At 42.5% G+C, this 1,153,433-nt stretch overlaps 3 protein-coding genes across 8 annotated transcripts; 2 read left to right on the forward strand and 1 right to left on the reverse strand.

The window, feature by feature from the left end:
- Positions 1 to 65,114: 65,114 nt before the first annotated feature.
- Positions 65,115 to 639,980, forward strand: arhgap32b (Rho GTPase activating protein 32b). Of its 6 annotated transcripts, XM_060846659.1 has the most exons (25): positions 65,115 to 65,195; positions 169,921 to 169,968; positions 173,346 to 173,407; positions 231,372 to 231,437; positions 306,298 to 306,406; positions 364,001 to 364,092; positions 377,790 to 377,874; positions 410,010 to 410,096; positions 461,705 to 461,842; positions 481,034 to 481,126; positions 490,813 to 490,935; positions 493,777 to 493,854; positions 495,395 to 495,476; positions 583,834 to 583,983; positions 594,813 to 594,915; positions 611,007 to 611,151; positions 614,932 to 615,014; positions 617,014 to 617,121; positions 619,284 to 619,429; positions 620,607 to 620,808; positions 621,303 to 621,448; positions 621,757 to 621,828; positions 625,078 to 626,340; positions 630,013 to 630,383; positions 633,837 to 639,980. In XM_060846659.1, the coding sequence occupies exons 4-25, from the start codon at positions 231,391 to 231,393 to the stop codon at positions 636,138 to 636,140; spliced, it is 6,027 nt and encodes a 2,008-aa protein (XP_060702642.1). In that variant the 5' UTR covers positions 65,115 to 65,195; positions 169,921 to 169,968; positions 173,346 to 173,407; positions 231,372 to 231,390; the 3' UTR covers positions 636,141 to 639,980. The 6 variants fall into 6 exon arrangements, with proteins under 6 accessions (XP_060702642.1, XP_060702643.1, XP_060702646.1 ...); XM_060846660.1 differs by lacking the exon at positions 169,921 to 169,968 and having other exon boundaries at positions 65,140 to 65,195; XM_060846663.1 differs by lacking the exons at positions 169,921 to 169,968; positions 231,372 to 231,437 and having other exon boundaries at positions 65,140 to 65,195.
- A 213,438-nt stretch (positions 639,981 to 853,418) lies between these two features.
- Positions 853,419 to 871,724, reverse strand: kcnj5 (potassium inwardly rectifying channel subfamily J member 5). Its single transcript, XM_060846726.1, has 2 exons — positions 870,791 to 871,724; positions 853,419 to 853,819 (listed from the first exon to the last, which is right to left on the reverse strand). The coding sequence occupies exons 1-2, from the start codon at positions 871,722 to 871,724 to the stop codon at positions 853,419 to 853,421; spliced, it is 1,335 nt and encodes a 444-aa protein (XP_060702709.1).
- Positions 871,725 to 1,049,064: 177,340 nt separating this feature from the next.
- LOC132829586 (ATP-sensitive inward rectifier potassium channel 1-like) lies at positions 1,049,065 to 1,050,174 on the forward strand. The gene has a single exon (XM_060846850.1). It carries the CDS (start codon positions 1,049,065 to 1,049,067, stop codon positions 1,050,172 to 1,050,174), a length of 1,110 nt encoding a protein of 369 aa, XP_060702833.1.
- Positions 1,050,175 to 1,153,433: the final 103,259 nt, after the last annotated feature.

Raw genomic sequence — 1,153,433 nt, forward strand, 5'->3', positions numbered from 1 at the left:
TGCAGATAAACCCTTCAATACTAACATTATTATGTTGCAGCACCTGAAGCCTTCTTGATAAGGAAAATAAGTAATCACATTCGAAAGACATGGCAGAGATAATATTGCTGTAAAGATTTAATTTCAGAAATAGACCAAACGGGCATAAAGTTGGACAAGTTGGAGAAAACAATTCTCAAGATACAGAATCGCTTCCTATCAGATACGAAATCAGAAGTGTCATGTGTCAATACATTTCTATATATAGTTGGGAATATATCTGATAATGTCATAACTTATCAAGTTGCAGTTGAAGGACCAGATATTTTGAAGAGTTACTGAGTGCCTCTTCATTTAATCTCAGGACAAATACATCTCTTCAAAGTCCAAGATGGAGAGGGTCTTTGTCTGGCACTTGTGCAACACAAGTATTCTTTGCATATGGACACAAAACTGATTCAGCATCCGAGGAATCTCAAATAGTGCTGATCATTTTACAATCATCAGTGAACATTCCCACTTCTGACCTTATGTCAATTATGAAGGCTGATGGACCTAGGGCACTACCTTTAGGAACACCTGAAGAGATGTCCTGGGACTGAGACGGTTGACTTCCAAAAACCCTAAGCATTTTCTTTTGTGCCAGGTATAACACTAACTAGTGGAGAGTTCTTCCCTTGATTCGCTACAATCAGTTTTGTTAGTACTCTTTGTTACTGTACTCAGTCAAATGATGCCAGTGTTATAGCTGTACTGGAATAGTTTGGCTAAGGGTGTGGCTAGATCTGGAGTACAAGTCTTCAGTAGTATTGCTGGAATGCTGTCAGGCCCGATAGCCTTTGCACCTTCTGGTGCCTTTGGTTGTATCTTTCTTGATATTGCTCCTATTGATACTGTCATAGAGTAATGCACATATATCAGGTAGATCTTTGAAGACAAATAGGCTTGCCCTCTATTGATGCCCTCAGCACCTGCTGCAGGCCAAAGAAGATATATCATTTATGAATTGGTTGGCAGCGTGAGTAATGACATGACTATGCCTCTCCTGGTAGTGGATGTTGAAGAAGAATCCCCCACCAACACTCCACCATCACTACCCAAGTTTACATTCAATACACTTCCTACACTCAATGCACTTATCAACTGATGTTCAACATGAAGGAAGCAGGGGAGCTTCTTACCCTCCTGAGGCAGCTTTCCTGCTGCCTCCCTGACAAGCCCCAACTGTCTCAGTCATGGAGCATTAAAATGGAAGACTTGAATTAGCTGAATATAAACTAAGATTTTAGTAGTTTAAAGGGCAGAAAGGGACTCTGTGTTCAGGGGAATCTTCTCAAAACTGTGATCCCAGTCTAATGAGAAAGTAAACACTGCCAGACCTGATTCTTGGGAATGTTGTGGGCCAAGTAAATCATGTTTCAGTGGAAAATGTTCAGGGGACCCTGATAATTGGACATTAATGTTTAGATTGGCTACAGAAAAGAAGAAGGTGAATTCCTGAATAAGAACAATTAATTTGGGGGAAGGCCAACTTAATGCAATGACAACAGAATTGGCCTGAGTGTATTGGGGTCAAAATGTAACTAAACAATAGGTCACATTCAAAAGAAGAAATGCATTGAAATACATTCCTAGATGGGTAAAAGGTCAGGTTAACTAATTCGGAGCCGCCTGGATGATGAACGATAGAAATTTTCTCAAGCACTGCTTTTTTCTTCCAGAGGCCACTTTTTAATCAGTAATGGAGTCACATACTAACAATGCCTCTGTATTTATGTTGCCAAATGACTATTTGGATTCACATGCAGGCAGAATTAGAAAAAATCATTAATATCCTCTATAATTATCAACTCTACATTAAAGTTAAAGCCACAATTCGTAAGAGCAGATTTAACTTTCTGGAAATCATAGTGTTTAAATTTGCACAAAACACAGACATAAGTTAAGAACAATTTTTTTTGAAATAAAATAACTAACATGCATTTCTACACACAGAAAACCTATCACCCTAAACATACTAGTGAAGTCACAGCTAATGTGCTTCAATCACATAGGCTCAAAGATTGAATATTTTAATCAGGCAGCTGAATCTTATTTACTGCATCTTGGATATCAATCTCAGATTCAAATTTAATAAATAACGGTGCGATTTATAATAGGATCTTCTACATTTTTCCAAATATGTTAGCTTCTGAATTTACACAATCCTAAACTTGAAATTTCGCATTCATTTGCAAAGAATTAATTATTTTAATGATATGAAGTTCTGTTATTCTCAGTTAATAGTTTTAACCCTTTGAAACCTCACTCTCCCGAAATCTTTGTTACAAGCCTTTCCACTCTCACCCATCCTGTAGTCTCCTTCTTCTTACTTACATTTCTTGCATCCTTTCTCTGTGCATACCCCTCTTGAAGCCTGTTCTGCATGCTGACCCCTCTTGTATCCTCCTTTCTCTCCTCAAACAGTCCTAATTCAGCCTCTTTGACCAGCAAGCCTCATCACACCCTCTTCAAACCTTCCACAATGTAGACCTTTTTACTTTGCTCCAAGCAAAAGGCACCCCCATAATGGCCAAACAGCTCCCATAGTCCCTGTGTCACTGGTGATGCTGATTTTTCTAATGTTCACTGAATTCGCGATTACAGACTGGTTTCACTAGATAGGTACATGGTTGAGTTTAGGATGTGGTACTGGAAATGCACAACAGGTCAGGCAGCATCCGAGGAGCAGGAGAGTCGACGTTTCGGGCAAAAGCCCTTCATCGGGAATGAGGCTCTGAGCCGAGGAGGTGGTGAGATAAATGGGAGGCGGGTGGGGCTGGGGGGGAGGTAGCTGAGAGTGCGGCATGATTGAATTTATCAACAGCAAGCAATAAGAGGTTCTGTCCATGTTTGTAAGAGCGGCTCCTTAATACAGAGGAACCTCGATTATCTGGCATTCAATTAACTGAATTGTGGATTATCTGAACAAGATTGACCTCCTTCCACCTATCGCATCTCCAACGCCCCTCCCCCAAGTCCCTGCTCCCTACCTTTTATCTTAGCCTGCTGGACACGCTTTCCTCATTCCTGAAGAAGGGCTTATGCCCGAAACATCAATTCTCCTGCTCCTTGGATGCTGCCTGACCTGCTGCGCTTTTCCAGCAACACATTTTCAGCTCGTATCTGAACAAGATTGCAAGGTCTCGATACTTGGCTAACTACACTATCCAGCATTCAATTATCTGTCATTCAATTAACCAAACAAAATACTCCCCACCTGTGTCCTTCAGATAATCGGGGTTCCTCTGTAATACCTTCCATTTTATTTATGGTGGCAACTTTACTCGCAATGGTTTCCCTTGTGAGCTGTTTTGCAGGGTAATTTGATACATTCAGTAAGCAAATCCACCTGCCACACTCTTATATTTTGAGCAATGCACTGATATTAGATGGATAGTATGATTGAGAACCAGGGTCAATACAGAAAGTTGAGAGGGGTATTAAAAACTGAAAATGTGTTGGTGGAAAAGTGCAGCAGGTCAGGCAGCATCCAAGGAGCAGGAGAATCAACGTTTCGGGCCCGAAATGTTGATTCTCCTGCTCCTTGGATGCTGCCTGACCTGCTGCACTTTTCCAGCAATACATTTTCAGCTCTGATCTCCAGCATCTGCAGTCCTCACTTTCTCCCCAGGGTATTAAAAAGCCAATTAGAGGGAATCTGAAGTGGGAGATGGCATGGGGCAGGGTGACATGAAACACAAGGACACACAAGATGGTCGCTGAGCCATAAGTTGGCCACTTGACACACAAGATGGCCGACAGACCACAAGATAGCCAACAGACCACAATATGGAGAGAGAGAGCAGAACAAACACAAATACTGCTCGGGGCCACCAGAATGCCAGCACAATGCACTCACAACCTAGTTCATCAGTTTAAGGCGGGTGAAGGAGAGAATACACATGAGTAGTGTATACTTCCCCCCAGAGTGTCTCTGTCCAGCCAACACCTTTGATAGAAATGCTAACAGTTTGATATGGAGTCAATACAATGTGCTAATAGCCAGGGCTGCAGTAATCTTACTTCTCAAGAAGAGTGATTAGCACCTATTACAATAGCAATGGACTTCCGCGCAGACATTGAAACTGACAATGTCTGCGCTGAAACTGACAACTGCGCTGAAATTAACAAAGACTGTGTTAGAATTGACAATGACTGCATCGAAACTATCAACAATTCTGCAATGTTTACAATAAACAAACCATGTTACAGAGACAATAACCTCATTATATCACAAAATGTATAAAAGCATCTTGACAAGTCCTCTGGGTTGAGAGAAGACTCTCAGGAGCCCTTCCTGATGAAGGGCTCCTGCCCGAAATGTCAATTTTCCTGCTCCTTGGATGCTTCCTGACCTGCTATGCTTTTCCAGCACGACTCCAATCTTGATTCTAATCTTCAGCCTCTGTAGTCCTCACTTTTGCCTAAAGAACTCGCAGCTGACCCTGACCACTGTGCTGTTGGTATCTTTCTCTCCCCGGAGCTCTTGTACAATAAACTCTGTTGTTGAACCCCGACTCTGACTCCGAGGCTGGTGATTTTCCCCACAGCAAACCATAAATCAAAATGACCTAATTTACAAACCAGGTCCAAAGAAAAAAGTACCAATCAGATTTCACTTGTTGCCCTTTTACTTTAACATAAATTTGAATCAATTGAAATTGGACATGAGTTAGCAGACAAATGATACTTCAAATAAAAAATGTAAATCTCTTTTTGAATAGTTGATACATCTTACACTATCACAAACACCTGAATTAATCCACACAAATTAGCACTACACAGTGCTGTTCTTTATTCATGAAGGGTAAATTGACAGAACTATCCAAAAAAAACTCTACCTTTGAGTTTGACAGATATGATTATCAACAGCAAGGCACACTTCTACAACTCTCTCCCCATTGGGCCGTGACAGTCCTGACTACAGCTTTCTAGAGTTTCTTTTCAACCCATATAACTAATAACGTTTGGGTTCATGGTTAAGTTAATCCTAGGAGAAATGTCTCTCTCTTTAGTGTCTCTGAGCTACTTACACAGCTTTCTAGGTTTAAGACTCCCAATGCTAGCTTGCAATATCTGCAAGATCTGTGTGGGTTTCTACTGGGTTTCTGGTTTCTTCCCACAGTCCAAAGATGAGCAGATTAGAGTGAATTGGCCATGCTAAAGCGCCCATAGTGTTCAGGGATGTGTCGGGTTAGGTGCATTAGCCAGGGTAAATGTGGAGTAATAGGGTATGGGAATGAGTTTGGGTGGATTACTCTTCAGAGGGTCGGTGTGGACTTGTTGGGCTAAATGCCCTGTTTCCATACTGTAGGGATTCTATGATCTATGAAGAAAACTAATGCAACGTTTTCTGCCAAACAAAAACAAATAACCTTCTCCTCAGAGTGATTTGCTTTTCTCTTCACAAAAAAAATCCTGTTTTCCTCTTTCTGTCTCTGTCTGCTTTCTCTTTGAGTCTGCATTAGTAGCTTCTTGCTTAAACACCCCAACTCCTCAGTTTGTAGCTCTCATTTATATCTGCAGCTCTTATTTCTGTCTATTAGCCACACGGCTTCAGTTTTAAATTCCTGTTGATACTGCTTTCAACTAAAGCATCATCAGGTTGCAGCATCATTTACGCTCATGGGACCGGAATTGCGTTATAACCAATACACATCTTTACTTGAAACTTTGCGCTTTAGAAACGGAATCCCCAATTCGACAATCATGTTATAGTGAATTTGTGCATCATAGCATAATGACCTGCATGGTTACAGCACAGGTGGACACATTCAGCTCATCATGTCTCCATTGCACTCTACAGGAATAACTTAGCTAGTTCCATTCCACTCCTTCTCCCCTGCTGGCCTCAAAATCTTTCTTTCAGATGGTTCTCTAATTTTCTTTCAGAAGTCACAAATGAATCTGCTTCCACTACATTTTCAGACATTGCATTTCAGATCCAAATCGCTCTGTGTGAAAATGTTCCTTCTTATTTCAGCTCTTGTTCTTTAGTCAATCAACCACAATTAATGTTCTCTGGTTTTATACCCTTTTACCAATGGGAACACACTTAGGCAAGATCTTCTGTCAATTTTCTTCTCTTTAAGGAGAAGAACCCATTACAGAGTTATGATTACAAGAAGATCAAAGCTGGGAACTAAACATTCAGGAGTATGTGATTTTTCAAAAGGATAGGCAAGAAGGAAAGCACTGCAAGGCAGCCCAGTTGGTACAGCATGGAATACATCCAATAGCAAGAAATGATCTTGAATGGAAAATGTAGGAACCATAAGTCTGGAGGTAAGACATAAAAACGGCAGAAAGACATGAGTAAAAGCAATATCTCAGCCCCCTGAGAATAGCTGTGTGGTGGGACAGGGGATAAATCAGGAGATAATGAAGGCATGTAACAAAGGAAGTACATTAATCATAAAAACATAGAAAATAGCTGCAGGAGTAAGCCATTTAGCCCTTCCAGCCTGCAACACCATTCAACATGATCATGGCTGATCACGCAATCTCTGTATCCCATTCCCTCTTTCTCTCCATTATCCCTTGATTTCTTTAGCCACAAGGCCATGTCCAGCTTCCTCTTGAATATACCTAATGAACTGGCCCCAACAGCTTCCTGTGGGCTAGAATTCCACAGGTTCACAGTTCTGAGAGAAGAAATTCTTCCTCACCTCAGTCCTGAAGGCTTAGTGCTTATTCTTAGACTGTGACCCTTAGTTCTAGATTCCCCAACATTGGAAACATTCTTCCTGCATCTAGCCTGTCCAGTTCATCAGGATTTTATATGTTTCTATGAGATCGTCCCCATCTTTCTCCTAAATTCCACTGAGTACAGGCCCACCTCTCTGGCAATCTGTTCCAGGCTCCTACCACTCTCTCTGCACTCTGTACAAACCTTCAACATCCTTCTTGCAGTGTGGTGACCAAAACCGCACACAATACTCCAAATCCGTCCTGACAAGGGCTTTACATAGCTGCAACATGGTTTGCCAACTCTTGTACTCCATGCCCCGCCGATGAAGGCAAGTAAACCATATGCTTTCTTAATCACCTTGGCCGCCTGTGTGGTCACTTTAGGAAACTGTTGACTTGCATGCCCAGATCCATCTGTATGTTAATGTTCCTATGGGTTCTGCCATTGACAGGATAATTCATACCTAAATTTGATCCTGCAAGATGCATCACCTCATATTTAAACTCTACCTGCCATTTCTGCGCCCAAATCGCCAATCTGTCTATATCCTGTTGTATTCCTCCATAGTCATCAGCACTATCAGCAACTCCACCAATCTTCATGTCATCTGCAAATTTACTAATCAGGCCACCCACATTTTCCTCCAGATCATTGATATTTACTACAAACAACAGAGGATCTAAGATTGATTCCTGTGGAACACCATTAGCTACCGGTCTCCATTCAGAAAAACACTCATCCACCGCTACCCTCTGTCTTCTATGACCAAGCCAGTTTTGTATCCATCTAGCCTGCTCACCCAGAATGCCATGTGATTTCAGTTTTTGTACCTATTTATGAAATGCCAATCCTTATAAACTAGATCCAGAGCCCTTCTGTCATCAATTAGATTTGTCATGTCTTCAAAAAATTAAGTTAGGTTGGTGAACATGACCTTTGCCAGACAAAACCATGGCTCCTGTCACTAACTAGTCCATTTTCTTCCAAATGTGCAAGCCTTGTCTTTCAGTATCTTCGCCAACAGCTTATCCATGGACATCAGGCTCATCAGTGTATAAAATCCTGGATTATCCCTGCTTCCTTTCTTATACAAGGGAACAACATTGGCAAATCTCCAGTCTTCTGGGATCTGACCTGTGGTCAAAGAGAACGTGAAGCTATCTGCTAATGCCTCAGCTATTTCTTCCTTTGCCTCTCGCTGTAACCTGGCATAGATAGGATACCCAAATCTTCCTCCATCAATATACTGATATTCTCTAGAGTATTCACAAACTCATCCCTGACCTCATCAGTCATGTCCTTCTCCTTGGCGATACCGATACAAATGCTCATTAAGGATCTCTCGCATTTCCTGTGGTTCCACACATATCTTCCCTCTTTTGTCCTTGAGCAGGCCTACTTTTTTTTCCTATGCTACTCTCTTTCTTCGAATATATGCATTAAGAGCCTTGGGATTCTCCTTGGCAGTGTTTGCCAAAGACATTTCATGGCCCTTTTTAGCTGCCTTAATTCCGCGTTTAAGTTCATTACTAATTTCTCTATACTCAAAGGCTTTGTCAGTTTGTAGCTGCCTAGACGTATCATATGCTTCCTTTTTCCTTTTGACTAAGCTTACAATTCTGATTGTCAATTAAAAAAAGATTTTATGGCTCACACAAAGACATTTTCCAGTTAGGAAGGATTCCAGGGAGGGGTTAAGCCAAACGTAGTTAGTCTGGGAACTTAAGGATAGCATCAGACTGAAATAAAGAAAAATCTGCAATGTAGCAAAGATGAGTGGTAAGCCAAAGGATTTGGTAAGTCTTAAAACCAACAAAAGACCCTATCGACCCCAACCTAAAAGATTGTTGCTATTCAAGAAGACAGCTCAGCACCTCCAGATGATTAGAGGACAATAAATATTGGTCTCGCCAGTAATGCCAGAGCTCGTGAACAAATTAATTTCTCATTTTTTAATTTGAGAAATATACTTTATTCATAAAAATTATCTAAAGGTACAAACAAAGGTTTTAAATCAGCTTTGTATGGTCTTTGAGAAAGTAAGCTCTGCAGATGCTGGAGATCAGAGTCAAACACTGGAAAAGCACAGCAGGTCAGGCAGCATCATCAGGGCTGAAGAAGGGCTTATGCCTGAAACGTCAACTCTCATGTTTCTCACATGCTGTCTGACCTGCTGTGCTTTTCCAGTGCCACACCTTTTGACTCTATATGGTCTTTGCAGAGAAAGAAAAACAAACAAAACGTTGGAATTCTGACATCACTCAGAGCTTCTCTCCAACTTGTGCAAGAAACTATTTATGTTCATTTTGAGGCACAAGGAGGACTGACAACTGAAGAGACCCTCATTATACTTTGGCAGAACAACCCTAGATGGTAGCCTTTCCCCACTGCATCTTGGCAGCAGCTGCCCTATGCCCTAATCCCAAAGGGAGTTATGAGTCCACACATCCAAGTTTAGCAAATAATACAGAAGGCAAATGGAATGTTTGCCTTGATTTCAAAGGTAATGGAGTATAAAAATAGGGAGGTGTTGCCAAAACTATACAGAGCAGTAGTCAGACCGCAGCTGGAATATTGTGAACAGTTTTGGATCCCTTAACTAAAAAAAGATATACTGGCATTGGAAACAGCCCAGAGAAAGTTCACTAGACTGATACTGGGCTTGGAGGTGATGTGTTATAAGGAGAGGTTGAATAAAGTGTGCTTGTAGTCATTGGGATTATAAGAATGACAGATGACCTTATTGAAACATTGAAGTTTCTTATGGGACTTAACAGAGTAGATGCGGAAAGGTTGGCTCCTTTTGTGGGAGATTTAGGACCAGAGGCCATAATCTCTAGTTGAGGGGTCACCCATTTAAGATGGAGACGGAAAATTCTTTTTTCTCTCAGAAAGCTCTGAATCCGAGACATTCTTTCCTGCAGAGGACTGCAGAGGCTAGGCCATTTAATATACTCATGACTGGATAGGTTTTTAATCAGAATGAGAATTGAACTTTATGGGGAAAAGGCAACCAAATGGAAGTGAGAATTAGCAGGTCAACCATCATCTCATTGAATGGTGGAGCAGACTCAATGGGCTGAATAGCTGACTTCTGTTCCTTTTGGCTTTATGATTTTGAATACGCATTTAATCACCAATAGGAACATACTTGCCAGCATATTGGTGACCAATCTATCCCTGCAAATGAAAACAGGGATGCCATAGAAGGCAAGGGAGGAGCCAGAGATGAACCAGGTGAAAGTGAGGGAAGGATGGTAATTGAAACATAAGCGATAAATTGATATTTTTTTTCCAATTTTGGATGAGAGGAAAGCAATGGATATCACTGATCTCTGACAGAAAGAGTTGCGGTGATAGATCCAAGTAGATCCAGGTCTCAACTACAGCCTTCAACCTCATGGTTCCCCAACCCACACTGCCCCAGTTCTACCTTTTACCCAAAATCCACAAATCTGACTGCCTCAGTCCTCCGATTGTCTCTACCTGCTCCTGCCCCACTGAACTCATTTCCTCATATCTCGAATGTCCTGTCCCCTTTAGTCCATGAACTCCCCACATATATCTGGGACATCGCTCATGCCCTCCGCCTCCTACATGGCGTTTGATTCCCTGTTCTTCAACACCTCACCTTTACCATGGACATCAGTCCCTATACACCTCTATCTGCCATGCCAAAAGCCTACAAGCCCACCGTTTCTTCCTCTCCCGCTGACATAACCAGTACCCCTCCGCCGACACTCTCATTCAATTGCTTGAACTGGTCCTCACTCTCAACAATTTCTCCTTTGAATTCTTCCACTTCTTACAGACAAGAAAGGTAGCAGTGGGCACCCATACAGGCCACCACTATGCCTGCCCCTTTGTAGGATATGTGGAACAGTGCCCTCTTCCACATGGCACTGTTCTCCACATTTTCCTCTGCTACATTGATGAATGTATCAGCACCATCTTGAGGTCCCATGAGGTGGTCATACAATTCATCAACTTCACCAAAACCTCCCACTCTGACCTCAAGTTCACATGGACCATCTCTAATACCTCCTTCTCCTTCCTGGACCTCTCTATCTCTGTCTCCAGTGACCAGCTCAACATGGCCATTTATTTTAAACCCAGTGACTCCCACAGTTACCTTGACTGCACCTTTTCCCACCCACCTCTTGTAAAAACGCAATCCCTTACTCCCAACTGCCCGTCTCCACCGTATCTACATTGAGGAGGACAACCAGGACATTCCAGATGTCCTCCTATTTCAAAGACTGTGATTTCCCCTCCCATGTGATCAATAATGCCCTCCAGTGTATCTCTTCCACTTCCCACACCTCCGCCCTTGAACTCCATCCCCCCTCACCAATTGTAGCAAGGATAGAACCCCCGTGGTCCTCACATTCCACTCATGAATCTCCAGATACAGCACATTGTCCTTTTCCATTTTCACCACCTACAGTCTGACCCTAACACCAAAAATATATTTACCTTCCATCCTTTACCTGAGTTCTGCAGAGACCATTCCATCCGCGACTCCCTTCTTAGGTCCACACCCCTTTACACCTGTCACCTTCCCCTGCAGCAGCACGAGGTGGAAAACCTGTGCCCAGAGATGACCCTCACCTCCATCCAAGGCCCTAAAGGATCATTTAAAATCTGGCAGCAATTTTCCTGCACATCCTCCCACCTCATTTACTACATCCGTTGCTCTTGATGTGGTGTCCTCTACATCGGGGTGACAAAGCACCATCTCGCAGAAAGTATAAGGGAACAAATCTGGTCTGCACGCACCAACTAACCCCACTGCCCTGTGGCAAACCACTTTAACTCCCCTTCTCACTCCCCCAAGGACATGTAAATCCTGAGCCTCTTCTACCGCCAAATCAAAGCCACCCGACAACTGGAGGAAGAACAACTCATTTTCTGCTTCAAGACCCTAGAACAAAATGGCATCGACATTGACTTCACCGTTTTCCAAATCTCCCCACCCCCACCTCATCCCAGACCAAACCTCCAGCTGCCCTCTTGACCTGTCATACCCGTCCATCTTCCTTCCCACCTATCTGCTCCACCTCCCACCGACCTATCACAATCACTTCCTACCTGTATCCACCTATTGACACCCCAACTACTTTGCCCCCAGCCCAATTCCCACTTCACTAGTTATCTCTCAACCCCCTTCCCCATCCCCATTCCTGATGAAGGGCTTATGCCCAAAACATTGACTCTCTTGCTCCTTGGTTGCTACCTGACCTACTGGGCATTTCCAGCACCACACCTTTTGACTCCGACTCTCCAGCATCTGCAGTCCTCACTTTCTACAAGTAGACCTGGAACAGGGAATGCTCCATGCACCCACAAACAGACAGGACTACTGGGGCCCTAGTATATCACTTTTGATCTAAAGGAAATATGAGACGTTAAAGGAGAAATTCAGAAGAAGCATCACTGAACTTAAAATCTTAACTATGTTTTCTCTCCACAGATCCTGGCAAATTTGCTGAGCTTCTCCAGCAATTTCCATTCTTGTTTGCTTCAGATCTTATTTGTTGTCCTTATTTCTAGCAGCATGTTGTTTTTCAGAACTCAGTTTTAAATAATTTCCTCTGCTGTTCAAACCCTTATACTGAATTACATTACTTTCTACTTTATCATCCCACACATGTTTTATATACTACATATGTATCTCTCATGTATGTCCCTCATTTATTTTGTTTAAATTCCCTCCACTCATCCAGAAACTCAGCTAGTGTTCTGGGGTTCCAAGTTCTAACCCTGTCTTGGCAGAATCCCCCTTCACATTGAAAATACCTTCCATGGTTTTGTGTGGCACCATGTGTGGGCAGATTTCAAATAGATCTAACAAATAAAGATTGGACATCCAAGAGACACTCTAGGCCATCAACAGTAGCATAACTGCACTCTAGCACAATCTGCAACCCTGTGACCTGGCATATCCCCACTTGATCACAACCATCAAACCAGAGGATCAACACTGGTTCAGTGGAGAGTGCAGGAAGGCATGCCGGGGTAACATCAGGCATACATGAAAATGAAGTATGACGGACTTTAGGCTCAATCTACAAACTTATTATCTTTTATGTGTGAGCCAAGTCCTGCATGCTCTTTAAATAAAGCAATAGGAAAAATATCTAATCTTACACTTTTAGTTTTATTCTATCAGTAAGTGGATAAAGTATACAGAGCTCTGGGTCTAAACCTTTCTGTCCCTGACAAACTACTCAGTCAGTCAGTTCAGAAAGAACAAAAGACGTATATCTGTCCCTGACACAGTCTTTTATACCATAGAAAACATCATACCATCACTCAAGTGAAACTGTCTTCTAATTGGCTGTTGCTCTGACTCCATTCCCCGTCTCCTCGCATTCCCGGATGTCCGATCCCACGTGACCCTCCTTTGTCTCTGAAAAGGAGCACCACGCGGCCTCCTTTCGGGTGCGAAACGGCAGACTCGCACACTTCCGGGGTACGAAACGGCTGATCATGTGACCTCCAGGCACCCTTCCGGAACGAGAAGCGGAGATCACGTGACCGCGCCCCAGAGCATCACGTGATCATCCTCTGCACACGCATCAGATGCCCACGTGACCTCCGAACGCCAAGGACACGCCCACTCAGACTCTACAATTTATTTTCCTGATAAGTTTTTTATATATATATATATTCACAAGTATCAACCTGACGCATCTACTAAACAGGACTACTTGAGCGCCATACAGCACAAGAGGCAAGTGATAGACAGAACTAAGCAAGCCCACGACCGACAGATTAGATCTAAGCTCTGCAGTTCTGCAACGTCCAGTCGTGAATGGTGGTAGACAATTAAACAACTCACTGGAAGTGGAGGCTCTGCAAATATTCCCAATATCAATGATGGTGAAAGATAAGGCAGAGGCATTTGCAGCAATCTTCAGCCAGAAGTGCAGACTCCTCCTCCAGTGATCTCCAGCATTATAGATACCAGATACCAATCAATTTGATTTACTCCACATGATGTCAAGAAACAGTTGGGTGTATTGCATACAGCAAAGACTCTGGACTCTCACTATTACTATTATGGCAATAGTACTGAAGACTTATGCTCCAGAAGTCTTGCTGCTCCCCCAGTTTCCAGTTATTACACTGGCAACTATCTGACAATATGGGAAATTGCCCAAGTGTGCCCTGTACACAATCCAACCCAGCCAATTACTGCCCAGTCAGGACACTCTTAATCATCAATAGTGATGGAAGTTGTCATCAACAGTACTAACAAACAACACTAGATCAGCAATAACCCTCTCAGTGACACACGGTTTGGGTTCCATTGGGGCCACTCAGCTCCTGACCTCAATATAGCTTTGATTCAAACATGGACAAAAAAGCCCAATTCCAGAGGTGAGGTAAGAGCGACAGCCCTTGACATCAGGCTGCATTCAATCTGATGTGACATTAGGAATCCTAGCAAATCAGGAATCAATGGCAATCGGGGTGAAAATCTCAGCTGATTGAAGTCATACTTGGTATATAGAAAGATGGTTATGGTTGTTGGAAGTCAGCAATCCAGAACCTCAATGCAGGGGTTCCTCAAGTTAGTATCCCAGGTCCAACCATCTTCAGCTGCTTCATCAATGACCAATTCTCCATCATAAGATCAGAAGTGGAGATATTCGCTAATGATTGCACTATGTTCAGCAACATTCGCAAGTCCTCAGATACCGAAGCAACCCGTGTTCAAGTGCAACAGGATCTGGACAATATCCAGGCTTAGACTGATAATTGGCAAGTGACATTCGTGCTACGCAAATGCCAGGCAATGACCACCTCTTGACATTCAATGGTGTTACCATCACTAAATCCCCCACTATCAGCATCCTGAGGGTTACCACGGACCAGAAACTCAGCTGGGCTCACCACGTAAACACAATGGCCACAAGAGCAAGACACAGGCTAGGAATACCGTAGCTAGTAACTCACCTCCTCACTTCCCAAAACCTGCCCACCGTGTACAAGGTTCAAGTCAGGGGTGTGATGGAACACTCTCCACTTACTTGGCTGAATACAGCTCCAACAACACTCAAGAAGTTTGACACCATCCAGGACAAAGTAGCCCGCTTGATTGCCACTATGTTCACAAGCAACCACTCCCTCCACCATCAATGCTCAGTAGCAGCAGCGTGCATTATCTGCAAGATGCACTGCAAAATTCACCAAGATTCCTTAGATAGCATCTTCCAAATGCATGACCACTTCCATCTCGAAGGACAAGGGCAGCAGATACACGGGAACATGGCTTGGAAACATATCGCCATTCCTTCACAGTTGCTGGGTCAAAGTACGGGAATTCCTTCTCCGACAGCATTGTGGATCAATGGGCTGCAGTGGTTCAAGAAGGAAGCTCATCACCACCTTCTCAAGGCTAACTAGAAACGGGCAATAAATCCTGGTCAGCCAGACAGCGACACCCACATCCCATGTGAACAAACAAAATCTCTCAACTATCATTTAAAGGTAATAAGATTCAAAAGCTGATCATAGCTGAATATATCGAACACCTCAGGAAGTAGCCTTCTGGTAAAAGCTCGAAGAGGTTTGAAATTTAAATGATAAAAGTTATGTTAAAACTGAAAATAAATCTGCTTAGATGTGAAAAAACATTCTCTGGTTTTCATCAAAGCTAATGAACAGGTGCAAAGTGCAGTCTGAAAGACAAATGTAATTTTTTTTTAAGATTCCCTACAGTGTGGAAACAGGCCCTTCAGCCCAACAAGTCCACACTGACCCTCCAAAGAGTAACCCACCCAGATCCATTCGCCAACCCTACAATTACCCTGACTAATGCACCGAACCGACACATCCCTGAACACTATGGGAAATTTAGCATGGCCAATCCACCTAACCTGCACATCTTTGGATTGTGAGAGGAAACCCACGCAGACACGGGAAGAAACTGGATCCTCTCTGTCAGAACCTGAGGATGAATATTGTCCAGGAGAAAGTGAGGTCTGCAGATGCTGGAGATCAGAGCTGAAAATGTGTTACTGGAAAAGTGCAGCAGGTCAGGCAGCATCCAAGGAACAGGAAATTCGACGTTTCGGGCATAAGCCTTCATCCTGATGAAGGGTTTATGACCGAAACGTCCAATTTCCTGTTCCTTGGATGAATATTGTCCAGCCCAGCCACTGTATCCTACCTGTGTTTCCTAACTTTGCTATCCATTATTTCAGCCAAACTGACCTTAAACTGTGTGAACACAAAATTGGACAGTCGCATGAGGCTGGAATTGAACCAGGGTCCCTGACACTGTGAGGCAGCAGTGCTCATCATTGAGCCACCATGCTGCCCCAAATGTTGGCCTTTATCTCAAGGGGACTAGAAAAGAAGGATATACAAAATACATAAAAGATTATAAAAAATAAATAATATCACAGTTATACAGACCTTTGGTTAAACCCCATCTGAATAACACGATTCAGTATTGGTTACCCACATTCAGGAAGGACGTGTTTGCCTAGGACAGAATGCAACATAGATTCGTCAGAATAGTAAAAGCCAAGTGATGCAGAAAGATTGCATAATGTTAAGTTGTATTCCTTTGAGTTTCCAACGTTGATGGTTGACCTGACTGAAATGTTTAGAATGTCAAATGGGTTCATTACACTAGTGGAGGGGAGCTATTTCCTCAGATGGGGAAATCATAGACAATGGGGCATAGTCTTACAATTAGAGCTAGGCCATTCTGAAGGGAAATCCTTTCCAAACAAAGGCTGGAAGAAACTTGCAATTCTCTGTCTCAAAGGGCGGAGGATGCTGGGACAATGTTTGGGTAGGTTAAATTGATTTGGTAAAGGAATCAAAGGATTAGGATCAAAGGTGGGTGGATAGAGTTAAGATACAGATCAGCTATAATCTAGCTTAATGACTGAATGGACTCAGGAGACTGAATTTCCTCTTCTTATGTTCCAAAGAGGACAATAATAACTTTCTGTCCAATTTTGTTTTCACACAGTTTAAGGTCAGTTTGGCTGAAATAATGGATAGCAAAGATACGGAACACAGATACGGTACATCGGCAGGGCTGGACAACATTGATCCTCAGGTTCTGACAGAAAGGATCTAGTTGTAATCACTAAAGAATTAGTGGAGTCTTGAGAAATTCAACAAAATTGGAAGTAAATATGCGTAGAACCCATATTTAATGGACGCAAAACACTTTTCAAGAAATAACAAAGCCTTCAGACTAATGACAGCAACAGGGAAAATAATCAAATCCATTGTAACACAGGGTGATGTTGAATATGAGGGTATGCAATGCTGGCGAACTGGTCCAGTAATTACATGTTTTTGCAAGGGAAAGCCTGGCCTTCCAGACATCTTCAACATTTTCAACAATTTCCCTGATGGAGGAAGTGATGGGTCTCCCTTAGTCCAATGCAATGATAAACATTCCAATTGTTTACAAGCAATTAGAGAGCAGAAACTGAACACCAGACACCCCAGAGATTCACTGCTTCTGTTTGAAACTAAATGTAGGGGCAACACACTAATAACAAAGAAATGCAAAAGCTTCATGATAATATGAAATGAGGTATCAAGTATTTTAATCTAGATATGCACAATATTTCTCAATGTTTTCAGGCATTGTATAAAACAATCACCTGCACACAGTTGCTAAGTACAAAATACAGGCTACATTTTGGATTTTCATTCTTGGGATGCAAGCATCACTGCCCATTCTGAACTGGATTTGAGAAAGTGGTGGTGAACCGCATCCTGAACTGTTTCAGTCTGTATTGTGCAAGAACATCAACAGTGCTGTCAGGAAGTATATTCCACAATTTCCACAATCCAGTGATGATAAAGGGGGAGTGAGATATAATCAAGGTGGGGTGGTTTTGAGGGGAGCTTGCAAGCGTAGTGATACTTTGGTAGAACCTTTGGGGAATGATTGTGGTGAATCGTGTGAGTGTTGGTAGATTGATGATCATCATATAGAACATAGAACATTACAGTGCAGTACAGGCCCTTCGGCCCTTGATGTGCTGAACTGTGGAACCAATCTGAAGCCCATCTAACCTACACTATTCCATATGTTTACCCAATGAACATTTAAATGTCTTTAAAATTGGCAAGTCTACTACTGTTGCAGGCAGTGCATTCCATGCCTCTACTACTCCCTGAGTAGAGCAACTACCTCTGATATCTGTCCTATATCTATTACCCCTCAAGTTAAATCTATCCATCACCATCTGAGGAAAAAGGCTCTCCCTGTCCACCCTATTTAATCCTCTGATTATCTTATATGTCTCAATTAAGTCACCTCTTCTCTCTAATGAAAACAGCCTGAAGTCCCTCAGCTGTTCCTAATAAGACCTTCCCTCCATACAAGACAACATCCTAGTAAATCTCTTCTGAAACCTTTCCAAAGCTTCCACATCCTTCTCATTATGCAGTGACCAGAACTATATGGAATACTCCAAGTGTGGCTGCACCAGAGTTTTATACTGCTGCAGCATGACCTCATGGCTCCAAAACTTAATCACTCTACCAATAAAAACTAATACACCGTATGCCTTCCTAACAACCCTATCAACATGGGTGACAACTTTCAGGGATCTATATACATGGACACTGAGATCCCTCTGCTCATCTACATTATCATTAGCCCAGTACTCTGCATTCTTGTTACTCCTTCCAAAGTGAATCACTTCACACTTTCCTCCATTAAACTCCACTTGCCATCTCTCAGCCCAGCTCTACAGCTTATCTATGTCCCTCTGTAATCTACAACATCCTCGGGCACTATCTACAACTCTACCAACCTTAGTGTCATCTGCAAATTTATTAACCTCATCCAGGTCATTTATAAAAATGACAAACAGCAGTGGACCTAAAACAGATCCTTGCGGTACACCACTAGCAACTGAATTCCAGGATGAACATTTCCCATCTACCACCACCCTCTGTCTTCTTTCAGCTCGCCAATTTCTGATCCAAACCGCTAAATCACCCCAAATCCCATGCCTCTGCATTTTGTGCAATAGCCTTTGGTGAGGAACCTTATTAACCGCCTTACTGAAATCCATATACACCACATCAACCAATTTACCCTCATCCACCTGTTTGGTTACCTTCTCAAAGAACTCAATAAGGGTTGTGAGACACAACCTACCTTTCACAAAACCATGTTGGCTATCCCGAATCAACTTATTCCTATCAAGATGATTATAATTCCTAACTCTTATAACCTTTGCCAACAACGGAAGTAAGGCTCATTGGTCTATAATTACCAGGGTTGTCTCAACTCCCCTTCTCGAACAAAGGAACAACATTTGCTATCCTCCACTTTCCTGGCACTATTCCTATAGATAATGGCGACAGAAAGATCAAAGCCAAAAGCTCAGCAATCTCTTCCCTGCCTTCCCAGAGAATCCTAGCATAAATCCCATTTGGCCCAGGGGACTTATCTATTTTAACACTTGCCAGAATTGCGAACACCTCCTTCTTGTGAACAAAATCCCGTCTAGTCTTGTAGCCTGGATCTCAGTATCCTCCTTGACAACATTGTCTTTTTGACATATGGAATGCCCTGGATGGTGTAATTAATATTGAATCTTATTGATGAACATAATAGTTGTATATTCAAACAAGATTAATAGCCAAATGTCTACAGGATCAAAGGTAGAAATTGAGGTCAGAAACACCACGAGCATTTTAATTCAGAAATCATTGCAGGTTTCTTATGAGATTGTATACGGAGCCTTGAATAAGGTCTGGATGTCCTTAAATGCTTTGCAGTCAATTAAATACTTGTAGGACAAGTCACGGTTATTATTCTATTCACTATTAGGAGAAGTAGAAGGGAAATTGCACAGCAAGACCGTACAAACAGCAGTGTGACTGTGACCAGATAATTTTGCTTTAGTGATGCTTGCTAACTGATAACTAATGGAAGACAATGTTATAACCTCGGGTATGGAATTGTTTATGCCACCCCTGAGACAGCAGACAGAGTTAAGATTTAATTCCTATTTGTTCACCATGCTCTGCATTGCCACTAGTGTCATAGGCTCTAGCAAGAAAAAGGCTTTTCTGTGAATCATGTCCACATGTATTCTGTACAGCAATACAGTCAGTCCCATTCCCTCATTCTATCTCCATAGCTACCACAGAGGGCTGTGAAATCTGTCATTAAACAAATTCAAAAGAAAGAGATTGATACATTTCTAGTTATTAATGACATCGGGAAATATGGGATTGTGCGGGAATGTGGCGCTGAGATCGAGAATGGATAAACAAGCTCGAAAGCCTGAATGACCTTCTCACATCCTTCCTAAACTGCCGTGACCAGAACCGGACACAATACTCCACTCATGGCCTAACAAGAAGTACACAAAGTTCCGTGTAACGTTTGTCCTTACATTCTCCTTATTTAGAGTTCGAATTAGAATCTCCTTTATTGTCACATGTATTCAAGTACAGGTGTACAGTGACAAGTTTTACAATGTCGCCTCTTTTGGCCCCAACTTAGGTACCAAGTAGCTAGGTACAGATCTTCGATAAAAAAAAAGAAATGAGAAAGTTAAGTAGTTTACTTTACAGTGATTCATAGTATAAGTTAGAAATATGACCTAGTTAAAAGGACAGCTATTACAGTCAGATAAATGAATTACAAATAAACATTACATTGCAGTAGCTCAGCACAGGGGCTTCCACACATGGTTTGACCACCTGCACCAAACCCCAGTACAACATAGGAACATAGAAACATAGGTGCAAGAGGGGGCCATTCAGCTCTTCCAGCCTGCACCACCATTCAATACGATCATGGCTGGTCATACTATCGCAATGTCCCATTCCCACCCTCTCCCTATATTCCCTGATCCCTTTCACTACAAGGGCCAAGCCCAGCTCTCTCTTGAATATACCTAATGAACTAGCCCCAAAAATTTCCCAAAGTAGAGAATTGTGCAGGTTCACAACTCTCTGAGTAAAGAAATTCTTCCTCATCTCAGTCCTAAACCATTTACTCCTTATTCTTAGACTGTGACCCCTTATTCTGGACTTCCTCAACACCGGGAACATTCTTCCTGCAGCTAGTCTGTCCCATCCCATCAGCATTTTATATGATGCTATGAGATCCACCCTCATTCTTCTAAATTCCAGGGAATACAAGCCCAGTCAATCCAGTCTTTTCTCATATAGCAGCCCAGCCATCCCGGGAATCAAAGCTGATTAACCTTTTCTTGGTTCCTTCAATAGCAAGAATGTCTTTCTTCAGCCTGGGAGACCAAGACTGCACACAAATGCAAGGTGGGGCCTCACCAAGGCCCTGTATAACTGCAGCAAGACATCCTTATTCCGATACTCAAATCCTCTCACTATGAAGGACTTTCCTCACCACCTGCATGCCAACCTTCGGTGACTTTCCACCATCTCACCCATGTTTCATTGCACCTCAACTTTTCTTAAACTGCCACCATTCAGACAATAATCTGCCTTCCTGATTTTGTGACCAAAATGGATAACTTTATATTGTATATTGCATTTGTCAAGTATTTATCCACTCAGCCAGTCCCTCACAGCGCACACTGCCATCCAGTTTAGTGCCATCTGAAAATTTTGAGATATTGCATTCAATTCCTTCGTCTAAATCATTAAGGTATATTATGAACAGCAGAGGTCCCAGCACTGAACCCTGTGGCACCCCACTCATCACTGCCTATCACTCTGAAAAGGACCCGTTTATTACAACTCTCTCATTCCTGTCTGCCAATTAGTTTTCTGTACAAGTCAAAATATTACCTCTAATAACATTGAGCTTTAATTTTCCTTACATGCATGGTTCCTCTTGCATGGAACCTTGTCAAAAGCTTTTTGAAAGACCAGATACACAGCATCTACTGATTCACTATTGCCTACTGAAATGTCATCCTCAAAAATTTCCAGAAGATTTATCAAGCAGGATTTCCCTTTAGAAATCCATGCTGACCAGGACCAATTCTGTCACCGCTTTTCAAATGCTCAGTTATTATATCCTTAATGATTGACTCTAGCATTTTCCCCACCACCAGTGTTAGGCTAACCAGCCGATCATTCCCTATTTTCTCTCTCCCTCCTTTTTTAAAGAGTGGAGCTACACTAGATACCCTCCAGTCCAATGGATCTCTCGAATGCTGGAAAATGATCACCAAATAATTTGCTATTTCTAGGGCCACTTCCTTAAGTACTCTGGTATGCAGAGCATCATGCCCTGGGGACTTGTTGGGTTTCAATCCCATCAACTTCCCCGACACCATTTTCTGATTAATAAGTATTTCCTTGAGACAACAACCGCCTATCATTTCAGTAAGCCTCCATCTGCTCTGCACCGGCTCTCAGCTGCTCCAAGGTACGTTTTCTCCGGAACTTGTTTCCCCTTACTGGCCTCCACTCTGGGGCCCGCTTCTCCATGCCGGTGTCTGCTCCGGACCTCAATTCCACGTGCCAGCCTTCACTCCAGCACTCGATTCCACACCAGCCTCCACTCTGGGACTATTTCCCTGCACCAGACCCTGCTCTGGGACTGTTTTCCCCACACCAGACCCTGCTCTGGGACTGTTTTCCTGCACCAGCCCCCACTCTGGGACTGTTTCCCCCACACCAGACTCTGCTCTGGGACTGTTTCCCTGCACCAGACCCTGCTCTGGGACTGTTTCCCTGCACCAGACCCTGCTTTGGGACTGTTTCCCCCACACCAGACCCTGCTCTGGGACTGTTTCCCTGCACCAGACCCTGCTCTGGGACTGTTTCCCCCACACCAGACCCTGCTCTGGGACTGTTTCCCTGCACCAGACCCTGCTCTGGGACTGTTTCCCTGCACCAGCCCCCACTCTGGGACTGTTTCCCCCACACCAGACCCTGCTCTGGGACTGTTTCCCTGCACCAGACCCTGCTCTGGGACTGTTTCCCCCACACCAGACCCTGCTCTGGGACTGTTTCCCTGCACCAGACCCTGCTCTGGGACTGTTTCCCCCACACCAGACTCTGCTCTGGGACTGTTTCCCTGCACCAGACCCCACTCTGGGACTGTTTCCCTGCACCAGACCCACTCTGGGACTGTTTCCCTGCACCAGACCCACTCTGGGACTGTTTCCCTGCACCAGCCCCCACTCTGGGACTGTTTCCCTGCAGCAGACCCACTCTGGGACTGTTTCCCTACACCAGACCCCACTCTGGGACTGTTTCCCTGCACCAGTCCCCACTCTGGGACTGTTTCCCTGCACCAGACCCTGCTCTGGGACTGTTTCCCTGCACCAGATCCCACTCTGGGACTGTTTCCCTACACCAGACCCCACTCTGGGACTGTTTCCCTGCACCAGACCCCACTCTGGGACTGTTTCCCTGCACCACACCCCACTCTGGGACTGCTTCTCTGGGACTGATTCCCCACGCCGGCCTTTGCTCTGGGATTAGCCTCCAGACCTGACCAGCCTCTTCATTCCCCTCTGGGAAAAGAAATACAGGAAAGGCGGGAAAAGAATGAGCATAAGAACTTACCGTACATACTCAATCAGTGATCTCACATAACTCTCCCTATTTTGGGCCAAGAAACCTGGAATGTTCCATATATCCCGTGTAAAAGTCAACCCTAGTTCTTCACAGATAACAGATCAATGTTTATGAGTCAGTGTGCCGACCGTCACGCTCCGCTCCAGCTTTCCAGTCTGCTGCCTGTTGTATCCCACTCGGAGTTTTCAGAATTATTACATCGCATTGATTTTTCTTTTCCCTGATATTTTTAGAGATCAGTTGGGCTTCTGCTAATGATATAGTATGAATTTTGACAGGCATGAAATTCAGCCTCTCAAAAGCAGTATCCCTGTAATAGTTGACCCCATAAATTTAACCTTTCAAAGTGTTCAAAAAATTTGACTATTACTTGAGTATATACGGTAGGAACATAAGAACTAGGAGCAGGAATAGGCCATTTGGCCCTTCGAGCCTGTTCCACCATTCAATAAGATCATGATCTTTTCATCGACTCAGCTCCACTTACCCGCGCTCTCACCATATCACTTAATTCTTTCATTGTTCAAAAAAAACCTATCCGAACTTTAAAAACTGAAGTTGTGGCAACTACTTCCCTGGACAGGGAATTCCATAGATTCACAGTCCCCTGGGTGAAGAAGTTCCTTCTCAATTCAGTCCTAAATCTGCTCCCCCTCATCTTGGGGCTGTGCCCTCTTGTCCTAGTTTCACCCGCCAGTGGAAACATTTTCTCTACTTCTATCTTATCTATTCCCTTCATAATTTTACATGTTTTGATACGATCCCCCTCATTCCTCTAAATTCCAATGAAGATAATCCCTCATATATCTGTCCTTATAAGCCAATCCCCTCAACTCCTGAGTGAACCTTGGGAACCTCCTCTGCACCTGCTCTCGTGCTAGTCCATCTTTTCTCAACTAAGGAGACCAAAGCTGCCCACAGTACTCCAGGTGTGGCCTCACCAGCATCTTGTACAGTTGCATCATGCTTTTAAACTCGATCACTTCTGCAATGAAAGACAAAATTCCATTTGCCTTCTGAATTAATTGTTGTACCTGCAGACCAACTCTCTGCGATTCATGCACAAGGACACCCAGGTCCCTCTGCACAGCAGCTTGCTGCAACATTTTACCATTCAAGTAATAATCCTTTTTTTACTGTTATTCCGACCAAAATGGATGTTCACATTTTTTAACATTGTATTCCATCTGCCAGACCTTTGCCCACTCACTCAATGTATCTATGTTCCTCTGCAAAGCTTCATAGTCCTCTGCACATTTTGCTCTGCCACTCATCTTATTAGTGTCATCTGTAAAGTTTAACACACTACACTAACTCCAAATCATCTATATAAATTATAAATAATTGCGGTCCCAACACTGATCCCTGAGGCACACCACTCTTACTGATTGCTAGCCAGAATAGCACTTATTTATTGCCACTCTTTACTTTCTATGAGTCAACCAATCCTCAATCCATGCTAATACTTTACCCATAACACCATACATCTTTATCTTATGTAGAAGCCTCTTGTGCAGCACCCTGTTGAAGGCCTTTTGGAAATCTAGGTACACCACATCCACTGGGTCTCCGTTGTCCACCTTGCTTGAAAAGTTTTCATAGAATTCCAAAAGATTTGTTAAGCATCACCTGCCCTTCATGAATCCATAGTGCATCTGCTCAATGAGACAATTTCTATCAAAATGCCTTGCTATTTCTTCCTTGATAATAGACTCAAGCATCTTTCCCACTACAGAGGTTAAGATAACCGGCCTATAATTCCCCATCTTTTGTCTACTGCCCTTTTTAAACAGTGGTATCACATTTGCTGTTTTCCAATTTACTGGAACTGCCCCAGAGTCCAGTGAATTTTGGAAAATTAACACAAGAGCACTTGCTACTTCTTCCACCATCTCATTCAGTATCTTGGGATGCATTCCATCAGGGTGGCATGGTGGCTCAGTGGGTAGCACTGCTGCCTCACAGCACCAGGGTCCCAGTTTCGATTCCAGCCTCAGATGACTGTCTGTGTGGAGTTTGCACATTCACCCTGTGTCTGCATGGGTTTCCTCTGGATGCTCCAATGTCCTCCCACAGTGCAAAGATGTGCAGGTCAGGTAAATTGCCAATTGTGTTCGGTGCATTAGTCAGAGGGAAATGGGTCTGCTTGGTTGCTCTTCAGAGGGTCGGCATGGACCTGTTGGGCCGAAGGGCCTGTTTCTACACTGTAGGGAATCTGATCTGATTAATATTAAGGGCCAGGGGACTTGTCTTTCATTAGCTTGCCCAATACTACCTCTTCCTTAATAGGTTCTCACCTACCTTCGTCGCACGGTGGCACAGTGGTTAGCACTGTTGCCTCACAGCGCCTGAGACCCGGGTTCAATTCCTGACTAAGGCAACTGACTGTGTGGAGTTTGCACGTTCTCCCCGTGTCTGTGTGGGTTTCCTCCGGGTGCTCCGGTTTCCTCCCACAGTCCGAAGATGTGCGGGTCAGTGAATTGGCCATGCTAAATTGCCCGTAGTGTTAGGTAAGGGGAAAATGTAGGGGTATGGGTGGGTTGCGGGTCGGTGTGGACTTGTTGGGCCAAAGGGCCTGTTTTCACACTGTAAGTAATCTAATCTAATCTAATCTTTGTCAATTCCAGGCATGTTATTACATAGAACATTACAGCGCAGTACAGGCCCCTCAGCCCTCGATGTTGCGCCGCACTGTGAAACCAATCTGAAGCTTATCTATCGAAACTATTCTCTTCTTGTCCATATGCCTATCCAATGACCACTTAAATGCCTGTAAAGTTGGCGAATCTACAACAGTTGCAGGCAATGCGTTCCATGCCCCTACTACTCTTGATCTAACCCTCTGATTATCTTATACGTCTCAATTAAGTCACCTCTCAACCTTCTTCTCTCAAACAAAAACAGCCTCAAGTTCCTCAGCCTTTCGTCATATGCCCTCCACTGTGAAGACCAATACATAATGCCTGTTCAATGCCTTGGAGGAGCAGGAAAATCGACGTTTTGGGCAAAAGCTCTTTATCAGAATAGAGGCAGAGTGCCTGAAGGGTGGAGTATCTGCAGTCATTGTTTTTATCCATTCAATGCCTCGGCCATTTCATCATATCCCATAACTAAATTTCCCTTCTCATCCTCTCAAGGGTCACGTTTTATACATTTATAGGAACATTTGCTATCTGTCTTTATATTCTGTGTGAATTTTTTTCTCATGTTCTGTCTTACTTTTCTTTGTAGCTCTTTTTGTGGCTTTCTGTTGACCTTTAAAGGTTTCCTAATCTTCTAGTTTCATGCTGTTTTGCCCACTTTATATGCCTTCTCTTTCAATTTGATAGCCTCCCTTATTTCCTTAGACATTTATGGCATATTACCCCTTTTCTTATAGTCCTTCCTTTTCCCTGGAATATGATTTTGGTGAGCACTTTGAAAAATTGCTTTAAAAGTCCTTCACTGCTCATCGATTGTCCCACCATTAAACCTTTCTTTCCATTCTACTCTAGCCAAGTCCTCGCTCATTCTATTGTAGTCCCCCCTATTCAAGCAGGGGACCCTGTTATTGGATTTTATCTTCACACTCTCCATCTGTATTCTAATTCAACCATACTGTGATCGCTCCTTCCTAGAGGATCCCTAACTATACCACCATTAATTATTCCTGTCTCCTTACACAGGACCAGATCTAGGAGAGCTTGCCCCCTCGTCAGTTCCATTACATACTGTTCAAGAAAGCTATCATGGATACACTTAATGAACTCCTTCTCAAGGCTACCTTGGTTCGACCAATCGACATGTAGATTAAAATCCCCCAAGATAATTGCCATATTATTATTATTTAGTTATTTCTTTGTTTATTATTTGGTGGCCTACAGACTATGCCTATCAGTGAGTTTTTTCTTCTTAGAATTTCCAATTTCCACCTAAATGGATGCAACCTTATTATCCATAGAACCTATATCATCTCTCAGCACCGCCCTGATGTCAGCCTTGAATATCAGGACCACATCACCTCCCTTACCTTCCGGTCTATCCTTCCGAATAGTCTAGTACTCCCGGATATTTAACTCCCAATTGTGACCATCCTGTAACCATGTCTCCATGATGCCTATCAAATAATACTCATTCGCAATGGTTTGTGCCATTAACTCATTACCCATTATGAGCATTCAGTTAAAGTGCCTTTATGCTAATTTTCTTACCTCCATGATTTCCAACATCACTAATAATGTCTCATGAGTTATCATTCCTGTTAACTTCTTTCATAGTCTGCCTGGAACTTAAACCCTCCTGCACAAATGCTTACCTGCTGTTTACCTTTTTATTTAACATCATATTTCCTTGTCGTTTTCCCTTTCTCTTCCCCCGATTTACTAGTTTAAACTCTTCACAGCGCCAGGGACCATGGTTCGAATCCAGCCTCAGGTGACTGCCTGTGTGGAGTTTGCGCATTCTCCCCATCTCTGGTGCTCTGGTTTTCTCCCACAATCCAAAGATGTGCAGGTTACATAAATTGGCCGTGCTGAATTGCCCATAGTGTTCAGGGATGTGTAGATACTTTGTTCAGGGGTAATGTGGGAAAAGATCTGCCACCCTGCCTACCCATAGTAGGCCCACACAGAACATAGGAAAGTAAACTTGGCCAAGCTATACCAGAAACACTCAGAATGCCTCAGCAGAGCCCAAACAGGCTGACAAGTGAAACCAATTGTACAAGATTTCTATAAAACCTGGCTTCATCCTCAGCTCAAGGAAGAGAATTCTTGGCTACCTGGACAGACTGTCTGTGCTGGTTCCTCTTCCGCGATATCACTATACTAATAAACTGCTTTTCAATTTCATTTAAAACTGTGCTTTGTGATCTCTAATTTATTGGGCTAATTTCTCCGACAGGTAAATACAGAATAATCGGGTAGGGGAATGGATCTGGGTGGGTTACTTGTTGGAGGGTTGGTGTGGACTTGTTGGGCCAAAGGGCCTGTTTCCACACTGTAAGGATTCTATAAAAAATGTCCTGCTGACCACCTTATTTATCCTTTTCACTAGAACACTGGTTCCAGATCAGTTCAGGTGGAGACCATCCACCTGGTACAGATCTGCCCAGTTCCAAAACTAATGCCAATGCCCCATGAAATGGAACCCCTCCTTCCCACACCACATGTTTTGCTATGTATTTACTTCCCTAATTTTCTTACCCTAAACCAATTTGCACGTGACTTGGGTAGTAACCCGGAGATTATGACTTTGGAGGACCTGTTCCTTAATTTCGTTCCTAGTGCTTGATAATCCTTAAACAGGTCCTCTTTCTTTGCCTTGCCTGTGTTGTTTATCCCAATGTGGACCGCAACAACTGGATCCTCCCCCTCCCATTCCAATATCATTTCAAGCCAATCAAAGATGTCCTGCATCCTGGCAAGAGAAAACAAAAGAATAGGCAGGGCACAGGCGCTCCGGCTGGAGGGTTCTATTCTGCCATCATCTTGTTTTAACATGCCTTGAGATACCATCCGTTCTGCTAAGCATTCTCTTAATATGTTCTGCAATCTTCAAAGACCAACAATTACAGATCCGACTGTCCCTGCAGGTTGCTTAGGACTACCATGAAGCTTATGTTGCCAAAATGCATCACCTCATACTTCTCTGTATTAGATTCCATCAAGTCAGTAAGGCAAAGTTCCCCATGGCAAACTGGTTAGTAAGGTTAGATTGCATGAAATACAGGGAGAACTAGTCATTTGGATACTGAACTGGCTTAAGTAGAAGACAGAGGGTAGTGGTGGAGGGTTATCTTTCAGACTGGAGGCCTGCGACCAGTGATATGCCACAAGAATCAGTGCTGGGTCCACTGCTTTTTGTCATTTACGTAAATGGTTTGGCTATGAATATAGGAGGTATAGTTAGTAAGTTTGCAGAAGACACCAAAGTTGAAGAAGTAATGGACAGCAAAGAAGGCTACCTCAGATTACAATGGGATCATGGTCAGATGGGCCAATGGGCTGAGAAGTGGCAGGTGGAGTTTAGTTTAGATAAATGTGAGGTGCTGCACTTTGGAAAGACAAATCTTAGCAGGACTTAAACACTTAATGGCAAGGTCCTGGGGAATGTTGCTGAACAAAGAGACCTTGGAGTGCAGGTTCATAATTCCCAGGTAGACAGAACTGTGAAAAGGGCATTTGCTATGCTTGTATTTACTGGTCAGTGCATTGAGTATAGGAGTTGGAAAGTCCTGCTGTGGATGTACAGGACATTGGTTGGGCCACTTTTGGAATACTGTGTGCTGTTCTCGTCTTCCTCCTATTGGAAGGATGTTCTGAAACATGAAAGGGTTTGGAAAACATTTATGAGGATGTTGCCAGGGTTGTAGGATTTGAGCAAAAGGGAGAGGCTGAATAGGCTGGGGCTATTTTCTCTGGAGCATCCGACGTTGAGAAATGATCCTATCGAGGTTTATGAAATCATGAAGTGAATGGACGGGGTAAATAGATAAGGTCTTATCCCTGGGGTGGGCGTGTCCAAAACTTAGAGGGCACAGATTTAAGGTAAGATGGGAAAGATTTAAATGGGATCTAAAGGCAATTTTTTTCACGCAGAGGGTAGTGCATGAATGGAATGAGCTGCCAGAGGAAGTGGTGAAGGCTGGTACAACCTTTAAAAGAATGTATGATTTGGAAAGGTTTAGAGGGATATGGGCCAAGTACTGGTAAGTGGGACTAGATTAATTTAGGATACCTGGTCGGCATGGACAGTTGGATTCTATGACTCTAAATATATATCTACCTATTCTGCCAGTCTGTCTATTCCTGTTGCAGTTCATTTACATGATTCTCACTGTGTGTAATTTTTCCCAGTTTACTATAATTATGAGTTATGATATTTTACTCAATATTCCAAGATTCAAAAGCAAAATTGTATGCATATTCCAAAATAACCATTGTCCCAACTCTGGCTCTTAGGGGTACATCACTGCCATCCTTCGGCCTGAAAATTAGCCATTTGCCATGATTTGTTGTTTCCATATTGGTCTATAAACCAATTTCACATATTGGTATGGAACATAGAAGTTAGAAGCGGTAGACTATTCAACACCTTGTGCATGCTCTGGCATTCAATAAGATCATGCTGATCAGACTAATCCATATTCCCACCTATCCCTGATAACATTTCACCCCCTTACTTATCAAAAAACTATCTCTGCCTTACGTATATTCAAGTTGCCATTGACCTTCCTGTAAGCCTCTATTTTCATCACCAACTTTTCGTGTAGTACTTTGTCAAATGTTTTTCTTAAATCCATAGACAACCTCCATTGCAATCCCATCAACAACCTTCTCTTGCTGCTCTCATCAAAATGTTTAATTAGACTATTCTTTTACAAACTCCTCATTTTTACTTTGCTTAATTTACACAAACCTCTCCAAGTGAATGTTGATTTATCTAATTTCCTCCCTCACACTGTTGTGTGTCTACACCAGATAGACTCCAACAATTTAAGGAAACCCATCGCCACCACCTTCCTAAGGAAAGGCAATAAATGCTGGCATAGCAAACAAAGCTCATACCCCTCTCTTATCCACAACTGATGTCAAACTAAATGGCCTGTTCTAGTGGCTTTTCTTAAGTAAGGATGCCCCACTGATCACTCTCCAGACCTCAGGCACCTCCCCAACCCAATCTTCAGAAGTCTGGAAGATTAATGTTTGCCATGATCCAGGTTCCCTTTTGTTCATGTGTTGGCACTATTTTTGATGGTGAGAATTCTATACTGGGGAAACCAGAGTAATGGATTCAAAGATCTGGCATTGCTGACTGTGCTGGTTTGGATTCAATTCAGGCATGTATCAGCCTGAATGAAACACAATGTACACACCCCATTGTTTGTGGAACAGAAATACAGCTTGCCAAAGGCAATCAACAAATTTGTAATGGCAGAAGCTGTTAGATTAACAGTTTGTGCAATACATTAAATACTTGCTGACAGTTTGTGACGCTGTGCAGATTCTGGGTTACCACAGGTCATTTCAGATCCCAAGATGATTACAGACAGCCATTCTTCTATCTCCCCTGTCCGTCAAAGTGAGGGATGTTTGTAGTTTGAGGGGAATGACATAAACATGTAGAATAACCATTATTAAACTATGTTCCTGGCACCTGGGCAACACAATTTCAACAGTTGAATTCTAAGTGAAACAGAGGCAGGCAGACTCCATGCTGTGAATCCCATTCGGTATCAACAGCGAATGCCTAGTGGCAAACAGATTCAAGTTAAGAATGCAGCCTGTGGATTGCAACATGTTCCAGTCACAGAGAGTGATCTAGTGTAACAAGCAGAAGAGAACTTTGAAACACTGCTCTCAGACAAGGTCTTCCCAGCATGACTCAGAAAGACAAAGAGCAGTATCCAATCAAAGGTCTAAGTTATATCAAAATAATTCAGCTCTGGACTAATAAGAAGTTCTGGCCAGGTGCTAGACACAGAGTTAAACTCTCTCTTGATTTAAGATTAGGGGTTACCCTTTTAGAACCAAGGTGAAGCAGGATGTTGCTCTCAGAAGGTTGTATGACTTTGGAATTCTTTGCCTTAACAATGCTTTTTTTTTCTATTTTCACTCACACAATGTGGGCATCTTTGGCTCGGCAAGCATTTATTGCCCATCCATAATTGCCCAGAGAGCAGCTAAGAGTCAACCACATTGCAGTGTGTCTGGAGTCACATGTAGGCCAGACCAGGTAAGGATAGCAGATTTCCTTCCCTAAAGGATATTCAGCAACCAGGTGAGTTTTTGCGACAATCAACAATGGTTTGATGATCATCATTTAGACCCTTAATTCCGAAAATTCTCTATTGCCATGGTGATATTTGAAACCAGCTTCCAGAAAGTTAGCTGAGGTTCTGGATTAGCAGGGGGCAGGGGAGAAGTAATACCACTAGGTCTTCACTTCCTCCCAAATGCTAGGCTGTTAATTGATTCATGCATAAATGTCTTAGTTTTCTATGTGTCCATGTGACCTATGTTTGATTAGGGTATGCAGAATGACGACTTGTTTGCCTTTGAAGATTGCATGCACGGAGAATCCTAGATTTTTCAGAAACATGAGAATAAACGTGCTGTCAAGAGGATCTGTTTGTTGTATTCAGACCACTCTCTGGCAATGATCTGCTTGAGCTGTTGTAACTGGGCATAATGTTTTGTAGATTGATGCATATGCTCTGCTTAACTGCGACTTGGGGGTGGGGGTGGTGCAGGAGAAATGCCACTGACCTAGTGATCCAGAGTCCTAGGCTAATGTCATGGAATATGAGCTCAAATCCCACCACAGCAATGGTGAAATTGAATTCAGTAAAAATCTGGAATAAAAAGCTAGTCTAATGGTAACCATGTAATTGCTGATAATTGTCAGGAAAAGTCATCTTGCCCTTAAAGAAATGAAATCTGCTATCTTATCTCATTTGGTCAAAACCTCATTCCAGATCCACAGCAATGTCATTGATTCTCATTTGCTCTTTGGCAATTAAAATTGATAATAAATGTTGGCCTAGCTAGCGACACAGACATCCCATGAACTGATTCTTAAACATCTTATGCAATTGATGTTGCAGTTTGGGTTTGAGGTAATGGGATTGATCCCTTATGAATCTTAAGAATATGTTGATCTGTGCATAGTAGCAATTCAAAAGTAGAAGGTCCATCTCCTTCAAAGATACCTAAGTTCCAGGTGTCAATTCTAAGGATTCATATTGACGCTTCAAATAAATAATACCAATGGTTGGGATGTCAGACACATTGTGAGCAGTTTGTTTATCATGTGTTCTTAGAATGGGAGTTCAAATCCCACCATGGCAAAGGTAAAATGGAACTCAGTAAAAATCTGCAATAAAAAGCTATCCACAGAGTGCCAGTTTCCTGAGCATGTCTCATGTAAAATGCAGAAAGGGATGATATTTGGTATATTTGATGCATATCACCTAAATGCAGGTAAAGGCCTTCAGCCTTTCTGATGCGTTCATGTTTATAACATGTACCATCTGACTGGGGTCTGCAAAATATAATGTTGTGTTAACCTTTGTTTATATTCTTATGTGCCATCAACAATACATTGGAAACTACTTTCACATTGTTCCTTGGTTGTTCGTCACACACTTCTGTTGAGCTTCATAGAGTCATAGAGACATGCAGCACAGAAACAGAACCTTCAGTCCAACCAGTCCATGCTGAACATAATCCCAAACTAACTAGTCTCACCTGCCTGCTCCTGGTCCCTATCCCCCAAACCTTTCCTATTCATGTATCCATCCAAATGCCTTTTAAATGCTGTAATTGTACCTGCATCCACCACTTCCTCAAAAAGTTCATCCCACACACGAACCACCCTCTATGTACAAAATTTGCCCCTTATGTCTTTTTAGAATCTCTGTCCTCTCACCTTAAAAATATGCCCCCAAGTTTTGAAATTCCCCATCTTGGAGAAAAGATAACTACCATCAGCTGATCCATGCCTCTTGTTATTTTATAAACTTCTATCAAGTCGCCTCTCAACCTCCTATACACCAGGAAAAAAGGCTCAGGCTGTCTAGCCTTTCTTTATAATTTACCTTTCCATACCTGACAATATCCTAGTAAATCTTTTCTGAACCCTCTCCAGCTTGACAATATCCTTCCTATAACTGGATGACTAGAACTGGACACAGTATTCCAGAAGAGACCTCACCAATATCCTGTACAACCTCAACAGAAGTTTCCAACTCCATTATTCAAAAGACTGAGCAATGAAGGCAAGTACGCCAAACACCTTTTTAACCACCTTGTTTACATGTGATGCAAACTTTAAAGAATTATATTCCTGCAGCCTTAGGTTTCTCTGTTCTACAACACTACCCAAGGCCTTACCATTAATTGCATAATCCTTTTCCCTGTTTGTAGCACCAAAATGCAATAACTCACATTTATCCAGACTGAAATCCATCTGCTATTTTTTTTCCAGCCATTGACCCATTTATCAAGATCCCTTTATAATCTTAGCAACCCTTCTTCATTGTCTACTACGCCACCAATTATGGTGTCATCTGCAAACTTACTAACCATACCTTGCATATTCTTAATCAAATCATTTATATAAATGACAAACAAAAGAGGATGCAGAACCCATTCCTGCAGAACAGGTCACAAGCCTCCAATCCAAAAAGCAACCCTTCACCATTACTCTCTGTCTCTTGACGTTAAGCCAATTATGTATCCAATTGGCAAGCTCACCCTGAATCCCATTGATCTAACTTGTACCTGGTCAATGGCTTTACTAACATCCAAGTAAACAACTGTTGCACTTCCTCTTGGCAATTGGACACCTTACACATTTTGGTCCAATATTCTCTTGCGAAACATAGCTTACGTATGTCACAAAATGCTGGACACAGTCTTGACGGGTAAGACAAGCTATACCTCATGCACGATTTGGATGTTACACAGAACCTGTTGATAGCTGCAATATGTGTTTCAGATTGACTTGAAGCTGCTAATGGCATGCTGCAATTATGTTCTATTAGAGCTTCTTCTAATAGACCATGAATGGTGTAATCCTTAGCTCTTTCAAGGGGCCTTTCACCTATGCTAGTTTTGATGAAATCACGTTCTGTACCTTTATATTATCATCTGCCAATAAATCAGTCAGATTGAGCAACAGTTGAGCTGTTGTCAGTGTGACATAAACTCAAGCCTGATCTTAACTCAATTTTTAAGTTGATCATCTAAAATTGGCAAATTTTGTCAAGATCTTTGTGGTCATCACAAGGAATACTAGAAGCTTTATTCTCTTTACACCAACAGTGCTTAAAGCAAAAAGACATTTGACTGCCTGTCATTCTTTGTAACTGCTGATCCATTAAGATTTATCTTTAAATAACTGACATTCGTGCACATTCTCCCCATGTCTGCGTGGGTTTCCTCCGGGTGCTCCGGTTTCCTCCCACAGTCCGAAGATGTGCAGGTCAGGTGGATTGGCCATGTTAAATTGCCCATGGTGCCAGGTGCATTAGTCAGAGGGAAATGCGTGGGTTACTCTTTGGAGGGTCGGTGTGGACTGGTTGGGCCAAAGGGACTGTTTCCACACTGTAGGGAATCTAAAAGAAATTCTGACAAATGTCAAAGGCTTCAATTTATCTTTTAAAATGCCATTAAGGAGGGATCCAAGATGGCGGCAATCTAGAAGGATAACGTTGCAGAGCTCCACACCGCAGCACAAGTGGGACAAACTTTTAACCCACCAAACCCAGACCATCATGAAATCCTGGGACTCAGGAAAGTTCCAGGAATCCCAGAAAAATGTAGAAAATCAACTTACCCAGGTTTTTGCCATCCAGGGATGCCAAAGAAGGGAGGGGAGCACTTGAGGTTGGACCCACAGTCGCCTGCAAGATCCTTGGACTCTCGATTACCTACCAGGCCCTGGTGAAGGAGCCTCGTGAAATCTCGTGAGATGCTGGGAAAGCAGATTGAGGAGAAGCTGGCCCCGATCTCTCTCAAGCTGCAGAATCATGAACAGCAGCTGGGAGACCTGGAAAAGAGGATGGATGAGGTTGAGCACAGAGTCACAGTGGTGGAAGTTGATACCAGTTCCTCCAAGGATAGAATCCAAGCCCTGGAAACGCAGGTCCATAATTTGCGTGACCATGTGGATGATCTGGAGAACAGGGGGTCAGAGAAAAAAACATTCCAATCATCAGTCTCTCAGAGAGTAAGGTAGGTGATCGGCCAGCAGAATTGATTGAGGACTGGTTGCCAAAATTTCTTAACTTGGAGGCTAGAATGAGAGGCTTGAAGATCGAGAGGGATCACTGGATCACGGCGCAGAGGTCAAGTCGGATCAATATCTTCTCTTGGTGCAGTTTCATCATTATAGAGATAAGGAGAGAAGTGTGGAAGCTTCCAGAATCCAGGGGAAGGATTCGAAGGCCCTAATTTACGAGGGCTATAAGATCATGTTCTCCCAGGACTTCTCAGCAGTGGTGATCCAGAATTCTGTGATGGTGTCAAGAGAAGACTGAGGGAACTTGAGATCCAAGACTTGATAAGTCAGAGAAGGCAAAAGACTTTGTGGACAAATTAACCTAATCTGACTAATTTAGTATGTACACATAGTAGTGTTGTTTGGGTATGTCTTTGTTTTTTCTTTAAAAAACAGAGGAAGACCAGTTGGAGCTTTCTTTTCCTTTTTTATTGGTAATAATCTAGTTTAAACTATGTTTGGCAATGGTTAATTACCCTTTTTCTTCAAAATTTCTTTATTCATATTGCTATTCCATGGTGTATTTTCTTTCTTTTCTGCTTGTGTTTGTGGTGCGGCTCATCTGGTTGGGATGGCTAGATGCCTACTGTGGGCAGGGAGTGGGTTCCCCTATTCAGTTATTAGCGTGTGTTAAAGACACACACGGGAGGTTTGTAATTCCCAAAGCCCTGGTAAATGGGGAAGAATATGGTGTTTTAAGTGTTTATTACCCTCTGGCCCATCCCCTCAAATTTTCGGTGGATGTATTCTCTAAACTGATCAGTCTCGAGTCCCGGCATATCATTACAGGGGGAGATTTTAATTGTCTCATGGATCCCACAGTGGACAGATTACCCAACGATCCCTCAATACCCTCTGTATAAACTAAACAATTAGTGGATCTGAGTGTGGAGTTAGGGTTGGTGGATATCTGGAGACATCGCCACCATACATTCAGGGATTTTATGTTTTTTTCCAATCCACACAGATGTCACACCAAGATCGAGTTTTTTATGACCCCCTTGGCAACCCTGGACTTGGTAGCATCTTGTACGGTTGGTAACATTACCATCTCCGATTACACTCCAGTGTACCTGTTGGTTAAGATTAAGGACATCACAATGGGCCCAAGGCACTGGCGAATGGATCACTTCATTCTCTAGAGAATTTTGGGCATTCCTAGACATTAACTCAGGTTTGGTTAGTAGCCCATCTGTCCTTTGGGAACCTGCCAAAACCTATGCCGGGGGCTAGTCATTTCCTACTCTGCCAACTTCAGCGTGAAAAGGCGCCCGGTCCTGATGGACTTCCCAGTGAATTCTACAAGGAATTTATAAACATATCGTCAGGCCCAATGTTCTATGTTTAATGACTCATAGCTAGGTTTGTCTCCCACTAGCTCTGAGAGAGGCCAATATTTTGGTTATTCTTAAGGTCCAGAAAACACGTCCAGAAACCTTAGCCACTCTCCCCTACATCAGACATCGCAGAAATGACTGCCAGTCTACTCAGACCCCTTGGCAGCATGGTAGCCCACAAACCCCCAACACACTAAAACAGCAGCTAATGAACTGGAAAGACCCTATACAGACAACAAGCAAAACTAATATCATTTACAAAATACCTTGCAAGAACTGTAACAAACACTACATTGGACAAACAGGCAGAAAACTAAACACCAGGATACATGAACACCAACTAGCCTCAAAAAAGACATGACTCTCTCTCACTGTTATCCTCACATATGGATGAGGAAGGACACCACTTCGACTGAGACAACATATCCATCCTAGGACAAGTCAAGCAAAGACACGCACGACAATTCCTAGAGGCATGGCAATCCAACCGGAACTCTATCAACAAACACATTGAGTTAGATCCCATCTACCACCCCCTTAGAAAAGTAACAGGAAGTGACTTCATCACAGGAAATTACATCACTAACCCAAATAAACCCAAACATATTAATTGAAAGCAGAAATTTTCAGCATTGCCTCGCCTGAGGCCCACTGAAGATGTTACCCAGTAGGGTAACGAAATATTTGGAAATGAACCTTGCAGCTCAGCGAGCAAACCTATGTCCAAAACCTCAACCTGAGCTACAAATCTTCTCAAAACTCGTTAATATTGAGAAATGTTTTTCTGTGGTTTTAATCACAATTTTCTTCTTTAAGATTTTAGATCTGTCCTCTCAGGGCCATTTAAAGCTTCAATTTTTTTAATTGGATCAGTGGAACTTTGTATTGTTTTTACCTCCATAAAGATAGAAAGAGACAGAGACCTCACTGTGCTTCACTACAGCTTTTGTGTCCTTTAATTTTGGTTCGAATTGTTAACATTCAGTTTTGAACTACACCATTCCAAGATGGCAATGGTGGTGTGGCAGTGGGCTCAGCCACTCAAGGGCATCATGCAGTGGAGCTGGCTGCATCCATGCTATCTCACACATCTTCAAGACAGCTTTGCTGTCTTTCCATTTTCCATGGGGGAATTACTTGGAGCGAGAGTCTGTGTAGCCCCAGATCAATGGCTGTCTCTGGCACTGAGTAAAAAATGAGGTCTGCAGATGCTGGAGATCACAGCTGAAAATGTGTTGCTGGTCAAAGCACAGCAGGCCAGGCAGCATCTCAGGAATAGAGAATTCGACGTTTCGAGCATAAGCCCTTCACTGAGGTCACAGAAACTTCAGCGTTGCAATGAAGGAGCACAGGGAGCTAGTACCCTGTTGACCAATGACCAGTGGCAGCATCGATGACAGAGCAAGGAGTATGAGACCAGGTTCATGGCTCCAGCATGGATGTGGTTGTGTGGAAGTTGCAGCAATGGTGGAGGTGGGCTGTGACGAAGACCTTGGATCCCTTTACAGAGATCCCAGCCAATTCCAGCAGCAAACTGTAGAGTATCAGGGGGTAACAAGAAGAGGGAGAGATGAACTCTATTGCAGTAAAATATTCAGTATTTCAAGATGGCGTCAGAGCATGGTAACACCTTGCATTTTGAACATGGAAGTTCATTTTTCATGTAAATCTAAATCTAAATCTTCATGATTAATAATGACTCTTTGGAAAAAGACTTTTCATAACAGCATGGTGGCTCAGTGGTTAGCACTGTCTCACAGCGACAGGGTCCTAGCTTCAATTTCCCCTTCAGGTGACTGTCTGTGTGGAGTATACACACTCTCCCTGTGTCTTTGTGGTTTCCTCCAGGTGCTCTAGTTTCCTCCCGCAATCCAAAGATGTGCAGGATAGGTGGATTGACCACATTAAAATGCCCATAGTGTTCAAGGATATGCAGACTGGGTCGATTAACCGTGGGTCAGAGAGTCAGTGTGGAATTGATGGGCTGAATGGCCTGGTTCCACACTGCAGGGATTCTACAATTCAAACTGTCATGTTGCTGTCACTTTTTCCACTTAAAACATCCACTTATCATCACTCACTATCTGCCATGATTAGCTGTTAATGCCTGATTACTGCCATTATGTTGTGCCAACATAACATATATCTGTCACAGGTAGTTAGGTGCTATTGAGGTAGATATCATGAGGTTTATTTACACAAACCAACTGTTCACAAGGCTACAATACCAAAGCCTTATATATATAATCTAGGGTCTGTGCTTACTGATGTTACTCTACATCACACACACGACAGGCTGACCACGCTAATTTCATTGCCCAGATCACGTAACTGAAGGTGAAGTGGGTACCTTTTTACTGAAATGTCAGATGTCATGACATCATGTAACTCTCTTAAGTATACAAGCCTGTCTAGTCTAGAATCTATGTCGTAACACAACACAACAGCACGGAGGGAACCCTTTGGTCCATGATGTCGATATCAGTGCTTTGAAACAGCTATTTCATTAGCTCCACATCCTGCTCTTTTCCCAAAACCCTGCAATATTTTGCCTTCATATTCATTTTATTCTCAATTGAATTGGGTTATTGTTGAAATTGCTTTATCACCTTTCCTGTGGCATGTTCCACACTGTGTCATTGTTTTTCCTCATGTCACCACAGAGTGTTTTCTCAATAATTTTCAAGTCCTGCAATCCTTGTTCCATTTTACTCAGTCTCCCTGCACTGTCTCTGAAGCTTTACTATGCTCTTGTACTCTATCCCTCTATTAATAAAGTCAAGGACCTCCTCATTGATTTAAAAAGTCTTTCTCAATTTATCCTGCCAACTTCATAGATTTGTGTACATAGCTCACCTGGTCTTTGTTTGTGCATCTCTTTTAAAATTGTACCACTTTATTTATGTTGCTTCTTTGCCTTCTTCATATTAAAATATATTATTTCATAGTTCTCTGTTCGTCAGCTATATTTATGTCCATATCACCAGCCTGTCTGTTATAAAACAACTTATTGTTTAATTTCTTATCCCCAAGCATATTGTGACTTCTAAATTTGAAATGATGTTTGGTGTCTTCCAGTTTAGAGTGTTTTTATATCAACAAGAGCAGCAATCAGAATACTGTTTGTTGGGAATATGACTGAGGCTACATCAAATCAGCCATGATTTTATTAGAACATGGAACATAGAACATTACAGCTCAGTACAGGTCCACACTGTGAAACCAAGCTGAAGCCCATCTCACCAAAACAATTCCATTCTCGTCCTTATGCCTATCCAATGACCATTTAAATGCCCATAAAGTTGGTGAGTCTGCAACACTTGCAGGCAATGTGTTCCACGCCCCTACTACTCTCTGAGTAAAGAAACTACTTCTGGCATCTGTCCTATATCTATCACTCCTCAATTTAAAACTATGTCCTCTTGTGTTATCCATCACCATCCGAGGAAAAAGGCTCTCCCTGTCCACTCTATCTAACCCTCTGATTATCTTGTATGTCTCTCTTAAGTCACCTCTCAACCTTCTTCTCGCTAATGGAAACAAACTCAAGTCCCTCAGCCTTTCCTCATAAGACCTTCCCTCCATACCAGGCAATTACCAAGTAAATCTCCTCGGAACCCTTTCTAAAGCTTCCACATCATTCCTATAATGCGGTGACCAGAACTGTACCAGCAATACTCCAAGTGCAGCCGCAGCAGAATTTTATACAGTTGCAGCATGACCTCATGTTTCCAATCGCTCTACCAATAAAAGCTAGCACATTGTATGCCTTTTTAACAACCTATCAAGCTGGGTGACAACTTTCAGGGATCTATGTGCATGGACACCAAGATCTCTCTGCTCATCTACATTACCAAGAACCTTACCATTCGCCCACTACTCTGCATTCCTGTTACTCCTTCAAAGTGAATCACTTCACACTTTCCTGCATTAAACTCCATTTGCCACCTCTCAGCCCAGCTCTGCAGCTTATCTATAACATCCTTCGGCACTCTACTTACCTTAGTATCATTTGCAAATGTACTAACCCATCCTCTATGTCCTCATCCAGGTCATTTATAAAAATGACAAATAGCAATGGCTCCAAAACAGATTCTTGCAGTACACCTTTAGTAACTGAACACCAGGATGAATATTTCCCATCAACCACCATCTTCTTTCAGCCAACCAATTTCTGAACCAAACCATTAAATCACCCTCAATCCCATTCCTCTTTATTTTGTGCGGTAGCCTACCATGGGGAGCCTTACCGAACACCTTACTGAAGTCCATATACATCACAACAACCACTTTACCCTCATCCATTATTTGGTCATCTTTTCAAAGAATTCAATAAGGTTTGTGAGGCATGACTTCCCTTCATAAAACCATGTTGACTATCCCTAATCAATTTATTGCTATTGAGATGATTATAAATCCTATCTCTTACAATGTTTTCCAACACGTTACCCACAACCAAAGTAAGGCTCACTGGTCTATAATTATCATGGTTGTCTCTACTCCCCTTCTTGAACAAGGGAGCCACATTTGCTATCCTCCAGTTGTCTGGCACTATTCCTGTAAATAATGACAACATAAAGATCAAAGCCAAAGGCTTGACAATCTCCTCCCTGGCTTCCCAGAGAATCCTAGGATAAATCCCACCTGGCCCAGGGGATTAATTATTTTCACACTTTCCACAATTGCTAACACCTCCTCCTTGTGAACCCCAATCCCATCTAGTCTAGTAGCCTGTATCTCAGCCTTCTCCTCCATGACATTGTCTTTTTCCAGTGTTAATACTGATGGAAAATAATCATTTAGCACTTCCCCTATCTCCCCTCACTCCATGCATTACCTTATACTACTGCTCTTGATTGGCCCTAGTCTTATTCTAGTCATTCTTTTATTTCTTATATACCTATAGAAAGCTTCAGGGTTTTCCCTGATCCAATGAATAGCAGAACGCACAGGAAAGGCCAAATAGCCTACTCCTGCTCCTACATTTTGTATGCAGCATAATTGAGAGGTATTGAAATTACTTTGGGCAAAGAGAGAATTAAAACAAATTTTAAAAGCATCATGTTCCCGTAAACCTGTTTCAAAGTTTAGTTTTAGCATATCATTCTGGAATGAACTGTTAGTTGTCATAATTGAATTTGTCCGGAGGTATTAACCAGAGACTCCTGCTGATTTTATTATCAATTATAGAATCATTGAGTCATAGACATTAGATTTGTGAGGATAAATTGTTTGTAGGGGTGGAACAGTGGCTCAGTGGTTAGCACTGCTGCCTCGTAGCAACAGGAACACGCGTTTGATTCCACCCTCAGCCTATTGTCTGTGTAGAGCTGGCACATTCTCCCCATGTCTGCGTGGGTTTCTTCCAGGTGCACCGGTTTCCTCCCACAGTCCAAAGATGTGCAGGTTAGGTGGATTGTTCATGATAAATTGTCCGTAGTGTCCAGAGATGTGGACACTAGGTGGGTTAGCCATGGGAAATGCAGGATTACAGGGATAGGATAGGGCATGGGTCTGGGTGGGATACTCTTCAGAGAGCAATGTACCCAATGAACTGAATGGCGTGCTTCCACACTGTAGGGATTCTATGATTCTATGAAGTTGGAGCAGAACTCGACCATTTGAAGTATCAGCAAGAATGTGAGCTGTTCGTTACTACTTTCACAAAGATGGTTGAGTGCATTGGCTGGCACACAGCAGCACATTATTGGATGACACCATGAGCAAGGGAGAGAGCGCACGGCTATTTAGATCCAGTGTTCCAGATCTTGTGGAAGAAGTCGAGAGGAACAGGGACATTCCATGTCTGTGGAGGGGCAGGGATGGATCCCCAACCCCATCTCACATCCACTGGTCTGGTCTGCCTGGCCTCATCATACCACTCTCCCATTCTTCATGCTGCCCACAGGGATCCCTAGCAAGATGTCTGACTGTGTTTCTCATGGGTAGCTCCTATACACTTGCATTTACTATATTTTGGCCTTATTTTGACTGTTCTGAAATAAAAACTGAAAATGCTGGAGAAATTCAGTAGGTCTTGCAGTATCCGTGCTGAGAGAGCAACAGAATTTAATGTTTTTAGCCCAGTATGACTGTTCTTCAGAAATGGAACACTCAAAAGAAGAATTGCTGGACTCAAAACATTACCTCTATTTTCGGTTCACAAATCTAAAAGACGTGCTGAGTTTTTCCAGCAATTTCTATTTTTTATTACTGTGAACAAAATGTTGTCTAAGTACCCCAGAAAATCTCTGACAAATGATTCAGCTCATCTCTTTGCAGCTCCTACAGTGAGTGAATGTGAAATGACAACTATTCCTTTAAAAGACGACGATCCCTTTGAGTACCACAGCAGTTCAACATTCATGGACAAACGTTATTCAGTATTTTGGGACAGTGTTATTCAGTAAACTGTTCTGCATGGACTGTAATGTGTTGTGTGGTAATTATCCCTGAACAACCACCTCCCATACATTCTCAAATGCTTTTACATGACCTGCTGTTGAGTTCTATAGAAGTCACCATGTGTTCTGAATTCTGTACCAACTTATAGGAGCTGCCTTATATCAGTTGGTTTTAAACAAAATCAAAGCTGAATTTTGTGGAAAATGGTGAGGCAGTGACATTCAGCTTTTCAATAAATGTAGATTAAACCAATACCTCAGTTCAAAACTCCATCTTCTCAAGGGCATTAGGAATGGACAATAATGCCCACATCTTACAAACCAACAAAGAATGCCCCATCTTGGTGCCTCAGAGAATCTTCTCTACCTGAATGCTTCACTGAAAGCCAGCCACTCCAACTAATGCTGTCTTGTAGCACCCTCTGGTGGCAAAATGATGAATATGATGCTAGGTTTACACGGCCCCACACTCAAGGAGATGGAGCACCAGGCTGAGCACTGGGGATAGATTTGCTGTCCAATGTCCTCCTGCTCTATCTAAGCTTTCAATATAAAATAGTAGTCACTGAGCCTCTAAAGGGGAAGAGGTACAAAAACTCTGTTCTGGAAGAAAGGGACATACATCTCCCCACCTTCACCCAGTTTTGTCACCAAACTGGTATTTGTCTTTAGTCTGTGCTGCATTTAGAATTGCACAGAAACAGATCATTCAGCCCAAACTGCCTTCGCCAATGTTTTTGTTCAACACGAGCCTTGTCTTACTCTACTGCACTTCACTTTGTCAACACATCCTTCTCTGACCATCATTTAATATAAGTTTAACAGACTTTAATTGCCTTCAATTCCAACTCTTGGGAAATTAATCACAGCGCTTTGTCTGCTTCTCCTACATTACAACAATAACTGCACTTCAAAAATGCTTTAATGGTTGTAAAACACTTTGTGAGAAATGCTATATAAATGCAAAGCTTGCATTTTTAATGGCCTTATTTTCCTAACTCACTACATTTTGTGAAATGTGTATCTATACCCTAAAAAAAACACAGCAGGTCAAGCAGCATCAGAGGACGAGGCCATCACTGTTTCAGATTGGGATCTTTCATCAGCACTGGGGAGGGTAAAGAGGGATGAGAAAAAAATATGGGGGTGGGGCTGCGGGAGAGGTAGGTGGGATGGCAATAGATGGATGCAGGTAGGATGTGATTGTGATTGGTCAATGGGAAGCATGGAGTGCATAGATGGGAAGGAAGGTGGACAGGTTAGGTCAGGTCAAGGGGGCAATGTAGACAGGAAGGGCTGGACCTGGGATGAGGTGAGGGTGGGGAGATTTGGAAGCAGGTGAATTATATGTTAAGTTCACACTGCGTTCTTCCTCCAGTTTGCATGTGGAGGAGGCCCAGGCTGGTCATGTCATCAGGAGTATGGGAGGGGAGGTGAAATGGCTGACAACCAAAAGGTGGGGTTGATCGGAGCAATAGATGTTCCTTGAGTTTGCAATCGGTCTTTCCGAGGTAGAGGAGACTACATTGGGAACAGCGGATGCAATAAATTAGGTCAGAGAAAATGCAGGTGAATCACTAAGGCCTTAAGGAATCATTCCAAGTCCGGCAGATTGAGGTAAGAGGGGATGTGGAGGGGGTAGGTGTGGGGACACGTATGGGGGCAGGAGTTGCACCTCATGCAGCCACAGGGAGAAATTAGCAGGGAAAGGGTTTGAGGACAGAGATGTGGGAAATGGAGGAGATGAGGTTGAAGGCATTGTTGATCGGGGGAGGGGATCCCTGAGGTAAGAGGACATCTGGGATGACCTGCAGTCGAATCGCCTGGCCTGGGAGTAGATATGGTGAAGGTTGAGGAATTCCTCTGCCTCAGTTGTATTTGCATCCAGATTAAGCATTTCCTCCACTTCCCACACTTCTGCCCTCAAATCCTCCTCCTCTCCCAACCACAATGAGAATAGAATCCCCTGGTCCTCACATTCCACCTCACCAATCTCTAAATCCAGAGCATCATTCTCTGCCATTTTCTCTTTCTGCAGTCTGACCCCACCACCAAAATTATATTTCTTTCCCCACCCCTAACTGCTTTCCACAGAGACTGTTCCCTCCGCGACTCACCCCACCAACCTCTCCTCCACACCTGAATCTTTCTCGGTGACTGCAAGAGATGCAACAGTTGCCCCCACACCTCCCCTCTTACCTCCGTTCAAGACCCCAAAGTATCATTTCAAGTCTGGCAGTGATTCACCTGCATTTCCCTAGCCTAATTTATTGCATCTGTTGCTCCCAATGTGGTCTTCTCTACCTCGGAGAAACTGACCACAAACTCAGGGATCAGTTCAGGGAGCATCTATAGTTCGTACACTCCAATCAACCCCACCTCTGGTTGTAAGCCATTTCGACTCCCCTCCCACTCCCCCAATGACACATCCATCCTGGGCCTCCTCCCCCACCAAAATAAGGCCATTTGCAAACTGTGGGAAGAACACTTCATCTTTTGCCTCAGCATCTTACAACCTTATGACCATAACATAGAATTCACTGCTTTCAAATCTCCCTAGCCCCACCTCATCTCAGACCCAGCCTGTCCCCTTGATGTGACCTAACCCGTCCATATTCCTTCCTACCTATGCACTCCACCCTTCCCACTGACCAAACACCTTCGTGCATCTACTTATTGTCATCCCATCCACCTTTTCCCCAGCCCAACCCCTCTCCCTCTATTTATTTTGCAGCCCCCTTCCCCCTCCCCAATGCTGGGATGAAAGGTCCTGACCTGAAATGTAGACTGCTCTGCTCATCTGATGCTGCTTGACCTGCTCATCTTTTTCGACCTGTACTCTGGATCCCTGTATTCCACCTACTAAAGTTAACTATCTTACATTTATCAATTTTGAAATCCATTTGCTATTGATCAGCCAGTTTTAAACATTTATTAATGTTTTCTTGTATTTTGTTGCAGTCCTGCACAATATAACTACAATTTCATTTTGGTGTTATCCTCAAAATTTGAAATCGTGCTTTCAATTCCTGAGTCCAATTCAGTTATGTAAATGGTAAACAACATTCTTTATGCAAATGGTAAACAAGTACTTTCAAAGTTCACATGTAAGATGTTGTTATCACTGAGCATTTGTTATAGATACACATCTGTTAGGAAGATGTAAATAATTGAACCAAAGGGTCTCTTTCCATGCTGTGCATCTCAAGATGGTTCAATTATGACTGCCTGTGGTTGAGCATCATGTGCAACATTAAACAGAATCATGACAACAAGGCTGGGGGTGGAACTTTCTTTTACATTAATTTGAGAAAATTAAGAATAAATTAATATTGTGTCACGTTTCTGGAACTCTCATAGTTGATTTTAAGAAGACTTGAGCACATAAAAAGCTGTGGTGTGTACACATTATACTCCGGTACTATTATGAAGTTGAAAGCGTGTACTGTTACTTGAGGAGAGAGTGTAGGCTGTTTTGACAGTAAGAGTTTGCAGGCAACTGTCTTGTGAAAGACTAGTTGTCTCAGAGTGTACTGAAAAATTGAAAATGTGTAACATTTGTCTGCGAAACAAATACTTGACTTTTGGTTTTCACAGCAGTTCGAATTTAACCAGGGCTTTTGCCCAAAACATTGATTTTCCTGCTCCTCGGATGCTGCCTGACCTGCTGTGCTTTTCCAGCACCACTGTAATCTCTAGCATCTGCAGTACCCAGCTCTACCTAGTTTAAATTATACACCAGGATACTAAAACCCAGTTAAATTTGAATTTTACTATTTTGACAACATCAAACTAATGCTGTTTGGTATATAAAGAAGCAAACATTTTGATAGCCAGAGAGGAAGGGACAAATTGCCATCTAGCAAGAGACTGCTATTCAAAATGCTCTCTATCAGAGGTATCTTTTTCATATGAAAAACATCTTTACGGCAAAAGACCAAACACGACCCAGGGAGATCTTAGCTGAAAAAAGACAGACGCCAACGACGACAGCTGCTATCTGGCTTTGAAAATTAAGTTAACGTATTTTTAGTAGGGGCTTTTATTGGATCAGTATATTTTTATAGAGTTGGAGGTAGATAATAGACCTTTAAGAGAAAGGAGGGTTAGAGTTGTAAATGGTTGTTGCTTAATGTTCACTTTTAGAGTTAAAGAATAAAATTGATATTTTTCTTTAAATCGTGGAATTTGGGGAGTTCTCTGTCACTCATACTTTAACAGATTATGAGGCGAGGTGAGCTTTTCTGTGTGTTTGGTTTAGTTAGCAGAAGGGTTTACCATTGTGTCATAATAGTGCACAGTGAGTCAGTATAGTATGTAATTTTGAAATAACACTGATTGGAATGTCTGAGACATATGGGGACTTTCAACCTGAACAAAGAGGGACTGATGTGATTATATATGGACTGGTGTGATTATAAATGGACTGGTGCGATTATAGAGGGACTGGAGTGATTATATATGGACTGGTGTGATTATAGAGGGACTGGTGTGATTATATATGGACTGGTGTGATTATAAATTAAGATCTCACATTTGGCTGAATGCGAATAAAATAAGAGAGGAGGTAAAGTAAGTAAGTAATCAGGTCAATTGCCTTTCTGGTGGTCCTTAAACTGTGTTGCCAAAATGCCCGAGTACAAACAAACAGCCCTACCAACCATCAAACCAAAAATCTGGGTCCGCTACGTAGACGACACCTTTGCCAACACAAAACGAAACAAGATAGAAGAGACATTCAACATCATCAACAACACCCTCACAGGCATAAAGTTCACCAAGGAGGAAGAAACTGACAACAAACTCGCATTCCTGGACGTCACAGTCGAAAGAAAGGACAATGGAGAATTACAAACCTGCGTATATAGAAAACTGACAAACACTGACCAAATACTTAATTACACCAGCAACCATCCCAAAACACACAAACGAAGCTGTATCAGAACACTATTCCAACGACAGCACAGACAAACTTTGGAAAACAGAGGAGAACCACCTATACAACGTATGCAAGAAGAAACTTTTAAAAGAAACTTTTAAAAATTGTAAGCATCTTAGCAAAGATAATGAGCTCAAATGGAAAGAGGCAGCAATGAAACCTCAACCACCAAAATGAGAACAAAGAACACTACAGCACAGGAGGAGGCCCTTTGGCCCTCCAGGCTTGTGCCGACACATTTTGTCCTTCGACACTAAAACTTTACTGTATCCCCCTATTTTATTCATATTTATGTATTCAATCAGGTGTTTCTTGAATGTTGCTATTGTGACTGTTTCCACCACCACCTCTGGCAGCACATGCCAGGCACTCACCACCCTTTGTGTGAAAAACTCGTCTCATATATCTCTTTTAAACATTTAACTCCACACCTTGAGCCTGTGTAGCCTAGTAATTGATCCTCCACCCTGAGAAAAAGCCTTATTTTATTCATGCCATTTACAATCTTTCAAACTTCTATCAGGTCGCCCCTCAATCTCCTTTGTTCCAGTGAAAACAAACACAGCTTATTCAAACTTTCTTCATAGCTAAAATCCCCCACATCAGGCAACCTCCTGGTTAACCTTTTCAAAGCATCCACATCCTTTTTGCAGTATGGTGACAAGAACTGTCAGCAATATTCCAAGTTCAACCTAAGTAAAGTTCTATAAAGCTGCAGAGTAACTTGTTATCCTTAAACTCATTGGAGCTTCCAATGAAAGCAAGCATACCATAGGCCTTTTTTACTACTTTATCTACCAGTGCTGCTGTCTTCAGTGATCTGTGGACCTGCAGATCCCTCTGCATATCAATACTCCCAAGGATTCTGCCAACCACTGCATAATTTCTACCTTTACTTGGTCTTCCAAAATGCATCACCACGCCTTTTTGTTTCAGCAGCAGGAAGAGCAGGAGTGTCGACCGGGCGCTGATGGAAAGCTAAATCACTGATTTAAAAACTTACCTCATGAATAAGCAGAGTGCACGCTCAGCAGGAGCAGACAAGGGACTGTTGAGTAAGTGAAGTAATATATTTGGGTGGTTGTGCTACATGAAACACTACTGAGGTAGTATCACCCACCTATCCTCCGCCTCTAACCAAAAGAAAGATTCTGTGCGCCAATTGGTTACGTAACTAGATTTTTTTTATTCTTTATTTTCCAGCAATCTTTTTGGGAACTTAGAACAGTGGGAATGGTGGTTTGGGCAGTTGAATGTTCCTCCTGCAGAATGTGGGATGTCAGGGTCACCACTAGTGACCCTGCTGACTTCCTCTGCGGGAAGTGTGCCCAACTCCATCTCCTTGAAAACTGCGTTAGGGAACTGGATAAACTTGGGATCATTCAGGGGGCAGAAGGGGTCATTGGGGAGAGTTACAGGGAGGTAGTCACACCTCAGGTGCAAGAAAAAGGTAGATGGGTTGCAGTCAGGTGGCAGACAGGGAACCGGCAGGCAGTGCAGGGATCCCCTGTGACCATTCCCCTCAATAACAAGTACACTGTTTTGGATACAGTTGGGGGGTCGGAAATGACTTACCATGGGGTACAGGTCTCTGGCACAGAATCTGTCCCATTGCTCAGAAGGGAAGGGGAGAGATGAGTAGAGCATGAGTCACTGGGGACTCCATATTTAGGGGTCAGATAGGAGGTTCTGTGGGAATGAGACAGACTCACGATTGGTGTTTTGCCACCCAGGTGTCATAGTTCATGATGTCTCGGTTCGTGTTTTTGGGATCATTGAGGGGGAGGGGGAGCAGCTCCAAGTCATGGTTTATAAGGGAATAACGACGTAGGTAGAAAGAGAGATGGGGATTTAAGGAAAAATGTCAGGGAGTTAGGGTGGAAACTTGGAGCTAGAACAAACAGAATTGTTATCTCTGGTTTGTTGCCCATGCCACATGCTAGCAAGGGAAGGAATAGGGAGAGAGAGGATGGCTGCAGGGATGCAGGGATGATGCAGGAGGGAGGGTTTTGGATACCTAGATAATTAGGGCTCATTCCTAGTGTCCAGGAGGTTGACAACAGTGAGGTCAGAAATGAGGTTTCCTTCAGGAGTGCACCAGCAAGCAGGAAGGTGGTTTGCAGTGTATCTACTTTAATGCCAGGAGCATCCGGAATAAGATGAGTAAACTTGCAGCATGGGTTGGTACCTGAGACTTTGATGTTGTGGCCATTTCAGAGACATGGATAGAGCAGGGACAGGGGGTTGTTGCAGGTTCTGGGATTTAGATGTTTCAGTAAGAACAGAGAAGATGGTAAAAGAAGGGGAGGCGTGGCATTGTTAATCAAGGACAGTATTACGGTGGCAGAAAGAATGTTTGAGGTCTTGTCCACAGAGGTATTATGAGCTGAGGTTAGAAACAGGAAAGAAGGTCACCCTGTTGGGAGTTTTCTATAGGTATCTGAATAGTTCCAGAGGTATAGAGGAAAGGAGAGCAAAGATAATTCTGGATAGGAGCGAGAGTAACAGGATAGTTGTTATGGGGGGTTTTAACTTTGCAAATATTAACTGGAAATACTGTAGTACTTTAGATGGGTCAGGATTTGTCCAATGTGTGCAGGGGTTTTCCTGACACAGTATGTAGACAAACCAACAAGGGGCGAGGCCACATTGGATTTGGTTCTGGGTATGAACCCATCCAGGTGTTAGATTTGAAGGTAGGTGAGCACTTTGGTGATAGTGACCACAATTTGGTATATTTATTTCAGCAATGGAAAGGGATAGGTATATACCACAGGGCAAGAGTTATTGCTGGGGGAAAGGCAATTATAATGCGATTAGGCAAGATTTAGGATGCATTAGATGAGGACAAAACTGCAGGGGATGGGCCCAATTGAAACGTGGACCTTAATCAAGGAACAGCAACTGTGGGTCTTTGATAAATATGTACCTGTCAGGCAGGGAAGAAGTGGTCAAGCAAGGGAGCTGTGGTTTATCAAGGAGACTGAATCTCTTGTCAAGAGGTAGAAAAAGGCTTATGTTAGGATGAGACATGAAGGCTTGGTTAGGGCACTTGAGAGTTACAAGTTAGCCAGAAAAGATCTTAAGAGAGCGCTAAGAAGAGCCAGGAGGGAACATGAGAAGTCATTGGAGGATAGGATCAAGGAAAATCCTAAAGCTTTCTAGAGCTATGTCAGGAATAAAAGAATGACTAGAGAAAGAATAGGGCCAATCAAGGAAGTTGTCCGTGGAGTCTCAGGAGATAGGGGAAGCACTAAATGAATATTTTTCATCAGTATTCACTCTGGAAAAAGACAATGTTGTCAAGGAGAATACTGAGATACAGGCTACTAAATTATATGAGATTGAGGCTATTGAGGAGGTGTTAGCAATTCTGGAAAGTGCGAAAAAACAGATAAATCCCCTGGACCAGATGATATTTATCCTAGGATTAGCTGGGAAGCGATTGCAGAGCCATTGGCTTTGATCGTTATATCATCATTGTCTACAGGAATAGTGCCAGGAGGCTGGATCCTTACTTCATTTGTGGGTATAGTGTTGGAAAAGGTTATAAGAGATAGGATTTATAATCATCTAGAGAGGAATAAGTTGATTAGGGATAGTCACCACGGTTTTGTGAAAGGTAGGTCATTCCTTACAAATCTTATTGAATTCTTTGAGATGGTGACCAAACAGGTGAATATGGGTAAAGTGGTTGATGTGGTGTGTATGGATTTCAATAAGGCATTTGATAAGGTCCCCCATGGTAGGCTACTGCACAAAATACAGAGGCATGGGATTGAGGGTGATTTAGTGGTTTGGATCAGAAATTGAACAGCTGAAAGAAGACAGAGGGTGGTGGTTAATGGGAAATGTTCAACCTGGAGTTCAGTTACTAATAGTGTACCGCAAGGATCTGTTGTGGGTCCACTGCTGTTTGTCATTTTTATAAGCAACCTGGATGAAGGTGTCGAAGGATGAGTTAGTAAATTTGCTGAGAACAGTAAGGGTGGTGGAGTTTGAATAGTGTTGAAGGATGTCGTAGGTTACAGAGGGATATAGATAAGCTGCAGAGCTGGGCTGAGAGGTGGCAAATGGAGTTTAATGCAGAAAAGTGTGAGGTGATTCACTTTGGAAGGAGCATCAGGAATACAGAGTACTGGGCTAATGGTAAGATTCTTGGTGGTATAGATGAGTAGAGTGATCCTAACAGAGTGTCCCTGTATGTAGATCCCTGAAAGTTGCCACGCAAGTTTAGTGTTGTTAAGAAAGCATACGGTGTGTTACCTTTTATTGGTAGAGGCGTTGAATTTCAGAGCCACGGGCCATGCTGCAACTATACAAACCTCTTGTGCGGCTGCACTTTAGTATTGCATACATTTCTGGTCACCGCATTATCAAAAGGATGCAGAAGCTTTGGAAAGGGTGCAGAAGAGATTTACTAGGATGTTACCTGGTATGGAGGGAAGGTGTTATGAAAAAAGGCTGAGGGACTTGAGACTGTTTTCATTAGAGAGAAGAAAGTTGTGATGTGACTTAATTGAGACATACAAGATAATCAGAGAGTTAGAGTGGACAGTGAGAGAATTTTTCGTCAGATGGTGATGGCTAGCACAAGGGGACATAGCTTTAAATTGAGGGGTGATAGATATAGGAGAGATCTAGCACTGCTAGGAGTGGTTAGCACTGCTGCCTCACAGCGCCAGAGACCTGGGTTCAATTCCCACCTCAGGTGACTCTTTATGTGGAGTTTGCACATTCTCCCCATGTCTTCGTGGGTTTCCTCCAGGTGCTCCGGTTTCCTCCCACATTCCAAAAAAAATGTGCAGGTTAGGTGAATTGGCCATGCTAAATTGCCGGTAGTGTTAGGTGAAGGGGTGAATGTAGGGGAATGGGTCTGGGTGGGTTGCGCTTTGGTGGGTCGGTGTGGACTTATTGGGCCAAAGGACCTGTTTCCACACTGTAAATAAGTAATCTAATGTAATCTAAAGATGTCAGAGGTAGTTTCTTTACTCAGAGAGTAGTAGGGGCATGGTACGCACTGCCTGCAACAGTCGTAGACTCGCCAAGTTTAAGGACCTTTAGATGTTCATTGGATAAACATATATATGAAAATGGAATAGTATAGGATAGAGAGGCTTCAGATTGGTTCCACGGGTCGGTGCAACATCGAAGGCCGAAAGGCCTGTACTGCGCTCTAATGTTCTATCTTCTATGTGTCTGTATTAAATTCCATCTGCCATTGTTCTGCCTGTGCCTCCAGCTGATCTGTATCCCCGACAATCCTCACTGTCCACAACTCCACCAATCTTTGTATCATCTGCAAAAATGGCATGATTTGGAGATGCCTGTGTTGGACTTGGGTGTACAAAGTTAAAAATCACACAACACCCAGTTATAGTCCAACAGTTTTAATTGGAAGCATTAGCTTTCACAGTGCCGCTCCTTCATCAGGTGGTTGTGGAGGACACAGTTGTAAGACACAGGATTTATAGCAAAAGTTTACTGTGTGATGTAGCTGAAATTATGCATTGAAAAATACCTTGATTGTTTGTTGAGTCTTTCATCTGTTAGAATGACCATGATAGTTTCACTTCTTGCATATGTAAATCACAAAACTATTTTTAAAATTTACATTCTCAGGTTAATTGTAACAATTGGTGTCAGCGCAAATAAAATGTTGAAGGTGTTAGCCTCCTGTGTTCCCTCTCTGTGCCATAATGTTTAGACATGCACACATGTGCATATACGTTTGTGGAGTGAATTTGCAGAGTTACATTGTACTTTGCTCAAAAACTGCATGAATCTATGTAAAACTCTGTTAACTCACTTTTTAGATTAGAATCAGTCTAAACATTATGGCACAGACAGGGAACACAGGGGGCGGAGGGATGGGGGAGGAGAAAGAGTACATGATGAATGGATATGGAGCCCAGACAGAGAGAGAGAGAAAGAAATGATCAGGCAGATAAAATAATAGGTTAAGGTCAGCCTGAGGAAATCAATAACTGCTAATGGGACCATTAGTAGCTCACAATGGGTTGTTTCTGGTAGCAGCCAATGTGATGACAAGGTCTGGTGTGGGGGTTAGGACAAGGACATGAAATAAAGTGCTCAGGCCCTAAAATTATTGAACTCGATATTGAGTCCTGAATGTTGCAGGGTCCCAAGGGGAAAACCTCATTTTAGAGTCTCATGCTTAGCTAAGAGTGACAGTTTTATTGTTGCTTTAGTGCACAATAACTGTCAGTGATTTCAAAGTGCTCATTATGTGAACTATCAGGCCATTCTTTCCATGGCTTTAGATACAGGGAATTATACAAAGAATACTTTGGGTCACTCTTTCAAGGTAGCCCATTGTTCAGTTACTGGTTATCCTGCTAACGTTTTGTTCCAGTCAATCCTGCCCAACTCTGTTCTTGCCCCATTAAAGCTGCTCTCTCTCAGGCCTGATGCCCCAGCGACTCCCAGGTCAGTGTAGGCCTCAAGCCTTGGCTGCAATTTATACTCCCCCACTATACATAGCTCACTCACTTATCCAATGTTTCTCTGACTCACAGGCAGATAGGGCAAACAGTCACACAAAAAAGTAGGTGTACAAATACTGCAGAGAACGTCACACAAAGCTGCAAATACAAATATGGGGAAAGCAGTATTTTCACTGCAAGAAGCTGAATCACTTTCCACACAGGTGTAAGGCAAAAATGAAGCTCAAAAATGAAGTACAGATGGCCACTGGAAAGTGTTTTGCTGAAGATTCTGATGAATCACTCGCACAACATGAATGGTTGGTTCATCCAAGTTAATAGGTGACACATGGTTCGTCACATTTGGAATAATGACTGGAAAAGGGGAGCATTGCATTACCACACGGTGTCAGATAGACTCTGGTGCATCGTGCAACATTGTGAGCTTCACAGACCAATGTGAAGTGACTCAACATAGTATAGCAATCTAAAGATGAAGCTCTCTAAAGCAATGTTAAGACTGCATGTTACCATGCTTGTGCTGACAGGACAGATTACTCTGTGACTCCATGACAACAACACGAATGAGGATCACAAGTTCTAGATTATAGATGGAAAGAAAATACCACTCATTTCAACCCAAGATAGTCTAAAGCTTGCACTGGTAATCGTCAATGTGTGAAAAGAGATTTACAAAGTGTTACAGCACACTAAACCATTGACAGTGGAACACATCATGAAGGAGTACAACAATGCATGTACAGGATTAGGGTATCTTCCAAGACACTATCATCCCAAAGTAGATGAGAATACAAGATCAATTCAGCATATGCTGGCGACAAGTTCCAGCTGACCTAAAGGTCTGAAAGACAAGATAGAAGACCTGGAAAAAGAATAACCAGGAAAAAAAATCACAGCTCCTACTGTATGGTAACAGTAAAACAACCCTGTAAGCTGAGAGTACACATCAATTTAAAAGGATTGAAATAAAAAGCCCTGAAGAGATCTTACTAGCTCATGCCAACTACTGACAGAATTTTGTTGCAACCTGTAAAGGCAGTATCTTCACCAGATGTGAAGAAATGTTACTGGCAAGAAAAGGTAGATGAAAGTAACAGTTTTCAAACTACATTCTGGATACTGTTTGAGATATACAAGTGGTTGTGAATGCTGTTTGGCATTTTCACTGCTCCAGAAGAAAGTTACACAGACAACAAGAGATGGTTTGTAATCTTTCTGGATTAGAATCTAGCCTGGATGATCTGCTAGCCTCTGGGTGCAGAGATAAAATGGAAGAAGGCATTGCTCACCACAATAAAAACCCTAGTGCAACTACTCAACAGAGATCCTCTGGTGATCCTTAAACTGAACAAAAAAAGTTACAATTAAAGGACATAGGTCAGTAGTGACAGCAATGCCAGAGTTGAAATAGAACATAGAACAGTACAGCACAGGAACAGGCCTTTCCATGTCCTACCATGTCTGTGCCAATCATGATATCATTCCAAACTAATCCTATCTGTACATGGCCCATATCCCACAATGGTCTGTCTTTTGACAGGTTATATTTGCTTTCATAGCATTAACACTGTGATAGTTGAGTCTGACTACAAGCCACATTGAAGCATTTTTCTCAAGTCACTATTATTTGCACCAAATCATCTTCAAAGAATGTTCATCCAGTTACAAAGGTACCAACTGAACATGACATTGAAGCAAATGCACATTTCTGATATGTTGTCAAGAGAAGTACCCTGATCAAGAAATCAGGAGGTGCTACAATTAGGAGGTGAAATGTATCAGGCTCAGCGCAAAGCACCTTGTCATGCTTTCGAAGTTACCGATCCTTGAGGCATTTAATCTAAGAGACAAGCACAGTGATCAAATCATGTGGCTCTGATCCCCAGTAGGTAATAAGGATTAGGTAAGGAAATCCTCGAATGGAGAAACATGTCTACTGAAGGCTTGGAAAGCAATCAAAGCTACATACAAATTACTCTTCCAAGAGCCGGAAAGTTACTGCATCCAGAAGTAGTAATACATGGCATAACAAGGAATGCAAGCCAACCATTGTTACCAAGAGAAGTAAAAGATAGCATTTGATCAAGCACATTGATAAAGTTGTCAAAAAAAGCTGCAAATCTCAGAATTGGGGGAATGTTAGAACTTAGCAAAGGGGCAGCAACAAAATATTAAGGAGAGAACAAAAAACAAATGTAAAATACTGAGAAACATAAAAATGTCTGGAAAAACTTCTAGAAACAAGTAGAAAAGATTATTGAAGACAAATATTTGTTCATTACAGATAGAGACAGTAGAATTTATAATAGGAAATAGAGAAATTGCCCACTGTGTTAGGTGAAGGGGTAAGTGTAGGGGAATGGGTCTGGGTGGGTTGTGCTTCGGCGGGTCAGTGTGGACTTGTTGGGCTGAATGGCCTGTTTCCACATTGTAGGCAATTTAATCTAATCTAATCTAATCTAAAATAGTAGGTAAATTAAATATGTCCTTTGTGTCTGTCTTCACTAGTGAAGACACACAAAATCTTCATGAAATAATTGAAGTCCAAGGCTCTGGTGAGAATGTCCAACTGACAGAAATTACTCTTATCAAAAAAGTAGCATTGGAAAAAATAATGAGACTGGCAATTGACAAATTCCCAAGTCCTGATGATATTTAACCTAAGAGACAGCTATAGAGATAATGGATGCTTTAGAGTCATAGAGATGTAAAGTACGGAAACAGACCCTTTGGTCCAACCTGTCCATGCTGACCAGATATCCCAACCCAATCTAGTCCCACCTGCCAGCACCCGGCCCATATCCCTCTAAACCCTTCATGTTCATTTACGCATCCAAATGCCTCTTAAATGTTGCAATTGTACAGCCTCCACCACTTCCTCTGGCAGCTCATTCCCTACATATACTATCCTTAGGTCTCTTTTATATCTTTCCCCTCTCATCCTAAACCTATGCCCTCTAGTTCTGGACTCCCTCACCCCAGGGTTATCCCTTTGTTGATTTACCCTATCCATGCCCCTCATGATTTTGTCTATAAGGTCACCCCTCAGCCTCCGATTCTCCAGGGAAAACAGCTCCAGCCTGTTCAGCCTCTCTTTATAGCTCAAATCCTCCACCCCTGGCAACATCCTTATAGATCTTTTCTGAACCCTTTCAAGTTTCCCAACATCTTTCTGATAGGAAGGAGACCAGAATTGTATGCAATATTCTAACAGTGGCCTAACCCATGTTCTGTACAGCCGCAATATGACCTCCCAACTCCTGTACTCAATACTCTGACCAATAAAAGAAAGCATACCAAACACCTTCACTATCCTATCTACCTGCAACTCTACTTTCAAGGAGCTATGAACCTACACACCAATGTCTCTTTGTTCAGTAACACTCCTTAGGACCTTACCATTAAGTGTATAAGTCCTGCTAAGATTTGCTTTCCCAAAATGCAACACCTCACATTTATCTGAATTAAACACCATCTACCACTTCTCAGGCTATCTAATCAAGATCCTATTGTAATCTGAGGTAACCCTCTTCGCTGTCCACTACACCTCCAATTTTGGTGATATCTGCAAATTTACTAACAGTACCTCTTATACTTGCATCCAAATCATTTATGAAAATGACAAAAAGTAGAGGACCCAGCACCGATCCTTTTGACGCTCTACTGGTCACAGGCCACCAATCTGAAAAACAACCCACCACCACCACCCTCTGTCTTCTACCTTTGAGCCAGTTCTGCATCCAAATGGCTAGTTCTCCCTGTATTCCATGAGATCTCACCTTGCTGACCAGTCTCCCATGGGGAACCTTGTTGAATGCCTTACTGAAGTCCATATAGATCACATCTACTGCTCTGCCCTCATGAATCCTCTTTGTTACATCTTCAAAAAACTCAATCAAGTTTGTGAGTGATCATCTTTCAAAATTCCTTAATTCGATTATACTGGTCCATTGCAAACATAACTCCGCTACTTATTATAAAGGAGGTGATTCTAGGGATAGTTAGAAAACAGGTGTCCCTTGTTGGACAGAGAAAAAATGGATTTATGAAGGGAAATTCATGTTTGGAAAATCCTGAGGATATTTTTGAGGAAATTATTAGCAGAGTAACTTTCCCATAGTGTCCAGGGATATGCAGGCTAAGTGGATTAGCCATGGGAAATGTAGAGTTATTGGGTAGGGGGAGAGTTGGTTTGGACTTGATGGGCTGAATGGCCTGTTTCCAATCTGTAGAGGTTCTATTATTCTATGAAGAAAGATTGAGCTGTTTAGGCCTAAACTGTCTGGAGTTTAGATGAATAACAGGAGATCTAATTTGAGACAAATAAGATGCTAAGAGGAATTGACAAAGCAAATACAGAAAGGATGCTTCCTCTTGTGGGCAATCTAGAATGAAGTATTATATTTTTAGGATGTGGGATAGCAGATTTAAAACAGAGAAGTTACTTCTCTCATAGAGTCATGAATCTGTGAAATTTCCAATTGCTGCTGCAGCATTGACCACCTCATCCTGTCTACCCCTCTCACCCATTTCAACTTCTCACCTTTGCAACGCTCATCCCTCCACTATCTCTGCTCCAACCCCAATGTCACCATCAAACCAGTGGCCAAGGGGGTTGGGGAGGGGGGGTTGGGGGGGGCTGTGGGTGGGTGCATAGTGGTAGTTTGACGCACTGACCTGTACACCGCTGAAGCCAGCGGCAACTCACGGACACTTGCTCCTGCTGGCTCCTTCAGCCATGATCTCAACTCACATCACCAGACCATCATCTCCCAGACCACCTACAACCTCATCACCTCAGGGGATGTCCCATTCACAGGCTCCAATCTCATAGTTTGGGAGTTCCATACCGCCCGGTCCTACCTCCTACCCTAAATTCACAAACCTGACTGCCCTGGTTGACCCATTGTCGCCACCTTCTCCTGCACCACCGGATTTATCTCCTCATATCTTGACACCACCCTGTCCCCTTTGGTCCAGGAACTCACCACATACATTTGGGACACCACCCACGTCCTCTACTTCCTCCAAGACTTTTGTTTCCCCAGCCCAAACACCTTGGGGAGGGGGGGTTGGGGGGGGCTGTGGGTGGGTGCACAGTGGTAGTTTGACGCACTGACCGTACAGGGCGGCACGGTGGCACAGTGGTTAGCACTGCTGCCTCACAGCGCCAGGGACCTGGGTTCAATTCCCGCCTCAGGCGACTGACTGTGTGGAGTTTGCACGTTCTCCCCGTGTCTGCGTGGGTTTCCTCCGGGTGCTCCGGTTTCCTCCCACAGTCCAAAGATGTGCGGGTCAGGTGAATTGGCCATGCTAAATTGCCCGTAGTGTTAGGTAAGGGGTATATGTAGGGGTATGGGTGGGTTGCGCTTCGGCGGGTCGGTGTGGACTTGTTGGGCTGAAGGGCCTGTTTCCACACTGTAAGTAATCTAATCTAATCTTATCTTCATCATGGATTTTCACCCCATCCTGTAAAAATGTTATCCCTTACTCCCAATTCTACTGCCTCCGCCGTACCTATTCCCAAGAGGAGCAATTCAACTCCCATAACATCCTAGATAGCCTCCTATTTCAAGGGCCGCAATCTTCCCTCTAACGTGGTCAACAATACCCTCCAGCGCATCTCCTCATCTTCCCACACCTCTACCCTTGAACCCAACCCCTTCAACTGTAACAATGATAGAACCCCTGGTCATAAGCTTTCAGCCCTTGAAGGGCTTTTGCCTGAAACATCGATTTTTCTGCTCCTCGGGTGCTACCTGACCTGCTGTGCTTTTCCAGCACCACTCTGATCTAAAGTCTGGTTTCCAGCATCTGCAGTCCTCACTTTTGCCTTATAACCTTCCACCCCACCAATCTCCAGATACAGGGCATCATTCTCCGCCATTTCTGCCACCTGCAGTCAGACCCCACCACCAGAGATATATTTCCCTCCCCACGCCTACCAGTATTCAGCAGAGACCATTCCCTCAGCGACTCTCTAGTTAGGCACACGCCCACCACCAACCCATCCTCAACTCCCGACACCTTCCTGCCACAAGGGGTTTAAAAACCTATGCCCACATCTCACCTCTCACCTCCATCCAAAGCCACAAAGGATCCTTCCACATCCGGCAGAGATTTTCCTGCACATCCGAACGCCTCATATACTTTGTCAGTTGCTCTCGAAATGGTGTACTCTACATTGGGGAGGCAGGACACCAACTTGCAGAACATTTTAGAGAACATCTCTGCGACACATACATCAAACTACCCCACCGTCCTGTGGCTGACCACTTCAACTCACCCTCCCACTTTGCCAAGGACACGCAAGTCCTGGGTCTCCTCTACTGCCAAATCCTAGCCACCTGATGCCTGGAGGAAGAACACCTAATCTTTTGCCTTGGGAGCCTCCAACCACACAGCATCAATGTCAATTTCACCATTTTCCTCTTCTTTCCTCCCCCCACCTCATCCCAGATTCAACCCTCCAACTCAGCACTGGTCATAGAGTCATAGAGGTGTATAGCATGGAAACAGACTCTTCGGTCCAACCCATCCATGCCGACCAGATATCCCAACCCAATCCAGTCCCACCTGCCAGCACCCGGCCCATATCCCTCCAAACCCTTCCTATTCATATACCCATCCAAATGCCTCTTAAATGTTGCAATTGTACCAGCCTCCACCACATCCTCTGGCAATTCATTCCATACACGTATCACCCTCTGTGTGAAAAAGTTGCCCCTTAGGTCTCTTTTATATCTTTCCCCTCTCACCCTAAATCCATGCCTTCTAGTTCTGGACTCCCTACCCCAGGGAACAGACTTGGCCTATTTATCCTATCCATGCCGCTCATAATTTTGTAAACCTCTATAAGGTCACCCCTCAGCCTCCAACGCTCCAGGGAAAACAGCCCCAAGCCTGTTCAGCCTCTCCCTGAAGCTCAGATCCTCCAACCCCTGGCAACATCCTTGTAAATCTTTTCTGAAACCTTTCAAGTTTCCCAACATCTTTCTGATAGGAAGGAGACCAGAATTGCACGCAATATTTCAACAGTGGCCGAACCAATGTCCTGTACAGCTGCAACATGACCTCCCAACTCCTGTACTCAATACTCTGACCAATAAAGGAAAGCATACCAAACGTCTTCTTCATGATCCTATATACTTGTGACTCCACTTTCAAGGAGCTAAGAACCTGCATTCCAAGGTCTCTTTGTTCAGCAACACTCCCTAGGACCTTACCATTAAGTGTATAAGTCCTGCTAAGATTTGCTTTCCCAAAATGCAACACCTCGCATTTATCTGAATTAAACTCCATCTGCTACATCTCACTCATTGGCCCATCTGGTCCAGATTCTGTTGTAATCTGAGGTAACCCTCTTCGCTGTCTACTAGACCTCCAATTTTGGTGTCATCTGCAACTTACTAACTGTACCTCTTATGCTCACATCCAAATCATTTATGTAAATGACAAAAAGTAGAGGGCCCAACACCGATCCTTGTGGCACTCCGCTGGTCACAGACCTCCAGTCTGAAAAACAACCCTTCATCATCACCACCCTCTATCTTCTACCTTTGAGCCAAATGGTTAGTTCTCCCTGTATTCCATGAGATCTAACCTTGCTAACCAGTCTCACATGGGTAACCTTGTTGAACACCTTACTGAAGTCCATATAGATCACATCTACTACTCTGCCTCATCAATCTTCTTTGTTACTTCTTCAGTAAACTCTATCAAGTTTGCGAGACATGATTTCCCATGCGCAAAGCCATGTTGACTATCCCGAATCAGTCCTTGCCTGTCCCCCAGGATTCCCACCACCGAGGTCAGGCTAACCAGTCTATAGTTCCCTGGCTTGTTTTTTCTTGAACTGTCCAACCTGTCCATCTTCCTTCCTACCTATCTGCTCCACCCTCCCCTCCGAAATATCACCTTCGCTTTCCACCTGCATCTACCTATCGCCTTCCCAGCTACCTTCCCCTGCCACTGCAACCCATTTATGTTCCAGAACTCACTGGACTCCAGTGCTTTGGAAAATCACTATTGCAATGTCGCTGTTCAAGAAGGGATACAGAAAGAAGGAAATTATGAACCAGATAGCTTCACATCTTTCATTGGAAAATGATAGAGGCAATTAATAAAGAAGAAATACCTGGATATTTAGAAAAATGTAATGCAATCAAACATATACAAGATAATTTTGAGAAAGATGTTGTGAAAATCTTTTTCAAAAAATATATTTTTAGCAAATTTTACTTGAGCTATTTGAAGATTTAACAGGGTTGATGAATGAAAACTGGCATATGGGTTTATATAAATATTTAATAAAGTGCCTCCTACAAAGTTATCATACAAGATAGTTCACAGTATTATGCATAATGTTTTAAAATGAACTGACAAGTGGTTAGCACACGGTAAAGTTGCACTTAATGGTCAACCCACAGAAGAATTGTGATTAATGGGTCCTTTTCAGGTTTTGATGGCATAACTAATGGCGTGCCACAGGGTCAGATTGAGGGTTTCAATTATTTACGATCCAGATTAATAACTTGGATTGCCAAGATTGGAGGATTTGAGCTATAGGGAGAGGTTGAATAGGCTGGGGCTGATTTCCCTGGAGCATCAGAGGGTGATGGGTGACCTTATAGAGGTTTATAAAGTCATGAGGGGCATTGATTGAATAAATAGACAGAGTCTCTTCCCTGGATGGGTATACAAATAGGAAGGGATTGGAGGGATCTGGGCGAACTGCTGGTAAACAAGACTAGATTAGGTTGGGATGTCTGGTGGGCGTGGACAAGTTGGGCCAAAGGGTCTGTTTCAATACTGTAAATCTCTATGACTCAATGACAGATCTTCAGACTCATTGTTGATATTCATCTTTAAATGCGGTGTTATTCTGTGAGTAGAGAAAATGCACATTTTACAAACAACTCTGATCTGTTTGTAACAGGGTAATCCAAGACAACGATATTTATACATCAATTGTCACTCAATTATTGTCCCAAGTTAAAAATCACAGAACACCAGGTAATAGTCCAACAGGTTTAATTGGAAGCACACTATCTTTCGGAGCGTTGCTCCTTCATCAGGTGGTTGTGGAGGACACAGAATTTATAGCAGAAGTTTGCAGTGTGATGTAATTGAAATTATACATTGAAAAATACCTTGATTGTTTGTTGAGTCTTTCATCTGTTGGAATACCATGATAGTTTCACTTTTTTCATGTGTAAATCAAAACCTTTTTTTGGAAGTTACATTCTCAGGTTAACTTAACAATTGGTGTTAGCCAGACAATATTTTGAAGGTTTAGCCCCCGTGTTCTCTGTCTTTGCCATAATGTTTCGACTGATTCTAATCTTAAAAAGTGATATAACAGAGTTTTACATGAATGCATGCAGTTTTTGAGCAAAGTACATTGTAACTCTGCAAGTACAAATTCACCACACAAAATATATGTGTGCATGTGGGTCTTTCTGTGTGTCTGGGTTGGGGGGTTGTAAGTGTGAGAGAGAAGTGTATGAGTGTCTCATGTACCATTCTCCCAACTCTCTCACGATGCACTCAGCTGCACGTGTTGACGCACAGTTGGGCGTGTCTGTGCGTGCTGACGCAATGCGGAGTGGATTGGGCTGTGCATGCTGATACACGGTGGGGGCAGATGTTCGTTCTGACAGATTATGGGCCAAATGTGAATGTATTGTAGGTGGGGTAGCTCTGCGCGTGTTGATGAAATGCAGTTTGATGGGTCAGAGCGTGCAGACGCAATGCGGAGGCGGGGGGAAGGATGGGTCAGTGCGTGATGACGCAATGCGGAGTGGGGTTGGGCTGTGCGTGCTGACGTAATGCGGAGTGGGGTTGGGCTGTGCGTGCTGACGTAATGCGGAGTGGGGTTGGGCTGTGCGTGCTGACGTAATGCGGAGTGGGGTTGGGCTGTGCGTGCTGACGCTCACGTTGCCGGCTGGCGGGCGGCGGTTTGTGGTTTGCGGTGGGGGGTGATGGAGTCTGGACTGTCCCTCAAAGTCCGCGAGTAGTCGGCCAAGACAGGTAGGATCCTGCAAAGAGACCGAGCTTGATGGTGTAATAGAGGGCATCTGCGGAGAGTGGTCGGGAGGTTACGGACTGTGAGTGTGTTAGGGTGAGGAGGGAGATGGACGGAGGGCTGAGGAAGGGTGTGAAGAGGGACGTGAATGTGAGGTGGAGGCTGTGGGTGTGAGGAGAAGGAGGAGGTGAAGAGGCGTGTCGGCGTGTGAGGATGGGAGGAGGAGGAGGATGCGTGTGGTAAATGGATGGGTGTTGGGGGGGCGGGGTTAGAGAAGCGTGTCGGGGAGCGGTCTGGTGTTTCTGGCTGCAGGGGAGGTGAGGGTGGTGGAGTCAGTGAGGTCCCACTGAGAGGAGTGTTGGTTTCATTGGGGCGATTCAGTGAGAGGGTTGAGGAGGCAGGTATTGGCTGGTTGTATGGTCACTATTTTCAGGTTGTAAAGTTTAAGCTAGCTGTATTGCAGGGTTCAAGACCAAAAGATAAAATGCTGGAAAATCTTTGACAAAGGGTCAGTTAGACTCGAAACGTCAGCTGTTTTCTCTCCTTACAGATGCTGGAAAATCTCAGCAAGTCTGGCAGCATCTGTAAGGAGAGAAAACAGCTGACGTTTCGAGTCTAACTGACCCTTTGTCAAAGATTTTCCAGCATTTTCTCTTTTCGTTTCAGGTTCCAGCATCGGCAGTAATTTGCAGGGTTCAAGGTTGTGTACGCAAAAGGGAGCGTTTGGTTGAAGGCAGCTATTTTGGATACATCTTACTGAGAGATAGTTGGATAGTGAGGCACATTCATGGTTGAGGGTTAGGTGTGGGTATCCTGCAATGTCAATGTGTACATCTCTATTTCCAATCTACATTCGTGACTAACACCAAGACAGGAACACATTCCAGTCATTTAGAGCTTGGTAGAGACAGTGTGAAGTAAAGAATTTGGACTAATAGACAATGAGCATTTAAGGGGAAAGGAGGAATCTGCAGTATCTATTGAGTGTGAATTATAAACAAAACTCAAATTAGATTGGAAAAGTTTCTCTAAGGTTTTGGAATATTAAAATGGGATGGTTGGGTGATAGCTGCCTGAATTGAATTACTTTTCTTGTGCTTAACTCTTAGACTCAATGTGCTAAAGTTGAAGTGCTCGAGAGGGAGGTTAAGGTTTCAAGAGGTCTTGAATTTTGTGTGTGACTTTTGAAACATTTCTAGATCAGCTTGATTATGTTTGTCGACTCTATTCTGCCAGGAGTTAAGGATAGGGAATTATTTCTGGTTTCGGAATCAACTTTTAGTTTGCCTCTTTCATGGCCACAACTTCTGTACAATGTTTACTCTGGAGAAAATTTTTTCTGAAACATTCATGGAGAGACGATGTAATTTTGCTGAATTAGTTAAGTGACTTACATTTACACACTCTGGTTTCATTTTTGAATCTTAGCAATTTTTCAAAGAACGTGCATAAGTGTGATGGACTATCCTGTTAATTTCTTGTGAGCATTTCATTTGATTACTTATTCAATTCCGTTTTTCAAGATTCTGATTAAATCCAATGAGGAATCCAAGAGAAATATCACATGGAGTAGATTAGTTTTTTTAGATTAGATTCCCTATGTTGTGGAAACAGGCCCTTTGGCCCAACTAGTCCACACCGACCCTCCGAAGAGTAACCCACCCAGACTCAATTCCCCTAACTACTGCACCTAACTCTACGGGCAATTTAGCATGACAAATTCACTTAACCTGCACATCTTTGGACTGTGGGAGGAAACCGGAGCACCTCGCAGACACTGGCAGAATGTGCAAACTCCACACAGACAGTTGCCCGAGGCTGGAGTCAAACACAGGTCCCTGACGCTGTGAGGCAGTAGTGTAACCATTGTGCCGCAGCTGAGGGGAAAAGTATTATATGCATTTAAGGAGAACACGTGAAGGAATAAAGGCTATTTACAGTATAAACATTGACAAGGAAAGCATATTTCTCTGCTGTGTGCTCTGTGTAATTCTGTGAAACTATTTCTACTGCCATTTTAGGCACTGCATTCCAGATCATTTCTAATCATTTCAACAGGAAACATCACAAAGCACTTCACAACAATCAGGCAAGGAATAACATAGAACCAAAAGGCAGTTAATTGAAAATCTGCTCACTGAGATTGGGAAGGGAAGTAGAGTGAGGACATTCGGAATTATTACATATGCAAGGCTGAAAGCCTGGCTATCAAAAGCGGAGCAAACCAATACATTGTTAAAGCAGAAGCCTGAGCCAGAAGAGACCTCAAAATGTTGTAGTGCAGGAGGAATTTGCGGAAGTAGGTGAATCTGGGGAGGGATTTGAAAACCAGCATTTCAATTTTGTTCTCAATGTATTGCTGGAGTGGGAGCCATGTAATTCTGTGAGCATTGTGGTGATGGATAAAGGGGACAGATTGCAAGTTAGGCAAGGTCCAACAGCATCTGAGCTGAATGTAAACTTCAGAGGTTGGAGTTGGGAGATTAGCCAAGAAAGCATTGGAATAGTTGAATGGTGATAGAACTGAGGTAGGGATGAATTGGGTCTGCAGGTGGAAGTAGGAAGCCCTGATAATGTGGAGGAATCAGAGGTTCTGCTCAGTTAATTAAGAAGGTAAACTATGATGAGATGTTTGTATAGTTTTAATTAATTTGAGGTTTTGGACAGGGATGTACAGCATGTACAGGTTCTAGGATGGTGAGCAGCAGTTAGAGTGGGATTGATTACATGTTGTGGAATGTTGGAATACAGGTTTTTTTTGTAGCTAGAAGTTCACACTGAGAGTTGTGAAAATCCAGAAGTGTCACTATAGGCCTTAAGGCTAGTTACAGAGGGACGGAGACTTGGAATAGACAATGGGCAATACAGAGGATTGGAGTGGCTACAAAATCTAAATTCTCAATATATATTTATATTCTAATAATGCAATTTATATGGTACCTTTCACAACCAAAGCATGTCACAAAGGGCTTTACCACTAATGTACTTTTGAAATTAATGATGTAATTAGAAGGCATGCTATTAATGCTCATTAAACTCTATGAACAGCAATCTTATAAACAAATAAATCTTTTGTTATTGAAGGATAGATATTGACCAGGGCTCTGAGGGGAACTCCCTTGCTTTTCTTCAGCGTAATGCCATATGTCCTTTATGTTTACCTGAGAAGGCAAGCAGGGTTTAATTTAACATCTCACCCATATCAGGACATTAACAGCACACCACAGCCTCAATGCTAGTTTCATGAAATCCTTGAATGGGCCTTGAATGGGACTTGAACCCTCAGCCTTCTGATTCAGAGATGAGTGTCATAGGCCATAACAAAACTGAGTTGGATGTGTGTTTCTGAGCATTTGGGTGAAATTGTTAGTGCTTTATGGCACAGTGTAAGTGCTACTCATTCAATTCCTCATGCTGAGGCTGTTGATAATAGCAGAGTGCATGGTTTACTAGGAAGGAAAAGAATAAACTGGTCAAGAAGGTTGAGCCTCTGTATCCCGTTTCTACTATGTGATAGTGTTAAGTGACGATCACTGCCTGCCAAGCAGACTGAAGGTTGAAGATTGATTTGTCTTGCAAATTAGAATTCCTTTTCTTTAGTAAATTTCTTGGCAGTATGCATGATCAGGAATGTCGTCTTTAGTATCCTTCTTCCCTAACATCGATGCAACGTGTTCTGAATCTCCATAATTACAAGGTGATTTGCGCTGCTGTGCCGTTAATCTCATTTTTTAAAAAAAATTGAGCATCTGCATTTAGATTGTTGGAATTTTTTAGGGGTACACTAGACATCAACATTTACTGCTCATCCCAAATTGCCTTTAAGATGGTGATGGTGAGCTGCCTTTTTGAACCATTGCAGTCCGTGGTATGTAGGGACAATTGCAATACTATCTTGAAGGGAGTTCCAATATTTTGCATAAGCAACAGTGAAGAAATGGTGATTTTACTCCATAGAATCTCCTGCAGTATGGAAGCAGGCAATTCAGCCTATCAAGTCTGCACTAACCCTCTGAAGAGCATCCCATCCAGACCCACACCCCTACGCTAATTCTATAACTCTGCACTTCCCATGCCTAATCCACCCAGCCTGTACACCCCTGGACACAATAGGCAATTTAGCATGGCCAATCCATCTAACCTGCAAATCTTTGAACTGTGGGAGGAAGCTGGAGCACCCAAAGGAATGTCAAACTCCACATGGTCGTCTGAAGGTGGAATTGAATTTCGATTTCTAATGCTGTGAGGAAGCAGTGCTAACCACTAAGATGTCATGCTGCCCTTAAAGATTAGCCTGGGGATGCTTGATTGTTAATTTAGTGGCATGCTTTTGCGGTTTTAGAGAAGATTTGTAAGTCAGGTTGTGGGTCAGTTTGTAAGTGTGCTCGCTTAGCTGGTGGGCTTGTTCTCAGATGCTTCATAACATCATCAGTTAGCCTCCAATGAAGGGCTGGTGTTCTATCGTGCTTGCTATTTGTCTGTCTTGGTCTGCTGTGGAGGATGCTGTCATTTCCGGTTCTGTTCGAGAGGTTGCTAAAGGGGCTCTAAACTGATATTTGTTAATGGAGTTCCAGTTTGAATGCCAGGCCTCTAGGGGTTCCCATGCGCATCTCCGTTTGGCGTATCTCAGGATGGATGTATCGTCCTCGTCGAACTGGTGGCCGCTTTTGTCTGTGTATAAGGATACTAGTGATAGGTGGTCATGACTTTTGGTGGCTAGTTGGTGCTCATGTATCCTGCCCATCTGTCCAATGTAATGTTTGTTGCAGTCCTTGCAGGGTGTTTTGTATATGTTCATTCTGCTGGCTATTGATATGGGGGCCTCTAAATTTAATCAGGAGCTGTTTCAGTGCGGTGGTAGGTTTGTGGGCTACCGTAACACCTCGGGGCCGAAGTAGCCTGGTCGTCATTTCCAAGATGGCTGGGTGGCTACAGTTTCTGGGCCTGTTGTGTCTTTTTTAGATCTGTTGTGTAGGAATTTGGCAGGGGGAGGGGGTCACTGCTAGATTCAAGAATAACTTGGAGAGGAACTTGCAGGTGGTGTTTGCACTGTTGATACAAAGTTAATCTCACTGTTGCCATTTACAACTGGTAATTTATGTCAAAAGGACGCGTGTGAAATTCAACATCGGAGACCCAGAGGGGAGCAAATAAAACTATGGTATCTTATTTGAGCAGTTCGTAAATTGCATCATGATTTTATTCTTTTTCCATCTGCGTTGGGAATATTTTTGTTTTGTTATTCATACTTCTGTTTGGATCAGAAGGCAATAATTCTCAGGGTGCAAAGCTATTTCAGCAATCAGAAATGCAAGTTAGACTCCTTTAGAAAGATAATTGTAGGATAAGTAGCGACATATTTATATGTTTCGTTCCACTAGTAATTGGTGGTGCAAAAATACTGCTTGGGCAGTGTTCTTGTTCCTCAAACAATATTAACAACTGACGATGATGTATCAAAGTTTCAAATTCCTGTTTAAGATAGCGTAAAATGCAATTAGATCAATCTTCCTTTAAAGCACAGGCAGTAACTGACCAATTTCGCTTGAAACAGCTGTTTATGTAATTTTGTGTAGATGGAATGTAGTTCCTTGTCATATATTAGATGTAATATTGTCTTTTTTGCTGCCAGAGCCAATGTTTAATGTAGCTCTCAAAAGCTGGTGTTTTGAATCTCACTGCTTTTTCATGAGGACAGAAAGATCCTCTGATGTAAAGCAGAACAACCCTTATGTCGAACATTGCTTAGTTGTGTACAACCTCAGAGTTTGGGTTAGGGGAATTACAGCTCACAATTGAAATCTGACTGCAATATTGACCTCTAGGGAGTGATTGTAGGTTTGATATAGTTCTCCTGGCAGATATAATAGACCATTTGTTCTTGTGCTGCTGTTTCTGTAACTGTCATAAACAGAAGGTGTTGAATGCAGAAGGTCACAGTGAGGAGGCATCAAAATGTGACATTTATGATTTGCACAACAGAATGGAATAAAACCCAAAATCTAATGTGCCTGATGTGGACTGATTTATGTTTACTGCATTGTTTCTGATGGTTAGCTGATTTCGAGTAGTAGGGAATTCTGACTTCTGATCAGAAACACCTTCCTGAGATTTCAGTTGTCAAATCGGACAGTCGAGGTAATGAGTTTCAGTAATTTAGTGACCCTGCATATTTCTATCAGGCATGGTTGGATAATGTAGTTCATTTCAGCAAACATGCTGTCATGTTCAGGTTAGTTTAAAACATATTTTCTCAATTGTGCTGCATGAGATAAATGTAGGATGTCGAGGCAACAACTGATGAAAAGAACTGATTCATAACAAAATTTGTCTCCACCATAGTAAAAATTGAAAACACTCCTGTACCTTTTTGTGAGCAAGAATATTTGAGAATAGATTATAAGAAGACTACATGTACTTGCTGTTTGGGATTGCCATGCAGTGAGATGGTTTAAATTGTTTCTTCTTGTGCTGAGAATATGTATAGGGTATAAGCAGGCAGTGAAAGAGTTATGTTCTGAGTTTTGTGAAACAAGAGGTTCAGCTGAGTATGGTTCAGATCAGGTAAGAACTTACAGTTAACAATGGGATGCTGGAGGCAAGGGTAATAGGTTTACAAGATGAAAAGTATTCATTATGTGGAGCCAGTTATTCAATGTGTAACAGCAGATCGCTTAATCTTTACTATTGACACTCATTGATTGTAACAGTCACCCAATAAATATGTATGTTGCCTCATCTGGATGCTCCTTTCTGTAAAATGGCTATATAAGTTCATTGAGAAAGTGCTGTTCCAGAGAAGACCGTGAACTCACGTCTCTGTGCACATGGGCGACAGTTCTCACTCCCTCCAGGACCCAGAATAAAGATGAAGGAAGTAAAACTACTGTGTCTGAGCGTTTTGCTTTGATTGAGGGGAGCAGCACCCCAATATTAATAGTCGCCAAATGGAAAAGAGAGTCGGTGAGTGTAGTGACCATCATTAAAGAGGAGCTGGGGAAGCCGAAAAATCTGAAGGTGGATAAATTGCTTGAAATGGATGGACTACACCCCAGAGTTCTGAAGGGGATAGCTGAGGAGATTGAAGAGGCATTGCTGCTAATCTTTCAAGAATCACTGAAGTAATGAAGGGTCTCAGGGGAATAGAAAATGGCTAACGTTAAAGGGAGGAAGGCAGAAGATGGGAACTATAGACTTGTTAGCCTGACCCCCTTATTGCTGAAGTTTCAGAATTGATATTAAGAATGAGATTGCAGTGTACTTGGAAGTGCATGGTAAAATAGAATGGAGTCAGCATGGATTTATGAGGGAAAATGCCTAACAAATCTGCTAGAAGTCTTAGGAGGTAACAAGCAAATTAGACAAAGGAGAGCCAGTGATTTGATCTATTTAGATTTCCAGAAGGCTTTGACAAGGTGTTGTACAGGAGGCTGCTAAATAAGGTAAGAGCCCATGGCGTTAGGAGCAATGCACTGGCATCGATACAGGATTGGCCGACTGGCAGAAGGAAGAATGTAAGGATAAAGGAATCTTTTCAGGCTGGCTGCCAATGATGTTGGAGTTCCACAGAGGTCAGTGCTGTTAGGGAGAGAATTCCAGGATTTTGACCTAGTGACAGTGAAGGAATTGAAAAAATATATTTCCAAGTCAGGATGGTAAGTTGCATGGAGTGCAACTTGCAGGTGGTGATGTTCCCATGTATCTGCTGCCCTTGTACTTGTAGATGAAGTGGTCATGGGTTGGGAGGTGTTGTCTGAGGATCTCTTGTGAATTTCTGTAGTGCATCTTTTAGATAGTAAACACTGCTCCTATTGAGCATTGGTATTGGAGGGAGTTTGTGGATGTGCCAGTCAAGTGAGCTGCCTTGTCCTGGATGGTGACAAGTCTCTGTTTTTGGAGCTGCACCCGTTCTGGCAAGTGGGGAGTATTTCACCATACTCCTGACTTGTGTCTTGTAAATGGTGGACAGGTGTTTGTGAACAAGTCAAGAGGTGAGTTACTTGTTGCAGTATTCTTAGCATTTGATCTGCTGTTGTGGCTACTGTACTTACATGATTAGATTCCTTACAGTGTGGAAACAGGCCCTTCAGCCCAACATGTCCACACCGACCCTCCGTGGAGTAACCCACCCGACTAATGCACCTAGCAACTACGGACAATGTAGCATGGCCAATTCACCTGACCTGCATACCTTTGGATTGTGGGAGGAAACCGGAGGAAACCCACACAGAAACAGGGAGAATGTGCAAACTCCACACAGATAGTCGTCCAAGATTGAAATTGAACCTGGGACCCTGGTGTGAGGCAGCAGTACTAACCACTGAGCCACCGTGCCACCTAGAATAAAAAACATGGCGAGTCCAGTTGAGTTTCCCCCAGGATGGTGGATTCAGTGATTGTAACACAAATGTCAAGAGGTAGTGTTCGATTATCTATTACTGATAGTCATAGTATGGCATTTCTGTGGCGTAAATGGGGTGGCACAGTAGTTAGCACTACTACCTCACAGTGCTATGAATCCAGCTTTGATTCACTCTTGGGTGATTGTGTCTGCGTGGAGTTTGCTGCACATTCTCCCCGTGACTGTGTGGGTTTCCACCCACAGTCCAAAGATGTGCAGATTAGGTGCTTTGGCCATGATAAATCACCCATAGTGTCCTGGGACATGCAGGCTAAGTGGATTAGCCATGGGAAATGCAGAGTTACAGATATAGGGTAGGAAGGTGGAACTTCTTTGGAGGATGGTGTGGACTCTATGGGCCTGCCACACCATCGGGATTCTTTAATTCTATCAATGCTTCTTGCAACTTGTCAACCAAAACCTTGATATTGTCCAGATCTTGTTGAATTTGAACATTATCTGAGGAGTCATGAATGGTGCTGAACATTGTGGAATCATCAGTGAATATCCCCACTTTTGACCTTACAATGGGGGAATAGATTATTGATGAAGCTGCTGAAGATAGTTTGGCTTAGGGGACAACGCTGAGGAGATTATGCAATGATCTCCTCAAGCTATGTTTGCAATATTGAGAGTGGTTTTGGAACCTGTATCTGATGAAAGATGTACTTGCATAGGAGGTGTCCAGAGGATGTTTGCAAGAATGATCCAAGGGATGAAGGCAGTTGAATGTTCCTCCTTCAGAATGTGGGAGGTAAGGGTCACCAGTAGTGTCCCTGCTGACTTCATCTGTGGGAAGTGCATCCAACTGTATCTCCTCAAACGGCAGCTGGGTGAACTTAGGATCATTCAAAGGGTGGAGAGGGTTATTGAGATGAGTTACAGGGAGGTAGTCACACCTCAGGTACAAAAAAAAAGCAGATGGATTACAGTCAGGGGATGGAAAGGGAACTGCAGACAGTGCAGGGATCCCCTATGGCCATTCCCCTCAATAACAAGTATACCGTTTTGTATACTGTTGTGAGGGGGGGGATGACATACCAGGGGTAAGCCATGGGGTACAGGTCTCTGCACAGAGTTTGTCCCTGTTTCTCAGAAGGGAAGGGGAGAGAGGAGCAGAGCATTAGTTACTGGGGACTCCATAGTTCGGGGGACAGATGGAAGGTTCTGTGGGTACGAGATGGACTCATGGTTGGTGTGTTGTCTCCCAGGTGTCAGGGTTCATGATGTTTTGCATAGTCTTTTTGGGATTCTTGAGGGAGTGTGGGGAGCAGCCCCTAGTCTGCATAGGCACTAACAACATAGGTAGGAAAAGGGATGGGGATTTAAGTTAGAATTTCGGGGAGCTAGAGTGGAAGCTTGGAGCTGGAACAAAGAGTTGTTATCTCTGGTTTGTTGCCTGTGCCACGTGAGGGAGGTGAGGAATAAGGAGAGAGAGAGGAATTGAACACGTGGCTACCTGGATGGTGCAGGAGGGTTGGTCTTGGATACCTGGATAATTGTGGCTCATTCTGGGATGGGTTGGACTTCAGAGAACAGGATGGTACCAGTATCCTGGGGGAGGGGTGGTTAATTTCCTAAAGGGTATAAGCAGGCAGGGAAAGAGTTAAGTTCCAAGTTATTACACAATGAATAACTGGCTTCACATAATGAGTACTTTTGTCCTTGTTAAACTGACCTCATATACTGAAGCTTCCAATATTGTTAAATGGCTCTACATAATGACTGCTTTTCCATCTTGTTAACCCATTACCCTTGCCTCCAGCACCCCATTGTTAACTGTAAGTTCTTATCTGATCTGAGTCATGCTCAGCTGAACCTCTTGTTTCATAAAACTCAGAACTTAACTCTTTCTCTGCCTGCTTATACCCTATACATACACTTATGTTTGCTTGAACGATAGCAAGGGACAGGTATATATCGCAGGGCAAGACTTATAACTGGGGAAAAGCAATTATGATGCAATTAGGCAAGAGGGTGGGGAAGGATACTGCATGAGAGCAACTGAAATGTGGAGCTTAACCAAGGAACAGCTACTGCGTGTCCTTGATAAGTATGTATCTGTCAAGCAGGGAGGAAGTGGTCGAGCGAGGGAGCCGTTGCTAGCTTACTAAACAAGTTGAATCTCTTGTCCAGAGGATGAAGGCGGCTTATGTTAGGATGAGACGTGAAGGGCGTTTGAGTATTACTAGTTAGTCCGGAAAGGCCTAAAGAGAGAACTAAGAGGAGGCAGGAGGGGACATGAGGAGTCATTGGCAGGTGGAATCAAGGAAAACTCTAAAGCTTTCTATAGGCATATCAGGAATAAAAGAATGACAGAGTAAGATTATGGCCAATCAGGGATAGTAGTAGGAAGCTGTGCATGGAGTCTGAGGAGATTGGAGAAGTACTAAATGAATTTTTTTTGTCAGTATTCACACTGGAAAAAGACAATGTTGTCGAGGAGAATACTGAGTTACAGGCTACTAGACTAGATGGGATTCAGGTTGACAAAGAGGAGGTGTTAGCAATTCTGGAAAGTGTGAAAATAGACAGGACCCCTGGGTTGGATGGGATTTATCCTAGGATTTTCTGGGAAGCCAGGGAGGAAATTGTAGAGCCTTTGGCCTTGATCTTTATGTTGTCATTGTCTACAGGAATAGTACCAGAAGACTGGAGGAAAGCAAATGTTGTCCCCTTGTTAGAGAAGGGGAGTAGAGACAACCATGGTAATTATAGACCAGTGAGCCTTACTTTGGTTGCGGGTAGAGTGTTGGAAAGGGCTATCAGTGATAGGATTTATAATCATTTTGATATGGATAGTCAACATGGTTTTGTGAAGGGTAGGTCGTGCCTCAGAAATCTTATTGAGTTCTTTGAGGAGGTGACCAAACAGGTGCATGAGGGTAACGTGGTTGCTGTGGTGTATACGGATTTCAGTAAGGCGTTTGATCAGGTTCTCCATGGTAGGCTATCACACAAAATGTGGAGGTATGGGATTGAGGGTGGTTTAGCTGTTTGGATCAGAAATTGGCTCGCTGAAAGAAGGCAGAGGATGGTGGTTGATGGGATATGTTCATCCTGGAGTTTAGTTATTAGTTGGGTACTACAAGGATCTGTTTTGGGGCCACCATAAGTGACCTGGATGAGAGCGTAGAAAGATGGGTTAGTAAATTTGTGGATGACACTAAGGTCAGTGGAGTTGTGGACAGTGCAGAAGGATGTTGGGTGTACGGTGTGTTATCTTTTGTTGATAGACGGTTTGAGTTTCAGAGCCACGCGGTCATGATGCAGCTTTACAAAACTCTGGTGTGGCCACACTTCGAGTATTGCTTACAGTTCTGGTCACCGCATGATAGGAAGGATATGGAAGGGTTCAGAGGTGATTTACTAGAATGTTGCCTGGTACGGAGGGAAGGTCTTATAAGGAACGGCTGAGGGACTTGAGGCTGTTTTTGTTAGAGAGGAGGAGGTTGAGAGGTGACTTAAATGAGACACATCAGAAAATCAGAGGGTTATGTGGGGTGGACAGTGAAAGCCTATTTCCTCAGATGGTGATGGCCACCTCGAGGGGACATAGCTTTAAATTGAGGGGTGATAGATATATTAGATTAGATTACTTACAGTGTGGAAACAGGCCCTTCGGCCCAAAAAGTCCACACCGACCCGCCGAAGCGCCACCCACCCATACCCCTACATTTACCCCTTACTTAACACTACGGGCAATTTAGCATGGCCAGTTCACCTGACCTGCACATCTTTGTGACTGTGGGAGGAAACCGGAGCACCCGGAGGAAACCCATGCAGACACGGGGAGAACGTGCAAACTCCACACAGTCAGTCACCTGAGGTGGGAATTGAACCCAGGTCCCTGGCGCTGTGAGGCAGCTGTGCTAACCACTGTGCCGCCCACTAATTATTAGTGGACAGATATTAGAGGCAGTTTCTTTACTCAGAGTAGTAGGAACGTAGAAAGCACTGCCTGCCACTGTAGTAGACTCACCAACTTTAAGTGCATTTAAATGGTCATTGGATAAACATCTGGATGAAAAAGGAATTGTGTAGGTTAAATGGGCTTCAGGTTCGTTCCACAGGTCAGCACAACACTGAGGGCCAAAGGGCTTCTACTGCGCTTTAATGTTCTATGTTTTAAGGGCTTGTCATATGAGGAGGGTTTGAGGACTCTGGGCCTGTATTCAATGGAATTTAGAAGGATGAGGGGCCATCTGACTGAAGCTTACAGGTTACTGAGAGGTCTAGTTAGAGTGGATGTGGAGAAGATGTTTCCACCAGTAGGAGCGGCTAAGATCTGGGGCACAGCATCAGGGTAAAGTGACAAACCTTGAGAACCAAGATGAGGAATTTCTTTAACCAGAGGGTAATGACTATTTGGAACTCATTGCTGCAGAAGGCTGTAGATGCCATGTTATGGAGTATATTTTAGAATGTGAAAGATATAGAACATAGAAAAATACAGCGCAGTACAGCCCCTTCGGCCCTCGATGTTGCGCCGATCCAAGCCCACCTAACCTACACTAGCCCACTTTCCTCCATATGCCTATCCAATGCCCGTTTAAATGCCCATAAAGAGGGAGAGTCCACCACTGTTACTGGCAGGGCATTCCATGAACTCACGACTTGCTGAGTAAAGAATCTACCCCTAACGTCAGTCCTATACCTACCACCCCTTAATTTAAAACTATGCCCCCTCATAATATTTGACTCCATACGTGGAAAAAGGTTCTCATGGTCAACCCTATCTAAACCCCTAATCATCTTGTAAACCTCTATCAACTCACCCCAAACCTTCTTTTCTTCAATGAAAACAGCCCCAAGTGCCTCAGCCTTTCCTCATACGATCTTCCTACCAAACCAGGCAACATCCTGGTAAACCTCCTCTGCACCCGTTCCAGTGCCTCCATATCCTTCCTATAGTATGGCGACCAAAACTGCACACAATACTCCAGATGCGGCTGCACCAGAGTCTTATGCAACTGCAACATGACCTCAGGACTCTGAAACTCAATTCCTCTACCAATAAAAGCCAGTACACCATATGCCTTCTTCACAGCACTATTTACCTGGGTGGCAACTTTCAGAGATCTGTGTACATGGACACCAAGATCCCTCTGCTCATCCACACTACCAAGTATCCGACTATTAGCCCAGTACTCCATCATCTTGTTAATCTTACCAAAGTGAATGACTTCACACTTAGCTACATTGAACTCCATTTGCTACCTTTCTGCCCAGCTCTGCAGCTTATCTATATCCTGCTGTAACCTGCCACATCCTTCCTCACTGTCAACAACAGTGGGCGGCACGGTGGCACAGTGGTTAGCACTGCTGCCTCACAGCGCCTGTAGACCCGGGTTCAATTCCCGACTCAGGCGACTGACTGTGTGGAGTTTGCACGTTCTCCCCGTGTCTGCGTGGGTTTCCTCCGGGTGCTCCGGTTTCCTCCCACAGTCCAAAGATGCGTGGGTCAGGTGAATTGGCCAAGCTAAATCGCCCGTAGTGTTGGGTCAGGGGTAAATGTAGGGGTATGGGTGGGTTGCGCTTCGGCGGGTCGGTGTGGACTTGTTGGGCCGAAGGGCCTGTTTCCACACTGTAAGTCTAATCTAATCTAAACTCCATCGACTTTCGTATCATCCGCAAACTTGCTCACCCAACCTTCTAGCCCCTCCTCCAGTCATTTATAAAAATGACAAACAGCAATGGTCCCAAAACAGATCCTTGCGGAACACCGCTGGTAATTGCACTCCACTCCAAGATGAACCTTTACCATCAACGACTACCCTCTGTCTTCTTCCAGCCAGCCAATTCCTAATCCAAACCTAACTCACCCTCAATGCCATACCTCCGTATTTTTTGCAGTAGCCTACCATGGGGAACCTTATCAAACACCTTACTAAAATCCATATACACCACATCTACCGCTTTACCCTTGTCCACCTCCTTAGTCACCTTCTCAAAGAATTAATCAGCAAGGAGGTCAAGGCTTAAAGCGAGAATGTCAGAGTGGGGCTCAGAAACACGTCAGCCATGACTGAATGGATGAGAAGACCTGATGGCAGTGATGGCTTAATACTACTCCTTTATCTTATGATGCTGGAATGAAAACAAAGTGTTGGAGAAGTTCAGCAGGTCTTGCAACATCTTTAGATAGAAAATCAGTTCACATTTCAAGTCCATTGACACTTGTTGTGGTTCTGTTCGCCGAGCTGGGAGTTTTTGTTGCAAATGTTTCATCCCCTTTCTAGGTGACATCCTCAGTGCTTGGGAGCCTCCTGTGAAGCGCTTCTGTGATGTTTCCTCCGGCATTTATAGTGGCTTGTCTCTGCCGCTTCCGGTTGTCAGTTGCTGTCCGCTGCAGTGGCCGGTATATTGGGTCCAGGTCGATATATTTGTTGATAGAATCAGTGGATGAGTGCCATGCGTCTAAGAATTCCCTGGCTGTTCTCTGTTTGGCTTGCCCTATAATAGTAGTGTTGTCCCAGTCGAATTCATGTTGTTTGTCATCTGTGTGTGTGGCTACTAAGGATAGCTGGTCGTGTTGTTTCATGGCTAGTTGGTGTTCATGGATGCGGGTTGTTAGCTGTCTTCCTGTTTGTTCTACGTAGTGTTTTGTGCAGTCCTTGCATGGGATTTTGTACACTACGTTGGTTTTGCTCATGCTGGGTATCTGGTCCTTTGTCCTGGTGAGTTGTTGTCTGAGCGTGGCTGTTGGTTTGTGTGCTGTTATGAGTCCTAGTGGTTGCAGCAGTCTGGCTGTCAGTTCAGAAGCGGCAGACACAAGCCACTATAAATGCCGGAGGAAACATCACAGAACCGCTTCACAGGAGGTTCCCAAGCACTGAGGATGTCTCCTAGAAAGGGGACGAAACGTTTGCAACAAAAACTCCCAGCTCGGCGAACAGAACCACAACAACGAGCACCCGAGCTACAAATCTTCTCCCAAACATTGACACTTTGTCCGACAGCTGGTCTTGGCCCAGTAAGACAGTGTTTTAATAAGAGGATCATCAGTACTGGAATATTCCATAAAGCAGGTCTGGGGGGGGTGGGGGTGGTGGTTGCTTCTATTGAGTTATGTACTGCAACAGAAGTACTGATGGTGAAACTGAGAGCTTATTGCTCCATTGACTGATCACGATTTTCCATATAATCTCTAGAATGTGGAAACCGGCACTTCGGCTGAACATGTTCACACTGACCCTCTGAAGAGTAACCCATCCCCAGACGCATTCCCCTACCCTATTATCCCACATTTACCCCTGACTAATGCACCTAACCTACACATTCCTGAACACCACGGGCAATTTCACATGACCAATTTACCTAACTTGCACATCTTTGGAATGTGGGAGGAACCGGAGCACCTGGAGGAAGGACACTCCGACATGGGGAGAATGTGCAAACTCCATACAGTTGCTTGAGGTGGGAATCGAACCTGGCTACTTGGCGCTGTGAGGCAGCAGTGCTAACCACTTCACTTAACTCCATTTAGCTAACTTAATTTTATAACCTTTCACATCCTTGTCAGATAAACATCTTTCACAAAGTTACCATGCTGCACAAAGCTACATGGTTTATATATTATAAATCTTGTGACGCAGTGGCAGTCTCCCTATCCCTGGACTGGGAAGCCCGGGTTCAATTCTGATCTACTGCTGAGATGTGTAATGGGTTGATTTGCAAAATAAATTAAATAATAAAAACGATGAAATTGTAAGTCCTGGTTTATGCACTTTACTGATCTTAGCTAGGATTGACTATCCACCAGGTTTCCAGTTGGGTAAACCATGTGTGTGAGAATTGGTTGATAAGTTGGAATGGGTTCAGCTGCAGTATCCTCACTGTTACATTAACCAACCAGCGTTCATTGTCTAGGTTTATGTTGGAAGAATGGCCAAGTACTGTTGGCTTCCAGGGACCTAGTACCTTCAGGAGAGGAGGAGAGAAAGTGACAATTAAAATGGAAATGTAGGCTGAATTAATACCAGTTTTCCCAAATGGGTATTTTATTTTTTAAATAACCTGCTGACCATTTATCTTGTGCTTTTGAAGTTTGATTAATTTGTTATTCGTAAACTAACACGTATGAGGCTAATGTGTTTTTTTTTAATTCAGTTATGGGATGTAATCATTGCTAGCTAGCTAGCTAGCTTTTATTGTCTGTCCTTAATTGACCTTGAGAAAGTGGTGGTGAGTTGTTTTCTGTAACAGGTACAGTCCACCTGCTATAGGCTTACCTATAGGAATACTGAGGTGAGTAATTCATCACCTGACTCCCCAAAGTCTGTACAGCATCCACAAGGGAAGGCACAAGTCAGGAGTGTGAAGAAATACTTGATTGGCACTACATCCGCAAACATCCACTCTCTCCATCACTGGTGCTCAGTGGCAACATTGAGTACTATCTATAAAATACACTGCAGAAATTCACCAAAGATCCTCAGACAGCACCTTCCAAACCCACGACCACTTCCATCTAGAAGGGCAAAGACAGCAGGTCACTATCCTGACTTGGAAATTTATTGCCTGTCCCTCACTGTTGCTGGTCAGAATCCTTGAATATCCTCCCCAAGACCATTAGGGTCAACTTGCAGCAGGTGGACTGCAGTGATTAAAGGCGGCAGCTCACCACCACCTTCTCAAGGGCAACTAGGGCTGGGCAATCAATGCTGGCCAGCCAGTGATATTCATATACCCACAAATGATTAAATAAAAAATAACAATCCTCTTAGACTTCCCTGAAGGACGTTAGTGAGCCAGATGGTTTTCTAACAATCAATGGTGCTTTCATGGTTGGTTGTCAATGGATTCTTAATTCAAGATTTTTTTTAATATATTGCGTTAAAATTCCACCTTCTGCCATAGAAGGATTCTAACTTGGGTCCCAAGATTGTTAGCTGAGTTTCTAGATGAATAGTTTAGCGATAGTACCATTAGGCCATTGCCTCCCCAGGCATTGAAATGTGTTTCTGGAATTTCAAAGGTCATTTTGGTATAAAGTAAGGAATGTGTGAGGTCTGTTTTAAATTTGCCTGAACAGATGCATTAAATTTGGAGCTGTACTGTTAAACCTGGTGTTTGACATGTCAAACTGGTTATTTAATAAGAAATTGGAATTCTTGTAGATTTAAGAGCAGGATTTGAAACAGACTGACATGGACATGAGCTCTTGAGCAGCAAGTTGGGCATTTGTAGGTGTGTTACATGAGTTTTTATTGCATTACTCTTTCCGTACAGGCTGTTCAGTCTGTAGGTATTTTGCATCTGAATTCAAGATTCTGAATTAAAATTCTACTCTCGGCATCTGAGTACAAAAATTGAGGCTACTACTCCTGTATATTAGCATTACTGAGGGAGGGTTACGCTATTGGAGGAGGCTGACTTTTGGAGTCCCCATCAGCTTCTTCGGGTGGATATCAAAAATATTGTATTATTTTGTAGAAGAACAGGGATTCCCCAGTGTACACTTAAGCCCTCAATCAGCTCAATAAAGACAGATTTATATGGTTATGATCAAATTGCTGTTTGTGGGAGTTTGCTGAGAGTATTTTACCTGCCATTGTGTATTGCAGTGACTACACTTCAAATGTAATGCATTGACTGGGAAGTTCTTCAAGACAGTTGATTGTTGTGAAAAGCACAACATAACTGCAGGTGTGTTGATCTAAATACTTGGAGATGGAGCATAGTCTTGATGTTAATGGATTAGTGATTCAGAGGCCCAGGATATGCTCTTGAGATATGACTTCAATCAATATGTCTAAAATTGAGAACTTGTCTTGGTTTCATGGCCACTGTCAGTTTCATTGGATGTTGTAGAAACTCATTTAGTTTACACCTGTCTTTTAGGGAAGGGAATTTACTGTTCTTACTTTGGTTCAGTCTACAAATGACTTGGACCCTTATCTGCCCTCTGAAATGGCTGAGTTATGCAATTGAAGAACAATGAGCGATAGGCAACCAGTGCTGAATCTATCAGAGATACACTCATTCTATAAGAGAATAAAGAAAAATGGTGATTCATGAATAGTGGGAAGTGATTTATAAATCTGTAACATAGTCTGGTGTCATGAACTGTGACATAACCATCAAGAAAATCACCTCCCCCCAGTCTGCTAATGGTAAGTTCTCCTCATGATGAACACCACCTGGAGGAGACATGAAGATTGTATTCTGAGTGGGGGGGGCCTTCAATGTCCACTACCAAAGCAGGTTGGCACCACCAGTACTTACCTTGCTGAACTGGTTCTGTGACAGATGGTGAGGGAATCTGCAAGAGAGAAAAACATACTTAGCCTCATCCTTATCAAATCTGTCTACCACAGATGCATCTACCCATCACCGAATAGCTAAGAGTGACCATCCAGCAGTCCTTGTGGAGAAAAAGTCCCGACTTCCCATTCAGCATACTCTACAGTAAAGCATTGGCACCATAACTGTGTTATTTAGTCAGGTCATAGAGATATAGACTATGAACAGATCTAGCAACTCAAGATTGGGAAATAAAGAGGTGTTGGTGCTATTGTTAGCAGAATTGTACTCCAGCAGTCTGCAACTTTGCAGCCTGGTCTCTGCCATGACAGTGAAGCCAGGGGATCAATTTTTCTTCATTGAAGATTGCAGGACAGCATTTGAAAAACCTAAAAATGGAGTGTCACCCTGGTGGTACTACAAAATAGAACTACTTGCATACTAGACAGCATAAACAGCAAGTGACTTAAAAAAAGAACAGTGAATGCTGGAAATCTGAAATAAAAACAGGAATTGCAAGAAAATCTCAGCAGGTCTAGCAGGATCTGTGGAGAGGAATCAGAGTTAATGTTTTGGGTCCAGTGACCCTTCAGAGTTAACAATGATAAGACAAGTTGAGCCATCCCACAAACAGCAGTTTTGATCTAAACTATTACCCCACCCAATTATGAATGGTGAACAATTAAACAAATCACTCCACATTATATCAATAAATGGCTGGAGGCACTGGATTTGGCAAACCTGACAACATGCCGGTAATACAGAATTTGCTGTAGAACTTACCACGCCCCTAAAAAGCTACTCCAGTGCTTTTTAGGGGCGTCTACAATATTTCCATCTTTCCAACAATGGTGAAAATTGCCCAAGCGTGTCCTGTAAGCCAAAAGCAGGACAAATCCAATTTGACCAATTATCATTCAGTCTACTCAATCATCAAAGTGCAGGAGGTGTCTTCAACAGTGTCAAGCAATGGCTGTCTCCCAAATGAGATTCTAGCCATTGACCTTGACATTCAATGGCCTTATAATTACTGACACCCCCACATCAATATTCTGGGAGTTTTTCTTTGACCAGAAACTGAACTGTAGTAGTCATGTAAATAATGTGGCTATGAGAACATATCAAAGCCTAGGAACCCTGTAAGCAAGTACCTTGCTTCCTGACTATTTCTGTCCTCCATTTACAAAGCATAAGTTAGGTTGTTGTGGAGTAGCCTCATCTTACTTTTACCCAGTGTTTGTTCATGGACCTTTTCCAGCAAGAGATACTCAGTTGTGATCAGTAGGTAGCTTTGTTAAAATTAGTGTGAAAACTGCTCTACCATTTGACAGCATGTCTGAAATCTGTGATCTCTCACCTAGATGAAAAAAAGCAATGGGCACACAGCAACATCACAACCTCTAAGTTCCCCTCGAGGGGGGTCTCATGTTTTAACTAGGAAATATCTCTTTGTCCTTTCATCACCAGGTGAAAATCCTGCAAAAAAACCTTCCTAACAGTGTTGTGGATGTCCGTGCAACACATGGAGCACAGCAATTCTTGTAGGTGGATCACCACCTTCTCAGAAAAACAATAAATGCTGATATAGTCAGCAAAATCCACATCCCATTAAATAAAAATTGCAAAAGCATTGAATTTTACTCGGGCTGTTCAAATATTCATGGAAAATGACTTGGGGAGGAAAGAAGCTGATAGCTTGGAGTAGGTGTAGTGTGACTCACAGTGAGGCTTAGTTTAGAGACTTAAATCCCACACAAACATTGATTGGGCTTTTTCCTACAAACCGTTTGAAATGCAAGCGAGTTTACCATTTATCTGATTAAATTGCGTGGTTCTTAAAAAAAAAAATCAATGTTTGAATGATTTTGAAACAACATGAGCTGGTCTGTGGCTGCATTTTTCTGTGGTTTTTAAACTATCCTGTTACGGCTGTTGTCCGGTTTGTGCCTGTGGTTCACTTGCTGCTTAGTTTGAGGGTAGCAGAGGAAATCCAATATTTGGATAAATATTAGAGTTGTTTGTTGAAATTTCAGTCTCAGCAAACTGTGGCCTGGGCAGATATGTTGATAAATGCAGGTCTGTCAGTCTCTGTTTTTATTATAGCAGCAATCTTGTTTCTTTGATTTTTGGTTGCAGTTTTTTAGTTAATTTTATCTTCTAATTTTGCACATACTTCTCCCATATTACAATACTAATGGAGCCAATTGTTTATATTAAATTCAAATGTTGGGTAACCTCTTTTTAGCACAGTCAAACAGCTGAACAATCAGGCATTCCAGTTTCGTACCTCATATGATTGGATAAAGTTAGAATCCAAGTTTAATGTGAGATATTTCATTTGAATTGCAACCATTGAAGTCACAAGACTCAAAGTGTGCACAATTAGCTTCTAGTTTTTAAAAATTTTAATCTATAACAGTATAGAACATGGAGTAACATAGCACAGGAACAGACCTTTCGGCCAATCATGTCCGTACTGGCCACAATGCTATTCTCGACAAATACTGTACCATGAGCTTGCATGTGGTTCATATCCCTTTATTCCCATGTTCATGTCTATCCAAATGACTGTTAAAACATTGCTTTCATGTCTGTCTCTACCACCTCCTTTGGCAGTGCGTTCCATGAGTCTATCACCCTGTGTTTAAAGAAAACTTGTCTCGCACATCCCTTTTAAGTTTCTCCCTCCCATCTTAAACCCAGGCCCCAATCCATGCCCTTCATAATTTTATGTACTTCAGTCTTCTACACTCTAGTGAAAACAATTCAAGTTTGTCCAACCTCTCCTTATAGTTAATACACTCCCATGCAGACAACATCCTGGTGAGCCTCTTTTGCACCCTCTCCAAACCCTCCATAACTTTCCTATAATGTGGCAACGAGACCTGTACACAATGCTGCAAATGTTTTATACAGCTGTGGCATGATTTGTCAACATTTATATTCAGTGCCCAAACTAAGTGATTGCATTGCGTCCTGCTATTCATTGAGAGATCAGCTGCCATCAGTAGTTAGTTTTTTGGCCTCCAATCACCCCCCTGATTCATTGTCTCAAGCTTGTTGGGAGTCCTGGAAATCAGGTTGAAATTCATAAGGCTAGCAATGTCAAGGTGATCAGTGCTATGATAATTTTCCTTTTCCTCCATTCAGACATTTTGTTCAATTTCCCGATCCATACGTCATAAATGTTAGAGATCAGTTTTACTATACCGTAGGCACAGTGTCTTGACATTGCAAAACAATGTGGCTTCTTGTACTTATCCATCATGAGCACTGACAACTTGCCGATGCCATCCATGTTGGCACAGACCATGGCAGTCACACATTCCTTGTTTCCCTTTCCACCAATGCATATTTCATTTTTAAACATTAAAAAATGACCTAGTAAGAAAGTAAAACAAAAGTACAGGAGTTGGGAGTTCTTCTGGCAGGACAGGACAATGGTTAGGCCACTATTGGAATATTGTGTTCAGTTCTGGTTTCTCTCCTACTGGAAGGATGTTGTGAAACTTGAAAGGGTTCAGAAAATATTTATAAGGATGTTGCCAGGTTGGAGGATTTGAGCTATAGGGGGAGGCTGTTTTCCCTGGAGCGTCAGAGGCTGAGGGGTGACCTTATACGGGGGACCTCGACTATCCGAACAAGAAGGGCAGGCAGTATTTCGTTCGGATAATTGATTATTCGGTTGATCGATTAAATGCCTTTCCTCTGGGGCTTGGAGTCTTAAAGGTCTGTTCCCCGTTCAGGAGACTGCAACAGCACACTGCGCGCAAGCCCCTACCCTCCCCACCAACCCTGTCCAACACCACCTCCATGCCCCAGCACAAAGCGCATGAGTCCCCACCCCCCCCGAACCCCGTCCAACACCCCCCCCGAGCCCCGTCCAACACCCCCCCCGAGCCCCGTCCAACACCTTACCCCCCCACCCCAGAACAAAGCATGTGAGATCCTGCTATCCCCCGAACCCCATCCAACATCGCTCGCCCGCCACCCCCCAACATCGCCCCCAATCCCATCCAACACCGCCCCCCCATCCCCGTCCAATACAGCTCCCTGCCCCTGAACCCCATCCAAAACCCCCCACCCCCAACCCATCCAACATTGCCCCCTAACCATCCAACATCACCCCACTCCAACCATCCAACACGCCCTCCAGCCTGCCAACCCATCCAACACAGCCCCCTAACCATCCAACATTGCCCCGCCCCCGACCATTCAACACGGCTCCTCAACTGTCCAACACCGTCCCCTGCCCTCCCCCCAATCCCCATACAGCACTGCTGATATCTGGTTGGCATGGATGGCTTGGACCGAATGGTGTGTTTCCATGCTGTATGTCTCTATGGCTCTATGATGAAGGCTGTATGCCCTCTTTACTATGTTATCCACTTATGTTGCCAATTTTATAGAGCTTTAGACTTGGGCTCCAAGATGTCTCTGTATATTAATGCTCCTGAGGGGCCTGTCATTTTTTTGTATACCTTCCTCTTGCATTAACCTCCTGAAATGTATCACCTCACATTTGTCTTGATTAAATTCCAACTGTCATATCTCCGCCCAACTTTCCAACTGATCTACATCCTGCTATATCCTTTGACAAGCTTTCCCACTATCCATAAGTCCACCGATTTTTGTCTAATCAGTGAACTTAATCAGGCCATCTATATTTTCATCCAAAAACGCAACTTACATTTTTATTGAATGTACCCAGTAAAACATTCTCCCTTGGTCATTTAGCCTGCTGAGTTTACTCCTAACAATTACCCTACCCAAGACCAAAACATACTCAGCTGTAGGCACTGACTAATGAACCCCCTTCGTTTGCACTTTCCTGTGAGGGTGGACAGACAATAAAGTGCTCACTATTATCATAAAATCATAAGACATGGGGCAGAATTAGGTCATTCAGCCCATTGCATTTGCTGTGCCATTCAGTGAGGTCATAGCTAATATGATAATTGTTGATTCCACTTTGCTGCCTTTTTGCTTACTGATTAGAAATCAATCTATCTCAACCTTGAATATAATTCAAGGTGATTACCCAGCCTTTACAGCTTTGTGTGATAAGAAATTCCACTGATTCAGTACCGCAAAGAAGAAATTTCTCCTCACCTCTATCTTAAATGCACGACCCCTTATTTCAAAATAATGCCCCCTGGTCCTAGACTCTAAGTAAGGGAATAAAACTTTCCACACCTGTCAAAGCCCTAAGAACCTTGTATGTTTTTATAACGCCACCTCTCATTCTTCTAAATTCCAAAGGATACAGGTTTAACCTCCATGACCTAAAAGACATACTCACCTTATCTGGGATCAGCCAATGAACCTTGTCTGAACTGCGTCCAGTGTCACTGCATGTTTCCTTGGATATGGGTGCCAGAACTATGCAATGTATTCCAGGTGTACTCTGAATAATGCTTCATATAGTTTGAGCAAGACCTCTCTATTTTTATATTCCATTCCCTTTGAAATAAAGTTGATCATCCCATTTGCCTTCCCTGTTACCTGCTGAACTTGAACTCTAGATTTCTGTGATTTGTTAGCAAGGACTCCAAATCTCTCTGTAGCTTTCTACAGTCTTTGTCCAATTTAAATGATATTCGGCCCCTGTATTCTTCCTGCCAAAATGCATAGCCTCGCTTTTTCCCCAGATTATATTCACCTGCCAAGTTTATTTATCCTCTTGCTTAACCTGTCCAAATCCCTCTGCAGTTTGTGTTGTCTTCAGCACTGGTATCCCACCTGTATTTGTACTAATCCCAAACCTGGCTATTGTACATTTATGTCTGTTTTTCAAGTCATTTATATACATTGTGTGAACTCTGTGGCAAGTCATGTTTGACATCATGAAAATACTCACCTTGTCCTGTCTTTATCTCTCTTTAAATTAGTTAGCCAACCGTCTATATATGCTAATCAATCATCTCCAACACTGTATTTTTCTCTTATTAAGCAACAAAGTATACGGTATCTTATTAAATGCCTTCTGAAAATATGTTACATCTATTGCTTCTAATTGTTGCTATTGCTTGTTACCTACTCAAACAATTCCAATTGTTAAGCCCTGCATATTCTGCTTGATCATAATATGCATTTCTAATTCTGTGCTATTGCATCTTTTATAATAGACTCTAACATTTTCCCAAAGCAGATGTTAAGCTAACTGGCTTACAGTTACCTGTGCTTTGTGTCCTTTCCTTTCTAAATAAAGGTGCTATATTGGCAGTTTTCTAATTCCCTGGGACTTTCCAGAATTTAAGGGTTTTTGGAAAATTACTACCAGTACTATATATCCACTATCTCCATAGTTACTTATGTTAATATCCTAGAATACATCCTATCAGCTCCCGAGATGTGTCAGTCTTTAGCCTCTTTAGTTTCCATAGTACTACTATCTCTCAGTTTTTATATTTATTTCATTTCTTTCTTTTGTCCCTGGATTTTTTTAGTATTTTTGGAATGCTTATGAGTGTGTTCCTCTGTGAAAACTAATATAAAGTATTTATTCAATTCCTATGCCATTTCCTGGTTTTCCATTATTATTTTCCCAACCTCTCTTCTAAGGAGCCTTTTCTTATATACGGAAGTTCTTTCTATCTGTCTTGATACTGATCGCAAGTTTATCAAAGTTTATCTTCTCCCCTCTTGGTTTTTTGGCCACCATTTCTTTTTGTAACTTCCCAGATTCTCTGGCATGCCATTACTTAAAGTCACATTGTATGTTTCTTTCAATTTGATATTATCTTTAACTTCCCTGGTTAACTATTGTTGGGCTTATCCACTAACTAGAATCTTTTCTCATGAGGTCACTTTGTTGTGAGCCATGGACTATATTTTTGAATATGTCATTGTTCCTCCACTGCGTTTGCAGCTGCACTCTTTTCTAAATCCACTCCAGCTAACTCAGCTCTTCTTCCTTTGCAATTATACTTATTTAAGTTTAGCATTGTTGTTTCCAACCCAAGTTTACCACTCTCAAACCGAATGTTAATTTAATCATGTTATGATCACTGTTCCCTCAGTGATCTTTTCTTTTGACACCATTTAATAAGCCTAATTCATTACACATCACTAAATCCTAAATAGCCTGATCTCTTGTTGCATCCACAACTTATTGTCCATGAGGATGATCTTGATCTTCCAGTTACTTACCATTTCACTAAAGCACCTTGCTGCCATGCTAAAATGTCTGCCTTTGTCCCAATGAAAGTTAGAGGAGCAACACTTCAATTTAATTAGATACTTTATATCCTCTAGAGTTCTATTGAATGCCACAAATTTGGATTTCTTTTAGGTCACCCCAGCTATATTTTGGTTATGTGGTATTGATTTTGCTCTTTGTGTGCAGCATAGGCCTATTTCCTCCTTTCACACCTATCTTTTACACGTGTTATATTTCTGTCCATCCTTTATCTCCATTAGCAATTTGTCTTTTGCTCTGCCCTCAATCTAATTCACTCACTCATTTCTGAAATTTGAGTTCAAGGATTAGTTTTCATTGAGAGTTGAACAAAATAAATTTGGATTTGCCAGGGTTGTGGAAAAAGGTCCTGGATATGGGTAGCATAGTGGCTCAATGATTAGTACTGTTGCCTCTCAGTGCTAGGGACCTGAATTCAATTCCAACCTCGGGTGTCTGTTTGTGTGGAGTATGCACATTCTCCCCTTGTCTGCGTCGTTTTCCTCTGTGCTCTGGTTTCCTCCCATAGTCCAAAGATGTGCAAGCTAGGTGGATTGGCCTTGGGAAATGCAGGATTACAAGGTTAGGGTGGGGGATGGGTAGGATGCTGTTTGGAGAGTAGGTATGCACTTATTGGGCCGAATGACCTGTTTCCACACTGTAGGCATTCTGTAGACCTCAGAGAGTGAAATGTTTTTGGTTGGAGCTGTGGAATTGGAGGTCAGGGAGTAATTTGGGTGTTTAGTAGTATGGAGACTGTTTCAATGTTAACAAGTGCTGTAACTCTGAAATAAAAACAAATTCCAAAGAAACTCAGTCAAGTCTGTTTGATTTCGGTAACAAAATCAGAACTTACTGGAAAACCTCAGCAAGTCTGGCAGCACCTATGGACAGAAAGCAGAGCTATTGTTTTGGGTCAAGTGATCCTTCTTCAGAACTCGTAGCTAGGAAAGGTTGGTGTACAGAGGAACCTCGATTATCCAAACTAGATGGGTGGGCACCATTTCAGTTCTGATAATTGATTATTCGGTAGAGGAACCTTGATTATCTGAATACCAATTATCCGAAAGAGATCTGAGGTCCCGATAGAAACATTATATCAAAGACGTGTTTCCAACAGTAATCGCGTCTTTTGTTTACAGTGATTAAACAGGCACCGTCTCTAAATGACTGACTGACTGCCCTCTCTCTCGCCCAACACTTTCCCTGGAGTTCTACACAGGGGTGTACCCTAAACCCCCTCCTTTCGCACGTAATCTCTGCAACATTATCCTGTACAGGGCAAAGGTGGTTGGATGGGGATGGGGGCGGGGTGCACGTGGTTGGGGCCAGGGGAGAGGCAGTGTTAGGCCACTTTTGGAATGCTGTTTTCAATTCTGGTCTCCCTGCTATTGGAAAAAAATGTTATTATAATTAAAAGGATTCAGAAAAGATTTACAGTGACATTACTGGGGTTGGAGGGTTGAGCTATAGAGAGGCTGAATAGGCTGAGGGTATTTTCCCTGGAGTGTTGGAGGCTGGGTGCACTCCTTATTGAAGTTTATAAAATCGTGAAGGATATGGATAGGCTGAATAGTCCAAGTCTTTTCCCAGAATATGGGAGTCTAAATTTAAAAGGCAGAGGTTTAAGGTGAGGGGGAAAAGATTTAAAAGGGACCTAGGAGGCAGTTTTTTTCACGCAGCAGGTGGTATGTGTATGGAATGAACTGCCAGAGGCGGTGGTGGTGGAGGCTGGTGCAATCACAGCATTTGAAAAACAACTGGACGGATTTATGAATAGAAAGTTCTCCGATATGGGGCTAAATGCTGGCAAATGGGACTAGATTAATTTGGGATATCTGGTCAGCATGGATGAGTTGTGCCAAAGGGTCTGTTTCTGTGCTGTGCATCTCTGTGACAGGTACCCAAGTGGAAAATGAGGTATTATTCTACCAGTTTGCACTGAACTTCGCTGGAGCACTGTAGCAAGCCCAAGTCAAAGCTGTTGGTCAGGAAGCAAGATGGTGTGTTGAAATGACAGGCAACTGGAAGCTGAGGGTCATTTTTTTTGGAAAGAGTGTTGCCAATGTAGAGGAGACCATATTGTGAGCAATGAACACAATATACTAGATCAATGAGGCCAGGTAAATTGCTGCTTCACGTGGAAGATGTATCTGGGCATTGAATACTGAGGAGGGAGGAAGTAAATGCACAGGTGTTACACCTTCTGCAGTTGCATAGGAAGGCCCCATGACAGTTTGGGACGATGTTAGAAGTAAAGGAGTCGTGGAACAAGGTGTCCTGGAGGGAACAGTCCCTGTGAAAGGCTGACAAGAGGTAGGAATGTGTGTCTGGACATGACAGCTAATTTTCCTTGTATGCGGTTCTGATGGGGTGATAGATGAGGGCAGGGAGGTCTCTGTTGCTGTTGTGGGAGGGAAGAAAGGAGGTGAGGGCCAAAGTGTGAGACATTGATTGGATATGGCTGAGGGTCACAATGGAAAATCCTTGGTTCTGGAAGAAAATGGATGTTTCAGAGACCTCCTTGTATGTCCTGAGCTTCTGGTTGCCTGCTATTTCAAAATACCACTGTGTTCCCTGGCCAATAACTCTCTCTCGGACTTGCTAGAGTGCTCCAGTGAAGCTTAGTGAAAGCTGGAAGAGCAACACTTTATTTCTCACTTGGAACCCTGTAACCTTTGGAGCTCAATATCGAGTTCAATCATTTTAGGGTCTGACCACCACCTCCCATGTCCTTAGTCCAACACTCTCTCACTGGGCCTTGTCATCACATGGGCTGCTACCACAAACCTGCCACTAATAGTTCCCATTAACCACAGCATTCCCCCAGGCAGACATTTATCCATTCCTTAGTCTTTTTCTTGTTCTCCTGGGTCCATCTCCACCTATCATTTTCTCCTTTCTCCTCCCCCTTCCCTTCTCTAACATATATGCCAATCCGTTCTGAAGAAGAACTGGACTCAAAGTGTTAACTCTGCTTTCTCTTCACTGATGCTGCCAGACCTGCTGAGTTTTTTCAGCATTTTGATTTGAGACTGACTAGACTGATTTGCCCTAGCGAGTAAAAAATGAGGTCTGCAGATGCTGGAGATCACAGCTGCAAATGTGTTGCTGGTCAAAGCACAGCAGGCCAGGCAGCATCTCAGGAATAGAGAATTCGACGTTTCGAGCATAAGCCCTTCTGATGAAGGGCTTATGCTCGAAACGTCGAATTCTCTATTCCTGAGATGCTGCCTAACATGATTTGCCCTAGCACTGTTTTCATTTCAGGTTTACAGCATCTGTAGTATTTTGTGTATATTTTAGATATTGAAGGTATGTTTACACAGTGGTGAATGGACAGAAGTTATTTGTCATTGGATTGGTCTTTATATTTTAGTTCAACCAGCAATATGTACTTTCCACTAAGCACAAGAAAATTTCAAGTAAGGTATCTCATTTTATTGAAGAGGTTGGGGGGGGGGGGGGGGTGGAGAATCTAAAGAGGTTTTTTAAATTTTATGGGATGTGGTCATCACTGGTATAGCTAACAATTATTGCCCTTATTTAATGAACTTTGAAACTGGTACTGAGTGGCTCTTTTGAATATCTGCAGTTCACATGGCGTAAGGACACACAGAATGCTGCTGGGGAGGGAGCTTCAGAATTCAGATCTAATGTAAAGAAAAGGTGATCTGATTCCAAATCAGTCTGGCATGAGATTTGGAGGGATGTTTGCAGATGATGTTCCCATGCTGTTGTTATCTTTTTGGTGGGTTTAAAAAGTGTGATTTAAGAGCCTTGATGAATGCTGTGCAGATAATGTACGCTGCTACTACCACCATCGTAGCAACAATGGTGAAAAAAGTGAATGTGGAAGCTGGTGGATTGGACGCCACTCAAATAGGTTCCTTATCCTGGATAGTAGTGAATGTCTTGAATTCTGTTTGATCCATATTCATTCATACAAGTGGAGAGAGTATTCTACCTCACTCGACTTGTGCTTTTTGGGTGACAGGCAGAAACTGAAGAGAAAGGAGGTAAGTTACTTGCTGAAGAATTCCCAGCTTTTGACCTTTTATGTAACCAGTCAAATTTCTGATTAGTAGTAAACTCAGGCTGTTTGTATTGGGATTTGAGTAAAGGCAATGACTATCAAGGAGACCAACCACAGCCAGAAACCCTAACCACCTTACCATACATCAAAGAAGTTTCAGAAATGACAGCCAGACTACTAAGACCCCTCGGAATCCTAGAAGCAAACAAACCCACCAACACTCTCAAACAAAAAACTAACAAACTTAAAAGACCCTGTACAACCCATGGACAAAACCAACGTCGTCTACAAAATTTCATGCACGGTGGCACAGTGGTTAGCATTGCTGCCTCACAGCGCCTGAGACCCGGGTTCAATTCCCGCCTCAGGCGACTGACTGTGTGGAGTTTGCACGTTCTCCCCGTGTCTGCGTGGGTTTCCTCCGGGTGCTCCGGTTTCCTCCCACAGTCCAAAGATGTGCGGGTCAGGTGAATTGGCCATGCTAAATTGCCCGTAGTGTTAGGTAAGGGGTATATGTAGGGGTACGGGTGGGTTGCGCTTCGGCGGGTCGGTGTGGACTTGTTGGGCCAAAGGGCCAGTTTCCACACTGTAAGTAATCTAATCTAATCCAGTCTAATCTAATAACCCCATATTTACCCTGTTAATCTACCTGTTTCCACACTATAAGTAATCTAATCTAACTGCCACAAACACTACGTAGGACAAACAGGAAGAAAGTTAGCCACTAGGATACACGAACACTAGCTAGCCACAAAAAGAGACGACCTCTCTCCCTCGTAGCCCTACACACGGAGGAAAAAAAGATACCATTTCGACTGGGACAACACATCTGTCCTGGGACAGGCTAAGCAAAGAAATGCTAGAGAATTCCTGGCACTCCAACCATAACGTCATAAACAAACACACAGATCTAGATACCATCTATCAACCTCTCAGAAAATGAACAGGAAAAGACATCACCACAAACCCCAGGAACCCCATTTAAGACAAACATATAAGTGAAGCAGGAGACAACAGCTTCACTTCACTTCGAGGTCGCCACTGATGTTACCTAGCCAGGTAATGAAACGCCTGGATATCAAACCTACAGCTCAGCGAGCAAACCTACACCCTAAACCTCAACCTGAGCTACAAACCTTGCACTATCAAGGTTAGATTCTGTCACATTGGGATTTCAGTGATTTGGATGGTCTGCTCAGAGAAAGGACAAAAGGAAGTGTCAAATTTATGTAGTTAATTATGTGCTCTATATCAGTTCTATAATGCAATGAAAGCAAGTGAATTTAATTTGCTATGCAGGGCTCCTTGATTTATCATTTCTCTCATTCATGCGATGGTATTTGAAAGCAAGTGAAGTGAATATTGATTAAATCTGTTCCTCTGTTCATTTGCTGTATGTAAAATTAAAACCGTTAATGATTCCTATCTCCTTGAGTCGAACTAAAATGCAAGCGCTGCCTTTGAAGAAAGGTGCAGATAATAAATAAATGTGCAGGTACAATATTATTTGTGTATTGCAGGAAGGTATAGGCCACCCCTTGGTAATATATATCCCTTGGTAATGCCATAAAATTGAATATTGAACAGTACAGGCATCCTCTAACCATAAAAAGACTGCTTAAGGAGTGACTAGCCCACTTGAGCTTGAAATAATATTTAAGGCATATTTGTGATCACATAGCCACACTAGACGTGACCATGTTTTGGGAGGAGGAACCGTTGGTGATGTGCAAGTTACATTGAGATGAGGAACAAGAGGAAGATAGTACCAATGTGTTGAAGCTCTAGATTTTGAGCTCCAGCAGTGCTTCCCAAACTATTTTCCGATATGACTCGTCTTTAATACTTAAAAAGTAACATGACCAAAAGACAGACAAAAACAAGGCAGTTTTACTTAACTCTTGATTGGCAGGTGTATGTTTATTTGCCTCCATCTTCTTACAAATTAATTTGTTGCAATTGACATGGTTAAAATAAAATTCCTGCATTAGTATGAGGCTCCTTTGTGTGAAATTTATAACTTCTCAAAAGATGCTTTCTGACATTCTTGGAGATCATTAAGGCTGTCTTAAACTGGTGGCTGTAAGTGTCATTTTTCAAATGTCAGAAGTGTGATCATGGGTTCCTGATGTATTCCTCTTGAAAGTTCTCCAAGAGTCACTAAGGTTATTTGATTAAATGTTTTTATTGGACAGCACTTGGTGGTTTGTGCAACACTTTTTTGGCTTTACTTGAATTTAACCTGTCACATGGGAAGCCTCACCAAATTTCTGATCAGCTTTCTTGGATTGCTTTTTGTATGTAGTGGAGTCAGGAGGCTGGCTGCTGGAAGTAGAAGCTCTGCAAAAAAAAAAACCTGTTCATGGAGTTCAAGCGTAGAAGAAAGTTGCTGTTGATTATCAAAATGAACCTTGACCATTGAACTGCACACGTGAGAGAGGCAAATCAGAAGTTCGGGAACTTCCCATCCTCCAATCACAGCTGCACCACCATAATCGTCCCCTCAACACTGGTCATTGAGTCATAGAGATGTACAGCATGGAAACAGACCATTCGGTCCAACCTGTCCATGTCAACCAGATATCCCAACCCAGTCTAGTCCCACCTACCAGCACCTGGCCCATATCCCTCCAAACCCTTCCTATTCATATACCCATCCAAATGCCACTTAAATGTTGCAATTATACCAGCCTAAACCACATCCTCTGCCAGCTCATTCCATACATGTACCACCCTCTGCGTGAAAAAGTTGCCCCTTAGGTCTCTTTTATATCTTTCCCCCCTCCCCCTAAACCTATGCCCTCTAGTTCTGAACTCTCCGACTCCAGGGAACAGACTTTGTCTATTTATCCTATCCATGTCCCTCATAATTTTGTAAACCTCTATAAGGTCACACCTCAGCCTCCGACGCTCCGGGGAAATCAGCCCCAGCCTGTTCAGCCTCTCCCTGTAGCTCAAATTCTCCAACCCTGGCAACATCCTTGTAAATCTTTTCTGAACCCTTTCAAGTTTCACAACATCTTTCCGATAGGAAGGACACCAGAATTGCATGCAATATTCCAACAGTGGCCTAACCAATGTCCTGTACAGCCGCAACATGATCTCCCAACTCCTGTACTCAGTACTCTGACCAATTAAGGAAAGCATACCAAATGCCTTCTTCACTATCCTATCTACCTGTGACTCCACTTTCAAGGAGCTATGAACCAGCACTCCAAGGTCTCTTTGTTCAGCAACACTCCTTAGGACCTTGCTTTCCCAAAATGCAGCACCTCGCATTTATCTGAATTAAACTCCATCTGCCACTTCCCAGCCCATTGGCCCATCTGGTTCAGATCCTGTTGTAATCTGAGGTAACCCTCTTCGCTGTTCACTACACCTCCAATTTTGGTGTCATCTGCAAACTTACTAACTGTATCTCTTATGCTCGCATCCAAATCATTTATGTAAATGACAAAATGTAGAGGACCGAGCACCGATCCTTGTGGCACTCCACTGGTCACAGGTTCTATTCTGAAAACAACCCTCTGCCACCACCCTCTGTCTTCTATCTTTGAGCCAGTTCTGTATCCAAATGGCTAGTTCTCCCTGTATTCCATGAGATCCAACCTTGCTAATCAGTCTCCCTTGTCGAACGCCTTACTGAGGTCCATATGGATCACAGCTACTGATTTGCCCTCGTCAATCTTCTTTGTTACTTCAAAAAGCTCAAGGTTTTGAGACATGATTTCCCACGCACAAAGCCATGTTGACTATCCCTAATCAGCCCTTGTCTTTCCAAATACATGTACATCCTGTCCCTGAGAATTCCCTCCAACAACTTGCCCACCACTGAGGTCAGGCTCACCGGTCTATAGTTCCTTGGCTTGTCTTTACCGTCCTTCTTAAACAGTTGCACCACGTTTGCCAACCTCCAGTCTTCCGGCACCTCATCTGCGACTATCGATGATACAAATATCTCAGCAAGAGGCCCAGTAATCACTTCTCTAGCTTCCCACAGAGTTCTTGGGTACACCTGATCAGGTCCTGGGGATTTATCCACCTTTTAACTGTTTCAAGACATCCAGCACTTCCTCCTTTGTAATCTGGACATCTTTGCAAGATGTCACCATCTATTTCCCTACAGTCTGTACATTCCATATCCTTTTGTACAGTAAATACACTCGGTGAATATTTTACATTTCTGATGCAAAATATTCATTGAGTATCTCCCCTCATTTTCTGTGGCCCCACACAAAGGCCGCCTTGCTGATCTTTGAGGGGCCTTATTCTCTCCCTAGTTACCCTTTTGTCCTTAATGTATTTGTAAAAACTCTTCGGATTCTCCTTAATTCTATTTGCCAAAGTTATCTCATGTCCTGTTTTTGCCCTCCTGATTTTCCTCTTAAGTATACTCCTACTTCCTTTATACTCTTCTAAGGATTCAATCGATCTATCCTGTCTATACCTTACATATGCTTCCTTCTTTTTCTTAACCAAACCCTCAATTTCTTTAGTCATTCAGCATTCCCTATACCTACCAGCCTTCCCTTTCACCCTGACAGGAATATACTTTCTCTGGATTCTTGTTATCTCATTTCTGAAGGCTTCCCATTTTCCAGCCATCCCTTTACCTGCGAACATCTGCCTCCAATCAGCTTTTGAAAGTTCTTGCCTAATACCAGCAAAATTGGCCTTTCTCCAATTTAGAACTTCAACTTTTAGTTCTGGTCTATCCTTTTCCATGAGTATTTTAAATTGAATAGAATTATTGTCGCTGGCCCCAAAGTGCTCCCCCACTGACACCTCAGTCACCTGCCCTGCCTTATTTCCCAAGAGTAGGTCAAGTTTTGCACCTTCTCTGGTAGGTACATACACATACTGAATCAGAAAATTGTCTTGTACACATTTAAGAAATTCCTCTCCATCTAAATCTTTAACACTATGGCAGTCCCAGTCAATGTTTGGAAAATTAAAATCCCCTACCATAACTACCCTATTATTCTTACAGATAGCTGAGATCTCCTCCTTACAAGTTTGTTTCTCAATTTCCCTCTGACTATTGGGGGGTCTATAATACAATCCCAATAAGGTGTTCATCCCTTTCTTATTTCTCAGTTCCACCCAAATAACTTCCCTGGATGTATTTCTGGGAATATCCTCCCTCAGCACAGCTGTAATGCTATACAGTGTGGAAACAGGCCCTTCGGCCCAACAAGTCCACACCGACCCGCCGAAGCGCAATTCACCCATACCCCTACATATACCCCTTACCTAACACTACGGGCAATTTAGCATGGTCAATTCACCTGACCCGCACATCTTTGGACTGTGGGAGGAAACCGGAGCACCCGGAGGAAACCCAAGCAGACACGGGGAGAACGTGCAAACTCCACACAGTCAGTCGCCTGAGGCGGGAATTGAACCCAGGTCCCTGGCGCTGTGAGGCAGCAGTGCTAACCACTGTGCCACCGTGCCGCCCTTATCAAAAATACCACACCCCCTCCTCTCTTGCCTCCCTTTCTATCCTTCCTGTAGCATTTGTATCCTGGAACATTAAGTTGCCAGTCCTGCCCATCCTTGAGCCATGTTTCTGTCATTGCTATGATATCCCAGTCCCATGTTCCTAACCATGCCTTGAGTTCATCTGCCTTCCCTGTTAGGCCTCTTGCATTGAAATAAATGCAGTTTAATTTATTAGTCCTACCTTGTCCCTACCTTGTCCCTGCCTGTCTTGACTGTTTGACTCACTCCTATTCTCAGCTGTACCCGTCTCAGATTGATCTCCTTCCTCACTATCTCCCTGGGTCCCATCCCCACCTTACTAGTTTAAATCCTCCCAAACAGTTCTAGTAAATTTCCCTGCCAGTATATTAGTCCCCTTCCAATTTAGGTGCAATCCGTCCTTCTTGTACAGGTGACTTCTACCCCAAAAGAGATTCCAATGATCCAAAAATGTGAATCCTTCTCCCATACACCCGCTCCTCAGCCATGCATTCATCTGCTGTATCCTCCTATTCCTGCCCTCACTAGCTCATAGCACTGGGAGTAATCCTACCCTTGAGGGCCTCCTTTTTAAATTTCTGCCTAACTCTCTGTACTCTCTCTTCAGAATCTCAACCTTTTCCCTTCCTATATCGTTGGTTTCAATGTGGACAATGACCTCTTGTTGGCCCTTCTTCCCTGTGTGAACATTCTGCACCCTCTCTGTGACATCCTTGATCCTGGCACCAGGGAAACAACACACCATTCTGCTTTTTCTCTGCTGGCCACAGAAACATCTGTCTGTATCTCTGACTACAGAATCCCCTAACACAACTGATCTCTTGGAAGCCAACGTACCCCTCGTTGCATTAGAGCCAGTCTCAAAACCAGCAACTTGGCTGTTCATGCTATGTTCCCCTGAGAATCCATCACCCCCTGCATTTTCCAAAACAGCATACCTGTTTGAAATGAGTATATCCACAAAAGACTCTTGCACCAGCTGCCTACCTCTCCTACACTTCCTGGAGTTAACCCATCTATGTGACTGTATCTCAGACTTTTCCCCCCTTCCTATAACTTCCATCCATTACATACTGTTGCTGTTGCAAATTCCTCATCGCTTCTATCGGTCTCTCCAACCGATCCACTCAATCTAATAAGATTCGCATCCAACAGCATTTATGGCAGACATAATCTGCAGTAATCTTTAAACTCTCTTTGAACTCCCACATCTGACAAGAAGTACATATCACTGTAAAGGCCATTTTTGCTCCTTCATAATTCACAGACCCAGAAAATAGCACCATCTTATTCCTCTACAAACACTGCCCCAGGTTAAATTTATACCTATGGCTTATATTTTAAGTTTAATCAAGAGACTTGTCTCCAAAAACATATAATCAAGATAGAACCCACTGTACTCACTAATACAGCCTTTCTCTTGGATAGACTTAAAACAACAATTAACTTATCTGATTCTGTGCTGTGAACTTCGCCCAACAGTTCCTCCAAGATTAGTTGTGAATTTCACTGTTTGTTCATTTTTCCAGATGCACTCTGATTGTTTGTTCATATTCCCTTCTTCACTGTTCAATTTGATCAATATGAGCTTCCTGCATGAATCCTTGCTAGAATTTGAATTTGTCCCAATTTGAATGTTTGCCCCAAGCTCTGAGCACTTTGCACCCAGTTTGATGCCATGCATGATATGAAAAGAACAGCATCATCACCAGCCTTGAACCTGTTACTGTCTTATTTCACCATCCACTTATTGCTTATTTCAGTTGTGATTCACAATGCTGAGTTGGAAAGTGTGCATGATGTCATGCAGTTTAATGTATATGTTTCAAATTGCCTTTGTAAAGAGTTGGGCATGATGAACTAAATAGTTTTATTCTGTGCTGTAAGCAACTATGGCTGGAGAAGGATAGTGCATCACAGTGTCTGTCTTGCACTATCAATTCAGTCTGGGCACCCAGATTCACCTTCAGCACTCCAGAACCAGGAGTAGGCCATTAAGCTATTCAGTACGATCGTGGTTGATCAAACAATTGAGTAACTTTTTATGCACTTTCAGTCATAACCCAGTATGCCACTGGTCATCAGAGACCGATCGTTTTTACCTTAAAATACTTAAAGCCTAACTTTCCACAGTTCTCTTTGATAGAAAATTCCAAGGATTCACAATCCTCTGAGAAGAAACATTTCTCTTTATTTCAGACTCAAGTGACACCGTGCTTCTTGTGTTCACCCCTCCTCCCCCTTTAAATTGTACCCCTGGCTCTAGATTCCTGAACCAGAGGAAATATTTTACCTACCTCTACTCTGCAAAGTACTTTATCTTGTAGGATTCAACAAAGTCATCTCTCCTCCCTTGAAGCTTTATAGAATAGAGGCTCAGTTTGCCCAGGATGTCCTACCATCCTGGAAACAATACAGGTGATCTTTGGTTGCATTGTCACTATGGTAAAGACATACTTTCTAAGATAAAGTGACCAAAATGTCACCCAGTACTTTAACAGATAAATTGCTAGAAAAGCCCAACAGGTCTGGCAGCATCTGTGGAGAGAAAGCAGAGTTAACTATACCTGTGGGAAATGCACTAAACCCCTGTTACTGGGAGTTCATGTGAGGGAGCTGGAGCTGGATGCTGTCAGAATCATCTGAGATGCTGAATGATTGATAGATCAGAGCAGCTCAGAATGGCTGCAGAACGTTCATGGGGAAGGGTGAGCAGCCAGAAGTCATTGTGCACATTAGTACAAATGATATAGGTAGAAATAGGGATGAAGTCCTGCAGAGTCATTATAGAGAGCTTGGAAAAAAATGAGAAACCAGGACCTCGTTGGTGGTGATCTCCAGTGTCATGTGCTAGTGAGGGTAAGAGCAGGAGAAATGGTAGATGAATGCATGGCTAAAGAATTGGTGCAGCGGGCATGGAGTCAGATTTTTAGATCATTGGAGTCTTATCTGGGCCAGAGGTGATCTGCTCAAGAGAGACCGATTGTGTCTGACCTGGAGAGGGACCAATATCTCGGCAGCCAGGTTTGGTCGTGCTGTAAGGGAGGGTTTAAACTAGATTGGCATGGGGTGTGGTGGGATCCTTAACAGGGAGACAAGTGGGAGGCTGGAAGGCGATACAGTAATCAGAAATAGGAGGTTGAAGAGACCAGTTAGGCTGGAAACAACAGGGAGTGAGGGGTGCCTGTTGGATTAAATTGCATCTATTTCAATGCAAGAGGGCTGACAGATAGACCAATGAATTCAGGGCGTGGATAGGTATGTGGGACTGGGACATTATAGCCATTATAGAAACATGGGTAATGGAGGGACAGGACTGGCAGTTCAATGTATCAGGGTACAGTAGCTTGAGGTGGGAGAAGGGGAGGAGGAGTTGCATTTTTGATTAAGGTGAGTATCACAGCAATAGTTAGAGATGAAATAGCTGAAGGCTCATCCAGTGAGGCTTTGTGGGTGGAAGTAAGAAATAAGAAGGGGACCATGATGTTTTTGGGTGGTATTGTAGGTCCCCAAGTAGTCAATGGGAATTAGAGGAACAAGTATGCAGGGAGACTGGGGAGGCTGTTAGGAACAATAGGATTGTCATAGTTGAGGGTTTTAATTTTCCTAACATAGAGTGGGACTGCCAGAGCATTAAGGGCTGAGATAGGGTGGAATTTAAGTGCTTTCAAGAAAGTTTTCTCAAGCATTTTATAGAAGGTCTGACTTGGGAAGGCACAAAACCTGACATACTGTGGAAAATAGGGCAGGAAAAGTGATGAAGGTGTTGGTGAGAGAGCACTTTGCGACTCGTGACCATAGTTTTGGAGAGGGACAAAAGTGGTCCACAGGTTCAAGTTCTAAATGGGGGCAAGGTGAATTTTGATGGAATTAGACGGGAGCTTCCAGGGGTTGATTGGAGTAGTTTGTTTCCAGGCAAAAGGATCTTTGGCAAGTGCGAGGTCTTTAAAAGTGAGATAGCTAAATTTCAAGGTCTGTGTGTTCCTGAGAGGATGAAAGGCAAGGTTGGCAGGAAAAGGGAACCCTGGATGACGTGATATTAAGACTTTGACCAGAAAAAAGGAGGCACGGCTCAGAGTACAGGCAGCTGAGATCAAGGGAATCCCTGGAGGTATACTGGGATGACATGAGTTGACTGAAGCAGGAAATCGGGATAGCAAAAAGGGGGCTCATGGTAGCCTTGGCTGAGAATGTTAGGATGAATCCAACGAGGTACTTTAAATATACTTAACGGAAAACGAATAACTGGAAAGAGAATAGGACGCCTCAAGGACCAAAGTGGACATTTATGTGTAGATCCGCAGGAGATGGGTGAGGTTCTCGATGAATATTTCTCCTCTGAGTTTACCATGGAGAAAGACATGAGAACTTGGGAAATTGGAGAAGTTAGTGGAGATATCTTGAGGACAGTCCATAATACTGCAGAGGAGGTGTTGGATGTATTAGAATGTATGAAGTTGGATAAATCTCCTGGTCCTGACCAGATTTGTTTGAGAACACTGCAAGAGGCTAGAGAAAAAATTGCGGGGGCCCTGGCTAATATTTTTGCATTATTGTGAGCCATGGGTGAGCTCCTGGAAAACTAGAGGGTAGCAAATGTGCCACTATTCAAAAAAAAAGGGCAGCAAGGAAAAGCATGTCGACCAGTAAGCTTAACATCTGTGGTGCGTAAGCTATTTGAAGGTTCTGAGGGATAAGGTGTATATTTAGAAAGACAAGATTTGATTAGTTGCAGTCAGCATGGCTTTGTGAGTGGGACATCTTGCCTTACCAATTTTTTTTTTTAAAGAGTTCTTTGAAGTAACCAGGAAGGTTGATGAGGACAGGGCGGTAGATATATCTGTTTGGATTTCAGTAAGACCTTTGATAAGGTTCCACATTGGCAGCTGTGGAAGGTTAGGTTGCTTGGAATTCAGGGCAAGCTGGCAAGTTGGATACAAAATCAACTTGATAGGAAGTAGAGGGTCATTCTGAAAGGGTTCTTGGCAGACTGGAGGCCTGTGACTTGTGGAGTGTCTCTAGGGTTGGTGCTGGGCCAATTACTATTTGTTATCTACATCAGTGATTTGGATGAAAATATGCAAGGCATGATAATTAAGTTTGCTAATGACACTAAAAGAGGCGATATTGTGGACAGTGAGGAAGGTTATCAGAGATTACAGCAGGACCTTGATCAGCTGGGGAAGTGGGCCGAGAAATGGCAAATGGAATTTAATCTAGATAAGTGTGAGGTCTTGCACTTTCTGGAAAGTCAAATCAAGGTAGGAGTTTCATGGTGAATGGTAGGACCTTAAGGAGTGTTGTGAAGCAGAGCAACTTTGGAGTTCAAGTGCACAGTTCTCTGAAAGTGGAACCACAGGTAGACAGGGCAGTGAAGAAGACTTTTGGTAAACTAGCCTTCATCAGTCAGGGCATTGAGAATAGAAGCTGGCAAGTTATGTTGCAATTATACAGGACGTGGATGAGGCTGCACTTGGAGTATTGCATTTAGTCTTGGTTACCTAGTTATAGGAAGGATGTTATTAAACTAGAAAAAGTGCCGAAGATATTTACATCTATGTTGCCTGGAGTCAACGGTTCGAGTTGTAGGGACAGGTTGTACAAGCTAGGACTTTTTCCTTTAGAGTGTAGCAGACTGAGGGGGTAACCTTAATAGAGGTGTATAAGATCATGAGAGGCATGGAGAGGGTGAATGCACTCAAGCTTTTTCACAGAGTTGGGGAATTGAGGACTAATGGACATCGATTTAAGGTTAGAGGAGAAAGAATAAAAGGGAGCCCGAGGGCCAATTGTTTTAGACCGAGAGTGGTATGCATATGGAATGAGCTGCCAGTAGAGGTGATTGAGGGATCATTAACAATATCTAAAGAGCATTTGGACAAATACATAATAGGAAAGGATTAGAAGGATGTGGGGCAAGTGCAGGGAATTGGGGTTAGCGTTAATGGACGGTTTTGGTCGGCATGGATCAGTTTGGGCCAAAGGGCCTGTCGTCTTGCTATAGGTCTCTATGATTCCAAAATATTTCGGGTTGAGTGCCTCTTCCTCAGAACTCTGATTTCTGTCCACAGATGCTGCCAGACCAGCTAATCTTTTCTAACAATATCTGTTTTTGTTTCTGATTTACAGGTCTCTTTGTTTTTTGCCCAGTACTTCAAGTCCTGTCTAATAAAGCTTCTATATAATTGAACCAAGTGCAGGGTGTGCAACTCCTTTATAATGCTCCATTAAGGTTTCACCTCCAGAGTGTATATTGCTATGATCTTTTGCAGTTTCTGATACCAGATATCCTGTCAGTTTGTGTCAAAGCTACCTCCTCAGGAGCCTGATAGTCTCAACAGAAGGAATTATATTGACAGTACTCAATCTGTGCCTAGCAGTCAAATAATTTATGCACTGGGTGGTTATTAAACATCCAGACGGAATTTACAGGTGAGCAATTGGAGGTTGCAAAATTTCTGGGGAAAATTATTCACCTTGGTGAACAGGTGAAGATCTGGCAGCATGATATGGAAGAAGATTGGAAAGTCAAGTGGAATTGTTTCAACCACAGTAGAGTTGTGGAATATAATAGCAAAAGCTATTACAGCAGTTTATTAGCCTATGAGAAAGGAGAAGGTTTGAATTCTTGGTCTGTAGTGCGTGGGTTATATTTGTATCTGGGCTCGGTTTGCCTGGTTTCTTGATCTGGCTGGCCTGGATTAAAACTGGGCTATGTCGGCTGGCCTATAATTATTAAGAGTCATGGAATCCCCACACTGTGGAAAGAGGCCCTTTGACTCATTGAGTCTGCACTGATCCTCTAAAGAGTATTCCACCCAAACCTAGCCCCCTAACCTGTCCTCATAACCCATATTTACCAAGGCTAATCCACATGGTCTGGGTATTTGTGGTCACTATGGACAATTTAGCATGGCCAGTCCACCCAAACTGCAGACCTTTAGACTGTGGGAGGAAACTGGAGCAACCAGTGGAAGTGCACGCAGACATAGGGAGAAAGTGCAAAGTCCATATGGACAGGTGTGGTGATTCTTGGTCACATTTTGACAAGAAGCTCATTCCTTCTGCATTGTTTTTGTTTGGTAGCTATATGCAATGATAAAATGAATGCATCATTTTTTAGTTTGATCTCATTGTTGAAACTCCTGAATTGAAAAGTGTGGTGCTGGAAAGGCACAGCAGGCCAGGCAGCATCCGAGGAGCAGGAGAATCGACGTTTCAGGCATAAGCCCTTCTTCAGGAATGAGGCTGGTGTGCCAAGCGGGCTGAGATAAAAGGTGGTGGAGGGGGGGGAATATGGGGGAGGGGCGCTGGAAATACGATAGGTGGAAGGAGATGAGGGTGATAGTTCGGAGAGGGGATGGGAGCAGAGAGGTCGGGAAGAAGATTGCAGGTCAAGAGGGCGGTGCTGAATCCGGAGGTTGGGACTGAAATAAGGTGGGGGGAGGGGAAATGAGGAAGCTGGAGAAATCTACAGAAATCTGAGTCAGGTGAATTGTAACCAGCAGCATGAAAATGCTTTCTCTACTGTGTTTTGAGTCTGCCTTGAAAAGCAGCCCCTGCTGCGATACAGGAGTCATTTCCCATTTCCTACATTGGAACTCTGTGGCCTTTCTGTGATGAATAATTGAGAGTAATGCTGAGGTCCAATTGCTCACTGAGCTTTCATCTCGAGCTTGATTGGTCCCTTGAGGTTGAAGAATACTATGTCACCCAGGCAGTCTCTGTCATTTGTGGGACTATTTCCAATAACTCTCAATGTAAATTTGTGGTGCTGAGATTTGTACAGAAAACATTTCAGAATTCTGCACTCTTGTGATTGAAAATTAATCTCTAACATACGTGGAGTTTGAGGCCATGATCAACAGCACATGACATGCAGTCTTCTTACACCATGAAATATAAAATATTTTATATCTATTAATGTAAAATATGACAATACTGGCTCCTGAAATCACTGCTATTACAATTTGTTTATCAACACTTAAATGTTTTTAACAAAAAATGTCATACCAGGCTGGTGTGAGTAATTAGTAGTCTTTTGATACCAGTCTCATGGCAGATGTATTCTTAAGAGATAAGAGTGAAGTGACTGATAAGCATTTCATTTTAAGCTTCACTTGGCACAAACATTGGAAGCTTTCTTCATTCTGCTTTTTGGCTCTTTTTGTGATGGGGCCATTTTTGATCAGTGAACTATTTATAAGTTGTAGAAAGGCTAAGTATTTTACATTTATATTTCAAAGTTCCTTTATATTTTAATGCTTTGTCTGGTAGCTTGGGAATTACTTCATGGTTAGCTTGTTTTCAGAGTTGCATGCATGTTAGTGGTGCCTGACATTTCTGTGTGCAAGAGGTTTATTGTTCTCTCCTCACTTAGAATTACTGTTTAGAGTTTGCAAAAAAAAAGTGTGCAACAAAACTCAAATCAGGGCCATACTTTTTTCTTGGAGAATGTAAAAATTGTAAAAATGTTAAGTTTACAACCTGTTAACATTACTGTAACAATTTGGGGAATTTTGAACCTCCTGCTTTACGTTGCAAAATGGAGATGTAGGAGCAGCTGCAAGTTATTCGCAAGCAAATAATTTTGCTCAGTTACGGCAATAGAAACAAGATGTTGCAGATATTAGTTAATTACACAAATGCCTCACTCTGTCTGGGGATAAGGTGCAGTTGAAGGGACTGTTGTCACCTCTTTTCCATATAACTCAATCTTATCCCTGAGGGTGTTGATTGAAGAGTTGGGGTCTAGCTTCTTGAAAGAAAGCAGCTCTTTTGGGGTGGGGTGGAGTTGTTAAGGGTAGTTTTAACAAAGCCTGTTCCTGACTAAATCAGTAAATAGGGTTGCTAGATAGCAAAGAGGATGGAACTTTGACTTAGTGTCATAGAGACATAGAGATGTACAGCATGGAAACAGATCCGTCCATGCTGACCAGCTATCCAACCCAATCTAGTCCCACCTGCCAGCACCTGGCCCAGATCTCTCCAAACCCTTCCTTTTCATATACCCATCCAGATCCCATTTAAATGTTGCAGACTTGGGCTTTCTCCTTTGGAGTGGTCTACTGAGACCTGTTGCTGTTTACTGCTAGCTCAGTGCAAAGTAAATTGGGCTTCCCTTCCAAAGTTTGGCTCACTTTGATAAGGCAGTGAGGAAATTTGACTCTTAAAAATCCAGTAACATCTGCATTGTGCTTGGCTGCTGTCTCCAGGTTTTTCGAGGCCCTTGTTCACTCTCCTCAAAATTCACCCATGCTTTTTCTTTGACTGGTGATTGGAGAGTCGAATTTTATTTTCTGTTGGAGGTAGTGTAGAACCATAGAGAATTTGTACAGTACAGAAAGAGGCCATTTGACCCATCAAGTCTCTATTGACCCTCCAAAGAGCAACCTGGTCAGACCCACATAACCCCGTAATGCTGCAATTAAGCACGGCCAGTCTACCTAACCTGCATGTCTTTGGATTGTGAAGTAAACTGGAGCACTTCTGGTCACGTTGCTGTTTTAGTGTTTTTATTGATGTTCCAAATTCCCCAGTGGCCTTGTCTCGCATCTTCTCTACAATCCTTGAGATTGTTGCTCTTCTCCAGTTTTTTTTTGGTGAGATTCTTAATGAGTGGTATTCATTAAGGTATTCATTTGGTATTCATTGAGGAGAGGGACATGACGGAAGTTTAGATTAGAGATAGATGTTTGATTACTCTAGGTCAAGTTGGCATAAAGAGGGAGGAAATGTTGAGTATTCTAAAAGTCATTAAGCTGAACAAGTCCCCAGGTCTGAATAGGTTCTATCCCAGGTTACTGAGGGAAGTGAGGGAGGAAATAACTGGGGCCTTAACAGGCACCATGGTTTTGTGCAGGCAAGATCATGTCTTGAAGTGAAAAAGCTGATTGATGAGGGAAGGCTGTAGATGTCATAGACATGGACTTCAGTAAGATATTTGATAAGGTTCCCCATGGTAGGCTGATGGAGAAAGTGAAGTCACATGGGGTCAGGGGTGTACTAGCTAGATGGATAGAGAGAACTAGTTGGGCAACAAGAGACAGTAGTAGTGGAGGGGAGTTTCTCAAAATGGAGACCTGTGACCAGTGGTGTTCCACAGGGATCTGTGTTGGGACCACCGTTGTTTGTGATATACATAAGTGATCTGGGGAAAGGTATAGGTGGTCTGATTAGCAAGTTTGCAGATGACACTAAAATTGGTAGAGTAGCAGATAGTGAAGGGGACTGTCCGAGAGTGCAGTAGAATATAGATATATTGGAGAGTCGTGCAGAGAAATGGCAGATGGGGTTCAATCCAGCAAATGTGAGATGATGCATTTTGGAAGATCGAATTCAAGAGTGAACTATACAGTAAATGGAAAAGCCCTGGGAAAAATTGCTGTATAGAGGGATTTGGGTGTTCAGGTCCATTGTGCCCTGAAGGTGGCAACGCAGGTTGATGGAGTGGTCAAGAAGGCATACGGTATGCTTTCCTTCATCGAATGAGAGTTGACGGGACATGTTACAGTTGTATTGGACTTTTGATTCAGCCACATTTAGAATATAGTTCTGGTTACCACATTGGTATAAGGATGTGGATGCTTTGGAGAGGATGCAGAGGAGGTTCACCAGGATGTTGCCTGGTATGAAGAGTGCTAGCTGTGAAGAGAGGTTGAGTAGATTTGGATTATTTTCATTAGAAAGATGGAGATAGAGGGGGGACCTGATTGAGGTCTACAGAATCATGACAGGTGTAGACAGGGTGGATACCAAGAAGCTTTTTTTCCCCAGAGTAGGGGACTCAGTTACTAGGGGTCACGAGTTCAAGTTGAGAGGGGATAAATTCAAGGGAGATATGCATGTAAAGTTCTTCACGCACAGGGTAGTGAGTGCCTGGAATGTGTTGCCAGCAAAAGTGGTCGAGGCGGGTATGATAATCTCATTTAAGATGTATCTGGGCAGATACATGAATGGACAGGGAGCAGAGAGATACAGATCCTTAGAAAATAGGCGACCAGTTTAGATAGAGGATCTGGATCGCTGCAGGTTTGGAGGGCTGATGGGCCTGCTCCTGTAGTATAATTAACTTTGTTTCTTTCTTCTCTAATTTTTGTCTGTTATTCACCCCTCTTTCAGTCAATCTGTCAAGTAACGTCCTGGTCCAAATTTTCATTGTCAGTCTGTCTTGACATACTGTGCTTCTGCTTGATTCAAAGCTTCAAGGCTCTCACTATAACTTGGGTGACTGTCCGTGTGAAGTCTGCACGTTCTTCCTGTGTCTGCTTGGGTTTCCTCTGGGTGCACCTGAAACGACAACGTAAAATTCTGGAAATACTCAGCAATTCAGGCAGCAATTCTGCAGAGTGGTGAAGAACAGTCACGGGGAAATGAAACATTGACTCTGCTTTCTCTCCACAGATGCTGCCAGACCTTTTGAGATTTTCCAACAATTTCTGTTTGTTTCAGATTTCCAGCATCTGCATTTCTTTTGGTTTTTAAACTCTGGAGAGAGAACATGTTATCGTTTCAGATTGATCTTTCAGAAGAGGAAAAATGGCTAGTGGTCAAAGCATTAATTCTGTTTCATCTACAGATGACAGGACAAATGGAGAAGGCTATTGAAAAAGAATATGGGATCCTTGTTGTATAAAGAGCTGTCCAGAGTACAAACACCAAAAAGGCGCTGAACCTTCAATAAACCAGAATACTTAACTACTCCATTTGTTTGGTCCCATACCTTAGATAGGGAATCAAGAGAGGGGACTGAAGTGATTGCATCAACTCCAACAATAAAAAAAGAATTTCAGTTGCTGTACGTGGAGATACTGGGAAAATTGATGTTCCTGTGAGGAGATAATGTTCAGAGAAATTTGATGAAGATGTTCAACACTTGAACAGTTTTGCAAGAGAAATTAGGGAGAAATAAAATCAAAAATTGCTGGAGAAACTCAGCATCTGGCAGCATAGTTTCCTAACTGATTCCGGTCGAAACTTTAAGTCTGATTTGTTTCCACAGATGCTGCCAGGTCAAATAACTAGAGGACAATATATGGTGACTAGTAAATGTTGTGATTTGAACGCACTATCTGAAATGGTGGCAGAACTAGATTCAATAGTAAATTACAAAGGGAATTGGATAAATCCTTGAAAGAAAATCATTTTCAGGGTTGTGGGGAATGAGTATGGGTGCATGACTAGTTCGAAAACTCTACCAAAGAACTGACCCTGGTTCTGATAGACTAGAGGGTCACATGCTATTTCATTCCATGATTCTATTGGTTGATAAAGTCACTATCTATAATTGCTGTTTACCTAGAGTGATAAAGAATGAATATAAGTATCGGAAGGATTGTAACTTTGCAAAATGTTGGTAAACTATTATATTCTCTAGTTCAATTAGATTTAAATAGGGAGTCAAAATTACAAAGCCGTGTAATAGTGACATGATCTATATGCCTGACCTCCTAAAGTATAATACAAGCCATTCTGCTATAATGCACATTTTATTAATGTGAATTCTGTGTGACATGATTGACGAACTGGGGACGCTGTTTCTAAAGCACGCATTTTTAAAATGTGTATTGGTTAAAATGCGAAACCGGCTTTATTCCTTTCTTACAACATGGGGTTGCATGAGAACAGAACTGCGTTAAAGCAGAACCAACTGTCAATACAATCAAGCTGATCTAAGTCGAGCCAAAAGATGAGAGAGGGTCTGTTCTTCTACATTCCTTTGACGTTTCTAAGTGTAAGCTTGCTGTTTTTCATTCTAGTATGTACAAATTTTAAGAATCCCTCTCAGGAAGTTGACGATTTAGAATCTAAAAACCGCAGACCGCACAAACTACTATTGCTGGTCTGATATGATCTAACTTGCAATGTTGGGGTTCTGATACATGAACTTTCTATACAGATATAAATCAGTTCACTTGAAAGAAATGGAATCTACGTATTGTTTTTGTGTAGAAAGGATAAAACAAATATAAAAACATCTTAAAATCAGATTAACATCCTAACATTGCTTCAGGTGACTTGTTATTAAGATGATGGGATTTGGTATTAGTACAGTAAAGCATTTCCATTTCACACAGTTCCAAGTCAGGGAAGTCATCATCAGACTGACACTTTCTAGAAACAAAACTGACTTTAAAATAAGCCTGACATCCAGTTGCAGATTCTACTAATTATTAATAGTGTTCTCTCAAACGGGATAGTACTGCTTCATCAAAAATTATCAAGATGCCTGAAAACTTTTCTCTGCTGTCAATAAAATACTGGGTGAAACTGCTTTGTTATTTTTAACAAAACTGATCTCTGCAAAATATACCACACCCTAGAAGCAGTATTCAAGCATAGACGCATTTGTTTAGTTTCCATAGTTTTCCTCCTACATCTGCCTTTGGGTGGTTTCATAAACACAAAAACAGCTGTTGGGAGGGGGGTGGTGGTGCAGGGGGATGATAATGGCCGAGTAGTAGTTTTGGTGAACTGTTAGTCTGGAGACCTCTGTCATGTTCTCAGGAGCTGGGTTTGAATCCTGCGATGGCAGAGGGTGGAGTTTGAATTCAAAGAATATCTGGAATTGAGCATCTAATGACCATGGTCAGTTGTCAGAAAACCCACATGGTTCACTGTATGCCTGTAGTTAAATATCACAGAAATAGACCCTTTGGTCCAACTTGTCCATGCCAACGAGATTTCCCAAACTAAACTAGTCCTACTTGCTTGTGTTGTCCCAGACCCCTCTAAATATTTCATATACCTGTCTAAATGTGTATCAAATGTACCTGCTGTTAATCACTTCATTCCATATATGTACCAACCTCTGTGAAAAAGCTGCCCCATAGGTCCTTTTCGAATCTTTCATCTTCTCTCATCTTAAACCTTTGCCCTCTAGTTTTGAACTCCCCTACCCTGGGGAAAAGACATTTGCTATTCACCTTATCTGTGTCTCTCATAGCTTTATAAACATTACAAAGTCACTCCTCAGCCTCCCCTGCTCCAGTGAAAAAACTTCTGCTCTAACTGCAGAATAACCGTTTTGTCAGAAACACAGAAATTGCTGGAAAAGCTCAGCAGGCCTGGGAAGGGAAACCAGAGTTTCCATTTTGGGTCCAGTGACCCTTCCTCAGAACTGAGGATCACTGGACCCAAAACATTAACTCTGATTTCTCTTCTCAGATGCTGTCAGACCTGCGGAACTTTTCCAGCAATTACTGTGTTTGTGTCTAATTTACAGCATCCCCATTTCTTTTGGTTTTTATTTAATAGATTTTGTCTATTGACTTAAACTCCCAAGAATGTGGCCAAAGGAGAAACGTTTAAGATTACTAGCTCAAAGTGCCCAATCTGACAACCATATCAGCTTTTCAGCATCCATGTCGCTTTTCAAACCCCATGAATCAGTAATCTTGCAAAGTTACTTGTGTGATTAAGTTGGTTAATCCTTATCTGGTACTTGAGAGTTTGGAGTTAGTCAAATAGTCATAGAAATGTACAGCATGGAAACGGACCCTTTGGTCCAACCTGTCCGTGCCGATCAGATATCCCAACCCAATCTAGTCTCACCTGCTGTCACCTGGCCCATGTCTCTCCAAACCCTTCCTATTCATATACCCATCCTTTTAAGTGTTGCAATTGTACCAGCCTCCACCACCTCCTCTGTCAGCTCATTCCATACATGTACCACCCTCTGTGTGAAAAAGTTGCCCCTTAAGTCTCTTTTATATAGCATTCCCCTCTTACCCTAAACCTATGCCCTCTAGTCCTAGACTCCCCAACCCCAGGGAAAAGACTTTGTCTATTTATCCTCTCCATGCCCCTCACGATTTTATAAACTTCTAGAAGGTCATCCCCTCAGTCTCTAACTCTCCAGGGAAAACAGCTCCAGCCTGTTCAACCTCTCCCTTTGGCTCAAATCCTCCAACCCTGGCAACATCTTTGTAAATCTTTTCTGAACCTTTTCAAGTTTCACAGCATCCATCCGATAGGAAGGAGACCAGAGTTGCACACAATATTCTAAAAGTGGCCTAACCAATGTCCTGAACAGCCGCAACATGATCTCCCTACTCCTGTATACTCAATACTCTGACCAATAAAAGAAAGCATACCAAACACCATATTCACTATCCTATCTACCTGTGACTCTACTTTCAAGGAGCTATGAACCTGCACTCCAAGGTCTCTTTGTTCAGCAACACTCCCAAGGATCTTACCATTAAGTGTCTAAGTCCTGCTAAGATTTGCTTTCCCAAAATGCAGCACCTCTGAATTAAACTCCATCTGCCACTTCTCAGCCCATTGCCCATCTGAGCAAGAAGCCATTGTAATCTGAGGTAGCATTCCTTGCTATCCACTACACCTCCAATTTTGGTGTCATCTGCAAACTTACTAACTGTATCTCTTATGCTCACATCCAAATCATTTATGTAAATGACAAAAAGTAGGGGACCCAGCACCGATTTTTGTGGCACTCCACTGGTCACAGGCCTCCAATCTGAAAAAGAACCCTCCACCACCACCCTCTGTCTTCTACCTTTGAGCCAGATCTGTATCCAAATGGCTAGTTCTCCCTGTATTCCATGAGATCTAACCTTGCTAACCAGTCTCGAATGAGGAACCTTGTTGAACACTGTACTGAAGTCCATACAGATCACATCTAACACCCTGCTTTCATCAATTCACTTCATTACTACTTCAAAAAATTCAATCAAGTTTGTGAGACATGATTTTCCATGCACAAATACATGGACATCCTTTCCTTCAAGATTCAGTCCGACAACATGCCCACCACAGACGTCAGGCTCACTGAGCTATAGTTCCCTGGCTTGTCCTTACTACCCTTCTTAAACAGTGGCACCACGTTAGCCAACCTTCAGTCTTCCGGCACCTGAATGTGCAAACTCCACACAAACAGTTGCCTGAGGCTGGAATCAAACCTGGGTCCCTGGCACTATGAGGCAGCAGTGCTAACCACTGTGCCGCCCCCTCATGTTATGCCTTCTGCTTGCACTTCATATCTGGGACTATTGCTAGATTGCAGATCACCTTGCACTTATCTGGGTGTGAATGTGATTGTCTTCTGATGGGAGAATAACCTCTGGGCGTATTATAAGTTCTTCCAGTGTGCTTTGTTAGTCTCTTCTCTTTGCCCCCATTTTGCCAGTCAATTTAACATTCAATCAATATTTAAAGTTGTTGGTAGTTTTTCTGAAAAGCAGGCAGTGGCAAGTGGGGACCAGTTAAGATCCAGCTATTCACATTATGCATTAAACATTTAGATGGAGGTATTAAATGAAATATCTCCAAGCTTGCATAAGGCTGCGTGGGAGAGTGATCTGTGAGGAAAATGCAGAGACAGTTGTGTAATTTGGGCAAATTGAGTGAGTGGGCAAATGCATGGCAGGTGATGTATAATTTGGATAACGATGAGATTATCTATTTCAGTAACAAAAATATGATGGCATATTATCATCTGAATGGCAATAGAGTGGGAAAGGGGAAGGTGCAATGAGACCTTGGGTGTGATTGTATCCTAGTCACTGACAATCAGCATATAGGTGCAGCAGGTGATGAAGAATACAGATGTCATGTTAGTCTTGAAAGCGAGAGGATTTGAGTACAAGTGCACAATCCTTTATCCGAAATGCTCGGGACCAGCTGGTTTTCGGAATTCTGAATTTTTTAAACTTTGGAATAAGAGACAGTTTGTTGGTGAAATTTTTAAAAATCTTACTGTAGGAGCACGCTCACTAGGTAAAACAGGGCCTTGAAACAGATTCGAGGCCTCCTGTTGCTGGGCCATGCCCCCCACGTCACATCTGAGTGACACGCACCAAGTGGTGTCAACTTGGTTGAACAGTTTACATGCCAAACAACATTGTTAATGAGAAAAAAAACCTGATTTTAAAAAAAAACCTTCGGACTTTGGAGCTTTTTGGATTTCGGGATTTCAGATAAAGATTGTCTACCTGTGTTGTAATTATATTGGCTCTTGGTGAGACCACAACCAGAGTAAGGGGCAGGCAATGTCCTCGTGGTATTATCTCCTTTGGAGGATACGACCAGTGGAGTGGACAAGGGGGAATCAGTGAACGTTGCATATCTGGACTTTCAAAAGGCATTTGACAAGGTCCTACACAAGAGGTTAGTGTGGAAAATTAAAGCTTATGGTGTCAGAGGTAATGTATTGTGGTGGATAGAGAACTGGTTGGCAGACAGGAAATAGTTGGAATAATCAAATCCTTTTCAAAGTGTCAGGCTGTGACAAGTGGGGTGCCCCAAAGTTCAGTGTTGGGATCTCAGCTGTTCACAATGAACATTTAACAATTTGGACAAAGGAGTTTATTGCAATATCTCCAAATTTGCAGGTGACACTAAACTGGATGGCAGTGTATGCTGTGAGGGGGATGCTAAGAGGCTGCAGGGTGACTTGGACAGATTGGCTGAGTGGACAAATACTTGACAAAAGCAATATAATGTGGATAACTGAAAGGTTATCCACTTTGGTCACAAAAACAGGAAGACAGATTATTATCTGAATGGTGGCAGTTTAGGAAAAGGTGAGACCTGGGTGTCACGGTGGAACAGTTGCTGAAGGTTGTCATGTAGGTGAAGCAGGTGGTGAGGAAAGCTAATGACATGCTGGCCTTCATAGTGAGACGATTTGAATTTAGGAGTAGGGATGTCTTGCTGCAGTTATACAAGTCCTTGTTGAAGCCACACATTGAGTACTGTGTACATTTTTGGTCTCCTAATCTGAGGTTGGGCATCCTTGCTATTGAGGGAGTCCAGTGAAGGTTCACCAGATTGATTGCCACAATGGCAGGCCTGATATATGAAGAAAGTCTGTATCAACTAGGCTTGTACTCACTGGAATTTAGAAGAATGTGGGGCATTTCAATGTCCACCAGCAAGAGTGGCTTGGCAGTACTACTGCTAATCAAGCTGGTTGGGTCTGAAAGGACCCAGCTTCTAGCCTGGGTTTGCAGCAGGTGTTATGGGAGCCGACAAGAGTGGAAAAACATGTTTGACCTTATCTGCTGGCTGTATATGCATCTGTCCATGACAGTACCTGTAAGAGTGAGCACTACACGTTCATGTGGAGCTGAAGTCCTACCTACACATTGTGAATAATTTCCAAGTATGGCACTATAACTATGCTAAATGGAACAGACTTTGAATGGATCTTGCAACTCCAGTTTGGACATCCTTGAGGTGCTGTGGGACATTGTGCGGGAGTACAATTCTGTCATGTGTAATCTCGTAGCCAACATATTCCCCCACTCAACCATTCTTATCAAGCCAGGGGATTAACTTTGGTTCAATGGAGAGTACAGGAGGACATGCCAGGAGCAGCACTGAGCATACCTAAAAATGATGTGTCAACCCAGTGAAGCTGCCAAGCAGGAGTACTTCCATGCCCCACAGATAATAGGCAAATGACAGAGCTAAGCAATCCCACAACCAGCAGATTTGATCTGAACTTTGCAGTCCTGCCACATCCAGTTGTGAATAGTGTTGGACAATTAAGCATATTGCTGGAGGAGGCGGCTCCACAAATATGTATATCCTCAATGATGGAAGAATCCAGCTCTTCAGTGCAGTAGATGGGGGTTGAAACTTTCACAGCAATTTCAAACCAGAAGTGCTGAATGGATTATCCATTTTGGCCTTCTTCAGTGGTCCCCTGCATTACAGACATTAGTCTTCAACAAATTCAGTTCACTCCATGTGATATCAAGAAATAGTTGGAACCACTGAATACTGCAAAGACTACTAGTATGGCAATGGTACTGAAGATTTGTGCACCAGAACCTGCTGCTCCTCTAGCTTAGCTATTCCAGTAAAGTTAGAACACTGGCACCTACACGACAATGTGGAAAATTGCCCAGGTACATTCTGTACCTAAAAAGCAGGACAAATCCAACCAATCTCCCACTCCCAATCATCAGTAAAGTGATGGAAGGTATCATCAATAGTGCTATCAAGTTTGGGTTACACCAGGGCCACTCAGCTCCTAATCTCATTGTAGCCTTGGTCCAAATATGGACAAAAGAGCTGAATTCCAGAGGTGAGGTGAGAGTGACAGTCCTTGACATTAAGGCTACATTCAACTGAGTGTGGCATCAGGGAGCCCTAGCAAAGTTAGAATTCGGGTGTAGTTGAAATCATACTTGGCACATAAGGTGGTTGTGTTTTTTTAAATTCATTGATGGGATGAGGGTGTTGTTGCTTAGACCAGTATTTCTTGCCCATCCTAGAGGGCAGTTAAGAGTCAATCACATTGCCGTGTGGTCTGGAATCATACGTAATCCAGACTAGTTAAGGTTGGTAGTTTTCTTTTCTAAAGAACATTAGTGAACCAGATAGATTTTTCTGACAATTGGTGATCATTAGATTCTTAATTCCAGATTTTTTTAATTGAATTCAAATTCTACCAATTTTGCTATGCCAGGATTTGAACCATTAACTAGGTCTCTAGATTGACAGGTCCAGAGATAATTCCACTAGACCGTTGCCTCCTGTATTATTGTTTGTTGGAGGTCAGTCATCTCAGTTCCAGGACATCTCTGCAGGAGTTTCTTGGCGTGGTGTCCTAGGACCAACCATTTGCAGCTGCTTCATCAAGGACCTTCCCTTCTTAGGTTCAGGAGCTGGGATGTTTGATTGTACAATGTACAGCACAGTTTGAAACTCTCCAGATACTGAAATAGTCTTTGTTCAAATGCAACAAGATCTGGGTAATATCCTTGGGCTGACAAATGGCACAATTACATTTACTCCACACAAATATCACACTATGACCATCACTAATAAAAGATAATCTAACTACTGCCCCATGACATTCTATCAGTTTGCTATCACTGAATCCACCACTATCAACATCTTGAGGGTTACCATTGACCAGAAACTCAACAGGACTTGCCAATAAACAGTGGCTTGAAGAGCAGGTCTGAGGCTCCGAACATTATGGCCGAGAAACTCGTCTGATTCCCCAAAGCCTGTCCATCACCTACAGGGCAGAAGTATGATGAAGTATTATCCACTAGCCTGGGCGGGTGCAACTCTTAATAATACTCAAGAAAGTTGATACCATCCAGGGCAAAGCAGTCTACTTGATTGGCACTACATCCACAAGCATCCACTTCCTCCACATCTAATGCTTAGTAGCATTGAGTACTATCTACAAGATACACTGCAGAAATTCACCAAAGATCCTCAGGCAGCACCTTCTAAACTCATGGCCACTTCCATCTAGAAGGCAGAGGACAGCCGAGCTGCCTTGAAGCGACAGACCAGCTTCAAGATCATCTCCAAGCCACTCACCATCCTGACTTGCAAATACTTCACTGTTCATTTACTATCGCTGGATCAGAATCCTGGAATTCCATCCTAATGGCGTTATGGGTCAATCCACAGCAGGTGGACTGCAGCGGTTTAAGAAGGCAGTTCACTACCATCCTCTCAGGGGCAACTAGGGATAGGCAATAAATACTGACCAGCCAGCGATGCCCCCAAACTACAATGAATTGTTTAAAAAAATTGGTAGAATGTACAGTTTTGGTCTCTTTATCGAAAGAGAGATGTCCTTAGTGCAACAAAGATTTACCAAACTGATTCCTGGAATGACAGGACTGATGTTCAAAAAGAGGTGAAGATGGAGAATCTTGTAGAAACCTAAAACTGTATCCGGACTAGACTGGGTAAATGCAGGAAGAATACTTCTGATGACTGGAGAATCCAGAACCAGGAGTCACAAAATTAAAGATACGGTGTTCTGAGATAAGAAATTTCATCAGGCCAGGGAGTAATGAACCTGTGGAATTCTTTGCCACAGCAGGCAAGTAAGGTCAAAACATTCAATGTTTTCAAATAGGAGTTAGACATCATTCTTTGGACTAAAGTGACCAAAGGATATGCGGAGAAAGCAGAAACAGGGTACTGAGTTCAATGATCATCCTGAATGGCTTGAATGGCCCACTCCTGTGTTTTCTATGTTTCTATGAAAGCCTTTGTCCATGTGTGTAGAAAAAAATAACTAATTGAGCCACCTTCGATGGCGGAAGGCAAGGGAGGTTGTTAACTTGTAGTTTAATTGTTAATTAAAGCCTTATCACCTATTGATCACAACATGATTCATTTCATGGACTCTGTTGCTGAAAGGACTTTGAGCCATTGACCATGATTCTCATGTTTTCATACATTTGAAACTTGTCATTGACAAATTGTTCTTCATTATTGGTCAGCAACTTTTCATTCTCAAGTCCAAACCTTATCCATTTTTCAATGACTCAGTAATTATCTTTTTGATCTTATTAATTTAAAGAATAAATCTACTTGCCAATGAAATTATGTGGCAGCATCATCTGATTTACAGATTTCACTTTTTTTTTCTAATCCCTCTGTTCTTTTATGTTCTTGATCAACCACACTCTCAGCTTTCAACAAAATTTTCTAATGTTCCTCTATTAGACTGAGCAAATCACTATGTAACTTGAAGACAATTTGATTTTGCTCTCTAATTCTTCTCATCTGGTACCATTAACATTTAAAACTCTGGACATTAGGTTTTTCTGAGGTATACAGTAACACAGTTCAGGTTTGATACTATAGATACACTTTATTTTCAAAAATAATTGCTTTGTCATGTTTCATTTGTGCCTTTTTCTTAAGATCAATTCAATAGCCAATATTTCACCAGAGACATCAGTCTGCATAAAATAGTTTACTTCAACTATTTATGTAGAATTAAAAACCATTTTCGTGATCTCAATGTATTGTTACCACCAAGCCCCATAAATACCCCCTTTTATATTTCTTGCCTTTGTTGATCTGCACTATTAATGAATCAAAATAATATTTTAAACAAAATCGATATGCTGTTAATTGCTGGAGCAAGGCAAAAGTGAGGACTGCAGATGCTGGAAACCAGAATTTAGATCAGAGTGGTGCTGGAAAAGCACAGCAGGTCAGGCAGTATCTGAGGAGCAGGAAAATCAACGTTTCGGGCAAAAGCCCTTCAAATTGTTTTTTTGTGAATTTCTTTTATTTGACTGAAACATTAAAAGTTCATTTCCATAGATGTTGTCTGACTTGCTCACTATTTCCATTTCTCATCGTTTTTTTTAACCAGTCTATTCCATGTGCTGCCCAAAATGCAAGTATTATCAAGCACTGCATACAGTGAAATGAGTAAACAACATCACAGGAAAATGAGTAAACAACATCACAGGACAGATACTCATTGTTACTATATAATTTGATTGGTTTCACCAATATCTTCATCCTCTTTCTCAGAATTCTCACTGTCATTTTGAAGTCCAGGTCTCCCTGCTTTGGGCATTTCATTGCCTAATGATACTGAAGCCTGTGTTAACTTTTTTTCTTGGGCTTCTTGATTTTCATTCACCTGTTGTTGCTTTCCCATTTGACTGACTTAAGTATCCCATTCTACCAATTATTAAACCTTACACTGATTCCTGAATCCATTGATCAGAGCCATTTCAAACTCTTGACAAATGTTGAGTCCTAAATCCTTTGTGTTACTGTGGAATGTATCACTTTTCCCACAGACACTGAAGGAAATGACTTTTGCATCAGACTTCTGATCCATCTCTGACAATGAAACACCGGTTAGAAATGGGAGTATGCTCACAAGAAACACCTTAGCTTAATCTGTTTAAATGCTTATACTGATGCAGCAATTTCCAAGTTGAATTTTATTTTTTTTTGTTAATTCTGTTAAAGACTATGATATTACTGTATGGAATGACCAAAATTTGAAGAGACCAGTTAACAGATTGCCTTTGATGTAAATTTCATGCAAAATTTAATAGAAGGCCTAAATCTTTGTCGTTATCAAATAGAATGATTTCAGACTCTCTAAAACAATAACGCCAAAATCATAGCTTGTTTTATGTTTGGGATGTAACCCATGTTCATGTGTCTACTGGTTACATGGTTCAGACTCCAATGACATCAAAGGGTAATCCTATCCCTACCATTTTACATTTGCCGTTTTTCAAAATAGCTACAGTTAGTTTTCTCTCTGAAAATGCTTTAGTCAGCTTTCACCTTTAGGCATCAATCTATGCCATGATGTTCTTAAATTTAGCGTTGAATGCTAGAACTACAGTCAGTCTTTTCGTGATTTTAAATTTATGTATAGTCCTACATTTTAACATGCCTCTCCTAACCCAATAGTCAGTACCAATTTATATGAATAAAGTAATTCCCTAATTAATGCTCTGTCAACTTGCACAGAATTAAATATAATTCATAAGCGTAAGAGTCATAAAGCACAGAAGACTCCCTTCAGCCCGTTAAGATTATATCTGCCTCAATCCCCCTTCCAGCACGTTGTCCATAACTTTGCATGTTATGATATCCAACTCTTTTGAAGTTTTTGAGGTTTCCATCCTTTACTGCCCTCCCAAGCAATATGTGATAGATTCCCAACACCTTCTGAGTGAAAGCATTTCTCAAATTCCCTCTAAACCTTTTCCCTTTTATCTTAAAATTATACCGCCTCTTGGCTAAGGGGAGCAGCTGTTTATTATCCACCCTGTCTATGCCACTCATAATTTTGTACACCTCAGTCAAGACCCCTCAGCCTTCAATACTCTCATGAAACCAACTCAAGCCTATACTGTCTCTCTTCATAACTGAAATGCTATGCTAATAACATTTGTCACTTCAATAACATTACAACTTCATTGTCATGCTAGTTGTACTGGCACAGCAGCCATCCCACTGCATAATACGTTGCAATTAGCAACATATTATGTTCTGTTTGTTGGCTTTATATTGTTGTAGGTTTGTGGTACCACTGCAGTAAAGCAGTCTATTGTAGAAATGTAAACGTGGAGGGAAAGGAAAGCTTGGATTTCTCCAGCTAAATATAAATAATATCTTGCATGATTGCAGGATAAAATCCCAAGGCACTTTTTTTTAGATTAGATTCCCTACAGTATGGAAATAGGCCCTTCGGCCCAACTGGTCCACACCGACCCTCCTTCCAGACAAGTGCATTATTTTAGTGTACTGAGTTTTATTCTGGATAACGTCAGCTACTTGCGCTCAGTAAGGCCATACAAACAGCAATGTGATAATCAAATAATCTGATTTAATGTTTTCATTCAGCAATAACTATTGACCTGAAAACTGGGAATACTCATTTTTCCCTTTGAATAATACCATCTTTCACATTCACCTGAGAGGGCAGGTTGGGCCCTGGTTTGACATCTCACTTAGAGAAAGCACTTTCAACAGTACAACACGTCTTCAGGGTGTGCAGACATTACTCGACTGCATTCTGAAAAGCAAGTAGTAGATGTAAAACTGCTTTGATACTGTATTCAGTATGTGAAAAAGAATGCCAAATTGATGTGGGTTCTATCTTTGGATTTTTGTAACAAATTTAAGGATGAAGTAATGGTTTGAAACATTGACTTTTTTTTGTCAAAATGAACTGGACAGTATCCTGTTGTGGAGTACCATTTGAGACAAAATGAACCTGTACATAACCTGGTCTTTCTGGTTCACCTGATCCAGGTTATTCCCTTGTAGATTTCTTCAATTTACAGTACTGTGAAGCTATACAAGCAAATGTCATGTGAAAATGCTTAAATCAGAGTGGGAATGTTTGTGAAAGCAGCAATAGGCTTGATGTCTGAGAGTGCCAGGATGTAATTGTCCGTCCATGTCTTGCTGTAAGATGCCGCAGTTATGTTTGGTGTGCCTGTTCAGATGCAATAGGAAGTAAGTTGCCTTGTTGCTCAGCAACCGGGAAAATGAGTTGGTGGTGCAGTGCAGTGCTTGTGTTCTAATTACAGTGTACTACTCTTGTACAATTCGAAGCTTTTTTTCCCCTCTGTGCTGACATGGTTCTAGATGAAGGTGATTTCAGGAAGTTGGTGATGGGAAGTGTTCATTAGATTGTATATTGTGAATGTTAAACGTTCATTATTCATTTGTTTGCATGTATTGAAATGTGGCCAGTGAATCTGAGGAAACTAAATGATGCTCCGCAGTTGAATTGAGGGATGTATAATTGATTTGAAGGTCTGGTGGACACAAGCTACCTCTTTTAATCCGTTCAGGAATGAGTTTGCTATTCTTTTCATGTGCAGATGTATATCTTAAGATTTTATTAATCGTTAAATGGTTTTGTCATGTAACTGAACATGTCTATGATGGACAGTGAGTATTTAAGGTATCTTGCTGAATTTCAAACCATGTTGACTAGTTGGCAATCCACTGTTAGAAGAATGTGCAGAAGTAAATTTCATTTTCCAGTTTAAACAAGTCTGAGGTGGGCTTGTGATGTATGAGATGTTAGTATTAATTCTTGTTGATATTATCAGGTATAAATCAGTTCTTGATTATTTCATTTTCCTAAAAAGATGAAAATACATTGAGCATTTAATTGGGCAAGTTAAAAATGGAAACTATATCCTTGGCAAATCACAGAAATTAAATAATATAATTGTAAATTCCTGGATAATCCCTCATTAATAAATCACTTTGAAGTGTGGATTTAACTATTTTGTAACGCAGCTTGAAAACCAATGCCTGAACATGCATGATTTTGCTGTAGCTGGTCATTGACATGATGTTGGATAAATAATAGAAATAATGCAGAGATTCCATCTATTGAGCCTGCTGAAAGAAAATATAGCAGTAATTACAGGTTTTTAACTCTGTTGTACATCTGGGAAACTGGCAAATATGAAGAGATTTATAAGGTGAAGCCAGGATGAAACTACATTTGAGATTTCGTGGCATAGATCAGAAACTATAGTATGAGAACATTTGATTCTAACTAAACAGTTAAAAGCTTTAAAAATTGGCTATTAGGTATAAAATTGCAGTTACCTGATGTAGTTTGTGAGAGAAACCACTTTCATCTGTCTTTTTCTAAAAAGAAATCGCTTGAAGCAATAGAGTGAATATACAGAGCACCTTTCAACATTAGTGCACAGGACAGGTTTCACATTTTGTGTCTAAACCTTTGCTATTCTTTAGACAAGGTTCTGTTGACTCTTTCAGAAACTGAGGTGCTGTGCATTTCTTGCAGTTCCTGCTTATACTTCAGATTTATAATACATGGGTTTATTTGTGCCTCCCTTTGAGGGTGCCCTTTGGTTTGCAGAATATCATGCAAAAATAATAAAGGATGGAGGGGAAGCCCTCTTGTTGAAAAATTCTGTATTGATGAATGATGATAGCAGCCCTTTGATGTGGTGATGGTAACATGCCCAATAGAAAGATAATGCTGGGTACATTGCCTCACAATTCATAAATTATTGAAACCTATAATTCATTTAGGAGAAGATCTGTTGTTTATTCATGATTGGGTTCAGACAGAGGTCACCTAAGCCAAATGTTCCTTTCACGATGTTTCCCATTATCTGATGAAATGCACTTAAGCACAATACCCTCTCCCCATCCATCAGCTAGCTGTGGAAAGCAGGATTGATCATAGTATCCCATCTACATGTCTGAGACCTTGCTGCCAGTGGTTTTGAACTGATGTCCATGATTGAAGTTTTTGGAGGAAATAAGTGCTGGTTCTGCCCCTCCCACCTCATCTCTCCTCCTCGCTACATCTTCTCCGTTCCTCTCACTGTCCGCCTCCCTCCTGATTGTTGCCTTCTTCCTTCTGGCTTGTTCCCTCCTTACCACAGCAATAGCTGGGAAAGGAAAGTGGTGGAGTGAGAGCAGTGATGAATGAAAGGATCTGAGAGGAAACTGCAAACAGGAGAGTGGATGGATAGTGCCAAGGAGGTGGTAGTAGATGGAGTTCTTAAGTTCTTAACTAAATAGCGGTAAGAAAGGATTTTTGATTCAAGGTAGTTTATAGGATTTTATTGTTTTTTAAAAAAAAGTAGTCCTGGATTGTAACCTGTCCTTTTTGTGTTGTTTCTTATACAAAAGTGAGTTTTGTTTTGTACTTTTATTTTTTAAGAACACATTAGGATTGCTAACAAGGGATAGCTGCATTGCACAATAAGCACAGATCACTTCGCATGTGTGGAAAATAAAGGCAGTTCATGATTTGTGCTCATGTACCCTTGTGAATCTGGAACATTGTATTGTCTCACACAGATGCTCACTGTCTGGTTTGTGTTTCAAGTTTTTTCAGTGTTCTCACTTCGTAATATTAGCTATTTTAAAAATCTAGTAATAATTACTCTAATGGGAGGTCCTCAGTAATAGATGTGTAAAAATTTTAATAATGTTTAAACTGCAGTTATGGTAGTTTTTTTCAATAAGTACTGCACTTTGCATATTGTATTTAGTATTGTGTGACTTTCCCTCCAATTAAGTAATTCCAGGATGTTTGTCTCCTTCCTTCTGTCATTCGCATCAGATGTGGATTAATAGAGTAATTCACAAGAATATCAGGAACTAATGTATGGCAGGGAGATCTGCTAGAGCTGTTTGGGAGGATTTAAGCTAGTAAGGTAGGGGGTGGGACCCAGGGAGATAGTGAGGAAAGAGATCTATCTGAGACTGGTACAGTTGAGAACACAAGAGAGTCAAACAATCAAGACAGGCAGGGACAAGGTAGGACTAATAAATTAAACTGCATTTATTTCAATGCAAGGGGCATAACAGGGAAGGCAAATGAACTCAGGGCATGATTAGGAACATGGGACTGGGATATCATAGCAATGACAGAAACATGGCTCAAGGATGGGCAGGACTGGCAGCTTAATGTTCCAGGAAGGATAGAAAGGGAGGCAAGAGAGGAGGAGGGGTGGCATTTTTGATAAGGGATAGTATTACAGCTGTGCTGAGGGAGGATATTCATGGAAATATACCCAGGGAAGTTATTTGGGTGGAACTGAGAAATAAGAAAGGGGTGATAACCTTATTGGGATTGTATTATAGACCCCCTAATAATTGAAATTGAGAAACAAACTTGCAAGGAGATCTCAGCTATCTGTAAGAAAAGTAGGGTAGTTATGATAGGGGATTTTAACTTTCCAAACATAGACTGGAACTGCCATTGTGTTAAGGGTTTAGATGGAGAGGAATTTAAGTGTGTACAAGATGATTTCCTGATTCAGTTTGGATGTACCTACTAGAGAAGGTGCAAAACTTGACTTACTCTTGGGAAATAAGGCAGGGCAGGTGACTGAGATGTCAGTGTTTGGGGCCAGTGACCATAATTCTATTCAATTTTAAAATAATGATGGAAAAGGATGGACCAGATCTAAAAGTTGGAGTTGTAAATTGGAGAAAGGCCAATTTAGACGGTATTAGGCAAGAACTTTTGAAAGCTGATTGGGGGCAGATGTTCGCAGGTAAAGGGACAGCTGGAAAATGGGGAGCCTTTGGACATGAGATAACGGGAATCCAGCAAAAGTATACTCCTGTTAGGGTGAAAGGAAAGGCTGGTAGGTTCGTGGGCGGCACGGTGGCACAGTGGTTAGCACTGCTGTCTCACAGCGCCTGGGTTCAATTCCCGACTCAGGCGACTGACTGTGTGGAGTTTGCACGTTCTCCCCGTGTCTGCGTGGGTTTCCTCCGGGTGCTCCGGTTTCCTCCCACAGTCCAAAGATGTGCGGGTCAGGTGAATTGGCCATGCTAAATTGCCTGTAGTGTTAGGTAAGGGATAAATATAGGGGTATGGGTGGGTTGCGCTTCGGCGGGTCGGTGTGGACTTGTTGGGCCGAAGGGCCTGTTTCCACACTGTAAGTAATCTAATCTAATCTAAGTATAGGGAATGCTGAATGATTAAAGAAATTGAGGGTTTGGTTAAGAAAAAGAAGGAAGCATATGTAAGGTATAGACAGGATAGATCGATTGAATTCTTAGAAGAGTATAAAGGAAGTAGGAGTATACTTAAGAGGGAAATCAGGAGGGCAAAAACGGGACATGAGATAACTTTGGCAAATAGAATTAAAGAGAATCCGAAGAGTTTTTACAAATACATTAAGGACAAAAGGGTAACTAGGGAGAGAATAAGACCCCTCAAAGATCAGCAAGGTGGCCTTTGTGTGGAGCCACAGAAAATGGAGGAGATACTAAATGAATATTTTGCATCAGTATTTACTGTGGAAAAGGATATGGAAGATATAGACTGTAGGGAAATAGATGGTGATGTCTTGCATAAAAGTGGCTAAATCCCCAGGACCTGATCAAGTGTACCCTAGAACTCTCTGGGAAGCTAGGGAAGTGATTACTGGGCCTCTTGCTGAGATATTTGTATCATTGATAGTCACAGGTGAGGTGCAGAAATACTGGAGGTTGGCTAATGTGGTGCCACTGTTTTAAGAAGGGTGGTAAGGACAAGTCAGGGAATGATAGACCAGTGAGCCTGACGGTGGTGGTGGGCAAGTTGTTGGAGGGAATCCTCAGGCACAGGATGTACATGTACTTGGAAAGGCAAGGACTGATTAGGGATAGTTAACATGGCTTTATGTGTGGGAAATCATGTTTCACAAACTTGATTGAGTTTTTTGAGGAAGTAACAAAGAGGATATCAGGGCCGAGCGGTAAATGTAATCTTTATGGACTTCAGTAAAGCGTTCAACAAGGTTCCCCATGGGAGACTGATTAGCAAGGTTAGATCTCATGGAATACAGGGAGAACTAGCTATTTGGATACAGAACTAGCTCAAAGGTAGAAGACAGAGGGTGGTGGTGGAAGGTCGTTTTTCAGACTGGAGGCCTGTGACAAAGTGGAGTGCCACAAAAATCGGTGCTGCGTCCTGTACGTTTTGTCATTTACATAAATGATTTGGAAGTGAGCATAAGAGGTACAGTTAGTAAGTTTGCAGATGACACCAAAATTGGAGATGTAGTGGACAGCAAAGAGGGTTACCTCGGATTACAACAGGATCTGGACCAGATGGGCCAGTGGGCTGAGAAGTGGCAGATGGAGTTTAATGCCGATAAATGCGAGGTGCTGCATTTTGGGAAAGCAAATCTTAGCAGGACTTATACACTTAATGGTAAGATCCTAGGGAGTGTTGCTGAACAAAGAGACCTTGGAGTGCAGGTTCGTAGCTCCTTGAAAGTAGAGTTTCAGGTAGATAGGATAGTGAAGAAGGCGTTTGGTATGCTTTCCTTTATTGGTCCGAGTATTGAGTACAGGAGTTGGGAGGTCTTGTTGCGTCTGTAGAGGACATTGGTTAGGCCACTGTTGGAATATTGTGTGCAATTCTAGACTCCTTCCGATTGGAAAGATGTTGTGAAACTTGAAAGGGTTCAGAAAAGATTTACAAGGATGTTGCCAGTGTTGGAGAATTTGAGCTATAGGGAGAGGCTGAACAGGCTGGTGCTGTTTTCCCTGGAGTGTCGGAGGCTGAGGTGTGACCTTAGAGGTTTACAAAATTGAGGGGCATGGATAGGGTAAAGTATTTTCCCTGTGGTGGGGGAGTACAGAACTAGAGGGCATAGGTTTAGGGTGAGAGGGGAAAGATATAAAAGAGACCTGAGGGGCAACTTTTTCACACAGAGGTGGTACGCGTACAGCGCTGCCAGAAGAAGTGGTGGAGGCTGGTACAATTGTAACACATAAGAGGCATTTGGATGGGTATATGAATAGGAAGGATTTGGAGGGATATTGACTGGGTGCTGGCAGGTGGGACTAGATTGGGTTGGGATATCTGGTCAGCATGGACAGGTTGGATCAAAGGGTCTGTTTCCATGCTGTACATCTCTATGACTCGATAGTACCAGTTTAAATGAAAAACCAAAGGTATATGTTGTAGGACAGGCAGTGCTAGTTCTTGTGAATTGGCATAATACCTGCAAAACAAAAAGTTTTGACAGAACATTTTTTCTGAACAATAATTGAGCTGTTTACTTATTCACCAAGCTTTTGTGAAGTTTAGATTGCAAGTCAGAACATTGTATGACAGTGGCCATTGCAGCCAGAATCGACAAGGTCTAGCCAGGAGTGAGTAAGGTGACAGCCTAAAACTGTTGTCCCGTTTCCCCCTCAGTTGAAGCAAAATGCTCAGATACATCGAAGTTTTGCCTCCTTCATCTTTATTCTGGGCCCTGGAGAGAGGGAGAATGATCGAAATTTTCGAATTGCCATACAGATTTGTCAGGAACTGAAAAACTGTTTCTCTCTGCACATGTTTTGCCAGAGCTGCTGAGTATTTTCACCGTTTTCCGTTTCTGGCTCTGAAGCAACTCCAACGGTGTTGGAGAGTGGACTCCAGATAGACCTGATGTATGTCTTTAAGTTGATGAAAATATAAGTAAACCAGTGATTCAGCCTAAACTGGAAGAGTAGTGGAAATAGATTAATAATGAAGTGGCAAAGCATACGTCCTGAGTTAGAAACTCAGTTACCAGCCTTCAAGCTAAGAAATGAGGAGAAAATCAGTTTTGTGGAGCACCAACAACATGAACAACAAAATTTTTTATGGACAAATGACAGTTCTTTATATATTCACTATTGGAATATGAATATACCTAGCAAAACCAACACTTATTGCTGTTCCTAATTGCTCTTGAGAGGGTGGTAGTGAGCTGCCTCCTTAAAAGACTATCGTATGTAGTGTAGATATATCCACAGTAATTTTAGGAAGGGATTTCCAGCATTGTGACCCATTGACACATAATTTTGTGTAATTTATCTTCTACTTTGGTAAAACTTGGTCATAGAGAGAGGTCTAAAAGAGGTTGAAGCAGGAACAGTTGGTCAAAAGGGTTTAAGGTTTAGGTAGGGAATGTAGAGAGTTTAAGGCACTGGCATTTGTAAGTTCAGCCACAGTGGAGTGACTAAAACAGGAGATGTGCAAAAAACAAAAATTGAAGTGTAGAGCTGCGGGATCATTTGAAGGCCTGCACAAGTGTGAAGAGGCTGAGTTAAAGATTCGTTGTACATAGGAGCTTGTGGAGGTCAGCAAGCATTTAGGTGATTGGGATTTAGTACGAGGTAAGATGTGGGCAGCAGAGTTTGAATAAGCTCAAAATTGGTTAATTCTAATCTTGAAGCATGTTAATATTTTATCTATGAATATTATTGTTGTGAAGGTACAATCATTAAAATGCTGAACTTTAGCCAGAATACCTAAGAAACTAGCAGTTTAAAATGGTTACAGTTGAAAATGTGTTGCTGGTTAAAGCACAGCAGGTTAGGCAGCATCCAAGGAATAGGAAATTCGACGTTTCGGGCATAAGCCCTTCATCAGGAATGATGGTTTAAAATGGTTACCTAAGTTCATTTAATAGAGCCATTATTGTTTCATTAAATATTTAAAAGGAAATGGGCTTACTTAGCTGAAGGAATTCTAAATGAAGCATAATAAGCTCAAAGGTCAGGTTTGAGGTTAGCCCAGAGTAAGCATGGAGATGGAAGGAGCTTTGGAAGACTCTGGTTTCAATTTATTTCGGTGTTGATGAGGGGGAAAAAATTAGTTGGAACTAATATGTATTTTGCAGCTCTTAAAGTACATGGACATTGGATGAAGTTTAACATCCATGGGAATCTTCTGACGAACAGAAAATGAAAGATTCTCTAGCGTAAAGCTAGTGGGAGAGTCTCCAACGGGCATCATATTTTCTTATCTTAAATAAAGTAATGAAGTAAATTAGTTTGGAAGTAATAATAAAGAAGCTAGAGCATCTACAACGGAGCGAGCAAATGAAAGTTTACCTCTAAGAATAATTGAAGCTGAGGACAATTCTCTATTGATATGTAGCGTACTTTCCCCACAAGTACATAATTTTGATGCTTCTTAGAGAATTGTTGGGGTAAGGAAGAAGTAAACCTGAAATAATAACAAATGTAGTTATGAATCATTTTATCAGGTCACTTGTGGTTTTTGTATCTATCTTTTATTCACAATAAAGTTTGTGTTTTGTTTTGAGAGAAGTGAAATCTAATGACATTGTTCTATTGGTTAAACGAGGTGTTTGGATTTATTTTTACACATTAACAGTCCCTAATGGGATCATAACAATAAAAACAATGTAGAATGCTGGTTAGAGCCCCTCCAATATAGAGTCATAGAGTCAAAAGGCATGGGCAAAGACCCTTCAGTCCAACCAGTCCATGCCTAACATAATCCCAAACTAAACTAGTCCCACCTGCTTGCTCCTGGCCAATATTCCTCCGTACCTTTTCCTATTCATGTGTCTATCTGAATGTTTTTTTTAAATGGTGAATTGTCCCTGCATCCACCACTTTCTCAGGAAATTCATACTACCATCTGTCTAAAACATTTGCCTCTCATGTCTTTTATTAAATCCCTCTCCTCTTATCTTCAAAATGTGTCCACCAGTCTTGAAATTCCCCATCTTCGGGAAAAGACAACTACCATGACCTCTATCTATACCTCTCATTATTTTATAAACTACTTCAGATCACCTTTCAACCACCTTAGCTCCAGTGGAATAAGTCCTAACCTATCCAGCCTTTCTTCATAGCTTAGACCTTCCATACCCAGCAGCATCCTGGTAAATCTCTTCTGAACCCTCTCCAGCTTCATAATATCCTTCTTAAAACCGGGCAAACAGAACTGGACACGGTGTTCTGGGAGAGGCTTCACCAGTGTCCTGTACAACCTCAACATAATGTCCCAATTTGTATATTCATAGGACTGAGCAATGAAGGCAAGCATGCCAAATAACTTTTGAATCATCCTGGTTGTATGTGACACAAACTTCAAAGAAACATGTACCTGCACCCCTAGGGGTCTTTGTTCTATAACACTATCCAAGGTCCTACCATTATTTGTATAAGCTCTACCTTTGTTTGTTGTACGAAAATGCAATACCTCACATTTTATCCAGATTGAATGCCATTTGCCATTTTTCAGCCCATTAACCCTTTTGGTCAAGATCCTTTTGTAATTTAGAAAACCTTCTTTACTGTCTGTTATGCCACCAATTTTGGTGTCAACTGCAAATTTACTAACCATATCTTCTATATTCTCCTCCAAATCATTTATATAAGTGACAAATGAAAGAGGACCCAGAACCGATTCCTGTGGAACACTGCTGGTGACAGATCTCCAATCCAAAAAGCAACCATCCACTATTATTCTGTCTCCTGCCAGTAAGCCAATTATGTGTCCAATTGGCAAGCTCACCCTGCATCTGATGTGACCTAAATTATCTAATTAGTCTACCATGTAGAACCTTGTCAAAAGCTTGATTAAAACCCAAATACATGAAGTTCTAGTTTTGTCAATGCAAATTGGCCATCATGTGATTGATGAGTTGTGGAAGCTGTTTGGATAATGCAAATATTCTACTGCATGGGTAGAGAGATATTCTATAGCTATCTTCTAGAGTACAATTTTCTATGGCGCGAAGTTGCAGAGGAATGCAACTGTCACATTATAGCAGAATGCCCTGGAAACGTCTACTGCTCTGCCATCAACCACCTTTCAGGTAACTTCCTCAAAAAAAAACTCAGTTAAGTTTTTTAGAGGGCATAAGTTTAAGGTGAGAGGGAAAAAATTTTAAGAAGGACTTGAGGAGCAACTTCTTCACACAGTGTGTTGCATGTATGGAATGGGCTGCCAGAGAATCTGGTTGAGGCATGTACAATAGCAACATTTTAAAAAAAAAACCTGGATAGGTATATGGAATGGTTTAGAGGGGTATGGACCAAATGCGGGTAATTAGAACTGGTTGAGTGGGCACCATCGTCAGCATGGACCAGTTTGGGCCAAAGGGCCTGTTTCCATGTTCCATGTTGGCTGTGTTACATTATTGTAGTGAACATGTGCAGTCCCTTGGTCTGTTGCATTACATGGGAGGCACTATTTAAATACAAGTTGCTCGGCAAAATGTCCCATATTGTTTTTTGCAGCAGCATCTCAGTGATAATTTATGATGAATGACCCAAAAAAGCCCACACATAAAAGGTCTGCGGTTTTTAAAGGAATCTTCCTTTTAATGAAAAAACAGACCTTTTTAAAGATTCTCTGTCTAGTTAAATATTTGCAGAAAGCAATTATCAGATCAAATATATGAGGAATCTCAAAACCTAATGATCCATAACACCTGTTACATCCTTCTTTTAACCTTTTTTGGTGACAATAAATTTCTTTGTTTTCAGCTATGTCATGTCAGTTGAAAACTTAACTATCTCAAAATAAAGGAACCAATTACAAGACGTTTGAGTTGAAGTAAGATTAATTTTATTCCATACTAACATAATAAACGTAAACAAACATGGATAACAAGTTTAAAAGAAAGAGTGTATCTGATAGACACCGATAAATGCCATAAGAAAAAGGAGCAGAATTAGGCCATTTGGCCCACTGAGTTTTCTCTTGTCATTCAGTCTTGGCTGATATGTTTTTCAACTCCTTTTTCCTATTTTCTCCCAATAACCCCAATTCCTTTACAAATTAAGACTCTGTCTACCCCTCTCTTAAAGATACTCAATGACCTGACCTCACCACTTCAGTGGCAGTGAATTCCATAGATTCTCCACTCTGGCTGACAAATTTCCTCAACTCATATCTCCTTTACTTTGGGGGCTTGGATCCTCATCTCTCCTACTAGTGGAAAGATCTTCTTGATGTTCACTTGATCCAGACCTCTCAGTACTGAGAGTTTCAATGAAATCTCTCTTCATCCTTCTGAACCTTATCAAGCATAGACCCAGAGTCCTCAACTGCGCTCCTCTTATGACAAACCCTTAATTCCAGGGATCATTCTTGTGAACCTCCTCTGGACTCCCTCCGATGCCAGCATTACTCTTCCTTAGATACAGTGCCCTAAACTCTTCACAGTATTGCGAATGCAGACTGACCAGAGTGTGATACAACCTCAGTACTTTCTGCTCTTGTTCTGCCCCCTCCTCAGAATGAATGCAAACATTGCATTTATCATCTTATCTGCCAAGTCAACTTGAATCTTAACCTTAAGAGGACCCTGTACTAGGGATCTGAGTCTGTTTTTGGTTCAGATTTCCTATGCCTTTGTAAGCTTTTCAGTTTAAAGAGTCCTTGGTGTTAGATTTTAACCCAAAAAGTCAGTTGGTTCATTGCCATTGCTGAGGATACTGGTAAACGATGTTCTTGATTAATGCTTTGATTTCCCAATTTGCTTTTTCACTGTTACCTCCTGAGATGCTGAGGAAAAAAAAGAGCAGGGGGCTTCAGTTCTTGATTGAAATTTATTTTCCTTTTCTCAGTTGCTCAAAATACATTACTGAACTGTGGTTTGTTTGAATATTCCCAAGTCTGACCCAACATATTTGCAAGCTAACTGGCAGGCAAGCTTTAAATCTCTAGCTGTGTGATATTGTCATTCAAGTGTGAACTAAAGCAGGAGATGTGAATTTCACGATACTGACTCAGTTGCCTAGTTTTGATGTCTTTATATAAAATGGTAATTCTAATACAGATGGATTTGTTGCAATCTGCAGTCAGGTGTTCATGCCAGCTGTATTAAATCAGTATTTGCCCCTTTTTTGAAAATATTTTTTATTGTGCGTTGTGGCTTCACTGGCTAGCCAGAATTTATTGCTTGTCCCTGATTGCCCTCGAAGGTGGTGTTGAGCTGCTGCCTTGAACTGCTGCAGTCCGTGTGCTGTAGTTTGATCCATAATGCTGTTAGGGAGGGAATTCCAGGAGTTTGGCCCAGTGACAGTAAAGGAACAGCAATATACTTCCAAATTGGGATGGTGAGCAGCCTGGATGAGAACTTGCAGATGGGGTGAACCCAAGTAGCGGCCACCCTTGTTCTTCTTGAAGGTTTAATCCATGAAAAATCTTGGGTATACAATCAGCTGATGGAAGTTACAATTTGGCAGTATCTAACATGCCAGAGACAGTTTGCATTCAAGAAGTTGTGGTCGAGGTATTTACAAAGTAAAGCAATCTGGAGGAGTGTTTGTTCTCTTTGTTCTCTGCGCTCCCCCAATTTGGTGTTCAATAGAGAATCAAAGAATCCTCCCATATACAGTACTAGCATTTTTTTAAGTAGATGAAATAGTGATAAATACAGAAGTGACTGGAGAACATAAACAGTACCTCATGTATTATTCATAGACCAATACTCTGTCACGAGGGATTAATTGTTCAACATTGACTTCTGCCGTTTATGGCTGTGAATGAGTTACTGCCTATGGTCCCTACGGAACTTGTTCTGTTTATGGAAACTACCATTCTAGTGTGAATTCAAGAGTAAATGTTGGGAAAAGTCTGGGTGGAAAGCTGTGGACTGCGAGCTTGATATACTGTTGTATACTCCAGTCTGGCGACAAATTGAATTTGTGCCAGATATGTGTGATTGGAAACATTATTCCTTTTAAGTTTCCTCTATGAAACTTATGCATTCAAACCTCTTAACAAAAAAGGATGTAAATACTCCACACAGTTAATTATGTCACCAATGGATTTCAAATCAAAATAATCATACCGTGGGCGGCATGATGGCACAGTGGTTAGCACTGCTGCCTCACAGCGTCAGAGATCCGGGTTCATTTTTCCCGCCTCAGCCAACTCTCAGTGTGGAGTTTGCACATCCTCCCCGTGTCTGCGTTGGTTTCCTCCACGTGCTCCGGTTTCCTTCCACAATCCAAAAATGTGCAGTTTAGTTGAATTAGCCATGCTAAATTGCCCATAGTGTTAGGTGAAGGGGTAAGTGTAGGGGAATGTGTCTGGGTGGGTTGCGCTTTGGCAGGTCGGTGTGGACTTGTTGGGCTGAAGGGCCTGTTTCCATGTAAGTAATCTAATCTATGTCAACTATGGCAATAGAATGTTGGAAAGAAGTGTTTGGATTTCCTCTGACAATACATAATACATAACTGCATTCTTTTCAATGTTAGATAGTTTTAACCTTAAACCTTTAGATCCTTTTGAAATCATATTGCAAATGGCATTGGAGGCAATTAAAAAGCTATACATATAGGAGGGCAAAACTGAACAAGGATATATTGGATATTCAGTCCCTCAAGCCTGTTCAGCCATCAGTTAAATGACTGGTCTATAATTCAACTCTTGTCAACTTGGCTGTTCCTCCTATCCTTTAACGTCTTGAGCAATACGATGACTATGTTTCACATTAACTTATTGTCAATGAAGCTATTCAGATTTCTTGAGGATGAGAGATGCTATTTAAGTACAAGTGTTTATAAACCTATCTGGTGAGCTAATCCTTCACAGACAAGGGATGGAAATATCACTCATTTAATAGAATAAGCTGTGATTAGCTCTAAAATAAGGCTTGATGGTGTTACTCTTTATATAAATAGATGTTTACCTGTGATCTCTGTGTTCTTTTGCATCTCCTACCATCCACATTGGACCCAGCTGACTGATCTGAATTTGAATTTTTACCTATGGTTGTCTGCAGTATTCCAAATTTGCAGAGTGATGACCGGTAAAAGCTGTTCTGTGATTTCTTCAAAAATACTACATTGATCTACAACCACTAGCGACACAACAGTTTGTAATATAAGATCTGGAAAGCTCAAGCACTGAAGAAATGCTGAACAGTTGAGAAGTGACATTGGGCTTCAAGGCTTCTGGCTAAAGGCATTTCACATTTGGATCCTACAACTATACTTTGGATCGAACTTCTCTCAGATGTGAAGGTTTTGGTGGTTTTTATTTCTACTTCCAAATGTCACAAGAAAAATATCTAGGTTTGGAAGAAGGTACTGATGTGTTAAAATCGGGATCATAATCTCAGCTTGAGGTCACCCATAGTTTGGCCTGGAATGAAATAGACGTAGGTGCTGGTGAAAACTGAGCAGGATGGCTGCTATTTGATTATAGACGGGCAGCTGGAAAATACAACAGTGCGATATCTGAACCCCAGGCCATTGAGATACAGTCTGTAATGAAATGAATCACCCTCAGCATTTATGTGGCACATTTCATTTCAGAGAATGCTGTATGAAATCTATTAATCATAATAGGATTTACAGAGTTGTCCTTTAAACAGAACCTGTGCTGGCAATGTGCTGTGCCAGATTGCTGTCTGATCTCACTGCCAGCCTTTCTGTTTATCTCTCTCTTCTTTTCTCTTTCTCTGTGATTCATAGATTAGCTTAGTAGCCTGTTATTTAAGAATGGTGGGAAGTTTCTTTGAAGCTTTTTTTTTACTTCTGCTACGAGGTTTATTTGGTGTTTGAATGTAAAGCCTTAAAATGTCTGTAGTGAGCAGAATGCTGTTGAGGAATATTTTATGTGGGTCTTGGCAACAATAATCAGGGGCCAAGGATTCCCTGCAGCTTTCAACATCAGAATCAGTGATTTATTTTGTAACTTCATCCAATGTACCTTTTACAGCTAGAAAATAATGTAAAGTTTGCATTTACAGGATATTCTTTTGATAGTTACGTGTTGAGTATTAACTCTTACCTTCAATGCCTGTTTACCCTTTTTTTCCATCTGACTGTGTGTTTGGCCTTTGGAAGTTGTGTACATACCTTGTTACTCTTTAGTAACTTCCCACAATAGGTATCTACTAGGCCATTCCATTATTGAGTGTATTTAAGATAGATAAGTTCTTGACTGGTTGGGGGATCAAGGGTTACAGGGAGAAGGCTGGAGAATTGGGGTTGAGAAACCTGCCTGCCATGATTGAAAGGCAGAGCGGAATTGATGGGCCGAAGGGCCTAATTTTACTCCTGTCCTTGGTCTTATGGTCATTCAATTTTACATAAGGTTTCCTTTTTCATAAGATACGATACTGTTTACACAAAACTTACCTTTATGTTGCAGCTTCCACAATCAATGGATTCTCAGGGTGATCCAGTACTTTTAATGTAATTGTTGGTGATAACCAATTTGAACATAGGGTGTTGCATGAACAAAATGTGATTAATGTATACTTCAGTTAATTAAGGGGTAAGTATGAGCCTGGTTATTACCAGCTCTGGGAAGGATATTATTAAATTGGAGAAGGTTTGGAGAAGATTTACCAGAATGTTGCCAATATTGGGGGATTTAAGTTATAATGAGAGACTGGATAGGCTGGGACTTTTTTCCCTGGAGCATAGGAGGCTGAGCGGTGTTCTTATAGAGGTTTATAAAATGAGGGGCACGTTTAAGATGAATGGCAATTGTTTTTCCCTCTGGTGAGGGAGTTCAAAATTGGGGGGATGCGTTTTTAAGATGAGAGGAGAAAGGTTTAAAAGGGACCTGAGGGGCAATATTTTCGCACACTGGGCGGTGCATATGTGGAATGAGCTGCCAGCGGAAGTGATAGATGCAGGTGCAGTTACAATATTTAAAAGACATGTGGATAAAGGTTTTGAGGGATATGGGCCAAACGCAGGCAAATGGGACTAATTTAGTTTGCGAAACTTGGTCGGCATGGATTAGTTGGAGAGAAGGGTCTGTTTCTGTGCTGTATGACTCTTCTCCTTTACTGCTGTGATGTATTACCTAAGATGATGATCTTAAGTATCTTATTTAGGGCTTGAAATTGTGGCCCTCTGATTGGCACCTTCCATTTGAGCCATGGGTTAAATAGCTAGTTCAATAAAACTGCTGATGTTGCTGGCTAAGTCTAATCTGTTATGCACTGGGGATACTAAGCTCACCTAATAATAAATTGTGAAAAGTTATTGCATGCTGAACATGGTGACAGCAATCTTGAGCAATGCTATACAGTTTCAGAAAAGTGATTATGGGAAACCGTAAAATTAGGCAAGTGCATAGTTGGGACATTAGTATCAGATTGTCAATTTAATACTTGTATGCTTTTAAGAGATTTATTGGAATGGCAGTACTTTGTTTCTCAGGTGTAAATTCCAGACACCATTTTCCAACTACATTTGCTAGGTTGAATTCTTCAGTTCCAGGGGTTATCTTACACAGATGGGCTGAACAGTATCATCTTTATAGTTAAATTAATAGATTTTATATTATAATATGGGTATGTTAAATAATAGGGCAAGACATTGGACTTTTTGGGGCAATGTGGGAAATTGCACTCTGGGACATTAATGAAGCACTATATAAATTGGATTAAAACACTGGCACACTTGAATAAATAGAAACCAAAAGAACTGTGGATACTGTAAATCAAACAAAAACAGAAGTTGCTGGAAAAGCTCAGCACGTCTGGCAGGATCTGTGAAGAGAAATCAGAGTTAATGTTTTGGAACTGAGAAAGGGTCATCGGATTTGAAACGTTAACTGATTTCTCTTCGCAGATGCTGCCAGACCAGGTGTAGAATAAATAAAGCTCTTTTTGCTAAGACCTGAAAAATATTGTTTGTTTAGAAGCACAAAGACCAGCATTGACTTTGGAAGTGCTTTGAAATGTATTAAAATTGTAAATTGAATTAAATATATTTCTCATTGATTCCAAACACATGAAGTCATTGAGATCAGTTACTTTTTTGAATGGATGGTTATGCAAGTTGACCTTTTCTTAGATCAAGATAGAGTTTTAATCAGTGCACAAAATCTACTTTTTAGTTTTAGAAAAGTGTTAATTAGCTAGTTGATTGAAATGCTATCCTATTAGATTCTGCTTGGGACCTGGGATTGCCCCATTCTGGTGTACTTAATTGTGATGAGCCATATCTGGAAAATCCATATCTGAACTTTGCATGTTTATATGTTTGCCACCTCAGATTGTTTGGAACTACGGGGACCCCAGCCTTAGAAAAACGGGATGGAATGATCTGCACTGGGATAACGGTTCCAGAAAGAAAATAGTACAGTCCTGAATGTTAGCCTCAGCTTGGTGTAGCATATTTTTCTCAGTCAGAATGTTGATTTTCAAGTTCCACTGTTAGATTTGAAACCATGATTTAATAAACTTTTAAGCATGGCGTTTTCTTCAATGAAGGGTTTCTTCACAATGGAGGTGTTATCTTTCAAGTGAGATATTAAGCTCAGATCCTATCTCAGCTGGATGTATAAAATCAAGTGGCAATACTTACAGAAGAGTTGTGATGCTCTCCATGTCTGATCTACTGCTCAAATGACCAGTATCAAAATGAGCAGTCTCATTGTTTGGGATTCTGAGGTAATTAGTTGCTGTGTCTCTGCTAGATTTGGGAAAAATTGTTGCAATGTATTTTGGGTTGTTTTAAGGGCATGTGTGGTTCATTATAAATGATGGTAATTCTTTCCCACACCAGAGATGAATACTTTAAGTTTTCAACCCCTAATAATGCTGTCTAGAGGACGCTCTAGTGTGTGAGCAAGGAACCAGTTCAATCTTGATCTTTTCCCTGCTGATCAACTTTCTGGGTGTGGTTCAAGAATATAGTTTTCTCTGTATTTTGTGAACTGATCATATTTTGTCTCTTGGCTTCATACTGTGTTGGCATGCTATTCAGCTGTGGGAGGTTTTGCAATGCAACGCATTTCTGTCCCTTCCTGATTCTATCTTCATAAGACCATAAGACACAGGAGTGGAATCAAGGCCAATCAGCCCATCCAGTCCATTTAATCATGGCTGACGGGCATTTCAATTCCAGTTACCTGCACTCTCCCCGTAGTCCTTAATTCCTTGTGAGATCAAGAACTTATCAATCTCTGCCTTGAAGACACCCAATGTCCCGGCCTCCATTGCGCTCCTTGGCAATGAATTCCACAGACCCACCACTCTGGCTGAAGAAATGTCACCTCATTTCCATTCTAAATTGACCCCCTCTAATTTAAGGCTGGGCCCATGGGTCCTAGTCTCCCCGCCTAGTGGAAACAACTTCCTAGCATCCACCCTTTCTAAGCCATGCATTATCTTGTAAGTTTCTATTAGATCTCCCCTCAACCTTCTAAACTCTAAATGAATACAAACCTAGGATCCTCAGCCGATCATCATATGTTAGGCCTATCATTCCGGGATCATGCGTGTCAATCTCAGCTGGACACACTCCAGTGCCAGTATGTCCTTCCTGAGGTGTGGGGTTCAAAATTGGACACCGTATTCTAAATGGGGCCTAACCAGAGCTTTATAAAGTCTCAGAAGCACGTCGCTGCTTATATACTTCTACCCTCTTGAAATAAGTGAAAACATTACATTTGCTTTCTTAATCACAGACTCAACCTGCGAATCAACTTTTAGAGAATCCTGGACTAGCACTCCCAGATCCCTTTGTACTTTGGCTTTAAGAATTTTCTCACCGTTTTTAAAAAAATAGTCCATGCCTGTATTCTTTTTGTCCAAAGTGCAAGACCTCGCACTTGCTCAAGTTGAATTTCATCAGCCATTTCCTGGAACCATTCTGCTAAATTGTCTAAATCTTTCCACAGCTTCCCCACCTCCTCAGTACTACCTGCCTGTCCGTCTAACTTCGTATCATCGGCAAACTTTGCCAGAATGCCCCCAGTCTCTTCATCCAGATCATTAATATATAAAGTGAACAGCTGCGGTCGCAACACTGAAACCTGCGTCACCCCACTTGTCACCAGTTGTCATTCCGAGAAAGAACCTTTTATCCCATCTCTCTGCCTTCTGTCAGACAGCCAATCCCCAATCCATGTCAGTAGCTCGCTTCGAACACCATGGGCCCTCACCTTACTCAGCAGCCTCCCATAAGGCACCTTATCAAAGGCCTTTTGGAAGTCTAGATAGATAACATCCACTGGGTTTCTCTGGTCCAACTTACTTGTTCCCTCTTCAAAGAATTCTAGTAGGTTTGTCAGGCATGACTTTCCCTTACTGAATCCGTGCTGACTTGATCTAATTCGACCCTGCACTTCCAAGAATTTAGAAATCTCATCCTCAATGGTAAATTCTAGAATTTTACCTACAACCGAGGTTAGGCTAATCTATAATTTTCCATCTTTTGTCTTGATCCTTTCTTGAACAAGGGGGTTACAATAGTGATTTTCCAATCATCTGGGAATTTTCCTGACTCCAGTGATTTTTGAAAGATCACAATCAGCACCTCTGCTATTTCCTCAGCCACCTCCCTCAGAACTCTAGGATGTAGCCCATCGGGGCCAGGGGATTTATAGATTTTTAGATCTTTTGCTTTTCTAGCACTTTTTCTTTTGTGATGAATACCATGCTCAATTCTGCCCCCGAGTATTCTTAAATGTTGGGATCTTACTCACGTCTTTGACTGTGAACACTGACACAAAGTACTTATTAAGTTCTTCAGCTATTTCCTTATCTCCCAGCACAAGCTTTCTTGCATCAGTTTGGAGTGGCCCAATTTCTGCTTGTGCCTCTCGTTTGTTTATTATGTATTGAAAGAAACTTTTACTATCATTTCTAATATTACTGGCTAGCTTACCTTCATATTTGATCCTCTCCTTCCTTATTTCGCTCTTTATTATCCTCTGTTTGTTTTTGTAGTCTTCCTAATCTTCTGATTTCCCAGTGCTCTTGGCCACTTTATAGGCTCTCTCTTTTTCTGTGATACATTTTCTGACTTCCTTTGTCAGCCATGCCTGTCTAACCTCTCCCCGGATAATCTTTCTTTTCTTTGGGATGAACCCCTGTACTGTATCCTCAATTACACCCAGAAACTCCTGCCATTGTTGCCGTACTGTCTTCCTCATTAAGTTTTGCTTCCAGTTCCTCTGTCATGTACCTTTATTTAACTATAACACCATTTACATCCGATTTTGCCTTCTCTCTTTCAAACTGCAGACTGAACTCGACCATATTATGATCGCTGCCTCCTAAGTATTCCCTTACTTTAAGATCTTTTATAAAGTCTGGCCCATTACATAGAACTAAATCCAGATTAACCTGCTCCCTTGTGGACTCCATCACATGTTGTTCCAAAACTCCATCCTGTAAGCATTCCATGAACTCCCTTTCTTTGCATTCACCAGCAACATTATTCACACAGTATATTTGCATATTGAAGTCTCCCAAGATCAACCATAATCTTACCTTTCTGACATGCCCTATCTATTCCCTGGTACATCTTGTGTCTCTGGTCCTGACCACTGCTGGGAGGTCTGTACATAACTCACATTATGCTTTTTTTTTGCCTTTGTGGTTCCTCAACTCGACCCACATAGACTCCACATCATCTGATCCTATGTCATTCAGTGCCATAGATTTAATCTCATTCTTAATTAACAAAGCAACCCCGTCCCTTCTGCCCATCTCCCTGTCTTTTTGATAAGTTGTAAATCCTTGGATGTTTAACTGCCAGTTCTCAACCCCCTGCAACCACGTCTGTGTGATGCCTACCACATCATAATCATTCACGACGATTTGCCCCTATCTCCATGCTAAAAATTCTTGTTCAACTGGCAATCGATGTTCTTTTGAAAGATTTCTGTTATGTTAACTGAAGAAAATGACATCAAATGCATGTGTCACTCAATACTCTTAAATCTGTTAACTATATTTAGCACGGGTTTCCTAAACTTGTCTTCAGTAGCTCTGTAGGATATCTACCTCTCTGGCACTTTGCACTCTTTTCCTTCTGGATCTTTCTTCTCAGCATCTCAGGACTTTTAGAACATAGAACATAGAACATAGAAAAATACAGCACAGTACAGGCCCTTCGGCCCTCGATGTTGCGCCGACCAAATCCTACCTAACCTACACTAGCCCAATAACTTCCATATGCCTATCCAATGCCTGCTTAAATGACCATAAAGAGGGAGAGTTCACCACTGCTACTGGCAGGGCATTCCATGAACTCACAACCCGCTGCGTAAAGAATCTACCCCTAACATCTGTCCTATACCTACCACCCCTTAATTTAAAGCTGTGTCCCCTAGTAACAGCTGACTCCATTAGTGGTAAAAGGTTCTCAGTGTCTACCCTATCTAAACCCCTAATCATCTTATACACCTCTATCAAATCTCCCCTAAACCTTCTTTTCTCCAATGAGAACAGGCCCAAGTGCCTCAGCCTTTCCTCATACGATCTTCCTACCATGCCAGGCAACATCCTGGTAAACCTCCTCTGCACTCGTTCCAATGCCTCCACATCCTTCCTATAGTATGGCGACCAAAACTGCACACAGTACTCCAGATGAGGCCGCACCAGAGTCTTATACAACTGCAACATGACCTCAGGACTCCGGAACTCAATTCCTCTACCAATAAAGCCCCAGCCCTGACTGTTTGGAGACTGTCAGTAATAGCACCTCTGCTGTTTTGGGGCTTTTCCCATTGTTTATGAACCTGCTTCTGTTCTTTCCTATTTGTATTCATAAAAATCAACTCATCAAATCTTGTAAATGCTAATTTGAGTTGATATTGAAAATGATATACCTCCAAAAAATGTCATACCTTTACAGAACTGAAAATCAAAGTCCATCATTTGTTTACTTCAGAACGCAAGTTCCAAACAAGAATAATGTCATGACCATTCGTAACATGTAAAGGATTTTTAGTGCACTTAAAAATAATTATGAAATTTTAATTAAATGCAGAAAGTATTTGAAATACAAAAGTATTTCCTGGTGGAATTATTTTGTCAGACTGTGGCTACATTTCCCCTTCTTATAGAAGATTATGGGTGAATTAACAGTTGTTTTAGATTTTGCAAGGAATTGATAGGATAGGTAAAGCAAAGCAGTCCTTCATTGCTCTAAGGGACAAGAGATGTAATCTGCAAAGGGGAGCCAGGTGATTCAATGGAGAAGTTAATAAGACCTTTCCAGGCAAATGGAGTGTTTCACATTTCCACTGCTCTTCTAGTGGGGAAATGTTTCCTAATTTATTTTCTGAATCTAGCCATGTTTGTAAGGGTATGCTGCTTGTTCTAGACTGTTGCATCACTAAGAAGGACGTTCCTCTCAGGAAACGCCAGCTTAAATTGTATAATGCCTCCTTATGATCTAGGCATCAATGTAATGTTTTGGTGAATTTGCACTGCACTTTATCAAAGGCAAGCTGTGTGCACAGAACTCTACACCCTGCAAGTAATTCCAGTTATGGTTTAACTAAAGCTTTGTATTAAAGCTAAAGCTGTAACAAAAAGTCCACTTTATCTTCTAGCCCTCCAGTGAAAAAAAAGAGAACATTGTATTATAACAATTTTGTTATTAATTGGTACCTATCTCATTTTAATGTCTACATTTTAGTCTGTTTGGATTTCCACCAATCCAAGCTTTTCAATCCTAAAATAATACTTGGATCTTTCCTCTATTGGTCTAAAGTGGATGACCTCACATTTGCATTGAAATTCATCTGCCATAGTTTCGCCCACTCACTTGATTTATCAATGTTGAGAGAAAACCCTGTATGCTGGCTGCATCTAACAGAGGCACATTCTGATAGTCTTCATAGCTGCAGTCTGCAATGCCGTTAAAAAGGTTAGTTATAATTCTTGTACCTCGTTACGACTTATAATTCAAGACCTGGTACAAGGACCAGCTTTTCTATTTGTAATAGGGGTTAGAGGAGAAAAGGTCTGTGGAAGAGTGCTGTGTTGCAACAGACTGGGATATAATGATTAGATTATATTCTGGGTGGCAGAGAAAATCATTGCGATTGTGTTGCAAATTCTTTAACATGTTAAGGCTGTATTAGAATGCACTAGCACAATAAAATGTAGCTGTTAACCCAAGTTTACTTAAATGATTATATTATGATGACTCCCACAGGGAATGAACACATTGCCTTTATTTGAATCACTTCCTCTGTACTTCCGAGCACTCAGTTCAATCGTTTTTTGTGGGATGTGAAATCTCGTCTGCTTGCCTTTGCTGTGCAGCTTCTGTCTGCAGTTAGTTGCTAATGAAAAGCTGGCTTTCCGAGGGAGGATCCCGCTTAAATATTTGGTACAAATCTATGTTAAGATCTTTGCTAACAATAGTGTGGATGGAACTATAAATCTGCTGTCAGATTTTCTTCTCTTTTAATTGCACATAATTACTGTCAGTTACTTCTACATGCGTTGTACATGATTGTCTGAAATTTGTTTTCTTTTCTTGAGAGATTGCATGTAATATTTGATGTTGCTTCCATTATTAGGCTGCATTTATGTGTCCGATGCACTGCTGGAAATTTTAATCATATTTCTTAACAATTAGAAATAGGTGTACAATCAAACAATTTCTTGTATACTTTAGCTCCCAGTTGTACTCAATTTTTCCCTACCTCATCTACTGTCTCCTTCTCCCACGGTTTCCCTCAGAGGTTCAGACAGCTTGGTATTGTGCACTAATCACTTGAAAGGGTATACTAACAAAATTCCTGGAATGAAATTTAGTTTGTCTTTTGTATTCTATGCTGCCAAATTCAGCTCAAGTCATGAAACAAAGATGTGGTTGCCACAAGTCTAGTGCAACATTATGCAGTAATTTTGCTGCAGTGAATTGGCATTGTCACTTAAACCTAGGAGATTGCTAGTGAGCGCGATACTAATATCACACTGCTGCAGTGATATGTACTCTTGACAAGGTGAATTTAAGACCCAACATTGAGAGAGCTTTACCTGTAACTTGGCTGTACTGTTCTTCAGCTAGGAGTCCTGGACTAGTATATTTTAGGTTTTGTGGTCTCTGTGACTTAAGGTTGCATGGCACCAGTGGTGAGAGTAGAAATTGTCTCAGCTTCTATCTCGGAATTCATTATCGAGTCTGAAGTGAAGTCTTCCAGTCTGCCGTCAGAACAACTTGATGTTGTTATGATGTAGGTTTGCTCGCTGAGCTGGGAGGTTCATTTCCAGACGTTTCGTTACCCTACTAGGTAAGATCTTCAGTGGGCTTCAGACAAAGCAAAGCTGAAAATTCCTGTTTTCGATTTATATGTTTGGGTTTCTTTGGGTTGGTGATGTCATTTCCTGTGGTGAAGTCACTTCCTGCCCCTTTTCTCAAGGGGTGGTAGATGGTGTCTAACTCAATGTGTTTATTGATAGAGTTCCGGTTGGAATGCTATGCTTCTAGGAATTCTTGTGCATGTCTTTGTTTGGCTTGTCTTCGGATGGATGTGGGTCATGTCTTTTTGTGGCTAGTTGGTGTTCGTGTATCCTGATGGCTAGTTTTCTGCCTGTTTGTCCAATGTAGTGTTTGTTATGGTCCTTGCATGGTATTTTGTAAATGACATTAGTTTTGTTTGTTGTCTGTAGAGGATCTTTCAAGTTCACTAGCTGCTGCTTTAATGTGTTGGTGGGTTTATGGGCTACCATGATGTCAAGAGGTCTGAGTAGTCTGTTAGTCATTCCTGAGACGTCTTTGACATTGAGGAGAGTGGCTAGGGTTTCTGGGCGTGTTTTGTCTGTTTGTGTTTGTTGCCGAGAAATCGTCTGAATGTGTTCATTGGGTACCCATTGTTTTTGAATACACAGTATAGGTGACTTTCCTCTGCTCTGCGTAGTTCCTCTATGCTGCAGTGTGTGTTGGCTCGTTGAAATAATGTTCTAATGCAGTTTCGTTTGTGGGTGTTGGGACGATTGCTTCTGTAGTTCAATATTTGGCCCATTTATAAAATACTGTGCAAGGACTATAACAAACACTACATTGGACAACAGGCAGACAACTAGCCACCAGGATACATGAACACCAACTAGCCACAAAAAGACATGACCCTCTCTCACTAGTATCCTATATCCAGATAAGGGACGATACCACTTTGACTGGGTCAATGCATCCATCCTAGGACAAGCCAAACAAAGACACGCACGAGAATTCCTAGAAGTATGGCATTCCAACTTCCAACTTCACACTCAACAAACACATCAAGTTTGACCCCATCTACCACCCCCTGAGAAAAGCAACAGGAAGTAACTTCACCACAGGACATAACATCACCATAGGAAATGACATCACCAACCCAAAGAAACCCACACATATAAATAGAAAGCAGGAATTTTCAATGTTGCTTCGCCTGAAGCCCACTGAAGATGTTACCTAGAAGTGTAACGAAACGTCTGGAAATGACCTCTCAGCTCAGCGAGCAAACCTGCATCCAAAACCCCAACCTGAGCTACAAATCTTCTCAAAACTCGCTGATGTTTTTATAGCATTACAGAAGTCATTAGTGACTCTGCCTCTGAATCATACTATGCCTAGTTCAAATTCACTCTGAAATTTGAACCTGCAAATCTAGACTGATACTCTAGTGTAGAACTGAGGGAGTACAGCAGGCAGATTGCGTTTGGATGTTACATTAAAACCCATCTTCAAATATTGGTATGGAACTGATGTCGAAGAGGAGGAAATGGTTGCACTGGAAAATATTCATCTGAATAGGTAACAACATCACTGAGTCAGATAATCTAGGATGTGGGGTGCCTGTTTTGGGCTGGGATGGACAAAGTTAAAAGTCATGCAATCCAACGTTGTAGAAAACCGGTTTATTTAGAAGTACAAGCTTTTGGAGTGCTGCTCCTTCGTCAGGTAACTAGTGGGGCAGGATTATAGGACACAATTTATAGTATGAAATCAAAATGCTATACAACTGATGTAATGTATTGAACAAACCTATGCTGCTGTTAAGTCATTAATCACTTAGAATGAGGTTGCGGTTTCGATTAATTATTATGCAAATCTCAGAACGACTTTCAAGTCACACTCTGAGATAGCTTAAGTTGTATGACACTTTGATCTTTTACCATAAATTCAGTGTTTATGATCCAATAGCTAGCTGACAAAGAAGCAGTGCTCCAAAAGCTTGTACTTCCAAATAAACCTGTTGGAGTATAATCTGGTGTTGTGATTTTTTTAAACTCAGATAATCTACCTATTGTCTCATTGTTGTTTGGTGAAGCTATGTGAAGATTGGCTGCTTGTTTTCTTGTATTACAGTAGTAATTACACTTCCAAAGTGCTTCAGTGACACTTAGAGATACCATGAGGTTATGAAAGTTGCCAAATAAATGAATTTCTTACTTAGTCTTTGTCTTTCTGGCCATCTTCCTGACATCATCCCAACCTTAGTAATTTACCTTTGTAATCTGGAAGCAAACCTATTATTTGCTAGAGTTTGTTTTTGGTTTATAGTAATTTAATTTATATCACACAGAAGAAATTTTGATTTGTATCACACTTTTTCCCATGCTTATCATTCTAAAGTCCAATTCAAGCTAATTTGAGATCTTTTGTTTTTTTTTTAAAAAAAATGGTAGCAGGGAATTTAGTCAACTGTTCTCCATGGGCTAGTGCATATTTCAAATACCATTGGCCATTAAACCCAGTTCTGATGATTGGGTATCTGTAATGGGTGCTGCAAAGTTGAACCAAAATCATATTTGTAGCTTTGACACCATTAAAATAAATATCTCTAGACATTTTGTATTATGTCTTCAATAAGTGTGGAAATGGGTAAAGAATCCTTGGGATAGGACTTGTTCTGTCTCTCTCAAAGGAAATCTAGAAAGATATTGAAGTACTTAGTTTTATACAGTTAATTAGTTCAGTACAAAGTAATATTGAAACATACTGTGCCCTTTCATCTCTGAATGAGAGAGCTGCAGCTTTCATACACTTACTGCTGGATTGATTCTTGGAATGTCTTTAATCCTTTTCACTAGGGTTTTGAAGACTCAAAACAGCAGGATAGGCTTGATCTGACCAGATCAGACCAGACTTTGCACTGTACTTATTCCACTTGGTACAGGTGCTAATGCTTGTTTGGCAGCTTATTGGCTTGTTTTTTGATCATGGGCATGCACTCAGCAGCAGGACAAGTAAGAACCAAAAGTTCAAGAGGAAGTAGATGAATGCCTCAGCTATGAAACCCCCAGACCAAAGAGGAAGAATTCAAGTGGCTTACAACCAACCTGGAGAGCCTCCGTACACACATCCATTTCAGAGCAATGGCTCAAACAAAGTCAGCTTTACTGGATGCTTGGGTAGCACTAAAATACTATAAATTCTCGACACTAGATGCATTGTCATCACCAGAAGTGGTTTGACAAAAGCAATGCAGAAACACATGACCTTCTGGAACATAAACAAAGCAGCCTTCTTTGCCTGGTAGAATAACCCAAGATCACAGGTCACAAAGGTACCATTCCAAAAGCTCAAGGCTGATACTCAAAGACAAATGCATTAAAGGCCAGTGAGGACAGAGAGTGTGAAAAATTCAACAGTGTGTTAATTGTCACAAATTGACAGTTAAACTACATCGCACTTGGAGTCTAAACACTTTTAAAGATGAGGCAGAGAAGGAAAGAAATCAAGCAAATTCTCCAGATTGCAGTACCGTGTGGAACCTCCTGCTTTAAGTGCCTGGGTGACTAAAGAATTTGAGGGTTTGGTTAAGATAAAAAAGAAAGCGTATGTCAGGTATAGACAGAATAGATCGAGTGAATCCTTAGAAGAGTATAAAGAAAGTATGAGTATACTTAAGAGGGAAATCAGGAGGGCAAAACGCGGACATGAGATAGCTTTGGCAAATAGAATTAAGGAGTATCCAAAGGGTTTTAACAAATATATGAAAGACAAAAGGGTAACTAGAGAGAATAGGGCCCCTCAAAGATCAGCAAGGCAGTCTTTGTGTGGAGCCACAGAAAATGGGGGAGATACCAAATGAATATTTTCCATCAGTATTGACTGGAAAACGACATGGAAGATATAGACTGTAGGGAAATAGATGGTGACATCTTGCAAAATGTCCAGATTACAGAGGAGGAACTGCTGGATGTCTTGAAACGGTTAAAGGTGGATAAATCCCCAGGCCTGATCAGGTGTATCCTGGAACTCTGTGGGAAGCTAGAGAAATGATTGCTGGGCCTCTTGCTGAGATATTTGTATCATCGATAGTCACAGGTGAGGTGCCGGAAGACTGGAGGTTGGCAAATGTGGTGCAACTGTTTAAGAAGGACGGTAAAGACCAGCCAGGGAACTATAGGCAGGTGAGCCTGACTTCAGTGGTGGGCAAGTTGTTCGAGGGAATCCTGAGGGACAGGATGTACGTATATTTGGAAAGGCAAGGACTGATTCGGGATAGTCAGCATGGCTTTGTGTGTGGGAAATCATGTCTCACAAACTTGATTGAGTTTTTTGAAGAAGTAACAAAGAAGATTGATGAGGGCATATCAGTAGATATGCCCTGAGTAAGGACTCAGTATGGACTTCATTAAGGAGTTTGCCAAGGTTCCCCCTGGGAGACTGCTTAGCAAGATTAGATCTCCTGGAACACAGAGAGTTCTAGCCATTTGGATACAGAACTGGCTCAAAGGTAGAAGACAGAGGGTGGTGGTGGAAGGTTGTTTTTCAGACTGGAGGCCTGTGACAAAGTGGAGTGCCACAAAGATCGGTGCTGCAACCTCTACTTTTTGTCATTTACATAAATGATTTGGAAGTGAGCATAAGAGGTACAGTTAGTAAGTTTACAGGTGACACCAAAATTGGAGATGTAGTGACAGTGAAGAGGGTTACCCCCGATTACAACAGGATATGGACCAGATGGGCCAATGGGCTGAGAAGTGGCAGATGGAGTTTAATTCAGATAAATGCAAGGTGCTGCATTTTGGGAAAGCAAATCGTAGCAGGACTTATATATTTAATGGTAAGGTCCTAGGAAGTGTTGCTGAACAAAGAGACTTTGGAGTGCAGGTTCATGGCTCCTTTTAAAGTGGAGTCAAGGTAGATAGGATAGTGAAGAAGGCATTTGGTATGCTTTCCTTTATTGATCAGAGTACTGAGTACAGGAGTTGAGAGGTCATATTGCGGCTGGTTAGGCCACTGTTGGAATATTGCGTGCAATTCTAGTCTCCTTGCTATTGGAAAGATGTTGTGAAACTTGAAAGGGTTCAGAAAAGATTTACAAGGATATTGCCAGGGTTGGAGAATCTGAGCTACAGGGAGAGGCTGAACAGGCTGGGGCTATTTTCCCTAGAACGTCAGAGAGTGAGGGGTGACTTATAGAGGTTTACAAAATTATGAGGGGCATGGATAGGATAAATAGGCAAGTCTTTTCCCTGTGGTGGGGGAGTCCAGAACTAGAGGGCATAGGTTTAAGGTAAGAGGGGAAAGAGACCTAAAGGGTAACATTTTCATGCAGAGGGAGATACGTGTATGGAATGAGCTGCCAGAGGATGTGGTGGAGGCTGGGACAATTGCAACACTTAAGAGGCATTTGGATGGGTATATGAATAGGAAGGGTTTGGAGGGATATGGGCCGGGTGCTGGTAGGTGGGACTAGATTGGGTTGGGATATCTGGTCGGCATGGGTGGCTTGGACCGAAGGGTCTGTTTCCATGCTGTACATCTCTTGATTCTATGATTCTATAATTGAGATTTAACCTGTTCAGTCACATGAAGAACCAAGAAAGAAACTCTCAAACCTGAGTAGACATCATCTTTGAATTGAGGGACAGTTGATAGCAATTCGGAGCTTTTTTGTATTGCGGAAACTCATTACTCTATCAACCCTCTGATTTTGGTTATTTTAAAACTTAAATTTGGTCTATCCTTGGACAAAGTTTTATTATTCTGAGAAGGGGAGCTTTGTTGACCATAATATGAAATCATCTTCAAAAAAATTTTCAATGTCTGGCGTGTAGTGATTAGATTACTTACAGTGTGGAAACAGGCCCTTCGGCCCAACAAGTCCACACCGACCCGTCGAAGCGCAACCCACCCATACCCCTACATTTACCCCTTACCCAACACTACGGGCAATTTAGCATGGCCAATTCACCTGACCCGCACATCTTTGGACTGTGGGAGGAAACCGGAGCACCCGGAGGAAACCCACGCAGACACGGGGAGAACGTGCAAACTCCACACAGTCAGTCGCCTGAGGCGGGAATTGAACCCAGGTCTCTGGCGCTGTGAGGCAGCAGTGCTAATCACTGTGCCACCGTGCCGCCCATAGTGTTGATGTTGCTTCTGGATTGACAATATGTACTGGCTCTGCCTGATTTCCATAGACTTATTCAAGTTCTAATATTATTAAAGACGTTATAGTAGGTCAATTTGATAGGTCAACGTAATTGGGCAGAAATACCATGGTTTTCATAGAATCATACAGTATTAAAGAGGCCCTTCAACCCATCAAGTGTGTGTAGCTTAAACTATACTAAATCTGCACTCGTCCCACCATCCAGTATTTGTCTCTCAGATTTGAATGTTATGACATTTCAAGTGTTCATTCAAGTTCTTTTTAAAGGATTTGAGGGTTCAGCTGCAGTCACTCTCTCAGGTAGTGTATTCCAGACCCAGTCTAGCCTCTGGTTGATAATGGTTTTGCTCAAATCCCTTGTAGCCCCCTAGACCTGTCAACTAAAGGGGACAACTGCTTTCTATTCATTGCATCTGGGCTCCTCATAATGTTATTTACCTTCATTTTTCTTCCCCCCCCCACCCGACCCAACAACCTTCTCTGTTCTAAAGAAAACAACCTGAACCTATTCGATCTCTCTTTGAAGCTAAAAGCCACATTACTGACAACATCCAGGTGAATCTCCTCTACAAACCATCCAGTACAGTTCTTTCCATAGTACAGTGACTACAGTCGCACAATACTTGTCCTGTCCAGCTCCAAAATAACCTTTCTGCTCTTATAATCTATGCCTCAAGTGGTAAGGGCGAGGGTTCCATATGCTGCTAAACTATCCTAATAATCTGACCTTTCAGGGAGTTGTGGGCAAATATCTCAAGATCCTAGTGTCCTGCCATTTATTGAGTACTTGTTACTTCATTCAAGGTACATCGTCTCAGACTTATCAGGATTAAATTCATCTACCCTTGATCAGTCCATCTGACTGATCTATTTATATCCTCATGTAACTTACGACCATCTTCTTAACTCTCAACCACCCGGCCAGTCTTTGTCATCTGCAGACTAGCTTATCTATATTGTTCATCTATAATATGAGCAATAAGGGAGCCAGCACCGATCCCTGTGGTACATTACTGGATGCTGGTTTTTAGTCACACAAACAACCACCCTTTGTCTCCTGCCACTAAGCCAATTTTGGATTCAAGTTACCAAGTTTCCCTGGCTTCCATGTGCATTTACTTTCTTTATCAGTCTCCCATGTGGAACCTGTTAAAGGATTTGCTGAAATCCATATAGACTAAATCAACTGCATTACCTCATCAATGTACTTGGTCACCTCTGCAAAAAAAAAACAACCAGTTTTGTTAGGCATGACATCGCTCTGACAAAGCCAAACTGACTATTCCTGATCAAACCTTGCTTCTCTAAATGAACATTAATTTTCTCCTTCAAACCTTTTTCCAATAACTTTGAGAAAGCTTGTAGCCTAACATCTGACACATCTGCTATAAGATGTGCAGGACAGTGTTTGACTTGGCGGGGGACATTTGTTCAGAAGAATTAAGCATATCTATTCTTAGTGTTAATGGATCAGTGTAAATAAGGTGATAACATTTGTTCACTTGTGGAATGGGTGGTAGTACTTCCTTGGAATTAAAAGAGCTTGTAATTTAATAGCCCACACCTCCTCCCTCACCTCCATCCAAGGCCCCAAAGGAGCCTTCCACATCCACCAATATCATTTATTGTATCTGTTGCTCCCGATGCGGTCTCCTCTACATTGGGGAGATTGGACGCCTCCTAACAGAGCGCTTTAGGGAACATCTCCGGGACACCCGCACCAATCAACCCCACTGCCCTCAACATTTCAACTCCCCCTCCCACTCTGCCAAGAACATGCAGGTCCTGGGCCTCCTGTACCATTGCTCCCTCACCACCAGACGTCTGGAGAAAGAATGCCTTGTCTTCCACCTCAGAACACTTCAGCCCCGTGGCATCAATGTGGACTTCACCAGTTTCCTCATTTCCCCTTCCCCCACCTCACCCCAGTTCCAGCCTTCCAGCTCAGCACCCCATGACCTGTCCTACTTGCCTATCTTCCTTTCTACTGATTTACTTCATCCTCCTCTTTGACCTATCACCTTCATCCCCATCTTCATTCACCCATTGTACGCTTTACTACCTTCCCCCCCCCCCCCCCCCCCCCTCTCATTTATCTCTCCACTCTGCAGGCCCCTGCCTCTATTCCTGATGAAGGGCTTTTGCCCGAAACATCGAAATTCCTGCTCCTCGGATGCTGCCTGACCTGTGATTTTTCAGCACCACTCTAATCTAGACTCTGGTTTCCAGCATCTGCGGTCCTTGTTTTTACCTTGTAATTTAATAAGCTGAGTGAACTCAGCACATAATAAAACAACCCTGATACATGTTCATGCATGCTAACTGAGCAGATTTGAATTTATGAAGCTCAGCTCCTTAATTTTGGCTGTTCCAGGAGGTGAATGTCTCATTACCCTTACAAGCTAGGAAAACACATAGGCTGAAACTGAGTTAATAAGAAAGTTGGAAGATGTTTGTGTGTGTGTGTGTGTGAGAGAGAGAGAGAATATCAAAATTTTCTTCTGTAAATTATATTCACTGACCTAAGGGTTCAAGGGACACAGAGAGAGAGAGACCAGATGGAAGCTGATGGAAAGGTTAACTCTTTGTGGTCTGATTTGAGTACATACTTGAACTTTTTTATTGTTCCTGGAGCTCTAGGTCCGGGAATATTATAAATTCAATTTGCGTTCTGGGAATCTAAGGTGATTTTTTTAAAAAGCCATGTTGTTGGACAATGGCACTGGGCGTGTTAGCTGAGTGAGATTACCTTAACCTTTTCCACATAGTTTAGACTAGACCCTCTTTATGTTGTACTATTAAAAGGGAAACTTACATAGCCACAACAATTGGCCATTTGGCCTGCTTTGATCAAGGTTTCCCACTTTGTGCATGTGGCTTAATTAGTCAAGTGTACTGAGACCTGTCAATTAGTTTCTCTTCCGCTACAAACATTTGCCATTTTATTGCTGCTTATCTGATTAAGGATATTTTTGTAATCTTAGTACCAATTTCTGTATAAAGATGGCTTGTTTGCAGCAATAAGGGGAGTGGCCTGAGAGAGCTGTTAGGAGTAAGAGGTGGCATCGCTACTCTGCTTACACCTTAACTCAAGCCTGATTTGTAGGTACCTATATGTTATAGTGTAACATTGATGCCATTGGTAAATAAAGGTAATAATTTAAACTGATCTGTCTGTAAGAGTTTTTATATTCTAGGCTCCCAGAGTACAATCTCTGGGGCGACCAAGAGAGGCTCACAGGTTGGGTCCATTAGTGATTCCCTGAGCTGTATGGAATAGGTACTTTAACAGATTCCCTACCACTGATGTGAGACTCAGGGGCCTGTAATTCCCTAGTTTATCTCTACCACCATTCTTGGAAAGTGGAATCACATTAACTGTCTTTCAGTCCTTTGGCAACTTCACTGCGATTTCCTCCCTTGTCTCCTACTGCAGTCTGGAAAAGAGAAATCATGTGTCGTGATGGGAGAATCCTTTTTAATTAATTTCTTGGACGTTTTGAAGGAGACCCTTGTGCTGGGAATCCTTGGATGGATTGTACTTAGTTTTCCAAAGGCACTTGCTATGGTGCCACATCAAAGGTAATTGTGGGAAAAATAATAGTTGAAGTTGTTGCCAGTCATGTATTGCTATGGATTGAAGATTGGCTGGCTAACAAGAAGCAGAGTGTAGAATAATGTATCTTTTGGGCTGGCAGGATGTCACAAAGATTGGTACTGGGGCTTCAACTCTTTACAGCTTAGATAAATGAATGGACTGAAGGGGTATAGTCGCTAAATCTGTTGATAATATAAAGATAAGTAGGAAAGTGAGTTGTGAAGAGGACATGAGTTGGTTAAGTGAGTGGTAGATTAAGTAAGTGGACAAATATCTGGCAATTGAAGTATAATGTGGGAAAATGTGAATTCATCCACTTCGGAAGAATGAATGAAAAAGGCATATTATCTAAATTCTGTGAGTTGCAGAGCTTGTGAGATGCATGGAGATTTGGATCTCAAACTTGAAAGATTTATAAGGATGTTGCCAAGGTTGAGATTTGAGCTATAGGGAGAGGCTGAATAGGCTGGGGCTGTTTTTCTCTGGAGTGTCAGAGGCTGAGGGGTGACCTTAAACAGATTTATAAAATCATGAGATGCATGGATAGGATTTTCATGCTGCAATTATACAAAACGCTGGTGCAGCTGCACTTCGAATATTGTGTACAGTTCCAGTAGCCCCATTACAGGAAGAATGTGGAAGCATTGGAAAAGATACAGAGGAGATTTAACAGGATGTTGCCTGGTCTGGAGGGAAGCTCTTATGAGGAAAGGCTGAGAGACTTGGGTCTGTTCTCTTTGGAAAGAAGGCGGCTAAGAGGGAATTTGACAGAGACATACAAGGTGATCAGAGGATTAGATAGGGTAGACCGTGAAAGTCTTTTTCCTAGTATGATGATGTGAGCTTGTACAAGAGGACATAACTACAAATTGAGGGATGATAGATTTAAGACAAATGTCAGAGGCAGGTTCTTTACGCAGAGAGTGGTAAGCGTGTTGATGCTCTACCTGCCAATGTAGTTAACGTGGCCACATTAAGGAGATTTAAGCAATCTTTGAAAAAGCACATGGATGATGACGATGGGATAGTGTTGGGGGATGAGCTGAGAATAGTTCACAGGTCGGCACAGCATCGAAGGCCAAAGGGCCTGTTCTGCGCTTTATTGTTCTATGATCTATAAATAGGGTGTAGCTTTGCTTGCTGAGCTGTAGGTTTGATATCTATAAATAGACAAAGTCTTTTCCCTGGAGTAGGGGAGCCCAGAACAAGAGGGCATAGGTTTAGGGTGGGGGAGGAAAGATACAAAAGGGACCTAAGCGACCATGTTTTCACACAGAGGGTAGTGCATGTATGGAATGAGCTGCCAGAGGAAGTGGTGGAGGCTGGTACAGTTGCAACATTTAAAAGGCATCTGGATGGGTATATGAATAGGAAGGGGTTACAGGGATATGGGCCAACTGCTGGCAAATGGGACTAGATTAGGTTGGAATGTCAGGTCAGCATGGATGAGTTGGACTGAAGGGTCTGTTTCCGTGCTGTACCTCTCCATGACTCTATGGCTCCAAGTGCATGAATCGTGGAGGGTTAGTGTGCAGGGTTAGTAATCGGGAAAGCTCATAGTATTTTATTGCAAGGAGAATTGGATACAAGACAGGGAGATTATGGTTCAGATATGAGATATTGGTGAGACAACATCTGGAACATTATGTACATTACTGATCACCAAACTTGTGGAAGGCTATTAATCTGTTGGAAGTAATTGAGTGTAGGTTTATCAGGCTAATACCTGGAAAGGGCAGTTTGCCTTATGTGGAAAGGCTGGACAGCCTAGACCTATATCCTCCAAAGATTACAAGAGTCAGAGGTGTATGATATATGCATTGTGGTATTATTTTCTGATAAACATTGATTGTGTACAAACATGACTACCATAATGACTGGAATCAGGTGATTAATGCTTCTGGGATGATTTTTTAAAATTACTTTTCTTTAAAACATGTTATGCTTTACCCCCTTTACTTTCCCAAAATATCTTACTGAGTAACGTAGTGAATGAGCCAAGGTGTTGAGTGCCAATAGGAGGTTCAAATTGGGAGATGTATTGCAGGCAAACTTCACCTGTCATCACCCAGCACTCGAGCGGGCATGTGCTTTTCAGCAGGGATTAATGGCAAGTGATTCATGTAGGGATACCATATGAGTCTTTATAACTTTGAAGTCTTTATAACTTTGGTTTCTTTGCCAAAGAAGTAAATAATTTCTTAGAGGGATTGCAGCAAAGGTTCACTAGATTAAATCCTGAGTTTAGAGGGACACTGGAGCTGGCCTACACTTTCTGAAGTTTAGAAGAATGAGAGTGATATCATTAAAATGCATTAAAGTCTTAAGGTTTAGCAGTATCCATGTTGAGCGGCTGTTTGCCTTAAATAAAATTTGAAATCTAAAATGGCAAGTTACTCTCTTTTAAACTTCAGGTAGACTGATTATAGTCCTACACTGGCTGTTTGAAGCACCCATTCAGTATTATGCATTCAATAACAGCATTACTCTGATTTTGAGTTGATTATATAATTTTGGGCTTGGTATTTAGAGTTTATAATTACCTTGCCCAGACTTAGTTCAACACTGGATCAAATGTTCACAATCTTGGCTGTAGTGATCCTCTGATGTACTCCGTATCTTTGTCCATTGACAGTGTGGAAGTGTAATTCTGAATCATGCTCATATTGTTTTCCCATTGTTATAGTCCATATTGTTATATTACATCTTTGTATCGTTTCTTATTTACTCCAGTTGGACAGCACTGTAATGTACTGTGGTGTAGATATGAAAGTGTCTTTAGTAAGCCAGACCCTACTTTAGTAATGCTTTTAACATATTGCAGAATATTTCACTTTGCAGGGCACTTGGGTGCAGCATATTATTTCTTTCATCTGTGAATTAAACATTAAGCAAGGCCCATAGTCATTGGGATTCTGGTAGGATCCTTTAATTATTGGTTCACTCTTTGCAGTGACACTGCATACTACACTGGCTTTCAGTTAAGGTGTTAAACTGAGATCCAACTTCTCAACTGGCTTCAAAGGATTCTAGGACACTATTCAAGAGCAGGGGGTTTCCTTCATTGCAGCTGTGGCTATACTTCAAAGATACACAATTGGTTAGGGATGCTTTAGATTGTGAAGGCTAATATACAGTGCAACTTACTTTTCTAATTATGCAAAAACGTGAGTTTCTTCTCCAGAACTCGGATACATCACAGCTATCCACTTGCAATTGAAGAGATTTAGAATAATTTGTTAAGCAAGTTTCTCTCTCTCTTATGGGGCATGATGCATCATATTCTGTGATTCTAACTTCGAAAGGAAAGAGAGCTTCATTTGGCCAGGTATGCGATTTGTGACAATATGTTTAACTGTTAATACCCATTTATCACTTAATTCAATCTTCAAAAGAAGCTTTGACGTTGAAGCTGAAGTATTGTGTACAGTTCTGATCACCGCATTTTAAGAAGGATGTGGAAGCTTTGGAAAGGGTGCAGAGGAGATTTACTAGGATGTTGCCTGGTACGGAAGGAATGTCTTACGAGGAAAGGCTGAGGGCCTTGAGGCTGTTCTCGTTAGAGAGAAGAAGGTTGAGGGGTGACTTAATAGAGACATACAAGATAATCAGAGGGTTAGATAGGGTGGACAGGAGAGCCTTTTCCAAGTATGGGCTCGGCAAATGCGAGGGGTCACAACTTTAAAGTGAGGGGAGATAGGTATAAGACAGATGGCAGAGGTAGTTTCTTTACTCGGAGAGTAGTAAGGGTATGGAATGCTTTGCCTGCAACGGTAGTAGATTCGCCAAGTTTAATTGCATTTAAGTCGTCATTGGACAGGCATATGGGCGTACATGGAATAGTGTAGGTGGGAAGGGCTTCAGATTAGTATGACAGGGCGGCGCAACATAGAGGGCCTAAGGGCCTGTAATGAGCTGTAATGTTCTATGTTCTATGAAGCTATGGCTATGGATCAGGTTGATTGACAGTACTTTGTAGATTATAAAAATATGGCATTCCTTTGAGATGTATGGAGTGAGAGAAATTAGGTTGATTGTGTGAAATTGTTGCATGTACCTGATCCAAACCTTTTATAAATATTTTGAAAGTTGTACCTGTTATAGAAAATGAAAGCATCTTGTGGAGACTAATTTCTCCCTGTACTTTCTCTCCTGTAGCTGGGATACTGGTCTAAGATACTTGCAGCCTTCTAGTACCTTTTACCAAGTATGCGTTATTCCCAATGAGTATCAGCAGAGACTTGAATGACCACATGGCATTCTAGTTGTGATTGATCTAGACCCATCTATGTCTTTTTCAGTCCTCAGTCACACATACAGCACAGATCTCTGGATGCAAGGCAGGAAGGTCAGTAATCAAATGTTCTGCCTCAGTTGATTTGTAATATTCATCATTGATTGGAGGTGAGTCCTCAGTAATGAGAATAAGGATCACTCCAGCAACCAACAGTCCAAACAAAATCATAGAAGTAAGGATTGGCAGATGTTGTAGCTATATACATGGTTCTGGATGTCAAGTTGCAATGTCCAGCTGAAGTTAGTACAGCTTCTTCTAATGCCTAATCCTGTTGTGATTGTTGCAAGCTAATCAAATCTGGGCCCTTCGTTAACAACTGTTATTCATTTCTTTAGCATGTGAACTCACTTCTCAAAATCTTATGATTCAAAATAGCATTTGTTTTGGTTGCAAAGTGTTTAACATTGCTCCTGAATAGAAATACATTTTTAGAGATTTGGATTTGTTTTGGATGCAGCAGTCACCTTTATATTTCTTCTGTTCTGACTCTAAATAACTGATTTAGTGCTCCATGCCTCCTTGAGATGTCATCTAGCCCCATTTCGTCACTTGAAACCAGAAGACTGTATTGGAATCATATGCACAGGAGTTGAATATCAAGCATAATCTCTCGTTTTCCCTACGTTACATTCCAACTTACAAATTTTTACCCAGTCTCTTAACCTGAATATATAACCCTCCAGCATTCTCATCATTTGCCTTCCCGTCTATTTTTGTTATTGCACCCTTGATGATAGTGCATTCACTTCCTTCATTCAAGTCATTGTCAATAATTGTGACTTGAGCACTCCACTAGGTCATAGAATCATAGAAGTATATGGCACAGAAATGGACCCTTCGGTCTAACTCGAGCATGCTAATCAGATATCCTAAATAAATCTAGTCCCATTTGCCAGCATTTGGCCCATATCCCTCTAAACCCTTTCTATTCATATGCCCATCCAGATGCCTTTTAAATGTAATTGTACCAACCTCCTCCACTTCCTCTGGCAACTCATTCCATATACACATCACCTTTTGCGTGAAAAAAATCACCTTAAACCTATTCCCTCTAGTTTTGATCTCCCCCCATCCTGGAGAAAAGACCTTGGCTATTTACCACATCCATGCCCCTCATGATTTTATAAATCTGTATAAGGTCACCCTTCAACCTCTGATGCTCCAGGGAAAACAGCCCCAGCCTTTTCAGCCTCTTCCTGTAGCTCAAAGCTTGCAACCCTGGTAATATCCTTGTAAATCCTTTCTAGTTTCACAACATCCTTCTTGACGTCCTGAAAATCCTTCCCCTCCCTCCCTCCCTCCACCTAGTTATCACAACTGTCTTACCAATTTAACTAATCATCTGTCCATACTACAATAAAAGCAAAATCCTGCAGTTGCTTAAAACCTGAAAAAATGCGCAAGAAACGTAGCAGATTTGACAGTGTCTGAGAGGCAAAAGAGTTAATGTTTTAAGTCTGATATGACTATTTTTAGGAGCCTACCCATGCAAATAAAATGCACCTAACATCATAGGATCTTATCTTAAGAAGTCTCATGTATAATACCTTAATTAATGCCTTTTGAAAATTGCCAAAAGTTACATCCACTGGTGGTTCTTTATATATTGTGGTTATTACCACTTCAAAGAATTCTAATAAATTTGGTCAGGCATGATTTCCCTTCATGAAGCCATGCTGTCTCTGCTTGATGATGATCAGTACTTCTAAACGCTGTTCTATTACATCCTGTATAATAGACTCTAACATTTTGCTAATGACAGAGGTTAAGCTAACTGGTGTATATTATGTTTTTTGTCTCCGTCTGTTTTTGAACAAAGGTGATGTCAGTAGTTTCCAATCCTCTGGGACATTTCCAGAATTTAAGAATTCTTGCATGTTTACTGTCGGTGCATCCACTATTTCTGTAGCTACTTCATTTATACTGTAAGTTGCAACCATCCGGTCCTGGCATTTCTTGGCCTTCAGTCCCATTAGTTAGCAACGATAGCTACTGTATTTATTTTATCCCACCTTTTGCCTCTCAATTTAGTATTTTTGCAATGGTAATAACTTCCTCTGCATTCAAGAATGATGAAAAATATTTAGTAAATTCCTTTGTCATTTCCTAGTTTTCCATTGTTATTTTTCTCAGCCTCATTCACAAAGGGGCCTATGTTCAATTTGACCTCTTTTTATATATTTAAAGAGCCTCTTGGTGTTCAGTTCACATTACTTGCTGATTTACCCCAGAGGTTTTCTTCTGTTTTTATTACCTTTTGGCTTTGAAAATATTGCAGAATCTCTGATTTACCACTAGTCTTTGCCACATTCTGTGTTTTCTTTCAATGTTTTACTTTCGTGGTTAACTGTGGTTGGATTTGCAACATGAAAGTGGATTAAACTGGTGGAGGAGGTCGCACAAATATCTCCACTGTCCATGATTAATTTATTGTCATGTGTACTGAGGTACAGTGAAAAGCTTTGTTTATGAGCCATGCAAGCATATTATAGTACGCAAGGATGTACAGATCAAAAAGACTTCGAGGCATACAGGTTACATTGTACAGGGTGTACCCCCAGTGAGATCTGCATTATTTGAGGTTAGTGAGTCCATTCATCAGTCTAATAACTGGCTGGGAAGAAGCTGTTCCTGAACCTGCTGGTCTGTTCAGGTTTCTGTGTCTTCTGTCTAATGGAAAAAGTTGCAGTGATCCTTACTGGGGTGTGATGTGTCTTGGTGATGTTGGCAACCTTTCCATGGCAGCTGGCTGTGTAAGTGAAATCCACGGATGGAAGGTTAGTTTTCGTGATGGTCTGGGCTGTGCACACCACCTTTTGTAGTTTCATAGGGTCCTGGACAGAGCAGTTGCCATACAAAGCCATTAGGCACCTGGACAGTATGCTCTCAATGGGGCATCTGTAGATTTTCGTGAGGGTCTTTATGCACATGCCAAATTTCCTGAGTCCCCTGAGGATGAAGATGCGTTGTCGTACCGCATTGTCGCTTCTACGTGATAGGTTGTCACTTATTGTCACTCCGAGAAACTTGATGCTTTCCACCCTCTCGGCCTTAGTTCAGTTGATGTAAAAGGGGGTGTGTTCTCCTCCTTTCTTTCTGAAGTCAATGTTCAGTTCTTTAGTTTTGCTGATGTTGAGAGAGAGATTGTTCTCATTGCACCTCATCACCAAGCCCCCTCTATCTCCCTTCTGTATTTTGACTCGTCATGGTTAGATATCTGTCCCACTACAGTGGTGTCAGCAAGCTTGTAGATGGCGTTTGTTTGGAATTTGACGAGACAGTCGTGGATGTACAGGGAGTACAGTAGATGGCTGAAGATGTATCCTTGGGGAGCTCCAGTGTTGAGTGTTATTGTGGAGGAGGTGCAGTTACCTATCTTTGTTTGTGGTCTGTGGGTCAGAAAACTGAGGATCCAGTTGCAGAGGGCGGAGCAGAGACCAAAGCCATGCAGTCTTGAGATCAGTCTGGAGGGGATAATGGTGTTGAAAGTGGAACTATAGTCGTGGAACAGGAGTCTGACATAGGTGTTCTTGTTGTCCAGATGTTCCAGGGATGAGTGCAGGGCTAGGGATACGCATTCTGCTGTGGACCTGTAACATCAGTAGGCAAACTGTAGTGGAATGAGGCAGACTGGGAGACTGGGTTGATGTGGGTCATGACTAGTTTTTGAAGTACTTTTTGATTATTGAGGTCAGAGCCACTGGGCAGTAGCCTTTAAGGCATGTTGCTTGTGCTTTCTTAGGTTCAGGACGATGGTATTCATCTTGAAGCAGGTGGGACTCTGGCTCTGGGAGAGGTAGAATATGTCAGTGAATATTTTCGCCAGTTGATCCCGACAGGATCTGAATGTCCAACTGCAGACATTGTCCGGGCCTGTGGCTTTCCTTGGGTTGACTTTCATGAAGTTTGCTCTGACATCTTTAACGTCACTGGCATTCTGCTCAAATGAGCATAGAAAGCATTGAGTGTGTCGGGGAGAGATGTGTCTTTGTCCACTGTCTTGCTATTCTGCTTTTTGTGTCCTGTGAAGGCAGCATGTTAATGCAAAGGGGAAAAAAAACTAAACAATTAGCAGACATTTTTAGTCATGAAATGCAAAATGGGTGACCCATCTTGGCCATCCAGTGAGATCCTCAGCATCACAAATGCCAGTCTTCAACCAAGTTGATTCTCTTCATGTGAAATCAAGAAATGGCTGAAAATACTGGATACTGCAAACTGGCCCTCACAACATTTCAACACTAATACTGATTACCTTTGTCCAGAATAAAGATGTGCACGAGGCAAACCGTTCTAGTGCAGGTATAACACTATTGTGTATCTATCTGACAGTGTGGTAAATTGCCAAGGTATGTCCTAGGCACAAAAAGCAAGAGAAAATCCATTTGGCCAGATACTGCCCTGTCAGTCTACTTATGATCATCATTAAAGTGATGGAAGGTGTTAGTGACAGTAAGGTGAGAATGATTACACTTGTTGTCAAGGAGAAAATGAGAATTGCAGATGTGGAGAGTCAGAGTTGAAAAGTGTGGTGCTGGAAAAGTACAGCAGGTCAGGCAGCATCCGAGGAGCAGGAGGGTTGATGATTTGGGCATAAGCCCTTCATCAGGAATGTGGACTGGAAAGAGGGCTAAAAGATAAATCGGAAGGGTGGGAGTTGCACTGGGGTGAAGGCAGCTGGGAAGGCAATAGGTGGATGCAGGTGGGGAGTAATAGGTCAGTGGGGAGGGTAGAGTGGATAGGTGGGAAGAAACTGGATTAGGTAGGGCAGGTCAAAAGGCCAGTGCTGAGTTGGAAACTAGTAAAACCGATGCCGTGTAGTTCAAGGCAGAAGATGAAACGTTCTACCTCCTATTGACGGGTAGCTTGGATTTGATGTTGGAGGAGGTCCAGGACTTGCATATCCTTGGTGGAATGGGAGGGGAGTTGAAGTGGTTGGCCAGAGGGCAGTGGGGTTGTTTGGTATCTGTGTCCCAGAGATATTTCTTGAAAAGCCCTACGAGTTGGCTTCCTGCCTGTCTGATGTAGAGGGCACCAAGTCGAGAGCAAAGGACACTATAGATGAGATGATTGGATATGCTGGAAAATTTTCACTGGATGTGAAAAGATCCTTGTGGCCTTGAATGGAGATGAGAGGGAGGTATGGGTGCAGGTTTTACATCTCCTATGGTGGCAGGGAATGTGCCGCTTGTGGAGGGTGAGTTGGTGGGTGGTATGGACCTAACAAGGGAGTCAAAGAGGGAATAGTTTCTACAGAATGCAGGTAGGTGCGGGAAGGGAAATATATCTTTGGCATCTGATTGTAGGTGGTGGAAATGGCAGAGGAAAATGCGATGTGTCCAGATATTAGTTGGGTGGAAGGTGAGGACGGGGGGGGTGGGTTTCTATCCTTGTTGTATTTGGAAGGGAGTGGAGTTCATTGGCAGACGTGTGGGAAGTGGAGGAGATGTGCTAGAAGGTGTGGTTGATCACCTTGAAATAGAAAGCCAAATGGGGTGTCTGGAAGTGAAATTGCTCCTACTGGGAGCAAATACAGCAGAGGCGGAGGAATTGGGAGTAAGGAATCGTGTTTTGATGGGGGTGGGCTTGGTGGTGGTGGGAGGGAGAGAGGAGGTATGGTCAAGGTAGTTGTGGGAGTCAGGGGGTTTAAAGTAGACGTTAGTGATGCGTCGGTCGCCGGAGATGGAGATGGAGGGGTCCCGGAAGGAGAGGGAGGTGTCAGGCAAGGCGCATGTGAATGTAAGGTTAGGATAAAATGTGTTTGTGAAGTTGGTGGACTTTTCAATCTCCGATGTATATAGGGGCTTGATGTCCATGGTGAAGATGAGGCACTGGGGACCAAAGAAATGAAAGTCATGGAGGGTGTGAGTGGTGTCCTGAATGTATGTATGTCTGTATGTACACTGGGGAGACAGGGCACTGACTCGCGGAGCATTTCAGGGAACATCTCTGGGACGCACACACCAAACAACCCCACTCCCCTGTGGCCAACTACTTCAACTCTTCCTCCCTCAAGGCCATGCAAGTCCTGGCTGCCTCCACCAACAAATCCAAGCCACTTGACAACGGGCAACCACATGGCATAAGTAGACTTCACCAGTTTCTAATTCTCCCCTCCCCCCACCTCATCCCAGATCCAACCCTCCAATTCAGCATCATCCTCTTGACCTGTCTTACCTATGCATCTTTCTTCCCACTTATGCGCGAAAGACTGACTCTTTTGCTGTTTGGATGCTGCCTGAACTGCTGTGCTTTTCCAGCACCACACTCTCGACCATGACCTTCAGCAAATGCAGTCCTCTCTTTCTCTTAGTTGATTTCAATCCTGCTGCTAAGCCTTTTCCAAGGATGCTTACCTTGAAGTTCTTTTCAATTCCTGATGAAGGGCTTATGCCTGAAATGTTGATTCTCCTGCTCCTCGGATGCTCCCCGACCTGCTGTGCTTTTCCAGCGCCACACTCTCGACATTAAGCTTGTTGAGCTTGCTACACTTGTTAGTACGATCTTGGCTCATTGAACACTTCAATGTCTTTTACTCTCACTATCCCATAATGAGATTATGTAATAGTTAATATGAAATCTATCAATTTTTACTTCAAACATACTCAAACACTGAGCATCTACAGCCTTTGGAGAATTCCTTAGATTCATAAACCCTGAGCAAAATGAATTCTCCTCCTCTTGGTTCTAAATGGCATTGCTCTAATTTTTAAATTATGCCACCTGGTTCACACTCCCCAATCAGGAAATATCTTGCCTGCATCTACCCTGTTTATCTTTGAGCATTTTGTAGATTTCAATGTAATAACCTCTCATCTTTGAAATTCTAAAGAATTCAGGTCCTGATTGACCATTCTGTCTTTTCAGGGCAGTCCCATGATCTGGGGGCAAGTCTGAGACTCTATCTTTCCTGAGGTAAGGAGACCTGAATGATAAACATTACTCAATGCTGTCTAACCCAGCTTCTATACAATTGAAGTTAGACTTCACTACTCCTGTAATCAAATCCCTTTGCAACAAAGGCTGAGTGTAGATTGGCCATCCAGATAGCTTGCTGCAGTTGCATCTTAACCTTCAGTGACATATTGACCAGGATACCTGGCTCCCTTTGTACTTCAAACCTCATACCATTTAAGAAATACTCTGCACATATGTTCCTCCCACCAAAGTGGGTAATTGCCCAATTTTCTTCATTATATTCCATCTGATGTGTTCTTGCCACTTACTAAGCCTGTGCAAATCCTCCTAAAACACTTTTAAAACATTTCTCTCATACACATTCCCACTTAACTTGGTCTCACTTGCAAATTCAAAGACTTAACATTTGGTAATCATTGATTATGTGTTGTGAACAGCTGGGGAAAAGCACTGATTCTTCCAGTGCCCCTACTCTCAGTCTAGCATTGTGAGAATAATCCACTTATTTCTAATCTTTTTTCTGTGTATTAGGCAATCCTTAATCCATGCCAGTTCATTATTTCCTAGCCCAAATGCTTGATTTTACTAGTGGGATCATTCATCAAAAGGATCCTGTGGGATCCTTCATCAAAAGCCTTCTGAAAATCCAAATATATTGTGTCTAACTACTCCTTTATCAATTTAGTTAGTAACAATATGAAAACTAAGTTTGTTAAAAAAATTTCCTATTTGCAAAGTCATTCTGAACATGCCCACTCAAATCATTATTATCCAAGTATCTATTTATCGCATCCTTCATAGTAGATTCTAGCATTTTCCTAATTAGATTAGATTACTTAGTGTGGAAACAGGCCCTTCGGCCCAACAAGTCTACACCGACCTGCCGAAGTGCAAACCACCCAGACCCATTCTCCTACATTTATTCCTGCACCTAACACTAAGGTGCAATTTAGCATGGCCAATTCACCTAACCTGCACATTTTTGGACTGTGGGAGGAAACACATGCAATGTGCAAACTTGGGAATTGAACCCGAGTCTCTGGCGCTGTGAGGCAGTAGTGCTAACCACTGTGCCACCGTGTCACCCACTGATGCATGACTTCCCTACAACGGGAAGGCTGATATAAGGCTGTAATTCCCTATTTACTCTCTCTCTGTCTTTTTAAATAGTAAAATTTGCTAGCTTCTGATCTGCATGAAGCAGTCCAGAATCTAGACTTTTGAAAAAATGATTACCAGCGCATTGATCACTATAACCACTTCCTGCAAATCTCTGCAATGTAGAATATCAGTTCCTGCTGACTTCAATTTTCAGCCCCTTTTAATTTCTTCAGTACAACCTTCTTTCTAACAATCTTCTTTCCCTCGACTTATCATTCTCCCCAGTCACTTGGCTTTGTAATTTTGGGAGATTTCTTGTATCTTCCTCAGTGAAAAGAGACAAAAATAATCCCTTCGCCTCTGTGCTAATTCTCTGTTCTCTGCAGTAAATTCTCCTGACTCTGCCTATAAAGGGGTCCATATTTAACTGCGCTAAATGTTTCTTTTTTTTATATACCAATGGAAACTGTGACATTCTATTTTCAGGTTCTTTGCTAGATTTCATTCATATTCTACTCATCTCTTCCCTTTGCAGTTTCTTGGTCCTCCTTCGTTGTATTTGGTAAACCTCCCAGTCCTGAGACATACTTCTATTTCTGGTTACTCCAGAAGCTTTTTTAATATAAACTTTTGTAGATTTTCTTCAACCACGGTTGACTGACTTTTGACCTCGTGCCTTCATAATTTCCCTTCAAATTAACAATCTTGATTCAGATTAAACTACCTTATTTCCAATCATAATGTAACAATCTATCTTGTGGTCACTGGTCCCTAACGGTTCTTTTAAAACAAGGTTACTAATTAGCCATTTGTGCCACACAAGAGGCAAGCAATAACCATCAGCACCATGAGAGAATCTAACCATCAATCCTTAGTTTCAATTGTAATACTGTCACCATCACAAAAGCCCTGGAGGTTGCCATTGAGCAGAAATTGAACTGGACGGGCATGCAAATGCTGTGCTTTACAAGAAGGCTGGAAATTCTGAAGTGAGTAATTCACCTTCTATCCCTCTACTGCCTGTCCACCATCTTCAAGGCCTAAGTCAGGAGTTTAGTGGAATAGTTTCCACTTGCCTGGAGGAATAGTTTCCACCTGCCTGGATGACTGCATCTCTAATGTCTTCTAAGATGCATTACACTATCAAAACCAAAGAAGCCCATCCCATCCCATCCCACGGTGAGAGGCACGGTGGCACAGTGGTTAGCACTGCTGCCTCACAGCGCCAGAGACCCGGGTTCAATTCCCGACTCAGGCGACTGACCGTGTGGAGTTTGCACATTCTCCCCGTGTCTGCGTGTGTTTCTTCCGGGTGCTCCGGTTTCCTCCCACAGTCCAAAGATGTGCAGGTTAGGTGAATAGGCCATGCTAAATTGCCCGTAGTGTTAGGTAAAGGGGTAAATGTAGGGGAATGGGTGGGTTGCGCTTCGATGGGTCGGTGTGGACTTGTTGGGCCAAAGGGCCAGTTTCTACACTGTAAGTAATCTAATTTAATCCAGTCTAATCTAATAACCCCATATTTACCCTGTTAATCTACCTTGTCTGCACATCTCCTGACACAATGCAATTTAGCAAAGCCATCTTTGAACTATGGGAGAATACCAGATCACCTAGTGGAAACTCATGCAGACACTGGAAGTATGTGGAAACTCCACCCAAGGCTGAGAATTGAACCCAGATCCCTGGCACTGTCGGGCAGCAATGCTAACCACTGAACCACCATGCTGCTCCAAGTCACCAAGGCTGCTTTGACAGCATCTTCCAAGCCTGCAACCTCAACCAATTGGAAGACAAATGCAGCAGTTGCAAGGGAGGAACGTTGCCTGCAAGTTCCCCTCCATGCACGTACTTATGTAACATGGAATTATATCACTGTTCTTTGAATATTTTAGGAGCAAAATACTGGAATTCCCACATAACAGCTTTCTCTACCACATGGACTGAGTGGTCAAGAATAAGGCCCATTGCCAACTTATCAAGATTAATCAGGGACAAGAAATAAAAAATGGCCTTGCCAGTGACACCAGTTATCTATGATGAAATCAAATAAGGTTGAGTAATAAATGTGTTGGAATTTTCTTGCGAGCCTGTTAATACTATGGAGTCTCATGCCGTCAGTGATGAAAGCCTGGCTTGCCTGGTGCAGCATTACTCTTTAAACAGTGAGGTAAGTGCTGCCTAGGGATTAAATTTGCATATATGTGTAACCAGGGAACAGAGTTGAAAGCTGCTTCCGGTTGGCCTCTGCTGATATAACTGCTCTGTGTTTGCAGGAGAATGTGACAGTGAGGAGCTTTCTGGCATTGGATACACTGTAACCGGATCCAGGTTTCAGGTCTGTAAGCTTTGTTGAATGTACATGTGCATAAAGGGAAATGCATAACATGTTTGTGTTTGGAATTTTGAAGCCAAAATGTAAGCAGGCTGCCAGTCGGACTGGCTACTGGGAGTGATTGAGTGGAAGAAATACTGTGCATTGTCCCTTCAGTACAGCATTATTGACTTCTGCCTCTCAATGCTCTGGTAGCTTCATAGCCTTTTACTTCTCTCTGATATGCTGACCTTTATTTGTTACAACAAGAATCGACAGAGATTGTAATTTATGTGTGAACTTGACTGGCTAGTTTGTCTTAAAGCTGATTGTTGGGTGAGCTGTGAAACCAGTTCGAACAGGAACAGTAGGAAAGCTCAGTGCTCCTCCGTAACCAACATCTGATTTGCCTTGGAACTGTGCTGCTAACCAGACGAGCTGCTTCCTTTGTAAATTTTTTGTCATGTGTTTACAGCTGCTAAGAGCCTGAACATATTCAGATGTTAGATATTTTGGTAACACAACAAGGACATGTACAAGGCACCTACTTTTTGCTGAGTACCACCTGAAATCTAAGCTTGCACTGGTGACAAGCAAGTAACTGAAATAATTGGTGTGCTTTTAAGATTAAATATTTATTCAGGTGAAGATTATAACCATCCCCATAATTCAGTTAAATAGGTGTCACAACATTGGTGTCCTTTGTTATTTTAAGTTTTGATGTAGTATTCTGTTGCAATGATAAAACCATTCAAAACTGTGATCGATCTCTTCCTGTCTTGAGAACTAATGGCAAATGGCAGTGACTGCAATACATTGGATTTTAATGTTTTAATTCTTGTGCCCTCAAGGATGTTTTAAAAAAATATGGTGAACTGGGGCACTGTAGTAATAGCAATTGAAGTTTAGAAAGTTCCATGTTGTGTTGAAATAGACCATAACACACAGGAGCAGAACTGGGCCATTTAGTCCATCGAGTCTGCTCTGCTATTCGATTATGATTGACATTTTTCTCAACCCTGTTGTCCTGTCTTTTTACAATAACCCTTGATTCCCTCATTAATCAATGACCTGTATAACTGTTTTAAGTACAATCAACTACTTGGCCTCCATAGCCTTCAGTGTTATTGATTCAACAGATTCACCACCCGTTAGCTGAAGAAATTCCTTCTCACCTCAGTTCTAACTCATTGACCCTTCACTCTGAGGCTGTGCCATTGAATCCCAGTTTCTCATAATAGTGGAAACATCATTTCCATATTCGCTCTATCCAAGCCTTTCAGTATTCTTTTGGTTTCAGTGCGATCCTCCCTCATCTGTTTAACATCTATTGAATACAGACCCAGAATCTTCACTGTCTCTTTACATGATTTCATTCTCGAAATCATTCTTATGAAATTTCTCCAAGGAGTAGCTTTAGTTCGTTCCTTGGATATGGGGCACAAAACTGTTCACACTAGTCCAAAGGCAATCTGACTATAGCCTTATACAATCGCAGCAGTACATCTTGCTCTCGTTTCTGCCCACCCAAAGATGAATGCTGACATTTTATTTGACTTCTTAACTTGCCTTCTGAACCAGCATGTTAACCTTCACAGAATCCTGAATTTAAAACCTTCACGTCCAGTGTCGTTACTGGAGTGTTTAATTGATTGTCGTGGTTCTGTGTCACGTTTAGAAACAATGTGCATTTATGTAGAACCTTTGAATGTTTTCAGGTTCTTTGCAGGTGCCTAATCGGAGAAAGAAGTTAACACAGAATCAAAAAACAGATGGTTGGGTAACCAAAAGCTGATACTGACGCAGCACTCAATCGCTCAGTACAAAGTAGAAGGCACAATAGGCAAGATTTTCTGAAGAGTGCCAATCTCATATAAGTTAAGGTTTTTATGAAATGAGTGGCATGGTGGCTCATTGGTTAACATTACTGTCTTACAGCACCAGGGACCCTGATGCAATCCCAGCCTTGGGTGACTGTCTGTATGGAGTTTGCATGTTCTCAGCTTGTCTGCTGGGGTCCCCCCTGCGTTCTCAGGTTTGCTCCTGTAGTCCACAGATGTGCAGGTGAGGTGTTTTGGCCAGGGGCATGCAGTTTACATGGGTTAGCCATGGTAAAGAGCTCATTCCTGAAGAAGGGCTCATGCTCGAAACGTCAATTCTTCTGCTCCTTGGATGCTGCCTGACCTGCTGCACTTTTCCAGCAACACATCTTTAGCCATGGTAAATGCAGGATTATGAGGCTAGAAGGTTGAGAGGTGATCTAATTGAGGTATATTAGATCAGGAAGTTGACAAAGTAGATCTTGAGTAAATGATTCCTCTTGTGGGGCAATTGAGAGTGAGGGGGTCATAGTTTTACAATACGGGTAACAGATTTAAATCAGAGATAAGTGCTTAGTTCTTTCAAAAGTTTATGAATCTGTCGAATTCATGACCCCAGAGTGCGATAGATGTTGGGACTTCGAGTAAATTTGAGAAGTCAGATAAGGTTTTTAATTAGTAGTTGGTCGGAGGGTAACGAGGAACAGGCAGGAAAGTGGTGTTGAGGTCGAGTTGAGATCAACCATGATCATATTGAATGGTAAAATTGTCTCGAGCGGATGAATTGCCTACTCCTCATTCTTAAGTTCTTTTTATTTATTGCTTTCTTCAATTTACTCGAGCATATTGTGAAGCCTGGACTCTGAGATTCAATGAAACCTCTTTGTGCAGTGTAGATCTTTGTGTTCAGTACAAATAGGCTTTGAATAGTGATTGAGACCATGGAGAGCAGAAGTAGTGCAGAGTGGGATTCTTAAATTACTGTTGTTGCCTACAAAGGGAAACTGGTGAGTCTTTGTAGAATGGTTCATTGATGTATAGGTAAGATATTGAATTTAAAAGTCAGATACTTCTCATTTAAGATAGTGGTATGTTTTTGCGATTCCCTTCCCTCAGAGTGCAGAGGAGGCTGTGTCATTGAATATACTCAAAGCTGAATTGGACAGAGTTTTGATCTATTGGGCAGCAGGAAAATAAGGGGAAGGCTACAGTCAGATGAGCTGTGATCTTATTGAAAAGCATAGTAGAAGTAATGGGTTCCTTTTTATCAAATTATGATTTTTGGAGAGATGCAAATGAAGATTAACTGGGAAACTGTCTGATATGAATAATAAATAGGAAATTAAATACAATTGAATCAATGCTAAGAAACAAAGTAGTGCTGGATGATGTAAATCTGTGCAGGTAGAATTGAGGAACCACAAAGGTAAATAAACCATAGTTGGATTTATGCACAGGCCTTCAAACAGTAGTCAAGAGCTGGGGTGCAAGATATTTCAGGAGATAGAAAAGATATGTAAGAAAGGCAAAGTTATAGTGATCATGGGTGATTTCAATATGCAGGTATACTGGGAGCATCAGGTTGGTAGTGGATTGCAAGAAAAGGAATTTGTGGAATGTGTATTAGATGGCTTTTTGAAGCAGCTTGTGGCGGAGCCCACTAGGAAACAGGCAACACTGGATTTAGTGTTGTGCTGTGAGGAAGATTTGATAAGGGAGCTTAAGGTGAAAGATCACTTTGGTGGCAGTGATCATAATATGATTGAATTTACTCTGCAATTGAGAGGGAGAAGATAGAATCAAGAGGTAATAGTGTTTCAGCTGAACAAAGGCAACTACATAGGCATGAGGAAAAAGCTGTGCAGAATTGACCAGGAGAGGAGCCTAGCAAGAAAGACAGTGGAACAGAAAAGGCAAGTGTTTGAGAGTAATTCAAGAGATATAGCAGAGATTTATACTGAGGAGAAGGGAAGTCAGGGGAAGCATAAAAGCAAACGAGAAAGCATAAAATGTGGCAGAGGGAAACCAGAAGATTTGGAAGCTTACAAAGATTAACAGTGGTCAAAAAAAAAGGGAGGAAGAAGATTAAGTATGAGGATAAACTAGCTAGTAATATAAAGGAAGAATGTATAAGTGGACATTGGGCTGCTGGAAAATGATGTTAGAGAGATAGTAGTGGAGAACAAGGATATGGCTGAGGAACTGAATAATTACTTCGCATCAGCCTTCAAGGTGGAAGACATGAGTAATATCCCAAAAATTCGAGTGAGAGGGCAGAGCTGAGTATGGTGGCCATTACCAAGTAGAATGTGCTGGAAAAACTGAATGGCCTGAAGGTAGATAAATAATCTGGACCAGATGGGTTACATCCTAGAGTTCTAAGGGAGATAGCAAAAGAGATAATGGAGGCGTTAGTGGTAATTTTTCAGGAGTCGCCCCAATTAGAGAGGGTCCCAGAGGACTGGAAAATTGCTAACATGACAGCCCTGTTTAAAAAGGAAGTAAGGCAAAAGACGGAAAATTATAGACCTCTCAGCCTAACCTAGGTCATGTGTAAGATCCTGGAATCCATCATGAATGATGAGATTTCTAAATCCTTGGCAGTGAATGGTAAAACAGGGCAAAGTCAGCATGGTTTCACCAAGGGGAGGTCATGCCTGACAAATCTTCTAGAATTCTTTGAGGAAGTAACGAGCACATTAGACCAAGGAGAGCCAATGGATGTTATCTACCTGGACTTCAAGAAGGCCTTTGACACGATGCTGCACAGGAGGTGACTAAGAAAGATAAGAGCCCATGATGTTAGAGGCAAGGTGCTAGCATGGATAGAAGCTTGTATGTCTGGCAGGAAACAGTGGGGATAAATGGGTCCTTCTCAGAATGGCAGCTTGTTCTGCAAGGCTCAGTGTTGGGACCACAACTTTTCACTTTATACATGAATGATCTGGATGAAGGAATTGAGGAAGTTCTAGCTCCGTTTGCAAATGATACAAAGATAGGTGGAGGGGCAGGTAATATTGAGGAGGTGGGGAGGCTGCAGAAGGATTTAAACAGTTTAGGAAAATGGTCAAAGATGTGGCAGATCAGATACAACATGGGAAAGTGTGAGGTCATGCACTTTGGCAGGAAATAGAGGCATGGACTATTTGCTAAATAGGGAGAAAATTCAGAAGTCTGAAGTGCAAAGAGACTTGGGAGTTTCGGTCTAGGATTCTCTGAAGGTGAATTTGCAGGTTGAGTCTGTATTTAGGAAGACAAATACAATGATGGTATTTATTTTAAGAGAACTTAAATATAAAAGCAGGAATGTGCCTCTGAGGCTCTGGTCAGCCCACATTTGGAGTATTTTGCGGAGTTTTGGGTTCCATACCTCAGGAAGGATATGGTGGCTGAGGAGCATGTTCAGAAGGGGTTCATCAGAATGGTCCCAGGAATGAAAAGCTTAACATATGAGGAATGTTTGAGGACTCTTGGTCTATACTCAGTGGAGTTTAGAAGGATGAGGGCAATTGAAGTCTAATTGAAACATACAGAATACTGAATGGCCTGGACAGAGTCGATGTTGATAGTCAACATAGATTTGTGAAGGGTGGTTCGTGCCTCACAAACCTTATTGACTTCTTTGAGAAGGTGACCAAACAGGTGGATGAGGGTAAAGTGGTTGATGTGGTGTATGTGGATTTCAGTATAGCGTTTGATAAGGTTTGGGCTGTTGCACAAAATACGGAGGCATAGGGGTTGAGGATGATTTAGCGGTTTGAATCAGAAATTGGCCAGCTGACAGAAGACAGGATGGTAGTTGATGGGAAATGTTCATCCTGGTGTTCAGTTACTCGTGGTGTACTGCAACGATTGTTTTTTTGGGCCTCTGCTGTTTGTCAATTTTTATGAATGACCTGGATGAGGGCGTAGAAGGATGGATTAGTAAAGTTGCGGATGACACTAAATTTGATGGACTTTTGACAGTGTGGAAGAGTGTTGCAGATTATAGAGGATCATAGATAAGCTGCAGAGCTGATCTGAGAGGTGGGAAATGGAGTTTAATGCAGATAAGTTTGAAGTGATTCAGTTTCGAAGGAGTAACAGGAATGCAGAGTACTGGACGAATGGTAAGATTCTTAGTAATGTGGCTAAGCAGAGAGATCTTGGTGATATCACTGGGTGATTCATAAAAAAAATTTCCAAACGTGGCCTAACCAATGTCCTGTACAGCTGCAACATGACATCCCAACTCCTATATTCAATGCTCTGACCAAAAAAGGAAACATACCAAATGCTTTTTTTGCTATCCTATCTACCTGCGACTCTACTTTCAATAAGCTATGAACCTGAACTCCAAGGTCTCTTTGTTCAACAACACTCCCGAGGAACTTAGGTTAATTGTAGAAGTCCTGCTCTGATTTGCTTTCCCAAAATGCAGCACCTTGCATTTATCTAAATGAAACTCCATCTGCCACTTGTTTGCTGGCTGGCCCATCTGATCAAAGCCCTGTTGTAATCTGAGGTAACCACCTTCACTGTCCACTCCACCTCCAATTTTGGTGTCATCTGCAAACTTACTAATTGTACCTCCTATGTTCATTTCCACATCGCTTATGTAAATGATGAGAAGTAGTGGACCCAGCACTGATCCTTATGGCACTCCACTGGTCACAGGCCTCCAGTTTGAAAACAACCCTCCACCACCCTCTGCCTTCTACCTTCGAATCAGTTCTGTCTCCAAATGGGTAGTTCTTCCTGTATTCCATGAGATCTAACCTTGCTAACAAGTCTCCCAGGGGGATTCTTGTCAAACGCCATACTGAAGTCCATATAGATCGCATCCACCGCTCTGCCCTCATCAAACCTTTTATAACTTTTTAAAAAATCATGTTCATGAAATGTGTTTTCCCACGCACAAAACCATGTTGACTATCCCTATTCAGTCCTTACCTTTCCCAATATGTGTAAATTCTGTCCCTCATGATTCCCTCCAACAACTTATCCTTTATTTATTTAATCTGCCAAACTCTCTGGGTTGACAACCATAATGAAAAAGTTGAATGTGTCAGAGTGAATGCAAATTTAGTCCTGGTTAAGATTTGGGTGATTAAGCTAATGCCCTGATGGTATTGACCTTAATGTACAGGAAGAAAGGATTGTGGGTAATCCAAGATGGAGGATGGGATCAAATTGTGACTGTAAGAGTCTTTTTGAGGCATTTTCAGTGTTGGAGTTGATTTCCACATTCTATGAGCAGTAATTGGTATTTTATAAACTGTTGCATTGTTTTGGAACTTTGGGGAAAAAACAACAGCACTTTAAAAACGAGGAAGAGAGACAAAGGCAGTGATCACATGGGAAGTGAGTCAAACTGACCTAACAGTGATAATGCACAGCTGATGGCTTTTGGTGTTTGATTTCAACTATCTCTGGACATCAGAGTTAAAAGAAAAATAAACAAAAGCAAAATTCACAGCTGACCAGAGAGAAACCTGGGTGGGTAAAATCACAGCAGATGATCAGCAAAGTTTAACCTTACTGTTTGTTTTGAAAGTTGACAATAATGAGTAGAGTAGGTTCTTTTTTGATTCTGTATTTTTATTGAGATCTGTCTCTTGACTAAACTTTGAAAACATAGCTATTAAGTTAGCCTGGAGCAGTGTGGTTAGAGCAGACAGGCTGTGCTGTTTTCTCGGTCTGTAAATTGTTACGGTGCAAGGATGGCCTTTAGTGGAGTGATGTTCTTTTCCTGTCAGACTTGGGAGATTAGGGAGAGTTTCTATGTTATTGATGATTGTGCTTGCAGGAAGTGTGTTTGGTTGCAAATCCTATTGGGTAGCATGGATTGGCTGGAGCAACAGTTAGAGGCATTGAGCAATTTATAGGAGCTAGAGTGTGTGATGGATGGCAGTTACAGGAAGGGAGATAAACTGAGATATCGTCAGGTTACCTCCAGGAAAGGGAGGCGAGGGTGGCAGGTAGTACAGGAGCTTCTTGTGGTTATCCCTATCTGAAACAAGTATGTTGTTTTGGAAAATGTAGAGGGTGATGGACTCCCAGGGAAATGTAGCACTGACAACTGGTACCAAGACTGGCTTTAATGTAATGAGGGTTGCATCAGGTTGAAAGTGATCAATTCCAATAAAGGACTGTGTAGTCGGAGGCACAGAGAGATGTTTCTGCGGCCAACAGCGAGAAATCAGAATTGTGTGTTGCCTCCCTGGTGCCAGGATTGGAGAGGGTGCAGAACATTCTCAAAGGGGAGGGTGGCCAACAGGAGGTTGTTGCACACATTGGAACTAAAGATTCAAGAAGAGAAAGGGTTGAGAACCTGAGGAGAAAATATAGGAAGTTAGGCAGGAACTTAAAAAGGACGTCCTCAAGGATAGTAATATCTGGATTACTCCCAAGTATCCACAAGCTCGTTAGGGTAGGAATGGGAGAATAGACCAAATGAATGCATGGCTGAGGAGCTGGTGCATGGGAGAAGAGTTCACATTTTGGATCTACGGAACCTCTTCTGAGATAGAGGAGAACTGTAGAAGGAAGGACAAATTGCACCTGAATTGGAAGGGGACTAATGCACTGGTGGGGAGATTTGCTAAAGCTGCTCAGGAGGATTTAAAGTGGAAGGGGATGGGGTGTTGTGGGCAGGGAAATAGCGAGGAAAGAGATCAGTCTGAGTTGATCTTGATCAGATGGGCCGTGGGCTGAAGAGTGGCAAATGGAGTTTAATTTAGATAAATGCAAGGTGCTGCATTTTGGAAAAGCAAATCAGAGCAGAACTTACACACTTAATGGTAAGGTCCTGGGCAGTGTTGCTGAACAAAGAGACCTTGGAGTGCAGGTTCATAGTTTCTTGGAAGTAGAGTCACAAGTAGATAGGATAGTGAAGTCGGCATTTGGTATGCTTCCCTTTATTGGTCAAAGCATTGAGTAGTGGAGGTGGGAGGTCATGTGCGGCTATCCAGGACATTGGTTAGGCTACTTTTGGAATATTGTGTGCTGTTCTGGTCTCCTTCCTATTGGAAGGATATTATTAAACTTTCAAGAGTTCAGAAAAGATTTACAAGGATGCTGCCAGGTTTGGAGGATATGAGCTAAAGCGAGAGGCTGAATAGACTGGGACTGTTTTTCCCTGAAATGTTGGAGGCTGAAAGGTGACCTTGTAGAGATTTATAAAATCTTGAGGGACGTGTATAGGATAAATAGACAAGGTCTTTTCCCTGGGAGTCCAGAACTAGAGGGCATAGGTTTCGGGTGAGACGGGAAAGCTATAAAAGGGACCTAAGGAGCAACTTTTTCATGTAGTGGGTGGCATGTATAGAGAATGAGCTGCCAGAGGAAGTGGTGGAGGCTGGTATGATTGCAACATTTAAAAGGTGTTTGGATGGGTATATGATTAGGAAGAGTTTAGAGGATTATGGACCAAGTACTGGCAAATGGGACTGGATTTATATAGGATATCTAGTTGGCATGGACAAGTTAGACTGAAGGGTCTATTTCCGTGTTGTGGATTGCACTTTTTTCCTGAATCTCACATTCAGCATTTTGTTGAAATTATATTATCAGAGAACTGTACTCTGCACAGTGCACAGATCAGATTATAATTTTAGATAGATTTGGAATTCATGTTTATTCTAGTGCCTCAATGAACATTTACCCATTTTTAAATCAACTTTTATGCTTGTCCTCCCTTCACTGACAGACTGTCACATCTTCTGTTTTCTGTTCACCCCTCGCCTCCACATGCTATAGTCATTTCTCAAATCGTGAGAATATCATCTGTTGATTCCTGGAATTTGCTCACACATTGCGGTACAAATAATAAGCTGCAGCCTCCTCCACACCCACTCGTACCTTAGGAGTAACAAGCCAGTCTGTTGAATCTTAAAACTATTCTTTTGTTTTTAAGGTAGTGAAAGTAGGATCGGTGGAACAGGAATGGAGACTGGCAACAAATTTTAATCTTCTCAATGTCAGAATACTGCTTGAAAAATAAAGATTTGCTGGTAACAATGCAGGAAAGAGACTCGTGTCTCTGCTGTGCATGTAAGCAAACTGATGTACCACATCTTCTTTGTATTGCAACCAAATCATTTTAGTCATAACCAAGAATGATCTTAACTGTCTTTCAGGATATTGAGAATACAGATGATGTTAATTTGATCGAAGTTTTAGGTTTGTCAATATTCTTCCAGCTTAACTGACATCTTTTGTCAGTTAATAAAATACTCAACCCTGTGAAGAATAAGATTCTGCAGGTTGAGAGTTTTATCATTTTCAAGTTATTCCACCCAATTAAAGTTGGATGTTCTCAGCAAGGATATGATTTCTGCATTGTGGCAGTTTCCTTTTTCAAGTGGCTTGACTTACAAACTACTTTAATTTTTTTTATTAGGTATATTTTAATAAATCTGTTCATGTTATGACATCGTCGGAACAAGTTGCAATGAACCCAGGCTTGGACTAATTCTGGCCCAGAGGTGGGACCATTATCTTTGCAGCAGAAGAGCCCTTACTCCTTATTGAATGAAGTCTGTATATATTTTTCATTAACCTGATTGAGATCACCTGTTCAGAAGTGTTATAATACACCTTTTGGAGCAGGTGGGACTCCAACACTGGGTCAGGAGGCAACTGGAGTTCCTTAGCTCCTGCATTAAACTTGTGCCTCACTGCTTTAGTCTGTGTAGTAGTTACTGGAATTAATTAGGTGTTTGTTGGATTTCTAACTTAAAGAACTGATTATTAGATTGAGTGTACTTTGCAGGAGGTGAGTGCCAACTTCCTCATCTATCTTAATTGCTGTTCAGGTCTACCGTTGATCTACTTATAGCCAAATGTTTGGTGTTTATGGAGGAGTGCTCTGTGCAATTGCTGCCTTGCATCTCCTTTGCTAAGAAACTGAACATGCCAAGTGGCTGATCGTAACTTGAGTGAAAACATATTGATGTGAGATTATTTTGTTTAGGTTTTTGTTACTTGTGGTGTGCTGGTTATTGAGACCCTGTTTGGGGCCGAATATGCTATGCTTTACCATTACAGTTCCACAAATGCCAGGCAGTGCCAATGTATTACAACAACACAATAAATTGATTTGCAGGAATGGGCAAATGAACCTTCCAGTGAATTTGTAGAGCTACATTTGCATGAGATTGTACTGTGCTTTGCACCTTTCATTCAATGCAGCTTGTGGCACCTATATGCTTGTAACTGCTTTAAGGTGAATGCACAGTTGTAATAACTTGCATTTTCTAGAGCCTTTGACAGATATCTTAAAGCTCTTCATTGCCCGTGAAGAGTCTTTGAAGCATAGTTACTGTTGTGATGTGAGAAATACAGCAGCCAAATTATGAACAGTAAAGGGGCACAAACAGCAATAAGATAAATGACCAGCTCCCTTTTGTTGAGGAATGAATACTGGCCAGGAAAATGGGCAAACTCTCCATCTCTTTGAATATTGCCATAGGAAACTTTTATGTTCATGTGAGAGGATATTCAATTGTACAGCACTGCTTCTTTGCATAAAATACCAGCTTTGATTATTTTGTGAGTTGCACAAGGTTTGAACCTGCTACTTCTCTCTCAGAGAAGAGTGTGTAGAATTTGGACATGGCTGAGCCCATCAATCTGGCTTTTAGCGGCCAACAAATTGAGAGTTGAAAAGTAAGGTCTGTTACTTTGTTGTTTTCCACTTAGACTGGAGTAGTTGCATACAGTTCCAGGCAACTGCTTTAGGAAAGATCTAAAGTTTTTATAGTGTGCAGAAAAAAGATTTACAGACACAAGCATATTACCATGAATGAGGGACTTTGGTTATGTGGATAGATTTTATCTGTGATGTTGATCTCCTTAGAGAGAAAAAAAAATTTGAGGAGATTTGATAGAAGTATTCATGAAGTGAGTACATATAATCGGGGCTTCCGATTTTGATAAGCAGAAAATAAAGTGCAGAGCTAGGAAGTACAATGCAGGGAATTGGGGTCAACAGAGTTGCCATTGTGTCGAGCCTAAATGGGTGTGATGAGCTGAAAAGCCTTCTGTTTTGCAAATAATCCAATGATTATAACCAATGAGTAAAGAGACAAAAAGCTAGTGTGGAGCATTTCTGGAATGGGTTCAGTTTCTGGTGCTTGTTTGAACTTCCTGAAGTTACCTAGACGCAGCCTATTTTCTGACCGAGCAGTTCCATCAGCTTTTTTTGGTAATCAGGTGGAAAATTTGTAATTCACAGCCATGCTTAAGCCAAACAGTGCAAAATTACCTCTTTGTAAAGGGGCAGTCCATGTTTAATTGCTGCCTGAAACGTGGTCATATGAGATCAATTCCTGATGGATAGTTGCCAAATTAATTTTACTGGAATACTTGTGCACAGGTTCCATTCTTTGGCAAGAGATCACATGAAGCTGGTTCTCTTGAGTAAAACATCATTCTTTTTGTGCCAATCATTTTCTTTATTTCTATTCCAGAGGATTTGAAGACTTTGGAATGGAAAGCAGAAAATTAAAACTTGTAAATTCAGTCTCAGAGCACCCTCGATGCTTTTGTAAATTCAGCTTGTGGCAGGGCCAAAAACCCACCACCTGTGCTAAAGATTTTATGTTTCTGTTCCTAGCTCGTGTATGGTATTTCATTTGAAATAACTTTTGAATCCATGAGAAAACAAATGTTTCTGAAGATTGAGAATCCGGTCTTTTGGCAACTGCCTGTGAAATTCTTGGAAAGTTTTGGAGTTCCTCCATGAACTTGATACGCAGAAGTATCGACTGGGAAACTAATGCTTGACCTTGTTTATGCCAGAATTAGCTTTGTCTGAATGCATATTGATCGACATTCCAAACTGGATTGCCAATAATTCAACTGTTTGACAGTTAATGACATTTTTGACTCCTGGTGCAGTAGCCAATTCGTTTGTTATTGTTTGGGGAAATCTTACAATGAGATAAATAATGACAGTCTATTTTTCAGTGACTTTGGTTGCACAAGACGTGTTGGTCAAGATAGATTATGTTCTTCTTTATCACAATTCGAGAGTTTTAAAGTTTCATCCAAAACTTAGCGTTTCCAATAGTACAATAGTTGCTCAGTATTGTCAGAAAGCAAGTGCTGAAAGTAATCATGCAGGTGCAGCAGGCAATGAAGACGGCAAATGGTGTGTTGGTCTTCATAGTGTGAGGATGAAAGTACAGGAGCAGAAATGTCTTATTGCAATTCTTAAGGCTTTGGTGAGACCACAATTGCAGTATAATTTGCATTTTGGCCTCCTTATCTGAGGAGGGATTTTCTAGGGCTTTGGAGAGCAACAAGCTTTACCAACCTGATTCCTGAGATAACAGGACTGATGTATGAAGAGAAACTGGATCAATTTGGACTGTATTCACTGGAGTTTAGAAGAATGAGGGCGTATTTTCTAGAACCTTTAAAATTGTATCAGGCCGAAATACGTAGACGCAGTAAGGATATTCCTGATGATTGGGGAGCCCAGAACTGTATACAGTTATTGGGTAGGCCATTTGGAACTGAGATGAGAAATTTCTATACCCAGCTTGTGGTGAGCTCATGGAATTCTCTGCCACAGAAAGCACTTAAGGCCAAAATATTGGGTGCTTTTAAGGAGTTAGCTATTGTTCTTAGGATCAAAAGGTTTGAGGAGAAAGCAGGAACAGGATACTGAATTGAATGAACAAACTGGTCATGAATGTAAGTTTGCTCCCTGAGCTGGAAGATTCGTTTTCGGACATTCCGTCACCATACTAGGTGACATCATCAGTCAGCCTCTGTTGAAGCTTCACCAGAGGCTCACTGATGATGTTATCTAGTATGGTGATGGAACGTCTGAAAACAAACCTTCCAGCTCAGTGAGCAAACTTGCATCCAGAACCTCAACCGGAGATGCAAATCTTCTCAAAACTTGCAAACATGATCATAACTCAGAGACCAAATGGCCTACTCCTCCTATTTTCTAAGTTTCTGTTTCCATGAAATATTAAAGTAGATTATATACTCAAGTCTCGAGTGGAGCTTGATACAATGACTTCTTAATCACGTCAGTACTGCTACCACTGAGCCATGACTAACTAGTAGACTTTATCAGATATCTAATCTTCTTTTGTCATTTCCCCATAAAGAATATAACGAATATATATTTGGCTGTCCAAGTATAGCCATAAAAGTTATTGTATTGCATTTACATTTCAATGGTAATACATAATAAATGTTAATAATAATAAAGGAGCGCTGCTGCTTCATCAGGTGGTTGTGGAGGTTAAGATCATGTTCACAGAATTTATAGCCAAAGGAGTCCTCTGTCATGGAGATGTGATTCAGTAAGCAATCTCAGATTAAAACTTTCATCTTTTATAATGGGATATGCTGGTTTCTGTTCTTTGATATGTAAATCCCAGCACTTCTTTTAAATTACATTCTCAAGATAGCTCAGCTCTTTAAACAATGGGCGTGGATTAGATTAGATTCCCTCCGATATGGAAACAGGCCTTTCGACCCAACAAGTCCGCACCAACCCTCTGAAGAGTAACCCACTCAGACCCATTCTCCTACATTTTTTTATATTAGATTCGCTACAATGTGGAAACAGGCCCTTTGGCCCAAATAGTCCACACTGACCCTCCAAAGAGTAACCCACCCAGACCCATTCCCCATATTTACCCCTGACTAATGCACCTAACTCTATGGGCAATTTAGCATGACCAATTCACCTACCCTGCACATCTTTTATGATTTTGGGAGGAAACCGGAGCACCCGGAGGAAACCCACGCAGACATGGGCAGAGTGTGCAAACTCCGCATAGACAGTCGCCTGAGGCCGGAATTAAACCCAGGTCCCACTGAGCCACCTTGCCCACCGTGGAGTCTGTCTGTGTCCCAGTGCTATGTCAGACTGACAAACTCTGTGTATTGTTTTAGAGTTTTACGTGGATTCTTGCAGTTTTTGAGCAAAATAAAATGTAATTCTGCAAAAACAAATTCACCCCATAAGCTTATGTTTGTGCATGTGTAGGAGTGACAGATTGAGTGTGCATGCGTGTGGGTGTGAGAGTATGATATGTGAGTGTGTGTAAGCTTGGTTAAATGTGTGTGTGTCAGATGGGGTACGTCTGAGAGGGTGTATGTGTTTGCATATGAGATAGAGCTTGTGTATGAGGAAGGATCTGCATGGGTGTCTGTGTGTGTGTGTGTCCGTGTGCGTGTATTGACATGAACCCATGGTCCCGGTTGAGGCTATTCCCATGGGTACTGAACTTTGCTGTCCATTTCTGTTCAGCCACTTTTTCAGATGTCCCATATTCCTCACATTTTCAACCAGCTGAAATAGTTTCTCTAATTCATCCTATTTCCCAAACTTAGATTTATAAAGTTTTACAGCACAAACAAAGACCTTTTGACCCATCAACTGTGCGCTGATCAAAATCAAGAGCCTAACTATTCTAATCCAGTTTTCCAGAAATTGGCCTGCATGTCTTGATATCACAAGCAGATTTAAATACGACTTAAATGCTATGAAATTTTCTGTGTCTATCAGCCTTTCAGCCAAATTCTCATCAACATTCACTGGGGAAAGAAATGTTTCCTTACATCATTTCTAAGCTTCCTGCCACTTACCTTAAACTCATGATCCCTCCACCAAGCAGAAAAATGTGGAAATTGTGTTCCATGTACATTCAGATAGACATTAATGAGCAATCTGACAGTTTTCATGCCACCTCCTTGCTGGGTGAAGATGGAAGGTATGACTTTTTTTTCCTAACATTATAACCAAAAGGATCATTGGTTATAAAGCTGTTTGGAATATCCTGAGTTTGTGAAAGGTCTATATAAATGTAGATATTTTTCTGTAGGCTTTGCTAGCCTGTTTCGATAACTATCACTCTACTATACTCTTTTTTTTCTACATATTTGTACGTCTCCAGACCAGAAAAGGTGTAATAATATAGCTGCATGAGAAAGCAAATTGCTTTTTCTGCTGTTACATGTGTGTGCCATTTAAAATAAAAATAAACAAGAGTTAAAGGATTTTGCTAGGACACTGATAGCGTGGTGGCATTGTTAAAGATTCCAGCAAATGTGCTGCTAACCTCAGCTTCTCCATCTGCATATGAGCAACTTTACTGACTGAAACCATTGGTTTAGGAGGAATGGTGAAGCAGCAGAAATAGGTTCTTGACATTTCGTAAATTATATATTAAGGAGTTTGCTACGAAGCAACAGTTCTTGCATGTCTCCAAATCTTTCCAGGCATTACTGTGTACTGTGTTTGAGAATATATGATAGTGGAGGTTTAACAATGGTCTTATTTAGTGGTGGAACAGGTTTGAGAGTTGTATTGCTGACTGCTCGCATAGAACGAGGCTATTCTACCCACTGATTCTGCACCATCTTTTGAAGAGAGTCTAGACTATTCCTCTCCTCTGTGCTACCTTAAACCCTTGCAGTTGTCTTTTTCTTGTGCATATTTATTCAAGAACTTTTGGAAATTGATAGTGAAATAGTGTCCACCACCCCATCAGGCATAAATGGAGGTGGTCAGTTTGTGAGATGACGAACTCCTGACACTAAGGGAAAGTCTTCATTGCACAAAATTTCAAAGATCTTTCTGCCACTCTAGTTTTTTAAAAAAAAGTCTGAACAAATGTCACCATGCACTTGTGGTTACCTAGCATTTAAATAGACATGTCAGGTTCCCCACACAGGACTCTGCCCTGAGCTATTCCTCTGCAATATTAACAGCAGGTAGCCTGAACAAAAAAATTTAGAGAGGGACAGTGTCGGTGAATGAAGGCTCCATTGACTCCCTGTCTCCTGCCCACAGGTAGTGTAAGTACAGCTTTCCCAAACCATCATGAATACTAATGCTGGATTTCCTATTTTGGTTTATTTGGTGTGGTTACTGCTATGGAGCCATGGGTGAATGTTTTGAACCCCTGACAGACAGGTTTTGAAGTTGGAATTTATTCGCAGATTGAAACATTACTAGTGTCTAGCTTCAAAGTCTATTTTCATGCCAGTGTTAATTAGTGTCTCTTTATTTTTCTAGTCAACCTGTATTTGAAGAGCATTTGTGCATACAAACATAGGCAGTGGAGCTGCTGCTTTGTAAAGACTAAATGCCCATCCTATTATACATTAAAGATTCAATAGAATCTTCTCCATCAGTAAAGACTCTTGCCAGAAATGGAAAGTTGTGCACTCATCTTAGGACTTTTGATGCTTTGTCTCTAAAATTATCCTGTACATTATTAATCGGTTCAATTTGGATCACCGGCAATGTTGTAACTGTTGGATGCGTTGCCATATAGTTAATAGATTAATAGCTGAAATGCTGTTCACTCCTCTAATGCTTTGATACACAGTGATAGCTTAGATAGCAGTTCTTCAGCTCAGATGGATACAGAGTACTCTACACTGACTTACTGTATGAGATGATGATCAGTGTTGGATGGAAACGGCTAACTGGCATCTAGTGAAGGTTAGCGTGCCTCTTCTGGCTCATTCTTCTGTCCAAAAGGGACTGTCAGTATAATTGATATAGTTTCAAATTCTATAGCTAGGAAATTGCTACAAATCATGTAGTCAGTTGTGAATGAAATACATTCAGACTTTTCTCCTCCTATATTTCTAATGTGAGATTAATCCTAGGGGTGTATTCCTGGCTTCATTTTTCAAGCACTTTATAAAGCCGCTGCTATCACTTGGTAATGGAATAGCAAGTAAAACCAATCAAATGCTTCTAAAGCATGAAATAACCAAGATGTGAGAAGTTAATTCTGTTTTTCATGGTTAGGCACTGAAAGATTCTATTTCTTTTCTTGACTATGAATGAGCTCAGCTACTTGAATAACCAATCTACTTTTATTACCAGGTTTCTTCTAACCAGTTAGTTCCAAAAATTTCATTTAACATCTATTCTCTTATTCTCAATGTGAAATCTGGGCACTGATTTGAAATATAAAAATATCCCAGATAATGAATCTGATTCTATTTTGTTCATTGCCAACAAAACATAGGAAGTTGTGGCATTCAGTAGCCAGAGTGAAGCTCTTCTCTTTTCAGATGTTGCACCACATTATTACTTGACCTGTAAAAGTTGGTGTCCATACCTGAGTACACAAACTTTGGTATGACTGTTACTGATGATTTCTTCTCAAATTCAGTATCTTGTGCAGAACAAATTTGTAGTAATCAGTTATTTAGGTTTGTAAGCTCCTGTGGGCACTAAGATCATGCTTGCCTGGAGTGTCCATAGGGTGAAGACTCAGTTCAAGAGTCCCACCATTTTAGCAGGGAGGTGGAGACTGTTCAAGGTAGTTGAGCCTACGACCCCTGTAAGATGAAAGGGCTGTGTAGGGAATGTCCTGAAGGAAATGGACAATGGAATAGATATGGTTTCTGATTTTGATGATATATGTTTTGACTTCTTGCTTATTTGGTTAGAACTTTGCATTTGAGAACCCAGTATAGTTCCCACAGGACTTAGATTAGATATGTTGTTTTTGTTACTCATAGAGTCATAGAGATGTACAGTATGGAAGCAGACCTTTTGGTCCAACCCGTCCATGCCGACCAGTTATTCAAACCCAATCTAGTTCCACCTGCCAGCACCCGGCCCATATCCCTCCAAACCTATTCATATACATGTCCAAGTACCTTTTTAAATGTTGCAGTTGTACCAGCTTCCACCACTTCATCTCATTCCATACATGAACCATCACCTGTGTGAAAAAGTTGCCCCTACCACTCTGCTGTCACCCTCATCAATCCTCTGTTACTTTTTCAAGAAACTCAATCAAGTTTGTGAGACATTATTTCCCATGCACAAAGCCATGTTTACTATCCCTAATTAGTCCTTGCCTTTCCAAATATATGTATATCCTGTCCCTCAGGATTCCCTCCAACAACTTGCCCACCACTGACATTAGGCTCACTGGTCTAAAGTTCCCTGGCTCGCCCTTACCACTCCTCTTAAACAGTGGCACCACGTTAGCCAACCTCCAGTCTTCTGGTACCTCACCTATGACTATCGATGGTACAAATATCTCAGCAAGAGGCCCAGCAATCACTTCTCTAGCTTCCCACAGAGTTCTAAGTCACACCTGATCAGGTCTTGGGGATTTATCCACTTTTATGCATTTCAAGACATCCAACACTTCCTTCTGTGTAATATGGATAGTTTGCAAGGCGTCACTATCTATTTCCTGACATTCTATATCTTCCATATTCTTTTCCACAGTAAATACTGATGAAAAATATTCATTTAGTATCTCCCCCATTTTCTGCAGCTCCACAGAAGGCTGCCCTACTGATCTTTGAGGGGCCCTATTCTCTCCCTAGTTACCCTTTTGTCCTTAATATATTTGTAAAATCCTATGGATTCTCCTTAATTCTATTTGCCAAAGCTATCTCATGTCCCCTTTTTGCCCTCCTGATTTCCCTCTTAACTATATTCTAACTACCTTTATACTTTTCTAAGGATTCATTCGATCTATCCTGTCTAAACCATACATATGCTTCCTTTTTCTTAACCAAGCCCTCAATTTCTTTAGTCATCCAGCATTCCCTCCACCTCCCAGCCTTTCCTTTAACCCTAACAGGAATATAGTCTCTCTGGATTCTCGTTATCTCATTTCTGAAGGCTTCCCATTTTCTAGCCATCCCTTTACCTGCACACATCTGCCCCCAGTCAGCTTTCAAATGTTATTGCCTAATACTGTCAAAACTTGCCTTTCTCCAATTTAGAACTTCAACTTCTAGATCTGGTCTATCCTTTTCCATCACTATGTTAAATTTAATAGAATTATGGTCGCTGGCCCCAAAGTGCTCCCCCACAGACACCTCAGTCACCTGCCCTACCTTATTTCCCAAGAATAGGTCAAGTTTTGCACCTTCTCTAGTGTACATCCACATACTGAATCAGGAAATCATCTTGTACACAATTAATAAATTCCTCTCCATCTAAACCTTTAACACTATGGCAGTCCCAGTCTATGTTTGGAAAGTTAAAGTCCACTACCATAACCACCCTATTGTTCTTACAGATAGCTGAGTTCTGCTTATAAGTTTGTTTTTCAATTTCCGTCTGATTATTAGGGGGTCTATAATACAATCCCAGTAAGGTGATCATCCGTTTCTTATATCTCCGTTCTACCCAAATAACTTGCCTGGATATATTGCCAGGAAAATCCTCCCTCAGCACAGCTGTAATGCTATCCCTTATCAAAACTGCCACCCTCCCCCCCCCCCCCCCCCCCCCCCCACTACCACCTTGCCTCCCTTTTCTATCCTTCCTATAGCATTGGTATCCTGGAACATTAAGCTGCCAGTCCTGCTCATCCCTGAGCCATGTTTCTGTAATTGCTAACATATCCCAGTCCCATGTTCCTATCCATACCCTGAGTTCATCTACCTTCCCTGTTAGGTCCCTTGCGTTGAAATAAATGCAGTTAATTTATCTATCCTACCTTATCTCTGCCTGCTCTGACTGTTTGACTTGCTTCTGTTCTCAACTATACCAGTCTCATATTGATCTCTTTCCTCACTATCTCAAAAAAAACATATAATCAAGAAAGAACCCACTCTACTCACTACTGCAGACTTTCTGTAGGCCACACTTAAACTGTTCACTTATCTGCTTCTGTGCTGAGACCTCTTCCAGACAAGTTCCTCCAAGATCAGTAGTGAATTTCACTGTTTGTTAATTTTCGCAGACGTACCCCGATGTCCAGCGATACATGAATTCAGTCAGCAAACGCAGTAACTGTGCGGGTACACTGTGGTCAGTTTCTTTCTCTCTTCTCTCTTTCCTGCACTGACCTCACCATGTGCTTCCTTTGTCTATTCTTCTCCCTTTTAAAACTTCTGTTGTTTTGAAATTGTTTTTCCCCAACATTCCAAAACAATGCAACAGCATATAAAACAGTAATTGCTGCTCCTGGAATTCGAGGAAATCACCTCCAGCACCTAAAATACCTCCAAAAAGGAGCAGCTGTTACAGCCGGAAATTTTTCCCGTCCTTCATCTTGGATTACTCAGAATCCTCTTTCACCCTTTATCGCACCCCTTTCTTTAATTTGCAGGCTTTTAATTTTGATGGGATGAAGGGAGGAAAAGGGTTTAAATGGGCAGAGTTAGAAGGCTGAAGAATGAGTTGGAAAATTGGGTGGTGAAGTGGCTGGAGGAGCCTAATCAGGGCAAGTGTGTGGTGATGCATTTTGAGAGGTCAAATACAGGAGGAAAGTAAAGAGTAAACAGAGGGACTCTTGGAAGCACTGATATACCGAGGGATCTTGTGCAAGTCCATAACTTCTTAAAAGTGACTACATGTACACAAGCTGACAAAGTGGTTAAGAAAATGTTTATCATGCCTGACTTCATCAGTTGGAGCTTTGAATATAAACATTATCAAATCATGTTGCAGCTGTGTAAAACTTTAGTTCAGTCACTTTTGGAATATTGTGCACAGTTCTGGTCACCACATTAATGATATGGAGGCTTTAGAGTGTGTGCAGAACAAGTTTACCAAGATCTTTACCTGAAAGAAAGATCAGACAAACTTGGATTGTTTTTGTTGGGGTGTTGAAGACTGAGAGGCAAGTTAATAGCAGTATATAACAGTTTGAGAAGTGTGGATAGTTACTCACATTTTCATCTGGGAAAAAATGCTATCAGGTTTAAGGTGGGAAGGGGAACATTTAAAGGAGATGTATGAGTTAAATGGTGGAATACACTTTGATTCACAGGGAAGTAATGATGACAAAAAACAATGAGTACAAATGATTGGAGTACAATCTCAAACTGTAGGAGAAAACCAGGACTTCAACTTGATTTTATTGCAGTTATTCCTGCTTTTTTTTTACATACTGATTCCTCTTTGTCATTTTTTAGTGTAAGCACTATATACAGTATGCCCTGTTATAACCTGAGTGTTTAATTTTTTCTTTGTACATTACATCATTAGGGTAATCTACATATCATTTGTGTCTGGTTAATAATGCATTATTCCCATACTGTGTATTCTATAATGTATACTAAGCAGTAGAGTTATTTTTAAACAATTACAGTTCACGATCTTGAAAACTTGAACTTTATTTCAACTCTTTTCAAAGGTGCTTAACAGGCCCAAAATGCCGAATGGTACTCTCTGTACTGTAAAGGTGGATCAGTGAAAAGAATTAGTCAGGAGGTCAAAATCTGAGTTTAAAGCTGTTGATCCAGGGATCACCGGCCTTATGTTGTTATTTCTTGCACTGATTTCAGAAGTTGTCCCCTTGATCCAATTTGAGGAATCAGTCTATATTTTGAAGAAGCCTTTCCCACACATTGTTTGATCATTACGTAAATTTAAGCATCACATTCCTTGTTACCTGCAGTTTTTCCTGTGCAAGAACTAAACAGGTGTGTCTTTAATGCATTTAATACTGGAATTTATCTCCATATCTGTGGGTGGCACAGTGGTTAGCACTGCTGCCTCACAGCGCCTGAGACCCGGGTTCAATTCCCGACTCAGGCTGACTGACTGTGTGGAGTTTGCACGTTCTCCCCGTGTCTGCGTGGGTTTCCTCCGGGTGCTCCGGTTTCCTCCCACAGTCCAAAGATGTGCGGGTCAGGTGAATTGGCCATGTTAAATTGCCCGTAGTGTTAGGTAAGGGGTAAATGTAGGGGTATGGGTGGGTTTCGCTTCGGCGGGTCGGTGTGGACCTGTTGGGCCGAAGGGCCTGTTTCCACACTGTAAGTAATCTAATCTAATCGCTGTATCCATTTAGATTTTGGAGCCCATAAAACTTTATTGCAAGTTTGCCGTGATATTCAATGAACAGGTTCAAGCCATTCACCTTCAATATCTGAAATTTAAATTGTTCTTCTCTGTCCTATTGTCCTGACCTCTTACCTTATTATTCTACATTGTCATAGAGTCTGAGTCATAGATGTTACTAGCACAATAAAAAGTCCCTTTGGCTCATCGAGTCTGTGTCAATCAAAAAGAATCATCGAACTATTTTAATCCCGTTTTCCAGCATTTCGCCCATAGCCAAATGCTTTACCATTGCAAGTGCACATCTAAATACTATGAGTACAAGGTACTCCCACCTCCCTCTGGTTATCTTAATAATATGCCCTCTGGTTATTGATTTTTTTTTTCCCCCCCCCCATCAAAGGGAAACGTTTCTTCCTGTCTACCCTATCAATATCCCTTCTAAACTTATACATTTCAATCATGTCCACCCTCAATCTCCTCTGCTCTATGGAAAGCAATCCCAGTCTGTCCAATCTCTCTTCATTTAGCACTTTGCCTACCTAATATCACTCCATGCACAACTTCCCACTACTGTCCTTGATTAGCCCTAATCTTACTCTAGTCATTCTATTAATTTCTGATATACCTATAGAAAGTCTTAGGGTTTTCCTTGATCCTATCTGCCAACAACTTCTCATGTCCCTTCCTGGCTCTTCTTAACTTTTTCTTTAGCTCTTTCCTGGCTAACCTTACACTCTCAAGCACCCTAACTGAGCCTTCACATCTCACCCTCACATATATCGCCGCCTTCCTCTTGACAAGCGATTCAACTTCCTTAGTAAACCACAGCTCCTGTGGTTGACAACTTTCTCCCTGTCTGACAGATGCATGCTTATCAAGGACATGCAGTAGTTGGTTCTTGAATAAGCTCCACATTTTAATTGTGTCCATCCCCTGCAGTTTCCTTCCCCATCCTACGCATCCTAAATCTTGCCTAATCGCATTGTAATTGCTTTCCCCCAGCTATAACTCTTGTCCTGCAGTATATATCTACCCCTTTCCATTGCTAAAGTAAACATAAACGAATTGTGGTCACGATCACCAAAGTGCTCACCTACCTCCAAATCTAACACCTAGCTGCCTTCATCACCCAGTACCAGATCTGGTCTCGCCCCTTTTTGGTTTGTCTACATACTGTGTCAGGAAACCCTCCTGCACACATTGACCTAAACTGATGCATCGAAAGTACTGGAACTATAGTATTTCCAGTTAATATTTGGAAAGTTAAAGACCCCCAGAACAACTATCCTGTTGCTATTGTTCCTATCCAGGATCATCTTTGCTATCCTTTCATCTACAACTCTGGAACTATTTGGAGGATGATAGAAAACTCCCAACAGGTTGGTATCTCTTTTCCTGTTTCTGACCTCAGCCCATACTACCTTAGGAGATGAGTCCTCAAACGTCCTTTCTGCCACTGTAATACTGTCCTTGACTAACAATGCCACATGCCCCCTCTTTTACCATCTTCTCTGTTGTTATTGAAACATCTAAATCCTGGAACCTGCAACAACCATTCCTGTCCCTGCTCTATCCATGTCTCTGAAATGACCACAACATTGAAATCCCAGGTACCAACCCATGCTGCAAGTTCACCCAGCTTATTCCTGATGCTTCTGGTGTTGAAGTAGACACATTTCAAACCAACTTCTTGCTTGCTGATGTCCTCATGCGTCCTTGAAACCCTACTCTCGGACCTCACTATTCTCAACCTGCTGTATACTCGTACTACAATTCAGGTTCCCATCCCCCAGTTGAATTAGTTTAAACCCACCCGAAGAGCATTAGCAAATCCCACCCCCCCACCCAAACAGGATATTGGTACCTCTCTGGTTCAGGTGAGCCCCAATTATTCAGGTATCTGAAACCGTCTCTCCTGCACCATCCTTGTAGCCATGTGTTCAACTCCTCTCTCTCTCCCTATTCCTCACCTTGCAAGTGCGTGGCACGGGCTGCAAACCAGAGATAGCAACTCTGATTATCCGAGTTCTAAGCTTCCACCCTAGCTCCCTGAATTTCTAACTTAAATCTCCATCTCTCTTCCTACCTATGTTGTTAGTGCCTATGTGGATCACGACTTGGGGCTGCTCCTCCCCCTCCCCGTCAAAGATCCCGAAAACACGATCCGAGACATCTTGAACCCTGGCTCCTGGAAGGCAACACACTAACCGTGAGTGTCTCTCATTCCCACAGAACCTCCTATCTGTCCCCTAACTGTGGAGTCCCCAATGAATAATGTTCTGCTGCTCTTCCCCCTTCCCTTCTTAGCAACAGGGACAGACTGTGCCAGAGATCTGTACCCTATTGCTTACCCTTGGTAAGTCGTCTCCCCCAACCATATCCAAAGTGATATACTTGTTCTTGAGGGAAACGGCCGCAGGGAATCCCTGCAATGCCTGCCGGCTTCCTGTCTGTCCCCTGATGGTAAGCCATCTACATTCTTGTACCTGAGATGTGAGTACCACCCTGAGACTCCTCTCAATAATTCCTGCCTCCCAAATGATCTGAAATTCATTTAGCTCCAGTTCCAGTTCCCTAATATGCTTACTAGACTAGATGGGATTGAGATTCACAAAGAGGAGGTGTTAGCAATTTTGGTAAATCTAAAAATAAATAAGGGCCGGATGGGATTTACCGTAGGATTCTCTGGGAAGCAGAGAGGAGATTGCTGAGCTTTTGGCTTTGATCTTTATGTTGTCATGGTCTACAGGAATAGTGTCAGAAGACTGGAGGATAGCACATGTTGCTCCCTTGTTCGAGAAGGGGAGTAGAGACAACCTTGTTAATTATAGACCAGTGAGCCTTAGTTTGCTTGTGGGTAGTGTTGGAAAAGGTTATAATAGAGAGGATTTATAAGTTGATTAGCGATAGTCAAGATGGTTTTGTGAAGGGTAGGTCATGCCTCACAAAACTTATTGAGTTCTTTGAGAAAGTGACCAAACAGGTGGATGAGGGTAAAGTGGTTGATGTGGTGTGTATGGATTACAAAGAACAAAGAAAATTTACAGCCCAGGAACAGGCCCTTCAGCCCTCCAAGCCTGAGCCGATCCAAATGTACTGCCTAAACCTGTTGGTCAATTCCTAAGCTTCTGCATTCCTCTATTCCCCACCTACTCATGCATTTATCCAGATGCATCTTAAATTAATCTACTGTGCCTGCCTCTACCACCTTTGCTGGCAACGCATTCCAAATGCCCACCACCCTCTGTGTGAAGTACTTGCCGCATGTATCTCCCTTAAACTTCCCACCTCTCACCTTGAATGCGTGACATCTTGTTATTGAATCCTTCACCCTGGGAAAAAGCTTGTCTCTATCCACCCTGTGTATACCCTTCGTGATTTTATAAACCTCAATCAGGGTCCCTCTCAATCTCCTTTTTTCTAATGAAAATAAACCTAACCTACTCAACCTCTCTTCATAGCTAGCACCTTACATACCAGGCGACATCCTCGTAAACCTTCTCTGCACCCTCTCCAAAGTGTCCACATCCTTTTGGTAATGTGGCGACCAGAACTGTATACAGTGTTCTAAATATGAGCCAACCAATGTCTTGTACAATTTTAACATGACTTGCCAGCTCTGATACTCAATATATGCCTTCTTGACTACTCTATCCACCTGTGCAGCAACCTTCAGGATACAATGGACCCACTCCCAGATCTCTCCGCCCATCAACTTTTCCCAAGGCTCTTCCGTTCATTGTAAAATTCCATCTAGAATTAGTCTTGCCTAAATGCATTACCTCACATTTGTCTGGATTAAAATCCATCTGCCACTTTTGATGAGGTTCCCCATGGTAGGCTATTGCACAAAATACGGAAGCCTGGGATTGAGGGTGATTTAGTAGGTAGGATCAGAAATTGGTTAGCTGAAAGAAAGAGTGGTGTTGATGGGAAATGTTCATCCTGGAGTTCAGTTATGAGTGGTGTACCGCAAGGATCTGTTTTGGGTCCACTGCTGTTTGTCATTTTTTAAACAACCTGGATGAATGAGTAGAAGGATGCATTAAGTAATTTGCGGATGACCCTCAGGTTGGTAGAATTGTGGTAGTGCGAAGGATGTTGTAGGTTACAGAGTGACATAGATAAGCTGCAGAGCCGGCCTGAGAGTTGGCAAATGGAGTATAATGTGGAAAAGTGTGAGATGATTCACTTTGAAAGGAGTAACTGGAATGCAGAGTACTGGGTAACGCTAAGATTTTTGGTACTGTAACTGAGCAGAGGGATCTCTATGTCCTTGTACATAAATCCCTGAAAATTGCCATCCAGGTTGATAGGGTTGTTAAGAAGGCATACAGTGTGTTAGCTTTTACTAGTAGAACAATTAGTGTCCGAATCACGAAGTCAGGCTGCAGCTGTGCTAAACTGCTGCGTTTGCACTTCGAGTACTGCGTACAGTTCTGGTGATCACATTATAGGAAGGATGTGGAAACTGGGAAAGGGTTCAGAGGAGATTTACTAGGATGTTGCCTGGTATGGAGGGAATGTCTTATAAGGAATGGCTGAGGGACTTGAGGCTGTTTTTTTCTTGGAGAGAAAAAGGTTGAGAGGTGACTTAATTGAGACATATAAGATAATCAGAGCGTTAGATGGGATGGACAGTGAGAGTCTTTTTCCTTGGATAATGATGGCTAGCGCGAGGGACCATAGCTTTAAATTGAGGGCTGGTAGATATAAGACAGGTGTCAGAGGTAGTTTCTTTGCTCAGAGTAGTAGGGGTGTGGAGCGTACTGCATGCAACAGTAGTAGACTCACCATCTTTAAGGGCATTTAAATGGTCTTTGGATAGACATATGGATGAGAATGGATGAGTGTAGGTTAGATGGGCTTCAGATTGATTTCATAGGCTGGTGTAACATTTAGGGCTGAAGGGCATTAATGTGCTGTCATGTTCTTTGCTGTTTGTAAATCAAACTCTCCAGGCAACATCCTCGTAAATTTCCCTTGCACCGTCTCCAGTGTTATTACATCTCTCTGGCATAGCATCCCTACTCATAATCTCTATGCTTTGGCTAATAAAGGCACGCATGCCAAATGCTTTCTTAGCGTCTTTACCCACTGTTGTGAAACTCCAATTCTTGATTGTTCCCACTGTCCTAAAATTTATCTTGCATCCCAGTGCCTTGTTTGTCCTTCCCAAGTATAACATCTCTTTCTTTATTCATTTGTTGAATGTGCACGACACTTGCTGGGCAGCATTTGTTCCCCTTCCCTGCACTTATGAAGTTGTGGTGAGCTGCTGCATTGAACCACCTGTTGACCCACAATGCCATTAGGGAAGAAGGTTCAGGATTTTTGACCCAGCTGTGAAGGAACATGGATTATATTTATAAGTCAGGATGGTGAATGGCTTGGTGGTAAACTTGCAGATAATGGTGCTCTCATGTATTTGCTCCTCTTGTACTTCTAGATGGAAGTGATTATGGGTTTGGAAGTTGCTGTCTGACGATCTGCAGTGCATCTTGTAGATAGTACACACTGCTGCTACTGAGTGTCAGTAGTGGAGGGAGTGAATGTTTGTGTCAATCAAATGGGCTGTTTTGTCCTTGTATCAAGCTTTTTGAGCATTGTTGGAGCTGAACCTATCCAGGCGAGTGGGGCATATTCCATCAGACTTGTGCCTTGCAGATGATGGTGAGGCTTTGGAGAGTCGGAGTTGTGTTATTGGTGCAACATTGCTAGCGTCTGACCTGCTCTTGTAGCAACTGTTTTTATTTGGTGAGTCCAGTTGAGTTTCTGTCGATGTCAGCCTTGAGAGAGAGGGACTCTGTGATGCTGATTCCATCGATTATGAGTGGGTAGTGGTTGGAATGTCTCTTATTGCTGATGGTGATATCTTGGCATTTCTGTGGCATGGAAATTGCTTGTGCCCTGTCAGTCCAAGCCTGGATATTGCCAAGTCTTGTTGCATTTGAAAACTGACTGCTTCAGTATCTCAGGGGTCGTGAATGGTGCTGAACATTATGCAATCGTGCAGAAATCCCCACTTCTGACCTTACGTTAAAACGAAGGTCATTGATGAAGCAATTGAAGAGGGTTGGGCCTAGGACATTATCCTGAGGAACTCCTGCAAAAATATCCTGGAGATGAGATGACTGGCCTCAACAACCATGACTATCTTCCATATGACTCCAATCCCAGTATAATTTGCCCCCTGATACCCATTGATTCCATTGTGCTCGGACGCCTTGATGCCACACTCGGTCAATTGCGGCTTTGATGTCAAGAACTGTCACTATTTGTCCAGTTTGAACTTTATTTGCCACTGATCAATCCATCTGGCCAGCCCATCCATATCCTGCTGTAATCTGAGGCTATCCTCCTCATTCTTTACCCCCATTCAAATTTCTGTACCGTCTGTGACCATTCGATTTAACAGCGTTTGTCGTTCAGGAATTCTAAATTGGTTTTTAAGAAATTCTGCAGTTGCTTAACATTAATCCGAAGTAGACTGTAGGTTTAAATGTAACCCATATGCAAGAAAGTGAAGAGCTTTAATTTTCTTCAGTTATGATGCGTCCTTTGCACAAGATAGGCATTTTCTTTGGACCTTAGAACTTGATTTTGGTTGCAAACTTATCTGACTCCTTCCACATACAGTCAATTCCAGTCATAGGATCTGTTTCCATGTTGTACATCTCTTTGTCCAACTTGTCCATGCTGACCAGATATCCTGAATTAATCTAGTCCCATTTGCCAGCACTTGGCCTATATCCCTCTAAACCCTCCTTATTCGTATACCCATCCAGATGCCTTTTAAATGTTGTAATTGTTCCATCACTTCCTCTGGCAGCTCATTCCATACATGTGTATATCTTTTGAGACTGTTATGCACTCCAATAAGCTCCAGTTAGTATGTTATTTTTGAAGGTTTCTTCACTTGATTTTGTTTGTTGGGAGTAGTTTTGGGCTCAGCAGTTGGCCATCCGATGTTCTAACTTTGTAGGTTGTAGTTGTCGGGTACTGCTGCTCATTTGCAGCTTTCCTTTGAGGGTATTTGGTATGGCTGTAGTTTTGTAGCTCCTACACTGCCTGGATACTGCCTGCAGTTTGAAGTAAAAGCTGGATGTTGTCTTGATTTATGTAAATTCCAAAGTGCATAAAACCGGGCAGAACTATTTGCAACCATCACCAGCCAGGAGTGCTGAGTGGATGATCCACAGCAGAAGTAAGCCTTCAGCCAAAATCATTTCACTGGTTATGATTGTTGATGTTGAATCAGAAGATGTGGGTTCAAATTTAATTCCATAGTTTTGAGTGCATGACCTAGACTAATAATTCAGTGTAATGCTCACAGTGCTGTTAGAATTGTACTTTTGAATATGGTATTAAACTAAATATTGGTTTTCTCCCTCTTGCCAGTGAACAAATCTTGTGGTATAATTCGACAAAGATCTTTGGAATTCTTATTTTTATTCTGGAACTAGATTAGGTTGGGAGGTATGTGGACGGCATGGAAGAGTTGGACCAAAGGGTCTGTTCCCATGCTGTACAACTCGATGACTCTATGGCTATATCAAAATGTGACTGGATAGAGCAAGCCTGTGACCCCTAATGACCCACAAGCCCTACAATCCCTCTGCTCCAATCCCAACCTCACCATCAAGCCAGCGGATAAGGGGGGCACAGTGGTAGTCTGGCGCACTGACCTCTACATCACTGAAGCCAAACGCCAACTCGAAGACACCTCGTCCTACTGCTCCCTCGACCATGATCCCACCCCCCCATCACCAAACCATCATCTCCCAGACCCCACAGAACCTCATCACCTCAGGAGATCTCCCACCCACAGTTTCCAACCTCATAGTCCGAGAACCCCACACTGCCCGGTTCTACCTCCTTCCCAAGATCCACAAGCCTGACCACCCTGGTCGACCCATTGTCTCAGCATGTTCCTGCCCCACTAAACTCATCTCTACCTACCTCAACACTGTCCTATTCCCCCCTAGTCCAGGAACTCCCCACATACGTTAGAGACACCACCCACGCCCTCCGCCTCCTCCAAGACTTCCGTTTCCCTGGCCCCCAATGCCTCATCTTCACTGTGGATATCCAATCCCTCTACACCTCCATCCGCCATGACCAGGGCCTCCAAGCCCTCCGTTTTTTCCTCTTCTGGCGTCCCCAATAGTGCCCTTCCACTGACACACTCATTTGTTTGGCCGAACTGGTCCTCACCCTTAACAATTTCTCCTTTGAATCCTCCCACTTCCTCCAGACCAAAGAGGTAGCCATGGACACACATATGGGCCCCAGCTATGTCTGTCACTTTGTTGGCTACGTAGAACAGTTGATCTTCCGTAATTACACCGGCACCACTCCCCACCTCTTCCTCCGCTACATTGATGACTGCATTAGCGTCACCTCGTGCTCCCGCGAGGAGGTTGAGCAATTCATCAGCTTCACCAACACATTCCACCCTGACCTTAAATTTACCTGGACCATCTCTGATACCTCCCTCCCCTTCCTGGACCTCTCCATCTCCTTTAATGACGACCGACTTGATACTGACATTTTTTACAACCCCACCGACTCCCACAGCAACCTGGATTACACTTCTTCCCACCCTACCTCTTGCAAAAATACCATCCCGTATTCCCAATTCCTCTGCCTCCGCCGTATCTGCTCCCAGGAGGACCAGTTCCTCCACAGAACACACCAGATGGCCTCCTTCTTTAGAGACCACAATTTCCCTTCCCACATGGTTAAGATGCCCTCCAATGCATCTCATCCACATCCTGCACCTCCGCCCTCAGACCCCACCCCTCCAACCGTAACAAGGACAGAACGCCCCTGGTACTCACCTTCCACCTTACAAACCTTCACATAAACCAAATCATCCGCCGACATTTCCGCCACCTCCAAAAAGACCCCATCACCAGGGATATATTTCCCTCCCCACCCCTTTCCGCCTTCCGCAAAGACCGTTCCCTCCATGACTACCTGGTCAGGTCCACACACCTCTACAACCCACCCTCCCATTCTGGCACCTTCCCCTGCCACCGCAGGAACTATAAAAGCTGCGCCCACACCTCCTCCCTCACCTCCATCCAAGGTCCTAAAGGAGCCTTCCACATCCATCAAAGTTTTACCTGCACATTCACCAATATCATTTATTGTATCCGTTGCTCCTGATGCTGTCTCCTCTACATTGGGGAGACTGGGCGCCTCCTAGCAGAGCGCTTTAGGGAACATCTCCGGGACACCCGCACAAATCAACCACACCGCCCTGTGGCCCAACATTTCAACTCCCCCTCCCACTCTGCCGAGGACGTGGAGGTGCTGGGCCTCCTTCACCGCCGCTCCCTCACCACCAGACGCCTGGAGGAAGAACGCCTCATCTTCCGCCTCGGAACACTTCAACCCCAGGGCATCAATGTGGACTTCAACAGTTTCCTCATTCTCTCCTCCTCCTCCCCCCCCCCCCCCCCCATCACCCTAGTTCCAAGCTTCCAGCTCAGCACTATTCCCCATGACTTGTCCGGACTTGTCCTACCTGCCGATCTCCTTTTCCACCTATCCAATCCACCCTCTACCCCCTGACCTATCACTTTCATCCTCCCCCCACTCATCCATTGTACTCTATGCTACTTTCTTCCCACCCCCACCCTCCTCTAGCTTATCTCTCCACGGTTCAGGCTCACTGCCTTTATTCCTGATGAAGGGCTTTTGCCCGAAACGTCGATTTTGCTGCACCTTGGATGCTGCTTGAACTGCTGTGCTCTTCCAGCACCACTAATCCAGAATCTGGTTTCCAGCATCTGCAGTCATTGTTTTTACCCCTAATGACATCCAGCTGTAATGCTGTAAGGCTTGCATTTCAAAATTAGTTGGTCTCGGTCAAGCTGTTCCAGTAAACTACTATACTGACATGTCCCTGACAAGTGAAAAGTGCTTGTTATGTCTATCCATAAAGAGCAGGACAAATCAAGCGTAACAATTATTGTTCATCCAGTTTGTAATAATCATCAGTGAAGTGATGGAAGATATCATTGACAGTGCTTATAAATGTCTCCTACTCACCAATTACCTCATCATCAATGTTTGATCAAAGGACCTGGCAGGACCACTTTGTTTCAGACCCCAATGTAGCTCTGGTCCAAGCAGATTCCAGATTCCAAATTTGACAATGGGGCAGTATTTAACCAAGCATACCATCAAATAGCAAACAAAATCGAACTTTGGACGGTGAAGGTTGTGCTGTATGCTGGTTGGATTCATATTTCGTATAAAATAAGGTGATAATGAGTGTTTAGGGCAATTGTCTTCTATCCTAGGAATTCCTCTGGGCATGATCCTCAGGCCAACCGTCTTTAATTGCTTCATCAATGATCTACCCTCCTTTAGAATAAAAGTGGGAATATTCACTGCTGATTGAATAATGCTCAGTTCCATTTGAAATTTGTGTGGCATTGAAGCAGTCATTACCAACAAACAAGACGTGGAAAGCATTAAAGCTTGGGCTGATAGATGATATTAATGTTATTCCCACTTATATGCCATTCAAAGAACACCTCCAAAAGGGAATCTAATCACTGTAAAACATAAGAACTATGAGCTGGAGTAGGCCATCTGACCCTTTGAGCCTGCTCCACCATTCAATAAGAAAGATCATGGCCTCAGCTCCACTTACCTAACCTCTCCTCGTAACTCTTAAATCCTTCAATGTTCAAAAATGTATCTATCTTAACTTTAAAAATATTCACTGAAGTAGTGTCAGCTAGATTCCAGGTGAAGAAGTTCCTTCTCAATTCAGTCCAAAATCTGCACCCCTAGTCTTGAGGCTATGCACTCTTGTCCTAGTTTCAACTGCCACTGGAAACATTTCTCTGTCTATTTTATCAACTCCCTTCATAATTTTATATGTTTTGAAATTCCAATGAATACAATCCCAGTCTACTCAGTCTCTTCTCATATGCCAACCCCCACAACTACGAATCAAGCTAGTGAACCTCTTCTGCATCCCCTCTAGTACCAGTACATCCTTTCTCATGTAAGGAGACTGGCAGTGGTGGTATAGTGGTGAGCATAGCTGCCTTCCAAGCAGTAGATCCAGGTTAAATTTCCAGCCATTGCAGCATTGTGGTTTCTAAACTGACTTTTGAAGGAAAGCCACTGGGTTAAAACCAGGACGTGAGTTGTTTCATTCTGTGGTAAAACGGATCCATCAGATTGCTCCTTGCTTTTCATGGCAATGGTATCTGTGTATTGTAGTGTGGAACTGGGCAGCATTGCTCAACAACTCGGAAGCTTCCCCCTCTGCTGCTTCCCATTTCTAAGGGGCGGCACAGTGGCTCAGTGGTTAGCACTGCTACCTCACAGCACCAAGTCCCAGGTTCAATTCCAGCCTTGGGCGACTGTCTGTGTGGAGTTTGCACATTATCCCCGTGTCTGCGTGGGTTTCCTCTGGGTTCTCCACTTTCCTCCCACAGTCCAAAGATGTGCAGGTCAGGTGAATTGGCCATGCTAAATTGTCCATAGTGTTATGTGCATTAGTCAGAGGGAAATGGGTCTGGGTGGGTTACTCTTCAGAGGGTCAGAGTGGACTGGTTGGCTGAAGGGCCTGTTCCCACTCTGTAGAGAATCTAATCTAATCTGAGATCTAATTTAATCAAAACTGCACGCAGTACTCCAGGTGTTGCCTCACCAGCACTCTATACAGCTGTAGCATAACCTCTCTGCTTTTGCAATGCAGGACAAGATTCCATTTGCAGTCCAACCATTCTGTGATCCATGCACAATGACACCCAGGTCCCTCTGCACGCAACATGCTGCAACTTTTTACTAATCAAGTAATAGTTCTTTGTACTGTTACTCTTACCAAAATGAATGCCTTCACATTATTTAACATTGTATTCCATCTGCCAGACTTTTGCCCTCTATGTTCCTCTGCAAAGTTTCATAGTTCTTTGCACACTTTGGAATGCCACTCATCTTGGTGTCATCTGCAAACTTTGACACGCTACATGGAGTCCCTAACTCCAAATCACCTATGTAAATTGTGAATAATTGTGGTCCCGACACAGATTCCTGAGGCACACCGCTAGTTACTAATGCCAGCTAGGATAGCACTCATTTATCGCCACTCTTTACTTCCTGTTCGTCAACCAATCCTCTACCCATGCAAATACTTTACCTGTAATGGCAAGTATCTTTGTTATGCAACAACCTGTTGTGCAGAACCTTATCAAAGGCGTTTTGGAAATCTAGGTACACCACATCCGCTGGTGAGAACATGTATAGGGTATAAGCAGGCAGGAAAGGAGTTAAGTTCTGAGTTATATGAAGCAAGAGGTTCTGAGCATGACTCCGATCAGATAACAACTTACCGTTAACAATGGGGTGCTGCAGGCAAGGGTAATGGGTTAACAAGGTAGAAAAGCAGTCATTGTGTAAAGTCAGGTATTCGTTGCATAACAGCAGATGGCTTAATCTTTACTGTTGATGGTTGCTGATTGTAACGGTCACTCAATTATGTATGTATGTTGCCTTTCAGAGTGTTACAAGGGGGCATAAATTTAAGGTGAAGGGTGGAAGGTATGGGGGGATGTCAGGGGTGGGTTCTTTACCCAGAGAGTGGTGGGGGCATGGAATGCGCTGCTCGTGGGAGTGGTAGAGTCAGAATCATTGGCGACCTTTAAGCGGCAATTGGATAGGTACATGGATGGGTGCTTAATCTAGGATAGATGTTCGGCACAACATCGTGGGCCGAAGGGCCTGTTCTGTGCTGTATTGTTCTATGTTCTATGTTATCTTGGGGGTCACGGGGAATATGGCACGGCACTGAGTCCCCATTGTCCACTGTGCTTGTAATGCTTTCACAGAATTCCAAGAGATTTGTTAAGCATGACCTGCCCCTCATGAACCCATGCTGCGTCTGCCCAATGGGACGATTTCTATCGAGATGCATTGCTATTTCATCCTTGATAATAGACTCCAGCATTTTCCACACTACTGAAGTTAAGCTATCCGGTCTATAATTCCCATCTTTTGTCTACCGTTCTTTAAACTGTGGCATCACAGTTGCAGTTTTCCAATCTGCTGGAACTGCCCCAGAGTCCAGCAAGTTTTGGAAAATTACCACCAGTGCACTTGCCATTTCTCCCATCAACTCTTTTAGTACCTTGGGATACATTCCATCAGGGCCAGGAGACTTCTCTGTCCCTAGCTTCATTATCTTGCCCAACACTACCTCATCTATGATAATGATTGTTTCCAAGTCTCCCCTACGTTTGTCTGTTTGTCACTTACTGGCATGCTATTTGGTCTTCACGGTGGAGGATACAACACAAAATACTTATTCAATGCTATTCATTGATATTCTGAGATGACCATAACGGATTCTCCCATGGTCAACATTTTGTCAGTCATCTTTGACCAGAAACTTCATTAGACCTGTCTCATAAGTACAATGGTTACAAGAGCAGTTCTCCAGGATCAAAGCTGCTGACGAGCCCATGTACTGGTTACATTCATTCCCCTGGCTGAAGATGCACTGCTGCAATTTACAGCTGTAGGGTTATTTCAGTAACACTTTCCAAACCTGTGACCTCCACCACCTGGAACTGCCCCACATTTCCTTCATCGCTGGCTCAAAATTGCCTGGCTTTGCCAGAGAAACTGTCATCTCATGAATGAATAATTTATTTGTATGGTCTGAGGTGAGATGTTGTTTCCCACAGTCACAAAAGCTATGCCATAAAAGTTCTCTGGTGGGTTTTAAATGTGATCTTTGTGAGTTATAGACATGTCCTTTATTCGAGATCTTATGAACTGTCTTTCCAGTTGGAATGTTGAGATATAACAACTAAGTTGAACAAATCTGATCATAACTCTGCTTTGAGCATTCACATCCAAATAAGAAGTAAAGTCTCTTATTGTTTCATCGTAACCATGTATGTGGGGCATATTTTTTTTAAACTGGAATTCTGGAGATCAAAGAGAATTGAGCAAAAGATGTTGAAAACTTACATTTGCAATTCCAGGAACTCATTTTGCTCATTATTGCATTCAAGTTCCACTTGGTGAACATGACTAACTGACCATTACAGATTTGCTGGAGAAACCTCCTACTAGTTCACTGATGTCAGTCACTTCATACGTAGGGCATATAATCCTGGATGCTAGGAATGATGCAGCACAGAACCTATTCATCCCAAAATGTTCATGCTTGATCATTGAAAGAGTAGAGCATACAACATTAAAGCTCAGTACAGGCCCTTCGGCCCTCAATGTTGCGCCGACCTGTGGAACCAATCTGAAGCCAATCTAACCTAAGCTATTCCATTCTCATCCATTTGCCTATCCAATGACCATTTAAATGCCCTTAAAATTGGTGAGTCTATTATTGTTGCAGGCAGGGCATTCCACTCCCCTACTACTCTTTGTGTAAAGAAACTACCTCTGACATCTGTCCTATATCTAACACCCCTCAATTTAAAGCTATGTCCCTCCGTGCTAGCCATCGCCATCCGAGGAAAAATGCTCTCACTGTCTAACCTACGTAACCCTCCGATTATTTTATATGTCTTAATTAAATTGCCTGTCAACCACCACCGCTCTAATGAAAACAGCCTCAAGTCTCTCAGCCTTTCCTCATATGACCTATCCTCCATACCAGGCAACAACTTAGTAAATCTCCTCTGAACCCTTTCCAAAGCTTCCACGTCCTTCCTATAGTGTGGTGACCTAAACTGTATGCAATACTCCAAAACGTGGCCACACCAGAGTTTTGTACAGCTGCAACATGATCTCATGGTTCCAAAACTAATTTGTCTGCCAATAAAAGCTAACACACCTTATGCCTTCTTAACAACCCTATCAACCTGGCACGGTGGCACAGTGGTTAGCACTGCTGCCTCACAGTGACAGAGATCCAGGTTCAATTCCCACCTCAGGCAACTGTCTGTGTGGAGTTTGCACATTCTCCCCGTGTCTGTGTGGGTTTCCTCCAGGTGCTCAGTTTTCCTCCCACAGTCAAAAAATGTGCAGGTTAGGCGAATTGGCCATGCTAACTTTGCTAGGTGCATTAATCAAAGGGAAATGGGTCTGGGTGGGTTGCTTTTCGGAAGGTCGGTGTGGACTTGTTGGGCCGAAGGGCCTGGTTACACACTGAAGGTAATCTAATCTTTAAAAAAAAGTAATCTAACCTAATCTAAAAACCTGGATCGCAACTTTCAAGGATCTATGTGCAAGAACACCGGGATCTCTCTGCTCATTTACACTACAAGAATCTTCCATTAGCCCAGTACTCTGCATTCCTGTTACTCCTTCCAAAGTGAATCACCTCACACTTTTTCGTATTAAACTCTATTTGCAACCTCTCAGCCTGGCCCTGCATCTTATCTATGTCCCTCTGTAACCTGCAATATTCTTTGGCACTATCCACAACTCTACTGACCTTAGTGTCATTTACTAACCCATCCTTCTAAGCCCTCATTCAGGTCATTTATATAAATGAGAAACAACAGTAGGCCCAAAACACATCCTTGCAATGCACCACTAGTAACTGAACTCCAGGATGAATATTTCCCATCAACCACCACCCTGTGTCTTCTTTCAGCTAGCCAATTTTCTGATCCAAACCATTGATCACCCTCAATCTCATGTCTCTGAATTTTGTGTAATAGTCTACCATGGGGAACCTTATCAAATGCCTTGCTGAACATCACATCAATGGCTTTACCCTCATCCACATTTTGGTCACCTCAAAGAACTCAATAAGGTTTGTAAGGCATGAGCTAACCTTCACAAAACCGTATTGACTGTCCCTAATCAACTTTTGCATCTCAAGATGAGTATAAATCCTATCTCTCTAACCCTTTCCAACAGTGTGATCCAATTAGTGCTAATCCCGTGTTCTTTGCCCCAGATCCTACAAATTTTCCATGTTGAATATATATCCGGCTCCTTTATGTGAGTTGTTATTGAATCTGTCTTTGGTACTCTTGCATGCAGTCTCTTCCAGGTTATAAGGTCTCGCTTTGCAATTTTGTTTCCTCAGTCACATCTAATTCTTTTGTTAGCACTTCAAATTTGTGACCTCTGGTTTCCCATCCTTCTGCAACTACTTACTATGTCAAAGTCCTTCAACAACCCCTGTCAACTTCTGGTATCTGTGTGTGCCTAAACCTGTCCTGTGAGCTGGTCTGCACCACCACAATGGCCAGTGTCTTAGCAACAGATTGCTTAGCTAACTCAGTAAACAATAACCCATATGTCACTTCGTAACTTCATCTATGATGCTAAGCAGAAGCTGTTTCTCTGGATTTGTCTCTTTAGTTAGGAGAAAGTGAGGATTGCAGATGCTGAAGAGTCGGAGCTGACAAAGCATGATGCTGGAAAGAGACCAGCATGTGACGAGTAAGTGAGCCAACATTTCGTATAGGACCCTTCTTCAGGACTAAGGAGGGGCAAGGGTGTGGAGAGTTAAATAAGAGAGGGGATGGTCTGGAGAAAGGTGGGTGGGTATGGGATAGATGGGCAAAAGTAGGAGGTGATGCTGTAAGGTCGGTCAGAAGTGTGGAGAGGATAGGTGGGAAGGAAGATGGACAGGTAGGTCAAGTCAAGAGGCAGATCTGAGTCGGAGGGTTGGATCTCGAATGGGGTGGGGGATGGGAAGGTTTGGAAACTGGTGAATTCAGTGTTTATGTCGAGTGGTTGTAGGCTTCCAAGGCAGAAGATGAAGTGTTCCTCCAGTTTGTTGGTCATGGTTTGGAGTGCCAGTGTTGAACTGGGGTGTACAAATTTAAAAATCTCACAACACTAGGTTATAGTCCAACAGGTTTATTTTGAATCACCAGCTTTCTGAGCGCTGCTCTTTTCTCCGGTGGTTGTGCTGATGATGCTGCACCACAACTACCTGATGAAGGAGCAGTACTCCAAAAGCTAGTGCTTCCAAATAAACCTGTTGGACTATAACCTGGTGTTGTGATTTTCAGTTTGTGGGTGGCCATGTGTTGGTGGTATGCTGTGGTGTCTGTTTATGACTGTCCATACTGAAAAACTTGAGATCATATCCAGGAATACCACGAAGGGCCAGCAGATTTGGAAAAAAACCCTTTCATCTGATTGCATTTACAAACTTTAAAGGGGAGGAAATGGTTTAGTAATATCATCACTGAGGCAGGTGACTGTTAAGAGTTTAATTTAGATAAATGCGATGTGCTACATTTTGGGAAGCCATATCAGTGCAGGATTTATATATTTAATGGTAAGATTCTGCCCAGTGTTGCTGAACAAAGAGACCTTGGAGTGTAGTTCATAGTTCCTTGAAAGTGGACTCCCAGGTAGACAGGATATTGACGGTGTTTGGTATGTTTACCTTTTATTGGACGGAACATTGAGTATAGGAGTTGGGAGGTCATGTTGCAGCTGTACAGGACATTGGTTAGGCCATATTTGGAGTACTGCATGCAATTCTGGTCTCCCTCCTATTGGAAAGAAGTTGTGAAACTTGAGAGGGTTCACAAAAGATTTACGAGGATGTTGGCAGGGTTAGAGGCTTTGAACTATAGGGAGAAGCTGCATAGGGTGAGGCTATTTTCCTTGGAGTGTCAGAGACTGAGAGATGACCTTTTAGAGGTTTATAAAATCATGAGGGGCATGGATAGGGTAAATAGACCAGATCTTTTCTCCAGAAGTCCACAATCAGAGGGCATAGGTTTAAGTTGAGAGGGGAAACAATTGAAAGGGATCTAAGAGGCAGGTTTTTCACTGAGGGTGCTGTGTGTATGGAATGAGCTGCCAGAGGAAGTGGTGGAGGATGGTACAATTACAACATTTAAAAGGCATCTGGATGGGTATATGGTTAGGAACGGTTTAGAGGGATATGGGCCAAATGCTGGTAAATGGGACTAGATTTAAACAGGATGTCTGGTCAGGGACTAGCTTTAAATAGGATGTCTGGTTAGCATGGATGAGTTGGGCCAAAGTGTCTGTTTATGTGCTGTATATCTCTGACTGTGACTGTCAATACAGAGATTCAGGTAATGTTCTGGGGACCCAGGTTTGAATCCTGCCATTGTAGATGGTGGATTTTGAATTCAATTAAAAAAAATTTAAGCATCTGAATGATGACCATTAATCCATTGTTGGGTGTCAGGAAAATCCCATTTGATTCATTAATATTCCTTTGGGAAGGAAACTGCCATCCTTGCATGGTCTGGCCAACAGCAATGTGGTTGATTCTTCACTGCCTGATAGGCAATTAGGGATGAGCAGTAAATGATGGCCCAGCCAGAGATGCGCCCACACTGAATGGATTTTTAAAAAATTCAATTATTCATCATCACAACTTTGGGTTTTTAATGACACATTCTGAACACCCAGAAGGCTGTTGCATTGTTGCTGATTAATCTATTAAAGGGTTTTCAGGAAAATATGGTGATGAGGACCAAATATTAATTTAGGCAGTAAGGTGTTGATGCCTATGTCACAGAAGCTCAAATATTAACAGCCTTCCGAAAAAAAATGCTAAGCAGGAGAAATTGCTTGAGTTGCGTTTTGACTGGGCAGAAGTTGCAGGTTTTATGTCCTTTGTTATGCAACCTTGTGTAAATGGAAGGAGCCCTTGTCCAAACCAAATAGGGGGCTTGTTGAGTTGCCATCATAAAGTATTCAGTAAGCCATTAAAAGTGTCAGACTGTGAAAAGTGATTATTAATCACTGGTGTTTGCCTGGGTCAACTAACTGCTGTTGATTGTCAGTTTTGTGTTGTAAATCTGTTTTAAGTAGATAAATGAAGAAAGGAATTTTCATTTGCTGTTCTTGATTGATGGCTCCTGAAGAATACTGGTCAAATGTTAAATGTCCTGTGCAGGTGTGACAGCTTGGACATTGTAAAATTGATTGACCAGTGGTACTGATCTCTTTCTGTGAAGTTAATGTGATTGTTGGACCTGATGTGCCTGAAGTTATACCCTAATTGTGGGCTTAGATTGAACAATTGAAATCCTGGTTGCAGCTTTCCAAAGGTATGTAAAGGTGATTAAAAGTATAATGCTAAGTAGTACAGATCAGATGACAGGATGCCAAGACAATGGATTACTCTAAAAATGTGGTGCTGTGCTTGCATTAAGGGATTCTGGAACACGAGTCAAATTAAGGGAGAACAGAATAATTGCACCCTTACAAAATTGGATGGGTGTAGATTGTGGAGAATTGCTGTTCCCTTACTCCTTCAGTCGATGAATCATTTGGGGTCAGTGGTTGCCATTTTTGTTATTATTGGGCTATGTGGTGTGAGTATCTAGTATTGGCTGACTGGAATCCGTAGAAATTATGGTTTAGAATTAGCCCTGAGAGTCGCTATTTGGAGTCAGGGAGAAGGGCCACTTTGTCCCAAATGATGAGTAAACTGGTTAGCTGCTTTCCAGACTGTTTAACCAAAGGCTGCATCTGCTTGGCTTTGTTTCAACACTGAATGCAGTGATGAGGAGTTACTTGTGAGAGGTTTTTGTGGGTAAGATCGATTACTGTAGTAAGAGGCTTATTTTGTTGATTTTAATGCTACGTTGGAGTGGGAGCATAATTGGAGAACTAGGCCAGATTAATGTCTCTGGATCTGGGTCCTGCTGCTTTTAACATTAATATGGTGTGCCTTGTATTCGAACTTGTATGAAAACCTGCAGTGAGGTTATTTGAGTAGAGCTGAGGTGTTTCATTTTGCACTAGCCTTCTGATGCTTTCCTTCAAACGCACTAGGACATGATTTGAGCACTAATCCCAATGATTGTCTAAATAGCCTTGCAATATTATGTTATGAAAGTTTCCTTCAAAATTTCACTCATTTGAATGCAATACATAAGTGGACATATCACCTGGTGTCATCCGTTTCCCCATCCCTGTATCAGTCAAAGCAAACACTCAGAGACACAGTATTGCTTTACCTTCTTCATCTTCATTCTGGGTCCCGGAGAGAGAGAGAGAGAACAATTGCCCATGTGCACAGAGACATGCGTTCTCGGTCTTGTCTCGAAGATTATGTATAATTAATTATATATAATTAAGGAATTATATAGTCACACAGAGGGAGTTGCATCCAAATAAGGCAACATCTATATTGATTGAATGACTGTTAAAATCAGCGAGTATCAACAGTAAAGATTAAGTTATCTGGCATTTCACAATGGATGTTTAACTGGCATTAGACATAAATGTTCCTCGCCTTGTTAACTGAGATGATACAATGGAAGTTCTCTACCTCTTTAAGCCACTACCCTTGCCTCATTGTTTACTGCAAGCTCTTATCTGGTCAAAATCATGGTAGTTGAGCCTTTGTCATGCAACTCAAAACTTAACACTTTCCATACTGCTCATACCTTTATACACTTTTTCATTCCCTCCTTTTATCATTTCATGATAACCACCTGGATGGCACTACCAGCTTTCATAAGATTTTGACAGTCAATATTTAAGCAAGTTGTTGACACACAGTATACAGTGTTTATAACAGCAAAATTTCTAGTCCATGCAGTAAATATAATTTCTAGGGTTTCTGTGATTTCTCCCACGTTGAAAAAAGTTCACCAGTGAAGTTCTTAAATTCACAGTCCTTAATGACCATTCCATCTCTTCCAAGTGGAATGGAAATAAGCCAGTTCTCCAAAATCTATTTCAGTAAAGTCTGACCTGAAAACAAAACTCAGTCTGTCCGTGCATCACTCCATAGAGAAATCAAAATTCTTGGATAAGGGCAGTTAAATACTTAACAAAACTGACAAGATTTCTGTCCTTCTGGAGCTGCTTCAGCTGGAGGATACCAGCGAATCTGAGCGTGAAGTACAGCAGCAGGCTAGATGAATTCAGCATTTTTTTGCTCCCGCACTGCAGTTACGTGTAACAAAGCCAACTGGCTGTTTTGACGTTAGCTTGATCAGTGAACCTTCATATCCCTTAAATGATTAAAAGATCCCTTAAATGATAAAGCTCATGTGGTTTAATGTTCATAGGAAGGCCACTGACAAAAAGCACAACAACCTCCTCTTCATTGTTGTTAGCTTCTTCACTTTTCATGCTCATGACTGAGGAACTGATTGAATCCGCTGGGTCAGGTTTGGGGTGGTGGGAGGGTGGTTTGTGGGGGTGGGGTGGGTGAGTTAGGGGGTGATTGTCTGTGGTCTGAAGGTGTGCTTTACCTGTGAATGGAGAAACTCGAGAGATGATAGCTGCTGAAAGTATCTCTGCATTTCCTCTTTCATTCCTTCCTTGCCAAGGTGGCTATTAGTATGAAGACAGTCACAAATTTAACCACATTAAATTGTGTCTGCCTTTTTGAACATTCTCAGTCATCTTGAAGTCTGATACTCTGTTCATTGTTTATGACATTATCAAGTTCTAAACAATCCATAAACTTCTAAATTGTACTGCCTAAAGAATTCGGTCAATTGTGAACAACAATCAATGGTCCCAAAATCAAACCTTCGGGTTATTCAAAAAGTATTTTCCTTAAACAAATGAATACTTGGCTAATGTGAAAGCTGTTGGGAAAAGTATTTCAAAAATCTGGAACAGCAAGAAACTAACAAAATGTTTCCTGTGCTGTAGCCATTGAAGAGGCAGTTTCAGTTCAGATTCAAATCTCAAATGTTCGTGGGAAACAAATGCAGGACATATTAAAATATGTTCTCCAAATGAAACTTCCCAAAACAGTCGGAATTACAGTGGCAACTTTGATAGAGATTGAATTTGCAATATAATGGAGTCTTAACAATAATTGTCATAACTTAAAACAGTTCAGCCTTCCCCTTTTCCCAGTGACGCCATGTTGTCGAAGACTACTTCGAAGGGGAGTGTGGGAGACAAAAGCAATAACTTTAAGTATCAGCCTGGTTGGTCCATTGTTGAGGTTTCAGTCTCCACTATCTCTGCTCTCACTTTTTGTTTAAGTGTTTTTTTTTGTTTTAGATTAGATAAGATTACTTACAGTGTAGAAACAGGCCCTTTGGCCCAACAAGTCCACACCGAGCAACTCACCAAGACCCATTCCCATACATTTACCCCTTCACCTAACACTACGGGCAATTTAGCATGGCCAATTCACCTAACCTGCACATTTTGGACTGTGGGAGGAAACTGGAGCACCCGGAGGAAACCCACGCAGACACTGGGAGAATGTGGAAACTTCACAGAGGTGGGAACTGAACCCGCGTCTCTGGCACTGTGAGGCAGCAGTGCTAACCACTGTTCCACCGTGCCGCCCCAGCACTGTGTACATTCCTGGTGATAACATCCATTGGTTTATCCTTCTCAGAAAATTGACCGAGAGAGAAGACCATTGTCATATATCCTGGTGACAAAAAAAATTAATATTTCAGTAATTCGGTTGTGCCAGCTTAATTAACACAGCATAAAATTGTGTCAATCAGCAGTATTTTCTTCTGTCTGTGGCAGATTTGAACTGTAAATGATATTTTATCTAATTGGGAGATTTCAGCAAACATGCAGTCAAGCTTTAGACTTGTTATCACATTTTTCTTGGATGCTTGGTTGTTCCAAAGATAGCTTTTGACTGTAGCCTGCATTGCTCAAACCATTGAATATAGGAGTTAGGATATTATGTTGAAGTTACCTGGAGTGTCGGAGGCTGAGGGGTGACCTTATAGAGGTTTACAAAACTATGAAGGGCATGGATAGGATAAATAGACAAAGTCTTTTCCCCAGGGGTCAGGGCGTCCAGAACTAGAGGGCATTGGTTTAGGGTGAGAGGGGAAAGATATAAAAGAGACCTCTGGGGCAACATTTTCATGCAGAGAGCAGTACGGGTATGGAAAGAGTTGCCAGTGGAAGTGGTGGAGGCTGGTACATTTGCAGGTGTTTGGATGGTTATATGATTAGGAAGGGTTTGGAGGGATATTGGCTGGGTGCTGGCAGGTGGGACTAGATTGGGTTGGGATATCTGGTCAGCATGGATGGGTTGGACCGAAGAGTCTGTTTCCATGCTGTACATCTCTGACTCTATGGCTCTATACAGGATATTGGTGAGGTCTCTTTTGAAAAACGATGTTCAGTTCTGGTCACCCTGTTAATAGGGAAGATATTATTAAACTAGAGAGGGTTCGGAAGAGCTTTATAAGGATGGTGCCTGGAATAGAGTATTTGAGTTATAAGGAGAGGTTGGGACTTTTTTCACAGGAGTGTAGGAGATTGAGAGGTGATCTTATACAGGTTTATAAAGTAATGAATGGTATAGATTAAGGTGAATGGCCAGTGTTTCTTCCCTAGGATGGGGGATTTCATGACAAAGGGGCAAATTTTTAAGGTGAAAGGAGAAAGATTTAATATCATGAGAGGCAATTTTGTTTTACACAGTGGTTCATGTGCAGAATGAACTTCCAGCGTAACTATTGGATGTGGATGTAGTTGTATTTACCTAAATGTCTTTTAAACATTACATGAATAAAAAATGTTTGGAGGAATGTGGGCCAAGTGTAGGCAGGTGAGGCTAGTTAGTTTGGGATTATGGTTGGCATGGACTGGTTGGATGAAAGGGTCTGTTGCCAAGCTGTATGACTATTTTGCAGAAAGGACAGATATGAATGTGTGTTTAGGATAAGGTAGGCCAATGGGTCTTACCAAGAGAGGGCTTTTAAGAGAAAGGCAGATGGTCTATGCCACACTGCTGCATCAATTATCCATTCCAATTGCCCTGAACTTTAATCAGTTTTAGCCAGTATCATCTTTCCCTGGTGATTTACTGTTAGGTTCCAAATGAATAAATGCTCTGGTCAAGCTGGCGGTGGAGTAGGGCATTCCAACTGGAGCTCCTCCACTCCTGTTTATTTCCTGCTTTCTTCTCTTTTTTTCCCCTTTCTCCCCTCTTGGTGTTCTGTCCTGGGGTAAAGCAGCCTGAATGATGTGGGGACGGTCAACGGGCTGAAGTCTCAAGTGGAGTGGGACATTTGTTGGATTGGGGACTGGTGCAGGTGGTCAGTGGCTTGTGAGCCTGGGCAGAAGATGCATGGAAACCCTCTGCGCTGATCTTCTGAAAGACTACAATGCTTATCTTTTTAAACTTTGTTCTCATTTTGTTAAGTTATACTATGAACAATTGTAAGGAATGTAACTTTTTTCTTTTTTTTCCCTTTTTCTGTATTTTGTGTCTAAGATCTGTACTTCAGTAATTTGTACCTAAAATGGTACCATAATGGGTTGACATTGTAAACTCTTCACCGTACTCTTGTACTTCTGTACTTGGGTACATGTAACAATACAGGATATTCTAATTCTAATAATTATCATGAGAAGTAAGCTGAGTATTTGTTTGGTATTAGCTTTGTCTGTAGAAGGTGACGATCAAACTCTGATACAAATTGACAACAAATTTTCTTGTACTGATGCTTGCACATCATCTCTTTTAATTTCTGAATATTCTGGAATAAATTCCTTCAGTCACCGCATGTTTGTTCTCTGTGGTCATTTTCCTCTATAAATCTTCCTGTCCATCTGTATTGCCCATTATTTCACCTTGTGGTGAGGGCATACTGGTTATGTCAACCTGTTTAAAGATGTTATTTCACATCTCTGGAGCATGCGGGACTTGAATCCAGTCCTCCTGGCTGAGACACTACAACTGCATCACAAGCGCCTTTTTGAATTTACTTATTTAAACGATAGTGTTACATACCTTGGCAGCATTTGGGGGGAAGTACAGGGATGGAGCAGAACTCTTGGTGAGGCAGCCTCTGGGTCTGGCAGTGGAGCAGGGACTCCAGGCATTGGTGAGGCATCAGCTGAAGTGGTAGTGGAATAATATGGCCACAATGGCAATGTTAGGCATCATTCAAGTGGTGGCAGTGGAGCTAGGGACTCCTGCTTAGTGTTGGCACCTCCTGGTTATGGTAGACCCAGATCCAGGGGCTACTGGTAATCAGTGAGGCAGCAGTGTAGTCGGGGGGGCTCCTAGTTGCAGGCTGAATCTGGGTCCAACATGGGACCCGGCATTGGTAGCCCCTGTTGCCAAGGTGGGCTCGGTGAAGACATGACAGTCTGATGAGTGATGTTGGTGGGTGTGGCGGAGGGTGGCGACACAGATCATTGATCAGCTGGCTCATGACTTACAGTGGAGGCAGTGGAATGAAGATGGACACACTCTCAGCGAAATCTTTTTATTCTTAAACTATTCAAAATATTGTCAGGTTGAACTTTTCACTTGTTTTTAAACTGTTGTTTGTTGTAGAATACAAGTGACAAATCATCACTCACTCACTATCCTTGACTACAATATAAATGTAGGAGAAAGTGAAGAGTGCAGATGCTGGAGCTCAGAGTCGAGAAGTGTGGCACTGGCAAAACACAGCAGGTCAGGCAGCATCAGAAGAGCAGGAGAGTTGATGTTTTTGGCTCCTCGGATGCTGCCTGACCTACTGTGCTATGCCAGCACCATACTTACTGACTACACAAAGAAATCAGCTTGGGCTGATAATTGGCAAATAATATTTGTACTGCTGTCTATCTCATGGTTTTGGAGGGCATTGGTCCCTGTTAACAGCAGGATCTTGCAAATTCTGCCAAATTCTAAATTGGGCATTTGTCTACTCTTCATTGAAATTTCCACGTGATAGCATATTGGCAGCACCGTCACCACACAGACTATCCGATTCAATCAGAAGGGTTGTGCCACTTCCTTGAGGTCAACTTGGAGAATAAATGTGGTTTTGCCAGTAATACATTTGTCTTGAGAATGAATAAAAAAGTAATTGCTTGGTTCATTAATTTGTGTTTGGCTGCTGAGCTGATCCCCTGGGTCAGGAGACCATGGTCCTTTGATGCTAACAACCCTCTGAAAAGCTTAAGTACTTCCAACTTCTATCTGGTTAATTGAAGTTAAAATTATAATAATCTAGCAGTTCTTGTATATTCTTCTTTCTTCAAACTGCTGACTGACTTCTTATGATTCCCTGGTAGTGCATGGAATGCACCAGATGTTATCCACCTTTTTCATATTAAATAATTCATTACATGAATAAATCATTATATGACTGAGCAGCTTTCATGGAATTACTTCATTGAGGCTTTCAAGTGACCCTGATACTTGACAACTGTACCCTGCTTTTTATCTGTCTGCTGTACTACTGTGAACAGTCCAACTCTGTGTATGCTATATTTTATGTATTTGCCAAGGAACAATGGTACAATAAATATGTAGGTTACATCATTTAAAATCTGAACATTAAGATCCAGCATTGGATCTAGATTTTGGCTCACTGTCTACTGCATTGGTTTATACAGAAGAGAAATTGCAAATGAGAGCACAGTGGACTTGGGAAAATGAAGACAGACAAGTTTTTGTTGTGCAGAATTCACTCCAATGATCTCCCTTCCATCTCTTGCCTTGCCATCCATTGTAAGTGAACCTTGGTGAATGTTTGCTTTTAGAATGTTAGATACCCTCGTAGGTATTGTAGGTCCCCGTGTGGTATTTCCAGCTATATTTTATGTTAAAGTTTTACTTTCCTATATCTTTCTTGTATTTTTATTCAATCATTTTTGCACCTCTATATTTAAATGATTGTTCAATGACTTGTTGAAATCTTTAATTATTGCATTTCACTTCTCACATCCTCCCACACTTTTAAAAACTAATTTAAATTCTTAGAAATTGCTTGAAGTGGAGTTGGAAGAGAATGGAGGAACCACTGTATGTGGATGAGTTGGTCTGTTTCCATACTGTACATTTCTATGACTCTATGACACACTAATGTTTTGAAAACCTAACCTGCCATTTTTTTTCATTCAAGTTTTATTTTACCTTGTTTCTTTGATAATATTTTAATTTTATTATTATCTTGTGTTGACATGGAAACTGAGGAGTGATACGCCAGTATACATTAAGCAAGCAGCATTATTTGGAAGGCTTTCAGAGATGCTGCTACTAATGTGGGCGTTTGAAATCATCAGCATGGATTTAAATTATTGAATATGGGAGAAGGGGGTGGATTTAAAGAATGAAATCATGGGTATCTGGACCTCCTAAACTGCAGTGCTTCTGCATTGTGGCTTGCTTAAAACTCATGTTCTGTCTGGCAATTGAAATTCCGACAGCAAAAGTAAATAGTGGTCAGTTCCATTCAAAATTAGTTTTTTCCTCCCCTCTGTCCTCTCGCACCCCACCTCCTCCTCTTGCGACTTCCTCCCCTTTGTTCCACCCCCCCCATCCTGTTGCCACTCTCTTGCGCCACCGTCTCATGTGCCTCTATTCCTCCCTCCCACCCTTTCCTCTCTCCCCTCCCCTCACTCTCATGACCCATTCCCCTTCCTTCCCTCCGTCCCTTTCCTTGACCCGCTCCCTTCCCCTCACCCTCGTTTAATTATCTTAAGCAGTTAGCGTGCACTCATACTGTGATTCCATCAAGTACCAAAATATTGCACACCAATACAAAATTAAAACACTGCAGATTCTGTGAAGCTTAAATAAACCAACAGAAAATGCTGTAATTTTTCAAGTAATGCAGCATTTATGGAGAAAGTGAAAAAAGTTAATTTTTCAAGTTGCTGTCCTGAGATCAGGATGGAACAGTTCTGATGATTTTTGATCAATATAAATTGTTAACTATCTTCCTGTCTCCGAAGGTGCTGCCTGACCTCCTGATTTACAGTTTGAGTTTATTATATGCTAATAGTTTATCATCAAAATATATGCTAAATATTTGTATGCCTGTCCTATGTCATAAGAAGTGGAAGCTAGTGTAAGTCATACAGACTTTTAAACCACTGCCATTCAGTCAGATTGTGGCCGATTCGATCTTTATCTCAACTACTGTCTTTGAACTAGTCCACAGTCTACCTTTGCCAGTTGTTTTGGTGGAATCTCTATGAAGTTTAAAGTCACTCCAAATTAGTGAACCTGCTGTCAGGGGGCTTAGATTACTCCCAGCACTGAACTTCTTACCATTGCTATTTTTTAACTCCACCTAAACTTATTTTTCCAAGCCTAGATTATTTCTTCCCTCTGCACTGATTGCATCTTTTATAACAGAGCAACAGCACCTTCTTTTCCTTTCTGATGAATGGTCCAAATGTTGAGTACGCTTGAATACTCAATTTGCAGCCTTGGTAACCTTGTTTTTGTAATGGCAATCGGATGATGCTTATTTCTTTCTATTTGTGAAATCAATTCATCTATCTTGTTATGAATGCTGTGCGTATTCAGGTCAAGAGTCTTTAGTTTTCTATTTTTACCATTTTCTACAATCACCCTATTTGCTGGAGCACTCTTATGTTTTAATCATTTCTGTCTCGCTTTCTGAAATCTCATAATACTATCTTGCCACTATATACATGAATCCACATCCACTTCTGTCTCACTATTCTATGACTGATATTTAGCTATTGTTATGGATCAGGCCAGACCCAACCAAAGTAGCCTGGATCCTAACTTTTGCTCGTTGTTTTAAGCAGGTGTAAGTGGATATTCCAGGAGTGATACAGCTGGTCTAACTACTTCGTTTTAAACAAAGCAGAATTTATTTGCAAGATTACTAAATGAAACACAAACAAAAGAGAACAGAATATAGAATAACTTAACCTATCTGAAAACCCAACAGACTATCCCAACTTAATGATGCTGTTCCAAACACTTGGAACAATCCCCACAAACCCTCCTTGACCAAAAAGGTAAAAATCAAACACAGGGTCTTACAGGAGAGAGATGTCAGAGAGAGAGAGAGGATCAGCATGGACCTACTTTCATGTTCCTGTTTCTTGGACCAGCAGCCTCAAAACTGCCTTCTTTCAGTGAATAGCCAGACTGCTAAACCTAAACCAAACAAAATCAAAGAAAAGCCAGGCTAGGAGAACTGGCCACTCTCCTTTCATTGTACAAGCTTTTTTAAAACTTGAAAGCATTCTCAAGTAGTTCAACCCATTTTATTTGGAATCACTGCTTGTACAATCTCTTTAAAAATTAGAACCAAGGACAGCACAACCTTGTTAAAGGAGCAGCATCCTCACATCTACCCCCCCCCCCCCCCATCTTAGAGAAAGCATCAATATTCAATTCAGTGAATGGATTAGCTAGACTGCTAAAGTTTGGGATGAATTTTCAATAAAATCCACTCAATCCCAGGAATCGTACCACTGCTGTCGATAGTATGGGAAGTTCCACAATTACTTTGTTTTTGCATTCAGTAGGGCCATTTGTCCATGTCCAGTAATATGGCCCAGGAAGGTGACCTTGGCTTTGGCAAAATCACTTTTAGCCAGGTTTATCACCAAACCTGCCTTTTGAAGTCGGTTGGCAATATTTTTGGAATTGCTCAATGTTCCTTCCATGTGTGACTAAAATCACCAGGTCATCAACATGTATGGCACAATTAGGTAATCTGGAAATGATCTCATTGGTTAGTCTCTGAAATGTGGCTGGTGCAGTTTTCATATGAAATGACATGATTTTAAATTGATACAGTCCATTCTGCGTTACAGAAGGTGAAACTGTCTTCCCTCTTCTGGCCAAAGGTACCTGCCAGTATCCTCTGAACAAGTCCAACTTAAAAATATAAGTTGCTTGTCCCACCTTTTCAACACAGTCTTCCAAACGCTGAATCAGATATGAATCAAACTTAGTAACAGCAATGACTTTACGATAGTCCACACATAACCATTGCGTACCATCTGGTTTTGGCACCATTATTATGGGTGAGCTCCAGTCACTATAACTCACTTTGATTATGTCATCTCTGAGCATACGTTCAATCTCCTTTTGAACCCGTGCCAACTTTAGAGAGTTATACCTATAAGGATATTGCTTAATCGGAACAGCGTTTCCTATATCTAAATGTATTACTTTCCACATATCTCTCAATATGATAGTAATAACTCTTTCAGGTCATTTCAGTTTTCCTCTGGAATGTAAGTCAATAATTTATCCTAATTTTGACAACTTCCTCGTTGTCCAATTTAATTTGAAGAATGCCCAATTCAGAATCCTCTGAACTTTGTTCTTCACTCTGTGTTGTAACTAATAATGGTCTCCTTTGGCTTGCCTTCACTTTCAAAATACCTTTTTGAGCATAGGCACATGACACATGCTGTGAGATTTCTTTCTGTCTGAAGTCCTCATCAAATAATTCACCTCGCCCAATTTCCTTTCGACTTGCTAAGGTCCACTAAACCTTACTTTTAAAGGTTCATCTATCACTGGAAATAACACTAACACTTTAACTCCAATAGCAAAATTGCGAGTTTTTGACTTCTTGTCTGCTTTCTGTTTCATTATAGGCTGTGATACTTTTAAATGCTGTCTAGCCAACTCCCTTGCTCTATTTAATTTTTCCCAAAAATTTGCCCCATAGTCTAACTATGTGGTCGCTGAATCCTGACTTACCATTTCTCCTTAATCAAGTGTAGAGGTCCTCTCACTTCATGCCCAAAAGTTAATTCAAATGGACTGAATTTGGTTGATTGATTTTGTGCATCTCTGATCGCAAAAAGTACAAACAGAATTCCCTTATCCCAACCTTCTGGGTGGTCTTGATGATAATTCCTCAACATGGTCTTTGATATCTGATTACACCTTTCCAGCACTCCCTATGTCTCTGGATTGTATGCAGTAGATTTGAATTGCTTTATTCCTAAAATGTCCATAACTTCCTTGAATAATTTTGATGTGAAGTTTGAACCCTGGTCTGATTATATCTGTAAGCAAAAGGGATTCCTGATGAAGGGCTTTTGCCCGAATTGATTTTCCTGCTCCTCGGATGCTGCCTGACCTGCTGTGCTTTTCCAGTATCTGGGTAGCCCATATTTAGTGAAAAATCAGAATAATTCCTCTACAATCCTTTTCGCTGTGATATTGCATAATGGAATGGCCTCTGGAAATCTAGTGGACGCATCTTTAATGATAGCACATATGATTCCCACTTCTTGTTTTATGTAGCGGTCCCACGCAATCATATAAAATTCTTGTAAAAGGTCCCTCAAGTACAGGAATAGGTATTAAAGGTACAGGTTTAATTACTGCTTGTGGTTTTCCAATTACCTGACATGTATGACATGTCTGGCAAAATTTAACTACATCCTTGTGCTTTCTAGGCCAATAAAAATGATTTTGTATTTTAGCTTGGGTTTTTCTTCCCCTTAAATGACTTCCTGGTCGTTTAAGCGACATTGCAACACCACCTTCTCCAACCGACTGGTATTCCGACTTGATGAACTCCTGTCTGTTTCTCATCAGCCTGAATTTATGATGGCCTCCATTTCTTCGTTAAATCATCATTTTTAAGATAGTAGCATTCAGATAATCCACATTGTAGGAGGGATGTGATTGTACTGGAGAGGGTGTAATGGAGATCTACCGTTGAGATCAGCCTGAGCTGCAGAGTTTTAGTTATGATGAGAGATTGGAAAGGGCACAGGTAGGCTAGATAAGAAGACATTCCCTTGGTGGAGGGGGGAATGACTAGGAAGTCTAGATTTGAGGTAAGGGGCAGGAGGTTTCTCACCCAGAAGGTCGTGACAATCTGAAACTCACTGCTTGAAAGGTAGGTAGCGGCAGAAACTGTCATAACATTTTAGACATTTTTAGACATAAGCATGCAAGACTATGGGCGAAGTGCTGGAAAATTTGAACAGAATAGTTAAGTGTTTGAATTTGACTGACACAGACTGATATAACAAGGGCTTTTTCTGTGAAGCAGACCTTTCAGACTAACACAGCCTTCAGGATTCTCATTCTTGGCTGCAGAGAACAGTATACATCTCCCTTGCAAAGCTGTCCTCTACCACTGCAACATTCCATTCTAGTTCCCTTTACTTGGGCTGTAGAGAAACTTGGAATGTTGAACACCTGTTTATGCCATAATATAAAGTGCACCAGGAATGAAGAAGCCTTCATTTATGCAGTTATTCTTGTTTGTATTATAAGATGTGGGAACTTTGGATACTGCCTGAACTGCTGTGCTCTTCCCGCACCACTAATCCAGAATTTGAATTTATGCAGCCTGTGTTTCAGGCAGAATCCTAGGAATTATAATGTTTGATTGAAGTGTTAGAGCAGTTCAGTGCAGAGCATGTGCAGTTTTCCTAACATCTAGAACTGCTGTAAATGGGGATTCTCAGGCATTCATAAAAAAATCATGATGTTAAATTTAGTTTCACCTTCTGGTGAAATGAAGAACCTGAAATGTTTTTCAGCACTAACTAATTACAGATGTAATACTTTCACATCAATTAACCTGGTTCATTTAATCTGAATGCATTCAGTTTGAAATGCTGGACTCACACAGCCCTCATAAAAATGCAAGAATGTGATTTTGTCTGGAGAGAAACAATTTAACTGTTGTGTGTCCAGTCTCACTTATTGTGCATTTTGAATGTGTGTTGAGTGTGAAGTTACTCAATGTATTTCACAGAAGAATGTAATTCCAGGCCATTGCATAACTAAGAGAATTCTTGAAATGTTTAGCAGCAACATGTTCTGGCCCATCTTTGCTGAGAAAATGAAGTGTTGGCAAATATTCTGATCACTAATAAAGGGCTACTGCTGCTGGTTGGGTCATGTAGCATCTTGTTGAATGCTTGACAGTTTAGATTATTAAATGAGAAGCAAAACAGAATCTTGTGGATGCTGGAAATCTGAAATGAAAACATTTTTTTCAGACCAGGATAAAGTTATATATGTAATAGGGTTTGAGCAAAGCATGGGTGGAACAAGGACATAAGTTCTGTGGAAGACTGACCAAATTGCAAGATAGAAGAGTCAACCTTGCACGCCAAAGGAATGAAAATTGGGCAAAAACGAGTAATGCATAGTACTGTCTGAAAGTCAGGATAATGGAAAAAAGAAAGGAAAGGAAAGAAAATAAATGTAGCGGTGTAAAGTTGTTGAATTCACTGGTGAAAGCTCAAAAGATGAGATGTTGACCTTGAAGCTTATATTAAGATTCACTGAAGCAGAACAGTAGGCCGAAGAAAGAAATAAAATGCAGAATTATAAAGACAGACTACCGGAAAACCCAGGATCATCGCCACAGACTGAGCAGAGATATTCCTCATAACAGCGCTCAATCTGCATTTAGTCTCTCCAGTGCACAGGAGACTGCATTATAAGCAGCACATTGAATAGACTAAACTGAAAGAAGTGCACAGCTTACTGTTTGGAGTCTTGGAAGGTGAGAAGAGAGGAGGTAAGAGGACAGTTGTTACAGACTATTACAGAATATAGTGCATTTTCTTGGGGAAAATTAGAACATTCACTTTGCTTCTACCAGTCTGCTGCTGTCCTGAGGATCTTAAGATTGAGTTGAGAAGGAGCTTGTTAACCCAAAGAGTTGCGAATCTGTGGATTTCCCTGCCCAGTGAAGCAGTTGAGGCTACCTCATTGAATGTTTTTAAAGCAAAGGTAGATTTTTAAACAGTAAAGGAGTTGAGGGTTATGGTGAGTGGGCAGTTAAGTGGAGCCGAGTCCACAAAAAGATCAGTCATGATCATGTTGAATGGGCAGAGCCAGCTCAATGGGCCAAATGGCCTACTCCTGCTCCTGTTTATTAAATTCTACACAAAGCAGTGTGATGTGTGTAAAAAGCCACTTGCTATCTCCTGAAAATTTTGGGTGGTTTTTGTTAATTTAGATGAGAATTGTTTGTGTTGGGGATAAGATACTTTCTGTCAGCATCAATAATCACCAGATCAGGTAAAGAGCACTGGAAATCGCCATTTCAGAAAGACTCTTATATTTGAATCAGTGAGGATGTTTCCTCTGAAAGATCAAGTTATGTTGGATGTGTTCTGGAACAGGTTGTCTAAATAAAAACAGCTGTTGGGTAGTGACCAGATTTTTTTTTTGTGATACTGATTGAGGGATAAACATTAGCCAGGACACGTGGGATAACTCCCTTGCTCCTCTTCCAAATGGCACCATGGGATCTTTTAGTTTCATCTAAATATGTCGATGGATTTGTGTTTGACAGTCTATATGATTTAAAATATAGCACCTCGAACAGAATGGCAGTCTCTCAGTGCTACACGGAATGTTAGCCCTGATGTAGGAGATGTTTTAAATGATGACTATAAACTTATCAAATATGTTTTAAGAGCATTATAAGGAATAAAAATGTGATGGAAACAAGCAGAAGTCTTGGGAGAGATATCCAGAACTCAAAGCCCAGGTAGCTGAAAGCAAGATTGCCTGTGGTGAAATGATCAAAATTGGTGCTGTTCAAGAGACCAGAATTGGAGAAAACCGAGTTCAGAATTGAGTAAAACATCAAGGTTTATCAGTTGATGCACAGATTATAAGTTGGAAGAGTCACTGGACTCAATGTTTAACTCTGCTTTCTCTCGATAGATACTGCCAGACCAGCTGAGGTTTTTCAGCAATTCATAATTTTTTTTCTGAAGGTTTTTTTTCAGGGAAAGGAATAGTACCTGAGGGAAGGGAAACATTAATAGAAAAGTAAACACCAATGCTTACCACTTTTGGGTAATGTCCCAGTTGAACATATTTCTGGGACTTGCAAAGACTTGCACAGAGAAAACTGATTTTAGTGAATCCAACTTGTTTGGTGTGGGATTGCAGCCATTAGCAAGACTTATGTGTTGGTATAATAGGCCTAGTTCTCTGCAATCTTAAAGGAACTTCTGCATGGTTTGTATACTCATCTATTGACTATCCATAAAAACTGACTTGGGGTTAAAGCAGTTGTATAGATGATCAGTGATGAGACTTCATTTACATCAGATCAGAGCAACCTTCTGGTTCTGGAGGAGAATAAATTGAAGTGATCAGTGCAGATTGACCTGAGGCATTGTTCGTGAATTTAAAGCAAGGTTTCAATTTTGAGATTCACAGCACTAGATGAAGCACGTAGCGAGTCAGAAGGTGAGACATTGGTGTAAACTTAGAATGGCAGGAGCAATGCTAATGTCATATGAGAAGTGCAATTATGTGCAGTATCTAGGTTTATCTCTGCCCCTTCACTGGGGGAGAGCCAGGATTAATCATCCTTGAAGAATCGGGTGGACTTGGGTTTGTGGCTGCCGATTGTGGTTATTTTTAGTGAGCTTGACATGGAAGATTCCAAAATTTGTACCAAACTGTTGAAACAGCACATTCACAAAGTAATGCCAGTATCTTAATGCCAAGAGAGGGGAAGGCTAACTCAACATTTGATGATGGTGGGATTCTTTTTTGAAAGTGCTTTACCTACTGTTGCTGTAAAGTCCTAAATGTCTTATCAGAACACTGAAATTGCTGGCAAAAAACTGTGCTGAATAGTTTAATGTGAGGTTTAGACAAACTGGCAATTAAAAACGATTTTCACAATATTAAAATATAAACCTTGCTATGTTTTGTTGGTGCAAACATTTCAGATACTACAATAACGTGTTAATGGTGTCTATTGGTATATGGCTAATAGCACTCCTTTCTCTAATTTCACAGGCCATTACTTCATTTTAACATGGAGAGTGCAGCTGGAGCTGGCAGGGCTACAGATGATTTTGTAAGGTGAGTACAAATCTACGATTTGGCAGAACCTGCAAAGGCACCCTCATTAGTCAAGACTGTAAGAATATAGAACAGATATGAGCAAATCCCACAGGATGATCAGGGAAGGTGATGGCCTTGTCGCTGTACTGTTAGTCCAGAAATGCAAAACTGAGTACTACAGATGCTGGTGATTAGAGTCAAGAGTGTGGCCACCCCCTGTGCTCCCAGCCTCATTCTTGATGAAGGGCTTTTGCCCAAAACGTCGATCTTACTGCACCTCTGATGCTGCCTGACCACCTGTTCTTTTCCAACAGTATACTCTTAACTGTTGATCTAGAAATCCAGATAATGTTCTGGGGACCTGGGTTTGAACCCTACCAAGGAGATGGTGGATTTTGAATTCAGCAAAAATCTGGCATGAAGCATTTAACCATGGTCATTAATCTGTTGTTGATTGTTGGAAAAACCCATCTGGTTCACTAATGTCTTTTAAGGAAGAGAACTGCCATCCTTACCTGGCCTACCTGTAATTTCAGACCCACAGCAATGTGGTTGACTCTTAACTGCCCTCTAGGCAATTAGGGATGGGCAATAAATGCTGACCTAGCTGGTGACGTCCTCATCCCATGAATGAAGAAAAAGAAAAAAACGGATGCATAGCTATCCCTGATATACACTTATTGATAAGTTCGAGAGCTGGGACTGGGATAAAGGACTTGGTAGAAGGGGTTGTTGTGCAGGCAGTATGGAGAGGGATTGTTGTAGAGGGAGAAATGAATAGCAATGAGAACCAATTTAAAATGTTGTGGGAAATTGTAGGGAAAGTTTGTACCCATATCAAAGACAGATCATAGATATGAGAGGTCGTGAACAGGTTGCTATGGATGCAAATCTCCAGTGAGACATCCATGGACTGAAAGCCAAGACTAAGCAGACACAGGTTGTTATGAAAGGAGGTACGTTTGTAATAAATTATGTATGCATGAAAGCTAGAAGAATGAAAATTGGATTGTCTGAAATTGATACTCTTGTAGCAACCGACAATGTAGTTAGAATTTCAGAAACCTGCTTCAATGTATAAGGTGCAAATTAAAGTAAAATTCAGAGGCATCAAAAAAGGCAAACTCAGTGCTACAGCAGCACTTGGATGTATCAACAGAATGAACAGATGCGTATGAAATGCAGTTGAGTGTGAATAAATGTGTGCATATTCATCACCTCTCCTTTGATTCTATATTGCTAGTCAATACTGTTATCCTTAATAGCAAGTTCATAGACTCATACAATACTGGAATTTCAGTGCGGAAAGAGGCTATTAACCCATCGAGTCTGCTCCACCCCTCCGAAGAGCATCCCACTCTGACCCAGATTCCTGTCTTATCTCTGTAACTCCACATGGCTAACCCACCTAGCATGCATATCTTTGGACTGTGGGAGAAAACCGGAGCGGAGCACCTGAAGGAAATCCATACAGCCATGGGGAGAATGTGCAAACTGTACATGGACAGTCGCATGTGGGTCCTTGGCACTGTGGGGCAGCTGTGTTAACCTCTGAGCCACTGTGTTGCCTGTTAATGAGCTAAGACCCACGATTTTAAATTTCCCACAAAGCTGCTCTAATTCTTGTTCTTATTTAACTGTACTGCAGAGTTGTCTGCTGCCAGTCCACTGTCAGCTTCTTGGAAGCTATAAGGTTGTCTTGAAACTCATTCTATTGTGTTTTGTGTGTGGAAACATTCTTATGCTTATTTTAGCTTGAAGGATTTCCTCCAACAAGTGATCTTACGATGGATATAGTAATGTGTTGATTTTAAAGGCACAGAGTACAAGAGGAACACGGTGGCTCAGTAGTTAGCACTGTTGCCTCACAGCACCAGGGTCCCAGGTTCGATTCCAGCCTTGGGAAAACTCAACCGGTCTGTGTGGAGTTTGCACATTCTCCCTGTGTCTGCTGGGTTTTCTCCGGGTGCTCTGGTTTCCTCCCACAGTCCAAAGATGTGCATGAATTGGCCATGCTAAATTGTCCATAGTGTTAGGTGCATTAGTCAGAGGGAAATGGGTCTGGGTGGGTTACTCTTTGGTGTGGACTTGTTGGGCGGAATGGCCTATTTCCACGCTGTAGGGAATCTAATCTAATCTAACTTGTGTGGGTGAATGATGCTTGTTACTCATCAGCTCAAGCCTGAATATTGTGCAGGCCTTGATTTATTCAAGTACAGATGGCTTCAGCATCTGAAGGGTTGTGAATGGTACTGAACACTCACTAATCATGTGAACCTCCCCACTTCTGATTTCAGAAAGGAGAGAAGCTATTGGATGAGGTAGCTGAACATAATTGGCCCATGAAAATTGCCCTGAGAAACTTGGGCAATATTGTCCAGGCACTGAGAAGAGTTAGCTAGCTTTTTTTTGTGAGGCATGACTTCAGGCAGCGGAGCGTTCCATAGTCCGCCCTGATTCTAAGTGTCTTCAATTTTGCTAGGGCTCCTCCATGCCATATTTAGTCAAATGCCACCTCACCTTTGGAATTCACTTGTCTGGCTAAGGCTTGTCATGAAGTCTGGAGCTAAAGGAACTTGGTAGGACCCAAGTTGAGTATCATTGAGCAACTTATTACAGCTTAAGTGCCTCTAGACACCTTTCATCATCATACTGATTTATCAAGAGTAGATGGCTGTCATAGTAGTTGACTGGGTTGAGTTTTCCCTGCTTGTTGTGGACTGAACATCTCAACAATTTTCCATATGGCTCCATAGATGCTAGTATTGTAGCTGCACTGGAGCAGCTTGGTTCAGTGAAAGGTGAGTTATGGGCCATAGTTCTGTATTAAGCAGGCTGGGAAGGTATTAATTTGAAAAGGTACTTCAGATAATGGGGCTAGTTTTACTAAGAAAAAATAACTGATGAGAGAAATAATGGAAGATGTTAAAAACTGAATAATCAAGGGGGATAGACAGTTATTTCTGATATGGTTGATGATGAAATGAGATGTATTTAATATTGGGAGGACAAGTTTCTTTTTCATGAAATCTTATCAGAGGATTCTTTAGTGGAGGGATTACTGAGGCCAAAACTGCCACATCATTTGAGGGATGATGACTGCATTATTTGGAATGGAGAGAGATGCAAATCTAAAGTCTGGAAATAGACTGGACTTCAAGACCTTTTGTTTAGTGCTAGCAAAACCGCCACTGACATGGGTTGAACAGCGTCCTATGTTGTAAGATTTTGTGATTGCAGTTCACTGTGAGTGAAGTTGTGGTTCTCGGTATTCTCACATTCTGGATTGATAGAGGCTGTAGAATTTATGTAAGCTGTCTTAGGCAGTCAGTCCAATAAACCAATAATGCTCCGTATGGTAGAAATGGTGGAAGTTTGCCATCTGCGATTTCAAACAAATGCTTCTGAACTTCAATCTAAAGATATCATGAATTTCAGATTATTGGATGGTGTAATGATTTTTGTTTTATTAGGTTAAAAATTTCATTTTGATTATTGCATAAAAATGCAAGTTATTAGGCAACTTTTAGTTCTTTGAAGTTTTTATAAAGGTAAAGTTGTTTTAATTGCAATAGATGTTAGGTACCATTTTTTGGATACAACAAGAAGGAATAAACTGAGTCACAGAACTGGTTTCAATATTTTTATGTGCTAAGTGTAGAGAATTCCATGTAAATAGAATAATGTGGAATGAAAACAAACATTCACATAATTGTGGAAGAAGGCTCTCTGAGAATCAGGAAATGGGAGTAGTGAAACCACTAATGGAGTGTGTGGCTTTGGCAGAGTCTGCTGGCAGCTGCTGCTGTCATTTCCAATGTTGTTATTGCAATCGTTTCCACGTGGGCATGAGCAAACACAGGTTTTCTTCAAGAAACCTGTCTCTCCTTTAAAAACTCCTGTAGCTACTGGTTTGGTGCGTCTTAGACGTCACTACTATAGATTTGCCAGTTTTCAGTCTACACTTGCTCTCAGAAGCTGAAAGATAATATTAGATTACTTACAGTATGGGAACAGGCCCTTCGGCCCAACAAGTCCACACCGGCACACCGAAGCGCAACCCACCCATACCCCAACATTTACCCCTTATCTAACACTACGGGCAATTTAGCATGGCTAATTCACCTGACCCGTACATCTTTGGACTGTGGGAGGAAACCGGAGCACTCGGAGGAAACCCACGCAGACACAGGGAGAACGTGCAAACTCCCCACAGTCAGTCGCCTGAGGGGGGAAATGAACACGGGTCTCTGGCGCTGTGAGGCAGCAGTGCTAACCACTGTGCCACAGTGCCACCCAAAGGATGGAAACCTGTGAAGATTTTATCTGACAGTATGGGTTATTTCTTAACTAAATACAACTAACCTTGTTGTAGAGTCCCAAGACATTGGAGGAAAACATATATCTGTTCTAATTAGTAAATTTGTGGATGATACAAAGATTAGTGGATTTGTGGATCATGAGGAGGATTATCAGAGGATGCAGCAGGTTATAGATGAGTTGGAACCATGGATAGAAAAATGGCAGATGAAGTTTAATCTGAACAAATGTGATGTGATGCATTTTGGAAGGTCAGTTACAGTTGGAAATTATACAGTGAACGGCAGAACCCTTCAGAATATTGATACACAGAGGGATCTCTCACACCTACCTTCACAGATCACTGAAGGTGGCAGCACAGGTAAATATGGTATTAAAAATAGAGGCTAGGCATGCTTGCCTTCATTGGAAGGGACATTGAGTATTAGGATAGACAAATTATACTGTAGTTTTATAGAATTTTAGTTAGGCCACACTTGGGTTATTGTAGACAGTTGTTGTCACCACATTACAGAAGGATATAGATGCTTTGGAGAGGGCACAGAAAGGATTAACCAGAATATTGCCTGACTTCAGCTATGAAGAAAGGTTGAATTGACTGGGTTTGTTTTCACTGGAATGCAAGAGATTGATAGAACCTCCTGATTGATTTGATAGAAATTTATAAGATTGTGAATGGCATGGATAGAGCGGAAAGGATGAGCTTTTTCCCGGGGTGGAGATGTCAATTTCTAGGGGACACAAGTTCAAGGTGTTGGAGGGGGTTCTTGCAAGGCAGGTTTTTACACAAAGGCAGAAGGGGGTGAGTGCCTGGAATGCGCTGCCAGAGATGGTGGTGGAAACAGATACAATGGCATCTTTCAAGAAACTCCTGAATGCATGCAGAAATGGAATAGAGGGATACAGATCCTGTAAGTGAAAGCAGTTTTAATATGAAATAGCAAATGTGGCGGCGCAGGTTTGGAGGGCCAAAGGGCCTGTTCCTGTGCTGTATTGTTCTTCCTTGATCTATGTCAGCCAGTCATAAAGCATTTCTGGAGTCAGTGGTACCTACATTTCAATTCACCCTGGCTACCAAAACTGTTTCTCTTTCTGGCAGAAAATGTACATGAAGTGAAGTATGGTTACAACACACAATTGTGAAAATTTTGATGATTTTTCAATGATTAGAATACTATTAATCTGCTTGGAATGGTTTCAAACAGTATAAAAGTAACATTCTCCCCAATGAGGGAATTGAGGTCAACTTTAATGAAGGCAGGATTTGGTTCTGTGAATTATTACCTGAGAGCATTTCAAGAAAGATCGGGAAATTAATTCAGGTTGGTGGGATATATTGGCTCACTTTGATGTGTGTGTGGGTAGATGAGGTGTTTAATCATTCTCTTACAGTGCAGATGAAATGACAGAAGGTAGCTCACTCACAGTGAGACTGAGATCTCAATATTGCAGTTCCTCCATCACCATGGAAGACAGCGAAGCTATGACTAACAGGCCTTGCATCTTGTAGGCAAATAATCCAAACCAGTCAGAATTCGCAGTTTGGGTTGTTAGCCTCTTATCTATTGACATCATATGATTAAATCTCACGATTGCCAATGGCAATGGACTGAAGTGCTTACGAGAGAATTATGATTGGTTTATGATTTAACTGGCACCTTGGAAAAAACATAACCACCCAGAATAAAATATTTTGACTCAGGTAATAGCTGGCAGCAGCCATTTATTTATGATGTTTGATTTGAGCAAGAACAAGGGTCCTGTGATTTGTCATGCTGGACCAGCTCATTTAAATTTCAGCACTTTTTTGACGTTGGTCTATGAATGTGATGGTTCTAATGTATCTGTAGTGAGACAACATTGTGTTGGTGGTCATTTAGAGGGATAAGCTTGATCTTAAACCAATGGTGCCCTATTCATTTTTTCACATTTTCAAATGTTATAGAATCATAGAATCCATACAGTGTGGAAGCAGGCCATATCCCTATAACCCTATAACCCTATTCCCATAACCCTGTATTTCCTATGATTAATCCACCTAGTCTGCACATCCCTGAACACAATGGGCAATTTAATAGAGCTAATCCACCTTACTTGAACATGTTGGACTGTGTGGAAGGCAACTGGAGCATCCTGAGGAAACTCCTGCAGATACAGGAGAATGTACAAACTCCATGCATACCTAAGGATGAAATTGAACCCAAGCCCCTGTGAGGCAGCAGTGCTAGCCACTTAGCCAGTGTGCCACCCCTGTAACCCTTCTATTGTCTCCTCTTAATACTTGAGAAAACGTGAAGTTCATTTGAAAGAACTAGCTAGGGAGAGATTTAGGATTTCTTAAAGATCAACAAAGTTGTCTATGTGTGCAACCATAGGAGACGTGTGAGATCATTATTTACTGTCAAGAAAGGCATGGATGCTAGGGAACTTGGGGAAATAAATAGTGATGTCTTTAAGAGAGTACACATTACCGAAGAGGAGGTGCTGGAATTCTTAAAACGCATAAAGAGAGATACATCCCTGGTATCTGATGAAGTGTATCCCAGGACTTTGTGAGAGGCTAGGAAGGAAATTGTGGGGTGTATGGTGCACAAATTTGTATGATTGACAGCCATGAGTGAAGAGCCCGAGGATTGGAGAGTAGCTAATGTTGTGCCATTATTTTAGGTTGTAGGGAAACGCCTGGGAACTATAGACCAGTGAGCCTAATTTTATGGTAGGTAAATTGTTGGAAGGGATTCTGAGAGACAAGTCTACAAGCATTTTGAGAGGCAAGGTATCATTTGGGATAGTGGCTTGGTACGTGTGAAATCGTGACTTATGAACTTGATTGAGTTTTTGGAAGGGGTGACCATTAAGTAGATATGCCAAGTGTGGTCAATGTTGACTTAGGCCAAAGGAATTTAGCAAAGCCTTTGACAAAGTACCGCTTGGTGGGTTGTTGAATAAGATTAAATCTCATGGAATTAAGGGAGAGCTGGCCATTTGGATATAAAATTGGCTTGAATGTAGAAGAAAGTGGTGGTGGTAGAGAGTTGTTTTTTCAAACTGGAGGACTATGACCAGTGATGTGCCACAGGACTCTGTACTGAGTCCACTGTTATTTGTCATTTATATAAATGATTTGGAATGAAAGTTTGGGAAGTATGGTTAGTAAGTTTGTGGATGACACCAAGGTTGGTGATATTGTGGACAGTGAAGAAGGTAATCTGGAAATACAGCAAGATCTTGACTAACTGGACCAGTGGGTTGAGGAATGGCAGATGGAGTTTAATTTAGATAAATGCAAGGTGTTGCATTTTATTGGGTCAAACCAGGGCTTACACAGTAGGGTCAGGGCCCTGGGAGTGTTGTAGAACAAAGAGATCTTGGAGGACTGATTCATAGTTCCTTGAAGGGGAGTCACAGACTGGGTGGTGAAGAAGACTTTTGGCTTGCTTGTTTTATCGGTCAATAGTATTGAATATAGGAGTTGGGGTGTTGGTAAAGCCACGCTTGGCATACTACATACTGTTCTGGTAACCCTACTGTAGAAAGGATATTATTAAACTAGAAAGAGTAAGTAGACTTGAAGGTTTGAGTGATAGGGAGAGGCTGGATAGTTTGTGACTTTTTTCAAAGAGTGTAGGAGACTGAGGGGTGACCTTTACATAGGTCTATGAAATCATGAGAGGCTAGATAGGGTAGATAACCAACAGCTTTCCCTTGTGGTAAGGGAGTCTAAAACTAGAGGGCGGCATGGTGGCTTAGTGGTTAGCACTGCTGCCTCACCGCCAGGGTTTGATTCCAGCTTCGAGTGACTCTGTGGAACTTACACATTCTCCTCTTGTCTGTGTGGGTTCCTCTGGTGCTCTGGTTCCCTCCCACAGTCCAAAGATGTGCAGGTTAGGTGGATAGGCCATGCTAAATTGTCCGTAGTGTTCAGGGATGTGTAGGTTAGGTGCATTAGTCAGGGGAAATGTAGAATAATAGGGCAGGGGAATCAGTCTGGATGGGATACTATTCGGAGGGTTGGTGTGGACTTGCCCAAAATGGCCTGCTTCCACAGTATAGGGATTCTATGATTCAGTGATGAGTTTAATGTGAGAGGGGAGAGATGCAAAACGGTCCAGATTGGCAATTCTTTAAAGAGATTGGTGAGTGTCTAGAACAGGCTGCCAGGGGTAGTAATGGAGGCAAGTACAATTTTGTCATTTAAGAAACATTTGTACAGCTACATAGATGGGATAGGTATGGAGCGATATGGACCAAATGCAAACAAACGGGGCTCGATCAGTTGTGAAAACTGGATGGTATGGGCAAATTGGATCGAAGGGTCTTTTCTGGATGTAAATTTATGACGAGAACTGCCTAATATTACAAATTGTCAATTTTTAAAAATCGAAGGCACCCTAACTTATGTGGCTCATTATATTCTGTTCCTTGCTATTTCTTATTTGGGTAAGCTCATGTGCACAGAACCTCACCAATCTTTGTAATGGTGGAAGAAGTTGGACACAATAGTATTAAACTGTCAAGATTTATGTACAGGCCTTTTTGTTACGGTTTTGGTCACATCAGTGTCCTTTCACAGTGACAGCAAGTTTAAATTTAAAACGAAGCACGTTCTCATTGATTATGTAGATATGGGTGTAAAATTTGCAAAGAGGGATTTTTTGATGCAGAAATGTTGGAGTAAGAATTTGTGGAGGGAAGCCATACAATGCAGTATTTGCTGTTGGACGTTTTGGGCTGTTGATAACCAGAGGTTGACACTGCAGAAAGAGAGATCTTGTATTTATCTCGAGAGTAGGAGGAGTGTTGGAAGCTTTGGCAAATAGGGTTAAGGATAATCAATGGGATTTTATAAATACATTAAGGAGAAAATAGAGTCCCTCAAAGATCAGCAAGGCAGCCTATGTGTGGAGCTGCAGGAGATGGGGGAGATACTAAACAAGTATTTTGCATCAGTGTTCATTGTGGAGAAGGACATGGAAGATATAGAATATGGGGAAATAGATGGTGACATCTTGAAAAATGTCCTTATTACAGAGGAGGTGGTGCTGGATGTCATGAAATGTATAAAAGGGGATAAATCCCCAGGACCTGATCAGGTGTTCCGTAGAACTCAATAGGATGAAGTGATTGCTGGGTCCCTTGTTGAGATATTTGTGTCATCGATAGTTAAAGGTGAGGTGCTGGAAGAATGGAGGTTGGCTAACATGTTGCCACTGTTTAGGAAAGATAGTAAAGACAAGCCAGGGAACTACAGATTGTTGAGCCTGACATCAGTGGGCAATTTGTTGAAGGAATCCTGAGGGACAGAATGTACATATATTTGGAAAGGCAAGGACTGATTAGGGTTAGTCAACATGGCTTTGTGTGTGAGAAATCATGTCTAATGAAATTGAGTTTTTTGAAGGAGTAATGAAGAGGATAACTAAGGGCAAAGCGATGCACATGATCTGTATGGATCTCAGTGTGGTGTTTGACAAGGTTCCTCATGGGAAACTGGTTAGCAAGGTTAGATCTCATGGAATACATGGAGAATTAGCCATTTGAATACGGAGTTGGCTTGAAGGTAGAAGACAGAGGGTGGTGGTGGAGGGTTGCTTTTTCATACTGGAGGCCTGTGACCACTGATGTGCCACAAGGAGTGGTGCTGAGTTTACTGCTTTTAGTCATTTATGTAAATGATTTGGATGTGAACATAGGAGGTATAGTTAGTAAGTTTGCAGATGGCAGCAAAATTGGAGGTGTAGTGGACAGCAAAGAAGGCTACCACAGATTGCAACAGGATCTTATCAGATGGGCCAATGAGCTGAGGAGTGGCAGATGTTTAATTTAGATAAATGCGAGGTGCTGCATTTTGGAAAATCAAATCAGAGTAGGACTTAGCTACTTAATGGGAAGGTCCTGGGGAGTGTTGCTGAACAAAGAGACCTTGGAGTGAGGTTCACAGCTCCTTGAAAGTGGAGTCGCAGGTAGATAGGATAGTGAAGAAGGCATTTGGTATCCTTTCCTTTATTGGTCAGAACATTGAGTATTGGAGTTGGGAGGTCATCGTGTGGCTGTACAGGACATTGGTTAGGCAACTTTTGGAATATTGTGTGCAGTTCTGGTCTCCTTCCTATCAGAAGGATGTTGTGAAACTTGAAAGGGTTCAGAAAAGATTTATAAGGATGCTGCCAGTGTAGGAGAATTTGAGCTATAGAGAAAGGCTGAATAGGCTGAGGCTGTTTTCCCTGGAGTGTCAGAGGCTGAGGGGTGACTTAGATGCTGCTGTCAGGCATCAGCTACTGGCAGTGGAATATTAGTCATTTTGGAGTGCTGAATCTTTTGGTTGTTAATGGTTCAGCTTTTTCCATTGGGTTCGAGTGTGGGAGTGGAAAAAAAAAACAAACTGGCAGAAAATGTGAAGCTATTGTGCTGTGGTTTGGATGTCCTGTTCTGGATCTGAGAGTGTTACCTCTTCACAATGTTCAGTGTTGCTGAATTCACTCTGTACCAAGAACAGATTCGGCTGTGTTCTGTGGTAGAGCTGTTCCATTGTAATATAAATGGGTCATTAGAGGCCAACAATGCTGAGCGTTAAGGCCTTTTAATGATGCCAAGACGGCTCCAAGATTTGTCTGGCATTCAACACCAGGCTGAATTGGTGTTGATCGTCCAACTCAGTGCTGACGTTTCAGTTACCCACTTGCCTTTGACAGGAAATCTAATTGAAGAATGTTGTTTAGTGTTCAGATTCTGAAGAGATTTTCCTTTGTGAAGGAAACTGAGAAACTGTTCAGCTGCCAGCACTCTGTATCAAGCTGTTTAAGATTATGGTGACTTATAAGCATAATATTCAACTACAATATCTTTCCCAGCACTTGAATGGGGCACTTCCCCGATTCTCAAACTTGAAACGTGGCCTGATTGTTTTGCTGCTTTGGCTTATAATGGAATGTTTTTAAATTGTGTTTACATTGTATGTTATATTAAGTATCGCTTGTGGGCGAGAAACCAAATTTATCATTCTCTAAGTTTTCCTCTCTAACAATAGCAGCCTTTTTGCTTCTATTGCTTTGATTTTAGGGCCTGAATGGCCCCTTTATATTGTGTTGTCAAAATAGTACACAACACTCTGGGTGGAACATAACTGATGCACTGTTCCACTTACTGTCCTGGTTGAACTGGGAAAAGTTGTGCCTCACTTCCACAAGTTGTTACAAAATGTATAATGTCCAAATGAGACCATCAAGTTAGCAATTTGCCTGACTATTCATTACAACACAGTTAACTCTCACAACAGCACTGAAAAGGAAGGATTTCTATTTTATGTAGATTTACAAAGGAAAAATGTCAAAAAGAACACATCCTTAGAGGATATGTGTTAGAAGGAGAGGCTAGAAAAACTTGGGTTGTTTTCTTTGGACTGGCAGATGTTGAGGAGAAACTTGATAGAAGTCTGTAAAATTATGAGATGCAGAGATAGTGTTGACAGTCAGAATTTTTTTCCCAGAGTTGAAATGTCTAAAAAAGAGGCGTGCATTTAAGGTGAGGGGGTAAAGTTCAAAAGAGTTTTGAGAGTTTATTTACACAAAGTGGTAAAGTGTGGAATGCACTTCCAGGGTTGGTGGTTGAAGCAAATATGATAGGGGTGTTTAAGAGACTTTTAGATAAGCATATGAATTTGCAAGGAATGGAGGAATCTGGGCCAAGGACAGGCAGAAGGGATTAGTTTAATTTGGCATCATGTTCATCAGGGACCATATGTGCTGTGTTCAACACCTCCACACTCTCCCTCTCTCTCTCTCTTTCTCTTAATGAATTAGGTCGTAGAACAGCGAAATGGTTCAACACATATAGGTAGGTAAAGAATGTAGGCAGGCTAAATAAAATTTCACCGACCAAAAGTTCACATGAGAAGTTCTTTGCTTTCCCGCTTGCTTTTGAATTTTGCAAATGCTGGAAGAACATAGCAAGCCAGGCTGCATCAGGAGATGTAGAATTCCACGTTTCGAGTGTAACCCTTCTTCAGGACAGTGTACACTTCGGTACAGTCACCGTTATTATTCTAATGGTTGATAATATTAATTTGGATCTTTTCCAGTATGGATTTTTTAAAAATCTTTCTTGTTTTCATTTGTCTTTTCCACATGGTTTGGAGGTGGTGACAGCAGGTAGAGCATTGCTGACTGTCTACATGCTCTGGATATTAGATTAGATTAGATTAGATTACCTACAGTGTGGAAACAGGCCCTTCGGCCCAACAAGTCCACACTGACCCGCCGAAGCGCAACCCACCCATACCCCTACATTTACCCCTTACCTAACACTACGGGCAATTTAGCATGGCCAATTCACCTGACCCGCACATCTTTGTGACTGTAGGAGGAAACCGGAGGAAACCGGAGGAAACCCACGCTGACACGGGGAGAACGTGCAAACTCCACACAGTCAGTCACCTGAGTCGGGAATTGAACCTGGGTCTCAGGCACTGTGTGGCAGCAGTGCTAACCACTGTGCCACCGTGCCGCCCACATCTTCCATTTTCTGCCATTTGTAGCTCTTGCAGATTGGTTTTTAACTCTACTGCTCAATTGGAGATCTGTTGCCAGGCAAAATTTCCTGAACTTCAAATTATTCTTTGTGCCATTCAGTCTTGAATTTTTCCTCTTATTGTACTGATCAGCTCAACAATATTTTACAAAGCTTTACTTGTTTTTCAATTGTAATAGTCCAAATTCCATTTCAGTGTATATTTCCCAAAAAAATGTCTTGCATTGGAACAGGAAAACACCTGTTTTTCTTTCACATGGATGTTGACAGCAATCAAAACCATGATGCATCACTTAAAAAAGAAATAAATGAAATAATATTTTTTGTTACGGGATGAATTGTGTAAGGAACAAAACTCCTACTGGAGAAACTCAGCAGTTCTGGCAGCATTTATGGAGAGAAAGCGGTTTCAACATTTTGGGTTCAGTGACCTCTTTAGAACTGATTGTAGCTAGGAAAAGATTGGTGTGTTATTGATGGGGTGGGGGAGGGGAAAGAATAAACTATAGGTGGAGATGGAGCTTGGGGAGAGAGAGAGAGACTAAGAGTGGTTGAAGCAGTGTACCACAGCAGTGTGAACAGTGTCAGGCTTAGTAGGACTGAGGTTATTCAGAGCAACGGCAGAGCAAATGGAGCTGAATCCAAAGGCAGAGCTCTGGAGGTGATACCTCGACTTAGTGAAGTAGCTTTAGCTGCTCAGGAACCAGGTCTAGAAACTGAGAGTCACATCTGTAGGGACAGATATAGTTTGTTAGGAATAGAGAGCAAGAGTGAAAAATCTGATTTTGGTGATTAGTGGGTAAGGTTATATAATTGGTTCCTAGATTATTGTCCGTAGTTGATAAGGTTCAGAATGGTAGGAGAACTCAATCCTGGAATGCTGCTCCTGCAATATATGGAAAATCAAGGACATATCGAGTGTCCATACTGACCATACGTATCTGGGAAGTGTGTTCATCTCACTCATGATTTGCCATATGGAGCACATGAAGCTGCGGATGGACTCATTATGGAACATCCATGAGGCTACATGTGTCATCAATAGCATCTTTAGCTAGTTGGTCATACTACTAATAAGGATTACATGGAAAAGAGTTGGGTGGTCACCAGGAAGACTAGTAACTGGGGAGAAGCAGTGCAGGAGTCCACGGTGGCCATTCCTCCCTCAAATAGCAATACCATTTTGGATACTGATGGGGGAATGGTCTCATAGGAAAGCACCAGACAGATCAGTGGCACCACGAGGGATATAGGGGTGCAAGCCCATAGCTCACTGAAGGGGGTGACACAAGTGGATAGGGTGGTAATGGAGACAGTACAGCATGCTTGCTTTCATTGGTCGGGGCCAATAGTTATAAAAGTTGCCAAGTCATGTTACAGCTGTATAAAACTTTACGTGCACACATACGCACCCTCTTCTGGTGACCGGATGCAAAATGTTGCCCCTCTCATGTCTGTTTACAGATCTGATGTGGAAGTGTCGGTGTTAATTGGGGTGGATCCACAGCACAACACCAGGTTATAGTCCAACAAGTTTATTTGGAAGTACTAGCTTTCGGAGTGCTGCTCTTTCTGCTACTTGCTGAAGGAGCAGCACTCCAAAAGCTAGTGATTCCAAATAAACCTGTTGGACTATAACCTGACGTGTGATTTCTTTTTTAACTCTTTGCAGACTTGTCAGACCTGCTGAGCTTTTCCAGAAACTTCTGTTTTTATTTCTGATTTATAGCTTCGGTAGTATTGTGTGCAATTCAGATTGCCACACTATAGGCTGTGGAGAGGTACAAAAGTGGTTTTTCAGGATATTACTTTGATTGGAGTGTATTGGCTCTAAGGAGAAGTTGGAAAAACTTGGATTGTTTTCACTACAGCATAAAATTAGAAGAGACATGGATAGGGTTTTCAATTGGAGTCTCCTTCCCCGGTTAGAAATATCAAACATGAAAGGATGTAGGTTTAAGGTGAGAGGGAGAAGTTTAAAGGAGATTTGTGAGGAAAGCTTTTTTTAAACCTAGGGTTGTCGTTACCTGGCATGTGTTGCCAACGGTGGTGGTAGAAGCCAAAGCGATAACAATGTTTGAGGCATTTGAGCACCTGAATAGGCAGAGAATAGAGGGCTACAGAGCTTGTGTGGGCAGATGGGATTAGTTCCGAACAGCATCATGGCTAACACAGACCTGTGCCTGTTCCAGCTATTTTGTTCTATGTTAACAGCAGTTGAAAAGACAAAGGAACGGATAATGTTGAGCTGGGGAGAAAGAAGATCATTAACAGGGACTGTTGGTAGATGAACATTGGTTGGCTTTGGTAAAAGCATGAAAATGTGTTGCTGGAAAAGTGCAGCAGGTCAGGCAGCAGCCAAGGAGAAGGAGAATCGACGTTTCGGACATGAGCCCTTCTTCAGGAATGAGGAAAGTGTGTCCAGCAGGCTAAGATAAAAGGTATGTATCGCATTTCCAACGCCCCTCCCCCAAGTCCCTCCTCCCTACCTTTTATCTTAGCCTGCTGGATGCACTTTCCTCATTCCTGAAGAAGGGCTCATGCCCGAAACGTCAATTCTCCTTCGCCTTGGATGCTGCCTGACCTGCTGCGCTTTTCCAGCAACACATTTTCAGCTCTGATCTCCAGCATCTGCAGCCCTCACTTTCTCCTAGAAGATTTTTTCTTTGGTAAAAGCATCCCAAGGATAGCATTTCATCAGCTTTCTTGATTATGTGCTGTATGATGTCACCAATAAGCAGTATCCATGGAAGAGAAAAAAAAGTTTATTTTCTAATGTAAGACACCACATAGTTTTCATTTTTTTTCGGAAATATAAATGGAAATGGAAATTGGGCTGTTATAAACAAAAAACCCCAAAAAACTTTGCAACTTGAAAATCAAGTATTATGTATTCTTGAGCTGTTCAGTACAATGTTGCTTTTTTGGAAGCAAATAAAAGAATTAAAGACTGAGCAGGACCAAAAATAATTCAAGTTCTGGCTGGAAATTGATCTCTGGTTGAGCATCAGAGTGTTCGAAAGCATTTTTTTTTCTGAGGATTGCGTGTTTTGTTAATACAAATTTGCTATAACATGATTGATAAACTGGGGACAGTTTCTAAAGCATGAAGTTTTAAAGCGTGCATAGGTTATAACCTGATTCCGACCCTGTTAGTTTAAATGCTGCAACTATTATGTGATTTTCTTATAAAATGGGATTACACGAGAATAGAACTACTGCATTATAGCAGCACTAACTGAACTCTGCTTCAGAAGTCGGTGGAAGCAGGATAGTTGAATATTTTAAAATACGGGTTCTTAAGTGTACTTGGGAATGTGGAAATCGAAACACGAACAGATCAGCCATGATCTTTTTGAGTCGAAGAGCATAGTTAAAGAGCCAAACAATTTACTTCTCTTCCTGCTTTGTATGTTCGTGTCATCCTCTAGGTAAATATTAGAAGGATTATAAAATTGCCTTTTGCCTCTCTTGTAGTCTTCGTCCTCTTCTCACCAACTCGATCCCTGGCCATTATCTGCGGCTGAAGTCACATTCTTAGCATTGTCTTTGAGCCTGAGCCAATCCTTTGACCTTGTATTCACCTTAAACTATCAAATTGAACTTCACTAAAATCTTTCACCTCTGTTCCTTTTTCAACCATTTGCTGCAGCAGCCTCTTTTATTCGTTACTCCAGTGTTTTGTTGGCATTCACGAGACTCCTTAAATCTAATAACTCTTCTCCCCATGCACTTAATTTCTCTGACTTTGAATTCAGAAACATACCTTATTTGTTTTACCAGATTGTGTAAGGATAGGCCACTTAAGGCTGAGATGAGTAAAATTTCTTCACCCAGTGAGTGGTGAGCCTGCAAAAATTCCTACCAAAAAAAATGGTTGAACTCAAACACTGCATGTTTTCAAGAAGTTCTTAGAGCTAAAGGGATCAGAGAGTTGGGGAGAATGAGAGAAGGTGCTAAGTTGGACAATCAGCCAAGATCATATTGTCTGGCTAGAAGGACTAAAGGGCTTACTCCTTCTCCTACTTTTCCATGTTTGTGTTTTCAACCATCCAGGTCTTGCATCAGAAATTGTTCTGCTTCTTCACAGTTATAAAAGGATGATCAGAATGATCAACTTGTAACTGTAAATAAACTTCTAAATTACAGCCAACTGTGCCTGCCAAACCTAAGTTTGACTGGGGATGGTAGAATTAAGTTTATTGTCACATTTACTCAAGTATTAAGTACAGGAGTACAGTAAAGATATACAATGTCGCCACAAGGCACCATCTTAGGTAAAAAGCACTTAGGTACAAACCCTACACACTGAAATAGATTAGGAACAAAAGTAGAGAAATAAAGAGTAAAGCTAAAAGTGCTACGTTGCAGTTCTTCTTAGGAAAGATAAATAAAATTAGAAGATAAATGTTCTAGTTGTTTTACAGCCTGCAGCTTCTACACACTGTGTGCTTTCCCCATATGATCTCACTCTCCCCACACTACCAGGCCCAAGACCTCTGACAGACCAATCTCTATGGGTCACCAGCCTGCCATCCTACCCCAGCTACCACAGGCCATTCCATTTCACTCTGCCTGCCGACTATTGGCCATCCTATCTGGGCCCACAGTTGCCACAGCCAAACAAAAATACTAATAAAAATTTTTAAAAAGGAGAAAGAAAGAAGAGAAGCAGATGGAAACGATGAGCCCCTGGCTGAGCCCGAAAGCTGCATACTCCACCACCACCATCTTGGATGGAACATCCCAAGTGGATGCAACAAAGCTCTGATAACGTACTGCATCTTTAAATAAAAACTGGTGAGAGTTTGGGTGCGGTTGGCTAGGGTGAAGAGATATATTCAGAACAGTGTGCCTAGCATGAGTGCTGGAGCCCTTGTTGCTTCTCATCTATAGATTAAAACATCTTGACTTAATCAGTAAGTTGAAAATTAATTCAAACTCCAGATTGTGGTCACAATCAAGGGATGAATGGTTTACAAAATTGTCAGAGATGCTGTGCATCATATCAAATGCACATGTCAGCATAAAACCATTGTTTGCACTTACAAGCACCTCATACATAATAGACAAGCATAAAACACCTTCCGTTTGCTCTGAATTGCATTTCCCCTCTTTACTGCTTCATTTACTTGTTCAATTCTTTATGGCCTTAAATTGGCCCTCAAGTCTGTTTACCTAACTGTTGACTTATTCCAGTTTTTACTAAATTAAATTTAGTTGTATTATGGTCACTTGCTACCATCCAGGTTGTTATCTCATGTTGTGTGATTTTTAACTTTGTACACCAGGTTATAGTCCAAAGGGACAAATATTGACCAGAAATGGGTGGTGTGTTCACCTGACTGCAGATTGAGGCAAGCCCAGGAGGTTGGTATGGAATAGGTGAAATTGTTTTCACTGAAGTTACCATTTTATCTAAAAATATTGAAACCAGGTAACTGATCAGCATCAAGAAATTTGCACCTCCTGTTTTAATCGACAATTTGTATGATTAAGTACATATTGGACATCAAAAGTTGTCTGCATCTATTTGTGGGAGGGTAATGGACCATATTTCAGTCACTGTTTTTGAGCAACAGAATAGGGAGATGGTAGCATGATTTCTGAACAAAGAGAGCTGGAAGTATCTCTCTTCCTGTTTCTCACAAATACAGAAGTGCCTGATGGAAAGGTACAGTGGAAAAACAACCAGTTCCCTAACAATCTGAGAATATCAATGATGTTGTCACTTCTGAGGGTAGTAATCAACAATTGTTACTGTAGGCTCAATAACAATCCAACATCTCAAGGAATTTAAGGATTTTAAAATTCATAGCGTTATTCTTTCTGACTGTATCATACATATTTCCTATTTAAGCTTATTACCTGTATTTGTGTGTGTGATAGATGTCTATTTTTCTTTGGTTGGTAGATAATAACTTTCTCTTTTACTTAGGAAAACCTTCTAATTAGCTGTTTCATTTTGACCTTCTTAGCAAATTGTTTGATATAGCTGTGTCTTAAATAAAATTGTAGCTGCCAGCCAAGAGGGGGTTAATAAGAGGAGAGCCAAATAACCCTCCTCAACTGGTCATGACAAATGTAAGAGTGGACAACAAATTCCTAAAGTAATGATCTATACCCCATTGTTTTGTATACAGAGGAACCTTGATTATCTGAACAGGCACTGTTTCGTTCAGATAATCGATTTTACCTGAAACAAGAAAAGCCATACTGATCTAATGCTGTGCTCTACTGGAGAATTAGTTTAAATCTATAATTTTTTTTAAAGATATTTTTATTAAAAATTTAATATTTTGACAGATTTACAAAAATAAACAGAACTTTCAAGCACAAACATTAATATAAAAATAGATCTTAAATATATAATCATCAAAATTCAAAGGAATGATACTAAAGAAGAAAGAAAAACAATGAAACTCAGTTAACTACTAATCTAATCCACAATTATCCAGAGTGTATAGTTGAGTCACTTACATCCTTCAAACAAGAGAAAATGTTCTCTAATACACTCATAACAGTATAATAAAAAGGAAACTATTTCCAAACAATAAGAACAAAAAAAAATAAAACATGTTTGAATGGAGATCCTCCCCCTGGTTCTCAGGGGGCCTTACTTCCTTTCTAAAGGTCCACCATATCCTCTCCCAAACAGTGTCCCACCCTTGACCCGGGCGCTCCTTAATAGGATTTAGATATAATACCGAGCTAGAGTTAACAGTGAGCGCCCCACCCCCACCCCTCCCCACCCATACCTGAGTATATCTGATAGCATCAATGCCACGTACAAACACACATAACTATAAAATTACAACTCCAACAAATTACAGTTAAGTATAATAACATAAAATAGCAAGGGAAGACAACCCTGCTCCCAGAAGCAAAAGGAAAGTAGAGTAAAGTATCCACTTCTCCCCACGGAGTGTGGAAGAGGCAAGCCAACATAAATTGTCTCTTACGATTTATTTAAACGAGTCTAAAAGTTCCTTAGCCTCTTCTGGTGATCTAAAATTATACTCGGATCCTTCGTGGTTAAAGCATAACGTCGCTGGGTAGCGTAAGGTGTATTGAATATTTAAGTTCCTTAGACATTTCTTCACCTCATCAAACGCCTTCCTCCTTCGTGCCAAAGCCGGGGAGAAGTCCTGAAATAACATAATCTTGGATCCTTCATGGATCATGGCTTTAGGATCCTTTCCAAGATTTCTGGAGGCATCCAGGAGTATCTGCCTCTCCCCATAACTCTGCAGCCGGAACAGGACCGGGCGTGGGCGCTGGTTTGGGCCAGATCCGCGTGCTGCGACCCGGTAGGCCCACTCCACCCTTACCCGGTCAGTTTCAGCCCCCAGGTTTAAAAGCTGGGGCAGCCATCGCTCCAGAAATACTGCTAACTGTCCTTTCCCTTCTTGTTCAGGGAGGCCCAGAAGACGGATATTCTTTCTCCGATTTCTATTATCCAGGTCATCCATGTAGATTTCAAAGGCCCGGACTCTCTGCTCCAGAGCTCGCACCTGTTCTGCAGCTGTTTGTGCTGCAGCCTCGGAGGTCGTGGCCTTTAGCTCCGCCCCCTTCACTCGGCCCTGTAATTCCTCAATAGCCTGGCTGTGCTTTTGTAGCTTTTCTTCGAATGAGTTCCATCTCTGTCTGGATTCTGCGATGAAATTGACGAGTGTCGATTCCAGCCTGGCAATCATCTCTCCAAGGCCTGTTTTTACATCAGCTGCAGCCGGAGGAGGAGAGGAGGGTGGGGGAGGGGTCTTTGTTTTCTGAGAGCTGCGGGATCTCTTTGGTTTACTCATTATCCACTTAATATTAAACTGCTTAAATATAATAGTAAGCAGCTAATTAAGGTTAGAAAATGTTTTTGGGTGGTTTGGTAAGTGTGGTGGGGGTGAGTAACTCACTTTACCCAGGTTTTGGGAAGAGCTCTGTAAACTCAGACTTGCTGAGTCGCCGCCATCTTGGATCTCATAAATCTATAATTTTAATGAGTCTGCTATATAAACAAACTAATCTTTGAATTCTGCAAATTACAATTTAAACTGAGAAGGACAAAACCCTTACCATCACACACATGCTGTATATGAAATTTCAGCATAAAACAAGGTCCCGAACAGCTTCTATAATCGCAAGAGCCTTTGTCAGTTTCCAGGAACTCAGTGCTGCGATAGAAAGACAGAAACACTGCCTTGCATGTGCGTTTATTTTCTCGGCCGTTTTTTCATGAACGGCCTGGTAAAGTGGCAGGAGTACTGTAAATCACTTACTTTTGAAAAGGGCCGTATACCTAACCTTACTTAAAAAAAAAAATCCATTTGCTGATGCCTGAGGTGCTTGTGTTTCTTTGTTTTTGCTAACCCAGACAGACCCACACACACGCACACGCACGCATATATTTTGTGGGGTGAATGTGTACTTGCAGGGTTACATTGTACTTTGCTCAAAAACTGTATGAGTTTATGTAAAACTCCATTATCTCGCTTTTTAGATTAGAATCAATCTAAGCATCATGGCATAGACAGAGAACACAGGGGGCCAACACCTTCAACATATTGTCTAGCTATCACCATTGTTAACAGTTAACCTGAGAATGTAACTTTTTTATAAAAAAAAGGTTTTGTGATTTACACATGAAAGAAGTGAAACTATCACTGTATTCTAACAGATGAAAGGTTTAACAGACTACCAATTTTTCAATCTATAATTTCAGTTACATCACACTGTCAATTTTTGCTATAAATTCTGTGTGTCAGGATTGAGCCCTCCACTACCACCTGATGAAGGAGCGCCGCTCCGAAAGCTAGTGTGCTTCCGATTAAACCTGTTGGACTATAACCTGGTGTTGTGTGATTTTTAACTTTGTACACCCCAGTCCAACACCGGCATCTCCAAACCATACCACTGTGATGTAACATTTTTGCAGGACCTTGAGATCATCTTCAGATGATCCAAAATTTAGATTATTGATATTTGGATAATTAACGTTCTTCTGTAAATACTGTTTGAAAAATGTACTGGTGACTAGTAGAATGGCTGTAGGAACATAGGGAATAAGAGTAACTGGCCAATTCACTCAAAGAACCTACTCGACCATCACATATCTTCATTGCCAAGAAATCAATAAATTCCTGCCTTGAATATACTCAATGACTCAGTCTCAATGGTCTTCTGGGGCGTCATCCTATGCCTGCTGTAGCGTTCCAGCAAAGCAAAAAGCTCATTTAAGGAATGGCACCTCATTTTCTGCTCTGACATTTTACAGCTTTCAGGACTCGACTTGGAGATCAGTAACTTCTCCATTTTGATTGGGTCTTAATGGTATGTGTTTGCTCTCAGCTCAGCTCACATAACAGCCATGTTATATCTACATTATTCCTTTATTATCATTAGCTTTCTCTTTGTGTTTTGCTTTGAGTGCTCTCACTTACCTGTTCTAATTTGTTCTCCTCTGCATTTGGCAGCAGCATAAAAAGACATCATTTTCCATCTTCCTTCAGTTCTGGAGAAGGTTCATTTAATTTGAAATGTTAACTCTTTCTTTCACAACAGAAGCTGTTAGACCTGCTGAGTTTCTGTTGCATTATCCATTTTAACACATATATCTTAGCATATCAAGACTTGCCAATCTTTCAACATTTCGAAAATACTAATTTCGGAGAACTCATTTCCACCATGTGCTATCACAACACCTGGAAAAATATCATTTGATTTCCACATTAATTGATTAATGTAAATTGTGAATAGCTGGGGCCCAAGGATGTTATTAAACTTGAAAGAGAGCTGAAGAAACTTACAATGATGTTGCCAGGACTCAACGGTCTGAGTTATAGGCAGAGGTTGGACAAACTAGGACATTTTTCTTTAGAGTATCGGAGAGTATCATGTCTAAGATCATGAGAAGCATGGACAGGGTGATTGCACTCAGTCTTTTTCCCAGGGTTGTGGAATCAAGGACTAGAGGGCATCAGTTTAAAGTTAGAGGGGAAAGAATAAAAGAAAACCTGAGGGGCAACCTTTTTACACAGAGGGTGGTGTGCACATGGTTGAGTGGAAGCGATTGAGGCAGGTACGTTAATAACATTTAAAAGGCTCTTGGACAAATATATGGGTAGGAAACATTCAGAAGGACATTGGCCAAGTGCAGGGAAGTGTGATGAGAGTGGATGGACATTTGGTCGGCATGGACCAGCTTGTGACAAAGGGCCTGTCCCCTTGCTGTAGGATTTTATGGCTACGCTCCACTGATCATCTACTAAACTGGGAATAACCCATTTCATACAGTCATGGAGATCTGCAGCACAGAAAAATAGACATTTAGCTTATAACACCCACGCACTGCTGCCTCACAGTGCCAGAGACCCGGGTTCAATTCCCACCTCAGGCAACTGTCTTTGTGGAGTTTGCACATTCTCCCTGTGTCTGCGTGGGTTTCCTCCGGGTGCTCCGGTTTCCTCCCACAATCCAAAAATGTGCAGGTTAGGTGAATTGGCCATGCTAAATTGCCTGTAGTGTTAAGTGAAGGGATAATTGTAGGGGAATGGGTCTAGGTGGTTTGCGCTTCAGAGGGTTGGTGTGGACTTGTTGGGCTGAAGGGCCTGTTTCCACACTGTAAGTGATCTAATCTAATTTAACCATTCTGACCTCATTTCTAGCATTTGGCTGACTTGGCCTTGACCTTGGCATTGCAAATGCACATCTAAATGTTTCTTACATGTTGTGAGGGTTTTTAACTGTATACCCACACAGGTGGTGAGTTCCAAATTCCCGCCACCCTCTGGGTGAAAAGGTTTTGTCTCATCTCATCTGAATTTTCTGTCCTTTACCTTAAATCTGTGCTCCTTGCATTAAAATAAATATAAGTGGTGGCCTAGTAGTATTTTTGCTAGGCTATTAATCTAGAGACCCCAGATAACATTCTGGAGACCTGAGGTTGAATCCCATGGCAGATGGTGGAGTTTGAATTCAATAATAATTGGGAAATAAGAGTCGAATGATGACCATGAAACCATTGGAAAAACCAATCTAGTTCACTAGCGTCCTTTAGGGAAAGAAACCTGCCATCCTTAATAAAAACCAAAAGAACTGTGAATTCTGGAAATCCGAAACAAAAGCAGAAATTGCTGGAAAGACTCAGCAGATCTGACAGCAGTTTTGGAAGGAAATCAAGTGTTCTACTCTCAGGAAGAGTTACTGAAGCAAATCTACCACTCCTACCTGGTCTGGCGTACATATGACTCCAGACTCACAGCAATGTTGTTGACTCTTAACTTCCTTCTGGAAAATGAGGAATGTGCTATTAATGCCAGCCCATTCTTTGATGCCCATATCCTGTGATTGCATTTAAATAAAAATCTAACCTTGCCAAATTATCTTGTGCCTTAACTGGTCTATAATTTCTATGTCTTCTCAATTTGCTTGCTGTCTCTTCTGATTTTGGCAATTGTTCTTCCCCTGAACCTTGAACCAATTTTGCAGAAATCTAAAGCCTTCCCTGCTGTATTATCTCCTCAGCTACACATTAATTTGAGTTAACCTCTTGTTTCTATACTCATTCATATGTAGCATCAGGTGTAATCTGGCAATGACTAACTTTTGGGTCCTGTTCTTTCCTCTACTTCCTAGCTCCCTAAATTCTGCTTTCAGGACCTCATCCCTTTTCATACCTTTTTCTTTTTTTTGTACCGTGATCTTTGTCTGTTTGCCTTCCATGTTCACAATGTCCTGCACCTGTTCATTGACATCTTTGATACTGTACCAGAGAGGCAAATTACAATCCTGGCATCTCTTTTGTTGCTGCAAAAATGCCTGTCTGATCCCCTTGCAATTTAGTCCCCTACCACTATTGCTGTACTGTTGTTCTGCCCCTCTCACAGCAGGCCCATTCATGGAGCCATGAAGTTGCCTTCCACTGTTTTCCCCAGGATAGTCACCTCCTCCAGCAGTATCCAAAACAATATATTTGTTACAGAAGGGCCATTAGAGAGTCATGCAATGCCTGTTATTTTCTCAACCAATCCATGCAAATGTGTTATCCCCAAGTTTATGTGTTGTAATTTAACTTACTTGTGTGGGACCTTATTGAAAACTTCCTGAAGATCCAAACACCCCACATCCACTGACTCTGCTCATCTCTGCTTGATACATCTTCAAAAGACTTAGAGTTTTATCAAACATGATTTTCCCTTTGCATTTATGTCAACTCTGCCCGATCTTAACATTGTTTCCAGGTGTTCCGTTAGTACCCAGTCCTGTTATTAGTATTCAGTGCATTGTCAATGTTCTGATTGTCCATATTAAATATTTTGACAGTTCGGTGTCCAGGGTGAATTGATTTGATTGAAAATAGGATCTAAAACCCCTGAAGACAGGAGTACCTCCTGATAAAATTGATTGTTACAGCCCATCTACCTTCCCTTGGGGGGGGAAAAAAAAAACTGGAAACGACATCATTCACTTTATGAATCCAAGACCTGTGAATAGCGAGGTGGGGCATATGATCAGCAGTTCATAGGAGACTCTCTCTGATGATGTTACCTAGTCAGGGTGACAAAATGTCTGAAAACAAACCTTCCAGCTCAGCAAGCTAACTTGCTTACTCATTATCAACCAGAGCTACAAATCTTCTCAAATATTGCTAATAATTAATGCTGTTTCCTTTGCTGTTTGTGATCTTTTACTTAAAAACTGATGAATTAACCTTTTACAACAACACCGCATATGAAAAGCTTCATTTCATTCGTAGTGGCGATGTCGTCCATTTTTAAGCAACCATACTGTGATTCAAATTCTTGTTTTTATATGTGCTTGTTTTTTTGCTTCATTCCAAATTTATTTTTAAACTGCTAAAGTACAGGCAGTACTTTAAAGATGTTCACATCTTAGATGTGACTGTATAAATGGTTGATTCCAATTTGTAAAGCTTATTTAAGTCATCCTGAAATAATTTCTCCCTGATATTCAAATATGAATTTAATTATAATTTTCAGGTCCCTGTCTGATTTTTACTGTTTGTTTAAACCTGATTATCTTTCATATTATCTATTAATTACAGCAGCACTTGTTTAATGAGATTGGATTGGTTTACCATTGACAGCAATTCAGTGCTTTGACCTACCGTCTATAAACAGGCATTGATGATACCTTGGATAATTGTCAAATTAGCTCAATTTGTAAGGGGTTGTACCACTGGGATTTGTATTCACAGCAAATTAAAGTTGAAAATTAAATTAGTTCTTAAAAGCCCATTCTTCCTCATTCGTAAGGATTCCAAAAAGCATTTGGATTTACCACACTCGAAATACACGGTCCCCTTAAGCAACGTTTCTTGACTCTCCTAAACTCGTTCATAAAAGGAATAAGAACAAGAAAGCAAAAGAAGCAAGGATGAAGTCAGGAAAAACTTTTTCACTCAGGTTTTTAAGGAATGGAATGCTGGAAGTGTAGTGGCAGCAGCTGAGTTGAGGCATTCAAGGAGCCATTAGGTGATAATTTGGGTAAAAAATAATGTGCAGTAACCTGGGGGAGAAGTACAAGATTGCTGCTTATTTAATGAGCCAGTGCAGACAACGAATGGCAGCCCCCTGCATCGTAATACTTCTATGATTCTTTATTTGCTTTAATTTTAAAAATGTCATAAGTATATGAATCCATCATTTTTAATGCCTATCAGTTACATTAATACACAGATAATTTCAAGTTAATAGAGTTTGTGTACACATGATTTTGATTGTGAGATAGATAAAGTGCAACTGCTGATCCTGTACAGGTTTTAGGGGTTGCTTATGCTAGTGCCAATAACAGTAGTGCTTTTGGAGTGTCGACTGGTATTATTGGAAGATTCTGATTGTAAAGTGGTGTGTACAGCATTCAGATCCAGCTTGAAACAAAAGCATCTATGATTATTATTTTAAAGTTACCAACAGTATCCATTTTCCAATATCCTGGAAAGGCCTTGCAGAGAAATGGGAATGATGTCAGAAATTAAAATGTGATATTTGTATTTATTGGAGCCATGTAGTTTCATGGCTGCTTGCTGTGCCTTACGGCACTATGGCGTGTGGCATTTATTTTCCTCCTCTTTTGATGATGGGGGAGTTAGCTCTCCGCTTGTTAGATTGGTGCCTAGCACAAAAGAAGTTAGCATTGATTGTTAGCAATCAGTCATCATTGTCTGAGTTTCTGGGGCTATGGCCTAGATCCAGCAGTGGCCTTCCCTTCAATATAAGGCATGAAGTAGGGATGTTCATGGATGGTTGCACAGTTTTCACTTCCATTTGCAATGGTTTGGATAATGAAGTTTATATCCAAGTGTAGCAAGAACTGTGTAACTTTCAGACTTGGACTAATGAATCACAAGTAACATTTTGGCTACACAAATGTCAAACAATGATAATTTTCAACAGGCAAGAATTAAACAACCTCCCTTAGAAATGTATAAGCATCATTATTGTCTGAATCCCATCAGCAGTGTTCCAGGGTCTATGAGAGAGTCACTGTTGACCAGAAACTTAATTGGATCAGCCACATAAATAGTGTGAACGTTTTGGGTCCAGTGACCTTTCTTAAGAAACCTTAACTCTGTTTTCTCTCCACAGATGCTAACAGACCTGCTGAGATTCTCTAACAATTTCTATTTTTGTTTTTATCATACAAATAGTGTCTCTGCAAAGGCAGACAGATGCTAGGTAGCTCAGGGCCTGACTCTCAAAGCCTTTCTGCCTTCTTAAAGACAGAAGTCAAAAGTTGATGAAATGTATCCAGTTTAGTGTTCTTTTCAAGCATTCAAAGTCTCTCATTGTTTATCATTACATCCTTCCTTGAATATTCAGACTCTCTACCACTGATCCACATTAACCAAGGCTTTTTGACAATGATATACAACTGTCCACTACCTAGAAGAAAAAGGCAGCAGACCCATTGAAACATTACCACCCACAACTTCTCCTCTAAGTCACATGCCATCTTCACTTGAAAATGTGTTGCTGTTCCTTCATTGTTGCTAGCTCAAAGTTCTGGAACTCATTACCTAACTTAACTGTTGTAATATAACACTGCTGTTAAATTACACAGATGGCAATGGCTCAAAAAGATATACTTGTAAACACAAGGGCAAAAGAAATTGGAGCAGGAGAAGTCTGTTGAACTCCTTGATCCTGCTTTTCCATTCAATAGAAACATACCTGGATCTGATTTGTGGACTTAACTGTTTTCTTCCCTATCTCTGATAACCTTCAGTTCCCTTGTAAGTGAAAACTCTGCCTTAACTCAGCCTTGAATATATTCAATGATCCAACCTCAGTTACTTTCCAGAAGAGAGAGTTCAATGCTTAATCAGCTTCTGAATTCCTCCTCATCTCAGTCTTAAGTGGGATAAGACAGCAATTGACATTCTTAGGGGTTTAATTCCACTGCTGGTGACATTTTGTCAGCAACAGGGCAGTTATCAGGCTGGAAACCCAAAAAGCAAATCCTATTTTCTTGCACATTCCTAGGGGATCCTTCATAGGCACACAAGTGTCTCCTTTCAGAACCTGGAAAAGGCAAGGTAGGGGAAGAGGGGGCTGTTGTGATCTACCAATCCCTGCTTGCTCTTCTGATTACTCTATCTGTCTCTCCCCCACACATGCACACCCCAAGCAACCTTCTTTGCTTGGCTCCGATCCTGCCATTCCTCACTGAGCCTGATCTGTTTCTCTGTTATGGTGCATCGTTGATGGCAATGAGAATTTACCAGTCTCTAGTTGCCAACTCTTGTTTAAAATCTGATTGAAGATTTGTAGCTCGGGTGTCCGTTGTTGTGGTTCTGCTCGACGAGCTGGAAGTTTTTGCTGCAAACGTTTCGTTCCCTGGCTAGGGAACATCATCAGTGCTGTTGGAGCCTCGTGTGAAGCGCTGCTTTGATGTTTCTTCCGGTATTTATATTGGTTTGTTCTTGCCGCTTCCGGGTGTCAGTTTCAGCTGCCATATACAAACCACTACAGCTGAAACTGACACCCGGAAACGGCAAGAACATCCATCAACAGACACATCGACCTGGACCCCACATACAAATCACTGCAGTTGAAACTGACACCCGGAAGCGGCAAGAACAAACCAATATAAATACCGGAAGAAACATCAAAGCAGCGCTTCACACGAGGCTCCAACAGCACTGATGATGTTCCCTAGCCAGGGAACAAAACGTTTGCAGCAAAAACTTCCAGCTCAGCGAGCAGAACCACAACGACTAGGATTTCTTTTTGACGGTCAGGAACTGTGTTGGATTTAATGAAAAGGAGACAATGCAATACTGTCTTCAGATGACAGGTCAGAGCCCTATACTCCTTATTAAATTTTGGCTCGTGTATGAACTAATTACAAAGGTAAGCCACACCATACGAACATCTCACTTTAATTCACCTATACTTTCCAATCAGCCTCAATCCTATATTTCTTAGAGTTTCCCTCAATTTCTTTTAGCTAAGTTTACCAACGAAAGCTACAAAATTAACCTCATGAGATATTCATTTTACTTCACTTCTCTTTCACCTAAACTTCAGCAAGAGGCAGGAGTTGAGGCCTCATCTAGAATACTGTGTCCAATTCTGGTCGCCAGATTATAGAAATGATATCATCAAGCTAGAGAGGGTTCAGAAGAGATTTACCAAGGTGTTGCTGGGTATGGAAGGTTTGAGTTATAAAGAAAGGCTGGATAGATTGGGACTTTATTCACTGGAGCGTAGGAGTTTCAGAGGTGACCCGATAGAAGTTTACAAAATAATGAGAGGTATAGATACAGTTAATGGTAGTAGTCTTCTCCAAAGATGGTGAATTTCAAGATTACTGGGCACATTTTTAAGGCGAGAGGAGAGAGATTTAATAAAAACATGATGGCTAATTTGTTTACACAGAAAGTGGTTTATGTGTGGAATGAACTTCTTGAAGAAGTGATGGATGTGGGTACAATTATGACTTTAAACAGACATTTAGATGGTTACATGAATAGGAATGTTTTGGAGAGAAATGGGCCAGGAGCATGCAGATGAGACTAGTTTAGTTTGGGATTATGTTTGGCATGCACTTGTTGGACCAAACGGTTGTGTCTCTGATTAGGGCTATTAATCTGTTTCAATCATGGAGCCCTGGCTGATAGATCAGCAGGAGTGTCAGTCACCCTGTTCACTCTGAGAGCTAGCCCTGAGGGAGCTACATCATTGTCAAGGACTCCCCATGTGTAAATAAAGGGTAATTTGATGATAGAATACTGGCTTGTGTGGAATTATTTCAGTGATGAAGATAGAAAAGCACATTCTTGAAGACATTCACTTACAAATATTGTCTTTCAGTTGGAATATGCATTTATGGCATTATTCCATCATTTGGGAAGCTTGACTCATTTGATCCTGCTGTCAAAGACTGGGCTCAGTATGGGCAAAGAATGTGTTACTTTTTCTGGGCAAATGACATTGGGGTAGATGAAGAGTAATTCTCCTGACAGTTATAGACCCTCAGTTTTTTTCAGTTATTAGAAGTCTTAACTTCCCCTGAGGCACCAGATATTAAAATAGTTCAAGATTTGACACATTTAGTTAAGAAATATTATTACTCCAAGCCTTCTCTAATTCTGAGATACTCTGTTTTTCTTGGCCATTCGAGAACCAGGAGAATCTGGATTGGCATTTGTGACTAGTTAAGATGAAAAGCAGAGGCTTGTATCTTTGGTTTAACCCATAATGAGATGCTGAAAGACTGTTTGGTATGTAGGATTAATGATGTGACCATACTAGCTGAATCCCAACTTGACTTCAAGCAGGCACAACAACTGGCTTTATCATTGGAAAATGCGACAAAATGGAGCCTTTATTTTGCAGGGTCTTCTGATGGAAGTGGACACCCTCGCCAGTACAGCTGAGCTTGGGGAATATCACTTGAATGAAGGACTACACATATCATGAACAGAGGTCAGCCCACAACAAAACTCCAAAAGAAAGCCACCCTCTGCCAAATTTTTCTTTGGTGATACACAGTTGGTGGTACTGGTTAAATTTTTCTTTTGGATCTGTACCAGCAAGCCCTTGTAGTTGCTTCTGGTATGTGGATTCAAGACAGCAAAAGAGTTCCACTCAACCTAATTTGAGTAAGAGAACTCATAGGTCAGTATTTAGGAGTGTATATGGCCTGAAAGGTCCACATATATCTGGTTTGGCCTAGTTAAATTGCTTAGAAACATGCAGAGCCAATCAAAATAAACGTCTGGTTAAATGGTCACCCAGTTCTAATGAAGTAGATACCAGTATTGCTTTCTCAGTGATTGCAGGATCCGTCTTTAACAAAATTCACTCTGGACTCCAACCTTTAAGTTTGTGCAAGACCTCATCCAGACTAAGAGACTATATTGGGGAACTTCTACAAATTAAGGATAGAACTTCAGTTTTGGTCTCTAATGAGAAACAGCTAGTTCAGTTACCACTAATTGTAGTAAAAGGGCCCAAGTGTGATGGAGCGAAATTGGTTGGGAACAATTCATCCAGATTGGCTCAACATTTTTCGATTAGAAAGTGGCTGCCTGAGTGGAGTCCTATTAAATACCCAGAGATTTTCAAGGAGGCCTAGGGATGATCAGAAGCCCTGGCCTGCATGTTGACCAGGAAGCAATTCAATGATTTTGCAATGCCCACCAGTGCTATTTGCTTTACTGACAAAGGTTTTGGGTGGTTTGGTGGTCCTGGGGTTCAAAATTCAATTCTAGCCCTGGGTGACTGCCTGTGTGAAGTTTGCACATTCTCCTGTGTCTGTGTGGATTTCCTTCAAGTGCTCCGGTTTCCTCCCATGGTCCAAGGATATGCAAGATAGATGGTTTGGCCACCCGAAATTTCCCATAAATTCCAGGAAAGTGCAGGCTAGGTGGATTAGTGATGCGAATTGCAGGGTTATAGGGATAATGCTGGGGGAAGGGCCAGGGTGGGTAAACCTGAGCCACCTCCATCTGGCAGGTATACAGTTGGTGATGCCACCACCAGAAGAGTCCGTGATAGTTTTAAATTTTATAGATGCACTTCCAGTCACAGCTGACAGTATCAGACCTTGGACACAGAAAGATCCACTCCTAGCAAAGCTAATCAGCTGATGTTGATGGGGGGAACCTCGGAGCTGAAAATGTGTTGCTGGAAAAGTGCAGCAGGTCAGGCAGCATCCAAGGAACAGGAAACTCGACGTTTCGGGCATAAACCCTTCATCAGGAAACATCCTGATGAAGGGCTTATGCCCGAAACGTCGAGTTTCCTGTTCCTTGGATGCTGCCTGACCTCCTGCGCTTTTCCAGCAACACATTTTCAGCTCTCATCTCCAGCATCTGCAGACCTCACTTTCTCCGGGGGGAACCTCAGGGCTGTCACAACCAGAACTGAATCCGTTTATGACCTGGAGAGACCAGATGACAGTAGAAGATGGCATATTATTATGGGAACAAGAGTGACTGACTCAAGTTGCCTCTAGTTACTGGATGAACTCTACCAGGGTCATCCAGGGATTTCCAAAATGAAAATGTTAGCGAGACTGTTTGGTCAGGATTGGATGCAGACATAGCCGTATTAATGGACCAGTGTCCAGAGTGCCAACAAGGACAAAAAGTACCATCAGCAGCTGCCCCCACTTTGTGCAGTAGCTGGATGAACCCTAGATTCGGCTACACGCTGTCTGTGCAGGTTCTTTCATGGGCTCAGTATTCCTAGTTATGTGGACACCCACTCAACGTGGCTGGATGTGCATTTGTCAAACATGGGGACGACAATAAAAGAGCTGTGCGCTTCTTTTTCAATACATGGACTCTCTCGGAAATGTTGTCACACTTATGCTAATGGAAAGAAAATTCCGCACTAGGTTAGATATGATCTTCCTAGACCTGATGTCGGCTGGTGAAATGGCATCAGGAAGGCTAATGGTAGACACAAGGCCCTGCTAAGTGAGAGAGACTGTTTACTTCAGCCAATGAAGTTTGGTGTAGGAACTACTGGAATGGCTCTCCATGGGGAAGAGGCATGGTTGACGTGAGGTGAGGTCGAATGATGTATCAAATTTGGGTAGGTACAACAGTCCTGAACAAGCACGTGAGCCATATGAAAATTGCAAATTTGCAAATGGCGTGAGAGCAGAACGTGCCTGGCTCCTCGACAGCCTTTCCAACTATTCCGGAATCCACAGGTTCTCCGTCTCTGCATTGAAGATGCCTCGGAAGATGGACATGGCGGATGTCACCACCTTGACACCTTTGCTGCCTGAAGAAGAGAATGAATCGCTTCCAAGAAGCACCAGGTGCAAAAGGCGATTGATTCAAGGAATTTTTGTTGTAGTGTTTCAGTACAGCGTTTAAAAATAAGACCAATGTCAGTTTTCCATTTTAAAACCTGTACCAAAAGTTTGTTTTCCCTTTCTCTTTGCAGTGATCCAATGATAGTTTTCCTTAAAGTGCAGGGAAATCATGCTGGAAAGAATTATAGCATGTGCAACAAATATATCCTCATGGAACAGTAAATTATTATTGTTGGCTCTGAACACTGACAGAATATCATGAGTTCAATGACGTTGCAGACTTCCAGGGTTGTGGGGACTGACATATTGGACATGCTTACAATCATGTGATTCCCAAAAGCAGGAATATTTGGAATCTGCTAAATTTCAGCTCCAGTTATTAGGCTTGCAGGAAACACCTTTTGCATGCTTCTCAACATTGTTGTGCTTAGGATGTTAGGAAGGGTGACCACCAGGAAAAGGAGATGTCTGCTCCTTTTTATATATGTATAAACTGGCTTTTTTTGAGTTCAACTAATGCTTTTGATTTTTGCTGTTGGTTTTTGAGGCGGAGATCCTGCGTTCAGTGTTACTGTGAAAAGTAAAACAAATCCTTGGTAGTTTGTATAACTACAAGAAGAAAGTGAGGACTGCACATGCTACAATTCTGCACATCATGGAGCCTCATTCTACAATAAATAAAACTAAGCATTGCAGTTTGGTCATGTAGATGTAGAGCAAAACCTGTTCCTGTTTTCCAGGCATCTTGAGCTAACCTGTATTTCACAATCGTAAGTATAGCTTCTTCTTACCTTGTTGTCTTAGCCTACTCACCACCTTTCCATTTAGATGTTCAATGACAATGAGTGGCAGTGCTGGTTATTTGTTTTTAAGCAGTGTACTGAGAGAGATATTGCTGTGATTTGAATGCTGCATTTATCACTCTAAAACATAAGTTTGTAAATACAAGTAGTTTTGAACATTTGGAATACAGGCTTAGTACAGCATTACAGTCTTAAGGCCCCAAACAAATGGATTGAGACTGAGGTCAGTGAAAATTACGTAATTGACTAGCATTTCACGCTTTTCAGTATTTGCTATTAAACGATCAGTGCTCCAAGTTTCAGTAATGCCAACTCTTTAGTACTTTTGTATTCAAGAAACCAACAGTGTGTATATTGGAGACCATTGTTTGCTGACTTCCCATGTTCACATTATGAGCTGAACTACTTTTTATTTTAAGAACCTTGCAGTCTTTGGAGATGGGACAGTAATTTGAAATGGAGTGATCGAACTTTAGAGCTGTACAGTTATCTTGTCTCACTGTATCAGATGCAGCCAGCTGGTAGTCACAAATGCAGGAACCTGACTCTTAACATGCATAATTGGATGTATATGCTTTCAGTCACATTTAACTCCTCATACAGATCATATCTGTGACAAATTATAGTTGGTGTATGTTATGTTAGTATAGTGCCTTTTGAAGAGACATGTTGCATGAACACTGGTGAGTCCAGGTTGTGGGCTTGGTCAGACTTGTATTGAGCATTTACAGAGTGAGTGAGCATGAGAAAAAAGAAGAGGAATTCTATTATTCGTTCACTGCTGTATCCTAAAATTAGACCAACAGGGTCAGATAGCACCCATGGAAAGAAAGCAAGCTAACATTTCAAGTCTATATGACTCTCCCTCATACTTCACTTAAACTCTGATAAAGAATCATCCAGACTCTGTTAGCTTGTCCACTTTCCATGGATGCTGTCTGAACTGCTGTGTTCTCTACCATTTGTTGTTTTCAGTACAGATTACAGAATCTGCAGTAATTTGCTCCTACTTAGGAAATTTGAACTTTAAATTGGAAGCAATCCAGAGCACCTGGCTCACCATTTGGGAGCTCTGGCACAGAGGTAAGGCAAGGTAGAGGAGTCCCATATTCAGATTTAAAAATTAGTCAAAGGCATTACAATTCAGCTGGGTGCAAACCTGAGGCAATAATATCAAATTTTAAGAAAGTTTTAAATATAGCAATGACCTGGTTGTGCACCCCAAATTTAAAACAAAATGGCAGGCCAATTTAGTGTCATTGAACCCTTTGAAAGCTGTTCAGGTCTACACCGAAGGATTATATACTATATTGCATAGGTAGAATTGCAGATGAATATGGTTAACCCATGCCCCTTAGTACTATAGGTAGTAATTTACTTTTAATTTACTTAGAAGCCTTGTCTAGCCAGACAGAGCTGGAAACACAACACACCAGGAGTTAATTGGTATTTTGGAGGACCATTGTGGCCCAAAACCTGTACTGATTGTGGAGAGGTTCACAAAAGCAAATAATTACCAACTGGTAGGCCACAAGAAAGATGTGGATGCTGCTGGTGCCTTTTGCACTCCAATGAGGAATTTGAATTGAATGTCCTGACAGTTCAGGGCAAAATGCATACATTCTGGGTTACACCTAAATTTAATGGGAAGCCCATGGTGATAGTGCAGCTGTGGGATTAGGTTGCTGAACTACCCCTTCATATTATGGAAGGAAATGTATCCATATGTGGGTGTTTGTGGCTACAGAAACTGAAATTGAATTGTGGGGAGCTGTGAACAAATTGGTCGACTCTAAGCTAATCTAGAAGATATCTGAAATAAGTACTGTGGTGCCAGCGAAGGCATCCTTGGAGAAAGGAAGGAGAGAGTCCAAGTTAAACTCCAGTTGAAGTCAAATAGTCAACCACAACGTCTGAAGGGACGCTCTTAAAAAACGGATTGTCTACACAATGAGGCTGTCCACTAAATCTAAATCTTAAATCTCGATCTTAAAACCACACTGGATATTGCCATGCACATCTGTACAAAAGCACAGGCAGAACTGTTGAGGCTGGTGTACTTTGGTATACTCAAGCCAGTGATGACCAGTGATTGGGCAGCCCTGGTCATATTTATTTATTTATTTATTTATTTATTCATGAGATGACAGCGTCACTAGCTAGACCACTATTTATTGCCAATCTTGGAGGGCAGTTAAAAGTCAACCTTGCTGTAGGTTTGGAGTCTCATGTAGGCTAGACCGGGTAAGGATGCCAGTTTCCTTCCCTAAATAACATAAGTGAGTCATTTTTGTGTTTATCAAACAATTGACAATGATTTCATGGTCATCATTAGACTACTAATTCCAGACTTTTATTGAATTCAAATTCCACCATCTGCTGTGGTGGTACTCGAATTTGCGTCCCTAGGATATTTCCAGGGTGTCTGAATTAAAATCCAGTGATAATACCATTGAAGTTAAGAATCACAAGGTTACAGTCCAACAATTATTAAAGCTCACTTGAGAATGTAACTTTTAAAAAAAAGTTTTGTGATTTACATATGAAAGAACTGACACCAACATGGTCATTCTAAAGGATGATAGACTTAACAAACAATCCAAGTCTTTTTCAGTTTATAATTTCAGTTACATCAACTTTTGCTATAAATTCTGTGTCTTACAATCTTAGTCTCCACAATCCCCTGATGAAGGACCAGCACTCTGAAAGCTAGTGCTTCCAAATAAACCTGTTGGACTATAACCTAGTATTGTGTGATTTGTATAGCCCAGTACAACACCGACATCTCCAAATCATGACTACCACTGCAAATCACAACAGAGGGACTCATCTGAATCTGTAGTGACTTCAATTGTTAAACCAGCGGTTGGTGCAGATAAACACCTATTGCTCTTGATCATACTTACTGATCTGGATCAAAGATCTGTTCACTGGTCTGACATAGGACAAAAATTCATAAAAGGTGTGTCTTTTGTAGACCTATCTGCAGATCCAACACCTGCTGACTATAATGAGTCATCGGAAGTGATTTTGCCATATAAGGCTTGTGTTTAGGATCATGTCAGGCTCAACCTTGGTTCAGAGGCTCTGGATGGTCAAAGCACAGCAGGTTAGGCAGCATCTCAGGAATAGAGAATTCGACGTTTCGAGCATAAGCCCTTCATCAGGAATAAGAGAGAGAGAGCCAAGCAGGCTGAGATAAAAGGTAGGGAGGAGGGACTAGGGGGAGGGGCGATGGAGGTGGGATAGGTGGAAGGAGGTCAAGGTGAGGGTGATAGGCCGGAGTGGGGTGGGGGCGGAGAGGTCAGGAAGAGGATTGCAGGTTAGGAGGGCGGTGCTGAGTTGAGGGAACCGACTGAGACAAGGTGGGGGGAGGGGAAATGAGGAAGCTGGAGAAATCTGAATTCATACCTTGTGGTTGGAGGGTTCCCAGGCGGAAGATGAGGCGCTCCTCCTCCAGCCGTCGTGTAGTTGTGTTCTGCCGGTGGAGGAGTCCAAGGACCTGCATGTCCTCGGTGGAGTGGGAGGGGGAGTTAAAGTGTTGAGCCACGGGGTGATTGGGTTGGTTGGTTCGGGCGGCCCAGAGGTGTTCTCTGAAGCGTTCCGCAAGTAAGCGGCCTGTCTCACCAATATAGAGGAGGCCACATCGGGTGCAGCGGATGCAATAGATGATGTGTGTGGAGGTACAGGTGAACTTGTGGCGGATATGGAAGGATCCCTTGGGGCCTTGGAGGGAAGCGAGTGTGGAGGTGTGGGCGCAAGTTTTACATTTCCTGCGGTTGCAGGGGAAGGTGCCGGGGGTGGAGGTTGGGTTGGTGGGGGGTGTGGATCTGACAAGGGAGTCACGAAGGGAGTGGTCCTTGCGGAACGCTGATAGGGGAGGGGAGGGAAATATATCCTTGGTGGTGGGGTCCGTTTGGAGGTGGCGGAAATGGCGGCGGATAATACGTTGTATGCGCAGGTTGGTGGGGTGGTAGGTGAGAACCAGTGGGGTTCTGTCTTGGTGGCGGTTGGAGGAGCGGGGCTCAAGGGCGGAGCAGCGGGAAGTGGAGGAGATGCGGTGGAGGGCATCGTCGATCACGTCTGGGGGGAATCTGCGGTCCTTGAAGAAGGAGGCCATCTGGGCTGTGCGGTGTTGGAATTGGTCCTCCTGGGAGCAGATGCGGCGGAGACGAAGGAATTGGGAATATGGGATGGCGTTTTTACAGGGGGCAGGGTGGGAGGAGGTGTAGTCCAGGTAGCTGTGGGAGTCAGTCGGTTTATAATAGATGTCTGTGTTGAGTCGGTCGCCCGAGATAGAAATGGAAAGGTCTAGGAAGGGGAGGGAGGAGTCTCCATTTCTATCTCGGGCGACCGACTCAACACAGACATCTATTATAAACCGACTGACTCCCACAGCTACCTGGACTACACCTCCTCCCACCCTGCCCCCTGTAAAAACGCCATCCCATATTCCCAATTCCTTCGTCTCCGCCGCATCTGCTCCCAGGAGGACCAATTCCAACACCGCACAGCCCAGATGGCCTCCTTCTTCAAGGACCGCAGATTCCCCCCAGACGTGATCGACGATGCCCTCCACCGCATCTCCTCCACTTCCCGCTGCTCCGCCCTTGAGCCCCGCTCCTCCAACCGCCACCAAGACAGAACCCCACTGGTTCTCACCTACCACCCCACCAACCTGCGCATACAACGTATTATCCGCCGCCATTTCCGCCACCTCCAAACGGACCCCACCACCAAGGATATATTTCCCTCCCCTCCCCTATCAGCGTTCCGCAAGGACCACTCCCTTCGTGACTCCCTTGTCAGATCCACACCCCCCACCAACCCAACCTCCACCCCCGGCACCTTCCCCTGCAACCGCAGGAAATGTAAAACTTGCGCCCACACCTCCACACTCGCTTCCCTCCAAGGCCCCAAGGGATCCTTCCATATCCGCCACAAGTTCACCTGTACCTCCACACACATCATCTATTGCATCCGCTGCACCCGATGTGGCCTCCTCTATATTGGTGAGACAGGCCGCTTACTTGCGGAACGCTTCAGAGAACAACTCTGGGCCGCCCGAACCAACCAACCCAATCACCCCGTGGCTCAACACTTTAACTCCCCCTCCCACTCCACCGAGGACATGCAGGTCCTTGGACTCCTCCACCGGCAGAACACAACTACACGACGGCTGGAGGAGGAGCGCCTCATCTTCCGCCTGGGAACCCTCCAACCACAAGGTATGAATTCAGATTTCTCCAGCTTCCTCATTTCCCCTCCCCCCACCTTGTCTCAGTCGGTTCCCTCAACTCAGCACCGCCCTCCTAACCTGCAATCCTCTTCCTGACCTCTCCGCCCCCACCCCACTCCGGCCTATCACCCTCACCTTGACCTCCTTCCACCTATCCCACCTCCATCGCCCCTCCCCCTAGTCCCTCCTCCCTACCTTTTATCTCAGCCTGCTTGGCTCTCTCTCTCTTATTCCTGATGAAGGGCTTATGCTCGAAACGTCGAATTCTCTATTCCTGAGATGCTGCCTAACCTGCTGTGCTTTGACCAGCAACACATTTGCAGCTGTGATCTCCAGCATCTGCAGACCTCATTTTTTACTCAGAGGCTCTGGACCAAATCTGAAATGTACTAAATGGGCACAGTACTACCTTGATATCTGGATCAACAGCACCACAGAGGAACAGCATTTGAGAAATCCGAAGGAGACACTTAAGCCCATGGGTTATGAGCAAAACAAAAACAAAGGTTGGTCTTAGTGATGGAGCCCTGACTGTGACCAAGCATTCTTTGCTGTCAGATAGGCACACCAGAGGGTAGACGTCTTGGTTCACTTTGATCGTAAGTTATCCTTGCAATTGGCATGTGATGCCTTACCCTGTGGAATTATGACAGTGCTGTTGTATACCCAATGGAGAGGAGAGACCAATTGTCATCTTTTCATGCACTGTCACTAATGTGAAGATGAGATATGCCCAATTGGCAAACGAGGCCCTCAAAAACAAAAATTGCTGGAAAACCTCAGGTCTGGGCAGCATCTGTGGAGAGGACATTTCAGGTCCAGTGACCCTTCCTCAGATTGTAGCTGGGAAAAGGTTGGTACATATGCTAAAGAAATGATAGGGTGGGGGGAAAAGAGTAAGCGCAAGGTGGAGATAGGGCCCATGTAACACAACTTCTTTACCACCTTATCCACTTATGTTGCCACTTTTCGGGAGCAGTGGGTTTGCACCCCAAGATCAGTGTTATATTAGTGCTCCTCGATGCCATTTACTGTATGCTTTGCTCTTGCAGTTGACCTCCCATAATGCATCACCTCACACTTGTTCAGATTAAACTCCATTGGCCATTTCTTTGTCCAACTTTTCAACTGATTTATATCCTGCTGTATCTTTTGATCATCTTCCTCGCTATTTGCAAAACCACAATTTTTTTATCATCTGCAAATTTATTAATCAAATACCTTTTCATCAGAATCATTTATATATGGAAAAAACAGAACTCACAGCACTAATCCTTATGGGACACAATGTTGCAACTATGTAAAACTTCAGTTGGGTCGTATTTGAAGTATTGTGTGCAGTTCTGTTTGCCACACTGTAGGAGTTGGTGCAGGCTATGGAGAGGGTTCAAAAGAGGTTTAACACTCCAATCCAGGCAAGATGTTGTATTCGCTATAAGGTGAGGTTGGACAAACTTGGATTGCTTTTCTTAGAGTTGCAGAGGCTGAGCGGGCAACCTGTTAGAAGTATTCTGTATAAAATTAAAAGGCATGGATAAGGTGGATCGTCAGAATCTTTTTTCCAATGTGGAAATGCCACACATGAGGGGACATAGGTTTAGGGTGAGAGAGGGGAAAGTTTAAAAAAGGTGTGCAAGACCAGTTTATTTTACACCGAGGTTGGTAGATTCCGAAGAATCTGAAAATTCTGAAAATTCATGCTGAAAATTCCGAAGAATTCCATTGTTTTCCAAATGTACTGAGAATCTTCTGCAATAAGTTCTCATTGGCCTGTCATTTCCTGGATTATCCCTGTCACCCTTCTTAAAAACATATATTATCTGTTCACAAAAAACAGAAATTGTTGGTGAAATTCAGTCAATCTAAAATGAAGGATGGGAAAAAAATTCTTGCTGTAAGAGCTGTTCCTTTTGGGAGAAAAGGCAGACTATAGGAAGCAAATGGACAGTGAAGTAGAGAGAGAGAGGGAAAGAGAGACAGAGAGGGAAACAGAGACAGAGACCCACACGGCTAACTGGCACAGCAATGAATCTGCACAGTTACTGTCTTGCCTTTTGAATTTGTGTATCTCTGCATATCAGAGTATGTCTAGGAAAACTTAACAAACACTGAAATTCACAACCTGTGTTGTAGAGCTCACAGCACAGGAGCAGATAAGTGAATAATTTTTAAGTGTAGCCTCGCTATAAATCTACAGTATTGAGCAGAGTGGGTTCTTTCTTGACTATGTTTTATTGAGATCTGTCTCTTGATTAAATTTTCAAAATATAAGCCCCTGAGAGCTTATATTAAGTTAGTCTGGAGCAGTTTTTTCTTAGAGCAATAAGACAGTGCTATTTTCTGGGTCTGTAGATTGTGAAGGAGCAAAAATGGCCTTTAGTAGAGATTCAAAGTGAAAAATCACACAACGCCAGGCTATAGTCCAACAGGTTTATTTGGAAGCACTAGCTTTCAGAGCACCGCTTGTTCATGAGGTAAAGTGATATGCTCATCCTCTCAGATGCGAGAGTTCAAGGTGAGTTTACATGTTACTGAGGATTATGTCTGCAGTAGGTGTGTTTGATAGCATATCCTATTAGATCAAATGGACCAGTTGAAGTAACAGTTAAGAGACAATGAGGAGTTTACAAGAGCAAGGGGGTGTAATGAATGGTAGTTACAGGAAGCCGCAGATACAGTCAGATAGATGGGTTAACTCCAGGAAAGACAATAGAGGTAGGCAGGTGATGCAGGAGTCTTCTGTGGCTATCCTCATTACAAACAAATATGCTAATTTGGAAAATTTAGGGGTGACATGCTCTCAGGGGAATATAGCATGAACAGCCAAGTTTCTAATGTCAAGACAGACTGTAATGTAATAAGGGGGGTATGTCGGGTTCCAAACTATCGATTGTGATAGGAGACTCTCTAGTCAGAGGCACAGGCAGATGTATCTGCAGCCAGCAGCAAAAGCTCAGAAAGGTGTGTTGCCTCCCTAGTGCCACGATCAAGGATGTCTCAGAAAGGTTGCAGAACATTTTCAAAAGTGAGAGGGACCAGCAGGCGGTTCTTGTACACATTGAAACCAATGACATAGGAAGGGAAGAGGATGAGATTCTAATGGGAGAATATAGCAAGTTAGGCAGGAATTTATAAAGGAGGACCTCGGGAGTAGGAATATCAGGATTACTCACGGTGTTACGAGCTAGTGAGGGTAGGTATAGGAGGATAGAGCAGATAAATTTGTGGCTGAGGAGTTGGTGCATGGTAGAAGGGTTCACATTTTTGGATCATTGGAATTTCTTCTGAGGTAGAAGTGACCTGTGCAAAAGGATGGATTGCACCTGAATTGGAAGGGAACTAACATACTGGCAGAGACATTTGCTAGAGCTGCTCAAGTGGATTTAAACTAGTAAGGTTGGGTGGGTGGGACCCAGGGAGATAGAGATTAGTCTGAGACTGGTACAGTTAGGAAAAGTAGCGAGTCAAACAGTCAGGGCAGGAAGAAACAAAGCAGAGAACAAGGTCAGGCTGATAAATTAAACTGCATTTACTTCAGTGCAAGAGGCCTAACCGGGAAGGCAGATGAACTCAATGCATGGTCAGGAACATGGGACTGGGATATCATAGCAGTTGCAGAAATGTGGTTCAGGGATGGGCAGGTCTGGCAGCTTAATGTTCCAGGATACAAATGCTATAGGAACGATAGAAAGAGGGGCAAGAGAGGAGGGGGTGTGGCATTTTTGGTAAGGGATAGCATTACTTCTGTACTGACGGAGGATATTCCTGGCAATACATCAGCGAAGTTATTTGGGTGGAAGTGAAAAAGAAGAAAGGGTTATCACGTTACCGGGAATGTATTATACAGCCCCCCAATAGTCAGTAGGAAAGTGAAAAACAAATTTGTAAGGAGATTTCAGTTATCTGTAAGAATAATAGGGTCGTTGTGGTAGGGGATTTTAACTTTCCAAACATGGACTGGGACTGCCATAGTGTGGAGAGTTTAGATGGAGAGGAATTTAAGTGTGTGTAAGAATTCAGTATGTGATGTAGTATGTGGATGTTCCTACTAGAGAAGCTGCAAACCTTGACCTACTCTTGGGAAGGGCAGTTGACTAAGGTGACAGTGGGGGAGCACTTTGGGGCCAGCAACCATAATTCTATTAGTTTTAAAATAGTGATGGAAAAGGATAGATTGGATCTAAAAGTTGAAGTTCTGAATTGAAGGCTAATTTTGACAGTATTAGGCAAAAACCTTCAAAAGCTGACTGTGGGCAGATGTTCGCAGATAAAGGAATGGCTGGAAAATGGGAAACCTTCAGATATGAGACAACAAAAGTCCAGAGACAGTATATTCCTGTCAGGGTGAAAGGTAAGGGTTGTAGGTGTAGCTGGTTGACTACAGAAATTGAGGTTTTGGTTAAGAAAAAGGAAGCATTTATCAGGTATAGACAGGATAGATCGAGTGAATCCTTAGAAAAGTATACACTTAAGGGGGAAATCAGGAGGGCAGAAAAGGGGCATGAGATAGTTTTGGAAAATAGGGTTAAGGATAATCCAAAAGGTTTTTACAAATATATTAAGGACAAAAGGGTAACTAGGGAGAGAGTAAGGCCCTTCACCAATCAGCAAAGCAGTGTTTGTGTGGAGCCGCAGGAGACAGAGGAGATACTAAACGAGAATCTTGCATCAATGTTTACTGTGGAGAAGGACATGAAAGATATAGAATGTGGGGAAATAGATGGTGACATTTTGAAAAATGTCCCTATTACAGGTGCTGCATGTCTTGAAACACATGAAAGTGGATAAATCCCCAGGTCCTGATCAGGTGTACCCAAGAACTCTGTGGGAAGCTAGGGAAGTATTTGCTGGGCCCCTTGGTGAAATATTTGTGTCATTGATAGTCACAGGTGAGGTGCAGGAAGACTGGAAGTTGGTTAATGTGGTGCCACTATTTAAGAAATATGACAAGGAAAAGGCAAGGAACTATAGACTGATGACCCTGACATCGGTGGTAGGCAGGTTGTTGCAGGGAATCTGAGGGCCAGGATGTACACTTATTTGGAAATGCAAGGACTGATTAGGGATTGTCAGCATGCTTTTGTGCATGGGAAATCATATCTCACGGACTTAGTTGAGTTTTTGAAGATGTCAGAGGATTGATGAGGGCAGAGCGGTGGACGTGATCTATGTGAGTCTTAGTAAGGCGTTTGACAGGGTTCCCCATGGGAGACTGGTTAGCAAGATTGGGTCGCATGGAATACCAGGAGAACTAGCCATTTGGATTCAGAACACTAACAGCAGTGCTTCATCGGAGGCTTACTGATGTTACCTCGTAGGGTGATGAAACATCTGAAAACGAGCCTTCCAGCTCAACGAGCAAACTTACATCCAGAACCTCAACCTGAGCTACAAATCATCTCAAAACACTCTAGCAAAACTGGCTCAAAGGCAGAAGACGGACTGTGAGAAGGTTTGCTTTTCAGCCTGGAGGCCTGTGACCAGCAGTGTGCCACAAGGATCGGTGCTAGGTTTGCTACTTTTTGTCAATTAGATAAATGATTTTGATGTGAACATTGGAGGTATCGTTAGTAAGTTTGCAGATGGCAACAAAATTGAAGGTGTAGTGGACAGTGAAGAAGGTTACCTCAGAGTACAAGGGGATCTTGATCAAATGGGCCAATGGGCTGTGATGTGGCAGATGGAGTTTAATTTATATAAATGTGAAGTGCTGCATTTTGAGAAAGCAGATCTTAACAGGACTTATACACTTAATGGTAACGAATTGTTGCTGAACAAAGAGACCTTGGAGTGCAGGTTCATAGTTTCTTGAAAGTAGTCGCAGGTAGATAGGATAGTGAAGGCATTTGATATGCATTCCTTTATTGGTCAGAGTATTGAGTATAGGAGTTGTGAGGTCATGTTGCACCTGTACAGGACATTGGTTAGACCACTGTTGGAATATTGCGTGCAATTCTGGTCTCCTTCCTATTGGAAAGATGCTGTGAAACTTGAAAGGGTTCGGAAACGGTTTACAAGCATGTTGCCAGGGTTGGACGATTTGAGCTATAGCGAGAGGCTGAATAGGCTTAGGACTGTTTTCCCAGGAGTGTTGGAGGCTGAGGTGTGACCTTACAGAGGATTATAAAATCATGAGGGGAATGGATAAGATAAATAGACAAAGTCTTTTCCCTGGGGTTGGGAGTCCAGAACTAAAGGGCACAGGTTTTGGGCGAGAGGAGAAAAAAGAGCTTAGCACATCAGTGCAAAAGATAAGGCTGATGCTTTTGCAGCAGTCTTAAGCCAGAAGTGCCATGTGGATGATACATCTTGGCATCCTCCAGTTATTGCCAGCATTACAGCTACCAGTCTTCAGCCAATTTTATTCACGTCAGGTGATATCAGGAAACACTGCATACTGCAAAGGCTATGGACCCTGACAACATTCTGGCGATAATACTGAAGACTTGTGCTCCAGAATTTGTTGCTCCCCTGGCCAAGCTCTTTCCACATTCTTGCAACACTGGTATCTCCCTGACAATATGGAAAATTGCCCAAGTGTGTCCTGTACATAAAAAGCAGGACAAATCCAATCCACCTAATATCTGCTCCATCAGTCTTCTCGTGATCATTAGTAAAGTATTGGAAGGTGTCGGTATCAAAATTGGGCCCTTGAAGACAGAGACAGGGGAATTTATTACGGGGAACAAAGAAATGGCAGAAGAATTGAATTGATACTTGAGATATGTTGTTGTGGTTCTGTTCGCCGAGCTGGAAGTTTTTGTTGCAAACGTTTCGTCCCCTGGCTAGGAGACATCATCAGTGCTCTGGAGCCTCCTGCGAAGCGCTTCTTTGATGTTTCTTCCGGTATTTATAGTGGTCTGTCCTTGCCGCTTCCGGGTGTCAGTTTCAGCTGTCCGCTGTAGTGGTTGGTATATTGGGTCCAGGTCGATGTGTTTGTTGATGGAGTTTGTGGATGAATGCCATGCCTCTAGGAATTCCCTGGCTGTTCTCTGTCTGGCTTGCCCTATGATAGTAGTGTTTTCCCAGTCGAATTTATGTTGCTTGTTGTCTGAATGTGTGGCTACTAGGGATAGCTGGTCGTGTCGTTTCGTGGCTAGTTGATGTTCATGTATGCGGATTGTTAGCTGTCTTCCTGTTTGTCCTATATAGTGTTTTGTGCAGTCCTTGCATGGTATTTTGTAAACTACATTAGTTTTGCTCATGTTAGGTATCGGCTCCTTTGTTCTAGTAAGTTGTTGTCTGAGCGTGGCTGTTGGTTTGTGTGCCGTTATGAGTCCTAAGGGTCGCAGTAGTCTGACTGTCAGTTCTGAAACGCTCCTGATGTATGGTAGTGTGGCTAGTCCTTTTGGTTGTGGCATGTCCTCGTTCCGTGGTCTATCTCTTAGGCATCTGGTGATAAAGTTGCGCAAGAGAAGAAGAAAAGGATAGCCAACTCCCATTCCTAGACGTGATAGTACAGAGAACACCGAACGGAGAATTCACCACAAGGGTACACAGGAAAACAACACACACAGACCAAGTCCTAAACTATGAAAGTAACCACCCCAACACACACAAACGAAGCTGCATCAGGACACTATTCAAAAGAGCCACAACACACTGCAGTACACCAGAACTGCAAAAAGAGGAAGAGGAACACCTATATAAGGTATTCGCCAAAAACGGATACCCGCGCAACTTTATCACCAGATGCCTAAGAGATAGACCACGGAACGAGGACATGCCACAACCAAAAGGACTAGCCACACTACCATACATCAGGAGCGTTTCAGAACTGACAGTCAGACTACTGCGACCCTTAGGACTCATAACAGCACACAAACCAACAGCCACGCTCAGACAACAACTTACTAGAACAAAGGAGCCGATACCTAACATGAGCAAAACTAATGTAGTTTACAAAATACCATGCAAGGACTGCACAAAACACTATATAGGACAAACAGGAAGACAGCTAACAATCCGCATACATGAACATCAACTAGCCACGAAACGACACGACCAGCTATCCCTAGTAGCCACACATTCAGACAACAAGCAACATAAATTCGACTGGGAAAACACTACTATCATAGGGCAAGCCAGACAGAGAACAGCCAGGGAATTCCTAGAGGCATGGCATTCATCCACAAACTCCATCAACAAACACATCGACCTGGACCCAATATACCAACCACTACAGCGGACAGCTGAAACTGACACCCGGAAGCGGCAAGGACAGACCACTATAAATACCGGAAGAAACATCAAAGAAGCGCTTCGCAGGAGGCTCCAGAGCACTGATGATGTCTCCTAGCCAGGGGACGAAACGTTTGCAACAAAAACTTCCAGCTCGGCGAACAGAACCACAGCAAAGTACTAACTTGGATTGAAAGTTGGTTGGCTGATGGGAAACAAAGAGTAGTGATAAACGGCTCCATTTGGAATGGCAGGCAGTGACCAGTGGGGTACCGCAAGGATCAGTACTGGGACCGCAGCTTTTTACAATATATGTTAATGATACACAAGATGGTATTAGCAATAACATTAGCAAATTTGCTGATGATACTAAGCTGGGTGGCAGGGTGAAATGTGATGAGGATGTTAGGAGATTACAGGGTGACCTGGACAAGTAAGGTGAGTGGTCAGATGCATGGTAGATGCAGTTTAATGTGGATAAATGTATGGTTATCCACTTTGGTGGCAAGAACAGGAAGGCAGATTACTACCTCAATGGAATCAATTTAGGTAAAGGGGCAGTACAGAGAGACCTGGGTGTTTTGTACACCAGTCAATGAAGGTAAGCATGCAGGTACAACAGGTTGTGAAGCAGGCTAATAGCATGCTGGCCTTCATAACAAGAGGGATTGGGTATAGAAGCAAAGAGGTTCTTCTGCAGCTTACAGGGCCACACCTGGAGTATTGTGTGCAGTTCTGGTCTCCAAATTTGAGGAAAGTCATTCTGGCTATTGAGGGAGTGCAGAGTAGGTTCACAAGGTCAATTCCTGGAATGGCAGGATTACCTTACACTGAAAGACTGGAGCGACTGGGCTTGTATACCCTTGAGTTTAGAAGACTGAGAGGGGATCTGATTGAGACATATAAGATTATTAAAAGATTGGACACTCTGGAGGCAGGAAACATGTTTCCGCTGATGGATGAGTGCCGAACAAGAGGACACAGCTTAAAAATACGGGGTAGACCATTTAGGACAGAGATGAGGAGAAACTTCTTCACCCAGAGAGTGGTGGCTGTGTGGAATGCTCTGCTCAAGAGGGCAGTGGAGGCCCAGTCTCTGGATTTATTTAAGAAAGAGTTGGATAGAGCTCTCAAGGATTGTGGAATCAAGGGTTATGGAGATAAGGCAGGAACAGAATACTGATTAAAGATGATCAGCCATGATCATATTGAATGATGGTGCAGGCTCAAAGGGCAGAATGGCCTACTTCTCCACCTATTGTCTATTGTCTATGATGATGGGACAGCAGTTCTGGCAGAGGAGAGCTGGACTTTAATGTCAGTTTTATGCCCCCAAATCTTGAAATCCCCTATCCTCGGGAAAAGGCACCACTACCATTAACCCTATCATACCCTTTTATAAACCTCTAAACCTTCGCTGCAGTGAAAAATGTTCCAACCTCATAGAGTGATAGAGATGTACAGCATGGAAACTGACCCTTTGGTCCAACTTGTCCATACTGACCAAATATCCTAACGTAATCTTGTCCCATTTACCAGCACTTTGCCAATATCCCTCCAAATCCTCATTATTCATATACCCATCCAGATGCCTTTTAAATATTGCAGTTGTACCAGCCTCCACCACTTCCCCTGACAGCTCATTCCACACCCTCACCATCCTTTGTGTGAAAAAGTTGCTCCTTAGATCTCATTTAAATCTTTCCTCCCTCACCCTAAATTTATGCTCTCTAGTTCTGGACTCCCCCCACCCCCAGGGAAAATAACTTGTCTAATTTCCCTATCCATGCCCCCATGACTTTATAAACCTCTAAGGTCACCCCTCCGCCTCTGATGCTCTATGGAAAACAGCCCCAGCCTATTTACTCTGTACCTACAACTCAAAACCTGCAATCCTGTCAACATCCTTGTAAATCTTTTATGAATCCTTTCAAGTTTCACAATATCCTTTCGATAGGAGGGAGACTAAAATTGCATGTAATATTCCAAAAGTGGCCTAGCCGATGTCCTGTACAGCAGCAACATGAACTCCCAATTCCTATACTCAATGCACTGACCAACAAAAGAAAGCGTACCAGACATCATCTTCACTATTCTATCTACCTGTGATTCCCCTTTCAAGGAACTATGAAGCTGCACTCCAAGGTCTCGTTGTTCAGCAACGCATCCCCAGGACCTTACCATTAAGTCCTGTTGTGATTTGCCTTTCCAAAATGCAGCAGCTTGCATTTATCTAAATTAAACTCAGTTAGCCTCACCTCAGCCCATTGGCCCATCGGATCAAGATTCCGTTGTACTCTGAGGTAACCTTCTTCACTGTCCATTACACCTCCAATTTTGGTATCATCTGCAAATTTACTGACTATACCTCCTATGTTCATGTCCAAATCTTTTGTATAAATGATGAAAAGAAGTGGACCCAGCACTGACCCTTGAGGCACATCACTGTTCACAGGCCGCCATCTGTGGGCGGCACGGTGGCACAGTGGTTAGCACTGCTGCCTCACAGCGCCTGAGACCCGGGTTCAATTCCCGACTCAGGCGACTGACTGTGTGGAGTTTGCACGTTCTCCCCGTGTCAGCGTGGGTTTCCTCCGGGTGCTCCGGTTTCCTCCCACAGTCACAAAGATGTGCGGGTCAGGTGAATTGGCCATGCTAAATTGCCCATAGTGTTAGGTAAGGGGTAAATGTAGGGGTATGGGTGGGTTGCGCTTCGGCGGGTCGGTGTGGACTTGTTGGGCCAAAGGGCCTGTTTCCAAACTGTAAATCTAATCTAAAAATCTAATCTAATCTAAAAAGCAGCCTTCCACCACCACTGTCTGTCTGCTACCTTCGAGTCATTTCTTTATCCAAGTGGCTAGTTCTCCCTGTATTCCATGAGGCCTGACCTTACTCACCAGCCTACCATAAGGGTCCTTGTTGAATGCCTTACTGAAGTCCATGAAGATCATGTCCACTGCTCTGCTCTGATCAATCCTCTTCCTTACTTCTTCAAAAAAACTCAATCAAGTTCATGAAGCGTGATTTCCCATGCACAAAGCTATGCTGACTATCCCTAATCTGTCCTTGCTTTTCGATATACATGTAAATCCTGTCTCTCAGGATTCACTCCAACAACTTATCCAGCACTGACGTCAGGCTCACTGGTCTATAGTTCCCCCATCTTTCTTAACTAGTGGCACAACGTTAGCCAACCTTCAGGTTTCCAGCACCTCACCTGCGACTATCGATGATACGAATATCTCAACAAGGGTCTAAGAAAACATTTTCCTAGCTTCCCACAGAGTTCAAGGATACACCTGATCAGGTCCTGGGGATTTATCCACCTCTGTGTTTCAAGACATCCAGCACCAACAACTCTGTAATATGGACATTTTTCAAAATGTCACCATCTGATTCCCCACATTCTATACCTTCCATGTGCTTCTCCACAGGAAACACTGATGCAAAATATTTGTTTCGTATTGCCCCACTCCAATCTCCTGCGGTTCCACACATAAGCTGTCTTGTTGATTTTTTGAGAGGCCCAATTCTCTCCCTAATTACACTTTTGCCCATAATGTATTTGTAGAATCCCATTGGATTCTCCTTACCCTATTTGGCAAAGCTATCTAATGTTCTCTTTTTGCCCTCTTATTTTCCCTTTTAAGTATATTCCTGCTGCCTTACCCTTAGGATTTACTCGATCTCTGCTGTCTATACCTGACATATGTTTCCTTGTTTTTCTTAACCAAAACCTCAGTTTTGCTCGTCATCCAGCATTCCCTACACGCACCAGCCTTTCCTTTTATCTTGACAGAACATCTCTGGTCTCTAGTTATCTCATTTTTTTGAAGTCTTCCCAACTTCCAGCTTTCCCTTTTACCGGCAAATATCTGCCTCCAATCAATTTTTGAAAGTTCTAAGATCTTGCATAATAGCATCAAAGTTGGCCTTCCTCCAACTTTGCACTTCAACTTTTAGATCCGATCTATCCTTTTCCATCACTATTTTAAGACTATTAGAATTATGGTTGCTGGCCCCAAAGTGCTCCTCCCACTGACACCTCAGTCACCTGCCCTGCATTATTTCCCAAGAGTAAGTCAAGTTTTGAACCTCCTCTAGTCAGTACATCCACATACTGCTTCAGGAAATTTTCATGTATACACTTAAGAAATTCCTCTCCATCTAAACCCTTAACACTATGGCACTCCCAGTCTATGTTTGGAAAGTTAAAATCCCCTACCATAACCACTGTATTATCCTTACAGATAACTGAAATCTCCTTACAAATTTGTTTTTCATTTTCCTACTGACTATTGGGGGGCTGTATAATATAATCCCAGTAACGTGATAACCCTTTCTTCTTTTTCACTTCTACCCAATAACTTCCCTGATGTATTCCCAGGAATATCCTCTCTAAGTACAACTGTAATGCTATTCCTTATCAAAAATGCCACTCCCCCTCCTTTCTTACCCCCATTTTTATCCTTCCTATAGTATTTGTATCCTGAAACATTAAGCTGCCAGTCCTGTCCATCCCAGAGCCACATTTCTGTAACTGGTATGATATCCCAGTCCCATGTTCCTGCCCATGCCCTCAGTTCATCTGTCTTCCCAGTTAGGCCTCTTGCATTGAAGTAAATGCAAATCATACCTTGTTGTCTGCTTTGTCTCTGCCGGCCCTGACTTTTTGACTGGCTCCCTTTCTCAACTGTACCAGTTCCAATTGATCTCTTTTCTTACTGGTTCCCTGGGTGCAATCTCTCTCTCTCTCTCTCTCTCTCTCTCTCTCTCTCTCACTCACTCACTCACTCACTCACTCACTCACTCACTCACTAACTAATTTAAATCCTTCCAAGCAACTCAACCAAATGTCCCTGCCAGTCTATTAGTCCCCTTCCAATTTAGGTGCAATCCGTCCTTCTTGTCCAGGTCACTTCTACCCCAGAAGAGATTCCAATGATCCAAAAATATGAACCCTTCTCCCCTGCACCAACTCCTCAGACACTTATTCATCTGCTCAGTCCTCCTGTTCCTACTGTAGCTCGTACCACCTGGAGTAATCTAGATCTTATTACCGTTGAGGACCTCCTTTTTAAATTCCTGCAGAACTTTCTATATTGTCCCTTCAGAACCTCATCCTTTTTCCTTCCTATGTCATTATTTCCAATGTGTGCAACAACCTCCTGCTCGTCCCTCTCCCCTTTGAGAGCATTCTTACCCTGTCAAAGATATTCTTGATCCTGGCACCAGAGACAACACACCATTCTGGTTGCTGTCAGCTGCAGAAATGTCTATCTGTGTCTCTGACTAATGTGTCCTCATCACAATTGATTGCTTGGAACTTGATGTACACCTCATTACATTGGAGCCATTCTCTGTACTAGAAACTTGGCTGTTCTTGCTACGTTCCCCTGAGAGTTCATCACCCCATATATTTTTCAAAGCAGCATACCTTTTTTAGGTGGGGATAATCTCAGAAGACGCCTGCACGACCTTCTCCCTTTCCTGGAAGTAACCCATCTACCTGACTGTGTCTGCGGCTTTTCTCCCTTCCTATAACTGCCAGCTATCCAGCTTTTATTTATAACTCAAACCTTCCATGCCTGGCAATATCCTGGTAAATCTCTTCTGACCCTTCTCTCGCTTAAAAATATCATTCCTATAACTGGCTGACTAGAACTGGATGCAATACTCCAAAAAAGGCCTCACCAGTGTCCTATACAATCTCAACTTGACTTCTCAACTCCTATACTTTAAGGACTGAACAATGAAGGCAAGTGTGCTAAATGTCTTTTTAACTGCACTGTTTATATGTGATTCAAGCATCAAAGAATTCTGTACCTGACCCCCTTGGTCCCTCTGTTCTACAACACTACCCAAAGCTCTACTTTAACTGTACAAGTCCTGCCCCTGTTGTGGTACCAAAATGCAGTACCTCGCATTTATCTACATTCAAATCCATCTGCCATTTTTCAGCATATTGACCCATTTGAATGAGATTCCTTTGTAATCTTAGAAAACCTTCTTCACTTTCTACTATACCACCAATTTTGATGTCTGCAAAGTTACCAATCACACCTTCAATATACTCATCCATACCATTTCCATATTTGGCCAACAAACAATGACCTAGAACCGATCCCTGTGGAGGCACACTAGTGACAAGCCTCCATTCTGAAAAGCAACCCTCTTCTACCACTCTGTCTCCTACTGTTAAGCCAATTATGTATCCAATTGGCAAGCTCATCTTGAATCCTATGTGACTTGAATTTGTTAATTAGTTTGCCGTGTGGAACCTTGTCAGAGTCTTTACAAAAGTACAAATAAATAACGTTTACTGCTCTGCCCTTATCAATCTTTTTGGTACCTTCCTCAAAAAACTCACTCAAGCTTGTACGACATGATATGCCTTTGCACAAAACTATGCTGACTATGCCTAATCAATTGTTGCATCTGTAAATGTTTATAAATCCTATCTTTTAGAATCACCTGAAACCACTTATTCATAACCAACGTCAGACTCTCACAGGTCTATCATTCCCTGGTTTCTCTTACAATCCTTCTTAAATGAAGGCACAACATTAACCACCCTCTAGTCATCGGGCACCTTACCTGTGGTTATGGATGATGTAAATATTTCTGCAAGGCACCCTGTTATTTCTTCCCTAACATCCTACAGCATTCTGGGATACATTAGATCAGATTCCGAATACTTATCCACTTTTATATTCTCGTAAGACCTCATAAACTTCCTTTTCTGTAATGTGAACTGTTTTTAAACATCTGTAATTATTTCCCCGAGTTCTCTAGTCTCTATTTCTTTCTCCATGGTAAACATTGATGCACAGTATTGATTTAATATATCTCTGATCTCCTGAGTTTAACACAAAGGCAACCTCTTGATCTTCAAGAGGCCATATCGTCTCTCTAGTTACCCCATTACTCTTGATCTATTTATAGAATCTCTTTGGATTACCCTTAACCTTATCTGCCAATGCTATCTCATATCCCCTCTTTGTCTTCCTCATTTCTCTCTTAAGAATGCTCCTACGCACTTGATATTTACTCAGAGATTCGTTTGAGTCCAGCTGTGTATATCGAAAATAAGATTCTCTTTTATTTTTTCCTGACTAGAACCTCGATATCTTTATTTATCCATTGTTCCTTAATCTTACCGACCTGACCCTTCACTCTTGCAGGAACAAAATGCCTCTGAACTCTCATCATCGCATTCTTAAATGATAAGGAGGATCATGTTAATGAAAAAAAAATTAACATGAGTATGACCCTAGAACCAGTTAAATAAGCTATTTCAATAAGTATTTCATTTTTACTTTATTTTCTACCCACCTTTCAATGTTATAATTGAATCATAGTATCATAGAATCCCTACAGTGTGGAAATTGGCCATTTGGTCTCTCCTCCCCTATCAGCGTTATATATTTCCCTCCCCTCCCCTATCAGCGTTCCGCAAAGAAGGGATATATTTCCCTCCTCTCCCCTATCAGCGTTCCGCAAAGACCACTCCCTTCGTGACTCCCTCGTCAGGTCCACACCCCCCACCAACCCAACCTCCGCTCCCGGCACCTTCCCCTGCAACCGCAGGAAATGCAAAACTTGCGCCCACACCACCTCCCTTACCTCTCTCCAAGGCCCCAAGGGATCCTTCCATATCCGCCACAAATTCACCTGCACCTCCACACACATCTTCTATTGCATCCGCTGCACCCAATGTGGCCTCCTCTATATTGGGGAGACGGGCCGTCTACTTGCGGAACGCTTCAGGGAACACCTCTGGGACACCCGGACCAACCAACCCAACCACCCTGTAGCTCAACACTTTAACTCTCCCTCCCACTCCACCAAGGACATGCAGGTCCTTGGACTCCTCCATTGCCAGAACATAACAACACGACGGTTGGAGGAAGAGCGCCTCATCTTCCGCCTGGGAACCCTCCAACCACAAGGGATGAACTCAGATTTCTCCAGTTTCCTCATTTCCCCCCCCCCCCCCCCCCCACCTTGTCTCAGTCGATTTCCTCAAACTCAGCACCACCCTCCTAACCTGCAATTTTCTTCCTGACCTCTCCGCTCCCACCCCACTCCAACCTATCACCCTCAGCTTGACCTCCTTCCACCTATCACATCTCCATCGCCCCTCCCCCAAGTCCCTCCTCCCTACCTTTTAAATAGCCTGCTGGACACACTTTCCTCATTCCTGATGAAGGGCTTTTGCCCGAAACGAAGAATTTCCTGTTCCTTGCATGCTACCTGACCTGCTGCACTTTAACCAGCAACACATTTTCAGCATTTGGTCAAACAAGTCCACACTGACCCTCTGAAGTACATACCACCCAGACCCCAACACTATTACTCTACACTACCCCTGCGTAACGCACCTAACCTACGCATCCTGAACATTATGGGCAATTTAGCATGGCCAATCCACCTAACCTGCAAATCTTTGGACTGTGGGAGGAAACCGGAGCACCCAGAGGAAACCCATGCAGACATGGGGAGAATGTACAAACTCCACACAGATAGTCGCTCGAAGTTGGAATCAAACCCGGTTCCCTGGCACTGTGAGGCAGCAGTGCTAGCCACTGAGCCACCATGCTGCCCATTATCTTTTAATAAGATTTTATTTTCTAATTTTTGTTCATGGGATGTGGGTGCTGTCGGCTATGTTAGCATTTGTTACCTATTCCTAATTTCTCTTTAGAAAGTGATGCACGCTGTGTTGGGGAATGTTAATCTGCAGCGCCTCATATCTTGCCAAGATTGCTTACCTTTATGCATGAGAAAAGAGAATAGTTTTACCATTACCAGTATTTGCATCTGTGGGGTCAGTCGCAACCAATTGAGTAAACATTCAGAATCTACAATGCCACCATCTCCACACAGAAGTGAGTGCCCCCCACATGCCATTCTCATAACTCCCAAATGCAGTAATCAGACACTGTTCTCTCTCAAGCCATCCAACATCTCAAACATAGTAATCAGCTGCTATTTCAGCACCATCCACCATTCTTTGTTTTAGTCTAGTTGCTGGTATCAGTGAAGCACAGTTGTCAGCCAAGGGCAAGAGTGTCTATAGTAGGAACTGAATCAATGAAGTTTAAAGTTGTCACTTACCTCCCCTCTGAGATGCATGTCCTCCTGGATTTTCCCATATTCAGTGACCAAATTTCACTTCTTTGCCTCTTCTTGCTCCAGTGTTGACACACAAGAATCTTGGACCCACTGGTATTTGTAGCTGTAAGTGTTTCTGAATTTAAAGCATGCTTTCCTCACTGACAGGAGAAAGTGAGGACTGCAGATGCTGGAGATCAGTGCCAAAGAGAGTCAATGTCTTCGGCATAAGCTCGATTCCTGATAAAGGGCTTATGCCCAAAACGTCTACTGTCCTGCTTTTCAGATGCTGCCTGACTGACTTCCCTTTTCCAGCATCACACTCTTTGACTCTTTCCTCACTGACATTCCCTTTTTAGCAGCAGGCAACCAGTGGGTGTAGGGCTTTTGTCCTGATGAAGGGTTTTTGCCCAAAACGTTGATTTTCCTGCTCCTCGGATGCTGCCTGACCTGCTGTGCTTTTCCAGCACGAATCTAATCTAGAGTTTAGTTCCATGTTCGCCATTATTACCTCTGAAGAAAGGGCAACCACAACCCCAAATATTATCTCCACAAACTCATTCAGATAATTGGAAGGCAATTATTTAGCACCAGGCCAGACCCCATCAAAAATAATGTAAGAAGGTAGTTTAGGTCCTAACTACTGCTTATTTTAAAGGCAGATGTGAAGTGGATATGCTAGGTATGATACAGCTGGTCAAAACACTTGGCTTTAAGCAAAGCAGAATTTATTTTAAACGTGGACAACACGGAATTTATAGTAAGTTAACTATTAGAAACCTTAACCGAACTGACACAGTAACTATTACTAATCAACTGCTCCCTTAGACACATGCCTTGGTAAAAAGGTAAATTCAAACACCCATTCTTCCGGGCAGGAGGGAACAACATGCAAAGAAATTTCAGAAGAAGGTCAGAGAAATTTTTTCCTGAAACTTGCAACTCCCTTGGACACTCACATCTTGTGACTGTTACATCTAAAAGCAAAAGAGAAAAAAAACTGAACTGGGAGAACTGGCCACTCCCCTTCCATTGTTAAACTAGACCCTTCCCTAGACTCTTTTGCACATCTGTCTTTATGACCAGTTTTCAGAAACTAAGAACGAAATAACTTTTTTAAAGTGACAGCATCATCAACCAATTGCTTCTTGAGATTGTAGCTATACTATTCATGCAGAGATCTAAGTAATGTTCTGGAGACCCTGGTTAAACTTCTACCATGGCAGTTAGTGGAATTTAAATTCAATAGAGATGTGAAATTAGGAGTTTGTTGACTGTCATTAAAAATCCAAAAATGGTTTGCTAATGTCCTTTAGGGAAACTGCCATCCTTACTTGGTCTGGACTATATGTGACTCCAGATCCACAGTAATGTGGTTGACTCTTACTGCCCTTTGGAATGGGCAATAAATGCTTGCCTTGTCAGCAATACCCTCCTCCTGTGAATGAATTTTTAAAAATGCCCAGTCACTGGTCATTACTGGTTTGAGTACATTGGTGTTCACCAGCCTCATTTTATCTGCCTCTCACTTTGGATGGATGGCACAAGGCAGTATCCAATGCGATTTTAAGTTTTAGATTTCTCTCAGTAACCTACATTGGATGGCCTCAGTTTGTAGGCATTCTGTCTCTTAAATAGACTTTAGAGCACTTACAGTTTGTTCACCTACCTCTGAAATAAGGCTGGGAGTGACATGATCCTAAACAAGAACCTTATTTTGTGAAACAGTAAATTGTTATGTTTGGCAGGTGCTGGGATTCAGCAGCCACTCCCATCTGTAGATAGGCCTAGAAAATATCAGCCTTTTATGAATTTTTGCCCATGTCAGGTCATTTAATAGATCTTTGATCAAGGGCAATAGGTATTTATTTGTACATTAACAGCAGCATTGAAGTCACCAGAGGTACTGATCCATCTATTATGATTTACAGGGAAAGTGATCCTCAGGTGGTATCATTGTTCGATTGTTAATCCAGAGACCCAGGGAACTGCTGTCCTGGCCCCCAGCAATTTTGACTCAAATTACCGTCTGGGCAATAACTTCTGGCCTAGCCTGTGATGTCCACGTCCCATGAATGAAACAGAAGCCCATAGTTTGGAAATCCCTGGTTTGTGAATAGTAAAGCAAAGGGCTATGTTTTGAGGTCCCATGAAATCTTTTATTCATTATATTTCATGACAATCACTCGGTCGCCATTTTACGTGATGAGTAAATGATTAGAATTGGAAAACTGACAGAATTGCGGATACTGGAAATCAGAACCAAAAACAAATTGCTGAAAAAACTCAAAGTTTCCATCTGTAGAAAGAAATCAGAGTTAACCTTTTGGGTCCAGTTCTGAAGAAGGGTCAGTGGACCTGAAATGTTAACATAAGCACATAAGAAATTGGAATAGGAGTAGGCTATCTGGCCATCAAGCCAGCTCCATCATTCAGTCAGCTCCGGGCTGATCTTTTATTGGCCTCAGCTTCACTTACCTGCCCTCTCACTATTGCCCTTAATTCCTTTACTGTTCAAAAATTATCTTTCTTAGCTTTAAAAACATTCAAAGAGGAAGCTTCAACTACTTCACTGGGCATGGAATTCCACAGATTCTCAACCCTCTGCTGAAGAATTTCCTTCTCAATTCGGTCCAAAATCTGCTGCCACTAATTTTGATTAGTGCCCTCTTGACTGAGTTTCACCTGCCAGTTGAAACATCCTTTCTACTTCTATTTCCTTCATAATTTCATATGTTTCTAACAGATATCACCTCATTCTAAATTTTAATGTTTCTCTTCCCAGTTTACTCAGTAAATAACCCAACCCCCTCAACTCTGGAATCAACCTCCTCTACACTTTTGTTGCCAATATTTCTCAAGGAAGGAGACCAAAACTGATGAGGCCACACCAGTACTCCAGGTGTGGCTTCATCAGTACCCTATACAGCTGCAACATAACCTCCCTGTTTTAAACTCAACCCTTTGAGCAATGAAGGGCAAAATTTCATTTGCTACCTTAATGACCTGTTGTACCTGCCGACCAAACTTCTGTGATTCATGCACAAGGACACTCAGATCCCTCTGCACAGCAGCATTCTGCAATTTTTTACCATTCAAATAATAGTCCTTTTTACTGATACTCCAACCGGTCCATGCCAACAAAAATGTCTGTCCATGCTAACCTCATTTCCTTTACTATTCATGTACTTGTCCAAATGTCTTTTAAATGTTGTAAATGTACTCACCTCAACCACTTCCACCTGTCGCTAATTCCATATGCGTAACATCCTCTGTGGAAAAAGTTGCCCCTTAGGTTTTCTTGTATTTTTTCCCCTCTAACCTTAAACTGATGTCCTCGAGTCCTCAATTCACCAACCTTGGGAAAAAGACTGAGTGCATTCACTGTATCCATGTCTCTCGTGATCTTGTACACCTCCATAAGGTGCCCTCTCAGTCTCCTATGCGGAAAAAGAAAAATGTCCCAGCTTCTCGAACCTCTCCTTACAACTCAGACCATTGAGTACAGGCAACATCCTTGCAAATGTTTTTCTGCGCTCTTTCCAGTTCAACAAGGTGACCAAAACTGAACGTAATACTCCCAAGTGTGGCCTCACCAATATCCTGTATAACTGCAACATAACTTCACAACTTCTATGCTCCGTGCCCTGACTGATAAAAGCCAGTGTGCCAAAATCCTCTTTCACTGTCCTGTCTACCTGTGACTCCACTTTCAGAGAACTGTGAACCTGAACGTTAAGCTCCCTCTGCTTCACTACACTCCTTAAAGCCCTAACATTCATCATGAAACTCCTGCCTTGATTTGACTTTACAAAATGCAAAACCTCACACTTAAACTCCAGTTGCTATTTTTCGGTCCACTTCTCCCAACTGATCAAGGTCTTGCTGCAATTTCTGCTAACCTTCCCCACTGTCCACGATGCCACCTATTTTACTGTCATCTGCAAACTTACTAATCATGCCTTGTACATTCTCATCCAAATAATTGCTATAGATTACAAACAGTATTGGAACGAGCACCAACCCCTGAGGCATTCCACTAATCACAGGCCTCCAGTCCGCAAAGCATCTTTCCACTATTAATCTCTACTTCTCTCATCAAGCCAATTTTGTATCCAATTTGCCAGCTCCCCTTGGATTGAAAATGGAGTTTGAAAACGATTCAAAGTGAATGGTGACCTTTATGTTTTTAATTAGTGAATATATTGTTTGGGGTCTATGCAGACATATCACTAATCTGTAGATTGATGAGCTAAATAATATTGCAATTAATATTTTTACTAATTGATTGCTGTTCTGAGAATTATTTTTTCCTCTGCTCACATGGCTAAGTGGAATTTTCACTGTCTGGAAAAAAGGGTTGTTTGATAAAGAACAGAAAATAGCCTTTTGTTTCTTTCTTAGTCCCTAATTTTTGCAGATTACCTCAGCTCCCCATTTGCATTTATCTTCTCTAATGACTTTCCCAGGTAAATGCCGACAGCTATATCCAATCTCCTTAGATTGATTTCACAGGTCGGTGCAGCATCTTGGGCCGAAGGGTATGTACTGCGCTGTAATGTTCTATGTTATCTGAAATGATTTGCCACAAAATGGAAATGAACCTAGGATCTACATTCCAATGCACCATCCTGGGATTCAGATCACAAGATAAAATATGCTTAGCAAAAACAACCATGCTCATCCTTATACATTGTAGAAGGCAGGCCTGTTCCATCCACTATTGAATTCTAGTTGCAAAATATAAAATCAGTTACAGCCTCAACATGGGTAGGAAACTCAAGAGTTCAAGGCTTTCCTATGATCCTATATTTTCAAAATTTGCGTGGAAATATAGAAGATAGGAACAGGAGGAGGCCTTTCGGCTCTTTGAGCCTGCCCCGCCATTCAACATGATCATGGCTAATCATAGCTTAATCCTGCTTTCTCCCTTTGATCCCATTCGCCCCATGTGCTTCATCTAGCCGCCTCTTGAATACATTGTGTTTTCGTATCAACTACTTCCTGTGGTCATGAAATCCACAGGCTCACAGCCTGAAATATTATCTCTGCAACCCCATCTCAATGCACTTTGCCCAATCCCATGCACATTAATCTTGCACAATAATCTCTTATGTGGGACCTTGTCAAGCACTTTGTGAAAGTCCAAATATGCCACAATGACTGGCTTCCCCTTGTTAACTCTACTAGTTACATATTGATAAAATTCCCATAGACTTGTCAAGCATGATTTCTCCTTCATAAATCCATGCTGACTCTGTCTGATCCTGCCACTGCTTTCTCAATGCTCCATGATAATGGATTCGAGAATTTTCCCCACTAACAATGTTAGACTTACTGGCCTCTAATTCCCTATTTTCTCTCAACCTCCCTTTTTAAAGCTTGGAGTGACATTAGCTGTCCTTGAATCTGTAGGGACTGTTCCGGAGTCTGTAGAATCCTTGAAGGTGACTAATGCATCCACTATTTCTAGAGGCACTTTCTTAAGTAATCTGGGATGTAGATTATCAGGCCTGGGGATTTATCTGTGTACAATCCTATCAATTTTCCCAGCACCATTTCTCTACTAATATTGATCTCAGTTCTTCCCTGTCACTAAATCTTGCATTCTTCAACATTTGTGGTATCTGATTTGTATCCTCTTTTGTGAAGACAGAACCAAACTATCTATTCAGTTGTTCAATCATTTCTTTGTTCGCTATTACACTCACCTCCATTTCTCTCTGTAGGAGACCTACATTTGTCTTCACCAATTTCTTTCTCTTCACATACCAATAGAAATTCTTAATGTTAGTCTTTACGTTCCCTTCCCTACCTTGCTGAATTCTAAACTGCTCCACATCTTCAGACCTATTCATTTTCTTGGCCAATATGTATACCTCTTTGCAGGATGCAGATTTTACTGGTGAGATCTTCCTAACTGTTTTTGAGAACGTGGTAGTGAGCTGCCTTCTTGAAAGCTCTGGTCCAGCTTCTGTAAATGCACCCACAGTGCTGTTAGTTTTAAGGTATATTTCTAAGACACGAGGTTATGACTTGGAGAGCAACATGGAGGTGATGGCATTTTCCCATGATTCTGCACACTAATAAATTGTCACAATGATGGTGTTGGGGTGTGGGTGTGGGTGTGTGGACTCGTGCATACTCTGGATACTTGGACAACCTACAGCAGGCAACTCAGCACTGGAGAAATAGAACCAATGGTGCCTTCACATGATCCTCCAAATGTGATGATAGGACAGGTGGTCCAATGTGATCATCCTTTTACGAGCTAAATCTTCAAACATCAAGGTACTAGCTCCATTTGGGAGGACAAGTCATTTACATGCCTGACACCAAATTTGTGAAGCAAATTTCTCTAGTCACAGCTTGGTCATATGAGGAGACTTCTAGGGTAAATAGAGGTACTTGAAGGACGCCCTCAAGGGATCCCTGAAAAGCTCTGTAACCCTGCTGACTCATGGCTTGTGAACAACCAAAATGGAAAGGTCTTTTTTTTGGACAGTTATCACATGACGTGAAGGTAAGGCAACATAGAGAGTGCACAAATGGCAAAAGAACTCAAAGTAGCTAATGCTTTATGCACCACCTTCCCTACTCCTGTGGCAGATTCTATAAGAGTACAAATTGAATTTATCAGTCATTTAACAACCCACTAAAATGGAGATTCAGGAACGAAACAAACAACTTGAAACTGTATGCAAAAGCAATAATACCAGAAGATGATAAGCGAAAATTGCTTATGGTTGAAAAGTAATACTTTGAAGCGGGTTATCCAGTGATGTGTAGAATACTCTGTGTACTATATGATGCTCCAGCGATTTTGCTAAGTTGAATATTGAAGTGACTGTTGGTATACTTACAATTCCATTTCTGTCTGGAAATACTGGAACCAACAAAGATAGTTGGATGGCCTCTTTGTTGGTGAGAAACAAGTATGCTATGATGGTGTAATGGTAATGTTATTGGACTAGTAATCCAGAGACTCGGGCTAATGCTTCGGGGACACTAGTTCAAATTATACCATGGCAGCATAATGAAATTTAAATTCAGTTAATGAAACTGAAACATTAAAGTTAGTCTTGGGAACTATCATCAATTGTCAGAAAAATGCATTTGATTCTCTACTATAATTTAGGGAAGGAAATCTGCTGTCCTTACCTAACCTTGGCTACATGTGACTCCAGATTCATAGTAATGTGTTTGAATCTTCATTATTCTCTGAAATGGCCTGGCAGACCTTCTGAGTTCAAGGGCAATTAAGCAATGGGCAACAAAAAATACCCATTTCCTTGAAATAAGAAAAAAAAACACCAAGAGATGGGAGAGAGATTTGAGGAGATGATTAGAAGTATAAACTTCAAAGAGAGCCATTGGATTGATTAATGCTATTTCTCTCAATTGCTGTCAGGCTGAGTTTCTCTAGCACTTTCTGTTTTATTATTTCAGATGTCTAGCATACACAATACTTGGCTTTTATATGTTAGAAGTGGAGGCAGGTTTATGTAGAATTGTGTTTGATTTCCAGGATAATCCTGGATAAGTGGGTGTAGTGACCTGTACGATTTTAAGATGGATGGAATTTTGTGCAGGATTTATGGTGTGAAGGCAGCCAAAAGTGTGTCAAGTTCCTATGTTTCTGTCTACCCTGCTTCTAGTTTTCTTTGCCTGTGCTCTTCAAGTGGGAGGTTGTAATTTGTTTTAAAGGAAAGGATGTGGACTCAGAAACTCAGCTCAGGGTTAAACCGAATGTTTAACTATAGAGGAACGTGGATTATCTGAAGGACACGGGTGGGGAGTATTTCATTTGGTTAATCTAATGCCAGATAACCTAGTTAGCCAAGCATTGGGAACTTGCAATCTTGTTCGGATAATCAGAAATTTGGTTAATCAAATGCCGGATAATTTAGGTTCCTCTTTAAATAGTTAATTTAGCTTAGCTCTGAACATTGAACTCAAGGACTCAATTCATGTGATTAGAGATTCTAACAATCTCTTTGCTCATTTTTGTTTCCTTTGCCAATGAAAAGTGGACCTCAGCAATAGAACACCATGGAAAGGGTGATGGGGCTGTCCTTGATTGAAATACAGTTTCAGGTTTCTAAAAGGTGATTGTGCAGTCCATAAGTCAAATCCTTAGGTTTGTTTGAGTTGGTTATCATTATCGTCATCATTGATGATCCTTTGCAGCCGAGGATGACTCTTCCTCCTGTCAGGAGTGAATCCATAGGTAGATATGCAGACCGATGCAGCATTTACAGGCTCTGCTAGACTTTTGGCAGAAGGTGGTTGTGGGAATTGGTGGGTCGGGTATTGCTGTGCCAGCATGTTCCTTTTATTGTTTTTTTGCTGATTTTTCCTGATGGTAAGTCTCGAGGTGCTTGATGCCTTCCTGGATGCTGCTCCTCCTTTTTAGACAGTCTTGGGCCAGTGTCTATGGGAATGCTGCACTTCGCCAGTGAGGCCTTGAGGTGCTTCCTCTGTCCTTTTGGGGCTTGCCTGCCATTTTGAAGCTGGGAGTAGAGCACCTGCTTGGGGAGTCTCGTGTTGGCCATGTGCATGACGTGCTCAGCTCACCATAGCTGATCCAGAGTGATCGGTGCCTTGATGTTCAGAACGTTGGTCTAGTTGGGGACAGTGATCCATCTTTCTTCCCAGTGGATTCGCAAGATCTTGCGCAGGCAGCATTAGTGGTACTGCTCCAGCACCTTGAGGTGCCAACTGTAGGCAGTCCATGTCTCCAAGCCATTGTAGGAGGGTGGGAACCACCGCAGCTCAGTAAATGTGATCTTGGTGTCAGATCTGATGTTGTCCTTGAACACCATTTCTGTAAGGCTAGCACACTGGAGGCAGTGCTGAATCTTATGTTCAATAGCTGCTTTGGCTGACAGGACACATCTGAGGTATTGGAAGTGGTCAGTGTTCTCAAGTCTCCCCATGGACCTTGATCGAGGGTTTGCTCCACAATGCCAAGTCAGGTTGGTGGAGGACTTTTGTCTTACAGATGTTTAGGCTAAGACCTAAGCTGTCATATGCTTCTGTAAAGGTGCTGATGATGGTCTGGAGGACATCCTCTCGGATTGCACATGTGCAAGCAGCATCAGTGTACTGTAGATTGATGACACGATTGGATTGCCTTTCGTTTTATTTTGAAGGTGGTGGAAGTTGACTAATTTCCCACTGGTTCTGTAAGTTAGCTCTTCTCAACCGGGGAGCTTATCAGTGGTGAAGCATTGAAATAAGAGAGATTGAGAACAGTGTTGTAGTGGTAAGTCTCGAGGTGCTTGATGCCTTCCTGGATGCTGCTCCTCCTTTTTAGACAGTCTTGGGCCAGTGTCTATGGGAATGTTGCACTTCGCCAGTGAGGCCTTGGCACTGGTCCAAATGGGCAATGGGTCAGTGGTGGAGACATTTTTCTTTGCCATGTCTTCCATATCATTATTGAGCAAGTGAAGGATGGTGACAAATCTCATTGTGCAATCAAAATGGAGAAGTATGCTCTATAACGCTTTCTGATTGACGATGACAACCGCCTTTGTAAGGTTGAAGAAGGGCACACACAGGGGTAGGTTCTTTTTTCTGGTTTTCTCCTGCAGCTGCTATGTGGTGAAAATATCCCCCCCTCCCCCCCCCCACCCCGGCCAAAAGCCACACTGCAATTCTGGGAGGAGTTCCTCAGCCACAGGGAGGAGATGGTTGCGGAGGACCTTGGCAATAACTTTTCCAACAGGTGACAGCAGGAAGATTCTCCTGTGGTTACCGCAGTCAGACTTATTCCCTTCTTTGCAAATGTTCATAACTCTGGCATCTCTGAGTTCTCCTGGGATGTTGTCCTCCATTCAGGTAAGGCAGACAAAGGCATTTAGCTGCAGCAGGAGCTCTTTGCCTCAGTGGGGGTACCATCTTTTCGAGCAGCCTTATTCTTTAAGCTGGTGGATGACCTTCTCTACTTCATGGAGGGCTGGGGTTTTGCTAAGCTGATGGCATGTAGTGTGCTGTGGGGTGAATTCAAGGGTGCTCTGATCGATGACAAAGCCTTGTGTGAGGAGATCTCTGAAATACTCCTAGCAATGTTTTTTTGATGGCTTCCTTATCTTTGAAAAGAATCACTCCATCTTTTACAAGCTGTGGAGTGGGGACTTGTGTGTTTGATCCCTACGTGGTCTTGAACACAGAACAAACCCTGCAAATCATACTTGTCAACTCTTGTTGGGCTTCCAGTGCTTTCTGCACCCACCATCTGTTCTTTATTTCAAAGGTTTAGTATTGAGTCTTGGCCTTCGGTTGCCTGCAGGCTTGCCTTTTCCCTTCTGAATGTGGTTGATGGTTTACATTTAGCGCTTCTGGCTTAACAGTTCTTGGATCATTCTCATCAAATCAGTCTTGGAGTTTTCCTGGTAGAGTGACCGGCTAAGTTTTTGCAGGCATTGAGGATGAACCAGAGGCTGTTGGAATCCTGTGACTCATATTGCCAATAGTTGCTAGATTTGTAGTGAGGTTGTATGAGGCTGTTTTTTCCAGGTCTTTGAGTGCCCAGTGTTGAGTTAGTATTTGTGAGCATGGTGTCCATACTGGCCAAAAGTGATAAAATTGTGGGTACGACAGCAGGCTAAGCAAAGTCAACTTGTGAAAGTATGTAGAGCTCTCTAACTCTTCATTTTTAACAAGGGTTGTTTCTGGTATGTTTGTGTGGCAGAGTAAATTATTAAGTGCATGGCGGCTGTCGAAGTGTTGAGATGAACTGGTGGAAGCAGTTTAAAAAGTCCATTCACCTAAAATGGAAACGGAGAGGTCATGAGTCTGGAACCCTGTTCCAAGGGGTATATTTGAGGCAGGAACATTGAGTGTGATTCATTTGTGTATGCTAGAATCTATGTGTATTCACAGACTCAGCACTGTTGTAGGCTAAAGTAAATGTTCACAAGTTGAAAAACATGCAAAATGGAGAGGGCTGTGGTGATAGCCAATACCCACTGCATTGCACATCATCAGTGCCCTGGCTAATTACAATACACTGGCCTAGAATGACAGATGATAATTCCTGCTGCATTGCTATGCCAACCCCAGTTTAACCAATTAGCACACTCCTCTTGTGCTGTATAAAGTATTGTTTCCTTTCTAAGCATGTTTGTTTTCTTGTGTTTGAGTATTGATGAAAAACTTCGATTTCATATCTCTTTTTGTCCTAACAAGCAATTACTTTTTATTTGAATTGTCAAGTCTGTTATTAACATAACATATTCAATTGTAATAAAATTGGTATTGTGTGCAAAGAAGTAGAAATTCCAGAGCAAACATTTGTCAAATGTATTTCAATTGTCAGTAATTTCAAGTAATTACATAATGTAATCAATGAGCCTGGAAATGAGAGAAACACCATGGCTTCTGATTTCTCTCTAAGATGATGTTTTTGAAATACATATAATTGGGGTGAATCACTTTGTATTTGAGAAGAAACATGCATGTTCCTGTTTGAAAGTAGCATGACTGCACCTCTGGAATGTTTTTATAATGTGAAACATGTGAAACTATCCTCTAATCTTACATGTAATCTCAGTCTTCACTTCAACTAGTGTCAGTTCTTGTATTAGATTTGTGTTAGGAACGTGAAGTGCAATTGAGTACAAACCCAGGGTCCTGTACTGTCTCCGTATGAGCTGAAAAATGTGTTGCTGGAAAAGCGCAGCAGGTCAGGCAGCATCCAAGGAGCAGGAGAATCGACGTTTCGGGCATAAGCCCTTCTTCAGGAATGAAGAGAGTGTGCCAAGCAGGCTAAGATAAATGACCTGGGGGGTTGCAGTGAGAGGGGGACTCACTGAAATCCTTGTAGAGGGAGGAAGAGAGTTTCTTCAAGGAAGGCATCCTTGCAAGAGGATTTGCAGTAGGTTAAAATCAACTAGGAGAGCCAAGCGCTCCATTCCTGAGATCATTCTTGTGAACTTCTCCTTGGGCCCTCTCCAAGGCCAGCACATCCTTCCCTAGGTATGGGGTCCAGTGCTGCTCTCAATATTCGATATGTGGCCTTATACAGCCTCAGCAGCACATCCTTGCTGTTGTATTCTGGCCCTGTCAAAGTGAATGCTGACATTGCATCTGCCTTCCTAACTGCCAGCTCAACCTGCATGTTAACCTTAAGAGAATCCTGAACTATGTTTTCCAAATTCCTTTGTGCTTCAGATTTCTGGAGCCTTTCTCCATTTAAAAAACTAATCAAATCTCTATTCTTCCTACCAAAATATACAACCTTACACTTTCCCACATTGTATTTCATTTGCCTCTTTTTTACCCACTCTCCTAGCATGTTCAAGTTCCTCTGCCACCTCCCTGCCTCAATATTTCCTGTCCCTGCACTTATCTTTGTGTCATGTACAAACTCAGCAACAATGCTGTCAATTCCTTCATCCAGCTTGTTAATGCATAATGTGAATAATTGTGGTGTCAACATTGACCCCTGTGGAACTCTACTTGTCACTGGAAAAAGATCTGAAAAAGACCCCTTTACCAACAGTCAGTCAACTAATCCTTTATCCATGCAGGACTTTGCTTCTGACACCATAGCTGTTAGATTCTTTAGCAGATTCCTGTGTAGCATCTTATCAAAGACCTTCTGGAAATTCAAATAGATCACCTCCACTGATTCTCCGAGAAGTAATATCTACTTTAACTCCATTGTTCAGTACCTATTGATGAAGCAAGCTCAAGAATAAATATTGTTGCATGCAAGTCTGTTAAGAACCAATTAGGGAGGAGAATGAATATGTTTGCTTTTTCTACCTGGCCTACTCTATAATTAACTTTGGCCATGTAGTTGTCAAGATTACTATCTGCTAATTGGAATCTAATTTTGTCTGCACATCAGATCTCTATATCATATCATCTGCCATCTGCACGGTGCATTTTTAACTGTTGATAACTGGTTGTTAAAAACCTTTGTTTTAATTTCAGCATTGTAATGTCTTCAATGAGAGGTGAAGCATTTGCCTAATGTTAGAATAATTTTAATAGAGATATATAATGAGCATTATCTGAAATTTGAATGAGTAGAGTTAGTGTATTGTCCAGTGCAGATTCCAGCTGGGACTATAACTGCAGCTTTTAACAAATCAACACTTTGTTACCAAAATGTACAATTGAAAATCATTGCTGGCTTTGTGCAGTGCTGTTTGATTGTTGAGATCAGGGTTAAGTACCCTGACCAGCATTCGCATTAATACTGAGATCATCACTTCAGGTTGCTTCCATAAACTCTGCAGGGTGCAAGTTCTAAAATGTACATTTTTTATCATTTTTTTTCCTGTCAGTGTCTATATATCCTTACAGGTTCCAGCATAAAGTGATAGGGCAATGGACTCTGTTATTTTCTGCTGTAATTTCATCAACCTGAAATAGTAACCCTTGTATTTTTCAATGGAGTGTGCCTGAACTGCTAAGTATCTCTGGCATTTTCTGTTTCTATTTCAGATTTCCAGCATTTACAATATTTTGCTGTTGTTTTGTTGTCATGGATTTGCACCACACAAATGGCAGGCAATGACCATCTCCAGTAAGAGACTATCTAACCACCTCTCCTTTACATTCAATGGCAGTATCATCACAAAAGCCCCCACTATCAACATCATAGTGTTACCACTGACAAGAAACTGAATAGGATTTGCCAAATAAGTACAATCAGGACTGTGATGGAATACTCCCCACTTGCCTGGATGGGTGCAGCTCCAACCGCACTCAAAAAGTTTGGCACCATCTAGGATAAAACAGCTTTCTTGATTGGCGCCACATCCATAGGTATCTATTCCTCCCACCCATTGACACTCACTTGTATTGTGTGCTATCTACAAAATGCATTGCAGAAATTCACCAAAGATCCTTAGATAGCACCTACCAAACCCATGATCACTTTCATGTAGAAGGACAAGGATAGCAAATACATTGAACACTGCCACATGCATGTTTCCCCCCCCCCCCCCCAAGACACTCAGCATTGTAATGTGGAAATATATTGTTGTTCCTTTACTGTCACTGGGTCAAAATCCTGGGATTTCTTTCAGGGCATTGTGGGTTGACATACAGCACATAGATTGCAGCGGTTCAAGAAGGCAGCTCATCACCATCTTCTCTAGGCCAACCAGGGATTGTCATTTAATACTAGCCAACCAGCAACAGCCATGTCTCACTAGTAAATGTGGTTCCCTTGTTCAAGAACGGGAGTAGGGATAACCCTAGTAACTATAGGCCGGTGAGTCTCACTTCTGTTGTGGGCAGAGTCTTAGAGAGAATTGTAAGGGATAGGATTTATGAACATCTGGATAGGAATAATGTGATCAAGGATAGTCAGCATGGTTTTGTGAAGGGCAGGTCGTGCCTCACAAACCTTATTGAATTTTTTGAGAAGGTGACTAAGGAGGTGGATGAGGGTAAAGCGGTATATGGATTTTAGTAAGGCGTTTGATAAGGTTCCCCATGGTAGGCTACTGCAAAAATTACGAAGGTATGGCATTGAGGGTGAGTTGGAGGTTTGGATTAGGAATTGGCTGGCTGGAAGAAGACAGGGTAGTAGTTGATGGTAAAGGTTCATCTTGGAGTGCAGTTACGAGCGGCGTTCCGCAAGGATCTGTTTTGGGACCATTGCTGTTTGTCATTTTTATAAATGACCTGGAGGAGGGGCTAGAAGATTGGGTGAGCAAGTTTGCGGATGATACGAAAGTCGGTGGAGTTGTTGACAGTGTGGAAGGGTGTGGCAGGTTACAGCGGGATATAGATAAGCTGCAGAGCTGGGCTGAAAGGTGGCAAATGGAGTTCAATGTAGGTAAGTGTGAAGTGATTCACTTTGGCAAGAGTAACAAGAAGATGGAGTACTGGGCTAATGGTAGGCTACTTGGTAGTGTGGATGAGCAGAGGGATCTTGGTGTCCATGTACACAGATCTCTGAAAGTTGCCACCCAGGTAAATAGTGCAGTGAAGAAGGCATATGGCGTACTGGCTTTTATTGGTAGAGGAATTGAGTTCCGGAGTCCTGAGGTCATGTTGCAGTTGTATAAGACTCTGGTGCGGCTGCATCTGGAGTATTGTGTGCAGTTTTGGTCGCCATACTATAGGAAGGATGTGGAGGCACTGGAATGGGTGCAGAGGAGGCTTACCAGGATGTTGCCTGGTATGGTAGGAAGATCGTATGAGGAAAGACTGAGGCACTTGGGGCTGTTTTCATTGGAGAAAAGAAGGTTTAGGGGTGACTTGATAGAAGTGTACAAGATGATTAGGGGTTTAGATAGGGTTGACCATGAGACCCTTTTTCCACGTATGGAGTCAGATATTATGAGGAGGCATAACTTTAAATTAAGGGGTGGTAGGTATAGGACAGATGTTAGGGGTAGATTCTTTACTCAGCGAGTCGTGAGTTCATGGAATGCCCTGCCAGGAACAGTAGTGGACTCTCCCTCTTTATGGGCATTTAAACGGGCATTGGATAGGCATATGGAGGATCGTGGGCTAGCGTAGGTTAGGCGGGCTTGGATCGGTGCAACATCGAGGGCCGAAGGGCCTGTACTGCGCTGTATTTTTCTATGTTCTATTAAATTTAATAAAATCACAACCTCGTCTCCACTTGCCTCAGTGGGTACATTCCACCTTTTGCACACTCCTGCCCCGTCTCCCAATCACTATAATTTTACCCCATTGGTAGCGTTCTCACCAAGTTGTAGAGTCTTATTTGAACAATCTGAGTGCATAACTGCAGACTATAGTACTGAGTGCATGCCATACTCCCAGAAATGCTCATTTCAGATGAGTTAACAATCTGAGGATGACATAAAAGTTATTCAAGCATGATTTCAAATACAAGCAGAGGAATTTTCTTGGTGACAGCATTGCTCACCTAACACTGTGAAAGACTCATAATTGCTATTTTTAATATATGTAATGTAGCTATATTAACCTAGCTATTGTAAGTGCACTTGCAAAACAACTCATTTGTTGTGGAGGAGCGTTGATTTAACTTCATGCTGAGGGACTGATTGGCTTTGTGCAAATAAAATATCAATGTCACATGATCATATAATACAGACAGCAAGTTAAACCAGCAACTACTGACCCATACATTTAACTTGAGTTTTGGGAGTTTTTAAGGATGATAATTCAGGAATGAATGTACACTCACTTATGCATATACAGAAGTCACACCACAGCAGGTTATAGTCCAGATTTATTTGAAATCACAAGCTTTGGGCATGCTGGTCCTTCGTTAGGTGAAGTCCTTTGTATATTGTACGTATATGTATTAATCATGGAAAGACAGTAAATCAGATCTAGCTATCATGATTGAGCTTGCTTGAATTTTAAAAGTGATTGAGGGTAAAATAGCCAGTGTGTGTCGACTACCAAAAATAAATTTTATGAAGTTTCACATAATAGACTTCCCACCAAAGTTGAAACTTGTAGAATAAAAGGAATAGTGGCATTATGCATACAAAGTTGGCTGAGTGACAGGAAACAAAATAATGGTAAATGATTGTTTTTCAGGTTGAAGGATGGTGTATGGTTCCCTGCGGGTCCATTTGAGGGCTGCTGCTTATCAGCAGCTAAAGTAGTAGCCTAGACGACAATTTCAAAATTTAGAGCTGACACAAAATTTGATGTGTGGCTTCCTTTAGTTTGCACACCTTGTGTGACAAACAGTGTACCAAATGAATACGTGAAAATGAAAATTACTTAACTTATCCTTTTGTGTTTTTTAGAGGTATCTTCCTGACCTGTAGCTTTTACATTAAAAGCCTATTTAATCTGCATCTTCAAAGGAAGGGTAAACATTAAAAGAATACACAAAAACCTCTTTTGATATATTTAAAAATAGACATCATAAATGCAAATTTTAAAACTGAAAAAAAAAACAAATGAGTGTGCTCTGGCTGTTAGTGTTCTCAGCTGGACATCTGCCAAGTCAATTTGTGGAAATAGGAACCTGTTACACAAGTGATGAGAAAGGAGAAAGTGAGGACACACATGTGCTGGTGATCAGAGTCAAGTGTGTAGTGCTGGAAATGCACAGCAGGTCAGGCAGCATCCGAGGAGCAGGAAAATCGAAGTTTTGGACATAAGCTCTTCATCAGTAATCAGCCCTTCCTGTGCTTTCCTAGCAACACACTCTCAACAAGTGATGAGAAAGAACAAGTACAGGTCCCTTTGCAGAGAGCTGCTAGATTGAAATGGTTCTACTTTGGTATTTCGGAAACATACTTTCCTAATTCATGCTAACGTGAAAGCAGATTATTGCAAGCTCCTTTTAACTATTGCCTGAATTATGAGGGGGATAATGATAGCCCTCGGTCATAGCCTGGAGGAATAGATTGAGACGGCAGATGAAATTTATTGCTTAGAAATGTAAGTTTTTACACTTGATCGAAAGAAGGAAAGATAATACAAAATGTGCAGGTATGTAAGAAACGTGACCAACTGCAAAAATTTGTTTTTCTAATCATTCATGTCTAGGGGGCAATTATGACTCAACTACATTGCTGTGGGTTGAAGTCATATTTAGGTCAGATTAGATAAAGATGGCTCTGGATTTCTAAACTCAAGTGGTGCCTGGAGTCATTAGTGCATCCCTGAGGCTGATTGCTTTGTGGATAACCCAATTAGGGAAGTGGTCACGCTACAGGTTAGGAGCATGAACTAGATAGGTCGTGGAAAAGCACAGCCAGTCAAGCAGCATCCGAGGAGCAGGAGAATCTATGTTTCGAGCATAAGCCCTTCATCAGGCTTATGCCTGAAATGTTGATTCTCCTGCTCCTTGAATGCTGCCTGACCGCCTGTGCTTTGTTAGCACCACATTTCGACTCTGATCTCCAGCATTTGCCGTCCTTCCAAGTAGTCTCCTGATATGGTCATACCCTCTCACTGGTTTTCCGTTTTGGATACTGATGAAAGTGACAGTTGCTTACAAGAGTGTGGTCAACCAAGTTTGTAGCATCAGTGAGTGGCTCATCCATGCAGGAAGGAAGAGTACAATAGCCTCTTGATAGGGGTTCTTCAGTTAGAGTAAAGACCTCGGTCTCTGAGTTTGGAGATGAGTTTGGTTGAAATTATGGTATAGGGCCAGGGAGGTGGCAGCTGCCATGCACTTAATGTGACAGAAAGGGAATTCTAGCGGATCAAGGTAATCTGGGAAGCTGGAATTGATGCGTGCCATTGCTTACCCTTCATAGCACTCTATAATGATGGATGTCAGAGCCTCCAGACTGTAGACATCAAGGAATGTTAATTGATTTTTCTTTGGTATAATGGTCTTCTTGAAGCAGGTGGGAATCTCACATAAGAGTAAGGAGTGATAAAGATGTCTGCATTAGTCTGAACTGTTAGGAGATCTTTTTCTTGAGCGTTAAATTTTTGCTCTATCTGCTCCTGTTTGCAGGTTGAAGACAAACTCTCCAACGCTAGAGGAAGATGATTACGTTCAAAAGCTGTTGTTGACTCTTCCTCCTCGTGATCGCCTTGATTGGGAAGAGACTATCAGTGCAATGGTAAAGTCTCCTTGCTGAATATTCACATGGAAAAAATGATGATCTCCATTTCATTTTTTCATTTGTTGCTGTGCAGTAATTTAAATAACCACAGTTGATGTGGAAATTCATTAAATCAACAATGCCCTTACAAATTTGTATGACTTGATGAATGTTTTCAGTGCAAGTCTGTGGAAACATGAGGTTCTGCCACACCAATCAATATTGGTTGAACAAAAAAAAGAGGTAAAGCCAGGTATCAAAATTTGTATGGTTATTAAAAAGCAGGTATGCACACACCTTCAAATCCATTACTCCAGTGCTGAAAATCAGTCCTCATCTGACTTATTGATGCAGAATACTGACATAACGGAGCAGGACTGACTTTCAGTGATGCTTCTTTTAAGAGAATGAGATGTGTAATTAAAACCTTTCCAAGCTCTAATCAAGTGTTCAACCTGGACTTGGGGATTATTGAAGTACATGTGCCTTTAACAATGTCAGCTCAGTTGAGATGACACTGACTCATGAAATGCAGTTTACCTGAATCATGAAATGCAGTTTACCTGAATCATGTTTTGTTTTGAACCAAATTGTTCCACAGTGTTTTTGTGTAGCATAGCAATGAAATGACATAATGCTTGAGTGCATTCATGATAAATTGGCAAGCTCAGTGAGTTCTTAAAGAGACATGAAATGAACGGGAATGAGAGGCAACAGTACCATGAGCCCCTCAACCACATTACTAACCAACTGTTGGGTATCTTAGACACATCACCTCACTGCTGATCTCAGATGTTGTTGACAGACCTCTGGGAGGAAGAGATGAAGCATTACCAGCATGCATCACATGAGTAGCGCATGAAGACCATAAGAACATGGAATGAGAAAACCAGAATATATGTGTATTGAAGTTATAGAAAAGAAGTGTTATTGATAATGTAACTTGTATCCACAGCACCTGAGGCTTGCATTCTATAACTCAAACCCAGCTGATCAAGCTAAAATGAAGTTCATATGTACTATTTCTTCTTTGATATTTTATTGGTGAAATTCCTTGTCCCTTTAGTGAAGTAAACTGCATGGCTTGGCAAAACAAACATAGGAGGCATATAGAGATCATTGGTCTCTAATTCACTGAAATTCAGACTGCCTCTCTAGATTAACAAATTAAACTTTTCAATGCACTGTACTTGTACATAGGATCGCCTTTAGCTTTGCAGGATTTTATGTTCCTGAAGAAGGGCTCAAGCCCGAAACGTCAATTCTCCTGCTCTTTGGATGCTGCCTGACCTGCTGTGCTTTTCCAGCAACACATTTTCAGCTCTGATCTTCAGCATCTGCAGTCCTCACTTTCTCCATAAAACTATAAGGAACAGGAGTAGGCTGTTCTGCTTCCCAAGTCTCCTCCACCATTCAATATGATCATGGCTGATCTGATGCTAGTAACATTCACTTTCCTGCCCTTTCCCATTAATGGTTAATTCTGTTACTGATCAAATGTCTCTGTTTCTCAAAGACTGGGGGACGAATGAATAGATTGGAGCTCTTTGGGAAAGAGAAGGTTGAGGGGTGAACTTGATTACAAAAGCATTTGATAAAATGTGTGTGCAGTTATTTTCATTTATGGGATGCACAATACTGGGGAATGTTATTTTTTTTCCACTCATTCATTTATGGGATGAGTCTTCCCTGACTGGACTAAAATTTATTACCCATCCCTAGTTTCCCTTGAAAAAGTGGTGGTGAGTACTTGTCTTGAACTGCTGTAAAATCAAAGCAGTAATAGGGAATTCAAGGAGACTATTTTTTAAAGTAACAGTAATAATGTGAACCTCTGTTCTGAATGGATTAGTTGAGGCAGAAAGCATGCAAATTTAACTTAAAGCTAGACCGGGCCAATGCTATCTATACACCTCTTGGCCCATGTAAACTTCATCAGCCTAACAGGTTATTGTCTTGACTGACCCAAGCTGGTGATGGGCTATATAACTTTGTTCCATACGAATATGCATGCTTTGTAAAGGTGAGATTGATGCTGGGAAACTGCACAAGTTCAGTAAAGAGCTATTGCTCCTTAATGGTTAGCTGCTAACATGACTGTTCAAAGCATTTTTATACAAAATACTTTTTGTGATATGTTTCTGTGTTCCAGGAATAAGGTAATTTAGATCATTTTGAATCCTGATGCAGTGTCAGAGAAAAAGAACATTTTCTATCAGGTGCAGAACTGTTAGCCCCAGGGAATGAATCATTAACAAGTTACCACAGAGATTTATTTGTGAATCTGAAATCAGCAAAGTGATTTCTATGCATGCCTCCTAGCACAGTCAACAACCTCCTGTAGAATACCTAAGGATTTTGTCTGGTATGCCACTTTAAAAACAGAATTCATTAAATTGAAAATGTGCATTTCACCAAATGGCTGAAGTGAGCATTACTGCTGTACTAAGGGATGATATTCCTCGGAATGTATCAAGGGAGATTATTTGGGTGGAACTGAGAAATAAGAAAGGGATGATCACCTTATTGGAATAGAACCCCCAATAGTCATTGGGAAATTGAGAAACATATTTATAAGGAGATCACAGTTATCTGTGAGAATAATAGAGTAATTATGTTAGGGGATTTTAATTTTCCAAATATAGACTGGAATTGCCGTAGTGTTTAGGGCTTGGATGGAGAGGAATTTAATTGTGAAAAGAAAATTTTGTGATTCAGTATGTGGACGTAACAATACAGAAGATGCAAATCTTGATTTACTCTTGGGAAATAAGGCAGGGCAGGTGACTGAGATGTCAGTGGGGAAGTACTTTGGGGCCAGTGACCGTAATTCTCTTAGTTTTAAAACAGTGATGGAAAAGTGATGCATCTAAAAGTTAAGCTTTAAAGTTGAAAGAATGTCACTTTTGATGATATTAAGCAAGAAGTTCCAAAAGTTGTTTTAAGGGGCAGATGTTTGCAGGTAAAGGGATGGCTGGAAAATGGAAAGACTTCATAAATGAGATAATAGGAGTCCAGAGAAAGTAGTTCCTATTGGAATGAAGGGCAAGGCTGATAGGTGTAGGGAATGCTGGATGATTAGAGAAATTGAAGTTTTGGTCAAAAATAAGAAGGAAGCAGATGTCAGGTATAGACAGCAGAGGTTGAGTGAATCCCTGGAAGTGTACAAAGGCAGTAAGAGTATATTCGAGAAGGATATCAGGAGGGCAAAAAGGGGACATGAGGTAGATTTGGTGAATAGAGTTAAGGAGAATCCAAAGGGATTCCTTAAGGACAACAGAGTAACTACGGAGAAAAAGAGCCCCTCAAAGATCAGCAAGGCAGTCTGTGTGGAAATGCAGGAGATCAGTAAGATACTAAACAAGTATTTTGCATAACTGTTGACTGTGGAGAGGGGCATGGAAGATAGAGAACATGGGGAAATAAATAGTGAAGCGAGGAAGAGATTCTTGGGTCCCTTGCTGAAATGTTTTTCATCATCGATAGCCAGCAAGAAGACTGAAAGTTTGCTAACGTGGTGCTACTTTTTTAAGGAAGGAAGTGAGGAAAAGCCAGAGAATATAGACCAGTGGGCCTAACATTGATGATGGCAAATTGTTGGAGGAAATCCTGAGGGACAGGATTTACAAGTATTTTGAAAGGCAGGGACTGATTAGAGATAATCAGCATGACTTTGTGTGTAGCAAATCATGTCCTACTAACATGACTGAGGTTTTTGAAGAAGTAACAAAGAGGATTGATGAGTTCAGAGCAGTGACATGATCCATATAATAAGGCATTCAATAAGATTTCTCATGGTAGACTGGTTAGCAAGGTTAGATCACATGGAATATAGGGAGATCTGGCTAGTTGGAGAACTGGCTCAAAGATAGAAGACAGAGGGTAGGGATGTAGGAGGGTTGCTTTTCAGGCTGGAGGCTTGTGACCAGTGGTGTACTTCAAGGATTGGTGCTTGGTCCACTGCTTTTTGTCATTTATATAAATGATTTGGTATGAGGGTAGGAAGCATGGTTAGTAAATTTGCAAATGACACTAAAATTGGAGATGTAGTTAACGATGAAGAAGGATACCTCAGAATACAATGGAATCTTGACCTGATGGGCCAGTGGCAAATGGAGTTTAATTTAGATAAATATGAGGTAATGCATTTTGGAAAGACAGGTCAGAGCAGGACTTATACACTTAATAGTAAGGTTCTGGGGAGTGTTGCTGGACAAAGAGAACTTGAAGTGCAGGTTCAGAGCTCCTTGAAAGTGAAGCTGCAGGTGGATAGGATAGAGAAGAAGGCATTCGGTATGGTTGCCATCCTTAGTCAGTGCATTGAGTATAGGAGTTGGGAGGTCATGTTGCGGCTGTAGAGACCATTGCTTTGGCAACTTTTGGAGTATTGCATACAATTCTGTTCTCCCTCCTATAGGAAGAATGTTGTGAAACCTGAGAGGGTTCAGAAAAGATTTATGAGGATGTTACCAGGGTTGGAGGTTTGAGCTATGGGGAGAGGATGAAAAGGCTGAGGCTATTTTCCCTGGAGTGTTGGAAGCTGAGGGGTGACCGTATAAAATCAAGAGGGGCATTGACAGAATAAATAGGCAAGATCTTCTCCCCATGATGGTGGAGTCCAAAACTTGGGCGTGGGTTTAAGGTGATAGGGGACAGGTATAAAAAGGACCTAAGGGGCAACTTTTTCACACAGAGACTGGTGCGTGTGTAGAATGAACTCCCAAAGGAAGTGGTGGAGGCCAGTACAGTTGCAACATTTAAAAGGCATTTGGATGGGTATATGAATAGGAAGGTTAAACGGTTTTGGGCCAAATGCTGGCAAATGGGTCTAGATTTATTTAGGATATCTGGTTTGCATGGTCAAGTTGGATTGAAGGGTCTGTTTCTGTGCTGTATGTCTTGATGACTCTGTGATCAATGTGACATCACAGAGTCCCAGAAGTTGCTGGAAAAATTAATAACGAATTAACATTGTCCATCTTTACTGTACTTCCTTCACAAATATCTAAATGTCCGTTATTGTTAGTCCATTTAAACATCAGCATGAAAAGACGACCGTTCTGGTTCACTACAAATTACTGGATGATTTGCGCTACTCTTAATAACTCAAAAAAAAGAAAAAAATGACAACCTCCACAAAAGTCACAAATCATTTGGCTGATGCAAAATTTCTGGATTTGCATGAGAAAAATCAATTAATTTGACTACTGTCATTCAGGTTTAATAATTGTTATATCAAAAATGAAGTTAAAGATTTGAGTTCAAACCTTGGTATGATCACAACGTCAGAAATCTAGAAAGGTGAAATTAAATGTTGCGCATCACTCCAATTGGTAAATCATTTCTCGATTTTCAAAAAAACGTTAAGTATTTTTCTATCTCTAAGGCATCCATCATTTACTTCTCTATCACTTGTGTTTCTTTGTCTATCCTGTTACAAGGAGATAAAACATCAATGCAAAGTTCTGCTGGTACTTTTTCTCACTGGAGCATAGAGTTGAGAGGTGACCTTGTAGTAGTTGATAAAATAATGAAAGGTGTAGATAGAGTTAATGGTGTTGTCTTTTCTCTCGGGCAGAGGATTTCAAGATTACAGGGTATGTTCTTAAGGTAAGGGGAGTTTTTTTTTAACCGTAGGGTGGTGGATCAGACTTCCAGAGGAAGTGGCAGGTGTGAGTACAATTACAACATTTAAAAGCCATTTGGAAAGGGACATGGATAAAAACATTTTTGAGGTATATGAACCAGAAGCAGACAGGAAGGACTGTTTATTTTGGGATTTTGGCTGACATGGTCTGGTTGGACAGAAGTGTCTGTTTCCATGCTGAATGACTCTATGTCCTCTTTTTCTCTCTTCACATTTTGCATTTGTAGAAATTTGTAAAGAAACTGCAGTGCAGTCTGAAAGCTGAGGATGGACATCCACTTTGGGTTGATTATGTGATTGCCACTTTAGTAATCACTTTGTTATGGTGCTAGTAATGTGCCACCAACATTAACTTGGAATCTGGCTAGTTGCCATGCAGATCGTGATTGACCTAGTTGTTGTTTTTAAAATGTGTAGAATAGCTTGTGGCATATATCCAAACTCCAAGATAAATTTTGTTCAGTTAAAAATAATATAGTTAAAGCTTGTAATGTTTGTTAATGTTCACAAACATGGTTTAATTTGTGTGTCTTTGTCTCAGTTTCTAGTTGCAATGAATGTAGCTTGTCAGTGAGAGTTACCTGAGGCTGCAGTTGTTTTCTATTAGTTGGAGAATGCTATGCTGGCATGGAGTTCTTCTGGCATTTTAAGCAGCACTGCCCTTTTAACATTAAAATATAGATCAAAAAATCCTTCATTATTGTCAGTGGAATATGAATTAAGTAAATTTAGTCAACCTGTAGTTGGATGACAGAACATGTGCAGATGCATTTGCCAATACTTCAATTACTGAACTAATTTGTGCCTACATCTAATAAATTTGGATGACATTCAAGCTTGGGCAGAAAAGTGGCATCTAACATTTGTTTGAAATAAGCATCAGGCAATGACAATCTACAAGACAGAATTTAATTACCTTCCTTTGAACGTTAACCATGTTATCATCATTGTACCCCCGCCATCAACCAGTGGCCAGTATTTGAAATGAATAAGCCACATAAATATTCTTATTACAAGAGTAAAAGTTGAGTGAAGGTGACTAACCTCCTGCTTAGTTAAAAAAGTCCTCACCATTGATGAGGCAAAAGTCAGGATTGTGATGGAATGCTGTCCAATTCCTGGATAAATACAATTCTGATCAGCCTCAATAAACTTAACATCATCAAGGGCAAAGTATCCTGCTTCATAGATAACTACTTTAAACACTTTTTCCAAAACTTATATACTATGGCAGCACTTTCAACAATTTGACTTGGTCATATATCACATTCCTTTGGGTCACAATCCTGCAACTGCCGACTGGAAGCAGTTTCATTATGTGCAATAATTCAAGAAGGTAGTTCACCACTAATCAAGGGCAACTGTTAATGTACAATAAACATTGACATTACCAGCAGCAACCATATCTCATGAATGAATAAATAAAAAAAGTAGCATCAATTTGTGGCTGACAGGTGAACAGATTGAAATCCCAAGAATCATGAGTTTAAGCCAAACACAGAACCAATCAATATGTCTGGATGACAATGGTACAGTAATTTGTTACATCTTGTCCTCGGTTTCTATGAAAGCATACTCATCACACTTTGCTCAGGGAACCAGTCAGTGATAATTTTTGCTGAACATACAGCTGCAGTGAAAAACACAGTTAATACAGCCAGCCAAAATTTTTGTTTGATTTTCATTTTTTAAATTCAGTTTTATTTATGCCTGTTGGAAATCTTCCAAGGTTAGGGCTTTAATATCTTTTTTGAGTGCTGCTTTTCTCTACAGAACGCTTGTATTGTATGACATCTCTATTTTATTACATGTTGAGTATTTGGTATTCCTTTAGCTAAAATGTGCTGGGATTCCTTTGGTAGTTATTCCACAGAAATTTTCCAAACCAAGATCATTGGACTTTGGCATCTTGCTTTATGAAAAATGTTTACATGGAAACAGTGAACTACATTTTAGGCCAAATATAGGAAGCCAGTTTGGTCAGGCATGTGCATATATTATTTATTTTTTTTCTTAAAAGAAAGAGTTAATTATGTTGCTGGAATGTCTTGGTTATCAGCAGCAACAAAAACTTGTATTTATAAAGCATTTTCAGTTCAAACAAAACATGAGAAATAATAACAGGAGTAGCCTGCCCTTGCCAATCAATAAGATAATGGTTGATCTGCCCCAGGCATCAACTCCTCTTTCATGTCACCTCTCAACTGTCTGCAACTTCCCAATATTTCAGATTTATCTCAAATACTTACTGTTATCTATTCTCCATAACTCTCTGGGCTAAAGAATTCCAGACATTCACTAACCTCTGGATGAAGAGATTATTTTGCTTAATCAGTTTTAAACCCGTTATTTTGTAACTAGTCCCTGAATTCATGGTCCCCCCACTGGTGGAAACATTATCTCAACATGTACTTTGTCAAAATCCCTCAAAATTGTATATATTTCATTTGTAACAAAACATTTCTGTGGTGCTGTAGAAGAGCACTATAACACAGCATTGGCAAGCAAACTTGACCCTTGGACCATCACAGGTGGGTGGTTTGTTATTTTAACAAAACACCACAGATAAAATCCCCAATTTGGTTAGAACAGATATTCTTGCAATTTCATGACAAGTATGTCTCAGAGTGGCTGCAGAACATTCTCAAAGGGGAGGGTGAGCAGTCATTGTATATGTTGGCAGAAATGACATAGATAGAAATTGGGATGAGGTCCTGCAGAGTGATTATAGAGAGCTAGGAAGAAAGCTTAAAACCCAGCACTTTGGTGATAATCTCTGTTTTACTTCCAGTGCCACATGCTAGTGAGGGTAAGAACAGGAGGATATAGCAGATGAATGCATGGCTAAAGAATTGGTACGAGGGGCAGGGATTCCTACTTATAGATCATTGGAATCTTTTCTGGGGCGATGGTGACCTGTTCAAGAGGGACAGGTTGCACTTGACCTGGAGAGGGACCAATATCTTGTCAACCAGGTTTGCTAGTGCTGCAAGGGAGGATGTAAACTAGATTGGAGTGGAGGAGAGTGGGAGGGGAGGAGAGGGGGAGGGGATGGGAGGAGAGCGCCTCAACAGCAGAGAGGCAAATATGAGGCTGGAAGGAGATACAGTAATCAGAAATAGTACGTTTGACGTGACCGGACAAGTTGGAACACGGCAGGGAGCAAGGAATGCCTGTTGGATTAAATTGCATTTATTTCAATGCAAGGGGTCTAACAGGTAAGGCTAATGAACTCAATGTGGATAGGTACATAGGACTGGGACATTATAGCTGCTTCAGAAACCTGGGTAAGGGAGGGCCAGGACTGGCAGCTTAATGCATCGCGGTACTGGTGCTTTAGGTGGGACAGAGGTGGTAGAAGGACGGGAGGGGTGTTGCATATTTGATTAAGGTGAGTATCACTGCAGAAACCAGAGATGAAATAATTGAAGGATCATCCAGTGAGGCTTTGTGGGTGGCACAGTGGTTAGCACTGTTGCCTCACAGCGCCAGACACCCGTGTTCAATTCCTGCCTCAGGCGGCTGACTGTGTGGAGTTTGCACATTCTCCCCATGTCTGCGTGGGTTTTCTCCGGGTGCTTCTGTTTCCTTCCACAGTCCAAAAACATGCAGGTTAGGTGAATTGGCCATGTTAAATTGTCCATAGTGTTAAGTGAAGGGGTGAAATGTAGGGGAATGGGTCTGGGTGAGTTGTGCTTCGGTGGGTCGGTGTGGACTTGTTGGGCTGATGGGCCTGTTTCCACACTCTAAGTAATCTAGTCTAAGAAATAAGGGGCTGGTGACGTTATTGGGGTTGTACTATAGACCCTCAAATAGTCAGTGGGGATTAGAGGAACAAATATGCTGAGAGATTGGGGAGACTTTCTGGAGGAATAGGGTTGTCATAGTAGAGGATTTAATTTCCTAACAGTTCCTCTGGGACTGCCAGAGTGTTATGGCTTAGATGGAGTGGAATTTGTTAAGTGCATTCAGGAAAGTTTCCTACTGCAGTACGTAGAGGGCCCTACTTGGGAAGGGGTAAAACTCAACTTTTGGGAAATAGGGCAGGACAGGTGATTGAGGTGACAGTGGGGAAACACTTTCTGACCAGTGACCATAGTTCTATTAATTTAAAAATAGTTATGGAGAGGAACAAAACAGGGTCAGGTTCTAAATGTGGGCAAGGCGAATTTTAATGGACTTAGACAGGAGCTTCCAGGGTTGATTGGAGTAGTTTGTTTCCAGGCAAAGGGACCTTTGGCAAGTAGGAGGCCTTTAAAAATGAGATAGCTAGAGTTCAAGGTCTGCATGTTCCTGTGAGGATGAAGGGCAAGCTTGGCAGGAAAAGGGAACCCTGGATGACATGATAAGGCTTTAACCAGAAAAAAGGAGGTATGGCTCGGGTATAGGCAGCTGGGATCAAGAGAATCCCTGGAGGTATACTGGGATTACATGAGTTTACTGAAGCAGGAAATTAGGAGGGCGAAAAGGGGGCTCACGGTAGCCTTGGCTGAGAAGAGTAGGGTGAATCTAAAGAGACACTTTTAAGTATATTAAAGGAAAAAGAATAATTAGAGAGGGAATAGGGCCTGTTAAGAACCAAAGTGGACATGAATGTACAGAACCGCAGGAGATGGGCTTGGTCCTCATTGAATATTTCTCCTGAGTCTACTGTGGAGAAAGACACGAAGACTTGGAGAAGCTAGAGTGATACCTTGGGGGCAATATCACGTGCATGAGGTATTGGTTATATTAGAATGTGTATGCAGGTGGATAAATCTCCTGGTCCTGACCAGATATATCCAAGAACACTGTAAGAGGCTAGAGGAGAAATTGTGGAGGCCCTGACAGATTTTTCCATCATTGTTAGCCATGGGTGAATTCTCGGAAAACTGGAGCGTCGCGAATATTGTGCCATTATTCAAGAAGGGCTGCCAAGAAAAGCCTGGAAACTGTCAAGCAGTAAGCTTAACATCTGTGTTGAGTACATTACTTGAGAAGATTCTGAGGGAAAAGAATTTGGAATGACAGGGTATGATTAGGAGTATTCAGCATGGTTTTGTGAGTCAAAGATCATGCCTCACAAATATGTTAGAGTTCTTTGATGAAGTGACCAGGAAAGTTGATGAGGGCAGGGCTGTAGATGTCGTCTGCGTGGATTTCAGTAAGGCCATTGATAAGGTTCCACATGGTAGGCTGCTCTGGACTGGGAATCCAGGATAAGCTGACAAATTGGATGTAAAGTTGGCTTAATGGTAGGAAGCAGAGGGTAACATTGGAAGGATGCTTGTCCAGCTAGAGGCCTGTGATTAGTGGAGTGTCTCAGGGGTTGGTGCTGGGCCCAATACTATTTGTAATCTATGTCAATCATTTGGATGAGAATTTACAAGACATGATTAGTAACTTTGCAGATGACACTAAAATAGGCAGTACTGTAGAAGCGAGGAACATTATCAGAAATAGCAGCAAGACATTGATCAGCTGGGCAAGTGGGCCTAGAAATGGCAAGTGGAGTTTAATATAGATGGGTGTGAGGTCTTGCATTTTGAAAAGTCAATTCAAGGTCAGAGTTTCATGGTTAATGGGCCTTAAGGAGTGTGGTGGAGAAGAGGGTGCTTGGAGTACAGGTTCAGAGTTCTCAAAGTGGAGTTACAGGTGACAGAGTGAAGAAGGTTTTTGGCACACTGGCCTTCATCTGTCAGGGTACTGAGTATCGAAGTTCAAAATTTATATTGCAGTTAAACAGGACATTGGTGAGGCTGCACTTGGAGTATTGTGTTCAGTTCTGGTCACCTTGTTTTAGGAAGGATGTTATTAAACTGGAAAGAGTGCAAGATAAATTTATCAGAATGTTGCCTGGACTCAATGGCCTGAGTTGTAGAGAGAGGTTGGACAAGCTAGGACTTTTTGTTTCTTTTGAGCGTAGGAGACTGAGGGAATACCTTCGAGATGTTTAAGATCATGGGAGGCATGAATAGGATGAATGCACTCAGTCTTTTGCCCAGGGTTGGGGAATCGAGGACTAGAGGGCATCAGTTTAAGGTTAGAGGGGAAAGAATAAAAGGATAGGAACCCATGAACCAACACTGTAGGGAGTTTATATTAGCTAGCTTATTGGTCAAGGGTTGGGTAATGAATTGAGGGCAGAGAATAAAGATAAAGACCACTTTTTCCTTGTTGTTAACAGTTTTGGTGAAGTCACCTGACTTGAAATGTTAACTTTCTTCGCACAGATGCTGGATCTGCTGAGTTTTGCCAGCAATTTCTGTTTTTGCTTCACATCTCCAGCATCTGCAGTTCTTGCTTTATCATATTTATTCCTTTATCAATCACCTCAAGCTCAAGTTATGATCGCATACTAGTGAAAGCAATTTAACCTTATTTGTTTCAGAACCATTTGTGATTTTGAAGACTTATAAAGCGAATTCTTTTAATCATATCTGCTTTAAGATGGACACCCTAGCCTTTCCAGCATCTCCATGCAAGTGATATCTTATCAGCAGCAAGTGTAGGCCCTTTAGCTTATTGAGTCTGCTGCATCATTTTCGGAGATTATTGCTGAATTAATTATTCTCAACTCTACTTTCCAGTCTTTTCCCTATAATTTTTAATTCCCTTTCTGATTAAAAATCTGTCTTAGCCTTGAATATATTTAATGGCCTCTACAGTCCTCTATGGTGAAGAATTTTACAGGTTCGATACCGTCTGAGAAAAGGAATTGATCTGTCTTAAATGTGTGACCCCTTGCAGTTGTTATGGGTATTTTTGCTGAGCTGGGAATTTTGTTTGGAAACGTTTTGTTTCCTTTCTAGGTGACATCCTCAGTGTGGTGACACCTCCTGTGAAGCGCTGCTGTACTCTTATCATTTGGAATTTATTTGATTTTGTTCCCGCTGCTTCCGGTTCGTTGCAGTGGTTGGTATATTGAGTCTAGGTCAATGTGTTTATTGATGGAATCCGTGGCTGAGTGCCAAAGCACAGGATGTCACCTGGAAAGGGGATGAAACATTTGCAAACCAAATTCCCACCTCGGCGAGCGTACGCACAACAATTGCACTCAGCACCCGAGTTACAAATCTTGACACAACCTTGTGCGACCCCTTATTTTGAGATTATGCCCTCTGGTCCTAGACTCTACACTAGGTGTTAACAACTTTTCTGCAAGACCTCTAAAAATCTGTCTGTTTCAATAAGGTTACCTCTCATTCTTCTAAATCCCACTGAGTGTAGCCCCAAACTACGGAATGTCTCCTCAGAAGATGGTCCCTCCAATCCCAGTATCAGACTAAAGAACTTTCCATGGAGTATCTCCAATGCCAGTATATCTTCCCCTGCACAAGGGGCTACAAACTGTTCACAGTATTCTAGCTCTGGTCTGACTAGTGCCTTGTATAGTTCTCCCTATTGTTCTACTTTACTTCCTTTTATATAAAGGGAAACATTGCATTTGCCATCTCCATTATTTACTGAATTTGGGTGCCAACTTTTTATGACTTGTGCACATGACTCTAAAATCTCTCTGAGCTAGACCTTGTGTTGTCTTTCTGTATTTCAATAAATTTCATCTCCTCTATCCTTCCTGCCAAATTGCATAACCTCTCATTTTCCTTCATTATATTTCATCTGTCAAGACTATGTCCATTCACTTTTCCCACCTATATCTCTGACATTTTGTGTCATCTGTCACAACTTGCCTTCCCACCTTTTTTGTATCATCTGTAAACTTGGCTACGGTACACTCATTTTCCACACCTCAACCATTAATATATATTGTAAATAATTGTGGTCCCAGCACTGATCCTTGTGGCACTCCACTAGTTACAGATTGCTGTCCTTACAATGATTCCTGAAGAAGGGCTTATGCCCTTCTCCTGCTCCTCGGATGCTGCCTGACCTGCTGCACTTTTCCAGCACCACACTTTTCAACTCTGTCCTTACAATGTGCCTGTTACCCCAACATATTCCTTTGTTAGTTAGTCAATCCTCCTAATCCAACATAATGGGCTCTTATATAGCCTACGATATGTTACCAAGTACGGTCTGAAAATCCAAATATATTACATCCAGTATTCTGCTTGTTACCTCAACAAATCTTAATAATTTGTCAGACATGGTTTCACCTTTTAGAAGCCATGTCGACTCTGCTTGATCAACACTTTCCCAATAACCAACTGGACTGCGGTTACCTGTTTTTTTTTGTGTCCTTCCCTTCAGAAATAGAGGTGTTACCATGACAGTTTTGCAATCCTGTGGCACTTCTAAAATTGAAGGATCCATTATCTCTGAATCTAATTCTCTTAATATTTTAGGATGTATCCTATTAGGTCCAGGGGATTTACTGGCCTTTTACTCTCATTAGTTTACTTAGCTCATTTTTTCTAGTGATAGTTAATGTATTTATTTCCTCTCCTCCTTTTGCCCTTAATTATTTCGTAATTTGGAATGCTATTAATATCTTCTAGTGTCAAGATTGATGCTGATTACGCATTGTTATTTCCTTGCCCCCATTCTCCTACCAGCCTAACTTTGGCCTCTCTCTTCCTTTTCATATAGTTAAAGAAGCAGTTGTTGTCCATCTACTTTGCAGGTTTAGCTCAAAGTTTCACCTTTTTTTTTAGTTTGTTTTTAAAAGTTCACAATCATTTGTCTTACTACTAACCTTTGCCACATTGTCTGTTTTTCTTTCCACTTTGATGATATTGTTAACGTCTCTGGTTTTCAAAATTCATTTTGTGGGATGTGGGCATCGCTGGCTGGGCCAGCATTTATTGCCTGTCCCTAGTTGCCCTTGACAAGGTGGTAGTGAGCTGCCTTCTTGAACCGCTGCAGTTCACCTGTTGAAGGTTGACCCACAATGTCATTCAGGAATTCTATGACTTTGACCCAGCAACAGTGAAGAAATGACGATACATTTCCAAGTCAGGATGGTGAGTGACTTGAAGGGGAACATGAAGGTGATGGTGTTCCCATATATCTGCTGCCCTTGTCCTTCTGGATGGAAATGGTTGTGGTATGGAAGGTGCTGTCTGAGGATCTTAGGTGAATTTCTGCAATACATCTTATAGGTAGTACACACTGCTGCTACTGAGCATTGGTGGTGGAGTGGATGTTTCTGGATGTGATACCAGTCAAGCTTCATCCTTGGTGTCAAGCTTGAGTGTTATTGGGGCTGCATTCATCCAGGCAAGTGGGGAATACTCCATCACAGTCCTGACTTGTGCCTTGGAGATAATGGACAGGCTTTGACGAGTCAGGAGGTGAGCTACTCGCTGCAGTATTCATAGCCTCTGACTTGCTGTTGCAGCCACTGTGTTTATGTAGTGAGTCCAATTGAGTTTCTGATCAATAATAATTCACATGATGTTGTTAGTGGGAGACACCGTGATGGTAACACCATTGAATGTCAAGGGGCAGTGATTAGATTGTCTTTTATTGGTGATGATCATAGCCTTGCATTTGTGTGGTGCAAATGTCACTTGCAACTTGTCAAATCTGGGTATTGTCCATATCTTGTTGCATTTGAACACGGGCTTATCCTCCTCCTAGAATCCTCCTTTTTCATTGGGATCTATCTTTGTTGTGAACCATGAACTGTTTTCTTAAATGTCTGTCATTTTTCCTTACTGATATCGCTACTCCCACTCCACCTCAGCTAGCCAAGCCTTCTTACCTTTGTAATTACCCTTTCTTAAGCTTAGCATGTTTATTTCTGATGAATGCTTAATTTTACCTTATTATGGTCACTGTCAGCTATTGTGGTGCATATTGGCAAATGATATAGGTTTAAAAAAAAGAAGGGAAGAGGTCTTTCAAGCAGAATTTAGGGAGTTAGAAGCCAAGTTAAAATTTAGGACCTCAAAGGTAGTAATCTGAGGATTGCTACCAGTGCTACATGCTAATCAGCGTAGAAATAAAAGAATAAGCAGGATGAATGTGTGGCTTGACAGTGCAGGAAGGAGGAGACATTGGGACAGTGGGACCAGTTCTGGGGGAGGTGGAACGATAGCAAATTGGATGGTCTACACCTGCGCCAGACTGGAACCAATGTTCAAAGGTGAGATTTTGCTAACATTGTTGGGAAGTTTTAAAGTAATGTGGTAGGGGGCTGGGAACCAAATGGGAAATTAGTGAACAGCAAGGAGGTAGTCACTAAAACCTGGAAGCAACTAGATAATGAAGTTAACGTGACTAAGGGGAAGAGAAGGCAGGGGGCAGATGGTGAGCGCAAATGGACTAGTGGTCTGAGGTGCATTTTTTTAGATTAGATTAGATTACTTACAGTGTGGAAACAGGCCCTTCGGCCCAACAAGTCCACGCCGACCCACTGAAGCGCAACCCACCATACCCCTACATTTACCCCTTACCTAACACTACGGGCAATTTAGCATGGCCAATTCACCTGACCCGCACATCTTTGGACTGTGGGAGGAAACCGGAGCACCCGGCCCATTTGTTTTAATGCAACAGATTTAGTAGGTAAGGCAGATGAACTTACGGCTTGGATTAGTATGATGTTATTGCTATTACTGAGACTTGGTTGAGGGAAGGGCAAGATTGGCAACTAAATACCCCAGGAAATAGATGCTTCAGGCAGGATAGAGAGAGAGGTAAATGGGGGGAAGGAGTACCATTACTAGTCAGAGAGGATATCGCAGCTATGCTGAAGGAGGACACCTTGGAGGACTCGAACAGTGAGGCAGTATGGATAGAGCTCAGAAATAGGAAGGGTGTGGTAACAATGCAGGCCTCTCAACTGAGAGTGAGAGATATAGGTACGAATATATAAACAGATTTTAGAAAGATGTAGCAGCAACAGGGCGTTAGGAGATTTTAATTTTCCCAATATTGACTGGGATTCACTTAGTGTTAGAGGTCTAGATGGAGCAGAATTTGTGAGGAGTATCCAGGATGGTTGTCTAGAGCAGTATGTAAATAGTCCAACATGGGAAGGGGCCATACTGGACCTGGTGTTAAGAGAATGAGAGAATAGGTGGTTGAAATTTCAGTAGGGGATTACTTTGGGAATAGTGGTCACAGTTCCATAAGTTTTAGAATACTCATGAACCAAGACAAGAATGTTCCTAAAGGAAGAGTGTTATGCTGGGGGAAGGCCAAATAGAGCAACATTCAGCACGAGCTGAGGAATATGGATTAGGAGCAGCTGTTTGAAATTTGATAGGTGGGAGGCTTTTAAAGGGAAGTTGATTAGAGAGCCGGACAGACATGTCCCTGTGAAAATGAGGGATAGAATTGGCAAGATTAGGGAACCATGGATGATAGGTGAAACTGTGAGACTAGCTACGACAAAAAAGAAAACTTGCATAAGGTCTAAGCGATTGAAAACAGGCGAAGTTTGGGAAGAATATTGCGAAATGAGGAACTAAGAGGGATAAAAGAGTTCATGAAATATCTTTAGCAAACAGGCTTAAGGAAAATGGGCACGGTGGGCGGCACGGTGGCACAGTGGTTAGCACTGCTGCCTCACAGCGCCTGTAGACCCGGGTTCAATTCCCGACTCAGGCGACTGACTGTGTGGAGTTTGCACGTTCTCCCCGTGTCTGCGTGGGTTTCCTCCGGGTGCTCCGGTTTCCTCCCACAGTCCAAAGATGTGTGGGTCAGGTGAATTGGCCAAGCTAAATCGCCCGTAGTGTTAGGTCAGGGGTAAATGTAGGGGTATGGGTGGGTTGCGCTTCGGCGGGTCGGTGTGGACTTGTTGGGCCGAAGGGCCTGTTTCCACACTGTAAGTCTAATCTAATCTAAAAAAAAATCCCAGAACATTGTATTCATATCAAGTAGAACCCCCATTTCCGCAGCTTCAGTTATCTGTGGTTTATGCACGGCTGAAAATATTTCATGGAACATTCCAGAAATAATTCTAGTGGGCTGCTTGTAAGGTAAGTTTCCTATTTAAATGATAGGGTTCACTACTATTCACGTTTTCTGGCATCCGCAGTAGGTCTTGCAATGTATCACCCGTGGATACGGTGGTGGTGGTGGGGGTGGTGTCACTAGTGTAAGGAGCAAGAGGGTCATTGGAGAAAGTGTTGGCCCACTCAGGAACAAAGGGGGAACGTTTCGTGTGGAGTCAGAGAAAATGGATGAGGCTTTAAAGACTTTGCATCAGTATTAATCAAAGAGAGGGATGTGATGGACGTTGAGGTTTGGGATAAATGTTTGTTTATTCTAGGACAAGTCGGCATAAAGAGGGAGGAAGTGTTGGGTATTCGAAAATGCATTAAGGTGGGGAAGTCCCCAGGTCTGGATGGGATCTCTCCCACAATTCGGAAGGAAGCAAGAGAGGAATAACTGGGGCCATAACAGATATCTTTGCAGTATCCTTGAACATGGGTGAGGTCCTGGAGTACTGGAGAATTGCTAATGTCCCCTTGTTTAAGATGGGTAGCAGGGATAATCCAGGTAATTAAAGATTGATGAGCCTGACATCAGTAGGGAAGCTACTGGAGAAGATACTGAGGGATAAGATATATTTCCATTTGGAAGAAAATGTGCTTATCAGTGATAGACAACGTGGTTTTATGCAGGGAAGGCCATGTCTTACCAACTTAATGGAATTCTTTGAGGAATTGACAAAGTTGATTGATGAGAGAAGGGCTATAGATGTCATATGCATGGACTTAAGCAAGGCATTTGGTAAGGCATGGTAGGCTGATGGAGAAAGTGAAGTCACATGGAGTCCAGGGTGTACTAGCTCGATAGATAGCGAACTAGCTGGTCAGCAGGAGACAGAGTAGTAGTGGAAGGGAGTTTCTCAAAATGGAGAACTGTGACCAGTGGTGCTCCGGGGGATCGTGTTTGGACCTCTGTTTGTGATATACATAAATGATCTGGAAGAAGGTATAGGTGATCTGATTAGCAAGCTTGCAGATGACGTTAAGATTGATGGAATAGCAGATAGTGAAGGGTACTGTCCGAGAATGCAGCAGAATATAGATAGCTTGGAGATTTGGGCAAAGAAATGGCAGATGGAGACAAATGTGAGCTGATGCATTTTGGAATATCGAATTCAAGAGCGAACTATACGGTAAATGGAAAAGCCCTGGGGAAAATTGATGTACAGAGAGATCTAGATGTTCAGGTCTGTTGTCTCCTGAAGGTGGCAACACAGGTCAAAGAAGGCATACAGTATGCTTTCCTTCATCGGACAGGGTATTGTGTACAAGAGTTGGCAGGTCTTGTTACAGTTGTATAGGACTTTGATTCGGCCACATTTGGAATATTGTGTACAGTTCTGGTTGCCACGTTACCAAAAGGCTGCGGATGCCATTGTTGCAGAGGAAGTTCACCAGAATGTTACCTGGTATGGAGGGTGCCAGCTATGAAGAGAGGTTGAGTAGATTAGGATTGTTTTCATTATTATTTTCAACCTCAGCTCTGTAACAATACCTTTCATCTTTCATGTTTCTGTCCATTTCTGTATGCTACCTATCTTGCTATCATTCTCTTTGCTTATTTTATTCCTAAGATTTGTGTTATCTGCAACCTTCGAATTTCTGCCCAAATATACTTGCATTCAGCTCATTTATAGAACTGTGGTTCTAATAATGATCCCTGGGGAACACCACTTCTTATCTTTCAACTGTCTGGAAAACAAAAGCTCTCAAATTCTCATCCATGTTCAATTGCACAACCATGCTGCTGTGTCTGTCCCATTTAATGATTTGATCTTGCCAACAAGTTTATTTTTTTACTTCGTGAAGTGCTTTTTGAAAATCCATGCACGCGACCCTCATAAAAGAACTTGATGTTCAATTAAGGTAATTTGCTTTCACAAATTCATGGTTTTTTTTATTAGCTCATCAGTTTTCATTGTGCACTTAATTTTATGTGAATTGTTGTCTCTAAACTTTTTCTCACCTTGAGAGTTATTTTGCCTGTTCTGTAGTTGCTGTTTTATCCTTCTACTTTTCTTTAAATAGGAGTGGAACATTTGCAACCTTCAGTTCTCTGGCACTCCCTCCTATCCAAGGAGGATTTTAAGATTGTAACTTACACTCTGCAATTTCTGTGTCTGTTTGTTTGACTGGATTAGATCTTCTGTGTCTAACATCAGAAGTAATTGCCTATGCTTATCAATAACTATTATAGGAAATGGAAAAAGAATGGCTTTCTGCTGCATTAAAGGTTAACCCTCTGAGGTTGTACCTGAGGCAACACTTCTTTGTTTCTGACCTGAGCTCTTTCTAAACTGGCATGATGTCTCTCGAAGAGTAAACATAAAATTGATACCAGTTGTGTCGTAATCTTTTAAGGTGACTGTTGTAAGTTAGGCTGATACTGAGACATGAATTAGATTGTACTGCAATCATTATATAACTTTATCCCATTTGGATTGTAGAAGTCTAGTTTGAGAGCACATTGTGTGTGGAGGCCTCAACAATGCATGGGATTTGAAATTAGGCCTGAACGTATTGACGCCAAACCATTTAAATCAATGTTTAATCTGTCATATTGGTGCTTTAATCTTCAAGCAGCAGGTTTGTGAACTGCATGTACTGGTGGTGGAGTCACCATATTTTTGACACCTGGAGAATGTTGAACCATTTCCAGAAATTGCAGCTTTTTCCAGCACCCCTCAATTTCACTACAGCAAGTGTTTGTCAATGTGCTTGTGGCATTACTTTTTTGCTTTGAAGCTAAACAATCTCATAACTGCAGAAATAACATTTGTGATGGAAGCAGCACACTGAGCAGTAGAATGCATCTTCCTAGATTAAGTTATTCCGTCCTGAATCAAGCAGGAAACATCAGAGTTCATTGTAATATTCCTTTGAATGACAACTAACTGGAGTGACAAAGAAGCTTTCTTTAAATATTCATTCAAGCAGATGAGTTGTCTACAACAATGCTTGAGCATACATTTACTATTGATAGTTTCCTGAGATTCTCACACAGTTGATCAGAAGTATCAGAAATAAGGTGGGTGAACTTAAGTCATGGATCGGTACCTGGGATTATGATGTTGTGGCCATCACGGAAACATGGATAGATGAGGGACAGGAATAGTTGTTGGAGGTTCCTGGTTACAGATGTTTCAGTAAGATTAGGGAGGGTGGTAAAAAAGGAGGGGGGTGGCATTGCTAATTAGAAATGGTATAACGGCTGCAGAAAGGCAGTTCGAGGGGGATCTGCCTTTGGAGGTAGTATGGGCTGAAGTCAGAAATAGGAAAGGTGCAGTCACCTTGTTGGTTGTTTACTATAGGCCCCCCAATAGCAGCAGAGATGTGGAGGAACAGATTGGGAAACAGATTTTGGAAAGGTGCAGAAACTTCAACTTCCCAAATATTCATTGGAAGCTCTTTAGATCAAGTAGATTGGATGGGGCGGTGTTTGTGCAGTGTGTCCAGGAAGCTTTTCTAACTCAGTATGTAGATTGTCCAACCAGAGGGGAGGCCATATTGGATTTTGTACTCGGTAATGAGCCGGGACAAGTGCTGGGCTTGTTAGTGGGTGAACATTTTGGTGATGGTGACCACAATTCTGTGACTTTCACCTTGGTTATGGAGAGAGATAGGTGCGCACAACAGGGTAGATTTTACAATTGGGGGAAGGGAAATTACGGTGCTGTAAGACAGGATTTGAGGAGCATAAGTTGGAAGCATAGGCTGTCAGGGAAGGATGTGGTGGAAATGTGGAACTTTTTCAAGGAGCAGATACGACGCGTCCTTGATATGTATGTACCTATCAGGCAGGAAAGAAATGGTCGTGTGAGGGAGCCTTGGTTGACGAGGGAGGTTGAATGTCTAGTAAAGAGGAAGAAGGAGGCTTACATAAGGTCGAGGAAACGGGGTTCAGGCAGAGCAGTGGAGGGATACAGGATAGCCAGAAGGGACCTGAAGAAAGGGATTAGGAGAGCAAAGAGAGGGCATGAAAAATCCTTGGCGGACAGGGTCAAGGATAACCCCAAGGCATTTTATGCGTATGTGAGAAACATGAGAATGATGAGAACGAGGGTAGGTCCGATCAAGGACAGTACTGGGAGATTGTGTATTGAGTCGGAAGAGATAGGAGAGGTCTTGAACAAGTACTTTTCTTCAGTATTTACGAACGAGAGGGACCGTATTGTTGAAGAGGAGAGTGTGAAACGGACTGGTAAGCTAGAAGAGATACTTGTTAGGAAGGAAGATGTGTTGGACATTTTGAACAACTTGAGGATAGACAAGTCCCCCGGGCCTGATGGGATATATCCTAGGATTATGTGGGAAGCAGGAGAGGAAATTGCAGTACCGTTGGCAATGATCTTTTCGTCTTCACTGTCAACGGGGGTGGTACCAGGGGACTGGAGAGTAGCAAATGTTATGCCCCTGTTCAAAAAGGGAATAGGGATAACCCCGGGAATTACAGGCCAGTTAGTCTTACTTCTGTGGTAGGCAAAGTAATGGAAAGGGTACTGAGGGATAGGATTTATGAGTATCTGGAAAGACACTGCTTGATTAGGGACAGCCAGCACGGATTTGTGAAGGGTAGGTCTTGCCTTACAAGTCTTATTGAATTCTTTGAGGAGGTGACCAAGCATGTGGATGAGGGTAGAGCAGTGGATGTAGTGTACATGGATTTTAGTAAGGCATTTGATAAGGTTCCCCATAGTAGGCTTATGCGGAAAGTCAGGAGGCATGGGATAGAGGGAAACTTGGCCAATTGGATTGAAAACTGGCTAACCGGTCGAAGTCAGAGAGTGGTGGTAGATGGTAAATATTCAGCCTGGAGCCCAGTTACAAGTGGAGTTCCGCAGGGATCAGTTCTGGGTCCTCTGCTGTTTGTAATTTTTATTAATGACTTGGATGAGGGAGTCGAGGGGTGGGTCAGTAAATTTGCAGATGATACGAAGATTGGTGGAATTGTGGACAGTGAGGAGGGCTGTTGTCGGCTGCAAAGGGACTTAGATGTGATGCAGAGCTGGGCTGAGGGGTGGCAGATGGAGTTCAACCCTGCCAAGTGTGAGGTTGTCCATTTTGGAAGAACAAATAAGAATGCGGAATACAGGGTTAACGGTAGAGTTCTTAGTCAGGTGGAGGAACAGAGGGATCTTGGGGTCTATGTACATAGATCTTTGAAAGTAGCCACTCAGATGGATAGAGCTTGTAAGAAGGCCTATGGTGTATTGGCGTTCATTAGCAGAGGGATTGAATTCAAGAGTCGTGAAGTGATGTTGCAGCTGTACAGGACTTTGGTTAGGCCACATTTGGAGTACTGTGTGCAGTTCTGGTCGCCTCACTTTAGGAAAGATGTGGAGCTTTGGAGAGGGTGCAGAGAAGATTTACCAGGATGTTGCCTGGAATGGAGAATAGGTCGTACGAGGACAGGTTGAGAGTTCTCGGCCTTTTCTCGTTGGAACGGCGAAGAATGAGGGGTGACTTGATAGAGGTTTATAAGATGATCAGAGGAATAGATAGAGTAGACAGTCAGAAACTTTTTCCCCGGGTACAACAGAGTATTACAAGGGGACATAAATTTAAGGTGAAGGGTGGAAGGTATAGGGGAGATGTCAGGGGTGGGTTCTTTACCCAGAGAGTGGTGGGGGCATGGAATGTGCTGCCCGTGGGAGTGGTAGAGTCAGAATCATTGACGACCTTTAAGCGGCAATTGGATAGGTACATGGATGGGTGCTTAATCTAGGATAGATGTTCGGCACAACATCGTGGGCTGAAGGGCCTGTTCTGTGCTGTATTGTTCTATATTCTATATTCTATATTCTATTGATGCAATTGCAACACACCAATTTCTGTGAACAACCAAAATTTTATTAAGTATAGAACAAACTTTCTGAGGAACTTCCAACACACACCTCGCAGGGCTTGCGGAGTCATGTCAAAGCGCTCTCTGAACAAAGGAAACAGTCCTTCTTTGATCCAAAATCTTTACAGCACAGTTAGTAATGCCAACAAGACAACCCCTAATCATCCCCCCACAGTCACATGCCACTCAAGACACAATGGAGTGACCTGACCATCTCCAGAAACAATATAATGTAAATCATCCCTTAATGGTCAAATCTATTGCAAATTGTATTTTTGGAAATACAATTGGGAGTAGTCAAATTCCAACTGTAATATTCTTACTGATTTCTGAATAGGGGATGAAAATGTAAATAGTAGGAGATGACAATAAATGGCTTTTGAATAATGAGGAAATGGCCATGCAAATGGATTTGAATGCCAAGAGATAGGAATGTAACTTTCTGATAATCTGTCTGTAAGTCAGAGGCATCCCATCCTAGCTTTGGGCCATGCAATTTCCTGGAGGTCAGCAGAGCAAGTTAACTCTTTAATATCACAGATAGTGATTTTTGTTTACATGAAGGAAGTTCTGACTCTGTATGGGAAAAGAATAGGTAGGACACACTACTGGAGTTTATTAATTGTTGGGAGATGTTTTAGATTAGGTTTGCTTAAATATTGGCACTAACCATCAGAATAGTTTGGTCTCTACCTTGTTACTGCTGAAAATATGATGTGAGCCAATTTGGAGTTCCATCTCTGAGCATTTGTGCTCTTTCTTTTTCTGTTAAAACTATGTAGTTTGGTGGTTTGAAGTTCAGTTTGAATGATTTCTCAGTAATTTGTGGAATGACAGAATTTGCTGCCTCGAGAACAGAATCATGTTAGAGAGGGTCTGGAATGTGCAGCTGGTGTAACCTTATCAACGCAATTAATTCAAGACTGTTGGGAAGAGCAGGCATGTTTTCCATTGCTGATTTCTCTTTTTTTAAACAAAAATTGCGTGTTGATTTAAAAAGTTCACATGTTTTAGGCTAGTCGTGGCCAAATCAATTTATTGGGTCTCATCGTTTTCACCGAGAAGCCTATACCCTTCAGTAATCTTTACTTCATAACTATTGACATGAACATAATTCACATTCTCTGAGCTGAAACCTTTGTCTTTTACCATCTGCCGCACTCAGTTGGTATAATCCAGGGCTATTGATGAATGAGCATGGTCAATCGCTGACTTGAAAATATTTCTTGCCAACTTAGTCAAAGAAAAATATGATCCGCCAAAATAATTGCTTAAGTAAGATCATGGGGTACTGCATAAGTCAATGGAAATCAGTCCTCAGGGATTTGCGTCGGTTCCTAATGGATTTTCTGAAAGCTGAACTTTTAAGATTGTTTCTTAGAATGAATAGTTTGTGAGATGAGCTGATTGAGTTGTAATCTACCAATCCAATAGTGCATCTTTTAGGATGAGATTAATTTGTCAAGCAATTGAACTGCAAACATTTGTGGAGTTTTGGGTGTCCTTGCCAAGTGATGATATTTATCCACTGGAACCTCCTTGAACTCTTGATGCTGCCAAATAAGTTAGATATCTTTGTAAACATCTATAGCAGTTATTATTCTGCATCTTCTGCCAGTACTTACAATTGCAACTAGCAATTACACATTGGAAGCTGCATCTGTTAACATTTGAAGCATGAATTTGTGGACTGAGGTTCATACACAGAGTCTGTTTTTTCTCACTTGGACACTACCTCATATTTAGAAAAAAGAACTTACATTTTAAACTCCAGTTTCTGGAAACTAGCAAAATTAGGACAAATTTCTAACCTCTCAATTTATATGACCACAATTGTTTCACTTTTGGTATAGCCATGGAGAGGGTTAGGAACAGACAGTATGCAAAGTTATTTAATTGGCAGAGGGAAAATTATACTGCTATTAGACAGAAGCTGTGCAATATAAACTGGGAACAGTTGTTCTGTGGGAAGTGCACAACAGAGATGTGGAAGCTGTTTAAGGAGCACTTGTGAGTGCTGGATAATTTTGTCCCATTATGACAGGCAAGAAATGGTAAGGTGAAGCAGCCTTAGGTGACAAGATAAGAGGAGCTTCTCATCAAAAGGGAGAATGAAGCTTACTTAAGGTTGAGGAAGCAAAGATCTGGTACAGCTTTAGAGGATTACAGGGTAGCTAGGAAAGTACTCAAAAATGGACTGAGGAAAATTAGGAGGGGGCATGAAAAAACTTTGGCGGGAATGATTAGAGAGAATCTAAAGGTATTCTACACTTAATGAGGAATAAAAGAATGATCAGAGAGAGGGTATGGCCAATCATGGATACTGGAGGGAACTTGTGCCTGGAGTCTGAGGAGGTAGGGAAGGCCCTAAATGAGTTTTTTTGCTTCAGTGATAGTGAGAACACCATGAACCAGGCTAATAGGCTTGAATAGATTGTATTAAGAATGTGAATGTGATGGAAATTCTGGGAAGCATCAAGACAGATAACTCCCCAGGGCTGGACTAGATTAGATTAGATTATCTACAGTATGGAAACAGGCCCTTCGGCCCAACAAGTCCACACTGACCCTCCGAAGAGTAACCACCCAGACCCATTCCCCTAACTAATGCCCCTAACACTACGGGCAATTTAGCATGGCCAATTCACCTAACCTGCACATCTTTGGACTGTGGGAGGAAACCAGTGCACCCGGAGAAAACCCATGCAGCCACTGGGAGAACACGCAAACGCCAAACAGAGTAGAGTTACCCGAGGCAGGAATCAAACTTAGGTCCCTGGCACTGAGAGGTGGCAGTGCTAACCACTGAGTCACTGTGTCACCCCTATATATTACACACACAAGGTTATATATACATAGTTACTACGGGAAGTGAGGAATAAGATTGCTGCCCTCCGGTGATGATTTTTGCATCCTCACTCCACGGGAATAGTAGCGGATGTTGTTCCTCTATTCAAGAAAGAGAGTAAGGAAATCCCTGGGAATTACAGATCAGTCAGTCTTATATCTGTGGTAAACAAGGTTCTGGAAAGGATTCTGGGAGATTGTTTTTCCAAATAGTCATAAATCCTTAGTTTGATTAAAGATAGTCAGCATGGCTTTGTGAGGGGAAGGTCATGCCTCACAAGCCTTATTAAGTTCTTTGAGGATGTGACGAAACAAGATGATGAAGGCTGACCAGTGGATGTGATGTATACGTATTTCAGTAAGACATTTGATAAGGTTCCCCACAGTAGACTCATTCAGCAATTTAAGAGGTATGGTATGCAGGGTAATGTGGCTGTCTGGATACAGAATTGGTTGGCCGAAAGAAGATAGCGAGTGTAATGGATGGGAAGTATTCAGTCTGGAGGTGTGGTGTCCTGCTGGGATCTGCTCTTGGGTGTTTGCTCTTTGTAGTTTTTATAAATAACTTGGATGAAGAAGTGGAAGGGTGGGTTAGTAAGTTTGTCAATGACACAAAGATCACTGGTGTTGTAGATAGTGTCGAGGGCTGTTGCAGGCTACAAGACATTCACAGGATGCAGAGCTGGGCTAAGAAGTAGTAGATGGAGTTCAACCTGGATAAATGTGAAATTATTCATTTTGAAAGGTTGAATTTAAATGCTGAATGCAGGGTTAAAGACTGGAGGTTTGGTAGTATGGGGGAACAACGGGTCCGCGTACAAAGATCCCTTAAAGTTGCCAACCAAGTTGATAGGGTTGTTAAGGAGGCATATGGTGTTTTGGCTTTCATTAACAGGGGAGTTGAGTTTAAGAGCCACAAGATTTTGCTGCAGCTGTACAAAACCCTGGTCAGACTATACTTGGAATATTGTGTCCAATTCTGGTCACCTCATTATAGAAAGAATGTAGATGCTTTTGAGAGAGTGCAGAGTAGATTTACTAGAACACTGCCTGGATTGGAGGGAATGTCTTAGGAAGAGAGGTTGAGTGAGCTAGGGCTTTTCACACTGGAGAGAAGAAGGAAGAGATGTGACTTGGTAAAGGTGTACAAGGTAATGAAAGGCATAGATAGAGTAGATAGGCAGAAATGGCTGTTACGAGAGCCATTTTAAGTTGATTAGAGGAAGGCATAGGGGAGATGTCAGAGGTAGATTCTTTACGCAGCGGGTGGTAGGTGCGTGGAATGTACTGCCAGCGGTGGTAGTAGACTCGGAGACATTAGGGACACTTAAACGACTACTGGGCAAGCACATGGACGGCAGTAAATTGAGGGATGTGTAGGTTAGGTTGATCTTAGATTAAGATAAATGCTCGGCACAGCATTGTGGGCTGAAGGACCTGTACTGTTCTATGTCTTTGTGTCTGGCGAGTTGTTGGACATTGCATCTTTCCCTTCCTACATTCCCCCTTGGATGTCCCTTGCACTGAGGTTCGTGTGAGGAAAAAAGCATCTTTACTTTCATTGGTTTTATTTAGATTACCATAACTCTACCTCACGACGACTGTATACTGAAACTTCTTTTCCTTGGCCCCTTTTAGAAAAGTATCTTGATGCAACCTAAAAGTGTCTTTGTGCTATTTCATTATATGAAAATTGTATATCCTGTACATGCTTCACCCCCCATTGATTTTGCATGGTGCTATAGCGAAGTACTGTCGTGGATTGGAACTATTGATAGAAACCTGGGTCATTTTGCTAAACAGTCCTAACCAAGGCTTCAGAGGCACAATGAGACAATGTTGACAACACTTGAAATTCTTTTGCTGAAAATTCTTGTGATCACAGTTAATGGTAAAACTGACAAGTCAGATCCCAGAATGAAACTTGGCTTGATGGATCATATGTTTAAATTTTACAGTTGATTAACGTGGTATTTAGTCATGAAACAGTCACATTAGATGACAGATACTCTTTACCAACAATCATTAGTACTTTCTTGTGTAATTAACTTAACAAATTGAATGGAGAACAGGTTAGTTAGAAATATCTTAACACTAACATCAGAACAAAGTTTCAAACTTCTCCTAACATTATCCAATACAGGAACTCAATCCCGTAGAAATATTATTTCTATCTCTGCTTCTTAAACTTCTACTTAACTGATTTTCTCCGATTTATATTTCTTGAACTGTGGAGTCAATTCTCTGGTTCCTTTCGGAGTCTAATGTCATGAACCTTTATTTCTGATGGCCTAATCTTTCTCAGTTTCAGCGACTAGGAATCACTTCTGAGGTAAAAACGAGGTAAATGTTCCGAAACGTCGATTTCGCTGCACTTTGGATGCTGCCTGAACTGCTGTGCTCTTCCAGCACCACTGATCCAGAATCACTTCTGAGGTGAATGGTTCCTTGAAGCGAACTGTAAAAAAATTTGGTCCTCTTGTGAGGAAGAAACTCTATGCACCTCTAACTGAACTCTTGAGTTCTTCTGAACTAAAACTTATAAATCTTCTGAAGTCAAAACTAAAATAAATGCTTCAATGTGTTTCTGCTGCATATATACCATGTACAGTATAGAGCTTGTACCCAACAGTAGAATAATTTTATTCAACAACAAGCTTTCTCCCATATACTCTACTGCAATCACGTGCATTCTTGGAATGATATAGGTAGGTCGCTGTTCAAAAGTGACTTCCTGACCCTATTTCAAATTAAAAGCTTCACAGAATTGATCCACATTCATCTGCCTAAATTTTGAAATCCAAATTCAAAAAACTAATAAATGTATTTCACCTTGGATTATGCAAGTTTGCCAATCCCATCACCAAATGGCAACATAACAGAATGAAAGCACTTCATATCCTAGTGAATCCAATTTCTGAATTTTACAGTAGGAAATAAGTTATGGCAATGGTTAAATTAAAATTGTAGTTTATAACAAAAGCATTTGTTATTTTCTGATTTGCATCTTTTCCTAATGTCTCGCAAAAAAAAACCATAAGCACTATTAACCACCTGTAATTGATTTCACTTCCATTCAGATTTGATTTCTATTATACACCAGTTTAACATTACTTGCTGTAATGCTAGTGTGAGATGGCAGTGAGGATGTTCTGGTTGTCAGTAAAACTCTGAGCTATGTGGAGCTGATTTATTTCTGGATTGGAGCCACAGTTAAGGCATGCACAGTATGAATTGAGATACCAGTCCATCACTATTTGCAGAGTGTAAGGAAGGACCTGTCTTTTGGACTTGTATTTTTAATCCTTTGTACCAAATGGTTGTGGTACCGCATATCTCTTGCATTAGTTTTTCGTTTGCTTGCTGTTTGCTATAAATGTTTACCTTACTACAACTAGGGAAATTTGTGGGATGTCACTATGCTTATTTGCAACCAAGTTGATCTTTCTCTCCTGGAAAAAGTCTGAACCACAAATATTAGAAAGGATGGCTCGACATTATATTAAAATTCCCATCCCATTGTCTGAGAAAGGGCCTCCACAATATTATCAATATCTCTCTTGATGTTCATTCTGTCTATTTAAAGCTCATGAGTAGGTGGTCTGAGGAACATTGACTCTCTTAAAGAACTACTTTATAAATTGAATTGTTTTCAGCTTTAGCTAGCAGTGCTGTAACATTATTCAGTTTATTTCCTGTTGTGTAGTAGTCACAGATGTGCTCTGAAAGGCATGTTTTTGTTTGGAAATGTGGGTTGCATTTTTTTTTGTTGATCTGGTTGTCATGGAGATGGTACTGCTAGAACAAGAAATCGACCTTACACCCGGCTTGTCCATTCCCAGAGAGAGTGCATTGTTTTTTAAGAACATTATAAACCATGTCTTGGACATCGATCTATACATGATTGGTGTAGGTATTGGTGAATTTTAATATGCTACTAGGGTACTGAATCACAGAGCCTGGTGCCTGGGAATCAGAAAGTCTGAGAGACTGATGCCTGGTTATTGGGAAATCGTGTCTGTGGGTGCCTGAGTATTTTTAAGTTGCAATTTTAGTGCTGCCTCATGGTGTCTTTTCAGTTACGAGCAATGCTTCATTTTGTTGTGAGAATGTTAATACTCAGACCAAGTTGAATTAATAATAGTTCTCAATCCCAGGTATCTTTCCTCAGCTGGGACAGCTCCTCACATTCTTTTCTTAGCTGGGACAATTCATCACATTGTTTTAATACATAAAGTTGTTCTTGGTTGTGCATATACTTCCAAAGAGGTTTGGTTTAGCTTCGCAGCTGGACAGCTGGTTTGTGTTGCAGAGTGACTCCAACTGGTTGGGTACAATTTCTGTAATGGTGGAGATAAGGTGACCCTCAGTTAACCAACCACCACCAACTGTGTCTGTCTAATGAGAGAGCAGTCCTACGGTCTGGTAAGATTGGGACAACTTTACACTTAATAATAGGATCATAGAAGCTATTCAATTCATTGAAATTATGCTGCATTTTAAGAGTTTTTAATTAATCTCTTTCCTGAACTGTTTCTCCATATCCTTTCCATCATCAGCACATTTATCTTGTGCACATCTGTTACAGCCATTCCACTTTTTATGGATTCCTAATACTGGAGTGGGACTTTCCATGAACTGAAAGACCAGACTGAAACCGTTAAAATCAGCAAATCACTTCCTGAATTTTTCCATGAAATTTTGAAGATGAGCAGCAGTGTACTCTTTAAGAATCATAGGCAGCTGCATATTGCTGCACATTTGGCATGTGAATTAGTTCTGATTTTTCATTTGCCAGAAAAGTGCTTTGTCTGAAATTCCAATAAATAATGTATTTTTTTTTCCCTGCAGTTTCATATTCGGCTTCTTCAGTTACTTGATATCGGTGAGAATTTATCCAGCTGACATTGTCTTTCGAAAAGTCACAACAGCATCAAAACAAACCTTCCCAATTCTTTGTTCCGAATAGTACACCATGTCCAGATAAAAAATCCCCAGTCTCTTCCAACAGAAACTGCTGATTAGCAGATTAGATGAGTGAAAATCAATAATGAGCATGCAGTTTCCAAATCACTTTGCAATGAGTTTGCTACTATCTGAAAACAGCTCAATTAGTGAACTGTACAGTCAGTGTAAGGAGACCAAAAGTCTGCTGTGTGCTCTCAATTTCACTCTAGTATTTAGATATTGATGCACTGAAGTTGGAATTTGCACCAATTGTGGCAGCTGTATCATTCGTAGTAACTAAGACCATTTTGTCCAGATTCAGCTTCAGCTTTGTCAGTCAGAATGTCAGAACGTGTGTTTGTTTGGTCCTGAACAAGCTATAGTGGGTCCATTTCTAATTTTCAGCTAATCCCTCAGTGGTATCATTCCCAACATATGTTAGCTTTGCACATTAATACTGATGGTGTGAAGCTCTACTCCCATCCCCTTAAAAACCACCATCAGTAATCTCAACTCTTCTACTGCCTTTGGTTCAAAATGTTGCTTGCTTGACATCCGGTGTTGATAATGTAAAACTTTCTTCCAGTTATATATTCTATTCCTATCATGTATTATCACCCTTACCCAATGACTCTAATCTTATTGTGATTGAGGCTATTTACAACCACACTGACCTACTTGATTCAGTTGAAATTTTGATCCCATTTCTTCTACAATCTGAAATAACATCTGTTCCTGCCAATTTGTGTTGGTATTTTGTCCAAATATGAAGCCTTGGGGTCAAATTTTATTTGAGTGCACTTCTGTAACTAGCTTTAAGATGTGTTAATAAATTAAAGGCACTTCATGAATGCAAGTTGTTGTTGAAAGCACCAAAATATTCATCTTTCTTCAGTGCCTTCCCTAACAAATCACATGCAGAACAGTAACTTAGGAGTGTTGCATGATTTGCCCAGGAGGAAAATCATGTCAGCTCAGCTTTCACCTGAAATTAATGTAGCCAGACAGCCCCAGCTAAAATCATTACTAGCTATCTACGGACTCAACTCCACCATTGGTGAAACTGCAAGACCATTTCTGATTTTGAGTTCATAGTTCTTCAGTAAATTGTTCTGGCCATCATTAACTGGTTAGATTGTCTCTAATTAGTGATGGTCATAGCTTGGCTGTTATATGATTTAAGAGAGATATTTTGCCCTTTTTTTTCGAAAAGAGGTTTTAAGGCAGAGGAGTTGAGCTGGCTAGTGAAGGCCCATAAAGTAAATAGTTTGGGAGGCCTTGGTTTTTGTTTTAAGTTAGAATAAAGAAAACAGCTTGGATGGGTTTCTAGTTTTTAGTTTTTTTAAAAGCTTTGAGATTTAGCAGCAGTTACTGTTAGAGTTTCGACAGGCTGGAAGCTGCAGTAAGTGTCTCCTGGCTGCTGCTCTGGTTTTTGCTTAGTATATTTTCTCTCTCTGCTGCCGGATTGCACGTGTGATGATCTGTTTCTGACTTTGCCTTTTTGCCAAGGGTGTGTTGACCGGATGTTACTATATTGGAACAGACCTTCTCATTTGTTATATTTTAACTATAGTGTTTTGCTTAACACTGAGTAGTTTGACCACGCAAATTGCATCTGGAACACAGAACTTTACATTTTCCTTTAAAATGGAAGAGGTTATGGTCTAGGCTGCCTTCATTTTTTTTTTAAGGGATCTGGTCTGGTCCATAATAATTACGTGGAGTGAAAGGACACTTGTCAGCCCAACCCTGAATATTGACCAGGTCTTGTTGATTCCCTGGCGTGATAGTAATGATTGAGTGAGGGATATGCTGGGCCATGAAGTTAAAAGTTATGCTGGAGTACAATACTACTGCTGTTGATGGCGCACAGCATCCAGTCTTGAGTTGCTAGCTCTGTCTCTCATTTAGCATGGAGGTAGTGTCAGACAACATGATAGAGGTTACTCTCAATGTGAAGGACTGTTTCCACAAGATTTGTGCAGTAGCCACTCTTACTGATACTACCATAGAAAGTGCATCTGCAGTTAGCAGGTTGGTAAGGATGAGGTCAATGCATCTGAATACAGTGATTGTACAAAACATGAAACTACAAAATGTCCCTCAGAATATCTATAATAATTTCTTTGTATATTTCTTTCTATAACACAATCCAACAATTGCTGACTGATTATAAATGAAATATTTCCTTTCCAGCATTTGTTTTGCATTGACTAGATCCATCCATTTTTGTATCATGCATTTATCCCTCAAGCAATGATCATCTGTATAATGATCTTCAGCATATCCATTGTACAGAATTTCACTTCAAACATTTGACAGAATCCCATACCTATTGTCTCCACAGAAGTTATATTTTAACATGCAAAGTTCTTTTAACAGTCCTTGACAGGTAAATTACAACACTTTTAACACGATAGGACATAAATTTCACACAGGAAACAGAGGAATAATTAGAGTGAGGAACCTAATCTATCAAAGAATTCTTAATTTTGTATGTCTTCACATTTTTTAAAATCTCCCAGACAATGCTGTGGAGTATTTGGAAGAATTCTATCGGTTAATTAAGAATCTTTGAGCTGTGTGAGTTCCTTAAGTGTCCAGCAAGTCTGGGAGTGGCTGACATCTAAGGGGCTTTACTTTTTTTTAAACTCATTGAGGGAATGTAAGCTTTGGCTTTGCCCACTGTTGTTGCACTTGAGAAGGTGGTAGTGAGCTGCCTTCAAAACCGCAACAGTTCATTTGAGTTGGCTAGACCTATGGCGGCTTTAGAGATTGATTTGCAGGATTTTTGTGGTGAATTGTGGAATGTTTCCTCGTCAGGGTGGTGGGTAGCTTGAAGGGAGCTTGCAGGTGACATACCTGCTGCCCTTGATCCTAGGTGGAATTGGTCTTGGATTTGGCGGCTACTGTCTTAAGATCTTTAGTGCATTCCTGCATTTCATTTTGTGGATGGTATACAGTGAATGCTGGTCGTGGAGGAAGTGAATATTTTTGGATGCAGTGCCAAACAAGCTGGCTGCTTTCTCCTGAATGGTGTTGAGCTTCTTGAATGTTAGAGCTTATCCAGGCAAGTGGGGAGTATTCTGTTACACTTTTGATATGTGCGGTGAAAATGCTCAGATATTGGGTAGCTAGCGGGTGAGTTGCTTGCTACGGGATTCCCTAGCCTCTGACCTGCTCTTTCAGTAACAATAATGATTTGGCTAGTCCAGTTCAGTTTCTGGTCAACTGTAACCCCCTAGGAAGCTAATAGTGAGTGATTCAGTGTTCTGTGAGACCAAATGCAGACCAAACGCCTCTGCTATGTATGTAGGGATTACCCTGACTTTCCAGTTGTTCTCCATTTCAATAAACCACCATGCTCTAATGCTGACATTTCTGATGTGGGCCTCCTTCCGGTGAACCACTACGCTTCGAGGAACACCACTGATGCTTAGTAGCAGTGGTATGTACCGTTTGCAGGGTGCACTGCGGGACAGGAGTTTACAAACCTGTGAATGCTTCTGTTTAGAAGGATGGGGGCATCACTTATGTGGGGGTACCAGCCAACATGGGCTTCCCTCCAGGCTATTCGCTATCCTTGCTTGGAGATGTATCACAATTCCTTAAGTATCACTGGTTTAAACTCCTGGAGCTCCCCTTCTAATTGTGTTATGAAGACATTTTCATCAAATTGACTGCAGCAGTTCAAGATAGCAGCTCACCACCATTTCTCAAGGACAACTAGGGCAGTTATAGCTGGACAAGCGAATGACACTACATCCCATGAAATATTTGTAAAAAAAAATTACCACTACGCCATTGTCGTGAATTTAAAAAACGTATTCACGGGATACATGCGTCACTGGTTGGTCCAGCGATTATTGCTAATTCCTAATTGATCCTCAGAAAGTGATGATGGTCTGCCTCTTGAACCATTGTAATCTTTTGGATGTAGAAACACCTGTAGTGCTATTAGGAAGGGAGTTTCAGGATTCTAACCCAACAACAGTGAAGGATTGGTGATGTTGTTCCAATTTAATGCATTGACCCTTGTTACTTTTCAAAGAAACGTTTTAACTTATCTATTCAACTTACCTGTTGAAGGAAATATTTGCATTTATAGAGCATTTTGCAAAACCACCAGGTTCCTCAAAGCACTTTTACAACCAATCAAGTATTTTTGGAGTGCAGTGACTGTATCATAGGTACAAAATCAAACAATATATAATGCTACACATTTAAAGGAGTCAATAACTAACTCCTTCATAACTGGACCAAAATTTCTGGCAATCTAATTAAATCAGATTAATTGGTATCTTCAACCTGTTTCTTAGAAATTGCTTCTTTGAGTCATTTGAAGAACACTGCATGTTCCCTTTGGGCAGCTCAGTGCATTATTGTACACTATTCATTAAGCCACTATTAGTTGTCACTTGGGCATTTCTGGGATTTTTTCATCTACTATTGCTGTTTCAATTCAGTGTTCTGCTATGATAGCCAGATCTACCAGGAGGAGCTTTAATTGTATTGATTCTTACATGCAGCATTTGGACTGTTTTGAAGTTTGGCAATTATTGAGTGTTCTGTTCTTTGTTACTGTAGAATGCCTCATTTGTTCCACAAAGGCTAAAGGAAATTGCTATTTCCTCAGGAATTTGGTGAAGGCAGCAGAAAGCTGGATTGACAGTCTCTTTTCTCTGAGCAGCAGTTAGAATTAGTCGGCTAGTATATGAGATGCCTTAGCACAAGTCATTTAAATATGTGAGAACCAATCCAGGGATTCCCTAACTGAATTCCATCCATCTTTTATGTTACCTTTTAAAATTATCTTACGTCTTTCCATTAAGTGAACATCTGTTTTCTGATATCAGACAAAATGTGACTGTGCTCCGTTAGTATTTTGCAGATTGTGTTTTTATAAATTTCATCCAAGAACTCGAATTAAAGATTAAGCCTTCATCATCATCATCCAATTGCTGGGCACCTATCTCACAAAAAAAACTTTATTTCTGTTTTTCCTTCTTGTAGGAAGTGATAGTTTGAAGGTCACATCTCATTTCCTCTTTGGTGACATAACCTAAGGTTACCTACTTGATTGCTCCATTTGCCATATGGTCCGGACATTGGAAACGATAGAGAGAGATTGTGTGTCAGGAATTTATAACTTTCTACAGTGACTGTGATTTATTTGTCTGTCTAAATTTTTTTTCCTTTCCAGCCTTCACCATTTTCTGCTACCCTGCAGAAGACTGGAACTGCAAACAGTCTTTGCACTTTTTTGCAAGCATTTATTTATAATGCAATCAGCCAACTGAAATTTGTTTGTTTGAAACTTAAAGTTATAAGGGTACACCAAAAAACTTGTTCAAGATTTAAACCTGCGTCCTTTTACATACTTGCTTGAGAATCCTTAAGAAAGAATCATCCTCCTAAATCAACTATTGGCCTACTCCTTTTCTAGAATCATACAGCACGGAAACAATCCCTTTGGTCCAACCTGACCATACTGACCAAGTCTCTCAAACCAAAACTAGTCACATCTACTTGCATTTGGCCTGCATCTGTTTAAACTTTCCTATTCATGTACCTATCCAAGTGTCCTTTAAATGTTGTAACTGTACCTGCACCTACCACTTAATTTGGAAGTTCATTCCACATACAAATCAGCCTCTGTGTGAAAGAGATGCTACTCAGACCCCTCTTAAATCTTTCTCCTCTCACTTTAAAATTATGCTCCTTAATTTTGAGCACCCCACTCTATGGAGAAGACTTTCGCTATTCACGTGTCTTATACCCTTGTTGATTTTAAAAACATCTGTATCTCTTATGCTCCAGTGAAAGAAGTCCCAGGCCAGCCAACCCAGCCTCTCCTAATGACTCAAACCCTCCAGTACCAGGAACATCCTGATGAAAATCTTTTCTGAACCCTTCGCAATTTATTAATTTCTTAGCAGAGAGACCAGAACTGTATGCAGTACTGCAACAGTGATCTCACCAACGTCCTGTACACCCTCAATATGACATCCCAACTCTATACTCAATGGTCTGAACATGAAAGCATGTGTGCTAATCACTTTCTTAGCTATCCTATCTACTAAATGCAACTTTAAAAGAACTATGTCCTGAACCCTGAAGTCTCTTTGACAATACTACCCAGGGCCTTATCATTTATTGTATAGGTACTGCCCTTGGTTGTCGTTTTACCAAGATGCAATACCTCGCATTTATTCAAATTAAACTCCATCTGCCACTCCTCAGCCTATTGTCCCAATTGATCAAAATCCCTTTGTAATCTTAGATACCCTTCTGCACTGTTGACTATACCATAGAACATAGAAAAATACAGCGCAGTTCAGGCCTTTCGGCCCTCGATGTTGCGCCGACCGAAGCCTACTTAACCTACACTAGCCCAATAACCTCCATATGCTTATCCGATGCCCGCTTAAATGACCATAAAGAGGGCGAGTCCATCACTGCTACTGGCAGGGCATTCCATGAACTCTCAACCCGCTGAGTAAAGAAATCAAATTTGTTATCATCTGCAACCTTACTCCTAAATTCTCTTCCAAATGGTTTATATAAATGAGAAACAAAAGTGGACTCGGTACTGATCACTGGGGAACTCTGTCGATCACAGGTCTCTTGACCAAAAACTGACTCTGCACAGCCACCCTCTGTCTCCTACTGTCAAGCCAATTTGAATCCAATTGGCAAGCTCTCCCTGAATCCCATGTGATTTAACTTTACTAATCAGTCTACCATGCAGAATCTTGTCAAAAGCTTTACTAGAGACCATGTAGCCTACTTCTACCACTCTGTCCTCATCAATCTTTTTGGTTATGTCCTCAAAAAATTTTATTAAGTTTGTGAGACACCATTTTCTACACACAAAGCCATGCTGTCTTTCCGTATTTAGTCCTTGCCTTTCCAAGTACACAAATATTATCTCAGAATCGCCTTACTCACCATTGAAGTCTGACGCACAGGTCTGTAGTTCCCAGGCTTCTCCTTGCACTTTTCTTAAAGGCACAAAATTAGCCACCCTCCAGCACCTTGCCCTTGACTGTAGACAATAGAAATATCTCTGCTAGGGGCCCCAGAAATTCTTATCTAACTTCCCACAATGTCCTGGAATACACTAGATGACGACCTGGAGATTCATCTACCTTTGTAATTTAAGACCTCCTGCACTTCCTCTTCTGTAACGTGGACTGTTTTCGAGACGTGTAATTCATAAACCTTCCCTGCCTATCCTAGCCTAAAGTGGGCGCTGAACTTAGCCCTGCTGTTTCAAAGATAGGTTCACAATTACTAGAACTATAAGACCTTCTCTGACTTCTTGAAATGGGGCATGTTTGAATTCCCAGTTAATGCCATCACATCTTTTAATTAAATGCAGTTAGTGGATATTCCAGTGGATAACAAGGACAGTTCTGCTGCTATGGAGTCTAATGAACAAATACAAAAAAAACAGAGGTTTGAGGATTTGTTTATAAGAAGTGATTACATAAATTGAATATGTTTTCACTGGAAAAGAACAGTTAAAAATATGATTGCTAATTTTAGGATTCACAGTGGACAGGTAATGTAGATTTTCCATCTTGTTCAGAACAGCAGATTTAGACAACATATCTCAACTGGAATGATGTAAAATAATAATGCATCCCTGAAAACAGTAAGTCAGTGGTGAGAAGGAAGTAAATAATATTGATTAATTCAAATAAACTTATTTTTTATTTTAAGAAACTATTGTAGACTAATTGACAGCAAATGCTTGGTATGTCATTTATTAGTTATCTCTGTATTAGTTCTGTATTTCTTCAAAAGCCAAGATGACACAATACAAATAGCATAGACTTGGTCTTTTAAAACTGGCACTCACTACATTCCTATAGTGTGCTCGGTAATTGAAAAACAAGTCAAGGATAAAACAAATTTGCCACAAGAATTTAATGCTTTTGTCGATAGTTCTTTAGGTGAGCTCATTGATGCTTCAATGGAAACTACAGACTTAGTTTGTGGAAACCACTTTGCCTTGCCTGAAAAGATTTTTGAGAATAGAGTAGACAACGTGAAGAAGTATAGAGTTTCAGATGGCTGTATTTGTATCTGACAACATTTACAATCAGTTCACAGGAAAATTATGCAAACTTCTCAGCAGCAAAGTCATTTCAGTCAGCAAAACAATTCCCAAGGAGTCTTTCAAGATTCAGAAATTTGGCAATTATCAGAACTTTTTAAATTAATCAATCTGTTTTTATGTATTATGATACACTTCTATGGCCATCAATTTAATTGGATTTGAACCTGGACTGTTTGCTCTGGAGGTAGATACAATTACTGTGCCATATGACCAGTTGCAGAAATGTTTAGATTTTACTGGAAAGATTCTTAATAATTGTGCATTAATGAGAGAATCATAGAATCCCTACAGTATGGGAAGATGCTGTTCAACACCTAGAGTCTGCATCGACCATTCAAACAACATCTAACCCAGACCCAGACCCTCTACCTTGTCTCCATAATCCTGCATTTACTATGGCGCATCCACCTAACATACACATTTCTGGACATTATGGACAATTTAGTAGGGCCAATCCACATCTTTAGACTGTGGGAGAAACCAGAGGAAACCAATGCAGACACAGACAGAATGTAGAAATTTCACACAGATAGATGCTGTAATTGAACCCAGCTGATGTGAGTCAGCAATTCTAACCACTGCGCTCCATGCTGCATTGCTGTGATTCGTGCAGCTGCTCACTATTGGTTGATGTATTTCATGGATTGACCTGGAACAGTTACTCCAAATTGTTGAGCTGACCGTGAATTCAACTTTCCTTTTTTTTATAAGATTGTTAATGTTTGGCAGAGGACTGTTGTTCATCATGGAATAGACCATTCTAGCACATTGCAGATCATTGGCATAGTGGCTATTGTTGCTAGACAAATAATCCAGATTTCTAGGCTGCTGATCTGTCAACAGTTTAAATCAAGAGGTGAAAGGGAGGGAGGAACTTGAAACATTCACCTCGGAAAGGATGCTAAGAAAGATGTTGGAACTAAAACTTGCCAAGTTACAATGTCCTGAAGGATTTCAAAAGAAGTGCCTGTTGAAATAGTTGTTGAAATTGGTTCCAATTATCTAAAATTCCTGAAATTATGAAAACGTCCTATCATATTGGAAAACAGTAGCATTTGTCAGGAAAATGCTGGAATCATTGATTAAGAAAGACATAGCAAGGCACTCCAAAAATTTCAGTTTAGAAAGGGAAATCATGTTTGGTTTGTTGGTGTTTTGTTTTGCGGAATTAACTAGCAGTATGGATACTTGACAAAAGGTGATGAGTTGAGTGCCCACAGGGATCCATGCTGAGATTTCTAGTCTTATATTCATTCCCTTCTCCCAAGTGGTTAATATATGCTTGCCGAATTTACTGATGAATCTATAGTTAGGAAAGTAAGTTATAAAAAGGATGTGAGTCTGAAAAGACATGTTGATTTTTAAAATGAATGAGCAAATGAATGAACTGTGACTTGTCTGTGTTATTAGTCATGTGCTGACTCTTAACTGCTCTCTGAAATAGCCAAGCAAGCCAGTCAGTCAGATTTATTCAAGAAGGCAAGTCTCCTTAAAGGTCCCACTTTCCTCGCCTCGCCCTTTGCTTGAGGTGTGGTGACCCTCAGGCTAATTTCCCAACCAGCCTAATGACAAAGCAGCCTATGGCCCTCTGGGACTTTGGTGACTTTACCGACAGCTCAATAATACCTTTTCAAGTTCAATTAATAATGAGCAATAACTATTGGCCTTGACAGCTCACATCATGTGAATTAATTTTTAAAAATGGAAATGAATACAGTCTGCCGAATTCTCTGCAACAAACCCAAACAAGCAGACAAAATGCTTCCAGAAACCCTAGCCACTCTCCCCTACATCAAAGACATCTCGGAAATGACTGTCAAACTACTCAGACCCCTTGGCATCATGGTAGCCCATGAACCCACCAACACAGTAAGACAACAGCTAATGAACTTGAAAGACCCTATACAGATAACAAGGAAAACTAATGCCATTTACAAAATACTGTGCAAGAACTGTAACAAACGCTACACTGGACAAACAGACAGAAAACTATCCACCAGGATACATGAACACCAACTAGCCACAAAACAACATGACCCTCTCCCACTAGTTTCCTTACATACAGATAAAGAAGGACACCACTTCGACTGGGACAACATATCCATCCTAGGACGAGCCAAGCAGAGACACACACTAGAATTCCTAGAAGCATGGCATTCTAACCGGATTCTCTGAACAAACACATCGAGTTAGACCCCATCTACCACCCCCTGAGAAAAATAACAAGAAATGACATCCACATGGAAGTAACATCACCAACCCAAAGAAAGTCAAATAAATAAGTAGAAAGCAGGAATCATGTATGCTGCTTCGCCTGAGGCCCACTGAAGATATTACCAAGTAGGATGACGAAACATCTACAAATGAACATCCCAGCTCAGCGAGCAAACCTACATTAAGAACCTCAACCTGAGCTACAAATCTTCTCAAAACTCGCTAATGAAAATGAATAATCAGTGGTCAAAGAAACAATGATTGGGAGGGTTTGGAGGGATATGGGCAGGTGGGACTAGATTGGGTTGGGATATCTGGTCGGCATGGATGAGTTGGACCAAAGAATGTGTTTCCATGCTGTACATCTCCATAAGTCTATGACTGTCATAAAAGCATTCACATACCTGCATTTCAGCATCCCATTTTGCCAACAAATAAAAAGAGTAAATTTCACAAATATCCTGTCAACTAAGATATTTCAACTACTCAATTCCCATTTTCTAATCAGATATGCAATTCCCAATTTGCCAGATTTACGAGTACCTAATGTTGAGCAACACTTGTGAAACAGCTGATTGGAGTGAATTAATTCAGATCAGGAGTTCTGGCATTTCAAACGGAGAAAAGTAATTCTAATTTGAAATAGGAAATAAAGGGGTCTTCTGTGACCTTAGTGTAAATACGGTGTCACTGTGTTGAGTAAATGTTTAGACATCTTATATTTGTGTCTGCAGTCTTGAAAGTGTGAATGGTGACAATATATTTGGAATGAAAGTGTATTCAACATGATATAGGCTTCATTGGTAGAATTCTTTGAAAGGTACATCAGTAAAATGCCTCTATCCAGGGATGCTATTATTGGAGAACTGAATGCAGGTTTCAGTATCTGGAGGTTTGGTTATTGGTGAATGTAGTGTGTATAATAGCCCAGAAACACACAACACTGTGCATTTGGGAGATAGTGAGAATGCTGGGTGGCAAATAAAATATGTTGGCTGGTTGAGCAAAGTCACGCTTGTCTAACTTTAATTCTTGGTAAATTCTCTTTTACCTGTCAGTTATATATGTGAATATTTGATTTTTCAGAATCACTGTCCATGCTTATTAGCAGAACTCATCCTGTATTCATTTACTGTTTCCAGGCTGTGCTATAAGTCACTGTGACTCAGTTCCTGCACATTGTATCTGACTTTGTGACTCCTGCTGTTGACAATAAAAGGAAGTGATGGAGATTCAATTCTGCTTTGACTGCATCACAACTTTTACCATGGTAAAATATTCTAATACAAGAGAGATATAAGTCTGTATGTACGAGGTAATTGAATTGAGCATTTACCTTCAAAAATGTTCAAGGAAATTCCATAAGCTCCTGCTGTGGCCATCCTTACTGTGGGTCAGTGCCTTACAGGAAGGAGGCTTTCAACCTTTTACTAATTTCTTTTGGCAGAAATGAGAACTAGACTCTGGTCCGGAAATGCTTTTGATATTTTTCCCACATGTCTTGACTCTGTAATTGGATCAACCTTTCACTTGCTATCTTTTGAGCCTGTGCCAGTTATTCAGATCTTTTTAGATCTAGGTCATTTGTTTGGTTGACATGTTTAACTGTTTGAAATTTCAAGGCAATATCTCACAAATGAGATACACAATTTCTGTGGGTTTAATAGTCATCAAATGCCGCCTTCTGGATTTTTTTTTGACTAGAAGAATAGTGAATGATTCCTCAGGAATTATTTCCTCTTCAGGTGAAATGATCTTTGCTAATTAAGCAAAAACAGATCCATGCTGATTTATTATTTAGCGTGCATACTGACTGTAATCGGTTTTGAATGTGTACTGCTTTGGATGTTGCAAAATACTAACTTTCCAAGAATGAACAGAGAATAGTACAGATCTTTTGACCTTCGATACTGTGCCTGCCTTTTATCCTACTCTAAGATCAGACTAGCCTACATACCTTTCATTGTACTAACTTCCATGTGCCTATCCAAGAGTTGCATAAATGCCCCAACAACTGACTCTACTACAACTGCTGGCAATGTATTCCACACATCCTGAGTAAAGAACCTCCCTCTGACATCTCCCCTTAACCTTACTCCAATTACCTTAAAATTATGCCCCCGCGTGATAAATACTTGTGCCATAGGAAATAAAATCTTTGGCTATCCACTCTATCTATGCCACTCAACATCTTGTACTCTTCTATCAAGTCACCTCTCGTCCTCCTTCACTCCGATGAGAAAAGCCCTTGCTCCCTCAACCTTTCTTTATAAGGCATACCCTCTAGTCCAGGCAGCATCCTGGTAAATCTCCTCTGCACCCTCTCTAAAGCTTCCACATCTTTCCTATAATGGGGTAACCAGAACTGAACACAATCTTCCAAGTGTGGTCTAACCAGGACTCTATAGAGCTGCAGCATAACCTCGTGAACCCAGGCGAATAAAACACCATACACCACCTTAACAACCATATCAACTTGGGAGGCAACTTTAAGGGATCTATGGACATGGATCCCAAGTCCCCCTGATCCTCCACACTGCCAAGAATCCTGCCTTTAACCCTGTATTCTGCATTCAAACCCAACCTTCCAAAATGAATGAGCGTACAATTTTCCAGGTTGAACTCCATCTGCCACTTATCAGCCCAGTTTTGTATCCTTTCACTATCTTGTTGCAACCTACAACAGCCTTTCACACTATCCACAACTCCACCAATCTTTGCGTCATTGGCAAACCCACCTTTCCACTTCCTCATTCAAGTCATATTTATAAAAATCACAAAGAGCAGAGGTCCCAGAACTGATCCCTGTGGAACACCATTGGTCACCAAGTTCCAGGCTGAATACTTCCCATTTACCACCACCCTCTGTCTTCTATGAGCCAACTAATTCTGTATCCAGACAGACAGATTTCCCTGTATCCTATGCCTCCTTACTTTCTGAAAGACCCAACTGTGGGGAACGTTATCAAACGCCTTGCTAAAATCCATATACACCATATCCACTGCTCTACCTTCATCAACATACTTTGTTGCATCCTCAAAGAATTCAGTAAGGCTTTTCAGGCATGACCTTCCCCTCACAAAGCCATATTGACTATCTCTAATCAAGCTATGCTTTTGCAAATCCTGTATCTCAGAATTCTCTCCAGTAACTTGGCCACCACCAACGTAAGACTAACTGTTCTGTAATTCACAATTATCCCTGTTCCCTTTCTTGAACAAAGGAATAACATTTGCCACTGCAGTACTCCAGTGGACAGTGAGGATGCAAAGGTTATCACCAAAGGTTTAGCAATCTCTTCCCTCACTTCCTGTTACTATCTCGGATATACCCCGTCTGGACCCAGGGATTTATCTGTCTTTATGTTTATCAATATTATCAGCACATCCTCCTTTCTAACATCAATCTGTTCTGGCACGTCAGTCTGTTTTACACTGTCCTTAGAAACATTAAGGTCTCTCTCACTAGTGAATACTGAAGCAAAGTACTCATTCAGGACCTCTCCTAGCTCCTGTGACTCCAGGTGCAAGTTCCGTCTACTATCCCTGATTCGTCCGACCCTCACTCTGGCTATCTTCTTGTTCCTTATGTAAGTGTAGAATGCCTTAGGGTTTTCCTTAATCCTACCCGCCAAGGCTTTTTCATGCCCCCTTCTAGCTCTCCCACATTCATTCTTCAGTTCCTTCCTGGCTACTTTGTGACCCTCTAAAGCCCTGTCTGATCCTTGACTCCTCAACATTAAGCTTCCTTCTTCCTCTTGACTAGATGTTCCACATCCCTTGTCACCCAAGGTTTTTTCACCCAATCTGTGATAGTCTCTCTGATTAGCACCTGTTTTACCCCCTCCCACTGTTTTTTTTTTGGAACATCAAAATCTTGGAACGATCAACAACCATTCCTGTCCCAGTGATATCATTGGCCATAGCATCATAGTTCCAAGTACTGATCCGTGCTCTGAGTTTGTCACCTTTATTCCTGATATTTGCATTGAACTAGACATACTTCAGCAATCACACTGGCTGCATCTTTGCCCTATCAACTGCCTATTCCTCCTCACAGACTCTCTGCATTGTGTATGTGGCTGTTCACTTCAGGCTTCAACCCTCCCCCCGCCAAACTAGCTTAAACTCTCCCAAGGAGCTCCAGCAAACCACCTGTCCAGGATATCAGTTCCCTCCAGTTCAGATGTAACCCAAAGAACAAAGAACATTATGGCACAGGAACAGGTCCTTCAGCCCTCCGAGCCTGTGCCGATCCAAATCCTCTATTTAAACCTGCTGCCTCTTTTCTAAAGATCTGTATCCCTTTGCTCCCTGCCCATTCATGTGTCTGTCTAGATACATCTTAAATGGTGCAATCATTCCTGCCTCTATCACCTCCGTTGGAAACACATTCCAAGCACCCACCACCCTCTGTGTAAAGAACTTTCCACATATCTCTCCCCAAATCTTTCCCTTCTCACTTTTTGGAGATGCCAGTGTTGGACTGGGGTTGCAAAGATAAAATTCCTACGACACCAGGTTATAGTCCAACAGGTTTAAATGGAAACGCACTAGCTTTCGGAACGATGCTCCTTCAGGTGGTAGTGGAGGGCTCAATCCTAACACACAGAATTTGTAGCAAAAATTTACAGTGTGATGTCTCTGAAATTATACATTGAAAAATTGATGGCCTGTTAAGCCTTTCATCTGTTAGAATACAGTGATAGTTTCACTTCTTTCATGTGTACATCACAAAACCTTTTTTTAAAAAAGTTGCATTTTCAGGTTAGCTGCTAACAATGGTGATAGCTAGACAGTATTTTGAAGGTGTTGGCCCCTGTGTTCTCTGTCTATGCCATGATGTTTAGATTGATTCTAATCTTAAAAAGTGAGATCACGGAGGTTTACATGAATTCGTGCAGTTTTTGAGCTCAGAGTTCTACATGAATGCATGCAGTTTTTGAGCAAAATACAATGTAACTCTAAGTACAAATTCACCCCACAAAATATATGTGTGCATGTGGGTCTTTGTCTATGTGTGTCTGTCTGTCTGTCTGGGTTGGGGGTTATGAGTGTGAGAAAGTGTATGTGTGTGTGTAGTGAGTGCAGAGTGTCTTAAGTCTGTGAGGGGGTGCATGTGAGAGTGTGGGAGTGTGTGTGTCTGTGAGGGTGTGTCTGGGTGTCTGTGTGCATGTCCGTGTGTATGTGTATATAGGAGTGCCAGTGTGTGTGTGTGTGTGTGTGTATAGCAGTATCTGTGTGTGTGTATAGTGCAATGGTGGTCACCTGTAATGTGACATGAACCCAAGGTCCTGGTTGAGGCCCTCCCTATTGGTGCCGAACTTAGCTATCAGCTTCTGCTCGGCCACTTTTCTCTGCTGCCTGTCCTGGAGTCCACCTTGGAGGATGGTCACCCGAAGGTCCGAGGCTGAATGTCCTGGACCACTGAAGTGTTCCCCAACTGGGAGGGAACACTCCTGTCTGTTGATTGTTGTGCGGTGCCCATTCATCCGTTGTCGTAGCCTTTGCTTCCCCAATGTACCATGCCTCCGGGCATTCTTGCCTGCAACGTATAAGATAGACAACGTTAGTTGAGTCACATGAGTACCTGCCATGTACACGTCTTGCAGCACCTACCATGATAGGGTTGTATGGAGTTGTCCTGAGAGCCGGGCAGCTTGCTATAGACAACGATCTGTTTGAGGTTTGGCGGTTGTTTAAAGATAAGTAGTGGAGGTGTGGGGAAAATCTTGTGAGGTGCTCATCCTCATTGATAATGTGTTGCAGGTCATGAAGAATATAGCGTAATTTTTCATCTCCTGGGAAATACTGAACAACGAAGGGTACCCTGTCGGTTGCAGCACGTGTCTGTCTCCTGAAGAGATTATTACGATTCCTTGCTGTGACACGTCGGAACTGGCGGTTGATGAGTTGGGCATCGTACCCTGTTATTGTGAGGGCATCCCCAAGTACTTCCAGGTGCTCTTGAATTGCATTTGTCCAGATTGACCTCCATCTACCACTTCTCTGCCCAACTTTCCAATCTATTTATAGTCTGCTATATTCTCTGACAGTCCCCTTCATTCTCTGCTACACCACTAATCTTAGTGTCATGTGCAAACTTGCTAATGAGGCAACCTACACCTTCCTCCAAATCATTTATGTATATCACAAACAACAGTGGTCCCAGCACGATCCCTGTGGGACACCACTGGTCACGGTTTCCATATTGAGAAACGGCCTTCCATTACTACTGTTTGTCTCCTGTTGCCCAACCATTTCTCTTTCTATTTAACTAGAATACCCTGGATCCCATGCGACTTCACCTTCATCAGCCTACCATGGGGAACATTATCAAATGCATGACCAAAATCCATGTATATGACATCTACGTCCCTTCCCTCATCAATCACCTTTGTCTCCACTTCAAAGAATTTTATTCCCCGCAGAAAACCATGCTGCCTATCACTGATAACCCATTTTCTTCCAAATGGTATTTGTCCTTTTCCTTCGTATCTTCTCCAGTAGCTTCCCTATCACTGACATCAGGCTCACAGGTTTGTAAATAGCTGGATTATTCCTGCTAACCTTCTTAAACGGGGGGACAACATTAGCAATTCTCCAGTCCTCTGGGACCTCCCTCATGTTCAAGGATACTGCAAAGATACCTTTTAAAGCCCCAGCTATTTCCTCTCATTTCCGTTTGTAATCTGGGATAGATCCCGTCTGGACCTGGGAACTTGTCCACCTTAATGCCTTTTAGAATACACAGTACTTCCTCCCTCCTTATGCCGACTTGACCTAGAGTAATCGAAGATCTATCCCTAACCTTAATATCCATCATGTCCCTCTTCTCAGTGAATACTGATGCAAAATACTCAGTAAGAATCTCACTCATTTTCTCTGACTCCACGCATATCTTTCCTCCTTTGTCCTTGAGTGGGCCAATCCTTTCTCTAGTTACCCTCTTGCTCCTTATATATGAATAAAAATCTTTTGGATTTTCCTTAACCCTGCTCCCTAAGGATATCTCATGACCCATTTTAGCCCTCTTAATTCCTCGTTTCAGATTGGTCCGACATTCCCAATATTCTTCCAAAGCTTTGTTTGTCTTCATTCGCTTCTGTGTGCATCCTTTTGCCTCTTCGCTCATCTCACAAATTCACCTGTGAAATGGTTCCATGGTTCCCTAATCCTGCCATTTCTATCCCTCATTTTCACAGGAACATATCTCTCCTGAACTCTAATCAACCTCTGATTAAAAACCTCCCACATATCAAATGTAGATTTCTCTTCAAACAGCTGTTCCCAATCTACATTTCCCAGCTCCTGCCGAATTTTGGTACAGTTGGCCTTCCCCCAATTTAGCGCTCTTCCTTTAGGAACTCTCTCATCTTTGTCCATGAGTATTCTAAAACTTGTGGAATTGTGATTGCCATTCCTAAAGTAATCCCTACTGAAAGTTCAACCACCTGGCCGGGCTCATTCCCCTACACCAGGTTGGCCCCCTTCCCGAGTTGGACTATTTATATACTGTTCTAGAAAACCCTCCTGGGCGCTCCTTACAAATTCTGCTCCATTCAGACCTCTAACACAAAGTGAATCCCAGTCAATTTTGGAAAAATTAAATCTCCTATCACCATCACCCTGTTGTTCCTACATCTTTTTCTGATCTCTCTACGTTCTAGGAGCAAGTGAGGACTGCAAATGCTGGAGATCAGAGCTGAAAATGTGTTGCTGGAAAAGCGCAGCAGGTCAGGCAGCATCCAAGGAGCAGGAGAATTGACGTTTTGGGCATGAGCCCTTCTTCAGGAAAGATTTCCTGAAGAAGGGCTCATGCCCGAAATGTCGATTCTCCTGTTCCTTGGATGCTGCCTGACCTGCTGCGCTTTTCCAGCAACACATTTTCAGCTACTGCTGCCTTCCCCTAGTGAACCATCTCCCCAACAGTATCCAAAACGGTATACCTGACTTGGAGGGAGATGACCACAGGGAACACCTGCATGGACTTCCTGCTCTTTCTCTGCCTTTTTGTCATCCATTCTCTTTCTCTCTTAGCAATCCTAATCTGTGGTGTGACTAATTCACTGAACATGCTATCCATGATCCCTTTGGCATTACATATGCTCCAAAGTGTGTCCATTCACAGCTCCAGGGCCACAATGCCATCTAACAAGAGCTGCAGCTAGACCCACTTCCTGCACCTGAAGGAATTAGGGACATCAGCCGAATCCCTGAACTCCCACATTGAGCAAGAGGAGCAGAACATGGGGCTGAGATCTCCTGCCATTTTTAATCTTAAGCTTCACCTAAGTTGAGACTAAAGTTATGAAGAAGGAGAGTTTTTTTTTAACCAATCACATGATAAATAAGAAAAAAACAGAAAATCCTTACCTTATCAAAACACCACAGTCCTTTTTTTTGTTAGAGGAGCAGGGCTGTGGGAGACACTACACGGGCAGTGTCTTGGGTTCAGCCACTGCCTGAATGCATCAGTTTTTTAAACAGTTTGTTTACCTTCCTGGCAGCCCTCTGGTCCTTGTTATCTCCACCTGTGGCACCGGTAATCCTGGGATTACTACTCTGCTCGTCCCTCCCCTTTAAGAATCATGTAGACTCGACCCTGACCCTGGCACCCAAGAGGCAGCGTACCATCCAGGAATCTCACTTGCGACCACAGAATTTCCTGTTTCTTTATCTCATAATTGAGTCTCCTATCACTATTGCTCCTCTGTTCTCCCCACTTCTTTTCTGAACCACAGAGCCAGGCTTAGTGCCAGAAACCTGGTCACTGTGACTGTCCCCTGTTAATCCCCCTACATCCCAACAGTATCCAAAACGATTGAAGGGAACGGCCACCAGGCTTCCTGCACTGTCTGCCTGTTCCCTTTCTCTCTCCTAACAGTCACCCAGTTACCTTTGTCCTTTAACTTAACTGTGACTACTTCCCATTAACTCCTCTCTATCACCCCTCAGCCTCCTGAATGATCTGAAATTCATCCAGCTCCAGTTCCAGTTCCAGTTCCCTAATGCCATCTGTAAAGAGCTGGAGTTGGGTGCATTTCCCACAGGTGAAGTCAGCATTGTCACCAGTAGTCTCTCTGCTTTAGTCAATGTCTGAGTGTGTCACTTCAGGTGTCTCGCAATCCCCTTGTTAGCATTCACTACTGATGAGCCTTTGTTCCGCCTATTCACGAAATAAGTCTTTCAGAGGAAAAAACTCACCTTCCTAGCAGTCCTCTGGTCCTCGCTCTGACCGGTCCCGCTGCAAAATGGAGGCTGCTGATTCCACAGGGTAAGTATCTAAATGGGAAATTTACCTTCCTAGCAGCACAATGGTCCTCGTTGTCACTGCTTCGGCTGCAAAATGGAGGCTGCTGATGAAAATGACATAAAACTTGGTGGCAGGGTGAGGAGTGTGCAAAGAGCCTTCAAAATAATTTAGATAGGCTGTGTTTGCAAGAACATGGCAGATGTAATATATGGAAAAGTGTGTGGCTATCCACTTTGTCAGGAGGACTGAATGTGCTGAGTATTTAGAGTTATTCAGCATGAAAATGGGCCATTTGGTTCAACTCATCCATGCTGAACAGACATTCTAAATTAATAGACAGATTTTTGACAGAATTTGGCCCATGCCATTCTGAAGCCTTCCTATTCATGTACCTGTCCAGATGTCTTTTAACTATCAAATGTGTACAAACCTCCGCTATTTCCTGTGACAACACATTCATACACGCAACAGCCTCTGCATGAAAAGGTCCTTCTAAAATCTTTCCACCCTTAAATCTATGCCCTCTAATTTTGGACTCCCCTACCCTGGGAAAAAGACCTTGGTTATTCACCCTATCCATGCCCTCATGACTTTATAAACTCCTGTAAGGTCACCCTGCAGCCTCCATCTCTCCAGGGAAAGTAGCCTTAGCCTATTCAGCCTCTCCCTGTAGGGAGGAGGCTGGAAGAACACAGCGAGCCAGACAGCATCGGGAGGCGGAGAAGTCTGCATGAAAAGGTCCTTCTAACATCTTTCCTCCCCTCATCTTAACTCTATGCCCTCTAATTTTGGGTGTAACCTTTCTTCAGGATTGGGGGTGTTTGTTAGGGGAGCTGCAGATAAAGGGGGTGGTGGGGCAAGATGGTGAAGTGGGAATAAGGAGGAGTGGAAGGGAGAGAGAGGGGCTAGGTCATTTTTGTGGGATGGGAAGGGAAGTTATTTGAAATTGGAGAACTCAATGTTGAGTCCTCCAGGCTGTAGGCTGTCCAAGCAAAAGATGGGGTGTTGTTACTCCAATTTGCCATTTGGTTAGTTGTGGCAATGGAGGAGGCCAAAGATGGTCATGTTAGAAAGAGTGGGATCTTCTGCCTGGGCAGCTTACAACCCAGACGACTCAACGTTGAGTTCTTCAGTTTCAAATGACCTCCCTTCCCATTCCTTGACAACGACCCCAACCCCAACCCCTCCCTTCCACTCCTCCCTGTCACCAACTGGATTCATTCCTTCCATTGACCAACCAGGTCATACCCTCTACCTATCTTCGCCTATCCCCACTTCACTGCTCTGCCCCTGCCACCCTATTTATCTGCTTCTCCTCCTACACTCACTACCAGCCCTGAAGAACTGTTACACCCAAAATGTCGACTTCTCCACGCCTTGATGCTTCCTAGTTTGTTGTGTTTTTCCAGCGTGCTGCCTGTCTACTTTGAATTCCTGCACCTGCACTTTCTCTCACTATAATTCAAGCCCTCCAAACTCTGCAACATCCTTGTGAATCTTTTCTGAACCCTTTCAAATTTAATAACATCTTTCCTATAGCAGGGAGAATAAATTGCAGTATTTTTAAATGACAAGAGGTTGAAAAGTGTTGATTTCCAAAGGGACTTTTCATAAATCACAAAGCAAGCATGTACGTGCAGCAAGCAATTCAGAAGGCAAGGTGTGATCATGCTGATCATGGGTCCTGTATGGGTGCATTACTGATAGCAACCACTGTCTCCTAATAGTGCTGCTGAGCTATGAAGAGCTGTTGGCCCCTGATCAGCCAGTGGTCAAGCATAGCTTCAAGGCTTGATGCTGCCTAGTCAATGCAGGAAACTGACTAGGCAGCATCATTGACGTGCAGTTAGTGGATTAATCCATTCAGCCTCAATTTTCTTGATGAATGTGATAATGTCTGTTTAGGATTGTTTCGCTGCTGTTTTCCAACTGGAATCCTAGGAGCTAATGTTGCATGACCGAACTGAGGTAGAGTCTGGTGTCATAATTCTATATTTCTATCAAACTTGGATGAAATAAGTTTTCCTCATCTCAAGCCACTTACCGCACACCTTAAACGTATGCCCTCTGGTCTTAGACACATCTACCATGGGAAAAAAATCTCGTGATCTACTCTGTGCATCTCAATTTTGTGTATCTCAATCAGATTTGGCAACATCTCTGATTTCTCTTCACAGTTAACTATTTGGTCTGCTGATCCTTCCTCTGAACTGATGGTTTTTATGAAGAAGGTAAGGTTGGGGGAGGGGTTCAGGAGTAAATGATAGGTGGAGATGGAGTCCAAAGAGAGAGAAGAACATTAGAAGGGCAAAGGAGTGGATAACAATCTGGCTAGGAGGGTGAATAGATGTTAATGGAACTTGTTAGTGGCTACCAATGGGTTATATGTCATAGCAGGCTATGTGATAACAAGAGCTGGTGTGTGTGGACGGGGCTAGGACATAGAAGAGTACAAGCCCTGAAGTTATTGAACTTAAGATTGAGAGTCCACAGGTTGCAGTGCCCAAGTGAAAAAATTAGGTATTGTTCTTCCAGCTTACACTGAGCTTCACCGGAGCACTGCAGCAAGCCTGAGATAGAGATATTGGCCAAAGAACAGGGGGTGGTGTTCTACACTTTGTTTCCCCAATGTAGAGGAGACCACACTGTGACCAGCTAATGCAGTAGATTAGATTGTGTGAAGTGCAGTAAAGCGTAGCTTTACCGGCAGTGTGGGAGGTGGTAAATGGATAGGTGTTACACCTTCAATTGCAGTCGACAAGGATGTCCTGGAGAAAATGGTTCCTGTGGAAAGCAGACAAGGAAGGTAAAGAGGATATGTATTTGATGGTGGCATCTCTTTGGAGGAACGCCTGGGTGTGGATGGTAGATTACGACAAGGGGAGCCCTATTACTGTTGCTGGAAGGAAAGGAGGGGATGAGGGCTGAAGTTCGGAAGATGGGTCAGATCTGGCTGAAGGCCCTGCCACAACAGTGCTGGGGAATCCTTGGTTGATGAAGAAAGTGGACATTTCGAGGCTCCCTGGTCGATGTTGGCATCATCGGAACATATGCGATGGGGATTGAGTCTTTACAGGAAGCAGGGTGCGATTATATGTAGTATAACTGTGGGAGTTGGTGGGTATATAATGGATATTAGTTTATAGTGGGTTTATAGAAATAGAAACAGTTGTCAAGGAAGGGAAGTTAGTAGTCAAAGGTGGACCAGGTGAAAGCGAGGGTGGGGTGGAAATTGGAAGCAAAATCGATAAACCTTTCCAATTCTAGACGAGAGAGGAAGGCAGCACTGATGATTTATCAGAGAAAGAGTTGAGTGGGGGCTGAAATAGGACTGGAACAAGGAATTTTCCATGTACCCCACAAAGACCTGCATAATTAGGGCCCATGCAGGTACCAATGGCCTGAAGAAAATCAGATGAGTTAAAAGAGAAGTTGTTAAGGCCTTTTTACCAGGATTAAATGAAGAGCTCTGATACCGTCCTGGTGGAGAATGTACTTCTAGAGGGATTGCATGTCTGTGGTAAAAGAGGAATCGGTGGAGCCTGCAAACTGGCATAAAGTATCAGAGAAATCACAGATATAAGTGGACAGGAACTGGACCGGGGAGAAAATACCGTGCCTAGATAGGAAAAGGTAAGATAAGTAGGCAGCAACAATGGGTTTACCTGGGCATCCTGTTGTGGTAGAAGCAAGCTGTGTGGGGTTCGGATACTATCAGCTTGGAGACAATTGCACGGAGATCCCCAGGCGAGAAAAGGTTAGTGACAATAATTGATAGAATGACCTGATGTACCAAGGAATTATGGGTCCAGGTGAAGATAGGAGGAGATATCTGATAGCTGTCACTCAGCCTCTGCAATATATAGAGGTCAGTACACCAAACTATACCAGCACCACCCTTATTGGCAGGCTTAATAACAGAGTCAGGGTTGGATCTTAATGCATAGAGTGCAGTCAGTTTGTGGGGGAGATAGGTTGGAACGGGTGAGTGCAGCAGAGAAATTGAGGCGACAAATGTCATGTTGACAGTTCTCAATGAGCAAATTGAGTGCAGGTGTAGTGTATCAGAGGGGTCTAGGTTTGTTGGAGGTGGGCTAAAGGATCTGTAGGATGGGGAGAGGATGCTTGTCTGAAGAAATGGGCACACAGATGAAGATGACCAGAAGAATTTGATGTTGCCTTGCCTGAAATTCATTGAGGTGGAGATGCAGAAGGATAAACTGACACCTTTGCTGAGTACAGAATGTTCAGCATCGAAGAATGTAAGGTTAGGAAGGATGGTGAATATGTGACAGCAGACGGGGTTTACCTCCTCCCTCCTCTGTATCCAAGGGCAGAACGTATCTTCCAGGTGAAGAAATGCTTTTCCTGTATTTCACACAATGTAGTCTACTGCATCCACTGCTCACAGTGTGGTCTCTTCTACATTGGGGAAAACTAGGCTTAGACTGGGTGACTGTTTCACAGAACATCTACGTTCTGCCCACCAAAATGACCCTAGCTTTCAATTGCCTGCCACTTCAGCATGCCAACCCTGTTCCCTGGCCAACATCTCTGTCTCAGGCTTGCTGCAGTGCTCCAGTAAAGCTCAGGCAAAGCTGGAAGAAGAACTCCTCATTTTCTGCTTGGGGACCCTACAGCCAATGGACTCAAACTTGAATTCAATATGGACTCTTCTTTGACCATCCCCACACACAGGCCTTGTTATCACATGGTCTGCTATTACACACAACTCACTGTTAGCCACTCTATTAACAACAATTCACTCTCTTACCCAGATTCTTATTCTTATTCTTATTCACTCCTTTTTCGGTCCAACTGTTCTTCTCACTCTTTGGGCTCTATCCCCACCTATTGTTTTACTACTTTTCCCCTCCTCCCACCCTGTCTTCTGCATAAAAACAGACGTTTTCCTAGCTATCACAAGTTCTGAAGAAGGGTCACTGGACCCGAAATGTTCACTCTGATTTCGCTTCCCAGTTGCTACCAGACTTGCTGAGCTTTTCCAGCAGTTTCTCTGATCGTTTCTGATTTACAGCATCCGCAGTTCTTGCAGTTTTTATTACACCATTTCAATAGTCTGCAACCAGAACTGCATACAGCATTATATCCGTGATTTAGCCAATGCTGTGTAACGTTGCATCTTGAATTCCTTGTTCCTATAGTCTGTGCCATAGCTAATGAAGGCAAGCATCCCAAAAGATTTGTTCACCATCCTGTGTGACTGTGCGCCACCTTCAGGGTTCTATAGCACCAAGGTCCCTTTGTTCCTCAGTACTCCCTAGGGATCTGTCATTCATAATATTACAGGCCTTTGTGTTATAATGCACGTTTCATCAATACAAATTCGCTGTAACGCAATTGACGAATTGGGGATGCTGTTTCTAAAGCGTGAACTTTTAAAACATGTGTTGGCTGTTTTGCGATTACAGTGGCAACACTTTAAGCGTTGTTTCTAAAGTGCAATTTTTCTATAACGCAGGGTTGCACAAGAACACAACCATCAAGATATAGAAAAATTGACTATGTTCTCATTAGGTCTTCCATCTCACGCTTACCAGGATTAAATTCCATCTGCCATTGCTGTGCCCAATTTGCCAACTGGTAATATCAGACTGTAGCCTGAGACCTTCCTCACTATCAACATTACCATCAATTTTCATGTCATCTGTTTGTATTTTCTACATTTGCATCTAATTCATTAATATAATTTAACAGCAAGGGTCCCAGTGCCAATTCTTGTGCTACACTGCTGGTCACAAGCTTCCAATCATATTCAAAATCAACCCTTCACTATCTCCCTAAACCTCCTATTTGCAAGCTAACTTTGGATCCAGTTTGTCAACTTGCCTTGGATCTAATGGGTTCCTAACTTTTGGACCTGCCTCCCATGTGGAACCAGGAACTGAGGAAACTGTGGGACAACCCTTCAGAAATGAGATTAGAAATTTCTTCAGCCAGAGTGTAATGAACCTGTGGAACTCATTGCCACAGAAAGCTGTTGGAGGCAAGTCATTGAGAGACAGGTTTTGCTCACGGGATCAAAAGTTACTATGAGAAGACAAGAGAATGGGGTTGAAAAATATATCAGCTATCATAGAGCAGACTCAATGGGTTGAATAGCTCAACATTGAACGAACATCTGGATGAGGAATTAAAAAGCCAGGATATAGTCGATAGACAAAGTATGGTAGTTTGGTGACTGTTGGTCAACATATATTGGTTGGCCTAAGGGCCACTTTCTATATGTTAGTTAAACATGAGTTTTCCTTAACAAATTCTTCCTTGCTGTTCTGAATTTTCTGTGTACAAATTCTATCCCATATAATTGGAGAAGCTTTCTTGGAGAGAAGACCAAGAGGAGACTTGATACAAGTTTTCACAATCATGATTAACCTGGATGGTGTAATAAGATAGAAACTGTTTTTGCTCATGAAAAGCTTGAGAACCAGGCAAGTGTTTTACATAAGAAGCAAATGTGAAAATGATTTCTCTCACTTCGCAAACAAGCAATTAAGTCACGAAGTGCACTGGCTGGACATATGACAGAAGCAGGTTTAATTTGAGACCTTCAAGATCTTAGTTAAATTGTATGCAGACAATTAGGCGAATGCAGGAGATTGGCAACAAATAAAAATGCTCTGAGAGATGGGCTTGTTTTGCAGTGTAATGATTCTGTGGTTTCAGGGTTAAGGTAAAAGTGGGCTCATGAGCATGAACACCAGCTTGAATCAGTCGGATTGAATGGTTTGCTACTTTACTTCAGTAAGTCTATGTGAAAATAAATCTGAACCTTGTGCGAAGCTCAGAACACTGATCAGTTTCTTCTTTTGGTTGTAGGCAAGAAGTGCTGACCTTCCTGATCTCCCTGGAGAACTCCCTCTCCGCCCATGTGGAAGCACTGCCAGTATGAAAGTCAAACACGTCAAAAAGTAAGAATACATTTGTTGCTGTTTGTACGGGCTGGGACTCGCTTGGCTGGCATCTGTTTTGGGACAATAAACTGTGTGTCAGATGATATCTCACTGATCTTTCACTGCAGTAGTCACAATTCTTCAGCGTCTCATCAACCACCTTCTCACTCGAGATATAGGAGTAGAACTGTGCCATTTGATCCATCAAATCTGCTTCTCCATTCGATTAAATCTGATATGTTTCTCAACTCCATTCTGCTACTTTCTCTGCTTCAGTGTGGTTCTTTTGTTGTTTTCTGCTTAGTAAAAAGTGTATGTTTCTTGATTTGGAATACTTTGACATTTGATGGTTGTTGAATAACATATTTATGTTCTTTGCGTAATGTCTTTCATTTATGTAATGAAACTTAAACACATTAAGGAATGTTATTGCCTATTTAGCGTCGATTGAGTATCAATGTGCATTCGTTTAAGTAGAGACTAAAGTCAAAAATCAAAATATTACATATCCTCTTCAATATTCTTTTGTATATTTAGACTGGGTGGATTTAATTCCATTCATTCCAATAAACCTTGCTTTCTTTGCAAGGACGTAAATCCTTGTATTGTCATGTCTGGGATTGAAATTGATGAAAACAAGACAACTGTGCATGTAGTTTTTTTAAAAAAAGGAGCCACATTAGTGCTGAACAAAAATGAAGAACTACAAGTGTTGGAAACCTGAAACAAGAACAGCTGGTGAAGCTCAGCAGTTCTGGCAACATCTGTGAAGAGAAAGCAGAGTTAACATTTTGGGTCCAGTAACCCTTCTACAGAATTAACTGTAGCTAGGAAGAATTGCATATATGCTAACAATGTTTTTTTTTGGAAGTGTGGGTGCTGAATGGGAAGGGTTTGGATTTGGTACTGGACAATGAACCAGGCCAGGTGTTAGACTTGGAGGTAGGTGAGCACTTTGGTGATAGTGATCACAATTCGATTACGTTTACTTTAGCGATAGGTATATACCGCAGGGCAAGAGTTATGGCTAAGGGAAAGGCAATTATGATGTGATTAGGCAAGATTTAGGAAGCATAGGATGGGGAAGGAAGCTGCAGGGGATGGGCACAATTGAACTGCAAGTCCTTGGTAAGTATGTACTTGTCAGGCAGAGAGGAAATGGTCAAATGAGGGAGTCGTAGTTTACGAAGTTGAATCTCTTGTCGAAAGGAAGGAGGCTTATGTAAGGATGAAACGTGAAGGTTCAGTTAGGTCACTTGAGAGTTACAAGTTAGCCAGGAAAGACCTAAAGAAAGAGCTAAGAAGACCGAGGAGGGAACATGAATCTTTGGCAGGTAGGATCAAGGAAAACCCTAAAGCTTTTTATAGCTATGTCAGGAATGAAAGAAAGACTAGAGTAAGATTAGGGCCAGTCAAGGACAGTAGTGGGAAGTTGTGCGTGGAATCTGAGGAGATAGGAGAGGTGCTAAATGAATATTTTTCATCAATATTCACACAGGATATTGACAATGCTATCAAGGAGAATACTGAGATAAGGCTATTCGACTAGACGAGATTGCAGTTCATACAGGGGATGTGTTAGCAATTCTGGACAGTGTGAAAATGGATAAGTTCCCTGGGCTAGATATGATTTATCCTCGGATTCTCTGGGAATCGAGGGAGAAGATTGCAGAGGCTTTGGCTTTGATCTTTATGTCATCATTGTCTACAGGAATAGTACCAGAAGACTGGAGGATAGCAAATGTTGTTCCCTTATTCAAGAAGGGGATTAGAGTCAACCCTGGTAATTATAGACCAGTGAGCCTTATTTTGGTTGTGGATAAAGTGTTGGAAAAGATTATAAAAGATAGGATTTATAATCGTCTAGAAAGGAATAATTTGATTAGTGATAGTTAGCACATTTTTGTAAAGGGTAGGTTGTGCCTCACAAACCTAATTGAGTTCTTTAAGAAGGTGACCAAACAGGTGGATGAAGGTAAAACGGTTGATGCGGTGTAAGTGGATTTCAGTAAGGCGTTCGATAAAGTTCCCCACAGTAGGTTATTGCAGAAAATATGGAGGCATGAGAGTGAGGGTGATTTAGCGGTTTGGATCAGAAATTAGCTAGCTGAAAGAAGACAAAAGTAGATGTTTGATGGGAAACGTTCATCCTGGAGTCAGTTACTAGTGGTGTACTGCAGTGATCGGTTTTGGGGCCACTGCTGTTTGTCATTTTTGTAAATGACTTGGATGAGGGCATAGAAGGATGGATTAGTAAATTTGTGGATGACAGTAACGTCGGTGGAGTTATGGACAGTGCAGAAGGATGTTGCAGACTACAGAAGAACATAGATAAGCTGCAGAGCTGGGCTGAGAGGTGACAAATCGAGTTTGATGCGAAAAAGTGTGAGGTGTTTCAATGTATCAGGAATACAGAATACTGGGCTAATGGTAAGGTTCTTGGTAGTGTGGATGAGCAGAGAGATCTCTGTGTCCATGTACATAAATCCCTGAAAGTTGCCACCAGGTTAATGGAACTGTTAAGAAGGCATACGGTGTGTTGGGTTTTATTGGTAGAGGGATTAAGTTTTGGAGCCATGAGGTCATGTTGCAGCTGTACAAAACTCTGGTGCGGCTGCACTTGGAATATTGTGTACAGTCCTGGTCACTGCATTATAGGAAGGATGTGGAAGCTTTGGAAATACTTTAGAGGAGATTTACCAGGATGTTGCCTTGTATAGAAGGAAGGTCTTACGAGGAAAGGTTGAGGGACTTGAGGCTGTTTTTGTTTGAGAGAAGAAGATTGAGAGGTGACTGAATAGAAACATATAAGATAAGAGGGTTAGATAGGGTGGACAGGGAGTGCCCTTTTCCTCGGATGTGATAGCTAGCACCTGGGGACGTAGCTTTAAATTGAGGGCTGATAGATATAGGACAGATGTCAGAGGTAGTTTCTTTATTCAGAGTAGTAGGGGCGTGGAAAGCACTGCCTGCAACAGGAATAGACTCGCCAACTTTAAGGGTATTTAAATGGCCATTGGATAGACATTTGGATGATGATGGAATTGTGTAGGATAGATGGGCTTAAGATTGGTTCCACAGTTTGCCACAATATTGATGGCCGAAGAGCCTATACTGCACTGTAACGTTCTATGTTGTAAGGGGATATCTTAGCCTTGAATATACTTTCCAACCCAGCCTTGACAGCCTTCTGTGGTAAAGAATTCCACAGATTGAATACCCTTCAAGGAGAAATTCCACCTCATTTCTGTCTTAAGCGTGTGACCCCCAACTTTGATGATCTGGTAGAACATATAGGAACAATCCCCTCCTTCAAGTGGGAGAGTTCAGAACAGATCACGAGTCATACAACACAGAAAAGCCCCATAGTTCCATCAAGTTTGAGCAGACATCTTTACAATAATGTCATTTTCCAGCACTTGACCTACAGCTCTGAATGCTGTGAATGTTTCAAATGCTCATCTGCATAATTGTTCAAGTTTGAGAGGTTTCCTGTTTATGCTGCACTCCTAGGAAGTGCATTCCAGATTTCCACCACCACACCACCTCAAAATCTCCTTTTATCCTCCTACCCTTCACTTTAAAATTATGCCTCCTCATGGTTGACCCTTCAACCAAGGGAAACAGCTGCTTTCTATTCACTGTATCCATGCCCCTCATTATCACATACCACTCACTCCAGCACCATCTCAGTCTTCTTTGTTCTAAAGAAAATAACTTGAGACTTTACAGCCTCTCTGATAGTTAAAATACTACAATGTGGAAAAAAAAATCTGAACTTAAACTCAGACCTTTCAAGAGTGTTGCCACAAAGAATTTCTTTACAGGTTAGTTGAAAAGATTATGAAAGTTTTGTGTGCTGAAAATTTCAAAACTGATTTTTGTTAGACAAGACTGTTAGTGTTATGAAACCGGAGCAGATATATTGAGTTATGGTACAGATTAACCATGAACTAACCAAATAACTTATTCCCATTCCTATTTTCATTTCTGCCTCTGTCAGGGAAAAGAATCTGCACCATTCCCAGCTGTTGGCAATGTGTTACTGTGTTTTGAAGTTAGAAATTAGCATCCTTTCTTGCGGCAGATGTTCTTCCTCCTTGCTGTATGAGTCCACAGTGTGCCTGAGAGTCTACTCATGTCTTGCAGCATTTTACTGTAATGGCCAAGCATTTTCTCCCCCTTAAATCAGCTGAGCATGTAAAAGGTTGGCGGAGGCTTGCTGTTAATTGCTGCACTCATGCTGCTGGGACAGTTCTATGTAATTGCTTCCAGTAAATAGGCTGCTGTGAGGATGCTGTGAGACAATCTGGTTAGTTTTATAGTGAACTTTGGATCTGAATGAAAGGCTGACACTTTACTGACAGGGACTCTATCCTCGCTGTGGGATTTTGGCTTGTTCCCAGACTCCATTCTTGGCTCTCTGACCTAATTTATGCACCATGCAGACAAATGAAGTACTTATCTTGTCGCATCTTTAGTACCAGCGCTTCAGATATTCAACACATCATTTTCCTTAGAAGATATGATCTAGCCTCTTCTTTCTATTGTGACACTGCCCTTGTATTAAAGACATTTGTGGCCAGGATTATTGTGTGTAGTCTATTTAGCCTGTCACATTTGGTTGAAATTTGTAGGTACACGTACAAAGATCCTTGTTAAAAGATCTTTCTGAATTTTGATGTTAGCAGGGTGTAGGATATTTATGGTGAACCAAGCAAGAAGAAATCAAAAGAAATCTTATATTTCAAGACCACTGGATGACCCATGTCATTTAAGAAGCATTTAATTAATTTAAAAATATAGTTTCTGTTGTTATGTAGGCAATGCGATTGCCAATTTCTACAAAACAAGCTCCTATAATCAATAATATGATGAATAGATAATTTGGTTTTGTGATGTTAATTGAGGCATAAATATTAGTGATCATGTTGGGGATAACTCCCTGGTTCTACCTCTTCAGTATAGTCAGGGAAAATCAGGCTTGATTAATTTAGTTGAGTTCTTGGAAGGAGTAATGGAGAGTATGAATGAGGCTATACAGTCGATGCATCTGGATGTTAAAAGAATTTTGAGACCGTACAGTGCAGCAGAGCTTATAATCAAAAATGGAATCCTACAAAATGGGCCGTGGTAGCATTTACTTTTTTTTAAAAAAAAGTCTAAGGTATAGAAAGCAAAGTTGTGTAAATGATTGTTTTTCAAACTGGAGGCAAGTTTACAATGGAATTCTCCAAGTTTCAGTATAAGAACTACTGCAGCTTCTGACATACATTAGTGACATGGAATTATGAGTGCCTGGCCTAATTTAGAAGCCTCCAAATGGCACAAAACTTAAAAATATAGTCAACAGTGAGGAAGATAATAATTGACTTAAGGAGAAAATATAGACAGGGTAATGAAATGTGCATAATAACGACAGGTGAAATTTTGAAAATCAGAAGCAGGAATATTCACCTTGAACGAGCCCTGTGGTCTTACTGTATATAATTGCATTGCTCTGAATTCCTTAAAATATTGGTTAACAAAAATGTATTTATTGGAGATCAGTTGTTAGTTTTAAACCTAGTGCTAATTGCTGTTCAAGTACAAGAATTCCAAACTACTTCTAACTCCAATGTAGAATAGTGGTTATTAATTTATCTTCTGAGAGAAGAATCACTTAGTTTTAGCCTATGCTGTTTAGTCTTAGACTCCACAGCCATTTCTTATGAAATACCATTTGGAAATCTTTGAAAATATTATCTGGAAGCATACCCATACTTCACTTCAGTCACTGCTCCAAAAATGTTCAATCAGGTTTATCAGGTGTGACCAACCTGTTACAAACTATTCTCTCTCTTTGATCAGCTTAAAGTTTCACAGGTGCTTACATGCCCTTTCCTTATTTTTCCAATATTTTCTTAATGCCAGATATTGGGCTAACAGTTGTGTAATTTTCTGCTTTTCCTCTTTTTTTTTAATATAGCGGGGTGATGGATATATATTTCCATTCTAAAGGAATGGTTTCAAATTAAACAAAGTTTCCAAATTTAGCGAGAGGACGTTGTTAATGCTATTTCATACTTTCTTTAAAATACTGGGATGAGAACCATCCAGTTTTCAGGTTTAGTCCCTTTTCAGTGCCATTCCTTTCTACATTACTATTACTTTCTTTCTGTTAGTTTTGTTGAGTCTTTCTGTTATCATCAAATAAGATAAAGGGATGCCTGAAATCTAGAAGGACGAAGAAACTGGTGAAGAATATACTAATTAAGGGTTACAAAAGCAGAAGTTGCTCGAAAAACTTAATGGTTCTGGGAACATCTGGAGAGAAAGTAGAGTTAACATTTCAGGTCCAGTGGCCCTTCTTCAGAATGGTTATTAGACCAAAATTATTTCTGAGTGCCAGCATCTGCAGTTCTTAGTTTTTTAAAATTTAATTAAGGGTTAATTGGGTGTGATTTGGTTGTATAAATGTGAAGAGCCAGTAAGCATTGGATTGACAGTATTAAGCCGTATGGTGAACTGAAATAAAGCTCGTACTAAAAGTGTGGCCTTGGATTCCGTTGTTTTCTGCGATGTAAGTCCTGTCTCTGATGTAATGTTCGTTTCTCTAGGATTTCTGGCATGCTGATCTGCTCCTCAATTGTATTTACTAATACCAAGTAATTATTAAAAATATCTGGGCATTTTATTACTTTCTTTGACAGTGTCACCACTATTATTTTTGTAGAAATCTGCATTCTTCCTGATCATCTTTTTTCCTAATAGAATTGTAAATATTTTTGTTGGTTTTGAAGTCTGACATGCTTTCTTCCTGCTCTCTCTCTTTGTAGCTTTTACCATCTGGTGAGGATGTAGAAAAGAGTTACTGTAGTGGTTGAGACTAGAGTAGAAGCATTAACATTAAGTGGATAGATTGGAGAAGTGGCACAGTGGTTAGCACTGCTGCCTCACAGTGCCAGAGACCTGGGTTCAATTCCCACCTCAGGCGACTGTCTGTGTGGGGTTTGCACATTCTTCCCGTGTCTGCTCTGGTTTCTTCCTACAGTCCAAAAATGTGCAGGTTCGGTGAATTGGCCATGCTAAATTGCCCATAGTGTTAGGCAAAGGGGTTGCGCTTCGGCGGGTTGGTGTGGACTTGTTGGGCCGAAGGGCCTGTTTCCACACTGTAAGTAATCTAATCTAATATAAAGCTGGGATTGCTATTCTTAGAGCAAAGATTCAGATGAAATTTGAGCTCCATTAGGTGATCAAAGTTTCATGGGGGGAGCACTTTGATAACAGTGACCATAATTCTGTAAATTTTCAGATAATTATGGATAAGGACAAGAGTGAACATTGGATGAAGGTGTGAAAATGTGGGAAGGCCAGCTATAACAAAATTAGGGAAAAATTGGAGCATGTGGTTTGGAAATGGCTGCTTGAGGGTAAATCCACACCAGTTGATTTGAGTGCAGGACAGTCATGTTCCTCTGAAAATTAAGGACAGGAATGGCAGGATTCAGATGACAGGGGAAATTATTAGTTTAATCAAAATACCTAAGGTCTAGGCAACTAAAAGCAGACAAAATTCTTGGATACACAGAAAGTAGGAAGGAGCTCAAACAGGGACTTAAAAGGGCTAAAAGAAGCCTTGAAATATCCTTGGCTGGCAGGGTTAAGGCGAACCAAAGCATTTTAATTATATGTTAGGAGCAAGAGAATAGTGAAAGAAAGAAAGAATGGACCCACTCAAGGATAGGGTAAGGGAGGTTATGTGTGGAGCAAGAGGAAATGGTGGTATCCTTAATGACTACTTTACGTCGGTATTCACCAAAGAGTGGGATTTGATGTTGAGGTTAGGGAAGGGAGTGTGAATATTCTCAGGCAGGTCAACATAATAAAGGAGGTGTTATTGGATGTCTTGAAATGCATAAAGATAGAAAAGACTCCAAATGGGATCCATCCCTGGAGACTGTGGGAAACAATGGAGGAAATAGCTGGGATCTTAACAGATACCTTTGCATCCTCTTTGGCCTCGTGAGGTTCCAGAGGACTGAAGAACAGTCAATGCTGTTCTTTTTTTTAAGAAGGGAGACAAACATAATTCAGGTAGTGAGCTTAACATCAGTGGTGGGCAAGCAGTTGGAGGAGATAATGAGACACAGGACTTATTCACATTTGTGAGTTAATGTACTTGTTTGTAATAGGCAACCTGGATTTGTGTAGGGAAGGTCATCTCTCACCAACTCAGTTGAGTTTTGTTAAAGGGGAGGGGGGTGCACCTGAAAGAAGTCTTCCAAATTATGAGAGGCATGGATAGGTTGGATAGTCAGAGGCTATTCCCAGGGTATAAAGGTCAGCTGCAGGGGGTTCAAGGTGAGAGGGGGAAAGATTAGCAGGGAAGTGTGAGAAAATGTTTCATATTCTGGGTGGAAGGTGTCTGGAACACACTGCCAACAGAGGTGGTGGAAGCAGGTATGTTAAATACGTTTAGGGCGTATCTTGATAGGCAGATGAACAAAGAGCGAAGAGCAGGATAGAAACTGCTTATTGGCAGTAAGTATTATTGTATTGTGTCGCCAAGGTCTTACCAGACCATAGGGCTGCGCTGTCATTACAGAGAGGTTACTGGTGGTGATTTAACCTGAGGGTCAGGCGAGGGAAGAGAGGTTGAGAAGAAGAGTCCTTTGTGGTAACCTCAAACCGATGATGGGAATTGAACCCATTCTGTTGGTATCTCACTGCTCTGCTTTGCATTCCTGATGAAGGGATTATGCCCAAAACATCGATTCTCCTGCTCCTTGGATGCTGCCTGACCTGCTGTGCTTCCAGCATCTGCAGCCTTCATTTTCTCTAAACCAACAATCCAGCCAACTGAGCTAAACTGATTTCTGGGCAATAAGTAGCAGATCTAAATAAGAATTGGGAATCACTGCACGCTTGGTGGGCCGAAGAGCCTGTTCCGTGCTGTATTGTTCTTTGAGATTTGATATGGGTGTTTAAAATCATGAAGGTTTTACATTGAGTAAACACAAAACCATTTTCAGTGATTCAAGAGTTGATAACTTGAGGCACAGATTTAATGTGATTGACAAAAGAGCCAGAGATGATCTGAGAGCTATTTTACACAACTTCTTGACAGATTTTGGAAAATGTTTTCAAATAAGATACTATAAGATATCAAGTACTGATCTAGTAATATTTTCTGGAAGAAAATTGAATTCATACTTGAAGAAGAAAATAATGCCAGGTTAAGGGAAATGCTCAAGTGAATGGGATTAATCTGTCTGAAGAGCCAGCATAGACGTAGTCTTAAAACCTGTCACCTATTCTGTATTGTCCTCTAGATTCTACAAATACCCATTATACAGTGATACAGATATAAAGTCATACAGCTCAAAAATGGGCCTTTGGTGCAACTGGTCCATGCCAACCAAGTTTACTAAACTGAACTAGTCCGATTTGTCAGCATTTAGGCCATATCCCTCTAAATCTTTCCTATCCCTGTACCTGTCAGAATGTCTGCTGAATGTTGTAATGTATCTGCCTCTATCACTTCCTCTGACAGCTCGTTCCTTAGAGCACCATTCTGCATAGAAAAAGTTATCCCTCAGGTTCCTTTTAAATCGTTCCCCTCTCACCTTAAACCTATGCCCTGTAGTTTTGGATTCCCCTGCGTTAGGGAAAAGAACTTGGTTATTCACCTTATCTATGCCCTTCATTTTAGAAACCCCTAAAAGGTCATTCCTGAACCACCTCCGCTTCAGAAAAAAAAGTCTCAGCCTATCTAGCCTCTCCCTATCAACCTTCCAGCCTCAATAACATCCTTGTAAATCATTTTTGCACCCTTTTCAGTTTAATAACATCCTTCCTATGGCAGAGTGACTACAATTGTATACAGTACTCCAAATATAGCCTTACCAATGTCTTGGTCAGCTGTAACACAATGTCCCAGTTCCTGTACTCAGTGGTCAGATTGATAAAGGCAAGTGTGCAAAATGACTGTTTATAGAATCTCAACAGAATGGAAGAATCTGCATTGACCCTCCGAATACTAGGGGGCATAGGTTTAAAGTGAGAGGGAAAAAGTTAAAAGGAGATTGCAAGGGAAATTTTGTTTTTAAACAGAAAGTGGTAGGTATCTGGAACGTACTACTTGGAGTGGTGGTAGAGGCAGATATGATAATCAAGTTTAACAGGCATTTAGGCAGGCGTGACCAGATATAGAATAAAGGGATATAAGCCATGTGCAGACAGGTAGAATTAGTTTAGAACAGCATCGTGGTCGGAACAGACACAGTGGACTGACAGGGCCTGTTCTTGTGTTGTATTGTTCTATGTTCTGAGCTCTAGAGGAGTTTAGAATGTGCAAGAGGGAATTTAAAGGGAACTTAGGAGAGCTAATTCAGGGTAGTGACAGGAAAAGTAAAGGAAAATCCTAAACATTAAAGTCAAAGATCTGTGGATGTTGGATGTCAGAAACAAAAACAAAAATTGCTGGAAAATCGCTGCAGGTCTGGCAGCATCTGTGGAGAGAAAGCAGAGTTAACGTTTCCGGTCCAGTGACCCTACTTCAGCGTGGAAAGAAAATCTTAAATTGTTTTACAGGTCCTTTACATTATAGGTAAAAATATAATAAGGAAAACTGTAGGGCCCATTAGAACCACAATTTGTGCCTTGTTCAAGAGGATATAAGTAGGGTTCTGATTGAATACTTTGGATAAGTGTTCAGTTGTTTGAGGGATAATATAGGTGTAGAAATCGGGGAGAAGTTCTGTGATACAATGAAGGAAATTAGCATAGAAAACAAGGAGATTGAGTGTTTTAGTGGTTTAAAAGTAGATGATTTCCAGGGCCACATGAAATATATCCTAGGTTGTTGAGTAAGGCAAGGGAGGAAATAGCAGAGGTACTTGCTAAAGTTTTACAGTTCCTCTCTGACCACAGGAGAGGTGCTGTAGAATTGGAGGAAAGTCAATGTGGTTCCGCTTTTCAAGAAGGGAGCAAAGGACAAACCAGGAAACTACAGGCCAGTCAGTCTGACCTCTGTGCTGAAGACACCATTGGTATCAATTCTGAGGATCAGAAGTAATCTTTATTTACAGAGGTGGGGATTAATCAAGAGTAGTCAGTATGATTTTTGTTAAGGGAAGGCTATATCTGACCAACTTGATTGAATTTTTTGAAGTAGTGACTTGGTGTGTGGATGAGGTCAATGCATTCGATGTTGTTAGTTTGGACTTCAGCAAAGCGTTTTAGAAGGTCACGCAAGGGAGACTGATATCAAAGACACCGTGAGATCCAAAAGAATTTGGCAAATTGGATCCACAAATGGCCAAGTGGCAAGAAGCGAAGGACAATGGTTGAGAGTGTTTTTCTGACTGGAGACCTGTGTCCAGTGGGGTCCCACCGGGATCAGTATTGGGGCTCTGGCTGTTTGTAATTTATTTAAGTGATTTGGGCTTGAAGGTAGGAGGGTTAATCAGTAAGTTCGCAGGCAATACAAAGTTTGGACAGGTGCTAAATAGTAAGACTGATAGCCTTTGACCACAAATGGAAATAGACAGGCTGGTCAGATGGGCTGATCAGTGGCGAATGAAATTCAGTTCAGTTAAATTTCAGGCGGTCCGTTTATGTTGTACAAACAAGGGCAGAGAATGCATGATGCACAATAGGATTCTGGAAAGCACTAAGGATCAGAGGGACTTAAGGTATCAGGACAGGTGGAGAAAGTGGTTAAGAAGGCACATGGTATATACATGCCTTTATTAATTGAAGAATGCAATTTAAAGGCAGGCAGGTTTTGCTGGAACTATATAAAATGTTGTTTAGGCCACAGCTAGGGGTACTGTATTCAGTTCTGAAATCACAGTATAGGAGGGATGTAATAGCACTGAAGAGGGTGCAGAGGAGATTTACAAAGTGTTGCCTGCTGTGTTTGTTATGAAAAGTGATTGATATTTTTGTTAGAGTAGAGGAGATTGAGAGAGTGCATTATAGTGAGGTTTGAAATTATGAGGGGCATAAAAAGGGTAGACAGAAAGGCCTTTATTCCTTGGTGGAGGAATCAATATCTGGTGGATGTAGATTTAAGGTAAGGGGGCAGAAGATTTAGAGGAAATGTGAGGAAAATCTTTTACACCCAGAGGGTGATGGGGTTCTGGAACTTGCAACCAGTAAAGTTGATTAAGACAGAAGCTCTCAAAACATTTAAGAAATATTTAGATGTGGTGTTGCAATGCCAAGACATACAAAGCAATAGGCCAAGTGCTGAAAAATGGGATAGTTAGGTGATTGTTTTTGATTGATGTTGAAGCAGTGGGCTGAAGGGCCTTTTTCTGTGCAGTAACAGATTAAAACTGGCCAAAGCAGTCATATTCACAACAAAAATAAGGCCAGTTGGGAATTTTGGGCTGCAAGTAGAATTTAAAAGAAAACTAAAGAATTTAGTCAAATTTATGACTTCAGAAAAGCATCTTAGTAAGTATAATATAAAGCTAATTGTGAAAATGAGCATGTTAGTAGCTGTACACAGTATACCAAGTATACAGTTGCTAACACTCAGAGAGTAGTAAGGGTATGGAATGCTTTGCCTGCAATGGTAGTAGATTCACCAACTTTAAGTACATTTGAGTCGTCATTGGACAAGCATATGGACGTACATGGAATAGTGTAGGTTAGATGGGCTTCAGATTGGTATGACAGGTCGGCGCAACATCGCAGGCCGAAGGGCCTGTACTGCGCTGTAATGTTCTATGTTCTGTGTAACACATGGATAACTTAGCATCTAATCTCTCATTTGCTGCTATCTGTCTGACTTGCTGAAATTTCAGCATGCCACTTCCTGCTGCTAAAACTTTGCTGTGAGGTGGCAAGCATGTGAAAGGTTGCAAGCAGGCAGCAAGAAAAAAAATGTGTGGACCATCTCTGTCCTAGGATTCTCAAGTAGACCATAGGAACCTTCTCGCCCCTGCCTAGACTGGGAATGGAAACAAGTGAAACAGCAATTTCTGACCCAGTATCCCAAGCAGTCTTTTGGGGACATTCATTTAAAGAGTTGGATATCTTCTATTACTTTTCTTTCATGACTCTCTTATGTGCATTCAAAGGAATTGAACCTTGAGCCATTTGTACAATGACTGTAGCTAGAGGAGGTCTTTACAAAACCTTCTGCTTTTTTTCACATTACTCTCAGCCTATCCATTCTTAGGGTGTGAGGATGGTGCTTCTGCTGTCTTTGTCTAAATTTCCTGAGAAGGTTGACTTGAATCATTTAAAATAACTTGCTATGGAATAGCTTACTAGGCTACTTCGGTGGGTCATCGAGTTCTTCTTCACAGTATGGGACTGGAGTCACACAAATTCCAAACAGGGCTAAAACATGTTGATGAATCAAATGGGCTTTCTTGACAACCCATTTCACACTACCAGCTTTTGACAATTTTTAAGTTTTTCAGACTGAGTTCGAATTCTGCACTGTACTACTCCCACTTGATGATTGCTTGGGGTGGATGGCAATCTTGTGCTTTAGAAATTTTGTGTTTGAGTGGGGGAGAATCTTATCTGATTTCTTCTGTTGCCTGTTATCTTCTGGATAATTGTGACAAAGAAAATTTTCGTACCTGCAGGGTAGAAATCAACTGAGCAAGGGAATGTTACCAGAGCTGTTGGAGTTACTATGTAAGCGTAAGTTGTTCCTGGTAAAAGTGAAGGTTAACATTAATGCCGTGTTCCTCTCAATGTTGCAGGATGGCATTCACGAAAGGTCACTTTCCCAAACTGGCAGAATGTGCCCATTTCCACTATGAGAATGTTGACTTTGGCAGCATACAGGTGAGTGGCAGTTTATATACCTTATATACTAAAACATGGTTGCGCTAGTATACCTCACCATGGTTATGCAACAATATTATAAAACAACATTCTGTCAGAAAGTTGTAGTATTATATCGCACTGTATTGTGACCATTGTGATGCTGTTTATAATAGCAATTCTGTGACATTTCAGATTCCATACTTTATTCTGTAATCAACTTGTGTCTCACCATAAACGATCAGAGACGATCTTGACAGAACCAAGTGCTAGCCAAATACCATCATTCCCTTATGCTATGAAGTGAATAACTGCCAATTGATATAGAACTTTTGGAAAAATTTTCTGCTGTGGATCCATTGGAATTGGATTATAGTTACTATAATCTGAGTTTGTTTTGCAGCTGAGAGAGAGAGTAAACATGAATTTGGCTTGTCTCGGCAAGGTAAAAATGTAGTACCAAAAGTTGCAACGATAGTGTGCAAACACTTTGTCCCATTCAGCTGCTATCTTTTGGGGAGTCCTGATACCCATGGTTGAAATGACCATGCTGTCTTTTTGCACCAATAATCTTCTTGAAATGTAATCATAAGAAATAGGAGCAGGAGTAGGCAGTTTGGCCCCTTGAACTTGCACCACCATTCAATAGGATCATAGCTGGTTTGACATTCGTCATATCCATTTTCCTGCATTTCCTTTGTACCCCTTGATTCCCCTACTGATCAAGAATCTATCTATCTCAACCTTTATTATTAACGAGGACTCTGCCCCACAGCAATCTGTGGCAAGAAGTTCCAAATCTCTTGAGAGAAGAAATTCTTGCTCATCTCAACCTTAAATGGTGCTCCTTTATTCTAGCACTATGCCCTCTTGTCCTAGACACTCAGATGAGGGGAACCATCCTCTCAGCATTTATGTTGCTAAACCCCCTACATGTTTAAATGAGATAACCTCTCATTCTTCTAAATGACAATGAGTAGAATCTTAATCTCTTGAGCCTTTGCTCATAAAATAATCCCTCTGTACCAGGGATCGTCCTAGTGAACCTTCTCTCGCTCCCTCCAATGAAATAATGTATTTTCTTAAATAATGGAATAAAAGCTGCTAGCAGTACTCCAGATGTGGGCTCATCAGCACCTTGTACAGTTGCAGTAAGACTTTCCAACTCTTATACTCCAACCCTCTTGAAATAAAAACCAACATTGCATGAGCCTACCTGATTATCTGCTGCACCTGTGTACTAGATTTCTGTGTTTTGCCCACAAGTATCCCCAAGTCCCTTTGTGTTGCAGTTTTCTGCAATTTTTCTCCCTATAAATAGTTCTGTGGTCATGTTCTCCCTTCGGAAATGAATGACTTCACATTTTTCCCACATAATGTGATATCAAGAGTCTAGGGACAGTATGTCCCTGTTAGGGTAAAGGGAAAAGCTGGCACGTTTAGGGAGCCCTGGTCAGGAAAAAGAAGTAGACATACATTTGGGTTTAAGCTATCAAGCTCAAATGAATCCCAAGATGACTATAAACAGTGTAGGAGCACCCTTAAGAGGGAAATCAGAAGAGCAAAAAGAGGGAATGAGATGGACCTGACAGATATGCTAAAGATAAACCCAAGAGATTCTAAAGATAATCCCAGAGGTTCTATAGCTATATTAAGAATAAAAGGGTGGTTAGGGAGAGAATAGATCCCCTTAAAGGTCAGCATAGCCATCTATATGTAGAGCCACAGGAGGTGGGGGAGAATTTAAAGAATATTTCTCCTCAGTGTTTACTGAGGTGAGAATCATGGATGCTAAGGAAATAAGGGAAACAAGTGGGACATTTTGGACTGCATACATAATGCCAGAGAGGTGTTTGCAGCCTTAAAGAACATTGAAGAAGATAAATCCCTTGGACATGATCAAGTCCATCTCTGACATTGTGGTAGGCGAGGGAAGAAATTGCAGAGGCCCTTTCAGAGATTTTTGCCTCATCTTTAGCCACTGGTGAAGTTCCAGAAGACTGGAGGATGGCTAGTGTTGTTTCATTGTTTAAGAAAGATAGCAAAGACAAATTAGGAAACTTCAGACCAGTGAACTTGACAACAGTGATAGGTAAGTTATTGGAGAGGATACTGAGGAACAGGATCAACCAACCTTTGAAGAATCAAGGTCTGACAAGGGGTACTCAGCATGGATTTATATCCAGGAAGTCATGTCTGACAAATCTTTGAGTTTTTCCAGGAGGAAACCAAGAAGATAAATGTGGGTAGGACAATGGCTGTTGTCTATCTGGACCTTAGTAAGGCCTTTGACAAGGTCCTGCAAGACTGGCTAGTCATGAAGGTTAGCTCGCGTGGGATCCTGGGAGAGCTAGCTAATTGGATTTAAAATTAGCTAAATGGTAGGAAGCAAAGTGTGATGGTTGAAGGCTGTTTCTCGAACTGGAGACCTGTGACTCGTGGTGTGCCACACTTGTCAGTGCTGGGACCTTTGTTATTTACATAAATGATCTGGATGTGAATGCACAAGGCTTGATTAGTAAGTTTGCAGATGATACAAAACTAGGAGGTATCATTGAAAGTGAGGAAGGTTGTCAAAAATTACAGAGGGAAATGATCAGATGGAGAAGTGGGCTGAGGATTGGCAAATACAATTCTGTACAGATAAGTGAGAGGTATTGTATTTTGGAAGGTCAAACCAAGTTAGGACTTATGCAGCAGATGGTAAGGTCCTGAGAAGTGTTGTGGAACAGAAGGACCTAGGAATACAAGTACATAGTTCTTTGAAAGTGGCGTCACAGATAGACAGGGTGGTGAAAAAGGCATTTAGCATTTGGCCTGCATTGATTGACGCATTGAGAATAGCAGTAGGACGTTAGGCTCCAGTTGTATAAATTGTTGGAGTTTTGTGAATAGTTATGGTCACCCTGTCATAGGAAAGTCGTCGTTAAACTGGAAAGAGTGCAAAGAAGATTAACGAGGATATTTGTTGCCAGAAACAATAGGCCTGAATTATAGGGAGAGGTTGGCTAGCATAGTACTTTATTCCTTGGTACGTAGGTGAATGAGGGTGACCTTATTGAGGTATATAAAATCATGAGGGGCATAGATAGGATGAATGCATATAGTTTTTTTTTACCCTAGGAATAGGGATTGAAAACCAGAGGGCAAAGTGAGGGGGGTAAAATTTAAGAAGGACTGAGAGGCAACTTCTTCACTCAGAGGGTGGTGTGTATGTGGAATGGGCTGCCAGAGAAAGTGTTTGAGGCAGATACATAGCTACATTTAGAAAACATTTGGACAGTCAAGGTCTGACTAGGGATACTCAATGTGGATTTGTGTGCTGGAAGTCATGTCTGACAAATCTTTGAGATTTTCCAGGATGGAACCAAGAAGATAGATGAGGGTAGGACAGCGGATGTTGTCTGTCTGGACTTGAGTAAGGCCTTTGATAACGTCCTGCAAGGCAGGCTGGCCATGATAGTTAGCTCACATGGGATCCAGGGAGAGGGGGGTTAATTGGATTCAAAATTTTAAAAACATTTGGATAGATGCATGGATGGGAAGGGTTTAGAGGGATACGGACCAAATCCGGGCAGTTGAACTAGCTGAGTAGACAATTTGGGCCAAAGAGCCTCTTTTCATGCTGTAGTATTCTATTACTTCTTTACCAACATTTTTCCCAACTTACTTAACCTATCAATATCTCTCAAAGTTGTTTGTATCTCTCATGCAATCTGCCTATTTCTGTGTCATCTGCAAATTTGGCTACAGTATATTTATTTCCTTCACCTCATTAACTTAAGTTGTAAACCAATATGGTCCCAGCACTGATCCCTGTGGAATCCCATTGATTTTAGATTAACAACCTGAAAAAGAAGAACTATTTCCCACTTGTTGTTTTCTACCCATTGGCCAATTCTCTATCCTTGCCAATATTCTACCTGCAACATCTTGGATCCGTACCCTATGATTAACCTTTTGTGAGGTACCTTGATGAGTGCCTTCTGAAAGTCTAAATGCAATGCATCTGCCTACTTCCCCTCTATCTACTCTGGTTGAGGCTTCCTTGAAATTCTGTAATAAATTAGTCACAATTTCCCATTCACAAAGCCTGCTATTTCTCATATCACTGCAATAATGTCTGTATGCAGAACCTCAGGCAAGAATAAACTAAATCTCTATAACATAAAGAACCATTGCCTAAAATTTATCTATTCTCCTGATTCAATTGCTGAAGGTCTTCCTTTTTCTTTCCCCTTAACTGCTACTGTCCACTGGCTTCCAACAACTGTTTACCATATATCCATGTACCTGTCCTGCTCAGTAATGCCACTGCCATCTTAATTATCCTGTGCTACTCTTGTGATGTAGTATTTTCCTGTATTAAAAATAGGTTCCAGTTGCCAAATCCAGGCTTGTCTGTATTTGATTGGCTTTAGTCTGCCATCCATTTCAATTTGGTATTCTCAGCAAAGAACTATTTCAATCTTCACTGTGAAAATCAGTTACAAACAGCACTGATCTCTGAGGCACTGTATGACATCAAGATGCTTTTGATACTTAGTTTGTTGTATGTCTGAGTGAGTGATGTATTTGGAAAAACAATGCAGAATTTAATGCAATTGATATATTAGTCCAGCCCACCTGTTGAACCAATGGAAAACCCACATAGTTTCTGAGGAGCATGGGAAGAATTGTTTGAATTGAGTGCCTGCTAGAGAATTAGCTGACTAGCAGTGGCCTTTCATGGGATTTAGGAGTCTTGGTGTGGAAATGCTCCAGCTGCTGACCAATTAGAGACTTACTGCTCTCCGTAACTAGCTGTGCCACTGTTAGCAGTAGCTGCAGTCAGGAATACTGCAGGGCCAGTACCAAATGGCACCATTGGATCACTTGATTCGAATTAATAAGGGCGGATTTAGGTCACACGAGAGTGTTTGGGGAAGAAGGGTCAGAGAATCCCTTTTTTCCCCATGCTGCATCTCTCATTAAGGAACCCACTTCAAAGAGCATGGGAAGACGTAATTGAATTTGCTAAGTGACTTTCAGGAGTCATGGGTAAGCAGTGCCACTCTCACTCAATCTCTGAACAAGCACTAGGCTCTGGTGGGCTCAGGAATAATAATATAAATTTTGTTCCAGCTGACAGTTTAATTTCGGGAAGTTATCCTGGGATGGGGAAATATGTTCGGATTATCTTGCAATTAATTGTGTCTTCCTTCAATATTTCCTGCCTCAGTTGCCTACATTAAATATAGCTCAGCGCAATTCTCGTTTTTTTAAAACTGAAATGTCTGACCTTTACTGGCCCACAATATTTTTCATCTTAACTTTTCCTGTGATCTCAATGAGAATGGGTTATTCTATCCCAAGATGGCAGCATTTACAGTTGTTTACAGGCACCCATCTAAGGTAATCTGAAACTAATACATTGCTAAATTGTATTCCTTAAAATTTGGGCGACAAGTGAGTTGACTGTGTATCATACAGACCGCTCTGTCAACACAGATGGGGTGAACTTTGCTCAGTCTCTGAATAAATGTGTTTTCCAGCAGATGTCCAGCTAGTATGTGTCAATTTTCAGACCAGTTGAATTTCCTATATCAGCCTTCGTGCTTTATCTTCTGTTGTCTGCATCTGTTGTTGCTTTAAGTAGGGTGTGTGCATACTCTAGAACCTCCTGATCAAAGTCTCTTCTGTCTGTCTACTCACCATAAAGGTTATGCGAGCGTTTGAAAGAAAAGCTTTACACTCAAGTGATACAGTGACAACGTTGCCAAACCAGCCGCTGTTCACAGGTCAATGAGAAAACAAAAGCAGCAGTACGAACAAGTGAATGTTTCACTATTTCACATTATTGAGAATTTGCCTGCAGCTATTCTTGGCATGAAGCACACCCTGCAGCACTAACCCATGTGATACATTGCATCAAAACTGACTAAATAGGTCTGACTATCTGTCAAATTACTGTGAAAAGCCCATATATGAGTAGTGATCACAGGTTCATTACATTAGATGCTTGCTACTACAATGTACCAAATTTTCTTCTGGTTCAGGAGAGACACATTTTAAGAAATGGCAGATTACACTTAGTTTCTTTATTGGATAAGTATTCCTGATGAAGGGCTTTTGCTCGAAACAACAATTCTCCTGCTCCTTGGATATTGCCAGAGCTGCTGTGTTTTTCCAGCACTACACGTGACATTTTAAGAAATGGATGTATGATGCTCAAAATAAAACAAACCAACATAGGAAGCCCATGCATCCAGCTAAGCTCAGAAGTCACTGAACAAGCATTGGCATTGTGTGATGCTGAGAGTTTGATAACTTGGGATAACATAAAGAAAACTGGTTCTACAGTTGAAAAGCAAATATTATCAGTGCAGTGGGGAGAGCTAGGACACCAGAAATGGTTGAGTGGTCCTTCAGAGAGTCAGCAAAAATATGATGAATGTGAATAGCTGCCTTTTGTGCTCCCCGTAGCTTTAATGATAAACACAAAGAACATTTTGCTCCCTCCAGTGAAGTGCATTTTGTTGCTGAATCAAGAAATATTAATGCTTGTCACTAATGACGCTGCCATTAATGAACACTGCATTATTTAGATTTCAATGGCAGATTAGACTTAATTTCTTTATTGGATAACTGTAGTCCTTAGTTACCAACAACCCCCTCTCTTCTTCTCTTTCCCCCCCCCCCACCAAAAGATTGAGCCCTGACAGCTTGTAAACGATGGTGTCATCAAGCAGTGCGCATCAGTACTGACTCTGATTTTAAATTGCCAGAAAGAGACCAAGTCAGACGGCATAGAAGTAGGTCTTTGGCCCACCATGTCTATGCTGACCAAGAAACACCAAACTAAACTAATCCTGTTTGCCTGCACTTCATTCATAGCCTACTCTGCCCTGGCATTTTAAGTGCTGGTCTAGTTGCTTCACAGTGTTTACTGTGGAGAAGGACATGGATGATGTAGAATGTAGGGAAATAGATGGTGACATCTTGAAAAACATCCATATTACAGAGGAGGTAGTGCTGGGTGTCTTGAAATGCATAAAAGTGGATAAATCCCCCGGACCTGATTGGGGTACCCTAGAACTCTATAGGAAGATAGGGAGGTGATTACTGGGCCCCTTGCTGAAATATTTGAATCATTGGTAGCCACAGATGAGGTGCCAGTAGACTGGGGGGTGGCTAACATGGTGCCAGTATTTAAGGATGATAAGGAAAAGCCAAGGAACTATAAATCGATGAGTCTGACATCGATGGTGAGTAAGTTGTTGGAGGGAATCCTGAAGGGCAGCATTTACATACATTTGGATAGGCAAGCACTGATTAGGAATAGTCAGCATGGCTTTGTGCATGAGAAATCATGTCTCATGAACTTGATTGAGTTTTAATAAGTAACGAAGAGGATTGATGAGAGCAGAGCAGTAGACATGATCTACATGGACTTCAGTAAGGCATTCAACAAGGTTCCCCATGGGAGACTGGTTAGCAAGTTAGATCTCATGGGATACAGGGATAACTTGCCTTTTGGATGCAGAACTGGCTTGAAGGTAGAAGACAGAGGGTGGTGCTGGAGGGTTACTTTTCAAACTGGAGGCCTGTGACCAGTGGAGTGTCACAAGGATCAGTGCTGGGTCCACTACTTTTTGTTGTTTATATAAATGATTTGGATGTGTGCATAAGAGGTATACTTAGTAAATTTGCAGATGATTCCAAAATTGAAGGTGTAATAGACAGCAAAAAAGGTTACCTTGGAGTACAATGGGACTTTGAGCTGAAGAGTGGCAGTTGAAGTTTATTTTAGATAAATGTGAGCTGTTCCAGTTTGGAGAAGCAAATCAGAACAAGAATTAGACACTTAATGGGAAGGTGTTGGGGAATGTTGCTGAACAAAGAGACCTTAGAGTGCAGGTTAACATTTCCTTGAAAGTAGAGTCACAGGTAAATAGGGTAGTGAAGAAGGCATTTGGTATGCTTTCCTTTATTGGTCAGAGCATTAAGTACAGGAGTTTCGAAGTCATGTTGCGGCTGTATAGAACTTTGGTTAGGCCACTTTTGGAATATTGCAATTCTGGTCTCCTTCCTATCGGAAGGATGTTGTGAAACTTGAAAGGATTCAGGAAAGATTTACAAGGATGTTGCCGGGGTTGCAGGGTTTGAGCAATAGGGAGAGGCTGAATAGGCTGGGGCTGTTTTCCCTGGAGCGTTGGAGGCTTAGGGGTGACTTTATAGAGGTTTATAAAATCAAAAGGGGCATTGATAGGATAAATAGACAAGGTCCTTTTCCTGTGGTGGGGGAGACCAGAACTAGACGGCATGGTTTAGGGTGAGAGGGGAAAAATTTAAAAGGGGCCTAAGGGGCAGCTTTTTCACACAGAGTGCGGTGTGTGTATGGAATGAGCTGGCATAGATTCATGCGGCAGGGGGCTGGGGACCAGAAGAGAAGACGAGTAGACAGTGAGGTGGAAACTAGAGACTGTAAGGAACAGGATCATGTAGTTAGCATTACCAAGGGGAAGAGTAGGCAGAGAATAGATGATTGGAAAGGAACTGGTGGTCTTAATGCAAGGAGTATAGTAGGTATGGCAGTCAAACATAGGACTTGGATTGGTGCCTGGGAGTATGACGTCATTGCGATCACAGTGACTTGGTTGAAGGAAGGGCATGATTGGCAACTAAATGTTCCAGGATATAAAAGCTTCAGACAGGACAGTGAGGGAAGTAAAAGTCGGGTGGAAGGGGGGGGGGGTGCAGAGTTGCATTGTAGGTCAGGGACGATATCAAGGCTGTGCTAAAGGAGGACACTATAGAAGGCTTGAGCAGTGAGGCATTGTGGGTAGAGCTGAGAAATAAGAAAGGTACAGTTACATTATTGGAGCGTGTACTACAGGCCTACTAACTGTGAGCGTGAGGTAGATGAACAAATAGGTAAACAGATTATGGAAAGATGTAGAGGCAACAGGGTGGTGGTGATGGGAGATTTTAATTTTCCCAACATTGACTGGGATGCACTTTGTGTCAGAGTTCTTGATGGGGCAAAATTTGTAAGGAGCACCCAGGAAAGTTTTCCAGAGCAGTATGTCAGTAGTCCAATTAGCGTAGGGGCCATATTGGACCTGGTGTTGGGGAATCCGCCAGGCCATTTGGTAGAAGTTACAGTGTGGGATTTCTTTGGGAATAGTGACCAGAGTTCTGTAGATTTTAGAATACTTGTAGACAAAGATGAGAGTGGTCCTAAGGGAAGAGTACTAAACTGGGCCAAGGCCATTTTGCAAAATTCGTCAGGAGCTGGGAAATGTGGATTAGACACAGCTACTTGAAGGGAAGTCCACATTCGATATGTGGGAGGCTTTCAAAGATAGCATAAAGATAGTGCAGGATAGACATGTCCTTTTGAAAACTTAGGGATAGGAAAGGCAAGATTTGTGATCCATGGATGATAGGATGGGGAGCCTGGATGACCAGCCAAGAGGAAAAGGGAAGTGTACATGAAGTTCAGGCATCTTAGAACAGAACAGGCTTTGAAGGAATATCAGGAGGGTAGGACCAATCTTAAACGAGGAATCAAGCGGCCTAAAAGGGGTCATGAAATAACTTTAGCAAGCAGACTTAAGGAGAATCCCAAGGCCTTTTATTCACATATAAAAAGGCAAGCGGGTAACTAGAGAAAGAGTTGGTCCACCAAAGGATAAGGAAGGAAGGTTGTGTGTCGAACCTGAGAAGATGGGTGAAATTCTCGATGATTACTCAATGAGGAGAGGGACATGATGAATGGTGAGATTACAGATAGAAGTTTGCTTACTCTGGATCACATTGTCATAAGGAGGGAGGATGTGTTGGGTAAGCTAAAGGAAAATTAAGGTGGACAAATTGCAAGACCTGTTGGGATCTATCCTAGGTTGCTGAGGGAGATAAGAGAGGAAATAGCTGCGGCCCTGACAGATATCTTTGTAGCATCGTTAAACACAGGTGAAGTGCTGGAGGACTCGAGAGTTGCTAATGTGGTCCCCCGTTCAAGAAGGGTAGTAGGGATATTCCAGGTAACTACAGACGGGTGAGCCTGACGTCCGTGGTGGGAATGTTGCTGGAGAATGTACTGAGGGATAAGATCTATTTATGTTTGGAAAACAATGAGCTTATCAGTGATAGGCAACATGGTTTTATGCGGGGGAGATCGTGCCTTACCAACTTAATAGAGTTCTTTGAGGAAGTGACTAAGTTGATAGATGAAGGAAGGGCTGTTGATGTCATATACATGGACTTTAGTAAGGCGTTTGATAAGGTTCCCCATGGTAACCTAATGGAGAAGGTGAAGTCACGTGGTGTGCAGGGTGGATAAAGAACTGGTTGAGCAACAGGAGACAGACTGTAGGATTGAAGGGAGTTTCTCGAAATGAAGAAAGGTGACCAGTGGTGTTCCACAGAGACCAGTGCTGATCTGAAAGAGGGCATTGGTGGTCTGATCAGTAAGTTTGCAGATGGCACGAAGATTGGTGGAGTAGCAGAAAGCACATGGGACTATCAAAGAATACAGGAGAATATAGATGGACTGGAGAGTTGGGCGGAAAAGTGGCAGATGGAGTTCAATTCGGGCAAATGTGAGGTGATGTATTTTGGAAGTTCTAATTCTAGAGCGAACTATACTGTAAACAGAAGAGCCTTGAGAAAAGTTGATGAGTAGAGAGATCTGAGAGTTCAGGTCCATTGTACCCTGAAGGTGGCTGCACAGCTGGACAGAGGAGTGAAAAAGGCTTATGTATGCTTGCCTTCACCGGATGGGGTATTGAGTATAAGAGCTGGCAGGTCATGTTAAAATTTTACAAGACTTTGTTTCAGCTGCATTTAAAGTACTGTGTACAGTTCTGGTCGCCACATTACCAAAAGGATGTGGATGCTTTGGAGAGGGTGCAGAGAAGGTTTGCGAGAATGTTTTCTGGTATGGAAAGAGCTAGCAATGAAGAGAGGTTGAGTAGGCTTGGGATTCCTTTTCATTAGAAAAAAGGAGATTGAGGGGAGACTTGATTGAGGTTTACAAAATCATGAAGGGTATAGACAGGATGGATAGATATAAGCTTTTTCCCAGGGTGAGGGATTCAACAATGAGAGGGCACGCATTCAAGGTGAGAGGTGAAAAGTTTAAGATGGATACACGGGGAAAGTACTTTACACAGAGGGTGGTAGGTGCCTGGAATGCGTTGCCTGCAGAGACAGACGCGGTAGATTCATTTAAGGTACATCTAGACAGATGCATGAGTAGGTGGGGAGCAGAGGGATACAAATCATTTGGAATTGGGCTGGAGGTTTAGACAGTGGTTTTGGATTGGCACAGGCTTGAAGGGCCTAAGGGCCTGTTCCTGGGCTTTAAATTTTCTTCATCGTTCTTTGTTTTCTTTGTTCAGTGAATACTCGAGGTCTTTTTCCAAGGATAGGGGAGTGCCATCCTTGAGGACTTGCTTTTAAGATGAGAGGGGAAAGATTTAAAAGCAACCTAAAGGGAAGTGTTTTCACACAGAGGGTGGTGTGTGTACGGAAGGAGCTGCCAGTGGGAGTCATGGAGTTGGGTACAATTACAGCATTTAAAAGGCATCTGGATGGGTGTTTGAATTGAAAGAGTTTAGAGGGATATGGGCCAAGTGCTGGCAAATGGGACTAGATTAGGTTAGGACATCTGGTTGGCATGGATGAGTTAGACTGACGTGTCTGTTTCCGTGCTGTGCATCTCTGTGAGTCTATGATTGTAATCGTAGGCATTTTCCATGACACATTATCAGAGAGCGTTCATAAGAGAAGCTGGGGCATGTCAGACAGGCAACGTAATGAAATCATGTAATCAGAAAATTGATAACTCATAAACAGCAGAGGCAGCAGTACTTGCACACAACATTTCATCAGTCTGCCTCATCACATGTTTGTGTGTCTGTCTCTGTATGTGTTTTACATATGTTTGTGTGTTGTTTCTTCCTTAGATGTTATAAAGTTGTTTTTTGATTTAAAAATAGAACTGATTTAGTTTTTAAAGCCAATCCATTGAAAGAAATTCTGTAAAATACCACTGTTTGATGTTCTTGTCAATGCCAAGACCAAGAAGTTACCCTGATGAGGGGAAACCCCTGTTCATGTTTCTCTGGTGACAGTATGATTGTAGAGCTACTCAATACTCCAGTCTGTGTGTCTTGTGGTGAGTAGTGCTGTTTGGTCGTGGCAGCATTGGGAGAAAGACTCAAAAGTGGACTTAGAGCAAACTCATTTCTAACAGCATGACTGCCTTCCTAATTTAAACCTGTAAAGATAGAAACTGAATATACAGGCACAATCTTCTATGATTAAAATGAAAATATGCGTTCTTGAGGTGAGGATGTCAAACTGTGGAAAGAAACCTGACCATTTTCAGTTTACCTGCCTATTGTGAGACTCTCCAATTTCACCTACCTCCTGTGTACAGGGATGTCTTGCAGCTATTATCTCTGTGTATTAGTTTTCCACATCTAGATAATGGTGGGCCACATTTTGGTTTTCAGTTACCAGTTGATTAATTACTTAGTTTGACATTGGTCTGTCGGATCACTGAATATAGCAATGTAATTTATCTATGTTTTTACGTTTTTGTTTTCTTTGAGTTATCTATCAGGGTGGTGAGTGGAATAGTTGCTGTCCATGTAGACAACAGGGGTTCATCATCATTTCTTTATCCTGTTATAGGTACAGAGGTTAGTGAATGGGCTTGCTGTAAGGGAGCTGTTCAGTCTCTGTGCAGAGCTGATTGCAATGCACCATCCCAGAGCTGCCATCTCGTGATTAAGGAGTTAGATCCTAGAAGAAGGTCAGTTGTCTCAGGATGCTGTTTCAACCTGTCCTTAATTCTGAAGACTTGTTAACATATGAAGTCTCAATCTTGAGGCTAGAGTGTATCGTGGAAAATGGTCCCCACTGTGGAATTGATTTAAGCTCTAAGAGTTCATTTGTGTAGCACAGAACAATAAAAGTTGAAACTCTCAGCAAAATGGCAGGCCTGCAAAGGATAGTGGGGGTCATTAACTTACTAATAATTGTGGTTTTTTTGTTTAGTCAGGTACCTGATGTGCTTTGGTAAAGACTGAGAAATTAAGATGAATGTCTCAAATCCCATTGGCTGAGACAGACCTCACCACCCCTTTATTTCTAGTTGTTCTAGTTGATGTGATTTTGAGGAGATATGTAAATTGAAAAACCTGGAGCATTATTAAACAGTGATATTCTCAAAACTTGCTTCTATCTTTCCCTTACTCACTCTTAGTGAGACTGAGCTAGGTTCATGTCAGTATGTCGACATCTGTGTCTGTCAAGGAACATGGAGGCTGATATTGGACTGAGAGCAAGTTTTGAGAAGATTTGTAGCTCAAGTTGAGGTTGTGGGTGTAGGTTTTCTCACTGATCTGTAAGGTTCATGTTCAGACGTTTCATCACCATACTAAGTAACATCTTCAGTGAGCCTCTGGATGAAGCATTGCTGATGATTCTTGCTTTCTATTTATGTGTTTGAGTTTCTTGGGTTGATGATGTCATTTTCCTGTGGTAATGTCATTTCCTGTGCTGATGTCATTTCCTATGGTGATGTCCATTCCTGTTCTTTTTCTCAGGAGGTGTTAAATTGCGTCCAAGTCGTGGTGTTTGTTGATAGAGTTCCGGTTGAAATGTCATTCTTCTAGGAATTCTCATGCATGTCTCTGTTTGGCTTGTCCTAGAATGGATGTGCTGTCTCAGTCGAAGTGTCCTTCCTTATCTGTATGTAAGGATATTAGTGCGAGACGGTCATGTCATTTTGTGGCTAGTTGATGTTCATGTAACCTGGTGGCTAGTTTTCCGCCTGTTTGTCCAATGTAGTGTTTGTTACAGTCCTTGCACGGTATTTTGTGAATGACATAAGTTTGGGTCCACCAAGGTGGATGACACCTTTGTCATCACTAAATGAAACAAATTAGAGGAAATCTTCAAGACCATCAATAATACCCTTACTGGCATAAAGTTCAGTAAAGACGAGGAAAACAACAACAAGCTGCCATTCCTAGATGTCACAGTACAGTGAACAACCAATGGGGAATGTCAAATCAGCGTCTACAGGAAAACAACACATATGGATCGAATATTGATCAACAAATGCAATCCTCCCAACATCCACAAATGAAGCTGCATCAGAACATTATTCCAACAAGCCACCACACACTGCAGCACAGAGGAACTACGCAGAGCAGAGGAAAATCACCTACACAATGTGTTCAAAAAGAACGGATACCCAATGAACAACCTGTGGATTTCTCAGCAACAAATCCATACAAGCAGACAAAACACGTCCAGAAACCCTAGCCATTACCCCTACGTCAAAGACATCTCAGAAGTGACTGCCAGACTACTCGGACCCCTTGGCATCATGGTAGCCCACAAACCCACCAACACAGTAAAACAGCAGCTAATTTACTTGAAAGACCCTATACAGACAACAAGCAAAACTAATGTCATTTACAAAATACGTTGCAAGAACTGTAAGAAACACTACATTGGCAGAAACTTAGCCACTAGGATACATGAACACCAACGAGCCACAAAACGACATGACCCTCTCTCACTAATATCTTTACATGCAGATAAGGAAGGACACCACTTCAACTGGGACAACACATCCATCCAAGACAAGCCAAATGGAGTCATGCACAAGAATTATGACATTCCAACTGGAACTCTATCAGCAAACATGTTCACTGGCATCCCATTTCTCACCCCCTGAGAAAAAGAACAGGAAACTACATCACCACAGGAAATGACTTCACCAACCCAAAGATACCCAAACATATAACAGAAAGCAGGAATCATCAGCAGTACTTCATCTGGAGGCTCACTGAAGATGTTACCTCGTATGGTGACGAAACGTCTGAAAGTGAAGCTTCCAGCTCAGCGAGCAAACCTACATCCAGTTGTAGTGAGGGGGTGTGGGCTCCTGAGCATCTTCTCAAATACATCTTTCATGTTGAATACATTGGGAAAATGCCTGGTGAGGGGATAACCTGTGTGCCTGTTTTCCAACTGTTAATCATGCAGAGATTACTTTTGTTTGTCTTTCCATTGTAAAACAAGGCATTCTCACCACGGTCTCCCCCTCCTTTGCACCCACCTCGCTCTACCCCCCCCCCCCCCCAATACACACACATTCTCTTGGTGTCACGCTCTTACATTCACCCCTCTATGACACTACCTTTCTCCCCTGTCACTCTTTCCCCCTCCGTGACTCAGATCTACCCCCTTGCTCTTCCCCTCCCTGCACTCCCACTTCCGTGCCCCCCTTCCCCCCACCTTCTTGCCCATCCCACCCCACACTCTTCTCCCGCTACTCTCTTCCTGCACTTCCAACCCCCTTGCTCCATCTGCTGTCCCATCTTACACCATCTTGCTCTCCCTACCCGTGCTTCCCCTCCTTGCTCTTCCCCCTTGTTCTCATTCCCTCTGTTCTACCCACTTTGGTCTCTTACCCCCCCCCCCTTCGTTCTCTCCCCCTCTTCGTTCTCTCCCCCCCCTTCCTTCTCTCTCCCCCCTTCGTTCTCTCTCCCCCCTTCGTTCTCTCTCCCCCCTTCGTTCTCTCTCCCCTCCTCGTTCTCTCACCCCCTCCTCGTTCTCTCTCCCCCCCTTTTATTCTTGCTCCCCATCATTCTCTCCCCCCATTTGTTCCCCCTCCTTCTTTGTCGTCTTCCCCCCATTCGTTTTCTCCCCCTTCGCTCTCCTCCCCCTTCGCTCTCCTCCCCCTTCCCTCGTTCTCCTCCCCCCCTTTGTTCTCTTCCCCCCCTTCTGTTCTCCCCTCGTTCCCCCCGCTCTCCCCCTCCCCTCGTCCTCCCGCCCCTCATCCTCCCGCCCCTCGTCCTCCCCCTCCCTCTTTCTCTCCCCTCCACTTCGTTCTCTCCCCCCCTTCGTTCTTTCCCCGCCCTTGTTCTTCCCGCTCTCGTTCTCCCTGCCCTTGCTCGACTCCCCGCTTTCCCTCCATTCTCCTCGCCCTTGTTCTCTCCCTTGTTCACCCTACCCCCCCGTTCTCTCCCCCCACTCTACTCCCCTCAGCTCTAGCCCCCTTGTTCTCTTCCCACTTTGCTCCACTACCCTGTCTCAACTCCGTCCTTGCTCTCCCCCTCAATCTCCCACTCCCTCGCTCTCCCACCCCCCCCCCCCCGATCTCCCCTTCCCGCTCTCCCATCCACATTCTCCCCCTCCTTGTTTTTCCCCACCCCTGCTCTTCCCCCGTACTTTCTCTCCCACCTCCCTGTCACCCCTTCCCACTCCTGGGTCACTTTTCTCCTCCCCTGAGTCACCTTTCTCCCACCCAAGTCACTTTTATGCCCCCCCGCTCTCTCTCTCTCTTCTCTCTCCCTCCCCCAACCCTTCACCCCAATTATTTTCCTCTATCTCCCCGATCCCCCAGTCATTCTTCTCTGTCCTCCTTCACTTCATCACTCTTCTCTCTCCCCCCCCCTCCCCATCATGCTTTCCTCTCCCCCGTCATTCTCACCTCCCTCACGACCCCTCTATTTCCCCACCTATACTCCTCCCTCTCTCCCACCCCCACCCATTAACTTCTCCTCCATCACTCCCCCACCTCTCCATTTCTTGCTGAATTTCCTCCCCCCCCATTTTCACTAGGGGGAGTTGATGAAAGTGAGCAGTTTTTACAAGCAAACATACCCCCCCCACCTCCCCCACCAAGGGCATAACACACAGCTTGAGATGCCCAGTTTTTTCCAGTGCAGTGAATTATTATGAATAACACCATGAGGAAGCAAAACTATTTGTAGCTTATGCAATGATTGTGAATAAATATTTGTAAAGCAGGAATAATGGCAGGGTGTGGGAAAAGACATTAATTGGCTCACTTGGAGAGCCAGTAGGGATACACCAGAGGTTTTCTGGATAATTCCTGTACAAAGTAATGCTATCCATGAGATGTGAAGCCTGATCTTATTCTCCCATGTTTGCATTCTTTTTTTCTCAGCCTGAGTTTTGCTGCTGTTATCACAAACATGCTATCTATTGCTGGCCACAGCTTCTTTATGGGGCACAAGCTGGAGAAATTGACAGTGGAGGGAGAGACTCGGACAAAGAGCGGGAGTTAAAATATTTCGTTTTTCTGTAGCATCCTTTTTGTTCTCAGTCACTCTTTACTAAATGCTGCAGACATATAATTAATTCTGTTGGCATTTGGGGTATTGGATCTCTCAGAGATACAGAAGAATTAAATCATGTATTCACAGCTGCTGCCACCTTCTGGGACCTGTGCATATAGTTCAAGGACTTTCATTTCCTCTACCCCTCGCCATAGCCACCCATTTATTATGTATTCCCCAGCTTTGTTCCTCCAACCACTCCCCCACCCCCATTCATAACCTCATGCTTCTCCAGATGAAATTCCATGTCCAATTTTTATACCCTCTTAATAATTGGAGGATGTCAGTTTGCGGTAAAACTAGAGGGACAGGCTATACTAAGGGTAAGACCCACTGCTCCCAAGCTGTTCTCCAGTTTCTGATTGGTTGTATCCAATGTCTGCTGCGGAAGGGTATGATGTTGGGTGGATCAGGGCTAGGGTCATGGTTACCTGGCTGCTGTCCTCAAGTACCTGACCACACCAGTGCTTGATTTGGCAGGCAATACGGTCCAGGACAACAAGAAAACCAAATCATCGATAATGAACCAATGAACCAATCATCTCTTCATTATCAAATACACGCAAAGTTTTTTATCATCTGCAAATGTTCAAATCATGCCTCTCATTCAAGTTTAAATTATTAATAAACTCCACAAAAAGCAGAGGATCCAACACTCTGTGATGTGACAAACCACAGGAAACTACTTTGCATTTGCAAAAACATTCATCAATCATTTGCTTCCTGTCACTGAGTGAGTTTTGAATTGGGTTTGCCACATTCCCCTGTATCCTCTGTACTTTTACTTTTCTGACCAGCCTACCGTATGGAATCTTGTCAAATCCCTTACCAAAGTCCATGTGGACGACACCCACTGCATTACTTGTTACTTTCTCAAAAAATTTCATGAATTAAGTAAGGCATGACCTTCCCTTGACAAAATCATGCTGACTATCCCTGATTGGTTGACACTTTACCAGGTAACAATTAATCTAAGTAATTTGCCTACTACTAATGTCAAACTAACCAGTTTATAATTATTTAACCTATTCCTTAGCACTATTTTGAACAATAATACAATGTTCACAAACCTCCAATTCTCTGGTATTTCACCTGTATCAAATAAGAATTGGAAACTGATCCTCAAAGCTCCATAAGTTTCTTCCCTAGTTTTCTCTAACAGCCAAGGAAAGAATCGATCCAGCCGTGGTGATCTATTCAACTGCAGTGAGGTCAGTTCCTCCAAAGTGTCCCTTCTCATTGTACAAATATAGAAACATACGAACAAGGAACAAGGGTAAGCAGCTTGGCTGTTTGAGCCTGCTCCACAATGCAATAAGCTCATGGCTGATCTGATTTTTAACTTCACCCCTGTGTTCCTGCATATCCCCAATGTTCTTTCATCCTCTTGAGAGTGGAAAATCTATCTATTAGCTAAGGGGGAACAATTTCAAGATTATCAGCAAGAGAACTACAACAAAGATAGGATGCAACGTCTTTATTCAGAGAATTGTTATATAAGTTGGAATGTGCTGCCTGGGAGAATGATGCAGGTGAGGTTTGAGAAGAGAGCTGAATATATATTTGAAAATGTTAACTTTAGAAAGCTAAAGAGAAAGGCTGGCAAATGGGCATGGGGAAGGGTCACCAGACCCAAAGTGTTAACTTTGATCTCTCTGCACAGATGCTGCCAGACCTCCTGAGCTTTTCCAGCAACTTGTGTTTTTGTTTCTGATTTACAGCATCTGCAGTTCTTTCAGTTTTTATTACAACTGGGACTAGCTGGGTGACGCTTTTACGAGCTGGTACAGACATTGATGGGCCAAACTCCTACCTCTTGTACATTAAACTGCACTGCTGCCTCACAGCATCAGGAACCTGGGTTCAATTCCATTCTTGGGCGACTGTCTGTGTGGAGTTAGCACGTTCTCTCCATTTCCTCTGGGTACTCCAGTTTCCTCCCTCAGTTGAAAGATGTGCAGATTAGATGGATTGGCAATGTCAAATTGTCTATAGTGTCCAAGGCCCCGTTATTAACTGTGGGAGATGCAGGGTTACAGGTATGGGTAGGGGGTTGGGTTTGGGTGCGATGCCCTTCAGAGGTTCAGTGTTGACATGATAGGCCGAATGGCCTGCTTTCACACTAGGGATTTTTGTGATTTCTGGGAAACTCTTTCTATACTTCTGCTTTAAAATATTTCAAGATTCTGTATCCAATGTCTTTTGAGGAATGGCAGTCTAAAGATTCTTAAGTCACTGAGGAAAAAAAAGGTCTCCTTATCGCTGATTTAAATGGGAAACCCCTTACTTTTACTTTTAAATGTGACCCCTAGTTGTAGATTTTCCTGCAAAAGGAAACATTACTTTAATATTCACCCAGTCAAGTCCCCTCAGGATCAATTAAATCACCCTGACTCTTCTAAACTCCAGATGATAAACATTTAGTCTGTCTGTCCTTCTCTCTTCAGGCAATCTGCTCATTCCAGGTATTAGCCAGTAAACCTTCTCTGATCTGCTTCCAATGCATTAACATCCATCCGTAAGTACGGTGACCAGTATTCCAGATGTGGTCTCGCTAATTGCCCTGTATAACTGAAGCATGACCTCTCTACTCCTGCATTCCATTCCCCATAACATAACCGCAACATTCTATTAGTTTTCCTGATTACTTGCTGTATCTACACACTAACTTTCTGTGTATCATGCACTTGGACACACAGATCTCTCTTGATTTCAGGTGCAACATTCCACCATTTAGAAAGTCTGCTTTTTAAAACTTCTGTTCTGCCAAAATGGACAATTTCACACTTTTCCACAATGTACTCCATTTGCTGGATCTTTTCCCACTCACTTAGCTTATCTATATACACCCCTTTATATGCTCCTTATGTCCTCATAACTTACTTTCCTAACCATTATTGTGCCATCAGCAAATTTGGCCATTATACCTATGATCCCTTCATCCATATCAATTGTATAATTTGCAAAGAGTTGAAACTGGAGTACCAACCCCTGTGACACATCACCTATGACATTCTGCCAGCCTGAAAATGTCCCAATTATTCCTACGCTGTGCTTCCTGTTAGTCAGCCAATCTTCTTACCATGTCAAAACATTACCACTGCTATGTAAACTTTTACTTTTCGCAGTAGCTTTTGAAGTGGCATATTATCAAATGTCTTTTGGAAATATAAATGCAATGCATATACATCACAAATTAATTTCAAAGATCTCCAATACATTAATTAGACATGATTTTCCTTTGACTGAACCATGGTCAGATTCGTTGTATGACCCTTTGATTTTTTTTGCTATAAATTCTGTGTCTGATGTATTCTCTCTCATTACTGCCTGAGGAAGGAGTGCGGGCTCCGAAAGCTTGTGGTTTCAAATAAACCTGTTGGACTATAACCCGGTATCATGTCATTTTTTTTCTGACCCCCTTTTCTTCCCCCTTGCCCCATCCCCCTTTTCTGCCTCCCCTTTCTCCCCAATCTTTTCTGTCACCTTCCTCCCTCCCCACCCTTTTCTGCCCCTCTTTCCTCCACCCACCTTTTTATGTTGTCCCATCCTGCATTCCACTTCATTTTCTGACTGTGTTGAGTCTAGGCATTCCTGGCTTTTCTCCACGAGGATTAAATCCTTTGAGACTTTGAATCATAAATAAACAGCATTGTGGAAAGCCTGTCAGGTATGAGGTAGTCCTCTGAACTGATGGACGGTTGAGACTCTGAAAGTATCTAACTTGGTCAATAACATGAAACCCATCTCCTGGTAAGGAATCCAGAAAACAAGGGAGCACAGCGTTTAAGTTACAGTGAAACCTTTCAGGGCTGATGTATTAATGAACCTCTTTACTCAGAGGGTAGCTGAAATGTGGAGCATCCTTCTCCTAAAAAGAAAAGCAACTGAGGCCCAAGAAATTTCCAAAACTCAGACTGTAAGAGGTAAAGATGTCAGTGTTTAAGTGTATAAATGGAATTGAATATTGATCAACAATGATAAACTAGATGTCATAGAGCCACAGAGCACAGGCACAGGCCCTTCGCCCCAACTCTTCCATGCTGACCAGGTTTCCTAAATTGAACTAATCCCATTTGTCTGCATTTGGTCTTTATCTGACTAAACTTTTCCTATTTATGTACCTGTCCAAATGTCTTTTAAATGTTTTAATTGTACCCACCTCTACCACTTACTCTATTCCCTGTATGCAACATCCTTGTGTGGAAAAAGTTGTTTCTCAGATCTCTTTTTATTTAAAAATCCTTCTGTTCTCACTTTAAACCTATCATTGAATCCCTACAGTGTGGAAACAGCCCTTTGGCCCAACAAGTCCACGCTGACTCTCCGAAGAGCAACCCACCCAGACCCATTCCCTTACCATCCTACACTGACCCCTGATTAATGCACCTCACCTCCACATCACTGAACAGTGTGGGCAATTTAACATGGCCAATTCACCTGACCTTCACATCTTTGGATTGTGGAGGAAACTGCAGCACCTGGAGAATATCTATGCAGATACAGGGAGTATGGCTCATAGTTTTGGACTCAACTATCATGGGGAAAAGACCCTGACTATTCACCTTGTCTGTGCCCCTCATGGTTTTTAAAGTTTCTATAAAGTCACCCCTCAGCCTCCAGTGCTCCAGGGAAAAATATCCTGCCCCCACCATATAACTCGAACCTTCCTATTTCAGTAACATCCTTGTCAATCTTTTTTACACCCTCTCTAGTTTAATAACACCCTTCTTATAACAGAGCAACTAGAATTGTATGCAATACTCCAAATGTCATCTTATATTGTCTTGAACAGTTGTAACATGATGATCCTGCCCTTGTGCTCAGTGCTCTGACAGATGAGGGCAAGCATGCTAAACTCCACCAACCTGTCTACCTGTGTCGCCAATTTGAAGGAACTATGTACCCACACTGTAGGTGACTCTGTTTGACAGCACTCCCTAGGATTTTGTGATTATCTGCGTCAGTCCTGCCCTGAAGGTTTTGACTTTTAGGCAAGAACTTTCAGAAGAGGAGAAGGATATTTGCAAGTAAAGGTACGGCTAGAAAGTGGAACTTTCAAAGCTGAGATGATGACAGTCCAGAGACAAGTATGTTCCTGTTAATGTAAAGGGCAAGGCTGGTATAGGGAATACTGGATGACCAGAGAAATTGAAGCTCTGGTCAAGATAAAGAAGGTTAGCATATGCCAGTTATTGAATGAATACTGTTACAACATGGAGTTAACCCCCCCCAACCCACTAATTTAAACCAGCAACACAGAAAAGATTTACTGTGTCGTAATCTGTTAAAATTTGAGAGGCCAAGAACTACCCCAAAGACCACTATTTAAGATAAAAGTTAACAACTTTATTTTTTAAAGTCTAACAGAGAATAATTAACTAAAAGCTATGTACAACTCCTTTCTCTAATCTATCTTTTACTTTCCCTCCCCAATACTGGTCCGATAAACACCTGATTAAGATTTACAGAAAAATTCAAATTTCAAAACTAGCTGGCTGTGGAATCTGCTGTCCAGGTCGGTGTCGATGTTTTCCTCTGTGCAAAGTCCTTCTCGAGACAGGTATCTCTCAGAGTTCTGACCAGCAGCCTACATTTGTTGTCTTTTGGCAGTTCTCCCCCAACTGTTCAATTTGTTTTAATACTTATACCCCAAAGCATCAGATTGTTTCATTGGTTTTAATATTGTCAAACTTGATTGGAGGTATAATTTAAACTGATTGGCCGAATTCAAATTTGTTTTTGTCTCATAGCAACCCAGGTACTGCAAGCTGCTGGACCAAATGTTACATTGTAAATTCTCCAGCACTCTGTGTGCTTGCTAAGTCCTTCACTCTCTCAAAGGTACAGTACCCCTCTACACCTTCATAACACCTCCCCCTTTAAGAAAAAATAAACCAGATAGCTTCATTTTATTTTCTATTCTTTAAACACACTACCATAACATACAGATAAATTTAATCTAAGTCACATTAACTTCTTCATATATATATATATAAATAAATATATCTAACATTGAATAGATGTATCTTATCTATACTTCATCATTAAATCTGCTATAAAGCATCTACGATTACATTCTTACGACCCGAAACATGTACTATTTTTAAATTAAAAGTCTGTAACATAAGGCTGCAATGAAATTGCCTCATATTCTTGACTTTAAAGCATTTTAAAGACGTAAGGGGATTGTGATCTGTGTGCAGAACTGTCTCCCACACATTGTTCGTGACATGCACATTAAAATGTTGGAAGGCCAGAACCAAACTCGCTAGTTCTTTTTCGATAGTGGAATATTTCGTGGTTGTTGAGTTTCTTCAAAAAGTAACGAAGCAGTTCAATCCCATCCTCCTCTTCCTGCAGCAGTACAGCTCCAACCGCTATGTCACTAGCATCAGTGGCAACTTTGAGGTTTTGAAAAGTTTGGTGTAGATTTCAAATGGTCAAATGTCTCCTGGCATTGTTCTGCCCACCAAAACTTTGAAACTTCTTCAGCAAATCGATTAATGTTACCACAACACTGCTGAAGTTTCTAACAAACTTTTGATAGAATCCACTGAGTCCTCAGAATTGAAGCACCTCTTCCTTTGAGGTTGGTTGTGGAAATTCCTCGATGGCCTTCGTCTTTGATTCCATGGGGTCAACCTTCCATGACCGATGCTATGTCCCAAGAGCATCACCTCTGCTTTTGCGAATTCAGTTTTAAGTTTATTACCAGTTTTGCTTCTCGTAGTCATTCAAAGAGCACTGCCAACTCTACCATGTGATCTTTCTGGGACTTACTAAAGATCACTACATCGTCCAAACAGACTGCGCAGTTTGTTAACCCAGCCACAACTCTGTCTTTGGAATGTGGCGGGTGTGTTCTTCATTCCAAAGGTCATCACTTTAAATTAATATAGCCCATTTAGGGTTACAAACGCAGAAATTTCTTTCACTGTCCCTGATAAAGGTACCTGCCAGTAACTACGTATTAAGTCCAACTTGGTGATGTAACTGGTTTGTTCAACTTTCTCAATATAGTCCTCCAATCTAGGAATTGGATAGGAGTCTGACTTTGTAACAGTGTTGACCTACTGATAATCCATTGCACAGCAGGTTAGGCAGCATCCAAGGAACAGGAAATTCGATGTTTTGGGCATAAGCCCTTCATCAGGAATGTCATTCCCGATGAAGGGCTTCTGCCCGAAACGTTGAATTTCCTGTTCCTTGGATGCTGCCTAACCTGCTGTGCTTTAACCAGCAACACATTTTCAGCTCTGATCTCCAGCATCTGCAGACCTCATTTTTTACCCTACTGATAATCCATGCAGAATCGTTGAGACCCATCTGGTTTGGGAACTAAGATTCAGGTGGTACGGTGCTTCAGAGGTTAGCACTGCTGCCTCACTGCCTCAGGGACCTAGGTTCAATTCTAGCCTCGGGCGACTATCCGTGTGGAGTTTGCACTTTCTCCCCGCGTGGGTTTCCTCTGGGTGCTCCGGTTTCCTCCCCCAGTCAAAGATGTGCTAGTCAGGTGAATTGGTCATGCTAAAATGCCTGTAATGTTAGGTTCATTAGTCAGCGGGAAATGGGTTTGGGTGCGTTACTCTTCGGAGGGTCAGTGTGGACTTGTTGGGCCGAAGGGCCTGTTTCCACATTGTAGGGAATCTAATCTAAGATGATCGGCAAGCACCACTTGCTCTGGCTTGGTTCAGTGATGTTCTTGTCAATCATGGCCTCCACCTCCATCTGGACCTGTCGGGCTTTGAAAGCATTAAGCCGATAGGGATGTTGTTTTATCAGAGCAGTATTCCCTATGTCTGCTTCATGTACAATGGCATTAGTCCTCCCCATCTGAATCTTTCTTACATCTTATACTGTAGCAACAAACCTTTCAACTGTGTTCTGTGCTCATGAGACAGGTAGTTTACTTATCTATCCAACTCCTCAAGAACTTCTACATTTTTAAATCTATTTTGAGGTACATCATCTGGATTTGATTCCTCACTCTGCGGGGCAGTAACTAACACCTGTTTCTCTACTTCCTTCTCTCTAGTATAATATGGTTTCAGCATGTTCACATGACGTACCCAATATCTTTTTTTCCTATCTGGCATCTTTACTGGAAAGTTCACCTGACTCAATTTTTTCTCAATTTGACACGGACCACTAAACCTGGCTTTGAAGGGATCTCTTATCACTGGTAACAGTACTAACGTTACTTCGCAGGAGGCTCCACAGCACTGATGATGTCTCCTAGCCAGGGGACGAAACGTTTGCAACTAAAACTTCCAGCTCGGCGAACAGAACCAGTACTAACATGTCATCCCCTCGGGAAAACATTTGAGTCTCAGAGCTTTTATCTGCTACCTACTTCATTCTATGCTATGTCCTCTTTAGGTGTTGTTTAGCTAATTCACCTACTCGATTTAATCTCTCCCTCACCTCTGATACATAATCGAAGTGTGAGATCTCCAACTTTGGTCCTGTCAATTTTTCTTTATTTAATTTCACTTCATGCCCGACCATTAACTTGAAGGAAGTGAACTGAGTAGATTCATTTGCGGCATCTCTAATGGCAAACAAAATGAATGGGATACCTTTATCCCAATCATTCTGGTAATCCTGACAGTAAGCTCTCAACATGGTCTTCAAGGTCTGATGCCATCTTTCTAAAGCTCCCTGGGATTCAGGATAATGTGCACTGGTTTAAGGTGCTGTATGCCTAAGCTATCCTTAACCTCTTTAAACAGCCTAGCAGTAAAATTTGATCCTTGGTCAGACTGAATCTCTATGGGAAACCCATACTGTGTAAAGAAAGCTGCTAACTCCTCTGCTACTCTTTTTGCCTTGGTGCTCTGTAATGGAATTGCTTCTGGAAATCTGGTAGACACCTTCATTATGGTTAACAATTACTGGTTCCCACTTTTGGTTCTTGGGAGGGGACCCACACAATCAGTTATAACCAAGTGAAAGGTTCTTCATGTGGGAATCGGCAACAAAGGTGCTGGTTTTATTACTGTCTGTAGCTTATCTTCCATTTGGCATATTATCACATGTATGGCAAAAGTTAACCGCATCCTTGTGCAGTCCAGGCCTACTACCTCTGAGAGTTCTGACTATCAGCCTACATTTGTTGGTCTTTTAGCAGTTCTTCCCCAACTGTTCAATTTGTTTAATATTTATATCCCAAAGCATCTGATCGTTTCATTGGTTTTAATATTGTCAAAATACCAAGTTCAGACTTGATTGGATGTTAGTATCTTGGGTATAATTTAAACTGATTAGCCAAATTCAAATTTGTTTTTGCCTCCTAGCAACCCAGGTACTGCAAGCTGCTGGACCAAATGTTACATTGTAAATTCTCCAGCACTCTGTGTGCTTGCTAAGTCCTTCACTTGCTTAAAGGTACAGTACACCTCTACACCTTCATAACAATCGCGAGAAGAGCATTAGGGAAGTAGAGTATACTTGAGGGAAATCAGGAGGAGATAGCTTTGGCACATAGGAAAAGGATTCTGCAAATTCGTCAAGGACAAAAGGGCCTTAAAAATCAGCAAGGCCTAAAAATTCATCAAGAACAATAGGACCTAAAAAATCCTGTGTGGAACTACAGGAGATGGGTGCAATAACTAAATGCACATATCTCATCAGGATTTACTGTGGAACAGGATGTGGAGGCGAGAGAGCTTTGGGAAACAAAGTGATTTCTTGAAAAGTGTCCATATTACAGAAGAGGAGATGCTGGATGTCCTAAAATGCAAAAATGTGGTTAAATCCCTGGGATCTGATCAGGTTATCCTAGCATGTTTTGGAAAGCAAGGTAACTGATTACTGGGCCCCTTGCTGCGATACTTAGATCATCAATAGCCACCGGGAAGGAATCGGAAGATTGGAGGTTGGCTAACATGGTGCCATTATTTAACAAAGGTGGTGAGGAAAAGCCAGGAAACTTTTGACTGATGAGTCTGATGTCAGTGGTGGGTAGTTATTGGAGGGGCTTCTGAAGAACAGGATTACAAAAATTTGGAAAGGCAAGACTGATTAGGGATAGTTAACATGGCTTTATGTGTGGGAAATTGTGCCTCACTAACTTGGTTGAGTCTTTTTGAAGAAATGACAAAGAAGGTTGATGAAGGCAGAACAGTGAACGTCGTTTATATGGGCTGCAGGAAGGTAATCAACAATGTTCCACATGATAGACTGGTTAACAAGGTTATATCACAAAGAATAGTGGGAAAACTAGCCATTTGGAGACAAAATTGGCTCAAAGGTTGAAGACAGAGGATTGGTTGCGCTCTTTATTCCAAAAGGGTTGAAGGTTACTTTTCGGATTGGAGGCCTTTGACCAGTGGTGTTGCTGAAAGGATCGATGCTTGGTCCACTGCTAATTGACATTTATATAAATGATTTGGATGTGAGTATCGGAGGTGAGGTTAGTAAGTTTGCGGATGACATCAAAATTAGTGGTGTCGTGGACAGTGCATGTATGGAATGAGCTACCAGAGGAAGTGGTGGAGGCTGGGACAATTACAACAATTAAAAGTCATCTGGATGGTTATATGAACTGGAAGGATTTAGAGGGATATGGGCCAAATGCTTGTAAATGGTCTCTAGATTAATGTATGATATCTGGTTGGTGTGGACAAATTGGACCAGAGTCTCTTTCTGTGCTGTACATTTCTATGACTCTCCTCTAAAATACAACACCAAACATTTATCTGAATTAAACTCCATCTGCCATTCCTTGGCCCAATGGTTCAGTTGATCAAGATCCAGTTGTACTCTTTGATAATCTTTTTTACTATCCACTATGCCACCATGAGTTTACTAACTATACCTCCTGTATTTTATTCAAATTGTTTATATAAATGATAGACAACAGTGGACCCAGCACCGATCTTTATGCCCTACCGCTGATCACAGGCCTCCAGTCTGAACAAGAACCCTCTACTATGACCTTTTGTCTCCTACCGTCAAGCCAATTCGCATCCAGTTGGCTAGCTCTGACTGGATTTCATGTGATCCAGCCTTACTAACCAGACTACCATATAGAATCTTGTCAAAGGCTGTGCTAAAGTCCATGTAGACATACACAAAACCATGCTGACTTTCCCTAATCAGTCCTTGCTTTTCTAAATACATGTAGATCCTATCTCTCTGAATCACTCCAACAACTTCCCCACGACTCACTGGTCTGTCATTTCTGGCTTTTCCTTGTAGCCTTTCTTGAATAATGACACAACATTAACTACTTTCCTGTTTTGTGGCACCTCACCCATGGTCAATGATACAAATGTTTCCACCAGGAGCCCTGCAGTTTCTTCCCTAGCTTCCCACGATGTCCTTGGATATACTTGATTAGGTTCCAAAGATTTGTCTACTTTTATGCCTTTCAAAATGCCCAGCACTTCCTCTTCAGTAATATCGACTGTTTTCAAGACATTACTTTTTTTTTGAGTTCCAAGCTTCCATTTGTTCCTCCTCGGTAAATACTGATGAGAAATATTCATTTAGGATCTCATCAATCCCCTGTGGCTCAACACCTGGATGACCATGTTGATCTTTAAGGGATCCTCTTCTGTTCTTTGTTACTCCTTTGCCTTGAGATACTTGTTGAACCTCTTTGATTTCTCCTTACTTTACCTGCCAAAGCTTTTTTAACTCCCCTTTTTTCCTTCCTGGTTTCCATCTTAAGTGTATTCCTGCGCCTCTATACTTCAGGAAATCACTTGATCTCATCTGCCTATACTGAACATTTGCATCCTTGTTCTTTTTGACCGCAACCTCAATATCTCTAGTCATCCAGTATTCGAGTCATCTGTCAGCCTGCCCTTTTACACTAATAATAATGTGCTGTCCGAGAACTCTCATTATCTTGTTTTTGAAAGCCTCCCACTTGCCAGATGTTCCTTTACCTGCAAGCAGTCTCCCCCAATCAACTTTTGAAAATTTCTGTCTAAAATTGGCCTTTTCCCTATTTAGAACCTTAACGTGTGGACCAGATGTATCCTTTTCCATAATTATTTTAAAACTCATAGATTGATGGTCACTAGTGCCAAAGTGCTCCCCCACTAACACCTCAGTCACTTGACCTGTCTCATTTCCCAAGAGGAGATCGAGGTTTGCCCTTTCTTTAGTACCGCCATCTAAATAAATGGCCAACCAATCTTGTGTTGAGCAACTGTCTCTTGTTCTTACGTTTCTGTACAGTGATGAAAATGACCGTATGTAAGTGGGAGGATAAGCCTTTTCATTTATGCAGGACAGTGTGACGGCTCTTGGAGGAAGGCCATCGTGCAGAATGCAGTATGTGTAGGAGGCAGTTACTGTTCATGACATCAGAGATTAGCAGCAGATACAGTGAATGACAAGGCCCATATCCCCAGGGAATGCCATATTGCACATGAGAGCTTACACAAAGAACACAAATCACATTCTTAAATTCAAATATATGTGCTTGAATAATTTGACTCTGAGCTAAATTAATATGATGAATATGCTGTCTGAAAGGGAAAAACAAATCGTGCTTTTCAAACCCAGAAACAGCAGGTGTTCAACTTTAATCACTTTAGCCATTTTCAAGCAAAAAATCTAAATTTACTGATTTTTATATCGTTGTTGCCTGTCAGCATTGATGAGACATGCAGTGCAGTGATCGGATTAAAAGGGGTGACAGATTGTTGAAACAAAAGCCAATGGATGTGCTGCCGACCTGAACACACTTTCGAATATATAACTTTACTGGTTCAACGTGTGCAGCTTTAAGTTTGGGCATGGATTAGATATTTTGTTCTCTACTCTATTAGATTTGTTTAATTCATGTATGTAATGACCAGGCATTGTTAAAATGCAACCTACATAGTTTTCCTAACTGGCTAATCAAATGGAAATTTTTGGCTAGTCTAACTGAGCATAATTCTGTAATAAATGTCCTCCTGCTTTATCTCCCTGGGCTATACTGCAGAGTTCTATTGTGCATCATGAGAGATGACCCTGCTCAATGACCCTGCTAGAAGTAAGAAATAGCGTTATGATTTGATTAGTGAAGTATTAAAAGTTTAACCCTATTGGACATCAGTTACTCAAGTTATACATGTGTTTTCTCTTTAAAAAAATGCCTGTTTTTGTTGTTGGGTATCCACATTGAATGTTTGTGGGGAGTTTTGAGCATTTCCTTTGCTGTTTGTAATACCCTGGCCTGTGGTTTGTGCTATTTATTCCAAAAGGGCTAATGAATTTGCTTGTAGTCCCCTGCCTTATAGCTATTCATAAAGTGAAAGTTACATTCTGTGTAATTTTCTTTAGCATTGCTTTTCATCTTCCATCCACATTGTTCAGATAATTGTTTTTCACAACCTCTTTAACACTGGACTCTGCTTAGACACAGTTCCACAGTCAGAAAATCTTACATCTATTTGGGTATAGAGTCTGTGTTGCATTTTACATTTAAACAGTGAAATGCTTGGAGGAAGTCAAGATGAGCTCAATGTCATGTGCAGTTTGTAAGGGGGGGGGGGTGAGCGCGGGGGAAGAGAGGAGGAACACCGCACTGAAAGTCAAAGCAAGAGTGCTCGATTCAATTGAAAACTTACTGATATTGTTGAAATAATTCTTCCTGTAGTAATAGAAGTGGAAGTAGGATGATTTAGAATAGAAAGTTCAGGAGAAAGCAAGGATATGACCTTCTGGTTTGAAAAGGATATATTATGCAAGAGTTCGGAATCTCTCCTAGCCCGGCCCTAATACGCTGCAGCATACACAGTCAGCCTGAACAGTGCTACATGGCCGCTCAGAAGACAAGCTTTGTTTTCAGTTAATGAGTGAATGTCATGTTTTATATAAAGATTTTTAATATGAACTGTTCATGTCTCCGCTGAGCGTTTTGAGCAGTGAAATATCTGGCAAGCACATTATTGCTGCACATACCCCTGTGTTGCTCTTGGCTGCTGCTGAGCTCTATACTGTCGGTCCTAATCCTGTGGGACTCATCCTACTACAGAGCAGCTGCCTTAGCCTGGCAAATTGAGCATGAAACGGGTAGTACGGAAATGGATTAACGGGGAGCTCAGTGACTCCAGTTATAAACATTCTGAATGATCGCCGTGTGGTCTGCTCGATAAAAACGATGGATTTTTGCAGATTGATCAACCAAACATTAGGCGAATGGATGTTTTTCTTGCTGCATAGTTCCAGCATTTAGCTAGTGTCTGGACATGACTCAAGGATCTGTTGAACCTCTGTTGGTCTGTATATTGTAAGAAAAGCATTGTTAGAGGTAAGTAAGAGGCTGCAGTGGGATGCTCCCTTTTGAAATGGAAGTTATTCAGTGCTGGCAGAGCTTTGATCGTTTGACACCTTGTTCAGAGAACCTTTTGTTATCTAAGAACTGTATACTATCAGAAAGACAGATACTTTGTGCCATTCATGAGCTTTTCCTTCTCATTAAATTCTGTATTTTGTAAGAGCCTCATATAATTGTCGTGCACAAATAGCGCAAAAAACAAATTAATTTCCACAACCATAATCTGAGGTTTAAAATAGATTGGCAAAATGGTTTTAATTTTGTCAAATTGCATACAGATGCCAGCTTTTTGTTTTGGTAAAGATGCTAAAGGAATTAGCAAATGAATAGCTGGTCCTTCTCTTTAATTATGTGCTGTGCATCCAAGAGAGGTTACATGCGTATCTTTTTAAACAATGCTTAATATGTTAACCCTTTAGACCAGATCCTCTGTTTGAATATGAAGTTCTCTTGAGTGGACGATCCATTTTTAAATATAGATTTAGTCTGGCTGGGTATCACTGGTTGATGAGACCCTGTGTTAACCGGCAGGTAAAGATGTCACTGATTGTAATTATTTGCCCTTACACTGCATTTCCCACAACATGGGCACAGTATACTCCAGGGTTAGCAGTGAGGGTTAAATCCTCGTGCATTATTTAATGAATAGTTTGGCCTTGACCTAATTTTTTTTTCTTACATTCCCTTCCTGATGACCTGGCCTTGTGTAGCTGGCGCTGACAGAGGAGCAGAGTGATACAAGCAAGAATGGTGCCGACACCAAAGAACTTGTGTTTCTGGTTCAGGTCTCCTGTCAGGTAAGGTTACATAACCTACTGATTATTGCTTAATCCAGATGAGCCCCTGTACTGATGCATTTTGTGTTCTATGATACGACTAGTGCAATAGGATGATGTGTTTGTAGAAGCAGATGGTGAGGGGTGGGGGCGATAGCTTAGTGATATTATTGCTGGACTATTAATTCAGACACCCCCATAATGTTTAGGGACCTGGGTTTGAATCCTGCCATGGAGATGGTGGACTTTGAATTCACTATCAATCTGGAATTAAGGAAATTTGCCGCCTGGTCTACATGTGACTCAATGCCCACAATAACACTTTCAGAGAGACAGGATCCTTGACCAATTAGGTTGTACCTGGGTTGGTCCAATACTGCAGAATGCTATTAGCCTACTTGTCTGTATGTTACATTCAGACACTCCAATCTGAAGGATTTTAGCAAATTGCCTTCACCGTTGTAATCAGTGGCCAGATTTAAGCATAAGTTCCAAACTATACCAGTCCATTGTGAAGTCCATTTCCCTTTTTCATTACTCATTGATGTCGTCAAGGTACTCCATATGAGCAATGCTTTTGATGGTTCAGTAGAATGAATGTTGAGTAGACTACATTTGAATACGCTCCATAGTTCTGGAAATAATAGAAAGGCTGGTTACACTGAAAAATCATAAGTTACCAGAACCTGATTGTACAAATTCAAAGATACTGAAAAAAATAAGTGGAAATTAAACTGGTATTGTAACTATCTTTGGACATAATTCTCCAATCTTCCTTAAATATAGCAATGATATGAGAGGACTGGAGAATTGTAAATCTTGCAGCTTTGTTCAAAAAAATTGTATAAGGATAAGTCCAGCACGATAGGCCAGATAGTTTAAGCCTATTGTTGGGACTGGTTTTAGAAACATTCATTTGGATCAATATTATAATCGCTTGGACAAATGTGGATTAATTAAGGAAAGGCAGTCAATTTATTAAGGCATATTGTGTTGGGATTTCAGTTCGGAAAAGAGTTTGGAGAAACTCTGGTTGATCCTTTTAGAGAAGAGAAGGGTCAGAGGAGATTTGAAAGACATGTTTAAAATCTGAACAGAGTAGTGAAAAATTCTTCCCATAGTGAAAGTGCCGAGAATCAAAGAACAGTGATTTGAAGTAATTCGCAGAAGCACTTTCAGAGTCTAAGAGCTGCAGTGTAATTAGGGTACTAAAAGAGGCCATCAATGCCTTCTCTCTGAAACAATCCCAATAACAGTCAGTGCCAATTCTTGGTGACAAAAAAAATCCAGAAACAATCGTATAAATGGAAAGAAAATAGTGTATATAGAAAATATTGAGAAATATCAGATCCTTATTGACAATAACTTGAAATTATCGCCAGAATGTTTAGCAGCAGTGAGTAAACTAAATCAGATGTCAGGATGCTGTAAAATATCAATATTGAGAAGTAACAGTAACATAAACCAGGGAGAACTAGCCAATTTGGTGCAAAATTGGCTTGAAGGTAGAATAACGGAGGGTGGTGGTAGAGCTTTGTTTTTCAAACCGAAGGCCTGTGATCAGCAGTGTACACAAGGATTGGTGCTGAGTCTATTCCTATTTGTCGTTTATGTAAATGATTTGGATGAGAATTTAGAAGGTATAGTTAGTAAGTTTGTGGATGACACCAAGATTGGTGTATATTGGAGAGTAAAGAAGGTTATTTGGGAATAATAACGAGATTTTGATCAACTCAGCCAGAAGACGAAAGTGAGGTCTGCAGATGCTGGGGATTAGAGTCGAGGTTTGAGCGATGTTAGAATTGCACAGCAGGTCAGGCAGCATCCAAGGAGCAGGAAAATTGACATTTCGGCAGGAACCCTTCATCAGAGTGGATAAGGAGGCTTTCAGCATGCTTGCTTTCGTTGGTCAGATTAGGAGTTGGGATATCTTGTTGCAGCTGTATGAAACATTGATACGGCCACATTTAGAGTTCTGCGTGCAGTTCTGGTTGCTCTACTATAAAAAATATATTATTAAACTAGAAAGAGTTTAGAAAAGATTTGCTAGGATGCTGCCTGGACTGGAAGGCTTGAATTATCAGGATAGACTGGGACTTTTACCCTGGAGCGTAGGAGGCTGAGGGGTAACTTTATGTCATGACTATGAAGTCATGAGGGGCATAGATAAGTTAGATAGCCAACAGCTTTCCTCCGTTGTAAGAGAGTCTAACGTGAGAGGGAGAGATATAAAAGAGTCCAGAGGGACAGGTTTTTCACACAAGGGGTGGTGAGTGTCTGAATGGGCTGCCAGAGGTAGTGGTGGAAATGAGTACAATTTTGTCATGGATAGGATAGATATGGAGGGATATGGACCAAACACAAGCAAATAGGACTAGATTAATTGTGAAAACTGGGAAGCATGGACAAGTTGGGCCAAAGGGCCAGTTTCCATGCTATAAACCTTTGTAACTCTATGACACTATAATCCTAACTGTTGTTAAATCATTGATGCAATTACACTTAGAATGCTATGCACAGTTACATGCACCTGAGTGCAGGGTGTTTAAAAATTCACACATGGGATGTGGGCTTCCACGCTGGGCCAGCATTTATTGTCCATTCTTGATTGCTCTTGAGACAGCGATGAGCTGCCTCCTTGAACTGATGTGATCCATTTAGTATAGGCGCATCTACAATTCACCTGCACATCCAGCAATGTCATTTATTGTATCCGTTGCTCCCGATGCGGTCTGCTCTACATTGGGGAGACTGGATGCCTCCTCTCAGAGCGCTTCGGGGAACATCTCCGGGACACCAGCACCAATCAACCCCACCGTCCCGTGACCCAACATTTCAACTCCCCCTCCCACTCTGCCGAGGACATACAGGTCCTGGGCCTCCTTCACCACCACTTCCTCACCACCCGATGCTTGGAGGAAGAACACCTCATCTTCTACCTCGGAACACTTCAACCCCAGGGGCATCAATGTGGACTTCACCAGTTTCCTCATTTCCCCTTCCCCACCTTACCCCATTTCCATCCTTCCAGCTCAGCACTGTCCTCATGACCTGTCCTACCTGCCAATTTCCCTTCCCATCTATTCGCTCCATCGTCTCCTCTGACCTGTCACCTCCATTCCCACCCCCGTTCACCCTCTTTGCTACATTTTCCCCAGCCTCCACCCACCCCCCACCACATTTATATCTCCACCCTGGAGGCTCCCTGCCTCTATTCCTGATGAAGGGCTTTTGCCCAAAACGTCAATTTTCCTGCTCTTCAGATGCTGTCTGACCTGCTGTGCTTTTCCATCACCACTCTAATCTAAACTCTGGTTTCTAGCATCTGCAGTCCTCACTTTTGCCTGCATCTACAATTCTGTAAGGTAAAGAATTGCAGGATTTTGACCCAGTGCCAGCGAAGGAACTGTGGCATATTTCCAAATCAAGGTGATAAGTGGCTTGGAGGGGACCTTGCAAGTAGTGGTGGTCCCAAGTATCACCTGCTCATGTCTTTCTAGGTATTAGTGCTCATGTATTTGGAAGGCGCTGACGAAAGAGTATTGGTGAATTTCTGCCGTGCATCTTGTAGGTGATAAACACACTGCTGCTACTGACCATTGATGGTGGATGGAGTGGGTCAGTCTAGCTGACTGGTCATGGTCTCCGTCTAGCTGACTGGTCTGTCCTGGTTTATATTGAGCATCTTGAATGTTGTTGGAGCTGCATCCATCCAAGTAAATTGTGTGTATTCCATCACACTCCTGAGTTGCGTGTTGTAGATGGTGGACAGGTTTTGGGAATCATGAGATGAATTACTTGCAGATTTCCTAGTCACTGATCAGCTCTTATAAGTCATTATCTGCTGTAAGGTTATAGAAGAGAGCAACCAGGGATGGAGGAACATGATTGTGAAGAGCAGTTGTGTAAATTAGACATGCTCTTCATTGAACGGTAAAGATGCAGTTTTGATAGGATCACTACTTTTCAGATTCTGAAAGTGTTGATACTATACAGTGTTGATCTTGAGCAATATTGCCTTGTCCAGAACAGCAAATCGATAACATCTCCTCTGCTGAGACAGTAAATGTAAAACTCATCAGTGGAAACAATATTTGTGAACAAGTGGTCATTCTATATAACAGACTCCCGAGATGGATTGTGGGAATAAGTTGTATTGATGCGTTGAAACACAATATGACTGCCACCTAATTTGAAACACAATGTTGATTTGGTTTGATTTTTTGTAGTCATGTTATCTAAGTATAGTGAAAAGCTTTGATTTGCAAGAAGTACAGCCAGATCATAGGGTGCTTAAATGAGGCATGCAAGTTTACGGCTGCACAGGAGATGCACAATGCAAGATCAACATTATTTGAAGTTTGAGAGGTCCATTCAGCAGTCTGATAATGGCAGGGATCAAGCTGTTCTTGAACCTGTTGGTGTGTGTGTTCAATCTCTACTCTTCTGCCAGATGGCCAGCAGGATTTTTGACACCTTATTTCAAGGTTTATTATCCAATTTTGGCAATTGATGACCTTGATCAGTCAACAAACCATTACTGTTAGGATTGGAGTAGGGCAATCAGATAAGAATCGTTAGGTAAAATACTAAAGTAAATGTTCTTTTAAAAAAAAATGCGCTTTCTGTGAGCAGTAAAAAAATTGCCACTCTTTAAAAGTAATTTTGTGTGCTGACCTGTGTCAAGCAGTCTTCTAATCCTGTTGAGGTGGAGATGATTCCTTTATAGAGTAATGTTGGTACTACTATTCAGGTTGTTCCTTAAATGCGCAATAAACTGAGCATAAACAGCTGCATTAATAGCAAATGTAGTTTCTGCATACTTCCTTGCTCATTTATAAATATAAAATTTGCGCTTTCTTTTCTCCCTGTCTCCTGAATTTATAGCTGGGCTCTACTTCCATGGATTCTGGCAGATCTACAACTCCAGACCCTGTCCAGTCCTGTGATCATTTGGTCTTTCTGTCTGCATATTCCACCTGTATTCAGCTAGTACACAGCAGGAATATGAAACCTGACTAATTTTATTTTTTTTCTCAGCTCCTTCTCCAACTCAAAAGATACTCTTCAGCCAACTGATAAAAGCTGAGATTTTCATTTCTGTGTTTTAGGAGTACAGTTGGTGAACTGACCAGGAAACCATGTATGTAGTCTTATAGATTGTGAAAGTGAGCTCTCTGTATCTAGTTCTCTGTTCAGGCCGTCGAGGGCTTTGGAGCATCAAATTTTGTTTTGCTTGTTTCTGAGTACAGTTTTAACTGCAAACGATGTCTTCATAACAGTGTGACTTTGTGACCATCCATTGATTTAGTTTATAACTTGCAGCTAAACCCAGTGACTATATATTCAAAATTACTGAATCAAATCTGTTGTCAAATGTGTACATGGGGTGAATCTGTCACTATCTGATACTCTATATTTCTTCATATAGACAAAACTGCAAGTTTTTCAATGGGCCACTGGTCTGAAATTCATCCATTCTAGCATCAAACTTTCTTTTGTACCTTTTCTGGGTTTCACAAGTAATTTGTTGGTAGTGCACTTTTATGTTTTTAGATTAGACTTACAGTGTGGAAACAGGCCCTTCGGCCCAACAAGCCCACACCGACCCGCCGAAGCGCAACCCACCCATACCCCTACATTTACCCCTTACCTAACACTACGGGCAATTTAGCTTGACCAATTCACCTGACCCGCACATCTTTGTGACTGTGGGAGGAAACCGGAGCACCCGGAGGAAACCCACGCAGACACAGGGAGAACGTGCAAACTCCACACAGTCAGTCGCCTGAGTCGGGAATTGAACCCGGGTCTACAGGCGCTGTGAGGCAGCAGTGCTAACCACTGTGCCACCGTGCCGCCCACGTTCTGGCTCACCAAGCCATGTTCTGGCTCACCAAGCTATTTAATGGCATTTAACTCGTGACAGAGGACACAGTTTCCTGGAGTAATCAGCTCTGAGCTTTTTATTCGTTGTAAACCAAGTCTGGCGGTTGACCTTACTTCTGTAATTGAGACACAATTGTCCCATTAAGTTTTATATAACTCTGCTTGGTGCAGGTTCTGACCCTGGCAATGTGATGGTTTCCATAATCTCAACAACCAATCTTTGTTTGAGTATGGTAAGTGTTGGCCAATCACATGGAGCTGAGTTTGATTCTGTCCTCACCCCTCAGGTGCCCTTGGATGATCCCTGGCAGCGGGGTTATTGGATTGTTAATAACAATGATAATAACATGAGCATTAACAATAACAATACCATGGGCTCATTTTTGCCGTTCTTGTTCCAGGACAGATATAGCACTTCTTCTGTCACTTTTACTGTGCTGAGAACAATTAGTATAACACAGACCAGTGAACAAGCCAGTCATGTCTAAACTAATGGGGCTGTCTAATGTGAACTGGAAATGCAGAAACAAATTATTTGCTAAAGTGAAAGACAGAGTTGAAACAATTGAGCGTGATGTTATTCCTCTCGCTGAGAATTGTTACTATTTTTTTTAATGATGGTTACTGAAGACCCACTATTGTTCCTGGATTAAAAAAAATGTACTTTGTAACTGTGGAAGTTGTAAAATTATAAGTTCAGCAAGGTGACGTGGATTTGTAAAATCTGCTGTCTTCACAAATTGTTCACTCTCTCGTCACTTCATAGCTCTCCCTCTTTGTGAATCTTAATTAATTTGAATTGCATGAGCTTTGCATAGTTTTGAGATATACCTTCCTAAACCATTTTCCAATATTTAACTAGTCGGTGGCGAAAATGACTTAAAGCAACTGTGAAACATTGCTCTTGTGCATTTACCGGCTGCCATTTTCGGTCATGTGGATGATATTCCTATAATTTCTATGCCATTTGTTTACCTTGTTCCTGTTGTTGCTGAACTTTCCATCCTAAAAACACCTAAGATCTTGACATTCCTCTAAATCTGAATGCTTGTACATCCCTGACCGCCTTTAAACGTTGCTGTGCCTTCACATGCCTGCGTTCTGAGCTCTGGAATTTCCATTGTGTTTCTAACTTGCCTCCTTTAAGATTTTGCTTAAATGACGTGTACAGATGGTTTCCTGGTGATAGTGTAGTCAATGCTGATCAGACAGTGTCCCTGTTGTTACACAACCATTGTCAAGATTATTGTGTAAGCAGTGCCTTAAATACCTTGCTGGCAAGGTCCAGGGGATGTTTTAGCTATGTCTATGTAGCTGTGTAGGTGATGTAAAGAAGGCAGGCAGTGAATGGGTTAAATGAAACACATTCACTTAGATTGAAACAGTTTCAGCTTTTAACCATGTTCAATGAAGGAGCTTTCTGTGTACCACTGAGCTAAATAAGAAGCAAACTAAAAAGATCAATAATTGGACTGGAACAGTCCATTCATCAAGAAACTCTGACAGCAAAAGGAGTGCACACTGTGGAGAAATGCTGAGCTTGCATTTGTAGTGTAGATTGGCAGCTCTACAGTCAGAACATGAACAACAAAACCTCTCCTGATTGTGCAGCAATTGAAAAGATTGTCCTATATTTTTTTTTAAACAAACGTTAGCAGCATTTGTACCTTCCAGCAGGGGAAAATCTTTTCTCTCATACCCCCTCCCCCAACTTTTGATTCCGATTCCTGCTATTCCTTTATCTCTAATCCTACTGTGGCCAACAGCATTTTGTAGCATCAGTGAACTTCCTTACTTGGTGTATGATGTAATTAAGGTATGTGATTTGAGCATATGATGGCATCTTGTAATGTATCCTATGAATTTCTACATAGAATGTGCCTCAGAATTTATCATCAGAACACTGCATGAAGCAGTGAAAATCACTGTCTGAATAACCTCTGATGTTCTACTTGTGGTGAACCTAACTGGCTTTAACTTGTTAATCAATGGAAATGGAAGTCAAGAAATTGAAAATATGATGGACAACTCTGATTACCAAATTGAGAAGTATGAGTGCTAATTTGAACAATACAATAATGTTTATAAATTGCTGATGTCCCAAGTTCGCTCCCTTGTTTCTTTGCTTCTGTGCTCAAACCCAGGATCCTCTATATATTTTTATTCTGCTTTGTGAACTTGTGCACCTAAACATTGTGTCTGGCATTTAATTATCTATTAATTAGTGTATATTTCTTTTCCTTAGTCTTCCTCACAAACATTTCAAGTCATATTTCTCCACATTGAAATTTCTGACACATCAGTGCCCAGTCTACTGGCCTGTTTCTCACTATAGTTGACCACCATATCAGTTTCTGTATTGTCCATAAATTTTGATATTGAAACTTTGGTACCTGTTGACTTCTGGAGGCAAAGCTTTTGCATCTTTGTCCAAACAAATGTCACATTTATGACTCTGTTCCTGTCCCTTTAACTGACTATCAATTTAGGTTGCTTCTTTCCTTTTATAGTACCATGTGTCTTCTATTTTATCAACAAAGTCCTTATTGCAGCAAACATTGAAGACTCATTATACGCAAGCAGTGCACACTTTGTAATCAACATAACTCTTGCCTGAAATTATTCTTGTTTTTGAAATAAAATGAGTCACAGACAGAATTTTGAAAATGTATTGCTTTTCATGAACTGATTGCTGAACATCTTTTTTGGGGGGATTGCAGGAGTGAAAACAGAGTTGGGGAATATCTTGTATCTTTCAAAGACTTTCTGATTTTTAAGAGCAGCTGGAGATATCAAAACTTGTGGAATGGAGTTCTTAAGGTCTTTGTAATTATTTTATAGCACGTGGACATCACTGGCAGGGCCAGCATTTATTGACTTTGGGAGGTTGATGGTGAGTTTAACCTTGTCAAAGTTCTAGAGAATTATAGGGTTTGACTAAGGATGGACGAGCAGTTATACATTTCCAAATCAAGGTGGTGTGTGACTTAGAGCAGAGCTAGCATTGATGGCCCTCCTTATGGAGGACAAAACCTAGGTGATAGATATTATGGGTTTGGGAGATGCTATTGAGGAAACCTTGGCAAGTTGTTGGACTGAATCTTGTAAGTAGTAAACATTGCAATCATAGTGTGTTGACACGTGGGATGTTCATTAAGTATACAAGCACCTTTGATCTGAATACTTTAAAATTTCATTGTTGTTATTGGAGCACTACCCAACCAGGGAAATGGAGAGTATTCCATCACATCATCTGACTCCCCAGAGCCTTTCCATCAAATGCAAGAAACAGGTCACCAGCTATAGAATACTCTTTCTCTGACTTACTGTTGCGACAGCAGTATCTGTATAGCAAATCCATTTAAGTTCAGGTGAATGGTAATCCCCAGGTCATTGCTGGTAGAAGATTTGGCAGTGATTATGCTGCTGAATAGCCAGGAAGATTATTTCTAATGGGCGTTGATAGTTGCTTGGCACTTGTGTGTTCTTAATGCTGTTTATTACTTAGCAATCCAAGTTTGAATGTGGCACAGTCTTGCTCGATGAGGGAGATTGGCTGATTCTCCTTGGTGCCTTCAGTACCAGAGCTAGAAGAGAGTCAGACCTCTGGAAAGGTATGATTGGCAAACAAGGTGCAGGGAAAGTAAAGAACCATCAAGTTAAACAGCACAGAAAAGGCCCTTTGACCCATCGAGTCTGCACCGACAATAACTACCACTAAAGGTGTGTTTATCCCAATTTCCTGCACTTATCTCATATTTTTGAATGTTATATTTCAAGGGCTTATCCAAATATTATTTGAATGTTGTAGGTTTCTGGCCTCCACTACCATCCCAGGCAGTGCATTCCAGATTCCTATCGCCCTGTGAATGAAATTAATTTTTCAAATGCCCTCTGAATCTCCAGTCCTTTACCCTGACACTGTGCCCCCTTTTGTTGAACCACTTAGCCGAGGGGAACAGCTGCTCCTTACTCACCCTATCCATATCCCTCCTCATCTAGACACTTCAATCATGACCTCCTCAACATTCTCTGTTCAAAGAAACCAATCTATGCTTGTCTGCTCTCTCCTTGTAGCTCAATTGCTCCATCCCAAGGAACATCCTGGTGAACCACCACTGTACCCCCTTCTTATAGTGAGGTGACAAGAACTGCACACATTCTTCAGCTATGGCCTAATCGATGCTGAGAACAAGTCTAATACTACCTCCTTGCTCTGATACTCTATGCCACAAGTGACTAAAATAAAGGGTTCCATAAGCTGCTTTAACTATCCTGTTCATGTGCTCTACCAACTTCAGGGATCTGTGAATAATTGCCCCAAGATTCCTCTGTTCCTCTGAGCTACCTAATATGCTACCATTCAGGGAAATACAGTTTGAGCCATCTGGGATGGCTAGAATTAAGATGAGGCTAACCCCCTCATCTCTGGCATCAATCTGATGAACCTCTTCTGCACCACCTCCAAAGCCAGTATATGTAAGTCCTTCCTCATGTAAGGAGACCAGGACTGTGCACAATATGCCAGATGCGGCCTCACCAACACCTTGTATAATTAAATCAGAACCTCCTTCCTTTTAAATTCAATCCCTCGAGCAATGAAAGCCAAAATTCCATTTGCCTTCCTGGATACCTGTTCCACCTGCAAATCAACTTTTAGTGATTCATGTACGAGCACTCCTAAGTCCCTCTGCACAACACGCTATCTCCTGCAACCTAGTTGTTCCAATTTCCAGCAGCATCCCACAAACACACCCCTTGGCAAAAAGTGCATCATCTTGCACTTATTCGGGTTAAATACCATCTACCACTGGTCTGCCCATCTGACCAACTCATTTCCATCTTCCTGTGACCTACAGTGATCATCTTCACTGTCAATTACCCTATCCATCTTAGTGTTATCTGCAAACTTGCTAACCATTTGCCCCCATGTTTTCATCTGTATCATTTATGTATGTTTCAAACAGTAAGCATTCAGTACTGATCCTTTGATGCGCTGCTAGACACTGGCCTCCAGTCACTCAAACAGTTTCTTCCTCTATCTTTTGTCCTATTCCTAAGCCACTTTCTGATCCATCTCTCCAAATTTGCCTCAATTCCATGTGCTTAAACCTTCTTAATCAGTCTTCCATGTGGGACCTTAAAATCCATTTGCTAAAATCCATTTAAATGATATCAACAGAACTTCCCTTATTGATACACTTGGTCACATATTTGAAAAATTCTAACAAATATGTTAGACATGATCTCCCCCTGGCAATGCCGAGCTGTCTATTCCTAATTAACTCCCGCTCTTTCAAGCAGATGTTAATTCTCTCCTTCGGGATTTCCTCCAATAATTTCCCTACCACTGACGTGAGGCTCATCTGTCTGTAATTTCTTGAAAAGTGGAACCACATTAGCCAATCCTCCAGTTTTCTGGAGCCTTCCCCATGACCAGAGAGGAATTAAAAATTTTTGTCAGAGCCACTACAATTTCCTGCCTTGCATTATGGAATGAAATTCATCTGGGCCAGGGAATTTCCTAATATTAAGTCCATCAAAGCTTTTAAAGCCTCCCCATTTCTTCTGTCAAACCGTGCAAGGTTTTCACAGTCCCTTTTTCTGAATTCTATATTAATGTTCTATTTTACCAGAGTGAAGACTAAACAGACGTATTTATTTAACAGTCTTACAATATCTTGCTGGTTCACACAGATCATCCCCTGAGTCCCTAATGGACCCTACTCTTTCCCTAGTTAATCTGTTCTCTTTAATATATTTATAAAATATTTCAGGATTGTCCCTAATCTTGTTTGTATTTTGTTCTGTATAGTGCAAGATGTTTCTTACAAGGGCAAACTATTCTAATTTTATAACTATATCAGCTGGAGAAGAACTTCAAACTTACATTTATGCTACCATCTTTACATCTTTAGCACATGCAAAACCACATTGATCCAATAACTCAGTTTAGAAAATCAGTCCCTGAGACTTTGTAGTAATTACAACAACCAATTAACAGCAATTCCCTCGAACAGGAAAGTGATGAAAAAACTGCTGGAAATACTCAGCAGGTCACACAGCATCTGTGCAGAGAAACCAATTAATGGTTCAGATCTGTGATCTTTCAGCAACACTGCAAGTAGTTTGAGATGTAGTAAAGCTTGAGTGATTGAAAGGTAGCAGGTGAAATTGTTATGGACCAGGCCAGGCTGCCTCAAAACATTTCAGGAAGGTAGCCCAGACCCTAACTTTACAAAGTGTTTTAAGCAGGTATAAGGTGGATATTCCCGGAGTGATGCAGCTGGTCAAACCACTCAGTTTTAAATGAAACAGAATTTATTTGCGGATTAGTGAATGAAACGCAAACAAAAAAAAAGAATTCAGGGCCACAACTATTTGAAAACCTGCCCATCATGGTAGCTCCTGCAAAATACCATAAACGCACCCTTTGGCAAAACGGTATATTCAAACGCAAGTTCTTGCAGGAGGGAGAGATTACAGAGAGGATCAGCCAGGGCTCATTGGCTGAAACATGGAACCACTTTTTTAACCGCCCGCAGCTTCTTGGGGTACCCAGCTAAAACTAAACCAAACTGGAAGAACTGTCCACTCCCCTTTCATTGTACAGGTGTTTTAAAAATAAAATTAAAAGCCCGTTTCCAGTCCATTGCCTTATGTAGTATCTGTTTGCCATAGTCAAAGTGGACTAATTCCAGATAAATCTGAACCTCTGGTTTTTACAGCCCCTTTTGAAAAAAGTCCAAGGGCACATTACTTTGTTAAAGGAGTAACAACGTCACAAAATGAACAGAGAGGAAAGTTTGCAACAGACACAAGATTAAATTACAGACATTTCATTTTACAAGGCCAAAAGAAGACAAACAATCAAGGTATTTGATGGAGTAAAAATTAAAATCGCTATACTAAGTAGATAAAGGGGAGAGTTAGCTACTCATCCTTCCGTAAAGCCTACAATCTACAATCCCAGTGACTGAGTGAAAGTTGTTCACCGATATTCACAGACACAAAATGTACAGAAAAGTTGCAGAAAAAGGGAGGTGGAGTGAGGAAGACATTTTGATGTTTGAATGAGAATATATCCTTCAATATATACAGAATTCAACTGGTTCGAGTTCAGAAGTAAAATATGCTGCTACTGGGCATATTCTATAAGGCTCCAAATAGTGAAAGAGGGAGGTAGAAATGGAAATCTGAATGAAAATGACACATACAAGTATGGACTATTGACTTTGGGAATTGATTTGGATAATGTTAGATTAAAGTAAAAGGGAGGGTAAGGCATTTCTGAAATTTATACAGGCAAACCCTGTTGACCAGCTTGTTTTCAGTTGAAGTCAGCAAGAAACATGATTGTATCTCGAACTGAGAGGTGAGATGGGCCAAGAACTCTTGAGTTGAGGCAATCATCATACCATATGGTTAACAGTAATAACAATCTAAAATACAACACTAAATTGTAAGAGAGCACATGTCAATGCAGTGAAAATGATTCTAATTGGAGTGTAATGGAACCAAAATTTGACAGAATTTAAACCAAAATTTACACTCCAACAAAGAAGGAAGATAGTGTGATCCAAAGTCAAGGCTCCTCAAATAATGAGGGTGATAAACAGTATGACTAAGCACAAAAAGGTACTCAATGCATACCTAATGAGTACCTTGTATCAGTGTTCACTAAAAAAAAACGACTGCTGATAAAATGCCAGTAATAGGAAGAGCGAGAATTGATGGGAAAGGTGCAATGGGAAAACTGAGAGTTAATAAGTTGCCTGATTTGAATGGTTTGCATTTAGTGGGCGGCACGGTGGCACAGTGGTTAGCACTGCTGCCTCATGGCGCCAGAGATCCAGTTTCAATTCCCACCTCAGGCGACTGACTATGTGGAGTTTGCACATTCTCACTGTGTCTGCGAGGGTTTCCTCCGGGCACTCCGGTTCCTCCCACACTCCAAAAAATGTGCAGGTTAGTGAATTGGCCATGCTGAATTGCCTGTAGTGTTAGGTGAAGGGGTAAATGTAGGGGAATGGGTCTGGGTGGGTTGCGCTTCGGCGGGTCGAGGTGGACTTGTTGGGCTGAAAAGCCTGTTTCTACGCTGTAAGTAACCTAATCTAAGTAATCTAATCTAATCTAATCAAGTTACGAAAGGCAGTGTGGATTGAGATGGTGCAATGATTGATCATAATTTTCCTTCTATATAGGAGAGGTGACAGGCAATTGCAAAGTCATAAATGTGCCACCCTTATTCAATACACCCTGTAAAAACATTTATGGTCAGCGCTGGCCTGTCAGTTTAACATCTGCGATAGTTAAGATTTTAGAAACAGGGAAAAATAATAAACACTTGAAGAGGTTTGAATTAATGAAGGCAGTTACATTCATAATGCTTAATATAATATGAGTTATTTGATTAATTAACAGAGAAAATTGATGAAAGGAATGTAATGAATGTGGTCTATATGAATTTTAAAGTATTTGATAAAGTACTGATTAACAAAATTGAAGTTGGTTGACTTTAGTATACTGAGAGAACGATTAACAAAGTATATGGGATCTTCGTCTTCAAACATTGAGTTCAAGAACAAGGAAATTATGCTGTATCTTTAGGCAACATCTAGAGTTCGTATTCATTCTGGTTGTCTATAAGAAGGTCGTGCGGGTTCCTGAGGGGGTGTGCAGGAGATGTACTAGCATACTTCCAGAAATGGGGAATTTAGCTAAGGAGAATCTGGGTTGATCTTCCTTGGAGGAAAGTAAATGCAAGCAAGAGTTGATAATGTTTACAACTTTGACAAGTTTCGTTAAGACAGACAAAGAAAAGCCATTCCATTAGGCTGATGATATGGAGCCAACGAGCACAGATTCAAGACTTCAGTCAGGACATACTGGTAGTAGAGAGAGCTGCTATCACTTGGGGAGGTGATATGAGGAATTAGGACTTCCCAAACGAAAATGTAACTCAGGTCTTCTACTGATTTGTGAGTCATCACAATTAGTTGCTAATGGGTGTGATAGTCCATCTAGGAAATTCCATGTCACTATAGTCTGTACTCCAGATTTTGAAGCCTTACAGAAGGGTCGGAAGGGCGATTGTCTTATACACAAGAGTCTTGACATCGTGGTCATTGAATGCTCTCGTTCTTACGTGTTTGAAGGTGGCACTTACAGATTGGATGTGATGCTGAATCTCCACATTTGATATCGGCCTTAGATGAAAGATAGCATGCTGGATAGAGAAATGTTTAACATTTGTGAGCATTTCTCCATTGATCTTAATGGACAAGTGGACCAGAACTTAGCTAGGGCAGGTTGGCAAAGGATTTGAGTCGTCTTGAGGTTGAAGCCAATTCTTTGGTATGAGTCTGCAGAGGCATTAAGTGAGGCTTGAAACTTCCCTTCCGAGAGAGTGGAAGTCACGTTATCATCTGTATAACTGAAGTACTACAAGTGAGATCAATATTATTTTCTTCTTGGATTTCAATCAGTTGAGGTTGAGAAATTTTCTATCCATCTTGTAAACTATATTAACACTAGTGGAAGACTTGTTTGTGACAAGATGATGAATGGTGACAATTAAGAAGAAGAAAGGGGTAGGCAGTGACACATCCCTGCTTAACCCCTGTCTTAAGCTTGAAGGAATCTGTGATATTACTGTCGGTGAGGACCATCACTGATGAATTTTTCTGGACAGCTGGCCTTTGACAGGGTCTTCCACAGCACTTCCTTATTGACTAAGGTGGATACAGACAGCGTATAGTGATTGTTGTTGTTCCTAACATTTCTCTTGGAGTTGCTGGGCAGTGAAAATCACATCCGTGGAAGAATTATAGACTTTCAGGAAGGATTTCCTTAGATACTGGGAGAAGATATCCTACGAGGAATCAGGAGATGACCTTCCCTGGAATGGAGAGTGGGAAGATTCCTCAGTAATTCATGCAGTCCAGTTTGCCATTATCTTCAAGAAAGAGACAATGTCAGCATCCTCGAGGAAGACAGAGATTGCTTCTTTGTCCTGGATGTTTGGGAATAGTTGATGGAAACAATGGGTAAGCCCTGCTCCTCCAAGTTTGATTATCTCCACTGGAGTTTCATCAACTGCTGCAGCTTTTCCATTCTTTATGTCAAATGACAGCTTCAACTTCTGCCATACCAGATGGGAGTCTAAAGATGATCTTTGGAGATTTGGGAAATTTCCTCAAACATGTCACTTTCAATAATTTTGTCACTGTTTAGGAGTTCTTTGAATGGTTGCTTTCATTGGAGGCTGCCGCTTTCTCCTGCTGCCCAAAGAGGTCTGTCTTTACTTTGCACTAGTTTGAGAGGCCAAGGATGTTGGTCCTTCTCATGACTTTGGTGATCCTGAAGAAAACCTGGTGTTATGCATGTTGGCAGGGAGTTGCAGTTTCTTAGCTTTCTCAGTCCGTGACATCTTTGTAACGCCACCTTTGTTTGATAAGTTGTCCTCTTTCACTTGCTGATGGTATCATTTTGTCAAATATAGAACATTACAGTGCATTACAGGCCCTTTGGCCCTCGATGTTGCAATGACATGTGGAACGAATCTGAAGCCTATCTAACCATCTAATGGTGATGGCCAGCAAGAGGGGTCATAGCTTTAAACTGAGGGGTGATAGATTTAGGACAGATGTTAGAGGTAGTTTCTTTACTCAGAGTAGTATGGGTATGGAATGCTTTGCCTGCAATGGTAGTAGATTCGCAACTTTAACTACATTTAAGTCGTCATTGGACAAGTATATGGATGTACATGGAATAGTGTAGGTTAGACGGGCTTCAGATTGGTATGACAGGTCGGTGCAACATCGAGGGCCGAAGGGCCTGTACTGCGCTGTAATGTTCTATGTTCTATAACCACACTAATCCATTCTCATCCATATACCTATCCAGTGACCATTTAAATGTCCTTAAAAGTTGGCAATTCTACTACTGTTGCAGGCAGTCGTTCCACGCCACTACTACTCTGAGTAAAGAAACTACCTCTGACATCTGTCCTATATCTATCACCCCCTAATTTAAAGCAATGACCCCTTGTGCTAGCCATTGCTATCCAAGGAAAAAGGCTCTCACTGTCCAATCTATCTAACCCTCTGATTATCTTATATGTCACATGGAGAGTTTTCCTCCTCTTGTTGATGAGAATGGTTGACATGGTCATTCATGTCGAACCAATCTTGGGTATTCCTGATCTTGTATCTGAGAGTTTTCTTCACATCATGAGATGATGACTGTTTTCAACACTTTCTAGATTTCCTCCATTCCATTGAAGTGAATTCTTTGGAGATTTTGGTGAATGCATGGTAGGAGAAGTTTGCTTGTCTGCTCAGCTCCTGAAACTGTTCAACAATTAACTTTTTAAAATTGTTCATCTGTTTGCATTTGATGAACATAGAGAACGGGACAGGCTGGTGACCTGTCCACAGTTATCTGCACTGATCATCGCTTTGGTAATAGTACGTTTTTTAACTTTGTGACCGAATGATATCAATCAGTCACGTGCCAGTGCTTTGATTGTGGATACCTCCAAGAAGTTTTGAACATGGCTGTTTGACGAAGTTCTTTCCAACCCTGTCACTGAAATCTCCAAAGAGGATAATGTTATCTCAGGCGTGTTGGTGAATATGATGTTCAGGGTGAAATAGAACCCTCCTTTGATTCATCAATGGCATCAGGGTTTGGAGCACAGGCGCTCAAAGCCAATGCCTACTGGTTCCTGGCAAGTTGGAAACAGAAAGCATGAGGTCGTCATTGTTGCGAATAGGGAACTCCAAGAGTTGTTTGACTATCTCGTTCTTGATAGTGGATCCAATTCCTTGTGTCCTGATTCAATCTTCGGGTATTCCTCTCTTGAAAAAGCTGTAACCATAACTACCACTTTCCCTCAATTGCTTGTTCACCTGCTCTTCAAGTCTCCTGCAGGGTTGCGATTATCAATGTCTAAGTGCGTGAGTCATCCATTCTAGGACCATTCCTTTATACCTTATCTGTCAGGATTCATGGCATCTGAGGTTTCCTGACTGCAGATACATTAGCCCGTTTGATGCTGCTTTCTAACGAGGTCGGTGACAGAGCAGATTATTTCTCAGGGCACTTTTTCTGGTCTATGCTCTTCAGTTGCTATTCTAATATTGCTGGTCCAAAGCTGGTAGTTTCCAGATCTCTCAATCCTAACCCTGTCACCTCTTGCCACTCGCCTCATGGCTTGAGTTATGTGTTTTTTAAATTCATTTGTGGAATGTGGGCATTGCTAGCTGGCCAGCATTTATTGCCCATCTCTAGTTGTCCTTGAAAAGGTGATGGTGAATTGGTTGCCGGATGGAGGGTTCAGTTCTTCCAGGTGGACACTTTGCGGGAGACAAAGGAGTTGTGAGCTTGTAATGGCATTGCTTTTGGGATCAATGGAACGCTTGAGCCTCTCCTCCACAACAAGGTGGCAGTGCATTGAAAGGGATTCTGAATCAAGTTAATTTATGAAGAGTACAAATATATCTTGATGTTAATCTTTATGACATTCCACTTAGTAAGTTAGGTGTTAAACTTTATCCACTGGAGCAAGATCTGCCTGCTGTCTCTATCATATATTTACATGTTCAAACATCTTCTAAAGATTTGGCATATAACTCAGTTGGCAGTTCAGTGTAGTGTCAGAAATGCTGTGCCTTTTGAAAATGCCATCACTCGGATAAAATATTTAAACCAATGTCTGCCCTTTTAGGTAAAAATTAAAGATCACAATTCAAACAGAAATATGGGAGTTTTTCATGATGACACATTCAACCTCATCATTCTGTGTTGGACCTCATTGAGTGCAGATGTTCGCAGGTAAAGTGATGGCTAGAAAATGGGAAACCTTCAGAAATGAGATAACGAGAGTCCAGAGAAAGTATATTCCTGTTAGGATGAAAAGAAAGGCTGGTAGGTATAGAATGTGGGCGGCACGGTGGCATAGTGGGCGGCATGGTGGCACAGTGGTTAGCACTGCTGCCTCACAGCGCCTGAGACCCGGGTTCAATGTGTGGAGTTCGCACGTTTTCCCCGTGTCTGCGTGGGTTTCCTCCGGGTGCTCCGGTTTCCTCCCACAGTCCAAAGATGTGCGGGTCAGGTGAATTGCCCATGCTAAATTGCCCGTAGTGTTAGGTAAGGGGTAAATGTAGGGGTATGGATGGGTTGCGCTTCGGCGGGTCGGTGTGGACTTGTTGGGCCGAAGGGCCTGTTTCCACACTCTAAGTAACCTAATCTAATCTAATTTTAAAAAATGCTGGATGACTAAAGAAATTAAGGTTTTGGTTAAGAAAACCATGGAAGCATAAGTTAGGTATAGACAGGCTAGATCGAGTGAATCCTTAGAAGAGTATAAAGGCAGGAAGGGAAATTCTGAAGGGGAAATCAGGAGGGCAAAAAGGGGACATGAGATAGCTTTGGCAAATAGAATTAAGAAGAATCCAAAGGGTTTTTACAAATACACTAGGGACAAAAGGGTAATTAGGGAGAGAATGGGATCCCTCAAAAAATCGACAAGGCAGCCTTTGTGTGGAGCCGCAGAAGAAGGGGTAGATACTAAATGAGTATCTTGCAGCAGTATTTACTGTAGAAAATATATGGAAGATATAGAATGCAGGGAAATAGATGGTGACACCTTGCAAAATATCCATATTATAGAGGAGGAAGTGCTGGATGTCCTGAAACACCTAAAAGTGGATAAATTCTCAGGACATGATCAAGTGTACCCTAGAACTCTGGGAAGCTAGAGAAGTGATTGCTGGGCCTCTTCCAGAGATATTTGTATCATTGATAGTCATAGACGAGATGCCGGAAGATTGGAGGTTCGCTAACGTAATGCTACTGTTTAAGAAGATTGGTAAGGACAAGCCAGGGAACTATAGACTGGTGGGCCTGACGTCGGTGGTGGGCAAGTTGTTGGAGGGAACCCTGAGAGACAGGATGTACATTATTTGAAAAGGTAAGGACTGAATAGGAATAGACAACATGGCTTTGTGCGTGGGAAATCATGTCTCACAAGCTTGAATGAGTTTTTTGAAGAAGTAACAAAGACGATTGACGAGGGCAGAGTGGCAGATGTGACCTGTATGGACTTCAGTAAGGCGTTCAACAAGGTTTACCATGGGAGACTGGTGAGCAAGGTTAGACCTCATGGAATATAGAGAGAACTCGCTATTTGGATACAGAACTGGCTTGAAGTTAGAAGACAGAGGGTGGTGGTGGAGGGTTGTTTTTCAGACTGAAGGCCTGTGACCAGTGGAGTGCCACAAGGTTCGGTGCTGGGTCCACTACTTCTCATCATTTATATAAATAATTTGGATATGAGCATAAGAGTTACTAAGTTTACAGATGACACCAAAATTGGAGGTGTAGTGGACAGTGAAGAAGGTTACCTCAGATTACAACGAGATCTTGATCAGATGGGCCAATAGGCTGAGAAGTGGCAGTTGGAGTTTAATTCAGATAAGTGTGAGATGCTGCATTTTGGGAAAGCAAATCTTAGCAGAACTTAGACTTAATGGTACGGTGCTTTGGGAGTGTTACTGAACAAAGAGACTTTGGAATGCAGGTAGATAGGATAGTGAAGAAGGCGTTTGGTATGCTTTCCTTTATTGAGTATTGAGTACAGGAGTTAGGAGGTCATGTTGCAGCTGTACAAGATGTTGGTTAGGCCATTATTGCATGCAATTTTGGTCTCCTTCCTATTGGAAAGATGTTGTGAAACTTGAAAGGGTTCAGAAATGATTTACAAGGATGTTGCCAGGGTTGGAGGATTTGAGCTGTAGGGAGAGGTTGAATAGGTTAGGGCTGTTGTCCCTGGAGAGTCAGAGACTGAGGGGTCACCTTATAGACGTTTATAAAATTATGAAGGGAATGGATAGGATAAATAGACCTATGCACTACCTAGCCACAAAGTGGTGGGGGCGTCCAGAACTAGAGAACATAGATTTAAGGTGAGAGAGGAAAGATATAAAAGAACCCTAAGGGATGACGTTTTCATGCAGAGGGTGGTACGTGTGTGGAATGAGCTGCCAGAGGACGTGGTGGAGGCTGGTACAATTGCAACATTTAAAAGGCATCTGGATAGGTATATGAATAGGAAGGGTTTGGAGGGATATGGGCCGGGTGCTGGCAGGTGGGACTAGATTGGGTTGGGATATCTGGTAAGCATGGACGGGTTTAGATTCTTAGATTAGATTCTCTACAGTGTGGAAACAGGCCCTTCGGCATACCAAGTCCACACCGACCCTCTGAAGAGTAACCCAACCAGACCATTCCCTCTAACTAATGCACCAAACACTATGGGGAATTTAGCATGGCCAATTCACCTGACCTGCACATCTTCGGACTGTGGGAGGAAACCAGAGCACCTGGAAGAAACCCACACAGACAAACGGAGAATGTGCAAACTTCACACAGACAGTGGTCTGAGGTTAGAATCGAACCTGGGACCCTGGTGCAGTGAGGCAGCAGTTTAACCACTGTGCCACCGTGGTTATGGGTATATGAATAGGAAGGGTTTGGAGGGATATGGGTCAATTGCTGGCAGGTCAGACTAGAAGTTTGCCCGAAGGGTCTGTTTCTGTGCTGTACATCTGTATGACTCTGAGTGAACATTGACTCCTTTGCTTAACAACAGTACAGACAGTGACTGTAATAATGAAGTAAATAATTATTTGGCTGTGAACAGCTCTGGGATAAGCTGAGGTTTTTTAATTGGCCAGGTTGGTTTTGTCCTGCTTTTTGTGTCCAGGACATACCTGGGCAATTTTTCACACCATTAGGTCAATGCCAGGATTGTAGCTGTACTGGAACAGCTTGGCTAGGAGTTTGGCAAGTTCTGGAAATATTGCATGATATCAAGAAGGATTTTGATATAACACTTGTGCCTAAAGGGATCAAAGGGCATGGGGAAAAAAAGGGAACAGGCTATTGGGTTGGATGATTAGCCATGGTCATAACGAATGCTGGCACAGACTCAGAGGACTGAATAGCCTGCATCTTCTAATTGTTATGTTTATGTATTTTTCTTCAGTACAATTGCCAAAATGTGTCAGGGTCCACAGCCTTTGGCACAGTATCCAGTGCTTCAAAACATTTCTTGACATCACTTGGAGTGAATTGATCCGTTGAAGACCGGCATCTATGATGCTGTGGACCTGTGTGCAAACGTTTTGTCATTTATATACCAAGTTACTTAAGTGTTCTGCATTCTTATCTGTTCTCTTTTTCCCACAAAGTTGGGCAATCTCATGTTTGTTCATCTGTCAATTTTTTTATCCTATTTATATTGCTTTTGCAGATTTTTGGTGCCCTCCTTAAAATTTGCATTTCTACTTACCTTTGTCAACAAATGTGGCTGCAGCGTCCTGAGATTATTCATCCAAGTTATTAATATAAATTGAAGCTGCTGTACTTAATGGCAGTCTACTACTTCAAGCTTACCAATTTAAAATTGACCTCGCTTATCTCTACTCTGTTTCCTGTTCTTTTCAGATAGTGCACATTTATTTCTATTTGTGCTTTCAATTCCTCCACCTTTTAATGAATGCTGGAGAGTTTACTTGAAGACGTTTTTAATCCTATCTCTTTTTACTTTTCTTTCGACGCTGAATCTTGCGGATGCATCAGTATCTTGCATACTGTGTCCACTTTGTACCTTCCAATCACACTCAGATTATCACTCTTCATTTTGTACCTTTACCCTGCAAATTGCCTTGTCCTGTCTCTTCTCTTCTAAATCTCCCCTCACGAATCCTCGCCAGCCTTCCACCACAATCATTTTGTCCAAAGCCCTTGTTATGCAATTTTTCCATGATGCTAGTCTGATTGTAGATTGAATGAATGCTGTTCCCAATGGTATAGCTCCCACTTGCCACCCCTTACTGAAGCTAGTATCCCATGAATCGAAGCTCACTTCTCCTATGCCAATCTGAGCTATTACATTCTCCTATGCCAATCTGAGCTTTCTGATCTTCTCAAGATCAATTTACTCCTACTTAAGATATTAATATAAAGTTTATTGCCTTTAATGCTGTTTTTGTTTAATCTCATCCTCTCTTAGCACCTTTTTCTTAGTCACATTTGTGCCTTTGGTACCCACGTGGACTTCTGGATCCTTCCCACCTCACTCCAATTTGCTAGTTCTTCTCGAAATGCAAGGAATCCTTGAACTCAAATTCTGAGCTGTAGGGAATGGTATCTATTACTGCTAACAGTACAGTCTTCAACTAATACTACATTATTTTCTACTCCTTCCATTTTAATCCCCCAAGCACTACAGTGCTATAATCAGTTTGTTCATCATCCTGTCATTCCCTACTCTCCATACACCTGCAAAAAATCATAAACCAGGGCTACCTTCTGAATCCCCAGACCTGCTTCACTTGTGGTAGTACCCAACTGTCGCTAGCCACAGGCAAAAATTGAAGTACCTAACCTAAGGTGTGTGACTGGAACCTGAAACCAAGTGCCCAGTTTACCCCTCCCTGATATATTGCAGGATCCAAAGCTTTGACTCCAATGCTGAGCTGAAGTTTCTTGAGCTTGTAGCCACTTGCTGTGGGTTGCTGTGAATCGCATAGATGTCCACCAAACCCACACACAATAGCCGCAACATGCTGTTGCGCTGCCATTTTGTTCAATGTGGTGTACCGTTTAGTAATATCACCATAACTTGTGGTTATTTTAAGTAGCCTAACTAGTTAAGTTATAAATGTCATATAGTACTTATTTTCTCCCAATACAAATAAAATGTATAGCTCTGACTTAGTGAAAAAAGGAAAACTTCACAAAATATCAGTAAGCAATTATCTCCTTTCACCTCACTTGCTAATTTAATCGAAGTCTCTGAATTTCAACATACAGGTCTGACTGTCTCCTGCTGCCTCTCTGGACATATTCCTTATTCTGCAAAGACCAGCATCACTTCCTTTGTGTTTCTGGTATACTGAGCATTTGTGAGACCCAGTCTGAAATATTGCGTGGAATATAATATTTCCTATGTTGCAGGAAGAATGTCAATGTTTTGGAGGCTATTCAAAGACGATTTACTGGAATGTTCTGGAATGGGCAGGTTATTTTGAACAGGTTGGGTTTGCTTCCCTGGAATTTCGAAGAGTGATGGTTGAATTGTTTGAAATATGTTAGACTCTGAATGGTCTTTACAAAGTGGATATTGAAAAGATGTTTCCTCTTTGGGCCAGTCCAGCACTAAGGGGCACTGTTTAAACTTAGGGTCGCTTTTTCAGGTAGTGATTACAAATCTTTTACCGACTTGAGTATTATCCATTTGCGTAGAACTTGGAGGCTCATGGAGTTGTGCATAAAACTATCAAAATGAATATGATAGTTTAGAATGCACTTGAGAAATCATATTTTACTTAAGACAGTATTAAACTGTCCAATGACCAAACTTATAATCCCCTTGGCAGCTGTGTCCACAACCCATGCTGAATTCTATCTATTTTGCATCTATGTCAACAAAGTCTCCAAAGCTGTATAACGTATGTCTTCAAAATCATTCTGAGTCTTAACCATCTCTCAAAACTCTGAAACGGTCAAGTAGATATTCTCTCCACTGATATTGTTAGATCTGCTGAATTTTTCCAGCAGGTTCTGTTTTTGTTTTGGTTTGATTTCTAGCATCTGCAGTTCTTGCAATTTTTCTTTGTTAGGCACTTGACTGAGTTGATGTTTAAAGAGCTAAACCATCTGTCCAAGTTTTGAAATAGTATGAACTGAAATGCAGTGAATACGTGAGGGACAACTGAAGTTGTAAAATCTGAAATAATTGTTGTCCAGTGCAGAAGAGCACTTCATTTAATGGAGGATATACTGAAAACTATTCCATTTTCACAATACTAATCAATTTAATAATGTATTTTGTTTATTTTCTAAAGCATCTACTATCATTAACTCATGACATAGGAGCAGAAATTAAGCCATTCAGCCCATCAAGTTTCCTCTGTCATTCTATCATGGCTGATAAGTTTCTCAACCCTATACTCCTGCTTTCTCCCTGTAACCCTTCGTCCCCTTGAAATCAAGATCCTATCTATCTCAGCCTTAGATATACTCAGTGACCTGACCTCCTCAGCCTTTTGTGGTAATAAATTCCATAGATTACCACTCTCTGGCTGAAGAAGTTTCTCTTTATCTGTCTTCTAAAAAATCTTCCCTTTATTCTAAGGTTGTGCCCTCAGCTTCTAGTCTCTCCTACCAATGGAAACATCTTCCCAATGTCCACTCTGTCCAGGCCATTCAGTGTTCTGTAAGTTTCTGTTAGATCCCCCTCATTCTTTTAAACTACATTTACTATAGACCCATATTCCTTAAACATTCATCATATGTTTTAATTCCTGGGACCATTCTCATAAACCTCTTCTGAACATGCTTTTGGGCCAGTGCATCCTTCCTGAGATATGGGGCGCAAAACTGCGCACAATACTCCAAATGTGATCTGATCAGAGTCTTATAGAGCCTCAGGAGTACATCCCTGCTTTTATACTCAAGTCGTTTTAAAGTAAATGCCATCATTGTATTTGCCTTTCTAACTACAGACTCAACCTGCAAGTTTACATTGAGGGAATCCTGGACTAGAACTCCCAAGTCTCTTTGCATTTGAGACTTATGAATTTTCTCCTCAATTAGATAATAGTTCATGCCTGTATTCTTCCTATCAAAGTTCATGACCTCACACTTTCCTATGTTGTATTTGATCTGCCACTTTTTTGACCATCTACTAACCTGTTGATATCCTTCTGCAGGCTTTTTCCACCCCGTCAATTCTATCTGTCCCTCTAATTATCTTTGTGTCATCAGCAAACCTAACCAGAATGCCCTCCGTTCCTTCATCTAAATTGTTAATGTAAGAAGTGAAAAGTTGGGTCTCAACATTGAGCCTTGCAGAACACTACTTGTCACCAGCTACCATCCTGAGAAAGATCTTTTATCCCCACACTCTGCTTTCTGCCAGAAAGCCAAGCTTCTATACATGCTTGCACCTTTCCTCTAACACCATGGGCCCTTAACTTACTCAGTAGCCTCCTGTGTGCCATTTTGTCAAAGGTCTCCTTGAAGTCCAGGGAGGTAACATCCATTGGCTCTCCTTAATCTAACATGCTCATTACTTCCTTAAACAATTTTAGCAGATTTGTCAGGCGCGCTCTCCTCTTGATGAAACCATGCTGACTTTGCCCTATTTTACTATTCACTTCCAAGTATTCAAAAATCTCATTCTTCCCAATGGATTCCAGGATCTTACCCATGACCTAGGTTAGGCTGATCGGTCTGTAATTTTTTGTCTTTTGCCTTACTTCCTTTTTAAACACGGACCCACCCTGATTGGAGCGATTCCTGAAAGATCACCACTAACGCCTCCAATATCTCTTCAGCTGTCTCCCTGAGAATGCTGGGGTGTAGTCCATCTGGTCCAGGTGATTTATCCACCTTCAGGCAATTCAATATTTCTAGCACCTTCTCCTTGGATCTGCCCTCTCATACTCAAACGTTTGGGGTGTTACTTGTGCCTTCCACCATGAAGAGTGATGTAAAGTAATTTTTCAGTTCCTTAGCCATTTCCTTGTTCCCGACTACTATCTCTCTAGCGTCACTTTTCATTGGCCCAATGTCCACTTTTACCACTCTTTTGCCCTTTGTATATCTAAAGAAACTGTTAGAAACTTCCTTTCTATTGCAGGCTAGCTTACCCTCATCTATAATCTTCTCCCTCCGTACTTTTTATTTGTTGCCTTCTGTTGGTCTTCGTAAGCTTCTCAATCCTCTGGTTTCCCATTGCCCTTCGTCACATTGTGTGCTCCCTCGTAAAGTCTGCCTCATTGTAGAACACTAAATCCAGTGTTATCTGTTCCTTAAGCTGCTACCATAAGTTGCTACAAAATGCTATCTCGTAGGCATTTCATAAATTCCTTCTCTTGCAATCCACTACCAACCTGATTTTCCCAGTCTACCTGCATATTGATAATCCCCCATGATCACTGTAACTTGTCTTTCTTATACATCATTTCTGTCTCCTGGTGTATCTTGCGCGCCAGCTCCTGGCTGCTGTTTGAAGGCCTCTACTTAACTCCCAACTTTTTTTTTAACCTTGATGGTTCCTCAATTCTACTCTCATGGACTCTACACCATCTGACCCTACTTTTTTTCTTACTATTGATTTAAACTGGCATTGAACTGCTGGTAAAGGGAATGGGGCTAGAAGTCTGAAAATTGAATCACATACACCACTTTCTAACCATTGCAAGTCAGCCTTGTGTAGGAACAGGATTGTTCAACACGTTACATCTGAGATTGTTAATTACCAACAATTGTCAGCAACTTCAATATTATTGTACGATGGGAATGTCTGTTCAGCAGAACACAATCTCTGTGAAAATTTGTTTTTCTTTTGTTCATCAATTCTTATGCTTCTATAACCTAGACAGGATCAGCTGTTTGTTGATCAGTTGCACTCTTGCTTTATTAATCCATCTGCTGGGACAGGCTTCCCCAAATGAGGGGAAGTTGTCCCTGCCTTTGTATTTGCAGAAATGTGTTGAGCTTTGGATTCCAGAAGGACCCACTGTATTTGGCAGTCTACAAACTGTCAAAGCATTATATTATCCACTTATTCAGATTGATAATGTCATGTTATTTCTGTAATCTGAATTTGAACGACTTTATTCATTGATTGTAATTGTTTCTTTTTAGTTTTTACCTCTTTTCATGATCAGCGTTGCTGTTACAGATATCTAATTCAAGGCTGCTGAATGCACTTAATCAATTTCATTATCATGATTGCTTAGTCTGTATGAAGTCCTGATTTATCGCAGCAATCAGGGAAGTAAAATGCCTTTAAATGTTGCAATTTTAAAAATCTGACTTAAAATAATTCTAATGTGACCTGCATTAGCAGCATAGGCATCAGTGGCCACAGGTTAGTAGCTGGGCCTGCTGTGCCAGCATCTATAGGGCAGAATGGTTGCACTTGCATTGTGGATGTCAATACCAGTATCTGTGATCTGAAGCCTGTTCCAGCAATGCCTGTCTCTATAGCATGGATTTCTCTGTCTGTCTAACTTTTATGTTAGGATTGTGATTTTATATGCTGTTCGTGACTTCTCCAAAAACTAGCAGCCTATGCGGTAAAATTCTGAGAGTACTTTGCTGAACTGCAAAATTATGGCAATTTGTGGGTATCAGCAGACCAATCCCTTCCCTTTGTTCATTTCTGATCATAGCACATCAGGCAAAAGAGAATCCTACAAACCAGAAGATATGGGTGTGTGAAGTTGCAACAGTCTCATAGACTTGTTGCTATGACATCCTGCCTGCTCCCTGTCTCTCCCAATATTCTCCTTAATTGCACTTCTTCCTTTCTGTTATCCAGATCCCTTGTCTTGAAAGCTACCAATGATGAATCTCAGGGTCAAAAAGATTATGTGGGGAGAGCTAATTGGGAAAGTTCAGGCAAAGAACCAACTGAGAAAAGATGCAGAAATTTGAGTCCAGGAACCCCATCCAGGACAAACATATAAATAGAAAGCAGGAGACAACAGCTTCGCTTCACTTGGAGGTCGCCACTGATTATGTTACCTAGCCAGGTAATGAAATGTCTGGATATCAAACCTACAGCTCAGTGAGCAAACCTACACTCTAAACCTCAACCTGAGCTACAAACCTTGCAATGCAAGTCTTAGTTAAATATGATGGGGCCTGCATTGAAGAGTGCAAACTGAATGCAGTATTTCTATGAAATTGTTGACTTTGGAAATCTAATGTCGAAGGGCCTGCTTCCACACTGAAGGGATTTTATAATTCTATAATGTGTGTACTTCTCCCAGTTGAGGGACCCTGTGGGAGAACCTACCTTTCAGTAGGTTTTTATTTGCATGATAAGCTTCCAAAGTGATAGTTCTAATCCATTTCCTTTAATGGTTTTCTAAAAATCCCCCCAAAATTATTTTAACTCTACTGTTATATGACTCAAAATGCTTAAGTCAGAATGTCATCATTCCATCAGGTGCTGCCACACTTCAGTAGAGTATATTGAAATAACTCTGAGGCTGGTATCCCATCAATATGTTTCATGAAAGTCCTTAACTCTGCTATAGCCTTGTCAGAGTCAATTCCTAGATTGACAGGGTATCTGAGATTCCTGTTTATATTTTTTTATTATAGTGCCCTTCTGTTTATTTTTTTTTCTTTTTAAAGGCCTTTTTATTTTTTTTAATTCTTTTTTTAATTAACCCCCACAGTACCGCCTAACTACGGTAGTGCTTATTTTTTCCCCAGCACCCATGGTGTGTGTGTAGGTGTGAGATGCAGTGAGAGACGCAAAGTGCACAAATCTTTATTCAATTTCCACCATCAGGAAGATAGGAAAACACCCGGGTGGCCTGTGACAAGCAGTGCCCTTCACATCAAAGGGCAATGCTGTGTGATCAGACAGTGAAGGGGAGGGCAGGGACTAAATCAAAATAGAGTTGGAGGGGGAAATGATGCACTCCACTCCCTGCAGCGCCCACCTCTCCCTGAACAACTCCAGGGTGTTGGTGGACACCACATGCTCCTTCTCCAAGGACACCCGGGCCCTAACGTAACTGCGGAAGAGGGGCAGGCAGTCGGCCCTAACGACCCCCTCCACGGCCCGCTGCCTGGACCTGTTTATGGCAGATTCCTGTTTATATATTTTAAAAAAAATTTTTCTACCCCCGTTATACTTTACTTTGACGCAGGAGGCATGTGCATTCTGCAAGCTATGAGTCAAATGAGACTCTTAATTGCCCAAGCACATGGGACTGTTGTAGTCCCAGTAGTTGCCATTGCTTCCAGTGGCACTAGGAGTGGAAAGGCATTTGTTGACTGACAGCTTTAGAAGATGTCAAGATTCCTGTTTATATTTTTTTTTGTTTGGAAGCACCCGAGTGGCCAGTGACAAGCAATGCCCTTCACATCAAAGGGCAATGCCTCTCCTGGTTATATATTTTTTCTTTCTTTCTTTTCTTTTCTTTTTTTTTCTTTTTTCTTTAACCCCCACACTACCGCCTAACTGCGGTAGTGCTTATTTTTATCCCCAGCACCCATGGTGTGTGTGTGCAGGTGTGAGACACAGTGAGAGACACAAAGTGTACAAATCTTTATTCAATTCCCACCACCAGGAAAAGTAGGAAAACACCCGAGTGGCCTGTGACGAGCAGTGCCCTTCACATGAAAGGGCAATGCTGTGTGATCAAAACAGTGAAGGGGAGGGCAGGGACTAAATCAAAATAGAGTTGGAGGGGGAAATGATGCACTCCACTCCCTGCAGCGCCCACCTCTCCCTGAACAACTCCAGGGTGTTGGTGGACACCGCGTGCTCCTTCTCCAAGGACACCCGGGCCCTAACGTAACTGCGGAAGAGGGGCAGGCAGTCGGCCCTAACGACCCCCTGCACGGCCCGCTGCCTGGACCTGTTTATGGCAGATTCCTGTTTATATATTTAAAAAAAAATTTTTCTACCCCCGTTATACTTTACTTTGACGCAGGAGGCATGTGCATTCTGCAAGCTATGAGTCAAATGAGACTCTTAATTGCCCAAGCACATGGGACTGTTGTAGTCCCAGTAGTTGCCATTGCTTCCAGTGGCACTAGGAGTGGAAAGGCATTTGTTGACTGACAGCTTTAGAAGATGTCAAGATTCCTGTTTATAACCTGTCAGCCAGGGCTGCCTGATTGGACCAAATTAACAGCACTAATCAAAGAATTCATTTTCTTGGAGGAAGTGAGGACTGCAGATGCTGGAGATCAGAGTCGAAGAGTGTGGTGCTGGAAAAGCACCAGTCAGGCAGCATCTGAGGAGCAGGAGAGTCGACGTTTCGAGCATAAGTGCTTCATCGGGAATGAGGGGGTGGCTCAAGGGGGCTGAGAGATAAATGGGAGGGGTTTGGGACTGGGGGCAAGATAGCTGGGAATGTGATAGGTAGATGAAGGTGGGAGTGAAGGTGATAGGTCAAAGAGGAGGGTGGAGCAGATCAGTGGGAAGGAAGATGGACAGGTAGGGCTGTTCAAGAGCGCGGTGCTGAGTTGGAGGGTTGGATTTGGGATTAGGTGGGGGGAGGGGAAATGAGGAAACTGGTGAAATTGACGTTGATCCCGTGTGGTTGGAGAGTCCCTAGGCGGAAGATGAGGCATGCTTCCTCTAGGCCTCCTCCGCCACACACTTTAACTCCCCCTCCCAGTCTGCCAAAGGCATGCAAGCTCTGGGCTTCCTCCACTGCCAAACTCTAGCCACCCAATGCCTGGAGGAAGAATGCCTCATCTCTCCACTTTGGGACCCTACAATTACACATGAGGTCAATCTGGATTTTACCAGTTTCTTCATTCCCCCCCCCCCCCCCCCCACCCCACCTTATCCCAGACCCAACCTCCAAACTCAGCACCGCCCTCTTGAACTGTCTATCTTCCTTCCCAACTATCCGCTCCTGACCTGCTGTGCTTTTCCAACACCGCACTCTTTGACATGTTCTCAGAGGTCCACCTAGGTAGTTTCATTACAATCACTAAATTCCTCCCCCCGCTGAGTCTGAGGGCATAAGCCTTTTTCTTCAAGCTTCTGCTGGGACATTTTAGCACCAAATCAGGTTTGTCTTACTCTGCCTCAGATGTGGACAGCGTGTAATCCACAGTAGCTCACCTCTTGTACCCAGAGCATTTCAAAAAAAAATTCTCTTCAGGTGGTAAAGCTGGTGAGGCAGTGACATCCATGTCCATCTGAGATTCCAAGATCTCTTCAGTGCCTGACAGAAAGGGAGTGCCAACAAGGGCAGAAATTAATTCCTGAAACTCCCCCACATTTTTGGGAATGGCCACGTAAACCCTCCATTCGGTTGCACATCAACTATGCAGGCCTTTTCATGGGTTCAATGTTATTTATCAATGTTAACACCCATTCAAAGTGGTTGGATGTGCGCAGAGTTCATTTATCAAACACTTGGGACAACAATAGAAAAACTTTAAATCATTTGCAGTACACAGATTCCTGGACGTGTTGGTCATGGATAACAGGCTATCATTAACCAGCTGGGAATTTGAATATTTCCTAAAGTCGCTTGGCATTTGACATATAAGGATAGTTCCATACATTCATAATCCAACAGCAGATAGATCAATCCAAACTTGGAAAGCAGGGTTAAATCTTCACAAGATACTAAGTTGGCCCAGTTCCTATTTGATTATAGGAACACATATTGTACAACTACAGGGATAGCTTCAGCAGAGTTGCTAATGGACAGAAGACTCTGCACAAAGTTATATCCTAAATAACAATTGGGCTCAGCTCTTGAAAGGTTTCAGAATCTGGTGCCTCAGAAAGTTAGGCTCCATTCCCCTTCCAACACCCCCCGCCCCCCCCCCACCCCCTGTCCCTCTCCACTCCTCTCCCCCTCCATCCCCTTCCACCCTTGCCCCCTTCCTCCCACCACCTCCCCCTCCCCCCTTTTTTCCACCTCCCCTTCTTCCCCTTTCCTCCCTCTGCTTTTCTCACCTTCCTTTTTGCTTTCCCACACCTTCACTTTCCCATTATGTCTTTCTAATTTGTTTTCCTTTTTTCATTCCTCCTCCCTCCATTGCTCCCTCATTCTACTCATTCTATCTTTCTGCCTTCCATTTTTCATTCCTCCATTCCTCCACTATTGTACCCTTTTGCACTTGAACTCCCACAGGTCTTTATTCAGCAAGCTTTCCCCAGCCAATGGATGAGCTAACAATTACAACTAAGTTAAAAGGCACATGACACCAGGTTATAGTCCGACAGGTTTATTTGGAACCACTAGCAAACGCCTGATGAAGGAGCAGTGCTTCAAAAGGTTGTGCTTCCAAATAAACCTGTTGGACTATAACCTGGTATTGTGTGATTTATACATCCGAGTCCAACACTGGCTCCTCCAAATAATTATAACTAAGAGAGTTTCAGCTTAAATACCTGGTGCTTGTTTTAGTTGCTGTCCTTTTACTGCATTCTGATTATCTCTTTCCTTTGGGTATGTTCAAATAATTTTCACAGACATTACTGCCCCTGCTTTCAGTTTTCTAACTAAAGGCCAGTCTTTAGTGACCTGCCATATCCACTGATCACTGCCAGACACGAATGGATAGGGAACTTTGTGGACATCAGGAGATGCTGTCAGATAGCAACAGAACTGAGTTCAGTTCAGGTACCCCTTGCCGTCTAATGGATTATAGCAATTACAGCTGAAGGATTGTCAGAAGCATTGACTGCCTTTACCAACCCGAGAATTAACAGTTAATGCCACGTTTTCCAGCAGTGAGTGCTCCAGCTGGCCATTGTGTGGCAGCCCTATGATTTCATCGAAATTCAGGCTGGGCTCAGTGGGGTGGGTTTGGACTCTGGGAAACATACATTTGACATTTTATTACGAGTTCAGCAAGTTTTTAAAATGAGTAATGTGGAAAAGAGCTATGCTGAGAGCTGTAGGATCTGCGCCCTGTATGAGTCTTTTAAAAGAGGATGTGTTTCAGTAGACGAAAGATCTGGCAGAATGTCACACTCTTGTGTCAAATTACATTGTCACCTCCTGTGCTAGTAAATGTGCAATCATTATCAAAACAATTGTGCTGCTTCTCACAGCAGTTAGTAAAATTGACTTTGTTTAAAAGTGAAACTATCATTGTATTCTAACAGATGAAAGGCTTAACAGACAATCAATTTTTGAATGTATAATTTCAGTTACATCACACTGCAAATTTTTGCTATAAATTCTGTTACGATCGAGCCCTCCACAATCATCCGATGAAGGAGCGTTGCTCCGAAAGCTAGTGTGCTTCCAATTAAACCTGTTGGACTATAACCTGGTGTTGTGTGATTTTTAATTGTTTAGAAGAGATTGCCCTCACACTGCAGCTTGTAACTTACTGAGCCTTACTATCATTGCATAGTGAGATTTCTGGGGCTTAGGAGTTTCCATTCAAATTCGCCTTTCATAGTTGTCACAATCTGTCCAGACGATTCAAATTTCTTAGTTGTTACTGATGTCCTTCATTCACAAAGATATGTGGTGGATTCCTTCAGATGGGAGCAGTAGGGTTTTGGTAGTGCAGATGTGGTTTTATTTTTGTATTTTCGTGCAGAAGTTGATTTTGGAATTTCTCCTACTTAGCCCAAATGCTGGAAACATTAATGTTTGCTCCATCTGATGGAGTTATGGGAGCACACGCAGCAGCAGATTCAGGAACAGCTTCTTAATGGCCGTTATTACACTGATGAATGGACTGTCTAGCCTCAAATAAAGCTGATCTTGCTAATGTTGATTGTGCCTAGGGCAAGCCCCAGGCAGTGTAACCCGTATGCCTCTGTCGAAGTCTTTTTTTGAAAAGTACATCCTTGCTTACAGTGATCTGCTCGTAATCAAAGCTTTTCACTGTACCTTGGTACGTGTGACAATAAATCAATCCATTAAGCTACAATGGCTAACGTTTGTTCAGCAAAATGGAATACTTTGGAGGAGGAATCAAATGCACAATAAAAATTAGTCTTTTCTTATATTTGTCCAGGAATTGGTTCCAGAACATTAATAAATTGTGGAGTTGTCTGGCCAAAGATTTCTGCTTTATAATGGCTCACAACACATGCATCTTACCTGTGGTTACATTGTGGATGTGAATAGGAACCTGCCTGTTCATAGAAGATAGATCATTGCATTTTTTATGAGGCTTTTAAAAAACAGGAACTATACATTTCTCAGGAAATAGCATGCATGCATGCATATTCAAAATCTCAAAGTTTGGTTTCACAACTTGTACAGGCATTTCAGATTCTGATGCGAGATTCCCATCATCATAAAATACATTAGACAGTGATTCCGTGCTGTGGAAGGAACTAAGAGTGATTTTGGCCATTTATCACAAACGGACAGTAAAGCGTCTGAATCTAATGGTTGGTCAGGGGCTGTAGTACAGACCTCATTGCTGAACTCCTTAATAATAAATGTTGGTTGAGCATTTCCCATCTGTTTCTCTGGCACTGTAATAGCAATTTGGAAACATGGCCAGATACTGACTCTTTAACAAATGCCCTTCTGACCATTGTTCAACAGCAGCACATAAACCTTGTGGCTGCTTAGCTTTTATGTTGTAATAAACACAATTTCACTGTGCAAAAAAAAATCTATTTATGTTGAAGTCATCTTATTGCCAAGTGTACTGCTCATAACTGACCCACTTTAAAAGCATTGTGGAAAGAGAACAGATGCTTCCATATGTTCACAGTGAAATATATAGAGCAATCTTGTGTCTGTAGAGAGGGAAGCGATTGGTCCATGGGTCACCAGGAGCATGGATTCATGCCACTTCTGAGAAGAATGTAACTCCTTAATGGGTTCTATCCCAATGGAGAATGAGGGTGAGAGACCAGTAAAGCATCCCCTTCTCCAAATTGCACTGTGTTGTGAATATTCCCAGTCATTTCTGTAGTTCAGTTCCTGACTAGCTAATGTTTGAATTAGATTCCAAGCGCTTCACACGTGACTGTGGTTCTATTGATTTCTGATGCAATTGCGCATTAGTAGCCATGCTACTGAAGCAAATGAATAGACAAGCCAATGAAAGCAAAGTATTGTTGATGCTCTAAAAATGAAACAAATATAAAGACTGCTGGCAACATCTTCGGAGAGAGAAAAACCGAGTTAATTTTTTGAGTTTTGTGTAACTTCTTCCAAACTGAAAGAGGTTGGAAAATAGTTTTTTTAAAAAAAAACTTTTGCCAGAGGTGGAGGGGAGAATGGAGCATTTTGTGCGAGATCCAATATAAATCATAAAGAGGGGTTGTTAATTATGGTGAAAGAGTAAAAGACGTGAAATGTACATTGAAGTGTGAAAAGACGTGAAATTAATGTGTGAAAAGAAGAGAATAGATTTTCTACTGAGAGCAAAATAAACAAAATAGAAGCAAGACAAAGCTGTGGTGGGTAGGGATTTGTGAAGATTGTAAGAAAAAGAGAGAAGAGACATGATATAGTTAGACTCAGGTTGTGGAATTTATTATTGAGACTTAGAGGCTATAAAGTGCCTCAGTGAAAAGTGAGATTTTGTTTCTCAAGCTCACACTGAGTTTTGTTTGAACACTGTAGCAGGCCCAGTACAAAAATGTTCGCATGCCAACAAGGTGGTTTAAAGAAATGACCAGTAACTGGGAGGTTGGGATCTTTCCTGTGGACAAGGAAGTGGTCAGCCTTTGGTTTTGCCAATGTAGGAGACAACATTCTGACAACATTCCTGATGAAGGGCTCTGGCCTGAAACATCGAATTTCCTGTTCCTTGGATGCTGCCTAACCTGCTGTGCTTTAACCAGCAACACATTTTCAGCAACATTCTGAACAGACAAGATTAAAAGGAACTCTGCTTCACCTGAAAACCCTGTTTGCACCCTTGGACAATGAGATGTTTGAGCAAGTATTACATCTTTTGCAATTGCATGGGTTGGTGCTGTAAGGGAACTGAGGAAGTTTTAAGAATGAGGGAGGATTGCACCAAGGTGACGTGGAGAGAATAATCCCTAGAGAATGCTGGAGGGGAGGAAAGAGGAAGCTGTGTCAGGTGATAGCAGAAATAGCAGAGGGTGATCTTTTGGATTAAGAGACTAGTGAGGGATACAGTAAGGACAAGGTGAACCTTATCTTTGTTCTGGGATGGACAGGAAACTGTGATGGCAGAAGTATAGAAAATGGGTCGAGTGAGGACAAAGGAGGTCATGTTGGAGGCAGTCTGTTGTAAGGTGGCATCATCGGAGGGAATGTGATTGAGTTGGAGAAACACAAGATTTGATAGTGTCTTAGAGACATACAGCATGGAGAACAGGCCCTTTCACCCAAATTGGTCTATGCCAACCAAAATGTCCATCCATTTGAACCCCATTTTCCTGCACTTGGCCCATATCCTTCTAAACCTTTGCTCTCCATGTACGTGTCCAAATGCCTTCCAACTGGTGTTAATGTACCCACCTCAACCACTTCTGGTCACTCGTGTGCCCCCCACTGTGTAAAAAAAATTACCCCTCTGGTTCCCTTTTATTCTTTCTCCTTTGACCTTAAATTGATGCCCTCTAGCCCTCGACTCTCCAACCCTGGGAAAAAGTCTGAGTGCATTCACCATACCTCCATGATCTTATACATTTCAATAAGATCTCCTCTTAGTTTCCAGTGCTTTAAAGATAAAAGTCCTTGTTTGTCCAACCTCTCTGTATAACTGAGAGGCATACAGATGTGTGTGTGGGACACGCAGGTGGGAGTGTGTGTGTGAGCAAGCGTGACACACAGACGGGAGTGTATGCGTGAGCGAGCGTGACACGCAGGCGGGAATGTGCGCAAGCAAGCGTGACACACAGACGGGAGTGTGTGCGTGAGCGAGCGTGGCACACAGACGGGAGTGTGTGCGTGAGCAAGCGTGACACGCAGGCGGAAGTGTGCACGAGACACAGGCGGGAATGTGTGCGTGAGTGAGTGTGGCACACAGACGGGAGTTGTGCACGCGAGAGAGAGGGACACAGACGGGGCTAGTGAGAGAATGAGGCTCACCGGTTTGGGAGGGGTGGGGAGCGGCATGAGAGGGTGAGGCACAGACAGGAGGGGTGTGCGAGAGAGAGGCACAGTGATGGAGGGGACATGTGAAGGGTGAGGTACACTGGCGAGCGAGAGAGTGATGCACAGAGATGGGGGGTTGCGTGCAACAGATTGAGGCACACAGGGGGTTGAGAGAGAGGGTGGGGCACACAGACGGGGGTCACACAAGGGCGTGAGGCACAGAAACTGGGGTCACACAAGGGTGTGAGGCACACAAGGGAGTGAGGCACACAGACGGGGGTCACCCAAGGGAGTGAGGCACAGAAACAGGGGCGCGCGAGAGGGTGAGGCCTGTGAGACGCACAGATAGGAATGGAGTGCATGTGAAACACACAGAGTGGAGCTGTGTGTAAGACACACAGACGGGAGGGGACGTGAGAGATTGAGATAGCTTGCTTTGTGAGAGGAATTGGGGAATTTACATTCGGTGTGGAACCCCAAAGGGGAGGCGGGTATAGGGTGGTCGCTTCCTCAGTGATAAAGGGAGGGTGAATGGGAGCCCACTCACCCAGACCTCACTGTATCTGAGCTTGCAATGTGCCTTCAGGACCTCTCTTTACCCGTGCCACCGTTACATTGGAACTTGCAGGAACAGCAGGAAGCCATTCAGCCCCCTCCTCAAGCCTTTTACACATGATCAGGAGGAGACAATTCCCCCCCACCCCCCACCCTCCAGTATGTTCCATAAGAGCAGGAGGAGGAGGAGGACTTGTGTGAGAACTTGACATGTGTGCGCATATAGGAGTGCCTGGTATTTGTGTGTGCATGATGTGTGGACCCACGCATGTGCCTGACGAATGTGTGTGTGCATGCCTGTTGTTTGTATGGATGTCTGTGAGCATGTGCGTGTGAACGCCTGTGGCTGAGATTGTGCGTGCGTGCATCTGTGTCTGTGACCGTGTGTTTGAGTGAGAATGTTGAAAGAGTAGGTCCCCAGGGACAGGATCCTTGTGTTTCTGGGTGAATGAAGCAGCTTCGAGTGTCCCTGTGGCTGTTCTAGTTGAGCTGCCTAACCTCTGTCACTATTGTCCCTCAGCTGATCCATGTAACCCCCTCCCCTGGCCACAGAATGATCTCCCCACTCTGACCAAGACCAGTGTTGACCCTGGGATGCAGAATCCGTGCAGCAGACAGGGCTGGGATCTCAGCCCCTTCAGTCTCTGCACACTTCCAGTCATGTATGCTGACCCCTCCTCCTCCACTCCTCTCTCTCCAACACCCCCTCACCCCCCAAGCCCCCAAGATCTTAATGAGAAAGGCACCTGGCCTTGTAAGCCTCCCTGTTGTCCACCAGGACCAGGGCTGGGAGAGACCAGGGGAGATCATTAATGCTGCTCGCTCCAAGCCTGTGGTCAACAGTTCAGGCCGAAAGCATTTGAGGAAGTGCACAAGTTCCTTGCACACAATGTTTTAGTGAGCTTAAACATGAAAAGCCCTGAGAAGACAGGTGCTGATTTATTTTTTATATATCATAGATGTATATGTACACAGTTTAGTAAAAGAATACTGTAGTGAAATACAACAACTAAATACAGGAACCTTCCAAGAAGCTTTTCTTTTCAAAGAAGAATTGTATGCTTTATTTGAAGTACTAGCTTTCAGAGCACTGTTCTTCAATGGATAGCTGTGGAGCAGGATCATAGGACACAGAATTTAGAGCAAAAGATCATAATGTCATGCAACTGAAACGATATATTGAACAAACCTGGATTGCTGTTAAGTCTTTCAGCATTTAGAATGGGTTGCAAGTTTTGGTTCATTAATGTGTTACGTACTCTCACACTCTTGCAGACCTTCTGTCATGCACACGCTTTCTCAGACACACACTCACCCCCACGCACTCACCAGGCACACACACACTCACAGGCTTATACTCACTGTACAAAGCGTGTACTCACATTCTCTCTCTCTCTCTGTGTCTCTGTAGAGATACTGTAATTTCACACATTTAATACTTTGTCTGAGCTGAGATGTCACCTTTTTTTTCATAAAACTTTGTTATCTAGAGAATGAGACTTAAAAGTTCTGGGATTTACATATTAATGAACTGAAACCTGCAACCCATTCTAAATGATGAAGGACTTAACAGCATTCTAGGTTTGTTCAATATATCATTTCAGTTGCATGATGTTGTGATCTTTTGCTATAAATTCTGTGTTTTATGATCCTGCTTCACCTCAACCTGATGATGGGGCAGCTTCCAAATAAGCCTGTTGGACTATAAGCTGATGTTGTGTGATTTTTAATTTTGTCCACCCCATTCTAACACCGATACCTCCATATCCAAGTTTTTTTCCAACATCGTTTACCATAGGTTCTTTAATCTTTTTCCAGTTTAGTTTTTTTATACTGTTTTGTGTTTTTTCTCTCTGTCTCTGGGTGTGAGATTTTTGCAAGGTACTCAAATTGTTTCTTTTCAAATCTTAATAAAGGTTTACAAAACAAAGGGTGAGCGTGGGATGAACGTTTTGGTCGGCATGGAACAGTTGGGGCCAAAAGGCCTGACTACATGCCCTTTGGACTCTCTGACCCTTGAGTCCTGGCAACTTCCTTGTAAATTCTTCTGCACTCTTTCCAGTTTAATAACATCCTTCCAATAGCAGGGTGATCAAAACTGAATACAAGTGCGGCCTCACCAACTTACTGTACAACTGCAACATAACTTCCCAACTTCTATACTTAGTGTTCAGACTGACGAAGGCCAGTGTGCTTAAAGCCTTCTTCACTGTCCTGTCTACCTGTGACTCCACCTTCAGAGAACCATGCACTTGAACTCCAAGGTCCCTCTGTTCCATTACACTCCTTAAGGCCCTGCCACTCACTGTGAAACTCCTACCTTATTTGACTTTCCAAAATGCAAGACTTCACACTTATTGATATGAAATCCATTTGCCATTTTACAGCCCACTTTCCCAGCTGAACAAGGTCTTGCTGCAATTTCGGATAACCTTCCTCAGTCTATGATACCTCTCCAAACTTATTAATCATACCTTGTACATTTTCATCCAAATCATTGATGTAGGTGAGAAACAACAATGGGCCCAGTACTGACCCCTGAGGCACTCCACTAGTCACAGGCGTCCAGTCTGACCAGCATCTTTCCACTATTACCCATTGCTCCCTACCATCAAGCCATCTTGTATTCACTTGCCAGCTGGCCCTGGATTCCCTGTGATCTAAACTTCCAAAGCAACCTACCGTGTGGAACCTTTATTGAAATCAACATAGACTACGTGATCCGTTCTGCCCTCATCAACCTTCCTCATCTCTTGGTCAAAGAACTGTAATCAATTTGTGAGACATGATTTCCCTCGCACAAAGCCATGCTGATTATTCCTAATCAAATCCTGTCTTTCCAAATGCAGGTAAATCTTTTCTCTCAGAATCTTCTCAAGTAACATACCGACCACAGATGTTAAACTTACTGATCTATAGTTCCCAGCTTTTCTTTATAGTCCTTCTTGAATAAGGATGCAACATTTGCAAGCCTGCAGTCTTTAGGGACCTCACCCGTGGCTAACAATGATGCAAAAATACCAGCCAGGGCCCCGCACACCATTGGCAGTGTTCGTGGATATATCTGGCCATGACCAGGAGATTTATCTACCTTCATACACTTTAATACATCCAACACCATCTCTACTATTGCAAACACAGAGGAGAAATATCCATTGAGGACCTCACTCATCTCCTGCAGGTTTAGTAGAACTTATATATTTTTTGATTCATCCTTCTAGAAGTGATGGAAGGCAACATCAACAGTGCTGTCAAGCAGCACCTGCTTATCAGTAACCTGGTCATTCTTACCCAATTTGTGTTCCACAAGGGCCATCCTGCTCCTGACCTCATTACTGCCTTGGTTCAAATATCGACAAAAAGAGCTGCATTCCAGAGGTGAGGTGAGAGAGACAGCCCTTGTCATTAAGGCAGCATTTGACTGTGCGTAACACCAAGGAACCCGAGCAAAACAGGAATCGGGAGGAAAAGGTCTCCGTTGCTTGGAGTTGTACTGGTATGTAGGAAAATGGTTGTGGCCAGTTAGCTTCAGGACATCTCTGCAGGAGTTCCTCAGGTAGTGTCAAAGACCCAACCATCTTTGCTGCTTCAGCCACACCTTCCCTTCATTAGAAGTTCAGAAGTGGGGATGTATGCAGAATGTTCCGCACTATTCATGACTGCTCAGATACTGTTCAAATGTATCAAGACCTGGACAGGTCTTTACAGGTGATGACCATCTTGAATAAGACAATATAACCAATACCCTTGACATTCAATGGCATTGCCATCACTGAATCCCTCCCATCAACATCCTTACCATTTAATCACCATGATCGTTAATTTGCCTGACTTTGACTAGTATATAACATTTTTTAAAAAACTCTCACCAAGTTTCACCAATAAACAAAGCAAAACAAATTAATTTTTAAGCAAGTGCACAAATGCAGAAATGAATGATTAATTATTAGTCTGCCTATTTAAACGACTTTCCTGATTCCTAACATACACGTTAATTTGCAAGTAGAATGAACATTTTACATTTCTGGAGAAATATCAAACGTGGCAACTATAAGCAAAAAGAACCTATTCTATGCATCAAAAGTCTAAATAATGAGATGATTTACTCATAATTCTTTTGACTTTTGAGTCAGTGATGTCACGTTATTGTCAACAGTGGTGATCCAGCTGGTCAGTTTGACCTAGGTTTTTGCTTGATTTAGAAATTTGTTTTTTTTCCAGTGTTTCTTGAGTGCTGTTTCCTTTCTACGCTCAAATGGTGATGGACAGAGAGAGAGATCCTTCTTGCTTTCAAGTTTAATGAAGATCTGAGTGCTGTTAAAATCTGCAGCTCAACTCCAAAAGCTGATGTTAAGCAGTTTTCCCAGTTAACATTTCAAGTAAAATATGTGTAGTGGTTACACGCACTAATCCTCCTTCATCTTATCTAATTTCACATGGCACTGCTTCCTTCACTAGTACAGCTAAAACGCCCTCTCCCTTACACACCTTTTTTATGTTCTTTCACTTCTGTATACTGGTATGCTGTTCCCTGTCAATTCAGTTTTCACTCTTCCTAACCACATTTGTGAACTGTACTACAAGTGCACGGGCCCCAGTCATATTCAGGTGCAACTGTCTCTTTTGAATAAGTGCTTCTTCCCCAGAACCAGTCCCTTTGCCCCAAGAACCTATAGCTTTTCCTCGTAAATCATGTCTTCATCCATGCTTTGACCTTCTTGAACTTCCTATAACCATTCTTCCTGGATTGGGGTACTCGGAATAATCTAGAGATTCCTATCTTATCACGATCTTTTCTACCTTTAACTTACTCCATGGCTTCTGAAATTCTGTTCTGCTCCCTCTTTGCTGTTTTGCCAATAATTATCTGGATTTTTACTTGATTTCATGCTGCTCCCAAGCAATCACATGGCATTTCAGAAGTAACGTGGTTGTGACGCATCATGTAGGCAGGGTTGATAGCACACTTTGCCTTTTCCTGTCCTATGGTTTCATATGTTTGTTGAAGCTGTGAAATTTACCAACTTTCTTTGGCAGCATCTCTCAAATCCTGTCTTCTATTACCCAGAAAACAAGGGAAAAAAACTGCAGGAAAAGATCACTACTTTTCAAGTCATCCTGACATTAGCATCTATCATTACTCCTCCTTTATTGCTTGGTTAAAACGCAGAAACACACTGTCTAACACCACTGTGAGAGCACCTATATCCTGTGAACATCAGTGGTTCAAATAGACTGCTCACCACCACCACCTTCTACAACTCAAATATCAAGTTGGTTTTGTTAGCAACACCCATATCCTGAGAATTAACAAAAGAAAATCTCTGATCTGGAAAAAGAATGGTAGGAGAATCATGAATTCATGTAAGAAATTGTTGGGTTTGAGTCATTATGGCATGTATACATGGAATCAGGCAGTACTGATTTTACACAACCCATACATAGTTATACTGGACTAATTTTACAGAAAGCCACATTAGTATGCAATGCATATTACTTAGACCATTGGGAAAAGCTTTTCCCACATTCAAAGCAATAATAAATGACCCATCAGTTGTAGAAATAAATAAAATCAGCCAGGAAATTGACTATCGTTTATGAAATTGAAACATTAAGCAGGCCCAAGCATTAATAATTTGCCAGTTGACAAGTAAATTACATTACTTTTATTGGAAGAACAATTCACTGTAGTTAGAATGAATCAACTTCTTCGGAATGAGATGATGCCACTAAATAGTATCCTCGAGAAGCATTGCACTGAAGGGATTTAATAGAATACGACATCTAACCAGATTTTGAATGACAGTTTGTGACTTATTTGGATAGCCTTAGGGGGGAAGTCTGCTGAAATTTGGCTTTAGGTAGACCTTGTCACACTCGTGGAGTGGGACAGGGCATGGAACCCTGTTTGGACTCTACATATGTATATCTCCTGATGAAGGGCTTATGCCCAAAACATCGATTCTCCTGCTCCTCTGACCTGCTGTGCTTTTCTAGCATCACATTTTCCGCTCTGATCTCCAGCATCTGCAGGCCTCATTTTCTCCCATATGTAAATCTCCCCCATGTTAAGGGCATGTCACACAAGATACAAAGGATATACCGCACAGAAACATTCTGTTTGACCAAATAATCCATCCTAGTGCTTATGTTCTACTCAAGCTTCATCTCATATTTCCTCATTTATTTTCACCATCATAACCTTCTATTCCTTTTGTCCAGCTTCCCTTAAGTGTGCCTACAGCACTCAGTTCAAGCACTCCCTGTTCTATATTTTCCAAGTCTCTGGCTGAAGATCTTTCTCCCGAATTTCCAATTTGTTTCCTTATGCTGAGTTTATATTGATGGGTTTGCTCTTCCCCCACAAAACTATCAAAATATTTCATAACTTAAAAGACTGATTAACTGTCCTTAGGCATTCCTGTCTTTTGAACCCCGGTCTTTTGAGACTTTGATGACCAGGTGAGGAAGGGTCTTGGCTCTCCTTTTTGATCCCCTCGTGGTTGGTTACAATCAATATTTTAATTGTTGTAGCATGACTGTCACATTTCAATGGAATGTAATTAACTCGATCAGCATTAAACCTAGAGAGTGGTCAGCCTGTGGAATTCACTGCCACAGAAAACTGTTGATGCCAAAACACTGAAGACTTTCAAGAAAAATGTAAATACAGTTCTTAGGAATTAAGGGATCAAAAGATAATGGAAGGCAGGAAAAAATACTGAGTTCAGTGATCAGCAATGACCATATTGAATGACAGAACAGCCTCAAAGGGCAGAATTGTCTTCTGTATTCCATATTTCTATATAAAATGGTGTAGCTGAATTACAAAATTTATTCAGTGAATGAAAACTTTTTTATTATGTACTAACCTGAAAAACATAATGAAAATGTGACATCAAATACATGCACAGATGATAGTAAGCTTAGAATGAAATTGGAATCTAGTACAGAAATTAGATACAATTGCAGTTTAAAGCTCTTGGAGCCCTTGAGATGTGAGAATGACCTGAGTCTTTATTATTTAGCTAATGTCGTATTTCTTCAGTGACCTAGTCCGATTAGCCAGGATTTGGCCCATATTCCTTTAAACATTTCCTATTCGTGTGCTCATCCAGATACCTTTTAAATGTTGTAATTGTACCCACCTCCACCACTTGATGGTAGAAGTTAAATCAGGACACTAAGAAAAATGTGGGCTTTGTCAAATGTTATCATGGAAAATAAAAGCTCGTGGTATAGGGAGAAAATAATGACATGAATAGAATATTGGCTGGCTAACAGGAAAGAAGGCATAAATAGGTCAATTTTATTTGGCAAGGTGTAATAACTGGTCTGATTCAGGAGAGTGCTGGGAGCTCAACCTTTTCCAATTTAAATTGATGACTTCAATGTTAAATTTGTTGATGAGGTAAAGATGGGTTGAAAAGTTGGGTGAAGAGGACATGAGGCTTCAATGCGATATAGGTAGGTTGGGTGTGTGGGCAATGCCTGGCAAAAAGAGTTGGAAATGAGAGATCCATTTTGGCAGCAAGAATAAAAAAGCATAATTTTGAAATGGTGAGAGTGTGCAGTGCTCTGATAGGATCTGGGTGTCTTGTGTGAGTCACAAAATGTTACTATTCATGCTTAGGAAAGCTTATAATTGGGAAATGTAATAAAAGTTATTGTTAATTGCAAGAGGAGTTGGATCCAAAAGTACAGCGGTTATACTTCAGTTATACAGCTGTGGTGGTGTGACCACATCTTAAATAGTCTGCACGGTATTACTTGCCTTGTTTAAGGATGAATTTAAATGAAGGATGTAGTTTCTTTAATGAAGGATGTTGTTCAGATATTCACTAAACAAACACTTGGAATGTGTAGTTTTCTCACAGGATCACGAGTCCTTGGAGCTCTCTTCCTCAAAAGGCAGTGCAGCAGAGTATTTAAATATTTTAAAAAGAGATAGAGGGATTCTTGATACATAAGGGTTGAAAAGCAACTAATTTAGGAATTGACAGTAAAGACATCTTTCTCCCTCACTTTCATATACTCTTTGTTTCATTCTCTTTCTTCGTGTCTTTCTGTCTGTCTTTCTCTCTCTCTCTCTCTCTCTCTCATATGCACAAACAACAAGAATCTATCATTTGCTCACTCTCTCTCACATGCACACATATGGTTCAAGGGCACCTCTGTCTCTCAAAGTGCAATGCTATCTCTCTCTCTCACTCACACACACACACACACACACACACACACACACACACACACACACACACACACACACACACACACACTCTGCAGCCAGCAGAAGCAAACCTGTATTTCCCATTTTCTCTGAGAATCAAACACAATTGCATTCCTGTTGAGCCAAGAGTATTGAATTATTTTAGTGTTTGAAATCTGTACCAGTGATTGCGTGAACTGGCTGTACTCACTTCGTTTCGACATGTGAGAAAGTAGCACTTTCTGCTTATACTAATGTACTACAGCTCTAAGGGTCAAAGGGCTACAAACTGTGGTCGAATTCCTTGTGGACCAGGGCCTCAGAATCTGCTCTGGAGCAATAAATGAAAAGTCTAAACTGACAGATATTATGAAGGAGCACAGATGTTTCTTTGGAAAGTTGTTCTTGGACTGCTCGTAATCATTTTTTTTTCTGCAGAAATAGTTTATGCTGATTATGGAACAGAGTAGTTTAAATTTTATTCATAATTGTGCTCCCACTGCCCCCCAGCCTTTCACAGTACCCAGAGGTCTGGGTAATTACTCTCTTTGGGGCCTGAATAACTCCAAATGCTTCCAGGAATTCTAACTGAATTTTGGACATCATTTCTATTCTTTTTATTTTATAAATATATATTTTAGACACCACAGAACAGGACAGCACAGAACAGGCCCTTCAGCCCTCGATGTTGTGCCAACCACTGATCCTCATGTATGCACCCTCAAATTTCTGTGACCATATACATGTCCAGGAGTCTCTTAAATGTCCCCCATGACCTTGCTTCCACAACTGCTGCTGGCAAGGCATTCCATGCTCTCACAACTCTCTGTTAAAGAACCCGCCTCTGACATCCCCTCTATACTTTCCTCCAACCAGCTTAAAACTATGACCCCTCGTGTTAGTCATTTCTGCCCTGGGAGATAGTCTCTGGCTATCGACTCTATCTATGCCTCTCATTATCTTGTATACCTCAATTAGGTCCCCTCTTCTCCGCCTTTTCTCCAATGAAAAATGTCCGAGCTCAGTCAACCTCTCCTCATAAGATAAGCCCTCCAGTCCAGGCAGCATCCTGGTAAACCTCCTCTGAACCCTCTCCAAAGCATCCACATCTTATAATAGGGCGACCAGAACTGGACGCAGTATTCCAAGTGCGGTCTAACCAAAGTTTTATAGAGCTGCAACAAGATCTCACGACTCTTAAACTCAATCCCCCTGTTAATGAAAGCCAAAACATCATATGCTTTCTTAACAACCCTGCCTACTTGGGTGACCATTTTAAGGGATCTATGTATCTGCACCCCAAGATCCCTCTGTGTTCCTCCACACTGCCAAGAATCCTATCCTTAATCCTGTACTCAGCTTTCAAATTCGACCTTCCAAAATGCATCACCTTGCATTTATCCAGGTTGAACTCCATCTGCCACCTCTCAACCAATCTCTGCATCCTGTCAATGTCTGAGTAGTGTCAATTGCCCAGAGATGCAACTTTATATATAAGACAGAAGGTGGATATATGGCAATGCATTTTAATCTGAGTGATTATGCAATGAATTGTGTACAATTTCCAAAAGAAATCAGCATAGCAATTCTGCACTGTTGCCTTGGTGTTGACTGCTCTAGTTAGTCAAAGGGATCCCCAAGGGAGAGGGGGTACTCTATTGTAAATGGTAATGGTCTTGTGAAAATGTGTGTAAACATACGTTAAATGTAGCTGATTAGAGACTTTAAATTGTTGAAGAAAGGCTGTGTGTTTTGGGGGAATTGTAACCTAGAGGCGCTGTCACTGGCCTAGTAATCCAGATGCTCAGCATAATTCTCTGGGATGTGGGTTGAAATCCCATCATAGAAACTGGTGGAATTGAAATTAAATTAATAATATCTGGAACAGAAAGCTTGTCACTGTACAGAGACCATGAAAATATTATCATTTGCTGTAAAAACTCATCTGGTTCAGTAATGACCTTTAGGGTAGAAAAACTGCCGCTGTTTGCTGGTGTGGCCTGTACATAACTTCAGGCCCATAGTAAATGTTGTTGACTCCGCTCTACCCTCTGAAATAGTTTAGTTAAAAGGACAATTAGTGATGGGTAACAAACACTGGCCTTGTCAGCCAGTGAGACCTACATGCCATGAAAAATAAAAAAAAGCCACTTAGGACTTGCAGATATTGACTTTCAAAGCACCATACAATTAATGAACTACATTAGTTTCAGTATGGTGGAGAAACTAGCAGCACAGCCAGTATCCAGCAAGTCCCGGTGAATGTAATGACCGAACTAATATGTGTTTGTGATCCTGGTCAAAGGATAATTATTGGTCAAAGCACTTAGGTGCTTTCTGTATACATTGTTGGTAAATTAGATGTGGGGAAACCTTCTCTGGTGTAGTGAACCATCTTGAGTGATAAACTGACCTTGGCTACAAAATAAATATAAGCATGAGCCTCGAGGCTATACTTAAGCAATAAAGTTTAAGGAATAATACATTGACTCTTATCTCAATTGGCATTTATGTAGTTTGTAATTAGGTAGACAAGGTCTTTTGAAAGGATTTAAATCCACTTGCATGTTCGGAAGGTATATGATCGGGTTCCAACATGACACTAAAAATTAAGATGTGAAATTTCTAACAGTAAAGTGTCCAGATGAAGAGTATCAATAGAAAACTGGAGGTGATCACCAAAAGGGTTGTGGTGAATGCTTTGGCAGGATAGAACTACACTGAAAAATGTACAGAGATGTCTTGAAGGTATGGGGCATATAATATACAAACTTGTGATGATCCCTAAATTCATTTCATGCAACCTCAGTCTCATATTGGTTAATACTAAGTTGTGCCATTTGGTAATAGGTTTAAAGAAGATCAGTGACAACCACTTAAATAAACAGACTTGTTCATAGTTGTGACTCTATTTTGTGTTGGACATGAGAAAGAATTTTGTTTGGACTGACACTAACAAAAACAATGTGCAAATATGTTGTGCCTCTAATGCACGAAACACCTAAAAGGATTTCACAGAGGTAATATAAAATTATATATGATATACACCCACAAAAAGATATTGTATCAGATGTCATAAAGCTAGTCAACGAGGTAAGTTTTAAAGAGTGCCTTAAAGTAGGATTGTGAGGTAGAGAAGTAAAGAAGTTTGTGGAGAGATTGAACTTAGGGCTGAGGCAGTTGAAGGTGAAGTTGTCAGTGATGGAGTGATTAAAATCAGGGATGCTCAAGAGACTATGAGACTGGAATGTGTTAGACTGGAATGAAAGGAGTGCAGATGTCTTAGAAATATGTAGGTCTGGAGGAAAGATGTGAGGGACCACCCCATGGACTGATTTAAAAATAAGAATGAGAATCTTAAATTCAAGATCTTGTTTAACCAGGAGCTAATGTAATTCACAAAGCACACGGGTGGTCATGACAGCATTTGGTTTGAGTTTGGTTATGCCAATGGAGTTTTTGTTGACCTTTTAGTTTATTGAGGGTAGAATATGAGAAGCTGGCCAAATTGTGTCATAATTGTTAAAGCTGAAAATGTGTTGCTGGTTAAAGCGCAGCAGGTCAGGCTGATGAAGGGCTTGTGCCCGAAACGTCGAATTTCCTGTTCCTTGGATGCTGCCTGACCTACTGCGCTTTAACCAGCAACACATTTTCAGCTCTGATCTCCAGCATCTGCAGACCTCACTTTTTACTCATAATTGTTAAATGCTCTCAGTTGTAACTTTTTGATATTAAAGCACAATGTAGTGGAATATTCTACACTTACCTAGGTGAATGCAGCTTCAGAAACATTCAAGAATCTCATTACTGTCCAGAATAAAACCACCTGCTTGGTTGTTACCCCATCCACCAAACATCTATTCACTCCTTCAACCCATTTTGCAGCAAGGTGTCTACAAGACACATTGCATCAAACACCAAGACTTCTTCAATATCACCTTCCAAATCCATGACCACACTACACAGGCAAGCATCCATCTGCAATCTCGGCACTATCCTGACCCAGAACTACATTGTCGTTCCTTCATTTTTGTGGGATCAGGATCCTGGCAGTCAGTTCCAAACATTGTGGGTGTACCTGCATCAAATGAACAGTAGCAATTGACAAAAATAGCTCACTATCACTTTCTGAATAGTAGTTAGGGATGAGCAATAAATCCTGGCCCAGTCATCAATACTATGTCAGAGGGAAAATAAACCTGGAAGTGTTAAAAATAAAGATGAGACTCCCAGTATCAGATTATTTAAGGCAGGAACAGCGATGAATTATGTTACAAAGGCGGAAGACAAGCCGCCTGAGTGACGGCATGTATATATTGTTAAAAGTGGGTCTGATACCTGAGTTGTCTGGATGGCTGGTTTGTAATCTTGCATAATGCCAATACCGTGGGTTCACTTTCCACACTCATGAAGGACTCTCCCTTCTCAGTCTCTCCTGTCACCTGAGACATGGTGAGCCTCAGGTTAAGCCACAAGGAGTCATCTCTCTGAACCAACCTGCTGGTCTGGTAGGACTATGGGGACTTTACCATATATTATGGTTGAAAGCTCATGTCTGGTCAAAAGGGAGCAGAGGATTCAAGCAGGTTGGTTCAGCATTTACCAAGGTATGTGATGGAATCAGTGGTGTGGGATCACATTGGTTTGGACTCTAGACAATGGCTTCAGACTTCTTCATATTTAATTAGAGGAAATTTCTTGTACCTAAAACTGGATGTAAGGTAAACAACGTAGATGAATAGAGGGGCCATAATTGTGAATGTGGCAACAATAGTTTTGATTTTAAATGATGACTGAGGAGCAGCATGAGGATGGGCAGTAAGTGGAGCCAAGGTAGATTTTTGGAGGACGCCAGAGAATCAGTTGGTTGGGAAGAGAAACCTTGGAGACAATTTTCTGATGATGATTCAGTTATTAAAATGGATCAGGCCTGTGAACTGCCACCAAACTGGACAAATGTGGAGACACAATGGAAGAGAATGATGAGTCAATTGTGTTCAAAGTGTCAGACAGGTCAAGATGGATGAGGAAGGAATATTTACCTTGTCATGGGTAACAGAGGATTTTTTTTTTACTTCACTAAGGCTTTTAGGGTTACAGGAAAATGTGGAGTTTAAAACAGAGCTGCTATGATCTTGTTGAATGATGGAGCAGAGATGAGGGGATTAATGTCCTGCTTCTGCTAATTTGTATTGTGGCACAGTAGGAAACCTGATTAGAAAGATTTTCTAAAAGAAGCAGTTTGTATTCTGTTAATAAAATGTTCACAACTTCTTCTAAGACAGTTGATACAAGCTATTTCTTTTTCAACTTGCTTGAATTGTTTTGGCTCAGTTCTAAAATGACAATTTCAATATCTTCAGTAAACCTTCCTCTATCTGCAGGGCAGAAGTTGGATTGTGAAGAGGAGTTATGAAGATTTCCGGGTGCTGGATAAACACCTCCATCTCTGCATTTATGACAGGCGTTTTTCTCAGCTTGCCGAGCTGCCGCGGACGGATTGGCTGAAGGACAGTGCAGAGGTATGGCGCCTTACTACATGCTGCCCCTGTGGGCTGTGTAAAGTTCACAACTCAGGAAGGAAAGCAGTTGGAATTATGTTTATCACAAACCTTACAGTGCAACTGTGGAGTAGCATTCATAACAAACGTCAAACTTCAGGAGATATATTGGAGGAGATAGCTCTCCACCTCCTTTAATCCACAAGGCTCCAAATACATTTTAGAAAGAAAAGTCACGAGCAATCACTTATCTTAGTCCTACCCCAACACTCATTAATCCTCCCTTTCCCCAAAGTATTGACACACAGTCAATACCTTACTTGTAGCAGGTCTTCCTCTCTGTTACGCAGCATAGCCATGTTCTGCTCCTCCCTGGCTTCCTGCAACTCATTACCCATGGGCTCGATCAAATTCTCTTTCTTCACTTTCCTCTCCTGCCTGCTGTATTATCTTTTCCTTTTGTCTCACAAGTGTTATCTCTCTGCCCTCTTCTCTCCAATCATTTTTCTTTTGAATATCCTGACTCTGCTGTTCTTCCCCTCTTTTAAGCACAAAACATGGACTTGCACCATCAGATCTGCACTGATCCAAAACACCCAACACACTAGTCTAATCCTATTTTCCAGCACTTGACCCATTGCCTTGAATGTCTTGACAACACAAGTGCACATCTAAGTAGCTTTTAATAGTTTAAAAGAGGGTTTTTAATGACTCCCCTAACAGGCAGAGTTCCAGATTCCCACCATCCTCTGAGGAAGGAGTTTCTCCTCAGAACTCTTGTAATCCTTCTGTACTTTAAAAGTTTAAATCTACAGCCTCTGATCACGTATCCCGCTTTTATTGCGAAAAAAATTCTTCCTGCCTACCTTATCTTAAATTCTTACTGCCTTCATAATGGAAACTCTCCAGCCTAGACAACATCCTGGTAAATCTCCTCTGCACTCTCTCTAGTGCTTTCACATTCCTCTTACCATGTGGATTCCAGAACTCCGTACATCTGTGGCATAACCATCTTATACAGTTCCAGCAAAGCCTCTCTTTCTTAAACTCCACATCTTGGTTAATAAAGGCAAGTGTACCATATACCACCTTAACCGCTTTATCCACCTGTCCTCATACTTTAACAAACTGGTGAGCATGCACACCAAGATCCTTCAGATCCCTGGTGTTTCCCAGGGTCTTACCATTCATCATGTATTCCCATGCCATTTTTGTCCTGCCCGAGTGCATCACCTCACACTTATCCAACCTGAACTTCTGCCACCATTAATATACATGCCTTCACCAGTTTTTCTTTTGCTCTCCTGCTCCCCCTTTTTCTTGTTCTTACTCTCATCCTTTCTCCCTCCCCTGCATCTTAATTTCTAACTTCACCAAGTTTAACTCTCCCCACTCTCTGTTCTTCCAATTACACTTTTCCAAACATTCCACTCACGCCTCACACTTCACTCCTCCCTTCCCTTCCTTTTTCACCCTCGGATTGTCCTCTCCTATGTTTTGATTCCACCTGCATCCCAGCTCTCCTTCCCCTTCTTTTCCTTTTCTAACTCTGGTGCAGCAAATAATCACTTTGCATATGGGGAAAATGCAAGATCTAAGCAGATTTATCCATTTGTTATTCTGTTAGTGGTGAAAGTAGATCACAGAATGTATTTAATTTTTCTTAGCAACATGTAGTGCAGTAAGTGCTTTTCTCAGAAGATGTTTAAAGTGAATCCAAACAGTTCATGAGATGTATTGTTAATAGCGTATTGTCACTGATGAGAGTGATTCCCATGGTGCTCTCACATTGAGAATAATCTTCCAGTACAATCACTTCCTTGCTAATGGATTCTGTAATATTGGTATACAGGCTGATCTAAAAATTGGTTTGGTGGTATTCTTGATTTGATGCATTTCATTGAACAGTCTTTCAGCTCTCAGATGATTCAAACCCATTTTCAAGTCATTTAAAACACAAGTAAAGAAAGAAATACTCACATTTATTAAATGCATTTTACAACTTGCAAAAATGCTTGAGAAGTAAAAAATAGTTTTGAAGTTCTGAAGAAGTCTCATTAAACTCAAAACATGAATAATGTGTTTTGTGCGCAGATGCTACAGGAGCTATGAGTTTACTTTTATTTGTAATTAGGTTTTAGCATCTTCCATTTTTAGGTGTTCTTCAGCTATCTCCGGTCATAAATAAATATGTTCAGGAGCTGTTTTGGGTCATGAAAATTAAATATCAACTTCTGAGTTATTTTGGTGACTGACTTCATTTTGTCCTTTGAGCTGTATCATAGACTCGTAGACATTTACAGTGTAGAAGGAAGCTTTTTAGTCCATCGTGTGTGCAAGTAGACAAAAGATCTAACTGCATTGATTCCATTTTCCAGCTCTTGGCCTGTAGTCCTGGAGGCTGTGCCAATGCAAGTAGCTAAATATTGTTTAAATGATAAGAATTTCTAACAACCATTCTATCAGGTGGTTCCAAACTCTCACCATCTTCTGGGTTAAGCTAATTTCTCCTCAATGCGGAGGCGATGACCTAGTGGCATCATCATGAAATTTTTAATATAAAAACTCAGGTAATATTCTGGGTACTCAGGTTCAAGTCCTACCATGGCAGATGGTGGAACTTTAATTCAATAAATATCTGGAATAACGATGACCCTGAAACCACAAACAGTTGTTGATGAAACCCATCTGGTTCTCAAATGACCTTCAGAGAAAGAAATCTGCCATCCTTCCTGTGACTCCAGATCTCACAGAAAATTGATTGACTCTCAGCTGCCCTCTGAAATGGCCTAACGAGCTGCTCAATTGAATCAATCACGAGAAAGTCTCAACAAAGAAATGAAACTGACAGAATCACATGGCATCAACCTAGGTACCGGGAACAAAAACAGCCCTGTGAACCTTAAAAGTTTACCTTACAACTAAGACCAGACAACTCAACCAACAGCCTGACATTGTCTGTAAGGTATGATTCTGTGAGTATGACTGTCTCAAACACCATCATCACCATCCCTGGATATGTCCTGTCCCACGAGCAAGATATGGTAGCATAGTGATAAGGGAAGTGGTTGCCCTGATAGTCCTCAGCATTGACTCGAACCCCATAAGCTCTCATAGTATCATGTCAAACATAGGCAAGGAAGCATCCCGCTGACTACCACATACCATCCTCCTTTGGATCAGTGTCCTTCATGTTGAAGGAGGAGACAGGAAGCACAGAGGATGAAAAGGGTGCAGAATATTCACTGGGTGAGGGTTTTCAATGTCCAGAGCTAAGAGTGGTTCAGAATCAGCACCACTGATCAAGCTGGTTGATACGAAAGAGAAATAACTTCTAAATTGGGTCTGCGGCAGGTATGAAGAAACCAACAAGAGGGAAAACACACTAGACCTTGCCCTCATTAGACATGCATCTATCCATGACCAGATTGTGGAGGCACAATCCTGCCTTATCATTGACATCACCTCACATCTTGTTGTGTGGCACCAGAACAGAAGGGGATGTCAGGGCAGCACCATGCAAACCTAAAAATGAGACGTCAACCTGGTGAAGCTACCAAACAGGAGTACTTGCATGTCAAACAGCATAAGCAGCAAACATTAGACAGAGCTAAGCAATCCCACAGCCAATGAATTAGATTTAAGCTCTGCAGTCCTCTGGCATGCAGATATAAAAGGTGGTGGACAGTTAGCTCAGTAGAAGAGAAGGCTTCACAAATATTTCCATCTTAAACATTGGGAGAGCCCACACAAAAGTGCGAAAGATAGGGCTGAAACTTTCCCAAAACTTATTCGAGTCAATGATCCATCTCGACACCATCTAGAGCTCCTCAGCATCACAGATGCCAGTCTTCAGTCAATTTGAATGACTCCACTCGCTATCAGGAGCACTGCATACTACAAAGGCTGTGGACCCTGATGACATTTCGGCAATAGTACTGAAGTTTTGTGCTCCAGAACTTGCTGTGCCCCAAACTAATCTGTTCCAGTACAGCTACAATACTAACTCCTATCTTACTATTTGGAAAATTGAGTAGGTATGTCCTGCACCTAAAAAGTAGGACATATCTAAGTATTTCCCCATCAGTCTACTTTAGCCCATGGAAGATGTCATAAACAGTGCTATCAAGCAGCACCTGCTCAACAGTAACCTGGTTACTGATGTCCAGATGGGTCTGCCAGGATCATTCAGCTCCTGACCTCACTACAGTCTTGGTTTAAGCATAGACAAAAAGAGTTGAATTTAAGAGGTGAAGTGAGAGTGGCAGCCCCAACATCAAATCTGCATTTGACCCAATGTACCACCAAGAAGCCCCAGCAAAACCTGAATCAGTGGAAATCAGGAAAAACTCTCCACTCATTGGAGTTGTACCTGGCTGTGGAAAGTGGAAGATGGTTGTGATTGTTGGAAGTCATCTCAGTTCCAGTATACCTCTGCAGGAGTTCCTCAGGGTAGTGTCCTGGACGAACCATCTTCAGCTGCTTCATCAGTGACCTTCCCTCCATCATAAGGTCAGAAGTGGGGAAGTTAGCCAATGATTGTACGATGTTCAATACCATTTGCGACTTCTCAGGTACTGAAGCAGTCCATGTCCAAATGCAACAAGACTTCAACAGTGTTCAGGCTTAGGCTGACAAGTGGCAAGTAACATTTGCACTGCACAAATGCCAGTCAATGACATCTCCAATTGGAAATAATCTAACCACTGCCCCTTAATTCAATGGCATTACTATCATTGAAACCGGGGTTGCCACTGACCAAAGACTGGACTGGATTTACCATAAAAAAAACAGTGGATACAAGTAGAGGTCTGAGGCTAGGACTACTGCAGCGACTAAGTCACCACCTTATTCCCCAAAGACTGACCACCATCTACAAAGCAAAATAAGGTGTGTGGTACAGTGCTCCCCACTTGCCTGGATGAGTACATTTCCAACAACTTTCAGAAGCTTGACACCACTCAGAACAAAGCAATCTGCTTATTTCACACCACATCCATAAATATCCATCCCCTTCACCATTGACATTCAGGAACAGCAATGTTAACTATCTACGCAATTCTCTGCAGAAATTTGCCAAAGATCTTCAAACAGTACCTTTCAAATCCACAACCGCTACCATCTAGAAGGGCACTAGTTGTATGGGAACACCACCACCTGAAAGTTGCCTTCTAAGCCACTCACCATTCTGACTTGGAAATATATTGCTGTTTCTTCAGTGTTGCTGTATCAAAATCCCGGAATTCCCTCCCTAACAGCATAGTGAGTCAACCTATAGCATGTTGATTGCAGCAGTTCAAGAAGGTACATCACCACCATCTTCTCAACGGAAACTAGGAATGAGCAATAAATGCTGGATCAGCCAGTGAGTGAATGAAAAGAAAATTTATCTTGGTTTTCTACCCCTTCCCTTAAAAATACACCACCTTGTTAGTGGCTGCTCTGCTAATGGAAAATAGCTCTCCTGTCCATCCTATCAATGTCCTTCATAATTTTATGCAACTCTCAATCTTGATCCCTCTGAGGAAAATAATCCCACCCTATCTGATCTTTCCTCACAATTTACACCCTTCAGCCCTGGCAGCAGCATGGTAAATTTATGCACACTTTCAATGCAGCCTCATTCTTCCTATAATGTGGTGATTAGAACTCCATTCAGCACCCTAGTTGTTCAAAATCAGCATTTTATTCTGGAATAACATCGCTGATCCTGTATTCTGTGCCTCAGCTAAAGAAGGTGAATGTTATATATGCCTTCTGAACCATTTTATCTATCTGTCAAGAATCTGTGAATGTGTACACCAAGATCCCTCTGATCTTCAGTCCTACCATGAATAGTATAATCTCTTGCCTTTTTTCTGTCTTTAAGTGCATTATCTCCCACTTTTCCAGGTTGAGCTCCTTTTGCCACTGTCCATTGATATACTCCTGTAGTTTTTAGGTCTTGTCCTCATTACTTATTGCTCTACTAATTTTTAACCGTATCATCTTGATCATATTCCTTATGTTTAAGCTCAATCATTAATGAATACCACAAACAGCAAGGGAAGCAGCACCAACCCTCGCAGATCCCCACGGGAAACAGACTTCCTGTCACAGTCCAGGTTCATACCTGGAATTAAGTCCAGAACCACTGCGTCTCTTCTAGGTCTTCCATGAACTAGCTTGAAAAGCTCTCCATGATGCATTTTAAGAATTTTGTTTTGACTAAAGTTCACACAATGACGACCAAGTGAATATCAGGGAAGTTGAAGTCTCCTATTATCATTACCCTATTACTTTAACACTTCCCTCAAATTTGACAACGTATGTGCTGTTCTATTTCTGTCAGATTGTTGGGGGATCTATAATACACCCCCAGCAATGTCGTTGCTCCTTTTTGGTTTTTAGGTTCCACCATATGGCTTCACTGAAGAGCCTTCTAACATGTCATCTCTCCTTGCTGCTGCAATAGATTCCCTGATCGATATTGTGTCACCTCCTCTTTTATCTCCTTTCTGTCTCGCCTGAAGACTTGGACAATTGACCTGCCTCCCCTCTCAGCTATCTCTCAGTGACAGCAAAGACATTATATCCCCATGTTTTAATTTATGTCCTCAACTCATCTGACTTCTGGCATTAAAATACTATCCAACCTTTACACCTTAACTGGCCGAGAATTTCTCTGCCGCCTTGACTCCCATTGAAGTTACTTCACCTTTTGGCTGTTAACCTTCTAAGTCTTCTCTCTGGATCTTACATCTCTGCCATGGTATTTTAAACCCTTCTTAACAACATTAACAAACTTTCCCATTTGGATACTGGTCCCATTCCGGTTCAGTTGCAATCCGTCTGCCCTGTACAGGTCCCAGTCCAACCTCTGCCAAAAAGGTCCTGATGACCCAGAAGTTGAAAGCCCTTCCTCCTTCACTATTTCTCCAGCCACACATTCCTCTGGACTAACCTTCTATTTCTATCTGCGCACTCACCTGCACTGGAAGTAATTTAAAAATCAGTTCTTTCATTGACTTCCTGGCTCCCTAAATTCTGCCTGCAGGATCTCATCCTTTTTCTCCCAATGTCATAGGTACCAATATGTCCCACAATTTCTTTCTGTTTGCCCTCCCCCTTCAGAATGTCCTGCAGTCATTCAGTGACATCCCCTGGCATAAGGCAGGCTCACGCCATCCTGGAGTCTGTTTTGCAGCTGTAGAAACATCTATCTGTTCCTCTTACAATTAAATTCCCTACTGCTACTGTCCTGCCATTCTTCTTCCTCCCCTCATGTGCAGTAGACCCACCCATGGAGCTAGGAAGTTGGCTCCCACTACTTTACCCTGCACAGTCATCCCCCCCCCCTAGCAGTATCCAAAACTGTATATCTGTTTGAAATGGGATGGCCACAGGAATATTGTCTGCCTTTTTGTACCCTGGCTTGCTTCCGTCAGGTGGGTATATTAGAACCTGTGGGCGCAGCCTTAGAGTTAGAGGGGGTCAATTTAAAGTGGAAATGAAGAGACATTTCTTCAGCCAGAGAGTGGTGGGCCTGTGGAATTCATTGCCACGGAGTACAGTGGAGGCCGGGACATTAAATGTCTTCGAAGCAGATATCGATAAATTCTTAATCTCGCAAGGAATTAAGGGCTACGGGGAGAGTGCGGGTCAGTGGCTTTGAGATGCCCATCAGCCATGATTGAATGGCGGAGTGGACTCGATGATCCGAATGACCTTACTTCCACTCTTATGTCTTATGGCTGGTGGTCTTTTCTGCCTGTTTATTCTTCACCTGGGGAGTGACTATCTCATGGACAGGCTATTCACAATTTGCTGAACAACATAGATGCTCCACAGTGAATTCACCCACAGCTCCAGCTCTAAAATGCGGTTGACCAGTAGCTACAGCTGGACACACTTCCTGCAAACACGTTCACCAACTGAAGCTTCTGTGATTTGTCACATACATAGAATTCTCTATTCCTGAGATGCTGCCTAACCTGCTGTGCTTTGACCAGCAACACATTTGCAGCTGTGATCTGCAGCATCTGCAGACCTCATTTTTTACACATACATAGGAAGAGCATATTACTGCTGCAGGCTCTGCTGCCATGATTTCCTGAATCCCCTTAGTTATTCCCTTTTTAAATTATACTTATGTTAAAATACTTACGTGATTCCCTTATGCTAATTGTATTTCTCTTACTCTATTTACTTATATTCCTTTATTATATTGGCCCTAAATTCCACTTAATCCTGTTGTTTCTCAGTTAATCGCTTCTTCCAAACATTACATGTTAAAATCATGAACCAGTCAATACATATTTTCCTGTGATATCAAGGTTTAAATTTTTGCCAGTCAGCATACCCCTGAAGTTGCAGCTCTTAAACTAATCATGATTTGGAGATGTCAGTGTTGGACTGGGTGTACAAAGTTAAAAATCACACAACACCAGGTTATAGTCCAACAGGTTTAACTGGAAGCACATTAGCTTTCGGAATGACGCTTCTTCACCACCTGATGGCAGCCGGTGACAAGCGGTGTCCCGCAGGTTTCAGTGTTGGGGCCGCAGCTGATCACATTAATATATAAATGATCTGGATGAAGGGACTGGGGGCATTCTAGTGAAGTTTGCCGATGATACGAAGTTAGGTGGACAGGCAGGTAGTCCTGAGGAAGTGGGGAGGCTGCAGAAGGATCTAGACAGTTTGGGAGAGTGGACCAGGAAATGGCTGATGGAATTCAACATGAGCAAATGAGAGGTCTTGCACTTTGGGAAAAAAAGAATAAAAGCATAGACTACTTTATAAACAGTGAGAAAATTCGTAAAGCCAAAGTACAAAGGGATCTGGGAGTGCTAGTCGAGGATTCTCTAAAGGTAAACATACAAGTTGAGTCCGTGATTAAGAAAGCGAATGCAATGTTGTCACTTATCTCAAGAGGGTTGGAATATAAAAGCACCGTTGTGCTACTAAGACTTTATAAAGCTCTGGTTAGGCCCCATTTGGAGTACTGTGTCCAGTTTTGGTCCCCACACCTCTGGAAGGACATACTGGCACTGGAATGTGTCCAGCAGAGATTCACACAGATGATCCCTGAAATGGTTGGTCTAACATACGAGGAACAGCTGAGGATCCTGAGATTGTATTCATTGGAGTTTAGAAGATTAAGGGGAGACTTAATTGAAACTTACAAGATAATGCATGGCTTGGAAAGGGTGGATGCTAGGAAATTTTTTCCGTTAGGTGAGGAGACCCGTGGACACAGCCTTAAAATTAGAGAGGGTCAATTCAGAATAGAAATGCAGAGGCATTTCTTCAGCCAGAGAGTGGTGGGCCTGTGGAATTCATTGCCGCAGAGTGCAGTGGAGGCCGGGATGCTAAATGTCTTCAAGGCAGAGATTGATAGATTCTTGATGTCTTGAGGAATTAAGGGCTACGGGGAGAATGCGGGTAAGTGGAGTTGAAATGCCTATCAGCCATGATTGAATGGCGGAGTGGACTCGATGGGCCGAATGGCCTTACTTCCACTCCTATGTCTTATGGTCTTATGGTCTAAACCTGTTGGACTATAACCTGGTGTTGTGTGATTTTTAACTCTTAAACTAGGATTCCCTTCTCTCTGCCCAATTGAAGCTATGTATATTCTGTTATGTTCAAGGTGTTATGCAGTTCATGAACATGGTTAACAGCAGAGGTCTCTACTTTAATCCTGACTGAACACCACTTTCTGCCATTTCCCAGTCAACATATTTAGTCTCAACTCATGCAAGTCTTTTTGTTCATTGTGTATGTAGCTTGCTACCAATTCTGCTAGATGTCCCCTAATTCCACATTTTCTTATCTTGGTTATCAGGTTACAACATGATGCCTTTACCAATGGGTTAACAGTCTTTTGAGGATTCAAACATATTACATTTGTTTTTTTTGTCTAATCTTATTGTTAATTCTCCAAATATTTCAATTCATTTAATCAAATATCACTTTGCTCTTTACTTTCTTTTCAGTTTCTCAATGTCTTTTTCTTTTACTTTGAGTGAAGATTCCATGTCCCATCATCTGTGTTAAACTAACTGGCCCTTAAGGAACTATCACCCATTTAATGTGCAGGAATAGGATTAGCTGTCTGCCAGTTCTCATCACTGTTCCTTTTTCTAATGATCTTTTACTTATGCTTAATAGTGTCTCTGTTGTCTTTATGTAAGATTTTTAAAATGAGTAGACTTGATAAATGTGGTCCAGAAGTTTTATTCTCTATGAAGTTTAAATAACTTATCAATTGTTTCCTTTTCTACCTTGACAGACTAATTGTTCAATATTTCTGTTTTTGTGTTGGCATTTGTGAATTGAACTTGAGTGTCTTGCCTTTGTTTTGCCTGATTTTGCCTTTGTTATTTATATTAATATTCTGTGAAAGTTTAATTTCTAATTTGGGCTTTTCTAGTTTTTCTAGACTTTTATCTTAACCTTTTTGTATTTTTTTATCATCATCTGAAGTCTGCCTGCTTAGTGTATTCCTTTGTCAGTTAGAATTCTTGTTCATTCATCTGTCTATTTCTTAATTTTTATTTTTTCTGAGCTCTTTGAAAAAAAATTGCTCATTACTATTCCAGCTTTTTATCTGTCGCTTTTTTTCCAAATATGCTTTTACTAGTTCCATGCTCTTCCCTTCAAAAGTAGCTTTTTCCCCAAATACAACATGTGTCTGACCGAGTCTTTAATTTAAACCTCATTACTATGTGATTACTGCTGATTGGATGTTTCCCTACATTTACTTTACTTCTCTGGTTCCGAAAGATTTCCAGATCTAATAGTTATTCCTATCTTCTCAGTCCTTTTATATTTTGCAAAAGATAGGATTTCTGAATACAGTACAAAATTCCATTACCATTTCCCCTTTCCTCATCTCTTGCCAGTTTGCTTTGGCAGTATTTAAAATCCCTAGTGTTTATTATCCCATGTCCTTCACTTATTTCATAAATGCTTGCAAATTTTTTCCTCCATTTCTTGTTCTCTGGTCTGGTCTGTAAATTGGTGTGGTCCATTTTAAACTTAAAAAGGAACAAAGAGGCAAAAGAACAAAGAACGAAAGAGAAGTACAGCAAAAGAACGAAAGAGAAGTAGCAGAAGAGCAGACCTTTCAGTCCTCCACGCCTGTGCCCTAACCAAACTAAAAAAACAAACCAGCTGCTTTATTCAGTCCGTATCCCTCTATTCTCTTCCTATTCATAATATAGATGAGTTAAGATTTTGCATTTTGGAAAGTCAAATCAAGGTGGGAATTTCAAATGGCCCTTAAGGAGTTTAGTGGAACAGAGGGACCTTGGAGTTCAGATCCACTGTTCTCTGAAGGTGAAGTCACAGGTAGACAGGGCAGTGAAGAAGGCTTTTGGTACACTGGCCTTCGTCAGTCAGGACATTGTGTATAGAAATTGGGAAGTTATAATGCAGTTGTACAGGACGTTGGTGAGGCTGAACTTGGAGTATTGTGTTCAGCTTTGGTCACCTTGTTATAGGAAGGATGTTATTAAACTGGAATGAGTCCAGAAGAAATTTAAAAGGATGTTGCCAGAACTCAAGTGTCTGACTTACAGAGAGAGGTTGGACAAACTAGGACATTTTTCTTTAGAGCGTAGAAGACTGAGGGAGGACCTTATAGAGGTGTATAAGATCATGAAAGACATGGATCGGATGAATGCACTCAGTCTTTTTCTCAGGGTTGGGGAATCGAAGACAAGTGGGCATCAGTTTAACGTTAAGAGAGGAAAGAATAAAAGGGAACCTGACGGGCAACTTTTTTTACACAGAGGGTGTACACATATGGAATGAGCTGCCAGTGAAATGGTTGAGGCGGGTACACGAACAACATTTAAAAGGCATTTGGACAAATACATAGATAGGAAAGGATTAGAACGATATGGGCCAAGTGCAGAGAAATGGGGTTAGCGTTGATGGATATTTTGGTCGGCATGGAATGGTTTGGGCCAAAGGCCCTGTCTCCATGCTGTAGGACTTGATGACTCTAAATAATGTGACTACTGTGCAATATGGTGATATCTGGCAGCTCATTTATATGCAACAAGGTTTCACAACCAGCAACTAAGATGAGTATCCATTAATATTGCTATTTGGTGGTGTTGGTTCTCTGAGTGAAGAGTTTTGACCAGGACACTCAGAGAACTCCCTGCTTGTAAATGAATCATGCCATGTTCATATTAACCTCTAGTTCTGAAGTAGACCTTGGTTTATTTGTTTTATTTAAAGTAGGCTAAGGTGAGCCATCAGAGAGGGGGTGAGATGATATACACCATATGTCACTGACTTTTTTTTTAAAGTCACTAATATTTTTATAATTCCTTTCCTGTAGTTCTACAGAGTTCATTGAACTGTTGGGAATCAAATATTAGAATACTTTAGCATTGTGTTGCAGTACTATGCATTTTTTTGTGCCTTTGAAAGAGAAAGCCTTTGTATCTTTGTACCTTTGAATCCTGTTTAGTCAAAGGGAAGTTTCCCCAGCACTTGAGATTAGCGGACATTGTTCCTTTGTTTAAGAAGGGCAACAGGGTTAATCCAGGAAATTATAGGCTGGTAAGCCTTATGTCAGTGGGAAGGAAATTATTGGAGAAGATTCTTGGGATTTACTCACATTTGGAATAAGTTATGATCTTATTAGCGTCAGGCAGCTTGGCTTCTGCAGAGGAGGTTGTGTCTCACAAACTTGATTAATTTTTTTGAGGAAGTGACAAAGATGATTTTTGAGAGTAAGATGGTCAATGTTATCAAAATGAACTATGACAAGGTCCCTGTATTCTTTCTGTTAGCAGGCTGATAGAAAAGTTGAAGACATAGGTTCTGAGGTAAGCTTGTAAGATGGATACAGAACTAACTTAATCATAGAAGACAGCGAGTAGTACTAGAAGGGTGGTTGTCTGACTGGAGGTCTGTGACCAATGGTGTTCTACAGAAATTAGTGCTGGGACCCCTGTTGTTTTATGTATATAATGTAGGTGGCCAGTTTAGTAAATTCACAGGCAAAAAAAAGATTGTGGAGCCATGGATAATGAGGGGGATTGCTAGAGGATACAGTAGGGTAAAGATAGACTGGAGATTTAGGCATAGAAATGGCAAGCTAGCGTTTAATCCAGATAAATGTGAAGTAATGCAATTTGGAAGATCTAACGCAGGAAGGAAGTACCCAATGAATGGCAGAATCCTTAGTAGCATTAACATACACCGGGATATAAGTGTGCAGGTCCACAGTTCCCTGAAAGTAGCAACATCATAAGGTGGTCAAGAAGGCATACTGCATCCTTACCGTCATTGGTTGGGGCATAAAAATTAACAAGTCATGTTGCAGCTATGCAGAACTTTAGTGAGGCCAAATTTGCAATATTGCTTACAGTTCTAATTGCCACATGACCAGAAGGATGTGGAGGCTTTGGTGAGATTTTAGAAACAGTTTATCAAATTGTTGCCTTGTTTAGAGGGCATTAACTATGAGGAGGGATTGGACACACTTGACTTGTTTTCACTTAAACATTGAAAGACTGATGCAAGTTTACCCAAATTATAAGAGGCATGGGTAGAATGGATAATCCGGGTCTCTTTTTTTCCCCGGAGTAGAAATGTCATTTACTTGGGGCAGAGGTTTAAGGAAAAAGGGGGAAAGTGTCAGTGCAGTCTTGGTAGGCTAAAGAGCCTGTTCCTATGTCCTTTTGTTCAAAATATGCAAAAGGTAAGTGGGTCAGTGGAAGGCAACTATAGGTAAACCATTTACCGTCCAGGATTCAGTGATGCTTATGTCTTCTCGATTTTTTTCTTCTGTATGTTTTCATGGAAATAAAAGTTAATGAAAATTCAGCTGGTCTGCTTATAGGATTAAACCTGTCTGAATCAGAAGATTAAAAGTTGCAAGTAAATGATTACACATTGACTCAGGAGTTGTAGTTGTTACTGATAATATATTGGGTATCAGCAGGAGCTTTGGGCACCACTGACTATTTTTCACTGTAGTCTTTGTCAGGAGTGAAATGGTTTAACTCTTAGTGCTGAAGAAAGGTTGTAGAATATCTCAAGAGGAATGAGGTCAGTCAGTGAGAGTTGATGAGAATATACCTGGGTTATTTTGCTTGTATTGGAAAGAAATATAAAACAGAAGCATACAGAAGTGATCTGTGCTATAAATACCTCAGTAAAAAAATGCCAATGCGTTCTCAATCCAGATCTTTTTTTTTCAATTCACTTACATTACTGGCTGGCCAGCATTTATTGTCCATCCCTAATTGCCTTTCAGAAGGTGGTAGTGATCTGCCTTCTCGAACCTCTCCATCCATCCACTCATCACTACCCTTCATCTCTGCAAGTATGTCCAATATATCAATATAAAAGACTTAATGTGCAAAGACAGACTAAGTATTCAACACAAATAACTGGCCTAATACTAGTTGCTCTTAGCACCTGATTTTGCCATAGAACATAGAGCGATACATCGCAGTACAGACTCTTCAGTCCTCAACGTTGCACCAACCTGTGAAACTGATCTGAAGCTCATCTAACCTACGCTATTCCATTATCATCCATATATTTATCCAATGACCATTTAAATGCCCTTAAAGTTGGCAAGTCTACTGTTGCAGGCAGGGCATTCCATGCCCTTACTGCTCTCTGAGTGAAAAGCCTACCTCTAACATTGGTCCTATATCTATCACCCCGCAGATTAAAGCTGTGTCTCCCTCATGCTAACCATCACCATCTGAGGAAAAAGGCTCTCACTGTCCACACTATCTAATCCTCTGATTATCTTGTATGTCTCTATTAAGTCACCTCTCAACCTTCTTCTCTCTAACGAAAACAACCTCAAGTCCTTCAGCCTTTCCTCATTAGACCTTCCCTTCATACCGGGCAGCATCCTAGTAAATCTCATCTCCACCCTTTCCAATGTTTCCATGTCTTTCCTATAATGCTGCGACCAAAACTGAGCACCATACTCCAAGTGTGGCCGCACCAGAGTTTTGTACAGCTGCAACATGCACTTGTGGCTGCAAAACTCAATCCCTCTACCAATAAAAGCTAATACACCATTAGTCTTCTTGACAACTCTATAAACCTGAGTGGTAACTTTCAGGGATCAATGTACATGGACACTGAGATCTCTCTGCTCATTGACACTACCAAGTGCCTTCCCATTGAGTACCCCGTATTCCTGTTACTCCTTCCAGAGTGAATCACCTCAGACTTTTCCGCATTAACCTTCATTTACCACCTCAGCCCAAGCTCTGCAGTTTATCCATGTCCAAATGTAATCTGCGACATCCATCAGCACTGTCCACAACAGCACCGACTTTAGTGTCATTCACAAAAATGGTTCGCTCTTCATTGCACAGAAGGTCATCTACATCACAGCAAGATTTCAGTCCAATTGTTGATACTGGTGATGCAATACATTCTCACCAATACAGGCAGCTTCAGGGATATTTAAATAATTTGTTGCAATCTACAAAAGATCATAAACATCTCCTCATGACACACAGCAGATTATAGATTATACAGCTCGAAGAGTACCACGCTGCAAGCATAAGGAAAGATTAGGAGACAGGTCTTTATGAACTACTGCAGTGATAATGGAACTGAACATACACTATTGGCACCATTCTGCATTCTGTAGCCAATAACTGAGACCCAAACTGGAGGAAGGTACGGACAGATCTCCAAGCTGAACAGCACCTGGGCACAGCATCCTATGGTTATGGATATTATCACTTTTCATTAGAGGGGAGGACAAGGCAATCAACTGCTTAAATTCATCAAACAGGCTGTACAAAGTACAGGTAGACGTGTGATAATTGTACTTATGGGAGGGACAGTGGCCTTAACAGATGGATAAGACGGGGAGCCAAGTACTGACATGCTGTGTATATCATTCCTCTCCCTTTTTATTGAAGTTTCTATTAATTTACATTTTTTTTCTTTTTATTGAGCTTGTGCTACTGCTACTGGTTTCATAGCTGTGTGTCACGTTGTTTGAGTTTGTGTGTTCAAAGTGCTCCATAGTTTAATCTGTCCCATAATTCACAAAGGCACAGTGCTTGGAATCAGCTGTGGAGCAGATACAAGTTGAAGCCAAAATCCTCTTCAATTCCTGGAACATATGGACTCATTTTTCTGTGTTTGGAGCCAAGTGCTACAAAAATAATTTTTTTTCTCCTGCCACGTTCACCTTTCCTTGCTGGGATCCAGTTACTGGCATCCAGTTGATGCTCTCCCATACTTCATCCAAGTAACTACTATTTATTTGGGAACCTTGCTGCATGGACTGTTCAGCTGTGGGAGGTTGTCACGTGGATTATTTTTGCAAGGCTTTTAACAAGATTGCACGCGGCAGACTGATCAGAAATGCTGAAGCTTATGTAATTCAAAGGAAAGTGGCAGACTAGAGCTAAAATTATTTCAGTGCTAGGATGCAAATGATAGAAATATTAAGTGAGGAAGATAGCAATGCACTGGTCAGGTGAACAGAAAAGTGGCAAATGGAATTCAAACCAGAAAACTGTTCGGTAGTACATTTGAGAAGGTCACACAACGCAATGGAATGCACAGTAATTTTTCGGACACTGAAAAGTGCGGAGGAACCTTGGTTGCATGTTCACAAATCCTTGATACAGCAGGACAGTTAGTTAAGGTGGTCAAGAAGGCGTATCGATTCATAGGAACTAGGAGCAGGAATAGGCAATTCAGCCCCTCGAGCCTGTTCCACCCCTTAAAATGGTCATAATTGATCTCCATTCAATTTACTTGCCTGCTTCCATAACCCTTGAACATATTACTAATTAGAAATCAGTCTATCTAATCCTTAAATTTGCTCAGTGTTCAGTATCTGCCACACTTTAGGTTGTGAATTCTACAGATTGACAAGTCTTTGAAATAAGTAATTTCTCCTCATCCCCTATTTTAACTCTGCTGTCACTTATCTGAAAACTATAAACCTCTTGCTCTAGATAGCCCCACATGATGAAACATCATCTACTACTACTACATCATTTCTTATTAGCCAAGTTTCTGAATATACGAGCAGGATGATTAGTATTAATGTTATAGAATGCAATTGTGAGGTCACAGCCAGGGTACTATGTATAGTTTTGGTCACTGCATTATAGGAGGGATGTGGTCATACTCTGAAGGAGATTTTTGAGAATGTTGTTAAGAAGGGAGAATTTTAGATCTTGGGGAAAAATAGATTGGGCTTTTATTCGGTTAGAACCGAGGCTAAAGTTATGAGGAGCTTTAACAAAGAGGGTAGAGGACTGGTTTCCCTTGACATAGATGTAAATACCAGGGGACACAGATTAAAAATAATTAGATTAGACTTACAGTGTGGAAACAGGCCCTTCGGCCCAACAAGTCCACACCGCCGAAGCAAAACCCACCCATACCCCTACATTTACCCCTTACCTAACACTACGGGCAATTTAGCATGGCCAATTCACCTGACCCGCACATCTTTGGACTGTGGGAGGAAACCGGAGCACCCGGAGGAAACCCACGCAGACACGGGGAGAACGTGCAAACTCCACACAGTCAGTCACCTGAGTCGGGAATTGAACCCGGGTCTCAGGTGCTGTGAGGCAGCAGTGCTAACCACTGTGCCACCGTGCCGCCCACAATTGATGGAAAAATCAAGGGAAAGTTGGTTTTTCACTGATTGGGTGTTGGGAGTCTTGGTGAAAATGTACATTGCATTTAAAAAAAAAACTTGGATATGCAGTTGAGGACAATAATTAGATCACTAACATTGTGGAAACAGTCCCTTCGGTCCAACAAGTCCACACCGACCCGCCGAAACGCAACCCACCCATACCCCTACATTTGCCCCTTACCTAACACTACGGGCAATTTAGCATGGCCAATTCACCTGACCCGCGCATCTTTGGACTGTGGGAGGAAACCAGAGCACCCGGAGGAAACCCATACAGACACAGGGAGAATATGCAAACTCCACACAGACAATCGCCTGAGGCGGGAATTGAACCCAGATATCTGGCCCTGTGAGGCAGCAGTGCTGCTCACAAACATACTAGGCTACTTTCCAAGACCTAAATGGTGAGATGAGACTGGTTAACCATTTCTCAACTGGTATGACCTCTTTGTAATTTGGTAATTCTAGGAGCACAGTGAAGATCAATTGTGATCTTAGTGCTCTTCCATACTTCGGAGAGTCTCTATATAGTCGTGACCCCTCTAATCTAGAAATTTTGTGACAGTTGTAAGCACATCTGTTATGGTTAGTACTGCTGCCTCATAGCACCAGTTCCAGCTTTGGGTGATATGTGGAGTTTGCATATTCTCTGTTGGTGTGGGTTTCCAGCAAATGTTCCAGCTTCCTCCCACAGTCCAAAGGTATGCAAATTAAGTGGATTGGCCATGGTAGAAATTGCCCTATATGTTCAGGGGTGTGCAGGTTAGGTTGGTTAGCTATAGTAAAATAAAAGCCATGCAGGGTTACAGGGACTTTGTGGATCTGGGTGGGATGCTTCTCAGAGGGTTAGAAATCTATCCTGTAATCTCTCTGCACGTAATTTCTAGCTATCTCCAATCAATCTCTACCCTCGATCACTCCCTACCCTGATCTCTGTCTAGGACCATATTTTGCTTTAGATAATCTCTGTGTTTGCCCCGTATCTCTAGTTCCATTTCTGCCTCTTAACCACACCTATCTCTCTCTAATCACATATATGTCAATGCCCCTAGTTATAGCTCTACCTCCAATTTGTACCTGCAGTACTGCCTTAGTATCTATACCCATGATGAATGCTCTAACTCTGATCCCTGACCATAATTCATTCCTTGTTTTGATCTGCAACTGTAGCTTCTGTTCTTGTCCCAGCTCTGATGTGATCTCTGTCTATTCCTATTTTGTTGTTCTATAATATCTACTTTTCATCAGTTTGGCTGATATGCCTGCCCCAATTCAAATGAATGTTGGGTAGAGAGGCGTCCAGTGAAAGTTTCAAAATGTTTCTTTCATGAAGTCTATTGTTTTAAGACAAAGTAGCATCCATTTTCATACTTCCACTTACTAAGGTTTGCTTTCCCTTGGTTAGCCATTTTTCTTCCTTTGAGAGCTGGGGTGAAGAATTAACCAACTCTTTGTCTTGCTTGTGTTTAGGAACTGTTTACCATTCTGTTTGGTTTCAGGAGTGTCTGTTTTAACAATCTGCCATTGTTTTCTTTCTTTTACAGGCAATTACCCAGATGCTAATGGCATATTTAGCCCGACTCAGTGTCATAGCAGACAACAAGATCAACTGCGGTCCTGCTCTCACCTGGATGGAGGTATGTACATTGTTTCTGCATCCTGTTGTGTAATCCCATATATTCTCTCTATGGAGACATGCTTTAAAGTTATGTCCCCTTATTCTGGAATTGTAGTAACTACTTAGCTGACAGTTTCTGTAAGTGAGCAGTGAATCCGGGTGATAACTGCAGGAAATTCACTGACTGCTGGTGATTTTTGTAGGCTGATGACAAGATTTTGGGAGCATGATTGATATTTGGAGGACTAGATATTGCTCAGACAAACAATGGAAATGTATGTGTGGCCTTGAGGAAAGAATAGGGTAGACCTAGATAATCTGCTTTCACTGGTTGAAGATTCTAGAGCTGGGGAACATAGTCTGAGAATTAGGGCAAAACCATTGAGGTGGGATGTTAGCAAGCACTTCTACACACAAAGGACGATAGACGTTTGGAACTCTTTTCCACAGACAGCAGTGGATGCTAGATCAGTTGTCAATTTAAATCTGAGATGCTAAGCAAAGATATTAAGGGCTATGGGCTGAAAGCAGGTAAACAGAGTTAGGCCACTGATCAGTTATGAGCTTATTGAATGGTGGAAAATGTGCCCTAGAAGAGCAGTGACTGAATATCCCTCAACACTCTATGTATTTGTCCTTTTCAAAATAAAAGTTTCTGATCAGGTGACATGCAGTGCAAGAATGTAAATTCTGAGAGTTTGGTGGCTGAATCAAATATTAAGGGACAGTTTGTACAGATATAAGAAAATAACAGAAAATAGGATTAAAGTGAAAACTGATAAAGTGGCAAATTAATCGGTTTTTAACTTGAAAGCCCTTAAGATTCAGGACAAAGCTGGAAACTAAATGTTCAGGAGTCGATGAGGTGCTGAATATTTTCAGACACACCTTTTCCCTGTGTTGACAGGAGTGCAAGCTCTTTATGGTGGCAACTTGGATTAATCCTTCAATATGAGGATTCAGAAAAGATTTACAAGGATGTTGCCGTGTTGGAGGATTTGAGCTATAGGGAGGGGTTGACTAGGCTGGGGCTGTTTTTCCTGGAGCGTCAGAGGCTGAGAGGTGACCTTAAAAAAGTTTATAAAATAATGAGGGGCATGGATGGGGTAAGTAGGCAAAGTCTTTTCCCTGTGGTGGGGGAGTCCAGAACTAGAGCGCCTAGGTTTAGGGTGAGAGGGGAAAGATATAAAAGAGACTTAAGGGGCAACTTTTTCATGCAGAGGTTGATGCGTATATGGAATGAGTTGCCAGAGGAAGTGGTGGAGGCTGGTACAATTTCAACACTTAAGAGGCATTTAGATGGGTACATGAATAGGAAGGGTTTGAAAGGATATAGGCCGAGTGCTGGTAGGTGGGACTAGATTGGGTTGAGATATCTGGTCGGCATGGACAGGTTGGACCGAAGGGTCTGTTTCCGTGCTGTACATATCTATGACTCTGAGTATGTGACTTTTCAAACGGACAGGCAAGAAGGAATGAGTGGTGGGAAAGCATTGTTGGTCAGTGATGGAATAAGTATTATAGCAAGAAATGCAACAGAAAATGTAAAATCCATTTGCATGGAGATAAGAATAAAAAAGGAATAGCCTGTCAGCAGCATTGCATTAGCTATACAGTTGAACAGAAATCAGGAATTAATGGAGGCGTGTAAAAAAATTTATGAGTGACTTTGATCTTCAAGTCAATTGAAAAAGTCAGACTGACAGAGATAGCCACAAGGAGGAATTCATAGTGTGTGACAGAACAGTTCTCTAGAGCAATATGCTCTGAATTAACCAGACATCAGATCATTTTGGATCTGATCATTTGTAATGAGGCAAGTTCAATAAACGATCTCAGTAAAAGATTTCCTAGGAAATAATGAGCATAACGTGGTAAAATTTAACATTCGGTTTAAGAGCGTGAAACTTGTACTGGAAGCAACTGTGTTACACTTAAGGGTAATGACAAAGGAATGAGGACAGAGTTAGCTGGAATGGTCTGGGAAATGATTTTAACAGTAAAAATGGTTGAGGAATAATGGCAGACATTTAAGAAACAGTTATCGGCTCATAACTAAAATATATTTCAGTAAGAAAAAGGATTCTATGAAGGAGACGAGCTAACCATGGGTGGGATGCTCTCCAGGGGGCCATTGTGGACTTGTTAGGCCAAATGGCCTGCTTCACACTGTAGAGGTTCTATGAAGCCTTCTATAATCAGGGAAGTTGGGGATAAGGGACCACATGTTAAGCTACTTAAGGTGAGATCCCATGATGTTAGAGGCAGAATGTTAGCATGAATAGAGATTTGGCTGACTAATAGAAGACAAAGTGTTAAGATAAAGGCATCAGTTTCAGGATGGCAACATGTAACCAGTGGGGTGCCATAGTGATCTCTGCTGGGGCTACAATTATTTGCAAATATATACAAATGACTTGGATAACAAAAGTGAATATACTGAGTCATAGAGTCATATAGCACTGAAACAGACATCATCTGAGGCACAAGACATAACAAAAGCACACCCAGCCCTGACAAGCATCTTGTCCAATTAGCATCTTAACATGCAGACAATGCCCCAATTTCATTCATCACCATTCCAAACTAGCTCTTGTCCTGCTGGTAGCTGAACTAACAAGGTGGTGACAGGCAGTCAAGAAAAAGTCAACATTGACACTTGATTCCTTGAACTCTCAGGGTACCAGTATGAACATGGGCAAAGAAACCTCTCAATTGTCACATACCACCCTGCATCAGTTGATGTTGTTGAAACCCAGTACCAAAAATAGAATGTTCTCTGTGTGGGAGACTACTGTGCCGACTTCTGAACTGTTTTGGTGCTGCTTCTGACTGACCCTAATCAGGCCTGAACGATGCAAAATTTAAAAAACAAACTGTTTGTGATACTTGTGCCGCAATAGTGCCAGGGTGATCATTTCCACCAGTTGAGAATCTAACCATCTCCTCTTATTCTGAGAGTCTGACTCGCTTACTATCAACATTCTGCAAATTGCCATTGACCAGAAACTGAACTGGATCAGCTTTTAAATTCTGTGGCTACAAGAGTTAATTAGAGGCAAGGAATCCTGAGGCACATAACCTACCCCCTGATTCCTCAAATCCTGTCCACCGTTTACAAGGGAAAGGTCTGGTGTACAATAGAGTACTCCCAACTCACCTGAACTCTACAGTTCCATAGAGTCATAGAGGTGTGCAGCATAGAAACAGACCGATCGGTCCAACTCGTTCACACCAATCAGATATCCTAACTTAATCTAGTCCCATTTGCCAGCATTTGGCCCATATCCCTCTAAACCCTTCCTATTCATACAGCCATCCAGATACCTTTTAAATGTTGTAATTGCATTAGCATCTACCACTTCATAATCCAAGATAAAGCAGCCTACTTGGTTGGCACCGCATCCACAAATATCCACTCCTTCCATTACCAGTGCTCAGTAGCAATAGTGTTTGTTAAGGCTCCTTAGACATTATCTTCCAACCTGCAACCACTACTACCTAGAAGGGCAGAGGCAGCAGGGAACATGAAGTTTCTCTCAAAATACTTACTTACCATCGTGGCTTGGCAATAAATCTGTGTTCTTCACTGTTGTTGCATCAAGATCCTGATACTCCCTTCTTAACAGCTTTGTGGCTGTACCTACACTAAATGGAATGAATGATGACAGCACATATCACTTTCTCAAAGGCAGCTAGGGATGGGCAATAAATGCTGGCCTGGCCAGGGAAGCCTACATCCCAGAAATGAATACATATGTTGAAGGTGATTGCCTGACTGGGTTTGTGGCAGGTTTTGAAAGAACTAATATAAAGTGAAAACCAATGAACCTCAAAGTCCCTAAGTGATTATTGTGGAGATGGAGTCCTATTTTCATACAAAAGATATCTTCTAGTGTGTCGTGTGACTCAAAGTCTGCCATCCATTAGTGATTTAGTTAAGCTGAGTTCTTAAATCTGAACAAATATAGGACTACATAAATATGAGGGATGAATTGGTTTAGATAGATTGAGAAGCTAGAAAACTGAAGAGGAAATTACACGCGATATGACTGTCATAAGGCTAAGCTACCATCTTTAATCTTCTCGATGCCTCTGTTGATTTGAACACTTTTCATCATGGAACTGGCCTCCAGTATCTCTCAGTTATTGTCCAGATGGATTGTTCATTACTATCACCTGATAACCCCAAGCATCTGCATTCGCATAATCAAAAATATGACATCAATTCAGAGTTATTCATTCATTCACACTATGTGGGCATCACTGGCTGGGCCAGCGCTAATTGCCCAGAGGAATATGTATGCTGAAAACACCTAGTTCTACCACACTGTCATCTTCTTGAATCCATTACAGTTGTTAATTTATCAGTTTGCTGTTTGGATATCCAGCAATGGCTAAGCAGAAATTTCCTGCTGGTATATATAGAGATGACCAAAGTCTTCGATCACTGCAAACTCTATTCACTAGCTGCGGTGTTTATTCCTCTCTCTGGCAACTATCTTGATAAACTTGCTTGCAAACTTGGTGTCACATTGGATACCAAGATGACTTTTTAAATCACTAAAATGTAAATTTGTCCTTTGATACAAGGGTTCAACATCACTCTTGCTTGATCTCATCTGTTGCTAAAGCCCGTATTCATACTTTTGCTATCTCTGGACTTGACTATTCCAATATATTTGTGGCATTCTACCATATATTAACTTGGGGTAGTTCCACTGCCCTTTCCTTACCCAAGCCAACTTTATTGACCAATTCTCCTGTGCATGCTGATCTACATTGGCTTCTGGTCAAGCAGCACCTGGATTTGAACATTTTCATCCTTGCTCTCTCATTACCCTACAGTTCTCTGAAATAGCTGCACTCATCAACTTGTGGCTCTTTAGCATTCCGATTTTAATTGCTTGCCCCTGGCAGCCTTGCCTTCATGTGTCTGCCCGTAGCTCTATCAGTCCACTTTGCGTTTAAATTCTTTAAAATCTTAAATCCTCCTTTTTTTTCCCCCCAGTCTATTTACCATCTAACCTGATATTCATGTTCAGTTTTGTTTTATTCCATTCCTGTGAATGTGTATGTATGGCTTCTTAGATTCATGGTGATATATAAGTACTTGGAGACATTGAGATCTACAGCACAGAAAAAGGCCATCATGCCTTTTTATCCATGCCAATCAGAAACACCCACCTAACTAAACCTGTTTTCCACCACTTGGCCCATCACCTTGTATGCCTTGGCATCGCAGATGTACATCTAAATATTTCTTCAATGCTGTGATGGTTTCTGCCTCTACCACCCTCACAGGCATTGTGTTCCAGATTCCCACCACCCTCTGGATGAAAACATTGTTCCTCACATCTCCTCTAAACCTTCTGCCCCTTAGCTTAAATCCTTCCATCCTTTCATCCTTTTACCCTATCTATGCCCCTCATAATTTTATACATCTCAATCGATTCCCCTCTGCTCTAAAGAAAGCAACAGCAGTCTACCTAATCTCTCTCTGTCATTGCCCTCTGCACCCTCTCTTATATGTCCTTCTTATAACGTGGATTCCAGAACTGCACACAATACTCTAGCTATACACTTTCGTGTAACTCTCCCGTTTTTGTTGTTCTTGTTAACGTGAGGCACTATGAGCAATCTTCAGAAAAATTGTATTTCTACTGCAATCAGTAACCTGATGGCACTGACCATTACCATCAAGCTAGAGAGCAACACATTTCTGTGGCCAGCAGTGAAAAAGTAGAATGGTATGTCACCTTGCTGGTGCCAGCATCAAGGAGGTCTCAGAGAGAGTGCAGAATGTTCTCAAAGGAGAGAGGGACCGTCAGGAGATCATTGTCCACATTGGAACCAACGACATAAGAAGTGAAAAGGATGGGATTCTCAAGGGAGAATACAGAAAGTTGGGCAGGAATTTAATAAGGAGATCCTCGAAGGTAGTAATATCTAGATTCCTCCCGGTTCTATGAGCTAGTGAGAGTAGGAATAGATGAATGCGTGGCTGAGGAGCTGGTGCATGGGAGAATCTCTTCTGGGGTAGAAGTGACCTGTACAAGAAGGATAGATTGCACCTGAATTGGAAGAAGACTAATATACTGGAAAAGAGATTTGCTAGAGCTGCTTGGGAAGACTTAGTAATAAACTAGTAAAGTGGGGGTGGGGTGTGATGCAGGGAAATAGTGAGGAAAGACATCAATCTGAATCTTTTGGGAAAAGAAGCAAGTCAAACAGTCAGGGCAGGAAGTAATAAAGCAGAGAACAAGGTAGGACTAATAAATTAAGCTGCATTTACTTCAATGTAAGAGGCCTGACAGGGATAGCAGATGAACTCAGGGCATGGTTAGGAACAGGGATAGCATTACAGCAGTACTTAGGGAGGATATTCCTGGGAATACGTTATCTGGATGGAACTGAGAAATAAGAAAAGGATGATCACCTTATTGGGATTGTATTAAAGACCCCCTAGTAGTCAGCAGGAAATTGAGAAACAAATTTGTATGGAGTTTTCAGTTATCTGGAAGAATAGTAGGATGGTTATGATAGGGGATTTTTATTTTCCAAACATAGACTGGGACTGCCATATTGTTAAAGATTGAGATGGAGAGGAATTTGTTAGGTGTGGACAGGAAATTTTTCTGATTCAGTATGTGGATGTACTGCCTCGAAAAAGTGCAAAACTTGACCTACTCTTGGGAAATAAGGCAGGGCAGGTGACTGAGGTGTCAGTGAAGGAGTACTTTGGAACCAGCAACCATAATTCTACTAGTTTTAAAATAGTGAAGGAAGGCTAATCTTGACGGTATTAGGCAAGAATCTTCAAAAGCTGATTGGGGGCAGATGGGCTTGTAGGTAAAAGGGATGGCTGGAAAATGAGAAGCCTTCAAAAATGAGTTAACGAGGGTCCAGAGACAGTATATCCTCTGGGTGAAAAGAATGGCTGATAAGTGTAGAGAATGCTGGACGACGAAATAAATTGAGATAAGAAAAATAGGAATCATATGTCAGGTATAGACAGGAGAGATCGAGAGAATCCTTAGCAGAGTATAAAGGCAGTATGAGTATACTTAAGAAGGAAATCAGGAGGGCAAAAAGGAGACATCAAAGGGGTAACTTTGGCAAATAGAATTAAGGAGCATCCAAAGGGTTTTTACAATTACATTAAGAACAAAAGGGTAATTAAGGAGAGAATAGGGCACCTCCAAGATCAGCAAGGCAGCCTGTGTGGAGCCGCAGGAGATGGAGGAGATTTTGCATCACTATTTACTGTGGAAAAGGACATGAACAATATAGAATGTAGATGGTGACGTCTTGAAAAATGTCCACACTACAGACGACAAGGTTCTGGATGTCTTGAAATGCATTAAAGTGGATAAATTCCCAGGACATAGAACATAGACATAGAGCATGGAACATAAAAAAAAAAAGAACAATACAGCACAGAACAGGCCCTTTGGCCCACGATGTTGTGCCAAACATCCTAGCTTAAGCACCTATCCATGGACCTATCCAATTGCCGCTTAAAGGTCACCAATGATTCTGACTCTGCCACTCCCACAGGCAGCGCATTCCATGCCCCCACCACTCTCTAGGTAAAGAACCTACCCCTGACATCCCCCCATACCTTCCACCCTTCACCTTAAATTTATGTCCCCTTGTAACACTCTGTTGTACCTGGGGAAAAAGTCTCTGACTGTCTACTCTATCTATTCCCTTGATCGTCTTATAAACCTCTATCAAGTCACCCCTCATCCTTCGCCGTTCCAATGAGAAAAGGCCTAGCACACTCAACCTATCCTTGTACGACCTATTCTCCATTCCAGGCAATATCCTGATAAATCTCCTCTGCACCCTCTCCAAAGCTTCCACATATTTCCTAAAGTGAGGCGACCAGAACTGCACACAGTACTCCAAATGTGACCTTACCAAGGTCCTGTACAGCTGCAGCATCACCTCACGACTCTTGAATTCAATCCCTCTGCTAGTGAACACTAATAGGCCTTCTTACAAGCTCTATCCACCTGAGTGGCAACTTTCAAAGATCTATAAACATTGAAAGATCCCTCTGCTCCTCCACCTTACTAGGAACCCTACCGTTCTGGTCAGGTGTACTCTCGAACTCTCTGGGAAGCTGGGGAAGTGATTGCTGGGCCCCTTGCCGAGATATTTGTATCATCGATAGTCACAGGTGACTGGAGGTTGGCTGATATGGCACCACTATTTAAAAAAGGTGGTAAAGAAAAGCCAGGGAACTATAGACCAGTGAGCCTGACATTGGTAATGGGCAAGTTGTTGGAGGGAATCCTGAGGGTCAGCATTTACGTGTATTTGGAAAAGCAAGGACTGATTAGGAATAGTCAGCGTGGCACTGTGCATGGGAAATCATGTCTCACTTGATTGCGTTTTTTTGAAGAAGTAACAAAGAGGATTGATGAGGGTAGAATGATTGACATGATCTATATGCACTTCAGTAAGGCGTTCGACAAGGTTCCCCATGGGAGACTGATTAGGAAGGTTAGATCTCATGGAACACGGAGAACTAGCCATTTGGATACAGAATTGGCTCGAAGGTAGAAGGCAGTGAGTGTGGTGGAGTGTTGCTTTTCAAACTGGAGGCTTATGACCAGTGGAGTGCCACAAGGATCGATACTGGGTCCACTACTTTTCTTCATTTATATAAATGATTTGGATGTGAACATAGGAGGTATAGTTAGTAAGTTTGCACATGACACCAAAATTGAAGTGTAGTGGACAGCAAAAAAGGATACCTTCGAATAGAGCAGGATCTTGATCAAATGAGCCAGTGGGCTAAGAAGTGGCAGATGGAGTTTAATTTCGATAAATATGAGATGCTGCATTTTGGGAAAGCAAAACTTAGCAGGATCTATGCGCCTAATGATAAGGTCCTAGGGAGTGTTGCTGAGCGAAGTGACCTTGGATTGCTGGTTTATTGAAAGTGGAATCATAGGTAGATAGAATAGTGAAGAAGGCATTTGGTATGCTTTCCTTTATTGGTCAGAGCATTGAGGACTTGGGAGGTCATGTTGCAGCTGTACAGGGCATTGGTTTGGCCACTTTTGGAATGTTGCATGCAGTTCTAGTCTCCTTCTAATTGGAACCATGTTGTGAAACGTAAAAGGGTTTAGAAAAGATTTACAAGGATATTGCCAGGGTTGGAGGGTTTGAGCAAAAGCAGAGGCTAAATTGGCTGGGGCTGTTTTCCCTGGAGCGTCAGAGGCTGAAGAGTGACCTTTATAGAGTTTATAAAATCATGAGGGGGCAACCTTTTCATGCAGAGGGTTGTGCATGTGTGGAATGAGCTGCCAGAGGAAATGGTAGAGGCTGGTACAGTTGCAGCGTTTAAAAGGCATCTGGATAGATATATGAATAGGAAGGGTTTAGAGGGTTATAGCCAAGTGCTGGCAAATGGGACTAGATTAGGTTAGGATATCTGGTCGGCATGAAAGAGTTGGACCAAAGGTTCTGTTTCCATGCTGTACGTTTCTATGACTCTGTGACTTTTGACTAAGGTATAGACATGATCCTAAAGAAAGACACTGTAATTTTCTTTGGGAGTATCTGCAATTATGTTTTGGACAATGCTGCGTGTGTTCTGAGGTAAAGTGTTCTCATCTTTAAATAGTTTGCAGGTTTGTAGCCTTTCTTCCTACCTATTATAACTGACTGTGCTGAATCTCCTCACAGATAGATAACAAAGGGAACCACCTACTTGTGCACGAAGAGTCCTCCATCAATGTTCCTGCCATTGCTGCTGCACATGTGATCAAACGATATATTGCCCAAGCTGCAGATGAATTGTCCTTTGAAGTAAGTTGCCATCTTATTACAAGTCAAAACCAGTCGGAGAGAATGGAGGAAAAGTGTGATCATTCTCTTTGATTTTAAATTCCTCCAATATCTGCCATGTCTTTTAGAAATGTTACCATATTTCATGAGCATCATCTGTTCCAGTTAACCTTTTCCAACTGACCAGTCTTTATATTAACTTTCAACAGAGTTATCAATTGTAAAGAAAACAAAGAATCCTGACATTGATTCTGTCCTAATTATTGTCCCTAAATACATGCATTTGAGCAAATGTCACTGGAGTAGTGATAAGTTGTTGAGCTGTCCACTTATGGCAAAATGGTGCCCCATATGGGGTTACAATGAACTCAGCTGGGTGATGTTGACTGGTTTTGCTCAATTGTACTTGTCTTAGTCAACTGAGCTTCAGGACGCTCTACATGTTGTTCTAATGGAAAACTGGACTTCAAGAACCAAAACTTTATTTATTAGGGTATTTCAAATTCAAAATAACTATCAGGTTCGTGGATATAATATTAAAAATTCAGTTTTCTCAAATGTCCAGTGATTTTTGCAAAATTTGGGGTTTCCATTTGGACTGTTCCATACCTGGAAAAGCCAATACCATGGAGGTTTAGTGAGCTGATTGTGGCATAACAAATACTGACATCTGGGCCTAGCATCTTTCAATGGCAGCATTCAGAACCAAATTGTATTTATGGGAATGAATGTGAGGTCAGATACAAGCATAAAGCATAGAACAGTACAGCACAGTACTGGCCCTTAGGCCCTTGGCGTTGTGCTGACTTTTTATCCTACTTTAAGATCAAACTGACCGACATACTCTTCATTTTACTAGCATCCATGTGCCTATCCAAAGTCGCTTAAATGTCTCTAATGTATCTGACTCTACTGCCATTGCTGGCAGTGCATTTCACATGCCCACCACTGTCTGTGTAAAGAACCTACCTCTGACATCATGCCTAAACCTTTCTTCAATCACCTTAAAATTATGCCCCTTCATGTTTGCAGTTTCTGCCCTGGGAAGAAAGTCTCTGGCTGTCCATTCCATTTATGCCTCTCATCATCTTGTACACCTCTATCAAGTCACCTCTTGTTCTTCTTTGCTCCAGTGAGAAAAGCCCTCGCTTCCTCAATCTTTTTTCATAAGACATCCCCTCCAGTCCAGACAGCATCGTGGTAAATCTCCTCTGCACCCTCTCTAAAGCTTCCACATCCTTCCTATAATGAGGCTTCCAGAACTGAGCACAATATTCCAAGTGTGGTCTAACCAGGGTTTTGTAGAACTCCAGCATAATCTTTCAGCTCTTAAACTTCATCCCCCTACAAATGAAAGCCAACACACCATAATCCTCCTCAACAGCCCTCTCAACTTGGGGGGCAACTTTGAGGGATCTATGGGCATTGACCCCAAGATCTCTCTGTTCCTCCAAACTGCCAAGAATCCTGCCTTTAACCCTATAATCTCCATTCAAATTCAGCCTTCCAAAATGGGTCATTGCACACTTTTCCAGGTTGAACTCCATTTGCTACTTTTCAACCTAGTTCTGCATCCTGTCAATGTCCCAACGCAACCTACAACAGCCCTCCACGCGATCCACAACTCCTCCAAACTTTGTATTATTGGCAAACTTACTAGCTCACCCTTCCACTTCCTCATCCAAGTCATTTATAAAAATCACAAAGAGCACAGGTCCCTGAACAGATCCCTGTGGACGACCAATGGTCACCAAGCTCCAGGCTGAATATTTTACATCTACCAACACTGTCTGTCTTCTATCGGCCAGCCAATTCTGTATCCAGACAGCCAAAATACCCTGTATCCCATGCCTCCTTACTTTCTGAATAAGCCTACCATGGGGAACCTTATCAAATGCCTTATCAATATAAAAAATTATACGAGAGAGACGGTTTGCACCTTAATAGGTTGGGGACCAGCATTCTGGCAGGCAGGTTTGCTACTGCAACACAGCTACGTTTAAACTAAGTAGCGGGGGGAGGGGACAAACTGGATGTTTAAGAAGGAAATTGGAGGGAAAGTTAGAACAAGGGAAGTCAAGAAAGACAACTGTATCAATGAGGCAGAAAACTCAGAAAGGGATCATGCTGTAAAGTTGAGTGAAATAGGAGTTGATGGAAAGGGTGAGGGCAGTAACAAATTAAAAATACTATACATGAATGCACGCAGCATGAGAAATAAGTAACACTCCACAGTGGTGCGCACAACTTAACTAAACACAATTGTTTGGCTGTACTTTGATAATTTTATATATCTATTGGTGTCTTATGGAGAAGTATTAAATAGAAGTATGTTATGAACCCCCTTTCATGTTATCTGCTGACCCTATTTAAATCTGGATGTGGGCTTCATTTTCCATTCTTCCGGTGAATATTTGGGCATTTATGGGTGCTGGATGATGTCCAAAGTGTGGATTCTGCTTCCTTTCACTCACCTGATGTTGGGAGTGGGAATATTCAGACCTGTCACCAATACAACAACAACACACCCAGGCTCTGCTGCCTATCTCAAACAGATTTACAAAGAAATGAAGCACTATTAGTCACAGATATTCTCAGGATTCACTTGTGATTTCCTACCCTACCTATGTAGAGTCATAGTCATATGTTTGTGCTAACACAGTGCCAGAAACACTGTACCAAGTGCTTAGAATTAAATTTGTACAAATGTGTTTGAATTGCCTTGGCTTTGTTTTTTTGATAGATCCATTGCAAATTTAATATTGGAGTGAAGAGGTTCTCATGGCAGGGAGGAGATTGGTATGCTCATGCCAAGGGGAGTAGTGAGAATTTGACTGAAGTGCTGTTTCTGCTGTATCCTAGGTTGGAGATATAGTGTCTGTTATAGATATGCCCCCTAAAGAAGATACCACGTGGTGGAGGGGAAAGCATGGGTTTCAGGTAAGTGCCTGAGTGTGTGATGGTATAAAGTTGTTGAGATCTCTTCACTGAATTGATATTACTGTTGTTGAGCAAATGTTCGAGACTTGTATCTTTTATCAAAAACTTGATAATGTTGTTCCTTAAACAGTGTTCAGTTTAACATGACCTGGATTATTGCTGTAAACGAACAAACTTGTGTAGTTGGCATGCTCATAACTTGGTCTAACTGCTTTGAATAAATAGAACTTTATTTTATTTACTTGGCTTCCATACACATTACACTTACATGTGATCTCTCAATACCTTTCACTCAATTTCACTTTATCATTTCTATTCAAAACTGCCCTTTACACAGTAGATATTTTGAAAGAAATTAAATCCAGGAAAAGTTATATGCCATGATCTACAAGGTATGTATTTTTGGCCCTTTTTTTGAGTTTAGAATGCCTTTGAGTTGTAGCTGCTGTGTAAGCAGTTTTATTGTACGAGTGAGAAACTCTGCCAGCTTTATCACAACATGAATTACAGCATGAAATCCCCTTCGTGAGTAGAATAGCTGCTGCATTGCTCTTACTCCTTCTGTCTTCTCTTTGTTGCATTTTATTGATCATTATTTCATAACATGCAAAGGTATTCAGCATTGCATCTGTGTTAACTCTGGAGCAATGATCTATGTCATTCTAACATGCTGTGCTTTACTCAGCCTTTATCAAATATTTATCAACATACCCCTCAAAAGTTGAGATTGATTCTGTTTCCGCAGTTCTGTGTACCAATAAACTCTTTACTTCAGCATTGTTCCTGATATCTCTTTATTCTTTTGGTTGTGTTAAATTTATTTTCTTTGGTTATTGACTTACTGAGCGGTGGAGTCAGTTCTTCCTGATCATCAAAGCCCTAGTATATTTTGAACACTTTGCTGCAGTAGAAAATATCTCCGGTTTGCTGCACTTTCCTCCTAGGATCTTCACAGCACATTTGTACAACAACTTCTGTGTAGCTTTGTAACTTCGGTTCTAATGTAAAGAGCCCAAAACTGGACCAGATATCCACATCAACAATTTTTTTTTGCAACCTTAGCTATTCGTCTTTGCTTTTGTTGTTATTTTCCCTCATTCTGAAGCCTAAAATTCCTCTCCTTTTGCAGTTTTATCAACTTATCTGTACATTTTTAGAAAGCATCTAGCTGTTGCTTTGCTGTTTGCTAGTGCTATTTTGCTTTGCTCTTTATGGGACCCTTCAGTGTTCAAATTGGCCATTCTTTACAAAGTAACTAGCAGGCAGGAAAACACAATGGAGTATTTAATTAAAGTATAATTGGCTGCGAAATGTAACAACAATGCATAACAATTAAACATGATCAAAAGACTGATGTGCAAGAATAAATGTGTTTCATTTAGTCAGGATCTCAAACAGGATTGAACTGTGAATGTGTAGAGCTGTATCAGAAGTGAACTGTGAATTGTACATGACATCATCCTGAATAATTATAAATTAGTTTCTTTGTAGAGTCACTCTGACATTAGTGTCTGATTTGTACCTTTGTTTAATTTTTCAGGTTGGATTCTTTCCCAGCGAGTGTGTGGAGCTCATTAATGATAAAGTTCCTCATTCTGTGACTAGTGCAATGCCAAAGCCAGGTATAGTAATCTTCTATCCTGCACCCACTATGCAATTCCATTCTGATCAGTATAACTGTGGGTGTCTTGGTCTGAGATATTTGTGTGACTAACATATTTCATTATCCAATTGTAGTCTTGCACAAACATGAGTCAAATCCAACGCTACCATTTAAGCGTAGCATTTGCATTTGGGGGGCACGGTGGCTCAGTGGTTAGCATTGCTGCCTCACAGCGCCAGGGTCCCAGGTTTGATTCCAGCCTCGGGCGACTGTCTGTGTGGAGTTTGCACATTCTCCCTGAGTCTGCGTGGGTTTCCTCCGGGTGCTCCAGTTTCCTCCAAGTTGTGCAGGTCAGGTTAATTGGCCATGCTAAATTGCCCATTAGTCAGAGAGAAGTGGGTCAGGGTGGGTTACTCTTTGGAGGGTCGGTGTGGACTGGTTGAGCCAAGGGCCTGTTTCCACACTGTAGGGAATCTAATCTAATCTAAGTATATAAAATTAGGTGAGACATGGATAAGGTGATAGTTGGAGTCTTTTTCCCAGAGTGGGAATGTTGAATACCTAGGAGGCATGGTTTTAAGATGAGAGGGAAGGTTTAAACAAAATGTGCAAGGTAATTTTTTTTAATGCAAAGGGCGGTAAATGACTGGAATGTACTGCCAGGAGAGGTGGTAGCAACGTAACATTATAGCGCAACACTGGCCCTTCGGCCCTCGATGTTGTGCTGACCTGTGGAACCAATCTGTAGCCTATCTGTCCTACACTATTACATTTCCATCCATACGTGTAAATGCCCTTAAAGTTGGCGAGTCTAATACTATTGCAGCCAATGCATTCCTTGCCCCTACTACTTTAAGAAACCACGCCTGACATTGTCCTATATCTTTCATCCCTCAATTTAAAGCTATTAGATTACTTACAGTGTGGAAACAGGCCCTTCGGCCCAACAAGCCCACACCAACCTGCCGAAGCGCAACCCACCCAGACCCATTTCCCTACATTTACCCTTTCACCTAACACTACGGACAATTTAGCCTGGCCAATTCACCTACCCTGCACATTTTTGGATTGTGGGAGGAAACCGGAGCACCCGGAGGAAACCCACGCAGACATGGGGAGAATGTGCAAACTCCACACAGAGTCACCTGAGGCGGGAATTGAACCCAGGTCTCTGGCGCTGTGAGACAGCAGTGCTAACCACTGTCCCACCGTGCTGCTATGTCCCATCGTGCTAGCCATCGCCATCTGAGGAAAAAGGCTCTCCCTGTCCACCCTATCTAATTATCTTATATGTCTCAGTTAAGTCACCTCTCAACATTCTCTCACGTTTATTCCCTCAGCCTTTCCTCATAAGACCTTCCCTCCATACCAGGCAACATCCTAGTAAATTCCCTTTGAACCCTTTCAAAGTTTCCACATCGTTCCTATAATGCGATGACCAGAACCGTATGCAATATTTCAAGTGTGGCCACACCGGGACAGCTGTTTTGTACAGCTGTAGCATGACCTCATGGCTCCGAAACTCAATCCCTCTACCAATAAAAGCTAACACATAGTATGCCTTCTTAACAACCCTATCAACCTGTGTAGCAACTTACACGGATCTATGTACATGGACACTGAGATCCCTCTGCTTATCTGCACTACCAAGAATCTTACCATTAGCCCAGTACCCTTTATTCCTGTTGCTCCTTCCAAAGTGAATCACCGCACATTTTCCGTATTATACTCCATTTGCCACCTCTCAGCCCAGCTGTGCAGCTTGTCTGTGTCCTCTGTGACCTGCAACATCCTTCTACACTGTTCGCAACTCCACCGACCTTAGTGTCATCTGCAAATTTACTAACCCATCCTTCCATGCCCTCTATCAGGTCATTTATAAAATGACAAACAGCAGTGGACCTAAAACAGATCCTTGCGGTACACCATTAGTAACTGAACTCCAGGTTGAACAGTTCCCATCAGCCACCACCCTCTGTCTTCTTTCAGCTGGCCAATTTCTGATCCGAACTGCTAAATCACCGTCAATCACATTCCTCCATGTTTTGTGCAATAGCCTACCATGGAGAACCTTATTAAACACTTTACTGAAGTCCATATTCACCACATCAACTGTTTTCCCCATATTCACCTATTTGGTCACTTTCTCAAATAACTCAACAAGGTTTGTGGGCAGATAGATAACAATTTTTAAGAGGCATTTAGGCCGACATATGTACAGGCAGAGAATAAAGGGACACAGATCATTTAAAGGTAGATAGGATTAGTTTTGAACGGCATCATAGTTGCATACATATGGTGGGCTGAAGGGCCTTTTCCTGTGCTGGACTGTTCTTTTTTTGAAGACAAACCTGTGAAATGTGCATATTTTTATTTGCATCAAATTGTATGCAGTACATCTGGAAGAAATAAAACACACATGCAGCATTCAGTGTTTCTTCATGCATGATCAGAAGAGGCATGTTGTTTGTAATGTCTGAAGATTGCATAACTTGTAAAGTTTGCAAAATTGCAGGGATAGGTAAATACAGCCCCAGGTAATGTGAGAACATCCAATACTGCATGAGGGTCTTTCAAGCAAACTCAATATTTTAGAGATACAGAGTTTGCTGTTAATAGGTATTAGTATTCTCATTTTCCTGGCACTTGCACTGTGATGTCACTGTATTGCTGGAAAAGAGAGGCATTGTTACAGTGAGATGCTCATTCTATCAGAATATTAATGTTCAGAGGTGACAGAACGATAGTTCTTTGACTTAATCTCTATTTCATGGAACTCAGTCCCAATTTGTTTAGCAGTGAAGAAAATGAAATATCATGTCCCAAGAATTTTATGCAATTCAGATAAATACCTTTTTTCATAATCTTAGTTTCTTACTTAATTTGCAGTTTTATTTCCACGCTAGGTAACCCCTTTCAGCCAGCTAGTGTTGCAGTGCTTTTTCCCGCTGGTCTAAAATAACAGCAGACTGTGGAGAGTTAACTTGCGTGATGTGAATTGAGCTTGATGACCCAATTATGTTCTATAATAGTCCTACACTTGTACTGGAGTAAGGACTGCCCTCTCGCGTATTGGAGTAAAATCCAATTTGTTTATGAGTTGGAATAAGATGTGACCTGTTCTTGTACATACAAAAGTGCAAAATATATTCAAAGTCTAGAGATCGCCAGCAGAGTAAAAAGTCCTTCTGCCCATTGCAACCGTGCTAGTCAGAAACAACCACCTAACTGTTTTAATCCTATTTTTCAGCATTTGAACCATAACCTTATATACAAGTGAATGTTTAAATACTTCTTAAATATTATGAAGGTTTCTGCCTCTGCCATCCTTACAGGCAATGAGATCAAGATTCACAGGAACATAGGAATTGGGAGTGGGTGGAGGCAATTTAGCCCCTTGAGTCTGCTCTGCCATCTAACATGATCATGGCTGACCTTATCCTGGTCTTAACTCCACTTTCCTGTCTGCTCCACATAGCCCTTTATCCAACTTTTCAAGGGAAATGTTTCTATTTCTTTCTCGACTCTGTTGATTGACTCTGCTTTCACTGCACTCTGGAGCAATAAGTTCCACAGATTCGTGACCCCCTGAGGGAAGTGGTTTCTCTCCTCTCAGTTTTGAAGTTGTCTTCTGTCACTGTATGCTGAAAATGTGTTGCTGGTTAAAGCACAGCAGGTCAGGCAGCATCCAAAGAACAGGAAATTCGACGTTTCGGGCCAGAGCCCTTCATCAGGAAGGGCTCTGTCACTGTATATTTATGACCTCATGTTCGAGCTAGTCCCACAAGGGAGAACATGTGTTCAGCGTCCACCTTACCAATCCCTTTAGCATTTTAGATCCTCGATCTCCCTCATTCTTCTGAACCCTGGTGAGTACAAGACCAAGCTATTCAAGCATTCCTCGTACACAGCACATGCATCCCTGAGATCAATCTGGTGATCCTCCTGTGAACTACCTGCAGTGTCACCACATCTTTCCTCAAGTGAGGAGACCAAAACTGGACACACTGTATGGTCTCATCAGCACCTTATATAATTGTAACAAAACTTCTTTATTTTTGTAATTCTGCCCTTTTGCAATAAATGCCAGGATTCCATTTGTCTTTCTTATTACATGCTGCGCCTGCATGCCCATTCTCTGTAATTCATGCACAGTCGCCCAGATCCGTCACTGCTAACGCACTCTGAGTCTGTTTCTCAATTAACTAATTTGCTCTTGTATTTTTCTGGCCAAAATGGACAACCTTGAACATATCTACATTAAACTACATCTGCCAGATTCTGGCCTATTCTCCTAGCCAAGCAATATCCATCTGTAAGCTTGTTATCTCTTCATCACTGTCTGCTTTCCCATCCGTTATAGTACCATCCACTCTGTCCCTGTGTACAGATCATTTAAATAGTTGAAGTCCAAGAACTGCACCCTGTGGCACCTCACTGGTTAGAATTCATCCAGAGAAAGACCCGTTTATCCTAACCCTTTGTCAATCAGCCAATTCTCTATCCAAGCCAATACTCTACCCTTAGTGAGATTTCGCTTTCTGGATCAGTTTTCTATGTTGCACCTTATCAAATGCCTTCTGGAAGTCTAGATATACCACATCCACTGGATTGTCATTAACCTTGCTGGTTACATCTTCAAAGAGCTTCAGCAAATTTTTCAAGCGCAACTTGCCCTTCATGAAACCATGCTGACATTAGTGAATTGAGCTGTGATTTTCCAAGTGTTCTGTTGTCTCCTCCTTTATGGCTGACTCCAGCCACTTCTCCCCCCCCACACACACAGGGGTCAAAGATCAAACCAGCTGGTTTATAGCTCCTCACTTTTTGTGTATTTTTTTTAATTAAAGCTGTCACATTAGCATGTTTCCAATCCACTGATACCTTTCCAGAATCCAGGGAATTTTGGAATTTCTTAACTAATACATCCACTATATCTGCTGTCACCTTATTTCGTACCTTAGAACGGAGGCCATTAGGCCCTAGGGACTGATCGGCCTTTAATTCCATCAGTTTACTCAATACCTTTTCCCCAGTTACAGTAAGTTCACCAAGTTCATGTGTAGTACCTACAGTTTTTGGGTATAAATTATTCTCTTCCACTGTGAAAGAAGACACAAAATATTGATTTCCCATTATTGCCTCCCCATTTTGTCTTCGAAAAGACCACCATTTAGTAATCTTTTATTTTTCTTATAGAAGCTGTTAGTAGTGATGCTTATGTTTTCTGCTAGTTTCCTTTCATAGTTCATCTTAGCTCTTTTGATTTTGTTTTTAATAACCCTAGGCTGAAGTTTAAAGTTCTGTCAATCCTCTAGAGTGCCTCTAACCTTTCAAGTATGATATGTCCTAGTTTTTGCCTTTATTTTATCCTTGACTTCCTTGTTAAGTTATAGATGATTTTTCCTTTTTTTTTTACAATTTCTCTTCCTCTTAGGGATATTACTTTAGTTGAGAAGTATTTCGAATATCACTAAGAATTTGCCTCTGTCCTTCAACTGTCCTGCCCTTTAATATTTTTGCCCAGTCTATTTGGGCCAACTTCTTTCTCAGGCCTGTATAATTACCATTTCCCAACGCCAAAACTGTCATATGTGACTTCCGCCACCCTCTGGGTAAAAACATTTTTATAGAGTCATTCAGCAGAGAAACAGACCCTTCGATCCAACTCATCAGCGCTAACCAGACATTTCAATCTGACCTAGTCCCATTTGCCAGCATCTGATCCATATCTTAAACCCTTCCTATTCATATACCCATCCAGACGACTTTCAAATGTTGTAATTATACCCACATCCACCATTTGCTCTGGCAGCCCGTTTTCCATACACACACCACCCTCTGTGTGAAGAAGTTACCCCTCAGGTCCTTTATAAATCTTGCCCCCCTCACCTTAAACCTATGTCCTCTAGTTTTAGACTCCACTATCCTAGGAAAAGTTACCTTGGCTATTTACCGTATTGATGTCTGTTGAAATTTTATAAACCTCTGTAAAGTCATCCCTCAGTCTCCGTCACTCCAGGGAAAAAAGGCTCCAGCCTATTCAACCTCTCCCTGTAGCTCAAAATCTCTTCTAAACCTACTGCCGCCTACTTTGAATCTATGCCCCCCTTTCATTGACCCCTCCACCAAGGGGCAATAATGCTTTCCCATCTACTCTGTGTCCCTGATAATTTTACATGTCTCAATCATGCCCCTCCCTCAATCTCTTCTTCCCTCAGGAGAACAAACCCCAGTCTATCCAACTTCTTTTCATAACTGAAACTCTCCAATCCAGGTGCCATCCTGATAAATCTCTGCTGCACCCTCTCCATTGCTAACAATTCCTCCGACAAGATGGATTCCAGAATTGTGCATAATACTCTAGCTGTGACCTAACAATATTTTATACAGTTTCAGCATATCATCCCTGCTTTTAAATTGTGTACCTCAACCAATAAAGGCAAGTGTCATGATTGAAACGAGGTTCGCCAGGTGGATCTCAGAATATAAGTACCATGATTGAGGTGTTAACCTGGTCCAATCAGGGAGTCCTGCTTGACAGAAATAAACAGGAGTGTTTTACGTTAAAGCCCAGGTGTTCTTGGAGAAGGAGCACGCGGTCTCCACCAACACCCTGGAGTTATTTAGGGAGAGGTGGGCACTGCAGGGAGTGGAGTGCATTATTTCCCCCTCCAACTCTATTTTGATTTAATCCCTGCCCTCCCCTTCACTGTTTGATCACACAGCATTGCCCTTTGATGTGAAGGGCACTGCTTGTCACTGGCCACCCGGGTGTTTCCTTTCTTCCTGGTGGTGGAAATTTGGATAAAGATTCGTGCACCTTGTGTCTTTTACTGTGTCTCACACTTGCACACACAACATGGGTGCTGGGGGAAATATAAGCACTACCGCAGTTAGGTGGTAGTGTGGGGGTTAATAATAAAAAAGAAAATAAACAGGAGTGTTCGGATTCTGTTCACTCCAGGAGCCAGCTCTGGCATGTACTAAAATGTGACTTGGTGACAGGATACCAGCCTTCATGAAGTTACTTCAGTAAGTATCTTCGATGCTGCCTTGACCAGTTTATCCACCTTTACTGGTACCTCAAGGGACCGGTATACATGCACGCCAAGATTTCTCTGATCCTTGGTTCTTCCCAGTGTCATATTGTTCATCGTGTATTCTCTTGCCTTGTTTGTCCAATTTGTCCTGCTCAAGTGCATCATGTCACATTTATCTGGATTGAATTCCATTTGCCTCTGATCAGCCCATCAGAGGTAGACTACACTTTAACCTGGTTTTCCATGGTATAACATCTTGGCTGACCTATTTGTGTTTGAATTCTACATTCCCACGTAGAGCAATAACCTTTATTTAATAAGAATCTCTTCAATTCTGTGTCTTAAAAATAACTAATGACCCCACTTCTCTTGCCTGAGAGAGTGAGTTCCAAAGACTTCCTAAGAGAAAAAAAAATTCTCCTCTATCCTGAAAGGACACTAATTTTTAAATAGCACTCCCTAGTTCTGGACCGATCCACTGGAGGAAATTTCTTTTCGGCATCCATCCTGTGAAGACTATTCAGGATCTTTTAAACTTCAAACAAGCCCCAATCCCTGTATCCTGTATAACTGAAGCATGATGATCCTGTTAGAATCCCGACAGTGTGAAAACAGGACCTTTGGCCCAGCAAGTCCACACCGACTCTCCGAAGAGTACCCACCCAGGTCCATTCCCCTAATACTGTACATTTTATCCCTGACTAATGCACCTAACCTACACATCCCTGAGGACTACAGGCAATTTAGCATGGCCAACTCCCCTAACCTGCACATCTTTAAACTGTGGGAGGAAACCAGTGCAAACCCATGCAGACACTGAGAGAATGTGCAAACTCCACACAGACACTCGCCCGAGGCTAGAATTGAACCTGGCTCCCTGATTATATAGGCAGCAGTGCTAACCACTGAGCCACACTGCCGCCTTGTTTTCTTGTAGTGGGCTTTAGTCTGTCCTGGAATTTGATAAAGGATGAAATTCTCTATTAATAAATTGTTAAGTGAGGAAATTTTTATTGAAATTTGCTTTAACATTTAACTTAAACTTTGAAAACTAGAAAGGAACTGTCAGATAGTTAACGGAAACTGACTGCCATTGATAGTGAACCGTTAACTGTTGAGCAGCTGTTGGTGACTGCTTGAATAGGAGATAATTACTGTGAGCAGAAAGCTGAAGAAGCATTTGGATATGCCTCAAAACATTTTATAAAGTAATTATATCTCCTGACAAAGTAAAAGGGGTGCATCATAAATAGTATAAAGTTTGGTGAGAGTAGAAATTTGGCTGCTTCTTGCCTCCAGTATGTGTGATTCTTCTTGTGAGGTAGTAAGTATTCAAACTATTGTGGAGTGTTACAATGTTTTGTGCCAGTTAGTTTGAAAAAGAAGCAAAAACTTAGAATTAACTAGATAGTTGATATAAATAATCTAGGCTAAAGTGTGACAGAACAGTGCCTACATCTGTGGGAGTTAGTAGACAATGATATCACTCCAGTGAACACATCTGCACTCAATATCTCTGTTTTGAATCTCTCTGAGTCCATCTTTGAAATGGAGTGAGAGCTAGAAGCTCTCTGCATCATGAGGGAGAAGTCGACATTGCAGGATAGTTTACTCTAGACTTCAACTACCCTTTTTAAAGAGCTGCAAAATCAGAATGTAGTTTTTATGACAAATCCTATACATGTGAAAGGGCAACTCAGGCAAGATGAAGAATGAGAACCTGCAAAAATGATCCTTTCCATTAGTTAAAATATACCTGCAACATGTGAGTACAGACATAACGAGTGTCATAAGACAGCCAGAATGAAAACATGAAGCAGGAGGCTGTCCAAACTGGGGAGGAGGAAGTGGAGGTGAAACAGAATGTGGTAATTACAGGAATGCTGCAATTAGGGAATTGGGCTTCAAGAGCAAGATTGAGAATTATTTCTGAACAAGGGGTACTAGACTTGAACATTGGTTCTGCTTTCCCTTCACAGATGCTGCCAGACCCAAATTCTCCAGTAATTTCAGTTTTTGTTTCAAATTTTCAGTACCCACTGATTTGATTTGATTTGATTTAATTTATTGTAACCACATGTACCTAAATACAGTGGAATGTTTTGTTTTGCAAGCATTACAGGCAGATCTTAGGGAAAAAAGGACATAAAGATCATAGGGTGCTTTGACAGAGTAAGGCATACACGGTTAAGGCTGCACAGCAGGTGTGCAAAGCAAATTCAACATGATTTGAAGTTAGAGAGGTCCATTTAGCAGTCTTTTTGTTTATTTGAGAGTTGTGTTATCTGCCTGCTTTGAACAAGTTGAATGAGTGGGCAAATGCATGACAAATGCAGTAAAATAGGGATAAATGTGAAGTTATCCACTTTGGGAGGAAAACAGGAAGGTGATTATTATCTGAAAGGCTATAGATTGAGAGCTGAATGTGCACCAAGATCTGGCTAACCTTATTCACCAGTCACTGAAGTTAAGTGTGCAGATGCAGCAGATGGTGAAGAAGGCAAATGTATATTGGTCTTTTTTAGTGAGAGGATTTGAGTGTAGTGGCAAGGATGACTTGCTGCAATTATACAGGAACTTGGGGAGACCTCACCTGGAATATTGTGTGTAGTTTTGGTCTCCTATCTGAGGAAAGTTGTTCTTGTTATGATGGGAATGCAGCAAAAGTTTACCATATGGATTCCTGGGATGGCAGGATGACATGTGAGGAGAGATTGGATCAGTTCAGATTACATTTGCTGGAGTTCAGAAGTATTGGGGGAACTGCACACAAACCTATTCTATTAAGGTTAAACAGACAGATGCAGGAAGGATGTTTCAAATGATGGGATCACAATCTAAAGATATGAGGTAAACCATTTAAAATTTCACCAGTAGAGTTGTGAGCATGTGGAATTCACTCCCACAGAAAATAGTTGAGATCAAAACATTGTATGATTACCAGGAGGAGTTGGATATAGCACTTGGGACGAAAGGGATCAAAGGAAGTGGGGGAAAGGCAGGAGCAGGCTGTTAAATTAGGTGATCAGCTATGATTATAATGAATGATGAAGCAGACTCATAGGGCCGTATGTCGCACTTCTCCTGTTTCCTGTGGTTCTAAAGTGATTGACATGTCTAACAGGTTTAGAAGGATATTGTAGGGGTGGAGAGAGAGAAGAATTCATTTGCATCCTTGTTGTAACCAGGAGATCCTGTTGAAAGAGTGCCATGAATCAGGAGCTAAATTAAAGAATAGGACCTGAAAGGGTAGAATCTGTGATGTATTCCTCAGAGATGTGAAAATTAGCATAGGAATTTATAGATTAAGGAGGTAAACATATGGCTAAAGAAGTAACGTGAAGCAATAAAGATGTATATCATATAATTACAGTGGCTGATCAAGCACGTAACAAAGATAGAATGTTTTCATTGGAGGATTTTAACTTAAATATTCGTTGGGTTAAACTGACTAGTATAAGTCATGAGGATAATGAATTTGTTGAATAACTGCAGGATAGTTTTCTCCAACAAGTCGAAGATAAACAGCGTGGCATTCTTTTTAAAGAATTCTCTTGTAGCTTGTGGACATTGTTGACTAATTATTTAATATCTGTGGAGAAAGTGAAAACTGCAGATGCAGGAGTTCAGAGTCAAAAAGTGTGACACTGGAAAAGCGCAACTGGTCAGGCAGCATCCAAGGAGCAGGAGAGTCAACGTTTCAAGCCTGTCCTTAGTTGCCCTTGAGAAGGTGGAGGTGAGCTTCCTTCATGAACTACTGCAGCCTCTGTGCTGCAGGTAGACGCACAATGCCATTAGGAGAATTCTCCAGGATATTGACAAAGTAATAGTAAAGGAACAATTATATATTTTCAAGTCAGGAGGGTGAGTGTCTTGGAGGGGAACTTGCAGGTGGCAGTGTTCCCATGTGTCTGTTGCCCCTTTTCCTTCAAGATGGAAATGACCATGGTTTTGCAAGTTGCTGTCTTTAATGAATTTCTGCAGTGCATCTTGTCGATAGTACACACAGCTGGTACAGAGTGTCAGTATTGGAGGGAATGGATATTTATGGACGTGGTGCCAATCAAGTGGGCTCCTTTGTTCTAGATGATGTCAAGCTTCTTGAATGCTGTTGGAGCTCCCCATCTTGGCAAGGGGGGAGTATTCCATCACATTGCTGACTTGTCCCTTGTAGATATAGTCAAGCTTTAGGGAATTGGGAGGAGAGTTACTCACTGTAGTATTCCTAGCCTCTGACCTTCTCATGTATATTAACAGTGTATTTATACAGTGAATCCAGCTGTATTTCTGGAAAGTGGTAACGCCCCACAGGATGTTGATACTGGGGGATTCAGTGGCATTGAATATCGAGGAGTGATGGTTAGATTGTCTCTTATTGGAAATGGCCATTGCCTGGCATTTGTGTAGCACAAATGTTACTTGCCACTTGTCAGACCTCATTCCTGATGAAGGGTTGATGTTCAAAACATCGATTCTCCTGCTTCTCAGATGCTGCCTGACCAGCTGTGCTTTCATTTAATAGCAATCATAATATGATCAAGTTCAGTGCAAGGTTTGAACAGGAGGTTCATGGAACAGTTAGAAAGAATCCATTTTTAGTTATAGTTGACTTCAGCGCAATGAGGCAAAGCTGTCCAAAATGAAGTGGACAGATTTGTTCATGGATAAATGACTAGTGGGAGGTGTTCAAATGAGAATTCAACATGATACAGGCTTATATTACTAAGGGAAAACGAATCTATTTTCCAGAAGCAAAGGGCAAGAAAAGAGGTGTTTGTACTTCTCTGATTCTGATCTTGTCGCATTTCTGTCTATTCACTCCTCACTGACTACCAGCCTTCAGGTCAATAACTTCTGGATGTTAAGTCTGGATCTCTCTCCGCCCACCCTCACCTCTATTTCTCCCTGAAAAGGATCCGTAGCAGATATTTCTTTCACCAAATTTTTCTTCATCTGTCCTAATATCTCTTCTGTGTGGTTCTGTTTTTATTCTATAATGTTGATGTGAAGCACAAAGAAGCAATTATTATGGAAAAGAAAAGGACACATAAGTAAAATTAAGCACAGATCCTGTTGAATATGGGTGATATAGAGAGCAGTAAAGGATAACAAAACACATTCAGAAAGAGAATTGAATGAAAAAGATGTAAATGACATCAAAATCAATACATCAAGTCAAAAGATGTGCAGATTAAAGAGATTGGCCATGGTAAATTGTCCCTTGGAGTCCAAGGACGTGTAGGCTAGTGGGTAGGATGCTCGTCAGAGAGTCATATCAGGCTCAATCGGCCAAATGGCCTCTTTTTGCACTGTAGATACTCATAGAATTCTATAATTCTATGTTGTATCGGTATTTACAGTAGATGAAAAGGTTAGTGGAAATATAAACAGAACTTATTAGAAATGTTAAGCAGATCTGACAGCATCTATTGAGACAGAAACAGAGATATTGTTGACTTAACGATGACACTCCTTCAGAACTGAAGATTTTTAGCAATAAAAAATTTGAAAATAATGAAGAAGAGAGGAAATGTCTAATTAGTTGGAAAACAGAGAGACTAAACAACAGAAGGGTTTATGGTGTGAGGCAAAAAGAGATGGTGATTGGATCAGTCATAAAACAAGCAATTGTAAATATGAAAAGTAAGGTGTAGCCACAACTTGCATACAAGAGAAATCAGGCCCTTGGTTAATATGTGCAATAATGTATTATTGAGTTAAATTTGAATATAAGAGTGTTGACCGGTGGTTTTACAAGTAATTTGAAAAGACCGAGGAGGATAGCATAGATTACAGGATGATATAGGCAGGCTGGTCAGATGGCAAATCAATGGCAAATGATATACAATCCAGGTAAGGGTAAGGTGATGCACTTGGGCAGGATAGAAAGGGCAAATGAATACACGATGAATGTCAGGATCTCGGGAAGCACCAAGGATCAGAGAGACCTTGGTGTCTTGTCCACTGATCCCTTAAGGTAACAGGAGAGTGAGATAAAGTGGTTAAGAAGGCATGTGGTATACATGTTTTTTATTAGAAGGGCTTATGCCTGAAACGTCGATTCTCCTGCTCCTCGGATGCTGCCTGGCCTGCTGTGTTTTTCCAGCACCACATTTTTCAATTCTGGTCTCCGGCATCTGCAGTCCTCACTTTCTCCATGCTTTTTATTAGCCATAACATGGAATTTAAGATCTAGGAGGTTATGCTGGATAAATCATTAGTTAGGCCACAGCTCAAGCACTGTGTACAGTTTTGGGATCATCTTATAGGAGAGATGTGATTACATTGGAGAGGTTGCAGCAGAATTGTCCAGAATCTTGCCTAGTCTGGAGAGTTTTGGTTATAAAGAAAGATTGGACAGCCTGGGATTGTTCTCCATGGAGCAGAGGAGACTGCGGAGTACATTATTGAGATTTTTAAAACTGTGGGACACAGACAGAGTACTCGGAAAGAAACTTTTTCCCGATGGAGGGAGCAATGATCAGAGGTAGAAATTTAAGGTCAGGGGTAGAAGGTTTAGAGGAGATGTGAGGAAAATCCTTTTCACCAAGACAGTGGTCTGATTCTGCCTGTAAGGGTGGTACAGGCAGAAACCTTCATCACATTTAAGAAGTATTTAGACATTCACTTAGAATGCCAAGACTTGCAGGGTGCAGGAAAATGGTATTCAAAGAGTTAGGCCATCATGTTTGAATGTCACAATCTCAGTTAGTTGAAGGATCTTTTACAGTGCTGTAGATCTCTATGACTTGGTGTCAATTCTTGAGGGTGAGAGAGATGCAGTTCCTCAAGCTGACATTAAGTGTCCTTGAAACATGAGATCAAGGTCAGAGCAAGAGTGAAGAAGAGAATTAAAGTGACAGATGCTCACAGGCTCTGCATCATAGTTTCAGTCTGAAGGAGGTGATCTGAAAAGAACTACTCAGCCACTGTTTGGCTTTCCCAAAATGGAGGAGCTTTCATTATGAACAGCAAATCCAGTACACTAAATTGAAATTTCTGATCATAACCTCTGTCCCATTTTCTGTTACATATGGTCTGTTCTGTGTTTTTGTTGGAATGCAGTCTGTCATGTATTTTTATTGGAATATATACTGCCTCCTGCTTGTATTGCAGCACAGTGTTCCTTGCACTTTTTTGTTGATGTATATTTTGCCTTGTGCTTATCTTGAGAGTATAATGGATCAGTGTGGTTCTTTGTGGAACCACAAAGCCTGGCGTGTTGCACACTTTGTCCAAAAAATGTATGTTATTCAGTTGAACACTAAGAAAAGATTTGTTGTATATTAATGACACCGTTTTATTATGAAATTCAAGGCAAATAGTTTATTTTAGTTGAAATTAGGTTCACATTGCATTTTATAGAGAAACAATAATCATGTGTTTTGAGAGCAAGCCTTTTGTCTGCACTTTATTTCCATTAAGGTATGAAGACTCTCTGTGAATCTTCTGTCAGGTGTAGTTAAATTACCAGACATCATTAAACCAGCCTGGATCAGCTCATTCAGCATTTAACTGATAGGACTCAGAAAATGTGAATATATTTAACATTCCAGGAGTAACTGGTAACTGACAACTGTTACAGAAGTGACATATGACTTGACTGTATACTAAAGAAGTCTTGAGATTCAGAATCAATACAACAGTGACAGAATGTGGAGACCAGGATTGGTTCCACAGTGAAAGAATGGTGGAGTCCAGGATTGATCGCTCAACAAGAGGATGTAGAGGTCCAGGATAAACAGTACAGTGACTGAATGCTAGGATCCACGATTGATTCCACAGGAAAAGAATGGTGGAGTCCAGGATTGGTGAATGAGACAATGCAGAGGTTCAAGTTAAACTGCACAGAATGTTGGGGTTCAGGATTGATTCCACAGAGACAGAATGTTGGGGTCCAGGACTGGCTACACAGTGACAGCGTGGCAGATCCAGAATTGCTTCCACAATGTTGGAATATGCAAGTCCTGGATTGACCATAGACAGAGTCATGATTTTGTAAGGAGTGATATAACATGAGTATTGTTTGTTACTATCAGGGCAACTGAACAGGATCACTTTGTCCAAGATTTCATTTCTTATTTCAAATTTTCAACTGAATGTGCAAACCAGGCCTATGCTAGTTCAAGACATTTGCCTTGTTGTGGCCAGATGCTTAATAAATGTTTTGCTGTATGGTGGAGCCAAGGTGACAAAGATTGGAGTATCCTTTTACAGTGTATCAGGCATGGTGACTGATTCTTTGTCCATTAATCAGTGTGTATCACCAGGGCAAGTGTGACCATCATCTGTAGCTGCCTCTCTGCAACTTTTCAGTAAAAGTATGAGATTTGAGTTTGTTGGTCAAGCTATTATATTGGCTACAATAACACTACTGATGATGATAAACAGCTAGCATCTCTGGCTCTATTTGTTAATTGAGTGCTTCCCTCTGTTTCACTCATTTACTGTAGTAAATCCTGTTGTTTAATCCTGTAATAAAGACAGCAATTGCTGGAGAAACTCACCAAGTCTGGCAGCATCTGTGGTGAGAAAACCATTTCAAATCCAGTGATCCATCTTTAGATCTGATTGTAGCTAGGAAACCTTAGTATTTATGCTGATGAGGTGGGAAAGAGTGTGTGGATACTTGGAGGTGGAGCCCAGAGAGAGAGACATAAAGACAGAAAAAGGAAGCTAGCCAGACAATGGGGTAGTTGATATTAAGCAAGGGAAAGAGAAAAGATGGTAGTGGGGAGAATGAATAGGTGAAAATGAGTTCGTTGTTCTGGAATCAGCCCCTGTTATGATAGGGCCTGGGGAATGGGGGTGGGTATTTAAAGGTGCTGTCCAGGCTCAAAATTATTGAATTCTATATCATGTCTTGAAATCTGCAAGGTATCCAAATGGAAGATGGGCTGATGTTCTTTCAGCTCATTCTAAGCCTTGCTGGAGCATTGCAGCTTGCCTAAGACAGGAATGTTGGCCAGAGAGCATGGTTGAAGTGGCAGACAACTAAAAGCTCAGGGTTAGTTCTATAGGCAAAATGTAGATGTTCCACAAAATGGTCACCCAGTCTGTGCTTTTACTTCCCACTCCCTAGTCATGAGCAGTGAATGCAGTGGACTTGGTTTAGTGAAGTGCATTGAAATCACATGTTCCACCTAGAAGGTGTACCTGGGACCTTAGATAGTGAGGAGGAAAATAGCAGGTGTTGTATTTTGTGATTGCATGGGAAGATACTTTGGGGGTGTTGGGAAGGGAGGAAGAATGGACCAGGGTGTCATCATCAGAGTATCTCTACAGTGTGGAAACAAGACAGTCAGCCCAACAAGTGGTGGGCGGCACGGTGGCACAGTGGGTGGGCGGCACGGTGGCACAGTAGTGGGCGGCACGGTGGCACAGTGGTTAGCACTGCTGCCTCACAGCGCCTGTAGACCCGGGTTCAATTCCCGACTCAGGCGACTGACTGTGTGGAGTTTGCACGTTCTCCCCGTGTCTGCGTGGGTTTCCTCCGGGTGCTCCGGTTTCCTCCCACAGTCACAAAGATGTGCGGGTTAGGTGAATTGGCCAAGCTAAATTGCCCGTAGTGTTAGGTAAGGGGTAAATGTAGGGTTGCGCTTCGGCGGGTTGGTGTGGACTTGTTGGGCCGAAGGGCCTGTTTCCACACTGTAAGTCTAATCTAATCTAAAAAAAGTCCACACTGACTAAAGAGTATCCCACCCAGACCTGTTCTCCTGCCTTTTTACTCTACATTACCCATGACTAATGCGCCTAATTTACACATCCCTGAAGTGTGGGCAATTTAGCATGCCAATTCACTTAATCTGCAGATCTTTGGACTGTGGGAGGAAACCAGGCCACCCAGAGGAAACCCATGCAGACACAGGGAGAATGTGTCTTAGATGGAATGGTCCCCATGAAATGCTGACAAGAGAGAAGACTGTGTGTCTGGAGGTGCCAGAAATGATAGTCAATGATCATTTGAAAGTAGATGCTGGTGGGTTGAAAAGTGAGGACCTGGGGACTTTAGTGGTGTTTAGCAAAGGAGGAGAAAGGGTGAGGGCAGATGGTCGGGAAAGGGACCATCAAACATTGCCAATGGCCCTGTCAACTACGGTGCTAGAGAATTATAGGTTGAGGAAAAATGTGAAAATGTCGGAGGACCCCCTATGGAATATGGTATCATAAGAATTGATGTGACAGATATGGAGAAACTGGAAGGATGGAGTGGAGTCTTTACAACGAGCAGGTTGAGAGGATATAAAGGTATCTGAATGGATACATGAATAGGAAGGTTTTAGAGGGATATGGACCAAATACTGGTAAATAAGACTAGGTCATATTAGAATATCTGGTCAGCACAGACGAATTGGACCAGAGGTTCTGTTTCCGTGCTGTATGACTCTCTTATATAGTCCAGATAATTGTGGGGTCAATTAGTTTGTGTTGGTGAATCGTAACCAGCCTATCTCCTGAAATGGAAACAAAATGTTGAGCAAGGGAAAGGAGCAATCAAAAATGGATCAAGTACATGTTAGAGCAGGTAGAAATTGGAAAGGAAATTGATAAATTCTTCCAATTTCAATGAACGAAGAAAGCAGGACCAATTATATCATTGATGTCCTGAAGATAGAGTGTAGCAAGGGACTGAATAGGATTAGAAAAGGAATTTTGCATGTTGCTTATCAAGAGGCAGGCATGACTGGACTCATGCGGGTACAAGTGGCCGTACCTTTGACCTGAAGAAAGTGAGAGGAGTTAAAGAAGAAGTTGCTCAAAGTGAGGAGAAGCTAGCCAGGTGGAGGAAGGTGGTGTTAGATGGATACAGTTTAGCTCCTCTTTCCAGAAAGAAGCAGAGGAATCTGAGATCAACCGGAAGGGGGAGGGAAGTAGAGGGACTGCACATGCTTGGTGAAGAGGAAGTTTCTGGTGTCCGCAAAAGGAATTTTTTATTAACTCACTTGTGTGACGTGGCCACTGCTGACTGGTCAGCATTTCTGCCCCATACCTAGTTGCCTTTTAGAAAATGCTGCAGTCCATGTGCTATAGGTAGACTCACGCTGCTGTTTGGAAGCGGACTTCAGGATTTTGACCCAGTGACAGTGAAAAAAGAGCAATATGTTTCCAAATCTGGATGGTGAATGGCTTGGAGAGGAATTTACATGTAATGGTGTTCCCATATATCTGCTGCCATAGACTCTCCACGGTGCAGAAAGAGGCCATCAAGTCTGCACTGACCCTCCAGACAGTATCCCATCCAAATGCAACTCCCCATTCTGTCAAGGTAACCATGCATTTACCATGGCTATCCTACCTTGTGAGCACATACCTGTACACTATAGGGCAATTTAGCACGGCTAATCCACCTAACTTGCATAGCTTTGGACTGTCAGGAAACTGGAGAATCCAGCAGAAGCCCACACAGACACGGGGAGAATATGCACACTCCACACAGACAATCACAACCCAAAGCTGGAATTGAAACCTGTCCTTGGTGCTGTGAGGCAGTAGTAATGCTAGCCACTGAGCCACCATGCTGCCCACTAATGGTGGCCTTTGAGATGAAAATGGTTGTGGGTCTTGAAGGTGCTGTTTAAGGATTTTTAGTGAATTTCCACAATGGACTTGGAGATAGTACTGACTGTTGCTACTGAATGACGGTCGCAGAGGAGCAGATGTTTGTGGATGTGGCGCCAAACAAGCGGGCTGCTTTGTCCTGGATGGTTTAAAGCTTCTTGAGCGTTCTTGGAGCTGCGCCTATCCAGACAAGGGGGAAATGTTGCATCACCCGCCTGATGTGTGTTTTGTAGATGGTGGATAGGCTTTGGGGAGTTAAGAACTGAGTTACTCACCACACCGTTTCTTACATCTGACCTGACCTTATAGCCACTGTTTATGTGGCCAGTCCAGTTTCTGGTTAATGGTAACCCCTCCAGATGTTGATAGTGCAGGTTAAGAAATTAATGTGCAGCATCAGAACAGTGTAAGCACGAAGAGATGGTCAAGCAAAAAAACATTAGAGTCAAGGTAGGAAGAAATACAAAATGGAGGATGAGAATAAATTGTGGCTATAAGAACTCCTTTTTTGAGGTATTATAAATGTTGGAGATGATTTCCTTGAATTCCAGGAGTAGTAATTACCATTTTATAAGCTGCTGCAGTGTTTTGGAACTTTAGGGGGTAAAAGAATCAAAACAACAGCATTTTTAAAAGGAGAAAGAGAAACAAAGGCTTGAGACCACGTGGTCCGAGAAAGAAACCTACACTACCATCTGTCACAGCAGTGAATCTGCACAGCTACTGCCTTTGCTGTTTGCGTTCAAGTATCTCTGGACTTCAGAGTGTGTGTAAGAAAAATGTACAAACAGCAAAATTGAGAGCTGATCTCGGAGGAACCTGTGTGGGAGCACTCAGTGCGGGAGAAGCAATGTGCACAGGTTTTAACATGTAACCTTGCTATAAATCTACAGTAGTGAGTAGGTTGGGTTCTTTTTGATTATATGTTTTATTGAGATCTGTCTCTTGATTGAATTTTAAAACTAAAGAAATTAAGTACTACGTTAGCCTGCACCAATTTTTTTTAGAGCAATAACACTGTGCTTTTTTCTGGGTCTGCAGATTGGTAAGGTGCAAAGATGGCCCTTAGTAGAATGATGTGCTCTTCCTTTTGGATGTGGGGGATTAGGGAGACTTTCCATATTATTGATGATTATGTCTGCGGGAAGTGCCTTTGTTTTGCAAATCCGATCAGATTTCATGGATCAGTTGGACCGGCAGTTAGAGGCAATGAGGAATTTACAGGAGCTAGGGGGTGTGATGGATGGCAGTTATAGGAAGGAGAAAAACCACAGATACAGTCAGGTAGATGGAGTTACTTCCAGTAAAGAGAAGCAGGTAGTGCAGGAGTCTCCTGTGACTATCCCCATCTCAAACAGGTACGATTTTTTGGAAAATGTAGAGGGTGATGGACTCTTAAGGGAATGTAGCATGACCAGCCAGATTTCTGGTACCAAAACTGGCTCTAATGTAATGAGGGGTACATCAGGTTCCAGACAATTGCTTGTGATAGGGACGGTCTCATCAGAGACCGAGACAGACGTTCTGCAGCTGACAGCGAGAAATCAGAATATTGTGTTACCTCACTGGTGCCTGGATTAAAGATATTTCTGAGACAGTGCAGACTATTCTCAAAGGGGAAAGGGACTGGGAGGAGGTCATTGTACACATTGAAACCAATGACATAGGACGGACAAAGGATGAGATTCTGAAGTGGGATTATAGAAGGTTAGGCAGGAATTTTAAAAGGAGGTCCTCAAGGGTAGTAATATCTGGATTTCGGCCGGTACTATGAGCCATTGAGGGTAGGAATAGGAGGATAGAGCAGATGAATGCGTGGCTGAGGAGCTGGTGCAGAAGAGAAGGGTTCACATTTTTGGATCGATAGACTCTCTTCTGTGCTAGAAGTGACCTGTACAAGAAGGACAGATTGCACCTGTATTGGAAGGGGACTAATGTACTAATGGGGAGACTTGCTAGAGCCGCTTGGCAGGATTTAAACTGGTACGGTGGGACTCGGGGAGACAGTGAACAAAAGAGATCAATCTGAGATTGGTCATTTGGAAAAAGGAGCAAGTCAAACAGTAAGGACAGGCAAGAACAAAACAGAGAACGAGGTAGGACTGATAAGTTAAACAGCATTTATTTCAATGCAAGAGGACTAACAGGGAAGGCAGATGAACTGAGGGCATGGTTAGGAAGATGGGACTGGGATATCATAACAATTACAGAGATGTGGCTCCGGGATGGACAGGACTGGCAGCTTAATGTTCCAGGATACAAATGCTCCAGGAAGGATAGAAAGGGGAGAAAGAAAGGAGTGGGAGTTGTGTTTTTGATGAGGGATAACATTATGGCTGTACTTATTCCTGGGAATACATCTAGGGAAGTTATTTGTGTGGAACTGAGAAATAAGAAAGGGATGATCACCTTATTGGGATTGTACAGTTGACCCCCCCATCTCCCCCAATTGTCAGTGGCAAATTGAGAAACAAATTTGTAAGAAGATCTCAGTTATCCGTAAGAATAGTAGGGTGGTTACGGTAGAGGATTTTAACTTTCCAAGCATAGACTGGGACTGCCGTAGTGTTAGGGGTTTAACTGGAGAGGAATTTGACAAGTGTGTTCAGGAAAATTTCCTGATTCGGTATGTGGATGTACCTTGGAGAGAAGGCCTCTTAGGAAATAAGGCAGGGCTAGCTACTGAGGTGTCAGTGTGGGAGCACTTTGGAGCCAGCGACCATAATTATATTCGTTTTAAAATAGTAATGGAAAAGAATAGACCGAATCTAAAAGTTGCAGTTTTGAGTTGGAGGAAGGTCAATTTTGATGGTATTATAACATTTTGCAGATGTCCGCAGGTAAAGAGACGACTGGAAAATGGTAAGCCTTCAAGAATGAGTTCACAATGGTCCAGAGACAGTATGTTCCTGCTAGGGTGAAAGGCAAGACTGGTAGGTGTAGGGAATGCTGGATGATTAAAGTAATTTTTGGTCAAGAAAAAGAAGGAAGTCTATGTCAGGTACAGACAGTAGAGATCAGCAGTGAATCTGCAGAAGAGTATAGAGGCAGTAGGAGTGTACTTAAGAGGGAAATCAGGAGGGCAGAAAGAGGTCATGAGTTAGCTTTGGCAAAAGCAGTTAAGGAGAATCCAAAGGGATTCTACAAATACATTAAGGACGAATGGGTAACTAGGGAGAGAATAGGGTCCCTTAAAGATCAGCAAGGCAGCCTATGTGCAGAACCGCAGGAGATGGGGTTATTGTTGTGGTTCTGTTCGCCGAGCTGGGAGTTTCTGTTGCAGACGTTTCATCCCCTGTCTAGGTGACATCCTCAGTGCTTGGGAGCCTCCTGTGAAGCGCTTCTGTGATGTTTCCTCCGGCATTTATAGTGATTTGTATCTGCCACTTCCAGTTGTCAGTTCCAGCTGTCCGCTGCAGTGGCCAGTATATAGGATCCAGGTCGATGTGCTTATTGATTGAATCTGTGAATGAGTGCCATGCCTCTAGGAATTCCCTGGCTGTTCTCTGTTTGGCTTGTCCTATAATAGTAGTGTTGTCCCAGTCAAACTCATGTTGCTTGTCATCTGAGTGTGTGGCTACTAAGGAAAGCTGGTCATGTCGTTTCGTGGCTAGTTGGTGTTCATGGATGCAGATCGTTAGCTGTCTTCCTGTTTGTCCTATGTAGTGTTTTGTGCAATCAACAACATTGTGCAGTCAATGGGGTTATTGTCATTTATATAAATGATTTGGGTGTGAATATAGGAAGTATAGTCAATAGGTTTGCAGATGACACCAAAATTGGAGGTGTAGTGGACAGCAAAGAAAGTTACCTCAGAGTACAACAGGATCTTGATCAGATGGGCCAATGGGATGAGAAGTTTAATTTAGATAAATGTGAGGTGCTGCATTTTAGGAAAACAAATCTTAGCAGGACGCATACACTTAATGGTAAAGTCCTGGGGAGTGTTGCTGAGCAAAGAGATCTTGGAGTGCAGATTCATTGCTCCTCAAAAGTGGAGTCTCAGGTAGATAGGATAGTGAAGAAGACGTTTGGTATGCTTTCCTTTATTGGTCAGAGTATTGAGTACAGGAGTTGGGAGGTCATGTTGCGGCTATACAGGACATTGGTTAGGCCACTTTTGGAATATAGCGTGCAATTCTGGTCTCCCTCCTATCGGAAGCATGTTATGAACCTTGAAATGATTCAGAAAAGATTTACAAGGATGTTGCCAGGGTAGGAGGATTTGAGCAATAGGGAGAGGCTGAACAGGCTGGGCCTGTTTTCCCTGGAGTCTCGGAGGCTGACGGTTGATCTTAGAGTTTTATAAAATCATGAAGAGCGTGAATAGGGTAAACAGACAAGGTCTTTTCCCTGGGATGGGAGAGTCCAGAACTAGAGGGCATAGGTGTGGGATGAAAGGAGAAAAAATTAAAAGGGCGTCAGGGGCTATTTTTTTCGTGTAGAGGATGATGCATGTATGGAATGAGCTGCCAAAGAAGTGGTGAAGGCTGGTGCAGTTACACCATTTAAAAGGCATATGAGTAGGAAGGGTTTAGAGGGACATGGGCCAAGTGCTGATAAATGGGACTAGATTAGTTTCAGATACCTGTTTGTTATGGACAAGTTGGACCAAACAGTCTGTTTCCATGCTGTACATCTCTATGACTCTGAATATATTTTGTGGAGCTGAAATAGGCAGAAACAGGTAATTCTGCAGAAGCGTTGCTGGATTCAAAATGTTAACTCTGCTTTCTCTCCATGAAAAATTGCAGAGTTTCTCTAACAATTTGTTTTTATTTCAGATCTCCAGTATCTGCCATTCTTTGTTTTAGTTTTTCTTGTACTTAATCCAGTCTCCTTTTCTAGTCCCTCCAGGACATGGAAACTGCTCAGCTTCCTGAAGTTACTTTTCTCCCTGTACGTTTCCAGTTCTCCTGTCACAGATTGTAGACACCAGCTGGTAGCAATGTTTCTGTAAAGTAAGAATGTTCTAGTTCAGTAGATCATCGACTCGATGATGCACTTGCTAGTCAGACCCATTTTACCCTTTCATTGGTAAAACACATACTCCCTTCTGAACAAATGGTGGAAGTATTGATTCATTGAGTTACAGTTAACAACATAATACACGATGAATTTGTGATTTGCATAAGATTAATTCTTCCTGAACAGACTGATCCTTGCAAAGAAATCGCCATAGTGTCTTTGTTTATAGATGAGGTTAAACAGTGCGATTCTAATTGAAGGTTGTCAAATCTACAGCCTAAAGCAACAATCCAGTTCAAGAGAAGTTTACACCAGTCCTGCATCCAGACTTAAACCAAATACTCAATTAAAGTGGCATAACCACCAGAAATTCAGAGGACTATCAGCCTGCACAAGATATCCCAACATCCACACTGTTAAATGCCCAGGAAACATGGAGACATTGTGATTTTGCTGTTTGACATGTCACCTTAGTGGGGATGTGTATGCTGTTCATTGTTCTTCACTGCTCCCTCACTTCATCAGTATGTATTCTTGAAAATTCCTCTCCCGTTCCCTGTACTGACAGCTTCTCTACCCCCTTTCAGGTTGGTCTTTTAACGGTTTCTGGAGTGCTGTTCTCTTACCAGCCTGAACAGCTGCTGCTTCTGAGTTGGATTTAATGCTTACGATGATCAAACCATGTGTTAAACTCCTTGCATTCCTAAAGATCATTAACCAGCGCATCTAAACTCCTCCCTCCAGCTCCTTGTTCACCAATAGCACACCAACCCCTTCCCTCCAACTGTTCATCAGTAAGCCCTCATGTGCTCTTCGGTCCATACTTTGTCACTCAACTTCAGGTACTATGTCAGTTCATTCAACACAGACTTGTAACAGGGCCTTTTGTTCACAAACATTTTCCAGCATTGAGAATTTGCCAGTCAAACACTCAGTCCAATTTAAATATCAACAGGTTAATTAATGCAAAAGAAAATGTAAGAACTTGGACCATTCTTTGGGGTGTTCATTGTGATTTGTTGTTTTGATTTGACTCTGTCCATTGTTGTATTTTTGTAAATGCAAGCATCACCTTCAAAATCATTACTTTAAATTCCCCTCCAGTCTTTCCAGAATTCCTTGCGTAAGATCATTCCCTTAGATATTGTTGTTAACCCAAACAATCCAAAGTCTTGTCTGGGAATTTCAGCATTTGGTTTTGGCAATTTACTGAAACCAACGCACTTGATTTCCTTTGATTAAAAATTTTAATCAGATCACCTCAGAGACTCTGGATCAGTGGTGCTGGAAGAGCACAGCAGTTCAGGCAGTATCCAAAGTGCAGCGAAATCCATGTTTTGGGCAAAAGCCCTTCATCAGGAATAAAGGCAGTGAGCCTGAAGCGTGGAGAGATAAGCTAGAGGAGGGTGGGGGTGAGTGGGGGAGGGGATGAAGGTGATAGGTCAGGGAGGAGAGGGTGGAGTGGATAGGTGGAAAAGGAGCTAGGCAGGTAGGACAAGTCCGGACAAGTCATGTTCGGAGTCTGTTTCCTTAGATTGTCCCTCATCTACATTCCCTGCTCCCAAAATCCTTTGCCCTCTCTCAAATACAACAGTGAAATAATACTCCTTTTGTCTTATTCTGCACAAAGGGGTCAAGTCCTTTTGATTTTACTGAAAATGGTGGCCTCACAACACATGGCTAGCTCTGCTGTCAGACCCAACTCCCCTTACTCTTGGGCAATTGGATGAAATAGATGGACAGGATAAGCAATGGCAAAACTCAGCTAGAGGATTGAGCTTGAAGAGCATAGGATTATTAATAAATGTCCAACTAAACAGTTGAGCTGAGTGCATTCTGACTTCCAATCTGATTGTTGTGTGTGAGAGGCCTGAGTCCAAAATCTGCCAAAAACATCTGAGTATGTTTTCCCAAAGCTGGAGAAATTCTGCATATTCTTCTCCCAGTGCTTGTCCTGCCAGTGACTCGAATAAAGAGCAGCTTCTGACAAGCTCGTGCAGTGCAATTCCCCTGATCCTGTCCTCTGCCAGGCATAGCCAAACCCTGGGGTCCAAACCAGGCCCACTAGCCACACAGATAATAAATGACTATCGTCATTTACACAGCTGCAACCAGTCTCCAGTATTATCTACAACTCCTAAATGCTCAGTTACATTCACCTGATGTGACAGCACTTCTTGTGCAACACAGTACATGCTTTGCACATGCAATGCTGATTTTCGTGTTGTCATCAAAAATCAATTTGAGAAAACAGGGAAGTGGAGAGATGTAATATGTGGTTCTCTGTCCTCATCCTCTCACTGGTCTGTGCTCAGTCTATTTTGCTCTGGTGAATGTCTGATTCCATTGCATGGAAAACCAAAAATGTTTTTACTTCAGTAACCAGATCATGGCATTGAAGTGTAAGTTCTAACGCTTTCACCTGATTTATTTTCCCTTTGCATGCAGGTCTGAAAGCAGATAGTGTAAATCCAAGTATTGCTTAGGTTGCCAAAAAAGAAGTGTGATCCGGACCATACTCAGGTAGACATGACATGTGGATAGCACCTGATTCTACGTACTTATCCGAAACAGTTACAGTCTGCATCTTTAACTGCTCCATTCTCATCATTGCTAATAACTGCTTATTAGACACTGCACCAAAGCAAAACATATTGTAAGCATTACACTACACATGTAGTTAGAAGTAAAACTATTGTAACTAAAGCCATTCACTTTGAGAAAACAGACAAGAATAGTGGGTGACCTGATCATTAAATGCAGCATGTTGATTTCAACATAAGTGAAAAATTGTAGGGGATTGTGAAGCTGTGCACTACCTCTAATGTCACATTGTTATTGCTAATAGATGGCAGTTTGGCGTCATGTCCACCATGCTAACTCTGTGATCTTTCCAAAGCTGTTCCTAGATTCTAATGTCGATGAACTAGACTGACATATGAAGTGTGTGAAATAAGAGGTGGGTGGTGATGGGAGCATGATAGATGGTGGGTGGTCTGGTGTGGGTGTGAGAAAAGGATTTACAAATATCTGGGGAAGAAGTATTGTGTTTTTGATCATTCCTATGTGCCCAAAGTGCTGGCAGGGGTTTATCATGTTAGATTACTTTTAATAGTTATACAGCGCTTATCTTCTATATCTGTAAAAGATGTCCTTCTTCCAACAAAGACATGCAGCCTATTCAACACAGACACACTGCTTAGATTATGACTCAGGCAGATTTTCATCCATTCTTGTCTAGGGGACAGTCAGTAGCAACTTACAATTTATTGCACTATTCACTCAGCATCCCCTTTCTCCCATGAATTCACAACACGAATGCCAGTCAATGACTGAACACCAGTAAGAGATCATGTATCCACTGACCCTTGACATTGGATGGCATTACTATCACTGAATTCCTAATGAACAACATGTTTGGGGTTGCCTTAGACTAAAACTGGACTCACAACTTAAATACTATGGCTACAATAGCAGCCCAGAGGTTTGGAATACTGCAGTGAGTAACTCACCTCCTGACTTCGAAAAGCCTGTCAATAGACAATAGGTGCAGGTTTAGGCCATTTGACCCTTCAAGCCAGCACTAACATTCATTATGATCATGGCTGATCACCTACAATCAGTATCCTGTTCCTGCCTTATCCCCATAACCCTTGCTTCCACTATCTTTAAGAGCTCTATCCATTTATTTTTTGAAAGTATCCAGAAACTTGGCCTCCACTGCTTTCTGGGGCAGAGCATTCCATATATCCACCACTCTCTGAGTGAAGAAGTTTCTCCTCAACTCTGTTCTAAATGACCTACCCCTTATTTTTAAACTGTGTCCTCTGATTCTGGACTCACCCATCAGTGGAAACATGCTTCCTGCCTCCAGAGTATCCAATCCTTTAATAATCTTATACGTCTCACTCAGATCCCCTCTCATCCTTCTAAACTCAAGTGTATACAAGCCCAGTCGCTCCAATCTTTCAATATATGATAGTCCCGTCATTCCAGGAATTGACCTCGTGAACCTACGCTGCACTCCATCAATAGCCAGAATGTGCTGCTTCAAATTTGGAGACTAAAACTGCACACAATACCCCAGGTCTGGTCTCACCAGGACCCTGTACAGCTGCAGAAGGACCTCTTGCTCCTATGCTCAATTCCTCTTGTTATGAAGGCCGGCATTCCATTAGTTTTCTTCACTGCCTGCTGTACCTTTATGGACTGATGTACAAGAACACCTAGATCTCATTGTACTTCCCCTTTACCTAACTTGACTCCATTTAGATAGTAATCTGCCTTCCTGTTCTTGCCACCAAAGTGGATAACCGCACATTTATCCACATTAAACTGCATCTGTCATGCATCCGTCCACTCACCTAACCTGTCCAAATCACCCTGTATTCTCATAACATCTTCCTCCACCCTGTCACCCAGCTTTGTGTCATCAGCAAATTTGCTAGTATTACTTTTAATATTTTCATCTATATCATTAACATATATTGTAAACAGCTGTGGTCCCAGCACCGAACCTTGTGGATTCCCACTGGTCACTGCCTATCATTCTGAAAGAGACCCGTTTATCACTACTCTTTGCTTCCTGTCAGCCAGCTAATTTTCAGTCCAAGTCAGTATTTTGCCCCCAATACCATAGAACATAGAAAAGTACAGCACAGAATAGGCCCTTTGGCTCACGATGTTGTGCCAAGATTTAATCCTAATGAAAACTATATTAACTTAACCTACGCACCCCTCAACCCATTGTTATCCATGTGCATGTCCAGCAGTCTCTTAAGTGTCCCAAGTGACTCTGCTTCCACCACCACAGCTGGCAACGCATTCACAACTCTCTGTGTAAAGAACCTTCCTCTGACGTCTCCCTTATACCTTTCTCCTAATATCTTCAAACTATGACTTCTCATACCAGTCAATCCTGCCCTGGGGAAAAGTCTCTGGCTATTGACTCTATCTACTCCTCTCATTATCTTGTACACCTCGATCAGGTCTCCTCTCTTCCTCCTTCTCTCCAGTGAGAAAAGTCTGAGCTTATTCAACCTTTCTTCATAAGGCAAGCCCTCCAGTCCAGGCAGCATCCTGGTAAACCTTCTTCGAACCCTCTCCAAAGCTTCTATATCTTTCCTATAGTAGGGTGACCAGAATTGGACACAATATTCCAAGTGTGGTCTCACCAGGGACTTGTAGAGCTGCAGCAAAACCTCGCGGCTCTTAAACTTGATCCCCCTGTTAATGAAAGCCAAAACACCATATGCTTTCTGAACAACCCTATCCACTTGGGTGTCAACTTTGAGGGATCTATGTACTTGCACACCCAGATCCCTCTGTTCCTCCACACTGCCAAGAATCCTATATTCAGCATTCGAGTTCAACCTTCCAAAATGCATCACTTCACATTTATCCAGGTTGAACTCCATTTGCCATTTCTCAGCCCAGCTCTGCATCCTGTCTATGTTGTGCTACTATCGACAACACCTTCAAACTTTGTCATCTGCAAATTTACTAACCCACCCCTTAACCTCCTCATTCAAGTCATTTATAAAAATTACAAAGAACAAAGAACAGAGGCCCAAGAACAGAGCCCTGCAGGACCCCACTTCCAAGCAGAATACTTCCCATCTACAACCACTCTGTGCCTTCTGTCCGCCTGCCAATTCTGAATCCAGATAGCCAAACCTCCCCATATCCCATGCTTCCTGACTTTATAAATGAGCCTACTATGGAGAACCTTATCAAATGCCTTGCTGAAGTCCATATACACCACATCCACAGCTCGACCTTCATCGACCTGTCTTGTCACCACCTCGAAGAACTCAATAAGATTTGTGAGGCATGACCTGCCTCTCTCAAAGCCATGCTGACTGCCTTTAATCACACTATGCTCTGCCAAATAGTCATAAAACCCTAATTTTGATCACTAATCTCCTAAGGCTTTCTGAAAGTCCAGGTCCACTGTGTCCACTGGCTCTCCCTTGTCTATCTTCATGGTTACATCCTCAAAAAATTCTAGAAGTTTAGTTAAGCATGATTTCCCCTTCATAAATCCATGCTGACTCTGACCTATCCTGTTACTGCTTTCCAAATGAGTCATAATTTCATCTTTTATAATTAACTCCAGCATTTTTCCTACCAATTCTCTATTTTCTCTCTCCCTCCTTCCTTGAAAAGTGGGGAAACATTAGCCACCCTCCAATCCGCAGGTGCTGATCCTTAATCTATAGAACATTGGAAAATGATTACCAATGCATCCATGATTTCTAGAGCCACCTCCTTAAGTACCCTGGGAGGCAGACCATCAGGTCCTGGGGACTTATCAGCCTTCAAATCTAACTGTCTATCCAACACCATTTCCTGCCTAATATAAATACCCGAGGTCCTTCAGCCACTATTACATCTGGGATATTGCTCGTGTCTTCCCCAGTGAAGACAGATCCAAAGTACCTATTCAACTCTTCTGCCAGTTCCTTGATCCCCATAATACATTCACCCGTTTCTGTCTTTAAGGGCCCAATTTTAGTCTTAACCTTTTTTTTCCACATACCTAAAAAAGCTTTTACTATCCTCCTTTATATTTTTGGCCAGTGTGCCTTTGTACCTCATTTTTTTCTCCGCGTATTGCCTTTTTAGTTATCCTCTATTGTTTTTTAAATGCTTTCCAGTCCTCTGGCTTCCCTCTCATCTTTGCTATGTTATACGTCTTCTCTTTTATTCAAAGTTTGTGAGAAGATTTGTAGCTCGGGTGCTCGTTGTTGTGGTTCTGTTCGCCGAGCTGGGAATTTGTGTTGCAGACGTTTCGTCCCCTGTCTAGGTGACATCCTCAGTGCTTGGGAGCCTCCTGTGAAGCGCTTCTGTGTTGTTTCCTCCGGCATTTATAGTGATTTGTCTCTGCCGCTTCCGGCTGGTTGTCCTTTTCTTCCTCTCTAGTGAATCTGATTCGTGTGAGTGTAGCATTGATGATCTGATGGACAACCAACTCCCATTTCTAGACGTGATGGTACAGAGAACACCGAACGGAGAATTCACCACAAAGGTATACAGGAAAGCCACACACACAGACCAAGTCCTGAACTACGAAATACACACAAAAGAAGTTGCATCAAGACACTGTTCAAAAGGGCCATACATACAGATGACAAGCAACATGACTTTGACTGGGACAACGCTACTATTATAGGACAAGCCAAACAGAGAACAGCCAGGGAATTCCTAGAGGCATGGCACTCATCTGCAGATTCTATCAACAAACACATCGACCTGGACCCAATATATCAGCCACTGCAGCGGACAGCTGGAACTGACAACCGGAAGCAGCAGAGACAAACCACTACAAATGCTGGAGGAAACATCGCAGAAGCGCTTCACAGGAGGCTCCCAAGCACTGAGGATGTCACCTAGACAGGGGATGAAACATCTGCAACACATCTCTTTTATCTTTATACAGTCCTTAACTTCCCTCATCAGCTACGACCGCCCCTGCCTCCCGTTAGGATCTTTCTTCCTCTTTGGAATGACCTGACCCTGTATCTTCTGCATTATATGCAGAAATACCTGCTGTTGTTGTTGTTCCACTGCCATCCCTGCTAGGGTATTGAACCATTGAACTTTGGCCAGCTCCTCCCTCATAGTTCCACAGTTCCCTTTGTTCAACTGCAATATTGATGCTTCCAATTTTCCCTTCTCCCCCTCAAATTGCAGATTAAAACTTATCGTATTATGGTCACTACGTCCTAATGGCTCCTTTACTTCGAGGTCCCTGATCAAATCCGGTTTGTTGAACACCAGATCCAGAATTGCCTTCTCCCTGGTAGGCTTCAGTACAAGTTGTTCTAATAATTCATCTCGGAGGCACTCCACAAACTCCTTTTCTTGGGGTTCAGAACCATCCTGATTCTCCCAGTTACCTGCATGTTGAAATCCCCCATAACAACTGTAGTAATACCTTTGCGACACGCCAATTTCAACTCCTTATTCAACTTACACTCTACATCCAGACTACTGTTTGGGGGCTTGTAGATAACTCCATAGAATTTCTCAGCTCTATCCATACTGACTGTACATCTCCTGATTCTGTGTCCCCCCCTCGTAGGGGAATGAATATCATTCCTCACAAACAGGGCCACCCCATCCCCTCTGTCCTTTCAATAGCACGTATAGCCTTGAATATTCCCCAGGTCCTGTGCACTTGAAGCCACGTCTCAGTTATCCCCACAACATCGTACCTGCCAATTTCCATCTGAACTTCAAGCTCATCCACCTTATTTCTTATGCTTCATGCATTCATATATAATATTTTAAATTTGTTACTCCCCTCACTCTTCCTATCAGTCCCTATTTTCCTTGATCATATTGTATGATCCCTTCTTTGTTTTCTGCTCCGTTGATTCTGTTGTCTTTCTCTTATTCTCACTTTCCCTTTAACTTCCTTCTTGAAATTCCAGTTTGTCCCCTCCCTCACCCCGTCCACCATTTGCGAGGCACAAGTCAGGTATGTGATGGAATACTCCATACTTGCTTGGGTGAGTGCAGCTCCAACTGCAGAAGTTTGATACCATCCAGGACACAGCAGCCAACTCGATTGGCACCACATCCACAACCACAACCATCCATTCCCTCCACCACCGATGCTCAGTGTGTACTGTCTCCAAGATGCACTGCAGAAATTTGCCAAAGTCCTTTTGAATTCACAACCAATTCCATCTAGAAAAACAAGGGCAGCAGAGGTATGGGTACACCACCACCTGCAAATTTCTCTCCAAGCCACTCACCATCCTGACTTGGTAAAATATCCACTGTTGCTGATCCAAAATCCTGGAATTCCCTCTCTCATGGTATTGTGCGTCTACACCTAGCCAATGGACTGCAGCGATTCAAGAAAGCAGCTCACTACCACCTTCTTGAGAGCAACTAGGATGGACAATACAGCTGGCAATACAATAGAGCAACCCCATCACATTTTCATGGATGAATAAAATGAACAGTTAGGCCAAATGTCCTGTCTTATGTTGTAAAAATTAATACAACACAATAGTTCCATTCTTGTGCGATCTCACATTATAAGAAAATTGCTCAATAGCCGCACCATTTAAACTAATGGGGCCTGAATCACGTTATAGCCAATAGGGTAAGGAAAGTTCATACTGGACAAGTAATGGCCTAAAACCTTCAATCGCCTTAAAGCCAATTCACATTGAAGAAACACTCTTTCTTGCAGAACTGACTGTAATTTATTGTTAAAAAGGAGTGAGCGTAAGTTTGGAAATAGCTTTCTAGCATGTTTTACAAAAATATATTTCTAGATCTCAGAGAGTTAAACAAGCTCATGGCCATGAATCATTCCAAGAAATGTTCAGAATGTGCAGGACAGCACATACTGTCTTACATCTTCACATCTCCCAGGTGAATTGCTGTGTGGTCATAGAATTTTCATTTCTGCACAGCAGCATGCTACCGTTTGAATAGGGCTCAGTAATAATGAGAAGGTGGTGTGGGAACTCATCCTTCCATTCTGAAATACCAGGTAATACATAATTTAATAATTCTGAGGTAATATGGTCTGGCTCCCTAGGTGCAGGGCAATCTCATTTCCAGTTCTGCAAGATTTTAACTGGGCTGTCTGGTTGGTCACCCACCAGTCTGACCAGGCACCTGACGAGTGCTGCAACTTTCGTGACACTGACACATTGGTCACATTGACAGGTTTGTCAGCACCTGAGGCTGTTCTGATTCGTGGTGAAATCAGTCACTCTGATAAAGAGATTTGTTACTGAATCACAAATAGTTTTGCTCTGGTTCTATACTAACCATTCCATTAATCCTGCCTGGTTAACTTGCAGAACATCAAGTAGGGATACACAGGGCAGCTGAAAGTGTGCCGAACCTGCGGGAGGTCAGGCCATATGGCAGCGGATTGTAAGGTGACCGTCTGCCGAAACTGCAAGGAGGAAGGCCACCCAACCAAGGAATGTAAGGAGGCCAAGAACTGTAATCTGTGCGGAGAGGTGGGCCTGTACAAGGCCTGCCCAAGACGAGGGGCTGCCACCAACGCACAGATGGCCGGAGGTGGCAGCACAAGCCATGGACCGACTAAGACCAGCAAGGTACCACAAAACAGCACGGGAACAGTGTCTGAAGGCACCCAGAAGGAAGAGCAGGCTGTAACGGAGCAGACGGCAGACAGCGGGGCGATGCAGCAGCCGATCCAAGCTCCTTCAAGACAGATAGAGGAAATGGAAGAAGAGGGACCAAAGGAGGCAGAGGATTGGGTTACTGTCAAAAGCAGGAAGAGGAAACCTCTCAAGGGCCCCAAAGCCACCCAGCGAAGGAGGAAGCAACATCTACACGACGAGGATAAAGGCAGCTCTTCCGACGGTGAGGACGGGCGCAAGGAGGGTCATCACCAGAGGAAGAGACAGAGCGCTGTGGGGAGAAAGGAGGGCAGCACCGCTCAAGCAGGAAAAGACGATCCCTCTGAGGGGATGGGTAACGGCCTCTCCCTCCCCGGTGAGAACCAATAGGAACCCACCGGCCCACAGCTCCAAATAGCTGGGAGCAGCGGTCCTGTGACAGCCCCGCTGTCAGATGGAGAATAGGACGGTGTGGACCCTGGGCCCAACCCAAAGACACCAGAGCGGGGAAATGGCTCCAGTGTGGAGCCGGACAGCTACCTCAGCCCTGGGAAGGTCCAGCAGTTTGCCGTCACCACAGGGATGCACACAGTTACCCCAGAGGGGCAAGACCAGCAGCAAATGGACACTGTTAACCTTGTAAACTGTTAAAATGGGATTAAAAATTGCCAGCATCAATGTGCATAGCATCAAATCGGCCATGTGATGTATTTCTACAATGGCCTTCCTGGCCAGCATTAAAGCCAACGTCCTGTTTCTGCAGGAGTGTGGGACACCGCACCTCAGCAGCTACAGGAGTTGGTCAAGCTTGTGGGCCCATCGGCCGTCAGTTTGGTCGGGGGGTGGGCGGGGGGGCAACGATAGCCGCGCCTCTGGCCTGGGTATCCTGTTGCCAGGAGGAGTCTGATTAACGTGTACGCCCCAGTGGGTAAGAGTGAACGGTTGGCCGTCCTGTAGCAGCTTCCACTGTTGCTGGCTACATTCTGGCCGGAGACTTCAACTGTATCATTGATGCAGATGGACGATCCCGGTGTGGGGGGGGGGAAACGCCACCTCCAGAGCCCTGATGGACACGGTAAAAGATGCCAAGCTGCACAATGTCTTCAGCACCCCTGCAGACGGAGCGCAGCATAGATACACGTGGTCATGGGCAGACGGGTCTATCCGCTCAAGGATAGATTACCTGTTTGTGTCCCAAACGCTCTCGGTCAGATGCACCGACGTCAAGCCGGTGTTCTTCTCTGACCACTGCCTCCTGTTGGCCGACTGTCACCTACAGGACAAGCAGCAGGCGGGTAAGGGAACGTGGAAGCTGAACACAAAGCTGTTGACCCAGGAAACATTGAGGAGCTCAAGAGGGACTACGCAGGTTAGAGAACCGTGAAGCCCCTCTTTAAGACCCCAGCGGACTGGTGGGAAACAGTAAAAGGGAACATCAAGAGGTTCTTCATCCTCAAAGGTGTTCAGAAGGTGAGAGAGAGGCGGAGAAAACTGTCCCAGCTCCAGGAAAGTATGCAGAATCTGCTCCTGCTGCAGACGATGGGGGTCGATGTCACGGAGGACTTCAAAGAGGTGTAGGGCCAGCAAGCCTCGCTGCTTGCTTCGGAGGCTTCCAAGATAATCTTCCGGTCCAGGGTCCGCTCGGTGGAGCAGGACTAGACGTGCTCACAATTCTTCTTCCAGAAGGTGCACAAAGAGAACTCTGTGCTCAGCAGCTTGAAGCATGAAGATGGCTCAATAACGTCATCTCAGGCTGACGTCATGAGGATCAGTAAATCCTTCTATGCCAGTCTGTATGGCGCGAAGCCGACCGACAGCGCAGCCTCCCAGTCGTTCCTGTCCTCTATCACGGAGGTCTTAGACGACAGAACACGTGAGAGGCTGGACCAGCCGCTATCTCTGGACGAGCTGACCAAGGCCCTCGAGTCCTTCGAAAAGAATAAAACTCCCGGAAGCGACGGTTTACCGGTCGAGCTGTATTCCGCTCTGTGGGACTCGATCGGCCAGGACCTGCTGGAGGTATATGTCAGTATGCTTCGGGCAGGTACCATGAGTGAATCCATGAGGAAAGGCATCATCACCCTCATTTACAAGCAGAAGGGGGAGAGGGAGGAACTCAAAAATTGGAGACCAATCTCACTGTTGAATGCGGATTACAAAATTCTGTCAAAGGTAATCGCCAACTGGTCAGGTCTGCTCTGGGGTTGGTAATTCACCCTGACCAAACCTGTGCTGTGCCGGGCAGAAAGATCGCTGAGAGTCTCGCACCCCTCAGGGATACGATCGCCTACGTGCAGGACAGAGGGTTGGACACCCGCCTGATCAGCCTGGACCAGGAGAAAGCCTTTGACAGGATATCACACAGGTATATGAGAGATGTTCTCTCCAAAATGGGCTTTGGGGAGGGAATCGGATCCAGTCTGCAATTGGATCAGACTGCTCTACACCAATATTGTCAGTGCAGTCTCAATCAATGGGTGGGAATCAGATAGCTTCCCAGTCAGATCTGGAGTCAGGCAGGGCTGCCCTTTCTCTCCTGCCTTGTTTGTGTGCTGCATAGAGCCATTTGCCGAGTCCATCAGGAAGGATGCGAGCCTGAGAGGGGTGACTATTCCTGGCAGCGGGGGCCAGAAGGTTAAGGCCTCCCTGTACATGGATGACGTCGCCGTTTTCTGCTCTGATCCACTGTCCCTGCACAGACTCATGTGCATATGTGACCAGTTCGAACGGGCCTCAGGGGCCAAGGTAAACCGAGGCAAGAGTGAGGCCATGCTCTTCGGGAACTGGGCCCACCAATCTTCGATCCCCATCACCGTCAGGACCGACCACCTGAAGGTGCTGGGTATTTGGTTCGGGGGGGCTGGGGCGTGCGCCAAGTCTTGGGAGGAGATTATCAGCAAAGTGAGGCAGAAACTGGGCAGATGGAAGCTATGGTCACTCTCCATCGCTGGAAAAAGCCTGGTCATCAGGTATGAGGCACTGTCATTACTGTTATAAGTGGCACAGGTCTGGCCTATTCCCAGAACCTGTGCCGCTGCAGTCACCCGGGCCATCTTCCAGTTTATATTGAGATCAAAGATGGACCGGGTCTGAAAGGACTCCTGTACAAAGATCTGGGCAACGGGGCAAAAAATACACCAATGCCACCCTCACCCTGATGGTCACCTTTGTGTGTGGCTGCATTAAGCTGTGCGTGGATCCCCGGTACGCAAACGCCAAGTGTCACTACGTACTGAGGTTCTACCTGTCCCCGGTGTTGCGAAGGATGGGCCTGGCCTCGCTGTCGCAGAATGCTCCGAGTTGGACCGTTCCGTATCACCTGTCCTTCGTGGAGAAGTTTATGAAGAAAAACACCTTTGACCACAAGTCCATCAGGAAATGGTCAGCACGTAGTGTCCTTGAGACCCTTCGGGAAAAGGAGAGGGCGGATCCTATCGAGCGGTTCCCTGAGCAGACTGTCAAAGCCATTTGGCAGAATGCCTCATCGCCAGAACTTTCCAACAAGCACCAAGACATGGCTTGGCTGGTGGTGAGAAGGGCTCTGCCTGTGAGATTCTTTATGCACGCCCGGACTCTCAGCCGCACCGCACGCTGCCCTCGAAGCGACTGCGGTGGGGGGGGGGTAGGAAACGAGACTGTCTCACACCTCGTTATGGAATGTGCCTACGCAGAAGAAGTCTGGAGAGGAATGCAGTGGTGTTTGTCGAGGTTCATCCCGAGCAGCGCTGTGACGTGGGACTCCGTGCTCTACGGCCCGTTCCCCGAGATGCACGCCGAGACGAACGTCAATTGTGCCTGGAGGATCATCAACTCAGTGAAAGACGCTCTCTATGCAGTCCGAAACCTGTTGATCTTCCAGCTGAAGGAGTTGTCCCCGACTGAGTGTTGCAGACTGGCACATTCCAAGGTCCAGGACTACGTGTTGAGGAATGCGCTAAAGCTTGGGACAGATGCCGCCAAGGCGCGGTGGGGAAAGACCACTGTGTAACGTCTGCCTGCCTAAAGAAGAACAGGGGGCCCATGCAGTCATTTGGGCTCTGCTGACGCCTCAGCTAATTATATGGGCATATGATTGAAAAATGTACAAACCTGTATATAATAATGATAAATTCCGATCTCTGTATGTAAATGTTTACATATGTATGGCATTGAAATTAAAAATAAATCAAGTAGGGAATTTGATTGATTCCCACTGATGATACTGTACAAATATCTCTGCTATAAAAAAAGTTTTTCATATTCTCTTGCAGCAAGGTCAGGTCTGGAATTTTGAATGAATCCTGGTAATGCAGGTTTTTCTGGTCTAATGATCTTTGGATCATATTAGGAAACACTTGGAGTTAGAAGAGGTAGCTTTGCCAATACCAATGCCTTCTCCAGGCCAAGGAAATATTGCATCAACCAATTTCCTTCCTCGCTTCCCAGCCTCCTCCTCCTCCTCATACTGCCTAAGCAACCTGTCCCCACTGCCTGATTATTTCTCCCCTTCCATCCTCCCCAACCTGCCTAACCTTCCGCAAGCCTCCCTGTAACAGTGGAAATTGTGGAGACATTGAGCATTATTTTTTAAACTTCTTAGAAATGTGTGCTGCCGACTGGTGAATTGCAAATGTTACATCTTTGTTCAAAACCATGTGGAAGGGCAGGTGTATTGACTTCAAAAGGACATAGAAAGTCTGGTGAAATGAGCAGAGACATAACAGATGAAATTGAGAACATGAAGTTATATACTTTGCCAGAAAAAATGACCAGAAGAATCTAAAGTGGAGAAGGGAGCAGCGAAACCTGGGATACATATAGTCGGATCATTGAAAGTGACAGGGTAGTTTGAAGAAGTAGTTCATGAGATATATAGAGTCATAAAGTCTTACAGCATGAAAACAGATCCTTTGGTCCACTCGGTCCATGCTGACCATAATCCCAAATTAAACTAGTTCTACCTGTTTGCACTTGGCTCATATCCCTGTAAACTTATCCAAGTATCTTTTAAACATTGTAACTGCACCCGCATCCACAACATCCTCTGGCAGTTTTTTCCACATACAAACTACTCGCTGTGTAAAAATGTTGTCCCTCATATCTTTTCAAATCTTTGTTCTCTCACTTTAAAAAAATATGCTGCATAGTATCGAAATCCCCTACCCTAGAGAATAAACACTTACCATTCACCTTTTCTGTGCCCTTAATGATTTTATAAACCTCTTATAAGGTCATCCCTAAACCTCCTATGCATCAGTGAAAAAGTGCCAGCCTATCCAGCCTCTCCTTATAACTCAAATCGTCCATTCTCACCAGCTCCTGGTAAATCTTTTCTAAGCATTCTCCAGCTTAATAATATCTTTCCTATCACAGGGCAATCAGAACTGCTCATAAGTACTCCAGAAAAAGCCTAACCAGGATCCTGTACAACCTCAAAATGACATCCCAACTCTTATACGGAAACGTCTGAGCACTATATAGTGGTGCTTTATAAGTAGAGACGTAGAATGCAAAGGAAAGAAGTTATGGTCAATCTTTGTATTAACAATCTCAATCTTAACTGGAGGATTATGTGCAATTCTGGGTGCCTTTCTTTAAGAAGGATGTGAAGAATTTGAAGAGGGTGCACAAGATATTTCCAGTTATAATTCTGGGGATAAGAGTCTTGAGGTATAGGCATAATCCAAGGATTGAGTATGCATAACCTTTTGTGGAATCATAGAATCCCTCCAGTGTGAAAGCAGGCCATTCGGCTCATCGAGTCCATACTGATCCTCCAAAGAATGTCCCACCCAGACCCACACCCCTACTCTGTCTCTGTAACCCTGCATTTCCCATAGCCACTCCACCTAACCTGAACACCTTTGGACTGTGGAGGAAACCAGAGCACCCAGAGAAAACCCACTCAGACACAGAGAATGTTCATGCTCATGTACATACATTTAACATTTTTATTATCTCAGAGCATTAAAGGCTGTGATAAAGTGAGGAAAATGAAGTTGAAGTCTAATAATAGCCGTAATTACACTAAATAGTGTTTCAGGCTTGATGGCCATATAATGTCATCATGCTCCTATTTCTTGTGGTAGTTTGGAGAAGCTGAAGAGTTATTCTCAGAGGAAAGAAGGTTAGGCAGATTTGTCAGAGCTGTTCAAAATCATGAAGGATCTGGACAGAGTAGATAGAGAGAAGCTGTTCCCATTTGTGGAAGTATCAAGAACCAAAGGACATTCAGGTGATTAATATAAAAATGAAAGGAGGCAGCAGGAAATATATTTTTGCGTGGAGAGTTGTCGGGATCAGACTACACTACTTGAGTACATGCTGGAGACTGATGCACTGTCTTTAAAAAGGGAATAGAACAGATTTGTAAAGCAACAGCACTACATACAGTTAATGGGACTGACTGAGCGCTGTAACAGAGAGGTGGCATAGACATATAGAAAACCATTTTCTGATCCTCTGGCATGATCAGTGAGAAGGAGTTCAGATATAGAGTTATTAAAGTCATTTCAAAGGAGAAGTCCACTCCCTCTGAACTTGGAAGGATAAATTAAGAGCAAGAATTGTCTACCCTATACCTTTACTGGTTTGTAGAAGAGGAGGATAGGTTCTTAAGGTCTGAGGATATAGATTACTCAGATCCAGAAAAGATCTTCCATTGAATATGGAATCAAGGACTTGAAACCTAGTATAAAATAGGTGGGAGTTTAGACAATTACAAGGGGTCTTGACAGAATAATTCAGGAAAACTATTCCAATTGGTGGACTGATAAATCAATATCTTCGCATTCTTGAAGGTAATTGGCAAAAGGATCAAAGCAGCATGAGGGAAAACATTTTTCACACAGCAAATGCTTAGGATCTGGACTGCACTGTGATGAAGGCAGGTTTAATTCAGGCTTTTCAAAAGGAAATTGGATCATTAGCTGAGAAGAATGAATGTGTAGGACTATACGATAAGGCACAGTACCAGTTCTTGTGCTCCTTTAGACGTGACAGACTGATTGACATCCTGGTATGATTCATTCTATGTAACTATTCTGTGACTATGATTAGCAGTGGGGATTTTGGAACAGGATTCAGTAACATTGTTTAAACAAGGAATTGGATGAATTGTTGTTTGAAATAGGCATTCACGAGTTAATTTCAAACTTGCTGAAAGGGACCTAGTATAGAGGAAGGCAGTGCGATGGAATGTAAAATAGTATGCCAATGTAGAGTGTGATGATGTCACTTTAAAAAAGTTATTTTGTCCTTGTTTTTTTGAAGAAAGGTCATTAGGGCAGGGGTGCAGGAGAGTCTTGGAAGAGGCTAATTTAACAGTGGCAGGGGAGTGGCCAGTTCTCCCCAGTTCAGGTTTTATCTAGTTTGTTTTAGCTGAAGCAGAGCTTCAGTAAAGAATTCCTCTGATTTTCTGCTGGATCTCTTTCTTGATACTGCTCTCTCCTGTCTGTAAAAATGTGTAATTGAATTTATCTTTTTGCCAAGTGGTGTGTTTCAGGGATGTTACTGTATTGGAACAGTTAATTAGTAATAATTACTGTATCGGGTCAGTTGAGCTTTCTATTAATTGAATTATTGCAAATTGTTTTTTTTTGTTCATGTTTCAACTGTGGTGTTTGAATAAATTCTGTTTTGCTTGAAGCTGAGTGGTTTGACCAGTTGTATCACACCTTGAATATCCATTTCATATCTGCCTTTAAAATAAGAAAAAGAGCCTAGGTTACCTTCTCAAAATATTTTGAGGGTCTGGGACCTGGTCCATAACAAGAAACAAACAAGAGGCTTCTTTAAATATGAGTTGAATGAGTGGGAGCAATTTAAATGATGAAGAAATAAGGAGGAATGCGTTTTGGATTGCAGTGAGTTTAAGGTACAATTTGCTCACCTGTAATAATAGATAATGAGTCATTTGAGTCATTCAAGTGCTGTGAATTCTTGTGTTATTATCAGTGCTGTCAAATAGAAGCTAACATGTTTTGGTGAGACTGTAGGAAGTTGCCATTTGTGTGGGTAGAGAGATGTTGGGCTACATGTTTAGCCGGAATTGCATTATGTTATCGGGACCCCTAGGCTTCCGATTGCTTTCTGCCTCCTCTGTTACAGATGATCAATCTGCACAGTTTAACCAGGCTTGCTTATGATTCAGACTGAGTTGTTGCTGTTGCTGTATGATGAATTCATTGCTGACATCGTATGTTTGTAGCTTCTGCCAGTTTTCCAGCACAGCTGAAATTGAGCAAAGGTGTTTTGTAGAAAAATCAAAGTTTTTAAAAACTGTTTTCTCATGAGTCTGATATTTTATTTTTCCAGCTTTCTCTCCTCCGTCCTCTCCCTCCACTAAAGGTGCAAACTCTAACCGAATTGAATACCTTGACCAACTTCCTTACATTACTCAAGTGTAGACCTTATGAGTATCAGGGGATAAGCACAGGAACATGGCAATGGCAGCTCAGCCTCAAACTGCATTTTTCCAACACTCAAATTTTCATCAGGAGTCCTGAAGAAGGGTCATTCAACCCAAAACATTAACTCTGATTTCTCTCCACAGATGCTGCCAGACCTGCTGAGCAGTAGATAAATATGTTGATTGTAGGGAATGTAACAGCAATAATTTCTAGCTGGTGCAGAGTTTAAATTTTTTAATACAAGCAGATCCTGCCTGTGAAATTGTAATGATCAGATTGTCAATGTGAACCTACTTCTGAACAGAAGAGCTGCTTGCACAATATACTGAATATTAACCACACTGAGTAGGAGCTGTCAGCTATTTAAGCAGTACCACTAATTGGGTGCGTTGCACAAAACTCTTCCCTTTTGATTGCTGTAAATCCCCAGGTAAAGATAGATTGGTGACTTGGTCACAGAAATGGAAGATGGAGTTTAATCCAGACAAATCAAGGTGATGCATTTTGAAAGATCAAATTTAGGTGTGAATTATGCTGTAAATGGCAGAACCCTTAGGAACATTAACATACAGATGGATCTGGATGTGCAGGTCCACAGTTCTCTCAAAGAGACAACACAGGTAGGCAAGGTGATTAAGCAGGCATTTGGTTTGCTCGCCTTCATTGGCCAGGGCATGGAGAACAAGAGTTGGCAAATCCATGTTGCAGCTTTATATAAAACCCATTTTAGGCTGTATTTAAAGTATTGTGTGCAGTTGTGGTCACTACACTACCAAAAGGATGTGGAAGCTTTGGGGAGAGTGCAGAGAAGGTTCACCAGGATGTTGGATAGTCTCGAGGACATTGGCTATGAGGAAAGTTTAAAAAGACTAGGATTGTTTTCACTGAAAGATGGTGGCTGAGGGGAGAGCTGATCAAAGCCTACAAAATTATCAGAGGCATAGATAGGGTAGCTAGTCAGAGGCTTTTTCCCAGGGTTGAAGTTTTAATTACAAGGGGACGCAGACTCTGGGTGAAAGAGGAACGTTTAAGGGAGATGTGCAAGGGAAGGTTTTCATGCAGAGTGGTAGGAGCCTGAATAGCATGTCAGAAGAGCTGGTAGAAGCAGGCACGTTGGCAATGTTCAAATGGCATCTGGATGGTTACATTAATAGGAAGGGAATAGAGGGATGCAGACTGAATAAGGGCAGAAGCTTTGTTTTTTGTTTAGTCAGGGCAGGATGATCAGTACAGGCTTGCAAGGCCAAAGGGTCTGTTCCTGTGCTGTACTTCTCTTTGTACCTGATATAGTAAACAGATCAATAAGAGGGTGTGACAGAGTGAACCATTAGCCAGTGGGACTGTTTATTCCAAAGCAATCACATGAATGTGCAGGGAGAGGGTAGGATAGGCTGCTCAAAGTGAAAGGGCAATTTCTCGTATTGAACATTAAGCAACTTACAGCAGAGCCACGTGTCTCGGGACAAAGGCACGTTTGTCAGGCAGTCTGACTGTGATGCAGAGGAACACGCAATAAGAAGTCAGATACAAAGGTTTATAAAGCTGTGAGCTTGTACAAAGAATTGTATAGCACGGGAAAAAAGCCCTTCAGTCCATCAAAACTGCAGTGATACAAGATGTCTTTCTAAATTAAAAAAAATCATTTCCGTATGTTGTCGGTATCCATATGTTCCCTACCTATTTGTATTTGTCAAGTGTTTCTCAAATATTGCAGTTGTGTCTGCCTCCACCACCTAGCAGCATATTCCAGGCACTTACCACCCTCTGTGGGTAAAAGAAAACGCTTGCCACTCACATCTCCCTTAAACTTACCACTTTTATCTGTATCTTAAACCTATGACCTTAGTAATTGACGTTTCTATCCTGGGAAAAAAATATCCATTTTATTCGTGTCTTTCATAATTTTGTAAACTTCTAACAGGTCACCACTCAGCTTCCAATTTTCAAGTGAAAACAAACCAACTTTGTCTATTCTCTCCTCCTAGCTATTACCCTCCAAACTAGGCAAAATTTTGTTCAACAGTTCCTGTACCCTGTCCAAAGCCTCCACATCCTTTTGGTCGTGTCACGACCAGAACTGTATGCACTATTCCAAATGTGGCCATACAGCAGCAACATGGTAGTTCCATAGTTTGGATGCAGTGCTGGGAGCCTGTCTGAAAACAACATTCAAATTCTCAGTTTGGATAGACACCCAAGAGTTAGAACTGCATGTTTAGGATAAGGACCACATTTGTATTCATCAGACTGTGATATAGATTGTTAAGTATTTGCTGTTGTTAACAGAACAGGATATTTGTACTCTTAATATGTGTCCATTTAAAATCAGCCCCATTTCCACGAATGAGGTGTTTTTTGGTCTCTCTTACCTTGTGATCAGTGCTGCTGTCAGAAGTTCAGTGAAATATGAATATTGCTGTCTGAAATCTTTATGTAGTTATTCAAGGTGAAAACTAAGGTGTAAGCTCTGTAAAGGCACTGAGGAAAATGAGGAAGGTAGTTGAGATGAGGATGAAAATAACTGGCAGAAGCTGGGTGCTGTAACTGTTTGTCATATTGAAGTTCTGGAGTTCTGTGTAGAACATTGACTTATATCTCTGCTGGCTGTGGTCAGCCTTGGCTTAGTGGTTCACTTATGCCCGATAGACCAAGGGCTCAGGTACATAATTCGTTGAAAGTTGTGTCACAGGTAGACAGGATGGTAACAAAGTGTTTAGCATGTTTACCTTCATTGCTCAGACCATTGCGTGTAGGAGTTGGAATGTCATTTTGATGTTGTACAGGATATTGGTGAGGCCACTGTTGGAGTGTACAGTTCTGGTCACTCTGCTCAGAGTGGGGAGGGCTCAGCAAAGATTTAGTAGGATGTTACTGGGAATGGAGGGTTTGAGTTATAAGGATAGGCTGGGATTCTTTTTTTTACTGGAGCACAGGAGGTTGAGGGGTGATCTTATACAGGTTTATAAAATCATGAGAGACAAAGATAAAAGAATAGGGCATATTTTTAAGTTGAAGGAGTAAGATTTAAAAATGACCTGAGGGACAACTTTTTCACAGATGGTGGTTCCTATGCGGAATGAACTGCCAGAGGAAGTGGTATATGCAGGTACAGTTACAACATTTAAAACACATTTGGATAGGTATATGAATGAGATATGGTCCAAACGCAGGCAAGAGGGACTAGTTTAGTTTAGGAAACCTAGTCGTCAAGGACTAGTTGCACTTGTTTCCGTGCTGTATGACTCAATCTGAACTGAGAATCACTCAACAGTAGTTATAGATTTTCAGAACAGTTAAAGCACAATGAATTATAATTGTTGCAACAGTTTGATTACAGTGTAACTATAATTAAGTTGGAGTCTCATTGGAGTACACGATGAACATATTTCAATTATACATGCTTTCAGTAATTGGGTTTCAATATAGTTGGATGTAAAGAAATATAATCACTAAAATCATGTCACTAGACTGATAATTCAAAGCCTGCATTGGATGATGTGGAGACGAGGCATTTATCACACTTGCCTTCATAGCTCAGACGATTGAGTATACGCTTTGTTATTCCAGATTCCACCAGGATTGCTGAAAAATTTGAATCCAATTGATTGAATCTGGAAAATTCAATCCCAATTGTGTGGATGAGCAGAAAGATCTAAGTGTCCATTTGCATAGATCCCTGAAAGTTGCCAACCAGGTTGATAGAGCTGTTAAGAAGGCATATGGTACGTTAGCTTTTATTGGTAGAGGGATTGAATTTTGGAGCCATGAGGTCATGTTGCAGCTGTACAAAACTCTGGTGTGGCTGCACTTGGAGTATTGCATACAGTTCTGGTCACTGCATTATAGGAAGGATGTGGAAGCTTTGGAAAGGATGCAGAGGAGATTTTTCAGGATGTTCCTGGGAAGGAGGGAAGGCTGAGGGACTTGTGGCTGTTTTCTTTTGAGAGAAGGCAGTTGAGAGGTGACTTAATTGAGACGTATAAGATAGTCAGAGGGTTAGATAGGGTGGACAGCGAGAGCGTTTTTCCTCGGATGGTGATTAGATTAGATTAGACTTACAGTGTGGAAACAGGCCCTTCGGCCCAACAAGTCCACACCGACCCGCCGAAGCGCAACCCACCCATACCCCTACATTTACCCCTTACCTAACACTACGGGCAATTTAGCTTGGCCAATTCACCTGACCCGCACATCTTTGGACTGTGGGAGGAAACCGGAGCACCCGGAGGAAACCCACGCAGACACGGGGAGAACGTGCAAACTCCACACAGTCAGTCGCCTGAGTCGGGAATTGAACCCGGGTCTACAGGCGCTGTGAGGCAGCAGTGCTAACCACTGTGCCACCGTGCCGCCCACTGATGGCTAGCATGATTAGATTAGATTAGATTACTTACAGTGTGGAAACAGGCCCTTCGGCCCAACAAGTCCACACCGACCCGCCGAAGCGCAACCCACCCATACCCCTACCCTAACACTACAGGCAATTTAGCATGGCCAATTCACCTGACCCGCACATCTTTGGACTGTGGGAGGAAACCGGAGCACCCGGAGGAAACCCACGCAGACACGGGGAGAACGTGCAAACTCCACACAGTCAGTCGTCTGAGGCGGGAATTGAACCCAGGTCCCTGGTGCTGTGAGGCAGCAGTGCTAACCACTGTGCCACAGTGGTTGAGGGGACATAACTTTAAATTGAGGGTGATAGATATAGAACAGATGACACAGGTAGGTTCTTTAACTCAGAGAATAGTAGGGGCGTGGAATGCATTGCCTGAAACAGTAGTAAATTTGCCAATTCTAAGGGCACTTAATTGGTCATTGGATAAACGTATGGACGAAAATCGAATAGTCACTTTTCATCTAGAGGAAAATGGAATAGTGTAGGTTGGATGGGCTTCAGATTGGTTTCACAGGTCGGTGCAACATCGAGGGCCGAAGGGCCTGTACTGTGCTGTAATGTACTATGTTCTCTCACCAACAAATGTCATAACATAGCTGCAGTAATCAGTTTAATGTCCTTTATTCTTTTATTAAGTACAGGTATAATGTCTACCTTATTTAGAGCATTTAGGCAGAGTTTTTTTAAACTTACGTTTACTAATTTAAAAGACAAACAGAATAACACCTCTTACTGATGCAAGCAGATTGGACGGACACTCGTAATCCTATTAGGAGTAGCAGTCAGCAGTTAGCACATGTTTTAACCCATGTCCGATCTCCCAGGAAAGAAGCCCTTCAAACCTTTGTGTATTATAGACAAAACGATGTAAAACCATAGTAATGGAATTTTAATATGTCAGAACTGTGTATAAATAGGCTTTTGTAAGAACTGTATTTCAGTATTACTTATGCTGCTTGCGGTTGTTGAATAAAAGAAGCAAGTTTCGCCGCTCACTGATTTCGGGCGTAATTTGAACACAATCACACACTATGTTAAGTTGTCATTTGATTAATCTGTGGTCTACCCCTCTCAATTTTGGCACATTTTCCCAGCTGTTAGTGAGGACCACTTTATCAGGGTCATCTCAGCAGGATGTATGCATTTTGTGTTTGAATTCCAACACCTTGATCAATTGACCTCCCAGGACAGATTCGGGATAGTCAACATGGCTCTGTGCATGGGAAATCATGTCTCACAAACTTGATTGAGTTTTTTGAAGTAACAAGATTGATGAGGGCAGAGCAGTAGATGTGATCTATATGGACTTCAGTAAGGAGTTTGACAAGGTTCCCCATGGGAGACTGATTAGCAACATTAGATCTTATGGAATAAAGCCATTTGGATACAGAATTGGCTCAAAAGCAGAAGACAGAGGGTGGTGGTGGAGGGTTGTTTTTCAGACTGGAGGCCTGTGACCAGTGGAGTGCCACAAGGATCGGTGCTGGGCCCTCTACTTTTTGTCATTTACATAAATGATTAGGATGCGAGCATAAGAGGTACAGTTAGTAAGTTTGCAGATGACACCAAAATTGAAGGTGTAGTGGACAGCGAAGAGGGTTAGCTCAGATTACAACAAGATCTGGACCAGATGAGCCAAGAAGTGGCAGATGGAATTTAATTCAGATAAATGTGAGGTGCTGCATTTTGGGAAAGCAAATTTTAGCAGGACTTATACACTTAATGGTAAGGTCCTAGGGAGTGTTGCTGAACAAAGAGATCTTGGAGTGCAGGTTCATAGCTCCTTGAAAGTGGAGTCGCAGTTAGATAGAATAGTGAAGAAGGCGTTTGGTATGCTTTCCTTTATTGGTCAGAGTATTGAGTACAGGAGTTGGGAGGTCATGTTGTGGCTGTACAGGATATTGGTTAGGCCACTGTTGGAATATTGTGTGCAATTCTGGTCTCCTTCCTATCAGAAAGATGTTGTGAAACTTGAAAGGGTTCAGAGAAGATTTACAAGGATGTTGCCAGGGTTGGAGGATTTGAGCTATAGGGAGAGGCTGAACAGGCTGGAGCTGTTTTCCCTGGAGCGTTGGAGGCTGAGGGGTGACCTTATAGAGATTTACAAAATTGAGGGGCACGGATAGGATAAATAGACAAAGTCTTTTCTCTGGGATCGAGGACTCCAGAACTAGAGGGCATAGGTGAGAGGGGAACGATATAAAAGAGACCTAAAGGGCAATTTTTTCATGCATAGGGTGTACATGTATGGAATGAGCTGCCAGAGGATGTGGTTTAGGCTGGTACAATTGCAACATTTAAGAGGTATTTGGATGGGTATATGAATAAGAAGGGTTTGGAGGGATATGGGCCGAGTGCTGACAGGTGGGACTAGATTGGGTTGGGATATCTGGTCGGCATGGACATGTTGGACCGAAGGGTCTGTTTCCATGCTGTACCTGTCTATGACTCTGTGTAGTCAATCCAGTTTTATATGTTATGCATATTCGGAATACTTTAGCATAATTGCGTGGCTTGCTGGGCCATTTCAGAGGTCAGTTAAAAGTCAACCACATTGGCTGGAGTCACAGCCAAAAGCAAGTAAATTGGGGAGATTTTTGTTCCTAAAGCATATTAAGAGTTTTCCACTGGAACCGAGTCATCTTATTGAAATAAGTACTAGAATATAGAACATTACAGCGCAGTACAGGCCCTTCTGCCCTCGATGTTCCGCAGCCCTGTAGAACCAATCTGAAGCCTATCTATTCTACACTATTCCATTTTAATCCATATGTTTATACAATAACCATTTAAATGTCCTTCAAAGTTTGAGAATCTACTATAGTTGAAGGCAGGGCATTCCACACCCTTACTACTCTCTCAGTAAAGAACTACCTCTAACATCTGTCCTATACCTATCACCCCTCAATTTAAAGGTATGGCCCCTCATGCTAGCCATTACCATCTGAGAAAACAGGGTCTCACTGTCCACCCTATCTAGCCCCTATATGTCTCAATTAAGTCACCTCGCAACCTCCTTCTGTCTAACGAAAACAGCCTCAAGTCCCTCAGCCTTTCCTTGTAAGACCTTTGCTCCATACCAGGCAATATCCCAGTAAATCTCTGAACCCTTTCCAAAACTTCCACATCCTTCCTATAATACAGTGACCAGAACTGTACACAATACTCCAAGTGCAGCCACACCAGAATTTTGTACAGCTGCAACACAGGGCGGCACTGCTGCCTCACAGCACCAGGGACCCGGGTTCAATTCCAATCGCAGGCGATTGTCTATTTGGGTGTGTAGGTTTTCTCCCACAATCAAAAGATGTGCAGGTCAGGTGAATTAACCATGCTAAATTGCCCATAGTGTTAGGTGCATTAGTCAGAGGTAAATATGGGTCTGGGCGGGTTACTCTTCAGAGGATCGTTGTGAACTTGTTGGGCCAAAGGGCCTGTTTCCATACTGTAGGGAATCTAGTCTAATGAACATGACCTTGTTGCTCAGATACTCAATCCTTCTACTAATAAAAGCTAACACACTGTACGCCTTCTTAACAATCTTGTCAACCTGGGTAGCAACTTTCAGGGATCTGTGTGCATGGACACCAAGATGTCTCAGCTCATCTACACTGCCAAGAATCTTACCATTAGCCTCGTACCCTTTATTCTTGTTGCTCCTTCCAAAGTGAATCACCTCTCACTTTTCTGAATTATACTCCAGTTGCTACCTCTCAGCCCAGCTCTACAGCTTGTCTATGTCCCTCTATAACCTGCAACATTCTTCCGCACTGTCCACAACTCCATCGACTTTAGTGTGAGCCAAAATTTACTAACCTATCCTTTTATGCCGTCATCCAGTTCATTTATAAAAATGACAAACAGCAGTGGACCCAAAACAGATCCTTGTGGTACACTGCTAGTTACTGAACTCCAGGATGAACATTTCCAATCAACCACCGCCCTCTGGCTTCTTTTAGCTAGCCAATGTCTGATCCAAACCGCTAATTCACCCTCAATCCCATGGCTCCGTATTTTGTGCAATAGCCTTCCATGGGGAACCTTATCAAATGCTTTACTGAAATCCATATACACTACACCAACCACTCTCCCCTTATCCACCTGTTTGGTCACCTTCTCAAAAAAACTCAATAACGTTTGTGATGCATAACCTACCCTTCAGAAAACCGTGTTGACTATTCCTAATCAACTTATCCCTTTCTAGATGATTATAAATCCTATCTCTTATAACCTTTTCCAACACTTTACCCACAACCGAAGTAAGGCTCACTGGTTTATAATGACCAGGGTTGTCTCTACTCCCCTTCTTGAACAAGTGGACAACATTTGCCATCCTCAAGTCTTCTGGCACTATTCCTGTAGTCAATGATGACATAAAGATCAAAGCCAAAGGCTCTGCAATCTCCTCCTGAGCTTCCCAGAAAATCCTAGGATAAATCCCATCGGGCAAAGGGAACTTATCCATTTTCACACTTTCCAGAATTGCTCACACCACCTCTGTATGAACCTCAATCCCGTCTAGTCTCGTAGCCTGTATCTCAGTATTCTCCTCGACAAAATTGTCTTTTTCCAATGTGAATACCAACAAAAAAATATTCATTTAGCGTTTCTCATATCTCCTCGCACTCCATGCACAACTTCCCACTACTGTCCTTGATTGGCCCTCATCTTACTCCAATCTTTTGGGTTTTCCTTGATCTTATCTGCCAACAACTTCTCATGTCCTCTCCTGGCTCTTCTTAGTTCTGTCTTAAGGTCTTTCCTGGCTAGCTTGTAACTCCCAAGCACCCTAACTGTTCCTTCACATCTCATCCCCCTTCTTCCTCTTGACAAGAGATTCAACTTCTTAAGTAAACCACAGCTCCCTCGCTCGACCACTCTCTCCCTGCCTGACAGGTACATACTTATCAAGGACCCACAGTAGCTGTTCCTTGAATAAGCTCCATATTTCAATTGTGCACATCCCCTGCAGTTTCCTTGCCCATCCTATGCATCCCAAATCTTGCCTAATCCCCATCCTATAACTTTTGCCATGCGGTATATATCTATCCCTTTCCATCACTAAAGTAGATATAACTGAACTCTGGTCACTATCATCAAAGTGCTCACCTACCTCCAAATCTAACACCTAGCCAGGTTCATTACCCAGTTCCAAATCCACTGTGGCCTCACCCTTGTTGGCCTGTCTATATTCTGTGTCAGGAAACTCTCCTGCACACATTAGGCAAAAACTGAACCATCTAAAGTACATGAACTTGTGCATTTCCAGTCAATACTTGGAAAGTTAAAGTCCCCATAACAACTACCCTGTTACTCTCACTCCTATCCAGAATCATCTTTGCAATTCTTTCCTCTATATCTCTGGAACTATTCGGAGGCCTATAGAGAACTCCCAACAGGGTAACCTCTCCTTTCTAACCTCAGCCCATACTACTTCAGTGGACTAGTCCTCAAACATCCTTTCTGCCACCATAATATTGTCTTTGATTAACAATGGCACACCCCACCACTTTTACCATCTTCTCAGTTCTTACTGAAACATCTAATCCCAGAACCTGCAGCAACCATTTCTGTCCCTGCTCCATCCATGTCTCTGAAATGGCCACAACACCGAAGTGTCAGGTACAAACTCATGCTGCAAGTTCACCCACCTTATTCTGAAAGGTCCTGGCGTAGACACACTTCAAATAACCTTCCTGCTTGCCGGTGCACTCTTGCAAAGTTGAAACCGTGTTTCTGACCTCCCTCTTCTCAACCTTCTGGACACTGGAGCTACAATTCAGGTTCCCATACCCCTGCTGAAATAGTTTAAACTCACCCAGAGAGCATTCGCAACACCCCCCCTCCCCACCTCCGGATATTGGTGCCCCTCTGATTCAGGTGTAGACCATCCTGTTTGGAGAGCTCCCACCTTGATAGGTCCTTGATAGGATGCAGAGAGAGTCCAATTATCTAAGAATCAAAAACCCTCCCTCCTGCACAGTACCTGTAGCCATGTGTTCAACTTTTCTCTCTCCCTATTCCTCGACTGTCTTGCACGTGACATGGGCAACAAACCTTAGATAACAACTCAGTTTGTTCCAGTTCCTAGCTCCCTGAATTTCTGCCTTAAATCTCCATCCCTTTACCTACCCATGCCGTTAGTGCCTACATGGTCCATGATTTGGGGCTGCTCCCCACTCCCCCTCAAGGATCTCGAAAACACAATCTAAGACACCACAGACCCTGGCACCTGAGCAGCAACACACCAACCATGAGTCTCTCTCATTCTCACAGAACCTCCTGTCTGTCCCCTAACTGTCGAGTCCCCAGTGACTAATACTCTGTTTCTCTCACCCCTTCCCTTCTGAGCAACAGGGACAAACTCTGCCCAGAGACCTGTATCCCATGGCTTACCCTTGGTAAGCTCCCCCAGCCCACCTACCTCCTGCCTCACCATAATATTATCCAAGACTGTATACTTGTTTTTGAGGGGAACGGCCACAGGGGATTCCTGCACTGTCTGCCGGTTCCCCATCGGTCCCCTGACTGTAACCCATCTGCCTTTTTCTTGTACCTGAAGTGTGACTACCTCCCTGTAACTCCTCTCAGTAACCCACTCCACCTCCGAATGATCCGAAGTTCATCCAGCTCCAGCTCCAGCGGTTTTCGACAACTTGGAGTTGGGTGCACTTGCCACAGGGGAAGTCAGCAGGAACACTAGTGGTGACCCTAACCTCCCACACTCTGCAGGAGGAACATTGAACTGCCCTAACCACCATTCTCACTATTCGAAATTCCCAAAGAGACTATTGAAACATAAAGAATTTTTTAAAATGATGACCTTACCAATCTGGTGCATAGAACCTTTTTTTTTTGAGGAGGAGGATGGGTGGGAGACTGTGTTTAGGTTAATGCAACCACCCAAATATATTGCTTCACTTACTCAGCAGTCCCGTATCCACTCCTGCTCAGCATGCGCTCCGTCTTTTCAGAAGGTAAGTTTTTAAAGCAGTGATTTACCTTCCCAGCAGCCTCTCTCCATCTCTCTTCACTGCTCCCAAGAGATGAAGTTTCATTTATTCATTCAATTTCACTTAAGTGCTGTTTTGACAGATTCCTAAATGGATAACAGCCCAGTTAAAAAGGTATTTAACAAGTACATACTAATTGGGGAAAATGTTTGGTGTTCTGTAATCTATTCAGGTCCAAGAGATGGTTGGTCGTGAAGACTTGATGGGAATGGTATTGTTTACAAAATTGACATCTATTCAGAGGTTGCTTTTGATGTAGAAATAAATCTGATAAGGGTTTAAGGTGAAAGGCATGTTTTAATTTTAGTCTATATTGGACTGAGGTGTACAATGTTTGAAAATCACACAACACCAGGTTATAGTCCAACAGGTTTATTTGGAAACACTAGCTTTCGGAGAGCTGCTCCTCCATCAGGTGGTTGTGGAATTATACCAGGTTGAAGGAGCATCGCTCCGAAAGCTAGTGCTTCCAAATAAACCTGTTGGACTATAATCTGGTGTTTTGTGATTTTCAACGGTATTAAGGAATGTTGTGGTTCCGTTCGCCGAGCTGGGAATTTGTGTTGCAGATGTTTCATCCCCTGTCTAGGTGACATCCTCAGTGCTTGGGAGCCTCAGAGCTTCTGTGATCTTTCCTCCAGTATTTGTAGTGGTTTGAATCTGTCAGTTCCAGCTGTCCGTTGCAGTGGCTGGTATATTGGGTCCAGGTCGATGTGTACAGGAAAGCCACACACACACAGACCAAGTCCTGAACTACGAAAGCAACCACCCCAACACACACACAAGAAGTTGCATCAAGCCGCTATTCAAAACACTGCAGTACACCAGAACTGCAAAAAGAGGAAGAAGAACATCTATACAATGTATTCCCCAAAAATGGATACCCATGCAATTTCATCAACAGATGCCTAAGGGAAAGACAACGGAACGAGGACATGCCACAACTCAAAGGACTAGCCATGCTACCATACATCAAGAGCATTTCCGAACTGACAGCCAGACTACTGCGACCACTAGGACTCATAACAGCACACAAACCAACAGCCACTCTCAGACAACAACTCACCAGGACAAAGGACCCGATACTCAGCATGAGCAAAACCGATGTAGTGTACAAAATCCCATGCAAGGACTGCACAAAACACTACGTAGGACAAACAGGAAGACAGCTAACGATCCGCATCCATGAACACCAACCTGCCATGAAACGACACGACCAGCTATCCTTAGTAGCCACACATGCAGATGACAAGCAACATGAGTTCGACTGGGACAACACTACTATTATAGGACAAGCCAAACAGAGAACAACCAGGGAATTCCTAGAGGCATGCCACTCATTCACAGATTCAATCAATAAGCACATCGATCTGGACCCAATGTACCGGCCACTGCAATGGACAGCTGGAACTGACAACCGGAAGCGGCAGATTCAAACCACTACAAATGCCGGAGGAAAGATCATAGAAGCGTTTCACAGGACGCTCCCAAGCACTGAGGATGTCACCTAGACAGGGGATGAAACATCTGCAACACAAATTCCCAGTTCAGCGAATAGAACCACAACAACGAGCACCCGAGCTACAAATCTTCTCACAAACTTTGGGGTATTAAGGAATATAGTGAGCTACTGAGTGAGCTAGTAAAGCTAACCTAAAACACATTTCACAATAACTGTAATCACTAAATCCGTACATTGCACCAACATCCCAGATTCCTCCAGCACCATTCCAGAGTATTTACTGCCACCTTCCCAACCCCTCCCTTCGTAGACAGCTCCCACCAGAGGTGGAGTCAGGTCTGTATATAGTCTGGAAGTAGTAACTCTGGGAGTCCTCAGCTTTGACTCTGAAACACATTAAGACTTGTAGCATTAGATCAAAGTGGGAAAGAAAACCACCTACCAATTGCTGTCTACCATCATCTCTCATTTTATATATACTCTTCCATGTCGAATGCTGCTTGGAAGAGGCACTGAGAGCAGTAACTGAGCAGAATGGTCTAATTCTGTTCCTATTACCTTATGGTCTTATGGACCCTCCAATCCCATAACCAGGAATTCCTCAGTACTATTGTGGACCTGAAGGAGATAGCTGTGAGGTTGCGCCTGTGGGAAAGTGTTTGAGAGAACCAACATGAAGGAAAGCTCACTTGACCTGACCCTCACCTTTCTACATATCAGAGAGATATTAGACCATGCTATAATTGGGAAAGGTGACCACACCAGCCTTGTTGAGCTTACACAGGGAATGCCTTCCATTTGTCGTTTGTCACTGTATTAATGATGCTGATTAAGAATAGGTATAATGTTATTGGCATCAGTGAAGCGTTGTGGATCATTGGCAGAATTGAACACTTAACAAATCTGAATCCATTTCAAATCTTTGATTCAATGAAAGTACAGAAGAGCATGCTGGGAGCAGCTCTCAGCGTATCTAACATGATAAATCAGTCTGGTGCAGATACAGCACATCAAAAGCAGCATGCTACGAGAATACCTAAGTGGTCCTGCCATCAACAGATCAAATAATTGTTCTGCGGTCCTGTCATGTCCAGTCATCAATGCTGTTACACTTAAAACCTGGACGAGGCTCTCCAAGGTTTTACAGTCCCATGTGGGATACCCCAAATCATTAAGATTCTGAGTGATGAGGAATGAACTGGCTACCTTTCTTGATTTGCCCTGTCCCCTCATAGTTTGCAATAAAGTAAAACTGGATTTCTTCCCTTTTGGATACCTGTCTCTCAGATCCAAACAAACTCCTGTTCTAAAAGCAGTCAATGTAACCTGGCTTTCTTGAGTTAAAAATGAGAGTTTATTAATTTATAAATGTGAGAAGAATTAATAAATTTGCAGCTGCTGCATTGCAGATTACTGGTAATGTTGACATTGGTAGTTGATTTCAAGATTCTTAGTTTTACAGGTTGTTGGCAATTCTGTTGTTTTGATTACTTTTGACTGCCTCAATTTCAACATTCAGGGTGAGAGAGTCCTTTTGTATCTCAGTTTGACTTGCTCACTAGCAATCATAGTTAGAGACACCGTTTACTTGAAACACAGGGTGATTAGGCGATAGTTCCTGTAACTTTCGCAGCATGCTCATGCACAGCCCCAGGTTAGTACACCCACAAGAACCTCCTTCCTCAAGTCCTCTCCAGGAAAATTGAAACTGACGTTTTAGAATAAATAACAGTACAGCAGAGCCTTCGGCCTTCCAAGCCTTCGCCAACACATTTGCCCCATCCATATTCAAACTGTCTTCACTTACAGGATCTATATCCTTCTATTCCCTTCCTCTTCATGTATCTGTCCAGGTGCTTCTTGAATGCTGCTATTGTCTGCTTCCACCTCACCACCTTTTGTATTCTTGTGTATACTTCAAAGGAATCAACACAAAATGTGCCTGTGGTTTGGAACATATTTTACAGGGAATGGCTTGCTGTTGAAAAAGTGGATCATTGCCTCTCATTATCTTTGCAGACATTTGAGATCACAGCCCAGTCTGTTTTGACTTGCTTCTCCCCCTGTGAAGAGCTGTTGTTTGATATGCTTTTTATATCTTTAGGTGTCACTTTTCATGGGTGTATTTCTCTAAGCAACCACTTATTTTGCGTGTGAAGCCATTTTGGACTGTATCAGCCATATTTTTAAAGAAATTCATTTTGGAATTACAAGTTAAAGTGTCTCTTGGAGTTCTCACCCATGGTCATGACAATTATGGTAAACAATTAAACAAATAAATGAGGCTTCCAGAGGATCCCATCTCTAGTAATGACAGAGCCCAATGCACATTAACAAAAACAAAGGCGAACACTTTTGTAATGATCTTCACTGAGAAATGCCTAGTTGATCTTCTGCTTCCTTCTAAGAAACCCCCGTTATCACAGAAGTAAGCCTTCAGATAAACAAAAAAACTGAGGAACTACAGATGCTGGAAATCAGAAACAAAAACAGAATTGTTGGGAATACTCAGCAGGTCTGGCAGCATCTGTGGAGAGGAAGTAGAGTTAAGATTTCTGGTTCAGTGACCCTTCAAAACCTTCAGCTAATTTATTTCATTCCACATTGCTCTCAATAAACCATTGAACTAACTGAACACACCAAAGGCAGTGGGCCCTGTAAAAATTCTGGCTCTAGTGATAAAGACATTGCATCCAGAACTAGCAATACCTTTATGTTCCAGTAGGACTTCAACACTGGCATCTACCAAATAACAAGGAAAATTACTAAAATATTTTCCTGTCCACAAAAAAGGACAAGTCTGATTTCCCTAGTCTTCTACTCATCCTCAGCAAAACTGATAGTGCTATTCAGTGACAGTTGCTGAGCAATAATCTGCTCACCAGTTTTAAATGTAGGTTTGGCCAGGACTACTGACTGACTGACCTTGTTACAGACATGCATTGAACAGGCAAAAGCGCTGAATTCCAGAGGTCGGGTGAATGTAACTGTCATTGACATAGAATCATAGAGGTACAACATGGAAACAGACCCTTTGGTCCAACTCGTCCATATGGACCAGATATCCTAAATTAATCTAATCCCATTTGCCAGCATTTGGCCCATACCCCTCTGAACCCTTCCTTATTATATACCCATCCAGATATCTTTTAAATGTTGTAATTATACTAGCCTCCACCACTTGCTCTGGCTGCTCATGACATCAGCGCAACATTTGACCAATTGTGGCATCAAGGAGCCCTAGTGAGATTGAAATCAATGTAAATCAAAAGGCAAACTCAACACTAGTCCAGAACAAAGGAAGTCAGTTGTGCTTGTTGGAAACCAATTATCTTAGCCAAATACATCGATGCAGGAGGATCTCATAGCACAGTCTTAGGCCTAACTATCCTCAGCTGCTTTATGAATCATTCTTGCTCTATCATGAAGACAGAATTGGGAATGTTTACTGCTAAGTACACAATGTTCAATTTCATTTGAAACATCTCCCATAATGAGGTGCCCAATGCACTGAGATTCAGGCTTGAGTTTTCAGTGGTAAATTCTGTTCCAGTCACACACATTCCAGATAATAACCATCACAAAATTGGCTCTTAAACATCTCCCATTTAACACTTAAAAGCACTAACAATGTAAAATCGCACATCAATATGCAAATAAAAGCAAAATACTATAGATGCTGGAGACCTGAAACATAGAGAAAATTCTTGAGAAACTCAGCTGGTCCAGCAGTATCTGTGGAGAGACAAACAGAGTTAGAGTCTGATATCAATCTTAACGACAGAAGAAGAGGACTCAAAACGTTAACTATCGTTCTCTCCTCATCATATGGCGGTGCTGGTGTTTCGCTGGGTGGACAAGGTCAGGAGTCAGAGGACACCTGGTTATAGTCCAACAGGTTTATTTGAAATCACAAGTTTTCAGAGTGTTGCCCCTTTGTCAGGTGAAACTTGTGATTTCACATAAGCCTGTTGTATTATAACCTGGCGTCATCTTACTCTCTTCACAGTTGGTGCAGGTTTCTCCATTTCTGTTTTTACCCCACACCAAAATCCTTGTGATTGTCTTTGATCAGGACCTTAACTGGATTCGCCCTCTGAGACCTGTTCACGAGAAGAAGTTAGAGGCTGGGAATTGTAACTAGTGACTGCCATAGCATTTCCCCCATCTCCATAGCACATTGTCAGGAATGCTGTCTACTTTGCTCCAACCGCACACCATTCAGCAGCAAGCGACATGTTTAATTTGCATACCATCCCTTCCGCAATCTCCCCAACACAGACACACAAAGGCTGTCATGTGTATCATCGACAAGATGCCATGAGAAATCCCAAGGCTTCTTAGACTGCATGTTTCAAACCTACATTTACCGCGTAAAAGGAGGGCAACGAGCCCGAGGGAATATTACTGATTCCAAATTCTTCAAATCAAATAACTTCCTGACTTGGAAATACATTACACTTCCTTCTTTATCGCCAGCACAATCCTCGAACGCCCTATCTAGCAAAACTCTGGAAATATCTTCACTGCGTACCAGAATGATTCAAATAAGCGATGATGAGTAAAGAAGGAAGATGCCGGCTTTGTCAGTGACTCTCACGTCCAGTATTCCCAGTAAATTTGTATTTGGCTGCGACAAGCGCGGCAACTACTTCCGGAACCCAGTGCCAGTACCGAGTGCGTGCAGCTCTGAAGGGATGTTGTACCCATGAATTAATAAAAGTTTGCACTGGTTTGAAAACATTTTACAAAGAATTGCAGTGCAGTTTAAAGTACAGTTGTTTTAGCCTTTAGTCCCTACAATAGTACAATGGTTAGACAGTTAGATTATAATGCAGCTACATTTGTTTGATCACAACCTCATTACACTGCAGTTAGATTATAGGTTTTGTTGATCCAAATTTGGAAAGGACTATTAGTGGTGACAGTAATGAAAGCAGTTTACGGTGATGCACATTAATGCAGGTTGCCTTCGGCGTTATCTTCCCTGGGATTGTATTACATCTTTGAATAATCAATGAGTTGAGAATGTTCCAGGTGATTTGCTTCAGTTTTTAAAATCTGAATTCAGGGTTTTACAATTTAAGAATGACTAACTTCCTCAGATGCTGAAATTGGAATGCATAGACCTACAGTGCTTTATACCTTGCAGGAATTTTGCAACAATGTTTTATCCCATTAACGTATTGGAATGCGCATAGCTGTAGTTAAACTGGCTGCTCCTCCCAGTTCCCTACTCAGTATTGTTTCTACAAGGCAGATAGGAGCTGAAAGCACGCCGTTTGTTTCAAGTTTCTTTTCCCTTCTCAGCTGTTTGTAGTAGGAGTAAGTCTCAGGAATGTCGTTGCCTAGTGCTCTCTCCGTTGACTCCTGTTCACGACTGCACTCGTGAGTCTCTGTTCTCAACAAGCCAAAGTAAAGACGAGGTTTGGGAGCGCGTCTGCACATTCTCTGCTTCTGACGCTGGACGGTACCAAAGATTTGGAATGAATTGTACTGGGAAGAATTCTGTGCCAAGTACTGAAACATTGCTCAGTCTGACTTATTATATTGCAAGGGTGTTATTGAGGGTTGCATTTTCATGTATGCCGCTTAGTTAATAATTTACATTCGTTAGAAATCAAATTCTTAAACTTCAGTCAGAATTGTGGAAGTACAACTCTATTTTGATTGGGGAAAATATAATCAATTTTTGGTAATTGGATTTGCTTTAATTACAGCAAACCATTCCCTCCTTTACTAGACTGAAAGCAATGTCTCTTTGCCTCGCTTCCCTTGTTCATGCAGTTGAACAGTGCATGTGCACTTAGATTCCACTACTGTTTGTGGATTCTGTGTATGTTGTCCTGCCCTTCTTAAAGTAGAGACTGCATTTTTGCATTATATTCCAGTGGTGTTCCCATTGCAATTCTGTCTGAGTAGTGGGAAATTCTGTATTTGTTATATTTCAGTTTGGATTAAGTGAGAAAGGGTTCTATATCCTTGATATTGTCACTGTTTGGGTATGGAGTTCTTTTGGAGTTTGGGGAGAGATCTGTATATGTTATATCACTAGGAGAAAGTGGGGACTGCAGATGCTGGAGATTAGAGTCAAAAGGTGTGGCGCTAGAAAAGCACAACAGGTCAGGCAGCATCCGAAGAGCAGGCTCCTCAGATGCTGCCTGACCTACTGTGATTTCTCAGCGCCACACTTTTTAAGCAGTTGTATTACTGTTTTAGATGTGAATGTGAAATGAGTTGGGACAGGCAGAAGAATTCTGTTTCTTTTGTATTACTGTTTAGAAGTGATTCTGCTCACCTCTTTGACCTTCATTCCCATGGATTATCTCTGAGTGCATCAACTGATATTATACCCATCAGATGGTTTCCTGATTTCACTCGACCAAAGGTTTTCAATGATCTACGCAGGCTTCCTCATAGAGTCTCTTATCTGGATTATGCAATAGTAATCAATTTTAATTTTTTTTTAAGTGTATGATTCTCAAAACAAGTTAGCTTTTAAGCAGTCTGCAGGGTAACATTCTCGAGTAAAAAATGAGGTCTGCAGATGCTGGAGATCACAGCTGCAAATGTGTTGCTGGTCAAAGCACAGCAGGTTAGGCAGCATCTCAGGAATAGAGAATTCGACGTTTCGAGCATAAGCCCTTCATCAGGAATAAGAGAGAGAGCCAAGCAGGCTGAGATAAAAGGTAGGGAGGAGGGACTAGGGGGAGGGGCGATGGAGGTGGGATAGGTGGAAGGAGGTCAAGGTGAGGGTGATAGGCCGGAGTGGGGTGGGGGCGGAGAGGTCAGGAAGAGGATTGCAGGTTAGGAGGGCGGTGCTGAGTTGAGGGAACCGACTGAGACAAGGTGGGGGGAGGGGAAATGAGGAAGCTGGAGAAATCTGAATTCATACCTTGTGGTTGGAGGGTTCCCAGGCGGAAGATGAGGCGCTCCTCCTCCAGCCGTCGTGTAGTTGTGTTCTGCCGGTGGAGGAGTCCAAGGACCTGCATGTCCTCGGTGGAGTGGGAGGGGGAGTTAAAGTGTTGAGCCACGGGGTGATTGGGTTGGTTGGTTCGGGCGGCCCAGAGGTGTTCTCTGAAGCGTTCCGCAAGTAAGCGGCCTGTCTCACCAATATAGAGGAGGCCACATCGGGTGCAGCGGATGCAATAGATGATGTGTGTGGAGGTACAGGTGAACTTGTGGCGGATATGGAAGGATCCCTTGGGGCCTTGGAGGGAAGTGAGTGTGGAGGTGTGGGCGCAAGTTTTACATTTCCTGCGGTTGCAGGGGAAGGTGCCGGGGGTGGAGGTTGGGTTGGTGGGGGGTGTGGATCTGACAAGGGAGTGGTCCTTGCGGAACGCTGATAGGGGAGGGGAGGGAAATATATCCTTGGTGGTGGGGTCCGTTTGGAGGTGGCGGAAATGGCGGCGGATAATACGTTGTATGCGCAGGTTGGTGGGGTGGTAGGTGAGAACCAGTGGGGTTCTGTCTTGGTGGCGGTTGGAGGAGCGGGGCTCAAGGGCGGAGGAGCGGGAAGTGGAGGAGATGCGGTGGAGGGCATCGTCGATCACGTCTGGGGGGAATCTGCGGTCCTTGAAGAAGGAGGCCATCTGGGCTGTGCGGTGTTGGAATTGGTCCTCCTGGGAGCAGATGCGGCGGAGACGAAGGAATTGGGAATATGGGATGGCGTTTTTACAGGGGGCAGGGTGGGAGGAGGTGTAGTCCAGGTAGCTGTGGGAGTCAGTCGGTTTATAATAGATGTCTGTGTTGAGTCGGTCGCCCGAGATAGAAATGGAAAGGTCTAGGAAGGGGAGGGAGGAGTCTGAGACAGTCCAGGTGAATTTCAGGTCGGAATGGAAGGTGTTAGTAAAGTTGATGAACTGTTCAACCTCCTCGTGGGAGCACGAGGCAGCGCCGATACAGTCATCGATGTAGCGGAGGAAAAGGTGGGGGGTGGTGCCAGTGTAGTTGCGGAAGATGGACTGTTCCACATATCCTACGAAGAGGCAGGCATAGCTGGGGCCCATCTTCTGGCAAAGTTTCCGAGTTGGTGGCTGCATTGCTTTTGAAAAACCAATTGTCTATGCATTGGAGTTCCATATGGCATAGTGGCATAGTCATATTACAATGATTCATAAATTGTACTCCGAAATCTTATGGTAGATTTTAAGTGCTGTCCATTCTTTGTGCTGTCAGGATATATTATAATAGATGTAAGCAAATTAACCAGGCCTTTGTAATTGGATTTTCCACGTACTCATTCCTTTTTTGGCTGCTGCTCCTGACCCAAGTCCATCACGTGGATTGCCACCTTTTCACCAATATTTTTCTGTCTCCCTGAGACTTTTCTTGTCACCATGCCATCTTCTGTATCTCACTTCCTGTATTCTCTGCCCTCCAAGTCTGGACCCAATCCTTTAATAACTTCTGTGTTTGTTCATTTAAGGGTGTGGAATCACTGGCTGGGCCAGCATAGTTTTGTTTTGCTCCTTCTGAATTGTCCCAAGAAAATGGTGGCAAGCTGTCTTTTTGAACTTCTGTAGTCCATGTGGTGTGTAGGCATTGATCAGTGCTAAGGAAAAGGCAGAAGTGTTTGCAACAATCATCAGCCAGATGTGTTGAATGGATGATCAATTTCCGCCTCATACATTGGTATTACAGATGCCAATCTTCAGCCAATTCGATTCACTCCACATGATTTCAAGAAATGGTTAGAAACACTAAATACTGCAAAAGCTATGGGCCCTGACAACATTTTGACAATAGTACTGAAGATGTGTGCTCCAGAACTTGCTGCTCTTCTCGCCAAGCATGTTCCAGTAACAATATAACATTGGCACCTACCGGACAATATGGAAAGTTGCCCTGGTATGTCTTGTGTACAAAAAGCAAGGCAAATCCAGCCCAGTCAATTACTATCCCATCAGTCTGCTCTTGATCGTCAGTAAAATGATGGAAGATGTCCCCAACAGTGCTATCAAGCAGCATCTGTTCTGCAGTAACCACCTTAGTTTGGGTTCTGGCGGGTTCACTCAGCTCCTGACCTTCTTACAGCTTTGGTTCAAACATAGACAGAAGAGCTGAATTACAGAGTTGAGGTGAGAGTGACATCGAGGACACATTCGACATTGAGTATGGCATTGAGAGGCCCCAGCAAAACTGGAATGAGTAGGAATTGGGGGCAAACCCTCACCTGTTTGGAGTCATACCTGGCACACAGGAAGATAAATCTTCGAGGAGAAAGTGAGGACTGCAGATGCTGGAGATCAGAGTTGAAAACGTGTTGCTGGAAAAGCGCAGCAGGTCAGACAGCATCCAGCAAGCAGGAGAATTGACGTTTCGGGCATGAGCCCTTCTTCAGGAATGAGGAGAGTGTGCCAAGCAGGCTAAGATAAAAGGTAGGGAGGAGGGACTTGGGGGAGGGATGTTGGAAATGCGATAGGTGGAAGAAGGTCAAGGTGAGGGTGATAGGCCGGAGTGGGGGTGGGGGCGGAGAGGTCAGGAAGAAGATTGCAGGTTAGGAAGATGGTGCTGAGTTCGAGGGATTTGACTGAGACAAGGTGGGGGGGTGGGGGGAAATGAGGAAACTGGAGAAATCTGAGTTCATCCCTTGTGGTTGGAGGGTTCCCAGGCGGAAGATGAGGCGCTCTTCCTCCAGCCATCGTGTTGCTATGGTCTGGCAATGGAGGAGTCCAAAGACCTGCATGTCCTTGGTGGAGTGGGAGGGGGAATTGAAGTGTTGAGCCACGGGTGATTGGGTTGGTTGGTCCGGGTGTCCCAGAGGTGTTCTCTGAAATGTTCCGCAAGTAGACGGCCTGTCTCCCCAATATAGAGGAGGCCACATCGGGTACAGCGGATGCAGTAAATGATATGTGTGGAGGTGCAGGTGAATTTGTGATGGATATGGAAGGATCCCTTGGGGCCCTGGAGGGCAGTAAGGGGGGAGGTGTGGGTGCAAGTTTTGCATTTCATGCGGTTGCAGGGGAAGGTGCCGGGAGTGGAAGTTGGGTTGGTGGGGGGTGTGGCCCTGACCAGGGAGTCATGAAGGGAGTGGTCTTTTCGGAACGCTGATAGGGGAGGGGAGGGAAATATATCTCTGGTGGTGGGGTCCAATACAGTCAACTGCCATGACATTAACCGCCTCAACTTCTCCACCCCTCTCACCCACTCCAACCTCTCACCCTCGGAACGCGTAGCCCTCCACTCCCTCTGTTCCAACCCCAACCCCAACCTCTCTATCAAACCGGCAGACAAGGGAGGCGCGGTAGTAGCTTGGCGCACCGACCGTTGCACCGCTGAGGCTAAACGCCAGCTCGTGGACACCTCCTCCTACTGCCCCCTTGATCATGACCCCACCTCCCACCACCAAACCATCATCTCCCAGACCATCCATAACCTCATCACCTCAGAGGATCTCCCATCCACCGCCTCCAACCTCGTAGTCCACAACCCCGCATCGCCCGTTTCTACCTCCTGCCCAAAATCCACAAACCTGACTGCCCTGGCCGACCCATTATCTTAGCCTGCTCCTGCCCCACAGAACTCATCTCTGCATACCTCGACACTGTCCTGTCCCCCTTAGTCCAAGAATCCCCACCTACGTTCGGGACACCACCCACGCCCTCCACCTCCTCCATGATTTTTGCTTCCCCGGTCCCCAATGCCTTATCTTCACCAGGGACATCCAGTCCCTGTACACCTCCATCACAAAGGACTCAAAGCCCTCCGCTTCTTCCTTTCCCGCTGTACCTACCAGTACCCTTCCACTGACACCCTCCTTGACTGACTGCATTGGCCCTCACCCTGAACAACTTCTTTTTCCAATCCTCCCACTTCCTCCAAACCAAAGGAGTAGCCATGGGCAGCTATGCCTGCCTCTTTGTAGGATATGTGGAGCAGTCCATCTTCCGCAGCTACATTGGCACCACTCCCCACCTTTTCCTCTGCTACATCGATGACTGTATCAGCGCTGCCTCGTGCTCCCATGAGGAGGTTAAACAGTTCATCCACTTTACTAACACCTTCCACCCCGACCTCAAATTTACCTGGACCGTCTCAGACTCCTCCCTCCCTTTCCGAGACGTTTCCATTTCTATCTCGGGCGACCGAATCAACGCGGACATTTACTATAAGCCGACTGGCTTCCACAGCTACCTTAACTACTCCTCCTCCCACCCTGCCCCATGTAAAAACGCCATCCCATACTCCCAATTCCTTCGTCTCCACCGCATCTGCTCCCAGGAGGACCAGTTCCAAAACCATACAACCCAGATGGTCTCCTTCTTCAAAGACCGCAATTTCCCCCCAGGCGTGATCGACGATGCCTTCTACCACATCTCCTCCACTTCCCGCTCCTCCGCCCTTGAGCCTCGTCCCTCCACTCGCCACCAGGACAGAACCCCACTGGTCCTCACCTACCACTCCACCAACCTCCATATACATTGTATCATCCGTCGTCATTTCCGCCACCTCCAAACGGACCCCACCACCAGAGATATATTTCCCTCCCCTCCCCTATCAGCGTTCCGAAAAGACCACTCCCTCCATGACTCCCTCATCAGGTCCGCACCCTCCACCAACCCAACCTCCACTCCCGGCACCTTCCCCTGCAACTGCAAGAAATGCAAAACTTGCACCCACACCTCCCCCCTTGCTTCCGTCCAAGGCCCCAAGGGATCCTTCCATATCCACCACAAAATCACCTGCATCTCCACACACATCATTTCCTGCATCCGCTGCACCCGATGTGGCCTCCTCTATATTGGGGAGACAGGCCGCCATCTTGCGGAACGTTCCAGAGAACACCTCTGGGACACCCGGACCAACCAACCCAATCACCCCGTGGTTCAACACTTCAACTCCCCCTCCCACTCCATCAAGGACATGCAGGTGCTTGGACTCCTCCATCGCCAGACTATAGCAGTACGATGGCTGGAGGAAGAGCGCCTCATCTTCTGCCTAGGAACCCTCCAACCACAAGGGATGAACTCAGATTTCTCCAGTTTCCTCATTTCCCCTCCCCCACCTTGTCTCAGTCAAATCCCTCGAACTCAGCACCACCTTCCTAACCTGCAATCTTCTTCCTGACTTCTCCGCCCCCACCCCCACTTCAGCCTATCACCCTCACCTTGACCTCCTTCCACCTATTGCATTTCCAACACCTCTCTCCCAAGTCCTTCCTCCCCATCTTTTATCTTAGCCTGCTTGGCACACTCTCCTCATTCCTGAAGAAGGGCTCATGCCTGAAATGTCGATTCTCATGCTCTTTGGATGCTGCCTGACCTGCTGTGCTGTTCCAGCAACACATTTTCAACACAAGAAGATAGGGCTTTTGGAGGTCAGCAGAATATTCTGCAGGAGTTCATCAGAGTAGTGCCCTAGGCCAAACCATTTCAGCTGCTTCATCAATAACCTTCCCTCCATTATAAAGTCAGAGAAGTGGGAATGTTTGCTGCTGATTGCTGTACATTGCGCAGCATTTGGAACTCCTCACATACTGAATCAGCCCATGTACAGATCTTGATGCATTTGAACAGTATCCAGGCTTGGGCTGAGAAGTGAACGGTAGCGTGCACACCACACAGATACCAGTCAATGACCATCTACAATAAGAGGCAATCTGACCACCACTCCTTGACATTCATTATCATCATCAAATCCCCATTATCAACATCCTGAGAGTTATCACTAACAGAAACTCAACTGAACACGCCACATGAATACAAAGTCAGGTCTGAGGCTAGGAGTACTGAAGTGAATAACTCTCCACCTGACTCCCCAAAGCCTGTCTGCCATCCACAAGACATTGCTTAAGAGTGTAATGGAACACTGCCCACTTACCTGAATGAAACAACTCCAACAACACTCAAGAAGCTTGACACCATGCAGGATAGTACAGCACTACTTCCACAAGCATCACCTCCCTCCACCATTATTCAGGTGCAGCAGTGTGTACCATTTCCAGGATGGACTGCAGAAATTTACAAAGATCCTTATACAGCACCTTCCAAATCCATGACCACTTCATCTAGGACAAGGACGTCAGATACATGGGAACATCACCTGTAAGTTCCCCTCCATTCTGACTTGGAAACAGATTACAGTTCCTGCAGTGTGACTGCGTCAAAATCCTGGAACTCCCATCCTGATGGCATTTTGAATCTACCTACAGCAGATGAATTGCAGTGGATCAAAAAGCAGCTCACCACCATCTTCTAAACAGGGATGGGTAACAAATGCTGGCCCAGCCAGCAATGCCCACATCCCATAAGAGAATTTTAAAAAGTGGCTCTGTTTGTCCTCAATGTTGTTGGGGAAAACTATTGTACAGATATTCAAGAAATTTATTATCCTCATGACGTAGGTTAGTAAATTTAACCCAATCTATATAAAAGCTAAATTCCCTCATTTAAAAACATTCTGCATTTGCAGGAAACTGTATGCTTAACATCAAAGCAACATGTGACACGATGTAGAATCTGGAAACTGTATGGCTCACTGGGAAACCTTGCAGGTTGCGATTATTTCGAGATACCCAATGCCCTTGTCCTAAGTTTAGAAACTATTCTCTAATAATCCTTCATAAGTTATTGCACAGCATCTTGTAGATGATATAGACTGTAGTTGCTATGTGTTGGTGGTGAAGGGAGTGTTGCATGGTTTAGATGGAGTTCCAGCCACGTTTGCTACTTTGAATTGAATAGTCTCAAATTACTTAAGTATTGTTGGAGTAGCACTCTTCTACCACATTCCTGACTTGTACCTTGTGGAGTCAGGATGTGGGTAGCCACAGAATTCTAAGCTCCTGATCTGCACTTGCAGCCAAATAATTTACATGCCTGGTGCGCTTCAGTTTCTGATCAGTGGTGACCCCCAAGATGTTAATTGTGGAAATTCAGTAATAAAGCTTGATTTTTCTTTTGTGGGAAGTGGTTATTGCCTAGCACTTGTATGACCTGGAAGTTACTTGCCACTTATCTGGAAAAGCCTGGACATTATCCAGGTCTTGTTGCATTTGAACACGGTTTATTTCAGTTTATGAGGAGTCACAAATGGTACTGAACATTACGCAATCATTATCAAACATGCTCACATTTGACCATATAATGGAAGGATGGATCAGCAGAGGAATGCTTGCAGTGATGTCCTGAATTGAGCTACAAAAGAAAATCTTCCTTTTGTGCTAGGTATGACTTCAACCAGCAGGAAGTTTTTCCCATGATTCCAATGGGGTGTAGTTTTGCTGGAGCTCCTTGATGCTACACTGTGTCTTTGATGTTAAGGGCAATCGCCTTCTCAGCCCTTTTGTCACTTTTGTCCAGTTTTGGGCCAAAGCTGTAGGGGGATGTATGTGAGAGTGCCTGACCGAACCTAAACTGAGCTTCAGTGAGCAGGTTCTTGCTGTCCAAGTTCCACTTGAAGAGACTGTTGATGATATTTCCATTAGAGGAGCTAATACAAAATTGGCTGGTCTGTAGAAGACAGAGGGTGGTGGTAAACTGAAAGTATTCAGCCTGGAGCTCCGTGACCAGTGGTGTTCCTCACAGAACTGTTCTGGGACCTCTGCTCTGTGATTTTTATAAATGACTTGGATGAGGAAGTGGAAGGATAGGTTAGTAAGTTTGCAGATGGTGTGAAGGTTGGTGGCGTTCTGGATAGCGTGGAAGACTGTTGTAGGTTGCAATGGGGATGTTGACAGGATGCAGAACTGTGCTGAGAAGTGGCAGATGGAGTTCAATGTGGAAAAGTGTGAAATGATTCATTTTGGAAGGTCAAATTTGAATGCAGAGTACAAGGCTGTTGAGAAAGCGTATGGTGTGTTAGCTTTCATTAGCAGGGGAATTGAGTTTGAGCCACAAGGTTTTGCTGCACCTCCTTTAAAGAGCCCTGGTTAGACCACACTTGGAATATTGTGTTCAGTTCTTGTAGGAAAGTTGTGGGATCTTTAGAGAGGGTGCAGAGGAGATTTACCAGCATGCTCCCTGGACTGGAGGGCATGTCTTATGAAGAAAGATTGAGAGAGCTAGAGCTTTTCTCATTGGAGCGAAGAAGGGTGAGAGGTGACTTGATGGAGGTGTACAAGATGATGAGAAGCATAGATAGAGTGGATAACTAGAGATTTTTTTTCAGGGTGGAAATGGCTCTCAAAAGAAGGAATAATTTTAAGATTAGATTAGATTACTTACAGTGTGGAAACAGGCCCTTCGGCCCAACAAGTCCACACCGACCTGCCGAAGCGTAACCCACCCATACCCCTACATTTACCCCCTACCTAATACTAGGGACAATTTTAGTATGGCCAATTCACCTGACCTGCACATCTTTGGAATGTGGGAGGAAACTGGAGCACCCGGAGGAAACCCACGCAGACACGGGGAGAACGTGCAAACTCCACACAGTCAGTCGCCTGAGGCGGGAACTGAACCCCGGTCTCTGGCGCTGTGAGGCAGCAGTGCTAACCACTGTGCCACCGTGCCGCCCATAACTGTGCCACCGTGCCGCCCATCAGATGATTTAAGGAATGTTTGAGAGATGTCAGAGGTAAATCTTTTAGAGTGGTGGGTGTGTGGAATGCCAGCAGTGGTAGTAGAGTCAGATACATTAGGGACATTTAAGCGACTCTTGGATAGGCACATGGATGATGATGCAATGAAGGGTATGTCGGTTAGTTTGATTTTTAGAATAGAATAAAAGGTTGGCAAAACATCGAGGGCTGAAGGGCTGGTACTGTGTTGTACTGTTCTATGTTCTGTGATGACCTCGTGGTGTTATTGCTGGATTGTTAATCCAGTGACCCAGGAATGTTCTGGAGACCCAGGTTCTAATCCTGCCATGGCAGATGGGATATGAATGCAATTTTAAAAAATAAATCTGAAATGAAAAGTGTATTGATGACCGTGAATCCGTTATCGATTGTCGGAAAAACCCATCTGGCTCACTAATATCCTTCTAAGGAAGGAAATGGACATCCTTACCTGGTCTGGCCTATATCTGACTCCAGACCCCAGCAATGTAGTTGACTCTCTACGGCTGACTTTTAACTGCTCTCTGGATGATGAGGAACAGGCACTAAATGCTGATCCTAGTCAGTAAAACCCTCATCCTGTGAATTAATTTTTAAAAAGTTACTTTGATTCTAGATGGACTATTGAAACATTGAAACATAAATAGGAGCAGGAGGAGGCTGTTTAGCCCTTCGAGCCTGCTCTGCCATTCATCACGATCATGGCTGATCATCCAACTCAATAGCTTAATCTTGCTTTGTCCCTATAACCTTTGATTCCATTTGCCCAGTTCTTAACTGGGCTAGTCACATCCTGCTTTTTGTGCACAGGATGTATCTGAGCAATCTTCCACATGGCTGGCGTCAATGCCATTGTGTGTAACTATACTGGAACAGTTTGACTATGACTGCATTTTATTCCTGGAGCACGTTCTGGAGTATTGATCCCAGAAATTTATCAGGAAGGGCCCATAGCCTTTAGAACTAGGTCACCCCTATTCATTGTCCATCTCTAATTGCCCAGAGGACAGCTCAGAATGATAATCTGGAGTTACATGTGGGCCAAGCCAGGTAAAGACTGCAGATTCCCTTCCCTGAATTTCAGGCTAAAATACAAATTTGAGATCTATGACATTTGACAGTCTTCATGGTTGTAATTCAGCTAGCTTTTCCTTTTCCAGTTTTTTTTGTTAAATTCAAATTTCTCTATGGTGGCATTTGGTGATCATGACCCCAGATCACCAGCTGGGATTCTAGATTATAAATCCAGTGACATTACCAGAATACCACCGCCTCTTGGGTTGCGCTTCGGTGGGTCGGTATGGACTTGTTGGGCTGAAGGGCCTGTTTCCACACTAAGTAATCTAATCTAATCTAATCTGCTAAGTATCTCGTACCTTCGGCCATTTCATGACTTCATGTGTAGTGAATCGAGTTGACTGAAGACTGATCTCTGTGATGCTGGGGTCATCAGGAGGAACATGGAAAAATTGTAAACTCTAGCAGGATCTCTAACTGAAGATGCTTCCAAATGCATAAACTTTGTCATCTGCAGTGATGTGTTGGAATTCCTTTTCATTGAGGATGGGGATATTTGTGGAGGCTCCTTCTTTAGTGAATTTTTAAATTATCTATCAATGTTTGTGGCTGGACTGCAGAGGCTAGCTTTTGGTCCATTGGTTTTGGGGTTACTTTTATTCTGTCTATTGAAGGTGGTCTTTGGAGAAGTTGCAGCAGATATTCCATCCACAACACATTTTAAATTCAAACCTATGAACCATGAAATAGTTATCCTATTATATAAGTTAATATTATATAACTTATTAAGTCAAGTGCATTGTTTTGGAACTTTGAAAACGAAAGTCAAAACAACAGCAGTTTTAAAAGGGAGAAGCACAGACAAAGGAAGCACATGGTGAGCTCAGTGCGAGAGAGAGAGAGAAAGAAAGAAACTGACACTGCCTTTGCTGTTTGAATTCATGTATCATTAGACATCGGAGTGCGTCTGGAAAAACTAACAAACAGTGAATTTCACAACTGACCTTGGAGGAGCTGCTGGGCGAAGTTCACAGCACAGAATTGAATAAGTTAATTAGCGAGTTTTGAGAAGATTTGCAGCTCAGGTTGAGGTTTTAGATGTAGGTTTGCTTGCTGAGCTGAAAGGTTAATTTCCAGACGTTTCATTCCCTTACTAGGTAACATCTTCCTACAAAACAAAATCACGTATACTGTATATTCAAAAAGAATGGGTACCCAATGAACACAGTCTGCTGATTTTCTCAGCAACAAACCCAAACAAGCAGACAAAACACATCCAGAAACACTAGCCTCTCCCCTACATCAAAGACATCTCGGAAATGACTGCCAGACTACTCAGACCTCTTGGCATCATGGTAGCCCACAAACCCACCAACATACTACAACAGCAGCTAATGAACTAGAAAGACCCTATACAGACAATGAGCAAAACTAATGTCATTTACAAAATACTGTGCAAGATTGTAACAAACACTACATTGGACAAACAGGCAGAAAACTAGCCACCAGGATACATGAACACCAACTAACCCCAAAAAGACATGACCCTCTCTCACTAGTATCCTCTCTCACTAGTATCCTCACATACAGATGAGGAAGGGCACCACTTCGACTGGGACAAAGCATTCATCCTAAGACAAGCCAAACAAAGACACGCACAAGAAATCCTAGAAGCATGGCATTCCAACCGGAACTCTATCAACAAACACATTGAGTTAGACCCCATCTACCACCCCCTGAGAAAAGGAACAGGAAGTGACTTCATCACAGGAAATAACATGGCCACAGGAACTTACATCACAACCCAAAAAAACCAAACATATAAATAGAAAGCAGGAATTTTCAGCATTGCTTTGCATGAGGTCCACTGAAGATGTTCCATAGTCAGGTAATGAAATGTCTGGAAATGAACCTTTCAGTTCAGCAAGCAAACCTACATGCAAAAGATAAGTTAATTGTTTTAAGTGAACTACAGAATGTCTGCAGTAGTGAGTAAAATGGGTTCTTTCTTGCTTATATGTTTTTGGAGATATGTCTCTTGATTAAACTTAAAATATAAGCCATTGCTATCCATTTAACCTGGGGCAGTGTTTGTTGAGGAATAAGATGGTGATATTTTCTGGGTCTGTAGATTGTGAAGGAGCAAAAATGGTCTTTAGTAGAGTGATATGTTCTTGTCAGATGTGGGATTTTAAAAAGAGTTTAAGGGTTACTGCAGATTATATCTGCCATAAATGTTGTTGGCTGTGAATCTTATCAGATCGAGTGGATCGGTTGGAGAGACAGTTAGAAGCAATGAGGAATTTGCAACAGCAACAGTATGTGATGGATGGCAGTTATAGGAAGGGGGAAAGTCTCAGATACAGTCACATAGATGGGTTAACTCCAGGAAAGGTAAGAGAGGTAGGCGATTAGTGCAGGAGTCTTTTGTGGCTATACCCATTTCAAACAGGTATGCTGTTTTGGAAAATGTAGGGGTGATGGATTCTCAGGGGAGCACGAGCAGCCAAGTTTCTGGTATTGAAACCGGCTCTAATGCAATGAGGGGTATGTCGGGTTCCAAAAGAACAATTGTGTTAGGGGATTTTCTAGTCCGAGGTACAGACAGACGTTTCTGTGGCCAGCAGTGAAAAAGCAGAATGGTGTGTTGCTTCCCTTGTGCCAGGATCAAGGATGTCTCCGAGAGGTGCAGAATGTTCTCATGGGGGAGAGGGGCCAGCAAGAGATCATTGTCCACATTAGAACCAATGACATGGATTCTGGAGGGAAAATACAGAGAGTTAAGTGGGAATTTATAAAGGAGGTCCTCAAGAGTAGTAATATCTGGATTACTCTTGGTGCTACGAGCTAGTGAGGGCAGGAATAGAAGAATAGAGCAGATGAATGCATGGCTGAGGAGCTGGGGTATGGGAGAATGATTCACATTTTTGGGTCATTGGAATCTCTTTTGGGGTAGGAGTGACCTGTACAAGAAGGACGGATTGCACCTAAATTGGAAGGGGACTAATATACTGGCAGGGAAATTTGCTAGAGCTGCTCAGGAGGATTTAACTTAGTAAGGGTGACGGAGGGGGGGTTGGGACCCAAAGAGTTAGTGAGGAAAGAGATCAATCTGAGACTGGTACAGTTGAGAACAGAAGCAAGTCAAACAATCAGGGTAGGCAGGGACAAGGTAGGACTAATAAATTAAACTGCGTTTATTTTAATGCAAGGGGCCTAATGGGGAAGGCAGATGAACTCAGGGCATGGTTAACAATATGGGACTGGGATATCATAGCAATTATAGAAACATGACTCCAGGATCGGCAAGACTGGCAGCTTAATGTTCCAGGATACAAATGCTGCCGGAAGGATAGAAAGGGAGGCAAGAGAGGAGGGGGAGTGGCTTTCTTGATAAGGGATAGCATTATAGTTGTGCTGAGGGAGGATATCGCTGTAAATACATCCAGGGAGGTTATTTGGGTGGAACTGAGATATAAGAAACGGATGATCACTTTATTCGGATTGTATTATAGACCTTCTTATAGTCAGAGGGAAATTGAGAAACAAACTTGTAAGGAGATCTCAGCTATCTGTAAGAATAATAGGGTGGTTATGGTAGCGGATTTTAACTTTCCAAACGTAGACTGGGACTGCCATAGTGTTAAAGGTTTAGATGGAGAGGAATTTGTTAAGTGTGTTCAAGAAGATTTCCTGATTCAGTATGTGGATGTACCTACTAGAGAAGGTGTAAAACTTGACCTACTCTTGGGAAATAAGGAAGGGCAGGTGACTGAGGTGTCGGTGGGGGAGTACTTTGAGGCCAGTGTCCATAATTCTATTAGATTTAAAATAGTAATGGAAAAGGATAGACCAGATCTAAAAGTTGAAGTTCTAAATTGGAGAAAGGCGAATTTTAACAGTATTAGGCAAGAACTTTTGAAAGCTGATTGGGGGCAGATGTTTGCAGGTAAATGGACGGTTGGAAAAATGGGAAGCCTTCAGAAATTAGATAACGAGAATCCAGAGAGACTATATTCCTGTTAGGGTTAAAGGAAAGGCTGGTAGGTATAGGGAATGCTGGATGACTAAAGAAATTGAGGGTTTGGTTAAGAAAAAGAAGGAAGCATATGTAAGGTATAGACAGGACAGATCGAGTGAATTCTTAGAGTATAAAGGCAGTAGGAGTATTCTTAAGAGGGAAATCAGGAGAGCAAAAAGGGGACATGAGATAGCTTTGGCAAATAGAATTAAGGAGAATCAAAGTGTTTTTACAAATATATTAAGGACAAAAGGGTAACTAGAAAGAGAATAGGGCCCCTCAAAGATTAGCAAGGCGGCCTTTGTGTGGAGCCACAGAAAATGGGGGAGATACTGAACGAGTATTTTGCATTAGTATTTACTGTGGAAAAGGATATGGAAGATATAAACTGTAGGGAAATAGATGGTAACACCTTGCAAAACGTCCAGGTTACTGAGGAGGAAGTGCTGGATGTCTTGAAACAGTTAAAATTGCATAAATTCCCAGAACCTGGTCTGGTGTACCCGAAAACTGTCAGGGAAGCTAGAGAAGCGATTGCTGAGCCTCATGCTGAGATATTTCTATCATTGATAGTCACAGGTGAGGTGCCGGAAGCCTGGAGGTTGGCAAACGTGGTGCCACTGTTTGTTTAAAAAGGGTGGTAAGAACAAGCCAGGGAATTAGAGACCAGTGAGCCTGACGTCGCTGGTGGGCAAGTTGTTGGAGTGAATCCTGAGGGACAGGGTGTACATGTATTTGGAAAGGCAAGGACTGATTCGGGATAGTCAACATGGCTTTGTGCGTGAAAAATCATGTCTCACAAACTTTATTGAGCTTTTTGAAGAAGTAACAAGATTGATGAGGGCAGAGCAGTAGATGTGATCTACATGGACTCCAGTAAGGCATTCGATAAGGTTTCCCATGGGAGACTGATTCGCAAGGTTAGATCTTTCTGAATATAGGGAGAACTCGCCATTTGGATACAGAACTGGCTCAAAGGTAGAAGACAGAGGGTGGTGGTGGAGGGTTGTTTTTCAGATTGGAGGCCTGTGACCAGTGGATTGCTACAAGGCTTGGTGTTGGGTCCTCTACTTTTTGTGATTTACATAAATGATTTGGATGCGAGCATAAGAGGTACAGTTAGTAAGTTTGCAGATGACACTAAAATTGGAGATGTAGAGGGTTACCTCAGATTACAACAGGATCTGGACCAGATGGGCCAATGGGTTGAGAAGTGGCAGATGGAGTTTAATTCAGATAAATGCAAGGTGCTGCATTTTGGGAAAGCAAATCTTAGCAGGACTTATACACTTAATGGTAAGGTCCTAGGGAGTGTTGCTGAACAAAGAGACCTTGGAGTGCAGGTTCATAGCGCCTTGAAAGTGGAGTCGCAGGTAGATAGGATAGTGAAGAAGGCGTTTGGTATGCTTTCCTTTATTGGTCAGAGTATTGAGTATAAGAGATGGGAGGTCATGTTGCGTCTGTAGAGGACATGGGTTAGGCCACTGTTGGAATATTACGTGTAATTCTGGTCTCCTTCCTATCAGGAGGATGTTGTGAAACTTGAAAGGGTTCAGAAAAGATTTTTGCCAGGGTTGGAGGATTTGAGCTATAGGGAGAGGCTGAACAGGCTGGAGTTATTTTCCCTGGAATGTCGGAGGCTGAGGGGTGACCTTATAGAGGTATTCAAAATTATGGGGCATGGATAGGATAAATAGACAAAGTCTTTTCCCTGGGGTCGGGGGCTCCAGAACTAGAGGGCATAGTTTTAGGATGAGATGGGAAAGATATAAAAGAGACCTAAGGGGCAACATTTTCACAAAGAGGGTAGTATGTGTATGGAATGAGCTGCCAGAGGAAGTGACGGAGACTGGTACAGTTGCAACATCCAAAAGGCATTTGGATGGGTATATGAATAGGAAGGATACGGGCCGGGTGCTAGATTGGGTTGGGATATCTGGTCGGCATGGACGGGTTGGACCGAAGGGTCTCTTTCCCTGCTGTACATCTCTATGACTCTAAATATTTCTCAATGTATAAAAGATCAGTTGGGGAGTGGTTGTATTTGAAGGTTGTTTGTGTACACAGTTAAATGAGTTAACCTGATAAGAGCATGTGCATTACCATTTGAAGCTTGGAACTTTTCACAAGCTCCACAAAAATGCTCTTGGTTTTTAATGTGTTAAATGTCTTTGGGAATCCATCTGTCTGTAATAATTCTTCAAAGAGAGCTGCAGCAGAATGACATGATATATGGTATTAACTACTTAAAATTAAAAATAATATTTAAAAATCCTCCAACTCTTAATAGCCAACTGCTTTTAACTCCTGCTGGACATGGTTATGAAGTGATAATATCATTGGACTGTCATTCCAAAGGTCCAGGAAAATTGTTATGGAGATACAGGTTCAAATCTCACTCCGCAACTGATCGAACTCACAAACAAAAGATTGTGGCTATACGGACTGTTCCTTTTATGAGGTATTTTCAGTCTTGCAGCTGATTTCCTCAAATTCTACGGGTATTAATTGCTGTTTTATGAACTGTTGCATTGTTTTGGAACTTTGGGGAAAAAAAAATCAAATCAACAACATTTCAAGAAAGAGGACCACAAAGCAGCGACCACATGGGAAGTGACACAAGTAAAACAACAGAGAAGTGAACCTGCACTACTGACTGCCTCTGCTTTTACATTTCAAATTCTGGGCATTGGAATTTGTCTAAGAAAAATAAACAAATAGCAAAATTCACACCTTGGAGAAATCTGTGTGGGGGAGCTCACAACAGGGGAGTGGCTGTGGTTCATTTTAAAATGCAGCCTTACATTTATTTTGTCAATCTACAGTAGTGAGTAGAGTGGGTTCTATTTTGATTCTGTTTTTATTGAGATCTAACTCTCAATTATATTTTTTTAAAAAAGTTTAAGACATAAGTACTAAGTTAGCCTGGAGCAGTGTTTTAAGAGCAGTAAGACTGAGTTGTTTTGTGTCAGTAGATTAAGGTGCAAAGATGGTCTTTATGTGCTCTTCCAGTTGGATGTGGGAGATGGAGAGTTTCCATGTTGCTGATGATTATGTCTACAAGAGGTGTGTTTGATCATGAATCCTATCAGATTGCATGGATCGATTCGAGTGGCATCTAGAGGCAATGAGGAATGTACAGGAGCGAGAGGGTATGATGAGTGGCAGTTGCAGGAAGGGAGATAATCTGAAGATTCAGTCAAGTAGAAGGGTGACCTTCAGGAAAGGTAGGAGAGGGAGGCAGGTTGTGCAGAAGTCTCCTGTGGCTACCCCTGTCTCAAACGCTTATGCTGTTTTGGAAAGAGTAGGTGGTGATGGACTCGGGAATGTAGCATTAACAGCCGGGTTTCTAGTACCAAGACCGGTTCTAATTTAAGAAGAGGTATGGTTCCAGGTGATCAATTGTGATGGGGGACTCTCCAGTCAGAGGCACAAAGAGATGTTTCTGCGGCCATCACAATAGTATATTGCCTCCATGGTGCCAGGATCAAAGGTATCTTGGACAGAGTGCAGACTATTCTCAAAGGGGAGAGAGACCAGCAGGAGGTTGTTGTACAAGTCGGAACTGACGGCATAAGAGAAAGGGATGAGATTCTGAGGAGAGAATATTGGAAGTTAGGAAGAATTTTAAAAGAATGTTTCTGGATTATTCCCAGTGCCCCAAGCTAGTGAGGATGGAAGTAGGAGGATAGAGCAGATGAATGTGTGGCTGAGGAGCTGATACGGGGAGAAGGATTCACATTTTTTTGATCTTTTGGAATCTCTTCTGGGATAGAAGTGACCCATTTAAGATAGACATGCACCTGAATTGGAAGTAGACTAATGTACAGGCAGGGACATTGTGGAGATAGTGACAAAAGAGATCAGTATGAGACTGGTACAGTTGGGAAAAGGAACAAGTCAAACAGTCAGGGCAGGAACAAAGCAGAGAACGATGTGGGACTGATAAATTAAACTGCACTGATTTCATGCAACAGGCCTAACAGGTAAGAACTGAGGGCATGGTTGGGAATATGGAACTGTGATTAGATTAGATTCCCTACAGTATGGAAACAGGCCATTTGGCCCAACCAGTCCACACTGACCCTCTGAAGAGTAACCCACCCAGACCCATTTCTCTACCCTATATTTACCCCTGACTATTGGAGTAGTCTCTGGGCAATTTAGCATGACCAATTCACCTGACCTGCACATCTTTGATATCATAATGACTCTAGAGACGTGGCTTGGGGATGGTCAGAACTGGCAGCTTAATGTTTCAGGGTATAGATGCTAAAGAAATGATGGGGGGATGGCAAGGAAAGTTTGTAAGGCGATCTCAGTTATCTGTAAGAATAATAAGATGGTTATAGTGGTGCTGGATATTTTAAAAGGCATAAAGGTGAATAAATCCCTGAGAACTCTATGGGAAGAGATTGCTGGGCCCCATGTTGAAATATTTGTATCATCAATAGCCACAGGTACCAGGAGACTGGAGGTTAGCTAATATGGTGCCTCTATTTTAAAAAGGTGGTAAGGAGAAACCAGGGAACTATAGACTGGTGAGCCTGACATAGGTAGTGGGCAAGCTGTTGGAGGGAATCCTGAGGGACAGGACTTGCATGTATTTGTAAAGGCAAGGACTGATTAGGGATAGTTAACATGGGCTTGTGTTGGGGAAATAGTGTCTCACTAAGTTCATTACTTGTTCAAAAAATAAATTAAGAGGATCGATGAGGGCAGAGCAGTGAACGTGATCTATATGGACTTCAGTATAAGGCATTTGGCACGGTTACATCTCACGGGATACAGGAAGAACTAGCCATTTGGATACAAAACCAGCTTGAAGACAGAGGGTGGTGGCAGAGGTTGCTTTCCAGACTGGAGGCCTGTGATCAGTGGAGTGCCACAAGGATTTTTTAGATTAAATTAGATTAGATTACTTACAGTGTGGAAACAGGCCCTTCGGCCCAACAAGTCCACACCGACCCGCCGAAGCGCAACCCACCCATACCCCTACATTTACACCTTACCTAACACTACAAGCAATTTAGCATGGTCAATTCACCTGACCCGCACATCTTTGGACTGTGGGAGGAAACCGGAGCACCCGGAGGAAACCCACGCAGACACGGGGAGAACGTGCAAACTCCACACAGTCAGTCGCCTGAGTCGGGAATTGAACCCGGGTCTCAGGTGCTGCGAGGCAGCAGTGCTAACCACTGTGCCTTTGTGCTAGGTCCACTGCTTCTTGTCATTTATATAAACAATTTGGATGTGAACATAGGAGATCTAGTTTGTCGCCTGCAAACAGACTCCAAATTGGAGGTGTAGTGAACAGCGAAGAAGGTTACCTCAGAGTTCAGCGGGATCTTGATCAGATGGACCAATGGGCTGAGTGGCAGATGGAGTTTAATTTAGGTAAATGTAGGTACTGCATTTTGGAAAAGCATATCAAAACAAGGCTTTAATACCCTAATGGTACGGTCCTGGAGATGCGTTGCTGACAAAGAGACCTTGGAGTGCGGGTTCGTAGTTCCTCGAAAGTGGAGTCTCAGGTAGACCGGGTTGTGAAGAATGTTTGGTATGTTTGCCTTTATTGGTCAGTGCATTGAGAATAGGAGTTGGGAGGTCATGTTGCGGCTGTACAGGACATTGGTTCGGCCACTTTTGGAATGTCGCATTCAATTCTGGTCTCCTTGCTATCGGAAGTATGTTGTAAAGAGTTGAGAAAAGATTTATAAGGACACTGGCAGGGTTGGAGTTATAGGGAGAGGCTGAATAGTCCTGGAGTGTGGAAGACGGAGGGATGACCTTATAGAGATTTATAAGGGGCATGAGTAGCCGAGGTCTTTTCCCTGGGGTGGAGGAGTCCAAAACTTGAGAGCATAAGTATAAGACGAGAGTGGAAAGATTTAAAAGGGTCCAAAGAAGCAACTTTTTTTATGCAGAGTGCTGTGTGAGCTGCCAGAGGAAGTAGTGGAGGCTGGTACAATTACAACATTTAAAAGGCACCTGGATGGGTACGTGAATCTGAAGGATTTAGAGGGATATGGGTCAAATGCTGGCAAAGGGAGCTAGATTAATTTAGGATATCTGTTCGGCATGGATGAGTTGGACCAAAAGTTTCCATGTGTATGGCTCTATGACACCAAATGTGGAATATAAAGCTATTCTCATTAATGGTGACCATGAATTTATCATCAATTGGCATTTTCAAAAAAAAATCCATGCTTTCAAACGTCCTTTAGTTAAAGAAATCTGTTGTTCTTAACCGGACTGGCCTACATGTGATGCCAGCCCTACAGCAATGTGGTTTGCTCTTATCTGCCATCTGAAATGGCCTACCAAGCCACTCAGTTCAAAGACTGTTTAGGATAATTCAAAGACACCCAACTCCATGAAAGACTAAAGGAAATGAACATTTCTAACTTTTTAACTCTTCACAACATACTTTCAGCTTCCCCACACTTCCTCTTTTTGCGTTTCTGCCCTTCACGTCCTTGCCATATGCCACCTCCCTCTCCAACCTTCCCACTTGCAACCTTTTTTGCTTTCTGCTTCTGTCACCATCTTTCTGAGCTCCTGCTCACAATGTGGATTCAGGATAAGATTCCAGTGAGTGGGAAGTTCATGGAAGGAAGCAGTGAGAAGGACAGAGCACAACAGTCAGCGAGAGCATCACAGAGGGAGGCGGTGAGTGGGAGGGTCATGGAGGGAGGAGGTGTGTATTTATAGAGTGAAGAGGTAAGTGGGAGGATCATGAAGGGAAGCAGGAAGCATAAAACTATTTGTATGCTATATCCAGCAAATCTTTGGGCATACTGAATTCAAAGTAAACGCTGTCCCAGGAAAGTGGTCAGACAGATACAGCATTGATTTTATTGGGAACTACAGAGTCACAGATGAAGGTGAGTGTGTGGATTCAGGAGAGGAAACCCGTTAATACTTGGGCAGTATGAACAGTGATTTAAGAGTTTATTTAATTGCAGAAGTGTACTTTCTCTACTTTGCAACCAAATACATTTTTCAAATGGAATGGTGACTAATTTCATCTAGATAGGGATTTTGAAATTATGTACACTGTTTCTTGCCTTGTCTTTATTTCAGTTCTAGTGTGGTAAGCAGGGTACAGTTAAGTGTAGGCCTGACCCTTAGACACTTTAAAATGGACATAACTTTTCATACATTCAAAGCTCCTGCTTATTCCTTTCATTCCATTTGTGCATCATCTTCTATCTTGCATGACCCACAGCATTTTTGAAGTATTGTAAACACTTCTTCAAACGGTTACTTTAATCAGTTAGAATCATAGAATCAAGTCCATTTGACCCTCCAAAGAACATCACACCCAGATCCTCCCCGTATCCTATTCCCATAACCTTGAATTTACTACTTTCCAGTGAGCAAAGGAAAGAGTTTAGAGGGAAATCCAGAGTTTCTGGTGGTTCATTATGTTGAGTGTAAGTGATAAAATCACAATTAGTGATCTTAACTGTATTGGGGAAAAAAAACAAAAGAATAGCAGAAACTGGAAATCAGAACCAAAATCAAAAAACTGCTGGAAAAACTCAGTGGGTCTGGCAACATCTGTGAAGAGAAGTCAGTTAATGTTTCAGGACCATTTAAAATTTGGAGACCTATCAGATAAACAAAGGGTTAGATAGGGTGGACAGTGAGAACCTTTTTCCTCAGTTGGTGATGACTATCGCGAGAGGACATAGCTATAAATTGTGGGGTGATATAGGACAGATATCAAAGGTAGTTTCTTCACTCAGAAAGTAGTAGGGCGTGGAACGCACTGCCTACAGCAGTAGTAGACTCACCACCTTTGAGGGCATTTAAATGGTCATTGGATAAACTTATGGATGAAAATCGAATAGTGTAGGTTAGATGGGCTTCAGATTGGTTCCACAGTTTGGCACAATATCAAGGGCCGAAGGCCTGTGCTGCACTAATGTTCTATGTTCAGTGATTCTTCATTTCTGCCAGACCTGCTGAATTTTTTCCTGCAATTTCTGTTTTTGTTAACTATATTGGTAGTTGGAGTAAGTGTTAAGTGTTTGTGATAACTGGCATGTGATCATTTGTGAAAAGTACCTGTTGGAATGTAGTCAGCACTGAATCACTAACCTTCAAGTAAAAATTAGAGTGAATATGTACAACTAAAATTTCAAGACAAATTCAATCAAAAGCCTCTATATTCTATGTCAAGGTTTCCTAATTGTTCTGAAGGGTCAGTGGACCCAAACAATTAACTCTGCTTTCTCTCCAAAGATGTTGTCAGACCTGCTGAGTTTTTATAGCTATTTGTTTTTGTTTCTGATTTCCAGCATCTGCAGTTCTTTGCTTTTTTTTTCTCTGCTTGTAATGATTATATTACACATCGATACACTTATCCTTTAGGCTGCCAACTGTTTACTCATTCATGCATGTCTTTTGATAACACAATCAGATGGTTGATGACTTATATACACCCATTCCTAAAGACGTTATGGACTTTATGGTGGTTTATTATGCCACTTAATTAGAATGCTTCATAAATTACTCATGGTGTAGACGGAGTGCCTGATAAGTTTTGCAATCTGTATCCCTACTGCCTAGGAAGGTAATGGTAATATTACTGGACTAGGCAAGCTGAACCCCATGCTGATGTTTTGGGAAGATTGGTTGGTTCAATTCCATCATAGTAAAGAGTGAAATTCAAATTTAATAAAAAAAAACTAACCTAATGATGATCCAACTGTTTTAAAAAAAAACTTCTCGCATATACTTTAGGGAAATCCGCTGACCTTACCTGGTTGGGCCTGTATGTGACTTAAGGCTGTCAGCAATGTGATTAACTCTTAATTTCCCTCTGGGCACTTCAGGATTGGTATTGAATTTTGGCTTAGCCAGCATTCCCATGAATGAATAAAAATAACTAAAGCTATGTCACCTTCCTTTGAGATTTACTGGGCTTGGAATAACAGTGTCATGGGATTGTAGGTTTGAATTCCAGAATTACTTGGCTTAATATTCAAACTAATGCATTTAAAAGCCTATAAACCTGACTCCTAATTTTAAATTCTACTTTAATCTGATCAGTTGCACCCCTTCCAAATTCCATAGGATTCCGTAAGAATTCATCACCAAGCATTTTTCAGATCAGAGATACATTTTGTTCAGTTTTGATATTTTACCTCTTTCATCCGCTGCCTTTTATTAATCTACTAATAACAAATTAGTACTGGAACCAATCTTTTCTCAGTGTTATATTTATTTATCATGTTAAAGATAATGACTATACCTTCTAATTTAACAATTCCATGCTTTAAGTATTCTGTCCTTTTGGATCAGGGCAGGTGAAACTTGAATGTGGATTTTCTGGCCCTAATGTAGGGAAGGGAACTCCCACTGTATGCAGGAGTCTAAATCTTTAAAAATGAGAGATCCACAGCTTGGTCATCTCTAAATTGACCTTTATTTTGTTATATAACCTATTTAAGGTACAGTATCTACTTCACTTTTGTGCCTTTCTGAATGACTGTCACAAGATCATCAATCTTTCACTTGCACTGTCTGAGGGTCTTCCCCCTTCAGTCAGGTACACATGAACATCTGGGATGTAAGAGTCATTTCCAGATTCACTATTGCTTCTTGCACTTTTTTCTTACTCACTACTCTTTTAGTCATTCTGCCAATCCTCCCTTGACCATTAGAGCTGACAATGTGTTGCTGGAAAAGCGCAGCAGGTCAGGCAGCATCCAAGGAGCAGGAGAATCTACATTTCGGGCATGAGCCCTTCTTCCTGAAGAAGGGCTCATGCCCGAAACGTCGATTCTCCTGCTCCTTGGTTGCTGCCTGACCTGCTACACTTTTCCAGCAACACATTTTCAGCTCTGATCTACAGTCCTCGCTTTTTCCCTTGACCATCATCCCAACATTCAATCAATATTTCCTTGTACGTTGCACAACTGTCACATCTGTTCATTCACTAGACTTTTTGGAGTCACCAGATATCCAGCTTGGGCGGTTGTCCATTAGATGTGATAGCTTTGTCCTGTATCACTGTTACTCACACTGCCACAGTATAGCCCTTGATCTACCATATTGTGTTAGTCAGAAACATTCATCACAAAATGAGGACAGACTCTCATTCCTGTGGAATGAGAATAGTGCTGTCTTTGTCTCACACTGCTCTTTCCAGCAGGATTTTCTTTTGATAAGTTGCGTGAACAAGGTATTTATGAAACATTAGGACAGTTTGTTTCTTTCCTGTCTGACTTTTATCATCTAATGTTTAATAGTTTTCTAACATTCTGATGTGAAATATCAGGTTTTGTTAAGTGGATACAATAATGTCCTTAAAAAAGGATAATTCCATGGATGCTGGAAATCTGAAATAAATACAGAATGCTGGAAAAACTCAGCAGTCTGGTGGCATTTTTTAAAGAGAAGTAGAGTTAGTGTTTTGAGTCTCTTAATGACTCTTTAGAATCTGTTCAGTTCTGAACAAGAGTCACTGGACTCGTAACATTAACTCTGTGTTTCTCTGTCCACAGATGCTGCCAGACCTGTGAGTTTCTCCTGCATTCTCTGCTTGTTATAATAATGCTGAAAATGTGTTGCTGGAAAAGCGCAGCAGGTCAGGCAGCATCTAAGGAGCAGGAAATCGACATTTCGGGCATGAGCCCTGTCCTGATTGGACAGATACAGTGACTTGGCAAAACGATTTACTTTATCATATGCTATGTCAAGTTTCTTAGAAGGTGTACTCAATGGCATGAGTATTTCACTACAAATTAGATCAGTACTGATAATATAGCTGACTACAGCCAATATTAAATGAAACTGCAACTCTCTGTAGTCTCCTGTTACATTGTCATGGCCAACAAAAAAAGCTTTTAATATTAACTTTGTGTCAATCCTTGCTACCTAATGAGTTCAAGATAAAATTTGCTTTATATTTTATTTCCTTTTCATTGCATGTTTTAATATTTTTCTGTTTTCTCTGGTTTCGCTTTGCAGCACACCTACTAAAAATGCATCTGTTCCTTTTCCTCTCCATTTCTATCCCTTTGACTCTGTAAGATAGACTCTTCTGTCATTCAGTCTCCTGTCTTTCACTTTATCACAAACTTTTGTTCCACGCATCCTTTGCTCAAAATAGGTCATTTTGATAACCCTGCCTGCCTGATTTTGGATGTTAACTGCAGAATGGTATTTCAGGTAATTTATGCACTATAATCTTAGCATTCCTGAAATTCAGTGAGAATTCATTCTCTTTCAACCTATTGTGAATCCTTACATCCTTTAAGGGAATGCACTGCCATAGTGGTAGTGTCACTAGACTAGTGATCTAAAGCTTCATATTAATGTTCTGGCTACCTAGGTGCAAATTCCACCATGGCAAATGGCATTGTTCAAAATCATTAAATATCTGGAATCAGTGGCGATCATTTAACCACTGTTGATTGGTTTTTAAAAAAATCATCTGGTTCACTAATATATTTTAAGGAAGGAAGCTTCTATCTTATAAGTGACTCCAGATTCACAGCACTGTGTGGACTTTTAACTGTCCTGTGGGCAATTAGTAATGGGAAGTAAATGTTGGTATAGCCAGTGGCGCGCACATTCCTTGGACAAGTAAACATTGTATTATTGTATCTATTGTCTTGAGTTCTGTATTCTACATCAATGTGGAATGCGTATTTGTTACGTAAACGCCAAAGGAAATGACCATTCTCAGGCATTTCTTAAAGCAGCAGACTTCTGATTGAACAGGCTCTCCTCTAGTATTAAGACACCAGTTAGAACAGGAGCCTGTCCATCCAAAACACCTTCTGTGCAACCATAGCAATTCTGTGTTGTCTGAAATCTATCGAAACCTGATCATATTTAGTCAACAGTTAACAGATTCCTTTTGTAAATTTTCAGCAAAGGATTCCAATGACAGTTCTGATTCTTCATTATCTAGTCACAGGAATCCTTTCCACACACCTCTCCTGAATTTATTTCTTGTAGGAAGTAAGAAATAAGATTTCACCTTATTTCTTCTTTGTAGGGTTAATAATAGGTGTATTTTCCTTAGGATGGGGGATTTCAAGACTAGCAGACATATTTTTAAGGTGAGAAGGGAGTTTTTAAAAAGATTTAAGAGGGTGGTTCACTTATGAAATGAACTTCCTGAGAAAGTGATGGATGCATGCACAATTACAACGTTGCACAGATACTTGGGTAAGTACATAAATAGGAAAAGGTTTGGAAGAATAAAGGCCAGGAATAGACAAGTGGGACTAGTTTAATTTGGGATTATGTTTGACATGGTCTGGTTGGATCAAAGGGTCTGTTTCCATGCTATGACATAATCCATTTATGCATTAACTCCATATCCAATATACAAACAGCGCCTCCGTATTCTATAAACTTCTACACGTTCATTTTTGCATGTTTTCTCCACCTAATTTTTTTTCATATTCTACAGTTCAAACCCACAGTTAACACAGGTGTTAAAGAACTTTGTTGCCCAGCCATCTCTCCCAACCACAGTCACTTCTGGGCCACTACCTTGACCCACTGGATCATCAAGAACGCTTGTTCAATTAAGTTTCTTTTCACTGCATTCTTTCCTGTTCATCTGGATATCGTAGCAATATAGTAGTGTTTGAGGACTTTAGCTATCCAACACCACAAAGGCCAGCAATTATGCCTAAGACTTTCCGACCTTCCTGTCTGTACGATTTGATAACATGTAAGAAGTGTCTTCATACATTGAATTATTGTGTAGCCTGTGTATCCTGATTGTAATGTACCTTTTTTCAAAGGCAGAAACACTGTACTTCTGTCAGAGGTTCACATTAATGTGAAACCCAAATATACTAAATTTCAGTTTCTTCCTTTTGTTTTTGTTCCAGTTTCAAAAAAACATGGTAAACTCATCACCTTCTTGCGCACCTTCATGAAGTCACGGCCAACCAAACAGAAGCTGAAACAGCGAGGAATCCTGAAGGAACGTGTGTTTGGATGTGACCTAGGTGAACACCTGCTCAACTCTGGTCATGATGGTAAGTCTCAAAAGTGCAGAGGTGTTTATAGCAAATATTTAACTGGTACTTGTGTTTGTGCAGCTGCTATTGTGTTGTACATCCTTAGTTTATCTGTTGAGTTATGTTAAACTATATCCATGACCTCTTTGAGACTCTGGTGTGAGTGACACGTATTGATAATTAGTGCTGTGGATTCTGATAAACACAAGAGATAGAAGTTCAATTTGGAAGTACTTTACTGTGTTTATCATAGAATCGTAGAAAGATAACACAAAAAGAGGCCATTCAACCTTTTGTGTTCAGACTATCTGTGAGAATATTTGGAGAATCCCATAGCACGGGCTTTTCTCCACAGCACTGCAAAAGTTTTCGGACTGGTTTCATATCTAACTGCTTCTGAAAGCCACAACTGAATCTGCCTCCATCACAATCGTGGGCAATACATTATTTGCTATGTAAAATTATTTTACATTTAAGCCTCCTGGAGAGGCTTAAACCAGAGATTAATGGGAGCAGTATCTCTCCATCTATTTTGTCGAGACTTCTCTTAATTATTAATGCATCAAATTTCCTATCAGCCTTCTCTTCACTTAAGAAAATAATTCCAAGTAGGCATCTTAAATGCCTTATCAGAAGTTTTTGATCCTTGGAACTGTTCTTGAGTATTTTTCCTGCAGTTTCTTTCTAAACCTTTACAGAATTGGACATTGTATTCTTGTTGAGGATAATCTTGTGTTTTATCAAGATGTCTCATCATAACTTTTATACTCTGCTTCTCTGTATAAAGCCTACAATCTTATTGGCCTTTTTCAACCTTGTTCTCATTTTGTCCTGTCACTTCCAATGATCTGTGTAAATTTGACTTCCAACTTTCTTAAATTCCCTCTTCTGTTTCTCATAGGAAGGGGACGGAAAATGGAAGATAATTGAGCCTCACTATTCCAAAAGCCATCACAAATATATCCAATTAAAACAATTCACCTGATTTCAGTTACTGTCCAGGATAAAAGTAAATCATGCCAGTTTTAATCAATAACAAATTGTAACTTTTTTAAAAAAATAGACTTATTCTTTATCAAATGGCAAAACAATGGATTACGAGCTACTGCTATGCAGCTTCAGCTACACTCCTTTACAACACCAAATGTGCACGTGTTCATGAAGTTTGACAGAAAACAAACTAATGGCTTGACACAAAAGCTATGGTCAGGGACAAAACTCTGGATAGAGTCCAAGCCACACAAGTGGGATGAATTGTTTTTCCATTTCTGCTGACGTTTTTTTTTAGCAACAATGTCACAATATTGTCCATAGTATGATGGTCAATATTTGATGAAAGAGCCAATTAGATAGACCTGGATTTTTTCATGTACTACAATTCATTCTTTTCAGAGTCCCTGACTGTTATTTTTGCTGTCAAAGAGAGAAAGTGAGAGAGGTGTTTCTTGAATGCAGGTTCCTGGATGTTGGGATGTACTGCCTTACAACATAAAAAGCAAATTTAAAGGGTATTGATAGGCAGTTTTTCCTTAACTTAGGACTACCTGTCTTATAAAGTATCAACAACACTGCTCCATAAAGTAACGCATATGCCACCATTCAATCTCACTTGTAAAGAACGCTCTTCAGATTTTAGCTATTTATCAGTATTCCAATATTAGTCCAAAAAGGAAAAAAAACTGTGGTGCTTACATTTTGCACTTGTCTGTATTCAATTTCATTTGCCACATATCATCCATTTCACCAGCCTTTCAGTGGCCTCTTCATATCTAATACAATCCTACTCACTGTTCAAAATATTTCCAAATTTTGAAATTGTACCCTGTATATCCCCAGGTTCAGTCAAAACATAGACCACTAAAAAAATTGGTACTATTAGTAGTTATCCCTACAGGATTCAGTTGTTTACCTTCCTCCAGACTGAAAATACTGTTACAACTGTTCTGTTTTCTGCCACTCAGGCCATTCTGTATCTAAACTGTTTCTGTCCCTTTGAGCCAATTTGGGGCACTTCATCAAATTCTTTCTTGGAAATTCATATGCACTACATTAATAGCATTGCCTCATTTAAACATTTTGAAACAAGCTAATTAAATGCTGTTTGCTCTTATATAATTCACAATAATCCAGTTGACTGTTAATTTTGTCTCAAATATTATTTTCTAAAAGCTTTCCCACCAGGGAAGCTAAACTGATTGGCTGCTGTTACTAAGTATATCCCAGCACTCTTTTTCTAAACAAGGGTGTAGCATTTACATTACTCCAGTTCTCTGGCACCAACCCTGTACCTGAGGAGGAGTTGGAAGATAATTGCTAGGTTTTATCCTTAATTCTGTCCATATCCTCAGGTAAATCACATTTGACCCCAGTGATATATTTGAAGTACACCCAATCTTATTTATTTGCTTATGGAATACAGATGTCACTTTAGAGTCCAGCATTTATTTCCCATCTGTAAGTGCCTTTGTATAGGTGATAGTGAGCTGCTTTCTAGAGCCACTGTAGTTTATGGTGGTGCAGGTGCACCCACAATGCTTTAGGAGTTCCAGAATTTTGACCTAGCACTAGTGAAGGAGCACTGCATGGATCTAAGTCAAGATGTTATGTGTGAATTGAAGAGGAGCTTGCAGATAGTGTGCTCCCATGCTCTTTGCCCTTGTCATTCTATGTGGTATTACTCATGGTTTGGAATGTGTTTTTGAAAGCACCTTGATTAATTGCTGCAGTGTGTCTCAGCAATTTTTTTTAGCCTACTTAAAATCTCAGCTATCTCATCTATCACTATGACTTTTAAAATTCCTCTGTGTCCTTACTGCTCCCTGTCTTTGTAACCTCCTTCAGCCATGCCTCCTGTAAAATATCTGAGCTGCTCTATTTCTAGTGTATTGCACATCCTGCTGCACCTTTTGGCAGCCATACCTTCAACTGTCTGAGCCCAAACATTGGGATTCTTCCGCTAAACATCTTGACCTCTCTTTCCCATGTTAAAGTGGTGCTTAAAACATGGCTATTTGACTAAGCTGTCAGAACCCTGTCCTTATGTTGCTCAGTCACAGTTGCCTGTGAAGCACCTTATGTTTGACTGTGTCAATGAAAGTTGTTATCATCAAAAGAGTTGATGTTTGTGCCAGGAGAGCTGGCTTGTTTTTCTGTACTATTTTGAAGACCTGCGAGCCAAACAGACAAAACTTGTTGATAAGGACGCCTGAAAAGAATGATCTTGCAGTCATAGAGATGTAGAGCACAAAAGCAAACACTTTGGTCCAACTCATCCACGTCGACCAGATATAGAACAATACAGCACAGAACAGGCCCTTTGGCCCACGATGTTATGCCGAACATTTGTCCTAGCTTAAGCACCTATCCATGTACCTATCCAATTGCCGCTTAAAGGTCACCAATGATTCTGACTCTGCCACTCCCACAAGCAGCGCATTCCATGCCCCCACCACTCTCTGGGTAAAGAACCTACCCCTGACATCCGCCCTGTACCTTCACCCTTCACCTTAAATTTATGTCCACTTGAAACACTGTTGTACCCGGGGAAAAAGTCTCTGACTGTCTATCTATTCCCCTGATCATCTTATAAACCTCTATCAAGTCACCCTTCATCCTTCGCTGTTCCAATGAGAAAAGGCCTAGCACTCTCAACCTATCCTTGTAAGACGTATTCTCCATTCCAGGCAACATCCTGGTAAATCTTCTCTGCACCCACTCCAAAGCTTCCACATCTTTCCTAAAGTGAGGCGACCAGAACTGCACACAGTACTCCAAATGTGGCCTTACCAAGGTCCCGTACAGCTGCAACATCACCTCACGACTCTTGAATTCAATCCCTCTGCTAATGAACACTAATACACCATAGGCCTTCTTACAGGCTCTGTACGCCTGAGTGGCAACTTTCAAAGATCTATGAACATAGATCCCAAGATCCCTCTGCTCCTCACCCTTACTAAGAACCCTACCGTTAACCCTGTATTCCGCATTCTTATTTGACCTTCCAAAATGGACAACCTCACACTCGACAGGGTTGAATTCCATCTGCCACTCCTCAGCCCAGCTCTGCATCATATCCAAGTCTCTTTGCAGCTGACAACAGCCCACCTCACTATCCACAACTCCTCCAATCTTTGTATCGTTTGCAAATTTACTGACCCACCCTTCGACTCCCTCTTCCAAGTCATTAATAAAAATTACAAACAGCAGAGGACCCAGAACTGATCCCTGAGGACCCAGAACTGATCCCTGTGGAACTCCACTTGTAACTGGGCTCCAGGCTGAATATTTACCATCTACCACCACTCTCTGACTTCGACCGGTTAGCCAGTTCTCTATCCAACTGGCCAAATTTCCCACTATCCCATGCCTCCTGACTTTCCGCATAAGCCTACCGTGGGGAACCTTATCAAATGCCTTACTAAAATCCATGTACACTACATCCACTGCTCTACCCTCATTCACATGCTTGGTCACCTCCTCAAAGAATTCAATAAGACTTGTAAGGCAAATCCATGCTGGCTGTCCCTAATCAAGCAGTGTCTTTCCAGATACTCAAGTCCTATCCCTCAGTACCCTTTCCATTACTTTGCCTACCACCGAAGTAAGACTAACTGGCCTGTACTTCCTTGGGTTATCCCTATTCCCTTTTTTGAACAGGGACACAACATTCGCCACTCTCCAGTCCCCTGGTACCACCCCCGTTGACAGTGAAGATGAAAAGACCATTGCCAACAGCTCTGCAATTTCCTCTTTTGCTTCCCCCATAATCCTAGGACGTATCCCGTCAGGCCCGGGGGACTTGACTAGCCTGAAGTTTTTCAAAATGTCCAACACATCTTCCTTCCTAACAAGTATCTCCTCTAGCTTACCAGTCCGTTTCATACTCTCCTCTTCAACAATACGGCCCCTCTCATTTGTAAATACTGAAGAAAAGTACTCATTCAAGACTTCTCCTATCTCTTCCGACTCAATACACAGTCTCCCACTACTGTCCTTGATCGGGCCTACCCTCATTCTCGTCATTCTCATGTTTCTCACATACGCATAAAATGCCTTGGGGTTATCCTTGATCCTACCCGCCAAAGATTTTTCATGCCCTCTCTTTGCTCTCGCAATCCCTTTCTTCAACTCCCTCCTGGCTATCCTGTATCCCTCCCAACGTTCTGTCTGAACCTTGTTTCCTCAACCTTATGTAAGCCTCCTTCTTCCTCTTTACTAGACATTCAACCTCCCTCGTCAACCAAGGTTCCCTCACACGACCATCTCTTTCCTGCCTAACCAGTACATACATATCAAGGACACATCGTATCTATTCCTTGAAAAAGTTCCACATTTCAATGACATCCTTCCCTGACAGCCTATGCTCCCAACTTATGCTCCTCAGATCCTGTCTTGCAGCATCATCTGCAAGTATTCCCTGTCCGTGCTACCTTCTCCACAGCCTCCCTACATTCTTGGACATCCTGAAAAGTAGCTAACTTACTTGCTGGATTACAGGTCCAGGTCCCATCCCCTGCCAAATTAGTTTAAACCCCCCTCCTCCGAATAGTGCTAGCAAATCCAACTCCCAAGATATTGGTGCCCTTCTGGTTCAGGTGCAACCCGTCCTGCTTGTACAGGTCCCACCTTCCCCAGAATGCAGTCCAATTGTCCAAATACCTGAAGCCCTCCCTCCTACGCCATCCTTGCAGCCACGTGATCAACTGCACTGTCTCCCTATTCCTTGCCTCACTGTCACGTGGCACCGGCAACAACACAGAGATGATGACTCTGTCCGTCCTAGCTTTTAGCTTCCAGCCTAACTTCGAGCTCCTGAATGACCTCCCCACCCCTCTTCCTACCTACCATGACTTCTGGCTGCACACCCTCCCCCTTAAGGATTCTGAAAATATGGTCCAAGACGTCTCGGACTCTGGCACCCATGAGGCAAGAAAGAGTCTCGCCCATGTCCACAGAACCGCCTGTCTGTCCCTCTAACTATAGAGTCTCCTATAACTAGCGCTCTCCTCTCCCCCTTTCCCTTCTGAGCCTCCGAGCTGCACCTTGTGCCAGAGACCCGGTCACTGCAGCTTACCCCTGCTAGGCTGTCCCCCCCTCAACAGTATCCAAAGCGGTATACTTATTGTTGAGGGGAACGACTGCCTGCTGCTTCCCCTTCCCACCTCTAACTGTTACCTAGCTACCTCTGTTCTCAGGCATAACGATGTCCCTGTAGATTCTATCTATCACTCTCTCAGCCTCTCGAATAATTCTCAGTTCATCCAACTCCAGTTCCACTTCCCTAACGTGGTCTGTGAGGAGCTGACTGCACTTAGAACATAGAACAATACAGCACAGAACAGGCCCTTCGGCCCACGATGTTGTGCCGAACATCTATCCTCGATTAAGCACCCATCCATGTACCTATCCAATTGCCGCTTAAAGGTAGTCAATGATTCTGACTCTACCACTCCCACGGGCAGCGCATTCCATGCCCCCACCACTCTCTGGGTAAAGAACCCGCCCCTGACATCTCCCCTATACCTTCCACCCTTCACCTTAAATTTATGTCCCCTTGTAACACTCTGTTGTACCCGGGGAAAAAGTTTCTGACTGTCTACTCTATCTATTCCTCTGATCATGTTATAAACCTCTATCAAGTCACCCCTCATCCTTCGCCGTTCCAACGAGAAAAGGCCGAGAACTCTCAACCTGTCCTCGTACGACCTATTCTCCATTCCAGGCAACATCCTGGTAAATCTTCTCTGCACCCTCTCCAAAGCTTCCACATCTTTCCTAAAGTGAGGCGACAGAACTGCACACAGTACTCCAAATGTGGCCTAACCAAAGTCCTGTACAGCTGCAACATCACGTCACGACTCTTGAATTCAATCCCTCTGCTAATGAACGCTAATACACCATAGGCCTTCTTACAAGCTCTATCCACCTGAGTGGCAACTTTCAAAGATCTATGTACATAGACCCCAAGATCCCTCTGTTCCTCCACCTGACTAAGAACCCTACCGTTAACCCTGTATTCCGCATTCTTATTTGTTCTTCCAAAATGGACAACCTCACACTTGGCAGGGTTGAACTCCATCTGCCACTCCTCAGCCCAGCTCTGCATCATATCTAAGTCCCTTTGCAGCCGACAACAGCCCTCCTCACTGTCCACTTCCTGCAGATGAAGTCGGCAGGAGTATCGGTGGTCACCCCTACCTCAAACATCCTGCAGGAGGAACTTTCAACTGCCTGTGCTGCCATAACTCTACACTTAGTCTCCAAAACAAGAACACTTCTTTAACTTTTTTTAGGTTAGAGGAGGAGGGAGGGTGGGAGACACTACACGTGTAGTGTCTCGGGTTCCTTCTTCACTCAAATAACAATCACTTACCTTCCCAACTGGTTTTGTGCTCCAACTTCACTTCCGCCCAGCTCCCGCCGCTCTCTGCTGCTAAAAGATCCTTGGTGTCGAGGTAAGTTCTTAAATAACAATCACTTACCTTAATCTAGTCCACTTGCCAGCACTTGGCCCATATCCCTTTAAGCGCTTCCTATTCACACACCATCCTTTTAAATGTTGTAAATTTAGCAGCCTCCATCACTTCCTCTGGCATCTCATTCCAAATGGGTACCACCCTTTGGGTGAAAAAAATTTGCCTTCGGTCTCTTTTAAATTTTTCCCTTCTCACCTCAAACTTCTGCCCTCTACTTCTGGACTCCCCCATCCCTAGAAAAAAGGCATTATTATGTTTCTATTACCCTCTGTAAGGTCACCCCTCAGCCCCCGACGCTCCAGGGAAAACAGTCCCAGCCTACTCAACTCCCTATAGCTCAAATCCTCCAACCATGGCAACATTCTTGGGGTGGCATGGTGGCTCATTGGTTAGCACTGCTGCCTCGCAGCATCAGGGACCCAGGTTCAATTTCCTCCCCGGACAACTCTGTGTGTGGAGTTTGCACATTCTCCCAGTGTGTCTGCTTGGGTTTCCTCCGGGTTTTCTGGTTTCCTCCCACAGTCCAAAGATGTGCAGGTTGGGTGAATTGGCCATGCTAAATTGCCAGTAGTGTTAGGTGGATTAGTCAGGGGTAAATATAGGGGGTGGGTTTCTTTCGGAGGGTCGGTGTGGACTTGTTGGGCCAAAGGGCCTATTTCTACCTGTTTCTACACTGTAGCTAATCTAATCTTATCTAAATCTTTTCTGAACCCTTTCAAGTTTCACAATATCCTTCTGATAGGGGGGAGAACAGAATTGCACAAAACGTTCCAAATGTGGCTTAACCAATGTCCTGTTCAGCTGCAACATGACCTCACAACTATACTCAACTATACTCGATGCTCTGACCAATAAAGGAAAGCATACCAAATGCCTACTTCACTATCCTGTCTACCTGCGACTCCACTTTCCAGGAACTATGAGCCTGCACTCCAAGATCTCTTTATTCAGTAACACTACCCAGGGCCTTTCCATTAAGTGCATAGACCTTGTCTGATTTGCTTTCCCAAAATGCAGCACCTCGCATTTATCTAAATTAAACTGCATCTGCCATTTCTCAGCCCATTGGCCCATCTGATCAAGATTCCGTTGTACTCTGAGGTAACCTTCTACGCTGTCCACTACACCTCCAATTTTGGTGACATCTGCAAACTAACTAACTATACCTCCTATACTCACATCTAAATCATTTATATAAATGACAAAAAGCAGTGGACCCAGCACTGAGCCTTGGGTCACAGGGCACCAGCTTGAAAGGCAACCCTCCACCAACACCACCCTCTGTCTTCTACATTTTGAACCAGTTCTGTGTCTAAATGGCTAGCCCTCCCTGGATTCCATGAGATCTAACCTTGCTAACTAGTCTACCGTGAGGAATCTTGTCGAACCTTACTGAAGTCCATGTAGATGATGTCCACCGCTCTGCCCTCATCAATCCGCTTCATTACTACTTCAGAAAACTCAATCACGTTCATTAGACATGATTTCCCATGCACAAAGCCATGTTGACTATCCCTAATCAGTCCTTGCCTTTGCAAATACATGGAAATCCTGTCCCTCAGGATTCCCTCCAACAACTTGAGGGGTGGCACAGTGGCTCAGTGTTAGAGCTGCTGTCTCACAGTGCCAGAATTTGATTCTAGCCTTTGGCAACTGTCTGTGTGGATTTTGCACATTCTCCCGTGTGTGTGTGTGTGTGACTTTCCTCCTAGTGCTCCGGTTTCCTCCCACAGTTCAAAGATGTGCAGGTTACGTGAATTGGCCAAATCAAATTGCCCATAGTGTTCAGGAATGTGTAGATTAGCTGCATTAATCATGGGAAATTTAGAGTAGTAGGTAGGGTAATGGGTCTGGGTGGGGCACTCTTTGGAGGGTTTTGGGCCAAAGGGCCTGTTCCTATACTGTAGGAATTCTAATTCTAAACTTGCCCATCACCGATGTTAGGCTCACCGGTCTATAGTTCCCTAGCTTTTCCTTACCACCTTTCTTAAATAATGGCACCACGTTAGCCAACCTCTAGTCTTCTGGCACCTCGTCAGTGATACAAATATCTCAGCATGCGGCCCAGCAATCAATTCCCTAGCTTCTCACAAGAGTTCTAGGGCACACTTGATCAGGTCCTGGGGATTTATCCATCTTTGTGTTTTAAGACATTCAGCACCACCACCTCCATAATATGCACACTTTTCAAGATGTCATCATCTATTTTCCCACATTCTATATCTTCCATGTCCTTCTACACAGTTAACACTGATGAAAAATACTAGTTTAGTATTTTCTTCCTCCCCCCAACCCCCCCCCCCCCCCCCCCCCCCCCCCTCCCCCCTCCACCCCTTTCGTGTGGTTCATAGGCTGCCTTGCTGATCTTTGAGGGAACCTATTCTCTCCCTGGCTACCCTTTTCTCCTGAATGTATTTCTAAAATCGCTTTAGGATATTTGCTGATCTACAGACTCTGATTCATGAAAGCAAAGAGCAAACAGTAATGTTTATGGGAGACCCTAAAAAGCAAATTACAGCTCAACTGTCGCAACTCAGTTGCTGTCTCACCAGCAGGTTCAATCTGATAACATTAGAATATACATGAGATAATGGTTGCCACTTGCCATCTATTTAACTCTAAAAGTACGTATTTGTTTCACTTGCACCTATCAGAATGAGTTTGTTCCTAATCTGTATATTGTGTTTGTCGTTTGGTTTCAGCTACAAGACCTTATTCCTTGCAGTCCTGTGCGGCGCGGTGGCACAGTGGTTAGCACTGCTGCCTCATAGCGGTAGAGACCTGGGTTCAATTCCCGACTCAGGCGACTGACTGTGTGGTGTTTGCACATTCTCCCTGTGTCTGCGTGGGTTTCCTCTGGGTGCTCCGGAGTGCTAAATTGCCCGTAGTGTTAGGTAAAGGGGTAAATGTAGGGGAATCGGTGGGTTGCGCTTCGGCGGGTCGGTGTGGACATGTTGGGTCGAAGGGCCTGTTTCCACACTAAGTAATCTAATCTAAAAAAAACCTCACGATAACAAGCGGTGCTTGTTTCTCCCACTGCGTAATGGTCTCCGCTGGTGCTTGATTTGATGTGGAAAATTCATTGTAAACATTTGTTTAACAATCCCCAACCAAGAAAATGTGATTGCAGAGTCTGATGTCAGCTTGACCATTGTCCCATGTTGAGCATCCAGACAGTTTCATGGAATAGACCTGAATTTGAGTAGGGGAGCCTGTAGTTGATGACAATTACTTTTTGCCGTTAACTCTGCACAGACATTGTTTACATAAATTATTTACCTGATGGTGTGTAGATGTTTTTTTCCCTGCATATTTCTTACTTTGAGCATGCTTTTGTTTTCATGTTTGTGATGAGTCTCCCCTTCTCTTCAGTCCCTCAGGTGCTCAAAAGCTGCACAGAGTTTATTGAGAGGCATGGAGTTGTGGACGGGATCTACCGACTTTCAGGAATTGCATCAAATATTCAGAAGCTACGGTAAGTTTTTGATAGGAGAATGGAGGGTTTGCCAGAGCAACAAACATCGTTTAACATCTTTCTGTAAGTCTTTTAAAACCGATTGCCAACTAGAGGCATACATAGTTTGCGCATGAAATCAGGTGCATTGGTAGAGAATGCTGAGTACGGTACTGGCCTCTAGCTCTTTACAGTAAACTCAGCTGCTTCACTGTGCAGATGTGTTAAGTGGAGACAAATACTTCCCATAGAATGGAAGGAAGTTGATGGGATGTCTTCTAGGCTCTTATCCAATCTTCCTATTTACTGCAAGGGTCTGTGGAGATAAATATGAAGTGAGCTAAGCAGAATTAGCACATGAAAATTTCAAACACTTAAATTGAGGGAATCAATCAACGAGCGTCAACCAGTAATCCAGGAGCAGATCATTCAGACACAAGGCTGAATACATTATTCAATAAATCATGACTGACCTGCACCTTAACTTAATATTCTCACTTTATTTCCATAGCTCTTAAGTCAAGCCTGTCTTACACTTGAAATGTCAATTAACCTATTATCCACAGTTTTGTTTTGTTTTGTGGGAAGGCATTCCATTTTTCGCTCCCATACTTCTGAAAAAGCTGCTTTCTGCAGACTGACTGAGCCCGAATATTAAGCTTAGAAAACAGAAGTAAATATACTTATGCAACTGTGCAGTTGGGCATCTGGGTTTAGGTAACAGCTTATGTTGCACTGGGGCTCCTCCATGGAAACATTGCAGTGTAAATCTATTTTTCTTGCAGTATTACTTGTTCCAATTTTACCATGTCCCCTTGAGGGCTTTGTCTCAAGATTCTTTTGGATTTGACCACTGTCTTGAAAGAAGCCAAGACCACGGCTTTCTTTCATTGATTTCCCTATTTACTGGATATATTACTAAGTGCCTGCAATGCAATAAAACATCCTGAGATTCTTCACAGGAAAGTATCAGACAGCTGAAGTCAAAGTCATTAGCAAATTGAAAATGAAGAAAAGGCTAGAGATAGCATAAAGCAGATTGTTTTGGGAGGTTATAGGGTTGAAGAGTGAAAGGACAGAAAGAGTTGAGACTGAATATTCCTGAAGAAGGGCTCATGCCCGAAACGTCGATTCTCCTTCTCCTTGGATGCTGCCTGACCTGCTGCGCTTTCCCAGCAACACATTTTCAGCTCTGATCTCCAGCATTTGCAGTCCTCACTTTCTCCACTGAATATTTCATGCAAGATTAAGAATTTTAAGTTTCAGATTTTTTTTTAGACTCAGTGTAAATGTAGGCCAGCAGCAATGAGTGAATGTGACCTGAAGATAAATGCAGATTAAAGAACCTAACATCTATATTGGATAAGTTTGTGCAGGTCATTACAGAAAAATATTATTTCTGTGTTACTGAATTTTCAACGATATCAAGGTTAAGGAAGGGGAGAAACTAAGAACTTGTATTTCTGTGTATGTATGCAGCCTATGTTTGCAAACAAACCAGCTATGGTGTGGTTGTAAGAATGGAATTACTGTGCAGTTTACCACATTGTGTCATTTGCCTGTATAGACAAATGAGTGGATGAGATCAAGCCCAGCACACAGAATGGCAACATTGTACACTTTTCACTGCACAGGTGTATCCCTGTACTTGAGTGCACGTGACAATAAAATCTATTTATAATTATTTGGATTTCAACCAAAACGTTACCTGGATTTTGTGTGTTATTTCTCTTCCCTCTCATTATTAAAGCAACTCGTTCCACAGATTGCATTTCCTGAAGTTGTGTGACATTGTATGGGCCATACAATCTGTAGCTTTACTGATAGCAGCAGGATAAATATTGGATCCTTACTCCTGATTCCTTGCGAACCAGACTTGAAACTGATACATTAGAGTCAAACCATTGACTATATGATCTTGTGAGAAACAAAACTCGCGTATTAATAAATTTCAATCCGAGTCAAATTCTGAAGCAGCGAATTTTATTGATACGTACTTGCAAGAACGGGTGCCTAACGAGTAAACACCTCGATCTGAGGGTTACATTCTGATTTATGCAGTTCAGCTGTATCGCTCGGTCCTCCCCTTTCACCCCAGAGGCTACGCGCTACAGCAAAAGTAACCAATCACAAGCTCTGGCTTCGCTCTGCCTTTGTCTAGCTTCTCTCCACCTCTGTTTACTTCTCCCATTACTCTAAGCCTGTTGCCCTTACTCTTATTTATCTTATTCCTTATATGTGACTATCCTGGCATAGTTTGGTGTCTCTGTGCGATCATCCTGCCAAACTAAATTCCATCCATTGGCCACATCCCTCCTGAGACTGGCACACTATTCTCCTGTTACTGGTACATCCCGCTACACAGTCGCTCTGCCCTATTAGTCATAGATAATTTTACCTGTTTTTGCTTCTTCTGTTTTCCTATGCCTGGTACATCCTGCTCCACGATTGCTCTGCCTTATTAGTCATAGATAATTCTACCTGTTTTCACTTCTCACTGTTTAGTATTTGAATGTGCAACCTAATTTTATAAAGTTAGCTTTGCAGAAGCAACACCTATTCCTTCCTTCTGCACAATTTTAACTTAATACTCTACAATCTGGTTATAAATCTAAATATAGTACTTGGTAGGAAAATGTGGAACAACATTTGTTGAATGCTTTATCTAGAATATATAAGCACATCATTCATAGTATTTTGCATTGCATTTCTGCTGAATTGCTGTAAATGGTCTAAAAAGGGTAAAGAAGATAAATGCAGATTAGAGAATCTAACATTGATATTGGATAAGCTTGTGCAGGTCATTACAGAAGGAAATCGGTGCTCTCAGATTGTCAACTGCAGAGTGGAAAATATTGGTTACCAACTCAGACTGGTGCTTTGGAAGATACTGGCAGGGGTACCTTGAGAGTCTGTGATTCCACCCCCCCTCTCTTTCTCTCTCACTCCCCTTGGGATGTAAAAGAACCAACAGTGCAATAGGTTATATTTGATCAAGTAATATGCAATGACACAGTTTGGATAAGTAACCTTGACTCAGATATTTCTATTCCTATAGTGGCAAACAGAGAGCTTGTCATTATTGACAGTTGTGACAGAATCGGACATTTTCATGGAACAGCATTAGCCATTATCTCAAACGTTTGATTAATCAGAAATGGCTCTGTTGGTCATGACGTGGAGGCACTGGGGTGGACAAAGTTAAAAATCTCTCAGCACCAGGTTATAGTCCAACACATTAATTTGGAAGCACTAGCTTTTGGAGTGATGAAGGAGCAGTGTTTCGAAAACTAGTGCTTCCAAATAAACCTGTTGGACTCTAATCAAATGTTGTGTGATTTTTGGCTCAGTTGGAGACTCTGATGGTCTGACTGGGACCTGTCAGCCTATAACCTTGGGTTGTTTGCTTAGGATTTTGCTAATTTTCTTAGTATTATTTATTATTTCTAGCAGACATAAAGCCCATGAGATGTAGCCATTTAAATCATTCCTCTCACACTCAGGTGCTACTTATCACTTCACCTTCCCTGTGATGCTGGAAGTCAGTAATGGCCAGTACTGGGAAGGCAGAGGCTTGGGGGCTAGAATGAAAAATTAATTAATCAGTTTAGAAAGACTGGGAATCAGGTAGTCAGTGAGATTTAAAAAGAGTGGGAGCTGTTTGTAAAAAGATATTTCAGTTTCTGCAAGCTGAGTGATGTCACAGGGAAAGGAATTGTGATTGGGGAGTTTTAATTTAATCAGTGTTAATCATATATGAAACAAGACCAGATGGATTAATTAGTACAAACCTAAAAGCTATGCCAACTTTAGGTTTTTTTTTTGCTGACCTGTTCACAGATGTTATGTACCAGTGAAACTTCTTGAAACTGGGCGTCCTGGTTCAGAGATGGGGATGCTACCACAAGCACTCCCTCTATTACTAATTTTAGATGTTTTCAAATATTTCTGTTCAGAAAAGTTCAAGACATCTGGGGCAGGTGGGATTTGAACGCTGGCTTTCTGGCTCAGATTTGGGCACATTACTGCTGTGCCAAAAGAACTCTGTGTGAAGCTAATTTTATAATTCATCACTTAATTGTGATCAGTGCTAAGCCAATTAATTATGGGTTGAAATTAAAATTAAATTGCAAAGTAAAGTAACAAGTGTTGTGAATTTTTCAGGAAATTGAAGTCTAAGATATTTAGGTAATGAATTCAATAAGACATTTCATTTAACCCTTCTATATAGTTCAGTCAGGGAAGAAATTGATTGGTGATTATTTATTCTGGCACCAAGTTTAATTCCTGAGTAAATTGAGCACTCAATAAGTGTATCTTGTCGTATGTGGAATTCCAGGGCGGAATTCTGTGGAGGCAATGAAGATCTCAGCAGCCAATTGGAGAGCTAGTTGTGTGCCCTGTGCCACCTCTTTTTGGGAAGGCCTTCCACATTTTGTTCCACTCAGGCATAATAGGCCCATGGCTTAGCTTTTCTCAAGAATCGAGGACCTGGGAGCAGATATCCTTCTAACTCATGGTTCTGAGCCAGTCAAAGGCCAGCATCTCTGTTGAATTGCAGTGCTACTGGGGAAGTGGTGGCAGTTACCCAAAGCTGAAGATCAACTTTGGATCCACCTTGGTTCAGTCATACATCAGAGTGCTGTCCCAAAATTATTCTAAAGTATATTAATATTAAAGCATTGGAAAGGGTGCAGAGAAAAGTTTTGAAGATGTCAGAAATTTGTGGATACATGTTTCAGGAGAGGATTGACAGGCTGGCCTCTACTGAAAGAAGAATCTAAGGGGGTGATTCTAATTGGTGTCTTAAAGATCATGATATGTTTCGACAAAAGAATGTTTCCTCATGGAGGAAGAGAATGCAAACTGAGTCCATCAATATAATACGACCACACAAATTAGTACCAGCAGTAGGACATTCAGCCCTTTGAGTCTGCTTTGTCATTCATTCAGAACATGGCTGATCTATTTGTGTTCTGAATTCCGCATTTCCGCCTGTCCCAGATAACTTTTACTTTCTCTTGCCTATCAAAAATTCATATATCCTCATCTTAAAAAAAAATTCAGTGGCCCTGCTTGCACTGCCTGCTGAGGCAAAGGGCTCCAAAATTTTATGTACTTACAAATAAAGAATATGCCATTCGGCCCTTTGACTCTACTCCACCATTCAATAAGGTCTGATTTTAATCTTAACTCTACGTTTTGTATATCCCCAAAAAAGCTTTCTTCCCCTTGGTCATCAAAGTCTATCCATCTCTACCATTAAAATATTTAAAGATTTTGCATCCATTTTTGAGGAAGAGAATTCCAAAGACTCAACCCTCAGAGAAGATAATGTTTATTCTCTGTCTTAAATGGATGACCCCATATTTTTAAATTTTAACTTCCACTTCTAGATTCTTCTGCATGAAGGGACATCCTTTCAATGTCATCCAGTCATGTTCCCTCAGGATCTTATATATTTCAATTCAATTACCTCTGACTCTTCTAAACTCGAGAGATGTCTCACATTTTCAGAACTGCTTTGAATGTATTAACATGTTCCCATAAGTACAGTGACCAATTCTGTGCAGAGTGCTCCAGATGTGATCTCACCAATGCCTTGTATGACTGAGCTCCATCCTCTTGCATTAAATTCCTACCACAATGAAAAATAATATTCTGTTAGTTTTCCTGAATACTTGCTGTACCTGCTTACTGACCTTCTGCAATTAATGCACTAGGACAGCTAGATCTCTTTGCATTTCAGCTCTGCAAACTCTCACCATTTGGATAGCATGCTTTTTTTAGTTCTTCTACCAAGATGTGCAATTTCACAGTTTCCTACACTTTTTTACTCCATTTATTAGATTTTACCTTCTCAGTCATACAACCCTCAAAGATAAAAATAGTTTTCCCTTCATCGCTGCCCTAAAAGGGTGACCCCTAATTTTAAAACACTGTACTTGACTCGACCACAAGGGTGAGCAAACTTTCTATATCCACTTGTCAAGATTATTCAGGATCCATTGGACTACAATCAAATCATTTCTCACTTTTTTTCTAAACTCCAGGGAAAGTGTGCCCAGCTTGTCTAATTTTTTCTTATAAGACAACCTGCTCGTTCCTGGTATCAATCACGTTTACATTGTTCCTTAAATAAGGCGACCAAAACTACACGCCGCATTCAGGCTGTAGTCTCACTAGTGCCCTGTATAACTGAAACATATTTTTATTTCAATTTCATGTTCAGTTCCTTTTGTTAAAAGGGGATTGTGTTCCATTAGCATTATTGAATGTTTGCTGTACGTGTATACTAAATCTTTGAAGTTCATGCACTAGTGCACCTAAATACCCCACCTCAGAATTCTGCAGTTGTTCACCATTTAAATTACAAATTTTTTGTTTTATTTTTCCTGCCAAACTAACTACTCAGTTTTTTCCCACATATTAGATGTATCAGATTTTTGACCACTACTTTATCTATAATCAAACTGCAGTTATATCGTCTTCAAGGATACTTTCCTCCTTATCTTAGCACAATTTGCAAATTTAGCCACAATGGTTTAAAAACTTTCATGTAAGTAAATGATATCAATTATTTTTTTAAAAATTGTTTCCGCACGCACCCCTTTGGAACCCTACATCCTGCCAACATGAAAAAGACCCTCTAATGTATACTCTGTTTTCTGCCAGTCATTATTCTGATCATGATTTGTATTTACCCCATAAACAATGGCCTCCAAACTTGTACAGTACTTCTCATGTGAAAGTACCTTCTAGAAATCCAAGTGTCACCGATTCCAATCCTTACAGTATGAAAGCAGGCCATTTGGCCCAGCAAGTCCACACCTAACCTCTGAAGAGTAACCCACCCAGACCCTACCCTACATTCCCATTGACTAATGCACCTAACACAATGGGCAATTTAGTATGGCCAATTGATCTGACCTGCACATCTTTGGATTGTGGGATGAAACTGAAGCACCTGGAGGAAACCTATGCAAACATGGGAAGAATGTGCAAACTCCACACAGTCGCCTGAGGTGAGAATCGGTCCCTAATCCCTGGCGCTGTGGCAGCAGTGCGAGCCACTGACCTACCATGCTGCCCACTAAGGGCTCCCTTTTGATCGACAGTGCATGTTAGTCCTTTAAATTGGCTAAACACAGCATGGTTTTGTGAAATCTGAACTATCTGTTCTCACTTACTGTGAGTTTTCCAAGTGTCTAAGTTTAACCCCATTAATGATTGATTCTAACCTTCTTGAATAGAAGGGTATATTTACTATTTTTTCAGTCTGATGGAATATTGCCAGAACCTAATAAATATTTGAAAGCAAACACTAATGCATCTGCTACCTCATCAGCTCTTTTAAAACCCTGTACGTAGAACAGTACAGCACAGGAGCAGGCTTTTCAGCCTGCCATGTCTGTGCCGACTATGATGTCATTCTAACTAATTCCATCTGCCTGTCCACATCCTCCTCTTCTGTACATGTTCATATGTCTGTTTAAATGCCTCTAAACATTGTTATCGTATTTGCTTCTACCACCTCTCTGACAACGTGTTCCAGGCACCTACCATCCTCTACATAAAGAAAAAGCTTGCCTCACGTATGTCCTTTTAAATTTTTTTTCCCCATAGTATTTTGTATTTCCGTATTTCCTCTGAGTATCCACCTTATCAATGTGTCTCATAATTGTATATACTTTTACTAAGTTGCCCCCTTAGCCTTTGACATGATAGCAAACATAATCCAAGTTTGTCCAAACTCTCCTTATAGCTCTCATACTCAATCCAGGCAACATCCTGGTTAACTTCTTGCACTGTCTCCAAAGCTTCCACATCCTTCCTGTGTGGCAACAAGAATTGCACATAATATTCTAAATGTGACCTAACTTAAGTTTATACAGCTGCATCATGACTTGCCAACGTAAATGCTCAGTGTCCTGACCAATGAAGGCAAGCGTGCCTTACACCTTTCTTCGCGCTTTATCCACTTGAGTTGTCACTTTTGGGAGCAATGGACTTGTTACACAAGATTCTGTGAATCTTGTTACACAAGATCTTGTTGCACATCATTACTCCTAAGGATCCTGCCATTTATTGTATTTTCTCTCTCCTCTTGCATTTCACCTCCCAAAATGCGTCACTTCACACCTGATTGCATTAAACTCTTATCCGCCGTCTCGGCACAACTTTCCAAAACCTCTATTTCCTGCTGTATACTTCCTCACTATTCACAGCTCCACCAATTTTCATCTCATTAATACAATAACTAATCAGACCATCTACATTTTCATCAAAATCATTTATTTATTTATTATAAACAACAGAGGCCCCAACATTGATCTTTGTGGAACAGCATTGGTCACAGACTTCCAGTCAGAAAAGCACCACTCCATGACTACTATTGGTTTTCTGTGACCAAGCTAATTTTTTATCCAACTTACCAACTCACTGTGTATTCCATGCGATTTACTCTTCTAGACCAGACTACCATGAGGTGGTCCATGTCAAATGCTTTAGTGAAGTCCATGTAGACAATATCCATCGCCCTACCCTCGTCAATCATCTTCGTCACTTCCTCCAAGAACTTAATCAATTTGTGAGACAAGACCTCCCCCAAATAAAACCATGCTAACTATCCTGAATAAGTCCATTCCTTTCCAAATGTGAGTAAATACTGTCTGTAAGAATCTTCTCCAGTAATTTCCCTATCACTGATGTAAACTCACCAGACTTTGGTTTCATGGATTATCCCTGTTGTCTTCCTTAAACAAATGTATAGGGTTGGCTTTTCTCCAGTCTCTGGTCCTTGCCTGAGCTGAAGAGGATACAAATATCTGTCAGAGGTCCCAGCAATTTCAGTTTAAGGGAGGTACACCTGGCAAGTATTTCACAGAGGGTGGTGGGTGTCTAGAACGCAGTGCCAGCAGAGGTGGTAGAGGCAGGCACGATAGATTCATTAAGATGCACCTGGGCAGATGCTTGAGTAGATGATGAGCAGAGGGTTACAGATGCTTAGGAATTGGGTGACAGGTTTAGACAGTTGATTTGGATCGGCTCAGGTTTGGAGGGCCCAAGGGCCTGTTCGTGGGTTGTAAATTTTCTTTGCCCTTATTAATTTGCATAATATTATGAGAGACAAAGTGCATAAATGCAATTTGTCATTGACACTATAGATGACTGATAGCTTTATGAGAAGACAAAAGGGGCAATATATTTCAAAAGGAATATTGAATGGCTGATTTTATTGGTCCCTCCATCAGGACTGATGATCACCTGTCATTCATTTATTCTGATCCATTCTGAAATGTGGTATATGTCTACCCAGTTCTATCAAAATTGTGATGGCAGCGTTGAAATGGAATTGAGCTGGAAATGGTAGAAGCACTGCATGTGGCTAGTTACCTGCATCCTTTTCCTGTGTTGCATGAAGGTGGAAATCCTGGAATTAGGACTCTCTCTTCGTTGCTGAAGGCTTCTGACTTGGCCCAACTCCTTGAAAATCCAGGCCTTGCGCTTAGATTTCTCCTGCTGCACCAACTGGTAACCGTATTGTATGTCCCCAAATTAGGAACCTCTAATCAATTTGATGAAAACTCTGACTTAACAGCCAATTCATTCTAAATTCTCTGTAACCGTAAAACAAACTTTATAGATCCTGCATAGTCAACGTAGCATTTGGATCTTTGATTTGTGTGTGAACTGTTCAGTCAGGTGGCTTAATTGATGCTTCTTTTGCAATTCAGTGGTATAGTTTCATATAAAACCTGATGTCTGAATTGGACACTCTTCCATCAGCAAGTATTTGCAAGTGTTGTTCCTAAAATGCTTACCTACACTGATGAATCATTATCATGTGGGTGTTTTCAGATGAATTTTGCACTGTGACTGTTTTACTTTCTATCTCAAGTCAGAATTAATTTTCTACTTTTGACTGTTATTTATTTCCCTCCTTTTCTGTAGCACTGATTCTCACTGAATTATAGGTTCTACAGAGATTGGTATTCCTGGTTTTCACATTCTGCTGACATTTCCTGTCAATGGGGTACAATTTCCACAGCTGCTGACTCTCCCTGGAGTACAGGTTACACCAACAGTTACTGTCATGTTTTTGCCTATTGGCCACATACTTATGCATTTCCAAAAATATAGCACTGATTAAATGATTAGTACTAGTTCCTACTTAGCACATTCTTGCCTTTGGATCAACAAGTCACCCCAAACACTCAAGTGCGTGATCAGGTGAACACTTAGTGTGGTGTTGAAAGTATTGCAGATATTTCATAGATGAGACACTAATTAAATCTAGGCCTTGTCTGCCTGCTTAAGATGTAAAAGAGAGGTAACTAATTCTGTTGCTGTCCTGACCAACACTAATACTATAACTAATGCCTAAAAAAGTCCACTGTGTATTTATCTTATTTGTTGGCTGTCCTTGTACATAAATTAGTTATTTATTTGTCTATGTAACAATTATGAATGTAGAATTAAAAGAGTGACTACTTTGCTGGGATTGTTCCACAGGCCTGCCAACAGTCACAGAAGACCGAGGAGTAGATATGTGGGCAAATCTCAATACTGAGAGAGAAACAGGGTTGTTGTTGTAAGGGATTTCAACTTGGTAACATTAACTGGAATCAGATGGGATGGAGTTTTTCAAGTACATCCAGGAGAGCTTCTGGTGCCAGTATGAAGCCAGCCCTACTAGAGACAGGGCAGTGCTAAACCCAGTCCGGAGGATTGAAGCTGGTCAAGTGGTTGAAGTTTCAATGGGCAAGCAATTTGCAGATAGTAACCAGAACTCTAACTTTTCAAAACCATTATGGAAGAGGATAATGGTTGTGCAGAAGTTAAGTATAATTAGAGGAAGGCCAATTTGAAGTAGTACAGTGAGATTTCAGGTTAGCATGACCCTATATGAGTGAAAGGCAAAGGGAGCAATTCCAGGAAACCCTGGATGAGAAAGGTATCAAAAGGTTGATAATGAAAAGAAAGGGAGCATATATCTGGTACAGTGCATTTAAACAGACAATGCCCTTCAAAAGTATAGCATGTGAAAAGTTGCTTAAAATGGAAATTAGCACAAAGGAAGGCTAGAAAATACCTTTGGCTGATAGGGTTAAGGAGAACCCCAAGGTATTTTATGATTTGGAGATGCCGGTGTTGGACTGGGGTGTACAAAATTAAAAATCACACAACACCAGGTTATAGTCCAATGTGTTGAATTGGAAGCACACTAGCTTTCAGAGCGACGCTCCTTCATCAGGTGATTGTGTCACTCCCTGATGAAGGAGCATCGCTCTGAAAGCTAGTGTGCTTCCAATTGAACCTGTTGGACTATAACCTGGTGTTGTGTGATTTTTAACAAGGTATTTTATAAATGTATTAAGAATAAGAGGATTACAAAGGAAGGAATGGATCTTATTTGAAACCAAAGGGGCAACCTGTGCATGGACCTAGAGGACATTAGTGAGGTCTTAAATGAATATTTCTCATCTGTATTCACGCAGAATAAAGACATTGTAGCCATGTCTTTCAGTTGGGATGATGTGTTAACAAGCAAAAGGTGTTAGTTGTTTTAACAAACATAAAGGTGCATTAAACCTTAGGGTCTGAGATAATATTAAAAAAATTATTGCTGGAAAAACTCAGCTGTTCTGACAGCATCTGTGAAAAGAAATCAGAGTTAATGCTTTGGGCCTGGTAGCCCTCAGAATTCTCCCTCATGTCCTATAAAATGTACCCCAGTCTGCTGTGGGAGGCAAGGGAGGAGATTGTTGGGACTCTGGCAGAGATGTTTAAAACTTTGCAGGCTACAGGTGAAGTACCAGAAGACTGGAGGATAGCTAATGTGGTTCTTTTGTTTAAGAAAGGCAGCAGGGATCGGCCAGATAATTATAGACCTGTTAGTCTGATGTCATTGGTACAGAAATTATTGGGAACATTTTCTGAGAGACAGGATTAATCAACATCTGGAAAGACAGGAATTGATCAGGGATAGTCAGCACAGATTTGTTAGAATGAGCACCTCTGTAATTTAGTTGAGTTTTTTTTTTGAAAAGGTGATTGCATGTATTGCTGAAGGTAGTGCAGTTGATGTGGTTTACATGGACTTCAATAAGGCTTTTGGCAAGGTCCAGTATCTAAAATTGGTCCAAATGGTAAGAAGCCATGGGATCCAAGGCAAGTTGGCAAACTGATCCAAAATTGGCTTACAAATAGGATGTGATAGTGGAGGGTTATGTTTTGTGATTGGCAGCCTGTGACTAGTTGTATACTACAGAATAAATGCTGGCATACTTGCTGTTTGTTATGTGCATTTGTGCTTGGATGTGAATGTTGAAGGTATAATTAATAAAATCGCCGATGACATGAAAATTGACATTGCTGAAACGGAGGAGGATGGTCTTAGGCTGCAGTCTAATATTGATCAGCTGGTAAATTGGGCAGAACAATTGTAAGTGGAATTTAATCCTGATAAGTATCAGGTGATGCATTTTGGGAGGTCATATAAGGAAAGGATATAAGGTGGAATACTGCACAGACGCACACAATCCAAGGGGTGTGATTGCACTGGACTGGGTGCAGCAGAGATTCACCAAGATATTGCTGAGAAGGAAGGTCTCAGGAGTGACTGCGTAGCTGAGCTTGTTTTCCTTGGGGCAGAGGAGACTGTGGGAATTTGATCAAGGTATACAGAGTTATGGGAGGCATAAACAAGAGTTGATCATAATAATCTTTTCCCCATGCCAGATATGTCTAAGACCAGAGGGCATAAGTTTAAGGTGAGTAAGTGGTTTAAAGGAAATCTGAAGTAAACTTTGCACTTGGAGGGTGGTAGAAATCTGGAATGCGCTGTCTGACCGGGTGCTCTTGCAGCATTGAACATTATCTGAATGAAAACTTAATACCAGTGCAAAGTAGGCAATGGGCCAAGTGCAGGTAAATGGGACTTGTGCAGTTTAGTGTTTGTTGTTGGCACAGACATGGTGGGCTGAAGGGTCTCCTTTTATGCTATATGATTCTGCTGAATTAGTACATCAATCACAAGATTGAGATGAAACTTTCACAAAGTGCCTTTTTAACATGAATATTAGATACCAAATTAATGCCATGCTTCCCTTTAGAGATAAAAAATATGCATGAAATGAGTACAAAATTGCCACTCAATCACGTTAATTGGTCAAATTTCACTAAGTGAAATGCTTTATGCATTTTTGAACATGATAGTGTTCTAGAATTGAGTAGAACTGTAGGGTTTGCATAAACCACAATTTTCTTCTCAATCTCACTACATTTATTCCATCCCATAACTATTTCTCCTGCATATCACATTGAGTGTTCTGACTTTACAGTACTTGGTTATAGTCCAGCAGTTTTATTTGGAAGCATTAGCTTTTAGAGTGCTGCTTGTTCATCAGATGGCTGTGGAGCAGGACCATAAGACACAATGTATAGTAAAGATTTTGCTATAAATTGCCTTATGATCCTGCTCCACAGCTGCCTGAGGAAGGAGCAGCACTCTAAAAGCTAATGCTTCCAAATAAACCTGTTGGACTATAACCTGGTGTGGTGATTTTTAACTTTGTCTACCCCAGTCCAACACCAGCTCCTCCACATCATTTTTAGTGCTTGACTTTCTACGTTCTAAAATGATTCTCATGCATAGTTCTGGTGCCATTTTAGCTTTTTAAAGATGTGCATTTGTGGGGTTAGATTCTAGTTAAGTTGCTCTTCTGATCCTGTGCTAAAGGTATTCATGCTTTCCATCAATAGCTGCACTTCACAATGACTTACTTGCTGGAAGAACTTTGGAATATTTTAAAATTGTGGAAAGTACTACAAAATTGTAAATTATTTTTGTCTGTCTGGTTTGGATATGTGCATGTGATTAGATGCTGAAAATAGATGTTTGGCTGTGGTGTCCCAGTGTGTGTGGTCTGGCCTTTTTGAACATTATAATTTCTGGTAGGTTGGTGTTTTCTGAGGACTTGATTTGGTTAATCTATATTCTGTTCCCTCAGAGCTAATGGTGTTAAGACTGCAAACAGACTGAACAGAATGTTTAAATACCCCATTTTGTACTTGAAGGTGACCTAAGGTTCTGCATTAACTATTATAAAATTGTAGAATCATACAATTCTGAAGTTAAAAATCATACAACGCCAGGTTATCGTCCAACAGGTTTATTTGGAAGCACTAGCTTTCGGAGCACTGCTCCTCACAACCATCTGATGAAGGAGCAGCACTTGAAAGCTAGTGCTTCCAAATAAACCTGTTGGACTATAACCTAGCATTGTGTGATTTTTAACTTTGTACACCCGAGTCTTAACACCGGCTCCTCTAAATCATACAATACTGAAGATACCCTTCAACCCATTGAGTCAGTACCACTACAGCTGTGCTAAATTTACACCAGTCCCACTTTCCAGTGCTGGGCCTATAGCCTTGAATGTTATGATATTTCAAGTGTGCTTCCAAATTTTTTTTTTAAAGTTTGTGATTAGATCAGATCCGATTAGATTCCCTACAGTGTGGAAATTCTTTGAACATTTGTCACTGAAACCTATTTAAACTGCTTTCTGATTGTTCTGTCAACAATGTACCCATTTTTGTAAAGAACAAGATAATTTTACTGAAAGCAATGGTATGATTTTAACGCACAACCTGTATAAACACATTTATGTTTATGATGCATGACATCACGATTCATCTGTACTGTTAAATTTTCAGTAATAGCAGCTGACTCGCAAAACTTAAGGCGTACATCCCTCTGAGCTCAATGAGATAGTATCACAATTCTAATGATTGCTCTTCATCTTTTTGTTGAATCTATAACTAGAAATTATCTTGTCTAGGGAACAGTGGGTAAGAGATCTTGCATTTTTAAAATTTGTTCTCCAGTCTTTTAGTCCAAACACAATTTGATACAATAGACACTCAGAATGGAGGGTAACGTTGCCATGGGCACTGATCCTCAGTTTAACACTGTTAGTGAGCGCACAATGAGCCATTCTGTGAAGTTCCTTGAGACATTTTCCAATGATAAAGGTATCGATGTATGTTGTTACATTTTCTATTTTTAAATCATTAACAGTACAAATTCTTTCCCAAAGTCCTCTTCAAAAAGCTTTGTTTGTTCTATGGTTTCTTTATAAAATGAATCCCAGACTTGGGCAGAGCATGAGAAGAGACATTAAGCAGATGTTTAAATGATTTTATTGCATGTTCTAAGCTATCTCTTCCTTTGACTTTTGCCCGATTCCCTGTCTGCTGAATGTTCTGTTCTTAACTCGCATAGCTTAGCATTGTCTAGAAATAGTATATAGTCTCTTGTGTTAAAATCAAATGTGCAAATGTATGGAATAACCACAAGTTGAGCCACGTGCAATCTTGCTTTTACTAAGCAGAATGTTTTCCAGCTGGAATACAAAGCTGCTGTGGTCAGAGTTACAGGCTTTCAACCTTCATCCTGTCCTGGCTGAAAATGTCTCATTCAGCCCCATTCTTGTGCATTAAATTGCCAGTGGAAATACTACGCCTTGAAAGTTAAGAAATTATTAGTGAGACGGGCTGCCCTGTTTAAATCTGGCTAGATGTACTATATTCAGTTCACTAAAGTTCAAGAAGGATGTATTGGCCTTGGAGTGGTTATGGTGCACATTCACCAAAATTAAAAGGAATGGTTTCAGGAAACACTTCTACTACTGGGTAGTAGAAATCTGTCACTTTTTCCCCTGGGGAAATTGGGGTTCGATTGAATGTTTTTAGAATAGATACAGTATTGTTAAACAGTCAACAATATTGTATCAATCGAATGTAGGAGAATGGAGTTAAGATGCAGATTAACTGTAATCAAATCGGATGGTAGAATGCAGTTGAATCAAATGGCCACCTCTGTTCTAATGTGATATAACCATTGGTTTGATATGTGCAACTACCATTGGCTGTTTGAGGGAATTTGAGTAAAGCTACGGTAGTGATTAAGATCAAGAGCTTCATTTGTAAATTACTGCAGCTCAACGGGAAAGAAGTATTAGCTCAAATGTTCTTTGGATACTTCCTGTTTATGGTTCGGCACTGAGTAACTGTGAGCTGATTTTGTCTCTTTCCTCTTGCAGACATGAGTTTGACTCTGAGCAGATTCCCGAGTTAACAAAGGATCTTTACCTCCAGGATATCCATTGTGTTGGGTCTCTGTGTAAGCTCTACTTTAGAGAGCTACCAAATCCACTGTTAACCTACCAGCTGTACGAGAAATTCTCAGTGAGTACTTTCACATTCAATGAATTAAGCAGGCCATAAGCAGTTCATGACAATGTAATGAAATGGCCATGGTTGTACAGAACTCCACAATAGCCAGCAAACTGTCGCCAACAGCTTAAACATGGCAATTGCGTTATCAGCCCTAGAAGGGTTGAAAACCACACCTTGCTATGGGTCCACTGAACATCACTTACATTCCCACTCTTGCTTTCCCAGCACAGATGCTAGACAACCCAATCTCCTCTCCAAGTCGAGGGGCCCTGACACTCATTCCTTGCTGGCTCTCACCAGCTCATATTGGCTTTCACTCTTTCCTGAGAGAAAGCACAGATCGTACATTCTGTCTCCAGTGTGTGTATTTGCAAGTGAACATTCAGCAAGAAAACCTTATCAAGTCCACAGTCTGCTTCCAGCAAGGTGTCGTATCACAAGAGGGAAAACACCCTGATTTTTCCTGAATAATCAGTTGCTGAATGCAATGAAATAAACTGGTATCAGGGTGAAACTCTGCTGATTGGAGTCATACCTGGTACATAAGAAGATGGTTATAGTTGTTTGAGATCACGTCAGTTCCATGGCACCTCTGCAGGAGTACCTCCGGGTGGTGTCCTGGGTCCATCCATCTCCAGCTGCTTTATCAAGGACTTTCCCTCCTTCATAAGGTCAGAAGGGTGTGTTTGCTGATTATTGCACATTCATGACTCCTCAGACACTGAAGCAGTCCATAATCAAATAGAACAAGATCTGGACAATATCCAGGCTTCAACTAACAAGTAGCAAGTTAGATTCACATCACACAAATGCCAGGCCATGACCACGACCAATAAGACATAATCTAACCACAGCCCTTGCCATTCAGTAGTGTTACCATCACTAAATTCCCCATTATCAACATCCTTAGGATTACCTTTGACCAGAAAGACAACTGGACTTGCTACATAACCACAGTGTCTTATAGGAGGCTTTCAGGGGCCAGGAATACCGAAGCAAGTAATTCACCTTCTGACTCTCCAATGCCTGTCCACCATCAACAAGGCTTAATTCAAGAGTGTGATGGAATATTCTTATTTATCTGGATAAGAGCATCTCCAGCAACACTCCAGGGCCTTGACACCATCTATGACAAAGCAGCCCACTTGACTGGCACCTCATTCACAAATGTCCACTCGCTCTACCACTGACGCTTAGTAGCAGCAGTGTATACTATCTACACGATGCACTGCAGAAATTCACTAAAGAGCATTATAGTCCTCCTTACAAAAAAATGCAAAACAAAGAAACACAGTTAATAGTTCAACACCACAGTCATAAGTACCAAGCCATGCTGAGCTCAACCTTCCCTGCTCCAAGCTCAACATTGTCCCTGCTGCTACCCTGGGCTGGACTGCCTGTTTTCTGTCTTTCAGCCTGTTCCTCCTCCCACTGCCACCTCGGGCTGCCTGCTCCTTCTCATGCTCTCGCTCTCTCTCGCGTGCACCGCCACTGCCAGCTGCCTCAGGTGGTATTTTCCTGTTCGCAATGCAAGTGGTGTGGTCTTTTTTTGATCCAAGAAAAGACTCGACAAATGATTCCTTTGCCCAAACCAATCTTTATTTTGCACACACCAACAACTATTTAGGGTAGCACAGTGGCTAGGTGCTTAGCACTACTGCCTCACAGTGCCAGGGACCCAGATTCGATTCTAGCCTCTGGCATCTGTGTATGTGGAGTTTGCACATTCTCCCCCGTGTCCATGTGGGTTTCCTCCGAGTTCTCCGGTTTCCTCCTACAATCCAAAGATGTGCAAGTCAGGTGAATTGGTCATACTAAATTGCCCATTGTGTTAGGTGCATTAGTCAGGAATAAATATAGGGTTGGGGAATGGGTCTGGGTGGGTTACTCTTTGGAGGGTCAGTTTACTTGATGGGCCAAAGGGCCTGTTTCCATACTGTAGGGAATCTAATCTTAAAACGAAACTATCAATCTACAAAACTAAATAAATTCAAACCAACCTTTTATCAATTCTGTTTTGTTTCTTGAGCAAAGTCTCACCAGACGGGTCCATGGGTCTGATCAGTGGAGCAATAGTAAATTAAGCATGGAAATAAGCCTTGTTGATTGCAGTACCTTCGCAGAGGTAGACAGGCAGCAATGCCACCCTATCCATGAACTGAACCCACTTGCTGATCAAGGGTGGCCGCTGGCCATCTCAGGGTTCCACCTCAGAGGGTGGTTCCTCTCCCCACTCTTATGTCTCCGTGAACAGCAAGCGATCTTGGTGGAACATCCAAGTAAACTGTTGAAGTCTTTTATCGATCTGAAACAAGACTGACAAATGACTCCTTTGTCCAAACCAATCTTTATTTTTCTTGCATGCAAGGGGAGAGTACCTATTCACATTATAGGAAACAACTTCAACAAGTGATTCAAGATGCAGCCTTTTTATAACAAACATGGGAGAAATCTCTGTGACTCTTTGTTCAGCAAAGCAGTAAGTACAAAATTGCAATAACTGGCCTGACTGATAGGAAGTGAATACTGGTGCAGTTCATTTGGACTGTCTGTTCTTTCCCAAGCCATCTGCTTTCCCATGGACCCTGGCCAAAAGATGTCTGCTTGTTTAAGCTGCAGTTTTTTTTTGCTTACCCCTAGCTATTAGCAATACTAAATTAAACCTTCAAGCCACTCTACCCTTCCTGCTGGCTTCCAAAACATTTTATTCTTCCACAAAAGCCTTGGACTACAATATGATATAGGCGGATTGGTCAGATGGACTGAACTGTGGCAAACGGAATTTAATCCTGAAATATGAAAGCTGATGCATTTTGGGAGGACTAATCAAGGGACTAAAGGTCGAATGGTCAGACAGAGGATTTGAGGGACCTTGGTGTCCATGTTTAGAGATCCTTGAAAACAGCTGTACAGGTAAATAAGTTGGTAATGAACACCATGTTCAATTGTTACATTTAATTCTGGCATTGAGATCTGAGGTGCAGTAAAAAAAAGTCATGATTTCTTGTCTAAAATGTTCCAGCTTTCTGCATATGCAATAGAAATGCATTAGCTGTATCCTCACCAATCTGCTGAAAGTTTCTACAGAATGATGCTTTTTCTGTATTAAAGTTTGCCTCAACTTCCATCTGTTGTCTTATGCCACTTTAAATATTATGTCATCCAGGAAGTTAATACTGTCATTTTGTCTTATGTCTTTGGTAATGTCAATGGATGGTTGGTCATTATTAGGATTTAGATAAAAATCTTCTAATTCTGTTTCTGTGAGAGCCCAAGCACCCCATATCTAAGCACATATACAGAGGATATTGTTAATATGTGACTGCATCACCTATTAAATGAGTTGGAGATAATGAAAAAGGAGTCCCTGAAAACTAAAATGTAGCTTTCCTGAAAATCTCCAATCCCCGGGAAAGACGAATACAGATGTGTCAGAACACCACCACCTGCAAGCTTCCCTCCAAGATGCACATCACCTTGCCTTGTAATCATATCATCATTCCTTACTGTTGCTAGCGCAAAATCGGAGAAATACTTTTCTAAAAACAGTGTTGGTGTATCTGCACCACATAGACTACAGCAGTTCAAGAAGATGGCTCACTTTCACCCTCAATGGTACTTGGGAATGGTTAATAACTTACTAGTGCCCCCACCTTCCATGTAAAACACTGTTTTAGGGACGTGGGGTGACTGTCGTCAATCTGGAGGTTGGATGGCATTCTTCAGTGAAGATGGAATTTGGTGTGTTCAGTGAAAGGAAGCTGACTGTAGCTGCTTTGTGTTCTGCAGGACTCTGTATCAGTGGCTTCAGATGAGGATCGCTTGATTAAAATTCACGATGTCATCCAGCAACTTCCTCCTCCTCATTACAGGTATGCATACTCCGACTGCTTAATCCTTATAAATTGGGGAACAGTTCCAAGTGTCTGTTCTTTCATTTATAATCGGAGAATGGTTACAATGTAAAAGGAAGTCCACCTGTTCGTACTGGCTTCCTGCAAGAGTGGCAGTTCATCATATTTACCCATACTTTTTCTATGCAGCTCTAATTTGTTTTTCCCAATAAACTACTTTCTTTTGAAAATTAAAATTGAACCACCTCAGTCAGGCAGTGCATTCCTGATCCTACCCACTACATCGTGTTTTATTATGTTGGCTTTCTACCAATCACCTTAAATCTGTGTCCTCTGTTTCTTGACTTCATTTCTAATCTTTCCATGATTTTTAACAACTATTATTGGAGCATATCAACATAAGTTGGCAATTCACCCCCTTCTGTCATTCACTGACCTGCGGCTCACTTCATATATCTATCTATCAAATCTCTGAATGCATTCGGGTTCATGAATCATTATTAACAGATTTCTCAATCTGCAACTTTCAGTGGTTTATGCATATATATCCTGGGATCTGTCTGCGTCTGCACTCTTTTATATTGTACTTTGGGAAGAACAATGAAGAAAAGCATTGTTTTGCAGTTCTTTGCATTGAATTTCATCTACCTCCTGCCTGCCCATTCCTCTGGAAGTTTACTGAAAACAACAAATGCTGGAGATTACAGCAGGTCAGGCAGCTTCCATAGAGAGAGAGAGAGCAAGGCTAATGTTTTGAGTCTAGATGACTCTTCATCAGAGCTGAAGTGTGCGGGGGACAGCATTTATGCGATAGTTTATGGGGGCGCGGGGACGTATGTGGGCGTAGTAGGTGTAGGTGCTGATGGAGAAAAGATGTTGATAGTTCAGATTAAATGGTCAGAATGTGAGAATGGCAGAACAGTGGCATGTCTCCTGCCAGCCTTGAAAGGAGACACAGTCCCACCGGCATGGGGAGGGGAGAGGAGAGAGGACATGATAACAGAATGTAACAAGCTAAAGGAAAGGGAAGAAATGGGAGTTGGTTCACAATCTGAAGGTGTTGAACTCAATATTAAGTCCAGAAGGCTGTAAAATGCCTCATCTGAAGATGAGATGTTGTTCCTTCAGTTTGTGCTGGAGTTCACTGGAACGCTGCAGCATGCCAAGCACAAACACATGGGCATGTGAGCAGGTCACTGTTAAAATAACCAGCTACAGGAAGGTTGGGATAATGCTTGTGCATAGACTGGAGGTATTCTGCAAAGTGGTCACCCAGTCTATATTTGGTTTTTCCAATGTAGAGTCACAGCGCAACACCGGGCATTTTGCAGCCTTCTGGGTTTTGGTCCGACCTCTTGAAATGTATCTTTGTCTTCACCCCACAGTTTACAATACTTCCATGTTTTCTATTGTTCAGAATGAGCTCTGCTGTGATAAAGTTTGCACTGAAAAGATGTAGTAGCTGAATATCAAATGGACGATATCTCTATATTCCGATTAACAGTTGTAATAGTCATTCTAATTTCTAATGCAGAAATACAATTGCAGAACACAAAGGAAGACTATTAGAACTCGAACGTGGGTAGGTTTGGATGGTTAGTCATATCTCTGACCTGCAGTAACCCCACACTGGTTACACTGTCACAACAATCCCCATCAGCATTCTTTTGAGTTTGCTGCATTTAGGGCACTGTCTCATAATCACAACTGTTGGCACAGGCATTGTAAAGCACTCTTCTTTTGGTGACTGTTTTAGGTTGTTGTATGCTGTTATTCCTGCTCCCTTCACTTCAGGCAACCTTATCACTTTCTCAAAATTGCATTAATTTGCCCATATTCAGACAGAATTGCATTAATATCACCAAAATATTGCATTTTATAACTGCTTTCTTCTTTGCCTCCTGGCTGTCTTGACATCACTAAGGTGAAGCATAACTACCATATGCGTGAAGTCCCTTCTAATGTCTATTGTTGATATTTTACTGAGCCTTGGCTAACTTGTGATCTCTTTGTTCAGGACCCTGGAGTTCCTGATGAGGCACCTAGCTCGATTAGCGACTTTCAGCTACATCACCAACATGCATACTAAGAACCTGGCTATTGTTTGGGCTCCAAATCTTCTCAGGTGAGAACGTTCATGCTATTAACTATGAGATAAAAATTTTGATGTACATGGGACTTTACTGTGACACAAACTTGTTAGATTCAAAATCGTCAACTGCTAGCAGAGTTTTGCAGTCAATTAGCACGAGAGTTGGGCAGTGACAAAAGACTGGAAAATGCATCAGAACAGCCTACAGAAATCTCAGTGGTTTGAATATTTGGAGTTACAAATAGTGTAGGTGAGATAGGAAGTGTTCTAAATACAGTTTGCTCTCCTTACTTAAGGAGAGATTAAAAATGGGCTGGAAGCAATTCAGAGAAGGTTATTCACTTTATATCTGGATTGAGCCATGCTGATCTTACAAGGACGGGTTGGGCAGGCTGGGTATGTATCCTCAGGAGTTCAGAAGGATGAGGGGTGATCTCATTGAAGGATAACAGGTGGTCTTATTGAAACATATATGACCCTGTTTCATCCCAAGGGGGATCCTAATTTCAGCATTTACCCTGGGATTTGACAGGGTAAGTGCTGAAATTAGGATCCCCCTTGCAAGTGACACTGGGACTTTGGAATTTGGTTTTAAAAATTTAGGAGTCTTCCATTTAAGACAAAGAAGTAGTTTTTTTTCTGTCTGAGGGTCTTCAATCTTTGGAACTGTCTTCCCCAGAAGGCACTGGAGGCAGGGTCACTGAATATTTAAAAAGCAGAGGGAAGTAGATTCTTGACTAACAAGGGAGTCAGAGGTTATCACTTTCTCCTAGTTGAGGCCATAATCAGATAAGCTATGAATGTTTGAATAAGAGCAGACTCGAGAGTAAATGACCTACTGACTCCTAATTTTTGTATGTTTGTAAATGGTATATGAACATAGAACAATACATCACAGAACAGGCCCTTCAGCCCACGATGTTGTGCCGAACATTTGTCCTTCTTAAGCACCTATCCATGTACCTATCCAATTGCCACTTAAAGGTCACCAATGACTCTGACTCTGCCACTCCCACAGGCAGCGCATTCCATGGCCCCCCACTCTCTGGGTAAAGAACCTACCCCTGACATCCCCTTCTATACCTTCCACCCTTCACCTAAAATTTATGTCCCCTTGTAACACACTGTTGTATTTGGGGAAAAAGTCTCTGACTGTCTATCTATTCCCCTGACCATCTTATAAACCTCTATCAAATCACCCCTTGTCCTTCGCCGTTCCAATGAGAAAAGGCCTAGTACTCGCAACCTATCCTCGCACGACCTATTCTCCATTCCAGGCAACATCCTGGTAAATCTCCTCTGCACCCTCTCCAAAGCTCCACATCTTTCCTAAAATGAGGTGACCAGAACTGCACACAGTACTCCAAATGTGGCCTTACCAAGGTCCTATACAGTTGCAACATCACCTCACGATTCTTGAATTCAATCCCTCTGCTAATGAACGCTAATACACCATAGGCTGCCTTACAAGGTCTATCCACCTGAGTGGCAACTTTCAAAGATCTATAAACATAGATCCCAAGATCCCTCTGCTCCTCCACCTTACTAAGAACCCTACCATTAACCCTGTATCCCGCATTCCTATTTGTCCTTCCAAAATGGACAACCTCACACTTGACAGGGTTGAACTCCATCTGCCACTCCTCAGCCCAGCTCTGCATCATGTCTAAGTCCCTTTGCAGCCAACAACAGCCCTCCTCACTGTCCACAACTCCACCAATCTTCGTATCATCTGCAAATTTATTCACCCACCCTTCGACTCCCTCTTCCAAGTCATTAATAAAACCTACGAACAGCAGAGGACCCAGAACTGATCCCTGCAGAACTCCACTTGTAACTGGGCTCCAGGCTGAATATTTACCATCAACCACCACTCTCTGACTTCGGCTGGTTAGCCAGTTCTCTATCCAATTAGCAAAACTTCCCACTATCCCATGCCTCCTGACTTTCCACATAAGCCTACCATGGGGAACCTTATCAAATGCCTTACTAAAATCCATGTACACTACATCCACTGCTCTACCCTCATCCACATGCTTGGTCACCTCCTCAAAGAATTAAGTAGGGTTTACATTGGAGCAAGTCTCTTATAACAGAAAGTTGCCTCTCTCTTAGGAGGTGCCCTGTTCAGCCCATTACTGTTACAGGAGGAAGATGAATGTTTTCCTTTTTCATTTTGGCTTCTCTATTCCCAGGTCCCGGCAGATTGAATCCGCCTGTTTCAGTGGTACTGCTGCCTTTATGGAGGTTCGGATTCAGTCGGTGGTGGTGGAATTTATCTTGAATCACGTGGACATGCTGTTCAGCTCCAAAATCAGCTCAGTAATGCGAGAAGGAGCAGGTAGGTCCCAGTTCATTCCCCGTATTATGGTTCCGGACTCATCACATTGACTGTTCTTGTCTAATATCAATTCGGGATCACAAGACTGTTGTACTTGCATCCAATCAGGACTGCTGGTTTCTGGTCCTTTCTGCAGAAACAGTCTGCTGAAATGGTTACTACCTTAATTTTTATGAACTTTTCTAACCAGTAAACCTACTGAAAACCAAATAGAAGAGGATTGCTGGTGCCACCTGCCTGTCATCTACCTGGAACTCATCGATGAAACAACTTACTGTGCCCATTCCTGACATTACCACTGTTTCTGTTGGTGAATTTGGCTCTGCTATTGAATGTTTTGGTCTAGATTCTCTGAAGCTGTAACACAAGACAGAAAGTGGTACAAAATAAAAGTGTGTTTCTCCGCAATTCTATATATCGGCTAGCATTAGCCCTTCAGAGAGAGATTTTGATGATTAGGTGATGCTGTAGTGATTAAGCACAGAGTTTGTACATTGCAGATGTTTTTAAACAACCTGTTCAACCATATTACTGGAGCAAGTGGGACTTGGACCCCAAGACGACTTGCTTGAGGCTTGAATGCTATCACTGACCCAAGAGCCTCCACATATTATAAACATCAATTTGCAACTGTCTTTGATCTGTTTCACTGACTGATGGTCAGAATGTGAATTTCTGACTAAATCAGTTTTTCTGTTTTCTTTTGGAACAATAGTAGTAATCCTTTCCTTTAATTCTTCTCCCCACAAGTTGAAACTGGGAGTTTATGGTGCCTTAGCTCCAATGCAGAATAACTTCGATATTTTAGAACATTGTGAAATTCACAATGTTCTATCTTGGAAGGGCCACAACTGTTCACAATTCTGAATTAATTTCCCACTACAAAAGGATGGCTAATGAAGGAATCATAATGTAGGGTCGGCCTTCTGCAGATTCCTTGCATCCTTCACAGGATTTAGGAGCGATGAGCTACAAGCTTGGATTCTATTGAGAGTGACAGGCTAAGGAATAGAATTCTCTCTGGGAGTCAGGAGTGTACATTTTTTTTTAATAATTACAAGGTAGCTCTTGTACCCACCCACCAAACCCTATATGGCCAGTTTGTTACAGTAAGATTATAAAAAGTAAAACATTTCGATAGTCATTTACCCTTCTGTTTTTCTATTCTCCTCTTCAGGGCATGCATCTCTGTCTCGGCCGAAGTCCTTGCTGGTGTCATCCCCTTCCACCAAACTACTCACCCTGGAGGAGGCCCAAGCTCGAACACAGGTCCAGATCATCTCCCCTATGAATTCAGACAGCAAGTACATCGAAGTAGGTGATGGGCCTGCAGCTTTACAGGGCAGGTTCCACACAGTCATCGACTTCCCAATTGACAGGTAAAACAGAATCACCACCTTTTTAGTATGTTTTGTGGCTGTTATCTAGAAATGTATACAGGGCCTTTTCAACCTGCTAAAATGTCATCACATTACAAGCCTAATTGCATTCTTCTTCCTCTGGGCTGGGGCTATTTACACATTTCATTCCCGGCTCTCCCCCTTTCTGTCTCCCTTTCTACCCACCCCTTCTCCCACTTCTCTAGATCAGGGAATTGTGGTCATTGTTACTTATTCTTGTCATTTGCCTCTACTTCTCAGAAAACCCTCCACCGAGCTCACATCTTTGACCAAGCTTTTGCTCATGTCTCTTAATGCCCGTAACCAAGTTTTAGTCTCCAATTTAGTCTGATCCACTTCAGTGATACATCACAGAGCGATTTTCAGTATTAAAAATTTGTATAAATGCATGTTGTTGTAATTTGTGGTGTTCTTTGTTTTCAATGCAGGTTGGCACACTGTTTAACAGTGAATCTTTTATTGTTCTTATCCAGGAAGAGGACAACCAGCAAACCCAAGAAATCACCTGTTGGTACTTGGCGCTCTTTCTTCAACCTGGGCAAGTCTTCATCTATAGCCAAGCGGAAACTGCACCGTAATCCCAGTGAACCAACTCAAATGAAATCCATGGTTTTCACAGGTGGGTGTTATTGGATTGTTTGGAAAGCATGTGCTTTTCTGTTTCTGAATTTGCCGAGACCCTACGACAGCGTCTGGTGTAAGAGGCCATTTGTTACAGGCAGGAGGACGCAATGAGTTCTGCCAGGTTGCTCAAGTGAATATCGCCTGATGTCTTTACTGTTCCAGAGCATGAGGCATTAACAAGCACTACTGTACAAGGGTTTAAAGTTATAATCTCAGACATTATAGGCTGCATGATTAATAATTATGACTCAGTAAAATCTTCATTCTCAACATTTCTGATTTTATTTTTTATCATTCTGTCAGCAAGGGGTGATTCAGGAACACTTCGGTCTGCTAAAAGTGAAGAATCTCTCTCATCTCTACACAATGTTGAAGGTTAGTGCAAAGCAATCATTTTATATTATTTATATTTTGCATATTGCAGTTTGATTGCTACATATTCAAGTATTTGTTTGCAGCCATTGTTACAGTGCTCCATATAGCCTGATAGTCCAAAATGCTGCTATCATGATCAGTAAGTGTGTTAAATCACAAAACTGCTCAGTGACGATCACATAACAGAACTACCAGACTTCCATCGCATAACTAATGCCCTTGTTATTGAAATTTCAGGCAGTGACTGTCATCCCAGTGCTACTTGGACTAGAGGGCAGTGACTGTAATCCCAGTGTTGCTGGGTTAGCGGGCAGGGACTGTAATCCCAGTGTTGCTGGGTTAGCGGGCAGTGACTGTAATCCCAGTGTTGCTGGGATTGTGGGCAGTGACTGTAATCCCAGTGTTGCTGGGATTGTGGGCAGTGACTGTAATCCCAGTGTTGCAGGGATTGTGGGTATTTACCATAATTCAGTGGATTAGTAGCCATTGTGTAGCCTGTGCATTATTTTTTTATGGCTGAACGCTCAACATTTATTCAATAAACTTGTTGATTTTTGCTTTTTAACCGATACTTCTCTCTCATTTGTCAGTTCAGAATGAGCCATTGTTGGGTTTTTGATAACTCACTGATCTTGCTATATGAATGAATCTGTGCTTCTCACTCAGTAAAATGCTATGATGTTCAATCATGCAGTTAATTAATCTCGAGAGTTAATTAAACATTTTGCATATTCTTGTGTGCAATATTAGATTTGGCTGCTTGCTTACCAGGTCAAAGGTAAGAATGAACTAACAATTGTCCTTTTTAGTGTGATCATTCTACCAGATTATTGAAAGATTTGAGGTAAAAATTGTCCCACGTGTATCAGTAAATATGAAACTAGCATCAGTATTCTGTAGTTTAATTGAATTAAATAGAAACATTAAAAAGATACATGGAAAAAGAAATCGACAATTTAAAGTGTTGCAGACATGCTGTGTTGACTAGCAAATACAGGGGCACAAAACATCTCAATTTCAAAAAATGCTGCTGTGACATAAGAGCTGTTAGCTCAGAGCTGACCTGACTCTCAACAGCATCTACTTTCTATGGTTCCACACCATTCCTTGCTTACAAAAATAGGAAATACTTGGCCAGTCACTCTCAATAGAGGTGGAGAGAGAAAGTGAGTTTCAAGTCGATAATGTTTCTTTGACACTGGAAAATGCTTCAGATTTTCAACAAGAATGAACCCTTCTGTTAATTAAACAAAATCCCCAGAAAAGTTCACCTCGCTTTGTAATCTGTTAAAATAGGAGTGATAGAGAACTCCCAAATTCCACTATTTAAAGAAAATATCTATTTTTTAACTCTGCAAGTAAACATTAAACAACAGCTATTCACAACTCTAAGCCCCCCCTTTCTTTTAACTGCTTATTACCTGCCTCCAACTGTATAACAATATGCTGTTCCAATAAAACATTATTAAAATTTACATCCACTTAATTTCAAAACCACACAGCGGCTGTCGTCTTCTGTGACTTCACTCTCTTCTGGCTGCTGAATTCCCTGGATCTTGTCTTTATTTTTACTGTAAGTGTGTTTCATACGAAAAGGTACCTTTGATAGATACCTAATTTCTTGGGTCTCTTTCGATGGCATTTGCTCTCTGTCCAGTTTTCAAAATGCCTGCATTTTTATATTCCCAACATCAGATCATCTCATTGGTTCAATGTTAGCAAAACAATAAATTTAAACTGGATTGGGTTTTAGTATCCTGGGGCATAATTTAAACTGGTTAAATCGGAATTGCTGTAAAAACAGCAGCCAAAACGCAGATATCCACTTCACAGTCAAATGTTATATATTTTCAATTTTCCAGTACTCACTGGGACTGTCATCTCCTCACATAGGTGCTTGTAATCTTTTAGTTCAGAACAGCATTCACTCTCCCTTAAAAGTACAGAGAATGCCTTCAACTTCATAACAGAAGCAAGGCAAAAAGTGGTTGATGATGGGTCTACAAGATGTGTAAATTGGATAAACAACTCCTCACCAGTAGATGCTGTCAACAAGAAATTAAATGAGGAAAGAAGTTATGACCTTAGATTGTTGAAAGTACCTTTTTTTTTCTTCCCCCTCCATGCTGTCTCTGAACTTGTTTAAAACCTGCTCCATTTTTACCTTTTTTGAGTTGCGAAAGGTGTCATAAACTCTGTCTCTCTCTTCACAGGTGTTACTGGACTTGTTCATGACTTTAATATTCCAGCATAAGCAGTATTTTGGTTTTATGAAATACTGTCAGTCTTGGTTTGCAATTTTCATTTGGTCTCCAGGTTCAAAAGAGTTCCAGATTTTCATTGGACTATAATGTAGTGTTTCTGACATCATGCCTGAATGGCCTAACTTTAACTTTGATACTGTGCTCAATTGTTCTTAACTCTCCCATCAATGGAAGTAACTTTTATCAAATCTTATACTTACCTTAGCCACCTCAGTTACATCATCCCTTAATTTTTTGTAATCAATGTTAATACAACCTGATCCCAGCAACCTGCTTTCCTAAGTTAACCTCATTAACTTCAGTACCATGGACAATTCTGCTCAGCAATAGATCAGTGTTCTGACCAGAAGAAAACTTTGCACCCACTTGTGTTTCAGTTTCCTCGACATTTCAATTGATATTTATATCTGCCCACTAGCTTTGTGCTCACCCTGGATTTATGTTTCTGGATGTCTGCTTTATTTATGTGGCAAGATAAGGTCAAAAATTTAACTCCATTTGATTAACAAGACATTGGTAACTGTTGGTAAGCAGCAAACAAAACAAAATGATTTTAAACTAACAGGGTGTGTTGGAAATGCAGGGATTTCACTCTCCAAATAAATGAAGAATATCCAATCTTTTCCAAGTTATTTAGGAACATCGAAACAACTCAGCACTCAGCCCCTCAAGCCTGTTCTGTCATTCAGTGAGATCTTGGCTGATCTGTGGCTTTAGTCCATAGCCCTTAATGCATTTACTTAACATAATTTTAAATCTGAAATCAAAAAATTTAACAAAATTAAAGTGCAATCTGAGAGCAGGGAACTGCTTACAGAGCCACTTGCAAGAAAGTTATTGAACAACCTGAGAATGGCATGATATGAAATTCTTTCTGATGCCAAAACAAACGTAACTATTGGAATACTTTTCTACATAGAGTGCTACAAGACTTGGTTTGGTTGCTTATTTAGTGGTGAATGATATGCTGTTCGTTCTTTCCTAGGAGAATCCAAGGTGTACAGACCTAGAAGGCCTCGGTCTAGCAGCGATGCTCTCTCTGTTTCTTTCAATGCTGGTGGGCTTCCTGGTCTCAACCACTGTAACTCATATGACAACCTACCCAATGATGAGAGTGAAAGAGAGGAAGGTGTGCACCCAATGCCTGCACTCTTGTCTTCCAGAATGGAGGATGTAGAACTGAGTCCACCCGATATGGGAGCAGCTAGTTTGGACTTCGATCCAATGTCATTTCAGTGTAGTCCACCAAGGACAGAACATGCAGGTCCTGACAGCATTTCATCTCCGGTGGATTCTTCAGCCAGTGGCAAAGACAAGTCAAATAGCAGCAAGAAGGAATCAGATTTGGGTAGTGCCTGCCTTACCCCTGGTAGTGCTACTAGTTCTGAACCAGTATCTCATTCCCCTGATAAGCTGATAAGTCCCTTCTTCTCTCCAGATCTAAGTCCCACTGATGAGAAGCTTGCTAAACCAACTTCTTTTGCAGAAAAGGTAGTTCATGCTTTCTCCCCAAAAATTGGACGCAAGTCACCCAAGTCTCCTCTGTTGACCATCTCTGAACCAATGACCATTTCTGTACCAACCCGAGTATCTGAAATGATTGGCAGTATGGCAACTGTTTCACTGGGTTCATCGCCACCTCAGACAAATCCAGCAGGGAGTGGCAATGTGAGCAAGTCACCTCCTCAAATGATGTCAATGCTGCTGAAAACTAGCGACATGCAACTACCTGAGGGATGTCGTCAGGAGATCCACACCAAGCTTTCTGCTGCAGGGTCAGAGGCCAGAGAGCAAATCCCTGATTGGCATGATCAGACCTCTCACTACAAGGCTATCGCGACTACCCAATCACAAGCAGCGTCAAAGTGGGAAAGCTCAAACTGGCATGAACTGACCAACCAAAACAAGACTACATCATCTACCGGTTCACAAATTGGGACTCCAGGTCAAAGTCCAGACTGGTATGAACTGACCGATCAAAACAAAACTGCACCACCCACCAATTCACAAGCTGGAATTAAAGGGCAAAGTTCAAACTGGCATGAACTGACCAATCAAAACAAGACTACACCATCTACCAATTTACAAATAGGGGCACCAGGACAAATCTTAGATTGGCATGAACTCACCAATCAAAACAAGACTACATCATTTGCCCATTCACAATCGGAGGCAAAAGGACAAAGTCCAGACTGGCATGAACTGACCAATCAAAACAAAACAATACCATCCACCCATTCACAAACAGGTGAGTGTTGAAGCATGGTTATTACACTAGATAAGGTTCATTGGAAAAGGATCACAGAGCAAGCTACATTTCAGCTCAAATATTGGTTGAGTTGAAAGGAATAAGTTGCAACTGGCATCTTTCAACTCTACTGTTTAGTGATAACTTCTGTCAAAGGTAATCTATTTTCACCAAAACTCAGAATACAAATCTCTGTTCTAATTTTTCTAGTATAAGTGTTTGGTCCTCAATGCTGTGAGTCATTACAATGAGAAGAAAGCCTCACATTCAGGTTTTAAACCTCTTCTTTGGGTGTTGCACAGAGTGACTGATGTCAAGGCGGCAACAATGAATATAAGACCATGAGACATAGGAACAGAAATTAGGCCATTCAGCCCATTGAGTCTGCTCTGCCATTCAATCATGGCTAATAGGTGTCTCAACCCTATTCGCCCACTTTCTCCCCATAACCCTAGATCCCCTTGATAATCAAGAACCTATCAATCTCCATCTTAAATATACTCAATGACCTGGCTCTCTCAGCCTTCTGTGGCAATGAATTCCATAGATTCATGACTTTCTGATGGAAGATGTTTCTCCTTTTCTCCATTTTAAAAGGTCTTCCCTTTACTCTAAGGCCACGTCTTTTTGTCCTAGGCTCTCCTACCAATGAAACATCTTTCCAACATTACTCTGTCCAGACCATTCAGTATTCTGTGCGTTTCAGTTAGATCCCTCTTCATCCTTCTAAACTCCATTGAGTATAGATCCAGAGTTCTCAAATGTTCCTCATACATTAAGCTTTTCATTCCTGGCACCATTCTCATGAACCTCCTCTGAACATGCTCCAGGGCCAATATATCCTTCCTGAGTTATGGAGCCCAGAACTGTGTACAATACTCTAACTGTGGTCTGACCATATATGATTAAAAGGATGTGCTGTTTGCCAAAAGGAGTTTGCCAAACAAAACATGAACAGGTGCTTGACTATCTAACAAATAATTATACATTTTCCTTTTACTTTTACCTCTTCCTCGCACACACACACACACCTTTGCAGTAATTTGTGCTGGACTATTATTTCATAATTAATGCAAGCATTTTGGTACCACCTTGGCCCATTACAGTCCATGCATCCAAGTGCTGTTAGGGACAGTGTTCTAGAGTTTGAAGCCTGTGACATGAAAGGCAGTATCATTCATAGGGTGGTGTGAGACTTGGAGGAAAACTTCCAGCTCATGGTGTCAACAATAATAACTTGCATGGTTTAATTCATCAATTATTTTCCTCACTTCTAACCTTATGACAGGGAGCAACTGAAGATAGTTGGGCCCTGAACAATTCTGCAGTGGTACCCTGGGACTGAGATGATTCACCTCCAACAAGCACAATCATTTTCTTTGTAGTTGATGTGACTGCAGCCAATAGAGAGTTTTCCTTGACTCCCATTGACTTAAAGGGTGTCTTCATGCCACATTCAATCAAATCCTGATTTGATGTCAAGGACTGGCACTGTCTCCCACCTCTGGCATTCAGTTTCTTTGTCCATGTGTCAGGAGCTTACAGTGGGGTAAGGAGTCACATGACTGGTGGACCCTAAGCCAAGTGTCAGTGAACAGTATTGAGTAAGTGCCACATAATAATACCATTGATAGTGCAAGAAAATTAAACCTAAAGGAGAGGGAGCAATTAAAATTCACTGGGATGAAGGCAAGCATGAGACATTAGCATTATAAATAAGGGCTTGGAAAATATTGTGCCCAGAACATTCAGGGAAACGTAAACAATGGTTTCTGAATCGTGAATAATACTGCTAGAGTAAATTGTGAATCAATTTCAAGATTTTCACTAGAAAATTAAAGTTCGTCATGCAAGGGTTTTAGGAGAAGAAATGTTTTGCCATAAAGGATCAAAATTTAAATCATCATTTAAAATAGAATTGAACAAAGTGAAATGTAAGAAAGTACACCTGATCAGGTGTACCCGAGAACTCTGTGGGAAGCTAGAGAAGTGATTGCTGGGCCTCTTGCTGAGATATTTGTATCATCGATAGTCACATGTGAAATGCCATAAGACTGGAGGTTGGCAAACGTGGTGCCACTGTTTAAGAAGGATGGTAAAGACAAGCCAGGGAACTATAGACTGGTGAGCCTGACCTCAGATGGTGGGCAAATTGTTGGAGGGAATCCTGAGGGACAGGATGTACATGTGTTTGGAAAGGCAAGGACTGATTCGGGATAGTCAACATGACTTTGTGCGTGGGAAATCATGTCTCTCAAACTCGCTTGAGTTTTTTGAAGAAGTAACAAAGAAGATTGATGAGGGCAGAGCAGTAGATGTGATCTATATGGACTTCAGTAAGGCGTTTGACAAGGTTAGATCTCATGGAATACAGGGAGAACTGGCTCAAAGGTAGAAGACAGAGGGTGGTGTGGAGGGTTGTTTTTCAGACTGGAGGCCCGTGACCAATGGAGTGCCACAAGGACTGGTGCTGGGCCCTCTACTTTTTGTCATTTACATAAATGATTTGGATGCGAGCATAAGAGGTACAGTTAGTAAGTTTGCAGATAACACCAAAATTGGAGGTGTAGTGGTCAGCGAAGAGGGTTAGCTCAGATTACAACAGAATCTGAACCAGATGGGCCAATGGGCTGGGAAGTGGCAAATGGAGTTTGATTCAGATAAATGCAAGGTGCTGCATTTTGGGAAAGCAAATCTTAGCAGGACTTATACATTTAATGGAAAGGTCCTAGGGAGTGTTGCTGAACAAAGAGACCTTGGAGCGCAGGTTTGTAGCTTCTTGAAAGTGGAGTCGCAGGTAGATAGGATAGTGAAGAAGGCATTTGGTATGCTTTCCTTTATTGATCAGAGTATTGAGTACAGGAGTTGGGAGGTCATGTGGCTGTACAGGACATTGGTTAGGCCACTGTTGGAATATTGCGTGCAATTCTGGTCTCCTTCCTATCAGAAAGATGTTGTGAAACTTGAAAGGGTTCAGAAAAGATTTACAAGGATGTTGCCAGGGTTCGAGGATCTGAGCTACAGGGAGAGGCTGAACAGGCTGGGGCTGTTTTCCCTGGAGCGTCAGAGGCTGAGGGGTGACCTTATAGAGGTTTGTAAAATCATGAGGGGCACAGATAGGATAAATAGACAAAGTCTTTTCTCTGGGGTGGGCAAGTAATGAACTAGAGGGCATAGGTTTAGGGTGAGAGGGGAAAGATACAAAAGAGACCTAAAGGGCAACTTTTTCACGCAGAGGGTGGTAAATGTATGGAATGAGCTGCCAAAGGATGTGGTGGAGGCTGGTACAATTGCAACATTTAAGAGGCATTTGGATGGGTATATGAATAGGAAGGATTTGGAGGGATATGGGCTGAGTGCTGACAGGTGGGACTAGATTGGGTTGGGATATCTGGTCGGCATGGACGGGTTGAACCGAAGGGTCTGTTTCCATGCTGTATATCTCTACAACTTTACAAATGAAGACATTAGAACAGTTTGTACCAACCACAATCCCAGAACTGGCACTGGTATAATGAGCCGTTTGCTCTCATCCTGTGCTGTGAACCCGAATGAAGGTCCCACTGTACTGTAACATTTGTAAAAGGTTCAATTGTCTTTAGTGCACTATGCAGATTGTGCAAAGGGTTTTTTTTCATCTAATTAATGTCTGTCCTTCTATTTACTCTGCAGTGACACCAGTGGATTATTCAGCAGCGACTCCAGTGGAATCCCCTCAGGAGGCTCCTCCAGTTAGCTCTGTGCCTCTCCTTCCACCACCACCACCTCCAAAAAGCGCTGCTCGCTTGCTGGCGTTGGCTCTTGCTGAGAGTGCCCAGCAGGCCACTGCACAGTCTCAGAAAAAACCTCAGCCTGGGCGGCAAATCTCAGGGGATCACAACCTTCACAACATCCCTGTTACAGACCCATGCTCAGTGTCAGCTTCTTCAGCACCTCCTACAACAGCTAGCTATCAGTTAACTGGGCAGCCAACTGTCGAATCACAGCCTGCCACAGGCCAAGTCCCTCCTGGTACTACAGCAGGGCCCACAGCTTCAGGTCAGGTAAGGATTAATCAGGGTTAATCTGTCAGTTGGACTCTGGAATTTGGTGCTTCATAGGAAATTTGATGGTGTTCCTTTGCTAAATTTTGACTGAAGGAAAACTGTTGTAAATATTCAGTTGGTCAAGCAGTTTTGCAGTTTGCATGTTTCTATCATTTATCAATATTTGAAATTGATTTCTTTGTGAGGTAGAACCAGTTGTTAGTTCGTAGGGATGTGTTCAGAGAGAAAACCTGAACAGTAAAGCTCAATATCATGAGGATTTCTCGACCGTCAACACAAGTCACCCACCCCCCAAAATGGGCATTTATTGTTCAACTAGTTAAGGTCTCCCCTCCACTTGCATCCCAGGTAATTCAGCTCAGACATTGGTTACTTTAATGCTCCAAAAATACATTCTGTGCCAAGGGCCCCCAACAAAAATGTTCCTTAGCAGAGTCTATAAGACAAAGGCAAACGAAGACGAGCCCTTGAACCTGCTCGGACATTCAGTAGGATCATGTTTGATCTGATGTCCTTCACATCAACTTTCCTGCCTTTTCTCCAGAATCTTTGATTCCCTGATTATCTCAGTTTTAAATATGCGCCAGTTCTGTGTTGCAAGGAGTTTGAAAAACTCAACTCTCTGAGAGAGGAAATTTTTCTCCATCTTAGATTGGCAGCCCTTTATTCTGGGACTATGCCTGCTCGTCCCATGAGGAGAAGCATCCTCTGCATTTACCCTGTTATCCCGTTACATGCAGGCAACATGTACTAAACATAACATGTTGGTGGAGGTACAGAAACAAAATACTATGGATTTCCAACTCTAAAATATAAACAGAAAAAGCTGGAAATACTCAGCAAGTCATACTCTGAGAGACAGAGTTAACATTTCATATTGGCAACCTTCCGTCAGACTCTTTATCATTTTCGGTGAAAGGTTATCCAATCTAGACATTTTACATGCTTTCTTTCCACAGATGCTGCCTGACTTGGTGACTATTTCCAGCATTAAATGTTTTATTTCAAATTTCCAGCATTGTGTTACTTTTGTGACCAATTCCAAATCGTTCCACTTGTTAAGTGAGTAGATAAGTAAACTGTACCATCCTAGACAACTTAATCTGAAAAATCTAAATCAATGTTATGGTTTAAATGTGTTCAGTATTATGGAATCGGAAAAGTAAATCCTGAACACGTACTTTCAATCTAGTCTTAAACAGTTTGCCCGGTCAATGAGGTCACATTCTGTTCGGGGGAATGAGTAAACGGCAAATCTTACTTTAAGTTTAAATTCCATGACTGCAGATAGTAAATAAGTTGTATTAAGTTTTTACAAGAATTTGAATTAATTTGAGTTTGTGCATTAGCCAGTAAGAAGTAGGCCTGCAAAGTGGAACTGCACAGAAGCTGAAATAACAGAAATTTGATTACCCTTTATTGGTCAGAGTGTTGAGTACAGGAGTTGGGAGGTCATTTTGCAGCTGTACAGGACATTGGTTAGGCCACTGTTGGATCATTGCATTCAATTCTGGACTCCTTCCTATCGGAATGATGGTATGGGTGGAGGATTTGAGCTATAGGGAGAGGTTGAATAGGCTGAGGCTGGTTTTCCCTGGAGCGTCGGAGACTGAAGGGTGACCTTATGGAGGTTTGTAAAATCATGAGAGGCATGGATAGGATAAATAGACAAACTCTTTTCTCTGGGGTGGGCAAGTAATGAACTAGAGGGTATAGGTTTAGGGTGAGGGGGAAAGATATAAAAGAAATCTAAGGGGCAATGTTTTCACGCAGAGGGTAGTATGTGTATGGAATGAGCTGCCAAAGGAAGTGGTGGAGGCTAGTACAATTGCAGCATTTAAAAGGCATCTGCATAGGTATATGAATAGGAAGGGTTTGGAAGGGTATGGACCAGGTGTTGGCAGGTAGGACTAGATTGGGTTGGACATGGATGAGTTGGACCGATTGGTTTGCTTCTGTCCTTACATCTGGATGAGTATGACACTATCTGGAAAAGAGAAAGTGGTGGTGAGGCACCACTATGAATGCCTATAGTCTTTGTGGTGTAGGGACACCACAGTGGTGTTAGGAAGAGAATTCCAGGATTTTAACTCCACAACATTGAAGAAGCAACAATATAATTCCAAATCGTGATGACACATGGCTTGGGGGGGGGGGCTTGCATGTTTGGGGTTTGTGTGCATCTCCTGCCTATCTCCTTCTCGGTAGTTGAGACTTAGTTTGAAAGGTGCTGTTGAAGGAGCCTTGCTGATTTACTGCAGTACATCTTGTTGTTGAAACATAGTGCTCCCACTGTGCATCAATGGTGGATGTGATGCCACTCAGGCAGGCTGCTTTGTCCTAGATCGGGTTGAGCTTCTTGATTTTTGTTGAAACTGTGCCCATCCAGGACAGGGGACAGCATTCCGTCAACTCCTGACCTCTGTGTTATAGATGGTGGAGACAAGAGACTAAGTTACTTCTCCCAGAATTTCAAGTGCCTAATTCATTCTTGTAACCACGGTATTTATATGACGTATCCAGTAGGTTTCTGGACAATGGTAACTCCCAGAGTGTTGATCGTGGGGGATTCAGAGGTGAGAATTAATTTGAATGTTATGGAAACTTTCAAACTGCATAGTGTTTTGCCACTGCTCATGTTGACTGAGCCCACTGTCTGAGGGCTTATCCAGGGATGGTGGTGACAGTCGCTAGAAAATTGAAATAGAATTCTCTAAACTTGCCATCAGGTTGTTCCTTGACTCGTCTGTGGAGCAGCTCTTACAAGTTTGGCACAAGCTAATAGTTGTTAGTAAGTAGGGGTCTGCAGAATTGGCAGCTCATTGCTGCATGCTTACTTACAAATTGAAGCAATAGGTACCTCACTTTAAATCTTCTCGTTTGCATTTATTGTCACTGTATCTCAGTCCTTTTCTGAGCCAATCATTCCTATTTCTTAAAGTTGAAAATTACTTTTAAATGTAAATATTGTTTTCACTTTTCATTGACACAACCATCCTCTTGAAGGTTTTATTGTTGCAAAGTTTAATTTACTTCTTTCAAATGTTACAGCATTTATATTAGTTTGACTGCAAAACCACAGGCAAATTTAGCTTTTTTAATAGAGAAGCACCAGAACTATGACCTTGGGATTACAGTTTTACGGGGATCAGAGGCGTTGAGCACTTATGCATTTCATGGTCTTGGAGAGGTCATGGCAGAAAGGCTGAAGGCAACAGAGCAAGATTCAGCTGTTGCAGGCAGGGAAACAGAGGAGGTTGGAATGCAGCTGTTTTCAAAATATTGGTCCACAGCTTCAAGCATCAAAAGGACAACTAATCTGGCTCAAGAATTGTTCATGGTATGGGGTAGCGAAGAGGAAATACTAATATTTGAAATAACATTGGAACAAAATGTTTCTTAAATCCTGGTAATCGGTTGGTTATTGCTATATTTATTTTTCTTTTCCAGGTTCGGACAGCAGTTTCTGCAGGGCCTTCCTTGAAGACATCAGAGTCACGTGCTCCAGAGCAGTCGGGATCAACTTTCATCTCCGATAACAGCTATGTTACCCGCCCAACCGCAGTTATGGCCATTCACAGTGGACATCATGAGAAAACAAGAGACAACGTCCAAGCACCAGCTGTAAAACCAAGAGCTGACTCTGTGCCAGTGGATCGTAGTGCTTACAGTAACACTCCACAAGTGCCGCACCTCCGATCAGTAGAAAATCGGGTGCCTCCTAGTCATTCCATGTCTGATACCATTAATGCCTCCAACTTCCATTCATTCCTAGCTTCAACAACCATACCATCATCTATTGAGGATGCTTTACCCCCACCTCCTCCTCCTAAACCACCTTTTCTTTGCCAGTCACATCCCTATCATTCCAAGTTGGAAAACTTGCCAGATTTAGACAAACACTTCCAACAGAAGAATGCTCATTCAGCGCAGTCACTAGTCTACCAGTGTCGGGCTGAGAGTGTCCCCCAGCACTTGTCCTGCCAGTCTAAATCTGAGAGCACATCCCAGCATCTTTTGTATGGTACGCGTCCTGACAATATTCCCTCAGCCACATCGCGATTCAACAGTTTTTCAAGCCAGCCAAAAGCAGTGTCCGTTCACCTTTCCAAGTCTCGACTTTCAAGGTCAGACTATGTTCCTGCCATGAGGGCATTTGTGTGCCCACATTCCCAGTTTGAGGAACCAGTGTATCCCACAATAAGACGGGTTCACTCTCTGCATGTACCTCCATCTTCCGTAAGATCAGTTCCCATTTCAAGAACTGAGGTGCCTCCAGCTGATGAACTCTTCTATTATCAGAGACCCATCTATCAGTATAAGCCATGCCACCCACCACCACTTCAATCAGATTATCATGTTACTCAGCTGCAACCATACTTTGAAAATGGCCGAGTTCAGTACAGGTACAGCCCTTACTCCACTTCTGGGCATAACCTACACGGAACTGATGGTGTGATTTATGATTTTGCAGATCCCTATGGTTCGATAAGACTGAGACAATTCCATTCTTTTACCAGTCGAGACATCCCACCTTATACTGGCAGATTCCAGGGTAAAGTTTTTCCATATCCCAATGCACCTCCTTACCCACGCAGTGGTGCCCATGCCAATGCAATGAGTAGAGAGCACAGTTTTGTAAGTCGGGATGTGCCTCCATCTCCAGATGTGAAAATGACCCATATGATGTGGGATCCAGAGGAGTTGGAGAAATCCCGCTTCCAGTCCATTCGGCGTGAAATCCGCAGCCGGCAAAAGAACAAAGGCTTAGTGATGTCACAGTATGACAACGTGACCCCTGTCTTACAGGAAGAATTTGGTGGGCTAGAGATCCTGCATTCAAGAAGTAAGTCTGATCCTGGGAAAACTGGTGCCCTGGCGAGTGAGGGAAAGGAAAGGTGGTATCCTGCCACCTCAAAGACTCCTGATCCTGATCCACCATACAGCTATCAGCAGTCAGACTGTGAACTCGATAGTGGGGCACATATCGAACCATTGGCTCTCCATCATGGATCTTTTGGAAATGGACAGCTTGAGAAACCAGCACCACCTCCGATACAAAGCACCAGCAGGACCAGGAGGCTACATGAATCTCCCTGTGATCTGTCACGGTACGATTCCTCTCAGAGGCCCTCTGCAGATTTGAAAGGGGGACAAATATACAGTGCACACACTGCAATTCCAGCAGGATATGGGTTGAAGCATCGGCCTGACCACACGGAATCACGAACATATCCATCTGCAACCGGTAAATATGTGCTTTCTTCTCATGAGCCTTTACGGAGTTATGAAGATTCCTTCCGGGCAGTAAGTGAAAGGCCAGAACTGGAAAGACCCAAAGTGAGGGGGACTGGTGGGGACCATTCTTCACGAGACTACTACAGCGAGGAGGAGGAGGATCCTGCCAGGCCATTGGTATCCAACCAACCTGAGAGAAGTTACAGCACCAGATTCCAGCAGCAGCTAGAGCCTTTGGTTAGGGAACAATCTCTCTCATACCCATACCCTTGCTTAGGCCACTCGGGCAGTAAGCGGCACAGTACATTGACAGTGATGTCTCAGTATGATAACTTGGATGACTATCACACACTGTCACAGCAGCAGAGGGGAGGCCTAGGAGGAAGTGCACCATTTGTACCCCTGGGCTTCAGTCATCCTCAAGGGAGGACATTCAGCACTGCTTTAGGCCAGGGAAGCTTTGTAACAGCAGAGTTGGCATTGCAGAGGTCTGAAGCAGAGGTACATGTGGAATGAAGAGAAATTTTACCCTGTGCAGTCTCTGCTGGGCAGTAGACTGTTTTATTTTTGAAAAAAAGATAACCAGAGTACTGTTTTTAAACACAAAATATGATGAATATTGGATCTTTTGTGTTGTGTATTTAGAGTACGCGTATGAAACGTGAGACTGCGTTTGTGCCCTTGGTGAATGACTCTCGCTCAGTGTTAATAATCGTCAGAATACAGCCTAGTGGCTCAATAGTTAAGGGAATGATCTTCCTTGTATGTTTTTAGTGAGAAAAATGATTTGGGTCAGTGAAGCTGCTGAGGAGAGTTTGTTACCTCTCTGCCTCTATCAGTAACCCCTTACTCCTTGTCCCCTCCTCCTGTTTGTTTTTTCTCTTCTCTTCTGGCACCACCACTACCAGCACCACCCCCACGACCACAACAACTGCAGGGCTGGCTCTGCATTTATCAACTTTGTGCCTCCTCATTTCTTCCCCAGCTTCCTGCACAAAATACACCCCCATAAACCCCAACCCCAGTTGCCCAGTTACAGGTCTGGCTGTGCCTCTGTAAAGACATCCCATCCCCAGCCAGAGTTAACAGTGGAATGCTTATTCTTCCAATCAATTCTTCTTCATATTTATCTTAGTAACACAGTGTTTGACAGAGTTATTGCTCCACTATTTTTGAAACTCTGTTCATTAGAAGCACAGAGCTAGCCCTGCACTTGAGTCTTGTAACTTCAGGTGTAGTGGGAAACATGATTAGGTGAGAAGAGCAGCAAAGAAATGGCAATAGATATTGCAGAATGGCAACATCCACGTGCCAACGGGTAAGCTTAGTGCCAGCCATATCTAACAGCGACTGGGGCTTGACAGGCTGTGAATTCAGCTGATAATAAATATATCTACTTTATCTTAACTATGCTTGTATGTAGATACTAACTAACTGTTCCAGGGTTGAAACTAAATAAGACTTCCGTATCAGACTACACCATCTAATTGAATACATCAAAGCTTTATCATTTTCATGACTAGTTTGAATCCAGTATATAAATTGCACGTAACTACACAATTCCCTTGTGAAGGAATCCTTTCCATGTCGCTGTGCTCTGGCTGGGTTTGTGCTATCGTTATGGTATAAACAGAAGCAACAAAGCCTTTGCCCTGCTACCAGGTGAGCAATGCTGTACTATGCACTTGGCCCATGTGTCAGAGGAGCTCCTGAGCACGAGGAGGCTGGAACTTCATGTAAGCTGATAATGTAGGCCTGAAATATGTTTGTTTTGAATTTGAGCCATTGTCACCTCCCTTGCCCTGTTTGGACTGCCCTTTCTTGCAGACATTTAAAGGTGTTTCAGACTAATATTAATGTTTGTGCACTGTCTGCAGGGAAAGCAGTAACACTGTGAAATACTCAAACAGACCTCGTGTTTCCGAGTCAATTGTGTAGATTTGTTAATATTGTTCCTATAATTTACAGAGTGACATTCAGTAAACTATTTAACTTGGGAAAGGATATTAAAACTGTGATTATTTTTGTAGCGATGCTCATCCTGTGCACAAATGTTATGGGACAAATATTATTGAATTATTGTACGAGTCAGTAATGACCACTGGGACCCGCTAACCTTAACTCTGCCCTGCAGTGGCATTGTTCATGTTGGTTTATCCCACCGTTCGCTCTCAGAATTTAAAGCAGGTCAATTTCGGACACAATCTTCCACAATGAAAACTGAACCAAATAATTGGATATCTCTTTGTTAATGATCCCAGCACCTGAAATGATTTCCCTGTATTTCCACTTATAATACACAGATTACAGGCAGTACTTGGCAGAGATATAATCTGCTTTGGCTCAGGGCTATTGAAGAGCCCTTGATCCCTTGATCTGTAGATCTTCAAGTAGTGTTCAGATATTGAGATTGAACTTCACAACATTTTCCTCAGTCATTTAAATGGTGAGTCCAGATATTTTAAGAAATTGTGCAAAATAGTGTGGGGGAGGTGAGTTTACAGGCTGGTTGTTACATCTTTATAAATAAGAACAGAAAATGCAGGAAATATTCCGGTGGGTCAGCTGACATCTGTAGATAGAGAAAGATGAGCATTAATGGCTTAGGTGAAAGATCCTTTTTCAGAGCTGAAAGATGCTTGAAGTTGATAGTTTTTAAGAAAGTACAGAAGCAAGGAAAGAGATCAGGAAAGAAAAAAGGGAAGTTTGATAGTGTGGAGGACAGGAGTGAATAAATGACGAGAAGATACTGTAAGGCAAAAGGAATTGACAGTGAGTCAAGTGTAGAAACATTGATCCAGAAAGAAGAATAACAAAACATTGGAAATATTCAGTTGACCAGGCAGCATTTGTTGCGTGAGCAGCAAATGTTAATATTTTAGCTAATGATCTTCCTGATTGGGCCATAGGATTTCACTGTCTGCTGGGACTGATTCTCCATTACCAGTCTATGGTGTTGATGTTGACTTTTCTGGTAAATCCATAAAAACAAATCATAAATAGTGAAAAAGTGAAGAAATAGTGATTTGACTGAACATTTTACTGTTGGAATGACAATTGGAATTTTGTGTTTTTAAAAAAAGAGCAAATTACAGGGAACAAATGCAGCCTTGCATACTGTGTGTAGGATATATATGTAGGACGCATTATGCGTTTTGGAGACGTGGAGCAGGGGCAGTGAAGAATCCATTTTATCCACTATTCTGTCAAATGTCATTTAGCACAAGCCAATGACCATCCAGCAGCATTCCAGTTGTGTATATTGAAACCTTGTTAGACCTACTAAAGTATTTACTATTGGCTTGAAATTTGTAGGAATAACAATAAAACAGGTCAAAATGCAAACAAGCCTCAACAGTTAGAAATCGTAGTTCTACTGGTCTCTGAAAGAGAGGCTAATTTCAGGTGGTGCAACTGATGTGAGAAATTAGATTTGATGAGATTCCACTATTGCTTATTGAATGGTGGAACACATTCCAGTGAGAGGGCTTTCTCTTATTCAGTTTCTTATGAAACCATTATACGAGACCTGATGGATATTTCTGGCATTTTCTGTTTCGTCTCAGTTTAGCAGCATTTCCAGTGTCTTTTTGCTGGGAATGAAACCTCTGGGGGCAAAAGCAGATTTCTTGTAAGAGGTGGGATAACAAACAAGAACAATGATTTCTGCTCAGTAACATATCTATGCTGTAATGTCCATAGTTCCCAAAGCAACAAGCCCATTTCAATCCCTGCAAAATACTCCATCTAAACATTGTAAAATGGGATCTGAATTGTTTCTGATTATCGAACAATGCATCATCTGTCTTGATATATGAAGGGATCAGTGTTGCAACAGCTCCAGTTAGAGCTAGCTAGTTTTTACAAACTGTGGGAACAGTGTGAAGTATATATTTCACCCAGTGCCTGAAGAAACGGGTCAAGATGTTAGTGCTTAACTCATGCTGATAAGACATACAACATTCGAGAAGTAAATCAGTGGTATTCTTTAGGACAAATTTAACAGCCCAACTTTGCGACACTTCTGAATTCCTGATGGATGTCAGACTGAGTCATCTAATTGTGTCAATTGCTACATGTAATTGATCTTTTTTCTGTGTCTTTTTGGGTTTTATTTTGTGTCTTGGTGTAAAATGTGGAAAGCAAAGCTGATGTAACTATGTGTAAATACTGGATTCTGTTTGTGATTCCTGTACATATTGGACACTTCCTGCTGCTGCCAACCTTGTATTGAAACTGGAGTTGATTTTTCTGTTTTTTTTGTACTGTACAGTGATGAGCTGGACTTGCACAATTCAGCAGTGTCGCATTGTTCCATTATAAGGATCTCAGCTGCATTACATAAAAAAGACAACATCAACCCAAACCATCTCAATTCTGGTTCTCTCGTTGATTGACTACATCAGGTATAATGAATGTCATGATGCACTATGCATTAATCTGGTACACATGATTTCAGAACATTTCTGGTCTCGATTCATACATTCAATATCCACAGCCACCAAAAAAATTGTATTATATTTCATAGAGTAGCATGGAAACAGACCCTTCGGTCCAACTCGTTCATGCCAACCAGCTATCCCAACCTAATCTAGTCGCCCTTGCCAGCACCCGGTCCATATCTCTCTAAACCCTTCCTATTCATATACTCATCCAGATGCCTTTTTAAATGTTGCAATTGTACTAGCCTCCACCACTTCATCTGGCAGCTCATTCCATACATGCACCACCCTCTGTGTGAAAAAGTTGCCCCTTAGATCCCTTCAAAATGTTTCCCCTCTCACCTGAAATCTATGCCCTCTAGTTCTGGCCACACCCACTCCAGGGAAACGACTTTATCTATTTACCCTGTCCATGCCACTTATGATTTTATGAACTTCTATAAGTACCCCTCAGCCACTGTACCAGGGAAAACAGCCCCAGCCTATTCAACTTCTCCCTAAAGCTCAAATCCTCCAACCCTGGCAACATCTCTAAATCTTTTCTGAACCGTTTCAAGTTTCACAACATCCTCCCGGTAGAAGGGAGACTAGAACTACACACTATATTAAAGCAAGTGACTCTGCAGTCCATGAAACAGCTGTTTGTCCTGCTTCAGTGCTTGTCTTCTGTCATTCACCACTGTGTTTGTATGTTCCCATTTTAACGCCATCTCAGCAAAACTCCAGCATTTCTTTCCACCCATCCTCTGCATTGCCATCGCAAGGATCCCTGAAAAATGTGTTCTCAGTCCCGTCTTCTGAATAGAATAGCAGAGAAATTTGTCATCACCGTACTTTTAGATGAAAAATACAGTGAAAAGTTTTAAGACCCCTACCACAGTACCTATATTAATGACAGAAATCATATATAATTTTAAAAATGTAAAATTAAGGCAAAGTTCTTCAAAGTTCAATTAATGCTCCTGGAAAGCTGATTAAGGAATGATGGAACACACTGAGACGCAGCAGGGATAAGAGCCATTCTGGACGAGACTGCCTTTCCAGGCTGCTGGAATACTGGGCCAGAAGGCGCTGCTGAAGGAGACCACGCCAGGAAAAGACTGCCACTGCCCGATGAGACTGGATTTTAGGCAGCTGGAAGACTAAGACTGCCACAGTGGCTGAGACTTTCTTGCCAGGACAAGACTGCTGTGGCAGTACAGGACCACCACACTGGGAGACTGCTATGTTATGCCACAGGAAACTACTGTGTCACTGAGCCGGGAGAAGCCTTCTGTTATTCATCCAACAATCCTCCAGAAACTGCCACTGATCCACCATCACTGCCTTTCATTTATATTTTTGCTCTCAGGCACCCAGGTCTAGCTGCAGACCTGAGCTTCAGCCCAGCCTGCGAGTCTGTATGAGGGGAGTCAGACCAGGAGCTGCTCCTCACTCACTGTGAGACCCTGGCCTCGGGTGGAGCAGTGGTTCATCCTGGATGCTGATGTTGCCACTGTCCTTCACCCCACCACCATCCAGGCTTTTAAAAAAAGAAAACAAAAAGTAAAAATAAAGGGGGAGAAAAGAATTGGAAGAAAGCTGATTGATAGGAGCAGACAAGCTCTGCACACAGCCCCCTTACTCCGCCACCATCTTTGATTAACATGCTGTTATTGTGAAAAGTTCCCTCATGCATGGGCTCAATACTGTCTACCATTCCTCTGGATCCTTTGATTGGCTCTCTGCTGTCAGACCTCTTGACCAGCAACAGGTTTTTAACTATCCACTTTATCCTATCAGTAACCTGCTCTAACCTTCTGAGCTTTAAATTCCTATAATGCTAGCCCCTTGTACAATGCTCCCCCATCCACCTTCACACCAATATTGATGGCTATGCCTTTACACACTAGATATCTTGTTTAAATCCTTCTCTTTAATATTTTCCTTTTTGACCAAATGCTTGTTTACTTGCCCTAATGCCAGCACCTTTAGTTATCATTGTTACTTTTTGACCACAGTGGTAATCTTTGTATTTTAACACATCCTTCTATGAAGTATCTTGAGATATTTTATTATACACAAGGTGCTTTATAAATGCAAGTTGCTTAAGTCTAAATTGGACCTTGGATGATGACTTTAGATGAAATGAATTGTGTTTCCCTATCCTATGCTCTGACTGAACCAGACCAGCCCCCAGTTATGTTGCTTGATCATATGTTGGGTATTAAGTTATGTACCCAATCTATTGTCAAGGTCTTTCCATTCTAACATTTACACCAGTCGCACTGAAACTTCTGCACATATCCTTGTATCCTCCTCACGTGACTCTTCTAATATCTGCTTGCTGACCTCCCAGTTATTTGATTCCATAACACTGACTTGTTCAAAATACTACTCAAATACTGTCGTACTCAATTATCACCTTGAGCTTGTTGACCATAGAGTCATACAGCATGGAAACAGACTTTTCAGTCCATCCATTTCATGTCAAACATAATCCCAAACTAAACTAGTCCAACCTGCCTGCTCTTGGCCCATATCCTTCCAAATCTTTTCTTTCATGTACTTATCTAAGTGTCTTAAACATTGTAACTGCACTTGCATCCACCATTTCCTCAAGAAGTTCATTCCAGATATGTACCACCCTCTGTGTAAAAAAAAATTGCCCCAATATCTTTTTAAAATCTCTCTTCTCACCTTAAAAATATGTCCCCTAATCTTGAAATCCCCAATCTAGGGCAAAGACACCTACCATTGACCTTATCTGTATTCCTCATGGTTTTATAAACTTCCATAAGTTCACCCCTCAATCTCTTATGCTCCAGTGAAAAAGCTCCTAGCCTTTCTTTATAATTCAAACCATCCATACCCACAACATCCTGGTAAATCTCTTCTGAACCCTCTCTGGCTTAATAACTTCCTTCCTATAACAGGGTGACTAGAACTAGAAACGGTACTCCAGAAGAGACCTCACCTATGTACTGTACAACCTCAACATGACTTCCTAGTTCCTATACTCAAAGGAGTGAACAATGAGGGTAAGCTTGCTAAATGCCTTTTTAACCACCCTGTCTATATATGACACAAACTTTAGAGAACTATATACCTGAACTCCTAGATCATTCTGCTCTGTGACCCTACCGAAGGCCCCACTGTTAAGTCCTGCCCTTGTTTATTGTACAAAAACACAGTACCTTGCATTTATCCAAATTGAACTCCATCTGTCATTTTTCAGCTCGTTGACCCATTGATCAAGATCCCTTTGTAATCTTAGAAAACCTTCACTGTCTACCATGCCACCAATTTTGGTGTCGTCTGTGAATTTACTAACCATGTCATCTCTCTTTTCATCCAAATCATTTCTATACGTGAAATAAAAAGCTGGTCTTGATAAAAGTGATCAAGAGGTTTTAACGCTACAGTGGTCTGAGTGTTTTTCAAACAACCTTTTGGAACAAAAACCTATTGGATTTGCTCTGTTTACCTGATTGGTGTGTGGGACAGGATTTACTAATGTAGTTAACTCTGAGGTATACACTGAAGTAGCCTTGACAGCCATTCAATTCAGCACAACTAGAGATAGACAATAAATGCTGGCCTGATCAGCCAAAACTACAATCCAAGAACAGCATCTAGTTACAGAGAATGTAAAGTGTACTGCAGCCCAAAGAGCAGAGATGGGATATGTGGAGACTCAAAATTCTATACTTTCTCATTGCTCACCTCATTTTCCCTTGTTGTTCTGTACAATATCCTGTGTTTCCCCCTTTTGTTCTACATAAATATATCCTGAGTTAGAGTCTGAGTTTTACATGGTTATGCTGGAGCCTCTGGCTGCTGAGTTGTTATCTGTAAAGTGAGCAGAAGTAACATTGCCATGTTCATTTGTACTCTGTCCATTCACCATTCCTGTTAACAGTAATGATGTGGAAAACATCTCTCGTGCTGATTACAAACACTTGAATTTCACATTGGATCAACTGGTGTATGCCTTAATCACAATAACATTCTCTTGCTGTTTCTATATCCGTATCAATTGAGATCCTTTGTTCAAGGATGTCATTATGTTTCTATGTCTGCCATTAATTGGTGTGAATCTTATTTGTAACAATGTCAAGTTAGTTTGAACAGCAAATTCTCAATTGTTTTTGTTTGCTTTTCTGTACTCTTACACCATGCACACCAGTATATGCTAATCATATACTTTTAACTTAGAAGTACAGGGAGGATGAGACAAACATGGCTGACGAGGGATGTATAAAAGCAAAAGAGAAAGCATATAATATGGTGAAGTACAGTGGAAACTAGAGGATTGGGAAGCTTACAAGTGACCAACAGATGGCAACAGAAAAAAAAATGAAAGAGAAGATTAAATATGAGTGTAAGCTAGCCAGCAATTTAAAGGAAGACTGAGTTTCTTTAGATATATAAAGGGCAAAAGAAATGAAAAAGTGCACATTATACTACTGAAAAATGACAGTGGAAAGATAGAAATAGGGAACAAAGAAATGGCTGAGGAACTGAATAATTACTTTGCATCAGTCTTCATGCTGGAAGGCGCAAATTATATCCCAAAAACTGAAGAGAATGAGGGGGCAAAGCTGAATATGGTGGCCATCGTCAAGGAGAAGGTGCTAGAAAAACTGAATGGCCTGAAGGTGGGTAAATCACCTGGATCAGATGAACTATAGCACAGAGTCCTAAGGGAGATAGTTGAATAGATAGATATTGAAGGTGTTGGTAGTGTTCTTTCAGGAATTGCTAGAGTCAGGGAGAGTCCCAGAGGACTGGAAAATTGCTACCGTAACACCCCTGTTCAAAAAGGGAGTAGGGCAAAATATGGAAAATTACAGTCTGATTAGCCTAACCTTGGTTGTGCATAAGATCCTGGAATCCATTGTGAAGGATGAGATTTCTGAATATTTGGAAATGTATGGTAAAATAGGGTTTTATCCAGCAGAGATCATGCCTGACAAATTGCTAGAATTCTTTGAGGTCACATTTGCTTACAGTTCAAACTTTTAACCTGCTATTGTTAGTTGCTATTCATGGTTGACCACGGAGTTCCATAATAGCAGTCTGAGAATTTGAATTCTGTTTTGTCATAAATCTAGAAATAAAAATGGTAGGTTTCCAATTTCTTCAAGCTGTCTGACCGTTGTGAAAACCAACCTGTTCGCTGAAAGTAATTTTTGAGATTGGAAACTTACCATCCTGCTGAGTCTGGTCTACTTGCAACTGCAGGCCAAAATCATTGGGGTATTGAGTACAGGGGTTGGGAGACCATGTTGTGGCTGTACAGGATATTGCTTAGACCACTGTTGGAATATTGCATGTAATTCTGGTCTCCTTCCTATCAGAAAGATGTTGTGAAACTTGAAAGGGTTCAGAAAAGATTTACAAGAATGTTGCCAGGGTTGGAGGATTTGAGCTAGAGGGAGAGGCTGAACAGGCTGGGACTATTTTTCCTGGAGCGTCAGAGGCTGTGGGGTGACCTGATAGAGCTTTATAAAATCATGAGGGGCATGGATTGGATAAATAGACAAAGTCTTTTCCCTGGGGTGGGCAAGTAATGAACTAGAGGGCATAGGTTTAGGGTGAGAGGGCAAAGATATAAAAGAGACCTAAGGGCACCTTTTTAACGCAGAGGGTGATATGTGTATGGAATGAGCTGCCAGAGGAAGTGGTGGAGGCTGGTACAATTGCAACATTTAAGAGGCATTTGGATGGGTATATGAGTAGGAAGGGTTTGGAGGGATATGGACCTGGTGCTGGCAGGTGGGACTAGATTGGGTTGGAGTATCTGGTTGGCGTGGACAGGTTGGACTGCAGGAACGCATACCAAACATCATCTTCACTATCCTATCTACCTCCGACTCCACTTTCAAGGAGGAAGGCAAATGCAACGAAGGTGTTTATGTTGAGGGGATTCGAAGGTAGGCTGTACTTCTGAGGCTCTGGTCAGACCGCATTTGGAGTATTGTGCACAGTTTTGGGCCCCATCTCAGGAAGAATGTAATGGCCCTGGAACATGTTCAGAGGAGGTTCATTAGAATGTCTCAGAAGTTAAAAGCTTCATATTTGAGGACACTGGGTCGATACTCAGTGGAGTTTAGAAGGCTGAGGGCAGATCAAATTGAAACTTGGAGAATACTGAATGGCTTGGACCAAGTGGATATTGGGAAGATATTTCCATTGGTAGGAAAAACTAGGACCTGAGGGCACAACCTTAGTTAAGAGAAGACCTTTTAGACCCGAGATGAGGAGACAAAGTTAAAAATCACACAACACCAAGTTATCTTCAACAGGTTTATTTGGAAACACTCGCTTTTGGAACCCAGTATCATAGAGAGGTACTCCTTTGGCTATACATTCTGCGAGCATGATCTTAACCTCCACATCCCCCTGATGAAGGTGCGGCATTTTGAAAGCTGGTACTTCCAAATAAACCTATTGAACTATAACCTGGTGTTGTGATTTTTAACTGTGTCCACCCCAGTACAACACCAGCACCTCCAGCTCATGGAGATCAGGAGAAAACTCTTCAGCCAGAAAGTGGTGAATCTATGAAATTCTGCCATAGAAGGCTGTGGAAGCCAGGTCATTGAATATATTTAAATGGATATGGCTAGGTTCTTGATTGTCAAGGGTTATAGGGAGAAAGTAGGAAATTGGGGCTGAAAACCTTTTTTATGGTGACATTTAGTTTCACAGGAAACTTTAGCTTCCTTCAAGACCTTTTCAATACCATACAAGATGGACATATATAAATAAAAACAAATAGTGGTGACCTGTGGATGGTACAGCTGTAGACATCAAAGCTGCATTTTTTTTCACACATGACTCATAGAACATGAGATTAAACTCAGTGCATAAAATTTCCATTCTGTGCAAGTCAAGGTTTAGCAAATAACTGCTGGTCTTTCTCATGCTGAAGTCTCTAATGTGGACTTTATTTTGGACCAGGAAAAGTGAGAGTACTATGATAAAGAAACAACATTGTGACAAGAGCCTTTCTAGAGCACTATTAACATAGAAAAGAACATATGGTCTATTAAATCCAGCAGAGATAAGCAACTGAGTCCCAAAGAAATCAAAACATTGTCAGTGATTACAAGATACAACCATATCTTAATGATATATTTTCACTGAGCTAACTAACATTCTAAAGATGTTCTTGAGACTCATTGAACCTTGACATCAGAGGAACTGTGGAAGTTATTGGAACATAACACAAAAACCATTGATATTTCCATGGAAGTCACAGTAAGTAAAGAATCCTGGAAGAAATTCACTCCCAATTTCCTTCACCATCTGAGAAAAGAAATACAAAATACAAATGGTGCAGGGTCTCCTTTTCAGAAGGTCTCATTCAGATCAGCCAGACTGCAGATTCACTGCCACCAGCGGCATATTCATGAAGAATGCTCCCTTTCCGCGCACAATCAAAAGATGCTGAAAACAGCTATATCTGTTCTACTGGGTAAGAAAACACTGGAACTAGCAATTTGGAATGTTTTTGTGGCTCTATCTTCCAATCCGCTACTCACACACCTGTATTTTTCATCTCCTGCTCACACCTAAGCTCTTCATTGGCTCATGGTGTTGGGATAGTATCTCAGCATGGATAGGGCTCAGAGTTAGGATACATGGGCCATTTTCAGGCTGGCAAACAGTAGTAACCAGTGGAGTGCTACTGGGATCACTGCTGGGGTCTCAATTTTATGAGGGATTTCAAACCACCTTTGCAAATGGTACAAAGATAAGGAGGAAGATAAGTTGTGTGAGGGGAGTACAGTGGAGTAGTGCTAGTAGCCCTGAATGCTCTGGAAGCGAGGCTCAAATTATTGAATTTAAATTCATTGAATAAACTCCAGAATTGAAAGTTGGTCTTATTCCCAAGAATGATCATTGTTTAAAAAATTAATCTGATTTCTTCATGCCTTTTAGGGAAGGAAATCTGCTGTACTTCACTGAACCTCCCCTACATGTGACTGCAGACACAAAACAATGTGGTTAACTTTTAACTGTCCTCTGAAATGGCCAATCTAGCCCCACAGTTCTAGAGCAATTAGGAATGATCAATAAATGCTGACATTGCCATCAAAACTCATATTCCATCAAATAATTTTTAAAGTTTGAAAAGTGAAAATGAGTATAAATAACCTGAATGAGTGATTAAAAATTTAGCAAATGAAATATATGGTAAAATGTGAAACTGCCCACTTTGATAGAATGAAGAGTGAAGCAGAATATAAGTTAAATTGTGAGAGACTGTAGAATACTAAGGTCAGAGGGACGATTGCTTGCAAACGTTCACAGAAAATTGGCATGGAATTATAGAGTCAGAGAGATGTACAACATGGAAACAGGCCCTTCGGTCCAACTCATCCAAGCCGACCAGATATCGCAACCCAATCTAGTCCCACCTGCCAGCACCCAGTCCATATCCCTCCAAACTCTTCCTAATCATATACCAATCCAGATGCCTCTTAAATGTTGCAATTGTATTAACCTCCACCAGTTCCTCTGGCAGCTCATTCCATACATGTACCAACCTCTGCGTGAAAATGTTGCCTTTTTTTATATCTTTGTCCTCTCACCCTAAACCTATGCCCTCTAGTTATAGACTCCCCCACCACAGGGAAAAGACTTTGTCTATTTACCCTATCCATGCCCCTCATGATTTCATAAACCTCTATAAGGTCACCCCTCAGTCTCTGATGCTCTAGGGAAAACAGCCCTAGCCTATTCAACCTCTCCCTATAGATTAAATTCTCCAACCCTGGCAACATCCTTTCCTGAACCCTTTCAAGTTTCACAGCATCCTTCCGATAGAAAGGAGACCAAAATTGCACGCAATATTCCAACAGTGGCCTAACCAATGTCTTGTACAGTCGCAACATGACCTCCCAACTCCAGGTGGAGAAGCGTCACTCCAAAAGCTAGTGTGCTTCCAATTAAACCTATTGGACCACAACCTGGTGTTGTGATTTTTTAACTTTGTACACCCGGGCATCTCCAAATTTTAACTCTTATGCTCACATCCAATCATTTACATAAAGTGCACGGTAGATTAAGAAGCATCTGGACAAATGTATGAGTAGGTGGGGAGCAGAGGGATACAGATGGTAATGAATTGACTGACAGCTTTAGATAGTACATTTGGATCGGCTCAGGCTTGGAGGGCTAAAGGGCCTGTTCCTAGCCTGAAAATTTTCTTTGTTCTAAATGATGAAAAGTAGTGGACCCAGCACTGATACTTGTGGCACACCACTGGTCACAGGCCTCCAGTCTGAAAAAGAACCCTCCACCATCACTCTCTGTCTTCTACCTTTGAGCCAGTTCTGTATCCAAATAGCTAGTTCTCCCTGTATTCCATGGGATCTAATCTTGCTAACCAGTCTCCCATGGGGAACCTTGTCAAACACCTTATTGAAGTCCATGTAGATCACATTTACCACTCTGCCCTCATCGATGTTTTTTGTTACTTTTTAAAAAACACAAGCAAGTTTGTGAGATATGATTTCCCACGCATAAAGCCATGTTGACTATCCCTAATCAGTCCTTTCCTTTACATGTACATCCTGTCCCTCAGGATTCACTCCAACAATGAGGAAGACAATTGAATATTGGCTTTTATTGCAAGGGGAATGGTGTACGAGAGAATAAGCAGAGGAGTTGAATACATACTTTGCATCAATCTTCATAGTAGAAAACACTATTAGCATTACAAAATATTAAATGGGTAAAGGAATGAAGGGAAATAAATACAATAACATCACTGGAGAAGAAAATGCAATGAAAACTACTGGGGCTACTGTACCTGATGGGATGTGTCATAGGCTATTACAAGAAATAGCAATTACAGATAGTGGATGTACTGGTGGTAAACTCCCAAGAATTCTTAGATTCTGGAAACATTCTGTGGGTTTGGAAAACTGCCAATCTCGCATCTTTATTTGAGAAGGGAAGGAGGTAAAACAAAACAGGTAACTATAGGCCACTTAGCTTAACATCTGCAGTAGCAGAGCATAAAACTGCATAGCATGATCAAGAAGAGTCAGCATAGCTTCACGAGGGGAAATTGTGCCTGACAAATTGACCAAAAAACCTTTTGAGGTGGTAACAAGCAGTATAGCTAAAAGGAAGCAGTGGATGTAATATACTTAGATTTGCAGAAGAGAATGTAACACAGGTTAGGCCTTTTTTTAATTCATGCACAGGACTATGGTGTCACTGCTATACTTATTGCCTGTTCTTAGTTGGACCCTGAGAGGTTCACTGAGAGCTACCTTCTTGAACCGCAGGCCATATGTTGGAGGTAGACCCACAAAGCTGTTAGGGAGGATGTTCCAGGATCTTGACCCAGTAAGTGGGGAAAGGGATGGTGATTATATTTCTATGTCAGAATAGTGAATGGCTTGGAGGGGAACTTTCATGGGGTGGTGTTCCATGTATTTGCTGTCCATATCCTTTTAGACAAGTTGGTCATGTGTTTAGAAGATTCTGTCTAAGGATCTTTGACAAATGTCTGCAGTGCAACTTGCAGGTGATACAGGCTGCTGGTACTGACCATCAGTAGTGGAGGGAGTGATGTTTGTGGATGTGCCAATTAAGTGAGTTGTTGTGTCCTGGGCGATGTCAAGCTTCTTGAGTGTAGTTGGAACTGCAGTCATTCAGGCAAATGGAGAGTATTTCACACTCCTAACTTGTGAGTTGTAGATGGTGGATAGGCTTTGGGAAATCAGGAGGTGACTCACTCACTGCAGTCTTCCTAGCTCTGATGTTGTTGTAGCCACTGTTTCTTCAGTGAGTCCATATGAGTTTCAAGTCCATGGTAACCCCTGGTATGTTGATAGTGGGAAATTCAGTGATCTGTAATGCCATTGAATATCAGGGGGCAATGATTAGACTGTCTTTTCTTGGAAATAATTATTTCCTGGCATTTGCATGGTGAATATTATTTGCCCCTTCTCAACTCAAGCCTTTTATTGCATTTGAACATGGATTGCTTTTGTATCTGAGGAGTCATGAATCATGCTGAACATTGTGCAATTATCAGTGAACATCCCCATTTCTGACCTCCTGATGGAGGGGAGGTTATCTATGAAGCAGCTGAAAATGCTTGAACCTCGAACACTGTCCTGAGGAACTCCTTGTCAGGGCCCATATCCGTCACAGGATCAGAGCCTCCAAATGTTTTTTGATATTGTGTGGATTGAATTGAATTTGCTGAAGACTTGCGTCTGTGATGCTGGAGTGTGCAGAAGGATCATTCACTCGGCACTTTGTTTCGAATACTTCAGTATTCTCTTTTGCACTGATGTGCTGGGTTCCTCCATCAGTAAGGAGAGAATGTTTGTGGAGCTTCCTCCTCCAGTGAGTTGTTTAATTATCTATTCACAACTGGATATGGCAGGTCTGCAACTTAGATCTGATCTGTCAGTTGGGGATCACTTTGCTATGTCTATCACTTGCTGCTTAGGCTGTTTGGCACAAAATAGTCATGTTTTGTAGCTTCACTAAGTTGACAGTTAATGTTTAGCTATGCCTGGTGCTACTTCTGACGTACCCATCTGCACTCTCCACTGAACCAAGGTTGATTCCCTGGATTGATGGTAATGGTAGAGTGGGAAATATGCCAAGCTCTGAGATGGCAGATTGTATTGGAGTACAATCTGGCTACTGCTGATGGCACACAATGCCAAGTCTTGAGCTGCTAGATGTGTTCGCAGTCTGTCCCATTTAGCACAATGATAATATCATATAATGTGATATAAGGTATCTTCAATGAGAGAGTGAGACTTTGTCTCCACAAGGACTATATGGTGGTCATTCGTACAATACTATCATCTGCAGCAGGCAGATTGATGAGAATGATGTCAAGCATGCTTTACCCTCTTATTAGTTCCCTCACCACCTGCCATCGATCCAGATTAGCAGAAATGTCATGTGGGGCCCTTGTGGTAAGTGGTAATGTCCCAACCTCTGAACCAAAAGCCTTGTCTCAGTTCCCCTACTCCAGAAGTAAAAGCAGAAGATGTAGGAACATGAGTTCAGTCCTTCAACATTCAATAAGATCACGTCTGGTCCAACATTCTTCACATCCACATTCTTCACATCCACATTCTTCTCTTTTCCCTGTGACCCTTGATTGCCATACAGATCAAAAATCTGTCTAACTCAACTTTACATGTACTCAAAGACCATGCTCCCACTGCTGTGTGTGGTAAGGAGTTCCAAAGACTTTCAACCTTCTGAGAAGAATTCCTCCTCATCTCAGTGTTAAATTGGTACTCCGTTTTTATAAGACTGTGTCCTCTTCCACAATGGTAAACATTCACAGCATTTACCCTGTCAAACTCCGTAAGAACTTGATATGATTCAATGAGATCACTTCTCGTTTTTCTATACTCCAGTCAATAGAGTCCCAATCTCTTCACCTTTTGCTCATAACATAATCTCTCCATACCAAGGATAATCTTAGTAAGCCTTCTCTGAGCTGCCTCCAATGAAATGATAGCCAAGACTTTCCTACTCTTACACTCCAACTCTCTTGAAATAAGAGCCAATGTTGCATTAGCCTTCCTGACTTGACTTAAAAACAAGATCATGGAGTCAATGAATAAGGATGGACTGACTGTCAAGAACACCAGGTTTAAGAATTGCATATATGAAACCTGTATGGCAGCTCTCTGTGTTTCATGCACAAGTACCCCTAAATCCCTTTGTGTTACAAATTTTTGCAAATTTTGGTCGTTTAAATAATACTCTTCTTTTGTTCTCAGATGCAGTGTGTGGAGGTATAGGAGGCACAGGGGTTCAAGTTGTTCCAGAAAGGGAGGTTGGGGTTCAGGATAGAATACCTGTGTGCTGCCTCCTCTACTTCCTCCCAGTGCAGGATATGGACACTATCCCCAGGGCTCCTGAAGGTGTTCTCCTATACAAACAGTAACAACTTCAGACTGCCAATCTTACTCTGGCAATTCAAAGAATCACCAGAGTAGGCTTTATTGCCTTCACCTGCTTGGTGCAATACACTGATCACTGTGCATCTTGAATGATCTTTCAGGTTGCTGTTCTGGCAGCTTGGCTGCGTTTCTCAAGGCAGTATTGCGATCCCTGATTGCCCACTGCTCCAGCTGGTAGGCCTTCTCAAACTGGGCCTGAATCTTTTCTATCTGCAGTCGGTTTGCTTGGCTTCATCCCTTCTAAGTGAGTCCCTCTCTCACTGCACCCCCCAGGTCATCTCCTCTGCCCTGAAGCTCTGCACCCCCCTCTTGACCAGCAATCTTCTTCCCGAGCTTTCTGCCCTCACCCCCTCTCCGGCCTATCACCCTCACCTCCTTCCACCTATCGTTTCCCCCCCCCACCTTCTAGCTTAGCCCGCTTGGCACACCAGCCTCATTCCTGAAGAAGGGCTTATGCCCGAAATGTCGATTCTCCTGCTCCTCGGATGCTGCCTGGCCTGCTGCGCTTTTCCAGCACCACATCTTTCAACTCTGGTCTCTAGCATCTGCAGTCCTCACTTTCTCCTAGTTGATCTTAACCTACTGCCAATCCTCTTGCAAGGATGCCTACGTTGAAGAAGCTCTCCTCCTCCCTCTACAAGGATCTCAGTCTTCCCGACCTCTCCGCGCCCACACCTTCTCCGGCCTATCACCCTCCCTTTATCCACCCAAGCCTCTTCTTGTTTAAATATTTTGTTAAGGTTTCCTCCCAATTCATACTACTGCCATAGCAGATATTTTTTCTTGCTCTTTAGTATTTGTCTCTTAAAATCTATGGTTTGTGTATCTCATGTAGCTCCTGCTTCTGCCCAGTTTCTGGTCTAAGGAGCAGGAGAATCGACGTTTCAGGCATAAGCCCTTCCTGAAGAAGGGCTTATGCCCGAAACGTCGATTCTCCTGCTCCTCAAATGCTGCCTGGCCTGCTGTGTCTTTCCAGCACCACATTTTGTAACTATATACTTTTGATGTACATTTCCAAGGATTCATTACAGCCTATAAACAAGTCCCTATTGCTGTCTGTCTGAAAGGACTGGCAATGCCCATTCAATAAGGCTAGACCAGGCTGATTCTCAGTCTTTGAGGGTTGGTTAATGTTTCAGGATTTGCTTTCGGTGATTTGGGATTCTGCTCACCTACGGCTGGCACTTGGCTTCGGGCCATCGCACTGAGGTGGTCTCTCTGGAGATATCATTGAAGAAGATGCCAGAGAGGGAGAGAGCGAGAGCGAGTTGGGACTTCAGGTTATCCCTTTGATTCCCCTCTTTGGGTCTTTTTCCAAGATTCTGTGACCTGTGTCTAATACTAGCATTAGGAAGATCCAATGAGGTGACTATTTTCTACATTTGGAGATTGCAGGACATGGTTTTGAATCTTCAACTACCAACTGCTGTCCATAGCCAATATACCTCTGCCCTTCTACTGAGCTGAGTGCCACCAAGCTTGTGTAGCATCCTTCCAACAAACCAGGTTCACTGGAGGTGCAAACTGCATCAGTCTGAAACAACGTGGCTGTTAACCACTGGCTGGATAGGACCACACCTGTCTGATTTTGACAGGAAGTTGACTATGCAAGGTCAGACTGCATGAATAGTGTCTGAGCTCTGCAGTTTGCAAATTGCAGAGTCCAGCTAGGTTTAAATTTAGCTTCCATGTTTCGAGTTTTTATCCATGCTCATGAAAAAATATCAGTACTTTTGTATCAATCCTGGAGGTCATAGATCACCTGACCACAGATTAATCAAGTCAGCATGGTTTTGTTTATGGGGAGGTTATGTCTGACTAACATGTTTGAAGTTTTTAAAGAGGTGACCAGGTGTGTCAATGACGCCCCTGTGTTTGATGTAGTCTACCTGGACTTCAAGGCTTTTGATAAGGTCTCACATGGGAGACTGATTATAAAGTAAGAGCCCATGGCAAATTGGTTTCAGAATTAGCTTAATGATAAGAAGTAGAGGATTGAGAAGTGTTTTTGTCTAGTGGGGCTCTGCAGGATCAATGTTAGAGCTCTTGCAATATATATATTAATGATTTAGACTTGTATATCGGAGAATTGATTGATAAATTTGTGGGTGAGGTAGTAAATAGATCAGAGAAGATCCTTAGATTACTGGAGGATACAGATACGTTGGTCAGTGGCAAATTAATTAATTTGGATAAGATTGAGATGATACACATGGGCAGGACAAAAAAGTCAAGGGAATACAAAAAGAATGGTAGGACCTTAAGTTATCAGGCCAGATAGGCGAGGTAGTTAAGCAGACATATGGGATGCTTACATTTATTAACTGAAGCATAGAGCTTAAGAACAGGGAGGTTATGCAGGAATTGTATAAAACATTAGTTAGACCACAGCTTAAGTATTTAGTATAGTTCTGGAATCCACATTCGAGGAGGAATGTGATAGCACTGGAGTGGGCGCAGAGGAGTTTATCAGGATGTTGCCAGGACTGTAGAGTTTCTGTTGTGAAGAGAGATTGGATAGACTGGGGTTATTTCCCTTGGAGCAGAAGAGACTGAGTGGAACATGATTGAGAGGTATAAAATTATGAGGGGCATAGATAGCATGGGCAGGAAGACATTTCTCCCTTTGATGGAGGGGTCAATGGTCACCAGCATATATTTAAGATAAGGAGAAGGACATTTAGAGGAGATGAGAGGAAAACATTTTTCACCCAGGTGGTGGTGGGAATCTAGAACTCAGTGCCCGCTAGGGTGGTAGAGGAAGAAACCTTCAAAGCATTGAAGAAGTATTTAGATGTACACTTGCGATGCCAAGCCATACAAGGCTATGGGCCAAGTGCTGGAAAATGGGATGAGAATAGTGAAGTGGCTGTTTTGACCAGCGCAGATCCCAGGGTCTTTTTTCCTGTGTCGCAGACTCTGACTATAGCTCTAAATTAGTTAAACATGATTTCCCTTTGTGAAAGTAATATTAACTTTGCCTGATTACATTAAACATATCCAAGTGCTCTATTTATAACAGCTTTAATCATAGCTTCTAATATTTTCCCTATGATAGATGTTAAGTTAACTAGCCTGTAATTTCCTGCTTTCTACCTCTCTTTTTGGAGAAATAAACTACTTTAGTCATTTTACAAAGTAAATAAACCTTTCCCTAAAACCTGCAGCACAGAGACAGGCCCTTTGGCCCAAACTGGTCCACGCCGACCAAAATGTCCATTCCACGCTAACCCCATTTCCCTGCACTTGGTCCATATCCTTCTAATCCTTTCCAATCCATGTATTTGTCCAAGTGCTTTTTAAATGTTGTTAATGTTACCCGCCTCAAACACTTTGGCTGACAGCTCAATCCATATGCGTACCATCCTCTGTGTAAAAACGTTACCCCTCAGGTTCCCTTTTATTCTTTCTCTTGTAACCTTAAATTGATGCCCTCTAGTCCTTGATTCCTCAACCCTGGGAAGAAACTGAGTGAGTGCATTCACCCTATCTCATGATCTTATACACCTCTATAAGGCCCCCCCTCAGACTCCTATGCTCTAAAGAAAATAAGGTCCTAGCTTGTCCAACCTCTTCCTGTAACTCAGACCATTGAGTCCTGGCAAGATCCTTGTAAATTTCTTCTGCATTCTTTCCAGTTTAATAACATCCTTTCTATAACAAGGTGATCAAAAATTAAAACACTCTCTAGGACCTTACCATTAAGTGTATAAGTCCCGTTCTGATTTGTTTTTCCAAACTGCAGCACCTTGCATTTATCTAAATTAAACTCCATCTGCCACTCCTCAGCCCATTGGCCAATCTGATCAAGATCCTGTTGTAATCTTCACTTTTTCCAATATCTCCTGCCTATGCTTCCAGGAACTTAAAAAGTAGAAGTGGGAGTAGGCTGATTGGCTCTTGAGCCTGTCCCATCGTTTATCAGAAATATAGCTGATCTTCCACGTCATCTGCACCTTGTCACACATTAAGTTTCTCTCTGCACTACTGCTTGGTTCCACGGGGCTTAGAGTTGCTCATCATCTCTCTTGCTTGATAATTTTTCAGTGAACCCTTTTTCCTGAAAAAGGAAAGATGAACTCCTTCATGAAGACCTTTAGAGTTGCATCAAAGAATTGAGGTTGCTGTAACTTCTAATAAAATTAATTTCCGCGATTTGGTCATTTATTATGATGTGAAGATTAGATTAGACTAGATTAGACTTACAGTGTGGAAACAGGCCCTTCGGCCCAACAAGTCCACACCGACCCGCCGATGCTGGTGTTGAATTGGGGTGAACAAGATCAGAAGTCACAAAATACCAGGTTATAGTCCAACAGGTTTATCAGAAATTAAAAGCTTTCAGAGTGCTGTTCCTTCATCAGGTGAGAAGTCTCTGTATCAATATGTTTGATTTTATTGGAAATTGAGCCAGCAATTTGTGGTGTCAATGGTAGCCATGATGTGGAGGTGCCAGTGTTGGACTGGGGTGGACAAGGTCAGAAGTTACACAACACCAAGTTATAGTCCAACAGGTTTATTTGAAATCACAAGATTTTGGAGTGCTGCTCCTTTGTCAGGTGAAATTACAGCATAACCTGACTATAACCTGGTGTCATGTGAGTTCTGACTTAGTCATTTATTATGCTACATTTTGAATTCCTTTAATACCCTTGGGGTAAATGCAACACTTGACATTCAGCACAAACTCCAACTGTAACTCCCTCTTGACTGCATTACATGTTTTCATTTGTAAGCTGCTCCAATCATCTTCAAAGCCCTTCAATAGGGTCAGTTTGAACCTCTGTCAGCAAGAGGAACTGGTGCACAATCTGTTGGTAACCACCTGAGCAGTCCCAAGCAAATAAATCCTGACACCCAGGGGGGCCATAGCCATCAATAGCATTCCAGAGAGGGAAGGTTTACAGATTTAGAGATGTTCAGGCTGGAGGGTACAGTATTTTGCCACCTTTCTTGATTGCTGTCTCTCACTTTAGTTCTGAGTTAAGTAGTATTTGCCTCATGTGTATACAGGCCATGATAACCTGCTATTGTGTTTGACCGTACCTCATGCTACCTCCTACCTATCCTAACCCTGGCCTCTCTGTTTCTTCTAGGCTTATCAGATGTCTAAGACACTCGAGTGAAACATACTGGCAGGGATAGGAAATCATGAAGAAGATGCCTGTGGCTCATGTCAATTCGCCTGAGCAGTATTTAGTGAGAGGACTCTGCACTCTGATTTCAATGGGGCTTTTGATAAGAGACCAAATTCAAGTCCCAGCTCCACAGCGGATGAAAGGGATGGGAAGATCGACTGAACGGACACTTGGAGATTAGATGGATAGCGACTTGAAAGTGTCATGGCCACTCTGAGGAAATGTTTGAACTGCCACTATGTCTGCATCATTTAGAATGAAATGGCTGAGGAGAGATTTATTTGTGGTGTAGAAAAGTATGAGGAATCTGGAAAGAAAGGGTAGGAAGCCGACTACCAACAAGGTGTAGGCTTTGCCTTCACTCGGGTATTTGTAGCTGATGCAGCAATATTTATATTAGCTCCTGTAACGTAAGAGCTGGCCTTTGGTAATGTGGCATCGAAAGATTCAACTGCTATTTATTAAAGCTCCTGAGGTATTGAAACACTACAGCTACAGGCATTTCAGTTTATCAGCGAATAATAAACTGTTTGGAGTACCACACAGTTGTGGCTACCAATGCTGCAGAAGCAGTTGTTCGATGCAAGACTTTCTCTGGAGTGAGGGTTGATGATCTTGTCTCCAAACAGTGAATGCTGCCCAGAGCATTAAATGGTACAGAGATAACAGGATAGCATACATAATAGATATGTATACCCTGGTGACTTTTTTGGTGGTGACCAACAAACAGTACAAGGAATAGATGAAAGAATACCTCAGGTGGGGGCAGGGAGACAGTGGCTGCCAAGTTAGGCCAAGGATGACGATTTGTCCAGCTCTGGCAGTTACTACACCTATACAACCCTATGCTGTTTATGAAATTGTTAAGTAAAGTGAAGTGAAAGAGGTTTGTAAAGGACTGAGATAATTTTTTACAAGATTTGTGTTTAAAGAAATGTCTTGCAGAAAGGTAGTAGGTAATCTTCGGTGTCATAGTGCACATAAAAAGTTATAAATATTATTCCGATTTTGATTCAAGATCAGAATTGAAAGTTGTTGGATCACTTATTTACAGATAACATAATTCAAATGTCAAACAAAAATAGAGAGTGCTGGAAAAGCTCAGCCAGTCTGACAGCATCTGTAGAGAGAAATCAGAGTTAATGTTTTAGGTCCAGTTGAAGTGACACTCAACCCAAAACATTAACTCTGATTTTTCCCCATAGATGCTGCTAGACCTGCTGAGCATTTTCAGCAATTTTAATTTTTGTTTCTCATTTACAGCATCCGCAGTTCTTTCAGGTTTTGTTCACGTTTCAAATGACCTTTAGAATTAATATCAAAGTGAAAAAAATCAATAGGTTTTCGTTGTGTGTACAACTTACTCACCAGTAGGTGTCAGACAGAGACAGTCATGTCGTACATAACGTAGAATTAAATTGTATATTATTTGGCTCGACTGATCCAGTGCACTCACACCATCTTCCCCACTGCATCTCCCCAACCCCACCCCCACTCTTCTACATCTAACCCATGCAGCACCGCCTTCTATTCTTTCTCGTTCTTGTATTTGTCCATCTTCTCCTGAAATGTCTCACTGCTATTTGCCTCGAACACTCTTAGCAAGGTCCATGTTCAAACCATGCACTGGGTGAAGATGTTTTTCATGAATTAATTATTATATTTATCAGTGACTATCCTACAATGATGCTCAAGCTATTTTATTCCAGAAGCACGTTCACAGCCTGGAGCCCGAATTGCAGTTAAACTTACATTGAAAACTGTGGATATCAGTCAAATGGGCAGCATGGTGGCTCAGTGGTTAGCACTGCTGCCTCACAGCGCCATGGACCCAGGTTCAATTCCCGCCTTGGGCAACTGTCTGTGTGGAGTTTGCACATTCTCTGCGTGTCTGCGTGGATTTCCTCTGGGTGCTCCGGTTTCCTCCCACAGTCACAAAGATGTGCAGGTCAGGTGAATTGGCCATGCTAAATTGCCCATAGTGTTAGGTGTAGGGGCATGAGTCTGGGTGGGTTGCTCTTCAGAGGGTCAGTGTGGACTTGTTGAGCCAAAGGGCCTGTTTCCACACTGTAGGGAATATAATCAAATAATCAGGTTGAAAAACCTGTAACAAAAAAAATAGACAAATTCAGCAGCTAACAGGGTGGAGACACTATTTAAAAAATGCATGAAGTGATATTCAATTTACAAACCAATGCACCATTGTAGACTTAAGTATTATTTAACATAACCTAAACCATCTGAGGAATGGGGCTACGCTAGTGACTTTCTGTCTTGCCACTTACATCGTTCAATCTTGTAACCCTTCAAGTTGCCCTGATTGCTCTGGTGGAGTGAGGAGTGTGGGCCTGAGCACTTCTTGTATTGGATAAATTGCAAAAGAGATTTTCCAAACTTAGTACAAAGATTGATTCTCCCTGCTTGTTAAATGTTGAGCTTTGTAACATGAAGGGCGCTGCTATACACCTGATATTGAGAGCCTCAGATCCACCTCAGCATGTGCTTGTGTAGCAGCCTGTGACTGCTCAAGTAACATAAAATCATTAAAAGCTAGAAATGTAAGCACAACAACTAAAATAAATAGGGCACAGAAAGTGGCCAAAAAGCAAGTTATGTTGGGAATACCTCAGCCAATATTTCAAATACACAAAGACAATTCAGCCTGGAGACAGGTCCTTGCAAGAGGTAAAACCAGAAATTGCTGGAAAATCTCAGTAGGTCTGAGAGATCTGTGGAGAGAAATCAGAATTAATGTTTTGGGTGTAGTGACCCTTCTTCAGAACCCTTCTAGCAAGTGGTAAGCCCAGACAATTGAAAACCAGAGAGGCACCAGAACACATTAGCAAGTGTAAAAGGATAGTTCAGCATTTCCTGACAAACAAAACACGAGGTGCACAAGGCAGACGTCCCTCAGTAAAGCAAAAGACTGAAGGGTCTGTTTCCGACCAGACCCTTCGATCCAACTCATTTATGCTGACCAGATATCCCAACCTAATCTCTCCCCATTTGCCAGCACTTGGCCCATATCCCTGTAAACCCTTCCTATTCATATACCCATCCACATGCCTTTTAAATGTTTGAATTGTACCAGCCTCCAACACTTCCTCTGGCAGCTCATTCCATACATGTACCACCCTCTGTATGAAAACATTGCTCCTGTGTCGCTTTTGGTAATTACTGTCAATCATCATCTGATTGGTATATTCTTCATAACAATCCTCTACCAGTCAAAATGCATTTACTAACCAATCAGCTATCTGTTTTCATATACAGAATGACGGTTTTACCTTTAAATTGATACCCTTGTGAATTGGTGTTCGTGTGAGCTGTCCTGCTGAGTGCAAGCCAAAACTTCGAAAATGTGTCTATTTTCAGCAATACTCAAATTGTAATAATGTTGAGTTAACATGTGAAGATGTGCACTGTACTGAGTGTATTCTTCACTTTTTATTTTACTTTTAATTTCTAAATATCCTTTCTAGTCTTTCTGTTTATGATGATTCTATTAAATATCCAAGCACCAATTTTAAACTGACCTTTTATTACTTTGACTGATGTAGAGATTGCTGGGAAGGTCACTATCTATCCCTAATTGCCCTCGAGAAGGTGTTGGGGAGCTGCCTTCTTCAACCACTGCCATCCCTGGAATGCTGCCAGGGAAAGAGTTCCAAGGTTTTGACCCAGCAACAGCGAGGGAATAGTGATGTATTTCCAAGTCAGTTTGCTGAGTGGCTTGAAAGGGAACTTGCAGATGGTGGTGTTCCCATATATCTGATACCCTTGACCTTTAAGTTGGATGTGGTCATGGTTTCAGAAGATGCTGTCTAAGGATCTTTGGTGAATTTCCTGCAGAGTATCTTGCAGATAGCACCCGCTGTTGCAACAGAGCATCATGGTGGAGGGTGTGCTGCCAATTAAGTGAACTGCTTCCTGCTGGATGGTGTCACCTTCTTGAGTATTGCTGAAGCTGCACTCATCCAGGCAAGTGGGCAGTATTCCATCACATTGTTGACTTGCATCTTGTAGATGGTGGACAAGCTTTGGGGAGCCAAGAGGTGAGTTATTCAGAGCAGAATTCCTATCCTCTGACCTAGAACATAGAATATAAGACTTTACAGTGCAGAAAAAGGCCCTTCAGCCCAAGACGCTGTGTCAAACATGACACCAAATTAAACTAATCCCTTCTGCCTGGCCTTGGTCCAAATCCCTCCATGTCTTGCCTATTCACATGCTAATCTAAAAGTCCCATAAATATCCTTATCATATCTGCCTCCACCGCCAATCCCCGAGCAGTGTGTTCCAATCTCTTACCACTCAGTGTAAAATGCTTGCCCCTTCTGAGAACATTCCCTGGTCTCCTCAAATTCATGCCCCTAGTATTTGACATTTGAACTCTGGAAAAAACTTTCAGTCCTATCTATACATAATTTTATAGACTTCTATCAAGTCTCCCCTCAGCCTTCGCCACTCTAGAGAAAAAAACCAAGTTTTTCTCACATCTTCTTATAGCGTATACCCTCTAATCCAGGCAGTATCCTGGTGAACCTCTTCAGCACCCTCTCAAAGCCTCCACATCCTTCCTGTAATGTGGCAACCAGAATTGAACTTGGGAGCCTAATCAAAGTTACAGAAGCTGCAATATGACACCCTTACTCTTGTATTCAATTCCCTGACCAATAAAGGTAAGCATACCATACACCTTCTTTACGACCCTATCTACTTTTACATCATTGCTGTTCAGGTTCCTACCATCAACTGTATGTTTTTCCTTAACATTTGATCTCCCAAAGTGCAGACCACACACTTACCCAGATTAAACTCCATCTGCCATTTTTCCGCCCATATCTGCAACTGATCAGTATCTCACTGTATCCTTGGACAATCTTCTACACTATCCACAACTCCACCAAACTTTGTCTCGTCTGCAACATTACTAACCGACCCAACTACATTTTCATCCAAGTCATTTCACAAACAGCAGGGATCCCAGTATGGATTCCTGAGGAACACTAGTTGCCGCTCTCCAGCCAGAAAACTACCCTCTGCCTTCAATGGGCAAGCCTTTGTATTTATGTGATTGGCCCAGTTCAATTTCTGGTCAATGGTAAGAGCCAGGGGGATTGAGAGTAGGGGATTCAGTGATGGTAATGCCATTTAATGCCAAGTTGTGATGATTAGATTCTCCCTGTTGTCAATAGTCATTGCCAAGCACTTATGTAATGCAAATGTTAATTCCAATTGTCAGTTCATACTTCCTCTGTAGTTTTAGTAACTCAGAACTCACCTTTTGAAATTACTTTGGTTACCTTTCTGAATCTCTCCTCCATGAATTGATAGCTCTTCTGGCACCTTTTTCTTAACCATGAAATGCTTTGGGATGTTAAAGGCACCAGGTAGAAACAGGCCTCTGTACCTGAAAGCAGCCACAAAGATAATGATGTATCAATATAAATTTGTTTGGTTAGAGATAAACTGGACATTCAGGAGGACTGTTGCAGATGCCACTGAGGCATGGGATAATTAAAGCAATTAAAATTCAGCAATGACTGTGGATATAGGCTTGTATGAATTTATTGAGTATATTGAGAAATCTGGTGAGTATGGTACATGCAGGTTGTTATCTCAACACCAGGTGGCACTTTGATGGAAGCAATAGCAGTGCAATGTAATAATGACACTCCAAATTTTTCTCCTGTTTTAATAAAACAAAGAACTGATGCTAGATATCTGAAACAAAAACAGAAATTGCTGATGAACCTCCACAGGACTGGCAGTATCTATGAGAAGAAAGCAGAGTTAAGATTTTGAGTCCAGTGACTTTTCATCAGAACTGAGAGAAGAGAGGAAGAAGTGGTCTTTATGATGAAGATGTGGTTGGGGATGGGGGTGGGGGTGTGGGGGTGAGGGGATGGTGGTGGGAGGGTGGTGGAGGGAGGGAGAGGTGAATGCATAGGTGGAGATGGAGCCCAGAGAGACAGAGATAGAGAGATATGAAAGGGTAAGGAATTGAGAGATTATTAATAGTACACTAGGACAGAAGAGAAAGTGAATAAGTGATAATGAGAGCTAGGGGTAGCAGAGAGGTCAGTGGGTAGGCTATGATGAAAACAATCATGTAATGTGATATTAGCCTGAGAACATGTCGTCTGTACTGAAACCAGCCCATGTCATAACAGAACCAGGATGTGGGGTGGGTAAAAAGCAGGGAAGGATAGAGTCAAGTTCTCAAGTTATTGAACTTGATGTTGTGTCCTTGAGGCTGTGGGGTTCCCAAGCAAAAAATGAGGTATTGTTCTTTGAGCTTGCACTGAAGCTTGCTGGAACACTTCAGCAGGGTTGCAACAGAAATGTTACCATGAGAGCAGAGTGGTATATGAAGTGGCAGGCAACCTTACAGAGTCATTCTTACAGAGAGTGTGTAGGTGTTCGGTAGCTCACACAGGATCAGTGACTCAGCACCTATCAGGATGCAAAAGCTCAACAGTGAGTGATGGCTAATGGAGAGAACTGTTACAACATTCCTTTCAGTGTCTGTAGTTTGACATCCTGCTGAATATATAAATACTTTGGTGTACATCATCACAGGAAGAGAGGGAGGAACTGACATAGGGATAACATCACTGACCCATGAATCCAGAATCTCAGGCTAATGTTCTGGAGACAGTGGTTCGAATCCCAACATGTAGATGGTAAACTTTGAATTAATGGTGACCATGTAACCACTGGCAATCTTTGTAAAAAACCAACTGGTTTACTCAGGAAGGAAATAAAGCTGCCATCCTTACCTGGTCTGGTCTGGTCTGCAAGTGACTTCAAACCCACTACAATGTGATTAACTCAACACTGCTTCCTGGCAATTAACATAGAACATTACAGCGCAGTACAGGCCCTTCAGCCCTCGATGTTGCGCCGATCTGTCATACTAATCTGAAGCCCATCCCACCTACACTATTCCATGTATGTCCATATGCTTGTCCAATGATGATTTAAATTTACTTAAAGTTGGCAAATCTACTGCCATTGCAGGCAAAGCATTCCATACCCTTACTACTCTCTGAGTAAAGAAATTACCTCTGACTTCTGTCCTATATCTATCACCCCTCAATTTAAAGCTACGCTCCCTCATGCTCACCATCACCATACTAGGAAAAAGGCTCTCCCTGTCCACCCAATCTAACCCTCTGATTATAGGAAATAAATGTTGGCTGAGTCAACAATGCCCACATTCAATGAAAGGATAAAATGAAAAGTGGTTTTGTAATGGAGCAGTATTTCTTCTGGAGTCCTGTCATTCTTCAAGAGAGAGTACCTTGTTTCAATTTCCAAATCATGCTCACAGTTATTGAATTTTGAGAAGATTTGTAGCTCAGGTTGAGGTTCTGGATGTAGGTTTGCTCACTGAGGTAGAAGGTTTGTTTTCAGATGTTTCATCACCATACCAGGTAACATCTTCAGTGAGCCTCCGGACGAAGCACTGCTGATGTTTCCTGCTTCCGATTTAACAAACCCAATCCCGCAGACAAAACACATCCAGAAACCCTAGCCACTCTCCCCTACATCAAAGACCTCTCGGAAATGACTGCCAGACTACTCAGACCCCTTGGCATCATGATAGCCCACTAAAACAGCAGCTCACAAACTTGAAAGACCCTATACGGACAACAAACAAAACGAACATCATTTACAAATACTTTGCAAGAACTGTAACAAACACTACATTGGACAAACAGGCAGAAAATTAGCCCCCAGGATACATGCACATCCAATAGCCACAAAACAACATGACCCACTCTCACCTCTATCCTTACATATGGATGAGGAAGGACACCACTTCGACTGGGACAACACATCCATCCAGAGACATGCACAAGAATTCCTAAAAGCATGGTATTCCAACTGGAATTCTATCAGCAAACACATTGACTTAGACCTCATTTACCAGCCCCTGAGAAAAAGAACAGGAAATGACATCACCAACTCAAAGAAACCCAAACTTATAAATAGAAATCAGTGCTTTATCTGGAGGCTCACTGAACATGCTACCGAGTATGATGACAAAACGTCTGAAAATGAACCTTCCAGCTCTGCGAGTAAACCTAATCCACATCCTCACAGTGTTTGGTACAATTGTGTTAAAAACCAATAACAACTGAAGCATTTGAGATCCTGGAATTTGTGAAAAAAGTGAGAAGCCACAAAATATTGAAAGATGAACTGCGACATTGCCAAATGGAACATAAGTAAATTATAAGAAAAGGGAGCAAGAGGAGTTAGGTGCTCCTGAGGGTAAAACAGAAGAATGGAGTTGCCCATGATTGAAGGGTCATGGTCACAGAAGGCACTAGCCTGCCATGAGACCAACTTGTTTTAGCAATTCACCTCTGAGTCATAAGATTCTCGGTTCAATTCCCAATACAGGGCTCAAGCACAAGCAAAAGCTGACACTGCAGTTCAGCACTAGGAAATGTTGCTCTGTCAGAGGAGCCGTCTTTTGGGTGAGATATTAAAATTAGCTCCCCTCGAATTGATTAGATGGATGTAAGCATTCCTGAAGCAATATTCAAGGAAGAGCAGGAGTGTTATTCCTGGTTTTCTGGCCAATCCCTAAGCAACATCATAAAGAGAAAGAGATTACCTGATCGCTAACATATTAATGTTTTTGAGAGTTTGTTGAGTGCTGCAGTATTTCCCATATTACAATATTGATCACTTTTCAAAAGTACTTAATTGTCAAGAGCTTTCAGACATGTGTTTAACATGAAAACTACTACATAAATGTAATTCTTCATTTTCACTTTTACATAGAGCATCTGTATCAAGGAAGGCTACCAATGTAGGAGATAATGGAGATCTGCATCTGTTGCTATGAGAGTGTACATCAAGTAATTCCCAAGGCTTTAAAACTTTAGGACAATGATACTCAAGGAGCTTATCCAGGATGAAGCAGTCAGTTAAACCAACCTCTACAACACTATCTCCAGCTCATCCAATACCCCACTGTCTATCTCCCACAGAAGCAGAGATAAGTTACAGCACAGTAAGGAGTCATTCAGCCCACTGTGTTGCACCAGTTGAATAAATGAGCCGCCCATCCTAATCCCATTTTCCAGCTTCCAGGTCCATAGCCCCAGCTCTTCAGCTGCAGAACCAGTTTTATCAGCACAATTTCATGTTGAGTATTACATGATACAGCTGCAGGCTGAACTGGTGAATTAGTGATTTGCTGCTGAAAATGAGAAACCAGTCAAACGTAGAGCTCAACTCGAGCCTGAAACTGTTCATTTAGAAATTAGACAATTAAATAGAAATTAGACAATTAGATTGGTGTCCCATACAAATCAGTATCAATTTCCATTAATCCTGATGAAACTCTATGGCAGCCAGTAGGATAGGAGCAGTATCTGGTCTCGAAATTCCTTCGTTTGGATGGAGTGGTTGGCAAACAAAAGTCTTTGAGAATCACCGGAATTGAACGTGTGTTCTGAGCACAGTGAAAGGTGTGAGCAATGCACACTTGGCTTTGAAGCAAATGTTTTCCTTAAACCTGGGACATCAGATTCTGGAATCTTCTGGCTGGCATTGTAGGTCAACCCACAGCAGGTGGACTGCAGCAGTTCAAGAAGACCTTCTTGAGAGAAACTAGGATTGGGTAATAAATGCTAGCCAGGCAGTGATGCCCACATCCCACAAAGGGATGAATAAATACAATTTGTGGTCTCAAACCACATTTACAGTCTCGAGAGTGAGTTTCTAAAGCATTCATGAATATCTTGCTTGTAGAGCAATACCATAGGTAAATAACGAGAGTCCAGAGACAGTATATTCTTGTTAGGGTGAAGGGCAAGGCTGGTATATGTAGGGAATGATGGATGACCAGAGAAATAGAAGATTTGGTCAAGAATAAGAAAGAAGCATATTTCAGATATTGACAACAGGGATCAAGTGAATCCCTGGAAGAGTAGGAGTATACTTAAGAGAGCTATCAGGAGAGCAGGAGAAAGTGAGGACTGCAGATGCTGGAGATCAGAGTTTAAAAATGTGTTGCTGGAAAAGCGCAGCAGGTCAGGCAGCATCAAAGGAACGGGAGAATCGATGTTTCGGGCACAAGCCCTTCTTCAGGAATTCCTGACCTGCTGCGCTTTTCCAGCAACACATATCAGGAGAGCAGAAAAGGGACTTGAGATAGCTTTGGCAAAAAGGGATAAGGAGAATCCAAAGGGATTCTACAAATACATTAAGGGCAAAAGAATAACTAGGGAGAGGATAGGACCCCTTAAAGATCAACAAGGCTTGCCTATGTGTGGAACCACAGAAGACTGCGGAGATACCAAGTGAGTATTTTATATCAGTGTTTACTGTGGAGAAGGATATGGAAGACAGAGAACATGGGGAAATAACTAGTGACATTTTGAAAAATGTTCATACTACAGAAGTGATGGTGCTGGATGTCTTAAAATGCATAAAAGTGAATAAATCCCCAGGACATGATCAGGTGTACTCTAGAACTCTGTTGAAAGCTAGGGAAGTAATTGCTGGGCCTCTTGCTGAGATATTTGTATCATCGATAGTCACAGGTGAGGTGCCAGAAGACTGGAGGTTGGCTAATGTTGTGCCACTGTTTAAGAAGGGTGGTAAGGACAAGCCAAGAAACTAGAGACCAGTGAGCCTGACCTCAGTGGTGGGCACGTTGCTGGAGGGAATTCTGAGGGACAATATTTGACATGTATTTGGAAAGGCAAGGACTGATTAGGGATAGTCAGCATGGCTTTGTGCGTGGGAAATCATGTCTCACAAACTTGAGTTTTTTGAATAAGTAATGAAGATGAATGATAAGGACAGGGCAGTGGATGTGATTGTTAGGCCGGAACCTCGGGGTTCCAGTCTTCGCGAGTTCTTTGGAAGGAGAGGCCGCACCAGCTTCTTTAGTTTGGAGCAGAGCACCGTTTATTTTACAGAATCATAACTGGCAACTATACAACGAATTCTACAGCATGCAATTCGTTGGAGAAGGCGTTCTGCCCCTCTGCTCAACTTCGTCCCAGTTATACTCCTCGCTGGCCAGTGCTCCAGGTCAGGTGTCCACGTCTGGCCTTCCTGTTGGCTACTCGTTCCCGGGCAAAGCGTTCCGCTCTCTAGTTGGATGGTTTGAACTGTCTGTCCGTTTGCCTCGGAGCGACCAGTCCCGTAGACATTGTGGGGCCACTGGTCCTGCTTATTTAATTAGTGGTTTACCAGAAACAATAGTTCATTACCATTTAACTGAGTAGTTTCGATGGTTCAATCGACAGCTCAACTAATCCAATTAGCAATGTCTACCGGTTACAAATTCCAGAGGTACAATTAACAGGCTGTCTATCAGCTAGCCTCTGATCAGATTAGGAGGCCAGGCCAGCAGTTTCCAGTTCAGTAATCATGATAGTTTAACCATTTCAGGCCCGGTATTAGAAGCACTTGTTACAGTTATAGTTTTTTCCCTCCCTAGATCTAGTGTGCCCACCCAACTAGTACAACTACCCCAACATGATCTATATGGACTTCAGTAAGGTTTTAGATTAGATTACTTACAGTGTGGAAACAGGCCCTTCGGCCCAACAAGTCCACACCGACCCGCCGAAGCGCAACCCACCCATACCCCTACATTTACCCCTGCCCCTAACACTATGGGCAATTTAGCATGGCCAATTCACCTGACCCGCACATCTTTGGACTGTGGGAGGAAACCGGAGCACCCGGAGGAAACCCACGCAGACACGGGGAGAATGTGCAAACTCCACACAGTCAGTTGTCTGAGGTGGGAATTGAACCCAGGTCTCTGGCGCTGTGAGGCAGCAGTGCTAACCACTGTGCCACCGTGCCGCCCTAAAGGTGTTTGACATGTTTCTGCATAGTAGTCTGGTTAGCAAGGTTAGATTACCTGGAATACAGGGAGAACTAGCCATTTGGATACAAAACTGGCTCAAAGGTAGAAGACAGAGGGTGATGGTGGAGAGTTGTTTTTCAGACTGGAGGCCTGTGACCAGTGGAGTGTCGCAAGGATCAGTGCTGGGTCCACAACCTTTTGTCATTTATATAAATAATTTGGATGTGAACATAGGAAGTATAGTTGGTAAGTTTGCAGATGACATCAAAATTGGAGGTGTAGTGGACAGCTAAGAAGATACAGCGTACAACAGGATCTTGATCAGATGGGTCACTGGGCCAAGGAATGGCAGGTAGAGTTTAATTTAGATAAATGTGAGGTGCTGCATTTTGGAAAGACAAATCAGAGCAGGACTAATATACTTAATGGTAAGGGAGTGTTGCTGGACAAAGAGAGCAAGTTCATAATTCCTTGAAAGCAGAGCTCCAGGTCAACAGGATAGTGAAGAAGGCATTTGGTATGCTTGTCTTTATTGGTCAGTGCATTGAGTATAGGAGTTGGGAGGTCATGCTATGGCTGTATAGGACATTGGTTAGGCCACTTTTGGAATTCTGGTGCAATTCTGGTCTCCCTGCTATAGGAAGGATGTTGTAAAACTTGAAAGGGTTTAGAAAAGATTTACAAGGATGTTGCCAGGGTTGGAGGATTTGAGCTAGAGAGAGAGAGGCTGAATAGGCTGGAGCTATTTTCCCTGGAGCGTTGGAGGGTGTAGGGTGACCTTGTAGAGGTTTATAAAATCATGAGGGGCATGGATATGTAAAAAGACAATGTCTTTTCTCTAGGTTGGAGGAGTACAAAACTAGAGGGCATAGGTTTAAGGTGAGAGGAGAAAGATATAAAAGGGATATAAGGGAAAACTGTTTCCTGTAGAGGGTGGTTTATTAATGGAATGAGCTGTCAGAGGAATTGATGGAGGCTGGTACAATTACAACATTTAAAAGGCATCTGAATGGATGTATGAATAGGAAGAGTTCAGAGGGATGTGGGGCCAAATGCTGGCAAATGGGACCAAATTAATTTAGGGTCAGCATGGACATGTTGGACCAAAGGATGGGTTTCCGTGTTGTACAGTTGTATGACTCTCAAACAGTATTTGTGTTCTATAGGAGACTTTGGAAACAAAAGTTTTGTGGGTCAGGAGCATCACTGGCGAGCCCAGTATTCTTGTCCATTCTAATTGTCCTTAATGGCGTATAGAGATGTTTTCTTGAATTGCTGCTGTCTGTAATGCTATAATGACACTGTTCTGACCCAGTGACGGGGATGGAGTGGGGAGGAATGCGGGAAACACAAATAAAAAGCACACAGCAACACTTGAGAGATGAAGTGGCAGTGGGATTGGGGGAAGGAAAAGTCTCTACTTTCAGTGTGAATCACTAAATTTCAAACAATTGCTCAAAACGTTGAGCTGAAATCCTTTTCTCCTGAGCATTTCTATGAGAAATTTATTCTTGAAGAATGAAGGTGGCAATTAATAGTTTTCTTTTAAAAAAATGTCTCTTTATTTGAGCGGGAACTCCTGAAATGTGATTCATTGGCCGAAAAATTGAGCTAAGGTATTCTTTTTGGCGGGGGTGGTTGCAATCTGGGATTTTTTTAACACTAGGATATACTACGTCTTGAAAGTAGAGGGTTTGTGGGAGAGGGGTGGGGCGTTACCATTTAAGAATAAGGTGGTGACCATTTAAGGCAGAGATGGGGTGAAACATTTTCTGAGATTAGTCAGTCTTTTGAACTCTATTCCTCAAAAGGCAATGGAAATAGAGTCTTTGAATATTTTTAAGGCACCAGTAGATGGATTCTTGTTAATGAAGGGAATGAAAGGTCTGGAATAGACAGGAATGTGGAACTAAGGCTACAGTCAGATCAGCTATGATCTTATTAAATGGCAGACCAGGCTTAAGACACCAGGTTGTATGTTGAATGGTAGTGTTTCCATGCATTTCATAGAATCCTTACTGAGTGAACACAGGCAGTTCAGCCCATTGAGTCCACACCGACTTTGCGAAGAGCATCCCACCCAGACCCACCCCATCCCTGAAACCCTGTATTTCCCATGGCCAAATGACCTAACCTAAGCATGCACATTCTCCCTGTGTCTGCATGGGTTTCCTCTGGGTGCTCTGGTTTCCTCCCACAATCCAAAAATGTGCAGGTTAGGTGAATTGGCCATGCTAAATTGCCCATCGTGTTAGGTGAAGGAGTATGGGTCTGGGTGGTATATGCTTCAGCAGGTCAGTGTGGACTTGTTGGGCCAAAGGGCCTGTTTCCACACTGTAAGTAATCTAATCTTGGACTATGGCAGGAAACGGGAGCACCTAGTGGAAACCCACGCAGACACTGGGAGAATGTGCAAACTCCACATAGACAGTCACCCGAGTCTGGAATCGAACCTGGGTCCCTGGTGCTATGAGGAAGCAGTTCTAACCACTGAGCCACCGTGCCACCTTAGATTGTACACGCTACTGTCACAGAGCATCAGTAGTCGAGGGAACCAATGTTTAAGGTGCAGGATAGGAAGGCAATCAAACAGACTGCTTTGTCGTACATTGTGTTAAACCTTGCAAATGTTGGCGCTTCATTCATGGAAGTGAGTAATATTCCATTACACCCTTGACTTCAACCCTGCAGATAATGGTAAAGCTTTGGGGAATTCAGAGGTGAGTTACTCATGGAATACCCATAAGTAACAGCACGGTGGCACAGTGGTTAGCACTGCTGCCTCACAGCGCCTGAGACCCGGGTTCAATTCCTGACTCAGGCGACTGTGTGGAGTTTGCACGTTCTCCCCGTGTCTGTGTGGGTTTCCTCCGGGTGCTCCGGTTTCCTCCCACAGTCCAAAGATGTGCGGGCCAGGTGAATTGGCCATGCTAAATTGCCTGTAGTGTTAGGTAAGGGGTAAATGTAGGGGTATGGGTGGGTTGCGCTTCGGCGGATCGGTGTGGACTTGTTGGGCCGAAGGGCCTGTTTCCACACTGTAAATAATCTAATCTAATCTTTTGACCTACTGTTGTAGCTACAGAATTAATATGGTTGGTTCATTAATGCTAATCCTTAGGTGGTGATGGTAATGCCATTGAATGTCCAGGAACGATGGTTCGATTCACTCTTGTTGGAAATGGTCATTCTCTGGTACTTGTATGGTGAGAGCATATTTGTGTTTCTGAGCCAAAGTGGGATGCTGTCCAGGTGTTAGGTACATGCACTGTTTCAGTATCTATAGAGATGCAACTGGTACAGAACATTGTGCAATGGTCAGTACATTTCCATTCTCTGACCTCTTGATGGAGGGAAGGACATTGAGGAAAGCAGCTAAAGATAGTCATTATTTCCTTCCTTATCTCTCCCAGTACCCAGATGGACAATATCAGTGTTTGATTAAAAAATAAAGATTTTTGAAAATGCTGAACATTTGTCTGTGATGTGATCTGACTCCAGCAGAATTGCTGCCCTGTTATTAGACTTCTCCCCCAGAGTCCTCAGAGTTACTTTCTCTCTTGGAGAGAGACAATTTATTTGTACATCAGATCCCCTGGCTCATTCCTTTTATTTCTCTGTTCCATTTGAAGCATCATGCTGATAAAGAATTGATAGCAGATGAAATATTAGCCTGGAGAGCTCAGCTGGGACTGCTGAAGAGCAGCCAATAAATCACTTCCCTGATTTGGAGTCCTGCTCCGAGAGTTATGTTGGAGCAAGAGTGCCGAGGCCCAGTATGCATCAAGAGAAGCAATTAGTGAGTCTTTGGGGAATTTCTGCAGCTGTAGCTCACATTGTCAACTCACTCAGTCAGAACATAAACATTACCTGATAGATCTGTGCAACAGAATCTGCAGTCATTGGTGACAGAGCACATTGAATTATTTCAGAGATCAAATAATTCAGAGACAAAGGTAGAACGTTAAAGCCTAAAATAAATGGGCTTGGGCTTGGAATGTGGGCCACTGATTCACCTCTACCCCACTTCACAGCCCATAAATGAACAAGACACAACCAGGAAGACACTTTATCTGTGCTGCTATTCCCCAGCTCCTTACCCTATCCAATACCTGGGCTGCCTCTCACAGCTCTCCCCTCCACTTCCCCAGAGCAACCCGGGAAAGCAGGGCAGTTGCAAAGGAGCCTTACAGCCAGAGCAGAAAGACTGTAAAGCCAGAGTGATTAATGAGGGCAGCAAGCCTCTGGTTAGTGGGAACAGAGGCAGGAGCACAGAGCTGGTAAAATACAGGGTTCCTGACTGTGCTCTGTGTCTAAGGGATCGGCCAGCATTTTGCCTACGGATGCAGTCTGCCTCAGATAGCCAAGGGGGGAGTCATCTGAATTTGAGGATCCAAAGGAGGGAGACAGTCTGAAATAAATCACGGAGTTGCTTCCTGCGCCAGTCATGCCTCAGGAATCTAAGCTGAATTGGAATCTCAAAGCACTGGGTAACATAAAAAAAGCACAGATCCATCATTATCACTTAAAAGTAAAACACTGCAGATGCTGAAATCTGGTGAAAAAACAGTGACGGAAAAACTCAGCAGGTCTGTCAGCATATGTGGAGAGAGCCACAGTTAATCTTTTCAATCTTGTATTTTTCTCTCTCTCTCTCTCCACTTAAGCTGCCAAAACTGTGCTGAGCTTCTCCACAGGTTTGGTTTAATTTTATCGTTGAGAGCAACATCCAAGACCAAGCAATTAAAGTTAATTATTTAATTATTTGCCTGCATTAATTTCAACAAAACACAATCTATCCGCTTACAATAAGTGGTTAAATAGGTAAAAACAGATTTGCTTATGATTTTAATAATCATTAGTCATTCCAATCATATCATTTAGGAGCAAGAACAGGCAATTGGCTCTTGAGCTGCTTGAATTCGACATTTCCATCTACCCCCAGTAATCTGATCCCCTGCCTAGCTCAATATTATCTACCTTTGGCTCAAAAATATTCAATTAACCCACACCCACTGTCTACTGACGCAGAGAGTTTCCAAAGTCACATAACCCTTCGAATAAAAATCCCCTTTGTTCTAAAAGGGTCGCCTCTAATTTTAAATCAATGTATTCTAGTTCTGGACTCAGGATTGAATACTCTTCCAAGGCGTCTCCTGTAAACACCAGTGAAAACAAGCCCAGTCTGTCCAGTTGTTCCTCATTAGACAAACTGCTCATTCCAGGAATCAATCCAGTAAATTTCCTCCAAACTAACCCTACATCCTTCCTTAAACTATATCTGGTATTTGAGATGGGTTTTCAATAGGGGCTTGTACAACTGAGGCATAACATTCTTCCTTTTATATTCAGTTCCTTGTAAATTAAGGGATATCATCAGGTGGTTAACCTTATTAATTACTTGTAAGTACATGGTACATTGTGATTTATGCACTAGAACACAGGTTCTCTCTACATCTGAATTCTGCAGTTATACTTGATTTAATTAATATTCTGTTCAAAGATTACTTTTTCCAAAGTGAACATCATATTTTCCCACATTAATATACCATGTCAGATTTTTGCCCACATGCTGATACTATCTGTATCTATTTGTGGCTGCCTTCCTGTCCTACCTATTTTTACATTATCTGCAAAGTTAGCCACCAGTGTCATTTCCCACGTCTGAGTCATTGATGTAAACTGTGAAAAGCTGAGACCCCAACTTAGGTCCTTGCTGGTCATGATTTATTACATCTGCCAATCAGAAAAAAAACATTTGTGCATACTCTGTTTTCTGTCAGCCAGCCAATTCTCTATCTATGTTAATATGTTATCCCTTACACCATGAGCTCTTACATTTCACAGTATCTTTTGATGGACACCTTATCAAATGCCGAATGAAAAATCAGGTATGATACAATTACAAGCTCCCATTTATCTGCAGCACACATTCAAATAACTCCAATAAACTGGTTAAACACAATTTCTCTTTCACAAAATGATACTGAGTCTTCCTGAAGATTTTTAATCTTTAGAAGTAAGCAGTTTTAACCACCTTATGATTGTTTCTAAAACATCATGTATCCATTGACAGTGTACTACCAGCTACTCACCAACGAATCATAGAGATGTACAACATGGAAACAGACCCTTTGGTCCAACTTGCCCTAAACTAATCTAGTCCCATTTGCCAGCACTTGGCCCATATCCCCTAAACTCATCCTATTCATAGACCCTTTCAGATATCTTTTAAATATTGTAATTGTACCAGTTGCCATCACTTCCTCTGGCATCTCATTCCATATTTGCATCACCCTCTACATTAAACAGTTGCCTCTTCAGTCCCTTTTGTATCTGTCCTCTCTTACCTTAAATCTGGTGGGCGGCATGGTGGCACAGTGGTTAGCACTGCTACCTCACAGCGCCAGAGACCCGGGTTCAATTCCCACCTCAGGCGACTCTCTGTGTGGAGTTTGCACATTCTCCCTGTGTCTGCGTGGGTTTCTTCTGGGTGCTCCGGTTTCCTTCCACAGTCCAAAAATGTGCAAGTTAGGTGAATAGGCCATGCTGAATTGCCCGTAGTGTTAGGTGAATGGGTAAATGTAGGGGAACGGGTTGAGTGTCAGTGTGGACTTGTTGGGCCAAAGGGCCTGTTTCCATACTATAAGTAATCTAATCTATGGCCTCTAGTTTTGGACTCGCACACCCCAGAGAAAAGACCCTGTCTTTACCCTATCCATGCCCCTTCTGATTTTATAAACTTCGAGAAGGTCCCCTTTCAGCCTCTGACACTCCAGAAACGGATCCTCCTTGTTGACTTTCACCCGATGACCTATGTCTGAAGTGAACATTTTCTGGTTCCTCCCACCTGTACACAGACATTGAAGCCTGGTGCCACTCTCCAAGAGTGTGAATGATTACTTGGTTCCATTCTCACTGAAGCCAGCCATCATCTGCAATGGTTTCCTGGTGATGCTCAGTTGAATATCAACGTCAGCCCTCTTCCCACCTGTATTGTCTGGTTTTATATCCTGCTTACCAACGTCCAACTTCAGATGGTCAGAGATTTGCTCCAACTCAATATTGGGAAGAATAAAGTCATTGCTAATAATTCTACAACACTACAGAACTTATAAATTAACTCTAGTGCAAACCATCATGCGACTTTGTTTAATGTGGGGACTCTGGCACCTTCATTGTTCACATAGTCTCAATGGGTTGTGGTTAGACATATTTTACACTCTGAACCACAATGACTAGGAACACTTCAAAGGTCACCTTCCTAAGCCAACAGCAATTGAGACCCATTAGTGGCCAATTAAGGAACTCTTCACAGATTCAGTCCACTACTGCTGGAATTAACCAAGCTGCAAGCAGGGCTCTCATCTCAGTGGATGCGCTTATCATCTCAAGAATCTATCTTACCAGGACCCCCTCTATTCCTGAACAGCCTATGACCCCCTCGCAGGCCTATTGTAGACAGTGTGCCCAAAAGCTGAACATGTGCTGGCAACTTGTCCGCTGTGGGGAGAGAATAGTCTATCCATGCACAGTGCCAAATCTATGGAGGGGATACTAGACGGGGACATCCTTTGTGAACTGACCCAATTTCCATAATTATTTACCTCCCCCTCTTCCCCCCAGATCTGTGGTTTTGAGACCGTCCCCAGTTCCCTCCGTGTACCTGTCCAAAGAGAAGCCTCTGATGGGCTAGCTACTCTTACTGGATGGGACTTCTTGGCCTTTGATTTGGTATGCATTGCTGTCAGTGACCAGCATGGATTCTCATCAAGTCTCCAGGCACATCTTCAGTGCTCCACTTCCTCTAAATTCCCATTAAAGGATCAGGACTTCCTGGAACATTGAGTTTGGCAGCAAGTGTTCCATGTTAAATCCTGATGTTCCACAATCATCCAGATCCTGGGGTCTGCCCCATCCCACACCCAAGTGTCTGACTAAAATGAAACAACAAAACTGGGGATGCTGAAGCTCTGACACAAAAACAATAACTGAAATTGGTGGAGACACTCACCAGCTCTGAGTTCCGGAAAAGGGTCACCAGACTTGAAATATTAACTCTGATTTCTACCGATGGGTACTGACTTCCTCCAACAACTTTTCTTTGTGTTTCAGGAATATAATTTGTTTGTACCTGAACTACATTCCCCTGAATTCCCTATGTTCCTGTATTTCCTACAATTGACTTTTTTCATCAGAGTCATGTAGCACAGACCCTTCAGTCCAACTCATCCATGCTGACCAGATATCCTAAATGAATCTAGTTCCATTTGCCAGCATTTGACCCATATCCCTCCAAACGCTTCTTATTCATATACCCATCCAGGTGCCTGTTAAATGTTGTAATTGTACCAGCCTCCACCACTTGTGTGTGCAGCTCATTCTGTACATGCACCACCCTCTACATGAAAAAGTTACTCCTCGGGCCCTTTTTAAATCGTTCCTCTTGCCTTATGTCCTCTAGTTTTGGACTCCCCCATCCTTGGACAAAGTCCTTGGCTATTCACCCTATTCCACGTCCCTCATGATTTGATAAATCTCTGTAAGGTCACCTCTTAGCCTCCGACATTCCAGGGATAAAGTCCCAGTCTATCCAGACTCTCCCTGCAGAGGGAACTCTCCTACCCTGATAACATCTTTGTATGATTAGACTTACAGTGTGGAAACAGGCCCTCCGGCCCAACAAGTCCACACCGACCCGCCGAAGCGCAACCCACCCATACCCCTACATTTACCCCTTACCTAACACTACGGGCAATTTAGCATGGCCAATTCACCTGAGCCGCACATCTTTGGACGGTGGGAGGAAACCGGAGCACCCGGAGGAAACCCACGCAGACACGGGGAGAACGTGCAAACTCCACACAGTCAGTCGCCTGAGTCGGGAATTGAACCCGGGTCTACAGGCGCTGTGAGGCAGCAGTGCTAACCACTGTGCCACCGTGCTCCTGTGTCAGCCTCCAAATCAAAAAACAAAGACTTCTATACCTCAAGATTTCTGTTAGTTTTGCTGAAAACCAGGGTTTTTAATGCTGTTTATTAACAAAAGACTGCAGAATGCACCGGGTTAAGGACTGAGCAAAGTGATGCTGACCTAATTCCTAACTGCTGTGCTCTATTTAATCTATGTGTCTTTATCTGAGCTTTTAGTCTCCTATTTCTAGCCGCTGTTCTAGAGCTAAAGCACATTAAGTGAACTCTAACAGCCATTAAAATGACACCCAGCATTTGATTTGACATCACTGAAGGAATTTTAATATTGCATGAGTTGGTCACCAGATAGTTGCAGAAGAGTGATCTGATGAATCCGTATGAAACTGATCTGTGAAACTGTTTGCCACTGAACTAAACTTTAAATCAAGAGGGGTTCTCCTTTTCTAAACAGGGAAACAGATTATTCAGTCCAATCAGTCCATTCTAACTCTAATCCCAAACTAAACTAATCTTACCTGCCTGCACTTGGACCATATCCCTCCAAACATTTCTTATTCATGTACCTATCTAGACGTTTTAAATGTTATAACTGTACCGGCATCCATCACTTCCTGTGGAAGTTCATTCCATACATGAACCACTGAAAAAGTTGCCCTAACCTCCTTTTTCGTCTTTCTCCTCTCACCTTAAAATATGCCTCCAGTCTTGAAATCTCCCACCCTCGGGAAAAGACACACCTGCCATTCACCTTATCAATGCCCTTCGTGATTTTAAAAACCTCTGAGGTCAGCCCTCAACCTTCTATGTTCCAGTGAAAAAGGTTCCATCCAATCCTGATAACTCAAACCTTCCATTCCCAACATCCTGGTAAATCATTTTTGACCCTGCTCCAGCTTAATAATATCCTTCCTATGACGGGGTGACCAGAAATGGTGACAGTACTCCAGAAGAGGCCTCACCAATGTCCTGTACAATGTCAGCATGACATCCCAACTCCTGTACTCAAAGGTCCAAGCAATGAAGGCAAGCATGCTAGACTCCTGCTTATCCACTCTGTCTACATCTGTTGCAAACTTCAAAGAATTATGTCCCTGAATCCCATTTCTCTAACATGACCCAAGGTCCTACTTTTATTTGGAGAAGTCTTACTCTGGTGAGCTAGAACATAGAACATTACAGTACAGCGCAGTACAGGCCCTTTGGCCCTCAATGTTTAGAACAATGTTCTGTTCTTCACAGACACTCAAAGACTGGACTAACATTTCAATGATCAGTCAGCTAACAGTGTCTAAAATACTATTGAGACATTGTATGCATAAGAATCGTAACCATGCCAGAACCTCTGCTATTGTTTACACATTGTGTTTTGCATTGGAGACCCAACTCTTGCCCAGAGATATAAGTGCTTGAGGTGGCCTTGGAAACCTTCATATTCCTGTAGTAGCACTAAAGAAGCTGAAGTACCTTTGGGAAGAAGGGAAGGCCCTTCTGCCTTTGGAGGATCCAGACAAAGTAGAATGAACAACTAACTAAACTTCATTTCCAGAAATGTGCACGGGGACAAGATGGGATAACTTTGTTGGCACAAGCAGTCAGTGGAATGCTCCCATCATCCTCAGCCCTGCTACAAACACTCTTCCCAAACCAGCTACTCCTTTCCTCTCCCAGATCACTGCTGGAGAGTGTATCCACCTCAGTCTCATGTCTAAGAAGTGTCCACACATCCACACTGTTATGTATCAACTGACTCCACCCTGCCTCAGCTTATCTGCTGACCAAACCCCTCAGTTGTGGCTTTGCTGTTGATGAACATGATTATTTCAATATTCTCATGACCAACCTCCCATCTTCCTTGCTCTGTAAACTTGAAAACTCTGCTGCATGGTTCCTAGCATGCTGTAAATTTCACCATCCTTCAACTCATGCTCACTGGCCTGTGCTAACTACAGAGGCTACAGTGCCTCAAGTTAAAAATTCTCTTTCACTGATTTCACATCAATTCATGACCTTATCCCTTCCTGCCTCTGTCACCACCTCCAGCCAAACACACTCCCTATGCTCTCCTCCAATCCCAATAGTGACATAGAACATCGAATAAAGGAAAGTACAACACAGAACAGACCCTTTGGCCCACGATGTTGTGCCAAAGTTTAATCCTAATTTAAAATATAGTAACTTAATCTCAACTCACTACTATCCATGTGCATGTCTAGCAGTCACTTAAATGTCCCCAATGATTCTGCTGCCAGCTGGCAACAGCATTCCATGTATTCAAAACTCTCTGCGTAAAGAACCTACCTCTGACGTCTCCTTTATACCTTCCCCCTAATATCTTCAAACTATGACCCCTCGTACCTGGGGAAAAGTCTCTGGCTATTGACTCTATCTACTCCTCTCATTATTTTGTACACCTCGATCAGGTCTCCTCTCTTCCTCCTTCTCTCCAGAGAGAAAAGTCCGAGCCTATTCAACTTTTCTTCATAAGGCAAGCCCTCCAGTCCAGGCAGCATCCTGGTAAACCTTCTTTGCACCCTCTCCAAAGCCTCTGTATCTTTCCTATAGTAGGTGACCAGAATTGGACACAATATTCCAAGTGTGGTCTCACTGGGGACTTGTAGAGCTGTAGCAAAACCTCGCGGCTCTTAAACTTGATTCCCCTGTTAATGAAAGCCAAAATACCATATGCTTTCTTAACAACCCTATCCACTTGGGTAGCAACTTTGCGGGATTTATGTACTTGTACACCCAGATCCCTCTGTCTCTCCACACTACCAAGAATCCTGTCTTTAATCCTATATCCAGCATTCAAGTTTAACCTTCCAAAGTGGATCATTTCACATTTATCCAGGTTGAACTCCATCTGCCATTTCTCAGCCCAACTCTGCATCCTGTCTATGTCGCGTGGCAGCCTGCAGTAGCCCTCTATACTATCAATGACACCTCCGACCTTTGTGTCATTGGCAAATTTACTAACCCACCCCTCAACCTCCTTGTACAAGTCATTTATAAAAACTACAAAGAGCAGAGGCCTAAGAACAGAGCCCTGTGGGACCCCACTCAACACTGTCCTCCAGGCAGAATACTTCCCATCTACAACCGTTCTCTGCCTTCTGTCTGCCAGCCAATTCTGAATCCTGATAGCCAAGTGGGCGGCACGGTGGCACAGTGGTTAGCACTGCTGCCTCACAGTGCCTGGAGACCCGGGTTCAATTCCCGACTCAGGCGACTGACTGTGTGGAGTTTGCACGTTCTCCCTGTGTCTGCGTGGGTTTCCTCCGGGTGCTCCGGTTTCCTCCCACAGTCCAAAGATGTGCGGGTCAGGTGAATTGGCCATTCTAAATTGCCCATAGTGGTAAGGGGTAAGGGATAATGTAGGGGTATGGGTGGGTTGTGCTTCGGCAGGTCGGTGTGGACTTGTTGGGCCGAAGGGCCTGTTTCCACACTGTAAGTAATCTAAAAAAATCTCCCTGTATCCCATACTTCCTGACTTTATGAATGAAAACATTTTGTTAATCTTTTGTTAATCATGACTTTATTCATTGCTTTGTGTCTTTGCTTGCTAAGAGCCCAAACTCTCCTTAACCTGCTCTTTTTTGCCTTTAAGATAGTCCATAACACCCACCCCTCTGGCTCAGCTTTCTTCATCTTTCATAATACCTCCATTAAGCGGCTTGATGTCAAATTGAGTGGATAATGCCTCTGAAAAAAGTTGGAATGTTTTACCAGGAGAAATGATGTGGAAGTGCCGGTGTTGGACAGGGGTGGACAAAGTCAGAAGTCACAAGACACGAGGTTATAGTCCAACAGCTTTATTTGAAATCACCAGCTTTTGGAGCGTAGCACCTTTGTCAGATAAAATGGCCGGGAGGGAGCTACACGCTGAAAGCTTGTGATGTCAAATACACCTGTTGGACGATAACCTGTGACTTTCACCAGAAAAGGTATATAAATAGAAATGGAAGTTGTTGTTTATGGTCTTTTACAGCCCTCAAGAGAAATTGGTGTCTTTGGGCATGGAGGAGTTTGTGAATGTTAGTCACATTAGTTACAGTTGGCTCACATATCAAACAGCAAAGCATTGAGCAGCTGGTCAGTGGATTTCTTGGTCAGTTAGTGTTAGTGCATGATTTATTCACCTTGATCCTGTGCAGGATAGTGCTGAAACTTGTGAGGATAATTAGACAGGAAGACAAACCCCTGCCACCACCCTGACCTCAGTTTTCCCTGAAGATCACAAATGCGTCCCTTTCTTACTTAAGACCATAGAGTCATCGAGATGTACAGCACAGAAACAGACCCTTTGGTCCAACCCATCCATGCAGACCAGATATCCCAACCCAATCTAGTTCCACCTGCCAGCACCCTGCCCATATCCCTCCAAATCCTTCCTAGTTATATACCCATCCAGATGCCTTTTAAATGTTGCAATTATACCAGCCTCCACCACTTCCTCATTCCATACACGTACCACCATCTGCGTGAAAATGTTTCCCCTTAGGTCTCTTATAAACTTTCCCTCTCACCCTAAACCTATGCCCTCTAGTTCTAGACTCCCCCACCCCAGGGAAGAGACTTTGTCTATTTATCCTATCCACACCCCTCATAGTTTTGTAAATCTCTATAAGGTCACCCCTCAGCCTCCAATGCTCCAGGGAAAACAGCCCTAGCCTGTTCAACCTCTCCCAATAGCTCAAATCCTCCAACCCTGGCAACATCCTTTTAAATCTTTTCTGAACCCTTTCAAGTTTTACAACTTCCTTCCGATTCCTGGAGAGCTTTTCTCCAGTTTCCTCTGTTCCTACCTCTTGTTGGATTTTGGGAAAAAGCTCCGTGACATCTCCTGCAATTGAAGTGAGACAGCCCAGAAATCTGCTGGTGGGGGCAAGAGGCATGTGAACTGTCCTCTGGACACTCCATTACTCAGAGCACTGACCAGCTGATGGCTCTGTTCTGAGTAAGTGAAATGGTTGATTCACAGTTTGGTTCTTTTCTCACTGTTTAATGAGGCTCCTTAGTTCTTTTCGTACTACAGCAATCAATGCATTGCAAGCTATAGCTTTTTTTAAATATAGGAATTCTTTTGGGATGTCACTATAAATTGCTAAAAGTCAGTCCTTTGCTGTCTTAGCTTTATTGAGCTCCCAGTTTCTTCTTCATTGGGTGTTTGAAGGTTTGAGTTTGCCAAGGGGAATTGTTTGTGAATCTAATCAGCTTCTTGACCTCAAGCTTACTCCCCTCCATTCCATTCATTCTATTAGAAGGTTTACCATGTAAATCTGCCATCTCTTTCCACAGATATAATTGGATTCTGTCAGTCCATATTTTGCTGATAGTAAATATTCAGGGATTGACAATGGTGATGGATAACTCTTAAATTTTAGAGTCAGCTCATCAAAAGTCACATCTTGCTGTGTGTAATGAAAATTAGCTGCCCATTACCCGTGGGCTCCTGATGTGCACTTGGTCAGGATTCCAACAAAGAATGTCAATCCAATTTACAACATGCAATTTACAAATTATTTCAAAAATAGGGCTGGCCTGGGAAATTTAGTATTTGACAATGTTTTGCCTTGTGTGAGGAGATGAGGAGAATCAGGAAAGAAAAGTGAGGATAAGATTCTGATATCGAAGATTGTTGATATTAACAGAGCTCTCCAGCATTTACCCTCCTCACCAACCTCCATAACACAATCTCCAGTTGGTCCAAAACTCCACTGTCCAGTACCATACAACTACAGAAATGTTACAGCACAGTAAGAGACCATTCAGCCCATTGTAATTGCTCGAGCTGAATACACTAACCTCCCATTCTAAATCCACTTACCAGCAGCTGGTTGGTAGCCATGTAGATTCCAGTACGTCAGGTACAGATCCACGTTCCTCAGCCAAGGCCGGAAGAGAAGAATTTATCTTTTCCCCTGATTTCTCCAGATTTCTCCCTTCATCATTCTATGTTGCTCAATTTTTAGTCAAGCCAATGGGCTTTGGCTGGCTACTGTACAGTGAGGGCCATCACAGCCATGGCCTAACCCTCTGCTCAATAACTCTGCATGTGTTCACTTCTCTAGGATCACTGAACAACATGAAGAGTTGGCCTCCCACTGGAACCTTCCCTTCTTTCCAGTTTGGATGTTTTTTGCACAGTGGCAAGGTGGTCCCTTTATGCTGCGACCATCTGTGGGACCCGTTTGCCAATCTTTAAATAAAAGCACTGATTAAACTCATTTGAATGATAAAGCACAGCAACCCAGGAATCTGAGTCAACATATTTGTGCCAGTGTTTTCTCTACCTCAGCCATCATCTCTCACTCCCTTTACTTCTCACATCATTTAATATTTCTTTATTTTAAAGAACCGTCTAATTCTTTTAGAATTATGGACTCTTCAGCAATATATCCTGCTGAGATTTCCACTCTCCAAATAAAAAAAATCCTCTCCAACTTCCCTTAAGTAATTGTATAGTTTAAATGCCTTGTTACTGTCTCACTGCTCAACATTACTTTGTACTTCAGGTTTATTCACACCCACATGTTGCAGGATGAAGTTAAGTCCAACTATCTAGCTTGGACTTAAAGAATAAAGCAGACACCAGAAACCCGAGAGGAACTGTATACCAACAGCAGCAATGAACACAAAGGAAGAAGGGAGGCAACATGGATTAATAACAGTAAGGATATGGAGAACCCTTCTCTTCCTCTCCCTCTCCCAGGCCTCCATTCTCTCAGGTTTCACCTTAACCATCTCACAAAGAAATCTCTGAATTGTCAAGTCTCTCTTCATTACTGTTCCTCACTATTAGTATCATAAAACATTAATGGCCCAGGAAAAGTCCACTTGGCTCATTGTGCCTGTGCCTGCCAAACAAAAACCCACCTAGCCCACTCCCACTTTCCAATATTTAATCCAGGACCCGCAGGGTAAGGCACTTGTGATACAAAACCAGGCACCACCATTGTTCTCTTCCTCCATTAGCCTTTCAGGTTTTGGGTAGAAAATAATTGTCCTCATTTTCCCTGTCACGATAATGGTAAAATATAGACTGTCAACGACAAAACAATCAAAAGCACTGCAGATGCTGCACATGTGAAGCAAAACCAGAAATTACTGGAAAATCTCAGCAATCTGGCAGCATCTGTGGAGAGAAATCAGACTAAACATTTCAGGTCCAGTTACAAAATCATTAAGTCATAGAGATGGTCAGCATGGGAACAGATTCTTCGGTCCAACTTGCCCATGCCAACCAGATAATCTACATTATGCTAGTCCTGTTTGCCATCATGTGACCTATATCCCTGTCAACCCTTCCTTTTCATGTCTCCATCCAGTGCCTTTTAAATGTTTTAATTGTACCAGCCTCCACCAATTCCTCTGGCAACTCATTCCATAGACTCAACATCCTGTGTAAAAAGTTACCCCTGAGATTCCATTTAAATCTTTCCCTTCTCACCTTAAACCTTTAGTTTTGAACTCTCCTACCCTGGGGAAAAGACCTTGACTATTTACCCTATTTATGCCCCTCATGATTTTGTAAACTGCTATAAAGGTCACCCTTCATCCTTTGAGGCTACAGGGAAAAAAGCCCCAGCCTATTCAGCCTGTCCCTTTTAGCTCAAACTTTCCAAATCTGGCAACATCCTTATAAAATCTTTTCTGAATCTTTTCAAGTTTCAGAATATTACTCCGATAGCAGGGAGACCAGAAGTTAATGTAGTATTTTAAAAGTAACGGAATTAGATTAGATTAGATTACTTACAGTGTGGAAACAGGCCCTTCGGCCCAACAAGTCCACACCGACCCGCAACCCACCCATACCCCTTACCTAACACTATGGGCAATTTAGCATGGCCAATTCATCTGACCCGCACATCTTTGGACTGTGGGAGGAAACCGGAGCACCCGGAGGAAACCCACGCAGACACGGGGAGAACGTGCAAACTCCACACAGTCAGTCGCCTGAGGTGGGAATTGAACCCAGGTCCCTGGCGCTGTGAGGCAGCAGTGCTAACCACTGTGCCACCGTGCCGCCAATGTGCTTCCACATTGGTACAGGCCTCCGAGAGGAAGAGGGAGAGGGAGAGAAGGGTTCTCCGTATCCTTACTGTTATTAATCCATGTTGCCTCCCTTCTTCCTTTGTGTTCATTGCTGCTGTTGGTATACAGTTCCTCTAGGGTTTCTGGTGTCTGCATTATTTAAGTCCAAGCTAGATAGTTGGACTTAACTTCATCCTGCAACATGTGGGTGTGAATAAACAAGTATTATGAATGTTTTGATGCCTCACTGCATCTCAGTGCCAGTTCATGCAAATGGCTTTCCCATTCCCCACAAGCTCATATAGAATTCCTGGCTTGCCAGGTGATTACAGCAGCCATTGCAGACTCATGGTGCCCCTCAGAATCATAGAATCCTTACAATGCAGATGCAGGCCATTCAGGCTATCGGGTTTGCACCAACTCTCCAAACAGTGAACCACCCAGACCTGGTCCCTGGCGCTGTGAGGTATCAGTGCTAACCACTGTCAGTATGCCACCTGTCATTATTCCAGTTCTCTCTCATCTTTATTCTCAGGCACCAAAGTCAAATGATGAAAGTTGATCATTGCCCATTTTCGTTATGATTATAACAGGCATTATATAAACATGAGTCGGTCGGAACAAAATTTAACAAACCTCAAACATTCAAACTCAGAAATTTTTTGGAAAACCCAATAGGTTTGACCGCATCTGTTCAGAGAAAGCAGAGATGACGTTTTGAATCCAGTGACCTTTCTTCAGAATTGATTTTATGAAGGAAAATGTTGGTATTTATACTAGGGAAGGGGAGAGGGAAGAAGTAAACGATAGTTGGAGATGGAGGCCAGAAAGAGAATATCAGTTGTCAGACAATGGACTGGGTAGACGTCAGTCAATAGCTGCTGATGGGATCGCTACTGGCTGACAATGCGATGTTTGTGGTAACAGCTCATGTGAAAACAAGGCCTGGTGTGTGGGGTATAGGGCAAGAACATGGGAGCCCTCAAATGATCGAACCCTGACAATTGCAGGGCCCCCAAGTGGAAAATGAGGTGATTTCTTCCAGCTTGTGCTGAACTTCCCTGTAGCACTGTAGCAAGCCTGAGACAGATGTTGGCTAGTGGTGTTTGAAATAGCGGGAAACTGAAGGCTGAGGGCCATTTTTTGTGGACAGAACACAGGGTTCTGCAAAGTGGTCATCCAGTATGGGCTTTGTCTCCCCAGTCCTTGTCATCATATGTGCTTCTATCATAAACAACCAATATCAGTCACTAACAGTCCCCATTAACCACTATTCATTCTTTCAGGCTGACATTTACATGTTCCTTTGTCTGCCTAACTGTTATTCTCTCTCTGTGGGCTCCATCTCCACCTATCATTGACATACCAAACATTTTCTTGCTGCAGTCAGTTGAGGAAGGGTCACTGGACCCAAAACATTAACTCTGCTTTCTCTCTACTGCCCCGACCAGTTGAGCTTTTCCAGCAATTTCTGACTTTGTTTCTGGTTTCCAGCATCTGCAGTTCTTTAGTTTTTTTTGTTTCACAAACATTCAAGGTATGTTATGAATAGTTTATTCTCAGATTCATGATTTTCATTTCTTATCCCAATGAATGTAGCTTTCTGCTGCTTCTATACTGCTCCTTTATAATTGTTCACAAAAATCCAACTGAGTTCAGAAACTGGGCCTAATGCTGTCTATTTAACAGTATATTTAATGGATTAATGTTGATTTGACGTTGATTCACTAATCACATTGAATGGTAACAGAGGCCATAGAAAGAAGGATTGTGATTGAAGTGACAAAAAAATAGGCACTTTAACAAATGATAAAATGTTTCTCTTCTATAGCATTTCCAATTATCATATTTTAAATTCAAACAGTGTTTTATTGAGCCCTAAACACCACAGGTCTGCATTTGTTTTGTAGCAGAAATCAGAACATACATCACAAGCTGCATATTCCATAAATCCTCATCTCTATTCCTGGTTGAGGAGACAACGTTGAACAATCACCTTCCCGAAGGGCTGCCCTTAGCTTGACTATCCTATGATGATTCATTGTCTCAATGGCAATTTGGATGGGGTAAGAAAGGATCTGTTGGCATTTGTGGCCAAGTGAGAATCAGACTTTTATGAAATAAACTACAGTACCCTGTAAGGGAGAAAATCCATCATTCCTAACCTTATGTTGAACCGATGATATAGATCAGTCCTCAACAATACAACATATTAGCACCATCCATCAAATCGTAGAAGCAATTCAATTTTCTAAGATTATTACTTGTTTACAGGGTCTTAAGTCCATGTTTATTGGTCAGAATGTGTTATCAGCAGCATACAGTTTCCCTCAATCCAAGTGATGGAGAGGGACTATCCCTTTCAGGGACCTATCCTAGAATCAATTTGCCTGCTGTCTTGTCCTCCTTTATAGGTTTATCAAGAAATTTCAGATAAGCAACATATCTGACTACATTGAGAGAATGTTGGCAGTCCTCTGCATTCTGCTCAGTATGAGGTACCTGAAGTAGAGATGACAGCACAGAAACAGACCAGGATTGTGTAAGCTAATGTTAACAATCCTCCCACTCGACTGAACTCTGGATTCTGTCCTTGTGTACCTCCACACTCAATGCATTTCCCTTTAAAAGCATAAATAGTCCCAAGTCAGAGTTCCAACCACTCCACATAGAGTATACAACATAGAACAGTACAACGCAGTACAGGCCCTTCAGCCCTCAATATTGTGCTGACCCTTTACCCTATTCTAAGATCAAACTAACCTCCATTTTACTATCATCTATGTGCCTGTCCAAGAGTTGCTTAAATGTCCCCAATGTATCTGACTATACTACCACTGCTGGCAGTGCATTCCACACACCCACCACTCTCTGTGTAAAGAACCAACCTCTGACATCTCCCCAAAACCTTCATCCAATCACCTTAAAATTATGCCCCCTCGTTATAGACATTTTAGCCCTGGGAAAATGTCTGATTATTCACTATCTATGCCTCATCAGCTTGCACACCTCTATCAAGTCACCTCTCGTCCTTCTTTACTCAAATGAGAAAAGCCCTAACTCCCTCAACCTTTCTTCATAAGACATGCCCTCCATCCTGGTAAATCTTCTCTGCACCCTCTCTAAAGCTTCCACATCCTTCCTATAATGAGGCGACCAAAACTGAACACAATATTCCAAGTGTGGTCGAACCAGGGCTCCACAGAGCTGCAGCATAACCTCACAGCTCTTAAACTCAATCCCCCTGCTAATGAAAGCCAACATGCCAAATGCCTTCTTAACAACCTTATCACCCTTGGGTAGCAACCTTGAGGGATCTCTGGACATAGACCGCAAGATCCCTCTGTTCCTCCACACTGCCAAGAATCCTGCCTTTAACCCTGTATTCACATTCAACCTTCCAAAATGAATCACTTCACACTTTTCCAGATTGAACTTCATCTGCCACTTCTCAGCCCAGTTCTGCATCCTGTCAATGTCCCATTGCAACCTACAATAGCCCTCCATACTATCCACCACTCCACCAAACTTCGTGTCATCGGCAGACTTACGAGCCCACCCTTACACTTCCTCATCCAAGTCATTTATTAAAAATCACAAAGAGCAGAGATCCCAGAACACACACCACTGGTCACCAAGCTCCAGGCTGAATACTTTCCAGTTACCACCGCCCTCTGTCTTGTAAGGACCAGCCAATTCTCTATCCAGGCAGTGAAATTTCCCTGTATCCCATGCCTCCTTACTTTCTGAATGAGCCTACCAAATGCCTTGCTAAAATTCATGTACACCAATCCACTATTCTGCCTTCATCAATGCTTTTGGTCACATCCTCAAAGAATTCAATAAGGCTTGTGAGGCATGACTGCCCCTTACAAAGCCATGCTGACTATCTCTAATCAAACAATAATTCCAAATTTTACCTCCCACCTCCCACAAAGTACGTGACAAGTACTCATGCGACTCAGCCAAAGTTGTCTATCTCATACGCTGCAGACAAGGATGCCGTGAAGCATGGTACATTGGTGAGACCGAGCAGAGGCTACAGCAATGGATGAATGGACACCACACAACACAACAGACAGGAGTGTTTCCTCCCAATCGGACATTTGATCTCGGATCTTCGGGTGACCGTCCTTTAGGACAGGCAACAACACAAAGTGGCTGAGCAGAGGCTGATAGCCAAATTCAGTATCCATGGGGATGGCCTCAACTGGCATCTTGGGTTCATGTCACACTACAGGTGACCCCATTGTACTATAAACACACAGACAGACAAACAGACACAGACAGACACACACACTCCTACACACACATCCTCATGCAAACCTTCTCTCATACATTCACACATACACTCTCACACACACCCTCTCACAGATGTATACCCCTTTACACTCACACACACACACACTCTCTTACAGACACTCATAACATCCCCCCACACACCCCCATATGCACACATTCACATATAAGTTTGTGAATTTGTACTTGCAGAATTACATTCTATTTTGCTCCAAAACTGCATGAATCCATGTAAGATTCTGTAAATCCATTTTTTAGATTAGAATCAGTCTGAACATTGTGACACAGACAGTCTCACACAAGGAAGCTCACACCTTCAATACATTATCTGGGCCGACATGACACCAATTCTTAAAGTTCACTTGACAATGTAACTTTTAAAAAAAAGTCTGTGATTTGCATGTGAAAGAACTGAAACCAACTTGGTCATTTGAAAAGATGAGAGATTTAACAAATAATCCAGGTCTTTTGCAATTTATAATTTCAGTTACATCACTCTTTTGCTATAAATTCTGTGTCTTATAATTTCATACTCCACAACCACCTGATGAAGGAGCAGTGCTCCGAAAGCTAGTGCTTCCAAATAAACCTGTTGGACTATAACCTGGTGTTGCGCGATTTTTAACAATGTATTCCAAGTAATCACAAATCTTATTTCTCAGAATCCTCTCCAATAATTTGCCCACCACAGACACAAGACAGATACAAGTCTGTAATTCCCAGGATTATCCTCAGTTCTTTCTTGAACAAGGGAATACCATTTGCCACCTTCCAATCATCTGGCACTACTCCAGTGGACAGTGAGGACACAAAGATCATCGCCAAAAGTGCAGCAATCTCTTCCCTCACTTCCTGTATAAACCTTGGTATATCCCAGCTGGCCCAGGGGACTTATCTATCCTTATATTTTTCAAAATCTCCAGCACATCCTACTTCTTAACATCAACCCATTCAAGCTTATCAGCCTATTTCACACTGTCTTCACGAACATCAACGTCCCTCTCACTAGTGAATACTGAAGCAAAGTATTCACTAACAACCTCCCCTACTTCCTCTGACTCCAGGCACAAGTTCTCTCCACTATCCTTGATCAGCCCTGCCCTCACTCTGGCTATCCTCTTGTTCCTCAGATAAGTATAGAATGCTTTCGGGTTTTCCTTAATCCTACCCACGAAAACTTTTTCATGCCCCCTTCAAGCTCTATGTCCGTTCTTCAGTTCCTTCCTCGCTACCTTGTATCCCTCTACAGCCCTGTCTGATCCTTTCTTCCTCAGCCTTAAGAACGTTTCCTTCTCCTCTTGACTAGATTCTTTCAACGCCTCAGTGTCATCCAGCACTCTCAGCTAGTGCTCCCTAAACAACCTCCACATTTCTTCACATATTCTCCCCTGAGAATATCTGTTCCCAATTTAAATGTCCCAGTTCTTGCCTGATAGCATTGTACTTACCCCTCCCCAATTAACTACTTTCCTATACCATCTGTTCCTTTCCCTACCCATGACTATACTAAAGGTCAGGGAGTTGCGATCACTGTCACTGAAATGTTCACCCACCGAGTGATCTGACACCTGGTCAAATCGTTGCCAAGCACCAAATCCAATAGCGTCTCCCCTTTAGTCAGCCTATCTATGCATTGAGTCAGGAATCCTTCTTGGACACTTGACAAAAACTGCTCCATCCAAACTATTTGAACCAGGTTGGTTCCAATCAATATGAGGGAAGTTAAAGTCACCTATGACAACAACCCTGTTACTGCTATACCTTCCCGAAATCTGCCTCCCAATCTGCTCCTTCATGTCTCTGTTGCTATTTGGGGGGGTCTATAGAAAGCTCCCAATAAAGACTGTTCTTTACCAGTTCCTGACTTCCACCCATGCTGACTGTAGACAAACCCTCCACGATGATCTCCCTTTCTGTAGCTGTGATACTACTCCTAATTAACAATGGCAGTCCTCCACCTCTTATCTCTATGTGTCAGTAGGTTCCCCATTCTTATCACTGTATAAACTGAATACTCAATCCTATATTTTATTGGTTCATGGCTGCAAATTACACATAAAATAATAAATAGCTCAGCAATCTGTTTAAACTGTATATGAAGGATAAATTTTTTTTTAGATTAGATTACTTACAGTGTGGAAACAGGCCCTTCGGCCCAACAAGTCCACACCAACCCGCCGAAGCGCTACCCACCCATACCCCTATATTTACCCCTTACCTAACACTACGGGCAATTTAGCATGGCCAATTCACCTGACCCGCACATCTTTGGACTGTGGGAGGAAACCGGAGCACCCGGAGAAAACCCACGCAGACACGGGGAGAACGTGCAAACTCCACACAGTCAGTCGCCCAAGGGAGAAGATCCCAGCTCCTCCTGATTAGTTCTGTGAGATCCTTTACATCCAAGAATAAGGTCACATCTGAGTGACAGCACTTCTGACAGTGTAGCACCTCCTCAGTACTGCACTAGATTTGTGTTTGTATCTATGGAGCAGGATATGAGCCCATGGCCTGCTGAGGCAAATGTACCTGCAGTAACTCAGGAAACCCAAACAGAAGGACTCATTCCTGAGACATTGAATCATAGAATGCCAAGAGGATGGAAGCAGGCCATTGAGTCAACACTGACCCTCCGAACAATATCCCACCCAGACCCATCCCCCTACCCTATCCCTGTAACCCTGCATTTCCCCATGCTAATCCACCTAATCTGTTGAAGGATAATAAATAGAAATGATTTTCTTTTTGTGATTCATTCACAGGATGTGGGAGTCACTGGTTGGGCTAGCATTTATTGCCCAGAGGGAAGTTAAGAGTTAATTACATTGTTTTGTGTCTGGAGTCACATATCGGCCAGATTGGATAAGGACAGCAGATTTCCTTCCTTGAAGGATATTAGTGAACTAGATTGGGTTTCCCCTGACAATTAACACTGGTTGCATGGTCATCATTACAATCTTTATTCCAGATTTTTAATTGAATCCAAATTCCACTGTCTGCCCTGGCAGGATTCAAACATATCCTCAGAACACTATCAGGATCTCTGGATTAATAGTCCAGTGATAATACCATTAGGTTCAGGATTAGAGGTGCTGGAAAAGCACAGCAGTTCAGGCAGCATCCGAGGAGCAGTAAAATCGACGTTTTGGCCAAAAGCCCTTCATCAGCCTGTATTCCTGATGAAGGGCTTTTGCCCGAAACGTCGATTTTACTGCTTCTCCGATGCCACCTGAACTGCTGTGCTTTTCCAGCACCACTAATCCAGAATCTGGTTTCCAGCATCTGCAGTCATTGTTTTAACATAATACCATTAGGCTACTGCTCCAGTCAGATAAATAAATAGTAAAAGGTCAAAAGGGATAAATAAATGCTAATGTATGTATTAACAATTGGGAAAAAGCTCTCAAAGGCAGAATAATTTAGGACTCAACTCTGAGATCAGTATAGGATGCAAGCGGAGTATAAGGTAGAATGTATCCCTCCCTCCCTCAAAGACATACTCTCTTCTGCCATTCAGTCCTAGAAAAGCTGGAGTGAATTATTCACATGGAGGAGCTGGCTTGTATCTCAGGATGTGAAGAGAGATAGGAGTGACACTCATGAAAGGAAGTAAGACAGATTTTCAAAAGTGCTTCTGCATTCATGAATGGCAATCCTCAAACTGAGTTCCGCAGGGATCAGTTCTGGGTCCTCTGCTGTTTGTAATTTTTATTAATGATTTGGAAGAGGGAGTCGAAGGGTGGGTCAGTAAATTTGCAGACAATACGAAGATACGGAGTTGTGGATAGTGAGGAGGGCTGTTGTCAGCTGCAAAGGGACTTAGAGATGATGCAGAGCTGGGCTGAGGAGTGGCAGATGGAATTCAACCCTGTCAAGTGTGAGGTTGTCCATTTTGGAAGGACAAATAAGAATGCGGAATACAGGGTTAACGGTAGGGTTCTTAGTAAGGTGGAGGAGCGGAGGGATCTTGGGGTCTATGTTCATAGCTCTGTGAAAGTTGCCACTCAGGTGGATAGAGCTTGTAAGAAGGCCTATGGTGTATTAGCATTCATTAGCAGAGGGATTGAATTCAAGAGTTGTGAGGTGATGTTGCAGCTGTACAGGACCTTGGTAAGGCCACATTTGGAGTACTGTGTGCAGTTCTGGTCGCCTCACTTTAGGAAAGATGTGGAAGCTTTGGAGAGGGTGCAGAGGAGAGTTACCAGGATGTTGCCTGGAATGGAGAATAGGTCGTACGAGGATAGGTTGAGAGTGCTGGGCCTTTTCTCATTGGAACGGCGAAGGATGAGGAGTGACTTGATAGGGAATAGATAGAGTAGACAGAGACTTTTTCCCCGGGTACAACAGAGTGTTACAAGGGGCATAAATTTAAGGTGAAGGGTGGAAGTTATAGGGGGGATGTCAGGGGTAGGTTCTTTACCCAGAGAGTGTCGGGGGCATGGAATGTGCTGCCTGTGGGAGTGGCAGAGTCAGAATCATTGGTGACCTTTAAGAGACAATTTGATAGGTACATGGATAGGTGCTTAAGAAGGACAAATGTTCGGCACAACATCGTGGGCCGAAGGGCCTGTTCTGTGCTGTATTGTTCTATGTTCTATGTTCCCCATAATTTGGATATGGATTGTTTGAGGACATGGAGAAAGAGGGACCAGGCCCTGAGATAGATACCTTGCCTTTTTTGGGTGTATGATATTCCTCCTTCCCTAAACTTCTTTCACCAACACCTCCAGAACCATATCCAACACCCTGCTCCCTCGTTCTCTCTGTTCCTGAGCCATTCACCATAACATTGTTGTGCATCAATCAGAGACTCTACTCCTTTAATCGATATAGATGGAAGGGCCTTAGACATCTTGCTCCACAAATATCCCATTTGATGACAGTGAGTGTTAAACCTGCTGGATCCTGTCTCATGCCAGCAGGGCATGTTCAAAGTCAATTAGCCAGGCAATTGTCTACTTATTCCAAATTTCCAAGACCATTTTTGGACAGCATTTAAAAGACATATGGATGGGTATATGAACAGGAAGAGTTTAGAGAGAATAATGGGCCACATGGGACTAGATTAGGTTAGGATACCTAGTAGGCATGGACAAGTTGGGCTGAAGGGACTGTTTCCATGCTATACATCTCTATGACTCTAATTGGAGGACAGACTTGAGAGGCCAAGGAGAGGCAGCTTTGCGAATAAAGCGGCTGGATTGGGTACATACAGGAAAAGATGATAGAGAGTAAGAGAGTGGTAAAGCCAAGTCTGTTTTCATGTTGTATATCTCTGTGACTCTCTGACGCTATGATCTAGTCTCATTAACACTTGCCAGCATTCAAATTTGCATCAAAATAATCCCTTTTGATCGTTTACAATAGTTGCATTAGTTTACTCTGTTTTTTGCAGAAGCAATGAAGATGACTGATAAGGACCGAGCGGTGGACATCATCTATATGGACTTCAGCAAAGCATTCAACAAGGTTCTACATGGTTGACTGTTTAACAAGCTTAGATCTCATGGAATACAGAGGGAACTAACCTTTTGGATACAGAACTGGCTCAAAGGTAGAAGACAGAGGGTGGTGGGAGAGGATTGTTTTTGTGACTGGAGGCCTGTGACCAGTGATGTGCCACAAGATTCAGTGCTGGGCCCACTACTTTTTGTCATTTGTATAAATTGTTTGGATGTGAGCATAAGAGGTATAGTTAGTAAGTTGCAGATGCCACCAAAATTGGAGGTGTAATGGGCAGTGAAGAAGGTTACCTCAGAGTACGATGGGACCTTCATCAGATGGAACGTTGGACTGAGGATTGGCAAATGTAGTTTAATTTAGATAAATGTGCTGAACTGTATTTTGGAAAGGCAAATCAGGGCAGCATTTACATGGTAAGGTGTTGCTGAACAAAGAGATCTTGGAGTACAGGTTCACAGTTCCTTGAAAGTGGAGTTGCAAATACACTGGATAGTGAAGAAGGCATTTGGCACACTTGCCTTTATTGGATAGTGTTAGTGCATTGAAAATAGAAGTTGGGAGATCATGTTGCTGCTGTACAAGACACTGGTTCGGCCAATTTTGGAATACTGCATGGAATTCTGGTCTCCCTCCTGTAGGAAGGATGTTGTGAAACTTGAAAGTATTCAGAAAAGATTTACAAGGATGTTGCCAAGGTTAAAGAATTTGAGCGATAGGGAGAGGCTGAATGGGCTGGGTCCATTTTTCCTGGAGTGTTGGAAGCAGAGGGGTGACCATATGGAGGTTTATAAAATCATGAGGGGTATAGATAGGGTGAACAGGCAAGATAGGGAAGTCCAAAACTAGAAGGCATAGGTTTAAAGTGAGAGGGGGAAGATTTAAAAGGGATCCTAGGGACAACTTTTTCATGCAGAGGGTGGTATGTGTACAGAATGAGCTGCCAGAGGAAGTGTCGAAAGCTGGTACAGTTTAAAAGGCATCTGGATGGGTATATGAATAGGAAGGGTTTAGAGTGAAGTGGGCAAATGCTGGGAAGTAGGACTAGATTAATTTAGGATATCAGGTCAGCATGGAAAAGTTGGACATGAAGTGTTTATTTCTGTGCTGTAAGGCTCTATGATTCTAAGCGTAAAATCATTGTAAAACAAAATTAGATGGTTAACCACTGAGATCTTAGCAACTACTCTACTGTTCAAACCCAACTTCAAAAATAACATTTTCAGGAAAATCAGAGCTAGCAAGTAATTTAGTGGACAATCAGATAAACTTTAGAAAAACTTGAGACAATTAGAAGATTGTATTGGACTGCATTAGGCATCAAAAATATAACTGTTCTATTAATTACATCCATACATAGAGAAGCAGTGCAAAATATTTCATGGTCTTCAGTTTGAGGCAAGTGAAAGCAGGGCAGATCCTGGAGTAAAAATAGAAAATCTGGCCAGTTCCAGAAGGAGAAACCACCTCACAAATGTAAATACTGTGAAAAATATCACTTCAATGCAATAATTCCCAGGCTGTCATCCTACAAGGCAGTAAGTATTTGGCAGCATGTGAGAGGTATGAGTATCTATAGTATAAACTACGAGTGGTCTTTACCATGACCTCAGGCCACAGTGTTAAGTTGCTGTTGATACTGGCAAAGAAACTCTACTGTTGTTTTAAGGGACTTATAGAAAATCATAAACCTTATTTCTTTCCAACATTTTCTCTTCTATTTAATTCAGGAACTAGATTTCCTTCTCCTGCCCCTTTCCTTTTGTATTGAATAAAATTTTATTCTCATGAAGGAATTTGGAAGGGAACATGCTCAATAACTTCTCAAGGCCTGAGTGTGAAAGGGAACAAGCTTCAAAGGATTTCAGGAATGATCCATCTGCTGTTTCCCACAGGAATCATTACATGCAGCAGACCCATGTATCTGTGGGAATTCATCCATTGTAAGTTCAGTCAAACATCACAAAAACAACAAAAACACAAATCCTGAATTCTTCAGCTCAAATTGGTACAAACTCTAAACCACATTAGTGCTAGAAACAGTCTCTTTCATGTCAACTGGAATTCAGGTACATAAGCTCAACTGGGGCCAGTTGGCTGGACAGCTGATTTGTGATGCAGAGTGATGCCAACAGCATTGGTTCAATTCCTGTTTCAGCTGAGATTGCCAGGACAGTCCTGACTTTTCAACCTCAACCCCTTCCATGAGGTATGCTGACCATTAGATTAATTGATTATAACTTTCTGATAAGAGAGTAGCCCTATCATGTTCTGGCATTATAACAATATAAAACCAGCCATAAGGGCTCTTGTGGCACAGTGGTAGTGTTCCTTTCTCTGGACCAGGAAACCTGGGCTCATGTCCTGGCTCTTCTAGACATGTGTTTGAATAGGTTGACTAGAATATACCTGTAAGGTCAGGTATGGGCTTTGTAAATTATCACTTTAACAGCAGCTGGAAAAAGCTTGGTAGGTCTGACAGCATCTGTGCAGAGAAATCAAAGTTAGTGTTTTGGGATGAGTGACCCTTCTTCAGTTCAGAGGAAGTTTCACTCGACTGTTATTGCACCCATCTCCCACCAGCTCTCCTGCTCTATTTTTCTCACTGTTGCCTGCAACATCCTCGTTCAGTTGCTGACAGCCATCCACCAACCTGGCATGGCCTCAGCACTGTTTACTCACTCATGGGAACCATGATGTGGAGGAACCAGTATTGGACTGGGGTGGACAAAGTTAAAAATCACACGACACCAGGTTATAGTCCAACAGGTTATGGTGCAACCTGTTGAACTATAACCTGGTGTTGTGTGATTTTTAACTCACTGGGAAGACCTCACCACTTTCCCAATACTTGTACCAGCACTGACAGCTGTGCACTCCCCCACCCTCATCCCCCACATTCATTTCACTCAATTTCCCTCTTTCCAGGAGAGAACTGCTCAGAATCAGGTGGAAGGAGCCAGGACAGGTAGCAGGACATGTGGCTTCTCACTCCCTATGAGGAGACGATTCAAGCCCTGACTGATCATGCCTAAGCCCCTGGAGTGAAAATAGCCTACATTAACAATGTCCAATGTACTGACTGAACACAGTGTGTCTTGACTGAGGACTACACCCCTTGGACTTTAAGACATCTCTTAACTGATGACTGCATGATAAGGCTCTTGGTTTCATGCATAAAACAATAAAAATCAGAAGTATGATGAGACTGTCTGTTAGCTCTGGCTGAGGGAATGTACTGTAAAAAAGCAAAGCAAAGGTGAGTGAGCACAAGGACAGTGGATGAGTGGCTCTGAGATGCAGGCTGGTCCAGTCCATGAACTAGCAGCCTGTCCAAACAGCACAATATCATTGCTGCAGCATTACAGTAAGAAGCATTGGTGAGCTTGAGGTACAGTGCAAAAGGCCTGAAGCTGTGGAAGTCTATCACTGAGTATTTTAAGGCAGGGATTCACATATTTTGGGTTCTCAGGGAATCATGGGATTTGGGAAGTTGGCAGAGAAGTGAAGTTGAAGCTCAGATAACTATGATCATATTGAATGGTGGAGCAGGCTTGATGGGCAGAATGGCCCACTCCTGCTTCTTTTTTTTATTAAATAGAAACAAGTGCAGAAATCAATGTGGAAAAGCTCCTAAATCAGCAGTGAGATTAACGATGGAATAATGTGTTTTGATCCTCTCCCTTTAGTTTTAACTGTAATTTCCAGCCAATTATGATCATTATATTGCTCTTTATGATCTGTGAGCAACAGCAGTAGAAGTAGATTAGACATTAGGTTCCAAATTGGAACATGTCTGGAATAAATGGGTTGTATTATAGCAGCCTCTGTAAACAGTCCCATTGCTTCAGAGGTGCCGGCACATCAGGGTGAAGAAGGTTCAGCTCTTGTTTCACCGGTTCCACCTTTCCAAACTACTCTCCAATATGACCCCATTTCAACACATGAAAATTAAATGACTCCAGACATGAATAAGAGCGAAGGAACAATAAAACAGCTGAGGGCATGCAGTAAAGAAATGTTAAAGTTACAATATTGTAAATCAATACAAATGTCTCATACAAATATCTGTTTTTAAAGTATTTTGTAAATATTTTATTATGCCACACACTCACCAGCTTATTACTTCATCTGAACTATTTCAGTTCATTTATCTTGGCCAGGAAGCAGTGGATATTATTGAAGTTCACATTTGTATTCGGCATCACTGATCTTTAGCAACATCACACCAAGGTTCTTTAAAGGCAATCCAATATCTCTGATTTATTGTGAGACAAGTCAAATAAACATTGGATTTTCTAATGAGGATTTCAATTAATACAAAATATTGTTCATTGTCCCAGAGGCTGAATTTTTACAGTGTATCCCAGTGCGCAGCAATTTGGCTCTCAAAAAAAAAATCGACTTAATGTACAAGGTAAACCATTTCATTCAATGTTGAGCCATACTCTTCCCTATCCAAGGGAAATGGGAAGCAAAGGGCATTGCTGGACAGACATGCAACATAATGTGTGTCAATTACTGGCCACTGAAGTTTCAGCCACACTGCACATACTCTCCAATGACAAACAAACTCAGTGACGCCTCTGTTCAATCTCCCCTCACCTACACAGTCAATCATTCCTTCTCCTCCTTGAATTTAACAAGACAGCTTTCTTTTCAGAATTGGGAGAGATCAGCTGGTCAACTTATTCTTAGCAGGTTTTTGTCCAATTCAACTACTTCTTAGCAGATTGTCCTCAAACAGTCCAGCAGGGGGCTACAGCAAAGCAAACAGTTATCATCAGTCATATGATTTGGCCTGATTTGATTTGATTTGATTTAATTTATTGTAGTTATATGTACCTAAGTATAGTGGAAAGCTTTGTCTTGTGAGCAGATCATAATAAGTAAAGACATACAGACCATGGGGTGCCTGGACTGAGTGAGGCATACAGGTTACACTGCATAAGGTGGTGAGCAAAACAAAATCAACATTAACAAAAGCCACATTGTTTGAAGTTAGAGACGGCAGGGAAGAAGCTGTTCTTGAACCTGGTGGTCTGTGTGTTCATGCTTCTGTATCTTCTGCCTGACTGAAGATGTTGTAGGAGAACATTATCAAGGTGGGAGGTGTCATTGATGATGTTAGCAGCCTTTCCACGGCAATGAGCTGTGTAAATGGAGTCCGTGGATGGGAGGTTGGCTTCTGTCATGGTCCATGCTGCACACACAACCTTCTGTAGTTTCTTATGGTCCTGGACAGAGCAGTTGCCATACTAAAGCCATCATACACCCAGATGTATGCTTTCTATGGTGCATCTGTAAATGTTTGTGCGGGTCCTTATGGACATGCTGAATTTCCTAAGCTACCTGAGGAAGAAGAGGCATTTTTGTGCCTTCCTGACCATTGTGTCGATGTGGGAGGTCCAGGACAGGTTGTCGGTTATCATCACTCCGAGGAATTTGAATCAGTCAACCCTCTCAGCCTCTGCTCTGTTGATGTAAGTTGGGTCATGTTCTCCTCCATTCCTTCTGAAGTTAATGATCAGTTCTTTAGTTTTGCCAACATTTAAAGAGAGATTGTTCTCATTGCACTAGGTCACCCAGCACTCTACCTATTGCTTGTATTCTGACTCATCATTGTTTGATATCTGTCACACCATGGTGATATCATCAGCAAACTTGTAGAATTTGGAATTTGGCTGCATAGTTGTGGGTGTACCAGGCGTAGAGTCAGAGGTTCAGACTATAGTTGATGAGTACGAATCTGATGTGGGTGTCCTTGTCATCCAGTGTTCCAAGGATGAGTGCAGGGCTCAGGAAATGGAGTCGGCTGTGGACCTATTATTTCGGTAGGCAAATTGCAGAAGATCAAGGCAGGTTGGGAGACTAGAGTTGAGGTGGGCCATGACTAGCCTTTTGAAGCACTGCATGATTATGAAGATCAATGCCATCAGATGGTAGTCATTAATGCATATTGCATGTGTTTTCTTTGGTACTGGGATGATGGTGGTCTTCATGAAGCAGTAGGAACTTCGGCTTGTATGAGGGAGAGGTTGAAGATGTCGGTGAATACTTCTGCACAGGATCAGAGTGTGCAGCCAGGGACTCTTCCGGGCCTGTCACTTTCCTTGGGTTGACTCTGTAAAAGACCAATCTGATGTCTGTGGCAGTGATGGAAGGAACAGATGTGTCCAGGGCTGTTGGGGCAGGTGACACAGTGCCACAGACATTCTGTTCAAACCGAGCATAGAAAGCATTGAGAGCATCAGGGAGGGATATGTCTGTGTCTGCTATCTTGTTATGCTCCACTTTGCATCCTATTAGGCCTTGCCACAGGTGACAGGTGTTGTAAGATTGGTTTGGGCCTTTAACCTGGTCCAGTACTGCCTCTTGGCAACCCTGGCTTTGTGGAGGCCATATCTGGATTTTCTGTATAGATCTGGGTTGTCTGGTTTGAATGCTATACGCCTGGTTTCAGTAAGGAGTGTATTTCCTGGTTCATCAAGGTTTCCAGTTGGGGAACCCTGGATTGACTTCTTGGCATGCAGCCCTCTCCGCATTTGCTCATGAAATCTGTGACGGTAGTGGTATACTCATCTAGGTTTTCCGCTGAGTACTTGAATACCATCCAGTCCACCGATTCCAAGCAGTGCCAGGGGCACACTTCCGCTGCCTCGGGCCAACGTTGCATAACTTTGTGTGAAGGATCCTCTTATTTCAACTTCTATAGAAGGTCTTGTTAAGTCTATCCAAGGACCTCTTCTAAATAAATCACTCCAAGTATGCCCCTCAAAACCTGAAATAAACCAATTTTCCACAATCCTTCAAAATGTAACTCCTTCAAGAAATATTAAGTACAAAATATCTTCTTAACAAAGCACACTCACAGGTCAGCCAGCTGATGGCAGCCAGGCAGAAGAGCTAGCAGTTCCGGGAACATAAGCTGTCACCTCCTCCCCCCACCCCCGTCCCAACCCCCAACCCCCTCCCCCACCACCCCCCAGCTCCAGACAACATCTTTAAAACTGTTTTAACCAGAGGAAAAGCTTCAGAGACTGACGGATAAGCAGAGATCGGGCAGAGGAGAATACTGCCTTGGTGTTTGATGTAGTACACAGTTTCAGAGGAAGAGGGAGCTCCCAATTACAGTCTACCTCTGTTAGATTCAGGATTGTGATGATAAAGAACATAACTGGATCTGAAATCAAAGTTCTGAACTGGGGAAGGCTGACTTTAAAAAAAAGATCAGAGATGGTTGGGCCAGAGTGGACTGGGATACATACGCTCAGACAAATCTGTCTCAGAACAGCATAGAAGGAAATATGGAGAGTGCAATGCTAAAGGGTGGGACCAGGAAATCTGTGAACCATGGATATTAATGGATGTACACCATTGGATTGAAAGAAAGAAAAGGAAGCATATAGGAGAGATACAGAGGGCTCAGAACAGCAGAAGCCATACAGGAAGATACTGTGCACGAGGGAACTTCAAAGTGAAATTTAGAGAGCTGAAAGAGGATATGAAAGGAGACTGGCAGGTAAAATAAAGGAAAATCCTATGTTGTTGTAGAGGTACAGTGAAGGTAAAAGGATAACAAAGAAATGAGTGGGACACATTAAGGACCACAGTGATAATATGTGCATGGAGCCAAAGGATAACGATAGGGGTCTAAATGAATACTTAGAGTTGGTGTTCACTAGAACTGGGGATAATATTGAAATAAAAATCAGGGAGAAGGTCTGTGATATATTTAAAGAAATTAGCATAGACAGAGAGATGGTTATGAATTGTCTGGCTGCCTCTAAATTAGATAAGTCTCCAGATTTGTATGAAATGTACCCCAGGTTGTTGAGTAAGGCAAGGGAGGAAATAACAGGAACACTTGTGAAATTTTTCAGTTCCTCTCCGGCCACAGGAGAGGTGCTGGAGTATAGCCAATGTGAACAGGAAACTATAGGTTAGTCAGTCAAACCTCAGTAGTGAGAAAACAATTGGAAGAAATTCTGCGGGACAGAGTTGATCTGCATTTGGAGAGGCAGAGATTGAACAAGAACAGTATGGTTTTGTTAAGGGGTGGTCATGCTTGACTAATTTCGAAGAAACAACCAGATGTACAGATGAAGACAATGTTTTTGATGCAGTCTGCTTGGACTTTAGCAAGGCTTTTGATAAGGTCCCATGTGGTCCCATGATTGATACCAACAGTAAGAGGCAATGGAAATTTGGCAAATTGGACACAATTGGCTGAGTGCAGGAAGCAGAGGGTGATGGTTGTGGGGTGTTTTCTGACTGGAGGTCTGTGTCCACTGGGGTCCCATTGGGGTCACTGTTGGACCCCTTGCTGTTTGTGGTTTATATAAATGATTTAAACTTGAATGTAGAAGCATTATCATAAGTTCACAGATAATATATAAATTGATGGGTTGGTAAATTGTGAGAAAGATAGCCTTAGATTACAAGAGCATATAGACAAGCTGGACAGATAGAATAATTAGTGGTAGAGGTGATGGTCTGACAATGTTCTGGCAATAGTACTGAAGACTTGTGCTCTAGAACTTGCTGCACCCTTAGCCAAGTTGTTCCAGTACAACTACAAAACTGGAATTTATCTGACAATGTGGAATGTTGTCCAGATATGTCTAAACAAAAAGTTGGACAAATCCAAACCAGCTAATTACTGCCCATCAGTTCACTCTTGATCATCAGTAAAGTGATGGGAGGTGTCATCAACAGTGCTATCAAGCAGCACTTGCTCAGCAATAATCTGCTCAATGATATCCAGTTTGGGTTCCGCCAGGGCCACTCAGCTCCTGACTTTGTTACAGCCTTGGTTCAAACATGGACAAGAGAGCTGAATCCCAGAGGGGAGGGGAGAGAGTGATAGCCCTTGACTTCAAGGCTGCATTTGATCAAGTGAGGCATCAAGAAGCCCTGGAAAAACTGCAATCAGCGGGAATCAGTGGCAAACTCTGCTGGTTTACAGCCCTACCTGGCAGATAGGAATATGGTTGTGGCTGTTGGAGGTCAGTCATGTCAGTTCCAGCACATCTCTACAGAATTTCCTCAGCAATATTCCACTGTTTAATAAGGACAGTCTCTCCATTGTAAGGTCAGAAATGAAGATGTTCACCAATGATTGCACAATGTTCAGTACCATTCACATCTCTTCAGATACTGAAGCAGTCTATATCCATGTGCAACAAAACCTGGACAATATCCATGATCGGGCTGAAAAGTAGCAAATAACATTTGTACTATACAAATGCCAGGCAACAACTATCTGCAGTCAGATACAATCCAACCACCATCCCTTGATACTCAGTGGGGTTTCCATCACTGAATCACTCACTATCAATATCCTGGGGTTGAACTGACCAGAAACTCAATTGGACTCATCATATAATCACAGCAGCTGTAAGAGCACATCAGAGACAGGGAATACTGCAGAAAGTAGCTCACCTCCTAACTTGTAAAATCCCCTTCAAGTTATGAGCTAGTGAGGGCAGGAATAGGAGGATAGAGCAGATGAATGCATGGCTGAGGGGCTGGTGTATGGGAGAAGGATTCACATTTTTGGACCATTGGAATCTCTTTTAGGGTAGAAGTCACCTGTACAAGAAGGACGGATTGCACCTAAATTGGAAGGGGACTAATATATTGGCAGGGAAATTTGCTCGAACTGCTTGGGAGAATTTAAACTAGTAAGGTAGTGGTGGGGGGGGGTGGGAAGCGGGGCAGGGTGGGGTGGGACCAAGGGAGATAGTGAGGAAGGAGATCGATCTGAGATGGGTACAGCTGAGAACAGAAGTGAGTCAAACAGTCAGGGCAGGCGGGGACAAGGTATGACTAATAAATTAAACTGCATTTATTTCAATGCAAGGTGCCTAACTTAGAAGGCAGATGAACTCAGGGCATGGTTAGGAACATGGGACTGGGATATCATAGCAATTACAGAAACATGGCTCAGGGATGGGCAGGACTGGAGCGGAGTGTTCCAGGATACAAATGCTCCAGGAAGGATAGAAACGGAGGTAAAAGAGGAGGGGGAGTGGCATTTTTGATAGGGGATAGCATTACAGCTGTGCTAAGGGAGGATATTCCTGGAAATACATCCAGGAAAATTTTTTGGATGGAACTGAGAAATAAGAAAGGGATGATCACTTTATTGGGATTGTATTATCGGTCCCCCAATAATCAGAGGGAAATTGAGAAACAAACTTGTAAGGATATCTCAGCTATCTATAAGAATAATAGGGTAGTTATGGCAGAGGATTTTAACTTTCCAAACATGAACTGGGACTGCCGTAGTGTTAAAGGTTTAGATGGAAAGGAATTTCTTAAGTGTGTACAAGACAATTTTCTGATTCAGTATGTGCACGTGATAGAGAAGGTGCAAAACTTGACCTACTCTTGGGAAATAAGGCAGGGCAGATGACTGAGGTGTCAGTGGGGGAGCACTTTGGGGCCAGTGACCATAATTCTATTTGTTTTATAATAGTGATGGAAAAGGATAGACCAGATCTAAAAGTTGAAGTTCTAAATTGGAGAAAGGCCAATTTTGATGGTATTAGGCAAGAACTTTCGAAAGCTGATTGGAGGCAGATGTTCGCACGTAAAGGGACAGCTGGAAAATGGGAAGCCTTCAGAGATGAGATAACAGGAATCCAGAGAAAGTATATTCCTGTCAGGGTGAAAGGGAAGGCTGGTAGCTATAGGGAATGCTGGATGACTAAAGAAATTGAGGGTTTGGTTAAGAAAAAAAAGGAAGCATATGTCAGGTATAGACAGAATAGATCGAGTGAATCCTTAGAAGAATATAAAGAAATAGGAGTATACTTAAGAGGGACATCAGGAGGGCAAAATGGGGACATGAGATAGCTTTGGCAAATAGAATTAAGGAGAATCCAAAGAGTTTTTACAAATATATTAAGGACAAAAGGGTAATTAGGGAGAGAATAGGGCCCCTCAAAGATCAGCAAGGCGGCCTTTGTGTGGAGCCACAGAAAATGGGGGAGATACTAAATGAGTATTTTGCATCAGTATTTACTGTGGAAAAGGATATGGAAGATATAAACTGTAGGGAAATAGATGGTGACATCTTGCAAAATGTCCAGATGACAGAGGAGGAAGTGCTGATGTCTTGAAACGGTTAAAAGTGGATTAGATTAGACTTACAGTGTGGAAACAGGCCCTTCGGCCCAACAAGTCCACACCGACCCGCCGAAGCGAAACCCACCCATATCCCTACATTACCCCTTACCTAACACTACGGGCAATTTAGCATGGCCAATTCACCTAACCCGCACATCTTTGTGACTGTGGGAGGAAACCGGAGCACCCGGAGGAAACCCACGCAGACACGGGGAGAACGTGCAAACTCCACACAGTCAGTCGCCTGAGTCGGGAATTGAACCCGGGTCTTCAGGCGCTGTGAAGCAGCAGTGCTAACCACTGTGCCACCGTGCCGCCCACTAATGCCCAGGACCTGATCAGGTGTACCCGAGAACTCTGTGGGAAACTAGAGAAGTGATTGCTGGGCCTTTTGCTGAGATATTTATGTCATCGATAGTCACAGGTGAGGTGCTGGAAGACTGGAGGTTAGCAAACTTGGTGCCACTGTTTAAGAAGGACGGTAAAGACAAGCCAGGGAACTATAGACTGGTGAGCCTGACTTCTATGGGTGGACAAGTTGTTGGAGGGAATCCTGAGGGATAGGATGTACATGTATTTGGAAAGGCAAGGACTGATTCGGGATAGTCAACATGGCTTTGTGCGTGGGAAATCATGTCTCACAAACTTGATTGAGGTTTTGGAAGAAGTAACAAAGAAGATTGACGAGGGCAGAGCAGTAGATGTGATCTATATGGACTTCAGTAAGGCGTTCAATAAGGTTCCCCATGGGAGACTGATTAGCAATGTTAGATCTGATGGAATACAGGGACAACTAGCCATTATGATACAGAACTGGCTCAAAGGTAGAAGACAGAGGGTGGTGATGGAGAGTTGCTTTTCAGACTGGAGGCCTGTGACCAGTGGCGTGTCACAAGGATCGGTGCTGGGCCCTCTACCTTTTGTCATTTACATAAATGATTTGGATGCGAGCATAAAAGGTACAGTTAATAAGTTTGCAGATGACACCAAAATTGGAGGTATAGTGGAGAGTGAAGAGGGTTACCTCAGATTACAACAGGATCTGGACCAGATGGGCCAATGGGCTGAGAAGTGGCAGATGGAGTTTAATTCAGATAGATGCAAGGTGCTGCATTTTGGGAAAGCAAATCTTTGCAGGACTTATACACATTAATGGTAAGGTCCTAGGGAGTGCAGGTTCATAGCTCCTTGAAAGTGGAGTCGCAGGTAGATAGGATAGTGAAGAAGGCATTTGGTATGCTTTCCTTTATTGGTCAGAGTATTGAGTACAGGAGTTGTGAGGTCATGTTGCGGCTGTGCAGGACATCGGTTAGGCCACTGTTGAAAGATTGCATGCAATTCTGGTCTCCTTCCTATCGGATGGATGCTGTGAAACTTGAAAAGATTCAGAAAAGATTTAAAAGGATGTTGCCAGGGTGGAGGATCTGAGCTATAGGGAGAAGCTGAACAGGCTGGGGCTGTTTTCCTTGGAGCGTCGGAGACTGAGGTGTGACCTTATAAAGGTTTACAAAATTATGAGAGGCATAGATAGGATAAATAGACAAAATCTTTTCCCTGGGGTCGGGGTGTCCAGAACTAGAGGGCATAGGTTTAGGGTGAGAGGGGAAAGATATAAAAGAGATCTAAGGGGCAACTTTTTCACTCAGAGGGTGGTATGTGTATGGATTGAGCTGCCAGAGGATATAGTGGAGGCTGGTAAATTGCAACATTTAAGAGGCATTTGGATGGGTATATGAATAGGAAGGGTTTGGAGGGATATGGGCCGGGTGCTGGCAGGTGGGACTAGATTGGGTGGGACAGCTGGTCAGCATGGACGGGTTGGACTGAAGGGTCTTTTTCCATGCTGTACATCTCTATGACTCTATGACGCTAAGTTGGAAATCTTTATTTGGAAACTTACTGCTGCTCCTTCACTGTCAACATTCTGGAATTCCCTTCCTTTGGATATTATGCGTATACCTTGAGCACGTGGACTGCAGCGGTTCAAGAAGGCAGCTAACCCCCACCTTCTTCAGGGAACCCCCCAGGGAATGAAATAAATACAGCCAGTCAGCGACACCCACGTTCCATGAAAGAAGAATCAAATTCAGTCTAGATAAGGATGAGGTGATGCACTTGAGCAAGACAAACAAGGCAAGGGAATGCATGATGAATGAGAGGACTCTGGGAAGCACTGAAAATCAGAGGGTCCTCAGTGTGCATGTTCACTGGTCCATTAAGATATCAGGATAGGACGTTAAGGTGGTATATAGTATACTTGCTTTTATTAGTCAAAGCATAGAGTTAAAGAGCAGGGAGCTCTTATATGCTGCAGCTATATAAAATATTGGTTAGACTACAGTTAGAAACTTTCATGCAGTTCTGAAATCCACATTATAGGAAGAATATGATAGCACTGGAAAGGGTACAGGAGAGATTTACCAGGACATTGCCTGAGCTGGAGAGTATCAGTTATGAAGAAAGATTGGACTTGGATTCTTTACCTTAGAGCAAAGAAGATTGAGATGGGACATAATTGAAATGTATAAATTATGAAAGGCAAAGATAAAATAGACATAACAGACCTTTCCCTTTGATGGAGAGATAAATGACTGGGGCATAGATTTAAGGTAAGGTGCAGAAGGGGTGTGAGAGGGTGGCGGGAATCTGGAACTCACTGTTTGTAAGGGTGGTCAAGGCAGAAACTCTCAGATCCATTCTTCAGGTATTTAGATATGAACTTGTAATGCTGAGGCCTACAAAGCTATGGGCCAATTGCTGGAAAAAGGTGGTTGGTTTTGACCAATGCAGACGTGATGGGGTGACGGGCCTATTTCTGTGCTATAGATCTTGGTGACTCCAATTCCATGAGTTTAGTTACAGTTTCCATCTATAATTTAGGAGCTACTGTCCTGGACTCTCCACATAAATGAGGTCTGTCATCCCTGTTCATGTCCTCAAAATCTCCAGAGCACTATGTCTTAGACCTTAACATCTTCCCTAAGATTCTTTTTCCCAATATCAGATCTTTGCGATTTATTTCTGACTGGAAGTTTCACCCTCCACCAGTGCTGATAAGAGCTTTAAACTGATAAAAACCTAGTCTCCTGAGATTATAGAATTTCAGAGCTCCAATCATTGAGTCCTCCTCTGACTCAGTTTCTACAAACTTGATTAACATAGCCCCAGCTGCTTTATAAATGTAGCACCAAGGGTCACTGTTTGAGACAGAGAGAAGTTAAACTTTTTCCTCAAAGAGGATGATGAGTCCTGGAAATACTCTTCCTCAAAAGGCAATGGAAGCAGACTTTTTGAATGCTTTTAAGGTTGAGGCAAGTAGATCATTAATATGCAAGGGAGTGAAAGATCATCAGGACAGAAGTGTCTTCAGATTAGCTGTGATCTTATTGAATGGTGGAGCAGGTAAGAGTGGCTTATTTGTGGTCCTAATTCACATTTGTATTTCATTATATCGTAGCAGTTAGCAGTGATTATTGACAATGATCTGCAGTAGGCTATTCCAGTACTAGCAATTCACTCATCGGATCATGGAAAAACAGATTCATACCAAATTATAGAATCCTCTATCTAGAGGCTATCTAGACTGTCAAGTCTGTATGAAGCTTTCAAAGACCATCCCACTCTACCCTCACATTTATGATAGCTAGTCCACCTAGCTTGTACATCCCTGAACACTATGGGCATAAAACAAATACAATCATCTAACCTGCACATCTTTGGGCTGTGGGAGGAAGCTGCAGCACCCGGAGGAAACCCATGAATCCTGATCCCCTCGCATGGTCAGTACCAACCATTGTGCCACTCTATCACAATGTTTCCTCTGCCTCTCTCAACCCAAGTCCTGAGATTACAGCCCCAGATATCGACTGTGTATTGTTCTATATGTGAGATAATTCTGTTCTTTACTATCTCTAAGTGCATCTGTTGCACTGGGAAAGAATGGATGATGATTACCTGACAGTAATCTCAGAAATAGACCATTAAAGTCTGTTAGATTAGATTAGATTAGATTAGATTACTTACAGTATGTTAGAAAGTGACCCAGTGACAATCTCTGATGGAAACAAGTCAAGGCATTGCCTTCAACCATGAGCAGAATTTTTTTTATCAAATGGGAAAACATACCTGTAATCACTGCAAAATAATTCAAATTGGGTAATATTCTTTTGCTGCAGATTTCAGATGATAAGTTGCTCCTGTCTCTCTCTCTCTCTTTTATAATGTTCCATCTACATGTATATTCAGGGAATATAACACTTGTCTGTCTACTGAAATGTTCCTGTAACCTCTCCACCGAGTCCTAGCAATAGCAAAAATCAAACAGTAACAGGTTTTTTTTTCTTTTTCAGTTACCCACCCCACCCGCCCATTTTTACTATGGCCCTCAATATCTCCTATTCATCTTCTCAACATGTCTCTCAACACTATTTTTTCACCAAATGCCCTGACTTTCCTTCCATCCCTGGGAAATGGCAGCATTGTAATTTTTCTTTACTGGATGAGTCATCCAAAAACCCGAACAGTTGAAACCTTGCCACGGCAGTTGGGGAATGTAACTTAAACTAATGAAATCAGTCTGGAATAAAAAGTTAGTCTTAGTGATGATAATCATGAAACTATAGATAGATTGTTATAGAAACCCACCTGATTCACTAATGATCTTCAAGGATGGAGATCTTCTTGTTTTGCCTCATCTGGCCGATGTGAGAAGTGACTCAAGCTGCACAGCAATGTGGTTCACTCTAATATCTTCTGAACATCAGTCTTTTCTGAAATGGCCTCGCAAGCCACTTAGTTAAATCAAACCATGCAGAAAAAGTATCATAACATCTAGATGAATAATCTGGATTCACTCAAAACAGTGGAAATAACAAGGGCACATGGTGAACTTGGTGGTGTCCTATTTACTGAGCCCTGGGGACCTCTGACAAAACTGGGAGAACCGTCCCATTGATTGGCGCAACCTGACAAGGTCATACTCACAGAATGTTATTTCACAGCCAATGTGTCAAAAACCTGTATCATCATTAAAAAAAAACTAAAAATAAGAAAAAACTGTGGAAGTTGGGGATGTGATTTAAAATAAAGTGCAGGAGAAACTGAGCAGGCTTGGCAGTATCTGTGGAGGGAGAAACAGAGTTATCCTTTTGATTATTTCCATTCCGGCATCATTGTCCACGGCTATATTTAAGCTCTTTGGAGAGACAGACCATGAGAGATGGTGCGCAGTGGCATACAGTCAAATGAATCTGACTTTGGAAGTTCTCAACATTAAGTCCAAAGCCCATGAAATCCCAGGACATCAGGTCAGTCACAGTCAGGGAACCCTCCTGCTGATTATCACTTACAGCCTTCTCCTGAATCATCCTCCTGCATGTTGAACACAAACTGAAGTAATGCTGAGGGAGACAAAGTTAAAAATTACACAACACCAACGTGTAGTCCAACAGGTTTATTTGGAAGCACTAGCTTTTGGAGCGCTGCTCCTCCATCAGGTGGTTGTGGAGAATAAGATTGTACGACACAGAATTTATAACAAAAGTTTACAGTGTGATGTAACTGAAATTATATATTGAAAAAGACCTGTATTGTTTGTTAAGTCTCCAACTCAAAGGCACACAATGCACTCTGGGTGGGGAACTTCAATGTCCACCACATCAAGTATCTCGGTAACACCACTACTGACTGAGCTGGTCTAGTCCTGGAGCATATATCTGTCAGATCTACTTCAGCAGATGATGACATAGCAACAGTGGAAACAATGAAGAGGTTGGCACTGAGATGACAGAAGCATACTCAAGTTCTGAAGAAGTGTCACTGGACATGGAACGTTAACTCTGCTTTTCTCCACAATGCTGCCAGACCTCCTCCGTTTCCCCAGCCATTTCTGTTTTCATTTCAGATTCCCAGTTTCTGCAATTGTTTTATATTATTCGGTGAACTGATGGTCTTTGTGTTTTAACGAAATATTTCACTATTTTTAACCACCTAGACAGTAAACCTATTGCTGTGGGTCAGGTATCAGATGTAGACCAGACCAGGTGAGGTGGCAGATTCTCTTCTCTGAAAAGACATCAGTGAATCAGATTTTTTTACTGACAATCAACAGCAGTTTCATGGCCAGTATGAGACTCTTCCATCCTGATTTTAAAAAAAAATCAAATTTCACTGTTATAGCAAGATTCAAACCCAGATCCCTAGAACCTTACCTCAGTCTCTGGTTAATAGTTTAGTGATAATACCACTAAGCCATCACCTCCCCTCACTGCTACTTGAGTGCTCACTCAGTTAACACCTACCTTTAATTTCAGGAGGTGCTGTGCCAACCCCTAACAACAGATCAGTAACTTTGTTTGTTCAACCATGGATTTTAATGGATAATCCAGGGGCACTACTCATTCCTGTATCAAGTTTGAATTGACACAGATGAGCTCTGCCAATAACTGAAGATAAATCTGTTTTTTTTCTCCTTTTCCTGAAGTGTGTTCGTATTTGTTTGTGTTTTGTGTTAGTTAAAGGGATAAATATCATTAGAGTTCCATATTACAGAGGATTAAGGGGGATTATTGTTTGTTGATGACTTTATTAACTGCATTTCTCACCTCATTAATATGCAGCATCCTATCCAACCATCCACAGTGAACAAATTATAGAACATAGAACATAGAAAGATACAGCGCAGTACAGGCCCTTCGGCCCTCGATGTTGCGCCGACCGAATCCTACCTAACCTACACTAGCCCAATAACTTCCAAATGCCTATCCAATGCCCGCTTAAATGACCATAAAGTAGGAGAGTTCACCACTGCTACTGGCAGGGCATTCCATGAACTCACAACCCGCTGTGTAAAGAATCTACCCCTAACATCTGTCCTATACCTACCACCCCTTAATTTAAAGCTGTGTCCCCTAGTAACACCTGACTCCATTAGCGGTAAAAGGTTCTCAGTGTCGACCCTATCTAAACCCCTAATCATCTTATACACCTCTATCAAATCTCCCCTAAACCTTCTCTTCTCCAATGAGAACAGCCCCAAGTGCCTCAGCCTTTCCTCATAAGATTTTCCTACCATTCCAGGCAACATCCTGGTAAACCTCCTCTGCACTCGTTCCAATGCCTCCACATCCTTCCTATAGTATGGCGACCAAAACTGCACACAATACTCCAGATGAGGCCGCACCAGAGTCTTATACAACTGCAACATGACCTCCGGACTCCGGAACTCAATTCCTCTACCAATAAAGCCCAGTACACCATATGCCTTCCTCACAGCACTATTTACCTGGGTGGCAACTTTCAGAGATCTGTGTACATGGACACCAAGATCCCTCTGCTCATCCACACTACCAAGTAGCCTACCATTAGCCCAGTAATCCATCTTCTTGTTACTCCTACCAAAGTGAATGACTTCACACTTAGCTACATTGAATTCTTAGTTGCTGAGAATTCTCGCTATGGAAGTCAGAGTGGGGAAGCTGGTGATTGCAGCTTGCCTTCGCTGGCACAGTTACATTTGGGGAAAATAGAGACTCAGATAAATTAGTGGTGCAAAAATCAATCGAATTTATACAAACATTTTGCTTTGTGTAATATGTTTGTGACATCTGTGTCACCAAGGAGCCCTCAAAAGGATTTTGTTTCTTCCTCCCTCTCCCATTATATCTCAGTGTTGTCCCTGGTTCCACATCAGGAGTGGAGTCAAGCCCATTGGCCCTGGAGGTTTGATGTGCAACCCATGGCAGGTGTTTGTGTCTGGGCAGCCCTGACATTCTTCTCAGATGCAACTGGCCCCTCCTCCAGTGTGAACTTGGAAGAGGAGGTGGAGAAACTGGCCCTTCCTCCAGTGTTTCCTGACAGGAGACCTCTGAAAGGCTTGTGTGTATGGGTCCCCCTCTGACTGGGTTTTTCCCTGCTCCGCCCTGTCACCATGTGAGGAATGAGCACATGAAGACCAGTGGCTGGGGGAATGGATTGTGGGTGGGTGTGTGTGTGTCTCCAGCAGACTCTGAGACTCTGAGTCCTCGCTCTCCATGGCAACAACCAACCTAAACATGGAGGTAGACAGAGTTTCACATGACTTGCTGCATTCCTTCAGCCCCTGGGCAATGAGGATCATTGCCTCCCACATTCCTGTCTGCTGCTCCTGTTCTTCGCTGTGGATGTGGACAAAGTCCCTGGTTACTGACCTCACAGGCTCCTCTCCTGTCTGAGACTGAACAGGGTCCTGGTCTCTGACAGGCCTCTGAATGCCAGCAGCCTTGGCTGTTTCCTCCTTGACCAGCTGCAGAACATTTGCAGTGAGGTGTTCATCAGCTTACACTTCTAAACATGTCATTCCCACCATGGTGTTAGTATTTGGGCTGGTGAGGGCTGGAAGGAGGCAGTCATTCTCTACCAAGACCACAGAGATCCCGTTGGTATCTGAAAGGCATAAGGGTGAGGAGGTGTCCTGGCTCGTGGTTAAATGTGCTGGGCAGTGAATGGCACCAAGAGTGAGGACACCATGAGATTTCCAGGGACGCGAAGACTGCTCGTCAGTCAGATGGTGGGATAGGAAAGTTTCACCATACCCCTCAGGAGTGGGTCTGGTCATCTTCAGCAAGGGATGGAATTTTCTTCTGGAGGAGGATGAGAAACCTAATGCTGTACACCTGTCTTCTCTTCTTGGCTCTTGCTTTCATGTTATGGGCTGTTTTCTCCTAGAATGAGAGGAAGGGAGGAACTGAGTGACTTGAAAGTTGGTGGCATAGCTGTTAGAGCTTATACAAAAGGTGGTGAGCTGACTGAGTAAGTAAGTAGGCAGCACAGAGGCCATGCAGAATTAGTGGTGCAGAATGTTGGTGTGGATCAAGAAGCAAGTGAAGCAAATATTGTGGACAATATTGACTGTGGCAGCCTTCGAGGAATTTGTCAGGCATGACCTCCCCTTGATGAAGCTGTGCTGACTCCACCCTACTTTAACATGCACTCTGCAATCTCATCCTTAATAATGGACTGAAACCTAACCAACAAATGATATCTGGCTTACTTTAACCATTTTTCAGTTTTCTGGGAATCTCCCTAATTCCTGTGATTCCTGAAAGATCACACTAATGTTCCCACAGTTTCCTCAGGTATCTCCTTCAGACCTCTGGAGTGCAGTCCATCTGGTTTGGGTGATTTATCCACCTTCCCAGACATTTTACCTTCTCCAGGACCCACTCTTCATTCAGTGTGTGGTCAACCTGTGGAATTTACTAACAAAGAAAGCTGTGAAAACTGGATCCCTAAATTTATTTGGAAAGAGATGGATATATTTTTAGACAATACAGGTAAAAGCATCAAGTAGTATGGAGAGACAGTGCGAACATGGTGTGGAGATAGAGATCAGCCATGAACATATTAAATAGTTGAGCAGGCTTAAGTGGCCGAATGGCCTCCTCGTGCTTTTAGTTTCTATCTTTACACCTCAGTGTTACCACCTTCATATCTGTGCGTGTGTGTGTGTGTGTCTCTCTCTATGTGTGTGTATCTGTGTGTGTGTATCTGTAAATGTGTATCTGTGTGTGTGTGCGCGCGTCTGTGTATGTGTTTGTGTGTTCATCTGTGTATGTATGTCTCATGCGCCTGTGTACATATCTTTGTATGTCTATGTATTTGTGTGCGTGTGTCTCTGTGTATGTGCCTTATCCAGTGTGTATATATATATGTGCGTAGTTCTGGAATCCACATTATAGGAGGGATGGGATTGTACTGGAGAAAGTTCAGAGGAGATTTAGTATTATGTAGCCTGGGTTGGAGAGTTTAATTTATGAAGAGAGATTGGATAGACTGCGGTTGTGTTCTTTGGAGCAGAGGAGATTGAGAGGGAACATTTTTGAGGGGCATTGATAGGGTAAATGGGATGAGACTTTTCTCCTGAATTGAGGGTTCAATGACCAGGGGAGTAGATTTAAGATACAGGGCAGGAGGTTTCGAGGGGATGTAAGGAAAAATCTTTTCACTCAGAGGGTGTTGGGAATCCGGAACTCACTGCCTGTAAGGATGATAGAGGGAGAAAGCCTCATCACATTTAAGAAGAATTTAGATGTACACTTGTGATGTCAAGGCATGTGGGCAAAGTGCTGGAAAATGGGAATAGAATAGTTAGGTAGGTATTTTTGACTGGTGCAAACTCAATGGGGCAAAGAACGTTTTTGTGCTCTAGAGCCCGACAGGACTGTCTCCCAACTAGGCATGGCAGTCTCTCGGTCCAGTGTGGTGGTCTCCCAGCCCAGCTCAGCCTGGGTGTCTCCCAGTCTGACATGATGGACTCTTGGCCTGGTGTGGGGGTCTCTTGGCACGGTGTGGTGGTCTCTTGACCCAGTATGGTGGTCTCTCGGCACAGTGTGGTGGTCTATCAGCACAGTATGGCAGTCTCTCAGCACAGTATGGTGGTCTCTTGGTCTGGAGTGGCGTCACTGTGGACCTCTGGCCTTGAGATGATTCCAGAGCAGTATCCCAACTTTGAGATACTCCGGGTGAAGCCCAGATGGTCTGGTCTCAAGGTTCAGCATAAACAAAACACTCAGTGCCAGCGTGAACTCGGTTGGAAAGACTGTTATTCTGAACTTTTCATTTCTGTATTTTCTGATTTATTCCTATGACCTGTCATACTGGACTCCTTATTTCTTTATTTTTCTCGTTTTGTTTTTCTATAAGAATTTGTACTTAATAATCTGTAGCTAAGATGGTGCCATAAGTGACAACTTGTAAACTTTTCATGTGAGTATACGTGACAATAAAGCTCATTCAATTTAAGTTTTAAAACTCCACCAAGTTAGTTAAATACAATTTGCTTGTAACAAGGTGATACTGACCTCTCCTGGTTAACCCACATTTTTCCATGTGACTAATTAATTCCAATCTGAATAGTTTTTTAAAATTTTCCCACTATTGAAGTTGAGCAGGCCAGGCTGTAATTGCGAACAAACTTGCAACCATTTTTTAAATAAGGTTGCTTATAGAGATTTATAAAACAATGGGAGGAATGGATAAGGGGAATAGGTAAACTCCTTTTCCCCGAGTGGGGGAGTCCAAAGCTAGAGGCAAACGGGAAAGATTTAAAAAGGACCTGAGGACTATCTTTTCATGCAGAGGCTGGTGTGTACGTGGAATGAGCTGCCAGGGGAAGTGGTGGAGGATGATACAATGACAACATTTATAAGTAATCTGGACAGGTATATGAATAGGAAGGGATTAGACTGATATGGGCTGAATACTCGAAATAGGTCAGATTGGGATGTCTGGTCAGGTGGATGAATTGAAGGGGTCTGTTGGAAACTTTAATTTATGAACAGAGATTGGATAGACTGTGGTTGTGTTCCTTAGAGCAGTGGAGATTGAGAGGGGACTCTAAGACTCTATTTGAAATTCTCTAGTCTTCTGGCACTGCCCCTGTGCCAATGAAAGACTGCCAGTGTCTGCAATTTCCACTTTAATTTCCTTTACTTTATTCAGGACATCTGATGTCCTCCCAGTGCACTATCAACTTTACGTTCTGACAGCCATCCAATACTATCTCTTTAGCAATGTTAAACTCTTAAAGTGATTCTTCCTCTGTCACAATGGCCTGGGCATTCACTCCTTCTTTAGTAAAGACAGATACCAAGTATTAGTTTAACACCGCAGCCGTAATCCCAGAATCTTTGTTTTGATCATGAATTGATCCTATTCTTCCCTTTACCTTCTACAATTCATGGGCCTTTAAAAAATATTGGGATTCCCCTTTAGGTAAGTTGTACATTTTCTTACATAATCTCTCCTTGCTTCTACTATTTACTTTTTCACTTCTTTTCTGAGCCTTCTGTATTGAACTTGGATCTCAATTGCACTTTCTATCTGACTCTTGTCATAAGCACATTTGTTCCTTTTTAATCTTAATATCTATCTCCTTTTTCATTCAGGGAGCCCTGGATTTGTTAGTTCTACCTTTCCTTTCTGAGGCAATATACCTGCAATGTGCCTGAACCTTTTCTTCATTGAAGGCAGCCCATTGTAAAACTACTGTGTTTCCCACTGACTTTTGGTTCCAGTCTATTTGGCACAAATCCCCAATGAATTACATTGTCCATCAGTTAGTCATTCTTACTCTGGGTTGTCCTTTGTTAATTTCTACTGCCATCCTTAAACTTCTGTTCCCTAAGCATTGTCTACACTAACATCTAGCTGGCTCACCTCATTCCCACAATCAAATCTCCAGTGCCTCATTCCTTCTTGGTCTGATATGTTATTGCACCTGAATACAAAATTTTACTGAGCCAATTGAACAACGCTTGTCCCTATCTGCACTTAACATGATCATTACTCCAAGTCTACTCAGTTAGGGTAATTAACATTGTCCGTTATAGGCGCTTTATCATTTTCTAATAGATTTATTCCTCTACTTTTTTCCCACTCTTTGCTGGTCTATAGATTACACTGTGTAATATAATCATACCCCTTTTGTTCCTTAGTTGAAGTCTAATCAATTATATCCTCCTCAAACTCAATGAGACTTCCATTCTCTCCAGCACTGCTGTGCTCTGCTTTCCAATAATGCTACTCCTCTTCTTTTTTTTTCCATTTCCAATCTTTCCTGAACACCAGTTACCCAGGAATATTTAATACCAGGCCCACTCCAGTCAGGTCTTTATTATCACCACAACATCTTAATCCAACGTAGCAACCTGTAATGTATCAATTGTATTAACTATGTTCAGTGCATTCATAAACACGCAACATAACCCTGGCTTGGATTCCATTTCTTCACTTCCCTTTTCTGCAACTCCACCAATAACTTCCTATTTCATATTGCATGCTGTCTGCTCCCAGTATTTTGTGAACCTTATTGTTACCTTCCAATGAATTATCCAGGTTCCCTCACACCTGGTAAGTTAGTTTAAGCACCCTCCAAACTGTACTCAGAAAATGACCCAAGGAATTCAGTCCTAGCTCAGTTCAGATGCAACTGGTTCAATTCGTACAGGTGACATCCTATCTGCCAGTTTTTCTGTCCCAAGAATCTTAATCCCTCCCTCCTGCACCATATTCCGACCACGCATTATCTACATTGGCCCTGTCATCAAGACGGCAACATACCATCCTGAAGTCATGTCTCCAGCAGCAGAAATGCCTGTCTGTTGACTTAATAAGAAGCTCCCTATAATGGCTGCTCTCTCTCTCTCTCTCTCTCTCTCTCTCTCTCACTCACTCTCACTCTCTCATCTCCCTTCCCTCCTGTACAGCGGGACCACTGCAAGTGCCATGGGCTTGGCTTTTGCTGCACATCCGAGGAGCTGTCAGCTTCATCAGCACCCAGACATGGCCATCAGATACATGGGATCACCTTCACCTGCAAGCTCCCCACCAACCACTCAGCATCCTGACTTTGAGAAATATCACCTTTCCTTCACTGGAGCACCTTCCTTAATGATACTGGGAGTGTCCCTGCACTGCAAGCACTGCAGTGGTTTAAGAAGGCAGTTGACCACCACCTTCTCCAAGCAATAAGTGCTGGCCCAGTCAGAAATGCTCATACCTTGTGAACAAATAAAACAAAATCCCAGCCCAGGAGATTCAGGAAATTTTCCTTTCATACATTTTAACTTTGAACAAAGTTTTACTTTTGCATTCACTTCTGTTTGTAAAGAGGCTTGAAATAAATAGATTAAAATGTTACCAAAGGCAGAAAGGAAGTTATTTGTGTCAAGCTGATAATGCTGCAAGTACGGGTTAGATGTTTGAGTGCGTGTCTCTTCACTGATACTGGTAATTATTCCTGAGTATGTAACATCACATTGTAAATCACAGCAAGGAAAGGCTTGCTTTCAGCAGGTTTTTCACGAACTCAGAACATATCAAAGCTCTTTAGATTGGCAAATGTACTGTTGAAGTCTACTCGCTTGGAAACAAAGGAAACAATACCAGTCAATGTGCATACAGCAAGATTCCAGAAACAAAAACAAGATAAATTGCTGTTAAGGTGATGTTGCTTAAATAGAACACGCATCAAAGAAATATCAGGATATCTGAATAATTATGTACTTACATTGTGCACATATCAGTTGATAATTGGTGTAATAGTTATGATATAGTAGTAATACTTATCTTAATAGAGGAACATGTGCTACTTGGAAAATTAAGTACCTTGCCTTAGTGACTGTAAAGTTCTGATTTTTCATTAACATAGAAAGCTTCAGACACACAGCAGTGCTCTCCCGGCATCCTGCTGATTATAGAGTTAGTGGAGGCAGGGGACACCAACATTGTCTGTGTTGCAAGTCCAGTCCACAGAGAATTGGTAAAGCTTGGCTGACACATTTACAGAGTATTTCACTCCAGGCTATATTCTACACAAGGCAGATAGAAAACATGATGAGAAATACAGTACATTTATTGTGATTCATACAAATTTATACAGATTTGTGAACAGTTAGAGAGTTATACAGATAAGCATGACTTTTACAGATATGGAACATCCTGAATGGATTCATACAGATTTGAACAATTTCTATGTCTTTACATATTTTATGGAAATTTGTGGAGATTTATAGCATCGACAAGCAGTAAACAAGTCGGTTTGTTACTATAGCAACATGTCCTTTGTGTGGAGTTCCATCATTTATCTTTTGCAAACTGTTGTTTCCTCCATCCCACATGGGCTTGTGTCTCATCAAGTCCCTGGTCAGAAAATTCTAAGAGAGGGAAGCAGCAAATCACTTAGCAGCTGAGTAACATCAGTAACAAAGTCCCAAAAATGAAACCTCTTATCACGACATCCACACAGCTCATTATGTGAGACAGACTGCAAATATCCAAAACTGATCCAGTCTGTGGAATACAGGACAAGGAATATAATAACGTGTTGACAATTTTTTTAAAAAGGCATTTTGGTTGCTTTATAAACCTTAAACACTGAACTCTTGTTTGTTTAACATGCCATGTATTTCCTCCATGACACTTCATTGTTCTGAACCTATTTGTTCACTTGAGATCCAAAATTCTGAAAATTGCCCAAATTTCCAGCCTCAGAAATTCCAACTTTGTGGTCTAATCACTCAGACATGTGCTCAGTGTTAGATGGGTTAAACAATAACTGAACATTTTTTTATTCATTGGTAGGTTATGGGCAATACTGGGTGGGCCAGCATTTATTGCCCGTCCCTAGTTGCCCTTAAGAAGATGGTGGTGAGCTGCATTCTCGAACTGCTACAGACCATATGTTGAAGTCAGATCCACAATGCCCTGAAGGGATGGAATTCCAGGATTTTGACCCTGTAACTGTGAAGGACTGAAATTATATTTCCAAGTCAGGATGGGGAGTGGTTTTGAGGGGAACATATTGGTGATCCCATGTATCTTCTGCCCTTGTTCTTCTAATGGAAGTGGTCATGTGCTTGGAAGGAGCTATGCAAGTATCTTTTTTTTATAATATATTTTTATTAAGAAAAAATAGATATTTAAATATTACAAATACAAAACAATGCAATTCAAAACAGTATAAAAATAGTACAAAACTAACCCAAATAATAAAAAAAATCCCCAACCCACCCTCCTATACGAGTGTACAAACATATATAGAGAAGTATAAAATTAAAAAAATCTAAACTAGCGATTTAACTAAATAAATAAACACCTAACAACAAACAAATAAATAGTAATAATTCAGCCCAGCCAAACAAAGCACTCATACATTCACAGTTCCTCCTCCCTGGATATTGGATTCATGAAACACAATCGTTAAGGCTATATAAAAGCCCTTGTTAGTGTGGCAGATAAATCTGTGCGCAGATATTTCAAAAAGGGTTGCCATGTCTTGTAAAAATTCTCAGTGTTGTGGTGTACCATATTTGTGAGAAAATCTAGGGGAATATGCTCCATTCCAATCTTCCCTCAACCCGACAGGCCTGGGTTTTTTTTCGGATATCCAACCTAGAAGATTTCTTCCTTGCACAGAACTTAAGAATATTGGAAAGTTTTTTCTTATGCGCGTCTGCAGGAAATACGATGGGTAGGCCCAAAAGGAGAGAAATAGGGTCCTTCTCCACCCCTACACCTAAAATCCTCTCCATTACACCCACCACAGCGCTCCGATATGTTTGAAGCCTGTCACAAGACCAAAGACAATGGGTAAGAGTACCCGTACAGACCTTGCACTTGGGACATGCTGAAGATACCCCTAGTTTAAATTTTGACAAACGGTATGGGGCTAAGTGGACCCTGTGGAGAATCTTCAACTGTAAAGCATGGGTCCTATTGCAAATTGATATCTTCCTTGCATTCTCCCAAATATCCTCCCATGCCTCTGAAGAAACTTCAGCACCCAGCTCTCTTTCCCACATCTTGCTGAGTCGATCAGACTCATCTGAGGTGGCTCCCCCCAATTGGTGGTATAAAGTACTGACAGAGAGTGTACTCTTAGCCCTTAGTACCCCTTTCTATGTCAGAATTGTAGGGATCAGTCAAAAGTGTGGTCTTTTTTTGAATAAAATCCCTAATTTGAAAAAAACGAAAGAGGTCTCTATTAGGTAACTCATAGTTCCGTACTAACTGATTGAAGGACATCAAATCTCCCTCAAATAAATCACCCATGCAAGATATACCCCTGGCTGCCCAACGTTTAAATCCTTAATCTATCATATCCAGTTGAAAACCCGGCATACCCACTAAAGGTGTAAACAAAGATATTTTGCCAATATTACCTTCCCTCTGTCAAATTGCTCTCCATGCTTTAACAGTATTGATGACTATTGGGTTATGGTAATATTCCTTAACTGTCCTCACCTTGTCCAAAAACAGCAAACTGGTAAGGGGCACCTTTCCTGGGAGACTCGATATCTAGCCATATTGAAAGAGAGTCCCCACAAACCCAATCACTCACGTAGGTCAAAAGTGAGCTTAATTAGTAATCTTTAATGTCCAAAAGGTCTACTCCCCCCCAATCTATGAGGCAACTGCAGTTTGGCTAAATTTAATGAGGGGCTGTTTATGGTGCCAGATAAAAGAGCTGAACCAACCATTCAGTCTCCTGAGTGTTTGTTTATTGAAAATCGGGGGAGCATCCGTATAGGGCATAGCAAACGAGGGAGAATATTCATCTTAATAAGCGCTATTCGACGAGACTGGAAGTGCCTCCCATCTTTGGAGATTTTGTTTCATTTTTTCAAATAATTGAGTAAAATTGGTCTTGAACAGCCAATCCAGAACTGGAGTAATGATATGCCCAAATACACAAACCCCCCCTGTGACCACCTAAATGGGAATCTATAGTCACTCTCAAGAGTAAACTCTTTCGTAAGACCACCCATAGGCATAGCTTCTGATTTAGCAAAATTAATCTTATACTCTGAAAAAATGCCAAATGCGTGAACGCATTGTATCAGGCAAGGCACTGAGACTGTGGATTTGTCAAGAAAATTAGAACATCGTCTACATACAGCAAGATCTTATGTAATTTTGACCCCACTTCTGGAGCTGATATATTGAGATCCCCACGAATGGCCTCTGTCAATGGCTCAATCACCAACGTAAAAAGTAATGGTGAAAGGGGACAGCCCTGCCAGCTGCCCCTAGAAATATTAAAATTGCTTGATCATACCCCGTTGGTAATGACCGCAGCGAGAAATACACTGTAGAGAACATTTACCCATCTTATGAAAACTTCGCCTAGACCAAACCGGTCTAGAGTATAGAAAAGGTACGGACACGCAACTCGGTCAAATGCCTTCTCTGCATCTAAAGAAATCGCCAATCCCTGAATTGACTGCTGTTGGCATGCTTGAATTACGTTAAGCAGCCTCCTAATATTATTGGAGGATCTGCAACCCTTTATGAAGCCTGTCTGATCCTCTTTAATAATAGACGGTAACACAGTCTCCAGCCTTAATGCGAGAGCTTTAGAGAGGTTCCTGAAACCCACGTTTAAGAGCAAGATGGGCCTGTATGAAGCACAGTCTTCCTGATCCTTCCCTTTTTTAAGGATAAGTGAAATATTGGCCTCTCTCAGAGATGGTGGGAGACAAACATGACTGTATGAATCATTAAACATATTCAGCATTGAGCCTGACGGTATACTTATAAATTCCTCATAGAATTCACTGGGAAGTCCATCAGAACCGGGCACCTTTCCACTCTGAAGCTGCCTCACAGCTTCCTGCACTTCTTGCTCTGATAATGGGGCATTGAGAAAGGACTGTTGTTCGGGAGTCACACCCTGGAGCTTCAGATCTCTAAAAAAGGATTCCATTTTGGCCTGGAAACGCCACATTAATCTTTTTAGAATCACATGTTAGGTTCCCAGACCCTTCCCTAAACGCTGTAATGGTTTGTGGAGCACTTCTCTTTCTGTCAAGGTATGCTAAGTATTTGCCTGGCTTGTCACGATGCTCTTATAACCTTTGCTTTGCACAAGCTAGCTCCTTCTTTGCTGTCTGCATGAGCATGGAATTTAGTGCAGACCGCAGTACCATAATCCTCTGTAGTTTGACCAATGAGGGTGTGTCAATGTAGGCCTTCTCGGCTGCCTTCAACTGTGCTTCAAGGAGACGTTGCTGCTCACCCTTCTGCTGCTTCCTACTGGTGGAATATGAAATAACTAACCCCTGGCATAAGTTTTGGCCATTTGCCAGAGAACAGATGAGCTGTCAACTGAACCTATGTTGATGTCTAGGAATGCCAGAAATTCCCTAGAGAAATACTCCACAAACTTACTGTTCATGAGACTAAAGGGGTCCATTCGCCAGTACCTTGAATCCACTGTAACATCCTTAATCTTAACCATGAGGTACACTGGAGCATGATCAGAGATGGCAATATTACCAATTGTACAAGATGCTACCAGAACCAGGGTTACCGCATGGGTCAGAAAAAAATCAATCCTGGTGTGACATCTATGCTGATTGGAGAAAAACATGAAATCCCTACCTGTAGGGTGGAGACACCTCCAGACGTCCACCAACCCTAATTCCCCACACAGATTCAATAACTGTTTAGTTTGTGCAGAGGGTATCGAGGGATCTTTATGCAACCTGTCTACTGTGGGGTCCATGAGGCAGTTAAAATCTCCCCCTATAATGATGTGCCGAGACTTGAGACTTATCAGTTTAGAAAAAAGCATCTACCAAGAATTTAAGAGGTTGAGCTGGGGGACAATAAACATTTAAAACACCATATTCTTCCCCATTTATTAAAGCTTTGAAAATTACAAACCTCCCGTATGTGTCTTTAACACATTTCAACAATTTAAATGAGAGATTTTTCCTAACCAATATAGCCACTCCCCTACTTCTGATATTAAATGATGAAAAATAAACTTGGTCAAAGCCATTCTGCTGTAATTTCAGATGCTCCTTGTTGTCCAAATGTGTCTCCTGTAAAAAAGCAATATCCACCTCCTCCTTTCTAAGACTCAAGAGTACCTTCTTCCTCTTAATTGGTGAGTGACTTCCCTTGACATTCCAGGTACACCATTTAATCAAATCATTAGCCATAATCTTCTGCAATTACATTTAAATTCCAGAGAGGAGGCCCCGAACCACAAATTGCTGAGCCTTAGTGTCGCATGGTCCACCAAACATAAAAGCTACATAAACTAAAACCACTACATTTAACAAACATACAAAATTATTAAAACTAAAAATCACCAAAAACCAGTAAACAAACCAACATATAAAGTGCCAATAGCGCTGAGTAGGTGAACTCACCCCCTGTCCAGAGGGGGCAACTACCCGTCCCGAACTACCCATAAATAGGCATCTAACCATCTCAATCACCTTCACTTCTCCCAGCTAGAGCCGCATCGCAAGCACAAGCTAAAAAGAATAAATACCCCATAGAATATCAATATGAATAAAGAAAATTCTTTTATTTAAAAAAAGGGGGAATAAATACCCCACCCATCCTTCGGTATGTTCTAACTTAGAAATTTAAAATGTTCATCTTAACCACCATCAGACATGGTTTGAACCAAATTATTATCAATAGAGGAAAAAGAAGGGGGGAAAACAAAGCTCCAACCCGATTTCCTCCATTTCTTTTACAGAATGCATACCCAAGCAACAATATTTATAAATACTACAATTGTTTAAATTAGGTTAGTTTGTCCACAAAGTCTCTTGCCTTCTCCGATGTCTCAAAGAGATGCATAGATCCATCTAAGGTGATCCGAAGCACTGCCGGATATCTCAGGGAGTACTGAATCCCAAGTTCCTTCAAGTCTTCTGTTGACACTATCATACGATTTTCGCTTCTGGATCACCGCCGCTGAAAAGTCCTGAAAAAACATGATCTTAGACCCCTCGTAAATTAGGGCCTTTGGATCCTTCCCTTGGAGTGTGGAAACCTCCATAACTCTCTCCTTATCCTAGTAATGATGGAACTGCACCGGGAAAGGACAAGGGTGTTGGCCCAGATCCGACCTCCGCACTGCGACCCAGTGAGCCTTCTCTATCTTCAATCCTCTCGTGCCAGCCTCCAAGTTAAGGAATTTCGGAAGCCGATCTTCAACAAATTCCGCAGGCTGCTCACCTTCCTTACCCTTGGGTAGACCGATGATCCGAATGTTTTTTCTCCTGCCCCTGTTTTCAAGATCACCCACTTGGTCATGCAAATTACGAACCTGCATCTTCAGGGCTTGGATCTCCTCCTTGGATGAACTGGCATCAGCTTCCACCACTGTGACCCTATGCTCCACCTCATCCGTCCCCTTCTCCAGGTCTTCCAGCTGCTGCTCATGCTTCTGCAGCATGAGAGAGACTGGAGCTAGCTTCTCTTCAATCTGTTTCCCCAACATCTCGGGAGATTTCGAGAGCTGGTTCACCAGGTCCTGGAGAGTAATCGGCTCTGAGGCTGCTGCAGACTGAGCTGCAGACCCGGCTCGGATGCTCCTCCTCCCTTTTTAGGCATTTCTGGACAGCTGAAAATTCAGATAAGTCAATTCTTAAATGTTTCTTGGGGCTCCACAATCTTTCCAATGCCCCAAGAAATCCTGATGACCTGGGTTGGGCGGGTTAAAGGACCGTCCTCCTCCTGCTGCGATGCGAAGCTCTGCAGTGTGATCTTCTCAGATTGCCGAATCTTAGATCCCGCCATGCAAGTATCTTTGATAAATTTCTGCTGTGCAGCTTGTAGAAACCATACACTGCTGCTACTGAGGGTTAGTGGTGGAAGGAATGGGTGCTTTAGATGTGGTGCCAATCAAACGGGCTGCTTTGTCATGGATGGTGTCAAGCTCCTGGAGTGTTTTTGGAACTGCAGCCATTCAGGCAAGCAGGGAGTTTTCCATCACACTCCTGACTTGTGACTTGTAGGTGGACAGGCTTTGGAGAGTCAGGAGGTGAGTTACTTGCTGCAGTATTCCTAATCTCTGACCTGCTCTTGTAGTCACTGTGTTTATGTGGTGAGTCCAGTTCAGTTTCAGATCAATTGTTACCCCCAGGATGGTTAATGGTGGAGGATTCAGTGATGTCAAGGGGCTGTGATTCGATTGTCTCTCATTGGAGATGGTCATTGCTTAGCATTAATGTAGCATGAATGTTGCCTGCCACTTGTTAGCCAAGCCTGGACATTGTCAAGATCTTATTGCATTAAATTGATTTGAATAGAATTTATTGTCATGTGTACTGAGGCACAGTGAAAAGCTTTGTCTTGAGAGCAGTACAGGCAGATCACAGAGTTAAATAGCATAGATAAGTAAATAATAGGTAAACAGTGGCAAAAACCAAATCACAGGTACAAGGGAATGTTAAGAGTTTGTGAGTCCATTCAGTATTCTAACAACAGTAGGATAGAAACTGTTATGAAACTGGCTGGTGCATATGTTCAGGCTTCCGTACCTGCTCCCTGAAGTTGTAGAAAAGCATTGCCAGGGTGGGATGGGTCTTTGAGAGTGCTGGCGGCCTTTCCTTGACAAAGAGCCTGGTCGGTGGATTCTATAGATGGGAGGTTGGTCTTTGTGATTGTCTGGGCCGAGTTCACTGCTCCTTGTAACCGTCTCTGATCCTGTATCATACAGTTGCCATACTAGATAGTGATACATCCAAACAGAATGCACTTGATGGCGCATCTATAAAGGTTGCCAAGGGTATTTGCTGTCATGCCAAATTTTCTCAGCTGCCTGAGGAAGAAGAGACTTTGTTGGGTCTTTGTAACCAGTGCGTCTACATGAAGAGTCCAAGAAACTTGTTGTTGAAGACCACTCCCACGAGCTTGACATTCTCCACTCGTTCCACCTCTGTGCCGTTAATGTGTCAGGGGGCATGAGTAACATCCCGCTGAAAGTCAATAATGAGTTCCTTGGCTTTGCCAGCATTGAGAGCACTATTTTTCTAGGTCTTCCACCTCCTGTCTGTATTCTGTTTCGTCGCCATCTGAGATTCGACCGACTATGGTGGTGTCATCAGCAAACATGTAAATGGCATTAGTCTATTATTTGGTGACACAGTCATGGATATACAGTGAGTACAGTAGGGGGCTGAGTACACACCCCTGGTGGGGGGGGCTCCAGTATTGAGTGTTAGTGAGGATGAAATATTGTCCCCAGACTTCACTGATTGTGGCCTGTGGGTCAGGAAACTGAGGATCCAGTTGCAGAGAGTGGGGCTTAGTCCGAGATCACTAAGTTTAGTAATCAGTCTTGAGGGGATAATGGTGTTGAAGGCTAAACTAGTCAATGAGTAGGATTCTTACATAGCTGTATTGGTGTCAAGATTTCTAGGGAGGAGTGAAGGGCAAGTGATATGGCATCTGACGTGGATCGGTTGGTCCGATAGGCAAATTGGAGTGGGTCAAGGGTAGTGGGGAGGTTGGAGTTGACTAATGCCATGACCAGCCTTTCAAAGCACTTCATGACCACTGAAGTTAGGGCCACTGGGGGGGAGGTAATCATTGAGACATGTTGCATGAGCCTTCTTAGGCACAGGGATGATGCTGGCCCTCTTGAAACAGGCAGGGACAGTGACCTGCTGCAGGGAGAGGTTGAAGATATCCAAGAAGACTTCTGCCAGTTGATCTGTGCATGTTCTGAGTGCACGGCTTGGTATTCCATTTGATCCTATTGCTTTCCTTGGATTCACACGAAGGAAAACTGATCTGACTTCTGATGCAGTGACTGTTGGGATAGGTTCATTAGGACTTGTTGATATAGGTGTTACCTTTCCACTGAAATTCTGCTCGAGCTGAAACGAGCGTAGAAGGCGCTGAGATGATCTGGGAGGGATGTGTCATCATCTGCTATCTTGCACTGTCTCTTTTTAGAACCTGTGCAGTCATTCAGTCCTTGCCATAGTCGCTGGGTGTCTGTCTGGGTCTCTAGTTTGAATCCGTATTGGTCCTTGGCTGTCTTAATGGCTCTGTGAGGGTTATACTTGGATTCCTTATATCTGAGTGGGTCTCCTGATCTGAAGGCTTCATGCCTGGTTTTTAGCAGGTTCTGTATGTCCTGATTCATCCAGGGTTTCTTGCTGGGGAACACCCGATTGACTTCCTCGGTATGTGGTGTTCCACACACTGGCTGATAAAGTCTGTGACATTGGTGGTGTACCCGTCCAAGGTACCTGTGGCCTGTTTGAACATGGCCCAATAAGCTGATTCTAGACAGCACCGAAGTTGATCCTCTGACCAACAATGGACCTGTATCCGCGAGGAGGTCTCCTGCTCGAGCTTTTACCTGTAAGCCGGGAAAAGAAATATGGCATTGTGGTTGGAGTTCCCGAAATGAGGTTGGGGGAATGGAGCAGTAGGCATCTTTCACAGTGGGTGGAGCAGTGGTCGAGAATGTTCAGGTCACTGATGGGGCAGGTAATGTTCTTGGGCAACACCTTCCTCAGATTGGCTTGATTGAAGTTGCTAGTTACAATAAACAGGGCCTCAGGGTGTTTCGTCTCCAGGGTGTTAGTGGTGGAGTACAGCACATCCAGAGCTTTCTCAACCTTTCCTTGTGGTGGGATGTGCACAGCAGTGAGTATAACAGCGGGAAATTCCGGTGGTCGATAGAAAGGGCAGCATTTGATGGTGAGGAATTCAAGGTTTGGGAGCAATGGCTGCCCAGGGTTGCAATGTCCGTGCACCACAAGTTGTTGATTGAAAAGCAAACCCATCCACCCTTTGTCTTACTTGAAGATACTTGGTCCATACGATGGATAGAAAAACCATGAGCCTGAAGTGTGCAGTTGGGAATGGATGGGTTAAGCCAGGTTTTTGTGAAGCAGAGTGCACAGTAGTCCTGCAACTCATGCTGGAAGCTGAGCTGTGATCTGAGTTCATCCATGTTGTTCTCCAGAGATTATACATTTGCTGGGAGTAAGCTAGGAGGAGGGGGGGAGGTGGTTGTCTTGAAACCGCGTAGTCTTATTCTTACTCGCAGGCTGGCTTACCCCGCTTCCTCGCAAGTTTCTTATATTTGAGTGGCTCAGTGGTCTGATGGAGTGGATTGTGACTGCTTCCAGTTAAGTGATCCTTTCTAAGACCCTGTGGAGCACGTAGATTACAGTTTGGTGTATTTTTGCAAAGGGTCTGCTTCAGACCCAGTGTAGCAGGTAATTTATTGTGTGTTTTTTTTCACCGGGGGGAGTTTGCTTAGGACCCAGTGGAGACGTTCCTAGTTTCAGTTGCTGCCGATTTGCTGCTCCAGGTCCAGCCATGTTTTTTGCAGAAGTGTTTGGGCTGGTCTCCGGGTAAATTCTGATAGATTTCATGTCAGGTAGGCGTCTTATGGAGTTGTGAGCATTTCGTGTTGGCTCTCCTTCCTGGGGCAGGTTTCTCGGGTCCCTCCATTTTCCGGCAGGCCCCAAGCCTGGGGCTCGTGTGGGCTTCCACTGGCTGGTCTGGCCTTCTTCTTGGGTGGTCAGATGGGTCGTGGGCACCACGTGGTCTGCTGCGTTCATCCTATAAGCTGGCTTTGAGGATCGACGCTTCAAACCTGTCAGTTTAGGTAAAACATAGTTATTAATAATTTTAAAAAGTATGCTATTAAGTTTAAAGAGCGTAAAGTGATTGCAGGAAATAGGAAACTTAGATCTGCATGCTAAGTCGACCATATCTGGTGCCATCTTGCACTCTTGAAAGAGTGAAATATCGGCAGCAACTGAAACCAGGAACTTCTCCACTGGGTCATAAGCAAACTCCCTCCAGTAAAAAAGACTACAAAGTAAATTACCTTGCACTTTTTAAGCATGGACTGCTTCAGTGTCTGAGGAGTCATGAATGGTGCTGAACATTGTGCATTCATTCGCAAGGATTCCCATATCTGACCTGCTCCTTGATGCCATACTCAGCCAAGTGTAACCCCAGTGTCAAGGGCCATCACTGTAACTTCACCTCTGGAATTCAGTTCTTTTGTCCATGTTTGAACCAAGGCTGGAATGAGATCTCGATCTGAGTGGCCCTGGCAGAACCCAAACTAGGCGTCCCTGAGCAAGTTATTGCTGAGCAGGTGCTGCTTGATAGCACTGTTAATGATACCTTCCATCACTTTATTGATGATCAGGAGTAGACTGATTAGGTGGTAATTTGTGGGTTGGATTTGTCCAACATTTTGTGTACAGGGCTTACCTGGACAATTTTCTACATTGTCAGGTAGATGCCACTGTTGTAATTGTAATGGAATAGCTTGGCTAGGGGAGCGACAAGTTCTGGTACACATCTCTTTCATTTTGTTGTCAGAATGCTGTCAGGGCCCATGGTCTTCACAGCATTCACTACCTCAACTATTTCCTGTTATCATGTGGATTAAATCAAATTGGCTGAAGACTGGTTTCTATGATGGTAGGGACTACTGGACGAGGCCTAGCTGAATCATCCACTCAACACTAATGGCTGAAGATTGTTGCAAAGCTACAGCCTTCTCTTTTGCTTTGATGTGCTGGGCTCTTCATTGAGGATGGGGAACAACTTGTGGAGCCTCCCCTTCCAGTGAGTCGTTTAATCATTTACATCATTCACGACAGGATGTCGCTGGACCGCAGAGCTTAGATCTGACCCATTGGTTGCAGGATAATTTAACTCTGCCTGTCATTTCCTGCTTATGCTGTCTGACAGCTTCGCCAGGTTGATACCTCATTTTTAGGTGTGCCTGGCACTACTCTTGGCTTGCCCTCCTGCACTCTCCATTGAACCAGGTTTGATCCCTTGTAATGATGATAATTGTTGAGTGGGGGATATGCCGAGCTGTAAGGTTGCAGATTATGCTTGTGTATGAATCCGTTGCTGTTGATGGTCCACAGTATCTCATGGATGCTTAGTCATGAGTTACTAGATCTATTTGAAGTCTGTCCTATTTAGCAATGCCACATAATATGATGGAGGGTATTCTCAATATAAAGGTGGGGTTTTGTCTCCACTCTTACTGATACTATCATGGACAGATGCATCTGGTGAAGATTGGTAAGGGTGAGCTTATGTATGTTTTCCCTCTTGTCAATTCCTCACTACCTGCTGCAGACCCATTCTAGCAGCAATGTCCTTTAGGACCCAGCCAACTCGATCAGTCGTACTGCTGCCGAGCCACTCTTGCTGGTGGACATTGAAATCTCTTACCTAGAGTCCATGTTGTGTCCTTGCCATCCTCAGTGCTACCTCCAACAATTCACCAGCTGAGGGAGGATGATATGTGGGAATCAGCAAGAGGATTCCCTTGATCATGATTAATCTGAAGCCATGAGACTTCATGAGGTCCCAGAGTCCTCCACATTGACTCTGATTATGTAGCAGTGTGCTGTCACCTGGTCTGTCCTGTCGGTGGGACATATCCAGGGATGGTGATGGTGGTGTCTGCGACATTGTCTATAAGGTATGACTCTGTGAGAATGATTATATCAAGCTGTTGCTTGACTAGTCTGTGAGACAGCTGTCCCAGTTTTCGCTCTAGCCCTGAGGTTTTAGTAAGGAGGACTATGCAGGATTTACTGGGCTGTTTCTGCCATTGTCTTTTCTGGTGCTGAGGTTGAAGACTGTTTCATTTCTTTGTTGTTTCCACTATATCCCAGTACGCGAAAGAGGCTGCATAAAGATTTCCAGTCTACCTCTTCTAGAACAACAACTTAACTTTATGTAGCACATTTAAAATAATCAAAACTTTCCAAGGCACTACACAGGATCTAAACCAATGCAAGACGGACACCAGGCCCGACAAGGAGATTCCACAACAGATGAGGAATACTCATTCAGTTACAGTGAAGAATATCAGGGTTGCTATCACACATCCTGTTTCACTGCATATTAACAGGCCAAGCTTTCCAGTTAAGGCTGTTTGTGTCTGGTGAGCTCTGTGTTTTATCTGTTGGGTAGTTGTTGCTTGTTCTCCAGGTCGGTCTGTATTGTGAGCTATGCAGACCACCAAGCTGTGGATTAAATCCCTTGTGTATGTTACACTGAACTCAGTCAGAAACTTGGCAATGAGACTGTACTTGGCTAGGGATGGGAAAATGAACCAGGAGTTTCCTGCTACCTGTGTTGCACAGTATTCTACGAAAGGATGTGGCTGTTAGGTAAACAAAGAAAGATTTATGGTGCAGGAAGAGGCCATATAACACTTCATGTCCCTGTCAATCAAGTTTTGAATACTGATTGGGTGGATTCCTGGAGGATTCATCACATGACCTTCCAAGCAAAACCACCTCCGTCCTGCCATTGGTCCATCCTCTGGGCACACTGGTACACCTCACACCAATCAGACAGAGGATAAGTGCTCAGTTATAGAATTGGATTTTATTAGATTGTTAAGCAACTTCTGACTCTTATCTCCACCTAGAAAGGTATGCAAATAAATAATGTTCTCATTTCCCAGAATTATAGCTGTATTGCAAGGGTTAAATTATGAGGGGAGATCATGCAAATTATTGTGAAAGCTGCTGGAACTGAAAAGGTGATTTAATCATCTAACAGCTGCAGTGCAGATAAGAGTCTGTTCAGCCCATCATGTTTGCACCATCCTTCCAAAGAACATCCCAACCAGACTCACCCCCAACAGCCAATCCCTGTAACCCTGCATTTCCCATGGCCAGTCCATCTAACCTGCATATTTTAGACTGTGGGAGGAAACCCATACAGCCACATGAGAATGCATAACCTCCAAATGGACAGGCACCTGAGGGTGGAATTGAACTCTGGTCCCTCATGTTGTGAGGCAGCTGTGCTGACCACTGAGACAGCATGCCGCTCCTGGGATAAATAGAAATTACTTCTACTCTGGGAGGTAAGGGAGAGGAGGGGCCGAGGATAAGGGAGCATAGTCAACAAGTTAGACCCAGACACCTCAGGAGGGAAATTAGGAAATACACCGTCACATAAATGATGGAAAAGTCTGGAATTCTGCTGCAAACAGGTTGATCGATGTTAATAATAATTATGAGATTCATGGGCTTTGATTAATTAATTAAAGGAATTCATAAAAATGCAACGATATTGGGTGCAGTTAGGATGCAGCTTAAGATCTCTGAAAATAGTGTAAGAAGGTTTAAATGGCCTCCTCCTGTTCCAATACCCATTTAATCCATTGTGTTATGTCTGCTCTTTGAAAGTGCTATCCACCTTATCTCATTTCCCTTCTCTTTTCAAATACCTCACTCAGTTGGTCTCTCAAAATATTTACCCACCTTTCAAAGCTGCTCTTGACTCTGATATGCTGACTGGGTCTGCTCTAACATCCCAACGCCTGAATAAAAAACAAAAAATTCCCCAAATTCCTGCCCTCCCTTCTTTGTTGATGATCTGAATTTTATTCTGGCCGAGCTGTTCCCAATACAACATCAGGAATACTGAGGTATTCATAGTTCAGAAGTGCTACCACAGCATCAGGATCACTGGAAAGATATTCATTCCCAAACATGGAACTTCTGATGATTCAGGAATTGTTCCTAGAAGTATTCCTCAAATGCTAGAGTGTAAGCATAGTTTGTTTGCCTTGGATTTACCTCATTGTTTTCTTTCCCCCAATTTATTAACTCTGCACCAAAATGAATGGGGAGCAAAAGAATACCATTTGGCCCATCAAACTGGCTCCACCATATAGGATCCCAGTAATTTGTTCACATGTGGAATACCTCACAATAACTTTTCATTTCCTTCCCTACGAAGATTCCATCAGACATCAAGACAATTCCAAAAGCAGCCTGTTTCTTCAAATTAGGAAGAATGTTAAGCATTCCAGCAACTCTATTCCTCTGATACTGCTCTGCTCCCTCGCCACTGCTCCCCCCAACCTGACACTGCACCCTAATGACACAGCTCCCTTCCTGTTATGAATGGCCTCTGGGTGAAGATGCCCAAGTTGTTGTGTTTCAGGATGGGATACCTTGAAACAGTTTGATCCCAGTTGAGGAAGATTCCTCTTCTTAACTCAACTCACCCCTCTCAGTCAGTCACACAAGGTTAATTCAAAATCCCAATCCAAATGTATTCATATTTTAACTGAGCCAAATTAACCAGACTTACTTTAGTTACAGACAGAGTGAATTTATTAGCTTCAAAACATGAGAATATATAATAAAAATGCAACACGTGTAAACAGAATAGAAATATGAATTGAGTAAAAAGACTTTAGTTTAACAGATATACAATTAACTCTCTGGCTTCTGTGAAAAGTAGACAGTGGAACATTATAGTTGTTCAAGTGGGTGATATTAGTAACGTTGAGGTTGGTAATGAAGCAAAAACTGAAAGATTGAGGATGGTACAAATCAGAAACAGCAACAGAAATTGCTGGAAAAGCTCGGCAGGTCTGGCAGCATCTGTGATGAGGAATCAGAGTTAATGTTTCAGATCAAGTGACCTTTCATTGGAACTGTTCTGAAGAAGGATCAGTTAACCCAAAATGTTATCTCTGCTTCCTGTCCATAGATGCTGCCAGACCTGCTGAGCTTTTTCAGCAATTTCTGCTTTTGTTGGTTCTAGAAATAGTTCGTTTTGAGATTCTTGACTTTGAAGATAGTTTTTTATCCTGTTTTCTTTTTAAAGAAAACCTGGGAGCAATAAAGGTGAAAGAGAGGGTCATTCTTTATCTGCAGCACTCCTCTGTCTCCTTGAGTTGTGACCCTCACAGCACATTAAGACACTGTAGCAGATCAGCACACTAACACAGACAGACCACTGGTCATTGTTTCTCTTTGACCTTCTTTTGTATATTCCTGAAAGGGTAAACACTATTGTCTATAGTTGGGACAATATCAACTGGAGATGGCTTTGTGCTGAAAAGAGTACTCTGAGACAAAAAAAACTGCAGATGCTGGAATCCAAAATAGACAAGCAGGATGCTGGAAGAGCACAGCGAGCCGGGCAGCATCAGGAGGTGGAGAAGTCGATGTTTCGGGTTATAACCTTTCTTCAGGACTGGAGGTGGGGGTGAGGGGATATGCAGATAAAGGGGGAGTGGGGGAGGGTTTTAGGTGGGGAGAGGGACAGAGCGGTGAGGTAGTGATAAGTGAGCACAGAGAATGTACGGCCTGGTTGGTTGATGGGAGGAATGAATCCAGTTGGTGGTTGGAAGGAAGGGTTGGTAAGTGGAATGGAAGGGAGGAGGTGGGGCTGGAAAGGGAGTCTGAAGATGCAGAGGGAGGTTATTTGAAATTGGAAAACTCAATGTTGAGTTGTCTATGGGCTGCCTTGGCGGAAGATGATGCATTGTTCCTCCAATTTGCGGTCTGATTCACTATCGCAATGGAGGAGGCTGAGGATGGACATGTCGGAGAGGGAATGGGAAGGGGAATTGAAATGGGCAGTAACTGGAAGGTCCGGTCAGCCCTTGCAGGCCAAGTTGAGATGCTCAATGAAATCTACCCTTAGTTTATGTTTGGTCTCATCAATGTAGGGAAGACCACACCGGGAGCACCGGATACAGTAAACTAGGTTGAAGGAGAGGCAGGTAAACCTCTGTCTCACCTGGAAGGACTGTTTGGGAACCTGGATGGAGGTGAGAGGGATGGTGTCTTCATCTTCCACCCCACCAGTCTCCACATCTAATGTATCATCCTTAAACATCTCCGCCAATTCCACCTAGACCCCAGCACCAAGAACATCTTCCCTTCTCCACCCCTCTCTGCATTCTGCAAGGACCACTCCCTTAGTCAGTCCTTGGTTTATGCCACTCTCCTCACCAACCACCCAAACCCTCAGGTATCTTCCTCTGTAACCGTAAAAGATGCAAAAACTGTCAGCACACCATTCCACTCCTAGGTCTTATGGTCTTATGATGGAGTTCTTGCAGGATACTGGGTGGGAGGAGGTGTAGTCCAGGTAGCTATGGGAGTCTGTGGGCTTATAGTAAACATCCATCTGTAGACTCTTACCAGAAATGGAAACAAAGGAGTCAAGAAAGGGGAGGGAGGTGTCTGAGACAGACTATGTGAATCTAGGGCAGGGTGGAAGTTATTAATGAAGTCAATGAACTGCTCCAGTTTCAGCCTGGGTGCAGTATCCAGCACCAGTGCAGTCATCAATGTAACGGTAGAAGAGATGGGGAACAATATCTGTGTATGTACTGAAGAAGGACTGTTCGATTTAGCTCAAAGAATAGTCTGTTCCTCATTAACTGTCACCACAAGCATTCTCACACAAGCTTGCCTGAATTACATTCTCCCTTGGAAGGCTATTGTTTGAAGCTCTATTGGCATATTTTCAGATGTGACATTCTATTGTTCATAGAATTATAGAATCCCTACAGTGTGGGAACAGGCCCTTCAGCTCAACAAGCCCACCCAGACCAATTCCCTTAACCTACACATCCCCGAACACGATGAGCAATTTAGTATGGTCAATTCACCTAACCAACACAACTTTGGATTATGGGAGGAAACCAGAGCACCTGGAGGAAACCTACACAGACATGGTGAGAATGTGCAAACTCCATACAAACAGTCGCCCGGGGCTGGAATCGAACCCAAGCCCCTGGCGCCGTGAGGCAGCAGTGCTAACCACTGAGCCACCATGCCACAGCTTTATCAAATTTACATCTGCATTCGTCTTCCAATCATGTTATCTTTCAAGAAAACACATGTTGTAATCAAAAGTTTAATGTACCCATAGGTAATCTCAAGCTATGATCTATTATTATAACACTCCCAAAAATGTTTAAACCACACCCTCATTACAAACTCCACCCCCCGCACTGCACATAGATTGATACTGCTCGCACCCCATTGAAACTGATTCACTGGCCCCCCTGCTGCACTAACACTGCTTCCTCCTCCCAACACTGCCCCACCAGTCCATGGGTAGCAACATAGGCAGTTGTCAGAGCACTGGAGAAATGCTGAGCTACAAATGATAGAGACTATTTGCAGGAGAGTAGTGGAACTGTGGTGAATGAAGGAGTCTCTGGGATTAAGGGTCTAGCTGGTAGCACAGGCTGCCTGAAGTTGCAATCACTGACCTTGCTCACTTGTGTGGTATCATTGTATTGCATCCAACTCTATACTCCGGGAAATGGTCTCTGCAGGATCTGCTCTCACTACCCTCTTGCTGTATGTCTGAAGAGTGACCTACCCTATTGCAGATACACAACTTCTCTTCTCATTTACATCTTGTCCACCAAGTGTTCCACTTCGCAATCAGAAAACATTTGTACATACACTCTCCCTACGTCAGCTATAGATATTTGTCCATGGCTATAGTCCCAGTGATATCAGTGTCTCCAGAAGCTCTTTCCCTTTAAGAGGTACAATCTATAGCTTGCAGCTTCAGATAGTGCAAGCAAATAATGATTGTAGATCCTCTGATGATGTAGGGAACTAAAAGCAGCAAGGTGAGCCTGACTGCACACAGTCATCATTATCACACAGTCTGATGATGACTTAATAACACTGGTACCTTGAACAAGTGCAGTTTAATCACACTTTACAGTCCCTGCACCCATTTTCCAGGAAGGATCAAATTAATGCCCCTCCCTTAGCATAATATCCCAGATAAGGAACAGTCCTCTTTGCTGAACACTGGTTAAAACAACTGAAGCAGTTAAAAATTGCTATTGGAACAAGGGCTAAAATATGGTGGCAAGATGATTGAGGAAAAGCAGTATTATTTTACATTACAAAACATAACTTTAAATGAGGTACAGAAATAGAGAAACCTGGGATTTATGTAAAAGATGTTTGAAAATGAAATGACTTAAAGTATTTGATATTTTGTATGAGACAGGATTAGAGTTCAAACATGAACGAATGACATCACATGTTTATAAAGCACTTTTTAAGATTCTTCTAAATAACTGTATAATTCTGGATATCACAGTTTTAGAAATGACTTGAAGGGCTTTTAGAGGACGGAGGTGATGCAAAACTTTAGGTATGCTGTGAGGTTTGAGAAGTTGAGATTGATTATTTGAGAAAGGCAGAAAATATAATTCAGGGAGTGAGGTCATTTGGTCCATTGTCAGCTGAAAGCTAGCAATGCAGCCGAATCCCTCTTTCCAACTCTTGATGCATAACCAGAGTTCAGAGGTCTGAAGAAGAGTGATGTTCGACTAAAAAGCTAATGGTTTCTTTCTCCATCGAGATTGCCAGACCTGCTGAATATTTCCAGCACACTCTGTTATGAGTAAGAAGGAAAAAATACTGTATGTCTTAACCACTTTGTCACTGTGTACCCTCAGGATGAGAATATTCATGCCAAGGTCCCTCTGTTCCTCCAGAATTCTTTGACCATTTATTGTAAATCTCATTTGCTTTTTTGTCTTCATCAAATACATTTCTCTGCCTTGAATTCCATTTGATGTCTTCTGTCCACCTGACAAGCCTATTGATAACACTGAATTTGACAGTTTTTTTTGTTATTATCAACCACTCTGAGGGAATGGTGATATGTTTCTAAGTCAGGAATGTGAGTTGCTTGAAGGGGATCTTGCAGATTGTGGTGTTTCCAGACTTCTGCTGCTCTTGTTGTTTTGAATGATAGAGACCATTGTATCTTAGAGTACTCTGCTGGTTGGAATGATGCACTCATTTCTGAGGAAGTGTCACTGGACCTGAAATGTTAACTTTGATTTATCTTTGTTTCTGATTTATGGCATCCACAGTTCTTTCAGTTTTTATTTGATGTGCTCACTTGTTCAGATTAGATTAGATTACTTACAGTGTGGAAACAGGCCCTTCAGCCCAACAATCCACACCGACTCGCCGAAGCGCAACCCATCCATACCCTTAACCTAACACTAGGGGCAATTTAGCATGGCCAATTCACCTGACCCGCACATCTTTGGACTGTGGGAGGAAACCCCCGCAGACACGGGGAGAACGTGCAAACTCCACACAGTCAGTCGCCTGAGGCAGGAATTGAACCCAGGTCTCTGGCGCTGTGAGGCAGCAGTGCCACCGTGCCGCACATTACAAACAACCATCCCACTTCTGGCCTTTATGATGGAAGCAGTATCATTGATGAGAATAGATTCCCCACAGTGTGGAAACACCGACCCTCCGAAGAGTAACCCACCCAGACCCATTTCCCTCTGACTAATGCACCTAACACTGTGGGCAATTTCCCATGGCCAATTCACCTTTGGATTGTGGGAGGAAACCAGAGCACCAGGAGGAAACCCCTGCAGGCACGGGGAGAATGTGCAAACTCCACACAGACAGTCATCCAAGGTGGGGGTCGAACCTGGGACCCTGGTGCTGTGAGGCAGCAGTGCTAACCACAGAGCCACCGTGCCGCCCTGAAAAAAAATACCAGCTATTAGTTACAAAGCTAAAGTACTCATCTCAGCAGCCAAAAGCTTGGGCTAATAACTCTAACCGGTCCAGAAGAGATTATCAGTGTCAACATCTTCCCAGCTGACTTTACTAATTAACACTGTTGCCTTAGAAAACTGAGAAAACATTTACAAGGATGTTGCCAGGGTTGGAGGCTTTGAACTATAGGGAGAAGCTGAAAACTTTGGGGCTGTTTTCCCTGGAGCATCGGAGGCTGAGGTTATAGAGTTTTATAACATCATGAGGGGCATATATAGGGTAAATAAACAAAATCATTTTCCTGAGGTGGGGAAGTCCAGAACTTGAGGGCTTGGGTTTAAGGTGAGAGGGGAAAGATTTAAAAGGGACCTAAGGAGCAACTTTTTCCCCACAGAGGATGGTGCATGTATGGCATGAGCTACCAGAGGAAGTGGTAGAGGTTGATACAGTTACAACATTGGAAAGACATCTGAATGGGTATATAAATAGGAAGGGTTAAAAGGGATATGAGCCAAGTGCTGAAAAATGGGATTATATTAGGATATCTGGTCAGCATGAATGAGTTGGATTGAAGGGTCTATTTCAGTGCTGTACATCTATAACACTTTCCTTTCAGTGCATTAGCTGTGTCCAGCAAGGCAATCTTTTCATTGTTTTTATTTTGGCAGCAAATTTCCTGCACTTCTACAATGAGACCATTTCTGTCCTGCATTGTTTCTCTGATGCTCAGATAATCTCTTCTGGACTGATTAGAGTTATTAGCCCAAGCTTTTGGCTGCTAAGATGAGTGCTTTAGCTTTGTAACTAATATCTGGTATTCCCATTTTCAATCTTGGCATAGCGTTGGGCTCTCAGACTAATTTCTCTTCTTGAGATGACCACTGTTCTGTCACAGAGTCTCGCCTTTACTTTCCAGGGTTCACGTTTGGATTTCCATTGGGATTTACACAGGTTCACGAACATCATGATTCTGCTCGGAGCACTAGCGTCCATCTTGCTCTTCATACTCATTAATGTTGTCACTCTGTCACTCATCACAAACTATCTTTCTCCTTTAGATTTGATGTGCCAACTTGAACTAAGATGCAAATTCAATTATCCAAATCTTCATCTGACATCTCTCTAGTAATTGTCAATAGTTTTCAAATGCTTTTTGTCTGCTTCTTAGCTACACATTTGCATGTTCTGTGGAAAGAAGGAGAGAACGTTTGAACACAATGTGACTCAGCTTCATAATTCCATTCCCACTCTCTGTGTCTCTCTCCACAGATGCTGCTAAATCTGCTGAGTTTCCTTTCTTCAACTTTTATTGCTTCTGAACATGTATTGATTAGATGCATGGTTGATGGGAGCAGTGGTGTAGTTGCAATGTCACTAGACCAGCAAACATGAGTCTCAGGCTAATGTTTTGGGAATGGGTTCAGACCCCAATATGACAATTGATGGAATTTAAAATTGATTGCTAAATTTGGAATGTAAGACCATAGACATAGGAGTGGAGGTAAGGCCATTTGGTCCATTGAGTCCACTCAGCCATTGAATCATGGCTGATGGGCATATCAACCCCACCTACCTGCACTTCCCCTGTAGCCCTTAATTCCTTGTGAGATCAAGAACTCATCAATCTCTGCCTTGAAGACATTTAACATTCCGGCCTCCACTGCACTCTGCGGCAGTGAATTCCACAGGCCCACCACTCTCTGGCTGAAGAAATGTCTCCTCATTTCCATTTTAAATTGACCCCCTCTAATTCTAAGGCTGGTCCTAGTATCCCTGCCTAACAGAATATAAAGCTAGCCTCAGTAATGGTTACCATGAAACCATCATCAGTGATTGTGAAAACCCCAATCTGGTTTACTAAACTCTTTAAGGGATCGGACTCTGCTGCCATTACCTGATCTGGCCTATGTGACAAGAGACACATAGCAAGTGCTTGGTTCTTAAATACCTTCTCAACTTGCCCAAATAAACCATTTAATTCAGAGTGAAAAAAAGGATGAACAATAAATGCTGACCTCTGCATCCATGAAAGAATTAAAGAAAAAAACATCATGCTGTATTTTACAAGTGTATTCTGATACCTCAGTTTTGAAGATACTGACCATCTTTATCTGCCAATTTTATCAATGCCTTAGTATTGATTTCATGCATTGAAAAATGTAATTTCTGATGCAACTTTCTTACTCTTTGCTAATTTACTCATTCCAAGCACTATCAGAGACAACAGAAACCCGTGAAAGCGCTGAAAAACCATGGTAAGTACTAGTCTGAGTGAGAGTTCACAGGACTCACTGCACTGGTGCCCAGACACCAACCAGGCAAATGTACTGATGATGTTATAACTAATCATCAGAATTAATTTCTGATGCCCTCTTATCTCAAATAGCTTGACACAAAATTATCTAAAGGCACCATGTTATCTTGGTAGAAAATTATTATGATTGAAATTCATTAGAAATAGAACATAAGGGGGACGGAGGGTAAATTTGAACAGGGAATACTTTATTATGGGTCCTCTCAGTTCCACAGCTGCTCCTCTAGCTCCTGTCTCCAGGTTACCTGACCTGCAAACCATACCCAACTATGTACATAACATCCCTCCCCCTTTATTTCCATAGTCTCCTTAACGATATATTTATATATATCTCCAACAATTATATCTAATATACAAGCATTGTAGCTAACATATGTACATCATCAGGAATATTTACAAAAGAAACATGAAAAAGAAATGGTGGTTCCTAGAAGGTTGTCTCCCCCTCTCACAGACCTTTTCTAGTGTAGTCTTCTGAGCTTCTGGAAGGTCCCATTGTTCCACAGATACTTCTAGCTAATTCCTTCTTTCGCATCACACCAGCAGGGAGGGAGAGGGTGTGGTCTCTTGGTGCATTTGTTCCATCTCTTTTCCTCTTAACAAGGGAGGAATAAGAGCTCTCATTCCCCACATTAAATAACTGTCCATTATAGTCAACACCTACCTCTTAGGAGGAGAAAGTGAGGACTGCAGATGCTGGTGATCAGAGCTGAAAAATGTGTTGCTGGAAAAGTGCAGCAGGCAGGATCCAAGGAGCAGGAGAATCGACGTTTCAGGCATGAGCCCTTCTTCAGGAATTCTGACCTGCTGACCTGCTGCGCTTTTCCAGCAACAAATTTTCAACATCTACCTCTTAGACAGGTATGGGTATAATTCTTGTTGGTTTCCATGACAAGCCCTCTCTCTCAGGACTAAGTCCACTACTGCACTCAAGATTGTTCCATTCTAGGTAGCTTTCTGCACCTGGGCCACTGACACCAGTACCTTGTCTCTGAGGGAAAAGTACATAATTTTCAGTTCCAACTGGGAACATCCTTACTTCATGGTAGTGGTAATCTTGTCAGGGCATCTGCATCGCCACACTTCTCTGGCTGTTCGTATTTGATCTCAGGAGTAGGCTGACAGAGCCAGTGCCCAACTCTGCAGGCATGATATTCCCATATTCCGGCCTAAGGTGGAAGTTAGTGGTCTCTGGTCTGTCCGCAGCACAAAGTGCCTGCCATAAAGGAAATTGATGAACTTAACTCCGAAAATGATACCTAAGCCTTCCTTTTCCGCTTGGGCATACTTTGCCTCCATCTTAGTGACCTTGATGTGAACACAATGGGCCTTTCCTCCCCATTTGGTAAGATATGTGACAGTACAACCAAATCTCAAAGGGAGGCATCGCACACCAACTGTGTGGCAACTCTGGGTTAGAATGAGTCAACATTTCTGACCTTTTCGCCCGGTAAATCATCTCAGATTCCTGGGTCCATTTCCATTGCCTCTCTTTACCCAGCAACCTATACAGAAGTTTTAGCACAGTTGCCAGATCAGATACAAACAGGCCATAGTAATTGACAAATCCCAAGAACAATCTCAGCTCAGACACATTCTCTGGTCTAAGGGACTTTATGATAGCTCCATCTTCTTGGGCACCTTGTATACTCCTTCACCATTGATTACACAGATCAAGTACTCTATGGAGTCTTTAAAATAACTTGCTTTTCTACCTTTGCACTTGTAGGCCATGTTCCTGAAACCTTTTTAGGGTTTCTTCTAGTTTTTACAAATAATTTTCATTGGAGGATCCAGTAACCGAAATATTGTCCAGATAACACTGAACACCTGACGATCCATTCAAACTTTGGTCCATGGCCCTCTGGAATAGAGGGGACACTGACGTGATGCCAAAAAGCAATCACTTGTAGTGGAACAGTCCCATGTGTCCCTACTATCAGCGCAGCTGGGACTCCCTCATGAAAGCAGGCCTGTGGCAGATCCATTTTTGAGAATTTCTTTCCCCCAGCGAGTCCACTGAACAGGTCCTCAACGCATGGAAGTGAGTATTGATCCACACACATCGGGCTGGAGTGACTATGATCTTAAAGTCACCACAATTCCTCACGGCGTCACCTCATTTAACCCCAGAATGAATGGAGTGTCCCATTCACTGCTGAATACCAGCTTCAGCATTGCCAGATTCACCAACCATTCCACTTCTACCTCCACGTTAAGCTGGGTGGGCTCCTTGAGCAAGCCTCCAACTTCAACCAACGTTTAATTTATTTCCCTTTCATTTACCTCAGGTTTCTCTTGAACACATCCTTATAACATATGAGGAACGGCTGAGGATCCTGGGATTATATTCATTGGAGTTTAGAAGATTAAGGGGAGACTTAATAGAGACGTACAAGATAATACATGGCTTGGAAAGGGTGGACGCTAGGAAATTGTTTCCATTAGGCGAGGAGACTAGGACCTATGGACACAGCCTTAGAATTAGAGGGGGTCAATTCAGAACAGAAATGCAGAGACATTTCTTCAGCCAGAGAGTGGTGGGCCTGTGGAATTCATTGCCACGGAGTGCAGTGAAGGCCGGGACGCTAAATGTCTTCAAGGCAGAGATTGATAGATTCTTGTTGTCTCGAGGAATTAAGGGCTACGGGGAGAAGGCTGGTAAGTGGAGTTGGAATGCCCATCAGCCATGATTGAATGGCGGAGTGGACTCGATGGGCCGAATGGCTTTACTTCCACTCCTATGTCTTATGGTCTTATGGTCTTATAACTGTCCAAAATTTTTGGCAACTAAGTTTTGAGTCTGCCAGTCTATTAACCACACCCCAATTTAATTTTACTTTCTATAACCAAGGGCATCTGAATAGTGTAGGTTAGTCGGTTTTCACTTTGTATATAAGCAGTTTGGCATACTGGTGCCTTAACTGTACTTTCACCAGTGGATAGCACTTTAGTGCTAACACTCGTTCCATGTATGTCTGCAGTGTAATTTTAGCAGGCTTCAATGGCAGTGCTTTTAACTATACCCTGTAGACTGATTTGGAATCAGAGACCCCGCTGCACTCGCATGTTGGAGCAACTTTCCTAATACACAATGCTCCACTTACCTCTTTGAGGCAGTCACAAATTGGCTGATGGATTCCCCTATGTGCTGTAACTGTTTATAAAAAGGAAAGTGTTCCATGTCATCAGGGACTTTGGTGCAAAATAACTTTGCAGAGTTCTTGGAATGTCTTTTCTACAGGTTTCTCCGGTTGCACCAGATTCCTTACAACCGTGAAGGTTTTGCAGCCAACAGAATCCAAGAAAACTGGTAACATTATGTTTTCAGTCACTTTATTAATCTTTAAATACACATCAAAATATTCAGTGTACAACTTTCAGACTCTTCATCAAATGGTCCTATCACTCCAAATTGGCCCACAGTTTTGTTTTCCCGCTGGCGGGAATTTTTCCTGTTACTCGAGTCTAGTAGGTGTTTACAGCCCGAGTCCCCTCAGTGAACAATCTCTGCACCGGCCATTCCCTCACCAACTGTGTCAGCGCCCTGTTCTTCCCTGATGCTGAATGCAGCCCAAGCTCCCCATGACCATTCTCCATGATGATTCCAGATGAGTATTCCCTTCTGTAGCCTCACGACCGCCGTTCTGGCCTGCTCCCTGGTGTGTACCATTCTTCCCTGGCATCAACCACATCCTGAGACCCCTCATGACCACTTCCCTCGAAATTACCTCCACAATCCTGCACCATTTTCTATAATTTCCTTCCTTTCAACAAAACAAAAATGACAGTCTGAACGGTTTATGAGCCAGATCTCAATTTTGTCATCAGTTATTGTGTTTGTGGTTCATGAGAACCAGATATTGTGAGTCCACAGTGCCCCCCGCAGCTTCTGCCTTCAGGTCACTGATCCACTCTCTCAAAGAAGCAACACACATATATAACAAACACCATTAGGTTTAATAAAGCAACATAAAAAACTATCATGAGAGGGACCATTTCAGATGCAATGACTCCTTAGAAAACTAGTGGGGAGATAATAGGAAGTCACACCAGCAGATGACCATCACCAAAGGTCTGATTGGTTTCTTTAGAAGAGATTGTGGGATGAGGAGACAATGCAATGCAGGGAGATTAGTTGTGGTTCTGCTCGCCGAGCTGGAAGTTTTTGCTGCAAACGTTTCGTTCCCTGGCTAGGGATCATCATCAGTGCTGTTGGAGCCTCGTGTGAAGCGCTGCTTTGATGTTTCTTCCGGTATTTATATTGGTTTGTTCTTGCCGCTTCCGGGTGTCAGTTTCAGCTGCAGTGATTTGTATGTGGGGTCCAGGTCGATGTGTCTGTTGATGGATGTTCTTGCCGTTTCCGGGTGTCAGTTTCAGCTGTAGTGGTTTGTATATGGTGTCCAGGTCAATGTGTCTGTTGATGGAGTTTGGGGATGAATGCCATGCTTCTAGGAATTCTCTGGTTGTTCTCTGTCTGGCTTGTCCTATGATAGTTGTGTTTTCCCAGTCAAATTCATGTTGCTGGTTGTCTGAGTGTATGGCTACTAGAGATAGCTGGTCGTGTCGTTTTGTGGCTAGCTGATGTTCATGGATGCAGATTGTTAGCTGTCTTCCTGTTTGTTCTATATAGTGTTTTGTGCAGTCCTTGCATGGTATTTTGTAAACTACGTTAGTTTGGCTCATGCTGGGTATTGGGTCCTTTGTTCTAGTGAGTTGTTGTCTGAGCGTGGATGTTGGCTTGTGTGCTGTTATGAGTCCTAAGGGTCACAGTAGTCTGGCTGTCAGTTCTGAGACGCTCCTGACGTATGGTAGAGTGGCTAGTCCTTTTGGTTGTGGCATGTCCTCGTTCCTCGGTCTATCTCTTAGGCATCTGGTGATAAAGTTGCGTGGGTATCCGTTTTTGGCGAATACCTTGTATAGATGTTCCTCTTCCTCTTTTCGCAGTTCTGGTGTACTGCAGTGTGTTGTGGCCCTTTTGAATAGTGTCCTGATGCAGCTTCGTTTGTGTGTGTTGGGGTGGTTACTTTCATAGTTTAGGACTTGGTCCGTGTGAGTTGGTTTCCTGTGTACCCTTGTGGTGAATTCTCCATTGGGTGTTCTCTCTACTAACACGTTTAGGAATGGGAGTTGGCTATCCTTTTCCTCTTCTCGTGTGAATCGTATTCCTGTGAGTGTGGCGTTGATGATTCGGTGTGTTTTTTCTATATCTGTGTTTTTGATGATTACAAAGGTGTCATCAACATATCTGATCCAGATTTTGGGTTGGATTTGTGGTATGGCTGTATGTTCTAACCTTTGCATAACTGCCTCTGCTATGAGTCCCGAGATTGGTGATCCCATGGGTGTTCCGTTGATTTGTTCGTATATCTGATTGTTGAATGTAAAGTGTGTGGTGAGGCACAGGTCCAGTAGTTTAAGTATGCCGTCCTTGTTGATAGGTTCGGCCTCCTGTGTTCTGTTATGTATGTCCAGTAGGTTGGCTATTGTTTCTCTGGCTAGGGTTTTGTCAATTGAAGTGAACAGTGCCGTCACGTCGAATGATACCATGGTTTCTTCTTTGTCTATGTGTATATTCCTGATGATGTCCAAGAATTCCTGTGTTGATTGTATGGAGTGTTTGGATCCGCTGACTAGGTGTTTCAGCCATACCACAAATCCAACCCAAACTCTGGATCAGATATGTTGATGACACCTTTGTAATCATCAAAAACACAGATATAGAAAAAACACACCGAATCATCAACGCCACACTCACAGGAATCCGATTCACACAAGAAGAGCAAAAGAATAGCCAACTCCCATTCCTAGACGTGTTAGTAGAGAGAACACCCAATGGAGAATTCACCACAAGGGTACACAGGAAACCAACACACACAGACCAAGTCTTAAACTATGAAAGTAACCACCCCAACACACACAAACGAAGCTGCATCAGGACACTATTCAAAAGGGCCACAACACACTGCAGTACACCAGAACTGCGAAAAGAGGAAGAGGAACATCTATACAAGGTATTCGCCAAAAACGGATACCCACGCAACTTTATCACCAGATGCCTAAGAGATAGACCGAGGAACGAGGACATGCCACAACCAAAAGGACTAGCCACTCTACCATACGTCAGGAGCGTCTCAGAACTGACAGCCAGACTACTGCGACCCTTAGGACTCATAACAGCACACAAGCCAACATCCACGCTCAGACAACAACTCACTAGAACAAAGGACCCAATACCCAGCATGAGCCAAACTAACGTAGTTTACAAAATACCATGCAAGGACTGCACAAAACACTATATAGGACAAACAGGAAGACAGCTAACAATCCGCATCCATGAACATCAGCTAGCCACAAAACGACACGACCAGCTATATCTAGTAGCCATACACTCAGACAACCAGCAACATGAATTTGACTGGGAAAACACCACTATCATAGGACAAGCCAGACAGAGAACAACCAGAGAATTCCTAGAAGCATGGCATTCATCCCCAAACTCCATCAACAGACACATTGACCTGGACACCATATACAAACCACTACAGCTGAAACTGACACCCGGAAACTGCAAGAACATCCATCAACAGACACATCGACCTGGACCCCACATACAAATCACTGCAGCTGAAACTGACACCCGGAAGCGGCAAGAACAAACCAATATAAATACCGGAAGAAACATCAAAGCAGCGCTTCACACGAGGCTCCAACAGCACTGATGATGTTCCCTAGCCAGGCAACGAAACGTTTGCAGCAAAAACTTCCAGCTCGGCGAGCAGAACCACAACAACGGATACCCGAGCTACAAATCTTCAATCAGATTTTAAGCAGGGAGATTAGGCATGAGGAGACCATTACCTTCAATGGATTCAGGCTTGTTGTAGTACACATCCTCTTCAACAACCTTCTGATAACAGCCAATGCTACATTCTCCAATGGAATAAGGATCTGGGCATAAATCCTTTCTCCAGTTAGTTCCTGTTTTCTCTGGTTGTGGAATGTCCCAGAGAGCCATAAGATATAAGAGCAGAATGCAGTCATTTGGTCCATTGACATTGCTCTGCCAATCAATCATGGTTGATATGTTTCTCAACCCAATTCTCCTGCTTCCTCCCTGTAACTTTTGCTCCCCTTCCTAATCAAGAACCTATTTATCTCTGTCTTATGTCAATGACTTGGCCTTAACTGCCTTCTGCAGCACTGAGTTCCACAGATTAACTACCTTCCGGGCTGAAGAAATTCCTCCTCATCTCTATTCTAAAGGGTTGTCTCTTCACTCTGAGGCTGTGCCCTCAGGTCCTAATCTCTCGTACTAGTGGAAATATCTTTTCCACATCCATTCTATCTGGACTTCTTAGTATTCTGTAACTTTTAATTAAATCCCTCTCATCCTTCTAAACACCACCCAGTACAACTGCTGCTACGACAAGCCCTTCGTCCTTGGGATCATTCTTGTAAATCTCCTCTGATCTCTTCCTCTGATAGATCTTTCCTTAGATAAAACTGCCCACAATATTCGAAGTATTCAGACCAGAGCCTTATACTGCTTCAATTGTACATCTCTGCTCTTATGTTCTAGCCCTCCAAAAGTAAATGCAAGTATTGCATTTGCCTTCCTAACTTCCAACTGAACCTGCATGTTATCATTAAGAGAATCCTGATCTTGGATTCTCAACACTTCTTGTGCTTCAGATTTCCAAAGTCTTTTCCCATTTTAAAAATAGTCAACACCTCTATTCTCACTATCAAAATGCATAACTGTACACTTTCCCACAGTGTATTGCATCTACCACTTGTCTGTCTAAGTCCTTCTGCAGCTTCCCCACTTCGCTGACATTACCTGTCCCTCCATCTATTTTTGTGCCATCTGCAAACTTAGCAACAATGCCCTCTGTTCCTTTGCTCAGATTGGTAATGTATTACTGCGAATAGTTGTGGTTTCAGTGCTGACCCATGCAGAACTCCACTGGTCACCAGTTGACATCACTGAAAAAGACCCCTTTATGCTACCCTATTCCTTCTTCTCATCAGTCAATCCTCTCTCCATGTTAGTACCTTGCCTTGAACACAATGGGCTCTTACTTTATTTCTGGATTAGTGGTACTGAAAGAGCACAGCAGTTCAGGCAGCATCCAAGGAGCAGCAAAATCGATGTTTCGGGCAAAAGCCCTTCATCAGGAATAAAGGCAGAGAGTCTGAAGCATGGAGAGATAAGCTAGAGGAGGATGGGGGTGGGGAGAAAGTAGCATAGAGTACAATAGGTGAGTGGGGGAGGGGATGAAGGTGATAGGTCAGGGGGTAGAGGGTGGAGTGGATAGGTGGAAAAGAAGATAGGCAGGTAGGACAAGTCCGGAAAGTCATGGGGACAGTGCTGAGCAGGAAGTTTGGAACTAGGGTTAGGTGGGGGAAGGGGAAATGAGGAAACTGTTGAAGCCCACATTGATGCCCTGGGGTTGAAGTGTTCCGAGGCGGAAGATGAGGCATTCTTCCTCCAGGCATCTGGTGGTGAGGGAGCGGCGGTGAAGGAGACCCAGGACCTCCATGTCCTCGGCAGAGTGGGAGGGGGAGTTGAAATGTTGGGCCACGGGGCGGTGTGTGTCCTGGAGATGTTCCCTAAAGCGCTCTGCTAGGAGGCGCCCAGTCTCCCCAATGTAGAGGAGACAGCATCGGGAGCAACGGATACAATAAATGATATTAGTGGATGTGCAGGTAAAACTTTGATGGATGTGGAAGGCTCCTTTAGGGCTTTGGATAGAGGTGAGGGAGGAGATGTGGGCGCAGGTTTTACAGTTCCTGCGGTGGCAGGGGAAGGTGCCAAGATGGGAGGGTGGGTTGTAGGGGGGCGTGGACCTGACCAGGTAGTCACGGAGGGAACATTCTTTGCAGAAGTCAGAAAGGGGTGGGGAGGGAAATATATCTTCCTCCAGACATCTGGTGGTGAGGGAGCGGCGGTGAAGGAGACCCAGGACCTCCATGTCCTCGGCAGAGTGGCGGCACGGTGGCACAGTGGTTAGCACTGCTGCCTCACAGCGCCTGTAGACCCGGGTTCAATTCCCGACTCAGGCGACTGACTGTGTGGAGTTTGCACGTTCTCCCCATGTCTGCGTGGGTTTCCTCCGGGTGCTCCGGTTTCCTCCCACAGTCCAAAGATGTGTGGATTAGGTGAATTGGCCAAGCTAAATTGCCCGTAGTGTTAGGTAAGGGGTAAATGTAGGGGTCTGGGTGGGTTGCGCTTCGGCGGGTCGGTGTGGACTTGTTGGGCCGAAGGGCCTGTTTCCACACTGTAAGTCTAATCTAATCTAATCTCTGGTGGTTGGGTCTTTTTGGAGGTGCCGGAAACGTCGGCGGATGATTTGATTTATGCGAAGGTTGGTTGGGTGGAAGGTGACCACCAGGGGTGTCAACATGCCACTTTCTTCAAATATGACATATGACATTCATTCTATGAATGAGACTGGTATTTCAAAGATGCAAAAGCTTTCAGTGGTTTGTCACTGCTGTAAGAGAAATTTTGCATTTCTTGCATCACAAAAAGGCCAATCCTGAACTATGTTGAAAATTTAGTCTGTCATAACATTAACATAACATTAACAATAACATTAATCTATCAAAACACCAATATCCAAGCAGACAATGGTCTCTGTCATTTGTGGTGAGTGGCTATATCCAAAAGAAACCATTCACGATCACACGTTTTTACTCTGGATGCAACCTCTCAACCATTTTGAAGGTGAACAGCTTAGTCTAACCTTGCTGGCTGTAGACCATCTTTGCTGGACTCAAAACGGCCAGCCTCACCTCCCGGTCATGGCTCATTTCAATCCCCCCCTACCACTCCCCTCCAACATGTCCATTCTCTGCCTCCTCCATTACTGTAGTGAATCAGACCATAAATTGGGGGAAACATTTTTATGTCAGAGACAGACTGGTATTTGGTTTAAGATCTGACGCAATTGTGACGACATTACTCATGGATAGGAAGCTAGACTTTAAAAAACGCACAAGTAACAGCAGTCTTGATGGAATTAGCAGCTAACGAAGCTCCCCAGCTAAGCTGGATAATGACAGTTCACAACACGGGAGCTGAGAGGCGAGCAGAATCCAAACTGCCAACAGTGTGGAAAAGCAAGTCAGATAGCAGCAAAGTGCTGGGAGAAAGAAACTAAGCAGCAACTGGCAAATAAGAGCACATTGAATGGGCTTGTTTCAGGATGAAATATGGACAATAAAAACACAGAATGTGAACTGTAGGAAGAGAATCTACTCAGTACAAAAAGGGCATGGAAAATGTCCAGACTCTCAGTCTGAAGAGGAGCAGTTATTAAACATATTGGCCATCACTGACAACAGCAATTGATTCTGGATCACTCACTGAATGGCAAAGTGGTGAGAATGGAAATGGACACTGGAGCAGTAATTTTATTAGTTTCTGCAAGTGTGCGTCAGAAGCAGCTCAGTGACATTTGTACTAAGCACATTTACAGGCACAGGGATGTTCTTTAAGGAATTGTATCTATATGAATAGATTAGATTACTTACAGTGTGGAAATAGGCCCTTCAGCCCAACAAGTCCATACCGACCCACAACCCTACAGGCAATTTAGCATGGCCAATTCACCTGACTTGCACACTTTTGGACTGTGGGAGGAAACCGGAGCACCCGGAGGAAACAGGGAGAATGTGCAAACTCCACACAGTCAGTCGCCTGAGGCGGGAATTGAACCCGGGTCTCTGGCGATGTGAGGCAGCAGTGCTAACCACTGTGCCACCGTGCTGCCCATAAATGTTCAGCAATGATTGGGAAAACTATGATTGGAGGCAATTACATTCAACTGGGCTGAAGTCAATTGCTTGTCAGATTCTGAGACTGATCTATCACAAATTGAAAAGAAACATTGTTGCTTTCAGTCGGGATCTGGGAGCGTGAAATAGATCTATGTTAAATTGAAAACCAAAGATGAGAATCAAGCAAAGTATTGCAATGCTAGATGGAATAAGACCGAAGGTCAGGACAGAACTTGAGAGACTAGTCAAGATTGGAGCACTGGATCTAGTAACTGTGGATCATTGGACCAGGCCTCTCAATTGTGAAATATAAAAGAACTTTTTAAATACAGGAGATTTCCATTTGGAACCATACCTGCACCTGCATTGTTCCCCAGTGTGCCATGGATCAGATTTTAAGAGGAATGGAAGGAATCCAGTATTCCTAAGATAATATTTTAGTCACAGAGAGACAACATCTCCATGATTTACAAAGAACAAAGAAAATTTACAGCCCAGGAACAGGCCCTTCGGCCCTCCAAGCCTGAACTGATCCAAATCCACTGTTTAAACCTGTCGCCCAATTCCTAGGTATCCCTCTGCTCCCCACCTACTTCATGCATCTGTCCAGATGCATCTTAAATGAATCTACTGTGCCTGCCTCTACCACCTCTGCTGGCAATGCATTCCAGACACCCACCACCCTCTGTGTAAGTACTTCCCGCGTGTTTCCCCTTAAACTTTTCACCTATCACCTTGAAAGCGTGACCTCTCATTATTGAGTTCTTCATACTGGGAAAAAGCTTATCTCTATCTACCCTTGATTTTGTAGACCTCAATCAGGTCCCCCCTCAATCTCCTTTTTTCTAACGAAAGCAAATCTAACCTAGTCAACCTCTCTTCATAGCTATCACCTTCCATACCAGGCAACATCTCTGCACCCTCATCCTTTCGGTAATGTGGGGACCAGAACTGTACACAGTATTCTGAATGCAGCCGAACTAATGTCATGTACAATTTTAACATGACTTTCCAGCTCTTATACTCAATACCCCATCCGATGAAGGCAAGCATACACTATGCCTTCTTGACCACTCTATCCACCTGTGCAGCAACCTTCAGGGTACAATGGACCTGCACTCCCAGATCTCTCTGCTCATCAATTTTTCCCAAGGCTCTGTATAATTTGCTCTAGAACCAGATTTCCCAAAATGCATCACCTTACATTTGTCTGGATGGAACTCCCTCTGCCACTTCTCCCTCCAACTCTCCAGTCTATCTATATTCTCCAGTATTCTCTGACCGTCCCTTATGCTTTCTGTGACTCCACCAATCTTTGTGTCATCTGCAAACCTGTTTCATACCAACAGTGCCCTCTTCCAGATCATTTATGTATATCACAAACAACAGTGTCCCTGTGGAACACCACTAGTCACGTTTCTCCATTTCAAGAAATTCCCTTCAACTACTACTCTCTGTCTCCTGTTGCTCAACCAGTTCTTTATCCATTTAGCTAGAACACCTGGAACACCATGTGACTGGTCTGTAGTTACCCAGAATATCCCTACTACCCTTCTTGTACAGGAGGACAACATGAGCAACCTTCCAGTCCTCCGGCACCTCACCTGTGTTTAAGAATGCCACAAAGATATCTGTCAATGCCCCAGCTATTTCCTCTCTTGCCTCCCTCAGCAACCTGGGATAGATTCCATCTGGTCCTGGGGATTTATCCACCTTAATAACCCCCAGCCTACCCAACACATCTTCCCTACTTATACCAACATGACCCAGACTAATCAAACTTCTATCTCTAATCTCAACATTAATCACATCCCTCTCCTCAATGAACACTGATGTAAAGTAATTATTCAGAATCTCACCCATTCTCTCAGGTTCGACATACAGCCTTCCTTCATTATCCTTTAGCGGACCAATCCTTTCTGTAGTTACCTGCTTGCTTCTTATATAAGAATAAAAAGCCTTGGGATTCTCCTTAATTCTGCTTGCTAAAGCTATTTCATGATCCCTTTTAGCCCGCTTGATTCCTCATTTAAGACTGCTCCTACTCTTCTGATATTCCTCCAGGGCCCATCTGTTTTAGATGCTAATCTACAGAAACTTGAAGATTATGGCCTAACGGTGAGGAAAAGCAAATGTGATTTTTAAAAAAATCTTCCATCCAATATTTCGGTCATGTCATTGATAGTAAAGAGACTACACAAGTCACCTTCAAAGTAAATGCCATGACATGGCACCAACACCAAACAATGTAAACCAACTATTTGGTTTTGCTAAATTTTTGGTTTTGCTAAATTACTATGGCAGATTTGTTCCAAATCTTGCAACCATTCTCAAACTATTGCACAATTTATTATGTCAGAACAGGAATTGGAAATGGGAAGATCGATGTGAAAGAAACTTTAACCATTTAGCTAGAACACCTTGAACACCATGTGACTGGTCTGTCGAAGAAGCTTTATTATAGTCAGAAGTCCTGACCCATTTTGGCCCAAGGTTACTGTTCCAACTAGCATGTGATGTATGGAGTTGGACCAGTTTGGAGTGGGAACAACTGTTTCTGATATATTACCCAATGGTGAAGTGGAGTTAATAGCTTTTGCATTAAGATTGCGAAACAAAGCCAAAGTGAACTCTGCACCAATGTAGAAGCTTTAGGAATCTTGTGCAATTTGGGATTCAGATTTTAAGAAGGATAGTGGAGAGGATCAGAAGCAGATTTACCAGGATTATATCTGGTTAAGTTTATATGAATAGATCAGAGCTGCTCGGATTATTCTCCTTATGTTGCTGCATGCAATAGGGACTATACTTCACATATACTTGAATGAACATTATGGGTCCAGTGACACTTCTTCAGAACTGAATCTTGCAGTTCTAAAAAAGGATCTCTGGACCCAAAATATCCATTTTGCCTTCTCTCCATAGATGCTGCCAGACCTGCTGAGTTTTTCTTGCAATTTTTTCTGTTTCTGATTTCCAGCATCTGCAGCTCTTTTGGTTTTTTCTTCATTTATACTTTATTCATCAGGAATTAAATTAAATTCTATCTGCCACACCTCAGCCCATTGTACCATCTAATCAAGGTCTCATTGTACTCTAAGATAACCTCCTTTACTGTCCATTACACCACCAATTTTAGTGTCATCTGCAAACTTACTAACCACACTTCTTATATTCACATCCAAATCATTTATACAGTTGACAAAAAGCAGTGGACCCAGCATTGATCCTTGCAGCATACTGTAGATCACAGGCCTCCAGCCCAAAAAACAACCTTTCACTACCACCCTCTGTCTCCTACCTTCAAGTAAAGTTTGTATCCAAATGGCTAGCTCTGCTTGGATTCCCTGTGGTCTAATCTTGCTAAAACCTTGTTGAGCACTTTGCTGAAGTCCATATAGACTTAGAATGTGCAAATATATTGAAGGAACCTTGAGAGGAAAAAAAGATTGGACCGGGGCAGTATCAATGATGGCCAAAAGTGATTATTTTTGGGTGGTATTGCAAAATGAGCTGCTTTTAAGTAAATCCACTTCTATCTCTCTGCATTGGTCATGTCATGCTTCACAGAGAGAGCTAGGGTAAATACGAGATATTTGAAACTCAGCGGATGTTGGGACGGAGGAGGCTGCTTTATCCTTGAAATTTGATGAGGTCACAGCAGCCCTCACAGGAGTAATACTCAGTGATTCACAAATTCATTTTGAGTCACAGCTGTTGGATATGCTGCAAGATTTCTCTTGACATTTTCAAATTAATTAATTCTAAACAAATTTCTGAGATCAATACAGCCTCACCCTGAATAGTACCATACAAGTGAGATATGCAGTGTCCTTGGATTTAATCAGATGACTGACGTATGAATCCATGTGTACTTGACATTTTGAAATGAAATTACACAGTGCAGGTATTTTATCTATAGAAATGATAATATTTTGGAGCTTTTCATTTTGCAGTTAGAGCATTTGGAAACTGAAAGCCTCACAGCCCTACGTCAGCTGCATCACTCAATCATTTGAATGCCTGACGCACTTCTGTCACCATGTTAGCCTGACTTCCATTGTTGGTAAGACTTTAAACAAAAGTGAGGACTGCACATGCTGGAGATTAGAGTCGAGAGTGTGATGCAAGAAAAGCACAGCAGTTCAGGCAGCATCTGAGGAGCAGGAGAATCAACGTTTCGGGCAAAAGTCTTTCATCCTTCCAGCACCACGCTGTCAACTCTAATCTCCGGCTTCCGCAGTCCTCACTTTTGCCAGGTAAGATTTTAGAATCCATTGTTGAGGATGGAGATTATGTTGTTCTTAGAAAAGTGTGGTAATACAGGGCTGAGTCAACACAGCTTCATCAAGGTTAATCATGACCAAAAAATCTGTTAGAGTTCTTTGCGGAGGTAACCAGCAAGTTAGACCAAGGAGAGCCAGTGGATATGATCGATCTGGATTTCCAGAAGGCCGAGAAGGGGCCACAAAGGAGGCTGCTAAATAAAGTAAGAGGTAAAAACAATGATTGCAGATGCTGGAAACCAGATTTCTGGAATGGTGGTGCTAGAAGAGCACAACAGTTCAGGCAGCATCCGAGAAGCATCAAAATCGACATTTCGGGCAAAAGCCCTTCATCAGGAATAAAGGCAGAGAGCCTGAAGTGTGGAGTGATAAGCCAGAGGAGGGTGGGGGTGGGAAGAAAGTAGTATAGAGTACAATAGGTGAGTGGGGGAGGGGATGAAGGTGATAGGTCAGGGAGGAGAGGGTGGAGTGGATAGGTGGAAAAGGAGATAGGTAGGTAGGACAAGTCCGGAAAGTCATGAGGACAATGCTGAGCTGAAAGTTTGGAACTAAGGTGAGGTGGGGAAGGGGAAATGAGGAAACTGTTGAAGTCCACATTGATGCCCTGGGGTTGAAGTGTTCCGAGACAGAAGATGAGGCGTTCTTCCTCCAGGCATCTGGTGGTGAGGGAGCGGCGGTGAAGGAGACCCAGGACCTACATGTCCTCAGCAGAGTGGGAGGGGGAGTTGAAATGTTGGGCCACGGGGCAGTGTCGATGATTGGTGCGGGTGTCCCGGAGATGTTCCCTAAGGAGCAGGAGAATCAATGTTTCGGGCATGAGCCCTTCTTGAGGAAGAGAGCTTCTTCAAGGAAGGCATCCTTGCAAGAGGATTCGTAGTAGGTTAAAATCTTTGAGGAGAAAGTGAGGACTGCAGATGCTGGAGATCAGAGCTGAAAATATGTTGCTGGAAAAGTGCAGCAGGTCAGGCGGCATCCAAGGAGCAGGGGAATTGATGTTTCGGGCATGAGCCCTTCTCAAATTTTAACCTACTGCGAATCCTCTTGCAAGAATGCCTTCCTTGAAGAAGCTCTCTTCCTCAAGAAGGCCTCATGCCCGAAATGTTGATTCTCCTGTTCCTAGGATGCTGCCTGACCTGCTGTGCTTTTCCAGCAACACATTTTCAGCTCTGATCTCCAGCATCTGCAGTCCTTACTTTCTCCTTGAGCTAAATTTCAACTCAATTTCATCCAGAGCTTCCAGAAGACTTCAGGTATCTTAGAGAATTTTCCTCTCACATGGATCTCTTTGATTCAAGACCCTTAATGCTGGAATCAATTCAGCAATGACACATTTTAATATATCTGTAGTCAGCACTTCAAGAACTTTCTGTGTCCCTTCACAATCTGACAACAAGAGCAACAAGTGAGAGTGGACCTAATTAACAAATGGACTTACATAGAATCATACCCTTTGGTCCATGCTGACCTGATATCCTAAATTAATCTAGTTGCAATTGCCAGCATTTGGCCCATTTCCCTTTAAATCTTTCCTATTCACATTCCCATCCAGATGCCTGTTAAATGTTGTAATTGTTTCAGCCTCCACCAGTTCCTCTGGCAACTCATTCTATACATACTCAGTCCTGATGAGAGGTCCCAACATGAAACATCAACTCCCTTGCTCCTCTGATGCTGCTTGACTTGCTGTACTTTTTCCAACTCCACACTTTATTGATTCATACATGCACCACCCTTTGCGTGAAAATGTTGCCCCTTAGGTCCCCTTAGGTCCCTATTAAATCTATCCCCTCTCACGTTAAACCTATGCACTCTAGTTTTAGACACTGCTACTCTAGGGATAATACCTTGACTATTCACCCCATCTATATCTCACCCCTCACCCTCCAACATTTCAGGCAAAACAGCCTCAGCCTATTCAGCCTCTCTCTGTAGCTCAAACTCCCCAACCCTGGCAACATCCTTGTAAATGATTTCTGAATCCTTTCAAGTTTCACAACATCCTTCCTATAGCAGGGAGTCCAGAATTGCACACAGTATTCCATTTGAATTAATTTGAATTAACTTTATTGTCACATGTACTCGAATGAGTACAGTGAAAAGTTTACAAGTCGTGACCTATGATGCTATGTTAGGCACAAAGCTACCTAGGGACAGATTCTTAGTATAAATTCTTCAGAAAAAATATAGGAAAATAAAGAAATGAAAAGTTCAGCACTACATATCGTAGGAATAAATTAGAAAATGTTCAGTACAACTGCCCTTCCAACCCAGTCCACGTGACACCTTGCCATTTGTAATTGAAAGACAGTCCTCCACTGTCTCGCTGCCACTTATACTGGACCCACCAATATAGGAGTTGCCACATTTTAGATGCCTAGTCTTCGACCCTGGGTCCACCATACCAGTGCAGCAGAGTCCCTTTCTGAACCCACAGTCACCCCTCAACCAGGAGTCCCCGGCTCCGCTGCTGCCACTGCCTTGCTGATAACCAGATGCCCCTGCTCCAGGCCTACTGTGAGCACAACAAGGACCTCCCTCTCTGGGCATATCACGTTGCCGCCCCTGTAGCTGCAGCCTCACCAGTGCCAGAAGTCCCTGCTCTCTATTTACTGTAACCAGGAGTTCCTGGCTCCACTGCCAGGCCAGGCTGCCATAGCACCAAGAGTCCAGTTTTGGCTGCAGATGTCACTTGCCAGCGCTGGAATATTGCAGAGTCCACTGCTGCCACTGCTGTCTCCTGTCGCTGGAAGAACTTTGTTGCTGCTGTCACTGGCCACAAGTGCTGGGAGGATGTCATTGTCAGCAGGTTGCACAAATGTCTATTTCGATGCTGAGAAAAACCACCCAGCTCATTGCTAATACAACCCCTGGTTGGCCAAGGAACAGGTCTTGTGCACAAAGGTTAAGCAGGTCACCCACAAATCATTGTGATGGTGAGCAGGTCTCTCATACTTTGTACAGCAATGACATTAGCAAGCAGAGAGAGGAGTGCTCTCAAGCCTTGGGGCTATCTTATACTTTCAGCTCTCCTTCTGTGGAAGTGGGTTTGAAGTAATAATCAATCAGCGACAACTAGTAAGCTGCTTCAACAACTCACAACAAAACACTCACTCAAATACAGCATGTAACACTCAAACTAAAAGAATAGAGAGTACTATGCTGTGTATCAGTCGGACATACTATCTTGAATTAAATCTGTTGATGACAGTTAGTCATGATGAAGGCCTCCCTGACGAAGGGCTTATGCTCGAAACGTTGATTCTCCTGGTTTTCGGATGCTGCCTGGTCGGCTGTGCTTTTCCAGCACCACACTCTTCCACACTGATGACAGTTAGACGGTTGTGAAGAAAAAGCGAGAGAATTATTACATAATTCTTAAATATGGTGACAAAATTTAAAACAAACTGACATTACAGTGACAACACAAGTTGTTGCAACTGAATGCAATTTGTCAAGGAATTACAAAACTGTCAAAACATAATTTCTGCTCCCAATACCTCTTTCTTGGAAGTCCTTTGTATTTTCCTGAGTCCCCATTTATCAATTGTCTGTTAAAATCTAGGCTGTATTGTGCCAAGACTTTCTTGATGCTGATTTTCAGAACCCAAAAGCACCCCGAGCTGATAATAAGGGCTAATGTAAGCAGCTGGTTCAGTAGGATTCCCCAAAACTGAAACCCAGGCAGCTGCCACCCTTGCCTTTTACAATAAATTGTTCTCTATCTGATAAAAATAATTGTACTAATGTTTCAAAAATATTTTATATTTTAAAATAGATTCTAAGAAATCATCATTGTGAAAATAGATAGGACTAAAAAATGCATTTTGATTTCTGACTCTTAAGCAGTTAAACTTTGATTATTGCTCCTCTAAGTTCTCTGTATCTTACGACACAGGTTAAGTCTCTTGAAATTCATCATTTGTTCAGCAGTCAACATATTGGTTTAACTGTGATAAAGTGATTTTCTGACTGCCAGTCTGAAAATTGCTTCCTCAGTTGCAAAGATGTGAGAGCTTGTGATGACAAGACTCAGGCTCCCCTGTTACAATGACACGTTCAATAAGATTGTGACGGGGGCATGCCAGTGTTGGACTGGGGTGGACAAAGTCAGAAGTCACACAACACCTGGTTATAGTCCAATGGACTTATTTGAAATCTCAAACTTTCATAATACAGCCCATCAGCTAATGTAGTGAGAGATAAGAGCACACAGACACAGGATTTATAGGTAGAGAGATCAAGGGCAGAGAGATCAAAAGATCATACAACTGGCGTGAGTGGAGTGTAGAATAATAAGACTATGCAGATGACCAATAGTGTTAGACAGTGTGAGTAAAGTGTTAACAGCTGATAACAAAGAAGGAGGTGACATATTGTCTGATTGAATGGGGCAGAGAGATAATTACAAAAATCTGATTGAAGATTTGTAGCTCGGGTATCCGTTGTTGTGGTTCTGCTCGCCGAGCTGTAAGTTTTTGCTGCAAACGTTTCGTTCCCTGGCTAGGGAACATCATCAGTGCGGTGGGAGCCTCGTGTGAAGCGCTGCTTTGATGTTTCTTCCGGTATTTATATTGGTTTGTTCTTGCCGCTTCCGGGTGTCAGTTTCAGCTGCAGTGATTTGTATCTGGGGTCCAGGTCATGTGTCTGTTGATGGATGTTCTTGCCATTTCCGGGTGTCAGTTTCAGCTGTAGTGGTTTGTATATGGTGTCCAGGGCAATGTGTCTATTGATGGAGTTTGGGGATGAATGCCATGCTTCTAGGAATTCTCTGGCTGTTCTCTGTCTGGCTTGTCCTATGATAGTGGTGTTTTCCCAGTCAAATTCATGTTGCTGGTTGTCTGAGTGTATGGCTACTAGAGATAGCTGGTCGTGTCGTTTTGTGGCTAGCTGATGTTCGTGGATGCGGATTGTTAGCTGTCTTCCTGTTTGTCCTATATAGTGTTTTGTGCAGTCCTTGCATGGTATTTTGTAAACTACGTTAGTTTGGCTCATGCTGGGTATTGGGTCCTTTGTTCTAGTGAGTTGTTGTCTGAGCGTGGATGTTGGCTTGTGTGCTGTTATGAGTCCTAAGGGTCGCAGTAGTCTGGCTGTCAGTTCTGATACACTCCTGACGTATGGTAGAGTGGCTAGTCCTTTTGGTTGTGGCATGTCCTCGTTCCTCGGTCTATCTCTTAGGCATCTGGTGATAAAGTTGCGTGGGTATCCGTTTTTGGCGAATACCTTGTATAGATGTTCCTCTTCCTCTTTTCGCAGTTCTGGTGTACTGCAGCGTTTGTGTGTGTTGGGGTGGTTACTTTCATAGTTTAAGACTTGGTCTGTGTGTGTTGGTTTCCTGTGTACCCTTGTGGTGAATTCTCCGTTGGGTGTTCTCTCTACTAACACGTCTAGGAATGGGAGTTGGCTATCCTTTTCTTCTTCTCGTGTGAATCGGATTCCTGTGAGTGTGGCATTGATGATTCTGTGTGTTTTTTCTATATCTGTGTTTTTGATGATTACAAAGGTGTCACCAACATATCTGATCCAGAGTTTGGGTTGGATTTGTGATATGGCTGTATGTTCTAATCTTTGCATAACTGCCTCTGCTATGAGTCCCGAGATTGGTGATCCCATGGGTGTTCCGTTGATTTGTTCGTATATCTGATTGTTGAATGTAAAGTGTGTGGTGAGGCACAGGTCCAGTAGTTTAAGTATGCCGTCCTTGTTGATAGGTTCGGCCTCCTGTGTTCTGTTATGTATGTCCAGTAGGTTGGCTATTGTTTCTCTGGCTAGGGTTTTGTCAATTGAAGTGAACAGTGCCGTCACGTCGAATGATACCATGGTTTCTTCTTTGTCTATGTGTGTCTTCCTGATGACGTCCAAGAATTCCTGTGTTGATTGTATGGAGTGTTTGGATCCGCTGACTAGGTGTTTGACTAGAACAAAGGACCCAATACCCAGCATGAGCCAAACTAACGTAGTTTACAAAATACCATGCAAGGACTGCACAAAACACTATATAGGACAAACAGGAAGACAGCTAACAATCCGCATCCACGAACATCAGCTAGCCACAAAACGACACGACCAGCTATCTCTAGTAGCCATACACTCAGACAACCAGCAACATGAATTTGACTGGGAAAACACCACTATCATAGGACAAGCCAGACAGAGAACAGCCAGAGAATTCCTAGAAGCATGGCATTCATCCCCAAACTCCATCAATAGACACATTGCCCTGGACACCATATACAAACCACTACAGCTGAAACTGACACCCGGAAACGGCAAGAACATCCATCAACAGACACATCGACCTGGACCCCAGATACAAATCACTGCAGCTGAAACTGACACCCGGAAGCGGCAAGAACAAACCAATATAAATACCGGAAGAAACATCAAAGCAGCGCTTCACACGAGGCTCCCACCGCACTGATGATGTTCCCTAGCCAGGGAACGAAACGTTTGCAGCAAAAACTTGCAGCTCGGCGAGCAGAACCACAATAATTACAAAAAATTAAAAATAAAGTGGTGCTGGAGACAAACTAAATGACTGGAATAACATGATAGCTATAAGAGTCGCTAAGGGTCTAACAAAAGTAATAAGTAATCCAAAACTGTACAAACTAATTAAGATAGAGAGTTTGTAACAATTTATCAAGGTGATGGTGTCAAACAGGACAGTGAGGATATTTTACAGATATAGAACTGTGTGGTGGGGTCACATGTAGTGCGACATGAACCCAAGGTCAGAACTGAGGCTGTCTTCATGGTATATTGGTGAGACCATGCAGATGTTACGACAACAGATGACTGGCCTTGATCTCTCTGCCTATAAATTCTGTGTCTGTGTGCTGTTCTCTTCATTTCACTTGATGAAGGGGCAGCGTTTTGAAAGCTTGTGATTTCAAATAAATCCATTGGACAATAACCTGATATTGTGTGATATCTGACAATAAGATTGTGGTTACTTTGAAGAAATCCAGGGAGCTATGTGATTCTCTGTGTAGTCCAATTATATTTACCCAAGACTTCCTGAAATACAAAGGTATTTATAGAATCTGAAATATTATGAACTTAATAATGGAAAACTGTTATGACGCAAATGTTGCTGTGGTCATTTTAATATTGGAAAAGTTGATTTTGAAAATTGGTACTGCTCAATGAATATAGCAGCTGTACTGGCAGGAGTGTGATGTTATAAAGAAATGAGAAAAGGAACAACAGTGTATTCACTTATAAGTCACAGAGAGAATTTTGTTTCAGTCAACCTGTCCAAAGACATTATGACACACGTCTGGAAAAGATAGGACTTAAACCTGGGTGCCCTGGCTCAGAAGTAAGGACATTATTACTGCATGACAAGAGCTTAACAAAAAGAGTAAATTAGAATTCAGTTCTCCACTGTGATATCAGTAACTCATGCAAATGGTTCTGAATGATTTCAAACCAGGTTCTTTTCATGTATAAAGCAAATATGATAACCACTATGCTACAAAAATAGACAGCTCATCAGCCACAGAGATAAGTTACTAAGGGCTTATGCTCGAAACGTCGAATTCTCTATTCCTGAGATGCTGCCTAACCTGCTGTGCTTTGACCAGCAACACATTTGCAACAAGTGAGTTACCTCAGGGTCATTCATTCATACAAAATATCCTGAGAGTGTAAAAGTTACAGGTGACCACGGCAGATGAAATGGATAATCCTGGAGCAACAAGGAGGGAGAGACATACAGGCCAACACTAACTCTTACCCAGAAAGATGTTTGAGGTTTTCAGGAGTAATAATCCTGTGTTTTAACATCACTGTAACTCAGGAGGGAATCAGAAAGCAGAGAGCAGCTAGACATGAGCATCTGAGGAGCAGAACACCTGTTTCCAGCAACACACCCCCGACTCTAATTTCCAGCATCTGCAGTCCTCACTTTCGCCCAGTTGAACATGATAACCTATCTTGTGGCTCATGTGATGCCTGTACTGTTTGTGACTCATCCACTCCCTGACCAATGCTCTACCCATGAATTTCAGTTTGTTTGAATTGTTGAAACTTTTTCATGGTCCCAAGTATCATTGATACCTGTCTTCAGCCAATTCGATTCATTCCACATGGTATCAAGAAAATGTTAGAGGCTATTGCAAAGACTATGGACCCTGACAACATTCCAGCAATAGTACTGATAACTTGTGCTGCAAACCTTGCTGCGTGGCTGTTCTAGGACAGTTACAACACTGGTATCTACCTGACAATGTGGAAAATTGTCCAGGCATTTCCTGTACATAAAAAGCAGAACAAATCAAACCCGGTTAATTACTGTCACATCAGTTCACTCTCGATCATCAGTAAAGTGATGGAAAGTGTCATCAACAGTGCTATCAATTAGCACCTGCTCAGCAATAATCTGCTCAGTGACACCCAGTTTGGAATCCACCAATACCACTCAGCTGCTGACCTCATTCCAGCCTTGGTTCAAACATGGGCAAAAGAGGTGAATTCTAGAGGAGAGGTGGCAGTGAAAGCCCTTGATAACAAAACTACATTTGCTGAAGTAGGTTCAGGTGAGAGGGGAACGATTTAAGAAGGTCCTGAGGGGCAACTCCTTTACACAGGTAGAGGTGCATGTATGGAATGGGCTGCCAGAGAAAATGGTTGAGGCGGGTACAATAGCAACATTTAAAAGAAACATTTGGACAGGGACATGGATGGAAAGGGTTTAGAGGGATACGGACCAAATACCGGCAATGGGAACTAGCTGAGTGGGCACCATGGTCAGCATGGACCAGTTTAGGCCGAAGGGCCTGTTTCCATGCTGTATTACTCTATCACTCTATCAAGAAGCTCTAACAAAACTGGAATCAATGTGAAGTAAGGGCAAACTCTCCACTAGTTGGAGTCATTCCTGGCATTTGGGAGGTTGCTCTGATTGTTGGAGGTCAGTCATCTGTTCTCCAAGACATTTCTGCAGGAGTTCCTCTGGATAGTGTCCTCGGTCTAATCATCTTCAGCTGCTCCATCAATGACCTGCCCTCCATCATATGGTTAGAAGAGGGATGTTCGCCGATGATTTCACAATGTTCAGCACCATTCACAACTTCTGAGATACTGAAGCAGTCCATATTCAAAGACCTGGACAATATGACGAATTGGACTGAAAAGTGACAAGTATCATTTGCGTAATATAAATGCCAGGCAATGACCATCTCCAATTAGTGGCAATCTAACATTGTCCTCTGATATTCAATGGTAATCCCATGATTAAATCCCATCAATATCAACAACCTGGAGATTGCCAGTGCGTCAACGCTGAACTGGACTAACCATATAAATAATATGGCTACAAGTGGAGGACTAGGCTAGGAATATTGTGGAAAATAACTCACCTGAATAAAATGAGACTAGAGCCTGGGCACTGCAAGATACATGTCAAGAGTGTGATGAAATACTTCCCAATTACCTGGATGGGTGCAGCTCCAACAAGACTCAAGAAGCTTCACACCATTCAGGACAAAGCAGCCCACGTGATTCACACCACATCCATAAACATTCACTGCCTCCCCCACTGATGCTGAAATTCACCAAGGCTCCTAAGACAATTTCTTCCAAATCCATGACCCCTATCTGGAGTAGGGCAGCAGATACACAGGAACATCACCATCTCCAAGTTTCCATGCAACTTGGAAATATATTGCAGGTCGATATAATTGGGTATGTAATTGGGTCAAAATCCTGGAATTCTCTCCCTAATGACATTGGGAGTCTGTTGACAGCACGTTGACTGCAGTGCCTCACCATTACCTTCTCAAGGAGAACTAGGATGGGCAATAAATGCTGCCCCTGGCAGAAACCCCACATCCCATGAAAGAATGAAAAAAAAATCCTGTCAAATCTCCTTTGTTCGAAGGAGAGAAACCCAACATTTTCAACTTAATCCTGTAACTAAAATCCCTTGACCCTGGAATTGGTGGCAAGGTGGCTTAGCGCCGAGCACTGCTGGCTTACAGTGCCAGAGACCTGGGTTTGATTCCATCTTCAGGTGACTGTCTTTCTGTGTAAAGTTTGCACATTTTCTCTGTGTCTGTGTGGGTTACCTCTGGGTACTCCGGTTTCCTCCCCAAATCCAAAGATGTGCAGGTTAGGTGGATCAGCCCTAGGAAATGCAGGGTTATAGGGATAGGTTGGGGGGGGGGGGGGGGGTGGTGGGGGGGGTGAGGGTGGATGAGGGGCTGGGTGGGATGCACATTGGAGGGTCAGTGTGGACTTGAATTTTTTTTATTCCAAAAATATACTTTATTCATAAAATTATTTTGAAATTGGTGATGCCATATATTTGTATACATTCCATTTCTTTACATACAGAGATCGGAATTAATCATTCATATGTACAAGTCTGTACATTGACCATCCAGGTATTTAGCTGAGGTGTCAGCGGGGCCCGAGTACTGAGTAGGACCCCCTGGACTTGATGGACTGACTGGCCAGCTTGCATATCGTAGGGATTTTATTATTTCAGTAGATCGCCTCTGTCCGCTCTCAAGGAAACCTCACACCCTTTCTACATGTGGTGATTACAGCAGAATGCACATAAAACATTGTGACATGTCCAGGCCCTTCGGCCCTCAATGTTGCACCGACCTGTGAAACCATTTTGAAGCCTATCTATTCTACACTATTCCATTTTCATCCATATGTTTATCCAATGACCATTTAAATACACTTCAAGTCGGCGAGTCTATTACTGTTGCAGGCAATGCATTCCACACCCCTACTACTCGCTGAGTAAAGAAGCTACCTCTGACATCTGTTCTTTATCTATCACCCTTCAATTGAAAACTATGTCCCCTCGTGTTAGCTATCACCATCAGAGGAAAAAGGCTCTCACTGCCCCCCCATCTAACCCTTTGATTAACTTATATGCCTCAATTAAGTCACCTCTCCACCTTCTTCTCTCTAATGAAAACAACCTCTCAAGTCCCTCAGTCTTTCCTCATAAGACCTTTCCTCCTTACCAGGCAACATCCTAGTAAATCTCCTCTGAACCCTTTCCAAAGGTTCTACATCCTTCCTATAATATGGTGACCAGAACTGTACACAATACTCCATGTGCAACTGCACCAGAATTTTGTACAGCTTCAGTATGACCTCGTGGCTCTGAAACTCAATCCCTCTACCAATAAAAGCCAACACATCATATGCCTTTTTAACAGCCCTATCAACCTGGGTGGCAACTTTCACGAATCTATGTACATGGACACAGATCTCTCTGCTCATCGACACTACCAAGAATCTTATCATTAGCCCAGTACTCTTTATTTCTGTTGCTCCTTCCAAAGAGAATCACCTCACATGTTTCTGCATTAAACTCCATTTTCCACCTCTCAGCCCAGCTCTGCAGTGTACCTACGTCCCTCTGTAACCTGCAACATTCCTCAGCACTATCCACAACTCTACCAACCTTAGTGTCATCTGCAAATTTACTAAGCCATCCTTCTACACCCTTATCCAGGTCATTAAAAAAAAATGATGAACAGCAGTGGCCCCAAAACAGATCCTTGCAGTATCCCACTAGTGACTGAACTCCATGGTGAACATTTCCCATTGATCACTACCCTCTGTCTTCTTTCAGCTAGTCAATTTCTGATCCAAAATGCTTCAATCACCTTCAATCCCATGCCTCCATACTTTGTGCAATATCCTACCATGGGGAACCTTATCAACTGCCTTACTGAAATCCATATACACCTCATCAACTACTTTACCCTCATCCACCTGTTTGGTCACCTTCTCAAAGAATTCAATAAGGTTTGTGAGGCACGGCTCACCCCTCACAAAACCATGTTGACTATCCCTAATCTACTTATTCCTCTCCAGATGATTATGAATCCTATCTCTTACAACCTTTTCCAACACTTTACCCACAACAGAACTAAGACTCATTGGTTTATAATTATCAGGATTGTCTCTACTCTTCTTGAACAAGGGGACAACTTTTGGTATACTGGCACTATTCCGGTAGAGCTGAAAATGTGTTGCTGGAAAAGTGCAGCGGGTCAGGCAGCATCCAAGGAGTAGGAGAATCGACATTTCGGGCATGAGCCCTTCTTTAGGAAGGGCTCATTGTCTACTATTCCTGTAGACAATGCCGACATAAAAGATCAAAGCCAAAGGCTCTGCAATCTCCTCCATAGCTTCTCAGAGTATCCTAGGATAAATCCCATCTGGCCCAGGGGACTTATCTATTTTCACACTTTCCAGAATTGCTAACACCTCCTCCTTGTGAACCCCAATCCGATCTAGTCTAGTAGCCTGTATCTCAGTATTCTCTTCGACAAAATTGTCTTTTTCCAATGCGAATACTGGTGAAAATATTCATTTAGCCCTTCCCCATCTCCTCGGGCTCCATGCAAACTTCCAACTGCTATCCTTGATTGGCCCAAATTTTTCTCTAGTCTCGACCCTTACTTCCCATGTCCTGCAGGAGGAACATTCAACTGCCCTCACTGCCATCCCTAATTTTCTAAATTCCCAAAGAGATGGTAGAAAAGCAAAGAATAATTAAGAGAAACAAGTTACCTTCTCAATCCAGTGCATCGAGCCTGCGAAATTCCATTTGGCCCTAACCAAAGCCTTGCAAAGATTCTGAGTTTCAAATTTGGCAACATCAGCAAATTTTAAGAATTTACTTTGTTCTCCAAGATCCAAACCATTTATGTGTGACCGAAAAAGACTGTGATCCTAGCATGTACCCCTGGGCAACAGCAGTATCAACCACCTCCAGTCTGAAATATGGCCACCCACCATCTGGTGGACTTGCTGCTTTCTGTCCTCGAGTCATTTTTTAATTTGTTTGAACATGTCATCAAGATATTCAACTCAATTATTCAGAACAATCTGCTTTTTACAAATCCATTACTGCCTCTCTTTAATTACATCAAACCTCTCTGAGTACAAATTGATGTTTTCTCTAATTATCATTTCTAAAATCTTCCCACCAGTAACGTAATGCTGACACTTTTTCTTGAATAAGGGTGACACATTTGTGACTGCAAATTCTCTCGCACCTCCCCTGAATCGAGGGAAGATAAAAATATTAAGGTAAGCCCTTGTGCTACATCCTTCTTTAGCAACTTTGGAGGGTGAAGAAAGATGAGAGGTGATTTGATAGAGGTGGACAAGATGATAAGAGGTAGAGTGAACAGCTAGAGACTTTTTGCCTTGGTGGAAATGTCTATCATGAGAGGGCTTAATTTTAAGGTGATTGGAGGAGGATGTCAGACCTTGGTTCTTTACACAGAGAATGGTGGGTGTGTGGAATGCACTATCAGCAGTGGTAGTGGAGTTAGATACATTCAGGACATTTAAATGACTCTTGGATAGGCACATGGAGATAGTACAATGAAGGGTATGTAGGTTAGTGTGATATTAGAGTAGTATAAAAGGTTGGCACAACATTGAGGGCCTGTACTGTGCTGTACTGTTTTATGTTCTCTTGTCTAGCATGGATGCAAGCTAACTAGACCTAACCTAAGCACAGCCAACCTTTCCAGTACTTCATCCCTTTTGTCGGATGTGGTCCAAAATGGGATTACGTTAGCTTGGGAAATCTAGTTGACATGGACTAGTTGTACCAAATGGTTTGTTTCTGTGCTGTATGACTCCATGACTTTCACACTAGCCGTTGCCTCCCTTATTTTTACTTCCACCGATATTTGGCTCCAATCCTGATCCTTAGTAAACATAATAAACATAAATTATTTATTTTTTAAAAATTCATTTGTGAGATGTGGTTGTCACTTGCTGACCAGCATTTATTGTCCGTTCCCAGTTGTCCAGAAGAAGGTGGTATTGAGCTGCTTTCCTGAATCGCTGTGGTGCATATTTTCTAGGTTGACCAACAATGCCGTTATGAAGGAAATCCAGGATTTTGACCCAGTGACAGTGAAGGAATGTGATATATTTCCAAGTCAGGATGGTGAGTAGCTTTGAGGGGAACTTGAATATGGTGGCATTCCCATATACCTGCTACCCTTGTCCTTCTAGATGGAGGTTGGAAGGTGCTGCCTGAGGATCTTTGGTGAATTTCTGCAGTGCATCTTGTAGATAGTACACACTGCTGCGCTAGCCATGTAAGAAATAGATACTTATGGATGTGGTGCCAATCAAGCAGGCTATTTTTCCAGGCTGGTGTCAAGCTTCTTGAGTGTTGTTGGAGCTGCACCCATCCAGCCTTGGAGATGAAGGGTAGGCTTTGGTGAGTCAGGAAGTGAGTTACTTGCTGCAGTATTCTTCACCTCTGACCTGCTGTCTTGGCCACTGTGTTTGCATAGTGAGTTCAGTTTAGTTTCTGGTCAATGCTAAGCACAGCACACACCCCTATCACCCCACCAGCCCCACTCCCTTACCCCCCCTCCCTCCCACCCCCACCCCAACCCCCAGCCCCCGCATATTGATATCAGAGGATTCAGAGATGGTAATACCATTGAAGGTCAAGGGGCTGTGGTTAGATTGTCTCTTATTGGATTTGTCATTGCCTGGCATTTATGTGGCATGCATGTTACTTGCCACTTGTCAGTCCAAGCCTGGGTATTGTCCAGATCTTGTTTCATTTGAACATGGACTGCTTCAATATCTGAGAAGTCACAAATGTTGCAATCATCAGTGTATTTACCCACTTCTGACCTTATGGTGGAGAGAAGGTCATTGATGAAGCAGCTAAATACGAGGATGCTCCCCTGCAGAACACTTTCAGATCTGATTCAAAACATGAGAATTTTACAAGTGTTAAAGAACAGTTCCAATCAAAGAAAGTGATCATAGAACAAAATACAGAGAAAACTCCTGAAAAAACACATTTTCTATCTTAATAAGGCCCTGGCTGTTTTCAGCCATCAGTATTTCCCACCATTTACTGCTCAGGCACAGCACAAAATGAAAATGTTGCATAATGTCACTGCTCCCTCTGTTTTGATGTGAGCACCACCTAAAGACATCAGTCTGCTCCTTTTAAAGGAACAATATAAAAACAGCATCAAAACTCTGAAAAATCACCACATTACAATCCCCACAGTATAAAGAACATACTAAAGATGAAAAGTAAACATTATAGCATGTACTGACACTCCATGGAATGCATTAGTGGTCAGAAAGGATACCACAGCAATCCAGAAGGAGGGCATTATGGAAGACTTGAGCAGTGAGGCCATATGGCAGAGCTCAGAAATAGGAAGGGTGCGGTAACAATGTTGGGACTGTACTACAGGCCTCCCAACAGCGAGTGTGAGGTAGAGGTACAAATCTGCGAACAGATTATGGAAAGATGTAGGAGCAACAGGGTGGTGGTGATAGGAGATTTTAATTTTCCCAACATTGGCTGGGATTCACTTAGAGTCAGAGTTCTAGATGGAGCAGAATTTGTAAGGAGCATTCAGGAGGGTTTTCCAGAGCAATATGTAAACAGTCCAACTCAGGAAGGGGTCATCCTGGACCTGGTGTTGGGGAATGAGCCTGGCCAGGTGGTTGAAGTTTCAGTAGGGGATTACTTTGGAAATAGTAATCACAATTCTGTAAGTCTTAGAATACTCATGGCCCAAGACAAGAGTGGTCCTAAAGGAAGAGTGCTAAATTGGGGGAAGGCCAACTACAGCAAAATTCAGCAGAAGCTGGAGAATGTAGACTGGGAGAAGCTGTTTGAAGGTAAATCCACGTTTGATATGTGGGAGGCTTTTAAAGGGAGGTTGATTAGAGTGCAGGAGAGACACGTTCCTGTGAAAATGAGAGACAGAAATGGCAAGATTGGGGAGCCATGGATGACAAGTGAAATTGTGAGACTAGCTAAGAGGAAAAAGGAAGCATACATAAGGTCTAGGCCACTGAAAACAGTCAAAGCTTTGGAAAACGATCAGGAATGTGTGACCAATCCAAAACGAGGAATTAAGAGGGTTAAAAGGGGTCATGAAATATCTTTAGCAAATAAGGTTAGGAAAACCCCAAAGCCTCTTATTTATATATAATGAGCAAGAGAGTAACTAGACAAAGGATTGGCCCACTCAAGGGCAAAGGAGGAAAGTTCTATGTGTAGTCAGAGAAAATGGGTAAGATACTTAACGAATACTTTACATGAGTATTCACTGAGGAGAGGAACATGCTGGATGTTGAGGTTAGGGATAGATGTTTGATTAGTCTAGGTCAAGTCGGCATAAGGAGGGAAGAGGTGTCGGGCATTCTAAAATGCATTCAGGTGGACAAGTCCCCAGGTCCGGATGGGATCTATCCCAGGTTTCTGAGAAAAGTGAGAAAGGAAATAACTGGGCCCATAACAGATATCCTGGAGATCAGTGGTAGGGAAGCTGCTGGAGAAGATACTGAGGGATAGGATCTTCTCATTTGGAAGAAAATGGGCTTTTCAGTGATAGGCAACATAATTTTGCGCAGGCAAGGTCATGTCTTACTAATGTATGAGAATTCGTTGATGAAGTTACAAAGTTGATTGGTCTCACACACACAAACACAGACACACACACAAACACACAGATGCATACACACACACAGACAGATGTGCACACACACACACAGACACGCACACAGATGCGCACACACACACATGCAGACCCTCTCTCACACATAGGCTGTCTCTCACATGCTCACACATACACTTCCACAAGCACGCACTTACCCACACACAGTCACAGACACTCATATACCAGCCCCACCTAACACACACACACACACACACATGTATAAGCTTGTAGGGTGAACTTGTACTTGCAAAATTACATTTTATTTTGCTCAAAAACTGCAAGAATCCATGTAAGATTCTGTAAATCCATTTTTTAGATTAGAGTCAGTCTGAACATAGTGGCACACTATGGTGGCATAGTGCCTCACACAGGGCACCTCACACCTTCAATACATTATCTGGGCCAACATGACGCCATTTGTTAAAGTTTACTTGAGAATATAACTTTAAAAAAGTTCTGCGATTTTCACAAGAAAGAACTGAAACCAACATGTTTATTCTAAAAGATGAGAGACTTAACAAATAATCCAGGTCTTTTTCAATATATAATTTCAGTTACATCACACTGTAAACTTTTGTTATAAACTCTGTGTCTTATGATCTTATACTTCACAATCATCTGACGAAGGAGCTGTTTTCTGAAAGCTAATGCTTCTGAATAAACCCGTTGGACTATAACCTGGTGTTGTGTGATTTTTAACTTTGTTTAAGAAGAGTAGCAGGGATAATCCAGGTAATTATGGACTGGTGATCCTGACGTCAGTGGTATGGAAGCTGCTGAAATAGATACTTAGGGAAAGGATCTGTTCCCATTTGGAAGAAAATGGAATGAGTGGGAATCAATGATGGCAACATGGTTTTGTGTAGGGAAGGTCCTGTCTTTCCAAGTTAGTAGAATTCTTTGAGGAAGTGACCAAGTTAATTGATGAGGGAAGGGCTGTAGATGTCATATACATGGACTTCGGTAAAGTGTTTGATAATGTTCCGCATGGTAGGCTGATGGTGAATGTAAAGTCACACGGGGTCCAGGGTGTCCAAGCTAGATGGATAGACAACAGGAGACAGAGAGTAATAGTAGAAGGGCATTTCTCAAAATGGAGAACTGTGACCAGTGGTGTTCCACGGGGATTGTACTGGGACCACTGCTATATGTGATATACATAAATGATTTGGAGGAAGGTATAGATTAGATTAGATTACTTACAGTGTGGAAACAGGCCCTTCAGCCCAACAAGTCCACACCGACCCACCTAAGCGCAACCCACCCATACCCCTACATTTACCCCTTACCTAACACTACGGGCAATTTAGCATGGCCAATTCACCTGACCTGCACATCTTTGGACTGTGGGAGGAAACCGGAGCACCCGGAGGAAACCCACGCAGACACGGGGAGAACGTGCAAACTCCACACAGTCAGTCGCCTGAGTAGGGAATTGAACCCGGGTCTCAGGCGCTGTGAGGCAGCAGTGCTACCCACTGTGCCACCGTGGTCTAGTTAGCAAGTTTGCAGATGACACTAAGATTGGTGGAGTAGTAGATCATAAAGGCCACTGTCAGTGAATGCAGCAGAATATAGATAGATCAGAGAGTTGGGCAGATAAATGGCAGATGGAGTTCAATCCAGACAATTGTGAGGTGATGCATTTTGGAAGATTTAAGAGTGAACTATATGGGTAAATGGAAAAGCTCTGAGGAAAATTGATGTTCACAGAGATTTGGGTGTTCAGGTCCATTGTTCCTTGATGTGGCAATGTAGGTCAATAGAGTGGTCAGATGCTGGAGATCACAGCTGCAAATGTGTTGCTGGTCAAAGCACAGCAGGTTAGGCAGCATCTCAGGAATAGAGAATTCGACGTTTCGAGCATAAGCCCTTCATCAGGAATAAGAGAGAGAGAGCCAAGCCGGCTGAGATAAAAGGTAGGGAGGAGGGACTAGGGGGAGGGGCGATGGAGGTGGGATAGGTGGAAGGAGGTCTGTGCAGAGGAGATGACCTGGGGGGTGCAGTGAGAGAGGGACTCACTGAAATCCTTGTAGAGGGAGGAAGAGAGCTTCTTCAAGGAAGGCATCCTTGTAAGAGGATTCGCAGTAGGTTAAAATCTTCGAGTAAAAAATGAGGTCTGCAGATGCTGGAGATCACAGCTGCAAATGTGTTGCTGGTCAAAGCACAGCAGGTTAGGCAGCATCTCAGGAATAGAGAATTCGACGTTTCGAGCATAAGCCCTTCATCAGGAATAAGAGAGAGAGAGCCAAGCCGGCTGAGATAAAAGGTAGGGAGGAGGGACTAGGGGGAGGGGCGATGGAGGTGGGATAGGTGGAAGGAGGTCTGTGCAGAGGAGATGACCTGGGGGGTGCAGTGAGAGAGGGACTCACTGAAATCCTTGTAGAGGGAGGAAGAGAGCTTCTTCAAGGAAGGCATCCTTGTAAGAGGATTCGCAGTAGGTTAAAATCTTCGAGTAAAAAATGAGGTCTGCAGATGCTGGAGATCACAGCTGCAAATGTGTTGCTGGTCAAAGCACAGCAGGTTAGGCAGCATCTCAGGAATAGAGAATTCGACGTTTCGAGCATAAGCCCTTCATCAGGAATAAGAGAGAGAGAGCCAAGCCGGCTGAGATAAAAGGTAGGGAGGAGGGACTAGGGGGAGGGGCGATGGAGGTGGGATAGGTGGAAGGAGGTCTGTGCAGAGGAGATGACCTGGGGGGTGCAGTGAGAGAGGGACTCACTGAAATCCTTGTAGAGGGAGGAAGAGAGCTTCTTCAAGGAAGGCATCCTTGTAAGAGGATTCGCAGTAGGTTAAAATCTTCGAGTAAAAAATGAGGTCTGCAGATGCTGGAGATCACAGCTGCAAATGTGTTGCTGGTCAAAGCACAGCAGGTTAGGCAGCATCTCAGGAATAGAGAATTCGACGTTTCGAGCATAAGCCCTTCATCAGGAATAAGAGAGAGAGAGCCAAGCCGGCTGAGATAAAAGGTAGGGAGGAGGGACTAGGGGGAGGGGCGATGGAGGTGGGATAGGTGGAAGGAGGTCTGTGCAGAGGAGATGACCTGGGGGGTGCAGTGAGAGAGGGACTCACTGAAATCCTTGTAGAGGGAGGAAGAGAGCTTCTTCAAGGAAGGCTCCTTGTAGAGGGAGGAAGAGAGCTTCTTCAGATTTTAACCTACTGCGAATCCTCTTACAAGGATGCCTTCCTTGAAGAAGCTCTCTTCCTCCCTCTACAAGGATTTCAGTGAGTCCCTCTCTCACTGCACCCCCCAGGTCATCTCCTCTGCACAGACCTCCTTCCACCTATCCCACCTCCATCGCCCCTCCCCCTAGTCCCTCCTCCCTACCTTTTATCTCAGCCGGCTTGGCTCTCTCTCTCTTATTCCTGATGAAGGGCTTATGCTCGAAACGTCGAATTCTCTATTCCTGAGATGCTGCCTAACCTGCTGTGCTTTGACCAGCAACACATTTGCAGCAATAGAGTGGTCAAGAAGGCATACGGCATGCTTTCCTTCATTGGACGGGGTATTGAGTACAAGAGTTGGCAGGTTATGTTACAGTTGTATAGGACTTTGGTTCGGTCACGTTTGGATTACTACATACAGTTTTGGTTGTAACATTACCAAAAGGATGTGGATGCTTTGGAATGGGTGCATGGGAGGTTCACCAAATGTTGCCTGGTATGGAGGGCATTAGATATGAAAAGAGTTTGAGTAGATTAGGATTATTTTCATTAGAAAAACTGAGGTTGAGGGGGTCCTGATTGAGGTCTACAAAATCATGAAAGGTACAGACAGGGTGGATATCACATAATGGTACCTCTAATGTTTCTTAGCTCTAAAAAAATAGATTTTGTCCTTAACCTCATTCTCTCTCCAGCACTGTCATATTTTCCTTATTCAATACTTCTTTGTTTCCCTTTTCTTTCTTTCCCCATCTTTCCTCAACACCTTATGTTGAAAAGTATTTGGTACCTAAACTCACTATTTTTGAGTCAAGTTTTGTTTATCTCTACAACATGTGCTTGTGCGTGCCTACAGCTCATCAACGTTTTTCTTCACATTCCATATCTTGACATAAATCTAGAGTAAATCTAATTTCCCTCATTCTCTGGTCCCACTTATTTTCTTGGTGCACCTCCTGCTATCTGTCTTTCCTTAACAAGACAATGTGCAATCATGTTTGCCTCCCCAACCTTCCTCCAGAGCCTTTGCCAGCATGTCCCCACTAGCCTGATAGACTTGTCTCTGGCTGCACTCATAGATGAACCATCTGACAGACTAGCAAACAAACCGGCGTACAGACCGACTGCTGGTTGGAAAGCGAGATGCACTCAAGATTCTCCTGCTCTAACAGCCCAATGCTTCTTCACTCAGCTGCTGTTCCAACCCTGGCAGACAGGTGAGGTGCAGGTGGAGCTGGGTGACATGTGATAGGTTGGCTTCATGTTTGAGGGTGGTGGGGGAAGCAGGGTGGATGGTTAGGAGTTCAGCTTGAGCCCAGATAGGATTCTAATGTTTCAAATGCCTCCATCAGGCTATGATTGGTACTGGGACAAGGATGGAATTGATGATGAACGTGTGAGTTTTTGTCGGAGTCTGAAGGTCAGGCAGCATCCAAGGAACAGGAAATTTGATGTTTCGGGCATAAGCCCTTCATCAGGAATGAAGGGCTTATGCCCGAAACGTCGAATTTCCTGTTCCTTGGATGCTGCCTGACCTGCTGCGCTTTTCCAGCAACACATTTTCAGCTCTGATCTCCAGCATCTGCAGACCTCACTTTCTCCTCAGAGTCTGAAGGTATTGGTTTGTTTTAGCACAGTATTTAACCAGAGGAAATTGCAGCTCATAGACATGGCTGGTATTTGAAGTAAGTGTGTCGCAAGAGCTGCTGTGCTCTGTCTCAATGTATTTGCATTGATTAGAAGGTGTGAGGTTTACATTTTGGCCATTACTCTCACTACTACTTTCACTGAAAGGTAAAAAAGTTGTGAAACTAATGCTGCATATTGAGCAGAGAAAGCAGATTGCAACTTGAGTATCCCTCGAGGTAATTGTGGTGTTCACTTGCATAGATGCACACACTAATATTCATTATAAACTGCATCTCACGAACCTGCTAACTTGCCTCCCACAATCAAATGCTCTTTATGGCTATACCTGTGGCTGAATCTCTGTTTATGCACTGAACGAGTATCCACAGAAACTTTGATGACTGAAGCTATTGACAAGGGAATTCACCTCCACAGTTCTGGATATAAAGTCCCAGATCATCCTGTCACTGGAGAAATTGTGGTTTATACTGCTGATGGCATTTTGAATGATGTTTTTAACCTTGGTTAAAATGGATCCACATTGGTTGCAATGTGGATCCATTGCTGAGCTGAGCAGTGAGGTCTGTGTTGCTAAAGCATTCTGCGCAGAATCAGATTGACAGAATTTTTACGTTCTGAAAGAGGCCATTCAGCCCTTTGTTTAGAGGCAAAAACCTACAGATGCTAGACAAACAGGAGGCTGGAAGGAAACAGCAAGCCCAGCAGCATCATGAGGTGGAGAAGTCAACATTTTGGGTATAATCCTTCTTCATGATTGGACATAGGGGTAGGGGGAGCTATGGATGAAGGGGGGGATAGTGCAGTGGGAAGAGTAGCAGAATGGTAAGATAGTGAGAGGTGGACACAGGGAGTGGCTATGACCTTGAGAGTGTGGTGCTGGAAAAGCACAGCAGGCCAGGCAGCATCTGAGGAACAGGAGAATCACCATTTTGGGCATAAGCTGTTCATGAAGAATGAGGAGATGTGGCTGTGGTAGTGAGTCTGCTTCAGGATGTGGCTGAAGATCTTCAGGGCAGAGTAGATGACCTGGGGGTGCAGTGAGAGAAAGAGACTAATTGAGACAGAGTCATAGAGTCATAGAGATGTACAGAATGGAAACAGACCCTTCGGTCCAACCGGTCCATGCCGACCAGATATCCCAACCCAATCTAGTCCCACCTGCCAGCACCCGCCCCATATCCCTCCAAATCCTTCCTATTCATATACCCATCCAAACGCTTCTTATATGTTGCATTGTACCAGTCTCCACCACATCCTCTGGCAGCTCTATCCATACACATACCACCCTCTGTGTAACAAAGTTGCCCCTTAGGTCTCTTTTATATCGTTCCCCTCTCACCCTAAACCTATGTCGTCTAGTTCTGGACTCCCCAACCCCAGGGAAAAGATCTTGTCTATTTATCTTATCATAATTTTGTAAACCTCTATAAGGTCACCCCTCACCTCCGATGCTCCAGGGAAAACAGCCCCAGCCTGTTCAGCCTCTCCCTGTAGCTCAAATCCTCCAACCCTGGCAACATCCTTGTAAATCTTTTCTGAACCCTTTCAAGTTTCACAACATCTTTCCGATAGGAAGGAGACCAAAATTGCACGCAATATTCCAACAGTGGCCTAACTAATGTCCTGTACAGCTGCAACATGACCTCCCAACTCCTGAACTCAATGCTCTGACCAATAAAGGAAAGCATACCAAATGCCTTCTTCACTATCCTATCTACCTGCGACTCTACTTTCAAGGAGCTATGAACTTGCACTCCAAGGTCTCTTTGTTCAGCAACATGCCCTAGGACCTTACCATTAAGTGTATAAGTCCTGTTAAGATTTGCTTTCCTAAAATGCAGCACCTCGCATTTATCTGAATTAAACTCCATCTACCACTTATCAACCCATTGACCAATCTGGTCCAGACCCTGTTGTAATTTGAGGTAACCCTCTTCGCTGTCCACAATACCTCCAATTTTGGTGTCATCTGCAAACTTACTAACTGTACCTCTTATGCTCACATCCAAATCATTTATGTAAATGACTAAAGGTAGAGGACCCAGCACCGATCCTTGTGGCACTCCACTGGTCACAGGCCTCCAGTCTGAAAAACAACCCTCCACCACCACCCTTTGTCTTCTACCGTTGAGCCAATTCTGTATTCCATGAGATCTAACTTTGCTAATCAGTCTCCCATGGGGAACCTTGTCGAACACCTTACTGAAGTCCATATCGATCACATCTACTGCTCTGCCTTCATCAATCTTCTTTGTTACTTCTTCAAAAAACTCAATCAAGTTTGTGAGACATGACTTCCCAAACACAAAGCCATGTTGACTGTCCCTAATCAGTTCTTGTCTTTCCAAATACATGTATGTCCTGTCTCTCAGGATTCCCTCCAACAACTTGCCCACCACTGAGGTCAGGCTCACCGGTCTATAGTTCCCTGGCTTGTCTTTACCGCCCTTCTTAAACAGTGCTACCAGGTTTGCCAACCTCCAGTCTTCCGGCACCTCACCTGTGACTATCAATGATACAAGTATCTCAGCAAGAGGCCCAGCAATCACTTCTCTAGCTTCCCACAGAATTCTCGGGTACACCTGATTAGGTCCTGGGGATTTATCCACCTTTAACCGTTTCAAGACATCCAGCATTTCCTCCTCTGTAATCTGGACATTTTGCAAGATGTCACCATTTGTTTCCCTACAGTCTATATCTTCCATATCCTTTTCCACAGTAAATACTGATGAAAAATATTCAGTTAGTATCTCCCCCATTTTCTGTGGCTCCACACAAAGGCCGTCTTGCTGATCTTTGAGGGGCCCTATTCTCTCCCTAGCTACCCTTTTGTTCTTAATATATTTGTAAAAACCCTTTGGATTCTCCTTACATCTATTTGCCAAAGCTATCTCATGTCCCTGTTTTGCCCTCCTGATGTCCCTCTTAAGTATACTCATATTTCCTTTATACACTTCTAAAGATTCACTCGATCTATCCTGTCTATACCTAACGTATGCTTCCTTCTTTTTCTTAACCAAACCCTCAATTTCTTTAGTCATCCAGCATTCCCTATACCTACCAGCCTTCCCTTTCACCCTGACAGGAATATACTTTCTCTGGATTCTTGTTATCTCATTTCTGAAGGCTTCCCATTTTCCAGCTGTCCCTTTACCTGCGAACATCTGCCTCCAATCAGCTTTTGAAAGTTCTTGCAGAGGGAGAAGGAGAACTTCTTCAAGGTAGGAATCCTTGGAAGAGGTTTTGAAGTCAGATTGGAATTAATCATAGAGTCATAGGGATGTAATTCTCGTCTCCTTCCTAATGAAAGGATGTTGGGAAACTTGAAAGGATTCAGAAAAGATTTACAAGGATGTTGTTAAGGTCAGAGGATTTGAGCTTTAGGGAGAGCTGGAAAAGCTCAGGCTGTTTTCTCTGGAGCATTGGAGGCTGAGGGGTAACCTTATAGAGGTTTATAAAATCATAAGGGACATGGATAGGATAAATAGACAAAGTCTCTTCCCTGGTTTGGGGGAGTCCAGAACTAGAGGGTATAGGTTTGGGGTGAGAGGGGAAAGGTATAAGAGAGACCTAAGGGACAACCATTTCACACAGAGGGTGGTGTGTGTATGGAATGAGCTGCCAGAGGAAGTGGTGGAGGCTGGTACAATTGTAACATTTAAAAGGCATCTGGATTGGTATATGAATAGAAAGAGTTTAGAGAGATATGGGCTGGGTGCTGGGCAGATGAGACTAGATTGGGTTGGGATATCTAGTTGGCATAGACAAGTTAGACTGAAGGATTTGTTTCCATGCTGTACATCTCATTGACTCTATAATTCTGCTGATCCTTCCTTCTAGCTACCAACCAGATTCATCCCTCCCATGGACCAACATGGCGGTACCCAATACCCGTGTCCACCTACCACAACCTCACCATTCCTCTACTCTCCCCACCATACCTCTCCATCTCTCTTTATCTATAGCACCCTCTTCCCCAACATCTAGTCCTGAATAAGAGTTAATACTTGAAATGCTGACTTCTCTGCCTCCTGATCTGACCTGGCTGTGTTCTTCCAGCCTTCTGTTTGTCTATTCAGCCCATTGTGCCTGCATCAGCTCATTAAATGGGCCATAGTGCTTCATGTCAATCTCCTGATTTTTCCCATACCCTTGTACATTATTATTCTGCAGGAGAAATCATTCCCCACAATTGCCAGTAGCTCCATTTCAAGTCTCACTCAAGGGCATGATGACTAAGAAATGTTGACAGCATCATCAAACAGGTTGTGATTCAACTTGTAAATCCTCTTTATTGGTGCCAATGGTAGGCAGTGAGAGTGAGACAGATTCCCGATTAGCCATGTGTTGTATAGGAAACGGGAAACCTTACAATCACTGTCCATGGCCCCATTCTACAACACACAAATAAAAGGATCGATGGCTACAGCAACTCCGATTCAGTAGAGGCCAGTTTGGCTGAGTTATTGGATATCTGTTCTGGCTCAGATAAGTCCCAACAGCATGGGGCTCAATCCCCGTCTGGCTAGGGTTAATTTGAGTTCTCGACTCTGATCTCCAGCATCTGCAGTCCTCACTTTCTCCTACTTAATTTGAGCTCTACCTCCTTATACTGATGTGGTCACGAGGGTCAGACTTCTTGTTGGTTTGAGAATTGAAAGTGTACATATGTAAATATTCATATTAGTTTGATGTGCCCATGAGCCAATTCCATTTTTGTGTTGAAGGCAACAGCCTTGATAGGGTCAATGTAGGAGTTTGCTTTAAGCTCCACCTAACCTGATAATGTCACAGGGACTTGGATAGGGAAATTGTAGAACCACTCAGGATCCTGAAGAGGACACACCTATCATCTAGGTTTCCTCATTGTCTTTATAACAATGTCTAACTTACATAAGATAAATATCTGATTGCTATCATGAGATAAGCTGCATCTCATAGGAGCCTTTTCTTGTAAAGATTCATGAGTGGTTTTCCTCCGTCTCTGTAAATGAGATAGGCCCTTAGAGCTAGTCAAAGAAAGAGAATGGTGGTAGCAAGTAACACCAACCATAAAGTGGGAGTAGCACTTATACATGTGTGACCAATAGTCATTTCATGTTATTGTAAACACAGTCAGCCATTCCCTCACCAGCTCCCTTCAATACAAGATATCTAACCAGGCTCTTATGTTAAAGGTGCATCACACAAGAAGACAGCTGGTAGATATTGAATTCTGCCCCAGCCCAATCAGTGATGAGGTGAGTGCAACAGTTTCAGCCTCCCATTGTCTGGTGATGATTAACTGGCTGCTGGTGATACATCCCACCTGACATCACTCATCTTTGGCAAGGCCGAGGCCAGTGCTTGTTTAGTGCCCATTGGGACCCAAGAGCAAGGGTTCAGGTTCAGAGAATTTTAGATTAGATTAGATTCCCTACAGTGTGGAAACAGGCCCTTCACCACACCAACCCTCCAAAGAGTAACCCACCCAGACCCATTTCCCTCTGACTAATGCACCTAGCACTATGGGCAATTTAGCATGGCCAATTCACCTGACCTGCTCATCTTGGAGAAACCGAAACATCTGGAGGATACTCACGCAGATACAGGGAGAATGTGCAAACTCCACACAGAGGCTGGAATTGAACCTGGGTCCTTGGTGCTGTGGAGCTGCAGTGCTAACCACTGAGCCACCATGCTCCCCCCACACGCCTTATTCTTTTATCGGGGGTTATTCGGAATTAGAGTTAGAAGCAGAATTCAAAATAATTTCAAAAAGGGGATGGGGAAAAAATGTTTGAGAAGTGAAGATTAAAAAGAGCAGGGAAATAGCACAAACTGAGCTTTGTACGCATGCAATGGGCTTGAAAGCCACATCTTTCTGGTCTGAAGTTCCACTATTCCTCTGCTATGATTCTTTTCTTGTTTAAGTAGTTTTGATCAATTTTAATCATATACGATAGTTTTTAGCTCTGGAATTGGAAAAAAAAATTATCACTTACTAAAGGGGAATTCCTGGCAGATTTGGTGCTGTATCTCTGTTCTAGTCCTCTTTCTTTTATTAATAGTCTCTCATCATAGAATTGTAGAATTCCCTACAGTGTGGAAACAGTCCATTTTGCCCCGTAAGTCCACACTGACCCTCCGAGGAGTAACCAACCCAGACCCATTCCCCTAACCTGTTACATTTTCATTTCCCCTAACTGATGCCCCTAACCTACACATCCCTGAACACTATGGGCAATTTAGCACAGCCAATTCACCTAACCTGCACATCTTTGGACTGTGTGAGGAAACCAGAGCAGTTCGAGGAAAGACACGCAGATAGAGGGAGAATGTACACAGACAGTCGCTCAAGGCCAGAATCGAACCTGGGTTCTTGGTGCTGTGAGGCAGCAGTGCTAATCACTGAGCCATCCTCCAGATATGAATGACAGTTGAAGGACAGTAGAAGACAGGTCAATTTTCAGAATCTGGCAATTACCAATTCTGTTCTTTTTTGCTGTATAGATATTGTTGGACTAGCTAGCTGCTTCTTTCTTTGTATTCAAGGCCAGGACACCTGTTAGTGCTCACAAGTTGGAACTTATCTGCTGCCTGTCAGGCAAATCAAAAAGATCCTTTAAGTGAAGCTTTCCAGTGAATCAGTGTTCTGTTCTCAGGCTGTGAGGCTGGAGCTGTCTCTGTTGCTAGGATACTGCATGTTATATAGGAACCTATTACTAAATGGTGCAACTTATAATCTGCACACCTCTGCCTATTATAGGCTAATGTGGTTTCATAATTAACTCACAGATAGGAGAGTAACCTGATTGTCCAGGCTTTGGCTGTGACTTAGTACAGAAATGATTTTGTTATTGACCACTCACAGCAGCTTAAAGCAGGGTCATGTCAGTTTTATAGTTTCCCCATCATCTGTAACAGTTATAGCTCACTGACAGCAGAACTGCGACCTATCAGATTACTCAGGCAAAATAAAACAAAGGTCAAACATACACACAGATAGCAAAAACCACAGACAGATACAAGAAAAGAGACTAGTGGAGAGAAAGAATGAGGAGTGAGAACGAGACAAAGATAGTCAAGATGCTGAAAAAAGGGGGAATCAAAGCAGAGAGAGAGAAAATATTAGAGATGGAAAGAGATGGCAAGAAGGATACAGAGAAAGAAAGAGCAAGGAGCAGAGAGTGTTAGCGATAAAGGAGTCAATAGGGAATGAAATGGGAGGGGGAGGGGAGGATGGAGAATAAGTGAAGAAAATAGAAAATGATAGAAAGAGAACAAATTACTTGTCATGCTGCATACAATATCTCCTTATGGTACCACTATTTAGTGAACTGTCCAGACCTCACTCAGCTCTGTAAGATATCTCTACTTCCTCAACAGAACTCTGTTTTTAATATAATTACACTCATGAATTCCTTCAACCTCAGTTTCAGTGTAAGCTCCTGAGGCAAACTTATTTAACTCCAAATCTACTCTGACCTTCAATTGGAGAAAACATGTCGTACCTTCTTTAAATAAAGTTTCAGCCATTCTAACATCTGATTACAGTGTGTCTTTGACCTCTTGTCATGTACATGCTGCAGCCATTGCTCTGGATACTACATATGATGTAAACTTACCTAGAACATGTTCCTGGAATGGCTCTATCTCTTAAACTTTGTTTGGACTTCTGTGTTTAATGAAATCCTTAATTATTACTAAACTTTGGATTACTGAAACCCCACATTTGCCTCTAATTTGCTGCTGTACATGATAAAAGCAAACCACAGCAGGTAACAAGAAAAAAAACCTGAGGTGCATGTGTAGAATGAGCTGCCAGAGGAAGTGGTGAAAGCTGGTACAATTACAACATTTAAAAGGTATCTGGATGGGTATCTGAATACGAAGGGTTTAAAGGGATATGGGCCAAATGCTGGCAAATGGGATGAGATTAGGTTCAGATATCTGATCAGCATGGACGGGTTGGATCAAAGGGTCTGTTTCCGCGCTATACGTCTCTATGACTCCATGACTCTGAGTAGCCAGACTAAAGAAGCAAAGTCAGGAATGGCCCGAAATCTTGTCCTCAGATCAGACAGAAAGATGCTGAGAGTGGAGGAGAAAATTAAAAGTCTTATAATTTCTTTTATGATAAAATGGAACAGCTTCACTCGGATTGCTGAAAGTTTTGAGGGAAGCATAAGGAGCTTACTGGACCTTATAAAAATGAGTCTAAAAAGGGAACTCAAAACCATGGATCAAACTATAGCTTTAACTATAATCAGGGAACCAGAGGCAAATAAATAAAATGGTAATAATACAAAGTTCAACTTAATGTAACTCACTTAACTTTAAAAAGAACAGAATAATAATTAGACTTTCTAAATAATGCAAGTTTTGATTTGATTTATAATTGTCACATATACTTAGGTACAGTGAAATGTTTTGTTATGTGTGCAATACAGGCAGATCATACCATTCTAAGAACATAAGATGATAGGATAGAGCAAGGAACACAAAATTATGACTGCAAAGAAGGTACACAGAAAGCAAGATCAACGTTACATTTGAAATTTGAGAGGTCCATTCTGAAGTCTAATAACAGCAGGGAAGAAGCTGTACTTGAACCTGTTCATACATGTGTTTAATCTTTTGTATCTTTTGCCTGATGAAAGGTTGGAAGAGATTGTAACCCACACAGGCATACAGGCAGGAACACAAATATTTTGAGTAGATGGAAAAATAGTCAGAGGAACAGAGGTAGAACATAGAACAGTACAGGCACTTCGGCCCTCAATGTTGTGCCGACCTTTTATCCTAATCTAAGATCAAACTAACCTGAAGACCCTACATTGTACTATCACCCATGTGCCTTTCCAAGAGTCACTTAAATGTCCCTAATGTATCTGACTCTACTACCACTGCTGGCAATGTATTCCACGCACCCACCACTCTCTGTGTAAAGAACCTGCCTCTGACATCTCTCCTAAATCTTCCTTCCATCACCTTAAAATTATGCTCCCTAGTGATAGCCATTTTCACCCTGGGAATATGTCTCTGGCTATCTGCTCTATCTATACCTCTCAACATTTTGCACACCTCTATCAAGTCACCTTTCATCTTTCATTCCAATGAGGAAAGCCCTAGCTCCCTCAACCTTTCTTCATCAGTTGTGCCTTCCAGTCCAGGCAACATCCTGGTAAATCTCCTCTACACCCTTTCTAAAGCTTCCACATCTTTCCTATAATGAGGCAACCAAAACTGAACACAATTTTCCAAGTGTGGTCTAACCAGGGCTTTACAGAGCTGCAGCATAACCATGTAGCTCTTAAACTCAATCCCACTACTAATGAAAACCAACACACCATATGCCTATCAACTTGTTTGGCAACTTTGAGCAATCAATGGACATGGACCCCAACATCCCTCTGTTCTTCCACACTGCCAAGAATCTTGCCTTTAACCCTGTAATCTGCATTCAAATTCAATCTTGGGTATATTCCGTCTGGCCCAGGGGACTGAACTGTCTCATGTTTTTCAAAATTTCCAGCACATCTTCCTTCTTAACATCAACCTGTTTGAGTATAACCTGTTTCATGATGTACTCACAAACGATAATGTTCTTTTCACTACTGAATACTGAAGCAAAGTATTCATTAAGGACATTAAGGCCAGTAGAGGTAGTAGAGGCAGACACAGTAGATTCATTTAAGATGCATCTGGACAGATGCATGAGTAGGTGGGGAGCAGAGGGATACAGATGCTTAGGAGTTGGGCGACAGGTTTAGACAGTACATTTGGATTGGCTCAGGCTTGGAGGGCCAAGGGACCTGTTCCTGTAAATTTTCTTTATTGTTTGTTCTTTGACCTCCTCTACCTCCTTTGACTCAAGACATAATTTCCCTCATTATCCCTGATCGACCATACCCTCACTCTGGACATCCTCTTGTTCCTCAAGTAAGTGTGGAATGCCTTGAGGTTTTCCTTAATCCTACCTGCTAAGGCTTTTTCATGCCCCTTTCAAGCTCTCCTAAGTCCATTTATCAGTTCCTTCCTGGCTACCTTGTAACCCTCTAGAGCCCTGTCTGACCCTTGCTTACTCAACCTTATGTAAGCTTCCTTCTCCCTCTTGACTAGATGTTCCACAGCTCTTGTCATCCAAGGATCCTTCACCCTACCATTCCTTGTCTCAATGGGACAAACCTATCCAAAACTTGCAGCAAGTGCTCCCTAACAACCTCTATATTTCTGTCCTGCATTCCCTGAGAATATCTGCTCCCAATTTAGATGTCCCAGTTCCTGCCTAATAGCATTGTAATTTCCCCTCCCCCAATTAAATACTTTCCCATATGGTCTGCTCCTATCACTCTCCATGAGTATAGTGAAGGTCAGTTCTATACCACTAGTCCAAAGTTACAAAACTCCATTAGTTGGTTTGATTTTATCCACCCAACAATAATCATTGTACAGTTCGTTGACCACTTGAGTTGAATGAGAGTCTTTCTTTCCATCTTGCATCTTAGAATTATTTTTATCAGCATCTGAATGTTGCTGTTCTGATCTTTTAAATTAAAATTGGAGATAGGAACTTTATAAAAAAGGGGGAGGTTGAAAAGCAACTAATTTCAGGAGGTCTCCTTGTTTCTCTCCTTCACTCCTCTCAACAACCTGACCAATCAGAGGCTTGTTGCTATTCAGAGTTCTCCTTGACCCAGAACAAAAGATGCTGATTGAAAAGCCAATCAAAAGCCTGTCTCTGTCCTGAATACACAATGGTGTCACTGCTTTGTTGTGACTCAGCATCCTCAAACAATAATTGTTTCCTGTACACAGTTAGCTTCAGTTGTTTGCCCAAAACTGTAAACAACTCTTTAACACTGCAGCTGAAAGTCAAGAAATGGACCTGAAAGCAGATGTGTGGGAAAATGTGTGGGAAAATATTTCATACCTTGAGACTGTTTTTTTTAAGTGTCTGTTTTTATCATTTTCCAATATAGTCCAAAAAATATACATCTTACAAACTTCCATCCATAAAAACATGTAACACCATTTTTAAATGCAGTTTATTACAAGGCATATGGCACATAGACAATAAAACATGAATCTTACAGCCATTCATCATCTTTCAGCTCAAATAATTTCTTGTCACCTTTCTCTTAATTTTGTTCTGTAATCTCTTAAAATGAATTCTCCCAGTGTTACATTCTGAACCATATATTTGTGCCATATTATCTTCCCCAGAAAGGGCACAATTTTTACATCAAATGGCTGCATCGATAAGCTTTGTCTGAACAACCCTGCATTTTGAGTTTCAAATTTCCAAAAAAAATTATCAAAAACAGGAACCTCTGTTGGCCCTATTCACTCAGTTTCTTATTCAACAGAAATATCAATCTAAAATAAAACCACTCAATATCTTCACTTAAAACAGAAAAAAAAAACTTAATTTCATTGCGCAGTGAAGTTCTCTACGTCAGTGTCTGAAATAAATCTGGCTCCAAGGTCAATGCTTTTGAATTAGAATGATTGGATTCTTCCCGTGATTCTGACTCAAATAAATGTTGCAACATTCCTGCTTCAATAAAGCCATCCTCAAGGTATGAACCATAATCATTTCCCCATGCATCTGCTTTCACATTTGTTTCTCAATGTTTAGTTTCAGTTGTTTGTGTTGCCATATTTGTTTCACTAATTTCTCCTTGAACTACCCTTTTTAAATTTGTCAATTTTTCTCATTTTCAGTTCATAGTCCAAGAAAAAACTGTGGTTATTTGCATAAAAACTCCTGTGATATAAATATGAGAGAGATGTCACATAGTACTGAAGAATTCAACAAACTTTATTTTTGGCTAGTAGCATTTACAGATATAATTTACACTCACAGTTTCTTGTGTTTCTGGGCTCAAGCTAAGCAATTTAGATGTACTGTAGCTTGCTGCCCTTAGCCTGTCATGCTGCAAGAGGACAGAGTTCAATAAGATGGAGACAGAGACCTTTATATCATTAGATCAGAAAGCATAATACAGTGACGAGAGTATGTTCTTTAAAGATATATTGCATATCTGCTCTGAGACCTAACACAACATCATACAAACCTTGGAACTGCAAAAGAAATGCAGAGAGTGACCAAGAGCACATGAGAAAGAAAGAGAAAAATAGGCAGAAATTATAAGAGACAGAGAGAGAGAGAGGAGAGAGAGACATAGAAAGAGGAACAGAGAATGAGACAGAGTGACAGACAGAGTGGAATTCACTACCCCACAGTGCAGTAGATGCTGGGACATGGAGTGAACTTGAGAAAGGGATAGTTTTTAAATTAGTAATGGGTTGATGGGTTGATGGGTTATGGGGAGTGTGCAGAAAATTGGAGTTGAGGACGAGATGCATGCCTACTCCTACTCCTAGTTCTTGTGACAGAGTGAGAGACAGGAAGAGGGACACAGAGAGAGAGAGAAGAACAGTGTGAGAGATAGAAGCAAGAGGGACAAAGAGAAAGAGGGACAGGGTATAAGGGAGAAGTAGAATGATAGACTGAGAGAGATCACCATGGAATAGCATTTTGGTTTTGGCAACTAGTATTAGTGCAAGTCCATACCTATCATCAATCTCTCCTGCCACACACTGGCACAGGTTGACTTTGAATGGATGGAAAGAACACTTAATTACCCTCTTACATATTCTTTTCTCCCTCATTCTTTCTTTTTTCTTCTATCTCATGGTGCCATTACCTTTCCATCTATTGCTCTGTGACTTTTGGAATTTGCGCATGTTTGATGTGGGGGAACTTTCTCATTCATGTATCTGTAGCTCATTTAATCCTCAATATCTGAAGGCCTGACATTATGAAACTCTAGGGTAACAGCCCTAATTTATTAATGCTCTCTCAGTATTTGTGGCCATTATATTCTTGAGAAAATATTTGTTTACCTAATGTAATAGTACCTTTCTAGCTTCAAACTATGGCCAGCTCTGGCTGATCAGTGAAACTGCATGTGAGATGAACAAATTAACCTTGCAAATATGCCTGGCTGAATGAAGGGGTGACCTGCCTGAGTATTGACTGTTAAAAATGCTACACAATGGCAGCATCAGAAAGGGATGCTTGAGAGATGCCATTTGACATCAAACATGAGTAATCAAGAAACTCTCAGCTCTTACAATCAGCTAAGAACTGTATTGAAAAGATCTACAAGCCAATAATAAACCAGATTTGAAAGAATTACATCCATTCTTGGAGTAGGACTTCAACCTGGAGGTTCTCATTCAGACACAAGGACACTACTCATTGGACTTTCTCAACGGGAAGTCAAAAAAGCCTGAAAATAAACAGCGCTTTCCAACATTGGGAACGAGCTAAGGATCAGGCAATGGCTGTTCCTCCTCACTCACTCCAGCAAATATCCAAGCAGACTAACATCCACTAATCTCATTGGATGCTCAGGTCCATTTTGAAAGTCATGTGTGGAGACTTGCAGGACGAGATTGAGTTCCCAGGGGAATAAACTAAAATGGGCACTGAGTCTTGTTGCCTGATACAGGCCCGGCACCCTCACACACACTTCCCGCTTCACATGGTCAGATTTGCAGGATGCCATTCAAAAAGAAAGAACATAGAATCCTACAATGTAGAAACAGGCCATTTGGCTCATAGCATTCACACCAACCCTCCAAGGGTGATCCTACCCAGACCCACTCTATTCCAGTACCTCTGCATTTTCCATGGCTTATCCATCTAGTCTGCACATCTTTAGGAAGAAACTGGAGCACCTGATGGAAACCCATGCAGACAAGGGAAGAACGTGCAAACTTCACATAGACCTTCACGTGAGAGTTGAACTGAACCCAGGTCCCTGGTGCTGTGAGGCAGCCGTGCTGACAACTGAGCCACTATGCCAGCCAAACCCCTGTTGGGTCTCTAGCCAGATGAAGCTGACTGAGAGCAGACGGTAGTTATGGGAGGGGATATGGAACATGTGAAAAGCTCAACTGGTGGAGGATTAAATGCTGAAAAATATCTGAGCATTCTGGATACAGCAAAGACTGTGAGGTCAGGCAACATCCCAGGACAATCAAAGGGCACCATTTAAAAATTAGCAGTCACCTTTTCAGGACTGAGATGGGGATTTGTTTTTCTTTAGATAGTTGTGGGATTTTGGAACTCTCTGTCTCAGGTGGCAGTGGAGACAAGTCACTGAATATTTTTTAAGAACAAAGATCAATACAGCACAGGAACACGTCCTTCGTCCCTCCAAGCCTGTGTCAACACATTTTATCCTTCTATACAAAGACTGTCTTCACTTACAGGATCCATATCCCTTCAGTCCTTCCCATTCATGTATTTGTCCAGGTGCTTCTTGAATGCTGCTATTATGTCTGCTTCCACCACCTCCTCTAGCAGTGCGGGACAGGCACTCACCACCCTTTGTGTGAAAAAATAGCCTCGCACATCTCTTTTAAGTTTCCCCCTTGTACCTTGCACCTGTGACCCCTAGTGGAGGTAGATAAATTCTTGTCAGGAAGAGGAATCAAAAATTATTGGGAATAGATAGAAATGTGAAATTTGGAACTCAAATAGATTAGCTGTGATCTTATTGAAGGGTCGAAATGTTTACTTGTGCTCCTAATTCATCTCTTCAGTAGTACCGAAGATTTATGCTACAGAACCAGCTATGCCCCAGCAAAACTCTTCCTAAACAGTTCCAACATTGGAATCGACCTGACAATCTGGAAAATGGACCAATTGTATTCTGTTCACAGAAAGCAGGACAATTGCAAACTGGCTAACTAGCTCATCTGCTCTGCTTTTCCAGAACCACTCTAATCTTGACTCTGATCTCCAGCACTTGCAGTCTTCACTTTCACCAACCAGCTCACTGGTCTACTGCAATTAACAAATGATGAAAGGATCCATCGACATTACTATCAAACAGCACTTACACAGCAATAATCTGCTCACTGATACCCAGTTTAGGATGCAACAAGTCTTTTTTCAAGTCTTCCAGATCCAAGTCTTTTTTCAATCTTTGTCCAAACATAGGACAGGAGCAATTTTCCCCCAAACCTGTTCTGCCATTCAGTCAGATGTTGGCTGATCTACAACCTCACTTTAGATACAGTCTTTACTCTGTTTCCTTTAAGACTACAAAATACTAAAATTCTATCAATTGCTGTTTAAAAATTGACAGTTGACCAAGAATTGTTATTTGCAAGGGAGAATTCTAAACTTTTACCAACACTCTATGTATAAACGTTTCCTGAGAGTGCTGGCTCTAATTTTTTGACCTTGCCTTTCAGTTCTGGTCTCACTAAACAGTTTCACTCCATCAAGAGAACTCTCTTTCCCTTAATTCCTTAACAATTAGAATCAAATCACCTTTAACCTTTTACATTTCAAAGAATACAAATGTAGCCTCTCCTTAGCCTTTGATCCTTGCAAGTATTATTTTAGTAAAATTACACTGCACTCTGTCCAAGGCCATTATATCGTTCCTCAACTATGGTGGCCAGAACTTGCCCATAGTGAATCGGTGTCATCTAAACCAGGGCTTTGTAAAAGCCGAAGTATGACTTTTACACTCTTGTACTCCTGGTAAGTGTGATATAATGAGATTACATAAATTAGTGATATGATGATGCAACTCTGACTTCAGCAGTCACATGCTACTGAGATGGAGCGAGGTGAGACTGGTGCAATTGTACCGGAGAGCTGCGTTACACACACCAGTCTACACCATGTGTACATGGAAGACATTATGCAAACTCCTCAGACAATAGTTTCTCTTGGATAAAGCAGATAGAGGCACAGCAACCTCAGAGGAAGGCCAGTCTAGTCTATGAGAGCAGGCTAATTGAGGGAGGCAATGGTTTGGTGTTATTATTGCTAATTGTTAATCCAGAGACCAAGTAATTTTCTGGGACCCAGGTTTGAATCCTGCCATGGCAGATGGTGGAATTTGATTTTGACAAAAATCTGGAATTAAGACTGTAATAATGATCATTGTCGATTGTTGCAAAAACCCATCTGGTTCACTAATCCATTTTATGGAAGTTGGTCTGGTCTACATATGATTTCAGACCCACAGCAATATGGTTGATGCATAACTGCCCTCTTATATTCAAAATCTCTCAGGTTCACATATTCTTCTTTGATTTTGTCTGTGATTCACTTTTCCTGGTGATTTGGTAATTTTACCCAACAAACTCATGTATTTTTGAACACTGCTATGGCCTGTGACATTGTAACAATGTTCTTTCTAAACTACACGGTGGCACAGTAGTTAGCACTACTGCCTCACAGTGCCAGGGACCCTTGTTCAATTCCCACCTCAAGCGACTGACTGTGTGGAGTTTTCACATTCTCCCTGTGTCTGCATGGGTTTCCTCCGGGTGCTCTAGTTTCCTCCCACAGTCCAAAAACGTGCAGGTTAGGTGATTTGGCCATGCTAAATAGCCTGTAGTGTTAGCTGTAGGGTAATGGGTCTGGGTGGGTTGTGCTTCGGCGGGTCGGTGTGGACTTGTTAGGTCGAAGGGCCTGTTTCCACACTGTAAATAATCTAATCTACTCCTTGTTGTAATTCTGTGGTAATAAGCTGGTCTAACTGCTTTTGTCATGTGCATTAGAATTGTAATTTTATGGCCACAGTTTTCCATCTTGTTAAGAAATTGGAAATGATCTCACCTGGTTGCTGCCTCAGGCCCGTGAATTCCTACTGGTGGATCTGATGATTTTGAGTTTGACAGAAGTTTGTGCTGCATTTTACAAACACATTCTCTGTCTTTAGCAGTCAACCTCCCTCTTCTCCTTGTTCAGAAGCAAAATGCAACGCTCTCTCTCCTACCCTCAAAAGCAGCTTGATTATTATTGAGGATAAGCCATGTGATCGGTAACCTGTGCACCACCTTAAACAATCATTTCCTCTGCCATCGATGTATAATAGCAACAGTGTGCACTAACTGCAAGATGCTCTGCAGCAATTTGCCAAGACTTCATAGAATCCCTACAGTGTGGAAACAGACCATTCAGCCTATCAAGTCCACACCTACCTTTCGAAGAGCTTCTCACCCAGACCCAAGCCCTTTCCCTAACCCTGTAACCCTGCATTTCCCATGGTTAATCCACCTAGGCTACACATCTTTGGACTGTGCAGGAAACTCACACTGACACAGGAAGAATATGCAAACTGTACAGAAAGTCACCCTAGTACGTGATCGAACCTGGGTCCCTGACGCCATCTTGCCACCCCACTTCTTTGATAGCACCTTCCAAACCTGGAAAATCTACTATCTAAAATGACATGGGCATCAGAAACATGGAGAACCCCACCACATGCAAGTTCTCCTCCAAACTTCTCATCATACTGACTTGGAAATATACCACAATTCCTTCAGTGTCACTGGGTCAAAATCCTAGAACTCCCTTCCTCATTGTGGGTCTACCTACAGCACATAGACTACAGTCATTCAAAAAATAGTTCACCTCCACCTTCTCAAGGGCAACTTGGGGTGGACAATAATGCCACTGATGGTTTTGATGTCATGAAAGGAATAAAAGGACACACAGAGAATTTTCACTGGAGTGCATTAATTGATCAATACTAATACCACAAAACATACATTAATCCTTCAGATGATGGCAATTTTTAAAGGAGCTGAGAGGATTAAAGCCAGAGTTTGTAGACAAATGGGTTGTAAGACAAGATTATTATTTGTTCAAACTGTCAGCTTCTGTGAACAGGGTCCTGGACAAGATGTTCTCACACCAGTGATACAGCTCATCCCCTTCTGTCTGTGCTGAGTTCATTGTGACTCACCAGCCTACGAGCTAACCAGCTCATGACAACTGATTTCCAGCTTGAATCCTTATCAGGAGAGTTTCCCGCAGGCACCAACAGCCTCACAGATTTTGATAAAGATCCATCACAAATGGACACAGCCGGATGCTGCAGTCATTAGTGGGGAACAAGGACATTCAGGTCTTTCTTCTAATTGATGTTGTAACGGTAATGCCTTGACTCTGGGCTGCCAGTGACAGTGTCATTGAACAGTGACCAGGGAAGGTAAGCAGATGTCTCTCTGCATGTGATTTCAAATCACTGTCAGTCCAGCAGTCCTTTCATAACTAATTCTCTTCACAAAAAACACAACTCTCAGAACGGGCTTGATTCTGAATCACTGAATCTACCTTCCCTGACAATGTCATTATTTTGCTATTTTTGAATACTGAAAAGTAGTTTTACTTAGATAATACTATTGAAAACTGGATTTAATGCAATTCATTTTATTTATGCAGTAATATATTATAGGATCCCAATTTGCATTTTTGGCCAGACTTCAATCTAAAAGAGTCATTATTGGTGTGTGTCAATTCATTGCCTCATCTGAAAAGGCAACAGTTGTGTCTTGGGTCTCAGAGACAGGTGAGGTATGGCACATTTCTCGAATTTGCAACAGTTCACCACCCATTAATTCAGATGAAGACTGGGCTTTCATCCACAACAGCAGAGGCAGCAGTGAGAGCAAGGAGCTGAGTGGGAGCAGTCAAATTGCATTCTGGGAATGTGAGTGAACTGATATATTTGGACAGCAGCTGAACCCGAGCCTCTACACGTGTAGTGCCTCCCGCCTGCCCTCCTTCTCTAAACAAAAAAAAGACGCAGCGGTGTGTTAGCATAGAACATTACAGCGAAGTATAAGCTGTTTGGCATTTGATGTTGCGCTGACCTGTGAAACCAATCTGAAGCCCATCTAACCTACTGTGTTCCATTTTCATCCATACGTTTAGCCAATGACCATTTAGATGCCCTTAAAGTTGGCGGTCTACTACTGTTGCAGACAGTGTGTTCCACGCCCCTACTATTGTCTGAGTGAAAAAACTACCTCTGAATCTATCCTAGGTCTATCATCCCTCAATTTAAAGCTCTGTCTCCTCTTGTGCTAGCCATCACCATCTGAGAAAAAAAGCTCTCACTGTCCACCTTATTTAACCCTCTGATTATCTTATATGTCTCAATTATGTCACCTCTCAACCTTCTCTCTAACAAAAATAGCCTCAAGTCCGTCAGCCTTTCCTCATAAGACCTTCCCTCCATACCAGTCAATATCTAGTAAATCTTCTTTGAACTCTTTCCAAAGCTTCCACATCCTTCTTATAATGCGGTGACCAGAACTGTATGCAAATCTCCAATTGCACCCACACCAGAGTTTTGGACAGCTGCAGCATGACTTCATGGCTCCGAAACTCAATCCCTCTACCAATAAAAGCTAATACACTGTATGCCTTCTTAACAACACTATCAACCCGGGTGGCAACTTTCAGAGATGTATGTACATGGATATAGAGATGTCTCTACTCATTTACACTACCAAGAATCTTACCATTAGCCCACTACTCTTTATTCCAGTTTCTTTTTCCAAAGTAAATCACCTCACACTTTTTCACATTGATCTCAACTTGCCACCTCTTAGCCCAACTCTGCAGCTTGTCTATGGTCCTCTGTAACCAGCAACATCCTTCAGCACTATCCACAACTCCACTGACCTTGCTGTCATCCGCGCATTTACTAACCCATCCTTTTACACCCTCATCCTGGTCATTAATCAAAATTACAAACAGCAGTGGCCCCAAAACAGATCATTCTGGTACACCACTAATAACTGAATTCCAAGATGAACATCAACCACCACCCTCTGTCTTTTTTCAGCTTGCTAATTTCTGATCCGACTCGCTAAATCACTCTCAATCCATGCCTTCGTATTTTCTGCCATAGCCTATCATGGGGAACCTTATCGAATGCCTTACTGAAATCCATATACACCACATCAACTGCTTTACCCTCATCCATCTGTTTGGTCACTTTCTCAAAGAACTCAATAAGGTTTGTTTGGCATGACTTACTCTTCACAAAACCGTGTTGACTACACCAATCAAATTATTCTCTTCTAGATGATAATAAATCCTATCTCTTATAACCTTTTCCAACACTTTACCCACAATTGAAGTAAGGCTTACTGGTCTATAATTACCAGAGTTGTCTCTACTCCCCTTCTTGACCAAGGGGACAACATTTTGTATCCTCCAGTCTTCTGGTACTATTCCTGTAGACAATGATGACATAAAGATCAAAGCCAAAGGCTCTGCAATCTCCTCCATGGCTTCCTAGAGAATCCTAGGATAAATCTCGTACCAATAGATTTATCTATTTTCACACTTTCCAGAATTGCTAACACCTCCTCCTTGTGAACATCAATCCCATCTAGTCTAGCAGCCTATATCTCAGTATTCTCCTCAACATAGTATTTTTCCAGTGTTAATACTGACAAAAAATATTCATTTAGTGCTTCCCTTATCTCCTCAGACTCCATGTATATAAACGTCCCACTACTGTCCTTGATTGGCCATAATCTTACTATAGTCATTCTTTTATTCCTGATATATCCTGATAGGTTTTTCCTTGATCCTGTCTGACAATGACTTCTCATGTCCTCTCCTGGCTCTTCTTAGCTCTCTCTTAAGGTCTTTCCTGGCTAACTTGTAACTCTCAGGTGCCCTAACTGAGCCTTCACGTCTCATCCTAACATAAGCCTTCTTCTTCCGCTTACATAGAACATAGAACATAGAAGGATACAGCGCAGTACAGGCCCTTCGGCCCTCGATGTTGCGCCGACCGAATCCTACCTAACCTATACTAGCCCAATAACTTCCAAATGCCTATCCAATGCCCGCTTAAATGACCATAAAGAAGGAGAGTTCACCACTGATACGGGCAGGGCATTCCAGGAACTCACAACCCGCTGTGTGAAGAATCTACCCCTAACATCTGTCCTATACCTACCTCCCCTTAATTTAAAGCTATGTCCCCTAGTAACACCTGACTCCATTAGCGGTAAAAGGTTCTTAGTATCTACCCTATCTAAACCCCTAATCATCTTATACACTTCTATCAGATCTCCCCTAAACCTTCTCTTCTCCAATGAGAACAGCCCCAAGTGCCTCAGCCTTTCCTCATAAGATTTTCCTACCATTCCAGGCAACATCCTGGTAAACCTTCTCTGCACTCGTTCTAAAGCTTCCACATCCTTCCTATAGTATGGCGACCAAAACTGCACACAATACTCCAGATGAGGCCTCACCAGAGTCTTATACAACTGCAACATGACCTCAGGACTCCGGAACTCAATTCCTCTGCCAATAAAGCCCAGTACACCATATGCCTTCCTCACAGCACTATTTACCTGGGTGGCAACTTTCAGAGATCTGTGTACATAGACACCAAGATCCCTCTGCTCATCCACACTACCAAGTAGCCTACCATTAGCCCAGTAATCCATCATCTTGTTATTCCTACCAAAGTGAACGACTTCGCACTTAGCTACATTGAATTCCATTTGCCACATTTCCGCCCAGCTCTGCAACTTATCTATATCCCGCTGTAACCTACCACTTCCTTCCTCACTATCCACAACTCCACCGACTTTTGTGTCATCCGCAAACTTGCTTACCCAGCTTTCAAGTCCTTCCTCTAGATCATTTATAAAGATAACAAAAAGCAATGGTCCCAAAACAGATCCTTGTGGTACACCGCTAGTAACTGCGCTCCAAGATGAACATAATCCATCAACTACTACCCTCTGTCTCCTTCCAGCCAGCCAATTCCTAATCCAAACCTCTAATGTATCCTCAATGCCATACCTCCGAAGTTTTAGCATTAGCCTACCATGGGGAACCTTATCGAACGCCTTACTAAAATCCATATACACAACATCTACTGCTTTACCCTCATCCACTTCCTTAGTCACCTTCTCAAAGAACTCAATAAGGTTTGTGAGGCACGACCTGCCCTTCACAAAACCATGCTGGCTATCCCTGATCACGTTATTCCTACCCAGATGTTCATAAATCTTATCCCTTACCATTCTCTCTAAGACTTTGCCCACCACTGAAGTCAGACTCACTGGCCTATAGTTACTAGGGCTATCCCTACTCCCTTTCTTGAACAATGGGACCACATTCGCTATCCTCCAGTCCTCTGGTACTATTCCCGTAGACAATGACGACATAAAAATCCAGGCCAATGGCTCTGCTATCTCCTCCCTAGCTTCCTCCCTAGCTCCCTAGCTTGACAAGAGATTCAATTTTCTTAGTAAACTATGGCACCCGCTCGCGACCACTTCCTTCCTGCCTGACAGGCACACATTTATCACGGACATGCAGTAGCTGTTCCTTGAGTAAGCTCTACTTTTCAATTGTGCCCATCCCCTGCAGTTTCCTTCCCCATTCTATGCATCCTTAATCTTGCCTAATCGCATCATAATTATCTTTTCCCAATCTAGAACTCTTGGCCTGCAGTATATACCGACCCTTTTCCATTGTTAAAGTAAACATAACCGAATTATGGTCACTATCACCAAGTGCTGACCTACCTCCAAATCTAACACCTGGCCAGGTCCATTACCCAGTATCAGATCTAATGTGGCCTTACCCTTTGTTGGCTTGTATATATACTGTGTCAGGAAACCCTCCTGCACACATTAGACAAAAAATGACACATCTGAAGTCCTCTAAATATGTAGCATTCCAAGTCAATATTTGGAAAGTTAAAGTCCCCCATAACAACTACCCTGTTATTTTCAATCCTATCCAGAATCATCTTTGCAATCCTTTCCTCAACATCTCTCAAACTATTTGGAGGCTTACAGAAAACTCCCAACAGTGTCACCTCTCCTTTCCTGTTTCTAACCTCAGCCCATACTACCTCAGTAGACGAGTCCTCAAATGTCCTTTCTGTCATCCTAATACTGTCCTTGACTAACAATGCCACACTTCCCCCGCTTTTACCATTTTCTCTGTTCTTACTGAAACATGTAAATCCTAGAACCTCCACAACCAATCCTGTCCTTGCTGTATCCATGTCTCCAAAATGGCCACCACATTGAAGTCCTAACTACAAACCTGTGCTGCAAGTTCACCCACCTTATTCCGGATGCTCCTGACATTGAAGTAGACCACCTTCTTGCTTGCTGTTGCGTTCTTGTGACCTTGAAACCTTATTTCTGACCTCACTAGTCTGAACGTCCTGGATACTGGAACTACAATTTAGGTTCCTATCCTCTTACTGAATTAGATTAAACCCTTCCAAAGAGCATAAGCAAATTTCCCACCTTAGATATTGGTATCTCTCTGCTTCAGGTGGAGACCATCCTGTTTGTAGAGGTCCCACCTATCCCAGAATGCACCCCAATTATCCAGGTATCCAAAATCCTCCTTTCTGCACCATCCCTGCAGCTACATGTTCAGCTCTTCTCTCTCCCTATTCCTCACCTCGCTAGCACGTGGCATGGACAAAAACTGGAGATAATAACACTGTTTGTTCTAGCTCTAAGCTTCCATCCTAGCTCCCTGAATTTCTGCTTAATCCCCATCCCTTTTTCTAACTGTCATTGGTGCCTACGTCGACCATGACTTGGTGCTGCTCCCCTCCCTCTTAAGGATCTCGAAAACATGATCAGAAACATCACAAACCCTGGCACCTAGGAGGCACGACACCAACTGTGTGTCCATTTCATTCCCACAGAACCTCCTACCTGTCCCCTGAACTATGGAGTCCCCAGTAACTAATGCTCTGTTCCTCTCTCCCCTTCCCTTCTGAGCACCAGGGACAGACTCTGTGCCAGAGACCTGTACCCCATGGCTTCCTCCTCAGCCCCATGTTATGCTCCTCTTGCTCAATGTGGGAGCTCAGGGACGCAGCTGATGACCCTAACTCCTTCAGGTGCGGGCAGTGAGTCCAGCTGCAGCTCTTGTTAGACCGCCTGATGGAGCTAGAGCTGTGGATGGACACACTTTGGAGCATTTACGATTCTGAGGAGGTCGTGGATAGCATGTTTAGCGAATTGGTCACACCTCAGAGTAGGATTGCTGAGGGAGAAAGGGAATGGGTGACCAAAAGGCAGCGAAAGAGCAGGAAGGCAGTGCAAGTGTCCCCTGCAGTCATTTCCCTCCAAAAAAGGTATACCTGTTTTGGATACTGATGGGGGAGATGGCTCACCAGGGGAAGGCTGATTTTGTTCTTACCATGTGAGGTATTCATGTCCCTGTAAACTGGTTTAACTTATTTTTATTGAAACATATATTTTCTTCCTTACAATCTCCTGGATCTCTGAGTTAGGCAATTTCTTCTTAACTGCATCCAGCTATGGATGTTGGCCCTTACATCTCAGAGGTAGCTTCCTTTGATTTGTATGTAACTTGCCTGTGTCAGCAAATCTTCCTTCTCACTCTGCCAACCAACCTGTGCTCTGCAGTACTTAGACTCTGTACTTCAAACTTGTTGATGATGTTGTGTGTCCAATGTTGCCCAATGTCGTTGTTTTGCAAGTGAACCCAACTTGTCCACTTCCGCTGTCATACACCTTGAGCATTGCAGCTTACTCAGCTTGGCCTCTGTCACCGGTACTGATGGCTCAACCTTGGAAAATAGAGAATTGATATATCTTCTAGAATTTGAATCTTCTACACATCTGACATCAGATTTGTCTCTGCCATAATGATTTGTTCACAGTTTATTCACTGTCTGAACTGCTACAGTTTGAGATTCATCAATGAGCTCAAATGAGTCATACTGCACATTATCTTTCTCAGGGTTTGTCCCTCTTGCAAACTTTGCTGATTTTTGTCACCTGAACTCTCTTTAAAGAAACATAAAAAATAGACGCAGGAGTAGGCCATTCAACTGTTTGAGCCTGCTGCATTTAATATCATGGCTGATCATCTACCTCCATGAACTCTGTTCTTGCTTTCTCCCCATAACCATAGAAATGTTGGAGCACAGAAAAACTATTCAGATCACGTGGTCCATGTCTACCCAAAGACACACAGATGCCCTTTCTAAAACCATCCTCCTGCACACAGCCCACAGTCCTGCAGCTTACAGCACTGAAGAAGAGTCTCTGCCTCCACTACCAACTTAGGCAGCAAATTCCAGGCACCAACCACCCTCTGCATAAAATGGGTTTTCTTCACGTCCCTTTAATACTTCTGCCACTTAGCTTGAATCTATGACCCCTGGTTTTGAACGTTTTAACCAATGGAAACAGGTTCCTCCTGTTTACTCTTTCTCCCATAGAAACATAAATTCCCTACAGTGTGGAAACAGGCCATTAGGTCCAACAAATCCATACTGACCATCTGAAGAGTAACCCACCTAGACCTATTCCCTCTACAATTACCCCTGACTAATGCACCTAACCTATCCATCCCTGAACACTATGGGCAATTTAGCACGGCCAATTCACCTAACCTGCAAATCTTTGGATTGTGGGAGGAAACCAGAGCACTCGAAGGAAACCCACACAGACACAGGGAGATATGAGGCAACAGTGCTAACCACTGAGTCACCATGCTGTCATTAACAGAAGAGCATGCCATCCAAGTTTGATAAAATTGTTTGAGGAAGTATGGAGGATCGATGAGGGTGGTGTGGTGGATATTGTCTTCATAGATTTTATTAAGGCATTTGACAAGATCCCACATGGCGGACTGGTGTAAGTGCCCATGGGATACTGGGTAATATGTCGGATTGGATACAAAGTTCACTCAGTGACAAAAAACAAATGATAATGGTCGATGATTTCCCTTGCAAATGAGAAGCAAGTGGTGTTCAACACGACTGAGTGTTCGAGCTGTTTGTTTTGAACATTAATGATTTGGACTTGAACATGGGGGGAGGGGGAGGCATAACTGGGAAATTTGAGGATGACACAAAAGTTGACGATATAGTGTAGAGAATAGCTGTAAGCTCCAAAATTATAGATGAGTTGGTGGAGTCGGCAAGAAAGTGGCAGATGGAGTTGAACTCTGACAAGGTGAGGTAACACATTTAGGGAGGTCAAACAGTGAAAGGGAATCCACAACAAATGGGAATATAGTGAGAGGGACAGATAAGGTAACAGATCATGGTGTGCAAGTACACACGTCCCTAAAGGGAGTAGTACAGGCAGACAAGGTTAGAAAGAAGTCACGTGGAACGCTCTTCCTCATTGGCAGAGGAATAGAATACTAAAGTAGGGATATAATGATGAAACTGTGTAAGACACTAGAGTAATGTGCGCAGTTCTAGTCACCACATTACAGGCAGGATGCAAGTGCTCGAGAGAGAGAGTACAGAGATGATTGACTAGAATGTTGCTAGAGCTGGAGTTTTGTAGCTCCTAAGAGAGACTGGAGAATTGGGGTTGTTGGAACGATTGAAGAATACAAAATTATGGTTGGCACAATGGCCTAGCACTGCTGCCTCACAGTGCCAGGGACCCAGGTTTGATTCCAGCCTCAGGCAACTGTGTGGAGTTTGCATATTCTCCCAGCATCTGTGTGGGTTTCCTCCTGGTGCTCTGGTTTCTTCTCACAATCCAAAGATGTGCAGGTTAGGTGAATTTGCCATGCTAGATTGCCCATGGTGTTCAGGGATGTGTAGGTAAGGTGCATTAGTCAGGGTAAATGTAGAGTAATAGGGGAATGTGTCTGCGTGGGTTACTGTTCAGAGGGTCGGTATGGACTTGTTGGGCCAAATGGACTGTTTCCACACTGTAGGGATTCTCTGATTAACAAAGCCACATTGAATAGCCTTGACTGGTCCATAGCTTTCTCAGTGATGTGTTATCCAATCTCCCTTTAATCCTAAGAACAATATTCATCTCTTTCTTGAAAACTTTCAATGTTTTGGCCTCAACTGCTTACTGTAGCTCAGAATTTCATAGGCATAGTATTAACAGGCGAGGAAAACATTTTTGCAAGCACGGTGTTGCTGCAGTCCTGTTGACAGCATAAGTAATTTCACATCAGCAAACATAAATTGTCAGTGGATTTTGTGTTCTTTTACATTCCAGTATGATTCTGGGCAGCACTATGAATTCTGCTACCAGCTGTCTTTTAACTGTGGTTCAGCAATAACATTTCATTGATGCATGGTTCCATAACTTGCTGTTCCTTTACCAATTGATCTATGACTGCCATTTTCATGAACAGTCATGGTATGGCTAAGAAAGGTGATTCCTTAGTGGTATTATTGCTATACTAATAATCCAGAGATCCAGGTAATATTCTGGGGAGCAGGGTTTGAATCTAACCATGGCAGATTTGAATTCAAAAACACAAATCTGGAATTAAGAGTCTAATGATGACTATGGAGCCATTGTTGATTGTCAGAGAAAACCATCTGGTTCACTAATACCCTTTAGAGAAGGAAATCTGTCATCCTTACCTGATCTGGCCTGCATGTGATTCCAGAGTCACAGCAATGTGGTTGACGCTGGGCAATTAGGGAGGGCAATAAATAGTGATACCCACATCTGGTGAAGGAATATGATAGACTACCTCTTGGTCAGTTAATTGTAAACCAGTTCAATTGTAACAAGTTTAATTCCATCTACCATTTGACTAATGTTGAGATGAAGAGGCATCACTTGTGTTAAAGAGTGTGAAATAAAGATTGTGAAGCACTGTCTACTGTTTGATGTCCCATTTGTTTCAGAGTTGCTTGTAGCATGGCTTTGAAACTTGACATTTGTAACCTCCTACACCATGTGGTCTCATTATTGTAGGTTGTGACCTCTGAACCTTCATCCGTGGAATCTGAAAATATAATGAAGCACACCCCATATCAAGCCTAAAATTACTGAGATGTCAATTAACATAAATATATTCATTTCTTTTCTATTGAATGTTGGTCTATCTCACCAATGTCTTTGTGGGATGATCTATTTGATCTTCTGGGCACTGATTGTGCTAGTGGAGTTTCCTTGTTCCTCAGCACCAACATTGACTCTTAGAGTTCAATCATACGCTTCTTTGGAAAAGTCTACATTCAGCAGTTTTTGGAGGGTTATTTTGCTGCTGCCTAGCAAGAATCTCACTAATGTCTTGTAAAAAGCATAAAAGATGATATACTTTCTTCACAGTGTTGAGATGGATCTCCCGCACTGTTTGCCTAATTCTGCCACACATGTCACCATAGCCTGCATCGCTCACACATCTATAAGATTCCACCTTTAGTGTCTGTTGTCAGATGTACTCTGCATAGAGCTTCTCACTTGCATCTTTAGGGTTATTATAATCTGAATGGATTCTGTTCTTCTCCTGTGACAAATCCTTAGGATTTCTGTGTGGTTCTTTCTGATTTCTTCTTCCAGCATCACCGGAATGGCTTTCTTCAAAGACAGATATTCTTTGGACTATGATAAGTTTGTGAAAAATTCATCAATAATTCAGACAATTCTGGTTTTAGCAATTTGTAATTTCAAAATTTCACAGTCACATTTTCTTCATCAATTTGTACAGCTCATTAATTAATTTGTATATAGATGCCCCTGGATGCTGAACTCTTTGGTATTTCTTGCTCTTTCAAAAAGTTGATTTGTTCTAAGATTAAAATAACTTTCAAAAGCTTGTAGAGCATCGAAGCTTTTTAATGCATCAGTGACCAGTAATATCATCAACTATCAGTCAAATTATATCCAACAATACGTTTACTTGTTCATCTTCTGGTTTGTACCTAGTTGGAACAATTCTGTATCTTCAGAATGGTTTTCTTCAAGATGTCCAATTAAGTGTTCTATTTGGTCCATCTCTGAAGTTAAACCTTCCGGGCAATATTATTTCTGTTGCCATTTCTTCCTAATGTGATTATATACATTTCACTTTGAGAAATTCCAACTCTGCGGTTTATCAATGCCACTTTATTCTCTTTGTTTTCAAGGTTTTCAATTCTGCAGTAAACCAATATTGCTGTGATTGAGGGTTTTTTCATGTTTTTTTTAGTTAAAATGAAGGATCTGTTCTTTTTGCAGCTAAAAGTTTGGATTCCTGTCTTCTGCAGCTAATGAACAGTACATGTTACCTTTAATGGTTTCACAGAATTAATCCCATTATCTGACTTTCTATCTTTACTGTGGTCTCAGTAGTCTCCTAACTTCCTTCTTCCATTAGATGCTATCTGTTAAGTCTTCCAAATTGCTCCTTTATTGCAGTTACTCTGATTTCATGACATTTGATGTACCATGACCTCATTTTAAAATTTCTTTGGTGGCCCCCTAATTTCCCTTACTATGGCTGCGTCTGCTTATCTTCCAGTGACACTCTCTGAGTTGTAAGTACTCTGTTTATTTTTAGCTTTCTCAGCCTGTAATTGCTCCATACTTTTTAAGGTTTGCCCCTTTCCTGCCAGGGATTTCAACTTTTATTCAGAGCCTCCAATATTCATTCACTCTCCAACTCAATCTCAATTTGGGACTGCTGCTACAGTAATCTGTAACTACCAAGTATGACTCATTTTGCAATTCCATGTAGCCCCTATCTCAAACTTACTTCTGTGTTTATCTAATCAGCATTGACAGAAAATTCCTGTTGAATCATACAACACATTGCTCTTCTACAGACTTCAGCTCTTTCAACTGCCGACAGTTTGCATAAGTCATTCTCTTAAAGTTGCAATTGGAAGATGGTTCTGAGTTCACTGGAATTTGCACTGATGTCTACAATTTTTTATGATACAGTTAAATCGAATTGAAACCCATTCTGCTACTCACCATGTTGCATGAGTTTCTGGACTGTTGTTCATCATGATAGATTTGCCACCATCATTATCATTTTAGGTTCGGATTTACAGATCTAGCAGCTTAGCGGAAAATGACGATGAAGTCCTAATGAGAAGAGGCTCCTGTCTTAAACTAGGTACAGTTTATTATACGATATCAAATTACATTACATTAGAAATTGTCACTGCGACAATGGGAGATTTATTTGTCTCTCTTGAGATCCGGAGCTGTTCTCCTCATTTAAATTCTTACATCATCACCATATTGTTTGAAGATGAGCTGCTCAGCATTAGCCCTTTGAAAACCATACATATACAATAAGCTCCTAGATTCTCAAATTTTGAACTGGACATTTCCGTATTGGAGGTGGAGTTAATATCTGAATTGTTGCAGCACTGGTGCCAGTGAACTGGGTTCGATTCCAACAACTGTCGGTGTGGAATTTGCACAATCTGCATGGGTTTCCTCCGAGTGCTCTGGTTTCCTCCTACAGTCCAAAGAAGTGCGGGTCAGGTGAATTGTCCATGTTAAATTGCCCGTAGTGTTAGGTGTATTAGTCAGAGGGAAATGGGTCTGGGTAGGTTACTCGTTGAAGGGTTGGTATGGACTTGTTGGGCCGAAGAGCCTGTTTCCTGTAGGGAATCTAATCTAATTAATCTAATCTAATGAAGGGAGGTGGAGAAGTCCTCAAGCCACACTCATCAAAGGGAGTGGAAGCAAAAGTGGCATCAAATGCCCAGAGTTTGATCTCAAGGACCTGACAGTAATGTTGGAACATGCCGGCAGTAATGTGGGATGGTAGCCAAGGAGTCTCTGTGAAGGGGGCATCTCGGCTAAATGTAAAGTGGGAAACTGTTGGTCAGTATTGATCTGAGAATTCTAACAACAAAAGCCTGTCTGGCTCAAAGAGAGTCAAGATATCTCCTCCCCACTTTCCTCCTGATTCTATTCCAGCTGAAACAGCCTCTGGATCCCTGGAGACAATACCTCATAATGGAGGCACTAGATTTCAAAGTGCTGCATCTTCATCAAGACAACCACCTGATGAAGAAGCTGCGCTCTGAAAGCTAGTGTTTCCAAATATGCCTGATGGACTATAACTTGGTGTTGTGTGATTTTTAACTTTGTTCAACCCAGTCCAACACCCGCTCCTCCAAATCATAATGGAGGGTTAAGGTTAGGGTTAAGGATAGGGTGGGTGTTACAGTATTGCAAATTCTGAGCTTCGCTCTGGTGTATCTGAATGGTCAAGGATTTAACATTGTTGTTTGAAGACGCTGATTGTCTCCTGGACAATATACTGTAGCATCATGACTTTCATTGCAGACTGGCTCTGCTCACTCATCAGGATACTGGATGGGGACCACAGAGAGCTCTTGGTCTGGAACAGTTGCTTCTGAATTTTCTAGGAATGTCAAAGACATGGGTAAGGCTGACTGTTGCAGAGTGAAAACATTGTGCCCATTGCTAGGCTAACAGGCATTCATTGTAATTGTGATCATTGCAGCATTACAAATTGACTGCTCATTGATGGAATTCCACCAATAGCTTAGAAGCTATTCTTCTAGGTTTTGATGTTGAAATGGAACATTCACAGAGTTAAGAGGCCACTGTCAATACCTCTCTAAGATTACCTCTTTCCTTTTCTACATATGCCTATTTCTCTCTACCTTTTCATCTCTTTCCCTCTTATTCCTGCAGACATATCTGAATCACATGCCATGAAAAAAATACTAGTTGTTGAACATTTAGAAGTCAATCATTCTAACATGAAATTGAACAGACAATTTAAACTATTTACAAACCCTGACATTCTGAGCATTTCCCTGTTAGACTAATGGTATACCCACAGTTATCACGGATGCCGTTATCATTGTCCACAGTTGTGAACATCTTGTCTGTAAGCACCTTTCTTAGCGAATTCTACCTCCTCATCAAGGTGATGATAACCAAGGTTCCCAAGTTTAATATGTTTCCAGACAGGGTATACAAACTGGGAAATCTCCAGGTGAAGAGAACTGAATTGGCTTAAACATAAAAACATAGAAACTAGGAGCAGAGTGAGGCCAATAAACCCTTTATGCCTGTGCTAGTAATCTATACGGTCATCACAGATCACCTATCTCAATGCCATATTCTCACTTTCTCCCATTACTCCTTTATCCCTTTAAAATTTAAAAATATATCTAGCCTTTTCTTTAATATATTCAGTGGGTAGGACTCCACAGCCTTCTGTGGTAGGGAAATCCACAGATTCATTCCCCTTCAAGTGAAGGAATGTTTCCTCATCTCAGTCCCAAATAGTCTACCCCATATCCTAAGACAATGTATTTTGGTTCTAACCAGGGCAGAATCCTCCTTGTATCGAACCAGTTCAGTCTTGTTCAAATTTTATATGTTTCTGTTGGATCTTCTCTCATCCTTCTAAACTCTATTGAGAACAGGGCTAGTTTGAACCAATCTCTTCTTGCAAAACAATCCTGCCATTTGTAGTATCGCTGAGTGAATCTTTGATGCACACCATCCTTTCTTAAGTCGGGAGACTGCCACTGCATGCAGTACTCCATGTGTGGTGCCACCAAAGCCCTCTATCACAGTAGAAAGACCAAGCTTTCCTGCCTGTCAGTGCCAGTCAGTGACCATCTCTAATATGAGACAATCTAACCACCGTACCTTGACATTCAATGGTGTTATCATCACTGAATCCCTTACTGTTGTGGTTCTGTTCGCCGAGCTGGGAGTTTTTGTTGCAAACGTTTCGTCCCCTTTCTAGGTACATCTTCAGTGCTTGGGAGCCTCCTGTGAAGCGCTTCTGTGCTGATTCCTCCGGCATTTATACTGGTTTGAATCTGCCGCTTCTGGTTGTCAGTTGCTGTCCACTGCAGTGGCCGGTATATAGGGTCTAGGTCGATGTGTCTGTTGATAGAATTTGTGGATGAGTGCCATACCTCTAGGAATTCCCTGGCTGTTCTCTGTTTGGCCTGCCCTATAGTAGTGGTGTTGTCCCAATCGAATTCGTGTTGTTTGTCATCTGAGTGTATGGCTACTAGGGATAGCTGGTCGTGTCGTTTCGTGGCTAGTTGGTGTTCATGGATGTGGGTTGTTAGCTGTCTTCCTGTTTGTCCTATGTAGTGTTTTGTGCAGTCCTTGCATGGGATTTTGTACACTACATTGGTTTTGCTCATGCTGGGTATCGGGTCCTTTGTCCTGGTGAGTTGTTGTCTGAGAGTGGCTGTTGGTTTGTGTGCTGTTATGAGTCCGAGTGGTCGCAGCAGTCTGGCTGTCAGTTCAGAAATGCTCCTGATGTATGGGAGTGTGGCCAGTCCTTTGGGTTGTGGCATGTCCTCATTTCGTTGCCTTTCCCTAAGGCATCTGTTGATGAAATTGCGCGGGTATCCGTTTTTGGTGAATACCTTGTATAGGTGTTCTTCTTCCTCTTTTTGTAGTTCAAGTGTGCTGCAGTGTGTTGTGGCCCTTTTGAATAATGTCCCGATGCAACTTCGTTTGTGTGTGTTGGGGTGGTTGCTTTCATAGTTCAGGGCTTGGTCTGTGTGTGTGGCTTTTCTGTATACCTTCGTGGTGAATTCTTCGTTCGGTGTTCTTTGCACCATCACGTCTAGGAATGGGAGCTGGTTGTCCTTTTCTTCCTCTCTCGTGAATCGGATTCCTGTGAGTGTGGCGTTGATGATCCGGTATGTGTTTTCTATTTCTGTGTTTTTAATGATTACAAAGGTGTCGTCCACGTATCTGACCCAGAGTTTGGGTTGTAATTGTGTTAAAACTGTTTTTTCTAACCTTTGCATTACTGCTTCTGCTATGAGTCCGGAGATCGGTGAGCCAATGGGTGTTCCATTGATTTAGAACATAGAACATAGAACATAGAACAATACAGCACAGAACAGGCCCTTCGGCCCACGATGTTGTGCCGAACATCTATCCTAGATTAAGCACCCATCCATGTACCTATCCAATTGCCGCTTAAAGGTCGCCAATGATTCTGACTCTACCACTCCCACGGGCAGCGCATTCCATGCCCCCACCACCCTCTGGGTAAAGAACCCACCCCTGACATCTCCCCTATACCTTCCACCCTTCACCTTAAATTTAGGTCCCCTTGTAACACTCTGCTGTACCTGGGGAAAAAAGTTTCTGACTGTCTACTCTATCTATTCCTCTGATCATCTTATAAACCTTTATCAAGCCACCCCTCATCCTTCGCCATTCCAACGAGAAAATGCCGAGAACTCTCAACCTATCCTCGTACGACCTATTCTCCATTCCAGGCAACATCCTGGTAAATCTTCTCTGCACCCTCTCCAAAACTTCCACATCTTTCCTAAAGTGAGGCGACCAGAACTGCACACAGTACTCCAAATGTGGCCTAACCAAAGTCCTGTACAGCTGCAACATCACTTCATGACTCTTGAATTCAATCCCTCTGCTAATGAACGCTAATACACCATAGGCCTTCTTACAAGCTCTATCCACCTGAGTGGCAACTTTCAAAGATCTATGTACATAGACCCCAAGATCCCTCTGTTCCTCCACCTGACTAAGAACCCTACCGTTAATCCTGTATTCTGCATTCTTATTTGTTCTTCCAAAATGGACAACCTCACACTTGGCAGGGTTGAACTCCATCTGCCACTCCTCAGCCCAGCTCTGCATCATATCTAAGTCCCTTTGCAGCCGACAACAGCCCTCCTCACTGTCCACAACTCCACCAATCTTCGTATCATCTGCAAATTTACTGACCCACCCTTCGACTCCCTCATCCAAGTCATTAATAAAAATTACAAACAGCGGAGGACCCAGAACTGATCCCTGCGGAACTCCACTTGTAACTGGGCTCCAGGCTGAATATTTACCATCTACCACCACTCTCTGACTTCGACCGGTTAGCCAGTCTTCTATCCAGTTGGCCAAATTTCCCTCTATCCCATGCCTCCTGACTTTCTGCATAAGCCTACCATGGGGAACCTTATCAAATGCCTTACTAAAATCCATGTACAGTACATCCACTGCTCTACCCTCGTCCACATGCTTGGTCACCTCCTCAAAGAATTCAATAAGACTTGTAAGGCAAGACCTACCTTCACAAATCCGTGCTGGCTGTCCCTAATCAAGCTGTGTCTTTCCAGATACTCATAAATCCTATCCCTCAGTACCCTTTCCATTACTTTGCCTACCACAGAAGTAAGACTAACTGGCCTGTAATTCCCAGGGTTATCCCTATTCCCTTTTTTGAACAGGGGCACAACATTCGCTACTCTCCAGTCCCCTGGTACCACCCCCGTTGACAGTGAAGACGAAAAGATCATTGCCAACGGTTCTGCAATTTCCTCTCTTGCTTCCCACATAATCCTAGGATATATCCCGTCAGGCCCGGGGGGCTTGTCTATCCTCAAGTTGTTCAAAATATCCAACACATCTTCCTTCCTAACAAGTATCTCTTCTAGCTTACCAGTCCGTTTCACACTCTCCTCTTCAACAATACGGTCCCTCTCATTCGTAAATACTGAAGAAAAGTACTCATTCAAGACCTCTCCTATCTCTTCTGACTCAATACACAATCTCCCACTACTGTCCTTGATCGGACCCACCCTCGTTCTCGTCATTCTCATGTTTCTCACATACGCATAAAATGCCTTGGGGTTATCCTTGATCCTATCCACCAAGGATTTTTCATGCCCTCTCTTAGATCTCCTAATCCCTTTCTTCAGGTCCCTTCTGCTATCCTGTATCCCTCCACTGCTCTGTCTGAACCCTGTTTCCTCAACCTTATGTAAGCCTCCTTCTTCCTCTTTACTAGACATTCAACCTCCCTCGTCAACCAAGGCTCCCTCACACGACCATTTCTTTCCTGCCTGATAGGTACATACATATCAAGGACACGTCGTATCTGTTCCTTGAAAAAGTTCCACATTTCCACCACATCCTTCCCTGACAGCCTATGCTCCCAACTTATGCTCCTCAAATCCTGTCTTACAGCATCGTAATTTCCCTTCCCCCAATTGTAAAATCTACCCTGTTGTGCGCACCTATCTCTCTCCATAACCAAGGTGAAAGTCACAGAATTGTGGTCACCATCACCAAAATGTTCACCCACTAACAAGCCCATCACTTGTCCCGGTTCATTACCGAGTACCAAATCCAATATGGCCTCCCCTCTGGTTGGACAATCTAAATACTGATTTAGAAAAGCTTCCTGGACACACTGCACAAACACCGCCCCATCCAATCTACTTGATTTAAAGAGCTTCCAATCAATATTTGGGAAGTTGAAGTCGCCCATGACTACGACCCTGTGGTTTCTGCACCTTTCCAAAATCTGTTTCCCAATCTGTTTCTCCACATCTCTGCTGCTATTGGGGGGCCTATAGTAAACACCCAACAAGGTGACTGCACCTTTCCTATTTCTGACTTCAGCCCATACTACCTCCAAAGGCAGATCCCCCTCAAACTTCCTTTCTGCAGCCGTTATACCATTTCTAATTAGCAATGCCACCCCCCCTCCTTTTTTACCACCCTCCCTAATCTTACTGAAACATCTGTAACCAGGAACCTCCAACAACCATTCCTGTCCCTCATCTATCCACGTTTCCGTGATGGCCACAACATCGTAGTCCCAGGTACCGATCCACGCCTTAAGTTCACCCACCTTATTTCTGATACTCCTTGCGTTGAAGTATACGCACTTGAGCCCATCTCTGTGTCCGCAAGTATTCCCTGTCAGTGCTACCTTCTCCACAGCCTCCCTACATTCTTGGACATCCTGACAAACAGCTAGCCTACTTGCTGGACTACAAGTCCGGATCCCATCCCCCTGCCAAATTAGTTTAAACCCCCCCGAAGAGTGCTAGCAAACCTACCCCCCAGGATATTGGTGCCCTTCTGGTTCAGGTGCAACCCGTCCCCCTGTTTGTACAGGTCCCACCTTCCCCAGAATGCAGTCCAATTGTCCAAATACCTGAAGCCCTCCCTCCTACACCATCCTTGCAGCCATGTGTTCAACTGCACTCTCTCCCTATTCCTTGCCTCACTGTCACATGGCACCGGCAACAACCCAGAGATGACGACGCTGTCTGTCCTAGCTTTTAGCTTCCGGCCTAACTCCCTGAGCTCTTGAATGACCTCCCCACCCCTCTTCCTACCTATGTCGTTGGTGCCAATGTGTACCACGACTTCTGGCTGCACACCCTCCCCCTTAAGGATTCTGAAGACACGGTCCGAGACGTCTCGGACCCTGGCACCCGGGAGGCAACAAACCATCCGAGAGTCTCGCCCATGTCCACAGAACCGCCTGTCTGTCCCTCTAACTAGAGAGTCTCCTATAACTAGCACTCTCCTCCTCTCCCCCTTTCCCTTCTGAGTCTCAGAGCCAGACCTCACGCCACAGACCCGGTCACTGCAGCTTACACCTGCAAGGCTGTCCCCCCAACAGTTTCCAAAGCTGTATACTTATTGTTGAGGGGAACGACCACAAGGGATCCCTGCACTGCCTGCTTCTTCCCCTTCCCACCTCTAACTGTTACCCAGCTACCTCTGTTCTCTGGCGTAACTATGTCCCTGTAGCTTCTATCAATCACCCTCTCAGCCTCTCGAATAATCCTCAGTTCATGCAACTCCAGTTCCAGTTCCCTAACTCGTTCGGTGAGGAGCAGGATCTGACTGCATTTCCTGCAGACGAAGTCGGCAGGAGTATCGGTGGTCACCCCTACCTCAAACATCCTGCAGGAGGAACATTCCACTGCCTGCACTGCCATGACTGTACACTTTGTCTCCAAAAACAAGAACACTGAGTCAATAACACTGAGTCGCTTACCTGTGGACTTTAAAGTTAGGTTAGAGGAGGAGGATGGGAGGGACGCCCTGCGAAGTAGGGCCTGGGGTCTAGAACACACCCACTCAAATACCAATCACTTACCTTCCCGACCAGCTCTGCGCTCCAACCTCACTTCCGCCCAGCTCGCGCCGCTCTCTGCGGTGAAAAGACCGTTGGCGCCGAGATAAGTTCTTTAAATACCAATCACTTACCTTCCCGACCAGGTAGTTCCAGCAGCTGGACCTGTGCCTCACAACACACTTCACATTCAACAACCAGATATATGAACAAATCAACGGAACACCCATGGGCTCACCGATCTCCGGACTCATAGCAGAAGCAGTAATGCAAAGGTTAGAAAAAACAGTTTTAACGTAATTACAACCCAAATTCTGGGTCAGATACGTGGACGACACCTTTGTAATCATTAAAAACACAGAAATAGAGAACACACACCGGATCATCAACGCCACACTCACAGGAATCCGATCTGCTGGACATACACAACAGACAACAGGACGCTGAACCTATTAACAAGGACGGCATACTTAAACTACTGGACCTGTGCCTCACAACACACTTCACATTCAACAACCAGATATATGAACAAATCAATGGAACACCCATTGGCTCACCGATCTCCGGACTCATAGCAGAAGCAGTAATGCAAAGGTTAGAAAAAACAGTTTTAACACAATTACAACCCAAACTCTGGGTCAGATACGTGGACGACACCTTTGTAATCATTAAAAACACAGAAATAGAAAACACATAACTGGATCATCAACGCCACACTCATAGGAATCCGATTCACGAGAGAGGAAGAAAAGGACAACCAGCTCCCATTCCTAGACGTGATGGTGCAAAGAACACCGAACGAAGAATTCACCACGAAGGTATACAGAAAAGCCACACACACAGACCAAGTCCTGAACTATGAAAGCAACCACCCCAACACACACAAACGAAGTTGCATCGGGACATTATTCAAAAGGGCCACAACACACTGCAGCATACCTGAACTACAAAAAGAGGAAGAAGAACACCTATACAAGGTATTCACCAAAAACGGATACCCGCGCAATTTCATCAACAGATGCCTTAGGGAAAGACAACGAAATGAGGACATGCCACAACCCAAAGGACTGGCCACACTCCCATACATCAGGAGCATTTCTGAACTGACAGCCAGACTGCTGCGACCACTAGGACTCATAACAGCACACAAACCAATAGCCATTCTCAGACAACAACTCACCAGGACAAAGGACCCGATACCCAGCATGAGCAAAACCAATGTAGTGTACAAAATCCCATGCAAGGACTGCACAAAACACTACACAGGACAAACAGGAAGACAGCTAACAAACCGCATCCATGAACACCAACTAGCCACGAAACGACACGACCAGCTATCCCTAGTAGCCATACACTCAGATGACAAACAGCACGAATTCGATTGAGACAACACCACTACTATAGGCAGGCTAAACAGAGAACAGCCAAGGAATTCCTAGAGGCATGGCACTCATCCACAAATTCTATCAACAGACACATCGACCTAGACCCTATATACCGACCACTGCAGCGGACAGCAACTGACAACCGGAAGCGGCAGATTCAAACCAGTATAAATGCCGGAGGAATCAGCACAGAAGTGCTTCACAGGAGGCTCCCAAGCACTGAAGATGTACCTAGAAAGGGGACGAAACGTTTGCAACAAAAACTCCCAGCTCAGCGAACAAAACCACAACAACGAGCACCCGAGCTACAAATCTTCTCACAAACTTTGAATCCCTTACTATCAACAATCCTGAATTGGACTCACCTTATGAATATGGTGGCCACATGAGTAGGTTAGAGGCTGAAAATTCTGCGATGAGTAACTCACCTCCGACTCCTCACAGCCTGTTCACTATCTACAAGGCACTACTCAGGAATGTGATGGAATTCTCTCCACTTGCTTGGATGGCGCAGCCCCAACAACACCCAAGAAGCTTCACACCATCCAGGACAAAATAGCTCGCTTGACCACATTCCTAAGCATCCACTTCCTCCACCCCAACGCTCATTAGCAGCACAGCCTCCCATCATAATATGCACTGCAGTAAAACACCAATGATCTTTAGACAGCGCCTTCTAAACCCATGACCACTTCCACCTTGAAGGACATGAACAGCAGATACATGGGCACACGACCCCCTGCAAATTCCCCTCCAAGCCACTCACCATACTGACTTGGAAATATTTCACCATTCCTTCAGTGTCACTGGGTCAAAATCCTAGAATTCCCTCCATAAGGGCATTGTGTGTCTACCTACAGCACTAGGACTGCAACAGTTCCAGAAGGCAACTCCCCATAACCTTTTTGAGGACAACTAGGGATGGGCAACAAATGCTGATCCAGCTGGTAATATTGATGCCCCATGAATGAATGAGTGTTGGAATTCATAGTCTCATAAAAGGTGAAAGGCTTTAGAGGTTTAGAAGGGATCAGAGAAAGGAGTTTTCACCCAGAGGGTGATGAGGGTCTGGAGTGCACTGTCTATGAGAGTGGTTAAGGTGGGAAACCTCAAAACGTACTTGGATGAGCATTTGAAGTGTCATAATATTCAAGGCTATGGACCTAACGTGTGAAAATGGGACTTATGTAGGTAATAGTATATTTTTGGCACACCAGATTTGGTGGACCAAAGGACATCCTCTGTACTGAATGATTCTATGAGCCCAAAACCACTGGTACTATCATACTAAATAAAAACCGAAAGAATTGTAGTTGCTGTAAATCAGAAACAAAGACAGAAGTTGTTGAAAAAGCTCAGCAGGTCTGACAACATCTGTGCAGAGAAATCAGAGTTAACATTTCGGGTCTGGTGACCCTTTCTCAGAACTGTTCGCCAGTTCTGTCACCAGAGCCGAAATGTTAACTCTAATTTCTCTTCAAAGATGCTGCCAGACCTGCTGACCTTTTCCAACAACTTCTGTTTGTGTTTATGAAAAATTAAATATTTCTCTGTGATAGTGGATTCTTGTGAAATCAGTTGTACAGAACTGACCCAGTAGTGAATACCTTCAGGCTGTGTCAATAAGGTGAAATGAAAGGCATTTTTTCAAAGAATAAAAGGGTTGGACTTGACAGGGCCTTTTGAAAGCTTGACCGTTTGTTGATAACTTAAACAGTTTTTTGACAAATTGACAGCTTCAATTAGTTTACACACTTATTACAAACAAACATGTCTATTTTTGACCTTTTCAAAGCTTACCTAATCAGTCCCAAAGGCACACCATACCCCTTCCTAGGGATACCCTACCTCTCCATAAATGTGACTTATCTCAACCAAAGATTTATCAGAATCAAATCTAAAGGGGAATCTTACATATCTGAAAGGCTAACCAAACTAAGGTGCAAGTTTAAGATCTGTCTTATCTGGTTTAACCTACATATTTCAAGTTTCAGCCACCAACTTTGGCAGATGATGGCCTAAATGGCTAGTTGTCTCCATGAACATTTATTTCCATCAATCTTGCTTGTGCAATTCCTGAAACTGCCCCTGCAAAAATGGTGATTTTTACTGAAATGCTTCTGGTAAATGCTTCTGATAAGTTGGGTGAACATTAGACTAAACGAGGTAAGGTCTCAAGGCTCAAAAGTGCAAGAAAGTAAGGTAAAAGAATTGTTAAATTAACTAGGATTAAGGAAAGGGGTGTAAGGAAGATGAGCTTTCCAATGAAAAGGAAACAAAGTGTAAACCAACATGTCAAATCTCCAAGCTTCCATAAAGTACAATGAATGCTTGTCAATCTGCACATATTATCCTGCCTAGCATGTGTAGTATATCAAACTGACAGTTCATTGATGCTAATGAATTATGTATATTATGATCAATTTCTAAACGGTTTGTTGCAATGAAACATTGATTATCTAGCAATTTGGGAATCAGTTTGAATCATAACAATTAATTTTCACAGAAAATTTGACATAGCTTACCATCAAAAATGATCGACTTCTTCAAGTTCTATTTTTTATCCATGAACCAATTATCCATCCATGCTACCACCTTACTCTATGCCCCATATGCCCCAACCTTGTGCACTAACCGTGTCAAATTCCTTCTGAAATTCCAAATCTATTACATCCCTTAAATATTCCAAAAAGTCCATGTCCTTTCGAACCCAATAAATTACATAATCAAAACATTTACACATTCATTAAACACAATTCATTAAACACTGGGTGGTACAGTGGTTTGTTTGGTTAGCATTGCTGCCTCACAGCACCAGGGTCCCAGGTTTGATTCCAGCCTTGATTGACTGTCTGTGTGGAGTTTGCATATTCTCCCTGTGCCTGCGTGGGTTTTCTCCACAGTCCAAAGATGTGCAGGTCAGGTGAATTGGCCATGCTAAATTGTCCATGGTTGTTAGGTGCATTATCAGAGCGGAGTGGGTTACTCTTCGGAGAGTCGGTGTAGACTTGTTGGGCTGAAGGGCCTGTTTCCACATTGTAGAGAATCTAATCTAACTGCCCTTTCGTAATTTGTGTTTCCTCTGCCTAATCCTACTTCCCAAGTGCCCAGTTTCCAGGTCCTTAATAACAAATTTTCCATATTTCTCATCTCACTTGTTATTTTGTTTTCTCTTTTCCCGTTTTTTTGGAAAAAAGGGCTACATTTGGGACTTTCCAATTCACAGGGGATGTTCTAAAATCAAGGTAATTCAGTAAGATGAACCAAACCGATCCATCTCTGCAACAGCCTCTTTTCAAACCCAGGATGGAGGATTTCAGGTCCAAGGGCCTTAAATCCCATTAATTTCTTCAATAGTTTCTCTTTCATAATAATAATCAACGTAAATTGCTTCTCCATCATTTCCAGTCTATTCTTGTGACTATTGTGAAGAAAAATATAACACATTTGTTTCATGCCCCTTAATTTCCTGACGTACATTATAAATCCTATCTGCATGTTAAAGACATAAATTCCCTTTTGCTGATCTCTTCTTTTACATTTTTGTGAAAACTTTTACAATCTCTTGTCAAATTTATTGCTAGTTTAATGTTGCATTTTATGTTCTCATTATCCATTTCTTGATCATTTATTTCTGATTTTTAAAATCCTCTCAATGGTCAGATTTATTATTCATTAGGCAACATTCTAAACTTTTCTCTTTTAATTTAAAACTGGCCACTGGTTTGTACCTTAACTGATTTTTTTTGTAGGTTAGCCACGGCTGTATCACTTTTCCAATAGAGTTTGTATTCTTGGCCGTAATTGAGAATTATGAATTATCTTATGAGCTTCCATTATCAACTGCATTACTGTTGATCCCATTTCATTGTCCATGTCAGTCAATACAATGCTACACTGTCAAACCAGCCTAATCAGTACTGTTTATATTTAAGATCCTGATGTTGAACTTAATCATTTCACTCTTAAGCTTAATAGAAATTCACATCTTATGATCATTCTTTGTCATAGGATATTTTAGTGGAAGGTATGAGTCTGTCTCGATACAAAACACTTGATATAAATTAGGTAAAAACAAGGACTACAGATGCTGGAAACCAGAGTCTAGATTAGAGTGGTGCTGGAAAAGCACAGCAGGTCACTTGATATAAATTGCCTAGTATCTGATAGGTTCCTTAACGTACGGTACTGAAAACTCTCTGAATTCCGGGAACTTGCCCTCAACCTATTTTTGCCAATTATCTTCCATAGTCTACGTGCAGGTTAAAGTCTCCCAAATTTTATTGCATCATTCTTGTGACATGGCTGTCTAACTTCCTTAGTTATATCACTGTGAGTACTGATCTGGGTCCTATAAACTCACACGATTCGTACAACCTTTTGATCTCTCTGCTGATAAATTCTATGCCCGTGTACTTCACTTCACCTGATAAAGGAGCAGCATTCTGAGAGCCTGTGATTTCAAATAAACCTGTTGAACATAACCTGCTGCCGTGTGACTTCTGACCTTGTCCACTGCAGTCTAACAGCGGCATCTCCACACCATACCTCGAAACTACTTCAAAGGGTGTTTTCTATTTTGTTGAGCTCCACCATAATGATCCTTTGTCCTGATTTTCCCATTTAACGTTTTTTTTGTCACTTTCTTATCAGGGCGAGCACCACCATCTTTTCTATTTTTCCTATCTCCTCTGAAAGACAAGTACAGTAGAATGTTTACATTGCAATTGGGTCTGACCAGCAGACATGGCCACTGCAAAACTCTTTTTTTTAAACAATTTCTGTCATGAATTCATCCAGTTTGTAAGAAGCTTCATATATTTAAGCACAACACCTTTAGTTTTGTGTTAATACCCTCTGCAAAGTTTTCTTGCATTCCACTCATCAGGTTGTTAAAAAAAACATACAATCTTTTACAAAGACACGTAAGACCATAAGAAATAAGAGCGGAAGTAAGGCCATTTGACCCATCGAATCCACTCCGCCATTCAATCATGGCTGATGGACATTTCAACGCCACTTACCTGCACTCTCTCCGTATCCCTTAATTCCTTGCACACATCAGGACAATTCACAAGAATTACCAAAGTAATGGCAAAACAACATTTATATTTATGAGAGGAGAATTCTGATTGGAATTTGTTCAGTAGTGGCATTGCCATGATAAGTTCATTAGTTAATGGTGCCTAACAATTAATTCACCAAACTTTGTTTAAATTTTAAACTAAGCAAGTTAGCTATGATGGCTAAGGCAATGCTCTGAAAATCAACCACGGAATGGCTATGTGCTAATTGTTTGAGTTGAAATAGACACGTCCCATGTACACATTCTTTCAACTGTATTGCTGTATGTAGCTTCCAGTATATGCAATTGCACCACATAGTGAGTCTGAAAATTCTGTATTGGTTGTCAGTGTAATACTTTGCTGTCCGATTGTTGATCCTTATCTAATGTTGGACACCAAGTTGTGAATTTTGCAACTGCAAGCTGACTGGTACCTTACTTGTTGCAAACAGCCAAATGCTGTTTCCCTATTGATTAGTATTTCTTGCAAACTGCCATGATAAATGCAAGATGAAACATTTCACAAAATATGTCCTTTGCAACAATACTCAAGTTCTGCACTTCCAAATGGCTATCCTACTATTTTTTTAAGTCCCCTTTATTTTTCTTTATTTCTCTAGCTGCATAATCTCTACCTTTTCTTTGTCTTTCTGTAATCCCATTACTTAGTTTCATGTACTCTTTCACTTTGTTAATCTTTGTTATGCAATTCAACATGTAGACTTCTTGCCATTTAAGGGATCTGTCAAAGTCTTGCATTCTATCAAATATTTTGAATTCTTCGCACAGTATTGGTTTGTAGCTTTAGCCTGTTTACTGTAGTTAATTTCTGTTTCCTCCCACCAGTGTTAACCTTTCATTCTCAAACTTGACATTGAATTCTAAAACATTATGACTACAGAAATGGAGGTGCTACCTTAATGTGAGACCTCTGATGAATTCAGGCTCATTACTCATCACGAAATGTAAGATGGTCTCTGGGTAATCCAAGAACATTTTGTTTCAGAAATCTGAGCTCGGTACACTTGAGCTGTCTGTTTCTATCACATTGTGTAAAAATGAAAGTCCTCCATTACACCAATTGTATTTCAATTGCAAAAGGTTTTTCTGACTTCAATGTTTCTGTATCCTGTTCTCTTCCATTGCTCTCTGAAGGTCACTCAGAAGATTGGTACCACAGAGGGGTAGTTCCTCAGAGAGGTGGTCACTCAGAGGAGTGGTCACTCAGAGGGGTGGTCACTTGGAGGATGGTCATTTAGAGGGATGGACCCTCAGAGGGGTGCTCACTCTGAGAAGTGGTCACTCAGAGGGGCTGTCACCAGGAGGGGTGGTCAGTTGGGTGGTCACTCAGAGATTGTCACCAGGAGTGGTCACTCAGAGGAGTGGTCTCTCAGAGGAATGATCACTTGGAGGGGTGTTCACTCAGAGGAATGATCACTTGGAGGGGTGGTCACTCAGAGGGGTGGTCACCAGGAAAGTTGGTCACTCAGAGGGATGGTCACCAAGAGGGGTGATCACTCAGATGGATAGTCACCAAGAGGGGTGATCACTCAGAGGTGTGGTCACCAGGAGGGATGGTCACACAGGAACGTATTCAGATAGTACCAATAAAAATCAATGGAAAAGCTCTGGAGGCTGAGGATAATCGGAGGGGAATCCTCTGTCTCAGGGACAGTTGACTTTGAGAGTGTGGTCTCCAGCCCTCGGGATTTCCTACTTCTGGGCTATTGCTGGGACAATGCTTCCATTCAGTTCCACCGTCCTACAATGGGACAAGACACCCAGCTCTTAGTAAAGTTCTGATCGCTTTGTAAAATATCCCTCTTCAGGAATAGTTCAACAGATCACTGTGGGCAGCATAGTGGCTCAGTGGTTAGCACTGCTGCCTCACAGCACCAGGGACCCGGGATTTATTCAGGGTCGATCGGGAGACTATCTATGTGGAGTTTGCACATTCGCTCTGTGTCTGTGTGGGTTTTGCCCTGGTGCTCCGGTTTCCTCCCACAGTACAAGGATGTGCAGATTAGGTAGATTGGTCATGCTAAATTGCCCATGTTGTCTAGGGATGTGGAGGTTAGATGCATTAGTTATGGGAAATAAAGAGTAATATGGTAGGGGAATGGGTCTGGGTGGGTTACTCTCTGGAGAGTCAGTGTGGACTTGTTCGGCCAAATGTAAGGATTCTGTGATGACAGATCCCTCAACCTTGAGTCTGACAGCCCTGACATGGGCTTCTCTGTAAATATATCCTCACCTGCTGGGTATTTCTGGTATTTTACCTGTTTATTCCTCCAGGTCTTGGAAATGGTCCCGATATTCAATTGCACTGACTGGCCCCTCTCCCACACTGACCACTCCCCCACACTGACCCCTCCCCAAACTGACCCCTACCCTGCCTTACCCTGACTCACCCCACACAGACCCCCCCCACACTGACCACCCCCATTCCCCATACCAAATCACCTCCATCCCCCACACTGACTCCTCCCCATCCCCTGCACGGAGCCCACCCCCTCCCCACACTGAACCCGCACCCTCCCTCACACCGACCATTACCCCTCCCCCACACTGACCATTCCCCCTCCCCCAACACTGACCCCTCTCTCACACTGAAACCTCCCACACACTGACCACTCTCTCACACTGACTCCTCTCTCACACTGAAACCTCCCACACACTGACCCCTCTCTCACACTGACCCCTCTCTCACACTGACCCCTCCCTCACACTGACCCTTCCCTCACACTGAAACCTCCCTCACACTGACCCCTCTTTCACACTGACCCCTCTCTTACACTGAAACCTCCCGCACACTGACCCCTCTCTCACACTGACCCCTCTCTCACACTGACCCCTCCCTCACACTGAAACCTCCCTCACACAGACCCCTCTCTCACACTGACCCCTCTCTCACACTGACCCCTCTCTCACACTGACCCTTCCCTCACACTGAAACCTCCCACACACTGACCCCTCTCTCACACTGACCCCTCTCTCACACTGACTCCTCCCTCACACTGAAACCTCCCTCACACTGACCCCTCTCTCACACTGACCCCTCCCTCACATTGAAACCTCCCACATATTGATCCCTTTCCCAAACTGATCTCTCTCTCACACTGACTCCTCTCTCACACTGAAACCTTCTGCACACTGACCCCTCTCTCACTGACCCCTCTCTCACACTGACCCCTCTCTCACACTGACCCCTCTCGCACACTGAAACCCCCCTCACACTGACCCCTCTCTCACACTGACCCCCCTCTCACACTGACCCCTCTCTCAAACTGAAACCTCCCACACACTGACCCCCCTCTCACACTGACCCCTCTCTCAAACTGAAACCTCCCTCACACTGACCCCTCCCTCACACTGACCCCTCTCTCACACTGACCCCTCCCACACATTGATCCCTCTCTCACACTGACCCCTCTCTCACACTGACCCCTCCCTCACACTGACCCCTCTATCACACTGACCCCTCTCTCACACTGACCCCTCTCTCACACTGACTCCTCTCTCACACTGACCCCTCTCTCACACTGACCCTTCCCTCACACTGACCCCTCTCTCACACTGACCCCTCCCTCACACTGACCCCTCTCTCACACTGACCCCTCTCTCACACTGACACCCCTCCCACACTGAAACCTCCCACACACTGACCCCCCTCTCACACTGACCCCTTTCTCACACTGACTTACTTTCTTTAGAATTCTGTTCTCATGGATCTACTCAGTTTTGACTGTTCATTCTCTCTTTCCCATGATGTTAACTTTTATAATCCATAACCTGTCATTTACAATATCTCTGTGATCTCCACAACCCATGACCTAAGGTTTGTAATTGTACATGGGGTTTTTGTTTCTTACACTCTATGCACCAGATAAATAAATTTGAATGGGACAGAGCCTGTGTGCTGCCTTATTCCCCTGATGTGTTTGAACTTGGGTCTTGTTTCCCGTCACTTCTGCCTCCTACTCTTATCGATTCCCCACTGTCTGCTCTGTGAGGTCAGTATTATTGCCGAGAGCATTATACTTCATCAGAATAAGATTTCCTTGGTATAATAACATGATCATTATTGATTAGAGAAGATCATTATGAACAAATGCTTATTCCTGTGGGCTGGTAAGTGGAATATGAATAGTAATTATGGAAATGGACATATGTAAGTACTGGTCAAGTAGGTTGATCATCTTAGTTTCTGATCTTGTGATTATTGAGTAATGGCCAATCTGCAGGGCAGCTGAAACAGCATGCTTTCAATTTTTGTTAAAATCTAAATTATCTATGTCTGTGTGAGTTTGTAATCAAGTTAGAAACAAGATATCAGTCAGACATGCTTGAAGCTGACTTGAATGTGGAACAGATTTTTAGTAAGCTTGAAACAGTCACCAGTGACATGGAAGCTCAAATAAATTTGGACCAAGTTTATTTCAGAGATGAGATTTTCATCATGTTTCCTCCAGCTCCTTTTGTTATTCTCAGATGTTCACACACTTTGCTCAGATTTTGTTAAAGATCATAGTGATTTCATTAGCACAGCAGCGGAACAGCTGGACTGGGTAACAATGATGTTATAATCTGGTGTGATGATCAACACTGGCACCAAGTCATATCCTGTACCGGCCACTGGTAGCATGTGGTTGGAAATGAATGCTACAAGCAGTCTTTCTTCCCTCTGTTGACAAAAAAGGCTGTGCAGTGGTCTGTAATGGAGGATAAATCATGAATATGTCTCAGCAGACAAGGCTGCTGTCTTTCCCAACAAGGTATAGTTTCTTATGTACAGATTATCCTAACTCTGAGGTACATCAGCTGTTATTCAGTAGACATAGACACTTGGATCTCCATCATGTGATGGTGCCAGATTCTCCATTCAGAGACTGTGTGACTTTATCAGACCAGATGGAGTTTAGCAGAACTCAAAACTGAACTCTTAAAGAACCATTACCATCCACATCAATTGTCAGGGCTCAGTGACAGTAACTAATTCAAACAAACTATTGAAGTATCATCTGATAGACCTGGGTAAAACTGATATTTCAGCCATGAGTTCAATAGGACTTTAGCTCTAGGGTCTGACTCGATGATTTTATCACTTTGGACTCTTGTTCACTCTCTTTACTCCTCCATCTTTACTCAGGGAACCTCGATGCAGCTGTCAGAGTCTGTAACCTTCAAAATGCTGCACTTACTGAATCTAACAACTGGCATCATTAGTATCACCTCAGTATCACACTGTGATTAACCCTGACAATAGCAAATTCTGATTGGGTCAGAGGATCATTAACTGTTTGATAAACGTTGACTTATTGGGGTAATGGTTGTTTTGCTGGGAACTCATTTGTCATCCTCAAGTACAGGTGAAGAAAGGAATGGCATGTCTGGGAATTGCCAGCATTGTCATTCCAAACTATCTGTACGGATTGCTCTCATTGTGCCTAGTGCAAGGATGTCCTTCACCTCTCCACCCCTTCCTCCTGTACCTTCCATCGAATGTGCCCTCTGACCGCCTTCAACCTCCTCCCTTCCCCCGCTTGCCCCACCTTCCACTCCCTGTCGCCTGCCATGCCTCTCAGACAGATTAGCAACACTAGAGAGATTCTGAAGAGAAAGGCAGATAGAATTATAGAGTCATAAAGATTTATAGCACAGAAACAGACCATTTGATCCAACTCATCCATGACGACAAGATACCCTAAACTGATCTAGTCCCATTTGCCAGCATTTGGCCCATATTCCTCTAAGCCCTTCCTATTCAAGTACCCATCCTGATGTCTTTTAAATATTGTTATTGTACCAGCCTTCACAACTTCCTGTCACAGCTCGTTCCATACATGCACCACCCTCTGTGTGAAAATGTTGTCCTTCAAGTCCCTTTTAAAACTTTCCCCTCTGGCCTTCAATGTATGTCCTCTAGTTTTGAACGCCTCTACTCTGGGGAAAAGACCTTGGCTATTCACCTTATCCATGCCCCTCATGATTTTATAAAGATCTATAAAGTTACCACTCAGCCTCCGATGTTCCAGAGAAAATAGCACTAGTCAATTCAGTGTTTCCCTATAGCTCAATTTCTCAAATCCCTGCAACATCCTCATAAATATTTTCTAAACTCTATAAAGTATAACCACATCCTTCCTGTAGAAGGGAGATCAGAATTGAATGCAGTATTCTAAAAATAGCTTCTCCAGTATCCCGTATGGCCACAATATGACATCCCTACTCCTGAACTCAATGCACTGACCAATGAAGGCAAGCATGCCACATGCCTTCTTCTCCACCATGTCTGAACGCGACTCCACTTTCAAGGAATATATACCTGCGCCCTGAGGTCTCTTGGTCAGCAACACTCCTCAGGGCCCCCGCATTAACTGTAAACATCCTGTCCTGGTTTGCCTTACCAAACTGAAACTCTTCACAATTATCTAAACTAAACTTGGTCTGCCACTCCTCGTCCCATTGGTCCATCCATATCAACGTCCCTTGACTCTGAGATAACTTGCTTCCCAGTCCCAGGTGAAGGATCACCTTTTGGTGTCAAAACACACCATCTATTTTGGTGTCATCTGAAAACTTACTAACCATGCCTTCTATGTTCACATCCAAATCATTTTTGTAAATGATGAAAAGCAGTGAACCCAGCACTGATTCTTGTGGCACACCGCAGGTCACAGGTATCCAGTCCAAAAAAAAAACAAACCCCCACTACCCTCTGTCTTCTACCTTCAAGCTTATACATATTAGATTAGATTACTTACAGTGTGGAAACAGGCCCTTCGGCCCAACAAGTCCACACCGACCCGTCGAAGCGCAACCCACCCATACCCCTACATTTGCCCCTTACCTAACACTACGGGCAATTTAGCATGGCCAATTCACCTGACCCGCACATCGTTGGACTGTGGGAGGAAACCGGAGCACCCGGAGGAAACCCACGCAGACACGGGGAGAACGTGCAAACTCCACACAGTCAGTCGCCTGAGTCGGGAATTGAACCCGGGTCTCAGGTGCTGTGAGGCAGCAGTGCTAACCACTGTGCCACTGTGCCACCCACCGGTGGCACAGTGGTTAGCACTGCTGCCTCACAGCGCCTGAGACCTGGGTTCAATTCCCGACTCAGGCGACTGACTGTGTGGAGTTTGCACGTTCTCCCCGTGTCTGCGTGGGTTTCCTCTGGGTGCTCTGGTTTCCTCCCACAGTCCAAAGATGTGCGGGTCAGGTGAATTGGCCATGCTAAATTGCCCATAGTGTTAGGTAAGGGGTAAATGTAGGGGTAGGGGTATGGGTGGGTTGTGCTTCGGCGGGTCGGTGTGGACTTGTTGGGCCGAAGGGCCTGTTTCCACACTGTAAATAATCTAATCTAATCTAATCTAAAAAAGCCAATTTCATATCCAATTGGCCAGCTGCCTCGGATTCCATGTGATCTAACCTTGCTAACTGATTTACCATGCAGGATCTTGACAAATGCTTTTCTGAAGTCCATATAGACAATGTCTACTGCTCTTCCTTTATGAATTTTCTTTGTCACTTCAAACTTAGTGAGACACTATTTCCCCAGCAAAAAGCCATGCTGACTATCCCAAATCGGTCCTTGACTTTCCAAATGCATGTATATTCTATCCCTCCAAATCCCTTCTAACCACATACCCATCATTGACATCGGGCGTACCTTTTCCTTACCACCTTTTTAAAATATAGGGGCCACTTTAGCCATCCTCCCATCTTCTAGCACCTCACCCGTGCCTATCAGTGATATAGATATCTCAGCAAGGGGCCCAGCAATCTCTTCCCTGGCTATGAAGGAGGCAGGACGCCAGTGGAAAAGAAAGAGGAGTTAAAAACCTGGTAGAGTTTTCTGTTGCTTCACCAAAGCCAATCTAGTTCTTAGGATTTAACACAGCAAAGTGTTTGGGAAGAAAGCAGGAACAGGATACTGATTTGGGTGATCAGCCATGATCATAATAAATGATAGATCAGGCTCGAAGAACTGAATGACCAACTCCTGTTCCTATTTTCTATGTTTCTATGTTTAGCTCAAATGCTGGAGGCTGTGAGGGAGAATGGGAAGGTCTTCTCCTCAGATGGAAGCATGAGGAAGCTGTTTCAGCATGCAGCAAGTTCACCTCTCTGCTCATGCGTCATCTCCCTCCATCTCCTCTTTCAGCTCTTAAGGAACTTTCCCCTCTCAGGAACCCAGCATTCTCAAGGTCCTCTCTGGGACTCTGCAGCTGACCATCACAATGACTGAGACTCTGGCAGGGGAAGCTGCAACTATCTGGTCTGAATATTGGTACCAAATCTAGAAAAGTCTGATAGCTTGCTCAATGATTTTCCTGCTGAAAGATAACATTTGTGATATTACTTCTGTGCTACCCAAGGGTTAGGTTTCTGTGAAGAGGGCTGAGTGACCATAGTTTCAGGGAAATCCATCCATGGACTTTGGTGATTGGGGTGAGGCAGGCTGGAATGCTGGACAATGAAGGAGATATTGCAAAGTAAGCACAAGCATGGAGGAGGTTTTGAATGTTGGATACCAAGGGGGTGGAAGCCTTTATCTGTTGTCACTGGGCAGTCATTTGAGGTCTTGATTGTGACATGGGGGCAATTGATATTGCTCTGCACCTGAGAGAATTGAGTGAAGGAGGTGAAAGCCAGCTGTCTTTGTCTTTGTGAGGCCCTGCCTGTTTGGAAGTGCATGTGTTATCCAGCCAGTTCCAGCAAAGAGGTTCCTGATGACTGCACTTCCATCCTTCCTGCAGGTGGCTGCCCAGTTAGAATTAACAGCCTTGCCCCTTACTGTTCTGCCCTCCTGGGAAATGAAGGGTTGTGACTACATTCAATGCTTCCTCACTTTGTGCCCGTTCTCCTGACCACCTACACAGTACCAATTGCTGCATTGCCTTTTGCTCTCCTGCCCCTCATGGGGCCAATGGGATGTCCTTGGGTCAGTGACGATTGTCTCTCCAATGTGCACTGGCCTCCCTTCAGCAAATGCATAACAGGCTCATCCTGAAAGTGTCCTCATCAACCTTCCACCATTACTTTCTAACAAGATTTTCTCAGGTGTTAAAATCCACTGTAGGCTCAGTGAGGAGCAGAGTCCTGCTCTGGTGGTGATTCCCAGAACCAGGAATGGCATGCTGAAACTAACATGCCAGTAATTGTACATTTCCCTTGACCTGTCTTCCCAACCTTAGGAAAATGGGGATCAGGAGGGCTGTGGACGGGGTGCTGTATTGGGAGGTATTCAGGAGATTCAAAAAGTTATTAAATTTTTATAAAGTTAAGAGGTGAAGGACAAATAAAATATCCTAAGTGGATTCAATATATAAATCATCTGTGCAAAAAGCAAAATGGTAAACACTTTGTTGGCATCTTTTGATAATCAATAAGCACCTCCAATCTATTGTAGAAAGGAATGTCCCTGACGCTGGAAAGTCAATAGGATTTAAAATATAAACAGAATGTGCCGGAGAATCTCAGCAGGTCTGGCAGCGGCTATAGAGAAAAACAGAGTTAATTTAACATAAACTCATTGGGGTCTGTCTTTATAAATGGCCACCTCAATTGTAAACACACAGAGAGAAAGGCATGTAGCCGAGAAAGGCATAATAGCACATTTTCACCAAGAACAAATTGTTAGACAACATAGCTACGTAGTGCAAGCATGGGGTTATAAACTCCGGAGAAATCAATAGCTTAAAGGAAAGGAATCCCCATGAAGCCAACAGAAAGTAAATCAATTGTCAAGATTTTACTTTTTAAAACTTATCCTTTACTTCAGTGAACTAATTAAATTCAACATAACATCAACATTAACCAACTGTTAGGATTGTATTTTACTAATGGACGATGAGAAACTGGGCTATGGAACTATTTGGACATTATTAGGTTAAAGAGGCTTTATCGTAAGATTTCTTGGAAATAAAATGTCAAAATGTCTAAGAGAACTGTGGATATTTTGCTGATTACTGGAAAAGCAGGTAATTTTGGGAGAAAGAGTCTAATTAAGGCTTTTAAAGGGAGCTAACAGATGGATTTTATGGTCCTTAATTGCTGAATGAACAGACCTGAGAAAAAAAAAGAGGATCTGTTCTGATTTTTGCCTAGCAACAGTCATGGGCATCAAACTAGAAAGGGCAGTGACAACAATGAATCCATAGAGTGCATCAGCGATAATTTTCAGGAGAAATTGGTCATCGAGCCAACCAGGGATTTGGGTATTCTAGATCAGGTACTGGGTAATGAGACAGGTTTCATAAATGACCACACCCCATGAAATAGTGATTACAACATGATCAAATTTAATATTCAGTTTGACAGTGAGCAATTTGGGTCAGAAACAATTGCATTTAACTTAAACAAAGGGCATTGCAATGAAACGAGGATATAGTTGGCTAAAAGTGAACTGGGCGGATAGATTAGCAGGAATGACCATAAACAAACTGTGGCAGATATTTAAAAAGGTAATGCATGTTTATCAGCAAAAGTATATCCTAGTAAGGAGGACAGATCCTTAGAGTATATCCTAGTAAAGGAGGACAGATCCTTAGCGTATATCTTAGTAAGGAGGACAGATCCTTAGAGTATATCCTAGTAAGGAGGACAGATCCTTAGAGTATATCCTAGTAAAGGAGGACAGATCCTGAGTGTATATCCTAGTAAGGAGGACAGATCCTTAGCGTATATCCTAATAAGGAGGATAGATCCTTAGTGTATATCCTAGTAAAGGAGGATAGATCCTTAGCGTATATCCTAGTAAGGAGGACAGATCCTTAGTGTATATCCTAGTAAAGGAGGACGGATTCTTAGTGTATATCCTAGTAAAGGAGGATAGATCCTTAGCGTATATCCTAGTAAGGAGGAGAGATCCTTAGAGTATATCCTAGTAAAGGAGGACAGATCCTTAGTGTATATCCTAGTAGGGAGGAGAGATCCTTAGAGTATATCCTAGTAAAGGAGGAGAGATCCTTAGTGTATATCCTAGTAAAGGAGGACGGATTCTTAGTGTATATCCTAGTAAGTAGGACAGATCCTTAGTGTATATCCTAGTAAGGAGGAGAGATCCTTAGTGTATATCCTAGTAAAGGAGGACAGATCCTTAGAGTATATCCTAGTAAGGAGGACAGATCCTTAGTGTATATCCTAGTAAAGGAGGAGAGATCCTTAGTGTATATCCTAGTAAAGGAGGACAGATCCTTAGAGTATATCCTAGTAAGGAGGAGAGATCCTTAGTGTATATCCTAGTGAGGAGGATGGATCCTTAGAGTATATCCTAGTAAAGGAGGACAGATCCTTAGAGTATATCCTAGTAAGGAGGACAGATCCTTAGTGTATATCCTAGTAAAGGAGGACAGATCCTTAGAGTATATCCTAGTAAGGAGGACAGATCCTTAGTGTATATCCTAGTAAAGGAGGAGAGATCCTTAGAGTATATCCTAGTAAAGGAGGATAGATCCTTAGTGTATATCCTAGTAAGGAGGACAGATCCTTAGTGTATATCCTAGTAAAGGAGGATAGATCCTTAGTGTATATCCTAGTAAAGGAGGAGAGATCCTTAGAGTATATCCTAGTAAGGAGGACAGATCCTTAGAGTATATCCTAGTAAAGGAGGATAGATCCTTAGAGAGAGATAAATCAACCATGGCTAAACAAGGAAGTTATAGAGATTATAAAATTGAAAGAAAAAGCATATGAGGAGGCAAAAGTTAGTGACAGTCCTGAAGACTGGGATAAAAACTGAGGACTAAAAAAGGTAATGAAGAGAGAGAAAATAAAGTAGGATGGGTGAAGTAGCAAGGAGTATAAAAATTGATAAAATGAGCTTTTTCAAATCTATTAAAGGAAGGTCAAAGAGAGGTGGAAATGAATGTAGGCCATAGAAAATGCATCTGGGGATATGATTATGGGGAATAAAGAAGTGGTAGAGAGTTAAACAGATATTTTCCATCAGTATTTATGGTGGAAGATGCTTCGAACATCCCAGTAAGACTAAAGAATACCAAGTGAAAATTAAGTGCCATCTCCATCACTAGAGAAGAAGTATAGACAGACTAATGGGATGAAAGGTAGGTAAGATCTTTGGCCCTGATAGCTTGTATCCTAAGATCCTAAAAGAGGTAGCTATAGAGATAATGGATGCATTGGTTGTAAATTTCCAAACATCACTCAACTTTGGAGGAGAACCAGAGGATTGGGAAATGGCTAGTATGACACCCCTATTCCAAAAGGGAAGGAGGCAATAAGCAGGTAAATCAAGGGCAATTCACCTAACATCCATTGTTGGAGGAGTAATAACAGCAGAACATTTAGAAAATCATAACCTAATCAAGCAGAGTCAACATGGCTTTATGACAGGGAAATCATGTCTGATTAACTTATTAGCAATTTTCAAGGGCATTTCAAGCAGAGCAGATAGAAGGGAAGTAGCAGATGTCTTGTTTGTGGATTTCCAAAATGTTCAAAAAGCTACTTCACAAAAGTCATAAAATAAGAACCCAAACTGTTGAGGACAATATATTGGCATTGATAGAGAGCTGGCAAATGGGCAGAAATAGAGAGAGGGGATAAGGGGTTCTTTTTCAGATTGGTGACCTTTGACCAGTTTCTAAGAGATCAGTGCTGGGACAGCGACTGTTTGCAATATATATTAATGGCTGGAGGAAGGGAGCGAATGCACTGTAGTCAAATTTGCAGGCAACACAAAAATAGATGAAAAGGCAGGTTGTGAGATGGATATAAATAGTTTGCAGATAAATATTGATAGGTTAACTGGACAAAGAGTTAAAAAAATTGAGTATTATGTGGGGAAATGTGAAATTGTTCATATTGGAAGAGAGAACAGAAGAACAGAGCATTAGTTAAATGGAGAACAACTGCAGAAAGTTGCAACACTAAGGGACATGGGGTAACTTGTGGATGAAACAAAGCTATCACATAGTTGTAGCAGGTAATCAGGAAGGCTAATGGAATGTTGTTCCTTATTTCATATGGGTTGGAGTATAAAAGTAGGGAAGTCTTACTGCAATTGTATGATGTGCTGGTAAGATCACATCTGGAGTACTGTAAGCAGTTTTCACCCCTTATTTGTGGAAAGGTATCATTTTATTGGAGGCAGTTCCAAGAGTGCCCTGGGGTGAGTGTCTGTCATATGAGTAAAGGCTAAACAGATTGGGATTCTACTCACTGGAGTTTACAAGAATGAGAGGTGATCTCATTGTAACATATAAATTCTTAAGGGGCTTGAAAGGGTAAATGCTGAGGGGATGCTACCCTCTTGAGAGGGTTTTGGACCAGAAGGCTTAGTCTCAGAAGAAAGGGTACCAATTTATGATTGAGGTGAGGAGGGATTTTTTTTCTCTGAGGATTATGAGTCTTTAGAAATTCTTGCCGCAGAGCGATGTGATAGCAGAGATCTTGTATTCGCTAAAGGCTGAGATAGATTCTTGATTCAGAGGGTAGCTAGGGAAAGGGTTGGCCCACTCAAGGACAATAGAGAGAATCTATGTTGGAGCCCGAAGAGGGAGGTAAGGTCCTTAATGAATACTTTGTGTCGATATTCATCAAAGGGAAGGAATTGGTGAAGGATGATCTCAAGGAAGGGAGGGTTGAGTTTCTAAGCCAAGTTGCTGTTAAAAAGGAAGAGGTGTTGTGCATTGTAATAAGTATTAAGGTTGATAAGTCCCCAGGTCCTGATGAGGTCTATCCCAGAATATTGAGAAAAGAAAGAGAACAAATTACTGGAGCATTGACAGGCATCTCTGTATCATTTGTGGAGATAAGTGAGGTTCCAGAGGACTAGAGAACACCCAATGTTGTCCCCTTGTTTAAAATTAGTAACAGGAATAATCCTGGAAATTGAAGGCCTATGAGATTCATTTGTAGGAAACTATTGGAAAAGAGTCTCAGGAACAAGATCTGTACATATTTAGAAACAAATGGACTTATTAATGATAGACAACATGGTTTCGTGTGGGGGAGTTTGTGCCTCACTAACTTGATTGAGTTTTGGAGGGGGTGACGAAGATGATTGATGAAGGGAAAGTGGTTGATGTTGTCTATATGGACTTTAGTTAAGTCTTTGACAAGGTCCCTCATGGCAAACTAGTACAAAAGGTGAAGTCCCATTGTATCAGGGGTGAGCTGGCAAGATGGTACAGAACAGGCTCAGTCATAGGAGACAGAAGGAAGCGGGGGAAGGATGCTTTTTATGACTAGTAGTGTTCCACAGGGGTCAGTGTTGGTTCCTCTGCTGTTCATGATCTACAAAAATGATTTGGGAAAAAATGTAACTGGTCTAATTAGTAAGTTTGCAGATGCTACAAAGATTGGTGGAGTTGCAAACAATGAGAAGGATTGTCAGAGGGTACAGCAGGATATAGTTCAATTGGAGGCATGAGCCAAAAAATGGCAGATGGAGTTTAATCTGAACAAATGTAATATGATTCATTTTGGAAGGTCAAGTACAGATGAAAATTGTGAATGGCAGAACCCTTAGGAGTATCGCTATGCAGAGGGATCCGAGTGTGCAGGTCCACAAATTACTGAAAGTGGCAGCACAGGTAGATAAGGGAGTAAAAAAAAAGGCTTATGGCATGCTTGTCTTCACTGTAAGGGGCATTGAGTATAAGGTTAGGTAAGTTATGCTGCATCTTTATAGAACTTTAGTTAGGCCACACTTGGAATATTGTGTACAGTTATGGCCACTACACTGTCAGAATGATGTGGATGCTTTGGAGAGGGTAAAGAAAAAGTTTACCAGGATGTTGCATAATATTGGGGATTTTAGCTATGAAGAAAGGTTGGATAGACTGGGTTTGTTTTCAGATGGGCGAAGCAAATATTTCTCACGAAGGGTGGTGAGTGCCTGGACCACATTGCCAGAGGAGGTGGTGGATGCAGATTGAATAGCAGCATTCAAGAAACACCTGGACAAAAACATGAATAGGAAGGGAATAGATGCATCCTGTAAATGAAGACTGTTTTAGCATAGAAGAGCAAAATGTGTCAGCGCAGGCTGGGAGGCCGAAGCGCCAGTTCCTGTACTGTATTGTTCTTTGTCCTTTTTTCTCTTTGATCAGTCGGGAAATCAAGGGTTATGGGGAGAATACAGGAAAGTGGATATGAGGAATGTAGGATCAACCAACAGGTTTGAGGAGTGAATGGCCTAATCCTGTTATATTTCTTATTGTCTTGAAAGAAATAATGATAGAACAGAATAAACCAAGCTAGTTACATATAACACATGTTTAAAGATTTCAAAATGCACAGTAAAAATACAATCCATTTAATATTTAACCTAAATTGAACTCCATTACAGCACTCAAACAATAGTGAGAAAACCCTTCCTTATCCCATTTAGGGGTTGACTTAGCAGTGGCTTCCATTCTTAGTCTTGAGAATCTGAAAGCTTTTTCCTTGCATCACCTGAGTCTAGAATTTTACAACTTCACAAAATCCCTCCAGGGTTTTAATAAAACAATTCTAATTCTAAATGAACTCCTCACACTAAGAATCCAAGAATTCCAAACTATCTTCCTGTTTCCTCAGGAGCATCTGCTTTATACACCCAGCGACAGCGACAGCGACACCTTCCACAGAAACACACAAACTGAAGCTTGAAAAAAAACTCCTTTCTAACCAAACTATTTCCCCTAAGACCCCCGAGCCAGAGCCTTCTGAGAGCTGAAAGCACTACACTTTCGCCTGTATCTGCTCGTAAACTGCCTCAGTGCAAAAAAATTCCCATTTGTTTCCAAATCTATCTCTCTCAGACTGCTATTTAAAACATATTACCATGGCTAGAGAAATACTTACAAGTTAATCATTAAATCCCTTCAGATATGCCACTAGTTCAAACTGAAAAATGCAAATTGAAGACTAAATTATAGAGATCACACATTTTATATCACATTATGAAGTATTATAATGTAAGCACTAAACAAAATCAACTGAATGAGGCCTGGAATTTCATCCTTGAGGCAAATAGCGGGAATTGGGAAAGTTCCCAGCTTTGCCCAGTTGGGGCCAGGTGTGCGCTGCCTGTGGGACAAACAACCTCAGCAAGAATCAGCCACAGAGGCAGCTGGGTGCTGAGCTGGGGTTTTTAATCAGCTAGTTTCAGTTCAGTGGGATCTCCTTCCAGCTACAAAAAGATGCGTAAGGCTATCCAGCTTACAATTCGCATACTACCATTATCCCTTGTCCATTGTTAGATGTTGGGGCACACTCTAAATTCACTTGTAAGATCTGATAGGGTGGATCTTTATGGGGGCCTGAATGACAGGAGTTATTATGAGAAATATGGCAGATTCAACGAGGCTGATCTCAACGTCAGAGGTTTGGATGTTGACATGAGACTAGGCAGCGGTGAGTTGCCTATCAAATGGATTTTGCTTGTTAACAACCTTATTAACTACCTGTACATATCTCACCTCATTAATATGCAGTTTTCCAACTTACCATCGGCAGTGAGCAAACTAGATGCTGAGAATGCCCACTGTGCAAGTTGGATTGGGTATCTGGTGATTTCAGCTCACTGCTGAGAGCTTCCTATTGGTCACCATGTAACAGGATCACAGGGCAGTATCCTGGGCACCCCTTGGTTCAAGATGTGTAAGGGGTAACTCAAGGGAAAGGGTGACCACCATATCTGTGGAGTTGGTTTCTGTGGTTTCAGTTACCCGCATTTTCCTGTGGCCCAAACATATTACAGGGAACGTTCCAGAACCAGGGACCAGAGGGCTGCCAGGAAGGAAATTTCCCATAGAAATGAATGGGTTCACACCTATCCCGGTTTCGGGCTTCCGCGATAGATCTTGAAACATATCCCCTGTGGGTACAGGGGGACTACTGAATAAGGACAAACAAGTCAGGGGAATACATGCCGAATGATAGGGCCCTGGGAAGCATTGAGGATCAGAGAGATCTTGGTGTGCATTTACACTGGTCCATTCTAGTATCAGAACAGATGGACAAAGTAGTTAAGCAGGCATATGAGATACCTGCCTTTATTAGCCAATACAGAGAGTTTAAGAGCATTATGCTAGAATTAAACTAAACATTTGTTAGGCCACTGCTAGATTATTGTGTGCAGTTCTGGAATAAACACCATGGGATGGATGTAATAGGAGAGGATGCAGAGGAGATTTACCAGGATGCTGCCGGGGCTGGAGAGATTCAGTTATGAACAGAGATTGGACAGACAGGGACTGAGAGGGGCATGATACAATTGTATAAACATATGAGGTTCATAGATAGGGTAGATTGGAATGAGCATTTCATATTGATGGAGAGATCAATGACCAGAGGGTATAGATTCAATGTAAGGGGCAGAAGGTTTAGAGGAAACGCGAGGAAAAATGTTTCATCCAGAAGGTGGTGGGAAACTGGAACTCACTGCCTGTAAGGGTAGTAGAGGCAGAAAGCCTCCTCACCAGTGAAGAAGTATTTACAGGTACATTTGCAATGCCAAGGCATACAAGGCTATAGGCCAAATGCTGAGAAATAGGATTAGAATAGTCAGTTGGTTGTTTTTGAATGATATGGATGTGATGGGCTGAAGGGCCTTTACTGTGCTGTGAATCTCTATGACTCTGAAAGGGGTATGCAGTAAAACGTCAGAGGGCATGCTGGGTTAGGAAAGGGGATGGCTATTGTTAGTGACCATCTCAGTAGCATCCATAGGACGACTGTTGAGGTTTGGGGTGGACATCATCAAGGTGTGATATTGGAGCTCAGAGGCAAGGAGAACAGTTAAAGACAATATTCAGTCTGGTGGATCGGGGGAATGAGTGGGAATGGTTGTTGGATGGTGGAGTGTTGAAACAGACTTGGAGATTCTGGGTGGTGGGTCTACCTGGTGACCAGGTGGAGCCCGAAACTGATGGTGTTCACCAGGAACTGTGTTCCTGCCATCACACAGTGTTCACTAGATACAAAAACAATGCAGAGTGTAATGGTGTCACTGTGGCTTTGAAGGGTAGAAGTGTGGGATTCATGCCTGCTGGACATTTGGACACTGAAGCAACAAATACAGGAAGCATTTGTTGCAAACTACAACTACAATTCGTTCGCACTCATTTTTGTGGCCATTTGCAGTGCAGAGTGAGTATACTTTGGGTTTAAATAAAGGTCAAAGGCAATTTGCTTCATGTCATTTGTCCTTGCAAATGAAGCATTGCCACCTCAATGATACTGGCATGAGCAGCAGTGAATTAAAAAGAGGCAAGTGCTGGCCAGTAACATCCCATTGCTTGTAAAACTTCCAGAAGGGCTATGAGAGGTGGAGACCATCACTTCATCATCTGTCATGAGAGTGTAATGATGTTCTGGGCTGAATGTAATGGAAAGTTTCAGGATTGATGTGGCTCTAGGATGGGAAGTGGATTGGAGTGAGCTGGCATTGTCTTTTAATAGAATGTCTTGGTCACTCAGCCAGTGCAGCACCTTCACCAAGTTGGTACCCACTCTGAGGCTGAGGCTGAATGAATGGTGTTATTGGCTCACAGTATGTCTCACGGTGTGAAGGGATGTGTGCAGCCCTCATCTGTGGGCAATGTCACCAATATCTCCTCTGAGACCCAAGAACTTCTTTCACTCCTTGTGTTCCCAATGTAGGCCATACTTCTACTGAGAGTACTGTGCCATGCCGTTAGGGGGATGTTGATCACTGGTGGCTACCTTCTTGATAAGGTGAAGGTGGAGGGTTGGGACCAATGGGAAGCCCAGGAGCAGCAACAGGCTACCATGGAAAATAAGAAACCCAGCCCAGGAATGCCTCACTATTGCAGGGCCCCTTAATATTGAGGACCATAAGAGGCAGAGAGTCTTTGCTCCTGATTCCATTTCCTGAGGATGAGTGAGGCATGGTGTTGATACAGGCTTTATTTGCCCTGGAACACTGTGATAACACTGTGATAGATGCTGGAGATAGACCTGAGGGCTACAGGAATGGGAGGCCATCTTCTCCCGGACGCTGTGAAGGGGACAGCAGCTTTGAGTGTCTCTGTGGCTGCCTCCTTCCATGAGTAGGATCTCTCAGTCATGTACCCACAATGCATCAGGGCGGTGAGTGATGCCAGCAATGGAAGATCACCCTGACTCGTTTTGTTTCCCAATGATGAGGTCAGTGCTGCAGCCTGTGCAGTAGGCTTCAGGAACATAGCTGACTTTCCCCATTGACTGTACACACGTGGCACTGAGAGGGCCGTATCACAATGTGCATATTTCATCAGCAGGCAGGAGTTCCATTCCATTAATGTTCTGGTGATCTGTCATCACCGTTACCACTTCCTGGAGGTGTGTGCCCACCACCCTGGGAGATACCAAGGTCCCTACATCCTGCAGCACTCTCATGGACCTGGTATGTTTGAGGGTCCCAGGCCTTAATGGGCTGGGTACTGGGGGAGAAGATAAACCCACAGTGACTAAGTTTCATAACCCATCACACAATCTTCTAACAGATAAGCAGCATGGATATGATGCTGCCCATCCTTCGAGCAGGGCCTTGGGAGTGCGGCCGATGGAGCTGCTGAAGATGTAGTCCCACTGCTTGGACTGGTCTTGTGGGGTGGGGGTGTCCTCCATACAGTCTGAGCAGGGTGTGCTGCATCATTGTGGTGTGCTGTGCCCTACACAATCAGTGCAGGCAATGAGCTGATGTGATGGACACTGAGGGGATGGGTGTCGTTTTCTGAGGAGGTGGAGGATGAGGACATTGAGGAGGAGGGAGCTCTCTCTGTCCATGTCAGAGCCCAACTGTACTGGATGCTACAAACCTGACAGGAGCTGACTGAGCCCCGGTTCTGGTCACTGAGAGCTGGGTACAGCAGACCATCATGGAATGTATAATCGCCACAGGGCATTGTGCCAGCGTATGGTTTGCATTGTGGGTGTGAACTGCAGTCATTGCTTGTTTGCTTGTGTTCACCTTTGCTGTGTGTAAATAAAAGCTCATGTCTGGAATTGTCTGACTGTTTTCCTGATATGATGTGCCCCGGTGGACAATGACAAGCTGGGGTCTCCAGTGGGCATTGCAGGCAGAGTAACAGCATTTGAGACACTGTGATTAGACAAGATGAAGCTAAGGACAGGAAAACTGTGTGGCCTGATGATTAACATTTGATGAGGGGAGAGAATGAGGTGGTATATGTGAGGAGGTGTCAGCTGGTTGTGTGCCATGGGCAGTGTGGATTTTTGGCTGCTGTGTCATATGGTTGCTAGGAATGGACAAGGTTGGATTTCTAAAGGTCGTGTAGATACCAGGGATGCTGGTCTTTTGGCAGGTATCCATTTAATGGCAAGTTATTCAGGGAACAGTGGGCTATAGAATGGGGCTAGGACTGGGTGAGATGGACATCATAGGAGCCAATAGGGCATTAAAGAGGTGAATTTGGTACAATGCAGCAAGAGATCTCACTCGATTGCATGGACAGAAATCCTTGAGAAACTTGATGAAATATTCACTTTGCCAAAAAAAAATCACATTCCATTCAGCCCATGATCTGGATTTTGAGTGAGCCAAAGTAAAATTTTGATAGTTACATATCCATTCCAGGGCCAACCAAGTTTTCCTGAGTTTACTCTTTACCTTGTGTGAACAAACATTGTAAAATTCATAGCATAGATCAGTTAGAGTTATCAATCAATAATATTCTCTTTGGGGTTTAGGAGTTTCAACAGCCAAATGGATTTCTGGTCTCTCAGTCAGGCATCTCCAGGAATTCTGACCTGATACATGATTTGCCTCCTTTCTCTGCCTGGGCTGGAGGTCCTGGTGCATGGGTTGCACCTGCCTTGTACTCAGGACTCAAGAGGTATAAACCCATCAGTGTAATAGTTAGTCCAATATCTTTATTTTAACAAAATATATTCTCTTTATCCATTCTTAACTACTTCCTTTCTACTGTTGTGATATTCTAAGCTGTCATCCTGTGCCTTTTCTGTAACCATCCCATATCTTTGTTAAATAGTTTGCAGGCAGGAATATTAAGAGGTGAGCCTTCCTCTTGTTCGAGCCAGGTCTCTGTTATTGCTGTTTATTTCACTGTCCCATGTAACTCACTAGTTTTACTGACGGTGCTCCAGATCTGTTCTCAACTGCCTCACAATCCACCACAGATGATCCTGTCCTGTTTCTGAACTATATGTTTTCAGGTGGTGTGGGAGTGGGAGGCAGGATGGTGGGGGTGAGGGGATGAAGGGAAGTGGTTGGTGGTAGATGGTGGAATAGTGATAAGATACCTGGTTGAGTATTTTAAAGCATCGTGGAGTGTAGGTTAAAATCCCACCATCTGGAATTTAATTTCACTCAGTAAATTCTGGTGACGGTGATACCATCACGACTGTGATTGTTGTAAAACAAAACATCTGGTTCATTAATGACATCGATGGAAGGAAATCTATCATCCTTACCTAGTCTGATCTACACGTCACTCCAGGCTCACAGCAGTCCGGTTGACTCTTAACTGCGAAGAAATGGTTTAGCAAACCACTCAGATCAAGGGAAATCAAAAATTACCAGTAAAAGCTGGACTTAACCAGGGATTATTGTGAAAGAATTTTTAATAATCATAAGCCTGCTATGACTGAAAAGGGGTTTTAAATAAAAGTGAAATATTCATTGCACCAGCTGCTTTGATCTTCTCACTCTGACCGATTCTCCCTTTAGCTGCACCATATTAAAGGGTGAGTTTCCAGTGCAGGGCTAAATGTGTGAACATTTCACTCTAGCACATGATGAATAGTCATAGTCATAGGGATAGACAGCACCGAAACAGACCCTTTGGTCCAACTCATCCATGCCAAGCAGATATCCTACATTAATCTAGTCCCATTTACCAGCACTTGACCCATATCTCTCTAAACCCCTCCTAATCATGTCCCCATTGAAATGCCTTTTAAATGTAATTGCACCAGTAAATCTTTCCCCTCTCACCCTAAACCTATATTGTTATTCAGAAAAATGAATTCTGAAACGGATAGCCGTACATTTAATGTATGTTTCTAGATTTTGCAATAAGACGAGAAGGTCATAATGTTAGATTCACTTTTGAGTTCAGTGAGTGTGACTGGGTTGTTTAGAGTTTGTTTACACCAAATTAAATGGAGCCTTTAACAGTTCAGTGTTCAATATTCAGTGATCTAGAAAGCAAGATAGAAGGAAGGTTAAAAAAAGGGCGGTTGTCGAATAAGAAGGTGTCCATGACACAGGGACAGCAATGGAATCTCTTGGGAAAGCAGAACCAGTCAGAAGGTTAGTGAGTGTGCAGGTTTCTTTCAGAGAGCAGCAGATCATTCAGAGAAAAGATTTGATAAATGTGAGAAAATTCCACTCTAGCACATGATGAATAGTCACAGCCATAGAGATGTACAGTATGAAAACAGACTCTTCGGTCCAACTTGTCCATGCCAAACAGATATCCTAAGTTAATCTAGTCCCATATCCCTCTAAAGCCTTCTTATTTATGTACCCATCCAGATGCCTTTTAAATATTGTAATTGTACCAGCCTTCACCATTTCCTCTGGCAGTTGATTCCATACTCTATTAACTTAGATTACTTGCGGTACGGAAATAGGCCCAACAAGTCCTCACCGATCCTCCGAAGAGGAACCCACCCAGACCCAGTCCCCTACATCTCATACTCCAGGCAATTTAGCATGGCCAATTCACCTAACACCTACACATTTTTGGACTGTGGGAGGAAACCGGAGCATGCAGACACGGAGAGAATGTGCAAACTCCACACAGACAGTTGCCTGAGATGGGAATTGAACCTAGGTCTCTGGTGCTGTGAGGCAGCAGTGCTAACTGCTGTGCCACCGTGCCACTCCGTAGTTCATCAGTCTCCAAAATAGTTAGGGTTGTTTAGAATTTAGTAAGAGAGCAGCCACAGAATTAGCTTTAACATGTCAAATAGGAAGACATACAAGGCTGTTGAATGTATGGGTGTGAGAAACACATTTTTAGGAATAAACAAGGCATGTGAGCAGCTTCAGGATTTCACATAGAAATGTTAACTAAAGAATATAGCATCATATAAATGCAAGCATTTTCCAGAAAGAAACAAAGTACAAATGGCAACAAAGAACTTTAAGATGGAAACAGGAATACCCTTCACTGGTGTTCGAGGATCTGTACAGTTTTTGTGAGGGTAAAAAGGTTGAATTCTTCTTAAAGGAAATTTGTAATAAGACCATTTCAAACCCTCCTCATATAGTGTAAAATAGTTTGTGTTTTCTTTTCCTTCTATGTATAATAATTTTTTTTTGTTAGAAGTACATTGGCAGCCTATCATGAATATGTTCGGTTACTGACCCACAGTAACCACATTGCAAAAATCAAACCTACAGTCTGTCAAGCCAGGTTTCACTCTGGAATGTGACTTGCCCAGTATTACCTCAGCACCGCCCTCTTAACCTGCAATCCTCTTCCTGACCTCTCCGCCCCCACCCCACTCTGGCCTATCACCCTCACCTTGACCTCCTTCCACCTATCACATCTCCATCGCCCCTCCCCCAAGTCCCTCCTCCCTACCTTTTATCTTAGTCTGTCTGGCACCCTCTCCTCATTCCTGATGAAGGGCTCTGGCCCGAAACGTCGAATTTCCTGTTCCTTGGATGCTGCCTAACCTGCTGTGCTTTAACCAGCAACACATTTTCAGCTCTGATCTCCAGCATCTGCAGACCTCACTTTTTACTTGCCCAGTATTACTGCCTGCTTTAAACCTAATAAGCTTGATAGGTCCTCCTGGGCTGCCTTCACAACCTGAACAGATTAGAATTGTGAGGTGGTTCCCTCACCATGTTGTATGGCTGGTTTGTGATGGAGACTAATGCCAACAGAATGGGTTCAGTTCTTGTACCACTGCTGATCACCATGAAGTGTGGTGTAGTGATTGTCGAGTTAAATTCAATGCATTTCTCTCTCACGAGTCACAGAGCAGCCTCTACTCGCTATGACTTTACTTCAGTCTAGAATTCTTCTCCCTGGAAAAGACTGAGGAGGGAAGATATGACAGATATTTTTAAGGTCATTAAGGTCAGCAGGGAAGCTGTTCCCACATGGCAGTGTCAAAACTAAAGTGAATAAAGTTAGTCTCCAATAAATTCAGGATGTACATCTTCACCTAGGGAGTGGTAAGAGCATGGACCTCAGCAGTGGTTAGCACTGCTGCCTCACAGCACCAGAGACCCGGGTTCATTTCCCACCTCAGGCAACTGTCTGTGTGGACTTTGCACATACTCCCTGTGTCTGCGTGGGTTTCCTCCGGGTGCTCCGGTTTCCTCCCACAATCCAAAAATGTGTAGGTTAGGTGAATTGGCCATGCTAAATTGCGAGTAAAAAATGAGATCTGCAGATGCTGGAGATCACAGCTGCAAATGTGTTGCTGGTCAAAGCACAGCAGGTTAGGCAGCATCTCAGGAATAGAGAATTCGACGTTTCGAGCATAAGCCCTTCATCAGGAATAAGAGAGAGAGAGAGCCAAGCAGGCTGAGGCTCTCTCTCTCTCTTATTCCTGATGAAGGGCTTATGCTCGAAACGTCGAATTCTCTATTCCTGAGATGCTGCCTAACCTGCTGTGCTTTGACCAGCAACACATTTGCAGCATGCTAAATTGCCCATAGTGTTAGGTGAAGGGGTAAATGTAGGGGAATGGGTCTGGGTGGGTTACGCTTCGGCGGGCGGTGTGGACTTATTTGGCTGAAGGGCCTGTTTCCACACTGTAATTAATCTAATCTAATACCAGGGCTGGTTGAATTGGGTCACAAAGCAGCATTGAAGACAATGGATGGATTGGTGGGATTTCGATGATGTGGTTGAGTTGTCAGATTTCCAACAGGTGTTCTTGAGGCTGCAGAATGCATCAAATGGCAACAATGTGTTCCTTTCAATGTCTTTCCTCCAGACTCACTTTGAAGCTGAAGTTTTTAAAACTCTTTTTAATCTCAATCCATTGATCTCTGTGTAGTGCTCTCTGTAAAGTGGAACTGACTGTGCCAATGTGCTTCACCAATGCAAGCTCCACCATCATCCCTGATTCTGTCAACTGACTTCATTGCTCCAATTTGGGATAAAGTTCGAAACCACAGACATTCATTCAACCCAAAAGTGATGGAATATTGTCATATTGTGTTTTACCTTCTGACAGAACAAAAACTTTTAGTCAATTTTAACTTGCAAGAACTACTTTATTAAATAAAATATGTGAAATCTTTCCAGAATTTATTTTTGTTCAGAGATTGAATATACAGACAAAAATACATGGAAAAAGTGCCTCAAGGCCTTTTAGAAAATATCAGGTTCAACTCTGTGAAACATGCATTTTTGTATTGTTCAGTTTTTTCTCTGTACAACATTGTGAAGTATAATCAGTGTCCAGCTGGTTACAGCTCTATCCCACTGCACTCTCAACGTAAGCTTGCCACAGTCAGTGCATTTAATTTTTCACAGAAGTCAAGAGTCTGAATTGTGTAATGTGATCCTGGAACTTGCATGAGCATCCTAGTTACCATGTTATACTGCAAATTTTCACAGGAACAATCACCACTTGGCACTTTGCCAGAACAATAAATTTTGGTCTCAATTTACATGGTTAAATTTCCTTAGATGTTCAGTATTTTTTTATGCATGAAAATATTGAAAACCGTGAAGGTGAGATCACTTAGCAAAATGCCAAGCTGAACTATTTACACTTTACACACCTTACCCATGCTTGTTCCAGGCAGGAAGGTAGTGGGTCTAATTTTTTAAAAGTTGAACAATGCATCAAATCTTGCATCTCAACTGAGTGCTGTAGCTGCTAGTACTCAGAGTGAGATGGGCTCCATCAATGTCTGCTAGTCAGCTAATTTGTCCACTTCGTCACAATTAACAATAGTGAATAACAAGGAAGATATTCAAAGTAGTTGGAAAAAATAGTAGGAAATATTTTACACAAAACAGTCTGCATCCTCACAAACTGACCACAACAAAATGCAAAATTTACATTATCAATGGGTTTTTTGATATCTTGATAATTCAATGTCAATGTTAGGAAGCACTCAGGCACTCTGCCCAATACTGACTCCACTGAAACAGGTTCATCTCTCAACCCAGTGTCTCTCTAATAGTAATCCCATATTTGACAGCTCATCTTGGGATAACTGCATCTCTCTCTCTCTAGAGAAAGAGAGAGAAATGGAGGTACACTGAAAAAAAAAACCCTTGGTTTATGATAAATGAAAGCAGGAAGTGCTGGAGAAACTCAGGAGGTCTGGCAACATCTGGCAGAGAGAAATCGAGTTCAGATTGAGTCCAATATGACTTAGCTTTTGACCTGCTGAGTTTCTCAAGCACTCTGTTTTATTTCAGATCTTCAGCATCCCCTATATTTGTTTTGTTTTGACGCCTTGGTTTATCTCCTGCTGTTCTGAAATGGGGAGCCAAGTTTTCTTTTTACTGACTTCATTGACCATGGGATACTCTGAGGTCCTGAAAAGTAAACCTGAGTTTTTTGTATTGTGTGTAAAATCCCATCAGCCTCCCTCCCTTCTGAATGGAATGATAAATAAGGGGAGTTTCCTTGTATTGTATCCCAATAGGACAGCTTGGAATGGATTGATGGGAGAAACTTCAGGATGGAACCTGGTGTCTAATTAAAAACAGGCCTCAAATGGAGGATTGCGTATAACTCTGGACACTTCAGGACAGATATGACAGCATCAGAAAGCCTGCAGAAAAGGTGCATCAGATAGTTCCAGGGAAGAGGAACTTCAATCGAGAGAGGTTCACTTTGGGAAAAATGAAGGTTGAGAGGAAATTTGATACAGGTGTTTAAAATAGAGCAGTATGGACACAGCAGACACACTCTTCCTGCTGATTGAATGACCGAGATCAAGAGGATTTACAAAAGTAATGGTGACATGAGGAAACTAGGTTGATATGCAGTGAGTAGTTAGGATCTAGAATGTGCAGACAGACTCATTTGAGACAAGCAAGAGGAAAATGGCTTATTATGTGAAAATAACCATGGGGAGTAGGTGGGCAAGTGGCGCTAGGTGAATTGCTCATTCAGAAAGCAGGTGCAGGTAAGATGGGCTGAATGGATCCTGTGCGATAGCATTTCTGTAATTTCCTCTCACCAACATCTAGGGACATTGAGAAACACTGGCCAAAGAGACAAAGGAAGGGAACGGAGAGGGACGGACAATCTTCGATCACATCTATAAGGACAAGGCTACAGGATAGGGGAGGAAATGCAAATTAGATTATAAATGTCACCTGTTTTTCACCAGGAATTTTCCATCAGGAAGAAGATGGCAGCTTTCAGTGTCTGAATACTCAGGGCTGGGTTGTGTGAGCAACCACTCAAATTCAAATCTCACAGATTGTGGTAGAGCTGGTTCAAGCTCAGACTTCAAGAGATATTGCTATCATTCTGGGAAATCACTCAAACCCAGCCACCTTATCCTGCACAGAGGGCGAGTCCTGAGCTGCTAAAACAAGTGATCAGGCTTGGCAAGATATGAAGAGGACTTGGTGCTCCCAGACTAACCTGCTGCACTAAGTTAACCATCAGGTCCTTCAAACTGATGTGTACTCTATGCAGTGTCCATGAAGGTGAGCTTAATAAGAGGTGCACAGGGCTGGCCTGGTTGTGTGTCTAATCTCACGAGTCGAGGTCAGCAACAACCTGAATCATTCAGAACATTGACAGCTCATAGGACTAGTGTGCTAAGGTGACAGAGTTAGGAGGGGAAGGGAGAGGTTGGGCCAATTGATTTGATCACAGCTCACTCATCCAACCTCTCCATGAGAAAGAGAGGGACACTTCCCTGTTTTATATTCTATCAATAGAAAGTGCACCATGACCAGAATCTAATGAGAATCAGTGTAAAGAGCAGATTCTTGTATCAATGGTAGGGATGTTGCTAATGACACAGAATGAACTAGACTCTCTAGAGGAACTTTCACTATGTGTCCAGTCCCAGCCTTTGTCAGCTCTTTAGTTTCCATCTTGTACTCACCATCTTGGAATAGCCCCAAACCCAGAAGTCAAATATACAATGGGTGCCCAGTAAGAAATCAGCAGGTTCATTTATTCATTATGTACAAATTATGCTAGTCCAGTCCCTAATTCTGATTGATTCACTCTGCACATGATGGGTAGAATGTTGAGCTTCCATAAGTTAACACATACGCACACATCCACCTTGCATTCCGCCCAGCTGTGTGTTAATCACTAGTTTGGTCAACAAGTCATGGAACAGTGGCACTCAGGGGTATCCCCAACTCACTAGAGTTTCTGTGCTTCTTCTAGTCCCTGTACAAACCTTGTGGAAAACCCTGGACAATATTCAGAGTCTTCGGTTGCAGAGAAAGGCAGCAATTCTTCTGTCTTGGCAGCAGGATTGCTTGTACTGATGTAGTCTTCTCTGTTGGGGTTTTCCTCCTCCTGCACCTGAACATCCTGACTTGGATGGTGTGGGAATGACAGTTCTGATAGGAGCAGGCCTGCCTTCCGCATCTCTGCCATTTGCTTAGCGCTGCAGTCTGGGGTGTTTGTTTCATAGGTTTCATGGAAACTGTTGTAATCCACTTCATAAAAATCCTTCTCCAAAGTCAACACTGGGTTGAATCGATGTCCCCACAGAACCTCCGAGTCAGAGTATGAGCTTCTGGCCTGACACGTCATTCCTGTTGAAAAATTGAACAGAGATGAGAAATGTTCCAACAACATGGGGTACCTATGTGAAATACAGAATAATTGATGGCTATCCACCCATCTGATACCCTACATAACCCCTTAGACACCCAATATGGAGATTGCAACATAGCGCATGGTAGCAATCTGAATACAGAGTCAAAAGGCTTTGGGTTCAAGACTCACTTCAGAACTTCAGCAGAAAAATCACAGCTGACACTGAAGCAGCACTGCACTGTCAGAAGGTCTGTCCTTTAAATGAGTTGTTAACATGTGACCCAGCCTGACCTCTTGGTTGCATGTAAAACGTTGCACAGTACAACCTGAGCAAGAGCTGGAGAGCTTTCCTCAACATCCTGAACAATATTTATTTCTCGACCAACTGCACTGAAACAGGTTATCTGGTCATTATCACATTGCTGGTTGTGGGCGCTTGTTGTGCACATTTCGGCAGCGCTAACACTTCAAATGTGCTTACCTGGCTATAAAGCTGTCCTCAAACACCGTGGTCTTTCAGTCGTGCCAAGTATTGGGATATTTAGAGGCCAGAGTTTGTCAAATGACATAAATATTGGTGGAATGTCAAGTTGTGAGAGGAATGCAAACAGCTTATAGAGAGATATTGATGGGTTATATTAAGTGGGCAAAAAGTTGGCAAAAGGAGTATATTGAAGTTGTTCATTTTGAAAGGGAGAACAAAAAAGTTATTATTTAAATGAAGAAAAAATCTACAGAAAGCTCCAACTGATCTTCTTTCTTCTTTTCTCACTTTTTTTTCCTCTGTACTTACCTTCTGGAGGAGCTCGTTCCTAGAGGCAGAGGTGGTGGCAGCAGCAGCTGGGTGCCCGGAGTGGGCTCTTTGCCGGTCATGCCAGAGGATGGGATTGTGCAAGTGGCTGGGGGCCCAGAGTGGCACCAGAGCTGGACTCTACTGGCAGGGATCGAGACGTCAAACCCGGCGCAGGAGAGAAAGGATGGCAGTCGGCAATGTGGAGGTGTGGGGATCAAGAGATTGAGCACAGTGCTGAGGAGAGATCGAACCCAGAGCCCGCGTGGGGACAACCCAGTGTGGACCAACTACAGGCTAAAGAAGGACTGTAATTTGGAACTTGTAACTTATTTCTTATTTTTTTACACTTTGCCAAAGATTTTGTACCTAAGTACCTTTTACCTGTGAATGGCGACACTGTAAACTTTTCACTGTCCTCTTGTGTCTCTGTACTTGAATACACTTGATAATAAAACCTAATTCTAATTCACAAAGTGGATTGGGGTACTTGTGTAAGAAACAGAAAGCTAGCACCCAGGTGCAGCAGCGAGTCAGGAAGGCTAATGGAAGGCTGGCCCTTATTTCAAAGGGGTTGGCATATAAAAGTAGGGAAATACAACAGTACAAGGTGCTGGAGAGACCACATCTGGAGGACAGTGAGCAGTTTTGGTTCCCTTATTGAAGAAAAGGTACCATTTCATTGGAACTAGTACAGAGATGGTTCACTAGAATGGCCCCTGGGATGGAGGGATTGTCTTTTGAGCAAAGGTTAAACAGGTTGGAACTCGACTCACCAAAGAATGAGAGGTGATCTCATTAAAACATACAGAATTTTCAAGGAGTTTTACAGGATAAATGCTGAGAGGATGCTTCCCCTCATTAGAGAATTTCGAACCAGAAGGCACGGTCTCATAATAAAGAGGTGCCAATTTGAGACCGAGATGAGGAGGAATTTCTTCTCCCAGAGGATTGTGAGTCTTTGGAACTCTGCCACAGGGAGCTGTGGGGGTAGAGTCTTTGTGTATATTTAAGGCTGAGATTGATAGATTCTTGATCACTAGTAGAATCAAGGGTTAAAGAAAACAAAGAACAAAGAAAATTTACAGCCCAGGGACAGGCCCTTCGGCTCTCCAAGCCTGAGCTGATCCAAATGTACTGTCGGTCAATTCCTAAGAATCTGTATCCCTCTGCTCCCCACCTACTCATGCATCTGTCCAGACGCATCTTAAATGAATCTACCTTGCCTGCCTCTACCACCTCTGCTGGCAATGCGTTCCAAATGCCCACCACCCTCTGTGTGAAGTACTTGCTGCGTGGATCCCCCTTAAACTTTCCACCTCTCACCTTGAAAGTGTGACCTCTGGTTATTGAATCTTTCACCCTGGGAAAAAGCTTGTCTCTATCCATCCTGTCTATACTCTTCATGATTTTATAAACCTCAATCAGGTACCCCCTCAATCTCCTTTTTTCTAGTGAAAATAAACCTAACCTACTCAACCTCTCTTCATAGCTAGCACCTTCTATACCAGGCAATATCCTTGTAAACCTTCTCTGCACCCTCTCCAAAGCATCCACATCCTTTTGGCAATGTGGGGACTAGAACTGTACACAATATTCTAAATGCGGCCGAACTAATGTCTTGTGCAATTTTAACATGACTTGCCAGGTCTTATACTCAATACTATATGCCTTCTTGACCACTCTATCCACCTGTGCAGCAACCTTCAGGGTACAATGGACCCGACTCCCAGATCTCTCTGTCCATCAACTTTTCCCGAGGCTCTTCCATTCATTGTATAATTCGCTCTAGAATTAGACTTGCCTAAATGCATCACCTCACGTTTGTCTGGGTTGAAAGCCATCTGTCACTTTTCCACCCAACTCTCCAGTCTATCTATATTCTCCTGTATTCTCTGACAGTCCCTTATGCTTTCTGCTACTCCACCAATCTTTGTGTCATCTGCAAACTTGCTGATCATACCAACAGTGCCCTCTTCCAGATCATTTATGTATATTACAAACACCAGTGGCTCCAATACTGACCCCTGTGGAACACCACTGGTCACCTTTCTCCATTTCGAGAAACTGCCTTTAACTACTACTCTCTGTCTCCTGTTGCTCGACCAGTTCTTTATCCACTTAGCTAGAACACCCTGCACACCATGTGACTTCGCTTTCTCCTTTAGTTAACCATGGAACCTTATCAAATGCCTTTCTAAAGTCCATGAATATGGACATCAACAGCCCTTCCTTCATCTAACAACTTGGTCACTTCCTTGAAGAACTCTTTTAAGTTGGTAAGGCACGATCTCTCCCGCACAAAACCATGTTGCCTATCACTGAGAAGCTCATTCTTTTCTAAAGTTAAATAGACCCTATCCCTCAGTATCTTCTCCAGCAACTTCCCCACCACCGATGTCAGGCTCACTGGTCCGTAGTTACCCGGAATATCCCTACTATTCTTCTTGTACAGAGGTCAACATCAGCTACCCTCCAGTCCTCCGGCACCTCACCTGTGTTTAAAGAATGCCACAAAAGATATATGTCAGGACCCTAGCTATTTCCTCCCTCGCCTTCCTCAGCAACCTGGGATAGATCCCATCCGGTCCTGGGGATTTGTCCACCTTAGTAACCTCTTGCATACCCAACACATCTTCCCTACTTATGTCAATGTGATCCAGATTAATCAAACTTGTATCTCTAATTTCAAAATTCATCATGTTCCTCTCCTCAGTGAACACTGATGCAAAGTAATCATTCAGAATCTCACCCATTCTCTCAGGTTCGTCACACAGCCTTCTTTCATTATCTTTTAGTGGACCAATCCTTTCTCTAGTTACCCACTTGCTTCTTATATAAGAATAAAATGCTTTGGGATTTTCCTTAATTCGGCTTGCTAAAGCTATTTCATGATCCCTCATAGCCCACTTGATTACTTGTTTAAGACTTGTCCTACTCTTCCGATATTCCTCCAAGGCACGTTCTGTTCTTAGCTGCCTCGACCTTATGTATGCTTCCCTTTTCCTCTTGGCTAGACGTACAATTTCTCCTGTCACCCACGGTTCACAAATCTTGCCCTTCCTATCTTTGCCTTCAACGGGACATGCCTATCCTGCACTATCTTTAACCTACCTTTGAAAGTCTCCCACATCTCAAATGTGGACTTCCCTTCAAATAGCTGTGTCCAATTCGCATTTCCCAGCTCCTGCCTAATTTTAATATAATTGGCTTTGGCCCAGTTTAGTACTCTTCCCGTAGGACCACTCTCTTCTTTATCTATGAGTATTCTAAAGCTTACAGAATTGTGGTCACTGATCCCAAAGAAATCCCCCACCGCAACTTCTACCACTTGTCCTGACTCGTTCCCCAGTACCAGGTCCAATACAGCCCCTTCCCTTGTTGGACTATTGACATACTGCTCTAGAAAACTCTCCTGGACACTTCGTACAAACTCTACTCCATCCAGACCTCTGACGCTAAGTGTATCCCAGTCAATGTTGAGAAAATTAAAATCTCCCATCACCACTACCCTATTGCCTCTACATTTATTCATAACCTAATTTGCTCTTCTACCTCACGCTCACTGTTGGGAGGCCTGTAATACAGCCTCAACAATGTAACTGCACCCTTCTTATTTTTCAGCTCCACCCATAATGCCTCACTACCGAAGACCGCCATAGTGTCCTCCTTTAGCACAGCTGTGATATCATCCCTGGCCAGCAATGCAACTCCACCTCCCCTTTTACTTCCCTCCCTGTCCTGTCTGAACCATCTATAACCTGGAACATCATGCCCTTCCTTCAACCAAGTCTCTGTGATGGCAATAATGTCATACTCCCAGGCATCAATCAAAACCCTAAGTTCATCTGCCTTTCACAGGGAGGAGAATACAGGTTACGAGGAGAATACAGGAAAATGGCAAAGCAGACTTGTAGGCCAATCAGCCTGCGCCTTTCTTATTGTCTTAAACTGCTCAGTTTAATGCTCTGTAACTGCAGACTTATGACAGCCTGGGAGCAGCCATTTTGGGTGAGGTTGACTTTCCCCTTCACCCCGATAATCCATGATAACGCTGACATCAATATGTACTGGGCAAGTCTCAATCCTCACATGGGAAATCAAGGAGTGAATGGTTTCTTTTCTCATGCACGTTACCAGGAGACAGGCTCCAATTGGCAATGGCAGGATCAGAGTGTGTGATCTAAAGTTGCTGCTCCTGATATGGGTTTAACCAATATCTATGCACAGTCAGAAACATCATTGCAAATTCATGGCATCTCTGCTTTACTCCAAATGTATTTATGCAAATAGTGGAATTTAAATTCAAGTTTTAAAAATCTGGAACTAAAAATCTGATGATGATGATGGTGAAACCATTGCCGATTGTCGGAAAAACCCATCTGACTCATGAATGTCCTTCAGTGAGGAAATCTTTCATCTTCATCTAGTCTGACCCATTTGTGATTCCAGATCCACATCAATGTGGTTGGCTGTCAACTGTTCTCTGAAATAGCTGAGCAAGGTACTCAGTCGGACCAATTTCTATGATGTCTAACAGCATTGCGGGTAAACCTACAGCATGTGGTCTACAGCAGCTTAAGAAGACAGCTTCTCAAGGGCAATTAGAGATGGGCAATGACTGTTAGCCCCCCTCCCTGCTTATCTCTCCACCTGGAGGCTCACTGCTTTTGCCTGAAATGTCGATTTTCCTGCTCCTTGGATGCTCTCTGACCTGCTTTCCCAGCACCACTCTAATCTGAACTCTAGTTTCCAGCAACTGCACTTTTGCTCTGTTCGCCCAACCAGCAATGCCACTTCCCATCAATGAATACATGAAAAAAAATTCAATTTGTATGATCACAAACTGAAAATCTTCCATGAATCAGCAACACAAGTTGAAGCAGTTGATTGTTTCTATTGGTACATATTAGAAAGTATATATTTAAGAGCAGTACTCTGTTAAGTTTTATTAGTGCCACTGAGGATGGATTTATCATAAAAACTAAGAACTTTTAATATGTCCAATCCATGACGTGAGCAGCATATTTTAACTCCCTGGAAATAACTTGCTGTGATGAACACTAAACTGGTTCATCATGTCACATTTGTCACTTTCTCAGTACATCCCAAACCAGCTGATCAGTGCTTGTACTCCTGAGGAAAATAAAAAGAGTACAAATTAAAAACCTTCTCAAAACCAATGAAATTAGTGCAATCCTGCAACTTTTACTTAAAAGCACTTTTGTTGGCAAGCCCTGACAGAGTAAATTAAATCTTGGGCTGGTGTAAAACGTTGTGTTAAGCACTAAAGCAGGTAAAATTCTTCTTCAGGACTCAGCCTGGACTTGGAACACTAACTCTGCTTCTCATCCTATAGATGCTGCTAGACCTGCTGAGTTTCTCCAGGGCTTTCTGTGTTTGTTTCAAATCACATCATTTACACAAACACAGGTGGTTTTGTACAACAAAGGTCCCAGCACTGATTCCTGCGGAACACCGCTAGTTACTGATATCTGTTCCAAAAAGCACCCCTCCACAGCAACTCTCTGTCTTCTCTGACCAAGCCAGTTCTGTGTCCATCTAGCCAGCTCACCTCGGATCCCATGAGACTCTCTATCTTCTGTACTAGCCTGCCATGAGGGAGGCACCTTACCAAATGCCTTACTAAAGTCCATGTAAACACATCGACTACCCTTCATTCAAACATTCTTGTCCCCTTCTCAAAAACTCAATCAAACTGGAAAGACATGACCTTTCCTGCACAAACCCATGCAACTATGACTAACAAGTCCATTCATTATCAAATGTAAATAAATCCTTTCTCTCATTATCTACTGCAACAGCCTACTGATTACTGACACCGGGTTCACCAGCCTGTAACTACTTGGATTAGTGCTGTCTCCCTTCTTAAACAAAGGAACAACATTGGCCATTCTTCAGTTATCTGGAACCTCACCTGAGGCCAAAGAGGATGCAAAGATATCTGTTAAGGCCAATTGAGTGGCCTTCCCACCACCATCATCGTTGTGGCTTTGGTTTTTGTTTTGTGACCCCATCTAATAATCACACCAGTGCAGCCAATTAATATTCCATGAAAAGTGAGGTGGAGTTTGGGGAGAGAGGGAAGAGACGATATCAAAATGGATGTTGGAGGGCAAAAGCACTGTTAGCTCTGTAGTGCCCACCTCTCTCTAAAAGAATCAAGAGCAGTGATGGACATCACATGCCCCCTCTCCAAGGCCACCCAGGCATGAATTTAAGATGAAGATCATTGCACGGTTAAGTAATGGTAATCGGCTCAAGGAGCTGAATGGCTCCTCTGTTCCTAATTAGGTGACACAGATTTAAAATAATTGATGAGAGCTAGAGACAATTGGGTACTTGGGTGATTTACTGGTGGTGGTTAGTAGATGAAATTGCCCAATCACCAAAGGGGGAAAAGAAACATGTTCAGTTATGTGCGAGAGAACATACAAATAAGATAAAAAGAGGGAGAGGAAGGTTTTTTTTCCCACACGGGGAACTATCTGACCTGGAACTCGTTACGGAAAGGTAGCTTCAATGAAAATCTTCAAAACAAAATGGAAAACTTAAAGTGGAAAGGAACTCTGGGAAAGAGAAGGCAGGCATAACAATTTCCATCACAATACTAGAGCTTATCTAGGCGTAATGAGCTGAATATTATCCCTCAGTGCTCATTGGTTCTACCATAGCTTGTGGGGAAAGACCACCCATTTCATCCCAATTCAGAGCTGGTCTGACCAGAGACACCAACAACAGGTGACCCCTCTGATTGGAGGGTTTTGGTAAAGGTTTGGAGTACATTCCTGGGAGCACCCAAAAGGCAACTGCACATCACTGTGGAGCAGGATCCCTGGTCACTATACTCACAATGGATGCTTGCTACAGTGCAGGACTTGAAAAAGAGCATTCAAACAGCAGCTCTGAGTCCTGAGTATGTCTGAGGATCACTTGGGTAATACCAAAGCTCCCATGGACTAGCCACCAGTCCATCCCATTTGCTTTCACATTCACCACCACAAAATAACTCACTAGCAGTCACAGGAAGTTAGCGAAACTAGAAATATTTCACTGGCTTTTTGCTGCTTAATGTGATAAATGTGCATGTGATTTTTAAAATGGAATTGAAGTAAATCATTAATACATACCAGAAAATAAGAATGGCCATTTTCATATCCTAAATATCAATAATACAGGAGAGTATATTTATTTCAAATATTCTAATGACTGTTATAAAGTCAATGTAATAGCTTGCTGTGAAATCAATCTTTAACTTCCATCTGTATTAATCAAACCCAATCAACAATAACACACGCTTTTAAAAGTATTTGTTGTTTAAAGGTTTAATGACAGCTGGTGCCACATACACGAGGTAGGCTGCTGGTACAACATGCGAATCATTAGGGTGAAGCTTTTAGTAGCTTCTAGCTTTGGTAAGGCCACAGCCCTGTAATGTTACACAGCTGACATTCCTATTTCAGACCAAAGTGTAGACCATGAAGGGGGGTGGGGGGTGGGTGGCGGGTGGCATTTGAGAAGTTCCAGAGCAGAGCTCTTTGCCCGTGCTATTTCGTTCCCATGTTTCCCTCCTGTCGTTTCTGACATAAAACAACACTTCGAAAGCTGAACGAGCCTGGTCTTCAGAGAAGCTATCCAATTTTCAGCTCACTGCAAACAGCCTTTATGCATGGTTCTACACAAACCAAATTCCAACCAACCACAAATACTGGAATATTGTCCCAACAAGAGTGTCAGACTTATTAAAACACCAACAGGCTGTGTGTACCATATACAGGATGTCCTCCAGTAACTTAGCAAGGCTTTCTCAAAAATGCACAAACCCACCACTTCCACTGCTATGTTATTTTGGAGGTTCCAGAACCAGACAGGCAGTATACCTGAAGATATGACATCATGACAAATCTCTGTACAAGGCCCTTGTTTCTAATGCCTCCTTTCACAGTGAAATGGAGTCAGTGCCATGTGTTCAGTATATGTAATATAACAGTTATAGCATGCAACAAGCTCAGATCCTGGGTACGTTTGGGATATCATAACAGTGTAAAGAGCGCTGTTAATTAACTTCAAGATAGCTGTGTCAATAAAAACCGAGTTGGCAAAATATCATTTTCATTAAATCTCACTGTGAAACCCTCTGTGAAACTCAATGTGTGATTATCCCAAACCCAGCTCATAACCATATGCCACACCCCTATGGTGTCTCTCTGGTCCAAACAAGCTGAATCTACCACTCACAGTAGTCACAAGTGCTCACCACTGGCCAGACATCCCAGATTAGAGGCATCCCTGACGCTATCTTGCAATTGCAATTGTGCCCATGGTCAAACGTTAACATTCTGGAGTTGTCCTATATAACTGCACACATGACAGCCGATCGGAAGAAAGTGGCATCCCACTCTGTGCTCAGGATCCTATAAGTCCTGATAAATGGGGTGGTGCAAAAGAAGGAGGCCCTCTTCCCTCCCGGGACTGCCAGAGGAGGCCATGACATGAGGTTCTACCATCTAGTCCAAGGTGTCGGTGCGGTGTCCACAATCCAATGCAGGAAGAAGGTGAATTAAGGTCTATCATTTGCTAGTTGCTATCTCACACTCACTCAGTCTCCGTATGTTCTCACCCACCCCAATTCCCCACTAATCCAGTTGTTTGCAATTGAAGATTCCAAACCCTCCCCCCACTCCCACTTCCCCTCCTTGCTCTACCATATTAAGTTGCCCCTTCAGCACTGTCATCTCCTCCTAGCATTCTGAAGACTATGGGCTAAGTTCTGGAAAATGTGACCAAAATAGTTAAGTGTTTGTTTCTGACCAGCACAGACTTGGGGATCAAAGGGCCTTTTACTGTTTGGCAGATCTCTATGATGCCATGAATCCTCACCATTCAGCCTCATTGTCATAGCATTGACCGGCTGACGCACCCTTGACCTTTAGTAGACAGACTCCCCTGGAGTGACCATGGTCCACTCCGTTCAGTGATTTACTCGGCCCCTAATGATGAGTGACCAGCCCCTGAGTGATATTCACACAGCTCCAGTACTGTGTTCCTGCTACTCCCCGGACTGGCCGCACTGGAAACACAGGGCTGACTGTGACCAATTCACCAAGCTACAGACAGGTGGATGCCTGGACTGTGCCAAGCCTGGACTGATATCACAGGATGTCCTGAACAGACAATACTGGGACCCTCCGGACTTCACTGCGGACAACTCCTTTTGGACTTTGAGATGTCGCTGTTTGCTTGCTGCACATGCAGTGGTTTGCCATGTATGTTGCTGGCATGTGGCACAGGTGTGAGATTGGTCTAGCAAGGAGATGGCAGCAATATATTGGACCCCTTGATTACTGACATGTATGATGCGTTGCCTGGATGTGTGTCCAGAACAACAGCCTGAGCATTGCAGCAGTTCTGAGATTCTTGGAACTTTGGCTGAGAGGACTAAAAGACAACTCAATTCAAGGATTTTGTGAGAATCCAGGTAAGACATTGAATGAGACGCACCGAAGAGTGTGAGTGAGCAGCCTAGGGTACAGCCTGGTCTGTTCTATAGGCTACAGCTGTTAATGGGTTCAGTAAAACATCTCAAACTTGTGTGTGAAGGGATAGCCTTGTCCACTAAGACAGGTCCAGCATTTTGTGACAGATGTTTTACCAGAAGAAATGGGATTTGTTTCAGATTTGGCTCAATCACTCAAAGAAGTGCAAAGTGTAACTTAATGCTCCACTGTAGCACACAATGAAGAATTAACCAAGGGACAATGTCATGGACATTTCCAAAGTTCCATTCCTGGCATCCAAGCTTCTCAACAAAGCCCATGAAATATCTGCAATGTTATATTCTATGGACACCAGTCAGACAGTACATGTAGTCACCTTGACTCAGAGTCTTAGAGGTCTATAGAAAAAGACCTTTTAGCCTATCCTGTCCACACGGGTCAAAAACAACCACTTAACTATCCATTTGTCCAGCACTTGACCTGTTGCTTTGTATGCCTTATAGGTGACAAAGAAGATTGATGACATTATTTTTATTGACTTTAGCAAGGTGTTTGACAAGGTTCAACGTGGTAGACTGGTTAACAAGGTTAGATCACAGGAGATCCAATGGGAGCTAGCCATTTGGCTTGAAGGTAGTTGACAGAGGGTGGTAGTGGAAGGTTGCTTTTCAGACTGGAAGTCTGTGGCCAGCAGTGTGTGCAAGGATCAGTGTTGGGTCCACTGCTTTTCGTCACTTATATAAACGATTTGTATGTGAATATAGGAGGTATGGTTAGTAAGTTTGCAGATCTCACCAAAATTGGAAATGTAGTGGACAGTAAAGAAGGCTGCCTTAAAGTACAATGAGATCTTGATCAGATGGGCCAATCGGCTGAGTAATGGCTGATGGGTTTAATTTAGATAAATGCGAGGTGCTGCATTTTGGTAAGGAAAATCAGGGTTGGACTTATACAGCTAAAGTAGACCTGTGGGAACAAAGAGACCTTGGGATGTAGGTTCTTAATTCCTTGAAAGTGGAGTCACAAGGTAATGAAGGTGGCATTTGGTATGCTTGCTTTCTTTGGTCAGCACATTGAGTATAGGATTTGGGAGGCTATGTTGTGGTTGTACAGGATATTGGAAAGGCTACTTATAGAGTCACTTTTGGTCTAACTCGTCCATGCCGACTCTATATTCTAACCTAATCTAGTCCCATTTGCCAACACTTGCCCCATATCCCTTTAAATCCTTCCTATTCATATACCCATCAAGATGCCATCACACAGCCCCTCTGTGTGAAAAAGTTGCCCCATATCTCTTTTCCCATCTCACCCTAAACTTATGCCCTCTGGTTCTAGACTCCACCATCCCAGAGAAAAGAGTTGTCTATTTATCCTATCCATGCCCCTCATGATTTTACAAACCTCTATAAGGTCACCCCTCTGATGCTCCAGGGAAAACAGCCCCGGCCTATTCAACCTCTTCCTATAACTCAAATCCTTCAACCCTGGCAACATCCTTACAAATCTTTTCTGAATCCTTTCAAGTTTCACAACATCCTTCCGATTGGAAGGAGACTAGAATTATACACAATATTCCAAAAGTGGCCTAACCAATATCCTGCACAGCGGCACATGACCTCTCAACTCCTGTACTCAATACTCTGACAATCAAGGAAGGCATACCAAACACCTTCTTCACTATCTTATCTACTGGTGACTCTACTTTTAAGGAACTATGAATCTGAACTCCAAGGTCTCTCTGTTCACCAACACTCCCTAGGATCTTCCCATTAAGTGTATAAGTCCTGCCCTGATTTGCCTTTCCAAAATGCAGCACCTTAGATTTATTTAAAGTAAACTCCATCTGCCACTCCTCAGCCCATTGGCCCATCTGACCAAGATCCTGTTGTAATCGGAGGTAACCTTCTTTGCTGTCCACTACACCTTCAATTTTGGGGTCATCTGCAAAAGTTACTAACTATACCTCCTGTGTTCACATTCTAATCATCTATATACATGACGAAACATAGTGGACATAGCACTGATCCTTGTGGCATACTACTGGAAAAGCAACCCTCCACTACCACCCTCTGTATTCTACCTTTGAGCCAGTTCTGTATTCAAATGGCTAGTTCACTGTATTCCATGAGATCTAATCTTATTCACCAGTCTCCTGTGAGGAACCTTGTCGAATGCCTTACTAAATACTGTGTTCAATACTGGTCTCCATGCTGTAGGAAAGATGTTGTTAAACTTGAAATGGTTCAGAAAGGTTTACAAGGATGAAGGGCTCTGGCCCGAAACGTCGAATTTCCTGTTCCTTGGATGCTGCCTGACCTGCTGTGCTTTAACCAGCAACACATTTTCAGCAGTTACAAGGATATTGTTCAGGTTGGAGGATTTGAGGTACAGGGAGAGGCTGAAAGGGCTGAGGCTTTATTCCCTGGAGCATTGCAGGCTGAGGAGTGACCTTATGGATCATGAGGGTCATGGATACGGTGAATAGCCAAGATCTTTTCCCCAGGATAAGACAGTCCAAAACTAGAGAGCATATGTTTCAGGTGAGAGGGAAAAGGACCTGAGGGACAAAGCTTTCATGCGTGTATGGAATGAGCTGCAAGAGGAGGAGGGTTCAATTACAACATATTAAAAGGCCTCTGGATGGGTGTATGAATGGCAAGGGTTTACAGTGATACGGGCTCGGTGCGACTGGATCAGTTTAGGGTATCTGGTCAACACTGACGAGTTGGATCGAACAGTCTATTTCCACATGCTGTATGACTCTGTGTTCTGACTCACACTCATAATATTTATCACTCGATATCAGTATACAACCTGCACAGTATAGAAGAAGACTATTCAGCCTATCAAGTCCACTCTGACCCCTCGAACAGCATTCCCGCCTACCCTCCACCCCCACTACATTTTTCATGGCTATCCACCAAACCTGCACATCTTTGGACTGTGGGAGGAAACCCATGAGACACATGTAAAATGTGAAGCGTCCACACAGTTCCTCGAGACTGGAATTGAACCGGGGCCCCTGGTGCTGTGAGATAGCAGTGCTAACCACTGTGCCACCCTCAGTGTACACTATCTGCAGGCTGCACTGCAGAAATTCACCACAGATCCTTCGACAGAACCTTCTAAACTGGTGACCTCTGCCACCTGGAAGGACAAGGGCAGCAGGTACATGGAAACACCACCACCTCTAAATGATGCACCATCCTGATTTGGATGTATATATATATATATATATAGCCATTCCTTCACTGTCACTGCGTCAAAATCCTGGAACTCCCTCCGCAACAACATTGATGGAATCTCTGCAGCACCTGGACTGCAGCAGTTTAAGAAGGCAGCTCACCATCTCCTTCTCAAATGGCAACTAGTGGTTGTCAAGAAATACCTTGCAATTAATACTCACACCCTGCGAAAGGGCAGGTCATAGTGCAAGACAGTTTGACATAGTTTGAACATAAAGGAGCAGGACTAGGTCATTCAACCATTTGAAGTTGTTCTGCTATTCTAGTTCTATCTGAATGCCACTTTCCCACATTATCAGCCTGCTCCTGGGGGTAACATACAGAGCCGAAAAATGTGTTGCTGGAAAAGCGTAGCAGGTCAGGCAGCATCCAAGGAGCAGGAGAATCGACATTTCGGGCATAAGCCCTTCTTCAGGAATGAGGAAGGTCTGCCAAGCAGGCTAAGATAAAAGGTAGGGAGGAGGGACTTAGGGGAGGGGCGTTGGGAATGCGATAGGTGGAAGGAGGTTAAGGTGAGGGTGATTGGCCGGAGAGGGTGTGGGGGCGGAGAGGTCAGGAAGAAGATTGCAGGTCAAGAAGGCGGTGCTGAGTCCGAGGATTGGGACTGAGGTAAGGTGGGGAGAGGGGAAAATGAGGAAGCTGGAGACATCTGCATTCATCCCTTGTGGTTGGAGGGTTCCTAGGCAGAAGATGAGGCGCTCTTCCTCCAGGCGTCGTGCTTCCATGGTCTAGCGATGGAGGAGGCCAAGGACCTGCATGTCCTTGGCGGAGTGGGAGGGGGTTAAAGTGTTCAGCCATAGGGCGGTTGGGTTGGTTGGTGCGGGTGTCCCAGAGGTGTTCTCTGAAACATTCTGCAAGTAGGCGGCCTGTCTCCCCAATTAGAGGAGGACACATCGGGCGCAGCGGATGCAGTAAATGATGTGTGTGGAGGTGCAGGTGAATTTGTGATGGATATGGAAGGATCCCTTGGGGCCTTGGAAGGAAGTGAGGGAGGAGGTGTGGGCGCAAGTTTTGCATTTCTTGTGGTTGCAGTGGAAGGTGCTGGGAGTGGAGGTTGGGTTGGTGGGGGGTGTGGACCTGACGAGGGAGTCACGGAGGGTGTGGTCTTTCTGAAATGCTGATAAGGGAGTGGAGGGAAATATATCCTTGGTGGTGGGGTCTGTTTGGAGGTGGTGGAAATGACAAAGGAATTGGGAATATGGGTAGGGTGCTGCTAGATTATACCTTCCCCCACCCTGCCCCCTGTAAAAACACTATCCCACATTCCCAATTCCTTTGCCTCTGCCACACTTGCTCCCAGGAGGACCAATTCCAATACAGATCTACCCAGATGGCCTCCTTCTTCAAAGATCTCAATTTCCCCTCAGACGTGGTTGACGATGCTCTCTCCACTTCCCCTCCTCCGCCCTTGAACCCGCCCCTCCAATCACTACCAGGACAGAACCCCACTGGTCTCACCTTCCACCCCAGCAACCTCCAGATACATCGTATCATCCGTCGTCATTTCCGGCACCTCCAAACAGACCCCACCACCAAGGATATATTTTCCTCCCCTCTCCAACAGCATTCCAGAAAGACCACTCCCTCCGCGACTCCCTCGTCAGGTCCACACCCCCCACCAACCCAATCTCCACTCGCAGCACTTTCCCTTGCAACCGCAAGAAATGCAAAACTTGCGCCCACATCTCCCCCTCACTTCCCTCCAGGGCCCCAAGGGATCCTTCTATATCCGTCACAAATTCACCTGCACCTCCACGCACATAATTTACTGCATCCGCTGCACCCGATGTGGTCTCCTCTACATTGGGGAGACAGGCCGCCTACTTGCGGAACATTTCAGAGAACACCTCTGGGACACCCGCACCAACCAACCCAACCGCCCTGTGGCTGAACACTTTAACTCCCCCTCCCGCTCCACCAAGGACATGCAGGTCCTTGGCCTCCTCCATCGCCAGACCATGGCAACACGACGCCTGGAGGAAGAGCGCCTCATCTTCTGCCTAAGAACCCTTCAACTACAAGGGATGAATGCAGATTTCTCCACCTTCCTCATTCCCCGCCCCCCCCCCCCCCACCTTATCTCAGTCCCAAACCTCGGACTCAGCACCGCCTTCTTGACCTGCAATCTTCTTCCTGACCTCTCCGCCCCCACCCCCACTCCGGCCGATCACCCTCACCTTAACCTCCTTCCACCTATCGCATTCCCAATGCCCCTCCCCCAAGTCCCTCCTCCCTACATTTTATCTTAGCCTGCTTGGCACACTCTCCTCATTCCCGAAGAAGAGCTTATGCCCGAAACGTCGATTCTCCTGCTCCTTGGATGCTGCCTGACCTGCTGCGCTTTCCCTGCAACACATTTTTCAGCTCTGATCTCCAGCATCTGCAGTCCTCATTTTCTCCTAGGGAACATACTTACCCAAATTATACTCACAGTGTTATGTAGGGAGGAAGTTTAGGAGCCAGATCCCGTTTACACTAAATGACTACAATGGGACTGTGAAGCAGATTAAAATACCTGACCTTAAAAGGAGTCGACCATGGCCAATGGTTTTTTCATTCTGAAATTTGCAGCCTAAATTAATTCTGCAAAAAGGCTACATTTATGCAAAGATTTTCACAATGTCAGGAGATCGCAAAGCATTTTACAGCCAATGAAATCCTTCCAAAGTGTAGTCGCTGTTGCATTGTATGAAGCATAGCAACCACAGCAAGCTGTCACAGAAAGCAGTGAGATTTAAAAAGGTTTATTTTGAAAAGTGAGATGTTGGTTGAGAGATAAATACTGGCCCAGACACAAGGGAGAACTTGAAAGCTCTTCTTTTGATGGTACATTGTGATCTTTGACATCACTGCACAGGAGGATAGAACTTTGAACATTTCTTGTGGGAAGCTGGGTGAGATGGAGCAACTTGCCATTCCCTGACCCAATGTTGTACCCTGAGGCCGGGTCAGAGAATTCAATGACAGTGCCACTGTATGACTTTACCTGGGAGGAGCGGATTCAGGGTCTGCAGAGGCCCAGGAGGTTTCTGCTTTTCCTAGAGGTGACTGACTGCTCCTTTGGGCTTCACAGGCAAACAATGGGCCCTTGCTCTCCCTAATCCCATTCCTTTTACATGGAAGCTTGGGACTGACTCTGGGGGAGTTTTTAGCTACAACCTCCAACTTATGCTCACACACTCCTCAGAATCTAGAAATTGGCTGGGTTGGAGCAAATGGGGTCCAATGTGTGTTCCAAGTTGTCAACATTTTCTGAGCCCCTACTTCCTTCAACCCCCTAAGGTTCATTTCAACATTTCTTGGGTGCAACACCATAGCCACCCTAACCCTTTAAAATGGGAAGCCCTCATCCCATTTCATTGGCATACACGTTTAACCACAGACAAAATGTTTGTGTCATTCAGACTCTACCTGTCGCCTCCACCATTCCTTCAAGGATCACAACGATCTCAAAGTCCTCCTTTTCCAGTTGACTTCGGGTCATCTCCCAAAAGGGACTTTTCTCGTTAATTTCATGTGAAATGATCAGCGGCGACACCAGAAACAGGCGATCATCCCCAGTGTCAAAGCCCACGTTGATGTCAGTCTGGTTGAGGGGTATGAATTCTCCTTCTTTGGTCTGCCTGGATTTGATGAGCTTGGCTCGAATGGATGCTTCCACAATGTGCGAGTTACGAAGATCGCCAACACGGAACATGAGACACATCTTCTCGTCTCGGAGAGATATGACTGCACGATTGGAAAACATGAGGGTCTCTGCTCGGTTCTTTGGCTGGGAAATCTTCACAAACATACAGCCAACCATCAAAGCATTAACTATGGATCCCAGGATAGCCTGGACCAAGAGCAGGATAATCCCTTCTGGGCATTTCTCAGTTATAACTCTGTGACCATAGCCAATAGTTGTTTCTGTTTCAATAGAAAACAGAAATGCAGACACAAATCCGTTCAAATTATCCACACAAGGGGTCCATGTTGGATCTCCCAAATGGTCCAGATCTCCCCGGATATAAGCTATAAGCCACCAGATGAATCCGAAGAACAGCCAGGTAATAGTGAAGACCAATGTGAAGATTAAGAGGTTAAACCGCCACTTGAGGTCCACCAATGTGGTAAATAGGTCACTGAAATATCTGTAGGTCTCCTGGACATTTCCGTGGTGGACATTGCACTTCCCGTCCTTGTCAACATACCTTTGCTTGATTTTCTTGGGTTCAGTGAGGAGGCGTGTCCTGTCTGTTGTTAAGATGTTGTCCCGTGCTTGTTTGGGTAATTTCTTCGACTCTCTTGTAGTTGCTGCAATGTCCATGTCCGCGTTTGGGAGCACTCTGGAATCTCCTGCCATTGTACACGGCCCTCAGATCAAAGATGGATCTCACTCAAATGTTACCACCTGAAAGAGAGATTATTTTTGCTGTGAAATTGTACACTTGCACATTTTGCTGCATGGAGTGTGCAGCAGCACTTACTGGCAATATCACCATGTCATGATTAAGATTACAGGAGAACATTAGCTTGTTGTCATGTCATGTCTATAGCAAGCGTCAATGTGCTTTTATTTTCCCTACTGCATCAGCTCATCACTCCTTCCTTGGAAACGCGTGTGAAGTCTCTTAATTTTGTAGCCATTAATATAGAACCTTTAAATGACCAAGTTTGAATGATTCATGTCCAACATTGGTTAATCAGGGTGGCAGGATGTCTCGGTGGTTAGCACTGCTGCCTCATAGTGCCAGGTAGCCAGGCTCGATTCCACCCTCAGGCGACTGTCTGTGTGGAGTCTGCATGTTCTCCTAGTGTCTGTGTAGGTTTCTTCTGGGTGCTCTGGTTTCCTCCCACAGACCAAAACTATGCAAGTTAGATGAGTGGGCCATAAGATATTCAGGGTTATAGAGTAGGAGGAGTGGGAGGGTCTAGTGTGGACTAAATGGACCAAATGGCCTGCTTCCACATTGCAGGAATTCTATGATTCTATAATCCAGGTGGTAAAAGGAAGACAGTGCTTGCCTCTTATTCTAGTATCACATCATAAACTTATTCATGATACCATGAGAAATAGAAACTGGGGTAGACCACCTTTCATGGCTGGTCAGTCACTTAACCCTTCCTTCTACACTACTCACGGTTCCAAAAATGCGACCACCTCTACCTTGAAGATAGTCAATGACTAAGCACTCCTAGCAACCTCAGGTTGAAAATACAAACATTCATGAACCTTTCAGTTAAAATTCTTCTTATTTCTGTCCTAAATAGCTGATGACTCATTCCGCTACTGATCCATTTTCTAGATTCCCAAGCAAGACGAAATATTTTTTCAGCCTGTTAACTGTCTTAAGTATCTGACATAGCACATGGCCCAATTGTTTAGTGTTCAGTTTTAAACCGAGTTGATGAATACTAATGAGCTATTCAACTGTGGTGGGCAGAGCGACCTTACCTCACGGTGATACAAACATGCTTCCATCCTGGACAATGCAAGTCTGGTTAGTTTTGGTTTCTCTGGACAGTGCGTGTGTCTGGTTAGTTTTGGTTTCTCTGGACAGTGGCGTGAATGGTTGGTTTTGGTTTCTCTGGACAGTGCGCGTGTCTGGTTGGTTTCGGTTTCTCTGGACAGTGCGTGGGTCTGGTTAGTTTTGGTTTCTCTGGACAGTGCACGTGTCTGGTTAGTTTGGTTTCTCTGGACAGTGCGCGTGTCTGGTTGGTTTCGGTTTCTCTGGACAGTGCATATGCCTGGTTGGTTTTGGTTTCTCTGGACAGTGCGCATGCCTGGTTAGTTTTGGTTTCTCTGGACAGTGTGTCTTATTTGGTTTTAGTTATTCTGGACAGTGCATATCCACTTTGGTTTGGGTTTCTCCAGACAGTGTGTGTAGAATTGGTTTAGGTTTTTATCCATTTGTTTTTGGTTTCTCCGAACAATACATATCTGGTTGGCTTCTTGGCAATGTGTCTAATTGGGGGAATTGGTCTTTTGAAGCATAAGACCTGCCACTCCCCTCCAACTCTATTTTGATTGAATCCCTGCCCTCCCCTTCACTGTTTGGTCACACTGCTTGTCACTGGCCACTTGGGTGTTTCTTTTCTTCCTGGTGGTGGAAACTGAATAAAGATTCTTGCATCTTGTGTCTCACACCTGCACACACACGGGGAAAAGAAATCAAAAAATAAAAAAAAAGACCTGCCACTGACAGGTCTAATTGCATTGTTTTAAACACAGTAATTATCACAGCAAAGGATTTCAAGAACACAGTACACATGTCCTTTCCGTTATAACAATACCCAGTCATGGCAAATCACTGCAGCAAGATGCTGATCGGGAGCTTGTCTTTCTAAGACCATCCAGATTACTCTAAATCAAAGACACATTAATTTGGCTTTACAGAACAGCTCCTTAATCAGAATATTTGAAAAGTTGAGGCAAATATGAACAAATATACGATCCAAAATATGTTCTTCCTCTTACAATATGTACTCCATCACTTGCTTATTGACATGGATATAAAATCATCAAAAAAGTGCGGTGTTGTAGAGCATAAGAATCAAATGCACTAACTGCCCTGTCACAAAGATTTATCACATAACAGTGACCACAATTCATTGTGAGTAATTCTTGAGGTAGTCCTGAGAGAGTTGGGAATGTGCAACATGAACACAGTTCTCTTCTCACAATGTGGCGTATAATCAATTCCTTTTCTCCCCATTTCCCACCTTCCTGATTGGATACTGGACCCACCTTCAGATGGAAATCGTTGTTACCAGGCAACACAGGGTTATTATCAGCACTCTGTAGCCTCCAGCAGCTTCCAGCCCTGGGTGCTGTAACGTGTCCCAGTGAGTGTGGCATCGTGAGGGGAATTTCTGTCACTGCACCAACTGAAGGCTCATCATCTTGGACATTGACTCCTTCTTTATCACTTCATTTTGTGCGAACACTTCCATTTCAAGCTAAATCAAAGTTCATCAACAGTTTGTGGTACAGCTTTGGAAAAGACTAGGAAGGTAAGAATTCTTACTTACTTATTCTAACAAATCACTTTAATAATTGGCTGACCTTTCAACATCACTTGATCACTGGAATGCTGTGATAACCCTGGGTCAGTGGTCACATTTGGGTTTCTGTGCTGATGACAGGAGACCAGGTTCTGGTCTTTGAGAGTGGACGAGGCAGCTAGCTGGGGATTGGTACCTGATGTGGCTCCCATGACATCAGGCCAATTCTCCTCATAAGGAGTGGGGGGTCAGGTTAACAACCTGACTAAATATAGAGGGGTCATGCTAAACACATTGATTTCCAATCCTGATGGAGGCAGTCAGAGACGGCAAGTTTTCTGGCTAGCCGGCCTGATGTAGGCAATGGTAAACCACTGCATTTCCTTGCTCATAAGCATGGGCCAATGCAATGGAAGCCAATGCCCAATCCTCAGAAATGAGGATGAGAGAAGACAGACACTCTCTTTTGGGCATAACACAATATCCCATAACACAATAGCAGGACAGGAATCCACATCCTATCTGGATGGTTGATAGAATCACTGCTACATCAGTGGAGGTATTAATTTGAAAAGGGGCAAATATAGAGACTATACAAAGTCTGCTGGCTGTAAAAAAAAATGACTGAAACAGGTTGTTTTCTGTACTGCTTAGTATAGAACAGAAAGATGATAATTGCCCACACAGTTTATTTTGTTGATGGGAAATGGGCATTGCTGGCTAGGTATATGTTTATTGCCATTCCTCATTGCCCCAGTGGTGGTTATTGGCTTTGTTGTGAACTGTTACAATCCTTAGGGTGTAGGAATACCTACAATGCCCTCAGGGGGAAGAGTTCAAGGATTTTGACCCAGCAACAGTGAAGGAACGGCAATATATTTCCAAGTCAGGATGGTGAGGGGCTTGGAGAGGTGATGGTGTATCTGCTGGCCTTGTCCTGTATGGAAGAGTCATTGACAGTCTAATATACTTCTGATTGTGTCCAAATCTTATTATGATTTGAATAGCGATCAGTAATTTTAAAAAATAAATCTGAATGATCAATTAACAACTGAAAGAATTATGCCGCAAGTTCTCACATTTTAAATATGTTTTTTTTCTGTACAAATGTTAGATTAACCCCATGCATTAACAGAACATTCTCTGTCACAACCTACTGGTTCTTACTGTTATTTCCATCTTGAGTTCTGCTATATTTTGCAGAAACTGGGGGATTTCTTCACTTTTTTTCTGGGACTGAATCAACGTACACCTCAGCTCTCAGGAACACGCTTTGATTCTCTGAAGTGTTCCTGCTGTTCTCCGAGCCGAGATCTGTTGGAGTCCTTCCATTAGCATCCAGCTCAGCAAAACTTTCAACGGTCCTTAAATACTTTGTGATTGTGTGCATCCCAGTTTAAGAATGGACCTAACTCACTCAGTGACTGAGAATCAGAAACCACTTCTGCTTTTTGAAACCTCTTTATGACTGGTCCCAGCTACTTTAAGCATCTGGCAAATTCTCTCTGCCTGTCTCAAAGCTGCTCCCAGAGCAAGTGCCTGTTTCTGTATAAAATCATACAAAATCAAATCAGAGCAGGACTTATACACCTAATGGTAAGGTCCTGGGGAATGTTGCTGAACAGTGAGACCTTGGAGTGCAGGTTCGTAGCTCCTTGAAAGTGGAGTCACAGGTAGATAGAATAGTGAAGAAGGCATTTGGTATGCTTTCCTTTACTGGTCAGAGTATTGATTACAAGAGTTGGAAGCTCATGTTGCGGCTGTACAGGACATTGGTTAGGCCACTGTTGGAATATTGCGTGCAATTCTGGTCTCCTTCCTATTGGAAAGATGTTGTGAAACTTGAAAGGGTTCAGAAAATACTTACAAGGATGTTGCCAGGGTTGGAGGATTTGAGCTATAGGGAGAGTTTGAATAGGTTAGGGCTGTTTTCCCTGGAGTGTCAGAGGCTGAGAGGTGACCTTATAGAGGTTTATAAAATTATGAGGGGCATGGATAGGATAAATAGACAAAGTCTCTTCCCTGGAATGGGGGAGTCCAGAATTAGAGGGTATAGGTTTAGGGTGAGAGGGGAAAGACATAAAAGAGAATTAAGGGGCAACTTTTTCACACAGAGGGTGGTATGTGCATGGAATGAGCTGCAAGAGGAAGTGGTGGACGCTAGTACGATTGCAACATTTAAAAGGCATTTGGATGGGTATATGAATAGGAAGGGTCTGGAGGGATATGGGCCTGGTTCTGGCAGGTGGGACTAGATTAGATTGGGATAGCTGGTCGGCATGGACGGGTTGGACTGAAGGGTCTGTTTCCGTGCTGTACATCTTTACGACCATGACGCTATAACTCATGAAAGCTCAAACATAATACAAACTCTCTCCAATCCATCTCCATGGTAGTGTGACATCCCTTTATTGTCAGAGATAGAGAAATACAAGCTAATTTTCCCTAATTCCCAAACTTTCCTTTTCAGAAAACCTGGGAAAGACTGAGGCCTTTTATTGAGACAGATGTGGGAATCCAAGATCAATTCAGAAGCTTAGAGGGGTAAACTACTGTTCAGTTTCAAATCTCATTTTTGATCCCATTGAAATAAACCTCGGCTATTCCTTGAGTTATAATTACAGCACATTTGCTTACCAGCTTCTCGAGCCAGGTATTTTAATTTAGTTTTCCACAAATGAAAAGTTATATCCCTGGAACATATGAGTCATGGAATTAGATATTCGTAATAAACTACTGTCTGCTTCTACATTACTGATCATCTTTGACTCTGCCGAAATTACTCATTATGTGCCATAGCCACGTCAGTCAGTTTACTGGAGCGTTGGTTAATTAAGCTGATTATCACGGCCTAGAAAGTTCCTCAGATGGTCATGTTTTGAAAGCAGATGGACAGATGGAAAACATTTCACTTCACATCACCGAAAGTCGATCCCTGATATGGCTCTGCCTTTCGTAGCAGAGCAAAGTGGGCGAGAGTGTTTTGTAACATGTTCCTCCCTTGTTCAACATCAATTAACACATTACACAAATTCCCCAGTTGAGTAATACACTGTCTTTGTCTCTGCCAAGCCTAAAGTGGATTTGACAACAGCACACATAGTTGTCTAGTAGTGCAGTAGAGTGGGCTAAATACAGCAACAAACACATTCATTCTGTCAGTAGCTGCACTTAGAGATGCAGCTAAACAGGAATAAGATAAGGGAGATCAGAGGCACAGGATAGAGAAGCTACATGGTTATCTGTGATTGGTGGGGGTGGGCAGGGGCGGTGTCTTTGTAAATCACTCAATGCAAGTACGGGGGATGTAATCAATTGTCAAAATTATGAAATGACGGGCCAGGCTAGAACGTAATAGATTCCTCTTACTGAGGAGTGACTGGATGTAGATAGCGGATTAAATCAAACCATTAGCAGTTTCATGGAAAGCATTGTGGAACTTTAAATTCCAGTTTTTAAAAAATAATTCATTCATGGATTGTGGGTGCCACTGAAGCCTTGCACTGTGTAAGTCTGTATGCTGTTGATACACCCACAATGGCAGTGTGGAGGGAATTCCCAGATTTTCACCCAGCCGCACTTAAGGAAGACAGGCAGTTCTCCTATGCACTCCTGCATATGCGTTCCTCTGTGACACAGTGTTAAAGAAAATTGCACAATATAAATAATGGGGCTGATGGGACAAACAGGGTTGGGGCAAACCAGCTAAAATATCAGTAAAGATTGAATCAAAAATAATACACAACACCAGGTTATAGTCCAACAGGTTTAATTGGAAGCACACTAGCTTTCGTGGTGACACTCCTTCATCAAGTGAAATTAAACCTGTTGGACCGTAACCTGGTGTTGTGTGATTTTTAACTTTGTGCACCCTAGTCCACCAATGGCATCTCCAAATCAAAAATAATAGTTAGCCTAACACAAACTATAGCACAGTCTAAGTAAACCTTTAAATCATATATTTTAATGAAATAATACAGTAAATTTAACAGTAAAATCACTGACTACAGCACTGTACCTTTCATGAAGCTCTTCATGAGAAAGTTCTCGAGCTGACTGACTACGTGATGGTGACGCGGAAGTCCAGTCCTCCTCAAGGTGCTACCCTCCCCCCCCCCATTCTGGTTTGAAATAAAGTTCCTTCTAAATGTAGACTAAAATTCCCAGTTTCAAGCTAAGATTCAAGACTTGCAGAGCTGATTGCATTCTTGTTTTAGCTGAACACGTTGAACTTGCATTTTGCAGACAGAGGATCCGGAGGCTGGGTTTTGCTGTTCAGGTAAGTGCTGGTGATGGAACTGTGTAACTTTGAATGGGATTTTGTTTTATGAATGTCCCCAATTTACCAATTGTGTTACAGCCAAATCGCATTTAATAAGCACACGTTATAGGAGAACTACCTGTATTTCCAATAATGAGTGACTTGGAGGTGAACTTGCAGGTGGTGATGTTCTTATGAATCCTTGTCTTTCTAGTTGGAAGTGGTTGTGGGTTTGGAAGCTGCTGTCTAAGGATCTTTGGTAAATATCTATAGTGCATTTTATATCGTACATACTGCTGCTACTGAGCATTGGTGGTGAAGGGAGTGGATGTTTTTGAATATGGCGCCAATCAAGTGGATGGTGTCAAATTTCTTTCGGGTTGTTCGAGTTGCATCCATCTAGGCAACTGGGGAGTATTCCAACACACTCTGACTTGTGCCTTGTAGATGGTGGACAGGCTTTGGAGAGTCAGGAGCTGAGTTACTCACTGCAGGGTTCCTAGCCTCTTGTGGCCATTGCGTCTATATGGCTTGACCAAGCTTGGATTCTGGTCAATGGTGATCCTCAGTGGAGGATTCCGTGCTAAGAGTTTGAAGCAAAAACTATGGTCAAATTTGAGAATAAAATCATAGAAGCTTAAAGCACAGAAGGAGGTAGTTCAGCTCATCATATTCGTGACGGTTCGGTCCCGTTACCCTTCACTTTTTCCATTCAAGTGTTTGTCCAATTCAATTTTAAAAATTATGATTGAATCTACCTGAATCACATTTAGATGCAGTCCATTCGAGACAACCTCCCTGAATGAAAAATTCTCATCTCATATCTGGCTGCATGATGACCATTAAATCTATGACCCTTGATCACTCCTGATAGAGAAATGGTTTCAACCTATTATCCTACATTATCAAAACCCTTCATGATTTTGAACTCCCCTAACTTTATCTGCTCTTCTCTAGGCTCTGCATTGATTTGTGGATTATATTGGAGAAATTGGCTCACTCATTAGGATCTGTGTCACATGTACAGACTAATGGAATTGTGTGGAGTAACAATGTGTCAGAACATCCCAGCTTAGAATGGGCTAGTCCAGGAAAAACTCATCTCAGCAATGAAACGTCAGTGGCGAATGGTTTGCTCTGTTACCACTGGAGGTTTCCCTACCCTCAGATATTACAGAATCTGATGTGCCACCTGCAGCAATTTCACTGGAAAAATCACCAGAAACTCAGAACTGCTGCAGCAGGTAAAACAGAGAAACATTTCTGCCGAGTTTCCCCAGTGAAGAGAGATGCAATGTGACTCGACTTGTTAGGCAAAGAAGCATCTAATCCAATGGTAATTTACTGGTGGTGATGTGTGGAAGTATGTGTGAAATAAACTATAAAATCGATAAAATAAGTAAAATAATAAATATTCTAAGCAGTTTGTTGATGATGGTTCAAAATATGCCAGGTGACACAGTCACCTATGACCTTTTACAAAGTTTTACATTACATTAGGCTGAAAATAACTTTACAATAATGATGAGCCATTATGAATTTAGATTACAAATTTGACAAATCGGAATATCAAAGAGGCAGATTCTGAGATCATGCAGAATGTGTCCATTTGATAGAATTATTCATTGATCAGATTCAGACACCTGGGTAATATAATCCAGCCCGACTTCAGCCCATCTGATGCTGAAACCGTCAGGCAGCCTCTGCTACCTCTTGGTTTGGTTACTACAGCACAGTCCTCATGGTCTCCAATCTCCACCCTGCATGCACTGAGGTTCATCCTGTGTATGGGACTGGGAACACCTCCATACTGAGTGATGTCCAAACGGGAATAGGTCAGTGCGCATGACTAACAGAATTGGGGATAATGCTGATGACTGACTTCATGGAAGTTCCATTGAACATAATTAAATGGTAAAAGAAAAGATAGTGCACAGCACCTTTACACATTGGGGAAAGAAAAATCTACTGACAACAACAAAGCCAGAAAATGCTGGAGAAACTCGGCTAGTCTGGAGAAGAAATAGAATTAATGTGTCAGGTGAATGATAATGTTGCCTTGTACTTGGTAGAGAGGCTCTGGACAATCAAGAAGATGAGGCTCTCACCACAAAAAAGGAGCAACAGTTGGTCATTTAACCTTTGCTCCTGTTCTATCTCTGGGAACAGAGGTTGGCCATTCAGCCCTTTTTGAGGCTGTCCCACTATTTAATACAATCATGGCTGATTGAACACTTTAATGCCTTTTAACCACAGATTCCAATTGGCCTGTACTGGTCTATGACTGACTTCCAGGCCCACATTCCTGGATCCTAGATACAATGCAAATCACATCAATATTTCACTACTAGGGTTCAACACTGGTGCGCAAACACTTGTTGCACACCTGACCAAACTGCAAAATTTGGTTACAACACTGGCATCTACTCCAAGGAGTAGAAAATGCCCAGGTATGCCCTAAGTCATAGAATCTTGGAAGATCTACAGCACAGAAAAAGGCCCTTCAGCCCATTGCACCAGTTAATAGCCTTCACATGACTATTCAAATCCTGTTTCCCAGCACTTGGCTCACAACCTTCTCTTCAGAGGCTTTGTATCCTTCAGCAATGTAACTAAACAGAGATATTTCTTCACTGTTATGAGCATTTCTACTTCTAACACCCTTACAGGTAGCAAGTTCCAGTTTCACACCACTGTCTGGCTAAAAAGGTTTCTCCTCACATCCCCTCTAAACCTCCTACACCTTACCTTACACCTATATCCTCTGGTCAGTGATCTCTCCATCAAGTGGAAAAGTCTTTTCCTGTCTATGCCCCCTCATAATTTGATACATGTTAATCATGTCCACTCTCAATATCCTCTGTTCTAAGGAAAACAATCCCAGTGTATTGAATCTCTCCTCATTAATTAAACTTCCCAGCAACATCCTGGTAAATCTCTTCTGAACCCTCTCCAGTATTATCACATCGTTCCTCTAATATGGATTCCAGAACTGCAGACTATACTCTACCTGTGGCCTTACTAACATCTTGTACAGTTTCAGCATAACCTCCCTGCTCTTGAAGTCTGTGCCTTGGCTATTAAAGACTGGTATACCACATGACATATTAACCATGTTATCCACCTGTCCTGCTACCTAAATGGACCAATGTGCATGCACAATAAGCATCCTTGGTGCTTCCCAGGTGTTAAAACTCTTCAGAGGCTGACAATCTGTCACCAATCACCTTATATTTACAAATTCATAACCTTTGATGGTCGTATTGCCTCTCACTGAATCAGGCATGCAGCAGGCCCAGTATCCCTGACACTCATGCTTTTCTATCAGCCAGGACTCTCTGACTGGGGCTAGCCCAATCAGGGAACTCATTCTATGAGGTCTAGCTTGCTGACCTCATTAAATCACGACACCAGGCCCAAACATTCACCAGCCCAAGTGCATTATCACATATTTATATGGATTGAATTCTATTTGCCACTGCTCAGCCCATCTGCCCAGCCCACCTTTATCCTCTAGTAGCCTAAGACTATCTTCCTCACTATTTACCACCCCACCAATTTTGGAATTGTCTGTGAAAATATTGATTAGTTGTCTAACATTCAAGGCTAAATCCTTTATCTAAACCACAAACAGCAAGTGCCCCAACTTTGACCCCTTGGAGCGCCATTGGACACAGGCCTCCAGTTGGAAAAACACCCCTCAACCATCACCCTCTAATTCCTGTCACTTTGCCAATTCTGGATCCAATTTGCCAAATTTCCTGGGATCTCATGTGCCTTTGGTATCAGTCTCCCAAGTGGGACCTTATCAAAAGCCTTGCTGAAGTCCAACTAGACTACATCTACACCCCTGGTCAATTCTTCGCAAAATTCAATCAAGTTTGTCAGACATGACCTCCCCTTAACAAAACCATGCTGACTGTTCTTGATTAATCTGTGCCTCACCAAATGCAGATTAGTTTTGCCGTTCAGAATTACTTCAAATAGTTTTCTCACTGCTGAGATTCAACTATCTGACCCTATAGATTCCTGGTTTATCCCTTTCTCGCTGCTTGAATAATTGTACCACGTTGGCTTTGCTGCAAGTGCCTCTCCTGTGGTCAGAGAGGGACTGAAAATATTTGCAAGTGCCCTGTATTTTGTTCCTTTCCTTGCCCCACTCAACAACCTGGGATACATTTCACGTAGTCAAAGTCATAGGGATGTATAGCATGGAATCAGACCCTTCGATCCAACTAGTCCATGCTGACCAGATATCCTGACCTAATCTCGTCTCAGTCCAGCAGTTGGCTACATCCTTCTAAACCTTCCCTAATCATATATCTATTCAGATGCTTGTTAAATGCTGCAATTGTCCCAGCCTCCACCACTTCCTCTGGCAGCTCATTCCATACACGCACCATTGTCTGTGTGAAAAATTTGCCCCTTTGATACCTTTTATATCTTTCCTCTCTCACCCCAAAACCACGCTCTCTAGTTCTGGACTTTCCTACCTCAGGGAAAAGATCTTCTCTGTTTACCCTATTCATGACTCTCATGATTTTATAAACCTCTATAAAGTCAGTTCTCATCCTCCGTCGCTCCAGGGAAAACCAGCCCCAGCCTATTCAGCCTCTCCCTATAGCTCAAAACCTCGACTCCTGGCAACATCCTTGTTATTCTTCTCTGAGCCCTTTCAAGTTTCACAACATCCTTCCTGGAGATTTATCTACTTTTAAGACTGCCAGACCACTCAGAACCTTCTCTCTGACTATGTTAATTTTAAAAATTGTACCACAGAATCCACCAAGAGAACAAAGTAATGATTTTTTTATTGACTAACATAAAACCTACAATGACACAGTCTAGAGTTGGTATCCGAAATCCCTGTTCTGGCTTTGACACAGTGTGAACTGCTGATGGAGCAGAAACCAAAGAATGGGAATGCAAACAGATGCACAGACAGAATGAGAAAGAAACCAAACAGTTTAATTGAAAGTAGCTAGGCAGAAGAAAGAATTATTTTTCAATGTTTCTTGTCAAAGAATGATATTTTTGCCACAGAGATGTTAAGGAAAGTGATTTCTTTCAGACATGTGAATTTTTCTGCTGCCAGGAGATTGCTGCCATGGGGTGCCACACTGGTCTACCTTATGCCATCCTCACACACCCACTGGAGCTGATCAGCAACTGCTCTGTGACAGCTGTCATCCAACCTCCCCTGAGCTGATCCCTTTTCCTGCCGCCTTCCGCTTTGCTCTCAAGAAGAGATTTCCGTTGCTTTTCAACTCTGATCAAACAGCTGAAATCTCTTTTTCTGAGCAGCACTTTTTAAGAGTTCTCTCTTCTCCTACAATTTCAAGCTGGCCTCCTTTGTCCGACGGCCTGGATATAGAAATGTTAACAAATGTCTAAGCATCCACATTTCAAAGGCCTCTACTTTCTTGTAAAGATCTTCACTGATTGTCCAGATTTTTGATGCAGTCGAAATGTGAATGGCGTGTGATAGAGTCAGAGTCATGCATCATAGAAACAGATCCTTTGATCCAATCTGTTAATGTCGAACATAACCTCAAACTAAATAGTCACACCTGCCTGTGCTTGGCCTATATCCCTCCAAACAGTTTTTATTCATCTACATATCGAAATACCTTTTAACCAATGTAATTGTATCCACATCCACCACTCCCACTGGATGTTCATTTCACACACGAACCACTCTGTGTGTAAAGGAAATGTTCCTCATGTCTTTTTTATATTTTTCTCCTCTCACCCTAAAAATATGCCCACTAGTTTTGAACTTTTCCGTCTTAGGGAAAAGACCTTTGCTGTTCATCTTATCTATATTTGTCATGATTTTAAAAACCTCTTTAAAAGATCATACTTCAACTTTCTATGTCCCAGTTAAAAAGGTTCCGGCCTATCCACCCTTTCTCTAGAACTCCAGCTTTCCATTCCTGACAATATTCTGGAAAATATTTTCCAAAACATCTCCAGTTTAATAATATGCTTCCAACAACAGGGTGATGAGAACCGGACACAGTATTCCAGAAGAGGCCTCACCAATGTCCTGTACAGCCTCAACATGATGTCCCAACTCCTATCTTCAAAGATCTGAGCAACGAAGGCAAAGGTACTAAATGCCTTCTGAACCACCCACTCTATTCATTCCATATGTAGCACTCTGCCATCAGTACGCAGGTTTATGCTGTTGCCTACAATTTTTATGTTTGCCAAGAAAACGTGAATGAGATTCTGCATGGAGCTTATCATTTCAAAACGGCCACATTTCACTATATCCATCTTTTGTCGGTAACTTACCCAATAATGAATGTTTCATTTGAACGTGTCCTTCAGACCACAAATTTCTGTTAGCAGTTCTAATGCTGTTTCTCCAAGAGCTTTCAAACATTCTGCTGTTAGTTCACCCAAGTTTGGAACTTTGCCTATACTTATCATTCAAACCATTCTTTCTCTCTGATACTATACTGCTTCATCCATCTTCAGAATCATAGAATTATTATGGCACAGTAGGAGAGCATTCAGCCCATCACATCTGTACTTCACACGAGCATCATTACCTCACAGCAGTCTGTTGCTTTCTTTCCATACTCTTGAACACTATTTCTATTCAAATTATAAACCAATGCCCTCTTGAATGCCTTTGTTGAGCCTGCCTCCATCGCACTTCCAGGCAGTGCATTCCATTCCCTAACTCATCATCGTCACTAGCAATCAATCGCTCAAGAGTATGACTGACCACCCCAGAAAATCCCAGTCACTGCTCTGGGTTCTGTGGATCCTTTTGTGATTGATGAGCCCACTCCTACAGCCACACATTTGGCAGGTGGAACTGGTCCTTTGTCTTGAGATCACTGGCATTCCTTTCTCTGGTACAGCTGCCTGGAGTGGAGGATGCAGTTGACTTACTTGATGCAAGATGTTACATAACCAATCAGTGATGAATGAACATGGTGCGGTGGTGGTTGAGGGTGAGAGTTGTGAAAGAGAGAGAAATGCAGTGAATAATCTAAAATGGCTGTTGGAGAACTCTGTTAGAAAGGAGATACAAGTTTTGATTGACGAAGATGCAAATTCAGAATCTGTTTCAAGTCACTGGCTAGAGATAATGAAAGGTTTTCGGGAAGGATGTGGAAGCATTGGAAAAGGTGCAGGGGAGATTTGCCAGGTTATTGCCTGGTCTGGAGGGAAGGTCTTATGAGGAAAGGCTGAGAGACTTGGGTCTGTTCTCATTGGAAAGAAGAAGGCTAAGAGGGGATTTGATAGAGACATACAAGATAGGATTAGATAGGGGAGACAATAGAAGTCTTTTTCCTAGGATGATGACGTCAGCTTGTATGAGGGGGCATAACTACAAATTGAGGGGTGATAGATTTAAGACAGATGTCAGAGGCAGGTTCTTTATGCAGAGAGTGGTACGGGTGTGGAATGCCCTACTTGCTAATGGCATCAACTCAGCCACATTAGGGAGATTTAAACAATCCTTAGATAAACACATGGATGATTTTGGGATAGTGTAGGAGGACGAGCTGAGAATAGTTCACAGGTCAGCGCGACATCAAGGACCGAAGGGTCTTTTCTGCGCTGTATTGTTCTATGTTCTATATTCAAAATTGGCAACCATTTCCACTGCTGAATGCAGATGATAAAATTCTGTCTGAAATCATTGCTAACCAGGTCAGGTCTGGTCTGGGATAAGTGATTCACTCCCATCAAATCTGTGCTTTACCGGGCAGGACAATCTAAGAGTCTCTAGCTTCTCAGGGATACCATCGCCTATGCACAGGACAGGGGTGTGGATACCTGCCTCATCAACTTGGACTAGAAGGCCAATTATGGGATTTCGCACATCTACATGTGGGACGAGATCTCTAAAATGGGCTTTGGGGAGGGCATCTATAATTGGATTCGACTACTCTATACAAACATCAGATCCACTTATCTCAACATTAACAGTCTCAACCAACGAGTGGGAATCAGAAAGCTTCCCAATCAGATCTGGAGCCAGGCAGGCTCACTCGCTGCTCTTGTTTGTATGCTATTTAGAAACCTTTTGCTGAGTCCATCAGGAAGGATGCGAGCCTGAAAGGGGTGATTATTCCAGGCTGCAGAGACCTGCTGGTCACAGCCTCCCTGTACATGGATAACGTCACTGTTTTCCGCTTGAATCCGCTGTCAGTGCACAGACCACTGAGCATCTGTGACCAGTTTGAGCTGCCTTGGGAGCCAAAGTAAATTGAGGCAACAGCAAGGCCATGTTCTTTGGGAACTTGATTGACTGATCCTTCACCCCAGGGCAGATTACCTGAAGATGCTGGGAATACGGTTCACAGGGGTTGCAGTGCGTGCAAGGTCTGGGGAGGAATTCATTACCAAGGTGAGGCAGAAACTAGGTTTTTGGGAGCACCGCTCCCTCTCCATTGCAGGTCAAAACCTGGGTGTGAGGTATTCTCTTGGCTGCTTCATGTGGCACAGGTCTGACACATTCCCTGAAGCTGTGCTGCTGCAGTCACCCACTTCACTGGGAAGTCAAAGACAGTCCATGTCCGTAGGGACACCATGTACAAAACTCTGGATGAGGGAGGAATCTACCCAATGATGCTCTTAACCTGATGGGCATCTTTTGTGTGGCTGCATCAAGTTGTGCATTGATCCTTGGTACGTAAACACCAAGTGTCACTACGTACTGAGGTTCTACTTGTCTCTGCTGTTATGAAGGATAGGTCTGGCCTCGCTGCTGTGGAGCAAGTGTCCGTTTCTTCATATGCTACCATATAGAACTGAATGCTTTAGTGACTATGCATGTAAATGAAGATATTTTATAAATAAAGCATATTTTTGAAATGTAAAAAAAAATTGGTATATCATCAGGACAGAGACACTCTGAGAGCCCTCAGTATTGTTTCTGGACCCATACAGCCTCAGATCAAAGATGAGTTACCATGCTTACCATCCACTGCCCCCGCCCCGTGAGCGGATAAATCCTTTGACCAAGCAACCCTTGGAAGAAGCACTGAGGCAGTCAAGGGAATTCAGGACAGAAGTTGGGAAGTTACATTTACAGTTATACAGGATGTTGGTAAGACCTCACTTGGAATATGGTGTTAATTTTGGTCACCTTGCTATAGGAAGGGTTTTATTAAACTGGAACAAGCGTAGAAGAAATTCATAAGGATGTTGCCAGGACGCAATAGTCAAGAGCGAGAGGGCAAGGTTGGAAAAGCTAAGTCTTTTTTCTGCAGAGCACAGAAGATGGAGGGGGGGATCTTATATAGGTGTACAAGATCATAAGAGGCGTGAATGCACTCAATCTTTTACCCAGGGGTGGGGGCAGGGTTAGATGGGGGTGTAGGGTGGGTGAGGGGTGGGGGGGGGGGTGGCAGTGTTGGACAGGTTTGGGGTGGGCAGGCAGTGACAGAGCTGGACAGGGGTTGGGTGGTGAGCAGGGGAGCGGTGTTGGACAGGGGTGGGGGATGGGGGGGTGGTATTGGACGGGGGTGGGGATGGGGAGTTGTGTTGGACGGGGGGGTGTTGGTCGGGGGGGGTCGTGTTGGATGGGGGGGGGACGGGGGGGGTGGTGTTGGAAAGGGTGGAAGATGGGCGGTGGGCAGTGTTGGATGGGGTGGGGGACGGGTGTGGGGGCGGTGTTGGACAAGGTGGGGGACGGGCAGGGGGTGGTGTTGGCTGCGGTGGGGGATGGGTGGGGGGCGGTGTTGGATGGAGTGGGGGACGGGCGGGGGGGGCGGTGTTGGACGGGGTTGGGGGCAGGCGGGGGTGGGGGCCCGGTGTGGGGCAGTATTGGACCAAAAGGATGTGGACGCTTTGGAGAGGGTGCAGCGAAGGTTTACGAGGATAGAAGGTGCTAGTTATGAAGAGAGGTTGACTAGGTTAGGATTGTTTTCATTAGAAAGTAGGGGATTGAGGGGGATCCTGATTGAGGTTTATAAAATCATGAAGGGTATAGACAGGATAGATAGAGATAAGCTTTTTCCCAGGGTGAAGGAGTCAATAACGAGAGGCCACGCTTTCAAGGTGAGCGGTGGAAAGTTTAAGGGGGATACACGCGGCAAGTACTTCACACAGAGGGTGGTAGGTGCCTGGAACACATTGCCAGTAGAGGTAGTAGATGCAGACACCGTAAATTCATTTAAGATGTGCCTGGACAGATGCATGAGTAGGTGGGGAGCAGAGGAATACAGATGCTTAGGAATTGGGTGACAGGTTTAGACAATAGATTTGGATCGGTTTAGGCTTGGAAGGCCGAAGAGCCTGTTCCTGGGCTGTAAATTTTGCTTGTTCTTTGTTCTTTATAAAGAGGTAGTTGCTACAGTAGGTCAGCATGAGGTGGTCAGCAAACTAACAAGAAGCAAAAAACCACCCAACTTTAACCTCACTGAACTACTGCAAACAACTGCAAACCACTACTGCGCGTATCTATGACAACATTAGTGGGAGTGAAGACTTTATCATTCCTGAGAGGGATGAAGATCCAAGCTTACACTGAGGACACCCTCCATCACATTGTGCAATACTGTGCAATATAACTTGATTTAGAACAAATCCACTAACTCAAAACTGGATAACTATGAGGCACTATGATCCATTGAACAGAACTGAACTATAGTCCATTTTATGTGTCAAATTTGAATTGGTATGAAATGTATTTTAATAAATGATATGAACCAAATATATCATGTAAATAAAAACTTAATGAGACATTGTTAGTTATCAACAGCAATAAAACTGCATTCCAACATAATCTATAACCTCAAGGCCTGGTAGTCGCAGCAACATGAAACAGGCACAAGATGTTTTGTAGAAACTCACCAACTGCATCTTTGGTAGCACCTTCCAAATCAATGACACTACCATCAATGGCAGCAGACACATTGGTAAATCACAATCCTTTCTTTCCAAGCCACTCATGATCCTGACTTGGAAATCTATCACCGTTCTCAGTGAGTTTTGAGAAGATTTGTCGCACAGGTTGAGGTTTTGGACGTAGATTTGCTCACTGAGTTGCAAGGTTCATTTCCAGACCTTTCGTTACCCTACTGGGTAACAGCTTCACTGGGCCTCAGGTGAAGCAATGCTGAGAATCCCTGCTTTATATTTATATGTTCGGGTTTCTTTGGGTTGGTGATGTCATTTCCTGTGGTGAAGTCACTTCCTATTCCTTTTCTCATGGGGTAGTAGATGGGGTCTAACTCGATGTGTTTGTTGAGTGTGTTCCAGTTGGAATGCCATGCTTCTAGGAATTCTCGTGCGTGTCTTTGTTTGGCTTGTCCTAGGATGGATGTATTGTCCCAATCAAAGTCATGTCCTTCCTCATCCCTATGTGAGGATACTAGTAAGAGAGGGTCATGTCTTTTTGTGGCTAGTTGGTGGTCATGTATCCTGGAGGCTAGTTTTCTGCCTGTTTGTCCAACCGTTATCACTGTTCCTTTGATGTCACTGGGTAAAAATCCTGGAACTCCCTCCTTAACAGTATTGTGGGTGCCTTAACATTTCAAGGGCTCAAGCAAGCAACTCACCACCAGCTTCTCCAAGGCAATCAGGAAGGGGTGATATTTGCTAGCCTTGTCAGCAAGGTTCATATTCAAAGAACAAATCAAATGATAACCCACTGACAGAGTGAGAAACATTCAGACACAACAACTGCAACAAAACCACATTTTATGTTTATCTTTTTTTTTGCAAATTACTAGTAAATGCATGAAAAATAACCAGAACTTGTTAATGATACCCTTGAGAGATGCTCAGATTTGTATAGTGGATAAGTCATATCTAAATAGGCTAATAGACTGGATTTTGTTTTCCCCAGGGGGTTACAAATGTGATGGCTAGCAAAGCATTTCTGGTTATTGTTGAAATAAGGCTGGAGGATAACCAAGATTGGGGCATTTGAATATTTAAGGGTAGATGACATTAAGGAAGGATTGGGGTAAGGAAAGGGTGGAGGCTGTGTTAATTAAAAGATGATTTTAACACAACGATGTGGGTTGGCCTAAACTCAGGAAACTGGGATAATAGCGTCATAGTCGTAGAGTCATAGAGATGTACAGCATGGAAACAGACCATTCGGTCTAACCCATCCATGCCGACCAGATATCCCAACCCAATCTAGTCCCACCTGCCAGCGCCCGGCCCATATCCCCCCAAACCCTTCCTATTCATATACCCATCCAAATACCTCTTAAATGTTGCAATTGTACTAGCCTCCACCATATCCTCTGGCAGCTCATTCCATACGTGTACCACTCTCTGCGTGGAAAAGTTTCCCCTTAGGTCTCTTTTATATCTTTCCCCTCTCAACCTAAACCTCTGCCCTCTAGTTCTGGACGCCCCCACCCCAGGGAAAAGACTTTGTCTATTTATCTTTTTCATGCCCCACATAATTTTGTAAACCTCTATAAGGTCACCCCTCAGCCTCCGACACTCCAGGGAAAACAGCCCCAGCCTGTTCAGCCTCTCCCTGTAGCTCAGATCCTTCAACCCTGGCAACATCCTTGTAAGTATTTTCTAAACTCTTTCAAGTTTCGCAGCATCTTTCCGATATAGGAAGGAGACCAGCATTGCATGCAATATTCCAACAGTGGCCTAACCAATGTCCTGTACAGCCGCAACATGACCTCCCAACTCCTGTACTCAATACTCTGACTAATAAAGGAAAGCATACCAAACGCCTTCGTCACTATCCTATCTACCTGCGATTCCACTTTCAAGGAGCTATGAACCTGCACTCCAAGGCCTCATTGTTCAGCAACACTCCCTAGGACCTTACCATTAAGTGTATAAGTCCTGCTAAGATTTGCTTTCCTGAAATGCAGCACCTCGCATTTATCTGAATTAAACTCCATTTGCCACTTCTCAACCCATTGGCCCATCTGGCCCAGATCCTGTTGTAATCTGAGGTAACCCTCTTCGCTGTCCACTACACCTCCAATTTTGTAGCAAACTTACTAACTGTACCTCTTATGCTCACATCCAAATAATTTATGTAAATGACAAAAAGTAGAGGGCCCAGCACCGATCCTTGTGGCACTCCACTGGTCACAGGCCTCCAGTCTGAAAAACAAACCTCCACCACCACCCTCTGTCTTCTACCTTTGAGCCAGTTCTGTATCCAAATGGCTAGTTCTCCTTGTATTCCATGAGATCTAACCTTGCTAATCAGTCTCCCATGGGGAACCTTGTCGAACGCCTTACTGAAGTCCATATAGATCACATCAATCTTCTTTGTTACTTCTTTAAAAAACTCAATCAAGTTTGTGAGACATGATTTCCCACGCACAAAGCCATTTTGACTATCTCGAATCATCCTTGACTTTCCAAATACATGTACACTCTGTCCCTCAGGATTCCCTCCAACAACTTGCCCACCACCGAGGTCAGGCTCACTGGTCTATAGTTCCCTGGCTTGTCCTTACCACCCTTCTTAAACAGTGGCACCACGTTTGCCAACCTCCAGTCTTCCGGCACCTCACCTGTGACTATCGATGATACAAATATCTCAGCAAGAGGCCCAGCAGTCACTTCTCTAGTTTCCCACAGAGTTCTCAGGTACACCTTATCAGGTCCTGGGGATTTATCCACCTTTAACCATTTCAAGACATCCAGCACTTCCTCCTCTGTAATCTGGACAATTTGCAAGATGTCACCATCTATTTCCCTCCAGTCTGTATTTTCCATATCTTTTCCAGTGTAAATAATGATGCAAAATATTCATTTAATATCTCCCCCATTTTCTGTGGCTCCACACAAAGACGGTCTTGCTGATATTTGAAGGGCACTATTCTCTCCCTAGTTACCCTTTTGTTCTTAATATATTTGTAAAACCACTTTGGATTCTCCTTAGTTTTATATGCCAAAGCTATCTCATCTCCTTGTTTTGCCCTCCTGGTTTCCCTCTTAAGTATACTCCTACTTTCTTTATATTCTTCTAAGAATTCACTCGATCTATCCTGTCTATACCTGATATATGCGTCCTTCTTTTTCTGAACCAAGCCCTCAATTTCTTTAGTCATCCAGCATTCCCTACACCTACCAGCCTTTCCTTTCACCCTGACAGGAATATACTTTCTCTGGATTCTTGTTATCTCATTTCTGAAGGCTTCCCATTTTCCAGCCGTTCCTTTACCTGCGAACATCTGCCTCCAATCAGCTTTTGAAAGTTCTTGCCTTATACCGTCAAAACTGGCCTTTCTCCAATTTGGAACTTCAACTTTTAGATCTGGTCTATCCTTTTCCATCACTATTTTAAAACAAATAGAATTATAGTCACTGGCCCCAAAGTGCTCCTCCACTGACACCTCAGTCACTTGCCCTGCCTTATTTCCATAGAGTAGGTCAAGTTCTGCACCTTCTCTAGTAGGTACATCCACATACTGAATCAGAAAATTGGCTTGTACACACTTAAGAAATTCCTCTCCATCTAAACCTTTAACACTATGGAAGTCCCAGTCGATGTTTGGAAAGTTAAAATCCCCTACCATAACCACCCTATTATTCTTACAGATACCTGAGATCTCCTTACAAGTTTGTTTCTCAATTTCCCTCTGACTACTGGGGAGTCTATAATACAATCCCAATAAGGTGATCATCCCTTTCTTATTTCTCAGTTCCACCCAAATAACTTCCCTGGATATATTTCCGGGAATATCCTCATTTAGCACAGCTGTTATGCTATCCCTTATCAAAAATGCCACTCCCCCTCCTCTTCTGCCTTCCTTTCTATTCTTCCTGCAGCATTTGTATCCTGGAACATTCAGCTGTCAGTCCTGCCCTTCCCTGAGCCATGTTTCCGTAATTGCTATGATATCCCAGTCCCATGTTCCTAACCATGCCCTGAGTTCATCTGCCTTTCCTGTTAGGACCCTTGCATTGAAATAAATGCAGTTTAATTTATTCGTCCTACCTTGTCCCTGCCTGCCCTGACTGTTAAAGAAGCAGTCTAGGTAGAGATTAGGTATGATAAATGCAAAACGTTACTTGTGAGAGTTATGTACCTTGTACCAAGTCAACTTGCAATTTAGGTTAAGGTTAAATCTCTTATGACAAATGCTCTCACAAGTGACTTTTAGAAGATACAATGGACATTCTGGAAATAGATGTAAATTGTGGAATTGCTCAAGAAACACATAATTAGTAGGTAGTACTGAATAAATTGTTGGAACGTTGAGATGACATGTCCTCAGATCCTGATGGATTTGATCCTGGGCCTTAAAAGAAGTAGCGAGTGATGTTTAATTGATTTTGCAAAATCAAAACCAAACTCGAGAAAGTTTCTCTTATATTGGAAAAAAGCTAATGAAATTCCTTTATTTGAAGAGGGGAGAAGGCAGAAAGCAGAAAATTACAGGCAAGTTAGTTTAACCTTTGTCATAGATAAATGTTAGAAACTATGATTCAAGATGTTATAATAGACACTTTGTTAAGTTCAAGGTGATCAGGCAGACCAACACAATTTCGCCAAAGGGAAATCAAGTTTAACTAATTTACTGGAGTCTTTAAAGAAATAACGTGTGCTGTAAGTAAAGGGGAACGAGTAGAATAATATTGTACATAGATTCCAAAAGGCTTTTGATAAAGTTTTGTTTGGCAAAATAAAAGCTCATGGTTTAGGGTAAACATATTTGCATGGATAGCAATTGCTGGATAACAGAAAGCAGAGTATGAAAAATTGGGTCATTTTCAGGCTGGCAGGATGCCAAGAGTGATGTACAGGGGTCTGCTGTTGGGCCTCATCTCTTTACAATTCATATAAATGATTTTGATGAAGGGACTGAGAATATTATAACTAAATTTGCTGATGATACAAAAATAGATAGGAAAGTGAGTTGTGCAGAGGACATAAGGAGCCTACAAAGGGATATAGACAGGCTTGCTAAGTGGGCAAAGATCTGACAATGAAGTGTAATGTGGGAAAGTTCATTTGGCAGAAAGAACAAAAGAAGAAATCAAATAGTGAAAGGTTGCAGAGATCTGACATACAGAGAAGTCTGGGTATCCTAGTTCATGAATTGCAGAGGATTAGTTTGCAGGCACATGAAGTAATCAGGAAAGCTAATATAATGCAACATTTTACTGGGAGATGAATTGAATGCAAGAGTAATGGGGTTTTGTTTTGGTCATACAGGGCTACATCTTGAGTACTGTGTATAGTATCGGCCACCATACTTAAGAAAGGCTATTGGTGTGTTTGAAACAGATCAGAAAACAATTACTGGACCAATAATGGTCATTACTGGACCAAATGAATGGATTGCCTTACGAGGAAAGGCAAGACAGGCTAGGCCTATATTCTCAGGAGTTTTAAAGAATCAGAGGTGACTTAATTGAAACATACATGATCCTGAGGGAATGGGACCAGGTGGATGTGGAAAGGATGCTTCCTCTTGTAGGAGAATCTTTCTCAAGAAACAGTAAATGCAGAATTTTTAAGTAATCTTAAGGCAGAGGCAGGTAAATTCTCGATTAGCAAAAGTATGAAAGATTATCGGGGCAAGCAGGAATGCAGATTTGAGGTTAAAGTCAGATCACTCATGATCTTATTGAACAACATGTTTGGAGGGCTAAGTATTCTACTCTTGTTCCTTGTTTGCACATTTTAATGTGTTCATATTATTTTAAGTGTTTGTATATTATTTATATTAGCTTCCAAAAGGCTTTCAATAAAGTTCCATATGAATGATTATTGCAAAATTAAGGTCAAATGGAATGGGAGGCAGAGATCTCTGTTTTGGGACCTTTAGCTCCCTTATTTGTGAATGACTTCAAGAAATTGAGAGTTGTATAAGTAAACCTGTGGATGACAGGAGATGAGAAGAGAATGTCTGGACTGTTGATGTGAGCAAAGGGAATAAGAGATTTAATGCGACAACTGCAGCCATTGAAATTCAATGTGAGTAAAGGCAGACCTATCCAATTTACACCTGAAAAAGATAAATGAGAATATTTTATAAAAGATGAAAACTTGGAACTGAGAAGGAATAGAGACATTTAGAAGTCCAAATTCTGAACGTGCTTAGAGTGTGTTTGGACAAAGAATAATCAAGAGCTAAAGGAACGCTGCCCTTTATCATAAGGAAGTTAGAAAACAAAGTGATGGAGAATATACTACAGACCTCTGGCTAAACACCATTTAAAATATCACCTTCAGTTCTGGGCACGGTACCTCCAGAGGGATAGATAGCTTTCTAAGGGAATGCCCGACACAGACAAACTAAGCAGACTTTTGAAGACTAACTTATGGAGAAACCTTGCAAAAAGATGGTTGTATTTTACAGATTAAAGAAGATGCAAGGAATTTGACTGACTGTTTAAAATGTTAAAATAATTTGATAAGCTAGGGCTGACAGATTATTTTCTCTGCTAAGGGATGATGAACAAGGGGGACATAATCTTAAAAACTAACCTGAGTTGCTCAGGAGTGAAAACAAGGAACAATTTCTCACACAACTTGGAATGCTCTCTCCAAAAATATGACAGTGTTGTCTGACAGTAGCATCTTCTAATACTGAGGTCACTGGGCTTCTGTAAAGTGAAGATATAAAGGAATATAGAGCTAAATAAATGAGTTTAAGGTACAACTTACCCATTATCTGATTGAACGGTAAGGCTCAAAGTGATGAATGGCCTCCTAAGTGCTTCTATTTTGTTCCCATACTATATGACCCTATTAGAAATTAAATGCTAGGCCTCCAACACTCACCGTTGTAGTTTCAAATTTATCACTGTACAGGTGAGAATGTGGGTACATTGTGATAAAACCAAGACACACGACATCAGGAAGTCTCATTGGCCTTTGATTTTTGAATATTCAGGACTGCCTTCTCCTTCACTGATGCAAAGTTCACCTGCAAGATAACCTTCTCTGCATGTTATTTATTCCAGAATGGCTCTGCAGGTCAATAAGGTACACAGCGTGAGTCAAAAGCTGATTATGCAATCATTGGTCCCATTGTATATCACGAGAGTGTGCAGCAAAGTGACAATTCCCTAAGCAATGCAATATTTCCACATCACTGTCCTGCAGAAAATGCTCATTAATAATGAAGATTACTAGTTTCATTTCTGATGAAGCAAACAGATCTAATTTTAGACTTCACAGGACTTTACAGGGCTTTGAGTAAGAGATGTTGCAGTCCAGTCCATGGAGCAGCCTGAGATCGCTCAGAAATATTTCTCTGATACTTGCAACCGGCAAGAAACTGACACAAATCAAACCTGGAATTACTCAACAGGTCTGGCAGAATCTGTGGAGTGTTAGTGTTTCAGGTTAATCACCTTGCAAAAAAAATTATATTTTGATGATAGGTCATCAAACTGAAACATTAACTCTGTTTCTTTCCCACACATGCAGCCCGACCTGCGGAGTTTCTCCAGCACCTTCTATATCCATTGCCAAAAATCAATGTCTCTGATTGTGTTTTTGAAATCATTGAGTGGAGGAGGAGTAGCCCCAAGTCGTGGTCCACATCGGCACCAACGACACAGGTATGAAGAAAGGTAGGGATTTAAGGCAGAAATTCAGGGAGCTAGGGTGGAAGCTTAGAGCTAGAACAAGCAGAGTTGTTCTCTCTGGTTTGTTGCCCGTGCCATGTGCTAGTGAAGCGAGGAACAGGGAGAGAGCAGAGCTGAACACGTGGCTGCAGGGATGGTACAGGAGAGAGGGAGGGTTTTGGATTCTTGGATAATTGGAACTCTTTCTGGGGAGGTGGGACCTCTACAAACGGGATGGTTTTCACCTGAACCAGAGGGGTACCAATATCCTTTCAAACAGCTACTGCAGGTCCTTGATAAGTATATACCTTACAGGCAGGGAGGGAGTTGTCAAGAGACGGAGCCATGGTTTGCTTAAGAAGTTGAAGCTCTTGTCAAGGATGTGAAGATGAGGCATGAAGGCTCAGTTAGAGGGCTTGGGAGTTATACGTTAGCCAGAAAAGATCTAAAGAGAGGGCTAAGAAGAACCAGGAGGAGATATGAGAAGTTGTTGGCAGAGAGGATCAAGAAAAACCCTAAGGCCTTCTATAGGTACATCAGGAATAAAAGAATGACTAGAGTAAGATTAGGGCCAATCAAAGATAGTAGTGAAATGTCGTGTGTGGAATCTGAGGACATAGGGGAAGCGCTTAAATGAATACTTTTTGTCAGTATTCACATCGGAAAGGGCAATGTTAGTGAGAATGCAGAGATACAGGCTCCAAGATTAGATGGGATTGAGGTTGATAATGAGGAGGTTTTAGCGATTTTGGAAGATCTGAAAATAGTTAAGACCCCTGGGCCAAATAGGATTTATCCTCGGTTTGCCTGGGAAGCCAGCGAGGAGATTGCAGAGCCTTTGGCTTTGATCTTTATGTCATCATTGCCTACAGGAATAGTAGCAGAAGACTGGAGGATACCAAATGCTGTTCCTTTAAGAAGGGGAGTAGGGACAACTCTGGTAATTATAGGCCAGTCAGCCTTACATCGGTTGTGGGTAAGGTGTTGGAAAAGGTTATAAGAGATAGGATTTATCATCATCTGGAACGGAATAATTTGATTCGGGATCATCAACACGGTTTTGTGAAGGGTTGGTCGTGCCACGCTAACGTTATTGAGTTCTTCAAGAAGTTGACATACATGTGGATGAAAGTAAAGTGGATGAAAGTAATGTGGTGTATATGGATTTCGGTAAGGCACTTGATAAGGTTCCACTTGGTAGGCTATTGCACAAAATACGGAGTTTCAGGATTGAAGATGATTTAGCAAATTGGATCAGACATTGGCTAGCTGAAAGAAGACAGAGGGTGATGGTTGATGGGAAATGTTTATCCTGGAGCTCACTTACCAGTGATGTGCCACATGGATATGTTTTGGGGCCACTACTGTTTGCCATTTTTATAAACGATCTGGATGTGGGCGTAGAAGTATGGGTTAGTAAATTTACAATGACACTAAGGCAGACAGTGCCGAAGGATGTTGTGGGTTATAAAGGGACATAGATAAGATGCATAGCTGGACGGAAAAGTGGTAAATGGAGTTTAATGTGGAAAAGTGTGAGGTAATTCACTTCAAAAGAAATAACAGGAATGCAGAATACTGGGCTAATGGTAAAATTCTTGGCAGTGTAGATGAACAGAGAGATCTTGGTGTCCAGGGGCATAAATCCATGAAAGTTGTCACCTAGGTTGATGGGGTTGTTAAAAAGCATATGGTTTGTTGGCGTTTATTGGTAGGGGGATTGAGTTTTGGAGCCACGAGATTACGCTTCAGCTGTACAAGACATTGATAAGGCTGCACCTGGAGTATTGCGTACAGTTCTGGTCACCACATTATAGGAAGGACGTAGAAGCTTTGGAAAGGGTTCACAGGAGATTGACTCAGAACTTGCCTGTTATAGATGAAAAGTCTTACGAGGAAAGGCTGAGGGAACTGAGGCTGTTTTTGTTGGAGAGAAGAAGGTTGAGAGGTGACTTAATCGAGACGTATTAGATAATCAGAGGGTTAGATAGAGTGGACAGTGAGAGACGTTTTCCTTGGAAGATGAAGGAACACAAGAGGACATAGCTTTAAATTGAGAGGTGATAAATTTAGGACAGATATCAGGGGTAGTAGTTTCTTTACTCAGTGAGTAGTAGGGGTGTGGAATGGCCTGCCTGCAACAGTAGAAAACTCGCTGACGTTAAGGGCATTTAAATGGGCATTGGACGTACACATGGATAATAATGGAACAGTATAGGTTAGATGGGCATCAAATTAATTCACAGATTGGCACGAGATTGAGGGCTGAAGGGCCTGTACTGTGCTGTAACGTTCTATGTTCTATGTTCAACAGCACGCCTCATAATTGACCGCTGCTTCCATGGAAAGATCACTCAACAGATCAATTTAACAACACTAATCCTTTTGAACCAGCCCTGTTTTATCTAAGCAGCATAAATAACGCATGATCATGGGAATTAGTAGCAACCCTGGCTACAGGCTGTAATATAACTTGGGGTGGAAGGTGGAGGGGATGCGGTTCAAAATGCAGTTAGTTTTCATTCTAGAGGATTGAACTTTCCTGTCTATGTGACTCTGTCTATGTCAGTAGTGAGACACACACAGGAACTGGCACAAAGAGAAGATTTCAACTACAACTTCCACACTTTTAGGACTGTGACCAAGACTTCTCTCAAAACTCAAGGATTTCCACTTGGGGCTGATTTGAGAACCAGTGGTGACAACTATGCCCCACAATGCAGAAGACCATCAACTGTCAGAGAGAAGATAATGTTCAGGAACTTGGAATGAATTACAAGTTCAGGAGAGGAGTTGAGTGTTTTAATTTCAATGTAGTGTGAGAGACAGGACAGTTAAGTTGAGAGAAGGGTCAGCCACAATACCTCCAATAATGAATACACAAGCGTGAATTATTAAATTAAGGGGTTACAGCAGTTTGTGTGTAACTGGGAATAATAGGTTCTGAACAAAAGTAATGTTCATCTTGAGACATTAACTGTCTTCCTCTCTCCACTGATGTTGCCAGACTTTTGAGTTTCTCCAGCATTTTTTGTTTTATTTGCAAACATGAGATAGGGTGGGATGGGTGTTGGGGGAGGACAGAGACCAATTGGTCAGCTGGTTTCTGGCCTGAGCTTTATGCTCAGACTGGGTCAGATTGAGATCTGATAGAATATGATCTGTGGAAGATGTAGTGCGTTGATGCAAGGATACTTCCTAAAGCACTGGGATTTACCAAGCCTAATGTCTGGCTGGTGTATACTAAATTGATAGGGATCAATGATGATAATATTTCTGATCACTGACCTGCCATGTTAACTCTGCCTGTCTCTTTGCACAGATGCTACCTTCCCTGCTGAGGATTTTCATGATTTCCTGTTTACATTGCAGATTTCCAGGATCTGCAGTGTTTTGCTTTCACCCCTAAAATCCATTGAGGAGCATCACATGCCAGAGAAGGGTTGGTGCAATTCCTCTGGTGATCACTGCTCTCAAACCCCAGGTGTAGTCTCTTTTCTTTTGCTGCTGATCGCACAGTCAGCTCTGATCTTCCCTCCTGACTATTAGTCTTGACTGATCGAGGGTAACATGGAGAGTAATGGGAAGAAACTCAAACCATTAAATAGCACTGGCTCTTCACACTCGCAGGTTCAGGATTTCTTCAGCTAGTTTTGGCCTCACCGAAAGGAACGAAATAAACAAAGATCATAGTGTCACAGTCAAAACTTATTTTTAAGGAACCAGTACTTGAACAAACAGGACTAATGTTTAAGTGGAGGCTAAAGTTCTGTTGATGGTGCTGAAATCAGACGCTGGGATTTTGGCAGATGCTGAGATAATGGGACAGAATTTATCAGGAATGGCCATTAATCAGTTGGCACTAAGTCACCAACAACTGGGGGAGGTGAACAACTTTCACAAACATCTGGTCCAATCATAGTGCTGGCAGCTCAGTGTGTATGCAGGAGATGTACCCAGTGAGAGTCAGTTTGTGTGGAAGCTGTGCAGTGTTTGCGAGAGAGAGAGAGACAGAGAGAGAGACAGAGAGAGTGTGTATGTGTGTGTGCACAGAACCCGTACCCCAGTGAGTTAGTGTGCGCAGCAGATGTACCCCAGTGAGAGTGTAGGACCCGTACACCAATGAGAGGCAGTGTGTGAAGAACAAGTATCCCAGTGAAAGACAGCGTGTGCAGGACTTTTACCCCAGTGACAATCAGTGTTTGTGTGGGAGCTGTACGTCATTGAGAGTCTGTGTGTGTGTGTGTGTGTGTGTGAGAGAGAGCCATACCCTAGTGAGAATTCAGTGTATGTGTGGGACCTGTACCCTGGTGAGCAGTATCCCAGTGAGAGCCAGTGTGTTTGGAAGCTGTGCCCTTGTGAACAGTATCCCAGTGAAAGCCAGTATGTGTGGGACCTGTGCCCTTGTGAGCAGTATCCCAGTGACAGCCAGTGTGTGTAGGACCTGTAGCCTTGTGAAAGTCAGTGCGTGTGGGGCCATACATCCGCGGGTGTCGATTTCCTTGGAAGAGAATTGAGGAAAAAGCAATCAATTTGCAAATACCATCTGAACTATATTATTAGACTATATGATGTAGAAGCAGAAACAGACCATTCAGCTCATTGAGTCTGCTCCACTATTCAATGAAATTAGGGCTGATCTAATAATCCTCAATTCCATTTGCCTGCCTTTTTGTCATAACTTAATTCCCTTACTGATTAAAAATCTGTCTATGTCATCCTTGAATATACTTAACTCCCAAGCATTGACAGCGCTCCGGGGTAAAGTATTCCACAGATTCACTACCTTCTGAGAGAAAAAGTTCCTCCTTACCTCTGTCTTCTCTGCACCTACTCTGTCAAGTCTGCTAAGAATCTTGTGTTTCAATAAGGTCACCTTTCCATCTTTTGAACTCCAGTCAGTACAGGTCCAACCTACTCATCTTCTCCTCATAAGACTGTCCCTCCATATCCAGAGTCGAGAGTGTGGTGCTGGAAAAGCACAGCAGGTCAGGCAGCATCCGAGGAGCAGAAGAATCAATGTTTCGGGCATACGCCCTTCATCAGGAATGATGCTTGTGGTCCTGGGCTGAGAGATAAATGGGAGGGGATGGGGTTGGTGGGGGTGGGGTGGTGGAGGTAACTGGGAAAGCGATAGATGGATGAAAGTGAGGGAGAAGGTGATAGGTCAGAGGGGGGAAGTGATGGACAGGTCCGGAGGGCGGTGCTGAGCTGGAGGCTTGGGACTGGGATAATGCAGGGTGAGGGGAAATGAGGAATCTATTAAAATCCACATTTATCCAGACTAGTTGTAGGATCCCAAGGTGGAATATGAGGCGTTCTTCCTCCAGGTGTCATGTGGTAATGGCTTGGTGGTGGAGGAGGCCCAGGAACTGCATGTCCTTGAACGGAGTGGGAGGGGGAGTTGAAGTGTTCAGCCACAGGGCGGTGGGGTTGGTGAGTTCCAGTGTCCCAGAGATATTCTCTAAAATAATCTGCAAGAAGGCACCCTGTCTCCCTGATGTTGGGAAGACCACACCAGGTAGACAACATTGGGAAGAGGAACAGGTAAATTTCTGATGGATGTGGAAGGATCCCTTGGGGCCTTGGACAGAGGTGAGGGGAGTGGTGTGGGCGCAGGTTTTGCATTTCCTGCGGCGGCAGGGAAAGGTGCCAGGAGTGGAGTGTGGGCTGGTGGGGGGGCAGGGGAGTTGCAGAGGAAATGGTCTCTCCGGAACGCTGACAGGGGTGGGGACAGAAATATATCTCTGGTGGCAGGGTCCGTTTGGAGGTGGCGAAAGTGGCGGAGGATGATGTGATGTATGCAGAGGTCATCTGCTGCCACTTCTGCCACCTCCAAGCACACCCCGCCACCACAGATGTATTTCCCTCCCCTTCCCTATCAGCATTATGGAGAGACCATTCCATCCTCAACTCCCCTGTCAGGTGCACGTTCCCCACCAGCCCACACCCCGCTCCTGGCACCTTTCCCTGCCACTGCAGGAAATGCAAAACTTGTGCCCACACCACTCCCGTCACCTCTGTCCAAGGCCCCAAGGGATCCTTCCACATCCATCAGAAATTTACCTGTACCTCTATCAGTGTCATCTACTGCATTTGTTGCACCCGGTGTGGTCTCCTCTACATCAGGGAGACAGAGTGCCTTCTTGCAGACCATTTCAGAGAACATCTCTGGGACACCGGAACCCACCAACCCCACTGCCCCATGACTGAACACTTCAACTCTCCCTCCCGTCAAGGACACGCAGGTCCTGGGCCTCCACCACTACCAAACCGTTACAATCCAACACCTGGAGGAAGAACGCCTCATATTCCGCCTTGGGACCCTGTAACCACACGGGGTAAACATGGATTTCAACAACTTCTTCATTTCCCCTCCCCCCACAATATCACAGTCCCAAGCCTCCAACTCTGCATCACCCATTGGAACCTGTCCATCACTGCCCCCTCTGACCTATCACCTTCATCCTCACCTTCATCCACCTATTGCTTTCTCAGCTACCTCCTCCCCAACCCAACCCCACCCAACCCTCTCACCCCTCCCCATTTATCTCTCAGCCCCGGCCCACAAGCCTCATTCCTGATGAAGAGCTTATGCCCAAAATGTTGATTCTCCTGTCCCTCAGATGCTGCCTGACCTGTTGTGCTTTCCCAGCAACACATTTTTGACTCGGATCTCCAGCATCTGCAGTCCTCACTTTCTCCTCCAAATCCAGAATCAACCAAGTGAGCCCTCTCTGGGCTTCTCTCGTGCCAATATATCTTCTGTTAGAAAAAGGGCCCAAAATTGTTCACAGTATTCCAGCTGTGGTCTGACTAGTGCCTTGTAATCTTAGGAAAATGTCCCTGTTTTATTCTCCATTCCCTTTGTTATAAACACCAACATTAAATTTGACTTCTCTACTAAGCTGCATGTTAATTTTTTGTGATTTGTGCACAAACACTCCCAAGTCCCTTTGCGCTGTAGCTTTCTGAAGTCTAACACAATGTTATTAAGAAGATTGTACACAATTGTACAATATTATTCCAGTTGGTGAGTTCAGAGTTTTATCTGAGGGGCGTTTCGCATTGAAGGTGATCTTGCAGCCCACATTGCTGCTGCTGATCTTTCTGAAAGAACTGGCCTATTAATCCCACTTTTGTGTACTTCCCCGTGATCTGTAAACGTCTTTTTAAATACCCATTCACTTTCCTAGTCAAACTTGTGACTTAATTTGCATCTATCCTTCCCAGTGAGAACGCTACAAGACCATTTTTAAAAAGGTTTTCCAATTGGCATCCTCATTAAACCATCCTCCCTGTCCCTGAAAGGGATTTCCCTCCATTTATTCTTAATCACAGTATAAAAGGATTTAAATTTACAGAGAATAAAATATACAGAGAACGGTGAAAAGCAGAAACAAATAAGATAATAGTGTTTTCTTTTCTCTCTGTATTTTAAGTATTTGAAATGTCCTGTGAACACAGCGATCCCCTGGGTCTCACTAGAGCCTGATAGACCCTGAGGCAGCACCACTTTCTCTGAAGGTCTGCCTGTAACAAGGAATGATCCACTCCTCACATGTGGACACAGAACAAATCCAGCAGGAGATCCCAGGGAATGGGAAAGCAGCAGAATGTGAAACCCTCTCTCCCAGCTCATCGATCCGGACTTGCACCAGGTCTGCTCCGGATCCAGCCATTGTTGGCTTCAGAGGAAGGTGTAAGTGTCACTCGCTGATCCGAACTAATTCCAGACCGAGAGAGACCCTCAAAACCCACTGCAGGGGAATTACAACTGCAGTCTGTAATCATTAGGGAAAGATTCCCCTCACTCCTGTACTACAGTTTCACTATCACGGTGAAGAAATCGCTTCTCCTCTTTTTTTGCAAACTCGATGTTTTTTTTAAATCACACAAACAGAATAAAATCTCCGTTTTGTTAGTGTGCAGCTGGTACTGCCGTGGGTTCGGGGCTGTTGGTGCAGTGGCCGATCCAAGCTCGGACTCCTGGAGCAAGAGGCACAGTGTAGCCCCGATCGGACACACAGGGAGCAGCCCCCTGTTCCACACTCACCCCAGCAACCAGGGGCTTCACATTGTGAGCGGTTACCCCCACCCCCAACCAAACCAAACCAAACCAAACCCACCCCGCCCCATGCCCGTGAACTTACAGCCGCCCGAGCCCCGGTTTACAGCAGCCTGGCTGCTCGCTCCATCACAGGCGCTGCTGTCCCTCTGGCTCGGTGTGCCGCAGCGGCTCCAGGTGCTGCTCCCACTGAGTGAGTTATAAATCCGTGTGTGAGAGGGGGACATGGCCCATGTGATCACAGCATCAGCCGCCGTCACACTCCCTCAGTACACAGGCAGCAGATGGACAAGGTATTCTCAGCGAATGCGCCTTCCCTCCCGCTCACAACACAATCATCCGCTGGCTGCCTGCCGCTCTGTCCCCCACACTCATCCACACACACCCCACACTTCACCTCCCTCCCACATCGAGCGCCTCATCCCCACACACCTAGCATCTCACCCCCAGCACCTCACTCCCACAAACCCAGGACCTCAACCCTACGCCCAGCATCTCACCCCCCACGCCCTCACTCACCCCCACACACCCAGCCCCTCAACCCCACACACCCCAGCACCTCACCCTCACAAACCCAGCACCTCACCCCTACACCCAGCATCTCACCCCACACAACCCCACACACCCAGCCCCTCACCCCCACACACCCAACACCTCACCCCCACACTCTCACACACCCACACAACTAGCACCTCAGCCCATACATACCCAGTCTCTCACCCCCACACACCCATCTCCCTCCCACACACACAGCACCTATCCCAATACACACCCAGCTCCCACCCTACCCCTATACAAAGCTCCCTCCCCTCACACCCATCTCCCTCCCACACACCCAGCTTCCCACATACCCAGCACCTGACCCACTAACACACAAAGCTCACACTCCCCCTCCAACACAAACCATCTACCTCCCACAAACGCAGCACCTAACCCACTAACACACACAGCTCACACTCCCCCCCCCAACATAAACCATCTACCTCCCAGAAACCCAGGATCTAATCCACTAATACACACAGCTCTCTCCCCAAACACCCAACTTCCCATACACCCAGTCTCCCATGCACCCAGCACCTAACCCACTAACTTACTCAGCTGCACCCCCTGTCACACAGCTCCCTTCCATATAGCCAGTCTCCCTCCCCACACACCCAGTCTTCCATTCACTCATCCCTCTCCCACATACACACCATCCCTACACTCCCCCCAAAGCACGCAGTTCCCTCCCCACACGCCCATCTCCCTCCCATACACACAGCACCTAACCCACTAACACACCCAGCTCGTTCCCCACACACCCATCTCCCTCCCATACATCCAGCCTCCCATACACCCAGTCTCCCACACACCCGTCTCCTTCCAGCTCAAAAATCCCACACACCCAGCTCTCTCCCATACACCCAGCTCCTACTACTCACATCATCCCACACACCCACCTACCTCCTCATGACACACCTCACTTTCCACCCACATAACTATGTACAAACCTACGTACAAATAACTCCCGACCTATTCACCCACATCTCCACCAACCCATTCAGCCACGTACCTTTGCACTTACCTCAGCCCTGTAATGTGAGACAGTTTCCTATGCTGTCTTGCTTAGGGGTGACAACCCCATAGCACTTGTACTTCCAAAAGGCATTTTTTTTAATACCCGGCTGATGCACCCAAAATGACTGCAGATGTAAAATAAGTGACTGGCTGGAGAGAATCACACTTGGAATGTCATGCCTCAAGTGCAAGGGGAACTTCAAACAACAGTCCTTCAAAGGGGGAAGAGGCAAGTCCATCCAGACTAGATTGTGATCTCTTGTGACCTACCAAGATAATGGTGGAGACTGACACCACAACATAATAGCTAGCCATCTACTGAAGAAAAGGTACCAAATAGCTGATACATTTTGTGTTTTTCTCTTTAAAAATACATGTACTGGGGTTTTAAAAAAATTACAGTTCTCCTGGAATTTCCTAGTTTTTTTGATATTCACTTGTGGGATGTGGGCACTGCTGGCTGGGCCTGTTCTAGTTGGTGATGGTAAACTGCCTCTTGAACCACAGCAGTAGACAGACCCACAATACCGTTCTGCAGGGAATTCCAGGATTTTGACACAGTGGGGACAGTGAAAGTCAGGATGATGAGTAGCTTGCAGGGGAACTAGAAGGTGGTGGTGTTCCTGTGTATCAGCTTCCCTTGTCCTTCCAGATGGGAGTGGTTGTGGGTTTGGAAGGTGCTGTCTGAGGATCTTTAGTGAATTTCTGCAGTGCATCTTGTAGCTCATACACACACCGCTGCTACTGTGTGTCAGTGGTGGAGGGAGTGGGTGTATGTGCTTGTAGCGCCAATCAAGCGGGCTGCTTTGTCCTGGATAGTGTAAAGCTTCTTGAATGTTTTAGAGCTGTCATCATCTGGCCAGTGGGGAATATTCCATCACACTCGTGACTTGTGCCTTGGGAATGTTGGATAGTCTTTAGGGAGTCAGGAGGTGAGTTACTCACCACAGTATTCACAGCCTCTGAACTGCTCTTGTAGCCATTTGTTTATATGGTGAGTCCAATTCAGTTTTTGATCAAAGGTAACCCCCAGGATGTTGATAGTGGAGGATTTAGGATAAAGTGAGGACTGCAGATGCTGGAGATCAGAGTTGAAAGTGTGGTGCTGGAAAAGCACAGCAGGTCAGGCACCATTCGAGGAGCAAGAGAATCGACGTCTCAGGCATAAGCCCTTCATCACGAAGGATTTAGTGGATGATTTAGTGATGGTAACACCATCAAATGATAAGGGGCGGTAGTTAAATTGTCTCTTATTTAAGATGGTGATTGCCTGGGATTTGTATGGTGCAAATGCTACTTGCTGCTTGTCAGCCCAAGCCTGGGTATGGTCCAGTTCTGCCTGACCTGCTGTGCTTTTTCCAGCACCACACTTTAGAAACTCTAACTTGGCCAGGAAAGTGCTAAGTTCTGGAGCCCAAGTCTTCAGCACTGTTGCCAGAATATTGTCAGGACCCATAACCTTTGCAGTATCCAGTGTCTCCAACAGTTTCTTGATTTACATGAGTGAATAGAATTGGCTGAAGACTGTATTAATACTGGGGCAACTGGAGGAGGTGAGATAGATTCTCCAAAGGGCCCTTCTAGCTAAAGATTGCAGTGAATGCTTCAGACTTACCTTTTGCAATGATTCACTTGGCTTTTTCCATCATTGAGGATGGGGATATTTGTGGAACCTCCTACCCCAGTGAGTTGTTTATTTATTCCATTACCATTCATAACTGGATTTGGTAGGACTGCAGAGCTTAGATTTGATCCATTGGTTGTGAGATTGCTTATCTCTGTATCACTTTGTGGGCGGCACGGTGGCACAGTGGTTAGCACTGCTGCCTCACGGGGCCTGAGACCCGGGTTCAATTCCCGACTCAGGCGACTGACTGTGTGGAGTTTGCACATTCTCCCCGTGTCTGCGTGGGTTTCCTCCGGGTGCTCCGGTTTCCTCCCACAGTCCAAAAATGTGTGGGTCAGGTGAATTGGCCATGCTAAATTGCCCGTAGTGTTAGGTAAGGGGTAAATGTAGGGGTATGGGTGGGTTGCGCTTCGGCGGGTCGGTGTGGACTTGTTGGGCCGAAGGGCCTGTTTCCACACTGTAAGTAATCTAATCTAATCTAATCACTTGCTGCTTATGCTGTTTATCATGCAAGTAGTCCTATTTGGTAGCTTCACCAGGTTGATGCCTGATGCTGTTTCTCGCATACCCTATTGTCCATTTAACTTAGCCTGATATTCTGTGTGTGCCAGTGGGTTAAGGTATCCAGATGTACTAGTCTGAGTTCAGGTGTTAGCATATTGTTAAGGTCATAGTTGTAGAACTGTCATCTGTGTTGAAGGTAAAGGAAATGTCTCAGTCTGAATTTCGGAGAACAGCTAACTAGCAAGCCAGACAAAAGGAAAACGACAACAAAAGCACTCTCACTGTGAATGCTGGAACTCAGTCACTGAAAGAAAACAGAACAACAGGAATCTCAACTGGTCTGCTAAATTAAGAATCTTGAAATAGGCTTTTCAACTGCTAATGTCAGTGCTACCCATAGCCTGCAACTTCCACAGTGACGGTGTTCAATTTTCCATGCCTTGTGAATAATTCAAACATTCATCTGTATATCTGTTTGTATCATTTTATCTTTTTGGAGTCACCTCTAATTTGCAATCTTATTTGCAATGAATGTATGTTGCAATTCTAATTCTTCCCACGTTTAGTAATTAAGAAACTTGCTCTTTGTTAAAGGCCTAGTTAATTCAACTCCTTTTAAGACATTAGTTCACTTGGATCTGGGTGAAAGGTATCCATGATGAAAGGGGTCTATTTGCAAATAATCTTGGGTGTGATCAAGAGGTGGATGAAGAAGTGGAGCCAGTTCATCCTCCTTGCTGGAACCTCTCTGGGTCTGGATGGAACAATACATCACATACATGACAGCTTCAGATTCTGCAATTCCGACGGAAAGTCACTGAGGAGTGACTAGAAGATAATTCTTTGATTGTGACCTTCAGAGCTTACTGATGCTTGGATCCAGGCTGGTGCACACAGAAAGCTCAATTCCTTGAGCTCATTCCAGTAGATTTGAAATGAGCTTTTTAACTCCTGTCCTGGTTTAGTCATGATGTGCAGGTGCCAGTGTTGGATTGGGGTGGACAGATGTCACATGACACCAGGTTATAGTTCCAACAGATTTATTTCGAAATCACAAATCTTTGGAGTGCTGCTTCTTCATCAGGTGAAGTTGTTTGCTATTGAGCAATGTTTCATCAGCCAGTATCCTTGCAGTCACAAAAGATCACGCTCCAGTTTATTTGAAGTTTCCTTGCACGATTTTCAATGTTATCTCCTATCACTCCCACTCAAATGATTTGCCCATCAACCTCTGAACTAATTACTGCAGCTATTTTGTTTTTGTCTCACCTTGCTTCTAAAAACACATTTTTTGAATTAAGGACTAAATACCAGTAGTATTTCAATGTTCTGACCTGTTGTAACAATAGGCAGTCATTTCATTGGAACAGCCCCATGGAAGTGATACTGGTTTTCTATTGGGTCTTCAAAATGGTAAACATGACTCCCATTGCTCCCACATTACATCCAGGCCATTGTTCAGCTCAATGATCCTACACCAGTCCATTTCTGAGAATTTACAGCACTTTTTGTTCTTATTTCAGATTTCCTGCAGTATTTTCCTTTTATTCACTGAGACAACAGACCAGTGTTATGTTCCTGAAAGATAATGAACAACACAAAAATTAATTACATTTCATTTTGAACAATATTTTAATATAAAACCCAAATGGCAGTGTGCTTCCTGTGCTTTTATAAATTAATCTTAGTCATTAGTCAGCAATTTTTGCAGTGGGTACTCTGAGAAATAGATTTAATTCTGACAATAAAATATAACCGAACAAACTGAACATTAGATCTGTTTTTTTTAATATTTAACATTCCATTTACACCACTGAGATTTTATCTGAATAAATAAATTGGCTCCCAGAATGGGAGCATTCATTCTGAAATTAAGTTAAGTGCATGCAGCTGCTCTCCATTTATAAACATTTTCAAAAACACAGAATGGTTTTCTTTGCTTGTCTGTCCAAAACCTTGTTTCAAAAATCATTACATTCATTGATCTTTGAAAATGAAGAAGTATAGCTGTGAGCAAATGGGAAGAAATCTATTGATCCAATCCAGTAGCGTCAGATTTTATTGAATGTCAGGATGACGAGGATCAGAAATTGGTCAGTCTTCCCATTGTGTCTGTGCCAGTTTTAAAGTAAAGTTTCTAATCAATTCCATTTCCCTTCTCTTTCCACATAGCCATGTAAACCTTCAACTATTTGTACTCAGTTATTCTTATCACAGAATATTTCCAGTAAGATCACACTGGAGTAGGGCTTCTGAGCACAAGGCCTGTCCGCATCTTCTGCTTTTCTTTTCGTTTCTTTTTTCTCTCTTTTCTCTCATTTGTTTTCTCTTCTATCTGTGTTGCTTCCCTTTTGGTGAAGTGCTCAGTTACAGCAATGGCATTGGCGGCAGTGAGCATAGACTCTCATAAGCCCAGCAGCATGGTCTTGAATAGGCCCAGCAGCACGGACTTGAAAAGACCCAGCAGCACGGACTTGAATAGACCCAACAGCATGGACTCGAATAGACCCAGCAGCACGGACTCGAATAGACCCAACAGCAGGGTCTTGAAAAGGCCCAGCAGCACGGACTTGAATAGACCCAGCAGCACGGACTCTAGTAGGCCCAACAGCAGGGTCTTGAAAAGGCCCAGCAGCACGGACTTGAATAGACCCAGCAGCACGGACTCTAGTAGGCCCAACAGCAGGGTCTTGAATAGACCCAGCAGCACGGACTCGAATAGACCCAACAGCAGGGTCTTGAAAAGGCCCAGCAGCACGGACTTGAATAGACCCAACAGCATGGACTCAAGTAGGCCCAGCAGCACGGACTCGAAAAGGTCCAGCAGCACAGATTTGAATAGACCCACCAGCACAGAACCAAGTAGGTCCAGCAGCATAGACTCATGTTGACCAGAAGCATGGACTTGAGTAGGCCTAGCAGCATGGATTTGAGTACACTCAGCAGCATGGACTCAAGTAGACCCAACAACACAAACTCGAGTAGACCCAGTAGCATGGACTCGAGTAGGCTCAGCAGCGCAGACTCGAGTAGGCCCAGCAGCACAAACTTGATTAGGCCCAGCAACATGGACTCATGTTGACCCAGCAGCACAGACTCGAATAGCCCAGCAGCACAGACTTGAGTAGTCCAGCAGCACAGACTCGAGTAGGCCCAGCAGCATGAATTCGAGTAGGCCTACCAGCACAGACTCAGGTAGGCCTAGCAGCACGGACTTGAGTAGACCTGGGAAAGCTTATAGCCTTACATGTGACACATTTGCTATAGGAGTTGCGGAAAAGGGTGACCATGGAGTGGCCCATTTGTTCAGAAGAATTGGGAATATCTGTTCTTAGTGTGAATGGATCGGTGTAAATAAGGTGATAACATTTATTCATTTGTGAAATGTGTGGCAGTACTTCCTCCTCATGTCAAAGGCTGGAGGTGCATATATTTCACAGTAGGATGTCGGATAACTACATTTCTGTTTATATCGAATGTTTTTAACAAAGCTCGTACTAAACAGGAAAATAACTTGTGATTTAATAAGCTGAGTGTAATATGCATGTATTAGAATAATCCTGATACATTTTCATGTGTGCGACACTGAGCAGATCTGAAGTTCTGAAGCTCGAGCTCCCTAATCTTGACTGTTCTGGAATGTGAATGAGTTTCTCTTCCTCTACAAACATTTGCCATTTTATTGCTGCTTATCTGATTAAGGGCATGTGGCAATTTTGTAATTTTAGTACCAATTTCTGTATAAAGATGGCTTGTTTGCAGCAATAAGGGGAGTAGCCTGAGAGAGCTCTTAGGGGTAAGAGGTGGCGTCACTACTCTGCTAATGGTTTTAAAACCGTAGCTCAAGCCTGGCTTGTAGGTATCTATGTTATAGTCTAACATTGATGCCATTGGTAAACAAAGATAATAATTTAAACAGAACTGTATGAGTTTTATATTCTAGACTACCACAGAGTACGATCTCCAGGACAAACCAAGAGAGGCTTACAGGTCGAGTCCACCAAGGATTCCCTCAGCTGTCTCGAATAGACCCAGCAGCATCTTTTTGCCTTCATATTCTATGTTTTGATTTATTATTGTGTTTTAAGATGGAGCTGGAAAGCCACAACACTATACAACACTTTCCACTCTATTTTGTAATAAGATAAACATGGCAATAATTAAATCAAATCAGATCTTGAGTCCATTTCCGTCCCCTACCAGATGGTGGACCTCAAATTATGACAGCTTGTTCTGTAGATATTTTTACTCATCTCTGATTGTTTGTCAATCAACTTAAATTTGTGTCATAGAATCATAGAGATGTACAGCATGGAAACAGACCTGTCCAACTCATCCATGCCGACTAGATATCCCAACCCAATCTAGTCCCACCTACCAGCACCCGGCCCATATCCCTCCAAACCCTTCTTATTCATATACACATCCAAATGCCTTTTAATTGTTGCAATTGTACCAACCTCCACCACATCCTCTGGCAGCTCATTCCATCCACGTACCACCCTCTGCATGAAAAAGTTGCTCCTTAGGTTTCTTTTATATCTTTCCTCTCTCACCCTAAACCTATGCCCTCTAGTTCTGAACTCCCCCACCCCAGGGAAAAGACTTTGTCTATTTATCCTAGCCATGCCCCTCATGATTTTGTAAACCTCTATAAGGTCACTCCTCAGCCTCCATTGCTCCCTGAGGAAACAGCCCCAGCCTGTTCAGCCTCCCTTCAACCTCAGCCACGTATAATAATTTCTCCTTGACTGTATATGTGCCCTTCATGACTTTAAACACCTGTCTCAAATCTCTGCTGCTCCAATAACAATTCCAGTTTCTCCAGGCTCTCACTTTAACTGGAGTCCCTATTCTCTGGTTATCAGGCCAGTAAACCTCTTAGTGCAAACCTTTCAAGGGTTTGACATCCTTTGTAAAGTGTGGTGTTTAAAATTGAACATAATATTTCAGCTCAGGCCTGATTTAATAACATTTTCACACAACTCCCCATTTTTATATTTCGTTCAGAAAGCCAAGAATTCCATATGATTGTTGAAGGGCACTCTCCTGCTGCCTTCAGAGAATTGTGCACATGAACCCCTAGACCTCTCTGTTCCTGCATTCCTTTAAGAGTGGTTCATTTAATATGCCTTTGAGGAAAGAGGAGGATTGGAGCAAGCAGCAAGACACCACAGCTGCAGGATAGTGGAGTGGTTGAGAATTAACATTTATCTGACTCACAATCCACCCGAGCTCTCAGAAAACAGCTCATTGAGGAATGCTTCAACGAAGTCAGAACTCCAGTCACTCAACCACCATATTCCTTCTGGGTTGTCTGACAAGGACCACCACCAACTTGTCTTCCTTCACTCCACTCCACCTACACGCATTATAAATATACAAGCCAACAATAAATCCCAAACAAAATGATCCAGTACTGAAAACAAAAAGTACTGGAAATCACAGCAGGTCAGGCAGCATCTGTGGAGAGAGAGCAAGCTTTGAGTCCAGATGCCTCTTCAGGATGCTGCCTGATGTGCGGTGATTTCCACCATTTTTTGTTTCGGTACAGATTCCAGCACCCTGCAGTAATTTGCTCCTGAAATGATCAAGTAACTTTGATCTATATATCTCCACATTCTTTTCTTTCTTGAAGAATGAAGTGGCACATTGGAAGGATTTACAGCCCACTAAACCACATTGTAAACAATTCCTCTGTGGCCATCAATTCCTGGAGTGGGACTTGAAACCAGTGCATTCTAGCACAGAGGCAACAAACACAGGAATAATACACCTCCTGCACAAACAATCTCTTACGTTGTTTTCTCTAGCCTGCCATTCCAGTGCAATGACATTTCTCCCACATTACTAAGTCGAGATCCCAAAGCACCCATCCTTGTCCATCTCTATTTCTCATCTGCACTCTCTGCCTTCGTGATATCATCTGTGAACAGTCTCAGTTTTGCCTTTCACCCCAGCATCACTTCTCTTGCCCATCTATTGTTTTGGAGATCAGACTACTTATTGGACTGGATGAGCAAAATTTCCCTCCTAATAATTGGAAATATTTTAAGATTTGTCATAAATTCTTTTCCCTCACCACTGACAAGCCTTCCACCTGGCCATTGCCTGAAATCTAACCAGATTGTTCTGATTCTTGGCGTCATGTTTGACCCTGAAAATAATCTCAACTCTGTATCTACTCCAAAACCGAAGGCACCTATTTTCCATTCCATCGTCAGTCCTTGTGCTGCTTGAGGTCACGTGACATTTACTGATGAGCAATGAGATACATTTCATTAACAGTGTAATGAGGGGTGAACATTTTTCTAATAGGAATTATAATATAATCAAATCCGACTTCATGTTTGTAAGGGCTTAATGAGGAAATAATGAAATTCAAGAGTGACAGTTCCAAGACCAGATGGTTCCTACTGAGGATTTTAAAGGAAGTGGGTGAGAACATTGCAGAAAACTTTTTTAAAGTTCTTGTAAACTTCTTGCTGTTCAAAAACCATTCATTATATTTATATATGCCACCACTGTTTAAGAAATGTAAGTAAGGTAAACCAAGGAGTTAGAGACCAGTTAGTCGAACATATGTTTTTGGAAAATCGCTACACGTTATGGTTAAGGAGGGTTCTTCATAAAAATAAATCTAGCTAGAATTTAGATTAGACTTACAGTGTGGAAACAGGCCCTTCAGCCCAACAAGTCCACACCGACCCGCCGAAGCGCAACCCACCCATACCCCTACATTTTACCCCTTACCTAACACTATGGGCAATTTAGCATGGCCAATTCACCTGACCCGCACATCTTTGTGACTGTGGGAGGAAACCGGAGCACCCGGAGGAAACCCACGCAGACACGGGGAGAACGTGCAAACTCCACACAGTCAGTCGCCTGAGTCGGGAATTGAACCCGGGTCTACAGGCGCTGTGAGGCAGCAGTGCTAACCACTGTGCCACCGTGCCGCCCACTGAAAATGAAGCCCGTGAAAATGAAAATAAATCATTGTCCTGGTTAAGGAATTAGTTAAGCATCAGCCATTGGGATAATGGGCATGCACTCTAACTGACAGCATGTGAGTGCTGAAATTCTTCAAGGAACTGTGTTGGACCCTCAACTTCTTACTGTATTTCTCTTTGATGATGTATTAGAAAGTCACATATCCCAATTTACCAAAGATTCAATGATTAGATGGCCAAGCAAAAACCATCTTCAATGAAAAAAATTGGACCATCTTCACTTGGCATTTAATGACCTCACAGGTGCTGAATCTCCTACTATCTGCATGTTGGGGGTTACCATTGACCTGAAGCTGAACTGGATCCACCATTTAAATACTATGGCTGCAAGAATAGGTCAGAAGTTGTGCACTACAAGGTACACGTCAGGACTGTGATAAAATACTCTTCAGTTGCCTTGATGACTGCAGTTGCAAGAAGCAGTTTGCTAACTGCCAGCTATTGCTGCATTAGTAACAAGTCTGTTTCCGAAAAAAAATTCCAAATTCAAATTCTCCTTGAATGCAAAAAATCCAACGCTGACACCCAGTGCACTTTTGAGGGAGTGTTACACTGACAGAGGTATCATCGTTTGGAGCCCAACAACTTGCTCAGGTTGATGCATAACATTCAGAAGGACCAATTCAAAGAATAGAAAATAGATTATCACAAAAACAGAAATTGCTCGAAAAACTCAGCAGGTCTGGCAGCGTCAGCAGAGAGAAATCGGAGTGAATGTTTTGGGTCCAGTGACGTTTCTTCAGAACAAAATAGGTTGTTGTCTGGCACATTATTTCCTCCTTGCACAGCATCACAGCAGAAGGGTTTAATTGGTCATTATTGCATCATTGCTTGTGGCAGCTTGCACATTTTGACTGTTACTGTCTCAATGATGCAACATTGATTGCACTTCAAATGTACTTTAAATGTTATAGAGCATTTTGAGACATCTGTTGGTCATGAAAAGCACTACACAAATGCCAGTCATTTTTCTTTCTTTTATCATTTATGAGAAAGCAGCTTCCTGATTGATGCTCCATCCTTTATATTAAGCATTCCCTGTCTCTGCCACTAGCCCACAGTGACGGCAGCATGTACTGTCGACAAGTTGGAGGCAGCAGCTCACCAAAACCCTTTCTGCTGCTACTTCAAAACCCACAATCACCAGCATATGGAAGAACAAAAGGAGTACAGTACATACACAGAAACATCACCAGCTGGAGTTTCCCTGCAAACCACACACTTTCCTGATTTGGGAATGTAACAGGAGGAATTGAGGACTGCAGATGATGGAGTCAAAGAGTATGGTGCTGGAAAAGCACAGCCGGTCATCACGAATTCCTGAAGAGCTTATGATCAAAACATCAATTCTCCTGCTCCTGGATGCTGCCTGACCAGCAGTGCTTTACTAGCCTCACACTCTTTGACTTTGCAATGTATCACCAAACCTTCACTGTCATGGGATCAAACTCCTGGAATACCCTTCTGAACAGCATTCCTTACATATCAAGGACTGCATTGGTTCAAGAAGGCAGCTCATCACCACCTTCTCCATGGCAAGAAAGGACAGACAACAAATGCTGGCCCACGTTCCATGAATGAAAAACATAATTACTTAAGAGTCTTGTTAGAAGCTTAATTATAAAGAAATATATTGATAGCTTAAGTGACTGGGAAATGCTTTGGCAAATGGTTTTAATTTAAGTAAATGGGGTTAGATTTTACCTGATGTATTGTGAATTAATCTGGGCATGAGACTTTAGTGAAGGGGATGGTTGCCCTGGAGGGAATGTAGTCTCAGGTTACTGGAATGATAATAGGCCATCAGTGGGTTAAATTCCTAGAAATTACACAAACAAGAATTGCATTTCTCAGAACGTATATGTTGAAGGGGTAAATGAATTGAAGTCTCCAAGGTAAGGGGAACACCTATGGTGGGGGAAAATATGAATTATGTAAAGTTCAAATTCATTGAATCACAAGATAGAAATTTTCAATGCAGAATTCGTTGAACCAGTGGAGTGCCACAAGGATCTGTGTTGGGTCCTCTACTTTTTGTCATTTACATAAATGATTTGGAAACGAGCATAAGAGCTACAGTTAGTAAGTTTGCAGATGACACCAAAATTGGAGGTGTAGTGGACAGCGAAGAGGGTTACCTCAAATTACAACAGGATCTGGACCAGATGGGCCAATGGGTTGAGAAGTGGCAGATGGAGTTTAATTCAGATAAATTTGAGATTAATTCAGATTAATTCAGATAAATATGCTGGTGATTGTGGGTTTTGTGCTGCATCTTGGGAAAGTAAATCTTAGCAGGACATATACACTTAATGGTAAGGTCCTAGGGCGGGTTGCTGAACAACGAGACCTTGGAGTGCAGGTTCATAGCTCCTTGAAAGTGGAGTCACAGGTAGATAGGATAGTGAAGAAGGCGTTTGGTATGCTTTCCTTTATTGGTCAGAATATTGAGTACAGGAGTTGGGAGGTCATGTTGCGGCTGTACAGGACATTGGTTAGGCCACTGTTGGAATATTGAGTGCAATTCTGGCCCCCAGTTGTTGTGAAACTTGCAAAGTTACAGAAAAGATTTACGAGGATGTTGCCAGGGTTGGAGGATTTGAGCTATAGGGAGAGGCTGAACAGGCTGGGGCTGTTTTCCCTGGAGTGTCGGAGGCTGAGGGGTGACCTTATAGAGGTTGACCAAATTATGAGGGGCATGGATAGGGTAAATAACCAAAGTCTTTTCCCTGGGGTGGGGAGTCCAGAACTAGAGGGCATAGGTTTAGGGTGAGAGGGGAAAGATATAAAAAAGACCCTAAGGGACAACTTTTTCACGCAGAGGGTGGTACCTGTATGGAATGAGCTGCCAGAGGAAGTGGTGAAGACTGGTACAATTGCAACATTTAAGAGGCATTTGGATAGGTATATGAATTGGAAGGGTTTGGAGGGATATGGGTCAGGCGCTGGCAGGTGGGACTAGATTAGATTGGGATATCTGGTCGGCATGGACGGGTTGGACCGAATGGTCTGTTTCCATGCTGTATATCTCTCTGGCTAAGACTCAATGGGGTGAGAGACGATGGCTTTGTTTGAAAGTTCACCTCAGTAAAACAAGGAGAAAGAGATTCCTATTAATAGTGGAGGAGTTAGAGTTTCAAGTTAAGAGTGTGACATTGCTGTCACTTTTAGAGGTTATTTTGTCTTGATATTTTTTGAAGATAGGTTGTAAGGCAGAGTTGCTGAGCTGTCTCTAAGAAAGTAATGAAGTTGTGAGGCTTTGGGTTTTTTTAAAAAGTTGGAATCATTGGAAACTGCCCGGGAGGTGGGGCCAGCTCTCACAGACTCGGCTTTCAATTTTCCTTTACTGTTTAGGTTTAATTTTAAGCAGAAACCTTTGGGGTCTCAAAAGAATTGTAAGCTTTTGTAAAAGTCTTAAAACATAAAACCTTTTGTGATTCTTTGTGTTGGTCACTGAAAAATATATACCTCCTTTTAAAAAGCATTGTTGATCTTTATGAGGATTGTAATAAAAGTGGTATTTGACATAAAATGGCATCAGGAATGCGAATACCAGATACAAAAATCCTCTGAGTGAGAGAGGCAGTTTACTTCAGAGCATGAAGTTTGGTGTCGAGACCATGGGAATGGCCTTGCATGGACAAGAGGCGAGGTTGACGTGAGGTCAGGATCGGTGATGTACAAAGTTCAGGTAGGTGAGGTGGTTCTGAACAAACACGTGGATCACATGAAAGCTGCAACTTCCCAAACGGGTTGGGAGCAAAACATACCCAGCCCTTCAGAACCTCAGGCAAGGCTGTTTGAACCCATGGGATCCTCCTCTTGTGCCCAGAGCATCTCAGCTAAAACTCATCTTCTTCAGGCAGTAACGGCATCGAGGCTGCAACATCTGCTGTGTCCATCTTGTCCTCAGAGGTTTATTCAACACTGGTTGGAGGGTGTGAACTCACTGTGTCTGACAGCCTTGCTGGATATTCTGAGGGACTGGGTATGTTTTGATCCTGCCATGTTTATGAGGTTGCAGCTTTCATGTGATTCACATGCTTGTTCAGGACCACCTGATGCCGTTTCACTCTTCCCCCAGGTCTGGGAATATGAGATTTAACCCAGTGTGAAGGTTTCTTCCCATTAGCAACTCTGCGGGAGCTATCCTGTGGTTGCATCGGGCGTGGTCCGATTGTCAAATAAGAATCGAACAGTTTGGTATCTAGTGAAGCTGTAGGCTATTCCTTTCAGCCTGCCTTAGAATTTGGACTGTTCTTTCTGCCAGATGGCTATAGGTTTGAAACCTGCACCCCAGGTCTGGTGGTCAAGATAGCACTGCCAATGGGCAACTCTTTGTGAGTTCCATACAGCAGATCGCATTCTAACATTTCTTATAACCATTCCACACTTTTAAACCTACATTCTACTTCTGCAAAAGTTACTGATAATATTCTTTTAAATCTAATTACAGGTCTGAGAATCCTACAAATGTCCAGGCCTGAGTACTACCGATGCTGGATTTTCAGGCCTAAGGTAAACCTATGGCCCAATGAGGACCCCCAGAACCAAGATCTGACCCTTGACCTGATGTCAACGTGAAACAAAATCAGAACTGACAACAGCGCAACCCCAAGAAGGCCCAACCAGCCTGGACCTAACCCTGGACGTGCAGCAACACAGCCCTGAGAAGGCACGAACAGTCCAGGACCTAACCCTGGATCTGCAATGATGCAGCCCTGAGGAGGCCTGACCTGCCCAGGTCCAGTCCCCAATTCAAACCGAGGAGGCCCAGCCCATCCCAAACTGACTCACTTACCTTTGAGAGGAGCAGACTTGCACCATTGACACCCAGCACAGTCCAGAAGCAGGAAACTTACCACTGAGACCCGTTCCCAAGGAGACCAGACCGGCCCAGGCCCAAACTCCATCTTCATAGCATTCTGCCCAAGGTGAGGCCCAGTCTGTCCTGAACCGACTCACTTACCTTCCAGAACAGCAGATTCGCACATCAACTCCCAGGACCATCCAGATGCAGGTATCCTAAAAGAAAACAGGGAAGATGCGCTGACCTGCAGGTGAGATTGAAACAACGCATTTTCAAGTCCCCCTCCCCTGCATTCTGCACACAAATGTGCAAGCTATCAAACACAAAATGGATGAAGTCAGACTTAGACTTATCTTCCAAAGGGAACTGAGAGACTGCTGTGTGTTCTGTTTTACGGAGACATGGCTCACTCCTGCAATACCTGACTGTGCCTCGTAAGCTGATGAGTGCTCCATACATCACATGGACCGCACAGTGTCCTTGAGTAAGGCAAAGGGCAGAGGGATATACTTGCTAATCAACACCATATCTGTTGGTGCTCAGACACGGTGACCCTGGTGAGCCACTACTCCCTGGTCCAAGAATAGCTTACAGTGAAATGTTCTCCCTTCACCCTGCTGTACAGGTTCACCATGCAATATACATACAAGCCCAGGCAGATGTGAAGAATGCCCTGGATGAAATTTACACCATCACAAATGGTCTGGAGACAAAATTCCCGGAGGCCTTATTCATCATGGCTGGTGACTTCAACCAAGCTGATCTCAAGAGGGTGCTACCAAAATACCACCAACACATCCCACCAAGGGATCAAACAGCCTAGACCCATTGCTGCATAACCATCAAAGACACTACTGCTCCATACTCTGTCCACCCTTTGGAAATTCAGATCACAACACTGCGTTCCTCCTCCCTGCTTACAGGCAGAAGCTGAAGCTGAAACCGAAGGATCCTTTGAGATTTTGGAGAAGGTTTGTAGCTCACGTTGTAGATTGGGTTGGTGGTTTGCTCGCTGAGATGTTTTGTCACCATGCTAGGTAACATCATCAATGAACCTCCGGTGAGGTGTTGGTGCCTTGTCCCATTTGCTATTTATCAGTTTTGGTTTGTGGTGGTGGGTGTTATCATTTCTGGTTCTGTTTCTGAGAGGTTGGTAAATGGGGTCCGAATCTGTACATTTGTTCATGGAGTCCCAGTTTAAATGCCAGGCCTCTAGGAATTCCCGCCCGTGTGTCTGTTTGGCCTGTCCCAGGCTGGATGTATTGTCCCAGTTGAACTAATGTTCCTCTTTGTCTGTGAGTATGGATACCAGTGAAAGTTGGTCATGTCTTTTGGTGGCTATTGGTGCTCAGGAATCCTGGTGGCTAGCTTCCTGCCCATCTGTCAAATGTAATGTTTGTTACAGTCTTAACACAGTATTTTCTATATCATGTTCATTGCTGGCTATGAGTACAAGGTCCTTTAACTTCATCAGTAGTTGTTTTAGTGTGGCAATGGGTTTTTGAGATACGATGAAACCTCGGGCCGGAGTAGTCTGGTGACCATCTCTGAAGTGTTTTTGATGGACGGAAAGGTGGCTAGAGTCTCTGGGTGTGTTGTGTTTTCCTGTTTGGGTCTGTTGTGCAGGAATTGGTTGACTGTGCTTATCGGGTACCCGTTGTTCCTGAATAAATTCTATGGGTGTTTCTCCTCAGCTTCACATAGTTCCAAGGTTTTGCGATGTGTTGTAGCTCATTTGAATAATGTCTTGTTGCAGTTCTGTTTGTAGGTGTTGGGATGGTTGCACTCTGTATCTGTTCTGTGTCTGTGGCTTTCCTGTAGACTATTGGCTTTCCATGAAGTCCAAGGAGGGAAGTACAAGAAGGTTATTGTTCTCTTCCTCTGGTGAACTTTATACCGGGTCAGGATGTTGTTTATGTGTTTGTGGGTTTCTTCTAGTTTGTCATCCACATAGCGGTGCAAAGCTTGGGCTGGATCATGGGAAGGGCTGTGAAGGATCCTTCACAGAAAATAGCACAATGCTGATCTAAAGCAGCAGAAGAGTTTCTCTGAGACTACTTGAATGCTTGGACCATATTCAAGTATGCCATCACTTCATGAGTTTCATGTACTTCATGAGCAAATGCAGAGAGGACTGCGTATCAAATAAGTCAATCCAGGTGTTCCCCAACTGGAAACCTTGAATGAATTGGAAAATCCATTGCCTACTGGAGACCAAGCATGCAGCCTTGAAATGTGATGACCCAGACCCATACAGGAAATCCAGACACGACGTGCTCAAAGCCATCAGGAGTGCCAAGAGACAAAAATGGACTAAGTTAGAAGCCCAAACCAACCATATGGACACCTGTGGCCTGTGGTAAGGCCTACAAGACAAAACAGGATACAAATTGAAGCATAACAAGATAGCAGACAAATGCACTTACCCCCCTGATGCACTCAATGCTTTCTTTGCTCAGTTTGAGCAAAATGGTAGTGTCACCGTGTCACCTGACCCGACATCACCCCAGACACCCCTGTTCCCTCGGTCACTGCTGCGGACCTCAGATTTGTCTACCTGAGAGTCAACCTAAGGAAAACGACAGGCCCACACTGAATCCCTGGCTGTGCACTCTGATCCTGTGCAGAGCAGCTGGCAGAGGTATTCACTGACATCTTCAGCCTCTCCCTCCTACAAGCCGGAGTCCCTACCTGCTTCATGAAGACCACCATCATTCCAGTACCAAACAAAGCACGTGCAACATGCCTTAATGACTACTGTCCAGTGGCCTGACCTCCACAATTATGAAGTGCTTTTATGGGCTGGTCATAACCCACATCAACCCCAGTCTTCCACCCTGCCTTGATCCCCTACAGTTTGGCTACTTTTGTAGCAAGTCCACAGCAGACACCATTTCCCTAGCCCTGCACTCACCTCTGTAACATCCGGATATCAAGAGCACCTATGGCATACTCCTATTCATTGACAACTCTGCCTTCAGCACCACATTTCCTTCCACACTGATCTCAAAACTCCATGATCTTGGTGTCAGCTCTGTCCTCTGCAACTGGATTCTCAGCTTCCTGACCCACAGACAGCAATCAGTGAAGATAGGTAACTGTACCTCCTCAACACTCGAGCTTCCCAAGGATGCTTCCTCAGCCTCCTTCTGTAACCAGGTACACCCATGACTGTATTGTCAAATTCCAAATAAACACCATCTACAAGTTTGCTGATGACACGACTGTGGCAGGTTGGGTATCTAACAATGACAAGTTAGAATACAGAAAGGAGATAGAGAGCTTGGTGACCTGGTACAATGAGAACATCCTCTCTTTCAACGTTGGCAAAACAAAAGAACTGATCATTGACTTCAGGAATAAAGGAAGAGGACACACCTCCATCTACATCAATGAAACTGAGGTTGAAAGGGGGGAAGAGGGTCAAGTTCCATGGAGTGACGATAGCTGATAACCTGTTCTGGACCTCCCACATAGATGCCACAGTCAAGAAGGCACAACAAAACCTCTTAATCCTCAGGTGGCTGAGGAAATTTGGCATGCCCCCACAGACCCTCAACAACTTTTACAGCTGCACTATAGAAAGCACACAGTTCAGGTACATGATGGCCTAATATAGCGATTGCTCCACCCAGGACCATAAGAAGCTACAGGAGGTTGTGTGCACAGCCCAGACCACAACAGAAGCTAACCTCCCATCCACAGACTCCATTTCCACTTATCATTGCCACGGAAAGGCTGCCAACATTGTCAAAGACCCCTCCCACCCTGGTAATGATCTCTCACAACCTGTTCAGTCAGGCAGAAGATACAGAAGCTTCAACAGGTGCACCAACAGGTTCATGAACAACTCTTTCCCTTGTTGTTATTAGATTGCTGATTGGACAGTAACTTTCAACTAATGTTGATCAAATCAATCATCAGTTCCCTCATTCCAATTGGTGGGTATTTTGGATCTTCTGTGGTATGGCTTAGTCCACATTGTAACTCTGGTATATCTTTTCTGTACCATGAAATATATTGGCTAAATTTTTATAACAGTATCCTTCATCAGAACTGAAGACTGTAAGATAAACATGAATTTACATACACATGAAGTTGTATTCCGCTTGTTAAGGATATCGGGTCTTCTTTCACAGTTTATCCAATCTTTCCAATCTCCTCAAGGAATTCAGGCATGAGCTTCACTGGTGATCGAGTAGGGGTGTTGATCCCCAGACTCCTCCTCTCCCGTCAGCTCTCTTTATTTTTCTTCTTTTTAGTTGAGTGCTTTTTCTTTTCTCTTTCTTTTTTCTTTGTTTTCTTTTTTTTTCAAGCCTGGAGAGCGGTCAGTGAAGAAGGAGGCCTCCTGTGGCAGCAATAGTAGGATGAACTGGAAACAGCTCCCACCCAGGCTGGGGTCTCCCAGTGAGCAAAGAGCAGGTCCAGGCTGACACCCCCAATCTGGACTAACAAGCTGGGTCGAGGGTCCAGGTCACAGCTGGACCCCAGATGCCCGAAGAAGAAGAAATGGTGGTCTCGGCACAATGTAGTGGTCTCCTGGTATGACAGTCTTGTTCTGGCATACAGTTCTCTTCCTGTGTGATGGTCTTCTTTGTCTTTGGCTTCCAGGTATTCCAGAGGCAGTCTCATCCAGGAGTGGGGGTCTTGACCTGATATGGTAGTCTTCTTCAGCGGAGGCTTCCAGCCCAGTGTCCCAGCATGCTAGTCTTGTCTCAGAATGGCAGTCTTGTCTCCGGATGAAGGTCTCATCCCAGAATTGCGGTCTCATTCCGGATTTACGGTCTCGTCCCGGAATAGCGGTCTTGTCTCGCGATGACAGTCTCATCCCCAAATTATAGTCTCATCCTGGAATTGCAGTCTTGTCCCAGAGTTGTGGTCTTGTCCCGACTGCATCATTCCTTAATCAGCTTTCCCTGAGACCAGGCGGAGTGAACGGAACTGTGATTAACTTAATTTTGCTTCTTTTTATTATTATTTATGACTTCTGTCATTGATGTAAGCACTGTGGCGGGGTGACTTATAAAACCTGGCATTATATTTTTCTTGTAGAAGTGCACATGACAATAAATTTCTATTCCATTAAATTCAGCTGTTAATGTGGTAATTTATATCATTCTGTTCAACCATGCATACTGTAAAGGAGCTAAATTAAACTTCAAACAAGTGTAACTTTTATTTTGTTTGCTTTTCTAATTGTTTTAATAACTGCTTAGCACTTGTCAAAGCCGAGTTTGAAAATAATTATCCCTGTAAACAACTTTATTTATCACATCATGCATCTATTTTCCAAGATTTTAGAGTTGGAGTTGTTCAGTGCTTTAACATTCTTAGGACAGCAGGTTTATGAATGACTCTAAGCAATAATTTAAATATAAATAGTCCGTCATCCACAATGTTTGTTTACTCCGTCCCTGTGACATGTCTCAAACCAAATGTTAAATGCAGAAGTTACGTTTCAGGAGCATCTAAAAACAGTCAGTTGATGTAGTAACCAGAATGTCTGCTTTCTCCTTGAGAATGACTGTCAGTTGAACATATCTGTAAACCACATGAAAGCTGCATTGTTGGAGCTGCCCTGCCCTTCATGCTCACCATTTGTTCTGCATATTAAAGATGTGATCATGTTCAACTGCCTTCAGGGCCTGGAGAACTGCTGGTGTTCTCCTGAGCTGTGGTGACTTTTCAGTTAATAAAAGCATGGCCAAAGTATGGATCTCATGACTTTGTTCTGAGATCCTTCTGCAGCGTATGGCATTGGGACTTAGGAAGTAGGAACATAAGAATGGGAGTCGGCTATTCAGCTCTGCAAGCCCCTTCTGCCATTTAATATGATTATGGCTGATTCAACATTTCAATGCCTTTAAGCTGTAAGATCTGCAGAATCCTTTTATACCATTACGATTCAGAAACTATCAATCTTTATTTTAAACATCCAATCTCTGCTTTAAACATACTGCATACATAAAGCAGTAATGTAGCAGTCCTAAACATCCTGGCAATGTCACTCGATGTTGTGCAGTATTATCATATTCTTCAGGCTCACAGATTGGAGGCATGTCTGATGTCTGGACCTGTTCTGCTCTGCCTTTCTCCATTGTTCATGACCTTGTCCTGGTGCTAGAGGCTAAAATGTTAGTGGATGCGTCATTTGTCATAGAATCATAGAATCCACACAGTGTGGAATCAGGCCATTCGGCCCATCAAGTCCATACTGACCCTGCGAAAACCATCCCAGCTAGACCCATCCCATCCCGATCCCTGTAACCCATCATTTACTGTGGCTAATCCACCCAGTCTGCACTTCCCTGGACACTATGGGAGACTCAGCATGGCCAATCCACCTAACCTGCAAATCATTGGACTGTGGGAAGAAACTGGAGCCCCGGAGGAAAATCACGCAAACATGAGGAAAATATGCAAACTCGCCTGAAGGTGGAATCAAACCTGGGTCCCTGGCACTGTGAGGCAGCAGTGCTAATCACTGAGCCACCATGCCATCCCAACTGTCCATTGTTGTGCACAATTTGTAGCTCACTTTCCTCAGAATCACACTGTTTTAGGATCATGTTCCACTCCAGAACTTGAGAACAAAAATCATGGAAGACAACCTACTGCAGGGATGCTGCAATGTCAAAGCTGTTGTCCTTTGGAGGTAGGCAAGGGAGAGAGTGATGTACGTGAGGCTAAGTTGGAGGTAACTGAGGGAGAGTTGGAGCTGAGTGACAGTGAGATGGAGGTTGGTAATGGAGAGATGGAAAATCTAACAAAAGCTCTGAGACATGTCTCAATTAGTTTAGTTTGGGAAACTTGGTTGGCATGGATGAGTTGGGTCTCTGTGCTATTTGACTCAATGACTCTCTGCTGTCGGATATATGATGGGGGCATGGCACATTGAGAACTGTGAGATACAGGAGATATCAGGGGTCATGTGGAGATGCTTTTACTGACATGAACCACCCACATGAATTCATCAAGCTTCTTCTAGCACTTACCCGGTCGCTGGCCCTAAATGTTGATTTTCCAGTCTTCGAAGTGAACTTGAGGGACTCCAAGTCCTGTGGGGACCCAATCCCTCTTCCCATGTCAGCTCCATCACATCTGTGAACCTTGGATCCTTTCCCATATCAAGAACAACCACTTTGTCTGTGCAATTCAGACTTGTAGCCAGTGCTCAGTGAAGGATGTGAATCCAGTTCCCTGTTTGTAGGGAAGACTGGCTGCATTGCAGATTTTTGGTGCATGCAATTGGAGCTCAGACAGCAGCTCAGATTTCGCTCAAACAAGCATGATGTTTTAATGAGGAAGGCAGTGTAAAGTTTGCAGAGGGTGGAATAGGACATTGTGAAACATGACCTGAAGATCCACCTTTCTGGATTTTTAAAGCAAGTGATTCAGAACCTTTTTATTTGGGTTGTTTGTGTTGTTGTGAATGTGCAGCTGAGCAGCTAATCTGAATGATAACATTGGAAAGCAGTGAGTGGACCAGTGACAGGGAGCTGAGCTGCAGGTAGCTCATAGTCTTCATTCAGCAGGGAGAAGACCATGATAATGGTATTACAATATGCCATCAGGATGTTCTGGAGGACTTTCAAAGAACAAAGAAAACTACAGCACTGGAACAGACCCTTTGGCCCTCCAAGACTGTGCTGATCCACATCCTCTATCTTAACCAGTTGCCTATTTTCTCAGGGTCTGTATCACTCTGCTCCCTGCCCATTCATGTATCTGTCCGGATACATCTTAAATGACACAATCATGGCCGCCTCTACCACCTCCGTTCCAGGCACCCACCACCCTCTGTGTAAAGAACTTTCCAGGCATATCTCCATTAAATTTTTCCCCTTTCACCTTGAACTCATGACCCCTAGTAACTGAGTCCCCCACTCTGAGAAAAAGCTTCTTGCTATCCACCCTGTCTATACCTCTCATGATTTTGAAGACCTCAATCAGGTCCCCCCTCTACCTCTGTCTTTCTAAAGAAAATAATCCTAATCTACTCAACCTCTCTTCACAGCGAGCACCCTCCATATCAGACAACATCCTGGTAAACTTACTCTGCACCGTCTCCAAAGCATCCACATCCTTTTGGTAATGTGGTGACCAGAACTGTGCGCAGTATGTAGCCAAAACAAAGTCCGATACAACTGTAACTGCCAATTCTTGTACTCAATACCCCGTACGATGAAGGAAAGCATGCCGTGTGCCTTCATGACTGCTCTGTCGACCTGCATTGCTATATTTAGGGAGCAATGGTCCTGAACACCCAACTCTCTCTGTACATCAATTTTCCCTATGGCTATGGCCATACTAGTCTGAAAAACACTCAATCTCGTCTGATCTCAGAAGCTAAGCAGACTCAGGCCTGGTCAGTACTTGGGTGGGAGATACCAGATGCAGTAGGCTTTACAAAAATGCAGCACGGTGGCTCAGTGGTTAGCACTGCTGCCTCACAGCAACAGGTTCAATTCCAGCATTGAGAAACTGTGTGGAGTTTGCACATTCTCCCTGTGTCTGTGTGGGTTTCCTCCAGGTGCTCCAGTTCCCTCCCACAGTCCAAAGATGTGCAGGTTAAGTGAATTGGCCATGCTAAATTGCCCATAGTGTTAGGTGCATTAGTCAGAGGAAAATGGGTCTGGGTGGGTTACTCTTGGGAGGGTCGGTGTGGACTGGTTAGGCCGAAGGGCCTGTTTCCACACTGTAGGGAATCTAATCTAATCTCAAAAATGATCATGTCCATATTGAAATACAGTCATGCAGCAGTGTAGAGAGATGCCATTCAGTATCTCTGGGTCCTAAGGCCTAGGTTTGTGCCCCACTTGCTCGAGAGGTGTGTCATAATATCTCTGAATCAGTCCATTAGAAAATATCTAGAAACTGCTGCCTCACAGTTCCAAGGACCCAATTTTGATTCCACCATTGGGCAAGTTTACATGTGGTCCTCGTGCTTGCAGACGTTTCTTCCAGGTGCTCTGGTTTCCTCCCACAGTTCAAAGATATGCAGCTTAGGTGGATTGGCTGTGCTAAATTTCCCATAGTGTCCAGGGATGAGCATTGTTCTATAGTTAGGACTATGGAGAGTTATTCCTAGGTGTTATCAGCTGAAACTTCATTAGATACATGTCTCTAAAGAGTTAATTTCGCAAATCTGTGGAGAGAACAAATTATTTCCTCTTCAAATGTACATGCTGCGTGTGTTGAGTATTTGTCACTGATTGGGTGGAGAGGTATAGATGTCCACAGGATGTTAGCAGTGGTGTTGCAAAAGGTCAAAGATAAATGGCAGCATTTCTCCTGGATATGATGATAATTATTCAGAATATAATCCATAGCACCCAGTAATCTGAAAATGCAACATGTCGATTGTTACTCATGGTTCTTAAAGCTGGAGTTATTGTAAACTCACTTCAATTAATCTGGGCAATAGGTGACCTTATTCACAGAGCACTGGGTTGTAAACTGATTGACTGGTGAGAAGGAACCTATCACAGCTCCAAACCTCACTGTGTTCACTTGTGCAGTGATGCAGGATGGATGTTCATTTTTTGACTGGAAGTCTGTCTCCATACATTCAGTAATAAAATCAGGCATGAAGTGCAGCCTCAGGTGGTTATTCTTAATGAATTGCAGGCAGTGGGTTCAGGTAGACCGACAGTGCTTCTGTAAAATTGGATTCTGGCATTCTGCCTTTGGGTCCATTGAAATTCATGAACTATTTCCCTATTTCTCTTCCCAAGATACGCCTAGCAATATTGTTCTATAACAATTAATCATATGGAACCAAACCTCCTGCGATAGGTCTGGGAGATGTATCACACTATAATTCTATTTTAGCATGAGCTTGTCAATAATTCACACAATTTATGCATTTTAAACAAATCAACCAAATGAATTTTTGCTCTGTTCTTGTAGAAAGGATGAAAATGCCTCATTTCCACAGAGTTGATGGACGTCACAATAAACCTGCTGGAACTTTCATTCTATAAAAACTGTCTGTTCACTTTAGTTGTACCACAAGGCATAAAGCTGGAACAGCACCACAGAGCTGGCAGTCAGTGTACACGGCTTTGTGACTGGTTTGTTTGAACTGGCTGTGCAGAGTTTATACATTCTCCTCGTGTCTGCATGGGTTTCCTCCTGGTGCTCCAGTTTCCTTCCACAGTCCAAAGATGTGCAGGTTAGGTGAATTGGCCATGCTAAATTGCCCAGAGCGTTAAGTCAGAGGGAAATGGGTCTGGGTGGGTTACTCTTCAGAGGGTCGGTGTGGACTGGTTGGGCCGAAAGGCCTGTTTCCACACTGTAGGTAATCTAACCTAAACTGTGGGTATTATTGAGTGTCCCTCTTTTTGAAACACTCATTGAGTTTAAGGTAAAGACTGTCCCAAACATCTTGAAGAAGCAGCTGAGATTAGTATAATCTCCTAATCAGCTGCAACATTGTCACGATTATAAGTTTGAAAGCGGATATAGCAACAACATTGATGCGTGAATTACACCATCTTACATGGTGGAACGAGTTCCTGTAATGACACTCACAGAAGACAGATGACTGTGGGGGCGGTGTGAGCAATGTCTGCACCTTGTTGGTCTACGTGCATTGTGATGGGCTACCCGTTCTGTACCCATAATGCAGCAAGTGCAGACTTGCAAGTTCTGGGACTGGGTGTGGATTCATTGTCAGCAAGATTTTGTTTGAAAACAGCAGCAGTGGCTGCGGGGAAATTCAGACCCTGAAAACTGGTTAGGATAAAGAAAAATTGGTAACAATGTTTGCATCATCAATATCTCTCCGGTACAGACTTAGAACATTTTCAAAATGTGATATCAGGCTGTGTTTTAAGGCTTACGAAAGGCTGGGTGCACTGAAAGCTAGTCAAAGTGTGTAATTTAAAGAAGAAAATTGTCAGTTAATTTACAAATAACCATAATTTCTGAAATTTATTTCTCATTTCAAGAACTGTTCTCTTTGAGGAAGTGGCTGTTGAAACATATTTCTCTGCAGCTTCTCATCCCTGACTGTGATTGAAGCAATTCTATAAAGACATTGTAGAAATTCATAGCCTGGAAAGATACCATTGCATTCTTACTGCCCAACAAAGGGGTCATTCAACATCATCCCAATTTCCAGCTCTTAGTCCATAGCTTTGTAGGTGACAGCACTTCAAGTGTACATCCTTTGTAAATGTTATGGCAAGCTCTCCCTCCTCCTTTCAAACACCCCTGTGGTAAGTAAACACCCCTTCCCCAAATTTCTTCTAAACATCCTATCGCAATTGATTATTTCAATTTAGTATCATAGAATCCCTACAGCACAGAAATAGGTCATTCAGCTCATCAATTCTGCACCAGGCCACCCAGGTTGAAAGGGTTATTAAGAAAGCGTATGGTATGTTGGCTATCATTAGCAGTGGGATTGAGTTTAAGAGCTGTGAGGTTATGTTGCAGCTCTGTAGAGCCCTGGTTAGACCACACTTGGAATATTGTGTTCAGTTCAGGTCACCTCATTTTGGGAAAGATGAAGATGCTTTCAAGAAGGTGCAGAGGAGATTCACCAGGATTCTGCCTGGACTGGATGGCATGTCTTAGGAAGAAAGCTTGAGAGACCTGGGGCTTTTCTCATTGGAGTGAAGAAGGATGAGAGGTGACTTGATAGAGGTGTACAAGATGATGAGACACATAGATGGAATGGATAGCCAGAGACTTTTTCCCATGGCCAGAAGTGTCTTTCACAAGGGGGCATAATTTTAAGGTAGTTGGAGGAAGGTTTAGAGGAGAGCTCAGAGATAGGTTCTTTACACAGAGAGTGGTGGGTGTGTGGTATGCATTGCCAACAGTGGTAGTAGAGTCAGATACACCAAGGACGTTTAAGCAACTCTTTGATAGGCACATGATAGTTTAGTATGCAGGTTAGTCTGATCCAAAAGGCCGAAGGGCCTGGACTGTTCTATAACCCTCTGAAGACTCCCACCCAGACCCAGCCTCCACCCTACCTTACATAGCAGTTAACATATCTAATCCATCTATCCTGCACATCTTAGGCTGTGGGAGTATCCAGTGGAAATTTATGCAGACACAGGGAGAATGTGCAAACTCAAAACAGACAGTCTACACCTGGAACTGAGCGGAGGCCCCTGATGCTGTGAGGCAGTGGTGCTAACCACTGAGCTGCCGTGCAGTGCTTCTTCAGTGTTGTTCCTTGATTGCTAAAACTGCTTTCAAGAATTCAGTGGCAAACATAAAGTTATTCAATGATTCTTAACTCTTTAAAGTCTGTACAAAACTTGAGCCCTACTTCCTGAACAGGATATATTTCTCTCCATCTGTAAACTCCTCCGAGCAAACAAATAACACTGTTCACTGCTAGCCTCCAGGCTCTGTACCACAACCTTTATTTATCTCAATAATGTTTACCATTACAATCTTACTAAGTTCATTGCACCCATGAACTCATTTTTCTGTTTGTCATCGCTACACAAATATCCTTTGTATACTAATAGGGCAGGCAGGACCTGTAGTGATGAGAGTTAAGGTTTAAGGTTATGATGTTTCATCATAACAGAAAATGATTGAGATGAAACAGGTTTGAGGCAGGTCCTGAGACAGGGAAAGTAGGGAATTGGGGAAAGCCTGAGAATTGGAAGCCTTTTAGAATTCAACAAAAGAGAACAAACATTTGATCCAAAGTAAGAAAGTAGATACAAGAGTAAAATTGCAATGAATTTAAAAAATGACTATAAATGCTTCTAAAAATATGCAAAGATAAAAGATTAGTAAAGACAAATGTAGGTTCCTAACTGATAGAAGCTGAGTAAGTTAAATGGGCCACAAAGAAATGGCAGAAGGTCGAATGCATATTTTGTTTCTCTCTTCAGTGAAAGAGGTAAAAATAACCTCCCAGCAATGTTAGGGAATCCAGCATTAGTGAAAGAATCGTTTTGAAGGAAATCAGTATTAGTAAGAAAATAATGTTGGGGAAAGTAATTAGGTTAAAGCAAACCTGGCCCTCTGGTCGTTCCTGTCATGAGGTCAATCTTAAATTAGAACATAAATGAAAATGTATTTACGCCATGCACGCAATACAACTGTGTTGCTTTTGTTTTGAAAAGGATTTCTTTTTTATTTACGTATGGACGCACAAAGCTTTTATGAGAAAGTTGCAGCTTCTCTCAAGCCAAATGGAGGACAACATTCTCACCCACTTGCCAACACTGAAGGAAGCCGCACCTTCAGCTGATTACTAGAAGCACTGCATGGTGAATTTTCAAGGTGATTTCAAGACTTTAAAATGGTTGAGAATGAAATGCACATAATTCTTTTCCCCATTTACATACAATGTGGAGAATGCACCTAATGATGTTCAGCTTGAACTGTAGTCTGACACACTTCTGGCAGAGTACTTTAGGTCAGTCTCACGGCTTGATTTTTACTCTTCCCTCAAAGAGGAGAACATGAGGAGGCATGCTTAGAAGATTCTAGTTCTCTTTGGATCTACCTATATATGCGAACAGACATTCTCAGTGATGAGGTTCAACAAATCCAAATCCCGATCCTCTATCACTGATGATCACCTCTCAGCTGTCCTTCGCATATCCACCTCAGACATTCAACCAGATTTCAGTGCACTTGTTCAAGCCCAAGAATTTTCTCACTAAACAAGTAAAATGAACTGAAAAACATCAAAAGCATTTATTGCTTTTTGTATAGAGTTGTTTGTTGTTTGTAATACTGAACAATAATGAAACAACTTTTCATGTTAAAAATAAAATGAACTTCTGAAATTATTGTTTTTACTGTTTATTTCTTCTATATTTGACCTACTCCACAATATCATATCTTTATTGTAACTGAATATCCTTATTCTTTTGATTATAAGTTTCAGTGCAAAACTATATAATTTAGTACTTTTTACAATGGGCGAAAATTAATACTGAGCAGAATTATATTCAACTTATTGTTGCCCTCCAACACAACTCAGGTTTCTCATGTGGCCCCTTGGAAGAATTAATTGCCCACCCCTGGGTTCAAGGCTGACAAATCACCAGAGCTTGATAATCTCCATTTCAAAGAAAGTGGCCCTGTAAAATATTGGATCTATTGTTTGCCATCTTCCAAAATTCTTTAGTCTCTGGAGTGATTAGATTAGATTAGATTTACAGTGTGGAAACAGGCCCTTCGGCCCAACAAGTCCACACCGACCCGCCGAAGCGCAACCCACCCATACCCCTACATTTACCCGTTACCTAACACTACGGGCAATTTAGCATGGCCAATTCACCTGACCCGCACATCTTTGGACTGTGGGAGGAAACCGGAGCACCCGGAGGAAACCCACGCAGACACGGGGAGAACGTGCAAACTCCACACAGACAGTCGCCTGAGGCGGGAATTGAACCCAGGTCTCTGGCGCTGTGAGGCAGCAGTGCTAACCACTGTGCCACCGTGCCGCCCTACAGTGGCTCCTACAGTTGGGAAGGTGTCAAATTTAAAAAGAACAAAGAAAAAAGCAGAGTTTTACAGAGCAGTTAGCCTGACATCATCAGCAGGGAAAATGCTTGACTGACAATAGGACATTGGGAAAGCTTCAACAGGATTGGACAAACCCAGGATGGGTTTATGAAAGGCAAATCATACTTAACAAATCTACTAGAGTTCATTTTGAGAATATAATGAGAAAAATAGATAAGGGAGAACTCACAAATATGATATGTTTGGGTTTATAGAAGTTTTTTTTTATAAAATCCATGGTAAGAGGATGGTAGGCAAAATTAAAGCACATAGCAGTATTGGCATGGATTCAGAATTGGTTGATAGAGAGATGATGAAGAATGGAGATAAATGGTTTTCTCCCTGGGTAGCTGCAATGGCAAGTGGGGTACTGCAAGGTCCAATATTATGGGCCCCAGCTATTCACAATATAGAAATGATCTTGTTGAAAGAACCAAATGCAACATTTCTTAATTTGTCGTGATGCAAAACCGGGCTGGACTGCGAACTGTAAGCAGGGTGCAAGGTAGCTTCAAGTTGATTTCGACAAGTTGAGTGAGTGGCCAAACAGATGGTACAATGTCGATAAACTGTGCCGCTGAAAAAGGCCCAGCAGGTCAGGCAGCATCTGAGGACCAGGAGAGTCGCCATTTCAGCCTGGACTACTCATCAGGACTGGGGAAGGAGAAGGGGGCTGAGAAATAAATAGAGGAAGAAGGTTGCAGCTAGGGGAAAGGTAGGTGGGATGGCAACAGGTGGATGCAAGTAGTAAGTGATTGTGATAGGTCAGTGGGGAGGGTGCAGGGGATGGGTGTGAAGAAAGATGGACAAGTAGGTCAGGTCAAGAGGGTGGAGCCAAGTTGGAGGGTTCTATCTCAGATGGAGTGGGTGGAGGGGAGATTTGAAAACTGGTGAATTCAATGTTGAGGCTGTATGGTTATAGGGGCCTGAGGCAGAAGATGAGCTGTTCTTCCTCTGGTTTGTGGGTGGTCTTGTTTAAGTGATGGACGAGGCTTAGAATGGACATGTCATCAAGGGGAGTGGGAGGGGAATTGAAATGGATGGCCAGTAGAAGATGGGGTTGGTTGGTGCATACAGACCAGAGGTGTTTCATGAACTGTTTTGTGAGTTTGCACTCGGTCTCTTCGATATAGTGGAGACCACAGTAATAAATGAGGTTTGAGGATATGCAGATGAATCTTGGCCGGTTTTGGAGTGATCCTCTGGGGCCTTGGATGGAGGTGAGAGTGGAAATGTGGGTGCAGGCTTTGCACCTCATGTGGCAGCAGGGCTAAGTGCCAGGTGTGGAGCAGGGGTAATGGGGAGCATGACCTAACGAGGGAGTCACGGAGGAAACAATCCCTGTGGAATGGTATATCTACTACAACTTAGCTAAATGTGAAGTTATACACTTCAGTGTGGCATAAAGAAAGACAGGGTTATTATTTTAATGGTGAAATGTTGGGAAATGTGAATGTACAAATGTATCTGGGTGTCCTTGTTCACCAGTCAGTGAAAGAAGATAGGCGGATGGTGCAAGCAATTAGGAAGACATAAAACCTTCATTGCAAGGACATTTGAGTTTAGAATTAGGAATAATTTCTGCAGTTATGCAGTGTCTTAAAGAGATCACATCTGGAGTATCGCATGCAGTGTTGGACTCCCCAGAAAAGGATATACTTGCCATTGAGGAAGTGCAGCAAAGATCCACTAGACTGATGCTGGGGATGACAGTGACCTCCTATGAGGAGAGATTGACTTGACTGGGCCCGTATTCAATAGAGCTTAGAAGGATCAGAGATGATCTGCTTTAAACATAAAATTCTAGCACAGCTGGACAGATGAGAAGCAGGGCATCTCCTGGTTAAGGCATCTAGAACCGGGGGACACATTCTCAATATACAAGGTAGACCACTTCGGACTGATATGAGGAAACAATTCCTCACCCGGGGGCACTGAATCTCTGGAATTTTCTACCACAGAAGGCTGTGGAGGCCAATTCACTGAACATATTCAAGAAAGAGATCAATACATTTTTATTGATGGCATCAAGAGGAGAAAGCAGGAATATGACATTGAAATAGAGAATCAGCTATGATCGTATTGAATGGCAAAGCAGGTTTGAAGGGCTGAATGGCCTACTTGTGCTCCTAGTTTCTATGTTTTTTTCACTATGTCCATTCTATCATTTCTATGAAAGAACAAATGGGAAGGTCTGTATTTAGGTGGGCAGAAGGGCAATCAAATGACAAAAGAGTTGATGGCCCAAGAGAAAAATGAGGGAGATAAAGGAGCAATACTTCTATAAAAGGAAAACTCGAAACATTAACTGTGCTTTCTCTTCACAGATGCTGCCAGAGCTGCTGAGTTTCTCCAGCAATCTTTGTTTTAATAACAAAAGATAGGTCTGGATGGCAATAGTAGAGTCGTGCCTAACAAAAGTTGTGATTTGGAATTGTTCAACTTGCTGCTGAGACTGGAAAGTTAGAAGTGTAATTGGAAAAGATGTAATTTCTTCGGTTTGTAGTGAGCTGCATTGGAGAGGTCAAAGTGGGAATAGAATGAGGGATTAAAATGACAGAAAAACCAGAAATTCAATGTATGTGAATTGAACAGAAGTTCATTCTGCCCAAAGTTTACACTCCAGCTGAAACAGCAATGAACTTGAACATTTTTCAATTTAATGTACTGTGTATTGCATTATTAAGCTTGTCTCTTCTGCAGTACCTGACTGATTTGGCCAATGGGTGGAGCTCATGAGTCAAGTGACTGACTTCTGATGATCGGTGCAAATGATAGAGAGGGAAACTATACAATTTGCTTTGAAGTCCCAAGATGTTTTAAGTCATGTGCATAAACTGTTTGAATTTAGAACTAAATCTGTATGACTCTGAGCTAAATAAGATATACAGAAACACACCTTAAGCACTTCATACTGTCATCACTGGCCAAGTGTCTGATTAAATGGGCAAAGTAAAAACAGATTGGGAGCACGTTGTGGATGGCTCTATTCAATGAACAATATTCTCCACCATGCTTCTGCTGCTCTGACACTGCTGTCAGACCACTGTTCCGATGAGATGGAAGTGGGAACTGCAGACGCTGGAGATTAGAGTCAAGGTTAGAATGGTGCTGGAAAAGTACAGCAGGTCAGGTTGCAGCAAAGGATCAGGAAAATCAATGGTTTGGGCAAAAACCCTTACTGATGAGTCTCAGCTGACACTTGAGAAGCAGGAATTGAGCTGTCAGCTGGGAATGTTGCTGCCTTCAGAACTTAACATGGAAAGTAATAATTCCAAATCATAACCATTGCTTCAACTATTGACAAATCATGATGATGTCTTTTATACTTCTTCTAGATCCATTTTTTTGTTTCTTTAAAGCATTTTTTTAGATTTTAAAGGTTTTTGGGGATATGGTGTGAAAGGAAAAATATCGACTTGAGATAGAGAATCAGCCATAATGAACAACAGAGGAGACTTGAAGGGATGAATGGTGTTCCAAGTTTCAATGTTTTTATCTTTTTCTTTACTTGGTCCATTTCCTTGCACCATCATCTTGCTGCCGTTTCACCTCTTCTGCCTTTTATTCCATCATAGACATTAGCTCCACTCTTCCCCTTCTATGGAGTTGCTAAAAACTTGCTCATTACTACTTTTCCCAATTCTGATGAAAAGTTATCGACTTAAGATATTAATTTTGTTTCTCTCTTCAAAGATTCTGTCAAAACCTGCTGAATACTTCCAGTATTTTCCATTTCTATTTCAGTTAGCCAGCACCACTGTATTTTGTTTTATCCTATAATCTGTTGTTACTGATTAGCGATTGCTCTGATGCTCACAATGAGCTTGAATGATGAATGCCCCCTGAACTGAACAAATATTTAATTCTGAGTCCTCCACTAAACTATGATAAACTGCTGCAACTTTAACTGCAAAAGGTTACAATGCATTGAATTATGAGGGGAATCTATAGGGTAGACAAGGCATTGAACAATTGAAACTTTTCTGATCTCCTTGACTTGTGTCCAATATGGTACTCACCTGTCTTCAATGGCTTGAGGCAAAACATCTCCAAAAGAATAGCAGCCTCCAAGAAAATCTAAAGGAATTGCTCCAGAGTTAGACCAAGCCCTCAGCAAGTGTGATTGTTCTGTGTAGTTCTCCCTCCTTCTCCTTGAAACATTGTTGAATACAGGAACATCATGTCCAGAACACAATATTGCTGGAATTTCTTCAGGGTCCCATCTCTGTTCCAGCACAATTGAAACCCCTGAAATCTAGTCCTGGATTAGTAGGTCTATAATCCCAGCTTTATTTTTCTTAGCTTTCTGATACAATGCAGTGACACTGGCAATTTTCCAATCCAAGGGCACATTTCCTGAATCTAAGGCATTCTAGAACATCCTACTGAAAACATTTGTAATTCCTTTACCCACTGTCACATCAAGGAGACTTGTCTATCTTTAATCTCACTTTTCCACATTGCATTTTCAAACTTATATTAAATATAGCTTTGATTTATTTCCCCTCTTTTCTCTGGTACCAATAATCCTTTCCTTTATTATAAGGCTTTGTGTAGTGAATAGGAGGTTACCATGAAGGACTCTCCATCTCAACCTCATCCATCACCTCAGGTTATACCACCATCAGTCATCTCTCACTAATGAGAGAGCAGCCACTGGTCCAGTAGGACTATAATGGCTTTACCATTATTTATTTAAGTCTGTCACTTTTGAGCGTCTACTCACATTTTTATTCAAACAGTGCTAGTGATTGACAATTATTCTGCCTTCTCTGGGCCTTAGCTAAATTTAAAACCTAGCTTCATGAATTATCCTTGTTAAAGTGTAGTGTGTACATGTCATAAAGGCAGGGAGTATTGTGACAGTGGAGGTTTGACGTGAACTTAAGGATAATGTAGGAAATCGAGGGCTATGGGTTGCAGGATGGGACGAAGGACAAGTGGGAGAATCCTCATGTGGAACACATATCCAACTTGGACCAAATGGCCTATTTCTGAGCTGCAGATGTAATTATAATTCCAAGTTGGAATTTAAGTGTTACACACACTTTACATTCTCAAATACCACAGATTCTACACTCTACCCAGATAATTGCATTTGCACCAATTGCATAGATTGGCCGGCTTAATCCAGTTAAAAATTTTGCCAAACAGCCGTTTGATTATAAAGGCGGACATCATGTCAATTAGATTTTTTGAAGCACATTTTTCAGAATTAAAACTTGCTATTTAATTGAATCAAAACGCCTCACTGCTACATAAAGGCATTGGGGAAGCTTCTTTGTTGTTTAATAACCAAATGATAATCTGTGAATATGAGGAGCATTGTTACGTACTGGGTACCAATGTTCTGACCCCCTGAAATGATATTTCAATGAAGCTGATTATTCACCCACACTATCACTGCTTTCCTGATAGAACTCACAACCTTCCAGCCATTTCAATCTGACTCGTTTAATTACATTGAAATTAAACTCAGTGCTCACCGTATTTTGACAATTAACCAAGAATAACCTCTGTAAGTTCAGAAATTGTAGAGCAACTTAGAATTCAAACACAGGGATAATGGGCACCCCGCTGCAATCTGGATACTGTTAGCTGATCTTGACAGCTGTCAAAACCTCTCAACCCTACAAACAAGAAACAAAGCTTAGCCCTTTGAGCCTACTCCCCCATTCAATACAGTAGTGGCTGATCTGATTTTAACCTCAATGTCACATTCCTGTTTATCCTCAGTAATATTTTATTCCCTTAGTCATCACAAATCTACTTATCTCTGCCTTAGAGATATTTACAGGTTCCGCATCCACTATCTTTTGAAGAAAGAGATTCCAGTCCTCTCAACCATTAGAGAAAATATATTCCCTCATCTTTGTTTTAAATGGGGAACTTTTGTTTTTAAACTCTGACCCCTAGTTCCAGATTCTTCCACAAGAGGAAATATCCTTTCCACATCTACCCGGTCAAGTCCCCTCAGGATCTTATGTTTCGATTAAGCTGGCATGGTGGCTCAGTGGTTAGCACTGCTGCCTTACAGTACCAGGCTCCCAGGTTTAATTCCAGCCTCGGGCAACTGTCTGCGTGGAGTTTGCACATTCTCCCTGTGTCTGTGCGAGCGTCCTCCGGGTGCTGTGGTTTCTTCCCACAGTCCAAAGAGGTGCAGGTCAGGTGGATTGGCCATGCTAAATTGCCCAAACTGCTAGGTGCATTAGTCAGCTGGAAATGGGTTTGCGTGGGTTACTCTTCAGAGGTGTCGGTGTGGACTGGTTGGCCCGAAGAGCCTGTTTCCACACTGTAGGGAATCTAAGTCACTTATGACTCTTCTAAACTCCAGAGATACAAGCCTAGCCTTTCCTCACAAGGCAACCCTTTCATTCCAAGTATTAGTCTAGTAAACCACCTCTGAACTGCTTCTACCCTGTGGTAAGTACTGTGACTTGCACTATACACTGTACTCCAGATGTGGTCTCACCAATCCCTGTGATACTGAAGGATAACTCTCTACCCTTGCACTCAATTCCCCTTACAATAAACCATAATATTCTATACCTATCTTTGTGTAATCAACAGATTTCATTTTCGTACCTTCAGTTTCTTCATTCAGATCATGTATATGCATTCACAGATCTCCTGTGAGGTAGCCCTATGTGTTAGTCTGCAGCGCACACAGTTACTCTTCCAATTTCTCAGGATGCTCAGCATCTATGGTAGTCTCACTGTTTAAATATGGCTGGGTTGGAGTGTCAGTGTTCACCTCTATTTGTAATGTTATCATTTGAGTAGAAGCAAAATAGGTTTTGAAAATTCTTCTGAACTTGCATTCTTTCAGACAATTCAGAAAGTTAGGTAGGGAGCTAAAAAGCAGGACTAGCAGGGCAGTAAATTTAGGATTATCTAGCACGGGCTACTGAGGCTATGAGCCAAGAGAGAGTACAGTTGAACATGCAGCCACGGATCTGGTGTAGGAGGGAGACCTTTAGATATATGGATCATTGGGATACCTTCTGGGGGGACACCAATATCCAGGGCAGGAGGTTTGCTTGAGCTCTATGGGAGGGTTTAAACCAGTGTGGCAGGGTGTAGGAACCAGAACAACAGGCCATTAACTTCAGTGACTGGGGACAAAAGTGAGATTGAGAAATTCATAACACAGAGTAAAAGCAGACAGAGAGAAGTCACGGGGTTCAGAGGGACTGGAGGTCTGGGGAGCATTTACTTCAATGCAAGAAGTATAACTTGTAAGAAAAATGAACGAAGAGCATAGGTTGCTGCTTGGAATGATTATGTTATTGCCGTTATGGAGACATGGTTAACAGAGGGACAGAACTGGCAGCTTAACATTTCAGGATATCAATGTTTTAGATGGGACAGAAAGACAAACAAAAGAGGAGGGGGAGTTACTTTGCTGGTTAGGGATCACATCACAGCTGTGTTGAGGGAGGACACATTGGAGGGATCTTACAGTGATGGTGGAGCTCAGGAATAGGAAGGGTAAAATCACAATGTTGGGAGTTTTCTATTGACCTCCCAACAGCCCGCGGGAGATAGAGGAGCAGATAATGTAGTCTGATACTGGAAAGTTATGAAAAAAGTAGGGTAGTTATGATGGGTGACATCAAGTTTCCTCTTATTGACCAAGACTCAAATAGAACCAAGGGCTCGGATGGAGAACAATTTGTTAGATATGTCTAGGAGGGCTTTTTAAGACAGTACGTCGACAATCCAACCAGAGAAGGGGCCATTCTAGACTTGGTATTAGGGAATGAGGCAGGACAGGTGATATTTCAGTAAGAGAGAATTTTAGGCTTCATCTCCGTAACTCCACAAGATTTTGAGTAGACATGGACAAGAACAAGAGTGGCCCTTGGGTGAGGGTACTTAAATGGGCAAGGGCCAATTACATCCAAATTAGACAGGAACTGGGAGATGTTGATTGGGAGCAGTTATTTGAGATCAATTCTATGTCTAGCATGTGGAAGGCTTTTAAAGACCAATTAATTAAAGTGCAGGACATACATATCTATGCAAAACTGAAGGACAGGAATGTCAGGATTCAGGAACCATGGATGACAAGGGAAATTGTAAACTTAATGAAAAGGGAAAAGGAAGCATAAGATAGGTCTAAGCAACTGCAAAGTGATGAAGCCTTGAAGGAAAATAGAGAAAGTAGGAAGGAGCTTAAATGTGGAATTAGGAAGACTACAGGAGCCATGAAATGTCTTTAGCAAACAGGGTCAAGGAGAATCCCAAAATGTTTTATGCATATATTAGAAGAACAAGGATAGCAAGGGAAAGATTATGCCCTGCCATGGACAAGGGAGGGAAGTTCTGCGTAGAGCCACAGGAATTGAGAGAGATCCTTAGTGAGTGCTTTGTATTGGTATTCACCAAAGAGAAGGACATGACTGATTATGAAATCAGGAATGAGTGTGTGTGAATACTTTAGAGAATGTCAATATATTAAAGGAGGAAGTTTTAGATATCCTAAATTGCATTAAGGTAGACAAGTCCCCTGGACCAGATGGGATCCATCCCAAGTTACTGAGAGAAGCAAGGGAAGAAGTACCTGAGGCATTAGCAGGTAGTTTCACATCCTCTTTGACCACAGGCAATGTTCCAGATTAGCCAATATTGTTCCCTTGTTTAAGAGAGGAAGCAGGGATAATCCAGAAAATTATAGACCAGTGAGTGTGATGTCTGTGCTGGGAAAGCTTTGGAGAAGCTATTCGGAGAATTCTTATTTACAGATTTGTATTTGTAGATATAATCTGTAGGCAAACAGTCCATGTGACATTTTATAAATTCCTACTTTGGAAATAGAACCAGTCTGACTCAAGGTTGGGATACGGACTGACTCTAACCTCACACCTTTAATTCATTGTCTGAGCTGAGATGTCACTTGGTTTTTATACTGCTAAAACCTTAAGTTACCTCAGGCCTGAGACTTGAAAGAAATTCTGGGATTTACGTATTAATCAATCAAAACCTGCAACCTCATTCTATGATCATCCTATGACCCTGCTCCACTAGTTACCTGATGAAGGAGCAGCGCTCCAAAGGCTTGTACTTTGAAGTAAACCTATTGGACTTTAACCTGGTGTTGTGTGATTTTTAACTTTGTCCACTCCAGTCCAATACCTTCATATCTTGGTCAGGAAGGGTGTTTTTCAGATTGGAGACTGGTACGAAGTGATGTTCCACAGAGTCTTAGGTCCTCTGTTGTTTGTAGTATATATAAAGATCTGGAGGAAAGTGTGGGTGGTCTGATCATTAAGATTGCAGATGACACAAGGTTTGGTGGTGTTGCTGTTAGTGCTGACAATTGTGAAACAATTCAACAAAATATAGAAAGAGTCATAGAGTCATGGAGTAACACAGCATGTAATACAGCTTTTGTACCCTTTGGCTCAAACTGGTTCATGCTGATCACTTAGCTGGTTGCAGTTGCCCACATTTGGTTCATACTCCTGTGAACCCTTCCCAACCATATACCCATCCAAATATTTTTAAAATGTTGCCGTCGTACTTGCCTCAATTTCTTTCTCTGGCAGCCCAATCCATATGTGCACCACTCTCTGCATGAAGAAGTTGTCCCTCAAGTCCTTCTTAAATCTTTCCCTCACCAGAAACCTATGCCCTCTAGCTTTCAATTCTCTATCCCTATATACATCCATCCTATCTATGTCCATTATAATTTATACACCTCAATAAGGTCATCCCTCATTCTCCTATGTTCCAAGGAATAAAGTCCTAATTTCTGTAACTCAGGCCTACTAGTCCTGACAACATCCTCATAAATCTTCTTTGCACTCTTTCGAGTTTAACTATGTCTTTCCTATAACATGGTGGCCAAAATGTTCACAATACTCAAAGTGCAGCCTCACCAATGACATATACAACTGTAACATAACATCCTAACTCCTATACCCAATGCCTTGACCGATGAAGGCTAGCATACTAAATGCCTTCTTCACCAGCCTGTCTATCTGTGATGCTGCATTCAACGAACTATGTATTTGTACTCCTTGGTCCCTCTGTTCCTCAACACTGCTCAGGACCTTACCATTTACTGTATAGGTCCTTTCAATACTTTTAAAGTGCAACACCTCACACCTATCTGTATTGAATTGCTGACTTGGGCTCAGAAATGGCAGATGGAGTTTAATCCAGACAAATGCAAGGTGATGCATTTTGCAGGATCACATTTAGGTGTGAGTTATACTGTAAATGACAGAACCCTTAGGACCATCAACATACACACGGATCTCTGCATGCAGGTTCCATAAAGCAACACAGATGGCCAAGGTGATTAAGCAAGCAGATGGCATGCTTACTTTGTCAGCCAGGGCATGGAGTACAAGAGTTGGCAAACCATGTCGCAGCTATATAAAACCGTTGTTAGCCTGCATTTGGTGTACTGTGTGCAGTTATGGTCAACATACTATCAGAAGGATGTGGAGGCTTTGGAGAGAGTGCAGAAAAGGTTCACAAGGATGTTGCCTGGTCTCGAGGGCATTGGCTATGAGGAAAGGTTAAAAAGACTAGGATTGTTTTCACTGGAAAGACAGTGGCTGAGGGAGAGCTGACAGAGGCATACAAAATTATGAAAGGCATAGCTGGGATGGATAGTCAGAGGCTTTTTCCCAGGGTTGAAGTTTCAATTACAAGAGGGCACTGGTTCAAGGTGAAAAGGGGGAAAGTTGAAGGAAGATGTGTGAGAAATGTTTTCCACTCAGAGGGTGGTAGGAGCCTGGGACACACTGCCAGAAGAGATGGTGGAAGCAGGCATCTGGATGATTACATGAATAGGGAGGGAATAGAGCGATATGGACTGAACGAGGGCAGAAGGTTTGTTTTTTAGTTTAGTTAGGGCATAATGATCAACACAGGCTTGGAGAGCTGAAGGGCCTGTTCCTGTCCTGTACCTCTCTTTTGCTCTTTCTGTTCTTCTTTTTCCTTTTAAAAAAAGGAGACAGTTACTAAGAGATGTGAGGGAAATGGAAAATGCTGGAAGCAGACAATAAGTGAATCAGTGTCCATGCAGAAATAAACAGAGATACTCATTCAGGTTGGTGACCTGTTATTAGTAAAGGGCATTCTACCTGCCAAGTGTTTCCAGCCTTTTAGAGTTCAGTATTGCCAGTTTTTATTTTGCTTGCTGTAAGAGTCAGAGTTAAGAGGTCTTGTTGTGAATTGGGTAACATCCCTGCCTCTGAGCCAAGAGTTCCATGTTCAAATTCCACAATAGGCATTGTCTAAAGGAAGGTCCATTCATAATGTGGCCAAATAAGTTGAGGTGGATGTGATTGAGTGGATTGTGAATTCGTCCAACGCACACCAATAGCAGGTGCTAAGAGTAGAAGAGATTCCTGGTCAGTCTCATGATGCAGAGTGTATTAGCGTGTCTACCATCACTATTCAAAGCTCCAGGCTACAACATGCTTGTATGTTACCACAACGGCACAGACTCCCTGAGCAATGTTCATCATCAGCTAGTGGGTGGATGCTGTGTGATTCCTGGAGTCCAACCTTGTGCTCCCTCTGTGAAATGGGGTGAAAGTAAGGAAAATGGGAGCAGGTACCCTATTCTCTACCTCTTAGGTTATTGAAACTATTTCCAGACTGTCCACCAATGCCCTTCCTGTCAGCAATATGGCCAGATAACAAACATAATTGGTTATTATCCTGTCTAATCCAATCCTCCTAGTTTCCCTCAAGGTGGGATAAATGATGTACATCTGGGAGCTTCGATTATGTTGATTGAGTTCACATCCACGGCAGATAGACAACACAATGGTCTCTCCTGATATATTGAGGATAACCAGTGGAGATCTTGAAGGCTCCATGTTTGGTGAACCCACATGGCTGAAAGAAGCCTATTCAGGTCAGTTTTAGTGTTTGAGTTTCCAACATCCTGGAAAGAGGAAAGGATTGATTTGTTGTATCAGTTCATCTATCTTTTCCAGCATAAAAGACAAATAGGTTTTAAATAACTGACTCAACAGAGCTGTCCTATTCCAGGTATCATACAGTTTTCATAGATTGGGGAACAGATGGGTTTTAATGCTTGCAAAATAGATATAATGATATCTTTCAGAAAAACAGGGAAAGAACCTAATTACAATAAAGAGATAACCAGCAACAAAGTGGCACAGCAAAAGGATTTTGTTGTGCAATTACTGAACATTGGGAGTTTGAAGCTATTATTAGTAAAGACCTCACATTCCTGGTCATATCTCAAGAAGATGAGGATCAAAATTGAAACAGCTTATTTAGATTTTGATTAGGAAAGTTAAAAACTACAAATATTTCAAACTGGGTTTAATGTAGGACAAAGAGATTCTCAGAGTGGGAGATGGAATGGCAATCCTGCCATGTTCTAGGTTAAAGTGGTGCTGGAAAAGTACAGCAGTTCAGGCAGCATCCGAAGAGCAGGAAAACTGATGTTTTGAGCAATTGGGAGCAATATCATATCATAGAACATAGAACAATACAGCACAGAACAGGCCCTTCGGCCCATGATGTTGTGCCGAACATCTATCCTAGATTAAGCACCCATCCATGTACCTATCCAATTGCCGCTTAAAGGCCGCCAATGATTCTGACTCTACCACTCCCACGGGCAGCGCATTCTATGCCCCCACCACTCTCTGGGTAAAGAACCCACCCCTGACATCCCCCCTATACTTTCCACCCTTCACCTTAAATTTATGTCCCCTTGTAACACTCTGTTGTACCCGGGGAAAAAGTTTCTGACTGTCTACTCTATCTATTCCTCTGATCATCTTATAAACCTCTATCAAGTCACCCCTCATCCTTCGCCGTTCCAATGAGAAAAGGCCGAGAACTCTCAACCTATCCTCGTACGACCTATTCTCCATTCCAGGCAACATCCTGGTAAATCTTCTCTGCACCCTCTCCAAAACTTCCACATCTTTCCTAAAGTGAAGCGACCAGAACTGCACACAGTACTCCAAATGTGGCCTAACCAAAGTCCTGTACAGCTGCAACATCACTTCACGACTCTTGAATTCAATCTATGAACGCTAATACACCATAGGCCTTCTTACAAGCTCTATCCACCTGAGTGGCAACTTTCAAAGATCTATGTACATAGACCCCAAGATCCCTCTGTTCCTCCACCTGACTAAGAACCCTACCGTTAACCCTGTATTCCGCATTCTTATTTGTTCTTCCAAAATGGACAACCTCACACTTGGCAGGGTTGAACTCCATCTGCCACTCCTCAGCCCAGCTCTGCATCATATCTAAGTCCCTTTGCAGCCGACAACAGCCCTCCTCACTGTCCACAACTCCACCAATCTTCGTATCATCTGCAAATTTACTGACCCACCCTTCGACTCCCTCATCCAAGTCATTAATAAAAATTACAAACAGCGGAGGACCCAGAACTGATCCCTGCGGAACTCCACTTGTAACTGGGCTCCAGGCTGAATATTTACCATCTACCACCACTCTCTGACTTTGACCGGTTAGCCAGTTTTCTATCCAATTGGCCAAATTTCCCTCTATCCCATGCCTCCTGACTTTCCGCAAAAGCCTACCATGGGGAACCTTATCAAATGCCTTACTAAAATCCATGTACACTACATCCACTGCTCTACCCTCATCCACATGCTTGGTCACCTCCTCAAAGAATTCAATAAGACTTGTAAGGCAAGACCTACCCTTCACAAATCCGTGCTGGCTGTCCCTAATCAAGCAGTGTCTTTCCAGATACTCATAAATCCTATCCCTCAGTACCCTTTCCATTACTTTGCCTACCACAGAAGTAATTCCCAGAGTTATCCCTATTCCCTTTTTTGAACAGGGGCACTACATTCGCTACTCTCCAGTCCCCTGGTACCACCCCCGTTGACAGTGAAGACGAAAAGATCATTGCCAACGGTACTGCAATTTCCTCTCTTGCTCCCCACATAATCCTAGGATATATCCCGTCAGGCCCGGGGGAATTGTCTATCCTCAAGTTGTTCAAAATGTCCAACACATCTTTCTTCCTAACAAGTATCTCTTCTAGCTTACCAGTCCGTTTCACACTCTCCTCTTCAACAATACGGTCCCTCTCGTTCGTAAATACTGAAGAAAAGTACTCATTCAAGACCTCTCCTATCTCTTCCGACTCAATACACAATCTCCCACTACTGTCCTTGATCGGACCTACCCTCGTTCTCGTCATTCTCATGTTTCTCACATACGCATAAAATGCCTTGGGGTTATCCCTGATCCTATCCGCCAAGGATTTTTCATGCCCTCTCTTAGCTCTCCTAATCCCTTTCTTCAGGTCCCTTCTGGCTATCCTGTATCCCTCCACTGCTCTGTCTGAACCCTGTTTCCTCAACCTTATGTAAGCCTCCTTCTTCCTCTTTACTAGACATTCAACCTCCCTCGTCAACCAAGGCTCCCTCACACGACCATTTCTTTCCTGCCTGATAGGTACATACATATCAAGGACACGTCATATCTGTTCCTTGAAAAAGTTCCACATTTCCATCACATCCTTCCCTGACAGCCTATGCTCCCAACTTATGCTCCTCAAATCCTGTCTTACAGCATCGTAATTTCCCTTCCCCCAATTGTAAAATCTACCCTGTTGTGCGCACCTATCTCTCTCCATAACCAAGGTGAAAGTCACAGAATTGTGGTCACCATCACCAAAATGTTCACCCACTAACAAGCCCATCACTTGTCCCGGTTCATTACCGAGTACCAAATCCAATATGGCCTCCCCTCTGGTTGGACAATCTACATACTGAGTTAGAAAAGCTTCCTGGACACACTGCACAAACACCGCCCCATCCAATCTACTTGATCTAAAGAGCTTCCAATCAATATTTGGGAAGTTGAAGTCGCCCATGACTACGACCCTGTGGTTTCTGCACCTTTCCAAAATCTGTTTCCCAATCTGTTTCTCCACATCTCTGCTGCTATTGGGGGGCCTATAGTAAACACCCAACAAGGTGACTGCTCCTTTCCTATTTCTGACTTCAGCCCATACTACCTCCAAAGGCAGATCCCCCTCAAACTTCCTTTCTGCAGCCGTTATACCATTCCTAATTAGCAATGCCACCCCCCCTCCTTTTTTACCACCCTCCCTAATCTTACTGAAACGTCTGTAACCAGGAACCTCCAACAACCATTCCTGTCCCTCATCTATCCACGTTTCCGTGATGGCCACAACATCGTAGTCCCAGGTACCGATCCACGCCTTAAGTTCACCCACCTTATTTCTGATACTCCTATCATATCATATATCAATATCATTTATTGTATCCGTTGCTCCTGATGCAGTCTCCTCTACATTGGGGAGGCTTGACACCTTCTAGCAGAACGCTTTAGAGAACATCTCTGGGACACCTGCACCAATCAACTACATCGCCCTGAGGCCCAAGATTTCAACTCTCCCTCTGACTCAGCCGAGGACATGGAGGTCCTGAGCCTCCTTCACCGCCGCTCCCTCACAACCCGACGCCTGGAGGAAAAATGCCTCATCTTTCGCCTCGGAACACTTCAACCCCAGGGCATCAATGTGGACTTCAACAGTTTCCTCATTTCCCCTTCCCCCACCTCACCCCAGCTCCAAACTTCCAGCTCAGCACTGTCCACATGACTTGTCCTACCTGCCTATCTTCCTTTCCACCTATCCACTCCACCCTCCTCCCTGATCTATCACCTTCATCCCCACCCCCATTCACCTATTGTACTCTATGATATTTCTCCCCATCCCCACCCTCCTCTCATTTATCTCTCCACCCTGCCTCTATTCCTGATGAAGGGCTTTTACCTGAAATGTCGATTTTCCTGATCCTTGGATGCTGCCTGAACTGCTGTGCTTTTCCAGCACCACTTTAATCTAGAATCTGGTTTCCAGCATCTGCAGCCCTTGTTTTAGCTTGGTCCTGCTATGTCCCCCATAAATAGTATGGCCCACTGTCACCTTTAGGATCACCCCCCCATCCCACTTTCTCCTAATCCCCACTCCTGCCTCTCACACTCCCAACTTGTCAGAAGCAGCAGCAACTCAATACGTGTCACTCATAATCACACACCTTCCTGTTTATGAACTTGATGGAGATGAGACCGTTATCTCAAATTGCCTCTTAGCATGGATACAGATGATTGATCAGTGATTTTGACTGGTCAATCTAATTCACTGGTCAGTGTGCTCCACTGGATGCTCTGTGTTCTGCACTTGTATTATCATCTCATAAGTAAAAAGTGAGGTCTGAAGCTGCTGGAGATCAGAGCTGAAAATGTGTTGCTGGTTAAAGCACATCAGGTCAGGCAGCAACCAAGGAACAGGAAATTCGACGTTTCGGGCCAGAGCCCCGATGAAGGGCTCTGGCCCGAAACGCTGAATTTCCTGTTCCTTGGATGCTGCCTGACCTGCTGTGCTTTAACCAGCAACACATTTTCAGCAGTTATCATCTCATAAGGTCTGAAGGGACACTTGAGATGGAATGGAAGGAGGAAATAGGTGATGGATATATGGATGAAGGGTTCATTGGAAGTGAACTGGTCACATAAATATAATGCATTAGTACTTAGCAGACTGTGAATTCTTTGGAATCAGGCTAACTGAAAGAAAGCTGTCACATAAACACATGGACTTGAATTCTGTTTAAATACTGTTATCTTTTGGAGTATGACAAATGACTAACGTAGGCAAAAGTGGGTACTGCAGATGCTGGATATTAGAATCAAGATTAGAGTGGTGCTGGAAAAGCACAGCGGGTCAGGCAGCATCTGAGGAGCTGGAAAAATCAATCTTTTGGGCAAAAGCCCTTCATCATGACCAGTGGCTTCCATTGGTGAATATACTTCAGTGGTTAGTGAATTGCCCTGGTGTGCTCCAATGGCCAGCGTGCTTCATGGATTTATATTGTGTGTCAGTGTGTGTGATGATGGCAATTTGATCAGGTTTCATTGTTTTTATTTCTTCTATTGGTCTGGACTTTATGGGCACTGGTGTGTATGGGTGGGGGAGGGGACACAGTTATAGTAATGGGGTGGGCTGTATTGTCCACCACCCCCCACACTTTAAGTTCCAATATAAAGTGATCAATCTTTAAAATTCCTACCGTGTATTGCTATTACACAGTGAGTGGACTTAAAAAGCCGAGAGTGAGACTGCATCTTACAAGCGGAAGCAAAGCCCGTCCTCACGAGCTGCTGAACCAACCTGATTAACTGATAGCTCTTGCAGTCACTGTGGTTGGTGGCTCCAGTTTCTTATCTGTTAATGTGTGTAATATATACCGCAGCAGAAGGGTCCTGCTGAATCAGCTATCTTGGAGGTTATTTACAAAAACAACTGCAGAATGTTACATGTCTTGATGCCATCGCACTGTCTCACGGACAGGCCTGTGTGATATGGAATCTGTAGCAGAGTACAACTTTTCTCCCCGTTCTTTAATAAAAAAAAGTCTCCTTTTTCAATAACTATGCACAAGAATGTACAGTATACAGGTCTCTTGTCTATATTCATTCAAATAATTCCTTGGTGAATGCAAGACGCAATCTGATCTCATTCTCATGTAGTTGTCATGACTTGATGGGGTCAGTTCACTCTGTAGTTTGCTGTCTGCCATTGTGATGGAAGTCTATCATTTGTCATAAATAATGTTGAAGTATATGAAGTTAATGATTTTTAATTTATTTCTGTGCATGATTTGAGCATTGTTCATTACCATGTCAGGGAGGAAGTGAGGATTGCAGCTGCTATTGGGCTTTCCCAGCAACACACTTTTGATTTTCATTACCATGTCAGATGACTTCATCTAGACACAATGGCATGTAGTATTCTTTCATGAATCGATGTGCTTGTATGTAAATCTTGAATTTGTATGATTTGTTCTGCATCAGGTTTGGCTAACTGCCTTAGAGACAAAAAAAAACTGCAGATGTTAGAATCCAAAGGAGACAAACAGGAGGCTGGAAGAGCATAGCAAGACAGGCAGCATCAGGAGGTGGAGAAGTCAACATTTTGGGTATTAACCTTTCTTTGGTTAGGTTGAGCTACAGATAAAGAAAGAGAGGGGAGTAGAATGGTGAGGTAATGATAAGTGGATAGAGGTAGTGAGTACGGCCTGATTGATTAAGGGAGGGATGAATCCGGTTGGTAGCTGGAAGGAATGGTCAGTCAGTGGAATGGAGGGGAAGAGGTGGAGGATGGGTGGGAAGGTTATCTTTCTGCCTGCTTGTCAATCATGCTTTTGTCAAGCATCCTTACCAGCAATGAGTTGGAACATAAAGATGGACTGTGAGAAAGTGGGAGGGAAAACTTGTATGGATCTGTCTCTCAAACATCAGAGCAGCTGGTGTGCACAAAACATTTCCTAAACCATTACTGATATAAAACAGCTATCTAAAAAACCTGGCAAGTCATTTTACATTTAAGAATCATTGATTTTACATATGGACAATGCGTTCTCTGACAAAGGCAAAACACCTGTGGGTGATAGAAATCTGAAACAGAGAATGCTGGAGAAACTCAACAGGTCTGGTGATATTAGTGGAGAGAAAAACACTCAACTTTTCAAGCCTAGTATGACTCTTCTTCAGGATATGTTCAGTGACATTGTGTGACTGAGGTTAATGAGAAGAAGGGGTCATTAGTAGCGCGCGCACGCGCTGTTTCCTGCACATGTCTCTGTAGGGTGCACTAGTATACTGAGAATCTTCAATGGCCTCAATTTGTTGAGCTACACCAAACATTCTGAATATTTCTGTTACCAACTGCTGCATGAGTGAGAACTTTAATTTTCGTATCAAAGGGAATTTAGTGAATTAGTCAGTCATGAGAATGTAAACATGGATTTATATAGAAAATATTACTCATAATCTTGCACTTTTCTTGAAAATAGCAGCCAGCAGTCCTCAGTCAAGTCAAGGGAGATGGCCTTTAGTCAGAAGCTCCCAGTACAGTAAGGTAAAGGCAGCCTCCAATGCCAGACTAGGGGCTTAGACATGATCAATCAAATACTATGCCTTATCATGGATTGTTTTCTTCCTGCAATAACGGAGATGCAGGTTTTCAGGCAGATGAAAATGGGTGGCACAGCCATTATCTTTGGTACAGGTTGTAAGGAGACCTGAGTGAGTGAGTAGGCAAGACAGAGGGCATACAGAGTCCCTGGCTTCAGTGGTTTGGATGGATGGAGTGAGTGTATGAGGGAAGATGCTGCAGACAATAGTGAGTGTGTTAGAGTATGAATCTTGATGGGAGGTAGGAACTGTAGCAGAGACAGAGTAAGTTCAAATCAGTCATTTGTCCAGTCTTGCATCGCAATCCTTTTCACCAGGAACCACAGTGTCCAGAAAGTGTTGGTGGGGAGCCTGCAGCTACAAAGACATCAAGAGAATCTTTTGAGTACTGCTGAAAAAATATATTCTGTGTTGAACCTTTTCATTTTTCACTTATCAGGACAATTCACAAGAATACCAATTCGAGGAGAAAATCAACATTTTGTTCACTGCATAAGAGAGGATTGCTGATTAGGTAACAATAGATTTCGGGTCATCCAAGATGGAGGATGGAGAAAAAAAATGGCTTTAAATGCTGCTCCTTTTTTGAGGTATTTTCAGTGTTGGATATGATTTCCTCTATTTCTTGCAGCATTATTTTGGAACTTTTGAAAAGAAAAGTGAACATACAGAGAAGTGAATCTGCACAGCTGTCTGACCCAACTGTTTAGTTTCAAGTATCTTTGGACATAGGAGGTTGTCTAAGCAAACAGCGAAATTCACAGCTTACTTTGGAAAAGCCTACATAGGGGAGCTCATACCTGGGGAGCAGCTAAGTGGCTAGTTTAAAGTGTAACCTCACTTTTTTTGTAAATCTACAATAGAGAGTGGAGTGGGTTCTTTTTAGATTATATGTTCTAATAGACAACTGTCTCTTGATTCAACTTTTTCATAAAGTGTAAAACATACATACTAAGTAACATGAAGCAGTGTTTTTAGAGCATTAAGACTGTGCTATTTTCTGGATCTGTAGATTGTTAAGGTACAAAGATGGCCTTTAGTAGAGTGACATGCTGTTCCTGTTGGGGATATAGGGTGAGTTTCTATGTTACTGATGATTATGTTTGCAGTAAGTGTATTTGGTAGCGAATCATATCAGATTGCATGGATCAGTTGGAATGACAGTTAGAGATAATGAGGAATTTACAGGAGCTAGAGCATGTGATGGATGGCAGTTACAGGAAGGGAGAAAAACTGCAGATACAGTCAGGTAGATGGGTTACCTCCAGGAAAGGTAGGAGAGAGAGGCAGGTAGTGCAGGAGTCTCCTGTGGCTATCCCCATCTCAAACAGGTATGCTGTTTTGGAAAAGGTACGTGGTGATGGACTCTCAGGGGAGTGTAGCACTGACAACCAGGTTTCTGGTACCGAGATTGGGTCTAATGTAATGAGGGGTAAATCAGATTTCAAGTGATTGTTTGTGACAGAGAACTCTCTCATCAGACAATTCTGTGGCCGACAGCGAGACATCAGAATGGTGTCAGGATTCTGGTGCCAGAATGGTGCCAGGATCAAGGATATCTCGGAAATGATGTAGAATATTCTCAAAAGGAAGAGGGATCAGCAGGAGTTTATTGTACACATTGGAACAAATGACATAGGAAGAGAAAAGGTCAAGATTCCGAGGAGAGAATATAAGAAGTTAAGCAGGAATTTAAAAAGGAGGTCCTCAAGGGTAATAATATCTGAATTACTCCCAGTGCCATTAGCTAATAAGGGTAGAAATAGAAAGGACAAATGGGTGACTGAGTATCTCATTCACATGAGAAAGATTCACATTTTTGGATCATTGGAATCTCTTCTGAGTAGAAGTGACCTGCATGAGAAAGACAAGTAATTACAGCTGTATTTGGAGACAATATATCTTTGAATACGTCCAGGGAAGGGATTTGGTTGGAACTGAGGAATAAGAAAGGGATCATCACTTTATTGCGATTGTACTATAGACACTCCAATAGTCATCTGGAAATTGAGAAATTCTGTTAGTTCTATTAATTTTAAAATAGTGATGCACAAGGATAGACTGGGTCTAAAAGCTAAATTTCTAAATTGGAGGAAGGTCAATTTTGAGATTATTGGGCAAAAACTTTCACAAGTTGATGGGGGCAGATGTTCACAGATAAAGCGAAAACTGAATAATGGGAAGCCTTCAAAAATGAGATAACAAGACTAGAGGCAGAATGCTCCTGTGAGGGTGAAGGGCAAGGCTGGTAGGTGTAGGGAATGCTGGATGACTAGAGAAATTGAGGTGTTGGTCAAGAATAAGAAGGAAGCATAAGTCAGGTATATATAGCAAAGATCAAATGAATCCCTAGAAGAGTATAGAGGCAGTAGGAGTACACTTATGAAGGAAATCAGGAGGGCATAAAGGAGACATGAGATAGCTTTCGCAAATAGGGTTAAGGAGAATCCAAAAGGATCCCACAAATACATTGAGGACAAAAGGTATGGAAGATATAGAATGTGGGGAAATAAATAGTGACATCCTGAAAAATGTCTATATTGCAGAGGAGGAGGTGCTGGATGTCTTAAAATGCATAAAGATGGAGATGTCCCCAGGACCTGATCAGGTGTACTCTAGAACTGTGTGGGAAGCAAAGGAAAGTGATTGCTGGGCCTTTTCTGAGATATTTGTCTCATAGGTAGCCACAGATGAGGTGCTAGAAGACTGGAGGTTGACTAACATGTTGCTACTATTTAAGAAAAATGGTAAGGAAAAGCCAGGGAACCTCAGACTGGTGAGCCTTATATCATGATGGGCAAGTTGTTGGAGGGAATCCTGAGGGGCTGGATTTAATATGTATTTGAAAAGGAAAGGACTGATTAGGGATAGTCAACATGGCTTTGCACGTGGGAAATCATGTCTCACAGACGTGATTGAGGTTTTTGAAGAAGTAACAAGGAGGATTGATGAGGGAAGAGTGGTGGACGTGATCTATGTAAGGTGTTTAACAAGGTTTCTCATGATAGACTGATTGACAAGATTAGATCTCACGGAGCACACAGAGAACTAGCCATTAAGATGCAGAACTGGCTTGAAGGTAAAAAATAGAGGGTGGTGGTGGAGGGTTGTTTTTCAAACTGGAGGCCTGTGACCAGCAGTGTGCCATAAGGATCGGTTTTGGGTTTATTGCTTTTTATCATTTATGTAAATTATTTGGATGCAAACATAGGAGGTATAGTTAGTAAGTTTTCAGATGATATCAAAATTGGGGGTGTAGTGGACAGTGAAGAAGGTTACCTCAAAATACAATGGGACCTTGATCAGATAGGCCAATGGATTGAGGACTGGCAGATGGAATTTAATGTGGACAAATGTGAGGAGCTGCATTTTGGAAAGGCAAATCAGGGCAGGACTTATATACTTCATGGTAAGGTCCTAGGGAGTGTTGCTGAACAAAGAGACCTTGAAATGTAAGTTCATAGTTCCTTTAAAGTCGTAGTTGGACAGGATAGTGAAGAAGGAGTTTGGTATAAAAACATAGAAACATAGAAAATAGGTACAGGAGTAGGCCATTCGGCCCTCTGAGTCTGCATCACCATTCAAAATGATCATGGCTCATCATGCAATCTCAGTATCTTGTGCCCATCCTCTCCCCAGATTCATTGATCCTTTTAGCCACAAGGGTCATATCCAACTCACCTTTGAATACATCTAACAAATTGGCCCAAATAACTTCCTGTGGGAGAGAATTTCACAGGTTCACAACTCTCTGAGAGAAGAATGCTTCCTCATCTCAGTCCTGAATGGCTCGCCCCTTACTCTTAGACTGTGACCAATTGTTCTGGACTTCCCAACATTGGGAACATTTTTCCCTCATCTAGCCTGTCCAGTCTCATCAGGATTTAATATGCTTCTATGAGAGCACCCCTCATTCTTCTACATTGCAGCAGATACAAGCCCATTCGATCCAATCTTTCCTCATATATCAGTCCTGCTGGCCCCGGAATCAGTCTGGTGAAACTTCACTGGACTACCTCAATAGCAAGAATGTCCTTCCTCAGACGAGGAGACCAAAAATGCACACAGTACTAAGATGTGTCTTCACCAAGGCCCTGTATAACTGCAGTAAGACATCCCTACTCTGAAACTCAAATCCTCTTGCTAAGAAGCATAACCTGCTATTAACTTTCCTCACTGCCTGCTACACCTGCATACCAGCCTTCAGTGACTGTTCCACCATAACATTCAGGTCATGTTGCACCTCACCTTTTCTTAAACTGCCACCTTTCAGATAATAATCTGTCCTCCTGTTTTTGTGACCAAAGTGGATAACCTCACATTTGTCCACATTATATTGCATCTGTCAAGTATTTGTCCACTCAGCCAATCTGTCCAAGTCACCCTGTTGCCTCTTAGCATCCTCCTCACAGCACACACTGCCATCTAGTTTCGTGTCATCTACAAATTTGGAAATATTGCAATCAAATCCTTCGTCCAAATCATTAATGTACATTGTGAACAGCTGAGATCCCAACACTGAACCCTGCGGCACCCCACTCGTCACTGCCTGCCACTCCGAAAAAGACCTGTTTATTCCAACTCTCTGCTTCCTGTCTGCCAACCAGTTCTCTATCCATGCCAATACATTACTTCCAATGCCATGTTTAACTACCTTGTTTGTTGGGTATGGTACAGGAGATTTTAAGATTAAACCTTTATTAATGTCCAGCTCAAGGCACCATGAGCATTGATAGATTTCTCCAAGGAGTACTTGAGCTGAAAATGTGTTGCTGGTTAAAGCACACCAGGTCAGGCAGCATCCAAGGAACAGGAAATTGGATGTTTCGGGCCAGAGCCCTTCTTGTCAATCAGCCTGGTGATAGGGGTACTCTATTCGGCAAAGTTCTCTCAATGGGTTATTTGTGTCTGGAGATACATTGTCTTCATTCACTTGTTGGATGTGGGCTCAACCAATCATTGCACACCCCCAGATACCCTTGAAATGGTGGTGAACCATTTCTAGACATGAGGCCCAATGCCACTAGTGAGGCAATTCTAGGATTCCAACTCAGTGAATCTGAAGGAATGGGAAGAATCAGGAATCAGGATAGGAAATACAGGTTCTGGTGTTCATATGTATCTGCTGCCTTTGTCCTTCTGGATGGAAGTTGTCATGGGTATTGTTTGAGGATCCTTGGTGAGGTTCTGTCGTATATCTTGTAGATAGTACACACTGCTGCTTCTGAGTGCTGGTGGTGGATGAAATGGATGCTTGTGGGTGTAGAACCAATCAAGTAGGCTGTTTTGTCCTGGATGGTGTCAAGTTTCTTGAGTGTTATTAGAACTGTACCCATGCAAGTACGTAAGGAGTATTCCACCCACATTCCAGAATTGTGCCTTGTAGATGGTGGAAGGATTTTGGGAATTTAGGTGGTGAGTTATTCGCTGCAGTATTCCTACCCTCTAACCTGTTGTTGTAGCCACTGTGTTTTGTGGTAACTGAGTCCAGTTGTGTTTCCAGTCAATGATAGTCCCCAGGAAGTTGCTAATCAGGCAATTCATAATGGTAACATGATTGAATGTCAAGTGGTGATGGTTAGATTGTCTCTTGTCCCTCCTTTGATGAGATGGCGGAGGGCAGGTTAATTGATCAAGCAGCTGAAGATAGTACAGCCTAGAACACTACCCTGAGGAACTCCTGCAGAGATGCTCTGGAGCTGAAATGACTGACCTCCAATGACCAGAGCCATCTTCATATTTGCTAGGTATGACTTCAACCAGTGGAGAGCTTGCCCCTGATTCCCATTGATTCCAGTTCTAATAGGGATCATTCATGCCACACTATGGCAAATGTTGCTCTGATGTCGGGGCAGTCACTTGAACTCACTTCTGGAATTCAGCTCTTTTGTTGATGTTTGAACTAAGACTGTAATGAAATCAGGAGCTTGAGTGGCCCTGGTGGAATCCAAAATGGGCATCACTGAGCAGGTTATTGCTGAGCAAGTGCTGCTTGATAGCTCTGTTGATGACACCTTCCATCACTTTATTGATAATTGAGAGAAGACTTATGGACAGTAATTGGTTGGGTTGGATTTATCCTGCTTTTTACAGGCAATTTTCCATATTGTTGGGTAGATGCCAGTGTTGTATCTGAACTGGAAGAACTTGGCTGGAGGATCTCTCAGACACAAGTCTTCAGTACTATTGCTGGAATATTGTCAGGCCCATTGACTTTGCAGTATCCAGTGCCTCCACCCATTTCTTCAAATCATGTCGATTGACTGAAAACTGGTTTCTGTGACGCTGGGGACCGCTGGAGGAGGCATCTGGCACTTCTGGTTGAAGATCAATATAAATGCTCACCCTTATCTTTTGCACTGATGTGCTGGACTCTTGCATCATTGAGAATGGTGATATTTGTGGAGGTCCTCCTCCATTGAGTTGTTTAGTTATCCACCACCAATCATGATGGGATGTGGCAGGACTGCAGAACTTATATCTGATGTGTTATTTGTGGAATTGCTGCATGTTTGGCATGCAAGGGGTCCTATTTGGTAGCTTCAACAGATTAACATCTCACTTGTAGGTTTGCCTGGTGCCAATCCTGACATGCTCTCCTACACTCTCCATTGAACTATGGTTGATCCCCTGGCTTGATGGTAGTGGTTGAATGGAGATATATCAGACCATGAAATTGTATTGGAATACAATTCAGCACCTCATGGATGCCCAGTCTTGAATTGCTAGATCTGTTTGGTCTGTCTCATTTAACACAATGATAGTACCACGTAACATGATAGAGGGTATTCTCAATATCTCTGAGAAAATCTTGCCTTCAGCATATTGTTTGTGTATATTGATTGCCCAGGCTATCCCAACAGCCTTGATGAGATCTCGGAAAAATGGCAGGTGATTTTCCCACCAGCCCAACACAACATCATTGGGACAGCCGATGAGTCAGGGAGCAGAAGCAATATTCAAGGCTAACTACACTAATCATACTTTCTCCCAGCTCATCAATGTCACAGATGGTGAGTGGGCCATCAGTCCAAGAAGTTTGGCCTCGCTATTATACCTTCAAGGGGATTGACAATGCATGCTGATTGATGGGATAAAGTCACATTGATGGGTCTGAATATTATGTGCTGAAGATTGTGGTCCAAGTGTGTTAGTCGAAAGGAGGATCTCTTAACATTGCCTCTCAGATGCAGCATTGAATCCAGACATTGGTGAGGGAGGTTGGTTTTGGCGAAGTGAATGAGGCTGAGGTGGTGAAATTGCTTGAATCTCGCAAAGAGGCATGCAGCTCAAGAACCAATAAGTTGAAGCGATACAACATTGAAGCATGACCATCCACTTGTGTTTTGATAAAGAAAAAAACTGGCAAGAGCTTACCAGCTCATGGATGAGTTGATGTAAATCATCAAGGAGAATAACACAAAGAATGCAGTGTCAGAGAAGAGAGGGAGATCAAAAATACCATTTACTGTTACAAGGTGATCGCCTAGTTAGGGCACAAAAGGATCTGATCAACAGACCTTGGGTACATTTTTCAAGGCTGTTGATGACTCTGGACCTTCATCAGATTAACTCTACCTTGACCTTGCTGTTGCTAACTGTATTCTATTCAGTTGTATCTTCAAGAGATCTTCAAAATTCAGTAACAAGAATGACAATGCAACCACAAAATCTCTCTCTCTCAAAGCCACAATGCCCAGTGGCAGGGGGGTCTAGATTACTTAAGGTGACCTCAGCTGACATTTTTCACTGAATTTACTCATGGGATATGGGTGTGACTGGCTGGTCAGGATTCATTGCCTGGTCCTACATGTCCTTGAGCAGGTATTGATGAGCTGCCTTCTTGAATCGCTGCAGTCCATGCGCTGTAGGTAGACCCACATTGTCATTTGGGGACTGAATGTGGCATGTTCCAAAGTGTCAAGTATCTCTGGAAAATCATGCAGATTATTCACAATGGGAAGATGTTGATTTGGGAAGGCACCAACTCAGAGTGACAGTGATCTCCCAAGCAGCACCTGGCCACATATGGCAACTTGCAGGTTGTATGTTGGATTTATTAACTAACTCAGAACCCATCAGCTGGAAAGGAAATGTGTCATCCTCGAGCAAGGAACTTCTTTAGAGAGACTGGTGAATGTTGTCCAGCTTGAATTTCTACAGTATTTTAATTACATTCATCGGTTTCTTTTCCATTGCAAGTTATTTGCGGCACGGTGGCACAGTGGTTAGCACTGCTGCCTCATAGCTCCAGAGACCCGGGTTCAATTCCTGCCTCGGGTGACTGTCTGTGTGGAGTTTGCACGTTCTCCCCGTGTCTGTGTGGGTTTCCTCCGGGTGCTCCGGTTTCCTCCCACAGTCCAAAGATGTGTGGGTCAGGTGAATTGGCCATGTTAAATTGCCCGTAGTGTTAGGTAAGGGGTAAATGTAGGGGTATGGGTGGGTTGCGCTTCGGCGGGTCGGTGTGGACTTGTTGGGCCGAAGGGCCTGTTTCCACACTGTAAGTAATCTAATCTAATCTTATTTCAGCTCAGAAAGCAGAGTGCTGCACATGCATGGCTGAGTATTTCAAATTGCACATAGTTTTGTTTGGACCAATATTGCTCCTGGGAAACTAACTGTGCCTTTAACATTGGCTGCTATGGAAAATCACATTTTACTCAAAATCTTTTCACTTAAATCACAATTTTCAGGAAAACAACCTCAAATGCAAGTGAGGCTACCCTATATAAAAATAGGGAGATTAATCTCTAGTTATGTAGCGCACCGGTGATATAACATCGGGAGTATTGTGTGCAGTGTCGGTCTCCTTATTTAAGAACAGATGTAAATTTATTGAAAGTTACTCACAGTGGGTTTACTAGACTAATACCTGCAATTGGTGAATTGTTTTAGTTGATATCAAAGCTGAAGATGAGGAGACCTGACAAGACAGAAGCCCATAAAGAGGTGCAGCTATGGACAGAACATCTACGAGAGGGAGTAGCTGTAGATGGAGCACATGCATGCAAATACAAGGGAGTTATTCTCAGGTTTGGCTGAGGATCCCATTACAGTCCATCATTGACTGAGGGCAGCTCCTGAGGAAGACTCCATCCCATAAAATGGTTGATAAGTAACACTGGCAATTTTAACTGTCACTGATCATAGTTCCTGTTTGACTGCAAACATGACCAGCTGCAACCTGTGACTGGTGAAGAACCAGGTTTCAACGTCCCACAGAAGATACGGGCAACCCTCAAACTCTTGATGATGGCTCAAGGAAGATGAGGCCCACCCATTCCACCAGTCGAAACTGAGGAACAACTCAAATTGTAACTGTGGTCATCCCAGTTGGACAATATTCCACAGACAGAGCTTCTACCCTGAGAGAGCCTGTTGTGGCAGCAATACAGCCATTCACAATATATCAACTGCAACCAAAGAATTGTCATGGAGTTGTAACTGCATCTCCAGTTACATGAAATATATACACATCATAATTATAAGCCAGAATGTAGTATTGGCAGTAGACCAGAGGAACATCAGTAAAGAAGTGTAACAAAGTGGAAAAAGAACCAACTTCACTGTTTGTACAAATGGTAAAGTTGCTGTCCTCATATGACCCACAATATAATCGTATGGGAGTAACAACAAAATCAACGCACTTCTTGAGAAACATCAGAAAATGTAACAGTTGAATAGGATCAATAAGAAATCTCTTTATTTTGCCTCAAGGGAAAGAATTTCTAATCTGCTTTATCGTGAAATATTTAATGTTTCACCAAACTGAAAATGTTAGAGTGACATTGAAGTAATGGAAAGTGATGTAAAAACTGCTGTCTTTGACCCTCATGATGAACTCTTCAGAGTGTGAACATACATTGAGGACATGCTGGTAATGTAAATTTTGATCAAGAGGATTTTGAGAGAGGCAATGAAGTTGCACAGAATCAGTGGTAGAAATCAAACGCCCAAAAATTTTCCATCTTCTTGAAGTATAGTCAAGCCGGGTAAAGGAAATCAAATGAAAATAAATTAATTATGAAAAGAAATAGTTTTGACAAATATGATTCATATGTTTAACCACTTTAAGTGAGTTTAGGCATTTTTGTTATACATTTTTTGTATTAAAATTGTTATTCAACATAGCTTTGGAAAAGAAAACAGTGAAGTATCTTGCTGAAGGAGATTCGCTGTACTCTTACCTCTCTTATTTTGGTTGGTATTCTTCTGGGGTGTGTTATTGATTACTTTATGTTACAATCCCAGCTAGCTTTACTGTTGAAGAGGTCAGATCACAGATTGAAAGCTGGTTTGATTGATCTTTTTTTTATTTCACATAGTGCTCTCTCACTGATATGCAAGCTCACAATGAAGGCAATAACAGCGCCTTTTTTTCCTCAGGTGGCTTAGGAAGTTTGGCATGTCCATAAGGACCCACACCAACATTTACAGATGCACCATGCAAAACAGCCTGGTATGGCAACTGCTCTGACCAGGACCTTAAGAAACAACACAACAGAAAGTTATGTGCATAGCCCAGACTAGCACAGAAGCCAACCTCCCATCCATAACATTTCTCATTGCTGTGGAAAGGCTACCAACATCACCCTGGTAAGGCTCTCTTCCAACCTCTTCTGTCAGGCAGAAAACATGGAAGCTTGAACAGATGCACCAACATGTCCAAGAACAGCTTCTTCCCTGCTGTTATTAGAATGCTGAATGGGCCTCTTTAACTTCAAATAACATTGGTCTTGCTTTGTACACCTCCTGTGCAGTCATGACCTACTATGCCTCACTTGTCTAAGCTCCCCATGATCTGTGTGTCCTTGCTTGCTATGATCTGCCTGTACTGCTAGCAAAACAAATCAAATCAATTCTGCAGATTTCATCTTAACTATAAAAGAAGTACACCACTCAGAAGGAAAGAAGATAAAATAGAATAAAATTATTGCATATAACACAAGTTAAACATTTAAAATACAGTAAAAATACAATTTTATCTATCCCACCACCATCACTTTAGGGACTTTATTGTGTCTCTAGATGGACTCAACACTAGAAAGAGTTCATTTTCACATCCTATCATTTTAATCTGTTTCTTTCAATTCCTCATCTTGAGAACTTGAAAGCCTCTTCCTTGATTAACCACACAAAACAGCTTAGACTTTCTTAGCTTTGAATAATCTCTTTTGGTTTCTAACCCAAATGCTTGTAGTCTGGAACTTTCAACTAAACCACTTATGCTGTTTCCTGCCAGTTATAAACCATTTCCTTTCTTCAGCAGAAACAACAGCCTCTACAATCTGAAATCAAAAGCTTTCCAAACTATCAACATTTCCTCTTACAAAATAAAACTGATCCTTTTAAACAAAAAGTAAGTGAATATTTCTCAATGTTTGCTCCGTCTACTCATAAAATTTTCCCAATACAAACAGCTGCCATGATCATGCCAGGGACTCTCTCTCTCACTCATATTGATTTTAAAAAAAATCATAGCTCCAGAAACACAGTCAGGTTAATCACTGAAGCCCCCCCACATACATAGACTAACATTCACATGGACTACTTTAACACTGCAACTCTAAAAACTCTAACTATCTTATAAATCATGCATGTTACATCACAAATATTTAAAAATATTTTCTTTGTGATTTTTTAAAGGTTCATCGCTTGGTTCTATTGATTTGTGACAGGTTGCTTAAAATAAATTATATGATCAAACTCGAAGGTCACTTGTTTCATTCATCTGTTTGCTATACCTCATTAAAAACATTGTGAAACAATCATGGCATTGTAACCCAAAGATCAGGTTGGTTTGCATCAATTGTAATGAAAAGATATCTAAGTTTCAAACCCGAAATCAATTTGTCTCAAACTTGTTGTCTTACAGTTTTGACCTTCTTCTGGCACAGTGGTAATGTTCCTACCCCCAGATCAGGAGGCCTAGGTTCAAGTCTCACCTGTACCAGAGATACATAATAACATCTCTGAACAGTTTGATTAGAAAAATAGGTAAACTTACAGTTTTAACAGAGTTGGGATGGATTGGGGACAATCAACTAATTGCCATAAGTTGGTCACTAACTTAAACATTTTAATGAAGCCATGTGCCTCACATATTAGTTTTAATTTAAAGATTGCTGTAGCCAACCAGTTTTCTGATCTCAGAAATGTGAAGTACTAAAGGGAACGAAGATACTCAATGGATGTGATAAAAGTCTTTACAGCTTATGGGCCAGTAGGAGAAGGAATGCTTCTTGCCTTTATCATGAAGCTCATCTTCTTCCCCCACCATGATCAGACCTCCTGCCCTGTGACCTATAAACTCTGAGCAGTAATGCCCCACATCATAGTCTCCCACTCTATACACACCCTGATCTTTGCAATCCTTACTTTAGCAACAGACTACTTATGTAGCCCTGGGTTAAGACCTTTATACCATATTCCCCATCTGATAGGGAGATATGCCTGTCAATCTATTAAAATGGAGTGGAGTCCAAACTTTGGATCAGAGCCTCCCTTCTCTGCCTGGAAATTCCTCCTCAGTAAAGATTGGGATCGATGTGTGTTATTTCAGGGTCCTCAAAGAGAATTGAACATGGATTTTTGCATACAGGTCAGTCCTTGTTGCTGTATAAGTACTCCATTGCCCCTCCCCCAGTAGAAGGTTGTTATGATTATATTTTGGAGGCTGTTCTAGCACCTCCTGAATGTTTGTCATTGTTTGTTGTTTAACCAATGTGGACTTGCAATCCAGCATCACCTCAGTCTTAACATTTCTCCTCCTTGTTTTTAAATCCCTCCATGGCCTTATGGCTACCTATTGTTGTAACCTCATTCAGCTCCACAACTCTCTGAGATAATGAATTCCTAAAATCCTGCCTTTTTGAGCATTCCCAATTTTAATCATGACATCAGCAACAGAGCTGGGTCTTAAGCTCTGGAATTCCTGACTCGAGCTATCTGCCAGATCACCTATTTTTCCTTCTTTAAGATGGTCCTTCTGTGAGAAAAAGCCTTGACCCAATGATACTGAGGGCCATTCTTCATAGATCCCTTCTAACCCAATTGATATTTCAATCTGTTCATGGATGTGGGTGTCACGAGCTGGGTCAGCATTTATTGCCCATCCCAAGTCGACATTGAGAAAGTGGGTGTGAGCTGCCTTCTTGAACCGCCGCAGTCCATGTTGTAGACCGACAATGTCATTGGGGAGGAGGTTCCAGGATTTTGACCCAGTAACACTGAAGAAATGGTGATATTTTTCCACTGTCAGGATGATAATTGGATTAGAGAGGGAATTTAGAGCTTGGAATAGTTTTCTCATGTACCTGCTGTATTGCAAACCTACTTCACACAAAATAAATAAATTAAAATATTAACTGTCACTTTCAATTATTTTGATATGTATATACTCGTTTGAAATTAAACTACTGGGCATCTATGTAAATGTTGACTATTGTATTCATTTGACAGCTTAAGCTGTGGATCCTTCATGCATGCTTTGGTTGTCCTCAGTCTCCATTATTCACTGTAGATTATATGCTCAGTATTTGCCATTTTTAAGGAATCAAATATGTCATATACAATTGCTTCTGACCAAGGCTTTATCCTTGCTTTGCATGGCTTGTTCCTTGCATGGCTTGGTCCTCATAAACTGTTGACCAAAATTTTCGGAATTAGCACACCAAATTAGGCCATTCTCCATCTCTCTATGCTTCTGAGAGCACTATTGTTGTAAATGGTGAATGAATAAATAGAAATGAAAGCTGACAATGGCCCGGTGGACACTGCCAGCTCATGGACTTAAAAAGTGGAGAGAGATTTTCAGTCAGAGAGGCAAAGGACAAAAGCATTCACTTCACTTCCTTCTTTCCATGATTCTGAGCTCCACAAGGCAGTCACTGTTTGAGAAATATTAGGAAGACAGAAGCATAACTTTTCTGATTGAGCTTGCTAGCTCATCAGTCTCACATTGTATTACTACTGGCCACTAAAATTAGTTTAGAACATTTCTTGGAACTGTTCCCATTTTGCTCCTGTTACCTCTTCTTAAGTTCCGCCATAATCTTTGTTGGCTGACCTTGCTTGATTTTGGGAGTGGTCAGCTTTATTTACATTATGTGATGAACTCCTGAGGACCGGTTCTAGCAGTAATCCTGTGGAGCACTTACACACCAGTCTGGTACAATTAGGGATTTGTCCTTTCACAGATAGGGGTAATATGATGGAAACAGATGCAGAGGAGGTGATGGCATTGTGGTAATGCCTTAGGACTAACAATCCAGTACGTCATGCTAACGTTTGGGGGACATTGGTTTGAATTTCACTGCAATGAGAACATTTGAATTAATTTTAAATGTCTTCTAATGGTAACCATGCCACCCCTATTAATGACTGTAATACCTTTTAGCGTAAGAAATCTGTGATCCTTAACGGTTTTGGCCTCCATATGACTCCAGACCCACAACAATGTGATTGACACTTAACCACCCTCTGGACAATTTCTGAGCTAGCAATACTGATATCCCATGGAGAACTATTAAAAAAAACTCAAAGGTCATGATTATTTCTGAAGTATATTTCATTGTTTGCAAATGCAGGTTGACTAACAAGGAGGTTGGGAAGAAAGTGTAAGGGCTAGAAACCTAAAAATGAGTAAAAGAGACAAAGGTTCAGAGATTGCCTGGCATCTGACTGAGGTACAGCGTACTCTGAACACACTTACCAATGTCAGTGCCAGCACTACTGCATATTGCTCTGAAGCTGTATCATACCAGACAGCACTCCCAACCCTGGCTTGGGAAACAACTGGCTACAGAACAGAGCACAGTTTCAAGGAAGGTAGTGCTGGTGAATTAGGGGATTAGGGTGTTGGTCCAGGAGTTTCCGGGCTTGAGGACTGAGTTTGAGTGTGGGATTTGAGTTTGACCTAGTACCAAAAGGATCTGATTTTAGTTCTTGGTCCCAGGTTAATAACAGATGCATTGTATGTTTCAAGCGAGCACCCTGTTGCATTACACCCTCTCCAAATATGTGTCACACTGCTGATGTGGACAGACTGCATGCACATTGTGTGTCATGTAGGATCCTTAGTACAAGATAAACGAGCAACTTGGAAAAAGTAGGCTGAACAAGTGTAACTGCAAGACTCAGGACTTGAGCCAATGGAATGATTGCAAAAACCTGCCTCCCCACCATGTCCTCATCCATGTAGAGGCAGTTGAAGTGGACAGAGTGAAGGCCATCACAGGTGGATGCATTCAGTGCCTCAAACCTGTTCCAGCATTCAGAATATTTCCAATCTGTATCTTAACTCCACTGACCCATCTTGGCTCCAAAAATAGACTTCATGCTCAAAGATCTATGAATTTCTGGGTTGTACAGATCTTCTGCAGGATTCAGGATAATAATTCCAGATACTCTGTTTATCCATTCATGGCTGGGCCAGCATTTATTGCTTGTCCCTGGTTGGCCTTGAGAAGGTGGTGATGAGTTGCCTTCTGGAACCACTGCAGTCCATGTGGTGTAGGTTGACCCACAATGCCCTTTGGGAGGGTATTCCAGGATTTTGATCTAGTGACATTGAAAGAACAGACAATATATTTCCAAGTCAGGATGGTGAATGTCTTAGAGGGGAACTGGCAGTTGGCAGTCTTCCCATGTATCAGTTGCCTTTATGCTTCCAAGGCAGTGTTCGTGGATTTGGAAGGTGATGTCTGAGGATCTTTGGTGAATTTTCACTGACCCAAATGAGAAAAAGAACTTTCTGACATAGTGCTCCTTTATGAATGTTTTTTTTATGTCATGCTCAAGAATTCTTCCCAGAGTAAACTCGGCACTTGTTTCATTAGAGATGGGCGTGTTGTAGGTGATCATCGGATGTGTTTAGGCAATTAATGGGGTGATTAGATTTGGATCTAAAGCTAGAATTAGAAAACCACTGTATGGTTATAGCATCAAAGAAGGCCATTCAGCTTCTTATGTTCATGTTAGTTTTCCATAAGAGAAAAATATCTGGCAGTACCTACCTGACTCTTTTGTGTAGAACTGCAAATGTATAGAATCATTGATCACTGGCATCGTCTGGGCACAGTACAAAATACCAAACTGAAGTTAATGCCAGCATTCAAGATAATACCCCAAGGCTTGTTTAACAGCTGATTGCCAGATAACTTACCTGATTTTTTTAAAAAGAGGCTACATTGCATTTTGTTGGCTAGCACTTGTTACCTAACATTTCACATATTAATCAAAGGGATGCTCACCATTTCTATGAAATCTGAGCAACATTTATTCAGAATTATTCATAATCTCTCTGAAGACTGTCTACAAAAATCAGAGTGCTGTGCAACCTAACAGGAATCACAAGGTGAAAGGGAGTGATCAGTCCTCGACATTTCTCGTTAAATGGACCCTTGGTCTGGATGAGGAATGGGAGAAATTAGGCCATTAGCTAATCCAGGTGAGGAAGGTTGCTTTGCTCCTTCTCCAAAATTAGCCCAGAACATCATCCATCTCAGGACCACTTCTGGTGCTGCGACCAAGAAACTGCTCACCTTGTTACGCAATCCCTGAGGCCTCCTGAAACATGATGCTGGTTTCACTCTACATTTCCCCAGGAAGATCGGAAATACTGCTCCACAAACATGGGTTAAAGCAATATCTGAAAGGTTACTTTACAGGTTTGAATCTTTCAGCAAACTTAGATAGTGTCAATCTATAACTCTGGTGAATTGTGTGTTAAATTTGGACTTCTATAACCAGGCATACCTTATTAGTACTGACCTAGTTTAGTGATCACAATTTGATCAAAATAAAACATTGCTAAGTCTGAATGGTGTTGGTGAGGTAATGTAGACACTGTTTTAATTTCAAACTCTCCAGCATATTCTCTCTGGATAACCTACTCAGAGTCAGGAGTGTAAAAACTGCAGTGTTCCTGTTCCCTCATCGAATGTTCGAATCACAACACGAGATGAGTCAAGTCAGTTTCCCTCACTGAGCTTTAAGGTGACATTAATCATCCCCTCAGAATGAGCCTGATTAACACGTCAGTAAAGTGATAAAATGTAGGATAGAACATTCTTCTGGTGATTTGCAAAGATTATACACTCTATCAACTGTTGGATAATGTAGTGATCTAAAAATGGGTTGAAAAATTGCCAGCATAAATATCACCAAGCAATGTCATAGAAGAATCCCTATAGTGTGAAAGTAGGCCATTTGGCCCATCAAGTTCACACTAACCCTCCAAACCCAACCCAGACCCATCCCTCTGCCCTGTGCCTGCATTTCCCATGGCTAATCCACCTAGCCAACACATCTCTCGACAGCATGGCAATCTTGTGTGGCCAATCCACCTAAGCTGCACATCTGTAGACAGTGGCAGGAAATCAGAGCACCCTGAGGAAACCCACACAGATATAGTGAGAGCACGCAAACTCCACACAGGCACCCAGAGGGGAATCAAACCCAGGCCCCTGCTGCTGTGACGCAGTAGGGCTAACCACAGAGCCACCATGACACCTTATAATTTATATTGCAGAAAACCATCAAGGTTTCTTTGTCAACTTCACAACCACTTCCATTGGAACACCATCCAGTTGCCCTCAAAGCCAGTCACTATCCTGACTTAAAAGAATGTTGCCGTTCACTCGCTGCCATTGGGTCAAAATCCTGGAACTCCTTCCCTAATGGCATTGGTGACCTACCGACATTAAATTGCCTGCAGTGGTTCAAGAAGCAGTTCCACACCAGATTCTCAAGGGCAACTAAGGACAGACAATGAATACTGACCCCAGTCGCTAATGACCACATCATATGAATGAATTTAGATGAAAAGTCAAGACAAAATGAAAGAGTACTAGGGATACAGCAGAAGAATGGGTATGGCCAGATTGCTCTGGTGAGAGTAAGCATGGTTTCAGTGGGCTGAATGGCTTCTTTCTACATCATATCAGCTAGATGTAGGGAGGTAATTGATAAATTAACCAAGCTGAGAAGGAATAAATAGATGAGTTTAATTTGTGAATATCAAAAGAAGTTCAGAAAGCGATGCCAGAAGAATTATTACAAGTACTCACAAATTCATGAGAAAATGTAATAATTAGTCAGCAGAGTGGCAGGTAGTGAATGATTCATATTTTTTAGATGACAGAGAACAAATCCAGGGAAAGGTTGATCAATTAGTTTATTGTTGGTTGCAGGAATGACAATAGAATGTTTGTCAAAGAAGTGATTGGGAAACATCCAGGAACTGAAAATGAAAGGTAGTTTCAAAGATTTCTAAAGTGAATGTTATACATCACTAATGTTATTGAAGTTTTGAAGAAGTAACAGGAAGAGTAGACTCAGATAATTTGGATGTAAGATGACTGGAGAACCAAAAGGCCAAGTCCACTGATGTCCACTCAAGGATAGATTTCCTGATTTCCCACAATCAGAGGGGGATGGTTCAGTGGTTAGCACTGCTGCCCCATATCATTAGGGACCTGGGTTTGATTCCAGCCTTGGGCAACTGTCTGTGTGGAGTTTACACATTCTCCCCGTGTCTGCGTGGGTTTCCTCCAGGTGCTTCGGTCTCCTCCCACAATCCAAAGATGTGCAGTTTAGGTGAATTGGCCATGCTAAATTGCCCATAGTGTTCAGGAATGTGTAGGCTAGATGCATTAATCAGGGGAAATAGGGCAGAGGAATGGGTATGGGTGGGATACTCTTCAGAGGGTCAGTGTGGACTTGGTGGGCCTAATAGCTTGTTTCCACAATGTAGGGATTCTATGATTATGAATAAAGCACTCGAAAGCAAACCGATAACTCAAAATAATGTGGAATCAATGGAGAAATTACAGGAAGGAAAGGTAAGCAGGTTTCAAAACAGTATGAAGTGTAGGGATTAAGGGTTGTTATTCAGACTGACAAAGGTGGGAAATAGCACAACATCAGAATCAGGGCTAACATTATTATCTATTATTTGTGCAAACTCCACATAGACAGTCAACCAAGGGTAAGATTAAATCCAAGTCCCTGGCCCTGAGAGGCAGCAGTGCTAACTAGTGAGCTACCATGTTGTCCCCATTGTGGGAAATTAGGAAATCTATCCTTAAGCGGCCGTCAGTGGACTTGGCCAACATTAGATTAGCCCTCCTGTTTCAGCAGGGGCGTGGGATACCGCACTTCAGCAGCTGCTAGATATAGTCGAGCTAGTGAGTTCCCGGGCCTTCAATTTGGTCAAGGGGGAGTGATTACCTTTCTTTCGGCTGACGTACTCTACTCCGAGTTGGTAACCATCTCTGAGCTTAAGGATGTTGCAGGTAGGTGTTTCCTCTTACAGATGTTAGGTACAGGAGCGCTCCCCTGTGACTAATTACTGTGTATGGCCCAGTGGTGAAGAATGAGTAATTGGCCGTCCGATAGCAGCTCCCACCATGGCCGGCAATATCCAGGCTGGTCATTCTGACCTCATAGTCCGGTAACCCCGCACTGCCTGGTTCTACCTCCTTCCCAAGATCCACAAGCCTGACCACTCTGGCCAACCCATTGTCCCAGCATGTGTCTGCCCCACTGAACTCATCTCTACCTACCTCGACACTGTCCTATTCCGCCCTAGTCCAGGAACTCCCCACATACGTTCTAGACACCATCCTCACCCTCCACCTCCTCCAAGACTTCTGTTTCCCCGTCCCCCAACACCTCATCTTCAACATGGATATCCAATCCCTCTACACCTCCATCCACCATGACCAGGGCCTCCAAGCTCTCCGTTTTTTCCTCTCCCAACGTCCTCAACAATACCCTTCCATCGACACTCTCATTCGTTTGGTCGAACTGGTCCTCACCCTTTACAATTTCTCCTTCGAATCCTCCCACTTCCTCCAGACCAAAGGGAAAGCCATGGGCAAACGTATAGGCCCCAGCTATGCCTGTCTCTTTGCTGGCTAGGTAGAACAGTCGATCTTCTGTAATTAGACCGGCACCACTCCCCACCTCTTCCTCTGCTACATTGATGACTGCATTGGCGCCACTGCGAGGAGGTTGAGCAATTCATCAACTTCACCAACACATTCCACCCTGATCTTAAATTTACCTGGACCATCACTGACACCTCCCTCCCCTTCCTGGACCTCTCCATCTCCATTAATGACGACCGACTTGACACTGACATTTTTTACAAACCCACCGACTCCCACAGCTACCTGGATTACACCTCTTCCCACCCTACCTCTTGCAAAAATTCCATCCCGAATTCCCAATTCTTTCGCCTCTGCCGTATCTGCTCCCAGGAGGACCAGTTCCACCACAGAACACACCAGATGACCTCCTTCTTCAGAGACCACAATTTCCCTTCCCACGTGGTTAAAGATGCCCTCCAACACATCTCGTCCACATCCCGTAACTCCACCCTCAGACCCCACCCCTCCAACCATAACAAGGGCAGGACACCCCGGTGCTCACCTTCCACCCTACCAACTTTTGCATAAACCAAATCATCTGCAGACATTTCTGCCACCTCTAAAAAGACCCCACCACCAGGGATATATTTCCCTCCCCACTCCTTTCCACCTTCAGCAAAGACCGTTCCCTCCGTGACTACTTGGTCAGGTCCAAGCCCCTCTACAACCCACCCTCCCATCCTGGCACCTTCCCCTGCCACCGCAGGAACTGCAAAACCTGCGCCCACACCTCCTCCCTCTCCTCCATCCAAGGCCCTAAAGGAGCCTTCCACATCCATCAAAGTTTTACCTTCACATCCACTAATATCATTTATTGTATCTGTTGCTCCCGATGCGGTCTCCTGTACATTGGGGAGACTGGGCGCCTCCTAGCAGAGCACTTTAGGGAACATCTCCAGGACACCCGCACCAATCAACCACACCGCCCTGTGGCCCAACATTTCAACTCCCCCTCCCACTCTGCTGAGGACATGGAGGTCCTGGGCCTCCTTCACCGCCACTCCCTCACCACCAGACGCCTGGAGGAAGCATGCATTATCTTCCGCCTCGGAACACTTCAACCCCAGGGCATCAATGTGGACTTCAACAGTTTCCTCATTTCCCCTTCCCCCACCTCACCCAAGTTCCAAACTCCCAGCTCAGCACTGTCCTCATGACTTGTTCTACCTGCTTATCTTCTTTTCCACCTATCCCCTCCACCTTTGTCCCTGACCTATCACCTTCATCCCCTCCTCCACTCACCTATTGTACTCTATGCTTCTTTCTCCCCCCTCTAGCTTATCTCTTCATGCTTCAGGCTCTCTGCCTTTATTCCTGATGAAGTGCTTTTGCCCAAAACGTCGATTTTACTGCTCCTCGGATGCTGCCTGAACTGCTGTGCTCTTCCAGCACCACTAATCCAGAATGAAGAAGGAACATGGTTCAGTAACGTCATCTCAGTCTGACATACTGTGCAAATCCTTTTATGCCAGTCTGTATGACAGGAAGCCCACTGACAGCACAACCTCCCAGTTGTTCCTGCCCTCCATCACGAAGGTCTTAGATGACAGCACATAGGAGAGCCTGGACCAGCTGCTATCTCTAAATGAGCTGACCAAGGTCCTCGAATCCTTAGAAAAGAATAACATTTTCTAAAGAGATAACTTATCAGCCGAGCTGGATTCTGCTCTGTGAGATTTCACTGGCCAGGACCTGCTGGAGGTGCATGTCAATATGTTTCTGGCAGGTACCATGAGTGAATCCATGAGGAAAGACATCATCACCCTCATCTACAAGCAAAAGAGGGAGAGGAAGGAAATTAGAAATTGGTGCCCAATTTCACTGTTGAATGTGGATTACTAAATCCTGTCTAAGGCCAACAGGGTCAGGTCTGTTCTGGGATCAGTGACCAAACCCGTGCTGTACCAGACAGGAAGATGTCAGAGAGCCTCACGCTCCTCAGGGATAGCATCCCCTATTCTTGGGACAGAGGGATGGACATCTACTTCATCAGCCTGGACCAGCAGAAAGCCTTTGACAGGACATTGCACACCTACATGTGGGATGTGATCTCTAAAATGGGCTCTGGGGAGGGAATCCATAATTGGATCCGACTGTTTTAATCAACATCATTAGTGCAGTCTCAATCAATGGATGTGAATCAGAAAGCTTCCTATCAGATTCAGAGTCAGGCAGGGCTGCCCAATCTCTGCTGCTTTGTTTGTGTGTTGTACAGAACATTTTGGTGAGTCCATCAGGAAGGATATGAGCCTGAGAGGGGTGACTATTCCAGGCAGCAGAAACCTGCAGGTCACAGTCTCTCTGTACCAGGATGATGTTGCCATTTTCTGCTACGATCCACAGTCAGTGTAGGATCACAAGCATCTGCAGCCATCTGAACTGACCTCCGGGTGCAAAGTAAATTAAAGCAAGAGTAAGGCCATGTTCTTTGCGAACTGGGCGGAATGATCCTTTATTCCTTTCACCATCAGAACAGATTCCCTGAAGGTGCTGGGAATATGGTTCAGAGGAGCTGGGGTATGCATGAAAACCTGGGAGGAATGTATTGCCAAGGAAGGCAAAAACTGGGCCGATAGGAGCACTGCTCCCTCTCCATTGCTGGTTATAAATGAGGCACTCTCTGTGATGTTATATGTGGTTTAGATCTGGTCCATTTCAGGCACCTACTGCCCTTTGTGTAATAAAAACTTTTCTTACACATCTCCTTTAAACTTTTCTCCCACTCACCTTAAACCTATGCTCCCTAATAATTGACATTTCCACTCTATCCATGCCTCTCATAATTTTGCGTACTTCTGTCAGGTCATCCCTCAGCTTCTGAAGCTCTAATGAATACAATCCAAGTTTGAGAAAACTCTCCTTATAGCTAGTACACCCCAATCCAGACAACATCCCGGTAAACCTCTTCTGCATCATCTTCAAAGCTTCCACATCATTCCTATCATGTGACAATCAGAACTGCATACAATACTCCAAATGTGGCCTAACTAAAGTTTTATACAGCTGTGACAAGCCTTGCCAACTTTTGTACTGAAGGAGATAAGCAGACTGTATGGGCAGTAACAGTGGTTCAGTGGTTAACACTGCTGCCTCACAGCACAAGGGCCTATTTCTGCCTCAAGTGACTGTGTGGAGTTCTCACATTCTCCCCATGTCACCATGGGTTTCTTACTACAATCCAAAAGAAGTGCAGGCCAGGTGAATTGGTCTAGCCAAATTGACCATAGTGTTAGGTGCATTGGTCAGGAGTAAATATAAGGTAGGGGAATGTGTCTGGGTGGGTTACTCTTCGGAGGGTCAGTGTGGACTTGTTGGGCCGCAGGGCCTGTTTCCATACTGTAGGGAATCAAATGTAATCATTGCATATCATCACCACCTCTTGCTTGGGGTCATGCTTGGCCAACACCGTGATTGATGATAGCTGCTATTTTCACTTCGCTAAAGGCTATATCTTGGCTCCATGACTGTTTCCAAGGCTGACCCTTTCTCAATAGGAGGTGTAAGGGTGCCAAGATGAAGGTCAGGTTGTGGATGGATTTTCAGTAATAATTCAGCAATCCAAGGAAAGACCAAAGCTTTGATACCGTTGATCACCCTCACTTTATTTTCTAATGGGTATAACCTGGTTTTATGGACTCTGTAGCACAAGTAAGTCACTTGGAGTGCCTAGGACACGCGTTTCCCCTTTTAAGGCATACGCCTGCCTGGGAGAAACATTTAAGTACTATTTCTAATTTCTCCAAATGCTCTTTCTTGGTATTCCCAGTAATTAGCATGCCATCCAGATAAATGGTAACCTGGCGTAGACCTTGTAAAATGTTCTTCATTGCCACTGGAAAATGACACTAGTTAATGACATCTCAAAAGGCAGTCTTCTATATTGGTACAAGGTCTTGTGTAAACTTAAGAGTTGAGGTTCAAAGCAAATTTTATTAAAGACTGATTCTGCAATCACTAATACAGCCCCGCTGGCATTGACTTCCATGAGAACTGAGTGACCATTTAATCAGATATTTATTTCAATTCGTTCTGATTTGGATGTTGCTAAGCAATTTAACTGTTCCAAACCACATGTAGGTCGACTTTTCAGGGTGTGCACTCTTGTGGATACTGGCCTACGAATTCTCTTACTGCAGTCCTGACTCCGCATATCAGTACCAACCACAATTGCTTCTCTGGATCCTAAAGAACATTTTAGCCCTTTGGTCAAGACTTGGCATTATTTTGGGGTTTTGCCATGGGCTGACGGAGGGTGCCTCTGCTCAAGAAATGTTCTGTGTGAAGCTCTGTGATTGCCTACACCCAAGTAGTGTTCCCCAAGTTCAATTGGACAGGTGAGGGCATTTACTTCCACTAGTGTGCCCTGTAGCTCGCATGTTCCACTTGCCACATTTTCTAATGACAAAGTTGGTCATGGTGCCTGCTTGAATCCAGTTGGGCTTCAGCTAGTAGGTTCTTTTGCATGTTTATGCTATTAATCCCACTCTTGTCACCATTGAAATAGAGGTCATATTCTGTCACCAAGTTACCTTTATTTACACAAGCACAGTCTATGAACTCTGACTGGCTAGCTCAGTGCCAGGCCCAAGAGTGACGAGAATCTCTGAGACTCTTGTTCATGTCAGTCAGCCAGGGTTTCCTGAATGGTCCAGTTAAAGCTCTTCTAGCTGCAAACACTTACTGCAGATACTTGTGCCCTGACTCACACTGGTATCCAGGAGCTCCCATTTGCTGCAGCCGTGACACATCATCTGCTTCATCTTTACATTTTAAAATTAACTATTTAATTCTTTTATACAACTTTTGAAATATGTCTATTTACTTTGCTGCTAGTATCTATAGTAATTTTAACTTTAGGTACATGTAGAGAATAAACCAGATACCCATTGAACCAATAGCTTCTTCCATTGCAGCGGAGTGAGATTCAATTTACTCCAGCAGCACGGTGGTTCAATGGTGAGCACAGCTGCCTCACAAGGCCAGTGAATAAGGTTCAAATCCACCCTCAGGTGACTGTCTGTGTGGGGTTTGCACATTCTCCCTGTGACTGCATGGATTTCCTTTGGGTGCTCTGGTTTCCTTCTAAGTCCAAGATGAGCAGGCTAGGTGGATTGGTCATGCTGAATTGCCCATTGTGTTCAGGGATGTCCAGGCTAGATGGATTAGCCATGGAAAAATTCAGGATTATGGGGATAAGGTCGAGGGGGTAGGTCTGAGTGGAATGCTCTTTGGATTGTTGGTATGACTAGATGAGCCAAGGGGCCTGCTTCTACAGTGTAAAGATTCTGTGAATTTTTAGAGGGTGCGAAAGTTTGGGAAAAACACAAGCAAAGAGGAAAAATGTTGCCACAGCTCATCTAATACCCCTCATCACCAAAGTCCCAGCACTCAGTTCAAAACCACGATACTAAGTCACACTGCAATGGCTGCCTTTGTATGCATCTAAAACAAAAGAGCTAGCTGATGCTAGTTACAGAAGAAGTGGTTGTTTTCTTCAATTATCTAACTTAAACTTGCTCTTCCAGCAGAAACCTTGAAATTTAAATTGATTGCGTAGATTTCAGTTCAGTGATAAACACAAATAAAAATTAGATTTTTACAAGGAATTTTTCTTTACAAAAGAGTATATTTTGAACAAAAATTCCATTGCTCACCAGTTGATAGATTCAGGTACTATTCATGGCTTCTCTCCCATCATCTCAATCACAGATAAGGCTATCTCTGATCAATTCCCTGTATCCTTCTCCACTCATGGTCCCTAACTACTCCCAACTCCTTTATTCTAAATCCAATCAGGAAAGTCTCCTCCCCACTGCTTGTACGTGTTTTTATAGGCCTTAGGTCTAATAGCTGATGATATTCTGTTAAGGCAAAACATAGAAGAAAGTACATGAGCGTATGAAGCACTGATTAAAGCACTTGAAATGTATTTTAGTTCAAAACATCCTGTAAACCATATAGCTGTGGAGAGGCTGGGAGGGAAATTGTTACGTGCTACATCACAGAACACTTGACTTTAGCCTGGTTCTTGGGTTTTTGTCACTGTGATATTATTATAGATTAGCATCCAGCTGGCTAAGCTGTGGAATCCTTCCCAAAACTTCTCTGCATTCTTACCTTTTTCCTCTCTTAAGCTTTCTTTTCTTGATATGGAAAGACGGTACAGAACTACTTTAGTTCCTGTCGTGTAAACAAAAAAAAATGAAGTATATTTCTGGAATAAAATGCATTGTTTTTTAACACCATTCCCCAAGTTTTGATCTGATCGTATTTTCAAATGTGGATTGTCTGATACCACTCCTGTACATTACCTTGTAATGCTTTACCATGTTAAAAGGGTTATATATAAATGTATGAACAAATGAATTAGATACAGGAGGAGGCCATTTGATCACTGAAGCCTGCTCCATAATTGAATAAAATCACAACTAATTATTCGCAGCCTTGACTCCATTTTCCTGCCAACACCCCAATTATCTTTGGATCCTTTGTTTTCAAGAATCTCTTCCAAATGTGCCTTAAAAACATTTCCCCAGTTGGACTCTGGGGAAGAGCATTCCACATGATTCTCTCAGAGGGAAAAAAACCTACTCAACGTTATTTTAAATTGTAAGCCAATCATCTTCAAATCGTGTTCCTGGGTTCTAGTCCCTCTCTCAGAGGCAAACTTCTTTTCACTACACACACTGTCAAGTCCTCTCGGGATCTTGTGTATTTCAATAGAATTGTGCCTCATTCTTTGAAACCTCAACCGATGCAGGCCCAGCCTATCCAACCTTTCATCATTTGATAACTGCCCCAGCTCAGAAATCAGGGTGAACAGTTTTTGAATTGTTTCTCATGCTATTAAGTTCCTTTCTTAAATAAGGAGACCAAAACTGGACAGAGTACTCCAGATGTAGAGGTTACAATGAAGGTTCCCTCTTTCAACCTCACCCCTTGCCTGAGGCATGGTGACCCTCAGATTAATGTCACCTCCAGTTGTCTCTCTCTTGTCAGAGAGCAGCCTATGATCCTCTGTGTGTCTGCTAACTTTCACATGCAACAGTAGCAAAACATTCCATACTTTTACAAATTGAGGTTTCTGATTTGGCATTGGTTGTTTCCATCCAGGCCGTGGTTAATACTTCATCCTGTAATCTGCATTGCAGATTTAAGGTTTGGAGGGGAATTATAGTGTGCCAAATATCAGAAGTGTCTAGCTCCTGTGTGGTTCTCATCACTATGATACCATATATTATACCATATTACAGTTGTCTAGTTAATCTTGTGGTTAATGGTGATTTAATGATGTTTAAATGAATGTTTTTTTCTTGTCTCAAATGATAATTACTCAGACCTATGTGATAGACAAGAATCTGTAACTTGTCATGTTGGCTTGGATGTTTTCCAGAATCTTCCAGAGCCTAGAATGTGTACCTCATCATCAGAATCTTCACAAATGGAGCTAAATACAGTGGTCTCATTAGTGAAGCATCCACTCTGAGCTTATTAGATTAGATTACATACAGTGTGGAAACAGGCCCTTCGGCCCAACAAGTCCACACTGACCCGCCGAAGCGCAACCCACCCATGCCCTAGATTTACCCCTTACCTAACACTATGGGCAATTTATCCTGGCCAATTCACCTGACCCGCACATCTTTGGACTGTGGGAGGAAACCAGAGCACCCGGAGGAAACCCACGCAGACACAGGGAGAACGTGCAAACTCCACACAGTCAGTCGCCTGAGTTGGGAATTGAACCCAGGTCTCAGGTGCTATGAGACAGCAGTGCTAACCACTGTGCCACCGTGCTGCCCACTTCCCTTATAACTAAGGGAAGGTCACAGATGAAGCAACTAAAATTGTTCATCCCAATGAATCTGCTCCAAAGAACTCCAATATTATTGATTTATGATGAGTGGCAAGTGGACTCCAATCATCAATCCCAACATCAAGTATGACTGAGCTGCATCCCACTTGGCTCAGTGTTGCTCTATTCCAGGGATCAGCAGCAATCTTTTCTGACTTTCTACTCTTGTGCTCAAGTTTAAAAATCTATTCATGCATTCTCTTCAAAGAAAGGAATGGAAGTTTGATGGAATTGCACATTTTAAAAAAATAATGCCTCATTATTGGCAGAGATGCGGCTTTGCTAATTAGCCTCTAGCACAGATCCCTCTTATATACTGTTCCTCCCCTTCAGCAAGTTTACACAGTCAGTGCTGACCCTAATTAGACCTTAGATCCGTAACATTGCCGGACACTGGGTTTGGAAGCTATTTAGTATACTGGAACGTCCTTGTACCAAGCAAAGGACTAGGTTATTGCAAAAGTATTTGCAGACTTCAAAATGCAAATACCATCATTGTGAAAATGAAGTGTGGCTTTGAATGCTTTCTACTCACTGCTCCACACGTTCTGTGAGCAAATGTAGCAATCAAATTAAATTAAATCCTGTTAACCTTCACCCCTGATGGTGCTAACTAAACAACAGCCATACCTGGCACTGATTCAGGAACAAATTCGTGGAAAAACTTTATTTTCATAACAGGTACCACTTAGAGAGCACCACAGGACATTGGTAAAGAGATATTGGTTTAGTTAAAAGATTAATAAGATGGTAATGTGCAAATTCTTGTTGTTGATTTAATAGTGTTGTTTTCAAATATTTTTTGATTAATTTGCATATAAACTTAGAACTAGCCAGTTGAGACCAAACCCAGATGTATAAAAGGTGAATGCTTGAGTCTAATTCTGGGTGTTCCTAGCAACCCAGCATGCAAGACATTTGCAGAAGTAACATGTGAAGGTGCCCTTTCATTGCTGGTTATCAGAGACTCCTCAATTCTTTCATTTCACAGAGGTAAGAAATGCTTTAACCATGAAAACCGATTGCTGGTTAGTTGAAAAAAATGTTGCTGTTTACTTACTTTGAAATAAAGGGTTGAAGAAAGTTCAATTAAAATAGATTAGAAGAAATCTCTGTGGGTGACTTACATGACATTGGTGACAATAGGCCGGGAATGGTCAGATTCCAAAAAGAAAGTGGGAACATAATTCTTTGAAGGGCTGCCTGTGACAGGAGTCTCTACAATGAATCTATCAGCTCTTAGAATGATTAGAATGAAACACTTGCGAAGGTTGCTTGATGCAGAGATTTAAACCTTGCTGACTTTGTATTTCCAGAGCCTGCTCCCTCCTGTTATATATTTATTTGAGTGTATCTGGAGTGTGGGAGCAGGTGGTGTTTGGGCTGGGTCGAAGCAGAATCAACATCCGTTGGGATTTGAGTCGGAGTCCCTGCAGACCTTATCTCCTTATTGCTATGAGGGAAACCTAGGCTGCTATCTAGGAAGCATGATTGATCTCTTCCCTAGCTCCTGGCTGTGTGCAGTTCCCAGTGAGATATTGCTTTTCCAGGAGGTAACGCTGCATAGTGCTGACGCACACATAACAACGAAGGTATGTAATATTTCACAGTCGCTGGCATAGCAACACGGCATGAGTTCAGGCCAAGCTACTCCTCATCCTGCTGCAATTGTGCTTTTCAAAAAAATGACTTTTTCTCCCCTCTCAAATTACTTCAGACAAGAGTGTGGACATTCACTCAGCTAGAATGGGTTTACATTTGTTCTGCTTTCCTTTGGTACATTTTCTGTTAGTCCTGAATGGTCCATCACTTTTCAAACATTTAGATTTATAAGCTATTTTTCTGATGTTGTAACCCTATCAAAATGCACATGGGTTTGGATACTGAGTGATTTCCTGACCATTGTAAGCTATCCTTCCATTGTGGGGTCTTCATTCCGACTGCATTTCAGACTGTAGTTGAGATGTGCAAAAGCTCCCAGTCTTAAAGTGTAATGTCAGGCTTCATTAGAGTAATCTGCATGTGCTCCCCTGGCTTTGTGGTCATTTTTAGCGGAATTTGTTTTCTGAGACAGCGGTTCAGATTGGGATGTTCAGCCAGACAGCCTGCTCCTTCGGCTGTGCTGACGGCGTTGGGACAGGACTGGGCTAGCCTGTGAAACTTGCTCCCTTCCCCACCAGGCCCAAGGCTTTGGCAAAAGTCTTACCTCATACATGAGCACCAGCCACTGGGTGAGTGTTCAGTGGATTTGCAGCACTGGGATGTATCAGCAAGTACGGGGTTGGTCATCAAACTAGAACCAGCAACAATGATGCATTGTATTTCAGGAAGTGACTCTAAATATATGACCATATCGTGTTCATGAACAACGGACCTTCATATTGACTACACTTCATAAAGGAGGAGAAAGAGCGGACTGCAGATGCTGGAGATCAGAGTCGGGAGTGTGGTGCAGGAAAAGCACAGCAGGTCAGGCAGCATCCAATGAGCCCTTCATCAGGAATGAGGTCTGCTGGCTGGGGGAGCTGAGAGATAAATGGGAGGGGTTAAGGCTGGGGGACAGTAGGTAGTTGGGAATATGATAGGTAAATGAAGGTGTGGGTGGAAGTGATAGATCGGAGGGAGGGTGGAATGGATGCATGGGAAGGAAGGGAGGAAGATGGACAGGGAGGACCAGTCAAAGAGGTGGTGCTGAGTTGGAGGCTTGGGACAGGGATAATGTGGATGGAGGGAAAATGAACAAACTTGTGAAATCCACGTTGATCCACTGTGGTTACAGGGTCCCAAGGTGGAAGATGAGGCGTTCTTCCTTCAGGTGTTGGATGGTTAGAGTTTGGTGATGGAGGAGGCCCAGAACCTGCATGTCCTTGGTGGAATGGGAGGTGGAATCGAAGTGTTCAGCCATGGGGTCGTGGGATTTGTTGGTGCGGGAGTACCAGAGATGTTCTCTCAAATCTCCCCCCCTCACCTCTGTCCAAGGCCCCAAAGGATCTTTCCACATCTGACAGAAATTTATCTGTACTTCCACGCATGTTATCTACTATTTCCGTTACACCCGATGTGGTCTCTGTTGCATCAAAGAGATAGGATGCCAACTTGTGGATCGTTTCAGAGAACATCTCTGAGATACCCACACCAATCAACCCCACCATCCCATGGCTGAACACTTTAACTCCCCTCTTATTCCACTAAGGACATGCAGGTCCTGGGCCACCTCACTCGCCAAACCCTAACCATCCAATGCCTGGAAGAAGAACGCCTCATGTTCTGCCCTGGGACCCTACAACCGCACGAATCTATTTGGATTTCACCCATTTCCTCATTTCCCCTCCTCCCACGTTATCCTAGTCCCAAGCCTCCAACTCAGCACCGCCCCCTTGAATCGTCCAGTATGTCCAATTTCCTTCCTTCCCATCCATCCACTCCACCCTCCCATCCAACCTATCACTTCCACCAGCATCTTCATCTACCTATGATATTCCCAGCTACCTTCCCCAGCCCCACCCTCCTCCCATTTATCTCTCAGACCCCCAGCCCACAAGCCTCATTCCTAATGAAGGACTAATGCCAGAAATGTTGATTTTCCTGCTCCTCGGATATTGCCTGTCCTCCTGTAGTTTTCCAGCACTACACTGCACACCGTAAAGAACTAGATAGATCAACAAAAAGGCATTTTTTTTCAAGACAAATTGCAGATATATTGCAGAGAAAGAAGAAACTTGTATTTATTTTGCATCTTCTATGACCCTGGCGATATCCCATAAGACCATAAGATTTAGGAGAAGAATTAGCTTATTTCACCCATCAAATCTGCTCTACCATAGATCACAGCTGATATGCTTCTCAATCCCATTCTCCTACCTTTTCCCAGAAATCCTCTTACCATCCAATAAATTATCTATCTCTGTTTTAAATGCACTAAATGACTTGGCTTCCACAGCCTTCTGCAGAAATGAGTTCAACAGATTCTAGCATTTCTCCTCATCTCAGTTTTGAAAAGTTGTCATTTCACTCTGAATCTGTGCCCTCGGGTCCTAGTCTCTCCTATCAGTGAAAACATTTTCCCCATAGTCACTCTATCCAGGCCTCTCAGTATTCTGTAAAAGTTTCAATCAGATACGCCCTCATCTTTCCAAACTCCATTGAGTACAGACCCAGAATCCTGACCTACTCTTCATATGACAAACCCATTCATTCTCAATATCATTCTTGTGAACCTCCTCCGGATTCCCTCCAATGCCAGTCCATCATTCCCTACATATGGGTCCCAAAACTGCTTACAATATTCCACATGTGGTCAGACAAGAGACTTATACAACCTCAGCAGTATACCTCTTCTCTTAAATTCCAGCCTAAAACATCCCAAAGCATCTTGCAACCCATGAAGTTTTTTTTTCGGTGTACGCATTGTTATAATGTTGGAAACACAATAATCAATTTGTGTACCGCAAGCTCCCACAAAAGCAATGTGACAACGATCAATGATTTCTGTGTTTTTGTGATTATGGTTCAAGGGTGAATATTCGTCAGGACACTGGGGAGAAATTTGTTCATTTCTTTTGAATATTGCTTTGGGACCTTTCAGCCATCCGAAAGATCAGCATTCTCTTTACCCTTTTCAACAAGAGCTGAGTCCATTGTCTAAAGACAAGCTTCATTGTTATTAAGACTCACTTGAGATTTTAAGAACAAAGGCTCTCACCCTTTCCAATCCTCGACTTTGCCTATCCCTTTACTCAATGACTTAGATTAGGGATTGCTGATATGAATGAGCAAGTCTGTCAAGAAGCATTGTTTTAAAGTTGGGAAATAATCCCAATATTTAGTGACTCAACTTTAAGTATCGTAGAATTGGTCACAGCACAAAAGGATACCTTTTGGTCCATTGTGTCCATTTCGGTTTTCAGGAACAGAAACTCAGCTCGTCCTGACCTTCTGCCTTTTCCCTGTAACCCTGCACTTAGCCTCCCTGTAGGGAATTATTTAATTCTCTTCCATAAACCTGAGTGAATCTACTCCAGCACATTTTCAGGCAGTGCATTTACGATTCATTTTTCACTTAGTACTTTTCACTTAGATTGTTTTCTCTTTTAGTGTGTGTTCACAGTCTGACTTACATCAGCTACACAACAGATGCGAGATACATAAATTCCATTGCTTCAGTGAGGACTCAGACCATTGTTGCCTTTGGTATTTTTTTTATTCATTGACAGGATTGAGAGTGTTGTTGGCTGGGCCAATATTTATTGTCCATCTTTAGTGGTCTTTGATAAGGTAGTGGTGAGGTGCCTTCTTGACCTAGTGCAATCTGGTGAGCAGAAGCAGCCACAATGCTGTTAGGGAGGGAGTTCCAGAATGATGACCCAGTAACATTGAATGAAGGGTGATATATTTCCAAATCAGGATGATAAGTTACTTGGAGAAAAATTTGAAAATGGTGGCATACCCATTTATCTGCTGCCCTTATCCTTCTAGATGGCAGTGCTCCTTGTGGGTTCTGAAGGTATTGTCTAAGGAATCATAGTACGTTATTTTGCCACGCCACCTTACCCTGGTATTTTCTATTCTTGATCCTTCCACCAATGGGAACAATTCCTCTCGAGCTATTCTATTCAGATTCCTAAAATCATGAGGGGGATGGATAGGATAAATAGACAAGGTCTCTTCCGTGGGGTGGGGGAGTCCAGAACTAGAGGACATAGATTTAGGGTGAGAGGGGAAAGATATAAAAAGGACCTAAGGGGCAACTTTTTCACACAGAGGGTGGTAAGTGTATGGCATGAGCTGCCAGAGAAGTGGTGGAGGCTGGTACAATTGCAACATTTAAGAGGATTGTGAATGGGTATACGAATAGGAAGGGTTGGAAGGGTATGGGCCGGGTGCTGGCAGGTGGGATTAGATTGAGTTGGGATATCTGGTTGGCATGGATGGGTTGGACCGAAGGGTCTGTTTCCATGCTGTACATCTCTATGACTCTATAAAAGGGACTATCCTATAATCTATTCACATCAGTAAAATTAATCATCCCTGGAACCATTCTCTGAATTTCTGAACCCTCTCTGATGCATTCCCGTTCATGTGCAATATTCAAAACTGGAAACAATGCTACGGTTCAGACCGACATTTCAACATTTACATAACTTCCTCACTTCTCAACTTCTATTGTTAAAGCCAAGAAAAAATCACAATGCCTTATTAACTGCTTTTTCTACCTGTCCTGTTAACTTTAATGATTTACGAATGTACTTCCTATATCCCTCTGTTCCTGTGTTCATTTTGCAATTGCAATCTTTCTTTGAGACCAACAATGCTCTGCAAAATATTTCACATCAAAATACTGTCTTCCTTGCAACAATATTGATTAAATCCAGATTTCTAATTATTTTTTCACCAAAGACTTTAACAGAATCATGCTGGAAAAATGCCGCATAAAGCTGTCCATGTGTAAAAACAGGTCTTGGGTCATAAATATAAATGTTGTCATGAGTTTAATCTTGTGACTTGTTTGTAGTCATAGATTATGATGGTCTATTTGGGAACTGTTTTTCTCTGAGGCAGGTTTACCTCTCGGGCTCAATATTATTTGAGAAATAAACATTCCTTAAAATCTGCCTCTTGTAATTTCAGCATTTATATTGATGAGAACAGGAGTGCCAGCTTGCTCCATGACAATGTGCCTACTTAGGATTTGAATTTCATAGCAACATTCAAACTGCTCCTTTGCTGTGTTTAAGTTTGTGTTATGGCATATCCATTGGGGTCAGACGGTTCAAAAACTGAATGTTATCATTTTCTCCCTCATCAATCAAATATATTCTTTAATTCACTTGACAGCTCTTCTAAAATCTTTTAATTCCAATCCATTTCAAACACAAAGAAAGTCTTTAAAATTATGATTTATCAAGCAATTGTCCTTGTGCCTGTGTCATTTTTGTTGCACTTCATCAATTTCATCATCTCATCCCCTCATTCCATGCTAACTCCCTTATGCCATTGAAATCCCTTTTGTTCCATTTCATCCCCCACCCACCCTTGCCTTGTCTCAAACCAATCCCATCCCTCATTGATACAGTTTGCAGAAGGGGTAACATTGTTTTGGGCTCTCCCCACACAATCAACTCCACTGCCAATTGTTGGAAGCCACTGATGCATCATGTGTTCATGTTCTCAGCATGGCTGTGGTAACTGTGTGTCTGCATAGCTTAGAGGCTGTGTATGCTAGACACCACCAATAAACAGAGGTGTCTCTTGCAATGATCAATCTGGACCCACGAAACTAAGTATTAGATGTTACCTCTTGTTCTTTCTACTGAAATGAATCACTTCATATTTCTTGGCATTAGATTCCATTGGTTATATGCCTGTTGTTTCACCAGCCTGACTCTGTCCTCTTGAAGTCTATCAGTATCCTGTTCAGAGTTTGCAATACCTCCAAGAATGGTGTCATGTGTCATTTGAAATTGTGCCTGTAAATGTAAATCACAGCCGAGGTCTATCAAAATGGATCAAGAAACATAGGTGCTAATACTGAACCCTGGAAAACCCCATTAAATACTGTCCTGTAAAATAACCTTTACATCCTTTCTGTTTCTGTCACGGAGCTAATTTTGTACTTATGCTGCCACCGTTCCGTTTTTCAATCAGCTCTCATTTGCTGACAAGCTTGTGATGAGGCACTTGATTCAATCATTTTTTGAAAACAAACATACATGTTGTACATCTACTGTACATGTTCTCCCTCTTTATCCTCATTAATAAAAAATATCCAATTAGTAAAACACAATTTGTCCTGAACAAATCAATGCTGACGTTCGAAAGTAAGACCACATTTGTCCAAGTGATGGTCAACTTTGTCCCTGATTATAATTTCCACAATGTATTGCACACTGAAGCTAAACTGATTGCCTGAAGCTGCTGGGTTTATTATTGTTCTTTTTTGAACAAAGATGGAACATTTACAACTTATGAATCCTCTGATGGTGCATTTGTACCTGAGGAGGATTGGAAAGTTGCTCCCTGTGTGGATGAGCAACAGAGCTGTAGGGAGAATGAGCCAGTTGACCACGGCCAGTTGACCCTGAGTGCTACTGGAGGCCATTCAAGAAGGGGGAGCAAAAAGGCAAATGGTAGTTGTAGGGGATTCTATAATTAGGGGAACATATAGTATCCTTTGTAAGCAGCATAGAGTGTCCCACATGGAATGTTGCCTGCCCAGTGCAGGATGTGGGACATCTCTGATCTGCTTGAAAGGATATTGGAGAGGGAGGGGGAGAATCCAGTTGTTGTGGTCCACGTTGGAACAAACAACATAGGCAAGACTAGGAAAGAGGACTTGTTTAGGGATTGTCAGGAACTAGGAACTAAATTGAAGAACAGGTCTCAAAGATTATAATCATCGGATTACTGGCCAAGCCATGTGCAAATTGGCATAGGGACATGAGAGTGAGGGATGTAAACACGTGGCTAAAAGAGTGGTGTGGGAAAGAGGGGGTTCTTTTTATGGGGCACTGCCATTTATATTGGAACAGGAGGGATCTTTACCTTTGGGGCGGTCTCCATCTGAACCGAGCTGAGGCCTCCGAGAAGTGTAATGGCCAATGGGTCGCAAAGCTACAGGTTAATATTTGTAGGAGTGGATTGAATTGCATGAAAAAATATGAAAAAAATGAAATGAAAGGAGAACTCAGGAGAGGTTATCTAAGTCTCCAGCACAGAAAATAGGACAGAGTCTTTAGAAAGGGTTAGGAATCAAACTGCAAACACACTGGATAAATGAATGACAATGAGAAGAGGGACAGTCAATACAGGACTGAAGGTATTGTATCTGAATACAAGCAGTATACAAAAGAAGGTAAATGAGCTTGTGGCACAGATTGAAATTGGCAGATTGAAATGGAGACATAGCTGCAAGGGGATTGGATCTAGGAACTAAGTATCCAAGGATATATACCCTATTAAAAAGTCAGGCAAGTGGGCATAAGGGATGGGATTGCCTCATTCTTAAGAAGTTAAATTAAATCAACAGTAATAAATGAAACAGGGTTAGATGATTTTGGCTTGAAGGTAGGAGACAGAGGGTGGTGCTGGAGGGTTGTTTTTCAGACTGGAGGCCTGTGACCAGTGGTATGCCATGAGGATCAGTGCTGGGTCCACTGCTTTTTGTCATTTATGTAAATGACTTGGATGCGAATAGAGGAGGTATAGTTAGGAAGTTTGCAGATGACGCCAAAATAGGTGGTGTAATGGACAGTGAAGAAGGTTATCTCAGATTACAACGGGACCTTGATTGGATGGACCAATGTGCTAAGGTAGATGGACTTTAATTTAGATAAATGTGAGATGATGCATTTTGAAAAGGCAAACCAGGGCAGGACTTACACAGTTAATCGTAGGGCCCTGGGGAGTGTTGCTGAACAGAGAGCTTGGAGTGCAGGTACGTAGTTCCTTGGAAGCGGACTTGCAGATGGACAAGTGGGGAAGAAGGCATGCTTGCCTTCACTGGTCATACCATTGAGTATAGGAGTTTGGATGTCATGTTGCTCCTGTACAGGACATTGGTGAGGACACTTTTGGAATACTGTGCATATTTCTGGTCTCCCTGTTATAGAAAACATGTTGTTAAACTTAAAAAGTTTATAAGGATGTTGCCAGGGTTGGATGGATTGAGCTATAGGGAGAGGCTGAATAGACTGTGCCTAATTTCCCTGGAGTGTTGGAAGCTGAGGGGTGACCTTACACAGGTTTGTAAAATCATGTGGGACATGGATAGGGTGAACAGCCAAGATCTTTTCCCTGGATCGGTGAGTCCAAAATCAGAAGTTTAAGTGTGAGAGGGGAACGATTTAAAAGGGACCTGAGGGGTAACCGTTCCATACAGAGGGTGGTGTGGCAGCTAAATACCACTTTCCCCTGTGTTCTCCCAAACAATGGATATCTTCATATTATTTGTACATTTATGAAGTAAAACCTGAAAGAAAACCAATTTACCTTCTAGTCCCCCATGCGTTTCTGCTTTGTCATCACCCATTCCAATCCTTTCCACATGTTACCTTTCTTATACCATATTTTTGAAGCCAGATGTCACTATGTTCTCCCAACCAGTGGTAAATTGAAAGGTCTGATAACAGAAACTGTGAAGGTTTGCTGTAAAAAAACGCATCAGTATCCTTTGGCAAAGGGAACTCTGATCAGTTTTGGGCCCCGTATCTAAGGAAGGATGTGCTGGCATTGGAGGGGATCCATAGAAAGTTCCCAAGAATAATATTCAGAATAAAGGGTTTGTCATATGAGGAGTGGTTGAGGACTCTGAGTCTGTAATCCATGGAGTTTCAAAAGCATAGCTCATTGAAACTTACAGAATACTGAGAGGCCTAGATAGCATGGACATGGAGAATATGTTTCGACACTTAGGAGAAACTAGGACCCAAGGGCACACCCTCAGAGTGAAGGGATAACTCTTTCAAACTGAAATGGGGAGGAATTTCTTCAAACAGGGTGTTGTGAATGTGTGGAAGTCATTGCCGCAGAGTGCTGTGGAGATCAATTCACTGAGTTTATTTAAGGCAGACTTACATAGTTTCTTGATGAGCAAGGGGATCAAGAGTTATGGAGAGAAGGCAGGAGATTGGGGATGAGAAACATATTGGTCATCATTGAATGATACAGCAGACTCAATGGGCTGATTGGCCTGATTCTGTTCCCTATGTGTTGAGCTTATATGGAACCACCTGTGCTAACCTAGTCTAACCAAAGATGTGATTCAAGTCCCAGACAATATAGCTAATGCTTATACTATCAGGGCAATACAAGTTGGGCAATAAATACATTTTGCCTCAATTTTACTTTGCCCTGCTGGTCCCTTCCTGGTCAATTCCCAACAGCTCCCTGTTTCCCAGCAGAGAGTTTGAGATATTTATTTTGTTTTCAAATGAATCCAGGGTCTATCCTGGCCATCTTCCTAAGCTCCTCACCTCACTCACGATCTCTGTTCCATTGAATTGCTTCATTCCTGTAGATCCATTCCACACACACTGGCTGTCTTAATCACAACTCCCATTCTCTGCCTTGTCACTTTCCTCCTTTTCAACACTTTTAAAATAAAATTAGCAAGCTCATCCAGTGCAGTTTTGGATTTCATCTCCCCTTTCCTTTCTGCTTGACATTGGCTTTCATTTGTGTCATGAAGTGTTTGCAATGTTGTTCAATATGTGAGATGTGTACATGTATATCTGCAGTTTTGATACTTCTCAGTCATCTGCAAATTGGATTTTGTTACAGGAAGAATGATTCTTCATATTATTTATGACTAAAGTGAACAGCAGGGAGCCTGCAGCAGACTCCTCTTCCAGACCAAGCCTCATATATTCCTTATCATCTCCTACTCTCTATGCTCAAGCCAAGTTCCAAACTAATGTACATATTTGTTACCTGGTCCAAACATTATTAAAGATTACATGCCAAACATCATCAAGTCCTTCTAAAGACTGAATTTGTTTATTCCCACCTATTCCTACCATGAGGCGCTCATGTCTTTGAAGATTTGTCTTTCATAAGTGTTGTTTAGCATCTTCAACACATTTTGTCACTGTTATATTGAAATTGAAAGGGTCATATCTTACTACATTTCTGAATATGTGATTACAAGAACCTTCCTTTAGATCTCAAGTACAGTCTTTGAGTTCCTAAAAAGTGAGAACTGGAGTTTCACTTCATCTCTCAACTCAGTTCCTTGGGGATTCTGTGGGTTGGTCCCATCTGGTGCAGTTGCTTAGTAGACTGTGAAATTATACAGTGTGACTGTTACCATGTGAGCACTTATACCTGCTTCCATAAAGTAATTAACAAAGAAATATAGATGAATATGTTAACCATTAGTGTGCTCAATTTGGAAGCTGTAATGATCCTGGTCATTCTTAATGGTTGACATCATTGTTTGTTATTGGTCTCTGAGTCAATTTATATTGCATTGGCAAAATGATATTTAAACTCCAAATAAGCCCACAACCGGGCAGCACGGTGGCACAGTGGTTAGCACTGCTGCTTCACAGCTCCAGAGACCTGGGTTCAATTCTTGCCTCAGGCAACTGACCCTGTGGAGTTTGTACATTCTCCCTGTGTCTGCGTGGGTTTCCTCTGGGTGCTCTGGTTTCCTCCCATAATCCAAAAATGTGCAGGTTAGGTGAATTGGCCATGCTAAATTGCCCGTAGTGTTAGGCAAAGGGGGAATTGGTGTGGGCTTGTTGGGCTGAAGGGCCTGTTTCTAAGTGATCTAATCTAAAAATCCTTTGGAAAGTTTTATTGCCATATCATTCTCCTCCTTTCTCCTGTTTATCCAGCCTTTCCTTAAATACATCAATGCTATAGGCTTTCACTATTGTTTGTAAACACGAAAGCACACTCTCTTCAAAGACCTTTCTTCTGAACTTTTTTAACCTCTCTGATACACTTAACAGCTATGCATTATTGAATTATACAATACAACTATTGTATTATTCAATAAAATTTCTCAACGCCTCAAGTTTTTTATACAACTGTGGGAAAACTGTTTACAATGCCCCATAGATGGTCTAGCTAAGGTTTGACACAAATTTAAAATAACCTTCTCTGCTTTTTAAATTGACTTCACCAGAAGTGAAACTCAAAACTTGGTTTCCATTAGAAATTTCCCAACCAACCTTTGTCATTATTGCCGCTAACTTGGGTACCAGACCCCTCAGGTTCCTGCAGCAATGAGGAGGAGGTCTTTTTTTCTCTCAGAAGTTGGTGAAACTGTGGAAGCCTTTACTGCAGATTGTTCTTGAGGCTGGGTCATTAAGTATGCCTAAGGATGGCTCAGTGGTTAGCACTGCTGCCTCACAGCACCACGGACGCTGGTTCAATTTCAGCCTTGGGCTGTGTGGAGTCTGCACATTCTCCCTGTGTCTGCATGGGTTTCCTCCCACAGTTCAAAGATGTGCAGGTTAGGTGATTGACCATGTTAAATTGCCCACTGTGTTCAGGAATGTCTAGGTTAGGTGCATTAGTCAGGGTGAATGTAGGGTAATAGAGTCTGGATGAGTTACCTTTTGGAGGGTTAGTGTGGATTGGTTGGGCCAAACTGTCTGTTTCCACACTGTAGGTATTCTATGAACAGAGACAGACAGATTTTTAATCAATAAAGGAATAAAGGGTTATGAGAAAGAGGCAAGAAAGAGGATTATCAGATTAGCCACAACCTCATTGAATTGTGGAAAGGAGTTGATGGGCTGAATGGCCTACTTCTGCTCCTACCGCTTATTATCTTAAAGTTATCTCCTACTCCACTAATTTTCAAGGTGTTTTATTTTCATTTGTCAGTGGATGTGGGCTAGATAAGCATTTATTGCTCAGTGTGAATTGCTCTTGAGAAAATGGTACAGAATTATGTTTTTGAACTGTTGCAGTCCATGCAGAGGACGTACATGCATAGTGTTATTAGCACCAGGATTTTAACAAGTGACACTGAAGGCATAATGATATTGTTTCAAGTTAGTTTGGCATGTGACTTGAGCTTGCATTTAGTGTTTCTTGCATCTGTTGCCCTTGTTATAGATAAAGATAGAGCTGGCAGGTTTGGTAGTTGTTTTCAAAAGAACTTTGACAGGCTGCTGTCGTACAACACATATTGCCACTGTGCACTGCTGATGAGGGCAAGGAATGTTTCAGTTAGTGGATGAATAGCTGAGGTGGACTGCATTGTCGTATGTGGTGACAAACTTTTTGAATTGTTTGGAGCTACACTCATCTAGTGAAGTGTACAGCATTGTATAACAGTTATGACGTGACCCTTCTCGATGGCAGACAGGCTGTGGCAGTTAGAGGTGAGTTAATTTCACAAGAATACCCAGCCTCAGATCTGTCCTTATTGCCACAGTATTTACATGGCGATTCCAGTTTAGTTTCTGTTCAATGGCAACCTTGATTTCTTGTTAGTGGGGCATTCAACAACAATCATGTGTTTCAATACAAAGGAAATGATTGGATTCTGACTTATTGGAGATGGTCATTGCCGAGCAGATATTCTCAAACAGCATGCGAGTTACTTGTCAGCTCAAGTTTGAATATTATCTGTTATAGACATAGCTAGCCTTAGCATCTAATGTGTTGAAAATATATTGCACACTGTCAGTCTAAGTTGGTGGGATGGAGAGTGCTATGGGAATTAAGAGGAAGGTGGGAAAATGAATGGACGGTGTAAATGGGAGAAAATGATGGAGGGGGGTGGGGTCGATGGAAAAATTAAGAAGTATGAGCCTTAGTCTTTCACAAAAATTTCATGCATTTGAATTTTTGATACGTTTTGAAATATATTTACAAAATGAATTGTACTAAGTCACAGAATACGTGTTAGGTGCTTCTGATTAACACCTAAACATTTCTTAACAGAGGTTTAATAATGAAAGGCATGCAATATTTGACTGACATGTTTTTACTTGATAGCTGTAGTATAGAACACAGTACCTGATTCAGTCCCTGACGCCTGTAGTTGTTCCAAGTAGATCATAGTTGATCAACGCCCTCTATATGCCCGAGTTCTGTAAACTTTAATATTACTGCATAACTGAAAATGTGTTGCTGGAAAAGTGCAGCAGGTCAGGCAGCATCCAAGGAGCAGGAGAATCGACGTTTCGGGCATGAGCCCTTCTTCAGGAATTACTGCATAAGCAAACCTACTGTCTTGCTGTCTAATTAATAAATGCAAGAGCATAATTTGTAACAGCTACAGTTGGAGTGTTCTGGAGTTAAGAGGCTTGGTTTGCAATGTCCCAACACAAAGAATATCTAAAAATGTGTGTTACATCTCGCGGTAAATGTAATGCATGATGTGAGCTGAGCTTACAATGTCCCTTATGGTTAAAGCTGGCTGTTATTCAAGCCTAGGCTCCAGTTTTAGTGGACTGACCTTGTTCGCATTGTGCATGTGATACTTGGTGAAACAGGCTTCGGGACTGAATATTGATTTTCAGATTTTTCTGACCGACAGTGGGTGTGGTCTAGCAGGAGATAATATTGTATTTACAGGATTTCATCTTTTGGAACCAGTGTTTAAGGAAACATTTGCACTATGGCCAAGTGACACTTCCTGAAATTGTCTTAGGTTAAAAATCATACAGGTTATAGTCCAACAGGTTTATTTGAAAGCACTAGCTTTCAGAACACTGCTCCTCCATCTGATGGTTGTGAAGTATAAAGATCGTAGGACACAGAATTTGTAGCAAAAGTGTGATGTAACTAAAATTATATATTGATCGGGGTTGTTTGTTGAGTCTCTCATGTTTTAGAATGGGCATGTTGGTTTCAGTTCTTTCATATTTAAATTCCAAAGCTTAAAGTTACATTCGCAAGTGAACTTTAACAATAGACGAAGGTGTGAGGTGCTCTGTATGAGACTGTCTGTACCCGTGAGTACACCTGTGAACTAAACATATTGATCAGGACTTTGGATTCAGGCCTTCAGAGCTCCCTACATACCCTCATCCCACGTATTTCTCACAGAGGTGACTTCTACTGCCTTCTGAAGATACACATAGCCAACACACCAGGATGCCCCATCATATCAGGCAATGGGACTCTGTGTGAGAACCTCTCTGGCTATGTTGAAGAAATCTTGAAACCCATTGTACAGGGGATCCCCAGCTTCTGTTGCGACACTACAGATTTCTTCCAGAAATTCAACACTCATGGATCAGTTGAACTGGGAACATTCCTCGTCACAATGGACGTTTCAGCACTCTACACCAGCATCCCTGACAATGACGACATCATGGCAGCAGCCTCAGTACTCAACACCAACAATTGCCAATCTCTGAGCAATGTCCTACAACCCACCCGCTTTATCCTCGAACACATTTTCACCTTTGACAATCAGTTTGCCTATCAGACCAACAGATCCACGTCAGATGCCATATCACTTCTCCCTAGAGCATCTTGACACCAAGAACAGCTATGTAAGAATCCTACTCATTGACTACAGTTCAGCCTTCAACACCATTATCCCCTCGAGACTGATTACTAAAACTTAGTGATCTCGGACTAAGTCCCACTCTCTGCAACTGGATCCTCAGTTTCCTGACCCACAGGCTACAATCAGTGAAGATTGGGGACAATATTTCATCCTCACTAACACTCCACACTGGAACCCCCCCAGGGATGCATACTCAGACCCCTACTGTACTCACTGTATACCAATGACTATGTCACCAAATACCAGACTAATCCATTTACAAGTTCGCTGATGACACCACCATAGTCAGTCAGACCTTAGATTGCGACAAAACAGACTACAGATGGGTGGCGGAAGACCTGGAAAAATGGTGCACTGCGAACAACCTAGCTCTCAATGCTGGCAAAACCAAGGAACTCATTATTGACTTTCAACGGGATGTTACTCATTCCCCCTGACACATTAACAGCACAGAGGTGGAACGAGTGGAGAATATCAAGCTCGTGGGAGTGGTCATCCACAACAAGCTTTCTTGGACTCTTTATGTGGACACACTGGTTACAAAGGCCCAAAAATGTCTCTTCTTCCTCAGGCAGCTGAGGAAATTTGGCATGACAGCAAATACCCTTGCCGTTTATAGGTGTGCGATCGAGAGCATTCTGTCTGGATATATCACTACCTGGTACAGCAACTGGACCATCAAGATTGGAGATGGTTACAGAGAATGGTGAACTCGGCCCGGACAATCACAAAGGCCAACCTCCCATCTACAGAATTCATTTACCAGGCCCGGTGTCAAGGAAAGGCCGCCAGCATTCCCAAAGATCCATCCCACCCTGGCAATGCTTTTCTACAACCTTTACCAGTGGGGAGAAGGTACAGAAGCCTGAACACACGCATCAGCTAGTTTCACAACAGTAACTACTCTATTGTTGTTAGACTACTGAATGGACTTGCAAACTCTTAACATTCGTCTGTACCTGTGTTTTGGTTTTTGCTGCTGGTCACCTATTATTTACTTACCTATGCTATTCAACTCTGTGATCTGCCTATTGCTCACAAGACAAAGCTTTTCATTGTGCCATGTGACAATAAATTCAATTCAATTGAATTCAGTTCTTCATCCAGACACACAGAACAGCCACAGGGACCAAATTTGTACCCCAATATGCTAACGTCTTCTAGTATGGTTCGAGCAAGACTTCTTCTTTGCGCAGGACCTCCAACCAACACTATACACCAAGTACATTGATGATATTTTCTTCCTCTGGACCCATGGTGAGGAGTCACTGACACAACTACATAGTGATATCAATGAGTTTCATCCCACTATCAAACTCATCGTGTACTACTCTCTACTATCTGTCTCATTCTTGGACACATGCATCTCCATCAAGGATGGGCATCTGAGCACCACACTCTACTGCAAACCCACGAATAACCTCATGATGCTAGACTTCTCCAGCTTTCACTTGAAACACATTAAAGCAGCCATCCCCTACTGCAGGTGACCCCACTGCACTACACACACATACACACACAAACAGACAGACACACACTCACAGTCACACAGACACTCCTACAGACCCATACACTCACGCAGACCCTCTCTCATACACAAGCACTCTCACATATGCTCACATATATACTGCCGTACTCACACGCACTCTCTCACAATCTTATATTCTTTTACACTCACACTCACACTCAGACACATACACATACTCTCTCACAGACACTCATACCCCCTCCGCATGCACATGCAAACACACACACACATGCATGTGCACACACACAAACGCACACACACAAACAGACAGACACACACCCACAGACACACATTTAAGTTTGTGGGGTAAATTTATACTTGCAGAATTACATTTTATTTTGCTCAAAAACTGCATGAATCCATGTAAGATTCTATAAATCCCTTTTTTAGATTAAAATCAGTCTGAACATTGGGAGACGGACAGCCTCACACAGGGCACCCGATACCTTCAATGCATTATCTGAACTGGCATAGCACCTATTGTTAAAGTTCACTTGAGAATGTCAGTTAAAGTTCTGGGATTTACACATGAAAGACCCAAAACCAACATGTCCATTCCAAAAGATGAGAGACTTAACAAACAATCCAGGTCGTTTTCAATATATAATTTCAGTTACATCATACTGTAAACTTATGCTATAAATTCTGTGTCTGATCTTATACTCCGCAACCACCTAAAGAAGGAGCAGCGCTCTGAAAGCTAGTGCTTCGAAAAACAACCTGTTGGACTATAACTAATGTTTTGTGATTTTTAACTTTGTACACTGCAGTCCAACACCTGCATCTCCAAATCATGAAATTGTTGTGTCCTAAAACTCCCTCCAGTGAGGGAAAGTGTGACTTCCTGCTATCTTGTCCGATGTGTCCTTGCATTCCCAAAAATAATTAGAGAAATTATATTGATCAGAGTGAGGGAAGAAATAGAGCAGAAATCATTTCAGACTTGTAAATGGACAATGAGGCAAGTCAAATCAATGCAAATTTCGCAGACTGAACAGCTGGAGAATGATCCCGGGGATCATTGTCTGAGTGTGTGGTGATGACAACTGAGAATTCCCAATTCCAACAGATGTCAATGTTTGGGTTGAATGTCAATCATGTACAAAGTGCCCTCCTAGTTTGCCTTGGGCATGAGACTTTACCTTAAAGCACACGCACACACACACACACTGTCATCAGACATTTTAATCAGGTATGTAAAAACAATGACTGCAGTTGCTGGAAACCAGATTCTGGATTAGTGGTGCTGGAAGAGCACAGCAGTTCAGGCAGCATCCGAGGAGCAGTAAAATCGACGTTTCGGGCAAAAGCCCTTCATCAGGAATAAAGGCAGAGAGTGTGAAGCGTGGAGAGATAAGCTAGAGGAGGGTGGGGGTGGGGAGAAAGTAGCACTTCAATAAAGATCCCCCATGTTGTACACAGTGCTGCATAGTACACACTGTCAGAAGTGACACTGACTTAAATGCAACAGAGTTGCAAGAAAACAAAGCTGCAGACGTGTGAGCTATTACGAATATAAACTGACAAAAAAGTGAAAGTCAAAAAAGCCAGCCTAAGTTAAAATACTGATGATTTAGAGGTGCTGGTGTTGGAATGCGATGTACAAAGTTAAAAATCACACAACACGAGGTTATAGTCCAACAGGTTTAATTGGAAGCACTAGCTTTTGGAGTGATGCTCCTTCATCAGGTGGTTGTGGAGGACACTATTGTAAGACACAGAATTTATAGCAAAGGTTTACAGTGTGATGTAACTGAAATTATACATTGAAAAATACCTTGATTGTTTGTTGAGTCTTTCACCTGTTTGAATACCATGATAGTTTCACTTCTTCCATGTGTAAATCACAAAACATTTTTAAAATTGCATTCTCAAGTTAACTGTAACAATTGGTGTTATCTAGACAATGTGTTGAAAGTGTTAGCCCCCTGTGTTCTCTGTCTGTGCCTTGATGTTTAGATTGATTCTAATCTAAAAAGTGAGATAACAGAGTTTTACATGAATTCATGCAGTTTTTGAGCAAAGTACAATGTAACTCTGCAAGTACAAATTCACCCCACAAACACAAATGTATATGTGTGCATGTGAGTCTTTGGGTGTGTGTGTCTGTCTGTCTGGGTTGGGGGGTTGTGAGTGTGAGAGAGAGTGTATATGTGTGTGTATGTGAGTGTAGAGTTTCTAAGTCTGTGAGGGGGTACATGTGTCTGGGTTGGGGGTTGTGAGTGTCTGTGAGAGAGAGTTATATGTGAGTGTGTGAGTGTAGAGTGGTCTACGTCTCTGAGAGGATGCATGTGTGAGTGTGGGAGTGTGTGCGTCTGTAAGGGTGCGTGTGAGTGTCTGTGTGCGTGTCTGTGTATATGTCCGTCTGTGTGTGTGTGTGTGTGTGTGTGTGTGTGTGTGTGTGTGTAGGGGGTGGAGGGGAGGAAAGGGAAGGGAAGGCAAAATTCCAAGTAAAACCCCAAATTGCCAGTGGGAAGCAAAGCAGCAGATTAACATCTGTGGCAGTGAATTCAACTGCATGGGAAAATTATTTTAAAAATGAAAGGAGAGGTTATTACAGCTTCCAGAACACAAAAGTTAGGAATCAAACTTTATGCATAATGGGTAAATGAAAGACAATGAGATACAGGACTGAAGGTGTTGTAGCTGAATACGTGCAGTTTACGAATTAAACGAAATGAGGTTGTGGTGCAGATTGAAATTGGCAGGTATGACGTGGTGGGCTTCACAGAGACATGGCTGCAAAGGGATTGCAACTGGAAGCTGAATATCCAAGGATATACATCTGTTGATAAGACAGGCAGGTGGGCAGAGAGGGTGGGGTTGCCTTTTAATAAGAAATGAAATGAAATTAATAGCAAGGAACAAAGTAGGGTCAGATGATGCAGATTCTGTGTGGGTAGAGTTGAGGAACCACAAAGATAAAAAAAATCCATCATGGGAGTTATGTACAGGCTGCCAAACATTGGTCAGGATTTGGAAAACAAGATACAGCAGGAGCTAGAAAAGGAGTGTAAGAAAGGCCAGGTTACAGTGCTCATGGGGGAGTCCAATATACAGGTGGACTGGGAAAACCAGGTTGGTAGTGGATCATAGGAAAGGGAATTTGCGGAATGTCTATGAATGACTTTTTAGAGCAGCTTGTGATGGAGCCCACTAGGGAACAGCCAATTCTGGATTTAGTGTTGTGCAATGAGAGAGACTTGATAAGGGAGCTTAAGGTGAAAGAACTGTTCAGAAGTAGTGACCATAATATAATTAATTTACTCTGCAATTTGAGAGGGAGAAGCTGGAATCAATTTAACTGTACTATAGCTGAAGAAAGGCAGCTACAGAGGCATGAGGGAGGAGTTGACCGGAATTGACTGGGAGAGGAACCCAGCAGAAAAGACAGTGGAACAAGCAATGGCAGGATTTTTTGAAAGTAATTTGAGAGTCACAACAAAAAATTATCCCTTGGAAGGGAGGATGAGGCAACAATGGCTGACCAGGAAGGTCAGGGACAGCATAAAAGCAAAAGGGAAAACATTTAATGTGTCATAGGGTAGTGTGAAGCTGGAGACTGGGAAGCCTACAAAGACCAAAGAAGACAATAATAAAAAAGGAAGAAGATTAAATATGATGATCAGAAAGTCAATAATATTAAAGAAAAATGCAAGAGTTTCTTTCGATATATAAAGAACAAAAGAGAGGCAAAAGTGGACATTGTACTGCTGGAAAATAACACTGGAGAGAAAATAATGGGGAACAAGGAAATGGCTGAGGAACTGAATAAGTACTTTGCATCAATCATCACAGTGAAAGACATGAGTAAGATCCCAAAAATTCAAGATAGTTTGGGGGAGGGGTGAGTATGGTGACTATCACCAAGGAGAAGATGCTAGGAAAGCCGAAAGATCTGAAGGCAGATACATCACCAGGACCAGATGGTCTACATCCCAGAGTTCTGAAGGAGATAGCTGAAGAGATAATGGAGGTGTTAGTGGTGATCTTTCAGGAATCACTGGAGTCAGGGTGGGACCCAGAGGCCTGGAAAATCACTAATGTAAACCCCCTGCTTAAGAAGGGAGTAAGACAAAAGATAGGAAATTATAAGCTTATTAACCTGACCTCGGTCATTGGTAAGATTTTGTGAAGGATGAGATTTCTGAATACTTGGAAGTGAATGGTAAAATAAAGCAGTCACCATAGTTTTATCAAGGGGAGGTTATGCCTGACAAATCTGTTAGAATTCTTTGAGGAGGTAATGAGCAGGTTATACTAAAGAGAACCAATGAATGTTATCTATCTGGACTTCCAGGAGGCTGCTGAACAAGATAAGGGTCCATGGTATCAGAGGCAAGGTGCTAGCATGACTAGATGTCTGACTGTCTGGCAGAAAACAGAGAGTGGGGATAAAAGGATCCTTCTCAAGATGGCAGCTGGCGACAAGTGGTGTTCTACAATGATCAGTGTTGGGATCACAACTTTTCACCTTATACATTAACGACCTGGCTGAAGAAATGGAGAGCATTCTGACTAAGTTTACAGATGATACAAAGATAGATAGAGGAACAGGTAGCAATGAGGAGGCAGGGAGGCTAAAGAAGGATTTAGATAGGTTAGGAGAATGGGCAAAGAAGTGCCAGACAGAATGCAATGTGGAAATATGTTAGGTCATGCACTTTGTAGAAAGATAGAGGCATGGACTATTTTCTAAGCAGGGAGAAAATTCAGAAATCAGAGGTGCAAAGGGACTTGGGACTCCTAGTCTGGCTTTCTCTTAAGGTAAACTTGCAGGTTGATTCGGTCATTAAGAATGCAAATACAATGTTGGCATTATTTTAAGAGGAGTAGCACATTAAAAAAGAGATGTACTTCTGAGGCTTGATAAAACTCTGGTCAGATTACATTTAGAGCACTGTGAGCAATTTTGGGCCCATACCTCAGGAAGCATGTACTGGCTCTGTAACAGGTCCAGAGGAGGTTCACGAGAATGATCCCAGGAACAAAAGGCTTATCATGTGAGGACTCTGGTTCTATTCTCGACAGAATTTAGAAAGATGAGGGAGGATCTAATTACAACATACAGAATACTGAACAGCCTGGACAGAGTGGACATTGGGAAGATGTTTCCATTGGTAGGAGAGAATAGGACCCAGAGGTCCAGCCTTAGAGTAAAGGGAAGACCCTTTAGAATGGAGATAAGGAGAAACATCTTCAGCCAGAAGGTGGGGAATCTATGGAATTCATTGCCACAGAAGGTTGCGAAGGCCAGGTCATTGAGTATATTTAAGACAGTGATGGATGGGTTCTTGATTGTCAAGGGGATTAAGGATTATGGGGAGAAAGTGGGAGAATAGGGTTGAGCCAAGGTTGTATCAGCACATTTGAATGGTGGACCAGACTCAATGGGTCAAAAGGCCTAACTTCTGCTCCTATGTTTGTCACAGTCCTTAGACATCTACCATGATGGTGACACCTCAAGCTCACATAGTACACAAGAAATAATCAAATTCAGACAAGCATCACAAAACCTTTCTGAATTCAGAAATTGTTTCATAGTTCACTATTACTAACCCTTTCTCTGTTGAGATCTTCACAGCAGGGCAAAATGCTTATTTGCAGAGTCTTGTCACTTTTATAAGAATGGTTGAGCTAATATTATCTCAGCAAAATCTCAACTCGTCGAACTTAACTTTCTTTAATGAGATGTCAGTGCTTCCCCAATCCTAATAGCCCTTGAGGAGGTGGTGGTATGCTCTATATTCAGCCACAAAGAAACAGAACATGGTGAAGTCTGTTGAGGTGAGGTGGTGAAGGAAGAATAATCCAATATTATGCAGTTGAAGAGGGCTTCTCCACAAGTCTGTTGCTGAGCATCTAAAATACAGACTGGTGTAGTAAATACCATCAAGAATCATCATCCCAGTGGACTATGTTATGCTATTCCCCGAAAACTGTCTATACCCGAGAAGAAAGCATTTGCAGATTAATGAGGAATGACTAGAGGAGTGGAATTAATTATTGTTTTGTTAATTGGTCACTCTTTCAGAAAGCAGCACAGGCAAATGAACTGAATGAAGCCTGTTGTGAGCTGTATTAATTGTTGGAAGGGGCTGTAGGACGTGGTGCAAACACTTTCTCTTGCCCCAATCATCAATTACGTGACGTTTCACACCTATTCATGGGGCAGGATCTCAGGAATTAACATGCTCCAAGTAAACATTTGTACTTTGCCATTTTGCTTTCAGTCTCAAATGACTGCACATTCTCATCCTGTTTAACCTGCTCGAGCTGGAGTCTAGTTCATGTTGTTAGGATCGGTAGAGAAGAAAACCACTTGAATCTAAGCTGTTAGATTTTTAATTAATTGGACATGATTGAATGGCTGGTTGTCTCTCTATTACCTGAATTGTGACAATACATATGGGGTCAAGAAAGAAAAACATAATATATTTCAGAGATGGGTATTGGAAGTAAACAGCTTGAATCTTTGAGCTCTTGTTAGTCACAGAGTAGACTCAAGTAAAGGGACCATCATTTGGTAGTCCAGCATACAGCATGAAACTGAATATAAAGTACAGCACCTTCAGTAAGACATTATCACTTATGGACTGAAATGTGATTGATGTGATATCATTTTTGTAAGAAGAAACCCAAGTTACCTTGCATTTATCCTTGCTCTAAATACAGAGATCAATTCAGCTCCATTAAAAAAAATCATTTTAACTCTTTGGGAAGTCTGACCAATAGCACCACAGCGTCCACCAAAAATAGGGCAAGGGGGCAGATCCCAAAAGCAATCAAATCCCGTTATTCAAATCTCATTCTGTTGGAAACCACTAGGATCAGGCAACCGAGCCAATCTGCCCACCTTATTGAGTTAGAGCTACTATGGTGACATCTGCTTTTGGTTGAAAGTAGGGAATAGTGAAGCGGAGACTCTAACTATATTTCCATCACCCAGGAATCTCTCCCAGTCCTATTGCCGGTCATTAATGTGCTCTGCAGGGATTCGCAGTTAATATTCAATCTGTTTCAGTGCATTTTGAATGCACTTTCCTTAGCCATTAGGTCCTAGAGTGGGACTTGAAATGGGGACCACTGACGCAGAAGCACAGATGCTACCCACTGCCTCCCAAGTATTTCATTTGTCTTTCATATTATTACTTTTGCTGGGTCATTGTTTAACTGATTAAAGTATGTAGACACCTAAATCTTTCTTTTCCTCCACAGCTTCACGCCTTTCAAACAATATATATTCAAATTTATCCTCCTTATGTTCAAAATAGATGACATCCCATTTTTCCACACTGAACTCCATCTGCTTCAGTTTTTTAAATCAAATTCTACCCTTTTGCAGTTACCTGCACCTTGTCTGTTTTACTTATTTGTCACCTAACCTGCCATTCATAAATTTCAAACAAGTCACAATTAATTGATAAAATTGTAACACATTCTACAAAACTGCACCAACATATGATCACTGCCTGGATTTTAGTGTTTTGTGGTTCAGGCTTCATTTCTTAACATGTATTTATCCAACCAGTTCTGTTTCTGGTTCAGCTTAGTGTTGCTGATCTATGTTAGCCAGGAGGGAGTGGGGTTCTCCAAATGCATACTGAAGCGCTGGAACTCCCAACCTACAGTGGGGAGCAGAATTCCAATAACCAGAATGATACAAAGGCATTTAGATTTGATATGAGGAAGCGCTTCTCAAACAAAGAGCAGTGAAAATCTAAAATTTACTTCTGAAAATTGAGATTAAATGGAATTTTTAGGCTTGTCTTATGAAGAGAGGTTGACTAAGCTCTGACATTCTCTCTGGAGAGAAGGAAACGAGGTGACCTGATCGAGGTATACAAGGTAATGAGAGGCTTGGATAGAGTCAATAGCTAGAGACTTTTCCCCAGGGCAGGAATGACTGACAGGAGGGGTCATAGTCTTAAGATATTAGGAGAAAGGTACAGTGGAGATGTCAGAGCAAGGTTCTTTACGCAGAGAGTTGTGAATGCATGGAATGTGTTGCCAGCGGTGGTGGGGGAAGCAGAGTCATTGGGGACATTTAAGCGACTGCTGGGCATGCACATGGACAGCAGTGAATTGAGGAGTGCGTAGTTTAGGTTGGTTTATTTTACATTAGGATTAATCCTCATGGGCCAAAGGGCCTGTGCTGTGCTGTACTTTTCTATGTTCTATGAAATTTTATTTGACAAGTGTATCAAGAGATATGAGCTTCACTGGAGACTGACAAACTCTTGTTTATAAGCATGAATGACATTGTAAAGGCTAAAGTCTGTGAAATTTATTCACAGCAGAAACATTTGCATCAGTAATGGGCAAAATATTGAAATCAAGGACTCGAAATAAAATTATAATAACCCAGTAAGTGTCCAAAATTCACAGCCACAATTTTGGAAGAAGCTAGCTTCAGTCTGCCAAATAATGCTTCAAAGTTCAATGATATTGAGGAGCTTAAAATTCCTGGTTTCCCAGTGGAACTGAGAAAGCCTTATTGAGGCAGGAATTCCAGCAAGACACCAGGCACCAGAGTTCCACTTAGGTTCTTGTCATAGTCAAGTCATGCAGGCGGAGTACTGTATGCCACAGAAATAGTCGCTCACGCTATAAGGATGCTGCCTCTGGAAGCTCCAGCAGGTCTTGGTCAGGGTCTCCCAGTGAGCACGATGCAAGGTTGAACCTACGTACAGACCAATTCAATGGCAGAAATGGGGACATGCTGAGGCTATTCCAGACGAAACCAAGCAACACCTTTAGCTCTCAAAATATGCCCTCAGTGGCATAGTTGTTCAAAACGATCCCTAGATATTCCACAGTGGTCAAGATTGGATGTTACTGGAATCTGCATTTGCACAGCCATACTGGTTTCAACCTTCATATTTAAACTTGAGATAAATTTATGTTTGATGGATTGCTTCATAGATTTGGGAGATTTGTAGCTCGGGTGCTCATTGTTGTGGTTCTGTTCGCCGAGCTGGGAATTTGTGTTACAGACATTTCGTCCCCTGTCTAGGTGACATCCTCAGTGCTTGGGAGCCTCCTGTGAAGCGCTTCCGTGATGTTTCCTTTGGCATTTATAGTGATTTGTATCTGCCGTTTCCGGTTGTCAGTTCCAGCTGTCTGCTGCAGTGGCCAGTATATTGAGTCCAGGTCAATGTGCTTGTTGATTGAATCAGTGGATGAGTGCCATGCCTCTAGGAATTCCCTGGCTGTTCTCTGTTTGGCTTGTCCGATAATAGTAGTGTTGTCCCAGTCGAACTCATATTGCTTGTCATCTAAGTGCTTCATAGATTTAAGGCTTACGGACTTGTCTGAGGAGATGGATAATGAAGTGGTTGAAGGAGTAGAAGCCATGGCCATTAGTTAGGGGAGAGGTGGAGGACTTCACTTGAGTGAGTGATCCCAGGGGCATTCATGATTCAGTTCGCACCAAAAAAAAACAACATTACAGGTCTTTGGAAAATGGAAGGTTTGACAAAATGATGGATGGCTGACAACTCTAACTAAAATCTGCTTGTGCTATGGAGCATATAGAATTATCCTTTGTCTTCTCATTGAAAAGCTAATGGAAACATTGAACATTTCCATGTTTAAAGTGCAACAAATAATGCTTCAAATGTTTGGATCAATGCCCAGGTTGCAGTGACCAGAAAGGTGACCTCAGAAAGGTCAGAGATATAATTTTACCTCTAATTCCCACGCTCCCTGCCTCTCTCTTTCTCGTTGATCATCCTGAATTTGTCAACAGTAGAGCCCAGAGATTTTGTACTTCAAATTCAACCAAGACATTGGCCGTTGTGAGACATCATGGGAACCCACATTCACAAAGAAGATGTCAACAGAGGTAGGTCATGCAGACCTTTGAACAGTCCCAGTATTCATGGGTGATCCACACTTCAACTCCATTTACCTGCAATTGCTTCATTTCATCAATATAAATTGATATTTGACTTGAACGTCTCCACTGAGATATTAGCCACAGCCTTTTGAGGGACTCCAGTTTTAGATTTCCATTGCATTTTTTCCCCCCAGACTAAGACAGCCTTTGGGAAGTTTGGTGACTAAGACTGAATTCAGTCCAGATTGTGAGGTCTAAGCAACTGAAGCTGCCTGCTGTTCATATTCCAGTCCTTTGGGATAAGACTCAAGTCTGTACGGGCAAAGAGCTTGTACGGACAATGAGTTTTTACATACAACAAAATCCCTTCGCTCCTTCAGCATAAGGAGAGGAGAGAAACTTCTCAGAAAAGTCGTGAGTTGAATGATCATTGAGCAGCTGCTGCTTGTGACTGTGTTTCAACTCAGTGATTCTGAAAAATTAAATTTCTCAACTAGTTTGGATAAAGTAATCATTTCTAGGCAGAGGAGAAGAAATTTGTAAGAGTAAGGAATCTCCAGATTAACTTATTAGTACAAGAATAATATTAATGTAAGTAATTGACGTTAAGTAAAGTAACTTAAAACAGTAAGGTAAGGTGAAGTAGGGCTGCTCGGCTAGGCCTGTGGCATGAGCTTCAACAGTGGCTAAAGTGACTGAGGCAGAAAACTATGTGCATAACACATTCAGAAAGTTGGTTGGAACGTAATCAGGGAGATAGGGAATGGTGACTGCCAGGCACATCAAGAGAAACAGGCACACAGTGCAGACGTCCCACTGATTAACTGATTTCTGTTCTAGATACCAGTGATGACAATGGCTACTTGAAGGAATGTGCTATGAATCAAATCCATGGCATTATGCATGGCCCATTTGTGCAGGTTGGGATAAAGAAGAATGGAAGGGAATTATTAACAGGAGACTCATTAAATAGGAGTCAGCAGGAGTGTTTTTGCAATGGAGAGTGTGATTCCAGAATGGATTTTGCATCCTGGTTCTGGGGCCAGAAACGCCACAGAATGGCTACAGGATATACTTCAGATGATGGTGAATAGCCAGAGGGTGTAGTCCATGGTGGTACTAACAATCTAAATAGGAAAGCAGATGTGGTTCTACAATTGTGAGAGCAGTGTGGTGGCTCAATGGTTAGCACTGCTGTCTCACAGAGCCAGGGAACGGGGTTTGATTTCACCCTTGGGTGATTGTCTACAGGAGTTTGAGTAAGCTCCCTGTGTCTGCATGGGTTTGCTCTGGTTTCCTCCCACAGTCCAAAGATGTGTAGGTTAGGTGGATTGGCCATGCTAAATTGTCCCACAGCATCCAGGGATGTGCAGACTAGGTGGATTAGATTATCAGAAATGCAGGGTTACAGAGATAGGATAAGAGTGGTGGGACTGGCTGGGATGCTCTTCAGACTCAATGGGCTGAATGTCCTGCTTCCAAGTGTAGGGATTCTATGATGCAATGTAGGGAGCTAGGTAGAAGATTCACAAACTGGATCTCAAATGTACTAATCTCTAAATTACTCACAGTGCCACTTGTGAGTGAGTACAGAAATAGGAGGAAAGGGCAGATCAATATGCGGATGAAAAGATGGCACAGGAGGCCTTCTTGTGGTGGAATGGTTGTGGCCCTACTCCTGGACCAGGAGGCTCGGATTCAAGTCCCATCTTGAGATGTGTAATAAGATCATTCCAGAGGAGTGTAACGGGATCTCTGAACAGGTTGGTTTGAAAAATTGGTTAGATTCCTGGGACTCTGAGACTGCCTCTGGGGAAGGTGGCATCTGTACAAGCCAGGTAGGATGCAACTGAAATGAGTTGGGACTGAGTTTCATTTGGTGGGTTTTGCTAGTGCCTTTGGGAGGCCTATAAACAAACTCGGCAGGAGTGTCGGAATCAAGAGAGAATATTAGAAACTGATAGAGGTTGTTGAAAATGCTGGGAGAGGCAGATAGCATGAAAGTGTAAATTGCAAATTTGTAGGTGGTGTTGGAGTGAAAGAGAAAGTACTGATGGTTAAATCATGATTACACTGCATGTCTGTGAATGCATAGAGCATAGTTAATAAGACTGGGGAGACATAGGTACAGATCATCTTCTGGGTTTATGATGTGGCAATTCCAGGGACCACAGTCAAGAATGGGTTGGGTTAGATGTTAAATATTCCTGTCTACAAGGTCTTTATTAAAATTAGGCAAGTAATAAAGAGGAGGAGCAGAGAAAGTTTTGATTAAGGAGAGCACTACAATTCAGGAGAAAGAGGATGTTTCAGAATGTTTAAGGACAGAATTGGTTTAGCTGGAGGAATAAGAAAGGTGCGTTGCGTTGCTGGGCATAATTTTGGACCATCAGCTGGTGGAAAAGAGATACAGGGACAAATCTCAAGGAAATAACAGCGAAATGTAAACATCATAGATTAATGACAATAGTGGACTTTATTTAACCATATCAAGGAACACTGGAACTGGATTGGGCCATTCAGCCCTTTGAGTTTGCCCTGCTATTCAATTTATTTTATTTTTCAGGCTTGTAACGAAGGTCTATAGGGGTCAATTTGAGACCCTTACATTTCCTGAAACATTTATATACAATCTAGTTCTATGGGCAGCATGATGGCTCAGTGGTTAGCACTGGTTTGATTCCAGCCTCGGGTGACTGTCTGTGTGGAGTTTACACATTCTCCCCATGTCTGCATGGGTTTCTTCTGGGTGCTCTGGCTTCCTCCCACATTCCAAAAATGTGCAGGTTAGACCATTCTAAATTGTCCATCGTGTTCAGGTTACTCAGGGGTAAATGTAGGGTAATAGGGTAGGGGATTGGGTTTGGGTGGGTTACTCTTTGGACTTGATGGGTCTAATGCCTGTTTCCACACTGTAGGGATTCTATGATCTTGTTGTGCAGGGGTCAATTTTAAAGTTTGTGAATGATGCAAAACTTGGGAGAATTGTAAACTGTGAGGGGGGGCAGTATAAACTTCAAAATGGAGGGGGTGAACAGGTTTTAGATGAAGCTCAATGTCAAGATGTGCGAAGTGATACACTTTGGCACAAAGAACATGGAGAAACCGTATGAAATAAGGGGTCCTATTCTCAAGGCTGTTGTAGGAGCAGAGACCAAGGTGTACTGGTACATCAGTCATTCAAGGTGTCAGGACAACTGAAAGCTGTTAATAAATCATTTTAAGCTTAAACACAGGCAGAACATCCAAATGCAGAGATGTTATGATGTACCTATACAAGACACTGTTTAGACCTCAGATTAAGTATTGTCATAGAGTCATAGAGTCATAGAGATGTACAGCATGGAAAAAGACCCTTCGGTCCAACCCGTCCATGCCGACCAGATATCCCAACTCAGCCTAGTCCCACCTGCCAGCACCCGGCCCATATCCCTCCAAACCCTTCCTATTCATATACCCATCCAAATGCCTCTTAAATGTTTCAATTGTACCAGCCTCCACCACTTCTTCTGGCAGCTTGTTCCATACACGTACCAACCTCTGTGTTAAAAAGTTGCCCCTTAGGTCTCTTTTATATTTTACCCCTCACACCCTAAACCTATGCTCTCTAGTTTTGGACTCCCCAACCAGTGATACACTACAGGAAGGATGTAAATGCATTGAAGAGAGTATGGAAAAAGCTTTTAAGAATATCCCAAAAATGAGACATCACAATTATAAGGCTGCAGTGGAGAGGTAGACACTGTTTTTCATGAAGAAGAAAAGTCTAAGAGAAAATTCACTATTTCAAACTCATGAGGGATCTGTGCAAAGTGGGGAAAATAATACAACACATTATAAGTTGTGAAACTGACATGACAGCAAACACACTGATTTCTGTGTGTACAGCTTGCAATAGCAAAGCAGACTGAGTGCCAGTTTGACCCATGCTATTGTATACACCCTGCATATGGAGTCCTCAAAGGTAAGGTGCACATGCAACATGCTCCTCCTTTACAAAAGAAAGTTTAATTACAAATACCTGTGTGTTACTTCAGACCTTCCTGTAAGTTGGCACCCTTTTCATTTGCCTATTGATATAGAGCTTGTAGTTCATCCTGCTTCTTTCTTTCTGTTCCAGCTTTTCATTCACCTGAGTGATCTGAATGGAGGTATTTGCTAAAGATTCCAACAGTTCTGAGATATTGGATTTGCCCTGAGTTAGTTGTTCAGCCTTTTCCTCTTGACTTCCATTTTCCCTCTACAGCAGGGAGCTGCAATTATAGCTCCACTCATTCAGAATAAAATGAAATGTTGTAATTTTCTTTTATAATCATTTATGCAAGTATTTCTTGAAAAGTCTGCTGCAGTTTCTTTGGTGTCTCTGATGCTTCACTGAATCGATGCTTTGTGTCTTGTGTGATGTTACAGCATACTGGTCTGTTTGCATTGGCTGATCCAGCAGTGTTTATGGTGTAGAACAACAATGGCATCCAGGGAGAGTGACAATATTTGAGTTCGAGCACTAATCCTGTGCGTAATTTTGGAGAACCATTGATCGTTTTACATTCATAGGTTCATCAAGGCTTCCCATGTCTGTGGATGCATTTACTTTTAAACTCACCGTGTTAGTATATTGATACTTGCCATTTAGTCAATAATATCAAAAGTTCTAGTGATTGCTTCAACCATTGCATTTGTACCGAAGGCTTCATCAACCTGTCAGGAATGCTTCATACTTGCATTCAACCTCCTCTAGCTTTCTGACACTAGAAGTCTTCAGTTTGTCCAGCAATGTTTTTCTGGAAGATTTCCTTGGGGTGGATGCGATCACCAAAATCAACAATTCCATTTGCAAGCATCCCATTTGAAAATCACAGAAGAAGCCCTTCTCTTTGTACCTGCTCTCAAAGTGGTTTATAGTTTCTGTAGACTTTTGTTTATTTGAATTCTGCTCAATGAATACAGAAGTTTAAATTGTTCTTGAATTGGTTTTCTAATGTGTCCCATGCTCTTCGAACATTTTTAATTCTTCAGTTATAAATCCCTATGTGTTGACTCTGTGTAGACCTTCATTCCCAATTCGGCGGAAGTGAGGACTGCAGATGCAGGATTTTAGTGTCAAGATTAGAGTGGTGCTGGAAATGCACAGCAGGTCAGGCAGCATCTGAGGACCAGGAAAATCGACGTTGTGGGCAAGAGCCCTTCATCAGGAAGGAGCCCTTCATTCCCAATTGCTAAGCAACCATTAACGGCTTGGTTTTCTGCATCAGACACACCTGAATCTGTTTAGAGCACCATCTCTGTTCACTATGTCACACTAATGACTTGATAGTCACCGTTCAGACTATAACATTGCAACGTTGCATACACGCAACACATGGAATCCTTAATTTTTAAAGGAAGTGATGCAGTGGTAGTGCCCATATCCCTTGACCAGAGAGGTTAGACTAGATTACTTACAGCGTGGAAGCAGACCCTTCGGCCCAACAAGTCCACACCGACTCACCGAAGAGCAACCTACCCAGACACCTCACCTAACACTATGGGCAATTTAGCATGGCCAATTCACCTAACCTGCACATTTTTGGAATGTGGGACGCAACCGGAGCACCCGGAGGAAACCCACACAGACACAGGGGGAATGTGCAAACTCCACACAGACAGTCGCCTGAGGTAGGAATTGAACCTGGGTCTCTGGCACTGTGAGGCAGCAGTGCTTACCACTATGCCACCATGTCGCCCACAGTTTTTTTTTAATTGGTTTTCTAATGTGTCCATGTTTTTCGAGCATTTTTAATTCATCAGTTACAAATCCCTATGTGTTGACTCTGTGTAGACCTTCATTCCCAATTTGGTGAAAGTGAGGACTGCAGAGGCCTGGGTTCAAGTCCCACCTGATCCAGAGGTGTGTAATAACATCTCTGAACAGGTTGATTACAAAGAACAAAGAGAATTACAGCACAGGAACAGACCCATTGGCCCTCCAAGCCTGCACCAATCCAGATCCTCTATCTAAACCTGTCACCTATTTTCTAATGATCTGTATCCGTCTGCTCCCCTGTCTAGCTGCATCTTAAATGACACTACTGTGCCTGCCTCTACCATCTCTGCTGGCAACGCATTCCAGGCACCCACCACTCTCTGTGTAAAGAATTTTCCAAGTATATCTCCCTTCAACCTTTCCCTTCTCATGTGACCCATAGTAATTGAGTCACCCACTTTGGGGAAAAACCTTCCAGCTATCCACACTGTCTGCACCCTTCATGATTTTGTAGGCCTCAATCAGGTCTCCCCTCAAGCTCTGTTTTTCAAATGAAAATAATCTTAATCTACTCAACCTCTCTGCATATCTAATGCCCTCCATACCAGGCAACATCCTGGTGAACCTCCTCTGCTCCCTCTCCAAAGTGTCCACATCCTTTTGGTAATGTGGTTAACAGATCTGTATGCAGTATTCCAAATGTGGCTGAACCAAAGTCCTATAAAACTGTAACATGATCTACCAATTCTTGTACTCAATACCCCGTGCAATGAAGGAAAGTGTGCCGTATACCTTCTTGACCACTCTATCGACCTGCGGGAAGGTCTCTGTAGATGACATATACATGGACTTCAGTCAGGTCTTTGATAAGGTTGCCCGTGGTAGGGTACAATGGACATGAACACCCATGTCTCTCTGTACATCAATTTTCCCCAGGGTTATTCCATTTACTGTATAGTTTGCGCTGGATCTTCCAAAATGTATCACCTCACATTTGCCTGGATTGAACTCCAGCTGCCATTTCTCTGCCCAACACTCCAATTTATCTCTATTCTGCAGTATTCTCTGGCAGTCTCCTTCACTATCTGCTACTCTAACAATCTTAGTGTCATTTGCAAACATGCTAATCAGACCACCTATACCTCCCTCCAGATCATTTATGTATATCACAAACAATAGTGGTCCCAACACGGATCCCTGTGGAACACCACTGGTCACAATTCTCCATTTTGAGAAACTTCCTTCCACTACTACTCTGTCCCCTGCTGCCCAGCCGATTCTCTATGCATCTAACTAGTATACCCTGGACCCCATGTGACTTCAGTTTCTCCATCAGCCTACCACGGGCAACCTTATCAAAAACCTGACTGAAGTCCATGTATATGTCATCTACAGAGACCTTCCCTCAACGATCAACTTTGTCACTTCCTCAAAGTATTCCATTAAGTTGGTAAGACATGACCTTCCCGGCACAAAACCATGTTGCCTATCACTGATAAGCCCATTTTCTTCCAAATGGGAATAGATCCCATCCCTCAGTTTCTTCCCCAGCAGCTTTCCTACCACTGAACTCAGGCTCACCGGTCTATAATTACCTGGATTATCCCTGCTACCCTTCTTAAACAAGGGACAATTCTCCAGTCCTCCAGGACCTCACTTATGTTCAAGGACGTTGCAAAGATATCTGTTAAGGAGTCAGCTATTTCCTCTCTCGTTTCCCTCAGAAACCTGGGGTAGATCCCATCCGGACCTGGGGACTTTTGTCCACCGTAATAATTTTTAGAAAACTCAACACTTCCTCCCTCCTTCTGCCGACTTGACCTAGAGTAATCAAACATTTGTTCCTAAAGTCAACATCCATCATCTCCCTCTTCTCGGTGAATATCAATGCAAAGTACTCAGTAAGAATCTCACCCATTTTCTCTGACTCCATGCATAACTTTCCTCCTTTGTCCTTGAGGGGTATTTAGTTACCAATCCTTTCTCTAGTTACCTTCTTGCTCCTTATATATGAATAAAAGGCTTTGGGGTTTTCCTTAACCCTGTTTGGTAAAGATATTTCATGACTCCTTTTAGCCCTCTTTATTTCTCGTTTCAGATTGACCCTACTTTCCTGATATTCTTCCAAAGCTTTCTCTGTTTTTAGTTGCCTAGACCATACATATGCTTCCTTTTTCCTTTTAGCTAGTCTCACAATTTCACCTGTCATCCATGGTATCTAATCTTTCCATTTCTAACCCTCATTTTCACAGGGACATATCTCTCCTGCACTCTAATCAACTTCTCCTTAAAGACCTTCCACATATCAAATGTGGATTTACCTTCAAACAGCTGTTCCCAATTTACATTTCCCAGCTCCTGCCGAGTTTTGCTATTGTTGGCCTTCCTCCAAATCAGCAGCACTCTTCCTTTCTGACCACTCTCCTCTTTGTCCATGAGTATTCTAAAACTTACGGAATTGTGATCAGTATTCCCAAAGTAATCCCCCATTGAAATTTCACCCACCTGACTGGGCTCATTTCCCTACACCAGGGCCAGTATGGCCCCTTCCCGAGTTGGAGTATTTACATACTGCTCTAGAAAACCCTCCTGGATGCTCCTCACAAATTCTGCTCCATCTAGGCATCTAACACAAAGTGAATCCCAGTTCGGAAAATTTAAATCTCCTATCGCGACCACCCTGTTGCTCCTACATCTTTCTATGATCTCTCTCCATATATGTACTCCTTTCTCACACTCGCTGTTGGGAGACCTGTAGTACAGCTCCAACATTGTTACTGCACCTTTCCTATTTCTGAGCTCTGCCCATATTGTCTCATTGCCCAAGTCCTCCATAGTGCCCTCCTTTAGCACAGCTGAGATATTCTCTCTGACCAGTAATGCAACTCCTTCACCCCCCCCCCCCCCCCTTTTACCTCCCTCTCTATCCTGCCTAAAGCATCAATATCCTGGGGTATTTAGTTGCCAATCATGCCCTTCCCTCAACCGAGTCTCAGTAATAGCAAAATTAGGAACAGCAAGATTAGGAACAAGGTTAAAAAAAGGAAATGTAAACATACAATAGCACAGCAGCATCTCTGAGAGATGAAAGGGACAGAAGGATGGGAAGAGTAAGGTAGGGGCTTTGAGGGAGTTTCAGGGGGTGATGATGATGAAGCAGGGGTCAAGGGGAAAGAGGGATGAAGAGGGTGAGGATTGGAGAGTGTTAGCAAAATGAGGGGTGAGGAGAGTGAGAGCAACATGGAGCATGAGTGTTGTGCAGTGTGAGGAAAGTGAGGGCTTGAGAAAAGTGAGGGAGTGAGGGGTATGAAGACAATGAGGTAGCACGGAGAATGAAGGTGTGTGAGAGTGTGAGACAAGGAGGTGTATGGAGAGTGGGGATGATGTGGGGTGTGAAGAGAGTGAGGAGGGTGGGCGCATATGGGAAGGGTGAAGAGGTTGTGAAGAGATTGTTCAGGATGTGTGTGGAGGGTCAGTGGATGTAAGGGCAGTGAGGGAGGTCTGGGTGGTGTGGAGATGAAGAGATGGGAATAGTGAAGGGGGTGAGAACAGTGATAAAGGTGAGGGAGGTGTGAGGATGACACGATGGGGCTCGTGGATGGGTTGAGGATAGCGAGGAGGATGAGGGAGGTGAGGGAAGTGAGGGGATAGGAATGATGGAAGAGGTGAAGACAGTGAGGGAAGTTAGAGGAATGAGGGAGGTATGAAGATGAGGGGCTGGGGCTGGGGATGGTGGAGGACAGTGTGGACAGTGAGGAGAGTGAGGGAGGTGTGAAGATGAGGAGGTGAGATGGGTGAGGGAATGAGGACAGTGAGGAGGATTAGGGAGGTGAGGAGATGAAGGACTGGGGATGGTGGAGGGATGAGGACAATGAAGAGAGTGAGGGAAGTGAGGAGATGAGGGAATGAGATGACAGAGTGGGTCAGGATAGTAAGGACAGTGAGGACAGTGAGGGATGTGTGAAGATGAGGGGGTGGGTTGGTCGAGGGGGTGAGGAGAGGGAGGTGCGAAGATGAAGGGGTGAGGGGAGGGAGGTGTGAAAATGAGTGGTTGAAGAGAGGGAGGTGTGAAGATGAGGAGGTGGGATGGTGGAGGGGGTAGTTGAGGTGGACGGAGTAGCTTTGGGGAGAGCTGTTACTCAGTAGGATGCCCTCTCCCCTAGTGTCATGGAGCTGTGAGCTGTGTATGGGAAGCCAGTGCTGAATCAGTGAGCTGGTGCTAATGATGCATGGCCTTGCAGAGGGCAGTCTCAGATCTCACAGCACAGCTAGGTCTGCATTGCTTGTAGCAGCCAAGGTCACATTAACTTCATCTTTATGTTTCTGGAACTTTCCAGGTTTCCACAGGTAATGTTAGCCACATGACAAATTTCTCTTGTGCGCTCTTACAAAAGCGAGGTCATTGAAGTGAAATACATTCCGAAGAATGACTAAGCTTTTTATATAAAATCTGAACAGAAATGCTGGAAAACTCATCAGGTTGCCAGTGCCTGTGGAGAAAGAAACAGAGTTAATGTTTTGAGTCCAATCTTCTATTTCCGATCTCCAACATCCTCCGTAGCTTAATTATAGTTTTTTTACATAATTCTGTCCTGTCAGAGAATAGCAGGATAAGAGGGAATTGCTGGATTTTCCACAGTCAAGAGAGTCAGCAGTGTGTCTATGTGAAAACAACAATTACAGATCACGGTGTGTCAGACAGCATCATGGAGGGAGAGCAAGCCTAACGTTTCGAGTCTAGATGACTCTTTGTTGGAGCTGAAGTGAAGGGACCGCATTTATGCAATAGTTCGGGGGAGGGGAGGAGATACTGGGTCTAGGGTGCTGGTGGAGAAAACATGTTAGTAGCTTCCATGAAGTGATCAGAATGTGAGAATGGCAGAGCAATGGTGTGCCTCCTGCCAGACATGAAAGGACAGTAACTGGACATGATAACAAGTTAGAAGAAAAGGAAGAAATGGTTCACAATTTAATGGTGTTAAACTCAATATTAAGTTCAGAGGGCTATAAAGTGCCTAGCCTGAAGATGAGATGTTGTTCCTCCAGGTTGTGCTGTGATTCACTGGAGCATCATAGCATGTCGAGGACAGACAGGTGGGCATGTGAGCAGGACACTGTGTTCAAACAATCAGCCATGGGAAGGTCAGGGTCATGCTTGCACATGGACAGGAGGTGTTCTGCAAAGCAGTCACCCAGTCTGCATTCGGTTTCTCCAATGTAGAGTAGGCCATATTAGGTGCAGTGAATGCAATACACAAGATTGGAGTAGGGACAGGTAAAATGCTACTTCACCTGGAAAGCCTGTTCAGGCCCTTGGATGGTGAGCACGGAGGAGGTAAGCAGCAGAAGGCATTGCACCTTCTGCAGTTACATGGGAAGGTGCTGTGGGAAGGGTCCTGTCAACCACAGTGGGTAGGAAACCATAGTCATAGAAGAAGCAACCATGTTAGCAGCTCTGTTTGGAAGGTGGCATCATCTGAACAGATGTGATATAGGTAAAAGAACTGGGAGAATGAGATGGAATCCTTGCACGATATGGGATGTGACAAGCTATAATGAAGGTAGATGTGGGAGTCAGTGACTTTGTAGTGGATGGCTGTGGGCGGTTTATTCCTGAAACAGAGACATAGATGTCAAAGAAAGGAAGGGAAGTGTCGGAATGGACGATGTGAAAATTATAGTCTATGTGAGACTCTTATTGAAACTCGAAGATATTCAGGGATAGGAGAGGATTCTATTCCTTAAGAATCCAACTTGTGTTGGACCACCTACAGAATATCATGTTTGCTGCAGTCCAGGGAACTTCCCATAGCTCTCTTCCTCCTCCTCTCAACCAAACAAAATCTGCCTCCACCTTCACTGCCGACTTATAATCAACCTGTGTCATTAGGTTAGTCTCAATTCCATATGTTTTCATTTTTACAAATTATTTTTCATTCAGTAACTTCTGTAAACATTAACAAAATCTTTTGACAGCCTCCTGCCCACTGTATTAATGACTCTGTCAAGCAAGAGATTCGATAATCAGTCAGATTTGACCCATCTTTACAAATCCTTGCTGATCTAATGACTAACTTATATTTGGCTAGGTACTGAATCACTGTGCCCCTGAAAGTAATTTTTCAGCAATTGTCCTATCATTGTTGTTAAACTGACAAGTCTGTACTTTTCCTATTTCTGATTTCTTAAAAATGTTGAGGTGACATTTTCAATTCTCTCATTCAAAAGTAACATTTCTGTATCTAGGCAGCTTCGAAAAAGTCTGGCTAACAAGCCAGCAATTTCTTTTGCTGCTTCTTTTAGTATTCTGTGGTTAGAAGCCATTAGCTTCTAGAGGTTTCCTTATCTTAAGTTCCATTATATATTTCATTATTATTTTTTCTTATTTCAAATCTACTAAGTTTTCTCTCTCAAAAGTCTCATCTCCAGAAAGAATATCAGACTTCACCTGCCAAACTAATTTTCTGAGTATAGGAAATGTTATTGTGTCTTTGACTGCCTTTTATCTGCATTCCAGCTCTCAGGAAAAGAATTACTACAAGATCAACAAACCCAGTTTAAATATTGACCTACTAGATGATAAGTAAAGCAATCTAGTGCCAACATCTTTGACTTTTAAGCAATTCATAATTGTTAATTTCCTTCCTTCCCTTTCTCTTAACTTCTACTTTGTATGCTTGAGTCTATAATAGGTTTGAGCAGCAATTCACCATTAGTTGAGGATTTTGTTAAATAAACCTTTGATGATACCTTAAAGACTTTTTACTGTGGGCTCATTTCTAGGATTAAAACTCAAAAAAGTAGGCTTTGGGGAATATGTCTTGGCCTACTTCAGTAAGTAATGGGATAAAAAGGGAAATTGTTACATCAAGTAATATTTCATTATATTGGGCATACGGAGAGTAAAGCAATCCTAATGTAAATTTGCCCCATTCCTCCATGTCTGCGACATCAGGAAGCAGTTTTCCTGAATCACATTCAGGCCTATGGTTTCCTACACTTAAAGAGAATAACGGGAGTATTCTCTGTTCTGAGCAGAAGCTCATACGTGGAGGTGTACAGCTGGTTTTTACTACTTTCAGTGTTTCAATTTCTTTATTTATTTACTTTAACCCCCATTTACTGCTGAGCCCGACAATCTCTACAAATGAATACCTTTTCTTTTGCTTTAATACCTTACATTTTCTTCCTTTCTGTTCACTATGTTCTGGTGCATAATGTGGCTCAGTGGTTTATTCAGTCCCATTCCAGAGACTTAAGCACATAGTGTAGTCTAACATTTTAGTGCAGTGCTGAGCGAGTGCAGAACTGTCAGAGGGTTAGTACTGCGGGAGTGCTGCACTGGTGCAGCGTCAATACTGAGAGTGTGTTGCACTGTCAGAGATGCCATTTTTCAGATTAAATGTTAAACTATGATCCCATCTGACCTTTCTGGTGCAAACAAATCACATGTTACTGTTTATTGAGATATTCTGATGATACTTACCGGTAAAATGTGCTATACCCAAACTGAAAATGTTCACTCTGCTTCTCTCTCTACAGCTGTTGCCAGACTTGCTGAATTTCTGCAGCATTTTCTGTGTTTGTTTCAGATATTCAGCATCCACAGGATTTTGCTTTTATTTTTATCAATGTGTCAGCCCTCAGCACTGAAGATGGGTACACTCCCACTCTCCATAACCAATATAAATCTATTTAACCTATAATTTTCCTCTTGTGAGCAATCTATCATTATCTAGTTTTCTACTACATTTCTTTCTGAAGAAAAATTACAACAAGACTCACTGCTGTCTCCTCACCAACTTCCTTCAGTAATCCAGATTTGGTTCCGTTGTCACAATTAGCAACTTGCACAAATCTGCAGTCTTTTCCAGAATCATAGAATTGCTACAGACTCGACTAACTGAATCTGCACTGACCCTCTGAAGCGCATCCCACACAAAACAACACCTACCCTAAATCTTTGCATTTCCCATGGCTAACCTACACATTCCTGGAGATTATGGGCAATGTAGCAAGGCCAATCCACCTAACCTACGCATCTTTGGACTCTGGGAGGAAACTAGGGCATCTGGAGGAAACCCACACAGACACAGGGAAAATGTGCAAATGCCACCCAGTCAGTCACCTGAGGGTGGCATCAAACACAGGCCCCTGGTGCTGTGAAGTAGCAATGTCAACCACTGAGCTACTGTGCCACATATTGAAAAGTTGTAAGGAGATCACCTCAACATTGATCTGAGGTCAATGAAATAATAACAGGCATTGAACTGGATTTGAGGTATTGTCATTCCACCCAGATTCCAGAGAAATCCCCTTGAGGGTTGGTGCCAAAGGAGCTTTAAAGAAATTAGATTCATTTAAAAGTCCTTTCATCGCTGTCCTGCCAGGAGCTGATTAATATAGGGGGTCAGCAGATGAAGAGGGCATTGCTTCTGTAAACCATTAAACCATGGAAAGGAGTATTCTGTGTGTGGGAATGATAGAAGCAGGCATAGTCAGGGTTCTGTGGGTGAGCTCTGCTTCACACTAGAAGGGATGGGACCCCTTCAGGTGAGCCATTATTTCCAATATGTTTGAATTATTTTAATCCGGTTTTAATTATACATTTTCTGCATTTGTTTAATCTCAACCATGGCAATAACGATTGTTCTGGAAATCCATGCAACGTGTTGGAGCTGACACCCTCTGCTTTATAACAAACTCTCTGTACTCTGGGCTCTTAAACTGTGGCATGTGCCCCGGATTAGAACAAACGCAGCAGATTAAACTCACAGCTTCCACAGTGCGAACCATCAGCTTGGATGGTGCAGCCCTGGGAAAGGGTCAGCCCTGCGGACAGGAAGGAGAAACACGGTATGTGGGACTCAGGGCTGGTTATTGCTCTTTCTGACCCTTCCACTTGACTTTTCTCTTAGCCTTATTTGGTCATCATCAATAATAAGAAAATAATGAGCTTTACAAAATGTATCAGATTGATTTCAAGTTTTAGAGATATGTCTCTGTGTGTTTGTATACCCATGAATGTCTCTGTTGACCACTTATCATGGTTGTGACTCTGTGTGTTTATATTTATGTTTATACCTATGGTCAGTAGATGTGTGACTATGAAATAGTGTAACTGATTCTCCTTTCATTTATTCAGTTCTCAAACTCAAAGAAGGAAATGGAGGGTTTGAGACTGATTTCACTTAGTTTCTATTCCCTTTAGAGTATGGCCTAGGTTTCTGAAGTGTGTAGACAGAGGTAGGAGTTGTAATTCTTTTTCAAATGAGATGGAACAAAACCGTGGGCGGCACGGTGGCACAGTGGTTAGCACTGCTGCCTCACAGCGCCTGAGACCCGGGTTCAATTCCCGACTCAGGCGACAGACTGTGTGGAGTTTGCACGTTCTCCCCGTGTCTGCGTGGGTTTCCTCCGGGTGCTCCGGTTTCCTCCCACAGTCCAAAGATGTGCGGGTCAGGTGAATTGGCCATCCTAAATTGCCCGTAGTGTTAGGTAAGGGGTAAATGTAGGGGTATGGGTGGGTTGCGCTTCGGCGGGTCGGTGTGGACTTGTTGGGCCGAAGGGCCTGTTTCCACACTGTAAGTAATCTAAAGTAATCTAATCTTAAATTGTCTCCCAGCTCACTCACTCACCAGGGACCAGTGACCACCTATACTGAGGGTAGTCAACCAATTCTAAATATCGAATCATTAAATGGCACTAAGGAGGCCATTCTGCTTGTCAAGATTGTACTGACTGTCTGCAAGAACTAATCAAATATTCCCATTCCCTCACCTTTTCCCTTAGCACAAGCATACTTTGGAAACCTTGATTGACTCCGTATCCAACACACTGTCAGGGAGTCCATTCCTGAACCAAGCCACTCACTGCATAAAAAAATACTTCATTTATGTTATTTTTATCAAGAACCTTAAACCATATCTTTTCTTCCAGTTCCTCCTGCTACTGATCTGCTCTGCCTAGAGATCCCATGATCTTAAAAAAGTGTTGATCAAATCTGCTATTCTTGGAGAATAAGCCGAGCTTGTTTTCATGTAACTGAGGTCACTGATCCTTGCAATCTCTCTCATAAATCCTTTCTGAACCCTACCCCGACCTTCTTCTGAAAATGTGGGGCCCTGAGTTAGAGATAACTCTCCAGGTGAGGTCATATCAAGTCATAGAGATTCATTACAATGTTCTTGCTCGTGCACTCTGTGCCCTTATTTATAAACCCAGTATGACAGTATCAATCCTGAATGACTTTTTTAACAACTTTCTCAACTTTCCCGAACACCTTCAACAAATTACGCACATATATTCCAGGCTTCTCTGCCCAACTGCCCTTTTAGCATTGCACCCTTTATTTTATATTGACCGTCCATCCAAACAAAATGTATCACTTCACATTTTTTTCTGCATTAAATGTTTGCACATTCTAAATACTTACAGAACTGTAGAACTAATGAAAAGTAGCAGCATGGAAAAGATCTTGCTGCCTAATATGGCTGCACTATCTGAGTAAACTGACCACCCAATCTAACCTCACCTTATCAGTATCTGGTCTGTAGCCTTTCAGGTTCCAACACATCAGCTGCAGGTTCGCCTCAACTATCAAAATTAGGCAACGAATTCCAGACACTCACCACCCTCTGTGTGAAAGAGTAGGTTCTTATGTAACCTCTAATCATTTGAATGATCACCTTACATTCCCAGGTGATAGACCTTTCCGCTAGGGATTACAAGGTTTCCTGTCCACTCTGTCCAACCCCTTCCTTATTTTGTACATGCTGTAATTATGTTTTATAATATTTTTTTCAATTAAATCACCCCTCAGCCTCCTGTGTTTCTAAGGAAGACAACATTAGTCTATCCAATCTTTCCACATAGCTATAATTTTCTGGTGACATTCTTGAAAATTTCCTCTATATTCAACCTGAGGCAATCATGGTTCATCCTGTGATGTGGTGACCAAAACTGTATACAAACCTCCGGCCGTAGATAACCAGAATCTTACATTCTTATTTTGTATTCAATACCTCAGCCAATGAAGATAGCCATCCCATATTCCTTCATTACAAATCTGTGGGCATTTAATCCAAGGTCTCTCTCAGTTCCTCGACTACTCTCAGTATCCCCTGTTTAATGTGTATTCCTTTGGTTTATTTGGTCATCCCAAATATTATAACCTGACACTTCTCCAGATTAAATTTAATTTATTACTTTTCCACTAACTCTACAAATCCATTGACATCACCTGAAGACGACAGCTGTCCTCTTCGTTATCAGTAAGCCTGCCAATCTTCAGATTTCCCATTCACACCTCTACAATTTGAGTCAAATTCATTAATACACACCACAGACAGAAAAGGATCCAACAGAAATCCCTGTCAAACATCACTGGAAACCATTTTCCATTTGCAAAACAATCTGTAAATTCTTTGATTCCAGCCTTTGAGCCACATTCAGATCCAACTTGTTCCACTTCACTGCACCACTTGAGCTTTGTCTTTACTGACCAGTCTACCATGTAGGAGTTTGTGAAATGCCTTACTAAATCCATGTAGACAACATATGCTACACTACCCTCATCAATCCTCCTTGTTACTTGCTCAAAAAAACTCTATTAAATTAATAAAATATGACCTTGCCTGAATAAAACCATGCTGACTATCCCTGATGAATCAATGTCTTTCCAAGTAACAATTACTTTCTTGACTCCTTTAAACTTCCCAAAGTATAAATTTTTTGTGAGGTTGTCATAATCTCTATTTTTCTAATTGATCTTTTTTGGTATGCTTTTGGATATCCAGGGACTCTAGTTTTGATGGTACCACCTTTTGTCTTTATGGGGGGGGGGGGGTGTCTATACTGTGCACAGAAAATCCCTTGCTTTTTAAAGCATCCTAATAATTTGTCGCTGACCTTCCTTTAAGTAAAACAAATGCTTTCACCAGACCATCTCTTAGCTTTGGAAAGTTGTCTTCCCCAATTTAGAAGTTATACACTTTCTATTGCTGTTTCTTTCAACCATGTGGCTAAATCTAACTATATCATAATTACTATTCCACTAAAAATAGTCACCCACTGTTTCTTCATCCACTTCTCTAATATCATTTCCTAAAACTGAATGTAGAATTGCACCTCCCTCTCATTAAGTTTGTTATGTTCTTTTGAATGCCGTTCAAGAATTTTGTACCCTCCGTGCCTTTCACACTGTTTATGTTCCAGTTATTTTCCAGGGCAGTTAAAAGTTTCCATTTATTAATGCCTATTGACATGGCAAGCGGAAATTTGCCAACATTGTCTATCATCTCTTGAAGCCTATGCCTCTTCTCAATGCAGCTTACATTACTTCTAAGTTTTGTCTCATTTGCAAACTTTGAAACTGCACCTTGTTTACCAAATCTAGTTCATTAAGACATATCATCAAAGGCAGTGGTCCAAGTACTGGCCTCTGAGGCATCTCATTGTGTACCTGCTTCAAAAATTCAACAAAGAACTACCAATGCTCTGTTTTTCTTGTCACCCAAACAGCGCTGTGTCTGTGTTGCTACTCTTTCTGTTATTCTATAGGCTTCAATTTCATTGGCAAGTTTATCACGTGACACTTTAGCAAATGCCATTTTGAAGTCTACATCAACTACATCACCATCATCAATCCTCTGTGTTACTTCATTAAAACTCAAACAAGTTGGTAAACACTAAATGCCATTAACAAACCTAGGCTGGTTTGTTGAATCTGCACTCATTGAAGTAAATGTTAATTTTATCCTGGATAAATCTTTCTAAAATCCTTCCCAACATTAAAATTAAACTAACTATCCTGTAGTTGTATGATTTATTAATTGAACAAGACATTTGCAATTTGATCGTCCCCTGGCTTTATTCCTCGAGTGATCGGCGATTGGGACATGATGCCCAATGATAGCGCAATTTTGATTCTTATTTCCCTTACACCTGCCAATGTCTCTTAATGGGTCCTGGTGACTTATAAACTTTACATAAAGCCTGCCTACTGCTCCACTTGTACAACTTGAGTCCACCTTGTGTGTGAACTATATTCTCTTTTACAATGATTTTAGCAGCACCTGCTTCGTCATAATGCCACAAGAAATAGAACTGGGAGTAGGCCATTCAGTCCATTCAGCCTCTTCCACAATTCCATGATTTCATTGCTGATCCAATTCCTGAGTGTCCCCCTTAACTCTGAAATCCCTTTTCAAATGAAAATCTGTCTAATTCAGCTTAAATACACTCAATGGTTCTGCCTCCACTATTCTGTTACAAAGCCAAACAACCCTCTGGGAGAAAAAGAAAATGCTTCACAGCTGCTTTTTAAATAGGAGGCAACTTATTTGGAAGTTGTGCCTCCTGGTTCGAGATTGCCCCATGAGTATAAACATTATCTTTCCATCTACCCTAAAAATCCACTTACAATGTGATCTATTTCAATAAATCTCATTTTTCTAGACTCTAACGAGTAAGGAAAGATCCAATCTGCCAAACATTTCCTCATAAGACAATCTCTTCATCTGCAGAATTGTTCGAGTAGACCTCCTTTAACTGTTTCTAATATTCACATTTCCCTCTTTTAGTGAGGAGACCAAAAGGGTAATTCCCTAGTGCTGTAGAGCTGGAATAAAAGTTCCGGATTTTTATTTTCCACCCCTCTACCAATACACACCAGCATTCCATTTACATTCCTAATTGCTTGTTGAATCTGCACACTGACTCTTTGGTTTTCATATTCAAGGATTCCCAGATTGTATGGTAGCATAGCATTCTGCATTTCTACATTCTCTCCATTTATGTAATATCCTGCTTTTCGATTCTACCTGCTAAAGTTTGCAAGCCCACAGTGGTCCACGTCATATTGTTTTGTGCTTACTGATTTAATCTATTTATAGCCCATTGCAGCCACTGTTTATCCCCCTGACAATTTTTTTTTCTTCCCTATCTTTGTACTATCAGCAAAATGTGGCTACAACATAGTCAGTTCCTTCATCTAAATAACTAATCTCGATCATAAATCGCTAAGGGTCTAGGACTGACCCTCGTGCTACTTCACGAAATCTAGTTTGACAACTTGAAAATGACTCTAAAACTGAAATTGCTGGAGAAACTCAGCAGGGTCTGACATCATCTTTGGAGAAAGAAACAGAATTAACAGAGACCCTTCTGTGGAACTAGAAGCAGCCCGGAAAAAGTGGAAAAGATGCTGAAGGTGCAGGATGGCGAGTGGAGGTGACGAGTGAGCAGACACGTGGAGATAGAGCCCAGAGAGGGAAAATAATAGTTAAGCAGACAAACTAACTTTTTCAATGATGATGATTCTACAGTCCACTGGGGCAAAGAATTCCAAAGACCACCAATCTAAGTGAATAAATTACTGCTCATCTCAGTCCTAATTGGCTTACCCCTTGTGCTGAGATTGAATTCCCCTGATCCTGGATCCCACAACCAGGGGAAAATCCTCTCTGCACCTTCTCTGTCTACACCTTCCTAAGTTTCTATGAGATCACCTTTCATTCTCCTAGACTCCAGAGAACACAGGCCCACTTTCCACACTCTGACCTGTCTGGATAGTGCTACCATCTCAGGATTAAGTCTGGTGAACCTTCGCTGTACTCTCTCTGTGGTAAATACACCCTTCCTTAGACAAGGGAACCAGAACTGCACACAATGTTCCAGGTGTAGTTTATCCAGTGATTTAAACAAATGAAGCAAGATTACTTTTGCCCTGTAGTCAAATTGTCTTGTGGTAAAGGCTAATATACAAATTGTTTCCCAACATTGCTTGCTGTATCTACATGCTCACTTTCAGTGAATTAGGAATAACGACAGCCTTAGACACCAAGGTGCATTTGGGCATTCAATAATTTCCTATATCATGTCACTCAAGTACTCTGCACCTTCATTCCCTATGCCAAAGTGGAAAACCTCACAATTAGCCACATAGATTGTATCTGTCACATTCTTAGTCACTAACTCAACCTACCCAAATCCTCAGGAAGTCTTTTATTTCTTTGATTCATTCATGGGATCTGGGCATGTTTGGCTAGGCCAGCATTTATTATCAATCCCTAATTACTCTGAGGGGAGTTAAAAGCCAATGGGTGGCACAGTGGCTCAGTGGTTAGCACTGCTGCCTCATAGCACCAGGATCCCAGGTTTGATTCCAGCCTAGACCAACTGTCTGTGTGGAGTTTGCACATTCTCCCTGTGTCTGCGTGGGTTTCCTCTCGGTGTTCGGGTTTCCTCCCACAGTCCAAATATGTGCAGGCCAGGTGAATTGGTCATGCTAAATTGCCCATAGTGTTAAGTGCATTAGTCATAGGGAAGTGGGTCTGCGTCGGTTACTCTTCGAAGGACTGGTTAGACCGAAGGGCCTATTTCTACACCGTAGGGAATCTAATCAATCACACTACTGTGGGTCTGGAGTCATGTCGAGGCCAAACCAGGTACATTTCTTCCCTTAAAAAAAAAATCTAATTAGATATAAGAACAAGATGGATTTTTCTGAAAATCAATCACAGTTTCCTGATCATCTTAATTCAAGATAATTATATTGAATTCAAATTCCACCATCTGGCAGGATTAAAATTCAGGGCTGGGTCTTGGATTAGTAGTCTATATTAATCTATAAGGTAATACCACTAGACCATTGCCTCTCCATCCTCTTTGTAGCCTTCTCACTCCTAACATTTCCTCTCAGTTTTATATCAACTGCAAAACTGGAAACATTACAATGACGTCCCACATCCAGATCACTGATTCAAACAGCTGGACCTAAGGTCTGATTCTTATGATACCTCACTGATCACAGCCTGCCAATTGAGAATGAACTATTCAGTGCTACTCTCTGCTTTCTGCCAATGGATCAATCCTCAATCCATGCATGTAATTCTCCAATCCTCGAAGAGTTCCAACATTTTGACCCAGGAATGGTGAAGGAACATTAATATAGTTGCAACTCAGGATGGTGTGTAGCTTGGAGGGGAACTCGTAGCTGGTGTTGTCTCCATGCATCTGCTGTTCTTGTTCTTCTACATGACAGAGATTGAAGGTTTGGAAGCTTATTTCAAAGGAGCCTCAGCAAGTCGCTGAAGTGCATCTTGTAAACATGGCTGTCACTGTGTGTTGGTGAGAGATGAAGTTGTTGTTGAAGCTTTTGCTTGGGGTGATCTCCAAGCGGCTGCTTGTTTTCCTGAATGTTATTGAGTTTCCTGTGTGTATTTTAATGTAACCTCCTCCCTGGTTGGTTTTAGAATGTATTGTGGAGATAGTGAGGACTGCAGCTGCTGGAGAGTCACCTTGAATAGAGAGTTTTGCTAGAAAAAGGGCAGCAAGTCAGGCAGCATCAGAGGAGGAGGGGAGTCAATGTTTCAGGTCAGAACCTTTCATCAAGACTGAGAGGGGAAGGGGGCTGCAAAATTAGTACAGGGAGAGGGGTGCGGCTGGGGATGGCATAGCAATAGGTGGAGCAGGTAGAGGTGGCTGTGATTAGTCAGTGGGAAGGGTGGAGCGAATAGGTGGGAAGGAAGATGGACAGGTTAGGTCAGATTAAGGGGGTGGGGTGGAGAGGGTTGACAGGGCCTTGGGATAAGCTGGGAGGTGGGGAGATTTGGAAGCTGGTGAATTTTATGTTAAGGCTGTATGGTTTTAAGATCCTGAGGCAGAGGATGAGATATTCTTCATTCAGTTTGTGTGTGGCTTTGTGTTGACAGTGGAGGAGGCCCAGGATGGACATGTCATTAGGGGTGTGGGAGGGGGAATTGTAATGAATGGCAACTGGAAGGAGGGAGGGTTGATTAGAGCGTACAGACCATAAATGTTCCCTGAACCACCCTGCTAGTTTGCTTTCAGTCTCTTTGATGTAGAGGAGACCACATCGGGAGCAATGGATGCAATAAATCAGGTTAGAAAAAACGTAGGTGAAGCTTTGCTGGATTGGAATGATTCTTTGGGGCCTTGGATGGAGGTGAGAGGTGAGAGGTGAGATGTGGGGCAGGATTTGCACCTCTGCAGCTACAGGGAAACATTTCAGGTATGGACGGGGCATTGGTGGGGAGTGTAGACCTGACGAGGAAGTCACAGAGGGAATGGCCCAGTGAAAAGAGGATGGAGTGGGGAAGGAAAGTGACAGATGGCAGAAGTGGTGGAGGATGGCATATTGGACTTGGAGATTAGTGGGTTGGAATATGAGGGGCAAGGGGACTCAACCCTTGTTGTGGTTGAGGGGGAGGGTTGTTTGAGGGCAAAGGTATGGGAAATGGAGGAGGGTATTGTTGATCATGGGGTGGGGAAATTCCGGTCCTTGAAGAAGGAAGAAAGTGCTGTTCTAAGCAACTATTCCAAATACACTCAATGGAGTCCCACTTTTCTATCCCACTCCTTTTGACAATTTCATTCATTCTATCTACACTGGTATTAATCATAGAATCCCTACATTGTGGAAACAGGCCATTAAGCCCAACAAGTCCACACCGACCCTCCAAAGAGTATCCACCCAGACCCATTCCCCTACCCTATTACTTTATATTTTCCCAACTAGGGCACCTAACCTACACATCCCTGAACACTATGGGCAATTTAGCATGGCCAATTCACATAACCTGCACAACTTTGGATTGTGGAAAGAAACCAAAGCATCCAGAGGAAACCCATGCAGACACGGGGAGGATGTGCAAGCTCTTCACATGGTCACCCAAGGTTGGAATTGAACCTGAGTCCCTGACACGGTGAGGCAGCAGTGCTAACCACTGAGCCTTCATGTCACCCTTCTATTATGCTTTCTATTATTTATTGATTGATACTTTGCCCTGCTCTAGCCACTGTCAGGGGCTATAAAATGTGCCCATACATCATTTCCTTTCCAACTAGTTAGCTCCATCCAGACTGATTCGACATTTAGATATGCTGAAATAAGATTATTTCTCATAACTGTACTGATCTCATTCTTCATTAACAAAGGCACCACCATCTTTTCCATAATTCCCCATTTCTGAAATGTCAAATATCCTTGAAAATTTTCAACTCCATTCTCCCACTTTCTCCCTGTAACCCTTGATCCCCTTGACAACCAAGCATCTATTTACCTCTGTCTTAAATATACTCCATGACTTGGCCTCCACTGCATTCTGTGGCAATCAATTCCATTGATTCCCTACTCTCTGGCTGAAGAAGTTTCTCCTTATCTCCATTCTAAAGGGTCTTCCTCTTACCGTCAGGCTGCGCCCTCGTCTCTCCTGCCAATAGAATCATCTTCCTGACGTCCACTCTGTCCAGGCCATTCAGTATTCTGTAAGTTTCAATTAGATATGCCCTCATCCTTCCAAATTTCATCGAGTATAGACCCAGAGTCATCAAACGTTCCTTATATGTTAAGTCTTTCATTCCTGGGATCATTTTCGTGAATCTCCTCTGGAACCGGTCCAGGGCCAGTACATCATTCCTGAGGTATGGGGCCCAAAATTGCTCACAATACTCTAAATGTGGTCTGACCAGAGCTGTATAAAGTCTCAGAAGTACATCCCCGCTTTTATATTGTGGTCCTCACAAAATAAATGCTATCATTGTATCTACCTTGCTAACTACCAACTCTACCTGAAAGTTTATGTTGAGAGAATCCTGGAATAGGACTCCTAAGTCCCTTTGCACTTCCAATTTCTGAATTTTCTCCCCATTTAGAAAATAGTCCATCTCTCTATTCTTCTTACCAAACTGCATGACATCGCACTTTCCCACATTGTATTCCATCTGCCACTACTTTGCCCAGTCTCCTAATCTGTCTAAATCCTCTGCAGCCTCCCTGCCTCCTCAATGCTACCTGATCCTTTACCTATCTTTGTCTCATCTGCAAACTTAGCCAAAGTGCTCTATGTTCCTTCAACCAGATCATTAATATATAAGGAGAAAAGTTGTGATCCCAAAACTGACCCCTGTGGAACACTGCTAGTCACTGGCTTCCAACCTGAGTAGGACCCCTTCATCCCCACTCTGTTTTCTGCCAGACAGCCAATCCTCTATTCATGCTAGTACCTTGCCTCTAACATGAAGGGCTCTTAGCAGCCTCCTGTGCAGCTCCTTGTCAAAGTCCTTCTTGAAGTCCAGATGGATAACACCCATTGGCTCTTCGTGGTCTAACCTGCTCATCATGTCCTCAAAGAACTTTAACAGACTTGTCAGGCATGACCTCCCCTTGATGAAACCATGCTGACTTTGCCCTGTTTTACCATGCACTTCCAAGTATTCAGAAATCTCATTCTCCACGACGAACTCCAAAATCTTACCAATGACCAAGGTTAGACTAATTGGCCTATAATTTCCTGCCCTTACTCCCTTCATAAGCATATTCAGTTGCTTTACCATTTCTTTGTTCTCCATTACTGCTTCTCCAGTACAATTTTCCAGCAGCCTAATGTCCAATTTTGCGTCTCTTTTGACGTTTATATATCTAAAGAAACTCAAGCAATCTTCTTTGATATTACTGGTAGCTTACTCCCATATTTAATTTTCTGCCTCCTAATTTGCTTTTCCTTATTCTTTGTTGGTCTTTGTAGGCTTCCAAATTCTCTGGCTTCCCACTGCCCTTTGTCACATTATATGCTTTCTGTTTTGCTGTTATGCTGTCCCTGACTTCCCTAGTCAGCCATGGTTGCCTTATCCTCCCTTTACAAAGGACAAAGAAATTTACAGTGCAGGAACAGGCCCTTCGGCCCTCCAAGCCTGCGCTGATCCTTATCCTCATCCTTATCTAAACCTGTCGTCTATTTTTCTAAGGATCTGTATCCCTCTGCTCCCTGCCCATTTCATGTATCTGTCTCGGTACATGTTAAATGGCCCTATCGTTATTGACCTTATCATCTCCACTGGCAATGTGTTCCAGGTACCCAACACCCTCTGCATAAAGAACTTTCCATGTATACCTCCCCTAAACTTTTCCCCTCTCACTTTGAACGCGTGACCCCTAGTAATTGAGTCCTCTACTCTGGGAAAAAGTTTCTTGCTATCCACCCTGTCTATACTTCTCATGATTTTGTAGGCCTCAATCAGGTGCCCCCCTCAACCTCCTTATTTCCAATGAAAATAATCCTAATTTACTCATCCTCTTCTCATAGCTAGCACCCTCCATACCAGGCAACATCCTGGTGAACCTCCTCTGCACTCTCTCCAAAGCGTCCACATCCTTTTGGTAATGTGGCAACCAGAATTGTACGCAGTATTCCAAATACCAAAGTCTGAAACAACTGTAACATGATCGGCCAACTGTTGTGTTCAATACTCTGTCTGATGAAGGAAAGCATGCCTTATGCCTTCTTGACCACTCTACTGACCTGAACCTCCACCTTCAGGGAACAATGGACCTGAAACCCCAGATCTCTCTGTACATCAATTTTCCCTAAGACTTTTCCATTTACTGTATAGTTTGCTCTGGAATTGGATCTTCCAAAGTGCATCACCTCGCATTTGTCCAGATTGAACTCCACATGCTATTTCTCTGCCCAGCTCCCCAATCTATTTATATCTTACTGTATTCTCTGACAGTCCCCTTCACTTTCTGTTACTCCACCAACCTTCGTGTCAACTGCAAACTTGCTAATGAGGCAACCTACACCTTCCTCCAAATCATTTATGTATATCACAAACAACAGTGGTCCCAGCACGATCCCTGTGGGACACCACTGGTCACAGGTCTCCATTTTGAGAAATGGCCTTCTACTACTCTCTGTCTCCTGTTGCCCAACCAGTTCTCTTTCCATCTAGATAGAATACCCTGGATCCCATGCTACTTCACCTTCTTCATCAGCCTACCTTCGGGAATCTTATCAAATATCTGATTAAATTCCATGTATATGACATCTACATCACTTCCCTCATCAATGAACTTTGTCACCTCTTCAAAGAATTCTATTAGGTTTGTAAGTCATGACTTTCCCTGCAGAAAACCATACTGCCTATCACTAATTCTACCCATTTGGAAGAAAATGGGCTCATATCTTATCCCTCAGTATCTTCTCCAGCAACTCCCATACCACCGACGTCAGGCTCACAGGTCTGCAATTACTTGAATTATCCCCGCTACCCATCTTAAATAAGGGGACAGCATTAACAATTCTCTAGTCCTCTGGGACCTTGCCCTTTTTCAAGGATACTACAAAGATATCTGTTAAGGCCCCAGCTATTTCCTCTCTCGTTTCCCTTTGTAACCTGGGATAGATCACAGCCGGTCCTGGGGACTTGTCCACCTTCATGCCTTTTATAATACACAGTATTTCCTCCCTCCTTATGCCGGCTTGACCTAGAGTAATCGAACATCTATCCCTAAACTCAACATCCATCATGTCCCACTCCTTTGTAAATATCGACGCAAAGTACTCGTTAAGAATCTCACTCATTTTCTGTGACTCCACACATACCCTTCCTCCTTTATCCTTGAGTGGGCCAACCCTTTCCTTTAGATTAGATTAGACTTACAGTGTGGAAACAGGCCCTTCGGCCCAACAAGTCCACACCGACCCGCCGAAGCGCAACCCACCCATACCCCTACATTTACCCCTTACCTAACACTACGGGCAATTTAGCATGGCCAATTCACCTGATCCGCACATCTTTGGACTGTGGGAGGAAACCGGAGCACCCGGAGGAAACCCACGCAGACACGGGGAGAACGTGCAAACTCCACACAGTCTGTCGCCTGAGTCGGGAATTGAACCCGGGTCTCAGGTGCTGTGAGGCAGCAGTGCTAACCACTGTGCCACCGTGCCGCCCACTAATCCCTTTGTTACCCACTTGCTCCTTAAAATGAATAAAAGGCTTTGGGGTTTTCCTTAACCCTGCTCGCTAAGGATATCTCATGACCCCTTTTAAATCCTTGTTTCAGATTGATCCTATGTTCCCAATATTCTTCCAAAGCTCCATCTGACTTCAGTTGCTTAGACCTTATATACACCTTTTAGTATGCTTCTTTTTCCTAGGGATTAATTTTTGCTGTGTCTCCTGAATTATTCCCGAAACCCCCGCCATTGCTGTTCTACTGCCTTTCCTGCTAGGCTCCTCTCCTAGTCAATTCTACTCAGCTCCTCCCTCATGCTTCTGTAGTTACTTTTATTCAATCAAAATGCTGTTACATCTGATTCCACTTTCTCCCTTTCAAATTGCAGAGTAAATTCTATCATAATACGCTCACTGCTTCCTAAGGGTTCTTTCACCTTAAGCTCCCTTATCAAGTCTGCCTCATTGCACAACACTAAGTCCAGAATGGTCTGATCGCTAGTGGGGTCCACTACAAGCTGCTTTAAAAAATCATTCGCAGACCTTTCACAAATTCCTTTTCTTGCCATCCAGGGGAGGTGGTGTATGCAGATACCGTTACATTGAAAAGTTATGAACAGGAATCATGTACAGGGATATGGGCCAAACACAGGTACGTGGGAATAGTTTGGTTTGGGAAACCTGGTCAGCATGGATGAAAGGTCAGCCCCTGTGCTGCATGACTCGATAACTTTGAATAGACAGCTCCAAAAACGAGGCTACCAGTCTGTTACTTTTGACGTTCGCTTTGTTAGTCGGCCAAAGTTGGTGCTTGCCTTTCCATAGGGTATGCTGATTTCTTCATCAAGAGGGAGGTCACCTATCACTGCAGATCCTGCAGCTGTGACATTGAAAACAGATCAAGACCAATATCTGGTGACATGAGTTCAAATCCCAACACAGATGCTTCTTAATGAAAACTTCAGGGTTATCATTACTGAGATGAATTTTCAATTTCAGATTTTTAAAAATAAATTTAATTTAAATTCCATGAGCTGCCATGGGAGGGCATTTGAACCCCTGCACACAGGCCGCTGGATCACCAGGTCAGTGATATTCCCATGACACCACTCTCTCCTGACTTAAAGCTGGTCTGTAATGTAATCCTGTCTTACCTTAGACTGAGAGGGCTGCACTGAGTTAGATTGAGCCAGGTGTCAGTCCCATCTTCATTCCCACCCTCACTTTCCAGCAAGAGTCACACAAGAGTGACTGGAAGTGTGTCTTCTCAGCCAGCTGGCCACCTCCAGCTCCTTGTCACTTGTTCTAGATTCTATTCTGAGATCAGCCGTCACCGTGAAGCATCCCTCGTTCAACAGGGAACAGTCAGCGATGAATCTCTCAATGATCTCGGGTATCTGAACAGCCCACTGCAGTGATGGTTTATTTCTGTTTGCTGTGTAATAACAGCCAGGCTACAGACCCCACAATTGTAGGAAATGTGTTCGTAGTGACCTATTTACTGGGCTAGGCTGCAAGAAACCTTCTGCTCAGCTTTGGTTTGACCAAATGTGGAGTTTCTCTCTGACTTCTTTTACAAACTCCTTCATTATCTCCTATCTGCTGCTAGGTATCCTCTTATTACAGGCAATTGGGCTGGTGCTCACTCAGAATCTCTTTCAGTCTCACACATAAGCTTGTTGAAGGGCACCAGATCTCTTAATCACAAGGAGCTATCTTTCAGATTAATGCCTCTGCAATTGAGGACATGCCATTGCTAAGAGCACACAAGGAACGGGTATATAATAACTGAAAGAGATGTAGAGGATGAAAAGACAGTGATCAAGATGGACAAATATCCCATCTTGCAAGTATGGTCTGAGTATAGAGGGACTAACAGTAAAAACTAAGGGACTAATAAGTAAAAAAGTACGAATGCATTTATATTAAATATTGATCAGGTCACAGTACTAGTTCTAAGTGCACTTTTAGCTGTCCTATACAAAAGGTACCAAATTAATATGACACCTAGTGATGATTAGAAATGCTGGCCGTGCCAATAATATCTATGTGTCATGAAAAAATTAAAAAAAAGAGATGAACAGTTCAGATTCATGAGGATGATGCCAGGTATTGGAGTCTTTAATTATCACAAGATCTGTGGATGATTTCATTAAAGCAGAGAAAGCTGATACAGAATTAATGGCAATAATTTGTTGGCTTTGAATTATTGATAAACAGTCCTGGACCACTTCCTCTGAATGCAGTTGGAGAAGAAGTATCATCAGTTTGAAAAAGTGTCGAAGAGATTGATCACCGAGTTGTAGAGAAGTGTATTTTTGTGACAGAGTTGTTGACATGTTTCACTGCTAGGAATGGTCAAGATGGCTGCCATTGCATCAGGTTCTTAAATTAAAGATGGCGGACCATGGGGAGAGAGTGGAGGTCGGCAATTTGATTTGGATTGTCCTGACAAAGAACTGGAGCTTATAGCAGGTGCTTAATGGCCTTTCCCTGTGCTGATGTAAACTGTGGTTCAATAATGGAGCATCACTTTGTGTGATTACGTGCTCATGTGGGTGGAGACAGCCCACTGATCCCACAGCATCTCCCTGATGACTCTGGTGGCCTCACAATGCAATGCATCATAAATCCACTTTTGAAGCAGCTCTCGATTGTTGAGCAGAGGCTTCAAGCACCACTTTAAAGGCCCCGTGCTTTGCTCTAACAGCCTCCTTCTATACGCAATTACCGTCACAGGACCATGTGGCTGGTTGGATTAGTGCCTAACAGACTCCACGTCCAGACTGTTAACCATTTCAGCAACACAAGTTTCAAGGAAGAAATCATTGATTGCACCCCATCTCTTGTTGAGCTGATTTTTGAGGGATGGATGACTACCCCTGGTACTAAGAGATCTCTGGGACCTCTCCTATGAATAGGCTGCAGTTATTTTCCCAGGATTGTTGGAGGCTGAGGGGTGACCTTATAGAGGTTTATAAAATCATGAGGGGCATGAATAGGATAAATAGATCAGGTCTTTTCCCTGGGGTGGGGGAGTCCAAAACTAGAGGGCATAGATTCAGGGTGAGAGGGGAAAGATATAAAAGAGACCTCAGGGGCAACCTTTTCACGCAGAGGATGGGATGAGTATGGAATGAGCTGCCAGAGGAAGTGGTGGAGGCTGGTACAATTACAACATTTAAAAAGCATCTGGATGGGTATATGAATAAGAAGGGTTTATAGGGATATGGGCCAAATGCTGGCAAATGGGACTAGATTAATTTAGGATATCTGGTTGGTGTGGATAAGTTGAACAGAGGTTCTGTTTCTATGCTGAGCATCTCTATGGCTCTATGACCTGTTTGCCTTTTATTATGTGGGTTGATGCTATGCTATGAATTTGGGTTTAAGACAGACTAGTCAAGGAGAAGGCTAAATCAAAAACTGTCTCCACATTTAGATGTCAAATTAACCTAATTTATCAAACATTAATACTAAATACTCATTTACCTGGTAATTGAAGCTATTCCAGGCTCAGATCTGAAAGTCACATTAGATAAGGACTAATCGATCTTCTTCACGTGTTCATGAAGTCTGTTCCTGTGTGTCTTTCTATCCAAACTATTAAAGTGTGTTGATGTTCTGCCATGAGTTCCTGGCCTGCCCACACTGCTATTTATCCACAATGATGTGCAGCTCTGTGACATGGCCAAACTGGTCCTCACCCTTAACAATTTCTCCTTCGAATCCTCCCACTTCCTCCAGACCAAAGGGGTAGCCATAGGCACCCGTATGGGCCCCAGCTATGCCTGTCTCTTTGTTGGCTAGGTAGAACAGTCCATCTTCCATAATTTCACCAGCACCACTCCCCACCTTGTCCTCCGCTACATTGGTGACTGCATTGGCATCACCTCGCAAGGAGGTTGAGCAATTCATCAACTTCAACAATACATTCCACCCTGCCCTTAAATTTACCTGGACCATCTCTGACACCTCCCTCCCCTTCCTGGACCCCTCCATTTCCATTAATGACAATCGACTTGACACTGACATTTTTTACAAACCCACTGACTCCCACAGCTACCTGGATTACACCTCTTCCCACCCTACATCTTGCAAAAATGCCATCCCGTATTCCCAATTCCTCCGCCTCCGCCGTATCTGCTCCCAGGAGGACCAGTTCCACCACAGAACACACCCGATGGCCTCCTTCTTTAGAGACCGCAATTTCCCTTCCCACGTGGCTAAAGATGCCCTCCAACACATCTTGTCCACATCCCGCACCTCTGCCCTCAGACTCCACCCCTCCAACCGTAGCAAGGACAGACCGCCCCGGTGCTCACCTTCCACCCAACCAACCTTCACATAAACCAAATCATTCGCCGACATTTCTGCCACCTCCAAACGGACTCCACCACCAGGGATATATTTCCCTCCCTACCCCTTTCCATCTTCCGCAAAGATCATTCCCTCCGTGACTTCCTGGTCAGGTCCACGCCCCCCTACAACCCACCCTCCCTTCCTAGCACCTTCCTCTGCCACCGCAGGAATTGCAAAACCTGCATCCACACCTCCTCCCTCACCTCCATCCAAGGCCCTAAAGAAGCCTTCCAAATCCATTAACGTTTTACCTGTACATCCACCAATATCATTTATTGCATCCATTGCTCCCGATGCAGTCTCTTCTACATTGGGGAGACTGGACGCCTCCTCGCGGAGCGCTTTAGGGAACATCTCTGGGACACCTGCACCAATCAACCACACTGCCCTGTGGCCCAACATTTCAACTCCGCCTCCCACTCTGCCGAGGACATGGAGGTCCTGGGCTTTCTTCACCGCCGCTCCCTCACCACCCGACGCCTGGAGGAAGAACGCCTCATCTTCCGCCTTGGAATACTTCAACCCCAGGACATCAATGTGGACTTCACCAGTTTCCTCATTTCCCCTTCCCCCACCTCACCCCAGTTCCAAACTTCCAGCTCAGCACTGTCCACATGACTTGTCCTACCTGCCTATCTTCTTTTCCACCTATCTGCTCTGCCCTCCTCCCTGGCCTATCACCTTCATCCCCTCCCCCACTCACCTATTGTACTCTATGCTACTCTCTCCCCACCCCCACCCTCCTCTCATTTATCTCTCCACCCTTCAGGCACTCTGCCTGTATTCCTGGTGAAAGACTTTTGCCCAAAATGTCAATTTTACCGCTCCTCGGATTCTGACTGAACTGCTGTGCTTTTCCAGCACCACTAATCCAGACATCATCATAAGCTTGCTCTCCAGTCCTGAATCCTTTACATGATAGTTGACGAGTCAATATTTTTGAGAACGTATCACATAAGCTGGTGGCTTAACACAAAAATCAGGAAGTCTGGATCAGAACAGTGAACACCATGTTATGGGCTGTATATTGACAAGTATGTAATTCTTGAAGGTCTTCCGATTTCCTTGACCACTTCTTGATGTAGAAACTCATTGAAATTTATAAAAGTTGCAGAGCTGTGAGTTGCATAGAACTCCTACTGTTTATAATCAATGTGTGAGGAATTATAAAGATGCATCAGTTATTGGAAAAATTCATTGGATTCAGTCTGGAGCAGTTTAGCATCATATTGTGAGTGAAAATTATTCTCTTGGATCATTTTTGTGATATACAGAGATACACATGTGGTACCTTCTAGTCTCCAGTGCACCTTTTATAGATTCTTGACTAATAAAGAGGTTAGCAGGGAGAGCAGGCAGGGAAATGATGTTCAGACCAAAATCAGATTAGACACGATCATATTGAATGAAGGAGGTAAAAACAATGACTGCAGATACTGGAAACCAGAGTCTAGATTAGAATGGTGCCGGAAAAGCACAGTGGGTCAGGCAGCATCCAAGGAGCAGTAAAATCGACGTTCTGGGCAAAAGCCCTTCATCAGGAATACAGGCATATTGAATGATGGAGCAAACTCAATGGGCTCCTGCTCCTATCTCTTATATTCCAGACAGGAATAGAGTGGGCAATATGAGATGGGGAGCTGATAAGGCTAGGTATTTACTGGTAGCAAAGTTTTCCTATGGCCAGGTATCCCACATTATCTCTTGCTGAATGGTTCTCCAAAAACCAGCAAATGTAATACCGGGGAAGGTCTTATTGTAGTTTGGGGTTTTCACACAATCTGGCAGGTGTGACAGGTTCTGTAAAACCCTGTGAAGCTTTTTGGCCAGTAACAGTGCTGGCTGATGTGAGATGGGTTTTGTGCATATTGACATTTCCAGTGTTCGGAATCTAGTGAGTTCACTCGGGTCAGGGTTAGGACTGCTGTCAGTGTTAGGGTTAGGATCACTGTTAGGGCAAGGATCAGGATCAGGTTTATGGTTAGGATTAACATATGGATTAGTGTTGGGCTTATAGTTAGGGTCAGGGTTAGGTTTAAGGTCAAGTTTAGGGTTAGGATTAGGGTTAGGATTAGAGCTAGGGTTAATGATATATTTGTTTCCGAGTTCCTTATGACATCTCAGGCTAACTACTTTAACATAGACTGGGATAGTTTGGCTCCAATTTTCATTCTGTATGCCTGCAAAGCATTATATTAATATATAAAGATAATGTTCTGATTCACATCCTTTGAAACTTACAAAATGGTGGCTCAGTGGTTAGCACTACTACCTCACAATGACTGGAACCCGAGAGGTTCAGGTACACAATTTTTTGAAATTTGCTTCACATGTAGACAGGATAGTTAAGAAGGTATTTAGCATGCTTGCCTTCATTGCTTAGACTTGAGTCTAAGAGTTTGGATGCTTTGTTGAAGTTGCACATGACATTGGTGAGGCAGTTCTAGTTGCCTTGTTATAGGAAACTGGAGCGGGTTCAGAAAATATTTACCAGGATGTTGCCAGAATGGAGGGTTTGAGATATAAAAATAGACTGGAAAGGCTGGGATCTTTCTCACTGGAGCATTCGAGGGTGAGAGGCGACCATATAGAGGTTTATCAAATTATGAGGGGTCTAGATACGGTGAATGACAAGAGTCTTTTCCCTCAGGTGGGGCTGGGGGGTGGAAGGAGGTGAGTGTTCAAAACCAGGTGACATATTTTCAAAGTGAGAGGAGAAAGATTTAAAAGGATGTGAGAGGCAGCTTTTTTACACAAAGAGTGATTCTTGTGTAGAATGAACTACCAGAGGCAAGTTAAAAATCACACAACCCCAGGTTATAGTCCAACAGGTTTAATTGGAAGCACACCAGCTTTCGGAGCATCGCTCCTTCATCAGGTGATAGTGGAGGGCTCAAAAGTGACGCTCCAAAAGCTAGTGTGCTTCCAATTAAACCTGTTGGACTATAATCTGGTGCTGTGTGATTTTTAACACTGGCATCTCCAAATCATGACTACCAGAGGAAGTAATGGATGCAGACGAAGTTACACGTAAAAGAGTTTTGAATTAGTTAATGTATAGGGAAGATTTGGAGGGATATGCACCAATTTCAGGCTGATGGGGCTAGTTCACTAAACACCCTGAGCATGTGAGATAGCATGCCCCCAGGCACTGTCATTCCACCCAAGACCCGCTGTTATTCTTCACCTTTAAATCTGAGCGTAAGCATTGGAAATCTCTGGAACTCTCTCCGCCAGTAGATTTGGAAGCTCCCTCTCTGAATATAACTGAGAGTGATATAAACAGGCTTTGTTTTGTCCCTCGGGGATAGTGGGATGTGGGGTAGAGTTAAGACAAGTTCTCCTCTCCATCTCCAATGGGCGACCACTTATTTGAAATGTTACCCCCTAATCATAGAGTTATACAGTATGGACAAAGTTAAAATTCACATAATACCACATTATAGTCCAACAGGTTTATTTGGAAGCACTAGCTTTTGGGGCACTGTCTCTTCATCAGGTGTGAAACAAGACCCTACGGCTCAACTCAACCATGACAGCCAGGTTTGAACTAATCCCATTTGCCTGCATTTGGTCCATATTCCTCTAAACCTTTCCTAGACATATATCTTTCCAAATGTCTTTTAAATGTTATAATTGCACCTGCTTCTACACTACCTCTCATGGTTTGTTCCATGTATGTACCACCCTCTGAGTGAAAAACTTTGTCCCTCAGGTCCCTTTTAAATCTTTCCCCTCTCAACATAAACCTATGCCCTCTAGTTTTGGACTCACCTGCCCTGGGGAAAAGCCCTTGGCTATTTACCTTATCTATGCTTCTCATGATTTTACAGATCTCTATGAGGTCGCCCGTCCGACAGTCCAGGGATAAAAGTCCCAATCTATTCAGCCTCTCTTTTTAACTAAAACCCTTCAGTCTCAATAGAATACTTGCAAATCTTTTCCGCACCCTTTTCAGTTCCTATTGTCTTCCACAAACGGTAACATCCTTTCAGTATCTACCCTGTTAATTCCCCTCAGAAGTTTCAATAAGATCACCCGATAGTCTTCTAGATTTCTGGGGCACAGGCCCAGCCTCTCTAACATTTGCTCCTAAGATCTGGAAAGGTCCCATTGGATTACAACTCCACAAATGGAACTTGTTTATTCAAAAAAGGAGGGAAACAGAAAGGCAAGAACCTACAGACTGGTTAGCCTAACATCAGTCATAGGGAACTCATTGGTATTCATTATCATGGAAGTTGTCGTGGAGCACATAAACTAATTCACTGCAACCAGGCAGTGTCAACATGGTTTTGTGAAAGGAAAATTGTACTTCACTAATTTAATTTGAGTTATTTAAGCAAGCAGCAGTGCATCCATTCACTTGTCACTAATCATGTCCTGGTCCAATGACTGTTGACACGATGAACTGTAAATTTATGTTGACAATACCAACCCCAGCTACCATAACATTAAATAAAAGCAAATGCTGGAAATCCAAAATAAAAAAAAAGTGCTGGAGAAACATAGAAAATAGGAACAACAGTAGGCTATTTGGGCCTGTTTTATCATTCAATATGATTACGTCTGGTCATCCAACTTAGTCCCTTGTTCCTGTTTTCTCCCCATACCCTTTGATCCCTTTAACCCTAAGAACTATATTCAACTCCTTGAAAGTTTTAGCGTAGATCACTTTCTGTGGCAGAGACGTTCACAGGCTCACCACACTCTGGGTGAAGAAATGTCTGGTTATCTCAGTCAGGACTGGCAGCATGTGTGGAGAGAGTTCATGGTTCGAGCCCAGTGTGACTCTCCCTTAGAATTCTAGCACTTTCTGTTTTCAGGCCATGACATCAGATGGACTGAACAGTCAAATATGGCCAAGTCTGGATAGGAAGGAATAAGGACAAGTTAAGTAGAAATGGCGCCACTGATGCAAAAAAGCTACAGCAATGAATGCAAGCATCAATGCAAGAGGGTTCACTTCCTAGCAAAACTTCTCACAATAGTTAAAGGATGACCTGTTCCTTCCTAAAGTTAGTTAAGTCTCAATTGCTGCCAGCAATCAGCCAAACTCCTGAAATGCGGGGAGATAGATTTTATTACGCAAGCTTCTCGAGAGGTGTGGAGCAAAGAAGAAAAGAAAGGAGTTGAGGGATTGAATCACTAGATTTACTGGTTAAGTGCTGCACACTCGAGGATAAAATAGACTCTTCCTGTTCCCATGTTCAGACTCAAGGCTTCCAATTTTTCTCCTCCACCCCAGTCCCAAATCTAAGCTAGTTAACCCTAAACCCCAGTTAAGTTGTAAATTCTGTCTCCTCTTTATAAACTTGAATTGATATTCTTGTGTTTCTAACTCTGACTCTGATGATATAATTTATAGGGTACTGTTTCTGCTCCAGGGTGCAGTTTTACTTGTGAGGGTATAAACCAGCATGGGTACTTAGGACTGGTTTCATGACTCTCAATCCCATTGATGATGCCTCATAAAATTACCCAATAAAAACAGGCAACATATTAGATTAGATTCCCTACAATATGGAACAGGCCCTTTGGCCCAACAAGTCTACACCGACCCTCCAAAGAGCAACCCACCCAGACCCACTCCCCCACCTTATATTTGCGAATGCACCTAACACTATGGGCAATTTAACACGGCCAATTTACCTGACCTCCATATCTTTGGATTGTGGGAGGAAGCTGGAGCACCCAAAGGAAATCCATGCAGACACGGGGAGAATATGCAAACTCCACCCAAGGTGGGAATTGAACCCAGGTGCTGTGAGGCTGCAGTGCTAACCACTGAGCCACTGTGCCATCCCCATAAACACTTTGTTTTCAAAACTGAGGTAACCCGTTTGACTCTCCTTTTTGTATTCCCATCACTTTGTACCAATCACTCTCAAAACTGAGGGTATCTTTTTCAGCTGTAGAGATAATGAAAATATTTTTGGAGAATCTAATTTATTCAGTCCCTGTTGTCCACTGTGGGAGCATGGCCAGGTGGATCTCATTGACTCTGAGATCCTTGATTGGGGTTGTTAACCTGAGCCAATCAGGGAGCCCTGGCTGACAAACATAAACAGGAGATTCTGAAGATTTCCTCAGTCTAGACATTGACTCTGAGCTGGCTGATCACAGCCTGTGCACTGTGCATGTGTACATAAAGGGCAGCTTGGTGATCGATATCAGTCTCTGTGCAGTTCTTCACGCTCAGTTGAATTTTTACCTCATGCTATGTGAAATGTTCCCTCTACCAAGCCTCCTTTGACACAATCTTTCAAATTAACAACCCCCATCAGCTAGAACAGCAAAACCAGTGCCTACACCCTCGTCTCCAAGTCACACACCAGCCTTGCTGTTTAAATTGATTGCAATTTCTTCAGTCTCCCAGGTTTAGAGTCCTGGAACTTCTTCCCTGACTGTGAGTACATCTGCATTAGACAGACTGCAGTGGTTCCAGCATGCACCTATTTGTACCCATGACAGGGCAATTATGGATGGGCAATAAGAATTGACCTTACCAGCAAAATCCACAATTCATGAATTCATTTTAGAGAAAACCTCCTCTTTATTTCTTTTTTCAACATTAGGCTTGTCCTCCTATATCTAGGATCACCAATATGAGTCAGATCTGTGTTTTAAGTAACATGTGCCTAACTCAAAGCTAGAGTTTGTGCAATTGGCATTCCATTAGAACTACAACTATCACTGAGACTAATGTTGTCCTTGTCTCAGGCTGGGTCTGAATATCTCAATGATCTGTTCTTTCTAAATGTGGACTTATTGTACCCGGTGTGGTCTACATCAGGGAGACAGGACACCTTCTTGCAGACCATTTCAGAGAACATCTCTGGGTTACCTCCACCCATCAACACTTTAACTCCCCCTCCCACTCCTTCAAGGACATGCAGGTCCTGGCCTTCCTCCACCACCAAACCATTACCACCTGACGCCTGGAGGAGGAATGCCTCATTTTCTACCTTGGGACCCTGCGACCACACAGGAAAAATGGGGATTTCAACAGCTTCCTCATTTCTCCTCCTCCCACATCATCCCAGTCCAAGCCTACAATCCGGCACCACCCTCCAGACGGTCCATCACTCTTCCCTCTGACCTATCACCTTCTCCCTCACCTTCGTCCACCTACCGCTTTCTCAGCTACCTTCCTCCCAACTCCATCCCCTTCCATTTATCTCTCAGCCCCAGACCACAAGCCCCTGATGAAGGGCTTATGCCCGAAATGTTAATTCTCCTGCTCCTTGGATATTGCTTGGCGTACTGTGCTTTCCTAGCAACACACTCTTGACTCTAAACTTGTTGTGCCCCATTTATCCTTTAATGACTCTTTATCTAGTGAACAAATAACTGTGGGGCTCTCAATTGGAAAAAACAAGTGAAGGCTAATTTAATTCTGCAGCTATTCTATGAGTCGAGCTCCTGAACGCTTTATTTAACCTTCACATTTAGCTTGAAAGATGCCGAATGACCAAGCAAAATTTCTCTCTTTTATCATCATGATTTGTCAGGTTAGTGCTAACTAGTAGTTGAAAATTAACAGATGTTTATCTGCTTTGTGGTAATATGCAATCTTGTTATTTTCTTAAACACTTATGGATATTTCCTGTGGACAACTCAATTAACCGTATATCCAGGTTGAAGCTTTTGAAAGAAATTATGGTGTTTGGTTTAATTTCAGAAAAGGTGATAAAATGCAGTTTCCTCTTCAGTTTTGTGATTAGAATGTATTGGGAAGGTCCTCAGAGCTCGCTGGAGGATAAATAATGGAGTTTAATATATTCTTTGGCATTGTCTTCACAGATTAACAGGTGTTTTTTTCTGCGGAATGTTCAAATACCTCCGCAGGAGATTCACTCAAAACCTTACAGAGCACAATCGTCAGAGAGCTCGTCTTGTCTCCAAGGATGGGAGGTGTAACATCGAATTCGGAAACGTCAAGGAGCATTCACGGATTGGCTTCCTTGTGGATATTTGGACAACTGTCCTTGACCTCAAATGGAGATATCAGATGACCATCTTTATTTCAGCTTTCCTCGGAAGTTGGTTTCTCTTTGGTTTGTTGTGGTACGCAGTTGCTTACATGCATAAGGACCTTCCTGAATTTTCACCCACTGATACCCATACGCCTTGTGTTCAGAATCTCAATGGGCTGACATCTGCCTTTCTCTTCTCACTGGAGACTCAGGTCACAATTGGTTATGGGTTCAGGTGTGTGACGGAACAGTGTGGTGAAGCCATCTTCCTCCTGGTGACTCAATCCATCCTTGGTGTCATCATTAATTCCTTCATGTGCGGTGCCATCCTGGCCAAGATCTCTCGACCAAAGAAACGTGCCAAAACCATCACCTTCAGCAAAACCGCTGTCATCAGCAAACGTGGGGGAAAACTGTGTCTCCTGATCCGAGTAGCCAACCTCAGGAAAAGCCTTCTGATTAGCAGCCACATTTATGGAAAGCTTTTGAAAACCACAGTGACTCTAGAGGGTGAGACCATTATTATGGATCAAGTCAACATTGATTTTATTGTTGATGCAGGGAATGAGAATCTATTTTTCATATCTCCTCTCACTATCTATCACATTATTGACAAGACCAGTCCCTTCTATGAGATGTCAGCCGAGACCATCAAGCAGCAAGACTTTGAGTTGGTAGTGTTCCTGGATGGCACCATAGAGGCCACCAGCGCCACCTGCCAGGTGAGAACATCTTACATCCCAGATGAAGTCTTCTGGGGCTATAGATTTGCTCCCATTGTCTCCAAATCAAAAGAAGGGAAGTACAGAGTTGATTTCTCCAACTTTGGTAAGACTGTTCAGGTCGATACTCCACACTGTGCCCATTGTCTGCAAGCAGAGAGGGAGGCCAAACGCAATGAGAAGAAAGCATACGACAACCCTGTATTCCAACTCAATGAAGTCAATGAAACCAAAATGTAAACATTAATTTCACATCTCAGTTAATGTGTATTTGGTACTTATATCTCCAAGTTTCTAGTAAAATGAAATATGTCATTTTTATAATGGACATTCACTCATAACAGGAGGAAGCTTTAGATAACACCAAGCCAGGATTGTGATAGGATGAACAGTCTCAGTCCAGTTGTGACATAGGGAGGGCCGTTCTCACTCCAGGTGTGACACATAGAAGGATAGTTTCACTCCAGGTTTAACACACAGGTACAGTTTCAGTCCAGATGTAACACACACAGGGACAGTCTCAGTTCAAGTGTGACACACACAGGGACAGTCTCCGTCCAGGTGTGACACACACAGGGACAGACTCACTCCAGGTGTGACACACACAGAGACAGACTCAGTCCAGGTGTGACACACACAGAGACAGACTCAGTCTAGGTGTGACACCCACAGGGACAGACTCAGTCCAGGTGTAACATACACACAGGTAGATTCAATCCAGGTGTGACATGCACAGGGACAGTCTCAGTCCAGGTGGGACATGCATAGGGACAGTCTCATTCCAGGTGTGACACACACAGGGACAGTCTCAATCCAGTTGTGACATGCACAGGGACAGACTCACTCCAGGTGTGACACACACACAGACAGAATCAGTCCAGGTGTGACACCCACAGGGACAGACTCAGTCCAGGTGTGACACACACAGAGATAGATTCAGTCCAGGTGTGACATGCACAGGGACAGTCTCAGCCAGGTGTGACACACACAGGGACAGTCTCAGTCCAGGTGTGAAACAGGAAGGGGCAGTGTTATGGACCAGACCAGACCCTTTCAAAATGTATTAATAAGGAAACTTAGACCTTAATTTTTTCTTATTTGAAGGTAAATATCAGGTGCTGTATTCCATATGCAATATGATTGGCTAAACTACTCGACATTAAGCAAAACACAACTTATTCAAACACTATTGTTAAAATACAACAAAAGAAAGAAAAATTTAGAATAATTTAACTCTATTGGAAAACTTAATAAAGTAAGAGGTACTGAAACTATTACAAATTAATTATTCCCATAAAGTAATATCCCATAAATTCACTATTGACAAGAAGGCAAATTCAGAAAACTAATTTTATTTCACATGCAATCCAGAAACATAGGAAGAAAATTCCCAGCTTTTGCCCATATTTGAGAGAGGGAATAAAAAGATTCAATTTCTTCAAGACCCAACAGCAACTGCTGAAAACTAACTAAAAATCCTTGATCTGCGAGTGCTTAACCACGCTCACTCAGGCTGCTTCTATTGTTGCAACTTTTAAAATCAACTCCAAGGCATCACAAGTTTCTCTTCTCAGAGTCTGTTTGTCACCTGTCACCAATCCCTTTCTAAAAGAAACCAGGAAAGAGACAAGACTTAAAGTCATAGCATTATCATAACATCCCCCCTAATCAAAATGAACCAACAATATACAAAAACAGCTTCATTTTTAAAAACCCTTAGTCTTACTCCCTTAGGACACTACAGTGCATTTCCATCAAATTGACCCTAAGTGTGCAAACCTTTATTATAAGTCTATTTCAGTCTATTATTTTCCTGCAACTGAACACCTCTGTCTTACTTCATCCAAGTTGAGACAGTGCATTGATCATTACCTTTTCTTTCCTGCAACTTGTAAAATTTTCAAATTGATTGGCTGCAATAATAAGCTCTATCTAAACAGTCTGGAATTTTTGTCCTTAAATTTCTCCAAAAACTTTAAGGAGTTATGACTAGTATATACGATCATCTCAGACACAATACTGGTAATATAAATCCTGAAATGTAACACCGACACCAAGCTCAATGTTTGCTTCTTAATTGTGGAATATTTCTGTTAAGATTATTCAATTTTATGGAAGAATACCCAACAGGTATTTCTAACTTCTCATCGTCTTCTTGCAAGAGTACAGCACCAACTCCCACATCATTCATATCGATAGTCACCTTGAATGTCCTTGTGTAATTAGGTGGGGCTAACACTGGGACAGCATTCAGCCTGTCAAATACCTTCTGACATTCCTCCATCTTCTGAAATGTTTTGCACTTCTTCAGTAAGTCAGTCAGTCGACCAATCACACAGCTAAAGTTCCATCATGAACCTCTGATAAAAAAAATACTCAATCCCAGGAATCGTAGTACTGCCCTCTTTGTTGATGATGCTGTAAACTCTCCAATAATCTTTGTTTTCATACTCCATAGGGCCATCTGTCCATGTCCAAAGACACGGCCCAGGAATGTGACTTGAGCTTTTGCGAACTGACTCTTAGCCAGGTTTATCATCAAGCCTGCCTCCCAAATTTGAATAAACTATTCTGATAGATGCTGTAAATGTTCCTTCCATGTTTGACTAAAAATCACCAGGTTGTTGATGTACATCATACAAGTAGTTAATCCAGAAATAACTCTATTGATCTGTTCTTGAAATGTGGCTGGTGCATTTTTTATACCAAATGGCATGACTTTAAAATGGTAGAGTCCATTTGGGGTCATGATAGCCAGAATTTCCTTTGCTCTTTTGGATGTACCTGCCTAGTATCCTCTGAGAAAGTCCAATTTTGAAATTTAAGTTGCTTGCCCCATCTTCTCAATACAGTCTTCCAAACATGGAATAGGATATTATTTAGATTTTGTCATTGCACTGACTTTACAATAGGCCGCACACAATCGTTGGGTACCATCTGGTTTTAGCATCATTACTGTGGGTGAGCTCCAGTCACTGCAAATCACTTCAATTAAGTTGTCTTTGAGATTGTGTGCAATCTTTGTTTTCATCTGGAAGGTAGCTCAATAATTTATCCGAATGAGAGCTTCTTCATTGTCCAATTTAATTTGAGAAATGTCCAATTCAGAATCCTCTGAACTTGATTCATCTCTCTCTGTCGTAAGAAATAACACTTTTGCTTTCTTTCCCCATCAAAACACTCTTTGAGCAATGTTACATGAAACACTCCGTGAGATTTCCTTCTTATCAAATAATTTACCTCACTCAGTTTCCTTTTGGTTTGTAAGGTCCACTAAATCTTGCTTTTAAGGTTCACCTACCACTGGAAGTAACACTAGCACCTAATTTCCACTAACAAAATTACAAATTTTTGATTTCTTGTCTACTCCCTGTTTCATCACATGCTGTACTAATTTTAAACACTGTCGAGCCAACTCACCTGCTCAATTTAATCTTTCCCTAAGATTTGACAATTAGAATCCAAACGTGTGTTCCCTGAACTCTGACTCACCAATTTTTCTTCAGTGGTCATCTCACCTCATGCCCTAAAGCTAATCCAAACAGACTGTATTTGGTATGTTCATTTGATGCATCTTCAATTGCTAAAGGTACAAGTGGAATTCCTTTATCCCCATCCTCTGGATGGCCTTGACTATCAGGCCTCAGCATGGTCTTTATAGCTTGATGCTACCATGCTAATGCTCGCTGTGATTCTGGATGGTACACAATGGATTTGGTTTGTTTGATTCCTAAATGGTTACTGCAGGTGCTGTGATTTAGATTTTTCAGAAAGAACAGAGAAAATGGTAAATGAGGGGTGTAATGTTGCATTGTTAGTGAAGGATAGTGTTACAGTGGCAGAACGGACGTTTGAGGACTCGTCTACTGAGGTAGCATGGGCTGAGGTTAGAAACAGGAAAGGAGAGGTTACCCTGTTGGAAATTTTCTATAGGTCTCCAAATAGTTTTACAGATGTAGAAGACAGAATAGCAAAGATGATTCTCGATAGGAGCAAGAGTGAGGGGATAGCTGTTATGGGGGTTTAACTTTCCAAATATTGATTGGGAATACTTTAGTTCAAGTACTTTAGATGGGTCAGTTTTTGTTCAATGTGTGCAGGAGGGTTTCCTAACAAAGTATGTAGACAGGCCAACAAGGGGCGAGGCCACTTTAGATTTGGTACTGGGTAATGAACCCGAGCCAGGTGTTAGACTTGGAGATAAGTGAGCACTTTGGTGATATTAACCACAATTCGGTTATGTTTACTTTTGCAATGGAAAGGGATAGGTATATACCGCAGGCAAGAGGTATAGCTGGGGGAAAGGCAATTATGATGTGATTCGGCAAGATTTGGGATACATAGGATGGGGAAGGAAACGGCAGAGGGTGGGCACTATTGAAATGTGGAGCTTATTCAAGAACCAGCTATTGCGGATCCTTGATAAGTATGTACCTGTCAGACAGGGAGGTAGTTGTCGAGGGTGGGAGCTGTGGTTTACTAAAGAAGTTGAATCTCTTGTCAAGAGGATGGAGAAGGCTTATGTTGAGAGATGATGGCACAGTTAGGGTGCTTGTGAGTTACAGATTAGCTAGAATGGACCTAAAGAGAGAGTTAAGAAAAGCCAGGAGGGGACATGAGAAGTTGTTGGCGGATAGGATCAAGAAAAAACCTAAGGCTTTCTATAGGTATATCAAGAATAAAAGAATGACTAGAGTAAGATGGGGGGCAATCAAGGATAGCAGTGGGAAGCTGTGCGTAGAGTCAAAGGAGATAGGGGAAGCACTAAATGAATACTTTTTGTCAGTATTCACACAGGAAAAAGACAACGTTATCGAGGAGAGTACTGAGATACAGGCTACTAGACTAGATGGGATGAGGTTCACAAAAAGGAGGTATTAGAAGTTGTGAAAAGTGTGAAAATAGATAAAATGGGATTTATCCTAGGATTCTCTGGGAAGCCAGGGAGGAGATTGCCGAGCCTTTGGCTTTGACCTTTATGTCGTCATTGTCTACAGGAATAGTGGCAGAAGACTGGAAGATAGCAAGTGTTGTTCCCTTGTTCAAGAAGGGAATTAGAGACAACCCTGGAAATTACAGACTTGTGAGCCTTACTTTGGTTGTGGATAAAGTGTTGGAAAGGGTTATCAGAGATAGGATTTATAATAATCTAGAAAGGAATCATTTGATTCAGGATAGTCGGTACAGTTTTGTGAAAGGTCAGTCATGCCTCACAAACCTTATTGATTTTTTTGAGAAGGTGACCAAACAAGTGGATGTGGGTAAAATGGTTGATGTGGTGTATGTGGATTTCAGTAAGGCATTAGGTAAGGTTCCCCATAGTCGGCTATTGTACAAAATACAGAAGAATGGGATTGCGGGTGATTTAGCGGTTTGGATCAGAAATTGGCTAGCTCAAAGAAGACAGAGGGTGGTGGTTAATCAGAAATATTCATCCTGGTGTTCAGTTACTGGTGGTGTACCACAAGGATCTGTTTTGGGTCCACTGTTGTTTGTCATTTTTATAAATGACCTGGATGATGGCGTAGAAGGATGGGTTAGTAAATTTGTGGATGACACTAAGGTTGATACAGTTGTGGATAGTGACAAAGGATGTTATAGAGTACAGAGGGACATAGATAAGCTGCAGAGCTGGGCTGAGAGATGGCAAATGGAATTTAATGTGGAAAAGTTGTGAGGTGATTCACTTTGGAAGTAGTAACAGGAATGCAGAGTACTGGGTTAATGATAAGATTCTTGAAACTGTAGCTAAGCAGAGAGATCTTGGTGTTCAGGTACATAGATCCTTGAAAGTTGCCACCCAGGTTGATAAGGCTGTTAAGAAGGCATACGGTGTGTTAGTTTTTACTGGGAGAGGATTGAGATTCCGACCAAATAGGTCATGCTGCAACTGTACAAAATTCTGGTGTGGCCACACTTGGAGAATTGCGTACAGTTCTGGTCACTGCATAATAGGAAGGATGTGGAAGCTTTGGAAAGGGTTCAGAGGAGATTTACTAGGATGTTGGTATGGAAGGAAGGTCTTATGAGGAAAGGCTGAGGGACTTGAGGCTGTTTTCGTTAGAGAGAAGAAGGGTGAGAGGTGACTTAGTTGAGACATGTAAGATAATCAGAGGGTTAGATAGGTTGGACAGTGAGAGCCTTTTTCCTCGGATGGCGATGGCTAGCATGGGGGACACAACTTTAAATTGATGGGTGATAGATATAGGACTGATGTCACAGGTAGTTTCTTTACTTGGAGAGTAGTACGGCATGGAATGCACTGCCTGCAGCAGTAGTAGACTCGCCAACTTTAAGGACATATAAATGGTCATTTGATAGACATATGGATGAGGATGGAATAGTGTGGGTTGAATTGGTTTCACAGGTTGGCGCACCATTGAAGATTGAAGGGCTGTAATATATTGTGCTGTAATGTTCTATGTCCTATGTTCTATGTTCTAAACTATTATTTCCTTGAACAATTTTGATGTAAAATTTGATCCTTGATCTGATTGTGTCTCTGTTGGTAGTCCATATCTAGTGAAAAATTTGAGTAACTCTTCTCCAATCCTTTTATCTATGATACTGTGCAAAAGAATGGACTCTGGAAATCCAGTGGACACATCCATTATTTTCAACAAATATCGATTTTCGCTTTTTGATTTAGGAAGGGTTACCACGCAAACAATTATGACTCTGATAAAAAATGTTCCTCAAATGCAGTAATTGGTATTATGGGTACTGTTGTTATCTGCCTGAGGTTTTCCAGTTACCTGACACATGTGATATGTCTGTCATTATTCAACCACATCCTTAAGCAATCCAGGACAATAAACGTGTTTTTGTATTTTGGCTTGAGATTTCCTTACTCCCAAAAGACCTCCGAATGGCTGCAACACCTCTTTTCTATAACCCACTGGTAACACAACCTTCTGAACTTCTGCCTATTCTCATCTGTCTGAATATGTGATGGTTTCCATTTCATCATCAAGAAGTCATTTTTAAGAGGGTAACATTCTGGGATTTACTCAGGTTATACTTCTGGATACACTTCTTGATACAACTACTTTAGTTTTGCATCTTTCCATTGTAATTAATTTCTCTGAACAAAAATGTCCACTTTGCCCTCCACCTGTTCTTTTTTTTTCTCAACCATTTAATCAAACATTGCCTCTGATAATTCTACTTCAATTTCCTTATCTTTGATTTCTCCTTCTTCAGCCTGTGACTTTTTGACCTTGTTATCGCACTGTCATGAAAAATCCAAGGATATACCTCCTGTAATACCTCAATTGCCTGATTTTCCACTACCAGGCATTACTTCCATCTGTGATCCAGCTATATGATTACTGCGGATAGATGTATTCCTGGAACTGAGAACTTCTCTATGACTCCTACCACCACTTCATCACATTTCACTGGACTTTCCAACCTCTCTTTATATAATGGAACATTGCTCTTCTCACCATGAGTTCCTCATGTTACCCCCATTTCTGGCAATACTCCTTCTGAGTTACATATCTCCTTATCTCCCACCATTGAAAATTGACATGTTCCCATAGCTCTTAAAATTTTAATTTCTTTACCTGCTCCTCCAGGTATATTTGAGTAAATCTTATCCTCGCAAGTAAATTCTTTAAAGAGATCTGGCACTATTTTCTCAACTAGTTCCTGACCAGCTTGTATATTCTGGTGCAGCTTTTTAGTTCCACTGGACTTCCCTTAAGCACTTCAGCAAACCTCCTGACTTCTCCTGGTTTCCCACATCTGTCTTCCCAGTGCTTTTGCTAAATCACCAACATTACAATTCCATCTGACCTACTGACCTACTTTATTGCAGTGAAAACATCTCAGCTTTTTTACTTCTCATGGGTTTCCTTTTTACTTTGTTGTAAACTATCTTTACTGTCTTCAATGAGATCTCCTTTTCCCTTGCCACCTCTTTTCCCCAATTTCTATTCCAACAGATCGAAATTGATAATAGATGCCACACTTTGATTTATGCATCAGCTCATAACCATCTGCCATTTCTACTGCTAATCTTGCAGTCTTAACTCACTGCTCTTCGACATGAGTTCACATTACTTCAGGAAATAGATGTTTGAACTTTTCCAAAGAGCATCACATGCTTGATCTATTTTTCATGCCCTTATCCATCTATGGAAATTGCTTTGTTTGATCCTTTCAAACTCAATGTTTAGAGCATTGAATATAGAAAAGTACAGCACAGAACAGGCCCTTTAGCCCACGATACTGTACCAAAGTTTAATCCTAATGTGAATTATAATAACTTAACCTATGCACCCCTCAACTCACTGATATCCATGTGCGTGTCCAGCAGTCACTTAAATGTCCCCAATGACTCTGCTTCCACCATCACCACTGGCAACGCATTCCATGCATTCACAACTCTCTGCATAAAGAACCTACCTCTGACATCTCCTCTATATCTTTCTCTTAATATTTTACAACTATGACCCCTTGTACCAGTCAATCCTGCCCTGGGGAAAAGTCTATGGCTATTGACTCTATCTATTCCACTCATTATCTTGTATACCTTGTTTATAAAAAACAACTTTGCTGACTACAGCCGTAAGACTGACTGGTCTGTAATTGCCAGGGATTTCCCTATTACCCTTCTTGAAAAGAGGAGCAACATTCACCTCCTTCCAATCCTCCGGAACAACTCCCGTGGAGAGTGAGGAGGCAAATATCCTCGTCAGTGGTTTAACAACTTCCTTTCTCACTTCCTGGAGTAGCCTAGGATAAATCTGGTCTGGCCCTGGGGACTTATCAATCTTAATGTTTTCCAAATTTTCCAGCACATCAACTTCATCAATCTTGATCTGGTCAAGACTGTATCACAGCTCCTCAAAGTTTTCATCAACAACAAGGCCCCTTTCCTTGGTAAAAACCAAAGCAAAAAACTCATTCCCCTATCTGCTCAGACTCCACGCACGGGTTCCCTCCGCTATCCCAGATGGGCTCTACCTTCTCCCTGATCATTCTCTTATTTTTCACATATGAGTAAAACGCCTTTGTGTTCTCCCTAATCCTTCTTGCCAAGCCTTTTTTGTGCCCCCTCCTGGCTCTCCTTAGTCCATTTCGGAGCTTCTTTCTAGGAAGCCTGTAATCTTCTAAAGCTGTGCAAGATCCTTGCTTCCTCCACCTTACGTAAGCTCTTTCTTTCTTTTGCGAGAGGCTCCTCTATTCTCGTCATCCAAAGTTCCTTAATCTTACCCCTTCTTATTTCTTGCTTCTTAAATAGTCTCCACATACCTGCTGTACCCTTTCTGTGGAACAATTGCTCCCAGTCTGTATTTCCCAACTCCTATCTGATAGTGTCATAATTTCCTTTTCCCCAATTAAATATCTTCCCTTGGTAACTGCTCCTTTCCCTCTCCAAGGCTATGGTAAATGTGAGGCAGTTGTGATCACTGTCACCAAAGTGTTCTCCCACCACGAGATCTGACACCTGTTCTGGCTCATTGTCAAGCACCAAATCCAAAATGGCCTGTCCTCTCATCGGTTTGTCTACATACTGACTACAGAAACCCTCCTGGACACACCTGACAAAAATGGCTCCATCCAAACCATCTGCACTTAGGAAGTTCCAGTCGATATTGGGAAAGTTGAAATCACCCACAACAACAACTCTGCTACTTTTGCATTTTTCCAGAATCTGCCCACCTATGAGATCTTCAATCTCTCTACTGCTGTTAGGTGGTCTGTAGAAAACACCCAGTGCAGTGGCTGTTCCCTTGCTATTCCTAACTTCCACCCATACTGACTCAGTAGACAAACCTTCCTCAACAACTTTTGTTTCCGTAGCTGTGATGCACTCTCTGATTAGCAATGCTACACCCCCTCCTCGTTTTCCATCCTCCCTATTCTTTGTAAACATTTTAAATACTGGAACATCAAGAAATCATTGCTGCCCCAGTGAAACCCACATCTTTATAATGGCCACAACATCATAGCCCCAAGTACTGATCCATGCTCAAAGTTCGTCACTCTTATTTTGGACACTCCTTGCGTTAAAGCAGACACACTTTAACCAATCCCTTTGTTTCATCGTGTGAGAAACCTTCCCGATAGATTCATTACATCCTGTCACTGCCCCATTTGCGACGGTCCCCCTCTCAGACACGTGGCTCTTAAACCCTCCCGAATCACACAAGCAAATCTCCCACCCTGGACACTTGTGCCCCTCCAGTTCAGGTGCAACCCATCCTTCATGTACAGGTCCCACTTTCCCCAGAAGGTATCCCAATAGTCTAGGTATCTGAAGCCCTCCCTCCTGCACCAGCCTCGCAGCCATGTGTTAAGCTGCATTTGCCAACTGTTCCTCACCTCACTATCTTGTGGCACCAGTAGCAAACCCGAGATCACTACTCTACTCGTCCTACTCTTCAACTTCCAATCTAACTCTCTGTAGTCACTTTTCAGATCCTCAGTCCCTTTCCTGGCTACATCATTGGTGCCAATATGTTCATGATTTCTGCTTGCTCCCCCTCCCCCTTCAGAATCCTGTAAACCCAATGGCGACATCCCGGACCCTGGCACCAGGGAGGCAACATACCTTCCGAGAGTCCCATTCCTGACCACAAAATCTCCTGTCAATCTGTCTAACTAATGAGTCCCCTACCACTAGTGCTTTTCTATTTTCCCCCTTCCCCTTCTGAGCCTCAGTGCCAGGCTCAGTGCCAGAGACCTGACAACTATGGCTTTCCCCGGTAGGCTGTCCCGACCAGCAGTATCCAAAACGGTATACTTATTGCTGAGGGGAATGGCCACAGGGGATCCCTGCTCTGACCGTCGGTTCCCTTTCCTCTCCCTGACAGTAACCCAGCTGTCCTTATCCTGTGTCAGGGGAGTGACCACCTTCCTGTACATCCTCTCAATTTCTCCCTCAGCCTCCCGGATAATCCGTAGTTCATCCAGCTCCAGCTCCAGTTCCCTAACTCGGTTTTCGAGGAGCTGGAGTTGGGTGCACTTCCTGCAGATGTAGTCAGCAGGGACATGTGAAGTGTGTCTCACCTGCCACATTCTGCAGGAGGAACATGCAACTGGCTTAACATCCATATTCTGATACGCTGACAGCCTGCACAGGACTAAACAAAGGAAGAGAAGTAAAAAAATGAGAAACCTGACAACTTACCAAGTTTACAGACTCTTAGTAAGGTTAGAGGAGGTGAGAGGGAGGGTGTCCCTATAGTGTAGGGTCTCGGGTTTAGATCTCACCCACTTTAAACATTCCCAATGGTCCTTTGCTCCTCCCTCGCACCTCTCGGCAAATGGAGGCTCCGACGCCTGAGGTAAGTGTTTTAAACGGTTATATTCTGGTATGTTTGACCAGGGTCCTTCCTGAGATTCCTGAAATGTCTGTAGGTTTCTGGTATGAGCTCAGATGCACTTAAGATGGCATTTATCCCTCGTTACATTCCCCAGATCCTACCCTGATCACAATGCAAATACCTCACTCGTTCTACCGACCAACAATACCTTAATGGTCACCAGTCATTTCATTTGTTCAGCCATTTTCTCAAATGATCATTCTTCTTGTCAAACTTAAGCAATGCTCGGACATATTTAAACAGATCCCCACCTTTGGCTCCAATGGGTTTGTATCACTATCCTCATTAAGCCCACCTTCTCCCATCACCTCTGCCCTTTTAAGTCAACTTGCCTTTCTCATCATCTACTTTTGAAGTTCAACCTCTCTCTCTTTCTGTTTTTCTTCACTCTTTGTCTGCTTTCTTTCTTTTTTTCTCTTCCTCCCTTTCTTCTCTCTCTTTCTTCTGCTAGAGTCTTTTTCCTTTTGCTCTGCTTTTAGTAATAATTCAACTTGTTTCATTTCCTTTCCTCTTCCTTTTTGTTCTGCTGGGGCTATACTTTCCTTTTCTTTTGCTGCTAATTCAAGCCTCTTCATTTACAATTGAATTCCAGCTGTTTGCAAAGATTCCGACTGCATTTCCAGCAATTGTAAATGTCAAGCCATTGCTGCAATTACCTTCCTTTTTGCATGGACAAAGGCAACCCCAACTCCAGTTGGTCTGCCAGTTTGCTCACTTACTGTAAAACTCCTAAAACGACTTCTTCCAGTCCCAGGAAACTCTTAAGTGACTAAAAGAACCATTACTACACAAGGCACACCTTGTTTAAACCAACCAAACTCAGCACCTGAAACAAAAGACATTAACACTTACCACTTGCTGATTTTGACTCTAATAATCCTAAACCCAACCCTGGAATTAGAGATTTTGATCCCATCAAGACCCCTCAGTTTGTTATGGACCAGACCAGACCCCCTCAAAATATATTAAGAATGTAGTCAAATCCCTTTTTTCTTATTTTATAGGTAAATGTCAGGAGCTGTATTCCAGATGCAATTTGAATGGCCAAACTACTTGACGTTTAAGAGAACACAATTTATTGAAACACTGTAGTTAAATTACAACAAAAGAAAGAAGAACTTGGAATAACTTAATAGTATTGAAATTTTAACAGAATAATATATATGGAAACTATTACAAATTAACTCTTCCAGTGTAGTAACATGCCATAAACACACTGTTGGCAAGAAGGCAAAGTCAGAAAACAAACTTTGTCTCACATGTAATCTAGCAGCAAGGAAGAAACCCCCCAGTTCTTGGCTGTAATCAAGAAAGGGAAAAATGGCTTCCATTTCTTCAAGGCCCTAGTATCAGCTACTGAAAACCAACTTAAAATTCTGGTTCTGTGAGAGCTTGAACACACCCACTCAGGCTGCTTCTATTGTTCAAACTTTAAAAAAACTCCAAGGCCTCACAAGTTGTTTATCTCCTCATAGTCTGTTCGGCATCTGTCTCCCAATCTCTGTCTAAAAGAACCCATGACAAAACACATCTCTTAACACTGCAGTATCATTCCAACAGGCTCTGTCCCAAGTATGATACATAGTCGAACAATTTCAGTCCGGATGTGACACAGGGAGAGATATTCTCAGTCTAGGTGTAACACACTCAGGGATGGAGAATCTCAGTCCAGGATTGATAGGCAAAGGATAGTCTGAGTCAAGATGTGACACATGGATTTGTAAAAAGCTTTACTTCTCAATAATAAGCTAACTGCATGACAAAGGTCTCAAAATTAGCTCCAATGCTGATGAGGTGCTGAGTGAAGCTCTCTCTATATCACCTCAAGAACAGATCATTCATGTTAATTTTGGGAGCCTGACTCAAAGCTCTTTGTGCAGTGAGTATTGGTCACTTTGTAACAAAGTTTTGAAATGTTTGCAATGTTGTTTTGGGGCCCAGTATTGACTCTTCCAGACTCTACACAAAGCTGGTGTGCAAAAGGCAAACTCATCAGATTGACACAGTTTCATGCCCCTGCCTCCACACAGGAGTTTCTATTTAACAATACTTCCTGTCTCTGTCATCATCCAACAACATTGTGCCAATTTTCACACCTCTGACTTTTTCTCATTCTCTCCCTCAACTCCAATCACAGAAACTGGCCTCTTTTACCTCTTCTGTGCAAGATTGGGTTTCATTTCGGTCTTCACTTCACATTCACTTCGTTGACACAATCTGAAACATTTCCCATCCTCTTGACAGTTCACGGGTTTTGCAAACTTATCAATCATTTCACTCTGTCACTCCATTCACATCTCTCACTTTGAAAGCTTTTGCCCTGATTGTGTTCTGAACTTGGAGAGTTGAGGCTGGGTTGCTTTGATGGGGTATTCTTATTACCACGGTGATTGAAATATCCACTTTTAATAATGTGCATATTTAGGTACAATTTCAAAAATATTTCATGTTTGAATGAGAACAATTTTAAAATCAAGAGTATTTTTGAAAAAAAAATCTAACTGTGTGAATGGAGCAGTTGAGGATGCTATATTATTTTTGAGAGTATAACCTTTAATAAAAAAAGTTATAATTCTGCAATAAATCTCCAGAGTCTTCTTTTAAAAGGTGGAAAGTTTGCAGATTGGTCTCTGAGTGAGCAATCACACTCACAGGGGCATTAGTTGGAGATTTAGAAAACATTTTGATAAGATATTGGTATTGTTTGCCAGGCCAAGCCAGAAGGGTTTTGCATGGCCATCTTACACATTGCGATTCAACCATTTGATGATGATCTGGAGTCACATGTAGGAAGATTTCCATCTCTGAAGGACATTAGTGAACCAGATGAGTTTTTATGATATCTGCTAATAGTTTTATGGTCTTTGGCTGAGACTAGCACTATATTCCAGATTTCATTCATTAAATTTAAATTCCATTGGCTGCCATAATGGGATTTGAACCTGTATCTCCAGTACTTTAGCCTGAACCTCTGGATTATTTGCACACTTATATTGCAACCTTCCCCATTAGCTAAGGGGAAAGGTTGCAATATAAGATTAGATATAGCCTGTATCTTTCTTTGTTTCCTGATGAGGGATTTGCGAATTTGTTACCATTTTATTTGTTGACCATTTGCAATAGTGTCAAAATACAATTGTTTGATGCTAATCTTGAGGCTAATTGCCCTCAGGCAAAAAGTGAGGTCTGCAGATGCTGGAGATCAGAGTTTAAAATGTGTTGCTGGTTAAAGCGCAGCAGGTCAGGCAGCATCCAAGGAACAGGAAATTCGATGTTTCGGGCATAAGCCCTGATGAAAGGCTTATGCCCGAAACGTCGAATTTCCTGTTCCTTGGATAATTGCTCTCAAAAAGCCATAATTCTCTAATTCAGGAATTTCTCTACATTGGTTTAGATCTGTCACCAAATCCAGGGACATCTTGATATGCTGAAATGGAATATAACATTAGATTTCAGGGCCAGTGAAGATGTTTATAAATAAATAATTGCAAAGTTAGAACACTTTTCCAACTCAATCAATGTGGTACAAAGTTTAGAGGAGTTTTAAATTACGTCAACAGTATTGGAATGAAAATTCTCATCAAAACTTAATTACAATGGAGATTGCAATCGGGCTCAATAGCACAACTTCTCATAGAATCCCAACAGTGTAGAAGCAGGCTATTCAGCCCATTAAGTCCACATTGACACTTTGAAGAACATCCCACTCAGACCTACCCTTTACCCTGCAATTCCCGTGGCTAATCCACCTAACCTGCACATCTTTGGACTGCGGGAGGAAACCCATGCAGACACGGGGAGGATGTGCAAACTCCATACAGTCTGCGGCTGGAATTAAACCCCGGTCCCTGGTTTTGTGAGGCAGTAGTGCTAACCACTGAGCCACTGTGCCTCTTGTAGAAGAGTGTTGACTTCCTCTTAGCAACTTTGCTTTCACAGAATCACACAATTGTTATTGTGCAGGAGGATACCATTGGCTCTTTGTACCTATACCAACTTTATTATGATTATCTAGTGTCAATCTCCTGCCCCTATCCAACATTACTGCACACATTACCATCCCAAAAGTTTTTAGTTTTAGTGGAGTCAGTGTGGACAGTTGTGTTGTTATGACCATGAATCCAGCAGTGCTGCTCTAGTGCTAACCATAGGCTGGGAGGCTGTATTATGACACTTTCTGTACACAGCGTAGGGCAGCACGATGGCTCAGTGGTTAGCAATGCTACCTCACAACACCAGGGACCAGGTTCAATTCCAACCTTAAGTGACTGTCTGCGTGGAGGTTGCATGTTCTCCCCGTGCCTGCGTGGGTTTCCTCTAGTGCTCTGGTTTACTCACACAGTCCAAAGATGAGCAGGTTAGGTGGATTGGCCTTGCTAAATTGCTCGTTGTGCCCAGGGATGTGAAGGCTAGGTGGATCAGAGATGCAGAGCTATAGAGTGGGGAGATAGGTGTGATTGGGGTGTTGTTCAGAGGGGCAGTTTGGCTTGATGGGCTGAATGGCTTACTTCCCCACTGTATGGATTCTATGATTCTACCTATCATGTAAGGCAGCAAGACTGAATATAGGCAATCTGAAATGATGCAACAAAGTATATGGGAACTGGTTCAGTGAATGCGGAGGGGCCATCTTTTTTATCACTCCTGACACAAGTGTTGGGAAGTAAGATATGTCCAGTTCTGGGAGCGTTGAAAAGACCAATCAACAAGTTGTAGCTGCATGCAGTTGGTAAAAAAAAATGCACAGAGTGACTGCTGAGGTTTGGATGGTTATTCTGAGCATTGGGAGGAGTAGCAGTGCCTTCTCTAGGGATAGGGGCAGTCGTTAGTTTGGGACTTGCTCTGCAACATGGGCAGAACATACAGAGGAGAAGGCAGAGTAAAGATGACAGGAGCAGGGGAGCTCTGCCCTGAGTTGAGCATCTGGAAGTATATTTCCTCAATTGGGATGACCCAGGAGCAGTGCCTCAGGAGATCTTGCTTCACAAAGGAGTTAGTCATAACCAGACCACTTCCTTCCCAATGACCGAACATCTTAAACCAGAATGAAGGTTGCTCTCCGAGAGGTTGTGAAGATCATTATCATCCATTCTCTCTGTGCAATGGGATCCTTTCAGATGGAAGAAGGTAATATTAGCAAAGGGTTGCAATACCCTATTTCCTATACTACCAGAAACGTAGAAACATACCAATTCAGAGCAAGTGGAGGCCACTTGGCTCTTTGAGCCTGCTTTGCTTTTTGATATGTTTCTAGCTGATGTCTATTTTAACATCATATTCCACTTTCTCCCTAAATCCCTTCATACCTTTTTATATTGGAAAATGGATGAATCTCTTCTTTGAATATACTCACTGAGTTGTCTTCCACAGCGTGCTACGTTAGCAAATTCCACGGGTTGATCCATCTCAGAAGAAATGCTTCCCCATTTCAATTCTATTTGGCCTATTCCATTATACATATTCTGATTCTAAACTCCACAACCCAGGGGAAACATTGTACTTGCATCTAATCTGTTCAGCTTTGTCAGAACTTCACCTGTTTCAATCAGATCCTCACTCATTCTTTTAAACTCTACTGAGGCCCAGTCAGACTAGTTCTGCCATCCCCAGTAGCAGCCTAGTGAACCTTCCCTGCACTCCCTCTATAGTTAGTGGATCCTTTCTTAGGTAAGGAGATCAAAACTGCATGCAATACTCCTGGTACGGTCTCACCAAGATCCAGTATAACTGCTATAAGACAATCTGATTCTGAACTCAGATCCCCCTGCAATGAAAGCCAATGTACCTTTTGCCTTTCTAATTGCTTGCCTATTTACTTGAATGGACTGGTGTGCAAGGACACCCAGACACCTTTGTACGTTCATAGTTCCCAATATATTACCATTGAAACAATTCTCTGCCTTTCTGTTTTTTCACACTGAAGTCGATAAGTTCACATTTAGCCAAGTTTATCCTGCATCTGTCATGTGTTTTCTGACACAACCAACTTGTTTTGATTGCCCTGAAGCTTCCTGATATTCACCACTCATCCAGTTTTGCTTTGCCACTAAACTTGAAGATATTACTCTTCGTTCCCTCATCCAGGTAATTTATATATCAGGAATAGTTGGGGCCTGAGCATTGATCCCTGTGGCACACCACTAGTTACCACCTGCCACCTGCAACACTCGCAGTTTCTAGCCTGGCAGCCAATTGTCTAAATATTACCCACAATCCTGTGAGCTGGAACTTTGCTCACTATCCTCTTGTGTAGGACCTTATCAAAAGGCTTCTTGAAATCCAAATATTCACATCCAATGATTCTCCTTTATCAACTGTACTGATTACATCCTCAAAACGCTCCAGCAGGTTGGTTAATCATGATTTCCTTTTCATAAACCCATCCTGCCTTTATCTAATCCTATTAATACTTTTCAAGTGTTCCGTTATCATGTCTTTTATAATTAAACTGGGCCGAAGTTTCCTGTGTTGAGAGTGTGGTGCCCGAAAAGTACAGCAGGCCAGGCAGCATCCGAGGAGCAGGACAACTGATGTTTCGGGCAAAAGCCCTTCATCAGGAATGAGGCTTGTGAGCCAAAGGGGTGGAGAGATAAATGGGAGGGAGGGGTGGGCCTGGGGGGAAGGTAGCAGAGAGTGTGTTAGTAGGTAGGGTACTGATGATAGGTCGGAGAGGAAGTTGATGGGTGGGAAGGAAGATGGACAGGTAGGAAAGGTCATGGGGGCCGTGCCGAGTTGGAACGTTGGAACTGGGATAAGGTGGGGGGAGGGGAAATTGGAAACTGGTGAAATCCACATTGATGCCGTGTGTTTGGAGAGTCCCAAGGCGGAAGATGAGGCATGCTTCCTCTAGGCCTGTGGTGGTTAGGGAAGGGCGATGGAAAAGGCCCAGGACCTGCATGTCCTTGGCAGAGTGGAACGGGGTATTGAAGTGTTCGGCCACGGGTCGGTGAGGTGGTTGGTGTGGGTGTCCTGAGATCCTCTCTGAAGCGCTCTGCAAGTCGGCATCCTGTCTCTCCAATGTACAGGAGACCTCATTGGAGCAACAAATACAGTAAATATCATGTATGGAAGTGCAGGTGAAACTTTGATGGATGTAGAAGGCTCCTAGGGGTCTTTCTCTGTTACTTAGCTCCCTCTATTGTTAAATAGTGGGATTACATTTACAGCGAGAACTGGAACAGAATCTGGAGAATTTTGGAAGAAGACCATTCATTATTTTCAGGGTCACTTCCTTTAGTGCTGTGGGATGTAGATTATCAGACCCTTGTGATTTGTCAGCTTTTAACTCCATTAATTGCTCAAATACTTTTTGTTTTACAAATACTGATTTCCATTCCTCCCTCTAATGAGTTCCTTTGATTCGTGACACTTCTTGGGAAATTGTTTATGTCTTCGGCTGTGAAGACAGAACCAAGCTTGAATCTTCTACCATTTCTTTATCCACCTTTAACTTCCCTGTAACGCTCTATAATTTCTCTGTGTTCTGACTATAAAGCACTGAAGGTAAATTAGTAAGCATACAGGAGGACTTGGCCTCTTCAGGGACAGGGAGTACCAGGATGAAAAAAGGAGGTAGACAAAATATGGGGAATGATAGATCGGTTAGCTTAACTTCAGCAGTGGAGAAAATGCTTGAATCTATCATCAAGGAAGAAATAGAAAGACATCGAGATGGAAATTGTCCTGTTGGCCAGATGCAGCATGTGTTCATGAAAGGCAGACCATGTTGAATAATCTACTAGAATTCTATGAAGACATTACCAGTACAGAGACCCAGTGAATGTGGTGTATCTGGATTTTCAAAAGGCATTTGACAAGGTACCGCACAAAAGGCTGCTGCATAAGTTAGAGGTGCATGCATTACGGGCAATGTATTAGTATGGATAGAGGATTGATTAACTACCAGGAAGCAAATAGTGGGGGTAAGTGAGGGCTTAACTGGCTGGCAATCAGTGATGAGTGGTTTGCCTCAGGGGTCAGTGTTGGGACCACAATTATTCACAATTTACGTAGATGATTAGGAGTTAGGGACCACGCGTAGTGTGTCGAAGTTTGCGGATGACACTAGGATGAGTGGCAGGGCAAAGTGTGCAGAGGACTGTGAAACATTTCAGAGGGATATGGATAGTTGAAATGAGTGGGCAAAAGTCTGTCAGATGGAATACAATGTTAATAAATGTGAAGTCATCCATTTTGGTAGGAGTGACAGTAAAAAGGACTATTATTTGAACAGAAAAAAATTGCAGCATGCTGCTGTGCAGAGGGTCCTGGGTATGCTTGTGCATGATTCACAGAAGGTTGGTCTGCAGGTAACACAAGTAATTTGGAAGGTAAATGGAATTTTGTCCTTCATTGCAAAAGTTTAAAAGCAGAGAGATAATATTACAGCTTTACATGGTGCTGGTGAGACCACACATGGAGTAGTGTGCAGGTTTGGTCTTCTTATTTAAGAAACGATGTGATGTCACTAGAGGGGGTGCAGAGAAGGCTCACTTGGTTGATTCTGGAGTTGAGGAGTTTGGCTTATACAGAGAGGCTGAATAGACTGGGATTATATTCATTGGAATTCAGAAGAATAAGGGGAGATCTTATAGAAACATATAAAATTATGAAGGGAATAGATAAGAGATAAGACCTTGTTTCCACTGGCAGGTGAAACTGGAACAAGATTTCATAGCCTCAAAATTAGGGGGAATCAGATTTAGGATGGAATTGAGAAGGAACTTCTTCATACAGAGGGTTGTGAATCTGTGAAATTCCCTGCCCATTAAAATAGTTGAGGCTTCCTCATTGAATGTTTTTAAAGCTAACAGAGATAAGTTTTTGAACAGTAAAGGAATTACTGGTTATGGTGAGAGGACAGACAAATGGAGCTGAGACCACAAAAAGATCAGCGATGATCTTATTGAATGGCTGAGCAGGCTGAAAGGGTCAGATAGCCTACCCCTGCTCCTAGTTCTTATGTTCTTATGTTCTATGTTCTTATGAAAGGGCGTTTGGACTCAGTAGGGTAGGGGCTACTTGCTGTTGGGTAACATCTATGTTTTAGATGTGTCTCTGAGTGCCCTCCCAGTCAATGAAGAGATAAAGACCAACCTCCTGGGTTATCACTCAATCAGTGTGGAGTCAATTTGTGAACACAACAAAAAATTTATCTTGATGCATGACCGCAATCCTTGCAGTGCCTATGATGCTGCTAAATAGGGCCAGTCCTCAATATGACCATCATCGGGCCTCCAGAAAGACCAACAAGATAATGTTTTGCAACAAGGGATGCTCCTCCCACACCCAAGTCCTAACACTGACCTCAATCTGCCACAAGAGATTAATGAAAGCTATGAGCCTCCCATAGCACACTGAGGCACCATGCTGGGGAGTGGAGCTACACCATCCACTGCTCAGGTCACTGTGGGGAACCTCTGCTGTGCAGACCTGAGATGGTCTCCATGTGTGTGCTGCTGTGCTATAGGAACAGAAGCTGAGTGAAGTATTGAAGACAATGTGAGGATAGTCTATAGCAGCCAGGCAGCAGTGGCAATAAGGGCAGATCCTTGTCTTTACATTCAACTAGGCCCATTTTAAGACACCAAGTATAAAGTGACAAAAATGCTGATACCTCAGCAACTGCACCCTGATATAACAATGATCTCTCCTTGATCCAGAAGTGACCTCTCCCGGATGCAGAAGTGATATGTCCACCCTGTTGGAGCTTGTGTTGTAGGTGTGAAGGTAATGTTGACCCTGCTATCGAATGTCTACAACTTTTTTTGGTACTTGAAGTATGGGTTCAGCAGGAGACTGAGCTGAGTGTGTACGTCATTGGTAAAACAAAGTCACCTCAGGCATGAGTCTGTTTGAAAGCTGGAGTTCTCTTGTCACCTGTCCATAAACCCCAGCAGGCCATTCAGCCCCTTGGTGCCTTTTGCACCCTGACTCTGTGTTTTCTTTGTAACTGTATCAGAATTTATAAACGAGCCTCTATTTCAATCACTCCTAGTGGGAGAGATCCAGACGGCACAATCCTGGATGTAAACATCTACTTCCTGATGTCACCACTCAATGGCTCAGCTTCACTTGTCACCTGTTTCTCTCTCTGTATCTTTTCTTTCTCTTTTGTCTGACTTTCTCTCTCTTTTTATCTCTCCTCCATCCCTTTTTCCACCTTATTTCTTTACCTTTAAATACTTCAATATGATCTCATTAGTCTTCTCACAAGGAAATGCAACTCTACTTGAAGCAATCCAATGGCTCCATGTTGTAATTTTGGTGAATTTATGTTGCACCAACCCCCTACCACCAACCTCTCTCTACTTTCCTGAGTGTGGTGCTGGAAAAGCACAGCTGGTCAGGCAACATCTGAGGAGCAGGAGAATCAATGTTTCTGGCAAGAACCCTTCATCGGGAAATCTCTCTCAACTCCGATCTCCAGCATCTGCAGGCCTCACTTTATCCTACCTTTCCTGAGGTCTCGTACCTAGGAGTCAATAGCAGTCAACACTTCAGGTGGGGCTTTAAACTGAGCTTTATGTAACTCTATCACAAAAGTGCCCTGATCTGACTAACTCTTTCCACATCTCCTGTGTTTTATTGCAGCAAAAAGCACATTTACAGAGTTCACAAGTCGGTTTTGCAAGGAAAGGTTGACCAGCAGCTTCTGAGGATAAACCAGCGATGGACTTCTCTGGAAGAATCCAACTCTTGAAACAGAGCTGCTGTGGGATTTTGCCGAGTCTTCAGTGTTTCAATTCCCAGCTTCTGTTCTCAGCTTTGATTCCCAACTCTGTTTATCCCAAGCGAGTTAGGTTCAGGCGCAGACTAGTCTCACAAAAATGCCTTACAACGGTGTAGGTCCCTTGTCTCACTGAAGTTTTCAAATGTCTCCGGCACTGGATCCAGTTGCTACTGAAGGTGGGTGATCCCACATGGTCGTGGAAGCACGTTTGGTACACTCCAGCCCATTAGGTTTAGCTCCAGTAAATCTCATGTGCATGGAGAGTGCCTACATCAACATGAGTATGTCTCTGGGCTGTGGGAAAAACTGTTCCTCAATCCTCTGCCAGGCCACTCTCGGCATTTCGATGTGTGTTGATCAGAAACTCCTAATGTCAGCCTCTTTCTGTCTTTATCATCAGAGGCCATGACCTTGTTAGGGTTGACAGGGATTTCCCAGAACTGCTGAATATTCAGTGTTCTCTCCCTCTTCAGTGGCAGGTTTCTGTCAGTGCTATAGTGGGAATTCAGAGCAATCCCTCAAAAGTTCAGGCCAACAACTGGAGCATCATCCTGAATTGGAAAGAAGCCTGGAAGGACTGAGGTGGATGACCTGTGTGTGGGTTGTGTTATTCAATTCTGTGAGGTGATACAAGGCCTGGGACATAACTGGCTGCTGTGTCCACTGAGAGGGTTTCCTGAAGGGAGATTTCAGGAAGACGGAGGTTCCAGGAGAAGGCCACTCCACAGATTTTAAAAAAGTTGGTGACACAGAGAAGACGATGTGCCTGCAACAACTGGAACATAGAGATTCACACGTTCTCAAGATTTTGATTTGGTTGATTTATTACTGTCATGCGTATGGAGGTTCAGCAAAAAATATTATCTTACATGCTTTTCAGGCAGATTTAGATGTTCCAGGCAAGAGTGGTATTTATTACCTATGTCTAGTTTCTCTTTGGAAAGGAAAACACTGCACTTACCTTTCATAACTCCCAAATCACTTTACATTAAATTCCTATTTTGAAGTGTAGTTGCAGTTACAAAATGCAAGGAGCAAGTTTATGGACAGCCCACTCTGCCAAACTGCAGTGAGAAACTCACCAACAACATACTGGGATTTGTCATTGACCAGAGAATTGTCTGGAGTCACCACGTCAATACTGCATGTGGAATGAGACAGGCTTAATACACAATGATTTGGAGATGCCGGTGTTGGATTGGGGTGCACACAGTTAAAAATCACACAACACCAGGTTATAGTCCAACAGATTTAATTGGAAGCACACTAGCTTTTGGAGTGACACTCCTTCATCAGGTGATAATGGAGGGTTCAATCCTAACACAGAGTTTATAGAAAGAATTTAAAGTGTGATGTAACTGAAATTATACATTGAAAAATTGATTGTCTGTTAAGCCTTTCATCTGTTAGAATACAGTGATAGTTTCACTTCTTTCATGTGTAAATTCAAAACCTTTTTTTAAAAAAGTTGCATTCTCGGGTTAGCTGTTAACAATGGTGATAGCTAGACAATATGTTGAAGGTGTTGGCCCCCTGTGTTCTCTATCTATGCCATGATGTTTAGATTGATTCTAATCTAAAAAGTGAGATAACGGAGTTTTACATAAATTCATGCAGCTTTTGAGCTCAGAGTTCTACATGAATGCATGCAGTTTTTAAGCAAAGTACAATGTAATCCTGCAAGTACAAATTCACCCCACAAAATATATGTGTGCATGTGGGTCTTTGTCTGTCTGTGTGTGTGTCTGTCTGGGTTGGGGGTTGTGAGTGTGAGAAAGTTTGTATGTGTGTGTGTAGTGAGTGCAGAGTGTCTTAAGTCTGTGAAGGGGTGCATGTGTGAGTGTGGGAGTGTATGTGTCTGTAAGGGTGTGTGTGGGTGTCTGTGTGCGCGTCTGTGTGTATGTGTATCTGTGTGTATGTGTGTATAGGAGTGTGTGTGTGTATGTGTGTGTGTGTGTGTGTATAGGAGTATCCATGTGTGTGTATAGTGCAATGTTGGTCACCTGTAATGTGACATGAACCCAAGGTCCCGGTTGAGGCCCTCCCTATGGGTACTGAACTTAGCTATCAGCCTCTGCTCGACCACTTTTCTCTGCTGACGGTCCCGAAGTCCACCTTGGAGGATGTTCACCTGAAGGTCCGAGGCTGAATGTCCTGGACCACTGAAGTGTTCCCCAACTGGGAGAGAACCCTCCTATTTGTTGATTGTTGTGCGGTGCCCATTCATTCGTTGTCATAGCCTTTGCTTGGTTTCCCCAATGTACATGTACCATGTACCATGCAGGCAAGGATGCCCGGAGGCATGGCACATTGGGGAAACTGAGCAAAGGCAACTTTCTCACACTCACAACCCCCAACCCAGACAGACACACACACACACACAGACAGACAAAGACCCACATGCACACATACATTTTGTGGGGTGGATTTGTACTTGCAGGGTTACATTGTACTTTGCTCAAAAACTGCATGCATTCATGTAGAAGTCTGAGCTCAAAAACTGCATGAATTTATGTAATACTCCATTGTCTCACTTTTTTGATTAGATTCAATCTAAACATCGTGGCATAGACAGAGCAACACAGGGGCCAACACCTTCAACATATTGCCTAGCTATCACCATTGTTAACAGCTAACCCGAGAATGCAACTTTTAAAAAAAAGTTTAATGTCACACAACACCAGCTTATAGTCCAACAGGTTTAATTGGAAGCACACTAGCTTTCGAAGCGTTGCTCCTTCATCAGGTGTGCTTCCAATTAAACCTGTTGGTCTATAAACTGGTGTTGTGTGGTTTTTAACTTGTTGGACTATAACCTGATGTTGTGTGACTTTTAACTTTGTACACCCCAGTCCAACACCAACAGCTCCAAATCATTTTTTAAAAAAGGTTTTGTGATTTACACATGAAAGAAGTAAAACTTTTACTGTATTCTAACAGATGAAAGGCTTAACAGACAATCAATTTTTCAAAGTATAATTTCAGTTACATCACACTGTAAATTATTGTTATAAATTCTGTTCGGATCAAGCCCTCCATTATCACCTGATTTTTAACTTTATAAACAATGGCTGAGTAAAAGAGCCCCTCAGAAACAGTGACCATAACATGGTAGAATTTAGCATTTGGAGTCAGAAACAACTGAGCAAAGTTTAAATAAGGGCAATTGCAAAGAAATGAGAGCAGAAACAGCTGGAGTGGACTGGGAAATTAGTTTCACAGCAAATACAGATGAGGAACAATGAAAGATATATCTCAGTGGGAACAGATTATAGGAAGCAAACAAAACATGTTAACCAGGGAAGTTAGGGATTGTATCAGATTAAAACAAACAAAATACATGCAATATGGCAAAGATTGGCGATAAACCTGAAGGTCTGAAAGTTTTAAAAACTAACAAAGGATAACCAAAAACAAAAATAAAAGAGGAGGGAAATGTTGAGGGTAAATTTGCAAATAGCACCAAGATGCACAGCAAGAGCTTCTTTAAATGTATGAAAAGAAAGAGAGAGACCAAAGTGAACACAGCTCCCTTAGAGACTGAGGCTGGGAAAATAATAATGCACAGGTCTTTACTGTAGAAGACATGATAATTCAAAATTACTAAAATGTTCATAAACATCACTAGAGAAAAAGTGACAGGGAAACTATTATGGCTAATGATTGAAAAATCTTCTGGACCCGATAGGTTGCATCCCTAGAAATATTAAAGGGAATATTAGTGAGGCGATGGTCCAGTGGTATTGCTGCTGGACTGTTAATTTAGGAACTCAGGTAATTTTCTTGCAACCTGAATTAGAATCCCACCATGGCAGATCGTGGAATTTGGATTCAATAAAACAAAATCTGAGAATTAAGAGTTTAGTGACAACCATGAAGCCATTATTGAGTGCCAGGAAAAATCTGTCTGGTTCACTAATGTCCTTAGGGAAGGAAGCTGCCATCCTTATCTGGTCTGGCCTACATGTGACTCCAGGCCCAAAGCAATGGGGTTGACTCTAAACTACCTTCTGGGTAATTAGGGATGGACAATAAATACTAGCCAGCAATATCCTCATCTTGTAAATGAATAAATAAAAACTGCAGAAGTCGTGCATGCATTGGTAATAGTGTTTCAAGACTTTTTAGATTCTGAAAAAGAAATGAGGATTGGAAAACTGTCAATGTACCACCTTTATTTACAAAAGGAGGAGATAAGAAACAGGTGACTATCTGTACATGTCATTGAGAAAATGTTACAGTCTATTATAAAGAATGCAATCATAAAGGATTTAGAAATATACAGAATAGTCAAGCCGAGTCAGTGTGGATTTATAAAGTGGAAATTATGCTGGGCAAATTTAACAGAATTCTTTAGGGAGTTAACAAGCAGGAAAGATAATGGGAAACTGTGAACATAATATATTTGGGTTTTCAAAAGGTGTTTGATAAGGGACCATAAATGAGGCTACTTAATAAGATGTGAAGCGTTGTATTGGGGGTAGTATATTCGCATAAACAGGAGGGATAGGCTATCTAATAGAGTACAAAGAGTTGGCATAAAGGAAGCATTTTCAGAATGGTGCCTGTTAACTACTGGAGTACCACAAGGACCAGTGAGTGGGGGGGGGGGGGGGGGCGGGGCGGGTCACAATTATTTCCAATTCATATTAGTAACTTGCCAGGTTTGAGTGTGACATAAACGTAAGTAGAATACAAAGAGTCTGTAGAGAGATATTGACAAATTAAGTGAGTGGACAAAGAACATGGCAGGTGGAATGCCTTGTGGGAAAATGTGAGGTTATGCTCTTAGGGAGGTAGAAGAGGAGCAAAACATTACTTAAATGAAGAAACACTGCAGAAATCTACAGAACAGGAAGATTTTGGAGTCCCTATCCATGAAAAATAAAAATAACATCCAGCTTCGGTTGGTAACAGGGAAAGCACATGGGCGTGCAGTGTTAAAATAGAGAGATGGTCAGGTCTGGGTCTGTTGTGGTGGGTGATATCACTTTAGGTTCCTTTTCTGAGAGGTTGGTTAATGAGGTCCAAATCGATATGTTTGTTCATGGAGTTCCAGTTTGAATGTCAGGTGTCACAAGGCTACTCTATGTTTTTTTCTAAAAGCCATTCCTGGCTCAAGGAGATGTTGTCCTCGATTTTTTTCAGAGGGGCAATAAACTGGGCCGAACTCTAATCAGTCTGATTTGGTACAGCGATGAAAAGGATTTTGAGACGTCTTTTTGTTTATATGTAAACAGATGAAACTTCAGGTCAAAGTGGTCATGATTTAGAAGTGACCTGTGTAAAGAGAGGGGAGTGGTCAGTTCTCTAGCTGAGCTGAGCTGAGCTGAGCACTATTTAGTTCAGTCTTGAGCTGGGAAGTTCAACAGGGAGCTGTGTGGAAACTCTCTCTCTCTCTCTTTCTGCCCTATTGTGGGGTAATTTTTCACTGGACATTCACCAAAAGAAATTGCAAAGGTAAGTTTTGGGCTGCCTGCTTTAGAATGTTTTGAGTGGTTTGGCCTAGTCCATAGCACAGGCCTCTAGGAATTCCTGAGGGTGTCTTTGTTTAGCCTGTCCCAGTCGAACTGGTGCCCCTCATCATCTGTGTGTATGGATATTAGTGATAGTTGGCCATGGCTTTTGGTGGCTAGTTAGTGCTCATGTATCCTGGTGGCTGGTTTCCTGCCCGTCTGCCCAAAGTAATGTTTGTTGCAGTCATTGCAGGGTGTTTTGTATATGAAGTTCATTCTGCTGGTTATTGGTACAGGGTCCTGTAAATTAATCAGGAACTGCTTCAGCGCGGTGGTAGGTTTGTGAGCTACCATGATACCTAGGGGCTGGATCCAGGGACATATGTATTCAGAAACATTGGGTACCGGATAAGCACAGTCTGCCAACTCTTACATAACAGACCTAAACAGGAAGACGCAACAGAAACTATAGTCACCCTACCATACTTAAAGACAATTGGAGATGATGATCAGACTCCTCTAGCCCATAGGCATCATGGTAGCCCACAAACCTACCACTGCACTTCTGATAAATTTAAAGGTGCCCGTACCAATAACCAGCAGAACAAACGTAATATACAAAATACCATGCTAGGGCTGCAATGTTACATTGGACAGATGGGCAGGAAACTAGTCACCAGGATACATGAGCACCAAATAACCACCAAAAGACATGATCAATTGTCGCTAGTATCCTTACACACAGACGAAGACGGACACCAGTTTGACTAGGACAATACATCCATCTTGGGACAGGCCAAACGGAGATGCGCCTGGGAATCCCTAGAGGCCTGGCATTCAAACTGGAACTCCATTAACAAATATCAATTTAGAGCCCCTTTACCAACCTCTCATAAACAGAACAAGAAGAGATATCACCCACCACAACAGACAAAGACAGATAAATAGCAAGCAGGACAGAACACCAGCGTATCATCGGAGACTCACTGATGACTTTACCTAGCATGGTGATGAAACATCTGAGAACAAATCTACTAGCTCAGCGAGCAAACTTACAACATGATCCACAACCTGAGCTACAAATCTCCAAAATCTGGTAAGATTGCATTGGATCAAGGAAGAATGAGAGGAGACCTTATTGAAACATACAAGATGCTGAGGAGACTTAACAAGGGGAATGTCACCTTGCATGAGAGTCTCGGATCAGATGGCATCATATCAAAACAAGGGGCTCACCTATTTAAGTTGAAGATGTGGAAGGCAGTGCATCTGTGAAATCTTGTATCACAGAGGGCTGCAGAGGTTGAGTGCTTATGTATATTCAAGGCTGAGATAGACTGATTTTAATCAGTAAGGTAACCAAGAGTTGTGGGGAAAAGGCAAGAAAGTGGAGTTGCACATTATCAGGTTGACCATGATCTTATCGATTGGTACATCAGAAACAATGGGCTAAATGGCTCCTGCCTCTGAGGTCCTCTGACCTCACACTCAACTAATAAAAACACGTCTGATGTTGAAATCTTTTAACTTTCCAACAGCTGATGATTAAAATTGAATCAATTTAAAGGGAGGCCTTTGATAATCATCTTGTAAAAATATAAAATACAAAATCGGTACTTTGAAAAATACCCAAGGTATTTATTAAATAATTCACTTTGGATTTGCTTTCCAGAATTTTATCCTTGACACTGGAAGATATAAACTTTGGGGCAGTGAAAAAGCTGAAGTTGTTGATACAATACCACCTGGGGGCGACATTGTACTGCAACTGAAATGTGGAGCTTCTTCAAGGAACAGCTACTGCGTGTCCTTGATAAATATAAACCTGTCGGACAGGAAGGAAATGGCCAAGCCAGGGAGCCGTGGTTTACAGAAGAAGTTTAATCTCTTGTCAAGAGGAGGAAGGCTGATGTTAGGAAGAGACAGAAAGGCTCAGTTAGGGCACTTTAGATTTACAGGTTAGCCGGGAAAGACCTAAAGAGAGAGCTAAGAAGAGCCTTTGGTGGCCAGGATCAGGGAAATCCCCAAAGCTTTCTATTGGAATATCGGGAATAAAAGAATGACTAAAGTGAGATTATAGCCCATAAAGGACAGTGGTGGGAAGTTGAGCATGGAGGCCAACAAGATAGGGGAAACACTAAATGAATATTTTTCTTCAGTATTCACATTTGAAAAAGACATGTGATGACAAACTTTGAAAAATACTGGCATCTTTGAGCGCTCCAGGATGTAAATATCTTGGGTTTCATGCACCCACCTGAAGTCTTTTCTGGTCATAGATGATCTGAACATCCAGGGAGTGGAACCTTTTCTAATTGATAGGCATGTAGGTGCTGAAAGGGTACTCTGTGCACTGTGCTTTGGAAATTGGCTGCCTTTTCTAGCCTTGAGAAGCCAGCAAAGCCAACTGCCCTGACCATCTGACTCCTTACGTCCAAGAGATACACTCATTGTAAACTGGTGCATTTGTGCATCACTGAGTGGCTCAAGAGTGGCTGACCAGGAAATTCTATACAGATCCCCAGTCATTTCTGGAAATGTTCCTTTTCCATAAATGTTAAAGACCACTGTTCCCTGCAAGGATACTGGAATGGGATTCTACCCCTGTGGGTGCCCATCCAGCAGCTAGCAAATGTAGGATACGACATCTCAGGACATCCCGAAGCATCTTTGGCCATACCTATCCGTCAGTTACTGCTAGCTCCATCAGTTTCATCCAATGTTTGTTGACAATGTTGCTCCTGTCGTCTTGGATACAACACCTTTTCAGGGTCTACAGTTTGGACCACAGTCAGTGGCAGTTGTTACTGGAGTGACTGTCATATCGAGATCCACCAAACTGACCAGAAGAATGATAGGGTTGGCCAGTGCCAATCTGCTGTCAGTTCCAGATCTGTGAACACACTAATTTCATAAATACAGTTACCTTCCTTTTTGAGTTTTGACCTGAAATCCTGCTTTATTTTTCCCCATTGATAAATTATTCATCGAGAAATGTTCTCCAGATGACCTTGACCCAAGCAGTGGGTGTAACACAAAGAGATCCATCCTGGTTGGCAAGCTCCTTGGTTAGTCAGATCATTAGGAACCACAGGGAATGACTAAAAGGTTAATCAGGAACAAAAAAACTGGAGGCTGAGACAAAATTTCATTTGAAATGTAAAAATTAGTTAGTGACAATTGCAACAGGTATTTGAAAAGGAGAAGAGTAAGTGAAATGGCTGTTGGTTCTTTAGAGATTAAAAATTGGTAGTGAACAGTAGATCATAAGGAAATGCAGGTGAATGGCATCTGCCTTCACTACATAGAAAGCAAACCATGCCTTCGAGCAATAGCTATAAATCTGGAGGTGGAAGGAAGAGAGGAACTTACAAATTACAATTACAAGGGAAGTGGTAAATTGATGAAAGAGCAAACTAATGGATCCTTGGATTGACAAGTCTTTGGGTCTCGATGAACTTCCTCAGAGAGCCTTAAAAGAGTTTGCCCATGAGGTAGAGAATTCCAAAATTCCTTTGACTCAAGAAAAGTTCCATTGGACTGGAAAGCAACAAATACACCACTTTTATTCAGGTCAGGGGTGGCACGGTGGCTCAGTGGTTAGCACTGCTGCCTCACAGCACCAGGTTTGATTTCAGCCTCGGGTGATTGTCTGTGTGGAGTTTGCACATTCTCCCTGTGTCTGCGTGGGTTTCCTCTGCATGCTCCGGATTCCTTCCAAGTGAATTGGCCTTGCTAAATTGCCCATAGTGTTAGGTGCATTAGTCAGAAGGAAATGGGTCTGTGTGGGCTACTCTTCGGAGGGTCGGCGCGGACTTGTTGGGCCAAAGGGCCTGTTTCCGCATTGTAGGGAATCTAATCTAAGGCAGGGAGGCAGCAAACAGGAGACTATTGGCCACTTAGCTTGATGCCTGTCATTGGTAGGTGTCAGGATCAATAATTCAAGAGATGGTAACCGTTTACTTCAACAAGCTCAAGATGACTGAGAAAGCAAACATAGTTTTCCCAAAAGAAAATGGTATTTATTGACAGTGGATAAATGTGTATATATTATATTCTATTTCATGAAGGCATTTGATAAGACACCATATAAAGAAGGAAAAGGCATTGGGTGGGGTAATGTATTAGCATGGAAAGAAGATTGGTTGGTTGGTAGAAAACAGACCGTTGCGTATAAATGAATCTTTGTGGGATTGGCAGGATGTGATGAATGGAGTCCCACTGGGGTGTGTGCTGGAGCCTCAACTTTTCACAATTCATATTAATGACCTCGATGAGGGAATTAAAGGGAGCTTAACCAAAATAGGAGATAAGGCCCTGACTGATAAACTCACGCTAAAAGAAACACTCACTAGGTTTCTGTACTGAACGAGAAAATACCTATTTATTGTGAAAATGGCAAAAAGGAAATACAAATTGCTCACAGTTTCTGTAACATTAATTCCACTGCTTCTTAAATTCCTCACTTCACAATCAGACAGATGGACTAAAACAAGAATGGGCATTAAGAGTAGGAAAAGAAAACAAAATCAAGGAGATGCCATTCAATTGTAGCTGTCTGGACCATAGGATTTGATGCGTTGCTTTCTTTTACTTCTGTTCCATCCTTGGACATGAAGACAATTTCATTTGCCCACCAATGTACATTCTTCCACTCACTGATTGAAATTCATTCTTTCAATATCTATGAAGGTACGTTATTCCTCCTTCAGCATGTGATTTGCAGAGAAAGGTGAGTGGGAGACTGTTAGCCAGACCTGAAGAGTTTCTCCAGCATTTTCTGTTTTTATTTCAAATTTCCAAATTTAACAGTAATTTGTTTTTGTTCTAATGAAGAGATGATCTAATTAGTTACATATTGTTGTTTGTGGGCTCTTGCTTTGCATGAACTGACTACCATATTTCCTGCATCACTACAGTGACTGCATTTCAAAAATTCTTTAGATCATCCAAGGGTCATACAAGAGGTTATATCATTGCAAAGTCTCTATCTTCTTTTTCCAATAACTGTGTCTATTGCCTCCTCTTATTTGACCCATTGGAGGGACATTATTGTCTCCTGTCTTGTGCATGGAGACAGAATGAGATGCAATATCTGTGATACTGACTTCTGGGAGAAAGTGGGATAGTCACCCACCAGGGGATTGGATGAGATGTAAGGAGCTATGCTTTTTAATGTCACTCTAGACATGCACGCACACAGATACAGTGCTGATACTCACTGCCCTGATAATAAGATGCATTAACATTAGGATTTCAGAGGACGAGCAATAAAAATCTTCCGTAAATAAAACAGCTTGCAGCAGTAAGCAGACAGGCCAGACTATAGCACAATGTCTCATTCTTTTCACTCACTAAGAACTCTGAAACCTGATCTCTATTGGCTGAGCTGAGCAATCAGAACTATTTAAAAATTAAGCATCTTTAACAATCAGAATACAATTCAATTCCCAAACCTGAAAGCATATCTCCCATGACTATGACAGTTCCATTTTATTTTCATACTGCTTTCAGTTACATTTTATGCAGCTTACAGTCCTTAACACCACACCACTTTTAGCCATTGCCATCTGCTTATTGTTATCAGGCCACTCGCAATGCCACACTGTATCTCGATGATCAAACACAGCTGGCCAATCTCGAACATCATCAAGTCCGGTCAGTAGTACACAGGTCTGTACTTTTACTTTCTGTGAATTAAACTGCAAGGTTTAATAACGAGAGAACAAAGCTTTCTTACATTAGACCTTCTCCAAACACAGAACAGGCTTTGATACAGAGAAAAGGTCCTCTACACTTTCAACCTGAAACTAAAGCACCCTGACACTGTCCCCAACATATCGCAGGACAAACAGAACACAGGGCTAGATACAGAGAAAAGTTACCTCTACCTCTTAAAATCAAACATAAAGCACCCTTGACACTCTTCCCCATCAAACATCCCAGGTTAGGTATAACATGGGGTTAGATACAGAGTAAAACTACCTCTACTCTTTTCCAGCTGAAAGCAAAGTTACCTTTACGTGGTCCCCATCAAACACTCCCAGGAGAGGTTAGAAAGGTGTAAAACTCTCTGTACTTTGTCAGGAACCTTTCCTGTCAGCACTGTCAACCCAGTCAAAAGTGAGAGGATTTTTCATGATGTTGGTGAATAGAGTTAGGGTGACTAACATTAGTTTCACAATTCCTTTAGCATTCTGAGTTGGTTAACTCAACTGGCTCAACTGGTTTACAACAAAAACGAATGCCAACAAAATAAAAACTGAAAGAACTGCAGATGCTTTAAATCAGAAACAAAAGCAGATGTTGCTGGAAAGGCTCAGCAGGTCTGGCAGCATCTGTGAGAGAAATCAGAGTCAATGTTTCAGGTCTGGTGACCTTCATCGGAACTCAGTGTTCTGAAGAAGGGTTAGTGGACCCGAAACATTGACTCTGATTTCTCTCACAGAGGCTGCCACAGATGCCAACAGTTGGCTTCAGTTTCTGTATTGGCTGAGGTCTTCATGAAGACCCTACCTTCTCACCCCTCCCTGAAGTGTGGTGACCCTCAGGTGAACATCCCCACCAGTTTCACCTCTCTTTTTGATGACAGAAAAAAGCTTTAGGCACAATGGTGATTTTTCACTTTGATTCAAGAAAGAGACAGATTATATTCCTTACTTCTGCATCACTTTGTGAGATTCTTGATATCTATGAGTAAATGAGCAGGATACTAGGGCCTACCCTGAAACGTTGTGGTCTCCTTGTCTGAGTGAGGGTGTTCAGGCTCTGGAGGGAATACCAGATTGATTTCTAGAATGACAGGACTAACACGGTATCTCAGTGGTTAGCGCTGCTGCCTCACAGCACAAGGGTCCCAGGTTTGATTCCTTGGGCGACTGTCTGTGTGGAGTTTGCACATTCTCCCTGTGTCTGTGTGGGTTTCCGCCTGGTGCTCTGGTTTTCTTTCACAGTCCAAAGATGTGCAGGTCAGGTAAATTGGCCATGCTAAATTGCCTATAGTGTTAGGTGCATTAGTCAAAGGGGAATTGGGTCTTGGTGGGTTACTCTTTGGAGAGTCGATGTGGACTGGTTGGGCTGAAGGGCCTGTTTCCACACTGTAGGAAATCTAAAATAAAACATGAAGAAAGACTGGATCAGGTAGAAAGTTAAAAATCACACAAAACCAGGTTATAGTCCAACAGGTTTAATTGGAAGCACACTAGCTTTCGGAGCAACGTTCCTTCATCAGGAGCGTCTCTCCGAAAGCTAGTGTGCTTCCAATTAACCTGTTGGACTATAACCTGATGTTGTGTGATTTTTAACTTTGTAAACCCCAGTCCAACACCGGCATCTCCAAATCATGGATCAGGTAGGGCAGTTTACCATGATGTGGGAGTATCTGAATGTGCAGTTCTGGAATCCGCATTGAAGGAGGGCTTTGATAACAGTGAAGAGGGTGCAGAGGAGATTTACCAGGATGTTGCCTGGGATGGAAAGTTTCAGCCATGGAGAGAGATTGTATTGACTGGGGTTGTTTTCCTTAGAGTGCAGGAGATTGAGAAGAGCTGTTATTCTGATGGGGAGCATTAACAGGGTAGACAGGAAGAAACTTGACTCCCTTGATGGAGCAATGAATTGTTAGGGGGCAGAGATTTAAGGTAAGGGGTAGGAGGGTTAGAGGGGACGTGATGAAATCCTTTCTCACTCTGAGAGTGGTGGGTATCTGGAACACACTGTCTAAAAGTGTGGTAGAGACAGAAACTATCATTACATTTACCAAGTATTTTGATGTGCATTTGCAATTCCAAGGCTATGGTCCAAGTGCTGGAAAATAGATTTAGAATAGTTATCTGGTTATTTTTGACATGCAGACATTATAGGCTGATGGGCCTTTATCGATGCTGTAGATCTCTATGACTGTCTGACTTTCTCTTAGAAACTGGTTAGCTTCTTACACGTCTACACAGGGGAAATGCAGGAAGGATATGCTCAAATACCTGGGAGTCCAGAACTAGGGTCACAGTTCTGTGATATGGGATAGGTCACTTAGGATTGAGATGAGAGATTTATTCACCTCGAGAGTGGTGAGCCTTTGAAATTGTCTGCCACAGAAATAATGGGGCCACATATTGAATGTTTTCAAGAAAGAATCAGATGGAGTTCTTAGGGCTAAAATGCTTAAAGATTACAGGGAGAGAAGGGAACAGGGTGATAAGTTGGATGATCAGCCATGATCATACTGAATGGTGGAGCAGGCTTGAAGGGCTGAATGGCTTGCTCAGAGAGTCATAGAAGTTTATAGCATGGAAACAGGCCATTTAGCCCAACTTGTCCATGCTGTCCAGTTTTCGTAATTAATCTAGTCCCATTTACCTGTATTTGGTCCATGTCCCTCCACACTGATCCCATCCATGGATTTGTCCAAATATTGCTTCAATGATGAAGTTGTACTCGCTTCCACCACTATCCATTCCAGCCTGTTCCAGACACTAACCGCCCTCTGTGTGAAAGTCAGCTTTTTTGTATTTCTCACCTCACACCTAAAAACCAATGTCCTCTAGTTTTAGACTCTCCTACCAAGGAGAAAAGCTGTTGACCTTATCTCTACCTCTTGTAATTTTATAGACATCTATAAGGTCATCTCTCAGCCTCCTACACTTTAGGGAGAAAGGTCCCAGTCTATCCAGCCTCTCCTTATAACTCAAACCTTCCAGTCCAGGTAGCAACCTAGTAAATCCTTTCTGCACTCTTCCTAGTTTATTAATATCACTTCAATAATAATCCTGCTCCTATTTCCTACATTTCTTTGTTTAACTCATCTGGGGAAATAAAGGCAGATTAATCAGTTCCTAGCACGAATTTAGGTGAGGCTGATTGGGATACCTTTCACTGCTCTTTCCCAGAATAATAAACATATTCAAGAAAGCTGTCATCTGGAGAGAATGAGAAGGTTGTGTGTTTTCAGGTTGAAGCATCTGTCGCGTGAGCAAGAATTTCCATCAATAATTCCTGGTTCATTAAGGAAGGCAGGCATTAGGACTGGGAGGTGGAGATCACAGTGTTGCAGTTTCAGTGAAAGGCTCACCGCTCAGAATATGTGCAAGAAACTTCACCTTTTGTGAAATTCTCAATCGGATTATTTTCCCAGCTTTCAGGAAGAAGATCTATCCTGTGTATGGTGTGTATTTCTTTTTTTCTGGAAGGGCTACTGTGGTTATAAACATTCACAGAACATCTTTTACAACAAGTGCTTCTCCAGCACAGACCCACATCCCCCACCCTGGTACAATCAGTCAGGGACCAATTTGTAAATATAAATTGAAGACTTTTTGATTTGATCTAAACTGTGATTAACCACAGAAATAACAGGAAAGAAGGAATTTCCGCTGAACAGCACCACAGGCCAGGTGTAGTCAATTATGGTTCTGAATGATTTGCAATGAACATGAGACAATTCTCTGATACTTAGCAATAAGCAATAATTATTCCTCACCATTCAGCTTGTGAGCAGAGAGTTGAGGTCAGTGGAGTTCCATTAGAACTGTATCTTCAAATAGACCCCAATGGCCAGTTGTGGCCCAATGCCATAGCTCTGAGACAGAAGGCATGAGTTCAAGTTCCACCTACTCCAAACGTGGCAGAACAGGCTTGAAGGGTCGAAAGGCCTACTCTTGCTCCTATTTTCTATGTTTATCTCATCAGGGCAAATTGAACAATTCTCACCATGACTTCAGGGTATCGTAACATAACTGACTAGACTGCTTTAAAAAGCTTGAAGGACAAGGACAGCAGATTCAGGAGAATGCCATCTCCTGCAAGTTCCCCTTTGAGTTGTTCACCATCCTGACTCCTTCACTGTCTCTGAGTCAAAATCCTGGAACTCCCTCCTTAACAACATTGTTCCCACAACCCAAAGACTGCAGCAGTTCAAGAAGATGGCCTATGATCACCTTCTCAAGGGCAAATAAGGATAGACAATAAATGCTGGGCCTAGCCAACAATGCTCAAATCCTGCGAAGGAAAGAAAAAGAAGGATCTTGTTGAGCAGGAGGGGACCCCCAGATGGTCAAATTTCAACTCCCACCTGCCAACAAAGTGTGCAACTGAGTATCTCTAACAGGTGGATTAAAGTAATTTCTCACACTTTCCTCGTGAGTGCTGTGACTGCACAAGGACCCAATCTCCTGGCTATTTCTGATGCTGGATATAAATGACTGGGTCTCCATATCACACAGATTCAGTTTGACCAGCGCTGTGAACCATAAACATAGATACAATTGCAGCTTCACCATCAACACTTTCACAGTTAGACGTCTGACTAGAATATTGTCACCTCCAAACAGTATCCCCTTCCATGACCAACTGTGACACTTGGCCTTCATCATGATTGCCCATTTAACCCCCTCATTGCCAGCTGAGGTGACTATTGACAAATGTCAAAACGTATGGAGCTGGAAAAGTATAGCACATCAGGCAGCATAGAACATAGAACATAGAACAATACAGCACAGAACAGGCCCTTCGGCCCACGATGTTGTGCTGAACATCTATCCTAGATTAAGCACCCATCCATGTACCTATCCAATTGCCGCTTAAAGGTCGCCAATGATTCTGACTCTACCACTCCCACGGGCAGCGCATTCCATGCCCCCACCACTCTCTGGGTAAAGAACCCACCCCTGACATCTCCCCTATACCTTCCATCCTTCACCTTAAATTTATGTCCCCTTGTAACACTCTGTTGTACCCGGGGAAAAAGTCTCTGACTGTCTACTCTATATATTCCTCTGATCATCTTATAAACCTCTATCAAGTCACCCCTCATCCTTCGCCGTTCCAACGAGAAAAGGCCAAGAACTCTCAACCTATCCTCGTACGACCAATTCTCCATTCCAGGCAACATCCTGGTAAATCTTCTCTGCACCCTCTCCAAAGCTTCCACATCTTTCCTAAAATGAGGCGACCAGAACTGCACACAGTACTCCAAATGTGGCCTAACCAAAGTCCTGTACAGCTGCAACATCACTTCACGACTCTTGAATTCAATCCCTCTGCTAATGAACGCTAATACACCATAGGCCTTCTTACAAGCTCTATCCACCTGAGTGGCAACTTTCAAAGATCTATGTACATAGACCCCAAGATCCCTCTGTTCCTCCACCTGACTAAGAACTCTACCGTTAACCCTGTATTCCGCATTCTTATTTGTTCTTCCAAAATGGACAACCTCACACTTGGCAGGGTTGAACTCCATCTGCCACTCCTCAGCCCAGCTCTGCATCATATCTAAGTCCCTTTGCAGCTGACAACAGCCCTCCTCACTGTCCACAATTCCACCAATCTTCGTATCATCTGCAAATTTACTGACCCACCCTTCGACTCCCTCATCCAAGTCATTAATAAAAATTACAAACAGCAGAGGACCCAGAACTGATCCCTGCGGAACTCCACTTGTAACTGGGCTCCAGGCTGAATATTTACCATCTACCACCACTCTCTGACTTCGACCGGTTAGCCAGTTTTCTATCCAATTGGCCAAATTTCCCTCTATCCCATGCCTCCTGACTTTCCGCAAAAGCCTACCATGGGGAACCTTATCAAATGCCTTACTAAAATCTATGTACACTACATCCACTGCTCTACCTTCATCCACATGCTTGGTCACCTCCTCAAAGAATTCAATAAGACTTGTAAGGCACGACCTACCCTTCACAAATCCGTGCTGGCTGTCCCTAATCAAGCAGTGTCTTTCCAGATACTCATAAATCCTATCCCTCATTACCCTTTCCATTACTTTGCCTACCACAGAAGTAAGACTAACTGGCCTGTAATTCCCGGGGTTATCCCTATTCCCTTTTTTGAACAGGGGCGCAACATTTGCTACTCTCCAGTCCCCTGGTACCACCCCCGTTGACAGTGAAGACGAAAAGATCATTGCCAACGGTACTGCAATTTCCTCTCTTGCTTCCCACATAATCCTAGGATATATCCCATCAGGCCCGGGGGAATTGTCTATCCTCAAGTTGTTCAAAATGTCCAACACATCTTCCTTCCTAACAAGTATCTCTTCTAGCTTACCAGTCCGTTTCACACTCTCCTCTTCAACAATATGGTCCCTCTCGTTCGTAAATACTGGAGAAAATAACTCATTCAAGACCTCTCCTATCTCTTCCGACTCAGTACACAATCTCCCACTACTGTCCTTGATCGGACCTACCCTCGTTCTCGTCATTCTCATGTTTCTCACATACGCATAAAATGCCTTGGGGTTATCCTTGATCCTATCCACCAAGGATTTTTCATGCCCTCTCTTAGCTCTCCTAATCCCTTTCTTCAGGTCCCTCCTGGCTATCCTGTATCCTTCCACTGCTCTGTCTGAACCCTGTTTCCTCAACCTTATGTAAGCCTCCTTCTTCCTCTTTACTAGACATTCAACCTCCCTCGTCAACCAAGGCTCCCTCACACGACCATTTCTTTCCTACCTGATAGGTACATACATATCAAGGACACGTCGTATCTGTTCCTTGAAAAAGTTCCACATTTCCACCACATCCTTCCCTGACAGCCTATGCTCCCAACTTATGCTCCTCAAATCCTGTCTTACAGCATCGTAATTTCCCTTCCCCCAATTGTAAAATCTACCCTGTTGTGCGCACCTATCTCTCTCCATAACCAAGGTGAAAGTCACAGAATTGTGGTCACCATCACCAAAATGTTCACCCACTAATAAGCCCATCACTTGTCCCGGTTCATTACCGAGTACCAAATCCAATATGGCCTCCCCTCTGGTTGGACAATCTACATACTGAGTTAGAAAAGCTTCCTGGACACACTGCACAAACACCGCCCCATCCAATCTACTTGATCTAAAGAGCTTCCAATCAATATTTGGGAAGTTGAAGTCGCCCATGACTACGACCCTGTGGCTTCTACACCTTTCCAAAATCTGTTTCCCAATCTGTTTCTCCACATCTCTGCTGCTATTGGGGGGCCTATAGTAAACACCCAACAAGGTGACTGTACCTTTCCTATTTCTGACTTCAGCCCATACTACCTCCAAAGGCAGATCCCCCTCAAACTTCCTTTCTGCAGCCATTATACCATTTCTAATTAGCAATGCCACACCCCCCCCTCCTTTTTTACCACCCTCCCTAATCTTACTGAAACATCTGTAACCAGGAACCTTCAACAACCATTCCTGTCCCTCATCTATCCACGTTTCCGTGATACGGAAAGCATCTGACCTCCATGCTTTTCCAGCATCACACTCTTCGACACTGATTCTCCAGCATCTGCAGTCCTCATTGTTTTCCTAAACACAGATGCAATGAGGTGGAGCCTGCTCAGTATGCATCAGAAATAGTACATCAGTGCACACCTGTCATGTTGGGGGTTTTATTTACCAGCAGGAGAGTCAGTGAGACCACTATGCAGCCTCCTCTTGGAAGGACACACACCAAACAAACAGACTCCCTATTCAGCAGCCACCTGGCTTACCTGATGCCCCCTTCATGTCACAAAATCAGAAATTGGATTAAAAACTCAGGAGTTCTTGCAGCCTCTGTGGAGAGAAAGCAAAGTTAACTTTTCAGGTCCAGTGACTCTTCTGAAGGACTGAATCCTCTGACACTTGGAGCTTCCTCAAGTATAAATGTTCTGCAGATGGAAGGCTTGCCCATGAAAACTGCTGGACAATCAGAAGCTGGCATCTCTTGTGCTCAGCAGTGCCAGAGGGAGGCGGTGGCTGCTCCTGGAAAGATCAGTTTTGGTGTCCCAGGTTATAGATTGAACCAGGCCTCAGAAATAACAAGGATAGGGTGAAATGAAATAGTGAAAGAGGGATTAAGGTGTCAGTGATGTCACTAGCAAAGAACAACATGGTGATTTCAGCAAACCCCTCTGTCTAGCTCCATAATCAGGGACTGATTGTCTTTGACCCCATCTCCTCGATGAGGTAAGAAGCAGCCAACATAGTTAGGCATTGTGTAGTAATTGGCCCCGTCTCACTGGGTCTCATCATGAGGCCCTTCAATTTACTGACTCACTGAAGGGCTTCAACTGGTACAGGAATGGGAGGGTCAACTGGACTTTTCATCCAGAACTTTATTCACATAGAGGAAGGGGATGGAATATGAAGAAAGCACTGGACTTCAGTTATACCACCAGCCTCCTCATTAAATGGCATTGCTGCCCCCAAACTCCACACTTCCAGGAGATTCCAGCCCCTGGCAATAGTCAATAGCCCAACAGTTAGGCATTGTGGGCCCCACTAGGCCAATTGGGATAATTATTGATTTTGAACATTGTCCTTGGGCTTGCTTTACTCCTTTAACAATTCTCAAGGGCCAGAGTCTCCTCATTACCTTGAGTGGCAACCACTTCCATACAGAGACAGCAATGAATCAGCAGTGTATGAGATTGTGGAGCCGAGCTGTTCATTGTGATTCAGAGACGAATATAGGATGGAGTGAGAGAGCAAACCGTTATTCTAGTGCCACCCAATGTTTGTATCCATTGGGGGCTTCACTAGTTTCACTCTCATCGTAGCTGATCCTCTGGACATTGTTAATGACTACATTTAATTTAAAGGGAAAAGGTCTGGAATGGGTCTCTGCAGGGGAATGTTTTTGTGCTTTTGATGTGAGTCCTGGTTTATGGATCTGTGCTGTCTGCTTCTCTTCAATATATCTGATCATATTTTCAACCTTTTCATCTTTGGAGAGGCCAGGGAGAGCTGCACTGTAGCATGAGTAATGTATTATCTCAGCTGGGGAGATATGTCTGTGGGATATGTTGTAAGGGCAGCAGAGAGTGATGTTATTTTTGTATGCGTGTCTGTGTGTGCGTCGGTGTGTACGTCTGGTTGTATGTCTGTGTGTCCTGCTATGGTTAAAAAAATTCTTGTCACACACTCCTTCCAAATATTGGTCTATTTCTCACAGACTGACTGCACTGTTGTCCTCCAGGCTGGATCAGGTGTACTCCTCCATTTGAAACTGCTTCTTCTGCACACTGTGAAGAGATGATCTGTCTGATAACATTACTTGGACTTGGACTCTGCCAGTTTGTATTATTTTTACTACTGCTCTGATCAATACTTTCCTATGAACCAACATCAGTAAAATAAGTGACCTGGACATTATCACACTGTAGTTACTGTCATCTTGCTGTGTGGAAATTAACATCCCCATTTCCTGCATTAAAACAGTTTGGAAGCATGTAATTGGCTGTGACGTGATTTGGAATACCCTGTGTTCATGAAAGGTGCTATGTAAATGCAAGTCATTTCTTTCCTCCCTTTGTAAGATTTTCCAGTTTTGTGGACAGGGTATTTACCTGGAATGTTAACTTTACTTATCTCTCCATAGGCACTTCTGCCTGAACCTTTTCTGTTTTTATTTCAGATTGACAACATCCATATATTTTGCTTTTGACTTGTTTCTTGCTGCCTGGGACCCCTCTTATTGGCAGAAAGCAGAAAATACCACCTTCCCAGATTAAATCACTCTGGGATAATCTGCAAATCACATCCACTTCAGGGAATCAGACCTGGCAAAAAAATTCACCATTCACTAGCTACGACTGCCCCACTGAATAACTGATGTTTCCTCATTAATTACAGCCTGTACTTTAAAACAGTAAATCTCCATGACTGAGCTCAATGTATTGAAAGATTCATTCCAAGACTGCCCACTCTAACCCGCATTTGAACAATGTTATAGAAACCAGAGAGAAACACAGAATCAAAGAATCCCTGCAGTGTGGAAGCAGGCCATTCAACCCATTGAGTACACACCGATGCTCCAAAGAACATCTCACCCAGACCCAGACCCAGACCCCACACCCATCCCCCTACCCTATCCCTGTAACCGTATATCTGTCATGGCTAAGCCACCTAACTTGCACATCTTTGAACTGCCCATCATTTTGCCATCTTTTCCCACTTGCTTTTGAGGGTGCGTTTAGACAGTTGGAGTGTCGATTTTGACATATTACTGCTCGATTTTTCTTTGACTTCAACTGAGGCAAGAATTGAAAGATATAAATCGGGTCACATTTGCATAATGATCTCTTAAAGGGATATGACACCAAAGGCCGCTGCTTCATACCTCAGCATTTAATGAACACTTCAGACTGCTCTTATTACGAGGAGCTCCTCCTTCTGAACTAATGTCTTGCCAGTTAATCTTTTCAAACTCGAACTAACACCACTATTTATTTTATTATTCATCCAGAGGATGTAACTGCTGGCTAAGCCACAATCTGTTGCCCAGAGAGCAGCTGAGAGCCAATCACATTGCCATGGACCTGGAGTCACGTGTATGCCAGCCATTTCTTTTCTGACAAGAATGTCAGTGAGCCAGGTAGGTTTCTCCTGACAAAAAAAGGTTTCATGATTATGGTTAGACTTTTAATTCAAGATTTTTCTTGAATCCAAATTCTATCATGGCAAGATCTGGACACAGGTCTGCAAAACGTTACCACCGTCTCAGGATTAATAATACTGCTAGGCCAGCATCACAGTGGGATAATTGTGTTACCTTTGGGCAATTAAATATCCAATTTGGACAGTAACGGCCAAGGTCAAATTTGTTTTGGAAACCATTCTTGATTATTATCAGTTCCTTGAATGTCAGCCATGGCTCTATTCTGAGTATATCTGTCTCTGAATCACTTGTGCACTTTGGGAGGAAGAATATTAATGAAATGATGAATGACTGCAGAATTCTGAAGTGCAGAGGGATCTAGTGTTCCAGTGCAAGTGTCCTGAAACTTCAGTATGCAGGTACAACATGTAATCAAGAAAGCTAATGGAATACTGGTCCTTTATTATGAAAATGACACAGTAAAGCTGTTATGCTCTAGTTATATAATGGTTGTATAATAAATAGTTATCTGCATCCTGAATGCTATATGCAGTTTCGATCTTCTTATTTAAGGAAGTATGTAAGTGCTTTGGAAAATGTTCAGAAGAGCCTTATCTGATTTAACTTATGAGGACGGTTTGAGCAGACTGATTTTGTTTCCAGTGGGATTTAGAAAAATGAGATGTGACGTGGTCAAAGTTTATAAAATTCGAAATGGTCTTGCAAAGTGAATGTGGAAAAGACATTTCCTCTTATGGGTCAATCTTGAATGAAAGCGCTATGTTTCAAAATGAAGGCTTGCTGTTTCAGGATAAAGACGAGGAGTTTTTGTTCTCCTCAGAGGGTTGTGCAACTTTGGAACTCTCTGGAGGAGGGGTCCTTAAATATTTTTAAAGTGGAGGTGGATAGTTTCTTGTCAAGTACAGGAATCAAAGATTATTGAGGAAATGTAGAAATTAAAACACAAAGGGATCAACCATGATCTTATTGAATGATAGGGCAGGTTAGAGGGGCTGAGTGGCCTCATTGTGCACTGAATTCAGATGTGCACATTTCACAAGGCCTACTCAAGGGTTTGAACACAAAAATCATGTTGTCACTCCAGGGCAGTGCTTAGGGAGTGCTGCAGTGTGGGATGTGTTGCGTTGTGGGTGAGATGTTAAACCAAAGTCCTAGCTGCCTGTGTAGAGGGATGTAAATATTTCACAGTGCCGTTTGGAAGATGAGCAGGGAGGTCTCCCTGGTATCCTGGAATATTTATCCCTCAGTTGATGTACCCAAAACAGATCATCTGGTTATTACCACATTGCTGTTCATGGGAGATCGGTGTGCATAAAGAGACTGCTGCACTCATTATATATAACAGTGACTACACTTTAAAAGAATTTAGTTGGCAAATTAACATGAGATAACTACTGGTAGTGAAAGGTGCTTTATCAACAACGCCTCTTCTGGAGTATATAAGAACATAAGGACTAGGATCAGGAATAGGCCATCTGGCTCTTTGAGTACTGAGTGCAGTTCTGGTTGCCCTGTTTGAGGAAGGTTATCATTAAACTGGAGAGGATTCAGAAGAGATTTACTGGAATGTTGCCTGGAATGGAGGGTTTGAGTTATAAGGAGAGGCTGGATAGGCTGAGACTTTTTTTCACTGGAGTGTAGGAAGCTGGGGACCAACCTTAGAAAGGTTTATAACATCTTGAGGGCATAGATAAGGTGAATGGTAGTTGTCTTTTCCCTAGGGTGGAGGATTTCAAGTCTAGAGGGTGTTTTTTAAGATAAGAGGAGAAAGATTTAAAAAGATACGAGGGGCAATGTTATTTACACATAGAGTGGTCCATGTATGGAGTAAACTTCCAGAGGAAGAGGTGGATGGAAGTACATTTAGAATGTTTAAAAGACATTTAGATAAGTACATCAATAATAAATGTTTGGAGGGACATGGGGTAAAAGCAGGCAGGCGTGACTAGTTTAGTTTGCGATTATGGTCGGCATAGGCAGGTTGGACTGAAGGTTCTGTGAGCCTGCTGCATAACTCAATGACTCTTTTTAAATGTAATTCTTTCTTTTCTCAATGTCTGTAATTGCCGTGTGGCTTGGGGAGATGTTATCATCACACTGTCTAGTTTGCTTCTTTAGCAGTAAATTTCTCCTGGGTTAATGCACAATGATGGGAATCTGATGAATTCACATCACAGTGTGTGAAAGAAAGCTTCAGCAGATCGACGCATTGGAATTTTCCAGAAGTGTTAGTTCAGAAATAAAAGGATGTCAACTCGGAAATAGGGTCCACCATCGAGAGAAAACATTGTGAATCACTTTTCCCACTGGTGAGCAGATGACGTTTGAGTTCACATCTTTTTAAGCTATTTAGCCAGTAAAACAACATCCAGCTCCAATCACATGCTGTTGTGATCCCAGCAAAACACCAGATGGTGTGTTTATTACAGCTGTGTCAAGTGATTGTGGAATTAAAGCGATGACTCATTCATGAAAATACAGTCTACATTAACATCAATACGTTAGAAATGACAAGAGTGTGAACTCAGCAATGAGTAGGTATGTTAAAGGGATAACTGATTACACTGTTTACTTATTAGAACATCCCTCTGGACAGTTACACAGAGAGCATCCCCCATTCTGCTGAATAAACAGTGATTCTGCACACATATCAGTTGAGTAAGCCTTATTCATGTGAATGAGCAGTCTCGTTGTAGTCTTACAGTGTGGGTATGTGTGAGTTAATGATGCATTCCAGTAAATCTGTGGAGTTGCAGTATGTAACCCTTGCCTGAACCAGCAGCAATTCTCTTAAACAGGAAATGTAATATCCATGATTCATTATTAAAATGTTGATTTGTACAGTAGGGATGCAGAGGTATGTGATGCCTCTCCTGTTTTGATAAGAGGGCTCTGACAATTCTACCTGCCTTCACATCTGAGCAGAAATGTAGGTACTGTTAATGACTTTTACCCAGCTCTGAGCATGCAGACACATAGGGAGCAAACAGTACATGGGTCTGAATGGTTATCGCCAATCAGACAGCTGTAATGTTGCTTCATTGTAGACCAGCAGGGGGCAGTAAGACATTGCCGACAATATTCTATTGTTGAACATTTTAACGTATGCTTTTCTTCCACCACCGAACTCAATGAGCTTCAAAACATGATATTGCTACAGAAATGCTGTACTGACTGTGAAAACCCATTCTTAAAAATGCTAGAAATGTTTGGAGGAACTTTAAGCTCAAATTTATCCCTCAAAGATGTTGGTGAAAGCTCCTGTAAAACACAAGAAAGTGTAGTTTACACTGGATCCAACCGACAGTGGGTCACAGTGATGTAGGTTGGGTTGGGGGGGGGGAGCGGGTGGTGTGCAGAGGGGTAATGGGATGGGGGCTGGGAATATATTCCTTCATTTTTGCCTGAAACAACTTCCACCAAGACCCCTGTTAGCCCTGAACACAGCAAGAGAGTAACACAGAGCAAGCTGCAAAGGAGACTCCTCTTACGATACATGTTCCAAAAATGGCTGTGTCATTAAACATATAGTAGGTATATTATAATCGTCTGGCAGACAGGATATGGAGAGGGTGCTAAGTGTCAGCGATGTCAAGTTTCACTTCCTTCTCTCTAATAAGTTCAACATGGGCTTGGAGTCAGAGTGAGGAACTGCCAACAAGCAGGGAGTGACCTCTCCAGGCCTTGCATTTAAATCACCCAGGGAGCCTGGGAACAATACTGGGCAAGATTCCACTGCCTCAATCTCCTGGCTCCCTCGCCCATAAATATGAAAGAAATTTGTCACGACTTCTGTGGTGACTGGGGAATTGATTGGATGATTTCATAGTCTGGCTATTAGCAGAGAAAATTTAGAACAGGCCTATAGTATGGGACAGAAGGCAAGCAAGTATTCGAGGGTCAGAGTGAAGCAGACGTAGCAAGTTAAAACGAGGCAATGGCTGGCCTTGGGGAGTTTGAACTGTATACAGTCTGCTTACACTTAAAGGGCCAGTGCACATACAAGGTATTCCAAGTAATTAATACAACATGCCAAACTCCTGACACTGACAGACATGAACGTGCTAACACACACACACACACACACACACACACACACACAAAATGGGGAGAACCCTGGCCAGTTGGAATTGTTTGTCACTTTTGCAGCAAATGTATAGAAAGAAAAACTGTGTGGGCAGCACGGTGGCACAGTGGTTAGCACTGCTGCCTCCCAGGGCCAGAGATCTGGGTTCAATTTCCCACCTCAGGTGACTGACTGTGTGGAGTTAGCACATTCTCCCCGTGTCTGCGTGTGTTTCTTCCGGGTGCTCCGGTTTCCCCCCACAGTCCAAAGATGTGCAGCTAAGGTGAATTGGCCAGGCTAAATTGCCCATAGTGTTATGTAAAAGGGGTGGGGGAATGGGTGGGTTTCGCTTCGGTGGGTCGGTGTGGACTTGTTGGGCCGAAGGGCCTGTTTCCACGCTGTAAGTAATCTAATCTAAAAAAAACTTGACTTTAACCCACTGATTGTGTCAACTACTTTTGAATTGCTATTAGATTAGATTACTTACAGTGTGGAAATAGGCCCTTCAGCCCAACAAGTCCACACCGACCCGCCAGAAGCGCAATCTACCCATACACCTACATTTACCCCTTATCTAATACTACGGGCAATTTAACATGGCCAATTCACCTGACCCGCACATCTTTGTGACTGTGGGAGGAAACCGGAGCACCCGGAGGAAACCCACGCAGACAGGGGGAGAATGTGCAAATTCCACACAGTCAGTCGCCTGAGGCGGGAATTGAACCCGGGTCTCTGGCGCTGTGAGGCAGCAGAGCTAACCACCATGCCACCCACAAATGTGGGCTATAATGTGGAAAATACAGCAGCAGATTTGCACACAGAAAGTTCACACACATGGCAACATGTTTGTAACCAGATCGTTTATTGATGAGTTGTTGATTACTGACACACATAACGTTGCATGTGGGACTGGAGCATCAATCCTGTTGTGCCTATCAATTGGATCATTGATCATTTGTATTTTAATTCAATTTGCCTTCTTTGGTTCCATAACCCAAATACCCTTACACTAATCTCCCTAATACCCTCTTCAATAATAACCCTAGTTATCACCACCATAATCATCCTAATATCTAACAAGAATCTAAAACCATAACAAATATCTCTCAATCTAAGATTTAGATTTTTTAATTAGCCCTTAGTCTTGCTCTCGAGATTCTGTGACCTGGACTTCCCCATCAGGATAATTTCTCTCTTCCTTCCCTTGCAACTTCACCAATCATCTTAAACTCCTTAACAAGATCCCTCTTCAATCTTGTCGACTCGAGGGGACTCTGCTCTGCTCTGCATCAAGCTCGCTGCTGTTCAATCTGGCTTCATTCTGGAGACCTGCATTTTTCAAGGTCCTCTGAAACTGGAAAGTTATAATCTGGAGAAGAAAGCCACATGATGGGAGCAGGCAGAGGGGAGAAAGATGCAGTGAGAACCCAGTTAAGCCAGCTGGTTTTGTCATACTCAAATTCTGTTTTCAAGCATACATGTTAGACCACTTTATGACATTTTAGACTTGGTTTTCCTTCAGGCCTGGCCCCCGCAGCCTTCGTGATTGTCACGCCTTTATGGGACATACCTTAGTAGGCTGTGGGTGAGGCAGTTCAGTCCTCGGTCAGCACCAATAGGGACATGGCAATCCCATTCTGATAATAGTAGCCTGGCTGAGCCTTGGGCTAGGCTCAGGTCTTCTGCCTGTGTGCCAGCTTTTCACCAGACTTGAATTCAGCTGCTTCTCACAAATTGGAATCCTGTGCTCTTGTGGAATTAGTGAATTCTGCTTTATCAGAAAGAGAATGGCACTTTGCTGATAAATGGATTTTGATTTTGTTTGCCCAAGGGCTACAGCATCTTTTCTGCTACTGGATCATTTCAAGACAGCCTAGGGATATTAAAGAGGTGACAGGAACCGTAAAATCTCAAAATGTCCTCCCAGTTGGTCCACCAGAGTGGACCGAACAAGAAAGAAAGAGACAGAGGGACACTGAGAGAATGATGGGAGTGAGAGAAAAAAAGAATGAGATATCTAGACAAAGAAAGATAGAGAAAGTGTGAGAGAGAAGGAAATTGAATGAGAGAGAGATACACACAGTAAGAAAAATAGGGAGACAGTGAGAGATATAGAGAGAGGATGAAATGGAGTAAGAGAGGGATGCAAACACACACATAGACAGAAGAAGAGAAATTGAGAGAGACAGAAAAGAGAAACAAATAAAGTAAGAGATTGAGACAGACAGAGAAGTAGAGAGAAATAAGTAATGTGTGGGAGTGTGAGTGAGATGTACAGAGGCAGATAAAGAGACAGAGAGAGAGAGAGAGAGCCAGTTTCACTGATTGGTGAGATTTCCCATATCCATGGTATTGATATGGTGTTAAAGGTCAGACTGAGCACATCTTTAGTTTCAGCAGCAAAAATACAAATGTGTAAATTACACAGAGTGAGATCAGACAGTACGCTTCATGTGAGAATGAATAACGTCAAAGAAATGCTCAGGAAGTTGTCACTAACAGTACCCTTATCATGTGTTGTCAACGATCCCCAATTATACAAGGACTTAAACAAACAGTGTGTTACCACTGCTGGGAGACCTGACCTGAAACAAAACTTGAAATGACAAGTGAAATTAGGGGCATTCGGGAAAAAGGCCCTGAGTTATCATTACTTTCATAAATCACTAGTTTGGTCACAGCTGGAGTTTTGTGCTCTTTGTGGGGCATTCCACTTGAGGAAGAATGTGAAAGTATTTGTAACAGTGCAGAAAGATGAATGAAAATGGTTTCAGGAATTTAATTGAATTCAGTTCATGACTGTAGACATTACTGGCTAGGTCTGAAAATGTGTTGCTGGAAAAGCGCAGCAGGTCAGGCAGCATCCAAGGAACAGGAAATTGGACGTTTCGGGCATAAGCCCTTCATCAGGAATCCTGATGAAGGGCTTATGCCCGAAACGTCCAATTTCCTGTTCCTTGGATGCTGCCTGACCTGCTGCGCTTTTCCAGCAACACATTTTCAGCTCTGATCGCCAGCATCTGCAGACCTCACTTTCTCCTCAAAAATTACTGGCTAGGTCACCATTTATTACCCATCCCAATTGCTCAGAGGGCATTTAAGACCACATTGCTGTGGGGCTGAAGTCATATACACCCAGACCAGGTAAGGAAGGCAGTTTTACTTTTCTAAAGAACATCAATGATCTAATTTTTTAATATAGTAATCAACAAATCCATCGTTGCCATTAGACTTTCTTTTATTGAATTAAAGTTTCACTTCATGTGTCATGTAGGATTCAAACTCAGGTTCTAGAACACTAGCCTGGGGTTCTGGATTACTAGTCTAATGACATTACGACTACTCCGCAACCTCCCACTCCAGATGTTAAGCTGCAATTCAGTAGATAGAGCTGGAACTGTTTGTCTTGGGCCAGAGATTTATTGGACTATTTCAAATCACAATGGGCCTGGACAGAAGGGTGAGGGAGAGATTGTTTCCAGTGGAACCAGATAATGCCTATTTAAAGTGCATTTTACATGACATGAGAAGAAGCATTTTCATGCAGCAAGCGCTCAGGATGTGGAATGTGATGCTTGAGGGTGTGGAGGAGGCAGGTTCAATCAAGGCTTTCAAAACAGAGATTGCACAATTATCAAAAAACGCCAAAATTTTTAAAGCTAAAGGGAAAAGGTGTGTGAATATGTAACTTATGAGATGTGTTTGCAGAGAGCAAGTATAGACGCCCTGTCCTGAATGGCCTCTTTCTGTGTTGAACCATTCTCCATTTCAATATAACTCCCAGAGAGTATGTCTGTACAGTGCAAGGAAAATGCAGGTGAATGACATACCAGTCAATTGACCGAAAGAATGGATTAAATAAGCAGTTAATTAGAAAGTACTCTCTTATACTGGCAGCCAATGCTAAAGTCTCAGGAGCATCACATTGTCCTTTCCAGTGATTGTGCTCAAGTGCCACATTACACATTACTGTCTCGAAACTTGGAAACTTAATGTGGCTCTCTCCAACTGAAAAGTCTTGGCAGTGGGAGATAAGGTACTGCAATTCTGACTTTGTTTTTTATTCTGATCTTTCCAGTGTTCCTTCTGTTTTGACTTTAATATTCTCACACTGAAAGGTACTGAGTAGCTGCTGTGAACCCCACAGGGGAATCTTTCACTTTACAAGCTCAGGGTTGTGTCCTGGTTTGTTATGGTTGGACTCCTGTCTGAGAAGGCAGTTCCCCGCAGCCCCTGCCTATGATCAGGCACTGCTTCAATTGTTTGACGAGGTTGGCTGAGCTACACAGGCAGTTTAAAGCAGCAGCCAGCCTTCCCAGCTCTCACATTCCCTACTTCTTTGATAGATTTCCAATCCTATTTGTTGACGAGCACCCATCTAGTTCCATTTTCAAAGCTAGAGGAGCTGGGGTTGTTCTCCTTAGAGCAGAGATGAGCATGGGGAAATTTAATACCATGGCAGGCTTCACTCAAGTAAAAAAAGAGTACGTGATTCCATGGACAGAAGTGGTAATAACCACTGGGCACAGAGGGGTAGAATCAGCTTTTGGGGGATGGGCTTGAATTGCCAAAATCGGATGAAGATTCATTGGATGCCGTGCTCAATGCCTTTCTGCCATCTAGAGTGGGCAGCACTCATGGGGAACCACTTAAGTGACCAATTAAAGGCTTCCTCTCCCTCAGCTGGTATTTTCTCATGAGGAGACAGGTTCACATCTCAGAGGGAGACTGCTGAGTAAGCCTGGTACCCTCTGTATGGGCTCATGGGAGGGACGGGGGGCGCTGGGTCTGTAATTTGGCAAAACCTTAGCCCATGAAAGAGACAATTTTTTTATTCACGGAATGTGGACTTTGCTGGTGAGCCTGTATTTATTATCCATTCCTTAACTTGCTTGAAAAAGATGGTGATGAACTCCTTTCAGAACTGCTGCATTTCTTATCACCCACAGTGCTGTTTGGAAGAATGTTGCAAAATACGTGATCTAGTGACAATGAAGGAACAGTGCTAAATTTTCAAGTCAGGATGGCGAGTGGCTTGGAGGGGAACCTACAGGTGGTGGTGTTCCCAAATATCTGCTGCCCCTTTGTTCGAGATGGAAGTCATGGGTTTGGAAGGTGCTTTCTGAAGATCTTTGGTGAATTTCTGCAGTGCATCTTGTAGATAATACACACTGCTGCTACTGAGTGTCGGGAGGGAGGGAGTTTATATTTGTGGATGTGGTGTCAATCAAGATGGCTGCTTTGTCCTAGATGGCGTCAAGCATCTTGAATGGTGTTGGGATTGTACCCATCCAGCCAAGGGGGGAGTATTCCATTACACTCCTGACTTGTGTCTTGTAGATAGTGGACAGGCTTTGGGGAGTCAGGAGGTGAGTTACTTACTGCAAGGTTCCTAGTCTCTGACCTGCTCTTGTAGCACTGTGTTTATGTAATGAGTCCTATTCACTTTTGTGTAAATGATAATCTTCAAATGTTGATAGCAGGAGATTCATTGATGGCATTGCCACTGAATGCCAAGCATCAGTGGTTACATTCTGTTTTAGATTAGATTAGATTCCCTACAGTGTGGAAACAGGCCCTTCCACCCAATCAGTCCACACCGACCCTCTGAAGAGTAACCCACATAGACCCATTTCCCTCTGACTAATGCACAAAACAGTATGGGCAATTTAGCATGGCCAATTCACCTGACCTGCACATCTTTGGACTGTGGGAGGAAACCGGTGCACCCGGAGGAAACCCACACAGACATGGGGAGAATGTACAAACTCCACACAGACAATCGCCCAAGGCTGGAATCGAGCTGACCAGTGAGCCACCGTGCCGCCCCTAAACCTTTCTTTGAAATAGTTATAGCCAGTATGGCATGAATATCATTTACCACTTCCCAACCCAATTTGAGGTATTAGGAGAAAGTGAGGACTACAGATGCTGGAGATCAGAGCTGAAAAATGTGTTATTGGAAAAGCGCAGTAGGTCAGGTAGCATCCAGGGAGCAGGAGAATCAACGTTTGGGGCATCAGCCCTTCTTCAGGAATGAGGAGGGTGTGCCAAGCAGGCTGAGATAAAAGGTTGGGAGGAGGGACTTGGGGGAGGGGCATTGGTGGAAGGAGGTTAAGGTGAGGGTGATAGGCCGGAGAGGGGGTGGGGGCTGAGAGGTCAGGAAGAAGATTGCAGGTCAAGAAGGCAGTGCTGAGTCCAAGGGTTGGGACTGAGATAAGGTGGGGGGAGGGGAAATGAGAAAGCTGGAGAAATCTGCATTCATCCCCTGTGGTTGGAGGGTTCTTATGCAGAAGATGAGGCGCTCTTCCTCCAGGCGTCATGTTACCATGGTCTGGCGATGGAGGAGGCCAAGGACCTGCATGTCCTTGGCTGAGTGGGAGGGGGTTAAAGTGTTCAGCCACGGGGTGGTTGGGTTGGTTGGTGTGGGTGTCCCAGAGGTGTTCTCTGAAATGTTCCGCGAGTAGGCGGCCTGTCTCACCAATATAGAGGAGGCCACACCGGGTGCAGCGGATGCAGTAAATGATGTTTGTGGAGGTGCAGGTGAATTTGTGACGGATATGGAAGGATCCCTTGGGGCCTTGGAGGGAAGTGAGAGGGGAGGTGTGGCGCAAGTTGTGCATTTTCAGCCATGGGGCGGTTGGGTTGGTTGGTGCAGGTGTCCCAGCAGTGCCGAATAACCCAGATGACCACCTTTTTCAAAAACTGCAATTTCCCCTCAGACGTGGTCGACGATGCTCTCCACCGCATCTCCTCCACTTCCCCTCCTCCGCCCTTGAACCCCACCCCTCCATTCGCTACCAGGACAGAACCCCACTGGTCCTCACCTACCACCCCACCAACCTCCAGATACATCGTATCATCCTTCGTCATTTCTGCCATTTCTCTCCCCTCCCCTATCAGCATTGCAGAAAGACCACTCCCTCCGTGACTCCCTCATCAGGTCCACACCCCCCACCAACCCAACCTCCACTCCCGGCACCTTCCCCTGCAACCGCAAGAAATGCAAAACATGCTCCCACACCTCCCCCCTCACTTCCCTCCAAGGCCCCTAGGGATCCTTCCATATCCATCACAAATTCACCAACACCTCCACACACATCATTTACTGCATCCGCTGTACTCGATGTGGCCTCCTCTACATTGGGGAGACTGGCCGCCTACTTGCGGAACATTTCAGAGAACACCTCTGGGACACCCGCACCAACCAACCCAAACGCCCCATGGCTGAACACTTCAACTCCCCCTTCCACTCCACCAAGGACAAGCAGGTCCTTGGCCTCCTCCATCACCAGACCATGGCAACACGATGCCTGGAGGAAGAGAGCCTCATCTTTCGCTAGGAACCCACCAACCATAAGAGATGAATGCAGATTTCTCCAGTTTTCTCATTTCCCCTCCCCCTACCTTATCTCAGTCCCACCCTCTGACTCCACACTGCCTTCTTGACCTGCAATCTTCTTCCCGACCTCTCCGCATCCACCCCCTCTCCAGCCTATCACCCTCACCTTAACCTCCTTCCACCTATCGCATTCCCATTGCCCCTCCCCTAAGTTCCTCCTCCCTACCTTTTATCTTAGCCTGCTTGGCACACCCTCCTCTTTCCTAAAGAAGGACTTATGCCCGAAACGTCGATTCTCCTGCTCCTTGGATGCTGCACTTTTCCAGCAACACATTTTTCAACTTGAGATATTGTCCAGGTCGTGCTGTATTTAAATGTGGACTGTGTCAGTATCTGAGGAGCTGAATGTTGTATAGTAATCAATGAACATCCCCACATCTGACCTTAACATAGAGGAAAGGTAATTGATGAAGCAGCTGAAGATGCTTAGGCCTAGGGCATGACAACTACAAGGGCATTGATGTTACCTGCTTTTCATAATCCACTCCTCCAACATTCCTCTCTCACCTCTACCACTTAACAAGGCCCAACTGACACACCCTGGTACCTCAACCCTCACTTATTTTACTTTAATTGCTTTGAGGGCACATGACCAGTGATGTAGGACGTATGTTTCTACCAAAATCTCCATAGCTTCCAAACACATAAAAGGGAATGATTTTGGGGAATATAGTGAAAGAGCAGTATCTTTGAGCGGGTTCAGGATTAATGAGCTGAATGGTCTCCTTCTGTTTGATTTGATGATTAATTAAGAAACATAATGGCTCATGTTTAGGTTCTGTCACAATCAAAATCTTATTTGTGTCCAAATTGTTCAAACCTTTCATAATTTTCAACATTTCTATTATATCCGCCCTCAGCCTTTGCTGTTCAAGACAGAACAAATCCAAAGGCCATCAGAGTCAACTTCTTCAGCTGTGAAAACCTCAGGTCCTGGCTGCTCAAATTTACCCAGATAAAAATTTCTCAATTTTAGAAAGCCATAATATCGATGGACCAATGAACTATGTTTTAATTATTGTCAAAATGGACGTTCAATATTCACCTTTCATGGACTAAAATGGTTTTAAAAGAGAGGACATTGCTGACCTAAAATGGCTGCTGTGATCAACAGCAAAGTCCAGGAGAGCCACATGGAATACATGAAACCAATTGCCTTGGAATTACCATTTTAATCAAGAGACATTGAAACTCAGAGAGGCATCAACAAGTTCACGTCTCCTGTCTTAGCCACACTTGCATGATAACTTCACCTATTGGAAATGATAGGTTATCTCATGTCACCTCGTCATAACAATCCATGTTGGAATGGAATAGTGACACCATAATCCACAAAGGAACAGTCTATCTGCAGTAGTAGGTAGGTAAAAGTAGGGGAATAGGTCTGGGTGGGTTGCGCTTCGGCGGGTCGGTGTGGACTTGTTGGGCGAAGGGCCTGTTTCTGCACTGTAAGTAATCTAATCTAAATCTTTCTCAATACCACAAACAAACACTAAAAGAACTTGCAATAAGCCATTGTCCACCAAAATATCAAGGTTCTCTGCGAGTTTGAGGAAACAAGGCAAAAGAAAAATTTTTGGCTCTCAGGTTTAACTCTCAAAACTTGAGGACTCCAAACATTTACCTCCTTGACTCTATAATCATCCTCCTAGCCACTTCTTCTCAGGTTATTCCCTGCATTGTAAACATGTGTTTGATGATACGTTGTTTTATTTTTCTTGAGGCTCATTGTCATAAAAACTTCACTGAAAAAATGTTAAATAAAGTTAAAAGAAAAGTAAAAATATTTGTTACAACCAGCTGTGAGGGGGTTAAAAGTGAGAGGGGGTTAAAAGCGAGAGGAGCCAATCACTTCATGTCACCTAGTTGTAACAAATCAGTGCAGAGAGGAGTTCTAGACAAACTCTTAATGGCAGTGCAATGATATCCTAGTGGGATAATTTTAATGTTCTGGTGCTTATTTTTAGTTTAGTGTGAAAAATGTCCTTCCAAATGTTAAACTTCAATTTTGTTTGAAATGCTGAAGCAAGGTCTATATTGGAACCTCCTGACCCGAGGAAGTTGAACGCCTGGCAGTCACTACCTTGAATACCTTCTTTAACATCAGCCTGGGGCTTACAGCTACGTGTAACTGTAACTGCTAACTGAAGGTTAACCCTCAACACTAACCTTTGACCTGTCATTAACAGAGTCGAGGGGATGGTGGGAGGCTCATAACTTTTTAATCTGGCTGAAGGGTTTGGAAAATGTGCCTTGTCAGATCCCCGATGTTAGTAATTACAGTGATTACAAGACCCATGGGGGTGAAGGGTATTTGCTATTTCAGCGAGCTGATTAATGGCCTCTCTCACTTTGTCATCCGTGCTTCATCAATACCATGTCTGACCCACATAGACACTGACTATAGCTGGACATTTTCCCTGAATGAGTGAGTGGCTAAGGTCTTTGTAATGTTAGAGACAATTTGAGGGTTTGAATGTTGCACCACAAAATGTTTTTGTGTTCCTGTGCAGTTATGAATCATAAAGCTTTACATAAAATTGCACAAGTATGGTTCCACTCGTAGACAAAGACATTAGAAAAACATACCTTGTGCTGAGCCAATAATCCCATTTAAAATATATAATGTGCAGGGTAGACTGTGGTGCAATGACAATGTCAATGGAAAATGATCCTGAACCCCAGTTAAAAATCTTGAGACTAGTTTCAAATTCTACCATAGCGAAAGTGAAAATTGAATTCAATAAAAGTCTTTTAAAGTTTAATGATTGCCACTGCTGATTATTGTAAAAATCATTTTCACTATTGTCCCTCAGGGAAGGAAACTGATGTCCTGACCTGGTCTAGCCTATATCAGAAAGTATGGCAACCTGCATCCTCCTTCTGTGTGCACCCTCCTAAGCTCCTGTCCTTTAGCTCTGGTTCTTCAATGCTCCTATGCCAACTTAGTGTCAAACATGTCTCCCACTTTATGCCCTTTCACCTCCATGTCAACTCACCTGTATCTACCAGGGCAGACATCAGGGCCCATGTACAGATTGGAAACATGAAGTCCTATGAAAGGAACTAAGTCCCTTATAGACCACACCCTACTGGAAACAGTTATTGTCATTCATATCAATGGATGAAAGTAGTTGCGCACACCATTTTCCCCAGAGTTTTGCTTCTCTCCTGCCAATGGTTTGTAGTAAATTTAGGAAAATTGCATGGAAATTCAAGACAATATCCCCGTCTGTACTAGTGAGGACTGCAGATGGTAGAGATCAGAGTCTAGATTAGAGTGATGCTGGAAAAGCACAGCAGGTCAGGCAGCATCCGAGGAGCGGGACAATCGATGTTTCAGGAATGAGGAATGATGAAGGGCTTTTGCCCGAAACGCTGATTTTCCTGCTCCTTGGATTCTGCCTCTCCTTGTCTATACTTCCTATTCCAGAGATATATTAATTTCCCTCATTATGTGAAGGAATGCCTAAGATGGGCAATTGATTTACAGACTAGTCATCACCTAATTAAATGTTTGAATTGCCTACTCCTCTTGCTTGGCAAATTTCAAGCAACTGCCATATTACTGAACCTTTCTCTGCATATAAACAGAGGAGCATTTTCAATTTTGCAGTGGTCTAGAACAGCCTCAGTAGCCACTAAATACTGAAAATTCAGGTTGGTTGATTTATCAGCTTCTTACAAAAGTCCTCTCCCCTCCCAGAATTTCACAAGAGTGTGATTGTAGAGTTTACACTCGGGTTTCATGATGCAGTGCTTAGCCTCCAAGCAATTCATTGTTAACATTGAGAAGGTCACGTGAGACTTATGTTAACATTGTGAATTGTTTCATTCTGAATGTTTCTGATTGTTTTAGAATGCTGCTATTGTGCATTTGTATGTCATCTTTCAATGAATGAGTGATGTACCCGAAAATGCATTTCCGTTTGGACAGCAAAAATATTTGGAATTGAAATTGATTGGATTGTTTCAGCTACTATGATGAAATTTATCACAGCTGTGAAAATCTGGGCAGTGTTTTCAGAGCAGATTGTTTGACATGGGTTGCCCCGAAATCTTCTCAGTGAGATGGAACATCTTAATAAGAAGGTTCTTTTGCTCAGCCTTGTATTTACAGAAAATCTTCACTTTGTTGTTGAGTTTGCCCAATGTAATTAACAAGATTGAGCCGATTGTTGAAGAGGGATCATTTAAGTGCATTCATAGAATCCCTACAGTGTGGAAACAGGGTATTTGGCCCAACAAATCCACACCGACCATCTGAAGAGTATTCCACCCAGATCCATTCCTCTACCCTATTAATCTACATTTCACAAGTTTTGAGAAGATTTGTAGCTCAGGTTGACTTTCTGGATGTAGATTTGCTCGCTGAGCTGCAAGGCTTGTTTTCAGATGCTTCATTACTATATTAGGCAACATCATCAGTGAGCCTCCAAATGAAGCGCTGGTGGTGTAGCCCACTTTTTATTTATATTTTTTAGTTTCCTCAGGTTGGTGATGCCATTTCCTGTGGTGATATCATTTCCTATGGTGATGTCATTTTCTGTTCTTTTTCTCAGGGGGTGGTAAATGGGATCCAAGTCAATTTGTTTGTTGAGACAGTTCTGGTTGGATTGCCATGCTTCTAGGAATTCTCGTGCATGTCTCTGTTTGGCTTGTCTTAGGGTGGATGTGTTGTCCCAGTCGAAGTGGTGTCCTTCCTCACCTGTATGTAAGGATATTAGTGAGAGAGGGTCATGTCTTTTTGTGGCCAACTGATGTTCATGTATCCTGGTGGCTAGTTTTCTGCTTGTTTTTCCAATGTAGTGTTTGTCACAGACCTTGAACGGTGTTTTATAAATGACACTAGTTTTGCTTGCTGTCTGTATAAGGTATTTCAAGTTCATTAACAGCTGTTTTAGAATGTTGGTGGGTTTGTGGACTACTATGATGCCAAGAGATCGAGTAGTCTGGTAGCCATTTCCGAGATGTCTTTGATGTTGGGGAGAGTGGCTAGGGTTTCTGGGCATGTTTGACAGTGTGGTGCTCTCTCAGCACTGACCCTTCGACAGTGCGGCGCTCCCTCAGCACTGACCCTTCCACAGTGCAGCACTCCCTCAGCACTGACTCTCCCACAGTGCGGCACTCCCTCAGCACTGATCCCCAGACATTGTGGTACTCCCTCAGCACTGACCTCCTAACAGTATGTCTCTCTCTCAGCACTGACCCTCTTACATTGTGGTACTCCCTCAGTACTGATCCTCTCACAATGCGGCATTCCTTCAGCACCGACCTTCAGACAGTGCAGCACCCCATCACCATTGATTCTCTGACAGTGTGGGACTCCCTTAGCACTCACCCTCCGACATTGCGGCAGTCCCTTGGTATTGAACCTCCAACCGCGCGGCACTCCTTCACCACTGACCCTCTGACAGTGCGGCACTCCCTCAGCACTGACCCTCTGACAGGGCGGCACACCTTTACCACTGACCGTCTAGCAGTGTGGCACTCCTTCACCACTGATCCTCTGACAGTGCAGCACTCCCTTAGCACTGATCCTCTAAGAATTCAGCACTCTCTCAGCACTGACCCTCTGACAGTGCAGCACTCCTTCACCACTAACCCTCTAACAGTGCAGCGCTCCCTCAGCACTGACCCCTTAATAGTGCAGCACTCCCTCAGCACAGACCCTCTGACAGTGCAGCACTCCCTCAGCATTGACCCTCTGACAGGGCAGCACTCCTTCACCACTGACCCTCTGACAGTGCAGCACTCCCTCAGCACTGACCCCCTAACAGTACAGCACTACCTCAGCACTGACTCCCTGACAGTGCAGCACTCCCTCACCACTGACCCACTGACCCACATGAAGATCTGCTGTACCTAGGTCTCAGCAACCGGAAATGGGCCTCAGTCAGCTCCTGCCTGGTTTGTAGCACCCAGCACAGCTGAGCTCTGTCATGGACAGGGAGAGCTCCCTCCTCCTCCTCCATGTTCCCAAGCTCCACCCACCCCCTCAGTGTCCATCACATCAGCTCATTGCCTGCTCCGATTGTGTAGGGCACAGCACACTAGGATGATGCAGCACACTCTGCCCAGACTGTATGGAGGACACACCCACAACCACCCCACCCTAGACCGGTGCAAGCATTGGGACCACATCTTCAGCAGCTCCATCGACTGCTCCCTTATGGCCTTGATCAAAGGATGTGACCAACTTGGTGAAGGTGCCATTCGGGCTGAGGGACCAGTACATTCCATTAAAAGGGGGCGTTGGCTCCACTCTGACCACCTTCCCATCTTATGGCCACATCGATCCTGAAACTTCCCATTACGTTCAGTCCTGACCATCATTACACTCACACAACAGATGGTGAAGTGAGGTTCCTCTCCCACCACAGCCCCTTTGGAAGTTTCACAATCGATGGGTCGTTATTGGCCAGCAATTGCCTCTTTATTAATTCACTGCCGCTAACATGAGCATCACTGAGATGGCAATGTTAGATTTACGCTTAACAGTGACATGGGCAAATCACCTTCATTCAGCATTTGAAGCCTAAATACACTTACTCTGCATTCCAAGTGGGCGATGAGACCATCACAAACATGCGTTTGCAACCTTGGCTTTTGGTGGCTTGGGCAACATTCTATCAACTATTTACAAACTTAAACCTAGCATGAAGTCCACATTGTTGGATCCCTCTGCAGTGTCTCACCATGTTTACTACTGGCATGATCCAGTCTTTATATATTTGAGCATTAACTTGTTTTTACATTTTTGTACCTAGGTACTTGTACCGAAGATGGTGCCATGTGTGGTGTCATTGAAAACTTTTCACTGTACTCCTGTACTTCTGGATTTGAGTACGTCACAATAAAATCTAAATCTCTACTCTGTTTCTCCTCCTGGATCATTGCTTTTACACCATGTTTACATCTTCCACATTTCTGTCCAAAATCTCTCTTTCCCAGGGATGCCTGTTTTTTTTGTCAGTTGCACCAATCTTCCCAATCCAGTTCATAAATCCTTGAGAGATCTTTGAGAATCTGTTTTCACTTGCACTCTGTAAATCAATGTTTCAGTTGTCAAAGAAAGTTAGCTGATTGTTCACATTCTCTTCCTGGGTATGTGGCTAGTCCTCCATCTTTATAATGGTTGTCTTCTCATTGATAGTAAAACAATCCTGTCTCATCATCTCTTATTCTCCAAGCTACCTTTCACTGTACCCCTCACTGGAGCCACATATTGCTATTGAATGAATGAATGTCGACTCTTCACTTGTTATTTCTGAGCTTGTACAGTTTCCTCATGTTTTCTTACTATTGTAGACCAGGGTACATAGACTTCTGTCTCCTCAGTAAAGTTGTTGTCCTGCTGCTCTTGTTATTCCATTGAAATTCTTGATGATGTGTCTGTTATGATTTGAAATTTACTCTGAATGTATCCTGTTCAAATGTGGCATCTCATTCACCTTAATCAGAATCTTTATATCTTTGGTGACATTTTTGCAATTTATTTCATTATCATCAGCATTACAAATAGATTATGATCTTTTTCTATCAACGTTGCAACTCTAGGATTAAATCAGAAGATTTTTGACATGCCCATGAGCTGCAAGTATTTCTTCTTCAATCACAGTATTCCATTGTCGACTTTCTGTAAACATAATAAACCCATCCCGTTTCTGCACCATCTTGGATTTCGAAAGACACTGCCTGCTAGCCCAATTGGTGATGCATTAGCATCATAATGAGCTCAAATTTCTGATGAGATGATCATGATCTTGTAGACTTCTATAAGAGCCCCCTCAGTCTCGTGTGCTCTAAAGAACAAAGCCCCAGCTTGTCAAACTTCTCCCTATAACTCAGACTGCTGAGTCCTGGCAACATCCTTGCAACTTTCTTCTGCACTCTTTTGTGGTCATGGTCCTGCTGCAAATTTCTGATAATCTTCCTCATTGTCCACAATACTGCCTTTTTTAGTCTCATCTGCAAACTTACTAATCATGCCTTGAACATTCTCATCCAAATCATTGATATAGATTACAAACAGTAATGGGCCCAGCACTGATCCCTGAGGCACTCCACTAGTCACAGGTCTCCAGTCTGACAAGCATCCTTCCCCTATTACCCTCTGCTTCCTACCATCAAGTCTATTGTGTATCCAATTTGCGAGCTCTCCCTGGATTCTATGCAATCTAACATTCCCGAGGAGCCGATCATATGATTACTGTGTCTCCTTCTAGCTTCGTACTTATTTCTGTCCTGTTGATGATCCTGCACCCCTGCGAAACTAGTTTAAAGCCTCCCTTGTAGCACTTATCAAAGGTCTTAATGAAATTCATATAGACTATGTTTACCGCCTTGCTCCTGTCAACCTTCCTGGTCACATCATCAAAGAACTCTAACAAATTTATGGGTCATGATCTTTCATGCACTACACTATTCCTAATCAAACCCTATCTTTCCAAATGCATTTATATCTTATTCCTCAGAATCTTCTCAAGTAACTTACACACCACGATGTTAAGCTTTCTGGTCTATAGTTTCTGGGATTTTCTTTGCAACCTTTCTTGAATAGTGACACAAAATTCACTACCCTCTAAACTTCCAAGACCTCACCCATGGCTAATGATGATGCAAAAATATCAGCCAGGGCCCCATAATTTCTTCTCTAGCATTTGCAGTGTTCTTGGATATGTATGGTCAGGACGAGGAGATTTATCCACCTTCATACATTCTATTACATCCAACACCTCCTCTGCTGTGATATGGACTGTCCTCAAGATATCACTACTAACCTCTTCCAGTTCCCCAGTCTTCATGTCTTTCTCCACAGTAAACACAGAGGAGAAATATTCATTGAGATCTCACCCATCTCCTGCAGTTCTACACATACATGTCCATTTTGGTCCTTGAGGGGCCCTATTCTCTCTCCAGATATTCTTTTTCCTTTAATACACTTAAAGAACCTCTTTGGATTCACCCTAATCTTCTCAGCCAAGGCCATTTCTTGCCCCTTTTTGCCCTCCTGATTTCCTTCTTCAGTAAACTCCTGAATCCCCTTTATACCTCTGGGGATTCCCTTGATCCCAGCTGCCGGTACCTGAGCTGTACGTCAAAGAACAAAGAACAACGAAAATTACAGGACAAAAACAGGCCCTTTGGCCCTCCAAGTCTGCACCAATCCAGATCCTCTATCTAAACCTGTCACCTATTTTCTAAGGATTTGTATCCCTCTGTCCCCTGCCCATTCATGTATCTGTCTAGAAACATCTTAAATGAGATGTTATCATGCCTGCCTCCACCACCTCCACTGGCAACATGTTTCATGTACCCACTATCCTCTGTGTGAAGAACTTTCCACACATATTTCCCTTAAAATGATCCCTTCTCACCTTGAACTTGTGACCCCTAGTAATTGAGTCCTCCACTCTGGAAAAAAACTTCTTGCTATCCACCCTGTCTATACCGCTCATGATTTTATAGACCACAATCAAGTCCTCCCTTCAAACTCTGTCTTTCTAATGAAAAGAATCCTAATCTACTCAACCTCTCTTCATAGCTTGCACCCTCCATACCAGGCAACATTCTTGTGAACCTCCTCTGCACCCTCTCCAAAGCATCTACATTCTTTTGATAATGTGGCGAACAGAACTGTACACAGTATTCCAAATGTGGTGAAACCAAAGTCTTATACACTATAAGATGACCTGCCAACTCTTGTATTCAATACCCTGCTCAATGAAGGAATGCATGCCGTATGCCTCTTGACCATTCTATTGACCTGCATTGCCACCTGCAGGGAACAATGAACCTGAACACCCAGATCTATCTGCACATCAATTTTCCCCAGGACTTTTCTATTTACTGCATAGGTGGCTTTTCAACTGGATCTTTCAAAATGCATCACCTCACATTTGTCCAGATTGAACTCCATATGCCATTTCTCTGCCCAACTCTCCAATCTATCTCTATACTGCTGTATTCTCTGACAAACCCCTTCACTATCTGCTACTCCACCAGTCTTAGTGTCATCTGCAAACTTGCTAATCAGACTGTCTATACCTTTCTTCAGATCATTTATGTTTATCATAAACAACAGTGGTCCTAACACAGATCCCTCTGGAACACCACTGGTCACAGGTCTCCATTTTGAGAAACTCCCTTCCACTACTACTCCCTGCATCCTGCTGCCCAGCCAGTTCTCCAACTATTCAGCTAGTACACCCTGAATCCCATATGGCTTCAACTTCACGATCAGCCTACCATGGAGAACCTTATCAAACGCCTTACTGAAGTCCATGTATATAATATCTACAGCCCTTCCCTCATCAATCAACTTTGTCACTTCCTCAAAAAATTCTATTAAGCTGGTGAGACATAACTTTCCCTGCACAAAACCATGTTACCTATCACTGATTTAGCCCATTTTCTTCCAAACGAGAATAGATTTAAGGTGAGGTGCCGGAAGATGGGAGGTTGGCTAATGTGGTGCCACTAATTAAGAAGGGTGGTATAGACTGGTGAGCCTGACCTCAGTAGTGGGCAAGTTGTTGTAGGGAATCCTGAGGAACAGAATGTTCATGTATTTGGAAATGCAAAGACTGATTAGGGATAGTCAACATGGCTTTGTGCATGGGAAATCATGTCTCACAAACTTGATTGAGCTTTTTGAAGAAGTAACAAGGAGCATTGATGAGGGCAGAGTGATAGATGTGATCTATATGGACTTCATTAAGGCTTTCAACAAGGTTCCCCATGGGAGACTAGTTAGCAAAGTTAGATCTCATGCAATACAGGGAGAACTTGCCATTTGGATACAGAACTGGCTCAAGGGTAGAAGACAGAGAGTGATGGCAGAGGATTCTTTTTCAGACTGGAGGACTGTGACCAGTAGTGTGCCACAAGGATCGGTGCTGGGTCCTCTACTTTTTGTCACTTACATAAATGATTTGGATGTGAGTGTTAGAGGTACAATTAGTAACTTTACAGATGACACCAAAATTGGAGGTGTGAACAGCGAAGAAGATTACTTCAGATTACAACGGGATCTTGACCAGATGGGTCAATGGGCTAAGAAGCGGCAGATGGAGTTTAATTCAGATAAATGCGAGGTGCTGCATTTTGGGAGAGCAAATCTTAGCAGGATTTATACACTTAATGGTAAGGTCCTGGGGAGTGTTGCTGAACAAAGAGACCTTGGAGTGCAGGTTCATAGCTCCTTGAAAGTGGAGTTGCAGGTAGATAGGATAGTGAAGAAGGCATTTGGTTTGCTTTCTTTTATTGGTCAGAGTATTGAGTACAGGAGTTGGGAGGACATATTGCTGCTGTACAGGACATTGGTTAGGCCACTGTTGGAATATTGCGTGCAATCCTGGTCTCCTTCCTATCGGAAAGATGTTGTGAAACTTGAAAGGGTTCAGAAAAGATGAACACAGATGTTGCCAGGGTTGGAGGATTTGAGCTACAGGGAGAGGCTGAACAGGCTGGGGCTGTTTTCCATGGAGCTCAGAAGTTGAGGGGTGACCTTATAGAGGTTTACAAAATTATGAGGGACATGGGTAGGATAAATAGACAAAGTGTTTTTCCTGGGGTCGGGGAGCCATGAACTAGAGGGCATAGGTTTAGGGTGAAAGGGGAAGACATAAAACAGACCTAAGGGGCAATGTTTTCACACAGAGAGTGGTAAGTGTATGGAATGAGCTGCCAGAGGAAGTGGTGGAGTCTAGTAAGATTGCAACAGTTAAAAGGCATCTGGGTGGGTATACGAATAGGATGGGCTTGCAGTGATATGGGCCGGGTGCTGGCAGGTGGGACTAGATTGTTTTGGGATATCTAGTTGGCATGGACGGGTTGGACTGAAAGGTCTGTTTCCATGCTGTACATCTCTATGACTCTATGACTCTATCTGATCCCTCAGTTTCTTCTCCACCAGCTTCCCCACCACTGACATCAGGTTCACCAGTATATAATCACCTGGATTATCCCTGTTACCTTTCTTAAACAAGGGACAACATTAACAATTCTCCAGTTCTCCAAGATGTCACTCATGTTCATGGATGCTGCAAAGATACCTGTTAAGGCCTCAGGTATTTCCTCTCTTGCTTTCCTCAGTAACCTAGGATAGGTCCTATCGGACCTGGGGACTTGTCCACCTTAATACCTTTCAGAATACCCAACACTATTACGCTGGCTTAACCTAGAATAATCAAACATCTATCCCTAACCTCAACATCCATCATGTCCTTCTCCTCAGTGAATATCGATGCAAAGTACTCATTAAGAATCTCACCCATTTTCTCTGACTCTAAGCATAATTTTCCTCCTTTGTCCTTGAGTTGACCAACCCTTTCTCTAGTTACTCTCTTGCTGCTTATACATGAATAAAAGGTTTTGGGATTTTCCTTAATCCCGTTTGCTAAAGAGATTTCATGACTCCTTTTAGCCCTCTTAATTCCTTGTTTCAGATTGGTCCTGTATTCCCAATATTCTTCCAAAGCTTCATCTGTTTTCAGTCACCTAAATCTTATATATGCTTCCGCTTTCCTCTTAGCTAGTCTTACAATTTCACCTGTCAGCTATGGTTCCCCAGTCTTGCCACTTCTGACCCTCATTTTCACAGGAACGTATCTCTCCTGCACTCTAATCAACCTCTCTTTAAAAGTCTCCCACATATCAAATGTGGATTTACCTTCAAACAGCTGCTCCCAATTTACATTCTCCAGCTCCTGCAAAATTTTGGAATCATTGGCCTTCTGCCAATTTAGCACTCTTCCTTTAGGGCCACTCTTGTCTTTGTCCAAGAGTATTTTAAATTTTACGGAATTGTGATCGTTATTCCCAAAGTAATCCCCTACTGAAACTTTAACCACCTGGTTGGGTTCACTTCCCATTCACGATTTGAACTATTTATAATAAAACCCTCCTGAATACTCCTTACAAATTCTGCTCCATCTACACCTCTAACACTAAGTAAATCCCAGTCAATGGTGGGAAAATGCTGGGTGGCCTGGTGGCTCAGTGGTTACCACTGCTGCCTCACAGTGCTAGGGACCTGGGTTCAATTCTTGCCTCAGGTGACTGTCTGTGTGGAGTTTGCGCATTCCCCCTGTGTCTGTGTGGGTTTCTTCCCACAATCCAAGGATGTACAGGTCAAGTGAATTGGCCATGCTAAATTGCCCATAGTGTTAGGTGCATTAACCAGACGGGAATGGGTCTGGTTGGGTTACTCTTCAGAGGTATGGAGCTTTGGGGCCAAATGGCCTGTTTCCACACTGCAGGAAATCTAATCAAATTAAAATCTCCTATCACATCCACTCTGTTGCTCCTACATCTTTCCATAATCTGGTTACATATTTGTACCTCCATCCCACACTCTCTGTTGGGAGGCCTTTGTACAGCCCTAACATTGCTACTACACCCTTCCTATTTCTGAGCTCTGCCCATACTGCCTCACTGCTTGAGTCCTCCATAGTGCTCTCCTTCAGCACAGCTGTGACATCCTCTCTGACCAGCAATGCAACTCCTCCAACCCTTTTACCTCCTTCTCTATCCCGCCTGCGCATCCATATCCTAGGGTATTTAGTTGCCAATCATGCTCTTTCCTCAACCAAGTCTCAGTAAGGCAATAACATCATACTCCCAGGTGCTAATCCAGGTACTAATCCAAGCCCTAAATTCACCTGCCTTACCTACTACATTTCTCGCATTAAAACAAATGCACCTCAGACCACCAGTCCTTTTGTGTTTATCATTTGCTCCCTGCCTATTTTTCCCCTTAGTCACGTTGACTTCATTATCTAGTTTCTTACAGCCTTTAGTTACTACCTTATCTTCTCATTTGGTTCCCATTCCACTTTAGTTTAAACCCTCTCCAATAGCATTAGCAAAAGCATCCCAAAGGGCATTGGTTCCTGTCTAGCCCATGTGTAGACTGTCCAATTTATAATAGTCCCACTTCCAACAGAACCGGTCCCAATTTCCCAAAAATCTAAACCCCTCCCTCCTACACTGTCTCTCAAGTCATGCATTCATCCTGTCTATTCTTTCATTTCTATTCTGACTAGCATGTGGCACTGGGAGCAATTCTGAGATTACTATCTCTGAGGTCCTACATTTTAACTTGGCTCCTAACTCCCTAAGTTCTCCCCTTAGACCTCAGCTGTTTTCTTTAACCTATAACATTGGTGGCTCTATGCACCATGACAACTGGCTGTTCACTCTCCCCTTTCAGAATGTCCTGCAGTTGATCTGAGACATCCCTGACCTGTGCACCTGGGAGGCAACATACCATTCTGGAGTCTCGATTTTGGCCACAGAACCTCCTTTTTCTGATCAAAGCCTCAATATCTCTTGTCTTCCAGGATTTCCTCTTCCTGTCAACCTTGCCCTTCACCCTCACAGAAACATCTGGGCCTTGAACTCTTGCTATCTCACTTTTAAAGGCCTCCCATTTGCCAGAGGTCCCTTTGCCAGCAAACGAGCTGCTCCAACCAACTCCTACAAGCTCCTGTGTAATCCTATCAAATTTCACCTTGCCCCAGTTTAAAACTTGTCCTTCCCGATAACGATTTTAAAATTAATAGAACTGTGGTCTGGTTCCAATGTACTCCCCCATTGTCACCTCTGTCACCTATTACCCAAGATTAGGTCAGGTTTTGCCCTTTCCCGTGTAGGACCTTCTATATACTGCTTGAGGAAACTTTCCTGAACACATTAAACAAATTAAACCCATCATGCTATGGCACTCCCAGTCGAAGTTGGAACATTAAAATCCCCTACTGTGACAATCCTTTTCCTCCAGCAAGTCTCCCCAGTCTCCCCGTATATTTGCTCCTCTAATTCCTGTTGACTATTTGGGGGGGCTATAGTACAACCCCAAAAATGTCATCATCCCCTTCTTATTTCTCAGCTCCACCCACAAAGTCTCACTGGAGGGTCCTTCAGTTATTCCATCTCTGCTTACTGCTGTGATACTCACCTTAATGAAAATGCAATTCCTCCTCCCCTCCTTCTATCACCTCTGTCCTGGCTAAAACACCTGTACCTTGGCACATAAAGCTGCCAGTCCTGATCCTTCCTTAGCCATTTTTCTGTAATGGCTATTGTGGGGAAAATCACCAGCCTCAGCGTCAGAGTCAGGGTTCGACAACGGAGTTTGTTGTACGAGGAAATATTGGAGCTCCGGGCAGAGACATACACCAACAGCACAGTGTTCAGTTGCAGGTCTTCTCTCAACCCAGGGCACATGTCAAGATACTTTTATACATTTTGTAATACAATAGGTCAGTGATGAGGTTATTGTCTTTGCAACATAGTTTGTTTATTGTAAACATTGCAGAATTGTTGATAGTTTTGGTGCAGTCATTTTCAGTTCTAGTGCAGCCTTTGTTAATTTCAACGCGGTCATTGTTAGTTTCAGCGCAGCCATTGTTAATTTGAATGCCTGCGTGGAAGTCCATTGCTGTAGTAATGGGCGCTAATCGCTCTTCCTGAGAAGTACAATTACTGCAGCCCTGGCTATTAGCACTTTGTATTGGGTCCATATTAAGCTGTTAGCATTTCTATCAAAGGTGATGGCTGGACCCTTCGGCGGGCAGTATACGCTACTCGTGTATACTCTTCCCACACCTGCCTTAAACTAATCAACTAGGTTGTGAGTGCATTGTGCTAGCATTCTGGTGGCCTCAGGCAGTATCTGTGGTTGCTCTGCTACGTCTCTCAGTGTTGTGGCCCGGCAGCCATCTTGTATGTCAAGTGGCCAACTTATGGCTCAGCGGCCATCTTGTGTGTCCGTGTGCCTAGTGTAACCCTGCCCTGTGCCATCTCCCACTTCACTATAGTATCCCAGTTCCACATATGTATCCACGCCCTGAGTTCATCACCCTTCCCCGTCAGTCCTCTTGCATTAAATAGATGAAATCTAATCCAACAGGCACTCCTCACTTCCTGTTGTTTCCAGCCTGACCTGTCTCTTCAACCTCCTATTTCTGATGACTGTAGCTCCGTCCAGCCTCACACTTGTCTCCCCGCTCCTCCCTCCACAACACCACCACCACCCACCCTCCTGCCAATCTAGTTTAAACCCTCCCTTGCAAGACTAGCAAACCTGGGAGCCAAGATATTGATCCCCCTCCAGTCCTGTGTCTGATTGTGGGGGGGTTTGATCTGTCCCATGGTTTCCCCTTGTCAAAGCTTGCTTCCCGTATTGTTCTGTTGTCGGTAGCTCTGCGGCTGCAGCTACTTCTCAGTTGTTCTGTTGTTTCTTTTGAATATCCCACTGTGCTCTGGCCCTTGCTGGGTCTCTTACTCACTCACACCATCTGCTATCATGGCATTCAGCTTGGGAATGGCTGGTTGCTCTATAGTAATTTACAGAGATCCCTGGAGCCGCAAGTCTTTTCAAGGTAACTCTTTATTCAACATTCAAGAACGTGAATTCCAACTGGACATTTTAGTGGAGGGCTCTGACAACAAGTGATTCGAGGACTCTTCACTCTGATAATGAGCTGGTATTCTTATATTTTCACGCTGCAGTTTGTTCATAACCAGTGCTCAACTCCTGGAGTACTCAGGTCATTCCTGGTCAGTTCCTTCATCAAGTGAGTATCTTGGCCTCCAGCTCATGCTACTTTGCCAGTTAGGCTTCCCCAGCAGTTGGTTTTTCAGTTCGAGGTTTTGGGTATGAAATAATCCAACAATGGATTTCATCTCCACCTCCACTCAGTGTCAACTATTCCTTCCTTACGCAATCTGTTTTGAATTAACTGAGCCAGGTGTTTAACTCTTTAATAACACTCCTCAGAGGTTTCTGGCAACATATATGGCGTGTATGTAATCTGGTGCACTGCTTAGCGCATTAGTATGTGGAGTATAATCTCACGCTGCATTACCACTTGGTCATTTTGACCCATCCATGTTTTGTTTCTACCAAGTTACAGAGAAACTAATCCATTTCCTCTGGGATCAAAGGCAGTGCTAGTGTTCTGCCACAATGTAAACTCTCCCAAGTACAGAAGATGGTTGGTGTACCTTGGCACCCAGCTGGCAGCTTTCCCTCCGCCTGCCCGCCGAGAGAGAGAGCTGTGCATTGAACTCCTGGTTAGTGTGCCCTGCTGACTAATTCATTTCTGCCAGTTAGAAATCATAGAATCCCTACAGTGTGGAAACAGGCCATTTGGCCCAATAAGTCCACATTGACCCTCCGAAGAGTACCCCACCCAGATCCTATTACTTGACATTTACCCCTAACTAACCTACACATTCCTGAACACTATGGGCAATTTAGCATGGTCAATTCACTTAACCTGCACACCTTTGGATTGCGGGATAAAGCGGATCACCTAGAGGAAACCCACACAGACATGGGGAGAATGTGCAAACTCGACTGAAGCTGGAATCGAACCTGGGACCCTGGCGCTGTGAAGCAGCAGCGCTAACCACTGAGCCACTATGCCACCCCTAAATGCTCATAAATAGGGCAGGCAGCTCCTGAAACAGATTAGGATATGTGTGTGTGTGTGTGCGTGTGTGTGTGCGCGCGTGCGCGCGGGCACGAGTGTGTATGTATGTACGAGTGTCTGTGTGTGTGTATATGTGCATGTGTGTGCATGCATATATATATGTGTGCATGAGTGAGTGTGTGTGCTTGGGTGTGTGTGAGAGTGCATGTGTGTCTACGTGTGTGCATGTGTAAGTGTGTTGTGTGTGAGTATTTGTGTGTGTTTTGTATATATGTTTGTGTGTTGTGTGTGTGTGAGACAGTGAATGTGTTTGACAGTGTGTGTGTGGGAGAGTATATGTGTGAGCGTGACAGTGTGTATGTGTTTGTGTGTGAGAGAGAGCGATTGTATATGTGGAAGGTGGGGTGGTGCTTCAGTGCTTTCTTGTAGGAGATTTTTGCCATTTCCCCCAAGAAGAGATCAGCTTCTGGAAGATAGCCTCCTCCAGCTACAGCTGTCCACCACTTGGAGAGCTGCTGATCAGGAACCCATACCTTAACCCGTGGATGTTTTTGTGGAGGAGAAGGCAAGGTGGTCAAGATTCGGAGGTAAAAACAATGACTGCAAATGCTGGAAAAGGAGGTGTCCACCCGTGGAGAAGAGGGCTAGCTGTCACTGCAGGAGATCAACTACAGCAAGTCTAGTCCAATGTAACATGGTGTTTAGTCCTGACTGCTATTAGGAGCCTTGCTTGCTCATGTATGTTGGATCCTTCTGTATAACCTGACCCTGGTTTGGATGGAACTTCCCATCATGCCAGGCCATGGAATCTTACTTGCAAACAGCCTATCCTAAAAGGTCAGCATATGAAAAAGGAGGATGATTTCCTATAGATGGATACTCTGATAAGATCACATCCAGATTACTGTGCACATTCTGGGCATAGAAAGGATATATTAGTCTTGGAAAAAATTGCAACTTGTGTTCATAGTAATGTACCCCAGTGCAACAAAAATTAGATTAAGGTTAGTTCACATAAACTGTGCTTTTATCCTCAGATATACAAAAGGTTATGTGATCTGAATGAAGACTTACCCATTCTCCTCATGTTTAATTCTTTCACTGTCATCCTTCAGATGTTCAGTTAATGTTGTCACAATCCCTCAGTCCTTCAGTAAATGCTGTCTCTCTGTCTCCTTCCCTGCCCTCAGCCAGTTTATCAGTTAATATTGTCACCCTCTGTTGTATAAGGTTCTGAAAGGGTCAATGTTGGAGACCACATTGGGTTCCACCCAATCTGATCAAATCATATGGTCTTTGATAGAGAATGGATGGGCCCAGTTCAGGATCCCAATTGGGCCAGATGTAGCATCCTCTGTGTCTTATAGTCTTAATAATTGACTAACTAACCAGTTACCAATGTATCTTGTATCTTTGCTATGTGTTTGTTGTTAAGCCAACAGAACTTTCTTGTTAAAACTTCTTAGTAGTTTCACACTTTACTACTGTTAACCAAACAGAACCTTTGACCGAATAAGCTATGAATATGAAAAGGAGGATTGTTGTCAGTCTTTTACTCCAACCACACATTGCAAATGGCACCCTAAATATACAACATAGTGATCAGTTGTTGTTTAAATACCTAAATTTAACAGCAGTGAACACTTCAACACAGGAAAAATTATTTTCAGAACACTAATAAGTTTGTTGCTCTAAATTCATTATTGCTTTAAGAATACGCAGTCTGCCAAGCAGCTGTCCCTGAGGGCACAGACAGTAGAACCTGTGGAAGGAACAGCAAGGCAAATGCAGCATTTCACATCAAACCTTCATCTCATAGCTGGTAAGAGGTACAGGAACGCCTGTGTGGACTCATAAGAGTAAAACAAAACCTGTGATGCTCAGCAAATATAAAGAAATTGGAGAAGATCTGTACGGCTGTATCCACTTGAGGCTCAGTTGGAAAGCAAAAGTTTTTAAGCTCCACAAACGAAGTTGAAAATCCCTGTTGTCAAGGGAGAATACTAAAATTTTTAAAAATCTAATAGCCCAAAAGACCAGGCTGGGAAGGATGGAGATAAAAATGAGTGTGCACTGCTCATAGCTGCCATTGTGAGTGTACAGCCTGGGACAGGGCTACAGTACCAAGATCAAGAGTCATTAAATTAATTTATACCAAGGCTGCAACATTGAGAACTTTGCAAAGTAGCTTTAAATTCATCAAGGGGAAATTTGAAAGATTTAAAGAACAGAATCTGACAGAGTAACATGGAAGATGTTTATGACTATGTTCAGATTGGGAGACATATAATTTAATTTGGTGGAAAGGTTTAGTTTTTATTCTTAATTCAGCATGTTTATTAAATTATTTAATATTTTATTAAATCATGAGAGGACTTATGAGCAGGAAAACTCTCTCTAGGCTGCAGAATGTGAAAAAAAGAACCTTTTTGCCAGAATAAGTTGGGAAACAATGATTTTGGTTGAAAATAAGATAGACAATCCCCAGCCCAGCAAGCAGTGTAGAGAAAGATTATTGCAATTTAACAGAATTCAAACCTTATTAGAAGAATATCTTACAATGTTGCTACAATGCAAAGTTAAAAACTTAGAGTGGATATCAAGTGGATATAGGTCAGATGTCAGAGGTAGTTTCTTTACTCAGAGAGTAGGAAGGGTATGGAATGATTTGCCTGCAATGGTAGTAGATTCGCCAACTTTAAGTACATTTAAGTCGTCATTGGACAAGCATATGGACGTACATGGAATAGTGTAGGTTAGATGGGCTTCAGGTTGGTATGACAGGTCGACGCAACATCGAGGGCCGAAGGGCCTGTACTGCGCTGTAATGTTCTATGTTCTATGGATTAAAACTAAAATCAAATATTACATGATTAAAAACTAACAAAGTGCATACAGCATTGAAATGCTGCAAATTTAAAATAAAAACTTTGCAAATAATTAGAATTACCACATGACAAATAAATGGCAGAATAAGTAGTATTACCTCGAATATTTAATTCAGAGTAAAACACTAAATCCAAGTCAATTGTATTCATTAAAGCCTACAGCTGATGACTTTGCAAAATGCCAGACTATAATAGAAGGCACAGATACTTATGAAGAAAGTCTAGTAGCTTGTGATAATTGCTTTAAGGTAAGAACAAACACAATTCTTGAAGCAGCATAATTTGTTAGCAGAGTTTATTATCCAGGGAAATCTGTAGATCATTTATTAATGACTGCTGCAGATCAGTAGTAAACTGCAACAATGCAATTTTGACATCAGAATTCACAAGAGACAGTTGTTGAATTGTTGGCAAATCAAAATGACTTAATTTGTTCTGGAGGTAGAAACTAGGATGAAACAGACAAATCCAGGGAGGATAAGGACAATCTAACCGAAGGAGAACAATAGAACCAATCCTTTGTAAGACTATGTGATAATCCAACACAAGGAGCAGGTCAACAATAGATACCATCAGTGTGTGTCAATGATGTGGAACAAAGAAATAGTCCAAACAGGCACAAGCAACAGCCAACTTTGACAAAATAATATATATCTGTAAATGTATAGAAAAGGTGCTGAAGTAGAACACGGTTTCAGATCATCAAATGGTCAATGTTTACTGAGACAATGATGTGAATGTCGTTTAGAGCCACTTCCTCTCAAAATGTTATCCCACACATTCTCAGGTGGAATTGCTGATTCAACCAACTTGTTTATGTCAATGGACATGTATTGATTTTAATCTCTCATTAGATCAAATGCCATGAAACAGAAGTTACAGCCCACAGAAATGAACCACCTGCTCCAGCTGGAATAACTCTCAAGAGAAAGTTAATCTGCAAGTCACGCTTCATCACAGAGAAAAAGAGAATTGAAATTGCAGCCTCTGCAAATGTCCAACACTCTTCCACTTCACCCTCCCTTCAGCTAATATCGTCACTCTCCCTCACTCACTCAATTAATACTGTCACTCTTGCTCCCTTGGTTGATAATATTACCCTCCATCACTCCACACTGTCGCACTTCCTCACTCACTCAGTTAATATTGTCACACTCCCTCCTTATACTCCCTCACTCAATTAATATTGTTTCCCTCCCTCCTCACTCTTTCCATTCATATCATCACCTCCCTGACTCAATTGTTTAATGCTGGCACTTTGCCTGCCTACCCTCTCTGTTTCAAGTTTCAGCTCCCTCCCGCTCCCCTTCATTGCTCTGCATTCTCTGTCAATGGCTTGCTCCTTTGCTGCTTTGACTGTAAACATTTTGTGCAACCTAAGTGACATTGCTTCAAGCATTGGCATGTTTGTGCTATGAAGGATTCTGATGTCTTTTCATATTATTCTTCTATTGCAGGCAGCTGCCTGACTAATCATTCCATTTTCGAAACACACCCCTTTATTTGCAGTCAGTGAGTGCACAGTGCTACCAGAGTAAGTATCAACCAAGTCCGACACAATCAGACATAAATAAAGGGAGAGTGGCCAAGGCTAGAGAATTTCACTATGAATTACCTCACTGTGAATTTACAATACAACCTCAATTTGACTCTAAACTGGAGCCAGATAGTCTCATGCTACTGTACAATGCTTCCTTCTGCAGTACTCAATTCTACAGGTTGGATATCCTACAAACTAAAATTTCACTGTCTATACCTTCGTTTTCTGACTATGTATCATTCCCTCCATTTTCAATCCTGCATTTTCCCTATCCTTCACTTTTAAATCCCTCAACATATCTATTCATCTCCAATTCATTAATGTACAAACTCCATGCAGCCAGTCATCCAAGGCAGGAATTGAACCTGGGTCCCTGGTGCTATGAGGCAGCACTGTTAACCACTGAGCCACCATACTGCCAATTAAGAAGGTGTATAATGTGCAGTGTACAGGGTGTTAGCTTTTATTGCTGGTGGGATTGAGCTTTGGAGCTACGAGGTCATGCTGCAGCTGTACAAAACTCTGGTGCGGTTGCACTTGGAGTATAGCGTACAGTTCTCGTCACTGCATTATAGGAAGGATGTGGAAACTTTGCAAAGGGTTCAGAGGAGATTTACAAGGATGTTGTCTGGTATGAAGGGAAGGTCTTATGAGGAAAGGCTGAGGCTGAAGCTGTTTTCATTAGAAAGAAGGTTGAGAGGTAACTTAACTGAGACATTTAAGATAATCAAAGGGTTAGATAGGGTGGACAGTGAGAGCTTTTTCCCTCGAATGGTGACGGCTAGCATGAGGGGACATCACTTTAAATTGAGGGATGATAGATAAAGGACAGATTTATTTACTCAGAGAGTGGTAGAGGCATGGAACGCCCTGCCTGCAACATTAGTAGACTTGCCAACATTAAGGGCATTTAAATGATCATTGGATAAAGATGTGGATGAAAATGGAATAGTGTAGGATAGATGGGCTTCAGATTGGTTCCACAAGTTGGCATAACATAGAGGACTGGAGGGCTTGTACTGCACTGTAATGTTCTGTGTTCTATGTTCTGGAGCTCGGTGGCCAGTGGTGCTCTGCAGGGATCTGTTCTGGAGCCTCTGCTCTTTGTGATTTTTATAAATGACTTGGATGAGGAAGTGGAATTGTGGGTTAGTAAGTTTGCCAAAGACACAAAGGTTGGTGGATAGTGTCAAGGGCTGTTGTAGGTTGCAATGGGACATTGACAGGATGCAGAGCTAGGCTGAGAAGTGACAGATGGAGTTCAACCTGGAAAAGTATAAAGTGAGTCATTTTAGAAGTTTGAATTTGAATGTACAGTACAGGGTTAAAGGCAGGATTCTTGGTAGTATGGAGGAGCGGAGGGATCTTGGGGTCCACGTCCATAGATCCCTCAAAGTTGCTACCCAAGCTGATAGCGTGTTAAGAAAGTGTAAGGTGTATTGGCTTTCCTTGGCAGAGGGATTGAGTTTAAGAGTTGCAACATTATGTTGCAGCTCTACAAAGCCCTGGCTAGATTACACTTAGAATGTTGTGTTCAGTTCTGGTCACCTCATTAAAGGAAGGATGTGGAAGCTTTAGAGAGGATGCAGAGGAGATTTACCAGGATGCTGCCTGGACTGGGGGGCATGTCTTATGAAGAAAGGCTGAGGGAGCTGGTCTTTTCTCATTGGAGTGAAGAAAGATGAGAGGTGTACAAGATGATAAGAGACATAGATAGAGTAGATAGCCAGGGACTTTTTCCCAGGGCAGAAATGGCTCTCGTGCAAGGGCATAATTTTAAGCTGATTGGAAGAAGGTTTAAGGGAGATTGGTTCTTTAAACAGAGACTGGTGTGTGCATGGAATGCATTGCCAGTGGTGGTAGTCAAGGTATTTACATTAGGGGCATTTAAGTGACTCTTGGATAGGCACATGGATGATAGCACAATGAAGGGCATTTGGGTTCATTTGATCTTAGAGTAGAATAAAAGGTCAGCACAACATCGAGGGTTGAAGGGGCTGTACTGTGCTGTACCATTCTGTGTTCTATATTCTATGTTCCTTCTTTTAGAGCAATTCTGTTTTTGTTTCTGAAGGTTGAAGGGCTATATGATAGAAGGTTATAGAAAAATAAGAGGTATAGATAGAGTGAATGGTAGCTGTCTTTTCTTAGGATGGGGATTTCAAGTCTAGCGGGCACATTTTTAAGCTAAGAGGAGTGGGATTTCAAAAAGACATGAGAGGCAATTTTGTTCAAACGGGTTGGTTTGTGTGTGGAAATAACTTCCTGAGGAAGTGGTGGATGTGGGTACAATTGCAGTGTTTAAAAGACATTTGGATAGGTACATGAGAAGGAAAGGTTTGAAGTGATGTGGGCCAGCAGCAGCAAACAGGTGGGGCTAGTTTAATTTGGGGTTATGCTCAGCATGGACCAGTTGGACTGAAGGATCCGTTGCCAAGCTGTATGACTCTATGACTCCATGACTCTATGACTATGACTCTCCTAATTTTCATTCCAATGCCAATCCCTTGTGTGTTTCTCCAAAGCTCCAATCGTTCTCAATGTCTATTCTGCATCTTCAGCATGTTGATTAATTTATCTTCAAGAAGGCTAAGGGAATGTTAATTTTTATCTCTTAGGATTGAAACGCTCAAGTGAGGATGTGGTGCAGAGCACATCGCCTTGACCAACTTCCATTGTGCTATCATCCACGTGCCTATCCAAGAGTCACTTAAATGCCCCTAATGTAAATACCTTGACTACCACCACTGGCAAAGCTTTCAATTTTTGGTACCGATTTTTACCAAGATATATTAGGTTTGGAGAGGTTATATTGCAGATTCCCATAATGATGCTCACAACAAAATATTTAAAATACGAACATTGAATGCATTTACTTGGCTGGATTAGCTTAGTTTAGATTTAATTGAGATGTTTAATATGATAAAGAGATTCTGTTGGGTTGATACCACCCTTTTTGAACATCTTGCACAGTACTGTTGTCTAAGAAAAGTAGACTCTTTAAAGGTCCAAGGGTTATTGAAGCAGGCAGGGAGAATATTTGATGAAATCTCCAAAAAGAATTTTGACAGAAGCAAAGAGTCAGGAACAAAGAGAATAATCCCTTGTCTTGGTATCACTGCTGGATATGTTCAGGGATTTTAACAGAACTTTGATGTATGCTGGAGAATATACTCTCTGGATAGGCTTCTCTGATTAGATTAATGAGCTTGAACAGCTTTTCATAAATATTTTAATTAAAGTTAGAAAGCTGTGATAAGGTAATTTTCTTTCCTTTTGATGTTATTATTCATTTATGTGCAACCTTTTAATGAATGAGCAATGTAGTCAACACGAATTTCTGTCTGGATAGAAAAATGAAATTGAATTGCTGACTTGAATTGAAATTGTGATTGAAGAGATGGGTAACTCCAGAATAATAGAACACAAACAACTGCAAACCTAGGCTCATCAAAAATGAAGTCAAGCTGCACAATTTAGTAGTTAGAACATTACATTTTCTGTTCAAGAAGGTTAATTAGGTTTTTAAAATAGACACAGAAACTTACTAGAGGTCTTCCAGAATGCACATGACTGCTCTCATTTACTCACTCCAGGTAAAAACATAAGGTGATGTGTTATAGAGTCATGGAGTCATAGAATCCAAGAGCATGGAGATAGGTGCTTTGCCCCAAACTGGTCCATGCCGATCAAAATGTCCATCCACGCTAACCCCATTTCCTGCACTTGGTCCATATCCTTCTAATCCTTTCCTATCCATGTATTTGTCCAAATGTTGTTAATGTACTCACCTCAACCACCTCCACTGACAGTTCATTTCATATGCTTACTACCCTCTGTGTAAAAAAAGTTGTCCTTTGGCTTCTCTTTTATTCTTTTCCCTCTAACCTTAAACTGATGCCCTCTAGTTCTCGATTCCTCAACCTGGGAAAATTGAGTGCCTTCATCCAATCCATGCCTCTCACAATCTCCCAGTCTCCTATCCCCTAAAGAAAAAAATCCTAGCTTGTCCAACCTCTCCCTATAACTCAGACCATTGAGTCTGGCAACGTCCTTGTAAATTTCTTCTGTATTCTTTCCATTTAATAACATCCTTCCTCTAACAAGGTGACAAAAAGGAACACAATGCTCCAAGTGAGGCCTCACCAACATCCTGTATAACTGCAACTTAACTTCCAACTTCAGTTCTCAATGTCCTGACTAATGGTGGCCAGTGTGCCAAAAGCTTTCTTCACTGCCTTGTCTACCTGTAACTCCATTTTCAGAGAATCGTGCACCTGAATTCCAAAGACTCTCAGTTCCTCTTCACTCCTTAAGGCCCTACCATTCACCACGAGGTGTCTGCCTTGATTTGACTTTCCAGAATGTAAGACCTCACACTTATCCAAATTAAACTCTATTTGCCATTTCTCAGCCCACTTCCCCAGCTGATCAAGGTCCTGCTGCAATTTCTGAAAACCTTCGTCACTGTTCACAATACCACCTATTTTAGTGTCATCTGCAAACTTATTAATCATGCCTTGTACATTCTTATCCAAATTACTGATATAAATAACAACTAATGGACCCGGCACCGACCCCTAAGGCACTCCACACATCACAGATCTCCAATCCTGACAAGCATCCTTCCACTATTACCCTCTGCTTCCTACATCAAGCCAATTGTGTATCTAATTTGGCAGCTCCCCTGAACTCCTAACCTTCCAGAGCAGCTTACAATGTGAAACATTATCACAGACCTTACTGAAATCCATATTGATAAACTTCTTGGTCAATTCATCAAAGAACTCTAAAAACGTTTGTGGGGCATGATCTCCCACACACAAAGCCTTGCTGACTACTTCTAATCAAACCTAACTTTCCAAATGCATGTATATCTTATGTTTCAAAATCTTCTCAAGTAATTTACCTATCATAGATGTTAGGCTTACTGATCTATAGTTCCCAGTGTTTTTCTTTGCAGCCCTTCTTGAATAAGGGCACAACATTCACTACCCTCCAGTCTTCTGGGACCTCACCCGTGGCTAATGATGATTAAAGAAATGTCAGCCAAGATCCCTGCAATTTTTTCTCGAGCCTCTTGCAGTGTTCTTGGATATATCTGGTCAGGACCAGGAGATTTATCCACCTTCACACATTCTAATACATCCAACACCTCCTCTACTGTGATATAGACTGTCCTCAAGATAACACCACTAACCTCTCCAATTCCCAAATCTTCATGTTTTTCTCCATAGTAAACGCAGAGGAGAAATATTCATTGAACACCTCGCCCATCTCCTCTGGTTCTACACATACATGTCCACTTTGATACCTGAGGGGTCATATTCTTTCTCTAGTTATTCTTTTTCCTTTAATATAACTAAATAACCTCTTTGGATTCACCCTAATCTTCTCAGCCAAGGCTATCTCACGCCCTCTTTCTCCCCCTCCCTATTTCCTTCTTCAGTAAAATCCTACGTCCCCTGTATACCTCCAGGGATTCCTTTGATCCCAGTTGCCTGTACCTGAGCCATAACTCCTTCTTGTTTCTGGTCAAAGCCTCAATATCTCTTGTCATCCAGGGTTCCTTTTTCCTGCCAATCTTGCCCTTCACCCTCACAGGAACATGCAGACCTTGAGCTCTTGTTATCTCACTTTTAAAGGCCTCCCACTTGCCAGAGGCCCCTTTGCCTGTAAACAAACTCCTCCAGTCAATCCCTGCAAGCTCCTGTCTGATTCCATCCAAATTCACCTTGCCCCAATTTAGAACTTGAACCTGTGGACAAGATTTGTCCTCTCTATAACTATTTTAAAATTAATAGAACTACAGTCATTGGTCCAAAATTGTTCCCCCATTGTCACCTCAGTCATCTGTCCTGCCCCATTTCCCAAGAGTATGTCAGGTTTTTCTCCTTCCTGAGTAGGACCCTCTATGTTTTGCTTGAGGAAACTTTCCTGAATGCATTTAACAAATTCCCAGCCTCCCTGCATAGTACAACCCAAAAACGTGACCATCCCCTTCTTATTTATTAGCTTCACCCACAACGTCTCACTGGAGGATCCTTCAGTTATTCCATCTCTGGTTCCTGCTGTGATACTCACTTTAATCAAAAATGCAACTCCCCCTCCCCTCCTTCCACCACCTCTGTCCTGCCTAAAGCACCTGAGTCCTGGCACATTCGGCTGCCAGTCCTGATCCACTTTTGGCCATGTTTCTGTAATGACTATAAAATCCTTGTCCCATGTACCTATCCATGTCCTGAGTTCATCGGTTCTAACTCTCAGCCTTCTTGCATTGAAATAGATGCAATTTAATCCAGCAGGCATTGCTTGCTCCTTGTCATGTTCCAACCTGACTGGTCTCTTTAACCTCCTATTTCTGATTACTGTATCTCCTTCCAGCCTCCCTCTTGCCTCCCTGTTGAGAATCTCACCCTCCTGCTAATCTAGTTTAAACCCTCCCTTGCAGCATCAGCAAACCTGGCTGCCGAGGTATTGGTCCCTCTCCAGATCAGGTGCCACCCGTCCCTGTTGAACAGGTCATCTCTGCCCCAGATAAGACTCCAATGATCTAAAAATCTGAAACCCTGCTCTTTGTATCAAATCTTTAGTCACACATTCATCCGTCATATCCTCCTGTTCTCACTCTCACTAGCACGTGGCGCCTAAAAGTAATCTGGAGATTACCAGCGGCAAGGTCCTGGATTTTTACTTTTTTCCTAGCTCTCTTTAATCACTCTGCAGGACTTCAACCTTTTTTCTACCTCTGTCATCTGTGCCAACATGGACAATGAATTCTGGCTGCTCCCCCTCCCCATTGGGAATGTTTTGCAGCCATTCTGAGACATCCTGGACCCTGGCACCTGAGAGGAAAAATACCATCCTGGATTCCAGTTTGCTGTCACAGAATCTCCTGGCTGTCCCATTAATTATCAAGCCTCCTATCACGAAGCTCCTGTTTACCTTTACCCTTTCCAGCTGCACCCCAGAGCCAGTCATAGCATCACTGACCTGACTACTGCTGCTTTTCCCTGAATGGTCATTCCCCTAAGAGTATCTTAAATGGTATACTTGTTTTCAAGGGGAATGGCCATAGGAGATCTCTGCACTCTCTGCCTACTCCCATTGACTTTCCCCACTGTCACCCAACTACTCTCTGCCTGCAGCTTAGGTGTGGCCAACTCACTAAAACTCTTATCCATGAAGTACTCAGCATCTCAGATGATCCTGAGTGCATCCAGCCCCAGCTCCAGCTTCCCCAGCACAGTCTCCCAGGAGCTGCAGCTGGGTCAACTTCCTACATGTGTAGCCATCAGCGATGATGGAAGTCTCCCTCAGCTCCCACATCCTTCAGGAGGAACATGCAATTGCCCTAACTGCCATCTTAACTGCTGTAAGGCTAAAGAGGAAAGTTAAAAGGACTTTACCTGAGCTTACCTGTACTTTTTGCTGAGCTGCTGCTGTCTGAAGTCTCTCAAGTCAAAGCTTACTAGTTACTCTGCTACCAACAAATTTTGCAATAGCACATCTCTCTCAGGAAATTACAATGTAATTAATTTCTTTACCTTCCTTATCAAAACCTACAAGATTCTCAGGGGATTTGACAAGGTAGAACTCGAGAAAATGTTTCTACTTGGGGATTTTGATTCATGGGACATGCTTACAGAATAAGAGGGTACTCATTTAAAACTGAGAAAAAGAGCCATAGAATAATACAGCATGGAGGCGAAAGTGAGGACTGCAGATACTGGAGATTCAAGTCAAGATTAGAGTGGTGCTGGAAAAGCACAGCAGGTCAGGCAGCATCTGAGGAGCAGAAAAATCGATGTTTCGGGTAGCAGTCCTTTATCAGGAGAAGGGAGATGAAGGGCTCCTGCCTGAAACATCGATTTTCCAGCACCGCTCTAATCTCCAGTATCTGCTGTCCTCACTGTTGCCACTTTCTCTGGCAGCCCATTCCATATACACACCATTCTCTGTGTGAAGAAGTTGTTGCTCAGATCTGTCTTAAATCTTTCCTCTCACCTTAAATCTCTGCCTTCTAATTTTCAATTCCCCATCTTGGGAAAAAGACTATATGCATCCATCCTATCTATGCCGCTCATGATTTTATAAAACCTCTATAAGATCACCCCTTATTCTCCTACGTTCCAAGGACTTCCTGGCCAACCTCTCCATGTAACTTAGGCCTACGAGTCCTGACAACATCCTTCTAAATCTTCTTTGCACTCTTTCCAGCTTAACCATGCCTTTCTTCTAACAGGGTGACCTAAGCTGTTCACAATGCTCCAAGCGCAGTCTCACCAATGACTGACACAGCTGCAATATAATGTTCCAACTACTATACTCAATGTCTCGACTGATGAAGGCTAACATGCTAAATGCCTTCTTCACCACCCTGTCTACCTGTGATGCCGCTTTCAAAGAACGAGGTACTAGTACTCCGAGATCCCTCTGTTCCACAGCACTGCTCAGGGCTCCTCATACAGTGACTATGTAAATCCTACTTTGGTTTGACTTTCCAACAAGCAACAGCTCACACTTTACTGTATTGAATTGCATTTGCCAATCCTCAATCCACTTCCCATCTGATCATGATCCCTCTGCAATTTTTGATAATCTTCCTTGTTATCAATGATATTTCTAAATTTTGTATCATCCGCAAACTTACTAATCATGCTTTGTACCTTCGCATCCAGATCATTTACGTAAATAACAAATAACAAAAGTCCCAGCACCAACCTCTGTGGCACAGCACCAGTCACAGGCCTTCAGTCTGAGAAACAGCCTTCAATCATCACCTTCAGCTTCCTACCATGGAGCCAATTTTAAATCCAATTAACTAGCTCTTCCTGGATCCCATGCAACCTAACCTTCATGGCCAGCCTGCCATAGCGGGACCTTGTCAAAGGCCTTACATACTCACACACTCACACAGACCCTCTGTCATACATCTACACACACACACACACACACACACACACACACACACACACACACACACACACACACACACACACACACACACACACACACACACCAATGCAGGCACCCACGCACAGGCTTATACTCCGTCACACTCATGCACAGACTCTACCAAGCACGCACACACACAAATACATACTCTCACATGCACTCACATTCACATGCACAGACTCACACTCTCATCGCTGACACGCGCACACTCTCTCTGTCTCTCCCTCACATGCACGCACACACATATAAAGTCAGTGAATTTGCATTTGCAGAATTTTAATTGCAGATACATTCTATTTGTTCAAAAAGCACATAATCTGCAAGCAGTCAATGTAGTTGGTCAATCCATGTAGCATTTTATAAATTCCTACTTTGGAAATGGAACAAATCTGGCTTAAGATTGAGATACAGACACATTCTAACCTCACACTTTTATGTCACCTTTTTTTATAACAATTTAAGTAATCTTGAGAATGTGACTGGAAAGAAGTTCTGGGATTTGCATATTAATGAACCAAAACCTGCAACTCATTCTAAAAGATGAAAGACTCAACAACAGTCCAGGTTTGTTCAATATATCGTTTCAGTTGCATGACACTATGATCTTTTGCTATAAGTTCTGTGTCTTATGATCCTGCTCCACAGCTACCCGACAAAGGAGCCGTGCTTTGAAATCTAGTTCTTCCAAATAAACTTGTTTGATTATAACCCGATGTTGTGTAATTTTTAACAAATTCCATATAGACAACGATCCTATCCTCATCTATCTTCTTGGTTCCCTCCTGGAAAATCTCATAGATTTGTCAGACATGGCTTCCTGCACTCAAATCCATGCTGAGTATTCCTCGTCAGACCTTGACTATCCAAATGTTGGTTGATCCTGTTCCTCAGTATCCTGCCTATCACTGATGTCAAGTTCACTGGTCTGAAATTCCCTAACTTGTCTTTGCTATCTTTCTTAAGCAATGGAACAACATGAGCCATCCTCCAGTCTTTTGGAACTGCTCCAGTGCCTAAAGATGAAGCAAAAATCTCTGCAAGGTCTTCTGGAACTTTCTCACTCACCTCCCATAATGTCCGAGGATGGACTTGATCAGGAGTTATCCACATTAATATACTTTCAGGATGCAAACACCCGACATGTAAAAGAATGTTTTCTCCTAGAAGGTAGTGAATGTTTGGAATACTCTACTCCAGACAGCTGTGCAGGTTAGATCACTGCAAATATTTAAAATAGAAGGAGATAGAATTTTGAGATTTAAGGGCTATGAAAAATTAGCACAACTAAGGAGTTGAGACCTGGAGCAGATCAGCCATAAACTTACTGAATGGTAGGGCAGGCTTCATCATAGAATCCCTGCAGTGTAGAAACAGGCCATTTGGTCCAACAAGTCCAGACCATCCCTCCAAAGAATAACCCACCCAGACCAATTCCCCCACCCTCTTACTCTCTATTTATCCCTGACTAATGCACCTAATCTGCATATCCCTGAACACTATGGGAAATTTAGCATGGCCAATTCACCCTGACCTAGGCAAAAGGGACAACTGCAGATGCTGGTAAAGCAAGGCAGGTCAGGCAGCATCCGAGGAGCAGGAAAATCATGTTTTGGGCAAAAGCCCTTCATCAGGAATTTCTGATGGTTGGTGGGAGAAGATTGGTGATAGTGAACTACCTCAAACAAGCCTTACTCAGTCTGACATACTGATCAGGATGGAAAATGCAACAAGGAGATGGCAACTGGGAAAATACCATCGTATCTTTTATCCATTCGTACATTTAATCTTGATATCTGTATTTTAGCTTCTGACCATTTCACATATTACTTAGCAGCAATTATCAACAGTCAAATAATTAACTAACATTTGATCTAGATTAAGACTAAAGTTTTGCTCAAAGTTAGTTTATAATTAGAACATACAGGAAAGTTGTATAATTCTCAAATCACAGACCGTTCTACAGACAAACCTGTTGCGATTGTGATATAGCATTACATTGATACATTGTTAGGTAAGGGGATTAATAAATATGGAGCAAAGGCAGCTGTCTGGATTTGAGATATTCAGCAGCTATGATGGAAAACAACGTGCATTGACTTCATGGATTACAGTGTCCTCCTCCTGTCCTTTGTCCATCAAAAAGCAGATCTTTTTGTCTATGTTGAATTTTAGTTTTATATCAAAACAGCAATTGCTTATTAAGCTCAGCAGGTCTGGCAGCATCCATGGAGAGAAAGCAGAGTTGACAGTTCCAGTGACAACATTCTGAATCTGTAACTTGAGTAGAGTGGCATATTCTGAGGCCCTACAGAATTAAGACTGAATTAAATCAAAACCAATAGGTCAGCTCAGAGTGTAAATAGGGCACCAAAGAATTCTTATCAAGTGAAGTATGGCAAGAAAAGTGAAGGATAGAACACAAAGGTTTCAGTCACATTCAGATAAAAAGGAAAGTAAGAGCTTGGCCTTGAGACCATTACCTACTGCTTCCTGTCGCTGCTGGTCTCTTCAAACACTCCCTTCACATTTGCCTTGGGCTCTGTAGGTCTGGCCACCACTCAGTACCCTGTCAGGTGACCATGTGTGAATTATTGATAGAATACTGTGCACATTCTTACCATAAACATGAACAGCATTTATAAACTGTATAGCATCATGTAAGCAAGACAGAGTTCCTGCTAAGATTTGCTTTTCCAAAACGCAGCACCTCACATTTATCTAAATTAAATATACTTTAATGAAACTAGAAGGAATTGGTGGTAAGGTGTAATGTTGCTCATGTGATTTCTAGTCCAGTTACAGAATCGTTCGTAAACATGAAGCGAATAAATCTCCCAGGCTTGATAAGAAGCACGAGTTGGAATGTAACAAGTGGCAATTTTAGGAACTCTGTCAAAAATCAACAAGAAATCACTGAGAACTGGAGAGGTGCATTGTGGTTGTGAGGTGGAGAGGGGGTGCGGGGTTGGGGGGGCGTTGGGTTGGGGTAGTCGAGGTGGGGTAGTTGAGATGGGTGCTGGTGCCGGAGAAACAGATTTTTTTTCTCACAAAGGAAGACAACAGGCAAAAGGAGATTAAAGTGAGTTTCTGGATAAAGTTATAGTTACCCTTTTTTAATAATAAGGTTGTGAAGTATCTAAATGGAAATAAAATAATGAAAGATCCTTGGATCTGTGTCAATGAATTGGATGGTTTCTCAATCCAGGTTTCTGATTTTACTTGAGGATGTAACAAAGGAGCTTGATCAGAGGATGGCAGTAGATGCGGTGAATTTGAATTGAGATCAGCTTTTCCTCTGGAAAGTTTAGGGCTATAAGTAAGTGAGAATTAGTTGAACAATATTACAAGAACAGTTACTTGCATTTATAGACAAACAGAGTATTGGATGCTGAAACTAAAAATTGAAAATGTTGAAGAAATTCAACAGCCATGGTAATATCTGTAGAGAGAGAAACACGAGTTAATGTTTTCCACTGTGACCTTTCATCTGATTGGGGAGAGGTTAGAGATGTGATTGATTTTGAGTAAATTGTTAGTGGGACAAACTCACAAGAAGGTCTCCAATATGGTGGAAGACAGGAGAGTTGGAATGACAGAAAATTTAGTCCTTCAGGGCTAAGGAGAATGACAATGTTGCCCCATTGCTACAAAGAGACAAAGAAAAGGATGATAAATCTAGAACAAGTGGTACTGCAGCCTGAAAGTGAAAATAAAAGAAAGGTTGAAGTATGTAAAGGATAGAAAACAAAAATTTTTGGGGCAGAGTTTATGGGATGAAATTACTAAACTTCTTGCTGTGTCCTAAACCATGTAAACTGTCTGAGCAAAAGATGAGATGCTGTTCCTCAAAATTACTTTGAGCTTCACTGGAACAGTGCAGCAGGTCAAGGACAGGGATATCAGCAAGGGTGGAGGATTACCAAGTTGCTGCATGCAGATGGAGGCCAATCAGTATATTGAGCCTGCACTGGTTCCCTTACCACTCCTGCCTTTGACCCATACACCTACACACCATTTATATCCCAATAACCATCCGATATCCTCTTGAATGCTTCAATTGAACCTGCTTCATCACATTTCCAGGATATGCATCACATACTCTGACTAGTCACTGTGTGAAAACGTTTTGCCTTACATCACCCTAGCTTCGTTTGCACATCACTTTAAAACTATGCCCTCACCTTTTTTAACTTTCAGAAGCTTCCCGATCTATTCTGTCCAGCTTGCTCATAGTTTTGAAAGTTGCAGTTTTTTCCTCTCCAAGGAGAACAGTCCCAACTTCTTCAATCTATCCTTCTCACTGAAGTTTGTGATGCATGGAAATATTCTTGTTAATTGCCTCCGCATTCTCTCTAATGCAGTCACATCTTTCCTAATAATTAGGTGCGCAGAACTCTCCACAATACTCCAGCTGAGGTCAAACAAGTATCTTGTACCCATTCATCACCACTTCCTTGTCTTGAGCTGCCTGCCCCTATTAATAAAGCTGAAAACACCATCTGCTTTAACTTATTACTCTCTCCCCATGTCCTGCCACCCTCATTGATCTGAGCACACATACACACTGGTACTTCTGCTTCTGCACCCCATTTAGAATTGTATTCTTTATTTTATATTGTCTTTCAATGTTCTTCCAACAAGGTCATCTTGTTTGCGTTGAACCTCATTTGCACTGATCTGCCCACCACACCATCTTGTCAATGGTCCTTTTGCAGTTCCACACTATCCTCCTTACAGTTTACAATTCTTCCAAATTTAGTGCCATCTGCACTGTTTCAAATAGTTCCTTGCACTTCAAGATCTAGATCATTCATATTTATGTATATCAGAATATTGAACCCCTAGGGAACTCCACTGCACAACTTTTATCCAGCCTGAAAAAAATATCCATTGGCCTTTATTCTTTGTTTCCTATCACTCAGACAATTTTGTATCCATGTTAATATCCTTTTTATACCACAACCTACAATTTTCCTCGCAATTCTGTTACGTGACTCTGTAAGAAGTGCCTTTGGAAATCCATATATGCTATATTAACAGCATAACCCTCATCAGGCCAATCTCTTACCTCTTCAAAGAACATGATTTTTCCCTTTAGAAATCAATGCTAACTAAATTAGATTACATTCCCTATGGTGTGGAAACTGGCCCTTTGGTCCAACAAGTCCACACCAACGCTCCGAAGAGTAACCCACCCAGGCCCATTCCCCTACACCTAACACTATGGACAATTTAGCATGGCCAATTCACCTAACCTGCACATCTTTGGACTGTGGGAGGAAACTGGAGCACCCGGAGGAAGCTCACGCAGACATGGGGAGAACATGCAAACTCCACACAGACAGTTGCCCGAGGTGGGAATTGAACCTGGGTCCCTGGCGCTAGCCACTGAGTCACCGTGCTGCCGAACTCTTCCTCATCAGCTCTCCTTTTTTCACCTGATAATTAACTCTATCCCAAATAATTATTTCTGGAAGCATCTCCTCCACCAAAGTCTGTAAATAGCTGGGATTATTTGGGAAGGCCTTTCTTGAACAAGGCAGGATTAAAATAAAAGGTCACGCTAAACTCTGGGTTGATTGAAAGGAGCTGGTCTGCAAATGAGTCCCTAATCTGTTTTTGGTCTCCCCGGTGTAATAGATGCCTTTGATGCATTGAAGTGTACAAAAGTACAGGAGTATTATGAAACAAATAGGGAGCTATTAGGGCAAATTACCAAAATCTTGACAAGGTTACAATGAGCATCTAAAAAGAAGAGGGACAGTAAGAGAGATGGAATGGTTTAGGATAGGAGATTCCAGCTGTTATGCCCCCAGCAGCTGATTAAAGGTAATGATACACAAGGAAGCGGAGTTGGAGGGGTGCAGTTTTGTTTGGAAGGTGGTGAATCCGAAGAGATTACAGAGATAGAGAGGTGTAAGGTTAGGAAGATGTTTGAAAAAAAAGTTGAGAATTTGAGTGGGATTTAATGTGCGTCAGGGAGAACAGGAAGGAGCAGTGATTGATGCAAGTTAGGAGGTAGACAGCAGAGATTGGATGCGTCTGAGTTTGGGGAGGGGATAGGGAACCAGCCAGCGAATCATCTGGGTTGTGAAGTCCAGGCAGAGCAGGCAGACAAGAGTTTCAGCACAATTAGCTGAGTCAAGGACGGAGTTGGGCTCTACGGAATTGGCTAACTAATGATCTGAGTGTGATGGCTTAGCAGTTGACTTTGGCCTTGGAGAATGTCACCAGTAGGGCCCTGGAGAAGTCGGTTTTAGTTAATATTCCGTAAATGGTCCATAGAGACAGCCAGATGTGCCAGACTGCAAAATAAACCACAGGAGGATTTGAATTTACTTGGAAATTGGGCAGTCAGTTGGCAGATGTAATGCAACTCTTTATCTTCACTGAACATTAAACTGTCAATCACTGTCTTGTCACTTTGAATTGACCCTAGCTCTTGCAGGACAAATGTTCCAGATTTCCATAATTCATTCTGGGACAATTTCTTCTTGATTTCTTATGAGTTTTAATTTTAAATCATGTCTCCTTGTTCACAAGGGTACAAAATATGTAGAAAGAAGAATATTAAAAAGAACATTATGTGCATGGAAAATAAGAACATTCCTGGGGTCCCTATTGACAATAATTGCAAAAGACAAGACTGAAACATTAATAACCATCTTCAGCCAGAAGTGCTGAGTGGATGATCCATCTCAACCTCTTTCTGAATTCCTGAGCACCATAGATGCCAAGTTTCAGCCAATTCGATTCATTCCACACAATATGAAGAAGAAGCATCAGGCACTGGATACTGCAAAGTGTATGGGACCTGACAATTGTCTGGCAGAAGTTCTAAAGACCTGATTTCAAGAACTGGATGCACACTGAGCCAAGCTTTTCCTGTCCAACTCCAGATTTGACATTTACTTGGCAATGTGGAAAATTGCCCAGGTATGTCCTGCCCACAAAGCATGGGATTAATCCAATCCGGCAAATGACCATTCTATCAGCCTACTCTCCATCACTTTTAAAGTGATGGAAGGTATTGTCGCTAGTGCTGTCAATCTGCAATAATGCACATGAAAACTCAGTGTGATTGTTCTACAGTTTTAGTCAAAGTATGGAACAAAGAGCTTAACTGAAACAGTGAGGTGAGAGTAATTGCCCTTGACGTCAATCTGTATCTAACCAAGTATAGCATCAACTAGTTAGAGGGAAATTAAAGGCAATGGGAATTTGGGGAAAAAACTCTCCACCAGTGTCATATCAGTGCAAAGGAAAATGGTTGCCATTATTGAAATAATTCAGTCTCATGTCATCCCTGCAGGTGTTGCTTCAGCATTGACCCTCGCTCCATTACAGTGTCAGAAGTGGGGATGCTTGCTGATGATTGCAAAATGCTCTGCACTCTTCATGACTCCTCAGATACTGAAGCAGGCCATGTTCAAATACAACAAGATCCAGACAACTATGATTTGGCTGATAAGTGGCAAGAAACATCTATATCACACTAGTGCCAGGGAATGATGATCTCCCACAAGAGAAAATGTCACATCATTCCCTTGACATGCAATAGTATTACCATCACTGAACTCCCCACTATCAATATTCTGGGGGCTACAATTGACCAGAACCAGAAATGGACTAACTACATAAATACATTGCCAGGGTTGGAGGATCTGAGCTACAGGGAGAGGCTGAACAGGCTGGGGCTGTTTTCCCTGGAGCGTCGGAGGCTGAGGGGTGACCTTGTAGAGGTTTACAAAATTATGAGGGGCATGGGTAGGATAAATAGACAAAGTCTTTTCCCTGGGGTCAGGGAGTCCAGAACTAGAGGGCATAGGTTTAGGGTGAGAGGGGAAAGATACAAAAGAGACCTAAGGGGCAACGTTTTCACGCAAAGGGTGGTACGTGTATGGAATGAGCCGCCAGAGGATGGGATGGAGGCTGGTACAATTGCAACATTAAGAGGCATTTGGATGTGTATATGAATAGGAAGGGTTTGGAAGAATATGGGCCGGGCGCTGGCAGGTGGGACTAGATTGGGTTGGGATATCTGGTCGGCATGGACGGGTTGGACCGAAGGGTCTGTTTCCATGCTGTACATCTCTATGACTCTATGACAGGAGCAGGCCAGAAGTCAGGAATTTGAAACAAATAATTCATCTTCGACCTCATCAATATCTGTTCACCATGTCTGTTTGGAGTTGAGTAATCAGAAGTGTAATAGAATATTTCCATTTCCCTGGATGAGTGCAGCTTCAATAGCATTCAGGAAGCTTGATACCATTCAGGACAAAGAAGCCAATTTATTTAGTACCACATCTTCAAAAGTACACTCCCTCCACCATCTACAAACAGATGTACTGCAGCAACTCACCACTGCTCCTTAGGTGACAACACATTTCAAACCCATGACCACTTGCATCTAGAAAAACAAGGGCAGTAGATATAGTTCCATAGGAGCACCACCACCTACACATTTCACTTCCAAGCCATTCATCATCCTGACTTGGAAAAATATCACTATTCCGCCAACATCATCGGATAAAAAGAATGGAATACCTTGCCTTCTTCCAAGTACTGCAGGTTGATGTACACCATATAAAGTAAAGCAGGGAAAAGGCATCTCACCATTATTTTCTCAAGGACAATTAGGGATGAACAGTAAATATTGGCCTCACCAGTGATTCTCACATGTCATGACAGAATAAAAAAAACATGTCACAACCACGTTTGGTGGCTGAAGCAAATCAGATGTTGGATTGACTAGTTACTAAACACCATTGGGATAATCTTGACACTTCATTATTCATTAGTTTGAGAAGATAGAAGTATTGGATCATGATAATGGAAGTTAAGCATTCTGACTGAAAGTGAAAGGTTTAAGAGGACAGTGTTGTGTTATGTCACACAGCCAATATGTCAGTGTACCTTTAAGAGACATGCTCATGATATTATCATTGTATCATAGCAAGTGATCTGAGGGTTCTGGGCTCTATCTTACTTGGGATCACTTGCAGCATGACATGTTATAAAAAGCACGCTGCTGTGTATAGCCTCATAGCTTAACGTGAGCCGAAATACTGGTGTGTCCGCGTGTGTATAATAATTGTCATAACTGTCTGTTGGATTCTTCAATGCCAGAATATCCAGTCTAGTATCTTATATTACAGGGGCAACATAAATACTGCTACGTCAGGTAAAACATCTTGTTAGAGACAAATCTCACAGCACAGGTGACTATTTTTTATTTTTTGGATTCTGTGAGCACTAGACAATGTTGGTCATGACTGGTCTTTGCAACCTGTACTGTAGGGTAGACTAAAAGTGTAGCCTGCATGTTGAAGAGGTTAAATTTTAAAAAAAGTATTTGGAGTAACAAAAACTGAATATTGTGCTGTTTGGCTGTGTCAATTTCTCTGAGTTTCAAGGAGAATTTATCTCTGCGAGGCCTGGCAATATTTCTTGCTGCATCTTACCGAACTTGCCTCATTAATGAACTGCCCCACCCTCCATTGTGCTATCTGGAGGAATTCCAGGGGGCGCTATAGGAAGAAGGTCAATAATCTTCTCCAGTTTGCCAGTGTGAGTGTCACCATCTTCTCTCCAATACCTCATACTCACTCTACCTCTGATATAGGACAGATGTCATAGGTCGTTTCTTTAGGATTAGATTATTTTCAGTATGGAAACAGGCCCTTTGGCCCAGCAAGTCCACACCGACCCTCTGAAGACCAACCCACCCAGACACATTCCTCTACATTTACCCTGTTCACCGAACACTACGGGCAATTTAGCATGGCCATTTCATCTAATCTGCACATTTTTGGACTGTGGGAGGAAACCCACGCAGACACGGGGAGAATGTGCGAACTCTACACAGTCAGTCGCCTAAGACGGGAACTGAACCCAGGTCTCTGGCGCTGTGAGGCAGCAGTGCTAACCACAGTGCCACCGTACTCAGAGAGTAGTAAGGGTATTGAATGCTTTGCCTGCAACGTAGTAGATTCACCAACTTTAAGTACATTTAAATCATAATTGGACAAGCATATGGACGTACATGGAATAGTGTAGGTTAGATGGGCTTCAGATTGGTATCACAGGTCGGTGCAACATCGAGGGCCGAAGGGCCTGTACTGCACTGTAATGTTCTATGTTCTGTGTACTGTATCTATCTCCCACCAAGGCTCACACTCTACCATTGATTGTTGATTGCAGCACCCGTCCCACTCACCCTCATCCACCCCAGACTCCAGACACCACTCACCATATATGCTGTCTGCGCTGACTACTCACTCACTTGGGCCATCTCCCCACCTGCGCTTACAGTATTAGCTGTGGCACCCACTTTCACATCACTTAAAAACTGTCTTCTCTCTCTCTCTCTCATTCCAGGAGCTCCCAATAAGGCTGAAAGACTCAGGACAGCTGCTGGATTAGCCCGACCTGGGTCTGACTTCCCAAGCGCCTGATGGACCGTTCCCAAGCCTCCAGATTAATATCAGAGACTGCCCTTGATTACTTGCGCCTGGACCCCAGAGCAAGGCCTGTCTCTTTTATCTTGACTGAGGCCTGCTGACAACCATGACATGTTTCCTTGGCATTGCGTCTGCACTGAATGGCATGGCAATTCATCAAGAATAGAGTCTGGTGCCTCTGGCTGAGGGATAAGATGCAAGGCAAGGTAGTGATGCTACAAGGACCCAAGTAGGGTCAGAATGAGTGAGAACTGTGACAGTGAGCGAATAGATTAGAAATACTGCCTGGTCCAGTCAAAGAGCTGGGTGTGTGCCTCTAAGCACTCAGTGTCCTTGCTGCAGCATTACAATGAGTTACCAGGGCAGTCTGAGGTGAGGTATTAAAGGGCAAAAGCGTCCTGTATGTAAGTGGAAGATGTGCCATGGGAAAGTCTCAAGGCTGGCACATATCAAACACTAATGTCCGTGGATGTGGGATGTATGCGGTCGGTGCCCAGGGAGCTTGCTCTAAGATACTGGTGCCCAGTGTCCAAGATGGAGATCCTTTGGAGTGAGCAATGAGTTGAATCTGCTCGCTACCCAGTCTGATTTCCAATCATCAATTTGTGACATCCAGTTTACTTGCAGTGGATGGTAGATTAGAAAGCTGAATATTAATAAGGCATAGGTTAATAAGGTAATCAACAATCAATAATCCCCTCAACAGGTAACTCACTGCAGCTCAATGAGAATCTCATCTCAACATCTGCCACTTAAATAAACAAATGCAGCAAGCCGTTCTTCTTGTTGCCGGACTTCAAGCATGATTCTCCCGGATTTCTTGCTGTTGCTCATGTCGATCACACCTGCTAAAGTTTCAAATTTTAGCTATGGAAGACATCAGAAGCGATAGGATTATTTCAGACACAAAGCAGACAGATTTGTTTTTCAAGGTACCATTTTGAGATACTGTAGAAATATAATTGGAGACATGACATGTGATGAGTGTTCGGTGTTTGGGAGGAACAGGGGATTTTCTGAGTGACAGTTGCCAAAGTTGTCCAATGTTCCACTTGTCCTTATTTCCAACGGAGCCCTGGTTTAATTGATTGATGGAGACTAATTATTCTAAGCAGTTAATAACTAAATTGGTGTTGTATTTTGCATCTGCAGCATGGACCAATAGAATTAGATGGAACTGTTTCTTTCAAATAGACATTGGTAAATGTGTATATATCAAACGTAAAGATAACTAACTGCATCTGTAATTGTATGTAGGTAAAGGCTACAGCAGACGGTAGTATAAAGTTCAGTCATGTATTTACATTGTAAATAGAAGCTTGGTGCTGGTCTGTGTTGATTCTTGCATTTATTTTCAAATAAACAATCAATGTTATGTGTTTGCATTTGATAGAAATAAAAGCTAGAATTAGATGGACCTTGATCTTTTTTCTATCATAAGTAAATATTGCTGTCAGGAATGCTGCATTCAAAATAAAATCAGCTTCTGTAAAGGCTTTGTTTGTTAAAAACTGGTTGTGAACCCTTTGAAGAGAGTGAGTAGGAGTCCTGATGGTAGCAGGTCTGAGGCTATTTTATCCAAATACTCTTCTGAAATGTGATGCCATAATTATCCACTGACAGGGGCAAGTCTGGTCTTCGTGAAACAGATTGCAACAGTTTGCAAACCACTGACCTGTGACCTCTGCAATGAAGAAACCCCAGGAGCCTCCCTCACTTTGTGTATCTCAGGAGCCCCCATGGTTTCCAGCCTGAAGATTTATGTTACAGAAAATAGCTGTTTAAATGTTTTCTTTTATTGTTGCACTCACCCTTTTCCTGGGTCTCTTTCCGCCCTGCTTTCTGTGCTTAGCAAAATAAAAAGAGCTGATTCTCTTTGAAAGAATTTGAGCTCTGTCATTACTTATTTGCTGAGGGAAAGGCTGAAGGTACTGTTCATGCAGATCACAGCTTGCTTTTATTTTTAGAGCTGAACTCATAATCAACCAATTAGTAACAAGCCACATTGCAGCCATTTGTTTCGCACCAATCCAATAAAACTCACTAGGTAAAAACTAGCTCACTAGCTTTTTTTATTCCTGATGAAGGGCTTTTGCCCGAAGCGTCAATTTCACTGCTCTTCGGATGCTGCCCTGAACTGCTGTGCTCTTCCAGCACCACTAATCCAGAATAAAACTCACTGATAATCAGCTCAGGTTTCAACATTATCCATTTAGTTTTGACTTGTTAGTTTTGTCTATTCATCATCAATTCTGGCCCCAGTTTTAAGTCCATTTTGCTTGGATCAATCTAACGAGTTGATGTGGGGTGTGGGCAGCGAGTGCTGTTGTTTTAACCTCTCTTATCCCAAAGATAAGTTCAATATCTTTAGTCCAAAGATGTGCAAGATTGGCCAAGCTAATTCATCTTGTTATGATGAATTTCACCCTGTAACATCCAGGGATGTGTAGCCTGGCTGGATTAGCCATGATAAAGCCAGGGTTATGGGGATAGGGTCAGGGGCTAGGTCTGGGTGGGATGATGTTTGGAAGTTGGTGTGGTCTTAGTGGGTCAAATGGCCTCTTTCCACACTAGGGATTTTATGATTCTACCTAAAGTGTCCCAGTCAAAATCATTTGAACTTTTCTATTTCAGCAATCGAGAGGAACATTACTGAGTCTTTTCCTTCAACATTAGGAAGGCATCTGATATTATGGGGCTGAATCTGCTAATTCACTCGGAAGTCCAACTGGAGCTCAGGCAGCAATGGTTTTCCCCAGTGGGAAACCTGATGGCCAGAGAACAGCTGGGTTGACAGGTTTTTGAAGTTAATACATTTTCTTGAGGAATGAATTTGTTTGGCCTCCATTGCCCCAGCTTCACAATGCGATTACCTCCTGCACACTGGTTCCACGATGCACCCCACACCCTCACGGACCTGGTCAGGTTCGACTGTGCGTCACAGAAAATAGCATGACACGAAGAATTGAACGGAATTTAGTGTTAACAGAGCAGTGACCTCCTCTGGCACTGTATAGCTCTGTGTGACGAGGTTATCAGGAGATTGTCATCAAGTTCATTAAGTAGGAATTGCAGACAATTATTGCTGCAAAACGCCATTACTGGATTCAACACTCGGAGCACCTGTCCTGGTTTAATAGGGAACATTGTCAAGAGTGTAGTGCTGGGAAAGCACAGCAGGTCAGGCAGTACCCAAGGAGCAGGAGGATCAATGTTTTGGGCATAAGCCCTTTATCAGGAATGATTCCTGAAAGACTGATGCCCGAAACATCAATACACCTGCTCCTCAGATGCTGCCTGACCTGCTGTGCTTTTCCAGTGCCACACTCTCAACTCTGATCTCCAGCATCCACAATCCTCACTTTCTCCTCCTTAATGGGGAACATTCACAGCTCTGGGTTAGCATTTTGTGAATTCAAATCCAGTGAAATTCCAGTGACAAAATCCATTACGAGATGACGTAGTCTGGCTAATATCTATACACAACCCAAAATCAAACAAAATGGCCATGTCAAAGAAGCTCAGAGGAATGGACAGATATTGGGCTGCTTGTCCAGAGATCACTGAAGGTAGCAGGGCAGGTTAAACAGGAGCAATTTGGGACACTTGCCTTTATTGGAAGAGGCATAGACTATTATAGCAGGGAAGTTTAGTTGAGCCGTAAGGGTTTTTGGTTGGGCCAAAGCTAGAGTACTGTGTAAAGTCCTGGTCACCCACATTATAAGCAGGATGTGATTACACTGGGGATGGTACAGCTGAGATTCACCAGGATGTTGCCCAGAATGGAGCATTCCAGTGATGAAGAGAGGCTTTATAAGCTCCGATTGTTTTCTTTGGAACAGCGGAGGGTGAGGGTAACCTGATTGAGGTGTATAAGATTATGAGGGGCATGGACAATGTGGATAAAAAGCAGCTGTTTCTCTTAGTTGAAGGGTCAGTATTAGGCATGTGTTAATACTATGGCTTTAAGCAGTATATTTTATCCTTTTTGTAAAAAAAATAGAATCCCTAGGATGAGGTAGCAGGTGACTCAGCCCATTGAATCTACACCGACTCTCTGAAGAGCATCTCACCCAGACCCACACCCTTATCCTATCCCTATAACCCTGCATTTACCATAACTAATCCACAAAGCCACATCCCCAGACACTATGTGCAATTTAACATGCCCAGTCCACATAACCTGCACATCTTTGGGAGAAAACCAGAGCAAGTCAATGCAGACAAGGGAAGAATATGCAAACTCTGCATAGACCATTTACTCAAGGGTGTAATTGAACCCAGATCCCTGGAGCTATGAGGGCAGCAGTGCTAACCACTGAGTCACTGGGCCACTGTCCTTGTTTATGAAGAAATGTTGAGACAGAAGTGCAAAGCGGTCTGCGAAAAGTTAATAAGGTAAAACATTTGTGAGACCTTGATTTTTTTTAAAATTTGGAACAATAGAAGCATCTTAATGGGTGGGATCAAGCTCCCACAGAACCAGAAGTGTTAGCTTTCAGCAGTTGCTGGAATCTTGAAGCTGGGTGTGGAAACTCTTATTCCTCTCTCTGTTACAGCTAAAAAAAAAAGGGGTTGGCTTCCTGCTGCTAGAATTGCGTGTGAAGCAATTTATTTCACTGAATTTGCCTTTGCCAAGGTTGTGTTTATGAGATGTTACTATATTGGAACAGTTAATCAGTAGTCATTCATATATATATATTTTGTTAAGTGTTTCAATAGAGTTAGAGTTAAGCCATTAAAAAAGTCTTTATTTTAACTGTAGTGTGAAAATAAAGTGTGTTTTCCTTAAAGTTGAGCAGTTTGACTCATTAAATTTCAGCCTAAGGCTAGAATTGAACCTGGGTCTCTGGTGCTATAAGATAGCAGGGCTAACCACTGTGCCACCCCAGGTGATGGGGGCTGGAATGTATTCTCTGGGAGGATAGTTGAGGTGTTTAACCTGACAATCTTTAAAATGTACTTGGATGAGCACTTAAAATATCATGTCAAGTGTTGGAAAGGGAGACTAGTGTAGATAGGTCAGCAGAGACTTCTGGGCTGTATGGCTTTATGATTTGGTCATTATCCCATTCCTCTTGTGTGGCACTGTTCTATGTGCTAATTGACTGTTGTATTTTCTATATTCCAATAATGACTCGACATGTGAAAATTGGCATTTAGGAAGAAAGACAGTTTGTATACAGCAATTGTCACGACTGTAACTCATTTCAAAATGTATTGCAACAAAGGAAATGCTGTTCTGGACCTCACAAGGAAACTGTGGACCTCTCTTAACCAGGCCTCCTCTTTCTCTATCTCTAGCTACTCTCATTCATCAAACCTCAATTGACCTGGACTGTGAGGACCGATGCTAGGGCCCACCATTTTCAGTTTGCTATCAGCAAAAGTCTTCTCCAGCCTAAGAATTGATGCCCTACAGACAACAACACCATAAATCAATTGATCAACTTATTAAAAGAGGTTGTAACAAGAACAGCAAATGTCATCTTCCAGAGGTTGAACTGTCAGAATGGATAAAAGAGCCAATTATTGCCTCAACACTTATTGAAATGTTCCAGAAAGACCCATTGGACAAAATGGAAGATCTTAGCATGAATCACTGCTAGCAGATAGCAGAAAATATGAAGTCATTATACCTGGGCAATCATACCTGGGAAGCATTAACTTCACTGAACAGTATTGGCATGGTAAAAAATGAGGTCTGCAGATGCTGGAGATCACAGCTGAAAATGTTTTGCTGGTCAAAGCACAGCAGGCCAGGCAGCATCTCAGGAATAGAGAATTCGACGTTTCGAGCATAAACCCTTCATCAGGAATGAGAGAGAGTAGCCAAGCAGGCTAAGATAAAAGGTAGGGAGGAGGGACTTGGGGGAGGGGCGATGGAGGTGGGATAGGTGGAAGGAGGTCAAGGTGAGGGTGATAGGCCGGAGTGGGGTGGGGGCGGAGAGGTCAGGAAGAAGATTGCAGGTTAGGAGGGCGGTGCTGAGTTGAGGGAACCGACTGAGACAAGGTGGGGGGAGGGGAAATGAGGAAACTGGAGAAACCTGAATTCATAGTCCGTGTGGAATCAGTCGGTTCCGTAGACAGGTGCTGAGGAAGGAGATGTGGCTGTGGTAACGAGTCTGTTTGAGAACGTGGCTGAAGAGTTTCTGTGCAGAGGAGATGACCTGGGGGGTGCAGTGAGAGAGGGACTCACTGAAATCCTTGTAGAGGGAGGAAGAGAGCTTCTTCAAGGAAGGCATCCTTGTAAGAGGATTCGCAGTAGGTTAAAATCTTCGAGTAAAAAATGAGGTCTGCAGATGCTGGAGATCACAGTGTAACAAAGTCTCACTCCAGACAAACGGATTCTTTATGTTGTAAAGATAGCACATTGCATGGACCAAGTCAGGCGAACAGAAGTGTTTTACCATAATCAGCATCATTTACCAATAGAGAAATGGCAAACATAACCTCAAACCCAAGATTGACACAGGAGTTGGTGCAATATCTTACCAGTCTGAATGCTAAAGTGGTTAGCACTGCTGCCTCACAGCGCCATGGACCTGGTTCAATTCCACCCTCAGGCTACAGTCTATGTGAAGTTTGTATATTCTCCCTGTCTCTGTGTGAGTTCCTGTCCAGTGCTCTTGCTTTCTCCCACAGTCCAAAGATGTACAGGTTAGGTGGATTGGCCATGCTAATTTGCCAGTAGTGTGCAGGTGAGGTGCTTACATTGATAAAGTCACCACAGGATCAGAGGGCTGCTTCCTCATTAAAGAGAGATGACTGGTGTTAAGTTTTGCCTGAAGGTCATCTGGCTAGATGTGAGGTTCACAAGGCAGGACCATCA

This window comes from Hemiscyllium ocellatum, chromosome 29 (genome assembly GCF_020745735.1).
Source record: "Hemiscyllium ocellatum isolate sHemOce1 chromosome 29, sHemOce1.pat.X.cur, whole genome shotgun sequence".
Lineage (NCBI taxonomy): Eukaryota > Metazoa > Chordata > Chondrichthyes > Orectolobiformes > Hemiscylliidae > Hemiscyllium > Hemiscyllium ocellatum.

What these genes read in the sequence shown, in the direction of transcription:
- arhgap32b (XM_060846659.1), top strand. Translation starts at nt 231,391, where the DNA reads ATGGAGAGTGCAGCTGGAGCTGGCAGGGCTACAGATGATTTTGTAAG. An exon ending in TCAAATATTCAGAAGCTACG is followed by an intron (nt 594,916 to 611,006) that starts GTAAGTTTTTGA and finishes TTCCTCTTGCAG; the next exon opens with ACATGAGTTTGACTCTGAGC. An exon ending in CTTCCTCCTCCTCATTACAG is followed by an intron (nt 615,015 to 617,013) that starts GTATGCATACTC and finishes CTCTTTGTTCAG; the next exon opens with GACCCTGGAGTTCCTGATGA.
- kcnj5 (XM_060846726.1), bottom strand. Translation starts at nt 871,724, where the DNA reads ATGGCAGGAGATTCCAGAGTGCTCCCAAACGCGGACATGGACATTGCA. An exon ending in AGGAATGGTGGAGGCGACAG is followed by an intron (nt 853,820 to 870,790) that starts GTAGAGTCTGAA and finishes ATTTTTCAACAG; the next exon opens with GAATGACGTGTCAGGCCAGA.
- LOC132829586 (XM_060846850.1), top strand. Translation starts at nt 1,049,065, where the DNA reads ATGTTCAAATACCTCCGCAGGAGATTCACTCAAAACCTTACAGAGCAC.